The 1,153,433-nt window shown below is 41.3% G+C and overlaps 2 protein-coding genes and 1 long non-coding RNA gene across 10 annotated transcripts; 1 reads left to right on the forward strand and 2 right to left on the reverse strand.

The window, feature by feature from the left end:
* Positions 1 to 19,820: 19,820 nt before the first annotated feature.
* On the reverse strand, positions 19,821 to 53,504 carry ARL6 (ADP ribosylation factor like GTPase 6). 5 transcript variants are annotated; one of them, XM_030581488.1, is made up of 9 exons: positions 53,477 to 53,504; positions 45,280 to 45,429; positions 41,833 to 41,894; positions 34,460 to 34,528; positions 31,208 to 31,302; positions 25,841 to 25,970; positions 24,600 to 24,655; positions 24,473 to 24,485; positions 19,821 to 20,520 (listed from the first exon to the last, which is right to left on the reverse strand). In XM_030581488.1, the coding sequence occupies exons 2-9, from the start codon at positions 45,400 to 45,402 to the stop codon at positions 20,484 to 20,486; spliced, it is 585 nt and encodes a 194-aa protein (XP_030437348.1). In that variant the 5' UTR covers positions 45,403 to 45,429; positions 53,477 to 53,504; the 3' UTR covers positions 19,821 to 20,483. The 5 variants fall into 5 exon arrangements, with proteins under 5 accessions (XP_030437348.1, XP_030437320.1, XP_030437329.1 ...); XM_030581460.1 differs by having other exon boundaries at positions 53,413 to 53,487; XM_030581469.1 differs by lacking the exon at positions 53,477 to 53,504 and adding an exon at positions 53,391 to 53,461.
* An 8,372-nt stretch (positions 53,505 to 61,876) lies between these two features.
* EPHA6 (EPH receptor A6) lies at positions 61,877 to 960,646 on the reverse strand. 4 transcript variants are annotated; one of them, XM_030581511.1, is made up of 19 exons: positions 960,306 to 960,646; positions 921,838 to 921,902; positions 718,513 to 719,176; positions 489,329 to 489,484; positions 464,717 to 465,052; positions 337,184 to 337,308; positions 309,702 to 309,749; positions 309,116 to 309,278; positions 285,247 to 285,355; positions 280,367 to 280,437; positions 278,371 to 278,496; positions 252,970 to 253,155; positions 211,343 to 211,465; positions 189,588 to 189,649; positions 162,818 to 163,027; positions 87,941 to 88,090; positions 74,849 to 75,042; positions 70,392 to 70,541; positions 61,877 to 67,292 (listed from the first exon to the last, which is right to left on the reverse strand). In XM_030581511.1, the coding sequence occupies exons 1-19, from the start codon at positions 960,406 to 960,408 to the stop codon at positions 67,178 to 67,180; spliced, it is 3,156 nt and encodes a 1,051-aa protein (XP_030437371.1). In that variant the 5' UTR covers positions 960,409 to 960,646; the 3' UTR covers positions 61,877 to 67,177. The 4 variants fall into 4 exon arrangements, with proteins under 4 accessions (XP_030437371.1, XP_030437382.1, XP_030437391.1 ...); XM_030581522.1 differs by lacking the exon at positions 309,702 to 309,749; XM_030581531.1 differs by lacking the exon at positions 211,343 to 211,465.
* Positions 747,701 to 759,650, forward strand: LOC115660294. The gene is made up of 3 exons (XR_004002795.1): positions 747,701 to 747,713; positions 755,718 to 755,721; positions 759,573 to 759,650. It is a non-coding gene; the product is annotated as an uncharacterized LOC115660294 (long non-coding RNA).
* Positions 960,647 to 1,153,433: the final 192,787 nt, after the last annotated feature.

The raw sequence follows: 1,153,433 nt of genomic DNA on the forward strand, positions 1-1,153,433 counted from the left end.
TAAAAACTCAGGGCAGTTCCAGCCAAAGGAGGTCATCTAGCAGGTATGTAAGATTTCACAGAGTGCTGATCATTGCACTCAGCAACTCATGTCAAAATTGGGACTGTCTCACAGAGTCTCTTCCTTGGCCCACTGTTTCTCACAAAAGCCAGCTCTGTCTCTCACATAGAGTTACTGTAAAAAGCCTTTGTTAAACAAGCCTTATTCAGGGTGTTAGTATTTATCCTGAACTCCTTTTGAAGATTCAGACACTTAAGGAACAAACCATTTCCTAGCAGCTGGAAGGCCAGTCAGCCACTTTCCCCAGAGGTTACTGCAGTTATTTTGCAGATGTTTCCAACATGGAGGTGCTGATGTTAAAATAAGCCCAAAACCAAGCCCAGAAGTTAAGCCTTCCCCATAGAGCAATGGTTTTCAAACTTTTTTTCTGGTGACCCAGCTGAAGAAAATTGTTGATGCCCGTGATCCAACAGGGCTGGGGATGAGGGAGTTGGAGTGCGGGAGGGGTTCAGGGCTGGGACAGAGGGTTGAGGTGCGGGGCGGAGCCAGGAATGAGGAGTTCAGTTTGTGGGAGGGGGCTCTGGGCTGGGGCAGGGGGTTGAGGTGTGGGAGGGGGTCAGGGCTTTGGGATGGGACCAGGGTTGATATGCAGGATGGGGGCTCTGGGTTTGGGGGGACTCTGGACTAGGGCAGGGGATTGGGGCACGGGGTTGGGGCTGCGCTGCGCCCTGGAAGTGGCCAGCAGCCAGTCCGGCTTCTAGGCAGTGGTGCACAAGCTGCTCTGCGCAACTCTCGCCCTAAGGCATCGCCCACCCTCAGCTACCATTGGCCAGGAACCGTCCAATGGGAGTGCGGAGGAAGTGCTCAGGGTAGGGGCAGCGCGTGGAGCCTCATGGCCCCCACACCTAGGGTCCAGACCTGCTGCTGGCTGCTTCCGGGTCACAGTGCTGTGTCAGAACAGGTAGGGACTAGCCTGCCTTAGCCAGGCAGCACTGCCGACAGGACTTTTAATGGCCCAGTCAGTGGTGCTGACCAGAGCTGCCACGATGCAGTGCCTTACATTTCGTGACCCAGTATTGGGTCGCGACCCGCAGTTTGAAAGCTACTGCCACAAAGGATCCTGCTGTGGTTGAACTGTCAGCCCCATATACAGGAAGATGAAGCAACACTTTGAGAATGCCTTCTTTCTTGCTAGCTACAGGCAGATTACCAGCAATATTACTACAAAATATAACAGATCCCCATATGGACAGGCCTTGTGGTTTCAAGTAAATTCTTGGCTTAGGGCAAGAGGATCCCTCTTGCGTTTGGAATAAAAGTAATTACGATTCTGAAGACAAATTAGAAAAGCAACAGTTTATAAAGAGCAATTACATGAAACTCCATGAGTAGGTCGTAGTGCTGGCTGATGCCCCAGAAAATCCACCCTCACCTTTATTCTCTGGTTACAAATCACCACATTATCAGACAATGTCTTCATGACTGATTCTTCCTAAGTACATTCTAGTTTCTTCTCCACACAAGTACATATTTCGGACACCACAATCTTTCCCCACCCCATCACTGCCATAACCTCAAATCTCTGAGTTATAAGAATTGAAAAACACCCAATAATAATCCATATTTATAGAGTACACAATATCCTTAAAGGCCTGAACAATCACCAGTTAATCCTAACAACAACACTGTGAAGTAGTTAAGTATGAAACGATAAGTGGTTTGCACACAGAGACACAGACAGTTAAAAGATGCAGCTGCATCCAGAATCTGTCAACCTTACCATTGACTTGGCAGGGAAGTCTCTGCAGTGCAACACAGTAGACTACCAGGATTCTAGTGGACAAGGTACAAAAAGCCAAACTAATCTGAAACTCTAGTCCCCTTCTGGTAACTTTTTGCACTCAAATTCATTTTAGATCTAGGTACTGTTTTTTCCTCTCTTCATTGTTCCAAAGGGCAGGAAACAGAAACAACATCAACATATATGCAATGACAGTTCTGGTTGGGGGCACACAGATAAGTGTTCTACTCATACTGTAAACTATATTTATCCAAAGCTGGTCTGTGTTACTTTTGTAGTTGTAATACATTTATTATCTTGTCAGGTACTGAGCAGTCTTTGGCCATCAGGTGCATTCTAAATAAATAAATTAGGCACAAAAATAAAATAAGAGACACTGGCATGCGTGGCTATAACAAGCCAGTTTTAACCATCTATATCTTCCATGTAGGGGAAAGTTTACTCTTATGCCCTAGGATGCGTATTTACCCTGTGACAAGTGGCACAGCATATTAACACAGCTGTTAACATTAAAGATGTTACTAACACATGCAAGCCAAGCAGATGGAGGGACACTGTCATCTGCCTGAAATTACAATAGCCATGTATGGCCAGTATGAGGTAAAATGATATTGCCCAAGGTAGCAAAAACTCATTAAAACAGTTTAAGCGTGAAGAACTTCAGGCCCAGTCTCCTCCCAGATGTTTACATTTAGTTTCTCAGGTCATCTTGCTAAAATTTTCACTAGGGTCACTATCTCAAGTAAGAGAGGAAGTTGTATCCACTCCACAATCTGTTGTTTACTGCTGCCATTCAAAAGATAATGACTTGCACTCCAGGAAAACTTCCCTCCTTTTTGTTTCTTCAATGTGAACAGATGGTGACATTTTAACTGATTGTGCTTTCAGAATTTCTCTCCTTTTACAGGCCCTTTAAAATGTTTTAGTAAATTGTTTTGCTTAGTTTGACAGAAAGAAGGAAAGTAAAATTATTTTATGTACTGATTTATGATTTTTAAAACTGCATTTAGATTGTTTGATTTGTCTAATTATCACTATAGTATAATATAGGCCTTAAATCCATAATTTTAAAATTTACTTGCGAACATTATAGCAACTAGATGGTACCAAAACATCCCTCCACAAGGGTATTTCTTTCTGGGCCAATATATTAGGAATTGATCTTATAGTTTTACATATAATCATCCTAAATGTATGTACAGTTTAGTTTTCTTTTTCATTTAAATATCTGATGTATTTTATTACATTAAAAACAAAGAAAAACAAAAAACCTCTTTGCTTTTTATTTCCTAAATCAAGAAATATACCGATCAATAGATTTAGCATGAATATTGCCAGCCATACTTCTTGATTTTCTTGAGAAAATGCACTCATGGGTAAAAGTATCACAAGTCTGAGATTTATTTATTTTATTATTGGGTGGTCCATGAGGCACCTCTTGTTTGTCCTCCCTTCAGTACAGTGTATAATGACAAGGTTTCTAACGTCTAGCATGAGACCACAAGTGTGAAAACAGAATCTCAAGTAACCACTTCCATCCATTTTTGGCTAGCTAACGTATAATCACTCTTCTGGATGCTGAAATAACTATATATATTATGATTTCAAACCCATGTGCTCAATGCAGAATGAATGTGCAGAATGAATAAAACTGATTAAAGTTCAGATCTCAAATGTAGATACTATAGATTACGTTTACTTGCAAAGATTTTTAGGGTTTAAACTATTTGGCTATGAAGTTATGTTGATTGGATCATTCTCCTCCCTCCTCCACGCCCTATTTTAAATTTATATTGTTGAGTATGCAGCATCCAGCTTCACAACAAATTCTGGGGTTCTTTAACTATGAACCCTCTGTTCCTCAATTTGATTAGCTGAAAATTGTTTTAAGAAGAGAGGCATGGTCAGCTGCTATTGTTAAACGTTTTGGTGCACAAAGGAGGCAGCTAGAAATGGCTCATGTTATTAAGATTAACTGTAGCTCTCCCATGCAGCTACTGAAGGCCATAACTAATTTTAATAGGATTAATACTGTTTCCCCTGTGGCTGGAGAACTTCATATTACAAAATGGCATATAATTATTTTTTACAGAAACCTTTCCATTTATTCTCCTCTCTGCAGTTTGTGTTATTTACATTTATACAATGGCAAAAACACTTAATATAAAATGGAAGAGTAGTTTGAAAGAATATCAATCTTTCTGATCTCCTTATGAGCAGAAAAACTGATATAATGAAGTTCATTTAAAACAGATTTTCAGTGGACCTGGGGAAGAGGCAAAAAGGTATAAAAATCTGGATCACTTAGAAAGATAACAGAATTGGTAAATTTCAGCTAATTAACATAGCTAGTCTAAAAAGGCTTTTAGGACATTTTCCACAGCACCAATATCAAGTTACATCAGTGTGATCTGAATGACAAAAACTTATTACTTGTGCTGAGACTGACGCACACATGCCATTGGTGGTGCACTTATGGGCTGATCCTGCCTGTTGCTGAAAACCTTGTAAAGGAAGGCAAGGATTCTCAGCAGGTCCTTAATGATAGCACACTCTCCAAGCTGACACCTTCTTGCTAAGCCAACCTATGTTGTAAAGTTCTGATTAGATGGATTAGTCTGGTATCTTAAACTTCTTTCAGTTTGTAATGCATATAATATATATGACAAGAAAGTGCAAACGATCAACTATCCAAAAGAATGTGAGGACTACCAAAACATCCCTCTTACAAGAAAATAAAGAGACCAAATATACATTCTACAAATAATACTTTGTAGTTAATAAAAACACTTTTCATCCCAGGATCTCAGAACACTTTACAAATATCAGGCTAGTAATAATTAAACAATACTCACTATATAATATGCACAAACAAGTGCATCTAATCTACAGATAAACTATACTTAAGATCAGAGATGGCCCAGCCTTTGAAAACCAAATTACATTAGTGATAATTCTGAATCTTAAAAGTCTGTGCTAGATACATGAATATTAGTCCTTTTGTCAGGTCAAAAAAACAATTGTGCGAACACATTACCTTTGCTCAGTTTAATTCAAGATGGAGATTACAATGCAAAGTCCTATTCCAAAGCCTGAATCATACTCCTTCCCAAAAATTACTTCCTCTCCTTGAAAACAGCCAGATGTAGTACAGGTAGTATGAACTCCTATACTACCTTGGAAGGAAGCACTCGCTCTACTTTGCTCCAAAGGAAGAATCTTGTTCTTTAATCACAGAAAAAAATATGTTTCAGAGGGGTAGCCGTGTTAGTCTGTATCAGCAAAAACAACAAGGAGTCTTTGTGGCATATTAGAGACTAACATATTTATTTGGGAATAAGCTTTCATGGGCTAAACCCCACTTCATCAGATGCATGGAGTGAAAAATACAGTAGGCAAGTATATATATTACAGAACATGAAAAGATGGGAGTTGTCTTACCAAGTGGGGGATCAGTCCTAATGAGGCCAATTCAATCAAGGTGGATGTGGCCTATTCCCAATAATTGACAAGAAGGGGTTAATATTAAAAAAAATAGGCAACCTAGGATAATCTTGATTCCTGTGCTTGCACCAGTCTCTTTAACTGACCGGATTCAGTAAGAATTCTGCCTAACAGGATCCTGGAGGTTTTCAGCTTCAAATGTTCCAGAGTCCAAAGAGATTGCATGAAACAACTTATTTGCCCCTTCATTTTATTTAGGTTTTCAACAATAATAAAACTTGCTGATATAAAGAAAGTCCACAACTCACCCAGTCAGAAAATTATTCAATCTTAGCACAGATATAGGAAAAAGTAGTTCAAAACTTGTCTGAAGGTACATGGGAGTTTCATTTTACAATACAGTAGAACCTCAGAGTTATGAACACCAGAGTTACCAACTGACCAGTCAACCACACACCTGCATTTGGAACAGAAGCACGCAATCAGGGCAACAGCAGAGACAAGACCAAACAAAACAAAAAAAACGGGGGGGGGAGCACAAATACAATACTCTGTTAAACGTAAACCACTAAAAATAAATAAATAAAGGGAAAGCAGCATTTCTCTCCTGCACAGTAAAGTTTCAAAGCTGTATTAAGTCAATGTAAAGTTGTAAACGTTTGAAAGAACAACCATACATTTTGTTCAGAGTTACAAACAACCTTCATTCCCAAGGTGTCTGTAACTGAGGTTCTACTGTAAAAGCAATAATGCAGATAGCCTCCAAAAAAGCATAAAAATGCGCTATACAGCAAATCTTAAGAAACACGCAAGAAATTCCCAGTCAGATTTTGTTTGCACTATTGGGTAGTTAAGTATTAGCATAATTGAAATCAACTTTAAAAAAAAAACTCTATAAAAATTTAGCAGGGAAAAGCAGAATTGTCTTAATAATCATAATTTTTGTCCATGGGTAAGTAAACAGTGTCCTTTTACTGATGTGAAAAGGTTTTACAAAATCGGAAAATGTGTATGTCTCCCTCATGATATTTAAGATTTTCTATACAACTTTAAGTTATCATCATGATCCAATCATGGATGCAAATACAACAAGGATTACGCCAAGTTGAGAAGAATAAGATGAGACAGCAATTTAAAGAGTATTTGAAAAACAGTGAAGGTTCAAACTTCTGGTAACTGTTTCCTAAAATTGTTTCAGTGGTACCCAGGGACCCACACTGAGATCAGGACCCATCATGCCAGGTGCCTGACATATATATATAGTAGAAGACAATCCCTGCCTCACACAGCTTGCTCCTAAGGGGGAAGATTTTCAAAAGCAAAAGAGAAGTTAGGAAAATCAATGGGAATTAGGCACTTAGCTCCCCTTTGGGCCATTGAAAATCCACCACCCCACCCCCAAATTGATACAAAGTAGTATTCCCATTCAGCAAATAGAGAACTGTTGAACAGAAAGATTAAATGACTTTCCCGAGGTCATACAGAAAGTCTGTGGCAGAGCCCGGAATTGAAGCTAGATTCTATTCAGGTTATTGGCATATTCTTCACACATCCTACCACCTTCCAGAAGTATTGAGGTATGTGACTAGCATCCCTTCATGTGTGGTTCTTTCTTTCCCTCTTCCTCTTTCCAGGGAGAACTTGTGTGTGAATTGTTAAATATTTATTTTATGCATGATGTGCTTGTGAAGGCAAAGTTGAAGAAGTGTTTCGTACTTCAGAGTGCCTAACTTCCCAGTCCTATGCCACAACCACAAGCCATCCCTTCCTCTCAACTCCCTAGAATCAAAAGGAAAACTATCACATGAGCTAAGTCCCTCAACAATTTCTAGAAGGCTTAATATTGGCACATTAGAGGATTCAATATAGTTCACTCTAGCTTTATTTTACAGTGAAGTAAAATTATCTTAGTTAACGATTTCAGTAAAGGACAAACTTCCGCCTGAGCTTACATTTAAATTTTCGCAAAGTCTGCAATATATTCCACCCTCTTTGTAAATACATACACCTAATAAGTTAAAGAATTAGTCAAGGGCATGAACTGCAGGAATAACTGTGTCAGTAAAGGTGCTCAGTACTGTATTCTTTTGAAGGAGGTCTGAGAAGGGGATCAACTTTTCTTCAGCTGAATGAACAAAAAATAGAGGAATAATTCATAGAACTAAGGGAATTTCACTACAATGCAAGACAGCATTTTAAGGAATCATCTACCGTACACCATAAATATTACAAGTACAGCAACACTCAGAAATATTGCCTAGGATGTGCTGAGCCACTGCTGGAAGGGAAAGGTGTACCACGTCCTTTCACTGTACCCGTCCTTTGTATAAAGCTTGTCACAACTCTTCAGCAGTTACTGAATTTCCAGCAGGTCCAAACAGCCTTTTTATTCAGCGGGATGCCAAAATTAAACCACCTTCAGCACTTGACCTCTTTTACACCATTGCATCCTTGCAGAATGTGTATGTTATTACTTATCCTGTGGAAGTCAGGGTTCAGTTATTAAAAAGCAGCTTTTCTATCATAATTAATAACCTAGATCAAGGGGATTTGTGCAAATATTAAGTTACATTCCAGGGGATCCTACTGCAAAAGTTGCTCATCCTTCTAGAATCATAGGATAAGATGTTAGATTAGACAGAAAGAGATAAAGCATCAAGACAGTTACAAAGAAGGTGAAGAGAAGACAGTGGTGATTGAGTAAAATTCCTGTACCAACATCAGATTTGCATGTGCACGTTTCTGTAGAAAAAGGAAGCTATAGTTTTTTATATCTAATGACAAATGAAATGCAGCTTCAGCAGCCTAATTTTGGCAATTAATTTGGCAACTGATCTTTGATTATCAGCAGGTAAGTATGCCCAGTGGTCGGTGATGGGATGTTGGATGGGATGGGATCTGAGTTACTACAGAGAATTCTTTCCTGGGTGCTGGCTGGTGAGTCTTGCCCACATGCTCAAGGTTTAACTAATCGCCATATTTGGGGTCAGGAAGGAATTTTCCTCCAGGGCAGATTGGCAGAGGCCCTGGAGGTTTTTCGCCTTCCTCTGCAGCTTGGGGCACGGGTCACTTGCTGGAGGATTCTCTGCAGCTTGAGGTCTTCAAACCACAATTTGAGGACTTCAATAACTCAGACATAGGTTTGGGGTTTGTTATAGAAGTGGATAGGTGAGATTCTGTGGCCTGCATTGTGCAGGAGGTCAGACTAGATGATCATAACGGTCCCTTCTGACCTTAAAGTCTATGAGTAGAAACAGAAGTTGTTACTATGCAATCATGACCTAAAATTTTATACGTCATTCTTATCTTTTAAAAATTGTAAAAAATTAAAGAAAAATGGTTACTAACCTTCTGTAACGGTTCTTCGAGATGTGTTGCACATGTCCATTCTACGCTTGGTGTGTATGTGCCCCACATGCACACTCAGAAATTTCCCCCCCAGTGATACCGATCAGGGTGGCATGAGTGCCCTCTGCTGCTGCACACCACTACATGCCAGTATAAAGGGCTCAGCCACACCAAAGCCCTCGCAGTTCCTTCATGCTGGACAAATCCGATGAAAAGGGGTAGGAGGACGGGCTGTGGAACAACAGTTACAGAAGGTTAGTAACAGTTTTTTCTTCTTCAAGTGATTGCACATGTGCATTGCACTCTTGGTGACTCACAAGCCATAAAGTAGGAAGAGGGATCAGAGTTCATGTGTACACAGACCAGAGCATAACTCGTCCAAATTTATCATCATCTCTAGAGTACTGACTGATAGCATAATGGGATGCAAAGGTGTGAACTGAAGACTGGGTTGCTGCTCTACAAGTTTCCTGCATAGGGACTTGCACAAGGACCACCAACAAGGTCATGTGCAATCTTGTGGAATGTGCCATCATTTTACTTGGTGAGGAAATGCCTGCCAGATCATAACATACATGAATGCAGGAAGTTATCCAAGATTAGTGGAGTTATCCAATTCTTTGTTAAGAGACAGACCCTTCATTCTGTCTATAACAGCCATGAATAGTTGGGTTGACAAATGGAACTGTTGAGTCCTGTCTCTGTAGAACAACAAACCTCTTTTAACATCGAAAGTGTGCAGGTGTTGCGCCTCTCTATTGGAAAGTGATCTAGGGTAAAATGTTGGTAAGAAAATCACCAGGCTAATATGAAAATTAGATACTATTTTTGAGAGAAATCTTGGACGAGGGCGCAAATATACTTTATCCTTAAAAAAGATTGTACAAGGCAAGGGTTCTCAAACTTCACTGCACTGCAACCATCTTCTGACAACAATTCCTTCATGAGCTCTGGAGGGGGGACCGAAGCCTGAGCCTGCCTGAGCCCCACTGCCCTGGTTCAGGGGGAACAAAGCCCAAGCCTCACTGCTGTAGGCAGGGGGACTAAAGCTGAAGCCTAAGGGCTTCAGCCCCAGGCAGGGGGCTGCAACCTGAGCTCCACCATCCAGAGCTGAAGCCCTCAGGCTTCGGCTTCAGCCCTGGGCCCCAGCAAATCTAAGCCAGCCCTGGTGACCCCATTCAAAGGAGGTCACGACCCGCTTTGGGGTCTCAACCCACAGTTTGAAGAGTGTTGGTATAAGGTGTTTCAGATATCAGAGTACGCAGCTCGTCGAGGAAGCAAGGAGCACATGGCTAGAGGCTCAAATGGAGTCCCCATGAGCCTTAAGTAACAAGGTTCAAGTCTCAGGGGGGACAGGTTCCCTTATTTGAGGGTACAATCTTTCCAGGCCCTTCACAAATCTGATGGTCATATCATTAGAAAATATAGAATGGATCTCCACAAGGCTGGAAAGCTGATACTGCTGCGAAACAGACCTTGATAGAAGCAATTGCCAGCCCTTGCTATTTTAGATGCAACAGATAGTCCTTTGATGAGACCAGATGGGAAAAAAGCTTCCACTCTGACATGTAAATAGGCATTGTAGAGAGCTTTCTGCTCTTTAACAAGACATTGCAAACTTGCTCTGCACAAAAATCCTCTTTAGGATCTAGCCATGGAAGCCCCAGGCTGTTAAAATGAAGTGCTCACAGATTCAGGGGGGAGCAGTCAACCATGATCTTTGGAGATTAAGTCTTGGTCCAGCGGAAGCGAAGCTGGAATCTCCAGTGACCCATTCAGTAGAGTGGAGAACCAGTGCTGCCAGGCTACATTGGGGCTATTAATATAATCCTAGTATGGTCCAGTTTTATCTTTAGCAACACTATGCAGGAGTGGGACTGGAGGAAAGCATAGCAAAGTTTGTTCAACCAGGGTACCAGGAGATCATCTTTCATGGAAACAGGACTGTGACTTTGTAGTGACCAAAACTGATGGCATTTCTGGTTGGCTTTGGTTGCAAATAGGTCTATTTGGGGATTCCCCACTGCTGGAAAATGTGTCTGTCTATATCCAGGCAGACAGAGTGACTCATAAATGATCCTAGACTCCTCTTAGGCAGTCTGCCAGCTTGTTCAGCACTCCTGGAAGGTAAGAGGCTTCCAAACCGAAAGAACTGACAATGCAAAAGTTCCATAGGTGAACTGCCTCTTGACAAAGGAGGAAAAACAAACTCCTCCCTGCTCATTGCTACAATGCTGTCTGTGAGAACAAACAGGCTTTTCCCCTAGACCTGAGATAGGAAGGCTCGACAGGCTAGGCAGACAGCCATTAGCTCTCTGACACTGATATGTAGGGACAGATCCCTTGAGGATCATAAACTCTGAGTTTGGAGGGGATCCAGATGAGCCCCCCACACCATGGCAGATACATCCGTCACCAACGTTAGCAAAGGTTAAAGGTAGACAAAGGGAACGCCTCAGACACTTTGGAACCTCTCTATGGCTCCTCTCTGAGGGAGAGCCTGAACCTCCTGGAGGAGCTGCTCTGCGTGACAGTGGTCCCTGAAAAGGGAAAGGTAGAAACAAGTTAGAGGTGTGTAAGGTGATGAGTCATCCCTGAACTAAGCCTGATTAAGCCACACGCATTGATGAGTCATTCCTGTGTTAGGCTGCAACCAATCCACAAGCCAGGTGCTGAGCTACTGTTTCTCCTTTGAGGCTTACATACCTGCCTTGAGTCACCAGCTCCTGACTTGTGCTAGATTCCAGCCAATACACAAGAATGATCAATCAACGCATGTGGCTTAATCAGGCTCTAGTTCAGGAATGACTCATCTCCTTACATACAGGACTTAATACCCATTGGTCCGAGCTTATGCAGGACCAAGCACTGAGGAAGTGGGAAAGGCGGTTGCGAATATGAGGGAAGATGGAAACTGGACTGGCAGGGCATCTTCAAGCAACCCATCAAAACACCTGTTTAGTACCCCCTGGGTGTCTAAATGGAGCAGGCATTGATTCAGAGGCAGAAGGAGTAGGTGATCTATGTCTATAACTTCTACACTTATTTCTCTACAGGTACTAATGAGGAGCAGGGGCAGAGTAACAGTGGGTGTGCGGAGGGCAGAAATGTTTTCTGGATGGGATGAGAGTATATAACCTCAAAGACTTTAAAGTCATCCTTCAAGCCATGGAACTTAGAGTCTGTTTGCTCCAAAAACAGCAAAGACTCTTCAAAGGGAAGGTCTTGTAATGTCTGTAGGACTTCTTGGCTACAGTCCTCTGAACTTCTGCAAGAGCTCCTGAGCTTGGCCATTGCAGAAACCATGGTCCTACCCGCCAAGTTTGCTGCAGACAACGCAGTCTGCAGCAAAGTTCTTACTACAGATTTCCCCTCATCAACTAAAGAAGAGAACTCCTGCCTAGTATCTTCCAGCAGCATGTCCCTAAACTTTAATATGGAACCCCAAACATTAAAATCACAATGTCCCAAAAGAGAATGTTGGTTGGCAACCCTGTTTTTCTACCAAAACAAATCTAGTTTTTTCACATTGTTTGATTTGGGGATTGCTTCCCATTGGTCTCGTCGTTCCTTTTCAATGGCTACTGACACCACCAGAGAACCTAGGAGGGATGAGAGTACAGATATTCAAACCCCTAGAGGGAGTATAATATTTATGTTTAGCCCTTTTTGAGGTGGAAGAGATGAAGAGGTCTGCTAGAGAGACTTAATTGGACCCATAATTGACACATTAATAGGTGAGGCTGCTCACTAAGGTTCGGCGGTGGCCAAAATATTAAAAAGGATAGGGAAGGACTCCTTAACCTCCTACATCTGGATCCTCAAGCTTGAGACCACCCTCTTCAATAGCTCTTGATGAGTCTTACAATCAATGGAAGGGAGAGGGGGAAGATGCCCCCTGAAGAGACTGCCACATCAGGGGACGAGGTTGAAGAAGCCAGCACAGTCTGAGGCTGCTCCTCTTCCACTAGCTGTCCAGCAGGGTCCTTCTGAACTGCCTCTTGCTTCGTACTGGGCTCAGGAACAGGTGGTGACTGGGGAGTAGATCCCCTTGCCTCTCCCAGGACACAGAAGAGGAACTGCTTGTGCATGATCTAGAAACTGGGAGGAACCCTACAGGTTCCAAAAAAGCCATTGAACCAGTGTTGGGCCCCAGTGACTACCTGGCCACAAGCTTGATGGCACTCCTGCCAGAGGGTCCCTAGCAAAGTAATAGTGCCTTGGTGGAGAATACCAAGACCTGCTCCGAAGCTGGAAAATCTAGGAGCCAATCTCCAACTGACAGGATGACGAACCTCCCTCTGCTGACCAAGGGGGAGCTGCTCCTAATGGTGCCGGAGACCAGTACCAGGTCAGAGTAGAAACTAGCACAGCCAACGTGCCAGGCTTCTCTTTCAATGGTACTGTGAAGCACGGAATCAGAGGCAATGGCAGTTGTCGCAATACTGTGTGCTGCATTGATAAAACTGGCGCCTCTCTGTCTGCTAGAGCCAAGAGCATGGTCTCCTGCACTGTTGGGAATACTTGTACTGAAAGGCTCAGTAGATCTCTAGCTACCAGAAATGCCTCTAACATGGTCAGTTTTGAGATGGCCCTGGGACTACAGATGTAAAAGGTGCTCCATCAAGCTCCATACTCAACAGTACCTGCCTTAGGGCCACTTTTTGCAGTACCAGAGAAGAGGAATGCTTGGGTTTCAGCTGCACTCTACTCTTATCCCTATGCCCAGAGGATTTCGGTGCCAGCGACATTGCTCTCTCAGTAATCTACCTATAGGTCTTATGCCTCTTCTTACACACTGGGGAGGGCAAGTAGTCCCAGTTTTCAGCCAACGTAGGAGGTACACTCCTAACTGATGCCAAGGCACTCAGTGTCAAGTCTGAATGCCTGGGCTTGGACGGAGGTTTCAGGGCTGCCTCCATGAGCAAAACTTTAGCCTGGCTCCTCTATCATTCTTTGTTCTATTCTTTAAGTCTTTGCAGAGCTGGCAAGGATCACAAATATGAGCGTCCCCTAACTACTTCAAGCACCTTGAGTGTGGGTTGCTCATGGGCATCAGCCTACCACAAAAGACACAAGGTTGGAAGCCTTTGTTACCATGGCATTCCTTGGTACCAAGAAATAAAACCCCAAACTGCAGCCTGAAAAACAAACCAATCTTGTCTACACTATTAACTAAGTACTAATCAACTAAAAAACTGTTTACAATAAATTTACAATGAGCACACAGAACACTTGCTAAAGCAAGCCAAGCAATTCCAATGACTGTCCTGAACTGAGGGGACTCTGGGGCAGCTGGGCCCTTTATACAGGCACACAGTGACATGCAGCAGCAGTGGGTGCTTAAGCCATTCCAATAGGTACCACTGGAGGGAAAAATGTCTGACTGTGCATGAGGTACACATACACCAAGAGTGGAATAGACACGTGCACTCGAAGAACTGTCAGAATTAAGCTTAACACTTAGTTGCAACATGGGTCAGTTTTCTTTAGATGGGGGAAATGGTGTTTTTCCTCCCATTGTGTTGGATTACTTTAGGAACCAATCTACTTTGTTTAGAGGTTATTTCCATAGAAGTTGTCAGCTGCACTGACTTGCTTACATCTAATGCTCAGTGGATAACTTTTAAAGTTGTCAGGTACTGATTCTGTGCTAAGTTTGCCCCCAGGTTTACAGTGTCCATTCTTAAACTTGTAAGAATTTAAAGGATACTGAGTGTTTGTAAAGCTGGAGTATTACAATACCATCTTTTTACCTTGGAAGTACCCTCTGGCCAATCAGAACTGTGTAGAAGATAAAGTTGAACCACATGATTACCAACTGATTTGGCTAATCAATTCTTGATTTAATCCTAAATGAGCTCTTGAAACACAGTAGAACCTCAGAGTTGTGACCACTTCAGGAATGGAGGTTGTTCATAACTCTGAAATGTTCTTAACTCCGAACAAAACGTTATAGTTGTTCTTTCAAAAGTTTACAACTGAACACTGAAGTAATACAGCTTTGAAATTTTACTATTCTGAAGAAAAATTCTGTTTTTAACCATCTTAATTTAAAATGAAACAAGCACAGAAAGTTTCCTTAACTTGTCAAATCTTTATTTAAACTTTCCCTTTATTTTTTTTAGTAGTTTACATTTAACACGGTACTATAGTTGCTTTTTCCCCCTGCCTCTCCCCCCTTTCCTCTGCTGCTGCCTGATTGCATACTTCCAGTTCCAAATGAAGCGTGTGGTTGACCGGTCACTTCGTAACTCTCGTGTTTGTAACTCTGAAGTTCTACTGTACTGTTATAAAGTACAAAATAATGGCTCTATTGGTTCATAAGAATGGCTAGGTCAGACCAATGGTCCATCTAGCCCAGTATCCTGTCTTCCAACAGTGGCCAATGTGAGATGTTTCCAAAGGAATTAACAGAACAGGGCAAACATCAAGTGATCCATCCCCTGCTATCCAGTCTGAGCATCTAGCAGTCAGAGGTTTAGGGACATCAAGTGCATGTATCCCTGACCATCTTGGCTAATAACCATTGATAGCTCTATCCTCCATGAACTTATCTAATTTTTTTTAACCCATTTATAGTTTTGGTCTTCACAATATCCCTTGGCAATGAGTTCCACAGGTTGACTGTGCATTGTGTGAAGAAGTACTTCCTTTTGTTTGTTTTAAACCTGCTGCCTATTAATTTAATTGGATGACCCCTGGTTGTTGTGTTATGTGAAGGGATAAACAACACTTATTCACTTTCTCCGCACTATTCAGGATTTTATAGACCTCTAGCATATACCTTAGTAGCCTCTTTTCCAAGCTAAAAAGTCCCAATCTTTTTAATCTCTCCTCATATAGAAGCTATTTCATACCCTTAATCATTTTCATTGCCCTTCTCTGTATCTTTTCCATTTCTAATGTATCTTTTCTGTGATGAGGCAATCAGAACTTCATGCAGTATTCAAGGTGTGGGCATATCATGGATTTATATAGTGGCATTATGATATTTTCCATTTTATTATCTATTCATTTCCTTTTTTGGATACAGTTTTTCTTTTTAAATTTCATCTGTATCCTGCCCAGTCATCTAGCTCAATCATTTGTTCTTGCTGCTATTCTGGGCTCATTAGTACTTTACTCTATTCCACCCCAAACACAAATCTTATTCCTCCTTCTCCTTCCCCATATATCCTAATGATTTTGGTGCCTTCCCCCCATTCCCCAATGTCCTTCTTTCCCTTTACAAAGGCTAGACTGATGACAGCCTTTGGAAGAGACAGTAGTTTAAGATGGCCAAATAATAATTTGCCAACTCACTGTCTTGCTGAGCCTATATGGTAGTTACTACTTTCAAATCTAGATGCCTAAAATTAGGCTGTTAAATACAGATGTAGGTTCCTAAATAAACTTGGCCTGATTTTCAGAGGTACCATAGCATGTCACAGGGGAAATTACTTAGCCTCTCTATGCGTCAGTGTTCCTTTCAGTAAAATTGGGATAATTTATCTCTCATAGGAGTGTTTACATTTAATAGATCATTCATAAAACACTAAGACCTTCAAGTGATGGGTATTATAAATCATTGGTATTATAAAACTTTCTCTTGATAATGTTGTAAAGAAATATTTAGAACAGTGGCATTTATGGGTGTCAAATTAGTATAGCATGGGAAAGACCTTCACTAGAAAAGTGAAATAAAGTAAACCTAGCTCAATCTTATAGTGGAATGCCAGCAACTGCTCGACTAGAATTATCTGTTCCTACAGAACCATTCTACTGAACTAAGGACTTGCTCTCTAAAAAAGTTCATGTGGATATGAACATTCAGCCAACTGAACAGTAATCCAGTTGGCTGAACATTGGTAAATTAAATTATAAAGCACTAGTTTGTATCACTGCAGATGCTCCCATGAAATAATTTACATGGCATGTACTACACAGCCTCAGATCAAATTAAGGGTATAGAATAGCGTTAAAACCATCACCACCACAATTGGCATTAGTTATAAGATACTATTAAGAAGTAGTCCTGTATTAATATTAGGCAGTAGCCATAATATCATCTACGCACAACACCCCCAATCAGGCTTACTATATCACATAGCGGATGAATCTTCTTAGCATATGCGCAACTTGCCTCAGGTAGCATGTGACTAGGATTCACCACCGAATTTGGTCCGCTGGTTGGATCATTACCTTCCCCGGCCCAGCCACTGAATGCTGATCCATGCCCCCAAGCAGATCACTGCACCTCTACAACTAATGGCTTAAAACCCAGTCAAAATGCAGGATTTTCAATAAAAATTGGGATATATCAAAATTTTAAAACAGGTTGGGTTTTTTGGTAATCTGGTACATGAGTTATTACCTCCTGCTAGTCTGACATCTTTCACAAGCATTAAACATATACACGCTAAGAGTTTCATGGTACAACACATTCTAGTTATTTGGCATTATAAAGTAAGGTTGTTAGTGTTTTGTCAGCAGTGAAAGACTGACAGGCCATCAATCTTTGGAGAAGAGTACAACAGCAACATTTTGCATAGACACGGGAAAGAATGGTGTGATTTACAGTCCTTGGGACAAATTTTGCTCTGTTACAACAGTATAAACCTTAAGTAGCCCCTTCAGTTGAATTGCTCTGGATTTACACCTGTGAAAATAAGAGTAGAATATGATAACTCACTACTCACTTCATATCTCACTATGTGCTTATTCTCAATGGAGGGCAGAAAGTAGGACACCTTCACCCCCCCCATAAATCTCTAGTCCACTTAGCAATGAAAACCTTCCAGGAATTAAAGCCTGCTGGAAATGAATATGTAATTTATGGGTCAGTGCCCTAGTGATTTTTTCTTTGAAGACATATTAATGCATTTAACAGTTAACTTTTGCTCCAAGATAGCCAGCCTAGAATCTGTCATCAGCATTTCCATGTTGCGTGTGACATAGTTATAGTAAACAATGTCATTTACATTTATTCTTAACACACATCTGCTCAAAATAATGAATTCCTTAAATTCTAGATGAAAAAAATCAAAGTAGTATGGGGTTGCCACTTTGTTCTGAAATATTAAAATCTTTCCCCATGGCAAAGACAGAGAAAAATCATCATTAAAAATTATACATTGTTTTATCATTTTTGTAACTAAAATATATTTATATAGAGCTGACAAACTAATGTAAAAGCCATTAGAAAACAGGAACAGCTTTCATAAAAGGATCAACTCTCTAAAGTCATATACACATGAACTAGGTCTTCAGTAGGATGGCAGCCTACAAGAGGCCAAAATTTTAGAACATTGGAGAAAGAGTGACAGACCTTCCACATAAAAAACTAACTTAATACAAGGAGGTATTTGAATGCAGTAATTCCTAATCCTATCGTATTGGCATTAATTCTTTCTGGAGCTGTGCAGCTTACATCCAAAGTGTCAGTGCTTGGCACCAAACACAAGAATAGAAGTCTTTAGACGTTGCCAAAAGGGCCTCTCAATGGTTGAAATGCCTGGGGAATAAATCACTAGGAAAAGGGAGTCCCCGCTCTTGCTCTCCTGAAAACCTCTCCCTACAGATTAAGACCAATCTGGAAGGAGGAAAAGATGGCAAGAAAGGTTAAAAGAAAAGAGCCCTCAATGTGCTGCTGCAAAAAACATCTGCATCTGAGCATAAAGGCAGAAGACTGGGGAGCAGTATCAATGCAGTTCACAAGGCAAACTGCACTGGAGAGAGAGAAAGCAGTAACAGTTTGCCTTTAACTGAGAGTTTTGGGGAAAAAAAAATCAGAAGTTCCAAGACTGATGAGCAGCAGATTCCCACAGCAGAGAAAATGCAATCCAATTACAGAAAGTAAATTTTAGTACTTCAAGGAGTAGTCATTATCCAAGAAGTGGAACATCAAGGTCTAAACTCAAGACACGTTTTAAGCAAGAAAGTCACATACCTAGTTAAACGATAAAATACTTTCTTTCAGCATTAGGTATAACTTTGCCCTTAATGTTATGTTTAGTTACAACTACAAAACTTCAACCTATCAAGACTATTTTATTAAAAAAATAGGTAATCCAAAAAAATTACATCCCCACTGAGTGCTTTTTCTTTTTTATCCACATAGTACCTCGATGCAAAACAAGTTGGTTATATACAGCAGACAGTATTCATACCCTTGAGGGTCTCAGACCCCGGGCTCTAGCCTTTGCCAAAACATCTACACTGCCATTTTTAGCTCTTCAGCCCAATTCCCACAAGCCCAACTCAGCTGACCCAATCTCTGAGACTTGGTGACATGAATTTGTTTTGGAGACATACCCTCAGTAACATCTGATGCCATGGAGACAGGGCATGAAGGATAGGTACTGTCTGGACAAGAGGCAGTATCAGGAGTGAATATTTACAGCTTTGTCTTGTAATAAGAACATTTTTATATGAATATTTAGTTGCATGTAATGAACAAGTTGAGCTAGTACTAGTTTCCACATAACTGTTTAATTAACTGAAAATATATGAAGCTATTCCACTATATCATTCAGTTCTCTTTGCTCCAAAAATTTCTCTGTAAATGGTGACTTTTCATCTCCCAGAGAAGCACTTTTACTAGGTTTGCATATTATTTTAAATGAAAATGGGGAGGGAGTGTGTGTGTGAACGGAATCTGTCGTAAGAATTCAGTGCTGACATTCCCTCATCATTTAGCCATTCACTCCATTACTACAACCAATACATTCCAATAGCACGAAATATTGTGCCCTCCTTCCACAATTCTGGATTTTTTATTCCTGCAGAGAAAAACCTAGTAGAATTATAAAATCTATTTCCCAGGCATGAGCAGATCAACTTAAATTGCTATCTGGGGAGTTTTTCCATTCAGCTAGTTTGCTGCAAGGACTTAATGCTAAACAGTTTAGACTACCACATTAGATACATCAAAAGATACTTTATATGACAATAGGAAGAGAATAATGTGCTAGTAGACTGGACAAACTGCATTTTCAAAATGCATGTTTAAATGATCTTTTCTGAAGTGCCAGGCATAAAGGTATAGCTCATATGAAAGTTTAGCAAAGAGAAATAATTCTAACCGTTTTATGCAAAGGAAGTTTGATTCTATTACAGCATTCTGTTCTCTTATTCTCAGTGAATAAGAAACAATTAAAATGAAATTTTAGATTAAATTTTAACAATCCAAAACTGAGCACCATCAAAAGGCCATGACTGAAACACAATTCAGCTTAAAACAACATGTTGTACATCTTATATTTTATTGATAGGACTGTGTGTACAGCTGTTACATTACAATATAACCATACATTACAATATGAGCAATTCCTTAAAAACATCTGCAATCATTTATAACAAAACACATACCACATTTTAACCTACGTTACAAAAATACTTTAAAAAGCTAAAACCAGGGGACAAGATTTTCAGAAGTGACTACTGATTTTGAGTGTCCTTCTTGAGACACCTTATGGGAACCGACTTTTCAAGAACTGCTGCACATCCACATTCTGAAAACGTCTTATTTAAGAGCTATCTCAAGTTTGGACTCCCAAAAAATTATGCAGGCACACAGAAATCATTAGTAACTTTGAAAATCTGGATATTTAAATGACGTATTATATGCTTACATTGTATTTCACAATAAAACTTTAATAACTGCAGATGCTTACTTAAGTATGTAAATTTTAGTATTTTCTCAAGACTTCGCAAAGATTTAATTTAACTGATGTATGTACATACCTGAGGCACTACATTTTCTAAAAAGCTTACTCCTCTTGAGCCCTTGTAAAAGATAATGAAAGAAAACAACTGTATTTAGGAGTTTTTGTTTTAGGTCTTCCTTCCTGTTCCAGGGGGCTTGTACCATCTACTGCCAAAGTTAATGTATGACAGGTCTTTTATCTTACTGGCCTCTCATGTCTTCATTGCTTGGACCTGATCTGGTAACAACAACAACAAAAATAACAAAAAGTCAGCCTCACTTTAAAAATTCTAGCTTTAGTACACTGTACTTAGTGAAACCGTCGCCCCTAAAGAAAACCAATATATTTAGATTACAAAATTACAATATCATTTGTTGTACGTGTGTGTACATGTAGTCATAACCAGGAAAAAACTGCAGTTTGCATCTTCAGCTTGCACCCTAGCAGGTCTACTGCTGAGATTCCTCTCCGATTAAGCAATTTCTGCCAGAACTGTCATTTGAACCGAAAAAAAACCTACCACAAAATTATTTTATTCTTTTACACACGTTATGTGACTGCCTGGATCAGGGCAACAACATAGACAGAAAGTTACACGAGTATGCATTCCAACTCTGGTTATACTCAAGTTCTGGACCACTATGTAACTGAGCTTCACAAAAGCTTAGTTCCTGAACAACTTATAAACTATAGGACTCAACTTCAGTCTTACAGAGCTATTATTGCCATTCACATGAAAATGCAGCTTCCCACTGCTGACCATATTTCCGTTGCCCAATGCCACTTCTTGGCAACGTTTCAATGTGTACTTAATTCACTCATGGAGAAATGGAATGTAGGTGCAAAGTAAATGTTCCAATTATAACTTCAATAAATTAAATATTTTTCTAGATACATGGCAATAACCTACTCCTCAACGATGACTAGGTTCACACCAAGTACACGTGCCAAATTTGAGGTGGTGGGTTGTTCTAGTCTGGTTTAAAAAGAAAAAAAAAAAAAGGTTTTCATAAAGAAAAAAAGTATTTTTTTACCCTCTCAACTCAGAATTGGCATCTGTATTTAGTCATGCTATTTTATTTTGTGGAGTAGAATGAGGATGAGAAATCAGTCTCAACGTTTGGGTAAAGAACACGGATGGAAAATTTCAGTCCCCGAAGTGAGTATTTCATAATTTTCTGACAATCTGAAAAAAGCCAGGGTCTATAATAGAAATTTTTTCAAAATTAACTGCAGCAGAAGTAACTGCTATAATGATTTCTCTTTTCAATTAAATGTGTTATTTTTAAATGCATCTTCCAGTCCCTGCTCCAAGAGCTGACTGTGTCCATTTTTAATCTTTAATTTTGATCCAGAATAGGTTTTGCCAGGAAAGCATCTCTGGCTGGCACTTCAGATTCATGTAAACAACAGCCTGAAAGTGTGTCCTGGAGCATCACTTCCAAATCTGGGCTGTTGCCACCTGCAGGATTCCTCACGAAGACAAGAGGAATCAAAAGAAGTTGAGACAATATGGAGACTTTCAGGTCAGGTCAAGAAGTCAGGAAAAACTGCTGAGTTGCAAGCTGCCTTTTGTGATAGGATGTGGGAGAATAGGAGGATGTAGGAGAATAGGAAACTCATAGTAAGTGCCTCTGGAAAAAAAACAAACTGTGTGATGGGTAAGGTGCACCCCGCCCTTTTGTGGGAGAACAGAACACCCTCCCATAAATGTTATTTTTGGGGAATTGTTCCCCCTTCCTCAAAATGCTACTGAACAGAGATAGGTAAGTAATTCCTTCACTCACATCTGTTCCACAGCTCATCATCAACACGCAGAGGAAGCAAAATAGTTAAAAAAACCCTATGTCACTCAAGTCACCAGATGAGACCTGAATAGACAAAGCTCTCTAGTACTTGTGAATAAATGGAGATAATGCAAAATATAGCACCTGATTAAAAGCAGTATTTACTGCAGTTTGAATTAAGATCAACATTTACTTTAGCTGTAATGGACTTTGGATCATTACTGACATCTAGTGGCTTGCTCAGAACAGAACACCAAAATGGAGGTGGGAAGCAAATTACACAGTTTCTTATAGAAGGCCTTGCACAAATATTGACTTGTTCCCAATTAGATTTAAACCAAGTTATTTTAAATTATGTTATAATAATTAATGAACTCCTAATTTCAGAAGTATGCATTAGACTGAGGGAAATTCAAGTGATCCTACTAACCTAAATGTAGGATTTGTTACTATTTGTTTAGCAGTAGCACTCAAGGACTCAAACAAAATCAGGGCCTCATTGTGCTAAGCACTATAAAAACTCACATTAGTACACAGACTGCACGAAAAACATTAAAATCATTACATAAACATCTCATACAGTTTATGTAATTATGAGACTGCTGCATGTGCTATGATCAGTATAATGTAAATGTATCACTGTCTTCCATTCTTTAATCCTTGTCCCAAACAAGAAGAAAGTAGTGCACTTCTTTTAATAATTAGTCATAGAAGGATTTAATATTTTACAGTTACAGTGCTTAACATCTTCCAAAGATTGCATAAACATTAACACATAAATTAAATAATCAATCCTCACAACACCCAAGATAGGTACTTTAGGAAGTATTGCTCTCAGGATGTGTCTATACTACAATAAAAGATCTCCTTGCAAGCGGAGTAGGTCTCAGAGGCAGCTTCCAGCCTGAGCTTGAATGTCTACACTAGAATTTTATAGTCAGCTGACCCAGGCTCTGAGACTTGGTGCCACAGGGTTTTTAACCACAGTTTAGACATACCCTTAGGGCTTGGCTACACTCAAAACTCCAAAGCGCTGCCGCGGGAGCGCTTAGAAGTGCGAGTGTGGTCGCGGCACCAGCGCTGGGAGACAGCTCTCCCAGCACTGCAGGTACTCCACCTCCCCGTGGGGATTAGCTTGCAGCGCTGGGAGCCACGCTCCCAGCGCTGGGGCACTGTTTATACTGGTGCTTTACAGCACTGTAACTTGCTGCGCTCAGGGGTGTGTTTTTTTCACACCCCTGAAAGAGAAAGTTGCAGCGCTGTAAAGCACCAGTGTAGCCAAGGCCAATTTCTAAGATACTTGCCAATGAGCCAGGAAGTCCTTTAATGGGCTGTTCGAGGGCAAATGTACCATGTGGACTTTCCTTGGCCAGAACCCCCACGGCTTCTGGACTCCTAGGGAGCTGCCCCTGAGTTGCAGACCATGGGGAGAGACCTGGCAGCTGCAGGGTAAAATTGACATTGACATTTTGTTAACTTTTTTTCAGGATTTCTAGTTCATGGAAAAATGTTCAAAAACTTGGATTCATTCCATTTTGGAATGAACCCAAATATCAAACCCATTAACTTTACTATTAACTGGAAACCCATGTGTTGGCCAGCTGTACTTTTAACTCATTTTTTGAAAGTGACTAGATTTTTAAATTGACAGAGTCCCTTTGCAACTCAGAGTGTTCATAATAAACCTGTTCCACAGCTCCAACAACAAATGCAGAAGCAAGGGCCTAAGATGTTTTCAGCTTCCATATCATTATAAATGTATATGACACCATACAATACATTTTAATAGCCTTCTCTCGCCTCCAGACATCCATAAAAAATGGCTATTCCTCAAGGGCCCAATCCTTCTGCTGAAATCAATAAAGACTGCCATTCACTTCAGTGGAAACACAATCACCCTGAAATGTCACGGCTTGAGTGGAGGACAGAGTCACATATGATGCAGTTAGGAAATATTTGGTGTTCAAGATTGCTCTTGTAAGATTAACCTGGACTAGGGCTCCCAGTTCTTCTAGAAACCTTCATATATTGCTCAGCCTGTTTACTCAACACTTGAAAGGGATAATAAAATATGGAGAAAAAAGAAATATGGAACACTGGAGCATGACAGCTAAGGTAACCAGGAAAATAATTAAGTTACCATGTGCAATGTAAGAAAGATTCAAGAGCACATTGTACTCTTCCCGAAAGCAAGACATTCTTAGACTGCAAGCCCCACTTCCAATAGTATACATTAATTTTTAGTAATAGTTTATCTTTTCTACAAAGAATATTTTGGGTTTATGTATGTAATTTTAAAAAAAGAAATACCACCTCTGCTGGAATGGCTCTTGCTGCAGAAAATCATAATAAAAAAATGAAACTCAAAGGCATAAAATATCAGGTTTGGTACTGGTACTCACTGTGTGATTTGATCTGAGAGCAGAAATAGATAGAAACAAGGCAAATGAAATGAAAGAAAACTTACAAAATGAAAACAAAGTCTAATGGAAATAAAATCAAATTATAATAGAAGTAGATTTGACCTACCTTGGAGCCAATCTACACCTTCTTGTAACCCTTCTCCTTTAAGCGCATCACTAGCACTAAAATAAAAAGAGACTACAGTATAAAAGCCATGTAAAGACACTGGTTTGAGTAAAAGTGGTCATCACATCTGAATTTTGTGAACTATGTGGTAAGTACAGTAGAATATCTCCAAATGCAGCATGTGCCAGTGTCAGGCATATTATTCTTTACCCGAGAAGTAGGCCATGCCTACATGAGCACATTTAACTATTTCGCTAGAACTATTCTAGTATAGTTTCTCTGGATGGACACTATTCTGAAATATTTTTTCCACTCTGCATTATACTAGAACAGTATCAGAGGCATAGCCGTGTTAGTCTGGATCTGTAAAAAGCAACGAAGAGTCCTGTAGCACCTTACAGACTAACAGTAATAAAACAAAGTGCAACTCTGAACAATGCAAACAATGCCGTCAAAAAAATCCTCCAATGGTGTGTTCCCCCGGCCAGTTTTCTTCTTCCTTTCTTGTGCATTTACCACTCATTTGCCATTGTTCCATGTGCATAGAGGCTTGCATAGAAGCAGACTGCAAGAAGGAGAAGGTCTGCACGGGGTGGAAGTATGTAGGGGTAGATTTGCCGAGTACAGCTGCTATTAAGTCCCAGTTGCATTGGCCAGCCAATCATGAAAACCAACCAGCTCTCTGGTAAGAATCTACCACCATTCCACTTCCCAGCAACAGTGAGCGGGGTTGTTCTTCCCACTTGGACACAGCCTCAAACTCCACTGGGGGCAACTACTTTGATTCAGTTTCTGACTAGCAGATTTCTGGTAAATTTTTCAAACTCAACTCTACATTATTTTACAAATTAAATACTCCTCTCTACCCTGAGATAACGCCACCCGATAGAACATGAATTTGGATATAACGTGGTAAAGCAGGGCTCGGGGGGTTGGGGGGGGCAGGGCTGCGAACTCCAGCAGATCAAATCAAGTTCGATGTAACACAGTTTCACCTATAAAATCAGGAAGATTTTTTGGCTCTCGAGGACAGCGTTATATAGAGGTAGAGGTGTATTTCTTTCAACCAGATTTCATAGTAATATTATACAAAGCCCTGTACCTACTCAGATGCCAGTGAAAAGTTACAGCGTTTTATCTGGTTTGCTCTCATTTAAGTAATAGGATAGTGAATGATACGGAATAGCTAAAAGTTGAACATTTCAAACAACAACAAAAAAGATGAGGTAATAGTACTTTACCAGATATGCCATGGTTTATCTTTGATGTTCTCTAAAGACAGTAACTGAGAGACTTTCACAGATGATACCGCATCCCTGAGGTCCATCTTGTTAGCAAAGAACAAGATAGGTATTCTACGGTGTTTGATATCTAAGCATAAACAAAAGCAAGGAATACCAGAATATTTGGTAATGCTTGTCATCATTTGCAAGTAATGAAACGTGAACAACAAAAGTGGATATACTGCTTACCTGTCATTGTGGTTCTTTGAAGGTTGTATCCTACCAAGACGCACACTGTTGGGTCACATGGCCTCAGCCGCATGCTTTGGGAGTGCTCACAAATTTTCTGGTAAGTTTTGAAATCCCTCCCCAACTCAAATACCTTTATGGCTGTAGGTTTAGGTTGTTGGTGAAAAACAGGAATATTTAGGCATCAAATCATAGCTTCCAATCACCACATCTTCACTATTTAGTGAAGGACAGGGTGTATAAATAGCCACAAAATTGATAAAATTCAGAGTTCATACCTGCAACCATAACTGAATTAGGATAGATTGAACTATTCTCAATCCTTTACTTTCTCTAAAGCTTACAAAGATAGAAAAAACATGTATTTGGTAATCCCTCACATCCCTCCTGTGCTTGATCAAAGGCCTCTTTTCCAATAGTAGATCTCAGCTAGCAGCAGGAACCACAAGACTGGAGCAGGGAGCTCAGCACATTGGCAATTAACTTAGCTCTTGGCATACTTACATACACCCAAGAAGAATATGGAGAAATGTCTTTATGCCACAGATGCAGACAAAGCAGTGAGAACACACTCAGCATCTATTAAAATGCTCAAGTCTGTCTGGCTAATATAGAATGTTAAAGAGTCATTGGAAGAAAAAGTCCACCAGTGCTCTAGCCTATAACAAAAAATTGGGTAATAGCAAGTCTAGCTATGGGATACCTGTGTTGCTATCAAGGAAAAGGGTGGTGCATTAGGGGAGAAAATAAAGAAGACTACATCTGACTATATCATCCAAATTTTGATAGGAAGATGCTACTTTTTTCCCATAACCATCAGAATTTGTAGTGAGAACTTCAGGTATAGCTTCTCCCTAAACTCTGAGGAATGAGAAGCAAGCACCACTAAGATATTAGAGATTTTCAAAGAAATGTATGCTTTAAAGGATTACTAACTCATCTCTCATTACATTAGTTGTTTACACTTGGAACCCACAGACCAGTCTCCTTTGCTGACAAGTAAACTTCATAATTCTGAAGTGGCTTGTGGTGGTGGTTGTTTTTTTGTTTGTTTGTTTTTTTTTAAAAAAAACAACTCTTCAGCCTTTCTTCATAATGGCTGGAAACTACATTCCTCCCCCCACAACTCCCACATTCAGAGATCAGGATGGCCCATCAAAAAGCAACAGTAACTAAAACTGTGTGCCAGCTTCGGAGCTACCTTTTCCCCCCCTCAGACAGCCTCTAGCAAATTAAAAACCTGAGAACATGCAATTTATGCTTAATTAAAGCAACTTTTAGGTTTCACACTTAAACAGTCAAGAAATGAAAAAGCTAAAGTTTCTACATCAACATAAAGTTAAACATGTTGCCCATCTGTTGCATTCTATGGATACATTAAATATAGGAATAGGGATATCAGATGCATGCAAAGTGGCCAAATTAATGTTATTGTAGGAATCCTAACATTTTTATTTCCATCTTTTATTTCAACTGTGCAAAGCTAGTGTTATATTAACAGTTTACCACTCATAATTTCTTGGGTTATTGTATGTTTGGTTTGGTATTATTATTATTATTTAAGAGAATGGGGTTAAAGCCCATTTAAGATGCCAACATCATACACTGATAAGTGTACACTTAAGAGTATTCACGTCTATCTAGAAGCATACCTGTGTGTTAATATTTTCTACTGCATGTACACAGTAGCCAGTTGTTAGTTTTTTTTTCAGAAAGTTATGAACTTGTGAAACACTGGGGCTGAAACGGTTTTGTAACTTTTGCTTCCATTCTATAGTATCAGCTTTTTTTTTTTTTTTTATATATTGCTACAAAGTTATACAACTACAACATACCTATAAAAACACCTCTGTGAAATTCTCCTCTGCCACCTTCAAATATCTGAACACTGTAGCTACTAGTTAAAGCCTGCTTCTCTGTTATAGTCGGAGGCCATGATATCGTCCCTCTCACCCCGATGCCTTGAATTTTATATAAGAGATTTCTGAAAACTCGAAGATATCTTGGAAGCATGTTCTGGAGGTCAAGTAACCCAAGAGTGGATATCTATGCAAGATAACGACCTTCAGAGACCATCAAGTATCCTAATTGCTGTAGAATAAAGTTTAATAAAAATATAACTGAGAACAATGGTCATTAAAACGCTCACTATTTGTAGTATGTGTTGTCCAATTATAGTAATTTATTTTTCTTTAAAAATGTTATCATTTTCACAACACAGCCAGCTACTGTCATCTCAGGGCACACACCAATATGCATCTCTCAAAAATAAAGACATCACAATGACACTGACTTTACCATCCTCTCCTCTCCAACCGCTCCAGACAAAAGCCTTAAAAAAAAGACATGAACTTATACCTTATCCTAAGATATGTAACCCTCTTCTACCAAACCTTCAAGAGATATTGATTTTGAATTCTAGACACCTTTTAGGGGATCACCAGACACCAGTCTCCATTTAAATCTAGGGACATATTCTCAAGTGCACCAATTGATCTCAACTGCTGCAGTGGCATGTGGGAAGAAGTGGTTTTGTTCCAAGTAACAGCCACAGTACATATTACTAGCCTAATCTAGGTATTAACTGAATAAATCTGAAACTACTTTAATCATGCATAGTCAAACCTAGAGGATAAGGTGATAAGTAACAGTCAACACTGATTTGTCAAGAGCAAACCATGCCAAACCACCTTAATTTCCTTCTTTGACAGGATAATGAGCATAATGGTGAGGAGGGGGCAGTAGATAGGATATATCTGGACCCCAGTAAAGCTTTTGACACAGTCCTACAGGATAGTCTCATAAGCAAACTAGATGAAGTTATTATAATGTGGGTGCAAAACTGATTGAAAGAGCATACTCAGTAGTTATAAATTGTTTCCTGTCAAATTGAAAGGACACATCAATTGGGGTTCCACAGGGATCTGTCTTGGATCTGGACTTATTCAGTATTTTCATTAACTAAGATGGAATGGAGAATACACTTTTAAAATATGTGGACAGCAACCTGGGAGGGACTGCAAGCAGGAGAAGAATTAAATTATCTTAATAAATTGGAGAATTGGTGTAAAATTAACAAGATTAAATTCAAAAGTGCAAAGTACTTCACTTAGTAAAGAAAAATCAAATGCACAAATAGCCAAAATAGGGAACAACTAGCAAGGCAGCAGTACAGCAGAAAATACTGTGGATTATAGGTGGGTCTGAAGTTGAATATGAGTTAGTGCAATGCTGTTGTGAAAAAAGCAAATGCTATTCTGAGGCCTCAGCTGGACTACAGTGTTCAGTTTTGGACACCATACTTTAAGAAAGATGTGAATACACTGGACAGAGTCCAGAGGAGAGCTACAGAAATAGTTAGAGATTTGGAAAACATGACCTATGAGGAAAAGTTGAAAGAATTGGGCATGTTTAGTCTAGAGAAGAGAAGGTTGAGGGGGAACATGATAATAGTCTCTAAATATGCAAAAGCTTGTTATAAAGAGGCTAGTGATCAATTGTTTTCCATGTCCACGGAGGGTACAGCAAGAAGTAATCACTTAGTTTACAGCAAAGGAGTTTTAGCACTGGAACAAGTTACTAGGCAGTTTGTAGAATCTCCATACTCAGAGGTTTTTAACATATTAGAGAAACACCGCTGTCAAGGATGATCTAGGTATACTTAATCATGCATGGGGAAAATGGATTAGATAACCTCTTGAGCTCTGTTCCAGCCCTACATTTCTATGATTTCTATGATGACTGCTAGAACGATTGCTACTACTCTTGCATACACCTTTGCATTATCAACCAATTCAGCAGTCCCATGGATATTCACAAAAGCAAAACAAACAATTTTCTATTACATTTGTTTTATGATGCTATGAGACACAAATTCAAGATATCCCTTTCCTGGGCCAATGGGAAAATGGTGCCTTGAAGAAGGTCACAAGCTTGATCCCTGGAAACAAGGTGACATTCATTTGTACAGTGAACTTGCTCGTTATGCAGCCTTCAGTATTACAGGTCACTCTCTCCTCCTTGACATTTTGCTCTCTTGGCTGTTGCGGTACTGTCCTCCATCTACTCCTGCTAACTGTTCTTTCTTTCTGTCTCTCCTTTTTGTACCAGAGTCTGTCCTTGGGTCCTCTCCTCTTCACCAATCAGCTCTCTCAGACCCAACTACCATTTTTACACTAATCAACTCACTAATCGTGTTGACCAAGCTGTACATATTTTGTTTTTACAACAATAATGCCCCCAGAATCTTTTTTATCTTCATTAGTTTCCACAGTAACTGTGTTTCTGACTAAGAGGTAGTGTGTAAACAACTTCTCCTTATGTTGTCAGAATCCTACCCTACAACTTTTCAGGGCAATAGATCCAGCAATCAACACCTCACTGAAGTGCTAGAATATGCCAGACTGGAAACTAAAATTAGGCTATACAGCGGTTTTACTTTAAATTTCTTGCATAGGGTTTGTTCTCGTGATTAGTCAGAACATCCATATTATGCGAGTAAACTGATTTAATTCCAATATCCCTGGGAACAAATATGGAAACCCCCCACATAACATATTTCAAAATGTAACCTTAAAAATAATCATGAATCTCCCTCCCTATTTAGACAGTTGAAATTGCGGCATCATTTAGCTATCACTACTTCTGGCTGCAAAGCCATAATATAAGTTTCTAGTGTTTTTACCTCTTCAGAGACCAATACTGAGGTCTGGTACAGCATTAACCAAACAGCAAAAAGTTATATTCTAGAAATTCATGGTCTTAATGGAATTTTTTTCAGACATTGCAGATGAAAACAAACATGTTGTCTATGAACTCCAAGCTTTTAAATGGCATGATTTATTGTCCCTCAAAGCAACTATTAACTTCTGTTCCACCTTGATCAAAAAAGGCCCAATCCAGCTTCTACTGAGGACAGTAGGAATCTTATCAGGTTCTAAGTTTTGATGTTCTCCTCAACAGAAGTAAATATTGGCTTGTTATACAAATTCCATTTTACTTTTATTCTAGCTCCTATCAATGGCTAAAACGGAGGGAAATTTACTTAAAATGCAGAATGTCTATAACAACAAGAGTTTCTATGCTTAAAACAATACAACATAATATGGAGATGGTAGGAAAATACAGTTTTCTCACCTGGATGATTCAGGAGGGTGTCAAGTTCTTCTTTGGCCACAACCATTCTTAATTTATCACTGCTATCAATGACAAAAATAATGGCCTGGCCTTCTCTGCATAATATAGAAAAGTAAAGAGGCAAATTTGTAAGCTCCCTCAGAAATTTTTACCAACAAAAGCCTTTCAAAATATTTTCCTTACTCCTTTCCCATGCAGAGCTGTCTAGCTATTTCTACAATCTCAGGGAAGATTTTTGCTAGAAACCTTTGAGTTGAGGTCAGTTTCTGAAATCTGGCCTTTTGGTTAACAATGTAACTTTTCTGCTATAAAAACTATCAATTTCACAGCCATGCCTGCGCGGCTCCACATGGATGGCCCTTCATTCTCTCATGTGCAGTTGTCCAGGCGCTCACCTTAGAGGGAACTATACACTGACCACCTGAATGGAGCTCATGGACCACTGTTGGTCCACAGACCACGATTTGAGAACCTATGGTCTAAACCATCAGTATCTCGAAGAATGCAGACACACTTTCAGTATGCATAGTCGATTCAACTAGCGACTTTGTAGACTTAATATTGAGAGTTATTTTTGCTTTCTAATAAAGAAAAATTGAAAATGTTTATAACAGTATATCAATGCATTTCTGAACTGCATACAAGAAACCCCTATAAATATTTTTGCATTTTACTGAATTTTTTGTAATCTTTTTCTCTGCATCTTAATCTTCCTTGAAGGTCAGCTACCAGTATGTTCATCCCCTCTCATCTCCACAATACAACCCAATCCTGCAGTTCTTGATCACCTACCACTGCTATTGAAGAGAGTGGGAAATTTGGCCAAGTTAAGATTGCATGACTAGGCCCACACTTATAGGTGTGTATTGCATAAAAAGCTAAATAAAGTGTAAGCAAATGCTTAATATTTGTTGTGAATGTTCCAGCATATCTGAAACTACCAAAATGAAGTGTTAACATCAGGTTTGTACAATAGTACTATAGTGAAGTTACAATTTAGCATATATTTACTTACAAAGAAACAAGATTCTCCTATGTCTGTCTGTCTGTCTCTCTCGCACAGACACACACACACACTCTAACAGGGACAATATTCGAGAGTCAAGATACCATATGCATCATTAAATCAGATTTCAAGTAATGCACCCTTGAAGAGAGAGGTTTAAGTCAGACATGAAAAAAGTGCAAGAGTGTCAAATACTTGGAAGTACCTATTTATGTGCACAGGTCTAGATCAGACCTGTAGATTAACTTTGCAAGTACAGAAAAATGGCTATTATATACCTCTACGTTGAAGTAATGTGACCCGATATAACATGAATTCGGATATAACGCGGTAAAGCAGTGCCCCGGGGGGAGGGAGGGCTGCACACTCTGGTGGATCAAAGCAAGTTCAATATAATGCAGTTTCACCTATAACGTGGTAAGTTTTTTTGGCTCCCGAGGACAGCATTATATCGAGGTAGAGGTGTATTGCTTTTCTGTATGCTACTTTTAACTGGAATTAAATCCCATATAGATAAAAGAACTGCAGTGGATAGGGAGGATATTGATATTGAAGTGCACTGTAGTGTCAGTGTTACCGCTAAGAAACTATACTCAAACTGTGGACATGATACAAATGAAAACTAACCAGTTGCGCACACACTGATTTTCTGCCACATAGGACATCACTGTATTAAAAACTGGCATTAAGGTATTCCTCCTATCACACACTTTGACTGAAATTTAAAAAAAAAAAGCAGTTTCTGGGAATTTGGCATCCAAATCCGGCACCTAACACCCTTAGGCTGCTTTGAAATCCCAGCCTTAATGCACATTTACAAAATAGCCATCTGACAATGTCTCAAAACTGCCAACTCAATGTTGTAGGAAAAGCCTTTATGTTAATTCCAATTTTAAAAAAAACAAACAAATAAATAAATAAAGAGAAAGAGAAATAATAAAGAATATTACAGCAAAATTTATCAATAATAAACACATCAACATTCAAGCATTCAAAATGGAGAATTCAGGTTACTTTTGTCTTGCTCAGTACTGGCCTTCATATTCATATGAATGATATCAACAGAGTAGTTTAGAAGCCAGAAATCACTAAAAAGGAGTTTCAAATGTTAATATCAGCAAGAAATAAAATGAAAAAATCTAAAGATAGGGCATGTGCCAAAAGAACAGCACCATTTTATTAAGTGCATTTATTTGATTTTTGCAACAACATATAGGATAAAAGGCATAAAATTTGTTAGCACCCTGATAATTACATAGATGCCTCATTCTTTGAAGCTTTGCATTACAATTGTCTACAAAAACAACAGTAAATCAGTATCGTTTAGGTTCATCCAGGCCTCATAAAGTGGATATGAAGATCAGAAAAACAGTAAGATATCCATCCTCTACCTGTGATGCCCCAACCTTTTTTTTTAAGTGTTAATTTCTCCTTTTCTATGCTGCCCTCAGTGAACTAACCACCAGTCCCCATACATATGCTTGCTACCAACTGTTCATAAATCTCATTTTCTATTTCCACATGCTCTCTTATCCCATATTTTATTGTTCTAAGTGAGATGTGTTTTGAATTATTTATACTAACAATCCAGTATAAACCTACAATGAGTATTATGGTTTAATCAGAAACATATAGCTACATCTAACACAAGCTTGATGTCTCAGTACAAGAATACTTAATGAGACTACCATAGCCATTATAAAGCACTGGATAACTCCAAGCCAATTAGTTTAAAAGTGGAATGTTGCTTAAACCTTTGTTTAAGAACAATATTTTTAGTAACAGTAGTAGCATAAGAACCACACTCCTTCATGACTCATCTAAGTTGCTTATAAAGCCATCATAAATTTTAGGACTAATAATAATCAAAGAGGCTAGTAAAACCACACTTTTTAATTTTCATATATTATAAAACCAGATGGGACCATTATGATCATCTAGTCCAACCTCCCGTTTAATGAAGGCTATAGGCCTTCCATGAACTAATTCCTGTTTGAACTAGAGTATACCTTCTGGAAAAATATCAAATCTTGATTTAAATTTTTCTGGTTATGGGGAATCCACCACAATGACTGTTGTCCCAATGGTTAAATACCCTCACTTAAAAATGTGCACCTTATTTCCAGTCCAAAATTGTCTAGCATCAACTCTCTGCTCTTATAACTTGTTATACCTCTGTCTAAATTTTAAAAAAATATTTAGCTACTATTAACAGCAATGTTTTAAAATTTAAAAATATTACTCACTTGTAGTAATGTTCCCACAGGTTTCTGTATCTGCCTTGACCTGACATATCAAACACGGTGAAAGACAAACTGAAAAGGAAGAAAGAGTGAGGTACAGATCCCATACAACAAAAAATTTTTTTCCTCATTTTCATTTAACACTTTTAAATGGACAGTTAACATAAAACTTAAAAAAAAAAAATCAAAATAAACTTCCATATGACACCAACCCCCAGAGCCTTCCTGCCAGTTTTTGTGGTTGTACAATCATAACTTCCCATTAAAAAAATGTTTTCTCTTTCCCCTTCTGCTGTGTGAAAGACCCACACACAAAATAACAGGGAAAATAACTGACTACACAAAGTAGTATCAAATATAAAAAGGAAACAACCTGAAAAAAATCGGGAGTGAAATGTTTTTTTCTGTATGTCAATCATACAGTAACAGTGTAACAGTAGGTAAATAAAATTCAGATGGAAGCGTGATTTTTAAATTTCATGGCATGCCTTAATATGCACAGATGGCTTTCATTGACTTCAGTGGGCAGAACTATCCCTCAAGAAAGAATCCTTACAATGTAATATTTTAATTTGCTCAACACTTGAGTACTATTGGGTTTCCCCAAGCAGTTAGGCAGACAATGGTCTACTGTATCTTCAGCATTTAACCCAAACACTAACCACAATCATAAGTCCACTTATGAAAGAGTTACAAAAGAACATTTTGATCAACTTCTGGAATCAAATAAGCAGCATCCACATAAATGAAGCTAAGCAAAATGTGGCAAAGCTAGCCTACTGACATTATTTGTATTTGTATTAAGTTCAGTATTAACGATTGTCTACAGAGGGAAACTGACCAGGTTCCTTAAGGTCTGCTATAGTGTGGCCAGGGAGGTTGAAGTGTTCTCCTACAGGTTTTTGTATATTGCCATTCCTAATATCTGATTTGTGTCCATTTATCCTTTTCCGTAGCGACCTCCCTGGCCACACTATAGCAGACCTTAAGGTGGCCATCCTGCAGCAAAAAAACTTCAGGACCAGACTTCAAAGAGAAACTGCTGAGCTTCAGTTCATCTGCAAATTTGACACCATCAGCTCAGGATTAAACAAAGACTGTGAATGGCTTGCCAATTACAGAACCAGTTTCTCCTCCCTTGGTTTTCACACCTCAACTGCTAGAACAGGGCCTCATCCTCCCTGATTGAACTACCTCATTATCTCTAGCTTGCCTGCATATATATACCTGCCCCTGGAGATTTCCACTACATGGATCTGACGAAGTGGGTATTCACCCACGAAAGCTCATGCTCCAAAACGTCTGTTAGTCTATAAGGTGCCACAGGACTCTTTGCTGCTTTTACAGATCCAGACTAACACGGCTACCCATTTGATACTTAACTGAACTGAATAGTCTACACCAGGCACAATCTGGATTCAGGCCAGGCAATGGAACTAAAACAGCTTTAGTGTCATTGATGGATGAGCTCTTCTTGCCAACAGATAGAGGGCAGACATCCATTCTCCTCCTTATGGACTTCTCTGCAGCATTTGATACTGTTGCCCATGAGATACTGCCATCTCATTTGAGAGAAGTGGCAAGGTTACAGAGTAATGCACTAAAATGTTTTGGGTGCATACATCCAGGAAGGACTCAAAGACTACTTATGGGAAACTACACCTGAACCACTAGACCTCTCACTTGTGGAGTCCCACAAAGAATAATTCTCTCTCCAGGCCTTTCTAACATCTTCATGCAGCCACTAGGTGAATTGACCAGATGACAGACTGAAGTGTCAGTAATATACACATCACTTACGACCACACTGTCACTGTGCCTCAGTGGGTCACATCTGAGAATGCCAGATTCAGGACAGACTGCTAGAAATAGGACAGACTCACCACACACCTGTGGTTATTCTATTATTAGATTATACCAAGTCAATAACAAAAGTAAACTTCCGTCTCACCGCATTCGTTAACAAGAAGTCAAAAATGCAGTCTTCTTTGGCATTCCAGCCAGACACTGGACTCTATGATGAGCCACGGCAGGAAAGCCAATTTTATCAAACAAAGGAGTCAGCTGATCTCAAGAGATCAACCACACAGTCAGGTCAATATACAACTCAGATCTTACCCAATAATCACACTACTGACAATCCCTTAGTAATTAAAATTTAAAGGTTTATTAATAAAAGAAACGAAGAAGAGAGAGTTAAAATGGTTAGTAGATAATATACATACAATAATTGCAATGTTCTTATATCAGGTTTGTAGCAGTGAAGTTATAGACTGCTGGCTTGTAAGGTTTCTCTGGTAACTTCCAAAAGATTGCAGAAGATTGGACAAATGACCAGGGAGGAGTATAAAAATATTGCTCAGGCATGCAGGGGTGAAATCAGGAAAGCCAAATCACGCTTGGAGTTGTAGCTAGCAAGAGAAGTTAAGAGTGACAAGAAGGGTTTCTTCAGGTATGTTAGCAACAAGAAGGAAGTCAAGGCAAGTGTGGGCCCCTTACTGAATGAGGGAGGCAACCTAGTGACAGAGGATGTGGAAAAAGCTAATGTACTCAAAGATTTTTTTGCTTCTGTCTTCACGAACAAGGTCAGCTCCCAGACTGCTGCACTGGGCAGCACAGTATCGGGGGAAGGCGACCAGCCCTCTGTGGAGAAAGAAGTGGTTCAGGACTATTTAGAAAAACTGGATGAGCACAAGTCCACGGGGCCAGATGCGCTGCATCTGAGGGTGCTAAAGGAGTTGGCGGATGTGATTGCAGAGCCATTGGCCATTATCTTAGAAAACTCATGGCGAATGGGGGAGCTCCCAGATGACTGAAAAAAGGCTAATGTAGTGCCCATCTTTAAAAAGGGAAGGAGGAGGATCCGGGGAACTACAGGTCAGTCAACCTCACCTCAGTCTCTGGAAAAATCATAGAGCAGGTCCTCAAGGAATCAATTCTGAAGCACTTAGAGAGGAAAGTGATCAGGAACAGTCAGCATGGATTCACCAAAGGCAAGTCACGCCTGACTAACCTAATTGCCTTCTATGAGGAGATAACTGGGTATGTGGATGAGGGAAAAGCAGTGGATGTGTTATTCCTTGACTTTAGCAAAGCTTTTGATACCGTCTCCCACAGTATTCTTGCCAGCAAGCTGAAGTATGGGCTGGATGAATGGACTATAAGGTAGATAGAAAGCTGGCTAGATCGTTGGGCTCAACGGCTCGTGACCAACGTCTCCATGTCTAGTTGGCAGCCGGTTTCAAGCAGAGTGCCCAAGGGTCGGTCCTGGGGCCAGTTTTGTTCAATACCTTCATTAATGATCTGGAGGATGGCGTGGACTGCACTCTCAGCAAGTTTGCAGATGACACTAAACTGGGGGGAGTGGTAGATACGCTAGAGGGTAGGGATAGGATACAGAGAGACCTAGACAAATTAGAGGACTGGGCCAAAAGAAACCTGATGAGGTTCAACAAGGCCAAGTGCAGAGTCCTGCACTTAGGATGCAAGAATCCCATTCACTCTTACAGACTAGGGACTGAATGGTTAGGAAGCAGTTCTGCAGAAAAAGACCTAGGGATTACAGTGGATGAGAAGGTGGATATGAGTCAACAGTGTGCTCTTGTTGCCAAGAAGCCTAACGGCATTTTGGGCTGTATAAGTAGGGGCATTGGCAGCAGATCGAGGGATGTGATCATTCCCCTCTATTCAACATTCGTGAGGCCTCACCTGGAGTACTGTGTCCAGTTTTGGGCCCCACCCTACAAGAAGAATGTGGAAAAATTGGAAAGAGTCCAGCAGAGGGCAACAAAAATGATTAGGGGGCTGGAGCACATGACTTATGAGGAAAGGCTGAGGGAACTGGGATTAGTCTGCAGAAGAGAAGAATGAGAAGGGATTTGATAGCTGCTTTCAACTACCTGAAAGGGGGTTCCAAAAAGGATGGCTCTAGACTGTTCTCAGTGGTACCTGATGACAGAACAAGGAGTAATGGTCTCAAGTTGCCGTGGGGGAGGTTTAGGTTAGATATTAGGAAAAACTTTTTCACCTAGAGAGAGTGGTGAAGCACTGGAATGGGTTACCTAGGGAGGTGGTGGAATCTCCTTCCTTAGAGGTTTTTAAGGTAAGGCTTGACAAAGCTCTGGCTGGGATGATTTAGTTGGGAATTGATCCTGCTTTGAGTTGGGGTTTGGACTAGACGACCTCCTGAGGTCCCTTCCAACCTTGATATTCTATGATTGGAAGGTCCTCAGTCCATAGTCCAATATGCTCCTTTTAGTTGTAAATCCACAATCCAGAAAATCCGAGCAGGAAAGAGGCAAAATGAAGTCATCCCAGGAGTCTTCTACACTCTGCCATGTGGCTGGAAATTTTCTGTTTCAAACAAAGCTCACAGCCCTGTCTATGGAAAGCTACTGGCACAAGAGGGAGTCCAAGGTCACAGGAGCATATCACATGTCCTTACATGGCTTAATGACTCATATGGGGTAGTGACTGGCCTATTGGAGCCTGAAGTATCCGCAGGAGGAGCCACTGGGGTAAAATGAGTTTCTTCTATGACCCATTGTGAGAGCGAAGTGTCTTTGATGGGCCATCAACACAAAGCTGTCTACTTAAATTACCCCGAGGGAATTCTGCACCAAAAAATTATCTGCACAATATTTTAAATTCTCCATTTTTTTTCAATAAATGTTTGCTCCAGCATGGCAGTGGGGAGCACTGGCCACTGGCTGTACTGAGGTGGGAGAACACCCTGAAGCGCCCACATCCCCCGGTACAGTGACTCAGCAGTGGGGCTAAACCTGACCCTGACACAGCGCAAGAGCTAGGCCTGACACAGAAACACCCTGGGGCCCTGCCCCTCTGTGCCAGGTGGATCCAGCAGGATCCAAGTGTGGAGGGACTTAGTGTGGGGGGAGAGGTTTCTGTGTGGGGCATTCTGGATGTGGGCAGCTCAGTGGGAGATCTGGATGCACAGGGGCTTGTTGGGGGGTTCTGGTGCAGGGGCAATGGGACTCTACAGGGGATCCAAGTGAAGGTGGTTGGGGCTCAGCAGGGAGGGTCTGGGTAGTGGTCTCCCCGGCTTTCCTGCCATTTTCTGCAGGGAAGCACAGGAATTCTGTGGGAAGGGGGGTGCGTTTTCTGCAGACATGCAGAATCCCCCAGGAGTACTAGATATAAATCGTATCTGGTAGATGGTGCCCAGGAATAAAGCACACATGTAAGATGCCAGTATATAGTCAATATTTTTAACTTCAGGTACAAAAATGATACATGAATATAAACACGATAATCATACTCAGCAAATCATAACTTTTCTATTGACATCTTAAATGACATGCTTTGTACAAGATTTGTTGCAATTGTCTAACAGTGGCAGTATTAATGATATGAATGGTCATATTTCAATCACACCCCAATATCATCAAGATAGCCCAGTGATTGGACAGCTCATGGATGAACAGTTGGCTGAAGCTTAATACACCTGTGAAAGACAAATAATGCTGGTAGAAGAAAACATTTTGAGGAATTTGCAGCTCTAATGCAGTCTTCTTTGCTTGAAGGTGCTCATGCAGAATTCATTAATTTGGTCTGCAGTTTGAAAGAACTCTTGGATTCCTTGATGATGCTAAGCTCTCACATAGGAGCATTTGTGATGAACGCTTTCTATCATCTTCAGCAGACTAGGAGACTTCAACGCATCCTGGTGAACGATTACCTCGCCTCTGTTATTCATGACTTCATCACTTCTCAGCCAGACTACAACAATGTGATAGTGATACACTAGGACATGAAGCCTTCAGCGCTTAGGAAACTTTGATTAGAAAATATATTTCTCAGCGACACAGGCCACCATGAATACATCAAAGCTGCCCTCTGTTCTCTATACTTGACTGTGGTCAGCAACTAAGCTCCTCTGACACAAAGGAACTTTCTACAATAAGAGCATATAAAGCTTATCTGTGTGGCAGACAGAACTTTCTCAGGGGCCAGTAAAATTGTGGAATGAAATTCTTCACAAACTAGGAATCATCACAAACCTTACCGCCTTTCACTCTAAGTGCAAAGTGCATTTCTTTGTGCTTGCCTTCTCTAACATAAATACATACCACCACCACCACATATATTTAAGCAAAAATTGCAAAACAAAACAATAACCCTAAAGCCCTACCAAAACAAGACACTCCACTGCACACACTTCTCAACCTGGGAGAGGATGAGAGAACAAACACTACATGACTGATGTGCAGTCACGCTGCTTAATGCACTGCTGGAAGGTACTCAGGTACTATGGCAATGAGCACAGTGTAAGAATCTATCTATAGAAGAAGATTCCAGGAACTCAAGTATCAGAAGTGTAACCGTGTTAGTCTGGATCTGTAAAAGCAGCGAAGAGTCCTGTGGCACCTTATAGACTAACAGACATATTGGGCCATGAGCTTTCATGGGTGAATACCCACTTCGTCAGATGCATGTAAACACTCTTGTTATGTATAAAAATGTGAATGCCACTCTGCACCTCCCCTGCTAACCAACTCAAAAAGCAGATAAAGGACAGCAGTACAGAAGGATGTATACTGTCCTCTCCTAGCAGTGGTCAAAACATTGTGCTTTGTAGGTGATACCACGTGATCCAAAGCAATTACAAATATTACTCCCATCAATCCCAGTCCAAGCAAGGAACTCATGAATGCATCCCACGAAGTGGGTATTCACCCATGAAAGCTCATGCTCTAATACATCTGTTAGTCTACAAGGTGCCACAGGACTCTTTGCTGCTTTTATGAATTTCTTGCAGGTCTCCAAACCAACAGGCCACACTACTTTGAAGACTGCCTGTATACATTTTTCAAAATATTGTCAAGTTACATTAGGGGTTTTTCATTATTCTCCCATATTTTTTCAAATTTTTTAGGCACATGAGTGGGATGTGTTGAGGCAATTGTCAGTCTACCATCCTTCTTGAAACTGATGATTTTCCCCTCTTTTCCTGACTTTAAACAATGCAACTTTCATATTGTCAAGGCTATAGCCACCAGTTTTCAGTTAATCAGAGGAGACTGAGATCCCTTCAAAGTATCTCAGTGATACTTCTTAACCTAGTACAAGTTAATATTCAGTGATTTGAGACATGCCTAAAGACTACACACACGGAATCGTTATAGAATCAGTAGGGCTGGGACTCTAAGTGAGGCCAGGAATCAAAACCAAGTCTCTCATGCAGTACTGCAAAATATTATTGGCCTCTTCACACATTAAAGAGCAGCACCAGTACATACAACATATCATGATACAGCAACATGAGTGACTCAAATGACACTTCATTACATCACCACACATCATTACATTACATTGAAAGAGAAAGACTAATTCTGTGTACACAAAAGTGGTGTTACCTGGATGTCTTGAATTTTTCTATACTGAATCCTATTGTTGGAACTATGTCTTGAGTTTGAGCCTTAAAAAGAGGGGAAAAAATCATGTTTTACAACAAACTCATTAAGTTAGAAACACAGCTACTGAAATGTTACTATTTCTAAATTATTTATATTCCCCCAAATTTTGGTGCAATATATAATATTCAGGAAACATTTGAGTAACACAGAAGACCTCTGCATGGACATAGCAGGTAGTTAACATACTTTCCCACGATTTCTTCTCTCTCAAGATCCAAGTTTTGGATTTTCTAGCAAAAAAAATGAAAACCTTGCATTACCTATGGCCAAGGCTCAGGAGTGAGGATGTTTCAGCCTTAATACTGAATTCCCTTGCTTTAAGTTATAGTTTCTGTACAGACTACATACTGACCAGAGCTAAGTAACATACTTTCACAGAAAGTGATAGCTTTCTGGGTTGAAGAGTTACCAATGAGGTCAGAGTACAAAGAAGCCAAGTATTTTTACCCTCTGGAGGTCACAGTTTCAACCCAAGAGAAGTAAATAGAAAGAGAGGACATATTGTCCCAATATTCTTTATCACAAGCTACAGCAGGAACCTACTTACGTTGGGAAGCAGTAGGTTGAATTTTTAGGTTCTTATGTTGACCTAGTTTTTAGTCAACTACCAGAGCACTGCAATGAAAGTGCCATGTTTACCAAAGAAGGGAAGGTTGGGACAAAACAGAGCACCACAGGTCGACAAAAAGCCTGGTTACCAGAACAACTTTTCTAGAAAGTTGGTGCAATATGACAGAATCTTTCAGAAAAAACAATAACAAGGCTGCAAAGAGTCCAGCTTTTGAGAAAATAAGAGGCTCTAAAACCTTATTTATAAAAAGATGTTTACAAGCAACTGGCTTCCCCCCCCCCACATATACACTAAAGCTGGCTTAGTTTATTAATCTTTAAAACCATTATGAAAAAAAAAGTTATTTTCACCACCACAAGAAGTAGTTTGGCCAGCAGTTTCCATCATTAAGAGGTCACGACACTGCACTGAACATAGAAGGTACAACTTTCCTTCAAGGATATCTTATACTAGAAATTACAGATGACTTCTTTGAATTTTATAACTAAACAGTGGAGAACAAAATTCTAGCTGGCAAGCGGTAAAGGGAGTTGGTTTTTGTTTGTTTTTTAATGCCTCTCTCAAGCTCTCTTTCCAGGGTGACTGCTCAGCCTGAAATATATTCATTGGCTTTGTACTCTGATGATTAGCTGACAGTTCAGAGCAATTTGTCAGGTGAACTAATTCATTTATCAGAATTAGTAGTTTTCAGGGACTCTGATCTAATGAAGTTTGTTACATTTTAACAAATTAATACAATAGTGTTATTGCATATTTTCACTTTACAATACATTCACAAATAACTACCATCATGTGACTGATGAAGTAAACAGGAGGAGATAGTTTCTACTTGCTTTACTCATATAATTAGCTTATCTATTTTAGGTTTTCTATTGTGCCCATCACTGCCATATCTTGGTGCTAACTTCAAGACTTGAACCATGCTCTGGACACTGCACTGTTTTGAGGCATATTATAAGAAGATCCCAAGGTCATCACTTTTGAGAACTGTCAAGGTTCCTCCCCCACTCTGAACTTTAGGGTACAGATGTGGGGACCTGCATAAACACCTCTAAGCTTAACTACCAGCTTAGATCTGGTCTCGCTACCACTACTCTCAAGTACTAGCTCCCTTTTCTGGATAGCCTTGAGAGACTTTTTCACTGAGTTCCTGGTGAACACCAATCCAACCCTTTGGATCTTAACACAAGGAGAATTTAACCATCCCTCCTCCTTTCCCCCACCAATTCCTGGTGAGTCCAGATCCAATCCCTTTGGATCTTAAAAACAAGGAAAAATCAATCAGGTTCTTAAAAAGAAGGCTTTTAATTAAAGAAAGAAAGGTAAAAATCATCTCTGTAAAATCAGGATGGAAAATAACTTTACAGGGTAATCAGATTCAAAGAGCCCAGAGGACCCCCCTCTAGCCTTAGGTTCAAAGTTACAGCAAACAGAGGTAAAATCCTCTCAGCAAAAAGGAACATTTACAAGTTGAGAAAACAAAAACAAGACTAACATGCCTTGCCTGGCTGTTACTTACAAGTTTGAAACATGAGAGACTGGTTCAGAAAGATTTGGAGAGCCTGGATTGATGTCTGCTCCCTCTTAGTCCCAAGAGCAAACAACCCCCAAAACAAAGAGCACAAACAAAAGACTTCCCCCCACCAAGATCTGAAAGTATCTTATTCCCTTATTGGTCTTTTGGGTCACGCGTCAGCCAGGTTTCCTAAGCTTCTTAACCCTTTACAGGTAAAAAGGATTTTGATGTCTCCGGCCATGAGGGATTTTATAGTATTGTACACAGAAGGGCTGTTCCCTTCCCTTTATAGTTATGACAAGAACAAAGCCAGAACCATAATAATGTGCTGGTTGTGGTTGCTTGCATCTTGCTAAAAAGTAATTTCATAGATATTTAGTTTACATTTATAGATCCAATTACATTTTATCAGAAGCAAAATTACTGGAGCAAGGAACATTAGACTCTCAGTATCTTTATAAATTGCAACCTGATATGACATGCTTTTGCTAAAAAGTCTCCTCCTTTAAGATATCAATCTCCATTTAAATATATAATAGGATATTAACAAACTATGTTTAGTACAGTTAAGGTTACATCAGGCTACACAGAACCCACCAGAATCCTTGAATGCATGGAAATAAAATGGTAGGGAAGAGTCTCCAATTTTCAATCCTATAGTCACTCCAAATGTCGTTCAGTTCTCTCGCCAAATCATATCAAAGAGGAATACGTACCCTTCATCACACTCAGTTACACCAAAAATTGATGGTGAACTCACTCTCTTTTTAGCAATGGATTAGTACTTCTGATGGTCATAGTCCATTAATTTGGAAAGTACTAATGCTGAATTCACCATAAAAGTTTTACATTCTCACTCTTAATTTCCTAGCTATGTAGCAGCATCTTTAATCATTAATAGTCTAAGACAAAAATAATGATGTTTACAGACAAGAGCTAGTTGTAGTAAAACTACTTGTCCCAAATAACTGACGTTTCAAATTATATTTATTTCTTCAAAATAAAAACAGTTTACAGCCCACTTTTAATCTTGTCCATCATAAACCCTTCTTTATCCTGTGATCTGAGAAGACACTAGGCATATTAGTAGGTGGTGGTGGTTGGTTTTGAAACACAATTTAAAAAATATGTATATACACACATATATAAAGCCAGGTTTGCAAATGGACTGAAGTTTTATTTTTTATATTTTTATACATTATATTTTCTTAGCTTATAAACAGACCTTCACTTTTTTCTTCCATCAACTTTGCAATAACATTTGGTAAGAGAGAGTTAGCAGTAAACTGAGGCTACTTACATTTGAAGGTTTAAGTTTATTAATGATAGTTGTTTTGCCACTATTGTCCAACCCAAGGCACAAAACATGAACCTCCTTCTTCTTCAGACCAAGCCATCCTGCTAGCTTATCAAACAATCCCATGATTCTGATTCAATGCACAGAGACCACCTGTGATGCAGAAGAACAGAAAAGGAAATCACTATTTAAAATGGTTATGGTACCAGAGGTCTAGCACAGTACGTAGGCATGTGGGTCAGAAGTCCTCAGGCTTTTAACAGGACAATATGAATAAGACCCTATACAAGCAGTGTCACGGCAGGTTTGGTTAATACAGAAAGTAAATAGAGTGTAAGCTGATTACTAGGAAGAAGCCTGACACAAAAGTAGATTGTGCTTATATAGACAGTGTTATAAGTAGCCAATCTCCTTGTCAGTATTGCTAGCCAACAAATCATTAGTCAAAGTGTTCTAGCGATACAAACACCAACAAGACTGTAGCACTTCATTATCTCTTACTAAACTTCACCAATGAGATTTGTATAATATTTTAAACTATCCGAAGTCCAGCCAGTCATCACAATTTACATCAGGGGTGGGCAACCTTTCAGAAGCGGCATGCCGAGTCTTCATTTATTCACTCTAATTTAAGGTTTTGCGTGTCAGTAATACATTTTAACGTTTTTAGAAGGTCTCTTTCTATAAGTCTATAATATATAAACTAAACTATTAGTGTATGTAAAGTAAATAAGGTTTTTTAAATGTTTAAGAAGCTTCACTTAAAATTAAATTAAAATGCGGAACCCCCTGGACCGGTGGCCAGGACCTGGGCAGTCTGAGTGCCACTGAAAATCAGCTCACATGCCACCTTTGGTACGCGTGCCATAGGTTGCCTACCCCGATTTATATAATAAAATCTTCATGCTGTAATTTTGCAAAACAACATTTGCTTTTTCACACACCTGCTGTAAGGTTATTGAAATCAAAACTGTAAATAAAGTATGATTAACTGAAACTATAACTGAAATGAGTTATTTATGATGGTATTAAGAACTGTACATTAGGAAATAATTAAGTGTAAACAGAAACTGATTATGACGGATTAGTCAGAGATGTAGCCAGATAACATAACACACTGCTACTTGTCAGAAGGAAGCCAAATTGTTACTTAGGCCCAGAAACTATCTTTGTTCAGCAGTAGGGGACTAAAAGGAGATTATGTTGTGAATTCTCTTACAGCATCTGCTTGGACATACTGCATATAGAAAAATTAAGAACTGGCAGTCCTTGAAAGCTATAATCAGGGAATAATTTCAACATATGATAATTGACATTGAACTTCTGTGGCACTCTAACAAAACATACATAATGCCAAAAGAATTTTCAGGAGGAAAATAAATTTCCACCCTATATAGAGAACAGAACTATATACAGCTCAGTTCCAGACACTGTTGGTGAATTTAGATTACCAAGAAACTTCCTGGAGTCTGGGAGAAGGAGGAAAGGAAAGCTGATAAAGACTATTCAATCCCATTAGCTCAACAACCCCTTACAATATGAAAACCAAGACTGAACATTTAACTATTAAATTCTAAACACATTTAAAAGAAATTACAGTTATTTTACCCACCACATTAGCTTAAAGTACGTGTGGGAAGAAGTGGCTGTAGCAGAAAGTCTACTTAGAACAGATTTATAATTTCTATTATGTACTGTGTCTGAAACACTCTACTTTGGGAATTCTACTAATATATTGTGTAGCTATATGTTCAGCAGCATATGGCTTGATTAAGTTGCTACCGAAGTAGTTTAAGTTATTTGCTATTGGTAGTATTTCCTATACAAATAGGTGTTTGTCAATGAAATGCCATAACTGGTTAATTTTCATTTTTCTTCTAGCACTTCTTGATTCTGTTTGGTACAATAAAAGCTTTTTACATTTCTGGATACAAACGTAAAGCTTGTACTTTGCCAAAACGAACCCGACAAGAATACTGTTCTCCAAAACATGTCATTTTGTTGTCTGCACAAGAGATTTGCCAGTATTCTGAAAGAGTAGCCAAAGAAAAAAGATGCTTTGTTGAAAATTCTATAGTAAAGTACAATGACAAAGTACATTCTTTTTTCTCTTTTAGCAGATTGGTCACTTGTGATAGTCTGATGATAAAACAGAGTCATTCCAATGTTGATAGAATGAACAAAGCACATAAATGCTATAAAGGTACACACTTCCCTTTTGAGCTGATGTTCTAGAAAACTGAAAACGTACCTTTACTAAAACCTACAATAGTGATCTTAATGTGACACGGAAGTTATATGTTATGTTTATTTTTTTAAGAGCATGAAAAGTCAAGTTTTCAACATCAACATTAACTCGTTCACATTACACACATCAGGCATATTTAATGGTCAAGTATATCAATATGAATATTAATCAAAGAACAAATTCAACAAGAAAACACAGGAACAGAATATACTACATATGTGTAATGCTGCTCAATTAACATTGCTGTTGGGAACTTCACGTCTTAACTTTTATTTATTTATTTTTTTAAAGTGATTTCACCAAGGCCGCTCTATTGTGGCAACAGCTATTTTATTATAAATATTATCATTTAACAGCATAACAGTGTCATTGCTTAATATAAAGGTATAAACTTCTAAAATGAGATTAGGATTATTTAAATGCCAACAGTGGGGACTGGGTGGCAGCCTTTACAGCAGCAGCAGACAGGTTTCTGCAAGGCTGGGTTAACAAAGGTTTTAACTTCACCAATGGAGAAAGAAAAAAAGTTGCTGTTTTAAGAAAGTCAAGCATTTGAAAGATACGTAGGACAAAGAAAAAAATGCTGTTAGTGCCCAAAATTTAGGAAGCTAGTACTTTTTGTCCTTATTATTTTTCCTCCCTAAACATTAAGTCAGTTTGTTTGAAAGACAGCATTGTGTGTGTGCACGCGCACACATACACGGGTTTCAATAAAGCACTTAGGCTAATTCATGGAAAGAGTCCTAGCAGTGGCCTAGAAATTACACCCATCTACCTCAATAGGTGGGGGAACTTGATGGTGCTGGCAGTGAAACACGACAGCCCAAGCCATGAGGAAGGGAGACACTAGCAATGTCTTAGAAGCAGATCCCATATCCTTGCTTAAGCCTACTGATCCATGTAGGCAGGAAACACGCAGAGTGATGACACAAAGAAGAGAGGGGCTTCAGAAGACTGCAAAAGTCTGAGATACAAGATGAGCATATTCTCAAACAATTTCTGAATTGCTTAAAACTTTATTTTCTATCCCACTAAAGCAGGGGCGGGCAAACTTTTTGGCCTGAGGGCCGCATCTGGTTTCATAAATTGTATGGAGGGCCGGTTAGAGGAGGTGGTTGTGGCCTGGCCCCTACCTTGTATCTGCCCCCCTCACACCGGACTCCTACCCCATCTAACCCCCCCCATTCCCTGACAGCCCTTCTGGGACCACTGCCCCATCCACACACCCCTGTCCCCTGACTGCCCCCAGACTCCCAGCACCCCATCCAACCCCTCCTCTCATTCCAACCCTGGGATCCCTGCTCTATCCAGCCACCCCTTCTCCTTGTCCCCTGACTGCCCCCTGCCGCCCCAACCAAACCCCCCTCCTTCCTGATTGCCCCCCAGGACCCCTGTCCCCATTCAACCCTGTTTCCTCCCAACTATCATCCACATCCCCACCCCCTGACCACCACCCTGAACTCCCCTGCCCTCTATCCAACACCCCCTGCTTCCTGCCCCCTTATCCCGCTGCCTGGAGCACCAGTGGCTGGAGCCAGGCCACGCTGCCACCACCGCACAGCACAGAGACTGGGTCAGGCTGGGCTCTGCAGCTGCACTGCCCCAGGAGCTAACAGCCCTACCACCCAGAGCACTGCGCTGGAGGTGGAGCATGCAAGATGAGGCTCCAGGGGAGGGACCGGGGGCGGGGGCGTGTAGCCTCCCGGGCCAGGAGCTCGGGGGCTGGGCAAGACGGTCCCTTGGGCCAGATGTGGCCCGCAGGCCGTAGTTTGCTCACCCCTGCACTAAAGCAAACAAGTGGGCATGAAGTACACAATCCTCATTGAGATCTTTATACTTACCCAGTTTCAAACTGAGGCCATTTTTTTCTAGCAGCATTCCATAAATAACAGTTTGTAATTTTATTAAAGAACACACACAGAAAAATGTACTCCCGGGCACCTGCCCTTAACTCTCCAACATGCCCTCCCCCTAGTTAAAACAGAAAAATGACAGAGTAAAATTAATCTTCAGGAAAAAACTAAACATGAAAATTTTCAGAAAGTCATGTGTGTGAAAACAAGGAATTTTACTGGAAGTTCTGCCATCTCAACTACAAGAGATGTGAATAACACTTTCTGTTATAAAGGGAGCTAGAACATTGTTGATACCTCCCTCCCACCTTTGTTTCTTGGCTTCCTACTCCACTAATCAATAATTGTCAATGCCCTGGATAACACTAAGGAGCAGCATACCCCAGTTGTACAGAAATGCAAGATATAGTTTTATTCAAATATCTTATTAGGGTCACCAAAATTAAAAAGGGGATTATAACCGAATTTAAATCCATTCAGAAGATATGAACAATGCTTCTAATTCATAACAAGCAAACAACATTAGAAAAAAAAATCAAGGATGATACTCTCAATTTCAGCCACAGAACTAGAATGAACAGAGGCCAACAGACAAGAATGAATTTAACTTAATAAATGCCATAGAGCAAACTCAGAACAGGGAAACCCCACAGATTAATATTAAAGCGTTTTTTTACTTCATGTGGTAGACAGCGCCATAAATGAAAGATAAATAAATGTGATGGATATTTTAAAGTTCAGTGTCACATAACTGTGATAAATTATGAGTCTTGTCTACCTGAGGAAATGAGATATGTTTAGCATGTGACAACTAACATGTTAACATTGTTTAAAATATTGTGGGGAGACTGGTAGAAGGATAGGCTGCAGGGATCTGGGACAGCAGGAATCAGGCTTCAGAGTGAAGAGAAAACATAGGCAGAAGGTTTTCGGCAACAATTTGAAAATATTCTTCTCAGAAACTGAACTAGAACCCAGGATCCCAAGTCTTAAGTTTCTTCTGCAATTAGCAAAGAGCTATGAAACCCACAGGCTGGCCCACAATGATAACTCTGTTACTCTCAGTCTGAAAGCTCAAGTGGCACGGGTGGAGCTAAAGGTCCAAACACTGCTGATGAACCACATGGGTGTCAATGATTTTACATGATGGAATGTGGTGTTTTTTTTTTAGTTTGCTCTTTTAAAAAGATAGGAAATTATATATAAAGAATGACATTACAAGAAAATTGAGGTTATAAAGTTAGGCACTCAAAAATTAAAAAATGCCAAAACTAAAGTTGACCAACCTTAGTTTGGCCCCTAATGACTTATGATACAGTCTTGAATCACAAGGTCAGATACTATTTTTTTCCAGCCTCATTCAGTGCATGGGGAATGAATGAGGATTGTGTAGTAAAGGAGACTGCTGTCTGTAGAACCCATCTCATTTGTTGCAGAAGCTGGAAGGTGTGTACTGAATAAGGTAGGAGATTATAATTACAGGAAGAGAAACGATGGTTAAGACAGTTGAATGCTGCCCTGGAGAACTGCCATCGCCAGATTTACTATGTGATGCAGGGCAAGTTGCTGAAACCAAACTTCAAGTGGTCACTAATTCTGTGTTCCTCATTTTCAGGGTGTCCAACTTACAACCCAGTGGGCTATTTGCAGAATTCTGAGCAAACACAGCTACAACTGATGTCAGCTGGAGCTCTGCTTGAATAGATAAGATGCTATATAATATTAAGTACTCCAAAAAACCAGGCCATAAGCACATCATATTGGTCACCCCAAATTAGCGGATATCTTGGATATTAACATCTCTGTCTCAGGTTCCCATCTGTTAAAAAGGGGATACCATCATCTGCTCGTTCAGGTCTCACCAGTGCCGTGTTCAATGGTATAGTATCTCGAATATTGTGTGCAATTCTGGTCTCCCATGCTTAAGAAAAATGATTCAAACTGGAAGGGCTACTAGGATGATCAGAGGAATGGAAAACATACCATATGAGGAGAAACTGAAAGAGCTTGGCTTGTTTAGTCTAATTAAAAGAAGGCTGAGGGGAAGTAGAATTGCTCTCTATAACAACATCAGAGAAACAAATACCAGTGCAGGAGAGGAATTTTTTAGTTAAGAACCAATGTTGACACAAGAACAAATGGCTATAAACTGGCCACCACCAAGTTTAAATATGGAATTAGAGGAAGGCTTCTAAACACCTGAGGAGTGAGGTTCTGAAATAGACTTCCAAAGGCGGTACTGGGGGCAAAAATCTTAACTGGCTTCAAAACTGAGCCTGATAAGTTTAGGGAGGGTATGGTATCATAGGCACCACCTTCCCTTCTGCCCGGAGGCTGCTCAACCCCATCCCCCGATCTCTTCCTGCTCCTGTACCATCCTACCCCCATTCCACCCCTTCCCCAAAGTCCCCGCCGCATCTTACCTTTTCTCACCCCAGCCCTGTCCCCTTCCCCCAAGTTCCCACTCCTGCCCTGCCCCTTCTCTGATTTCTCTCCTGAGTGCATGGCATCCCCGCTCTTCCTCCTCCCTCCCTCCCTCCCTCCCAGAAAGTCCTAAGTGCCACTGTATGGCGGCAGGTGGGAAGCACTGGGAAGAAGTGGGAGGAGCGGGGATACAGCATGCTCGGGGGGGAGGGGGACACGGCAAGGAGAGGGGAAGTTGGCTGCCAGTGGGTGCAGAGCACTCGCTAATTTTTTCCTGTCGGTGCTCCATCCCCAGAGCACTCACAGAGTTGGCATCTATGTATGGTATGATGAGACTGCCTACAATGCCACATAGCTGATCAGCAACTGCCAGCAGCAAATATCTTCAACAGCTGGAGACAGGACACTAGATGAGGAGAGTTCTGAGTTACTATAAAGCATTTTTTCCCAGGTGTTTGGTTGGTGCGTTATGCCCACACACTCAGGGTCCAACTGACTGCTGTATTTGGGAGTCAGGAACAAATTTTCCCTTGAGTCAGACTGGCAAAGAGCTGTGGCCCGGGGGGTGGATCTCCTTTCTCTGCAGCAGGGGTCACTTGCAGGTTTAAACTAGTGTAAATGGTGGAGTCACTAACCTGAAGATTGCAAATCATGATTTGATGCCTTCAGTAACTCAGCCAGAGGTTGTGGGTTTATTACAGGAGTGGGTGGCTAGATTTTGTGGCCTACAATGTACAAGAGGTCAGACTAGATCAGGGGTAGGCAACCTGTGGCACGTATGCTGAAGGCAGCACACAAGCTGATTTTCAATGGCACACTCACTACCTGGGTCCTGGCCACTGGTCCAGGGGCTCTGCATTTTAGTTTAATTTTAAAGGAAGCTTCTTAAACATGTTAAAAACCTTATTTACTTTACATACAACAATAGTTCAGTTATATATTATAGACTTGTAGAAAGAGACCTTCTAAAAACGTTAAAATGTATGACCAGCAAGCAAAACCTTAAATTAGAGTGAATAAATGAAGACTTGGCACACCACTTCTGAAAGGTTCCTGACCCCTGGACTAGATGATGTCCGGCCAGGCTTTAAAGTTTGAGTCTATAAACTAACATCTCTAGCGTTTGTGAAGCCCAGGTACCACCGTGCCAAGGAAAACCAAACCAGGGGATTAATCATTCTGGCGGGGGAGGGAGGAAGCGGAGCTGCACCCTGCCGTGAATAAGCGGGGGACAGGCGCTAAGGGTCAGACATTGGCTAATGAGCAGAAAACACACTACTGAGGAGCTGCTGGCTCAGGGGCCCGGGGTGCTCTGAGCCAGGCCAGACCCTGCGGCAGGGGCACCCGGACAGGGGAAGGCCCCCGCCCCGCGCAGGGACCGGCGCAGCTCAGTGCACGGGGCAGGACCCCCCTGTTCCCGCAAGGGGACCCAGCATCACGCGGGGGCACCGACCCCGCAACAAGCGGCGCGGGACCCGCTGCAACTCGCGCGCCGGGCGGAGGGACAGGGATACCGCCGCCCCCACCCCAGGCCGCGCCCAGCAGCCTCCTGCCCCCGCCCCCGGGCCGGGAGCTCGATCGCGTCTCACCCCGTCAGCGCCTCGCACTCACCGCGCGCCGAGACCCGCCGCCGCTCGCTGGCCCCGGCCCCAACAATCACCGCCTGCGTTGTTACCTAGGTGACCACGCCGCCGCGAGCGCGCAGTCCTGACGGGACCCCGCCCTTCCCCCAGTCCGCCGTACGTAAACCCCGTCCCCTCCGGCGCTAGCCCCGCCCCCTCCGCTGAGTGGCGGGACCTGTAGGTTCGGAGTCGCGCAGCGGCTCCGGCCAGGGGCTACATGTGCTGCTGCCGGTGTCAGGCTCATCGTCCACTTTTTGCAGGCGAGACAGGCATGCGGAAAGGAGGACAGTTCCTCTCCCCCCAGCCTAGGTTTGCCCCCCGCGCCAGACTTTTTTAGAGGTCTGAATGCTCCATTATGTCCTCCACACCTTGCCCAACTTCGGACACAGGCACCAGGAAAGCCAGCTTCTCCAGCCCCGTCTCCAGACTTCTTCTGAAGTGATGTAACTGGAGACAGCCCTTCCCAATCCCTTCCTCACCTCCACTCACCAAAATGCCCCCCAAAACTCAGATCTGAACCAACTCTTGACTGGGAGGAGTTTCACAATCTGCCTGTGAATATTCCACTTTAGGGCTATCATTATTGTGGAAACTGAGGTCCAGAGAGATTACGTGATTTACCCGCTCTCACACAGAGAGGCTAAATTGAAGATCAACAAAGCTATAAATCTAGCTGCTCAGATAGAGCTGTAATATTGGCACATTTCAGATATTTAAAAACAGGGCAGGTGTTCTCTCTCTCCCCTTTCCTGGCTTGCAGGAAAAATGGATGTGGTGTGAGTATTCAGCCATTACTAAGGGAAAGGGAAATCAATGATACAAGTTTTTCATTGTTTCTGAACATGGCAAAGGTTATGGTCATTTTTAATCTTTTATGTGAGTGAATTCCAAAGTCCAAAGCAGGCACCTGTGAAAGTTCTCTCCTACACTCACCTTCACCTCCCTAGTCAAAATTTCCATGGTTCCAGTGGAACACACAGCTGTTACGGAAGCTTACGGTTGGAGAAGGAGCAAGCAGTAGGTTTTGAATATAAGAGGAGGAACTTTTAGTTCAACTGTTTCATCAGTAGAGAAAGTAGTACAGAGAGCGGAGCACTGGGGGAAGTGGTGATGGTAACCCAAATTCCCAAGAAGACAAACTAGCACATAATGGTGGATGAAACGTCTTAAACCATTTTGGGCCTATCTCACGGGCAAACTTTTTGGCCTGAGGGCCACATTGTGCTTCCGAAATTGTATGGAGGGCCGGTTAGTGGAGGCTGTCTCTCCCCAAACAGCCAGGCGTGGTCTGGCCTCTGCCTTCATCCGACTCCCCCAATGTTCCCTCCCCCAGGACTCCTGCCCCATCCATCCCTCCCTCCAGGGCCGGCTCCAGTTTTTTTGCAGCCCCAAGCAGTGAAGCAGGGAAAAAAAAAGAGATAAAGCTGCAATCGGCGGCAGTTCTACCGCGCCGCTTCATTCTTTGGCAGCAATTCAGCATCAGGTTCTTCCCTCCGAGAGGGACTGACAGACCCGCCGCCAAATTGCCATCAAAGACCTGGATGTGCCGCCCCTTTCCATTGGCTGCCCCAAGCACCTGCTTCCTTTTCTGGTGCCTGGAGCCGGCCCTGCCTCCCTCCCGATCCCCTGACCACCCCCCGCCAAGTACCCCCTGCTGCCCCATCCAACCCCTCTTCTCCTTTCTGACAGCTCCCCTGGGACTCCTGCCCCCATTCAACCCCCCTGTTCCCTGCCCTCTGACCGCCCCGTCCCCTATTCACATCACCCCCTGACCACCACCCTGAACTCCCCTGTCCTCTATTCAACCCCACCATCTCCCTGCCCCCTTACCGCACTGCCTGGAGCACTGGTGGCTGGCTGGAGTCAGCCACGCCACCCCACCCCGCAGCACAGAGTACCAGGTCAGGCTGCGGCTCTGCAGCTGCGCTGCCTGTCAAGAGTTCACAGCCAGTGGGACAGTGAGCTGAGGCTGTGGGGGAGGGGGAACAGCAGGGGAGGGTCCAGGTCAGGAGCTCAGGGACTGGACAGGAGGGTTCCATAGGCCAGATGTGGCCCACGAGCCATAGTTTATTCACCATAGTAGATAGACCAGAGGTGGGCAGAGTTCTAGAAGGAGGTAGATTGATTATGCTAGGCACAGCAATGGAAGGATAGTGGTGTTATTTTGTATGTGTATTGCAGTAGTGCCTAAAAATTTCTTTCTTTCTATGAAAGCTGAGATTCTCCCAAAATCACTTGACTCAAGAAGCTGAGGCTTTAAGAAAAACATCAGTGATTATGAATCTCGTGACAAAACTGCAAGAGTTGGCAACAGCATGTAAGTTACCCAGCATGTGAAATAAGTCTGATTATAAGAGAAAAGTTTTGTACTGCATTTAAGGCATTATGAAGAAAAAGCCTGCTCACACTTTTAGATTTTAAACTTTTGAGGACTGGGATTAAGTATTTGTTTAGCACTTTTTTCCTGTTGTAAAGTACAATGCATAGTACAATTATACGTGAATAATAAAACAATAACTAATATGCGTTAGAAACCTGCTGCCATGTGCAATTGGAAAGTCAAGTCTCTACTGCCATTTCAGAAGAGGAGTTGCAAGTAAGCATTTTTCAGTGAAGACCAATGCTCACAGACCCAGTTTATGGAGACTGAATGAAACTACAGAGCTTTAACAACAAATTTAAAAAGTGTTCCGATTCAGATAAAGTGTTTCTTTTGCAGGAGACAGTGCTGTTATGTATATGGGATGAGATCCTGGTGACTTCTGCAGTCTGGGGATTATCCCAGTATGTATAGTCCTTTAACAAAATAATCAATTGCATGTGCATTTTGTGAAGACATTTATCAGAGCACAGAATCTACAGTGACATGTATATAAGAGTCCACTCTGATTAGGAACCCTCCTGCTGTAAAAGACCACCTAGAGCATCCCAAAAATTAGAATGCAATGTGATCCACACTGTACAACACTCTGTGATAAGCAACTGATTTTTTGCTTGGTCACATATGAGAAGTTTTACGATATATCATATGCACAAGTTAAGGTAAAACAAAAGGCATTAACTCAGAAATAAGCACTAGTACTATAACTTTTATTTGCTAATAAATATCTTAATAAACAGGCTTATCCCATCTGTAAGACCTGATAATGCTTCTTAGGAAATTATAGAAAAATAAAATACAATAATAATCAGTAACTTGTACTTTGTACAAAAATCTTATTATGTTGCTCAGCAGGTAGCTTTGCCAAACCCCATATTTGTTCTGCAAATAGATGGCATGTGTAATGCAATTCACCTTAACAATGCCCTAGTTTTGAGAGCTGAGCAGTCTATTACACTATTAATTTGTAGGCCTGCCAGCACATGAAAATTTACGTGGAACATCATCTCTTCATAATAGTAGATTTAAAAAAAAGGAAAATAATACCACCTTCAAGTAAATAGGAACTACTTCACCTCTCATGTAAAGTAGGTAGGTTTCCATATTCTTCTTGGGATTGAAGCTCAGTATTTTAAACTTTTTATTTCAGTTATTCCCACAACACTGCTATAACTTGAGAGAAACCAAAATGCATTTGGAACATGTGGGGGAGGCATATTACATGAAGAAAAGTAATTTGAAATGGTGAGGCAGTCCCAAGAGAAAAATAACTATGCCAGCTATGAAATGTTCTCTCTCTCAGAAATGTTGGCTCTCACTTGCTGTTTGCAGTATTACACAGGCACATTTTTCAATGTTCAGAATCGCTGAATGGCACAACTTAAAGGTACAACACCCAATGGTCACTTTTGTATAGGAAGAAAGGTGATTTAGATACAGGTAATTCTCAATAGTCAAATATATCTCTAAGGAGAAAAGAAGCAATGCCAAAACACAAGTTGGTGGCTTTCAGAATATTGATAACGATCTGTGCAGAGGGCATTGTTTACTTGTAAAGTATTTTTCAAGTCTGATTATACTGCAACTTTAGATGTTTTGACATGGCTATTTATATATTGCCTAAAGTGTCTGTCAACAAATAGATATTTATATTTACACATATGTCAATACATTTTATGGCTATGCTAGAACAGCAAACTATGATGAGCAGTCATATTTAATCGTGAACAACCTAATTTCACAGCAAAAACAAGATTAAAAACCCTTTTGAATTCATACATGTGTAAAGCCTAATACACAGAATTGGAGGCTATGCTGAAAAAAAGTACCAAACACAACTAGAAAGACTGCTATCTTCCATGTCAAAATCAAAACTAACCTTTTGAGGGGAACAACTATGTTTTCTGCATATTTTCTCTAAATGGAAATAGCATATTTTAAAAATAATCTTGAAGACAAAATTAGAAGAAGCAGAATTTTTGCCATCTTTGACCAAATTAAAGTTGTTTTACTAGAAGATACTCCATTGCCAATTAGTAATTGTAGTCTCACATCCAGATTTTCAGCATCACAAGACCTTTTTAAGACCTTTTTTTCCTGCTGCATTGGAGTATTTGCAAAGCAGTTTTGTGCTTCTGCAAACTACACATGATTTTCAGAGGTGCACAGTGCCTGCCAGTCCTACTGAAGTCAATAGGAGTTGCAGATGCAAAGCACCTGTCAGAATCAGGCCATATTTTTGCTGGTTTTATAGGTTTTCAATCACAGTAGTAATGTCCATCATGTATTCTGTACTACTAAAGTAGTTGAGGGTTTTGACATTGACTTCACAGGAGCAGGAATGAAGCTTTAGCTAAGAACTCAGGACCACATTCATCCCTGCAGTAGTATGGTGACTTAATTGGAGTTATTCCAGGGATAAATGTTGCCACCACAGTCAGAGTGGTCTTTTGCTTCCATGATAAGCATTGCTGTAAAAGGTAGAAGAAGGAACAGCCCTAAAATAATCTGTAGTTTTAAATGAAAAGGTTCTGGTTCAAACTTAACTTACTCTTTTGAGGGAGGGGGAGTAGAAAAGGTATCCTGTCGTAAGTTCTACCCATGAATGACAGGTGTATGCCTTAGGAGTTTTCAAAACCATGCAATTCCAATGAAATATGGACCTGAATCAGGAATCCAATAAAGAGAACCCCTAGGAGGAACATTTTTTATTTTCACATTATTTGTAACAGTACCCTTCATTAGCTGATGTTAAAGTTATGCTAAATGATTTTAAACCTATCACATTATTTTGGGCACAGTGCACTAAGGGTGTTTTTTTGGAATCTTTGAGCATACCTTTAAAATACATAGAAGAAACAAACTCCTACAAAGAGGAAAATTACTGTACCAGTAAGGAGTAATATTTAGAGGGGTAGGTCATAGGTCATCATGGCGTGTGTCACCTTAGGGAGAGAATAGAACAAGATAAAGAAATACTATACAAACATTTGATTTGGGTTGGTAGGTTCTGTTTATTTGAGGGTGATTTTCTTCTAAAATGCATAAATTAACTTGTGGATATTATTTCTAAGGAGATATAGTTACAGAATTTCTAGATGTACTACTATATGCAGTACAGTACTTATTATGGGCTAAATTATGGCAGCCCACTTCAGGTACATGAACGGGAGGTGGGGGGAGAGAGAGTATAGAAAGCATTTCCTCCTCACCAGATCTCAGCTCTGTCATGCAGAAAGCAACCATAAAGTAGCCTCCATCACTTCCTGAGCTACAACTGGTTATGCTCAGTGTCCTGTCTCCACCACTGTTCAGGTAGGGTATTTCTTCCTTTTCCCACAGCAACCCCCTAGCTCTACAGCCTGATCAAGAACTCATTTCAGTCAATTGACATATTATCACTGTTTGAAATGGGCTTTGGATCAGGGCCTAAGTGACAGAGTTCCGTGTCTAGTAAATATCGATAAAGAATTATTAACACAAGAGAGCATGGTTACTAATACAAGTTTGGCCTTTAGCAACTATTGAACAGTGCTAATAGAGGAGGGAAATACTCATTTATAGTGTTTGGACTGATCATTATTTGTATAATTTATTTAGAGCCTCATTTTACTCTCACTGAAGTTCATGACAAAACTTCCATTAACTTCAGTAGGAGCAAGATTGGACCCTATTGACATTTGCCCACTCTCCCACAAACTTCAAATTGTCACACTGTTTACATCAGTAACAGTAATCACTCTCATTACAGGATTCTACTATTAAAATACATTATTCTTTCCAGTGGGGTTTTAAATGCACTCAATTAAGCAGACTGAAAGAGTCACAAGGCAGGAAATGTCTTGTTAACTGTATAGCAGTTTTACAGCACTGAACCTGCAGTTATTGCTTAATGAATAATAATGTACAAGTTTAAAACAATAACTACAGTTTGTTGTCTGCTTCAGCTGATCACTTTTCCAGTCATGTAAAGTGATTATAAATTATATAGCACAAAGCATCCAGTATATTAACATTTGTGGGTTTTTTTTTTCTTTTTCACCTTTTGACTAACCAGTAAGAGCTCAATTTGAATTAGAGAGAACTGAAATGTGGGCTTTTAGGGCTGTCATCATTGGTCAGCTATACTCTTTACTGTTATTTTGGCTGTTCACAAAACCTAGTTATAAGAAGTGCAGAACAGTTAGAATTCCCAATTATTATAACATTATGTTCACAAAAGAGAATCTTGTCTACTGAAAATTCTAAGCTATAATGATGGTGCCTAGTATTGTCACAGGCTGGATTCTGGAGAATCAGCAAATTGATTTTATTTCTGAAGAGCCAACGTACTAGATCATCAGATCATCTTAGTGTGATAATATTGCGAAAATATTACTTTCATCTAGGCTGATTTGAAGCACACTATCTTCATAATTCACAACCAGAAATGAACCATCATCTCAAAATTTGGATTCCAGTTTGGAATTTCCCAAACTTTGAGGATGTTCAGATCCAGGGTTCAGATATGGCTAATTATACTATATAGTACCCAGTCACCATACAGTTTACATTTAAATGAAGTTCTGAACTCCAAAGTTTAGGAGTCTGAGTGGATCCAGGATTCTGGTTTGATCTTTTCTCTACTTCATATATACTAAGCTCACTAAATCACCACTAATAAAGAGGTCTTGTTGTATCCATTAATTTTTTTTATTAGTAAAAAATTTGGAGAATTAGCTAACTTCCTGCTGTGCATTTAAGAGGAGAATATTTATAGAAACAAATGGAATTCCCTAAATAAAGATAGCAGGAACTGAACAAAATCTTCCAACATATTAAAGACAGATATAATCAGAAGATTTTATAAAAATGCCACATAGATTAAACCTCTACTCAGGTAAACAAAATATGTTATTGAAGTTAAAAGAAAAACTATAAAATTAACATTATCTAATGTTGCTTTATACATACTTATTAAAGCCTCAATCTTGCAAACTCTTTAAATCTATGCCTAACTTTACCCATGTGAGTAGTCCTGTTGAAGTCATGTGTGCTTAAATGTTGCAGATTTGGGGCCTACTATAGCAACTTAGTATAGTACATATATCATTTCTGAGATACAGATATAGCACCTAACCTAACATTGCCTAAATGTGGGACATAGATCACAAATTAGGAACACAGCAAAAATAGCAGAGAAGAAAAGCTTGAAATGATTTTGGGATTGATTTTTTTAATATAAAGTTTTCCATATCCTTAGCTTCTCGTTTGATTATACAGGGATAATAGAAGAGGTCTCTGTGGAACAGAGGAACAGTTGAAAAATCTCTTGCAATAAGGGAAAAGTGAGAGATATTGTTAGAGAACATCTTAAAGAAACACACTGAGATACTCTGACATGAACCGGTGTCATATTTAGCACAGGGGTCGGCAACCTTTCAGAAGTGGAGTGCCGAGTATTCATTTATTCAGTCTCATTTAAGGTTTCATGTGCCAGTAATACATTTTAATGTTTTTAGAAGGTCTCTTTCTATAAGTCTATAGTATATAACTAAACTATTGTTGTATGTAAAGTAAATAAGGTTTTTAAAATGTTTAAGAAGCTTCATTTAAAATTAAATGAAAATGCAGAGCCCCCTGGACCGGTGGCAGGGCCGGATCTACAGTTTTCGTTGCCCCAAGAAGCGGCCGAATTGCCGCTGGACAGCGGGGCAGTCCATGTGCCCTTAGGGCGGCAGGCGTGTTTCCCCGGCAGCGGCAATTCGGCGGCAGCTTCTGTGTTTAGCTGAAGCCACCGCGGATAGCTGAACACAGAAGCTGCTGGCGAATTGCCGCCACCACGGAAACGCGCCTGCCGCCCTAAAGGCACACGGACTGCCCCCGCTGTCCGCAGCGGCAATTTGGTGTGCTGCTTTGGAGCGAAAACACAGGGACTGCCGCCCCTTTCAGAATGCCGCCCCAAGCACCAGCTTGGAATGCTGGTGCCTGGAGCTGGCCCTGACCGGTGGTCAGGACCCGGGCAGTGTGAGTGTCACTGAAAATCAGCTTGTGTGCCACCTTCAGCATGCATGCCATAGGTTGCCTACCTCCCGACTTAGCATAATAAAATAAGAAAATATGATTTATAATCTCATAGTGCTTACTATTTATTTTAAACCAAATGTTATCTCCATAATAAGCTTCTGCCTATTGTCTTTTCTAAACTTGAATACTTCTTGTTTAAAAAATCTGGAAAGTCCCATTGCCTTGAGACTTTCCCTTAAATTATCTGGGGATGGGAGGATGAAATCCTATAAGAGAATAATTTATACTGTATAAGCATCTTGGGCTACTACACCAGGAGATCTCAACCTTTATTTTACAATATGGACCACATCTTAATCAAGAGATTGGCTCAAGAGCACCTCCCCTACCATTCATGATCTCTTGAAATCCCTACAGGAACAACAGCAATTATTCACATGGAAAAGTATCATCGGGACAGTGTTCAATGTTTTTAATGTGATTTAGTGACTGGAATTAGGAGGAGGGCCAGTATCATGTGACCAGCCAGCTCTCCATAGTTTGAGAGCCACTCTCCTGCACTTCTTAATATATTTGTTTTGGGATGTACATTTTCAGATAAGAAGCCAGGAACTATACACACGATACACATTGGCTGAAATTTTCAAAGCTGACTGGAGGATTTAGCCACAGAAGTCCCATTAGTTTTTAACAAGAGTTGTATAATTAAATTCAGTAGTCCACTTTGAAAATCTCAACTATTATAACACACACACACACTTTTTATAGCTATACGGTGCTCTGTGTAGCCTAGTCTGTAATCTGAGGACCTATATTCCACCACAGTATTCTTGCTTGAACAGCATGTACTATTATTTTCTAAGGATTGTATGTGAGGGAGGAAGAGATTTGTGGATTCCAAATGCATGGAAAATGTCTTTTGGGCAAGTGTTTTGTTTCTGTTATAAGGGACTTAAATGGGACTTAAAACTGCCCTGAAAGGGTATCTGGAGATTTCTCTGGCAGCAGACAGTCTCCTGATAGCATAAAGCAGGTGTAGTCAGCTCAGTTGCTACCTGCTTTCTCCCACTCCATGCAGAGGATATTCCAAGGTGAGTTAGAGGCATGAGAGTATTTGGCCAGAGTGTGCTATGCTAGAGCAACCCTCAAATGCCAGAATGGCCCCTATGGGACCATTCCAATCAATGGAAGTTACTTGTACTTGCTCTAACTTGTTCTGGGGGCCAGTTACAACCTCAGCTAGCCCCAGGATGGAGAAACCTAAAAGTTATTATAGAGCCACATTTGGGCCATTTTCCTGCTGCACTGACAACAAGCTTGGTGCAGCTAACGGACATGTCCATTATATTTAAAGAAACAGAAAACAGAAAATTCTAAGTTAAAGATCATCAAAATACTTCAGTATATGAGCTATATATTGAAATATACCTGTGTAAGTGATGATTAGTCCAGCAGATGTCTACCAAAGTTTAGGACAAACTTGGAAGAGTGGGTAGGCAACAAATATGATCATAATACATGCATCTGGATTTATGTTTGAATCTATTTTCAATTAAAGGATCATTTTATGTTGAAAATGTACATATGTTGTCATACAGTCCCAGCTGATGGCCTAGAATAAACATAATATTCATGACTGAAGCCTAATTTGAGCTGCTACTGATCATGGATAACATACATTGAAGGAAAACATAATAGAGGCAACTTGTTCATTTGGGCAAATTTAAACCCATTTCTCCTAAATTCCTTTCCTTTTATCTCATAAGAAACTCACGTCTTCATAATGACTCGCACGCTACCAGTTGTGTGCAAATATCTCAGGGACAGAATATATTACAGACCTGGGTTTCTGTAGTTATCTCATTTCAAGTAAACTATCATCAGTACTATGGACTAGGGATGAAATTAATCTTTTTGCAGAGGGCCAGCACGAGAGCTGTTCACTACATAAGTATCACTTGAGCCCTATTTTGAAAGCTTAAATGGTGCAAAGAACCCATGGAGGCCAATAACAGATGGATGTATTTCATTCTAGATGAACAACAACAAAATCATTGAGAATGTATGTGGAGACTTCACCTGTAAATTACTATATCAGTACATTTTCCTATGCCCATATTTTAATATAATTTTTTGTATTTGCCTCTCTCATGCTCCCTTTATTCTGTGCATTTTCAACAAACACTTTTGGTTACTGAATGGTGGGCACTGAGAGCTAGATTTTTAAGAGTAGCCTAGTAAATCAGTTTGAATGCTAACTGCATCCGCTAAGAGCAGCTAATTTTCATCTGGAGAAACAATCTTCCGTTTTAGTGGAAGCTGTTGGTAACATTGTGCATACATTTGTAGCCTGCACAGAAATGTACACATTTGAAAAGACAACACCAGCATATTAAAAAATCTCAAACCTCATTGCATTTCTTTCGTATGTTGAAACAGTGGAGTGGGCATCATGTTCAAGCAAGAGTAAAAATGCAGTTTCTAAAGCTGGAGAAATGTAAGTTTGATCAAGATCATTATTAAGAAAGAGTTATGCAGCACAACAACAACAACCATCCATAGAAACCCACAAACTCTAGGAGATGATGATTAGGTTGTTTTTTGTCTTAAACAAATGTCATCAGCAAAAGAATCCTCTGTCACTCCTTCCCTGGTTACTTAAACTCTTGTTTTTATAAAAATAGATTTAATTAATAAATGTTTTAATATTGTTATTATATTTGTTCTATTGAAAATATATTTTCAAAAGTGTGATAAATCTGGAAATTAATTTCAATGAGACATATCCAGATTAATGTATATGTAACATGCAGCTTTGCATCCACATTTGCAAAAATAAACAAACATACATATGAGCGCAAGAACACACCCACATGGTTTAGATTAATTTTGAGTAATTTTTGAGTACCTCTTAACAAGTACTTGACTCCCATTCCTCAATACATATTTAAAAAGCTGCTTGCAAAGATCTCTTCCCCAAATGGCACCTTGAGGGAAATGGAAGCAATGACAGGCAAAAGGGAAAGCAAAACAGTAAACGAAAATCAACTTTTAGATTTGAATCTGAAGTTCTTATTTTTTAAAAAAGTCTTACAACATGGAAAAAATGGTATGATTTTTGTTCCATAAGAGAACCCTTCTTAACAAAAAATTAAATGTGGAATTTGGGCAGAAATTTACAGGAGAGCGCCTTACAGAGAAGAACTACAGCTAGTTTGTTCTATTAAAGGCCCTTGATCCTGGAAACAGTCTCACACATGTGAGTCCTGTCCAGTTCATTGGGACTTCTCGTGTGCACAAATTTACTCTTGTATGTGCTTGTGGGACTGGGGTCTAAGTTCTTGAAATATATTCAGCAAATTAGCATTCAAGGATACTAGTGAATCTATAGCTTTAGGAAATCTATTTCTCTGTTAGAACTTTAGAAAAACAAAACAAAAAAAAATGCACTTGATTCACCACCATTACTCTGTTGAAATCAGTGGAGTCACACCAGCATAAAAGTGGAGTAACAGCAGTGAATCAGAGCCAGTGTGTCTTACTCTGTGAAAATGGTTAGAAGGATAAACCTTTCTGAATCTTCTCCTGCTCTTCCTTCTCTGCCTTCCATATATAACAGCAGCTTTCCCTCAGTGTCAGGAAGTATGCTTTTTAAGCTGCAAATTAAGCAATAAATAGCATGATGATTACTTAGTCTTGTTAATTCATTTTGTAATACATATACATTTTACTGATCACCCCAAATGCTCTTTTTAACTGAAAATTAATAATGCTCAAGTATATTGTAGCTCCACATAAATTTAAAAATGGTATACAAATTAACACAAACATCTGCACACAGTTTACATGTGACATGCATGTAAAAATGTGCGTGGCTTTCAGAGCATGCAGACATGCGCCCATTTCATGGTTCACAGTAGCGCATATCTCATGGAAGTTTTGAAAATGTAGCCCAGTATATCTATGTAAGTCATCTGAATAGAGCATGAAAGCTTTAAGTCTTATAGAGGTACAAATATTATGTTCGGCCTTTGCATCCATTTCCTTGCATGTAAATATGGCTATTAAAAAGAGTTCTAGTTTTAAAGAGAATTATCTTAGATGTCAGTTAGGCATTTATACTAAATGAAGACCAGCTAGTTAATAACTAGAACTCCATTTCATCATAGTCTGCTTTTTACTTCTAACAGCAAACATATAAAAGTAAACTCAAGGCAACATATTATTACACTGCTGTCCTAGGCCTTTCTCTCTGCCTACATATAATGTAGTAACTAATGCAGCACTCTTACATAGCGTAACTTACAGTAGTGATTAGTTTGTTTGTGTTCCACTGATCTCTTGTGGATGGTATGGCAGACCTGCTCAAGTATGAGGATCTCATCATCCTTCTAATAGCTAGCCCACAGAAGTTATATAAGCCCTAAAACTACTAACCTAATGGAGATTCTCCATTAGTTGTAGAGGTAGAGGCCTGTGATTTTGGAGCAGAAAGCTCTGTAAAGTCTATGTGACTGCAGTGTGCAGTATAGCTGACAACTGAATATTCTGTGTGGCTTTAGAATTGTTACAACAGCCTTTCCAAGGGTTATTCACCATGTGGTAGAGGCAGATATTTAGTATAAAAAAAGATGAAAAATTCTACTGAAGAACCAATTTTGCAACCAACTCTATAAAGGATAATGTAATGTCAAATGCTTATACAAATAAATTTAAACCCAGGGCTCAGGAAGATTTAAAGTTCAGTTCTTTCTAATCCGCACCCCAGTTAGTCACACATAACTAGAATTCACTATACGAAATCACTTGTCATTTCTGCAAAGAATTCTAACATTTTCAGGCACCAGCTTACCAGCATTTAAACTATTACAAAGTTAAGGTAACAATATGACCCATATATTTGGATTTAGTTAAGAGATAAAATAAATATTTATGTCAAACTTTTTTTTCTGATTGCACATTTGATATTGGAAGCTACATGATCACAAAACATGAAAAAAGTCAATTACTTTTTGATCTACCATCAAACTCTAAATACATCAATAAGGAAGCCACATCAGGCCAAATAGGCTATTACTTTCAAAGAAGTCCATGAAAGTTTCCCAGATACTGTTATACAAAGTTACATATCCATGCTGAATTATTCACCAGTGTGTAGCAACAGTTTTGCAGTGCGCCAGGATTGTATTGGCAGGTAACTGACGGAGGAACTATGCAGTGTGATTAAAAATTCCACATTGGAAGCATTAACATAAAAGTATGTGTTTATAGTCTGAACAGGAGACTGCAGTTCTTGAAGTTGGGAGGAATGAGAATATCTTCCATTTTAGAAATGCTGAGGCACAAAACAAAGTTGCTTCTAGTACTTTCATACATTAAATCCTTTCTCCTGTATGTGCATCATGTGCAATCGCAAAGTCTGTAAACTGCTCACTATTCGTCTCTGGTGTCCAATGAGTACAACTCCAATTCTCCTAATGTCACTGTAAGATAAAGAAAGGTTAAAGTTCATCTGATTCTGATTGCTTTCACATATTATTCAGCACCTAATGTAGTTCTTTATCAGAACTATTCAATGTCTTGATTTGAATATGCAAAAATGCCTGAATTTTGCAGGCTTTCAAAGGCGCACCTACCTATTCTTTAAAAGCAGCAAAGAATCCTGTGGCACTGTATAGACTAACAGATATTTTGGAGCATGAGCTTTCGTGGGTGAATACCCACTTTGTCAGATGCATGTAGTGGAAATTTCCAGGGGCAGGTATATATATGCAAGCAAGCTAGAGATAACGAGGTTAGTTCAATCAGGGAGGATGAGGCCCTGTTCTAGCAGTTGAGGTGTGAAAACCAAGGGAGGAGAAACTGGTTTTGTAGTTGGCAAAGCCATTCACAGTCTTTGTTTAATCTTGAGCTGATGATATCAAATTTGCAGATGAACTGAAGCTCAGCAGTTTCTCTTTGAAGTCTGGTCCTGAAGTTTTTTTGCTGCAGGATGGCCACCTTAAGATCTGCTATAGTGTGGCCAGGGAGGTTGAAGTGTTCTCCTACAGGTTTTTGTATATTGCCATTCCTAATATCTGATTTGTGTCCATTTATCCTTTTCCGTAGAGACTGTCCAGTTTGGCCAATGTACATAGCAGAGGGGCATTGCTGACATATGATGGCGTATATTACTTTGGTGGACGTGCAGGTGAATGAACCGGTGATGGTGTGGCTGATCTGGTTAGGTCCTGAGATGGTGTCGCTGGTGTAGATGTGTGGGCAGAGTTGATATCGAGGTTTGTTGCATGGATTGGTTCCTGAGCTAGAGTTACTATGGTGCGGTGTGCAGTTACTGGTGAGAATATGTTTCAGGTTGGCAGGTTGTCTGTGGGCGAGGACTGGCCTGCCACCCAAGGTCTGTGAAAGTGCGGGATCATTGTCCAGGATGGGTTGTAGATCCCTGATGATGCGTTGGAGGGGTTTTAGCTGGGGACTGTATGTGATCACCAGTGGAGTCCTGTTGGTTTCTTTCTTGGGTTTGTCTTGCAGTAGGAGGCTTCTGGGTACACATCTGGCTCTGTTGATCTGTTTCCTTATTTCCTCGTGCGAGTATTGTAGTTTTGAGAATGCTTGGTGGAGATTTTGTAGGTGTTGGTCTCTGTCTGAGGGGTTAGAGCAGATGCGGTTGTACCTCAGTGCTTGGCTGTAGACAATGGATTGTGTGATTTGCCTGGGATGAAAGCTGGAGGCATGAAGGTAGGCATAGCGGTTGGTAGGTTTTCGGTATAGGGTGGTGTTAATGTGACCATCACTTATTTGCACCGTGGTGTCTAGGAAGTGGACCTCCTGTGTACATTGGCCCAGGTTGAGGTTGATGGTGGGGTGGAAGCTGTTGAATTCGTGGTGGAATTTTTCCAGAGTCTCCTTCCCATGGGTCCAGATGATGAAGATATCATCAATGTAGCGTAGGTAGAGAAGCGGGGTGAGTGGATGAGAGCTGAGGAAGCATTGTTCCAGGTCAGCCATAAAAATATTGGCATATTGTGGGGCCATGCGGGTGCCCATAGCGGTGCCACTGATCTGGAGATATATATTGTCATCAAATTTGAAATAGTTGTGTGTTATCTCTAGCTTGCTTGCATATATATACCTGCCCCTGGAAATTTCTACTACATGCATCTGATGAAGTGGGTATTCACCCACGAAAGCTCATGCTCCAAAACGTCTCTTAGTCTATAAGGTGCCACAGGATTCTTTGCTGCTTTTACAGATCCAGACTAACACAGCTACCCCTCTGATACTTGACACCTATTCTTTATTTGTATAGGCAGCCATTTAGAAAAAAATGACATCTGATAGCTAGGACATAGTTTTTTTGCTGTATCCTTAAAGATCAAAATCCTTCTCCCAGCCCCTAGACACAAGCCTGAGAAGCAAGCAGAGAAAAGGGACCGCCACAGGGTAAGAGGAGGGAAGCCATCCTTCCCACTCATACTGCAGAGGCAAGCAGAACCATTTCATGTTCACTGTTGCACCTGCTGCAGCACTTCTGCTGCTTGCGGGAGGGGCAGGGAGAAGACCAACAATTTGTAGATCTGCACAGTAGCAATTCATCAGCTCTGCCCATGCTTATCTCCCAGTCCACCTTTGCCTCACCTACTTCTACAACAGGCTGATGCAAAGGAAACACCACGAAGCATCCAGCTCCTTCACTGTAGAACCTCCCAACAATTTAACTGCATTGAGTACCATCTGTGGATGAGGAGGGCAGTATTTGACCCTTTAATGACAAATGGAAAGAGCTAGTGGATGCTAAGGATTAAAAATTGCAGTAAAGTTAATTATGATCTGGTGACAAATCTTCACATGATAAAAACCCCACACAATAGACAAGCTCTGAATTGGCTGAACTAAATATTAAACTTTAGGACAAAAGAGTAATTTATGTGGCTCATGCCAATCCTCTGAGACAAGAAGAATTTTTTTTTAAAAACGTACAATACAACTTTCAGAAAACCAATATTATAGAATTTAGCATTATATAGCTCCCTTCACATTCAAAATGTGCCACAATGTATGGTAAAATGTCAAATTAGATACCAGTAGCAACAGTTATTATTATTCACTGCTCCTCCTCCCATTGAAATCAATAACAAAACTTCAATGGAGCAGGATCAAGAACTGAGTTCCAATAGTGTGCTTGGGACTGCACACAACACAGAAAATATATGATTAGTGTACACAGCCTGGACCTGATCTTGTTTACAGCAAAGTACATTTTACCATTGGTTCAATGGGAGCAGTTCAAGCCCCCTATCCAACAACACACTTTTGCATACAAATAGTCCCACTGATTTCATGTGGGCACACAAAAATTATGTGGCAGAGTGAGGAATTGAAACCAGGTCTACTGAGTCTCTTAATCACCACATCATCTTCCTTGCCATATTTTGGTTGAAAGTCTGTTTTTCCTTTTATTAACTGTACTAGCAAAGTGAAAATATACTTTTGTTCCATACATCTTAGGACTTAGGCTCTATCACTGTTAATCTGAGCAACTGCAGTTTACCCAGTGTACCGATAATAGTTTACATACTTACTCAATACTCATTCTTGAAACCACTTCCAAAGTTGTGAAACCCGCTGCCATGAAGTTATTTTTATACTGACCCATTTTTATTGAATCTAGCCAATCAATGACTGAAACAAACAAAGGATATTCGGGAACTTCACCAGGTGAATCTGGCATTCTACAAAAACAAAATGTAAAAGCTTGTAAAGAAATAATAAATCTAAAAAATAAAGCCTTGTTTACTTTTGTAGAGATATTTTTGTACTAAAAAGTTGACTAGATTAACAGGGCCGGCTCCAGGCACCAGTTAAGGAAGCAGGTACTTGGGGGGCCCAATATCAAGGGGCGGCACTCCAGCTGCTACTGGGGTGGCATGTCTGGGTCTTTGGCGGCAATTCGGCGGCAGGTCCCTCAGTCCCTGTTGGAACGAAGGACCTGCCATGGAGTGGAGTGGCGTGATTGCGCTGCCGTGGCTTTTTTTTTTTGACCACTTTAGGCGGCAGAAAACCTGGAGCTGGCCCTGTAGATTAGGGCTATGTCTACACTACAGCCTATGTCAGCAAAACTTATGTTGCTCACTGGTGTGTATATTCCACCGCGAGCGATGTAAGTTACAACATAAGTGTTCGTGTGCAAAGCGTTATATCAGCAGGAGAAGCTTATGCCGCTTATGAGGTGGTTTTTTTTATGCCAACGAAAGAGCTCTCTTCTGTTAGTATAGAGCGTCTTCACCAGGCATGCTGCAGCAGCACAACTGTACCAATACAGCTGCGCTGATGCAGCACTGTAAATATAGACATAACCTAAGTCTATCAACACTAGAAAGAAATAAGAGATGAGCTCATGCTTCAAAGTTCAGATCCTGAACTGAAGTTCTCCAAAGTTTCAGATGTAGCACTTTGATTCTGGCCCATTCTCTAAAATTTGTCAGTTATATTTTAGCATCCAAAATTCCTTTTTAATGCTACTATTAAGGAAATCACTGGAACTCCATGAGAGTTCTATATGCACAAGAAGCTCAGAAATGGACCTATCCGCATTATTATAATTTTCAATAGAATATATCTCTGCAGAAAGGGAGGTTACTTACCTTTACAGTAACTGATGTTCTTTGAGATGTGTAGTCTGACATATTCCACAGTGGGTGAATGCAAATCCAGTGTGCATGCATATGACAATTTTCTAGTCAGCAATACTCACTGTGGTAGAGCATGTGCCCTTTTTTTCCTTGTTTGTTCCACAAAACCACCCTGCCACATCCCAGGAGGCTGGGAATCAGGGGAAGAGTGATTGGTAGGGCTATGGAGAAGTTGCAGAAATCCAATATCTGTCTCAGCCAGGCTGGGGCTATGAGGATTGCCTTCTCCCACCTTCCAAAGTACCCTGAGGAGCAGGGGAAAGGGAAGGAACACATAGAACAGTCTCTCTGTCCGTGGAAGGAGAAAGGCCTCTGAAAGAGACCCTGGATTTCTGTTCCTCCTCCCCTGTGCTGAGGTAGTGACATTTTTTCTCCTTCGTTGCAAAAAGATCTTAGTGAGAGACCCTGCATTGTTGGAAGATGTCCTGGAGGACCCACCCTGTAGTGTTCTGACCACTCATGATTGTCACAGAAGTGCCTGCTGAGGCTGTTTGCCTTCACATTGTCCACTCCTAGGAGATGGACCGCTGACAGGGAGAAGCTCTGACTCACTGGATCTGTTCAACTGGTGCTGGCTTCAATGCTCAAACATTTTCAAAGTTTTGGAGCACCCTTAAAACTGACAGCATGGTAATTTTATGTGGCTTTGAAGTTGGAGCATGGGAGGGAGATCTCTGTCTCTCCTCCTTCAAAAGCTCGCCCTCCGAGTTCAACCTACCACTGTACCTTTTAGAGAAGTTAATGCTAGGGTCAATTTCAATGATCGATGTCCCCCGCAGGCCTAGATGCCTGGAATCCAGGGCGAGAGTTTGCCCTTATCGCCTGCTTCATGAGGAAAACTCTCTGTCGTGCCTCCCTGGAGTGCTAGGTCTGCTTCAAGAAGGACCTGCAGATTTCATAGCACTCTAGTGCATGCCCCTTGCCAAGGCAAAACTGACAACTTATTTGTCTGTCATTCAGCAGCATAACCGCCTCTCAGGACAAGCCCAAGTACTTGCCGTGGTTGGCCATGGTGCTTGTACTACCTGCAACCATGGAGAAGGGTCCCTCTTCCTGCTGTGTTCACCGGCACCTATCTGACTAAAATAACAAGGCTAACTAACTAGAAGCCAAATTGGAGGAAAATCTGAAGAGAGTTGCTCCAAAATGTACCCGTGGGTGGTAGAGAAGGAACTAGCTGTGGCTTGGCAGCATCACCCATGGACCCTCACAGAATGCATGAGGAGATGAAAGGTGCATTTGCCACCCCAGTGGGTACTGTTGACCAGAAAATTCTCCAATGCCTGCACACCAGGCCAACACACCCCAGCTGTGGAATATGCATATGGACTAGCATTTGAAGAAGAATTTAAACTCTTGGGATGAAGATAATGACTAATTTTGAAACCCACCAAAGCAAAGCAGAGGGTATAAAAGCAGATTTAACCTTGGCTATTATGGGAAAATAGCACAGTTAGAATGAAAAAGTATTAATACCATGCTGGGTAATAACTTTTACCTTTATCTACATAGAAAATAGATGAAAAAGGGAATGGCTGTTTATTGCCACATTATTAGGCAATGGTTGCAGCAGCTGGAGTACTAACCTAAAGAGCAAATAAGAATTACATTTTATACTGTGATTTTCATGGGATTTTATGTATGATAATAAACAAAAATAAAAGGGTACAGCTAATTCAATCACACTTCTGTCTCAATATTTTTTAACCTCCTATTGTTTCAAGTAAAAATTAAGAGATTAGAGAAAACAACATTCTCTGTTGGGTTGTTTCCCTGTTATTTCCTTTGGACTTTAACCCACGCGGTGGGGACTGTTCTCAGCTCCTAGTGACTTTATGCATTTGGCAGCACATTGAGTATAATTGCTTTGTAAATTATTTTGTCTGTTATTTTCACCAGTCTGTGTGATTCTTTCACAGAGCACATGGCGTGGGGGGTAGGAGGTGGGAAACATTTTATAAAATATGAAAAAAATATATTAAAGCCACAAAAATGGGCAAGGAGACTGAGGGACAGGTGCAATATCTGAAACTATTTTAAAACAAACTTTTTAAAATTGACTAAATCACAAGTTGAACAGCAGAAATGTGTTTGTAACGCTCTGAAGAATCAGTATTTTGTAATTAAAAACGTCACTTTGAAAGTATATTTTCTAAAAGAAGCACATGATAGTTTATAAGTGTTTTGGAGTACTTTTTAAAAGAAAGATATATTCTAATTTCAGTGGGGCAACTTACAGGGGCAAATACCACTCCAAACCTAGCCTTAGCAAGACACGACTAACTGTTCCAAACTCTGACTCTAGTGTGGGGAAACAAACCAACCCCAACTAACTCACAAATTTGGGGTGGCCAGACATCCACAGCTCTAAACCTAATCTGGGTTTACCTAACAGCCTTTCCCCTCAAGCTTACCTGTGGCAAACCACCAGCCCCAACCTTAGCTCTAGCTACCAGCCTCTCTCCACACTTCTGGTGCAGGCCACCATGGACCCCCCCACTGCATCACCCCACCCAAAACCTGCAGTAAGGCTATGAAGTATTAAGAGGCTCAGAGGGCCCTTCACACTGGAGTGAATTTTGCCATTAATGAATGAGTGGGGCCAAATTAATCCCTGATACAATTTCACTGATTTCAGTTTACGTCTAGGATGACTTTAGCTCACTGTGATTACAAAGTGGCCAGTCATTTCTTCAACAGCTCTACACCTAAAATCTGTTTTATTCATGTGCATAACATTACTTTGGGAATAGGGAGGAAGCTTTGGGTAGCACCTCCAGGAATTTGTTGTGGAATGGGAGTACCATAGATTTGTTATATTAATATCCCTCTTCCACTAAGGGGAGCATGACTTAGCAAGTATGGAGTATAGATAGATTCAGAAGGATAATACTCTAAGGCAGTTTACCACTGTTCACACACTGTGCTATTTCAAATGAAGAGACAGAGCATTGAAGAGAGAAGAAAATTAAAGAAGGAACTTGGAAAACAAGAGTATAGGACAAACACCAAACAAAAGGTGGAAAAACAGAGAGGAGTCTCATGAAGACCAAAGACTGGCAGAGAACGAACAAAAGAGAGAGATGAAAATGCTGGACCAAAAAAGATAAATGGCTATCAGTGTGCTTGAGAAAAAAAAGTCCTTTTGTTTGCAATTTCACCAGTTTCATTTGATAATAAAATACACTTTATAAGAGGCTCAGAATGATTTTAAACACTCAACACTTAACAGCTAAGCACTAGCTGAGCTCAGAGTTGTGTCAGGATATCCCATCCTTACATAATCCACTGTGTTATCTGATGACAGTCATGACTGTATGAGGAAAGAGCACTGAAGTGAGCCTTACACAAGTACATCCTCCACTAGAGTATGAAGGGAGCTGGGATTGCGGATCAATTTGTCTAGGAAGCTGACAATGTCAGTAAACTTCGGCCGGTGGTTTCTCTCTTTTTGCCAGCAGTGAAGCATAAGTTGGTGGAGAGAAGCTGGGCAGCCCATAGGAGCCGGAAGCCTGTAACCTTCTTCTATAGACAGTATAACCTAAACAAAGATAATAGGGGTGATTACAGAGCATCATATTAACACACAAGGACAATATCAACTAGGAATGCAGACCAATGATAAATCAAGACGAAGACACCTTCATGGTCTAGCATTGTATGCAGCTCTGAGATTCTCACATGCAGATAGGGTGGAGGCCAGGATTTTGACTAGTGTTCTTTACACTACACTTTCAGTCTCAGACAGAGCCAGCAAAGCATTAGTCACAAAGCATTAATCACAAAAGTGTGTCCCATTATATTATTTTTAACTATTTCTGCTATTTATTCTATTATTATTAACCTTTCTATTAAGCGACTGTGAAGGAGGAGAAGAGGAGAGACATAAGAAATATCCTTTACCTCTTCAGCAACCTGAAGTCAGGAAGCCAACAAAATAATCTCATACTAATGTGCTCTGATATTTGCATTGTGACATTGCATTAATACATGCCAATGTCATGCTGTAATGAGATTGTCACAGTGCAAATACCACAGTGCAATGTCTGGCCCCCAGTAACTTCATTTGATGACAAAGTGGTTCTCCTGCTCTTCAGGACTGAGTATGACTGATCCAGACAATGAAAGCCATTTTGCAATACAGCATAATGCAACTTTATCTTGTACAGCATCTTTCATAAAAACTGCATCTTATAATACTTTAGGGGTGTGTGTGTGTTATATAATAATAATATAAGCTGAAATTACAGTGTTAGATAAAAATACCAGGAAAATGAAACTGCAAGGATTGGCAGGGGTGGAAACAGAGCCATAGCGAGCGTCCTCCGACCGGAGGGGGCCCCGCAAGGAAGGGGGCCCCTAAAAGTGGCAAAAAAATGTAAGGTATAACTAGGTAAGTGACATTTATTGACGCTATTGCACAATCCATGTCGGTTTTACTGACAAAACCGTGAAGTCATTATGATACATCATAATGCTATTGGCTACATCAGTTGTCTGTCGGTCAGTTTTGAATTTTAGTTGGACCCATTCAAAGAATGTGTATTTGCGTTCATAATGGCAGTCGGCGGATAAATGTTATTAATTTAATTGTTTAGTTTTTTATCGTTTCCAATGCAGAAGCATGCTTTGTGATGTCCAAGAGAATGTATAAGAGCGGAGCTAGTAAACGAAAGGCAGCAAAAGATGCCGAGAAGGAACTTGAGAAAATTCCAAAGTTGTCAACATATTTTGCGCTGCAATCCAACGTACAGGTACAGGCACATGAAACGGACAGCGCTAGCAGTGACGAATTGTATCCAGAAGTATCCAGAAGTGCTTCAAGTGAGGTCGAAGGTGCAGCCAGTTGTTCTACCAAACAAACTGTGACAGATATTCCAGCTGCTGCCGGGAAAGAAGTATCTGAATCTGAACCACTGACTGATGATCCAGGAGATTGGCCGTCTATAATATCGGACAGGCAAGTGTGTGACATTGTTTTGCACGTGGCCCACCGCAGCAGAATGAAAGTTACGAATGTCCATTTAACGAGGAAAGACGGAGGTTCACAAGTACTCATTTCTATCAAACCATGGCAAATGGCGAGAAAATAAGACGTTCATGGTTAATATACTCAGTTCAGAAAGATGCCATTTTTTGTTTTGGTTGTAAATTATTTGGCACTGGCGACATACTGCTATGTCGTGGAACATCTGCTTGGAAAGCACTGTCAAAAAGACTTCAGCAGCATGAAACAGGCAAAGGTCATCAAGACTGTATGGTGAAATGGTTTGACCTTCGGTCAGGCATAGTAAACCGTACATCTATTGACCAACTCGAATTGCAGGCTTTTCTGAAAGAAAGAGATTTCTGGAGAAATGTTGTCAAACGCATGGTTGATGTAGTTATTTTCTTGTCCGAAAGAAACCTGGCATTTCGAGGAAGTAATGAAAAGCTCAGCGATCCTTCAAATGGCAACTTTTTGGGACTGTTTGAATTGCTTGCAAAGTATGATACTGTCCTCAGCGAACTTTTACAGAGGATTAAGAAGGCAGAGACACATGTTCAGTACCTCAGTCCACAGATCCAAAATGAACTGATTCACCTTGTTGCCAGTAACATTCAAGAGGCCAACATAGCGCAGCTTAAAAAAGCAAAATATTATTCAGTTATTTTGGACTGTACTCCCGATGTGTCACATGAAGAACAGATGTCTGTGGTGTTACGCTTTGTTGAATGCAATGGTGAAGATGGTGTCAATATTCGTGAAGTGTTTGTTGGTTTTCTTAATGTTCATGATACAACTGGCGAGGGCTTATTGGAAGCGTTTCCTGAAAAGGCAAACAACTTAGGAATAGACATTGCTGACATGAGAGGCCAAGCTTATGATAACGGCGCAAATATGAGAGGAAAAAATAAAGGAGTTCAAGCCCGCATGCTAGAAATAAATGACCGTGCCTTGTATGTACCATGTGGAGCTCACACTTGGAATCTTGCGATCTCAGACGTGGCAAAGTCATCAAAATATGCCGTTGACTTTTTCGGTCTGATTAACCGAATATACCTTATCTTTTCTTCTTCACCTTCACGTTGGGATATACTTCAAGAACATATGCCAATATCTATTAAAGGGTTATCGGACACTCGTTGGGAGTTGAGAATTGATGCTGTGAAGCCATTGCGTTATCACCTTGAAGAATTGTGCAATGCTTTGTCATCTTTGTGAGAATATGCGCTCGAAAAGAAAGATGGCAATACAGCAACAGAAGCCGGTGCGCTTTTAGACCATGTTACTGTGTGGCCTTTTGTTCTGACTGTGTACACGTGGTACGATATACTATTTCACGTCAATAAAACCAGCAAATTAATTCAGTCACCAGATGTGTCAATTGACGTACTGCAGGCAGAAGTCGGTACTACAATGAAGGTTTTGGAAGACTATCGAAATACAGGATATGACTCTGTGGTCACAAATGCACGTGAAATAGCAGAGCATAAGGGTATTGAGCAGGTGTTTCCAGAAACCAGGGTGCGACGTAAGAAGGGAATGTTTGATTACGAATGTGCTGATGATTCGAGTCGTCTTTCTGCCAAAGAAAAATTCAAATCGCAGTTCTTTCTTGTTCTCACTGATCAGGCCATATCTTCTGTTTCGTTGCGATTTGACCAACTCGTGGAGTGGTATAAGTTGTTTGGATTTCTGTACAATGCTAACAGCCTGAAGCAGTGTCACAGAGAAAATGAACTGGAGAATCACAGCAAAAATTTTGAAAGAAAAATGGGAGACATTGATGCCAACGAACTCATAATGGAATTGAATCGTTTTATTTATGTCATCGAGAAAGAGAGAGGACTTGTCACGGCAAACAATTTTTTAACGTACATATACAAGAACAGCCTTCAGGGGATATATCCGAATCTTTGCATTTGCATCAGAATTCTTCTGACCACACCAGTTATTGTCGCTGGTGCTGAAAGGAGCTTCAGCAGAATGAAACTGATCAAGAATATCCTGCGCTCAACCGTGACAGATGACAGGCTTTCTGCGCTTGCAGTTATCTCAATCGAAAACAAGATTGCCAGATCTCTGGATATGACGCATTGATTAACCAATTTGCAGAGAACAAGGCTCGAAAGAAGAGCTTTGCATAAATACGGAATACATGTACACTGTAGGCCTATGTATACATAATATGAACCCTGTATATTGTATAAAATAAATACCGCATTCCAGTTTCTGCATTGTAAGGGGCCCTGGACATATGTTCGGAGGGGGCCACATTCTTTGTTGCTACGGCCCTGGGTGGAAAGATATGTTTTCAGCTGAGGTTTGAAAAGAAATGGACAGATCAGATATAGGAAAACTGTTCCATATAAGGGGAGCTGAAGAGGAGGTGGCTTTGTTTAGTAACTCTGTGAGATGGCTAAAAGTGACAAACAGGCCAGCGCTACAAAAGTGGAGAGAGCAGGAAGGAAAGCAGAAACAGACAAGTTCTGTGAGAGGTCAGCTGGAGTGAGTTCATGAAAGGTTTAAAAACAAAGACTGGAATGTCTACTAGATCCTGAAATGAAAAGGGAGCCCGTGGAGCCGTTGAAAGAAGAGAATGATGTAGTTATGCTTCTGCACATGGAGGGAAAGCAGCAGCTGTTCCAAGGACAACAACCCGTATACAATGTCCATTGAGAAGTAAATCACAATACTTACAATAATACATTGGCCTTTGTGAGAAATATACCTGTTGAAAGCAGGCACTCTGCATTCAAGTGACATTTTATATATCTTAGTATAATTATACATACACATACATGTGTGCATTGCACATATAATCAATACAGCAGGCAGAGTGCACATTACATTATTTACAATGAAGCAATGCTTTATAGCCGTAGCTTCTGTATTTTCAATCCTATTAGCATGGGACTCTAGCTTGCTCTCTTTCTGAATTCTGTTTATGCTGCAGGCATTATGCTAATAACAGTAATGAAGATATATTAAGACTTGTGTTCCCCTTCACTTGTGGGGCAGAGGGAAGAGAGAGCATGGTAACTGCACTCAGCTGGGCCTGAATTTTTAGAAAGGAGAGCTGAGCAACAATGTACACTGGCAGAAACCTACTGTGCATAAACAACATGTGTTTAGAGCTGTATGGGCAATTGGGATTGTGGTGGGGTAAGTTTTGAACCACTCAGCATAGTTGGTATGCTTTACTCACAAGTTAGCATAATTTACCACAGAGATATTCCAATTTGTAGCTTCTTCCACTTCCTACACGTTTAGGTGTAACGTTCACTGATAGATCAGAGACTAATGGGGGAGCTGGCTATGCTGCCTGGGGTATGAACCAGGAGAGAATGTGCAGAGGAACAAATGAGTTGCAAGTGTCCTGGAAATTGTAGATTTTGGCCTCAGATTTTTAGCGGGTCCTCTGGTTCCATGTGATTAGGAGTCCCTGCCTCCTCATTCATGCTGTTACCTTTCCTCTCAATGGGATAAACACTAGATCATTTCCAGCAGTTAGCCCACATGGAAATCTTCTTGAAATTTCCCCCTCCATACTTATTTTCAGGAGAAAAAACTCTGTCCATAGAGGAGAAAATGTCAGCAACTGAAATTACCACAACAGGGGATTATTTATGTCTTCTGCAGCAACAGAGTCATCAGAACCCTTTCATTCTGCACAATAAACATGTCTCATTAGGTAATATGGCCAACCCAAACTCAGGCTGATAAAGCCTTTTTACCACACTCCTCACCCTCTGTATCTATATACATATGTAGATGTTCAAATCTCTCTGTCTATAGAGACAGGCAGCTATAATACACACACCATGTGTGGAATTGGTAACTATTGATAACTGTAGGAAGGAAAGGAAACTACTAGGTGGACAGAAGAACAAAGAAATGAGCTCTGTGAGTAAGTTCTTCATAAAGGAGGTCTTGCTGGCATGGGAAGCCCCACTGCCAGGTCCTTTATAAAGAGGGAGAATCCTGCCAGAGGAAGGATACAGCCGCACAAACTGTTTGCTAGGAGGCCAGTTGACTATATGCCAATCTTGGATGTCATCCAACCCAAAAGTTCAACAAGAAGTGTTAAGTATCACCTAATGCAATGAATTAAAAATGATTTCAACTGTGTGGTTTCTATTCTAAAAAGCAGGAAGGAATTGAGGTCTATCAGAAGTAGCTACAGAAAACTTTGTTACTTACTACAATAGTAGATAGATTTTCATGGATACATGTCACTGAAGTTGCAATCTTTAGCTGCCCAGAAAAACAGATATCAGCCTAATATATTACAGTACTTGTTGCAAATGATTAATTTCTGAATGGGGTTTTTACTTTCTAGGTCAAAAGTAAATGCTCCACACTTTTTATTAAGCATAAAACATTCAACAGTCATGCCAAAACAAAGCTGATGAGGTTTTTCTGAAAGACATTATTTTAAAAAGGATTTCATTGGCATTTATATTTTCTTTGACCCATTACATTTTATAATTTCTTTGGTAGGGGAGTCATGGTCCATTAATTTTATTCTCTTGTTCAAAAGGAAAATGTCAATATACGTAGAGATGTAGACTACTGTTGAAATAATAATTAATAATTCTCTATTATTAATAGCATATATGGCACTTTTTATCTTCAAAGCACTATATGAACATTAACTGATTAATATTCATAATACCCCTGTGAGGCAAGTATTATTATCCCCATTTTACAGATAAAGAACCTGGGGCAAAGAGATGATGCAAGTTTGCCAAACTGTACAGTAGGAGGCAAGTGTCAAAGGCAGGTCTAGAACTCTATAGAGTCCCTGCCATCCACTCTCCCTGCTTCTGAACAAGGGGGGTTAGGCATACATATAGCTGAGAACAGAAGGCCAGTCTTGGTAAGGTACAACATCTAAGGCCGGGGTGGGCAAACTTTTTGGTCTGAGGGCCACATCTGAGGGTGGAAATTGTATGGCAGGCCATAATTGCTCACAAAATTGGGAGCTGGGGTGTGGACTCTGGGGTGGGGCCAGAAATGAGGAGTTCAGCATGCATGAGGGGGTTCCGGGCTGGGGCAGGGTTGCGAGTGGGGGGAAGTGAGGGCTCCAGCTGGTGGTGTGGGCTCTGGGGTACAGGACGGTGGGACCAAGGGGTTCGGAGGGTGGGAGGGGGATCAGGGCTGGAGCAGGGGGTTGGGGTGCTGGAAAGGGTCAGAGGTGCAGGCTCCAGGCAGTGCTTACCTCAAGCAGCTCCCACAAGCAGTGGCATGTCCTCTCTCCGGCTCCTATGTGGAGGCATGGCCAGGCAGCTCTGCACACTGCCCTGTCCATAGACGTGGCCCCTGCAGCTTCCACTGGTCACAGTTGCCAGCCAATGGGAGCTGTGAGGCCTGTGCTTGGGGCGGGGGCAGCGTGTGGAGCTCCCTTGCTGCACTACATATAGGATACAGAGTGGGGGACATGCTGCTGCTTCTGAGAGCCACATGGAGCCATGGCACGCGTGGAGCGGGGCAGGCCCCAGACCTCATTCCCCAGCAGGAGCTTGAGGGCAGGATTAAAATGTCTGAAGGGCCGGATGTGGCCCCCAGGCCGTAGTTGGGCCACCCGTGATCTAAGGAGACCACATTTGACTTTTAGGGAGATAAAATGCGGAAGAAGCTGAAAGACATTTTTTGAAACCCCTTTTAATATTCTTTTCTGTAGCTAGTTTAGGGCTGGTGAAAGTGTCAAATTGATTCTCCTGGAGTCCTACCTCCTCTGTCTACAGAACAGACATAGAAAAGGCTGCACCAGTCAGTGGAAGCTTCCCCACATTGGCAAATCAGTGTTCAATTGCTCTCAACCTGAAATGATAATAGGTTTAGCTCAGTCTTCATAACAATTTTGTCTTTGGACTAAGGGCGCTGGAATCTTTGTAGGAGAATCTCTGTGGCTGGCTGCTCTGGCGGTGAGCTCACTGCCATCTCTTTTGGTGCCACATCAGCCCCTGATGGGTGAAAGCTGTAACTGTAGTGTCTCCCTGGCAGACGTTATCATTCTGCAGGAGACATGAACTCTGCACTTATATTTCTTCTGTTAAAAGGTGTTAAAAGTGGGAGGGCATGGTCCACCGGTGCCTTGGACTCCCCATTAAGACTGCCAGCAAAAAAGATTGATTAGCGCTAACTGTGCTTCTGGTTTTCAGATGTAAACACTTGACCAGCAGGAACTGGACTGAAACCATCAATTTATTTCACTCAGTTCATCAAGAAGAAATCAGATAGTCAAAGCCAGACTCTCTTTCTCTAAGGGTATGTCTACACTACGGGATTATTCCGATTTTAAATAAACTGGTTTTGTAAAACAGATTGTATAAAGTCGAGTGCACGCGGCCACACTAAGCACATTAATTCGGTGGTGTGCATCCATGTACCGAGGCTAGTGTCGATTTCTGGAGCATTGCACTGTGGGTAGCTATCCCGTAGCTATCCCATAGTTCCCGCAGTCTCCCCTGCCCATTGGAATTCTGGGTTGAGATCCCAATGCATGATGGTGCAAAAAGTGTCGCGGGTGATTCTGGGTAAATGTCGTCACTCAATCCTTCCTCTGTGAAAGCAATGGCAGACAATAATTTCGCTCCCTTTTTCCCCTGGATTGCCCTGGCAGATGCCATAGCATGGCAACCATGGAGCCTGTTTTGCCTTTTGTCACTGTCACTGTATGTGTAGCCGTAGGTGTACTGGATGCTACTGACAGAGGCGGTACTGCAGTGCTACACAGCAGCATTCATTTGCCTTTGCAAGGTAGCAGAGATGGTTACCATCCCTATTGCACCGTCTGCCATTGTAAATTGGTGATGAGATGACGATTATCAATCATTTTGTACTGTTTGCAATTGGAAATTGGTGATGATGGTTATCAATCATTTTGTATCGTTCGCAATTGGAAATTGGCAATGACGGTTATCAATCATTTTGTACCATCTGCTGCTGTCATGGGTGCTCCTGGCTGGCCTCGCTGAGGTTGGCCGGGGGCGCATGGACAAAAATGGGAATGACTCTCCGAGTCATTCCCTTCTTTATGTTTTATCTAAAAATAGAGTCAGTCTTGCCTAGAATATGGGGCAAGTCTACTAGAGAGCCAGAGAGCACAGTCGCATCGGGTCAGACCCCCAGAGATCCCGCAGAAATAATGAGCTGCATGCTATTCTAGAGTGTGCCCCTGCAACAACCCCACCCGTTGCTTCCCTCCTCCCCCAACCCTCCTGTGCTACCGTTGCAATGTCCCCCCATTTGTATGATGAAGTAATAAAGAATGCAGGAATAAGAAACACTGACTTTTTAGCGAGATAAAATGAGGGGGAGGCAGCCTCCAGCTGCTATGATAGTCCAGGCAGGACATTAAAAGGGCGGGGGGAAGGAGCGCAGCCTCTTGCTCCTATGATAGTCCAGGGAGTAAAGAATCTTTTCTTTAGACATGAAAGGGGGAGGGGGATTGATGGAACTCAGGCTCCAGCTGCTATGATGAGGACGGTTACCAAGCATTTTGTACCATCTGCCAGGAATGACAGGGAGTCATTCCCATTTTTACCCAGGCACCCCCGGCCGACCTCACCACGGCCAGTCAGGAGCACTCACAGGATGATGACAGTTTTCCACCATTTTATACCATCTGCCATCAGGAAAGAAAGGGGAAGGGATGCTGCTGTTCATCACCGCAGCACCGCATCTACCAGCAGCATGCAGTAGACATATGGTGACATTGAAAAATGGCAAGAAACGATTTTTTTCCCTTTTCTTTCAAGGGAGGGGGTGTAAATTGAACCACCCTGAACCACCCCAGACAATGTTTTTGACCCTACAGGCATTGGGAGCTCAGCCAAGAATACAAATGCTTTTCGGAGATCGTGGGGACTGTGGGATAGCTGGAGTCCTCAGTACCCCCTCCCTGCCTCTATGAGCGTCCATTTGATTCTTTGGCTTTCCATTACGCTTGTCACGCAGCACTGTCCTGAGTCCCTGCTGTGGCCTCTGTCTATCATAGCCTGAAGATTTTTTCAAATGCTTTGCCATTTCGTCTTCTGTAACAGAGCTCTGATAGAACAGATTTGTCTCCCCAGACAGCGATCAGATCCAGTATCTCCCATACGGTCCATGCTGGAGCTCTTTTTGGATTTGGGACTGCATTGCCACCCGTGCTGATCAGAGCTCCACGCGGGCAAACAGGAAATGAAATTCAAAAGTTCGCAGGGCTTTTCCGGTCTACCTGGCCTGTGCATCCGAGTTCAGATTGCTTTCCAGAGCGGTCACAATGGTGCACTGTGGGATACCGCCCGGAGGCCAATACCGTCGATTTGCTGCCACACTAACCCTAATCCGACATGGCAATACCGATTTCAGCGCTACTCCTCTTGTCGGGGAGGAGTACAGAAACCGGTTTAAAGAGCCCTTTATATCGATCTAAAGGGCCTCGTTGTGTGGACGGGTGCAGGGTTAAATCAGTTTAACGCTGCTAAATTTGATTTAAACGCGTAGTGTAGACCAGGCCTTTGTGAAATGTATATGGTGAATTTTTACATGTCAATATTGTTGTTACATGAGTGAGAAGGTTTATTCAGTTTGCTATGGCAGTTTTACGCATATTCAATCAATCCATTAAATATTATTTTTTTCTGAATATCCAAATTCTGCAATATGTAATAGTTTTTACATCGGCCTCTAATAGGTGTCCCAGAAGAGCTCATTCAAAGCTGTTCTGTAAACTGAATGCATCAGATATAAATCTTCCTTTCCTCACATGGTATTAGTGAGCTAGACTCTTAGCTCAATCTGTTCATCAGTACAATTGTTTCCTCAGAAAGCTCAATAGCTAATCTAATGTTTATTAATTAAGCAATAAGACATGACAGATTGTGCAGCAACTCTAATTAATGGACACCTCTAGTGCCTGACGCACATCCAAGAAGTGCATTAATCAGCATTGCCACAGATCTGAAATGATATAACACAATAATAAAATGGTTATTTACTCAAACAAGTCACATTTCTCAAATCGAGTAAGTTTTTAAGAATATATATTATGCTGTCGGTAATGTTACAAAATGTATGGTCAACATTTTCAAACCTAGGTGCCTAAAGGTCAGCTCCTAAATTCATATTTAGGCAATTAAATAGAAGTTGCCTGATTTTCAAAGGTGCTGCGTCTCTACAGTTCCCAATGAGTTAACTAGTATTTACGGGTGCTTTAATTTCTGAAAATCAGATCACTTTTATTCAGATACCTAAATATCACTTTATCAGACTAACTGTAAACTCTTAGGTTTGACAATGTTGATCTATGTAAATACTTTCCTATATGTTTGTCTAGGGTGATCTGTGACAGTGAATTAAAAAAATTCTAACGATTTTGACCACTGGTGCTGAAGCCCACAGTAGCCAGGCTAGGAAGGGAATTTAGTATATTAACCGAGTATAACTTCTTATTTTTTTCTTGTTGCTCAGTGAAGACCCAACAGGCATGAGGTGAAAGCTATTTGGAACATGGATTTGGCCAACTGGAGGCCAAGTACTATAAGTGTCAGTTAAAAAAAACGTATTGCAAGATTTTCCAAAACAGTCATAATAGCTGATATCTTTGTAGATCTGTAAAAAATATAAACTATTTCTGAAGTGATGTAAATGGTGGTGTCAGCTAGATGCAGGTAAGTGGGCATAAGGAGATACATTTACACACTAATGTAGCAGAAATATGGAGAATAGCAGGAAAAATAACTAACAAAGTGAGTGTGGAATGGTGTCAGAAAAGGTCCCGACCTTAATTTGTTAATATTTTTTTTCTGCTGTATCTCCTTCGGTATCTAGGGTACGCTTGTACTGTCCTTCTGATGAGCGAGTAACACCACCATATATATCTTTTCTGCATTTGGTTTAGAATGTCAACTCATGTAGCTATTGTCCTTTTTGTCACAACAAGACCTGTGATTCTCCATATTTATGCAAGACTTGTCAGCAAAAGTTTGCACGGTGTCTTTTATACATCTGCTCTGTGCACACTCCCCCTACCCCGCTTCCCTTGCCAGAACTACAGTATCACTGACTTGGCAGAAATTCAGATTATTTCTGCAAAACAAATTCATGCTTACTTAGCGTTACTTACTGTGGTAAAACATAGGCCACAATATGCTGCAAAGGTAGGTTTACATACTTCATGTCTAACTATTTGGAATTTTCCTATGCAATTTAAAGCCACGGAGTGTTTGGAATGTCACATTTACTTGTTGTTAACATCTTAATCAAATTAATGAAACTTCATCACATTATATTGGGAAAGACATATTGTTCTGTGTCCCAATGTTATATGTTTTGGTACAGCATAATGATGATTATATGGCAGTGTTGCCATCACTGATTTTTTTTCTGCTGGGACATTCTGAAAAAAATCTGAAAAAAGTGGCTTCCTTAATAAAAGTACCTCCTCTTTTTGACGAACCAACTTGAAACTATCAGAAGTTATCAATCAGCTTGGAATATTGTAAAAAAATAATCATCTAGAAAAGTTTTGTGATACAGAGATATATCTACACTATGCAGGGCATGAGGAGTGATAAGAATGTGTGGTAAGAATGGAGTGGCTGTCATTCTGCACCATGAGAGGGAGATTGGTTCTTGAGTGAGGCTTAGACATGCTGTTCTAAGCTATGGGGTGTCATGCTCAATTGCAGCACTTGTGGAAAACTTCATTGTGATAAAAATTGCCCTAGCTCCTTCAATGCTGCTTGTTTACAGGACAAACTTTCAACTTCCTTAGAAGATAATGTTTGTTCTAGTTAAGAATAACATTGATGGTGCATAGTTGAAACTTTTTTGAGCAAATGGCAGAGAAAAATATATCACTTTATGCCTTTACACTGTCCTGTACAAAATGTAAAACTAAAGGTAGTTTGTAAAGAAAACATTGTATATTAATGATTAAAAAGCAGAACTATAAATATTCACGGCAGCTTCAGATTGTATCCCATTAGCCCCAGGCGTGTTTTGGGATTGACCACCTAAAGTATGTTCACTGAAGGGCACCATCAGGGTGCCATAGATATACTGGACCAAACTGATCACTGGTATAACACCACTATTAATGGAGGAATTGATATATTACTTGGTTGAGCAAACTGTATTCTCAGGTGCAGGCACAAAGCTCCCACTGACTTGGATGGAAGCTGCACACATCCAATCCCAGAATCTGGCAAACTGATTAGAACTTTTTGTAGTGTGGCTTTAGCCCTTCCCGAAAACCAGTCAAAATTTTACTTAGAGAGAGGCAGATCCTCAGCTGGTGTAAAACAGCAACATTTCATTGAAGTCAGTGGAGTTAAGTTGATTTATACTAGCTGAGGATCTGATGGAGAAAGTAAATAAAATAGCAAAAAATGATAGGGGTAACAATCATTTGCAAAGAACATTTAATCAGAGTGGGAGATCGGTCCCATGCAGTACTTACATCCTGATTAGACATCTCCCAATATGGCCTTTCTCCATAGGACATCACTTCCCACATGACAATCCCATAGCTCCATGCATCACTTGCTGAAGAGAACTTTCTGTAGGCTATAGCTTCAGGGGCAGTCCATCTTATGGGGATTTTTCCACCCTGGAAGACATATTAAAAACTTCTCAGTATCACTAGAATACAGAATTGCAAGTACCTTAACAATAAATAAATAAACCCCCTCACTGTTGAGGTTCTATATTCTGCTGTCTGTGAAATAGACTGACAATACAGTTTTGCCTTGGCACTTTACTATAAATGACAGTGTTGGTATTGGTGGCCTGTGGTATGCTGAATCTTAGACTAGATGATCTGGTGCTCTTTTCTGGCCTTAAACTCAATGACACTAATATTGCAAAAAGGAATTTGCAAAAATTCGATCACCACAGTTCAAACACTTACCACCTAACAAATTCACACTGTGGAGGTCTTTTGCATGATATTATATTTCTACAAGATAATCAGTTATATTTTATCTATTACATTTTGTATCTGGAAAAATCTTTTGCATTTTTAAGATTAAAATGATTTTTCTCCTGATGCATTCCTTCAACAAAAATCTGTGTTAATTGTCACTTATTATAGGAACATCTCCAAAAAAAGTTTTTATTTCTTGAAAGCAGTGTATTCATAGTACCACTAGATGGCAGAATGGGACAGTCAGAAGAATTGAGAACTAATCCTAGCTGTTTTTCAATGGATTGAGAATAAAGATTGTTCAGTGTTAACACTATTTCTAAAAGAAAGAAAATAAATTAATTACAACATAGTTTTGGATGCTGAAGAAAAGTCAGGCATTTTTTAAAAAAAGGAAGCAAATTTACATTGTTACTCTATTTTATTTATGTGGAAAATTATTGGTCAATAACTTGTCAAGATGATGACTCACAATGCCATTGCTGCATCAGAAAGTATTGCAAGGCAAAAATATATGCGTATGGGCACATTGTTTGAATATTATTATTCCCTTTATTAATTATAATCACTGTGACAAAACAATGTAGCTAGTAAATGTCGTTATGGTTCATACATGATTGTAGCTAAGATGCCCTTTGTGGGGTTTATATCTTTTTATTTAAGCATTATGGTTTTGTAAAAGACTTTGGATATTCAAATTTGGCCTAACTCGGTCTACTCTAAAGTCAATGGCAAAACTCACTTTGACTTTAATGGGAGCAGAGTTAGGCCACTAATGCTGAAGTGCTTTTTAAAATCTCATGCTCTATCCCACTTATTTAGAGCTATACCGAGCTATTAAAGCACTGTGATTTTAACCCGGGGTGTTAGTATTGAGTTTTCCTTGGACCTTGTGAGGATGAACAAAGGACAGACATCTTCCATTCTGTCCCTGCATGCAGCACTTGGGGCCACAGAAAAGACAGAAGGCCCAATACAGAAGTTAACATATTTGGGAATTGAATTGGATACAAGGCAGCATGTATCACAGATACCCAAAGAAAAGCTAGATAATATAAGGCTGTTGATAAGGGTACTCAAAGGTTCTAGGAAAGTTATACTAAAATGGGTTCAGGTGATCATGGGGCACTTAAACTTTGCATAGAGAGTGGTGGTGCTGGGTAGGGCCTCATAATTTCATCAGGGTGACCATAGAAATGAGGGAAGATTTGGAGGTATGGGAAACATTTTTGGAACACTTTAGTGGGCTAACAATCTGGTGATCCAATTGGATCCTGGAATCAGAGCTTCAGGTAGGATTGGATACCTCGGGGAGAATCTGTTGTAGACCGTATTACCAAGGAAGCACAGAGGTAGCCTAAGTAGTGGGCAATGCAGGTTGCAACAAGAGATGTCCCATTTGAGTTTTCCACTAATATTAGTGGCTTCCAATACATAGGGTCAGCAATTTAGAAATAAATGGGTTTGGTTTTGGTATAACATTCAGGCAATAGTCACATTATTACCTGGCAGTCAGCACTGGAAGGTTTTGACTCCCAGTGAATTCAGACAATTGGGCACTGGAAATTGGACTGTTACAGGACCTGTGCTCCCTTTGATGGGTGACTGGGGAAGGCAAAGATGAGCTAATGTTGTATGTCTGTGATTGCAGAAGACATCAGAGATAAGATTGATGTTTGGATTTTCAGGCACCCTATTGTGCATTGGGCCCACACACAGGCAGCCAGGTTGGCAGATGGACTGCAGCTGAGCTTCAGGACTGAGGGTGTCTGTCGTCAATGGTTTGGCAGAAGGGGCTCATTGTTGAATCAGCTCATGTCTCTTCTGCACTTATTGATGGGTGAACTATATCCACCTAATGTCCTAGTTATTTACCTTGGGGAAAATGATCGAGGGGCCTGCATGATTCAGAGGGATGTAGGATGGATTAGACAGTCACAGCCAAACATAAAATTGGTTTGGTTAGAAATACTCATGAAGCATGTAAGGCAGGGAGCCATCAATCTTTTTGGATGCAGGTGGCTCAGTGATTTCACACAGGGACATCCAGTACAAAGTGCTGGAGGTTTTTAAGGGATGAAGGAGTGCACTTGTCTGGGGCTGACATTTTGGCTGTGGATTGGATTAGGTAAGAAACAGATCCCACCTGGTGCTTAAACCCATCTCTGTGTTGTTCTTTCATTCACCCGTGCATCTTGATCAGTGAATGTTTCTTACTGTTCAGCTATGAGCCTGCCCTACACAACGGAAACAGGCAAAACTCTCACTCCTCCTGACCATGAAGAGCATAGGATTGGTTCTTAAGAAGAGACTAAATTTAACATTATTTTGTAGTCCTCCCCTTTTTATGTTCACCATTTCTCCTCTCTGTTTAGTTTAGTAACTCAGGCCAAATTGACGTGATCTGACAATGCATGTTAAAGGTAAAGGAAAGATTTCTATTAAGCTTCTGTGGGTGCTGGATCAAGTAATCCAGTGCTATGTGCTTTTAATACAGCCAAGGGCAAATTTTGTTCACATTGACCCTTACAAGTGGGTGCAACATCTGCCTAGATTATACATGCCAGTTGTGGGGGAGGTGAACAGAAGATGTTAGCACTTGTGCCAAAAAGTACAGACTTTACCCTTTGAACCCTGCTGAAGACTTCTTGCCATATGTCCATACACAAATGATCTGCAAAGTGTGAACTCTGCAGGTTTTGAGGGAAGGTGCAAAAGAGGAGTTCTCTGTTTCTCTTCCTGACCATGGTTTTTTGGGTGAGAATTTATGTGCAGCTTGAGGACTGGCTGTAGAGATTTAAAAGATGTTCCACAGCCCTATATAATACAGATATATTCCCAATTACTGACTTTGGTTAAAACAAATTTCTTCTCAGAGGCTAGTAGCCACTGACATCCAAAGCCTTTTTTATATATTAGTGGCCAGAAAATGGATACAATCCAAATACAAGCCTTGAGACATCAGAACAGCCGTGAGGAATATACTACTATAACCGAGAACAAATGACATGCTACTAATCTGAATGTTCAGTGTGTTAATTTAAAGCTCTATATAATGTATGAAACATATTCATGAATTGTTCTAAAAAGCATACACTTTTAATTTTGTAGAAGTTTAATCAATGGAAGACATTTTTATCTATCATTTATCAGCATTTGAATTTTAATGAATAGTTCTGTTGTTAATTACTGACTTTCTATGTTTAGAGAAAACACGCACAAATAATGAGTAGTTGACATTTGGATATTCATAAAATATTCTTTTTATATGAAATTATCAACAGAACTATGCATTCAAGTCTGAACGTAGGTAATGAATTTATTCATTAAAGTTTGATTGAGGGTGGAGATCTAATCATCATTCCTTCATGAATCTGATCACATACCCAGAAAATATACTAGAAGAAGTCGCAACTGTCACTTTGAATAGCATTCATAACAAAATTTGATTCTTCGTATAACTGACTTTTTAAAGAATCTGATTAGACTACCAAAACTAGCTTCATCATGCAGCTTTACTAACTGGTTCCTCTGGGACTGGCTCCTAGAATGCGAAAATAAGACTAGAGAATAAAATCTTAACAAAATTCATGGAAGTTCATTTCCCTTGGCACAGGATGTGCTCAATGTTGTGGCATAAAAGGAATTTCCTGGGCTACCTAATGGCAAAGGGAAGCAAATCCTCTTAAATTCACACAGTAGACTCAGCTTATACATAAGCCATTATATGCAAAAATGTATATTTCAATACTTAGTTATGTTTGCAGAATATCTTTTATGCAAAAAAGCTGTTTTATTTCTTGGGCAGAAATCTGAAAGGCTGAGACCTCAATATGATTAACAGTAAAGGCTGATATAACTAAAAAGTACTATGAGCCATTCATGCATAATAAGACACATTAGCTTCAGGATAGCTAAAAAGACACGTCAGGTTCATGATGAGAGTAATAAATAACACTATTGTTATTGGGCATTTCTTTTTAGTTGTCACTTAATTGAAAAAAAAATTGAACCCAATATTGTACACGAAGTGAGCCACCTTTAAATTAAAATAATGTACAAATTATCTAAATGTAATTACTCTAGTGGATCAATCAAAGCTGTCACAGTTTCCTAGTCCAGAAAGCTTTTACACACGCAAGCGCTTTTTTTTGTTAAAAACTATATTGCATTTTTGCCTCATCTCTAAAATTTATAATGAGCTCTGTGCCCAGGGCTGGATTTACACCTTGGGCACACCTAGGCCAATGAGAGCTGCGAGGCTGGCACTTGGGGTGAAAGCAGCATGTGGAGCTTCCCTGATTGCCCCTGTGTCTAGGGGCTGCAGGGACATGCTGGCCACTTCTGGAAGCCGTGCAGATCCAGGGCAGGCAGGGAGTCTTCCTTAGCCCTGCTGCACCACTCACTGGACTTTTAAGCTGACCGGAGCTGCCACGGTCCCTTTTTGACCAGATGTGGTCGGAAACCAGATCCCTGGCAACCCTAGCTGGCCTCACACCCTCCCGTGACCCATGAGCGGCAAAATTTGAATTTTTAGGTGCCTCTAGAATGCTGGCGCCTCTAGGCATGTGCCCAAGGTGTAAATCCAACCCTGTCAATGATATGTTAATTTCGTTTTCCTGTGGTAAAAGAGCTCTAACAGTGATATTCCAATACTTATGATTTAGCCTGGTTTTTACTTGCAGCCTTCTGAATAGTGACAATTCCCTGAATTATTCTTGCTTTTAATTCAGTACCAAAATTCTGCAGTGTGCTGTCAGGACCGTCCTTCTAACAACAATACAAGTGCTATATTATTCACTTAGTGCACCGTGCAGCTTCAGAAGACACACACGCACATGGACCCTCCCCTACACACACCCTACCTTACAGAGTTGACAAAAGCACAGTGTGCTCTATTAACTAAAGATAGAATAACTCATACATTATACAAAAACTGTCTCCTTCTCAGAGTTTAGATGACTAAAAACTAAGTAAAAAATGGACCCCTTTTTCCAAACATCCTCTGTCTCATTACACAAACAAACAAACATTATTATTAATTTAATATTTAAAGTTTTTGGAGATCCAGAAGAGCAATGTAACAATACACTATCCAGAACTAGCTCACTGTTGCAGCTACAGCACATTATGCTGCATTCAGCAACGTTGAAGACCAGACTATATTTGTTAAGCTCAAAATTACAGAGTGCCTGATGGGGAGACATCAGTGTAGCAGAAAAGGAAAGAAGCAAGTGTGCGAGCTGCCCTGCCTTTTGTATTCCCTGCTAACCAGTCCAAGAAGTGATACTGATGAAAACCTTAGACAACAAGAAAGCAGAGATTTATGAGCTATTACATATGTTAAAAGACATCATCATATGTAACTATCCACATTATCCAAACTAGCAGCCTTAAAATCAAAATATACTCAGCGTTAATACTAATATGAGGTCATGCGTATTTCTGCTACAATGGCTCCCTAATCTCTCTGAGTTGGTAGACTCCCTGGAGTCCCTGCGTGCAGAGTAGGCCAGAGTATTCGTAGCTGTGAAACTCCCTTGTCTACAGAATCCCCCATGCATGTCTGAAGCAACAACAACAACAAAAATTCTACATATACTCCTGGGTCAATTACATTGCTCTGCAGCAGATTTTGTTGGATGAGGCCTTATCCACCTATGACCAGGGCAACTCATGCTCCTGATTTTCCAGAATCCCCCCCCTCCACTTTTTTTTGTAAAGACAAGACCAATTTGTATTTCAGTTATTTTTAGTGAGGTAACCGAGTGTTCACAGCTATGGAGGTCTGCAATATAAACTCACCAATCCTACCACCATGGAACCTAGACCACTGCTCTAATCTGGCATGGAATTCCTATGTGCCTATCAATTATCAATCACATTTGCTTGTGATGTTTTGTAATAATTGTTCATGGCACTCATCCAGTCTCAGCCTTTTACCCCAACCCATGACAGAAATAGAATGAAAGGCCCTGAGAATGAAAGAAGAGCAAAGACTCAGTGAGGGAAGTGAAATTTAAAATATTGAATGCAATTCATCATTCTATATAAAAATCTCATCCCATTTTACTGGAGTGGTGTTTTTGTTTGAAGACATGGATCTAGCCACATTTTTCACATGAGAAATCAGTTTGGTCATCTTCAATTAATACCTAGAATCCCTAGTGGACATTTGTCAGCATCCCCAAACCATAATTTAGAACTATTCAGTATTATTGACATTCTTCTCCAGAGAGTCCAACTATTAGAATATCAGGGAAGCTATATGTTAGGATGACAAAACTATTCTGGAAAGTTTCCCCAGAGTCTGCCCACATTATGCCTAGCTTCAGCTAGTATTATCAATCATTCATTTTCATGAGAATTGAAATGAACAAAAAAAAACCCCTCAATCTAATTTTTAAAAAGATTGGATTTTTTTTAATCTCAAAGGAAGTACCTTTTATTTCAATGCTAGTTTAAAAATACTACAGTTGGGTACATGCAACCTGATGGTTTTTTTTTTAAAGTTGGCCATCCCCATTTTTGTCTTAAAAATAGCAGGCAACTTCTTAACATAAAATAATTATTCTAGCAAACATTTTATTAACACTTACATTATACATGTGGGCATGTATGAGAAAAGGAAAACTATTTGTGGGTGGAAAGAGTCAGCTATTAGATACTACTGTGATGAGTGCCATAGAAACATCAAAGAGAGAGACTGGAGATTCTCACTCTGATCACTGAAAAACTGCCAGATGAAGCTGGAAGTTTCACAGGGGTAAAAAAGCATAGGCTTGTGGTTAAGGCATGGAATTATTACTCATAACATCTGGGTTCTAGTACCAGCTCTACTTCAGTTTTCCTGTTTGACCTTGGGCAAATAACAATCTCTCTGTGCTTCAGTTCTGCACTTGTAAAATGGAGATAAAAATACTTCCCTACCTCACAGTGGAGGGACTGGGTCCAAAGGTCTTCGTCTAGAGATCTGTAGATCACTAATTCTTTATCTCACAGAAAATCCAAAGGCATCTGGTACAGTGGGAAAGAAAGGTGCTACTCTGCCTCCTTTTCTTATTTTTGCTTCATTCTGGATTATCCTCTTTTTGTGCTCAATTGGCTAATATTAGTAGATGGTTTGGACTATGACAGGGCTGGAGAGTGCAAGCATTCCAGGCCTCAGTGATGAAAGCAATATTGAGCATCTCATACGAAATGAAGCTCATAGATGATGCTGGTTTTGTTGACAGCAAATTTGTCATTTAGCAATAAAAACTTGTGGCTGTTTTCGTCTGCCACCCTGCTTGCTGCGGTTCCAGCTCAGGAATATGATAGATGGTTTGTTTTATGTCCCTGGTTGCAGAGCTTTGCCCTAGGACTCTTGAATGCATATCACTTAGATGGGCTGATATAGGCTCTGATTCAGGTAGGCACTTAAGTACATGCTTGAAGTGAATGGGACTACTCATAGGCTTAACATTAGGCATGCACTTAAGTGCATGATCAAACAGAACCAAACCATGTCTCTTGAGTGCCAAGGGGCATACTGGTGGAAGGGCACTTTCTCAGCAGCAGTGCCTGGAGGCATTATAACTGTTAAAGCCTTAATTTAACCAGAAGCACTACGTGCCATGCCTTTACAAAGATCCAGCTAGCACTTCCCCCAGCTCTAACAGTACTGACACATACATAGTGCTAGTGAGCAAACTAGGATAAACAACTCTGGAAACTGAAGTCTTCTATCAATAGAACTGGTACAGCATGGTAATCAGCAAGTTTCTCCAGAATACCCCACCAATTTGCCATTTTGCTTTCCTGGAGGCCATCAATACTTTTGAACTGGTTCTTTCTAAAAACCAATTTTATTCTTTCTATGAATGACCCTTTGATTGTTCTCCATCCTTAGCTCAAAGGAATAAAAAAAAAATCAAACTTGTCTCCTCTCAATATTAAAAATTCTGTCACTTTGTAATCACAATTTTTTTTCTATAAAGTAATGAGTCCCCATTACTATTTCCTCTGCACCAAATCATTTTAACATTCAAGAAAAATCCCTTCCCTTTTCTAAAGCACTGATCTTCAGTTAGGTTGAAAGATAATAAAAAGTCTGATAAAAATGCATAACTTTGACCCTCAAAATTCACATAAATGCAAGGATAATGAATATTCTAAACACTTATATCTGTCCTGCAATAATTTTTCTTTACAGTACACTTTAACAAGCATTATAAAATGGCAAAGATACAGCAGACTACACTATGACTGGCTGATAACATTTCCAACTTGTTTGTATATCTAATGGAAGAGCAAGGGTCAAACCTCACTATCTAGGGTACCCTCTTTGACAAAGTGCCCATTATTTTCCATTCATTTAAAAAAATATTTCTTTCAGTTTAAAATGAACAAAATAGTAGAGATGGGAGAATGAGGAAGCCTGATAAAACTTCCAGTGTTTTAGAATTAAAAGGTTAGCATTCTTTTTTGAGGGAAGGAGACAGACAGATTTAAAAAAAAAATCTTTTTCAAAGTTAAATTGGTCTACACACACAAACACACCCCACACATTTTGCAAAATCTCTATAGCCCAATCCCGCTCCAATAGAAATTAATGGCAAAATTCACTGATTTTGACAATGTAGGATTAAGTTCTAATGTTTTGAAATTGAAGCCTTACATTTTTCTACGATTAAAATTGCTGTAGTGAATTTCACAAATTCAGATGCTTTATTCTAGGCAATGGAAAAATCATTTTCTTTTCAGAAATCAAGTGTTTCAGAAGCACTCTTCTCTACCAGAGTTAGTTTGGAAACTATAAGATTACCTGATAATAGTGGAAAAAAATGTTATTTTCTTGAAATACTAGTATTTCTGCAAAGAAATAGCTCTCTTCTAGTAGCATTACAGTAGACTCTCAGAGTTACAGACACCTCAGGAATGGAGGTTGTTCGTAACTCTGAAATGTTTGTAACTGAACAAAACATTATGGCTGTTCATTCAAAAGTTTACAGCCGAACACTGACTTAATACAGCTTTGAAACTTTACTATGCAGAAGAAAAATTCTGCTTTCCCTTTATTTTTTTAGTAGTTTATGTTTAACACAGTACTGTACTATATTTGCCTTTTTGGGTCTCTTTTGCTGCCTGATTGTCTACTTCTGGTTCCAAATGAGGTGTGTGGTTGACTGGTCAGTTCGTAACTCTGGTGTTTGTCACTCTCAGGTTCCACTGTAATTTCAAGCTGTCTGCCAACTCAGATTACAACAACCAATTTCATGAAAGCCACACATACTAAGTCCTTAAACCTGCATGCCCCAAACCTACTGTACTCAGACAAGTAATCCTACTGAAGTAAGGAAGTAAGGTGAAGAGGGTTTGTTCTGAGGATCTATCTGAATGCTTATGTGCAGGGCCCCTTGTGTTCCATGATTCTGCAACCATGGAATTTGCTACAGAGTCCACTTCTTACTGTAGAATTGCACTCCAGAATCTGAGTTCCCATTGGAAAAAACAATGATACTAGCCCTTATGGTTGAAAGCATGCACAAAGGCCCTGATTCTGAAATTACCCTGTACAGATTCTCAGCGACTTCATTGGGGTTCTTGTGATTAAACTGCATTCAAAAAGGAAGAAAAGCAACCAGGCAGTCTGGAACATATTTTCAGTACCTGTAAACAAATGTTAGGCGTATGGGGAACAAATAGGATGAACTGGAAGTCATGGTACACGAAGAAAATTATGACTTAATTGGCATTACAGAGACTTTGTGGGACAACTCCCATGATTGGAATATGAACATTGAGGGATATAGCTTGTTCTGAAAGGATAGATACGTGAAAAAAGGAGGCTTTGCACTATATGTCAAGAAGGTATACACTTGCTCTCAGGTCCAAGAGGAAGAGAGTGCCAGATCTACTGAAAGTCTCTGGGTGAGGGTAACAAGGGAAAAGAACAGTAGTGATGTTATGGCAGGAGTCTATTACAGACCACCAAATCAGGAAGAGTAAATGGATGAGTCATTCTACAAGCAGGTAACAATATTAGTTAACACACATGAGCTAGTATTAATGGGGGTGATATCTGTTGGAAGACTACTGCAGCAAAACATATGTCCCACAAATTCTTAGCATGTGTAGCTTTCTGATTCAGAAAGTTGAGAAAAGAACTAGGAGGTCATCCATGTTGAATATGGCCTTGACCCAAAGGGATGAATTAATTGCGAATGTGAAGGTGGTTGGGAAGTGGGAGGAAGTAGCCACGATCTGATAGAATTCAAGATCCTAGGGAAAAGAGGAATGAGAACAGCAAAACAAGGACACTGGTCTTCAGAAAAGCAGATTTCAACCAACTCAGAGAAATAGCAGGCAAGGTCCCATGGAACGACCAATTAGAAAGAAAAGGAGTTGAAAGGGACTGGCAGTTCCTAAAAAGATGTAATACTAGCAGCCCACCATCAAGCTATTCTGACAAAGAGGAAAGATAAGCAGAACTACAGGAGGCCAGTGTGGAGCTTTTTAGTTATCTAAAACCCAAAAGGGATACATACAGGAAATGGAAGGAGGGGCATGTCATCAAGGAAGTATCTTTGAGAAGGTGACAGATTATTTAGACAAAGGAAATGCAGTAGATCTAATTTACCTCGATTTCAGTAAGGCATTTGACACGGTTCCACATGGGTAACTATTATTTAAATTGGAAAAGATGGGGATCAATATGAAAATTGAAAGGTGGAAAAGGAACTGGTTAAAGGGGAGACTCCAACAGGTCGTACTGAAGGGTGAACCGTCAGGCTGGAAGGAGGTTACTAGTGGAGTTCCTCAAGGATCAGTTTTGGGACCAATCTTATTTAACCTTTTTATTACTGACCTTGGCACAAAAAGCGGGAATGTGCTAATAAAGTTTGCGGATGACATAAAGCTGGGGGGTATTGCTAACACAGAGAAGGACCGGGATATCATACAGGAAGATCTGGATGACCTTGTAAACTGGAGTAATAGTAATAGGATGAAATTTAATAGTGAAAAGTGCAAGGTCATGCACTTAGGGATTAATAATAAGAATTTTAGATATACATTGGGGACACATCAGTTGGAAACAACAGAGGAGAAGGACCTTGGAGTATTGGTTGATCACAGGATGAATATGAGCCGCCAATGTGATATGACCGTTAAAAAAGCTAATACGGTTTTAGGATGCATCAGGTGAGGTATTTCCAGCAAAGATAAGGAGGTGTTAGTACCGTTATATAAGGCACTGGTGAGACCTCATCTGGAATACTGTATGCAGTTCTGGTCTCTCGTGTTTAAGAAGGATGAATTCAAACTGGAACAGGTTCAGAGACGGGCTACTAGGATGATCCGAGGAATGGAAAACCAGCCTTTTGAAAGGAGACTCAAAGAGCTTGGCTTCTTTAGCCTGGCTAAAAGAAGGCTGAGGGGGGATATGCTTGCTCTTTATAAATATATCAGAGGGATTAATATCAGGGAGGGAGAGGAATTATTTAAGCTTAGTACCAATGTAGACACAAGAACAAATGGGTATAAACTGGACACTAGGAAGTTTAGACTTGAAATTAGATGAAGGTTTCTAACCATTAGAGGAGTGAAGTTCTGGAACAGCCTTCCAAGGGGAGTAGTGGGGGCAAAAGACATATCTGGCTTAAAGACAAAGCTTGATAAGTTTATGGAAGGGATGGTATGATGGGATAGCTTAATTTTGGCAACTGATCTTTGATTATCAGCAGACAAGTATGTCCAGTGGTCTGTGATGGGATGTTGGATGGGATGGGATCTGAGTTACTGCAGAGAATTCTTTCCTGACTGCTGGCTGGTGAGTCTTGCCCACATGCTCAGGGTTTAGCTGATCGCCATATTTGGGGTCGGGAAGGAATTTTCCTCTGGGGCAGATTGGCAGAAGCCCTGGAGATTTTTCGCCTTCCTCTGCAGCATGGGGCATGGGTCACTTGCTGGTGGATTCTCTGAAGACTTCAGTAACTCGGACATAGGTTAGGGGTTTGTTATAGAAGTGGATGGGTAGGGTTCTGTGGCCTGCTTTGTGCAGGAGGTCAGACTAGATGATCATATTGGTCCCTTCTGATCCTAAAGTCTATGAGTCTATATGGGAACAACATGAGCGTGCAGGCACAAAATCAGGAAAGCCAAGGCAAAGAATGAGTTACAGTAAGCAAGCAATATTAGAGACAACAGGAAGGGGTTCTTCAAATATGTCAAACAAAGGAGAAAGATCAAGGACGGTGTGGGTCTGCTGCTCAATTGAGAAGGTGAGGTGGTCATGGAAGATTATAGGAAGGCAGAGCTGCTCAATGTCTATGTTGCTTCAACCTTCTCACAAAAATTAACATGTGACCAGATGACTAGTGAAATTACCATAGACCAGTGGCTCTCAACCTTTCCAGATTGCTGTATCCCTTTCAGGAGCCTTATTTGTCTTGTATACCCCCAAGTTTCACCTCACTTAAAAACTACTTTCTTACAAAATCAGACATAAAAATACAAAAGTATCATAGCACACTATTACTAAAAAACTTCTCACTTTCTCATTTTTACCATATAATTATAAAATAAATAAATATTTCAGCATATAATATATAGAGTAGAATAAACAACTCATTGTGAGTATGAAATTTTAGTTTGTACTGACTTTGCTAGTGCTTATTATGTAAAACTAGGCAAATATCTAGACAAGTTGATGACAAATATCTGCATACCCCTATGAGAACCACTGCCATAGACAATAAAGGGGAAGGAATACAGACTGGGATTAGTAAAGAACACAGAGATCTTCTGACCAATTTGAATGAATTCAAATCAGCAGTGTCTGATGCTATTCACCCAATGTCCTGAAGGAATTAGCTGAAGAAATCTAGGAGCCACTGGCCATAATATTTACAACTCATGGATGACAGAAGAGGTGCCAGAAGATTGGAGAAGGGCCAATGCAGTCCTCATCTTTAAAAAAGGGTAAAAAGGTGAAGCCAGGGAACTATAGATCAGTCAGCCTGACTTCGATACCTGGGAAACTACTAGTAGAACAATGTATAAAACATTCAATTTGTGAATACCTGGCAGATTAGGAAGTAATCACCAGCAGCCAGCATGGATTTACCAAGAACAAATCATGCCAAATTAGCTTGATTTCCTTCTCTGACAGGGTACATGGTTTGGTGGGTAGGGGAATACGGTGGACATAATATACCTGGATTTCAGTAAGGTTTTTGACACAGTCCCACATGACATTATGATAAGTAAGCTGGAGAAATGCAGGCTTGGAGGAACTACCATTACATGGATGCATAATTGGTTATACAACCACAAAGAGTAACTATTAATGGAATGATGTCAGATTGGAGGGAGGTTTCAAATGGGTTTCCACAGGGATCTGTTCTGTGTCTGGTGTTGTTTAAAATCTTTATTAATGACCTGGATGTAGGAACAGACAGCATACTGATCAAATCTGCCAATGACACAAAGCTATGGGGGATTCCCAAGATTTTGGAGGATAGAAATAGCACTAAAATTCAGAGGAATCTTAATTAATTGGAGAATTGGGCTATAGACAAGAAAATGAAATTCAACAAAGACAAATGTAAGGTGCTACTCTTAGGGAAGAAAAAACAAATGGATGATATCTGTCTTGGAAGTGGCATTACTGAGAAGGATCTGGGAGTTGTGGTGGATCACAATCTCAACATGGGTCAGCAATGCGAAGCTGTTGCAAAAATAAAGCAAATGCAATTTTAGGTTGCATTAACAGAGGCATAGCATGCAAGTCAAGGGAGGCATAGTATTTCTTCACAGAACACAGTTTAACCTTTGGAAGTCTTTGCCAGAGGATGTTGTGAAGGCCAAGAGTATAACAGGGTTCAAAAAAAGAACTGGAAAAGTTCATGGAGGCTAGGTCCATCAATGACTATTAGCCAGGATGGCCAAGGATGCAAAACCATGCTCTGAAGTATCCCTACCCTCTGTTTGCCAGAAGCTGGGAATAGGCGACGGGGTGGATCATTTGATGATTACCTGTTCTGTTCATTCCCTCTGAAGCCCCTGACATTGGCCAGTGTCGGGAAACAGGATACTGGGCTAGATGGACCATTGGTCTGACCCAATTTGGCCTCTCCTATGATAGTACCGTTCTACTCGGCGCTGGGTAGGCTGCAGCTGAAGTACTGGGTCCAACTTTGGTCATCAATGTATAGAAAGGATGTAGAGAAACTAGAAAGGATGTAGAGAAACTGGAAAGGATCCAGAGGTGAGTGACAAAGATGATCAAAGGGGTGGAAGGCAAGCCACATGAGCAAAGGCTGAAAGAATAGGGTATGTTTAGTTTGGAAAAGAAGATATTAAGGGAGGACAATAGCGGTTTTCAAATACTTGGAAGGCTGCCATAAAAAAGGTGGAGAAAAACTGTTCTCTCTTGCCACAGAGGGCAGGACAAGATGCAATGGATTCAAACTATAGAATAGCAGATTTAGATTAAATCTCAGGAAAAAATTCCTAACAGAACAGACTGCCTAGGGAGGTTGTGGAAGCTCCTTTGCTGTAGGTTTTCAAAAGGAGGCTGGACAGCCATTTCTCTTGAATGGTTTAGACCAGAGGTGGGCAAACTGCAGCCCATGGGCCACATCCAATCTCATAGTTTCTAAGTATTTTATCACTTTGGATTTGGACTCAGCTGGAATCAGGAAGTGCAAAGGAGAATTAATACAGAGTAATGAATAAAAGATAACCAAATTTTTTCTGAACATCAGAAAATGTTCAGTTCAAATGGGCCACATCCAGCCCGCGAGACTGTCCTGCCCTGCTCTTGAGATCCCACCCAGGGAGGCTAGTCCCCGGCTCCTCCCCTGCTGTTCCCCCTCCCTCACAGCCTCACCTCGCCCCACGGGAAGCACTCTGGGCGGCAGGGTTGTGCGCTCCTGCCAAGCAGCATGCTGTTCTGAGCGGCATGGTAAGGGGGCTGGGGCCAGGGAGTTGGATAAGGGGTATGGGTCCCAGGGGACAGTCAGGGGACAGGGAGCAGGGGGCAGTTGGATGGGGCGGAGGTTCTGATGGGTGGTCAGGGGACAGGGAGGGGTTGGATAAGCATGGGAGTCCCGGGGGGCCTGTCAGGGGGCAAGGATGTGGATAGGGGTCAGGGGATAGGGAACAGGGGGGGTGGATAGGAGTGGGATCCCAGGGACCTGTCATGGGGTGACGGTATGGATAGGGGTCAGAGCAGTCAAGGGACTTGGAGCGGGGGGGTTGGATAGGGGTGAGGTCCGGGTGGGTTAGGAGCGGGGGGGGTCCTGGGAGGGGGTGGTTAGGAGACAAGGAGTGGGGGGGTTGGATGGGTCAGGGGTTCTGAGGGGGGCAGTCAGGGAGCAGGAAGTGGGAGGGGTCAGATAGGGAGCGGGGGCCAGGCTGTTGGAGAAGGCACAGCCTTCCCTAACCGGCCCTCCATACCATTTTACCACCCTAATGTGGCCCTCAGGCCAAAAAGTTTGCCCACCCCTGGCTTAGACACAACAAATCCTTCATATTGGCAGGAGGCTAGACTAGATGACCCTTATGGTCCCTTCTACCCCTATGATTCTCTGATTACAGAATCAAGACCCCAGTGTCAACTGATGTACAGTGTTGTCTGCCTGAGTCTCTACATAGCCTGAAACAACAGCTCTGACTTGTATTAACTGTTTCATTCATCTCAATAATTTTTTAACTGAAATCTAAAGATGACAATTTAAATATCAATATTATTTCACTTATCTTGCTGCCATAACACCCAAATCTCACCCCCGTTACCCCCAAAATTCTACAGTGCAGTTATAAGTTGTCATTAGAAAATTTGCACCACACTGAAAGCTGGGACAGAGTAAAATAAATCAAATTTAAATGCAAAATTAACACTAGGGTTACTGTTATTGCATTATTCATTTTCAGTTTAATTAAATGAAGCTAAGACAGAATTTTCAATCTGCTGCACAAGACTGTTGCAGAATCCAGGCACCTCAGATGCAGAATTTAGATTTAGCTTTCTCCACAGTACGTTGTATCTTGCTTATCTAATGTTTCTTCAAACCTTGATTCTAGAAAGGGGCCAGAAACATAACGAGGAGGAGGCTTGTCAGAGTTCCAGTGCTGTAACACTGTTGATAACGATCAGAATGTGATCTTTAGTCTCATAATGTGTGATTAGTCTCATAGTTTCTAAGTATTTTATCACTTTGAATTTGGACTCAGCTGGAATCAGGAAATGCAAAGGAGAATTAATACAGAGTAATGAATAAAAGATAAACAAACTTTTCTGAACATCAGAAAATGTTCAGTTCAAATTTTGGTTAAGGATCAGATCACTTCTCATTTTAACCTGAAACAGTTTGTCAATTCTTCAGGTTACATTCAGTTCACGTGAACATAATTTAAGAATTCATCAGAATCCAATACATCTTAAAGAAAGAATAAAGAGGATTATTTTGTATTATATATTATTTTAAAAATGCACTTTTTGTTGAAGTTTAAAAGTTCTGTTTAATTCGGAATACCTCACTACAGGCTGTGTTGATGCAAGACTATGATAACACTGATGGGTCTTTAGTGAGTCATGAGAAATCAGTTTGTTGATCTCATTCCAGTTGTCTATATCACAAAAAACACCAACAGTAGGCACTAATTCTGTCCCATTGTTGGAAATCTCAGCACAAGAACAAGAATTGAATGGCTACAGAGACTGACTGACTCTCAGCTGTTCAGATAGCATTCCTGGTCAGTGTTGCTGAATACCAGTGGGACAGTCGGTGGAGGCTTGTACCACTATAGCTGTTCTGTGGAGAGATCACGCTAGTTTCTAGAACCTTCATACTGACATATTCCACCAGAAATAAATTCACTTCTTAAAAAAAGATGCAAACTCTACCAACTTGCTGGGAATTTTTATCATTCAATCTCATGTCTCATAATGAACCCAAAGTGTATGTAACTCAGTGGGAAATATTCATATATAGTATATTTTTTATTCTATTGTTGAAGTAGAATTCTGCTATGGAGGGAGATATGTTAGACCATATTAAACTCAGCTAGTGTCAGTGCTATTCTACCATTACACAGCATAAATGAAAGTCAACAAATTACCAAAATACTAGAAGGAAATTATGGGAAATACTAGCTTGCTGACTAAATAAATTAGATGCTTCTGAGTAATGTTTCAGTTTGGTTCAATGACATACTGAAAATAGTCCATAGATAGCTGCAGTATGCCACGAGCATATTCTTGAATAATAGGATAATCATCTGTTTGATGATGAATAATTTGGCATAGAAATAGGATTAAATTTTGCTGTAGACAACCAGGTGGAACTAAATCTCTGTCAGATATTTGAATAAAGGGCACAGAGTGACTTTTAGTCTGTAGTTCACTATCATTCTGCCTAAATCTACTGTACAGGGCCAGATCTTCAGCTGACATACAAAATGGTAGCTCTATTTAAATCAATGAGATACACTGATTTACTCAAGCTGAGGATCTGACTCATAATTCTGACAATAACAATGTTTCTTATTATTGTACCTCATGGGCCCAACCTTCTTGAACTTTTTTTAAGAGTGTTGAGACATTTTAATACCAAACCATGAGTTCTGAGACTGGGATACCTTGGGCACTATACAACAGTTGAATCTACTGGTCCTCTATGGATGCATAATCTTTTGAGTAATACACTATCACATTATCTTTCCCTGATGATACATCATATTAAATCATCATCTTTGTGATAATGTAACAACAACAACAACATATTAGCATAATTTATCATCATTGTACATTGCTCAGGGGATATTTCATTGTACTATATAATGTATTTGTTGTCACTTTGGTGATATATTACAGTAAGGCACAGAAGGCACATTTCATAACAAGCGAGATCGTACTTTTCTGGTACCAGAAATGCCATTGGTATTTGACCAGCTTTGGTTTAAGTAGCATTTATTTACAGAAACTGTTACCCACCCGTCTTGTCAATGGTCAATGGTGGTTTCATGTACCACCAATCAATTAATATTAAAAAACCCTCAGCCAGCTGTGCAAACTTGTTTTGCCCTTTTCTGAAGATCTCCTGCAGATAGATAAGAACAGGTGTGTTGATTTCATTACAGTAACCACCTAATTCAAAACAGCCTAAAATGTGCTAAGGATGCTTATTTTTCCTTTTTTTTTTAAAAAAAAAAAGTTAATTGAAAGAGTGCTAGTTTAGCAAAGGCAGATCCTTTCAACCGTATGTTCATGGGGAGAATGCTATTTTAAGAATTCTTAGCTGGGAATTGTGCTCTTAGCATTCGGACTTCATGCAAATAAAGCATGTCCATCTGGCTAAACTATGTCAAAGTTGGATGGACTCTTGCCTTAGCACACAGGTGTCTGGCAATGACAGATTTATAATGACAGCCTGAATATATTATAAATGAAGCTTCTGTAGGCATTCTCTTTTCTGTGCTTTAGAAGAAACATATAGTCTCCATTTCTCCTTGACTCAATAATCTGTTAATATTTATGTAATGAAAAAGGAAATGGATTTAAAGGTTCTTTGGGATGGCAGCAAGACCATTTGGATTCCAATGGATACATGGGACACCTACTAGCACAACTGTGCCTGGGGTGTCTACAGTATGTGCAGAAAAACTCATTCAGTTATCAAGCACCAGGAGAGAAAGTAAACCAAAGGGATTCAGCAGAGCTCAACAGGATAGGAAAACCAATTCTCATCCTGAGTCAGGAGGCAGCTATGACTTCAAATTTGGTTTGCAGATTAGAAAATTTGGTGGCCCCAATTTTTGGGTTGTGATTTTATTCTCAAATAAATTAATATTAAATGCTGCTGCTTCAACTGTCTAACAGCATTTCTCTGCATTCTGCTTGCTCCATTCTGGACTATTATGTCAGGGATTCTCATTTTCTCTTCCTCTCAGTGTCTGACACTTACTTGATCTTGTATGTTTAGTTTTGACATTTGCTTCACTAGAAATTAAAATGTTATTGCCACCATCCATCTAAGATTGAAAGAATTTATTACATAATTTCAGTTCTTATTCAAATTCTGGCAAAAATTCTAATGCCTAAATATAGTGAATAATGTCTATCTAGTTGGAAATCTAGATCTGATCATACAGAAACACTACTGCACTTCTCTACTTGTACTGCCTGCTGTTCAGGGGTCCCTTAGACTTTGTTCCTAGTCCTCTTAGTAATGCCAACCCGAAGCATTCAAAAAAGCATGAGAATGTCACCAAAATAATGAGTTTGTAAATGTAACAACATTTTAAGTTCTTTCATTTGCCTTCTGCTTGTTGAGCCTTTAAGGCACAGTCAGGTAATTTTTCAAGCTTTTCACTGCAACCCTAAAGACTAGAAATTTACTTTTGTTAAATGAAAGCTGAGATTCTCATGTAATCACATGACTCCAGGAACTGGGGCTTTAAAGAGAGATCACCAAATATTGCAAGATTCATAATAAAATGTTGAGAGTTGGCAATACTGCTGCCCCTTAAGACAGTTAATAATAGCTTGATGAAGGTAGAAAGCACTACACTGAGGCTATTCACATAGAATCTATCAAGTCCTGGCATGTGTTTTACTATATGTATGTCTGTGTGGACTTGTTTTGGTTAAGTTTGTCAGGAAAATCTCACATTCAAACATGGTAGAGCTACAGAATAATGAGACTATCTATGAAGAGCAATATACCCTGAAAGGGAGGTGCCTACATGGTTCAAATCTTTGTTAAACATGTATGTCCACTGATATTTGTCATGGGGTAATATATAAATATGAATATAGAGGCAACAGCTGGCAGAGGGCATTCTCCTTTCCCTTCTCATTCAATATCGATATAAAGCGGTTTAGCAGATTGTTAATTGGCATATTGCCCTAATGCTCCAATTCTTTTTCTCTACCACTAAGTCATTGTGTGGAGTCAAAGCATTGAAAACATGGGTATGATGGTTGCTATAGCCCAGTGACACCCTGCATGTTTCCCAGGTTTTTCTCCTTTATTTTAACTTCAGACAACAAGAGATCATCTTCTTGAAGAATAAAAGAGACAAATCATAACGGTGATTAACTCTATCATGAAACAACGTGCCCACAATTTTGCTTGTCTTAATCAGTTTAAGAATACCTGCGACTTGGAATACACATCAGGCCTTGACTCAGTTTCTGAAACTTAGTCCAAATAGATGACACCCAAATAATAATTTTGGATTACTGGCTTCAGTGCTCTGGCCTGATAAGCAACCAGGATACCTTTGAAATAGCTCAGTGTTGCCTGACAGACCTCAGCAAGAGCTTGATGTTGCCATCTTCTTAAGTGACTTTGATAATATTTTGTATTCTCTGTTCAGCTCCTTCTCTTTCCCCATCCCTGAGACAACTCACCTCTTTCCTCCACACTCCTGCTTAGCCCTCCTGCCACCCTTCTTTCTGAATGGCAGCTCAATGTGGTTGTGCCAAATGTCGATCAGCCCACTCCAGTAACCTTTGTTCAAGGTGAAAGAGATCTGATGCTTTCCTTTTCCAAATATCACTTCTATTTGCTCTGGAATTCTGGGCAATAGGATTTTTCTCAGTTAGTTTAAGGGTATAATTTGACAGATTAACAATCAGCATGCTATGTCTGTCAGCATGTGGCACAGCGAACAACAGACTGTCCATGAACTTCACTGGAAGAACACCAGGATAGATCTGCGGACAGCTAACTGTCCTCCCTTCCCCACCCAATTCACTCTAATCTGTGCCTTCTATGCAGCCCCGTATGTTGGGAGCAACCTTCCCAACCTAGCTCCTATTGCTTCTAATCTACTGCTTTTAGTCCTCGTCCATGGCCTTTCTCAAAATATACTCTTTCTGTAAACCCTATATACCTTAATTATGTAAAAAAAATCTACATTAAAAGAACTTTCAAGTTTCAAAGTCAAGCACTCAAGAGTTAAGAAATGCCTGAATTAAGTTTGCCTGTCCAACCTTAATTCTTCGCCCTTGTGCATATGCTTTATGATACAGTCTTTAATTACATGATCATTTATTATTTTTTCCTGTGTCATGTACTGCATGCTAGTTAATAACATGAAAGGACTCCAAGCTTGTATAACCAAATTGACTCTTTGTTAACGGAACCATTTACAGAGACGCTGCAACTGCCGGTAGCCTCCTAGCCATATGCACTCAGACTGACTTCCTGGTGACTCCTCTAAACTCTTCAATCTTGAAACCTGTGCTCTATCCTCCAAGCGACATGTGGGTTGATATAGTGCTTTTATCTCATTTGTCTAAGTAGGTTATAAGCTTTCGGAGTGCATGCCCTTGGTCTCCTCAGGGCTCTGTACAGTAATATGTATGGTTGGTACTCAACAAAAAAAGAATAAGAAAGAGAAGCTGGGTTCTTGACAACTCTGATTGTCAGCCATGCAAATGAATGGAAAACAATCGTGTAGCTAACATCTCCACTTGTTTCCACGACTTTTCAGGGGAGGTAACTGTACACAAACAATGTTTTGTGGACAAGAACTGTGTTACAATTTCGTAGAGCTGCTCTTTTCAAGACCTTTTAAATCACGTCAATTATTCAAGACTTTTGGCAATGCAATGTGGTATTTTTGGGTACTTGTTGAAATAGGAGAAAGTCCCGGCTAGAGGTAAGCATGACAATATCTAGACTACGAACATTCTGGCATATGCGGGTTAAAGAGCTCAGTTTGGAGCTGCCTTCTTTAGATTCATGGCAAACATACCATTATAAATCCTGAGTCAGAAAAACAAGCTTGCTTTTGAACAATTATCCAAATGTCTCTGCCATTATATAAAAGCTTATAAAACAGATGTTCTCAAACTGTGGTCCGCTGACCACCAGTGGTCCATGAGCTCCATTCAGGTGGTCCGCAGATAGTTCCCTCTAAGGTGAGTGCCTGGGTGGCTGCAGACAAGAGAATGAAGGGCCACCCACCTAATTAGTGGAGTCGCGCAGGCGTGGCTCCACTAATTAGGTTCCTGGACCCTAGAGAAGATGCACATGTGAGCTGGTGGCCTTGTGGGGAATAAGGGACAGGTGGGAGGGTGCAGTGGGGTGAGAAGATGGGGTAGGGGGAATTTGGGAAGTGCAGGGCTGTGGCAGCCAGAGAGGCGACTTTCCCTAGCTCCCGGGCTGGGGCTGCCGGGGAGAGAAGGCCCTCCTTCCCAGTGTCAGCTCTGTGGCTGCTGTGGTGGGGGAAGACCCCTCTCCTTCCCAGCCCCAGCTCGGGGGCTGCCGTGTCCAGGGAGAGAGGGCATATACATCACATTAGAAAAGTTAGAATACTGATATTAAAATGTGAGTTGTGTGCTTTTATTTACAGAACAAAAAAATCTTCATTATGAATAAGGGTTTTTTTATATAGTGCTTTTATCCAAAGTGCTTTACAGTAGTTAGCTAACAGTACAAACAACATTTGGAAAGATCATTAAGTGGTCCACCGAGACCCTTATCAATTTTCAAGTGGTCCGCAGGAAAAAAAGTTTGAGAACCACTGTTATAAAGCATTTATTTGAGGTTCACTGACATTTCTGATTGTTCCAGAAAGGTAAGCAAATCATTATGGTTGGTTTTCACACTTAATATTTCACAAGTATTTCTATTTACCAGGAAAATGTTTGCTGAAAATCATTAAGCTACATAAAGTTCTTTTTTTTGCAATACTACTAGTTGGTACTTTTCCTCTGAAGAGTGCTTTACAACCCACAAATAATTACCCTTTATAAGACCCCATTAACAAAAATAAAAATAGATATAAAGGTTGAAGATCTGACTTTCAGACGCTGACACTGAACACCTGCAACTCCCAGTGATTACAGGTATATTTTTTGAATGCTCAGTATGTATAAAAATTAGGCCTAAAATTATTTGCCTAAGATAAAAAAGCAAGAGTTTCAGAGGCAGAATTAGAACTCATACAATTTCTGTTTCCTAGCCTTGTGCTCAGTTCACACTTTTCTCTTACAATTAAGAAAATCGTCCGATGTATGCTGCATTGATAAGAATTTTTTTTAAAAAGGCAGTACAAAATAATGGCCCATTCCTACAATTACTTATCCATACAAGATGCCCCTTCGAGGTCTACTCACTTAAACACATGAACAAAAGTCAAAGAATTCACCTGAAATTAGTAATGTTTGTACAGAGACACCGTCTAAATAATTATGCTGGAAATAACTGCATTTAACAGAGAGAGAGGAAAAACATTGGACTTAAGGAAAGGAATTACAGTACTGCCAAAAATTCCACCTTGAAAACATCTTGATATCAAATTCTCACATTATGTTCTACATATAATTGAGAAAATGTTCCTTGCAAATATGTTTAACTGTAGTAATGCAAATATGCTCCTCCCCCCTTCAAATTGTGATCCAAAGTCATTATAATGATTATATCAAACCAATAATTTTCTGCAAAGGAAGGCTGAAGTATTCCAACTAAAAGTAAATCTCCTAGCATTGGTCTTTGTGTACGCTCCAAAACCAGCAGAAAAGCATTCATTCTCTGAGAACTTTTGATCTGTTCTAGTTTCTCTTTTCAGTTCAGCTAGAAAGATCAGAGGGTGAGCTAAAATAGACTTTCTGTCCAGCCTGAATAGTAGCATCCACAATGAAAAATCAGTTTTATACTTTTGGCTGGCATTTGACTTATTCTTTTTTTAATTCAGCAAATCATATAATTAATTTGATTAAACACATCACTACTATTAGGCTGGAAGAACAAAATGTTGGTTTTACTGGGTTGCTTTGGGACTTGTAATTGAGCCAGATTCACAGATGTTCAAATAAGCAAACAGCATTTGGTCCATTTCTAGTATAAACATCAACATAGACTTTATACATAAGATTTCACAAGGTCCTATCATCTGCCCTGTCCATGTCTCCCTTATACTTTTTATAAACAGACAAGAGAGAAGATTATTTACCAAAATCCTTTTACTCTATTATTGTGGCTAGATTTTACATAATATGGTGGCAAGGATAACATGGTTACTCACCTTTGTAACTGTTGTTCTTCGAGATGTGTTGCTCACATCCATTCCAGTTAGGTGTGCGCGCCGCGCGTGCACGTTCGTCGGAAACTTTTTTACCCTAGCAACTCCAGTGGGCCGGCAGGTCGCCCCCTAGAGTGGCGCCGCCATGGCGCTCTATATATACCCCTGCCGGCCCGCCCGCTCCTCAGTTCCTTCTTGCCGGCTACTCCGACAGTGGGGAAGGAGGGCGGGTGCGGAATGGATGTGAGCAACACATCTCGAAGAACAACAGTTACAAAGGTGAGTAACCGTGTTTTCTTCTTCGAGTGATTGCTCACATCCATTCCAGTTAGGTGACTCCCAAGCCATACCTAGGCGGTGGGGTCGGAGTGAGAAGTCGCGGCATGGAGCACTGCAGATCCGAAGGCCGCATCCTCTCTCGACTGCTGGACCAGGGCATAGTGGGAAGCAAAGGTGTGGACCGATGACCAGGTCGCTGCCCGACAGATTTCCTGGATGGGCACACGGGCTAGGAAAGCCAGCGACGACGCCTGCGCCCTGGTAGAATGCGCAGTCACACGGCCCGTAGGGACATGGGCCAAGTCATAACAAGTCCTGATACAGGACGTAACCCAAGAGGATATCCTCTGGGAGGAGATAGGAAGACCTTTCATACGGTCTGCTACCGCCACGAAAAGTTGGGGGGATTTTCGGAAGGTCTTAGTCCTCTCTATGTAGAACGCGAGAGCCCTACGGACATCCAGCGAGTGGAGCTGCTGCTCCCTGCCTGAGGAGTGAGGTTTTGGGAAAAAAACCGGAAGGAAAATCTCTTGGTTGATATGAAAGGCTGAGACCACCTTGGGCAGAAAAGCAGGGTGTGGCCTCAGCTGCACCTTATCCTTGTGGAAGACCGTATATGGGGGGTCTACCACCAGAGCTCGGAGCTCCGACACCCGTCTAGCTGAGGTGATAGCCACTAGAAAGGCAGTTTTCCAAGAGAGGTAGAGCAGGGAGCAAGTAGCTAACGGCTCAAAGGGGGGTCCCATGAGCCGGGACAACACCAGGTTAAGATCCCAGGTTGGAGTAGGGGGACGGACGTTAGGGAATAAACGTTCCAGCCCTTTAAGGAATCTCGACACCGTCGGGTGAGAAAAAACGGAGCGACCGTCCGCACCCGGGTGAAAGGTGGAGATAGCTGCTAGGTGGACTCGCAACGACGATAAGGCCAGACCTTGCCCTTTGAGGGACAAAACGTAGTCTAAGATTTCGGAAACCGAAACCTCCATAGGGCGGAGATTTCTCTCTACGCACCAACAGGAGAAGCGCTTCCATTTCGCTGAATATGTGGCTCTTGTGGACGGTTTCCTGCTGCTCAAGAGCACCTCTCTCACAGGCGTAGAGCAGCGCAGCTCTGAACCAGTCAGCCACGCAGGAGCCACGCCGCTAGGTGCAGCGACTGCAGGTCTGGGTGACAGAGGGTCCCGTGGTCCTGGGTAATCAGGTCCGGATGAAGGGGCAGGGGAACTGGGTCGGCTATGGCCAAGTCCAGCAGCATGGTGTACCAGTGCTGCCTGGGCCACGCCGGGGCCACCATGATCACGAGAGCCCTGTCCCTGCGCACCTTCAGGAGGACCTTGTGGACCAGAGGGAACGGGGGAAATGCATAGTACAGGTGGGTCGACCACTGGATGAGGAAGGCATCCGCTATCGACCCCGGCTCCCTGCCCTGAAAGGAGCAGAACGCTTGGCACTTCCTGTTCCCCTTGGACGCGAAGAGGTCCACCCGGGGATAACCCCACCTCCGGAAAATGGAGAGAGCGACGTCCGGGCGAAGGGACCACTCGTGTGACAGGAAGGATCTGCTCAATCGATCTGCCAGAGTGTTCCGTACTCCAGGGAGGAAGGAAGCCCTGAGGTGAATGGAGTGGGCTATGCAAAAGTCCCAGAGACGTATCGCCTCGTGGCACAAGGAGGAGGACCTGGTGCCGCCCTGCTTGTTGATATAGTACATGGTCGTCGTGTTGTCTGTAAACACGGCGACACAACGACCTTGAAGCTGATGACAAAACGCTTGACAAGCAAGGCGGACCGCTCTCAACTCCCGTATGTTGATGTGGAGCCCCACCTCCTCCTGGGACCACAGGCCCTGTGTCCGCAGGGTCCCTAGGTGGGCCCCCCAGCCTAGATCTGAGGCATCCGTTGTCAGGGATACCGATGGCTGAGAGGGGTGAAAGGGAAGACCCGCACATAATACGGACTGGTCTAACCACCAGCCGAGAGAATCTAAGACCTTCTGGGGGATTGTGAGTAACATGTCTAAAGGTTGCCTTTGCGGCCTGTAACGACTGATAAGCCACAGCTGGAGAGGCCTCATGTGGAGCCGAGCGTAGCCGGTCACAAAAGTGCACGCCGCCATGTGGCCTAACAGGGTTAGACATGTCCTCACCGACGTCAATGGGGCTGACCGCAAACGTAGAACGATCGCCGCCATGGTCTGGAACCGTTGCAGAGGCAAAGAGGCCCTGCCCACAGAGGCGTCCAAGACGGCCCCGATAAATTCCACCTTCTGCGTGGGCCTCAGAGTGGACTTGTCTGTGTTTATCAAGAGGCCCAGACTTGCAAACATGGCGGTGATCATGCGGACATGGCTGTTGACCTGCTGTTCCGACGTGCCCCGAATCAACCAGTCGTCCAGATAAGGGAACACGTGGACACGGTTGCGCCGAAGATGCGCCACGACAACTGCCATGCATTTTGTAAACACCCTCGGGGCCGTGGACAGGCCGAATGGGAGGACTGCAAACTGATAATGAAGAGCCCCCACAACGAAGCGGAGAAAGCGTCTGTGGCGCGGCCAAATGGCAATGTGGAAATACGCGTCCTGCATGTCGAGGGCGGCGTACCAGTCTCCCGGATCCAGGGATGGAATAATGGTCCCCAGGGATACCATGCGGAACTTCAACTTCACGAGGTATTTGTTGAGTTCTCGCAGGTCGAGGATAGGCCTGAGGCCCCCCTTGGCCTTGGGGATCAGAAAGTAGCGGGAATAAAACCCTTTGCCTTTCTCGTTTTCCGGAACCGCCTCTATGGCTCCTTTGCTGAGGAGCGTCTGCACCTCCTGCCGAAGGAATTGCTCGTGAGAGGGGTCCCTGAAGAGGGACGAGGAAGGAGGGCGGGAAGGAGGAAACGAAACAAACTGCAGGCGGTATCCCATCTGCACCATACTTAAGACCCAGCGGTCCGATGTTATTTGGGACCACGCCGGGAGGAAAAATGAAAGGCGGTTTGAAAACGGGGGGAAAGGATCCATAGGGGAAACTGTTACCGCGCCCTCGGGCGCACCTTCAAAATGAAGGCTTAGGACCAGGCGGGGGTTTTGAGGAGCCTTGGTTCTGCCCCCCTTGGTTCCCAGACTGCCTGCGCCTGCCGTTCCTGCCGCGGCGCCTGTAAAGGTCCTGCCGCTGGCGGAACTGGGAAAACGGCCTACGTTGTTGCTGTTGTTGCGACCTAAAGGGTCTACGCTGCGTCACGGGGGTATGCATCCCGAGGGACCGCATGATGACCCTGTTGTCTTTTAGACTCTTGAGTCTGGGGTCTGTCTTATCGGAAAACAGGCCCTGGCCTTCGAAAGGAAGGTCCTGTATAGTGTGCTGGAGCTCCGGCGGAAGGCCGGAAACCTGCAGCCAGGAGATGCGACGCATCGTAACTCCTGACGCGAGGGTACGGGCAGCCGAGTCCGCAGCGTCCAAGGAGGCTTGTAAGGCCGTGCGTGCGACCTTCTTGCCTTCGTCCAAGATGGCCGTAAACTCTTGGCGAGCATCCTGTGGCAGCAGCTCCTTAAATTTGTCCACTGCCACCCAGGAGTTAAAGGCGTATCTGCTAAGCAGGGCCTGCTGGTTAGAGACCCTGAGCTGCAGCGCCCCAGCCGAATACACCTTACGGCCAAGGAGGTCCATCCGCCTGGCCTCTCTGGACTTGGGGGCCGGAGCCTCCTGGCCGTGACGCTCCCTATCGTTCACCGATTGCACTACCAGTGAACCGGGAGTCGGGTGAACATGTAGATATTCATAGCCCCTAGAAGGGGCCATGTACTTTCTCTCGACTCCTTTCGCTGTCGGAGGGATGGAGGCCGGGGACTGCCAGATAGTATTGGCATTGGCCTGGATGGTCCGTATGAAGGGCAGGGCGACCCTGGTGGGAGCATCAGAAGAGAGGATGGTGACAATTGGGTCCTCTATCTCCGAGACCTCCTCTGCCTGCAGACTCAGGTTTTGAGCCAATCGCCTGAGGAGGTCCTGGTGCGCCCTGAGATCCAGCGGGGGGGGGACTGTTGGAGGAGGTACCCGCCACCGCCTCATCCGGGGAGGAGGATGATGAGACCCCAGGCACGATAGTGTCCAACTGAGGGTCTTCCTCAGCCCTCGCCTCTGCCTCCGGAGCCACAGTGGAGTCCTGCTGTTTGGGCCCTTCGTCCCCTTCCGGGGAGGGAGGGGGGCGAGACAAGGAGGCTTCAGGGGCCCTACGCTCCGCAGTCGCCGGTCTAGCAGGGAGCTGCTGGGGGCCCTGGGCCTGATGGTATGCCCAGGGTGTCCAGAATCCCCACTGTTGTGGGCCTTGGTCTTGCAGCGGCGGATCCCCGAACAGCGCCGCCTGCCGGTCGGTGCCCAGCGCATACCCGCTGTCCGTCTGGGAAGATACGGACGGCTGTCTCGAGGGCCATGGTGGGGCCGACCCTGGATGGTAAGGGCCTGCGCGGGCCGGCACGGAGGATCGTCTCGGTGCCGGGGACCGGTGCCGGGAGTCATATCGGTGCCGGGACCGGGATCGGGACCGGGATCGGGATCTATCATGGTGCCGGGATCCTGATCGGTACCGGGTGCCGCTTCGGTACCGGGACCTGCCACCAGCTCGGTGCCAGGAGGTCGACCGGGACCTGCCACCGGCTCGGTGCCGGGAGGTCGATCGGGACCTACCACCAGCTCGGCGCCGGGAGGTCGACCGAGACTGGGACCTGCCACCAGCTCGGTGCCGGGAGGTCGACCGGTGCGGCGAGTAGCGTCGGGACCTGCTCCTGGAGTCGCGGTGCCGGTGTCGCCGACTGGAGCCTGACCGCGACCGTCTCGATGCCGACCGTTGCCGCGAGTGCGACCGGTACCGCTGAGGGGAGCGGTGCCGGGACTGCGAGCGGCGTCGGGATCTGGAGCGCCCAAGACGTCGGGACCTGGATGGCGAACGACTGTCTCTGGGCGGCGCCGACAGCATGGGCTTGCCTCTGGACACAACCCGCACCGGAGGTACCGGGGGTGGCAGCCGAGTGGGCTCAGTCAGGGCAATAAGGTCCCGAGCCGAGGCGAAGGTCTCCGGTGTGGACGGGACCACTATTTCAACCCCAGATCTCATGGGGGAGCTCGGCGGCACCGGACTCAACGGACCCGCCGGGCCCGGAGTCAACGGTGCTGACGGTGCCGGCGGCGCCGCGGCCGATGTCGAGGCCGGGCGCTCAAGCCGGGTCTGCCTGGCCGGAGTATCAGACTTCGACGGCCTTGGCTCTGATTCCGGTGCCGGAGAAGGTCGGTGCCGGGGAGTCTTCTCGGTGCCGGAGCGATCCGGTGCCGGTGCCGATACCACGGCCTGCGAAGCCGACGGGTCAAGTGCCGCCTCCATTAGGAGAGTTCGTAGCCTCTGATCCCTCTCCTTTTTTGTCCTCGGCTTAAAGGCCTTACAGATGCGGCACTTGTCAGATCTGTGCGATTCCCCGAGGCACTTCAGGCACGCTTCGTGGGGATCGCTGGTAGGCATGGGCTTCTTGCAGGCCGCACACTGTTTGAAGCCCGGCGAAACAGGCATGAGCCTGGCGCCGGGTGCCGGGAAGGGCTAAGCCCCCGGCAAAGAACTACTTAACAACTATTTAACTAAACTATCTACTTAACAAACTAATTAACAACTATATGGAACTAGAGATAACGATAGACAAGCGATAGAGATACTAGGAGAGCTAGGGACGTGGAGGACAGCTAAGCCGCGCTCCACAGTTCCAACGACCGACACGGCGGTAAGAAGGAACTGAGGAGCGGGCGGGCCGGCAGGGGTATATATAGAGCGCCATGGCGGCGCCACTCTAGGGGGCGACCTGCCGGCCCACTGGAGTTGCTAGGGTAAAAAAGTTTCCGACGAACGTGCACGCACGGCGCGCACACCTAACTGGAATGGATGTGAGCAATCACTCGAAGAAGAACTTATCTTTTTCATTTTGCCAGTCAGGTAGAAAACATAGTAGGACCCCTAGTGTACTCAGAAGGTGGTACAAATAACATTTAAAGGACTAGATTCCCTTCATTCATTGGGGTAAAAGAATAGAATTCAAGATTATTAGAGAAATTTTAACATTCAATAGGACAGAAGAAATAACTCAACAATTCTATTTGATTAATTCTTATTGAATATTGTACCAATAAATAAATCACCAAGGCAGAATCAGGTTTGAAACGCCTCTTTTAAAAGAATCACAATAAGATATTGTGCCATTATAGGCCTGGCTGGAGCACTAAGCATGGCTAACAGTATAAATCAAAGTAGGCCTTGTTAGAATTAACCAACTAACCACATTCCTGACCTGAAAGGATGATACAGGAACACACAGACCTCTTAAGTAACAACATAAAATAATTCTTGAGAGGATGTACAGGAACACACAGACACAAGTGAAATCACACAATATGGCAAACCCTTCCCCTTTTTAAAACGATTATAATGTACAGAGCTGAGTTTGCTATATCACTACGGAAAAAAACAAAAAAGGGGAAGAAAGGAAACAAAAAGGCAAAATTAGGGAGAAACTGCTCAGTCTACTTGTCTTTCTTATTCTTTTTTATTTACTCTTGTTTTAAAAATTCTTGGTATTTTGGTTTTTGGAATTATTTTGTTTTGCATGTTGTTTATAAGAAAAACTGTATCTTGTAACACAAGTTGTTAGGTTACATGCCGGAATCACTGGGTGAAGTTAGATTGCCTGTGTTTTGTAGGAAGTCCATTACTAGATGATCATAAATGGATTCTGGCCTTAGAATCTATGAACCCACTGTAACGTTTGGCCTCAGGGAATCTATTGTACTTCCCATATGTTACTGAAGAATATCCCCATAAGAATTTACAATTTACAAAAGATTTACAATAAAAAAGAATATTTATAGGATGAGGAAGTAAGTTATGTTTTTTTGTTTTTAAGAGCTCCATTTTCCTATGTGGAAACTGTGGTTTTCATCAAGGATAATGCTTGTAAATATACCATGAGATGCAGCATAAGACAGTAGCTAAAAATAATGCAGTGCACGGGCTACAAAAGATCTATTGTTTTGGAACAGTTCAAAAATCCTTTCATATGAATGCTGAGTCAGACTTCAGCATTTTCATAAATAAATGAATCGAACAAATGTGCACACAAAAACTGCGGTAGATAGCATTACCCATCCATTATAAAAGATTACACGTAAGTATGAGGGAGAATAGCAACGATCAATAAACAGTTAGGTACATGAACTTTACGAGAAGCAGAGCAGCTGCAAAAAACCAAGTGTGGATTGGCTATGAAACATAGCACAGCTTAACCACTGTGAAACTGCACGTGAGCTGTGAAAAAGGGTGTTGCATGGCAGCTGTAGAGTAGTCTGTGCAAACTGTGAACTGTGGCCTTTTACATGATATCTGTAAACTAATTTACAAAAATAGGGGTATCTCCTTGACAGCCATTATAAGCTGTCCTGTAGAGATGGACGACTGGGAAAATACCTCTTGGAGAATGCTGCCCGCCCCCTTTTTCCATCTCCTTAGTCTAGAGGGGCATTGATTTTCTGGTGCAGTATTGCCAGACCCAAGCATTCAAAAATCATGACTCAGGCCTACCAAAATCATGAGATAAACCAAACCATTTTGGGTCTTTTTATTTGCCTTTTGTTTTTTTAGTACTTAAGAGTCACGTTTTTAAGTTTTTCTCTGCAACTATAACACAAATACCTTAAAAAATTTCAGCTCATTCCTGGCTTTCATTAAAAAAACCCTCACTCATTTAGGAGCCTAAGTCTCATTTTCAAAAGGGATTTAGGCATGTAGGAACCTACATCCCACTGACTGTCTTTAAAACCCCCACCAAATATTACATAACTCACAATAAAATTACTTAAGTTCAAAATACTGTGGGTGCTGGATAAATTGCTGAATCCAGGGTGTCATTACTCCATTATTATTTGCTGAATTTTGACCCCTAGGGATATAGAAATCTGAAAGAATCAATGTGAATACTTTAAATCTAGGAGTGATATCACATAGCAGCTGTAATGAAATTTGTACACATGATGTAGAGGACACCGTATTGCATATCAAGTTACCCTCCTTCTTGACCTCAGAGATTTTACAACTGGACCCTTTTAAATTAGATTTTAAATTTTTTAATTATTTATTTTAAAAAGCTTTAGCATGTCATTTGATCTTCTCTTATGCTTTTACTTGTCTTTTATATTTTTTATCATGTATGGTACCAAAGAGCTTCAGTACAGGTGACTAATAAAATTATCTTTTATTATAATTATAAACAAATCTATGCACAAAGGCTGAGAAAATCCAGTGTGCAGCAGCCATAAGAATAATTGTGCAAAACCTAATATAATGTTCAGGAGCAGCACCATACTTATATGTGTTATGTAGCCACTGCAGTCACAACCATGAGTAATTATATATGTGTACATCCTCAGCTATGGATTCGAAAGTCCATATGGTTTAATGTTTACAGCTGAGACCACTGCACAACTACATTAAAACATTTCATAAGAGAAGCCCTTTCTTCCTTGGAATCAAAACATCTCCAGGCACACAGAGAACCTGATCTCCCAAGTGGTATATATGGAACTGGAGAACCAGGCTCCTCAGATGCAGAAAGAAAATATTCCGGCTTTGTACATTGCATTCTGTAAATCCAAAAGGACTCTTTGCAGAAGACCAGCAGAATGGCTATGCATTATTTAGATCTCATGTAAAACCTACTTTCATGGTGTAAGAGGGGCGTAGGCCTTGTACTGGCTCTCTGCCACAGGAAATTGACCATTATTTTTCTCTTAAATCAATCAGATGATCAGAGCTGAATATACAGATAGTGGATCCCAGTTATACATTTTCTTCCCCTGCACAGAACAATTACAACCGAGCCACCTACTATCTTTTAGAAAATTATTTGATCCCCCCCTCCTGCCATTTCTAATGTACTCATTATCATCTAAGTATCTAGGAGTCAAATATAAAAATTGAGAACTTGTGTTATGTTTATATGGCTCTGCTCATGACCACTCTTAGGTTTGAATGCTTTTACTTAGATTTTTCTTCCCAATCCAAAATGTCGTGTCTCTCCAGTGCCCATGAAGATGGGGTGGAAAACTCAGCTCCAAAATGGAGAAGGGAAGGGGTGAAAAATCCAACCCCAAATACAGGGAAGGGTTGGGCGTGGAAACTGGGGTCAGTGGGCAGGGCCAGTGCAAGGACGTTTCATGCCCTAGGCAAAACTTCCACCTTGCACCCTTCCCCCCCATACCTCCACCCTGAGGTGCCCCCCCCGTGGCAGCTCCCTCCATCTGCCCTGAGGCGCCCCCCTGGCAGCACCTCCCCACCGTCCGCCCTGAGGCACCCCCCCCGCCCCAGCTCACCCCTGCTCCGCGCATGAGCACGAGCACCCCGAGCATGCCATTGCTGTTTCACTTCTCCTGCCTCCCAGACTTGCATCACCTAAGCGGATTGGCGCCGCAAGCCTGGGAGGCGAGAGAAGTGAAGCGGCCATGGCATGCTCAGGGAGGAGGGCAGGGGTGAGCTGGGATGGGGAGTTCCCCTGTGTACCGCCCCTCCCTTGCTTGCTGCAGGCGGCCCTCCCCGCGTTCCCCTGCCCCAGCTCCTTCCGCCTAAATGCCAGCAGCGACCGGGGCAGCCAAAGATCTGTCCGCCGTGGTCGCTGCTGAAGAAAATGGCGCCCCCCCCAAATGCCAGCACCCTAGGCGACTGCCTAGGTCGCCTAAATGGTTGCACTGGCCCTGTCAGTGGGGGAAGGGTGTGCTCTAAATAGAGGAGCACAGAATATGGATCAAGGAAGAGCCTCAAGTGTGTGTGTGTGTGTCAGAGAAAAGCCCCAGCAGAAGTACAATGCCAGAAAGAAAGGGAAGTAATAACCCTAAATGGATAACCACCCAAAATAGCTGAGGAAAAGACCCAGCAGCAATCTAGGAAGACGCTGGAAACATAAGCAAGGATGGAGGGGGGAGACACAGCACTGGGAAACAGAAAAGGAGAGAGCACTGGAGGAGAGAGACTAGAGAGCATGAGAACTGAAAAGAGAGAAGAAGTGGAGCAGATGGAGGGAAAGGGAAGACAACTGGCTACAGAGAAAGAGATTTGAGAAAGAAGGGGATGAAAAAGCGTGGAAAAAGTGTGTGAGTGTGTGTGTGTGCACGCACGTGTGCAGAGAATTGCGAGAAAAGAAACGAGAGAGAAAACAAAAATGGAAAATGGAAAGCAAGGCCAGAATAGGGGTGGTGGTGGAAAGGATAAATTAAAAAAAGAAGAGAGTGAGAAAATGGGCCCAAAATGATAAGATGTTGCAGTTTTATCAGTGCATGGCATGAGGGAGATATGGGATAGCACAGATGCTATTACATTACCAAGAGAGACAGTTCAGAGCAAAAGAGTTTGAGAACCACTGGTTTAGAGTTTGGTTAAGGGTCTGAAAGGCTAGTGCCAGGACTCTGATTTGCAATCACTAGCAAATGGGAAGCCCAGGGACGCATGAGAATCACTTCTTGGTAATGTGCTCTCGGTGAATAGTCTTTACTTAACAGGCAAGCTATGATATGTTGCACACACTGGAGCCTCTACCTAGCCTTCACCCCTACAGAAAATGAGTCATACGAGTCCAACATAGAGATAACAGAATCACAGTGGCTAAATCCTCATCCAAGAGGAACTGGTTAAAAGTGGCACAATAAATAGCTTCCCAATAGAGGCTACTATAGTATGGTTACGTATAAGAATGTAGAGAACTCTACTTTCAGGAAGTGTTTAAAGAGACAGCATATTTGGAGGAAGGAATAAAGCCTTAATTTTGCACTGTCTTGATCTCTTTCTTTATGCTCACATACAGAACATGGTGCCAGAAGTTAGCCAGCTCCTGCAGGTATGTGAAATCAGAAACGAAGAATATTGCAGCAAGCAAACAAAATATAAAAGAGAATCATAGTGGCATAACAGATTCCTGTCTCTGAGTATGTGGACATGGAAGGGGATGTGTTTAGCAACTAGATATTCTTTAGATCATAATAGGAAAATTATGAAATTGCAACAGGGCTGGATATAGAGGAAAATATAATAAAAGTAGCCATACTATTAGCTCTAATGGGCAAAGTGGCCACGTGCTCCAACAGCATCCAGATGTGTCTGCAGAAGACCCATGTAAAATCCAAGAAGCACTTCAAAGTATTTGCAACTTACAAACAATGTCATATATGAAAGGCCTGTTTAACAAGTGTACTCAAGAACCTAGGGAAGTAATAGATGTGTATACTGCCAAACTACATAAAATGGCTGCCTCATGCAATTATCATAAGAACATAAGAATGGCCACACTGGGTCAGACTAAAGGTCCTTCTAGCCCAGTATCCTGTCTTTAAACAAAAACAATGAGGAGTCCTTGTGGCACCTTAGAGACTAACAAATTTATTTGAGCACAAGCTTTCGTGGGCTAGAACCCACTTCATCAGATGCATGAAATGAAAAATACAGGAGCAGGTATAAATACATGAAAGGATGGAGGTTGCTCTATCAAGTGTGAGGTCAGTCTAACGAGATAAATCAAGGGAGGAAAAATAACTTTTGAATTGGTAAGAGAGTGGCCCATTACAGACAGTTGACAAGAAGGTGTGAGTAACAGTAGGGAGAAATTAGTATTGGGGAAATTAAGTTTAGGTTTTGTAATGACCCAACCACTCCCAGTCTTTATTCAGGCCTAATCTGATGGTATCCAGTTTGCAAATTAATTCCAGTTCTGCAGCTTCATGTTGGAGTCCATTTCTGAATTTTTGTTGTTATAGCCCACGAAAGCTTATACCCAAATAAATTTGTTAGTCTCTAAGGTGCCACAGGGACTCCTTGTTGTTTCTGCTGATATAGATTAACATGGCTATCACTCTGAAACCTTTCAATAGTGACCAATGCCAGATGCTTCAAAGGGAATGAACAGAACAGGGCAATAAGCAAGTGATCCATCCCTAGTCATCCACTCCCAGCATCTGGCAGTCAGAAGCTTAGGGACACTCAGAGCATGGGATTACATCCCTGACCATCTTGCTAATAGCATTGATGGACCTATCTTCCATGAATTTATCTAATTCTTTTTGGAACCCAGTTATAGTTTTGGCCTTTACAACATCTCCTGGCAATGAGTTCCATAGGTTGACTGTGCATTGTGTGAAGAAGTACTTCTTTTTGTTTGTTTTAAACCTGCTGCCTATTCATTTCCTTGGGTGACCCTTGGTTCTTATGTTATCAAATTTGTGATAGATTAGTAATAGGGATGAAAAATGCAGAACATGATGGGTCTGAGTTACTGCAGAGAATTCTTTCCCAGGTAACTGCCTGGTGGGTCCTGCACACATGCTCAGTGTCTAACATTGATTGCCATATTTGGTGTCAGGAAGGAATTTTCCCCCAGGTCAGACTGGCAGAGACTCTGTTTTGGTTTTTTTTTGCCTTCCTCTACAGCATGGGACATGGGTCACTTACAGGTTTAAACTAGTGTAAATAGTGAATTCTCTGTAATTTGAAATCTTTAAACCATGATTGGAGGACTTCAGTAACTCAGCCAGAGGTTAGAGATCTATTTCAGGAGTGGGTGGGTGACGTTCTGTGGCCTGCAATATATAGGAGTTCAGACTAGATGATCACAATGGTCCCTTCTGATGTTAAAGTCTATGAGGCGCTTGAATGAGAACGCTCAGAGAGCTCACATTAAATATACCAAGAGCTGTACACATGTGCAAATATACTGAACCAGTTCACATCCCAATGTAGGGTGTAAGCAGAATAGAAAGAGATTATTCATGAAGTAGCACAGGGAATGTATGCAAATATTAGGGAAAATAAACCAAAACGTGTGCCAACCCAAATGCACAAATGCAAAGTAGAATAGATAAACAAAATGCAAAGAAGCCCTGTAGATACTGTGAAGAAAAAACATGATAATGGAAAAAGCTTTATATGTGGGGGTTATATGCAATAAGTGTAACAAGAAGACGCATTGTGCATTGTGCCAAAGCTTGCAGACAAGAAAAACTAAGGAAAAAAATGGTCATCGGGAAAGGAAGCAGTGACTCAGCAGATGAGATTTATATATATATATTACATGAATGCAGTGCGAAACAGCAAAAATAAAGGGTTGCAAAGCTTAGTCTAGCACTGTGTGCAAAGACAAGGCAGCAGCACACAAACAGAAAATTGAATACTAAATAGACAGGAGAAGCATTAGTGAATGTGCTAGCCTACAAAGACGACTTCTGTATTATACAAGGGAAGAAGGTGAAATTGCAACCATGCAAAGTCAAATTAAAATTTGATGACAGCACAATCATAATACCACAAGGACAAAGTAAATTACAAGCAGAATACCAAAGAAAAGTATACAGGGTGAAATTTCAGTGCAGACAACAAAAAGTCTCTGCTTCCACCTAAAACAAGTGAATTCATGAACCAATGACACTAAACCTAGGACAAATGAGTCAGACAATAGACATATAAATAAAACAGACAGTTCACTGTGGCATGCCTGAACCAAAGCTACTGAAAGATTACTATGATGCTTTTGTAGTACTGTACAGGGATGTTTTCCAGGCTTGTTACACCCGGAAAGAAAACAATTCAGCCAGTACAGCCCCTTCCTTGCAGGGCACCCATTGCATTAGAGGGGAAAATAATGGGAGCAGTAAAGCAAATGGAAACAGAAGGCATCATTGCTAAAGACATAGCAATGGATAAACAGCATGATAGCTAGGGCCTTATCAAATTGATGGCCATGAAAAATGAGTCACGGATCCATGAAAACTGGTCTTTTGTGTGCTTTTACCTTACATTATACAGATTTTATAGGGGAAAACAGCATTTCTCAAATTGGGGGTCCTGACCCAAAAGGGAGTTGCAGGGAGGTCACAATATTTCCACCCTTACTTCTACACTGCCTTCAGAGCTGGGTGGTTGGGAAACAGAAGCTGTTGGCCAGGTGCCCAGCTCTGAGGCCTGGTGTACACTATGCGTTTAAACCGATTTTAGCAGCGTTAAACCGATTTAACGCTGTACCCATCCACACTACGAGGCCCTTTATAGCGATATAAAGGGCTCTTTAAATTGATTTCTGTACTCCTCCCCGATGAGAGGAGTAGCGCTAAAATCGGTATTACCATATTGGATTAGGGTTAGTGTGGCCGCAAATCGATGGTATTGGCCTCCGGGCGGTATCCCACAGTGCACCACTGTGACTGCTCTGGACAGCAATCTGAACTCGGATGCACTGGCCAGGTAAACAGGAAAAGCCCCGCGAAATTTTGATTTTCATTTCCTGTTTGCCCAGCGTGGAGCTCTGATCAGCACGGGTGGCAATGCAGTCCCAAATCCAAAAAGAGCTCCAGCATGGACCGTATGGGAGATACTGGATCTGATCGCTGTATAGGGAAACAAATCTGTTCTATAAGAGCTCCGTTACAGAAGACAAAATGCCAAAGCGTTTGAAAAAAATATCTACAGGCTACACAGTGCTGCGTGACAAGCGTAACGGGAAGCCAGAGACTCAAATGGCCGCTCATGGAGGGAGGGAGAGGGTACTGACGACTCCAGCTATCCCATAGTCCCCAGCAGTCTCCGAAAACTATTTGCATTCTTGGCTGAGCTCCCAATGCCTGTAGGTTCAAACACATTGTCCAGCGTGGTTCAAGGTATAGCTCGTCAATTTACTCTCTCTCCCCACCACATGAAAGAAAAGGGAAAGAAATAGTTTTTTGACTTTTTTCAATGTCACCCTATGTCTACTGAATGCTGGTGGTAGACGCAATCCTGCAGCAGTGAAGAGCAGATGGTACAATATGACTGCTATCCGTCATCACCATCAGCCCGTGCTTGATAACTGCTGAATACCCCTGGCTGGCCTCAGGTGCGCCTGGGTAAAAATAGGAATGATTCCTGGTCATTCACAGTAGATAGGACAGAACGGCTGGTAACCGTCCTCATCATAGAAACTGGGGGCTGAGCTCCATCAGCCCCCTCCCTTTCCTGTGTAAAGAAAAGATTCTGTACTGTCTGGACTATCATAGCAGCGGGATGCTGGGCTCCTCTCCCCCACACCGCTTAATGTCCTGCCTGGACTGTCATAGCACGGAGAGGCTGCCTCCCCCTCATTTTATCTCACTAACAAGTCACTGTTTCTTATTCCTGCATTCTTTATAACTTCATGACACAAATGGGGGGGACACTGCCACGGTGGCCCAGGAAGGTTGGGGGAGGAGGGAAGCAATGGGTGGGGTTGTTGCAGGGGCACCCCCCGTGAATGGCATGTAGCTCATCATTTCTGCGGGATCTGACATGGAGCAACTGTGCTCTCTGATACACTGGTTCTCTAGTACACTTGCCTCATATTCTAGGCAGGACTGACTCTATTTTTAGAAACCATAAAGGAGGGATTGACTCGGGGAGTCATCCCAGTTTTGCTTTTGCGCCCCCGGCGGATCTCAGCCAGGGACACCCATGATAGCAGCAGACAGCACAGAAGGACAGATAACCGTCACCTCATTGCCAAATTACACTGGCAGCAGACGGTATAGAATGACTAGTAACCATCTCTGCTATCATGCAAAAGCAAATGAATGCTGCTGTGTAGCGCTGGAGTATCGCCTCTGTCCGCGGCATCCAGTACATATATGGTGACTGTAAAAAAAAAAGCTGAATGGGCTTCATGGTTGCCGTGCTATGGCGTCTGCCAGGGCAATCCAGGGAAAAAGGGCGCGAAATGATTGTCTGCCTTTGCTTTCCCAGAGGAAGGAATGACTGACGACATTTACCCAGAACCACCCGCGACAATGATTTTTGCTCCATCAGCCACTGGGCTCTCAACCCAGAATTCTAAGGGGCGGGGGAGACTGCGGGAACTATGGGATAGCTACGGAATAGCTACCCACAGTGCAACGCTCCGGAAATTGACACTAGCCTCGGACCACGGACGCACACCACCACCGAATTAATGTGCTTAGTGTGGCCGCGTGCACTCCACTTTACACAATCTGTTTTATAAAACCGGTTTATGTAAAATCAGAATTATCCCATAGTGTAGACATACCCTGAAGGTGGCTCCCCATAAGCAGCAGAACCGAAGGATGGCAATACCATACCATGCCACCCTTACTTCTGTGCTGTTTGGTGGTGGCTCTACCTTCAGAGTTGGGCTTCCAGCCAGCAGCCACTGCTCTCCAGCTGCCTTGCTCTGAAGGCAGCGCCACCAGCAGCAGCAGTGCGGAAGTAAGGGTAGGATTACTGCAACCTCCTCTGTAATAACCTTGCAACCCTCCCCCAATTCCTTTTTGGGTCAGGACCCCTACAATTACAAACTGTGAAATTTCAGACTTAAATAGCTGAAATCATGTAATTTACTATTTTAAAAATCGTATGACCATGAAATTGACCAAAATGGACCATTAATTTGGTAGGGTCCTAATGATAGACATTGAAAAACCAGGCAAACTGCATTTTCATGGATCCAAGCACTAAAATGAGCTTGTGACAGGCTGTTTATCCCACATAAGGCAAAACAGGTTAAATTAGGTCAATTAACCCAGTAGGCTGCACTTGGGACGAGATTTAGGCTTGAAGGACAATTGGGTAGTGGCAGACTGCACTTGTATAAAGCCAGAAAGCTAAGAAAAGAAGAGAGCTGCAGGGAAAGTAGTTTGCAGTCACTCCCTGGGAAAAAAAGATTTGTATTTGGGACTACAGAGTCTGGCAAGAAGCCAAAAAAAAGGAGCAGTCTATAGTTACTCTCTGGGAGAAGGGAGTTTGGGCCAGTAAACTCAGAAGGATGGGAAGAAGACAGAGCAGGGAAGTTAGGAGAAGTCTAGGGAAATAGTAACAGCATCTGGGAGCAAGCAGACTGGAGTCGTTAGTCATAGAGTCCCTGGACTGAAATCTGGAGTAGCTGATAGGCTGGGGTTCCCCTACCAGCTGCTGGGAAAGTGGCCTACGACCTAGCCTGGACTGGAAGACCATCTGGAATGGCATACAGCAACTAACGCAGCGGGACTTTGATACCCTGGAAAAGAAGGATTATACAATGACATGGCCTGAGAGCTGAGTCTCGAAAAGGGAACACCCCAAGTCCCAGAGAGAGAGAGGGTGCCACAATGTGAGGAAGGGGGCATCAGATCTGACTGGAGCTAATCCCCAGACCCAGCCACAAGAAATGAACCCTATGACAGAGCTGTCATAGTATCTTTCCCCAATCTGAACCTTTGAGTCCAAAAGTTGGGGTACTAGCATGAATTCCTCTAAGCTTAATTACCTGCTTAGATCTGATAAGCTGCCACCAATCAGGAATTCCAGTGCATGATACACTCTGGTCCGCCCAAAACCTTCCCTGGGGACCCCAAGACCCAAATTCCTTGTGTCTTACAACACAGGGGAATAAACCATTTCCCTCCCCTTCTCCTCCCCTCCAGGTGTTCCCTCCCTGGGCTCCTGGAGAGATATACAGATTCAAGCTCCGTGAATCTAAAACAAAGGGATTCCACCCTTCTCCCTCCCTGTTAAGTACAGACTCAATTCCCTTGAGCCTCAACAAGGGGAAAAAATCAGACAGGACTTAAAAGCAAAACTTTTAATAAAAGAAAAAAAGAATAAAGAAAATCACTGTAAATTCAAGATGGAATATTATAGGGTCTGTCAGCTTCTAGAAACTGGAGAAAAAGCCTCCTCCAGGAGAAATACAATTTAAAATACTTCCAGCCAAATACACATTAGACCTCTACCAGCCAGATACACATTTGCAAATAAAGAAAACCAATTAAAAAGACTAAACCGCCTTTTTACTTGCACTTACTACTTGAATAGAAAATTAGAGTCTGTAGTACGTCCAGTCACTCTCAGATCCCAGAGAGAACAAAGCCAAACTCAAAAAACACAAACAAAGGCTTCCCTCCACCGAGATTTGAAAGTATCTTGTCTCCTGATTGGTCCCCTGGTCAGGTGTTTGGTTCCCTGTTTGTTAACCCTTTACAGGTAAAAAAGACATTAACCCTTAACTATCTGTTTATGACAAGAGCTCAATACCAAATACCTCCAAGTGAAGAAATATTACCTGAGTAGGCAACCGCAAAATATTCTCAGCACTTGATGCCAAAGATGGATAGTGGCAAGTGTTACTGGATAAGGAAAGCAGGTACCTCACCACATTCGGGACACCAACAAGTACATACAGATGACTCAAAATGCTTTTGGGGATCAAACCTGCAGTGCAAGAATATCAGTGCTACCAACAAGACGTACTGATAGGATTTAAAGGGATCAGCATAATAGCTGATGACATTCTGGTGTATGGACATGGATACAACATGGCAGGAGCTGTGTTATATCTCAACCACAATCTCATCTGCTCGAAAGAGCCAGCAAAGTAAACCTAAAATTAAATAAAAACAAGATTAAATTGCAAGTGACTGCAGTACCTTACACAGGACACTTGCTGAACTCCCAAGGGCTACGACCTGACCCTCAAAATGTAAAAGCAATGCAGCAGATGCCCTAAAAATATTAAACCAGATCAGAGACTATTAGGATTTGTAATCTATTAAAATTTCCTCTAAGACTCTCAGATGTGTGCAACCTCCTGAGGTGACTACTAGACAAAGATGCAGTATAGATATGGCTGATATTTTAAAAAAGCTGCTGCTAGTGACCCCAAAATGCTTTCAACACATGCTACTGAAACTGCAACCCTACAGCTTAGAGATACACTACAAAAAAGGGACTGAGATGTACATAGCTGACCTCCTACCCAGAACAGCCTTGCAGCATAAAAATATGGCAACTGAACAAGCATGAGAAATCCTTTGCCTGATAGAAATACAGAAGACACAGAAAAGCATGGGAAAAAATCAACCAGATACATTATATGCCAGTTTCAAAGGCAGAGGTCTGAAAGAATCTGAGAACAAACTATACAAGACAAATATTTAGAAGTGTTTATGTCTGTCATTCTGTGAGGGTGGCCAGACACCTGGGGAGAAGCTCTTCCTGCCTCCTAAGAATACTGGAACTACTGAGATGAATATATAACACAGCATCATATATAAAGGCAGCTGAATAATGATATCCAGATGATTGAGCGTGGAAACTCTCTCAAGAGTTCTAAAAGCCATGTCTCTGGAAAACCAGAGACACCATATATTGGCCAGACATGACCAAGGATATCAGAGACATGGTGAGCAGTTGTGATATATGTAGGGAAAGGCAGGCCAAGCAGCAAAAAGAGAAAATGAAAATACACAGCATTCCCAATAGACCTTCAAACAAAGTAGAAATGGACCTTTTCACTACAAACCACAGTAATGAAGTAGTTTCTGTAGACTACTATTCAGACTTCTGGGGACTAGATGAATGTCCAGACACTACCACAGTGACCATCATAAACAAAGCAAAGAAGCATTTCAGCAGACATGTATCCTAAACTGAGTAGTTTCAGGCAATGGACCCCACTTTACTTGCAGTGCATTTGTGCTATTTTGACCAGGAATGGAAATTCAGTCGGGGGGTGGAGGGGGGATAGCTCAGTAGTTTGAGCATTGGCCTGCTAAACCCAGGGTTGTAAATTCAATCCTTGAGGGGGCCATTTAGGGATTGGGGCAAAAAGCTGTCTGGGGACTGGTCTTGCTTTGAGGTGAGGGTTGGACTAGATGACCTCCTGAGATCCCTTCCAACCCTGATATTCTATGATTCTATGACATCAGCAGCATAATACAACTGGCAGCAGTGGAAAAAGACAGACAAAAAGGAAGACACACTGAAAGGGCAACTCCACCTTACACAAAAACTGAAGGGGTAAATTAGGCCAATAAACCTATAGGCCACACTTGGAGGAGAGCCAGGGAATGCTAAGGTCTAATTGGCTGATGAAGTCCAGGGGAGGAGCTGGCCCAGGTTTATAAAGCAAGGGAGTGGCAGGGAACTAATCTGCAGTCACTTCCTGAGAGAAGGGTGCTGTGTTGGGGCTCTAGAGAGTAGCTGTCATGGCATAACCCCCACTCTGAACCTTACCGTCCAAAAGATGGGGTACCAGCATGAATCCCCCTAAGTTTAATTACCAGCTTAGATCTTGTAGTGCTGCCACCAACCAGGACTTGCAGTGCCTGGTACTCTTTGGTCCCCCCAAAACCTTCCCAGAGGACCCCCAGGTCCCCTGGATCTTAACACAAGGAAAGTAAACCCTTTCCCCCACCATTGCCTCTCCCAGGCTTTCCCTCCCTGGGTGCTTATGATCAGCTAGCAGAGAAAAAAGAAAAATAATCATCTTACTGGCTTTTGGATTCCATCTTTCCCACACGCTGCCAACATGTCATGGTATAACCCCCACTCTGAACCTTAGCATCCAAAAGATGGGGTACTAGCATGAATCTCCCTAAGCTTAATTACCAGCTTAGATCTTGTAGTGCTGCCACCAACCAGGACTTGCAGTGCCTGGTACACTCTGGTCCCCCCAAAACTTCCCAGAGGACCCCAAGACGAAGACCCCCTGGATCTTACACAAGGAAAGTAAACCCTTTCCCCCTCACCGTTGCCTCTCCCAGGCTTTCCCTCCCTGGGTTACCCTGGAAGATCACTGTGATTCAAACTCCTTGAATCTTAAAACAGAGAGGAATGCACCTTCCCCCCTCCTCTTTTCCCCTCCCCAAGAGGTAATACAGATTCAAGCTCCGTGAATCTAAAACAGAGGAATTCCACCTTCCCCCCTCCCTTCTCTTTCCCTGTCTCCCACCAATTCCCTGGTGAGTACAGACTCAATTCCCTTGAGCCTCAACAAGGGGAAAAAATCAATCAGGTCTTAAAAAAGAAAAGTTTTTAATAAAAGAAAGAAAAAAGTAAAAGTAGTCTCTGTAATTAAGACGGTAAAGGTTACAGGGTCTTTCAGCTTATAGACACTAGAGAGAAACCTTCCCCCCAGCACAAATACAAATTAAAATCCTTCCAGCAAAATACACATTTGCAAATAAAGAAAACAATCAAAAACACTAAACCGCCTTTCTACTTGTACTTACTATTTGAACAGAAAATTAGAGACCCTGTAGGTACATTTGGTCACTCTCAGAACCCAGAGATAACAACAGACAAACAAACAACATGAACAAATACTTCCCTCCACCGAGATTTGAAAGTATCTTGTCTTCTGATTGGTCCTCTGATCAGGTGGTCCAGGTTCACTGCTTGTAACCCTTTACAGGTAAAAGAGACATTAACCCTTAACTATCTGTTTATGACTGTAGCCTACAGACTCTCCCTCGAGGAGGAGAGAGTTTGAGTTGATACAGCCAGAAAAGTGGGGAACCAGAAGCTGTAGGAAGGAACCCACAGAAGGAGCAACAGGGGCTGAAGGAAAGCAAATCACAGTGGCAGGTAGAGGGTCCCTACACAGGAACCTGGAGAAACAGGTGGGCCTGGGTTCCTCTACCGGCAACTGGGGAAGTAGCACCATCAAGACAGTGCTGCAGAAGACTATCTGAGATGGTTTGTGTGGAAGGATGTTGGGTAACCCCTGGAAGGGGAAACCACATAATGACTCAGCCAGAAGGAGTTCTTGGAATGAGAGAGGCCTCAGGGCAAGACAGGATGGGTGAAGACACAGCCAGAAGAGGGTGCAACGCCTGCTAGAGCTAATCCCCAGGACAGCCACAAGGAGGCACCACTGGCAGTGAGTAGACACTGTCACAGATACATGCAAAGGCCAAAATCTACTAGACCAACAAACTAAAGACCTCCCAGTACTGCAACTGTCAGGATCAAACTATTTCCTTAACCCAAATCATGGACTTGGAAGCAAGTTACATGTCTTGAACAAATCAGTCCTCATAATGAATGGGCATATATTTTACTGAAACCACACAAACATTTGCCCACTATAAACACATGACAAAAATACTGACCTGGAAGATCTTAAAATACACACTCTGAGACTTGTTCAGTAGCACCCAGAAGGAATGCAGGCCAACAAATTGTTGATAGGAATCAGAACAGATTCAAAATACCACAGCACCAAAAGAACCAAGTATGAGGCCCTCACAAGAGAGACTCAGATCCTAACATCAAACTACCGACAAGTTATATACAAGACTTTGTACAATATTAAGGCATGAAAAAACAACCATTCCAATGCCAGAAGAAAAGACTTAATTGCCAAGCAAGTTAAGAGTTAATCAAAAAGAGTTCTTGGGTTATATATATGATAATATAGAATAAAAGAATGTTAAGAATGTAAGCAGATTATGGTATTCATGTTTAATTTTGCTATCTCAAATAAATGTGATATAAGGGATGTTACAATAAATAGTGTCCGAATAAAGGGCACTATAGTCTGATTATGTACAGGAACTTGTAAGTAAGTGCTCTTTTGAGAGAACAGTATATGTGGAGGAAGGAATAAAGTCTGAATGCTGCATGTCTTGGCGCACTTTTCTTTATGCACACATACAGAACAAAACGTAATAACTAGGTCACCTAACACTCTAATATGTTGTAAGGGAAGGAACCTGAAGGAAAAAAGGTCATTTTCTTTAAGAAGCTAAACTTGGCATCCACAATCATTGTTAAGGTTCCAATTCTAAAGCCCTACACAAAAGTGTGAAGGACTCCTCTTTTCCCCAACCTAACTTTACTTAAGGAGAACAACAGAAAGTAGACCCTGGAAAGTTTATCCTTTCCTTACCTTGAGAAGCAGACTCTACACATGATGTAGAGCACACATATCCTCCTGGAAGATTGGGAAATGAGAAGCTTGGTTACTAGTTTCCCTTTTAGCAAAGCATGCTGGGACTGGAAGGAGTCTGGGATTCTATATAATATAGACTCCTCTACTTCTTGGTTAGTGTTGTCGGTAACAGCAAAGGGTGCTGATCTAGGGACCTGGGACATACAAGTAGGTGCTTGTTCAGAAAGTCAAAAAGCATTCTGAACACCAAACACTTGGGTGGATTGTATATAGCTTGTCACTCCTTGTATAATAGACATTACCATGTTTTATAGAGCTGTTCTATCTGACTTTTTATTTATCATACCAATTATGTGGTAAGCAAGTATTCTGAATTACTGCTGCAGCTGAAAACAGGGGGTTGATCATATTCTAAAGCAGGGGTCGGCAACCTTTCAGAAGTGGTGTGCAGAGTCTTCATTTATTCCCTCTAATTTACGGTTTCGTGTGCCAGTAATACATTTTAACGTTTTTAGGTCTCTTTCTATAAGTTTATAATATATAACTAAGCTATTGTTGTTTGTAAATAGGATTAAAAATGTTTAAGAAGCTTCATTTAAAATTAAATTAAAATGAAGAGCCTCCTGGACTGGAGGCCACGACCCGGGCAGTGTGAGTGCCACTGAAAATCAGCTTATGTGCCACCTTTGGCATGCATGCCATGGGTTGCCTACCCCTGTTCTAAAGGGAAATGAACTATTAATGGACTTGCTGACCCAGGAGGTCTCTTCCAGTCTTAGGTCCTATACACCTACTGAGAAGAAGGGGTGGTATTCTTAGGAGATAATGCAATAAAGCTCATGATTCCTTCAAATAGCACATCTTCCATAACTGCTCATAAAATTATGGTAAACTTAATTATACCTTTATCTCTGCATTAGTGCAATCTTACCAAATAGAGATTGTTGAAATAACATTGATAGTCCTGCAAATTAAATGGTGACATAGCTGATAAAGTCACTTTGTTTAGTCTCTTCTAATTTGCAAAATTTCATTATTTGCTAATCCTTTCATGACTCTCCACAGTAACTTTGACCAAATAAGAGAAGATTATGAATGCCTTTAAAGGGCATAAAATCAAGTATTTTATAGCTATTGCATTTATGTGTTATGTTTTTTGTGATATTTCATTTTGTTAATTTTCTCACATATAGACCCTCCCATTCAAAGTAACTGAGATAATAATGAGGTAATGTTTATGGCTATTTGACTTTAGAAAGCAATTAGTGACTAGTGATTTCGGGTGTCTCACTTGAAACACCTTGAAGGCGCCTGAATTGCAAACATTGAACTCTCCTCCTTTGAAAATCAAGCTCCTTTATAATTTCTCAGGTTGGGCACCCAAAAGCACCAGTTATTCGAGAAATCTTAAGTTTGAGACTAGGGGTCCAGTCCTGCTTCCACTGAAATTGATGTCTTCTGCCAGGGGAGCAGGATTGGACCCTATATATTATATGACGTGTATGTTTCTGTTATGTATGTATAAAAATGGGATATTACTCTTCTATGGAATGGAGGTTATTCCTGGTGTCAAAGTACATACAAAACAACCACTGTCCTCACTCTGTCAAGACCAAGACGTTAACTCTGCAGTCTTAGCCTTGACAAAGACCAGAATGTACTGTAGGCAATCAGCAGGAAATAACGATATTTTTAAAAATAACTTCTTAATGGCTCTCAAATATTTCTTTCAAGAAGAGTACAGCAGGTTTCCTGCATATTTCATGAGAAGGATTGTTTTCTGAACCACTACTTTTGGTAGCTCCCATTTAGAAGAGACAAAGGGAAGTCTGCATACCCAGCATCTCTTACTTTCATTTAATAATTTACAATGAGTTGTGCGGTAAAGTTTTTTCTTTATTCCATGAACTTAGCAATTTTCAGTAGCAATACTACAGTGTGAAGTATATTCCGCTTGTTAGCCACAGCTGTGATGTGCATCTTTCTATTTGCTCTCATGTCCCCTCACACCATGGGGGTGTAACATCATTTGTCCTTTGAACAGAAGAAATGTGTGTTGAGTAGAAATGGCACATCAAGAAAATTGTGATCCTAGCTAGTTTCCTCAATGCTGTTCCCTGTAGAAAACCCATGCCAAGGAAAAAGGTATTGCGTAAAGTAAACCAGATAATACATTTATAGTGCACAAGGTGTACCTTCACATTTTAGTTGGAAGCAATCTACTTTCGGAAGACTGAAATTCATCCCTGTGCAGAGGTCCAATCCATGTGCACCACTTGAGTCTCAGTTAAGCCCTATTTTGAAATCTTAAATGGGATTTAAGAGGTGCATGAGTCTTGTGCTGACTTTCTGCACGGGGTGAAGTTTATGCTAAATGAGCTGACAAAATAATCACAGTCTATAAGGAAGACCTTGAGCATTGTATATAAAAGGCAGAAATAATACTACAAAAAAGAGGAAGTAACTATCTCCTACAGCATATATTGAGAAGCACACCGAGTAACAAAGAAAATGACTCAGGCTGGTGAACAAATATCCAACTGTTGTAGAGTCTTCCCATTAAGGGCTAAATTCTGTCCGCAGGTGATCTCCACAGATGACAAGGGGAGGGATGTGAACATCCGAGGGCAGTGTTTGAAACTGGGTTGAATTTCAGACTTCAGAATGGTTTTTGTTTTCTTGGTCTCTTGAAATTCCCAGCCATGGGGAATTTTATTAATCATTCATGTCACCATCTCTATTTTGAATCTCCTTAAAAATTCATCTTAAAGATGACATGGGGTTGATCTACTACTTCCTTATGGAGAGAGCTCTTTAAAAACTCCACTTGCCATTGCAGAACCACATTATCCCCTACTCTAACTGTAAGAAGGCACCCGGCCTGGTTTTAACATTAATATAAGAACTTATGTTGGAGATCATCAGCAGTTAGCTTCAGTACAGTCTGGGGAACTTCAATAGTGTAAGTGATATCAGAATCAGGTCCACTGCATTTACTGCATATACTTGCGGTGAATGGTGAGGTTTTTTTAACTGTGCAAGTTTTAGGAACAACTGAATACCTAATAGATGTGAAAGGTGTATTTTGCCCTCAGCTTAACTTTGTTTATCTCCAATTTTTACACTAAAAAGTGTGCGCAGGGATGTGTGTTGAAGAAGTAGAGCAATATGTAGCAGTCATTCATTCAGAACAGCATAGATAGGGAAGAGACAGACTGTCCAAGTAGAGGTTCACCATGTGCACACAAAGCAAAGCAAAAGGACCAGCACAAAACCTAGGCAACTCTTACGCCCCACAGTAAGACTTGTACTAGTTCTGTGTGAAGAGTGAATTTCAGCTAGAGGGAACTGTAGCAAAAGAGGAGGAAATGGCACCAATGAACAAGTTATATATTTCTTTTTTTTTATTTTTTGGGGGGAAAATGGTGTTAATCTGGTTCAGAGAGATTTTGATTGAATGACTATTGCCTACCCCTCAGATGGCAACTGGCTTGCTGATGCCGGAAACATTACTAGGTTCACTTATTAAGGAATGGTGGACCAATCTGTTAAATCAAAATTCCCCTTCAATGTTAAACCTGCATGAGTTTTCTCTTTGTACCAGTTGTTCATCTAACTATATGGCCATTGTAAAGAAAATTTGTACTGTCCATTTGTATGTGAATTCCACTATTCCCCTCTGGTAAACTGGAACTACAGAATCAAGTTGCAAATTTGTATTTATTTAATTTTTTGGAAAAAAGTGGCCTGCAAGTCACTAGTGCCTTAGTAAAATGGATGGGATTTACTTACTTGGGTGAGGAGCAAGAGGTAAGATTAGTTAATTATCACCATGAAGAGGCAGCATGTCTTGGGCAAACAAGAACAGGTCTTGGAGTCAGAAAGTCCTGAGCTCTAAGCCCAGTTCTGCTACTGATTCATTGCATGGCAAATCGCTTATTTGCCTGTGCCTTCATTTCCTCATCTGGGGAGGGATACCTGCCTATCTTATAGGAATGTGGTAAGGGCAATTTAGTTTACATGTCCATACAGCCCTCAACCTGTAAAGTGCTGTATAAGAGACTGTACTCTTTCCTCATTCGAAGATACAATGGCACTAGTAGTGTAAGATGTGTCAACAGCTTTTTGGGTACTAAAAATGGGACCTGCATTGTCATTGACACACTTTTCTCACTTTTTTTGCATGAATCTACTATATATAACCTCTGTTTATAACTCATGGTTTTCAAGTGTGCATGTAAATCTAGGAATATAAGTTTCAGAGGTGTGGACTAAATCAGGGTAAATCGGCTCAGCACTTAAGAAATTCAGGTTATCTTTAATTTAGGTTACTGTACATATGGATTTAGATGCCTATCTTAAGCACCTGAAATCACACATTTTGACCCAACTGTTAATGCTACACATGTAAAGTTTATATCTTGTCCAACAACTTTCACAGTTACTACATACATTAAAAAATAACAGGAAATCCCCATGACTAAGAATCAATAAAACTGCATCCACAAGCTGATGGGCATATGTGAATGTACTTTAGATAGAATACTGTCTGCTGAGTAAACTATTCATACTTTGAACTTTTTCAGGAGGAAAACATTCTGTGTTCAGTTAAACAAGAGCCCATACCCAGGGGCATCATTTCAAAAAAGTTCTGGGCTTGGAGGCAGGCAAAGTTGTGCTGGTATCTCCTGCTTCTGCCATCCCACCGAGACCAAGGCTGTTCATGGGCATTTAGTGGGCCAGTCCCATCTTGAAGCAGGTGGGAGCTGGTTGGCTGGTCCTATCCTGGGGACTGTGGGGAGGTCAGTGAGCTAAGGAGGGTGTTTCAACAATGGCCAGCTCAGGGAAAGGATGAGGGGCCTGCTCTCTCCGTGCTCAGCTCCAGCCCAGAGGGCATCACTGCTGCTTCCTGTTCAGCCAGCAGGGACAGGGAGGTGGTGCTGACAACGTGACAATTAGGAGCCCTGATCTGCTCCACAGGGTATGTCTACACTGCACTGTCTGGGTATACAGACTTGTGCTAGCATGGCTCCAATTAGCATGCTAAAAATAGCAATATGGAAGTAGCAACACTGGTGGCAGCTCAGGCTAGTCACCTGAGCTTGGACCCACAGGGCTGGGCAGGCTTGGACTTGGGCAGCTAGTCTGGGCCGCTGCTGGTGCTGCAATGTCCATGCTGCTATTTTTCGTGCACTGTCTTGGACTGAGCTAGTGTGAGTCTGTGTACGTGGACTTGGTGGCTTGCTCCCAGTGACAGTGCAGACATACTCACAATAGCATCAAAAGGCACCATAGTCTTGTCTGGCAAAGAGTTATGAAAAGTCAAGGGGGCAAACCAAGGTGTGTGTGGAGGCCATTGCCCCCCGGTGCCTTATAGCAAATGATGCTCCTGTCCTTAACCGTGTTTACAAAATATTGTATAATATATACAATAAGCAACTTCTATTTTAGACAAATTTGGCCCAGTTCCTATTGGCCTGTCTAGAAGGAGGCTTCATTTTGACTCCCTTCTAGAGTTCCTTCATATGATCCCCACAAGAGGTCTTGGTTTCAGTCTTGGCTATGAAAATGTGCAAGACTCATGCACAGCAAGACCGGCCACAGGACTCAGCTAATTGGTTGAATTCTCTTTAGCATGAACAACTTTGGCTAAAATTTCCATCAAAAGTTCAGCCTGAGGCAGACATCGAGCACATAAACTTTCAGCCCAAATAGTTAAACTTGGCAAAATAAGCCAGGGACTTATAATGGGGTGTGTTGGGCAATCTTAACAGACTCCCTCTTTTTGAAATACACTTTTTTCTTTCATTCCCAAACCTTATTGTGACAAGCCTTCACACATTTCTTAAATTTCATAACTCCCTAGTGGAAGCTAACTCTGACCAATACACAAGAATCTCCTTGTTACACAGAAGTAATAGAGTAACACCTCGAGGAAATTGTTAATCATGATAGAAGGACAATGATCTTCTGAATGTTTGGGATGTGCTTACATTATAACTATCTTCTGTATGTGGTTGAATAAGCAAGTATTCTGGCCAAATGGTAGTTTCAGCACAGAAAAGTGCTTACTTGCATAATATGTAACTCAATGATTTGCCTTCCTGCATTCAATTGCTGGTCTACCAAATGGGAAGTTAGTAAGAGAACTATCCTCAAGCAATTTATCTTGACACAACCTAAGGGCAGACTGGCACTTCAAGCAGCAAAGAACAAATTAACCTTCTACAGCAGTTACAGTTATTCAAAGTTGTATTTAATTTATGGGTTTAGCAGTTTGGATTAATATATTCTAATTTTGCTAGGGAAAAGATGAAGAGGAACCCTCAAGGTCAGGTGATTGCTATGAAGCTAAAAATGTTCTAAAGAATTTTCTGATAAGCTAAATGGCCAATTCATAGAAAAACGGGTGTTATATAAATATCTACCAAAATATAGCATTCAAACTTAACAAAAATGGTAGTTTGACAGACATGGTGGGTGAGGTAACAGCTGTGATTGGACCAACTTCTGCTGGTGAAACAGACAAGCTTTTGAGCTACACAGAACTCTTCTTCAGGTCTCAGAAATGTACTCAGAGAGTCACTGAATATAAGGGGAACAGATTGTGTAGCATAAGTAATTAACATACATTGTAAGAGATAATTCAAGATGAAGTGGCTAGTTAATACCTCTGCAATCATAGTCAATCTCTCTCTAGAATGCTCCTACAGCAGCATCAACTTCTGGGACACCACAATCAGCTTCAGCAATGGAACCTAGGGACTGGCGTTTACTGATTGTTAACTTCCAGGCAAGGTTCAGACTGGCAGAGTCCTGAAGTTTACTGGCAAGGCAGATAAATTGATGTGTCAGGGAACTGATATGCAGCTTAGCAGCAGCAAAGCTCACTTCTGCTGAGGTAGACAGGTAACAGTGGCTCAGAGTTCTGGGTGTCCTAAGCAAGACATCACACTGTAGTATCTTCTAGTCAGGTTATCACAAAGTAAGAATAATAATCTAGTCAAGAACATTCATTTGTTTACAGTGGATGGAAAAAACTATATCTACTTTGCATGAGGGGATTAATTTTTCCTGTGCCACCAATATGGGCCCTTTCACTTGACTTGACCTGTACTTTTGGCATATGCAAAAAGCTTGACAGCTTCCTGAAGTGTCAGTGTTCATTTGACGCCAGTATGAAATGTCTGTGGCCTTCATTTCACCCCATGTATTCTTCTAAACATATTTTTCTGTAACACCTTAGGAATCATCACCCTGGTGCCTTTAAACAAAATCCCCTCTAGTATTGAGAACTTCCTCCTTAACTTGATAATAGGGGCTGAGAATATGCTGTTCTGGGCATCCTATGTGAATAGGCTTAATTACATTCTGCAAGTCTTCATGCTGAGCAATATGTCTGGCAATCAGAGTCCACATTCTGTTTGAGAACAGACAGGGTTTTTTGACCAGACTCACATTCAAAAACGTGCGCTCTGTCAAATGTTCTAGAGAGTATATCTGTAACCACCAAATCTCTCCCAGGTTTGTATTCAATTTGCAAATCATAGATTTTTAGCTGAAAAAAATCTCTATTTTTGGTGGTGGAGTAGGGGAGGAAAGGTATTTGTCAGACCCCTTTTGGTAAGGGCAAAAAGTGGTTTCTGGTTAGTTTCAGACAGCACAGTCCTGCCATAAACAAAGAAATAAAACTTTTTACATCATTGGACTAGAATCATAGAACCACAGGGTTAAAAGGGACCACAAGGGTCATTGAGTCTAACCCCTGACTAGGCCAAAGCCTCCTTCTCTATTTGAGTGTACTGATACTCAGTTTTTGTTAGCACTCGTGACATATAGTCCTATTTTGACTACACTGTTGTAAGAAGACTGAGCCATACGCTTCATGGAGAAGTCTGTGAAGAACTTAGTTTGGGTCTTATTTTCATAGTACCTAAGGACTGGGACATCTTCACTTAACTCCTTCAGTTTCCCATGTCCACTGGATGCCTTTGCATAGTAATGCTCATAGATTATAAGTTCAGGCAGTTAGATGAGGCACAAATTTCCCAACACAGCTCACCTTTCCAAGGAATATTTGTACTCCTTCCTTGTCTGGTGGAACAGGCATGTTGGTGATGGCCTCAGCCTTAGTAAGATCTACCTGTACATCTTGTTGTGTTAACTTCTCTCCAGCTATGTTATTTCTGTTACATGGAATTTACATTTGTTTGTTCAGTTTTAGCCCAGTAGCTGGGGATCTTTCTGAAGTAGCTCAAAGCCTCTGGTGATGCTTCTCTACTGTTTTTCCCCACATCAAAACATCATTTATGTAAAAACCTTAGTACCTTCTCTGCCATCAAAAATCTGTTGTACTGAACACAACCCAAACAGGGTCTTCCAAAGGGGGTGTTGAATGGGCACAAACAGATGCTCTGTTTTTCTAAGGGCACTTACCTGAACCCTGCTGAAGCATCAAGTGTAGAACCATCAATCATCTTCTGCCCAAATTTCTTGCCATGTAGATTGTGGAAAATGTTCCCTTTTCACATATTGAATTCTTTTGGGTCTATACACAAGCGAAGGGTTCTGTCTGCTTTTCTACAATTATCTACTCTGTTGGTTCTTCTGCTCGCTGGATGATTCCCAGAGAATTGAGCTCATCCAGCTCCTCTTTTAGTCTCTGGCTTATGACTAGGAGAACTTTCTTAGGGGCATGAATTGTGGGATAGTTGTGCTCTTCCAGCTCTATTCTGTGTGCTATTGTGAGTTTCCCTATCCACTCAAACTCTTCCTTAACTGTTTTGGTCCTTTGCCCCTCCAAAGAATGCACCCTCTTTATGAGACCAAGGATGTGACATGCTTTTAATCCAATAATGGGTGTGCTTTTTGCTGGTATTATTACAAATTTTAATTTTTCCAATTTGTTATTTACTCATGCATTTAATTTACATACACCTTTAATGGGGATAAGCTTGCCACGCTAAGCCCTGAGTTTTACCCACTTATCCTTCAATACCTGCAACTTTTCTTTTAGTGCTAATAACATTGTATCTAGCAACACATCGGCTTGTGCACTAATGTCTAATGTAAAAATAAATATCTCATTTACTTTGAGGTTGATAGTCCAATCATCTTGTGATGCAATGTTTCCTATTGCTCCTGTGAAGAATTCATCTGAGCTAGCTGTGCTTTTGTCGTACTCTTTGTCCTTCCTGTAGATATTCTGCTGGTGCTTGCAAACTCTTGCAAACTAATGTAATCCATTACATTTTTTCATCTCTTCCCACATAGCTGGCATTGTTTTGGTTTGTATTGGTTGCCACAGCATGTGCAGCTTCATGTGCTGTTTTTGCAGGATTTCAGCTTTGAGTTTTGCAATCCTTTCTGCCTCAGGTCTCTTCTCTAGTAGTGTTTTCAATTCTCTATAGTGTCTAGAGCACTGTTCAATCTTCATAAGCTTTATTCAGGACTGGGTGACTTCCTTTACTTGGCAAATTCTAATTACCCTCTTGAGGGTTAATCCTGGGGGTCTCAGTAGTCTCTCTCTCTGTTTTTTGTGCAGATTCCAATCATGATCTGGTCTCTTACCAGGGACTAAGTTAGACCCCCCAAATTGCAAGATTGGTTCTTCAGTTTTAGATCAGTCACAAACCCTGCTATGGTTTCAGCTTCTTGTTGTACTGTGTTTAAAAACAACTCTCTCGGATGTTTAATTTTTATGTGAAGTGCAGTACTCCTCAAATTTCTCTAATATAGTTTCATAGTTAGCCTCCTCTGCCTGAGTTTACCAAAAAATACTAAAAACCAAAGAAACAGCTATTTTCAGAAATAAGGCTACCTTCCTGTCTTCTTTTTTTGCTGGCACCTGCTGCTTGAAGATCAAAGGTGAAGCACTGTTTAAACCTTCTTAAGTTGTTTTCCACGTTTCTAGAGCTTCAGCTCCGCTGGGCTTTTAACTGTTCCATTCTTCCACACAGATTCTTTTTTTAGTTCCTTTTTATTCCCCTTTAAGCTCCTTTTAATACCATGGTGGGTATTCAGTGATCACTCAGTGCTGAAGGAACTTGCAAGATAACTGTTTTATCCCATATGCAGTGTTTTTGTAGTCATGTTGGTCCCAGGACATTAGAGAGAAGGTGGATGAGGTAATATCTTTTATTGGACCAACTTCTGCTAGTGAGAGAGACCAGCTATTGAGCTTACACAGAGCTCTTCTTCAGCTCTGGGAAATGGACTCAGAGTGCCACAGATACACTAAGCAATCTATTTAACCTTGTGTTTAAGTAGTTAACACATATTTCAAGGGATCACTGGATTCAGCTGCCAGTGTGTAACAATAAGAGCTTCAAAGTGCCCCAGAGGGACACATTGTCTGGGAGGCTCAGCGCTTAAAGGAGAAGTCCAGAATACCACAGCTATCACTTAATATTTGGACTACATTGTTCAATTTCCACCTTCTGTTGGATAGAATGAATGTGACCTGACAACATCTGCTTAAGAGCCTAATAAAAGATAATAGTGGCCCCTCTGTGACCTTGAGAAGGTCCATATACTAAAGAGTTTATAAACAATTTTTTAAAAATTAGGCCTAACCAAGACACTGCTAAAAAGCAAAATGAAGTGCTCGGGTGTTGTGGAGGAACTCCAGTGTTTTGATATCATATTAAGGTTTCATACTACCAGTTCTGCCCATGTGTTTGTGATTCCAGATGACTTTACAGGGAATTGTAGTGTAGAATGAGGCTCATCATTTTTAAACATTGCAGCATTACTCCCGAAAGTCTTCGGTGTGACCAACTGAAGTATTACTCACACCAGATATGGATACTTGCATCTTTTTTTCTTAGGCTATTTTTTTATATTATTTGCTCTGCTCCAACAGTGCATTTGGCATTCCATGTGATATTGAGGAAGACAGTCCCTACTCTTAGAGTTTTACCATCTATGGTCCAGGTTCTGTCATTCCTACTCATGTTGAAATTTACCCTGTGAGTAGACTGTGGAGTAAGGAACTAATTGGCATCAATAAGGATAACAGAATTAGACTCTAAAGACATGGACAACAAAAGTACTAAGAGACGAAGAGGAAGATACCACCCTAGATGTTTTTTTAATGTAAAGAGTAGGGTGACAGCATTTTGATTGACTTGAGTTTGCTTTAAGGCTTCAGAATTGAGTTTTCAGCAAGGACTTAAATGAGAAGGTGGATGCCTGGTACATTGGAATAGAAGAATAGGTCCAGGGATAGAGGCCAGCATGGAAGAAGGCACAAAGAAAAGAGAAGATGAAAGGAGAGATAAAGTGAGATTCACTGGCAGAGTAAAAGTCCATATGGTTAGAAATGAGAACAGAGATGGAGGCATGGTTAGGGTTGTGTGGTCTTAAGGGTAAGAATAAGAAGTTTGACCTTGAACTACATTTCAGCATAGTAACGAAAAATGTAAACAAAGCAGTAAGTCTGCTCATATTGTTTAGGAAAAAAAGTGGTGATCACATCTAGTTTCACAAATTTTAAATGCTTTTAAAAGTGTCAAAGTTTGAAATTTTGTTTACCTGAGATTAATTCAATGTGCTCATCTAATGATTTCCTTGTCAAGAAAGGATATTTTGGGCAAGCAGCAGAATCTCTGAATTTATTGATGACTTAATGACTTTGTCTCAGCTTTTACTTTAGATGGTTTTCTTTACTGAAGGGGAGGGATCACAATTTATGACCAGAGTTCTTAACGAGCCACAGGGAACCCAAACTCAGTAGCTAACAATATTCACCCAAACAGTTCACAGGAGAATGATTTGGTAAGGAGCAAGTTATGTTTTACATTATTAAAGATATAATAGCTGAAAACAAGAGATTAAAACGCTAGCAACTAAAGGACAGGGAGCAATGAAGCTACTGTATTAGTAAAGGATATTGTTTTTCCAGGAGGCTATATGAAATTGTTGCACATAATTGTAAAAAAAGTTTCAGAGTTACAGTTGATACAATAAGCAAGAAGCAGCTTTTTAATCTTCAGCATAAAGAGGTACTCTCACTTTCAAGAGTGACTGAAGACTAATCCATATATTTTGCCACATTTTAAATCCAATCCATTGCAGCCACAGTGGGGCAGTCAAAGACAACACAAAATATCTGTTTTCAAAATGCTTCCATAGTGCATAGTGAAGTAGATTAAATATGTTAGATACCAAGGGCAAAATCACACAGTGCTTATTCAGCCAAAACTCCTTTTGAAGCCTGAGTAAGTATTGAGTAAAGACTGTGATAGCTGACCCACATTTATCAGAATCATACAAATCTTGGTCTGCTGTATTTTTGAAATTGGGCAGTCAACCCCTATGCTGTAATATTCCTACAGCATTCTGTTAAAGGGAAAACTCAGTAAACATATCCTAATCATTACATCTAATTATAATCTGTAAGTCACCCCAAAAGGTAATGTCTCAATTGTAATAAACAGGAATCATTCAAAGCTGGTCAAGGAGCTGCTACTGTGACAATATGCCATAAAGTAGGCCTGAAAGAATCAGTTTTACCAGTTGAAATTATTGGAAATCGGATCAGACAGAAAAGCTTATATAAGATTCCTGAGGGCTTTTGATTGAAAAAGAAAGGAAGAAAGAAATCAGAGAAACAATTTGGCTTTCATTCTTGCAAACAAAACTATTCACAAAAGTAAACAGAACATCAAGTAGATATAACCATTTCTTTTTATTACACCTACACTTCTGTTTTACGTCCAAATACAATTCCCATTAAGTCAATGGAAAGACTCCTTATTGATTTCAATCAAAATTAGGCTGGGCCCATAAGCTGGACAGTTCCGCTCCCTAATAAGTCACACAGTTTTGACATTAACATAAATAACAGCAAATTAAGTCTAGATATGCATATCTCCTATACGCCAACAAATATTTCTTCTGCAATTCTTGAACTTTAAAAAATTGAAACTCTGATATCAAATTATATATTAAAAAACTGCCTTGAAGGAGGCATAATGCAGGATGAGTATAAAAATTCTAGAATTAGCACCTGTCAGAACAGAAAAATTCAGAGGCATACAGAAGTAGTACACATGTTGGGCTTCATCTTGCTCCCATTGAAATCAGTGACAAACCTAACATGTATGTCAATGAAAGCATGATTAGGTCTTCTAGCTCAGGAAAAATAACGTGTATGCTGTGCATTATAATGCAATCCTGTCCCCCATTTTATTTAACTAGCCTCTCGTTGATTTGTGAGATTCTTTTATGTAAAAATAGGAGGCAAACATGGAAAATCACTAGGAATATTTTTTTTATTTGAGAGTTCTTCCATGAATAGGGTATCCTAAGCCCTTCTGAACTGTGCGTTATTATCAGAGGAAGCATGTGATTTCACTTTCTAGTATTCAGCCAGACAGTGACTTGACATTATCTATAGCAGTGAAATTAAACTTGTGTTTTTCAAAGGGTAAATGCAAAGCCTAAAAGTACCACCAAAGGGCAAATGCACAACCTAGTCCTTGTGATTGTATAAAGTAATGTAAAATGGACAGCCTGAATTTAGCCAACTTCAGATATTTCCACCAGATATAGAAGACAGTACTACTGGCCTCCCTCTCCATTTTTTTAAAGCATAAACGCCATAAATCCAATGTCTTTATTCAGTCCCCCTTGAAGGGTCCCTTGAAATGTGTGTTAACTACTTAATGCTAAACAATCTGTTACATCTTGTATTTCGCTGTGACACTCTGAGTAAGTTTCTCAGACCTGAAGAAGAACTCTGTGTTAGCTTGAAAGCTTGTCTCTTTTACCAACAGAAGTTGGTTCAATATTACTTTACCAATGGATATTACTTATCCATCTAATATCCTGGGACTGACACAGCTACAACAACACTGCCTATTTTTGGTCATCTTTCACCTTGACTCTGATCCTTCTTCAAAAAATAAGAACAACCTGCCCCCCAAATAAAAAAGAGACGCCATCCCTGAAAAGCTTCCTGGTTCCCAGTACATATTATGGCACATCTCCCACTCTAACAAGACAAGTAAGATCATGGTGTGTCTTTCAGTGCCATCAGGCTTTTTTCTCTCTTCCTGCACTGTATTTCTGATCTGATCTTCAGATGATCCTGTATAGAGTGATAAATTAACTGCAAGCTGAACATACACAGGAGCAGCACAGATGGACCCAGTGCTATCAGAAGAGCATTTCCAGGGGCACAATATGGAATTCTTTTCAAGGCTCTTTTTCAGAAACTCACAGCAGGAAAATTTGGAATATGTCCCCATTCTGTAAAGGCTTGATGCCTTTGAAGAATTCATTCTTCTCATATGCTAATCACAATTATAATGGACTCTCCTGGAATTCCTTTCCATGTACTTCAGTATGTAATGCAATGGGAATTCCATTTTAGTGTGGAATAGGTTAATCTTTAATTATGAAGTGTTTAAAAACATTCAGCAAAGTCAATAACTTAAAATTTTCTAATCTAAAATTTTATATGGAAACATGAAGAAAAGTTACTTTTCACAAAAATATTTGCTTTTAAGTTCAGAAGCAGGGCTGTTGCAACAGCAGAATACAAAATATTCAAGGTCTTGTTTCCTTCAACGAGTTCAGCAATATAATAGTTTGGAGTTGAATTCTTTGGATCACTGGAGTTGAATGGTTCTTGTGTTCTCTCTGAATCACTCACCCAGCCTGCCTTCCACAGTATGCAGTAAACAGCTATAACTTCTTAAACCTGTTTTCAAAACTAGTGATTTTGAATGAGAAAAAATCATATTGGGTAAAAACTACATTCTCTGATGATTTCTGGAGGTTGCCCTATTTGCTCTGTATATTGAAATGTTACTACCTCAAAGTAACTACACCTTTACCCTGATATAACGAGGTCCTTGGGAGGCAAAAAATTTTACCGCGTTATAGGCTAAACCACGTTATATTGAACTTCCTTTGATCCACCAGAGTGCACAACCTTCCCCACCCTGGAGCACTGCTTTACCACATTATATCAGAATTTGTATTATATCGGGTCGCGTTATATCGGGGTAGAGGTGTAGTTAGTGTCAGTTCACTTGGTATTTAATACAACAATGCTGATCTTATGGAACTGACTTTAAACTCTTCTAGAGTATGTCATCACCTGTGCAGTCTACTTTCAGCTGTGTTTCAGTTTAATATGTTTACATGGTAAAATATTTTTTGGTACATTATATCTTAGCTGATTTTTTGAATATTAATATTCTAAATTATAAGAAGGTTTGGAGGGATTAGATTTTTAATCAGTCGATGCTGGTAAACATCACTTTCATTGTACAGCCACAAACTGACAAAAAATTTCCATCAATAATCAAAATTTAAAGAAAGGCAAAGTAAGAGAAATGCTGCTTGAGAACTTATTAGAGTTTGATTTAAGGATATTTAGTTTGTATACTTTGGCATATGTAGACTCACCCCATAATTTCACACAACTGTGCACATTCAAATAGAAAAAAACTGAAAAAAATGCTTACAAATAAACAGAGATATTATTCATCAAAATTACAAAAAATAAATAAATAAAACAAAATTGAACTCTGCAAAGCCTAATAATAAGTAAACTATCACACACAATGAAACTATACTTAATGTAGACATTGCAATAGCCTTTCAAAACTGCCATGTATGATAAAGCCCATTCACATGATTAGCAATAAAAACAAAAGCTTTGATATTACTGTACTATCCCTATATTTTTAATCTCAAGCATGGATATTAGTATTAGATATTGCTAGAAATCTATAAATAGCTTTATATTCTGCATGTTTGCCACATCTCCCTAATTATAGTCTTGCAATATGGTGATTCTGATTAATAAATTAAAAGTAAACAATTATGAATGCCTGCAATCAAGCTTCAGATGCATGACAAAAACAGACGTGCATGAAATTAGACTGAAAATTCAGATAATTATTGAAGTGTTTTGAGAGGCCTTTGATAATATTAGGTATTAATGGCAAAATGCCGTAACAATTCATGGAGAGTGGGTAACTGCCATGTTCTTCTTTTACTGAAGGCCGTGTTTCCAAAAACTATCTTGAAATGTTGACAGGTAGCTACTGGAAAGTAACATTTTCAAAAGCATCTAAGTCTAATTGAAAAAAAAAAAGGGACTTAGGACTCTTAAACACATGGGGTGTTTTAAAATATTTTACCCAATGTCATTCCAATATACACAGTCTTAATTTCATTGATGTTACTTCAGAAATAATATTCAAGCACATCAGTTAGACACATCTATGATTGTAAAGATATTTAAGGATTACTTAGATGCTAACAATGGCTATTTGTTTTGGCCCAGATCCACTGTGTGCCATACCTTTCACAAAAGCCGATCTTAATAATAATCGGAAGATCTTAAGGTTTGGGGGAAAAATCCTATGGAAAAATGAATAGTTTGATGTCGTGATCTCACTGGACACATTTCCAGTTATGGATCACAAGGGAAGTTCACTTCTAAAAAGACTTGCTAGAAGTTGTACTAGTTAATTATACAACACTATCCCAGACAATACTTGAAAATCTAATGAATAACCATTCTGGCTCTAAGCACTTTATACCACATATGATGCAGCTAAAATATATTTTAAAAGTTCCCTGTATGTAGTGGAAGGTATTACCAAAGTCCTGCAAGGAAACTGACCCTGTCCATGTATCTCAGAGTACTTAATTAGGGAATCAAGTCACCAGGAGAAACAGGAAATTGTATTTCTGAATATATAATAAAAAACAGTTATTTATTCAAATGACACCTTCTGAATTGTATGTTGTCTGGGAAGGATAGTTTGTATTTTGTTAGATTTTTCATAAAAGCAACGTAGAGAGGAAATAGAACTGTACAGCAGGCTATTAGATACATGGAGTATAATATACTGTCATAGGGGACCAAATTTAAACGTGGCAGATTGAGAAATACATAGCTTGCCCATGATTTCTCTCTTTCTTCCTCTTCCTAAATAATGGTCTTTCTCCATTCCTATGTTCTCCCTTGTAGCTGTACTCCTTTTATCTTCCCCATCATCAATCTTCTCACTCCCTGATGTGTCCTTACATAGAAATAAAATGACTGAGTTACATTCAGCACCATTACATAGGAGAAGGAATTATGCCTTTGGGACTTGGTCCACAGAGTTTCCCGCTCAGTATAGGTAGTACAGTGTGCCACTTCTCTGTGGCTTTGATGGGTGCATACACCCTCTCATACATAAGAGAAACTGGGACATTTCCAATTGGTTAAACAAATCAGCACCCCCGTCCTAAAGCTGAGGAGCAGAGGAGTTGATGCCAGAATGACTGATGAATTCATATTAGTTGATTTAACTGTAATCTAGAAGGCATATTTTAAAACGTAGATACAAAACAAAATACATGGTTAGGATTAACCATGACCACATGACACACTGTTAAACATAATCTTTGTCTACACTGTATGCTAAATTATGTCTAGCACTCTGTCCCTTCCCAGTGTAAACAAGGCCAAAAAGGAGAATTGAAGTGTTGGGCCTTACAAAACTTTGGTTTTGTGGATCGGTAACTTATTTAGTATGGTTCTGTATCTGAATTAAAAAATAATGCCTTCTAGACTGGACCAATTATTCTGCAAAGGACTACCGTGCTATACCCACTAAGCAGTGTAATGGTGGAAAAATCCATTTTTTGGCTCTGAAGATAAGTGAAGGATAGAGTTCCTTTGAGATGGATCACCATACCAGTATACTGTAATGTCAACTCACAGCATTTGAACTAAATCAATTCAACTATATCATCATCCTAACTTCCAAAATATAGCTGAAGACCCTATCTAATTTTATCTGTATCTTTAAAAAAAACTGCAGACTCCCTCCTAGCCTGCTGTCTGCCATTTGTTTTTATTACCTCTTGTTTCCTATTATAACCAAGTGCAGTGAAAATTCAAGCTGCATGTTTTATACGCTATTCCTCTCCTCAATTTCATTTCATGACCTCCTGTTATTGGGTTAGTTACTATTTAAACAGTTTGTTGTTATCAGTGCTTGCTTCTTTCTCTTCTGAATCTTTATTCTCAGAAAATTTTCTGCACAGGCTATTTTATCTATAAAAGTTAGCTTGGTTCTACAGGATTTACATTTTGATAAATGACACATGGTCCGTTGCAAATCACAAAACAAAACAAAAAATAACTATTATTCCAGTGAATAGATTTTTTCCCCCTACTTTGAAAGATGTAACTTCATCAATTTCTGTACATTCTTCTCATATTGGTGATACTAGAATGTTTTATTTTCATTATGTCTGCAAAATTAGCTAGCTGAGAAACTCTACTCTACCTTATGCAGTTAATAAGGTAAACAAACACTGGTTAATACAAACCCTTGTGGCACCTACTCACTCTGTCTTTGCCTGAACAGTTACCAGTAATTGTTTCACTCTATTTGCTCTTGTTAAGCTGATTCTTAAAGAAATTTTCCCAGCCATTCTGCTCATAAGTATCACTTGTCAGCATGAATTAACTAGGTAACTTTTTAAATACTTTTTAACAACCTATCATATATTTTTTCCTCACTAGGCTGAACATAATCCATGTACCATTACAAGAAAATAGACATTGTGTGATTCATGAAAACAACATAATTCACCTAATTTCAGTGTATAAATTTGGGGCCCTGTTCTGATCTCACTTAAGTTTTGCTCTGGGTTACTATTTAACTAGATTGTAGGATCAATCTGTTTTGTTCCTCAGTTGAATCTAATAACCCTGCACTGTCTCTGCTCAGGCTACTTTTTTCAACTTTAGTGTCTCAGGCTGACTTAAGCAGGATCAGGCCCATAAAGTCCACCAAATTATACAGTGAGGACAAGGTAATAATCCTATTCCTACATAAAACTGAGAAAAAACCAAAATATATTAAGGACTGAATTCAGCAATATAACAGATAGGCAGGAGTAATTTTGAAGGCATGTCTTTATATATGATATAATTCAGTTTGAAGCAGCTTTTTATCGCACTAAATCAAATTTAAGGCAGAACTATTAAGGTTTCACTGTTAACAGAATCACCAGTTTAGTCTGCAGTGGCACTACAACTTCTATTTTCACTACACATACACATTTCCCACATGTATATGTTTCTCTGGGGCTTAGAATTCCTACATAATTGCAGATAAATTTTTAATGTATTTTAAAGAAAATCGGTCCATGGGCTACAATGTTGGGCTAGCCAAAAACAGAGGTACCGAGCCTAAACTCCTTCTGTATTGACTAAAGATCCTATTTATATGCTAGAAGTGTCTTTTTTTTATGATCTGGTGTTGTCTTGGCAACCTCTAATAAAAAGCTAAAATTTTGTCTCCCTGGAAAAAGGCATAGCATTTAGTTCTTTGAGAAGTTGCCATATCAGTTCCTGATCAATTTGAGCCACAAATATTGCAGATGGGGTGTTACTACATCTTAATTCCCACTTTTCTGTTCCAAAATTGATTCCTGCTGTAGGTCTTGCCTTCCATTACATCAAGTAGAGACAAGTCTCTTATTCTCCCCACCTGCTAACCGTAATATCAAAAACACATTTACCCTCAGTTCTGTCAGTAGTTTGGAGAAAAAAAGGCTTCACAAAAGTCAGAAAGCCATTTTCTGAGATTTCTGTTTTTTCCTGTACTGTTTAAACTATTCATGAGCTCTTACAGTAGTCTCACAGTCTAAAGCCTTTGGGAAATTTACTAATCCTAAACTACAGTACTTATGGGCATTCTCCAGCTGCCCCATCCCTCTTGGTTGTATATTGTCTCTTAACTAGTGTTTCAGTTTGAGCTTGTAATGCAGTAACTTTTCTTAGTAATTTCTTCTCCAGACTTTTCCTCTCGCTACTTCATCTGTTATTTTTTCCAGTCCCTAAACTCCAGCTTCCACTCCACTACCAGACATACAAAACACAAAATAAAAGCCGAACCAGTATTTTTTACCGCTCTACTAACAGTCACACATGGAGACGCTAATAAAGCTTCTTCAGATTAAATTTTAGAACCAGGAAACTCTGCAGTTCTCCATAACAGCTGTCTTTACATCAGCCATTAGATGCATCAGCTTTCCTTCAATTACTGCTTTCACATGTCAGATTTGTCAGAGGGCCCACTGTCCTTCAGCTCAACAGCCCAAAAGAGGTGAACACTTTTCTTGGCAATAGTTTGTTTGTGGATCAGTAATGATCCAAACAAGGCTGATCCAGTCATTAAATACATCAGAGAAGGCAAAAATGTTGGTTTGCCTATCAATTTAATCTTTCTCCAAATGCTGGCCTGCTTTCACCTGAGACCTGTCTCTTTGTCCACAGAGATGGGAGGCAATATACTGGCAGATTCTATGGTGTCCTGTGGCATAAGTACTTCTCCATGGAGAATCTCTGGAATGAGTTTTCCCAAAGCTACTGAAAATATTAATAGGAATAACTCCTGACACTCTAAAAAAAATTGGTGCTGTGTGCCAACAGAAAAAGAATAGAAAAATCTGGCAACTTTTTTTTAAAAATGTGATGAGTGCAGTCCAAGAGGTAACCTCCTTTAGAAAAAGCTGAATTAGGAAGACTGAGACAAGGGTGGGATGCATTGTCAGACATACATTTTAGGAGAAACTAAACACAGAAGTAAGCCAAAATCTTTACAAGGGAAAGTAAAGAGATATCTGCTAAACCACACCAGAAGTATGTGATAGCAGTGAGAATCCAGTACATAGACTAGTGAGTGAAAACAATATATATTGGACAACAGAAGAGCAATCTAGGATTCCCTAATGGATTGCAATACTCTCTAGTTAAAGGCTGTGTCTGCTGAGGAGCTCAAGTCCACTTTGTAATACATGGTCAAAGGGTGTATGTTTAATCAAGCTGCTGCTTTTCATATTTCTTTAGTGTATGCAGCCTGTTCTAGAGATAGTACATGACAACTTAATATTCTTTTATTTGAATTCTGCTCTTGTACTATATCTTCTCCACCTGCCAAGAGTTTGGCACCATTGTCTCCTGCACGATGGATGAGAAGCTACGAAAAAAGGGTCTTATGGCTTCAGATTGGCTTAGTTCTTTTTAGGTAGACTCAAATTGCTAGGCAAATATCTAACTTGTGCCACTTTTTTCTTTTTGGCACAGGGATTAGGGTAAAAAAGGAGGAAGCACTATTTTCTGTGAACACAGAGTGTGTTGTACTTGGAGATAAATAAAGGAGAGGTGCACAGAATAATATCATTGTGGAATATGCCACAAGGCTCTTCTGTGGAGTACTGCACACCCTATAGGTAACTGGCTGTTAGAAAGGCCATCTGTATAGACAGGAAATAAAGCAACTCATATAGTAGTAGCACAAAGTCTGTATAATAGCACCTGAAATGCAAGGTTTACCCTGCATATGGAAAAAGATTACATGGAATTGAATAGATTTTATCCTGCTTTGATAGATCTAGTAACATGTGGATTGGAGTAGAGAAGTTGTCCACAAGTTCTCCCATGGATTTGTTGAGGTGAAGGATATAGCTTCAAGGTAAAAACACTGCAAGTATGAAGAAATCAGCCTAAGGAAGCTCCATATTTTTTGCAAATGGAAGAAACTGATCTCTTTGCTTTCTGTTAGCATCATGCCTAAAAGCTACCCCAGGCATCAGCAGATTCTGTTAATGGATATTTTCCTGGCTTACAAGAGAATATTTATGACTTTTGGTGAGTAACATAATGCGCTTATAATTTTTTACGTAAGAACCGCACTGCTAAGATCAGGTTTGTCAAGTTTTTGCGAGGTATTATCTCCTGAGTGAATGAGGTCCTGGCCATTTGGGAAAAAATTAGTTTCCTCTTGACATCTTAACTAGGTCAGAAAACCAATATGTCTTGGCCAGTAAGGTGCTATAAGGTGACGTTGTGTCCTGTTTTTATCTTCTTCAAAAAAAAGAAAGGGGGATCAGAGAAAATGCATTTTGTAAGATGTTTGGACACAGATGTGAGAGGGTCCACCTTGGGATCTTCCTTTGCATTAACTTTAAGACCTGCTTAAGGACCGACAATTTCAAAAGGGTCCTAATTAACTCATCAGATTTTGTGCACGTCACCTCTATTATGTGCAGTGTCTTGATGGATTGGATGTAAATACCTGCCAAGTGGAATAGCTGTATAAGATCTTGGTGTAGAATAGTCATATTGTGGCCCCTGCTGATTTACATATGATACCATGGTTAAGTTGTTTGGTCAGAGAAAAATGTTTTATTTCCAGAAGATTCATTGAAAGGCTGTCAGGGCCAGCCTCACTAATCAAAGCTCCAGGATGCTGATACTATTCTCTGCTCCATCTGGAGTCAAAGCCTTTAGGAAACTGATACCAGCTTGTGTGGCCGAGGAGGACACACTGTGAAGGTAAATTTTGCTATAGTTGTCAGGTGAATGCTGCAATTCAACTGTATTGACAATACGAAGGGAGCTCAAGGCTTCTTGGGCTACAGTCACATGCTCTAGTGGCATCCTGCCACTTTTTTTATCATCAATCTATGGCTGAAACCATTATTCCCAGTAACGAATGTAGGTTCTTCTACCTTGTGTCTCCTGGGAAGAAGGAGCAGAGGTGAAAGTAAGCTGGTACGGCGTATCGGCAAGAGTCAGTATGCCGTGCCGGACTGGACTGGCTTCTGCAGCAGTGATTTAAAGGGCTCAGGGTTCCAGCTGCTGTGGGGAGCCAGGGCCCTTTAAAGTGCTGCTGGAGCCCTGCCGCCGCTGGAGCTCTGGCAGCTGGGCTCGGGTGGAGATTTAAAGGGCCCGGTGCGCCGGCTGCTGCGGGGAGCCCCAGGCCCTTTAAATCCCCGCCAGAGCTCTGGCAGCCAGGCTTGGGTGGGATTTAAAGGGCCCGGTGCTCCTGCCACTGTGGGGAGCCCTGGGCCCTTTGAATCTCTGCCGAAGCTTCGGCAGCCAGGCTCCCACAGTGATTTAAAGGGCCCAGCACTCTGTGGCGGTCGGAGCCCCGGGCCCTTTAATTCATCCCTGAGCCCCAGGGCTCCCAGCCACCTCTGCAGCTGGGAGGATCCGGGGTGATTTAAAAGCTCTGGGGCTCCCAGCCACAGCCAGAGCCCCAGGGCCTTTAAATCTTGAAAGGTTCTGCCTCTTCTGGTTGAGGCTACGCCCCCGCTCAGGACTCTGGCATACCAGTAAGTCCTTTAAGTTACTTTCACTCCTGACAGGGAGAATTGGGATCACGGATATTAGCTTCTGATTTGACTCTTAGGATATACATACCCTTCCTTTGTGTATGCTGATCACGTGTCCCAATCTGAAAGAACCTTTCTGTTCTTTAAGGATACAGCCATGACTCTAGGTATTAAAACCAAACAGCCAGTGATCCGATTAGCAAATAACAAAGAAGGGCAGGAAAATCTCCAAGGGGTTGGGGAGAAGGAGGAAATCCCAGGAGTTTAAATTATAGGTAAAATAGTTCATGAATCCAAACTAGTTTTGTGAACCCAACTTTTATGTTTAGAGGTTCACAAAGCCATTTTGCGGGTATCCTCAATTAATGAAGTCTGACATGCAGTGCTCTCTGCTTCTCTGCAGTTCTAGTCTCAAAAAAGAGCTCAAATGCAGGAAAGAGTGATGCAGAAGGCATGTCAAGTCCATTTATAATGCTGTTTGTGGACAGTTTTCAAGCAAAAGGCTTTGTGCATTATGCTGTGCTTTAGCAATATTAAGTATAGGGTAGCTTATCATTGTTCAACTCTCCACGCAGTATGAATGATTGACCAAACAGACATAAAAATATCTGACATATGTGCTGTAGTCTACAGCATGTCATGATTTTGCAATAATTTTCCTCATTATTGCAAAACTACAATACTACAACCAAAAAGGCAGGCACATAATAAAATCAAAACTCTATGAAACATATGGAGCAATTGCCCAATAGTTATATCTGTTAAAATCTATTGAATAGATAAAGCAGTTGAAAACTTTCCAAGGTTCTATGATTTTTTTACACTGAATAGGGGAAAATTCCTATTTTTAGTTAAATGGTCTACCATTTCCCAGTGGTTTTAACCAATCATAACTTGCCAGCTTGCCTTAAGAATAAAAGCAGGATGTAATCCTGCATCTGTTCCTCCAGCTATCACTATCTTCCAGTGGTTCTCAAACTTTTCTAGGGGTGACCCCTTTCACACAGCAAGCCTCTGAGTGTGACTCCCCCTTATAAATTTAAAACAGTTTTTTATATTTAACACCATTATAAATGCTGGAGGTGAAGTGGGGCTTGGGGTGGAGACTGACATCTCGCGACCCCCTAGATAATAACCTCATGATCCCCTGAGGGGTCACCAGGGCCGGCTCCAGGGCTTTTGCCGCCCCAAGCAGAAGAAGGAAAAAAAAAAAGCCGCGATCGCCATCTGCGGCAATTTGCAGGAGATCCTTCGCTCCGAATGGGAGTGAGGGACCCTCCGCTGAATTGCCGCCGAATACTTGAAAGTGCCACCCCGCTCTGGAGTTGCTGCCCCAAGCACCTGTTTGATAAGCTGGTGCCTGGAGCTGGTCCTGGGGGTCACAACCCCCAGTTTGAGAACCCCTGCTATATTCAGTGGGAGGGATTAAGAAATAAACAAGGGAAGCACATTTACAATGGAATAAACTACAAAGTTTCATGAGTCTTTTATGTACAGAATATTAATGCTGGAAGTGGTGTATTACAAGAGCTTTGAGACTGGATATACCTGACTTTCTTTTAATTTTTTTTAGTGTGCTGAAATGCTTTCAGTAAATGCCAGCAACATTTTGAAAGAATGTCAGCGTGTAGAATTTCAAATAAACATTCTTTGGTTTAAAACCAGACAGATATACAACCTGTTGTTTTACAAATCCCTAGGCCTATTATGGTAGCTGCGGTGAATTCAGCAGGACAAACAGAATAGTCATTACAATAGAATTACACTAGATCAGTTCCACACTGTGGCTGCAAACCACTTCTTAAACTGAAAGTATGTTAAGGAATCGGTCGAGTAGCCATTTTGTTCCTGCAAAAACAATGAGGAGGAGTCCTTGTGGCACCTTAGAAACTAACAAATTTATTTGGGCGTAAGTTTTTGTGGGCTAGATGCATCTGATGAAGTGGGTTCTAGCTCACGAAAGCTTATGCCCAAATAAATTTGTTAGTCTCTAAGGTGTCACAAGGACTCCTCGTTGTTTTTGCTGATACAGACTAACACAGCTACCACTCCGAAACCTGTCATTTTGTCTCTGATCCTTATGATGGGAACCCACAAATCTATGGGCATTCTGGAAGGATACTCTCTCTATTAATTAGAATAAGCTGTGTATTTGTGTAATCATTTTAATTTCTATGGCACAGATGAACATATATTTGAAATGAGCATATATTTAGTTAAGATTCTTAATGTTAGTAATCATTATAAAAAGAGAATTAAAATTTTATTGTACCAAAAGACTGTCATTCAGCATGGAACTTCTGTCGACACACCAACATACTCAATTCTTATTCCCCTCATATTGCACATCCTGTATATCTTATATGTTGTAAGTCAAGTTTGAACAGTGTTCTCCAGGTTCAAGAATTTTTAAAAAAGTATTCTTCATTATAACCAACAAGTTTACTTTTATAGCATAATGCACTTCAGTATTAATGTGAGGAGGCTTAAACCTTGAAAACAAGGTCAGTTCTTTTTCAGATGGTAAACTTGAGCAACATAATTAGATATTTGAAGTATAAATGCGGGGGTGGGGTTGATCCTTCAGGTCTTCCACTCATGGAATTCCCACTGAAGGGGAGTTCCAGACTCTTGAGTACCTATGAGCTCAGATCTCTGGTAGGATACTTTTCAGAAGATTTTAGATAATGTCAATAGCTCATTGGATGCCAATATCAGTCAAAAATGGACAAGAGCAACTTAATCTTCCTCAACACTGCATGCCTTCATCACAGAAATGTGTAAAAATGCCATTAAGAAGATGTTGGCAAACTTTCCAATGAACAAAACAAAGTTAACAGCTGAAAAAATATGTTAAAAAAGCTAAACTGTGATTCACGTTTGAATAGATGGATCCAGAACGTTAACAGCATAGTACGTTATCCCATGTCTCTAATTTTAAGAAGGCCACAAGAAGTTAACATTTTTTATGCTAAAAAGATATTTTTATTAATTTGATACTGAGGGAATAACCTGTGAAGAAAAATTATAAACTAGCAAGCTTGTTAAGGGTTTTAAGAGGACTGAATAAGTCAACATATTGCTATACTACTGAATAGTTCAAAAACAAGCTAGTTCATATGAAATTGCTAAATGTCTGAGTGTTTAATAAAGGTGATCACAAACACAGTATAAAGACTTGCATATGATCTAATTATGTCAGAATGGATTTTACATGGAAAATAATGTCCAAAATGTTTCATGTGGTTCAAAGGAATCAGCAAGAATTTTTGTTCACCTTTTAAAAAAGTATGTCTTTGCAAATTGACACCGGGGTTGTGGGTGGGTGTGATGGGGTTTACAAACCCGTCACTAAGGCCAAAGCAAGAAAAGAGCTGGAACAGTACTGGGCCAGGAAGGTTCCGCCCCTCAGGCACTGTCAAGCATGTTCCTGGGGAAAGGAGAAATATAAAAAGAGCTCCAGCAGCCCAGGTAGTGGGGGTGGAGAGAAACCCTTTCCAGGAGGTGAAGGAGTGCTTACTGAGGTTCCCCCACACCCTCCAGATACAGGGAGAACTGTATGCTGGGCACCAGAGGGTTCCCTGCATCAGGCCCAAGACTCTGGGGGCTTGGAACAAGGACTATTATCAAACAGCAGCCGTGCCCCAAACTGAGACATTGGGTGGGGTAGGAACTGGCTGGGGAAGGTGAACAGGAGGTGGGCCAAGTGTAGGCCAGGCAGTGCTGTCACACTTTCAGGGTCCTAGCCTGGGACCTGATGGAATGGGAGGACCTGGGCTATCCTACCACCTCCAGATTCCCCTGTGCCTAGTCCTAGGACAGGCAAGACTAGGGTGCGACTGACAAGAAAGCTGACCCAGCTGAACCCTGTTCTGGGGGTCCCTCATACACTGAACTGAGAGAGAGACTAGATCAGCAGGCCCTGATGACTAAGCCTGCTGACTGGACAGACCACTCTGCTACAGTGGGGAACAAGGGAGTGGAGAGAGAGAAGAGAAAAACACTGGTTGATAAGAAAACTGGCTGGCTTAGGCATTACTTAAAAACCTTCAATGAAGATTACATTTTTAAAAAGCAGCCCAGTTATCCAAACCCCAGACACTATTAATGAAACAAAACAGTCAATCCAGACTACTATATCTGAGGCACAAATGAGGTTGAAACAGGAATAAAACAAATGCAGCTGACACAACTTAATAAACTGTTCAAATTAGATAAGAGACACTCACACTTGTGGTGTAAGCAGCTTCAGGGTCATCCTCTAACACTCGTGACAGACCAAAATCAGAGACTTTACACATGAGGTTACTGTTGACTAAAATATTACGGGCTGCCAGATCACGATGTACATAGCCCATATCTGAGAGATACTTCATGCCAGATGCGATTCCACGAAGCATGCCAACCAGCTGAATGACTGTGAAGTGTCCATCATGCTTCTGCAAGTAAGATAGTGCACAGTGTAAGTTCAAGGAACATTTCTAGTTTTGATGGATTTAATACTATTTACATAAACTGCAGTTTGCATTTAAAAATTGATTATAGATTTAGGGTCCAATCCTGCACTCCCAATCCAGGTAAAACTCCCAGTGAAAATCCTGTTATCACTTGCTTTTATTCCCATTGTTAGCTGGTTGTCCTCTTTCTTGCCCCCTCCTATACTGCAGCCCTTCAGCTCTCCAACTTCTCTCTCTCTCTGTCCATTATGTGGGTCACCTTCCTTTTCCTTTTCTACTTCCCTCCTCTCCATCAAATCCCCCTTTTAATACAACAATTCCCTGGTCTCCCCAACCTTCAGTCCCCAGTGCCCTTCCCTCCAAATTCCCAAAAACCGAAAATCAATTTTTGCAATATAAATGAACCAATCTAGAACAAAGTCCCTCCTCCTCTCTCCCCACCCCAAATCCCTCAGACCCAATGGAAATGACATGCTGTATATCTGCTCTTACTCCACCCAGTTTAGCTTTGTATGCAATTTCCCTTTGTATTGTAAAAATAGCTAAATGCCATCTGAAGGCTTGGAGCACATATAGTATTAATCAGTAATTTCAGCAGAGTGGGTACTCTTGTTTTTCCTTTGCTGGGAATAAGTCATAAAAATGCAACTCTTTCTACTGGCATCTTAACTATTGTTTAACAAACCCCAGTAGCTATTGGTGCAAATCATTTAGTATTTTTAAAAATAGTACTATATTTGCCCCCTTAAGTGTTAAATGATTAGGAGCCCTGTATAAGTCAATACAGCTGATTTTATACAAGTTGAGTGTATTCACAATTTGTAACCCTCCTTTAGCACTGTAGTGAAGACACATGCGTGTGTTATTTCTGATCTTTATTTTGGAGCTATTGAAAATGGTTTGGAGTCTAACTTTCAACATCCCTCTGTAATCAACCCTCATAAGACCAAAACTCCGAGATGTGTCCTTCTAGGTCAAAAAAAGACCCACAGAGTGGACACAAGATCAGATTTGTAAAGCTTTCAGTTGTAAGTCTCCAAACAAGGCAGAGGTTTATAGACCCTCCATTTAAGCCAGTCATTTGTACTAGTTTTGCTCTTTAATGTCTACAACTTTATAATGCACTTTGGGAACAAAATGACTGGAATGTGATAAACATTAACTCTGAGAACTAGTAAGTTTCATAATTACATTTTCCTCCTGGATATCCTGTAACTGTCCCAGTTGCTTCAATACTGTGCAGCCTACATGCCCTCAGCCCTGCTGTCACAGAAGTCAATGCTGATCCCCCAAAGAGTCATGTTGTACCTATATAGTCAACTGATTTCTCCTCTGCAGGCTTAACTGAAAACATCTTGAGAAGTGCTCCTATCTCCAGCACCCAGACACTCAGTTCCCAGTTGGGATCCAAACACCAAATAAATTCATTTTACTCTATATAAAGCTTATAGAGGGTTAGTTCATAAATTGTCCATCCTTTATAACATTGATAGAGAATTATGCACAGCTGTTTGCTATCCCAGGACTTAATTACTTACTCTGGGTTAATTAATAAGCAAAAAGTGATTGTATTAGATATAAAAAGTAGGATTTAAGTGGTTCCAAGTAATAACAGACAGAACAAAGCAAATTACCAAGCAAAATAAAACAAAAACACGCAAGTCTAAGACTAATACAGTAAGAAACTGATTACAGATGAAACCTCACACTCAGAGATGTTCCAATAAGCTTCTTTCACAGACTAGACTCCTTTCTAGTCTGGGCCCAATCTTTTTCCCTGGGCTCTGTTCCACCCCCTTATATATCTTTTGCACAAGGTGGGAATCCTTTGTCCCTCTCTGTATTCTCACCCCTCATTCTAAATGGAAAAGCACCAGGTTAAATATGGATTCCAGTTCATGTCACTGTAAGACTTCATCACCCACTTGCCAGCACACACATATATGGGAAAACTTGCAAGTAAACAGAGCCATTTACAACCAACTGTCCTCATTAATGGGAGCCATCAAGATTCCAAGCCATCATTAATGGCCCACACTTTGCATAATTACAATAGGACCCCAGAGTTATATTTCATATTTCTAGTTTCAAATGCAAGAATGATACGTTTATACAAATAGGATGACCACACTCAGTAGATTATAAACTTTGTAATTATACCTTACAAGAAATCTTTTGCATAAAGCATAGTCCAGTTACATTCTATTCACACTCATTAGCATATTTTCATAAAATCATATAGAGTGCAATGTCACAGAGGTACACTGACATTCCATAAGTGGGGACAAGGTTCCTTCTTAAAGGGGCCACATTGCATCAGGGAGACTCACCCAGATGAAAACTCAATGATTGGGGCTATTGTGCCGAAAATCTCCACTTGGCAATTATTAACGGAGAGATAAAAAGTAATCTTCTGACTCCAAATCCTCTCCTTCCAAATAATTCAGGAACCTATTCTGTCCTTCCCCTATTGCAGCCACACAGGTATAGGTGGTCTGACCTAGCAGCCACAGCTGGGCTAGTGTCAGTGACAAGTCAGTAGTCAGGGAGCAGGGAGCAGAGTAATGGCTTAAAGCCAGGATCAATAGGCAAGAGTCAAGGTCAGAGTTAGGCCAGGGTCAGAGATGGCTACCAGGCTGGAATCATGAGGCAAGAGTCGGGGTTAGCATCAGGCTGGGGTCAGAAATTGGAAATCAGCAAGTGATAAAGCCTGGAGTCACAGAACCCTGCATAGCTGCCCAGACAACTTCCTGGAACACTCTCCATAGTTAAATAGTGACTATGGGCCAATTAGAAGGCCACAGGGTGTTGTCACTCAGGATCTTTTGGGTGGTACTCCCTGAAGTGCCTAATCTCCACAGTGCTCTTTGGATGTGGCTCTGCATGGCCTCTCAGTGATGATGTGAGAATGTCAGCTGCCCTACACCTGGATTCTAGTCTTGTGGATCCTTAAAAGGATCCTTACAAGAATTTTAGGGTTTTTATAACTACTAAACATCTAATACTGCAGTCACTTAGGCCTGGCCAAGAATCAGTGTCAAGAACTCATATTCATCAGTTCTCCACCCACAGAACAGATGCAGGTTAGCTTGACCCTACCCCTCCATCTCAACATACTCAAACATCCTCTGTTGGCCAGGGGCAGAGAATTCATGTGGCCACCTGGGGTAACTTGCTCCTTATAGCTACATACTTTTGCTTCAACTTTTTGCTTCATACTTTTGGTTCAACGTGTCTATAACTGAAGTTTTCTCCCCAAATCTTTAGACTCGCACTCTTCCTTATCATCGCTGACTGTTCTACCTCCACCACCTCCCTGGGAATCCAGGTTCAAAATCTCAGACTCATCTGCAACACCTCCAGGTCTCCTTCTAAAAATCACAAAATATCATCCTTTCCTCTACTCCCTACTCCTAAATATCTGGACAGTGTCTAGATAATGACTTTTCTTAAAATATAACCTCTTTATATTTGCCACATTCTAATACAGACTGAAATGCCTAGGATAAAATTCGTCTTGCTTTTCTGACATTCCAACTATGTCTCCCCATCCTTGAATCCCTTTAACAACTTTCTGTTGTACTGCCTCAGGTTCAAGATTCTAATTCCCAACTTAGTCTCTTCACAGTTTCACATGTCTACATTTTGTCTCTAATTTCACCCTTCTTTCCCTCTCATTCCATATGTTCCTCCCAAATCCTCTCCCATAACTGCTCTCCTTTTCCCTTCCCACACTTGGCTGTGCATCTCGTTTCATGCTGCCTGCACACTTGGAACAGTCTCTGTTTTCCTGTAAGCTAAACATCCTTCCTCTTCAAAATCTTTCCTTAATCACTTCTTTTGCATTGATTTCCATGCCAATTTTATTCCCTTGCTATCTTTGAACTGCTGTTTCCCCCACATATCATACTTGTCTGTCTGACTTAAGCTGACCAGGATAGAGACCTTGGGCCAAGTCATCCCTTGAGCAATTCAAATGAGTCAATGAAGTTACACAAAGTAAGAATTTGACATCTCCCCACCCAAGTCTTATGCATTTGTAAATCTCTATGTGCACCTGGGAGTCAACACAATCCTCTGGCAACTTTCCCACATGCCTTGCTTCATTTACTTGTCCTAAGGAGACATAAAACACTATCATACATCTGAATGATACAGTGATTGTTATCCAGGGCTTAGTTCCAATTCCCAGGGCTTAGATATTCAATGTGCTTTTGATATGATACCCACCTGGCTTCTGAGAGTGTTTACACTGGTAACAAATCAGACTACAGTGAATTTGTGCAGTTCCATCAAATTTTTAAACAGGCTTTAATAGCTTTACCAAATAAACTTTTGTCATCAGTTGAGGATATATCTAATGTCTGCCTGGTCCTGCATTTATGCTTCTGATCTAATGCTTTGGGAAATGTTTATGTTCAACTACAGATTTGTCTTGCAAAATCCTACTTAAATGAAGTATTGCAGTCAACCTACAGAACATTCTATAACAGTGAATCTCAGTGTGCTTAGAATGTTATAGGCTGGTGGAAAGGATCAGTTAACTCAACAAAAATATCCTTCTCAGAAGGTCTACACTAGACGCGCTACATCAGCACAGCTGCATTGGGAGCGTGTCTCCTGCTGACATAGTGCTGGTGTGGACAGCGATTAGGTCACTGTAACTTGCGTCACTCAGTGTGTGTGTGTCTGTGTGTCTTTTTCACACCCCTGAGCGACGTAAGTTAGAATGATTTAAGCAATAGTGTAGACCTGCCCTCAAGTGAGCTTCTTTCTTATCAAGGTTTTGTTCCTAAAAAGTTTTCAGAATGTGCTAGATACAGCCAGAGAAAACAAGTATTTTACTTTGCCAAAAAAACCTATAAAAGCCTAAAATTCGGCTATAGCTCAGCCTTTTACCATCTAAGCAAAAAAAATCTGCTTCCGCACAAACTTTCTCCATTTTGAGCACCAAGTAACTGTTTTTGTATAATTTTCTGTATTGCTTCTGAGATCCTTCAGCTCCATCCTCAGTTCTCATTGGTTACTCTACCATACACATCTGAGTGAGCGCTAAATACTGAATTAATGTTCTACTTTCCAGAAAGCAAATAAGATTTGACACAAGTATATAATGATATCTGATTGCAAGTGACAAAGATTTTATTTTCAGTGTTAACTGATTATATGTTTGAAGTCAATAATTAGTTTACCAGGAACTTACTAGGCCTAATTTATGTCGTATTGGCTGTTGACAGGTTCTTTGGATCATTTGACATGAAAGCCAACTTCTCTTTGCTATAGTGTATTTGTTGTTGTTATTTTACTAAGCATTGTACTAAGCACTTTACACAAATTCCTCAAGAATCACATTGCAAATAGGTATTACACAGACATATAATTCATGTTTTCATCATTATGTGGATTGCACTCCGATTTGTATTATTGTCACTGAATTATGTCAGCTGTCAACTTCTTCTCTAGTGAACAGGACTCCATATAATGGATACTAAGTAATTTCATAAAACACAATAGAAATTATTTTAGTTCATTTTAAACACTGCTGAATGATACTGTTTGACAATAGCTCCAAGTGCATCTTCAAGTATGATATGCTCGTGTATTATACCATCAGAACAGACTAGGGATGTGTATTTTTTCTTTTGCAGTAACACACTGTGTTATCTCTAGTAGTGCTCAGATTGGAAACAAAATCCCAACAGTTGCCCAGTAGCCTCAACTGTTCCCCTCCCCCTTTCTCATTTAAAGCAGTAATAAGCAGGGGACATGACATAACCATTTACCCTTCTTTCTGCTCCCATCCCTAAAGCACTTGTCTCTAGAACACAGCTACTGTAGAATGCTCAGCATACATTTTTATACAATTGTTTCAACACAACTACTGATTTAAAATCTTTACATTGGCTGCCCTTAAGACTCCATACCACTTTGATTTTTTTTTGTTGTACATATTAATTACTAAATTATTTTTGTACTCCAGATCATTAGACATATGACCCTTGTCACTAAATGGGCAGAATATTCACAATGGTTGTCATTTTAAACAATCTGTTCTTTGAGCAGAAGATAACTATAGTGTCTCGTGGTAAATGTTGGCTCTACAATGGCAACCATGGTAGTTTGTCCTTAGCTTAATCTTGAACCCCCTGGATGATGGGACATTATGTAAGTCTGATACTTGATTGTGGCATTTATTTCCAGCTCATTTTTTAAATGCCCAATCTGTTTTTTGGTTCAGAGAAAAAAAATTGCTCCTTTAACAGTCCCTAAAATCCCTACAAAAGGTACTGAAGTGCTGTATCTCCTACTGGGAAAGGAGTGTGCCTCCAATAAATAAGAGTGCAAGTGCATGTTGTGTGGGAAGGGAAAAGAGAGAGGATTAGTTATGAGCTTTAATGTTGTTGCCTCTCTTGCTGCAGATAAATAAGAAAGGGAACCATTAAATTTAGCAATGGCATGTGGCCTCTTTTCCCCAAAGATGACTTTCTGACTAGTGAGGCCAGATTAGATGGATTTACAACATGTGCTTTACAACTTCATTTTATAGAACTCTCTCCAAGTCTTCATTTTTCTCTTTCCCTCCCTTTTCCCCAACGTTATTTAACGTAGGCTTCTACTGCAGCATCTAACCTCCAGCTGACAGGAAGGGTGAGGTTGATGGCAAATCTGCTCTGGGAATTACATAATAATGGCTGCTGCCTCCAACAGCAATATACTCAGAGACTTCTTCCCTCCAGAACCTTATCTTTCACTTCTTTTAGCCTCTACTAGACTTGCCTTGGGGAATTAAAGTTTGGCAATAAATCCTGGCCTTATAGTTTACAATATAGTCTGCTACTGTTCATGCATCAAGATAGCTAAACAAATTATTTTTATATAGTCTTTTTTGAGGAAGAGGATTAATCGTTTTACAGTGTTTTGGTACATGACGCTTCTCCGTATTGAAATCTAGCTTTTTCTATGACCATTTATTGTTTTACAATGAAAAAGAAAATTATGGCATAGGCTTTTAAGCAGGAGCAGGGGCCTTTCACAAAGGGGGACTACACAAAAATGAGGAAGTTAGTTAAACAGAAATTACAGTGCCAAAAGTAAAATTCCTGCAAGCTGCATGGAAACTTTTTAAAGAAACCATAATAGAGTCTCAACTTAAATATATACCCCAAATTAAAAAAAACATAGTAAGGGAACCAAAAAAGTGCCATCGTGGCTAAACAAAGTAAAAGAAGCAGTGAGAGGCAAACAGGCATCCTTTAAAAAGTGGAAGCTAAGTCCTAGAGAGGAAAATAGAAAGGTGCATAAACTCTGGCAAGTGACATATAAAAATATAATTGGGAAGGCTAAAAAAGAATTTAAAGAACAGCTAGCCAAAGACTCAAAAAGTAATAGCAATTTTTTTTTAAGTACATCAGAAGCAGGAAGCCTGCTAAACAACCAGTGGGGCCACTGGACGATTGAGATGCTAAAGGAGCACTCAAGGATGATAAGACCATTGCAGAGAAGCTAAATGAATTCTTTGCATTGGTCTTAATGGCTGAGGATGTGAGAGAAATTCCCAAACCCGAGCCATTATTTTTAGGTCACAAATCTGAGGAACTGTCTCAGATTGAGGTGTCACTAGACGAGGCTTTGGAACAAACTGATAAACTAAACAGTAATAAGTCATCCGGACCAAATTGTATTCACCCAAGAGTTCTGAAGCAACTCAAAAGTGAAATTGCAGAACTACGCACTGTAGTTTGTAACCTATCATTTAAATCAACTTCTGTACTAAATGACTGGAGGATAGCCAATGTGATGCCAATTTTTAAAAAGGGCTCCGGAGGTGAACCTAGCAATTACAGGCTGGTAAACTTGACTTCAGGACTAGGCAAACTGGTTGAAACTATAGTAAAGAACAAAATTGTCAGACACATAGATGAACGTAATTTGTTGGGGAAGAGTCAACATGTTTTTTGTAAAGGCCTCACCAATCTACTAGATTTCTTTGAGGGGGTCAACAAGCATGTGGACAAGGGAGATCCAGTGGATATAGTATACTTAGATTTTCAGAAAGCCTTTGACAAGGCCCTCACCAATGTCTCTTATGCAAAGTAAGCATCATGGCATATGAGGGAAGGTCCTCTCATGGATTGGTAGTGGGTTAAAATATAGAAAATAAAAGGTAAGAATAAATGGTCAGTTTTCAGAATGGAGAGAGGTAAATAGTGGTGTCTCCCAGGGGTCTGTACTGGGACTAGTCCTATTCAGGATATCCATAAATGATCTGGAAAAAGGAGTAAACAGTGAGGTGGCAAAATTTGCAGATGATACAAAACTATTTTAGTTAAGTCCCAAGCAGACTGCAGAGAGCTACAAAAGGATCTCACAAAACTGAGTAACAGGGCAACAAAATGGCAGATGAAATTCAATGCTGATAAATGCAAAGTCTCAACTATACATATAAAACGATTGGGTCTACATTAGCTGTTACCACTCAAGAAAGAGAACTTGGAATCATTGTGGACAGTTATCTGAAGACATCCACTCAATGTGCGGCAGCAGTAAAAAAAAAAATGTGAGCAGAATGTTGGGAATCACTAAGAAAGGGACAGATAATAAGACAGAAAATATCACACTGCCTCTATATAAATGCCTGGTATGCCCACATTTTGAGTACTGTGTGCAGATGTGATTGCCCCATCTCAAAAAAGATATATTGGAATTGGAAAAGGTTCAGAAAAGGGCAACAAAAATTATTAGGGATATGGAACGGCTTCCATTTGAGGAACAATTAATAAGACTGGGACTTTTCAGCTTGGAAAAGAGAAGACAAGGGTGAATATAAGAGAGATCTATAAAATCATGACTGATATGGAGAAAGTAAATAGGGAAGTGTTATTTACTCCTTCTCATAACACAAGAACTAGGGGTCATCAAATGAAATTAATAGGTAGCAGGTTTAAAACAAACAAAAGGAAGTATTTGTTCACATAACACACAGTCAGCCTGTGGAACTCCTTGCAAGAAGATGTTGCGAGGGTCAAGATTATAACAGAGTTAAAAAAAGAACTAGATAAGTTCATGGAGAATAGGTCCATCAATGGCTATTAGCCAAGATGGGCACGGATGGTGTCCCTAGCCTCTGTTTGCCAGAAGCTGGGAATGGGTAACAGGTGGCGGATCACTTGATGATTACCTGTTCTGTTCATTCCTTCTGGGACACCTGGCTTTGGCTACTGTCAGAAGACAGGATACTGGGTTATATGGATTTTAGGTCTGACCCACTATGGCCGTTCTTACATTCATGCTTTACAAGTATGTATGAAGGTCATAGTTTTATAAGAAAACAAATAAAATAATGGCCAGATTATTCTTCTCCAAATGGAAAGAACGCTGATCTGGCAGAAAAGGAAGGTGGGAGTGCCAGCTTTGCTGCATTATTGAAGCCCGCCCAAGGAGGCAATGTGCAGCTTGAGTATCAAAGGCTTTCAGGGTATGTCTACACTGCAATTAAAAACCTGCAAGTAGTCTGAGACAGATGACTTGGGGTCACAGAAGTCAGGGTAAGGGGCTGTAATTGCAGCGTACATGTTTGGGGAATCGTCCTCCCTCACAGTGGGAACATCTACATCACAATTAAACAGCCCCTTGTTCTGAGTCCTGCAAGCCTGAGTCAGCTGACGCCGGCCAGCTGTGGGTGTCTAACTGCAGTGTAGACATACCCTCAGTGGCCAGGAGTAGGGGGAGCTGATCTCCATGGCATTCTGCTTTCATAGGCATCAGGAGACTGGATTATCCATTGCCCCCTTCACCATGTGTAGCCACTTAAACTAGCGACCAGTGGGTGTTAGACGCTACCAAAGCAAAATGACAGTGTTTACAGCCACTTTGCATCACCAAGGTGAACGCCAATAACTGAGGACACTTGAAGCACCCTGTACCTATCTGAGAGAGAAAAATGGAGTTTTGCACTGGTGCGGGGGTGCCTGGACAAGAATCAGTGGTGCCAGAGAAGCAGGATGGAGAGTCTGACCAGCATTCCCTTCTTTGTACATCTCTGGGAGTCATACAACTGGGAAGCTGCAACCCTTGACCCCTCCCCAGAATCCCATACCCCTCCCTTTTTAGGAAGCAGTTACATAAAAATGCCACAAGGCAAACCTTAAAGAGTTGCTTGGCCTCACCCCATAACCTCCCTCCCAAGTGAATCCCTACAGGATTGGAATGGAAGAGTGAGACAACACACCACAATTAAATGCAAATGGATTACTATTATAATCAGGCCTCTTAAAGAATAATTTATGGTACAAAGCAATTTAACTAGAACTTTGATCTGATTTAATGTTGCTGTGTCCCAATTTGCTATTTATTGGGACACAGCACTAATTATTGATTAGTGCATTTCAAAAACCTAATGGAAATAAAATACAGTAGTTAAGATTAGCTACTCTGCAGTTGGAGAAAAACTACACAGGTAGCCAGAGAAGCAAAATGAAAGCTCTTTGAGGGAGGGTTTCTAATTTAGTTCACAGGTTTCTAGGGTTCTTAGCCAACCATAAACACAAACAAATTCCAAAATGTCAGTCTCCAGCTACATTCCTTTTGTGAAGCTTAAATCCTTAAAATGAACAAACAATCTGTAATCACAGAACGGTGCAAAGCCAGAAGCTTTTCTATCTCTACATTCCCCACTCTGACTTCTAAGCAGCAAAAACTCTCATGAACATGTAAATTCATTCAATCTGTTTCTTACTGTTCTGATCCTAACTAGGCTCTGCTGCACTCAGTTGCTTCAGCCAGGGAGACCCTGCTAGCTGAGACTTTGAAATAAATGGATGGGTTATAATTCAACAACCCCATGCTACCATTTGACCCCACAGAACACCGCTTAGACACCTCACTGGGAAGTGGGTGAATCAAGGCTGTGAGGCCCCTTCCAGGAGGCACCAAAAGACATACACCCACTGTCACAACCACCTGATAGACTGTGCTGAGGAAAATGTTGCTCTGCCACTACATTGTAGGGAGGTAACATGGTTCACTGACTAGGGCACTGGAGTGGGAGCCAGCCCTATATTCTATTTCTGGCTCTGTCACTGACCTGGTATGTGAGCTTGGCCAAGGCACTTCATTTTTGTTTCCCCACATGTAAAATGGAGATAATACCTCATTTGTAAAGCTCCTGAGAGCTGAAACTGCTGATTAATGAATTGAGTGCCTGTGTGATATCTCACCAATCCTTCAGAAAGGATGATGTCAAAGTAAACGAGCCATAGAGTTACCAAAACAGGTAGGTTTGTGCAATGATGTGCCAGTCTCTAAAAGTTTTCTTGTTCACATCCTATTTATCTTAAGGTATCCTTAAACCTCTTCAAAGCTTCTTTGTTCCCTACCAACAAGCATGAGCAAGACTCCCTTTTGGCCAACAGGCCCTGCCTTCCATTCATCCATATTGAGTACTTATATGGCCTCTATCAAAAAAGCATCTTAACATAGCAACATCTTTTAATTTGTTTCTTTTCACAATATCCTGGTGAGGTAGGGAAGTGCTATTATTTTCATTGTACTGACGGGGAGCTGACACACAGAGACAAAGTGACTTGCCCACAGTCTCACATATAGTCTGTGGTGGAGCAGGAAATTATATCTGGTTCCCAATCCTGTAATCACTGGACCATAATTCCTCTCTAGTCATGGATCACTTTCTCCATCAGGAGCAAAATTAATGGGGAAAGCTCTGTAGTCTTTTCTCTGCTGGCAGGATACTCGAAGGTGGAAGCTCCAAATTCCACTCCAGAAGAGGTGACAGAAATGGGACCACATACGCTCTTTTCACTGGCTAATGCTGGCAATGGTCCAGATCTGAAAGTCTGTACCCATTTTTTTCTCAGCTTATTTAAAGACGTTTGACCTGAGTAAGAAATTAATATAGGATTTCCAGATGTCCAGTTTCTGACCGAAATGCCTGGTCGAAAAGTGACCCAGGTGGCTCCGGTCAGCACCACTGACTGGGCTACTAAAAGCTCCCTGCCTGGCTCCATGTGGCTCCTGGAAGTGGCAGGCATGTCCGGCCCCTAGGTGCAGGGGCGGCTACGGAGGCTCTGTGTGCTGCCCCGCACTCTGAGCACCGGCTCAGCAGCTTGCATTGGCTGGGAACCATGGCCAATGGGAGCTGCAGGGGTGGTGCCTGCGGGTGCAAGCAGTGTGCAGAGCCCCCTGGCCCCTCCACCTCGGAGCTGGACTTGCTGGCCACTTCCGGGAGCTGCCTGAGGTAAGTACTGCCCAGATCCTGCACCCCAACCCCCCTGTCCCAGCCCTGATTCCCCTCCGACACCCAAACTTCCTCCTAGAGCCCAAACTCCCTTCTGCACCCCAACCCCCTGCTTCAGCCAGGAGCCCCCTCCCACACCCAAAATCCCTCCTGGAGCCCATAACCTGGACCCCTTCCCGCACCTTAAACCTCTGTCCCAACTCTGAGCCCCCTCCCACACCCAAACTCCGTCCCAGAGCCTTCACACCTTCCCGCACCCCAGCCTCTGCCCCAGCCCTGAGCCCCTTCATGCACCCCAAAGCCCTCATCCCCAGCCCCACCTCAGAGCTCACACCCCCTGCCAGAGCCCTCACCCCCTCTGGTACCCCAACCCTAGCCTGGTGAAAGTGAGTGAGGGTGGAGGAAAGTAAGCGACCAAGGGAGGGGAGATGGAGTGAGTGGGGGCGGGGCCTTGGGAAGGGGCAGGGGTAAGGGCAAGGGTGTTTGGTTTTGTGTGATTAGAAAATAGCAACCCTAAATGAATATGGACTTCAGGTTTGAGGCCACTGTGCTCTGGGGATTCCCCACTACTGGAACTTGAAAGTTGACTGCTTGCCTTAAAAGCCAAAGCTCTCTGATATTTAAACAGAGGCAACACGCCTCAGTGGTAAGGAAGCCAGACTGATCATCAAGGGAGTGGAATTTTCATTTCTTCTTAAAAGTTTGAGTTTGGTTTATAGGTTAGTTTTGAGCATAGTTCCAAATTTAGGACAGTCCTTTTGTAAGATAAGGGAAAGAAACTGATTTTAATTAATAGTTGTAATGCTTGTATTTGGAAGATTAATTTGCAAACACACATTACAAGAGAGGAGATCCTATGCTTATCAATACTATCTAATCTATTGCAGTGGGATGGGGGAGAAAAGGAAAACTATAGCAAGTGAGGATCTGAGAGGAGGGTATTATCTTCGAATCTATGTATCTTGGGCAATTTAGGGTGCCTGGTGTCTTACACACATTGCTGAGATTAGTTAAAATGAAAATGTCCTTTAATTAAATAAATAACCTTACTTAGTCTGCTGTCATTAGTTGACTCTCCTTCATTAAATGCATAGATGAATCAGCTTTCAAAATTATGAATGTTTGTGTACTGTGCAATGTGACCAGGTACCTCTTCCACCTCGCCAGGGTCAGTGAGTCCCCTCTCCCCACTCCCCTCTCAGGCAGTGGGAGGCTTGGAATAAATCAAATCCACTCCAGACAGTATTTGTTTTCCCACTTGGGGTTTAATTCTGAATATTTTGAGGTAGGCCTCAGGACAGGCCCAAAGAGTACTCCTCCATCAAACAAAAGAAACAAATCACATCACAGACAAAGGGAAATACCTCTTCCTATGCCCTCTCTGGGTGTGGACTGGGGTGAGGTGTGTGGCTTTGTTATTCACCTGGAATGCCAGTCTTTCCCCTAAAGAGGCAGTGTCATAAACAGTTAAGGATTAATGTCTCTTTTACCTGTGAACCTGGAACACCTGACCAAAGGACCAATCAGAAGACAAGATACTTTCAAATCTCGGTGGAGGGAAGTCCTTGTTTTGTGTTGTTTGTTTTTCCGTTGTTCTCTCTGGGTTCTGAGAGTGACTAGACGTACCTACAGGCTCTCTAATTTTCTGTTCAAGTAGTAAGTATAAGTAGAAAGGCAGTTTAGTCTTTTTGATTGTTTTCTTTATTTGCAAATGTGTATTTTGCTGGAAGGATTTTAATTTGTATTTGTGCTGGGGGGAAGGCTTCTCTCTAGTGTCTAAAAGCTGAAAGACCCTGTAACATTTACCATCTTGATTACAGACAAAACTTTTACTTTTTTCTTTCTTTTTATTAAAAGCTTTTCTTTTTTAAGACCTGATTGATTTTTTCCCCTTGTTGAGGCTCAAGGGAATTGAGTCTGTACTCACCAGGGAATTGGCGGGAGAAAGGGAGAGAGAAGGGAGGGAGGAAGGTGGAATTCCTCTGTTTTAGATTCACAGAGCTTGAATCTCTATTACCTCTTGGGGAGGGGAAAAGAGGAGGGGGGAAGGTGCATTCCTCTGTGTTTTAAGATTCAAGGAGTTTGAATCACAGTGATCTTCCAGGGTAACCCAGGGAGGGAAAGCCTGGGAGAGGCAACGGTGGGGGAAAGGGTTTACTTTCCTTGTGTAAGATCCGGGGGGGTCTGGGTCTTGGGGTCCTCTGGGAAGGTTTTGGGGGGGCCAGAGTGTACCAGGCACTGCAAGTCCTGGTTGGTGGCAGCACTACAAGATCTAAGCTGGAAATTAAGCTTAGGGGGATTCATGCTGGTACCCCATCTTTTGAACGCTAAGGTTCAGAGTAGGGGTTATACCATGACAGGCAGTCAGGTAGCTTCTCCCATAGGGAGACAGGCAGCCCTCCACCCTGGAGAAGCTTTCTCCCTACTACCACTAGCTCTGCAGCAGCATGTCTCTCCTCTTCTCTCACCTGAGGAGGGGTTTTTGAAGGTCTCAGGCAGCCCTTAATTGGACTCAGAAGTCCATAGTTGACATGAGATAACCTCTTTTCATTAGCTTATAGGGAAACGGACCTTTATCATTCTGGGGCTGATATACTTGCAGTCTACCACTCTCTTACAGCTGTCCAGCCTGACTTTGTCATGGTATATTTCAGGAACATAAGATGCGTGTGTGTGTGTCTCTCTCTCTTTCATATGTATGCATTTTTTGAGTCTGCTGTCTATTTCATATAAGCCTCTGTGGTGTTTAAGGTATTGGCTTTGACCTAGCAAACCCTAAAGAGTTTGGAACTCTCTCTCTCCCTGTGTCATATGAAAGCAACATGAGGAAGACTGATCTTGCATTTAAGACCATGGACTGGGATTCAAGTGAGCTGGGTTCAGTTCCCAGTTCTGCTATCCACTTCCTTTCTGTGTGAGCGTGGGCAAGTCACTTATTTTATAGATGGGAAACTGCAGCATGGGGATGAGGATAATGTTTACTTTCTCTCACCCTTGTTGATCTTGTCTCTTTAGATTGCAAGCTCTTTGGGGCAAGAACTGTCTTACTATGTATTTTGGGGCCCCAATGGAGATAGGGGCATTTAGCTTCTACTGAAATACAAGTAATAGCACTAAAGCTAACAATTCTCTGGTTTAAGAGCAGGGGCTGATGGTAAGATGTCTTCCATGAAGGTCTTCTCTGGAGTTCACTTTCCACATTGATTCATCAGAACTCCCATATGTTGACTTTCAGAGACTAAGTTATCCATTTTTTCAGATTTTGGAGAAGGGCTGGGTTGAGGGATGTGGTGGTAACATACAGGGTAACATTTTTGGAGGAGCACTTGCTATGGTGGGGGATATTCTTATATTTTGGATTTTTATCTTTTGCCTGCATGTAAGAACCCCCAGAGCAGTAGAAAGAAACTCTTCTAAATATGAAGAAATATAATGTTGTGAAGTTCTTCCAGATCTTACCACATGAAAGGCTCTTTATAAATGTAAAAATGTATTATGATTTAGATATAAACTCTCTCTGTACTTCTTTGCATCTTCCCAAAAGCATTTCAAAGTTTAGACTTAAGAAATCTACAGGAAGTAACTATTTTTAATGAAGCAAACTGATTTCTTTTTTAAATTTGATACTGGCAGTCATTTGCTTTGATAATTATTAACAAGAATTCCAATGAAATATCTACAATGCTTTCAGATGCTGATTATTATTTAAAATCCTGTCAAAAGGCATTTTTAAATAATAAATCAAATCTGCAGTGAGAAAGAAAGCTGGAAAATAATATACTCAGAAAACAGCTGCAGAAAATAATGACTAGCACATTCCCAAACATTTTGCTTAAAAATATATTTGGTACAGTTTGAACATCATTGCTCCATAATAACCTCATAATTTTGGTGATCTCAGCTTCTAACATAGTACTGTAAGTGCATATCAAGAATAGCTCATTAGATTCTACAGCTGTGCAGAGAAAGGTAATTGTTGGAGGATTTCAGTATTTGAAATTGGGTTTCACCCTGATTTAGAACAAGACCCCAAAAATTTCAAAGTTCTCCACAAAACAGAATGGAGCCCCACCTCAGAGATACAGACAATCTGCCTTGGAAGTCCATGGGTCACCAACTCAGAGGCAGTCTGGCAGGCGGCTGACAATGAGCCAGTGAGGTGAGCTGTTAGGAAACCAGGTGGAAGCATGGCTGGCAGAGACATTTTGAAACCTGCCTGCGTTTCCCAAGGAACTTTGTCTGTGAAACAGATCGTCAAAATCTGATGAAAAATTGTTACATCAGAATTTTTCTGACTAGTTCTAGTAGATGCATCATAGTGTTATCCAATCGTGATGGAAGAGAGGATGAGTGAATGTTTGGGACTAGGGGAGAGAAAATGGGAACTCCTGAGTTTCCTAGTGTAGTGAACAGAAAGCAAATAGAGGGTAGAGGAAAAATACAGGGGAATTGTCAAAATGAAAGGCAAAAAATACATAAAAGCATCTTCAGTAATGGCTCAATTATGCATTTAAGGTAAAACTCTCTTCCCTCCAGGCACCTCATCTTTTCCTGTATTGACTATTACCACTCTTCCCCACCCCTGCCTTCCTCTCAGAAACCTCAACCCTGCCCTGGTCCATTCAAAATACAGTTGCTAACATCATCACCTTTGCCGTTATTCTGATTACATCACCCCATCTTTGAATCCCTCTGTTGGCTCCCTCTTCTTCACTGCATCATCACATTCAAGCTTCTCACACTTGCTTTTCAAGCCATTGACCACTCTGCCCCTCCCTGCTCATCTGCTTCTATATCATACTCCCCAGTGTTGCCAGGTTTGACCCTCTGCTTATACACTTTCCCACAAATATCTTCACACTTTCTTCCACCTCGCCCCTTATACATGGAATGCCCATTCCACATTAGTTCACAAGGCCACTTAGCTTCTCCTCCTCCAAATCTCACTTCAAGACCTACTTTTACCATGGTGGCAACTAATAATGGTGAGATGGACAGTCAGTGTGGCTTGTTGATATTTATACATGTAAGACAAATTTTAAATAATTCACATAGCTATCCTGAAATAGTAGGTTCCCTGCTGGTTTTGAGGGGTCTCTTACTGGAGGTTAGGCTTAAAGTGAGTGCATTTTCACAAGCTGTGGAGAGTGCCAGAGCCCTCTGCTGATGTTGGCAGAAGATCCCATATGACCTTGGGGGCAGCCCTTTCTTCCTTCTACCTCACTGATTAAAATCAAATTCAAATGCAAACAATTTCCCATGCTTTCTACATCCCTTTCTTAATATTCACAGGGTGACCTTTAGGGGAAAAAGGTTAGTGCTGAGACAGTTCACCAGTGAACTGTTTTCTAATTCAATTTGTTAAATGCAAGTAACCATTGTGACAGACCCAGACCAGTGGGGCACAGGAGTCTGGTCCTACTGGCATCCAGGAGGTGGGCGGCCAAACCCCGCTCACTTCTAAAGGACCTCCCCCCAGCCTAAGGGGAGGATCCACAGGTCTGTGACACCAAATGATTTCGTGGGACAACTAATGAAAAAACAGGATCGGGAGTGAGGTCATAGGGCTAAACAAAGGGAACCTGATGGGGACACTGAGCAGAGAACCCTGGACAACGCCCACTGCTCCTCGAAGGCCTCAAGGGAGCCAGTGGACGACGCCCAGAGGAACTCTGCCCGGATGCGTGAACAGATGGAGGAACGGAAATAGGTCCTACAGTCGCAGGAAATCCTGTCGGCCAACCTCCTCTCCCTGGTGTTGTAGATGGCTAGTTTGGCCAAGGCTAAGAAGAGGTTGATAAGGAGATCCCGCGACTTCGTGGGGCCACAGATGGGGAATGGATAGCTGAACAGGTGAGCAGAAAAGTGCAACCAAAAACGCAGTAAGATATTCAAGAGGAGCCAGAACCTGGCGCACTCTAAATAAATGTGTGCCAGGGTCTCCGTTATGCCGCAAAAGGGGCAAGTGTTGGGGACGGGGTGAACTGCGCCAAGTACATGCCCGTGCTCACGGCCCCATGAAGGAGCCGCCAAGTGACCTCCCTGGCAGGCCTTGGGACCAGGGCAGAGTATAAGCTGACCCACCGGGACTTCTCACCCTTGAGAGGTGGCAGGAGGTCCCACCACTTGGTATCGGGGCAGGAGGCGAGGGTGAGGTAGTGGAGATTGTGGAGCACGAACGTGTACAGATGTTTCCGTGGCGCGGTCTGGAACAGAACAGGCTGCAGATAGTGCAGCCGGCTCGCAGTGAAAGGGTGAGGGGGCCGATTGGGTCCATGGGGTAGGGGCCCCATAAAAAGGTCCACGGGGCCTGGGGTGGAGGGTGGGCGGGGCATGCCCTCTTGCAGGACCTGGTCGAGGTAAGCCCGAGCAGCAGGCAGTAAAGCGGCGTTCACCTCCTGAAGTATGCGCCGGGGAGTACGAGGTCTGGAGAGCCCCATGCGCTGAGCGAGCGTCAGGGGATCCAGCCAGTCTCCCCGGTTGTAGTCCAGGAGGTCTCCGACCCTGGTGACTCCCGCCAAGACCAGCCTCTGGCGCACCGCAGGGGACTCCGCCACCTGCACACGAAGCTGGGGATTGTGTAGCAGGGGCTCCGCAAGGAGGTCGGCCCCCACGGTGGCCGCCATGGACCTGGTCGTTGAAAAGAGCTTCCAGGTCTGGAGGAGGTCTTGGTAGAAGACCGGCAGCCCAGAGAGGTCTCGCGGAAGACCTCTTGGATGGAGGTAAAAGAGCTGCGGTTGTATCGGAGCCCTCAGAAGCGGCGGAGGAAGGCATGTGCTAATACGCTCCACGTCAGACCATCTGCACCATACAGGAGCCTCTGCAGAGCCTGGAGGTGAAAGACATGGACCTGAGTGCGTAGGCACTTCAGGCCCTGCCCCCCCTCCTACAGGGGCAGGTGGAGGACCCCTGCAGAGACCCAGTGCGTCCCTGGCCAAAAGAACTCCAGAATCACTGTCCGGAGGTTGGCCAGGAAATCCGGGGCTGGGACCAGGGTGTTGAGCCGGTACCAGAGCATGGACAGGACCAGTTGATTAAGCACCAGTGCCCTCCCCCGAAGGGAGAGGCACTGGAGTAGTCCTGTCCATTTCTGGAGCCGCTCCGTCACCCTGCCCTCCAAACCGTGCCAGTTCTCCGGCGGAAACGGATGCGTGGCAGAAAGATGTACTCCGAGATAGAGCAGTGGACCCGTGCTCCACCGGATCCCTGAAGCGTGGATAGGAGGGAGCTTGCCTGCCACGGGCCCCAACCACCAGGCCAGAGCTCTTGACCCAGTTGACCCGGGCGGAGGAGACCGCCGAGTACACAGCCTGGCAAGCCTCCACCCGCGCCAAGTCACCCGGGTCCTGGACCATGAAGAGCACATCATCAGCTTACACCGACAGGACCAGCCGCAGCTCCAGCTCCTGAAGCACCAACCCCGTCAACCTCTTGCGGAGGAGACAGAGGACGGGCTCGATCGCCAGAGCGTACAGCTGACCCAAGAGGGGGCACCCCTGCCGTACTCCCCGCCTGAAGCTGACCGGCTTGGCAGGGTCCAGTTGAGCCTGACCAGACACTCCGCAGAAGTGTACAGCACCTGGAGAAAACCCACAAACCGGGGTCTGAAGCCAAATGCTCGCAGAGGGCTCAGGAGATACCCGTGATCTACCCTGTCGAACGCCTTCTCCTGATCCAGGGACAAGAGGGCGAACGATAGACCATCCCTACACCCTAATTCCAGAAGGTCCTGGACCAGATACAAGTTATCGAAGATCGTGTGGCCTGGGATGGTGTAGGTCTGGTCTGGATGGACCACGTCCGCCAGCACGGACCGTAGCCGCATCGAGATGGCCTTCGCAATGATTTTGTAGTCCATGCTGAGGAGCAAGACGGAACGCCAATTCCGTAAGTCGCGGAGGTCTCCTCTCTTTGGCAATAAGGCGAGCACAGCTCACCTGCACGAGAGAGGGAGGACCCCGCTCTGCAAAGACTCGGTCCAGATGGTGACCGGGTCTGGGCTGATGACATCCCAGAACACGTGATAGAACTCCACGGTCAGCCCATCCATGCCTGGAGATTTATTGGTGGGCATGCGACGGAGGGCTTCCGAGAACTCGGCTAGAGTGAGAGGCAACTCTAGCCGGTCCCGGTCACCAGTGCTGACCGTCGGGAGTCCATCCCATAGCATTCTGCAAGCGTTAGGATCGGTCGGATCCGGGGAGAAAAGAGTCGCGTAGAAGGCCCTGGCCCTCTCTCACATCTTCGCCGGATCCGTGAGGGGGGGTGCCGTCTTCCGCCAGGAGGCAGGTGATGTGCTTCTTGGCCCCCCTCCTTTTCTCCAGGGCGTAGAAGAAGCGGGAGCCATGATCCATCTCCCGAAGGAGGCGGATGCGGAATCGAACAAAGGCATCCCGAGCCCGATGGTCTTCGAGGGCCCAGAGCTCCTCCTGCTTCTCCCGGCATGCTCCGCAGAGGGATGGATCCTCGGGGCTGGTGGCCAGACGCCTCTCCAGCGCCAAGACTTCCTGCTCCAACTGCTCTATCACTGCATCCCTCCGTTGGCTCACGCCCCGGGTGTAGTCACGGCAGAAGAGCCGGGAGCGCACCTTCCACAGATCCCACCACCGCCGCGCTGAGGAAAAGGCGGGACTCTGCCCTCGCCAGGCCAGCCAGAACTCCCGGAAGGACGCCACGAAGCCCGCATCCTCCGGTAAACTATTATTAAAGTGCCAATAGGCCGGCCCCGGCCTCTCTGTGCAGAGAGAGGACATCACGGTGGTGATCCGAAAAGGGGTCCGGCCTAACGCTGGAGGAGTGGGCCCGTGAAAGGTGGAAACGCGACAGGTAAATGCGGTCCAGCCGGGAGTGGCACGACCGATGGGCCTCCACCTGGACGAAGGTGAACGTCGAGATGTCGTTCGGGTGGTGGTCACGCCAGATGTCCACCAAGGAGTGGCGTTCGACGATCTCCCAGAGGACGTCCGCAGCGGCCGGGCACTGCTCGGTCCCCGAGCGGTCTCATTCCTCGAGGGTGGTGTTAAAGTCCCCTCCCAGGACCAGGCACTCATGGGGATCCAGGGAGCCGAGGAAGTGGCTAAAGTAGGCCCCATCCCCCCACTCCAGCCGCCATCTAGATTCAGCGGCCGGATCCATATAGGTCTCCTTCAGGAAAACCACAGGGTTCCCCCCCCCGGAGGAAGGAGAGCACCTGGCTCCTGCGGAGACTCATCCTACAGCCCTGGGTGTTTAAAGTGGCCAAGATGATGGGCGCCATGAGGAGGACTGGGGAGGATCCTCGCCGGCAGACAAGCCCACGGCCTCCGGCAGGCTGCACAGCAATCCGTGACCTACCCCGTAGGTGAGTAAAGAGTCACGGAAGAGGCGGACCCGCTGGTAGCCGCAGCGGCCTGCTTCCCGGTCCTCTTACCCTCCCCCATGAGGGCCCTCACGGCCCAGAGGACCTGATGGAAATCCCCCCACCGCCAGAGCGCAAGCTGGACTTTGTTATGGGAGCCATGGATGTCCTCAAGGAACTCCCGCAGCTCCTCCCTCAGCGCATGGGAGGGCGGGGTCACTGATCGATGACTGTCTCCCAGTGGGGCCCCCGTCACAGCCCCGTGGCCCACTGAGGTGGGCAGGCAGGGGGCAGACCCCCGACGTGGCATCCGATGGGCCGACGCCATGCGACCTGCCCCGCTTCCCAGTTCAACAAGGGGTGGCGGAAGGAGAACAGCAGTCCCTAATGGGTCGGGACAAGGAAAAACCACTGAAGCCGCTCCCTGGGGGGGGTATTCCCAGGGACGGCACTAGCATCACAGGAGGTGGGGGAGACAAGGACAGAGCTGAAAGGAGTAGGGCAGGGATCAGGGAGAGAATCGGGGAAGGGGGCAGAGGCAGGGTCCTGAGCCTCTATAGTCGAGCCACTGGACGGTGGCCCCTCCTGGTTAGGCTCACGGATCTGGGAAGTAGGAAGGGGACCCCTAACGATGCCGGGCTCAGCCACTGTGGTACGTGCGGCAGCCCCGGCATCCAGAGATAGATGTTCGTCAATGGGGTCCCTGCTTAGGAAGGAGGGTGGGTCCTCCACACCCAAGAGGGACACCCCCTGGGAACCGGGTCTTGGCAGCGGGGCACTGGCTGTCGCCCCAATGGGCTCAGCGGCCGTCAGCAGGGTGCCACCCGCAGCCGGGCTGATAGAAGATTCCAGGGGACTATTAGAGGTGGGAGCAGAAGCAGCGGTTAGGGGAAGGGAACTCGGGGATAGGGGGGCCGTGGTGAGGTCGCCCAGATCGAGGCCCACTGACAGAGGGCAGTCCTCCCCCTGTGTGACCGGGGTCAGACCCAGGGCCTTGATCTCCTTGTAGATGGAAGAGAGATCACCGTCCACCACCCCAGGGCCCCCCTCGCCAGCATCCGAGGCGACACCCACCTCAGTGCTCACAGAGGCTTCGAGGGGAAAGGGGGCGAGAGAGGCTCCCTCGGGGGCTTCCACGGGAAGGGACCCCGGAGGAGGGGCGGTGTTACTTTCCGGTGCTGCCACGATGTCCCCAGCCGGCACCACAGAACGGGAGTCATCAGGTGGCAAGGCGGAAGGCTCGTCATCGGTGCCCCCTTTCCTGCTCTTCTGGGGGGCCTACGAATCCGAAGGATGTAACAAGGCTCGAGCCTTCCGCTTGCCCCGCTTCTCCTGCCCTAAAGACCAGCCCTCCATGGCATCATCCGGGGCTGGCTAACAGGGGTCGGCTCGGGGGGCAAAGGCAATGGCTCAGGGACTTGGGGAGGCAGTGGTGGGACAGCACAAATGGGGGAGGATTCCCCCTGGGACGAGCCCCCTCCCACGTCCGGCGTTATCTCCGCCACACCCTCCTCCACAGTGGTGGACCGAGAAGGAGGAGGAGGGGCAGCTTCGGGTGCCGGGCAGCCAGGGGTACCGGTGATGACAGGGCCGGCGCCTTGCCGGGACTCGGGGGTCCTGCACGCTCCTTCGTGCTGGGCCAAGGGACAGTCCCTCCGGACGTGCTCCATTGCCCGGCAGAGGTAGCACCGGGCCTTCCCCATTGAGTAATGCACCCGGTAGTGGGCTCCCTGGTAGGGGACCAGAAAGGACCCCTCGAGTGCCTCTCCGCCACGCGCCGCTGGCGGCAGTTGAAGCTGCACTTGCCGGCGGAACGAGAGAACATGACGGAGGGCGTGGTCCTTGCTGCCCAAGGGGAGAGGGCTGATGACAGAGATGGGGCACCCCAGGGCAGAATGGGCAGGCAGAAGGGCGGCATTGGGCAGGAAGGGAGGGACGGAGGTCAGGATTAAGCGGACCCTCAGGTCTTCCAACGGCTCCAGGGGGCCGAACATGCCCCCCACCGCCAGGCCCGTCTCTGCCGCCTCCTGGGCGGCGGTCTCTGATGCCAGGAAGAAGACCACCTTCCTGTACATTTTGGAGGCCGCCCTGATGGCCATGGGCCCCACCACCCTCGCCAACACCCGCACGTAGGTCTCCACATGGGGCGAGGCGGGCACCAGGAGGCAACGGACGCCGTGCTTCCTAGTCAAGGTGGGAAAGGGGCCCCAGCCGCTGTAGATGGTAGTGAAAGCAGCGTTCGGAGGAGCAGCGGCAGGTGGGGGGGCTGCCGCCACCTGGGCGTACGCCCTGGGGGCCAGGGGAGGGACACCTGCAGAGCTAGTGGAGGGAAAAGCGGGGAGGGATGCCGCAGCCGGTAGTGGGGCTGCGGCAGCGGGGACAGTCTCCGCCATGGAGGGCCTGGCCTTTCTAGCGGGGCCCTTACCCTTCTTCCCACCCCGAACCTTCCCATTGGCTGGGGGGGCTCCTCCTGAATCAGAAGGGGCGAGGGACGTGGCAGCAGTGGAGATCTCCCCAGTACTCACCGCCACCAGTGCCCCAGCAAGGGCGGTGGTAGGTGGATCGGCAGCGGTGGCCGAGGTAGAGGCTCGGGCAGTGGACACGGGGGCAGGTGGAGGAGGGGCAGTGGGAGCATCGCGAGGGGTCTCCTCCGCCGCGTCCCCCACCATAACAAGAGCGGGGAGGGGGACAAACAGCGAGGGGAGGGGAAGGAGAGGAGGCAATCACCCCTCCCCACTAGGTTGCAGGCAAGGGAGGAGGGCGCCAGAAAGGGAAGGCTAAAGGGGCATGGGGAGCAACCAAGGACCTAGGAGCAGGGGAGGTTCAGGGCACCGACACAGAGGGGAGTTCCGGCTCCTCTAGTTGCACTAGGGGATCGGGGGGACAACGGCAGAGGGGGGTGCAGTGAACAAGGAGAAACCAAATGGGGAAGGGCACAAGCACATGGGAGGGGGCGTGGGCGCATGAGGGGAGGGACCAATCAGGTCTGGGGGAGCACAGGGTGGGGGGGAAAAGGGTGAGCTGGGAATGGGGTAGAGGACCACGGGGACAGCTGCAGGGCTGGGGCAGAACTATCAGGGCCGTAGAGGGAAATGGGGGGGAACAAATGTGGCAAAGGAAAGGGGTCAGTCCAGGGAGAGGGGGGTGGTGGTGCTCCTACAGGCATGTGCAAAAGTCAGTGCTTGGCTGCTGCTGCTGCAGGGCCAAACGATGGAAGCAGGCATGGTGAGCTGGACGAGCAGCTCAGTCCCAGAGGCAGGAGTCCAAAGCAGAAGGAAAACAGCCAGTGGGGATGGTGGAGGGGGTAACAATGGTGGTGGGGGAAAAAGGGAACACAGATGGACCGGGAGCAGGCTCCACGCCACACCCCGGTGCCCCAGCAGACACAGTCCAAACCCCCACCACAATAGCACAGTTCGAAAAAGACTCAGTCCAGGAATGCCCCTTCCACAGTGGTCTTCACGCGACCTCCAGCAGCGGGTGGTCCCCTTCTCCTTCCTCTCCTCCTCCGGGCACCAACAGCTCCCCAGCAACAGCCACAGCAGCCCCAGCAGCTACAGGTGGTGGTGGTCTGGTGTTGAGGCAGGAGGGACCCCGCTCAGAGGGTGGTGTCCTCAGCAACAAGAGCTGGGGTCCCTCACTCTCCTCCCCTCTGGGAAGCAGGCCAGCAGCAGCGCCCCCCAGGGTCTGTAGGTGGAGTAACAGCAGTAACTGAGGTGAGGGGGAACCACCAGCCAGCCAGCAAACAGACAGCAGAGAGAGGGGTGGGTGATGGTGTCTAGCCCAGCCAGGGGAGCAGCAGGAGCAGGAGCAGCAGCAGAAACAACAGCAGCAGCAGCGAAGGCCCAGCGCCCAGCAGGAACAGCAGCAGTAGCAGCCCTCTCCCTCCTTCCTCTACAGCAGAGCGGTCAAAGAAAGAGCCACTACTGGCCCCAGGAGAAGCAGGCTTCTGTTCCCTGAGTGACCATAGCAGGGGCTGCACTAGAGTAATCAGGAACCTGCTAGAACCAATTAAGGCAGACAGGCTAATTAGAACACCTGCAGCCAATCAAGGCAGGCTAATCAGGACACCTGGGTTTAAAAAGGAGCTCACTCCACTCGGGGATGGGGGAGCCAGAGGAGAGGAAGTGTGTGAGTAGCTGGGAGCAAGCGTTGCAAGGAGCTGAGAGGGAGAGGGAGAGGGAGAGGGAGAGGGAGAGGGTGTGCTGCTGGAAGACTAAAGAGTACAAGTGTTATCAGACACCAGGAGGAAGGTCCTGTGGTGAGGAGAAAGAAGGCATTTGGAGGAGGCCAAGGGGAAGTAGCCCAGGGAGTTGTAGCTGTCATGCAGCTGTTACAGGAGGCACTATAAACAGCGGCAATCCACAGGGCCCTGGGCTGGAACCTGGAGTAGAGGGTGGGCCAGGGTTCCCCCCAAAGCTCCCAACTCCTGATCAGACACAGGAAGAGTTGACCCAGACTGTGGGGAAGATCACTGAGGTGTGCAAATCTGCCAATAAGCGCAGGACCCACCAAAGGAGAGGAGGAACTTTGTCACACCATAAATAATTATAAATCAATTACCAACCCTGCTGTATACTTCCCCAAGCAAAAAATTATAACAAAGTATTTCTGAAAGTGATTGAGCAAAATGAACAGCTTCCATAAGGCAAGGCATTTGCGTTTCAATTCATCTTTTCCTTCATAATAGCACCATTTGAAATACATTTTGCTAAATATGGGAACTGCTCTTGTAGAAGAAATCAATTATATTCTTAAGTTTAAATCTTCCTTTTTCCAGTTATGCTCTAATGTATCACTGTACCTAAGAAATGTACCCTGGAGAAAATGCTTCTATTCTTCACTAAAAATCCATGAATAACATTATATAAAAATTAATTTATGATAAATGATTTAAAATCTTAACCTAGTATGGTTTCTTATTCAAATGTCATCCGAAAATGACACCTCACCCGCAGAAAGGAGTCAAGGGATCCATTCTCCATATATTCAACCACAATCATTACTGGTCTGCCTGCAAAGACAGAAAAGAAACACATTAGGATTATAGCTATATTAAGGGCTTGTTATATTTCCAGGTGTTACAAGCAGATTATTTTCATTACTTAAATATGTAGCTCATTTTCAAAATCTTCCTCTACAGCAAAAATGCATATCGTTGTTCTGTTATTCCTAAGCAATGTTTTCAATCAATATTTTCTTTATTTGAGGCACTGAAGTAACTGATTACAAACAGTTCATTTTGGCAGTGTTTTCTTTAAAACAGTCAAACTAGAGTCCTCAATTCCAAACAGTTACCATTATTGTACCTGTCAATGGGAGCAGTAGCATCTTTAACATGAATGTGCAGTAATTACAGCTATATTTTATAAAGAATACTTCTGAAAACACTCAAGGCAAAAAAAAAAAAGGAAATTGATAAACCATCTCCAAAAGAAACCAAAATCTGCCACGGATCTGCCTTTGGTGGAGCCTCTAAAACTTCATTTCTGTGAAACATGGCCAATGTATTTTTATCCTCAGATATGCTGATGCAGTATGGTCCTAGGCCACCAAAGCACTGAATTCAGTACTTAATTTTTTCAAATCAATGGAACTATTCATGTGTTTAAAGTGAAGCATGTGCTTAAATGCTTTACTGGATTGGTGGCTATCTGAGTCTCTTACGTACTTCATTCCGCTTGACTAATGCATATTTTCTAGTTGGTTCTGTATTATGCTTAGAAGAACCAGCTCAGAAATTGATTAACATTATATGGTTTTTTACAAACCTGTCCAACTTGCGCAGTTTTATATTTTATCACTGTATGTACCTAAATGGCATCTTACTGATGGTATCCAGGCATGAGCTGTCACTCCAGAACTGCCTAGCAGGAACAGGTCCAATTTATCCGCTAATTGGGGCCTGCAGTGAGATGTTTCAGAATGGTTAGTACTACACAGGGTCAGGGCCGGCTCCAGCTTTTTTGCCGCCTCAAGCAGCGAAGGGAAAAAAAAAAAAAGAAAAACCCAATTGAGCTGCCACTGAAATGCCGCCGAAGAGGAAGAGAGGGAGTGAAGGACCCGCCGCTGAAGACCTGGATGTGCCGACCCTTTCTATTGGGCGCCCCTGCTTCCTTCGCTGGTGCCTGGAGCCGGCCCTGCACAGGGTCAACTAATAGATGCAAGACTAATGTAATGAACGAGCACATATGCAAGACTGTTGTTTTATCCACTTTTTCCTCCTGCCCAATCTCTTTTGTGTCAATGCCTGTAGCTGGAAGGGTCTATGTAAAACAGAACTTTTAACAACAGGTGCCATCATGACTCATCTCATTTCTCTCTAAACAGTCCCAATAATTTCAATTCCTTTGCAAGTCCTTATGTAAAAGTCTTTCCCTGCCTATCTTTTAGTTTTCAGTTGGCTGTCCCTTGACTCATTCCTATTTCTGCTATACATTTTTTTCAGATGGGATAATGAGACGGTAACACAGTAATCAGGGTGACTTCCCTAATGGCATTATAATATTTCCACTCCTATTTTCTATCCCACTCTTTATACATACTAACTTTCTGCATATTTTTTGACTGACTGTGGACATTGTGGACAGCTCAATAAAATACATAGGCCCACTGATACTCAGGTCTTTCTCCTGAGTTGATATCGTTCTCATTTCTTAATTAACTGTATAGAAGTAGTTCAAGCTATTCCTTCAAATGTGCATTTACCTGCCCTCGTCAACACTGAATTTCATTTGCCCTTGTGCTGCCCATTGACCTAGCTTTGTCAAGTTTTTCTGAAGTTCCTCACAGTATTCTCTAGCCATGAAAAACAAAAACTTGTCTGCAAATCTTTCTACCTGTTTGTTCTCCTTCTTAGATCATCAATAAATATAACAGTTCTGTTACTAATGCAAATCCCACTTTTATTCTTTTGCTGTGTTGAAAATTGATTTTTTATTTTCTGATAAAAATCCCCTGTCATCACAGATCTCTCTCTCTCCATTGTATCCCCATCTCTTAGAAAGGTCTCTTTAATGTGTGAGGAATTATCAGACCCAGAGCCGCAGCGAGCGCCCTCCGTACCCTCCGACCGGAGGGGGCCCCACAAGGAAGGGAGCCCCTAAAAGTGGCAAAAAAAATGTAAGGTATAACTAGGTAAGTGACATTTATTGACGCTATTGCACAATCCATGTCAGTTTTACTGACAAAACCGTGAAGTCATTATGATACATCATAATGCTATTGGCTACATCAGTTGTCTGTCGGTCATTTTTGAATTTTAGTTGGACCCATTCAAAGAATGTGTATTTGCGTTCATAATGGCAGTCGGCGGATAAATGTTATTAATTTAGTTGTTTAGTTTTTTATTGTTTCCAACGCAGAAGCGTGCTTTGTGATGTCTAAGAGAATGTATAAGAGCAGAGCTAGTAAACGAAAGGCAGCAAAAGATGCCGAGAAGGAACCTGAGAAAATTCCAAAGTTGTCAACGTATTTTGCGCTGCAATCCAACGTACAGGTACAGGCACATGAAACGGACAGCGCTAGCAGCGACGAATCGTATCCAGAAGTATCCAGAAGTGCTTCAAGTGAGGTCGAAGGTGAAGCCAGTTGTTCTACCAAACAAACAGTGACAGATATTCCAGCTGCTGCTGGGAAAGAAGTATCTGAATCTGAACCACTGACTGATGATCCAGGAGACTGGCCGTCTATAATATCGGACAGGCAAGTGTGTGACATTGTTTTGCACGTGGCACACCGCAGCAGAATGAAAGTTACGAATTTCCATTTAACGAGGAAAGACGGAGGTTCACAAGTACTCATTTCTATCAAACCATGGCAAATGGCGAGAAAATAAGACGTTCATGGTTAATGTACTCAGTTCAGAAAGATGCCATTTTTTGTTTTGGTTGTAAATTATTTGGCACTGGCGACATACCACTACGTTGTGGAACATCTGCTTGGAAAGCACTGTCAAAAAGACTTCAGCAGCATGAAACAGGCAAAGGTCATCAAGACTGTATGGTGAAATGGTTTGACCTTCGGTCAGGCATAGTAAACCATACATCTATTGACCAACTCGAATTGCAGGCTTTTCTGAAAGAAAGAGATTTCTGGAGAAATGTTGTCAAACGCATGGTTGATGTAGTTATTTTCTTGTCCGAAAGAAACTTGGCATTTCGAGGAAGTAATGAAAAGCTCAGCGATCCTTCGAATGGCAACTTTTTGGGACTGTTTGAATTGCTTGCAAAGTATGATACTGTCCTCAGCGAACTTTTACAGAGGATTAAGAAGGCAGAGACACATGTTCAGTACCTCAGTCCACAGATCCAAAATGAGCTGATTCAACTTGTTGCCAGTAACATTCAAGAGGCCAACATAGCGCAGCTTAAAAAAGCAAAATATTATTCAGTTATTTTGGATTGTACTCCCGACGTGTCACATGAAGAACAGATGTCTGTGGTGTTATGCTTTGTTGAATGCAACAGTGAAGATGGTGTCAATATTCGTGAAGCATTTGTTGGTTTTCTTAATGTTCATGATACAACTGGCGAGGGCTTATTGGAAGCGTTTCTTGAAAAGGCAAACATCTTTGGAATAGACATTGCTGACATGAGAGGCCAAGCTTCTGATAACGGCACAAATATGAGAGGAAAGAATAAAGGAGTTCAAGCCCGCATGCTAGAAATAAATGACCGTGCCTCGTATGTACCACGTGGAGCTCACACTTGGAATCTTGTGATCTCAGACGCATCAAAATATGCCGATGACTTTTTCGGTCTGATTAAGAGAATATACGTTATCTTTTCTTCTTCACCTTCACGTTGGGATATACTTCAGGAACATATGCCAATATCTATTAAAGGGTTATCGGACACTCGTTGGGAGTTGAGAATTGATGCTGTGAAGCCATTGCGTTATCACCGTGAAGAATTGTGCAATGCTTTGTCATTTTTGCGAGAATATGCGCTCGAAAAGAAAGATGGTAATACAGCAACAGAAGCCGGTGCGCTTTTAGACCATGTTACTGTGTGGCCTTTTGTTCTGACTGTGTACACGTGGTACGATATACTATTTCACGTCAATAAAACCAGCAAATTAATTCAGTCACCAGATGTGTCAATTGACGTACTGCAGGCAGAAGTCGGTGCTACAATGAAGGTTTTGGAAGACTATCGAAATACAGGATATGACTCTGTGGTCACAAATGCACGTGAAATAGCAGAGCATATGGGTATTGAGCAGGTGTTTCCAGAAACCAGGGTGTGATGTAAGAAGAGAATGTTTGATTATGAATGTGCTGATGATTCGAGTCGTCTTTCTGCCGAAGAAAAATTCAAATCACAGTTCTTTCTTGTTCTCACTGAGCAGGCCATATCTTCTGTTTCATCGCGATTTGACCAACTCGTGGAATGGTATAAGTTGTTTGGATTTCTGAACAATGCTAACAGCCTGAAGCAGTGTCACAGAGAAAATGAACAGGAGAATCACAGCAAAAATTTAGAAAGAAAAATGGGAGACATTGATGCCAACGAACTCATAATGGAATTGAATCGTTTTATTTCTGTCATCGAGAAAGAGAGAGGACTTGTCACGGCAAACAATTTTTTAACGTACATATACAAGAACAGCCTTCAGGAGATATATCCGAATCTTTGCATTTGCATCAGAATTCTTCTGACCACACCAGTTACTGTCGCTGGTGCTGAAAGGAGCTTCAGCAGAATGAAACTGATCAAGAATATCCTGCGCTCAACCATGACAGATGATAGGCTTTCTGCGCTTGCAGTTATCTCAATCGAAAACAAGATTGCCAGATCTCTGGACTATAACGCATTGATTAACCAATTTGCAGAGAACAAGGCTCGAAAGAAGAGCTTTGCATAAATACGGAATACATGTACACTGTAGGCCTATGTATACATAATATGAAACCTGTATATTGTATAAAATAAATACCGCATTCCAGTTTCTGCATTGTAAGGGGCCCTGGACATATGTTCAGAGGGGGCCACGTTCTTTGTTGCTACGGCCCTGATCAGACCCTCTTTTGTCCATTGAATGGTGGGTCCCATCTCTGAGTTTATCGAACTCAATTTGTTTCTGATCTTATACCTCCACTAATTATTACTGTGGGTTTTACTCTGACTGGGTGCTATGATGACATAAGTTTTATCTTGAAATTAGAAACTAGTGAGGGTTATTAATTTATTATTATTATTATTTAATATTTTCTTCACCTCTTGCCGTGTGGTAAATCCAGGACAAACAGCTAGAAGGGGTGGGGGTAGTAATTAGTCCTAGGGTAAAAGGCCTCTCCCTATCCACCGAGGAGTGATAACCATGGGAAAATAAGTTTCAGCTGGAAGAGGGGTTACCAGGGAACTAATTAGGTTCAGTTGGCTCCAACTGCTTGAGAGCTTTTTAAACCCTCCCCTGCATGGAAGGGGGAGGGAGAGAGAGAGAAGGAAAAGCAAAGCAAAGCAAAGCAGGGAAGCTGCCAGTAGGCTAGATGCCACAAGACACTGAACCCTTGCAGGAAAGAAGGCTGCACTCCCTCTCCAGAAGGGAAGGAAAACAAGCACAAGGGACTGACTGAGGAAAGGAATAGCCGGACCCTGTGCTACCTACAAGGATTTGCCTTGCCCAAGTCTGTGTCTCCAAGGCTAAAAAAGACTGAGCCTGCTGAGGAGAAAAACGTACTTTGCCACAGCCGCTAATGACAACTAACTGAGCAGCCTACTATACTTAGTGTCAAACTCCCAAGCAGCCCAAACTCAGTCGGTCTGAATTTGGCTCATATAAAAACTGGCTCTACCTCTCCCTCCCAGCCAGGGAGAGACCAGAAATAACTTCCACAATGTAGACAAAAGCACCTGGCAATATTGTAAGTGTACAGCTGGCCTATGGATGCTTATTGCTGCATCTGGTTTGACATGAGTTATCCAGCAACTTCTCTTTTTTAGTATAAGTACCAAAAAAAGAAGGGCACGGAAAATTTCCCGTTTGAAGGGAATGATGATGTGGCATATCCAGCTATGAAATGGAGACCTCTAGTTTAGTATGAGCTCTTCCTCTGTACTGTTCAGCCATTTTGTAGAGTTCTAGTCTTTCCAGGTTTTATTCCACTCTCATCTCCATAATATCTGAAAGCCTTTGAGAAGTATATGAAGCAATGTGACTAACATCTGCCCCATGTGATTTTTCCCATTTCCTGTCCTAGTGTAAAATTGTGAGTATTATTTTTTAACTATTCGATGTCTTCTGTGTGTGTGATAGTGAGTGGGAGGGGGGCATCTCCCCACCTGGTGTTTGCAGTCTGTGACAGCAGCCCTGCCTGGTGGCTATAGGGTAGGGAAACCCAGGCCCTCCCACTCCATCAGGTTCTGATCCAGAAGCCTTCTTGAGCAGCGTAATGCAGGAGTCCGCTACCTGTGCTCTGGCTAACTCTCTTCCCTGGGCCTCTTCCTACCTCTCTGACCCTCCCCTTCTGGCCCATTGTGGCTGGCAATTGTCCCTGGTCCATGGGTCTCAACAAGATAGAGTGTCTCGGTTTCATGCAGCAGACTTCTCCCTGGGAATACTTTCCTGGCGTAGTCTCTCTGGAGCAGCAAGTGTAGGCCTGCCTCTCTCCGTCCACCCCCTGCTATGCTGAGGAGGCTCCCTTTTAAGTCCCTCTTTCAACTGGAGCATGCCCAGCGGCCTGCCAGGGCAGATATTCCTGGACCCAGAATTGCTCCTGCATTCTTAACTCTACAGTGTGGGGTTTAGTCACTGCATCACAGTACTATGAAAGACAAGGTCCAAGAAATGCACCAAGTTCTAGAAACAAAAGCGATCATGTTTTAGATGGTTTTTAGATCCTGTGACAGTTTGTTTCACAGCCATGGACTGGTCCCATTGAAAGCTCTGTTACCTGCACAAATGGGCTTTACCCTTGCCACGGACAGCTCCCTAGATTCCGAGGAGCAGAGTTGTATATCATAGTCCTCATCCCAGAGTTTCAGATTTCTTTGGTATCCTGTGGACAGGCTATTGAGCTCTTTGAAGATAAGGACAGAAACCTTGAATTGGACTTGATATTCCATGGGAAGCCAGTATAGGGAGCAGAGGAGATGCTGATGTGCTTATGGTAGTCCGTGTTGCTTAGGAGACATGCTCCTGTGTTCTGTAATAGTTGGAGTTTCCTAAGGACTGGTGATTTCATGCCCAGGTGTATTACATTGTTGTAGTCCAGCCAGAAAATGAAGGAATATGTTGCTGAGGCCACCTCATTGTCTGCCAGGATTAGATATCATCTTTTTGCCACCTGGAGATGTAGATAGTGTTTCTTGTGGACACAGCTAGGTGAGAGCTTAATGGCAGTCAGGAAACCCAGGATCTATCTTAAACTGTGTCCAGTTGTAGGAGTGTACTTTCAACCAAACCAGATCACACAGTGGCTGCAAACTCCTCATTTTGACAACCAGCATCACTTGCACTGTGCTTGGGTTTAGCTGACTACCCAAGCCGTGATCAGTACTTTTGATTTCTTATATTAACTTGGAAATAGATTTCAATGACAGGGCATTTTAAAATTTGACAAATAAAAAACCTGTAGCTAGGAGACCCTTTTATTTTCTAAACTCACTGTTATTTAGTCACACCTTCTTCACCACAATTCTTATGTGTAAATGTACAAAGAGCAAAACATGTATTTTCAGTCTAACCATTAATTTACGTAAAAAATATAAGATAATCTCTATGTGAAAGCACCAGTGTCCCTCTCCTCTGCTACAGGCTGCAGTGGGTATGGCAGTCATCTTGTTCTCAAACCCTTCATTGGAGCTGGTCAGAAAATTTTTGATGCAACATATTTTGTTGGAATCTGTGGATCTATCCAAATTGAAACATCGAGGAGACAGTTTGGTTTCAAGGAAGTTCTGATGGAAACCAGGCTAGAACACTCTCTGGCAGGAATGTTTCCAAACTTGTGTATACCACCCCTGGCTTCTAGGGTATGCAGCACCAGGGCAGTTTGGATGGTGGACAGTCCCAGAGCTGGGGTTCCATTCTCTTATGCAGAGACTCTAGAAATATTTCGGTTTTGTTTTGAATCAGAACAAAACCAAAGTCTGAAATATTGAAATTCTCTGCAAAATGGAATTACCTTTCTCCATCCAGCTCTACTCTTCTCACAAGTAGGTATCTTAGACATTTAAAGGGATTGTACACAGGAAGAGGAAGAGCAATTTCATAGTTATAGTATCAGAGGGGTAGCCGTGTTAGTCTGGATCTGTAAAAGCAACAAAGAATCCTGTGGCACCTAGCCAAGCACTGAGGTACAGCCGCATCTGCTCTAACCCCTCAGACAGAGACCAACACCTACAAAATCTCCACCAAGCATTCTCAAAACTACAATACCCGCACGAGGAAATAAGGAAACAGATCTACAGGGCCAGACATGTACCCAGAAGCCTCCTACTGCAAGACAAACCCAAGAAAGAAACCAACAGGACTCCACTGGCCATCACATACAGCCCCCAGCTAAAACCCCTCCAACGCATCATCAAGGATCTACAACCCATCCTGGACAATGATCCCACACTTTCACAGGCCTTGGGTGGCAGGCCAGTCCTTGCCCACAGACAACCTGCCAACCTGAAACATATTCTCACCAGTAACTGCACACCGCACCATAATAACTCTAGCTCAGGAATCAATCCATGCAACAAACCTCGATGCCAACTCTGCCCACATATCTACACCAGCGACACCATCACAGGACCTAACCAGATCAGCCACACCATCACTGGTTCATTCACCTGCACATCCACCAATGTAATATACGCCATCATATGCCAGCAATGCCCCTCTGCTATGTACATTGGCCAAACTGGACAGTCTCTACGGAAAAGGATAAATGGACACAAATCAGACATTAGGAATGGCAATATACAAAAACCTGTAGGGGAGCACTTCAACCTCCCTGGCCACACTATTGCAAACCTTAAGGTGGCCATCCTGCAGCAAAAAAACTTCAGGACCAGACTTCAAAGAGAAACTGCTGAGCTTCAGTTCATCTGCAAATTTGACACCATCAGCTCAGGATTGAACAAAGACTGTGAATGGCTTGCCAACTACAGAACCAGTTTCTCCTCTCTTGGTTTTCACACCCCAACTGCTAGAACAGGGCCTCATCCTCCCTGATTGAACTGACCTCGTTATCTCTAGCTTGCTTGCTAGCATATATATACTGCCCCTGGAAATTTCCACCACAGGCATTTGAAAAAGTGGGTATTCACCCACGAAAGCTCATGCTCCAAAACGTCTGTTAGTCTATAAGGTGCCACAGGATTCTTTGCTGCTTTCATAGTTATATACACTACAGAAGTTCTCAGGCCTATCAACAGAGACAGAGAAGAGAGAAAGTACATGTCTGCCTACAAAAGGCCAACTGTGTTGATAGAAAAGCATACTTACTCCAGAGCAAAGCCACATAAGAGCTGCTATGTACCAATTTGGAGTAGAAAGAGGGCTGAACAACATGGGGAACCAGACACTGTAACAATGAAAAGTAAACTGTTTGACTGAATCTTCAATCCAAACAGCAATGCCAACACATATACCTCAGGAAATATAAAATATGTTTACTCCATTTCTCAGATCCTATTTGTGTCTTTTACAACCCTTAGATTTATAAAATCAAGCCAGCACAAAATACTTGATGTTTTTATAGTGCCACATTTTGTAGAAGCAGATTTCATTCTCGTATGTACTTTGACAAGCTAAAAGGAAACTGCACCCATTTTGCTCAGTTCAACAGTCCAAACAATGATAAGCACTTTCCAATCTGAATTAACTATGAAATATATTTGAATATATAGGTAGGTTTCTGAAATAGATTTGAATTTCTTTGGGCTAAGAGGTACTTATTTTATAAACTTTCAAACTGCTAGATGTTTTCCTCTACATAACTTGAAATTATATGCAACAAAATTATATCCACCATTGAGGAAAACACAGTATTTCTCATTGTTATCCAATCATTCAGGGATACACATTCCACACAGGGTGTTGTCAACCTGAGTGGTAAGTTAGCATATCATCTAAATCAAAAGGCCCAAATGCTATGTGAAAAATAAAAAATAACTTTTAAAAACTCATATGTACTTAGTTCCCTTTGTGGCATACACCTGAGTAGGCTGAAGAACATGTTATTTTTCATGTAATTAGCATTCATATGTGCCAAAAAAAAAACCTGTTTCAAGTGGTAGCACAGGAAGGACATGATTTGCTAAAAGCACCCATATATGCAGCTGTGGCATCACACAGACAGAAGAGACGCGCATCAGAAGATCTGCACCTTGTGAACTATGGGAGAATTCTAGTGGAGCACAAGTTAAGTCATTGAGGCTACTGGTAGCTCTTCACAAACTCAAATTTGTACTCCATGCTTGCAGTAATAGTTTGCTTGCACCTGATGCTTTAGTTATGCTTGACTGCCATGATCCAATAGAAATGGAAAGGAGAGGCCTCCAAATTGGCCACCTACAACCTCCAGCAGAATAAGACCTCTATGAAAAGTGTTTAGACTCTTTACTAGAGGTGTTTGTACAGTTTACTAGAGGAGCCATAACTGAAAACTACCTAATCCAAAACCATTGAAATTTTGTCTAGGGTTGATATCAGAGCCTAATCAGTCCAAATACCTTTGATTTCAGAGTCATATCCAAAATCAGAGGGGGGTTAGTTTATTGATCTTATGCAGCCAAAGTCTCGTGAAAACAGCAATTTTCTTAGGAATTCAGTCCAAAATTTTGGTAATCTTGTGAGAACAGATGATCATGAGAATGTTGCCGCCTCTGGAAAAGCTTGCAAGATTTTGGAGCCAACGACTAAGACCCCAAACTCTAGCCATGATTTGGCCTCAAGATCAAACCTTAATCTGGATTTAACACTGCCACCTCAAATAGTCTTTTCTTAGAGATCCTTATAAAGGCAAGATATTTCCTATTGTACTTTAGTGACTGACAAAACCATTACAAATGTAAGATACTGGCCCCAAGCTTAACAAACAGCTGGTGATGGTCAATAAAATATTCAAAACTGTTCCCCGGACTTGATTTTGACAAGTGATATTATGAAAAGTTTGAACTAGCATAATGTTTGTCTTTTGAGTATAATGTAGATCAGAAATGTCTGGATTACTGTTAGATACTTAAAGCTATGGGAAGGAGGACAATGTAAAGATGTAATCAAATATCAGATTCTAATGGCCCTGTTATGAACAGAAATAGTCCTTATGGAAGTCAGTAACAGCCTTTCCACAGAATGTCCAGTTTACACTTAAGTTATTTTAAAAAACCCTAACTCCTATTAGTATTGATAGATGTACTTATACAGCACTTTTCATACAATAAACTCAAAAGCACTTTACAAATGATCAATTAAGTCTCAGATCACTCGGTGAGGCAGGGATCATTGCAGTTCTACAGATATGGAAAGTATAGAGGGGTTAAATTACTTCTTCCACTCACACAGTGTCAGTAACAGAACCAGTGACTGAATCCTCAACACGTGACTCCAGTTCTGTGCACTAATTACTAAAACTGGGGTTCTCAGCATGAAACTCATCACTTCCAGGGGGGTTGTGGTCAGCTATCAGGTGATTAGAACCACCCTGCCCTTTCTAGAATGCTAAATAGAACAGGGTTCCTGGCTAGACAGAGGGAAGTCTTCTGTACAGGAAAAAGTAGAGAACTCATGTAGTAGACATTTCTCTCTTTAGGTGTGAGACAGCATACATTGCTATTTATATTACAGTAGCACTTTGAGGTCCCATTGTGCTGAATGATGTACACACATGGGAAAACACTGCTCCTGCCCCAAAGACTTTACAGTCCAAACAAAGCAACTATTACTTATTTAGCTTCATAAAGGTACACAGTATCTGTTCTTTGTCTCTTCAGATGAGTAGTTCTTCAGGCAGGGACTGTACCCTCTTCTAGTTGTACAGCACCTGGCTAAATAGGGCTTTGACGGTGATTGGTCGTTGGGTGCTGCCCATATATATAAAATGACAATTGAAATGGCAGATGCTATACTTTTTTTTTCTGTTGCCTACAAGGCCCGATACGCCAGGAAGATCACAAGCAAACTCCAGACCTGTCATTTTTGGTCACTCTCTGTCCCTGATATTGTACCTCACTTTTTCCTCTTTTCAATGTGTGTGTAGCACTTGCAGTCTAATTGCAAGCATGAATTGAAAGTATTACAGCTGCTTTAATGATTGGATCACTATGAGGCCTCACATGAACCAGTCTGCTCTTCTCATTCAATATGTCACTTAAGTGACAGACCTGGTCACAATATTTAAGGAAGCTGGATTCCTTAGGCTGCTCCTCAAAACTGAATCCTCATCTGGCAATTCTACCTGCTGCCTCCATTTGGCTGTTACTTTGCAGGACTTTCAATACAGATGAGAGCAACACAAGTTGCTAAAACATCCTTGATTGACGCCTTGCCACCTCAGGGCATACATTACATTTTTTTTTATTTTGCATTAATTAATTCATTCAGGATTTTATTCTTTGTGAAAGCAGAAATATCTGCCATACACGGTAGTGTAACTTTAAATACCAGATGCATTTACAATTCATATTTATTGTTAATTTTCCTTCTAATTTTCTCCATAACATAGGATTTTGATAGTACTGTAATGTAATTAAATGATAGAGTGATGAATAAGTATGAGACTATGAAGTGTCATATCAGTGACAAAATATTCAGCTTGTTGTCTCCTGTTGTCATTTTAAAGAATGCAGCAAAGCTCACTTTAATGATTTTTTTATGTAAGATTAATCCTCCAAAAAAGAATACATTTAGTACATGTTAATCTCTACAGTCTTCATTTATAAGGAAATCTTTAATATCTGCCATGGGAATAAAACTGTTAAAGTAAACAGGATATTTATTAGTCCACCTATATAAATATTGAGGGTTGTAAGACCTGGTCTCTGTAATTTACATTAAAATATCTTTGGGTCATTTCTGCAAGTCAGAGTTCATACTTTTATCTGATATCCTCCCACTTATGGGCCATATTCTGGGTTTGGATTACATCCATATGTCTCCCATTGAAGCTAGAAAGTGGCTCTAATTTAGTAAATGCACAGACCTGCTTCTAATTAGGATTAGCTTTTTTAGAATTTAAAAATGCTCACAAGAAACTCCCCACTTTCCTCATGTAATTATTCAGGTATCAAAACCCCATGTCTAGTTACACTTGTGTTGTTTCTTATATACAATATGTATTGGCAGAGTCTATTGCTCTATCTTTCCAGATGCTTAACCTCTATTACTGGTAACAGAAGTTACTGTAGTGATCAATCTCCAGTGATGTACTATAGTACATAATGGGGGAACAGATTCCAGGGAATAAATGTTTTTTCCCAAGAGACGTTTAAAAAAAAAAATCACAAAAAAACCCCAAACAATTCCAACCCCAAAAACCAGTGATGCAGAAAAGCAGCTGCACAACCAGTCAAATTTTACATTATTAAATCAAAAACAAACCAAAACAACTTTACGTACAAATCAAATGATGAATTTACCACAAATAATTTTATTTATACTAATTGTTTTAAATTAGAGATGATCCCAAACTGAAATTTGTATTCCAAATACCCTGAAAGGATGGACATGCAGAATGTGCAGTAGCTCACCCAAATGCCCATCTTAGTCCCTGGCTACTAGGAGCTGTGCTAGGCCAGCATAAACACTACCATTTGAATAATATAGTTTAGAAATGACTCAGCTGGGCATATACATCCTTGGCAAATAATAACAGAAATGTACAATTCATGGAAGAACATTTGCTGAATACTATATAACATACACACACACTAATGGCCCGTAGCTGCCATTCCTAAATGATCATAGTTTGTGTCTACACAGTATTTGAAAAATTGCATATTATTCTTTGAAGTGTTTTTCTTCAAATTTTCATTCACTACATCTTGGCCTTCTAGTTTAGTTTTGTTCTTTTCACATCTTTCCCAAGCTTTCTCCTTCCCAGCTTATTTTTAAAAGCCTTGTGGTCTCTTACAGTTTACTATAGGGCCCTGTATATCCCTCCTCCATAGCTGTAGTTTGTTCAATGAAATGCCCCGTCCTGTTCCTTCTGAAGACTTCAGTGGGAAGAGGAGAAGACCCAAATACACATAAGACTTACAAACAGAATAGAAATGGCATTGCTATCACAAATTACTCTGTGACATAGGCAGGTGTTTTTAATTTAAACAACTGGGAACCTTAAGTATGCACTCAGAGGGTCTTCCTTGAATTTTTCTGTTGGGGACCAAGGGAGATATAGCAGTTTTAAAATTCCCAGTTCTCCATTGGCTGAGCCCCCTGTCATAGGGGGATCCATGTCTACACTGCAGTTAAACACCCACGTCTAGCCCATGTCAGCTGTTTCAGGCTTGTAGGACTCGGGCTGTAAAACTGCAGGTTAGACATCCAGGCTTGGGCTGGAGCCTGAGCTCTGAGACCCTCCATCTTCCTGGGGTCCCAGAGCTCAGGCTGAAGCCTGAGCCTGAAGTCTACACTGCAGTTTTACAGCCTGAGTCCTGCAAGCCTGAGACAGCTGACATGGGCTAGACGTGGGTGTTTAATTGCAGTGTAGACATACCATGGAAGCCAGGATCATCTGTATGTTGACCCTGTACCTCCAAACTGCTTCCTAGCCTCCCCATGTTCTCTCCTCCCTCTATGTCAGGAAACATCCAAAGGTGTCATAAACCCAGGTTTTCCCACTGCCCGAGCCATAGGGGTTTCACATCATGGATGAGGAACATTTTTCAAAATAATCTTGATTTAGGAGGTGAATCCGTGCAAGGCTGAGAACACGGAAAATTTTAAAGCATTGTCCTGTCTCCTCTAGCCTGCCACCTCTCCAGTCCCAGAAGCAAATCATCTGGTTTTCCAACAAAAGGGATTCTGCAGGATTGGGATAATATTTTGGGGAAAGCTGTTTCCATGTTATAGTTTCTCCCTTTTCCTGATCCATTCCGTCCCCATATCCATTCCATTTGTGGAAGCAAAGAGAATGCAGTAGTAGAGGGAAAGCATGTGGAAACTTTTTTTTTTGTATAGTTAGGCTGTACGAGTTTGATAATTGTTCTGGTCCAATTTTGATTTTTACGGTTAATTTTCATTTTAGCTTTCCAGCCAGTTTTCTTAACTAATTTTAATTCCTTCAAGGTCTGCCTTGTTGGGGTCAATATTGTGCTACTGCCTTTTCAACAGGCTCATCAACATTACATATCTACATTGGCTTTAGGACTACTTTCCACCACTGGAGTGGCGCAAAGCAACAGACAAGATGGGTCCAGTGGCAGAGACTAGAACAGAACTTGGAAGTTGCAGTTTCCACAGTCTGGCCCTCGTGCCAAGGAACAAATGAAAACCGTTAACTAAATTAATAACAGGTTTACTTTGGCTTAATTCAAAGAATGGATAAAGCATTTACCTCAGTTAGATTATGGCCAGTTCACACAGCCTTAGTATAACTACATTTCAATACAATTTACTTATTTAAACTAATGCTGACATTTCACCCCTAAAAGCTGCGGTCGTAACGCTTTTGATGTTCATACCACTACACACTCTCCTGTGTGAAGGGCAAGGGATATTCCAAAGTGAGAAAACATGATTTCTGTCCCCAAATGAAGTCTCATTGCATAAGTGGTCACTTGCTCTATTGACCTCACAATATGTCATGGAGTTTAAACAAAATGATATCTGCATATCAAAGGCACCTATGCGCCATCAATATTCAATACTCCATAATACATAAGAGCTACTTAGCAGGATGTAAGAGGAAATAAAAACATTATACAAATTCACATAGTATCTATGGCCAGGGAAATTAAGTGCATTAAATTTAAAAAAAAAAAAGAAACTTTTTTCAAAATTATGGGTTTCAGAAGTTTAAGGAAAACCAATAGAAAAAAAATGCATGCCTAGTGCTGCAGGAAAGCATGTTTCTATGCCTTTATAAATACCCCAAGACGTGCTCAACCTTGTCAAACGGTTACTTCCGTCATTCTGTGAAAGGTCAGTGAAAGCTTAGGTTATCTGTCACATAATTCCTGGTCATGTCCTGTTTATCTCATATATCCGGTATTTCAAAATATTGTTTATATAGTCTTCATTTATCATTTTGACAGCACTTGTGTTGCTTGTTTCCACCCTCATGCACACTGACCAAAAACCGGATGCAATTATCACTGCCGACAGAGATCAAGGATTACTGTGCTGATGATTACTGCTTTACTAATTATAGGTAAATGTTCAAAAGGTTAAGTGAAGTTTGGTTTCATATCTGAAACGATCCAAAGTTGTTGAGCCAGCATCTTCCTCTCATTGCCCATGAATCTCTTTTTGTTTCTGTGCATGAAGAGCACGTGCATTTGCAATTCAGAAGCAGTTGGGGCTATGCAGAAAGACTATGGACGCTTCTGAAACCCGTAATTGTCTCTTCAGTAGTGAAGTGAGTGATATTGTCTATACTAAAATCATGAGTCAGGGCCCCCAAAATTGTGGGATTGACTTAAAATCATGAGATTTTAAAAATAAATCTGGGTTTCTTTTATTTCTCCTCTAGGTTGGAGCCTTAAGTGGATTAGATTTTCAAGTTCTCTACAACCACGAGGGCTAGAAATTTAATTTAACTTTATAATTAAAGTTGAGAGTCTCCCATAATCCAATAATTCCAGGAGCTGGAGTTTAAGAAAAAACACCAAATATTGTGAGATTCATGATAAAATTTTGCCAGCTGGTAACACTGGGTGGAGAGATTGTCATTGGAAGCAGAAAGACAGAACATATGGAAGATCTTATGAAAGGAAGGAAGCTAGTGAACAGGAAAGAGCTGTGTGTTAGAAAGGAAAAAAAGAGCCTTATTGTAAATGGGGAGGGAACTTCAGCTATGCTGAGTCAGTAAAAGTGGTAGAGAGGCCTTCACTAAAAGGGTCTGAGATCTAAATAAAAGTTATGCATTGGTTTAGTAAAATGGTTGAATACTTGCCTAACACAGGGCTTGGGAGGATTAATTAGCTATTGTTTGTACAGCACATAGAAAAAAAAAGATATAAAACATAATTTCTGCCTCACCCCCCCCACACCAGAGGCTGTACAGGTCATGCCATAGGACTTACTCCAGGGGGTTTCAGCCAGATTTTCTGGGGCTGAAAGACCCTACCCTCACCTCCTTCCATTTAATTTGGACACCAAGTAGTGGTTTTGGCTGCTAAACAAAGATCCTGTCATAATCTCTCCTCTTGACTTACATCTCCACTCATTACTATCAGAGAAGAATCTGGAGACTAGCTATGAGGGCGACACTGACAGTGTTACCTCTCTTTCTCCACTCTATAGCAGCAGGATCAGTCATCTGTCTTTTAAGTCTCCAATGATGAAAGTAGGGAAACTGACAATATGGGTGTAACTAGCCAAGTGACAGGGGTGTAAACATATATAACCCTGATCCATGTAACTTGACTAGGACCAAGAAACAAACTGTAATATCTTACAGCACTTTTGTATGGAAGAGTGAGAACTTGAGGAGGTGGATACAGCACTTCCAATTTTTCCTGCAGGCAAGTGGCACTAAGAGAAAATCAAAAATGAATTGTGAATGCACAAATCTTTCCAGTGGGAGGATGAGAGGACTACAAATTGTCAGACAAAGGCTTTCCAGGCTTTCAAGAATACTTTGATCTACACATGAATGTCACTTGAAACCTTTAAATGAAACCAGCTGCCAGGTGAGACCTGCGTAAGGCTGAGTCACATGAATTTGAACTGTTAGCAGATGAAGTAAAAGGAGTTGAAATAGTTTGTGACATAACTGATGGTCAAGTCAAGGAAGTTATTGTGAGAAAAAGACTTGATTTTGTAAATAACAGTAAGTATTTTCAGGACTAGTATAAACAATGATTCCCAAATAAAAGTGCTAGCAAGCAGTGAAAGAATTTTAATGAGGCCTTCAAATGCAAGCACTATTCCATCAGAATAGTTATGTCTTGTCTTTAAAATGCAATGAGATTTGCATTTTGGAAGCAAGTCAAGAGTTTTGACAAGTCTCACTCAATACAGAGGGCCAGATAATCAGCTGCAAAGGGGCTTCTTTGCAGCACCCCTGCACCACAAGTTAGGCTTGAAGTTGGTCAGGTGGGGATTCCTGTGACATAATGAAATTCCCAAGGGATGCAAAGCCAAATACCAAATTCTACAAAACTGAATATGAAGCATCGGTGCAATGGTAAAAGGCAACATTTTATGTTCAGTGAAAAAGAAAAGTCAATTATTAGTTTCATTTTACCCTAAAATACTTTTGACACAATTTCCTTAACAACCTATTTTCTAGGTGCTCATTATGGAAGCTCTGGTCATTATTCCAGCTGAGTTTCATTTTCCACCTAAAGCATGGATCCAACCACCTCATTTTGTATGAAAAGTACAATGTATCCTCCCCAAACTTAAGAGCACTTACTCTGTCTACAGAATTAGTTTTCTGATAATGTACAAGTAAATTTAACAAGTTTGCATTAAAGATCTTGGCTTGTAATTAACTTTAGCATCTGTCAGTCATCTTTGTCCCAAATGACCTCAACAGAATAACATAGATGCTTCGAACTTTCCATATAGTTAAAATTTCATGGAAATCTTATGCATGGGCTATAGTTTAATTACAGCCTATTTAATTCAAATAAGTTATTAGCAATTAGATATGTTTGTAATAAATGCTCAGCTCAACAGCTTAGAGAAGTGAAGAGGGGTCATTGTGACATCAAAGGCAACAACCAATCACTAAACTTGCTCTATAGCTAATTTGCATGCATAATTCTAGTGGTTGTAATGATTCTGGGGTATGGGGAAGAATGGACAAGCGTCAAGAATACATTATTCTGGTTGGTACATTATTTGCTCAACTGTCACTTCTCTTTAAAGATTCAGTAGGCATCAGCTACTTCCGCCTTGGCTCCCCTGTGCACTGAGGCTCCCCTTAATGCACAGAGAAATGGGATTCGGGGACCCTCCCTTCATAAAGCATTAGTCTCACTAACATAACCCTCCAAAATCAGGAAGAGAGCTGCAAGTTAAGGGCTAAATTCACCAATATACTGTGACTGCTTCACACTTTTCTAGCAATATACAAAGCAGCTGTAAAGGCAGCTTAATTGGACAGTGCACTCTGGCTGCTTTGGTGTATCTATGAATCTTCTCTTAAAATGAAATCACATTTCATTTTGACTTAAAGGTAAAAACATTACAGGGCTGTTGTAATTACCCCAAACCAAGCATTAACCCAGACAATTCAGAGTTAAGGTTATGCTTAGAAGAAATCCAAAATGTATTAAGATAAGAAATGCACAGTTACAGCACCTAAACAACCTTAACTTTGCACTGTACTCATGGCATGAAGGAAAAAATATGAATCAATCAAATGGCTTCAAAATCAGTTTAATCTAATCAAACTACAAACAGTAAAATACCTTCATCATAATCATAATTATTGCCTGACATTGTACAGTGCAGACTTGATATGCACACTAGCAGTCTTTTTATCTTAACATTGGAACTCCTCTCCTCTTCCCCAGCCAAAAGTGCATTTAGTTCCTCCCTTCAACAAAATGCATGTAGTCTGCCAGTGGATTAATCACTGCAGCTGTCTGCCCTTCTACAGACTGACAACTCCCCAACCTCTATAAAATGAGACAGTTTGACAATATGCTGATGGGATGCCTTTCCTTCACCTGCTGCTATTGCCAAAATGGAAAGTGACCTATTAGCTATATTATAATAAATTGCACATAGTAGTTGCACTCACAGTTTCTTCTCTTTTGAAATATTCTACCAGTCTGTCATCTTCCTTTTGCTCATTATTATTAAGCCCATTATATTATATTAGCACCTACAGGCCAGCTAGGTCAGCGTCCCATTGTAGTGCTTGGAGTAGTACAAAAATATAGAAAATGAAAGTCCCTGCCCCCAAATGCTTACAATCAAAAGCAAGCAAGTAAACAAACAAAAAACAAAAGAAGACAAAATAGGTAGGTGAGACAAATAAGTGGGCCAGGATAACAAATATATCGGATGTCAGCAATTCTTAGCCAATGAGGATCAGTAATACTATATGATACTAAATGTGATACTCAAAGTAGGGAATATTGCTGGAACCAGTAATAGCTCTTTAAAAATATTTAAGAACCACTCTGAATAGCACTGTTCATTAGAAGATCTCAAAGTGTTTACAACCACTGTCTGCCAGCACCACTGTGAGGTTAGTACAGTGGCCAGCATTTACCAACAGTTATCAGAGAAAGTATCAAAACTATCTGTTACTTCCTATTTAGAGAATGAAGGAAAACAATGATTAATAGTGACCCCTGGCCTGTAACTATCTCTATGTTATACAGAAGTAAATTGAGGTACAGAAAAGTTAGGTGACTTCTCTCCTCAATTGGCAGAGGGAATCCAGGGCAGAATTCATTACACTCATCCCCCCTGCTCTAACCACTAGACAACCTTTCCTGCCTTAAAGAGAAAATCCAGAGTGTTTTAGGCATTAACTAGATTTTTGTGAAAACAGAAAAAAACTGTAGTTCATAAAAAGGTAAAAACATTTTTAAGGAGGCTGCCATTTTCCTACTAAAAGGGAAGAAGTAAGAAATTAAGACAGGAAGAAATTCATTCTATATTGAAATGTGCAGTGTGGAAAGCAATACATTTTGAATTCTGCTTTTAGACATATTTTAATATCGATGTCTATTAAATAAATTAAGTGAAACTTATTAACTTACTTTTTACTTGCTAGTTTTAGTGCCAGGTATCTTCCATGATTCCAGATGAAGACAGATGACCTGCATTCCCCTTTCAGAGAAAAGGAGCACCTGTGATTTGTCACTTTTCCCCGTCTCAGCCAAGTATCTATACTAGCCTACTCCTGCAGATTATTTTTCTTCCAACTCTTCAGCCTGACATTAGCCCACTTACTGTGTTGTGGATCTTATTACTACACTATACTTCCTTTTGCACCTCCATTGTACCTGGAGGTACATCCCTAGCTGGCATGATTTAGTTGGGTATTGGTCCTGCTTTGAGCAGATGGTTGGACTAGATGACCTCCTGAGGTACCTTTCAACCCTGATCTTCTATGATTCTATGAAACCCAAACTATTTTTACCTGTATTTAAAAATAATGCACATTGAAGCATATATAAAACCAGAGTTCAAAGTTAGTTGCTTTCCCCATTTTTTATTTCAGTGCATAATTAATTTCTACTTGTTCTAATTTTTTTTTTACTTCCTGTCTGTTAGCGGGAAAATGGAAACTTTCATGGAAAACATTCAGGCATTCAGAGACAGAGCAAATCTGACATTTCAAGAGCCATTTCTAAGTTATTTTTTCTATTTACATAAGTGCATTTCATGCAGTGCTTGTTAAGAGAACACTGGCAGTTTTCATTTTATATTTCAGATAACCACTTAGCTATGGCTGTCTTCCTCCTCTTACAGCCTCTCCTATATATACATGGTCAGGTCCTGTACTAGCAGGCTGGTTAATGGATAGATGTTATTGACTGAGACAGATATTAACTTCTCTGTCCTACCACTAATAGATTTTGGTGCTGTTCCCCTAGTAGGGGTTGGTGGAAACTTCACCTGAAATACCTACCAGAGGAAATGCCAGGGGGCAAAGATCCACCCCGTGAGACTGGATGTGGGGCCTGGATGCTATTTAAAAAGCCTGCGCTCAGGAATCTCGAAAGAGACTTCACCCCAATGGTCGGGAAGGATCCTTTCAAAAGATAAAAATGATCATTAATCAAACAAGCTGTTCTTTGGCTGCTCAAAAGAAGCTGATTGTTTGAGAGAGTAAATGAAACTCTGCAAAGTCATCAATGTCTTCATGGAAGCAAAGTTCATAAAATGCTGTTAAATGATAAAAACTGGTAACACTATGAACAAAACACACACAACCAACCAAAACAACAAAAAAAGAAAAAAATAATAAAAAACCCACACCACAAGCCATTTAGTGATACAGTGCTAGCAAGAGAGGGCTTATTTCCTCTGCACTATAGCTGGTACAGTGTTTAAATGGGGAATTTCAGAACTTCAAGGAAGAATACAAAGAGATTCACTTTTAAAGGTGAAATCGACTTCTTAGATCCACATAGAGCAAAATAAGTTTGAGATGCACTATCTCCATGTGTAAAACTCCCACTGATGTCAATGGAATTTCACACACATAATGGGAGCAGAACACCAGTCTAGATCTCTGCAATCACCTGACAGTAGAATTTTGTCTTGGCAGGAAATGATGTGAAAAATATCATTTCAAAAGCAGTTATGACAATACACTAAACTTGTCCTCATTTTATGCCATTTATTGATAGCTATTTTGATATATCGAAGATGAAAAGATTAAGGCCCTTAATCCTACAAAAGGATCCACTGGGGAAGACCCAACTTCAATGGGGCTCTGCACAGGCCTGTGTTTGGCAGATCTCTACATTGAATAGGGACTTGAAATCTCAAAGCTTCTTTTATATATACATATATATATATATATATACACAATGGGGGAAAATCTAAATTCTCCAAGTTTGAAAAAAATTAAAATTAAACCTAAATTATAGTTGGGTAATGAATATTCAACATAACTATTATGCTAGTAAAAACAACAAACAAGATCCCATTCAAAAAGTTAGGCAATGGTCAGTTTTGATATCTTTGTTCACCATTTTAAGAAGGCACATCATGGCTGCTCTTCAGAGATGGAAAAGCCTTAATTTCATTATAATTAGAAATAAATCGGTTTCTTAATCTATATGCAGTTTCAATTTGTGGGGCCTCCTGTAGATGCAGAGAAACCCGGTTGAGCAAATTCATTCTGAAGAAATGTCAATTTTTTGTTGAGACTGCATAGTCTTAGAGAGAACTGAAAAAAAATGTCACCCCTTTGGTTTTCATACACAATAGATCTGTTTCCCCTCAATATTTGCTTCATTTCCCCTTTTAAAACCTAAAGATGGTACAAAAATTATTACATTATGAAGAAAGAAAATTGATATAATGTATGTCTTAAACACAGAACCTTTATTAGGTATCCTTAAAGATCTTTAATAACCGAAGGGTGGGATCAAAACTCTAAGGAATTTAAAAAATAAATCAAAACAATTTCCTCCCCCCGCTATGCCAGGCAAGCCTAGTGTTGAGAGCCTTAATAAAATTTTCCAAATTCTCAGTTCTGTTCCAGAACTGTCCTTGATGAGCACTCTGTTGGGCACTTTTGTGCTAAGTTGTTTGATCCTGCAAAGGGATCTGCATGGGAAAATCCTTCCAACCACGCAAAGCTGAATGAAGTCAGGGAACCCACCACAGATGTATCTCTCTGCAATACTGGGGCCCAAATCAGTAATCTTCTTTCGCGTGACCTAGTTTTCTAGGAGTGATCTATGGTCTGCCAATAATTCATTTTTTATGGTAAGACAAATTAATACAAAAATGTAAAAAGAGTCACCTCTAAAGCTATCTTTATGACTCTTTTTAAATTTCTTGTATTAATTTGGCCTACCATCAAACATGAATTACTGGCAGACTTTAGATCATCCATCGCATCTACAGATGTGAAGAAGAGCTCTGTGTAATCTGAAAGCTTGCGCCTTCTGCCAACAGAAGTAAGTCCAATAAAACATACCTCACCTACCTTGTCTCTTAAGGTATTTAATAAAAAGTATATTGCAGAAGATTAAAAAAAATTAGTGAGAAAAATACAATATCAAAGGGGGTAAACAAAAATTGTAAACATAACAGGAGGGCAGAGTGAAAAGTCTGAAAATGCAAATCAACATAAGGAAGTGGATGTGTAATAGTAAAAATGAAGTAACTGAGTTTCAGAAATAGTATAGAGAATTGCATGGATATCTCTACAGAAAATAGAAATTCCCCCTAAATTTGTTTTCTTTAGAAAAGGAAGAAGCAGTCTTTATTCTGTTCCAAACAAAAAAGTCTCTGCAGGCTCCTGTGCTTTGTTTCCAGCTGTGAAAGCATAACAAGTATTTCTTTGCTGGGAGATCACTACTCTTAGGTCTATTCTAAATATAAATATTTTAAACAATTTTAAACTTTAAACAATGTTTAAAAGAAACATTTTCTTAAAACTGATAAGAGTGGACAGCATCTTGTTTTCATTTGAGTCAGGATAATATTTCTTTAATCAACTAGCTGTCTTCAGGGATGCGGTTCTCTAAGTGTCCTTCATTGAAAGGAGAGGGTTGTACATCTATTTTGTAAAGCATTATTTTGCTCTGCACACATTTTTTGGAGGGAGGGGGCAGTGTTACAGCAGGCAGAGAACCTTCAGAGTAGTCACAGTTATTACAGGTACTTAAAGGGAAAAAGTAGATAAGAAAAATAAGCCATAATTCCTGAGCTAGTTGAACACATTCCACTATATAGCCTCCACATTAATGATTTCATCACACAAAAGAAGATCATATATATAATTATACAGACAATGCCACAGTAACATGGAAAACTATAATTATTAAATAAAAGTATTAGCAGAAAAAATAAGGGCAACAAAACAAAGTATATGGGAAGTATTTGGAATATCTATCAGATATTATTAATCTGCCATATATAATAGATAGATTTGGGTTCCCTAATAATGATATATGGTTAGAACTCAGGGCAAACTTTCTTTCTTCCAGAGTCTTTACAACAAAGTTTAAAGCCAGAAAGAACAATTATATCATCTAGTCTGACCTCCTGTATATATTGTTATATCAACCTATTATTTTAAACCCTGTTTGCAACCTTTCAGAATTTCAAAGGACAATACCATTGGATTGCAACTACTCGAAAACCCCAGAATGGCTTTTGTACTGGTAGTTGGATCTCTGCGTGAGCACCTGCAGACACTTTCTGCTAACCATAACATTGCAACACAGAAAAATGTTTTATTTTTAAGCTATTCATCTGCATTTTGCACCTGCCAAAAATATTTCTGAATAAGAAAGAGAATGACTATATGATTACGCATTTGCTTTTTATGTAGATTATGAAAGGATATGCTTTCTATTCTTTAATTTGTAATTTTGTTGTTCCATTAATCCTTGTGAGATTTGAAACTGAATGTGAAAGTGGAAGTAAAAAAAAGCGTTCAGACTGGTCTTTCAGAGAACTGAAGTGATCAAAGAGTAAGAACAAGGCACTTCAACTGAAGTGGTGAGAAAAAGCCTGGACAATAATTTTCTCATGAGAGGATGTTAGCAGATCACATTGCAGGACCAGGGCCAATGTAAGTACAATGAAAGAAATTGCTTATTTTATACCACTGTACACCACTGCAATCATAAAAACATTATTTTGGAAAATGGTTAATCTTCAAGCTGTAAGTCAATTCTTCGTTGGTGACATATTGTGAGACTTCTAGAGTCCATTCTTGCTTTATTGGCACCTTTTCTGATTTACACTGTCTTGTGAGGCACACAATTTCACAAGAAAAAAAAACTATGTAGAAATTTGTTCATGAGAAGTAGACCCAAAGAAAGTGAATAAACAAAGAATTAATTTGGAAAGCAGATAAATAACATGGGATGATTTTAAATAGGAAATGGCAGCAATACAGTCCCAGGTACGGAGACCTTGGGAGTGGGGGTGGAGAGGGAGGTTTCAGAGCACAGGCTCTAGCCCAAGGGTTCTCAAACTGGGGGTTGGGACACCTCAGGGGGTTGCGAGTTCATTACATGGGGGGTTGTGAGCTATCAACCTTCACCCCAAACCCCGCTTGTCTTAAGCATTTATCATGATATTAAATATATTAAAAAGGATGTTTAATTTTTTAGGGGGGTCGCACTCAGAGGCTTGCGATGTGAAAGGGGTAAAAAAGTTTGAGACCCACTGCTCTAGCCCAAATTTCTACACTACTGTTAGCCCTGTAACCATGACTCCTGCAAACCCGAGTCAATTGATCCAGGTTCTGAGACTCACTGCCACAGGTTTTTTTTTTTTGCAGTGTAGATATACATCTTTTTAACATATCAGGACAGATTCTGGTTCCCACTCTGGTAGTGAAAAGCAGCAGGAAAGCCATCTAAATTGGTTATTTGAGGATTTATTCCCTTGCATAAGGTAATCTCCAGGTAGTACAGGGTTAGAACAATGGATTCTTTACTACATCCCTCTCTTTTATCTGAAGTAAAGGGTTTAGCTGGGGAGCCACCACACTCAGCTGGTTCCTGTTACTGGAACAAATACTTGGGACAATAGGCAGTCAGATGTAAGAAAGAAGAGCTTTCAGGCCACCTTTGTACCTGATCGTGTAGAGTATCTGGTTGATTATTTCCTACTCAAAAATACAGAGGCTGGTTTCATTTTTTTAAGTATTTTGGTGAAATTCAATTCAATTTATACAATTTACTCTCTGTTAAAGAGATATTCTTACCTAAGTATGTTAAATATGCAACAATTTTAATTTTTTCTTCTTCAGTTATATTGCTATCCCAATTAAAGTTTTCTGGAAATAAAGAGCAGTTTATAGCGATTTCTCTCCCAGGGCATATAATACCTCTCTGAATTCCCTTCTTTCCTTACTGGTCTCAGAATTAATGTCTGGGAAGATAAAGGAAGTATGCTTCTTCACAGATGAATTTTCCATCCTTTCCTAGTTTGTGCAAGAATGTTTTTCTAGACCTGAAATCTCAGTTTTGTATTATGATATGTGCTCTTACCCTTGAATTTTGGCTGAAGACATCAACATAATCTTGCCTCTTCCAATTTGTGAAAGTCATTTCCCCCATCACTTTGTTAATCAGGTTGGTTACAAATTCAATCATGTTTTTGCCTTCAGCTTCATGTGTAATCTTTATTGGAGCATCACGTTCTGTTTCTCAGGTCTTTTAATTTTATTATCAAAATACTGTAATCACTTGAAAATCTCTTCAGGCAGATACTTTAAAAGTCATCTACAGAGAGAATGACTCTTCAGTCTCTGCAATTCTTGCAGTAAATATTTCAGCTGAGATGCTGAAGTTTTAATAGATAGCAGTAATTTTTGCCTGCACTGTAGGCTTCCTGTATGAATTTCTTCTAGGAGTTGATGAATTACTGAAAAGTTCTCAATACTAGTTTCCTCTGCTCCAGCCCTACTAACTTTTGTGGTTTGGTGAGGAGCAAGTGCCTTTGCTGAAGTCTAGAACTTTCTCTTGGAGACAGTTTCCCTCCTCTTTTCTTTTTTTTTGGTAAATTTTCTAGTTTTCCTGTAGTATACAGGAATAGGATAGTATCCTTTTTAATAGATTGTGAGCCCTTTAGTGGTGCTCATTGTTTTAGAAATTAGCAGTATGTACATAGCTATGCCTTGGATATTTGTACTAATTTGGTAAGACTACGTCTACGCTATGAGCTAGGGCCATAATTCCGTTTTCATACACATACTCACTCTAGCTTGATGAGAGGTTGCACGCGTATAAATAGTGTAGTGGTGATAACACAGGCAGTGGTGGCACAGCATAGACATGCTGTGTACAAACCTGCTTAAACCGTATGGCACGGCTTAGCTGCTACTGCCTGCGTCACTGTTGCTACACTACTAGGTATGCTTGCTCTAGCTCTCATCAAGCTAACATAAGTATGTATACATGAGCTGTAAATCACACCCCTAGCTCATAGTGTAGAGGTAACCTAAATATGGCTACTTCTGGCCCAACTATGCCTGTGTGATTCCTTCATGTTGTTATTGTTGTGCAAAGAACAAAAGACAATACGTCCTGACTTGGAAGGAAAAATATGGGCTGCTATTTAAGATTTAAGTAGAATTGACTCTATTGAAACTGCTAGTGTGTCTCTTTGCTCTGACACTCTTCATGGTCCTACAAATGCTTTGTTAATATATGCTGGCAACTTGACATTCTGAATGTCTTCCAATAAAAGGTCTCCATCTCTGTGCTGGACGTTCACTTGCTAAGGAGGACGCTATCCATATGGAGTCTGTATTAAAACTATAAAAATTTAAGATGGACAAGAAATTAAGGGTCAGATCTTACAAATGTGAGCAAGTCAGCATTGTTCTATTGACATCAATGATGCTATGCTGATTTCCACTAGCTGAAGATCTTGGCCTAAAGTTTATAAAATTATGCATGAATACGGTCACTTCTGTAAACAGGCACATATTAATAGCCAGTGGTACAAGTAGAAATCATTTCTTGCCAGTACACTGCACTCATGGGAGGGACACAAAGAGGGGGGCATGTGACCTCTCTGTGACCCCCCCACATGACTCCTCCCCACCCTGCCCCCAGCCCAGGGGCCCCCGTGCTCTCCCTATCCCTCCCCATGATCCACATCCATCCCACATTACCTGGGGAGGTGGGGGCTCTACCCTCCTCCTGCTGCGCCAGAGACTTCTGCTGTACAGACGCCAGGCAGGAGGACTCAGGAGACACAGCTGCATGGAAGGGCTGGGGGCTGGGCTGGGGGAGGTTCAGCAGCCATGCTGGAGGAGCTGCTGATGTGGGGCTGCCTGGTGGCCCCATGTTCTGCTCCTTTCCCCACTGTGGTTCCTAGGAGAACCCTGCAGGAATCCTGCAGGAACCACAGCATGGAAAGGAGCCAACCCCCCAGCCCACCCGCTGCCCTTCCACAGAACTGCATCTTCTCTGTCTGTACAGCAGCCCCACTGGAGGACGGGGCTGGGGGCGATACAGCCACCGGAGGAGTTGCCAGCATTCTGATCCTTTCCGGCAGGGCTGCTGTACAGATGGAGAAGATGCAGCTCCATGGAAGAGCTGGGGGCAGAGCTGCAGGCGGGCTCCTCCTGTCTTTCTGGTATGCCATACCAGCTATAAATATCTTACTGGTATGGTGTACCGGACCATACTACCGTACCTGCACCACTGCTAACAGCCTGAGCGCAGAACTCCAAATAATGAACTTCTGAGATCTAATCTTGATGCTGACACTGACTTCCTTTTGTGGCCTTGAGCAAGTCACTTCACCATCTTGCCTCAATTGACCTATTTGAAAATAGTTATCTACCTGCCGGATGTCTTGTGAAATTTAACATCAGCAAAGTACTTCAGAAATAAAATGTGATGAGTGCTAAATATTATTAACAACATGCTGCTTAATATGCACATCAGGATGAATATTGCAAATATCCTTACTCCAAACTGTAAGTTATACTGTGGGCAGAATCTTAGTATTATGGTGTTGAACCACATAGGGATGGAGAAGGATGGGGTGGAAGTGGAGTAGAGCCATGCACTGCACAGTAAATCACAGTGATCCTACTATATAGCTCAGAATGGATCAGGGCAGATGGATGGGTGAAGGAAATGCATAGTAGGAAAACCTTACTGCTATTTTCATGCACCATCTATTAGAACCGATAGCACTCCTCAGCAAACATACTGAAGGAATGGCCATTCCCTTTGGCAAAACATGGCCCCTGATGTACCACTGGGCCTGGTAATGCGGCTCCTGTTCTAGAGTTAGAGTGGTGAGTTAACCTGTACCACTATTCAATTAAATAATATAAATTTTAAATGTTTCCAATACAGTTGAAAAATGGAGGCAATAATCTGCATTAAAAATAAAATGCACATCATACCAATATTGATGACCAAAACAGACCCAAAAGAAACAAACTTTTAAAAATACGTCTGTAAAATAAATGTAATTTAAAGTCAGGTAAATAAACTTGTATTTTAATATTCCTAGGGCTCAAGTAAGTTTATTCCCCTTTTCCCCTCACAAAAAACTTATGTAGGTAGGGTGACCGGATGTCCTGATTCTATAGTGACAGTCCCAATTTTTGGGTCTTTTTCTTATATAGGCTCCTATTGCCTCCCATCTCTTGTCCTAATTTTTCACATTTGCTGTCTTGTCACCCTAAGCTCATGAGATACATACGTTTCTACTGCTTCTTACTGCTATCAGCATGGCACAGTGAACACAGCTTCTGTAGGAATCAGTGAGCTGGATTCTATTTCTCATCAACTGAATTATTTCCAAGTTCCAATCACTAACACGTGTGTAAACCCCCTGGTAGCATTTGGACTACACAGGTGCCACTGGGAGCATAATTTAAAGACACTAAATTGCACAGTTGTAGCTGAGACTCTAAATTGGCGTGCAGAATCTTTGTTGTTGCTTATGTGAGAGAAGGAAAGAATTCAGCCTGACTCTGAGCCCACGCTGAGTTTGAAAAACTGTTTTATTTAACTTGTAAACAGAATACAATAATCATGGAAGCCCAATAGGATATGTTTAGAGTCACTGTTAAAAGAAAAGTATTAGTTCATAGATTCTAAGGCCAGAAGGCACCACTCTGATCATCTAGTCTGACCTCCTGTATAGCATCGACCATAGAACTTATGCTCTGGGAATTATTTTGCAAATCTTTTAGAAAAATATCCACTCTTGATTTAAAAATTGTCAGTGATGGAGAAACCACCATGATCCTTGGTAAATTGTTCCAGTGGTTAATTACTTTAGCTGTTAAAAATTTATGGCTTATTTCCAGTCTATATTTGTCGAGCTTCAGATTCCAGCCATTGCATCATGTTCTAGCTTCCTCTGATAGAACTGAAGAGCTGGTTATAAATATTTGTTCCCAATGTAGGTACCGTAGAGAGGTTAGCCGGGGCTCGGCTCTCTCTGGGGTGACGGGGACTCACACCGCCTCACTAAGTTTGGGAAGATGTCTTAAGGGGAATTAGTCTTCCTCCGCAGCCTTTGAAACTACACAGTTAGTCATCAGCCCAAACCCAAGGTCAGGGCGGGGCACTGGTGAGTCAGGTTCTCAGGCAGGGGCTGAGCAGTAACAGTATAAACACAGTGGGCCCAGGCCCTGGGTCTGAAGGCCTGGAAGAGGGGGAGATGGCCACCTGTGAGTTGGGTGGCAGAGAGGATGCAGGCCTTCCCACTCCACTGCGTCCCAGCCTGGGGCCCTAGCTGCGGCAGAAGACTTGATGCTGTGTCAGTGGGGATCCTGGCCGCAACACATTGACATTGGCTCTGGCAGTGCTGCAGCCAGACTAGGGTCGGCTGCCCCCGGGCTACTTCCAGACTCCCCCTCTAGAGGTACCTGGGTCAGGGTGGTGTCCTCGGGGGGCGGGGGGGGGGGGTCCAACACCATGGGTTCCTGGGGATAGCTGGCCAGGGCAGGCTCGGCAACTCCTCTGGATTGCTGGCCTAAGGCAGGCCTGGCCAGCCCTTGGGTCTGCTGCAGGTTGCTGGGGCTTCCCAACCAGGAGGTAGATCAGAGGCATCTGGTCTCCCCGGTGGCTGCTCTCCCAGTGAGCTCTGAGGTCAGGCTTTTATACTTCCTGTGCCATGCCTGACCCTCTGGGGGGTGAGCTCAGAGCTCCCTGGCTCCGCCCACTCCGGTATCCAGAGGGGCTCGTCTCTGTCTGAGGCGGCAGGGACCTACACCATCTCATTACAGTACTTATACACCAGAGGTAGGCAACCTATGGCACACATGCCAAAGGCGGCACACGAGCTGATTTTCAGTGACACTCACACTGCCTGGGTCCTGGCCACCAGTCTGGGGGGCTCTGCAATTTAATTTAATTTTAAATGAAGCTTTTTAAACATTTAAAAAACTTTATTTACTTTACATACAACAATAGTTTAGTTCTATATTATAGACTTAAAGAAGGAGACCTTCTAAAACCATTAAAATGTATTACTGGCACGCAAAACCTTAATTTAGAGTGAATAAATGAAGACTCGGCACACCACTTCTGAAAGGCTGCTGACCCCTGTTATAGACTATAATCAAGTCACCCCTTAACCTTCTCTTTGTTAAATTAAATAGATATAGCCCCCTGAGCCTATCACTATAAGGCATGTTTTCTAATCCTTTAATCATTATCATGGCTCTTCTCTGACTCTCTTCAATTTATCAACTTCCTTTTTGAATTGTGGGCACCAGAACTGGACACAGCATTCCAGCACTGGTCACACCAGTGTCAAATACAGAGGTAAAATAACCTCTACTCTTCAAGATTCCCTAGTTTATGCAGCCTAGGATCACATTTGCTCTTTTGGCAACAGCGTCACACTGGAAGCTCATGTTCAGCTGATTATCCATCATGATCCTCAAATCTTTTTCAGTCACTGCTTCCCAGAACAAAGTCCCTCATTCTGTAAATGTGGTCTACATTCTCTGTTCACAGATGTGTACATTTAGTTGTATTAAAATACATATTGTTTGCTTGTGCCCAGTTTACCAAGCTATCTAGATCGCTCTACATCAGGGACCTGTCCTCTTCATTGTTTACCACTCCCTCAATTTTTATGTCACCTTCAAACTTTATCAGTGATGATTTTATGTTCTCTTCCAGGTCACTGATAAAGATGTTAAGTAGCATAGGGCCAAGCTCCAATCCATCTGGGACTCCACTGGAAATGGACAATTCCCCATTTATAGTTACATTTTGAGACCTATCAATTAGCCAGTTTTTAATCCATTTAAAGTGTATCATGTTAATTTTATATTGTTCTATTTTTTTAATCAAAATGTCATGCGGTACCAAGTCAAACACTTTACAGAAGCTTAAGGATATTATGTCAACACTATTACCTTTATCAGCTAAACTTGTCATCTCATCAGAAAAAGGTATCAAATTAGTTTGACAGGATCTATTTTCCATAAACACATGTTGATTAATTATAGTACCCTTCTTCGGTTAATTATTAATCAAGTCCAGGAGCTACTGCTCTATTATCTTGTCTGGGATTGATGTCAGGCTGACATGACAATAATTACCTAGGTCATCCCATTTACCCTTTTTAGTGGGCTCAGTTAGACCAACCCTGAGCACTTACGAAAATCCCACCTTTTACAAGCATGCTTTCTTGGAGCTTACTACAGACCTTTAACCCCTTTAGTGTCCTATGGACTTCCAATGAAGGACTATCAAAGTGACAAAGAATTTTCACAAACCATAGCAGATACTGTGTGAATATTTATACTTCCTGAATGCACACAATGTATGACCCTCAAGGGTTTAAATATATTTCTTTCTATCATTTATTACACAATTTTGAGTAATCAAATTAAAACCACACATTTTTTTACATCCCTTCAAGGAAGCAGTGACAATAAAAATAATACTTGCAGTGTTTGTTTCAATACTCTCTCATGGAGAATTAAGAAAGACTTCCCACTCATCCTGGCATTCAGCTAAACGTATTTCTAAATACCCATTTATTTTTGATGTTATCTGTTCATTTGATTTGTATCAAGCCTTACTTCCTGTTAAATGGGACTGAAAAGAACAAATCAGACTCTGCCACTAGGAAAGCGGCAGCTGAGGACTGCCTAATGCAGTATATTGTGACCCCTAGAGAGGGATACTTCTCTCTGGGGAAATTCATACCTCCACAGAGGCTAGCACAAAGCCTGTGCATTACATTCCATTTAAGTCCTCAAGATATCATTTCAATTGGACTAAAATGGAGCAGAGGCCTTGTCTGCCCCTCCTCACCAGACTGAATTTCACTTCTCAGAACATGGGGCAGTCTCTGCTGTTGAAGAGTCAGCTTTGTGAAGTTCTTGTGAATGAGTACTTACCATGGCTCCTTGCAGTAGGGGCAGATCTTTTCTAACTGGAAGGAGGTACAAATTCAGTTTGCCCAATTTCAACAGCATAGACTCAAAAGTTGAACTCACTCTAACTTCATTTGATTCTGGCATAGCAGTGGTCGTAATGGAGTGATCACAAGCACAACCTTTGTGCGGGTTACGCTGCTTCTTTTATTCTATGAAAGAAGCGCTGTTTGTGGTTCCATACTTAAAGATGAGTTATATTTTGCACTTATAACAAAGATGAAACCACTCTGTATGAAGAATACAGTTATCTTCTCCAAAATTAAAGCACTTACTCTTGAGTATTGAATTAATTTTCTGAAGACTTACAAGTAAATTGGTTGATTAGTTTGAATTAAAATTAATTTAAAAATGGGTCCTTAAAAAAATTACCACACTGAGTCAAATGTTTCGGCTGAAGGATCTTAATAATAGATCAACCCAAATGCTTCAAACTTCCCTTGGCATTAAAACTCACTGTAAGCTTATGCATAGGCTACACTTGATGAATTCCAAGTAGAACTTCCCTATATCAAAAGGGGCTGGTATCTACCATTTTTCTCAGTGGAACTAAAGTCATAACTTGCCCACAATGAGGTGGTCATTTTGAGAAAATCAGCTATCTCCCAAGGTTCTCAGTAAGACTGAGTCCAGAAACTGCTCAACAAAGATGGCTGCTGGCTTCACTCACTGGAAACAATGGGAGGCAATGGCCATTTTGAAATAGGACATCTTAAGTGAAGGCAGATATGGCAGAGAAAAATGGGAGATGGCAGCTATTTTGAAAGAGGCAGACTCCAAGAAATTTATGCAGAAGATTTTATGCACTAGCCTCTGCTGACAGGAAAAAAACCTTTCTATTATGAAAATTAAGGGCAAAAATGACTAATGACTAATCCTAAATATTTCTTTTCAAAAGTTACCCATTGTACCTGCCCTACTAAAAAGAGAGGGTAGAAGGAAGGCAGAAACCAGGGGTGTGAGTAGATCCATGTGGAAAGGGAAATGTGGAGTGCAAGAGGAAGGATGCAACTGGGAAGTGTAGGCAGTAGAATGTAGGCAGATAGAGGAGGCAGAGGGAATTTAGGGAGTGCAGGAGAATCTGGGGAACAGGAGGGTAAGGGAATTGGTGTATACACTGCAGCTGCTTTGTGCTGGTCTGGCCATGCCAATGCAGCTGTACACTCAGCTTAACTGCCCGGTATGTTTTGTGCTGCTCCAGAGTGACATAAAGCAGCCAGAATATATAAAAAAAATGTTGCCATCTCTCCCGATTTCATCTGCAGTCTCATGACAGCTGATGTTCTACTTAAGCCTCAGCTCCTAGAGTCATGTTAATATATGAGACTCACAGCTTTCATTTAAAAAAAATGTTTCTAGCCCTCAGGGTTGCAGAGAAAATCTTGAAAGGAGTGTACCCTAGAAGGTTTAGACCCACAAAAATACATGGAAATTAGGGGCATAAATACCTTCATAGATATGGGCGTTGGAACCCAGATGGCAAACAAGAATCCCAAATTTATTTTTAAAATATCTGATTATTTTTAAGTCAAACACATGATTTTTAGGTGCATGACTCAATTTTTTAATGTTTGGGATCAGCAATACTGAAAAAAATTATTTAAGGTGGATACATCCTATCTTTAAATAATTAGAGATATCACTGTACTATTTTAGCTTTCTGTTTACTGTTCATATATGAAATTTCTAATTAAAAAAAGGAAATTTTCATACCAAAACTAAAATAAGATGGGTTTAATGTTGAGAGTACATACCAGCAATGAAAAATAAAATACATTACAGAGATGAGCAAATGACAGAATCAAGCATGACAAACCCATGAGAGAACGTTAAATTTCAAAGAAATCCAAACAAATTAAGGTCTGATAATGTTTCAATATTTTCTAAATTTAAGTTTAACCTTAAATATGAATTTCCTGCGTTTATAACACTTGGTTTTGAGATTATTACAACAGTCCTGTAATGTAGTTTGCCCTAAATTACTGATTGTTCTAGATTTTATATCAGTGGAACCTGGAATAAACCCAGGCTTAACCTGGTTCTATGTATTCAGTATAAATATCTATGACACTAGAGAACTGTACTACATAGTTTCCAGGATTAGCAGGTTTGGAAGAAAGAGCAAGTATAGAATAGGGGGTCACAATTCCTGTTAAGGAAATGTTTAGGAGCTGGAGAATGTTTGAATGGAATAATAGAGTTCAGTTTCCCTGGTTGGTTCAAGACAAACAGAAATTTGAAAAAAATCATCGGTGACTTGCTTGAAAATGGTTCTACACACACTGTGATAATTTACTTTGTAGCTTGTTAAATCTTAGTGCATGCTGAAGTTCTGGTTGCTGGGAAGACTAGTGTGAAAACATAAATATGATTAAGGCTTTTAACAGCAATAACAACTGTTCTTTTGAATCATCTTCACATTCTTAATGGAACAGTAATTTAAAGTATTGTGTTCCTGTTATGCTGGCTGCCATAAAACAGTCTGTGTATGTTTAGTTCTCTATTAAATAAATATTTTTCAATCAGCACTTAAATTTTGAAAATAGCTTTAGCAAGATGCTAAACAAGAGCTTTGAAATGTTATTATATTTATAGTTATGCATAATATCCGGAGTGCCATTCCAAGCATTGCAAACTGTACATTTGGATTTCACAGTCATACATGCAAAATTAAATTAGGTAGGAATAAAATGTTTTAAATGTTACTATCTGATGGTTCAAGTGATGGATCAAGTGTATCAGGAACATCCCTTTAATTCAAGATATCAGCTAGTCTTCAGATTATTTATTAGGGTTATGGAAAGAACAGATAGCCTGTCTATCATTAAGGCTGAAAGCAGAATTCTATTATAAGCCCTCTTTTGATCCACAAGTCACTACAACTTGTAGTAGGAAAAAGGGGGATTTGGTATGAGATTTTGTGATCAGTTTAGGCAGAGAAGCATTTATTTTTGGGAGTTTGAAAGTCTGGGATGTATAATTTTAGAAATGATTAGTCCTCCTGTAAAACTGGGGGCTGTAAGGTGAGGACTGCATGGGGCCAGCAGAAGAGTAAATTTAGATGTATAAAATACATTTTTAAAAATTAAAATAAGTTTTAAAATAAAAATGTATATTATATAAAAAGCAATATCACATCATTTTGAGCCTAATGTTCAAAAACTGTGGTTGTTTTCACTTTAGTAGATGGAATTGCTTTCCACAGCTGTCTGTTATATTAGGCAAACTTAATGATGTGGCCTGTTATGCTGTCATACTGTTCTGCAGTTACAGCTTTGATTCTTTACTACTTGTGCAGCTTGCCAGCTCATAATAATGAGAACAAAGAGTGGGGAGACAGGCAGATTCAATTTGGAGAAATCAAATAATGCTGTTGAAAGAGATTCATGGCTTTTAGTTAAGAAAGTGTTTGGAGATAGTGAACACTGTTGATAACAGCCCCAGTAATGTATTCCTCAGAGACAATTACAAGTATGATTTTTCTGGGTTTAAACTCTTTAGATTGCAGATTCACCTCTGTAAAGTGGTAGTTTGTTCTTTGTCTGCATAAAAACCTGGAGTTCAGGGCTATGCTGTCATTCTACAATTTCCTTAACAATAGTAATAATACTTAGCTCTTATGAACTAATGAAGCTCAAGTGAGAGCTAAGCACCAGATTCTAATCTCAGTTCCATCAGCATAAATCTGGAATAACTCCTTTGAAATCAGTGATATCAAGATTACACTGAGGTAACTAAGATCAAAATATGATCTAATAGTGAATTTTGGTGCTTAAATATTATTTTACTTTCAAAATATACATGATAGAATATATTTTTTAAATTTCTCTTCCTCCTCCTCAGACTAAAGACTGATGTTCCAGCCCAGATTTTGTAAACCACCAGCACAGCCATATGTACCTGTTGCTACTGCCCACTGACTGGCTGCAACACAGTGATGGGGAATACTACCTCTTATTGCGGAAACTGATGCTCATCAATGCATATTATCTGTATTTGATTTGGGAGATCTCTTAACAGCTCCATACTCAATGAATCCTCTTCCTTGAGCGTCAGGGCCTGGAGGGGTGAAGGGAGAATGCACTAAGGTACATTCTATCTGCCATGGTCCAGAGTTTGGTAACAATGCTTTTGACATAAACAGTGTAAAGAGAAGATTTAAGTAGCCAATAATGTCACCTCTAATCATACTTCTTAAGCTACCTCCTGCAGTAATGAAGATAGTTGTAAATAAAATATCTAAGCAATCTAAAGCACCATAAAAAACTATATGCTAAAAAAAGGATATAAACTCACCAAAGGCTGACATTTTTTTTTAAAGCTAAAATACTCAAAATTCAAAAGTAGATAATTTCTCATTAGACCAATATTGATTGAATAAATTTCCGTAGTTTCAGAAATCATGTAATACTTTTGTATTCATAATACAGTATTTGTTTCAATTTTCTATTCATATGCATATTCTGTTACATATCTCTAAAGTAAATATAGAATTTACTCATTATCTGCTTATTTATGTTCAAATTTCATTCAGCAAAAATGACCTTGTGAAAATTTGGTAGAAAAATGACACTATTTACCAATTAACTTGGTCATGAATCCATTCTGGAATCTCAAACTGAATATATCTGCATCTTAAAATGTGTGTACACAACTCTCAGTAGCATTGTATGCTTACATTGAGAGGGCAACATACATGAACTGAATATTCTGTAAATTCATATGATCTAATTATGAAGTCCCTTTTAACTGTTTTTTTTTATATTGCTTCTCCAGAGACCGCTATACTGATGATTTATTGGCAGTGATATAGTATGTTCAGAAAGGGAAAACGTAAGCAATTGTACTCTTTGCAAACTGTAATCCCAACCTAAACTTCAAGAGTCTAGAACAGATCCCAGACAGTTTGCATCTAAATTATTCAGTTAGCTGTAACTTGAACTGTACATGTAACAAGAACTGGAAAGACAAATATGGACTGTGAATTGGAAATGACAAGACTCCAAGAAAAGAGGAGCTAAAGAAAGGAGACTGTGGGATCAATAACATCAGAGGATCAAGTAACAGTGAGAAGTCGAGAGAGGAGATACTGCATAAACAAATTGCATATGAAAAACTTTGCTAAATTAATGCTATTCTTTTGGTATATTGATGGGGTGAGGGATTACAGGGGTAGTGGTAGCAGCATCAATTTGTCTATGTCTTGCCTGGAGCTTCAGTTCTGCGTAACATGTTGAAGCAAGATGCCAGGGAGCATGCTCAGTGCAGATGAAATGTTCAGCAATGTTAGCAGCAAGTCTCTGTAGAACAGAACACAGGAAGCACATAGCAATTTTCAATGATTTATAATTCAACCAAGTCTGAACAGATTTTTATCTGCTCACCTCTCTGATGCCAGGACTATTCCCCTTACAAATTTCAAAGGCCCGCTCAAGTCATGAAATTGACTGGAAGTTATTATTTTCAGCAGCATTTAGTTGTGCTCACCAGAAACTGAGTATGTTTTCTTAGGAAATATGTTGCCTGGAGTGTCTCAGTTGGCCACATTCCCTAAAATCTTGTGTGTGTCCAAGGGCTCAGCAGTGGCATAAAGATGGATGCCTCTGGTTTGGAATAAAAATAAACTCTACATGTCACTGTTCCCCTCCTTCAGCATTCCTCATCCAAATCTGACTGCTGTTTGCATGTGGCTGTTGTGTCTTACACAAATGGGAGAATATAGTTCTTCATTGGTCTTCTATTTCATCTTTCTCTGGCCCACTAAAAATATTGGTCAGGAATCCAGGCCTGAAGCAGAGCCACTCTCCAGGCACTCAGTGAGCATATCTGGCTGAGTAGGCTGCCTGACTGGTTGAAAGAGTCGGCACACCAGCTCTTTAGCCTAGCAGCTGCTCAAAGCATTCCCTATGGCTGTGACAGCTCCTGCGCCTGCTCATTCCCAGACTCGCCTCACTTCAGGTAACCTGGTTCTGACCCTCAGCTCCAATTCCAGCTCTTGCCTCTGACATTAATTTGGACCCTGGGCTCTAGCATTGGGCCTCTGACTCTGGCTCCTGACTCCATCTGTGACCCTTGGCTCTGGCTTCTAGCACTGGACTTCTGCTCTAATCATTATGCTGGACTCCCGCTCCAGCCACTAAGCATGACTGTCCATGTCCTGATCTCTAATACTGCTACAGTTATGCTCAGTTACAATCATTTTTGCATTAGCAGGAGGATAGAGCAGACGACTTAATTTGCCTTTCACATATCTAGCTCATATGGTTCTATGAATTATAAAATCAGATTGCTTATGTAAGAGAATAGGATCCCTTTACAATTTAATTTAAATTTCCATCATTTCTTAACCTGAATTAATGTTCTCTGATGGCTATCTTCATTAACATACTTTGTTTTCTGTGATTCATTATAATTCTCCTCCCTAGATTCAGAGGTTTAATGATATACCATAAATTGATAAGACCTAAAGAATTACCCAAAATCTGACTAGAAGAGCAAGTCAGATATTTTTTGACAAGCATTTAGAGTCAAATTCTACCCTTTAATGGTAGCCATATGCATGAGCAGAGAGCAGAATTAGTCCTTATCTGGAGAAAAAAATGTATAAATTAGTTTAATTTTTGCAGTGAGGGATTGAGTGGTTCAAGTGTCTGATTAACTGGCTGCTCAGAAGAGGTAAAAATCTTGTATAGGTTTGAAAAGCAAAATGAAACCGAGCAGTAACATGTTTTAATAATGACCCAAATTAGTGCTTTCCAAACCTCTAGGAGGGTAATGTTTTCAGGAGTGCTTAAGTCCTATTTTGAAAAGCAATTTAGGTATCTATGATGAGATTTTCAAAGATATTTAGGTACCTAAGGATTCAGATAGGAACCTACTGAGATTTTTAAAAGTGCCTAGACATCCAACTCCCAAGCACCTTTAAGAGTGTTTTGTTAATGACTGTATACATCACATTTTCAAAGAAAAACAAAAAACTATCATCAAACTATTTACATGTAATAATGGATTTTACTGTGCTTTACATCTGAGGATCTCAGAGCATTTTACATACTACTTAATAAAGTGTCACAATATCCCTTTGATCTGTGGAAAGAGGTAGAAGATATATGAGCCACCAGTGAAAATACAAACACCTCTGTGGTAGAACACTGCAGCTCTTGAACCCCAGACAAATAATACCCAATATTTTAAGATAAAAAATTCAAACGAATATTGCACCAGCTTGACAAATTACAGAGGAAATTTTAGTATGTACAATATATTAACATGAGTTAGAATTTGGCCAACACAGTGGACTTAACACCTATTTCTCTTACAAAAAGTAGCATTGGATATTTAATGGTAACTGTGACTGAATTCTCAGTTTTACATTTGATATGAAAGACAACCTCATGTAGCACATTATTGCCTACCAGGCAGGGGCACAGATCTAGCAGGATCATAGAACAACATGCTATGTCTGCTAGTGTGAGATAGACATATGCAGTAATTTATTAAGATCTAATTATAATCCACAGTAATTGGTCTCTCGAGTTTTCATGCCATGGATGAGTCTCTAGGTGGAAAATCTTTCCATGCACCATCCCACCACCCCAGTCACACCCTGCCTGATCCTCAACATTTCTCTCTCTGGGGACTAGCGGTGGTCCAAAGAATATAACTGGATATTATAAGACTAACAGCAACCCAAGGAAAAGAATAGTTGATAAGTGAGCCAAGTGTGTGGCAATAAAGGTATCAATCATGATAGCAGTTATATCCTAGTCCAAGAAATCTTCTTTATTCGATAAATTACACGAAAAAAAGGATAGCTTGCACATTTATCTAAGCTGCTGACAGGATAAAGAAAAGAGAGTAAAAATAAACCTTAAGTTTCCAACAAATGGAAGATTTGAAGTACACTGCTACATTTCCAGGCAGATATTGCACAAACCACTAAATTTAGGCTTTCATTAGCTGAAGATCAATTTCTTAGCAAACTATCCTTGTTTAACCCCAGTAGATACTTGGTTACTGTTAATGTAGATTCAAATTTAGAACTATGTACAGAATCTTTGGCGGCATAAAAGTATTTGAATTATCAAACCAGAATTTCTTCTTGGAATAGGACTACAATCAAAATTACCTGTAATTCCCTTTGCTCAAATGCCAGATTAATATTACTTCCTGTTTAAGTTTTAGTCCCAGTTGCAAACCTTGGAAACGGACAAACCAGCCAAAAAGAATGCAGAACACTTTTAGGAGATTGGGTCATGTGACCCAAGGAATTACAAAGAATGATTCAGTTCTCAAATACCACTTTTTTTTCTGACTGAAATAAATATTACAATTGTCTATGCTTATTTCAGCACATAACTTTACTCTTATCAACAGAATTGGGCTCTGTAAGAGATGGGAGAGTGAGTGTGGATATATTACCACACAAGAAAAATAGGTAGATAGTCATCTCTTTGCCTTCCAAAAAATAACCAAGTTATAGTAGTCAAATTCTGGTAGACTAAAATGCTTGATGGATATCTCTGAACCGACACAGTAAAATGTAATATAATCTTTTGCAAATTGAAATGCAATACTGCAAGCCCCCAAAAAGTAAAAAGAGAATCCTGAGCACAATAAACTGCTGGGAGAAGGGGCTGGAGAGAGAGATGTCCAACACCAAAATGGCAGAAAATCCTACAAGTGAGTAGCACATAATTATCTCAGTTCCCTTAGTTATAAGCGACAGGCAAGACACACATCTTGGTAACTAAAATCTGAAATTTTTTGTAATATCTAATCCAATCAGATTCCATATTTAGAAGCGCAGGAAACAATGTGTGACAGATATTATGGATTGTATTCTGTCTCCATAGGGGAATCACAGAAGTTTCCTGCAGGAACTAAACATCAATGGGAGAGGAGGAATTAATGGAAATCACTAGTCAGGTAGCAAGTCTGGAGGAGCCAAACCCCCGGGGGAAATTGCATAGATTGGTCTGATATGTTTTAGAAGACCTGATAAAGAAGAAAACTGTATAAAGTGACCAGCCTGCCATAAGGAAAGAGGTTGTTTTCACTGGATCCAAGGACAGACCTTGTAGGAAGAGTTTGAAGTATTTTGTTCTGAACAGGGTCTCCATTAGTAGATGGATGGCTGCTTGGTAAGCTAAGACCTGCATGTAAGTTGTTCTATTGTTTTTTAAAATATATATTTTCTCTTTAATGCTTTTGTTCTGAATAATAATAATTTTTCTTACTAATGCTGGCTGGTCACTGATTAACCCTGCCATTGGACCTGGGGGCACATCTACACAGCAATTAAACTCCCATGTCTGGCCCAGGTCAGCTGACTAGGTCATGGGGCTCAGGCTACAGAGCTCTAAAATGGCTGTGTAGACATTCGTGCTTGGGCTGGGGTCCCAGAGCTCAGGATCTAGACTGTGCCCGAATATCTACAGAGCAATTTCACAGCCCGGATCAGCTGACCTGGGCCAGCTGCATGTGTTTAATTGCTCTGTAGACATAGCCTGAGACAACTGGATTGCAGATGCTGAACTAAAGTCAGACTTGCTTGGTGATCAGAGTGAACTGCAGCCTAAATCCCCAGCGTGACAGTGTAGACTCTGTCCCAAGAAAGAAGACAGCTAGAAGCCTGTGACCCAGGGACAGACCACAACATTTTGGCACCTGAGGCAGGGAGCTCAAATGACGCCCCCATGTCCCCTCGCTTGGGCCAAAACTTTGAAAGGTCTCAATTCTGCCCTCTTTCTTTTCTACTCCTCTCATGGTACTGCTCTGCTACCTACCCCAATAACAACTTGAAATGCCTTGTTCAAAAATTTTAAGTAACACTTAACTTTCAAATGCCTGAACAGCAAATGTAACTTTTCTTGTCTGCATAGTAAACACTGGTATTTTTATCTGTTTGAATAATCAAAGTGGTGCTTTCCGTGCCTCCTTGGTTGCAAAGGTTTGAACTGCTTCCTGAATGTCCACAGTCTGGGCCAGATCATGCTCTGTTGAGATGGCTGCAAGGCCGACCAGCCTTTCCTATGTCACTGTGGAGCATAGATGTGTTTTTATTGACTTCAACTTGGAGAAGCTGCGTTCTCCACTAGCAACTGTTACAGGAAGTGTTAGAAGTATGCACAGAGCAACAAAAACATTTGGAAAGAGGGTGGTCATCTTATTTGTGCATATATATTCCAGAATAGGTTTTGGAGTTGATCCTGCTGAAATGCATCTTGAAAGGGCTTTCAGTTCATCACCTAAATTACTCGCATCAATATTGCGCATGTCATCATGTGTCAACACTGTCTCTAGTGATCTGCATTGCTGGTGTAGGTCTTCTTCAGGAATAGTGAGGAGTTTTGGATATCATACAACGTCCCAAATATACTGCTGTGTTCCTTGAGCTGCATGAAACGTTCTTCAGCTGACTGTACTGCACAATCTAGCACCTGGTTAAAGTATTCAACTTTGAATTGTTGTTTGGGGTCTCTCATGGGATTATTCTGTGCCTCATAATCAAAATGTCTTCTTCAGTGAGTCCTATATTCTTGAATTGGTGGGAAAATAGCTTCAGTGTGAAGTTCCTCTGCCAACTTCTGTGCATTCTTCAGATTATTTTGAAATCCCTCATCTGACTGGTAAGATTATAAGTATGACTTTGCTTTGTCCAGTTGTTCCATTGCTGCAGATATATCAAGGTCAACATCTTGGAATCTCTTGCTTACAACATTTATTTCAAACAGTATGTCATACCACAACACTAAGCCACACAGAAATTTGAAGTTATGCATGTTTCTGGTGATTCCATTTCCCTCTGCCACTGTTCTCCCACGAACAGTTTCTGTCATAGCATTATCCTCCATAATAGCAACTATGTCATCATCTCTCTTCCCAACTTGGTGTTTGATAGGCTTTATCGTCTCCACTCGACTTTCCCATCATGTGGCACTCAGTGGTTTCAATGTCAGAGAGGATGTTCCCAGATGTTGCTTCAAAATTTGCCATTGATGAGTTGATGCAGAGAAAAATACATAGATGCTTTGAATTACATTAAAAAATTCAGCAGTCTCACTAGAAGCTGATGCTGCATCACTGACCACCAAGTTCAATGACTGAGAACTGCACAGGACAAAAAAAGCTCGAGGGTTTAACTCTCAGATCTGTGTCTGCACTCCTCTGTTCTGTCCTCTCATGTTGGCACCATTATTGTAGCCCTGAACTCTCATGTCAGCTATCGCAATTCCCATATCTTCCAGCTTTTTAAGGAGGACACTTATACCAGCTCCTGTAGTATCATCAATGTCAATAAATTCTAGAAAATGCTCTCTGATAGTCGCCATTGCAGGGACATTTTCACTAGGTTCTGTTGTTGTTACAAAACACACCATTAAAGTAATTTGTTCCGTATGGCTGATGTCAGTGGTGCAGTGCAGAATAACATTATTATAAGTAATATTTGGCTGACTTCAGATCTGCCACAATCTTCTGTTTGACTGTTGTTGCCAGTAACTGTATGATCTCATTTTGAATTGTTTTTCCAAAGGAGTGGCGTGTGTACATTTCTTAGGTGGTGACTCTTCTTAGATACTCCTGGAGTACAGCATCAAACTCAGCCATCAGCTCTACAATTTTAAGGAAGCTTCCATTGTTTGGCACATACAGCTGATCTGAAGTGCCACACAGTGCTATGTTTTGGGTAGCAAGTATTCTCACAATGGCAATGAGCCTTTTCAGAACATTTTGCCAGTAAAGAGATTCTGTTGAAATCTTCTCTTGATGCTGATCATGTATGGCGGCCCTTAAGCTTAGTCTCATCTCAAGCTCTTTCCACCTATGGAATACTCTCTGGTGATTTGCTGCCTTCTCATGGCATGTCAGATTTCTAGCCAGATTTTCCATTCCTGTAGAACCCAATGTGAATGGAATATTAGACTGGAAGAGTTTGCAACAAAAACAGTATGCATCATTCTGGCTTTTTGAGTATATAAGCCATGGCCCCTCCACTTTGTCACCATTGGGGATTTCATGCCATTAACATGTTGATGGAAACTTCTGTTTTCATTGTTTTTGGGGAAAATGAAGTTTTTCACTTGCTGAGGCCCATGCAGTACAAGGAAGTCCCTCAGGCCACTGCTCTGGTGGGTCCACAGTCCTGGATCATCTAGACTTAAGGAACTAAATGCAGCAGCAGCTGTTTCTTGCACCTCCACCACACTCTTCTCTGATCTACACTTTTCTTCAGAAATGTGCATGTTTACATCCATTTGAGATGGAGATATGGATGCTGCAGTATCTGCCAGGTCACCTGCACTCTGACTAACTGGAAGATCAGGCATCCCGTCACCACTCACATCCTCACTGGGGCCAGAAGGCTCACCATGAACATTTGTGTCTATGTATCTCAGAAGAGCTCCTTCGTGCTTAGATAGAAAGCTTCCTTTGCTTTCCTTCCTTTTCTGAATGCTGCCCCAGAGGGGTACTTTCTTCTTTCACTCATGACTCCTGTTCTGTGCCAGCTACAGTGACGCTCAACACTCAGTTGAAGGGGACAAATAAGCAGGCTGGTAGCAAGGCCTGAGTGAGGGAGATATCAGCATCTTATGGGCCTGACTCCTACTACTTCAGTTGATTACCTGTTCTCCTCAGGTGAGTTCAGGGAAGCAGCAGGAATTAGGAAACTCCCTGAGAAGCTGGAGTTAATCAGTCCAGGCTCTTGGGGGTGCTAGAGAGGTACATAAGAGGCTCCTCCTCCTCTCTCTCTGTCCCTGCAGCTCCTGCTGCTTTCTGTTATTCCCTCTCACCTTTTCTTCTGCCTGCCTGTTATGTCTCTTGTACCCTCCTTCCTCCAGCACAGCACTCCACCATCTCTGTGCATCTAGAGCAGAGAGAATACATATGCACCAGCAGAAGACACAATTTTCTACACTCTGGGTCCTAGTGGTGCCCCCTTCAATTTGCTTCATGGTAAGGTCAGCCCTGCTGGGACCTAAATGAGATACCCTCAAGGAAGTCACGAAGGGGTGAGCACAGGGCCGGCTTTAGGAAGTGCGGGGCCCAATTCGAACAGTTTCGACGGGGCCCCATCAGGGATGACTAAAAAAACCAAAACACACACACGTAAAAAAACACATGGAGTGTGTACTCACTGGGCGGTGCTCTGAGTCTTCGTCAGCACTTCAGCAGTGGGTCCTTCACTCGCTCCAGGTCTTCGGGGGCACTGAAGGACCCACTGCTGAAGTGCCACCGAAGACTGAGAGCAAGCCAAGGATCCGCCACCAAAGTGCCGCTGAAGACCCGAAGCGTAGCCAGGTGAGTAAAAATTAAAAAGGTGCCTCTAGCCAGGGAAGGGATTCTCACTGGGTGCGGGGCCCTCTTAGGCGCGGGGCCCGATTCGGGGGAATTGGTGGAATAGGCCTAAAGCCGGCCCTGGGTGAGCAGTTCAGTTATTTTGGAAACTGACGCCATGTAACTACTGTAACAGCCAAAATTGCTTGGCATGCACTGAACATGAGTAGTTTGTGGGAAGAGAGATGCTGAGACGGCATTCTCTCTCCTCCCCCTGAAAGTTGCAGAAGGACCCCTCTGTGGATTTGTTGCCTTCTGGTCTGGGAAGCGGGGATGGACAGAATGGACCCAGAAATTCCACCACAAAACCCACAGACAGTTACTGCATAAGTTAGTATTGATGCTGCCAGAATTATCTTGCGTGAAAACTCCTTCTGTGCATTAGAATGTCAGTTTGGGGGTAGGATAGGGGCAAAGGGGGCTGCAGACTGGTTTCAAAGGCAACATATACTAAGGTAGCCATGTTACAAGCGAAAACAGTCAAAAAGAGAGATGCAGGAAGTACCCACCCTCTTCTGCCTCCCTCCCCTAGCTATGGAGATTTGCAGTGGGAGTCATGGAGTGAAAGGTAAAGTACCGCTGTGGATTAAAAACTGACTGAAAGACAGAAAACATGATTCATTGTCAAATTTCTTTATTAGGACACTGTGTTGTTCACTATATTTTGTATATAGTATATGTTGTTTTCTTTGAAATTTCCCATTTTTGATTACATTTCCCATTTGAAAAGTTTTTTTAAATTAACAGAGATATCTTATCTCCTAGAACAAACCTTGAAAGGTCATTGAGTCCAGGCCCTTGCCTATACTAGCAGGACCATGTGCTGATTTTTGCCCCATATTTAGCTCACCTCCTCAAGGACTGAACTCACAACTGTGGGTTTAACAGGCCAATGCTCAAACCACTGAGCTATCCCTCTCCCCTCAGCTATGGAGATTTGCAGTGGGAGTCATGGAGTGAAAGGTAAGTTGCATGATTTAAAAATAATTCTAGGTTTCCCCCAAAAATGTCATTAAAAAATTGTCTTCCTACTGTAACTTGTGATTGATGCATGCTGCCACTTGTAATTGGGGACTGGGTTTTGTCACATTGCCATGAGTTGTTCCATGACTGGATGCGTGTACTCACAAGTACTGGGGTGGTGGTGGTGGGGGCATATAATTGGCTCAAACAGCATCTCTGGGGTGAAGGACTTGATTTTGGGCTTTATCTCAGTGGTTTGGCTTACAGACTATTGCAATTTCAGCTCCTGGGCTGGAATTTTCAATATGAGGGGTCTGGATATGTCATACACAGTGCACCTTGGCCCATCTGCTAGTGGAGTTCCCTATAGGGTTGCTGAACCATATACCCCTCCCCAAATCTTTCACGGCACAGAACAAGGATTTGAGGCTGATAATTCTTTCACTGAACATTGCAGCACCCCTACTCTTCCATGGCTGCCCTCTTTGCCTGCTGAGCTACCCTCTCCCCCTCCAAGGAGTTGAAAAGCTCTGTAGTGTACACCATAAAGGAGCCCAGTTGCAGCAATGTCCGAGAGTGGGCTAAGGGTTTCTGAGGGGGGTGGGGGGAAGCACCTGAGAATGAGAAAGAAGAGGGGATCGAGGATCAAAGGTGATGCTGCAGTCAGCAAAACAGTGTTAGTGGCATCTTGTCACACAGCTTGAGGCTTCCTCCAGAGATGGCTCCCCAGAACCCTGCTCCCTCACTCCTGCTTGTTGTTAAAATGGGAGTCCCTTCCTCACTTCAGGGCAATTGCTGGAAGCCAATCTGACTCCAAGATGGTGTAGTACAACTCTTTCCCTCTGCCTTTGGGCTGCCAAGGAGATACACTCATGTGCTTCCTCCATCACCACCTGCTGCACACCCCCTCCTCTCCCTCCCTTCCGCTATGCACTGGGAGGGTTTATTTTTGTCTGTTTTAGTCTGGTTTGGAGTTGTGTTTTTTTTAAGTGTGTCTGTTGGGGAACAAACACTTATCTTCCCTTCCATGCCCACTGACAAGTAGATGCAAGATGGCCACTCTTGGACTTATGCTGCTGCTGTCAGATTGATTCGATATTTTGTTCAGTTCAATCAGAAACTGTTGGAATATGTCAAATATTTTGAAATCGTGTTTTTTTTGGAAGAACATGATTTAAAATTTTGAAAATCTTTGCAAAATTGGTATTCAGTTGTTTAAGTGGCTCTAGAGAACAAGTAGCAGCACAATGGTAGATTCCACATTTACAGATGGAAGATCATGCGTACTGGAAGGAAAGATCTGCGCTAATACCAGTTACAAAGTTCTAAATGAACTGTAACTCAGGACAAAGGGATGGACTTCCTTGTTGATAGGTCAGTGAAAATATCTGCTGAATGTGCAGTAGTTATAAAAAAAATCCAACATTTTAGGGTGCATGAGGAATGTGATAATACTAAAAAGATCATAATTCCATTCAAAACAAACACAATGGGATGGCCTCATCTGGGATATTTTGTTCAGTTCTGGTCACCCAATCGCCAAAAGAGATAGCAGAAACTGATAGGGTTCAAAGACAAGTAAAGAAAATGATTAACAGACATGAAGGGACTTTCACATGTGGAGAGACTGAAAAGATTGGGATTGTTTAGTTAAAAGAGACACATCAAAGGGATATATAACAAAATAGTGAAAGGTACAGTGATGGTCAATGGACGTTCCTATTATCCCCTCATAATTGACTACTGGGACATTCAATGAAATTGAAAGACAGTGGATTTAAAACTGGGAAAAAGGATTTTAAATAAAAGTCTACAAAGCCTAGTTTCCTCTGGGTATCTCACTGAGTCTAAGAGCTTGGTACAATTCAAGAAGGATTTACATGGATAAAAACATCCATATTTATACTGGAAAACATGCACACAAACATTTTTAGAAGGAATATTAGCCCTCATGTTTCAGGCATAGATCAACCACTAACTCATGGAGGTTTGGAAGAAACTTCCCCAATGAGCAGGCTATTCTATAATTTTCTTGCATAGAATTTCCTGCACTTTCTTTTTAAGTATATAGAACTGACCAACTTGACCAGATAGACCACTGTTCTGGCATGGCAATGTCTGTGTTGCTATGCAACTACAGGAATGCCTTTAGCACACCAAAATAATTTACTATAGAAAACGACAACACAGTAGCATCTCTTCTAATCCTAAATTCAGCCTCAACACTTTTATACTCCTAACAGAAGACAGTTCTTATGTTATAGTTCAAATACTGTCATTCTTTTGAGGTAATAAATGTAAGTTTAAATGAGGCAGTATTTATGAAATGACAATAGTAGGCTGGCAGACTATTTCACCATCCCAAGAAAGAACTAGTGCCAGATCCAAGTCCATTTCAGACAGTACTGGATTTACCATGGCACCAGTGGCTCTCTCCTGGGGGGCAGAAGCTTGGTGCTGCCAGCTCCTGCTGCTGCAGGGAAGGCTCTGCTGGCAGCCAATTCCCTCCCCTCCCCCCCCCTCTCCTTGCTGCTGATCAGGTGTTTGCTGGCAGGAGGGAGGGGGAAGAGCAGAGCCTCAGCGTGCTCACTGCTCGGGGGAGGAGGAGGAGAAGAGGCAGGGGTGGGGCCTTGGGAAAGGGGCTGGAATCAGGGCATATCCCCTCCAGTCCCCTGCCATAAGCACCCCCATGACCCTAGCCCACACCCCCAGCCCTCTGCCCAACCTGACACCTACACCCCCTCACACCTCCCCAGCCCCCTGCCTTATTCCTGAACTCCCCAGCACCCCTCACACCTCCCCTACCCCCTGCCCTGACTCCTGCACCCTCCACCCCCCCAGTCCCCTGCACCCCCTCACAATTCCCAGCCCCCTGCCCTGACTCCTGCACCTCCATACACACCCCCAGCCCCTTGCCCTGACTCCTGCATGCTCCTCACACACACCCAGCCCCCTTCATACTCCCCTGGAGACTCTCATGATCTCATAATCCTATCTGCAAACTGTCAATCCCAAACACTGGTTCCTAAAGGGGTTCCACTTCAGAACAGGGCTGGTCAGTTCCAGGCCCTGCAGCCACAGGCCATGAGAGGGGCAGACCACACTGGCACAACACTTTGGCCAAAGGGTCTTTTGCAAGACATATTTTTGAGGTAACATACTGTTTGAATATGTCTGTTCCTTCAAAATGCTCATTTCCAGGTACTAATTATTTATTCCAAAAATCACTCCCAGTGACCCCATTGCTTACTCTTTTGAATGTACCTATTAAAATAGTGAAAGTGCAGCTTTACTCTGAAAAGCGCCTGTTTAAAAATAGCACACTTTTATTTAGCAGACCAGTCCCTGTTCTAATTCAGAGTGACATTTGCTGACTTGAGTGATGCAGATACATTTACTGCACTTTACGTCGGGTAGTTCTGCAAACCCAAATATAGCTAAAATGGAGTGAACTACGGTTTCTAATTTTTTGCATCACCACATTTTTGTACCAAATTCAAATCAGTAATACCTGTGAGACACCGTGGAAGATGACAGTGTTGCACAGGTGTCATTAAGGGTCCAAGTGGAGGACAACGGGGTTGTGGCAGGTATAGGTGAAAGCTCAGTTCAGCTTGCAGAACCTTTATTACTGGTGCTGAAGAAAGAAGAAAATAACTCACTTTATCTTTCAGAGACCTTGACTGCGTTTGCAGCGTTGATAGGCAAAAATAACACCTTTTACTTGTAATCTGCGGATCACGGAGACAAGAAATCCAGAGCTGCTTAATTTTTGTTTTTTTCTAGACTAAGACCTCACTTGTCATTATCTGTGGCTTGTTTTTCAGATTCTGGCTAGTTTCTTATCTGTCTTCTCCATCTTTGCAGGCATTCATTCAGTAACTAGTTTGTTTAATTTGTATGATTTAACACTAAATTTTTCCCAGGCCTGGGTCCTAGGCCCTTCACTATTTTCTTTGTACCACTTTTCCTCTTGGTGAACTGATGAGTTTTTCAATGCATGACCATTATCCCTATGCTGATTAGTTACAGTATTAGCTTCCATTTCCTAGCTTCAGATGATATGCTTGCTCTTATTATTAAAAGTCTGGCAGATGTGTGCTGGACGTACTAGAACTTCTTCACATGAACATGGCTAAAACTCAGGGATCATCCGGGATCTACAATCCACCCTGGACAATGATCTCGCACTTTCACAGGCCTTGGGTGGCAGGCCAGTCCTTGCCCACAGACAACCTGCCAACCTGAAACATATTCTCACCAGTAACTGCACACCGCACTGTTGTAACTCTAACTCAGGAACCAATCCATGCAACAAACCTCGATGCCAACTCTGCCCACATATCTACACCAGTGACACCATCACAGGACCTAACCAGATCAGCCACACCATCACCGGTTCATTCACCTGCACGTCCACCAATGCAATATATGCCAGCAATGTCCCTCTGCTATGTACATTGGCCAAACTGGACAGTCTCTACGGAAAAGGATAAATGGACACAAATCAGGTATTTGGAATGGCAATATACAAAAACCTGTAGGAGAACACTTCAACCTCCCTGGCCACACTATAGTAGACCTTAAGGTGGCCATCCTGCAGCAAAAAAACTTCAGGACCAGACTTCAAAGAGAAACTGCTGAGCTTCAGTTCATCTGCAAATTTGACACCATCAGCTCAGGATTAAACAAAGACTATGAATGGCTTGCCAACTACGAAGGTTTGAATTTGATTTGTCATATTGCTGACTTATAGCTTTCGCAATCACTACGGCATTCAAGATTTGAAAGTCACTTAAGCACAACACTCAGAAAATGATAAACAAGTGTCCAGTGTATAGTAAACTTACACCTATCATTACTGGAACATGGGCTGACATAGAACCAAGAATATGGCTGTCACCTTCTTCCATCCTCCTTTGCTGGATGGATAATTGTGAACTTTCTGGTGAGTAACACTACATATCATGTTACATAAAGGGCATGAGTTCTTCAAAAAGATTCAAATAATTAGAGTGACATTTTCAAATTCTTAAATATGCAAAAGCTGTTGTTTTCAAATAGGAGGCCACGGCTATAAAATGAATTAGAATAGTTAGAGCACCGAGGAGGGGGGAGACTAACCTTCATAGTTTAGGTCACAGAACTTGCCTTGGAGGGGGATTTTCCTTGGTTTATGTAATATAGAATACAACATGATTTAGATGTCAAATGGGTCCTGTTCCCATGGAGCTTAAACCCTGGCATGACAGACTGACAATATCCTGTAATATCCTGGACAAATGGGTCCACTGTAGTTGTATGTACAGCTAATAGGATGGGGTACTACGATACTTCCTCTGTTATCAGCCCTTTGAAACCACTTCCCTGAAGAGATATACATATAGTAGTTCAAACTGGATTCTCCAAGGACCAACAGGCAACAAAAGGATTTTTGGATAAATAGCCTGGTTTTAAACTGTCTCAGTGCCTTCTTACTGATCCAGCAAGCAGACAGAAAGCCTGTACAAGGAGACCCCCAATCTTTAGAGTAGGGTGGAAGGACTGGGCCTGCTGAGGCACCATAAGATTGAGTGCCTGTTTTGAGCTGAAGCTGTGCTAAACTTGTGACTACAAAGAAAACCGTGTGCATGTGGTCTTGTAGGACTGCTTCTGCCATAGTCCATGGAAGGATTGAGGGGTTCTTTGATAAGCTTATTAGCATGCATGTGGGCTCTTGTCTTAATATGTTTTCTTTGGAGTGCTTTTACCCTAACAATGAAATAGGATTGCATAAAAAGAGCTGTGTGGTATCTATAACCATGGTCAGTCACACTGTTAACTGTCTCTGAACAGAAAGCAACTGAGTGTCCTTGGGTAACATATCTATTGGGAATAACACAACAAAGGTAGGAAACTACAGAGCCTGGGAATCCCTGGTCAGAAGGGAGAGAGACACGAATCTTCACCCAAAAAAGGCAACACTGGAAAGCTTGAGTGTGGGTGCCCTTAGTGGAACACTGGGGGAAATACAGGTAGAGTTTCCCTCAACTGTGACAACTGGCGTTGGCAACTATGACAGAGGATTAAGCAACTAGCAAGGTAAATGACCCAAATTCTACCTTTGAAGACATATCAGGAAAGTATGTAAATGGTAATTAGGGATATTCCTTACAAGTAGCTATCAAAGAAATGTTAGATAGACTTGAACTTTGAAATGTAAACTTGTAGTGTTAAAGAACTGGAGAAGATAGTGATTGTAGTAGTCTATGTTTACCTATATCTTGTTCGAATTTAACAATGTAACCAAATGGTTCCTGTCTAGGGCTGTATTCTGTTAATTCCGGGATCAAAAAGAAATATTAACATTTAGATGAAATTTGGGCGAAGTAATGTCATTGTCTATATGTCTCCTTAAAGTCTGTAATAAATTGCTTAATGGATAATTAACTTATGTTAATCCATGTAGCTAATTACTGATGTTTAGGAAACAGAAGATTACTTCAAAAGCCTATTGTTCACTTGAGGACTCCCTGCTGTCAGGAGAAGGCCTGACACTATAAAAAGGACCCTTGGGTCCTGATCCTTTTTATCTCAGATCTGCTTGAGTTTTATTCAGGTGAAGTTTGAGTTCTAAGACTGAGATCTCCATTCCCATCTGGGTCACCTGGGTATGAAACATTGGAATGAATCTATGCACTAATTTTCAGAACTCTTTGAAATTTCAATGCTCATCATCTCTATTATGAAACTGATCTCAGAGCTGTACTCATGTCTGTATGTATAATGATCTTTTAACCAATACTCTCTCTTTTCTTTTTAAATAAATTTTAGTTGAGTTAATAAGAATTGGCTGTAGTGTGTATTTGGGTAAAGATCTGAAATATTCATTAACCTGGGAGGTAATGTGTCTGATCCTTTGGAATTGGTAGAACTTTCATATTTGACTCAGAGCAAAGATATGATAAGGCCAAAGGGAAAAGCTCAGACTTGCAGATGGAAGCAGGACCAAAAGAACTCTGAGGGGAGACTGTTGGGTGAGGAAAGTGGATGGTGGAAGCATGTGACGAAGAGAACTAGGCAGAGAAAAAGATGGGCCAGTGAAGGAGTGTAGCAGGGTGCTGGTGCAAAGGCACCTAATTAGCCCCTGCTCAGCCAGCCCCAATCAGGGGAAATAGATTGGGGCTGGGGAGAAGTCTGGTGCCTGGCCTTTAAAACTGGCAGCACCTGTGGGCCTGAGGCTTCGAAAGCTATAAAGCCTGGCTGGCAGCCAGAAGAAGGGAGGACAGCCAGGGGAAGGTCAGTCTCCAGGCTGAGGGTAGACTCCATGTAGGAGAGGAGACTGTCAGACCTGCAAGCTCTGTAAATAGTATCACTGGTGGTGGGAACTTGTGTAAATAAAGCCACGGGTGCTGCAGCAAGAGAAGCCTCTCTGTGCTTTACTGGGGCAGAAGAGGGCCTCAGGAAGAGGGGTGAGCAGAGGACCCTGGTTACAAGGAGAAATAGAACAGGTTTGCAAAGTTGGAAAATGAAGAAGGGGCACAGCAGGTGGTTGCTGAAGGTGAGAGGGCAAGGAAGAAGAGAAGAGCAGCTAGTCCTATAGGAAGAGGCAAAGAGTCAATGGAGACAACACCAAACATGAGCCCCATGAGGATACAGGATGGGTTGCAGAGGATTGCAAGGGTGAATAGGAATCAAGAGGACTTGCAGCCAGAGGGAACAGGGGATAGACCAGAGAATCGCACCGTCATCAGGAAAAGGCAGGTCCACATGACTGGGGACTCCTTACTGAGAAGAACAGACAGGCCTGTAACTAGAGCTGATCTGGAAAACAGAAGGATGTGCTGTCTGCCAAGTGTTAACATACTGGATGTGGACCTGAGGCTGAAGAGGATCTTAATGGGAGCAGGAAAGAATCCGTTGATTGTCCTTTATGTGAGAAAGAATGATACGCCTAGATTCTCGCTGGAAAGTATCAAGGGAGACTCTGCGAGGCTGGGGAAGACATTTAAGGAAATCAAGTCTCAGGTGATTTTCAGTGGGATTCTGCCTGTTCCTAGAGAAGGGCAACAAAGGTGTGACAAGATTATGGCGATCAACGGATGGCTCAGGCAGTGATGCTATAAGGAGGGCTTTGGGATGTATGGCCACTGGGAGGCACTCACGGACAGAGGACTGTTCTCTCGGGATGGACTTCACCTGAGTAGGGAGGGAAATAGACTTGTAGGATGGAGGCTGGCACAACTGATTAAGAGAGTTTTAAACTAGGAATTGGGGGAAGATGGTTGGGAGATGTCCAGGTAATCTCCACGCTGGATTTTAACATTGAGAGGGAAGAAAAAGAAGCAAGGAAGGATACAGCCATGGGTAAGAGAATGGACGTATGGAGGAAGGGTACTATAGATATAGTTCTAATAGGTGATATTGGCAGTAGAATGTCTGAGCCTAATCAGGTAAAGAATATCAGTGAAGCCAAACAGCAAGACTTAAGATGTTTGTACACTAACGCAAGGAGCCTACGTAACAAAATGGAGGAACTAGAGTTACTGGTGCAGGAAGTGAAACTGGATATTATAGGGATAACAGAAACATGGTGGAATAATAGTCATGACTGGAGTACAGGTATAGAAGGGTATATGCTGTTTAGGAAAGACAGAAATAAAGGCAAAGGTGGTTGAGTAGCATTGTATATCAATGATGAGGTAGATTGTAAAGAAACAAGAAAGGATGGAATGGATAAGACAGAGTCTGGGCAAAAATCACATTGGGGAAGAAAGCTACTAGAGCCTCCCCTGAAATAGTGCTTGGGGTGTGCTATAAACCGCTGGGATCTGATTTGGATATGGATAGAGACCTTTTTAATGTTTTTAATGATGTAAATGCTAATGGGAATTGTGTGATCATGGGAGACTTTAACTTCCCAAATATAGACTGGAGGACAAGTGCTAGTAATAATAATAGGGCTCAGATTTTCCTAGATGTGATAGCTGATGGATTTTTTTACCAAGTAGTTGCTGAACCAATAAGAGGGGATGCCATTTTAGATTTGGTTTTGGTGAGTAGTGAGGACCTCATAGAAAAAATGGTTGTAGGGGACAACCTTGGTTCAAGTGATCATGAGCTAATTCAATTTAAACTAAATGGAAGGATAAACAAAAATAGACCTGTGACTAGGGTTTTTGATTTCAAAAGGGCTAACCTTAAAGAATTAATGAAATTAGTTAGGGAAGTGGATTGGACTAAAGAACTTGAGGATCTAAAGGTGGAGGAAGCCTGCAATTACTTCCAGTCAAAGTTGCAGAAACTATCAGAAGCCTGCATCCCAAGAAAGGGAGAAAAATTCATAGGCAGGAGTTGTAGACCAAGCAGGATGAGCAAGCATCTCAGAGAGGTGATTAAGAAAAAGCAGAACGCCTACAAGGAATGGAAGATGGGAGTGATCAGCAAGGAAAGTTACTTTACTGAGGTCAGAACATGTAAGGATAAAGTTAGAAAGGCCAAAAGCCTTGTAGAATTGGACCTTGCAAAGGGAATTAAAACCAATAGTAAAAGGTTCTATAGCCATATAAATAAGAAGAAAACAAAGAAAGAAGACGTGAGACCGCTAAACACTGAGGATGGAGTGGAGGTTAAGGATAATCTAGGCATGGCCCATATCTAAACAAATACTTTGCCTCAGTTTTTAATGAGACTAATGAGGAGTTTAGGAATAATGGTAGGATGATAAATAGGAATGAGGATATGGAGGTAGATATGATCACATCCGAGGTAGAAGCCAAACTCAAACAGCTTAATGGGATGAAATCAGGGGCCCCAGATAATCTTCATCCAAGAAAATTAAAGGAACTGGCAATGAAATTGCAAGCCTATTAGCAAGAATTTTTAATGAATCTGTAAACTCAGAGGTTGAACCATATGACCGGAGAATTGTTAACATGGTTTCTATCTTTAGGAAAGGGGAAAAAAGTGATGCGGGCAACTACAGGACAGTCAGTTTGAGATCTGTAGTATGCAAGGTCTTGGAAAAAATATTGAAGAAAAAAGTAGTTAAGGACGTTGAGGTCAATGGTAATTGGGACAAAATACAACATGGTTTTACAAAAGGTAAATCGTGTCAAACCAACCTGATTTCCTTCGAGAAGGTAACAGATTTTTTAGACAAAGAAAATGCAGTGGATCTAATTTACATCGATTTCAGTAAGGCATTTTATATGGTTCCACATGGGGAATTATTAGCTAAATTGGAAAAGATGGGGATCAATATGAAAATTGAAAGGTGGATAAGGACCTGGTTAAAGGGAAGACTACAAAGGGTTGTACTGAAAGGTGAACCCTTTCAGTAGGTTATTAGTGGAGTTCCTCAGCGATCAGTTTTGGGACCAATCTTATTTAATCTTTTTATTATAGACGTTGGCACAAAAAGTGGGAATGTGCTACTAAAGTTCGCAGATGACACAAAGCTGAGAGGTATTGTCAATATAGAGAAGGACTGGGATATCATACAGGAAGATCTGGATGACCTTGTAAACTGGAGTAACAGTAATAGGATGAAATTTAATAGTGAAAAGTGCAAGGTCATGCATTTAGGGATTAATAACAAGAACTATTGTTACAAGCTGGGGAGGCATCAGCTGGAAGTAACAGAGGAGGAGAAGGACCTGGGAGTATTGGTTGATCACAGGATGACTATGAATCGCCAATATATGGCCATGTAAAAGGCTAATGTGGTCTTGGGATGCATCAGGCGAGGTATTTCCAATAGAGTTAAGGAGGTGTTAGTACTGTTATAGAAGGCACTGGTGAGACCTCATCTGGAATACTGTGTAAGTTCCTGTGTCCCGTGTTTAAGAAGGATGAATTCAAACTGGAACAGGTTCAGTGAAGAGCTACTAGGGTGATCCGAGGAATGGAAAATCTGTCATATGAAAGGGGACTCAAAGAGCTTGGCGTGTTTAGCCTAAACAAAAGAAGGCTGAAGGGAGATATGATTGCTCTCTATAAATATATCAGAGGGATAAATGCCAGGGAGGGAGAGGAATTATTTAAGCTCAGTACCAATGTGGACACAAGAACAAATGGATATAAATTGGCCATCAGGAAGTTTAGGCTTGAAATTAGATGAAGGTTTCTAGCCATCAGAGGAGTGAAGTTCTGGAACAGCCTTCCAAGGGGAGTAGTGGGGGCAAAAGACATATCTGGCTTCAAGACTAAGCTTGATAAGTTTATGGAGGGGATGATATAATGGGATAGCCTAATTTTGGCAATTAATTGATCTTTGACTACTAGCGGTAAATATGCCCAATGGCTTGTGATGGGATGTTAGATGGGGTGGGATCTGAGTTACTACAGAGAATTCCTTCCTGGGTGTCTGGCTGGTGAGTCTTGCCCACATGCTCAGGGTTTAGCTGATCGCCATACTTAGGGTCGGGAAGGAATTTTCCTCTGGGGCAGATTGGCAGAAGCCCTGGGGGGTTTTCACCTTCCTCTGCAGCATGGGGAATGGGTCACTTGCTGCAAGTTGATACAGGAGTGGGTGGGTGAGATTCTGTTGCCAGAATTGTGCAAGAGGTCAGACTAGATGATCACAATGGTCCCTTCTGACGTTAAAGTCTATGATTCTATGATTCTATGACTTGGCTGTCTGGAAGGAGCCCAAAGGCTGGGTTGTTTTTAAGGGAAATGTGTTTGGCTTCTGTATAACCAGTAAGATATTATAGAAACTGTTTTTGGCTAGCTTGGTGGAACTAAGTATTGGAATAACCACCAGCTTTGGGGATTGTCTGCCCCATTCTTTGCAGTTTGCCCTAATTAAGCAACCCCAGATTCCCTCGGATCCCGGTCAAAGTGACATGAGTACTATGAATCAAGCAGCTTCCTGACCTCTCCAACACCCATTTGTGAACGGCTGTCAGTGTGGCTAAAGAAACACAAACTCAGCTGAGTATACTCAGAGTGAAAAACAAAAACTGGCTCATGACCAGGGCTCCCAAAGGTAGACCTAACATCATCACTACAGCAGATTGACCTGAAAGGAAAACATGGATTTTCTCCACTGCTCTAGACAAGCATATCTGAGTGGATCTGTAGACAACAAATGGCCTTTTTATTGCAATCCACATAAATCACGTGTTTCTAAAATAAATCCAGTGTAAGCAATGGCTCCTTTTTGTGTCTGGCCCTTTGGGTAGTGATGTAAACGAACTGCTGGGCCCAAATTCTGTGCTGTGGCATGCCTGCTTTGGTCTTCACTTCTGACAGAAAGTGTTCCTACAGCCAAGAAAATGGACCATGGGAGGACTATCACACTGTAACTGGATCCTCTGGTGACACAGAGCTGGTGCAGGAGTTATATCCATCTCTCCCTGCCGTCATGATGGGGGCATGACTGGCACATGTAAGAAAGACAACAGTCAGAAAAGGAAATTACACATCTGCTGAATAAATCCTTTAAATGCAGAATTATTCATTTGCGAAAGGGCTATTATAGCATTCTTTTCTTTGACAGACCACACACACAGCAACTTTGGGGAATACTATTACTTAAATGCTAACTTCTGCTTACTTGATAATGCAACGTAAGATCTATCATTTGTGTAATTCATGGAAGCATTTGCTGTTCCCTAGTCAATAATTACTTGTTTGGTAGTGCTCTTCTGTTTATTGCAATCAATTACTTTCTTTTTTGTAGTTCAATAGCCAATGATTTAGTTAAGGAGAGTACTGCTTTGCAAACTGATGCAATATATACCAGCAATGGCTACAGCTACACAGCTGAGGGCTACTACAAGGGAAAGTATGTGCCTCGCATAGTGGTACAACTCTATTAATCAAACTTATTCTATCAGATGTATCTCTACAGCTTAGTGCAATGGAGATGCATATCAGATAAACAGTTTCTGCTGTTATCAGTCTACCTCTTAAGACAAAGCACCTTATAATCATTTTATCAACAAACAAGGCATCTAGGGACAAATTCTGTCTCACCTTTCTAGGAGTTCACAGTGGGAGTAAGAAAGCTTCCTTCCCTCTTGGCTTGTGTTGGCAGAATTGCAGACTCTGCACTCTCAAGAAAGCACAGGGACTACATACACACTACCCACCAGAGGCATATGGTGTCCCAAAGGAGGCAGTGAGGGGAGAAGATGGAGCTATGGCTACACCACCACAACATGCTGGGAAGCAGAAGGACTGCAGCAGAGTGCATGCTCCCTCTGTTTACCAGGGAACTTGGAACCCCTCCTGGCAGAGTAGGTCAGCTCTGCACAGCTCCTTACTTCATGCTATGTGCAAATTGCACAGTCTAGCATTTAAAGTGAAATTTGTTGTCAATATAGTCCCAATTGCACCAATAAAACAGTGCTAGAATTAATCCTGTTGCATCCTACATAGTTGTTTTTTTAAAGATCAAAATGCTAGATTTTTATTATAATCTGACAGCAATACATTTTTTGTGTAACTATAACTATAAGTCACAGGAGCACATACTCCTGTATCACCTTTAGGCAAATATTCTAAAAGCAATAGTAAGGTATCTGCAGTCCTTAGTGGAAAGAATAAGTGCTAATTATCATAATTATTTAAGGTGATGTCCACTATTTGCCTGTCCACTGCTAGGAACAAAGACTTGCACTGGTTTCATTGTTTCTAACTCCTGCCCCACTTCTCATTAGAATGGATGCAATACATTATAAATAAGATAATTTAGAAGTGTGGCAAAGATTAAACACAAAGTATATTCTATTCTATTAGATATGCAACATGAAACTGAATGTAAACAACTACCATGAATCACAATCCCCAGCTTCTTTCAGAATTAAGTTACGCTGTTGAATCAGTTAATGAGATGGGATACGGAGTCAAGTCATTTCTATGACATTCATTCATAAACAGCCCAGGTTGGTAAAGATTGAAAGTGATTATTGCTATTGGATAGCTATCTACCAGTGTACACAAAACAAGCAGCTGCTTTCAATTAATATCTCACACAACCATGCTTTTCTCCCTCAATGGTATCTTACCTGGCATGAATGGGCAACCTTGCTAGTTTCAGCAGAGTGATTAATGATTGAACAATAATAAGGATCAAACTATACTGATCTGGAAGCTTACACCATATGGTCCTCATCCCTGTAGTATCTGAGCACCTCATAAACATTAATGAATTTATCAGGGCAATGCCATTGTGAGGAAGGGAAGTATTATTATCCACCTTGTACAGATTTGGAGCCACGGCACAGAGAGATTGACTTGCCCAAGGTCACATAGTGAGTCTGTGGCAGTTCCAGTTCAGTGCCTTAACCAAAGAAAACCAGCCTACCATCTTACTTCTAGTACATAGTGTCTCCCAAGTCTAGGTTAAACAATTTGAAGGGGTGATAACAGAAAAGTTTGCACTGCCGATGTTGGACATAAAGACATAAAGGACTTCACTCCTTTATACTATCAGTCATTACCTTTCATAAAGTCTAAATCCACTTTTAAAGAGAAATAAACATAAGGAAGCATTGCAAATCAGCAAATATCAAGAGTTGGTTATAGCAAGGATTTCATGAGAATATCATGCCTCCTGAGGCTTGGAATTCGTTGTTACAAAAAGTTTGCTATGAATAAATTTCATGCATATTAACAGGACTTTTATCTCAGACTTAAATAGTCACTGTGCATTTTAGTTCTTTAGAAAGTTTCTTAACCTAACAAAAATATGGATTAAGATGATCAGGGTATTGCTGGAATAATAAGGGTTTTATTTTATTATTTTTGTTTGTTTGTTTTTTTGCTTCTTGTGAATAGGAATAAAGATGAAGAAGTTTAATAGATTATTCTAAATTAAAAATAGGGAATGAACTGTTTTTGTTTTTCTTCATAACATTTTCCTGAAGGCTTTGCAAATGTACAACAATTTTTTAACAAAGTGTTTAAACTTTTACTTTCTTGTAGATAGGAAATGAGTTCATTCCGATACTAATATCAGTGTAACACTATAGAATGACAGAAAGTGGGTGGCTGTGGGGAACAAAAAATATAGCTATGACTTTCCTATCTCTGCAAGGTAATTTGCCTTCACGTTCACAATACTTGGGATTCTAGATTCCTCTCTTGTATTCAATTCTCCAGTAGATAACACTGCAATCCTATTTCATATTAATCTCTAAAGGTATTATTTGAATGAGGTGGATTTTTACAGAGATGTAGCATCCCTTATTAAATACACATATCCTACACTATTCTAAAATACTGGCCCCAAAGTTTATAGTAACTTCCATACACTGTTGGTTTGGGTCATTATTGTGGAATGCAATCCCATTTATTTTTAACATGAAAGATGCCCTTAATTTTGATACCAAACCAGGGGCACAACAGGGAAGAAATAAAATACATTAATAACTTACTTTTTGTAACAACTCCTTCGAGGCGAATAATATTTGGATGGTCAAATTGTCCCATGATACTAGCCTCTCTCAGGAAATCTCTTCTCTGCCTGTCCACATAGCCACTTTTCAAAGTTTTAATGGCAACAGGAATCTCCCGTTTTCCTGGGGTCTTCAGACGTCCACTGCATACTTCTCCAAATTCACCTTAAACCAACAAGAGCAAATACTTTTGTTAACAGACAATTCACATTTTCTAGAGGTCACATTCAATGATCATAATAGTTCTATTTGGCCTTAGAATTTAGGACTCTATGAATGTAAGAACAAAGTCGGAAAAGCTAAGGCACAAAATGAGTTACACCTAGCAAGGGACATAAAAGACAATAAGAATAGATTCTATAAATACATTAAGAACAAGAGAAAGACAAAGGAAACATAGGTCTTCTACTTAGTGGGGAACGAGAGCTAATATCTGATGACATCTAGAAGGCTGAGGTGTTTAATGCCTATTTTCATTCAGTCTTCACTAAAAAGGTTAATGGTGACCTGACCAGGATACTCAATACAATTAATATTAACAACACAAGGCAAGGAACGCGAGCCAATATAGGAAAAGAACAGGTTTAAGAATATTTAGATAAGTTAGATGTATTCAAGTTGGCAAGGCCTGATGAAATTCATCCTAAGTTACTTGAGGAATTAGCTGAAGCAATCTCTAACCCCTTAGCAACTATCTTTGAGAACTCATGGAGGATGGGTGAGGTCCCAGAGGACTGGGGAAGGGCAAACATAGTACCTTTCTTTAAAAAGGGGAACAAAAGAGGAACCAGGGAATTATAGACTGGTCAGCCTAACTTTGATACCTGGAAAGGTACAGGAACAAATTATTAAACAATCAATTTGTAAGCAGCTAGAGGATAATAGGGTTATAATAAATGGATTTGTCAAAAACAAATCATGGCAAGCCAACCGAATTTCTTCTTTGACAGGGTTACAGCCAAGTGGGTAGGGGAGAACCAGTAGAAGTCATATATCTTCATTTTAGTAAGGATTTTGATACCGTCTCACAGGACATTCTCAATTCATAAGCACACTCGGGAAATGTGGTCTACATGAAATTACTGTAAGGTAGGTTCACAACTGGTTGAAAAACTATACTCAAAGGGTAGTTATTAATAGTTTGCTGCCAAATTGGGAGTGTGTATTTAATGGGGTCAGTCTCAAGTCCAGTACAACTCAATATTTTCCTTAATAACTTGGATAATAGAGTGGGGTATATGCTTATAAAATTTGGATATGACACCAAGTTGGAAAGGGTTGCAAGAACTTTCAAAGATAGGATTAAAATTAAAAATGATCTTGACAAATTAGTGAATTGGTCTGAAATCAACAACATGAAATTCAATAAAGAAAAGTGCAAAGTACTACACTTAGGAGAGAAATATCAAATGCAAACTACAAAATAGGGAATAACTGACTAGGTGGTTGTATTGCTGAAAAGGATCTGGGGGTTATAGTGGATCACAAATTAAATATGAGTGAACAATTTGATGCAGTTGCAAAAAAGGTTGATATAGTTCTGCGGTGTATTAACAGAAGTGTCATAGGTCAGACATGAGAGGCAATTGTCTCACTCTACTTGGCACTGCTGAGGCCTCAACTGGAGTACTGTGTCCAATTCTGGGTACCACACTTTAGGAAAGATGTGAAGAAACTGGAGAAAGTCCAGAGGAGAGCAACAAAAATGATAAAAGGTTTAGAAAACCTGACCTATGCGAAAAGGTCATAAAAACTGGGCATGTTTAGTTTTGTGAAAAGAAGATGGAGGGGGGTGACCTGATAACAGTCTTCAGATATGTCAAGAGCCATTATAAAGAGGATGGGGATCATTTGTTCACCAGAGTCCAGGGAACATGGTACATCCAGGACTTCTTCAAAGCAAATATAGTCAAATTAAATTTCTATCAATACTGCTCTATACGTAATAGAAGAATTGCACTTTTGCTCTTATAGACAAAGCATGTGACTTCCATAATGTGAATGATCTCCACTGGGTTATCTGGGCCTCTATACAAGGATGACTTTTATGCTTCGGGGCATGAGGTAAGGAACTAACACTATTAAAGGATAGATTTGAATTAAAATGATAAAATATACATTTTGAGGGACATCCTGTGTCAAAGTATTTGAGTGCTGGACACAATACAATAAATAAAATAAACAGATATTACATGTCATTATATGCTATGCTATGACAATGTCAGGGTTGCATGATTAAGCATTCTCTAACCAGTAAGGATATGATTCTGTCATAGAGGTCATGTATTCTGTGAGAGTCTGGGACTTCCCTGACTAATTCTGGTAAATTCCAGAATACCAAAGCTACAGTTATATCCTGTTTGGATTCTCAGACATAACAGAAAACCGTATATAGTAAAATTTATAGCAGAAATTATATTTCTATGTATTACAGAAGGGACCCAGTGTCAAATAAAGAAATGGTGGCTTTTCTGTTCCTTGTGATCCCACTAGATAACTCAGTTCAGTAAGTGGTCTCAGGATTGATGTTATCAATGCATACAGTACACTGGGATCTCCATATCTGTTTTTCTGTTTGTGTTTTAGGTGTGTTCCTCGCTTTTTTTAAAAGTATTTTTCAGTTGGATCTCTCATTTGATGATACATTAGTTTACTAAAGATACAGCAAACTAAATTTCTCCATTGTCATAACAAGTGCTTGCTTCCCTAGACAATGTCATGCAAATATGAAAACAAAACTAATATTTTCCATTAACAAGAAGAGAAGATAAAGTTTTCACTTGAAAAGGAAAGAGAGAATTGTGTTTCACTGTGCATTCCACATAGCTTGTGTACTTTAAAGAATTTAACTGATTGCTTAGACTAGATTAAAAATAGTTGCCACTGTGCATCACTGCAATTATTAACCTAAGAGAGCCCCAGGAAGGTTTTTCCTGCAAAAAATATTGTAGCTGGGTTTTTTGTTGTTTTTGTGTTTTAGACATACTGTATATATGTCTTGTTGTGTAAGCATATTGAGTTAAATTCATCTCTCATGTAACTCCTTTGACGTCAAAGGAGTTGAATTACACCAGAGAATTGAGCTTATTGACTGGTTTAAATGGAAAGTGTTAATTCACCAGAGTATAGTGCCTTAAAAGAAAAACAAACAAACAAAACGCCTTTCCGTGTTCAGCCCCAATCCTACATATTGATGTAAGTTAATGGTTACTTTGACTTTTTTTTACTAAATTTTTAATCTTATAAAGTTACTTGGAAAATTAATTTGAGTCTTTCACTTTCTATAATATTTAGCTAATGGAACTTTGTAAATTATTTGCAATGAAACTCAAACTCACTTAAATTTATGTAGCATATGGGGCATGGTGGAGATTGTGCCAGGGAGAGAGAGGGCATGGTCAGAGGTTGCAGTGCTCCAGCAGTACCTGGCCAGCTTAATGGCCCCAGCAATTGTTATAAACCAGGGTAACTTAGAGGGGTTTTGAGTCTGTTCTAAAGTATCAAAGGGCTGAACTGACCTCCCAGAAGTCCCACGGATCTGGAAGTCAAAAGTGGCCACCTTCTCTTCTCTCGCTCCGGTCCTGCACTGAACATTAGAGCAGGGCAGGAAACTGTTTTCCCATCATGGGAAAATATTCACAATTTGGAAAATTCTTCTCATTCAGAATAAGGGTAAAAAGTTGAAATCTTGAAAATTTTCACAAGTCAACAAACGAAAAAAAATTTCAGCTTGGGTCAGTCAAAATATTTCAATAATTTCTAAACACTTCACTTCAGTTCCAACCTTTCTAGTTATTTATTTTATTTTTTTTCCACTATAATTAGTAAACTACTTCCTAAACAAAAAGGCTTGTCCAACTGAGAAACCAACATTTTTCATTTAGAAAATGTCATAACGGGATGTTTAAACAATTTTGACACCTTTTTTCCGCAACATTCTCTCAAGTCAAGAAATTGATGAAAACTACTTTTTTTCTATGAACAATTTTTGGTTTTCACAAACCAACTTTTTTCAGGAGGAAGACATTTCATCAAAAATTCCAGACCAGCTTCACTGCACTGAGAGTAATTCAGATGGTCTCAAGGATTAAGTCAGTTGTTCCTCTCAGCTTCTCAGTTTGCCCACTTCTACACCCATGTCATTTCTCAGAGAACTTGACAATTATAATCTTGAGTCACTTTCAAGTATTAGGTATGAAATCTGTATTACCATATTAGCCACATGGTCATCTGTTGCATTCATTTAAGGATATGAATATTTGCTCAGGAGCAGTAATATGAATGTTTGCCTCATTTCTGGCAATACCCATTGTAAACCAACAGTTAAAGAGCCACTACCATCAAACACACTCATGCACACACATGAGAGATCTGCACAACGGGGATTTTTTAAAATGATTTCCTTGGAAAATTTTAGAAATTTCCCTTCAGAAGTACAAAACTCAAATAACCCGAGGCAGATATATGCAGACACATTTTCTATCTGCTCTGTGAGATTTGCATCAATGTATCCAGAGAAACAAAATGTTGGGGGCTCTGGTACCAACCATTATGTGTTTTGCCAGTCCTTGCTATAAACATGATTTGGTTCAGTGATTCAGTGTCAAGTACATGCAACCCAATGGTCACGCCCCATCTGACATCTAACAAACAACTGAATTTTGAGTATTGGTGCTTCCATTCTCCCCATTCCATATGGTGATTTTACTGAAAGCCTACCATAGGTATTAGCATGAGATATAGAGCGACGCTGTGTGGGAATTTTTCATCAGAAAGTTTTTCCAACGAAAAATGCCCTTTTCACAAAATTGAAATTTTCCATGCGAAAGTTTCAGTTTTGTTGAAAAATTTCCTGCGACAATTGAAAGGATGGTTCCATGGCAGCCTGTCTGGAAGGCACCAGTCAATTTCAGGCAGAAAGTGAAACAGACTAAAGCTTTCCAGGAGGGCTGCTGAGGCTGAGCACGCTGATTTCTTGACTCCCGCGCTTTTGCCCTCCCTGTCTGTCTCCCACTTCTGGGGCTGAAGAGGCAGAGAGCCCAGATGTGCAGCCTCCCCTCAACTCCAGCAGCTAGAGAGGTAAAGCACTGGGGCACTCACGCAAGCTCAGCGGCTGGAGAGATTGAGCACCCCAGATCTCTGTGTCTCCTGCTCCTACAGCTGCAAGGGATTTGTGAGACTAAGCACCCCAGCTCTCCAGAAGCCAGGCTGAAAGACTCTTGTCAATTTTACTTCCTGCTCAAGGAAGCCAAAACATTCAATTTCAGGAGAACTGAAGTGGAATTTTTCCTGAAATCCCTTCCCACAAAAGATATTGCAGTTTTGACTCTGGTTTGGACAACATTTTTTTTAAAAAATGAAATTTTTCATGGGAAGAGATTTCCATTTTCTAGACATCTCTTATACAGGGGAAATGAAGCTAAGTAATCAATTAGAACAGATAGAGAATGATGGAAGAACCAGCGGTGGCAAATATGGGCTAGTGAAATAAGCATCATTATAAAAGTCTCAGATGGCCCTAATGATCACTCTGCTAGATTCAAAGGGATCACTCCTGAAGAAAAAAGACTCTATGGATAAACTAGGTTGGTATCCCATGCTCTGTATTCATTTAGTCTTAGATTTCTTTAAAAAGTTCCATGATAAACATTTCTGCAGTAAGTTCATAACTTTTAGCAAATTATAATACCAAAGGCAAAGCAACTACTATTGAAGAAAGAGATTTTAGCTTGAGATTTTGTTTACTATAGGAATGAATGTAGTAGTTAAAGCAGTACCTGTTATAATCCTAGCTGAACTCCCCCTGCTGGATGCTCACCAGTCTGCAGTGTTTGGAACCAACCCTGGATCCCGCATGCTCTTGGGCTTGCTGCGTCTGGGCAGTCTCAGCACTGTCTGTGGGAATCCAGGCATGCTCTCCAGGTGAAGATTCTCTGTCTAGACTCGCTATCTGAGAGATGAAGTTCCACAGTCCAACTGTCTAATCCTTGAAACAAAAGGCCTCCCCCACAATAGCTCTTACTTATGCCCAGAGTTCTACTGAAGCTGTGGCCCCTCTAGATTACTATTTCTCCCTTTGTGGTTTAATGACTGTTAAAGCAACAATACAGAGACTTTGCCAGAGGACTTTCTAAACCAATCACACTCTACTCATGGACACACATAAGAGATATACAGACCTACGGGGGGAAAAAACCTGCATGCAAATCCCTGCCTCAGTTTCTTCACCCCTCCTAAGAGTCCTTTGAGTGTGAGTTAATGACCTTCCAAGGATTCCAGGATTCTTCCTCTCCGCATTCTCCTCCTGCATAGTCTCCTGTTCTGGTTCTGCTCTTCCACCCAACCTTTCAGTCCCCTCTCTCAGATGACTCCCCCAGCTCATTGTCGTAGTATGCTTCCATTTTAGTGGAAGACCCTTCAAGTTAAAACCTCTTGAGTGTTCTCCAATGTTAATCTTCTTCTAAGACCTTCTGGAATCCCATATGGGGGTAAAAAGGAAAAAGTGAAGGTACAGTGCAGTTTACAGTCAAAAGTGTTCACAAAACAATATAGGGTATTTAGTTTGACACAGAAATATGTTCATAACTGTCTGCAGATTATAATAGTGAAGGTAAAGCAGCTGCTGTTTAAGACAATATGTTTAGCTCAAGAGATTTTGTTTATGACAGGAATGAATGTAATAATCAGAGCAGTACTGTCTAAACATACTACTGAAAATTTAAAAGTCTCACTCCCTTGGATGGTGAAGATTGGTGAATGGAGAAATTAGGTGTTTAAAGCAAGGAAAATTCCCAGTAAAAAAAATGATAAAATGAGTCACCCTGGGAAATTTCACATTTATTCTCTACAGCATCACCACCAACTAAATGACTGTAAACCGGTGGTTATATTCCAGCAATCGGTATAATTTCGAGAGCGAAATTAATTATTCTACTTTGCTACTAGCACAGGTTTGCACTGCATTCCTTTTATTTTTCCCACTGCCTCTGATCAAGTTTTATTACTGTTTAATTTGATGTTACACACTCTTGGCTTCAAACCTTTTAAAAGCTCTCATTGTATTAAACAGTCAATGGTGTCTCCTACTTGTTGCTTTCAGTCAAGCACCACACTGATCACTGATGTGTTTGTATATTTCTTTACTACTTCTCACCAATTTGATCCATCTTCTCACTGCTATGTAGTCCTTTTGGGTGACTTGATTGTGACTCTCTTTCATGTTGAATTCTCTGCACTATCCTAGGTGTTATAAAGTCCCTGTATATCTTCCCTCCTCATGACACTGCTTGCAATATCATCCATTTTCTCTCCGCACACGAAGTCCTGAATTCTCAAGCATCTTAAGGCTCCTTCACAACACACTGCCAGTGTAAAGTACCTTAAAGTGTGTGTATGCTGGCAAGGGAATGTAAAGAGGTCTTAGAATAATTGAGATTCAGACCCAGAGGCATATGTAGTGGTGGGTCAAGAGGCTGCAAGGCTAGATAAGACAAGGTGAAAAAGCTTGGGAGTGTGCACAGTGCATTCCTTGTTTTCTTACACGCTCAGGCATATTCCAGTCAGAAAACAGCCCCTACGCCCCTCTGTGTGAAAGGACTACTAGTCACACCATGGAAGATTGAAAGGGGGTGTAGCCATGATGCTGCTCCTTCTGCACTCAGCCAGCAGAGACTGGATAGAGAGCATGGGGCGTGCTCTGCACCAGCCTAAGTAATGATGCAATTGGACACCCTTCCCCCGCATTCAGGAGCATTCCAGAAGACATTCTGATTCTCTTCGGTTCAGTGCCTCCCAGTGAGCTGATCTTTATACTATTGTTTTTGTTGTTAGGAAAAGTGCTGAATTTTGAACTTCTCATAAAGAGTGCTATGTTAGGGAAAGGCACCTACTCATACCCAGCTCATGTATTCCTACTATATTCTGATCTGCCATCTGGTCTCCCACATCCCTATTTAAATGCCTTATGATTAGCACCAGTTCAATGGGTTTTTGCTGCATTTGGTGGTAACATTTCATAGTTTCAGCAGTAGCAGCTGTATTTGTTGCTATGCACTGACCCAATATGGTAACCGCGTACTGGCTGCTAGAGTGGATTTGGATAAGCCTATTTTACTTTAAACAAAACATGACATCTTTTTTGACAAGTTGAAAGAGAGGACTGCATGGTTTGTACAGAACAAGTTTCTGGACTGCTCAATTAACTTCTTTCTGCCAACTGTACAATAGGGAAAGTCAGTTTTACGTCACTAAAACAAGAATCATTTGCACACAATTAAAGCTGAACAGTTAGCGAACTCTGCAGTTTTCTCTAGTTATCAGCAGCTTTCCCCTGAGCAAGAAAAGATGTCGACTTCACTGACGTCTGGCTCTTAGCTTCTATTTATTACACATATACAAAAGTCACTGCTTCAGGGTCAACATTTCTCTTGTTTAGCTAAAGTCTTCAAACTTGAGCAATCAGACTTTGATCTAGGAAAAGCATGATTCTAATCCTGTTGGAGAATATTTTTTCCTTTGGCTTTTACAGTCATTTAATATTCTGTCTTACCTCAATAAAAGTCTAAAAAATTGGTCTCTTGTCAAAGAGGCCAAGAACTGAATGGCCATGAAAACTGAAATCTCCTCTCACCTATAGAGGTGATGCATGGAGAATGATGTAAAAACATTGGTCAGAGGAGAGTAGCGAGTAGTGTTGTTTCCCATGTTTTATAAGTTTTGTGGATAGTGTGTCATCTGACATCTTTCATAAGTACATAATTAATTTAAAAATACTTAAACATCAGGAGTTGTTATCCATAAGGCAAGAATGAATTTTATTATTTTGAATGTTTTAGTTTTCACCCTATACAAGTAACTACAGACAAATGCTAGATAAAGTAAATGGAAATTTTGGTGTATTGGCTGTATAGCTTTCTGCAGTTTATTTGATCTGGCTGAAATTGTGTTATCTATGTATCTGCCCTAGTTGCGCAGGTTTGAAGAGAAGGATTCATATTTATCGTCTGAGCAGCAGCTGTTGCTGCCTGCTAAGGGATGAGTGGAATGACTTAGCAAGCTCTTTAGCAAAGTCAACCTTATTTATTGTAACTAAACTGGGTGTGAAAATATCTTGATAATATCAATTTTCATGCAAATAAAATCCTTCCTGGTCTTAATATGGTGCATGGAGTCAGCCTAGCAAGACCCAATAAGAATTGTTTCTCTGGTACCTAGGGCTAGATTGTGGTTGCCTAGGTGAGCGAGGAAGAGTGCCATATGCAAGGAAACAACCCTGCCCATTTCATGATTCCAGTGCTGGTCCCAAACCCGGATCAAAAAGGAGGAGGTTTGGTTGATGGGGCGGCTTCCCTTCATCGTAAAAAAAAAAAATTCTAGCTACAAAAACTACTCACATAAACCAAAAATCACAGCCTGAGGAGGATGGAAAGCGTTCAGATGCACATATGACTGTGGATGATCAAATCCACTGAGAAGCCACCCACTCAATGGTCCAAATCCAGACAGCCAAAAAGATTACATTCATAAGTACCTGGAATGTACGAATTCTAAACAGTGCAAGAAAATTAGCGCAGGTCATCAAAGAAATGAACAGATATAAAATTTACATCCTAGGACTTTGTGAGGTTAGATGGAAAGATCAAGGTACGGTAACATCTGGAGAAAAAACAATGTTATATTCAGGGGGAAACAAACATGAGAGAGGTGTAGGAATCATAGATTATTAGGGTTGGAAGGGACCCTCAGGAGATCATCTAGTCCAACCCCCTGCTCAAAGCAGGACCAATCCCCAAATGGCACCCTCAAGGATTGAACTCACAACCCTGGGTTTAGCAGGCCAATGCTCAAACCACTGAGCTATCCCTTTCAAGGATATTCAAACTTCTACTTTCCACTACTTCCAATTCATAGAAGAGCTATCGACACATTGCACTCATCATGAATAGCTCTGCAAAGAAATCACTTATGAATTGGCAGCCAATATCAGATAAGTTACTGGCAGCTAGATTCTACTCTCGGCACATTATGTGCACCATAGTCAAGGCATATGCTCCAACAAACAATGCAGATGAAGAGGATAAAGAGAGATTCTATACAGAATTGAACGATGTAATGGAAGAGATACTGAACCATGATCTTGTCCTGGTTATGGGAGATTTTAATGCCCAGATCAGAAATGAAAGAAGAGGTAGCGAAACAGTCATCGGCCCACATACAACTGGAACAACGACTGACCATGGCACAAGACTTCTTAAATTTTGTGCCAAAAACAATCTTGGCATCTGCAATTCTTTCTTCCAACATAAAAATATACACAAAAAGACACAGATTTCACCAGAGGGCTGTACACAAAATGAGATTGACTATATCTGTGTTAGTCAGAGATGGAAAACATCAGTGTTACACACAAGAATATTCAGAGGAGCAGATATAAGGAGCAATTACTATTTGCTGAAAGCAAACATCAAATTGAAGTTTAAAGCCTTAAAAAGAAAGAACACAGACTCAGAATATTCCATACACAGAAACTACAAGATTGTAGATTACAAAAAGAGTACCAGATAGAGGTCAAGAAAAGTTTGAGGCCCTTAAAGATCTTGAAGAAAACAAAGTGGAAAAATACTGCTAGAAGAAGCTGAAAAGATAATTGGCAGAAAGAGAGGAAGCAATAAAGAACAGCAGATCTCAGAAGAAACGTGGAAAATTATAGACAAAAGAAGAAAACAAAAGGTTCTATTACTACAACGTGTGACTGAAGAAACAAAACAGGAACCTTGAAAAAGCAGTAAAGAAACAATGCAAAAAAGATAAGCAAAATTGGACAGAAAGTAAGAAGCTAGTGAAGCTCGCTAAAAAAGCAGAGGAAAGAAATGATACAAGAACAGTCTACACAATCCTGAAACAGTTAACAGGATATGGATCACAATTCAGAAGTGTGAAAGGGAAACAAGGAGAAATTTTGAAAACACAGGAGGAACAAAAAAATAGATGGGTGGAACACTTTAAAGAAGTGCTAAACCAACCAGAACAAATTACAAGTTTGGAATTTAACAATGATAAACAACTAGACCTAGATATAGATGTATCTGAGATAAAAATCGACGAAGTAAAAAAAGCATTGCAGAAGCTGAAAAACAACAAGACACCTGGTTTGGATGGCATTCATCCTGAGATGCTTAAATATGGAGGTGAAGATGGAGAATCAGTCATCTGTTCGCTGTGCAACAAAATATGGACGGAGGAGAAAGTGCCAGAAGAATGGACCCTTGGTATCGTAATCAAGCTACCAAAGAAAGGTGATCTAAACAATTGTTCAAATTGGAGGGGAATAACACATTTATTTGTCACGTGAAAAGTATTAGCAGCAGTCCTCCTGAACAGAATGAAAAGAAAGATGGACACCATCCTATGTGAACAACAATCTGGATTTAGACAAGGGAAATCGTGCACAGACACTATATTCACCCTGAGACGGATTACTGACAACACAATTGAATTCCAAGGCAGTCTTGCCATCAATTTTGTGGACTTTCAAAGGGCATTCGATAGTGTAAACAGAGAAACAGCGTGGAAAATTGTGGAATAATATGGAATTCCAACAAAATTAATATTATGAAGGCATTCTACGCCAACTCAAAATGCAGCATTAAAATGGAAAATGGATGGAGTAAGCCATTCAGCATCAAGACAAGTATTTGGCAGGGGTGTGTCCTGTCTTCTTTTTTGTTTATGCTAGTCATTGACTCTGAATTAAAACAATGTGACAGTGATACATATAGCCTAAAATGGAACAATTCAAGGCTATTTGAGCTAGACTTTGCTAATGACATTGCTCTTATCAGTGAGGATGCCAACAGACTACAAAAATGCACAAACCAAGTAAAAGAAGTAATGGAGAAGATAGGTTTGAGATACAATGCAAAGAAATGTAAAGTCATGTTAATGGGGACTATGGGGACAGAACCCAAATTAAAGAAGAGAAACTGGAAAAGGTGGACAAGATGGTACTAGTTCCAAGGAAATAAGAAGAAGAATTGGGAAGGCAAATGCTGCATTTGGAAGACTCAGAAACATCTGGCAACTCAAAAACATCTCCCTGAAGACAAAACTGATTGTGTACAAAGCAATTGTTATTGACATCACAACATATAGCAGTGAGACATGGCAACTTACCAAGAAAGATGCACAAAAACTGGATGCATTTCATCTCATAAGTCTGAGAATAATATTGGGAATAATATATAGAAATAGGAATATGAATGAAGAAGTCAGAAAAATTACTGGACAAGGAACCCTCTCACAAATAATCTACAAAAGAAGACATCAGTGGCTGAGACGTGCTGAGAATGGAAAAAGTATGCTTACCAAATACGCCCTTGAACGGAAGCCAGAAAATGCCAGAAGAAAAGAGAGGAAGACCACAAATAACATGGCAATGAACAGTTCTGTATGACATTAAGACCCTCAACATGAAATGGGAAGATCTGGCGAGAAGGGCAGTTGACAGGAAAAGATGGCAACTGTGGGTAGCCCAATGTGCAGCAAAGCACGGGATGGACTAAGGTCTAAGGTAAACTGGGTGTGAAAATATCTTGATAATATCAACTTTCCTGCAATTTATATCCTGCCTGGTCTTAATATGTTGCATGGAGTCAGCCTAGCAAGAGCCAATACGTATTATTTCTGTTACCTATGGCTAGATTGTGGTTGCCCAGGTGAGTGAGCATGGGTGCTATATGCAAGGAAATGACCCCACCCATTTCATGATTCAGTGAGAGAAAATCACAGTAATAGTCTCTCTCTATTGAACCTTCGCTTCCTTTGGGGAACATGTTACTCACTGGCCCAGGAACAGAGACAATGCACCAGGAAGGGAGGGGAGATTCTGTTATATCCTAATGAACAGTGCAGACTCTGTAACTCTATCTACACCAAAAAGCCCTGGGGGATCTTGTTCCTCCTGAGACACAGTCTGAGGAAAACAACAGATAATATACATGTGAGCAGTTGCTTCAGAGTCTTCATCCAGTCCTGTATTGGACAGACATGGGCTGGTGTGTCCTCAAAACCTGGGTGTTATCCCTCCAGGAACAAACTTGGAACATCTGCTTCAGAAATTTTGACTGCTTCTTCATAAATTGCAACATAGCCTAGTGAGGTTCTTCTTAGGATGCAGCTGTAGGATGTTGCTGCTGTTACTGGTGTTCCATTATTCATTAAAGGATCAGTTCATTTTCTCCTCCCTTATCTCTTTTTCAGAGGGGATCAATAAATTACTCATAACTCATGATGATATATATGAGCAGGTGCCATTATCAATGTGCTCTACAACAAAGTCTACATATTATATAGTCTAAGCCATTCCCTTCCTGGAGTTTGGCTTTATTAGCAATAAGATATAATGAAATTTAGCTGAAGCCTTCTCCCCAAGCTTGGCAGTTCCTCAGGTTGGTACATCAGGACTGTTCAAACCACACCTTAGAGCCACTTCTTTCTTCTTTCTGAGTTGCTTTTTTCACTAAGTCAGCAGAACCCACTTACATCTTTCCTATTGAAATTAACACGTGCTAACAGGCAAACACTTCCAGGCTTTTTAAGTACTGTACTATAGGGAGCAATCCAGTTTTGTCAAGACAATGGATAATATAACCTCTGTGGTCTAATCCTATGACCCAAATTGTGCCCAAAGATTATGTGCAGCTCTGCAAACTTCACATATGAGGACAGAACTTTCATCCTAAAGTTCTATCATCATTACTAGCACCAGCTGCTTTCAGGAGGAGGACTTGGAGGATTTGCTTTAATTTCAGGCTGTTTCACTTTGAAGAGCCATCAGAAAGTGCTCTGAAGATAAGTCCTAGTTCAATTTAGCACTTCTGGATGCTTCACAGCTCCTCCATCAAAACAAAGAGGCTGGGAAAAAAGATTCTGGAAGTTTAAATCTGTTACTACCTTTCTTAGGGCAATAGTCTGGTGTGTTGAGCTTTAGGAAGAGGCTCATTCAGAAATGAAAACTATCAAAACACATAGCAAACTCACTACGCCTTTTATACAGTATTAGGGAACAGAATTCTTATCCAGTGATGGCTGTCTTGTACACACAGGGTGCTCTCTCATCTTTGGTTTTCAAAAATTATGCAAAAATAAAACAAATTGGCTGTTTTTGTTGTGGAAAATATCTACTGACCTTGATTTTCATTAGCTAGTTGTTAAAATATCTAATCATAAATATTAAAAAAAAATATTCAAGGATTATGTTCACATTCTGTTAAATGTACTGCTTTGCGTTTGCTGCTGTTGCTGTATGTTGAGGGGAAGACAAATTGTAAAATTATTTTTAATCCCTCCCACTCTTCCTGGATTTCACTGGTTTATATTGCTTTTCTTGGGAGTGGACATGACAGTGCCTATTTCCATCCTAACCTCTTAATATCTGTATTATAATTTTCTAAAACTTTCTTCTTTCAGGCTGAATTTTTCCATGTTTTGTGTCTACCAGAATAATTTTTTCAATATTTTATTTTATTGAAAATATGAGCACAAATAATTCAGGCAATATTGATTGGAGACTGAAACAAATACTTCTCCCAGTTAAATATATATCCATCTGTGTGTGAGGGTTTTTTTTAAACAGTACCAAAATGGCTGGGGTAGAAAATTTAAATTTGACATAGAGGTGTAGCCCTGGCTGAGGAAAAGATGGTTTTTTGAATATTGATCTTGATTTACTGAATTATGACCCCTTGAAACCTGCCCTCCCAAGTATCCACAGGATTTGGGTTTAAAAGCACTTTTTAGTAACCCTCAGAGCAAAGGATGGCTGCGACTTACCTACATACTTAGTTACTTTTGAGTATGTCTACATTCAGTGGTTCTTATCTCGCAGGCCACTTGTGGCTCAATCAGCACATAACTGTAGCCCATTTCACATCCTCAGGCCCATACAGGTAGTATATATATACAGGGTGGATGCAGCCCATATAACATAGAGAGCTACATATGTAGCCCATGATGGTAAATAGCTTGAGAACCACTCATCTGCACTGCAAAAAAATGTGTTCTTAGCTTGGGCTAGACCAGGGTTTCTTAAATGGTGTCGCCGCTTGTGTAGGGAAAGCCCCTGGCTCTGGGTCAGTGGGAGCTGCTGGAAGTAGTGCAGGCCAGGGGACTTTCTCGCTGCTGCTACCAGCAGCTCCCATTGGCCCAGAGCAGCGATCCACGGCCAGTGGGAGCTGCTATCGGCTGGACCTGCGGACGGGAAAAGTAAACAAACCAGCCCGGCGCACCTGGGGCTTTCCCTACACAAGCGGCGACCCCTGTTTGAGAAACCCTGGGCTAGACATCTTGGGTTAGTATATCAGTGAAGACACAACAACTCAGCAGCTCAAGTTAAAGCCTGTGGGGAGCTTGGGTTTGAATTTGAGCTGCTAATGAGGTAAAAGCCGAGTTGCTGCGTCTTCATTGGGATCTGAGTTATTACAGAGAATTCTTTCCTGGGTGCTGGTTGGTGAGTCTTACCCACATGCTCAGAGTTTCACTGAACTCCATATTTGGGGTCAGGAAGGAATTTTCGTCCAGGGAAGATTGGCAGAGGCCCTGGAGGTTTTTCACCTTCCTCATAAGCATGGGGCACAGGTCACTTGCTGGAGGATTCTCTGCAGCTTGAGGTCTTTAAAGCATGATTTGAGGACTTCAATAACTCAGACATAGGTTAGGGGTTTGTTACAGGAGTGGGTGGGTGAGATTCTGCAGGAAGTCAGACTAGATGACCATAATGGTCCCTTCTGACCTTAAGTCAATGGGTCTATTTTAATCCAAATTAACTAACTCAAGTTAAGATCCCACCTTTCTGCAGTATAGAAATACCCTTAATTAGTAAATGTGCACTGAGAATAAGGTATTTTCCTCAGGACCCTTCCCTGATTTAGTTAACAGCAGGTAAGGTGGGAAACGAGGTACTTCCTATTGAGCATCTTAGCCCTTATACATCAAAACATTAAGTGTGTGCTTAATGTTATGTAGTTAAATCCCACTTTAATCAATAGGATTTATGCATGTGCTTAGGTGGTTTGCTGAATAGGGTCTGGATAGACAACCATATTCTTAAGTGCTTTGCTGAACTGGTGTCCATATGAGGTGAATGGGATACACTGAGTGCAAAAGAAGGCTACACTTTACCTACCCAATTAGCTAACTTAGTTAATTAGTACATGTGCACAGAAGATAAGATCTCTTACCTGATTCAGGTGGTGTCTAACCAAATATTTCTGTGTTATGAATTTTTTCTATAAAACTAAACAAAAAAGCTGTACATATTGTAGCTAGGGATGTACACACCACTTTAACTCTGCCCCATTGGACATGTGCTTTACAATACATGATATAATTACATGATCACATATTGCTTCTCAAAGACAACATGTTATCAAACAATTTCTTTCTAGAACCATAGACACACAGCATTTTCTAGTATTGTGTAATTCTCTGTCATGTAATTCTGTGCTAGAGTTCATGAATGATATTTAAACAACACATCCACAGTAAACAGTATGTAAAACAACATATTGTAGATCAGATGTAACAAGGAGAAATTGTGATAATTTGCATGTAAGGAAATCTGTGCTGGTGACTGAAAGAAATTACAGTGTGTATAGTTGACAAAATAATTAAAGAAAATGCCATAGAATTAAAAGAAGTTATCAAAGTAAAATGCTTAAATCAATACATCAATACTGTATTCAGAACTCCTATGAGAATGAAATTAGTGTAAGACAAAAATGGAAAAATATTACAAGCTGCTACATGTTATTTTAGAAATTGTATGTGATCCTGTGATTAAGGACTTTATTGTAATGTATATGTGCAGTGGAGCTGAGTTAAAGATATTTTCTAGTAAGGATAAGATTCTGTCATGGGTATTTTTAGTAAAAGTCAGGGACAGGTCTTGTGCGATAAACAAAACTTCACAGAAGCCTGTGACCTGTCCCTGACTTTTACTAAAAATACCCAGGGGGTGGGGGACAATGCCAGGTGCACCAGAGGGAGTGAACCTAACAGGTAATGATCAAGTGATCTCTCTCCTGCCATCCATCTCCACCCTCTGACAAACAGAGGCTAGGGACACCATTCCTTACCCATCCTGGCTAATAGCCATTAATGGACTTAACCTCCATGAATTTATCTAGTTCTCTTTTAAACCCTGTTACAGTCCTAGCCTTCACAACCTCCTCAGGCAAGGAGTTCCACAGGTTGACTATGTGCTGTGTGAAGAAGAACTTCCTTTTATTTGTTTTAAACCTGCTACCCATTAATTTCATTTTTTGGCCCCTAGTTCTTATATTATGGGAACAAGTAAATAACTTTTCCTTATTCACCTTCTCCACACCACTCGTGATTTTATATACCTCCATCATATCCCCCCTTCGGGTATGTCTATACTACCCGCTGGATCGGCAGGCAGCGATCGATCCAGCAGGGTCGATTTATCGCGTCTAGTCTAGATGCGATAAATCGACCCGAGTGCTCTCCTGTCGACTCCTGTACTCCACCACCATGAGGGGCGCAGGCAGAGTCGACAGGGGAGCAGCAGCAGTTGACTCACCGCAGTGAAGACATTGCGGTGAGTAGATCTAAGTACGTCGACTTCAGCTACGTTATTCACATAGCTGAAGTTGTAAAACTTAGATCGTCTCCCCCAACCCAGTGTAGACCAGGCCTATGTCTCCTCTTTTCCAAGCTGAAAAGTCCTAGCCTCTTTAATCTCTTCTCATATGAGACCCGTTCCAAACCCCTAATCATTTTAATTGCCCTTCTCTGAACCTTTCCTAATCCCAGTATATTTTTCTTGAGATGAGGAGACCACAGCTATATGCAGTATTCAAGATGTGGGTGTACTATGGATTTATATAAGGGCAATAAGATATTCTCCATCATATTCTCTATCCCTTTTTAAATGATTCCTAACATTCTGTTTGCTTTTTTGACTGCTGCTGCACACTGTGCGGACGTCTTCAGAGAACTATACACGATAACTCCAAGATCTCTTTCCTGATTAGCTGTAGCTAAATTAGCCCCCATCATATTGTATATATAGGTGGGGTTATTTTTTCCAATGTGCATTACTTTACATTTATCCACATTAAATTTCATTTGCCATTTTGTTGCCTAATCACTTAGTTTTGTGAGATCTTTTTGAAGTTACAAATAATACAAAGAATCAGTGTCAGAACTGGAATTAGAATTCTGGATTTTGTGGCTCCTATTCCTTCTGTCCACCAAAACCACCAGCGCTGATACACTAAACTGTCTTAGTAGAAAAGCCAACAATTTGATAAGCACAGAATGTAAACACTCTCAGTGCACAGTTGTCATAAACAGACAGTTAAGGGTTAATTCCTCTTTTACCTGTAAAGGGTTAAGAACTTCACTTAGACTAGCTGACACCTGACCAGAGGAACCAATGGGGGAACAAGATGTTTTCAAAGAGTGAGGAGGGAAATCAGTCTTTTGTCTGTTCAGAAAAGTTTGTGCCAGAGTGAAAGATCCAGGAATCAGCCATCTAACATTTCTTAAAAGTAGCAAGTGTTTAGAGAAAGAATGTATTAGATTATGTTTATTTTTTTTGTGACTTCCTTTTGTATAGAGGGAGAATCAAATTGGGTTTCTCTGTGTAAGGTTTTTGCCCAGAGGGACATCCTCTGTGTTTTGAATCTGTTGTCTGTGAGAGTAGCTTGCGTGCTAATCTCACAGAGGTATTCCTTTCACCCTTTTTCTTTAATTAAAAGTCTTCTTTTAAGAACCTGATTGATTTTTCCTTGTTTTAAGATCCAAGGGTTTTCTGGATCTAGGCTCACCAGGAATTGGTGGGAAGTGAATCAGTCTCAATCCTGCCAGGAAAAGGGGGACAGAGTTTCCAAATGACTCTCCCATAAATATTTGTTTAAACTATTTGATGGTGATAGCTACTAGATCTAAGCTGGTAAATAAGCTTAGGGGTTATCTCATGAAGGTCCCTACATCTGTACCGTAAAGTTCAGAATAGGGGTGACACCTTGACAACAGTGAATAGTGAAAAAAATCACTCACACTTAAACCCTGTGTTATATAGCCATCAAAACTTGAGTTACAAAGAAAACAGTCTTACAAAATTCTATCCATTAAATTTATTTAGTTTTGATGCATGGTCTCTGTACTCAGAGGAAGAGGAAAAATACCTTTCCATAATAAAGAACCCACTAAATCTCAACTAATGGAATTGTTCTGGAGAGAAAACTGCCTAAACAATCCAGACTTTTTCCATGGTATCAAAGACTTGAGTACCTCTCACTGTCAGGAGCGCTCTTACTTTATCCAAGTTGTGCCCCATTTAAGACCTGGTGAAAGACCTTTATCTTCACACAGGCTTTTCAATAATAAAAGAAGTGCAGAAAGGTAGCATTTTCCTGGCTATTGAAATACAACACTTAAAACACGGCGAGGGTAAAGAGGTAAAGCATAGATACTCTTTGCTTGAACACACAGAAATGAGACACATCTAAGTGAATTGGAGAGAAGAATGGCCACATCTATGTAAAATACTTCCTGTACATTTTCATCTTTGGAGTGCAATGTCAATACTCAACTAGGATATGAATAAATCACTGAATCTTGTTCTACTGTATAAACAGAACAGACTCTTAAGGAAAGACAAATCTATTAACATTTCTGAATCGTCATGTCATCTACCATTGTAGTATATCAATACAACTATAAATGCAACTATACTATAAATATTATAAACCACAGTTCTTCAAGCCCTAGACTCATAGTTCCCTTTGGGAAATGCTCATGTTTTTGTGTCTGACAGTGCAGATCTCAGGTTAACTGCTAGGAACTGAACCTAATTTCATCCTCATTTTTTTTTCAGTTGAGCTTGCCTCCACAGAGATTTTCAGAGTTTAATGGTACACAGGATCATTATGGGCACAGCACCAAAGTCTCAATATTTTACTATGTAGAAAAGTATTTCTAAGAGCTCTCAATCACTCTGTCTGGTTGAGTGATTGAGCTCAGATTGGGAAACTTAACAGCATGCATTTCCCCCAAATAAAAGAATTTTGCAATTCCTTTCAAGTGCCTGACCTCTCTACTTAGAATCTGAGAGTTGGAATGTAATTATGCCCTGCTCTGACTCATCTTTCTCTGGTGGAAACTTTCCAGATTAACAGCCTGTTTTTTTTCAGTGTACCATGAATCATCCACAATATTTTAAGATGTTCAGAGAAGATGAAGCTCTGCAAACATACTGTCATTGTCAGCTAGCTCAACACGATGACCTTCTCCCTTTTATTCATTAAAAATATATTCTGTAAGAAAAATTAATTGAATGTCTCTTGCAAGAAGTGCCATAAGATTTAGCAGATACTAAGATAATATTCACAAGACATTGTACATGCAATTTAGTTGGAACCAAAACATATATACATAAAGACAGATGTTCTAATTGTATGTTTGTCTATTTTGTATATATTTCACTCATGGCTTAATCTTGTTCCTGTTGAAGTCAATGGGAAATTTGTAACTTCAGTTGGAATAGGGCTAGGCACATGAATTTAAAATTCTTTGTTACGCTACCCAATAAAGTATATGGCTTCACCCAAAGCCAATGCATTTAAGGACATGTATCCAACAAAAAGGCATCTTCTAGATAACATAAAACTTAAAACTTACATGTTGACACAGGATAAAGCTGACTTATCCAAGGAAATACCTAACTTAACCTCACAATGCTTTTGTAATGAAGACAGACAAAAATTATCAGTCATCATCATTTTACAGATGAGATAAACTAAAGCAGAGAGAGGAAAAGTGACTCAGAGTTGAGATTAGAAATCAGGAGTTCATTCCTGTCTCTGAGGGTATGTTTACACTGCAAAAAAGACCCACAGGAGCGAGTCTGAGAGCCTAGGGTAACTGACTCAGGCTAGTCGGGGGTTGTGCTATCGGGCTAAAAATAGCAGTGTAGATATTCCCGCTCAGGCTGGCATGCCAGTAAAAGCTACAAGTGGTGGCTATCTACAGTCTGGAAGGGCTCTGTAACTGGGAAAACTACATCACATATATTGAGCAGTTCTTTAAATATTTTTTCATTGTGTTCATTTTACATACATTGACTCTCAGGTATCATTTCTGCAATCCCAACCCAGACACTTTCCCAAATACATAAAAGAATAATACTGTTTTAAAAGACCTTAGTCCACTGCAGTATCATCAATCCATGTTCCTGTGCAGGTGACTTATATTGAAGTGACCTTACACTTCTTACCCTTTTAACTAGTGGAGACTTTACGGACAGATTCTAATCTCAAATAAAAGGTATACAGAATTGGGTATCTCAGTGTCAGCTAGCGTGCCTGAATGCTAATCTGCACTAGCCTAATTGTTTATGAGTACCTTTGCAGAAGGCAGACTGACCTACTGCTCAGGACACAATACTAAGTGTTGGGAGATCTATGTTCCATTCCTAGCTCTCCTGAGTAGTTATAGGGCTGTTGGCATGACACTGATCTCAGGCCACATAATAGAGTGGCCAAAGGCGCCGATTCCATGGGTGCTCTGGAGCTGGAGGACCCACGGGGAAAAAATAATGGGTGCTCTGCACCCACCGGCAGCTAAGTTCCCCTCCCCTTTGGCCCCACCTCCTCCTCCTCCCCCTCCCCTGAGCATGCCATGTCCCCGCTCCTCCACCTACCTCCCAGCGTTTCCTGCCCGGCCACTGCCAAACAGCTGTTCCACAGCTTTAGCGCACTCCGGGAGGGGGGAGGAGTGGGAATGTGGTGCTCTCAGGGGAGGAGACGAGGAGAAGGTGGGGCCAGGGCAGGGATTTGGGGAAGGAGTTGGAATACTGGCAGAGAGGGGGCAGATTTGGGGTGGGAACTTTGGGGAAAGGGATTGAATGGGGGTGGGGATGAGGTGGGGCAGGGGCAGGGCCTCATGGAGAGAGTGGAGTGGGGGCAGAGTCAGGGGTAAAAGGGGAATCGAGCACCCACGGGAAAGAGGGGAAGCCAGTGCCTATGGGAGTGGCTGATATAGGACTCAATTAATAAAGAACTCAAGGAGCCTAACATAATTAATGCAAATAAACTTGGGTTTATGGAAAATAGATCCTGTCAAACTAACTTAACAACTTTTTTTGATGAGATTACAAGTTTGATTGATGAAGGTAATGTCAATGTAATATACTCTGACTTGTGTAAGACATTTGACTGGACACAACATTTTGATTAAAAAACTAGAATAATTTAAAATTAACAGACATTAAATGGATTAAAAACTGGTCAACCGATAGGTCTCAAAATGTAACTGTGAACAGGTAATCATCACTGAGTGGGTCTGCTTCCAGTGGGGTCCTGCAGTGATTGGTTCTTGGCTCTGTGCTTAACATCTTTATCAATGACCCTGGAAGAAAAAAAAATCACCACTGCTAAAATTTGCAGATGACTTAAAAATTTTGGGAGTGGTAAATAATGAAGAGGCCAAGTCACTGATGCAGAGCAATCTCAATTGCTTGGTAAACTGGGTGCAAGCAAACAATATGTGTTTTAATATGGTTAAATGTATACATCTGAAGAAGAATGTAGGCCATACTTACAGGTGGGAGACTCTATTCTGGGAAGCAGTGACTATGCAAAAAAAATGTGGGGGTCATGGTGGATAATCAGCTAAATATAGCTCCCAGTGTGATGTTGTGACTGAAAGGGCTAATGCAATGCTGGGATGCATCAACAAGAATCTCAAGTAAGCGTAAAGAGGTTATTTTACCTCAATATTTGGCACAGGAGCAATGCTGGTGCTCACAATTCAAGAAGGATCTAGATAAATTGAAGATGGTTCAGAGAAGAGACACAAAAATGATTAAAGGATTAGAAAACAAGTCTTATAGTGATAGACTCAAGGAGTTCGATCTATTTATCTTAACAAAGAGAAGGCTAAAGGGTGACTTGATAACAGTCTGTAAGTACGATAGAGGAACAAATATTTAATAAAGGGCTCTTCAATCATGCAGAGAAAGTTATAACACAATCCAATGGCTGGAATTTGAAGATAGACAATTCAGATCAGAAATAAGATGTAAATTTTTACTGGTGAGAGTAATTAACTATTGGAACAATATACCAAGGATCATGGTGGATTCTGCATAACTGACAATGTTTAGATCAAGATTGGATATGTTTCTAAAAGTCTTCTCTAGGAATTATTTTAGGGAAGTTCTATGGTCTATCTACACAGGAAGTCAAACTAGATGACCACAATGGTCCAGAATCAATTAAGCTTGCTCAGGTAAAACTGCATGAGTGGTAGTCCAGCTGTGGGGAAAGGACTGAAAACTCCTAATGTAGATATACCCTTATTGCCTAGTTTTTCCACCTGTAAAATGAGGATAGTAATACTTATCCACTTTAGTAAAATGAATTTATTTCTATGAGAGAAAAAACATTCTGCTAAGTGCTAAGAATGATTATGTACAAACCATATGTGGTTGAGGTTAGCCTTTGGTCTTAGATGTACCTGTGGAGGACTGTTTCTCATGCAGTTTCATTAATATCTGTTGCACATCACATCCCGCATCAGAAATTTGATATAGTTTCATGGCAGTACATACCATGTGGCTGAAAAGAAGCTGTGCAACTCTTTCACAACAAAACTCCCTAAATTGGAAGAACTTCATCTAGCCTGGATTTTGGTTAGATTTTGCAAACTTTTCAGTGAGCCTGGTCTGAGTTATGAACAAAGCATGGTGAGATGATGATTTAATTTGAAAATAAAGAGTGAGATTTTCAAAAAGCACCTCAGAAAGTTGGGAGCATGAATCCCATTGAGTTTCAATTGACTTGTGCTCTTCATACCTTTAGGCACTTCAGAAAATCCCATCCCATACGAACCTCAGTGCATGGTGTCAGCCTGAAACTGTAGTCTTGGCTGAATTTCAGTTTGCATTTTGGAGCAAAACTGAAGGCATGAAAATCAACATGAAATGAAATTAGAAAAGAAAATTCAACAAAACTTCACGTGCAATAAAGCTACTGCACTCTGTATAGCTTAACAAGTTTTGGCACTATCTTTCCAAGGCCAACTAAGAATTAGACCATTTAAAAAAAATGTAGAATTTAAAATCAATGAGCATGTTTGCATGAACAATAAGTGGAAACATTCTAAAACCATAAGCTTTGTTTTTATAGTCTTCATAGAGATTTTTCTGAAATCTGCACATTTTCAAAGAAAGAAAATAAAGGTTTTATCATTCTGGAAGGGAAGATAGATTTAACTCTTTCAGTCAAAAGTCCTGTGTTCATGAATCTTCTGAAAGACAGACTCAACAGAGGGAACTCTGAAATAGGTGTGAGAAAAATTAACATTTGCAAAAATAATGGAAACAGTGCAAATTGTATTTGCATACTGGTAGTACTTAGCAAACTGAAGATCATTTGGGACCTATCTAATCTATGTCAGATGATAGAGCAAAATGTGGCCTCAGTGACACAGTCTGCCAAACAACATTGATTTTGTTTTTTCCTTTATGTGGTAAATGTAATACTCATTTTTTCCATACTTACGTGTCCTACAGTGTCCCTTTTAATAGGAATAGGTTATGTTCATGCCTCTGTTTGCATGTTCTTGGAGTCTGTCCGTCTGGATGTGGAAATAGAGACAGGCACTACTAGATTTATCTGTCAATCTTCCCCACCAGACTAGCTAGGAACCCTTTTTTTCTTTGTCTTTTAATTAAACTTTAGAATACAGCAAAATCTTTGCAAAGACTATACATCTGTCACAATATTTTCTCATAAATATTCAGCCTCCTATCCCTAAAGTCAGAGTGTACTGCTCTCTGAAGACTCAACATCCCTAGATAACCCTAGCCACCTAATGGAGGGAGGACTGAACTTCTACTTGCAGTGGTTGCCATCCTCCCTCCATTGTATAGGAAAGAAGAATCCCAGGACTGGGCTCCAACATTCAGTGGAGAAGCTAAGATGCAGATTACCATTGCCACCAATCTGGACTCTTCTTCTGGAGTCAGCCCGGTTACCTTTATCACCCACACTTTCATGGTCTGGAGGGAGCAACTAGTTCCCACTTCATTCTTCTGGACTCTTCAAAAGAGGAGGCAGCCCATCCATTTTTCTGTAGCAGCAGGACAGGAAAGACTTCTATTGCCACTCCTGCTGCACCTTCAGCACTGAGGGTGAGAGCTGTCCCAGAGTGTCCTTGCCTGTTGAGAAACTCTGCCCACATTTGATACAGTATTTGATTACCACCATATGACTTCAAGTTGAGCAAGGCAGTTTCCCTATGTCTAGGAGAGACAATTATTAATATTTTTGTAAGCCTGCATGCTTTTACCTGCCCCTATAACTCTCTCAATACGAATTCTTGAAGGATCTATCTCCTTTGCAAACTCATGGACAGCAAGAGCTGGGTCTTCATATGTGTCTGGATCAATATATGTTTTTATTCCTGGGAAGCGCACTGGAAAGAAAGGAAGATTTTACTTATGTTTTAGTCAAAAATCCTTCAACAAACATTACCATGCTATAACCAATATTAACTGTAAATAAATGCAGTGACTGGATGGTTCAGTGCATTAGTGATGGGATATTAAGCCTTTTATATTTAAATTGACAGACACAATCTGGACTAAGTCGATAGTGACCCAAAATTATTAGCAACTGATTGCTAATTAAATTGTAGCCTATGTAAAATGAATGGGTGGCCAAACATCTACAATAGTTGGCAGGCTTGTTGACAGCTTTAGAGCTGCCAGGGATTGAATGAATATGGAAGTAACAATACCCTCCCCGCACAGAAGTGGTCTTTCTAGGTGGGCTTGAGCGACACTGGAGAAGTAGGGCAGCATGCGTGGAAGGTTATATTTGGATTAATAGAAGACTTCATTCTCCAGTTCTGCTAGTCCAGCACCTTGCACCATCATGAATATTCATTCATTCAATAATAAAGGCCTCCACCCCCAAACTCCCATCTTGCTTTCCAAAGGATAGTTTACAATTTGGGGCCTGATTCAGCTACCCTTACATAAAGTACTACATGACCAGACAAGCAGTATAGTAAATATTCAGTGGGATTATGAGTAAGGTACTCGTGGAAGAATCGGGCACTTTAGTAAATAAGATGATCAAGGTTATAATTAAATGTGCATATATGAATCCTTCAATTGAATACTCAGCCCCTATTCTTCAGACTTGGAGATGATTTAATTAATTAATGTAAGATAATTTGTTTGCATAGGGAAAAAGTAGCTCTTCAGCAGAACAATACTGAATCTCCATTTTAGCATTTCATGTAATACTACTATTATGAGTCTGTTAAGACACTTGGAAGGTAGTGTATTACCATTAAGGAAGACACTACCAATATGGAAGCACCGGAAATGGTAAATACACAGATAGAATACTGTTAAAGTTTAGTTTCGGAACACCCAATCTGTCATATATTCCAGCAGAAAACTGCCGCAAAGAGAATGGTTACTTGCCCTATAGGAACTATGGTTTTTCAAGAGCTACTGCCCATAGAGATTCCATCTTTGTTGCACATGTGCCCCAGGCATGCAAGATCAGATTCTTCTGGGCTAGCAGTGTCTATTGGGGCAGCGCCTGCACTTCAGTGCCCTCGTGCCCTCGTGCCCCTGCACCTCAGGACATAAATGGTAGAGTAGGCCCAACTGCCCCTTAGTTCCTTCATCAATATAGAATCCCATAAGAGTAGGACTGAGCAGCAATGGGGAAGGAGGGCAGGTCGTGGAATCTGTGTTGATAACACACCTCAAACAACCACAGCTACTGTAGGGTAGAATAATTGTTCTTTTTTGAGTGATTGTCCACACAGATTTCACTCTTAGTGACTAACAAGTGGTAGTCTATTTGCATGGAGGTGGGTATGAGGAGTCCTACTTGAACAGTGACTGCAGTGCTAATCAAAAGTGTCTGATCTCACATACGTAAGCTGCATGCACCATAGTAGCAGAATCTACTGATAATCACTTCATACAGAATAATATAATACAGAACTGTTGTGAATTCACAGGCAAGTCTGGAAAACTGATAAAAAATATTAATGTTGAAATGCAAAAGGTGATGGTCTTTTTCCCTTACAGATTTTTTCAGTAGAATAAATGCAAGTTTTTCAAAAAACTTTTGCAAAGAGGATGCACCGATAAAAAGAGAGGCCTTGGTCCTACAATCAGTGTGGGTCTGCATAAACTAAGGAGTTTTTCCACATGGATTATTACAGGGTCAGGGTCAAAATGTATAGAGAAACCAATATATAACTTTCATTGAAAGTGCAACATAGGCATTAAATAACACAACACTGTATTACTTACAATGTCCATTTTGCAAATGAGCCCTTCTTTTCTCTTCCGATTTCATTTTGGCCTTTATGTACCACTGGCATCTTTTTAAAGAACAAAGAGTTTTAGTAAAATGGTTGTCATACACAGAATAAATGCACATTACATTTTCTATAGAGGTTCATGATATCATAAGTTACTTTGATTACAAGATCTACCTATTATGAATTTACAGAGATTTATAGATAACATTTTTTTGAAAGATTATGTATTCTGAGCAGCTACAAAAAAGCCACATATAAGATATAAAAATAGAATGTGATTGGGGTGATTAACAGAGAAAAAGGAACTATACTGAAATTCAAGTTAGACACAATAAATCCAAACTTTTCAAATTTAGCTCAAACCAGTTATTGAATTTCCAGGTCTGCACTTATCTTTAATTTGTCTACAAACAACAACAGAAAATCCTTCCAATTTGGTGATAAATTATGGAATTTAGCCTCTCTCATGCTATGCCTTTGTGTTTTTATATGTTGATTTGTGCTATTATCTGTAATGTCCTGGGGGTTAAAGCAGCTCACTTTTTCTATACAAAGGTAATAGATTCTATGACACTAATGGGATTCATGAAGGATAAAACCGTTTTTCCATGTCAGAACCACACATTTTCTCTAATTAGCCTCTGCTCCAATCTCTGCATTCATTATTTTGTCACCTCTGTGAAGATGTTAGTGATCATACGGAATAAATAACATAAAACCAGCTTTGTGAGTGTAACTATTAACTATATGTCTAAATGTATTTATATCAAACTAAAAACTCCATTTTGTTTTGTGAGCACCATCTGGTTGTGAGTTGTTCTTTGCCTGTTGTCTTTTTGCCTTCATCTTGGACTGTAATTCCAAGGGTGTTGACAGAAGACAAGCAATGATGAGCAATCAAGGATTGTCAAACATGAATGACTTTGTCCTGGCAACATAATGGGTATGCTGCAGAAGATGGCCTACCTCCAAAAAAAGAGTTTTCATCTCGTCTGGACTTCAGGCGGATTGTAACCAAGCAAAGGATCACCTAATAGGGACCTTGATAACCTAAGGGAGGCTTGGAGGCTGGCCTGGAGGATTACCTGATAGAGGGGACTGGAAAGTGAAAAAGGATAAGTTCTTCTCTTGGTAGCCTTCGCTCACCAACCAGAACAAAAAGGGAAGACTGGACAGGAGGAGCAGGAGGGTGTTGGGACTCTAAAAAGACCAACCAAATCCCAAAGGCCACCTTGGAGTAGTGAGGACACTGAAGAGAGGGTATTTGTGCAAAGATATTTATTATTTTTGCATGGATCTGTATGTCTTGTATGCTTTCTGTGACAAAAGGTGTGGGTGTTTAGAAATCCCTCTGCAACGTCTCTTCCTTACACTGTCACATAGTTCCAAAGGGGGCAACAGTAAATCAGTGGGTCCACAGTTTAAGTGGAAATTTGAGAGCATGCAACAGCTACTGTGGAAGTTTGAGAGAGCTGGCACTAGCTTCAGGGCCTAGGTAATTGGACCACAGTGTTCTCAATGCCAAAAGTGGGGGGCAGATATGGCAACTGCACCAGGAGTTTATGCCTAGACACCTGGAACCTGAGAGACAGTGCCTCAATTCTGCCCAGCCCCAGCAAGTCAAGAGTACATGGCACCAAAGGTTTGCATCCAGTATCAAGGGCACTCCCAGAAATTTTTGACATGGTACACTCAGCTGAACCACTTTCACTTTAGGGGTCGCAGCATCATTCAACTTTGGTTTGGTTTGGTGGTCCCTCCACTGTGACAGAGGATCTGTCAGGCAAACTGTAGTAAGTGGCACTGTGATCCCATTAACTCGGTAGCAATCCCACTCCATTTAGGGGCTCTCTTTTTCCCTCACTGGGTAGCCTTTTTTACCTCCAGGGGTGGTGCTGCTGCTGCCAGTGGTATGCACCATGTGTAATGTGCAAACGGTGATGAGCGCCACTGTGCATTGCAGCAGCTTAGTCCATGTCCAGCAGGGAGCACTCATCTGGGTTGAAACAGTGAGTCTCTCAGTTTTGACACGTTTTCATTATTTGTAGCTTAGGACAAAACACTGAGGAATAATTTCTCTAATGACCAAAATAAATCGTAACAGGCTTTAAAGCTGCATTCTCTGGAATTTAGCCATCCATCCCCCATAATTTTTGTGGCTCTAAGTCATCGCATCTTTCATTTTAATATCTGAAACTGATGGAAATGCTTCCTATTTGCTCTTAATGGATAATCATTCACTGAAGTCACAAGCAGGTGCTTATCTCACCATGCCTCTTTAATATGAATAGACTCATCAGCAGCCTTGTGATTCGACAGTCCATCAAATTGCTAATTCTAAATAGTGAAGCAGAACACATCTGTAGGGTACCAATCCAATCTTTCACACTGAAATTTGCCTCAAATCCTATAGTAAATTGAGTATTTATTCAAAATTTTCTCACTCTGTCTTCAGAGAATAATTTCCAATGAATACTGTCTTATCACTGTGTTTAAGAGATACTTCAAAATGAATCCATATCTTATATAATTGAAAAGTTCCATTCAGTAAGGTGTTAGAAAGCTAAAAGAATCTCTGATGTTCTTAACATTAGCAAAGAGAAAGAATGAAAGTAGAAAGAATTCAAGAATATCCACATCAATACTAATCTTATTCCATTACCGAGTTACTTTTAAGAGATGCATTCACATTATTTTTCAGGAATTCCACTTGATGATTCTACATAATCATTTCTTTCAAAATTTTCCTGTCTTTGTTGGCTGAATCCATCCTTATTTCCACTGAAACAATATAATATTTTCCAGTATCTTCAGCACTAGCTACTAGTAAAGATCTCTGCTTACACTAGTAATATTTAATTGGTCACAATTAGTCTTTGAAGTTAACTTCTCCCATTATTCTTGATGGAATATTAATTCCTGCTGGTTCTATTGTGTTTTTGTCTGTCATGTTACAGGCTTCACAAGAAAGCAGTGCATTCATTCACATAATGACGGACATATTCACATTCAGGAGGGCTAGAACTTCCTCTGCCAATCAAATTAAAGCTTAGATTCTAAGCAGGAGAGCAAATACAGTGTTCAGTTCCACGCAATCCATAGATTCCCCCTCCCTCGCAAAAACCAGATGCCACACAGAGGGAGGAACTCACTAACAATTCCTCTTTGGAGATACTTCCACTTCATTATGTTGTGTGGAGGAAAGGAATCCACAGTTTGTGCATAACAATCCCTCCCCATGAGACAGACTGTGGGATCCCCTACCCCTCAGGAAAACAAAAGAACCTCTCTGTGGAGTCTCCTCATGTCTCTAGAGAAGCTTTGTCTCCCTGAAGCTTTTCCTGTTTCCTAGAGGCACAACCCCAGAGAAGCTGCATAACCAGTGACTCTCACTGGCCATAGGGATCCCAGGCACAAAAGAGAGTGGGAACACACTTTTTTTTGGAAACTGAATCGGGTACAGGACAGGGGTGATATCTGTCCATCTGGCCCTCTCCTTTCTTGGCTATCATACTCATTTCTTGTGAAACCTTGGAGTGAGAAAGAGGCCATCCTGGGGCCCAGGGGTGGTGGAGCTGTGGAAGTGGTTGAGTCCATTTTTCCACATGGTAGGGGGAGACTGCTGCATGGATATTCTTTGTGGAGGATCTGAGACACATGATTCCTCACACTGACAGGGAGCCAGGTTCTGATCTCAGTTACATCTGGGCAAAGTGGTAGTAACTCCACTGAGGTTATATGGATTTACTCCAGATTTACATTTGTGTAAGGAAGAGCAGAATCTGGCCAATAGAATAAAAGCAACTCCTCATCCAATTAACACAGTGTCAGTATTAGATCATGATCATCATATCAAGTGAAGCAAACTGAACAGTCAGTATTGTATTACAAGGAAGGAAATGGAAATGGAATAAGAGAATCATTGGGTAAGTCCTAATAGGTCTTCTAGTGCATCCCCTGCTAATGCATCAATGTTTGCTAAAGTAGATTTAATACAGCTTTGTTCAGCTTAATTTTAAAAATCCCAAGCAAATAGGACTCTCACCACTTCCTTTGGGGAGACTATTCTACAATCTAATTAGTATTATTCTTAGTATGTTTAATTCTAAGGGTTTTCAATTAACTTTTCCTTTACTTAAGTTGATCACAATTCTCTTAGTTGTCCTCCCTCTGTTTCTGGTACCACTTTCCCGATCTGTACTTAGATTTGTAAAACCATGATTCTACCACTAGACTGGACTGTTTTCATAAACAAGATATATATAAAAAATCAAAAACTGATCAGGCAATAGATTTCAGAAAGCATATTTTCTCTTTGTGTATTTCAATTGCTACATCTATTATTGGATATGTATTCTTTTTTAAAGTTTAATACAGAAAGTGGTCACAAAAATAGGCTACTAAAATAGGCTAATAGAGGACGCACTATTGCTAACTGCAAGCACACAAAATAATGAGTCAAGCCCCCCCCATCATGAAATTGGCTTAAAATCATGAGATTTAAAATAAAAAATATATATTTGTGATTCTTTTTATTTGCCTTCTGGCTTCTGAACCTTTAGGGTGTACTTGGATCAAGTTTTCAAGCTTTTCTTGGCAAGGAGGGCAAGAAAAAATGAATGCAGCGATTCTCACCAAATCACATGACTCTAGGAGTGGTGTTTGAAAGAAAACACCAAATATTAGAAGATTCTCACTAAAATTGGGAGAGCTGTCAACATTCAATAAGGGTCACATACACCATGATATTTGGACTGCACAAGGCCCTATTCACCACATAAGCTATGGAGTAATGATTTAACTAATGTTAGCCCACTCATTGGGATGAATCTCACTCTACGTGAACTAGTACAGTGTAATATGAATTACCTCCCAGTGATTAGGAAGAACAGAGTGAGGATAACCAGGAGAGTGAATCCACCAACAGCAGCAGTGGCAATTACAAGAATCTGCCCCTGCTCCGCAGCTATATCAGAAGCTGAAACAGAAACACAGAAAAGAGGGGTTAAAGTTTCCATGAATGGGATACATGCAGAAAGGATCAGAATATTCCACTAGCCAAATGCCTGATTACGCTATAAGAACTGAAAGTTGCAATGACTTCTCTGGTGGTTAATGAGGACAGTCGGTGGAATTTGCCTGTGGAGGGAAGGAGAGGAGGTCAACAGGCAGGTAGTTAGTTCCCTACACTGCTCCTGAAGGTGGGGAGGTGGTTTTGACAGAGAGAGATTAAAGAGGTACCTGGGAACTGCACAAACATTTTCTCCTCTGTTATTTGGTCCTGAAACTTCTGCTCCTGCCTGCCAAAGCTTAAAAATTACAGTCAAAATAGCTGGAATGTCCAGGAGCTATCAGCTCATAAAAATAGCCAATAATTATGAAATTTAAAATTGAACTTGATTTTCAAACTTACACTGTATTGTCCTGTAATTATTCATATAGCTTGCATGTACACTACCACATACAGATGGCTAGAGAGACTCTCCAGCTAGCAATGTGTACATGAAGTAGTGTGCATGCAAAGTGCACAGTTGCACACACAACTATAGTGTCAAAATCAGGCCCCATATTTAAAAGAGCCCAAAGCTGTACTACACTAGATAATTGTAATAATAATAGTAATAAGGTAATAGTAAAAAAATAATGCTTTGTGTTCTTTCCAACCACAAGAAAACTCATGACGTGCAGTTGGTCTTTAAGGGTTTTGGCAAAGCAATTATATTCCAATATTTTAAAAATATATTTAAAATCCTAAATGGTTTGTGGCCTGGATATATGAATAAACTGGCATTCTTTTATATTCTGTCACAGTTGCTAAGATACTGTGGTTTCTTGAGTATAAGCTTTACAAGATGATCAGAGGAAGGCCTATGGAATTCCCAAACTCTTGCAATTTGCCAGGGTCCAAGTTTAGCAAACTTCTAGACACATTGACAGCACATTTATTTAGTCAGCTTAACACTAAGCCCAAGTCTGCATTCATTCTGTGGGAAAATCTTCCAATATTGTATGGATAATATGGACTATATAAATAAGCCCCACAGAAGCCAATGACAAGACTCTTATTTAGCATGTGGGAGTTCCTTTGCAGCACAGGCTCTTCAGGCTGCTAACATATTTGTACAGTTTTAACTATAAGGTGCTTTGGTGAAAGGCAGCTGTAGCGGAACATGACCCCTAGACTGCCTCTTTGCACCCCAAAAACCAGCTCCGACTCCACTGGCTGTGTATTCACTGTACCATTTGAGTTCTCTCCACCAACATCTTTATGCAACAGTCCTATGCAACAGTATTGTTTAGAATATCCCCTGTGCTTTCCGTCCTCCCTTAAGGACCACAGAGGAGCAGTCTCCCTTCCCTGAGGCCTCTGTGAGACTGGACTCAGCTAGCCCTATTCCTCTTCACCTGGCACTTCCTTCCTCTGCCTCTTTATCAATCTTGAGCTGATGGGCTAATTGGCTCATTAGCTCATCCGGTCCATTAGTTTGATTCACTAATTACCTATGATAATCCCAGTCAGTTTTCTTCAGGGGAACTAATGGGTGTCAGAGTGATCTGAGTTCAGGCTCATCTGTTAGCTCCCTGCACTCTATCCAAACAACAAAAAATGTTGTTCTCAAGATTTGTCTGTTCTTATCATTTTTCCAACAGACATTGGGTCTCAGCAAATCACCTGAAAATATGACTCTGCGAGTCTGATCAATTAATTATTAATTATTATTATTAATATTAAACATTTATATGCAGTAGTGCCTAGACACCAGTTCAAGGCCTCAGTCTTTAGATGCTCTATGAATGAGAGAGGGTTTGGCTCTATTGTCTCTATCTCTCTTGCTCTGTAATCCCGAGGATCTTTATCTGCACCTAATTTTATGTGAAAGTTATCACCCTCCAGTACATTTCCATCTGTTCTCTATTTGTTAGTTTTTATGAGATTTAGCAACTAATAAATAGCATGAGCTATCTTTGCAACAGTCGTCAAAGCAAATAAAAGCAATAGTAATTTATGTCCAATTTGCAATAAAAACAATGTATTAATCTCTGCATTCGGTTTCTGTCTCTATAATTTAATGGAAATATGTAGAGACAATAAATTACAATACTGCATTCAGTATCTGTGGTCAATAAACTCTTCACAGACAAGTTAGATACATACATCTTCGAATGGAAGATATAGTGAAATCTTTCATCAACTACTCACTAAATAGTTAAGCTCCCAAACAGTAACTAGTGATATTGCGGGAATGACTTTAGACTTTGCATCATGTTATACTCAATAGAGTCATATTTACTTGGAAAAAATCAACTTAACAAAAATGATGTGACACAAGTAATAGTGCAAATAATAATCATCAGCCCAGGCCTTCAGATCAAATGTTGAATACCATCTCTCAACTGTTGGGGCCCCTGCTAAACTGCTGCAGAGTTTGTTAAGGCCAGAGACATTTTAAAGCCATAAAAAGAGAAGAAAATGTTAAATGAGTGCATATTGCTACCATTTGAAGTGGGGACTAGAGGACAAACTGCAGCCCTTTCAATATGAGTTTAATAGGAAAAAAATGGTATGCAGGAGCAATGAATTCAGCAGGGGCAGAAGGAATATGATGAGGGTTCAGATACACTAACTCCCTGTGCCTGGACATACTTAATACACACTTGCTGCTAAATGGACAATCTGAAGCTTTCTTTCCTGATAACTAAAGTTCTGGATATTGGAGAAGGATAGAGTTGATGATGATAAAAATTGGTTCCATAGCCCAAATAACCATCATGAAGAGCATAAGTCAGGCTTTCTGGATCATTTCTGTTTAGTAGAACTGTTGTTTCTTGGCTTTTTAGCAGAAATGAAGTATAATATATCAATTTGATAACATTAGTCCTCTAACCAGGACTATATCCTGCACATGGAGGGGGATGGACTCGATGACTAAATTGATCTTTTCTGTCTTTAACCAGTATGATTCTTAACTGGGACTATATACTCTTAGAAAGTGATTATTTTGCTCCTCTTGTTCTCTTCTACCATGATGGCAGATATGTCAGAGTCCAATATATTAGGATTTTCTTCAACTAGCCACATCACTACAAAGGGTCCCTTCAAGCCTGACTCTTCCTGACGACCTTAATTTACTTGTCAGATAAAAATGTCAAATGACAGACAAGTATAATTGGAAAATGTAGGTTTGGTAAAAACTGACAGAGAAGTAGTTAAGGCCTGTAAAGTGATGGAAATGCTTATTTTTGCTTGAAGAAATCCTTGTAGAAATCAATAAAAGCACAGTGCAATGAGTAACACACACACAAAAAAGCCCACCAGGAATCTCTGGCTATGGAATGGGAATACAGTAATAAAGCAAACGCAATTTTCAGTTTTCTTACAAAATTCTTGAAAGCAGAGGTTAGATCAGGCCTTTTGCTGTCCTAGGCAAATTTTAGCATATGCACCTCCTTCTGTCTGATCTATTTCATCACATTCTTTCATTTTTTCAACTATATTTTAAAGTTGACCTTTAGGTTTTAAGTAATAAAATCTTTAAGTTTTATCATGTCTCTGTTACGTATTTTTCCGCCCTTGCCACCTCCCTGCTTTTTTCTTCCATCACTCTTCCCCTCCCATCAGCTTTGTATCTTGCTATCTCCTCTCTTCTTCTATTTCCCCTCAGTTATACTTTTGATAATGTATTACTAAATTACTATATTCTTGGTAGTGTATTATTATATTAAACATGAATTGTTTTACAGTGCCTTTTTAAAGGGGAAATTTGGTTTCATAGCGTACAATTCACTAAAATTAGTCCAATCTCTTGCCCCTTGAGAGATGTCATTTCCTTGTAAGGCAGCATTTGTCAAAAGCAGAGGTTCTTCTTCGAGTGCTTGCTCATATCCATTCCAGTTAGGTGTGCGCGCACCACGTGCACGTTCGTTGGAAGACTTTTACCCTAGCAACACTAGGTGGGCCATCAGGGCGCCCCCTGGAGTGGCGCCGCTATGGCGCTTGATATGTACCCCTGCTGGCCCATCCGTCCCTCAGTTCCTTCTTACCGCCCATGTCGGTCGTTGGAACAGTGGAGCGCGGCTTAGCTGATCTCCACCTCCCTAGCTATTCGCTCGTTTATATAGTTATTGTGTATACAGTTAGATTTTCTATAGTATCAGAACTGATTGCCTTGACGGAGCCAGAGCTGCCTCAACCCCCGTCACCGCTGGTGCGGGTTGTTCAATCATTGGGCAAGCCTGCCATAATGAGGCCATCTTCACCTGGTGACATAAACAGATAGTAAAGGGTTAACAAGTCCAGTAAACCTGGCTAACACTTGACCAGAGGACCAATCAGGAGACAAGCTACTTTCAAATCTCAGTGGAGGGAAGCTTTTGTTTGTGCTTTCTGGGTTTTTTTGGTGTTCTCTCTGGGTTCTGAGAGGGACCAGACATGAAAGCAGATATCTCCAAATTTCTGAAACAGCCTCTTCTGTTCTATTTAGTAAGTACCAGTTAGAAAGGCGGTTTAGTCTTTTTGATTGTTTTCTTTATTTGCAAATGTGTATTTGCTGGAAGAATTGTATCTAGGTTGCAACTTGTATTTGTGCTGGGGGGAGGACTCTCCCTGGGTCTATAAGCTGAAAGACCCTGTAACAGTTTCCATCTTGATTTTACAGAGACAACTTTTACTTTTTTTTATTTCTTTTATTAAAAGCTTTTTCTTTTTTAGAACCTGATTGATTTTTGGGTTATCTTGTGTAAGACCCCAGGGGAGGGAGTCTGCACTCACTAGGGAATTGGTGGGAGGAAAAAGAGAAGTGGGGAGGAAAAGCCTGATTTCTCTCTGTGTTAAGATTACTGTCTCTCTCTCTCAGGGAGAGTCTGGGAGGGGGAGTGAAGAAGGGGGGGAAGGTGAATTCCTCTCTGTTTTAAGTTTCATGGAGTTTGAATCAAAGTTATCTTCCAGGGTAACCCAGGGAGGGGAAGCCTGGGAGAGGCAACGGTAGGGGAAAGGGTTTACTTTCCTTGTGTTAAGATCCAGGGGGTCTGGGTCTTGTGGTCCCCTGGGAAGATTTTGGGGGGACCAGAGTGTACCAGGCACTGCAAGTCCTGGTTGGTGGCAGCACTACAAGATCTAAGATGGTAATTAAGCTTAGGGGGGTTCATGCTGGTACCCCATCTTTTGGACGCTAAGGTTCAGAGTGGGGGGGCATACTATGACACCTAGTACCGTCGAACGTCGCCGGTCATGATCCAGGTCCTGCAGGCACTCTCAGTCCCACCATCGATCCCGATGCCGCTCGCAGTCCCAGTACTGCTCTCCATCTCGATACCGGTCGTACTCGTGGCACCACTTGAGATCCCGGTCGCCGATTCGGTACTCTCAGCACCGGTCCAGATCCCGGCACCGCCGTACCTCTCGCAGCCGATCTCGGCACGGAGATTCAAGGCACCGGTTGACCTCCCAGCACTGGGCTGGTCGCAGGTCCCGGTCCCACTCTCGGCATCGATACGACTTCCGGTACCGTTCTCCGGTACCGCGTAGAGAAGGATCGACTGGACGCAGAGACCTGATCCAATCGGCCTCAGCTCCCCCGTGGCCTTCTCGTCACCATCCGCCTCATCCCATGCGGACAGTGCTTCTATCATAACTTAGTCCCAGATTTGGACCTTAGCGTCCAAAATATGGGAGTTAGCATGAAAACCTCCAAGCTTAGTTACCAGCTTGGACCTGGTACTGCTGCCACCACCCAAAAAATTAAGAGTGTTTTGGGGCACTCTGGTCCCCCCAAAAACCATCCCTGGGGACCCCAAGACCCAAATCCCTTGAGTCTCACAACAAAGGGAAATAAACCTTTTCCCTTCTCCCCCCCCCCAGGTGTTCCTGGAGAGATACACAGAAGCAAACTCCGTGAGTCTAAACAGAGGGACTCCACCCTCCCCGTTCCCAGTCTTGGAAAACAGAATTACTTCCCTCTTCACCCAGAGGTATGCAAAGTTAGGCTAGTACATCTAACACACACAGATGTCCCCCTGACTTCTTCCTCCCACCAATTCCCTGGTGAGTACAGACTCAATTTCCCTGGAATTTCCCACTAAAGAAAACTCCAACAGGTCTTAAAAGAAAGCTTTATATAAAAAAAGAAAGAAAAATACATACAAATAGAGAGACTGTATTAAGGTAACAAATACAGGGTCAATTGCTTAAAAGAAATATGAATAAACAGCCTTATTCAAAAAGAATACAAATCAAGGCACTCCAGCAACTATAGACAGGTAAATACAAAAGAAAAACAATACCCTTATTATTTTATGATCTCTGTACTCACAACTTGGAAACAGAAGATTAGAAAGCAGAAACAGAAATCACTTCTCAAAGCTGAGAGAGAGGCAGGCAGGCAGACAAAGACTCAGACACAAACTTTCCTCCACCCAGAGTTGAAAAAGTCTGGTTTCCTGATTGGTCCTCTGGTCAGGTGCTTCAGGTTACTTTTTTTTTTAGGTGAAAGAGATATTAACCCTTAGCTATCTGTTTATGACAGCTTCCTATGGGGATTCGGACACGCATACCCATGGCCCGGACCACGGAACCTCATCAGTGGTCCTTTTGGACACCTTGGCTTACCATCAAGCCCAAGGCGAACCGGCTCGCCCATCACAATCCGGTCACTCAGAGCACCACATGCCAGAGGCCATTGTAAGCAGACCTCCCCCGGCTGGTACAGAGGAAACCAGTACCCACGCACTGTAACCGCACGATCTTACGGCTCCGGAGGTCCCCCAGGATCAGGAGTCAGTGCAGGACCCACTCGTCCCTGGGTTGTCATCCTCCTCTTCTCCGGATGAGGCAGTAGCGGGGACATCATTGTTGGGTCCACCTCCAACTGACCTCAGGTCACACCAGGACCTTCTGCAGTGTGTTGCCCAGAATATTAACTTACCGGTAGAGGAAGTTCCAGAAGTGGAGGACCCGGTGATAAGCATTTTGTCTGTGGAGACACCAACCAGAGTGGCTCTCCCCTTCATCCGTTCAATCCAGGTTAGAGCAGACACTATCTGGCAATCCCCAGCATCCATCCCACTCACAGCCAGAGGGGTCGAACGGAAGTACATGCTTCCCTCCAAGGAGTATGAGTATCTCTATGTGCACCCCCCTCCCTGTTTATTGGTTGTACAGTCCGTCAATGAACGGGAGCTCCACGGCCAACAAGCTTCTACGCCTAAATCTAGGGAAGCTAGGCAAATGGATTTGTAGGGACGGAAAATCTATTCCGCGGGAGGCCTCCAACTCAGGGTTGCGAACCAACAAGCCCACCTGAGTAGGTACAACTACAATACCTGGGAGGCGGTAGGAAAGTTTACAGAGTTGGTCCTGCAGGACTCCTGCCAGGAATTTACAGCACTCCTGGAGGAGGGGAAGACCTCCCTACAGGCCTCGCTAGATGCCGCCGACTCGGCAGCTAGAACGGTCCGCCTCTGGAATAGCCATGCGACGTATATCATGGTTGCCAAGTGTCCGAACCTGCCACCTGAACTTCAACATACCATACAAGACTTGCCATTTGATGGACAGGGCTTGTTCTCACAAAAGACGGACCCCAGACTGCAGAGTCTCAAGGACAACCGCGTAATTATGCATTCGCTGGGAATGCATACACCTCAGACTCAAAGACGGTCATTCCGCTCCCAACCTCAGCGCCCTTACCCTCCACCTATGCCAAGGCAAGACTTTGCCAGAAGACGAGGTCGTACCAACCGCAGACGTCAGTCTGGACCTCAAGGGGGTAACAATTCCGGTCCCACCAAACCAACAGCGGGACCCAAGAGCAGAGTACCAATTGCCTCCCAGGATCCCTTTCAGTTCTACAACCGCCTATAGTCTCCCTTGTACAAAGACTTCAGAGCTTCCCAACAACCTCTGCTCACACTTGCCTTGGCCTCCTCGGTCACATGGCTGCATGCACATTCATCACAAAGCACACCAGACTGTGAATGCTTCCTCTACAAATCTGGCTCACCTCAGCCTATCATCCGGGCAGAGATGCCATAGACATTATACTCAGAGTTCCGCCGAGTGTTCTGGGCTCCCTCGACTGGTGGCGAACGTCATCCCTTGTGTGTGCAGGTCTGCCGTTCCATCCACCCCAGCCCTCCACGTCCCTAACAACAGACGCATCATCCCTGGGCTGGGGTGCTCACCTAGGGGAGCTTCGCACTCAAGGCCTCTGGTCGTCCCGGGAGTTGACATTACACATCAATGTCCGAGAGCTGAGAGAGGTCCGGCTGGCGTTCCAACGCCTGCAGGGCAGTTGTGTTGCAGTTTTCATGGACAACACAACGGCCATGTATTACATAAACAAGCAGGGAGGGACACGGTCCTCCCTCCTGTGTCGAGAGGCGATCCAACTATGGGACTTCTGCATAGCCCAGTCCATAGATCTAGTAGCCTCTTTCTCCCAGGAGTCCGGAACACTCTCGCAGATCAACTGAGCAGATCCTTCCTGTCACACGAGTGGTCCGTCCGTCCGGACATTCTCCATTCGGTTTTCCAGAGGTGAGGCTTTCCCCACGTAGACCTTTTTGCCTCCAAAGTGAACAGGAAATGCCAGTTGTTCTGCTCCTTACAAGGTCGCTCCCTGGGCTCCCTCTCGGATGCGTTCCTAATTCCGTGGAAAGGTCAGCTCTTTTATGCCTTCCCACCATTCCCTCTCGTCCACCGAGTTTTACTCAAGCTCCGCAGGGACAAAGCCCGTCTAATTCTGATCGCTCCGGCTTGGCCGAGACAGCACTGGTACACACTGCTGCTCGACCTTTCTCTGACAGATCCGATTCCCCAGCCACTCTGTCCGGATCTCATCATGCAGGACTTTGGCAGGCTTCACCACCTGGACCTGCAGTCCCTTCATCTAACAGCATGGCTGCTGTCTGGTTGAGCCAATCGGAGTTGCGTTGTTCCACCTCCATGCAGCAGATGCTGCTGGGAAGCAGAAAGCCTTCCACGCGAACAACGTACCTCGCTAAATGGAAGCGCTTCTCTCACTGGTGCACCCAGCATGACCTTACTCCACAAACTGTATCGGTCCCCACTGTCTTGGACTATTTATGGTCCTTCAAAGCGCAGGGCCTGGCGATCTCTTCTATACGAGTGCATCTTGCAGCTATTTCCACCTTCCATCCTGGGGAAACTGGCAGTTCCATTTTTTCTCACCCCATGGTTTCCAGATTCCTCAAAGGCTTGGAGCGACTCTACCCTCAGGTCAAACGCCCAACCCCTACCTGGGATCTAAACCTCGTATTAACCAGGCTCATGGGTCCCCCTTTTGAGCCTTTAGCTACATGCTCGCTGCTGTACCTGTCCTGGAAGACAGCATTCCTCGTCGCTATCACCTCGGCTAGGCAAGTCTCGGAACTTCGAGCATTGACTGTGGATCCCCCTTATACGGTGTTCCACAAGGACAAGGTACAGCTGTGACCACACCTGGCATTCCTCCCTAAGGTGGTCTCTGCCTTCCACATTAATCAGGACATCTTTCTGCCAGTCTTTTTTCCGAAGCCGCATTCATCGCGCCGTGAACAACAGCTGCATACACTGGATGTCCGCAGGGCTCTCGACTTTTACATCGAGAGGACCAAACCCTTCTGACATTAACCTCAGCTATTTGTAGCAGTGGCAGAGCGCATGAAGGGCATGTCAATCTCTTCCCAACGAATTTCATCTTGGGTGACATCCTGTATTCGGGCATGCTATGACTTGGCTCACGTTCCGACCGGCCATCTGACCGCCCACTCTACCCAGGCTCAAGCCTCATCTGCCGCGTTCTTGGCACATGTTCCCATCCAGGAAATATGCCGCGCGGCTACCTGGTCTTCCATCCACACCTTTGCATCGCACTACGCATTGGTCCAGCAATCCAGAGACGATGCCGCCTTCGGCTCAGCGGTCTTACATTCCGCAACGTCTCGCTCTGACTCCTATTTTAAGACTGTCACTGAATCATCAAATGTTATATACAGAAAGATTTCCCACCAGACCAGGAACAATTTTAAAGAATCAAAGGTGGCCCATTGCCAGGCTAAAATAAACCTGCCACATCAAGGAGGAAAAAAAAAACCACACCTCTCTTCCCGCTGATAATAAGGCTGACATTATAAAACATTTTTCATTTTAAAAACAGCTTCTGCACAAGGAGACTACAACACAGAAATACTGCACAGTGGAACAGCTGTAAATTTTTCAATAGTTTACATGTTTCCTCTGGGCACAAAGGGCCTCTGAGGTGAATAGTAAAGGACATTCCTCCAGAAACAGGAATACTGTAACTCATTAAATATTTTTTTAAAAAGTCTCCTGTAGAGCTCTAGTTCAGAAATAATAAAAAGACATAAAAATATGTGTACATTGGACCAAATAGCTTGAATTGTGGGGTTTGACTCAGAAGAATTGTCATAAACAGATAAGTCAGAGTTAATAGAACAGAAGTACTTCATCTCTCTTTTGCCTGTAAAGGGTTAACAAGATCAGTGAGCCAGGCTGTTACCTGACCAGACGACCAATCAGGGGACAGGATACTTTCAAATCTTGAGGGAGGGAAGTTTTTGTGTGTGCTGTTAGTGTTTGGTTGTTGTTCACTCTGGGGGCTCAGAGGGACCAGACGTGCAACCAGGTTTCTCTCCAATCTCTCCGATACAGGCTCTTATAAATTCAGAACAGTGAGTACTAGGTAGATAAAGCGAGTTAGGCTTATGTTTGTTTTCTTTATTTGCAAATGTGTATTTGGCTGGAAGGAGTTCAAATTTGCATTTTGCTGAAAGGATTTTAATTTGTACTTGTATACTTAGGCTGGGAGGGTATTCCCAGTGTCTATAGCTGAAAGACCCTGTAACATATTCCATCTTAAATTTACAAAGATAATTTTTACTGTTTTTCTTTATTTTATTAAAAGCTTTTTCTTGTTTAAGAACCTGATTTTTTTTTATTCTGGTGAGACCCCAGGGGACTGGGTCTGGATTCACCAGGGAATTGGTGGGGAGAAAGGAGGGAAGGGGAAGAGAAAGGTTAATTTCTCTCTGTGTTAGGATTACTTTCTCTCTCAGGAAGTCTGGGAGGGGGGAGAGAGGAGGAGGGTGGGAGGTGCCTTTTCCTCTCTGTTTAAGATTCAAGGAGTTTGAATCACAGTGATCTTCCAGGGTAACCCAGGGAGGGGAAGTCTGGAAGAGGCAACGGTGAGGGAAAGGGTTTACTTTCCTTGTGTTAAGATCCAGAGGGTCTGGGTCTTGGGGGTCCCCAGGCCAGGTTTTGGGGGGACCAGAGTGCACCTGGCACTGGAATTCCTGGTTGGTGGCAGTGCTACAAATACTAAGCTGGTAACTGAGCTTAGAGGAATTCATGCTGGTACTCCATCTTTTGGACGCTAAGGTTCAGAGTGGGGGATTATACCATGACAAGAGTACATTTTGATATACCATGGATAGGCTTAGTGGTCTGTGTGGGGGAAAGTAACACAGGTATATGCTGTTCCAGAGCCATACATGCAAGAAATAAATAAGGGCTAGATTATGACTTCTGAAGCCACTACAGCAGGGTGTGTGTGTGTGTGTGTGTGTGTGTGTGTGTGTGTGTGTGTGTGTGTGTGTGTGTGTGTGTGTGTGTGTGTGTGTGTGTGTGTGTGTGGTACCCAACCAAGTAGTCGCTGAAGACACACTGCCTGTAGGTGTTGATGCTGGCAGAATGCCTTGGGGACATTGGGGGAAACATACTCAAAAGCAGCATCTACTATCCTCTCCATAAAGCCAATCAGTGCCAGCCTCTTCACCACAATGGATGGGACAGGGCCCTGATCATATTCCCACTCCATTCATGCATGCCCTTTTAAGGCCTGGGGTTCTCCAGACTTTATTAGCTAACCCCACCCACTTTCACACAGGGAGTACAAGCATAAGCCTCTGGCTGCTTTGTTTGTAGGTCTGTGCAGTGGAGGAAGGGTATCCTGAGATCATCTGGTCCATTCAATAACAGACATAATCTACCAGTAAGTCTTTATAACCAGCTAACAGAATGTAAATGTCCTCCCAGAAACAAATGCACCAGATGTTAATAGTTGTTAGCACTGGTGCTCAATGCAAGGCTGATTTTTTTTACTGATGTTACTGCAGCACGTATATGTAGCATCTGATAACGATTCAATGATGATTGTAAGCATCAAGTTAAGATTTTCAAATTCTCCATCATTTATTTACTAATGGTTTCAGTAAATTCTCTTGCAGCAAACAGCCAAGGCCTGTTCGGACAAAGCACCAATTACCATTGGTGTAGTTAAGATTGAAACAGTTTTATACTTCATTTATGTCCTTTCCCCTTGTTATTGAGCTCCTTGCTCCAGATAATATTAGATTCCTTTCTTTACTCTCTGCATAGAATATGTCAAGTCTAACCTCATTCTCATTTTTCTGCCTCTCTCCCCAATTCCTACAACCTGACTTTCTCTCTGTTGTTCCCATACATTGTATTGTTATCTACTATTTAGGATCCTTATGTCCATTAAACCCGGAGTCAGATTAAGCAAGATTTCCTCTAAAGCTGATACCAGTACATCTCTATAATGCATGTAGCTTTCCATATCTGCAGGTTAACCCACTGTCTTGTTCTTAGCCATCATGACAGGTTCATTGCAAGGATTTCTCAAACACGTTGCTTTATACCAGCCCTCTGCTTTGATTTTCAAAGAACAAATTTAGGTATCCTCAAAATAGAGGACTAGCTAATGAGAGGGAGAAGAGAAATGGCATAGAGAAGTGTGGTAAGATTTTTAAAAAATAGGGTTGAGCAGGGAAGGGAGGAGAGAAAAAATGGTGTGAAGAAAGTAAGGAAGGGGATGACATTGAGAGTCTCAGTGTAGGCAAATAAGAAAGAAATGAAAGGATACATTATAAACTGTCCTGTGTTCAATCAGCAAATCTGACAGTTGGGATTTGGTACAGATTTTTCCAGCAATATTTTTGTTGTGCCCCCTGTCTGGCCAACGCTCCTAGCCAACTATTGATTAGTGCTAATTCCAAATGGAAGTTCTATGCTCTACCACATTTCCGAGTAGTCACATAATATGAATTCTACAGGCTCTCTGATTAATTAATTTTTTTATTACTCCAGCAGGGTCAGACAGTCCTCTTTCTGCTTCATGCACCACCATTAATAATCATTCCAAAATTTCTAGCTGTTCCTTGTAATGATGTATCTAATTTTATCCTAAATAATTGAAGCAGCACAAATTGCATTTCAACCAATAAACTGGAGCAAGCATGACAGTAGTTTCCCACTGAAGGGAGGCTTAGTGCAATATTAAAGAAATGAAGGTTATTTGTAACTGGAGTTCTTTGAGATGACTCTGCATATTCACACTCAGGCATAATGCGCCAACCAGTGCAGCCTAATGGTGGAGACTTCTCCAAAGTGCCCATTAAAGTGACACATGCCTCTAGCTAGCCCTCTCTTTGGTGTGTCTGAACATTCCGAGGGTGAAGCTATATAAGGAAGTGCTGCGCTCTGCACTGCCTCAATTCCTTCCACTGCTCACCCAGAGAAACCAAGTTAGGACTCTGAGAAATAGGGAAAGGTGGATGGGAAGTGTGAATATGCAGAGTCATCTCAAAGAACTCTGGTCGCAAATAAGTAACCTTCAATTCTTTTTTGAATGGCTCTGCGTATTCCCACTTATGGGTAGTTTGGCAGGCCATCTGAAAACTCTGGAGGAGGGAAGAGTCCCAAGTAATGACTGAAGCACGGCTCTACTAAATCAATCACTGTTCTTGAAGCTATATCCAAAGCATAATGTTCAGTAAATGTATGGACTGACTTCCAAGTAGCAGCCTTACAGATTCCCCGATTAGGAACATGTCGAAGACAAACAAAAGATGCTGCCACTGATCTAAAGGAATTAGGTCTGACAACAGTAGGCATAGGAACTGCTGCTAATGTGTAACATTCAAGGATACATTGTTCTACCCATCTGGAAACAATTTGAGAAGACAGATGATAACCCATCTGATTCTTACCATATGAAACAAATAATATAGAAAGCTTCCTAAAACCTTTAGTTCTATAAAAATAATATGCTAAAACCCTTCTAGGATCAAAAGTATGTAAAGCAGATTCTCCTTTATTAGCACGTGGCTTTGGAAAATACACTGGTAAATTTATTATTTGATTGATATTAAACTCGGATATTATTTTTGGTAAAAAAAACTGGGATCAGGTCTAAGAACCACCTTCTCTTTATGAAAAACTAGTAAATGATGGGTCTGTAATCAAAACATGCAATTTGCTCACCCTTCTGACTGATGTTATAGCAATAACAAACACAGTCTTAATAGATAAGTAAAATAAAGAACACTATGCCTAGGTTTTAAAAGGTGGCTTCATACGCAAATATAACATCAAATTAAGATCCTACGGTGGAACTGGATCTCTCAAGGGGAGGTGGCGGGGAATACATTTTAAAGAATCCCTTTTGAAACTTTTAAATCATATCATACTTGAACAACAATCTGTCACTGAGCAAAAGATAAGCTGAGAAAGCTGCCGAAAGAAACGTTAAAGAGAAATTAAAGACAGGCCTTCAGACTTTAAATACACCAAATACCCAGGGAATGGAAGCTGTAACTGGTAAGTCAGATTTTCCCTGCATCCAAGAGACAAATCTAGTCCATTTCCTCATTTTGAACAAAGGAGGAACAAGATTGTTCAAAGTTAGTCAGAGTTTGATAGCCTAGGCTATCAGATAGAGAGACTGGAGTTTGCATGAAGAATCCTGCCATGCTGCTGGGATAACAGGTCTTGAGGCAAGTGTAGCAGTTTGTAGACCCCTTACAATGGCTGAAGCAGGTCCATATGCCTTTGCTGTCTCAGCCAAGCTGGAGGCACCAGGATCAATGTTTCCTTGTCCTGTCTTATCTTCCCCACTACCTTCTGAATTAATGGGAAAGGAGAAAGCATAGAGATGGCCTGTTAAAAAAAAACAAACTTAATGGAGATATCCTATCTCCCAGAGCTGGAAGGGACCTTGAAAGGTCATTAAGTCCAGCCCCCTGCCTTCACTAGCAGGACCAAGTACTGATTTTGCCCCAGATCCCTAAGTGGCCCTCTCAAGGACTGAACTCACAACCCTAGATTTAGCAAGCCAATGCTCAAACCACTGAACTATGCCTCCTCCCTTCCACTGCCAACACATTGCTCGCTCTCACTAAATGCAGGGGTATTAGATAGACATTCTGTAGATTGTACCCACCTATCCCAGAAAGTGATTGTCTCAGCACACAACACAGTAGACTGAGCACCTCCTAGCTTGTTGACGTAATACACAGCAGTCGTTTTGTCTGTCTCTCCCAGCATAACTTTCCCCCATATAAGAGGCAGAAAAGACCTGAGAACCAGTTGAATCACCTTCAATTCTAAAACATTTATGTGCAGATTCTTTTCCTGAGACACCCAGTGACTCTGAATGGTCAGAGAACCCAGATGAACTCCCTCATCCATTGTTCAGTGCATCAGAGGTTATGGTGATGAATGGCAAAGGAGGATTAAAAATGACCCTTTTGAGGACATTGGTTCTGTTTGTTTACCACATTAAATAATCTAAATGTCTTGTGACTGACATGTGAAGATTGTCCAGATTTGGCTTGTAAACCTGAGCCATCCAAAATTGCACTGGCCTCATTCTGAGTCATGCAAATAGAATGTCATAAGTAGTCGCTGCCTTAAGACCCATCAAATGTAAAAAGAAAATTACTTTCTGGGTCTAATGGCTATGAATCTTTTAAATAGATTGCACTATCTTCAAAAATCTCTCTTCTTGGAAGGAAAGCCATTTCTGCTATTGAGTGCAGTACATATCCTATAAAGTGGATTCTCTGAGTTGCACAGAAATTTGACTTTTTGACCTTTAGAAGCAGTCCTAAATCTGAAAGAAGGGAAGTTGTAAACTGGATGGGAGTCAGTAGATCTTCTTGTGAAGATGATTTTATCAATCATACTCTGTTTTCTGAGATGCACTGCTTGTAAAGACTCTAGGCACTGCAGAGAGGACAAACAGCAGGACCTCGTACTGAAAACATATGTTCCACCACAAAACAGAGGTATTTCCAATGATTTGGCCAAGTAGAAATATAGAAACATGTATCCTTTAAATTGAGAGTTGTGAACCAATCCATGGTGAGAGTGCGGGATGATGGAGGTGTGAATTAGCAGTTGAAAGTGAAACATTTGGATAAATGTTTTCAACCTTCTTAAATCTAAAATTGAACTGAAATACTCTTTTTTTTTTCATCAGGACCCATCTTGAATAAAACCCTTGTCCCACGCCTTTGTGAACTTCTTTTGTGCTCCCATCAAAAGCAATTTCTGAACTTCCTATAGAAGAATAACTTTTGTGAGATATTCCCTGAAAATGGAAGGATAAGGGGAATTAAAAAGAAGTAGTATTTTGAACCATAAGGCATATACTTTTCCTATTATTCTAAGACCTGTTTGCATGACGTAATAAGCCTCTCATAGCTCATAAAATGGTCTAGGAGTAGGAAGGAGCTTTGCCAGTTGGTTCAAAACTTTTGACCATGGTGCCAGATCTGTGGCTATGTATTAAATGAAGAAGAAGATGAAGCAGATTTGCTTTAACTTTGGTCTGGACCTGAATGAATTCTTCTTCTGTTGAGACTGTCAGAAAGAAGTTGTTTGCTGAAAATGTTGCTGAAGTTTCTGAGATGAAAAATATGAAGAAGGCTGAGCATAAAATATTTTCTGATAATGAAAACAAGGAGTAGGAGGTCTCCTAGCAGCGGAGAACTAACCCAGAGAATGAGCAGTAGATCTTGTCTCTTCTGATTTTTCCAAAAGCTCATCCATCTTGTTACTGAAAAAACTACCACTCTCAGAAGGGAGATCCTCCACCTTAAACGTAGTGTCCACAGTCAATGATGAAGACCTTAAATATGCATGTCTTCTCAAAGTAACCACAGATGCTAAGGCTCTGGATTAAGAATCAGAAGAATCAAAAGAAGCCCTGAGAGCATGTTTTGATATATTTTGTCCCTCTGCCAAGATGGCATTGGCTAATTTCATCTGTCTGGTAACTCTTGCACAAACAACCATTTTCTCCCACAGACGGAATTGATAGTGGGACATTACCACCTGGTAATTAGCTATGCTAATATCTAAAGATTAAGGAGGAAAAGCCTGCCTTCCAAGGGCATTCAATTTCTTCCCTTTTCTATTTGCTGGAGTTGACTGGTCTTGACCAAACCTAAATCCATTACTCGCTGCTGCAATCACTAAAGAATCTGGTGCAGGGTGAGTATAAAAATACAACACCCTCCTGTGGGATCTAATACAGTTTGTCTGCTTTTTAAGATGGGCTGACAGAAAGCAAGAGTAACCCAAATGCTCTTAGCAGGTTGCAAGAGACCATTCAAAATAGATAAAGACATTCTGTTTCTTGAGGGAGCACCAGGAATGTCAGATAGTGGATGGAATGCCTCTTCCTCAGCAACTGAAGACAAGTTCAAAGTAGATGCCAATTGATCCATCAAACTCAACTCTTTTTCTTCCTCAGACAATGTATCAGGCACTACTATCTGGGATGCAACCATACCTGTGGAATCTGATCCAAAAATTCTCAGCATCTGGATCCTTATCAGCTGGAACATCATTACTCCATCCACAAAGTGGATGATCCAAGAGCTCATGTAGTGGAGCCCAATAAAGCCATGGAGTCCAAGATTACCAGTTTCTCCAATAGTTAGTGTCCAGGAACATCTGCATAAGATGTGGTGGCACAAACTGACCAAAAGACTAAGGAAACCCAGCCTTGGGTGGCATAAATCTGGAGAGCTGAGGTCTTTTGACTCTTTCATGATCCTCTTCTACCTGTGAATCCAACCTTGGATCTGCAATGGGTCTCACTGCAGATAACTGCACCAGAGGATTAACTGACATGACAGGTGAGAAAGATCTGCCTGATGACTCTACAGAAATATTAAGAGGAGAAAGAAGCAGAGGTGGTTCTATGCCATGTCTCTCTTCAGGAGTAGGGGATTTAGACCTTGGAACTGATGAGGTCTTCCTCTTCCTGTTCCCCAAGAAACTCTCACTTGGATCTGAAGAATGATCAGGGGCCAAACAGTGAATATCATCTACTACTGTAATAATCCTCTTCGGATCTGATGTTGGTACAGGGGTTTATAAAGACAACAGTGACAATCTTACAGATTTAGGTATCACCAGATTCAGAGGGACTCAACTCAGTAATTCTGGCTCATAAAATAGAATGTGGAACTGACTTGGGTCTCAGACTTGGTACTAGAGAAGATGGATCTAAATTGGATGGAACTGATATATGTGTACCATGGGATTGTGGCTGTCTTTTCCTTTGTCTTCCTCTTTGTAATGAACACATTTGAAACCTAGGCATAGAGTCCTTATCTCCAGATTGAATAGATCGTGCCTCTGATATTCTGGCAGCTTTAACAGAAGGATATGATGAAATGGGAATGTATGGCAGAACCAGCGAAGACACGGATCCCTGGGACTTCTCAGAAATCTTAGCCTTACTTGTTGATGCAATCAGAGACAATATGGGCCTCCTAGTCTTCAGATCCAAAGATCTCCTGGAACCTGAATGGTTAACAGGGAGCTCTTCCTTAAATAGGACCACCTGCAGCCTATTACGCCCCTCCACATGTGGTGTGAAAGCGTGATAAATGGAACACACAGAAGGGGAGTGACCCTTGCTGAATCACTTAAGATGCCTCAAATGGGCAACCAATACCAGGAAGACAGGTGGGCAGGAAGTACATCCCTTAAAGTCCGGCATATTCTTCATCCTCTTCTGATCTGTCACCCTTATATAGCCTCAGTGCCCCTTTATATAGCCTTGCCCTCAGAATGTTCATGAACACTGAGGGGAGGTATAGAAACGGGGAGCACATGTGCTCTAACAGGCACTGCTGGGAGAAGGGGCTCCTGTTAGACTGCATCAGTTGGTGCCTTACCCATTGGTGGGAATATGCAGAGCCACTCAAAGAACAATAACTTTATAAGATAATTTTAAACCTTATTGTATACTCTTACTCTATAGAGTAAGTCATCCGGTTTTATTTTAATCATGAGATATTTTCCTTTGATATTTTAGCAGTCCTTTTCCCCAGATAGTGGCTAATTATATTATATTATTACCTTAGCATTAGCAAACCCCCCAGAAACCAAAACCAGCATGTTTGACAAAGCTCTTATCCCTTTAACAGCTAAAGTAGAAAAAGAGGTTTGCAATAGCTATATGTATCCACCTTGTTTCTGTTAATCCAGAGTTTAAAAACTTTGTTATTATCTTTCATTTCTAAAATCCCTGTGAAATTGCTTTGTATAAATCATAGCACATTTGAAACATTTAAATAAAAGCTATAGCTTTCAATCCCAACCTGAGAGCAAACCTCCACATCCAAGTAAATACTTTGATTATGTTTATAACTATTACAAAACCAAAAACATTACAATCTATTCTATATTAAGGAAATATTTTGGTGCTTGCTTTATTACTTAAATATATTTCTCCTAAAATACTTGTATTAAATTTCATCCAATGAGTTTTCAAGCAATTTTCTCTCTTGCAACAAGTTCCTTCATTAGTATTCTAGATAGTCACTTCACTGCCACTGAGGGATATGTATGTATTATTTTATTATTATTAGCAGTAAATATTCATATTCTGATAGTACTGAAATGCCTCAGGTCCCAGGTGCTTGGCCCTATACAAACACACATAAGAAACAATCCTTGCCCTGAAGGAATTACCATCTAAAGCAGATGTGGATTCAACACACAAGCAAATGAGCAAGGTGAAGAATTGGCAGAATTTGTTTGTTACACATATTTTAAGTTCTCTTCTTTCCTTTTTTTGGTTTGTTTTAAACTGGGATTAAAGGAAGGGAATTGGAAAAGAAAGAAGGGGCAGAGGAATAGTCACAGGTTGTCAACTGTCTATGATTAGCAGGCTGAGTTTTATGTGCATCATGATAGAGACAAGTCAGGCAACAATTGCTACTAGAGAGAGCTAAATGTACTTGTCTTACAGGTTAGGAAATACCATCTGCACTTAATTCTCTCTGACACCTCAGACTACAGGAACAATTGAAGATGTGGAGAACACAACTCTAGCTTCAACAGACAGCAGTGCGTCAGCCCCTTATTAGTGTTGAGATATTGATCTGTCATTTTACTTTTTCTTCCCTGGGTTTTGAACACACCCTAATGAAAGGGCTAAAGTCTGCTGCTGTCAATGTCTTCCTCATTTGTCGCAATCACATGTGATTACACTTTACACATACTGGGTGACTGAGTCCAGCCTTTATCCATCCTTCTCTTTTTACACCCCCAATTATTTGTGGACATAGCAGATTAAGTACCTCATGATGATCTAAGCCCTCGTCCAGACTAACCTGCGGCATCGGCGGGTTAAAATCGATTGCTCGGGGATCGATATATCGCGTCTAGTCTGGACGCGATGTATCGATCCCCGAGCGCGCTTACATCGATTCCGGAACTCCATCAATCCGAACGGAGTTCCGGAATCGACACGGAGAGCCGCGGACATCGATGCCGCGCCGTCCAGACTGGTGAGTACCTCGGTTTTAGAAATTCGACTTCAGCTACGTTATTCCCGTAGCTGAAGTTGCGTATCTAAAATTGATTTTAATACCTAGTCTGGACGTGGCCTCAGTTAACTATATTAAAATGTGGTTGCAAATAACTTTGGCCATAAAATTGCATCTCTCTGTGTTCCTTCTGAACTGTAAAGAATCCCCAAACTATGTTTTCATGTATGGGGCACTAATCATTTCAAGCTAACTTGTTACAGTCTGGCAATATGTTGAATGCCTATTTAAGGTTTGTCCATGCATAGACACATCCAGTATTCAAAATGCAGTTCTCATGTTTGGCACACAGCTCGCCAGGGTAAGCACCCTGGCGGGCTGGGCTGGTTTGTTTACCTGCCGTGTCTGCATGCCCGGCCAATTGCAGCACCCACTGGTCGTGGTTCGCTGTCCCAGGCCAATGGGGGCAGCAGGAAGGGCAGCTAGTACATCGCTCAGGCCGTGCTGCTTCCCGCCGCCCCCATTGGCCTGGAGCGGAAAACCACAGCCAGTGGGAGCTGCGATCAGCCGGACCTGTGGACACAGCAGGTAAACAAACCGGCCTGGCCCACCAGGGTGCTTACCCTGGCGAGCCGCATACCAAAGGTTGCCAACCCCTGGAATAAACCACCGGAACACTGATTTGCTGATCTATTCTTGGGGTCTTTCAGGAAGACTTAGGAGAAACGTAGTGATTTTAGTTTGCTCTGGATTCAGGAAAACCTTTTCATTTTAGTTCACGTAGATTCGCACACCATTACATTTTGCTTTGAGTTAAGCATTTCAAGAAACTAAATAATTCCTAATCTAACTCAGCTGAAACAGTCACATGCTAATTACAGGTCAAAACAATTGAGTTCCCAATGATTTCCACTTGAAACCATCTGTGAGCCCAGACTGACCCAAAACTCAGCCCAGATTTACCAAAATGTTAGCAAGGTGGGCCTGAATTTTTGGTCTGCAGTAAAACGTGAGAGAGCCATACAATATGGATATTAAATAATATTATTAGTTACAATACTTGAAATGTATGCATGCCAATGATTCCTTTGCTGCAGCAAACAAAACACCCAAAATAATAAAGATGTTTTCTATACTTCACATAATATACATTTTCAGAATGAGAAAACTACTAATCACAACCTCTTGGTGCATATGTGAAAAAGGAACTTCCTTCCTTTTTGTGACCTGCTTTACACTTGGTCCTTTATCTCGAGAAGCAGGGGCTCCTGGGTTTAGATACAGAGGTGCAGATTCAAGCCCGACAGACAGCCTGCCCAGGAGCATCATCACAGATAGTGGCCCTTATGGCAGTTTGAACTGCTGTAGACCTCAGACATTTGGGATGAGGTTGTCTGGCCAGAGTGAATGTAATACCACAACCTCATTTGTAATGACACCACTGTCATCTGGATCTGAATGCATGAGCCTATAATGTTTCAGCTAAAGGGCCAAGGATAAACTTTTCAAAAGCATATCAGTGACTTAGGAGCCTGAGTCACATTTTTTCAAAAATAACTTAGGCACTTTGGTTATTCATATAGCTTTATTCCTATTTTTCAGTGATTGAACTAAAAAAGTAAAATATATTTTTTGGGTCACATAAAAAGTGTTTCATTTTCAAAATGTTTATTTTTTACCTTTTTGAAAAAATAAAAATGAAGTAAAATTCAAAAGTTGAAGTGTTTTATTTAAAAAATGGCAAATCAAAACATTTAGAAGTATGCAGATTTTTTGAAAATCACACTCAGTGCCTATTTGCATCTTAAGGTATTTAGATACCTTTAAAAATCTGGCCCTTGGTTATTTTTGAAAATGATATTTAAGAGTTTAAGCTTAGAGGCACTTCAGTATTTTTACCCCAAGTCCATTAGTGTAGAGTCAGGAGCAGTCTCAATGTTTATCTGAGATATCATGTACGAAAGGGATTAGCTATGAACTATTGTCTGGAGAAACAAATTTAAATTGAATTGACATTTTAGTAACTAATTCTTTACATTCTTAGCTTCTGAATTGCTTTTGGTTGAATGGTCACCGACAGTCCCATAACCACTGACTGGTAAACTGTTTGTCTGGATGCCGTATTAGGGATCCATAGTTCCATATTGGTACAAAAGTTACTGTCCCATAATAGTACAGAATTAGAATACATTTTCCAATTTGTCATAGGATTTCAACATGTGATCCAGCTGATCATTCCTGGATAAATTTGAAACCTCTATATTAAATACATTCATTTACATTTTATCAGCAATATTATATGACCCTCTTCATGAGACTTCTGTAATTTCTTATTTATCTATGAAGTCTATTTTGAAAATGTATACATTTATAAGACTTCAGTCTATACTTCAGCTTAAGCAGTATGAAGTTCAACACATTAATGAGACATGGTATGGGTAAGTGGTTAATTAATGTAATTTCACTAATGAACATTTTTAATGTGGTATGTATACTAATTTTCTGTCAAATATTTACAAACATCCTAACTGGGATTTTAATGGGGGCTTGGGTTTCATTACAGAAGTTGTTCACAGATCTTTCTGAGGCTTTTTATATGCTTGCTTCTTACTTGGGTATTTAGCAGACTTACTTTTTGATTGGAAATACACATATTTGTTTCCATTCCATTATTCTTAGATAATGGGAGTTCTGAAAGCTAACAGATGAAAGGCTCTCTGTGAGATGATGTTAGGTTCAAGGGTCTCGCATGAACGCACAGGACTGTTCTGCTGCTATCCACACTTTGTGGGTCTTATAAGCTCCATTTCAGGAGGATAAAAGGTGGAAAGTCTCTAGAGAAAGAAAGGGGTTGAGGTGAGGAAATCTTGCAAGGAAAAAAGATTCCTTCAATGTTCATCTCGGGCTGATTTTTAGTTTTGTTGTTCCTAAGTTCAATATACAGGGAACCCCACCTAGGGGATGTGTGAAAAAGTTTTTTGTTTTTTTACATTAATCCAGTGGGCATTCTGTGTTGCGTGTGTGGTGAATACTCAGCTCATTCATACTCTCAATGTCTGACTGACTTAGAATTAGACACTACTTCTATGATAATCACATTTGTCCCTTCCTTAAGACTTACTTTCATCTCCAGTTTCAAATTCAAACTTCTGGCTATAGCCGCTGTATCCTGCTGCAGTCCTGACTCTGATATGAAATATATACTTGGTGGCTGGCTTGAGACCTGTGATGATAACACTTGGAGCCTTGGACCTTGTGGAGGAATAGCTGAGCTGCTCATGCTCCTGATGGACAAAAGAGGGGAGAAATGATATCAAGTTGAGTTTTGCAAAGTTTGTAATAACAATAGTCCAAACAGAAAGCTCTGCTTTTTTCTTATGAATGTAAAAGTTGTTCATAAAAGGAAGTGCAGGTATGAATTCTGGTACTCTCATATTGTGCTATCATCACAATGTATGACATGACTTTGGATTAGAAATACTTTAAGAAATTTTGCTTATTCTTTCATACAATGCATATTGTACCTTTGTGATTTGGGTTAGTAATTATACTGTAGTCAAAATAATATAGTATTAATACAAGACTACATTCACAGAAAATGGCAGCTGAAATGGCAGCTACATATTTTGCACAATGGACAAATTAGAAGTTCAGTAGGTACTAGCAATGTGTAAAGATGTGGGAGTATTCAAATACCCGCTACTCACTTCTACCCGCAGGTAGTGCCAAAATGCCGGCGCTATCCGTGGGTAGGCCTGTAGGTAAAAGAAAATACAGATTAACTTTTTTTTAGTTCGAAAACTTCTAGCATGGTTCAACTGCTTTGTTGTTGCTGAACTTAATTTTTCTCTCCAGTTAGCTGTAATGTGATTGTATATAAATACCCTGGCACACTATAATGAAAAACATTCTTTGCAGAATTCCCATGTTAAGTATTTTCCAGCTGATTCCGGGAGTTGTTGAGAACCTCCAACTCCTACTGAAGTCACAGGGAGTTACAGGTGCTCAGCACCTCTCAAGATCAGGTCTTTAGTAGACAGGTTCACTCTATCAGATTGCTGCTCAAACACAGTGATACGTAGTTTTGCACACAGAGCATGCTGGTGATAGTTTTTTAGGACACGATGAGGGTGTGATATAACAGAGCAGAGTTATTTCATTAGTTACTGCCATTCCATAATTCAGTAATCTGTAATCTTTTACACAATGCCTGCAGGTCACCTTTATTGTGCTAGGGAATGTCTCACCTACAATTCAGGCTAAAGCAGAACTGTTCGTACTCTCGATAATATAATAGCGGTACTCACAGGGCACCACAAATGTATACATGCACTGACATTATGCTTCGTGCTATATTAAGTTATTCAAAAGTTGTTCCTAGCTTGTTAATGTGGAGAAGATGCAGCAGGGAAAAGAACAGTTTCAGTTACATTGCAGAAATTTACTACTTTTGAACAATATACATATGTTTTTACATGAAGCAGGGCATGGCAAACATATTAAGCCAGATTCATCTCTGATGGAACCTCACTGAGTTTAATGGAGTTACCCCAAAGATGAATTTAGCATCAATGCTTCCACTGGCCAGGATACAGCAAAATCAACTAACTAAACCACATCAGGATTTCACACAGATAAGTGTTGGTATTTGGGGCTGGGGAAACATCAACCAAAATTTAAGATTATTACAACCAATGCCCACTGTTCAAATTCTGGGGATAATTTGAGAAACTGTATTAAGAGAAAATCCTTAAGTTGCTACTTATTTAAAGCAGACTGTTATTAAATTTTGAAATAACAACCAATGTTACATAACATAAAAACAAAATATGTAACATGTAAAATATATATGTACATATGGAGGGAGAATACAGATAATACAAATAAACAGAATTTTAAAAACTGATAAAATGGCACTGTAAGCTATCAAAAGGCAAAAGGATTCTGTTAAATCTCACACACATTTTAACCATTTTATTTAGATCAATTTTGTGACCCTCAAACTTCCATTTGCTAGGATGTTTGACAAAATTGGTTATTTTTCCCTTCAAGAGACGCAAAAGTGCTAATTTTGATTTTCAAAGCTGCTGAATAGAGTCACTTTTTGTCTGAGAATGGGCTCTCTTTAATTGAAAAACAGAAGTTCCTCTGTACCAGCTTAGGTCTCTGGTTCTTAAGGCCTGTGATGATAACACACAAAGCATTGGCTACCAGGGACACTCTCAGCTTTATCCCCAAGGATATGGTGGAGCTCAGTGGACAATATCACATAGTAACAGTTTGTATTATCTTTTCTAAGAATTTCTGCAGAGCTTGAAGTACATGCGGGTGTGGGGCAATAGAGCAAATATTGTGTCCGTATCTGCCCTGTCCACAAAGCATATGCTTGCATGGAGGACCACAAGGTCACAGAGGGGCTCTTGGAAGAGTCCATAATAGTGGGAAAATAGTGCTGCAGGAATGTGAAACTCTTTTGCAGGGAGAGATAAAAGGCATGCAAATAGTCTCCCCTCTGTATACGGATCAGGGTCAATATGCAACAAGTATAGTGTTCCTTCATGTTAACAGTAATACTTCACTGTAGTTTTCAGTCAATTTAGGGTACTTATCAGAAACGTAATTTGAGTGAACGTGTGAAGTCTGAGTTAAAGAGGTAAATACACTGTAAACCAGAAAAGTACCTAATGCTAGCTCACAGCCAAAAATATGAAGTTCTGGGCCTCTAAATGCTCCTGTCCATAACAAATTTAACTTGGCCAAAATATACAAGGCAAAAATAAACTAACCCAAACCCCCATTAATGGCATTATAATTGTGCTACTGCACCAAGATAAATAATTTAAGACTGTCCAGAATCTTAGGTAGAAAATATGCTATCAACCATACATGATACCTTTTACTCTCTCTCTATTTCTAAGGAAATCTTCTCTCTCCAGGTAAGAACATATTAACATAAGAGCTACCATACTGGTCAGATCATGGTCCATGTTTCCTAACCCCTCAGGCTGCCCTGGACCCCGCGTCCCCCTGAAGCACAGGCCACACCCCAAAGTGTGGGGCGCCAGGGCGGTTGCCCTGGTCCATCATATGGACAGGACAGCTCTGAAAATATAAACCCAAACATTGATGGAGCCAGGCCCATGTTCCTGAATATTGGAGGACCAGGGGTCCATATAACTCACCGCCTATGATTGTGATTCAAAACTTTCAAATTTGTGCGTGCAAAAAGAATTCATGGAGACTATAACTGGCCATTTACATATGAAGACAGCTGTTCTGTTTGCTAATGTGGGTTGGAGCCACAGGGTCCACAAATGGAAATCTGCCTTTAAATGATATTCTCCCTACTCTGTACTGTCAAGGTACTATACACTATTGTATATATATAAATACTAATAGAAGCACTGTAGACCATGGGGGCTATCATTTTCTCCTGAGTACAGGTCACAATGTCAGAGCTGAATAAATACTATGTATGGCAAATTGCCAGCACTATTATGATGGGTCCTGCACTTTCTCCTCTTGTGCGGGTTCAGGGCATCGTTTCTCACCCCTGAACTGTGGCATCAGCTGTCCCACTAGTATCCCAGAAAAGGGGAGTGGAGAGGGAGGGGCCTGCCCTCTACTCTGGGTCCCACCCCAGGGGCCCTAGGGATATCGGTAAACCACTTGAACTAGCGATTCCTTCCCCTAGGCTACTTCCCTCTCTGGTCCTTCAGCTTGTGGGGCTTCCTGCCCTCTCTCCGCTTGGACCAAGTTTCTCCCACCCCCTTGTGTCTGTAGAGTCCCTCTGCTCTGCACAAGCTGGGTTTCCCTTTATCTAGGGTCTTGGTCTTCTGGCCTACCACAGCACGTCTCCAAACTGCTCTCCTCCAAACTGCTCTCCGATCCAGCACCAAACCACTCTGCTTCAACTCCTTCAAACTGCTTTCTTCCAAACTGTTCTCTGCTCCAACACCAAACCACTCTGCTTCAACTCCTTCAACTGTCTGATTGAAGAGGTTTTTCTTTTTTTATCAGGTGACTGGCCTCAGGTGCTCTTATTAATCTGTAGCAGCCTCTCTTCCCTCTACAGGGAATAAAGCTCTCATCATCCTGGGGCTTACATATCTCCCATCTATCACTCTCCTGCTCCCCTCTGGCCATGCTATATCACATATGTTATAGTAAAGAATAACATTACAGGGTTCTGCCACTTATAGTATATCAAGGTTTATTTAAAATCAATGAATGATGAACACAGAAAAGTGTAAAAGAGCAATCTAATATTATCTCCTTTTCTGGGTGCATCAACCTAATCGATACATATAGACATGATTGTTGAGAGAAGCAGCAGTATCTAAAGGAATGACTTAAATCTTGGGAGCAAGGAATGCCTATTAATCACATCTCTGTGGGCATGGGAAAGGGCAACCTCACATCTCTTTTTCAATTTCCTCATCTGTAAATTGGAGATAATGCTACTTAGCTACCTCAAAAGAGTGATGTGAATTTAATTAGTTAACATGTTCATAGCCTTAAAATACAGCACATACTTGTGACAGATGTGACACCTTGGGAGCATGGAATTTTCAAAAGGCTGTTATACTGGGATGTGCCAGATGCCATAGGCACTGGGATTAGTAACAAACTTGTGCATCTATGAATATTATATGTAACTTTGGGCACTAGGGACTGTATACTAGCTTCACAGAAAGTTACCAAGCTTCCACAAGGAACTAAAACAAGTGAGGAGTAATTACCACAGATCTCGAGAGAGGGAAACAACTCCAGAGAAGAACCTCCCCTTGGGATGAATTGCATATGCTGGTTCAGCCCAGTTCAAGAGGGCCAGGAGACAAACAAAGATCTTGTGATATCAAGGGCCAGCCTGAACTGTTGGAGGGGACCCTCATTTTGATCCAAAAATTGACCTGAGAATGTAACCAAAAGGGCTCAACCCTGCTGGAAGGATGTGAAGAACTGGACCCTTCCTGGGTCTCCATTTGGAAGATGGCTGACATGTGTTAAGCTTAGCATGCAGGGAGACTGTTTATTGGTTTATGACAGGTTTTCTCTGTGATGATTTGTCCTAAAATAAATGTACTAGGTTTTGTGAAAGCTGCTGGTCACTGGGCACTATGGTCACTGTCCCTGGAGAGAGTGCAAACTGCAGGTGTTAGACTAATGTCAGACCTGCTGGGATACTCACAGTCAATTGCAGGGGAACTGCAACCCCAAATTTTTTGTCTGGAGGGATAGAGTTTGGGTCCTTGTTCACACACAGGTAATGGCTAGAAGCCAGAGACCTAAAAGGGTGCCCTGGAGGAGACCCTTGAGGGGGCAGAGGTGTAGTTAACACTACCAGAATTGTAACCATGCTCACAGGAAGCAAAGGTACTTGAAAGACAGAAGAGTCTTGAGCTAGTTAGAAAGTCTACCAGGAGAAAGCAGGAAGTCAGGAGAAGCTGAAATTGTCTTTGGTGTCGCTTCAGGAGAAGAGACCAGCAAAGTTTGATGGTAAAAGCCACCACATGTGTATTTTTTTATTTTTGCTTGGTTTTGTTCTAATATCTGTCACTAATCTGAGCTATAACCATTTAGGTGCCTAAAATATTGAAGTGTGCTTTACCACTTTGGCCATTCAGTACTTTTATATTTTGATTGTCTGTCAGTCAGTTCATCACTCTTTCCATAGGTAAGCAAAGCTATCAACAGGAAAGGGGTAGAATGGATAACCAATCTAAAGAAAATACAAGAGGTCAGAACCCAGCCAAACATCACTTTAATTGGATAATGTACCAGGAAAGGCTGAGGTGAAGTGAGGTAAGCCATGAACAGGAGAACATAAAATGGAGAGAGGAGGGGACAGGGTGACTCCAAAGGTGCTTGAAATCTCACCAGCACAATGAATGATGTGGATAAAGTGAGAGAGCGTGTGTTATTAAAGGTTAAATAATATGGAAGGCCAAAAAGAAAACAGGGTATAAGGACATTAGATAAGATATTATAAATCACATTGACAAGGTGATCACACTGGGAGGAATACATCGGTTATGGAATCAGAATATAGTAAAGGGATTGGGGAATGTGTCTTGAAAATGCTAGGCTAGTCTGCATATTAAATCCCTCGTCTCCAACAACCATAAAATATTCTAGCCATGTGTCTTTTCTAATTTAAAATATTTACTAAAGAAAACTTTTGAATTAACATTTTAAAGACTGCTGTTAAGTTTGGCAGGCCAAAAAGTCAGAGACGTTAGCAGTATTGCCAATCTCAACATCTGAATCAAGCACCCTAAATCATGAGAACGGTTTATAAAAACCTGAGACTAAAAAACAAAATCAAACAAAAATCATTTGAGGTTCGTCTGTTTGCCTTCCAGTTTTTAAAGCCTGGAGGTTGTGTTTTCATGCTTTTTTCTGCACCCATGAGGGCTAAAAATATTTTTCTTTAACTGAAAGCTCAGATTATCACACTTACAAAACTCCAGGAGCTGTGGTTTTAAGCATAACACCAATTATCATGAGAGTCACGATAAAAATCATTTATAGGAGGGGTAGCAATGTTAGTCTGGATCTGTAAAAGCAGCAGAGAGTCCTGTGGCACCTTATAGACTAACAGACATAATGGATATCATAACCTTATTCCCAGATTTGGACCTTAGCGTCCAAAATATGGGGGTTAGCATGAAAACCTCCAAGCTTAGTTACCAGCTTGGACCTGGTACTTGCTGCCACCACCCAAAAAATTAGAGTGTTTTGGGGCACTCTGGTCCCCCTGAAAAACCTTCCCTGGGGACCCCAAGACCCAAATCCCTTGAGTCTCACAACCAAGGGAAATAATCCTTTTTCCCTTCCCCCCTCCAGATGCTCCTGGAGAGATACACAGACACAAGCTCTGTGAATCCAAACCGAGGGACTTGCCCTCTCCGTTTCCAATCCTGGAACAAAAGCACTTTCCTCTTCACCCAGAGGAAATGCAAAATCAGGCTAGCAATCCAACACACAGATCTCCCCTCTGATTTCTTCCTCCCACCAATTCCCTGGTGAGTACAGACTTAATTTCCCTGAAGTAAAGAAAACTCCAACAGGTCTTAAAAGAAAGCTTTATATAAAAAAGAAAGAAAAATACATACAAATGTTCTCTCTGTATTAAGATGATATAACACAGGGTCGATTGCTTAAAAGAATATTGAATAAACAGCCTTATTCAAAAAGAATACAAATTAAAGCACTCCAGCACTTATATTCATACAAATACCAAAGAAAAGAAACCATATAACTTACTATCTGATCTCTTTGTCCTTACACTTAGAAACAGAAGATTAGAAAACAGAACTACTTCTCCAAAGCTCAGAGACAGCAGGCAGACAGAAACAAAGACCCTCAGACACACAATTCCCTCCACCCAAAGTTGAAAAAATCCAGTTTCCTGATTGTTTCTCTGGTCAGGTGCTTTAGGTGAAAGAGACATTAACCCTTAGCTATCTGTTTATGACAATGGAGCATGAGCTTTTGTGGGTGAATACCCACTTTGTTGGATGGGTATTCACCCATGAAAGCTCATGCTCCAATACGTCTGTTAGTCTATAAGGTGCCACAGGACTCTGCTGATAAAATTCATGAGAGTTGGCAACATTGATTCAGCCGAACCAACCATACGTGACACCACGAAGCCGAAACAACAGCCTGCTACAATGGCAGAACCCCAGTATGACTTTAGGTGCCATTCCTGGCTTCAAATTAGCATTGCCTCAGTTACAAAGACCACAAATCAATCTTTACCTACAAATCATCTCGGACATGGGTTCTAAAATGTATCAGTAAGGAACCAGGGACTACAGAATTTGTGAGTCCTCAGAGACATGTCACCAGGCTTGTAGTGTAGAAAAGATAAACTACAGCTCAGAACTGTACTATCCTTGGTGGAAGAGTCACTTACGTTACATTTTGCGTTATTAATTTGAACACTGTCCTATGAAGAGTTCACATATACAGCCAAACAGCAGAAAGAAGAATTCTGTTGAAAACAACCTATCACCTCGGTTGTTTTACTAGCAGAATATCAAATAAGATTATTTAACAGCAGAGGGCTGACCAGAGTTCCTGTTCATTTCAATGAATTCTGAACTTAAGGATAGTTAACTTTACATACATAATGTCCTGTGGACAATGTCTATATGTCCTACAGCACACTTTGTCAACATTCTCACCTAAAAGGTTTTATCACTTCAGAAATTAAGATGCAAAAATAAATATTTTATTCAATTTACTCCTTACTGTGAGATCTTGGGGTAAATTTTCTATTTTCATTTGTTTGCAAAGTTGCCTGACTTACTTTTCTGATGTTTTATTCCTTTATTGTATTATAGTAGTTTGCATTTCATTGTTCTATTTGTGAAAATTGAATAAGAAAAAATTAATTACCAGATACAGGAGGTGGATGTAGTGATCATTTTAAGAGGGGGATTAATGTACTACACTACACTGACCATTCCCTAATGTAATAAAAAATGAAATAGATAGGCAATTGTGAGTTCTCTTTCTTTCCTCTCCATTTATTTTATTTAGCAACAGTGGTACAGTAAAGTTGAAGCACAGAAGTTATGAATTATAGACTCATAGATATAGGGAAGAGAGAAAGAACGGAAGAAGTTGGGGAGTCCATTATAAATATCAAAATTGGGAACCTTTAATTTAAGATCACAGAAAATGTATTGAGTTTCAATAACATCAATCACATGAAATTAGCCCCTCTTCAAAAAAATCTAAATCTATGGACAAAAAGGTATGCAGCTGAAATCCTTCAACTGAACATGCATTAGAGCAAACTCCTAACACATACTGAACTCCTAAGCCACTAATTTGCCAAACATAATTCTTAAAATGGAGTGAGCTCCTTCTGCTGGAGACCAGCTTCATAGTCCCTTGATGTCCTCCAATTTGCCTTTTTAAAATGCACGCACACGCACACACATACACATTTTTCTTCTGGCTAGAAGTAAGGGACCACCACCATAAAACCCTTATAGCAATCAAATGAATTAGTTAACAATTTCCCACTTTTCATAGGGGAACTGCAGTGCTGCTTTCCTTGCAACACTGAATTCCTAATATGAGATAGTACTGCATAAATATATAAATTCAACTACATTACAAGCAAAAGAAAGACCAGTGACAAGGCAGGCCAGTTACTCAATGAAGGGGAAAAACAATAACAGAAAATATGAAAATGGCAGAGGTGCTTAATGACTTCTTTGTTTCAGTTTTCACCAAGAAGGTTGCTGGTGATTGGATGTCTAACATAGTGAATGCCAATGAAAATGAGGCAGGCTCAGAGGCTAGAATAGGGAAAGAACAAGTTAAAAATTAGTTAGATGTCTTTAATTCACCAGGGCCTGATGAAATGCATCCCAGAATACTCAAAGAGCTGACTGAGGAGATATCTGAGCCATTAGTGATGATCTCTGAAAAGTCACGGAAGACAGGAGAGATTCCAGAAGACTGGAAAAAGGAAAATATAGTGCCCATCTATAAAAAGGGGAAAAGAGACAATCCAGGGAATTACAGAGTCAGTTTAACTTCTGTGCCCGGAAAGATAATGGAGGAAATAATTAAGCAATCAATTTGCAAACTTCTAGAAAATAATAAGGTGATAAATAACAGTCGCATGTATTTGTCAAGAAAAAATAATGTCAAACCAAACTTATCTCTTTCTTTGACAGGGTAACCAGCCTTGTGGATGGGGGGAAACTGTAGACATGGTATATCTTGACTTAGTAAGGCTTTTGATACTGTCTCACATGACCTTATAATAAACAAACTAGGGAACTGCAACCTAGATGGAGCTACTATAAGGTGGGTGCATAAGTGGTTGGAAAACCGTTCCCAGAGAGTAGGAATCAGTGGTTCATAGTTATGCTGGAAGGGCATAATGAGTGGGGTCCCGCAGGGATTAGTTCTGGCTCCATTTCTGTTCAATATCTTCATCAATGGTTTAGATAAATGGTATAGAGAATACAGTCATAAAGTTTGCAGATGATACCAAGTTGGAGGGTTTGCAAGTGCTTTGGAGGATAGGATTAAAATTCAAAATGATCTGGACAAATTGGAGAAACAGTCTGAAGTAAATAGGATGAAATTCAAGAAGGACAAATGCAAAGTACTCCATTTAGAAAGGAACAATCAGTTGCACACATACAAAATGGAAAATGACTGCTTACGAATAAGTACTGTGGAAAGGGATCTGGAGGTCATAGTGGACCACAAGCTACATATGAGTCAACGGTGTAACACTGTTGCAAAAAAAGCGAACATCATTCTGGCATGTATTAGCAGGAGTGTTATAAGCAAGACATGAGAAGTAATTCTTCTCCTCTATTCCATGCTGATCAGGCCTCAACTGGAATGTTGTGTCCAGTTCTGGGTACCACATTTCAGGAAGGATGTGGACAAATTGGAGAAAGTCTGGAGAAGAGCAAAAAAAAATGATTAAAGGTCTAGAAAACATGACCTATGAGGGAAGATTGAAAAAATTGGGTCTGTACAGTCTGGAAAAGAGAAGACAGAAAAGGAACATGATGGTTTTCAACAGTTTTCAAGTACATAAAAGATTGTTACAAGAAGGAGAGAGAAAAATTGTTCTTCTTAACCTCTGAGGATAGAACAAGAAGCAATGGGCTTAAATTGCAGCAAAGGAGGTTTCTAACTGTCAGGGTGGTTAAGCACCAGAATAAATTGCCTAGGGAGGCTATGGAATCTCCATCATTGGAGATTTTTAAGAGCAGGTTTGACAAACACCTGTCAGGGATGGCCTAGATAATACTTAGTCCTGCCATGAGCGCAGGGGACTGCACTAGATGACCTCCCGAGGTCCCTTCCAGTCCTGTGACTCTATGAAATAGCAGCACTGACAAGTTCACATGACCTAACATGGAGTCCGACAGGCAGTAGGAAACACTGTTGTGTCTTTTGGCCTGTTAAACCCAGGGTTGTGAGTTCAATGCTTGAGGGGACCACTAAGGGATCTGGGGTAAAAAAAAACAAAACTGTCTGGGGATTTGTCCTGCTTTGAGTAGGGGGCTGGACTGGACGATCTCCTGAGGTCCCTTCCAACCCTATGATTCTATGTACTCTGTAGCTGGGTTCTCCTGTCTCATCTTTATCTTGGAATACAACATAAAAGTCAATAAAGAGATTTTAATGCAAATCATGTGCTTTGTTAAATTAATTATTGCACAGATCTGTTCTTCCCTCACCCCCCAGCAGGGCCGGCTTTAGGCTGATTCAATCGATTCCTCTGAATCGGGCCCCGCAGCTGTCTATCCCACCCCTGGCCCCAGCTCACTTCCCTCTCCTCCCCTGAATGCTCTGCCCCCTTCTCCTCCCCCTCTCCTGCTTCCCGCGAATCAGATGTTCGCGGGAAGCCTGGAAACAAGCAGGGGCAGGTAAGCTGGGGCGTGGGTGGGGTGGGTGCGAGGAGGACTCCAGAGAGGTGCAGTGCGGCCCAGTCCGCCCCGGCTGAGTGGCTCCCTCCTGCCTGGACCCCCGGCCCTGGCCTGGCCCTGACCGAATGACCCAAGTCCCAGTCCAGTCCTGGCCCTGACCGAGCAGAGCTGGCTCGGGCCCCGCAGTGCCGGTCCCAGCCGAGTGGCTCCAGCCCAGCCTGGCTCAGGCCCCATGGTGCTGGCTCCAGCCCGGCGCCCACGGCACTGGTCCTGGTCCCGGCTGAACAGCTCCAGCCCAGACCCGGAGCCAGCCGAGCAGCTCTAGGCAGCACGGTAAGGGGGCAGGGAGCAGGGAGGGGGTGTTGGAAGAGGGCAGGTGAGTTTGGGGTGTTGTGAGGGGGTGGATAGGGTTCGGGGCGGTCAGAGGGCAGGGAACAGGGGGATTGAATGGGGGTAGGGGTCCCGGGGTGGCAGTCAGGAAGGAGCAAGGGTTGGATGGGGCAATGGGGGGCAGTCAGAGGAAGGGTCCCAGGGGTAGTCAGGGACAGAGAGAAGGGGTGGCTGGATGGGGCAGGGGTCCCAGGAATGAAAGGAGGGGTTGGATGGGGCAGCAGGGAGAAGTCAGGGGACGGGGAAGGGGAGTGCATGGAGTAGGGGTCCTGGCGGGGGGGACGTCAAGAACTTTAGGTGGGGTTAACATGCATCCGCATACATTATGCAATGTACATAATATATAATTTTGTTATTATTTATATAGTTATGGTAAGTAAATAATACATGGAAGAAATGAAAGGGTTTTTTGTACGTTTTATTTTTTTTAAGTCATCTGTGCCGGGGCCCTGCTAAAAATGTTCAAATTGGGCCCCGCACTTACTAAAGCTGGCCCTGCTCCCCAGCCCCTCACTGCTATTTGGGTGCAATCCTACCAACACTTACTCTGGTGGACAACTCAACTGACTCCTGTGGGAGAACAAGAATGAATAAGAGTTTTCAGGTGTCAGCACTACATTTTTATACACATGCACTGCTTGACTGCAAAAATGAGACAGAAGGATAGTTTAATACTGAAGAGAAGGAAAGCTGACAGAGGAGTTGCTTATAAAGCACTTGTGAACTCTTAAATTTCCAGAGAACCACCAAAAAGAAGATACGTGCATGGAGATTTTGAACCTAGTACTGAGAGTGTGAAACTCATTATTTTGGAGTAAATTCTGAGTTGAGAACAATAAGTACTTAAACCAAAGTTTCATCAAAGCACTGGAGGGATCAAATTAGTTTTTAGCATGACAGACAGTAATACTTAAGATACTTTATTACTTTATTATAACACAGTGGTGGCTGTTCCATAGCTGCAGTTGAAGCTAACTTCCCATAATGAACCAAGTTTATTTTACCCCAACTTCCTCAAAGAGAAACCAGCCCCCTTGTAATATCTTTATGCCACATTTCATCACAATGTAGAGTTTTTTGGGAGGTCTGATACAAGTCAGAAAAAAAAATCTTAATGTTATGACTCAAATATTTCCCTGTCTACTTTTAACACTTTCCTAACCGTTTTTGGTTTATCTTTTCAGCAGCACAAAACCCACATAATATTGTGCTTTATAGACATAGCACTTCTAGGTAAAGATGGAAAGTAGGTCACTGGTTAATAAAGTTTTCAAATTGCAAATGAAAAATCCTAGAAGGAAGATAACAAAAAAGGATAGCTCAAGTAACTTTTAAAAATGCTCCAAGCCAAATAGCCGACAGTTCTCTAAATTGCTGTGACAAACGGATGGGAACCTTCTAACTTACGTTAGCCTACTAGCAATATCAATTCATGTAATTATAATAATGCTGTGTATATAAACTGATGCATTCCCACATGGCAGGGTGTAACAAGTTTTCAGTTTCTTTATTTCAACCTCAATCAGGAGACATTTTAAACTTAAGTAAGCATTTAAAACTAAAACCAAACTTTCAATATAACAATGAAGATTCACTCTTCAGAGGAAGGAATCCAAAATGGTGGTTGTGATATAGCAGGTACTGTAGTTTGACGTACAAAAGCATCATAGTTTTAATGTGAGGGCACAATTCCATGTATACTGTTAATATTCAAATAGGTATCAATGCGAACAAATTACAAAATACCACAAAAGTAAGTGAGAGATGCACAAAAGTCAGAATATTCGATTGGTGCCTATAGCAAGTGTAACTTGTTTCATTTGTGCATCTGTAGATGCTTGTCTGATTTCTGAATCCCCACAATGTTCATGAGTGGTTGGATTGAGGATTTTGAACCCATCTCTATTACTGTACCCGTTTTCCATTACTCTACAGCTGTGACAAAGAATTTTAGCTGCTCTATATATTGTGTGCATTTCTATGCCTGCCTTTTTGAAAAATGTTATATTGCTTCAAAGACATTCCGTGATATAGACCTCATTTCACTCCCTTTTAATAATTCTCGGCTTTCAAGGTGGGAGGACATGTGAGAATGACTGGGCTGCTTTGGAGATCATTAGTTGTCTATCTTTACACATCCACACCAATATAACCTTTTTACTTTTTCAGCACTGCAGATTTATGAATACGTTCTTGTTTTCCTTTGCCAGAGAGACTATTCCTACCTGCTAAGCTATGGAGAAGCTCCCTAGTGCTACAATATTATCTATCAACAAGATATAATTAAAGCTAAGCTGGCTACTTTCTGATGGTTCATAAACACACAGAAGAGAACTGTGAATTGAGTAGAGCATACCAAGTTAACTCTCTTTTAAACTGGCTACTTAAACAGCCAGAACCAAGTACTTTTATTGATATCATAGGCCCAATTATTTTGAGTTAAGCTGATGTAAATCCAGAGTAACTCCATTGATGCAAATGGAAATGTACCAGATTTACATGCTGTAATAGAGAAAAATCTGTCCCCATGGTTTTTATGTGATTTCATTTTTAACATTGTTTTTTTGAATGTGAAATGATTTAGCTCAGACATCTTCCTTTACATAGAAAAGTAGTAACTGCTACTTTAGGATAATGTTGAAAAAATTTAATATACATTTCAACAACTTGTGGGTATAATCGTGAGTCACTATCTCTGAAATATAAAACAAAAAGTTAATCTACCAGGTTGCATAGACTGTGCTAACCACCGATATAAACTGTGGTCCTATATTATATTATCTCCTGTCTTGCTAAGACTGGTGAAGATAACAAGGAGAAGAATTATAGGACAGTGAAAAGTAATGAGAAGTAAAATTTAGGCTAAATATCAGCAAAAACTTCCTGTTTCGCTCTGGAATACTCTCCAAAAAGAAAATATGGAAGCCCAGTCTTTTGTGACATCTAAAACTAGACTGGACAAAACAAGTTGTAAGGTAACTCCCTTCTTTTCATGTGCCAATATATATGTATGCCTGTTTCTGTAATTTTCACTCCATGGATCAGAAGAAGTGAGGTTTTTGACCCATGAAAGCTTAGGCCCAAATAAATCTGTTAGTCTTTAAAGTGCCACTGGACTTCTTGTTGTTTTTATACATTATGAAGAATTCCTGCATTGACAGGTAGGTTATCTAGTCTAGTAGTTCTTTTCTGTGTTTAATTGCTATTTTGTCCATTATCACAGAGATCTTAGCTGCATGGCCCTACACGTAATGTATACAAAATCTGAAATGTATGGGCAAAGGTGGCTTCTTCTGATGTCATCTTAAAATGATATGAGGGCACTAAGAGAATTTCTTCCAGAGTTCTTGCTAGTGGTTTCGAAGTTTATATGCTTTGCAGGGTATATAGCACAAATTCCTAGAATGACTGAAGTTTGAATTTAATGTGCAATCATTCCAATAAATATAGTAAGGGAGTTCAGAAGGATAGATTCTGACCAATATGCAGGGAGGGCCCTGAGAGATTCAATTTAGGGCATTTCACTAGGCAGACACCTCCAGCTACACAAATCTCAATACATTGTTTACAAACCAGTAAATCATCACACACAGTAGATATCTAATGCATGATTTTCTAACTCGGTTAGCTTCACAGGGCCAAATTCATCCCTGGTGTAACTCCACTGTGCCTCTGGAGTTACATCACTGATAAATTTGACTTATTATTGATAAACTAAGTTTCTTCAGACATCTCAAAGGATTTTTTTCTCCTTAAAGGAGTAAGTTCATTCAGCAAATGTGAAGCTTGAAAAATAAGCCACTTTAAAGTTAGTTAAGTTTGTGTTTAAAAGAACAACCCCCCAACTTCCTCCCTACAAAACCAGACCAAACCCTGATTTTTTTTCTTTTAAAGCAGGGAATCTAAGGTTTTGTGTGTTTATAAAACTAAAAAGTGCCCCATCTGAATCTTATGAAACTCAGAGAAAACAACTTTGAGCTGAGCACAAGTATGGAAAACTTCAGATGAAAGAATTGTTTTTAGGAAACAATACATGATGATACATTATACATACATGAAATCAGATTTTTAAAGTGGAAGTGCCTCCTTAACTATTAGTTCAGCAGCATGGCTACTACAATGCTATAACAGACTAGTATTTGTGGCGGTGTTTAAAGGGAGACACCATCATTTTATTTAGAAATCCTTTTTTTTCTCAAGGTTTAAAATCAATGTAGTTTGTACATGGTCACTGCAAATACAGGAGGCATCAATTTCTGCAGCAACATAAATGTCTTTATGAGAAGCAGGTGTATTCCTGCAAAAGACCATAAAGCTAGTAACAACTCAGGGAGGAGTACATAATAATAGGTTGTTAACTCAGCCTCTGTGGCAAGAACATTGAGAAAGGGCACTTTGAAACTATTAATATCAATGCATTTTAAAATAAGTAAAATAAAATAAAATAAAATCTTTACACGAGAGAGTTTTCTATACACTAGCTCTTTAAATCAACAGCATTAGCTTTCCTGATTTAAATAAGACAATCATAACAGAATTATATGAGAGTTCTTTAATTATACTGAGTCAGCAGCTTTCCTCAGTGCTTGAGTTGTTTAACCAAACCAAGCCTTTAAAGGTGAAACCCTATTTAATGCATAATTTTGTACTAACAAAAATAACTGAAAAGGTCTATTCTTTTATTTAAAAATATGTGGTGCTATAAAATGTTTCATTTTGTTACACTGAAAAGGGAATGACTCACTCTGGAAGATCTCATCTTTCCTTTCTGAGTCCTATATCCTCAGCCCACTGTGTGATTGTTTTGGATATGAATGAAAAGGCTTCGGGCTTAGTACATTTGTTTTTGGCATCACTGCTTAATCTAAGATGTGGCCTGGGTTCATGTAGTTATCTAATCTGTTACTGAGTGTGAAAAATATTACAGGATGAAACGATAACAATTTGTCCTATATGAGGAGGAGTTCGTGGCTGCAAAACTAGATTCAGGAGAACAGGGGTCTCTCGCCACTGTTCTCTCGGTACGTCCAATCTAGTGAAGTAGTAAAATAACTGAAGTGAAGAACTGGGGGAAACTTGGAGAAAATGGCTGGGATGACAATGGTTCTAGTTTCTTGATAGAAAGTATTAGAATAACAGGCACACCTCAGACAATGAAGAGACTTGATTGGGTAAAAGAAGCAGTGAGAAATAAAAAGACTTCCTTTAAAAAGTGGAAGTCAAATCTTAGTGAGGCAAATAGAAAGGAGCATAAACACTTCCAAATTAAGTGCAAGAGTGAAAAATAAGACAAGCCAAAGAGGAGTTTGAAGAACGGCTAGCCAAAAACTCCAAAGGTAATAACAAAATGCTTTTTAAGTACATCAGAAGCAGGAAGCCTGCTAAACAACCAGTGGGGCCTCTTGATGATCGAAATACAAAAGGAGCGCTTAAAGATGATAAAGCCATTGCGGAGAAACTAAATGGATTCTTTGCTTCAGTCTTCACAGCTGAGGATGTTAGGGAGATTCCCAAACCTGAGCTGGCTTTTGTAGGTGGCAAATCTGAGGAACTGTAACAGACTGAAGGAGGTTTTGGAATTAATTGATAAACTTAACATTAACAAGTCACCGGGACCAGATGGCATTCACCCAAGAGTTCTGAAAGAACTCAAATGTGAAGCTGCGGAACTATTAACTAAGGTTTGTAACCTGTCCTTTAAATCGGCTTCTGTACCCAATGACTGGAAGTTAGCTAATGTAACGCCAATATTTAAAAAGGCTCTAGAGGCGATCCTGGCAATTATAGACCAGTAAGTCTAAAGTCGGTACTGGGCAAATTAGTCAAAACAATAGTTAAGAATAAAATTGTCAGATACATAGAAAAACATAAACTGTTGATCAATAGTCAACATGGTTTCTGTAAAGGGAAATCATGTCTTACTAATCTATTAGAGTTCTTTGAAGGGGTCAACAAACATGTGGACAAGGGGGATCCAGTGGACATAGTGTACTTAGATTTCCAGAAAGCCTTTGACAAGGTCCCTCACCAAAGGCTCCTACATAAATTAAGCTGTCATAGGATAAAAGGGAAGGTCCTTTCATGGATTGAGAACTGGTTAAAAGACAGAGAACAAAGCGTAGGAATTAATGGTAAATTCTCAGAACGGAGAGGGGTAACTAGTGGTGTTCCCCAAAGGTCAGTCCTAGGACCAATCCTATTCAATTTATTCATAAATGATCTGGAGAAAGGAGTAAACAGTGAGGTGGCAAAGTTTGCAGATGATACTAAACTACTCAAGATAGTTAAGACCAAAGCAGATTGTGAAGAACTTCAAAAAGATCTCACAAAACTAAGTGATTGGGCAACAAAATGACAAATGAAATTTAATGTGGATAAATGTAAAGTAATGCACATTGGAAAAAATAACCCCATCTATGCATACAATATGATGGGGGCTAATTTAGCTACAACGAGTCAGGAAAAAGATCTTGGAGTCATCGTAGATAGTTCTCTGAAGATGTCCATGCAGTATGCAGAGGCAATCAAAAAAGCAAACAGGATGTTAGGAACCATTAAAAAGGGGATGGAGAATAAGACTGAGAATATATTATTGCCCTTATATAAATCCATGGTACGCCCACATCTTGAATACTGTGTACAGATGTGGTCTCCTCACCTCAGAAAAGATATTCTAGCACTAGAAAAGGTTCAGAAAAGGGCAACTAAAATGATTAGAGATTTGGAGAGGGTCCCATATGAGGAAAGATTAAAGAGGCTAGGATTTTTCAGCTTGGAAAAGAGGAGACTAAGGGGGGATATGATAGATGTATATAAAATCATGAGTGATGTGGAGAAAGTGCATAAGGAAAAGTTATTTACTTATTCCCATAATACAAAAACTAGGGGTCACCAAATGAAATTAATAGGCAGCAGGTTTAAAACAAATAAAAGGAAGTTCTTCTTCACGCAGCGCACAGTCAACTTGTGGAACTCCTCAGCTGAGAAGGTTGTGAAGGCTAGGACTATAACAGTGTTTAAAAGAGAACTGGATAAATTCATGGTGGTTAAGTCCATAAATGGCTATTAGCCAGGATGGGTAAAGAATGGTGTCCCTAGCCTCTGTTCGTCAGAGGATGGAGATACATGGCAGGAGAGAGATCACTTGATCATTGCCTGTTACGTTCACTCCCTCCGGGGCACCTGGCATTGGCCACTGTCGGTAGACAGATACTGGGCTAGATGGACTTTTGGTCTGACCTGGTACGGCCGTTCTTATGGGTATGGATAAGTCAGGATGTTTTATCAGTTTATCTTCTGAGATCTTGTCTCACCTTGCGCAGCTTCCCAATCTTGTGCCTCCCTCACTCCAAATAAACCAGGTGCTTTTCACGTCCCAAAATCTGACCCCCACTCTTCGTTCTAATAAATTAGCCCTCTGGCTGGCTCTAACCAACTGGACCCAGTGAGTCCTATACTCTAATCTTTGTTCCTACAGTGCTTTCTTTTACATCATAATGTCAGCATATTCCAAAACTCCAACTTCCTCAGGTCACTGGTATGCCAGAACACACTGTGCACACATGATGGTGGGTGAGATCTGGAAATTATGAGATCTTTAAGGTAGCAGCTGATTCTACGATACCAAGATGCTAAAATGGCCCTACTTGGATATCAGAAAAAAAAGGAGTATCCTAGGGGAAATACAGAATTTAGGTCTATGTAACTGGAGAGGTTTGAAGATGAACCAGAAGAAGAAGCACAGTGAAACGGAAAATGGTGTCACTGGGCTTAAGGTAAAATGGAGAACTTAAAAACTAAAACAAATTGAGCTGCCTGCATGAAGACAGCTGGATTAGGACAGTGGAACTGAAAAGAAAGATGGAGTTGGGGTGGGGACAGAAAGTTAAGAGGAAACTTGAATGAAGTCTACAGGAAACTACACAAGGAGAAAGTAACATACTAGAATGTGCTTTAGTTTAGACAAAGACATAATATTAAAACTGGAAATAAGTACAAGCTACGGGGATAATAGGAATTACTGGGTGAAATGCTACTGTCTGTTATACAGAAGATCAGACCCGATGATCATAATTGCCTCTTCTGGCCTCTGTCTATGAATCCAAGACGATAGTTTCAGGGGCAGGAGGATTTTGGAGGCAACAAACTGATTGTGCTTTACGAAAAGAGTGAACCAGCTTTCGTCTTCAAAATGGTTTATGTTCAAGGATAAAGATTTTGGTCAAGGTTCAGGATAGTTCTTATTTTATGTAAGTTTATTCAGTTCCTAGGTTAATTACTTAGCAGTCTTCAACATAGTGGGTGTCTCCAAACACTGCATTTAATTTGTAAGGAAAGAAATTATACTTGTGTATATAATCACTATTTGGTAGTTGTGCCATTACGTAATTAACTCTATACTTTCTGGAACTGACATTTTACTATTTTTTGGTGAATACAGGCCAACATTTTTGAAACTTGGCTATCCAGAATGAGTCTCTTAAATCCATATTCAGGAGCCTAAATAAGTGGCCTGATTTTTCAAGATGGTGAGTTTCTGTCACTACTAGCCCATGCACCTGTATATCAAAAGGAAAATAAATAAAAACTAATTCTCAATACAGCAGTGTCTAAATTGGTATGTTCAATTAGTCTGTTGCTTAAAAGATTATATTAGTCTCCTCTATGCATTTGATGTGTCAAATCTTTAACAGAGATCCAAAATGTCCTTTCCATCCTATGTTCCTTAGTGTGACCTGAAAGACACTAGGCTGATGTATATTTTAACTTTTTAACCTATTTATCTGAACTCTTCACACTAACAGCTGACGAGTATAGTTAACTATATTATTCTTGCTGTGTTACTAAATTATTTGTAAACTATTTTTTCTTAAGTGTGGGCTTTTAACATTGTTTGGGTAGAATGGAAGTTGAGCACAACTTTTCTTAGAAATCCACTTCTATCATCTGCTATTTTTGAGGTACTGAACTAGCTGTGTAATGCTGTATTTATGGATTTGTATCCTGTCTTTGCATATACTTTTCAATCCGAAATCTTTAGAGCAGGGGCCTGAAACACACTTGTGGCTAACAACTGGTTTTTAGATGTGAAACATTTGAATATCTAGTCTATTAGGTTTATGGGTTCAATTTAAAGTTCCAGAAATGAAATGTAAAATAGCTCATTACCTTTATTCCCTTACGAAAAGTTATGATCAAAGAGTCATAGTCATTTTTAAATCTGCCAATGGAAGGTAAACACACTGGAATAACAATCAAATGTAAAGAGCTGATTACTCCTCATTATTTTTGGATTACCCACTCAAAAGTATTACATGCAGTTTTTTTTTACATTTATGTCTCTTACTGTTGTGCAATGCTTTTGTCATATTTAAAAAAAAAAAGAAAAAAGTATTGATTACAGAAGGGAACACTAGAAAAGCAAGCACTGAGTGATGTTTTCCTTAAATAATATCCACTAGGATTGCTTAAACAGCATAATATTTCTCACTGAGATCTTTGCTTCAGCAGGAATGATAATAGTAATAGCTCTCTGGACCACTTTATTATTAAATACTAAGTTTTAGAAGCTAGCTCTAAATAATTGAAGAAACCCATTAGGAGGACAAACAAACCGAGGCAGCTAATGGAGAAGACCTAGTGCACAATCTCTCTGATAGAACCCTGGGCTGTCTGTAATTGATATTTAGAGGCTAGATTTCTTTTCTCCTAATAGTAATTATATCTGTGTCATTAATAATGGCTGCTGTTAGGTCTCTGGGTTTTTCCCAAAGGCGAAAATGATATCTGGTCAGAGAGGCCTCATAATTATTCACTCTCATTTGCAACAGTGCTGAGACTTAGATTTTTCTCATTTGAGAATCTAAGCTCTTATAGTTTTTCCCTTGAGGAGCTACATTAATAACAGCAGAATAGGGAAACTGAAAAGCCCACTAAACACACTCACTATACTAGAATCAGCTAGGCAATTTTGTTTTAATGGTTTATCTCCCAAAGCACATTTGCAGTAATTATTTTTAAAATTCTCAAGGTGTGGTTTATTTGCCAGTGGTTTTGAAGTGCTTCCTTATGCTGAAAAAGCAAGGAACATTCATGAAGCTTGTGGTGAGAATGCTGATCAGTTCCTTGAACTGTGGTCAACTGCAGGAAGTCTAGAGGTTGGTTTTACATCAGTGTTCAAAAGTTCACGTACTTAATCCAAATTATTCAGAATTCTTGGCTCTGCAGAAACACTCCAACTCTCATGAGAAAGGGGTTATCTCATGAGCTTTATGTTTCCCACTTCTGGCCGCAGCAGAAATATAGTTCTCTTACACAGCATGCAGCAATGTGTACCAGTGAGATGTGAATTCTAAAGCACACCAACATGCGGTACATTCACTTGTCCATGTAGACATATTACAGTTAACATGCATTGGAGACCTTTTGGGGTCTACATAGAGTACAACACATTAGTGGGCAATAGAATTTACAGCCCACTAGTGAGCACTGCTGCACTGTGTAGACATGCTCTACGTCGGCACTTCTGGTTCCACTGAGACCCAAGAAGTGCAGAGTTTAGACGATTTAAAAATAATAAGGTGACAATTGTTTACACTCTAAAACTTTGTGTGGGCCTGACCCTTTTTGCTGAACTGGCTACCCATCCTTAACAAGAATAATATTCACTACCCTATATCTTTCATATTTATTATGCACAAAAACCGTTTATTGAACCACTATAACAGCCACATACCTAAATCAAACTACTGCACATTTGTATTACTGTCACCATTTCCCTGTTGCCTCCCCCATTCAGTAAGGGTCCCACACTTTCCCTGGCCTTTTTCTTGTTGATAACATACCTGTAGAAACCCTTCTTGTTACCCTTCACATCCCTTGCGAGCTGCAACTCCAAGTGTTCTTTGGCCTTTCAGATTACACCCTTGCATGCTCAAGCAATATTTTTATTCTCCTCCATAGTCATCTGTCCAAGTTTCCACTTCTTGTAAGCTTCCTTTTTGTGATTAAGCTCACCGAAGATTTCATTGTTAAGCCAAGCTGGTCACCTGCCATGTTTGCTATTCTTTCTGCACAATGGGATGGTTTGTTCTTGTTCCCTCAATAAGGCTAAGTTCTCAAAAAGGTCCAACAGTAGAGTCCCAGATCTCATTTACCTCTGGGAACTGGCTCTTTTAGCCTCTACTTGCACTGAACAATGGCTGCAAGTGGCGACAAGTCAGTGATCTTAATAGCATTATGTGAACTTCTGTATTTTACTGCTTTCAATCCAATTGTGCCTCTCAGAGGCTGTGAGGAGGTGAAAACCCCTGGACCACATGTGAGCTGGCCTCAACAGGAAAAATTCCATTGTGATCCCAGTACTAAAGCTTCCCATATCTTCTGAGCAATCTTAGAAGCACGGGAGGGACAAGAAGTTTTGTTCATGGGATGAGGCTATAGTTAAATGAATGCAGAACTCCCTATTGAGGCCTAGAATTTCTCTCTGGCCTGTTCCCAAAAATCAGCAAAGAAAGATCCAGGGAACATAAACTGTTATTTTTAAAAGGAATAAAAAATTATCTAATAATTCTGCTGAAATCCTTGGGGTTTCACAGAGTTAAACGATCGTCTCACACAGTGTTATTCAGATGAACTCAGATTCTAGATGCTGCTTTCAAATACAGGAGTGTTCAGTGAAGGCACTCAGTTCTCCAATGTCTGTAGGGGAAAAACCCAGTCTTCCCTCTAATATGAATGGGAGGTAAATAGGATACCATATAGGAAAAGAAAACCTAAGAATAGTCTGCAATATCTGTTCCATTCTTATTTGCGGTAGTCTTTATAGCAATATCTGGGGCATATGAAGATTGATTGGGAACTATGCATCACTATATGCATTTTTATTGCCTCCTTAAAACTTTTTTTCCTTGCATAGTAAGAACTTCACATTTATTGCACAAAACTTCTCTGCTGTCTTGAGTTTAGGTTTGATGGACAGGCTTATTTTGAGGTCTTAGAACTGTGTCTTTCCACTTAAGAGAGACCCACAGTAAATTGGGCAGTAAGGCCATGTCTACATCTAAAATTTTGCAGCGCTGGTTGTTACAGCTGTATTAGTACAGCTGTATAGGGCCAGCGCTGCAGAGTGGCCACACTTACAGCAACCAGCGCTGCAAGTAGTGTTAGATGTGGCCACACTGCAGCGCTGTTGGGCGGCTTCAAGGGGGGTTCCGGGACCGAGAGAGCAAACCGGGAAAGGAAACCAGCTTCGCCGCGGTTTGCTCTCTCGGTCCCGGAGCCAGCCAGCAAACCGCAGGGAAGGAGACCTGCTTGCTCGGGGTTCCGGGACCGAGAGAGCAAACCGGGAACGCCGCGGTTTGCTCTCTCGGTCCCGGAGCCAGCCAGCAAACCGCGGGGAAGGAGACCTGCTTGCTCGGGGTTCCGGGACCGAGAGAGCAAACCGGGAACGCCGCGGTTTGCTCTCTCGGTCCCGGAGCCAGCCAGCAAACCGCGGGGAAGGAGACCTGCTTGCTCGGGGTTCCGGGACCGAGAGAGCAAACCGGGAACGCCGCGGTTTGCTCTCTCGGTCCCGGAGCCAGCCAGCAAACCGCGGGGAAGGAGACCTGCTTGCTCGGGGTTCCGGGACCGAGAGAGCAAACCGGGAACGCCGCGGTTTGCTCTCTCGGTCCCGGAGCCAGCCAGCAAACCGCGGGGAAGGAGACCTGCTTGCTCGGGGTTCCGGGACCGAGAGAGCAAACCGGGAACGCCGCGGTTTGCTCTCTCGGTCCCGGAGCCAGCCAGCAAACCGCGGGGAAGGAGACCTGCTTGCTCGGGGTTCCGGGACCGAGAGAGCAAACCGCGGCGAAGCTGGTTTCCTTTCCCGGTTTGCTCTCTCGGTCCCGGAACCCCGAGCAAGCAGGTCTCCTTCCCCGCGGTTTGCTGGCTGGCTCCGGGACCGAGAGAGCAAACCGGGAAAGGAAACCAGCTTGATTACCAGAGGCTTCCTCCTTCCACGGAGGTCAAGAAAAGCGCTGGTGAGTGTCTACATTGCATTACCAGCGCTGGATCACCAGCGCTGGATCCTCTACACCCGAGACAAAACGGGAGTACGGCCAGCGCTGCAAACAGGGAGTTGCAGCGCTGGTGATGCCCTGCAGATGTGGACACTCTCAAAGTTGCAGCGCTGTAACTCCCTCACCAGCGCTGCAACTTTCTGATGTAGACAAGCCCTAAGATACCATAACCAAACTCTTTTTCCGACTCCAACTAGGCATAAATCAGAATGCTGGCCACAATTTTCAAAGTTGACAATACAATGATGTCCATGCGGTAACATCATTCACATTGCTATGTTAGATCTCCACAGTCTCTACACCTTTATGACAATGATCCCATTTCAGGCTTGTAGTGGTTGCTGAGAACTTGACTGCTGATATTTTCACAACCAAATGTTGCTGGGAAGCTTCTGTGATTTTCGACTTCCCTTCTACAGTAAAAACTTTGTTATCTGGCATGTTGGGGGAGTGTGTGTGGCGATGCTGGTTAATCAAATATTCCGGTTAACTGAGAGTTATATTTTTACCAATGGAATACCATATTTCAAAGAATTAGAATACAATAAAATTAATAAAGTATAAAATACAGTAGTACAGTATACAGGTATTCACCAATCCAGTAGCAGTACTGCACTGCAGAGTGGTTGGTTTCTTGACGCACTTAGGTGTATACAGGTAAAGTTTTCTATACATTAGGTTATCTTATGACACTACATATCACTATGGGCAGCGTATGGTATACACCCAGATCACTACCAATATACTTAACACTAAAACTATACTGAACATAATTTAATATTTTTCTGGTGATTCAGAAGGCACTTCAGAATCTTGCAGTGCCTCAGGGTCATCATTATCAACATAAATTATCATTGTAGATGTAGAAGGTGCAGGAGATTGGGCTGAAGCTGTAATGACTCTATGACGCACACTGGAAGCTGCTTTTTTGAATAAATCCCTGATATCAGCTTGCTTGCTTGACTTCCGTCTCTTTTGCATAAAAGTAGAGTGCAGAATGTGCAATTGCATAACCTCCTGGGCAGTATATTAGTCCCGGTTACTAGACTGAAGATTTGTATTGGGAAATATCAGAAATGCCAGTTAATAGAGCTTTCTGGTTGATAAAGTGCCAGAGAACACAGCTTTTAGTGTAATATTGCTCTTCTGGGGTTTTAGTAACTCTGTGGAGTTTCAGGGCAAGACAAATTGATTTTTGTAAAGGCCAAATTTGTATTTGCTGGTTTTGGGGTAGGGGCTTTCCTCTTCATTTCAGCATACAATTTTGCTTTGCATTTGGCCATTATATCCATTCGTTATCATGTCTGCAAAGCCTAATGTACTGCAGAGGTGTTATATAAATAACACTGCAATGGTTCTATATAAAAACATTAACATGGCTACATCAAAGACATTAATATGGCATAAAATCAAATTTCCTATTTCAGTATCAGAGTACAGCACATGATTCTGTTCTCTTTCCAGAATCTGGCCTGCAAGAGTGGTACATGCCTGATGTTTCAGAGAAAGTTGTAACGTATCTTTTTTTCCCCCCTTAATAATCTTTCTACAGTTGTTGCTTCCCTTGCTTGTCTCCCAGTTTGCCTTCTAATTAGTACTGCCAAAAGAGTGTCTCCTGTAGGCTATTGACACAAGGTGCTTTGTTAAAAAATTATTGATTCAGTACGAGTGACTATCACAAAGCACTAAGGGCAAAATAACCACTGGGAGAATTGCTCCATACGCCAGCAACTAATCCTCCTCCCACCCACCATGTATAGGAGAAAGAATTGCTTATAGTAGAAAAATACCCCTGATGCATTCTGAAGGACTAGAAAAGAAAATGGTGCTTCCTATATGGGGTTGGACAGGATTTGTTTGAGGTATATATACCTATTAGGACTATGAAGCATGTGACTCTACTGTGCAAAGGTCAACTTCCTTAGGCAGTGCTAGATTTTAGTGTCCTACTGACATTACTAAAGAGGAATCCTGTGCCAAGTTGCTCAGTAACACTGTATTGTCTTCAGGGTATAATCTACCAATGTGTTTGTGTAAATATAGTGCTTAAAACTTAATATCCTTGCTAAAATTTTGATGGCCAATCTGTGGAATGAGCCAAAACGTCTCTTAATAGATTTATCTTTCTAATTCAGTCAAATTTTTTTATTGTTGATAAATAAAACAAGTGCCAGCTCAAGTCATAAGACGGAAGCAACATGGGAAAAGCTATGTAATAGATCCTTGAGGATCCCTCGATTCTGTGGATTTTCCAGGCCTCATTGGTTTGTTTACCAAATAAGATAAACAGCATAATTTGTTTTTCAATCTGAGTAATTTCAATTGTTGGGCTTTTCTCAATTCTAGCTTTAATAAAACAGCATAATTATGCACAGAACTGCAGGCTCAGAACTTTTCAGAGTGAAAAACAAGAAGCCCAGATATTTACAAAGTAAAAATATAACTCCCTTTTCCTGTCTCTGCTTTGTCTTCCTCGTCAGGGCTGTTTTCGCCTTTCAATTCATTGCTTTGTGCTTCTTAGAAAAGGAAAAGAAAATACTATTATCTCCTTAGTTTGGCAGGTTGAGATGCTGATACCTGAAAACTCCTGGATGTTTCTCAAAGCATGAAGGTACCAATTACCACAAACTTTTATTCTGTAGCGAGGCCTTCAAACTGGGGTGTGCAAATGTTCACAGAATGGACGTGAGCAAAAGCAGACCCTAGTTTGTACTTACATATGTGCACATCTACATCTGGAGTGAGGGAAGTGTGTGTGCACCTTTGCTCAAATGAGCTTGAAGATTTTGGGTTCAGACTTCTGACATGAATACCGCTTATGTGGTTCTCATCTCTCTCTCTAATCTTAAAAACAACGCAATTGTATTTAGTCTAATATTCTCTGTTCTTTGCTAATCCCATAGCTAGAAATATATACTGTGTAATTTGGCCTCAGGTTGTTGCTAAGTCAGACCACAAAAAATGTAATCACAATGACATTTATTATAATTGTATTATACCAACAATATCATGGCAATCTATACATGAAACCACATCAACGAGGCCATACATTTAACAGTGTTTATAAACCTCACTAATGTGGCATCATGAGATGTGCATATCTGTTTTTTTCTAGTTCTCATATCTCACATAAAACGACAAATCAAAACATAAATAGATCAGTACAAAACAAAACTAATACTTAAACCTAATGATTGTATATGGGATAAATAAAGTGAGAACAAGTTTCCAAGTTTAAAAAATATAAAGATATTGCAATATATAACATGCTGCTCTGTAGGGTTTTATTTGGTTGATGTTCTAAGTAAGACCTACTTTCTCATAGTACTTGATCTCGTAGTCCAGAATGGCTCCATTGGGAAAGTCAGGCTCTTGCCATGAGAGGGCAATGCTGTTTTGGGAAGCCCAGTCCTTCCTTACCATACCTATCAAGGACAGCGCTGAAAGGGAAAAGGATAACTAAGGATTAAAGAGAAAGCACATTGTTTATCTCTTTTTGACTTTACTTTCTTAGGATTCTGACAAGTGGTAACCTGTAGGCAGAAGAGCATGACAGATGGAAATTCTCAGTCCAACTATAACCTGGAGTTAATGTTGAAAGTACATATCAGTAATTTCATTGTTGAAGTGTGGGTATACTTTTGAGAAGTGACTGAGAAATGGCAACATCTTATTCAAAATATCTGCTCCAAGTGATACCTGCTGACTTTATAGACAAAAAAATAGATTTTATTGTTTTATTCTTGTTAGTACTACAGAACCAACAAAATTAACAGAAGTGCTAGATTCTGTCCCTTCAGCTAAGTCAACAGAATTGTTACATTCAAGTCAATTGCACCTGTATAAATTTATTGATGATGTCACAAGCACATAATCTGAAGGCAGTTGGGTTGCACTGGTATCACTAAAGGCATAGTTTCAAATGCAGAACAAGATATAAGATATAAACTATAAATTAAGAGTAATCTGAATTGAATTCACCAGATTTCTTCATAAAAAATAAGTACATTTTAGATTTAATTTATAAATTGGGTCAAATTTATTTTTGGGTCAAAAGAAATTAATAATTTAAAATTTCAATTAATTCCTGTTTTGTTAGCAAAATTTTAAAAAACCCCAAAACCAACCTAGTACCTTTTAGTAGGTAACTGAGATTATGTCATCCACAGAATGACCAAGCATATTGTAATACACTGATTTTATGCATTTTTTCTCCCTATGACTATAACACAAATGAATCTACGTTTTTACAGGGGATTCTATTTTTTGTTCTAGAATAAATGTGTGTAGCATATATAAAGATTTTACTCATTTACTGACTTGCAGAAAAAAGATATATTGTAAGAAATATTCTGCACAAAACTCAAATGCAGTAAAATTCACAAAATAAAATGTATTTGTAAATCATTAAATATTCATTTAGCAAAATGTTATTAGAACATCAGAGTTGTCTAAAGCACTTTTGAAAGTGAAAAAACGCACAATTAATGTTCCATATGCAATGTGTATCCTTTAGTCACATCAATCCCCTCATATTGTGGATACTAATTTTAGCTTTAAGGTCTTTAACTCATAGCTGCCCTTCCCCTGGTAGAGGGGGAGTTCAGACCAGTATTGAGAGGAAGTGTATGGTCGATGAGGTTTTGCAGCCCATTATATATGGCGAATGCAGCAAAATTTGACTTGCCCTGTATATACAGGGTGGGTTCTCTGACCAAGGGTGAATGGAGTACAGTACAGTGTCATTAATGTTTGATGCGTAAAATATACAAGATGTTTTTTCTCAACTGTATTGGGAAAGCAGGAATCAGGACTGTGATATTTTCCCCATCTCCACCCCAGCAGCTTTTCCTAGGGAGAGAGAGGAAGGGAAAACAACTGTAAAAATGGAAGCCGGGGGAAACACAACAAAGAAGTTATTATATGAAACATAACACATCCTATGTGATTCATTTTGTAAGCATATTTATTCCTCAGCCATAATCGTATAAATATCATCCACATGAAAAGCTTGCAGTTCTGTAAGTAAAACACAAACACAACTGAGAACTCACTTTGCTAAGCAGTTGGTCCTACTACTCCCCTATATACCAACAACACTTTTGTCAACTTCTTTCTTTTGGTGCCTAGGTCTCTTTTTCAAATATGACCCAAATTGGGCATTCAACATCACCAAAGCCTTAAAATGCATTTTTCAGAAAGAACTGAATATCCACTCTCTGAAAATCAGGGCCCTTTAAGTTGTCCCAGACTGGACAACCAAAAACTTAGGAACACAAAATAACTAGTCACTGTTAAAAATGTAGGCCCTAGATTATTGCGAGTTTTGACCGAACCAATTCTTATGTGCTAAAATCATACTCTACTGATGGTGAACTGGTTGGACAGAAGGACAGAGTCTTTAAAAATGTTCTATTCTTCAACTTCAATTAATCATCAAGAAACTGATTTTTCTGCAGTTTTTGAAATATGACTGAATTATTTATCTTGCTATTTAACAATTCCAATTCAATTTACCTAAGAAAAATGATCTGTTTTAATTATTTCAGTCTAATCAATTTAGGTACGTTAACCAATAATAAACTGTTTGCTGTATTGATCAGTAGCTTTCACATATACTACTGTGAAAATGAGAAACAGCCACATAATGAATTAAACACTCTAAAAATTAAACAAAGATGAGCAGGCCAGCTCTACATAAAACCACATTATCAGATTTTCTGCTCATTTTCCATTGACCGCTAGACTCTACTGAATAAGCCTCCTTATAATTCATAACTTTACTCACCCATCTCTCCAATATCCAATGGCAATTAATTCCACACATACTCCCCTCAGTCATTTATGGTTCTACCCATCATATCTCTCTTCTAGGCTTCGTGACAGATCTGTAACTTTGTTTTTCCTCCTCTAATTGGCCTAGTAGAAATAATTTTTTAATCACTTTCCCTTCTTAGCTTTGGAAAGAGAGTTTCTCATTAACAGACTGAAATAAGAATCTGTTTCTAGTACCAAACTTTCAAATATGTTTACTTTTCATGTAAATACTTTAGTGACGTTAAAAAAGTAAAAACAATCAACAAACCCCAGAATAAAAACAAAGCAAAACCCAGTGGGGTTGGGGGTTTTTTCCCTTGGAGAAAGGAAGCTTTCTCTATATATATCTTTATCTGTCTATATCTAAATAGCTATATCTAAATAAACAGTGTGAAAAGACCTGTTAGGTCACATACAGAGTCCATTTGTCTGCCTGTGAAGAATTATTCTCCACAGTTCAAAAATTTGTCTCCTCTGATATATGAAAAGCATGCAAAATGTCATGCTGCAACTAGGCTTTTTAAAATTGTGTGAAGCAGGGTGATCAAAAGTTGGTTTAGAAAGGAAACTACCTTAAACCTTTATCTATGAAGTCTCAGCCATGACTCCATGATACTTTTACCTTGCACAGGGCAATGCAAGCAAGAAGCAAGCAAACAAAACCTATCAAGCTATTATGCTGATAATAGAAGGCTCATATGAATATTCATTAAACAAATGCTTTAAAAATACACAGTATAAAACATTAACACAATATAAGTCTATTTTTTCCCCTAGAGATAGACATATAAATCCCTTGATGAAAATGGCAATTGAGTATGTGTATTTAAGTGCAGAATTTGACCCCAATACAATTATTTATAAGGTAAGATCAACACATCTAGCTATTATTGCAACAAGGAAGCAGCAGCCTGAAATGAACAGGGACTATATAGAGGAAAACAAGCCAGCAAACACTATTGTGATGATGCCATCCTCGCCTTTTGCTATTACACTTTTCTCTATGTGCCCCTCAAATTGTGAGCAAAAACTCTTAACATTATTTGGTGTCTACTTTCCAAACTCATACAGCATTTTGTGTTGCTTTTCAACCTGAGTTCACTGCAGTAACTATTATGCTTCATCCAATGAGTGTCAAATCACAGCCTTGGCTGAAGAGATTTTCATCTCAAATGTTCTGTGTGAAGTAGTGTATCCCTTCTCTCTTTGAAATAACTCGGTAGCAAAATAAGAAAACAAAGTGCCTTCAGCTACCTCCCAAGCCAATGCTTGTCCTGACTTGCAATGTTGAAAATTCTATACTTTGGACAATGTAGGTTGTACGTTATTGATCTGGAGCACTGCTAGCATTGTGCCTTGTAAATCGAAATGTATTAAGTTGCATATATTGCTGTGGTACTTTATTCCTGAGTTAGGGTGTTGAGCATCAAAAATTTTAATCCCTCAAATCACTACATTTAGCGAAATAAACAAGTAGGCCAGCATTAACTGTTTCTGATAAGTTCAGAGAGAGATGACCCTGCTATATGTCATATAAAGGTTCTGTCCGTATTTCAGGGGACACAATGATTTAGACAGGAAAGAGAACTCACAGTTATAAATTCATGCTACAAGCCCCCCCACCCAAAAAACCAAAAAGAACAAACCAAAGCAAGTGATAAAACAATGTGTTCAGTTCAATTATGATTTCTTTAGTTGTCAACAAAAAATAACACTTTCTACAAGAGAGTAATCTACTTCTTGTAGGGGCTGCTCCTTTCTAGAAAAGCTAAAACAGAGGTTGATTAAACCCCAAAATAATAGGTGGATCTTGTCTATTTATCAAAAGTAATTCTTCACAATTTGGAAATTTAAGGGCAGGTGAATCCTGTATGTCATTTATAACCTATTTTATTTATTTCTAATGAGTCAAAGGAAAATTATTTTTGCTCGGCTTTTAAAATTCAGTACTGTGGGAGAGTTTTTAATTCAGTTACCTGATGAAGCAGTGCAAATTAATTTGCTTAACATCTTAATGTGTCTTTTAATGCACCATTTAATGGCTGCATCTTCTTGCCTATGGTGCTGGGCTGAAGGATGCTTTCCAGATCTTGGACTCATTGCTGTTCTTTGCTTTGTATGGAGGCTTCTTTGTGCCATCTGGTCTCTGTATTTCCCTGTTTCTGTAACAGATTTCTTGAATTGCAGTGAGTCATCTTCTATGTTGCTAGATTTTTCATTCTTTCTGTATTAATTTCTTCATAATTTCCCTTTGGCACAGTGTTAATGAGTATTTGTTCTTTATTTCAGAACAAATTTATTTTGTTGTAAAATGCATTATTTTTAAGGTTTTTTTCCCACTTTCTTATGGAGTACATTGAAGATGGAGAATATTCCTTGTTTGTAAGATATTGGGGCTTGCCACCCCTCCACTGACTCATATCCTTATGGGTTGTTTCAGTTACCTATGACCGGGGTGAAAGTAGAAATAGGGACTTACCAGTACGGGGCTGGGTTGGGGCTGGCTCTGGCCCCTGGAAGGGGAGGGCCTCAGGCAGAAGGGGCGGGGATGGGGGGGATTACAGCCAGCCCCAGCCTGGCCTGTACCAGTAAGTGGCCTCCCCCTTCCCTGCTGGGGTAGCAGTGGTAGCTGGGGGTTCCGGCAGCAGTTTAAAGGGCCCAGGGGTTGGCCGCCACTACTGCCCCAGGCCCTTTAAACTACTGCCGGAGCCCCCGGCTGCCGCTGCTACCCCAGGGCTCTGGAAGCAGGGTTCCAGTGGCTATTTAAAGGGCCCAGGGCAGTAGAGGCAGCGGGGCTTTGGCAGCAATTTAAAGGGCGTGGGGAGCCCACTGGTTCTTGCCGGTACGCCATATCATGGTGTACTGGCTTACTTTCACCTCTGCCTATGACCCTCTCTCTTGGGTATAGATAACACAGATCTCTAAAGCTTTATTTTTCCCTTCAGTCCATTTTTTTTATTTTCCAGTTTTCTGTTCCGTAATGTTTGAGAGTCTGTAAAGAGTTCTTTTCAATTGGTATAAATGTGCATAATATCTAGAAAAGTCTCTTTGGCTTTCTTAAATATAGTACTTTTAAGGTTTGTTATAATAATCTTTGCAAAGTAGTTTCTTCTAGTAACCCTTCAGAACTCTTACATATTACAAAATTCAATGGGGAACCTGCATAAGTGCAAACAATTTCTAAGTTCATCTGCATACAGTGTATCATCTCTCTATTTATATTTGTATATATATGAAATGTATGATCAAGTAGAAGGGGAGCTGGCAGTCACCTTTATATTTAAGTTGCCTAACAATTTCCATTATAAAAGATTCTTACCACATTTTCAGAAACTAACATTTCTATTCTATTATATTGCAGCAGACCTTTCAAATTCACAGGTGGAAAACCCTGGGGCCAGAGATATGCCTTCTGATCATCCCATGATACTTTATTCAGGTCTGGTTAAGTTATAAGGTGCTGAAAATCACCATTTCCCATCTTTGGCCTGCATTGCTGAGCATAATTGTAGCATCTTTCCAAAATTCCCAAACATTCTCAAGCTGGGCTCCTAATGTCCTGTAACAGCAGGAGCAGCATACATTGCATAGGGAATCACAGAGAACAGAAAGCCTAGCTGCTGATGAAGCAGCTGTAGGAGCAAGGGGGAGAGTAAAGAAATCTGTGCCATGCCCCTCACTGACCAGGCTGAAGAAGATGCACATCGCTCCAACAGAGTCCTAACCCCCTGTAGGTGAAACACATGAGGTAGGAAACCCTCTTCACTTCTCAGGGGCAAGACAAGATCCAGGAGCAAACACAAATACAAATAAGAAATAAATGGGAATCAAGAAAACCTGAGTTCTTGACTCACTTCTGACAGATGTTGATAATTATATATGCATTATATATATTAAACAACATCCTGCACCTCACTGGGCGATCACGTGAGCTGGGAATAAAGCCCAGTTCTCTAATTGGGCAGCCCAAATCCCATATATTTAGTCACACTACCTCTCAGGAAGAACCTGTTGTATCTCTGTCCTTGTCTAAACTCTCAGTATAGTTGGCTACTCAGCGAATTTGACATGAATAGGTAACACACCCTGTTACACTGCATCCTCCAGTTCAGGGGTCTCAAACTCAATTTATCTTAGGGCCAGTGCCAGTCCTCAAATCCTCCCAGTGGGCCAAAAATGTCACTGAAGATAGTGTTCAGAAAATAAAACATTTATATTGTATTTTTTATTTCCAATTTCTTAGAAATAAGAAAACTGTCATACAACTTTATACAATTCTTCGCCTGCCAGAGAGTTTTTAGTGTTTGCCAGACACGTGGCAACACTTCAGTTCGTTGATGTTTGGCCTCAGTGACTAAGCAGTTGAAACCTTCAGGATTGCAGCAAGGTGTGCATCAGATAGTTGAGTTCGTTTCACTTTCCCACACTCCATCCTCTGCTGACAGCAGGACCTTGCTAGGCTGGGCCATCTTGGGCACAAAAGTGGCTGAGAAGGAGGCACAGTCGTGGTCTGCCCACTCGTCAGATTCAGGGGATGATGAACATAGCTACTACCCTAAAGAGATGGGGCAGTGGGTGGTTCTAACCTTCTCTGTGTGTCTGGGATTATGCTCCCATCAGGTTCAGTGCCTCCTGGTGCTCCTGCTGAGATGGCCCTCTCCTACACAACTTACCAACATTACATGGGACAATGAGTAAAAAAGTAAACAAAGCGCCTCATTTCATTACACAGATCTGCAGTGCCAACAGCTAGAAACAATGTTTTTTCTTTCTTCTTATCTTCACTTCATCTTATCTGCAGGCACCAGGGACATTGCTTCTGTGCAGGCCACGTCCCCCGGAGCTCCCACTGGCCATGGAGTCAGCACTTAGGGAGGGGGGACGGAGGCAGCATGCACCCTCGCGCTGTCATTGGAGCCTCACGAGTCACATTACCTCCCAGTCTGTTTCCCACCCTTTTCCCTCGCCCATTTGGCCTCATGCCACCCCAGCTGACTCTGCCCGGGGATTGGTGATGCTGCCTCCATGGCTGACTCTGCCTGGCAACTAATGATGCTGCCTCCATGCTGACCCTGCCCAGCAACTAGTGATGCTCCCCCAGCCAATGGGAGCTGCGAGGGGCGGCGCCTGCAGCAGACAGAGCTGGCAGCATGGCTGCATCACTCCTGCCCTCTCCCGTCCCAGCCTCCCCCCATGGCTGGCAATAACTTTTTACAAAGTTTCCGTGGGCCACAGTGGGGAGGTTCTCGGGTTGCAGATGGCCTGAGGGCCTGGACTTTGAGAACCCTGCTCTAGTGGCTGGTTCACAGAGAATAACAGCTTTTTCCTACTGCCTGCGAATATAGTCCTTTATCTCAAGTGGTAAATGGCTGTACTGCAAATTTCTCCCGTCTGTTCCTTCTCCCAAGTAAATTAGATTAAAAAGCCATTACAAAATGGTTGCAAAGTGAAGCACCTGAAAGTTAGGAAATGCCAGTATTGAGCTTGCCTGTGCAATCTTAATTCTGCCCCTTAGTGTAATATGTGTTATGTTATGGTCTTCATTATATAACATGCTATTTTTTCCTCAGGATTCCTGCCTCATTCAGTGCACAAGATGGACTGTGCTCAGTGAATAACACAGCTATTCTATTTTCCTTTTTATTATTTTAATGATATACAAGCTAAAATGCTTTCCCTGCCTAGTGGGGAAAGGATCTTGGTCAGCCCTACTGGTGGAGGCAATCAGTCTGTTTCTCAATTCCTCCCCACCTTCAGTTCAAGGACGATCTTGAGGATGGCATACTAAGCAGACTTTTCTCCACTTTGGAGCCTGGCAGATGTGAATCCTCCTGGTTCCTCATTAGCTCCTGCCCGCCTTTCCTACATAGCATCTCTGGTGGCAGGAGCCACTGTGAGTACAAAGCATTACATCGGCATAGTCTGTGCCAAGACCAGGTATGAGGCCAGTTTTATATCATGGGAAAGGAGGACATGCTTTAAAATCCCCTTTTGTTGGGAACCAATTCCTTGGAGGGGAGGCTAATCTGAGTGGCCTTTGGCTTTAAGTCTCTTGCGGCCAGAGAGGAGAAAAAAAGATTTTATTGCTAAGTATAGAATGTTTTTAGTCGTTGATATCATATGATATGTTTCTGGAATAAGTTAAAAAGTGGCAGACATTTATTTTATCCAACAAATTGAGCATAGAGGTCTTATTTTCAACCAAGTGTTGTAGAGAATAATTTAAACACATCTAGGTGTAAAAACCATCTAGTAGATGTGATAGGAACCTGGACAAAGAAAACATAAAGTAAGTACTGCTCTTTTGGGTGATATTTTTTCCCCTTAACCGCAATACAAGAAAGGCCTATTTGTATTTTCAGAGCATCCTCTGTAAAGCACTGATAATATTAGACTGAAAAACAACTGGTCTAGATGAGAACTTGTGTTGGTAGAGTAAAAAAAATAGGAATATCTGGTTCCTTGAAAAACAGCTTTAACATCCAGATACCTAAAATTATAGATGAATAAATGGTACCATAAATGAATGTGACTTATAACTGCTAACTATAAATCATGACATCCTGCAATCTTGAATATTTTTCTAGACAGAAACAAAAATCATGTACCTTTTCTGTTACTGGAAAACACAGTTATCCTTGTATGATACATCTTTAACCGAGATTTCCGTAACTGGATTAGAATTTATGAAATTTGACACTAAGTAAAGTGTTATCTCATACCTGGCAATAAATGGAGTTGGAGGTTATATTCATAGCCTAGCACTTGGGGAAAAAACATTATGGTGCACCGCAGGAAAACTATTGATTTTACTTCTGATTCTGAACAGTCTGTAAGGAAAAAGTAATGAGCAATAAAAAGATGTTTTCTAAAGGGAGACATTTCATCTTAGCAACAGAACTGGAAGTACTGAAACCACATTTCCTCATCAAGAGTGCAGTGTTCAGTATAATTAACACTGGAACTATATGTACATTAAATACCACTAGTAGTTTCATGAGCCAGTTGCATTTTTTTTTTAAATCTTTGCTTTGGCTTGTGAGTCCATTGTTTTGACCCTTCATTGTAGAAACAGAGGAAGGAAGGAAGATCATCTTAGAGCTGGGCTTTATTTCTACCTCTTCTGTGGAGTTCCTGTATGACCTCGGATAAGTTATTTAATATCTGTGCCTTGGTTCCCCAAATCTAAGATGGGGATAATACTTTAATGTTAGTTGGGTATGGCGAGGATACATTCATTAATGTTTGTGAAGGGCCTGCATATTATGAGCGATGGGGGTTATGTAAGTAGATAGTCTAGTAAAGATTTAGTTTTTATTAAACTGCTCTTCACAAACAACAGCTCTTTATATATTTTAAAGAATACAGCATCACCAGAACTGAAACATCTTTTGATTTACACTGAGTTAAATGAGGATTATTTTTCTTATTATAGAAAGCACTTTGCACAATGCAGTTAAGTGCATTGACTAGATAAGATATTTGATTCATCACATTAGAGAGTCTCCTATCTCGATAAGCTCTTCAGTGGTAATTCACAATTATAGTGGTTGGGGGATATGCTAATACTGACTTTGGAGTTCAAAGTTGAATTTGAAGGTTTACTGACACAGTAACTCCCTCCTTTCATGTATTTATACCTGCTCCGGTATTTTCCACTCCATGCATCTGATGAAGTGGGTTCTAGCCCACAAAAGTGTATGCCCAAATAAATTTGTTAATCTCCAGGGTCTCCTAGTTGTTTTTGCTGACATAGCACTACAGCTATCAAATTAACACATTTGGGATGAAAAATAATGTTTTGCTTTATTTTCTAATACTACTTGCAAAAAAGTTATCATAGTAAAGACATTGCAGTGTGTTCACAAGCAGTGCTTCATTAATTGAAAAATATGCCTCCAGCATGTATGTGGTAATTATGATTCCTCCCTTCCTCCATTTCAAGTTATTTTTCTCTTGCCATTTTCCATTGTCCAGAAATGGTGAAGGGAAGCCAGGTCAACATAATTCTATGGTTCAAAAGTGGATTCTGCTGCATTACTTTGGACAAAAAGTTTTGATAGATTCAAAATTTCTCTCTCCTCCAAGCTAAATTGTGGACTTGACCAGTTTTTTCAAACCTCATCTATAAGTAGATCTTTTCTCCCTTTATCTCTTAGGGTCAATAACAGATAAAAGAAAAATTGACTGATGCTTTAAGTTATATATTATATAATATTGCCACACCTTTGTTTTCTATAATTTATACTGCTGTACGTTGTATTGCAAGCAGGAGACTGGCAGTTGCTCACTGCTCTCTGCATCTTACCTGAGGACATAAGCAGGCCCTAATGCTACAAAGCATATTGGGATAGAAATTATATAAAAACTGTACAAAATAGGGCCAGCCCTGCAGACACTCCGTGTAGATGTTCTCTCCAATCAGAGCTGTGTGTGTGCAGAACAGCTCCTCTAAAGTTGTACTGGACTGTGAAACTAATTTGCAGACCTTAAAACAAAGCAAGAAAAAGCCACTTTATTTTATTTCTGAAAATGCCTAAGCAACTGTAGCTGGAAAAAATCACATCAATATTTTCCAAAAACATTTGTTTGAAGATTCAGAGGGGTAGCCGTGTTAGTCTGGATCTGTAAAAAGTGACAAAGATGCTGTGGCACCTTATAGACTAACAAAAGTATTGGAGCATAAGCTTTCGTGGGTGAAGTGAAGTGTTACTGTATATACTCTGCATGTTTGAGATACTCAAAACAAGTACAATTCAAACAAACTTAGAGGAGTTGTAATCCTCTGTCATGCGGTTGTGGTTGCCCTGTATCGCCCCCTGCTGGCCAAGTGTGGTACTACCAGCACTCCCTGCCTCAGTTTCTTTCCCCAGGATGGATCTCCTTGGCTTGCCAGACACCAGTCTGTTCTGGAGATGTGGTTTAGCCCTCCAGCCAAGTCACAATCAAGCCTAACCCTTCCTGGGTAGCAAACAAAGTCCCAACAAACAAAAAGGTTCCTCTGACTTTTGGGGGCTTCTCTTCAACTCCCCTGCTTCTAGGTCCTATTCCCAGCCCCTATCTGTGCTATCTTTGAGAGTCTTTATGGATCTGGGATAGAGTGCTTAGCCCCCCCGTCTGGTTTGCTGGAGTGCCATTTCCCAGCCCCTTCAGGGTTCCCTTCCTTGCATCCTTCCCTGCTCTGGTATAGAGCACTGGGACTGAAGCTGGTTCTCCTGAACTACCCTTTCCCCTTCAGACCCTAGCCCAGGGCCTTCCACAGAAGCCTACCTGCTTCCTGTCATTCCAGCTCCAGACTGACCTCACTCTCAATCCTTTCATAAGGCCCAGGCGTCCATTAATCTATCACCTGACATTCCTTAATCCCACCCCCGCAGGCTGGGAAACAACTAATTAATTATGGCACAGGTGTGTCTGGCCCCATTTCCCCTGAAAGCGATCCGTCACTCCATGATATCCTTCAGGAGCAATACATAAAAGACCCATGCCAAAATAAAAAAGGGCCACACAAAAATACGTCCTAGTAGTAAATTGAAAAAAGCATTGCTTTCAAAACTGATATCTGAAAAGAAACCAATTTACAGATTTAGTGCAAAAGGGTCCCCCAACCCAACCCACTGCTTCCATCAGTGGCACAGCTGGCTGATGCTAGATTAGAGTGCATGGCAGTGGAAACTGCATCATATCAGGCTCCTTTTTTTGCTCTTAACCCTAAACCCTGTTGTTACAATTGGTCTATAACTTTGGCCTACTTAGGAGTTTACTTGGGAAAGTAGGTCAAGACATTTTCAATAAAGAATGTTATAAACAGGTGGAAGAAAACCAGAGAAACTGAATTAATACAAACAAAAAGGACCTATTGATATGGCTGAAAGATGATGTTGAGAATGAGCTTAATAAATAAGAGAATGTGGGAAGTTATCTATGCCAAATTTGGACTTGTGGAAATGGATTTAATTGGTGAATGAAATAATGAGGGAATGAACTATACCACCCATTTCACCCCCTTTTGGAGGACTAAAAAGGAGATTTTGAGAAAAAATCATGGCTTCCCAGCTCATCTAATCTTCGACCCCCCCAGGCAGAAGGAACAGACCAGGCCAAAGGATTTTCTTCCCAAGAAGGCGGCTAGTAGGCCCTGCTGTTGTTTAAGGAACTTTGTTTTCACTTGAGAGTCTTAAAAGTCACCATATCATGACATCCAGTTCTCAGTCCATAAACAGGGATACAGTAACTCCTCACTTAAAGTTGTCCTGATTAACATTGTTTTGTTGTTATGTTGCTGATCAATTAGGAAACATGCTCGTTTAAAGTTGTGCAGTGCTCCCTTATAATGTCATTTGGCAGCTGCCTTCTTTGTCCACAGAAAGAGCAGCCTGTTTCAGCTAGCTGGTGGGGGCTTGGAACCAGGGTGGACCAGCAGCCCCCCTATCAGCTCTTCACTCCCCTAAGTTCCCTGTGCAGCAGCCACCCAGCAGGCTATCAATGGCCAGGCAGTTCAGCTGTCCCTCCTCACACTGCAGTGTGCTGCTCCTGCCCTCTGCCTTGGAGCTGCTCCCCAAGCCTCCTGCTTGCTGGGCGGGGGGGGGGGGCAGGAGGAAGAAGGGGACTAATGTCAAGGTGTCCCCCTCCCCCCTGCTCCTGCACCCCACTCACCCCATCTCCATAGAGCGCGGGGACACATGACAGGGCTCAGGATGGAGGGAGCTTCCTGCCAGCAGCTGCGACTCAGCTTGCTGATTAACTTAACAAGACAGTGTACTTAAGAGTAGGGTCAGAACACTTAAAGGGGAAATGCACGTGTCTCTCTCCCTCTCTCTCACACACACATGTCTGTCTGCTATCAGGGCCGGCGCTTGCATTTAGGTGGCTTAGGCAATCGCCTAGGGCACCAGCATTATTAGGGGGCGGCATTTTGCCAGAGGGGGCAGCAGGCGGCTCCGGTGGAGCTGCCGCAGTCGTGGCTGCGGACAGTCGGCTGCTCATGCGGCTGCAGTGGACCTCCCGCAGGCACGACTGTGGCAGCTCCACTGGAGCCATGGGAGCAGCTGACCGTCCGCAGGCAGGACTGCGGAGCTGGGAGACCAGCGCGCGGAGCGACGAAATGGCAGTGCGCCTAGGGCACTCAAATCCCTAGCGCCGGTCCTGTCTGCCATGCTGTCTCCCCTCCCTCCTTTCATGCTGCCTTGTAGAGTGTGAGGCTACATTAACAATGTGTTAACCCTTGAGGGCTCAGCCAAATGCTAGTTCATCATTTTAGCAGTAAGGCATTCCCTGGGAGATCTCTCACCTCTGACTCCACTACCTCAACCAAGCTTCATAATCATCATTGCTGTGTACAGTATTAAATTGTTTAAAATTTATACTCTGTGTGTGTGTGTGTATATATATTAGTCTTTTGTCTGGAAAAAAAAATTCCTGGAACTTAACCCCCGTTATTTACAATAATTCTTATGCGGAAACTTGATTTGCTTAACATCGTTTCACTTAAAGTCGCATTTTTCAGGACTATAACTACAACGTTAAGTGAGGAGTTACTGTACCTAATTGTCAGCACTCCAGAGGCATGTAAGATTCTGTTCTGTCTCCCTTCCTTTTGGTGCTACTTTCTCTCCCACTATATTTTTCCTCCTATCCTCTCTTTCACTCTCTAAGCTTTTGAACAGAACCTGAATTCAACTGCATTGCACAGATTACAACTAGATGAAATGGCCTATTCAGCCCCGTCTGGTCTGAGAAGAAAGGACCCAACAAAATGACATCCGTTACCAGAATGTGAGCCTGTGTCCATCCAATAGGTGCCATGGCCAACCTGCCAGCCTAAAGCATCCATTCGTCGCTGACCAGATACTCGATGTTCCAAGGACACCAACAAAAGCTATATTTCCCCCACCTGTTCCATCCTGTCTCTCCACCATTTTGTGTCTGTGTTAAAAATAGGAGAAGTGAATGCATATGAGGACTGAGAATAAAATTAACTCTTTTCTTTTCATCAAAGAAAGGTGGTTGGGGAAAACAAGAGACTCTGATATATTGTCTCCAGAAGGCGAGAGACTTCTATAGGTTTTAATTGTTTGTTTTTGTATAATTATTCAATTTCAGTGTCAATGACTGTTTTGATTTCTTGCTTGATCAATAATTTTCGACTTCGGAATGAATGCTTTTGGGTGTTTGCCAAGAAACTGAGTAAACCAGGATCTGTATAAAAACCACCCCAAACCACTGTATCATTGTTTTAATGTTGCTCAGTGAAAGAGTTTATAACATCCTTAACTCTTTTGACCCTTGGGATTAAGAAAACAACTTTTCCACAGAGGGGTTACTTCTGTATGTTGGGAAAATGTTTAAAATATTTTTATACTGTACAGTTAAATTTACTGGGAAACCATATCAAATCAATGTACAGTAATTCCTCACTTAAAGTCGTCCTGGTTAATGTTGTTTCATTGTTATGTTGCTGATCAATTAGGGAACAAGCTCATTGTGCAGTGCTCCCTTCCAATGTCATTTGGCAGCTGCCTGCTTTGTCCACTGCTTGCAGGAAGAGCAGCCTGTTTCAGCTAGCTGGTGGGGGCTTGGAACCAGGGTGGACCGGCAGCCACCCTATCAGCTCCCTCCTCCCCTAAGTTCCCTGTGCAGCAGCCATTCAGCAGGCTATCAATTGCCAGCAGTTCAGCTGTCCCTCCTCCACTGCCATGTGCTGCTCCTGCTCTCTGCCTTGGGGCTGCTCCCCAGGGCCGCCCAGAAGATTCAGGGGGCCTGGGGCAAAGCAATTTTGGGGGCCCCTTCCATAAAAAAAATTGCAATATTATATTCTCGTGGGGGCCCCTGTGGGGTCCAGCACAAATTGCCCCACTTGCTCCCCACCACCCACAGGTGGCCATGGGAAAAATAAACCTTCCACATCTCGGCACAAACCCAGTTTTGAGAAAACTTCTTTACAAGGTATCACTGGTTCTCAGCATCAGCTAGTGCTAAAAGGCACTAAAGCTCATTTAAAGTGTTGGACAAATATTTTTCGTCAACTTTTTTGGATCAAAAACTAGAGGTTTTTAAAAAGCAGAAAAAAACACAGACAATGTCTGCTTTCCTTCAAAATTTGTTTTTTTTTTTTTAATTGAAAAGCTGAAATTAGTCTGCCAAAACCTGAATATGTTTTGGGGTTTCAGAAGTGTGTGGCCAAATATTTGCTGATTGCTGTGTTTGATTGTTTAAACAAACAATACAAAAATTCTGCTTAAAAAAATGCAAAACTTTTGAACCACCTCAGTTTGTGACCAAATGCCTGAGCCCATCCGGTCAGAGATTTTTCCAGGTTTCTGATACTCTGCTGGCTTCCTTGACTCATATCTGTCTCCATAACTTTGGGTTCATTTAGGTTAGAACATAAGAACAGCCATACTGGGTCAAACCAAAGGTCCATCCAGCCCAGTATCCTGTCTACCGACAGTGGCCACTGCCAAGTGCCTCAGAGAGAGTAAACCTAACAGGTAACAAGCGAGTGATCTCTCTCCTGCCATCCATCTCCACCCTCTGACAAACAGAGGCTAGGGACACCATTCCTTATCCATCCTGGCTAATAGCCATTAATGAACTTAACCTCCGTGCATTTATCTGTTTCCTAGAGACTGGCTCCATGGGGTCCCTCACAAACTGGAGACGGTTACTGTGGATTTGTCTTTAGTACAGCTTATGTACATACTCCACGAACTGAGCATTTAAGCTTGTTCCAGAATCTGGGATGAGCCTGTGCTGTGAAAACAGAAATGCTCAAAATTGCACATGCATGTGAATGGACACAGGGTGCTAAAATTAAATTAACCAAGAGGTTCTCAAACGGGGGGTCAGGACCCCTCAGGGGGTCACAAAGTTATTACTGGGGGTCATGAGCTGTCAGCCTCCACCTCAAACCCCGGTTTGGTTCCAGCATTTATAATAGTGTTAAATATATAAAAAAGTATTTTCAATTTATAAGGGGGGGAGGGGTCACACTAAGAGGTTTGCTATGTGAAAGGGATCACCAGGACAAAAGTTTGAGAACCACTGAATTAACCCCTCTGAAGCCTCAGGGAATGCAGGGGATGGGGAGTCTCCCTTGGGAGGGTTGGGAAGGATATTGCTCTTCTCATGTGATCCCTCCCCCAGTGGCTAATTTTAAATGAAGCTACCCTCCTCCCAACATGAATCTCCCTATGGCACTGAAATTAAATATAGGCTATAATTTGGCATTTGAGAAGTGAAAGGGATGGTAGCCCTAATGGAAAAGCTAACAGCTTGGCTCTTCTTGCAAGCCTCAAACTGCTGAACGAGCTTTAGGTTAGGAAAGGCTGTGCCTCTCAAACAGCCTGGCCCTGCCCCCTATCCGACCCCCACCCACATCCTGCCCCCCAACTGCCCGCCCCCCCTCAGAATCCCCAACCCATCCTTCTCGTTGTCCCCTCACCATCCCCCAGAGACCCCACCCCCCACCATCCCCCAGGACCCCACCCCTGCTCCCTGTCCCCTGACTGCCCCGACCTCTATCCACGCCCCCCCTGCTGAGTCCTGACAGACCCTCGGAATGCCCACAATCCAACCCCCTGTTCCCTGTCCCCTGACCACCCCCCAAACCTCTGCCTCCTCCCTGTGTCCTGACTGTCCCTCAGACTTCCTGCCTCTTAGCCAACCCCCCCTGGCTCTGGCCGCTTACCCCCGGCTCTCCCCTCACCTGGAGCCTCAGTGCATCCAGGAGCTTCCCTCGACAGCTGCAGCGTGGATCCGGCCGGGCCCCTGAGCTCCGCCCCGCTCAGAGCCATGTGGTAAGGGGGCAGGGCTGTGAGCTCCAGGCTGAGTGAAGGGAGCTGAGCTCGGCCTGGAGCTCGCAGCCCTGCCCCCTTACCTCGCGGCTTTGAGCGGGGCGGAGCTCAGGGGCCCTGCCGGATCCACGCTGCAGCTCTGTTCTGGGATGCTCCTGGTTGCGCTGAGACTCCAAGTGAGGGGCAGAGGCAGGGTCAGGCCAGGGCTGGGAGGGAGCCTCACCCATTCTCTTGGGGGCCCCTGTGGAGCCCGGGGCCTGGGGCAAATTGCCCCACTTGCCCCCCCTTCTGGGAGGCCCTGCTGCTCCCAGAGACTCCTGCTTGCTGGGCCGGGAGGGAAGGGGGGGCTAATGTCAGGGTGTCCCCCTCCCCCCTGCTTACCCCTTCTCCATATAGAGCAGGAAAGGGACACGGAGGGAGAGAGACAGAGAGCTTGGGGCAGCAGCTGCTGTCTCAACTTCCTGATCCACTTAAAAAGACAATGCACTTAAGAGTGGGTCAGCTTACTTAAAGGGGCAGTGTGCATCTCTCTCTCTCTCCCCCGCATACAAGTGTGCATCTCTTTCTCTCCCCCTTTGTCTGCTATGCTGTTTCCCCTCCCTTGTATTCCTGCTGCCTCGTGTGAGAGGCTACTTTAACAACGTGTTAACCCTTGAGGGCTCAGCCGAGTGCTAGTTCATCGTTTAGCAGCAAGGCATTCCCTGGGAATATCCCTCCCTCTTCCACCCTCTAACTTCACTACCTCAACCAAATTCACAATCATCATAGCTGTGAACAGTATTAAACTGTTTGTTTAAAATGTATACTGTGTGTATACCTATATCATATATAGTTTTTTGTCTGGTGAAAAAAATTTCCCTGGAACCTAACTCCCTAATTTACAGTAATTCTTATGGGGAAATTGGATTCGCTTAAAGTCGCATTTTTCAGAAACATAACTGCAACGTTAAGTGAGGAGTTACTGTACTCTGATGTTCCAAAGAGATTTGCACCAAAATAGCCAAATCCTTAGGCCTGTGTTCTTTTTGCAGTGCTGGAGTAGTGCAAAGGGGAGAAAGCAGGCTCGAACAGCTAGTTAGGGATTCCCCATGCACTGACAGCTCATACCTTGGATAGACTCAGGAGCACTCACCCTCTGTTACTCAGCAGTAGAACACTGCATTACAGTTTGGGATTGTAGTTCACTACATTTCTTGGGATTCTAGGTACACATATACTTCAATGATTGCCTTTTTATTGGAGAACACTCCTCTCAAAGACATAGCATTTACTGGTTCTTGCAAGCATTCCACTGTGCAACAGGTGAGAGGCTGAGTTTTTGAAAGTACAGGCAAAAATGCTCTCAATCTGTGGGTGAACTGTTGCCAACTCCCTTGCCACAGCACTTCCTTTCCTATCACCTTTTCTGATGCTCATCAAGTGTGCTCTGTCTGAAACAGAGGGAAAAGAAAGCCATGTCCTTAACCAGGCTGGATATAAACAGATTTAATGACCTTACAAAGCCATTTGGACTTGGGTCCCCCAGCGATAAGGACCAAGATCCTATGCACAACATTCTTCACCCTCTCACCTGTCTCAAACTCTATGGCACATCAGCTGAGTGTTGGAAAGGTGAGGGAGCTGTACATATAAAAGTCTGAAACTGGATGTTCATGGAGGAAGTTATTAGACTGGTGGATGGAAGATTCCTATTAAAAATAAAGGAAGGGATGACCGATGATGTTTTTCTGTGTGGATTGTGATGGGGGTGGGGGGAGCGGGGAGAGACAATATCCAGATTCATCAGCAGGCTCTGGTTATCACAGCAGAGCTGTTAATCAGCATGAAATGGGACATATTTCATCCAACATGGCACTGAAACATAAGCAATAAATGTCACACTAGCATTGGTGGGAGCCCTATGAACTGGGGACAGCCTGTGGTTGCAGGTTTGCCTGAAGAAGCTTCGTCCTCAATCAACCTCCTAATGTTACCTTGTAATTTGTATAAGTTAATTGAAACTAGAATTTGAGATTACAAAGGCATAATTTATTATAGCAAGGTGTCATTATGGAAGCAGTTTAATAAGTAAACCTTATTTAGCATAGTCACTTCATGGTCAAACGAGAACCAAATTGCTGTGCAGAATTTCCTACTGTTAAATTGGTCTTTGAAGTTTGAAATGAAATAAACAAGAAAATAAGCATTAGCAAATCTTTAAACATTTTCCCCTCATTATTTGCTTCTTATACTGGTATATACAAAAACCAAAATATAATCATTTAAGCAACTCCCCCCTATTCTTGTATACATCAAAACATGCAAGTCTATTGAATTGTAATTCATCTTCTGTCAAACAATATTATATAGGGCCAAAAGAAGCTTTTACTTTAGCAAGGAAATCAAGAATATTTTATCTGAACATCTTCTCTGAACCTGCTGTAAAAGCTATGTTTGTTGGCATTTGCTGAGAATGTCAGAGTGAGTTATTGTAATTTAAAATCTTCAATTAATATGCATAAGTGCACATAGGCACATTGATCATTTAGTTAGAATATGCCTATCCTAACAATTTCCCCCAAATATTTCTTTTTTACATAGTATTTTATAAATCAACAATATATTATATAAATTTGACTTTATGAAGTAATTTACTTACTTACATCAGAAATAAATAAAGCATATTAATGCCAGGGCAATTCTAAGACTGTTCTCTGGTATGGCTTTCATGAGGCATTATAAAACTGATTATCTTGTGTTCTTCTCTGTTTGGCAATATTTCCAAATGTAGCCTAATAATGACTGCTTATGGTGTTTTTAAAGCTTAATGTGCATACTTATGCACAAAAACCATAAGCATTTCTGAAACTATTGCCTATAGGACTGGATAGCTCACAAGACTCACGTGGAGATTGGTCAAATCAATAGGTTACTATACATATGGAAGTGTTTCTCATTGTCAATCAGTAAAAATGTTAGGAGTACTTGTGGCACCTTAGAGACTAACAAATTTATTTGAGCATAAGCTTTCGTGGGCTACAGCCCACTTCTTTGGATACATGGAATGGAACATAAAAATGTTGTTACCATCTAGTGCTAGTTAGGTGGCCTTTGTGACATGAACGAGCTGCCCAAATTCAGTTTCTAGTCAACCAGTATCTATATCAGATTTGGCAATACTCAGTACCCCGGAGGACAGTATTAGCACAGTAGCCTAAGACAGAATGGAGCAAGGCAGAGGTAAGTTTTAGATGTATAAGCATTCTAGGCAAAAAGTCTTCCTTTGATACCCCAGGTCCCAGTTTCCTCCTGAGTAAACAAAGTTTAACACCAGGTCCTCAATTTAACAAATGGGTGATGAGGACTGGCATCATTGGCAGAGTGCAGGTAGGCATCAATGTATCGATTGTTTATGAGATGACAAAAAAGGCAGGGATAGATTACGATGGGCCTTAAAAGCCCAATATATTACTATGTGTAGCACAGCTGAGTGTTTTCTCTGCCAATATGCTGTTATACAAAAACTTGTAACTCTCAAAGCCACTTCTAGCCAGTTCAAGGGAATGATGATATGTGGGAAAAGATGTCAGGACTAAGCATTTCACATATACCTCATCATTATGGCTTACAATATCTCTTAGCTATGGACACTGCACTGAAGTGGAGAAAATGAAATCATCAATGCACAAAGACTCCACAAGTGGAATCCTGGCTACATGAAAATGCCCATTGACTTCAATGGGGTTAGAATTTCACTCCACAAGTGCAGTGTAACTCTGACACTACATTGGAATCTTCCATAGATTATGTTTTTTAAACATGGAAAATTGGTTTGAACATTGAAAACATTTTCTACATATCTTCTCTTACTAAAAAAATGTTTGCTTACTTCCTACAGATTTTAAATGACTAACAAATACTTTGAAATTATTATGTTCATGCACAAATTGGCAATTGGACACAGTTTATGAAGCATGAATGAGCTGACACTTGCAAACAGCAGGGGTTTTAGGCAGCATCAGTTTAAAAGGAATAAATCTTTTCACACATACTAGATTACTTTTTAATAGAATTACAAAATTAGTGGATGAGGAGAATGTTGCAGCTGTAATATACTTGAATTTTAGTAAACCATTTGATACCATGTCATGAAATCCTAACTGAAAAGTTAATTCTAATTGTCTTGAATAAAACTACTATTATGTGGACTGAAAACAAGCTAAACAACCATAAAGAAGGGTTAATAAATGGCAATTTAACAGGCTGGAGTGAAGTGTCCTATGGGGTACCAAAGAGATTAGTGTTAAAAAGTCTTATTTAACATTTAATTAGTGATCTTCAAGAAGGGAAAACTTCAAATAGCAAAATTCATATAAGACACTAACATGGAAAGAGTTGAGAAGGTGGTGAGGAAGAGAGAGAATACAGGGTGATCGAGAAAGATCAGATTCATATGTTAATAACAAATGGACATCAACTTGGAAAAAATGCAAGCTAAAATATCTGAAGTAAATAATACAAAATAAATGGAAGGGAGAAAAACCTGGTAAATAGTAATCTGATATACATCCAGAGATGATAATGGACATTACTAGAAGGATATTGACAAATTGGAAAAAGGAAAAAAAAAGCAAGCAGTATGGGGCTTAAAGGATTTACTCATGAGGAAAGGTTAAGACCTAAATATGTATCACTTCACAGAAAGGACAAAGACAGGCATGGTAACAGTGTAAAAATGAAAAGAAATCTACAAATACCTGAAAGATGTAAACTCTACAGCAGGGCCAGCACTTCCATTGGGTGACCCTAGGCAGTTGCCTAGGGCGCCAAGATTTGGGGGGCGGCATTTTGTGCGCTCCCCATGGGGCGCGCGGGAGCTTCCAGTTCTGCTCCCGTTGCGCCGCCGAAGAAGGACCTTCTGCTGACGTGCCGCAGAAAACAGCGGCAGGCAAATGAGCAGCTCAATGACTGTCGCTGTCGCCTGCGGAATTTCGGCGGAGGGTCCTTCTTCAGCGGCATGATGGGAGTGGAACTGGAAGCTCCCGCACGCCCCATGGGGGCACACAAAATGCTGCCCCCTCGAATTCTGCCTAGGGCACCAGAAACTCTGGCACCGCTCCTGCTCTGCGGAGGGAGTGGAATTACTCAGGGCTTGCTTACATGGGGTTTTTAGTCCACACCAGTGCATTGTTCACGAAATGGCCTGTGTGGATGATGTTGGCACTTGCTAGAAATTCCCTAGTGCGCATTAACGTAGTACTGTTTAAAATGGGACTATGTTAGCAACATGCACCAGGGAAGCTGGGAATAGGCGACAGGGGATGGATCACTTGATTATTACCTGTTCTGTTCATTCCCTCTGGGGCACTGACATTGGCCACTGTCAGAAGCCAGGATACTGGGCTAGATGGACCTTTGGTCTGACCCAGTATGGCCATTCTTATGTTCTTAATATTTAGTGTATACCAGTAGGATCCACAAAGGCCAGTTAGTGCATAACATGCTGGTGTGGACTAAAGCACCACGTAGACAAGCCCTAATGTACCTCTCTGGAGAATAAACAAAATGAATGGGATCAGATGAACAGGAAAATTTAGGCAAAATATCAGAAAAAAAAATCTTGACTGTGAGACTATATTTAATGCCTCCCCGCAGCCCAATCCCCTCCACAGATCATCATGATTAACATAGAAATATACAAAAAGTACCCTACTTAATTTAAGAACTTTTTTCTCTGTTTTATACCCAACCAGTGGGAAAGTTTGCAGCCTAAAGCTCTCAACTGGAGTAGGCCTTTACCTACTTTCATGCTACCACTAACAGTGCCTAAGCTTTTCTGCGAGAGAACCACTGGCTGTGCAAATCAGCCCTTTAGCATTTAAAAGCTTTTCTCCCTTCACTCCAAAAAACTTTAAGATTTGTTGAGTTGCTGCTCTGATGACAAGGAAATTGCGACTCCTGATGTAGCCATTTGGCTTGATCAACTTCAGGTGAAATGATAGTTGTTGCTCTACACCAGCCATATGAAAGAAGAAGAGGACTCCAAAAAAAAAACCACAAAAAACAAGTAAACTTTATGCTGCAGCTACCCAGATAACCCATCACCATATTTCAATATATAATTCTTAAATCCATACACTCTAATTCAGCATTATATTCTCTGTTATAAAAAGTTCTAGCTCTGGCTGCATCTCCATTACCAGGAGTGCAAGAGGCGACTTGGGAAGTTATAACAGTCCATGTCTTACAGGCATACTGTTGAATAACATACAATCACCATTTAACAACCAACAAAATAAGGTTCCTTTGAACAATACATTGCTCACCATCCCTTTATTTCCCCCTTGAAATAAGTCTTTTCAATATTCAAAATTCCCCTTAAAGCAGTGTTTCTCAAACTGGAGTTGCCGCTTGTGTAGGGAAAGCCCCTGGCAGGCCGGGCCAGTTTGTTTACCAGCCCTGTCTGCTGGTCCGGCCGATCGCGGCTCCCACTGGCCGCCGTTCGCCGCTGCACGCCAATGGGGGCTGCTGGAAGAGGAAGCCAGTAAGTCCTCGGCCCGCGCCGCTTCCAGCACTCCGATTGGCCTGAAGCAGTGAACTGAGGCCAGTGGGAGCTGCAATCGGCTGGACCTGCAGACGGGGTAGGTAAACAAACTGGCCCAGCCCGCCAGGGGCTTTCTCTGCACAAGCAGCTACCTCAGTTTGAGAAACACTGCCTTAAAGGTATAATGCCATGCATTTCAGATGTCCCTCTTTGCCCAGGATACTGCCCTATCTTGTGATAAGACTTGCAGGTTTCAGAATTCAATCAGATCACACCAAAAAAAAAGAAAAGTCCGTTGACCAACAAAATTAAAACAAAACCTTATCTATTCATACTCATACATCCTACCTATGTACTAAAAATGACCTGGGCTTCAGTCCCATGCATCTCTACCATTCTGGCCTAGGTGTCATTTTATGCAATAGGCTACATTCCCAGGTATGATCTGTCTCCTTTGTGCTCTAATAGCCTAGCTTGTGTAGACCAGCCCACTGAATCAGTGAGCTGTAACTGTGGAGAGGATCTTGGATACAGAAAAGAATTTGCCCTGCATGTGTAGCAATTTCTTAAGTTCCAAATATAGGCTATTATCCTACCATAGTTAGATAATGGCCCTCATGACTCATATATATGAGAGACAGTTACAGTAGCTAAGCCATGCTTTTACATATACTGTACAGAAAATGAGCACTAGAAAAATGAGTTCCAATAGGAAAATTAAAAATGCAAACAAAATAGTCATTTAAATTAGCCATTGTTATTGATTGTATGAAAATATTTGTGGTGTTTGCATTAAAATAATTCTGCACATACAACTTTTCCACAAGGTTAATGATAACAAATCGGCCATTTATCCATCACAGTTTTTCACACAAAAAATGTACTTGTTATCACTTTGAGGAATCCAGATTCTTGGCATTAATTTGCTGAGCTATCATGCTAGCTCTACAATAAATCAGAATTTTCCATGCTTTATTAATGACCATGATCACAAATTATTTGTGGGGTTGATTTAGTTACTCAAACAGCAGATGATCAGAAATGATGTGATTGAGGATGTGACACTGCTCAGATAGCTCTGGTTGATCTTTCCTTGAATATGTTTTCCCAGAAATTCCCAATTTGACTAAAGGCATAAAACAGATTTTTGGCACAAAGGCTAAAGCCATTTATTGATAATAATTAACATATTAAGATCTGGATCACGGGAGAGAAGACATGGGGAAACAGCTGCTCTGAGCATGAACTTCCTTGAGAGCAACCACATTGAGTTTCCCAATGTGTACCATACATCTTCACCTCTACAGGACTCACCTCCCATTGATTAGACAGTCTCCAGTGTATAATCAGGAAGTTCAGAGATGGGTGTGTATGTCCAAAGAGCAGCATGCTTCTTCATTTCTTAGCGTTGCTTGCCCATGCTCAGATACCTTCTACTGCCGTATCAGAAAAAATGCTGAAAGCACCAACTTTTCAGACACTAAAACAAGCCCCTAGAAGAATGCAAGAAAACTCTAGAGGAAACTCTGAAAGATACCAGGAAATAATCTGAGTTACTCACAAGGGCCCTGACCTCTGTTTGGTCCATGCCTTACCTCTTCCTCTTGGGATGGTAAACTGGAGCCAGAGGGCAAGCAAAGAAAAATCTCTGGGTTCTTTTTATAATAGGTGAGTGTAGGATGGGTAAGATGCACCAGTCAAGTGGCCATTTTCACAACTGAGCCCCAGCTACTTGCCTATGCTCTCTCCAGGACCCTCTGCAGCTCCAGTAGTGTAGCTCTTTGGAGATGTCTATACTGCAAAAAACCAGGTGTGCTCTTAACTTGGGTTAGCAAACCTGCATTATTTAGCTAACTGAGGTTACAAAACACAGCAATTCAGCTTTTAACTTGGGTTAGCAGCTTGAGTTGAAGGCTAAAGCGCAACCTTGAGCTGGTTGTTAGACCCCCAAGTGGGGCCCCAGGGCCAGACTACGGGTGCTCCGGCCTCCACCCCCCAACGGATTTTTCCCCCAGCCCTCAGAACTGCCACCTGTCACGCTCAGAAAGCAGAACTTGCAACAGGAAAAGCAGCCTTGTGGTTAGCCAGCCTGAAGAGACACAGTTCCCCTCGCGACGGTTGCTTCCTGAGTAAAGATGTTAAGGCCCGTCTGCCTCCCTTGTATGGGCATATGTCACTCGCGACCCCTCAATTGGCTTATCACAAACTATGACGACAAATTTACTATATATTGCCGGTCCCCTCCCGGGGACGGGCAGAGAGACCCCGAATTCCTGTCGAAACCGTATCCAGGCCTGATCACCCTGCTGAAGGCTCTCTCGGCTCACGCGTTTCCTGAAGCCTAACCGTTTGCCGGCCGTAATGAAACTTTTGTGGTTTGTATGTGTAAGTATAATTAGCTGTTAAGTATTCTGTACGGATAGATAAGAGGCAAAGACTGATTCCAGCCGCCCCGAGACTCCTGCTAGGGGAAACCCGTTGACCAGGAAATCTCGAAAGCAAGGGGGATCAGTTAAGCCTCACAATTTATTTAGGGAAATTAGTTGCTGCACTTATGATTACTAATAGCACCAATATCACTTCTACTAACCCCTGGAATGATTTAGATAACTATTGGGACTTAGAAAAATACCAGGGCCAGCTTTTATTTGTAATTGCAGTATTTGTATTATTTGCTTTGGTAGTGTGTTGTAAGCCCCAGATGTAACTGATCGTGTTTTCCCTTATCATTATCTGTGATTCATTTAATAAACCCTTATTCTCTTAAACACTAAGAGTGATTGCTTGCGTGCTCTCCGTCGCTACCCGTGGGCACTTGACACCCCCCCCAGGGCATCCAGTGATCGAACCTCCGCCCTACCCCAACGCTCATTACCCGGTAAATAACGGGCACCTGGTGGCCATATTGGTGGAGCAAGGGGCGAGAGTAATCAGTAATCAACACTGGTAACCTGAGTTAAAGGCCAAGTTGCTGTGTCTTCACTTCTCTTGTAACCCGAGTTAGCTAATGCAGATTAGCTAACCCAATTTAAGATCTCAAATTTTTTTTTCCTTCCCAGAATGGACATAACCCTAGTCTGCAAGTACCTTCTATGCTGCATTGACCCATTTCTGCTCTCAGTTACACCTATTCGACCTCAATAGGTTCAATGGGGTTGCACAAATGAAAGAGGGCAGAACATGCTGTTGGGAAGTGGTGTGGGCCAAGGGACTTACTGGCTGACGCTTCCAGCAGCCCCCATTGGCCTGCAGCAGCGATCCACAGCCACAGGGAGCCACAATCGGCCGGACCTGCAGATACAGCAGGTAAACAAATCAGCCTGGCCTGCCAGGGGCTTTCCCTGCACAAGCAGTGACTCCAGTTTGAGAAACACTGTTGTACGGCAACAAAACATGGGCGCTGACAAAGACAGAGGAGCAGCAACTATCTGTCACAGAGAGGGCAATGGAAAGAAGAATTCTGGGAATTTCAATCTGCAACCGAGTCCCCAATGAAGTGACAGCAAAGTGGAGTGCAGAACATCATTACTGAGAGCAGGTATAGTAAAATGTGATGGTCCAGGCATATAGTAAGGCTCACTGACAATCACTGAACTGCAGCTGTAGCTGAGTGGTACCCCGGAAACTGAAATGACCACTGAGCCGACCGCCAAAGAGATGGGAAGATTTTATCGTGAAAAGACATGGCTGCACATAGAGAGAAGGCCAGGATAGGAGAAGAATGGAAGACATGTTGTGATTGGCGCAATCTATACGAGGGCTGAAGGACCGATCGATCAATGTAATAAGACACTCTTACATGAGAGTTATTTTCTGTCATGTATGTAGGTATAGCAATGTTACAACGTTTGCATCTAGATTTCAGAGATGCTACTGTCTGATGTTTTAATAGTAAAGTAACTGGTGGTATATAGAAGGGAACACATACTGCAAACTACAAATTCCAGAATAATAGTGTCGACTACTTCATGTCATTTTTTTACAAGCATACATTCCTGAATGCAAAAACTGATCTAGAATGGCTACATGGCAATATTTCTTGGTGTGCTGCAGTAATTGGGGCTAGAGGTTGTCCAAGACTCAGACGATATATGATATATTTTGATATTTAAACACCTTGATAAAATAATGTAAGCCACACCATAGCTTTTGAAGATAATTTTAAATTCAGCATAATCATTTGCTGCATAACTATTCTTAGAATAATATATCAGATACTTTCTTTAATTGTTCTTTGCTTTGTTTAAAATGTCACGTATGAAACTAGAGCCTATATTCTATTAGTATCTGCAACAAATGACCACCTATTTGTGTTCCAGATAATCAATTCTCAAGTGTAGAGTTCTTTTATTGTTATCAAGTTACTTAAACCTGTTCTGTACTTTAAAAGTTCATATGTGAACATGATTATGTTTTCATAAAAAGTATACAAAATAAGCAATGTAACATACAAACTTTTCAAGTATGGTCAGAGTTGAAGTTATTTTGTACAGTCTGTGAAATAACCTTAATTCAAGGTTTATTGTATTTTTATTGTTTTTTTATAGACGGAGTTTAGCAACCTTAACTCCATGTTACTGCAGCTTTTGATTTGAATTTTGTCCATTTTTCATGAGGGTTTTATAAAAGTTAAACGAAACACACATGACAATGAATGCACATTTTGAGATCATATTCAAACTTGTCAGTTTACTGATTGCTTTTCTTTTATTCATAATATTTCAGTGTGTACAGTAATGCATGAGGACATATTACACAAAACTTTAATGTGAGAGGATGACAGTAAGCCAACAGAGCATGGACAGGGACATAAGATACTTTATCTGAACCCAGTAATCCAGTGTGTGTGTATGGTCCCTGTAGCAAGTTCGCTTGTCCTAGGAACAAATCAGCCAGAGACGTCTTCTGAGTGCACTCACCCGTGCCTTTTATTTATAGACCACTGCAAATTAGCAACCTGGGAGACAGCTACTGTAGCTTCTCCAGCCAGCAGAGATGCACAACCCTTGGCTCCTCCTTTTCTTTTCTCCTTCCCCCTCCTTACTTCCTTCCTGCCAGCCTTATACAGCCCCCTGGCTAGTGAGGCCTGCAGGTGCTTCCCTTCTAGCAATTAGGAGTGGCATACTCAGCCAGACCCAATTAATGCTTCTTAATTGGAGCTGGGTTACCAGAGGGCTGGCTCAGGACCTTTTGGCCAGCACCCTGTTACTTGCCTCCCTCCTTAAGAACCGCCCGGTCCGGCCGACTTCAGCCCCTCCACCCTCTGCCCAGGGGGCTCCTCTGGGGAAGTTCCCCACTCTTGGCCATGTGATCCCTGGCATCCTCGCCTGGTTTTTTTCCATCCTCCACCCACAAAACGTACATTGCTTGGGGCACAGCTGCCCCCATAGTTCCACCTCTGCCTGCAGGTCGTTACACCAGTCACACCCCTGCAGGTGTCCCATCCCCTGCTCCCCCTTTACTTTTGGTAGGGAGTCAGGATCCATCCCACAGTCCTGCAGGACCCTCTGTGCCTCAGTATTCCCCACACCACCCAGCAGGTTCTGGGTCCCCTCCATGGGGAGGGGTGTTGTGGGGTAATCCAATTGTCCAAGGGGCTCAGGCTGGCTGGCTTCCCCATATACCCTTCCTGCAGGCCTACTTGATCTGGGCTCTGTTGTCTAGGGTTCTCTTCTTTGCCATCCTCAGTTCCCCCCCAACCCACCCTGGGCTTCTCAGTCTAGGGATATCCGCCCCTTCCTTCGTGGCACCTCTGCACTTCTTTCTACGTAGTGGGCTCCAGTCCTTACCTAGCACCACCAGGTATGGTAGCCCCTCTAGCACCCTAACCCACTTCCATTTGAAGCAGCCCCTCACATCGAGGAGCACCTGGGCCACCAGGCAGGACCTCTTGTCCCCATGGATATACTCGAGTGCCATCCTTGCCTCCACGATCAGCCAGTGTGGCTTCACCAGTCCCCTCTGTACAAGCAAACAGGCTGATGTGGTATCTATCAGGCCTGTTTGGGATTTCTCCCAATCCTTACCTGGATGGTGGACAGTTTCTGCCCTACTTTTTGGCCCCCACACTGAGTCCAGCCACAAAACTCAGTCCATCTACACTCCATATCAGGTCAGTCACATTTTGTGTGTCCAGGTCTCCCACACTGCCAGCAAACAAGCTTGGCAGGCCTCTTGGGTGCTCCTCGGAGCTCCTCCTTTCTCTCTAGGTCTTTCCTGGAAAAAGCGATCACGGCTTTTGTTTTTTTCTTCTACCACTTGGGGCGGCAAAAACCCTGGAGCCGGTCCTGTTCACCGGGCTCATTTTACAGAGTCTCCAGCCTGGCGGCTGGGTGCTATCCTCTCCTGTAGGGCTCACCACTCTTTGCAGAAGCTGTTGTTGCTCGTCGGTCTGCTCCTGTATGAACTCTCACAGACTCTGCTTTTGCTCTGCTTGCCAGGTCAGTAAGGCTTGTCTCTCAGCCTGATGGGCCTGCTGTTTGACCATATCCGGGCCGCCAAGGATGTTCGCTGGCTCGTGGATCCCAGAGAAGCCCCCATGTGTAGCAAGGAGTTTGCTTGTCCTCACAACAAATTAGCCAGAGACCTCTTCTGAGTGCATTCACCAGTCCCTTCTATTGACAGTGTCAGCTCCTGCTACCTTCTATTTATAGACCGCTGCAAACTAGCAACCTGGGGGACAACTAGCTTCTCCAGCCAGCCAGCAAGGAAGCACAGCACTGCCCTGCCCTGCCCTGCCCTGCCCAGCCCTTCTCTTCTCTTCTCTTCTCTTCTTCCTGCCTGACAGCCAGCCCTAATATAGCCCCCTGGCTAATGAGGCCCACAGGTGTTTCCCTTCTAGCAATTAGATGTGGCATACTCAGCCAGTCCTAATTAGTGCTTCTTAATTGGAGCTGGGCTAACAGAGGGCTGGCTCAGCACCCTGTTACAGTCCCATAATGATAGTAAAACAGAGCTGTTCTAAAATCTGGTGTGCAAGTACAGTTGAGGAATGATGGTAATAGAAGAACTCATATGGAACCATCTGCACATGTATAGTTCCAAGATTATGTTGATAAGAGTGGTTGAGAAAACAGCTGCACATGCATAACCCAGATATTACAGTAAAGTTAGGACTGATGTGAAAACAGCTACTATTGTATATTCGCAAGCATTATCTTAATGGTACAGTATATGTACATCAGTGTGCATGTATTCATAAAATGCTGGGGACTATATAAGCATAGCTGTTTCCACATCAGCTCTAGCCCGACCGTAGCTAGGCTAAACAGTGAACATTTCTAGTCCTAGTATTATGATAATGGGACAGCTAATGAGAATCCAGCTGCACATCTTTTATTTCTTGGACAAAACACCTTTAGATATTGATAATGGAATGGTGAAACATATTACAAAAAGTTGTAATTATTCAAAACCAACAACAACCCAAAGCCATGGAGTGACACCAAGTAATAACCTTACAATTATGATTAATTAATGTTAGTACTTGTGATCCAGATAAATAAAACTGATTTTTAAAGATGCATTACATTTTTTTTTATTCATGTTGTCACTACAGGGTAGAGTTAAGGCTATTTGAATGCCTTAACTGTGCACGTTCTCACCTTTTACAGGTTTGGATTTCTTGAAGTTTAACATTTAGATCTGATTTTCCTCTTAACATAGTTTTTTGTTTGGGAATGTTTGTGTTTTTAAATTATTAATAAATAAGAAACGCAAAGAGAATGCTGCCAGGTGATGTATCTAATTATTTGAAGATATCTTTTAAATTTTTTTTTTTTAGATCCATATTTACTGGTACATTCTGGCTTCTTTGTGCTGCTCTACAGCATTGCAAAGCAGCTTGTGCACACTGCTCAATTCAGTTGGGTTTTTGCTGCTTTGTGTAACCCATGCTAACATGATGTGGTTCTAGTGACTAGACTATGTATAGAGGTTTGAGTCTGCTACCGCCTCCACATTAAAACCTGGTCTTTCAAGCAATAGAAGCTCCTAATTTAGGATGAGCTACTGTGGCCAGCAAGAATGTGTAACCTCAGCTATAGTTCTTTGTCCTTTTGGGGGGAAAGCTTAATGGGTAGGCCATAGATGCTATATTAAGGCTACTACTGCTATTAGGTTACTATAGATGGTTCTTTAGCTCATGCAGCAAGGTTCATGTTTTAAGCTCTAGAAGTCCCTGGTTCAATCCCCACGGATGATCCAACCAGGACAGTCATTACATTTGCATCATCAAAGCACCTGAAAGGTAGGTAAAATTGGCTCGTACTTCCCAGTTGGCTTACTTATATAAGAATAGTTAATTTTTGTCTACTTCTTAATTAAAACTGTTTAAATTATAAATGCACGCATACCAAGTAAACTTCTAAGATATGAAACGGTGCCTCTCTGGCATTTGACTGTCACTGTAGGGAGGAAATGCACATTCACTTTTCAAAACTGTGGCTCTCTCTGAAAGTGTGGAGATGGATTGGGCTGCAGGGTGCATGAATGAGAGGGGCTGTACAAGGAGCATGTAGGGGACTGACTGGTGGTAATGGGGAAGGAAGAGAGGGTTCTGTGAGGAGATCAGGGTGGGTGAATGGGAGGGTGGAGATGGGGCTTCAGAGGCACTGTTAAGAGTATGACGGGGAGGCCAAGGAAGCAGGTGGGACTGAGCTTGGTATGGGAGGAAATGGGTTATGTACAGGGAGGGTCCTGTGTTGTGAAGATGAGGGATGGGTAGAAGAATTGAGAGGGGAGCCCAGTCCTTCTGTGTCAAGGCAGCAGTGTTTGAACAGCTAACCATGGTATTCCTGCTTTATTTTCACTGCAGGCTGAGGTAAGGGCGCAGAGAGTGACTTTATAGTTCAGAGATATTGACATCCAGCAATTGGGTTTCACTAAAAGTCTCTTTTTGCATACCACCAGTCTCCCTAACACAGCCCCCTTCCTCATGAACAGCCCTTATGTCTTTTAGGCCCACTCATGTTTCTGCTCTGTTCTGTTGACCAATTTTTACCCCATCCCCTTGCAGTCCCCCTTTCCTTCCATTCCCCCAGACACTGGAAAGCAGCATGATGGGTAACCTAGGGAAGCAGAAAGTGATTACATGTGAGGCACAGGAGTGAGCTGGGATATTGGCAGAGATAATCTTAACATACAGCACAAATCATACAATTTTGCATAATAGTAGATATTTATATACACACACTATATTGCTTTGGGACTTTTTACAGTCACATGACAATCCGAAGCATGTGCTAAGATGAATACACTTCTAGGCCTTTTTCATAAAGTTCACAGAGTAGCTGAGGCATGCCTTTTTTAAAGAATATGATCTATACTCCTTATCATGACTTATTTTGTTAATGAACTCAGGGCCATCTGAAGTATCACCACCACCAAAACAGCAAGCATTTCAATGAATAAAAAATGGACTAGAGTGAATATACTCATATGAACAGACTTATTACTTAATAAATTTTGCATAGTGCATTTAGGCTGGAAGTAAATCATAAAACCTTGAACATTAATCAGTTATATCAAGCAGTACATAAAACAAGGCATATCCAGTTACTGTCCAGAAGATAGAAAATAATATTTCCACTATCAATCAAAACTAAAATATGTAGAATTTTAAACTCTTTTGGAATGGAGGCACTAATGTGATTTTTTTTTAATTGTCATAGAACTTCAAAATGTACAAAAATAAGTTCCTAGATGATTTTATACTATATCACATTTGCAGCCTTGGATCTGAGAATATTTTAAAATGCTTTTAGATTGCAAAATATTTTTATAATTTTCAAAAACCAAGAGAGATCATTTTCCTTCTATGACTAATTATGTTGCAGTGAAAGGAGAAGAGAAAATATGCAGATTATTTTGTGAAGTCTAAATTAGTTGTTCTTATCCTCTGGTAAGAATTTGCAGCGTGAAAGCTGAGAGGTACCAGATGGATTCAGTCAGGTTTTACCAATTCGTTGAAATGTTGTTAGACACAGACCATGTAAAATCTGAGGCTGGAAGACTAATCTGTACTTGTGAAAGTGTGTATGAATTATTTAACAAGTGCAAAGCCATAGTTACATAAGACATAAGCTGGGGGGAAACAGTCAGACCTTTGAAAACAAATATTTAATACTATACAGATTTTTTAGGGCAATAATGTTTTGTAGTCATTCTTAAGTTTTAAAATGTATTTGGACTTTTCTTTGCAATATCTAGCATGTTTATTTGTATCTTTTGCTCTCACTTTGATAACAGATTTTTCTGCAGCTATTTGGTTCAGCATTATAAGCATGTCTATCCATATTTCTAACGTTAGAAAATCAAATTAGTTATCCCTTCAAACATTTTTGGTTACTGAATACATATTTCCATTGCTCCTTCCTCTTCATTTCTAAAAATGGGTACAAAACAAAGTCTAGTACCCAGCATCTAACAACTATAACAAATTTTGCTTTCTTACCAAGAGAATACAAATAGCATTCATTACTTATTCTAGCTAGTGTACATGTGGTATACACACTAGAACACACAAATAAGTTTTTCTCTTACTATTTGGTTTTCTTTGTCAGTCTCTGGGGGGATATGCTGCATTGAGGTGTAGTGCTCTTAGGCCTGGCCTACACTACAGGGTTAGGTCGAATTTAGCTGTGTTATGTTAATTTAAAAATGACTGTGCCCACACAACAAACCCCATTCCGTTGACCTAAAGGGCCCTTAAAATCAACTTTTGCACTCCTCCCCAGAATGGGAATAGCGCTAAAATCGACTTTGCTGGGCTGAATTTGGGATAGTGCGGATGCAAATCAACGGTATTTGCCTCCAGGAGCAATCCCAGAATGCTCCATTGTGACCGCTCTGGACGGCACTTTGAACTCCGATGCACTAGCCAGGTACACAGGAAAAGCCCCGGGAACTTCTGAATTTCATTTCCTCTTCGGTCAGTGTGGCGAACTCAGCAGCACAGGTGATCATGCAGTCCCGCCAGAATTGTAGAGAGTAGAATGTTTCTATGCTCATCCATCATCTCCGTCCCTGAGGTTATCGCAGATTAGAAGGCAAAAAAAATGCACTCGCGATGACATGTTTTCCGAGCTCATGCAGTCCTCTCGCACTGATAGGACATAGCTTAATCCATGGAGGCAATCAGTGGCCAAGAAAGAACTAAGTTAGCGCAAAGAGCGGAGGCAGAACGCGATTCTGAGGCTAATGGGGGAGCAAATGGACATGATGAAGCATCTGTTGAGGGAGCAAATGGACATGATGAAGCGTCTGTTGGAGCTGCAGCCAACAAGAGCACAGACCCCCCTGCATCCACTGTATAACCGCCTACGGTCCTCCCCATGTCATGTCCCATAGCCTCCTCACCCAGACACCCAAGAACGCGGGGGGTGCGGGAGGAAGGAGGAGGATCTGGGCACCTGGCCACTCCAGAGGATTGCCCAAGCAACAGAAGACTGTCATTCAAACAGTTTGATTTTTAGTGTGTCTACAATAAGCAATGTGGCCTTTTCCTTCTCTCCTCCCCCATCCCACTCAGGCTACCTTGTCTGTTATCTCATTTTTTTTAATTAATAAAGAAAGAATGCATGGTTTCAAAACAATAGTTACTTTATTTCAAAGAGGGGAGAGTGGTTGGCTTATAGGGAATTAAAATCAACAAAGGGGGCGGATTTGCATCAAGGAGAAACACACACAACTGTCACACTGAAGCCTGGCCAGTCATGAAACTGGGTTTCAAAGCCTCTCTGATGAGCAGCATGCCTTGCTGTGCTCTTCTAATCGCCCTGGTGTCTGGCATGAAATGATTGTCTGCCATTGCTTTCACAGAGGAAGGGGTGACTGACGACATGTACCCAAAACCACCTGTGACAATGTTTTTGCCCCATCACGCATTGGGAGCTTAACCCAGAATTTCAGTGGGTGGTGGAGACTGCGGGAACTGTGGGATAGCTACCCACAGTTCACTGCTCCATAAGTCGATGCTAGCCACGGTAGTGAGGATGCACTCCACCACCTTAATGCGCTTAGTGTGGACATACGAATTGACTGTACAAAATCAATTTCTAAAAATCGACTTCTATAAAATCATCCTAATTTCATAGTGTAGACATACCCTTACAGTGATCAGGTCTTGGAACAGTGCTCTAAGACATCAATGCAATGTGCCTCTATTTTCAATCTCCAGAGACTACCTCTCCTTCACCTATCTTCCCTTTTCTCTGCCAAATATCCAGAATCTATCCTAGTCACCTATACTGTCTCATTTCCTCCTGCAGAGGCCCCACCTCATGACTGGAGCTTGTCTGCAAACACAGCAATGACTAAAAGCTTAGATAACGGCATAACCACAGGCACATATACCAATGTATGGAATAAACTTACGAGATAGAGGCAGACAAACAGAGTTTCTAAAAAGTTAGAAAAACCCACAATCAATATGACCTTTCAACAGAAACTAAAACAGCTCTAAAACTTGTACACTTGTACAGGCTAGCCTGATTGCAGCCAGTCTGCTAAATTCAGAATAACCCAAAAACCCTGTGCATTACAAGAGTTACAAATAAGAAATGAAGATGGCTGAAGGAAGCTTTTGAAATCAGGCATCAAACATTAATCATCTTATTCCTGAGACAGAACAAATCTAGTTTTGCACAGTTTTCAAGGTGGCAAAGGGAATGACAAAAGGATCAATTGAGATCAACGCCAGAGTTCCTAGTTGATGAAGTGGTAAAGACAAGGCTGAGATCAATAGGGGACAAGGTACAGTCTCCACGCTTGAGCACATAAGCAAAGTAATGTTTCCAGACTTAGATTTACCAGCATTTGGAAACAGGGCTACTTAAGCAAAGTGTAGACAAGACAAATACTGGCACTGGGAGCCAATATAAGTACTTCAAGATACTTTATTATCATGAATTATTTATTTAGTACAAAAAAAGTGCAGGTATGAAGACAAGGTCCTTGTTCAAAGAGACTTGAATCTAATAGATGAAGATGTCAAGAGAGAATAGACAGAAGGGGTTGCACCAGATAGCAAGTATGCTTGGTAAGCTCTTTGGCCTGATCCAGAAAAGCATCCCTATCCAGGAAGGGCACTTAAGCATGTGTTAAGTCCTATTGAATGTGGTCTGAAGCCGGTACTACGTTAGCTATATTTCCTTCTCATTCCTCATAAGCTCTCTTGCCTACCTTTAAATTTTTTTACCAATTTTACTAAGTTAGCTTGAAGGCAGGTGGCCTAACACCATTTATATCTTAAATAATGGACTAGCAATAGTGGCTATGGCTGGAATTATTTCTGAACTAAAAAAAAAGGCAAAACCATTGCTTTTACCCAAATCAATTGGATGCTGTAATCAATACACTTAGAAATGAATCTTTCTCTTGATTATAATGGTGTAAATCTAGAATAACTTAATTGCAGTCAAGAAATTAAGAATGAACTTTCACCAATACAATTTAGAGTAGAATCTGGCTCTTACACTTGTATTAAATTTACAGTGCTACCAGTTTCATGTAATACTTTTAAGTTATCTAGTTATGACCTGGTTTTCAGAGGAACGCATAGCTCCCATTAAAGTGGATGTATGGATACTTAGAACCTTTGAAAATCAAGCTAAAGAATCTAACTAGAATTAATTGTTGTTATGGTTGTTACTTTTTACTGATGAAGACTTTTGGGGTGTGTGGTAGGAGCATGTCTTTTCAAAACATTACACCACCTTTGGTTGCAATAGTAATTGTTGCTGTGGGAATAATGGATTTTTATGTTCTCTGGCAATTAAAAAAAACGTTTTGTGTCAGACCAACTTATTTATTTAATTAATGTATTTATTTCTGTTAAATCACAAAAGATTTTTTTTTTAATTTCAGGTTGAATGAAACATTTTGTTCAACCCAAAATGATATGTTTTGTTTGAGTTTGAGCATTTTAAAATGTTTTCAATTGTTTTTCTGAATGATATTTTTTTAGCGAGCTTTTCAGCAAAATACTAAGGCAAAAGAGACACAAAACTGCAAAATGTTTTGGTGTTGCCAAATCTTCATTGACTGATCCATTAAAGAAACTTACCTTTGAAAACATGACTACTATGTTTCAAAGTTATTTGAAGTTTAACCAGGAGTATAGCACTGTTTAGTACACAAGTCCAGATTCAGCAAAATACTTCAGCACGTGACCAAAATTAAGCATGTAGATAGTCCTACTGAAGTCAAAGGGACTTCTTATGTCACAGACCAGATTAAAGCATAAGAACTATAGGCCCATGCCTAGGCTCCAGCTCTTGGAGTCATGTGACTACATCAGATTCTCAGCTTTTACTTAAAACAAAACAAAAAAAGTCCGGTTACCTACCTTTCGTAACTGTTGTTCTTTGAGATGTGTCCATTCCATTTTAGGTGTGTGAACTGCTGGAGATTTTTGCGTTAACAGTATCTGTAGGGTCTGCTGTGACATCCCCTTGAGTGTCAGTATATAAGATGCTGCCAACCCTATGACCTCTCAGTTCCTTCTTGCCGACAGAGGGGCAGCAGAGTGGGCAATGGAATGGACATGAGCAACGCATCTGAAAGAGCAACAGTTATAAAAGGTAGGTAACTGTTTTTTCTTCTTTGAGTGCTTGCTCATGTCAATTCCATTCTCGGTGACTCACAAGCAGTGCCCTTGGAGGCGGGCTTGGAGTTCAATACTGAAGCTTGCAATATTGCTCTACCGAAACTTAGGGGGACCGACCACAGTGGTACCCCTCAGTAGCTCCAGAGTGGGCATGTGGCCTAGCTCAGGTCCTTTGCCCAAAGCCCCTTATTCCCCTTTAGCAGTGGTGCCAATGGGTCCTTCAACTTCAGCCGCTTCTTAGGTACCAGCGAGGGGGAACAGTGCCGGGTGGATTCCGGTGCTGGCAGTGCGTTGTGCCCTGGTGCCCAAGTGCCGGGCATGGAGTCCAATCGAGAGGGCTCCAAGGCAGGACAAAGCCCAGCCTCCATGAGGAGGGCCCTCAAGTGGATATCTGACTCCTTCTGAGTTCGAGGGCCAAAGTTTTTGCAGATTATGCACTTGTCCTTTCTATGGGACTCCCCCAAATACTTAAAATAGCTCTCATGGAGGTCGCTAATGGACATTGGCAGGCTGCTTGACGAGCATGGCTTAAAGCTTCGGGAATGGGGCATGTCCTGCTCTGAGGCAAAGTCTCAGCCAGGACTCTAACTCCTAAACTACTACTCTAAGGCTACGTCTACACTATCCGCCGGATTGGCAGGTAGCGGTCGATCTATCGGGGATCGATTTATCGTGTGTAGTGTAGATGCGATAAATTGATCCCCGATTGCTTTCCCGTTGACTGCTGAACTCCAGCAGTGTGAGAGGTGGAAGCAAAGTGAACGGGGGAGACGCAGCTGTTGATCCAGCGCCGCGAGGATGCCAAGTAAGTAATAGCTGAAGTTATGTATCTTAGATCGATACCCCTCCCCCCCAGTGTAGACCAGGCCTAACACTTAAATATATGGTCTAACTAAGTACCTATCAACTAAATACAAATGAGACAGAACAATGGACTGTAAGAACCACTAACACTCTTGCAATGCAAGACAAGGCGTTCTGACCAACCGTCATAGGCGGTAAGAAGGAACTGAGAGGGTGTAGGGTTGGCAGCGCCTAACATACCGACGCATAAGTGCGGCACTCAAGGGGGAGCCACAGCCGTCCCTATGGATGCCACTAAGGCAAAAGTCTCTAATGACTGTAAGTGAGTGTGCACACACCTAGAATGGAATTGACATAAGCAAGCACTCAAAGAACAACGTATGTTTTTAGCCCACAGATTTGCAAAGAAAAATGAATTTAGTAACTAACATAGTGACATTTGTCTGAATTTGCAGACAGCCTGAAACATTAACACTTGTCAGGTATGAACTGCCTCATTCATATCAGGATACATATATCCTGCCAAAACAAAACCCCAAACCCATGCAGCTGACTCAGAACCCAGGTCAACTGAGTCAGGCTTACGGGAATCACACTATAGGACTCAAAATAGCAATGTAGATGCTCCTGCCCAGGATGGAGTCCAGGCTCTGAAACCCTTCCCCTCGCTGGGTTTCAGAATCCAGGCTCTAGTCTGAGCAGGAATGTCTACACTGCTATTTTTAGCCCCATCGTGCGAGCCCCATGGGCCCAACTCAGTTGACTCAGGCTCTGGGACTTGCTGCTATGTTTGTTTGGTTTTTTTTTTGGAGTGCAGATGTATCCTCAGTGTGGTATTAAGTCCAAGACCCTCAACTCCGTTGGACCCCACCAGCACCACCCAGCAGAGGACTCTGTGTGCAGTAGAAGGAGAAGAGTACAGATGGCCTGACCCATCCATCCAAGCAGATACATCCTGACAGCTGGAGTAAGTACTGGGAGACCCCTGATATCACCCTCTGGCTTCCCTGGGAGGGAGAATGGACACTGCTGCCTTTGAATGGGGCCTTGATGCCACTTCTGGGGGAAAGACGGCCTTATGCTACTGACCCACCATCTCTGAGAGGAGAGGGGACCCTCCTCTTCTAACGTCACAGGGACATGAGGATTGAAGCTCTGGAGGACCCCATGCTGTGATGGGCCTAGAGCCCTAGTTTGCCTTAATCTGGCCCTGCTCATATATGAAGATCTTGCTAAATTGGGGCTATACACCCAATTTACTCTCAAGTAAAAAATTACTGTAATTATTTTATAGTGAATTATTGATTTTTTACACTCTATTAATTGAGTTTTGTGAAGTAAATTTTTTAACCACCCAAAGAGCAACAATTTCTGACTCAATCAATTACATCACAATGCTATGATTTATGATAGTTTTCAGGTATTGTCATACTGAACAAAATTTTAATTTATACCACACAATGTGATCATAATAATTGCATTTATCCAACCATCTATGCTTGAAAATATTTACATTTATTCATAAATTAAAGATAAAACCTCAACTTCTATTTTCTGCTTGCTGTTTTTACAGTAAAGCCAAAACATCTTTGTTTATACCAGTATTTAATAAGCAATGCCCTGTGATCATCTTATTGTCTTAGCTAAATGAAGAGGAAACAGATATTAATGAGCTAAATATGTTAATAAATAAGTTAAAAATCAGGCAACAAAATAAACTGTCAGAAGCCTAATTTAGGTAACTGTCAATCTGGGGACAATTCACAATTATTTTAATGAAAATCTACAGGATTTAAGTCTGCACCTAATTCTGCTGCTATTTACACCAGAGTAATATTGTTGAGTTAGTAGAGCTATTCCTGATTGATATTAGTGTAAGTGAGAGCAGAACTGGGACTTGTCTTTGAGTTGCAATGTGTCTTGAAAGCTGTATCACTCACACTTGTGAATACCACAGCTCTTTTTGCCAAATCACCTGAGCATATTCTAGCCTTTTTTTTTCTTTTAAATTTCTCCCATTTGCAATCCTTCAATTCTTTGCAGCTGGTCTGTGTGGAACCTTGTCTCTACAGAAGTAGCATATCAGCCATGGGGAAGAAAAGTTCTTAAAGAACAACCCTACAAGACTCAAAATGGGTAGAAAATCTTCAGAGGAAATAAATTATGGAGGGGAAAAAAGGAAACTCTATTCCAAAGTCCTATTAGTTCTATATCTTGATTCTTCCAGAACTATATTAAACAGCCAATTATCTATTTAATAAAATATAAGGTAGTTGCTCTTTTAATGCTCCAGTTCTTACATAGTTACTTTGGTAGTGACAGTGTACAAATATATCATCTAATAGTTCATAGCTAAATGCAGAAGGGAGGGCACATGGGATTTAAATTAAAAATTAAACTAGAAGGGGAAGCTCACTAAATTCTGTTCAGATTCTTGAAGTTTGATGTTATTAAAATGGAAAACTTTTTCTTCCTGCTGCCCTTCTGAAATTCAATTTGAAATATGGAGCATTCTTCAGTATCTACAACATTTCTAATTTGTGTTCCTCTAGTGCTCAGCAAAAGTCCATAATTATCTTGAGGAAGTCCAATTTTATGTTTAAATAAAAAAATAGAAAAGAAAAGAAAACCAGTGGTGGGGGTTGGGAGAAACTAACACAAACAACAATTTTTCCTTAAAGGAAACAGAAATAGGATTCACTGTGAATTACAATGTATATCACTTCTTGATAATATTCTTTAGGGCTTATTCTTTGTTCATGTATGCAGCACCATAGTAAAGCAGCTTTTTGGGGAGGTGAGGGCTGTTTGACATGGAGCACAGGAATGCAAACAATAAATGAGACAGTTATGAATGTTACATTTCCCCCATTTTTGTTTATTCCTTTTCTAATAAGTGATTTCTGTTCACAATTTTGCAGAAAACATTAAAATACAGTATACAAATGGAAACTAAAACCTGGAATCCCTAGCTATGCCAGCCCCAGCTTTGCTGCTCAGCAACATTGCTGCAATTCTGAATGCATCTTGTAATCAGGGATCATATTCTGTCCTCAATTACTCCTGTGTAACACCACCAGACAAAAATCTGCTCTCTCTCTGCAAAATCAAGAGTGAGGCCATGTCTATATGTATTGATACAGCTGCACCACTGCAGTGCATGTGGTGAAGATGCTCTATCCCGACAGAAGAGAGCTATCCCGTTGGTATAAAAAACCTACCCCCATGAGTGGCAGAAGCTATGTTGGCTGGAGCAGTTCTCTTGCTGACATAGTGCTGTGTACCCGAGTGTTTATGCTGGCGTAATTTATGTTGCTCAAGGGGACTGTTTATTCACACCTGAGCAACATAAATTATGCCAGCATAGGCTGTAGTGTTGACATAGCTTGGAGGAGAAGGGAATAGCAATGCACTTTTACTAGTTCCACAAAGCTTTTCTTGCCAACTGACTCCTACTAAATTTGTGTGCAGTGTAATTGTAGCTGTGTTGGTCCCAGGATAATACAGAGACAAGGTGGGTGAGGTAATATCTTTTACTGGACCAACTTCTGTTGGTGAGAGAGAGAAGCCTTTGAGCCACACAGACCTGAAGAAGAGCTGTGTGGCACGAAAGCATGTCTCTCTCACCACATAACTAAGTCTAGTAAAAGATAATACCTCACCCACCTTGTCTCACTCACTAAATTTGGCATTTAAAAAACTAGGAAAAGTTAGGGAGGACAGGTCTGTATGCCTAGCATCAATGTTTAAAGCACTGGTTATACTACATGTCCCAAGAGAGTCCCAAAAGAATGGACTACTGTCTCACTACAAAGTCCTGTAGATCTGTGAATATGATGGGAATGATTTTGCTTCCCCTGCAGTCAATGGTATGAAATGCCTATTCTCTCCAGCGGGTGCTGGATCAATTCCCAAAAACGGTTTTCTGCTTAGTTCCCCCAATTCATTTTCATGCTTTTTAAATGAATGCCTCTTTTTAATATTATAGTTTATATGATTTGTTGGACATTTGTACTACTTAAAATTGCATCTCTTTAGTTTGCAGTTATAGCCTGCCTCTTTCCCTGATTCAGCAATGGAATCCACACAGGCAAATCTTTCTGTCCCAGCAGATTACCATTTAAAGTCCTATTGACTTGAGTGGGGCTCTATGTGGGCATTAGGGTACATCCATGCAGATCCCTTTGAAGGATAGGAATCATTGTTAGTATATTTACATTTTTGTTTAGAGAAGACAAAAGTGCTGAATAACCGGTGTTGAATGATAAAGCACCTAAATATCCATAAATTGGGAAAAAAAAAACAAACAGGACTCACTCAGAGCTCTTGTGATAACAAAATCAGCCCAAAAAAGAAAAATCTTTGTTTTGATATCAGTATTCTGATAAAATAGCCATCCCCCTTTGTTTTCAACAGAGCAGCAGGTTTTCATTCATGATATATTGTTAAGGGATTGTAGATTGCTTAAGATGAAGGGTTTTTTTGTATTTCATATCACAGTCCAGGTGGCCTCTTAGCAGCAAGTTGGCTCAAAGCATACTTTTCAATCTCAAATCGTTCTCTCTGTGCTACTGTGGCATGCAAACAAGCCCTGCAATCCTATTCCAACTCTATCAACTAGCATCTTTCAATCAACAAATTGCACTTTGGCATGAACAGAAGGTACGATGGGCTTCTGCCACCCTCCCCGTCACCGGCTAAATAGCTATGAACATATGCAGAGAGTGTGTTGTTCATTTTTAGGGCCTTATGATGGCACATTTAATTGTCCTAAAAGTGCAACTGATGGAAAGTGAGTTACTGATTGAATAGGCAATGCAACAGATGTACAAGGTCATTCAACAAGGACTTCTCATTACTTCAAATTACTACCCGTGAGGAGAAACTATGGTGTATGCCAGCCTGGAACTCTTTCACTGACACCTCATCTTTCAGTTTCACCCCAAAGGCCACCTTTGTCTTTTTACTGATAGCATTGCCCAATTAGAACGTATTACCTAAAATTACAAGAACTCCATTGTCATTTTAAATAGAATTTAGATAGGCAAAGTATAGTAACACTCCTTGAGATCATATTAAGCAGAAGGCTGGCTGCCAGAAGAACTATAAAATATCTTTGTATGGACATAGACCAGCATTTCCCACCATTTGATATAAAGCAGTGAAGACTAAATACCCAGTCTACTTTCAGCCCAAATCAGTGCAGTATGTTCATTTATCAGGACATGTATATTCTTAACTCTTCACTGAATGATAGTCTGACAAAGAGCTGGTCAAACAATCAAAAACTATGTTTGCTAATAACGTGAGCAAAGATTTACAGGGGGCCAAAGCCATCAAACTATTTGTCAACTGTTCTTCAGCCATTGTGACCAAATGGCAGGGGTTAGGCCATGGCAGTAAGAGGTATTCTGCTATTTCATGCTCAAAGCCATAACGAGCAGCAGTTCCAATCAAGTGTACAGAGGCTTGTGTATGGCTCTGATGAAGAAAACTACAATAGGGCCAAAAATAGAAGGGACTTGCAAAAAGAAATGCAAGGCATAAGTAAAGCTCAGGAGAAAATTGAGGCTGAGGTTGTTTATGTTTCATTGTTTAATTTAACAAGAGGCAAACCCCAAGAAGCAGGTAAGCTTCAGACACTAACCCCTTATTGTTTGTGCTGCAATATGGCATAGAAGTCCTGATCAGGGATTAGGGCACCATTGTGCTATGTATAACAAAAAGATGGTGTCTGAGCCAAATTACTCACAGTGGGTACTTACTAAGTTGCACACAGCAGGTATACTGTGCAAGAACAATTTAGGATTTCTGCCCACTCTCAGCTTGCTATAGAGCAGGTTACATAATGAAAAAATATCATTCACCTGAGATGTCACCACATGCAAAAAAACCTCAAGGGTGAGGTAAAGTGGAGCCAGAGAAGGAAAGCTGGAGATTGGGAGCCATACAGTTATTTGCAAATGACTTACATGAAGAAAAAATATCATTTGTAAGATATAATTCAAAATGAGCAATTTAACTACCTCTATTTTGAAATAGTCTAGTAGCTTTCAAAACATCCTCATTAATTGTAGCGAAAAACATGAAAAAAACTAACTGGCTTTGTCTTTAAAATACAAAAGAGGAAATGTACAAAAAAGGTCTATTAGATATATTAAATAATATGACAGATACCATTTATCCCACATGTAACATCGCACCCAGTAATTATAAAGAGTGAAATAAATTTCTCTTACCATTTTCTTGTCATCTTGTTTCATAAGATCATGCATTAATTATATTTATATAAAAGCGGTCACATATAAATGTCAAGATAAAAATGTTATCTACACACTCAAAATGTTGTTAAACACTACACGATTGCTTAACAAACTATTTTTTACTCATACACTGTATACATCACTGCACTGGCCTGCTTATGCTACATAAAGTATCCCGAAGCCTTCAGTTACATCAATCAGCAGATACACTGCAATCTTTATTACTTTTTTTAAAAGGCATAAAAAGTATAAGTATCCCATGAATCACATGGCTGTCGTAAGCGATCTTGAGCTAATGTGTTGTAGATGTCTTCTCTTATTTTCATTTTCTTCTTTCTCTTTCATTTTTACCACTGCTTTTCTCAGTCTTGCAATATTCAGCTTGTTTAGTGAACAAAATATTCATTCATTTTTTCCACACATCGTTACTTTTAAAAGGCCAAATTAAATCCATCATATTTAGACTGGAATATAAGGCACAACCAATTCCTGTTAAAAACAGTGGAAAATGTCCTATTGACTTAAATATGAGTTAGATTAGGTTAGTAATAATGCATAGTATTAGGGCTTGCTCCTGTAATTAGCGCCCCTTCAGTAGACATACTGTTTGACTGGTGGTCCAATTATGTGCAGCTCATTGCAGGATTAGAGCTTTGTTATTTAAAGGCATATCCAGACCAAGAAGAGATTTCTTACATTAGTGGCTGTCTGAAGGTACTGTAGGAGGAAATCTGTTGAACTAAGTCAGTTTGGAGGCCTATCAACCTCAAGGGTTTCTTTACAAATGAACTTTTAAACATTGAAAATATAGTATTTTAAAGGAATTCATGAACTTTACATTTGTGCTCTTTACCACATTACAGAAAAATACTAAGTACTAAACTATTTCCTAAATGAAAACAAACCAGTCAAATCATACCTAAAACAATGAAATAGGCTAGTGATTTCATTCCAATTCCTGGTAGGTAGGTTTCTTCATCAGGTACCACAATTATAATTAGCACTCTTGTTGGCAGTCTCAACAGACGGGCTAAGGTCTGACTGGGCACAAAGTGAATTATCCTCTCCCTCCCTTAAAGTAGTCCCTCCACGTCAGAGTCAAGGCACATTGATCAGGCAAGGTCAGAAAAGCTCAGATTGCTGTTGTCTGTGCTGTTCTTGTTCTCTGGATTAATAGTGGCTGCAGCTTTAAATACTGTCAACCTGCAACCTTTCAAAAGCACCATATTCACTAAAACAAATTTTACAAAGATAAACATTCTTATATAAACAGTTTATCAAATGAGGTGGGTAATGGATGCATTATTTCCACCATTACTGATCACCCTTCATATTATCTTTGAATTTCCACTTTGCTCTGCCAATTCTAAGTTATAAAGACATCAATAACTCAAGTAAAATAAATAATGTATTAACAGTCAGTCCACTGGATATCTTTAAGCATACTGTTATGGTCGAGGGCTTTCACAGAGTTCACTTTACTATTGCAATGGCATTATTAATATCAAATTATTCTTTGATTAATGTAGCCATTTCTTCTATTTGGAATTTTATGTGCAAGTTCTTACACTAGTTGAAATTTTTGGCGCTATTCATTCACAATGGGGAATACTACTAATGGTGCCACAAATGCTTTGGTAATTCATAACTTTTAAATGGACAGTCACTGAATGAGCATTAATACAGCATCTGTCACTATAACATGCAGGGAAAACTTGATGTGGCTTAGAATGGAATCAATATTGCCGAAGTTTAGGAAGTAAAAATATCCATGATTCTTTATATCAATGTGACTTCACAGGACAGAGATGGATAAACTTTGCCAAAAGGTTGAATATTAGGGGTGCTGGAATAAGCAGTTCACAAAAAACTGTACTTCAGACTTAGGTCAGCTTCTTTTGATAAAATGTTAAATGCCTTTTTGCTTAGGGCCATCTCAATAATGTCACGGAAATGTTAGTGGAAGTTAATGAAGAAGACTTTGTAATACCAAGAGTGAATGAAGTGATGACAATGCAAATTTATGGAATATTATGATTAGGACAAAAAGGATTTGGATGAAGCATTGGGGTGCTGAAACCATGCCAGTATAATTCTAGAGACATGTATGTGAGAGTCTGTGCCCTTATGTAAAAGCAGCAAAGAGTCTGTGGCATCTTATAGACTAACAGACATATTGGAGCATGAGCTTTCATGGGTTATGCTGATCAGGTGGTTCCTCAGTTTCTTTGATGGAGTGTGGCAATCTCTCACTGTGGTCTGTGTAGTATGTAGATAGCAGTGGATTTTTTTACCTTTAGTCCATTTGGTATGATGTCCATCCGTTTGCATTAGGAAAGGAAGATGATATCTCTCTGTATTTTTGCAAGTTTCTTCATGAGGTTGATGGATTTCCACTCCATACGGCTAAATGCAGTGCCTTGCACGAAAGCTCATGCTCCAATACGTCTATTAGGCCTTGTCTACACTACAGAGTTGCAGCGCTGGTGAGGGGGTTACAGCGCTGCAACCTAGGTGGTGTACACACTTGCACAGCACGGCCAGCGCTGCAACTCCCTGGTTGCAGCGCTGGCCGTACACCCAGTCGAGCCTCAGGTGTAGAGGATCCAGCGCTGGATCACCAGCGCTGGTCATCAAGTGTAGACAATCACCAGCGTTTTTACTGACCTCCGTGGCATAAGCAGGTATCCCAGCATACCTAAGAAGCCTCTCTGGTAATCATGCAAACTCCACTGCCCTGGGCTCACCTGACCTCTCCTTTAAATGCCCCGGGAATTTTAAAAATCCCCTTCCTGTTTGCTCAGCCAGGCGTGGAGTGCAATCAATCAGTCAATCAATCAATCAATCAATCAATCAATCAATCAATCAATCACTCAGCGACCATGCCTCCACGCACCAAACGAGCCCCAGCATGGACCAATGCAGAGCTGCAGGACCTCATTAGTGTTTGGGGAGAGGAGGCTGTGCAGGCACAGCTGCGCTCCAGAAGGAGAAATTATGATACCTATGGGCAGATATCGCAGTCCTTGATGAGAAGGGGCCATGAACGGGACGCGTTGCAGTGCAGGGTAAAAATTAAAGAGCTGAGGAGTGCTTACTGCAAAGCCCGTGAGGGAAATCGCAGCTCAGGAGCTGCCCCCACAACCTGCCGTTTTTACAAGGAGCTGGATGCCATACTTGGGTGTGACCCCACTGCCAATCCTAGGAGCACGATGGAGAGTTCAGAGCAGGGAGAAGTGGGGGAGGGTTTAGAGGAAGGCGACAGTGAGGCTACTGGCGTGGAGGGAGACACCCCGGAGTCCCAGGACACATGCAGCCAGGAGCTCTTCTCAAGCCTGGAGGAGGCTAGCCAGTCGCAGCAGCTGGAAGTTGATGTTGAGGAAGAAGCTGAGGATCGTGCTCGGGGTAAGTAGATGTTTATGTTTTGGGAGAGGAGGATTTTGGTTATGGCTGCCTGCATGCATGCCTAAACGTGGAATAGCCCATTGATTTGCTCTATCACGTCTCTGTAATCTGCCTCGGTAATCTGTTGAAATGTTGCTGCAAGAGCGTTTGCAATTTGCTTTCTCAAATTGATTGGGAGAGCCACCGTGGTCCCTGTCCCAGTCAGGCTAACTCGTCCGATCCACTGTGCAGCGAGGGGTGGGGGACCATGGCTGCACACAGGCAAGCTGCATAGGGGCCAGGCCGGTATCCACATTCCTGTAGAAGACCCTCCCTCTCTTCCCAGGTAACACGCAGCAGTGATATGTCTGGCAGTAGGAAACCCTGTTGAGAGTTTAGGGATAATTGAGTGCAGGGCACCAGGTTCGCGTTTCCCCAGCCCATGGCGCTCTGTTTTTAACCCCCCCCCCGCTCCCAGCACGTAGGCAGCCACGCGGTGCGCTCCTGTGTTCCCCACCCCCCCTCCAAGCAGGCATCCAGCACCGCGGTGTGCTCCGGTGTCCCCCCCCCCTTCCAAGCAGGCATCCAGCACTGCGGTGTGCTCCGGTGTTCCCCACCCCCCCCCCTCCAGGCAGGCATCCAGCACCGCGGTGTGCTCCGGTGTTCCCCACCCCCCCCTCCAAGCAGGCATCCAGCACCGCGGTGTGCTCCGGTGTTCCCCACCCCCCTCTACAAGCAGGCATCCAGCACCGCGGTGTGCTCCGGTGTTCCCCCCCCCCTCCAAGCAGGCATCCAGCACCGCGTTGCTTCCCCCCCCCATAGCAGCAGGACAGCATGAACGCGGACCATAGACCCCCCCCCCCAAGTAGCTAGCTCACCACCTTCCTGTTCACTACTGTCCCCTCTTCAGGACACCAGCTACCTCCTGTACCCATTGCTGATAAACCCCAGTGACCCACTGGTCAATTCCCACTCCCAAGGGGAAATCGGGGCAAAACCACTCACCCCATTGCTCGCCATGACTTAGCTTGCCTGCCCTCTCTGTGTTATGTGAGGTATGTGAGAAGGATGCTACCAAAAGTCTAAAAAGTCCTTCACCAAGTGATAATAAACAATGTAGCCTCTGTGTATTACATGTCTCTATCTCTCTTTTGTCTAGTGACCTTGACTACTGCAGCCGGATCACCGGCCTCACATAGGTTGCAGAATTTGAGACGGAATCCTAGAAAATCAAAAGAGGAATTGATGAAATCTGTTATGAGCCACTACAACAGAGAAAGTAGGAAGACAGAGGAATGGAGAGAGAAGACCTATGAATGGAGAAGTAGTGTACATGAATGGAGAAAGACTGTACATGAATGGAGAAAGAGTGTACATGAATGGAGGCAAACAGAAAGCAGGAGAAAGGAATTGTCTTCCAAAAAAACCACAAAGCAGATGATAAGCCTCCTGGCTCGCCAAACTGAGTCTTTCGAGTCTATTGTAGCCATGCAGACAAATATGTACCGTGGTAACCCACAGCCCTCCCAAAGCCCTCTTCCTTGTTCCCCAGTATTTCCACAAAACAACTTTCTCCAGCAGCCAGTTCCTTATTATCCCCAGCTGCCCCCAACACCTGTAAGATCACCTACCAGCTCTGAGAACTATAATTCTTACCCTGTTCACTCCACCCCCATTATTCTGCAGCATAGTAATCCTGAATTGCAGCAGACATTGAATAGTGATCAAAATAGGACATATTAAAACCTGAGAATCTACAATCCACCACCCCAACCCCCTTGCCTGTTATGTACTGTATGTTGAATAAAGTTCTTTTTTTCTATTTCACTACGTTATATTGTTGCTGGAAGTGGTAAATATTATACAGCAAGGTAAAGCAAAGCACATCAAATGCATCAAACATTACTGTTGGCTCTCAGCATCAAATTGCTCCCTTAAAGCATCCCTAATCCTGGAAGCCCTTTCCTGGGCCGCCCTATTAGCCCTGCTCTCTGGCTGAGCAAACTCATCCTCTAGGCGTCGAACCTCGGAGGTCCATTCCTCACTGAATCTTTCACCCTTCCCTTCACAAATATTATGGAGGGTACAGCACGCGGATATAACAGCGGTGATGCTGCTTTCCACCAAATCTAGCTTCCCATAAAGACAGCGCCAGCGTGCTTTCAAACGGCCAAAGGCACACTCCACAGTCATTCTGCACCGGCTCAGCCTGTAGTTGAACCGGTCCTTGCTCCTGTCAAGCTTCCCTGTATATGGTTTCATGAGCCAGGGCATTAAGGGGTAAGCGGGGTCTCCAAGGATCACAGTGGGCATTTCGACGTTCCCTACTGTTATCTTGCGGTCTGGGAAAAAAGTCCCGGCCCTCAGCCTCCTGAACAGGGAACTGTTCCTAAAGATGCGTGCATCGTGCACCTTTCCAGGCCATCCTGAGTAAATGTCAGTGAAACGCCCACGGTGATCCACAAGCGCTTGCAGAACCACGGAGAAATATCCCTTGCGATTAACGTACTCTGATGCCAGGTGGGGTGGTGACAGAATAGGAATATGCGTCCCATCTACTGCACCTCCACAGTTAGGGAACCCCATTTCCGCAAAGCCATCCACAATGTCCTGCACGTTCCCAAGAGTCACGGTTCTTCTTAGCAGGGTGTGATTAATGGCTGTGCAAACTTGCATCAGCACCATTCCAACGGTAGACTTTCCCACTCCAAACTGGTTCGCCACCGATCTGAAGCAGTCTGGAGTTGCCAGCTTCCAGATTGCAATAGCCACCCGCTTCTCCACTGGCAGGGCAGCTCTCAATCTCGTGTCCCTGCGCCGCAGGGCAGGGGCGAGCTCAGCACACAGTGCCATGAAAGTGGCTTTTCTCATCCGAAAGTTCTGCAGCCACTGCTCGTCATCCCAGGATTGCAGGACGATTTGATCCCACCACTGAGTGCTGGTTTCCTGAGCCCAAACGGGCCAGTCCACGGAGCTGAGCACGTCTGTTACTGCTACAAGCAATTTACTGTCTTCACAGTGAGGCGATTCAATATCATCGTCTGACTCCTCACTGTCACTGTCACTCTCACTCTCATTTTGTAGCTGAAGGAATAGCTCCACTGCCAAGCGCGATGTGCTGGCAACATTCATCAATAAGGTCGTCAGCTGCTCAGGATCCATTTATAACAAAAATCGCAGAAAAAGCGCTGTACAATCACAATGCTGCCAAACTGCTCGGAATGTGTAGCAAAGCATCACGGGGCACTGGAACAGGAAGTGGAAAGACAATCACACTTCCTTCCCCTTCCCACAAGCCACAGCGCCGAAATGGGACGAGGTGCTCTGTGGGATAGCTGCCCACAAAGCACCACTCCCAACAGTGCTGCAAGTGCTGTTAAATGTGGCCACACTGCAGCGCTGGTTGCTGTAAGTGTGGCCACTCTGCAGCGCTGGCCCTATACAGCTGTACTAACACAGCTGTAACTACCAGCGCTGCAAAACCGTAAGCGTAGACATACCCCTAGTCTATAAGGTGCCACAGGACTCTTTGCTGCTTTTACTAACACGGCTACCCCTCTGATACTGTACTCTTATGTTCACCCTTTTTACAAGACTATGATAAATTTTGTACAAAGTATACCTTGTGAGCTATCATTTGAAAACTTGTAGTTTGTTGATCATTACTGTCCTGGTAAAATATGTGTGGCAGCTATGTTTGTAAAGTTATAAGATTCTACCATATGACATTAGTGACACATGTTCCAGGTTTAGAAAAGCAGACACAAACCAGTTCCCCAGAGAAAAAAAGGCTAGCCAGCACTTCAGCCAGGTGTTAACATAATCATGGACTATCACCTGGTTAAGAGGCTATTTTTTTGGCAGAAAGAAGGGTCTTAGTTAGAAATGTATATCTTGGCAATGGAACAGCTGGAAATTCCCCAAAAGTGAGAAGAGAGGACACAGATCATCTCTCCCTTCATCTCTACTCACTGCATCAAGGGCACTTGAAAGACAAAGGCAGCATCATTAGACTAGAGAGTGATCTGTGCTGAAAGATTCAGCCAGTAAGACTGCTAGAACATGTGGTGAGAGAGATCCTTTGCTCTGACTTCATTTTAGATTGTTAAATTAGGTATTATTTGCATTTTACTTTTTCGTACTTTTATCAATCATTATTTGTAATCCTTTAAAATCTTTCAGTAGTTAATACACTTGTTTTATTGTTTTCTCTAAGCTAGTGTGTTTGGACTGAAGTGGTTGGGTAGCTCCATTTGAGATAACACAGTCTGTGCATATGGTTTTCTATTAATGAAATGACAGCATTAATATAAGGAGGGTGTTGGGCAGAACAAGACACACATTTCTGGGGGAAAGTCTGGAACTGGGAATTTGCTGGTGTTGCTCTGGATTCAAGGATGGCAGGCTGACTAGCTGAAGCACTCTTTCAGGGGGTACTTTACATGCTGAAGGCTGTGTGTGAACAGGGCAGGATTGGTTGAGCTCACTGCAAACCAGTGCAAAAGGCACCCCAGGTTGGAGAACTGAGGGGACATTGCTGTCCAATTGTCCAGATTGTACCCTGGATAACGTCACAACATAAAAGGCTGGAACCAGAGCAGCCATGTCAGCACCAGGTAACTGTCCCTTGTTCCACCCACCAAATACACCCCTTAAAAAAAACTTTACAGGGTTTGTATATATATGCAGCCTCTTATGACTTAACAACAAGAGTCCAAAATTACCAGCTCTATTTTGGCCTCATCTACAATAGGCTAAAACCCTGTTTATCAAGCTCTTTTAAAAGATGTTTTAAACTGTCCTTATCATTGTATTACCTGGGCATTCTTTACAGATATTTTTCATGCACAGGAATGGCCCCCCATGATAACACAGCTCCTCATCCGCCTCTTCTTTGGAACCCACTTCAGGGAACCTGCATATTATGAAACTGCATACCAGAAGGGAGTGATGGGTTTGCAACAAGTTCTGAAGGTGACAGTGCTTGGGCTCAGCCTGATTAAAACAATCTGTGGCAGGACAAGACAAATGTGAGGTATATATTACAGAAAATAGTAACGCTAAAAGCATGTAGGGTGAATTAATTCAAACTTTCAGATACAAAAAGTCAGCAACAGAGGAAGAGAAATTAAGAATACATAAGGCATAAAACATCTTTTAAGACTAGATTGTTAAGAGATAAAGAATCTGAGGCAGAGAGCTACATGAAGGCAGCTCCAGCTAGTAGCAGATGCAAAGAAGAATCTCTGACTCTTTTTTATGAAAGGATGTAGAAGGGAAGTCCTATAAGAATGGTGGCAGTATGAAGGAAACCAGAGCGTGATCATTCAGATAGACTGATTGAAGTCCATAAAGTTTAAAAAAAATAAGGATAGGAATTCTGATGTGTATGCTGATATGATTGGGGAGAAGATGGGAGTGGTTCTGGGATGGGAGTGATATCCCTTGTGCCTGTTGGGAGATAGGCAGTAGCATTCCATGCATGCTGGATCTGGGAGAATTGAAGCAAAAGATTTCTTCCTCTTTATCCTGTAGATACTTGAAGAGCCTCTTTCCATCTCACGAAGTTTCAGCATTGTGAATATAGTGAATAAATATATTAAATGGCTAACATTGTCATGGCCATTTTAGCTTTGCAGGTGGTCCATTGGACATTGTGCTTTGGAGCTTTCCCCATATTTACAGTCCAGGGTGCACCACACTCTGGTAATCCTCCAACTTTCACAAGGTTGGTAAATCCGGGGCATAAATACCAATGAAGCTCCACAATGCAGCAGCATCACATCTAGTTCAAAGTCTCTCCTACTTACACTTTCCTCTTCAAACCAACTGATCAGTTCTTTACAGCCCCTGCTCTGAGATACCAAGCTCCTCTCAGATTCCTTCTCCCAATTTGCTGAATACAAAGTCTAGCTATTGGGAAAAGTTCAAGAAGTGTAATTAACTATGCTTCTAATATGTGTTACGTGCCTTCTTTCTATATCTGCTCTGATGTGAAGTATAAAGAATTTTTTCAGCTGGTTTGTTGATAGAATATGCTTAGATACTGAAAATCTAATTGGGATGTTACTGATATCTCTAAGACTAATACAATTAACTTCTCAGTAAAAAGGGTGCATTGCAAAACCCTAAGGGAGTAAAAAATCAAATCAATTCTGAGTTGATTCAGCACTGATGCACTTAGCCCACTGCCTCAAAAAGATAAGTAGTAAACCATTTAAAAAACACTCTACCAAAGCAATAAAATAAACAAATAAATAAATAAACCCCAACCACCTTAAAACTGACATTTCCGAAGTGATGAATCTTGGATTAAATCATGTGAAATGTCAAAATAAAGAGAGAAAAAAATCAATAGCTGTACTGATGCAGCAATGTGAGGTCAATCATTTTGTCTCTGCAGTGAGAGACTACCATGTCTTTTTAATGCAATATTTAAAAAATGTGAAATACTTGAAAGGCACTGGAGATTCATCTTGCAGACTAAATCGCCTTTTCACAAGAGAATTAATTAATTAATTTTGGAGTGCAACAATGGCATGGTAAACCAACATGTTTCAGGCATCCTAATAATTGATTCACCAATCTCATCCTGGTAATTTCACCTTCTACAAACTCTAAATGATACATTGTGGTGGCTTCTTCTTAAGATTGCACATTATAGCAGGGTTGGGTTATGGCGGGAGCAGGGGATGAAAATGAACTGAAAGCTTGGGCCCTAATCCTGCAAACTTGTTTTGTGCTATCAGACCGTTATCCTTATGTCAAATTCAATAGCCTCACAATTAGTGGAAATGTCAGAAAAAAGGCTCAGAAGTTGAGTGAACAGACCTTCCCGACGACCAGGGAGAAGAGTTAGTGAATGAATAACTGTCCTTACAAGTAGCTTGCTATTCTATTGGAGACTATTCATGTAAGGAAAAAGTGGTGTTATGGAGAGGTACATAGTATAATGTTTTCCATGTCAACTAACTTATTTCTATTTTTTTATTTATTTTAGCAAGACCTCAAGTTAAAACATATTCATCGGCAGGAAGCAGTAGCATTCAGTGATTAATCATTTTTTTATCAAGTAATATTTTCATTTGAGAGAAAAGCAGAAGTTCACTGGAACTGCAGAACTTCTGCAAAGTGGTTAGTGATCACAACGGATGACAGGATAAAGAAAAACATTCTCCTCTTTGTATTTGATACGTGGAGAAGGTTCTTTCTTTGAAAAAGCGAATGTTTGACCCAGTATCAGGGCTCATTCACTCTAAATAAAAATGGCATTAACTCATTATCCTATTCCTAAACCTATCTCATCCCGCCACATAATAAAATATATTCCATACTGTCAGTATATCGATTGCTGCTTCACAGTCTTAAGGGGTGTCCAAAATGAAGATGTAACGGTACTGAAAAATGCAATAGTACTAGTACAAGAAAGCTGCTCTGTGAGGTTTTTCCTTTAAGGTTAGACACTGTATTTATTATTTATAGCTTCTATTGCTGTTTGTAGAGAAAACAGAAAAAACACACTATGAAGAATATCAATGCATCATATCAGACGTTGTTTTCATTTTAGGACTTTATTTACAGCTAGAAAAAAATCATCCAGCTTTAGAAATGAGATTTTTTTCACTTCACCACCCACTCCAAAACCAGCACTAGCGCAATCATGGTGTTGAACACCAGCCTGCGTCAATTCATTCTATAATGAATGGTGGAGCAGACTAGAGAACTTCGAAGTATGACTGATAGATTGTTGCTTTCCCAAATCTGGTGGGAATCTTATTCAACTGAATGTGGTCAATAAATGTAAAATGAGATAACATTTATTATCTTTGAAGAGCTGCTAGATCAATACTTTCTTTCAGAATATCTTGGCTATGGCAATTGATTCACAAACATGAATTTAAAAAACACCATTAGCAAATAACTAGCGATGCTGATGTGAATTGATTTCCTCAAAACAATTTAAATTCAGGAATTGGGCTCTGGGGTATAAAGCCAGCTTAAAAGAAAACTGCGTAGGGTATGTAATGTCACAGGTAAGGCGTGATTCAGCATCTGAATTTACACAAACAGAGGAAATCAGAGAATCATGAAATCATTGAAAAAATGCTGCCCTCTGACAGCTCACAGAAATATATTTTGGGTTCTTTTTATTTACTTTCAGGTTTTTGAAATTTTAGGGGACACATAGTTCATGTTTTCAAGCTTTTCTCTGGAAGGTGTATAAACGTTTATTTCCAAATGGAAATTGAGACTCTCATGACTTCAGGACCTGAGACTTTAAGAAAAACCCAAATTTCATAAGACTCACATTAAAATCATGATAGCTAGCAACACTATATCTGTCCTATTATCTCAATTATCTAGTACTTTATAAATGTTAAAAGAGTGATAAGGTTGCAAAGTTAAGCATTCTAAATTTAGGAAATGCCAGAATTATGATTGCCCCATGAAATCTTAATTCAGACCTCTTGTGTGCATGGATTATGATACAGTCTTTAATTACATGATCCCATACTATTTTTCCCATAGGACCCCTGCCTTGTTCAGTACACAGGATGGATTATGCTCCCTGCATGGGTAACTGTTCAATATTTCTTCTTATCTTTATAATTCAGTGTGTGGCCCAGGGCTTTATTTATTGCACATTATCCAAACCTTGTGCTTAAATTATTAATTCACTCATGGGCTTTTCTATGGTGCTGTCATTGTAGCATCAAATGCTTCACAAGCATCAGTGAATTAATCTTCAGAACAACCCCTGGGAGATGGTATTGCTACCTCTGCTTTACAGAGCAGGAACTTTACGTGCCTGGATGCTCTGCAAGGACGAGGCCCACACACAGAGGTGAGTTAATTGGCTTTAATGAAGGCTAAGTAACACACATGCAACGGGGACGCCACGCGTTGCTGCCACTGGCTTGGGGAGTCCAACGCCCGAAAAGCTCAGTCAGGTGCAAAGTCAAACGTGCAAGCCCCAGCCCACAGCAATTATAGGATCATGCTAATATCATGCAAAACAGCCTCTACATATGCAATGGGGGACTTTCCAACAGCAATGGCCGCCTCCCCTGGCCTCGGGCCAGGGACTTTCTGCAGTTCCCCAAAACACCGGGGCTTCCCACACAGGGCAGTTCTAACCGGTTATAAGCAGCAGCTGCTAGCAACTTATGTCCGCTAATAACCTCTCCTTGAGAAAGCGCAGGCCCTAGCTAGACTGTCACAATATCTTCTGGGGTCCCCTACAAGGAATAGAGACACAGATTAAGGCCAAAATTTTCTAAGCTGTCCATTGCTTTTGTATGTCCAATCTGAGATACCTACAGTCTGATTTTTCAGAGCATTTATCACTTTCATAGCACTTCACATGCTCTAAGTACAGATTCCATTGACTTCAGTTGCATCTGTGAATGTTTGATCAATTCTACAGATCTGGACCAAGTTGTCTCAAGTTAGACTCATAGACTGTAAGGTCAGAAAGGACCATCATGATCATCTAGTTTGACCTCCTCCTGCACATCGCAGGCCACAGAACCTCACCCAGCCACTCCTGTAAGAGAGCCTTAACCTCTGGCTGAGTTACCAAAGTCTTCAAATCCTGATTTAAAGACTTCAGGTTACAGAGAATCCACAATTTACATTAGTTTAAACTTGCAAGTGACTCATACCCCATGCTGCAGAAGAAGGTAACCCCTGCTTGCCAGGGTGCCTGCCAATCTGACCTGGGGGAAAATTCCTTCCTGATCCTAAATACGGTTATCAGTTAGGCCCTGAGCATGTGGCAAGACCCACCAGCCAGAGACTTGGGAAAGAATTTTTTGTAGTAACTCAGAGACCTCCGCTGCTAGTGTCCCATCACCAGCCATTGGAGATATTTGCTGCTAGCAATCACAGATCAGTTATATGCCATTGTAGGCAGTCCTGTCATACCATCCCCTCCATAAATTTATCAAGCCCATTCTTGAAGCCAGTTGCCCCCACTGCTCTTCTTGGTAGTTTGTTCTGGGACTTTACTCTTCTGATGGTTTGAATCTTCCTCTAATTTGAAGCCTAAACTTGTTGATGGCCAGTTTATATCCATTTGCTCTTATGTCCACAATGACTCTTAACTTAAACAACTCCTCCCCCTCCCTGATACTGATCCCTCTGATGTATTTATAGAAAACAATCATGTCTCCCCTCAACCTTCTTTTAGTGTAGGTTAAACAAGTCAAGCTCTTTGAGTCTCCTCTCATAAGGTAGGTTTTCCATTCCTCAGATCATCCTAGTAGCCTTTCACTGCACCTGTTCCAGTTTTAATTCATCTTTCTTAAACATGGGAGACCAGAACTGCACACAGTATTCCAGATGATGCCTCACTAGTGGCTTGTATGATGGTACTAACACTTCCCTATCTCTAATGGCAGCCCCTTGCCTGATGCATCCTGGGACTGCATTAGCCTTTTTCACAGTTGCATCACACTGGCAGCTCATAGTCATCCTGTGATCAGCCAATATACCCAAGGCATCTGGAAAGTGAGGAACAATCAGTGACCACATGTGAAAATTTCAGTTTAAGTGACTTGCCCAGGATCACACAGGAACTCTGTGGCAGAAGCAGGGATAGAATTCATTTCTCTAGGGCAGCATTCAAATGCCCTAATAATAAGACCATCCTTTCTCTTCCTCACTCATTATACATTTTCCAACTCTTGCAATAAATGAGGCCTGTTCTACAGACAACAGCCACGTTCACTACACCAGAGCCTGTGATCATGTAATTAAAGACTGTATTATACTGCACACACACAAATATTAACTTACATATGCTAAACTAACTTCTGAGTGCTTGATCTGGCAACTTAATGTTGTTGTAACATAGGGATTTTTATGTAGTTTCCTAAATTAAAAACTAAAACAAAGTGAAAAAACAAATTCAATTATGTGGAATCATACTGATCCCCACACAAGTCATGATCAGGATTGGGACATTTGAATTTACAGAACAGACCTCTATCACTTCAATTAACAGAATAATTGGCAGCAATAGTAGGCAGTTATCCTACATATACGCTACATTAGAGTGGGGATGAGACTCATTTTGCCAGTGGATTTCACAGCTATTTGATGACAGCAGAGGAATGGTGAGACTCAGGACTCCTTTACTGAGCATGTGCAAACTGAGATTTTCAAAGGTTTATAACTTGGCCAGATTTGTGGGGATTATCATGCAAACAGCAAAAGACACATACATCCTTGACACTAGGGTGACCCCCCCACCAAGTTTGAATTCCCTGCTCCAAAAGCATGGGATGCTAGAATTTCTCAATTTGATGTTTTTAAGGACTAGTTATATATAATATATACCTAAACCAATTCCCAGAAATGACTGAAGCATTGAAACTTTGAAAAAAAAAGAAAAAAGTCAGCCTCAGGCAAACACCCATCATGGGAACAACAATTTAGGTTTGGTAAAAACTATAGATAACCAAAGCCAGGGTCTTATTATGGAAAGTGTTGGACAAACTTAACTACAGGTGCGCTACTATTTCAGCCTGTAATACAATAACTTGTATGTCTCAAACCCCAATTTTCTTTGTTAAACCAGCACTGTAATTCCAATCTGCCAACAATGATTTCTATTGCAGATTAACCTTAATAGGTAGATTTATTTACTTTCTAAGCAAGTGCACATTTAGGAAGCCAGATTTAAAAAAAAAAAACTCAGCAGCCAACAATTCACCAGACAGCTAAATGTAGTGACAAGATTTTCAAAAATACTCAGCACCCCGCAGCTCCCACTGTCCTCTATGATTGTCGCTCAGCGTTGAGCACATCTGAAAACTGACCACTTCATTGAGGAATGTAAATGGGAGCTTTAAAAATCAGCTGTGTCAGAACCAAGGCGCTGTGCCCATCTCATCTAATGTCCCAGTAAGATCTTTCCTCTCTACCAGTTTCCACTGAAAAAATTGTACATGACTCAATGATTTCTATCATGAGAAATTCTCCTTCTTTTTTATGAGAGGTGACATTTACTTCAATGAGCAACGCTTCCAGGTGGAGAAGAACTGCAAGCAAAATTTGCCTTTGACATTGTGAACTTTCCAGTGTAATAAGAAAATACTGTTTGCTTCCATTATATAATGTAGCAAAACCAAGTATGGTATTTTCTTGCATACTGAGCACTAAGCAGATATTACAGATAACACTTCTTCTTGACTTTGCAAAAAATAGTGAACGATTGTTATAAAACAGGGACTTAATTCATCCACCATGTAACTCCACTGAAATCAATTGAGTGCAGTGGATGAATTTGGTACCAGAAGTTACAATGGAATATGCCATTCTAAGGTACAATATTCACCACCAGAGACTGCAGTAAAAAAACATATAAGGCAACAGGAATCCAACATCAGAATGTATATATCTCAGTTTTCTTTATTAGCCCATTCATTTAAAAAAAATCAAGGATGAGGTGGAGGTCTGTAGGGTATGAGGATACAGGAGGTGGAGCATTGGTGACTGAAGTGGAAGAGGCAAGAGCGAAGAGAGATACCAATAAGGAAGGCAAGCAAGCAGACAAGCAGGAGGTCAGTAACAGAGGAGGGATGCAAAAAGGGAAGGCGAACCACAGCAGAAATAGAGCCAACTGGGGAGAAGGCCCAGCAGCTGTCTGCAGCAGCTGGTTGGAGGGAAGAGCCTGCAGAGCCACATGAAAAGGATCAAGCTCTGTACTGAGAGAGTACTATAGTGTAAGTGTTAAAATCTTTTGGAGATTTAAGCTATTTTCCAATATATCATGTTGATGACACTTCAGAATTAAGGACGCAGTTCAGCAAAGCATTTAAGCATGTGTTTTTGCTGAATGGGGGCATAAAGTATTAAGCAATCAATAGGGGCTCCCTAATTCAAATTTGAGAACAGATTCTCAACTAGTATAAATTGGCACAGCTCCAGTAACTTCAGATGACTTGCACCATCTGAGGATATAACCCTTAATACCTATAACCTTTGAGTGGAGTTTAATGTGTATATTTCGACTACACCCACTCTCTAAATGAACATATTACTCCCATAAAACAGCAGCAGCACCTTAGAAATATCCTAACTGGAAAGGTTTTCATTATAGAATTAATATATCAGGTGGGAATTTACATTTATTCTTGTCATTTATAATATTTTTCAGTGGTTAGTAACATTCAGACAATGCCTGCACAATGAAAAGTTAAATCAAAAGTTGCAGAATGCTTATATACTTACTTTAGAGAATAAAGTTTGAGGGGCTTATTGACGTGCCAGCTTCCAATATAAAGTGTCACGACTGCAGTATTGACTAACGTTGTATCAAAATTAACATCTGAAAACTGAGATTATGCTTTGAGCTTCCAAGACAATCTTCCTGAACCAACATCACTGCAATTTTTTTGGGTACAAATATATACCCATCAGCTAAAACATATAAAAATCGTGTTAAAATTTGTATTTGATGGGATGCTAACATTTCTCAGACTTGTTTCATAGGCAAGTAAGCTCCTAGTATTTTCCTTATTCTTTTTGTACTGTATTATCACGGAGTATCATTCCACTGGGAAGTTGGCAAAGGGCACAATGACTTTTATTTAATCACAAGCACTTGAAAAAATTGTTTTGGGGATAAGGTTCATGGCAGAAGAGTATACAAAGCAATAAGAAGCTTTTGTGGCTGATGAAATAGCAAAACAAAGTTGAAGTGTTTATCACAGCAAAACTAATTCATTGTGAGTTAAATCCAACCCCCGTTTCATTATTCATATTGTATAAGACACAGAATAATTAAATCAACCATAACATAAAGAATGTTTCTCTTGCCATATCATTGTATAAAAAAGTTCAATGCAGTTCCCTTGTCAGATTTCCCACTGACATCACTATAGGGGTTTGCATAAATGAATAATTGTCCATCAGTCTCAAAAAGGGAATATTTTAGGACATAGTTTGTTTGGTCACAGGTAACATCAATACAAGTTTTCAGTATTATTTGTTGGAGGATAACTTTTTTAATGGACTAATTTACTGAAATCCTTTCATGCAATATGATTCTTCATCCATTTTATCATATCAGAGGAAATATGTACGATTATACAACACTCAGGCCACACAGTTAACATTTAAAAAAAAATTAAAAGTAAAAGTTAAGGATCAACAAGATGAACTTGGTCATGTTGTACATACTGTATGCAGCATTTTTTATTCCTGTTTTCTGGTTAAATATGTGACTCCATTTATTTCTTAAGTTCTAAAATGTATTATAAACTAATTGCAAGGTGTGTATCATAGATGTGTTAATAAGGGAATCTTAATTTTTGCCTTCTGACTCTTTACAATTTTAAATGGTGCATTGTTAATGCGATCTAACTATAGTTTTTAGCATTTAATTTCACTGGACATATATATAAAGAAAAGGACTTTGCCATGCTTAATGTTACATTTTAAATGTTTCCAATCATACTTTAAATCCAGATCTCCATTAATGGGGAGGGAGAAAGCAGAATTCATGTACAGGTGGGACAACTAATCATAGATTTGAAACAATTTTCCAGAGAGGTACTGTAATCTACTGCAGGGGTTCTGAAATTTCTTTGCATTACGATCCCCTTCTGACAACAAAAATTACTTCATGACCCAGGAGGAGGGACTGAAGCCGAGCCCTGCCACTGTGGATGGGGATGGTGGGATAATCAAAGCCAGAGCTCCACCACCCCGGGCCAAAGCCCAAGCCCAAGGGTTTCAGCCCCATGCATGGGGCCTGTAACCTGAGCCCGGCCACCCAGGGCTTGAGCCCATGGACTTCAGCCTCAGCCCCAGTGTTGGGGCTTGGGATTTGGCCTCGGGCCCCAGCAAGTCTAAGCCAGCCCTAGCAACCTCATTAAAACAAGGTCGTGATCCACAGAACCACAAATCTAGTGAAAGTAACATCTTATACACAGAGACAGGGTTATACTTTTAGATTTGCCACAGACTTATTGTTGGGTTGGGAAAGTTGCTTAAATATCTTTGTGGCTCAGTTTCTCTGTCTGTAAAATAGTATGAATGCTATACTTTCATAAGGAGCAAGATGTCAAGAGGACTGGTAAGACCAGTCAATGCAAGAGGTCAAAACAGAACTCAGCCATCTGGCTTATAGCCTTGTGTACATTCCCCTCAGGTTTCTGTGAGATGAGGAAGGAGGAGAATGACCCCTTTTTCCAGGCCTCACTTTTCTCAAACAACGTTGGAAATCTGTCCTGGCCTGCTCTGGAGTAATTCAAGGAGCTAAGGAATTGAGGCCAAGATTTGCAAAAATGGATGCCTAAACTTAAGAGTCCTAAAAGCAGATTTAAGGCATCTAAATAAGTGACTTGATTTACCAAAGTGCTGAGCACCAATAGTTCCCCTTCCAATTACATTACTGACTTACTAGGAAGTGGGAGGGGAATTGCTGGGTGCTCCATGGTTTTGAAACCCAGGCCACCTATTTAAATGCCTAAATAAGGTTTTTAATTTAGGTATGCATTTTTGGAAATCCTGGTCTAAGTGTTATAACAGAAACTGTCAAGCAACCTTAAACTACAGGAGTCATTGTTAACCCTGATCGCCCCTTTTGCCAATAAAAACAAAAGTATATTTCCAGGTCAGCAAATCTAGAGGTCCACAGTAAGACCTTTTCTATCACCGTGTAATAAGAAGACAGCTGTTTGGCTGGCATTGGTAAAAATCACTCTGCTGTGTCTGAGCTACTCACAGCTCAACTAATGTTTGTGGGTGGACTAATTCAGCAAGGCTGCAGCCAGTCAACTTCCATCTTTTAATGGCAGTCGATCAATTTCCTTCATTAAATGGATTGCTTCATAATCCACAGCACTATATTAAAACAAAATAAACAAATTCACTTAAAATAACTTTAAAAGAACATGCCTAATGTCATCTGTCAATGTCTCTTTCTAATACAATTCTTTGTGTGTGCAAAATACCAGGTTAGTGATCTTTGTTTATTGTATGTTTTTGTGGTTTTATTGTGGTTAGTTTTAAGTATATGACCACAAGGACTAAAAATGAAATAACACCTAAATAATATCTACTGCTTAGGTATGTTACTCAGTTTATTTTGGTGGTGGAGTGCAGATGATGTGATCGTTTCAATCTGAAAATGTCAACACTTTTAATTATTATTGGTTTCTTCTCTTTTGGAAGTTGTGCACATTAAAACAGGTGGAAGTATGGTGTAAATCATTTTGTTTTTTTGTTGACATCAGTAGTTAAAACCCATTTTAATCTGAATAGAAGCACTGATACAATCAGTCAGTTACTAGTGGGCAGAAACAGGGATTTCATCTATACTTTTGATATCGGATAAAACATTTATTTTCTTTCATTTCCTAAAAGATGATTTTCCATCAATTGTGTAACTGACTATGGATGAGCAAGAGCAAGTTGGTTTTATTTTTTTAACTGAATGCTAACCTCTATTCAAGCCAAATTCCTCCATGTTCAGGTTGGCAGGACACAATGCCCATTACGTATGAAGAAAGAAACTTAAGCATTTAAGGTTGACTTAGAAAGGAAGAGTCTTAAGACTTTCTAAATCCCGTACAGTTGCACGGTTCTCTCCTCCCTCTAAGCAACAGAAGGCTAGGATGTATAGCTGGATGGAACATAACCGATATAGGAGCATGTTATATGAAAATATCTTCCTTTCTGTTAATTTTGTTCTCTATAGGCAAAAATAAAAATGTTGCTTTTAATAACGAAACAAACCCCCTGAAATTTTACATTTAGACAACATATTTCATCCTGAATGAGCCACCAAACCTATTATGGTCCTAACCATTGTGCTTTCTGACTCATGTGGATGAAACTCTGCCAAGACCCCAATGACTTCAGTAAGACTTCAGCCAGGTATAAGGGCCGTCTTCTCATACAGAAGCCGTTCCATACCCCTAATCATTTTTGTTGCCCTTTTCTGAACCTTTTCCAATTCTAATATATCTTTTTTGAGATGGGGCAACCATATCTGCACACAGTATTCAAGATGTGGGTGTACCATGGATTTATATAGAGGCAACATGATATTTTCTGTCCTATTATCTATCCCTTTCCTAATTATTCCCAGCATTCTGACTGCTTTTTTGACTGCCGCTGCACATTGAGTGGATGTTTTCAGAGAACTATCCATAATGACTCCAAGATCTCTTTCTTGTGTGGTAACAGCTAATTTAGACCCCATCATTTTATATATATAACTTCTGTTCCCTGTGTGGCTGGGTTTCCCTCAGCATCATTACTAGGAGCCAAAGAGGAGACATAGAGGACGGTTATATGTAGGTGGATTTCAGCACAGAAAGAAGGAAGAGCAGTGAGAAGCATCGCTTCTGCTCCTCACCTCCCACCCCTACAATTATTTTTGGTTGAGTTAGCTGCACAAAGCAACAGTACAGGGAATTCACCTGGGGAGAGCCAGAGGTCACTCCTGCTTTCCAAGTGGATCTGCCTTGGATGATCTGGGTTTGATGCTGGCAGGCCTCCAGGTGTCTGTTTATGCCAAGATCCCCAGGTCTCAGCTGGACACTAACAGATGCATAGCTGGAATCAGTCTGGTTCACTTTCACTTATGGGTTAATATTGATAGAACAGATATTAGAATAATAAAGGATTGGGTGTTTGGACTCTACTGAATGCTTGTGAGGTGCTGTATGCATTAAGCTTACTTGTAATATCTGTGTTCTATATTGTAATGTAATATTTGAGTATTGTACTGTGAGCCTCTGGCTGTATAAATCATCAGACAGGAGAGGGTCATTAATTAGTATGCAGATCTGCTCTTCTACAGAAATGGTTATGTCCCTCCCAAAAAAGGAGACCCATCCATACCAGATGGGCTCTGGTTAGATCTTACATCTGGAAACTCCCTAATTCTGAATTGAGAAACTGTCAAGAAAAGGACAAAAGATACGTATGGTCCTGCTCTCCTCCCAATGAAGATGAGTTATGCAATGCACTTCTCCCATCAGCAGAGTTGCAGCTCAGAGCATATGTCAGGAGGGGGATTAAAACAAAAGGAACTAGATATCTCTATGCTGCTTGGACTTGGGGAGGGAGGGAAGAGGGGCAAGGTGTTTCTAGGCATAAGCAAGAGATCCTCAGCTGCTTAGCTGGGGTTAGCCCTGAACATCAAACAGAGCTTGCTGATTATAGAAATCTATATTACCTCTTGAAACCTAAGCCTGTAACTCATTAATGTGTCTATATTCACTTGCCTTAACCTTGAAAATAACTCTTGAATTTCTTCTTTCTATTTAATAAATCATAGAATCATAGAATATTAGGGTTGGAAGGGACCTCAGGAGGTCATCTAGTCCAACCCCCTGCTCAAAGCAGGACTAATCCCCAACTAAATCATCCCAGCCAGTGCTTTGTCAAGCCTGACCTTAAAACCCTCTAAGGAAGGAGATTCCACCACCTCCCTAGGTAACCCATTCCAGTGCTTCACCAAGCTCCTAGTGAAACAGTTTTTCCTAATATCCAACCTAGACCTCCCCCACTGCAACTTGAGACCATTACTCCTTGTTCTGTCATCTGGTACCACTGAGAACAGTCTAGATCCATCCTCTTTGGAACCCCCTTTCAGATAGTTGAAAGCGGCTACAAAATCCCTCCTCATTCTTCTCTTCTGCAGACTAAACAATTCCAGTTCCCTCAGCCTCTCCTCATAAGTTATGTGCTCCAGCTCCCTAATCATTTTTGTTGCTTTCCGCTGGACTCTTTCCAATTTTCCCACATCCTTCTTGTAGCATGGGGCCCAAAACTGGACACAGTACTCCAGCTGAGGCCTCAGCAGTGTCGAATAAAGGGGCAATGCTCCTACTAATGCAGCTCAATATGTGTTTAGCCTTCTTGGCAACAAGGGCACATTGTTGACTCATATCCAGCTTCTCGTCCACTGTAATCCCCAGGTACTATTCTGCAGAACTGGTGCTTAGCCAGTTGGTCCCCAGCCTGTAGCAGTGCAGGGGATTCTTCCATCCTAAGTGCAGGATTCTGCACTTGTCCGTGTTGAACCTTATCAGATTTCTTTTGGCCCAATCCTCCAATTTGTCTAGGTCCCTCTGTATCGATCCCTACCCTCCAGCGTATCTACCACTCCTCCCTGTTTAGTGTCATCTGCAAAATTGCTGAGGGTGCAGTCCACGCCATCCTCCAGATCATTAATGAGGATATTGAACAAAACTGGCCCCAGGACCGACCCTTTAGGCACTCCACTTGATACCAGCTGCCAGCTAGACATAGAGCCATTGATCACTACTCATTGAGCCCGACGATCTAGCCAGCTTTTCTAGTCCGTTCATCCAGCCCATACTTCTTTAACACGCCAGCAAGAATACTGTGGAAGATCTTATCAAAAGCTTTGCTAAAGTCAAGGAATAACATGTCCACTGCTTTCCCCTCATCCACAGAGCCAGTTATCTCACCATAGAAGACAATTAGATTAGTCAGGCATGACGGACTAGAGAACACAAGAGGATTTTCTGTGACTGCATATTAAGGTTGTTAAAGTGCCTGAGGAGTTTGCACATGGTGCAGTTGTTGATGAAATCTAAGTATAGAACTCACAACCAATGTGTGTCTGTGTCCTGGTTATTAACCGTATACCCTGAAGTCGGTACTGATGCTCTTGTGTCACCATTGGAACTGTTACTCTGGGACAGAATTACAGCAGCAAAGTTGTGATTAGGTCCCTGTCACCAGCTCACCTGAGCCATTGAGTATCTCACAAAGTCAGCTCACCTAGTTTTCAAGTCTGTCTCACTGATGTCTAAATCAGGTTAGTCTTCCTGAGCCTTACACTCACACAAAGTAAATCAAAGTCTCTCAGTGACTTAAATGCAAATTTAGCAATGGGCCCTGATCCAGACTAGCTTCTTAGGTTAAGCAGGGGGGAAGATAGACAGATCGCTCCATATGTCCATCCATTGGCTTCACCCAGGAACTGCCATTTGATGGAAGCAATGAGACCCTTTTAATTTGGCCCACTGGATCATGACTGGCTGACACATGCTCCCAGCCCTTCTTGTTGACTGTTGGAGGCCTTTCTAGGCAACTCCAGAGGTCCAAAATTTGCTGCCCTTCTTTTTTTAAAGCAGTATTTCCTGGGACAGGGAGCATCAAGGCAGCAGGCAGTGAATGCCTAGTTCACCCCATCAGTCTCAAAGCAGGACCAATCCCCAACTAAATCAAAGAGGGGCCAAAAACCAGGTACTTTAATCTTGAATAAAAAAATTGTCACAATATGCATTTGTGAAACTAGAAGAAATACAAATAAGACTGTAAAGGGATGATTTATTTGAAATTCCATCAATTGCAAATGGCATAGAATAGCTGGAGTTAATGGGTCAAATTCTGCTCTCAGTCAGACTTGGGAAATCTGGAATAACTCCAGTTTTACAATGGTGTAAATGAGAGTAGAATTTGGTCCAATATTTTTAACTTGTCATCAATACCAGAAAAAATAGGGATAGTGTAAGTAAGCATTAGAGAAAAAGCAATTTAGGACTGACATCAATCAGAACTTCTTGCATAGAGATGAATACCTGGAACAGCCTCGAAGCCATAGTTTTTGAGGCCAAGAACAATGGGTATAGTAACTTCAGCAATCATTATACTGCATCCTAAGGACAACAGAGTACTAAACTTGAGCAGGTGAGCTTTGATGACTCAATTGGCCTCTATTCATTTCCCAAATGTGTATTTTTGTGGCCTTACATTTAACTCATCTAAGAGAAACAGATATAAATCCAACGAACAGGACTATGAAACTTTAAAAAATTTTGCTTGCAAGAAATCTGTCCAATTAATGTGGGAATACAGAAGGAAGCAGAGAAATGGATTTACTGTTAAATTACTAGCAAATGAGATCTGTAGAATAGCTGGAAAGTGAACAGAGTGAGCCAAATTCTATTCTCTGCTACATCTGTGCAACCCAATTACTTCAATGGGGTTGCACCTGTCTAACTGTGAGCAAAATTGGCCCAATATGCATTTCCCTGCAAGATACCTCTGCTCAGTCCCTCCACATGAGATAGAGCTGAGTGAATTATTCATAACTAATTTATTTAATTTCAACGGAGTTCATTGAGTAACTATGGACAGTTCATGATTGTCTCAAATTTATTTTTTATTCAAAGTTACCTGCCAGCATTGTTCGAAAATCATGTTCTGTTCATCGCTTGCTATGGCATTAAAAATTCAAGCTGTGACTCATCACAAAATTCACCTAGTATTGATTCCAGCAATCGTAACAACATGGTGAAAATTTGCTTTCACTTTCAGTACTAAATCGGAGCTTGTCAATATGGAGGAATTGATGAGAATAGTTTCCAGTATGGACATAATATTCCAGAATAAAGAGCATTTTATGTCAGAATAATTACTCCGCTCAGAAGCTTAACAATTATTCCAGAATAGTGTGTCTATCTGGGGAATTATTCTGGAATAGCTCATGCAGAATATTTTATTCTGGAATAGTTATTCCAATCAATTATCCTGTGTAGAAAAGTGCTTATCTGCTTTTCCTGTTATGATGTGGAAATCATCTAATTCTTCTCTCATTCCACCCTGCCTCTCAGAACAGGAGTTCTTAGTTAAAATCAGCTAACTGGGGAACCATGCTAACAAGTGATGGAGTAACTGTGCTGGAGGGACAAAGCATTCGTAGATCTTCTGGGAATTGTTTTTTGTTGTTTTTTTTTGAGTCTGAACAGTCTACTACTTCCCTAGTTGGTCAGGGGAAACCTGAGTGAAGAATGCCTTCAGAATGTAAATGTGAACTTGGTATGTTTCTACCCAATATGCAGAAGTAGCCTGCTAAATTGGCTATTGATTTCCAACACGAGGTATTGGAACAGTTTAAAAAAATAGTCAGGGTGCAACTCAAGAAATGGAGAAGATTAGTTCGGAGAAGATAGTTTGATACTGATCTGAACCTTCCAGACATTTGTCTTCCCTCTCCTGCTCCTTAATCAGAAGTTCTGGTTGTCCCCAGGCTTTTCTTTTCCTTCCTCAGTCACTACCATCTCCTGTCAATTCCCTCTACTTAATTTTCTAAATAAGGATAGAATATCTATGATGGCTATGACAAGTATCTCTCTCTCTCCTGAAATTTTAACTGGCTCTTCTTTACATATCTTCGGAAGGCCAAATTTTTGCCAGGAAGCATGAATTTCCCCTCCCATCCAACACTGAGGGTGTCCTGGCACTTTGCAAGATTTGGGAACAGCAACTGGCCTAGCAGAGATTATCAGACTTGCTGAGACTGTGAGAGGATTTCAGCAAAGGTGGGAGACCTGCTGTGGACTCAGGAAAAAGAAACAAATTTATCCAACCATTATAATGATTCTTTATGCAAAGACTATCTGGAAGGTGAAATAATTCACACAATGGAGATGGCGGATTTGTTATTTTTAATATTCATAAATTTAAAATTACTTATCACTATTTTCCTAGAAAACCAAAAGAGCCTCTTCGCTTGTTCAGAAAGGGAATTGTGGAGATGCATGAAATACAAATAGATGGCCATAGCACACAGTGGCGCAAGTAAAGAATCAAGTTTGAACCTAAATCCTGAATGAAACTCCTTGCGTTTCTGAGTATACAGCACAACATAAAAACTACAGGAATATCAGCCTAAATGAGTTTGTGTGTGTGATGTAACTGAAGTATTTATTGTTCATGTTAGGATAACACATAGCGGCCACAGTCTGCACCCCATTGTGCGAGACATTGTATTCCTAATGAATAATGAAAAGATGGTCCCTCCCCCAAAGAGCTTAGAGTTCAAGTAAATACAAATAAATGGGACTAACGATCATTGTGGATGCTGATAAAGTTTAATGTTTCACAATTTCAAACTATGTCATTTTTATAAGATTAAAATAAATAAGGGTTGAAAAACGTACCCAACACCTACTATCCTAGAGCTAAGCCTATAACTCAGGATGACCCTCCACCCCTATCTCTGCATCTCCAAACCACAAAGGACATACCTTCTCCAGATTAAAGGAATAAAACATTCAGTGCTGTTCCTTCTGTTCTGTGTTCAATTATAACTTTTTACTTAATGTATTTTTAAAATGCAACTCACTGCACTTCCCTGGCTTATATAATGCCATCATTTCCTTCCAGGCTTCACTTCCATTTCCCCCCCCTACTTCAACAGAGCATGTTCTGTCTTTTCCTGTGCTGTATTAGTATCCTTTTGACTCTGCCTCCCTCCCCTGCAATCCCCCAAAGATTATTCTTTCTCAGCCTACTCTGTTTTCTTCACTTTCTGCCCCTTTCTTCCTTTCTCTTCTTCATTGCTCAGTCTCTCTCATATTTTATACCATATACTTTTTTTCTAAATTACCTCATTGTTCTTTCATGCTCCACTCAGCTTTCCACAAATACAACCCCCCATCCCACCCCCAAGCAAATGTTAGGCTTGAAAATGTTATCACCAGTAATTGCTAAGGAAGAAAGCTTACTACCTAAAGACTGAACAGTATATGTGGTGGGAGGGGTTACAATGTTCCAGGCAATGCCAACTCATCCTTATGCTGCTAGGATTCCTACCAGAGTATTTCTGACTATGGACACTGCACAAGCAGACCTGCCAACGGTGGCTCAATCCCACACAATTTGTAAAATCTCACACAGACAGACGTTCCCCAATTCAACATCCTGTATTCTTAGGTGCACTGGGCTACAAACCAAAAGCTCTTGAGTTCTAATTCCAGCACTTCTACTGTCTGTTCTTAATATTCATAAGCACTTCACAATCCTTATTAATCAAGGGTTTGTACCCTTACTTTAGGGGTGGCAACTATCATTCACCCATTGGGCAGAGCAGATAACGCAGATCAGACAAAATCAGAGCTGGGAATAGGACTCAGCTCTCTATCATGACAGACTCAAGCCTCATTCCACTTTGCTACGCTGCCTTTCAGAAGAAATGCCCCAAATTATATGCTTGTTGATCTATGTCCTTCTCTAATGACTTGCCCACATATAGAGCTTTGAGTCTGATACTGCCTCCACGTTCATGTATGTAGCGCTTTAGGTACAATGGCAGGTACAGTCTCCATGTTTTTAGAGACAGAGATCCCTGTCTCAAGTACTGCGTATCATCCATACAGGGGCATCATTACATTTGGATATGCTTGCTATCTAATCAGTAGACCTTATTCTGCTCCCAAGTTTCTGGTGCTAGACCACCACATGATGCAGTGGGTGTGGGTGTCTGACCTCCCCCTTTTGTCTGCTCATCATAGAGAATAACAACCTATCTTCCTCTTCTCCTATAGCTGAGATGGTAGAGGTCTGTGCTGTGCTTTGAACTCTGCAGGTTCAAAACTGGCTGCTAACTTTGTTTTTTGTGGGAGGATGGTGTACATGAGGACTCTGGAATCATTAATAGAATAGCTTTATTTTAGAAAACATATTTAGAGGTGAATTTGAATGTTACGTTAATATTTGTTTTATTGTAGTGTATTTTTAGTATTTATATTCTGGTTAACGAGAGCTGTCCCCTTAAGAATAGGGTGGGACGCAGACATATTAGAAGGTTTATACCAGTTGTTCTCAAACTTTTGTACAGGTGACCCCTTTCACATAGCAAGCCTCTGAATGTGACCCCCCCTTATAAATTCAAAACACTTTTTTATATATTTAACACCATAATAAATGCTGGAGGCGAAGCGGGGTGGAGGCTGACATCTCACGACCCCCCATGTAATAACCTTGTGACCCCTAGTTTGAGAACCCCTGGTTTATACAAAGAAGACAAAGCAGCGTGTGCAAGATGTTGCTTTGTGTGCTTTTGTGTGCAGAGAATGGAAGATGCTTCCTTTGCAAGTTCCAAAAATATCACAACTTGTTTTAAGAAGCTTATTTTCCAGAAAAAAAAAACACCTTCACTCTTGAAGGTGGAACATTAGCACTTCCCGCCCAGCTCAGCAGGAATTAAAAGTTGTTTCCATCTAATGGATGTTTGTTGGGCCCACTATGAGTGAGTTTGGTGGGTCTAATTTCTAGCTCCTGCATCCCAAATTTACCATCACACTTTGCAATCCAGCAGAGTGGCCCAGAGCTCCATGGGCATAGAGACTCAGCTACCCCGACAGCCGCTGGAGGTCACTTCCCCCAGCTCAAGCCTGGTGGGGCAGTGTGTGTAGGAAGCTTGCACGGCTGCCCTGTAGATGAAACAGAGGCTTCCTGCACTATAGCTACATGAGCACTAAACCCACCTTTTAAAAAAAAAACAACAGAGTTTAGTTACATGGAAAATAGTTGCAAATATCCACAATTAGCTTATTAAATACTCTGCATAAAATGCTACACATGGAATTACAAACAGCTTTGCAATTATGCACAGGGCTTCTGTTTTTCTCATCAATGACTGGCTAATCTAATACATTTGAAGCTGTCAACAAACCCTTAGGGCTGTAGGAAAGGAGAAGGAATACAGACTTTATAGTCTTCCTAGATGATGCAAATGGGAGTTTTTGTCATCCTGACACTAATCAGCCTCCTGACAGGTGCATCAGGCGTTTTTCTGCTGTTTCACCTCTTTCCAGCCTCCTGGCTGCTAGAAACAGGGTGTGCCTCTACCATTATATTTTTGTTAGTTTCACTATAGCTCACAGGTTTCTAAATGGCAGTGAAAACTCTCAAAGGAAAGCCATGTGCACTAGAGGCGGTAGAGTTGTCTTTTGGGAAGACAACACTGCATTAGTCTGTAGTCTGTTCACATTTAGAAGGTTATCTTCACTAGCATATAAGCTAAGAAACTCTTTTTGTTTTAAGGAGAGCTTAAATTCTGCAGCTGCTGATGGCACTTGCCTGAGAAACCTTCCTACTTGTACTGTGTGAGTAGGCAACTTTTCAAGACTTGAAAATAAACCTTCTCTATTGCCAGTTTCAAACCCTATAGCTCCTGCATAAATGTCATTTATAGCTCACTGAGAATAGCATTATCTGTGAGCCCAAAGGTTGTTCTCAAATACAAAGGCTCACCTCACTGCTTCAAGAGGTCCTGTGCTAATCCAAGTTTTAGATAGTATATATAACCACATGATGCAGAGAATCCCTTACATTCAAGAGCTGATCTACAAGACCAATAAAATACTAAATAGATATTATGGTGAATGTCACTATAAATAAAATACTAGAGATAGATACATTCCTACATGGATGAACAGAACTGTAGATTTTATGTTGAATAGGGATGGTAAAGCTCTGTTCTATTAAGAAACTAAAATAAAAAAAAGTTCTGATCTGACAGGTATAGTGTTTCAGACATTAGAATCTGTTTAATTGGTTTTCCATTACTGATCTTGGTTACCCTGCAGTGGAGGGAACATTATAGCAAACCACTATTAAAAATTCCTTTAGTTTCATTTTTGAAATCCAAGAGCTGTGGTGAGATGTTTTCACGAAGAAATTTCAGTGGAGATCTTTTAAGGCTTTATTCCTTCATAATCCTTAGTAATAAATCAGTCTATTTTAAAATCAATAGTCAATTTGCAAGATGGACAGCATCTTATTAGTGGATTAAAATTAATAAAATGACCAAAGTCACAGAGTATGTGGGGAAATTATGGAACAAGTTTTCAATGATTTTAAAAATAATTTAGTCTTTGTGAATACCCCAAACAAAAGCAACAATGGGCTGCACCTAAAGGCAGCTTAATGTCAGTTTGACTTTTTGGCTCTGGTAAGAAGCCCACGTAGTTCCTTGTAGGACTTAGAGCAATTGCCACAGTTACTCTAAGTTAGAACAATCTTATGTAGCTCCTGTGTGTTCTTCTGCAGCCCACAGTAGCTGGAGTATAGTGTGGCCCATCACATCCACTGTGGGCTGTGTAGGAAGTTGATATATGACAGCTCTGTCAGTCACCACACTAGGTGGGGAATCTCTTAATAAAAGAATTCCCAAAGGAGCTGTTCTGTCCCCTTTATGCTAGGGCTCATGGGACGGTAGTGTGGGATAGACTCAGGCCCAAAGTTTTTTATATTTGACAGATAAATATTACCAGTGTTTGGCTCATTTAAGATTTAAATGTACCAAGTAAGGTGTCAAAGATATTTCACCCCAGGCATTCATATGAGAGAAAGAGTAGTATATACAGGGCCAGCGCTTGCATTTAAGAGACTTAGGCAGTCGCCTAGGGCGCCAGGATTATGGAGGGGGCGGCATTTTGCCGGGGAGGCGGCAGGCGGCTTCGGTTGACCTGCCGCAGTCGTGCCTGCAGAGGGTCCCCTGGTCCCAAGGCTTCAGTAGAGCTGCCGCAGGCATTTCTGCAGACAGTTTGCTGCTCCCGTGGCTCTGGTGGACCTCCTGCAGGCACCACTGCGGCAGCTCCACCGGAGCCGCGGACCACAGGACCCTCTGCAGGCACGACTGCGGCAGGTCCACCGGAGCTGCGAGACCCATGCGCGGGGCAGCGAAATGGCCCAGCACCTAGGGCGCCAGAAACCCTGGCGCCGGTCCTGAGTATATATAATCTCCTTGGGTTATCCAAGATGAAAACTCTTACCTAAAATTAATGTTAAAGTCTATTGGATATCACCCCCATCGCCCGAACTAAAAACAATTTATTTAGTTTGTACTTGTCACCATAAGACACTGACTTTGAAGGAAAGTAGAATGAGTGAAGTTTAAAATAACTCACTTCTGTGCTAGATACTTCTCTAACATATTTCAAAACAGTGGATAAAAGAGGTGAAGCTACTGTTTGTAGGAATTTTCGACCTGATTCTTCACTGCTATGACTTTACGTAGTCATGTGCACTTCTCCAAAGTGAATATTAAACACTGTCAAATCAGAATGGTAGCATTTACCACTCACTTTACAGAAGTGTTCATGATAATATGAGACAAAAAGAAATAGAAAATCAGGCTCTGCATTTCTGTGTGCCCTATCACTACTTTCCTTTCTGGCTAAGATCAAGAATAGCTTCAGTTTCAGTACCAGATTCATTCTCCATCAAGCGAATATATCCTGCAAGAATCCTGGAGACAGACTTGATTATCTAAAATGCCTTTTCTATCATTATGATCCTATGAAACATTCAGGAATAAATGGTGGGTTTCAGGTGGTTTTGAGCTATATTTTCCTCACTTAAATTGTGCTTTTATTTTATTTTAAAAAAATACCCTACAATTAAAAATGGTCTTATCCCATTTGGTCTTTACCACTCAGAAGGCTGTAAAATCAAGAAAACTATTTTGCCAACTCATCAAAAATTAATAAAATCAATTCTGATGATTTCAAGTACACTGTATTAATCACCGGTATTTTATTTTTCTTGGTGATCCTAACAATCTTTTCAATGAGATGCTGAACAAGAATTCTCACCTTCTGCCTCCTTCCTTCTTAATTTTTTCACCTTCATGCCTACAGCCATAGCACCCCAAGCTATGTATAATCTTGTCAGATCTTATATCCTAAACAGTAATACGCTGGGTAAGGATTTGGATGGGAGGCTTTGAGGATGAACTCAGATGCTTGTGGGAGTGCTATTGATTAACTAGTAATTGCTACTCCTTCCTCAGAAATGAGCCAATGTCCACCATTGCATGGGGCACAAAGTGCTGCATACCTCTTTCAACTGAGATACGAAACTTAAGCTTCTGAACACTCACAGTCATTAAAGATCAGTTCAGTATTTTTGTTAGCCCTGGTGTCCTGGTCAAATTTCTTCTTAGGCACCAACATGCTACTTAATTAAATTATTCAGTTAAGTAATTGGACAAGGTATTTTCTTCCTCATTTTATTCTACTATATAGTGTATTGTTGACAAGATTGTGCTCTTATTCATCTTATTTTCCTCTGCTCCCCAGGCCAATCCTTCTGTTTCACTATCTTTAGCTTCATTTGTAAACTCTTTACACAATTGCACCACTGTTAGTGTCACAGCATTCTCCCCTGCAGGTTCTACACCTGGAATAGTTCTTCCTGTAGCTCACTGTCTCATTTGCGCAAAATCAGGACACCAGGGTGAAGCCACAATTAACATGGTATCATGGACTCTTGTGTGTCCAAATCTCATCAAAAAATGTCTTTTCTCTCCTGACTCTATACAGGGAACGTGTCTCAGTTTTTCTGCCCATTTAGTTTATCTTTGTAATGCTACTATTTAACTGTATAAATAATGATGGGATACATTGTACGTGAACTAGACAATACAAAATTAAGTACTGAACTGAGTGCATACACACACAGCATAACACCTTCCCTCTTTGTGAAAGGCATTATATAACTCAAATAATTACACTAAGCTTTATAAGGTTTTTCTGTATTATTGGTTATTCTTTACTAGCTTCCCTTTAATCAAATGAAAGAAAAAAATCCATTAAAATCTATTACTTCAGAAAGAGGAGGATAGCAAGATTAATTAGGGCAGGAGTGGGCAAACTTTTTGGCCTGAGGGCCACATCTGGGCAGGGAAATTGCATGCAGGGCCATGAATGTAGGGCTGGGGCAGGGGATTGGGGTGCAGGAGGGAGTGCAGGAGTGTGTGGGGGTGCAGTGTGCAGGAAGGGGCTCAGGAGAGGTGCAGGGTATACGAGGGGACTCAGGGCAGGGGTTGAGGTGCAGGAGGGCTGTGGGATGTGGCAGGGGGTTGGAGTGCAGGAGGGGTGCAGGGTGTGGCAGGGGGTTGTGGTGAAGGAGGGGGCTCAGGGCACAGGGTTGGGGTGCGGGGTGCAGGAGGGGCTCGGGGTGCGGGCTCCGGTGTGGCAGTGGGTCTAAGGCAGGCTCCCTGCCTGCCCTGGCCCTGTAATGCTCTGGAAGCAGCTGGCATCATGTCCTTGCGGCCCCAGGGGGAGGGGGAACAGAGGGCTCTGTGTGCTGCTCTCGCCTGTGGGTACCTCCCCCGAAGCTCCCATTGGCTGTGGTTTGCCCACCCCTGAATTAGGGAGCCTGCTTGATAGTCAGCAAAATTTGCAATCCTTGCAATAACCCCCAACTCCTTTAAAGATGCAACTATGTGTGTGCGTGCACGGTGCTCTCTAACTTCAGCTCTCTGATAGTTTTAATTTACATGAAAGACACTATAAACATCCCCCAAAGAGCTAAAACTGCTTCCCTAACCTGATAGCATCTTAATGTTTTGTTGTAATGGAATTCTGGAACAGGTAGCTAATAAATTAAGGTGTGCTATCCATTATTGACTCGTTTAATTCCAACCACATAATGACAGCTCTCCAATGACAGCTTGTTTCATGTAAATTTTATTGTACTGAAAGTACCAAAGGACTTCCTTGTAAATGGAGAGAAAAATGCAAATTATACTTCCTATTTTAAACAGAACAATGTTAAACAAAAGGCAACCAAACAGTGTTTTACTCAGGGCACTGCAATCTATAGTATGGTAATTAGCAAGATTTTTTTGTTATTAAAAAGATTAAAAATTAACATAAAAAGCTAAAAGTTACCCAATACTGTACACCACCACCCCAATATAACATGACCCGATATAACACAAATTCGGATATAACATGGTAAAGCAGTGCTCCAGGGGGGTGGGGCTGCGCGCTCTGGTGGATCAAGGCAAGTTCGATATAACCTGGTTTCACCTATAACGCGGTAAGATTTTTTGGCTCCCGAGGACAGCGTTGCATCGGGGTAGAGGTGTACAAAACTACTAAATAAAACTACTCTACCAGAAGTGGACACAATTCCCATAACATTTGCATAGCTGTCTAAAGCATGAAGGTCTCTTACAATTTTATATGTGAAAAGCTAACAAATGTTTCACAGAATATTGTGGGCCCTATTGTCCCTTTCTGATGGAAACCCAACAAGTTGTCCTCCATCAGGTTTTCTCTCCATCATTCTGCCAGAGGTCAGGGTTGGCAGGATTTGCTCTTGTTGATGATAATCCTCAGCAGATGGGGCAGAGAAGTCAGATCTCAATTCCATGAAATTCTCACAAGTTTCTGTCTCTGATTTGCCTCTTGGGTAGGGGGTTCAGTATGTTGAGGGGAATGCCACGTGAGATAATGCTGCCATCCTGCAGTGTATTCATGGAGTTCTGCAGGATCTTAGGAGAAAGGGCTCCTGCTTTCCCCTTTCATACTCAAGAACTGAAGACTGGGATGTGAAACCATTCTACAGAATTCATAAGACAGGAGCACTGGGCCTTCTGTAATTGGCACTAAGACAACTTGCTTAATTTAGTGAGCAACAAGAAGATCATTTTTACTTACTAAAAACAGGCTTTTCTGGAGGGAAGATGTAATAATGACATATTTGAGACATAGTCAGATATCATTAAAGTCTTGTTGATACGATATCTCAATTTGTTCCATTTCTGGTTTTGGGGAAACTACTAGTCTATATTTTTTTAAATAGTATTTTTAATATGTCAAAAATGCCTTAGGGATCCTACATCCTGTAGTGGTTGTTTGTTTTTGTTAATTATTCCTAAAGTATGACTCTTATGCACAGTATACGCAATCAATGCAAAACTAACTAAATGAACAGAAGGCTTTTATCATTAGGGCTTTATTGAGTTTTATTCACATTTTTTATTATTTGTAGAACTAGTATTCAATTATTTTGTTGCCTAATTCTGCTCTTTCATCAATAGAAATTATGGCTGTTTCCATGTACGAGTTGCAGTAACTGAATTCTTTAGGCTTTTTTTATTTTTATTTTTTGTGCTACATTTTTACACCAAATGTGATATTTTGAAATAAAAATATGTAGGCATTTATGAAATGTCAGGTGCATATAGAGAAAAACCCTATAGCGAAAAATATTTTGTCCAGTAATGATTCTGAGAAATAATATGATTAAAGGAAAAAAATTAAACTTATATTCCAATATAGAAAAATTGTAACTTGCTTATGTTTCAAAATGCATATTTGAAAGTTAATCTAATTATTCCATTTGTCTTGCTTTGAATATATTTGTTCAATGAACTACTGATAACATTTTCAATCATGATTATATCATTTAATTGCCAAGAATTTAATGGCTAACATAATACACTGGTGTTCTAAAATTGTGTATTGTATTTTAAAGAGACAAGCTGTTTACAGGATTTCATATTGGCTGAGTAAGTTCTTGGCATAAGGGGGAAAACATCAGGACTAACTAAGAATAAAAGCATTAATTTCTGTGTATTCAGCAGAAATATAACATGGGTCTCATTTTCAGCGCTTCTGAAAAATCAAGCCCTCTACTTTTTAAGAATAAATCCTCAGAATGGAGGTTCTTTTGCTGTCTGTGTACTTGATATAAAATAGATCTCAGGAACTCTAGTTACTGAAGAGTTTGTTCAGCTTAAGTGCTTTAGCAGAACATTATTTTGCTTTTAAAACATGTCTGGGATGGATGGGCTAGTATTTTAAAGTATTCAATAAAGTAATATGCTAAAGTCATCCTACTATCACATAGTATGTAGTAGGATAACTATTACATAGTAGTTCAAATTACCCAATCACCATTCTTCCTCAAGTGACAGTTGATATAGTTGTCCTTGCTGTCACTGTTTGCCCTTAGATTTGTTGTACATACAGACACACTTGTAAAATTAATTTCTAATAATTTGTTTTCTTTCTGAAAAGACTATAAGAGAGAGTTGCTCACCTTGTGCGGTAACGTAGGTTCTTTGAGTTGTGTGTCTCCAGGGGTGCTCCACTTTAGGGTTCGTGTGCCCCTGTGGTCATAATCGGAAATTTATGGTAGCAATGCCCGGCTGGGTTGCACATGTGAGGTCCCCATCTTGGCCACTTCAGGCAGTTATCTGGGACTGTGCGACCAACACCCCTCCTCCCTGTTCCTTCTCTACTGCAGAGCCTTAGCATGAAACTCTAAAGTAGAGGAGAGGATGGAGGGTAGTGGAGCACCCACAGGGACACACATGTCAAGAACCTACATTACTGCACAAGGTGAGTTACTCTCTCCTTCTTCAAGGGATTTCTCTGTGGGTGTTCCACTTTAGGTGGCTTCAGAGCAGTGCCCTCTGGTGGAAGGAGGAGGCTTCGGAGTTGAAGTCGTAGCAGATGAGGCTACAGTGAATCTGAACAGGGCATCGGAGGTTGCATGTTGTTCTAATTCATAATGTTGAGTAAATGTACTGGGTGAGGCCCAGGTTGCAGGGCTACAGATTTCTGTAATGGGAGCGTTGTTAAGGAATGCGATGGAGATTGATAAGGCCCTGGTAGAATGCGTGTGAATTCCCATAAGGGGGTTGTAGATCATGTTAGAGATAACACAGTTTTATGCAGTCCGAGATTCATTTGGGTAACCTCTGTTTGGACATGGTGTTCCCTTTGGATCATTCAGTGATTGAGATGAACACTTTCGGAGATTTATGGAAAGATTTTGTTCTGTCTATGTAAAAAGCTATTGCCCTGCATACATCTAAGGTATGTAGTTTGGACTGCCATATATTCTCATGTGGTTTGGGGTAGCATGTCAATAAGTGGATAGGTTGATTGAGGTGAAATGATGAAGCAAATTTAGGTAGAAACTTGGGGCATGGCCTGAGGCAAACTTTATCTTTGAAGAAAACCATGTATGGTGGTTCAGCCATGAGAGTTCCCAGCTCTCCTACCTGTCTGGTGGTTGTAATGGCCACTACGAGTGCAATCTTTAAGGAAAGCTGTAGTAGGGAGCATGTCGTCATGGGCTCAAATGGAAGGCTGATGATGACACAAAGTACTAGGTTGAGGCCCCATGGTGGGTTAGGATTTGGAACTTCTGGGTAGATGTGGGTGAGGTCTTTGAGGAAGCGTTTACTAACTGGGTGGGGAAAAATCGACAATTCATCTCCTTTGTGGTGGAATGCTGTGATGGTGGATAGGTGCACTATTATTGAGCTCATGCAGAGGGGGATGGAATACCCGGTTTGCATAATTTCTAAAAACCCATCTGTCCATTGTAATAGTTTGCCAGATTGGTTAGAATGGATTAGGTAATCTCCAAATGGTCAGGAAAGAGTTGATGCTTCCAGCACAGAAAGATGTGGGGGTCTCAGGCCCTCAACCAAAGTTTCAAATTTGCTGTCTGGACGTCGATGGTTGGGATGCAGTAGCTGAAGTAGTCTTGGAGTCTCCTCACAAGTCTCTGGTTTTGACCCTCTTTTTCATACTTCCTATGTTGTTGCGAGTATGGAGTATGCTAATATCATTGTGGGGCATAACAACTCCTCTGTTGCTTCTTGGTTCTAGGTGTATAGATGTGTAGGCTATCTCTGTGTCATCCTCAAGTCCTTGAGTGTAAGCAGGGAATTGTAAGTTTTAGCAGTGAAGAGTTTGGGCCTCTCGAATGGTAGGTCTTCAACCATCGACTGCACTTCCCTGGGGAAACCGGAGAGGTGGAGCCAGGATGCCCTTCTCATTACTACGGTGGTTGCTAACTACAGTTCTTGCTGCTGTGTCTGCAGAATCTAGTGTAGCCTGTAAGACTGTTTTAGATATAAGTTGCCCTTCTGATACAAGTGCTGTGAATTGTTCTTTTTTGTCATCTGGAATAAAGTCCATGAATTCTGAAAGTTTCGTGTTGTTATTATGATCATACTTAGCCAGCAAGGCTTCATAGTTGGCTGTCTGCACGTGGAGTATAGCCAAGGAGTCTGCCTTGCGGCTGAAGCAGTCAAGTCTCTTCCAATCCTTATAGCGAAGCATGTTTTTGTAGGGTTGTTGTCTGCTCCGTTCATGAACTGCATCAACCACCAGCGAATTGGGTGTGCGGGGTGAAAGAGAAACGCTGTCCCCTTTGCTGGTACATATTTTTTATCTGATCTTTTGCATGTTGGTGGTATAGTTGCTGGGGTCTGCCAAACGGTCTTAACCAGTTCCATTATCACATCATTCATGGTGTGACGGAGTTGGGACTCACCGCCATGGTGCCTCCCACTGGTGACTCCAGGAATTAGCTCAGTCCAGTGGAGAGCCCCCTCCTGTCTGTCGTGTTGCCCTCGGTCGGCGTGAGGACTCGCGTTGCTCCCAACTTGCGGCATCCTCTTCGCGCCACTGCCCTCCGGCAGTGCCCCTTAGTCCTTCCTCACCCCCTTCTGGGGGAGGAGTTGGTCAATCAGCTGTCTCTCTGCACCCCGGCCAATGTGGGCAATTGCACTCTCAAAGTCACATCCCTCTTGGCAGGGGGTTGGTGCAGCCCTAGACGGCCACTCCCGTCGGCTGAGTGTAAGGCAAGGGGGAAGGGGAGGACCCAGGCCATCCCACTACTCTGGATCCCAACCCAGGGACCCTCTAGTGGCAGCCGTCCTGCCCTCCTTCTCTCCCTCAGTCTGTCCACGTCCCTGGGCTGCTTCCCCTTTGTCCCCTCGCACCAGCTAGGCCCTTCCCCTCAAGGCCTGCAGTCTGGCAGACACCAGTCTGGAGTTCCCTTCTGCTTCCCCGGACCTGCCCAGCACTGTGCTGTCCCAGGTGCTAGTTTCCCAGCTCTGGAGACAGACCTTCCCCTATCAAAGGCCTGGGACAGACTGCCTGCTCCCTCCCTGAGCAGCCTTTTTATAGGGCTGAGCCTGACCCTGATTGGTTGCCTCCAATCTGGGCCCTGATTGGCTCCCAATAAGCCCTTTTCTTATTGGCTGTCCATTTGCGCAGGCCCACTGGCCTGCTGCAGCCTAAATTCTCAAGGAGAGGGGCAGCTGCCACACTACACATGGGAAGAGTGATTTTGGAAGAGGATGACATATATAGAATGTTCAAGAGTTTGTGCTGTGCTTCCTGGAGATGTCTAGTGCATAGGCTTTCCCTTTGCCCAGTGGGTGCTTGACCCCCTGGCCCCACGCCTTCCTCGTCTCTTCCCGCCCCTGCACCGCCCTCTTCTCTATTCCATCTCCTTCCCCCAAGTCCCTGCCCTAGCTCTTCTCCGCCTCCTCTCCTGAGCATGCCACGTCCCCGCTCCTCCTCCTCCCTCCGAAAAAGTCCAAAACGCTGCCAAACAGCTGTTAGGTGGCACGAAGCACTGGGAGGGAGGAGGAGGAGCAGGGATGTGGCACACTTGGGGGAGGAGGAGGCAAGGAGGGGCTGGGGGGAGCTTGGCTGCTGGTGAGTGCTAAGCACTCGCTAATTTTTTTCCATGCGTGCTCCAGCCCCGGAGCACCCACGGAGTTGGCACCTATGATCTAGTGAACTCACCACCCTGTTGTACAAGTCTTGGAATTGTTTAAAGTCATGTCCCATATTAGGAGATGGGGGCACTTCGGTATCGTCTGGAGAGGATGATGAAACGTGGATTGCTGGTGCCGCTTCCTGGTCTGATGGTTCCTCTTCCTCTTTGTCCCTTTTTCCAGTAAGTTCCGAGGGCCCCAGTACTGAGGGTGCAGGTGATTGATGCCTGCTCACCCTGTATGTAGGAGGATTCCAGTATGCCCACTGTAGTGAGAAAGGCATGGGTGGTACCCAGGGTTGTCTGTACTACTGTGAGTGTCTGGGATCGGAGTAGTATGCTCCATGAAAGGGTCCTGTTTTGAGTAGTTCTTGGTGGGAAGGAGATTGTGGAGAATACTATATTTGGCCTGCTTTATCATCTTCTTCCTCACTGGAGAGAGGTGGGCAGAACGTGGTGGAGTCATGAGGAGATTTGGTGCCGAATGCACCGGGGTGGTGTCTATGTGGAGAATCAGAGACTCTGGTGTCGATCTCCCCATAAGGTCTTTGTCTCGCAAAAACTGCTGCGGTGCCTGTACCATGGGCAGCATGGTGCCAGTGCTGAGTGCTGTGCCATATTTGTTGTTGCCGATGTCTGTGCTGGCATGCACCGCCGAGCATGCGATACTGGCCGAGTGAGTTGCAGCCTGCGGGGGTGCCGAGCCGCTCTATGTTGGTTGCAGAATTGGCTCTATTGGTGCTGAGGTGTGGGATTTCAGTTTCCCTTTGTTGCTTATCTCAGAGCTGTCTCTTTCAGACACCTTTGCTCTCACAGCACTGGCAGTGCTGGAGGATCTCACTCTTCCAGCCATCGGGAAGGCCAGTGTGGTCAGTACTGATGGTGTTTGCCTGTTTGCAGAAGGCATTTCTTGGATGATTCCTGCATCGGGGACATGGTAACCCGCTTCCTGTGCACCTTTTTAGTGGGATGGTCAGAAGCCTGAGCTGTAGAGAAGGAATCCTTGTCAGAAGCTGTGGTCGACGAGCTTTGTCTAGGCGGGGTTCATGCTTCAGGCGCTGGTCTGAGAGACCTCTCCATGAGGAGTTTTAGTTGTAGGTCTCTTGCCTTTCTGGTATGTGCTGTTAGCTTATGGCAGGGTGAGCACTTCTGAGGTACCTGTGTATTGCCTACACAGTGAATACACTGTGAGTGCCAGTCAGAGATTGGTATAGAAAACCTGCAGGTGAGGCAGCATTTAAAGCCCGGGGAACCAGGCATTCCCATGCAGGTAGGTTTTTCTCTCTGAAGGAGTGACTAAAACTATTCTAGAGGTTCAACTGAAACTTAGCTTCTAATGAGTAAAAAAATTTTTTTCCTTTTTAAGAATAACAGAGATAACAGGGACAAAGGAAAGAAAAACTATCTAACTTAGGTAGTAGGTAAAAACTAAGCCAGAAAAGGTAAATACAGAGGCATTGCTAAATGCTCTGACCTGAGCCAAAGGTAGTAGAGAAGGAACTGAGGTGCGGTTGGTTGCACAATGCCGGATAACTGCCTGAAGTGGCACGAGATGGGGACCACGCGTGTGCGACCCAGCCAGCACTGCTACCATATATCTCCAATTACAAGCGCAGGGGGGCAGGAACACCTAAACTGGAGCACTTCCAGGGACATCACTTGAAGAAGAATAGGAGATTCAGTCAAGAATTGAGAAGAGGGTATGACTGGAGAGTATTTTGATAAAATGCTCAAAATATCACCCAAGGCAAATTTTTTTTAGAGTGCTCCTGTTGGAACTGATACTATAGAGATACCTAAATCTGTCAAGTGTTGAAGGAGCATGAACAAAATACAGTAATGATAAAATAGGAAAAGTAATAAAAAAAGTCAGAGAAGCTATTTGCCCAAATAATTCCATTAAAGGAAAATGCAAGGATTTTGAAGTACATACTATAACTCAGACTATTGTTTATAAGACAACATATGTATTCTACAAATACTTTATAGTTCATGAGACTTTGATTTCTGTGGGAGTAGAAAACAATATTTTCCATGGATCAGTCTTTTCTGTTTTGAGTTCTTTTATCAATCTCCTACTCCCAAAGCTCTCCAACTTTTGATCAATTTGCATAAAATGCATAGTAGCCAGTTTTATAAATAAAAAGCAATAGCTTTAAAATGTGATGTGTTGACATTAAAAATAAAACAGGAAATATCGAATTGGTTTATACATATGGAAGCTTTAAATAAAATAGGTCAAACACCAGTGAACTTCTGATGGCTCAAAAAAACCTCTATATACAAAATATGAACTCACTTGCAAGTTACTAATCTAGGAAGAAGACTACCTAAATTCTAGTCCCTATCCAAAAGTTTCATGTCATACATCATTATTTCTCTAAACATAAATAGCAAGGGATATACATATGCAGAGAAGCTGTCACTTATTTAGAACAATCACAGAACAGAACCTTCAAAGAAGAACAAAGCTGTCAGCAACTTTTCTACTCATGCTCTACAGTAAATTAAACTTGCTTCCTACTGTTCAATCCTTTTCCTTCTGAATTTAATTAGTTACTAGTGAATTTGTATTTGCTTATTGCTCTTTATTTAATGGATGTCAAACATTCTAACCCTTTTCTCTCACCTTTTATTTTATCGCTTAACAATTGGTCTTGTTTTCTCTTTAATCTGTGACACATATATTATCATTATCTTATTAATATTTGTGTTATGTTAGTGCCTGATCTGGCTCAGGGCCCTGTTGTACAAGGAGCTTTACAGATGTAGATGTGGTCCCATCATAATCCTCATTAACAATTTACCGAAGATTGAAGTGAGTCTGCTTTTACTTCACCTTCTTTATTTCACATACCCTGTTGTATAGTTTGTATTGCTATTTCCAATCACGGTTTATTTTTATAAGTTTAGGTTCATTGCCTTCCCTGTTGTCTTTTTTTTTTTTTTTTTTTGGTATTTATTTATTGGGAGGAAACACCTACTCAGGTAGCAGCAATCAGGGGCATAACAAAAGGATGTCCATATTGCAAACTTAATTGACATTATTTTGAAATGTTTTTGATCTATAAGCCTCAGGCTTCTCTCAGTGACCTTCAGGGATTGTGTGTTATGGTCCCTAGTACAAAGGGCTTAGTACTTATTTAGGGTTTCTAGGTACTCTTACAGAAGAAATATGTGATAATGTAAAATAGCCCAGGTAAGAATGACAGATATTGTCATGTCATTTATCATCATACAAACATTCACATTCTGTTTTTTACAATAAAGTGTCAGTAGAAAGTGCTTAACAGCAAACATTTTCAGCATAAATGCACTACAATGAGTACAATGGTGTGGAATGTGTTTAAGAATATGCTCTTAGTTAAAGTAATAATTACGATGATGTAATAAAGTTTCCATACTCGTCTCATAACTTCACCAAGAGCACTGATAAATCACTTGTAAAATAAAATAGCAGATTGAGATTTTCCACTATTTTTCTTGTCACTGTGCAGTTCAGCAGAGCTGGCAGAAATGGTCCAATGGCAACCACAGCATATAATGTGTTAAAAAAAAAACAGGAAGAGAGAGATAGAAAGTAGAACAGGATAGAAAAGGAGATGCTGAAGAGGATGCAAAAGAGAGAGTTAAAATGTGTTCATTCATAAAAGGGAGAAATGAACAACTCATGTGTTGTTGCCCAGGCCCAGATGTAAAACAAAGCAGTATGGGTCCCTCAAACTTTATGGACCAGGATTATCTCTTTCCCAATGACCTATCCCACCAGTTGTAATTGGGTGGGAAGCTTATGTTGTCAGTCTGTAGGTTGAACTCTTAGGGTGCAATAAAAAACCTGAGGAACCAAATCCCAGAGTGTAGGTCAGTTGACTTGGGCTCAAGGGGCTTGGGCTGCGGGGCTAAAATTGCAGTGTAGATGTTCCGGCCTGGGCTGGAGGCCCTACTTTGAGGCCCACCCCCTTGCAGTGTTTTAGTGCCCAAGCCCCAGCTCAAGCTCCAGTGTCTACACTGCAACTTTTAGCCCCACAGCCCAAACCCATGAAACCTAATTAGATGACCTGGGCCAGCCAAAGCCATGCTGTGGGTCATTTATTGCACTGGGATGTACCTTTAGGGGGCTATCTGCAGGACATACTTAGTGAAGTGTTCATAGGTCTGGAACTCACTCTCATTTTCAGTCCCTAGGGCCTACGTTTGCACTTCAAAGACACATGGATAAATTTTTATATAATAAACAGCACTGTTATCATCTGGAAGACAGACAAATTATTAAATGGAAAAATTACATAAGAGTTGATATTGCTCCCTCACCATACTCTAGCTTCCAAGCTCTCAGTCCCTCTTTGGCTGAAGTTATCTCCTCAAGAATTTAAGAACCCCCAGAACTCATCATCGGGAGGTGGGAACAACATCAGACATCGTTACTTCTAGCAGTATTACCTCTAATAATTACTTCTACCAGTATAGCTATTATTAACGTTAGATCAGTACAATATTGTCACAAGATATCACTGAGACCAAGAGATCAGCAGATTTCAAACTAGGATTAGACACTTATCCAGATAACAAGACTATCCACAATTATAATAGCAAATACATAAGAGAGAAAGGTATATAATCCCTCAGGTATACACCAACCTCAGAGGAAACTTTCCTTTGGGAAGGTCATCTCATAACTACCTAGTATAGAGCAGCTGGCACTGGCTACTGTCAGAGACAGGATATCAAACTAGAAGGACCACAAATCTAATCCAGTCTGACAATTCCTATGTTGACTATGTACTATGAAAATATAGTACCAAATACAATAATCAGTAACAAAAATTGTTAATATAATATTAAAGACCTGTCAGGAGGCTCCTAAAATCAGGAAAATCTGAATTCTCAAAAGAGTAACATATTTAAAACTAAAGGATCTCTATCCTGAATATTTACGGTTAAGACTCATTTGCTTTTGTAACCTGAATAGAGACTCAATTTATTAACAATATTTTCCAGAAGGAAAGGGGTCATCTTCTGATGTTTTAGATTAGATGCAATAAGATTCTACGCTAGGCAAAGGTTCAAAGTGAAAATGGTGGCACGGCCTTAACTATAGCACTGCTATGATTCTTTATTAAAATTATCTTTTGGGTAAAATTCAGGCTCCGTTGAAGTCAATGATAAAGGTCCAATTGACTTCAATGGTAATCAGGATTTCACCCTTTGTCTCAATGTACATTGTCTTCTCTATCAGTCTTTAAAAAAATCACTGATAACCTTCTAGAGTCAGTCTAAGCTGTTTTCAAAAAAGCAGACGTGATACTTCAGCATTTCCTTACTCAATTTCATGCTTCTGTAAAAGATCAATCAAGTGCCATCCTTTGCTCAGTTAATGACTGACATTAAAAGGCTTCATAATTGCTGAAAATGCCAACTCTTAATTAGGACATGATGTAAGATCTTTGTCAACATACAATATATCTATAATCAGGGTGTAGATATTGCTAGTGTCACATAATTTATTTAATGGCAAGACTGTTGAGCAATTCCATTGACATACAGTGATTTTCAGTATTCTGAGTTTTCTTCATTAGGACTTGTTGACTGAAATCACTTGCTGTGAGATACTGAGTTTCTCATAGCCATCATTACAAGACTGCAATTTTGAATGGATCATCAGCCAAGTTATCGGCTAATTATCTCCTCTAAATGGTATTGCCTTTCAGGTGCAACATTTACGTTTCAAAAATGATTGTTAGTAGTGGTGGGTAAACTTTCCTTGGTTGCATTTAGAGAAAAATGAATGAAGTTTGGATGCTTACATACAAGTATCCAAACTTTGTTGTATAAAACAAAACATATTTGTTAGCTCCTAATGTTCAGGATAGTGGGAACAGATATTATCAGAGTCAACATTGGAAAAGCTAAGCCAAAGAAATAAGTTTCAAAGAAGAAATTTGGATGAGAGGGATGTTTACTTGCATTGGTGACAGTAATGACATTGTTCCAGGCACAAGGGGTAATCTTTAAAAATTGTGCCCATCTGTAAAAAGGGAAGAAGGAGAATCTGGGGAACTACACACCCATCAGCCTCACCTCAGTCCCTGGAAAAATCATGGAGTAGGTCCTCAAAGAATCCATTTTGAAGCACTTGGAGGAGAGGAAGGTGATCAGGAACAGTGAACATGGATTCACCAAGGGCAAGTCATGCCTTACCAATCTGATTGCCTTCTATGATAAGATAACTGACTCTGTGGATATGGGGAATGTGGTGGATGTGATATATCTTGACTTTAGCAAGGCTTCTGATATGGTCTCCCACAGTATTCTTGCCAGCAAGTTAAAAAAGTATGGATTGGATTAATGGACTATAAGATGGATAGAAAGCTGCCTAGATTGTCGGGCTCAGAGGTAGTGATCAACGGCTCAATGTCTAGTTGGCAGCTGGTATCAAGTGGAGTGCCCCAGGGGTCGGTCCTGGGGCCAGTTTTGTTAAACATCTTCATTAATGATCTGGAGATTGGGATGGATCGCACCCGCAGCAAGTTCATGGATGACACTAAGATAGGGGGAGAGGTAGATATGATGGAGCGATAGGGATGATTGGGCCAAAAGAAATCTGGTGAGGCTCAACAAGGACAAGTGTAGAGTCCTGCACTTAGGATGGAAGACTCCCATGCACTGCTACAGGCTGGGGACCAACCGGCTAAGCAACAGTTCTGCAGAAAAGGACCTGGGGATTACAGTGGATGAGAAGCTGGATATGAGTCAACAGTGTGCCCTTGTTGCCAAGAAGGCTAATGGCATATTGGGCAGCATTAGTAGGAGCACTGCCAACAGATTGAGGGAAGTGATTATTTTCCTCTATTTGGCACTAGTGAGGCCACATCTGGAGTATTGCATCCAGTTTTGCCCCCTCCCACTACAGAAAGGATGTGGACAAATTGGAGAGACTCCAGTGGTGGACAATGAAAATGATTAGGGGGCTGGGGCACATGACTTACGAGGAGAGGGTGAGGGAACTGGGCTTATTTAATCTGCAGAAGAGAAGAGTGAGGGGGGATTTGATAGCAACCTTCAAGTACCTGAAGGGGAGTTCCAAAGAGGATGGAGCTAGGCTGTTATCAATGATGGCAGATGACAGAACAAGAAGCAATGGTCTCAAGTTGCAGTGAGGGAGGTCTAGATTGGCTTTATAAAAACCATTTCACTAGGAGGGTGGTGAAGCACTGGAATTGGTTACCTAGAAAGGTGGTGGAATCTCCGTTCTTAGAGGTTTTTAAGGCTCGGCTTGTCAAAGCCCTGGTTGAGATGATTTAGTCTGGGTTGGTCCTGCTTTGAGCAGGGGGTTGGACTAGATGACCTCCTAAGGTCTCTTCCAGGCCTAATCTTCTATGATTCTATAATTGGAAAAACAGCACAATAGCAGAAAAGTCACAAATGTGAGGAGGACTCAGATGAAGCACTCAGGAGATAGAAATGGAGAATGCACAAGATACGACAATAACCTATGAAAGCACTGGGATTTATACAGACAGAACTGTGATTATCCTGAGATTATGAAATATAACATAAATGTGGGTACTCTCTCGTTATTATAAGAATATTTTACTTGCCTTAAAACTGGAAAAGAGTAGATTTCCATAATCAGATCATATATTATTTATGTTCTATATTACTGGCTGTTTTCAGGGTTTAATAATTAATTAGCTTCCCTCTTCCCACAGTATACTTTGTCACGTCTGTTTTGTTATCGTCCCATTTTTAACTTAAACTATAAAAAAACAAAATATATACCTTTAAGAGTAATCAGATATATCCCTCAATAATTTGCTTTGTGAAAAATTGAGAACAAATCATTGTAGGGAGAGTGCTTATAAACAAACGTTCTTTATTAGCATGGTCAAATGCATTGATTATGTTTGACTTGACTAGTTATGTTGAAAATCATTGAATCAGATTAATAGAATATCAGGGTTGCAAGGGACCTCAGGAGGTCATCTAGTCCAACCCCCTGCTCAAAGGAGGACCAATCCCAACTAAATCATCCCAGCCAGGGCTTTGTCAAGCCTGACCTTAAAAACCTCTAAGGAAGGAGATTCCACCACCTCCCTCGAAGTAACCCATTCCAGTGCTTCACCAAGCTCCTAGTGAAAACGTTTTTCCTAATATCCAACCTAAACCTCCCCCACTGAAACTTGAGACTGTGGCGGGGCAGGGGTAAAACCCCTTTAAAGCCCTGCCAAAATGCTGGCTACAGCCTGCCCTCTGGCCAGTAGGCCAGGGGTAGAGATGCAGGTACTCAGCAGAGAGCCCTGCTGCAAGCCCTAATGAGGGCTGGCTCAGACGAACCTGCTGGGCCGACGCAGGAGAAGGCTGTAAAAGCCTTGGGCAAACCTCAGTGGGGAGGCTAGCCTGGGAGGAGACAGGAGGGCAGTATCTCTGTTTCCTTGCCAATAAGGAAGCCTCAAGGGCCAGGAGACCCTGGGGAGGGTCTGTGGGGCACTAAATGTTGGGGGATCTGGGCACTGCACGAGTACTGTAAATAAAAACACTGGGGTGATTCAACAAAAGAGGGAGCGAACACTCTTTATTAAACCAGCCTAAACACAGGGTGCAAGCACAAATGTAGGAGAGCCTGCGCTCACCCTGTGACAGAGACCATTACTCAAAATGCCAGTACATGTCCCCAGTCACCTCATTCCACCTCCCAAATTCTTTATATTTCTCATCTAGGCACACAATAGTTTAACTGTAATTTAAATACCACAAGCTGAAAATGGTAATGGAACGTTCATTTGCACTCATACATGGATTAGCCACACAACTGCCCCATTTACATGTACAATACAGGTTTGTTTGTTTTTATTGCAGAAGTGCTGTACACTTTACATCTCCCATTGAAATCAGTGGGAAGTAAGAATGCTTAGCACATTTTAAAAAATCAAGTAATTAGACTCCAGTTTCTTCCACAGTGGTGTAATGCGACAGAAGTGCATTTTGCCTAGGAAGGACACCTCAAGCTCTAGGACTATTTCCGTTTCACAACTAAACTAAATCCTTGACAGGTCTCCGTGCACATTATGAATACAAAATGAAAAGGACAATAACTACTGAATCTCAGTGAGACCATCCTAAACAGAAGAATTCAGTACATATTCTATAGAATACTATGCAGAGGCCCTGAATGAAATTAAGCTGTAGTAAGACTACGAAAACATTTGAGAGACAAGATGAGGTAATAACTTTTATTGGACCAACTTCTGTTGGTGAGAAAGACAAGCTTTTGAGTCACACAGAGCTCTTCTTCAGGTCTGGGAAAGGAACTCACAGCAAAATCTAAGCTGGAACAGATTGTTTAGCATAAGTAGAATGCACATACTGTAAGGGACTATTCAAATTAGAGTTGCCTGTTAACACCTCTGCAGTCATAAAACAAAATGAGGGTGTTAGTGGGTTACAGATTGTTGTAACAAACCATAAATACAGTGTGTCTGTTCAGTCCCCGATTCGTGTATAGTAGAATTATGAATGTAAGTTCACAGGTTTGTCTTTGAAAGTTCACAGGCTTTGTCCAGGGTTCCGCTGAGGATGAGGACTGATAGGTCAGATATAGAGTGACTGCTTTGTGAAATTGGTCCAGTAAAAGATTACCTCACCCACCTTGTCTCTCTGGGATCAATATGGCTACAACTACACTGCATGCAATAACATTTGTCATGATAGACACTGCTGTTCATTTAATGTGTGTGATTTCTGTAAAATGTCTGTAGATAAGGGACAGCCTCATAAGCTTGTAAAGTCACCAAGAGCTAGCTGGAGCAGTATGTTTTTTAAGATCTATAAAATACAGAGTATTTGCTTAAAAATATTAAAACTGTTTATAAACTGATGTGCTCAGTGCAGGGCATTTAAAGGGTAGGGAGAGGGTACAGAGAACTGCTTTCCTTCCCCCACCCCCAGCAAGACACCTGTGCAGATATACCCATAAGCTTACTTCTTGCGCTCCCAGAGGAACAGAGTGGGCAGCCCTAATAGTGGTGATCAATGCTCTCTATTGCAGGTATTTCTGATGGGGTGGGGCTTTGCCTGCTGTACATCTGCTAGCACTCAAAAGCCAACAACAAGAACATAAGAGCATCCATATTAGGTCAGACCAAAGATCCATCTAGCCCAGTATCGTGTCTTCCAATAGTGACCAATGCCAAGTACTTTAGAGGGAATGAACAGAACAGATAATCATCAAGTGATCCATCCTGTTGCTCATTCCCAGATTCTGCAAACAGCGGCTAGAAACACCATCCCTGTCCATCCTGGCTTATAACCACTGATGGACCTACTCTTCACGAATTTATCTAGTTCTTTTTTGAACCCTGTTATAGTCTGGGCCTTCACAACATTGTCTGGCAAAGAGTTCCACAGGTTGATTGTGCATTGTGTGAAGAAATACTTCCTTGTTTGTTTTAAACCTGCTATTAATTTAATCTGGTGACCCCCTAGTTCTTGTGTTATGAAGAGTAAATAACACTTCCTTATTTACTTTCTCCACACCAGTCATGATTTTACAGACCTCTATCATAGCCCCCATTAGTCATCTCTTTTTCAAGCTGAAAAGTCCCAGTCTTATTAATCTCTCATCATATGGCAGACGTTCCATACCCCTAATAATTTTTGTTGCTCTTTTCTGAACCTTTTCCAATTCCAATATGTGGTTTTTGAGGTGGGTCAACCACATCTGCACACAGTATTCAAGATGTGGGCATACCATGGATTTATATAGGGGCAATATGATATTTTCTGTTCACTTTTTTGGAGTAAATGCTCCACTCCCCCACCCCCCAAATGATGTAGTAAGTGTCACTGCTGAGGAAGCTCTCCCAATAGCCTCCAAGAGGGTGAGGGGACGAAGGGGGAGCATGGAGGGAACAATACCCACTCCTCACCAACACCCATGTGCTACAGCATCTGATCCCTTCCCCCAATGCTCCATTTGCTCTCAGAGTCATAATTTAAGATGTAATATATATCCTGCCCTCAAAAAAAAATCTTCAGTCTAGTCATATCCAGGTAATAGAGTTACTATAGTATATATAAATTATGGCCATGACTTTAGAACAGAACCACTGAGATGAAACTGGATTGAAATGGCCTTTATATGAAACAAACAGTATATCTGCAATATGCATGGCACTGCATAGTAAAAATAGATCCCAGTTAAAGCAACTGGCCTGGCTAATAAAACCACTGAAAAGCCTGATTCCATAAGACTAGACTTTGAGTCCTCTGGAGCAAGGACCACACCTCTTTTTATGTCAGGAAAGCACTGAGCATATTGTGGAAACTTAATAAATGGTTAACAAAGAGTAAAAAATGCAGTGGCTTTGGCTAAATTTTTCTGTGTCCACTTGTTTTTCCTACAACCCCCCTCTTCAACTCATCAGTAAACCTACCTGAGATGTAGGCCCTCAGTTTGGTAGGTGCACTCACTTAGGGCATGATGCTGCCATACTTACTCAACTTGAGGAGTACTTTACTCAATGGGTTGTCCATTGAAATCTAATGGACTACTGATGTAGTGGATATTTCTCTGTGTAAATGTGGAAGGAGCTCATCCTGACGTAAATCCTGACTAATTTTGGCCTCTTTACCCATTTTCCCAAAATCACTCTGGTTTATTGGGATATCCTGTATCCTTGTATTTTTTCAAATGAGAGTTTGCTTTAGACAAGATGTTAGTCCAATCCTCCACAGAGAAGTGTGTTTTTTGGAATTTTCTTTAATTTACTATCTCACAGTTCTCTGTGATTTAGGTCCGTTGAATTTAATGAGCTCAATATTAATTAGTGATAGCTATCAAGGAACATGAAGTCTGGCTTTCAATTCTCTGTACTCTTTGGATCCAAACAAAATGCTAACCCTCCCTTTATTGTTATCCTTTTTTTCTGGTTGTCATCTAACACTCTACTTTCTCTCTCCCAACTCAGCAAAAAAATTAGATATTGGGTATATATAATTTAAATATTCAGTTTTTATCGGAACTAAACCAATTCCATCTGATATTTTGCCTTTTACTAAGCATATCTGGATAACGGCCAGCTCTGATGATACCAAGCAGACTCCACTGAGCATGCTATGGATTTACATCTACTGACATCTATGTGGAAGGAAGAAGTTCAGTGTTCATAAACCCATTGAAGATAAGTTCATATAAGTAATAAAAACATAAGTCCTTAGATTAAAAATAAATGATCATTAATATTATAGAAAATGTTGTGGACTGTAATAGATTAGGAATCCAACTTCCACAGCATAGAAAATTTAAGATTTTCAGCATCACTGAATTAGAGCTCTATGACTTTGTGGAGAGCTCCAAAGCACAGCTACATTATCTTTGGCCATCTCTAGCATAGCAGAAAAAAAAGCTTCCCATGTACACAGTCTCCGAGGCCCATGCTGTTCTTGATGTCTGTTAAGTCTGCTAATTAGTGAATCTGATGATGAGTTTGCGATGTGGAAGCAGGAACTGAGACTATCTACAAGGGAAAGTTGCACTGATGTAACTGAAGTGTTTCTAAACAAATTTCATTCAAATGATTCAAAAGCCTGCAGATGCTCTGATTGCAGTTTAAGAGTGGCTTATTTCATTACAGTGTATTCTATAGGGGGAGGGTCTCACTTTCCATTTTCCCTGAGATGTGAGAAGGCGTGACTGATCTGCCAAATGCATGAGTGTCATGTGTAACACTGGCAGGTCCACCAGCCATGCTGATTTAACAGTGATTGAAAAATATACTTGATTTGTAAATGCTTGTATGATTCCTACATATTCACTATAAATTACATGAAACCTTTGCATAAGGGGCTGTCCAAGCTGCCCCGCTCCAGGAAGAACCCTGGGAAGAAACAGGAGACTCTTATGTCCTTCCTGGCTTCTGGGGAGGGAGAGTAGAGTAACTGAACTGCAAGTCTTTATTGGGTACAGGTTATCTCCTGCCTCATGTTGGCTCAGCTCCACTGACCAATGCTTGGATGGGGCTGACCCAGCACATGCCCATCCCACCTACCCCCTTGTAGGAGGAACTTCTAGGAACTGCAGCCCCTGCTCTCATCTCCATTATCCAGCTGCAAGGAGAGGAGGGTTGGGTTTTTTGGGGGTTGGGGGGTTTGCTCCCCCTTATAGTTACAGAATCACAGAAGTGTAGGACTAGAAGGATCTCAACAGGTCTTCTAGTGCACTCAAGGCAGGACTTAAGTATTATCCGTACCATCCCTGACAGGTGTTTGTCTTTTCTAACCAGATCCTGAATTGATCTCTGCGAGACTCAACTAAATATGTCCTTCCAGCTTGAATCTGAACCACTGATAATTACTCTCTGGGAACGGTTTTCCAGTTAGTTATGCAGCAACCTTAGAGTAGCTCCATCTAGGTTGTATTTCTCTAGGTTGTTTATGAGAAGATCATGTGAGACAGCATCAGAAGCCTTACTGAAGTCAAGTTAAAGACCACGAGAGCTCATTCCACAATTTCAAAAAAACCCACTATTCTACTTTTTTAAATCTCCTATTCCTGCAAGTCCTTTGGAGATGTTCTGGAGGGACACAAACAGCACCTGATACTTGTGCTGAGTACTCATGCGAGGCACCAAATACGTGTGGAACTGCCTTGTGATATTAGTGCACTGTTGTCAAGGTATGATTCCCCACTCTGAACCTTAGCGTCCAAAAGATGGGGTACCTGCATGAACCCCTCTAAGCTTAATTACTAGCTTAGAAATGATAGAGCTGCCACCACCCAAAAAATATAGTGTTTTGGGACACTTTCTGGCCCCCAAACCCTTCCCTGGGGACCCCAAGACCCAAAACCCCTTAGGTCTCACAACAAAGGGAAATAAACCATTCCCCCCTCCTTTCTTCCTCCCAGATTCTCCCCTCCCTGGGTAACAATGGGAGATCCCTGTGATTCAACTCGTTGAATCTTAAAACGGAGAGGAAATTCACCTTCCCCTCCCTTCTCTCCCCCTCCTAGACTCTCCCTGAGAGAGAGACAGTGATCCTAATACAGAGAGAAGTCAGGCTTTTCCTCCCCCCTTCTCTCCTTTCTCCCACCAATTCCCTGGTGAATGCAGACCCTCTCCCCTTGGGTCTTACACAAGAAATAAAAATCAATCAGGTTCTTAAAAAGAAAAGCTTTTAATAAAAGAAAGAAAAAAAAGTAAAAATTGTCTCAGTAAAATCAAGATGGAAAATGTTACAGGGTCTTTCAGCTTATAGACACTAGAGAGAATCCTCCCCCCAGCAGAAATACAAGTTGCAGCAAACAGAGATACAATCCTTCCAGCAAAATACACATTTGCAAATAAAGAAAACAATCAAAAGACTAAACCGCCTTTCTAACTGGTACTTACTAAATTGAACAGAAGCGGCTGTTTCAGAAAATTGGAGAGTCTGTATACATGTCTGGTCCCTCTCAGAACCCAGAGAGAACAAAGGAAAAACCCAAAAAGTGCAGACAAAGCCTTCCCTCCACCGAGATTTGAAAGTATCTTGTCTCCTGATTGGTCCTCTGGTCAGGAGTTCCAGGTTTACTGAGCTAGTTAACCCTTTACAGGTAAAAGAGACATTAACCCTTAACCATCTGTTTATGACAACTGTGCTAATATTTTGGCAAGAGAAAACCCATAAACATGCAGAATAAAGCTGACTGATATCAGCACAGTACTGTAATCACAAGGAAAGCGTGATTATTAATCACATCTATTAAATACAAGAGAAAAGTTTAAATCGGGTAACCTTGACTTTGGATAAATGTTCAGTGTGGGTTTTTCATTATTTTCCTTTTGCATAAATTTGTCGTCAGTAACATCACTGGATATAAGGATGAATACACTGTCTTATTATTTCCATAAAAATCGTAGAACTTATTAAATTAGCTGAGTTTAAATTAAATGCATGTACTTATATGGGGAGGATACAAAGATAATTAAAATTTCAAGAAGATAAATTAAGCTGAGACAATTTTGTTAAGCAGCATCATGCTTTTCATTATTTAGATCAGAGTTCAGTCACCAATGAATATGATCGAAGCAAAAATACTAATAATGAATCAGCAGTTTTTCATTTAATTTTCAGAGGGTAGCCGTGTTAGTCTGGATCTGTAAAAGCAGCAAAGAATCCTGTGGCACCTTATAGACTAACAGACGTTTTGGAGCATGAGCATGCATCTGAGGAAGTGGGTATTCACCCACGAAAGCTCATGCTCCAAAACGTCTGTTAGTCTATAAGGTGCCACAGGATTCTTTGCTCCTCATTTAATTTTGTTCATGGAATGACATCACCCAGAGCCTGCCTTGCTTATAGACAAGAATAGTAGTTAAATCTCTTTGTTGAAAAAGTGTGTATTTAAACAGTCACAATTGGGACTTCACTTAAAATTCACATGCAAGTCCCACAATAACTTCACAGCACTGTAGAAGTAACATAGGATACATTAAATATTTTCTTTCTAAAGACAGCTGCTTGTGTCAAGCTAAATGTGCTAAGGTGAAGAATAGTAATAGTATGGATGAATGGATGAACAGAATACAGAAATAATTTATTGAAAGCACAAGCATACACAGCTAAAGGCTTTCACCCCCCATCTCTAAAACTGTAAGGCATATTCATTATGCACTGTCTGTTCCACATCTTTCAACTCCAGTTTCCAGTGCAAAAAGGAGGTATTTTGTTTCCAAGCTGCTTGCATGTATCAAAATGGTCTTACATCAGTGGCTACTCTTCTGTGCCCATGTCCTCTCAACCACCACATACTCAGAGCATAGTAGAAAAGACATCTACCTACTTGATCCGAAGGCATATAGATTTTCCTTATGCTGAATCTTATAGTCTTTATTTTGGACTTGTCTAGTAAGCTGTAGAAGGGCCCAGATTTTTTTTCCTCCACACATTTTGGAATGCACAGGACATGCTGTTTTGCTGAAAAAGTTATCATTTCTGTGTTGCAACAATTCTGCCAAACACAAAATTTATTTTTAAAAGTTCTCATAGCATTTGATCCAACTTCTATTCAAGTCAATGAAAAAAGTCCAATAGACTTGATTGGTACAGGATCTAGCCCATGGTTATTAATTGCTACCACCATGGAAACAAGTGGGCTCTGCTTGTAATTGTTTATCAAGCACAGCTTGACTCTAATTAGGACCAAAATGGCGGAATAATCACAAGGAAGGTTCTTTTAACAGAATTTATAATGTCTATACATGAAAAAAGGAGTCATACAACATAGACAATTCTTCAAAAGGCAACAAATTAAATGTCCAAATGGCAGTTTGAAATGCTGAGAATGGTGGACTAGTTAAGAGAAATGTTCCCAGCATAAGTGTCTTTCTACTGGACACACTGTCAAATGTATCAAGTCCCTGACGAATTGAATGACAAATCAACTGGTGTATCTCCAACTTGTCCAATGAAAAGCCAAAATAGATGCCCAGTGAACCAGACTGCCAACATTTCCCCCTTAAGTTTGTATGCTCTTTCCATAAACTCCTGCTCAACTATGTGGACTTGAGCGACCTGCTCAAAACCTTTTGACTTCCAGTCTTTCAAGATCAAGATTTCCTGTTCTATTACTATTAGTAAAAATATACATATTCAGGTAGTACCCACCGTCTGCTAGATGGATTCCACATATGCATGAATGAATTCCACAGTAAGGAATGAGCAGAAAGTTATCTATATGAAACTGTCAGTAGTTCACAGCTTTGATATATATTCACAGACTTAGAAGCTCCAACATTTTATTTATTAAAAGGCCAAATTTTAGTCGTGCAAAAAGAAAAGCTTTCAAACTGATAATATGCTTTTCTTAGTCATAAAATTATTTTGAAATTTGTAAAAAAATATTAGCTTCTATTCTGAGACTGTATATAATAATCTGTAGTTTGAACAAATGTTGAATAGTTATGGAAAGATGTATGTATGAGAATACTGAAAGACTCTTAACTACATAAGCACAAGTGACTACATCTACAACATAGTGATACATCATGATTATAGCTGTGCTGATCTCTCCAGAACAAATAGGGCGTGTAAAGTGACAGATATACAGCAACCACCTGTCTTCACGCTTGGCAATTCGGTAAGCAATTGAAGGATATAGACAATGCTAAAATGATGCAAAGGATTTGCATCCATGTGTCTAAGGAGCTAAAAGCAGTCTTCACATTAACCCTCAGGGATAAATAATGCATGGCTGCATTTCCACGGTGGGTGAAACAATCCCTATATGTACATTACTACCGAAGAAAGTTTTGTTAGTTAACAGCTAAAGTTGCTAACAGCAATTCCAAAGACGATATGCCATTGCACACATCACTAAAAACCCCATACACTGGAGAAAACAGATGTCACATGCTACGTAAATCCACAATTTGGGCACCAACTTTTACATCCACTTTATGCACAGATACCAATAACAGAACAACTCACATGAACCAGTGGGAAGTCTCAGCCATGGGTCAGGGAGTGGAGGAGAGGAAGGGATAGGGAAGTAGGTGTTTGTGAGCACGGTACTAGAAGAAATCATGAATAGGAGTTACAGGGGCACAGAATTAGTGAACAAGGGAGCAGAAGTGCTTGTTACAGTATGAGTGAAAAAAAGGGAACAAACCAGAGCTGTGACTGGACAGACACATGAGTCAGTCAGAGGAGGTGTGTTAGGATATAAGAGGTCTGGATTGAGCATTGAGAGGGATGGGGTGGCAGTAGAGTAGATGGGAGTTAAGGGAGCAGAGTGGAATTGTGGGCAAGGTGGACAGGCTTGGGAGTATGGAAAAAATAGGGCAAGAGGAAAACATGAGGTTGGAGCAGTGAGAAGATGGAATAGACGTTCCTTGGAATGCAATGGTAAGAAGGGTGGCAAGAAAGACATGGGGGAAGAAGAAAGTAATGGTCAGAATGGGCCACGGGGAAGGTGGGAGAAGATATAAGGTGGGCAGGGGAGCAAGCAGGATTGCTAAGCAGACATGTGGAGAGTAAGGTAAGGAAGCCTCAATGGGTAGATGGGGTGTGGGAGGAAGATATCCCCACATACTGGCAGCGTGAGCCTGGGGCAATTCCATGCAAGTTAGAAGGCAAAAGAGAATTTAAAATCATGATTCTTGATTCTTTCAGGAATACTAGTAGCTGATCCCATTGGGCTGAGTGTCTGACTGCTACATCAGTTCTATCATTAACATGCTTTCACATTATATACTTTAATGAAACAGTAATATACTAACCGCAAGCAAAACTTTTGGTCTATGCAACATGTAACACAGTCACTAAGGATGACAGCAAATGGAGCTACGAAAACATGTTAAATATGAAGAAAACTACAAACTCTGAAAGGGGCTATTAATAAAAGATGTGAATATATTTGCATTCAAAGGATCTGCAAAGCTTTACAGATGACATTTTTCCTTTTCAAAAATATTTTTGGAACTCCCCTTCCCTTGATCCCCAAACATGATGTTTCCATAACACCACACCATACATTATATTGTGGTGCCTTGTACTAAGGCAACATTAAGAACGTGATACTGCACCTTTTATGTCCATAGCAAATCTTCCATTGAATTCAGTGGAAGTAGAAGCAGGCCCCAGGGTTATGACTCAGATCCAGAGACACAAGAAGAATAAAGAATAAATCCAGCATTCCGTACTGTCTCATTTACTCCAGCACAGAGATCTCCAAAGAGTGACTGATCTTAAAATTATTTTGCATGTGCTGCAACATTAAGGCTCACACTGTGGAGGTTTAAATTAAATATCACAACCTGTAATCCTAATGGTTCTGATTTTGCAGTTTAAAGTCATAATCTCTAATTTACTTCAACTTCAGCTTTGAGGGTTCTTTTAAAACATGTTTTGCTTTCCTGTTGCAAACTTAAATTTCACCATTTTTATAAATCACAAAAGGAGTGTTCATACTACAAAACCGTAACTAAAGTGTTACTAAAAGGAGCAAAGGGCAGGTTAGTTCTGACACAGTTCTACAAGCCCTACAATCAGGGGGCAAGACATCAGAAAGAGGAAACTGTTGTCCAATATACTTCTGAACATAATAGGGCTTGTTTGTATCTCTGCACATAGTGGACATAAAGTAAAATAAATGAGAGACTAGTTAAGGAAAATGTGATTTACAACTTTTCTTGGTCTTTAATGTCACATTCGCTTAAAGAGCAATTGTTCATCCTGGCACTTCCTGCCACAAGAACAGTTGACAGCAACTCTAATATCTAGTCAGTAATTATATCTATATCTATATATATACAGACACACACCCCTATCTCCCCCTCTAATCCGCAACCTAGTTACAAGAACTCTAATGCATCTTTCAATTTGCTTTCTCATTTTCGACTGGCAGATATATTTTCAAAGGAAAGTCACCTTCACATCCACACAGGCACAGCCACACAGACAGAAAATGCCCATTACTTCAATCAGACTAATTTTTATTAGTGCTTTTCGGTTTTCTGATATGTCAGATGGGGTTGCTGCAAACGTAAAAAGTAGATTTTTGATGCCTTTTCCAATCAGCATCACAGTATTTATTCCAAGCTAGCAATTAACTTCCTGCCTAATTTGTCACACTTAATTTGAAATCAAGCATGCAGTGATGTTTCGAGCTATAGTCACGGCATTTGTGTTTGGCTGAGGCACTGGTCACTAGCACTCTTAATTTATCACTTTTAATTTAAGCTTGCATGCCAATGATTTTTCATTCTTAAAAGCTGTGACTGGCACTTATGGATTTCAAAATCAAAGTGAAAATAAACTACAGTTAAGAATTCAACAGTTCAGATCAATGAAAACCTGTTTTATAACTCAGTGTCCTACAGTTAAATCTCAGTAGCCTGACAGAAAGTGTTTAGTGTTCCAAACAGTTCTTTTCCCCTTCTTGAACACTCTCAGAATATATTTTCATTATCCAGCAACCCACCCTGAAGTGTGCATAGGTAGGCTGGCATTCGTATATAGTGTGCATAGGTAGGCTGGGCATACTAAGAGGCAAGAGACCAAAGGCAGAGTGTGTTCAATCAAAGGAGCAGTGCACTAATACCCTATTAATGTGAAATTATTTTTTACATTCAATTTTAAAAAATCTTTTAAGAAAGGTATTTAGAAGCTGATGCTATGTATTCTTCCACTATGCAAAGAATAACAGTAATTAGTAGAAAAAAGATTATAAATTCCTTTTAGCTACCATTCTGAATGTATTTGTGCATTTTTCCTAACCTTCTCTCTCTGTTTTGTTTTTTGGGTGTGCGTGTGTGTGTGTGTGTGGGGGGGGAACGGAGGCAAAGGAAGGGTTCTTTAACAATTTGGGCCCCTTATGCCCAGAATCAGTAGCCAATTTCAACTCTCTTTTATAAAAAATTCAGTTTGGAATAGCAAACAGCTTTCAATTTAGCCTGGACACTAGAAAGCAACTTTAAAATGGCTGAAGTGACACCTCTCCACACACACAGAGCAGCTGGACACTTTAGCAGGAAGTGGCACCTTTATAGTGTTATTAGCTCTTTCAGCTCTTTACTCACCTCTCTCTTCCCCTACTGTATCTCTAGCTCCCTGCAATCTTTTACAAATAAATTAGAGTTGGGAGAATGATGATTTTTTTTTTACTTTTAGTGCCATCTAGGCCCTGAAGCCTTTTTGGATATGTCTACAATGCAGCAGCAAGGAAGCCTCCTAGCCCAGGTAGAGAGAATCAGGCTAACAAGGCTCATGCTAATACAAGAGAAATAGTTCAGTGAACATTTCTGCACCAGCAGAGGCTCAGGCCGGCCACCTACGCTCAGACCCAGGAGGAAGGTTGGCCTTGAGTAAAAATGGCTAGCCTGCCCCTCCACTGGTGCAACGTCCACACAGCTCTTTTTAGTGCACTAGTGCAAGCCTCACTAGCACAAGTCTGTCTACCTGGGGTGGGAGGCTGCAGTGCAGACGTATTCTTTCGTATATTTGGCCATGACAATGTCTAAGGTGATCTGAGGGCAGTTTTTTCTCTTTACATACAATGTATTCATTTGATAAATTAAATATTTCCCTCCTGGTCCCTTTCAAATTTTGCCAAGTTGAAGTGCCCAAAGTAGCACTTAGTTCCCACTGAAGTCAATGGGTACCCAAAATTAGTGGAAACTTGTGCTAATTTTGGTCTTAAATACCTGTACCTGAGTTTCCCTGTCTCTAAAATGGGAATAATTCAATTTCCCTACCTCCATAGGTGTTGAGAAGATGAATTTATTAATATGCACGAGGCACTCAGACAGTAAACTATGAATGAATTACAGAATCCAGGAGGTAATAAAATGTGACACACACAGTCCAGGGTTTGTATAATTTGCAGTAAAGAAGGCCTGGGGGGAAACACTGAAAGTTAAGGATAAGAAGAAACACTGAACTGCAGCCTAATTTCATACAGACCTGTGGAAAAAAGTGTATGATTATGCAATTAAAATTGTATCATAATGCATATGCACAAGAGGGTCAAATAAAGGTTGCACAGGTAACCTGTAATTCTGGCATGTCTTAACATTTTAGTGCTTGACTTTACAACCTGAATGTTCTTTTAATGAAGATTTTTTTGTTTGGAATTTGATTTTACATATTTAATATTTTATTATATATCCATGTACATAGTTTTTTCAAAATAACTTTAATGCACAGAAACACACAGATGACCACTGAAGTCATTACAAACATGGTAATTAGAGCCAATAAATCTGTGTTACTATTATTTGGAGATGAGAATATTGTATTGGTTATAAGAAAAGATTTAAAATTTTTATTAGAGCTAATGTTAAAAAATTATTTAGTACACAGGTAAGAAAAGAGTGTCTGTACATCTGGGTATAGTGCTTAGATTATCCAAAAATACAAGGTTTGTTTTTAAAGTCATAAGATACACATAGTGCATAATCAGCAATAACCCAAATTTAGATGAATAAATTTAAGAATACAGTTTAGATATTAGCATCCAAATATTTGGGTACATCACTCATGAAAAGTTATACAGAGAGTTGGTTGTGGAAAGCAAATATAGCAGTAAGTGAGGATTGTCCCTCAGTAATTGAGAATATAGGGTAGGTTATCCATTTAGAAAATACAATCAATGAGGAAAGTATTTCAGTTACTTTCCCCACTATGCTTCTCTTCAGCACTCCAGCTCATCCTTCCTGGTATTGCTGATGTCTAGTGATGTGTTCTATGTAGATGCCTCTCGACCACCTGATGGCATCTATTTCACACAGTTTCAATCCAGAATAATGGGATCTTTGACCCGTACACTGTATGAAGTTGCAGACCAATAAGAATTTTATATAGAGGCTTGCATGTCTGTATATGTGGTACTCATAGCGCACACAATACATACAATATTCATCCATGGCCCCAGCACTGCAATTGGATCTGCTGGCACAAATCTCTGAGAAGCCTCACTGAAGTGAACGGAAAAAACAATGAGGAGTCCTTGTGGCACCTTAGAGACTAACAAATTTATTTGGGCATAAGCTTTTGTGGGCTAGAACCCACTTCATAAGATGCATGGAGTGGAAAATGGGTTATAGCCCATGAAAGCTTATGCCCAGATAAATTTGTTAGTCTCTAAGGTGCCACAATGACTCCTCATTGTTTTTGCTGATACAGACTAACATGGCTACACCTCTGAAATCTGTCACCATGCAAGGAAATGAATGGGGCTCTGCCTGAGCTCAAGGATCCACACTAGACAATTTGATAATAGGATTGGAGCTATGCGTAAATTGAGTGCAATCCAAAGGAACACAAACACAAGACATTATTCTAAGTAGGGTAACTTACCAAATGTATCTTACAAATTCTGCTTGATAATCAAGGCTGTTGGCAATAAAATTGTCAGAGTTATGTTAATAGAGAATTGTAGTTCTATACAGGAACTTTACACAGAGCTCATTAATTTCCAGGATTGTATTATCCACTATATAGATCAGGGTTAGGCAACCTTTCAGAAGTGGTGTGCCCAGTTCACTGTAATTTAAGGTTTCGCATGCCGGTAATATATTTTAACGTTTTTAGAAGGTCTCTCTCTATAAATCTATATTATATAAATAAACTATTGTTGTACTTAAAGTAAATAAGGTTTTTAAAATATTTAAGAAGCTTCATTTAAAATAAAATGAAAATGCAGATCTTATCAGTTTAGTGTGATCCTTGCCCTTGCTTTTTTCCTTGCTGAGTTTTCCAGTATGGGCTACAGCAGGGAGTGACTGAAGAGCGCTGAGTCGAGGCCAGGAGCAGAGAGCCCTGGGCTGGCTGCCGGTACCCCACGCTGGCAGTGGGCTGAGCGGGGCCAGTGGCCGGAACCCCAGACCAGCAGCGGGATGAGCCGCTTAGCCCACCATGCTCAGTCCGTTGCTGGTCTGAAGTTCCAGTAGGGGTTAAAGTAATTTAAATTTCTTACAGGTACTGTCATATTGCAACCCCCCTTACGGGGAGAAGCTCAGGGGCTGGGGATGTGTGGGTGTGGGGGGGATCTCTCAGGACAGGGGTTGGGGTGTGGGGGCTCAGGGCAGGGGTGGGGATGTGGATGATGCAGGAGTCAGGGCTGGGAGCATGGGGGGTGCAGGAGTCAGGGCTGGGTGGCATGAGGGGCTCAGGGCAGGGGGTTGGAGTGTGTATGTAGGGGGGAAGTCCTGGGGAGGAAGGGGGCTTGGGGCTGGCCTGGGACTGTCCCAGTTGCAGCTGGGTTACCTGGATGGTGGATGGATCCCTGCCCCACATTGTTCTTGTTCCTGCCAAGGGAGCTGTGGGCCAGCTGTGTGGGGGCACTGCATCTGCAAGCAAACGGGGGGCAGTGGCAGAAGACTCACTGGCCTGTTGCTCCCTTCCCCCCAAGGGGCCACAACTGTGCATGCCGCAGGGATGGCACATGCCTGTAGTGCCTTGGTATCCAGCCACAGTGGCAAGAGAGGGGCAGCAGGACAGGCTGGGACGCGGACATCTCCACCGCGCTCCCACCAGCCCTTTCACTTGCCTGACTGCCTGCTACTCAGTCCAGTTGTCATAAACAGATAGCTAAGGGTTAATGTCTCTTTCACCTGGAAAGAAGTAACCTGAAACACCTGACCAGAGGACCAATCAGGAAACAAGACTTTTTCAAATCTGGGTGGAGGGAAGTTTGTGTGTGGGTCCTTTGTTCTGGTCTTGTGCCTGTCTCTCTCTCGGCTATGAGAGGATTTCTGTTTCCTGCTTTCTAATCTTCTGTTTCCAAGTTGTGAGTACAGAGATCATAAAACAATAGGGGTTATTGTTTTTTTTCTTTTGTATTTACATGGTATAGTTGCTGGAATGTTTTGAATTGTATTCTTTTTGAATAAGGCTGTTTATTCATATTTCTTTTAAGCAAATGACCCTGTATTTGTCACCTTAATACAGAGAGACCATTTTTATGTACTTTTTCTTTCTTTTTATATACAGCTTTCTTTTTAAGACCTGTTGGAGTTTTTCTTTAGTGGGGAACTCCAGGGAATTGAGTCTGTGCTCACCAGGGAATTGGTGGGAAGAAGAAGTCAGGGGGAAATCTGTGTGTGTTAGAATTTACTAGCCTGACTTTGCATTCCCTCTGGGTGAAGAGGGAAGTACTTCTGTGTCCAGGACTGGAAAGAGAGAGGGTGGAATCCCTCTGTTTAGATTCACGGAGCTTGCTTCTGTGTATCTCTCCAGGAACCCAGGGAGGAAACACCTGGAGGGGGGAAGGTAAATGGTTTATTTCCCTTTGTTGTGAGACTCAAGGGATTTGGGTCTTGGGGTCCCCAGGGAAGGTTTTTGGGGGGACCAGAGTGCCCCAAAACACTCTAATTTTTTGGGTGGTGGCAGCTTTACCAGGTCCAAGCTGGTAACTAAGCTTGGAGGTTTTCATGCTAACCCCCATATTTTGGATGCTAAGGTCCAAATCTGGGACTAGGTTATGACACCAGTGCACGGGACAGCCAGTGCCAGCCTGCCAGAGAGTTCTGGCAGCCAGTAGAACCCCCAGCTGGGAGCATGCCATGTGCCGTGCCTCCAGCTGCAGCGGAGTGCCCCAGCATCAGCCGGCTCCAAGCATGCATGCTTTGCCTTACTTTCAATTCTAGGTTCCGGCTGCTGGCCCCTGGACAGCCGGGGCTCCAGCCGCTGGCCCTGCTCAGCCCACTGCCGGTCCAGGGTTCCATCCATCCAGGCCAGCAATGGGCTGAGCAGGACCAGCGGCAGAATGCGGGTAAAACAGAGCAGGGAACATAAAATTTCCCCCCTCTCCAGGAGTTCAGTCACAAATGTAATTAACGCACTATTTTTTTAATGAACATCATCAGCAGTTATAAAAATGTTCCATTTTTATTTATCCATCTTGGGGGGTCGGCTTATAAATGAACCAGCTTATGATCGAGGATATATGGTACTATTTCTGTTGTTTATCATTTTTACCTTGCAAATATCTGTAATAAAAAATAATACAAAGTGAGCAATGTACACTCTATATTCTGTGTTGTAATTGAAATCCATTTGAAAATGTAGAAAATCATTCAAAAATATTTAATACATTTCAATTGGTATTCTATTGTTTAACAGTGTGATTAATCGTGATTAATTTTTTTAATCAGTTAATTTTTTTGAGTTAATTGCATGAATTAACTATGTTTAATTGACAACCCTAAATTTAATTATGGTATATTGTTATTTTAAGGCTCTGACCATGCACTGATGTCAATAGGGCTCCACATGGATGGAGACAGTCAATCATGCCAATATAATTGAAAGTTCCCATTGACTTAATGGGAGTTGGATTGGAACATTAGTCACAACATCAGATTTGGCCATGAAGATCTATCAGATATTCCATCATCTATGTCAGACAAGTCTGTGGCCTCGGTCTAATAGCATATTGTCATATCATAGAAGCCAATACTGGATTAAATAGGTATGGAAACAAAAAAACTTCTTACCCCTAGAGTTGGTCTCTCAAGGTCGACATTAAAATATATTGGTGGACTACTAGCATATTAAAGCTCCTATGTCACACCTGTTCTAGAAATAGGTGCAAAATTTAATCTTTATGCTGTTGTTCTTCTTCTTTCACCATCATTAAAAACAAAACCAATATATACGTAAATTTTTTTAAAGCCAAATTTCATTAATCAACTTGTAAAAAGAGTATAGTGATTCTTCTTTAACTACCTCTTCTCGTCAGAAGGTTTTACTTACTTGCCAGGATTAATTTGTAAATTCAGATTTATATTTTAGGTAACTTGATATAGGAAATCTGAAATATCATTAATATATTATCTTATATTACTCTTCATTTTACTAGACTATCTAGTCATACCTACAAATGTGGCAATGACAGATCATAATATATCAGTCATACTGATATCAGTTAAGACTTGCATCACCACAAGAAAACCACAAACTCAGTAAAAACAGAAAAAAGCAGAAGAAAAGTTCACGTCAATTCTACATAGTCAATGACATAGCTATTCTCATACAAAATATAAAGAACAAAAATAAAAAAAAATTTATATTCTCTGTTAATGTAAGATAATGTGGCACATCACCTCTGAATATTAGATCAAATTTCCTGAACTCCATTAACTTAAATCAAGAACAATATTTTCCAGTCCTCATTGATCTTCAATTACAGAATAAAAATTGGTTAGATAATTTAACTAGAACAACCTAATTTTGAAAAATGAAGGCTCAGTATTTATTTTTAAGTATATATGAACCAGTCATCTGAATCAGTCAATTTGTTTTCTAGACAGATTTAAGTTAATAAAACAAAATGGTCATTTATTTCCAAAATGTAACATACTGAATTGGAAACTGGCTGAACTATCTGTCAGCAACTTTCTGGATCAGACATCAGCTACTTGCATTGCATAACAAGTTCTAATTTATGAATCACTTAGATAATGTGCATTAATCTCTAACTCTTTTATATCATTATAAATCAAGCTAATGATTTAGAAGCTGTTACAGGTACTATTTAAGACTAATACACAAAAGCCAGTGTAGCCTTTATTTTAAATTGAATTAATTGATAGTTCTGTTGGAAATTACAGTCTGTCCAGTTTCTGTTGCTGCAGTTTAAAGATAAATAGAGCAGAGATTGGGAGTGTCTAGGGACAGACAAAGAATGTAACCACAAACACAGTTACATGTAAAAAAAATCTTGTTAGTATTATAAGTTATAAGATATGCTCACAAAGCCATTTATGCAACCTGGAAGAATCCATGCACTGGCTAATGCTATATTCATACTCATGTACCCAAAGATTTCATAGAGTTGGGTGGTTCTCTTAACAGGTAGTCATCGAAAGGGGTGGCTCCTGCAGGAGTCATCCCAGTGAGATCATCCCTGGGTCTCTCCCCCTTGCAGTCTTCCCACTTTGGGAACCTCTTTTACACTGCTCTGACTGCACCCAACACCGAATGCATATGCATAAGGGTTTCAATCCTCTTTTTCTTATCTGTACTTCCACACCTCATGATGAATATTGGAATGCCCTGAGTTTTTTTATACGTTGTTATCTTAATTCCCCTTATTCTCATTTGCATCTCTGTACAACGTGTCCATTGCAACCTGTGGTCAAACAGAGCGTCCAATGATGTCCAATCAGGTGACTTGTTGTCTAGATAGGTAAATTACAACATATTTCCCATAACATCACCTATTGACCCAGGCTTTCCAATAATCTTGTGACTTTACTGCCATAAGGTTATTTTAGGGCACCCACTCATGTCAAGTGTTCTCAAGCCTATGGCCTAGTATGGCTAAGCTAAAATCTTACCGGTCTCAGCCTGTAGGCCTTGTATTATAGCCATACTTTACTTATACACATAATACACGTTCATCTCTCCTAAATACTTATCAATTTTATATGTCTCTAATCCTACAAATTAAATGTGCTTAGCATACATAGATTATATATGAAATAGCATATGAGTTGTCCATAATTCTAATTAACACAATAATAAATGGATGATAAAATGAACTCATTGGCTACACCAGACTTTCAATATCTTCATTTTTATATAAATACACCCTACCCAAAGAAAATTCCAATAAAAATAGGAGAATTTAAAGGCAACAAGGATTTGAGTAAAACTGGAGTAAAATGAGAGGCCACAGGTTGTTACAACAGTTAGATAACCATAATGGTCCCTTCTGACCTTAAGTCTATGAGCTGCGGCACGTCTGCTATTCAAGAATACCTCTTTTACTGGCTCTCAACAGGTCACCTCCAAATCTCGAAATCATGGAGGAGCCATGTCTTCAGATGGAGTAGCTATGGATTGGGATGGAGGATTCAACCTGTACGCTGTGAGAGGAGTTGTGGAATTGATGGCAGATTGATCAGAGGATATATGGCCATGCGAATGAGGTAAGTATACCAAATCTGTAGTGGCCATGTTGGAGCTATAAAGATGACTTGTGCTTGGTCCCCTTGAATCTTGAACAAGAGAGGAATGGTTGGAAAGGCATACACTAGCGGGGCATCGCATGTGACAAGGAACACATCTCCCAGGGTCCACAGCCTAAGTCCACTCTCGAGCAGAATTGAGGACATTTGGCATTCCCTGGTGTGGTGAAGAGATCTATTGTTGGGAATCCACAGTGGCTGAATATGTGATGTAGAGTTTGTGTATCCAGCTCCCACCTGTGGTCTTGGGAGAATCTCCTGTGGTATTATGGTGTCCAGGGAGATACGTGCTCGAAATGGTGATGTTGTGCTGCATACACTGGTTCCATGATTTCAGTTCTTCTGAGCACAGCGAGTGTGACCTCATTCCACCTTGCCTGTTGATGTAGAATATGCAGGTGATATTGTCCGCATAACTTTTATAGTGCAATACTCGATCAATGATAGAAAATGCTGACAGGCATTGTGGACCCCTCATAACACTAGAAAGTTGATGTGTAGGGTGGATTCAGCTAGGAACCACCTGCCCTGCACTGTATGGGTCTGAAGGTGTGCTCCCCAACTGATTAAGGAAGCATCGGTTGTCAGTATCAGGGATGGTGCTGGTTGAAGGAAAGGGACCCCAACACAGACATTTTTGGGTACTGTCCACCAGAGTAGTGAGTCCTTGACCTTGATAGGCATGGACAGAAATTTGTGAAGGCTGTGTCTGTGAGGTACACAGTCTGTATGTAGCCACGCCTGGGGACAGCACATGTGCAACCTCGCATACTTTACCATGAATAAGGCTGCTGCCATGTGGCCAGCCAGCTGGAGACACATCCTGGCTGATATACAGGGGCAGGTTATCACTGGGGTTACTAGATAGAGTATTGCTGAAAATCTGTGAGCAGGGAGGAAGACTCTGGCTTGTATGGCATCCAAGTGTGCCCCAATAAACTCCAGGTGTTGTACTGGTGACAGCGTTGATTTTTGTAGGTTTATATGAAGCCTGAGGCTTGAAAAGAGTTCCAACATCAGCAGTACGGCATGGAGGGTGTTGGGTTTGGATAGGGCCTCAGTATGGAAATAGGAGAATGCCTTGTTTGCCTAAGTAGTCGGCCACTACCACGAGGACTTTGGAGAATACTCAAGGGTCCGTAGAATCTCCAAAGTGTAATACCCTGTATTGGTAGTGATTGGTCCCCATGATGAATCTGACGAACTGTCCGTTCAGGGTATATGGTGTGAAAATATGCATCTTGGAGATTGAGGGCCAAGAACCAGTCCCTTTGTTCCAGTACTGGGTTAATGGTTGATAGGGTAACCAACTTGAAGCATTGCAGTTTGATGAACAGAGAGGAAAGGGAGCAGTGCTGTGATTTTGGAGAAGAGGACAGAAGTGGAGGGAGTTGTGTCTGAGTAGTGGTGACTCAGGCATGTCAGATATCATCAGATCCTTGGGGTATCTGAGCTCCTGGGGAGACGGGAGGAGCATCATCGGCTTTGGCATTGCATTTGTGCTGAGGGAGAGGTGCATTCTCTGGAACAGCCAGCAGATGGAGTGAAGGGCTTACATGGTCTTGTCAGTGCCGGAGGGTATATCAGTGCTGAAAGAGATGCCAATGCTGATAGAGGTGCTGCTGTCAGTGGTTCGTCGGTGCTGTGGTGCCCAAAGATGATTTGATCAGGGCACTGAGCACCAATTTTGAAGGTCTCATGCAGGGCTAGCTCCAGCATTTTTGCCACCTCAAGTGGTCAAATAAATAAATAAATAAAGCTGCAATTGGTGTCACTTTGGCAGAAGCTCTACCGCTGCCGCTTCATTCTTTGGCGGCACTATGGCGGCAGGTCCTTCCCTCCGAGATGGACTGAGGGAACTGCTGCAGAATTGCCGCCGAAGAGCCGGACGTACTGCCCCTTTCTGTTGGCCGCCCCATGCACCTGCTTGCTGCGCTGGTGCCTGGAGCTGGCCCTGGTCTCATGCCACATTTGAGAGAGTGTGGTCACCTATAGGTCTGCCTGTTTAGGGTCTTTAGACCTCTCTTTAGCTCTGTTACTTGAGGTACTCGGACAGTCACGGGAGCTATGTCTCACCCATGAAGGTGTTGAGGCTATTGACCTCATAGGGGATGGTGTTCTCTTGTGCGGTTCCACACAGAGTGATGTGGTAGCCCATTTCTTCCCATCAGCTTGGGAAAGAGAAGAATTCCTCTTGGAAGGAGGCAGCGAATGAGGGTCAGTGGACAATCTAACAGCGGGAGAGCCACATGGGGGAAGTGTCTGCACCATGGTGCAAGGCTACTTGCAGGGATCTCTCCATGCCAAGAAGTCTCAGCCGAGTGTCTCGGTCTTCGGGCCCTGGCAGTCAGATTGCGACAATGAGTGCACTTCTGTGCAACGTGTCCTTTTCCGAGGCACAATGCACATACACATTTCATATGCATTAAAGCACTTCCCTTTGAAGCCACGGATTATGTGTATAATAGAGGAGACGTGTGACTACAATGCAATTTAATGGTATTAAGATAGCCTTTTACTGAAGTGGTGGTGTTGCCCATCCCCCTCACCCCAGTAAAACTTTCAAACTCTTGACACTGGCTGTCATCCTCCAGTCCTCAGTCAGAAATAAGAGTTCATATAGGAAAAAAAAAATCAAACCTCACTTATGCCAGGAGTTCAGGGAAGAGCACATATTTCAAAATGAAATATTTATTGTGCATTTCCTAGATAATGTTAATCTTTTCACAGAAGCAATCTTTTGTTATTGTTTCTATGGGAGGCCTGTCTGAATTCAGGTCTGTAATCGGGAGACAGAACTAGCAGAGAGATGTCCCTCATTATAGAACCTGATCAGGAGTAAGTGAGTGTTTATTATTAGAAATATTATTTGGAAAGTAACTCAGCTGCAAAAAAAAGTTTCTGAAGTTTCATAAAACTATTTAGGTAATTTTGAATTTGCTTTTGACCTTATTCCAATGTGCATAACTTAATGCTCTCATAGTATATAAAAGGAACACTGTCTCCAAAACTGTGAGCCTAAGGCAGATCCACATGGAAGAGAGACAGAAGTGAAAGGAGAAGGGTTGTTGAATGTAATGAAGAAACTACTTTTTAAGAAGCAAATGAATCGGAGCAACCTGCTACTAATATAATTGCTTTAAAGACCCCATGGCAAACATCAGCAGAATTAGTTTGTAATTTACCATGTCCTTCACTTTGAACATGCTCCCTAAAGGTTTATCTGAAAGTCATGACATTTATAAACACAATTTGTTTCAGATTGACTAGCCATGATTAATGTCTTCCTTTACTGCCTTTGACCAAAATAATTTCCCTTGCCAAGAAAGCAACAGAAATCTTCATTTTGCTTGTGACGTGGTGGGAACACTAGAGGTTTTTTTTAAATGAAATACCTTTCAGAAATGTTTAGGTAAACTGTGAAAACAGAAGGCTGATAATACAACTGAAGAATTTCAGCAGTCAGTCAATTAAGGTATATGGCAAAGGTTTCTAATTACTGAAGTCACAGGCTTATATCTGGAATCCCTTGCACTCAACCCTGAATAGAATATTCAATAATGATTCTTCTAACTACATATCACTCACTGTGAAAGGTTCCAACTAATGAAAAGTGCTTGATTACTTTAATATGGTTCTTAGCTGACTAGGGTGCACATAGTACAAATGTGCATTCTTTGTTTTAAATCATGTAAGATGATGAATAAACATCTTAACCTCTTAGGTTTTGATCCTGTGAAAGCTCTTAACTCCCACTGATTGCAATGGGGACAATTAAAAAAACCTTCTTCCTCCAATGCTATAAAATCTATCAATTTTTATACAATGTTCATTTTACTTGGTTCTTCACAAACATCCCTGCTGCAAATTAAACTAGAGCAACTGTGATGTTATTGTCATCAGGTAAATAGTTTGCACCTAGAATTTTAGTTCCTGGACCTTAATATGGCAATTTGATGAGAAATATAATAACTGATATTTAGGATCTGATGTACAAGCACACTACTCATTCTAAGACATTGTTTGAAAAGCCAGAGAGACTATATCAATGGCTGCATTAGAGACAGATACCCAAATATATCACATTTTGTTCCCTTCTGCTCCCCATAATGCATCAATTAAAGATATATTTTTCAAAGCTGAGTAGATTCTTGTTAACCTAATTGATAATTAAAATTAAAATAAATAGAATCAATTGGCTTGTGCTGCACTACAGAGAGAGAGAGAGAGAGAAAGAGAAAAACATCTATATCTGCAAGGTAAAAAAATACACACTTGTTCAGCATAAATAAATAAGATATTCAAAATTATAAGGATATAAATGTCAACCTAAAAAAATCTCTGTTTGTCAGCAATTATCATGCAGAGTGACCACAGTACACTGTCTCCATTAGAGGATTTGCTGCATTCCTATTAAGCAAATAACCACACCACACCTTAAAGTGTGTGCATGGGGGGAGAGGGAGATGTTCTCTGGCTGGCCGAGGGAAAGGGAACAGCGCAGTATGGGCTGGGTGGGGAGAGAGGTCAGAAGATGTTGCAAAGGGGGGCTGGGGAATGGGTCAGCATGGTAGCACTGACTCATCCCACTGACTCAACCCAAAAGCACACATAATCCAAGCATACAGAGGTGCTGAGCAGATTATGATCTGTGGGCAATGCCCACCTAGCCCAACAGCTCCACACTGAAATGTTGCTCTACCATCTAGCATGCAGAGGCTCTGCAGAGAGAGCACTGCCTGTGAGTTGGATAGCTCTACTGGAACTTTAGGTGAGCTCTGTTGGAAGCACTCCACAAGAAAGGAACGACAGAAGAGGTTGTAACTTAAGTAACCCATTGTTTTCTTGTCTTCATTTTATTATTCATTTTTTTAAATTCTCTTTTTGTTTTCCTTCCTGTTATCACATACATTATTCATTAATAAAAACCTCCAGTAATTTTGAGAGTCTTTTTAGTTATGGTACACCCTATGGCACGGTAAGAACCTTATATGACTAAAATAGCAAGGGGTGTCTCATTCCTGAATTAGTAGTAAGAGAAGCAATTGTTTCTCTACGTTATATTTTTAGCAATTTTGGGAATAAAATTACTCAGTCCACAATGCATTTACTCATGTGTAAAATAACCCTCTCTCACCCACAAAGAGTTAAAACATTCAAACTCACTTTGAAAAAAATCTCATTTTAAGAATAATTTTCCTCTAATGTGGGCCAAGAAACTGTAAAATGCAAAACGCATCTCAGTCATAACTATAGAGTCATCACCAAAGCCTATAAAACAAATATACTTAGGGCTAGGAAGTAATACTCTATGCATATTTTTACAGTTCTAAATACTTTATGCCTTTATTTCCCCAGAGACAGAAATGTACCTTTTGGATTTCCATAGCTGGGGAGGAATTTTGTGCAACACACCCTAATAGTGGGCTTATTTTGAAAAAGTAGCAGTTGATCCCTAAAACATTTCACGAATACTGGAAACTATCTAAGCTCCCCCGCCCCATGTATATTAACTTTGTCCATGAATGATTATAGCCTTACACATTATCTCATTAACACTTAGTGAATACAGAAAAAATAATATAAATAAGTAGTACAATAATAAACAACGATTTGCATTCATATAATAACTTACATCCAAGAATTCCAAAGTGCTTTACAAACATTAAGTCTCCGCAACATTCAGAAACATTTGTTCTAATTTATTCAAATTAATTAGACAACTGCTCCTCTCACTGTTCTCTTTTTCTCAGCTCAAATTTCTAGAACAAATTCCTTCCTGTTTTTTCATTGTTACCACTTTTCATTCAGGCCTAACCGGATGATTGCAAAAAAGGTTATTTTCTCTACATAGTTTCCATCAAGCAGAACTCCATTAATTTTCTTCCCTGGCATATTTCCTACTGACATTATTTTCTCTGTATTTTTTGATATAGAACCTACTGTTTTCACTATTTTATATAACTACAGAATTTCTAAGACTACAAAAGTGCTTTTATCTTTAAAAAAATGTTTTATAGAGGCTTTTCATTTCATGGCCTCTTCCTGTAAAACTGTCCATTTTATATGCAAATAAACTGACTGAGATTCTGAAAATCTATCCTTAAATTCTCTGAAACTTTAACAGTAACATCTTTAGAAATGTAAGAATTATTGTGAGGAAAGGAAGCAGAGTACCCACTAGAATTTACTATCAGGCTGTCATGAATTACCAAACTATAGGTCTTTTCCCTGTTCGGCTAAACTGATGTGAAAATCTATACTATTATGCTTGGAACAGACAAGAGCAAAAGATCCAAAGATTTTTAAAAAATAATGTTTTAGCTGCAGTTCACAAGCTGTGTTCAGACAGCTGTCTGCCAGCTTAAAAACAAAATATCTCTGGTGACTTCTGCCTGTGCACACTTGGTGGCATGCATTTAGCATTATATAACAGTACCTCTGAAAATAACTGCATACAGTAGCTGCTTCTGACATAGCTTTTTGCTTTAATGAGAAAAAACAGTTACCCACCTTTTAGTAACTGTTGTTCTTCGAGATGTGCTGTTCATGTCCATTCCAAGCAGATGTGTTCGCGCCGTGTGCATGCCAGCTGGAAGATTTTCCCCTAGCAGTGTCCGTAGGGTCTGCCTCGGCACTCCCTGGAGTGGCACCACTACAGTGCCCTATATAGTGGCCCGCCGACCCTCCACCCCCTCAGTTCCTTCTTGCTGGCACTCCGACAGAGGGGCAGGAGGGTGGGTATTGAAATGGACATGAACAACACATCTTGAAGAACTACAATTACTAAAAGGTGGGTAACTGTTTTTTCTTCTTCGAGTGGTTGTCCATGTCCATTCCAAGCAGGTGATTCACAAGCCTGAACCTAGGCGGTGGGGTCGGAGCTCACTGCTGACTGAAGCACTGCACGACCGAAGGCTGCATCATCTCTGGCCTGGTGCATGACGGCATAGTGCAACGTGAACGTGTGGATGGAGGACCACGTGGCAGCTCTACAAATTTCCTGAGTCGGGATCTGGGCTAGGAACACCGCTGAAGAGGCCTGCGCCCTTGTGGAGTGGGCCGTGATCAAAGGAGTGGGGACCTTAGCCCGAAAATAATATTCTCGGATGCACGCCACAATCCACGAGGAGATGGAAACCAGGAGCCCTTTCATCCTATCCGCCACAGCGATGAAGAGCTGGGTTGATCTCCTAAATGGTTTGGTCCATTCAATATAAAAGGCTAGGGCCCTACAGACATCCAGGAAATGCAGTCTACGCTCCGTACCTGAAGAGTGTGGTTTTGGATAGAACACCGGGAGGAAGATATCCTGCCCCATGTGGAACTGGGAGACAACCTTGGGGAGGAAAGCCGGGTGTAGCCTAAGTTGGACCTTGTCTTTATGGAAGACAGTGTATGGAGGCTCGGATGTCAGCGCTCTGAGTTCCGAGACCCACCTGGCCGAGGTGATAGCGCCAAGGAAAGTAACCTTGTATGAGAGATACAGCAGACAGCACAAAGCCAGGGGCTCGAAGGGAGGCCCTGTGAGGGTGGAGAGGACCAGGTTGAGGTCCCAGATTGGGGCTGGTTGACTAATGTGTGGAAACAGCCCGTCCAGGCCCTCGAGGAAGTGATCAACCAGTGAGTTCGCAAAGACCGAGGTACCCTGCTCTCCCGGATGGAACGCCAAGATGGCCACTAAATGAACTCAAACTGAAGAGAGGAAAAGCCCCAGCTGTCTCAGATGGAGCAAATAGTCCAGGATAATGGGAATCGGGGCCTGCAATGGCTCCTGCCCCCGCTGATCAGACCAGATGGAGAAGCGTTTCCATTTGGCCAGGTAGGTGGCCTTGGTCGACGGTTTCCTGCTACCGAGCAGCACTTGCCTGACCTGTTGAGAGCACTGCATCTCCACCGGGTTCAGTCATGGAGCATCCAGGCTGTGAGGTGGAGCGATTCCAGGTTCAGATGACGGAGGCAGCCCCAGTCCTGTGTGATCAGGTCTGGGAGCAGGGGCAGCGTGAGGGGCGCTCGAGTGGACATGTGCAGGAGCGATGTGTACCAGTGTTGGCGCGGCCATGCCAGCGCTACCAGGATTACACGGGCGCGGTCCCGAGGATTTTGAGAATCACTCTATGAACCATGGGGATTGAGGGAAAGGCGTACAGCAGGCCGTCCCTCCAGGATAGGAGGAAGGCGTCCGACAGAGACCCCAGACTGCGGCCCAGGAGGGAGCAGAAACGTTGACACTTCTTGTTCTCCCTTGAAGCTTGTATCTGGGGATAACCCCAGAGGTGGAAAATTGAGTGCACTACAACCCGGCGAAGGGACCACTCGTGACCCTGGAATGAGCAGCTGAGGGCATCCGCCAGGCCGTTCTGCTATCGCGGGAGGTAGGATGCTGTCAGGTGAATAGCATTCTGCACGCAAAAGTCCCACAATGCAAGGCTTCCCTGCACAGGGGAGAGGAGCGTGCACCCCCGTTTGTTGATATAGAGCATCACTGATGTGTTGTCCGTGAGGACTGAGACACATCTACCTGCCAGGTGGGGTTGGAAGGTGAGGCAAATCAGGCGTACTGCTCTCAGCTCCCTGACGTTGATGTGCAACGCGAGGTCTTCTGGCAACCACAAGCCTTGAGTCCTCAGATCCTCCAGGTGCACCCCTCGCCCCTGATCTGAAGCGTCCGTTACCAGGGAGAGGGAGGGCTGAGGGCTGGCGAAGGGAACTCCCATGCACACTTCTTGTGGGTCGAGCCACCACTGAAGGGAGCTCAGCACCAAATGGGGAAGTGTCACCACCGAATCCAGGGTGTCCCTGGTCGGGCGGTATACGGTCGCCAACCAAGACTGGAGGGGACGCAGCCTGAGCCTGGAGTGGCTTACCACATAGGTACATGCTGCCATGTGGCCCAACAGCTTGAGGCAGTGTCTTGCTGTGGTGGCCGGGGCGCGTTGAAGACCGAGAATGATTTCGGACATGGACCGGAACCTGGACTCCGGAAGGTACGCTCTGGCGTGGGTCGAGTCCAGGACTGCCCCAATAAATTCTATCCTCTGAGTGGGAGACAGAGTGGACTTGGCCTCATTCAAGAGGAGGCCAAGCTCGAGGAAGGTCCATCTGATGAATAGCACCTGAGCCTCCACCTGCGCCCTGACACAGCCCTTTATGAGCCAATCTTCCAGGTAGGGGAATACCTGAATGCCTTGCTTGCACAGAAAGGCTGCCACAAATGCCATGCACTTCGTGAAAACCCTTAGGGCTGCTGACAGGCTGAAAGGTAGCACTGTGAACTGAAGATGGGCGTCAGCCACGACGAACCTGAGGTAACGCCAGTGCCGTAGGATTATGGCAATATGGAAATACGTGTCCTTTAAGTCGAGGGTGGCATACCACTCCCCTGGATCCATGGAGGGAATGATCAAGGACAGGGAGACCATGCGAAACTTGAGCTTCTTTAGAAACTTGTTCAGATGCCACAAGCCCAGGATTGGTCTGAGGCACCGTTTTGCTTTCAGTATTAGGAGACACCGAGAGTAGAAGTCCCTGCCACTGAGCTCCTGAGGAACTTCCTCCACTGCCCCGCTGCGAGGAGAGACTGCACTTCCTGAATTAGAAGTTGCTTGTGAGAGGGGTCCCTGAAGAGGGACGGGGTGGGGGGCTGGTGGGGCGGGAGGGAGGAGAACTGGATAGAATATTCCCTCTCTACTGTGCGAAGCACCCAATTGTCTGACATGATTCAGGACCAGGCATGATAGAAGGGGGACGGATGTGACCCAAAGATAGGGATAGGAGGATTCAGAGTCCTGACTGGTAGGTCAACCTCAACCGTACCATCAAATAGGAGGCCTGGGCCCTGATGGTGGTCTTGCCTGGCTGGATGACTGGCCGGAGGGCTGACGTTGGTGCCACCTCCTGCCATTCCTGCCATGCCTGCACCCGACATCTGGGCAGTTCTGAGGCTGGTAGGCGCACGGGGCCATCTGCGGCCTAAACTGCCTGCGCTGGGTTACTGGGGTATGCAGGCCCAGAGAGCGAAGAGTAGCCCTCAAGTCTTTTAGGCTATGCAAACGCTTATCTGTTTTGTCCGAAAACAGCATCGGTCCCTCAAAGGGGAGGTCCTGGATGGTCTGTTGGACCTCATGGGGAAGGCCCGAGACCTGAAGCCAGGCTCCCCATCTCATGACCAGCCCGTTGCCAGCGTGACTGAGGCCGAGTCTGCCGCATCCAGGGCTGCCTGGAGGGAAGCTCGGGATATCAATTTTCCCTCTTCCACCAGGGCCGAAAATTCCGTTCCTGAATCCTGGGGAAGGAGCTCAGCAGACTTAGACAGGGTCGAGCAGGTATTATGCCCATACCGGCTTACAATAGCCTGTTGATTGGCTATAAGTAATTGTAGCCCCCCTGTGGAATACACTTTCCTGCCAAACAGGTCCAACTTTTTGGCCTCCTTGTTTTTCAGCGTTGATCCTTGGAACCCGACGTTCCCTCTGGTTGGCCGCATCCACCACCAGGGAGTCTGGGGGAGGGTGGGCGTACAGGTGTTCATAGCCCTTGGAGGGTATAAAGTATCGCCTCTCCGTCTTTTTGGCAGTGGGGGCCAATGAAGCTGGCATATGCCATAAAGTGCGGGACGTGTCCACTATTGTCTTGATCAATGGTGGGCCAAGGGGGCCAGAATATCCATTACCGGATCCACATCCACCTCAATTTCCTCCGCCTGGATCGCCAAGCTCTGAGCTGCCTGCCAAAGCAGCTGCTGGAGTACCCGATTGTCCTCTAGAGCTGGTGCCGTAGCCGTGCCCGACCTGCCTCATCTGGGGAGGAGGAGGAGGAGATCATTTGTAGCGGACCCTCCTCCGGTCCGTCCATGCCTTCAGGGGCCTGTGGCACATGGTACTGTGGTTGCGGGGCCAGTGCCTGTTCCAGATGCAGCGCAGTGGCCGGTACCAGTGTCGATAAAGAGCGGCTTGGCGTGTTGGGCGGTACCTGTGGAGCCAGAACCATGGTCACCGCTGATGCCGATGCCCGGCTAGGGGGTGCCGAACTTCGAGGAGGACCTGGAGCGAGGACCAAACACCTGACCCACCGACTGGTGGTAGGCCCAGGGGGTCCAGAACGGCCACTGAGAGGGCGGTTGCCATTGATGCTGCCACTGCGGCAGGTACGGTTGCTGGCTCGCCCTCGAAGCTGATCTCCTGCTCTGTGATCTCTTGAAGCAGTAGGACTCTGCCTCTGAGTCCGAGGTCTCTGAGTAGGAAGACCTGGGGGGGAGCGGTACCCACTGTTGCTAGGGAGCGCTGCGGCAGGGGTGGGGAACTCTCCCTCTGCCCCGGTGCCGCCCGGGTGGCGCGGGGCGGGAAGTGAGGCAACATCATGGCCGGCTTGCCCCACGATTGTACTGGGGGTCGGGCCACGGTTGGCAGCTCCCTGTGGCGGTGCAGGGTGGCCAGCACTGGGAGGCTCAACAGGTCGGAGGCCGCCTCGAACCCCTATGGCGTCTGGGGATCTTGGCTGGTCCGGACTCAATCGCCCTCTCTCTGGGGCAGGAGTCAACGGAGCAGCAGGAGGATGAGGCTGTGGCCCAGCCTGTCCACTTGTACTCGTGGACAACGTCGGCCTCTTAAGGTCCTGGCACGGTGATTGTTCCCTCACAGGCCTCTTCTTATTTGTAGGCACTGGAGAGGGTGAGCGGTGCCGCACGCACGGAGGCCAACTTCCTATGACCTGACTCCCTCCGGTGCCGGGGTTTGGAGGCTTTGGGCTGGGCCCCAAGTCCTGATGCCGGTGCTGGGGCGCTATGCACTGAAGATGATGTGCTGGGTGCCAGATGAGCCAGTTTGGGGTTGGAGGGTGGCCGCAAGGCTGCCTCCATCAGAAGCACTCTAAGTCTCTGCTCTCTGTCCTTAAGAGTCCTGGGATGGAAGCCCCTGCAGATATTGCACCAGTCTCTTTGATGGCTCTCTCCGAGGCACCTCAAGCAGGCAGAGTGCGGGTCACTCTTTGGCATAAACTTCCCACAGTCCTTGCAGTTTAAACCCCGGGGACCTGGGCATGCCCCAGCGGGGCGACGAGTACATTGGAGGGAGCTCCCCCAACAGCTAACAACTACGTGCAACTGATCCAAACTAAAACTAAACTATATACACTAACAACGGGACACTACTAAACTTGCTATCAGTGAGCAAGGTTCCAGTTAGTCGTCAGGCAGTAAGAAGGAACTGAGGGGGTTGAGGGTTGGCAGGCCCCTATATAGGGTGCCATAGTGGCGCCACTCCAGGGAGCACTGAGGCCAACCCTATGAATGCTGCTAGGGGAAAATTTTCTGGCTGGCATGCATGCGGCATGCACACACCTGCTTGGAATGGATATGAACAACCACTCGAAGAAGAATAGGTAAGAGTTTTCAAAAGGGATGCAGATTAAGAAAGTGATACAAAGCTTGTGAGGGCTCCAGACAGTTCTCAAAACAAAAAATATACTATTAGCATGTTATATCTTTAGGTTTTTTTAAATTACCATAATCATGTTAAGGGGGGGCAAGTAGATTTTGTGGTTTTTGTGGTCAATTTTCATGACCATTTTCTAACACAGTGGTTTGTCAGTTTTTGTCTGCCCAAGTGTAAACAAAAACAAGTAATTACTCACCCATCAACAAAGCTACTTATCCCAGAATTTGAAAGGCTGACCTATGCAGGAATTAAGTGGCTGAATACAACTACAAGACATGATGAGGTCCTCTCAAACATTAGGGCTTTTACTAAGAAAAGGTTTACAAACTGATTATTAAATACTCCACTACCTGAGGCTTTACATTAAGAACTTCAGCAACAGTTGCAATGTCACAGCACAGCAGGTGAAAATACATTTCTGAAACAAATGTCAGCATGGAATAATTTTGAAACAACCTTTTGATCTACAACACCTCAAGCCAGGAGAGAACACCAAAACAGATTATATTGTTGGTAACACATGGATCTGTTTGCTATAATAGTAAGCATTTCTATAGGCTCCAATATAGAGAGAAAACACAAATAGAGATAAAAGATACAGGAATTCTTCTAGTTTATCACGTTTCCCATAAAAATCCATCCACAACAGAAATTTAGCTACCAAAACAGAACCCACATCCAAAACAACAAAATCCCCAAACCCAGCAGTTTAGCACTTGCTCTCTCTTTCACACACATGTAGAAATCTTCTAAATGGTAGCATACTGAATCATGTTTTGGGAAACTTGGTCAGATCATTAAATTTCAGTTTATTTTCTTTTCACCCTTCTGAAATGTGAAATATTTGAAATCAGTGTATAAGTAGTGTTAAGTTCTAATATTTTAAAATGCATATTTCATTTGACTACAGGTCTGTCTCATCTTACGCTGGGGTTACGTTACGCAGACAGCATGTAAAGTGAGAATCTCGTATAGTCAAAATTACATTGAGTGTGATGGCGGGCAAAATCGCCCACACTACAGAAACAGTATTTAAATTGTTATTTTTCTCTTTTTTTTTTGTTTTTTTCTTGTTTTTGCCAACTGCTTAAAGCTGAAATCGCGCATGTTAAATGCGCCTAAGATGCGACAGATCTATATATCTATACCCTTGGGACTACAGCATGTCAATAAAATAACTGATTAATCTGTATATTTCAATAGTTAAAGACTCCAACAATCCCCTATTCCTAGGCTCTTCATAAAATGGATTCATATAGGTTATCCACATCCTCCTGCTACTTCTGGTAATCAAAGAAAAGTTAGCCTTTCAACATAATTCTTTATCCCTTTTCCTAAATAAAGCCATTTCTCAGTTAGCAAATCTCACTGTTTTCAAATATACTTAATTTTAAGCAACTTAAATCCACAGCACTGAAACATGTGCTTATGCGCTTTTATATATTGGTGCCATAAGAACTAGTCATGAGAGGTGCTGAGTGCTAGCAATGAATGGGAACTGTGAACCCCCCCACAAAAGGCATTTAGCAACTTCTAATAATTTGCAAAACTTACTCATCTAATTGGATATCATTAAAACAGGTGCTACAACTATTATACGCAAACTGTACGGGCAGTAATAGATGCATAATAACAAAACTTACCATCTTGATCTGTGGTAACTGTGATAGCTGTGAATGGCTTGGGGGAGAAACTCAGCTCAGAGACTCCATTCATGGCTTCTATTTCAAAGGTGTAGTTCACATGAGACACAAAATCAAGCACAGTCACAGATGAGTTAATCAGGCCTGTATGTCTTGGGATGAAACGGATACCTCCACCGCATATCTCACATTGGCTGGTGTCTGATCCACATTTCTTACAGCTGACGCTGTAGGTGAGATCTTTTCTCCCCCCCGTGTCACTAGGTGGGCTCCATTCCAACATAAGAGCTGTTTCATTAATATTAGAAATCACATTCCGTGGAGCAGAAGGTGGCCCTAGAGAAAAAGAAAACAGTTAAACTATCCTTACTGTGTAGTCTGGGAAAACAGAGAGCTTGAGCTACTGATTTATAATGACATACTAAAAGAGTTAAATATGCATAATTTGGGTTAGTGACAAGTAGAAGGGCACAGTCTAAAATATCTAAACATTTAAAATATTTGAAAGTTAAATATTAAGGAGGGAAAATAATTATCTGAGATCATATAAAATGATATAAAAATGTATGGGGTGAAATTAAGAGATAATTTAAGATAAACATTAAAAATATCCCACTATTTGGGACATTCAGAAACTAGGCCTGACAAAACAAAAATTGCATGCTAAATACCCACTGGGCGAGTGAGAAGTAGGCATAGATTTTTTTCCCCCAAAATATATTTTGTTTATTTTATTTCTATTATGGTAGGCTTTTTAGGATGCCTTTTTAATCTGTTTTGCTATTCTAGAAGATTTTAAATGAATAAATTTTAAAAATAGTAAATGTACAATAGGGAATCATTCTGCTCGAACAGAGAAAAGAGAAAGAAACTAAACAGAGTTTTTTCCAGTATCTGAACTGCTATCATTCTGCAATTCACTCAAAAGATGGCAGCTTCATTAAAACTCAAAGGGCTCACTAGTATCTTTCTGGGATAGTATTCAGTAACGATTCACAGGAAATTATGTCATCTGCTGACCCATCAACAACACTATTATTATGATGATGATGATCTTCCATCCAAATTATGAACCTGTCCAGAACCCATTTCATTCGTGAGGCCTGACAGGATTCTGTTATAAATTGGTGTTACTGCAAGTGAAGGTCCATTATTATTGTTATAAATGTTCATTATTATTCAGTTTCCTCATCACCATTCTGCTGTCCAGTAAGACATAAAGGAACCGTCAGAGCTGTCTAGTGATTAATATAGAAATGGAAGCCAAGAGAATCTTGGACTGTAATTTTAAAGGTAGATCAACATTTGCAAATGAGGGCATCTAAATTTAGGTGCCTAACATCATAAAAGGCACATAAATAAAAACGGTCTGATTTTCAGAGGTGCTGAGCACTTGGAGCTCCCTTTCACCTCAGTGGGAGTTCCAGGTGTTCAGTAGCAACTCTTAAGGCCAGGTCACTTATTTGGGTTCCTAATTTTGGCATGACAATATTGCGCTGTAGTGACTAGAGGTCAAAAATCATGGTAGGGTTGTGTTACTTTGCAAACCACTAAGTTCAGCCCAGATCCAAGAAAGCTCTAGGACTTTGGCCTCAAGGTATTTTCATGGCTCCTTTGCCTCCCACAGAACCCCACCTCCTCCCCCCCAAACAGCTGGCTCTCTCCCCTTATTGGCCCAGGAAACCACCTAACCTTGTCTTAGATATCTTAGGATGGGATAGACAGGAGCAGGAAGAAACTATAATGCCCAAGTCTAGGTGGAATTTTCCTGGCCTCTTCCCATTATCTTCAGGGGGTTCTAAAAAGCCTCTCCCCCAACCATGGTCTTTAGGAATGCCACCAGTACCTAGAAAAGGCTGATGCCTTGCTGGTTTCATTTCTGATCTTCTCTGATCCTTGATACAGCCATGAAAGACATCCACTACATCTGTAAACCATTTATCTACTGAACTGGCTGCAGAGAGTCACTCGAATCCTTAGTGTGGTAACTCAGGAAGACCTAAGGTTTCCAAGCAAACATGATAGCTATGATGCCTCAAACTCTAGGGCATGGTTGCTCGGAAACCCCAAGGGAGGTTTTTAACTACCCTGCTAAATATTACAGGATTTCTCTACAGCTGATTCAGTAATAGAGTTAGTTGGGAATGGGAGTGCTAGCGGTAGGGGACTGTGATGGGGCACACTTGACCCGCACTGGTACTGTGGAGGTTAACTCCACTCTCTGGGATGAGGAGGCCATGCCCCCACAGCCTTGGTGGGGCATGCTCCGGCTGGAGACTAGATATAAAAAGGAGCAGCTCAGCTCATTCAGGACTGACCGCGAAGGAGGGAGGACACATGATGCAAGCTTCAGCCTGGGAACTGTGAAAGTCCCAGATGGCAGAAGCCAGGGACACTGAGACTCCGGAGGACGCCCAAGAAGAGGAGCCCAGAGACCTTGGAGCCACTGCATCAGGAACAGAGTCGAAAGTAGCTCAGGGGGACTAGTTATTGTGCTGTATGGGGTCAGCGTGTTTCAGGTGGATTCCCTGATGACCCAGTGGCAGGCATACCTGCCAATGACAGGGCCCTGAGCTGGGACCTAGTGAAGCAGCAAAGGCCTGGGTCCCCTTACCCAGCCACCCCTCCCCCCAGGCAGTGGCCCACTCCCCTGACCAGTTGCCAGGCCAAACAGCGCTACTGAAGAGGGCTATTACACTGACTCTGCTCATTGGGCCATGCAGCCCTGCTGAACAGGGCAGTGCTACTGACCCTTGCCACTAGGATGTACAGCCCTTCTTATTGGCTCTGATCACTAGAACACACATCCCTGCCAAACAGGGCAGCCATATGGACTCTGGCTGCTAGGCCACACAGCCCTGCCAAACAGGGCAGCCCTATGGACTCTGACCACTAGACCACACATCCCTGAGAGAGGGCCACAATATTGACTTTTAAGCTAGGTCAAGCTATCCCAAGACAAGTGATGGTTGTGTAGTCTCAGCTGTGGGGCCATCTTTACACCCATCCTGTCCCAAGAAGGGATGAGGTGCACTTGCCTGGCGATAGGGACACAATTTTTTTTTCTTCCCACTTAACACCTCATAAGACCTTGAATTGAATGGGGAAGAACAAAAAGATGGAGTACAGAAGCAGAAAAAAATGCTTCTTAACCACTTTCGGGAAGATTATAGAGCAAGTAGCACAACATAGACCAGGAGTCACGTCATCAACATCTACTTCCCCATGATGACAAACAAGGTCAGATTTGGTGGACAAATGGTGAAGAAAGAAAAGATGCATCCTAGTTGGAGAAAAAGTGAAAGTTATTTTAATGGAGATTCTGAGTTGTGTAGAACCCAAAACCCCATGTGACCTTATAGTGAACTTGCAAAATGATCCACTGCAAATAGACCATGCATTTTTCTCCACATGACCAGCATGAACTGAACCCTGCTACTGTGATCTTAGGTAAATCACTCAAACTCCTTAGGTACCAAACCTGATACAATGTCTACACTAGCAGTTCTCAAACTGTGCGTCAGGATCCCAAAGTGGGTCACAACTCCCTTTGAATGGGGTCACCAGGGCTGGCTTAGACTTGCTGGGGCCTGGTGCTGAAGCCTGAGCCCTACTACCCAGGCTTGAAGCCAAAGCCTGAGGGCTTCATCCCTTGATCGCAGGACTCAAGTTGCTGGCTCCCTGCCTGGGGCTGAAGAACTTGAGTGTCAGCTTTGGCCCCCTTGCCCTGAGCTGTGGGCCTTGGGCTTGGGCTTTGGCCACCTGACCTGAGGCAGTGACCCTCAAGTGGGCTCAGGCTTTGGTCCTCCCCCCGGGGTTGTGAAGTAATTTTTGTTGTCAGAAGAGGATCGTGGTGCAATGAAGTTTGAGAACCCCTGGTCTGCACTATGAAGTAGAGTTGTGATTTCCCTGATTGTCTGCATACACTCGTGCTAGCTGTCATTGACCTAGCATGAGTATAAATAGCAGTACAACCACAGTAGCATAGGAAGTGGCAACAGAGGCACAGTAGAGCAAAGCTGGCAGGTATGTACTTGGCATGACTCAGCCATGCCTCTGCTGCCGCTACCCATGTGACTGTGGCTACACTGCTATTTATACTCTCACTAGCTTGATGAGAACTAGTGTGAATATGTGTACACGAACAGGGGACTGACATAGTATAGACATACCCATAGAGACAGATATAAAATCATGACAGAAGCCCATCGCCTAAATATTTATAGCCAAGGACAGCAAAGGGGATGGAAGAAAGGCAGAAATTATACCCTCTTATGAGAATCTTGATAATTAAACTTCCTATCTCTTTAATCTGTTTGTATTTCAGTGAATCACTTAGTGGCATGAGCTTTCGAAAGCTAATTTCTCATACAACACAAAACATGCTCACAAAAGAATTCAGAATAAGAAATTGAAACCTGTCAAGCAAAGCCTCACAGTCTAGCTCCTAAAATATGTCAGAGGTGTGTATAACTCCTCTCAACAATCTTTTTTTCCCCCAGGAGTTGACTAAGCATTATATTCACAGTTCTCAAAATAAAATCAGTGTGCACTTGGTTGAATAGTGAATGGTTGGCAAGGCTTTGAGAAGTTTACAGATAACTTATGATTTATCATTCCACATTCCCCAAAGTTACACTTCTATAGCTTTTCATGATTTATACAACCTGCCAGTGAAATGTGACTACAAAGTTTTGATGAGATATCATTTAAACTTTGAGTAGAGACAAAGCATTTTATTGCTTTAGAAATCATGAAGCAGATATAAAGATTCTACTGTACATTTATAAACCATTCTGTATAAATCTAAAATAAAATATATTGCATGCGACACATTGAATGGCACACAGATTCCATGGCAAGAGGCCCATGAATTCAAATATTATATTTTCCTTTAGAATAATTTTTAGTCAATTAAAAAAATCAAAGAACCAGGCATTTAAAAAAAACTCAAGATTTTTTTTAAAGCCTTGTCTCCTGCAATTTACAACACAGGGGCCGCCAGTTCCTGTGCCCAAAGAAAGCATGTAAACAGAATTTTTGACCTTAGAAAACAAGAATATGCTATATAAGACTCTGTTATTTCAGAGCTTCAAATCCTCATTTATAAATCAGGCTCCTATACCTTACGGATGAAATAAAATGTTGTAAATAAATACTATTTACTGATGATTCAAAACCATAGATGTAAATGTTTTTGTAAGATATGTAAATCTGTTGTAGGCCTGATGCTCCAATTTAATTTTTAGAACTGAAACTGTTTGACAGAATGCAAAAGTAATGGCTTATAAAATCAACTCCTCCAGTATTTTTGATAAGATGTTCATCTGAAGATTGAGATAAATCTGGTTGATTAAAATTCTGCTGTTTTTTAAAGATGCCTCTGAATATTTACATAAAACACACCATCAGAAAAGAAGCTGATATTTTACTTATAAAAATGCACAAAATGATATATGAACCCACATATACAGACTCAGACAGAGCAATGATAATTAATGTTCATTTTAATAGAGAAATATGACTACAGTGTCACAGCTAAAAAAAAATCAGAATTTATCAACAGCTACCACAATACTGAATGTGAGATAAAGCAGTATTTCTCTATATTAACAGTGGGAAATAATCACAGTATCTCTCAGCTATTGAGAGGTATGGTAACTTTTTGGAGATGTTCACTTTCTCAGGGAGACTGCTATACCTTATATTTTATGGAACAGCTGATGTTATTAGATAGTGTTTTAAAGGATAAAAGCTCACCTTGCTAGCTGTGGTGTGTCTTCTGCCTTCTCTTTGGCTGTAGAGGGGGAGGGCGAGATCCCAAGTGGGGGCAGCTGGGAGACTGCTAAAACACACTTCCCCCCCTGGTTTCCCCTCCCTCTTCCTGCAGCTTGTACATATGAGAAAGAGAAGGATGTTGATACTTTTTCACTCCCTCTGCCCCTTCTCTCCCACTCCTACACATGACAGGAAAGGCTATCTCACATGCATCCAGGTAATGATGACTGTTTGCTAACTTCAGCTGCCATTGGATAGTGGACCCATGACTGGCCAGCTGATTGGCTCTCACTTGCCAGGGTCAGCAGAGGGGGGTGGCTACTGCTTGATCTTGCTACTGGCGAGCAGACATTCTGGACTCTGTTGCAGCCCAACCCTAACCAAACTTTATCTACTGAGCTGGATCTCTTATGATAACAGAGGTCAGGCTGATTGCCAAACTTTGGGATCTGGAAGGGATTTTTCCTGCATGGCAATATTGTCAAACTGCTATGTGGATTTTTTTACCTTCCATCATCTTGGAGGTCCAGTTCTGGGAGTTTAAAAGAGGCCAATGTGAAGTCTCTGTTATCCAATGGACCGCTTGGCATAGGCCCAGAGACCTGAACTAAACAGTAATGGGGTATGTCCCCACTTCCTGTGCAGTCCTGGGCTCTCCTCCTCTCATTTCTCCAATATTCTGTGTGGAAGACAAGAATGGTTTCAGCTTTGGCTTCTAGCCAGGGATCTTGGGGAGGCCTGAGGATGTACAGGGGGCATTGCCCTCATACCCACCTTCACGTCTATAGAACCTGGGCTCTCAGTTCCCACTTGAAATCTGCATTGGAACAGTCTTGCTGGTTAGTGATTCACCATTTATTAATTTTTTTTAAAGTTGTGGCATCTGCATTTACCCATACTATGGCATACATGTCTCAGTGTCTCCACATTCACATCAATACGTTTTCTCACACATTACAGTTGTTTTCTTCCCACTAGGTCGAAACACACAAATCTGTTTTCCTCTGACTTTTAGTCCTTTATTTGAGTATACCTAGTGGAATTTGGAGATTACCCACACTGCCTGAACAACATAACTCATAGACTCATAGACTCATAGGTCAGAAGGGACCAATCTGATCATCTAGTCTGACCTCCTGCACAAGGCAGGCCACAGAACCCCACCCATCCAATTTTATAACAACCCCTATCCCAGGATCGAGTTATTGAAATCTTCAAAATTGGTTTGAAGACCTCAAGCTGCAGAGAAACCACCAGCAAGCGACCCGTGCCCCACGCTGCAGGGGAAGGCGAAAAACCTCCAGGGCCCCCGCCAATCTGCCCTGGAGGAAAATTCCTTCCCGACCCCAAATATGGCGATCAGCTAAACCCTGAGCATGTGGGCAAGACTCACCAGCCAGCACCCAAGAAGGAATTCTCTGCAGTAATTCAGTTCCCATGCCATCCAACATCTCCCCGCAGACCATTGAGCAGATCTGTCTGGTGGTAATCCAAGATCAATTGCCCAAATTAACAATCCTATCATAACATCCCCTCCATATACTTATCAAGCTTTGTCTTAAAGCCAGGAAAGTCTTTTGCCCCCACTACTTCCCTCGGAAGGCTGTTCCAGAACTTCACTCCCCTAATGGTTAGAAACCTTCGTCTAATTTCAAGTCTAAACTTCCTAATATCCAGTTTATACCCATTCGTCCTCGTGCCTACATTAGTACTAAACTTAAATAATTCCTCTCCCTCCCTAACGTTAACCCCCCTAATATATTTATATAGAGCAAGCATATCCCCCCGCAGCCTTCTTTTGGCCAGGCTAAACAAGCCAAGCTCTTTGAGTCTCCTTTCATAAGGCAGGTTTTCCATTCCTCGGATCATCCTTGTAGCCCGTCTCTGAACCTGTTCCAGTTTGAATTCATCCTTCTTGAACATGGGACACCAGAACTGCACACAGTATTCCAGATGGGGTCTCACCAACGCCTTGTATAATGGTACTAACACCTCCTTATCCTTGCAGGAAATACCCCGCCTGATGCATCCCAAAATCGCATTTGCTTTTTTAACAATAACTGCTATTCCACTCCAAAGCCAAAAAGTGCACAAAATGATGATATATCAAGTACAAAAGCATGTACACTTTGGCAAGCAGTAACGTCATAGATATGGTACTTATCAACATCATAATACTGTTATAGGCTGGTTTGTCAAAATGATAGGAATTTAGTTTGCTAGTAATAAAACAGTTTTCCATTGATTCAAACTGAAGAAGGCACTATTTCAGTATATCAAAGCAACTAGCTACACATACACAAAGTAACAGCAAATAAGGTCCTTAACATGCATATACACATATACATAAATACACATATACACACATACATACATACACATACATAAAATTAAGAAAATAGGAGAAAAGATTAATAGTTTGATTTTAAAAGATCAAATATTAACTAAGGTATTTTCTTACCTTTGACCCCCCATAACCTCATACTTCATGTTTTTATTTTTTTGAGGCATTACAATACTAATCTTAGCTTTAACAATGTTATTTGTAACTAATGTTCTACCAATAATTAATCTCTTTCTACTTTTCTTTTGATAACCTGAGTCCCAAAAGAGTTGGAATTACACTGTATATGGGACCAGTGTTTCCTTTTCTCATTCCTCCTCCCCAGACCCACTTTGCCCTGTCTGCCTTTCTTATGTTATTCTGCTAATTCTGATTCTGTAAAATTACTTTGTGTATGCAAATAGTTCCACTGATTCCAATGGGACTACTCACATGTGCAATGATATTCACATGTGTAATTGCAGGATAAGTGGCTTTATGGTCTGATCCTGGAATGAGCTCTGAGTAGTTGGGCCCCACATCCACACAGGACCCAAATAACTCCAATAGAGATACACAGACTTGGGGCCCATCCACACAAAGCTCATTGCACTCTTGTGGCCATAGATTGAAAGTGCTTTGAAACAGATTCTGTGTCTTCTTAACTTGTCTGTAAGATACTAAATTATGCACCCCAGTAGTTCCATATTAATAAATTCAATTCTGACAATGATTTGTTTGTGATCTAAATGTTTGCTTTAAATATGGTATCTAGTGTGCATAATGAATGCTTGGATTGGGGATATGGTGAGTATGCCTATCACTGACAGATGTTATAGGGTATATTTAGTTAAAGTTTTGTTCCCCTGACCAGTATTTTTTCTTCTGTTTTTTGGCACATCAAGGAGTAATCTTGAAATATACATGTCTCAATCTGAGGTTAAAGGACTATTTAAAGGATCCTGACTTGAATATTAAGAGAGCGTTTGTGTTCAGCAGAGATTGCTGGTTTCTCTAGGGAAGAATAAATAAAAGAGGCTGATTATATAGTTACTGGAATAATATTTAATCAGAGAGGGTTGATATACAATGCTTTGATTTATGCATTCTTTACAAGTATTTTATCTTGTTGTGGGATAGTTTGTAAGTCGCTTTATGTGTTTGTCAACAACCTGGGCAGTAAAAGTTGGAAAAAATAGTTTTTCCTGCACGTACTTGCAGTTTAGAGCTCTCTCTAAGAGAGGCACAGCTAAAAATGTTTTTATACTTGATGATGTGGGAGATTATGTGAATTCTGACCATAAATCATTCTCAGAAATGCAGTTAAGTAACTGAGTGGCTATTTTATTACAGATATTTATTTGTAACTGGTTAAAAATAAAAAATGTGGTTTTACTAAGATGAGTTTTGTATTCATGGTGGTGATAAATTGGTTGCTAAATTTGGAACACATGCAAATTAAATAGGGTTGTTTTTTAGTGGACAAGAATATTTTTGACTGGGTGACTGTGGGTTGTCTCTGCCTATATAGAATGTTGAGTTCAGCAGCCAGACACCTTTCATCAGCAGGAATCAGTTACTAGCATAAGTACCAGAGCACAATTTAGAAGCCTGTTTCTACCATTAGGCTAAGGGTCAGAAATATTATGGCTCATTCATGGTGAAAATGAACAGATAAAATACTTCTGCGCAGTTTCAGCAGTTATTTTTGTATTTTGCCTTCTTTATTCTTTCTAACTTAACTTTAAATAATAGTTTCCTGGTTCATAAATGTGATGCTGAAATATATCTAATACTGCAAAACTGAAACTATTTAATTAAAAATATTTATAAATACAATTTCCAACTACATGAAATCATATTAACCAACAGTTTGCCAGTGTTTTCATCCTTCAGACTACTCAGTGATAGACTGACTCCATCTGTAACCTTGGGAATGTTAACTTCAACCCAATTTTCTAAAAGTGGCCACTAATTTTGTGTGCCTCAATTTTAGGATCCTTGGCTTGAGACATATGAGCTGATCCCACAATTTCACAGGCAGTGACTGGGGACCTGTGTGTGTTCAAGAATATTTCAAAATCAGGGTCCAGGTGTCTAAATTTGGGGCACTTAAAATGGAGGCACCCAAAATTAACGAACACTTCTAAAGATTTTTGAAGTCCTTAAATTTGCTGCATGTATTTGGCCATCTGAAAAACTGGAATAATTTATGCCTACTTATCCAGGAGACATGCTGTGAGGATTAAATAATTAATAGACCTAACAAAGTCGCATTGTTTAGGTCAATGGAGAGTTTTAGGTGTGCAAGGAACACAGGATCAGTCTTAGTAGCCCTGATCATGCTTACACATATGTTTAAATTTACACCCTTAAAATCAATAGAAATACTCATGCATTTATAGCTAATCATATGTGTAATTGTTTGAAGGACTGGAGCCAATGTTTGTGAAGTGGGTTGAATTTAGCGCTATGTAAGAGATAACTACTATGATGATTATCATCATAGTTCAGCTCCAATGCAGTACTTGACTGGATTTGGCAGGTCAAGACAAAGTAATTAAAATAGATCCAAGTATCAAGAGCAGGGCTCTCATATTTCTTTGGCTTTTTCTCTGTTAAATTTCTGCCAGATTTCTGTCATCTCTATAGATGACATCAGTACAGGAATGAATATTGTAGATAAAACTATTTGACATTTGTTGTTGTTTTGTTGTAATTTTGTACTGGGAAGTGATATATTCAGGGTTTCGGGCTTTTCCTTAGTTATAATAGAAAACATGAATTATTGAGTATTCATATTTCCATGAATAGGAAGAATGTTATCATTTATGTTGGGGGTGTCTGAAAGTATATAACTGTCCGCCTGCAGATACCGAAGAAAAAACAGACACCCTTCATACTCAAGGGCCCTCATGCCAATTTCCATGACGATTAAATAGCTTTTTAATTGCCATTAAATTATGCCAGCTAAACTGTGATTTCATGCAAATATTAAGCTGTAATGACATGCAGTGAATCATTTACTAAGATTTAGAAATTGGAACAAAAAGAGACAATTAATTCTAATCCTCACATTCAGTTAAATTATGTGTCACTGGGCTTTTATGAATGTGTTCTGATTGCTTTGTTATCATTTATAAATTATACAAAGATTATTTGACACCTTGAAAAAACTTGGCAGCAATAACCCTTATGCAGACGTCTGTGTGCAAAGCTCTTAGGGATTTCCTTATACTGTGTGGGTTTTTTTATGGGAAATATATGAATTGGTGAAAATGAAGGATTTATTTCACTCTCTCCTTTCAGCAAACATCATGACTGTTCTGATTATGAACAATAAAGTTAATTATTGTTAATACTAAATATCAGATTTTTTTCATAAGAAAATACTATCCTACTTCTGTTTGTGTGAAACACATCACGAAAATGAACAAAAACTGCTCAATCATGTAAACATCACAAAAGGCAGCATGGGTCTCTGCACCAGCCATGCCAGACTGGCACAGAAGGCTACAGGTGGGAGCCATAGATCTGAATTTACAACGATTGATTGTGGTCACAGTACCCCATGCTACTCATGTGGACGGTTGCTTGCAGAAGCTATTCCAGTATGCAGTCTGGATCATCAGCCATGTGAGGAATGCAGTGGGCCTGGATAGCACCCCATACCATGATACTGGGTTGTAAAGTGGAGTGGATTTCACCTCATAATAGCTCTGCAGAGATCTCTAATACTCAGGCTCTAAGAGGAGGAAGTGAATTGCACTCCTTTGTGCAATAATTGCTAGGGAGGAGCAAATCAAAGGCAGCAGAAATGTAAGGGGGAAAATATGGTATCTCAAATATCATGGTAACTGGCTGGAAAATAGACTTTTTAACAGTAAGCACCGATTATAAATAGTCAGACAGCATGAATATGTGCAATATTTGGCCATTCAAGTTCAGCTGCAGAATTAATAGCAATGGAATACTCCATGCACAACCATGGGGCATCTTTTGGCATTTCTGTCCCCAGGAAGCAGTAGCAGTGGGATAAGGAGAGTTTTCCTGATCTGATGCTGCAGTACTAGGGTGAATGGAAGAGAGAGTGACCGAGGTACTCACCTCCCCAGAAGATTCTGACTTGGGCCCTGATCACATTACAGTTTCTTGGGGGAAATGCAGGGCCTACTGGGAAGCAATGTTCCCTCTAATTTTTTCCATCCATATGCGGAATGAGTTTTGTTATGTGCACCAATATCGAGGTAATGTGCAGATGTGCGCCACTGGAGAAACAAAAAAACTAGATAATATATATTTTAAAAAAGTTACCATAGGGATAATTACTTCAGCCAGGACAGGTTAGGCATTTTAGAACTCACTACTCAGAGAATTAAATTTAAGCGTAAGAATACAATTACAGAGACTATATGTGCATTGCAGGAAGTACCAAGAAGTAATAATACCACCACCACCACCAGTATGTGTTGGGAGGTGAGTATGAAAGATTCAGAGACACAGTGTATGTGTGTGTGTGTGAGAGAGAGACGGAGACAGAGTGTGTGTTTGTTCTGGCTGCTGGGGAAGTCTATGAGAGACCATGCGCTGTCTCTTTAAAGGCGGTCCTGAGCCACTTCCCCGTGCCCCACTGTGCAGAGCTGGAGTACATGGGCAGGGGGAGGCAGACACTTCTTTCCCCGCTCTGTACACCAAGCAGGAGGGTCCCAGGAGCAGCCGGCGAGGGGCTCCAAGGCAGAGGTGGGGTTGCCAACTTTCTGATCACACAAAACTGAACATACCTGCCCGGTCCCTTGCCCTGCCATGCCCCACCATTCTCCAAGACCATGCCCCCTGCTTGCTCCTCCCCCCTCACTCACTTTCACCAGGCTAGGGCAGGGGGTTGGGATGGGGTATGGGCTCTGGACTAGGGATGAAGGCTCTGGTGTGGGGCCAGAGATGAGGGGTTTGGAGTGTAAGAGGGGGCTCCAGGCTAGGGCAGGGGATTGGGATGTGAGGGAGTGAGGGCTCTGGCTGGGGGTGGGGGCTCTGGGGTGGGGGTGGGGATGATGGGTTTGGGGTGCGGGAGGGGATTCCAGGTTGGGCCGTGGGGTTGGTGTGGGGGTGGAGGGGGAGGGCTGGGTGTGGGGACGGGGATCAGGAGTTTGGGGGGCAGGGAGTTAGGGTGTTGGAGGAGGTGAGGACTACAGTTTCGGGTTCTGGACTCAGGGGTGGGGCTAGGGATGAGGGATTTGGGTGGTGGGAGGGGACTCCAGGCAAGGGGGTTAGGGTGCGGGAGGAGGTGTGGGGTCCCGGTGGTGCTTACCGCAGCTCTAAGGAAGCATCTGCCAGGTCCCGGCAGCCTCTAGGCACATGGGTGGGCAGGGGGTTCTGCACGGTGCGTGCTGCCTTCGCACCCACTGGTGCTGCTCCCCCCCCCAGCTCCCATTAGTTGCGGTTCCTGGCCAATGGGAACTGCGGAAACGGCACTTGGGGCTGGGGCAGTGCACAGAGCCTCCCAGTCCCTGGTTGCCCCAGCACCTTGGGCAGTGGTGGGCAACCTGAGGCCACGGGCTCCAGGGATGTGCTGGCCGCAGCTTCCCGCAGCTCCCATTGGCCGGGAACGGCAAACCACAGCCACTAGGAGTTGCGGGTAGCTATGCCTGCAGAGAGTCAATCTAAACATTGTCTCATGGTCTGCCAGTGGATTACCCTGATGGGCCACATGCGGCCCACAGGCTGCCTACCACTAGCCTAGAGGCTGCAGGGACTTGGCAGAACCGCGCAGAACTAGGGCAGGCAGGGAGCCTGCCTTAGCCACAGGCCCCCACTGTGCTGCCGACTGGACTTTTAATGGCCTGGTCAGTGATGCCGACTGGAGCAGCCAAGATCCCCTTTCAACTGGGCATTCTGGTTGAAAACTGGATGCCTGGCAACCCTAAACAGAGGGCAGGAACAATGCAGCTGCAGAACAGCGTGCATTTCACTTCAGTGCATTTCACTTCATTCACTCCTGGGTGGCTGTGTGAGTGCACAGCTTAAAGAAGGAACACAGCTGAGAAGAAGGGGAAGAGGAAAGGGTCCAGCTGGGTTTTAAACAGTTTGCTGAAAGAGACAGGGCAAATAGACCCACAGACCAAATAAGAGAGAATAACTGGAATTAAGACCAAATAGTATTTAAAAGAAAGTGCTCCCCCTCCCTAGTATCAGCCAATTCAGAAGATCAGCCTGTTTGTCCACAACTAAAGATGGGTCTTGGCCCTTGTCAAGGTTTTTTTCCCCACTTTGAACTTTAGAGTACAAAAAGTGGGGACCTGCATGAACACTTCTAAGCTTAATTACTAGCTTAGATCTGGTACGCTGCCAACAGCCAGAATTTAGTGTCTGGCACACTTTTTGTTCCCCCAAAACCTTCCCTGGGGAACACAGATCCAAACACCTTGGATCTTAAAACAAGGAGAAATTAACCATTCCCCCCTTCTTTCCCCCCACCAATCCCTGGTGAGTTCAGACCCAATCCCCTTGGATCTTAAAACAAGGAAAATCAATCAGATTCTTAAAAAGAAAGCTTTTAATTAAAGAAAGAAAAAAAGTAAAAATTATCTCTGTAAAATCAGGATGGAAAATGCTTTACAGGGTACTCAGATTCATATAGACCAGAAGGACCCCACCCCCTAGTCTTAAATTCAAAGTTACAGCAAACAGAGGTAAAAATCCTTCCAGCAAAAAGAAACATTTACAAGTTGAGAAAAACAAACATAAGACTAATCCGCCTTGCCTGGCTATTACTTACAATTTTGAAACCTGCGAGACTGATTCAGAAAGATTGGGAGAGCCTGGGTGTACGTCTGGTCCCTCTTAGGCCCAAGAGCGAGTGAACGAACAAAACAAAAAGCACAAACAAAGACTTCCCTCCACCAAGATTTGAAAATATCTTGTCCCCCTATTGGTCCTCTGGTCAGGTGTCAGTCAGGTTTACTGAGCTTTTTAACCCTTTACAGGTAAAAGAGACATTAACCCTTAACCATCTGTTTATGACAGCCCTAAACTGAACACCATACCTGATCTGAATACATTCAGGGTGAAGTCCTGGCCCCACTGAAGTCACCAGCCAAACTCCCATTGGCAGACAGGATTTCACCCTGAGATTTTTGAAATGCTCAGAATTGGGATCTGAATTTTGTGCCTTGAGCCCATCACTATAATAACTAATACATACATTTAAATATGCACTGGAATGGGTTACCTTGGGAGGTGGTGGAATCTCCTTCCTTAAAGGTTTTTAAGGTCAGGCTTGACAAAGCCATGGCTGGGATGATTTAGTTGGGGATTGGTCCTGCTTTAAGCAGGGGATTGGACTAGATGACCTCCTGAGGTCCCTTCCAACCCTGATAGTCTATGAAATAGTGCAACTTGAGACTGAGTGCCAAATTCAATTTACAAACCAGAAAGGAAGTGTTGCCTAATGATTAGAGCAAGGGACTGTGTGCTAAGAATTCTAGGTTCTATTCCTCTCCCTGCCACTTATTCTTCCTCTAACCTCTATGACTCTGTTTACCTATCTGTAAAATGGGAATGATACCCATATCATAAGGATATTGTGCATCTTCATTAATTCAAGTTTTTGAAGTACTCTGGCGGTCCATGAATGAAAAGCACTATTGTCTGTACAAAGTATTATTATATACAGTAGAATGGGTCAGAGAGGGAAGGTAAATAGTAACTAAATACATATATAATTAAGAGTATAGGTGCTATAAATAAAAAAAAAGGATTTGTTTTGTTTTTATTTTGCATCTTCAAGATAATGGTGGTTTCCTACATTATTATTAACAAGTATTAATATAAAGAATATTGTTTGGGTTGTTTTTTGTGAGCGGTGATGCAGTTTGCTGTATTTCAAATTATGTAAGCACAGCATAATAAGAGATGCGTTCAGACTCGGATACTTAATTTAAGCATAAATGCCCTTGATCTTGAAAAAGATAGATTTTTTTTCTAATCACACTCTAGTGATATGTTAGACTTTACATACAGTGACTATTTAATATGGTCAAACATGACATTTTCCTTGATCATCTGGCATAGCATGCTGCAATATCAAGCATATTGCTTTATTACATTCTCCATTGTCTAACTAATCATACTCTTCTGACCATTAGACACCTTCTGTTCTCAGTTCTGTCCTTGTCCTCTAACTTTGACCCTCTCTTATATGCAGATAATATCTCTTCATTAATTTCTGGCTCTGACATAACTGATTTCAACTCAATATATCCAAAAATGTTTTTAATTGATAAGAATGCAACAACATTCAAAACTCTGCCATTTCTCTCTCTCTCTTCTCTCTTCAATACATTGAAGTTTATTTATACTTAAATGATTCTATTTCACAATAATTGAATGATAACTTGTTTGAAGTTTGCAAAACAGCTCTAGCTTTGTGAGTTTTTTTTTAAATAATAATGTAAGCTTCTTGTACATCTAATGTTCAATGTGCTGAAAATTCACAGAATTATCTTAATGACAAGTTGATTGTAGCACAAACACAATTTGAAAGAATCAGATCATTACCGGGTTGACATAACCTTATTCCCAGATTTTGGGCCTTAGCGCCCAAAATATGGGGGTTAGCATGAAAGCCTCCAAGCTTAGTTACCAGCTTGGACCTGGTACTGCTGCCACCACCCAAAAAATTAGAGTGTTTTGGGGCACTCTGGTCCCCCTGAAAAACCTTCCCTGGGGACCCCAAGACCCAAATCCCTTGAGTCTCACAACAAAGGGAAATAATCCTGTTTCCCTTCCCCCCTCCAGGTGCTCCTGGAGAGATACACAGACACAAGCTCTGTGAAACTACGCAGAGTGATTCCCCCTCTCCGTTCCCAATCCTGGAACAAAAGCACTTTCCTCTTCACCCAGAGGAAATGCAAAATCAGGCTAGCAATCCAACACACAGCTCTCCCCTTGATTTCTTCCTCCCACCAATTCCCTGGTGAGTACAGACTCAATTTCCCTGAAGTAAAGAAAAACTCCAACAGGTCTTAAAAGAAAGCTTTATATAAAAAAGAAAGAAAAAATACAAATGCTCTCTCTGTATTAAGATGATACAACACAGGGTCAATTGCTTAAAAGAATATTGAATAAACAGCCTTATTCAAAAAGAATACAAATCAAAGCCCTCCAGCACTTACATTCATGCAAATACCAAAGAAAAGAAACCATAGAACTTACTATCTGATCTCTTTGTCCTTACACTTAGAAACAGAAGACTAGAAAATAGAACTACTTCTCCAAAGCTCAGAGGAAACAGGCAGACAGACAAAAAGACTCAGAGACACACTTCCCTCCACCCAAAGTTGAAAAAAATCCGGTTTCCTGATTGGTTCTCTGGTCAGGTGTTTCAGGTGAAAGAGACATTAACCCTTAGCTATCTGTTTATGACACGCCCCCCAAATTGCAGACAGTGGGGAAGCTCACTGGCGGCAATTTCCTTCTAGAACTTGAAAATAAACAGATTAATACAACACATGCACCTTTACATATACTACTAAGTATATAACTAACAGACTTTTACATTTTAAGAACACTTTTTAACTACTGGATTCTGGGAAACTCTCACGGGAGAGTGCATCAGCAACTTTGTTAGAAGCTCCTGTGATGTGTTGAATTTCAAAATCAAAATCTTGGAGAGCTAAACTCCAACGAAGAAGTTTCTTGTTGTTCCCCTTGGCAGTATGAAGCCACTTTAGTGCAGCATGGTCAGTTTGTAGTTGGAACCGCCGTCCCCAAACATATGGGCGTAGCTTTTCTAGGGCGTACACAATGGCATAGCATTCCTTTTCACTGACTGACCAGTGACTTTCCCTCTCAGACAGTTTCTTGCTGAGAAACACGACAGGATGGAAGTTGTGATCTGTTGCTTCCTGCATGAGCACTGCTCCTATACCACGCTCAGATGCATCTGTGGTTACTAGGAATGGCTTGTTAAAGTCCGGGGCCCTGAGCACAGGGTCAGACATGAGCATCGCCTTAAGCTGGGTAAAGGCCTCTTGACACTCATTAGTCCACTTAACGGCATTTGGCTGGGTCTTTTTGGTTAGGTCGGTTAATGGGGCAGCGATTTGGCTGTAGTGTGGTACAAATCGCCTGTAGTATCCGGCCAAGCCTAAGAAGGATTGGACCTGTTTCTTTGACCTTGGGACAGGCCACTTTTGGATAGCATCCACCTTGGCCTGTAGGGGGTTTATGGTTCCTCGACCCACCTGATGCCCCAGGTAAGTCACTCTGTTTTGGCCTATTTGACACTTTTTGGCCTTAACAGTTAGTCCAGCCTGCCTGATGCGCTCAAAGACCTTTTCCAGGTGGAGTAGGTGTTCGGGCCAGGAGTCTGAAAAAATGGCCACATCATCGAGGTAGGCAACTGCAAATTCTCCCAGTCCAGCTAGTAGACCGTCTACCAGCCTCTGGAAGGTGGCGGGTGCATTTCGAAGGCCGAAAGGAAGGACATTGAATTCATACACCCCCGCATGGGTGACGAATGCTGACCTCTCCTTGGCAGGTTCATCTAGCGGTACTTGCCAGTACCCCTTGGTTAAGTCTATTGTAGAGATGAACTGGGCACGTCCCAACTTCTCCAATAGCTCATCGGTACGTGGCATTGGATAGTTGTCCGGACGAGTTACAGCATTTAGCTTACGGTAATCCACGCAAAAGCGTATTTCCCCATCTGGTTTGGGTACCAGAACCACTGGAGATGCCCATGCACTGGTAGATGGGCGGATTATACCCATCTGTAGCATGTTCTGGATCTCCCGTTCTATAGCAGCTTGGGCATGAGGAGACACCCGGTAGGGTGGGGTTCTGATTGGGTGAGCATTACCTGTATCAATGGAGTGGTATGCCCGTTCAGTCCGTCCTGGGGTGGCTGAGAACAATGGGGCGAAGCTAGTGCACAGCTTCTTGATTTGTTGCCGCTGCAGACGTTCCAGGGTGGTTGAGAGGTTCACCTCTTCCACGCCACCGTCTTTTTTTTCCGTCGTAGTAGACACCGTCAGGCCACTCAGCATCATCTCCCTGGACTGTAAACTGACAAACCTGTAAGTCTCTGGAATAGAAAGGCTTGAGAGAATTAACATGGTACACTTTAGGCTTTAGTGAGGAATTGGGAAATGCTATGAGGTAGTTTACAGCTCCCAGGCGCTTTTGGACCGTGAATGGCCCTTCCCATGATGCTTCCATCTTATGGGCCTGTTGCGCCTTCAAGACCATAACCTGGTCTCCTACCTTGAAGGAACGTTCTTTGGCATGTCTGTCATACCAGGCCTTTTGCTCTTTTTGAGCATCCTTTAGGTTCTCTCTAGCAAGGGCTAAAGAGTGTCGGAGGGTGCTTTGTAGGTTGCTTACAAAGTCCAGAATGTTAGTTCCTGGAGAAGGCGTAAACCCCTCCCATTGCTGCTTCACCAACTGTAATGGCCCCTTAACCTCGTGACCATACACAAGTTCAAATGGTGAAAACCCTAAACTGGGATGTGGTACCGCCCTGTAGGCAAACAGCAACTGCTGCAACACTAGGTCCCAATTATTGGAGAATTCGTTGATGAATTTTCTTATCATGGCCCCCAAAGTTCCATTGAACCTTTCCACCAGGCCATTGGTTTGATGGTGGTACGGGGTGGCAACCAAGTGATTCACCCCATGAGTTTCCCACAGTTTTTCCATGGTCCCTGCCAGGAAATTAGACCCTGAATCTGTAAGGATGTCAGAGGGCCAACCTACCCTGGCAAAGATGTCTGTTAGGGCCAGGCACACAGTGTTAGCCCTGGTGTTGCCTAGAGCTACTGCTTCTGGCCATCGGGTAGCAAAGTCCACTAAAGTCAGTACGTACTGCTTTCCTCTGGGCGTCTTTTTTGGGAAAGGGCCCAGAATATCCACAGCTACTCGCTGAAATGGGACCTCAATTATGGGGAGTGGCTGGAGAGGGGCCTTGACCTGGTCTTGAGGCTTTCCCACTCTTTGGCATACCTCACAAGACCGGACATACTTGGCAACGTCCTTGCCCATCCCCTCCCAGTGGAAGGACTTCCCCAACCGGTCCTTGGTTCGGTTCACCCCAGCATGGCCACTGGGATGATCATGGGCTAAGCTTAAGAGCTTCCCCCGGTACTTAGTTGGAACCACCAACTGTTTTTGCGGCTGCCATTCTTCCCGGTGTCCACCAGAAAGAATTTCCTTGTATAAAAGTCCTTGGTCTATAACAAACCGGGATCGATTAGAAGAGCTGAGAGGCGGTGGGGTGCTCCGTGCCGCCGCCCACGCCTTCTGAAGGCTGTCATCTGCTTCCTGCTCAGCCTGGAACTGTTCCCTTGAGGCTGGGGTCACCAGTTCTTCCTCAGACTGTGGACTTGGGCTTGGTCCCTCTGGAAGCGATGTAGGTGATGGGGTTGTTTCCGTTGCTGGTGAACCGCTCTCCGCTGGTGCACCTGAGGGTATTTCAGGCTCTGGCTGGGCCTTTTGGGTATGGCTTTCTGTTGCTTCTGCCAGTTCTGGCTCGCTGATGCCCTCTGGCGTTGAGTTTGAAGATGTGGTTGCACTTGCTGGTGCTGGTTGCTGTTCCAGTTCCGGGCCTGGGACTGGAGATGCTGTGGCTGTTTCAGTGGTAGGCATGGAATCCGGGTCCACTACCTCTGTCTGGGTCTCTGGTAACACAGACGGGGCCTCTGTGGACGGCTCAGGAACAGGAATGGGTCTGGAAGCTTGCCTGGTTTGGCTACGGGTAACCATTCCCACTCTCTTGGCCCGCCTCACCTGGTTGGCCAAGTCTTCCCCCAGTAGCATGGGGATAGGATAATTGTTATAGACTGCAAAAGTCCACATTCCTGACCAGCCTTTGTACTGGACAGGCAGTTGAGCTGTAGGCAAGTCTACAGCTTGTGACATGAAGGGGTAAATTGTAACTTTGGCCTTTGGGTTGATGAATTTGGGGTCAACGAAGGATTGGTGGATAGCTGACACTTGTGCCCCCGTGTCTCTCCACGCAGTAACCTTCTTTCCGCCCACTCTCAAATTTTCCCTTCGCTCCAAGGGTATTTGAGAGGCATCCGGGCCTGGGGATCTTTGGTGTGATGGTGGTGTAATGAATTGCACTTGCATGGTGTTCTTGGGACAGTTGGCCTTGATATGTCCCGGTTCATTACACTTAAAGCATCTTCCATCTGATGGGTCACTGGGCCGAGGTGAGTTACTGGAGACTGGTGAGGTTGAAGAGTAGGGTATCTGTGGCTTTACTTGGGTGGTATGGAGGGTCTTTGGCTGTCCTCGGTTGTAGGGTTTATGGTCTGTGTGCCCCCTGGGGTAATCGTTCCCCTTGACAGTAGCTTTTTTGCTTTCTGCCAGTTCCATCCATTTGGCTCCAATCTCCCCCGCCTCAGCGATAGTTTTGGGATTTCTATCTTGTATGTACCGTGTGATGTTTTCAGGAACACCATCCAAGAACTGCTCCATTTGTATGAGGAGGTTCACTTCTTCCAAGGTTTGAATGTTGTTTCCTGTTAACCAGGCCTCATAGTTTTTTGCAATGTAGTAGGCGTGTTTGGGAAATGACACCTCTGGTTTCCATTTTTGGGTTCTGAAGCGCCGACGGGCATGATCTGGGGTTATTCCCATCCTGTATCTGGCCTTGGTTTGAAAAAGTTTATAGTCATTCATTTGCGGCTTGGGCATTTCAGCTGCCACCTCTGCTAAAGGTCCACTGAGGTGTGGCCTTAATTCTACCATGTACTGGTCTTCGGGGATGCTGTACCCAAGACAGGCTCTTTCAAAATTTTCCAAGAAGGCCTCGGTGTCATCACCTGCCTTGTAGGTGGGAAATTTCCTGTGCTGTGGAGCAATAATTGGCGCCGGGTTGTTAGGGTTGGCTGGCACATGGAGCCCAGCTTTTGCCATCTCCAGTTCATGTTTTCTCTGTTTTTCCTTCTCTTCATTCTCTTTTTGTTGTTTTTCCAGTTCTTTTTGTTGTTTTTCCATTTCTCGGCGGTGGGCCACCTCTTCTTCTTCTAGTTTTCTTTTGTGTGCTGCCTCTTGGGCTGCCTGTTCTCTTTGGAAGGCTGCCAGTTTGATGCTTTCTTCCTTTTCTTTTATCTCCATCTCTTTTTGTTTCATTTCCAGTTGTCGCCTGTGTTCAGCTTCTTTTAATTGGTCTTCGGCCTCCATTTTTGTCCTGGTAGACATGGTTCCTGTTTTCTTGTGTTGGGGTGCCCTCCGGTGTTTCTCTTTTGAACTGCAGGCTCTGTTGCCTCCTGAAGTCTGCCTAGCAACAGTGCTTTTTTCCCTTTCTCTCTCTAGCTAATGTTCAATGAAGGGAAACCAGAAAAACCACTTTATTTGCATGCATATAGAGTGCTGGTATGACTCTCAATGGGAGTGCTATTGCATGACAAAAGACCCTTAACAGTCTTCTCGCTTAACATGCAAACCACAAACTGCTAGAGAGAGCAGAAAAAAAAATTCTCTCTGGTTCCCTTTTAAAACCAACCTGTTTCTCTCTGCTAAAAAACCCTTAGCAGAGAAAAGAAAAATATAATATTCCTACTGGCTTCTGGATTCTGTCTATCTCCCGCCACTGCCACCATGACATAACCTTATTCCCAGATTTTGGGCCTTAGCGCCCAAAATATGGGGGTTAGCATGAAAGCCTCCAAGCTTAGTTACCAGCTTGGACCTGGTACTGCTGCCACCACCCAAAAAATTAGAGTGTTTTGGGGCACTCTGGTCCCCCTGAAAAACCTTCCCTGGGGACCCCAAGACCCAAATCCCTTGAGTCTCACAACAAAGGGAAATAATCCTGTTTCCCTTCCCCCCTCCAGGTGCTCCTGGAGAGATACACAGACACAAGCTCTGTGAAACTACGCAGAGTGATTCCCCCTCTCCGTTCCCAATCCTGGAACAAAAGCACTTTCCTCTTCACCCAGAGGAAATGCAAAATCAGGCTAGCAATCCAACACACAGCTCTCCCCTTGATTTCTTCCTCCCACCAATTCCCTGGTGAGTACAGACTCAATTTCCCTGAAGTAAAGAAAAACTCCAACAGGTCTTAAAAGAAAGCTTTATATAAAAAAGAAAGAAAAAATACAAATGCTCTCTCTGTATTAAGATGATACAACACAGGGTCAATTGCTTAAAAGAATATTGAATAAACAGCCTTATTCAAAAAGAATACAAATCAAAGCCCTCCAGCACTTACATTCATGCAAATACCAAAGAAAAGAAACCATAGAACTTACTATCTGATCTCTTTGTCCTTACACTTAGAAACAGAAGACTAGAAAATAGAACTACTTCTCCAAAGCTCAGAGGAAACAGGCAGACAGACAAAAAGACTCAGAGACACACTTCCCTCCACCCAAAGTTGAAAAAAATCCGGTTTCCTGATTGGTTCTCTGGTCAGGTGTTTCAGGTGAAAGAGACATTAACCCTTAGCTATCTGTTTATGACACGGGTATTAAACAGAGATAAGGCATTTCTTCACAGATGACTTGAGGTCTTAGAAAATTTTGCCAAGTCAAGCCAGACTTGTCTTCATTAAGGAAAGTAATAATATTTTATACTTAAATAGTGTGCTCCTGATGCTGGTTCTATGCTCTCAGACAGAATAGATATTGCTACTTTGGGACCAACAAATTAATGGCAGTGAATAATGAACCAACAATGAAAATCCAGGGGAACTATTTTATTAACTGACAAGGAAAATTTATATTTTTATATTGTCTCCAGACGTGAGCAAATTGATCCAATGAGAAAAAAAATGTCTTTCTGTAGTCAGAGTTTCTGCCTGTAGATTTTCATGAATCAGTTTTGTTTCCGGTCAGACATTACAGGATTTTGTTTACATTTTGAAAAAACTAAATCATTTTCATTATCACAGCTATATAAAAAGATCTAATTGTCTTTTGAAAGAAGTGGAAATGCTACAAGGTTTAATTCTACCTGTGTGTGACTGAATGCATCTTCCCTCCCCCTCTTCATTTTAGGATTTTTTGGATAGTTAAGATTTTATGCCAATCTGTCAGGATGATGTTTGTTTGATAGTTATTTTTTATTTAAGCTAGAGGAAAGAAAGGAGTAAGTACTACCAATTTTGTCTTCAACTTTATATGTGTCCTTGGTGTTTTGAGGATTTTTGTGCAAAGCTATTTTTTGACTGATGAAATATATATTGCTACTCAAACATCAACCTTGTTATCTGTGGGAAGAAATTACATATTCTGTAATTTTTCTTTAAAAAAAAAACACAACAAACCAACTAACAAACAAAAAAATGTTCTATAAGCTGGGAAACTTTTTTAAATAATTTTTAGGAGCATTAAGACTAAAGAGAAACCTGCTGTTTGATTTGTAATTAAGGAAAACATTTTCCTTTGTTTTCTTTTAGAGGGATAGAGCACAATATTGGCATGCAGAGATGCCATCTTTATTATGTGAAAATAAAGAAGATGAAAATGAGGGGAATTTCAAACACTGGTACAGATCAAACTTACTGGTACATGCCATAGTTGGTGGATCTTTCTCAGCTCTGAAGTAACCTTTTTCACACTGACAGACAGAAGTTGCTTCTACATAGGTTAAACTGTGCGGAGGGCACTTGGAACACTTTATATTCCCAGCAAATGCTTTATAGAATCCTGGCCTGCAAGCTGTAAAAACAGGAAAACAATTATTCATTATTATCAGTAGGCTTCTTTCATAAATACAATATGTTCAATGCATTTCCAATGCACCTTCCTTTTCTCTGTAATCTAGATACAGAATACATTATAACCAGAGTATTAATCCTGTACTTGGCTTAACATACAGGTATATGGACTGAATGAAAAAAAAATCACTAGTCTCAGAACTCCAGGCAGCAAAACAATGAAAAGAGACAAACAGCTCTCAGCAATTTACAGCTCGATTTTAGTCAGCCCTGCAGTTAGGTAACTATTAGTTGGGGATTGGTCCTGCTTTGAACAGGGAGTTGGACTAGATGACCTCCTGAGGTCCCTTCCAACCCTGATATTCTAGGATTCTATTATACAGAAGTCTCTGGTAATATCACACAGTGTAGAAACAAGTTGTATGATGTACTCTAGTCCCATCTGTTAGTAAAGAGAAAAAGTTGTGTAGACCATTATCCATGTAAGGTATTTCTATGGTCCCCAATATTGAAGTAACTGAACACCTTGCAGTCGGCAACGTATTTATTCTCACAACACCCTTGCGAGGTAGGGATGTGTTATCATCTCCATTACAGATGGGCAACTGAAGCACGGAGATGCTAAATAACTGGCCAAGTTCACATGGGACGTTTGTGGTGGAGCAGGGAATTGAATCCAGTCTGCTAAATCTCAGGCTAGGACCCTAACAGAATTCCTCTCATTATGGTAACTGTGATGCTGCCAAACTAGGTGCCAGCTTTTGCCAAGTCTGTAAGCATCAGCTGGACACTGACAAATTCATAGCTGAAAACCAGACCAGCTCATCAGCTGTTAGTATTGTTCAAGATAGGTGTTAGGCTTGTAAGGATGTGTTTAGTGTTTAGACTCTCTGAAATCCTTGTAAATTGCTGAATGCATTAAACTCACTGGAAATGTCTGTATTCCATGCTACAAGATAAAATGTGTTTATTTTATAATTGTAAAAATGCCTGCTCTGAACTTGTGAACTCAGATGGCAAGAGTGGCTGCCCCTCCCTATCCAGGAGGGCTATCAAAATTAAGTGGGCCATTGTAGGACAAAAGCTTTGTTGATTAGCCCATCCACCCATTGAGAAGTACATGCAGAAAGCCTGGTCCCATCGGTCTGAATGCTAGAAGAGGGAAATAAAAATAGCTGACAAAGATTTTTCATCTCTTTGCTGTTTGGACTCTTACAAAGATTGGACCTAAGAACAACATCTCTGTCGCCTTTTGGAACCAGAGAACGAACTCATTTGTGTATATGTGTTGCCTGCTTTAAGCTGTGAATAACTCTCATTTCTTTTTCCTAGTTAACAAATCATTAGTTTACTTTGGGATTAGCTACTTGCATTGCCTTTTAGTGTGAAATCTAGGATACAAATTGATCTCTGGTAAGTAACTGGTCTCTTGGGACTGGGAGCAACCTGAATATTTTGTGATTTTTGGTGTAAATGACCATTGATCACTAATTCCAGCTTGCCAGGGTGGTAAGATAGATAGGCGAGCCCACGAGGCTTGTCTGTGACTCCATGGTAAGATTGTTACAGTGATCCAAGAGTTCACATTTGTTACTGGGTTGGTTAAATCTAATTATAGAATATACCACCGGTTTGGTGTGTCTGCCCTGCTTTTGACTCTCTGTCCTGAATAGGCACTAACAGTTGTGAACCACTCCAGACAGTGCAACAATAACATACGTCTGACTTCAACACGGTTTTGTTTTTTAGTTTTGGCTATTTACATTGGAACATTATCTTAGGCCCAAAGCGAACAATGCTACTGAGAAATCTTAAATAAGCCACCAAAGGTACAAGAGAAACCCAATTAATGAGAACTAAGGGTGTGTGTGTGTGTGTGTGTGTGTGTGTGTGTGTGTGTGTGTGTGTGTGTGTGTGTGTGTGTGTGTGTGTGTGTGTGTGTGTGTGTGTGTGTGTGTGTGTGTGTGTTCCCTTACGTTATTAAATGAGGCTGCTTTAATAATTCAATTCTCATCAGTGTAGAGAAAAGACTATTGTAGGTATCCTTCAGGCAGGCACGCAAACGTGTAAAAGTTGACCATGATCTTGCACTGTAGGGCTTCACTCTCTAGTGCTTGTGGCTATCAACAGGTCAAAACTGCCTTATTATGACTGATGGGGCTCTTATAATAGGGAATGCTCAGGTTGTGTAGAGTGGCTAGAGTTAGTGTTAGGCCTGCCTCCCGAGAATAAAAGGAATAAGGGGCCAACTTCTGATGAATGTTATCGCCCTTAGGATGCTATTATAATTATAGCATTATATTATATAATTATAGCATTATAAGCCAAAACAAATTAGAGCAACCTTGAGGCTGCTTTGTCAGAAGACAAACTGGCCTCAAGGACTGCGGGGAGTACAAAGATGATTTAAAGTCACCTTCCCCTCCTACCTAGGTCTGCCAAGCCACGCTCTGGAGCACTGAGGATCTGAGTCAAAGTACTGTGGTAACCGATTTAATGCGATCCCATGGCACGCAAGCAATTCATTTAAAAGAATCCAACACGGCCTCATATTAAATCCATCAGGCTGTTATTCTGCAATATTATTTTGAAACCAATTTCAGACTCATATCACCTATTCTGTGATGGCAGATTTTCTTCCTTCTCCTGCCAACAGCCAAATTTGCACATATGAATCTGCACACCTATCTGACTGGTTTATTGCTGTCACTGCATTACAAACTCCCATTCAGATAACAGAACACAGACTAACTACAGCATGTACGTGCTGTGCAAAGTCTCACACTCCTTCCAACTTCTCCACCATGGAAGTCTTTGTTACACATATCATTTTAAGGATTAATTTGCCTTCTTCTGATTTTGACACATTCAGGCATATCTGCTTTACCCTGCCACAAAAGCTAAAAAGCATTTCTGTTCTCCAGTCATAAGAAACAATGATTTTACCAAAGTAACAATTTAAGAATGAGGTCCTCTACAAATACGTAAAGACTGCTAGTGACTATGCTTTTTAGAGCTGCATGGTCAGTTCATATTGAGTTTTTCAAATGATCATCAAGTAATATGTGACATATCCTACAGGCCAATCTTGTCCCCTGTGCTGAGTCAAATAGGCTTGACACAAAGAGAAGCTCTTCAGTGGCTGGGGCTGAAAGGGAAGGAGGGAACAGAAAGAGAGGGGCCTGGAAAAGGCAACAATTAATTACGTATGCGAAACCAAATTTTTCAAGTGCAATTTTAAGAGTTTCGTTTGAGCCCAACAGCTTTAACCATTTTCGCAGGTGCCTCTCCTACTTCCTGTTGAATTAGCTTTAAGGAAGAATGACCTCATTGCAAATTTAGCTGCAGGGACCTTTGTCAGGCATGGCAGAGAAGGTATGTTGCCCACTTTGAGGGTGGTTGGAGAGCCAGTGAGTTACCTGCAACATGGAGGCAGCTCCATCCCAAGTCAGCGTGGGGATGCTGACCGAGCCCCCGCAGGTGACCAGAAGATAAGGGGACTATTTATGCCCAACATCTGGGGAGTGAAAGCCCTGTGTCCAGTGCAGGTACTTCACAGAGAATGAATACAGTGATCATATCAAACGGATTGGGAAAGGATTTAAAAGAGGCATTCTTTAAAAGAGCGTAAATGGGGGGCAGGAGGGTTCGAGGTGCCTATGACCAATATGGCAGGGAGGCAACCCTACTTTATAGCCCCACTTAACCAAATAAGGGTGGCAAGGTCCAACAGTGGGTGGGTTGGGGACCAGGATGGGGAAGGGGGTAGGATGCCAATAGCGTACCAAGAATATGTAAATGATTATGGAATAACCTGCACTATACAATTTTATCTGTTAAATGTCTCTCAGACATTTAGGAAAAGATAGTGGCCTATTAAACCACATCCAGTGTCTTCTCTCCTCCTTTCTGCATAGCTGGAGAATCTCTCCTGCAGTCACAAAAAAAAAAAAAAGTACTTCTGGTGATGGAGACAAGAGAGGAGAGAACTTGGCAGTCTTGGCATTAGAAAGAAAGGTCTAGGGTCTGATACTGCTATGATCATTACTGGGATGCAATGACCTCTACAACTCTAAGATTTGCAGGGTGGGAAGTGCATGCTCTTATCTTTTCACATCCCAAATCTTCCAATGGTTTAGATACAGAAAAATGAAATTCAACTCTTGCATTTGTATAGCTACCTGTAATATGCACACAGGATTAGCCACAAGAATAATGTGACTAGAAAGTATTTTAATGATTAGAAGACCTGAATGAGAAGTTCTGCACTTAAAGAGATCACAGGAGGCAAAAGCATGATGTTTGTCTGAGGAAACATATTCCCATAGTTAGGGTGCCTTTGTAGGTCTCAGAACACCAGGGCTCAAATAGTTCCTCTGCCACAGATTTCTTGTGTGACCTTGGGCTTTTCTTAGTTTCTTAGTTGACCATCTGTACAATGGGGGATGACAGCACTTCCTTACCTCACGGGGTGCTAAGAGAATACATTAAAGATTGTAAGATGCTCAGTTACTAATGGAAATGGGGTCATACAGTTTACCTTACATCAACAGAGAGATGCTTATCTTTGGTTAATTTAACATAAAAAAGATACAGTATTCTCTCCATTACTCTGGATTAATAAAAGTGATATCAGACCATTTATAGCTTGTTTTCCTTTTAGTCAGTGCACATGACAGAAGTGGACTACAGATGGTGTCTTTATTAAATTCATACTATTACTTATATTACCGTAGTGCCTAGGAGCCTTGTCCACTGTTCTGGGTGCTGTACAAATACAGAAGAAAAAGACAGTCCCTGCCGTGTGGAGTTTACAATCTAAGTATAAGACAAGAAACAACAGATGGCCATGGACAGAGTGATGGGGGAGTACAAAGAGTCAGCATGATAAAGGCAGAGGTTTCAGCACACCAGCAATCTAACAGTTGTCAAGTTTTTGTAGGCATCATGGCAAAGGAGAGTTTTAAGGAGGAATCTGAAAGTGGATAATGAGATAGATTTGTAGCTTTTCATGAGGAGCTCCTCCTAAACTTCAGGGGCAGCATGAAGGTGCTTTTTGGAAAATATAACAAGGAGGTGATGGAAGCAAGGGTCAACAGCTCATTAGCGAATGAGAGATGATCGGTAAGGGGATTGACTGTGAAGGGCCTTAAAAATAAAGACGATTAGCTTAGATGTGATAGAGAAGGGGGAGCCAGCAGAAAGATCTGAAGAAAAGGGTGACATGGTCAAAGCAAGGGGCTAGGAAAGAGACCTTTGCAGCAGCAATTTGAATGGATCCAAGTGGGGCAAGATTGCATTGTCAAGGCTAGAGAGAAGGATTTGCAGTAACTGACACGAGTGCTGATGTTGCTATTTAAATAAGTTTGTGGTGGTGGTGATTATTATTTGTATAGCACCGAAGAGCTCACGTTCTAAAGCTCTGATCGAGCAACTGACAGCATGTGTCTGCACAGAGCATCTTGACTTCCAAAAGGATCTGTGTGGATGCAGGTGGTTACACAGAATCAGTGGCAGGCTTGGGACCTAGAGTGAGATGAAAGATGACAAAAACAAAGGGAAAAAGTATGGGAAAAGAGTACAAAGACTGCAGTTACAAGCACAATGGGTTGCTTGGGTCTTTATTTGCGCCCTTGGTTTGCTTTGTGTACTTTTTATTTATTAAACACAATTTTGGTTTTGTTTTGATATGATATATACAGACAAAAGAATGAACATATTTACCACTCACACAAAGGTAGGAAAGATAATGGCAGATTGATATAGTCAAGTGAATAAGAGAATCATTTCAGTTCATACTGATAAACCAAGCAAATTTATCTGAAAATTCAGGTACATACCACATACCCTAAGGCAGAAAAAGATAGCAGAGAAGGATTTTTTGGTTAATTTTACAAAACTATTGACAAACCCCAAGGCCAAATATAAAATAAGACAGTCAGAGTTACTGGATACTTTAAAATAAAGATCAGTGCTTTATAGCTATAATATGATAACATATGCTGAAAATCTCCAAATGATCACAAACTCAGAGTAATTGAACTCTAGAGAATGCTGATTGCCAAATTCAAGATGAAAAGAAATAAGATGGTTCTTATATAAATCAATGCATATGCAATCAGAATCTGAAATAAAGCATTTCAGCTGCTACACTTATTCAGGCTTAGATTCCGTTTGCAAATATCAGACTTTAGTGGCAGAATTTCACCTTCAGATTAAATATTTGCTACAAATTTAACTATTTCCACAAAGGATTTAGAAAGATTAGAATTACAACCAAGAACTTTAAAAAGTCATTTAACAAATTCATCAGCAGGAGAAAAACCATGAAATGATTTCAGTGATATATACGTTTTTCTTTACTATGTTGCAATCTTTGATTTTACATTGGTGTTCATTAGCATAATCCAGCAAAGAAAGCAGAAAATTTTGGTCAAGTTTATTTCAGACAGAGATAGTGACTAATAAAAGGATCAATGCACTTGTAAAGGTTTATAAGGAAATTGATCAATAGAGAAGAATGCAAAGTTAGCATGGACGGAAGAAGAACCTCCCATTGACTGGTGAAAGGACAGCAGACCCAGGCCCTGAGTATGGGGGCGGGGGAGGACAGGACATGCACTTGTTAGGTGACAAAAAACAGAAAGCAGAACACTCTAACATTTCAGAGTCAGACCTTGGATTTTACTGGTGATGACAAACTGATAACATTTTTTTCAGAGCTATGATTTGATCTAGTTTAAAATTAGTCAGGATTTGGTGCAATACATTCTCTGGTGTCTGAGGACTAAATTATGCTTCATTGTCTGAGAGACAATGTCTGTGTAAGTCTCCAAAGGCGCTAGGGGTGGGAAAAACAGAAAAAAGGGCATGAGCATCGTTGCCGCAAATCCTTCTGCACCTTTGAAAAGAAAAAGTATCTAGATTTTCCCTTAGCGCTCCCTTTCTAGCGCTCTGTAGTGTGCAAGTGACTACTGCTAAACTGGCACAGAAGCCATCCATGTTCTCCCCATTGTCTGTAGCCAAACTATATTTACCCTTGGTGATGTAGCACTTGACAATTCATGGTAGACTAAAAATATCTTCATAGATTCTAAGGCTGCAGAGGACCAGTGTCAACTGCAGTTGTAAAAATTACAAACAAAATATACAAACCTAGGAAAATTGTATTAAGGACCCATTTTTTATAAGGCGTTCAACTGCACCTTCAAAATTGTGGGGACAATTTTTGTGAGTTTTGGGGCATGTAAAAACTCTAACCTGAGTGTGCAAACTGTGCTCATGCATAAACAAATTAGATAATACCAGCTGGAGTTCAGGTTGTCATCACAAACGAGAGTTTTTGCAGGCCAAAAAAATCAGGATGCAGAAAAATGTTCACAGTTTTAGAAGCCTGTGCAATGTATAATCTATATCTGAGCATTTAGGACCCAATTCAGCCAGGGACTGAATTAAATTGGCTACTCACATGGATTAATGTTAGCTATGTGCTTAAATTCTTTGCTGCATCAAGGCCTTAAATTGTGCTCAAGATCACCATAGTATACTCTCTAGTGATAGTTCTAGTTATACAGATGTACTACTTAGTACACAAAATGACTGCTGGACTAAACTTCCCAGAATCTTTTAACAGGAAACTGGTTGTGTGTGTTTAGAAAGTGAAGTTAAGCACATAGATTTTTCCTATACAGGATCCCAATATGCAAAATACATTACATCAATTTTAAAGTTTGCCTCAAATGTGGAAAATGTGTTTTAAGGTCTGAGTCAAAGCAGGATTGACAAGCAAGTTTTGACTAAAGGATGTATATTCACCAGTCTGCCTTGGTTCACATGTAAAATAAACATTTTAAACCATTGGAACTGTTTGGAAAATCATTTGTATACAATATCAACATGAGGATGCGAAGGCAAACATGGAGCAGCACACCAGGGAATCAACCATTGGGGTCATCCGGACTCTGGGGGCAAAACAATGAACTTTGGGCATATAAGAAGAAGGCATAAGGACACCTTTTTATCCTTCACTGAAGAAGCAAAAAAGACAGCACTTTTTGCAGTCATGAGAAGGGAATCCCAGCCATGTTGGCTGAACATGCTGGCAGATTGCTTTATGAGGACAGATTAATAAGAAGACTGGTACTTTACAACTAAGGGAAGATATGATAGAGGTCTATAAAATCATGACGGATATGGAGAAAGTAAAGAAGGAAGTGTTATTTACTCCTTCTCATAACAAAAACTAGGTGTCACCAAATGAAATTAATAGGCAGCAGGTTTAAAACAAACAAAATGAAGTATGTCTTCACATAATGCACAGTCAACCTGTCAAACTCCTTCCCAGAGGATGTTGTGAATGCCCAGACTATAACAGGGTTAAAAAAAGAACTAGATAAATTCATGGAGGATCGGTCCATCAGTGGCTACTAGCCAAGATGGGCAGTGATGGTCCCTAGCCTCTGTTTGCCAGAAGCTGGGAATGGGCAACAGGGGATGGATCTATTGATTATTACCTGTTCTGTTCATTCCCTCTGAAGCACCAGGCATTAGCCACTGTTGGAAGACAGGATACTGGGCTAGATGGATCTTTGGTCTGACCCAGTATGGCTATTCTTATATATAGATGAGATAAACTACTTTAAACGAGGATTTAGCCTGTTAAAGTTTAGACTTTAGGACGTGTTTTATATGTAACCATTTCTGTTTCCACAACTATCCTTATTCAATGTCTCTTAAATTTTCACTATAAATATATCTCAATGCTGTGATATATTGGCGCTGATCCTCAGTTGGCCCAAAAAAGCTGGTGTGTGCGCTGTTGCTCTGGGGACAGTTTATCTGCTAATTTCTGTGAGTGTCCCGAGGTTAAGGGCTGGATGCTGCAGGGAATGCTCCAAGGGGGCTTAGGGATTGGGTGAACCTATTGTTAACCTGCAAGGCAAAGTAAGTACTGGCAGAGCCCTGAGGAGATTGTCCAGGTGGCTAACAGACTGGTGGTGTCAGGGACTAACACATAGTTAAGTAAAAGGAGATCTCCTTCTCACTGAAGGCAGAGGGGTAACAAGGTGACTCACAGTCCTGGACATCCTGAGAATGTGTCAAAATTACTATTATAAGAACAGAAGTACTTGTGGCACCTTAGAGACTAACACATTTATTACTATTATAGAATCACAGAAATGTAGGGCTGGAAGAGATCTTGGGAAGTCATCCAATCAGCCCCTTGTGATATGTTTGCATTCCTTTAATATGTTCCTCAATTAATACCTATGGAGTCTGTCATTTTCAGAAGTTACTTTTTATGTATGTTCATGCAATTTAGTCATCTTAAACTATGAAAAACTGCAGTCTGAAAAAGCATTCCAATTTGATGATTATTCCAAAAATAATCTTTGTTAACACACAGGATATTTTCTAACCACCAAATTGCCAGAAGATGTTTTATTTTGCCTAACTTTATCTAAGTGAAATGACTGTGTGTGCTAGCAATTATACTAGCATAAGCTTTCGTGGGTGAATACCCACTTCATCAGATGAATGTAGTGGAAATTTCCAGGGGCAGGTATAAATATGCCAATGCCCGAGATGATGGGGCGTCCAGGATTTCCAGATTTGTGGATCTTGGGTAGTAGAATAATCCCGGTCGGGGCAAGCGCTGAGTTACAAAAGCATTTGCTCCAACCCTTCAGATGGAGAGCATTCACCTGCACGTTCCCCAATGTAATATACACCATCATGTGCCAGCAATGCCCCTCTGCTACGTACATCAGCCAAACTGGACAGTCCCTACGTAAAAGGATAAATGGACACAAGTCAGATATTAGGAATGGCAATATACAAAAACCTGTAGGAGAACACTTCAATTTCCCTGGACACACAATAGCAGATTTAAAGGTAGCCATCCTGCAGAAAAAAAAATTCACGACCAGACTTCAAAGAGAAACTGCTGAGCTTCAGTTCATTTGCAAATTTGACACCATCAACTCAGAATTAAACAAAGACTTAGTGTATGGCTACACTTAGAGCTGCACAGCGCTGCTGCGGGAGTGCTCCCGCGGCAGCGCTTTGAAGTGCGAGTGTGGTTGCAGCGCCAGCGCTGGGAGAGAGCTCTCCCAGCGCTGCAGATACTACATCTCCCCATGGGGATTAGCTTACAGCGCTGGGAGCCGCGCTCCCAGCACTGGGGCACTGTTTACACTGGTGCTTTGCAGCGCTGTAACTTGCTGCGCTCAGGGGGGTGTTTTTTCAATTTCATTTTCTTATCTTGCACACATTTCCTAGCTTTTATTTTAATTTCCAAATTTCACTATCATTTGTTGGTCTGTGTCCAGCATTTAGGTAACCTGGATAGGGTTAGCCATTTCTTGTATTTATTTGGGTAGCCCAAACACGTAAGAATGTCATATACAGATGCTCCCTGACTTACGTAAGTGTTCCGTTCAAGAACGCCTTGCGGAAGTCAGGGACGTATATCCAACAATTACACACACACAAACCAACCCGCTTACAAACCAACCCACTTACGGAACTTATCCAGGTTTGAATAACCTGGGGAGCGTCTGTACACAAGAAAATGAAATTAGTTGCTCTTCCACTTTTCCATTACTCTTCTTCAGTGACTGGTTTCCAGACATTCACTAGACATTTCAATTTCTGACTGGTGCCATTTATTAAAAAAGTATAATGAGAAATAACAAAATAGATCATGGGTAGATACCAATACTCTTTTCAGTTCAACTCAATGCTGTTTTTTTTCCAATATAATAACTTGAGCAGTGAATGCAGGTCACTTTTTTTTAAAAAACTTTGGTGGTTTATCTAAACTCACACAGATTATTGAACACAGATGAAGAGAGCAGTCAATGATATTAATATTATTAGTACCTGTCAAGTTAGACACAATTCAATAGTTCATCAAACACTGAGGATCTGCACTATTTAGCATGGATGAATGTTATCCTGCACTTCGTAAGGGCTTTGTCAGGTACTTCTCAAAATTGTTTAAGACTGAAACTAAGAAATCTTGCTAGCAACAAAGAATGACAATTTGCTTGTTGCTGAAGTGACTCAAAACAACCTCTTTCTGTATGTTAGTACATACTCCGACTACATTTCTAGGCTTTGGTTTTGACATACAGACCAACAATCACGCAGTGACCAGAGCTGATTGCAGCATTTCTCTTAGAGTCCAACCAACACCTGATCTTTGTCATTTCCCAGCTATAGATAGCCTTTCAAAGGTCTGCAAGGAAGACTGGCACTCAGCATTCTAGCCACTGCTAAGCCTTCCTTCAGTTGGGGATCTGGATTCACATCTGGTTAAACAATTCACCCATTGGTGGTTTTTAATCTTTATAAATTTTACAAAAGCAAAGGAAGTGTCTGCTGTATTATCCTTTGGATAATCTGGTTTCATATGAGATGTTTTAGACCCTTTTGTTAGTTGCTTTATCCACCGCCTTTATCATTTTAACTGTGCTTGTTTTCCCACTGAGATAATTCAGGACATTCAATTTGCTTTTGGGTAATCCATCTCACATTACCTTTCATAGAGTTAAGTAGATTTGGAAAAATGTTCCTCCAAGTTTTCTTAAATATATCTTTGATATTCTAGTGTATAATATTTTTGTGTTGATGCCTTTGTTAATTTAATTAGTCATTATCTCAATGTCAGGTCAAATCCTGTAGCACTTGGCAAAATCTGTTTTTTCAGCTTTGTTCTATTATATGTAGGTTCTTATATACTCATCGTTGTAGGATCTAAGCGAATTCCAGTACAACTTGTCTTAATATCTGTCATATGTTTGTTGTCTCATCCTTTCTGCAGGGGGTGAAGTGTGTGCAGTGGAGTGTTTTGTTGTGTATTTTATTTTTAAAAAATCCAAACACATACACTGCTATATGTCAGAGAGACAAGGTCAAAGAAATGTGCCTTGCTCTTCAAGTGGGATGAGGTTTGTGATTCTCCTTAGTTCCTAGGAGAGTTTATTCCAGGGTCTTGGAGCAGCCCATGAGAAAGCTCTCTCCCCTTTTCACTATTCTTGGCCTTGATGATCATCAATTAAATATCCAGACAATCTTGTTATAAATAATCTCTGAAATATAATTGGTTTACTTTTGAAATAGAGCATATTTGTTTCCACGGGACACCAATGAGGTACCATGTCTACTTGATTAAACTTACATTTATTAATACAATTAATATTAATAACTTCACAGTATAATATAAATATTTTGTCCCTCTTTTTAAAAATAACCATACATGATTGACTTTGCAGTTAGCAGAATATGAAATGAAGCTAATGTGACTGTAACAGCTATTTGTGTGGGAAAAGGTGATTTTGAGATTCTGTAAATTGAGGAATATGCACTTAAGTTTTCATGCATTTTATTGTGTGATTTTTTAAAATCTACTAAATTATTTTCACAAACTAAAATAATTTGACCATAGCAAGACAACATGGGAGAGTGTACAGTGCAGCTATAAAAATTCAACAAATATACAAAGACATATGGGGGAAGAGAGAGAAGAACCAGGCAAATGAAAAAAGTCTACTTAAGTGTCAGGTATCAGAGGGGTAGCCATGTTAGTCTGGATCTGTAAAAGCAGCCAAGAGTCCTGTGGCACCTTACAGACTTACAGATGTATTGGAGTGGATGAATACCCACTTCATCAGATGCATTAAGTGTCAGATATTTCGTAAGTAATTAAATTTACCCAGACTTTTGAGTGATTATTTTATTTAAGTACAAAGAAGAAAAGCCAAACTGTACAGAAATCACTAGGGTCAAGATTTTCAAAAGAGAAACCAATAATTTTGGGTGCCCCACTTAAAGGGGCTTGATTTTCAGAATGTGTGTGCTCATCACTTTCAGCAAGTCAAGCCCATTTAAAGTGTCTCTAGTGATTTTTTGGGTGATCAACTTGTTTCTTTCAAAAATCCTGATCTTAGCGATTGCTATGTAATTTGGCTTCTCTTCTCCATAGTTAAATAAAATCACTTCCAAAGAAAGCAATTGTATCTTTGCAATCTTTCTGTTTCCAGTACACAGCTGTCAACCATGTCACTTCCCCCAAGAAATGAGAAATAAGCATAGAACTTAGAAGGTTCAAGGAAAGTTAGGTTTCTTAAAGCAGTGATTGCCCCTGAATCCAGGGCAAATGCCGAGGATATTGTCACTGTTGGACATTCCACTTCATGTTGAAAAATGTAGTTCTCTCAGGCAACATTTTAAAAATATTTTGATTCAAGAAAGGATGAGTACCATTGGAACATCACCTTTTAATTAGTCTCTTCAGTAGAAATGCATATAGAGGAAGAACCAGTCCTATTCCCAATTAAAGACCACTGCTCAGAAATGTTTTTAAAGTAAGTTTTTCCCATATCTTATACACCTATATCTCTTAATGATGACATGGGAGGGGGAAAAATAATGTAATTTTTTTCAGATTAATCTAATCTGAGGCCACAAAAACTAAAATATCAAACAATCATGTGGTTCTTGCACGGTGTCACTAAAGGGAAGAGTTAAGGTTGTCTGGATGTTTTAACTGTACATTTTCATACCTTAACATGTTTGGATTTTTTAGTTTAATCTTATCTCTGAATTTCCTGGGTTTATAATGCTTGCTTTTGTTACGCTATCCCTATAATATTCTGTATGAAAATGTACAGTTCTCACCATACCCACAAAAGTCCATCTCCTAGGATTGGTTTCCTAGGATTTGGAGACATAAGGGGAGAGTACTAGCTGGGACAATGGTTGCTGTTCAGGACACCATCCCACTCACAGGACACTAGGATGTCCTCGTGGAAGAGTCAAGATTTATTTTGCACATCGTTCCACTCTGCACCCTGGGTATATTATTATTGTTAACCTTCTCTCTCCATTTCACGTTTCTCCCTTTTCGCCCAACCTTGTCACATCATGTCTGAACTTTGATTGTAAGCTCTTTAATACAGGGACTGCATCTTTATATATTACTGTGAGGCACCTACTACATTTTTAAGTGCTGTAAATATAAATTCCATGCAACAGCTATGATAAAAGAACATTAAAATTGTGAAATCAAGCACCCAAAAGTTAGGAAATGCCACAACTAAAATTGCATAAGGCTCTGCAGACAATACTCCCAGCCTCTGGCATAGGCATGTGACACAGCAGAAGGAGCCACTGTCACAAAAAGGAGGGTGAATGTCCGGAGCACTTTGTGCTTTGGCAATTCTAAACTGCAGAGAAACTCACAGGCAAAAGGGTAAGGCTGCTTTAAGTCAGGGCAGTCATCAGAGCTGCTCTGACCCAGCGCCGTCCTTAGGATTTATGGTGCCCTAGGCGAGATTATTAAACTGGTGCCCCTGTGCCTGATCTGCTCTTAGCAACACAAATATAAGCTTACAGTATTGGAAAACTTGCCACATTCACATTATTAAAACCAGTTTAACTTAATAAAGCACACTGTAATGCTGATGGACTAGCACTAAAGAAGCAGCACTATAGAAAAAATTCTGATATGTCAGAATGATGCAAATAATATAATTTTTTTAATTTATCAAAATTTTATTGGAAATTAATATGAAGAGGTATTGAAATAAAGATTTGTTTTTAATTAAAAGCTATCTTTCTGGCTTTTTTGGCTGCAAAATCAGTAATAATGTCATCGTATGACAAAGACAAGTCGTGTCTTGTTCAATTGCAAGAATAGCAAGACCAATTAGACGTTCCTGACTCATTGTAGAGCGGAGATAGTTTTTAATGAGCTTTAGTTTTGAGAAGCTCCGTTCTCCTGATGCTACTGTTACAGGAATTGTCAGTAGAATACGAGTGGCAATGTACACATTAGGATATATGTCAACAAGTTTGTGGGTATGAATAAACTGTACAATGTCCATCACCGATTTTGCATGTGGCAACATTGATGACAGTGTACTCAATTCTTCGTACAGTTCAAGTCCATTTAAATCAAAACTATCACTGTGCTTCAGGAGGCTCTCTAGGTTCTTGCACTTTGTCATTAGTTGCTCTTGTTTTCCTATTAGGTTGAATTTAGTTACGTCATACAAAAATCCAATCCTGCTCAGGCCACTGCCAGCTGAGTAAATGAAACCCTAAACCAGCAGTGGGCTAAGCAGGGCTGGTGGCTGGAACCCTAGACAAGGATCCCAGGCCCTGCTCAGCCCACTGCTGGTCTGGGGATCTGACCACCAACTCCTGCCAGCCAGGATCCCGGCCGCCAACCCCCCTCAGCCCGCTACCAGCCTGGGATTCTGCTCACCCAGGCTGGCAGGAGGCAGAGTGGGGCCAGCGGCTGGGCTCCTGACTGGCAAGGGGCCAGCAGCCAGAACCCCGGAGTAGCAGTAGGCTGAGTGCTGCTGGCACCCCAGACTGGCAGCAGACTGAGCCACTCAACCCCCCACCGGCCCTGCTCAGCCCGCCACCAGCCCACTCAGCCCGCTGCCGGCTGAGTGAATGGAACCTCAGGCTGACAGCAGGCTGAGTGGTTCAGCTGGCCTGCTCAGCCCGCTGACAGCTTGGGGTTCCTTGGGGGTCCCCAGGCCAGCAGCAGGTGCTGAGTGGGGCTGATGGCTGGTATCCCAGCTGGCAATAGGGCAGCAGTCGTAACCCCAGAGCAGTGATGGGCTGAGCCGCTTAGCCTGCCGCTGCATACCATTAAAAATCAGCTCACCTGCCACCTTTGACACATGTGCTGTAGGTTGCCGACCCCTGCTTTATACACTGGTAAGGAGATGAGCATATTACAGTTGTTGGAGGGCTCTTATCAGGAGTAACAGGCTATAGGAAAGTCAGTCAACATTTTTTGTTTCTCTGATGAAAACTGGCCCACTCTCTGCCTCAAACCAAACCTGTCACTAATAATTGTCAACAACTTAATTTTCTGTTTTTGGCTAAGATATTGATTTAAAAAAATATTGAAATAGGATTCAGGGTTGTTAGCAAGAATTTTTGGCAAACAAAGTTGGTAAATGACAATCTAAATGGCAACACAGTACTGCTTTCACGCTTGGCTCGCCCCCCCAGCCTGCTGGTCCAACAGCTGCAGTAGAGTGGGAGATAAGTGGAAAACTGCAGGACCCCAAAATCCACCTCTTGGGGTGCAGAGTGGCAACAGCAGCAGCAAACCCTCAGGTCCAATCACACGCCAATGGGCACCACCACCAGCCTTACGGACCATGGTGAAGTTAGCACAGCATCTGATCTCAGGGACAGGTCACCCATGGAGCCACAGCAGCTCATCCTGCCCTGTGCAGCTCCCCCCAGATGAGATGGATCGCTGGCAGCTGCCAGCCTGGGGGAGAGGTGCTCCCCAGCTAGGGTGATAGATCCAGATGTCCTGATTTTATAGAGCCAGTCCCGATATTTGGGGATTTGTTTTATATAGGCACCAATTACCCCCACCTGGAATGACCAGACAGCAAGTGTGAAAAATCAGGACAGGGGTGGGGGCGGTAAAAGGAGCCTATATAAGAAAAAGACCCCAAAATTGGGACTGTCCCTATAAAATAGGGGTATCTGCTCACCCTACCCCAATCCCCTATCCTGATTTTTCACACATCTGGCTAACCCCAACCCAGCCCTTTGTGACATTCCAATCCTGGCTCGCTGCCGAGGAAGTGAGTTATTTTCACTTTCATTGCTCAGCAGGCAGGCAGCCAGCCTCCTCCCCCCACCTATCCCCCAGCACCTCACCCAACCCAGCCCTGACAGAGGGGAGGAAGGAGAGAGAGAGGGATGCTCTTGGGGAGGAGGGAGAAAGGAAGGGGTGCTCCGTGGGGAAGGGGGGGACAACAAAGGATACTGGTTCCAAAGCCACAGCCTCACCTCACCTCAGCCGGGGGGAAAGCATCTGTCATAAACAGATTGTTAAGGGTTAATGTCTCTTGTACCTGTAAAGCAGGTACAAGCAGGGAACGGGACACCTTACCAGAAGACCAATCAGAAGACAAGATACTTTTAAATTTGGGCGGAGGGAAGCTTTTGTGTGTGTTCTTTGTTTGTTGTGTGTTCTTCTCTCGGAGGGTCTGAGAGAGACCATACATTACTACAGGCTCTCTAAGTTTCTTTTCTAATAGTAAGTAAAAACAGGCGGTTTAGGTTTTTTGATTGTTTTACTCTATTTGCAATTGTGGATCTGGCTGGTTAACTTTTATATGTGTAGTTGCTGGGAATATTTTGATTTGTATTGGTACTGGGGGGAAAGTCTCTTTCTGGTGTCTGTAAGCTATAGGACCCTGTAATATTTACATCTTGAAGTTACAGAGATAATTCTTTACTTTTTCCTTTCTTTTATTAAAAGATTTCTTTTTTTAGAGAACCTGATTGATTTTTTTTCTTGTTTCCCTTGTGTTATTCCAGGGGATTGGGATAACTCACCAGGACGGGTGGGGGGGTAGACGGGAGGGGGAGAGAGAAAATCTCTCTTTGTTTTCCTTGAATCTGTTTGCCTCTTTGTGGAAGGGAAGGTAGATGCTTCTCTGTATGGTGATTTAAGAGGTTGGATCAGTATCTCTCAGGATAGCCCAGGGAGAGAAATTCTGAGAGGGGGAAAGGTGGGGGGAATGGTTTATTTCTCCTTGTTTTAAGAACCCAAGGGATCTGGGTTCTTGGGGTCCCCAGGGAAGGTTGGGGAGGTCAGAGTGCCCCAAAACACTATATTTTTGGGTGGTGGCAATGCTATCAGATCTAAGCTGGTAATTAAGCTTAGAGGATTCAGGTGCTAGTATCTCATTTTCTCAACTCTAAGGTTCAGATCTGAGAAGGAATGCTATGACAGCATCACACTCACAGGTGAGCTCCTTCCTCAACCCCTCCCCCTTCCCCTTCCCAGAGACCCCAGCAGCCAATCCCCTCCCTCAGACTGTGCAGCATTCTGCTCTCTCTAGGACCCAGCAGCCCTGCTCTTACATGCTCCACTGCTTCCGATTGTCTGGGCTCCGGGCAGAGTGGTGTGCTACGCGGCTGCCTATTCTGCCTATGGCTAAGGACGGCCCTGCTCTGACCTATACTAGGGGCTAGGAGTCACAAAGGAAGATTAAGTCAACTTTGTCTCCCTCTCCTCCCCCATCTTGTACCTTCTGTGTCTGTACTGTGCCTTTTGAAGTATACCCCCTAGGTGGGGGTATAACCCACACATCTTCTGGGTGTGGTGTTCTGTCCCATCTAGCAGCACCGAGACCATTTTGAGAGAGAGATAAATGAGGCTGCTCTACAGCCTTAGCTCACAGCCAGCTGACTTTTGGCTCATGCACTGAGCTCCAGAGGTCCCATGGTAGATCCTACCCACCGACGATCAGGGTCTGCTGGCGTTAGAGGGGGAATTTCAAGCACTCTTTGTAAACAACTTACACAAAGTAAATAAAAATAATGTAAGAAAAGTAACCAAGGCCTGAAATTTATTTTGCATGCATGTGTATATCTTTAATATGTATCCACAAAAGAGTACCATGAGTTGTCTGAACAATTTCATTTTGCTTTGGATCCCGTCATTCATTCCTGCATAAGCTGCAGCTGGCAAAAATAAATTCAGTTACTCAAGTTAAAAAAAGAAAAAAAAATTCGTTGTCCTTCTCAGCTATGCTTAGAAGAAAACTAGCAATTATCCTCAACCCAGTGAAGCTGTGTCAGTGATTTGAGAGAAGCATATCTGTACTGGGCATCTAAGTCAACAAAGTAGCTATATGAATAAATGAGGAGATTGGCACAGGAAGATTCCAGTTTTGATTTGTACATGGACTGTTGTGATCTGTTAAGCATTACTATATAGAACTGTTGCCTTATTCTCCAGTGATGTGTCAAAAAAATGTATGATCTTTGTAAACTTTTGCTTAAAGTTTTCAGACACAAGTACTTGCGGTCTGATTTTTCAGCAGAACTGTACTCAGATTCCTCTAATTGGAGAAAATGAGAGCTCTGAGTATTTAACACCTCTGGAACCAGCTCATTGACTCATCTCCTAAATATGGATTTAGGTTCTGACTTTAGGTACCCAAGCTGATCCTAATTATCTCTGAATTCCACCAATCTTTGCAGAGTCATAAATTCTATGCAGAATATCAGTTGCAATGTTTTTTATTACTTATGTTTGAAGATATAACAGCTCTCAATGCTGTTTACTTTGGGCAGGTCACTTTGATCAATAAGTATATGCTCATGTAACCCATGTGCCTAATAGGGAGATTCCCTTTAAGAGACCCGTTGTGGGGAGGTAGGAGTAAGTGGTGTCTGGGCATTGTTGCTAGGCAGATTAAGCACTCCACATCCAGAAGCTTCTGGAATTGGGTGTGGTAGTTATGGGTATGCAGCCATGTGCCCTGTGTGAGCTGGGAGAAGCTGAGCTCAGGAGCAGGAAGCAGACTATTGTCCCTAACTCTGAAGAATTTTACAGCAGGTTAGTGATATAGTTAAGCCCTCTAACAGGGAAGCATGGGCAATGCTAATTATAGCAAACGGAAATTGGGAGGGAAAATAACTTATTTTATTTTAATTGTATGCATGGATTTTAGCCAAACTGTTCTAGTTAAATTGTCCCAAGTTCAACTAATCTGATTCACTAACATTTTCTTTAAATGTAGTAATGGGGAAATAGTGATTTCTATTTTGCTATTCTCAGTTTTGTATTTTCTTGTAACAGGGTTTTCTTTAAATCTATACACTTATGACTTAACTGAGTGGTTGGTTAATTAGTCAGCTGACTAGCTAGCAGTGTTTTCAGCAGAGGAAGTCTGCAGGGATTCCAGCTGAAGATTTCTACAAGCAAGTGGAGGGAAGATGTTATTTTGGACTCAGCAGACTGTTTAGATTTGGTGATCAAAGACTCTAACTGAGACATAGGTGAATAAAACCAAAGCTTTTGGGAACTCTCGGTTTCTTCTCACTGTGTTTCTGTGGGGGCTGGATTGTTCAGATTTTAATTTGTTTTCTTTATTTATGTTTATGTCTAACTGTGAAGATAATGTCTGTGAATTATAAAATAGCTATGTCATGCTGTAAAAATTAGATTATTTCTTTATCATAAGATTTTATAAAGATATTTAATTAAATTCATTTCTTTAGTTCCTTTTGTGACTTGAATGTGGGGAGGCTGACCCTGTGCAATCCTTGCTGAAAATCCTTAGAGACTGAACTCTGGGTCTCCTGCTACTTTCTATGGGAGTTGGGGTTTTTTTAGGCATCGGAGAACAGCAATGAAGTGAACTCTAGCCCACCGAAAAGTTACACTCACAGTCTATAATAAATAATAAAATAATAATAATAATAATAATATTTTGGAAGTTTCAGTGAATCTGGCTATTCAATGGATAAAGCATACAGAGAACTATGTCCTAATTTACAATGCACATAGCGTGCCTTCCATAGGCCAATCTCAAAGAAGTTGCTAAAAGTCTATAGATCACACTAGCACATTCCCTATGTATTCTGAAATGCACTATCTCAAATTCTGTTTAATTTTCCTTTCATTTTAGGTCCATTTTCAGGAGAAAAAAAATATTAAGATACAGAATTTAAACAATGGAAACTCACGTACACATGATATTCCGAATGAAGCCAGCAGATGCTGCTTTTGTCCAACTAAGGGCAGAAGCTAGTCCTCAGTATCTTATATGGCTATTGCCTGTTCAATATTAGAGTCTGGTCAGGATCAGGAATGCTGATGGTGGAAAGCCTCATTCCCAATGACTGGTTTGATGATGTCACAGGCATACATCAAATCTCAGTGGTGGGACCTTATCATTCAAAAAATAAAAGCATTATCTATTATGTTCAGAGACTTGGGAACAGAGCTGTGCAAATCATTCTTTAGTTCATTGGCAAATCTGGAAAAAAATGTTAAAAATACTGTTTTAGGTCGACCTGAAAATGATTTTTTTGGAATTTTCAACAAATTGAAAAAAAAAAACCAAAAACCTTTGGGTTGAAAAAAATGTTTCAATTTTGAGCCTTAACATTTATTTTTTAAATAAGATTAAAGGACATTTCAAAACAAAAAGTTGTTTTGAATCAAAATATTTGATTTAGAATGTGTCAAAATGAAATATTTAGAATTTCTAAATGTTTTTGTTTTTCAACATGAACAATTTGGCAAAACCAACACAAATTTGTGAAACATTCCAGTGTCACCAAATCTGCATTTTAGAACAAAACAAAACAAAAAAGTTTTGGAAAGGAGATTCAGAAGGTTACAATTATACTCCAGTCTTGAGAAAGCATATCCCTTTTTTAATTTCTGCTTTTCTCCAATAACACATCTCTAAATCCAGATTTTGAGAACAGCATCCCCTCAAGAAGGGGAATCCATGTACCTCCTCAAGATCACTATAGTAAGCGTGCAAATTCTTGTGCAAAAATGCTTGCACAAATGGTCTCTACTTTTTTTTTTTTAATCTGTCTTTTGGTTTCTAAAACATGGTCATTCTTTTCCTTTTTATGCCTGAATAGAATATCTATGGACCTGATCTTCAGAGATGCTGAACGCCAACGATTCCCATTGATTTCAACTGCAGTTTGGATATTGAGTGCCTCTGAAAAACAGGCCCCTAGGTCTGTATTTATATGTACCAAAATCACTTCTCTTGTATCTTGCTATGGTTCAGAGTTTACAGGCAAGCAATCTCCTTTGATTATTAAGAAATTATTGTAAACAAATTCCTGTAGTTGCTGTGTTAATGTACTATGCAGTAAACTATTTTATTATCCTAACACTTTGTGAGACATTATGTAACCCTATGTGATACCTCTGAATAAGGTCACATTATATGTCAGCAATTTACAAAATTTAATCAAATGCTGATTACCAATCTTGCTATTAATATATCATCTAAAATGTTTTACTGATGTTTACCAACTTACTGTCCATGCATTATATTAAAAATGCCTACATACACACAAATCTCCAGTTTATGTTCACCCTGTAGAAGGACATGCTACTTTGGACTAAAAAGTGTAGGCATATTTAGGGCCTGATCCTTCTCTCCTTATCTTCATTGGCAAAACTCCCACTGACTTCAATGCAGATAGGAATGGGATCGTAATTGTTGGGTTATTAAATGCATTTATCAATCTTTTGGAAAGCTTTTCGCTCATTACAGTTAATGCTCATGTTAAAGTTAACCACATTCGCCCTTTGCTCACCTAAAAAACAATTGCTCAGTTTAGTAACATAAATCTGGAAAATTTTGCCATGCTGAAAAAAAGTAAAAGCTAAATTCTTGGGGGGAATAAAAAGGGCTCTGCATCTAGATACTCCCCAGTGTCTATGCAGAGCCCTAGTGGATCAATACCTGGATGTAGAGGTGCATCTGGGTTGATCAATTTGCAGGATTTAGCCCTAAGTTATTACACTGGAAGTTATAAAATGACAACTGAGTATACATATCAAGTATACCCTGTGTTGATTTTCTCTACAACATGGAAAAATTACTAGAAAGTAATGTACATATTTTAAAAAAGGTCACTGTTAAAAGTGATCCTTTCGATTTATAAGAGACAATTCTGTATCCTAATACAGTATATCCAATATATATAAACAAACCAGTAAGCAAAGGTTATCAAAACATGATTTTGGAGGGGAGTTAAAATCATCTTTACACTGTGGTGATTTGATAAAGATCATAACACTTGTTACAGTCAAATGTTTGGTATTTAACATGGGAACACTATATTTTTCCTTAATATTAGCATCAATGGATACAATTATCAAAAATGTCCAAGTGACTTAGGTACCTAAGTCCTATGTTTCATAGAATCACAGAAATGTAGGACTGGAAGGGACCTCAGGAGCTCATCTAGTTCAGTCTCCTGCACTCAAGGTAGGACTAAGTATTGTCTAGACCAGTGGTCACCAACTGGTCGATCATAATCGACTGGTCGATCTTAGAGGATTTCCCAGTCGATCACAATCTCCGGTGTAGTGTGGCTGCAGCTAAGGCAGCTAAGACTCCCTGCCTACACCGGCCCCACACCGCTCCCGGAAGTGGCCAGTGCAGCCCCGCGGCCGCAGGGGTCTCCCTCTGCATGCTGCTTCTGTCTGTAAGCACCGCCCCTGCAGCTCCCATTGGCCAGGAGAGCTGTAGGGGCAGTGCTTGCAAAGAAGGGCAGTGGGCAGAGCCATGTGCCCCTCGCACCTCCCCCCAGGGGCTGCAGGGGCATGTTGGCCTCTTCCAGGGGTGGTATGGGGCCGGAGTAGGCAAGAAGTCTGTCTTAGCCTCGCTGCACCTGCCGCTGACCGGGAGCCACAGGAGGTAAGTGCTGTCTGGCGGGAGGCCACACCCCAACCCTCATCCCTGAGCCCCCTCCCAGAGCCAGCACCCCAAGCCCTCTCCTGCACCCCAACCCCCAGCACCTCCTGGAGCCAGCACCCCATACTCCCTTCTGCACCCCAAACCCAAGCCCCAGTCCTGACCTCCCTCCCAGAGCCAGCACCTGTACCCCCTCCTGTACCCCAACACTCTGCCCCAGCCCAGAGCCCCCTCCTGCACCCAAACTCCCTCCTAGAGCTTGCACCCATCTCCCCATCCTGCATCCGAACCCCCTGCCTCTGCTCAACACAGAGCCCTCTCCCACACTGTGAACCCTTCAGTCCCAGTCCACAGCCCGCACCCCCTCCCAAACACCAACCCCCTACCCCAGCCCGGTGAAAGTGAATGAGGGTGGGGGAGAGCAAGCGATGGAAAGAGGGGGCTGGATGGGGCTTTGGGGAAGGTGTGGAATAGATCCTGGGTTGCCCTTAGATTCAAAAAGTGATCTTGGGCATAAAAAGTTTGGAGACCACTGATCTAGACCAGCCCTGACAGGTGTTTTGTCTAACCTGCTCTTAAAAATCTCCAATGACGGAGATTCCACAACCTCCCCAGGCAATTTATTTCAGTGCTTAACCAGCCTGACAGGAAGTTTCTCCTAATGTCCAACCTAAACCGCTCTTGCTGAAATTTAAGCCCATTCCTTCTTATCCTATCCTCAGAGGTTAAGAACAATAATTTTTCTCCCTCCTCCTTGTAACAATTTTCAGGTGCTTGAAAACTGTTATCGTGTCCATTCTCAGTTTTCGCTTCTCCAAACTGAAAAAAAAATGGGTTTGTTTAATCTTCCCTCAGAGGTCATGTTTTCTAGACCTTTAATCATTTTTCTTGCTCTTCTCTAGACTTTCTCCGATAGGTCCACATCTGGTACCCAGAACTGGACACAATACTCCAGCTGAGGCCTAATTAGAGTAGAGTAGAAGAATTCTCCTGTCTTGCTTACAAAACTCCTGCTAATATATCCCAGAATAATGTTCACTTTTTTTGCTGCCGTGTTACACTGTTGACTCATATTTAGCTTGTGGTCCACTGTGACCCCAAGATCCCTTTCCACAGTACTCCTTCCTAGGTAGCTATTTCCTATCTTGTATGTGTGTACCTGATCTTCTTTCCTTCTTTGCATTTGTCCTCATTGAATTTCATCCTATTTACGTCAGACCATTTCTCCAGTTTGGCCAGATCATTTTGAATTTTAATCCTATCCTGCAAAGTACTAGCAACACCTTCCAGCTAGGTATTGTCCACAAACTTTGTAAGTGTACTCTCTGTACCATTATCTAAATCACTGATATTGAACAGAACTGGAGCTAGAACTGATCCCTGCGGGACCCCACTTGCTATGCCCTTCCAGCTTGAGTGTGAACCACTGATAACTACTCTCTGGGAATGGCTTTCCAATCAGTTATGCACCCACCTTATAGTATCTCCATCTAGGTTGTATTTCCCTAGTTTGTTTATGATAAGGTCATGTGAGACAGTATCAAAAGCCTTACTGAAGTCAAGATATACTACGTCTACCGCCTCATCCCTATTCACAAGATTTGCTATCCTGTCAACGAAAGCTATTAGGTTGGTTTGATACGATTTGTTGTTGACAAATCCATGCTGTCACTCATCACTTTATTATCTTCTAGATGTTTGCAAATTGATGCTTAATTATTTGCTCAATTATATTTTCGGGTACTGAATTTAAGCTGACTAGTCTAATTTCTTGAGTTGTACTTATTCCCCCTTTTTATAGATGGGCACAATATTTTCCCTTTTCCAGTCTTCTTGAACCTCTCCTGTCATCAATGACTTTCCAAAGATTATTGTTAATGACTCAGATATCTGCCCAGTCAGCTCCTTGAGTATTCTAGGATGTATTTCATCATACCCTGGTGATCTGAAGACATCTAACTTGTCTAAGTAATTTTAACTTTTTCTTTCCCCATGTTAGCCTATGATCCTACCTCATTTTCCCTGGCATTCACTAAGTTAGATGTCCAATCACTACTAACTGTTTCTAAAGTGCTTGGGTGATTTTGAGTTTCAATTTTACTTCAGCTCCTAAATCATTTAGGCACCTTTGACAATTTTACTTAACATCTCTAAACTAATGACATTAACCAAATTATTAGAAAATATTTCTGTAATAGCTTATGTACATAGACCAATTAAATAAAATAATTAATAGTAATATAATAATGAAAGTATTAATCTGCACTACTATAGTCCTTTCATCAAAAGATTTGAAAAAACTTTGCAAACGGTGTATGACTACACCTTTACCCCGATACAACGCTGTCCTCGGGAGCCAAAAAATCTTACCACATTATAGGTGAAACTGCATTATATTGAACTTGCTTTGATCCGCCGGAGTGTACAGTCCCACCCCCTCCGGGGTGTGCTACTTTACCGCCTTATATCCAAATTCATGTTATATTGGGTCGCATTGTATCGGAGTAGAGGTGTATAGGTTTTCTTCTTTTTGGTTTGCAGTTGTGGAAAGTGAGGCACACAGAGGTCAGGTGACTTGTCTAAGGTATTACTTGCTTAATTGCCAGCCAAAGTCTTGACATCAAACATTCTGTAATTTTTTTTAAATAAAAAATTACAAACCCCACATAACTACTATAATTTGAATCCATCTGCACTAGCTATGCCTCAGGTTAACAATAAATAAAGTATTTTTAAGTGCTGAACTAAAGTTTCTCCTTCGGTTTATAAGCTGAACACATTCATGCTGCAAGCCCAACCCCACTACAAAAAGCCCACACCGTTAGCCATATATCACTTACTCTATACACCTCTACCCCAATATAATGCAACCTGATATAACATGAATTCCGATATAACGTGGTAAAGCAGCGCTCCGAGGGAGCGGGGCTGCACGCTCCAGTGGACCAAAGCAAGTTCGATATAACATGGTTTCACCTATAACGCGGTAAGATTTTTTGGTTCCCGAGGACAGTGTTATATCAAGGTAGAGGTGTATCACATTAATAGGTATTATGTGCACAGTATTAATATACTTCATGTGTGTGGGTGTTGGGAAGTTATGTTCATGTATTATGCTCTTCCCACAATTCTGTTCACTCATGCTAAGTCCCATAACACACTGTAGAGCTAAAGTCAGCTTTGCCACTAGCTAACAGAACTTGTCAAAGGCAAAATATTTCTGTTCTATGTCCTAGTGCAGGTACCTTCATAGGCAGCTGGTTTAGAATACAGTATCCAAAAGAGAGAGAAAAAATACAGAACAAAACCACAAGATAAAGAACTGTTATGAACTGAGGGAGCAGAGGGGGTGGAGGAGTTGGATTTTAGTGATGCATAGTAACTTGTAATAGTAATTGTATAGTAATTTGTAACTTGTAAAACCAGACTATTAATACAGTTAGTATAAATGCATAATTCTGAAACACACATTCTATGTGAGCTGAACATGCTGTGAGATAAGAATAGCTTCAGTTATTTGGTCTCCTAACATTTTTAAGAATGAACCATAAGTGTAGTCAAACAATTGGCTACACTTTTTACATCAATAAAACACACACACACACACACACACACAGAGAACTGCACTTAGGTTTCTAATTCATCCCTCTCCAAAGTTCCTACCTTGAATCAACCAATCTACAATCTTTGTCTTTAGAGTTCTGTATATAAATTATGGCCAGTATTAATGTTAAGTATGTCTACAGGGCATGCTTAGGTATTCCACAGGAGTCTTTTAAAGGAGAACTACAATGTCAATATTCATTTTAAAATAAGCAGATTTATGGGATGAATAGTGTTGGGATTCCCTCTGGAAGAAGAACCCAATAACCCAGCCCAACTCCAAACTTGTCACTCAGGTTTCTTTACTGGATACAGTTGATCAGGCTCACATGTAAGGAGTGGATACAGGGTGTACAACACGTCTAAAGTATACAATAATGTTAAGGCTGTTGATTAATCACAGTTAACTCACACAATTAACTCAAAAAAATTAACCGTGATTAATCACAGTTTTAATCACAGTGTTAAACAATAATAGAATACCAATTGAAATTTATTAAGTATTTTTGGATTTTTTTCTACTATTTCAAAAAATATTGATTTTAATTATCACACAGAATACAAAGTGTACAAGTGTTCACTTTATATAATTTTATTATAAATATTTGCACTGTAAAATGATAAAAGAAACTGTCAATTAACCTAAAACAAGAACTGTAGTACAATCTCTTTATCGTGAAAGTTGAACATACAAATGTAGATTTTTTTGGTGACATAACTGCACTCAAAAACAAAACAATGTAAAACGTTAGACCCTACCAGTCCACTCAGTCCTCCTTTTTGTTCAGCCAATAATCGCAGGAGAGAATGCTGGCCGCTTCTTATTTACAATTTGCCTGGCACTTTTGTAGCTGGAATTGCCAAGTATTTATATGCCAAATTTGCTAAACATTCGTATACTCTTTCATGCTTTGGCCACCATTCCAGAGGACATGCTTCCATGCTGATGAAAAAATATGTTAATTAAATTTGTGACTAAACTCCTTGGGGAAGAATTGTATGTCTCCTGCTCTGTTTTTCCTCGCATTCTGCCATATATTTCATGTTATAGCAGTCTCAGATGATGACCCAGCATGTTGTTCATTTTAAGAACACTTTCACTACAGATATGACAAAAAGCAAAGAAGGTACCATTGTGAGATTTCTAAAGACAGGTACAGCACTCGACCCAAGCTTTAAGAGTCTGAGGTGTTTCCAAAATTTGAGGGTGGAGCAAGCTTTCAGAAGTCTTAAAAGAGTAACACTCTGATGTGGAAACTACAGAACCCGCACCACCAAAAAAATAAAATCAGTCTTCTGCTGGTGGCATCTGATTAAGATGATGAAAACAAACATCGGTTGGTCCACATCGCTTTGGATCGTTATTGAGTGGGACCCATGATTAGCATGGACGTATGTCCTCTGGAATGGTGGTTGAAGTATGAAGGGACATATGAATCTTTAGCACACCTTGCGCGTAAATATCTTGTGAAGCCAGCTACAACAGTGCCATGCGAATGCTGTTCTCGCTGTCAAGTGACATTGTAAACAAGAAGCAGGCAGCATTATCTCCTGCAAATGTAAACAAACGTTTGTCTGAGTGATTGGCTGAACAAGAAGTAGGACTGAGTGGACTTGTAGGCTCTAAAGTTTTACATTGTTTTGTTTTTGAATGCAGCTGTTTTTTGTACCTAATTCTAATTCATCTTTCATGATAAAGAGATTGCACTACAGTACTTGTTTTAGGTGGATTGAAAAATACTATTTCTTTTTCCCAGTTGAAATATTTGTAATAAAAAATAAATATAAAATGAGCACTGTACACTTTGTATTCTGTGTTGTAACTGAAATCAATATTTGAAAATGTAGAATATATCCCTAAACATTTAAATAAATGGTATTCTATTATTAACAGCATGATTAATTTTAAATTGTGATTTTTTTAATTGCTTGATAGTCCTAAATAATTTATCAATATATACATTCCCAAAAAGAAACTACCAGACGTGCATTCCATTCTAGATCATACCACATACTCTATGATTGGTTCATTAATTTATAAAAACCAGTCTCACATCACACAGCTGCCATTCATTAGACATCATTTACTTCTCTCGTATCCCTTATGCATTATTCACTTCCCTACTTTTCTCTTATCTACTCATCATATATTTACAAGGTTGCTGTGAATGCATACTTTGTTAATTGTTTCATGTCTTTGCTCACAATAGGCCTTCAACTACTCTACTAACTAGAACTGGGAAACAGGGAAAGAGCTATGAGCATATGAACAAATTTAACTATCATACAAAAAAAATTTGGTTCTGCCAAGACTATACGGTGAACTGCACCTTAGACCCCCTTTTAGTCACTCTTGAGTGAACCTCTTAGATCTGGTATCCTTCACCTCACTATGAGTGGAACCACATGGTCCAACCTGTTGGCTATATCTCTGGGCTGAAGCCCCCTGGCTCCCAACTGTGGTTTTGGCACCTGTGCTTCCCTTTGGGACTGTCAGGCTCTGGGTTCTAGGCAATCAGGCCTAGTGGTTGAGTGGTGGTGGAAGTGAGATGTAGGGTTGGGATCAGGCTGAGGGCAATACTTATAACTGGGGTCAATGTCATGGGCAAGCCAAATTAAAACCATAGAGAGCAGGCTGGAGGTCAAAGCCAAGATGGTGTCCATCCAAGTATCTGAGGGTCTGGAGGCAGGTGCAGGGCTGGAGCAGGGTCAGGGCAGGGCACAGACAAGGCTGAAGAAGGTTGGGAAAAGGCTGGGGTAGGAACAGTAACCAGATCCAGATCAAGGGCAGGCTGGATGGCTAGGAAGTCCATAACATTGTGAGGCAGCAGGAGGGCTCCTAACCAAGTAGTGCTGTTGCACAGACTAACTTGCAGCTCTGTTGGGTGGGTCAGTGAAATACTTGTGCTTGGGGGGCCACCTAGGGTGACCAGACAGCAAGTGTGAAAAATTGGGACAGGGTGTGGGAGGTAATAGGAGCCTATTTAAGAAATAGACCCAAAAATAGACCTATAAAATCGGGACATCTGGTCACCCTAGGGCCACCTGACAGAGGCATTGCTCAGGGAGAAGCTGTTACCACATGCTTGAGCGATGAGTCACTGCAGGCTCTGTTGGAGGGTTGAGTCATGGCAGCTGAGTCAGCAGCCCAGGCCTGGCTGTGGGTTTGCCTCACAGGGAGCCTGTGGCAGCACACCTTTGCAGTGACATAGAAAGAGTCTTCAGAACAAAGCATTATTTATTCATTTCTCAAAGGTTCAAATCATTTAGGAAAACGGGTTAACATAATGAAAAGACTAGACACACAGCTCCTTACATAAGTTTAACCACTCAATCCATAGCTCAAGGGAGGTCCAGCTTATTGCCATCACTGAGGTGGGAGAGCCAAACTGTCCCACTTGCAGCATGCTCCCTCCATCTTGGTCAACCTGGTTGTCAGACTTCATCTGCTGCTTCCCAAGGAGGCCAGCATTTTTTTTAGATATAGGATTCTCTTTGATCTTAAAATTGGTCTTGGGAAAAGTAAGCCATTCTAGCCTGCATGGAGGCAGATAGGGGGTATTCCCCAATAAACAGCTTTTCTATTGTTCCTCCAAATCTCTTATCAGTGTCATTGTTTCATTTCCTTTGTGCTTCTCCCTTAATAGCCTTCTTAGGTTTAACTCCTGGCAGTCAGTCAGGTTAATATCAAACAGATATCATATGCTTTTCAAGTTGTTTAGAAAAAAATATTATACAACTCCCTTATTCCCCACAGCAGCCTTCATAAAATCTGTTCGCCTTTCCCGGGCTTGCTAGAGATGCCCCAGAATATATCATTCTGAGATATTAGCTCTAGAAGAAATCTTGTGTGCTTACTGGCTGTTCTTTTAGCTCCAACCATTCACAATGAAGTACAAACAAGAAAGAAGTATAAACTTGATTTTAAGAAAAACTGATTTCCTTTAGAGTTCATCTTTAAATTACTTACAGCAATACCTGCACTGTATACCTTCGAACAATAATGTCTCATTTGTAGGAGTTGGTTTTATTAATGAAAGAAAACTTTTGGGCATTATATTTAAAAATAACTGCTGCACATTGAAGTTATCTATATTTTAGAAAAACGTATCAGCTTGTACATTTATTTTTTTAAAAAGAAACATTGTCATACACAGATGGTCAGACCGATTAGAATGATCATTAAAACAAAAAATAAATTAAACCTTATAGCTACATAAATACACAATCGTAGCATCTATATAGGATGTATCCCCATTCCCAGGCAAATCACACATTTTTTGTCTATTAATGGAGTGTTATGGTAAAGTTTATTTTCAATAATTTTTGGAAACTTTTTATTAAGACAAAGTTACATGAAAATGTTCACACACTACATCATATATTACTTAAACAGGATCAGGTTAATATTCAAATAACCTGGCTAAGGATTCTGGCTTGCTGGCTGGGGAGCCCTCCTCCTCCGAGCATACTAATAAGGGTGACAAAATTCTAAACACTTATTGTCTTTTTGGTACTTCTCTTGTGTATGTACCTGGTGTGAAAGATTTTCCATTACTGGGACCATCCAGATTTTGCTGTACCACAATTCTAAAGGAAAATGCACATTTTCCCAATAATGTGCAATACTAAGGCTAACTAACAATAAAAAAAATTTGTTATTCTGTTTAAAATGTAGATCCTCTACTGTAACATTAAGCAAGCAGGTCAGGGGATATCTAGGAAGTTGGTCTTTCAACATAAAATTAATCTCGTAATAATTTACCCCAGTAACCATCTAATTTCTGGACATAATCCTCATGTGCAAGTATATTCCCCTTACCCCTCCAAGAGAGTGTCTCCCTAGTAGCAAAAAAAAAAAATGGATCTTAAGTAGAGTCAAATGCCATATATACTGTAACTTATACACTTTTTTAATGAGCTACACAAATTGAAGATGTATATTCTCTTTCCCATATAGGGACTCACTCATCCAGATGAATTTCTTTGTCCAAATCCCTCCCACATCTTTTCAGTTGGGTTGTATCTTATCAACATCATTTTCAATCTTTAACATTCATAAAAGTATCTTCTGTTCAGTAGACAAAAGACCTATTCCAGCTAACTAACACTTGGTTCCACTTTTTCACACTTCCCTTTTCTATTTTTTTTAGCTAAAGTACCGGTACTGATTTTTAAAAATTCATTAGTAATTGAGAACGTGTCAATAGTTTACACTTTTTTTTTCCAGTTTCTGAGAAAAAAGAGTATATAGCAATTGTAAGCATTTGTTTTTATTTACACAATAAGATGAACAAAGACTCCATTACATTGAGGCTTTTCAACCTGGGAGTTCACAAAATCATATTTGGCTGCCAAAGCTCTTATACTAGATTTTAGCCTTTGTTGATAATTTGTAAAAACCACAGTAGTTTTGGAAAAGTTCAGGATAATTTACTTTGTCGTTTTTAAGCCCCTTGACACAAAGGGTACTCTAGCAATGAAATTTGACAGATAAATATATTGTTCAAGTTCAGAATTTCCAAGATCAGAGAAGGCTCATATTCAGTATAAAATTTAACGGCAGCTCAGTCGTTGAATATTAAACATAATAAATCTAACAGTAAACAGCCAGCAGTTCAGTGGTATAGGGAGATATCACCCTGTATGCATAGGAAATTCTCTCTCTTCTTTCCCACCACGTACTCACTCTCTTCTTCTTCATATCAACTTCTTTCAGTAATCTTTCTTTTACCATAATTTCACCAAAACTCGTTTTGTGAAACGTATTTTTGGCTATGCATCTGTTTTTGGCTATAAGCTCTTTGGACAGGGAAAATACGTAAAGGCTTGATCCTAAACATGCTTTCAGATGTAGTTAACTTTACTAAAGAGAGAAGCCAGTATGTCTGCTCATGAATGAACTTAGATTCTTAGAGAGACACAGTAGGTGAGGTAATATCGTTTATTGAACCAACTTCTGTTGGTGAAAGAGACAAACTTCTGAGCTACACAGAGCTAATATTGACCAAAGAAGAGGTCTCTGTAGATCGAAGGTCTGTCTCTTTCACTAAGAGAAGTTGGTCCAATAAAAGATATATATCATCCACTGTGCTTCTCTAATATCCTGGGACCAACAGGTCTACAACATTACAAACATGAGATTCTTAAGTGCATCCAGGATCAGGGCCTAAATTTGTGAAGTATCAGAGGGTAGCCGTGTTAGTCTGGATCTGTAAAAGCAGCAAAGAATCCTGTGGCACCTTATAGACTAACAGATGTTTTGGAGCATGAGCTTTCGTGGGTGAATACCCATTGCATCTGAGGAAGTGGGTATTCACCCACGAAAGCTCATGCTCCAAAACATCTGTTAGTCTATAAGGTGCCACAGGATTCTTTGCTGCTAAATTTGTGAAATGTCACATAAATTTAAGCTAATTATATCTACTCTACCTATATCTAAATTACCTCAAATTATATTATACATATATGAAGTCTGAAATTATATTGCTAACAGATGATGCTAAAATCAGAGAAATCCAAACATCAGTTTAAGATAAGTTATTTATAAACACAACCACAACAACACAACTTAAAATGAAAAGAAATGAACACAAACTCCCTTCACTATAATAAACAAACAAGTGAAGTGTTCATATACTGCAGGCAGCATGTATTTGGAAAATGGAAATTCATTTTCGCAATTAAAATGCAGGTGTTACAAAAATGATACATTTACTCATTTTGAGGACTAGAGACCAAATATGGCCTTTTTGAGTGTGTTCTGAAGCGTGTAAATGTAATATTCAAGCAAACAATGGCACATTACTCAGACTCAGGATTTGCATCTGTTTAGAATTGGGTGGCTTCTGATCATTATGCCATAAATCCATATTCTGTATTATGTGATTTATTGTTTTTTTTACTCTTCTGGTCCAGTGGCTCTCTTAATTATGGGATGGAAATTTAACATCAAGCCATAGTAGGCCCTCTCCTATTCTGATTTTTGCTTGTCTTCATTTTGTCTGTTCTTTGTAATTTTCAAGCATTTTACAAATTCCTGTTTTCTAGTGGCTAATTGAAAGTCTCCCACTAAACTTTCATGTTTACAATTTTCATTTCACAACCTACATTCAGTGTACAATTTCACATTTTCTAACACTGACATTGTCACTGCATAAGTCTGTTTATGTATATATTTAAAAAATGGCTGAAAACCAATGTCCCAGTCAAAGATGCCATGAAAGCCACACGCTTATGCTCTCTCAGTAACAAAGATGATTAAACCACTTCAATGTATTGTCTTTAGTATCTTTACCCAGATAGAGAGGACGGATGAAGGATAATTTAGCAGAGGAAATATTCTTATCTAGGAGAGACTACATTGACTTTTTTGTATTGATTACATTTTACATCAAGCTGTACTGCTACTGTAGATTATAACCACTATAGTCTCAAAAATGTATGTTATTTAACTCAGAAGGTTTCTCAGAATACTTCCTGAACTTTGACTCACGGAGCTGAACTTGCTACACGAACTCCTCATTTACATCTCTGTTATGCTGTAAACCAAATGAGTGGATCAGGAAAGTCAGCCTCAGGGATTCTGGAATATCAGGGAGGTAAATGAGCTGCTACTGTTATGGGTTACAATTGGCTCTTCAATATTTTGAGCTGTAAAGCAGTGATCTAAGTTCATCAAATTGATAAGGAACAGGTACACATTTAAACCGGTGGAATTGATTATTTATGAGATGAAAGGTATCATGGTATAATTCCCCACTCTGAACCTTAGTGTCCAAAAGATGTGGTACCAGCATGAATTCCTCTAAGCTCAGTTACCAGCTTAGTACTTGGAGCGCTGCCACCAACCAGGAATTCCAGTGCCTGGTACACTCCAGTCCCCCCTAAAAACCTGGCCCGGGGACCCCCAAGACCCAGTCCCTCTGGGTCTTAACACAAGGAAAGTAAACTCTTTCCCTCACCGTTGCCTCTCCCAGACTTCCCCTCCCTGGGTTACCCTGGAAGATCACTGAGATTCAAACTCCTGGAATTTTAAAACAGAGAGGAAAATTCACCTTCTTCCCCTTTCCCCCTCCCAGACTCTCCCGGAGAGAGAAAGTAATCGTAACAGAGAGAGAAATTAACCTCTCTCTCCCCCTTCCCTCCTTTTTCCCCACCAATTCCCTGGTGGATCCAGACCCCGTCCCCTGGGGTCTCACACCAGAACAACAAACAATCAGGTTCTTAAACAAGAAAAGCTTTTAATTAAAAAAAAAACAGTAAAAATTATCTTTGTAAATTTAAAAAATGGAATAGGTACAGGGTCTTTCAGCTATAGACACTGGGAATACCCTCCCAGCCTAAGTATACGAGTACAAATTAAAATCTTTTCAGCAAAATACCAATTTGAACTCCTTTCAGCCAAATACACATTTGCAAATAAAGAAAACAACCATAAGTCTAACTCGCTTTATCTACCTAGTACTCACTATTCTGAACTTATAAGAGCCTGTATCGGAGAGATTGGAGAGAAACCTGGTTGCACATCTGGTCCCTCTGAGCCCCCAGAGTGAACAACAACCAAACACTAACAGCACACACACAAACTTCCCTCCCTCAAGATTTGAAAGTATCCTGTCCTTTGACTGGTCCTCTGGTCAGGTGACAGCCAGGCTCACTCTTCTTGTTAACCCTTTCAAGACAAAAGAGATATGAAGCACTTCTGTTCTATTAACTCTTACTTATCTGTTTATGACAAAAGGGTTCTACCCTGGTGCTGTAAACTGGCATAGATGGCCTCAAAGACTCTGAGAAAAGAGATGCTTGTACAAAATAGTGGAGTAATTTCTGGCTTAGTAATTGAGGAGAAAAAAAGATAAAAAGAGCAGGCTCTACAGACAAGCTCAGCTCTGCTTCTCCATTAAGAGGCTGCCAGCATCACTGTTACATTTCTATAGCACAGTCACATTTCATATGCAAAGCAATGAATGTGTATGTCTGGTTACATATTGTATTTTCTTAGGCAGAAACAGATGGATATATAAGCAACCTGTATTTTAGCATAACATTGTCTGTATTTTAGCATAACATTTAAAATCTTTAAAAATTAAATATGAAATTACAGATTCTTATACTGGAGCATCCAAAGGGACCATTATTAGGATCTCTAGTCTGACTTCCTACCTAACAATTGATAAAGGTTTACTCCATAATTCATGCCTACAACTTGGAGTTGAACTACACCATATATTTTACAAAGACATCAACCTTATGATGACTCCCTTGTTTTGCTGTTTCCATTTGTTCTTTGCTTTACTGTTATCTACTCCCTCCCATTGCAACTTGCACCGCACCCCAACTCCAGAACTGTTTCTCCTTCCTGCTGCAGTCTGCCTTCTGCCTTTCCTTACAGCCCCCAGCACTGCTCTCCCACTCACTTCCAGACCCTCAGTCGTATTCAGTTTCCAGTGAATACTAAGGTTAGATAATCAGTATACATTGAAACCACAAAAAAGCATATTTATTGCATCTGTACAGAGGTGGTGCTAGCCCATTGGGGGCCTTAAGCAAGAATACCCCCCCCTCCAAATAATACTAATAATTAATAGGGTTCCCCCTTGAGCTGCTCGGGGCTCTAATCAATTGTTTAGTCTGCTTATGCCTAGTGCCGGCTCAGCATCTGTATTTAAGTACTTTTTAAATGTTCATTTTTAAAATCTCTCCATTAAATTGAAGACCATTTGCTTTTTCCATTCTACTTCCCTCTTCAATTTCATCCAATCCTGTCCCTTCATAAATGTTCTTCCTCTATCCTTCTGTTCTGTTCTTTCCTTCCTCAACCTCTCCCACTTTTATTTAAACACTCTCCATTTCTAGAGTGACAGATCTGACAAACATAGATTACTGTATCAACTTTACAAACATTATCTGTGCCTCTGTGAGCCAGGGCCTGTATGCTGGCTGGTAGGGAAGGGTTAAGGAGTTCCCTTCAGGAACTAAAGTCAAGGGGGGAAGGGGGTAATTACTGCAGACCAGGGGCGGCTCTAGGTATTTTGCTGTCCCAAGCACAGCAGGCAGGCTGCCTTCGGCGGCTTGCCTGTGGGAGGTCCCTGGTCCCGTGGATTCAGCGGCAGCCTGCGGAGGGTCCGCTGAAGCCGCAGAACCAGCGGACCCTCCGCAGGCACACCACCGAAGGCAACCTGCCTGCCACCCTTGCGGTGACCAGCAGAGCACCCCCCGTGACTTGCTGCCCCAGGCATGCGCTTGGCATGCTGGTGCCTGGAGCCGCCCCTGTTGCAGACACTGGGACAGGTAAAAGAGTATACCAGTAAAGTACTAGATCTTCAGGTGAACAGCATATACTGGTTCAGACCAGGTTCAGAGACTCAGGAGACAAAAGAAAGAGCCTATGGTATAAAGGGTCAGCCTGAACTGAATGAGTGGGCCATCATTTTGGTCTAATAAAGTGACAGGAAACTTTAACCAAGAGGGCAAACCCTGCTGAAGACTCTGAAGTACTGGAACCTGACAGGGTCGCCATGTGGCAGATGGGAGATACCTGGTAAGCTTAAGCAAGTGTATGGATTGTTTACTGCTTTATGATAAAGCTTCTGTGTAAGACTTTTGTCCTTAGATAGACTTTGCTTTGTGAAAGCTGCATGATCTCTGGCAAACCACTGTCTTAACACTGGGAGAGAAGGAAGACTCCAGGATCTGAGCTAAAGTCAGACACGCTTGGATAAATCACAATGAATTGTAGGGGGACTGCAACCCTAATCCCTGGTCTGAAGGGAGAGTGTTGCAGACTCTGCCTACAGAGGGATCATGGCCGGAGGTCTGAGACTTAAATGAGCATCCCTTGGACAGAAAAAAGGTTCCCTAATCTCCTTAAATTTCTTCATTCACCCTCTTTTACCACCATCTAGCAAAGGACCAGTACTATATCCCTTACTCAACTCCCTCCTTCAGCCCCAGGGTTTCCAGAAGGGGATGGAGCAACTGCAGCGGTTCCCCACCCCCTCACACACATATGTTCATGGATAGCAGGTGGGAGCAGGAGCAAGAAGTAGTGATGTTCTATTTTACGCTATTGCATTATACAGGGTTGGAAAACATTTTGAATGATTCTTTACTGAAAAAGTCCCCAGATAAGCTTGGCAGGTTTGAGGTGAGTCGTTTCAGTCCCAGACACTAGAGCACCGCATGTGCACTAGTGAATTTTGGAGTTCTTTTCAAAAATAGAAACATTGTAATGATCAGGGCATCAACGCTCATATAAGCTATTTTAAAAGGTGAACTACTAAGAAACCCATGTTTCTTCCAATATGTTAGTCTAAAATAAAATATATTCTTGCTTTTTACATTAGAAATGTTACGTGTTGAATTCCCTGTTTTTGCATAATAATCCTTTGTAGGACTACAAAGCCAAACAGATGTAGGGCCAATTTTTGCTTCCCTTAATCATGTAAAATTCTCTTTGAAGTCAATATGTGAGTAAGGAGAGCTGGATTTGGCTCACACTAATGATATTTTTCCTAGTATTTATATTGAACTAACTCATATGCAGGCTAAAACTGATAAAAAAAATTAAACAAATTCAAAAAACAAAGAAAAAACACCACTTTCATTTCACTAGTAAAGAGAACATCAGAGATTCTTAATTATAAATGAGAATTTGGAGGCATGTCAAATTTTCAGGTATTCAGCCTCATGATATGGATTGCTACATTTTTAAGGTCAGTGTGTGAGGCATAGGAACGTTTGGAGCACATACTGAGGTATCTTCCTTAATACAGTAACATTTATCTGATCACAAAATATTCTCCCACCACACCCACACACGAACACTTTATCTCATTTAAGGACCATCCTGCAATCCTTACTCAGACAAAAATCTTGCTTATTTTAATTAGTTTGACTTAACACACACTGTTATTCAGTAATTCCAAAGGGAGGGCTAGGTATTTCAAAAATATATAAAGAGACAAAGTAAAAAATTTCAGAAGTGCCTAAGTGATTTACAGGTTCTGAAATTTGTATCCACAGTCCTCTCCTGAAGGAGCTTACTAAATAAGTTATAGACATGATATTACAAGTGAAGGTAAAACAGAAGAGACATGAAGAGGTGATAAGGACTATACAATAATTGGTTTATATATTGTGGGAATAAAAAAAAAAGACAAGTGTTCTGTTATGAGAGAACAAAAAGAGGTCCACGGGAACTCTGTTGGTGAAGGCTGCTGAGGGGATATACTGAATCACCATACTCCTTGGCTTGTGGTAGTAGTGTTTTTTAAGATACTCGATGGGCCTCTGGCAGAGAAGAAATAGAAACTGCTGCATCAACATCTGATTTTCTACCTCGATAACGCTGGTGCTGGGTTTTCACCAGTGGAAAGAAAAAATCGAGGCTCAGTTTATCCCATTAACTACAGTGGGATTATAACCAGTATTAGAGAGATCAGACTTTGATCCCACCATTTGTAGCACAAAGGAAAACTATGAAATATTACTTGTAATCACAGTAGGGTTTGGATCAGGGTCCAATTGTGCTAGGCACTGTACAATCACAGTGAGTATCTGCCCTGAGGAATTTACAGTGTGGTTAATGAAAATGTATATGGCCCCAAAGGCTATTTGGAAACCCATATCACTATTGAAATGTCAAAATAAATTTGATTACACATAGCACATTTGGAATTATATACTTTGATACAGACATTTGTTGTTCATGGATTTAAACTGTTACTTCTCTCCATCTGGATTTATAATTCTCAAAAGGAGAAATGTTTTATGGGTCAAAGAAAACAACAGCTTTGGGCAAAAGTGGAAATGAATAGGGCAGTCTCATCCTAGTTCTGGGCACATATGCCAACATCCCAAATCTATCACACAGTTGGCAGATTGGCACAAACTGGCAGTCTGGTTAAGAAAGGTACAAAACTAGAACAACAGAGGTATTCTAATTTAATAGTGGCAGTTGTACTGTGTATGCTTTCCCAGACATCTTTTATTCTGGCTGATACCAACTAGTGCTATAAATCTGTAATTTTCAGAAGTATCTCCAGTAATTCCCCATAAGACTCCTGCCACACACATACTTGATAAACAGCACACATCATACAGCTCGTGTAATGGATCCTAATCAGTCCCTCTCACATGGCACAATTAAGCAGTACAAACATTACACACAGAAGCACAGGCAATTAAATTCCCAGTCAGTTTTGTTAGTGACATTTGGGAGAGAACAATAGACTCAACCTTCTGTGAAAGGAGACAGAAAAGAGGCTTCTTAGCACAATGATCAAGGAGCATCAAAACGGAACAAAAACAACAGATATGTCCATCATTCACACAGTGTGTAAGACCCCTTAAAAATAAAACTTTAAATAACCTCAGTCCAGCAATACCTAATCAGTGAGGATTCATAATCAATCTACAATCAGTTGTTTCTTATAGCGCCTACAAAATCATCACAAATTCAATCCCAATAACACAGTTGCTTCCACATATACCTGTTTGTAATACAAAACGACAGTATGCAGCCATCTTAAAAATATATATACAGAATAACGTGCTTTGCGTCAATACCTTAACCTTAATCAGGAGTGTGAAAAATCTACTCTAATCTATTCAACACCAGAAAATAGTTCCTCCCAGCTCTCAGAGCCTCCATATATGCTAGGGGACTGGACAGCAGATAAATGAACTGGCAGGAAACACAAGCATAAGCATCAATGATGCAGCATGTTCACACCTGCTGTGCTGTTTCAGGTGCAGTTTTACCCCACCCCCACCCTTGTACTGTGTGGCACCACTGCAGTTGCATTGTCCTCAAGCCCTCTACTCTATAGTTCTTGGACAATGCTCTGAAGCAGGGATCCTGGAGCATTTTGAAATGCCTTCTGGGTGTACAGGCAGATTGTGAGAGAAATCAAACTAACAATTCCCCTTGAAACTCTTATAAATGGACAGAAACCAGAATCATTTCCAATTCCTTTTCAGCTGGATCTGGAAAGTATTTGAGGATGATGCTCACCAGCCGGAGGGGTGTTTTTGGGTTCAGGCCACATAGACAGGTAGAACCAATTTTTCTTGATAATAGATGAGCAGCCATTTCAGTTTAACTTCAGAATGAGAAAGGAGACTTTTCTATACCTCTGTTAAGAGCTCACTCTGACATTACACTGCTACAACACGAGGATGAGATCTTCATTCAGCATGGAAAAGAGTGGTGATTGCCCTGTGACAGCTGGATACCCTGGACAATAGTGGCAAATCAGGCCTTCATGGATTCTTATGGCAGGTTCTGGATATTTATATCATGAGGTCAGGTAAAATATAGGATGCAGAATTTACAAAATGTCATGTCTTCACAAGAGCAGGTGGAGTAGGAACTCTTCCTGCTAAAAAGCATTGATATGAATAGTATCCCGATCCTGACTATGGTTCTTGGTGACCCTACATATTCATTTTTCCCATGGCTCATGAAATCATCTCCAGATTACACAGATCTGGAGCTATTCCAATTTTCCTGTGCACTCTGCAGGCAGTGGGATGGTGCTGGAGTGTGCTTTTGACAGATAAAAAGGTGGCAATAATGGTTCAGTAGTAACTGAAATGTCATTGTCGGTGAACAGATAATAATATCTGCCTCTTGCATTTTACATAAATGTAAGAGCAAAGGCAAGGTGTTCCATACACAGTGGAGTGAGGAGGCAGCAGGACTTGCTGCAATTTATGCACAGACAGATAGACAAGCTATCACAACTGCTGCTATTACTCACATCATTACAACCTGCAGTTGGCATGCTGCTAAATTAGAAATGCTCTATACGCAGACCTCCAGACTGATGGTGGGGAACGGGGATCAGTCATGCATATCAGTGAACTGTTATTTTTTAGTATTATTGGCAGTCAATTTTTATAAGTTAGGGTTGGGTTTCTCCTTATATATTAAATACAACCTTAATTAATCCCACTCACTTCATTTTGAGGGGGAGCGATTTTATAGACTATAGAAACTCTCAATGTATTAAATGTGCTTGTCACAGGGTACACTCACCACTAGGACACCTTCTTGTGGCTAGGTCTGGTGGATCAGCTCTCATCCGATCTAGTGCCCCCTTCCATTGTGCACTGGCCCCAAAGTTCCTCTCCCTCTCCAGGACTCAGGCTGCTCTCTCCATTACTCAGCCCTCCAGACAGATCACTATATAATTTTCCTCTTCCAGGGTAACCAAGTCCCACTGGACGATCTACTTATGTGCTGTCTCAGGCAGCCTTCATTAATTCCTGGTCTGTGCCACTTTCCCAGTGGCTGGCAGGGAAACCCAGGCCTGCCGACTACTTTACATTCCAGCCCATAGACTCTATAAAGCAGCCAAGGGCTACACAGTCTCAGCCCCTGCTGCTCTTTCCCGAGGCTTCTTCCCACTTCACCTCTACAGGCTCTTCCCTGTGACTACGCTGGATAAACCTCTTCCATCAGGAACAGGATCCCAGGGCTTTTGCTCCTTTCCTGGGTTTCCTCCTACCTTCCTCTCTATGCCCAGAGAACAACTGCAAATTACCTTCCTGCAGCACGCTTCTGCCCAGCTGGGCTTCGTCCTCAGTTAGTGCTTTTTCTCCCCCATGTGCAGCCTGTAAGGTTAAATGTCTTCTCAAAAAGCTGGTTGCTGGGAAAATAGCATGCAAATTAGTTCCATGGTGAATACAGCACTACATTTACAGTTAATATGGCTTCTGGCAACTTGTACATTTGTCCCTTGTGCAGTGGCAGGGGTGTGCACAAAAGGGGGCAAGCAGGGACACGCCCCCCAATAATCATCAATGTCAAAGAACTTCTCTGGCCTCAGGGCCACTGAGGCAGGGAAGAGAAAGCTCCTGCTGGGGTTGGGGGAATACCAAGCTCCTCCTGGGGCCTGGGCGGGTGGGGGGCAGTAAAGCAAACTCCTGCCAGGGTGTGGGAAAGAGTGAGCTCATGCTGAGGCATGGACAGTGGAGGGCAGCAAGCTCCTCCCAAGGCTGAGGGAGTGAACATCGAGGCAGGAGAGGCACAGAATATGCCCCTCCAAAAGGGGCCAAATTTAAATACCTGCACATGCTCCTGCGCAGTGCAATCTAGAGAACAAATCAGACACATAAACTAAACAGTGAGAAGTGCACTGTGACAAAGTAGTGAGAAGACTATTGGCACCACTGGTGCTATCGTGTCATTGGCACTTGGCTAGAGGGGACTGTCAAGCTGGAGGACCATATGGTGGTTTCCTTTTTGTCAAAGGAAGTCTAATTCAAACAGTGATGTGATTTCCTGTATACCACTGGGAGAATTTGTGCATATGGGCATATGGTTTGTCAAAGGCACAAAATGGTTATTGCCCTAAACTTCGGTCAAAAAGACCAGAAAGTGGATGCAAATATTAGAGAATGACCTTGTGTTCCCTTACCATCCAGATATAGCTCACAGTGACTCATTCACAACCAATCTCCTACCAATACATAGGGGACCAGAACCTGCAAGGACCTGAGCTGATTTTGTGATGGATGGCTCTTTTCCCCTTTGGTAATGTGCTTTATGTTTTAGATTTTGTCTGTGGCAAACTTTGTATTTTTGTTCTGCTTCAACACAGCATTACAGCTGACGGCTGTTTCACGTTGCTGCTGCCAAGTCTGGAGACATCAGGCCCTGGAGAGAGAACACAAGAAACTGCAGCCAGCTGACTGACAGGCCTAAAAACACCTGGGAGTGAACTAGCACACAAGGAAAAGCAGCTCAGTACAAAAAGAAATTAGGAGCCCATTTATTTTCCAGGAGACATTTTATCACCTGCCACTCTCCATCCCATTGAAATAGTGTGGTAAACTGAGGTGAGTGAAGGGAACTCAGGTATGTCAGTAATAGCTGTTTGAGCAAGGGACTGAAGGAAACAGTACAGTCCATACACTCTATACAAAGCACTATTAGATGTTGTGGAGGCGGATGAAAGAACATGGATTTATACTGGACAGCAGTTAATATGAATATATTTTAATTTCATGTGTCTAGGGTAACTGGCAGAAATGGCAACGTTCTGGCTGAAAGTAGCCATTTGTACATGCAAAATCTTTATTTATTAAGTATTTCATCAAAGAAAAAGCATCAGTATTTGTATTTTATCGGCTGAGTTGTGGTTCTTAGCCCCTGAACTGTAATAAGGATGATTCACAGTCCCATCACCCCATGAAGAGCTGCTCTCTGAGGGATTTTAACTTCCTGAGGCAGTGCCCATCCCGGACGTCCCCTGGAAACAAGAGGGGCATGGCTACTACACTGCCCTTCAAGAGTGCCCATCTGTGCCCTTGGCCAGCTCTGGGGCGCTAGGAAGGACTGTAATAATATTCCCCGTGCAAGGGATGCAAGGCTGAAAACACTTTGTGCCCACTACACCTGGATGCACTTGTGCAGGGGCCAGGTCCAATTTTCATCTAAGTATTTTATAACCACAATCTTTTAGTGTAAAAATAAGGATGACAAACTTTTATGGGATTTCCATCAGCTTTCAAGCAATCTTCTAAGCCGCCTTCATTAAAAATACACCTCCCTGGAGAATTCTTTACTAGTCCCTTGGCAAGTCACTTTACCCAGTTGATTATATTTTTCATTTAAATAAATACTAATCTGCTAAATCCAAATCTATTCTTGAAAAGTGAATGGCCTTGTGTATGAATCTGCATGAGTGAAGTACAGTACTCATGATGCTCCCTAGTCTAACCCTTTTATGTAGTTATTTTACTTTCATTACTTTCATTAGCTAACATGTCTCTTCTGAAGAAATCTATAATCTTTTGCAATAAGGCACCTAATGGACTGCCCATTGTCGCTTTTTGAGTACATATTTTTTATTTATATGTGAAATATATATTTTTAAAACATATAAAATTACATTCCCCCTTCCTAATCATCCTGTTGTTCAAAATGTGTTCACACACTGTTTGGGTGATACCATAAACAACTCATCTCCGTTATTCCTGGTATAAGTCAAACAGTTCATAAGAGCACTTTACAATACTTAATACCAGGTGACTTTTCAAATATAAAGAAACTTCAACTAGAGGAAAGTACTTAGAAAAGGAAAAGCAAATCAGAAAAATGCAACCTATTGCATCCACGAAGAATAATTTGAAATAAATATTCAGAAGAAGGGGAACAGAACAGGCAGAACAAGGCAGTAATGCTGAATCAGAGGGTGACAGAGCACAGCAAAATAGGTATGAGTTTGCAATTCAAGACTGTGACAAAAAGGCCAATGTAAATTTGTGTTCAGATGCATAGAATTGCAACATGGGGCAAGTAAGCTCTGATATATGATTCTGGTGCAATCATGTCTAGAATAATGTATTAATTTCTGGGAACCTCATTGCAGAAAGATGTGAACCATCTGGAGGGAGTTCAGACAAAAGCAACAAAGATGATTTATTGGGCTAGAGAGATTGATTTACAAGGAAAGATTAAAACAGCTGAATATGTGTAGTTTGGCTAAGCAACAATTACTGAAGGGACAAGCAAATATTCGTGAAATATTTAAAAGGTATAAACACCAAGAAGAGAAAATCATTAAGGGTAGGTTGTGGGACAGGGGGGTCTGCAACTAGGGTAACGGTCTGAAGTTAAAGGGAAAATTTAGGCTGAATAACGGAAAAATAAATCCCTGACAGACAGATCTATTCCGTTGTGAAATTTTCCCAGAGGACAGGGAAGCTCCATAGCTTCTGACATTTAAAACTAGATTGGATAATCCACTAATATGATATAAACTATGCAGAGAACAATCCTACATTGACAGAGGGATGGACTAGATGACCTAATACAAATAAACTTTTCCACCTCTAATCTCTAAAATTCAGCAAACAGCAGATTAAACTGTCCCTCTCTTCAGAGGTTGGTCGCATCAGATAGTGGAATCTCTAATGGTACATGTCTCCAGAAATCATAATTTCACTTGTGATATTTATACATGGACTGTAAATTATCAATGCCTGTATTTCATTAAGTAATCCCTAGAAAGGAGATTTCATTTATCTGAATGCCGAGAAACTGGAACTGTATTATCTGAATCACAGATGTGTCCTGAGGACAGAGAACAAATTACCATGATCACTATTTATAGCACATTAGTGCCTAATTGTATGCGATAAGAAACACAAAATGCCTGCTGTGTTCCTAGTTATCTTTTGCTTGCAATTCAAAAGCAAAAAGTAAGTGATCTGTATCATACATATCATATACTGAAAAGCTGAGAAAACAAAAAGACTTGAATGCCCAGAATTTTACAGGAGGTATGCAGCAGCACATAACAGAAAAGCTAAGTACATTTTCTTTTCCTATAAACAATAATGCCAGCTTGGAAAAAGATATTCAGTGTTGTTATACCCTAGTCAGTCCCATGATATTAGAGAAACAAGGTGGGTGAGGTAATACCTTTTACTGTATCAACTTCTGTTGGTGAGAAAGAGAGGCTTTGGAACTTACATAGAGCTCTGTAATTTTTTCTTTGCAAAAATAAGGATTGGGCAAGGCAAGTGAAATGGCATATGTGGCAAGAGATTTCCAGTTCTTGGGGTTTATATAAAAAGGATCCAAAGGGACAGCAATTTTAGGTACAGTTTTTAAACAAAAATGTTTCTCTTTCACCATGTGTGACTCTTCTTGAACACGTTTGTGTAAGTGGAGGAATGGTCCCGCTATTGTGGGGAACTTTTCTGGCTTATAAATTACTCCGGTGAAATGGGCTAATGAAAAGATCTGAGCATAGCGCTGATGCAGTGTGTGCTCTGGGGCTGCCTCCAGTTCAGCTCCCTTGGCCCTCTGGCTCTGGTTGCTGCAGTTCTCCTCCCAGCACAGGTCTGTTCTCTGGGCTGCTTCTGTGGCTCTGCTCCCAGCACTGACCTGCTCCCTGGGATGCTTCTCTGGTTCTCTCTGGCTGGGGTGGCTCTGCTCCTCAGCTCAGCTCAGGCCCTGGCTCTCTCCTTAGCTCAGCCCACTCTGTTCCAGGCAATTCCAGGTAACATGGAAGACTGGACCCCCCTAGCCTCCTGACTCCCTCATTAGCCTGCCTGCCCTGTCAATCAGGCTGACCTGGAGCATTGACCTCTCCCCATTGCTCATGGGGACAGTCAGTCTTAGGGTCCTGATTTCCCATCGACCCTTCCCCTTTCTTTTGGTACTGGGAGCTAGCCAACCAAACACCTCCACTGAGTTCTAGTAAGGGGCCAACAATCCCCTTACATCTGGCTGAATCAATTTAAACATTGGCATGAAATCTTGCCATTATTCATTGCTGTAGCGACTCAGTCAGTCGCTACTGAATACATCAACCCTGTTAGCCATCAACTGGCTAATTCAATGCAGAGACATATCTGCTGACTATTAATAAAAAAAATAATTTTAAGTACTCTATACTCCTGTTAGCAATGAAGAGCCATTTCAACCATGGGATAGTGAGCTGGATTCTATCCTGCCTCAGAGATAATTAGCTGAAGTTTTCACTAAAGGCTGAGTATTCTCCTACAAATCTCCATGCCATGGCACCCCTCAACATGCAGCTCTCTCCACTTTGCTCTGTTCACACAGCTTGAACATAATGATACTGCATGGCATGACCTTCAGCAGATGACAAGTGACTACAGGTCTCTGGCAGGAAGGGTGAAGGAGTTGGGAGTGCAGGTGGTGTTCTCTTTGACCCTTCTAGTCAAGGGTAGGGGCCCGGGCAGAGACAGATGCATCCTGTGTCAGATGCATCTCAGTGTGAAGGCTGTTCAAGGAAGGAGGACTGCTAAGCAGAGATGGGGTCCATCTATCAAGAAAGGGGAAGTGCATATTTGGATACAGATTGGCTAACCTAGTGAGGAGGGCTTTAAACTAGGTTTGAAAGGGGCAGATAAGTCAAGAACACGGATACATGGGAGAAAGTTCAGAATTTCAAGGCTGTTATAGCAGGGATAAAGGAGAGACAAGACAGAACTGTTGCGGGGGGTGCGGGGAATCAGATCAGTATATCTGATGTCTGTATATTAATGTGAGAAGTACGGGGAATAAACAGGAAGAACTCAAAATGCTAGTAAATAAACATAACTATGATATAGTTGGCATCACAGAGACCTGGTGGGATAATGTGCATGACTGGAATATTGGTATAGAAGAGTACAGCTTGCTCAGGAACGACAGGCAGGGAACAAAGAGGAGAAGGTGTTGCATTATATATTAAAAATGTATATATTTGGACTGAGTTTGAGATAGAAATAGGAGACAGATTTGTTGAACATCTCTGGGTAAGGATAAAAGGTGTAAAAAAACAAGGATGATGTCATGGTAGGGGTCTATTAGAGACCGCTTAACCAGGAAGAAGAGATGGGTGAGGCTTTTTTTAAACAACTAACAAAATCATCCAAAACACAGGACTTGGAGTTGATGGTGGACTTTAACCACTCTGACATCTGTTGGGAAAATAACACAGCACGGCACAGATTATCCAACAATTTCTTGGAATGTATTGGAGACAATTTTTTATTTCAGAAGGTGGACAAAGCTACTAGGGGAGAGGCTGTTCTAGATTTGATTTTGACAAATAGGGGGCAACTGGCTGAGAATTTGGAAGTGGAAAGCGGCTTGGGTGAAAGTGATCCTGAAATGATAGAGTTCATGATTCTAAGGAATGGTAAGAGGGAGAACAGCAAAATAAAGACAATGGATTTCAAGAAGGCAGATGTCAGTAAGCTCAGGGAGTTGGTAGGTAAGATCCCATGGGAAGCAAGGTCTAAGGGGAAAAACAATTGAGGACAGTTGGCAGTTTTTCAAAGAGACATTATTAAGGGCACAAGAACAAACTATCCCACTGCTTAGGCAGGGCTGGCCTAACTATGAGGTGAACTGATGTGGCCACCTCAGGTGCCAGACTGGAGGGGGGGGGGCAACTAGGACCCAGAGTGTAGAAAATTGTGTCTGCTGCTGGTGCATATGTATTCTCTCTGCTCTAGATGCACAGAGATGGTGGAGTGCTGTGTGGGAGGAAGGAGGGCACAAGAGACATAACAGGCAGGCAGAAGAAAAAGTGAGAGGGAACAACAGAAAGCAGCAGGAGCTGCAGGGAAAGAGAGGAGGAGGAGGAGCCTCTTATGTACCTCTCTAGCACCCCCAGGAGCCTAGGCTGATTAACACCAGCTTCTCAGGGAGCCTCCTGTTTCCTGCTGCTTCCATGAACCCACTTGAGGAGAACAGGCAATCAATTGAAGTAGGCCCTTAAGATGCTGATATCTTCCTTCATTCAGGCCCTGCTATTAGCCTCCTTATTTGTCCCCTTCAACTGAGTGTTGAGAGCCACTATAGCTGGCACAGAACAGTAGTCATGAGTGAAAGAAGAAAACGCCCCCCTGGGGCAGCATTCAGAAAAAGAAAAGCATTCCTGCTTTTCTATTTAAGCAGGAAGGAGCTCTCCTGAGATACATAGACACAAATGTTCACGGTGAGCCTTTCGGCCCCAGTGAGGATGTGAGTGGTGAGGAGATGCCTGATCTTCCAGTTAGTCAGTGTGCAGGTGACCTGGCAGCTACTGCAGCATCCATATCTCCATCTCAAATGGATGTAACCATGCACATTCCTGAAGAAGACCTGTTGTCACATCTTATAATTAGACTCATAGTATTTTAGGGCAGGGACCACATTTTTGTTGTGTGAGAACAGTGACTAGCATGATGGATCTGGGGCCTGTAGGTGCTTCTACAATATCAGTAATATCATCTGTGGCAGAATTAGGATTAAAACTCAAATCTGCTGACTCCTTCTGTGTTTACCCCAGAGGTGGTAAGAGTAAGAAAGATAAGAGTGAGGCATATTTGTGGGAAGTATGAGGAAATTAGCACTGTTGTTTCTCATGTTGTCCAATCTGTGGTTAAAAAAAGGACACTGCTCTCCAGGAATACCCTTCTGGCACCTGTCACAAACACATTCCATGTTTAGCAAACTTTTGTAAGCATGGGAGATGATCTGATCCTCAAACCCAATGGTTTTCCAGTCTAATGTGAATAATTTGCAGAGTGCTCTATTAAAAGCATACAGAATAAATGAGATATATGCATATGCAGGAAGAGTTTAGGGAGGTATCCTTTCAAAGATATATATGCCCTTCCTCCATATATCAGTCTGGAAGGTGTGAGAGCTGAATTGTGGAAGAACTATTGAAACCTAGACTGTCTCTGGCTGAATAAAGTTGCTTTTTTTACTCATGTCCTGCTGTACTCCTACTTTGGGATTTAGCTAAGGCCTAGAAACTTCACTCTTATTATTACTTACAATTCCATGCCCAGTTGGTGGTGCCAGAAATCAGACAGAAGTCTCTTGGGTAAGCAAGTGAACAAGTAAAAAAGATACATTCATGCATTAGGCCAGCACCTGAGAACAGTATTTAATGAAAAAACACTTGATACAGCATCAAAAGATTAATACGTCACTTCTGAGATGAAAGTCTTGATAGGTTTTAAGACAAGTGTAGAATTTGGAATTTTCACGTTTCCTGTTCTATATAAGTTATTCCATTACTGAAAAAATTAGCCTAAAAAAAGAGCACAGTAGGCAAGTCAAATTCCAGGCCCACTTAATACTGTTTGTGGAGGTACATGACATGTGACCTAATGGAAAATGACAAAACCTTGGAAGTTTGGTTGAAGTGTAAATGCAGGTCCTCTAGTAATCCATATGTTTATGAGAGATGTTTTCACTAGCCATGAAGCTCCAGACAGAGCACAAGTAACCCAAGGTCAAAGCTATGAATAGTATGCCACTTGCTCAATAAAAATGTAAATATCTCCTTTCTCTGAAACTGTAAAAGTGTTTAGTTGCACTGTGTAATTGGTCATCTGAACAGCATGGAAAAAAGATTGATGGGACTATTATTCATAGAAAGCCAGTTAAGGATATTGATAAATGGAACAACAGTAAGTACATCTCTTGATATTATAGCACTTACTTGATTGTAGGAGATGAGGCCACTGGCATGTTAGGATAATGTAAGTGTGTATAAATACACTAATCTACATAGATCAAATACGATTTACAAAAACTAAAAGCAGGTATTTTATTCCAAGGCATTAGCAGTGATTATATAAAGGTGACAAAATACCTGAAATGACTTTGAAACCTTTAAAAAATGCTTGAAGACAATTTAATATTTTGTTAAGCTCGTTTATATAAGTTACCTGTAAATTACCTTGGATTGGGTATATGACATTATAAAAAGTTTAAAATAAACATGTTTTAAAATCTCTCTCATTAGTCGTGACTCAATCTAACAAAATGTCCTTTTGAGCTTTGTGGAAATCCACCTTCAGGTGTTGATTCTCAAAAACAATGATATAAACATGACAATCATGTCAAATATAGAACAGTTAAATAATTTAGCACTTGTTTATATTTCAAGTTCTTCAGGGCAGGGACTACCTTCTGGTTATGCACTTAGAAGAATGGGAATCTGATCCATGATTGGGACCAGTGGTGAGCTGCAGCTGGTTCCCACTGGTTCGCGGGAACTGGTTGTTAAATTTAGAAGCCCTTTTAGAACTGGTTGTCCCGCGAGGGACAACCGGTTCAAAAAGGGCTTTTAAATTTAACAAAAGCTCTAGCAGCCGCCTGCCCTTCCCTCGGTCTCAACTCACCTCACTCTGCCTCTGCCTTCTCTTCTGAATGCTCCTCCGGCTTCTCCTTCCCCTCCCCAGCGTTCTGCGAATCAGCTGATCCGCGGGAAGCCTGGGAGGGCTGGGAAGGAAGTAGCGGCTTCCACCAGGTGAGCTGGGGCCGGAGGGCGGGGGCGCGAGAAGGGCTCCAGGCGCCGCGCTACCCGGCGAGGTTGCGACCGGACCCGACCTCGCCGAGCTGCGCGGCTCCTGCCCGGCCCCTGGGTCCGGCCCCGACCTCGGCTGGGCGGCTCTGGTCCCAGCCCGGCCCTTACCACCAGGCAGCCCAGTAAGGGAGCAGGGAGGGGGTGTTGGATAGAGGGCAGGGGAGCTGGGGGCGTGGATTGGTGTCGGAGCAGTCAGAGGATTGAACGGGGGCAAGGGTCCCGGGGGGCAGTCAGGAAGGAGGAGGGGTTGGATGGGGCGGTGGGGGACAGTCAGGGGACAGAGAGAAGGGGTTGTTGGATGGGCTAGGGGTCCCGGGGTGCCACCAGGAATGAGAGAAGGGCTTGGATGGGGTGGCAGGGAGCAGTCAGGGGACAGGGAAGGGGGGTGGATAGGGCAGGGGTCCCGGGGGGGAGGCTGTCAAGGAACATGGGGCATTGGATGGGGCAAGAGTCCCTGGGGGGGGCATGACCCCCTCGTGGGGTGAGGAGGAGGGAACCGGTTGTCAATATTTTGGCAGCTCATCACTGATTGAGACCCTGAAATGATACTACAATACAAACTACTACTACTAACAATTTACTGTCCATGTAATGAACAACAGTGAACTATAAAATAAATCTCTCTAATGCATTGTATGAAACAGAACTGGTTTTTTTTAATGTAGTGGTTTTCATATTGAAAGCATCCCAAATCCTTCACAATATGATAAATCAAACAGTTGTACTGTGATTGAGCAATTAAACAGCCATTATGCAGTTAACACTACCTCTCCTACATTTTTGGACTGGATGTTGGCATGACAGGACACTGGTTTTGTACTACAGTCTTTCTAAAAAGTCATAGAATCTTTAAGTGGTTGACCACTATCAATGTGAAAAAGGGACTTAACATAATCTTACCATCTAAAGAACAGTGGTGTATCTGAGAGTATTGCACTGTAGTGTGGACACTGAGTCTGAATCCATGTCTTGGCTAGAAACATATACTTTTTATTCAGAACTATACAACATGTATTCAAAGCATATGGAAAGAGAAAGTCTATAGAGTAATCTTGAAACATAATGAAAAATGAGAATTAAAACTTCAGATCCTTAAAATTAATAATACACATTTTGGAATAAAAAGTAGAAAAAAACTTTCCTCCTCTCCAGAAATTAATGTCAACCTATTTTTCATTCTGCTAGCTCTAGTATATTAGTTGATAATATTAAAATAATATATTCTGAATGGATGTTAATGTATTAAATTATTCCTTATTTATCATTAACATACCTCATGAACGTTTTTCATTTTTTATCCATAGTTTTACATTAATTTCTATCCACTTTAGGAAGATTTATGTTTTGAAACAGACGCACTGGATACTTCATACTTACTGTGACATTGCACCCCATAATGCTTAATAGAAATATGCTTATGAATGTAAATATGACATAACTGGAATATGTTTTATGCTAGATATGCCATGTAACATATCTTTGCAAAGCTCATGTTCTGCTGCATGTATTCATCTTATTTGTATGCATGTATCATTTTTATATCTCAAGTTATGTGTGTTGTCTCTCTGCTTGTATTTAAAGTGTTTGCCGTAGAAAGCACCTAAGGCAGATTTGATCAATATAGTTTGAATGGGTTATTCAAGTAAATGGAAGTGCTTGGTGAACAATGGACCTTGAAAGATGCCAATCCACATCTGAGCTTTCCTGGGAACATTCCTGTAGAGAACTAAATCATGCATGGACATGTGACGCCCATGTGACTTCAAGACTCCATCTTGTAGCTGGGATTCTACACAGGGGGAAGTGAGGGGTTTCCACCCACAAGAGAGAAACTATATAAAGCCCTGAGAGACCCCTCCATTTTGTCTTCAGCTGGCACAAAAGATAGCCTTCCACCCCAAAAAAACTGAAACAAAGAACAGTAACTACAGGGGTGCGAGTGATTGCTGGACCCAGACTAGGACAAAGTCCAGTCTGTAAAAGAAGGTTATTGGAACATCTCTGATGGTGAGATTTCATCTGTAATCACTTTCTTACTGTATTAGGTTTAGACTTGCGTGTTTTATTTGATTTTGTTTGGTAATTTACTTTGTTCTGTCTGTTATTACTTGGAAACATTTAAATCCTACTTTTTCTGCTTAACAAAATCACTTTTTACTTATTAACACAGAGTAAGTATTAATATCTGGAGGGGCAAACAGCTGTGCATCTCTTCCTATTAGTGTTATGAAGGACGAACAATTTATGAGTTTACCCTGTATAAGCTTTATACAGAGTAAAACAGATTTATTTGGGGTTTGGACCCCTCTGGTGTGACAGATTTCAGTTACCAGTCTGCCTGAGGCATCAGGTGATCAGGCTGAGGCCATAGGATTGTTTGGGGAGGAGATGGCAAAACACACCAAGGGTTTAAATTGTAAAGCTTCATGAATAAAATAATAAAATAACAGCAGAGAGTGATGGGTGCTCCATGTCATTCAGAGGAAGGAAGAAAGTGTTAGTGCCCCAAGCCCTAACCCACTTTCATACTCACACATGCTCTACCCGCGGCTGGCCAAGCCTGGGTATAACGTAAGAAGAAGAGAGGGAAGGGTGGATCGGAGTTCTGTCCCGGGCCCAGGTTGTCAGGGGTCCGCTGTAATCTCCAAATTGCTCCGGCTCTCAGGCGGGTTTTATCTCTAGGGTTCCTTTGGGGGTGTTTCCTTCCACAAGCTCTGTTCCTGATGCTCTTTGTACTAGTCCAAACCGGCTTTCTGTGGTCTCAACTTTTCCAAAACACATCGGCTCCAGATGCACTGGCAGGACTTTCTTTTCCCCTGTGTTGGCCTTCACTGTCTCGTTCGGTTTGGGCTGCCTCCGCAGGTCTGTCTGGTTAGCTGAATTCTCCTTTCTCATGGCTGGTCGGGGGGGGGAGGGGGGAATCTTGGCCCCCTCTTTCTTGGCAGGCAGCCAAGCGTCGGCTGTGACCTGTGGCCTTGGGCTGGAGTCGGTGCTCTATCTTTTGACTAAGTGAGCTGGAGTGTTGAGTTAACCCGTTCTCTGCTCTTTTCCTCCTTCCCCCTTTTGGCCTGTCGCTTCCTGCAAGGGAATCTTCCATTCCACATTCACTCTCACCTTTGACCCTTCCCAAAATGCCCTGCGATGCTTGCAACAGCATTAGCAATATACAATGCTGATCTGCCATTCCCAGAGGACCCCTTGAGAGCAGGGGCCATTCGGGTGTGACACTGGGAATGGTTGATGTGCTGAGACTACCTCTGAGCCTATATTCCCTGGCAGCTTGGGACTTCAGTTCCCTGCCTGGTTGAGCCAGACATGCTAGCTTGCTACAAACACAGACCCAGGTCTGACCTATGTCCCCCAAAAGCTGCAGGCTTAACTGAAAACAACTTAAGAAGTGTTCCCATCTCCAGCACTCAGATATCCAAATCTCAATGGAGTCCAAACCCCAAATAACCCCCCAAAGAAGTAATTGCAAAGATATGAGAAGAGCAACAAGAATGATTAAAGGTCTTGAGAACATGACCTATGAAGGAAGGCTGAAGGAATTGGGTTTGTTTAGTTTGGAAAAGAGAAGACTGAGAGGGGACATGATAGCAGTTTTCAGGTATCTAAAAGGGTGTCATCAGGAGGAGGGAGAAAACTTGTTCACCCTAGCCTCCAATGATAGAACAAGAAGCAATGGGCTTAAACTGCAGCAAGGGAGATTTAGGTTGGACATTAGGAAAAAGTTCCTAACTGTCAGGGTAGTTAAACACTGGAATAGATTGCCTAGGGAAGTTGTGGAATCTCCATCGCTGGAGATATTTAAGAGTAGGTTAGATAAATGTCTATCAGGGATGGTCTAGACAGTATTTGGTCCTGCCATGAGGGCAGGGGACTGGACTCGATGACCTCTCAAGGTCCCTTCCAGTCCTAGAGTCTATGAGTCTATGTTACATGGCATATCTAGCATAAAACATATTCCTGTTATGTCATATATACATTCATAAGCATATTTCTATAAAGCACTATAGGATGCAACGTCACACTTACCACACCTATCATGAGTAGTAATTTTTGATCTAGAACACTTAGAAACAGTGGACCAGGTTCCTACCTGATGTAAATGGAAATAGATCCAATGAAATCCATGGAGCCTCACCAATTTACAGCAGCTAAAGATCTAGACCACTCGGTACAACTCAATACTATCCAGTATGTTTTAGATTTTGGTTTTAGAAAGGTGTTTGTTTATATAAGGAAATGTTATTTTGAAGTGTGTTATCAAAATTAAAAGTAATAGAAACATTATTCACATATATAGCTACAGTAAAATGTTACTCAAAATATAGACGTGTTTTATGTACTGCAGTTTTGAAGATTTGTTCTTTCGGTTAAATCTACAGTAGTCATATCTGTTCAGGAAAAATATTGAGCTGAGTTACGAATGTTGCGTTAAGAAACGAAATACAAAATCTTTTTGGTAAATTGTTTTTAGATAACAGTCTGTAGTGCTTTATAAACTTCTTTTAAATCCCTTTCTAATATTGAACAAACCTTGGAAGGCATAGAGGCTGCGCTGATTATTAAAAAAGAAAGAGAAAGCAGTTAAAACAGTACTCATGAAGGAACAGTCCTATAGAATATAACTGGACAAAACCAATAAGGTTGTTTGAAAATTAAATAGGGCTCCACACATATTGCTTTAAAGAATTCAGATCATTTGATCTCCTTTCTGTAGGTTTTTTGACATTGCGCACAATTCTACAGCAGAAATATAATTGTCTACTAAATTCCAAAAATGGTTTTAAAAAACTAGTAGGAAAATTAGCATTTTCTATTAAATCCAATGGGACTTTTCCATAAGAGATGAGAGTTTCTACCTTTTTGTATTTGTTGGAAAGCTCTCTCCAAACTGAAGAATTTACATATTCTGTTTAAATCTCCTTTATGAGTACAGATTTTTTTCTACATATGCATTTTTCTAATTTTTTTTCATAAATTGTATTTCATTGTTAAAATGTAACTATGTATCAGATGGTAGAAGAACTCAGTAGCAAGAAATGAAGTGTTTACACAGTGTAATGACTGATGGTACAGCCAAATGATTGTCTTTCTTAAAGCTCAAACCTTCTGTGGAATATTAATTACTTTGCCCCTATAAAAAGGAGCATTGCAAATAAGTACCACAGAGGCAGAAGGAATCAGCGCAAGCCAACTAACCCAGTGCGACAATGAGAGAGGGGCTACTGCTAGTCAGCCACATAAAGCGGAGACCTTAGGAAATAAGGAGAGTGGGGACATTTAGAAAGGCAAGAGGTAAACTGTGCAGTTTCACAACTGAAAAGAATCATTATATGCAAACAAAATGGGCTATTCTAAGACCTGAAACCAAGAGAGAGGTGAAATAATGTTTTGTTATGCAAAAATCTTCTCTTCCCAAAGCAAACATATTAATTATTATTATTTGTATAAGAGTTGCATCTAGGAGTCCAAGTCATGGACCAGGCCCTCAACTCTGCCAGATACTATACAAAACCAGAACAAAACTCCCTTCCTCTTCTATTTTCCCCTTAAGGAATTAGCATAGTTTTCAAATCTGTTAACTGGTTTCAACATAATTCACCTTTAAAACACAAGTCACAACAAAAAGAGAAAAACCTTCAGCATAATAAAAATGTGAGGCTGGGAATGTACGACAGTGATGTAAATGATGGCTAGCGAGCAGTGGAGTTTTAGAAACAAAAATATTAACACATACTAAGGGCCTTTTTTATTGACTTCAAGGGGCTTTAGATTGGCCCCTTAATATCATGCCCCCTTTTACCAGTTACAATAAACTCCACCTCAGCTACAGGAAGGGAAAAAGGGAAGGAGCAGAAGAAATGGATATCAGTAAAAATACAGACACTGACATTTCCTACCACTCCTATATCTGGAGTGATGAAAAAAAAAAAGTTTACCTTGATCAGGAGATAAAGAAGAAAAGAAGTAATCTTATATTGGTACTGATGTTATATATATTATATAAAAATTCAGTTTAGTTTTCAGTAAGTTTTTTTAATAATGATCTCTCTCATAAGGGAAAAAGAGAGGCTGGCACTCATGATCAAATTATCTGAGAGGAAGAAATGGATGCTGGATTTATAAGAAGATGGAAATTCAGAAAACACAGATATTTATATATTTTCCAGTTATTGAACACAGCTGATTTGTTCACATGTTTTGAGACAGGGAACCATGTGATGTTCCACCCACATGGCTATTCCCTAAAACAGCTTTGCTATGCACACCTACATCCAGTTATTTTATTAGGAGATTCTTCTAAAAGATTGATCCAATTTACCCATGCATGCTATGAAAAATTTTCTTCAAAGAAATGGAAATTGATAGATCATCAATTTGTTCATTAGTGAGTTTGGCAACTGCAGCTCATGCAGTGGAAAATGGCCTATGTGAGAAACTGCCATATTATTTTGAAATTATTTGGCATGACTCGCAGTGTCTGTTGAGAAAGGATCGCTGGAATACTAACAGGACTCAGGTGCACTGCCTCAGCTGTCTGAAGAAGCTCCTGAGACACATACCCATATTATGTCTCACTGTCTGCAATGATATGTGCCTCTGACTTTGGCCAGCACTAAAAATTCACCCAACATGAAACAGATAATTATCTTTCAGATTAACAGACATCTGTTGACTCTGGGCTGTCCCTGTCCTCTTTCCTTGCTTTAATGATTCACCATTTCCATAAGCAGTGGGTGACAGGAGGTACTACTTCTCATGATGCTTTTCCGATGTGCCTAAGGAAGGTCTGATCACCAGGGATGGCAGAAGTAGCAGCAGGAAAAAAACCCTACAATGCAGAACCAAGGCCTCAGAACTATGTGGCTTCTAAACAGGAAACAGTAGTTTACATAGCAGTGAGTAAAGTTGAAAAGTATGCGCACACAACTGTATGTACATTTTTGTATTGCTGTTGTGTGGAGCCATCCAGTTGTTTCTCTTTAAACTTTCATTAACCCTGTTCTGTTAAGGATTCTTTCAAAGCATGGAAGAGATTAGATAGAGATTCAGCCTACTGTTAACAGGCTATTCATCCTCCAAAGGCACACAGAACCTGAGATTGTGTCCTGATTCAGACCACTTTCTCGAGTTTGGATTTATTAGTAACTCAAAGTATGACCAAAAAAACTCTGTCTAAGCTTCTTCCCTGCAATTGGCTGTCCCTAGAGTTTCCCATGAGGTCCTTCTCTTTGCTAGTTCCCTTTCCCCTCCGAACCACTCTCACCTCTCAGATCCCATCTGGAAATTAAATTAACAAATGGCGTCTACCACAATGAATCAGTAGTACTTCAGCAGTTTTTAGACAGATTTAACACAGCTGCTACCACACTTGCCCCCCACCCATTAAAGGTCCCTTTCAACCTAACTGGATCCCTTATGCTGTGAAATATTGTGGGTAAGTATTTAACATTTCAAAAAATCTTTGCTCAATCACACCTTTCTGTCTGAAAAAACTGCATGGAAGGGCAAAAATAAAATTGAAAACTCCATGTCATAAACAGATAGTTAAGGGTTAATGTCTCTTTTATCTGTAAAGGGTTAACAAACAGGGAACCAAACACCTGACCAGGGGACCAAACAGGAAACAAAATACTTTCAAATCTCAATGGAAGGAAGTCTTTGTTCATATTTTTTGGGTTTGGCTTTGTTCTCTCTGGGTCCTGGAAGGGACTAGACGTGCAACCAGGTTTCTTGCCAATCTCCCTGCTACAGCCTCTTATATATATATTCAGAATAGTGAGTATTTCGTAAGAAAGGCGGTTATAGTCTTTTTGATTGTTTTCTGTATCTGCAAATGTGTAGTTTGCTGGAAGTATTTTGAATTGTATTTCTGCTGAAGGAGGCTTTTTCTCCAGTTTCTATAAGCTGACAGACCCTGTAACTTTTACCATCTAAATTGCAGAGATAATTTTTACCATTTTCTTTCTTTTTTTTATTAAAAGTTTTGCTTTTAAGACCTGTCTGATTTTTTCCCCTTGTTGAGGCTCCAGGGAACTGAGTCTGTACTTAACAGGGAAGGGAGGGGAGAAAGGTGGAATCCCTTTGTTTTAGATTCACGGAGCTTGAATCTGTCTTGCCTCTGAGTGAGGGAGAAAGGGGGCAGGGGAAGGGACATTCCTCCCTGTTTTAAGATTCAAGGAGTTTGAATCACGGTAATCTTCCAGGGTAACCCAGGGAGGAGAGGTCTGGGAGAGGCAACGGTGAGGAATGGGGTTTACTTTCCTCGTGTTAAGATCCAGGGGGTCTGGGTCTTGGGGGTCCCCAGGGAAGGTTTTGGGGGGGCCAGAGTGTATCAGGCACTGGAATTCCTGATTGGTGGCAGCTTATCAGATCTAAGCCGGTAATTAAGCTTAGAGGAATTCATGCTGGTACCCCAACTTTTGGACTCTAAGGTTCAGATTGGGGAAAGAATACTATGACACTCCACAAATGTCAACCCACAGAATTGCTTAACACATGCTCCAATAAGGAGTAGTGGGAGTAACAGACGAGCAAAAAGGCATTCCCTTGCATTTGAGCAGAATCCTCTAAATATACCAGTATCAACCCTATGGAATTTAGGATGAGTAGAAGACATGTGCTGGAAGTTAATGACACTCTCAGCATTCTGAGGGATTTTCTGGAGGATTAACCTGTTTCAAAGGAGAAAATGTTACTTTAGAATGCCTCTCCCCCACTTCTCCATTGCTGCTTCAGTAGCACAATATTCACAGAGATGGACTATTTTGGGGAAGCGGAAGGGAAGAAGGGTTGCTGTATAGGTTCTACTTCCCTGATTTCTCTACTCTTAGCATGAACTTGTTCTTTTCTCTAATACAGAATAAACGAAAGCATTTGTCGCTGTATATTTATTATACTGTAGTCTAAGCAAATTAATCAGAATGTATTTTTGGGGGACAATGTTAGGTTTTTTGGTAACAATTTTACTCCTAAAATTTGAATGAAATAACATTTTCTAAAATCTAGGCCATTAATGTTATAAAACTTTAAAAGTTGCAATTCTCTAAAGCAGCATAAAAATTGTACATTACATTATTATAAATGGTCAAAAGGGTAAAACAATAATTTATTTGTAGCCTGGGTGCCTGTTGAATATTGTGTTATTACAGCACCTATTTGTTCATATTACTTTTATCAAGATGAATGACAATTTTATAGAGTGATGTCAGAAATAAGACAGTGTTCCAGAACCTGATTCTCTTCTGATTTGTGTAAATCAGGATTAAATTAGTTAAATTAATGTAAATACACTGGGATAAATTAGTTGTGAGAAGAGAGTCCGACTCCATTCCAAAAAATGCACAGGGAATAAATTCAAGAGGATAACAAAGTAGATTTTTAGATCCACTACTTAATTTTCTGTTGTATTTCTGGCATATTCTATTCAATTTTCTGTTTACATGTTTTGAGTGTGCATATTCAAATAAGAGACGCTAAACAAATAGGAAACGTGTACTATTTTTTTTATGTTCAACCCACAATAAACTAATTAAAAGAATCTCAATCAGCATGAAAAACCTACTAAGATGTACCCATTTTAATCAAGAAACAAGTTAAACCTTGCTATAGCTTCAGATGCTGCATATAAATTTGCTTTTTATCCACGTTCAAAATATAGTACTTGGCAATGTATAGGAGATTTGCAGAGTGCAAAACATACAAGAACTCTAAAGAAGGGGTTCTCACGACAAATTTTTTGATGGCCTCAGAGTGCGGCCACCAACTCTTGCTGGTGGGCGCTCTGACAATTTTTCCTAAAATACTTCATTAACTTAAGGAAAAGCAAACAAATATGCACATATACATTTCCAAATCACTGTAATTTAGTTATTGCTAGCGAGTAAGTCTGTGAAAGGTGATATTTGTATGTATGTTAATATTTTTCACAGCCTCCCAGGTCAGCTAGCTACAAAGTCTGCAGTGAAAAGCGATATTAACAAACATAAAAGTATCCCTTTTCACAGCAGACTTATTCAGCCCTGGCAAGCCTAGAGACAAATTAAACAGGGACCGGGGCGATGAGGGGTGGGGGATGCCACAGAGAGCCAGAATCTGAAGCCCAGGGGATGGGATCCCAGAAAGAAGCTTGAAGCCCTGCAGTCAGGGGAAGAGGCCAGAGCCAGAAGCCCCATGGCCAGAGCCTGCTACCCTGCCATCCCAGGGCTGAAGCCCAAGCCCCAACCCAACCCTGGAAAATAGGGTCGTCCCAGGTGTTTCCAGAGGAGGATAGGGCCCAACCCCTGCTGGCAGTCCCAGTCACCAACATCAAAGTGGTACATCCAGGAGCAACAGGGAGAGGGAGAGGCAGCTGCTTTGCCCCCCAATCACTGTCCAGGAGGCTGTAGCTGCAAGAAAAGCTCTGGTGGCTGCATGCAGCCCCAGTGGCCACATTAGAGAAACTCTGCCTAAACTGTCATTGTAAGTGAACTATCAAATTCTGAATCCGTTAAGCATTTTGATAAGCTAGCGAGAACATGAATGCAAATACTACATACACAATGTCTACAAGATACAAAATCTAGAAAAAGTGTAAAGGCCTTTATGGTTACATCCACAAGTATATTATTTCCAGGTATTTGTTTTTAAATACTAAGCAAATATGATCATTATTGTTATTACTAACAAATGTTAACCTATTGAGGACTATGTTACATGTAGGGCCCTACCAAATTCACAGCCCTGGAAAATGTATCAGAGACTGAAATCTGGTCTTCCCCATGAAATCTGGCCTTTTGTGTAAGAACATAAGAATGGCCATACCAGGTCAGACCAAAAGTCCATCTAGCCCAGTATCTGTCTACCGACAGTGGCCAATGCCAGGTGCCCCAGAGGGAGTGAACCTAACAGGTAATGATCAAGTGATCTCTCTCCTGCCATCCATCTCCATCCTCTGACAAACAGAGGCTAGGGACACCATTCCTTACTATCCTGGCTAATAGCCATTTATGGACTTAACCACCATGAATTTATCCAGTTCTCTTTTAAACGCTGTTATAGTCCTAGCCTTCACAACCTCCTCAGGTAAGGAGTTCCACAAGTTGACTGTGCGCTGCGTGAAGAAGAACTTCCTTTTATTTGTTTTAAACCTGCTGCCCATTAATTTCATTTGGTGACCCCTAGTTCTTGTATTATGGGAATAAGTAAATAACTTTTCCTTATCACATCACTCATGATTTTATATACCTCTGTCATATCCCCTCTTTGGCTCTTTTCCAAGCTGAAGAGTCCTAGCCTCTTTAATCTTTCCTCATATGGGACCCTCTCCAAACCTCTAATCATTTTAGCTGCTCTTTTCTGAGCCTTTTCTAGTGCCAGTATATCTCTTTTGAGATGAGACCACATCTGTACACAGTATTTGAGATGTGGGCGTACCACGGATTTATATAAGGGCAATAATATATTCTCAGTCTTATTCTCTGTCCCCTTTTTAATGATTCCTAACATCCTGTATGCTTTTTTGACCGACTCTGCACTGTGTGGACATCTTCAGAGAACTATTCACGATGACTCCAAGATCTTTTTCCTGACTCGTTGTAGCTAAATTAGCCCCCATCATATTGTACGTATAGTTGGGATTATTTTTTACAATGTGCATTACTTTACATTTATCCACATTAAATTTCAATTGCCATTTTGTTGCCCAATCACTTAGTTTTGTCAGATCTTTTTGAAGTTCTTCACAGTCTGCTTTGGTCTTAACTATCTTGAGTAGTTTAGTATCACCTGCAAACTTTGCCACCTCACTGTTTAGCCCTTTCGTCAGATCATTTATGAATAAATTGAATAGGATTGGTTCCAGGACTGACCGTTGGGGAACACCACTAGTTACCCCTCTCCATTCTGAGAATTTACCGTTAATTCCTACTCTTTGTTCCCTGTCTTTTAACCAGTTCTCAGTCCATGAAAGAACCTTCCCTTTTATCTCATGACAGCTTAATTTACATAAGAGCCTTTGGTGAGGGACCTTGTCAAAGGCTTTCTGGAAATCTAAGTACACTATGTCTACTGGATCCCCCTTGTCCACATGTTTGTTGACCCCTTCAAAGAACTCTAATAGATTAGTAAGACACGATTTCACTTTACAGAAACCATGTTGATTATTGCTCAACAGTTTATGTTTTTCTATGTGTCTGACACTTTTATTCTTAACTATTGTTTTGACTAATTTGCCTGGTACTGATGTTAGACTTACTGGTCTGTAAGTGCCGGGATCACCTCTAGAGCCCTTTTTAAATATTGGTGTTACATTAGCTAACTTCCAGTCATTGGGTACCAAAGCCGATTTAAAGGACAGGTTACAAACCTTCGTTAATAGTTCTGCAACGTCACATTTGAGTTCTTTCAGAACTCTTGGGTGAATGCCATCTGGTCCCGGTGACTTGTTAATGTTGAGTTTATCAATTAATTCCAAAACCACCTCTAGTGACACTTCAATCTGTGATAGTTCCTCAGATTTGTCACCTACAAAAGCCACGTTTTTGCAAATTCAGGCCTGTCAGTGATTCTCTTCTGGAGTCTCATGGTGTTGATGGCAGCTACCACTTACATATCCCCTTTTGCTCATCTTATTATGTGGACAGTATTCCAGTATTCATGTGCCTGATATAATTTGGCTCCATTGGTTGATATATTGGATGAGCCTGTCTCTGAATAGCATAGGAGATTGGACCAATCAACGATGTGCACTCTCCATCATCACATCAAATCTATTGTCTGATATTTGATGAAGATGAAGAGGGAGCTGGTTGCTTCATCCTAAGCCTACACCTGAAAGACTTCTTCTGCTGAGACGGAAATGAAGTCTGCTGATGCTGTTGCAGATGCTTCTGGCTACAGGAAAAATAAGGTGACTTACGACTACTGCCATTAATACTGTCTCTGGAATCTAAAGTATCTGGTATCTATCTGGTATCATCAGTCTTCCTCCCCTTTCTATCTGCTGGGGTAGAGTGAGCCTGGACAGATATAAACTTGTTATAAGCAGCAGTTTCCACCAGCAAATTTGGGACAGGATGGGTGTAAAAAATATGAAAAACCTTTTTGGGAAATCAGATAAAGTTTGTCTGCCTTCTTCGATACAGGCTGACAGGAAGCAGTAGTTCACAAAATAGCCTTAGCAGGTACTAAAAAGTCTATTGAAAGTAGGAAGTATTTTACAACCCAGTTTCTCAGGAGGGAAAAACTTTGCTCTCATTTTTGCTTCCACCTGCAAAGGGTGACACGTTTTCCCTTGATGCTGTAAGAGCAAGAAGTTGCATAAAAATCTGTTTCTCTCTTAGAGATGATGAGGCTGCAAAAGTTTGTAAAATTCAAAATCACAACAGTTGTCTATAGTGTTCCTGCAAAGCTTCTCCTTTATTCTATGCTCCCTACTGCTGCCCTGTCATACAGTAGCGACCAGGGGAGGCTCTATGTATTTTGCCGCCCCAAGCACGGCAGTCAGGCAGCTTTCGGCGGCATGCCTGCGGGAGGTCCACTGGTAATGCGGATTCGACGACATGTCTGTGGGAGGTCTGCTGGTCCCACGCATTTGATGTACCGGTGGTCCTCCCGCAGCTTGCTGCCCCAGGCACACACTTGGTGCGCTGGTGCCTGGAGCGGCCCCTGGCAGCAACAGCACAAAACAAAAATGAAAGGAAGAGCCACAAACACACACTTGGACTGCGTTTCCCCCATGGAGCAGCAGGGGTCAAAATGATAGAATACCATGTTGCCACTTGCTCTTAGGCAAAATGGTAATAAATGGAGGAAACAGCCTTATGTTTCCCTCTCCCACTGGAAAAAGAGTCTCTGATCTTGGGAAACAGATTCAACATCCCTGAGAAAAATTCTTCAGTAGCTTATAAACCTATATTATCGTGTGGGGTTGTCAAAATAGCAATGTGATAACTAAAGGCTCCATTTTGCCCGTGGTTTCAAAAGGTGGCACCAATTGTGTTTTTCAAGTGACCCAAACCTGGCAATTCTGGAAAGAACCCAATTGTGGGATTTCACATTTTGCTCTTTTTACCAGTTTGCATTTGAATGTGTTTTCCTGGAAAAGCCATGTTGCTGACCCTGCCTCATGTCCTAGTAAACAACATTCTTCATTTCACAATAGGAAACTTTTGCCAAACACAGCACCTGTTCTGCAGAGTCTCTAAGACAAAGCTGGAACGGAGACTGAATCATCTCTTCCTAAAAAGGAGTTTCTCTGCCATGAGAGAATTGGAATGAATAGCAGTGTGGAAACAGAAAGGCATGATCACTGGTATCCATCCTGAATCTGTTGATATGAAGAATTTTCAGCATCTATTCCCACACCACTCCCTGAAACTTCATAAGTGCTCCTAATAACAGATATAAAAGATGAATCTTTGGCAATTTTACCTTAGGTTCAATGCAGTTAATATGAATTTTTAATTTTCTCTGCATGGCTCTGGGGCTAAGAAACTTGACTTCTCACACCTACTTTACAGCACTATTCCAACCTCAATACACCATACATAATTCCATCAGTATCAACTGGAGTTATGAATGCTTATTGATGAGAGAATAGACCCTTTAATATTTAGCCTCAGCAAGAAAAATACATGACATCAGGTCCAGCATGACATGTTAAAAGTTCATAAAATATTTGATTTACGATAAACTGGTATACTTTTTACTCTTCTGCTTTTCATTTTGTAACCCTTTGATAAACAGAAACTTGTAGCTGTAGTAACCACAAAAATCACTTTCTGGTTTGCAAGAGACAACTGGTATAGAGCAGATGCTTTTGAGATATCTAACAGCAGCTTTGGAGATTGGATCAGTACTTTAAAAGCAATGTGATACTAAGCTATACACTACATATAAAGGGCAGATCAGCCTGCAGAGCTGGGGGGAGTAGCATTATAACTAAATGAATCAGCAGTCAATTTACATGACATTTCTGAATGGAGAGGAACATAAAGAAGAATATGTAAGGATACCAATCCCAAGTCATACTTGCAGAGTTTTACTATTAGATTCTGGTAGTGAAAATGGATATTGGCTGAGATTTTAAAACCCTATTAGGAGACTTAGTCAAACAACTCCCACTGAAATTAATGAGTTGTGTGGCTAAATCCCCTACTCATGTTTAAAGATCAGTCACTAAGTGCACGGTATTGAGGGTGATCTAAGAGGCAAGAGAACTCTGACCCATTATTATTGTTTTATTAAGCTACCCACTTATAAACTGGTTAACTCTCAAAAGTTTAGAGAAGCGATTTCAGCATCTCAACTTATATCTTCTTGGAACACCCACTTCTATAGTACAAAAGAGGAGAAGCTGTTTTCTAATTAGTCCTAAATAACATTCAGGAACTGGTGTAAGAAGTAACTATAGTGTGGGCACTAATAGCAGCCCCAATAAAATATGTTCAATGTCCTTGAGGGAGGAACAGTACCAAAAACTAGTATTGATCTTTTTTTCCAGAGGCATTTAAAAACATAAGGAAGCTTGTCAAAACAATCATAAAATAAAAAAAAAGAAATTACTAAGCTAAAATCCTTAGCCTCAGCATGCAGACTACTTAAGCATAAAACAGTCATGGACACATGCATACTAGAGCTGGTTAAAATGTTATGAACAAAAACATTTTAAACACTCAGTGGAAAAAATCTACTGTGGTATGTTTGTTTTCTTCATATTCAGACTTCGATCTCTGACATTGTACCTCTCCCCTTTCTTTAGGAATCATTATACCTCTTTTCTCCTTTCTGTGTATGCATTTTGTTGTACCTCTCTGCCCCGTCCTCCCACCCCTCCCCCTTTTTATTCATCACACCTCTTTTTATATTTGGTCATTTAACCTGCCTGTGTTCTTGTCTGGTCATCTTGTCACTGTAGCTCTTTTCTTCTTCTCTGTTCAGTTAGTGGTTCTGATAACATTGTGTGTGTGTGTTTTGTCATCATCTTCAGGTTTTAGGTGGTTTTGTTTGGGATTTTGTGGGTTGGGGTATGAAAGTGGCACTGGGTTCTCTACACTTCTAATCTTGGATACTCATCTTAGTTCATGGTAGGATTTATATCAAAATCAAAACTTTCCTGAAACACAAAATGCTTGTTTTAGAAAGTTACTTTTGAAACTGAAAACAAACTGATCTTCCATAAATTCAGGAGAAAGTTTTAAAATAATAATCAGTTCATTTTAGAAAATGTACATTACAATAATCAATGTTTTTCCTATTTTTCAACAACCTGTAATGAATATATTGCTTTCTTTGCTTTTCTGGGTCTTTGCTTAAGGCAACTGGTATGGATAATGGCAGACTCAAGAGGTCATTCGCCAAAATGGGTATCTTTCAGAAAATGGAAATCCAAAACTGCTGAAGTCTATAGAAAAGAGCATACATTATGGCAAGTAACCTGGAAAATAGAAAGACTAAGAGAAATTTTGGAGACCAAATAGTGGAAAAACAAAAAAGAAATAATCTGAGTAAACTAGAACAGATATACAAAATAGACAACCTGTGGAACTCACTGCCTTCAATTACATCTGAGGCCCAAAGTTCAATTTAAAAAAAGAAACTAGACGTGTATGGATAATGGAAATATGTACCAGGCACTTTCATGATGAGATTTGCTCTTAGAGCCTTAACAGCTAACAAAGCCCTACAGATACACAAGCATCATCAAAGTTTCTCTCATAGGTTAACTATTAACAGGTTTTGAAAATTTGAACAATGCTCTGCAAGGCTGAATCAAGACTTCAACTGTCTGTTCCTCTGGGGAGAAAACTATGAGAGGCCTTTTCCCCTCTACTCATTATTTCAGCAAATAGTATGTGGAATTAATCTGAGATTGCTGTTTCACAGGGAGGCCTATTACCACCTGTAGACTGTAGGGTTTAAAAACAACTGCCACAGAATCCTAGAAAATTGCTGGCTGGGCGGTCAGCTTCCAGCTGTCTAAAAAAGCATGTTTCTCTCAGGTCCTGTCTTGATGGGTATAAAAAGTGTGTTTTATCATTGTGTTAGCTTAATGCAATTGTAAGGACCTGCCAAGACACATGCTAACACATCTCAAACCCTGTTAGCTGGTCACATTTTAGCCTAGGGTTTTGAGACCAGAGAGGAAGGCTGGTTTAGTAGTAAGACACTAGTGTGTCATTTAGGAAACCTAGGTTTAATTCTCTGCTCTGCTACAAACCTCCTTTGTGACCCTAGACATGTCACTTAGTCGTTCTGTGCCTCAGTTTCTCTACCTATAAAAATAGGGATAATAGCACTTCCCTACTTCACAGGGGTGTTGTGAAGATAAATACATTAAAGATTGTGAGGTGCTCAAATATTACAGTACCTATGATAGCCAGAGGTGACTGAAACACACACTTTTTTTTATTGTCAAGATAGGACTCAGGAAGTATCTCTAACAGATTTGGAGCAGGGATTTGAATTTGGGTCTTCCACATTGCAGTTGAGTGCCTTCACCACTGGGCTATGCACTGGCGTGGGCATCTCTCCTATTTAAGCTGTTCCACTTTGTATAACTACTTAAATATGTATTTGGTGAGACACAGAGAAAAGTAATCTATAGCAGAAGTCTTCAATATGTGGGGCATGCCTTCATAGACATGGAGTAACATTCAGGGGGAGGTGTAGCTGGGGGAGGAGGGAGTTGCAGTTTTGGGGGTTGACCCAAAACTGCATTTTTCAGCAGCTAAACAATTTGTCTGAAAAATGTCCCCCAGCTGTAGTTAGAGCTTTTCTACTTCTCACCTTGTTAGCAGATGTCAGAATCTTGCAGAAAGTTTCTGAGTAAATATTCTGCTCTCTCACTGTAGCAGATGTGGATTGTTAACCCTACCAGGATATAACAAAGGTGGACAGGATAGGTCTTGGCAGGGAAAATCCAGGAAAGGCAACGCTTGAGGGGGAAGCTGAGCTTTATGTTCTGTTAGTGTTGTTTCAGCTACCAATAAAGCCAAACCTTAAGGAGGAGGCGATAAATTCGGATTATATATGGCTTGTAAATGCTGTTCAGATGAGCAAGGAAATTTCATCTCCTCACATCATTAATAAAAAATTACATAATTTGTGAAAAACATCCCAATAGGAACACTTAAGCTTTCATCGTTATTATGGTACTATCTTCAAAAACTTGATACAGATATTATCTTTGGTTACGGTGACCAGATGTCCAGTTTTTAAAGGGACAGTCCCATTTTTTGGGACTTTTTCTATTATCCCCCACCCCCTGTCCCATTTTTTCACAGTTGCTGTCTGGTCACCCTATCTTTGGTAATATGCCATTTGTCCCCACTAACCCTCTGCATGTTGTTTTTATGAGCATCTGATGCCTCATTTCAACCTTAAAAAAATAAGTGTTGATGTAATGCTAGGTACTTGCATTTCCACAAGAAATTTTGGCTTTACAGCAATTATAGTCAGTTTTAACAAGGTTACTTTATATCACTGTAAAACTCTCCTATGATGCTTCACTTTTTCTCACTCCTACCCCAAGAGACACAAAGTGAAAGCTTTGTAGGGAACTGGCAGACACTGGCTGATTATGAGAGGTTGACTGAACAATCAGTGGATCCAGCTGATAAGTGACTATTCAAAATTCATATGTGTACAATGGTCAGGATCTAAATTTTGAACAGTTCACATGAGGCTGATCTGTGTACAGACTACATTTGATTAGGCTGCCATTTGCATTCTTGTTTTAAAATAAATGTTTACTTAATGGTAGGTGTATGAGACCCAGGCCACATCAGCACAGAGATGTGCTGGTCTTTGAGCTAGAGATAAAGCTCACATAACTGCAAACTGCAAATCCATATTCAGAAAAAGATGCTCTTAACTCTGTAGGATAAAGGGGAAGGGCCTAAGCTGAGAGGAGGTATGTCCAATCACTAGACCCTCCACTTCATATTATACACTATGATGGTGGTTTAAGGAGTGGAGGCTCTGAACCAGAAAAGTTATTTCAAGCACCAACTTGTAGTAAAAGGGACTGGGAAGATTATTGTTGTGTCCCATAGTCCCCAGTGTTAGCCTGGGGGAAAAAAACCAGTTTGATGTGTATAATACCTGCATTCAGCTGCCAATAGAGCTTACTTTACACTATTAACTTTTGTTGTACTCCAGTGAATTGTGTGCAAGTGGTGCTTCATCAGCTGATATTTGTCAGCCTGTGAAACACATGCAGTAGGAATTAATAACTTGCACTAGCAGGAGTCCTCTCCCACAGACAGCTCAAATCCCTGCTCTTTCTCCTTGTTGCTCAGCTGCTTAGCGTATCTGTCCTTTGATACTGAATACAGAGTATGAATTCCCCCAGCGTATGAATTCCCCCAGCTATATTGCGCAGCTGTAAAACTGGGGTAAAGACTTAGTTCTAACTCTCAGCAGATGTACCAAACTTAGCCACAAATTTTGATTATGAAATTTTATGCAATATTAGTGCCCTCCTGGCCAAGATGGAGTCTGCTCTGCAGGCAGCTCTGCCCAAGAGATGGCGCACGCAGGAATGCAGCAGGAGAAATCCTTTCCACCTCAGGGGCACCTGTTCCAAACCCCCCAGAGTGAACACCCACACCCACAGGAAAAGTACAATGGATATAAGAAAGGGAGGTATTTATTTACAGAAGGACGAGAGGAGAAAAACAACAAGGGGAAGTACAGGGAGAGCAGTAAAACAGGGCTGCATCCAAGCCAAGGCCCCATGGGCCCAGTGGGAGCACAGTCTGGAGGGGCAGACACCGAGCAGTGTGTCTGCACACAGAGTTCAGGAGTCCTGAGCAAAGTTCCAGTCCAGTGGTGAGTCTTGGGTGCTCCTGGTCGTCTTTGGCACCAGTGAACTTTCCCCCAACAAACCCCTCTAGTGCCCTCTTCTGCCGCTCTCTGCAAAGCCACAGAGTGACCACTTCCCCACTTAACTAGCTAGCAGCCTCCCTCCTTGTTCCCAATGCAGAGTCACAAGCCCCAGTACTCACAGCCCCACGCAGCTCTGGGCAGCCGTGATACTGGGTCCAGCTCCAGCCTGTCCTTCTTGGGTGATTCCTCCCTGGTGCAGTGCTCCTCCTGGCTCCTGTCCTGGGTGTCCCCGATTGGCCACCCTGTCCTTCCCAGGCTTCAGGCAGATTCTCTTTGCTCCCTTTGCAAAGGCCTGCAGGCTGCCCTCTCTCCCCCTCCCAGCTACAGAGTCACCCCCTGGCATTTCCCTCCTTTTTTCCTCACTCTCCTCCTCCCCCCTAGGAAAAAGATTTAAAGGGGCCATGCTCTCTAAACCCCCAAGGGGTTACATTTAAAGGGCCGGCTCCAGGCACCAGCCGGCCAAGCATGTGCTTGGGGTGGCACCTTGGGGCAGGGCGGTGCTTGGGGTTTGTTTGGTTTTTTTTTGGTTCGGCCGGGTGGCACTGGAGGGTTTTTTTTGTTTGTTTTTGTTTCGGCCAGGCGGCGCTTGCGGGGGGGCGGGAACTTGGGCAGCACGGTGCTCGGGGGTGCGGGGACTTGGGCGGCGCTCTTTTTTTTTGCTTGGGGTGGCAAAAAAGTTAGAGCTGGCCCTGTACATTTATAATCAATTATTTTGCACAGAAAAAGGGAGATAGAAGTGCTGGTTTGAGGTATTTTATTTATCTTTGTACTTCAGCCAAGAAGAGGAGCCGATAAAAGACTAGTTAGAACACCAGCAATCATATTTTGAAATTTTTATCTCCATAGTTCATAATGGAGGTCAGTAAAATGATAAGAATGAGCTGCTGTAAGTATGAATTTCATTTCTATTTATCCATCTCTTTTCAGTGTCATAGCATCAACTTCAGGCTATGATTATCCAAATCAAAATCTTCCCCTTAAGATACTTAAGCACTTTGTTGCTCACAGTAATTATGTAAAAAAGATCATTTGTTTTTAGAGTGCAGACCAATATAATAAAGGTAAAAAATGGAGTAAAAGAAGTTAGAATCATAAATACAAGACTGTCTGATGCTAAATTACTTGATTATTGAAGAAAAATCCAAGGTGTAAAGGACAAGAGTTTGAAGGGCAGTGGTTACTCAGTAAGCTGAAGAAGACAAGTGCCTTTCCAAAATGAGTAAGCAGAAATGGGTTGAGCTGGGGTGGGGCTCGGCACCGGAACTGAGAGCTGGGACCCTGTCTTTCCTGTGCTCTCGATCACCCAGACAGTGTAGAGGAGGAAATCATCTGATTCAGATGCAGAAGGAACAAAAGCTGGATGGGGGAGGAAACACAATAGATTGGCACAAAGAGAACTGGCAGGCTCCCATCTCCACAGCAAGGACCCCGGAAGCATTGGTGTTTCCCACCTCAGGACAGTCCACATAGCAGGAGCCACGGATCCAAGAAGCCCGAGCTCCCCAGCAGTCCGCCAGCTGAGTGGCAGGAAACCAGACAGGATTCCAACAGAACTCTGCGTGTGTTTCAGCAAAAGTTTGTTGTAACTGAACCATTTCCACAAAACATTTCAGTTTTAACAAAAAAGAATCTTTTTCAACAGTTTTGTCTGAAAATTCCTGACCAGCTCTAATATGATGCAGAGCAGGAGGCGGCTAAACTAAGGTTGCACAAGCACCTTAATTCTGGCCTTTTCCAGCTTTTGAGTGCTTGACTTTGCTCCTTTCATACCATTCTTTTCATATAGTGTTTGTGTATGTGTAATAAGAACAATTATAATTATTAAGCCAAAAGCTCTGGGGTTGACTGGACGAAAAGTGTCTAAAGAATAACAGCGACTGACTTACCACACTCACAACCCCTAAACACATAAGCATCATTTCTAGCATTACACATTAGTGAATTAAAGAGAATACCATAATACTGAATGATGGAAAAGCGCTTGTGGCATTCTAATCTAGAAGCACATACCCAGCTCAGTGGGGAATATGCCTGAAATGGTAATAATGCTGGGACCTGTGCACCCAAGTGGAATAAGCAGGGAATTATCTGAAAGAGAGGAGCATTTCTTTCATTTATATAGCTAATAGTGCAATGACTATATTAACAGTGGGATAGAAACAGTAGTGGAACTGGAATACTTAAAAACGTAACTGTAGGTTAGATAATCTATGCCATGTGTTTTTCACTATAATCTTCAGTTCAGATAAACTATAATCTTCAGTTTAATAGATGCCATTATTTGTTAAATGTTAAAAATTTATTTCCACATCTTGGCATCTATTCCAATGGAGAATTAAAATAACTAGTATCTACTGAAAAGGAGAAGGCACTCTTTTGGATAAAAGAAAGAAGTGCAAATAATTCAAGATCAGAAAATTATTAGGCAAAAAAAAAAATCTCTGTGTTTTGACGGGGCAAATCTCACTGGGAAATGTGTTGATTGTTTCCACTTGCCAATGAAGGAGAATTCAAACACAACAGCCAGTTTCGAACAAATTAAATTCTAACAAGACTCATTCATCAGTAAGGGGAAAAATATAAATGAAGGAATTCTGTTTTATTTTACAAACTCACCCACTTTGTCTCTCTAAACTATCTGAAACCTCATTCAATAAACCATGACTGCCAGAGTAATAAACCTAAATGTCCAGAACATTTCGTGCACATAACATTTTCAGTTGCAGGAACCCAGTAACACACTGAAGAATTTATTATTCTCCACAATGTATATTAAGGGGCAAATATACTGTACATTTTACACTAAAAATGTCTAAAATATTTACAATAGATGAAGCTGTAACGATAAAGTAATACACAAAATACACAATAAATACATATACATCCATCCAGAAAGTTTGGGTCAGATCTGCGGCCTTGTTCCAGTTGTTTTGCACCACTGCAATAGCACAGACAGCCAGAAAATCAACAGATCCAGCTCCTACCAAGAATTCTTCCATTGTTGTCACAGAGGCTTCCTGCAGCTCCCATTGGTTGGGAATGGCAAACCACAGCCACTGGGCACTGTGGACAGTCTGGGGGTGGGGGACGTGCCTGCGGACAGTCAATGTAAACAAAATGTCTCACAGCCTGCCAGCAGATTACCCTCATGGGGCGCATGCTGGAGGTTGCCAACCCCTGGTATAGACACTCACTTTTGTTTGCTAAACTTCATTGTGACGCTGTAGTTATTAAAAGCCATATTGTATCATTATCTCTAAATTAACAGAGAATAATGCTGTATAGGACTGAGTAGAAATTTTAATTGACTGTATTTTCAATTCCCAATTTTTAGAAATATTTAAGCCAAAACTTTCAAATTTAGATGCCTAAAATTAATAGACTCATAGACTTTAAGGTCAGAAAGGACCATCATGATTATTTAGTCAGACCTGCACATTTCAGGCCACAGAACCTCACCCACCCACTGCTATAGTAGGCCCCTAACTCCTGGTTGAGTTACTGAAATCTACAAATTATGGTTTAAAGATTTTGAGTTAAAGAGAATCCACCATTTACACTAGTTTAAAACTGCAAGTGACCCTGTGCCTCATGCTGCAGAAGAAGGTGAAGAAAAACCCAGGGTCTCTGACAGTCTGACCCAGGGGAAAATTCCTTCCAGACCCCAAATATGGCAATCAGTTAGACTCTGACCATGTGGACAAGACCCACCAGGCAGATCCTGGGAAAGAATTCCCTGTAGTAACTCAGAGCCCTCCCCATCTAGTGTCCCATCTCCAGCAGTTGGAGATTTTTTGCTACTGGCAGTCACCAATGGGCCACATGCCATGGCAGGCAGTCCCATCATACCAACCCCCCATAAACTTATCAAGCTCCGTATTGAAGCCAGTTAGGTTTTTTGCCTCCGCTGCCCCCCTGGGAAGGCTATTCCAGAACTTCAGTCCCCTGATGGTAAGTAACCTTCATCTAATTTCAAGCCTAAACTTGTTGACAGCTAGTTTATGTCCATTTATTCTTTTATCCACACTGGTGCTTAGCTTAAATAGCTCCTGACATTTATCACAGCCTTCTTTTGGTTAGGTTAAACTAGCTAAACTCTTTGAACCGCCTCTCATAAGGTAGGTTTTCTATTCCTCGTATCATCCTAGTAGCCTTTTCAGCACCAGTTCCAGTTTGAATTCATCTGTCTTAAACATGGGAGGCCAGAATTGCACACACAGTATTCCAGATGAGGTCTCATCAGTGCTTTGTATAATGGTACTAACACTTCCCTGTCTCTGTTGGAAATACCTTGCCTGATGCATCCTAGACTGCATTAGCCGTTTTCATGATGGCGTAACATTTGCGGCTCAGTGTCATCCTGTGATCAATCAGTACACCCAGGTCTTTCTCTTCCTCTGTCATGTCCAACTGATAAGTCCTCAGCTTATAGAAAAAATTCTTGTTGTTAGCTCCTAAACATATGACTTGCACTTTGCATTACTACATTTTATCCCATTTCTATTACTCCAGTATATAAAGTCATCCAGTTCTTCCTGTATGATATTCCGGTCTTCCTCAGTATTGGCAATACCTCCCAACTTTGTGTCATCTGCAAATTTTATTAGTATGCTCCCACTTTTTGTGCCAAGGTCAGTAATAAAAATGTTATATGATTGAGCCCAAGACTGATCCCTGAGGAACTCCACTAGTCCCTGCAGCCTGACAATTCTCCTTTCAAGTTGGGGATTGGTCCTGCTTTGAGCAAGGGGTTGGACTAGATGACCTCCTGAGGTCCCTTCCAACCCCGATATTCTTTGATTCTATGCAGTCATTGATTCTATGCAGTCCCATTGCAGTCTCCCCTTTAACCAGTTCCTTATCCACCTTTCATATTAATGCACGTCTTTTCCAATTTTACTAATCATTTCCCATGTGGAAACTTATCAAATCCCTTACTGAAATCTGGTAGATGAGATCTACCGCATTTCCTTTGTTAAAAAAATCAGTTATCTTCTCAAATAAGATCAGTTTGGTCTGGCATGATCCACCTTTTGTAAAACCATGTTGTATTTTATCCCAATTACCATTCACCTCTATGTCTTTAACTATTTTCTCTTTCAAAATTTGTTCCAAGCCCTTGCATATAATTGTAGGTCAAACTAACAGGCCTGTTGTTTCTTGAATCATGTTTTACTTTTTCTTAAAAAAAGGAACTATATTAGCAATTCTCCAGTTTTAGGATGTGACCACCAAGTTTACAGATTCAGTAAAGATCCTTGCTATTGGCTTGCAATTTCATGTGCCAGTTCCTTTAATAGTCTTGGATGGAGATTATCCAGCCCCACCCTCCCCTCTATTTAATCCCATTAAGCTTTTTGAGTTGGACTTCCACTTTGGATGTGCTCATTTTTACCTCCATATCTTTGTTGCTATTAGCTATCCTGACACTACCCCTAAGCTCTTCAATAGCCTCATTAAAAACTGAGGCAAATATTTGTTTAGTGTTGGGCCAAGCCAAGATTATCTTTAACCTCCATTCCTTCCTCAGTGCTTTGCGATTCCACTTCTTTCCTTGTTTTCTTCTTATTTATATGGCTATAGAACCTTTTACTATTGGTTTTAATTCCCTTTTCAAGATTCAACTCTGCTTGACTTTTGGCAGTTCTCACTTTATCCCGCCTCTTTCTGACCTCCAAGTGATAGCTTTCCTTGATGATTCTTCCCATCTTTCATTCCTTACAGGCTTTCTGCTTTGTCTTAATCACCTGTTTGAGATGCTTGCTTATCCAGCTTGGTTCAGCAACTATTTGGTGAAAAAATCAGTCTATCCATCACATCCAGGGAAATCCGGGCCCTACTATTACTAGTAGAACTTGTCCTCCAGTCTATACCTGGGAAGTTAAAGTCTCCCGTAATCACACAATTCCCAGTAGTATGTATTTCATTAAAAACATGAAAGAGGTCTCTGTCCATATCCAAATCAGATCCTGGTGGTCTGTAGCAAACTCTATCCACTATATCAGGGGAACGTTTAGTAACTTTCTTCTTCAATGAGGTTTTGACCTAAACAGACTCCATCTTATCCACTCGATTTCTTTCTAATTTCTTTACAGTCTACCTCATAGTTAATATACAATGCTACTTCACAATCTTTGCTTTTATTTCTGTCTTTTCTCAACAGCATATATCTTTCAATATCTGTACTCCAGTTAAGACTACTATTCCACCATGCTTCTTTTATCCATGTAATATCTGGTTTCACTTTCTGCACAAGTAGTTTTAGTTCCTCCATTTTGTTACTTAGGCTCCTTGCATTGGTGTACAAACATCTTAATAGTTCCTGCTTGGCTTCATCCACATCCCTTGGTCAGTAAAGTCATTCTACTGCCAGTATTGCTTATCTGACTGGTATCAGCACTATCCTTCCTCTTAGTACCCATTAGTACCCACTGCTTTTCCTTTCTCCATTGCTTTATCCATTCTTACTTGATTTTCCTCCCTCTCAATGTTAAATTCAGACATGGAAATCACATGAGCATCTCCCAACTGTGTCCCCCAAGTTTCCCTCCCTAGTCAGGTGGTGTCCATCCCACAATTGTCCTCTGTCCATGAATGCCTCCCAGTGGTCAAACATCCCACATCCCTCCCAATATTGGACTTACCATGGCACCACTGGCGCTATGGCATCAGGCCCATGGTTGAAAGGGGCCCCAGGCTGCTCTTCTCCACCCCCAGCTCTCTCCTGTGGGATCAGAAAAGCTTGATGCTGTGGGTTGTTGCGGCTCTGTGGCAGCCTCTGCCGGCAGCAGCTTGGTTCCTGCCCCGCCTCTTTCTCCAGCATGCTACGTTCCCTCCCCACTCCCTGCCGCCAATCAGCTGAATCAGCTGCTTACTGGCAGGAAGAGGAGGAGGAGAAGAGGCAGGGGTGAGGCCCTAGGGAAGGGCTAGAATTGGGGCATACCCCCTCTAGCCCCCTGCGTGAGCACCTCCATGACCTCAGCCCACACCCCTAGCCCCCTGCCCACTCTGACCGCTGCACCCCCTTATACACCCCTGCACCCCCTCACATACCGAGCCCCCTGCCGTGACTCCTGCACCCCAGCACACACAGCCCCCTGCACCCCCTCACACACATCCAGACCTCTGTCCTGACCTCTGCACCCCCCACACCTTCCCAGCCATGACTCCTGCATCCCCCCTATGTCCCCCTAGCCTCTGCCCTGAAACCTGCATCCCCCTCACACACATCCTGACTCCTGCACAACCCCCACATCGCCACCCCCATCCTAAGAACCAAACAGGAGCTACCCCAGGTAAGTGTTCCACATCCCAACCTCCTGCCCCAATCCTAACCCTAACCTCACCATTTCTCTTATCTCCTTAACATAGATACAATACAAGATCCTGTCCCTAACTTACGAAAACCTTAAAACAACGAAATTCATATTTAGCTAAAGTACCTAATTTGTAATACATATAGGAAACAACAGTAGACATTATAACTTATTTTAAAACAAAAAGGTGACCATAATCAGTCATAAGGATTGTTCTGGTCTGTCATTCCTTTCTGCTATTCAAAAAGGGTAGCTGACAGGATGAAATAAAATCATATATTAATTTTTATGGGACGTTATAAAATCCTGCTCCTACACTAGAACCAGGTAGGTACCCGCTCTATGTGGGCCGGGGGGGGATCCTGTTTACCTCCTCCCCAGCCCTGCTGCGCTTGCAGTTTACCCCGACCCCTCCCTTGCTCCAGACCCCAACCCTAGCTCCAGCCCCACTGTGCTTTTACCCCCAGCCCCTTTTACAATCATTCCCCAGGAGGGCCCACAAATATGTTTGGTGCCGGGCCCACAAAAAGTTAATCCGGCCCTGATCCCTCCTTATAGCACCACTGCCTCAGAGATCTGTTGATCATCATAAATTTTTTATTGAGGGCTTAAGCTACACAAAAGAGGTATATGCTGCCCCCCTCCCGCTCTAACTACTGGGATTTATAGCTAGTGGATAAAAGTGGACCACTACCATTTTGTGAATCTAGCCTGAAAAACTGCCATGTTTTGGAAATATTGACATTACCATTCTGACATTTCCCCCCTGCCCTCAAAAAAATTCATCCCCCATATCCAACTGAAACAATTTGCCAAAGTAAGACTGAATTTATGAAATATTTTGGCCAACCTAAATCTGGATTTTGGGGCAAAGAAAAGTTGAAGCCCAAAAAATTTGCCCTGTTCTATTGATCACCCTTGTCTCAAAAAAGGTTATTGTAGAAGTAGAGTGAGTTCAGAGAAAAGTGACAAGAATCATAAGAAACAGTCTGATATGGAAAGAGATTGAAAAGATGGGACTGTTTATTTTAGAAAGGAGGTGAAAAAGAGGAGACATTATAACATGGTCTTGTCATAAACAGATAGCTAAGAGTTAATGTCTCTTTCACCTGAAGCACCTGACCAGAGGACCAATCAGGAAACAGGATTTTTTCAACTCTGGGTGGAAGGAAGTTTGTGTCTGAGTTCTTTGTCTTCTGTCTGCCTCTCTCTCAGCTATGAGAAGGATTTTTCTATTTCCTGCTTTCTAATCTTCTGTTTCCCAGTTGTAAGTACAAAGAGATCAGATAGTAAGTTATATGGTTTTTTTCGTTTGTATTTACATGTCTATAGTTGCTGGAGTGCTTTAAATTGTATTCTTTTGAATAAGGCTGTTTATTCAATATTCTCTTAAGCAATTGACCCTGTATTTGTTACCTTAATACAGAGAGACCATTTGTATGTATTTTTCTTTCTTTTTATATAAAGCTTTCTTTTTAAGACCTGTTGGAGTTTTTCTTTAGTGGGGAACTCCAGGGAATTGAGTCTGCAGCGCCAGGGAATTGGTGGGAGGAAGAAGTCAGGGGGAAATCTGTGTGTGTTAGATTTGCTAGCCTGACTTTGCATTCCCTCTGGGTGAAGAGGGAAGTACTTCTGTTTTCCAGGACTGGAAATAGAGAGGGTGGACTCCCTCTGTTTAGATTCACGGAGCTTGTGTCTGTGTATCTCTCCAGGAACACCTGGAGGGGGGAAGGGAAAAGGTTTATTTCCCTTTGTTGTGAGACTCAAGGGATTTAAGTCTTGGGGTCCCCAGGGAAGGTTTGGGGGGACCAGAGTGCCCCAAAACACTCTAATTTTTTGGGTAGTGGCAGCAGTACCAGGTCCAAGCTGGTAACTAAGCTTGGAGGTTTTCATGCTAACCCCCGTATTTTGGACGCTAAGGTCCAAATCTGGAACTAGGTTTTGACAGGTTTAGAGAAGGGAGATCCAAATCTTCAGTTCTTCCTGTCTGATAACATAAGAACATACAATGACTGTGGGACATTGAATTACATTAAAAAAGTGGGAAATTCAAAACTAGTAACAGGAAATACTTTTTTCACAACAACATGTGATAAAACTGTGGAGTTTTGTTGCCACAGGGAGTTACAGAGGCCAAGAATTTAGCAAAATTCAAAAAGGGGTTGGACATTTATATGGATATCAAGAATAGTCAGTTATAATTAATTACAACATTTTTCGAAGGGATATGAAACCTCATGTGTCACAGTCTAAACCAATCTCCAACTATTAGAGATAAGGATGAGACTAGTGCTGGGGGGACAGATCAACCCACACCTGCCTCCTGCAGGGTTCTTATACCTTCCTCTACACTACAGCATCTCCTACTGGCCACTGTTAGAAACAGGATATTGGACTAGGTGGACCTTCTGTCTGACCCCTTATGGAAATTCCCATGCTCCTATTTGAATGAGACAGTTTGAACCCAACCATTAAGAATCATGCTGCTCTTAAAACTTGTGTTGCAACATGCCAAAAAAGTTGGGGTTTTCATACTTTGAGTTTTGTAACCCCAAATAAAAATAAGCAATCTACTAATAAGTTAATAGAAGAAAAAATATAATGGGTTTCCGTCTGCTAATCTCCTAAATAGGGGTTCTCAAACTGTGGGTCGGGACCTCTCAGGGGATTGCAGGGTTATTATGTGGGGGGTCTGTCAGCTTCCACCCCAAACCCTGCTTTGCCTCCAGCATTTATAATGGTGTTAAATATATTAAAAAGCGTTTTTAATTCTAAGGGGGGGGGTCACACTCAGAGGCTTGCTATGCGAAAGGGGTCACCAGTAAAAAAGATTGAGAACCACTGTCCTAAATATTAGTTAAATATAATTTTGCCAAGAAAATGAGCAGAGAAATGAAAATAAACAGCATCTATACATTAAATGAAGATCAGTTTCTTAAAAGATGCTCAGAAATATCATCACTATTTTTGCAGGGCAGCCTAAATCAGCAATCAGATTTTTAAAAAATGTAAATTACAGTGATATAAATCTGAGGATGCTGAATTCTAAAAGAATTTTCTGCCAAGAACAGATTAACCCTGTTCTTTTGAGAAGATACTTTGGCCTTCCTTCTTTCCCAACAGTCAGTGACATCTATTGCAGTGTCGCACCAATCATGTATGGATTGATGAAGACATTAATTAAAACACTCTTCATGGTATTTATTTTCACAGTAACCGAATTAAGTTGAATTATGTTTTATGGATTTCTAAAAGACCTCTTCTTAGTTTCCTGGAGAGGTGGTGAAAAATCCTCTCATTTTATATTGATATCTCTTCTGCTCAATAAAAAATTCTATCATGTTTTACTAAGCACAATGCGTGTGCACATGCACATACTTATTTATTCTCCTCCTCTCTAAATTAACAAATTAAATGTATTATTCTATAAATGATTAATAAGAATAACTATTTTCCTAAGGTATTATTAGATGATGATAAAATGGCCAGAGGTTTTTGGGCCTGGGGCAAGTGGACACGTATGTTATGTAAGGGCAGCTGTGGATATATAGTTGAGTTACAGTGAGATGAGAAGGTATACTGCAATGGTGCTCAAAGAGTGACTTAGTAATTTGCTAAAGTCTTAGGGGGACACTGAAGTATAGTATGCTACTCCAATTTCACAGTTGCAGATGAGGTCATTTGTTAAGATTATTCTCCATGCTCATTTGACTATTTTCTCTTCACAAATACATAGCTTTTTAAAAAAAAGTTTTCAGAGTCTGTAGGCAAATACTGACTTTATGCAAAATACAATAAATTAACAATCTTCATTTTTTCATAATAAATATGAAGATTAATTTAACGTTGCTCCCAAATGTGTACACATTTCAGCATGCCAGTCTTGATCTTCTACCTTTAAATCAGCCCCATGAGCTTTATATGGAGTGTATACATTTTCTCCATGATGACTAAGAGTATCTATCAGATATCCTGCTTACCCCTGTAAAATGCAACTGTCCCTTTTCATCATTTCCAATCACAAAACGGAAATGACCAGCAGTTCAATATAAATATTTTAAGACATACAACATACAAATTTGTGCTATGATGGGAAAGTTAGATGAAAAATATCAATTTACCAGTTCCTTTTGGCCTTATTTAAAACAACTCTGCAAAACTACTTTGAGTATTGAGTATTTCCATTCTAAGATGACAGACTGCCACAAGTCAATGCCGCGGCTGAAATTAGATTTCAGTTTTTCCATCCAGAACTACAAGTACATTTAGAAGATGTGTTTGCAACAGCATCTTAAAACAAAGCATGTGTGTGCACGCACACACAGAAACTATACAACTCCCCCCACCTCCACCCCTTGCTATCATAATTTAGGATTTGCTTCTTTGGAATTTTTTTTAAATTTATTTTTGTAGTTGTAAGAACAGTAATGTCTTGAGTTTATTAAACATTCTATAGTTGAAACTGTAAATACATAGGCAAAAAAACCCCAAACAACCAGTAACAAATATATGTGTGTGTGTTTTGAAGCTGTTTCCTGAGACTAATGGAAGATAATTTACCATGTTGTTGGTGGTGTACATTTATCCATTATCCAGATGTAATGGCCCAGGAGATACATATTTACCAATGAGCGCTGCTACAAATTATTTCCTGTTGTGTCTCATTATGATAGCATTTGCAGGATTTTTTCCCCCAACAGTGAATAGTCATTTTTCTTAGCAGATTGCAGGAATACATGAGACCTTTCTTCCTTTTATATTTTATTTTTGCTGGTGGTTGGATCACTGTAATAGGGCATAGAAACTAGCAAAGCTCAGTGGTTTGTTCAGGAGCTGTTGATTCTTCCTCATTCCCGACAATGCCTAGTGCTGCCACTACTCTCTCAATAAAGTCAAACCACGAAGATGCCAAAAGTCTTTTGGAACACACTAAGGCTTCAGATGAGCTAAAGTTTAGTTCAACACGCAGTTGCCTTGGGGTCTCCCATGCAATCCAAGCTGGTACAAGCTGCTGTTCTGTTTTTCCCTTCTGTTCTGTGGGGGCAACTAGCTAACAGACAGCGAACTATGAGAGATTGTGAACCTTCAGACAAGTAGGCTTTAAATTATGCTCATTTTCCAGGGAGAAGGCAACTAAGACGGGGATGTGAATGATGATGCAATCAAAGCCCTTCCCCTTTTTAAGACCTTTTCCATCAACTGGATTGACATGACAGATTGAAAAATAACTCCAATTTTTTAAAAAGATGTATCCATGCAAGGGTGAATTTCCTATGTTTTTACATAGCCTAGCAACAGCATTACTACTTAGTCTTACACAGCATGGTAACAGGTTTGCAAAGCCAGTGGAAGCTCGTTGTGTTTCTGTGTAAGATAAATTATGGTGATTGTGATTTCTATGGAAAAGGAAGGGGATAAAATAGAAGTGGCAGACCAGAAAAACAAGGTGGTCGGGTACTAGTTTGAGATTTGTGGGTAACTAGAAAATAATTGCTCTGAAGAAGAAAAACTCTTGCTCCAGGGATGGGCACCTTTGTTTATGGTTGGCATAGATTCCATTTCTTTGATTCATTAATTCCATTTAGGATTCAAAGCTAATTAAATTATTGGAAAAAATACCCCTAACTTTTATTTCTACTAAATCTTCAATTGTTACCTTGTAGTATATTATTTCATGTCATAGGGGCATATATAAGTAGCAATCTAAAATGTCTAATGCCCAATTTCCAGCTGGTGCAAACTGGCAGTGTTTCAGTAGAACTAGGTAGATTTACACGAGCTGACGATCTGGGCCTAAATGTCAATTTGAATCAACTATATGATCTAATACAAGTGTGTCTTTTCCACCTCTACCATCATCCTAAAGGAAGATGCTTCATATAATATGTACTGCATATTAAAACAAATTGTACAGTTTATGTTTAGGTTTTGCTTATGCAAAGTTCCTGACAATGATTACACAGAAAGGAAGACTTAAAAAATGCAAATTATTGTACCTTTAAAGGTATTAATCCTGCATTCATTGTGCTGCCAAAACTCTCACTTAACTTCAGTGAAAGGTTGGCTGTCTGAAGGCAGGATAAGGTTCCAAAGTTAGTATCCCACAAGCTAACCATTGCTGGGCTAGTTCACCGCTGGAGTGACACCTATGGGAAAAACACAGATGTGATACTGGTGTGTCAATAAGTGACACTCTGACCTGGGCCAGTACTGAACTAATGCTGCATCCTGGGGTCAGGGGCTCTTCTAGAGGTTCAATCTTTTAATTACTAACTTTTTTATAACAACAGACAGAGTAGATGACAGAAGAAGTTATTTTCTTAATTAAATATTAGAGATAAAGTGTGACAAATCTACATGATAAAGGGAATGCAGCAGAATTGAGGCAGTAAAGGTTATGAGATGCAGTAACTATACATATTACAAACGTTGTATCAATAATTTCTTTACCCTGTCAGTTCATCCTTCTCAATTCACCTTTATGCAAATAATTCAGTTGTTAATCCAGTACAGGCAGAATATCCTGGGTGAAACAAGGAATGCTGGTGCATTTCATTGAGGGATATTTTTAAAAGGTCAGTTAAATCTGATTGTTATGTCCTGGTTAACAGAAGCAGTGAAAAGATGGTATCTTGAATTAATTCATTTTCCATTTCAGTTTTGCTCTTCACCTTTAAGAGATGACAATTCTGCACAATTAGTCTCCAATCCTGCAAGCACTACTGCATAGGCTAAATTTCACAGCTGGATTCCTGCACTCACAACTCACTGAAGTCAGAGTAGTTCCACATGGGCACATGGTTCATCCTGTAAGAATCCCACTAAAGGTTCAGATCCTTACAAGCACAATTATTCAAATATCACAGCTTTCTAATACCTGGAACATGGACAGTACAAGAAAAATCAAGAGACTAGTCAAAAGTTGCTTCTTGAGTGATTTTACAGTCTTATTATATTCAGCAACAATTTTAAAAATTGTCATTTGCACATTTTTACAATTACATTAAATGTTATAAAATAAAATAAACTGCAATATTCTTTCAGTAAAAATATTAAGTATTTTGGCACATATCTCTGGAAGTGCTTTTAATATATGAATTAGGGCTGTCGATTCATCACAGTTAACTCACGCGATTAACTCAAACAAATTAATTGCGATTAATCGCTGTTTTAATTGCACTGTTAAACAGAATACCAATTGAAATTTATTAAACATTTTGGATATTTTTCTAAATGTAAATATATATTGTACTCTGTGTTGTAATTGAAATTAAAGTGTATGTTATTTTTTATTACAAATATTTGCACTGTAAAAATGATGAACAAAAATAGTATTTTTCAGTTCACCTCATACAAGTATTGTAGTGCAAGCTCTTTATTGTGAAAGTGCAATTTACAAATTTACATTTTTTGTGACATAAGTGCACTCAAAAAGAAAACAATGTAAAACTTTAGAGCCTACAAGTCCACTCAGTCCTTGTTCAGCCAATCGCTAAGACAAACAAGTTTGTTTACATTCACAGGAGATAATGCTGCTGGCTTCTTATTTACAATGTCACCAGAAAGTGAGAACAGGAGTTTTCATGGTACTTTTGTAGCCAGCATTGCAAGGTATTTACATGCCAGATATGCTAAACATTTGTATGCCCCTTCATGCTTTGGCCATCATTCCAGAGGACATGCTTCCATGCTGATGACATTTATTAAAAAAAATACTGTGTTAATTAAATTTATGAGTGAACTCCTTGGGAGAGAATTGTATGTCTCCTGCTCTGTTTTACCCACATTCTGCATATCTTTCATGTTATAGCAGTCTCAGATGATGACCCAGGACATGTTCATTTTCAGAACACTTTCACTGCCGATTTCACAAAAAGCAAAGAAGGTACCAATGTGAGATTTCTAAAGATAGCTTCAGCACTTGACCCAAGGTTTAAGAATCTGAAGTGCCTTCCAAAATCTCAAGAGGGACGAGGCGTAGAACATGCTTTCAGAAGTCTTAAAAGAGCAACACTCCAATGTGGAAACTACAGAACCCAAATCACCAAAAAAGAAAACCAATCATGTGCTGTGGCATCTGATTCAGATAATGAAAATGAACATATATTGGTCTTCACTGCTTTGGATTCTTATCGAGCAGAACCTGTCATCAGCATGGACGCACATCAACTGGAATGGTGGTTGAAGCATGAAGGGACATATGAATCTTTAGCGTATCTGGCACGTATATATCTTGTGATTCTGGCTACAATAGTGCCATAAGAACGCCTGTTCTCGCTTTCAGGTGACATTGTAAACAGGAACCAGGTAGTAGTATCTCCTGCAAATGTAAACAAACTTGTTTGCTAAGAGATTGGCTTAACAAGAAGTAGGACTAAGTGGACTTGGAGGCTCTAAAATTTTACATTGTTTTATTTTTGAATGCAGGTTTTTTTACATAATTATACATTTGTTAGTTCAACTTTCATGATAAAGAGATTGCACTACAGTACTTGCATTAGGTGAATTGAAAAATACTGTTTTTTTTGGTTTCTTTTAACAGTGCAAATGATTGTAATTAAATATATAGTGAGCACTGTACACTTTGTATTCTGTGTGGTAACTGAAATCAATATATTTGAAAATGTAGAAAACATCCAAAAATATTTAAATGGTATTCGATTATTGTTTAACAGTGCGATTAATCACGATTAATTTTTTTTAATTGTTCGACAGCCCTAATATGAATTCATATGGCAAAGTATACTTGTGCAGCAGTGTAGAAAACGGACTGTCCTTGTTACTATGATTTAAGTCATTTACTTTAAAATATTTTTTGTATATTCTGCTTCTTTTGGAAGTAATGACTCAAATTGTGAGACAGTGTTTATGGGCTGTGAAAAGGAACACATTGCCATTTTGACAATTTAATGAAGCAAGGATGAAAAACTACACTGAATCCTTGGAATGTTTGGTTTGTATTTCGAACACTGAAAACATATAAGACTTTTTATTGCATTAAGGTTTCACTTGTGGAAGTTTTTTCTTTTAAAAAGACATACAAAAAAGGCTTGGAATGGATCATGACTTAGAATACCCATTTGAATAATAACTATGAAAGCAAATAGAGAAAGTATAAAAAAACTCTACACTTTTATGTTAAGAAATGGAAAGATACCAGGTATCTGCATGCAACAGACTGCTTCTTATTTTGGCAGATTGCACAGCACTATAAAAAAGTAATTCCATCACTATTTAAAAAGAAGAGGGTCTTTTTTTTTTGCACTAGAATTGTGTTTGTTTGTTTACTCATCATATAATGGCAATCATGAAATATGAACCTAAAACATGAGCACATACAGAAGGAACTAAATGTTGGAAAGAAAGAAAGGCATGGGAAAATGTGTGTTCAATGTTACATAGCGAGGGAAAAATAGATAACTGAGTATGACAATAAACCGAGATGAAGAACATTTTGAAAACTGATGTAATGAAGCAGCAAAGGGCTGACTGTGCCACAAAAAGAAAAGATAAAAGCTGGACTTCCTACAAAAAGGAGGCAAGTATAGCAAGGATGCCAGTAACTAAGACAGAGAAGATGAACTGGCAAGATCTATGCAGCCAAGTCTGGCAATACATGAGGGAATGAGAACTGTCTATCAGTCGACTTTATGAAAGAGTAAGGAATACAGAGAAGCAGAAAAGTGCACAGAGAAGAGCAGATGACTCCTGTTTGTGAAGGAGATTAATTCAGAACTGTAATGTGTAAAAGAAACCAATAGAACAAGGATTTGATAGGCACCTATAAAAGGGATCAGAACTATAGTGAGGGATGGTTGTGAGAACAGAATTCAACAAGCGCTAATCAGAGAACTCACATCCTAACCATAAAAAGCATATAGAAGTCTGTCTATAAAATAATATAACATTTAATATAAAGCCTTCATTTATATTCATGTTAATTCCATGACAACGCCTCCCCTTTTTGCTCCCCTCTCTACAGTGGCCAGTGGTGAGAGCAGCTGTATAGCTCCCATTATGGATAAACCATGTCATCCTGATCCCCGCCTCATAGTCTTGCAAACCTCTGGCCAAGGCTTCCACCCAACGCCTCTTCTTTGTGTGCTGGAGACCATGCCTCCCAACCCCACAACTGCCTTCTCTGTTGGCAGGAGACACCCTTCCTAACCTCTATCTTCCTCTCAAATCAAGGCCTTATAAAAAGTGTTTCTCAAAAATGATTAATAAGTAAGGCAGTTGGCTGGCACAGCAAATACTTTGTGACTATTTATCATTGTAGGGTGTCAAAATGGGGTGACTCTGTTGTAGATTACTACATTCTGTTTTACAATTCTATGTATAACCATCAAATATATAAACTTACATGTTATATGTATCTATGTATTGACATACACAGTCAGGCTGTATTTTCTTCATGCACACATAATTACAGTCATTCTTAACAGGATGCCTATGAAAGCTGTATCAGAAGGTAATGTCAGTCTCAAACATTATACTCTGCATTGCAGAAGCAAATAATAATTAAATAAATACATAAATAAATAGGTTCTATAAATTCATTAGGAGCAAGAGAAAGATAAAGGAAAGTGTAAGTCCTAATAGAGGAATACACCAAGAAGACTGAGGTGTTTAATACCTACTTTCCTTCAGTTTTCACTGAAACGGTTAACTGTGCCCAGTTGCTTAACACAGGTAATGTTAAAAACAAGGGGGAAGAAACACAAGCCAGAATAGCAAAAGAACAGGTTAAAGACCATTTAGGTAGCTTAGATTCTTTCAAGTAGTCAAGGCCTGATGAAAATTGCCCTACAATACTTAAGGAACTAGCTGAAACATTCTCATTACCATTAGTAATTATTTTTGGGAACTCATGGAAGACAGGGGAGGTACTAGAGAAAAGGAAAAGTGCAAACGTAGTACCCATCTCTAAAAAGGGCCCAGGGAGTAATAGACCAGTCAGCCTAATTTTGCTATCTGGAAAGATACTGAAAAAATTATTAAACAATCAATCTGTAAGCACTTAATGGAAAGAGAGTGATGAGTAATAGCCAGCATGTATTTGTCGAGAACAAATCATGCCAACCAATGTAATTTCCTTCTTTGACAGGTTTACTGGCTTAGTGGATATTGAGGAAGCAATAGACATGAAGTATCTTGATTTTAGTAAGGCTTTTGACGTAGTCCCACATAACATTCTCATAAGTAAACTAGGGGAATGTGGACTAGTTTAAATTACTATGGATGCATAACTAGTTGAAAAAATGTGCTCAAAGAGTAGTTTTGAAATGGTTTGCTGTCAGACTTGAAGGACGTATCTAATGGGGTCCAGAGGAGTCTGTCTTGGTTCCAGTCTCTTCACCATTTTCATTAACAACGTGGATAATGGAGTGGAGAATATGGTTATAAAATTTGCAGATGACACCAAGCTGAAAGGGGTTGCAAGCACTTTTGAGGGCAGGATTGGAATTTAAAATGACATTGATAAATTGGACAATTGTTCTGAAATCAAGATGTTGAAATTCAATAAAGACAAGTGCAAAATGGTACTCTTAGGAAAGAAAAATCAAATATACAACTACAGAATGGGAAATAATTGGCTAGTCAGTAGTACTGCAAATAAGAATCTGGGGGTTATAGTGAAGCACAACTTGAATATGAGTCAACTATGTGATGCAGTTGCCAGACAGGCAAATTTTATTCTAGTGTATATTAACAGAAGAATCATATGCGGGATATGGCAGGGAGGGTAATTATTTTGCTTTACTTGGCACTGGTGAGGCCTCAGGTGGATTAATGTATACAGTTTTGGCAGCCACAATTTAAGAAAGATGTGGACAAGTTCAAGTGAATCCAGGGGAGAGCAAAAATAAATAAATAAATAAAATAAAAGATTAACTTAGCAAACTTGACCTCTGAGGACAGATTAAAAATATTGGGCATGTTTAGTTTCAAGAAAAGAAGATTGAGGGGGAACCTGATAACAATATTCAAATATATTAAAGGCTATTACAAAGAGGATGGTGATCAATTGTTCTCCATGCCCTCTGAAGGTAGGAAAAGAAAAGTAATTGGCTTACTCTGCCGCAAGAGAGATTAAGGTTAGACCCCAGTGTAGCAGTGCCTTCTCCCAGCCCCTCCACAAACACAATCAGAGACCAACTGAAGTGCAGCACCCACGTCCTTTTATTGTTTGTGTCCGTTCCCACCACCTATTGTTTACAGCTATTTACACAGAGACCAACACTCTAGGAGACTGCTAACTTCCCAGCCAGCAAGGATCTAGAGCCCTTGCTCCTCCCTTTCCTGTCTCCCCCTGCTACCTGTCTCTTAGCCAACTTTATAGGGCAGGCTGACTACCCAGGCCTGCAGGTGGATCCAGTTTGGTAATTAGGGCGGGGCCCTTTAGCCAGCCCAACTAATACACTTCTTCCTCTGGAACAGAGCTAACATGGGCCTGGCGTGTTTCTCCTAGCCAGCACCATTACACCCAGGAAAAACTTTCTAACTGTAAAGATAGTTAAGCACTGGAACGGATTACCAAGGGAGGTAATTTGCTGAATACACATCATTGGAAGTTTTTAAGAACAGATTAGACAAATATATATCAGAGAATTTCTAGGTGTGGTTGATCCTGCCTCAGCCTGGGGGAGTTGGACTAGATGACCTCATGAGGTCTGTCCTAGCCCAACATTTCTTATGATTTACTTAGCACCAATGACAACTAACCTACTTTTGTTATAAGTCTTACTAAACCATGTAAATATATTTTTGTTAGTTCAGAGCATTAAAATAGCACTGATATTAATTAAGGAAATTGATTGTTTTCTCAAAATGGTTTGCATTCTTTCCCTTGATAATTATTTCAATGTCCTTCAGCTTTCACCTTTCAAATGTTGAATGTAGTTAGAGAACATGATCTCATCTTTCTTAGACAGCCAAGAGCAAAGTGCAAATACTGCTAGCTGCTACTATAGAGAAAAATTTACACTTTTCAGTTGGATGATGTTGTTTTGAATCCACTTGCAACAGCAAAAGCAAAAGAGCTTAATATTTGTCCACACATGCACACCCAGGCCAGGTTACAGTGCTGTGATCTAGAAAATAACTTTTTTTAAAAAAAACATTTGTTTTCTGATGACGACATGATAATCTGCTATGATGCACACTCCTGGAGTAGATTTACTGCTAATTGATAATTTTTTCTTTGAGTAAAAATTAATTCAAATAGTGGAATGGGTGTAATGGTAAAATACTGTGGTTAATAAACAAAGCTTTCAAAAATAAATAAAAAATGGTTCTATTTATTCATATTCATGCATATTCAGACCTCGTATTTTACTCTAAGCAGATTTTAATATACAAGAATTCAAATTATTGTGCTTGACATTTTCCTGATTTTTTTTTTAAGACTAGCTTGTCAGGATAACCTACAAACTTCCATATATCAGCATATTTGCTAACCGTCCTGACTGAATCAGAACATTCAGTTAAGACAGGAAGTGTTCCAGTTTTGAAAGGACTCCACTACAATTGCTTCTTCACCTGCAGATAACTAAACTTTTTGTACTATCAAAAAGCATCTAAAAAAAATTTGTTCTGACATCTGAAACATGGTGTCATGGTATAATTCCCCACTCTGAACCTTAGCGTCCAAAAGATGGGGTACCAGCATGAATTCCTCTAAGCTCAATTACCAGCTTAGTACTTGTAGCGCTGCCACCAACCAGGAATTCCAGGGCCTGGTACACTCTGGTCCCCACAACACCTTGTCCGGGGACCCCCAAGACCCAGTCCCTCTGGATCTTAACACAAGGAAAGTAAACTCTTTCCCTCACCGTTTGCCTCTCCCGGGCTTCTCCTCCCTGGGTTTCCCTGGAAGATCACTGTGAATCAAACTCCTTGAATCTTGAAACAGACAGGAAAATTTACCTTCTTTCCCTCCCAGACTCTCTCTGAGAGAGAAAGTAATCCTAACACAGAGAGAAAATAACCTCCCTCTCCACCTTCCCTCCTTTCTCCCCACCAATTCCCTGGTGGCTTCAGACCCAGTCCCCTGGGATCTCACCAGAATAAAAAAAACAATCAGGAAAACAAGAAAAGCTTTTAATTAAAGAGGGAAAAACAGTAAAAATTATCTTTGTAAATTTAAGATGGAATATGTTACAGGGTCTTTCAGCTATAGACACTGGGAATACCCTCCCAGCCTAAGTATACAAGTACAAATTAAAATCCTTCCAGCCAAATACACATTTGAACTCCTTCCAGCCAAATACACATTTGCAAATAAAGAAAACAAACATAAGCCTAACTCGCCTTATCTACCTAGTACTCACTATTCTGGACATATAAGAGACTGTACCAAAGAGATTGGAGAGCAACCTGGTTGCACGTCTGGTCCCTCTGAGCCCCCAAAGTGAACAACAACCAAAAACTAACAGCACATACAAAAACTTCCCTCCCTCAAGATTTGAAAGTATCCTGTCCCCTGATTGGTCCTCTGGTCAGGTGACAGCCAGGCTCACTGAACTTGTTAACCCTTTACAGTCAAAGAGACATGAAGTACTCCTGTTCTATTAACCCTTAACTATCTGTTTATGACACATGGTTTAGCATTCTGAGCATATAACAATTAATATAGTGTGTGTGTGTGTGCATACACACACACACACACATATATATTTCATATGTTCATATTTCAAGGCACCTGTTACAAATATATTTATCGTCAAGTCAGTCATTCTAATATACAGGATAAGAACATGCACATCCTTCCTTTTCCTTTTGCATAAAATATTCTAAATAAAAATGGAAATTGCCCAGGGTAGCAATAAGCAGCTATTTAATGTAACTTGGGTTTTCTCATCCTCAGGAAAACATATTTATAACAACATTCTGTGAAAGGATTTGTTTACAGCAATCTGCCTGTAAGTATAAAACATACTATTGCACCTTGTGCAGTATACACGTAGTGTAGATATGATGTAAGTATAAATATCATGGAAGTTATTAATAGCCTATTTAGCTTGATGCTTGCTGCATAGCATGAAAGAAGAAAATGGATTTTGGGAAAGCACCCAAAAATTCAGCTTGAAAATTGAACAGACACAGGGACCAAGACTGTTTGTAATGGATGCCTGACATTAGGCTTCTGGGTAAGTGGCCTGATTTTCAATAGTGCAGCAAGCAGCTCCTGCTAAATGTAATGGGAGCAGGTGGGTGCTCAGCACTTTTGCAAATCAGATCCAATATTTAGGAGCCCAAATATGGATTTAAGAGCCTAACTCTAGGCACCCAATCTTGACCTGCCTTTCTTTACTCTACAGCATTCGTTCAAGTTTTGAAAAACTCACACTGGACAAAATCCTGTTTATTTTCATCTTCCTATTAATTCTATTCGGTGGTATGCTCACCTCTGCTCTAGCCCCTTTATGCCACACAATGCCACATAAAAGGCCCAGAGTGGTGCAAAGAGGCTTGTAAAAGCCCCAGACCAGAGGCGGATTCTCTCTCTGCAGACACTGCATAAAACAGCCATATGGCTGCCTTCTAACCATACAACTCCCTTGCAAACCCCAGCATAGGCGGCATAGGGGATATGAGAGGCAGTGTCGGACTGGAGCTACAGCCAGCAGCACTGCAGAGATTCTGAGAAGTACTGTAGCCCACAGACAGTCCACAGAAGATAGCATAAATTATACAGGGCCCTACGGTTGTCTACATGGGGACGCTGAGGAAAGTTTATTAGAATTGACTAAAACTGTAAATGTAAAGAGGTGTAGTTAAACAGCATTAAACCTCTGTGTGGACATGCTTATTCAGAATTAAAGCGGCTAAACCAAATTAAGGACACTGATTCTGAATGAGTGTCCCCACACAGGGGTTTAATGCAGTTGAAGTAAATAATTTTAAATTCACACCTTTATTTAATTCAGATTAACTTTCCTGAGTGTTTCTGTGTAGACAAGCCCTAAATTATGCTAGGAGCGTCTCCAAGCCCTGGAATAACCCAGGATTGGAAGGGCACAAAGGTGGATTAAAGATACCTGACCTACACCTCCCTCATGAGCTGCAAGCCTTGTCTACACTACAGAGTTTTGCTGACTCAAGTTATGCCGACACACAGACGCCACTGTAATTAAACTGCTGTTGCATGTCCACACTATGCTCTTCGTGTTGGTGGAGCACACCCCCAATAGCACTTCTTGCATCGACACAGAGAGCAGTGCACTGTGGCATAGGGTTGCCAACATTCTAATCCCTGAAAACTGAAGAACCCTTCCCCACCCCTTCCCCAGAGGCACTGCCCTGTCCCACACCTTCCCTGGAGGCCCCACCCCTGCCCCCACCTCTGTTGCTTGCTCCCCCATCCACTGGGACTCACTTGCTGCCTACAGAGCTGGGCTCGGAGGAGCTGACGTGGAGCCTGTCCGTCTACCCAATCACGGCATAGCAAGGCACAGCATGGGTCAGTCCCCAGAGCAAGGGACTTAGGTGGGGAAATCGGGGCAAGGCAAGGTGTCTGTGGGCAGAAGGAGCAGACAGGTTACACCTCCCCGGCCCCCGGACAGACCCAGTACCTACTTTGGGGCCCAGTCCAGGAGCAGACAGTTCTCTATGTCAGGCTGTGGGGCAGGAAGAGCAGCAGCTGCTTAGCAGAGCTATTCCTCCAAGCTCCAACAGCAGCTGCTGCTTTTCCTGTCCTCCCAGTCGCAGAGGCTGGTTACTGAAGGTGACCAGATGCTGCCAGTTTCCCTTTTCAATGGGAAGTTCCAGTCGAAAACCAGACATCTGGTAACCCTGGTGCGACTGGCCGCAGAGTGCTTTGGGAAGGGTTTGCAATGCCTCACGGGAGCAGGCATAGTGTCACACGATGCAGGTTTCTCAACGCAGCCATCTCTGTCAGAAAGCATAGATCCTGCACTGCTCTTTGTTATTGTGCTGTGCGTTATGAATACAAGGCTTATAAGAGGAACCCAATGTGGTGCTATTCAGCGGGGGGATGCCTTGAAGGAGCACATTAACACTGAGCTACAGTAATGTGCGTTGCTGTAGTGTGCTGAGCCTGACAATGTTTGTTTGCATCGTGCTATGAACCTTGTAATAATTGCTATGTGTGCCTGATAAGTAACAGATTCTAAATTTTAAAGTAGCACTCAGTAATATGACCAACTGACATTGCTGAACATTACCACAAGAAGCCCACAAAAGTGTGTGGGGGGGGACAGGGAGTGTGTGATAGAGTGTGTGCCTGCAAGTGTGAGATAGAGATGGAGGCAAAGTGTGTGTTGGGGGGAGTTTGTGAGAGAGCGTGGGGGGGAGGAAGAGTGTATGTGTGAGAGACAGACTGTGTGTTGGGGAAGTGTGTGTGTTGGGGGAAGAGTGAATGTGTCTGCACACTGTCTCTAAGTTCTGACAGCAGCTGCAAGCAACCAATCTTGAGGCAGAAGCTGGTGCACAGAAAGCTGCTGTTCCAGTTCTCCCACCTCAGCTCAGGGGAGACCAGTACATTGGCAGGAGGAGGGACACCCCGACATCAGCCCCTTCCTCCTTCCCTGGCTCTGCAAAGCACATTCAGACTTTCTTCCTCTCTCCCCATCCCCAGCAGCAGCCCACCCTGCCTGCCTGCTGCTGCAGTCCAAATGCCAGGGAGAGCAGAATTCTGCGTTAATGTTTAGATTCCATGATTCCCTCTGAGTTCCCACAGCCTCCTCTCCCCACAGACCAAAGAGATCCACCCTCTCTCCTGTAATCCAGGCAGGAGTGCATTTGCTGCCCTCATGCTCAGCTGGGCAATAGCTATGTGAGTTCTCCATGATGAGCAGTTTCAAAACTTCCTGTGGCTTTGAAAGGGGCGTGGCAAATGCCTGTGTAGTTGGATTAGGGTTGCCAGATGTCCCATTTTCGACTGGAACACCCAGTCAAACAGGGACCCTGGTAGCTCTGGTAAGCACCGCTGACCGGGCCGTTAAAAATCCAGCTGGCGGCACTGCTGGTGCAGTGAGGTGGCAGGCTCCCTGCCCAGCTCCGTGCAAAGCTGCCGCCATGCATCTCTGGCTGCTAGATGGAGGGACAACTACGGGAGCTCCGTGCGTTTCCACCACCCCGAGCGCCAGCTCTGCTGCACCCATTGTCTGGGAATGGTGGCCGAAGGGAGCTGAGGAGATGGCACCTACAGGTGGGTGTAGCGCACAGAACCCCATGGCTGTCCCTCTGCCTAGAAGAAGCAGGGACATGCTGGCCACTTCGGGGAGTGCACGAGGTAAGCAACAGCCAGAGCTTGCACCCCAACCCCCTCCCATGTCCCAATACCCTGCCCTGGCCCTGAGCCCCCTCCTACACCCAAACTCCCTTCCTGAGCCCATACCCCTCACCCTCCTGCACTCCAACCCCCTGCCCCAGCCAGGAGTCCCCTCCTGCACCCCAAAACCATCATCCCCAGGCCCACCCCAGAGCCTGCACCTTCAACTGGAGCCCTCACCCATAGTCGGAACTCCTCATTTCTGGCCCCATCCAAAGCCTGCACCCCTACCCCCTCCCACACCCCACACCCCTTACCAGTACCGAGCCACTTCCCACACTCCAAACCCCGCACTCCCAGCTGGAGCCCTCCCCCCCCGTACCCTCCCCCCCACAGACCAATGAAAAAGAGTGAGTGGGTGAGGGAGAGCAAGTGACAGAGGTAGAGGGTGGAGTAAGTGGGGTCGGGGCCTTGGAGAAGGGGCGGGGAAGGGGTAGAGCCTTGGGGAATGAGCAGGGATGTTCAGTTTTCTGCGATTAGAAAGGTGGTAACCCTAAAAGCTGGATGCAGGGCAGCGGAGTTCAAAATGGTGAGCAGAATGGTCATGGTAGGCATTGGTAGGATACCTTCTGGAGGCCAGTTATAGTGACGTAATGGACAGTATCTACACTGACGCTTTGTTGATCTAACTTTGCCACAAAAAACTCTATGCTCTCAACGAGGTGGTGTTATTTTGTTGGCAAAGCAGGACAGTGTTGTCGGCAAGAGGAGCATAGTGTGTACACCTCCACTATTTTGTCGACAAAAGCTGGCTTTTGCTGACAAAATTTTGTAGTGTAGACAAGGCCTTAGAGGCACAACACAGTCTTACCCATCATATCCAATGAGACTACTCAGAAGTGTATGGCAAGCTGGACTTGGCCCCTAGAAACAAGTCTGCACTTATGTATATATTCCTCTCTCTTTCTCCCTCTCTGCCTTAATTTTTTTTTAATTATTAAGCATATTTGCATGAAAAACACAATTTTTTTTAAAGTAAGAGTTCACATGATCATGCTTCTTGTTCCTCAACTGAACTCTTCTGGTTTTGAACATTATTATTATATTCAAAGCAAAAATTTTTGATCCAAAAACTAGAAGATTATGAGTTAAGAAGCAAAATAAGTGTCAGGAGCAGCTATTCTAAGAAACGAAAATCTTATTTCTTTGCAGAGATTCTTACTAATAAAAGAGAGAGAATAGTAATACAGAAAACACATGATATAGCAGAACTGTTTCTAAATATAATATTTTCCACAAGGCCTCAGCAGGTCTTTAAAAACTCTCTCCACAGCAAGGATGCAGGAACCATGGAAATTGGCTTTAAGTTAAGCCTCCTGCTTCAGCAAGACATCCAGCAGGCTCCAAGAAAATCTATTTTCAGTTTATTTTTTGTTTCATTGCCAAGCTATGGAAAGAGGCAGGACAGGGCAGGAGGTGAAATCTCAATCATAAGCCCTTCTGTCCTGATAGTTCCCAATGTTTGATGCACCATAAACTTTTTAAAATTTTACATCCACTGTTTGCTGAATTCTGCAGTGAAAAGGAATTTCACTTGCACTCACATGGTGCAATTTACCTCTTTACTGGAGGGGATGAGGCACTTTACCTTCCTTTTAGGAGATATTTTGACACAAAGCCATCTATGTTAGAACTTCCAACTAGTACCTGTCACTGTCATATCTGAGTGAAATGTACATCTGGATGAAGAGAAGGTTACTCACCCAGCAGTAACTGAGGTTCTTCAAGATGCGTGTCCCTGTGGGTGCTCCACTCCTGGCGCCGTTGATCGGAAATCTTTGATAGCAGTGCCTGGTCAGGACACGCACCCAGCTGTTGTCTCACAGCGTCGTTAGGGTCTGTCTGTGTGCGAGCATTCCACATCCCAGTTCTTTCTCTACCATAGAGTTGTCTGATTCGTATGTCGTTAGGGTCTGTCTGTGTGCGAGCATACCACATCCCAGTTCTTTCTCTACCATAGAGTTGTCTGATTCGTACTCCAAAGTCGAGAGGAGGAGGGTGGGTAGTGGAGCACCCACAGGGGGACACATCTCGAAGAACCTCAGTTACTGCAAGGTGAGTAACTTTCTCTTCTTCTTTGAGTGCTGTCCCTGTGGGTGCTCCACTCCAAGTGAATGTGAAGCAGTACTCACTGTGGTTGGTGGAATGTTGGAGTTGCGACAGTGATGACGTTAGACAGTACCATATGGCTGACTATGGTGTCTGCCATGGTATCCTGTGTGATAGCGTAATGTTTGGTGAACGTGTGGTCTGATGTCCATGTGACCGCCCTGCATACGTCGGTAAAAAGTACATTTTGCAGGAATGCAATGGATGTTGACATCGCACTAGTAGAGTGTGTTCTGATGCCCTCGCGGGGGGAGGGAGGGGAGTTGAACATTCTGGGTCAGGTAGCAGGACCTGATGCTTTCAGAGATCCACTTGGAGAGTCATTGCTTAGAGAAAGCAATACTTCTCAATCGTTCAGCAGTGGACATGAATAGTCTAGGGGATTTATGGAATACCTTAGTTCTGTCTAGCTAAAACACAACTGCACGTCTGATGTCAAAGGTATGTAATGCCGCTTCCTGTGGATTCTTATGAGGTTTGGGGTAAAATGCAGGCAGGTGTATTGGCTGATTGAGGTGGAAAGTGAATGCCATCTTGGGAAGGAATTTGTGGTGGGGTCGCACTGTAATCTTGTCTTTAAAGAAAATTGTGTAGGGAGGGTAGGCAAGCAGTACACTTATTTCACCGACCCTCCTTGCTGACGTTATGGCAACCAAGAAAGATATTTCCATAGACATGTAGCATGGAGGAGGTAGCCAGTTGCTCGAAGGGAAGTTTCATAAGACCCCAGAGAACTAGGTTCAGATTCCAGGTAGCTGCTGGTGGGTGAATCTGAGGGTAAGGGTTTTGAAGGCCAGTGAGGAAGTATTTTATGGTGGGGTGGGCAAAAAGTGAAAACCTGTCCAGTGTGTCATGGAAAGTGGTAACCACTGTGAGGTGTACTCTGATAGAGCTGCGATAGTCCGTCTTTTTTCAGTTGTAAAAGGTAGTCCAAGATATCAGGGAGGGGCACGATCTGGGGTGGCAAGTGTCCGTGGGAGTACCATATGGCCACTTTTGCAGGTAAATCTTTCAAGTGGAGTCTCATCTACTGTGTAGGAGGACGTGTTGGACCTGCTCTGAACAAGCTAGTTCATGGGTTTGGAACCAAACAAGGAACCACACCATCAGATGGAGTTTCTGTAGTTGTGGTTGGAGAATCCGACCGTTGCCCTGGAAGAGCACATCTGGTCTGCTGGGAAGAGTTCCTGGAGGGTGGATGGACATGAGCACCAGGTAAGGATACCATGTCTGTCTGGGCCAAGCTGGGGCAATAAGTATGCCCCTGGCTCTGTCCTCTCTGATCTTATGGGACCGTCGGAAAAGCGTACATGAGTGTGTTGCTCCATGGAATGAGGAATCAGCAAAGAGTCCTGTGGCACCTTATAGACTAACAGACGTATTGGAGCATGAGCTTTCGTGGGTGAATACCCACTTCATCGGATGTATCTCCTAGGGATGCGGTCCAGAGTCCTGCTCTGGAGCAGAATAGACGGCATTTGTGATTTTGTGTTGTGGCAAACAGGTCTATCGACGGGGTGCCGCAGTTGGAGAAGAGCTATCATAGTATCATAGGATGCAATTCCCATTTGAGTTCTTGAGAGACGTGTCTGCTGAGCATGTGGGAGCTAGTGTTGTGACACCGAGGCAGGTAGGAAGCAGTGATCTCTATGTGATGTTGTATGCACAAATTCCATAGTTGGATGGCTTTTGTGCATAGGGAGTACAATCACACTCCCCCTGCCCCTGCCTGTTGATGGAGAACATGCATGCTATACTGTCTGTCAAGACCCAAATAGATTTGTTCCTTATGATGAGGAGAAAGTGAAGGCAGGCGTATCTGACTGCTTTAAGCTCTAGAAGATTTACGTGCAGACGCATCTCCAATAGGGACCAGTGGCCCTGTGTTGTGTGATCTCCTAGTTGCACTCCCCAACCTATCAGGGAAGTGTCCGTTATGAGCATGAGCACAGGGGAATTTTGATGGAAGGGGACACCCATGCATAAGTTTTCTATTTTTGTCCACCACTGTAGGGAGGCTGATACCTTTGCTGGAGAAGTTAGCATCACGTGGAAGCTGTGTCTGCTGGGTTTGTAGTTGGAGCTGAGCCAACCCTGAAGGCATCTCATGTGTAACCTGGTGTGTTTGACCACAAAGGTGGTGGCTGCTATGTGGCCAAGAAGCTGCAGGCATGTTCGTGCCTCTATTCTGGGGCAAATGGAGAGCATGCATATGAGGTGCGTAATGGCGAGGAATCTGGTGCGTGGGAGTGAGGCTCCGGTCAGAATTGAGTCCAGGTGAGCTCTGATGAACTCGATTTGCTGTGTGGGTATCAAGGTGGATTTTTGGAAGTTTATTTGCAGGCCTAGGCTGTGGAAGAGGGAGATGGTAAAATGAGTGGCCTCTTATGTCTCCTTGTATGAACCACCTTTGATAAGGCAGTCATCTAGGTAGGAGAAAAGTATAATTCTGTGTTTGTGTAGGTGGGCCACCACTACTGCTAGAGTCTTGGAGAACATTCTCAGTACTGTGGAGAGTCCGAATGGTAGCACTCTGTATTGAAAGTAGTCGTGTCCGAGTGTGAATCGCAGGAACCATCTGTGTGCTGGGTGAATGGATATGGGAAAATAGGTATCCTGTAGGTCGAGGGCTGTGAACCAGTCCCCTTGTTCCAGCGTGGGTATTATTGTGCCCAATGTGACCATCTTGAATTTCTGTACACATATAAATTTGTTCACGCTACGTAGGTCTAGCATAGGTCGCCATCCTCTGCCTTTCTTCTTGGTCAGGAAATAGTGAGAGTAAAACCCTTTCCCCTGATGTTGTGCTGATACAGGTTCCACTGCACCTAGCTGTAGAAGATGAGTCACTTCTGCTCGAAGTAGGTGTTCGTGAGAGGGGTCGCTGAAGAGGGACGGGTAAGAGTGGGCGGGGATGATATGAAAGAGATGGAGTAGCCTGATTGTACTATTTCCAGGACCCAGCAGTCCTGTGTGACTTGTTGCCAGACATGGTGGAAAAACTGGAGGCAGTGGCCGAATGGGCAAATAGGTAGTGGTGCCAAGGGATGGTCACACAGCTCCCCGACCAATGCTGCAAAATTGTTCTTTCCCGATGTGTGGGATGTAGTTGGTTGCACATGATTTTTTCTGCACCTGAGAGGTCTGTTGCCGTTCCTCTCAATATCATATGGTCTGGATTGGGGCCGGTGATATTGTTGTGCATGGGGCCTCTGATAAGGCTGATAACAGTTGTTTTCTGGGGAGGGACAGGTATATCCCTAGCGTGCGCAGAGTGGCCTTAGAGTCTTTCATGCTGTGAAGGACTTCACTGTTTTTTTTGGAAAAAATTTTAATCTTTATCAAAGGGAAGGTCTTCCACTTTGGTCTGCAGATCTTTAGGGACACCAGATGCAGACAGACAGGAAGACCTGTGCATCACCTGCAGTGGCGGTAGTGTGGGCTGCTGTGTCCGCCATGTCCAGGGATGCTTGCAGCGCCGACCTAGACACCAGTTGACCTTCAACAAGGACTGATTTAAAGTCTGCTCTTCTGTCCTCTTGGATATGGGAAGTAAAATCAAATAGCTTGTTGTAGTTGTCATAGTTGTAGCTTGCGAGGAGAGTGGAGTAATTTGCAATTCTGAATTGCAGAGTGGAGGAGGAATAAACCTTGAGGCCAAGGAGATCAAGCCATTTGAGATCCTTGTCTTGGACCGGAGTGGGCCGGTATTGTGTCTGTTTTGTTCTGTGCATTGCTGCATCCGCCACAAGAGAGCTGAGTTGTGGGTGGGAAAATAATGTATCTACATCTTTAGCAGGTACATAATATTTACGTTCAGACTTTTGACATATTGGTGGGATGGAGGCAGGGGTCTACCATAGAGTGTCAGCAGGTTCCAGGAGGGCTTTGTTTATGGGTAATGTGATCTTTGATGGCACAGAGGGTTGGAGGATTTTGAGGAGTCTGTGTTGTGTCCCCTGCACTTCCTCTAATGGAATATCCTGGTTGAGTGCTACCCTCTTGAAAAATTCCTGAAACTGTTTAAAATCCTCCACATTCTGCAGCTGATGGGGAGTTAGGAGCAGGTGATTCAAGTTCATAGGCCACATCTTCAAGGAGGTTGGTGGTTCAGGAGCTCTAGATGTAGATGGAGCTGGAGATAGAGGTGTAGAGCGGATCTGCAGTCTGGTGGAGGGTCCACGAGGAGGAGAGGCAGCAGGGGCTGACCAAGGTTACCACTGGGGCCAGTGCATAGGGTAGGAAAAGTGGGGCCCCACCCATGGGGGACAAAGTAGGGAAACTGAGGCTGGTTCTTGTGAGGTGCCATGCCTCGAAATGGGTATGGCTCTGGTGGGGGAGGAGAGTCAGGCGGGGAAAACTCTGCCTGCTGGTGCATGTCATTCTCATTGTCAGTGAGGGCGGCCAGGGTGAGTGGTGAGAGTGGCTGTTCAAAGAGTGAGTGCTCAGTGCCTTGGAGAGGAGTATCAGGCTCTGGGGGCACAGAGATGTCAGCTTCATTTAAAAACTGTTGCTGATCCATGAGCTGCAGTGCTGTGGGTCGTGAAGCATGAGCCAATGTCCGCAGTGATTTTTGCTTAGCCTCAGAGGGCACCGACGAGCGAGTCTGCTGCAGGGGCGGTCATTGTCAGGTTCGTTACCAATGTTTTTGTCAGCACCGGCGTGGAATGTGTCACCGGTACTGGGTCCATCTTTGGTGCTGGCGGGACCAGTGCCAACGAGAGCTGCCCACTGTGGAAGGTCAGCTCCCTGCTTCTGCACACCATGTCTGAGGTGCTGGGGTGGTCAGTGGCGGTGGTTTTTGGCGCTGTCAGCACTGGGGGGAGAGATTTCGCTGGAGACCTTTCACACTTCTGCAGGTCTCTGTGAGGAGAGATTGGGGCTTCCTGCCTCTTTGCTTGAGAGGGTGAGGCCACCCTATTTATCAGTTTTCTATCAACTTTTTTCATTGTTCAACATTTTTCAATACATTTTATGAAAGTGTCTTTCATCCAATTAATGCTCCTGGTCGGTTCCGACCTAGCAGGGGGGACGTGAGGGAGAGGGTTTACTTGTGCCTATCTCTGCTGGTGGCTGCAGAGATTTCTCCATAAGGAGCATTTTCAGCGGCAGGTCTCTGTCATGGCAAGCACTGGTTTTCAGGCTGTTGCACTGTACACACTTAGCAGGGACGTGTGTCTCGCCGAGACACTTCACGCATAGTGAGTGTCCGTCAGACTGCAACACAGGCTCATGGCAGAAGCCGCATTTGTTGAATCCAGGGGACCCCAGCATCATGGAGCTACGATTGCTTTGGGGGGGAGTCTCAACAGGAGATGAACGTGAGAGAAATTTTGTTGTTTTAAACTAATGAACTATACTAAAGGGAGGGAAAGAACTGGGATATCTCTAACTACTTCTGTTTATTTCTACTTATTTCCTTCAGTGACCAGGGAAGAGGTTCAGCACTGCCCTGAGTCCTATCTTCGGCCGAGGACAGTTGAGAAGGAACTGAGGGTGGTGCTGGACGCACCCTAATGACAGACAGACTCCAACAACGCCGCAAGACAACAGCTAAGTGCGTGCGTCCTGACCAGGCACTGCTACCGAAGATCTCCAATCACAGGGACAGCACTTGAAGAAGAACTAATCTTAGGCCTGGTCTACATGGGGGGAGGGGATCGACCAAAGATACACAACTTCAGCTACGAGAATATTGTAGCTGATGTTGACGTATCTTAGTTCAACTTACCTTGCATCCTCAAGGTGCGGGGTCAATTGCCATGGCTCCCCGTCGACTTTGCTTCCGCCTCTCGCCAAGCTGGAGATAAGCAGTCGATGGGAGAGCGATCAGGGATCTATCTATTGCATCTACACTATATGCAATAAATCGATCCCTGATAGATCGATCGCTACCCACTGATCCGGCAGGTAGTGTAGATGTACCCTTAGTGAACAATTTTTTTGGTTGAATTTAGTCCATTATTTTCTATTTATCAGTTTTCTATCAACTTTTTTCATTGTTCAACATTTTTCAATACATTTTATGAAAGTGTCTTTCATCCAATTAATTTAAGTTTTTATATGCTTGGTTTGAAATGTGAGCTGTTTTAATTGTGCACAAAGGTCACATAGCATATTTCTATTTCCTGAAGGAATGAATAAGAAAACTGACAATTATAAATACATTTTTTTCCTTCCATAACTTGAGTCTGCAATAATCAAAAATTCGCTATTCCACCAAATATTTCTGCTAATTAATTCTTCACTAGAATATTCACAGAAAGCAAACAAAAGGGGCAAATTGAAGAAATTACACAAATATTTACAAATAATCTCTGCACTTTTCATACAGTTCAGTAATGGATAAACATACAGCACTTCCTTGCTGACTGACATGACTTCTTGCTTAGGTTTGCAAAGTAAGAAAACTGTTTTGGAATTACATTTGAGACTGATTTGAAGTAGGTACAATTTGAAGGGCTATGGGTTGGGTTGCTAATACTATACACAAATGGTGCTTACCTTACTTATTCATTTAGTCCCACTGTAGTTGATTTGATTAATCAGCTGAACAGGATTTAACCCAATTTCCCCCCCACACCTTCTCCTATACGTATGCATCTGAACTTGGATTGCCATAGGATTTACTTGCTATGTAGTTGAGAATTGGAGTGGTTTGAGGGACATTACACTTACCTTCTACTGAGTTCCCATAACTATACTAGAATATGTATTTTGAACTTAGTTTGAACTCCAGCTGTATTAGATCTTTTAAAAGTATTGCTTATAAAAGTAAACTGCACAGATTATATACAAAATAAAGATTTTCTCTAAAAATTTATATCTAAAACTAGGTTTCTGGATGTTTATTTAGGTGGCTAAGTAGGTAATCTGGCTTTCACGGGTGCTCTGAACCCAATAGCTCCAGCTGACTTCAATGAGAGTTGATGGGTGTTCAGTAACTTATGAAAACTTATGAACCATTGAATTAGTATACTTAAATGTGATATGAGTGTCTAACTTTAGACACTCCTACCCAAGCATAAGTTTTGGCTAGTTTCATGGATTATAAAGCATTTAAATGTGTTTAATAGTAAGCCTGTGAGGGCAGGAAAGGGTTTTTACACTTATATGAAAATATAGAAAGGTTAACAGGAAGAATGATCTAGCTATGTTTTTTTTCCAATCCAGCTCTGTCTTTTAATTGGACTTTTATGAAGAAGCTTCATGGTCTCTATGTGAAGCGGAACACTGATGTTTTAAGTATGGTGAAGCCAATATATTTTTAATAATTATTATAATAAATAGTGATTTTGAAACACCAATCTGTAGATGATGGAAACATAGTACTTGCAAGTCATAGGTACAATTAATATAGCCAAGACAAAATTTAACCCCAAAAATTAGCTGGCAAACACCCTGATAGATTTCAAATGAACCAGTTAACTCCACAGTATAAATACTGTATACCAAAATTAACTAATCTCCTCACACGATTCCTACATCACTGCTACCTAGCCTGACTTTCTACCCATTACCCATCTTCTCGCAAGCAAAGAAGAAAAGAATAAATAAGGAGCATGACATCAAGTTTACAAAGCTGGGCTGTCACAGACCAGGGGGAAACAAACTCCAATAGTTCCCTTTCCTAACATCTGCTTGCACACTAAATGCACTAAAATCCCCCAAACCACAGGGCTGAAAAAAATAAACAATAGGAACAGAGAGGATAGACTGGAAAAATGTACTTTAAATATAGCTAAATGAAAAAGAACATTTACTAATTTGCTCTCCCTATATAGAAACATCTCTCTGTTCACTTATCCTACACACATTCAACAATATGGTCAGAAATATTTTTTAAAAACAAAGCATTTCTAGGACATATTTGTTGGAAACTTTTGCATATTTTAATTACTTTCTTACTCATGCACCTATTCATTGCCAATAGGTTTTGTTTACCTAGACAGTTTTACACAATGACTGATTTACTTAGGGTTAAGATGAAACCATTAAGGTCTCATTTTGTAATAAGTTTTATATTAGAAGCCTAATATGAAAAGCAATTATGATGACTCTAACAAATAATTTAAATGATAGTGACCTGTACATCTATGAGCTGTTTTTTCTTCTTTCCTCCTTGCAATTTATCAGTAGATTAAAATATGCCTTGTGCATTGCCTCCCAGCTGTCACTCTCTGCCTGGCATGAAAATTGAACTTATGATAGCACACATTACTTATTATGCTAAATGCTAAAAAAAGATCTGAAACAGAAACACAGCAACATCTCTCTCTCTGGATTAAAAAACAACGAATAATGAATATTGGAATGGTACTGTTTAAAAATAAATATACAGAAAATTTTTTGGTATTCTGCATCAAATTTAAATGAAAATATATTATAATTTGCATATGCATATATCTATTCCTCTCTCTCTCTCACACATACATTCACATATGCAACATAAAATCCCACTTCAGTCATTTGCCTACAACTGGCTCTCATGTACATGACACAACATTTTCACATTTAAGAAATACAACTTGAGAGAACTGGGTTTCTTGTTTCTGTTTTAGACAAGCTGACCTTCTGAGAAATGACAGATTTACAATGATGAGGATATGATGTCTACCATAGACATAACAATGCAATTCATAGCCACTTCATTCTCAGGAGCATTGAAATGGTACTTCTTACCCTGGGGGTACATCTATCCCCCGAGCTGCAGTGGGAATGAGAGAACCACACAGATTCTTCAGCATCAGTTGCTTGGGCTGATTGAGCCATTTTTGCACTGTTTTAAAATTGACAGCAATTGCCCACTCTTGTTTTAATTATTGATACTAGCTAGTGCATTGTTTTCATGTATTCCCAATCTCACTGTTCACTCTACTAGAGATTGTTGCTGACTCTTGCACCTCTTTCAGCTTTGTGGTGTTTAACTGCGGGAAATACAACTTAGTGTACAATCCAGTTATTGGGTATGTAAGAAAGACACTGTATTAAAAGGTAAGGAAAGCTACAAGCTAATGTAATATAGTCAAAAGTTACCTTGATACTAGAATGGCATGCTATCAATGCCAAATTGAGTGAGGGTATTTTCAGAGACTGAAAAGATATCCAGATGGGCTAAAGATAAGTGATCTTACTCTAAAATTCTTAGTACACTAGAAAAATAAACAGAGTAGACAATTGTTAGCAACCACTGGTCCCCCAGAACATCCCTCCAACAGATGCTGAAAATGGTTTGGCTGCTAGCCAAAACAAGGTCAAACTTTCTTCAACAGCGATTAGGTTACAGAAAGCATGGTAGATTGCTCATTCCAACAGGGGCTTGGCTACACTGGAGAGTTCCAGCGCTGGTGGTGGGTTTACAGCGCTGCAACTTACTTACCGTCCACACTTGCAAGGCACATTCAGCGCTGCATCTCCCTGGCTGCCGCGCTGGTTGTACTCCTGCTCTGCCTCGGGTGATGCAGCGCTGCTCCGCAAGTGTGGCCACCAAAAGCGCTGTAATTGGCCTCCGAGGTATTCGGAGGTATCCTAGAATGCCTGTTCAGCCACTCTGCTCATCAGTTCGCACTCTACTGCCCTGGCCTCAGGTGACCCGCCCTTTAAATGCCACGGGAATTTTAAAAATCCCCTTCCTGTTTGCTCAACCAGGTGTGGAGTACAATCAATCAGTGAATCTTTCCAGGTGACCATGCCTCCACGCGCCAAACGAGCCCCAGCATGGAGCAATGGCGAGTTGATGGACCTCATCAGTGGTTGGGGGGAGGAAGCTGTGCAGTCACAGCTGCGCTCCAGCCATAGGAATTACGATACCTATGGGCAGATCTCAAGGGCCATGCTGGAAAGGGGCCATGACCGGGATGCATTGAAGTGCAGGGTCAAAGTAAAGGAGCTGCGGAGTGCCTATTGCAAAGCCTGCGAGGGAAACTGCTGCTCAGGCCTGGTCTACACTACGCGTTTAAACCGATTTTAGCAGCGTTAAACCGAGTTAACACTGTACTGTCCACACTACGAGGCCCTTTATATCGATATAAAGGGCTCTTTATATCGGTTTCTGTACTCCTCCCTGACGAGAGGAGTAGCGCTAAAATCAGTATTACCATATCGGATTAGGGTTAGTGTGGCCGCAAATCGACAGTATTGGCCTCCGGGCGGTATCCCACAGTGAACCACTGTGACCGCTCTGGACAGCAATCTCAGCTTGGATGCAGTGGCCAGGTAAACAGGAAAAACCCCGCGAAATTTTGATTTTCATTTCCTGTTTGCCCAGCGTGGAGCTCTGATCAGCACGGGTGGCAACGCAGTCCCAAATCCAAGAAGAGCTCCAGCATGGACCGTACGGGAGAGACTGAATCTGATTGCTGTATGGGGAAACATATCTGTTCTATCAGAGCTCCATTACAGAAGACGAAATGCCAAAGTGTTTGAAAAAAAAATCTACAGGCTACACAGTGCTGCGTGACAAGCGTAACAGGAAGCCAGAGACTCAAACGGACACTCATGGAGGGAGGGAGGGGGTACTGAGGACTCCAGCTATACCACAGTCCACAGCAGTCTCCGAAAAGTATTTGCATTCTTGGCTGAGCTCCCAATGCCTGTAGGGTCAAACACATTGTCCGGCGTGGTTCAGGGAATAGCTCGTCAATTTACTCTCTCCCCCCCGACGTGAAAGAAAAGGGAAAGAAATCATTTCTTGACTTTTTTCAATGTCACCCTATGTCTACTGAATGCTGCTGGTAGACGCGATGCTGCAGCAGTGAAGGGCAGTATCCGCTCCTCTCCCCTCCCTGGTGGCAGACGGTACATGCCTGATAACTGCTGAATACCCCTGGCTGGCCTCAGGGGCGCCTGGGTAAAAATAGGAATGATTCCTGGTCATTCCCAGTAGATGAGACAGAACAGCTGGTAACCGTCTTCATCATAGCCACTGGGAGCTGAGCTCCATCAGCCCCCTCCCTTTCTGGTGTAAAGAAAACATTCTGTACTGCCTGGACTATCATAGCAGCGGGATGCTGGGCTCCTCTCCCCCGCACCACTTAATGTCCTGCCTGGACTGCCATAGCACGGGAAGGCTGCCTCCCCCTCATTTTATCTCACTAACAAGTCACTGTTTCTTATTCCTGCATTCTTTATAACGTCATGACACAAATGGGGGGGACACTGCCACAGTAGCCCAGGAAGGTTAGGGGAGGAGGGAAGCAACGGGTGAGGATGTTGCAGGGGCACCCCCCGTGAATGGCATGTAGCTCATCATTTCTGCGGGATCTGACACTGAGCAGCTGTACTCTCTGATACACTGCTTCTCTAGTACATTTGCCCCATATTCTAGGCAGGACCGACTCTATTTTTAGAAATCATAAAGGAGGGATTGACTCGGGGAGTCATTCCCAGTTTTGCTTTTGTCCCCCCGGCCGATCTCAGTCAGGGGCACCCATGACAGCAGCAGACAGCACAGAAGGACAGATAACCATCATCTCATTGCCAAATTACACTGGCAGCAGACGGTACAGAACGACTGGTAACTATCTCTGCTATCATGCAAAAGCAAATGAATGCTGCTGTGTAGCGCTGGAGTATTGCCTCTGTCCATGGCATCCAGTACACATACGGTGACTGTAAAAAAAAAAAAAGCTGAACGGGCTCCAAGGTTGCCGTGCTATGGCGTCTGCCACAGCAATCCAGGGGAAAACAGCGTGAAATGATAGTCTGTCATTGCTTTCCCGGATGAAGGAATGACTGACGACATTTACCCAGAACCACCCGTGACAATGATTTTTGCCCCATCAGCCACTGGGCTCTCAACCAAGAATTCTAAGGGGTGGAGGAGACTGCGGGAACTATGGGATAGCTACGGAATAGCTACCCACAGTGCAACACTCCAGAAATCGACGCTAGCCTCGGACCATGGACACACACGGCTGAATTAATGTGCTGAGTGTGGCCGCGTGCACTCGACTTTATACAATCTGTTTTATAAAACCAGTTTATGTAAAATTGGAATTATCCCATAGTGTAGACGTACCCTTAGATGTGTGGAACCCAGCCTCCGATCTGAGCATCGGAGAAAAAATTTTACCCAAAGCACTGCATTGAATATATAGTATTTTAAGGTATCTTGAATTGTTCATTGACAAACATTGACAGTTAGAGCAGTTTGGAAAACAGAATTTTTGGCCCACATGAAATTCTGACATTTCAAAAATAATTTCCTTTCTGAAATGAAAGAAGAAATGGCTATATTGAAAAATTTGGCACAGCAAAAAAATCTAGAATGTTTTTAATCAGAAAAATCTAAACAACAAAATTCAATTTTTTATTGAAATATAATAATAGTTGTTTTCTTCCCAAACTGACATTTCAATAAAAATGTCATTTTAATTTTGTTTAGTTTTGAACTGAAAAACTGAAAATAACATTTTATCATTTATCAACATTTTCATTTAAACATTTCTTGCCAGAACATTGTAATTTTTAATCAGAATTTGGTTTCAACAATATTATCTTTTTTGGCAGGACAATTTTCTGCACATAAAAAATTTCCAGTCACTCTATTAACAATGTTTCCATTTAGAAACTTAACAGAAACTTTCAAAATTCTGAGTGGAATTGCTAAAGTAAATCTTGACAAAGTCTTTACTGTAATGCACTGCAGTATAATCATATTTAGAAATGTGTTTAGTATTGTTCACATTGCAAAAAAGTTTAATTGGACAACACCCATTACTATTAAGAGAGAAGCAGGGCTAAATTTATCAGGGCTGAAAAGATTGTTTCTGTGAGACATTTCTACAGAACTTTAATAGATTGTCAAAGGATGCTATATTGTTATCACACTTTATACTACTATAGTTAAGCAGTTATACTACACTGCCAGCATTATAAACTCTTTCTCAGAGACTTACATTTGTTGTCTTGTTATCTTTATGTTAGCAGGGATGACCTTCTTGAATAGTCACCATCAGACTATATGGACCAAAGCAAGGAGCCATACCCAAATGTTGGGAGTTTAGATAAAACGGGACCCAGACTGAAAACACCAATTCTGCCCAACTCCAATTTCTGGTTTACATTATTTTGGGTCTCTTTATAATGTAAGCCATGTGGTAGTACTGCAAAAAATAGACTAGGTACTTGTTTAACTGTAACTCACCAGTGTAGTATTCAATTAGCTGAAACCTTGCAAGCGAACCCCAAATCTGTTGTCGGAGAAAGATTTTTCTGTGGGATATTTGCTTTGAAAAACCAAAATAAATCTCTTTGGCCATTTTAAAGTTATTAGTGCAAAATGATATCTTGGAGGCATATCTGAATTCTTTTTTAAGACTACTGTTTGGAGCCATCCGAGATATGAAATCTTGTTTATAATGAACTTGTCTATAGTGTGGAGTAAGGAGTATTTAGGTTTTTTCCTCAACAAATTATAATTCCAAAAAACTATGCACATATATAGTAGTTAAGTTTGGATATTGGGCATGCAAAAGCAACAGTCATCAATGAGAACCATATCCATGCCAAGTTGAAAACTTCAGCTGAGGTTGCCATAGCCCTCTTCAAAAGAGCGTGTTTTTATTTTTTAAGACTGGAAAAACAGTGCATTCTTCTCCACTTCACTGTACCATAAAAATTACTCAAGAAGTTTTGCTCTAACCCACCAAAACACTGCATCTTCAGGCAGAGACAAAGCAGGGCTAATATCTGCTCATGAGACCCTCTGCCCATAATCATCAAAATAGGGGGTAATAACACTGATTTACAACTTTAACACACTCTCTCTCTCTCACACACACATACACACACACACACGAGAGAGGGGCACACAGAGAGGTATATACACAGTATACCATTTAATATTCTCACATTTGGCATTAAATAGGAAGGTAGGTAACATATCTTCTGCTGAGAGGGTGCCAGTCCACAAAAGCCTCACAAGCACATCAGGAGATGCTTCCTGAACAAACACTAGTTATAGAAAAAACACCATTTAAAAAAAAAAGTTTTGCACTATAAAAATGTGTATAAAGGGACACAAAAATCCAAATGTGAAACCACAGACTGGTTATACTGTTACTCCTTCTGCAAAAGTTCTGCCTGATAGTTTATTTCCTGCTACTGAATAGATATCACCACAGTGACCCTACTTAATCTAATTTAACATGATATTACTAAATGAAGTAAGCATACAAAGTACACATTAGCAGAGAAAAAAGGGCTCCTGAAAGTCAATAAGAAATATTTCAGATGTTTAACAGTGTGAAAGCTTAATGTTCACAAACTACAGTAGTTATAGTGACGTTTTTTCATTCAAGTGCACTCAGAAGCTACTAAACAAAATAAAACCAAGCTACCAGAATTATAGTAAATTAATCAGATAAAGATATTCATCTACTAATAACTTTGGGAGAGTTTTCATTGGGAAGAAATGTTAATGTTATTTATAGAAAAATGTGCAAACGGAGTGTGATGCAAGATGTTACATCAAATATATCTTTAGTTATTCACTAGTGGGAGCCAAGAGAATTACAGAAGCCCTGGCCTCTGCCCTCATCAGCATTCCCATGTTGTGCCGCTGGGAGCAGGTGGCATGAGAACAGGCTTAATATGACTTGCAGGATTCATTAGGCAAGAGGCTCAGTAATTGAGAGTCACAGTAGTGACTTTGTCTATGTTAGAAAAAGAGCACCACAATTACTATTTCTAAATCACTAAAGTGATGGAAAAATCCAGGTTACCACAATAACGATACCGAACAGTAGAACTTTATGCTTTTCATAAATCGTAAAGCCTTACAGTATTTATCCTGAGAAGATATAAAAATAATTCTTTTGAAGTTACTCTGCACTGAGGAAGTAAAGACCATTTCCTCAAATGGGGAAAATCATTCAAATTTAACAAGCGTAACAATTAACGAAGCTCTGCATTAGAGTATGTATGATTTCTGTGATGTGTATGCACGCTGAACTTGATGCAAATTTAATATTCTGTGAGGATTTAAATTGTCCACAGACTACGTAGAAACAGTTGTGATGAAACAACTTTATACCTTTTTGCTTTTTATACATGAGATTTGATTATATCAACATCTACCTAACACTTCAAGAACTAACAAAAGTTACTTATGAATTATCTAAAGTTATTTTGGATCCCGTTAAGTCCTGAAATTTCAGAGGGATCATTTTTAACTTATTTGAACTCCTGCAGTGCTGAACAGGGCTATTTGTAAACATTACAGACAATTTAATATGTACCACAAGAGTACGCAGTATGATTTTTGTGATAATACAGATACATATCTTTTAAATTCATAACAAACACATTTAAATCACACTAACTGGAAAACTAAGCACAACCTTAATTACAGAGCTTTCATTAACAATGAGACTGGCTAAAGACAGATAGTAATTAAAAAAGCAAACATTGATGTTGCAGAATGTAATATATATTGCTCCAAAATGGCAGCCTTTTATATAAAATATGTATGATTAAAATATTTTTTACATTTACAGTACTTCTAAAATATTATGAATGATCCTGATTTTTATCTTAACTTAAAAAATTATATAGTACACTGATATTATAACTGTAAGACATAATATTGTGTGCAATATGGCATTTGAGTGAAAACACACCACACATCATAATATTTATCTGCAAAATGGAAAGCATCAAAAATTATTACAAACATTTCCTGCTTGGGACTCCTAAGGTTAATATTGGATGTGCTCAAATTTTATGGTTGGCAAAACACAATGGGAAGGTAGTGGAGCTATTTTCTGGAAATAGATATCCCAACTGTGATTAACAATGAGAAAGTGTATATTGAATTAATGAATATACATGTTGACTTTCGGCTTCAGTTCACTGAAATAATTACTTCATATTAACATTTCAACAAGCCAGCAATCAACAATCTAACCTCTCCAGTCACTGACTACTTTCACAAAGGTGTATTTTTGGGTTTATTTCCTCTACAGTTAGACAGACTTAATGCAAGGTTTGTTAATCTTCCTGTCACATGCCTAACTGCACAATATTTCAATATGAAAGGAATTAAATATATTTATATGCATTAAATATTAAATTAAATGTATACATGGTACTAATAGAGATATGCTAGGTAGAGGATCTCAAAAGCAATGCTGACATGAAACCTGGCAAACACCAATAATAAATCAGAGTAATCAGTGTGAGCAGAAAACATTACATAATGTTGTGCAGTTTCAGATAGATTTGATTTGTCACATTCCATCCATTTAAGGGTGTCTTTTTATTGTGGTCTTTCTTTCTCTCCTTGTCTATTTTGAATTAGCTATTTGGTAAAGATCTGGTGCAGAAAGTGGGTATGGGTTCAGGATATGGCAGTAAATGGCTTTCAGCTATAGGCCAACTCTTCAAATGTGACTCATATGGTATTAAGCATGAGTTTTCAGCATCTGATTGATTTTTCACAGCCCATATAGCTGATCTCAGTCCATGTCTCAGTGGACAGGTGTTCACTGCACATAAATCATTAGGGTACATGTCAAGCCTCGCTGTCAGGCTCAAAAGGCCAAGGAGTGAATGGATACAGAATGAACTATCTTCTTCCCCCTAGAAGTGTTCAAACAGATATTGAAAACTTGCTTTACTGTAAGAGACAGTACTGATTGCCCAAAACCTGTCCTATTCTTCAAAACTGCCATGGAAACTCAGGACTAGCCAATACTGTATGGCACTCATTCAGGACTTCGACACGTGCAATGGCCTTTCATCCCTGAGGCTGGAGTGCTACTGAGTCTTACTGTGAAATGACTTGATCTACTGTGAAACAATTTTAATATGTTTGAGTGTGAATTGGCAATATATTTAAAAAAATGGAAACTTTTCCATTCCACTTTGAGCATAATATTCATATGTTGTTGTTGTTACTATGTAGATATACTGACTCAGTCTGCCATGTTTTCCATTGCTGCTTCTTTCAGTGCCATTTATTCCATGAATAGCCTGGCATATGCTAAATATCACCAGTTCATGATGTGCCTTTTGTTGTACCCCAGCACTTATCCTTTGCATATCTGTTATCTATTCAGACTGTCAGCCCCTAAGAGTTGCCAATTTTGAGACTAGAGTTGCCAGTTTTGGTTGGATGTATTCCTGGAGGTTTTATCACATGATAGAATCTTTAATTAAAGATTAATCTTTAATTTCTGGAGACTCGAGGATAATCCTGAAGGGTTGGTAACCCTAGCAGAGATATAGGGCCTACTCCTTCTGATACCAATGACAAAACTTTCATTGCCACCAGTGGAAGAAGGGTCTTTATACTTATTTGTGAAGTGCTGAGCACAATTTGCTGCTATAATAATAAATTATAGTAATTAAGTGTTCTGACTGGTGTATGCTGTAATGTGTACCAAAAGCAATATTAATTAAACAACACTTTTTGAGTTACCATTGAAAAAAACCCTAACAAATATGAATGATTTACCATTATTATGCTGTATTCCCTGGTTAATTTAATTAGTTCCACTAGCTAATGACAGCTCTTTTTTTTTCTCGTTAGGCAAAGACTTTCTTTGCCAGCCAAGTGTCCAATATATTTATATTCTCTCTCTCATTCTCTCTCTCAGACACACTGCAGTGACTCATTTTATTTTATCTATAAATTTGTGGCTTCCTGAATTATTTTGCAGAACATGCCACTGATCTTTTACAAAGTTATAGTTCATGTTCATGCTTAAAATGATTGGGGCACAGAGTAAGGTAAACTCATGTTAACATACGTATACCATTTTATATTTTCTTGCATAATGGTATTACAGCTTCTGTTAACTCTAACAATGTTTATTACAAAAGGTTGTCTTTAATTTTCATGTTAATGTTTCATGCCATCTTTGCCTCCTGGAGAGGAGAGAAGTGTTTTCCTCAGTGACCAAGACCACGTTGGAATAATAGCTCTGACATTTAAACAGTTATTTCACTTTCACATTGCCGATGCCCTTTAAACAAAACAGCTGATTATGAATTTCAATGTTTTCCATCAGTCAAGCTCTGTGATATATAGCCCTAAGTTGCAAATCTGTAGTCAATTCGCTGAAAGAGATCCCACTATGCTTAATGTACCCTAGCAGATTTTTTTCTCTAGCAAAGCAAATTCTTATTGCTTTAAGATTATCTTTAACTAAATCCTCTACTAATGGCTTTCAGGGAGCACAATGTCAGCAAACCCCTCATGAATTTTAGTTGGCGGACACCGCAAAGGGCTTACAACTCAACTTGACAGCATTTCTCAGTCTTATATCTATAACATGATCACTTTTGAATGCAGCATCTGATTAATTCCAAAATTTCAGAGAATGTTCTAGGCATCAGTGGCCCTACTGATTCTGAGGAAAATCAGAAAACAGAAAGATGAAAAATGGGGGGCACATGGAGCCCCTGCCAGCTCTTTAGCATAGATAGACAAAGTTTCAAGCACCTCTGCAGTTGTCCATAATTAGTTGAAAACCATCTAGTATAACAATACCTTAAACTCATTTTCCAAGCTCACTGGCCACATGTTGCCCTGTGACAGATCCAGCTCCTAGAGAGAATAATAATGGTGGGGAAGAGGAAATTGGGGGGCATAGTGGGAAGAGAGGAATGGGCATGAACACACAGCCTCTGGTATAGGGGGAAGAATTGGTATGGAGCAGGAGGCATACATGGCCTGGGGGAAGATAGGACTGGAGGAACAGATGGAGGCCCTGGCATGGAGGGAAAGGAGGTGCACACAGAGCTGGGGGATAATGGGGAACCTTGGTATGGACAGGGAATAGGGAACAAACAGAACACTTGGTGAGGAGATATTGGGGGAGCATGGCTGGGGGGGAAGGGAGCACTCAGAACTCATGGCTTTGGTGAAGAGGTGAAGAGGGGGCACATAGAGGTGAAGAGGGGGCACATAGAGCCCCTGCCATGAGGGGGAGGTGGAAGGAGAGAATGGCAGTCTGGGGGGAAGTGGGAATAGTGGTGCACACAGAGCCACTGGCTTGGAGGGAAGAATGGACGACTCATCTGGGAGCAGGGAGGAATGGGAGGCACACAGAACCCCTAGCAGGGCAGAGATTGGGGGAAGTGGCATGGGGTCCCTGAAATAGAGGGGGAAGGGAGCGTGGCACAGAGAGAACTTGTGAGCGAAATGGAGGAATGCAAGAAGCCCCTGTGATGTGCAATAATCTCGGCTTAATCAAGCTCTGAAGTGAGTGACCCCCTAATTTAATAAAGGTAACTTTAATTTAAATGCATCTCTGATTTATGTTTCATGACATGTTTTCAGAAGCACAAGTCACGGAAAATGATAAGATTGTCAAAATTAAGAAACTTGCTTTTTAAAACACTTTTATCTTTGAGAATTTGGATAATTTACAGAGACCTGGTGTCTCTTTCCTTTTCCTACCAAAAGGACACTTTAACATATCTATTCCGAATGACTCTACACTTTCCTCCACATAAATAATCCACATATTTGCATTCACAAAGTTTCCATCCAGCTCTTCTACTGATGGGGGGAAAGTAGTCCTCCTCCACCTCAAGAATTCAGATTATAGGAGCTACGTCAGACATAAGTATCATCTGCACTGAGTCCCTTTGCCTCCACACTGCTAACCAACCTCCCTCCACATGGGTCTTCCTGCACAGTAAGTCTCTGAGCAGCACTGCAGAGCATAGCTGACCTTAATTGGTGTGGGGGAAGGGTGGCAGGGGGATGTCAGTGCAAAGAGGGAGAAGAGGCATGTTATTGCAGACTTTGTTTGCTTTAACTTATATAGTTTTGCCCTGAGAGTTAGGAGGAGAAAATTTGGTGAATACTCTCCATCTACTCCATCCATAGCTGCAGAGATTATAGAGACCCAGCAAACTAGTGCTGACTGATTGGGATGAAAACAAGACTGTCTGTTTTCTGCTCACACAGACTCTGGGCTCTGTGCCCCCTAATGGTCACTCTAAATGTTCACAACTAACTTCACAACCTCTGTTCTGAAAAGGGAAGGGCGATAAAACCTCATGGAGGGATTTCAGTAAGTTTGGTGAAAAGTGATGATATAGCTGAGTCAGACTTTCCTCGTTCTGGTGCTCCCCAGCCAGTGCCTATCATGTCACAGAGTCTCACTGAAAATGAGAAGAGCTCAGGACATATTATTTTCAGCATGTACTATTTCTGCTTTGTACCTTTGATATCATAACAATTTCACAATTCTCTTCCCAGATATTTTAAGAAAGTATGTTAAATGTGTATTAAAATATACAGAAAACATCAATGACCTTTTATATGTTCATCATATTAATGCCCAGAGTATAGACATATATATATATTTTTAATAACGATTCTAAGCAGCTCTGAAGCAATAACACATGACAGGACATGCCCTCATCATGTGATATACGCAAGCATCAAGAAATATGCGAAGTATAATGCTGAATTGTAGTATCAATGAAACGTGAACATCACACCATTACTGAATGTCTTAGAGTATGTTACAGAGGCATATATATGGTTTTCTTAAATGAAAAATGTTAACTTTTTATTATGAAAATGATTGCAGAAGTACCACAATCCAGCTGTACTGAATGTTCACAAAGAGCTCCAAGATTATATATGTTCTAATTTATTTTAGCTATAAACTTAAAGACTCTAAGAATTTAGAACTTGCAGTATCTATCATGAAAGCAGGTGCTTTAACCTGATCCGCACCAGCTTGGCAGTTGACTCATTTGAAGTCAGCACAGCTGTCACCTCACTGGAGCCAAGTTTTTAATTCTTAAGGGAAGAATAAATAAATAAATAAATAAATAAATCATTATTTTTTAATGTTGGTAATTCAGAAGAGAGCCAAGTTCTTATCAAGCCATTCTGATTTAAGAGTTTGCAAACACTGTAGAGGCTAACAAGGGTGATGCACATGATGCTGTAATAGAGTTTTCCATGTGTAATACATATTATTTCAATGCAATGTCTGTTGAGGAGAGGCTACGACTTCCTAAGAGGTACTACTTGTTCCTACAGCTAATATGATTCAGGTAAATAAAAGTGAATATAAAATAAACAGGAAAAAATATTCACTCACACTGTTTTCTGCTCTAACAGAAGCAGATTTACATCAGGAAAGAATGTGCAGTCACTTAAATAATTTCTATACAGTAAGACCAGGCCCAGAGCGGACTAATGGTAGTTTTGAACCATTTGGAGACATGTCTGGCCTCTTTCTAGATGAGTACAAAGCTACTAATAATTCCGACAAGGGTCTTGTTATTATTATGCTTTGAAACATGAGGATGTGCTTTCAATTAAAAAAACAAGCAAACAAAGCATTTAATGTTTTTTGCTGTTGAAAGAACAGCAGACCACACCTACAGAATAGGGGGGTGAGGGGGGGAGGCTGTGTCCTGGAAAAGACTCTAAAAAGAATTTAAAGGTCATAGTGGACAAGCACCTGAACATGAGCTCCCAGTACAATGCAGTAGCAAAAAAGGTTAATGAGTTACCTATATGTATGTGTAAGCAACAGAGTAGTAAGTACCCAGTAGGTTTGGGAGGCATGTTTCTCTCATATTGCATTGGTGAGATAAATACTGCACACAGTTCTAGAGCTGCCAACCCTCCCAGAGCCTGCACCCCGAACCCCATCCAGCACCACAATCCTCTGCTCCAGACCAAAGCCCACACTCAAACTCCCTCCCAGAGCCCAACCCTCACCCAAACTCCCTACCAGAGCCTATACCCTGCACCCCCTCCTGCATCCCAATCCCCTGCCCCAGTTTGGTGAAAGTGAGTGACGGTGGGCGACAGCAAGTGACAGAGGGAGGGGGGATGGAGTGAGCAGGGAGCGGGGCCTCATAAAAGGGGGGAGGGACGTGGCCTCGGGGAAGGGGGGGGCAGGGGATAGTTTGCACGATTAGACAGTTGGCAACCCTACACAGTTCTGCTGTCCACATTTTAAGGATGTTAATAATTGGAGAGGGTGCAGAAAAGAGCCACAAAAATGATTCAGGGACTGGAAAAAAAAAAAGCCTTGCAGTGAGGTACTTAGAGAGATCAATACATTTAGCTCATCAAAAAGAAGATTGAGAAGTGACTTGATTACTTTCTATAACCTTCACAAGGAGGAAACACTGGGTACTAAAGGAGTCTTTAATCTAGGGAAGGCATAACAAGAAGTTGAAGCCACACACATTTAAATTAGAAATTAGTCACAATTTTTTAATAGAGAGGACATCAAGACAGGATGCCCTTCTGGAAGATATATTTTAATCACACACAAGTTATTGGGCTAACTGCTTGAAATCTGATGGCTTTTCAGACTGGATGATCTAATGGTCTCTTCTGGCCTTAAATTGTATGAAATCTATGAAACTTTGGCAGTGGGCTATTGTTACCAGTTTAAAGATGCTTCCTCAGCCAATCCAAATCAGGAACCATATTAAATAGGAAAATGTAACGATTTACTAAGTGCTTGGAACAATCATTAACAAATAAATTTTCACAACATATATTTCAATAATTTACAAAAAATCTGTTACTGAAATCTAGAAAAGAAATTATAAAACCCAAAATAATAAATATGTAGACATCCCTTAGAAAATGTCTATTAAACTAATAAAACTAATTAAACAAACAACAGAACAATTGAGAAATATGTCAGGCCTCATTTACATTGAATAAATTTTCAATGGTGTAACTACAGAGTAGGTAAATAAACAAACTGCAGGGAGATAAACTCCACTTGCATTGGTGGAGCACATCTAGATTAGGGATTTATATCTGTAGAGATTTCCTTAATGTAGAGAGGGCCTAATGTTGACACACAATGTTTGGGAGTTGTAAGGGTTAATAAATACACTTCATAACAAAGTGAATTCACCAGACAAACTTTCCTCTTAATTAACAGATTTATAAATATTCATATATTCAATTTGGTCTCTAATTAATCCTGGAGACTTAGAAAAGCCTTAACCTTTTACTAAGAACTTAAACTTTTTTTTATTTTTTAATCCAGTAGCTCTTTGACCAAACATTAAATCTGGCACTTGGAGAACCCTGTGGTGTTAAAGCATGAAATGCTTATTAGGATTTGAATAGTTTCTTTCAAGGAAAAGTTGATTTAATTAGTTTTAAGCAAAATGAATACAAAGCACAATAAATAGCACAACATAAGTTAAACAGGAATGTTGTACGAATAATGAATTTTTTGGTTTTCTGGAAAGTTCAAAATTAAGGAAAAAAAAACCCTTTTGGGTTTAACCAAATTTTTTTCCAAAATTTTTGGCAAATCAAAAAGTAAAACAAACGTTATAGTTTAAGCAAACCATTTCATTTTAATTTTAAATATTTAAAACCCTTGTTAATTTTTAAAGAATAAAATTAAAAGAAATTTCAAAACAAAAAGTCTTCTCAAAGTGAAAATTCTAAACATTTCAATTTTGGAAATATCAAAATGAAACTGATTTTTTTTTCAGATTTTTCTTTTTTTTCTCTTCAACCTAAGCAATTCAGCAAAATTGGCATGAATTTATGACAGCTTTCAGTGTTGCCAAATCTGCATTTTTTACTTTAAAAAAGTTTCAGTTGAAAATTATTACTGAGCTTGAAGTAACAGCGGGATAAGCAGCATCAAAGGATTATAATTCCAGGGGATATGTAAACAAATTTTTATATTCAGCTTCTGTGTGGCAGAAGATCTGCATTCCATGTGCTACAAGGCTATCAGGAGACCCTGGTAGATGTACTGCAGCCTCCAGGGGCTGGGACAGCTTCAGCTCCACTCAGAGTCCCCTGATGGCAATGGGTACTGAAACCTGGATTACATCAACCGTACTACACAGTGCAGGTGACAGTTATGGAATTGTTAGTGATGGGGCTTAGGCCCTAACGACCAGCCACCCTTGCACACCAGTGAGCGACAAAAGAAGAAAAAAATGGGCAAGCAATAGGTGGAGACAATGGCAGAAGTGTGCAGGACATTCAAAAGAATGAGTTTGAAATTAATGTGGAAAAAGACAAGGACTAATTAGTCAAAAGATTTAAGAAGGGAGGACAACATAGAAATGGTGGGATAGAGGAAGATTACATTAGATTTAGCATGTTGAATAAACCATAAAGAGAGGGAAGAAGTGACAATCCGGGAGGCCTGAAAAAAGGGCATTACAGTCAACCAAGTGAAAGAAAATCAGGGCATAAACCAGAGCCTTAGCAACGGAAACCCGAGGAAGGGCAAATTTCAGAAGTGTTATATATATATTTTGTACTGCCTTTTAATTAAATACTTCTCTAAACTCTAAGATTATAGCACAGAGGTTCTCAGGCAGAATCAGAATTTGTCAGGAGCTTGATTGGGAGAAGAGGAGGACACACAGGATGGTATGACAATCAGAAACAGGTACATCTCTATATCTTCCATCTTTTCATTAGCAGAACAGCAAAAGAGAACTGGGGATATTAGGAGTCAGCTATCCATATTATACGCAGTCATAGAGATTACACCTCATTTGCATATCTTTAATTCTTATAATATTCTTGTCATTCACTCACCTCCTCTTGTTTGTCTCCCTCCTTTTTTTTTAAACAGCATTTCTTACCGTCATTCTTTTTCTCTCTTATTTGCACACATTTTTCTGCCCTTCCTCACAAACATTATATGATGTTATGGTGTCTCTTGTCATTTGCTCACTTTCTTCTGTTCTCTCGATACCCTGTCCTTCTAGCCTCTTCCCCTCTGTTTTTTAATATGTTCTGGGTGTTCTACAACAGACTATATTTCAGGATTAATTAGTTACCCTTGGCCTGAAGGGTTAGTTTTAGGAAACAATACTTTTTACTAATCATACATCAATTAATAAGGAGATATCTCCTCTAAGCATACTTGGTTATAAGATAAAACATAACTGTAAATTGATTAAGTTAAATATTCTCTAACTTCAAACTTCATAATGTTCCAGAAATGAACTCTCAACCATACTACTTGGAACTAAAATGAAAAATTCTTAATGATATGAAAGAACTATGGAATAAATGACATGCATTTTCTTCTGCATTTTAGAAAACAATAAAACCATTGTTTTTAAAAGCATTGTTTAAAGACTAAGTCAACGGTATTTCCCCCCACAGAAATAAGTTGTCAAGCTATTCACACTAACATTTTCTGGTATTCTGATATCATCTCAGTTCCAGGTGTTTAGAAATATAAAGACTGCATGTATCTGAATGTATGATAATTTAAATTTAGTAACATTACTGTATTCTTTTTAAGCTGGAGATAAAGATATTTGGGTAAAATTTTCAAAAGCAGCTCAGTGACTTAGGAGCTAGCTCCCATCAAAAGCTGACAAAATTAAAACTTTTGTAAGTTAAAAACTTTTAGAAAGAAGAAGTTTTTCTACAGGATACTGATACAGTTTTAAAATATGTAGTATGCTAGATAGCAATGAAAATTGACATATTTTAACAAAAGTTTTCATCATCAAAACCTATTGATTTTAAATTATGCTTTGTTCTATTTGTGACTGAAAATGTGCTGCACATTTCATGATCACAAAAGTATATTAGACAAATTATTGTAATTATCATCTTTGTATGAATGTCAGCATTTTATGGCAATAAAAATACCCTGGTAAAATAAAATAAGCTACCAAAGCAGTCCACTTATTGGAGGAAGATCCTTTTTTCAGGCCTCAAAACCCCCCTATATTTGTAACAGCTAAATCCTACATTGATCTAACTACAGTTGTGAGGGTGAAAGGCAATGGTTAGCAACTATAGCTACAGACATCCAATATGGAGAAATTATCCCTGCAAAAGGAAGACCTGCATAAAATCAGGACCAGTGTTCCCCCTAATTTTTTACATCTATTTTTTACATGTGACACATCAACTTCACATAACAAAATTCATGTGGTGGGGGTGGGGCTGAGGAGCTTGGAGTGTGGGGGGGGCTCAGGGCTGGGGCACAAGGTTGGGATGCAGGAAGGGGTGAGGGCTCTGGCTGGGGGTGAAGGGTTCTGGAGTGGGGCTGGGGATGAGGGGTTTGGGGTGCGGGAGGGGGCTCAGGCCTGGGGCAAAGAGGTGCAGGGGGCTGAGGGCTCTGGCTAGGGGTGAAGGCTCTGGTTTTGGGCCAGGGATAAAGAGTTTGAGGGGTAGAAGGCAGCTCGGGGCTAGGGCAGAGGGTTGGGGTGTGGGCTCTAGTGTGGGTCCAGGAATGAAGGGTTTAGGGGTGCAGACTGCCCCGGGGCTGTGGTGGGGAGAGAGGACTCCCTGCAGCTCTCTCTCACTGTAGTAGCTCAGGGTAGAGGGAGAGGTGCCTCTCCCTGGCTGCGGCAGCTCTGGTGGGTGGACCTGGGTTGGGCCGAGGGAGGGGCTCCTCTCCCACGGCAGCAGCAAGTCTGGGGCAGGTCTGGCTGGGGTTAGTGGAAAGGGACATCTCTCCTTGCCGCAGCCCTGAGCCCCTGTGTGGGGCTTAATAGGCAGCTGCGCAGCTGCACAGCTTAGAGGGAACTTAGATCATGACTGCCTTATAATACATAATACACAATCTAGATTACTGTTTGTAAATATACATACAATTATACATTACTAAATATAAATAATTACATCTGTAAACAGGTAAAAATCCACATTTCAGAAAATGAGTTTCAGTCAGACAAACAAAATTCCAATTTTATAGGAAGTGTCTGAATTTTGAATAATCAAAATTTAAAAAAAAACAGAATTCACCTGTATGCTTTTTTTGTGCATCCTGTATTTGAAGATGATAAACTGCAGAAATGTATGTTAAACAAATGTATCATCAATCTTTGACCACTTCACTTGCAACTAACTAATTCATCTCTGCCAATACTTATTCTAACATTCCAGCCCCTTGATTTCTCCCACCCAGATTCACAAGCAAAAAAAGCTTGGACCCAGGTTCAGTTTGAGCAGTTCCAGAGTTCACTAAGAACATTTGTATAACACTATATATTGTTTTAATTGAACAAACAGAGTTTAAGCATATGACACAATTTGCAGTGCAACAGGCCTGATTAGCAGCTATAGCTGAGATGTTTCTATTGCTTCAATAGAAGAAATGCACAAAGAAGAAATAGTGAATATATTCTGCGACAAAAGGCTAGATACTGCAATATCATACATCAAGAAAGCTCTATACAATAGCAATGGCTGATAATGGTACTATACAATTGTGGCATACAAGCAAAGAGCGAAGAAAAGATAGATGATATGATCATGAGCAATATAGGCCAAGAAAATATGGTAACATGGAAAGTATATCAATAAGGTGTACTACAGCAACAGAATAAATTATTAGACACAGAAAGAAACAGTGACAAGATCAACGTTATAATCTGAATCATTACTGCATTCTTGACAAAAGCTGCTGAAACTACTTCGTCAAATATTAAAAAATAAATTTTACAAGAAACCAAAATTTATATATTAGTTATTGTAGATAAATTTAATTCAGTAATATATTTTGGACATTTTCAGAAATGTGTAAAAATATTTTTTCTGAAGCCTCAAATAAAGCACTGCAAGATAAAAGGCATATATGAGTTATAAAAACTAGTTATATTTAAAGTAAAATTAATCAGGATGGTCTCAATTAGCTCAAATTAAAGCATGATTTGACAGATGACAATGTTTCTTTTACATTTTCAAAGAATTAAAAAAAAAACAAAGAAAAAACAAAAACAATCTTGTGTGGAGGACTGTACCTTTAAGATTTCATCCTCTCTCATTGAGCATGTTGAGAGGTGGTATATCTTGACTTCAGTAAGGCTTTTGATACTGTCTCACACGACCTTCTCATAAACAAACTAAGGAAATAAAACCTAGATGGAGCTACTAGAAGGTGGGTGCATAACTGCTTGGAAATCCATTCCCATGGAATAGTTATCGGTGGTTCGCAGTCAAACTGGAAGGGCATATCGAGTAGAGTCCCACAGGAATCACTTCTGGTCCAGTTCTGCTCAATATCTTCACCAACGATTTAGATAATGACATAGAGAGTACACTTATAAAGTTTACGGACAATACCTAGCTGAGAGGGTTTGTTAGTACTATGGAGGATAGGATTAAAATTCAAAACGATCTGGACAAACCGGAGAAATGGTCTGAAGTACATAGGATGAAATTCAATAAGGACAAATGCAAAGTACTCCACATAGGGAGAAACAATTGGTTGCACACATCCAAAATGGGAAATAACTGCCTAGGAAGGAGTACTGTACTGCAGAAGGGTTCCGGGGGGGGGGGGTCATAGTGGATCACAAGCTAAATATGTCTCAATAGTGTAACACTGTTGCAAAAAAAAGCAAACATCACTCTGGGAGGTATTAGCAGGAGTGTTGTAAGCAAGACAAAAGAAGTAATTATTCTGCTGTACTCCGTGCTTATTAGGCCTCAGCTGGAGTATTGTGTCGAGTTCTGGGTGCCACATTTCAGGAAAGATTTGCATCAATTGGAGAAAGTCCAGAGGAGAGCAACAGAAATGATTAAAAATTTAGAAAACATGATCTATGAGGGAAGACAGAAAAAAATGGGTTTGATTAGTCGGGAGAAGAGAAGACTGAGATGGAGAAGGGAGAAAAAAATTGTTCTCCTTAACTTCTGAGGATTGGGGAAGAAGTGATGGGCTTAAATTGCCCCAAGGGCACTTTAGGTTGGACATTAGGAAAAAATTCCTGTCAGGGTGGTTAAGCACTGGAATAAATTGCTTAGGGAAGTTGTGGAATCTCCATCATTGGAGATTTTTAGAAGCAGGTTAGACAAACACCTGTCAGGGATGGTCTAGATTAGGGCTGTCAAGCGATTAAAAAATAATCATGATTGTGTGATTAATCACACTGTTAAATAATAATAGAATACCATTTATTTAAATATTTTGGATGTTTTCTACATTTTCAAATATATTCATTTAAATTACAACACAGAATACAAAGTGTACAGTGCCCACTTTATATTTATTTTTGATTACAAATATTTGCACTATAAAATGATAAAATAAATTGTATTTTTCAATTACCCCATTACAAATACTGTAGTGCAACCTCTTTATCATGAAAGTTGAACTTACAAATGTAGAATTATGTACAAAAATAACTGCATTCAAAACCAAAACAATGTAAAACTGTAGAGCCTACAACTCCTCTCAGTGCTACTTCTAGTTCAGCCAATTTCTCAGGCAAACAAGTGTGTTCCCATTTGCGGAAGATAATGCTTCCCGCTTCTTGTCACCTGAAAGTCAGAACAGGTATTTGCATGGCACTGTTTTAGCCGATGTTGCAAAATATTTACGTGCTAGATGTGCTAAAGATTCATATGCCCCTTCATGCTTCAACTACCATTCCAGAGGATGTGTCCCCATGCTGATGATGGATTCTGCTCAATAATGATCCAAACCAGTATGGACTGTCATATGTTCATTTTCATCATCTTGAGTCAGATGCCACTAGCAGATGGATGATTTTCTTTTTTGGTGATTCAGGTTCTGTAGTTTCCACATCTGAGTGTTGCTCTTTTAAGACTTCAGAAAGGATGTTCCACACCTCTTCCTTCTCCCTGTACAATTCCCTCTCACTGTACAATTTGTATTCTATGTTGTAATAGAAGTCAATATATTTGAAAATATAGAAAAACATCCAAAATATTTAATACATTTCAATTGATATTCTTTTAACAGTGAGATTAAAGCTGTGATTAATAACGATTAATTTTTTTAATCACTATTAATTTTTTTTAGTTAATCACGAGTTAACTGGACTAGATGACTTCGAGGTCCCTTCTAGTCCTATGATTCTGTGATTTTCAGAATATTCTTTTTCTGAATATATGCAGACAAAGTTGCTACTGTATCTGCCTAGAATGAGAAACCTTGGAAGGAAAACCTCAAGCTTTCTGCTGAGCAGCTCTACCCACAGGTTTGTCCCTGTTTGACTGAGAAAGCAACCTTGTGGCAGCCCTGAGAGATTCTCTTGTTTCTTATTTACGTGTTTCTCATTTGTTTGTTTTAAACCCACACACTGTGTATTTAAATGAACTCCTTTTTCTAGAACTGTGCTACCATGCAGTCTCTTCTCCATTAAACTGAATTTATAGACAAGTGAATGTTACAAAAGGTGCCCAAACATCTTCAATGATCTAGAGACTAAAAACCTGCAGATGAATAAATAAGTGGAATCCTAAGGAAAGCGTCATTTTTCATCCTACAACTGAACAATTTTGTCTACACTAAAATAAAATTAGGTGTTAACATGTATTGCTTTATTTATTATTTTCTAGTTCAGTATGTGTGGTGTTGATGTTTTCCCTTTTAATTATGAACATGACTCAATTTCACTTGATTATTTTGAGGTACCCCCTTCCCAAAATTAAAAACAGAGACAGAAAGAAAATGAGTGAGGGGTTCTGGACATAGTCTGAAGAACCCAGGGCCATGGTCAAGAGGAAAAGAGCAGGGTGGGCCTGGGGTGTGGGGCCAGAGATGGGAACTAAGGGCGATGAAGGAAGAAGCAGGGCCCAGGAGTGAGGGGAAGCCCGGGGAGGCAGCAGGGGCCAGGGACGATGGGGGGATGGGTGGGAAGCCAAGGGAGGCAGCAGAGGACAGGGGGATGTATGGGGTGGCAGAAAGGGCTAGGGTGCCAATTTACAAGTTTGCACGGGTGCCATTTTCCTTAAGGCCAGCCCTGGCGGATGCCCAGGGGTCCGTGGATCTCAGGTTGAAAACCACTGTATTAGAACATCTCACTCCCATCCCTCGAGAACATATGTCGACTTCAGAAAGCTATTGCACAATCTAGTGTGGTTGGATTAATTCTTAAGAGAAGCCTAGGACTGAAAGAGGAAGGTTGTTTCAGGACATGACTGAGGTGAATCAAGAGAGCTATACAGGAAATCATCCTCTATGGCTAAACAGCAGTCACACAATTTTAAATACAGCTTACTGTGTGATTATGTAGAAGACTAGACTCTTCTGCTATAGTTGCTTTCAAAAGCAATGAGGAAGGGTCAGATCACAAATGCCTTGTTTTTATCTTTTAAAGTGATGGACATGCGCATCTGCATGGCAGCAAAATCTGTAAGTACTGATCAACAGAAAGACAAATATGTGCAGATTTATGCTTCTATTATATGCATGTGGAGATTTTCAGACAGTGTTTTATAATGTCAAATATTTTGAGAAAGTGTCCTGACAAATATATAAATGAATACACTGGGCCAAATTCAGTGGAGTTCCTCCAGCAGTGAATTTGACCTACTGAGTTTTCGCTCTTGCTCTTTCACTTAATGCCAAATATATTTTTCAATTTTAGCAGGCTGAACATAGTGATAAATAATTGCTTCATCACAACTACTTTTGCCTGCCCCCAAAATATTCTGGATCCTCAACCATAATTCAGATTGTCTGAATGTCACAAAACATCTGTCCATATCTTGTCAAGCAAATATTCTAAATCTGATTGCTAAGGAGCAGTCAAGGAAGGAGATTGCAAAGAAGCATAGACTAATATATCCATTTCTGTAACTGAGAAGTTGTTCATATTCTTGGATACAAAATATTCACTCTAAACTATAATGAATGAAAACAGATCAGCAAATATATAGAAAACATTTTGTAGACTTTATCAGTCATGGTACAGCTGAATGAACAGAAAACAGCTAGTCATGCAGTGATTTCTTACATTTCAAAGGAGTCAGAAACCTAGTCAAGCACAAAGAGCAATTCTCTCAAAAGCAAACATAGCACAGCTCCTTTGTTTTCTGTTGCTGTAGTGTAGTATATTTTTCCCCTTATTCAATTTTGTGGATATCATTCTTTGAAAACCTTTTGAAGATTTACAGACACATTTTCAGAAGTGGCAACTGATTTAAATTCCCATTTAGTGCAGTAGTTCTCAACTTTTTCCATATCAGAAATCTGATCCCATCTGAATCCCCACGTCTCATTTAGCAATAGGTGTTAGAACAGGGTGCTTGCAAACCTTATATTGAGAACTGATGATTTAGGAGCTGATTTTCAGAGGTTCTGAGCAGCCGAAGAATCCACTGGTATTAACTGGAATTCTGAGTGCTCAAGATTTTTAAAAATTAGTTAGATGTCCAATGGTTTCTTCTGTATATTTCTCCTTAGTAGTAATTAAAAACATCTTATCTTCCTCTGCGTATTGCTTGCAACTTGATATAAAGGAAATCAAGAATACCACCCTCATAAATATATTCTACATCACAATAGGTAAAATATAGGAAAATGTTACACAGCTGCCTTAACTAAAAAGCTTTTATACACAAACTTGACTGCACTCATTGTGCTTTTGATTTTTAAGCAGATTTTTAAGCAGAATATTTTCCATTGGGAGTATTTCTTACAAATGAATGACCACATTGTATCGCCCTTCAGTTCTGATCACTGTAAATATAACACTATATTAAGGTGGAGGAAAGAGAATGTTCTGGGCAAAACATAAAACTAGAAATGGGAAGCTCTCGAGTCTACTATCAACTTCATAAAAGATTTCTTTGCATAATCTTGGGCACATTTTAGGCCTCAATCTCTCCATCTATAAGTGCCTGCACCAGCGCACTGGACTTTGCATGTATGTTCATGAGTTTAAAATTGTGTACACACTTTGGAAGAGTTGACTCTAAGCTATGCCTACACCACGGGTCGGCAACCTTTCAGAAGTGATGTGCCGAGTCTTCATGTATTCACTCTAATTTAAGGTTTCGCGTGCCAGTAATACATGTTAACGTTTTTAGAAGGTCTCTTTCTCTAAGTCTATAATATATAACTAAACTATTGTTGTATGTAAAGGAAATAAGGTTTTTAAATATTTTAAAAGCTTAATTTAAAATTAAATTAAAATGCAGAGCCCCCTGGACCGATGGCCAGAACCCAGGCAGTGTGAGTGCCACTGAAAATCAGCTCTTGTGCCACCTTTGACATGTGTGCCATAGGTTGCCTTTTCCCTGGTCTACACTATGGGCTAGGGTTGGAATCCCATCTCCACTAGACATAATTGCATTAGTTCATTAAGAATAGTAGTGTAGGTGCAGTAGCATAGGCAGTGGAGAGCGGTGGCATGGGTTAGCTATGCCCAGGATGAATCCACAGGGTTCAGGTGGGAGTGTACTTGTTACAGCTAGTCTGTGCTGCTACTTCCCATTGCCTGTGCTACTGCACCGACACTACCATTTTTAGTGGACTAGCTCAATAAGCACTAACATGAGTATACCTACTTGAGCTGGAAATTACACCTCTAACTCATAGAGTAGATGTAGCCAATGCATCTTGCTGTGATGGATGCTCATTGCAAATTACTGTCTGAAACAATGCAGCTACTAAAACAGTACATTTCAAATAAAATGTAGTAAATCCCCTATTCACTTTTTTTTTGTATGATGGGAATAGAACAGTTTTATAAATATGGCCCTTGATGTCTCTCTATTAGGATAAGAGATATGAGTAGCAATTATGATAATTAAATGTAATTATATTAAAATAATTAGCACTCTACCTATCAGTTGCTGTGCATTATACAGCAATTAAAACACAGGCCAAATTTCAATAACATTTTTATTACTCTGTTCTTCATTCAAAACATTAAATGGAACAGAATATTTTCTTTTCATGCATGGCATGTTCTCAACTGAATGATCACCATAGTTCTCTCAGTAGAACAAGCATTACCATAGATAACATAACTGTCAAAACATTACAATTTGGACACATTTTCCTAAAAGACAAGGCCTAAATAACTAACTTTAATATCTATACTTGTGAAAACATGAACAAAAGATGGTTGTCATCTAACTTTATGGTTTAATTTATCCTTTTTATTAAAGATATTTAAATACAATGATTATTGATAATTGGGTCAAATATAATTGGCCAACATACATTGACCCTGATGCTGCAAACTCAAGTGTTTAACTTTACTTATACAAGCAATCCTATGAAATCAGTGGAACTGCTTGCATGTATAGAGTGACACAGGTGTAAATGTGCCTGCAGAATTGGACCATTTTCTAGTTTAAAAAATAAAACTTGTAAGCTCTGAATAGATTACTTAAATGATTCATTTAAACATGGTATGGTATAGAGCATATTTGAGCATTTCATACTAGATATTCCTCAAGAACATGAACTTTGCTTAAAGATCCTCCAAGATGGTATTAACTAAGGGGCTCAATTCTTCCAATCATACTCTGAATATTATTTTACTCTAAACAGTCCCAATTACCATGATTGTTTCCCGAGATCTGTGTATGGAGGAAGCTCCCTCCAGGTGTGGGTCTCCTGCAGATCATGCAGAAAGTACTGGGGACCCCTCTGGACACCACCAAGGACACAGCAGAGGTATGGTTCCATGTAGGGGAAGTGGGCAGACAGGGGTTCAGAACTATGAATGAACACATATTGTCTAACCCAGGGGTTGGCAACTTTGGCACACAGCTTGCCAGGTAGGCGCCCTGGTGGGCCAAGCCGGTTTGTTTACCAGCTGCGTCCACAAGTTTGGCCGATTGTGGATCCCACTGGCCGCAGTTCACCGTCCCAGACCAATGGGGGTGGCGGGAAGTGGTGGCCAGCACATCTCTCGGCCTGCGCTGCTTCCTGCCGCCCCCATTGGCCTGGAGCAATGAACCGTTACCAGTGGGAAATGTGATTGGCTGAACCTGCGGACATGGCAGGTAAACAAACCGGCCCACCAAGGTGCTTACCCTGGTGGGCTGCGTGCCAACTCCTGGTCTAACCACTACTTTACAGTTGCCCTGTGGAAAATACCTTGAAAAAGATATAATGCAGCCTATAATGTCAATCTCAAGTGTTGGGGGGCAGGCTCAGCAGTATATTCTGCAGGAGGAGAGAATGCCACTCTCCCAACAGACTGTATGTCAATAAGGGACGAATTATGAGAATTGCTCTCACTGAAACTCTCCACAGTATGTTTCTTTAGTAAGGGGAAGATCTGGGCCACTGAAATCAATGGGAATACTTATGGTGTAAAGTATCACTCAGTAGTAAAAAATAGGCCCACTACTGCAAACACATAATCCCATGCATATGCTTAACTCCTGTGCATAGCAAACATGGATTGGAGCAACAGTCTGCAAAATTGCAAATATTATAGCACAAAAATCTTAATTCTTCGAAATATTAAAATGTGACTCTACTCTGAAATGTGACTGTAAAAATAACATTTTAGTTTTCCATATTGATTGCCTCTCATTGATTTCCAGGTCAAAAGTGCTCAGTTTACAAAATGATGTTTTCCCCAAAAATACAACTCTGCAAAGTCAAGCTGGATTCTCATATTCAAGCTTCCCAATTCTTTCTTCTCTCTGATCTACAGAAGTAATAAAGATTCTGCAGGGTAAACTATGCCCTCACAATCACACCTGTGTGACTGATTGAAGTTTAGTAAATAGTTCATTTAATGATGCAAAAGAAGCAATATAATCCAGCCCATATACTCTTTATCTGTTTAGACTCTATGGTCCTAACTGGAGTGAAAAGCAGTAAATTTAAACAAATAAAAAAAACAGCTAGAAAATTTTGTTTTAAGTCTGACTCTTAAAATAACTATGGGTAAGAGAGATACCAAGGTAAAGTGGGAAGGCATTCCACCACCATGTGGCAAGATATTGAAGTACTATCCCTAGATATTGCACAAAGTACAAATAGCTTAATAAATAAGTAAAGAATTAGACCAGGAGCATAAGGCACAAAGGAACCAGGTAGTAAAGGATTTTAAACACAACTGACCAACATTTAAAAGTAATCGATAGATTAACAGGACAGGTAGACAATGGCATTCCCTAAATTAAAGCTATTTGTAGCATCTTTACTTGGTGTTTAACATCAGCATAAAATTTTCTATAGGTTTTCATAGTATATCCATTTATTTTTAGTAGATTAAATAGTTGCTGGACAAATATACTAACTAATATACTATAGTGCCTATAGTTTTAGCAGTTGCTTGTGTAACCCACATGCTTTATATTGCAACATTCCACTTTGTTCCTCCAGGGAAGGCAGAGAAAAGCAGTGGGGAGGAGACATGCATCTTAGTTGGATACTCTGTCTTTGAACACAAATAGAAAGAAGGGCAAGACAACTCAGCTGGAAGAGCTAGAAACATCCAGAACACAGTTTGGGAGTTACCTGACATGCTCAGCAGGTATTCTAAAGTTGTATAGGAAGTTTTCATTGTGGGCAGCTCACCTGCCAGGTCATACTCTACTCACCCTCTGAGAGCTGAGCCAATCAGAGAGCAAGTGGGTGGGGAGAGAAAAGTTATAAATACCAGCAATTAAAAACAGTCTTGTGGACTCAATGGCCAATTGACACAAGACCAAGAATTGGGTCTGCTGCGAGGTCTGGGTCCCAATCTCTGCACCACTTTGGACACAGGCTACAGATTTCCATTTCACCAACAACTGAGAGGCCTGTCAGCTATTGGCACAAGGGCCGGAATGCCACATCTACAGTGTTTGAAAGGACTGAGATGCTGCTATTCTCCTCAAGCTCTGAACAGTCCAGGTGCTACACAATACATACAAGGATCACACTATAAAGACTGAGAAATTATCTCTGAGAGAAGACCAGAGGGAGTGTGTTCAAGTACAGAAACTGTTATGTTAAAACTTAATATTTAAATATATGTAACAGAAACAAAAAGGGGAAAGTCTGCATAAGGAACAAGAGTAGATTTACTGTCTCATAATTTTTGTTTAAAAGTTATTCATCATATTCCAAATACCATTTACAATGTGTTTTGTATGCAATAAATATTTGTTTTACTAAGAATGTGTAATGTTCTCTCTTTAAAATTGACTAGGAACTGTTAACATCCATGCATTAGGGTTTGACATATAATAGCTCTGAGGTTTAACTCTGTATAATGTTTTCTAAAAAGTCCTGAAAAGGCAGAACTTTGGCCTGTACTTCAGCACGGAGTTAAGCTGAGGTGCTGGAAGAAGAGAAGTATAACAGATGTATACAGAATATTGCATGAACATACCTGGTATTAAAGAAAACCTATTATTAAAAGACTGTCTAAATACCTAAATTATTTTTGTGTCATACAAATAACTCTTCTTAAAGTTGCAGCTCACATGAATATCCACTTGAGGAAGGCCTTTTGAGGCCACAACATTAGTTGCTCACATCTTGTGTCTTCTTTAAAATAAAGATTAAAACAACATTAAGCATGTAATGGATTCAACTTGATTTACAGCATATATTCCATTTCCACTGGAGTGCTTACTGAGTACTTTAAGGAAATCTGAAGGAATAGTCAACCTATATCTACAGTACTCCTATGTATCCATATTTAACTTGTGCCCACTGCTGCCATAGCCCCATGGCACTTGTGGCACCAGGGCATAACCAGGGCCCAGGACTACCCTGGTCTTTCTTATTCCTGACTCCAATCTGCCTCATCCCTCCTCTGGACTGTACCTGATCTGTTCAACACTCTGTGTGTCAGAAGATTCTGCCTGGTGGAGTGGTCCCTGCACTGGTGCTATTCATGACACCTGCATGATAGACACTTCATATTCAGAACAGTGGAGGCTCTGAAAATAGATGAGGAAACTTTACATGCCTACTCTGCAGGAAAGTTCCCCAAAGAAAAATAGGCATTTTTAAAAGAAAATGTTGAACATGGTTCATTTTAAATCTCATTACAATATCTTTACCATTTAATGGACGCTTCTCGGTCCCAATATGGAAGAACTAGGAGTTAGTTATCCATGCCCTTAAGATGGCTCCAAATCAATATTGTGGAGCAACTAACCTACTTTGAGGGTAAAGAAGACCAATTACTTTCCACTGGAAGATGCCAGAAGACCATTGGACTTCCTCTCAGAAGAATATTAGAAGTCATGGGTTTCATGAGCATAGGTCTCTTGGGGAATTAGGATCCAGCGGGAAATGTAGGACTGGTTTAAATTCACTGCTCTCCTTACAAAAGTAAAAAACAAACCAAAAAACCCCAAACAATGATGTTGCATTAGAATTACTTGAGCTTTGCTTCCAGTTTTAGATTGAGTGGGATCCTAAAACTGAAGTGAACCTGCACAGCATCATGTGCCACTTTGGAAGAAAGCTCACCGAGAAGGTCCACAAATCCCATGCAGACCGAATTAGGTTTGTTCAAGATTACACACACAAATCACAAATATTCAGGAATAAAATACACCATGCATTGGATTCCATTTTTCTCCCTGAACAATAGTTTTAAGAAAAAAAAATTCTCCATGACCTGAATCCTTTACAAAGCTGCCCCATTATAGGCTAAACAATTCTTAGAATTCCTTCAAAAAAACCCAACATTTGTTGAAAATTTTAAAACCCAAATGTTTAGAAATATTTTAAATTTCAGTTTCTCATAATGAAAAATCATACCCACTGGAATTATGTCACAAGAAAATCCTTCCTCTATTGGGTAAAGGTGCAATACACATTTGTCATTTGGTTTTTTTCCATCATCCTCTGAAACGTCTGACATAGGCCAAGGCTGGAGAGGATATGGACTACAAAGAATGCAATGTGAATGATATCAGACATATTAAAATATGCTATTTAACCTACTTAATGCCCCAATTATAGCTCTGCCCAAATGGCAGAGGAAGGGTAAACTGTGCATTTAAATAATAGCAAAAAACTATAATATACTTGTAGACAAAATACAGTTAAAAGTGGCAATAAAAGTATTTAACTAAATCATCTGTGTTTAGATTCAAGTAACAGACTTTAGATGATGGAATGCTGTGGTGAAGTATATTTGATACTATCATTGTGGAATAATTTCCCATATGTTGTGTGGGCTGTCCTCCAAATGCTGGGAAATATAAATGAATATTATTTAGAGCTCTCTAGCCATCACAGCCTTAGTGGTGTCCATGACAGTTACAAAATGCAGTAAATCTGGAAATCACCAGACACCGCTGCTGCTCAGTGAGCATGTATTTTCACACATAGCTGCATACATTTACCAAGTCTTGTCTATGGACAACCAGTAATAGCTTCTGGAACAGAAATGAGTAGTTCTGTATTTTTATACATTTGTTATGGAACGTGACCATGATGCTTATTTTGACATGGGAAACCCCAGTAGCTGCTCCTCCTAAATACAAACTATGCCTATCCATTCCTGGAACAGAAAGCACTGAACTTGTCTGACCAATAAGAGCTAACCAACACAGTAATATTTCATATACTCACCGCAATTGTCTGAGAAATTCAGAAAGGTTTTTTGCCCCCTTTCCATTTTAAAGAAGTACTGAATAAATAATTATAATAAATAAAGTCATGGAAATCACAACCTACTTGTGACATTTCATGAACATGAAGAGAGGATAAATTCATCAAGCAAATTATTCATGATGAATTTTTCACTCAGCTCTAGACATGGTCACTAGTCTAAAATGTCACATGACTTAAAAATGAGCTGATGAATTAAAAATACCAGTCATCTTTAACATCATTTCTACATGTGTTTCTGTGGTCATCTAATCAGAGGACTGAAACACAAATTGCAAAACTTACATGACAATTAGCTTCTCAAGCACCACATTTATTTCTTGGATGAATAAAGCAGGATGTATTTGAAGGGAGGAGTTTGACTGAGGACCCCATTTTCATATATGATATGCTTAGTAGGCAGTCCAAATCCTACACTTGAAGACTCAAATGGACATTTGATAAAGCACACAAAGTGCATTTTTGTGCTGTAGTAGTTATCTGAGTAGCCAAATTTCAAAACTGGACAGCCTATTAAAGGCATATATATAGAAAAGTTTGGCTCAGAGGACTAGAATCACAAAAGGATTAAGGCACCTAAATCCCAGAATCAGGCCGCACTGGGATTCACAGATCCCCGTAGGCACTAAACTCACTCAACACCTACTTTTTTGCCATAAAAGTTCCTTAAGCATCTATATTTCTGCCTCTGTGCATGCACACAGCAGCCCCATGCCAGGTATCTAGACACTTAACAGGAGTGTGTGTGTGTGTGAGGGAGAGAACAGAGGTTGAGAATTGGGTCCTTAAAAATAATATCCTAGGGTTTTAAAAAAATGTAAAGAAAAAAGTGAGAATCCTTTCTCTTATCCAGAACAAGGCAATAATGAAAATAACTACAATTGTAATATAAAATTGTTATCTATTCAATTTAAGTAAAATGGATAGCAAATGACTATAAGTACTTTTTATAAAGCACTTCTGAGTTTCATATGAAGTGCCATGGTGAAAAGTTCATCCTGAGAGAGATTAAAATTGAGGCAACCACAATCCCCTTTAGAAACGTTAATAGACCATCATTCTGCTGGAACTGTAAAACTAATTGCAAGGTTGAGATATACCAAATCTGTCTAACATGACAGCTGTATCATCTTTTGATGTGTTTGGAAAATAGGACCCAAGAGGAAAGGGGTAAGATAACTAGGTTTGTTCAGCCTAGAGTAGTGGTTTTCAACTTTTTTCTTATTTGTGGACCCCTAACAAAATTTGAGGTGCAGACTCCTTTGGAAATCTTAGACATAGTCTACAGTCCCCTAGGTTGAAGCCACTGTTCTATGGTAATGACAATGTTTCATGGACCCCTTAGGCATAGTCTGCAGACCTGCAGGGGTCCATGGACTACAGAGTGAAAACCATTGGCCTAGAGAAAAGAAAGAGATATAACAAGATAAATATCTATAAATATATATAAGGACAACTATAAAGAAGAAGGAGACCAATTATTCTCATTTATCACTGAGGACAAAAGTAGCACCAATGGGCTGCAGCTGCATTGTAGGAAATATAGGTCAGTTATTGGGAAAAACTGTATTACTAGAAAAACCATTAAGCAGTGGAGGCGGGAGTTGCCAAAGGAAGTTGAAGATTCATCTAGAGATCTTTAAAGAAAATAAGAATGTCCATACTGAGTCAGATGAATAGCCCATCTAGCCCAGTATCCTGTCTTCAGATGCTTCAGAGGGAATGAATAGAACAAGGCAATTTCAAGTGACCCATCTCCTGTCGCCCAGTCCCAGCTTCTGGCAGTTGGAGGTTTAGCGACACCTGAGCATAGGGTTGCCTCCCTAACCATCTTGACTAACACCATTGATGGACCTATCCTCCATGAACGTATCTAATTCTTTTTTGAACCAGTTATACTTTGGCTTTCACAACATCCCATTGCAATGAGTTCCACAGGTTGACTGTTGTGTGAAGTACTTCCTTTTGTTTGTTTTAAATCTACTGCTTATTAATTTAATCAGATGGCCCCTGGTTCTCGTGTGATGTAAAGGGGTATAACACTTCCTTATTTATTTTTTCAGCTTCATTAATGATTTGATAAATCTCTGTTATAACCCCTATATTTAGTCATCTATTTTCTAAACTGAATAATCCCATTCTTTTAAATCTTTCCTCAAAGAAGTTGTTCCATACCTGTAATCATTTTTGTTGCCCTTATCTGTACCTTTTCCAATTCTAATATATCTTTCTGGAGACGGGGCAACCAGAACTGCACACAGTATTCAAGATGTAGGCATACCATGGATTTATATAGTGGCATTATAATATTTTCTGTTTTATTATTTATCCTTTTCCTAATGGTTCCTAACATTGTTAGCTTTTTTTAACTGTTGTTCCATATGGAGTGCGTGTTTTCTGAGAACTATCCACAATTACTCCAACTATTCACAATGACGCTTTCTTGAGGGTAACTGTTAATTTAAAACCCATAATTTTATATGTATAGTTGGGGTTATTTTTTCCAGTGTGCAATACTTTGCACTTACCAACACTGATTGACTAGATTTGAGTGAACTGGTTTGGATAAAAGAAGAAAAAACTCAAATCTAAGCTTGTCTCTCAAAGTAAACATGAATTGATCTTTAATTTTGAGGTTTGAAAAATGAAATTAAAAGGATTTCACATGCTTTTAGACTATTTACTTTGCATAAAAACTGTAAAAAAGGGGCATAGTTTTTCCAGTCCATAGAAATCCAAATTAAGCCCCAAGCAATGGATACTTGTCCAAGTTGGTTAAACCTTCTTGAGTCTAGTTGAATGTAATAGGAGAAAAAATGAAAGTTAAATATTATTTGGGGCTAACATTTCTAATTATTTGTCTAATCTAGAAGCTGAGTTGTATCGGGAAAATTTAAAGGCAAAGTTCTTGACTATTCAGTGTTTTTGATCCTTCCTTAGAAAAATACACAAATGATTTTTCAGGCACATATTTTGCACTTGGATAACTTGAAAACTGGATTACTTTTAAAAATTTAATTTTAGTGTGGATTGACTCTTTGAGGAGGACTAATGATTTTTACATGTAGGAAAACATTGGCTGTCAAATACATTTAAGGACATGAATAACTTCTAAAAATTATTATATTTCAGTAAATATGTGATTATACATTAATTAATTGAGAAGCTGGGGCAATGCATGTCCAATATTATGTTCCAATTTAAAATCTATTACTGAGGCACAATGCCAATTATGTAGTACAGCATTAAGGTAATTTGGCCACTGCATTGCAGTAAAACCTATGCTGGAATTCTTATGGGACCTAGCCAATAAATATATGGGTGCCTAGAGAGTATTTAGCTGTGTAAAGGATTGGTCTGTGGCAAAATAAAAGGAAAACAGCTGGGAAAAATAGCACAGCACTTCATTTCTTAAAGTTATTGTATCCATATTTGGCTTTAAAATGATGTAGTCCTTCAAAGTATGAATTTTGGGGTAATTAGTTCACCTGAAACTCCTCTAAGTTAACAGTATACATGTTTTTAATTAAGAGTCAAATTCTGGATTCTCTTTGCATGTGCAACTCCCAATGACTTCAGTGGGACTTCTGATGTGAGTAAAGGAAGCAGGATTTGGCAGGGATTTTGGAGACTAGTTAATAATTTTATCAAGCAACTAAGATCATCAGATAAAACGGCAAATCAAAATTTAGCAAAGCAGCAAAATGAACTTTTAAACTGGCACAGATAGAGCACACATATGTTGAGTCTTACATCATTCTTCCCTTAGGTGTCCTACTTGGATTAGTTTGTCAATGAACTGGCATTTTTTCACATATCAAGACAGTTTCCTTTCCTTTCCTTTCCTTTCCTCTCCTCTCTATCTCAATTTAAAAAAAAAATTGATGTTGTCTTAGGTATTTGGAAGTGAAAATAAACTTTTGACTTTTTGTAAATTAAGCTACTGACAAGTTAATGTCATGTTCATCTAATGCAAGTCATTCAACATAAGAACCACTGAATATTCTTCTGCACTCACCAAACAGCTTGCCTAAAGCAAGGTCATATTAAGCCATTATATCATAGAATCACTGTGCATGAACATGTTAGCTATGTGGTGTGTCACTTTATGTTGATAGCAGCATTACTCCAAGTTTGATGTAACTTTTATGACCCAGAAGGTTATATCATTTAGACAGTTTGTCAAATCTCGTCAACCACATCAATCAAACTATAATTTTTGATAGAAGAAAGCAATATATACATATAGTTGGAAGACTTTCTGACCCCCATCCCTCAAAAGGATGAGCATCCAAGCTGGTTACGCTATAGAATCAGTAAAACAATGGATATGAAATCCTATATATGATTTTTATTATGTCATTTTTCATGGTTAAGCCATATTTGAAGGGTACCTTAAAGTAGCCATACTCCAAAATAATGTTACATGACAATTCTGAACCACCACTGCCCTGTCTATACACAACCCTATTGGCAGTGACAGATGAATAATTTCTGTCACTCTATAACAAGATTAAAATGCTGCTTTCCCTGAATGCTTCTTCTAGGGCAGGAAATTACAACAACAACAAAACTTGCACAAAACCTTTGCAGTCTGTACTTAGGGCTAGGGCACTAGTGCCAAATCTGACAAATGGCCAAATGTCAGATATATGCAATACTGAATTGGAGACATTGTTCAATTGAAGAGAAAACCATCCCCTGGGCCATAGTAAAAAAACTGAGTCAAATCTGGAAGAAAATGGAAAAATATTATGAAAGAGATCATCTGTATAATATCCTTTCCCCCTTTCTCTTGATCACTAGATCTTACCCAGGCCTATGCCCATTTTGTGCACAGGCTTGTGTATCTTTGATAGCTGGGAGGGTGATTTAGGCCCAGGCTCTGCAAACCTTTACATACACACTTAACTTTAAGTGTGAGAGTAGTTCTAACAACACTAAGCACATGCATTAGTATTTAGAAGATGTGGCCTTAGCACATAAGATATCAATGAAATATAAAGGGTTATTATTTTAGTGTAAATTTTCTGTTAAACTATGAAACTATCTAAACATTTGTAAAATAAAGAAAGGCTTGAAGGATGACAAGTATACACACGAACAGTATTTACCCAGTCAGTCTTTCACAGGGAACTTTTGATATATTTTTCAGGAGTGCACAGTGAACTGCCTTAAAGAGCTGAGTAGTTGATGCTAAATAAGATTAATAGTATGTGGTAGAATTTTAGACGACATAAAAGAAACAAATGCTGTACTAATGGTAGTAAAGAATGGAGATAGAAGATGATTTTTTGAGGGAAAGGATTTTATTTAAAAGTTCTGCATGCATGACCACCTGTCCTTAGAGTTGACTAGCTGATCCTAAATAAAATTAATAATAAGTAGTGAAGGAAATTTTGAAGCAAAGCAAAAAAAGCAATAAATACAGTACTGACGTTACAATAAATTTTGGAAAAGTAAGATAGATTTTCTTTGTGAAGGAAGTTTCACAGTCACTCTGTTTATGACCAGCCACTCTAGACAGTTTCTGAGAACAAATAAAAGAAAACTGACAAAAAGCAGAACAAATCAACTGTCTGACTAGCTGGCAAAGATCCTTGCACGCATGCACCCACACAATCACACACCCCTGAAAGATCACTGACACATAACCAGGGCCAGCTCTAGCAATTTCGCCGCCCCAAACATGGTGGCATGCCGCAGGGGCATTCTGCTGCTTGCTGGTCCCGCGGCTTCGGTGGACCTCCCGCAGGCGTGCCTGAGGATGCTCCACCGGAGCAGAGGGACCAGCGGACCCTTCGCAGGCACGCCTGTGGGAGGTCCTCCGGAGCCACCTGCTGCCTTTCCGGCAACCGGCAGAGCACCCCCCGCGGCATGCCACCCCAAGCACGCGCTTGGGGCGCTGTGGCCTGGAGCCAGCCCTGCACTAATGTAAAATATATTTTAATCTATGTTAATCTATTTGGGGCAGAGATTGTCTTTTTCTTCTGTGTTTGTACAGCACCTAGCACAACATGATTTTGGTCAAAGACTGGGGCTGCTACGTAATATAAAACAGAAGAAGAATGGGCATCCAAAAGTAGTAAGGGTGATGTAGTGGAAGGAGCCGAGAACTGGGAACAAAGAATTCCTCAGTTATAATGCTGACTCTGACATTAACTCCACCTATAGCTTTAAGAAATGTACTTAACCTTTCTGCAACAAACAAAATTATGGAGGTACTGAAAATATGTATTTAAAAAAATTTTGAAAAAATATTTTTTGATTATTATTATTTTGGGGGCCTTACAACATGTTAGTTTCTGTTACTGGAGATAAATTTATATCATATCCTCGTGTCTGGTGTAATTTGTTTATTTACAAGATGTGCATATTCTTGTCTTCACTATGTGCCAGTTACTCGTACACCAAGAGACCCCAGCTGCGCAGTCAAATCGGCAGCCTACAGTTCCTCTGCTGTCACCAGGGCTAGCTACCCTGATAAGTCTTCCACTGAACCTTCCCTTCCTAGTGAGCTATCACCTTCCAGTCAGGACCTGGAAAAGCAGTAGCAGATTCACACGGTCATATGCTTAATATTGCTCAGCAGATTCATCATAATATATATTAATATTTAGTATATTTGGATTTTACTATTTATGGTTGTACAATTAACCACTGCCATTTGCCTTTCTGCATGCAAAGTTTAATGGTTTAACAAATATCAACAGATGCAATTAATTCCAAAGTTTTAATATTAGCAATTTTTCCAGTGATCTGTTTTGTATTTCAGTATGTATTATGCAAGATACTGTGAAATTTAATGCAGCAAGATATTACATCCAGGGGATTAGTACTATGACTTTGCCTCTCTCTTCATTGTCAAAGCTTATTATACACTAATGTTATTTGTGACTAGAAATGATGGGGAGGAGGTAGAGCAGAGAAGGGATTCTATAGGTACTGATAGACAAGGAAAAAATGTTTGTGCTGGGATGCTTAATTTTGCACAGGGAATTTTAAATATACACCCTATGAAGTTGTGGCTTCTCAGATGTCCTAGCATAACCTACATATAATATAGTTTGAACAGATATCACTAAGCCTTGATCCACTGTCAGCATTTTGCTTTTTACTGCCAAATTCATGTGCTTTTTTCTTCTCATTTCCACTAGCCTATTTCTTCTCTTTTGAGGACAATAGAGGGTTTGATTACTGATATGCCAAATGTTATTAGAATGAGGTGCACCATTAAATTAGCTTTGTGTGTTCTTCACCTTTTTTTCTTTTTTAATTTTGTTTAAGATAGCATGCCTGGGCATATTGAGACTTTTTTTATTTTTATAACTACATTATTATAAGTTATTTATCCTACAAAGATAAGAGTCTGACTGGAGTACATGACTGTACTTTTAGTTCTCTGCTCGCTTGCTGATATTTAGATAGTGTTTCTAATTATCCTCAGTGTGGGTGTTGGAGGAACGGTAGGCTACAATGCAAAAAATGTGTGTGCACATACATCCGTGCAAGTATTGATAAATCCCACACACAAACATACACTACTACATATATAACTTGTTGGCTGGATATAGAATTTGATCTTTGGTATTTATATACATAGCACCACTTTGAAATTTGTTCATCAAATTATCATATGTTTCTGCACCAGTTTGCTATTGGTGTAAAAGTTGTCAGTAGCTACATATTGCTTTGTATTCAACAATTACAATAATCCATATTGTTATAAAAAATACAAGTCTGTGCTCTGGATCTGATCTACTACCACTGGGACAAATGCATTCTTGGTGTAAATCCATTAACTTTGACAACAAAGGAATTTGGCACATGGTCAACAAAAATATTTACCCTCATTGACAAATGCTGCCTTCACACAATTCAAGTTTTATACAAAACCTGGCATGCCTTCATTTGGCAAAAAATGACTATAAGTGATAATACTGTGGAACATTATAAACCCAATGGATAGAAAACTCTCCGTACAACAAAACACTCCTCATGGGATTAATTCATGGATTCTAGCAGAAGATGGATCCTTTGTCTGCAATGAAACCATCCCTTCCTGTTTTACAGCTTAGAGGAGCCCTTAAATTACAAGTAAATATTGTAACTGTGGCAATAAATCTGTCAATTCCAGAGTTTTTGGTGTTGTTTCCTACTTAAAGGAACCCCTCCCTGATGGAAGCATGTGGAATTCTCCTGATGGCACAAGTTTTTGATCACAGAATCAGCTATGTATCCATCAAAGCTGCTTTAAATGAGACCATGAGCTCTGATCTGGGCTTAAGAGTAACACTAGCATTACTTTGTTCTCTCTGTGCAAACTCATAATCTAATAGTAAAAAAGAACTGTAAATGTTTAAATGGACAGAAATGTTTCATTTGAAAAGTCTGTGGCACCTGGTTCAAAATGGTGTGTGATGGGGCAAGGCCAGATGGCTACAGGAAAGTACCGAGAAACAGGTCTGTTAGCCCCAGGCTAAACAAATCCCTAATACCCTAGTAACCAAATGGCAGTTGCTCCAGGTTAATCAAGGCACCTGGGGCCAATTAAGATCTTTCTAGAAGGCAGTGGAGATAGCTACTTTAATTAGAACACCTGCAGCCAATCAAGGCAGGCTAATCAGGGCACCTGGGTTTAAAAAGGAGATCACTCCAGTCAGGCAGGGAGGAGCCAGAGGAGAAGGAGTGTGTGTGAGGAGCTGAGAGTGAACTGCTGGAGGACTAAGGAGTACGAGCATTATCAGACACCAGGAGGAAGGTCCTGTGGTGAGGATAAAGAAGGTGTTTGGAGGAGACCATGGGGAAGTAGCCCAGGGAGTTGTAGCTGTCATGCAGCTGTTACAGGAGGCACTATAGACAGCTGTGATCCACAGGGCCCTGGGCTGGAACCTGGAGTAGAGGGTGGGCCTTGGTTCCCCCTCTCCAAATCTCTCAACTCCTGATCAAACACACGAGGAGCTGACCCAGACTGTGGGTTCCACCAGAGGGGAAGATCACTGAGGTGAGCAGATCTGCCAATAAATGCAGGACCCACCAAGGTAGAGGAGGAAATTTGTCACAATTGTTAGAGAGGCCCAAACTGGAACCCCAGATCCAAAAGTTCTCAATTTTTGGGAAAGTTCAGATCCAGGTCCAAGTTCATGGCCTGAGCTTATCTCTATAATGAGCCTGATATGGAACCCACAACTGGAGTGCTCCCAAATTATGGGAAAGTTTGGATCCAAATCTGAACTTTGCAGATCAGGCTCTATTTCATTACATGACTTAGTTTATTTTACATTATTTGTAATAAAATGTTTATTCACTTATTAGTTTCACTTTTTCATTCATGGTTTCCAAAAGCTGCTTCCTTCCTTTACAAAGGTGGGAGATAATGCAGTTTAACAAGCAAAACCCCTTCACGAATTACAGGAATTACCATAGATAGGTTTCATTTGCAGTTTTTAACATTTTCATGCTATTACTGTTTTGCTCTCACTTATCTTGGGCCTTATCTTGTTCCCACTGAAGGCAGTAGAAATTTTGCCATTGATGTCAGTAGAAACAAGAAACTGACTTTTTATTTGTTTGTATATTTTCCTTCAGTTCCCTTCAAAATATCTTCCCCCTCTACTCTTTTTTCAAGAGCATTTTAGGTATTTTCCTGCAATCATTTTAATCCTCTTTTCTCTAAAATCTCTGAAAGCTTAAATGTTTTCATTCATTTGTGCTTCATAATTGTCCCTCCTCCCTTTTCCTGCTATCCTTTCTTCAACTACTCTTTGCAGCAATTTCCCACATCTCTCATTTCTCAGGACAGTATGTTAAAGGTTACAAAGAGAAAGGGTTGGAAAAATATTTAAGTTTTCCTATGTCCACTTCATTTTTCTGTTCTCAAGCAAAGCTACGTGAAGAGTTTGGAATCTATTTAAACAAGTTCATACAAAACTAGACTTAATCAACTTGTTTTACAACTTCCTTTTGTTACCCCTCCTCTTTTTTTGCCTTTCTCACTTAACATTGTACCCCTCTCTCACAACCTTCCCTCACGAGCAAACATTACAAAGAATGTCGATAAAGCCAATATATTTTCTTCGGAAATAAACCATCTGAGTACAGGCAATTATACTGATAACTTTAATTCTGTGCAGGCCGGGATTAGGAACTTTGGCAAAGCATGTTACTTCAGAGGAGCTGACCTCTTCTGGAGTTGTCTCCATGAAGTGCCACATCTTCAGGCTAACCCTCACTTATTTCCTTGTTAATGAGGTGGTTTAGTTGGGTTTAATTCAACTGTGGTTATTCATAAGTATCTCTACTAGCCACAATGCTGAATTGCTGGCAATTGTTTTTCATTTACTAGTCAAAACAAACAGGAGATCAGATTCTGTAGCCTATAGAAGTTCTGCATGCAAAACTGCTCTAGGAATTAGGCCAAGAAAAGCATGCTTAAAGTGCATGTTTTTGTTGAATAGTAAATTTCTTCACAATTTTCTACTTGAGCTCCTGTCATAGATCACAGGTTCAAATTCAAATGATTCTTGAGAGATGTATACTGCTTTGTAAAACTATTGGGAGTTTTCTTCTATGGGCTTTCGTGATTTACAACAATGGTAGAACTAACAATAGGATGTAAAGTTTTGAGAACATCTACAACTAAAATTACATGCAAATTAAAGCCTGGTGAATAGCAAATATTTTATATAATTTTCTTATATGTGTGTGTGTGTGTGCCTGTGTATACAGACGTGTTTGTGTATATACACACACACACACACACACACACACACACACCATCTTCAAAGTATTCTTCATATGCCTACAAACAATCAACTTTGATTCATAAAATAAATACTACAAAATTTAAACTGTTTGAGTTTATCAGTGTTTATTTTACAGATATTATGGTGACCTGTGCTATACACCTCAGAATTTATAACAATCTATTGCCAGCAACTGTCAACCAAACTAACCCATCCCTCTCTTACAAGCCAGATCCGCTGACATAATTCCCAGAACACACTGGACAAAGAAAGATATAGATAAACCACATCCTGTAAAAGATACTAAATTTGGGCTTTAGCTGATAGCAAAATTACAGAACCAAGGGCATGCTCCAGGGAATGAATAATGTACTCTGGAAGTAGGAAAATCTCATTGGGTCATCTAACTTTATTTTCTTATTAGTGCAAGATTGTTCCCTACTGGACATTTAATTAGTGTTTTGTTCAGTCCAGTATTAAACATGCTAATTGATTAGGCCTCCACCACTTCTCTTGGGGGATTATTACACTGGTTAATAGATCTGTCAGGCAAATTTCTGTGATATTCAGCTTAAAATTTCATCTTTCTTAATTTCATCCTATTACTCCTACTTATACCTTCCATCCAATAAATAGTTTATCTCCATTCTGATTGTTTACAGCCTTCAAGTATTTGTAAATGGTTATATTCCAACCATTTACTCTGTCCTTTTCTCCTCCCTATCCTCAGTTTTCTGCTATATCACCCTCAACTTGACTGCACCTGTTCACTCTTCACCCTCCAAAATACCTTTGGAAACCCTCTTGTAGAGGAGGCCTGGCCTTTATCACCCTTTCCTTTAAATCATTTTCAAGGGAGAGCGTAAGGGGGCACCAGGCCCATACCTCTTTCTACCATGGTCTGGAGCCTACTGCTATCCAGCCCTCCAAATCGCTACAGCATATTAGGATCTATTAGGAAAGTACAGCTTGTCAGAAAACATCTCATGGAAAATTCTGCTATGATGTTTGTTTTTAATCCCTGAAGCAGCCAAATTCAAAAGACTGCAAACAAAAATATTCTGAAAAATTTGATTTCCAAACAAAATTCTTCAACCAGTTTGTTTCAAAATGTAAAGTTGAAATGAAACATTTTAAGCAGAAACATGAATTCAAAATGATTTGTTTTTGTTTAGGTTTTCCATTAGAAACTCACTTTTTTTGGCCAAAATGGGCAATTTTTCCCATGGAAAAATTTGATGAAAACTACATTTTGTCAACCAATCCTAGGAAAAAGCCACTACTCTGCTTTCACCTCCCAGGATAAGGACCAACATGCATACTAAAGCTGGCCTTTATAGTCAGAGCTACTGGGACTCAGACTGCAATGGTGGAGGGTTTCCTATGTTCAGGGAAATATAACTAGTGCTTTCCCTCAACAAAGGGAAATGCCTCCTAATGGAAGCTGTACTTCCAAAGGCCCTGCCTATAAAAGGCAGAGCCTATCATTAAGCTCACCATTTCCTCCCGCTCCCTCCAACAACTGTTATGATGCATTTGGGCACTTTGAATAAAAAAAATCTGTGGCATACTGAAATTTGAAGGTGTGGAAGTGGGCTGTAGCCCACGAAAGCTTATGCTCAAATACATTTGTTAGTCTCTAAGGTGCCACAAGTACTCCTATTATTTTTACAAATAAACGGAATTTGATACTGAAATAAATAGCACAGGGGCTACTGAACTGATTTTATTATTCATTTTCATACTTAAATCAATAAAAATCTACAGTATAATTCATCTGAATCTGTAGCAGAATTCTACCAGGATGTGTCAGAATCCAGGGAGACTGCCACTGACTTTAGGACCAAATCACCTCAGAGTGCTGCGGCCTTGGTGACAGGGCTGCTTGGTAAATAAGTGTTCCCTGGCTGGTTCCACCCTAGCAAATTGCGAAAATATTGGCAACTATATTTAAAATAATAGCAATTAAAAATGTATTGACAAACTAGGATTATTTTTAAAAGGCATATCTAGAATCTAAATTACAGTAGTTTAAATAGAAGTCACATTTTATGTTTAAATTACTTTAATCACATTAGACTAGTATTATTGTTTCACTTTTCAAAGACCAGGAAGGAAAGGAAATTGTTTTAGGTTTAACTTAACATTAACTAATGTGAAGGATATTATCATCCTTTTCACAATTATTAATAGTTATCTAAAAAGTTGAATTGTCAAGCCTAAAATGCAATGTAAAACAGCAAATTCCCAGAGGAGAATTTTCCTTTGATGAAACTCTCAATCACAAAAAAGAAAACTCAATAATAATAATAATAAGTCTCTCTCTAGTCTTATGCAACACAGCTAGAATAATGGGCAGAGGCTAGTTCCTGCCTAACCCATCCGTTTGGTCATTTCCCCCTCATGTCTTAACCTCTTCCTCACATCTTCTAAAAACTGTGAGATAAATAACTTTTTTTATTCCTCAAGAGCCAAAAATATAATCTGATTGGGCACTTCCATGCCTGTCTAGTTCATGTTTTCTTTACTCTGAAGTTTTCCCCTTCTCCTTTGTCATTCCTTCTTTATTTATTTTGACCACTCACTGTCATTTCCATTAATTGTTTTCCTTTCCTCTTCATTGCATTTTTATTTACCAATTAAATTAATTATTGGGAGAACATCTGTTTATGGCAGAACTTTACTACTTCATGATGATGACTTTGAGACTTGTGGATTATTGAAAGTTGTGCATTAAAAAGAAAATGAGCAAACACGATTAAAAGTACATACATTAACCACATACTTTGTTGAAAAGTGCCAGTTTGTTTTTTTTTCAATTTAGTCTTCATAAAAGTGGCTACAATATCGAACAGGCCACTAAAATTTGTATGAATTTCTAACCTTGCATATTTTATAAAAATCATGAACTTTTACTCAGATAATATTTCATTATAGCATGTGGCTGTTCTATCTTAGCCATACTGGCTGGAGCTGAGACCTTTTGTCAGTGGTACAGCATTAAATTTGTGGTTTAGTGAAACAAAAGTGAGAATTAATGAAGAACTACTTTGTATACATCACCAAAGGGTTAAACTATTTCATCAGTTAATTTTGTATCAAAACTTTGGGTGGGCTTTTGTCTTAGCTCAAAGGTTTAAACCAGGAGTGATTCCCACTGAAGTAAGTAGGACTACATGAGTGCAAACTCATGACAGATCAGAATCAGGACTGTCATTTTTAATGCAAGTTCTTATCACAGTTTGGAGCAGTCATTTTCTTATTGTAACTTTTCAGCTATACATTGTAAAAGCCTCAAGGACAATTCCTTCATTGCTATGGCACTTCAACCAACAACCCCAGCCTTATATCTTTACTTCATAGTGCCATGCTTAAGTATTCCACTGTTTATTTAAGTGCCAGCGAGCAGCCCCCTGTGCTTTACCAGTGGAATCAAATTCCTGGAAGATTACAAATGTTTCTAAAAGCTAATGACCCAGACAAAGGTTTTTCTATAAACAAGACACTTCAGCTTGTGAATTTTAATTAGTGGAAACTGTCAAGCTAAGATTTCCTAGATTTATTAGTTGATATAAAAAGATTCACAGGAGTCCCAAGAGCTTTTTCTAAGTGCATTATCTATTCTTCTATATGCAGGAGTAATATCTGCCAAAATCTCTATAAAGGTTTGCCTCATCAGCTGTAGCAGAAAAATCACAGTAACTACCTGCTTCTAGCAAAAAGGAATGGAAAAGCATTTCACAGCAATTTGGAGTTTGTATAAATAGATGAAAATAATATGTTTTTCTTATCTGAAAGCCTAATAAAATAAATAAAACAACAACAATATGGCCTGGGATCAAATTCAAAAAATGTGGTCCTGATTCACCTCTCACTAGCCTTGGTGTAAATCAGAAATAACTCCATTGAAATCAGTAGAGATATACTAATTTACCCCAGTGTCAGAGATGAATAAAGCCCTTTGGCTAGCTCTAAATCACTTCAGTGATCTCATAATGGTGTTTGTGATATTATACAGACCTGGAGCCTAAAAGTTTCACTTGTCCTCTAAGGAATGAGTATTGTTTCACTTGTTTTATTCCAAAGACTCAGTGGAAACCATTATACAGTGAAAGACTATATTTGTGCCCCACGCTCCACATATAAACCCTAATTTTCAGATATTTCTATGTAGAATTGGAATGGACTAGCAGCTTTAGTTTCCTGTTGTTTCAGCAAACAAAATGGGAAATTTAATTTTGCCCTTGTGGTTTATTTGGAACTTCATATGAACCCCTAAGTCCAAGAGAACCCAAACAAAATGTAGATTTCCTATCAAATCCATCTAATTTCTTTATTTTGCATGCCCTCCATAGGACACGTCACCCTCCCTTCCTTTTCCTTCATCTGATGTCTGTTGAGAAATTACCCGTAACTCCCCTTCCTCCACCACCACCTTTTATTTCTTCCAAAAAGCTTTGGGAACGGATGTTTTGGCTCACTCTCATTTCTGGGCTCTTTGGATGGTGCCAGTTGACTTGCTTCCCTATCCAACAGTTGGCAGTGGGTAGGCTATGATGTATAGCCTTGAAGGACACTGTACACAGACTCAGGGTGACCAGATAGCAAGTGTGAAATATTGGGACTGGGGGTGGGGAATAATTGGCATCTATATAAGAAAAAGCCCCAAATATTGGGACTGTCCCTATAAAATCAGGACATCTGGTCACCCTACACATACTTATGTTGAAAACATGGCTGCAAATGACAACAAGACTTCATCACCGTACATTTTGGTAAGCGAGACAGAGCAAAAGAGAGAGCAGGAAGTAGAGAATACACAGGCCTCTATCACAGAAGATCATCTTTGCTGTCCATTCTACCTCCTAAGTTTATTTCTTTTTATTTAGCTTCCTCAAATCACTATGCGATTGGGAACTTAAGTCATCATCAGTGAGTCAACACAGGTGACTTTTTATGTTTATCTTCAAAATTAGTTACCCTAGAAATCCACATTTCAATCCTGTATTTTGGAGGAACAAGGTAAAACCAGCAAATCAGACTGGAAATTGGTATTGCCACAAAATGTACTGACAGTTCTCAAGTTTAAAAATAACACTGCTCTACAGCCAAAATGCTTCTGAAATAAATGTAGTCCAACTTTACTAATTCTGGGTCACTGAGAACAAAAATGATGCTTAAAATTGTTGATTGGCTCTAGTTTTCATGATATGCTATTGAGTCAGTATATATGACCCTTGACTTGGGAATGGCGGAGGATAAGTGAGTTATAAAGGGAAGAGATCTCAATTTAAACCAGAAATGACTAAAATACATCTTTGACTGGATCTATGAAAAAATCTATGACTGGGTTTGGACAGTACTTGCTTTTTAGGCAAAACAATGAATGATGCAATCTGATGCTGGTATTGCATCATACATGATATGAATTGCATCATGTTATTCCTAGAAGTCATGGATGATGCAATCATAACGAAGCTTACATCACTCTGCTGAACAAATTGCCCTATATCAGCTCTAGAAATCATACAGTGTCGTGCTCTCTTCTTTGTTAGTGTTTGATTTTGCAAAGGGACACATTTCTGTTTAGCCAAAGTGAGCAGAGATGCCTCGTACTTGTGTGAACAGTGCAGATAACTTCTGCTATGTTTGTGGTGAAGTGACTTTTGCATCACAAAAGCGCAGTATAACCACTATGGTTAAGAAAGCCTATCACCTTTATTTTGGCTACAAAATTGGAGATCAGCACAACAGGTGGGCCCCACACATACGCTGCAACACTTGTGCAACAAATCTTAGCTAGTGGTTGAACAGGAAAAGGAAATCTATGCCTTTTGCAGTGCCAATGATTTGGAGAGAGCCAACAAATCATACCAGCAATTGTTACTTCTGCATGGTGCCTCCAGTTGGGAAAAGTGTGTCAAAGAAGAAAAAGTGGACTGTGCATTATCCAAACATTCCATCAGCTATACGCCCAGTACCCCACGGTTCCTGATGAACCAGAATCACTCTCACTTGAGTCAGACGAGGAAGACGATGAAACTTCTGGTCCTGAACCATCAATGTCACAGGACCCACATTTTCTCCCATCCTCCTCCTCTGAACCACACCTCATAACACAAGGTGAACTGAATGACCTTGTCAGGAATTTGGAACTACCCAAGGAATTTGGAACTACCCAAGAGTAAGGCAGAGCTGTTGGGCTCCAGACTACAGCAGTGGAATCTCCTGGCAGGCTATCAGGGCAAATGGAGCCCATCAATGCTTGCAGACTATTGCTGGACAGTGACAAGAGATGCTCCATTTAATGAATACAAGAGACGAGCCAAGAAGCGCCGAGTAGACACTGAATAGGACTAAACTATGTACATAATATTTTTTTGCCTTTTGTTTCATAATAAATTTTATTTATATAACTTTTTTGCTGATTTTTAAAGTGTTAACATAAACGGGACAGGTGAAATATCATGTAAAGCAACCATAAACACATGAAAAGTCCTAGGTTTACAATTTATCATTAAAACTCTACTATCTACACAATATACATAGACATAAAATGTAAAAACTTAATTATCTTAGAAACAGTAGCCAATCAGTTATTTTAATTATCATATTTGAATTCAGCACATCAAAATACATAATAAATAGCACATTTTATCTCTGAAGCATACGACTTCTCAAAAATTGTAGACCAGTGTAATTATCAGCATTCTTTTCAGACAGTTTGGAATAACTCTTACAGTTTTATTATTTTAAAATCTAAGCTTTCCCTCCACACTCAACTGCAGACTTCTTCCCCGACCATCTAATTATATCTCCTCAGCCTACCTCAAATTTAATTTTTATTTTAGAGACTTGCTTATTTCTGTTTCTTGCTCCCTTCATTGGCTTCCTGTTTTGAAGGGGCTTTTCTGATGATGCATAGCCAGTACCTGCCTCCAGCGCTCACCCATGCCCCATGATTTTCCGAGTCCAGGAACTTTGGCTCATTTAAGTGCTATGATTATCCTGGAGTGCTTCTGACTCCTGACTACTCCTGCTAGCACATTCCACTTGGAAACTGACAACACACTTCTAAGGATGAACTAGAATTTTCTTTAAAATAACTTTTGTCTTTCTATAATGACCTGTAGCTGCAAGTATTGTTTTGGCTTAGAACTCTATAGCAGCTTAGAGCCATTTGACTTAGCCATGTGAAGAATTCTGGGTTGTACTTAAGCCAGACAGATAGCAGGCACCTCATTAGGGAAAATTAAACTGGCCCGGATAAGGTACGTAAACAGAAGAACTTAAGGAAGGCATCATTGAGATTGTGCTTTAAAATGTGGAAGGAGATGCCTGTGATTAAGATAGCTAAGTAAAGAAAAAGCAGAAGAGAGAAGCAAGTAGTAAAGAACAGCTACTGTGGAGAGAGCTCCCTTTCCTCCACTCCATTTTTGTTTAAATTAGTAAAACCTATAACCTAAAAATCTATATATTAAATTTGCAAAAGAACATTATTAAGGTTGCAAGGTCAAACACTCAAATTATTAATTTCTTCATGGTCTTTTATATGGTGCTCATCACTACAGTATCTGAGGAATTTATTTTCACATCACACCTGGAAGCAGATGGGTCCCCACTCACCAGTCAGCAAGGACATAAAACACTCACCAGTAGCATTATTTCAGTCCCCTTTCTTCAGTGTGGGTTTTTTGTTCCCCAAATTAAAATAGTTTAACTTACAACCAACAGGTAAACCAAGTCCTTTTCCTTGGATCATGTGTAGGAGCTGGTCTACTCCTTAAATGTTTTGCTGATCTCTAAAGCTCACAGTCCCCCATCACTTGGGCTTAAGTCCCTGCTATGTCCAGGTTTCCCTCCTTTATAGTCTATAGCAGACAGTCCCCACTACTCAGTCACCAGGCTCCCATTCCCAGCTAGGCCTGGTTATCCTCTCCTCAGACTTTCAGTCCCAAAGCACCTGCTCTTTAATGGTCCATTGCCTCGGAATAGGGCTGGTTGGACCCCAGCCCCTACTGTCCCCAAAGTGGCAGACCTCTCTGCTACAGCCTCTGTGAGGTGAGGGGGTGATACTATCCTCATTTTATAGATAGGGAACAGGAGAACAGCAAAATTAGGGTTAAAAGTATTCATGAATGTTGAGTGCCCAATTTAAGGCACCCACAGACTGATTTTTCAAGTACTAAGCATTGTGCAGCATTTTAAACATTTAAAGCACAACTCCCATTGACTTCAGTTGCAGACATGATTGCTTAGCACTTCTGTGATTCATACCCCCAGGTCTCAAGTTGGACAACCAGAAAATGAGGTACACACAATTAATGACCATCTATGAAAAGTTTGCTTTAAGTAACTTGCCCAATATCACATACGAACTCTTTGGCAGAGGCAGGAATATAAAGAAATATTCCAGTGTAGCATTCAACTGCCTTAACCATCAGACCTGACTTTGTCTTCCTGCAGACCCCTGCCTCATTCATTCACTACACACCTTCCAACTTCTGCTTGTCTCAGCATAGGGGACCATCATCTGCCCTGAGAGCATCTTTGCTTCATTCCTACTGGGAACAGAGGGAGGTGGTAGCCATTTTGAAAGATGACACCAGAAGCAAGAGCAGCCCATGGCTTCAGTCCCATTGAGAACAATGAAAATGAAGGCCTTTCTGAAACAGGGCAATTCTTTATGAGTTTCTGTGAAGGATTCATAGATTCTAGGACTGGAAGGGACCTCAAGAAGTCATCAAGTCCAGTCCCCTGCTTTCATGGCAGGACCAAATACTGTCTAGAGGACATTCTACTGATGAGATTTTATGCATCAGCATCTATTTGGTAACAGATAAACTTTCAGTTATTAAAAAATAATGGCAAAATATTACCGTTAATCTTAAAACAATTTTTTTTTCAAAAGCTACAAGACCTGCCACATCTGCTCAGGAAGGTGGGGAAAACTGTGTCTGTATGTGTAGAAGAGAGTGAAGGATACCAGGGAGGAATGATTGAGGGGATGGATTGCAGAGGAATGGAGAGTAGTTTGTGCTTTGTGATTCTCCAGAGTAGCATAAAGCAACCAAGGTGTACGGCCATAAAAATTAAAGAGGTTACTTCATATAATCAAATAATTAGAAATATCTCACGGTATTATTATATTTTAGCATCTCCTTTAGCGTTTGTGTATGACATTTTTAGTTACCAAAACACAAGGAAATTCCCAGAAAAAAATACATTAATATTAAAGTCAAGGTTAAGAGCATGTATCAGTAAGTAAGGTAAAATATATATTACTAGGAAGTTGTAATTATCCTAAAACCAAGTGTTATAAGTTCAGGAAATGAAGACTTAAGATTAATCTTAAAATAAATCAAAATATGTTGAAATATGGAAATATACATTTAGAGCATCCAAATTAAATCTGCCACATAATTAAGCCATAAAATGGGGGGGGGAAACTAAGGTATCTTTAAAAATCAGTTTGATTTAATCTTTGACCAAACACTAAACTGTGTAAATCACAATTATGTGGTTCTAGGGTCACTATAGGGCAGAAGAAAAGGCTGCTGCTGTTCAGCAGTGGGTGGCTAAGGATGATTCCTCTCTGGTCACTAATGGTTCATGCCATACCGAACCACATCAGCAAAGAAGTCCTGTGGGGGCCTGCCAACCCCTCCCCTGGCGAAATGGTCCCTGTTTTTGAACTGTCTGCTGCTCCCACTAACAGAGCTTTGTGTATTGGGTCCCTATTATTGCAGGGGTGGGTTTTGCTGGGGTGGCCAAAATTAGGCATTCTCCATAGGGAGCCTTCTGCTGGGATGGTAGAGGGACGGAAGGATGGCCACATATTCACAGACTTCCTGCAGGGTTAGCAAGAGCGGATCCTCTCCACACACAAACACACACAGTCCTTTTGCAATAGGATTGGGCTAAAGCCTCCCTCCCTCCCTCATGCTTCTCAAAGACAATGAGCAGTGAGTCTGGTAGGAGTTAAATCCTAGCTGTTCTTGGGATGGGCCCTGCTGTCCTCTACTATAAAAAAACAAAAAAAAATTAAGTATTTGTTTGGGCCTCTTTCTCAAACTTTAAGCTTTAGCCCTGACACTTCTCTGGGATGCAACATTCTCCTTCTTAGCAACCAAAGTTCAAGCAATACCCAGATTTTGATAGCCAAATAATATCAGAATAATTTAATCAGAGAATATTAGCAGAAAACAGAAGATGTAAAAACAAGTTGTTTTCTTTTTAAAAGAAAGAAAACTTTTCTTGACTGCTTAGCAAACAGCAGCTGTATTTTGTTCAGTTGGCTGCAATATAAATATAATACAACACACTAGAAATCGGTCTGAAACATGGGTTTTGGAAGTCTAGGAAAATGGGATACAATTGGAATTTGTGTCTTTATATTACAGGTATTTTATCATAACTGTGGTGGATCAGTACCTGTTTAAGCCCTGTGGGACAAGGCCTTTTCAGCTAATTATACAAAAACAGCTGGCAAAAACTCATATTGTGATGTACTATATTTGTTTTACAATAAATATAAAACCTATCAACGGGCAAAGCACACAGCAACTAAATAAGACGAAGGCTAGCATTATCAAAAGAAGAGGTCATGTAATTTAAAAAGCCCTTTAGTAGTTTCAGTTATATTAAAAGACCTCAGTGTTCCAGTCCAAAGGAATCCAGGAGTTCAGAATTAATCGAGAGGCTTTATATTGTATACGTTTACAAATAAATCAATGAAAAGTGTTTATATCAATTAAATATGCAAAAGACTTTCAGAATATGCTATTCTCCTGCCAATGCAGTATTACTGCTTACAGTACAAAAAAAGATATCTCAGTCCTTATAAATGAAATATGCCTGACTTTGTACAAGTATTTTGATCTCTATCCAAAGGCTGGTCTACACTTGAAAATTATATTGACCCAGCTATGTCACTCAGGGTGTGAAAAATCCACAGCCCTGTGGGACATAGTTAAGCCAATCTACGTCTTTGTATAGACAGCGCTAGGTTGACAGAAGAATTCTTCTATCAAATTTGCCACTATCGCTTGGGGCGGTGGATAACTTACACCACCGATGGGAGAACCCCTCCCATTGGGGTAGATACTGCTAACACTGAAGCATTATATCAGCACGGCAGCCACACTGCAGCTGTGTCATTGTAGCGTTTCACATGTAGGCAAGCCTTGTATATAGGCAATACAGAGTACACATAAAAATAGGTATTGGTGCTCTGTGGTATACAGGTTATGTTTATACACATTTGGGATGTCCACATTATATATGGACGTAAGCAGAATCAGAATGAGCTCTCCCCTGACATCTAGTGGTGGGCTGTGGTCACTTTGGCTGTTGTGGGATCCCCAGTCTCTTTGTTATTGGGGCAGGAGTAATAAAGGGTTGTTATCCTGGTTATGTGGATCAAGGACAGTAGATCTGTACTTGGCATTTTATGACTAAGGGACTCACCCTCAACTAAGCAGCACTCGCTAGGCAAGGGACATGGGTTCCAAAGCCCAGTGAATTGAGAGAGGCTGGGGACAATCTGAGGAGGTTGTGAAGGCTAGGACTATAACAGTGTTTAAAAGAGAACTGGATAAATTCATGGTGGTTAAGTCCAAAAATGGCTATTAGCCAGGATGGGTAAGAAATGGTGTCCCTAGCCTCTGTTTGTCAGGGGATGGAGATGGATGGCAGGAGAGAGATCACTTGATCATTGCCTGTTAGGTTCACTCCCTCTGGGGCACCTGGCATTGGCCACTGTCAGTAGACAGATACTGGGCTAGATGGACCTTTGGTCTGACCCAGTACGGATGTTCTTATGTTCTCATGACAGGTATTTGTACCTGGTAGTGTGGGTCCCAAACACCCCCTTGACCCTTCCTCTCTCCACTGTGTAATAACAGAGCTAATTTAGACTCAATTAGGAGTCTTGTTACATGCCATAAAGCTGAAATCATGGATACGTAGGTCTAAGCATTAGGTCTACTTGGGCTAGTGATTCTGCTGCAATGACTATCCAGGTGCACCAGCAGTGAGGCTCCCCTATTAACAGCTGAAATCACTGAGAGCTGAAATCAGCTGGTGGAGAGGCATGGCTAGTGAAATGGCTGGTGGAGAGGACTGGAACAGTACCCCCAGAGAGGCATGGCAATCAGCCATCGAGGGCCCAAGCAGCGGACAGTGTAAGGTTCCTCTATGCCTCCCCCTGGCCCTTCCACCCAAGCTGGGAGGTGAACTCTGCTGATGAACTTCTGAACTCTGGGGCTGAACTGACCAAGGACAGCAACTGTGAGTTGGGTGACTTGTGGGTTGCTGGATTTAAGACCCTGATGGGAAAAGAACCCTGCCCAACTTAGTCGGGGGGTGGGTCTTTTGCTCATGTTTTGTGTTATGAAGCCTGTTTGTGGGGTTTCCCCAACATAGTGCCACATTGTTTCCCTCCTTTATTAGAAGGCTTTTGCTACATTCAGACTCTGTGCTTGCTAGAGGGGAAGTATTGCCTCTTAGAGGCGCCCAGGGGAGGTATGTAATTGTCCCAGGTCACTAGGTGGGGGCTCGAGCTGGTTTTGCATTGTGCTATTGAAAAGGAACTCCTAGATACTGAATCCGGCCCTTGTTTCTGCCAACTCTGGCAGAAGGGTTACATGAGTAATGAAGCTATCCCAAATATGTACAAAGGGAATCTTTAAACACACCATTATATATTGGAGTATGTATGTAAGGAGGTTTTTTTGGGTCACCACACCTCTAAAGGTAGCTAATCATCAACAGGAGCCCTTACCTTGTTATTCTCTATTTTGGCTGCAGTGGGTTTCAATGGCTTGAGTTCTTAGCCACTAATGGGTGGTGCTTCCACCCAACTATTTATGGTAGCCAGGAACCCTACCTTTCCTACCTATAAAGTTTTGATGATCCCTGAAGGGTACTCATCCCTATGACTAGCCTGGTACCTCATATCTATACTTTCTGACATTTCCATAATGGATGAACCATCAATCAAGGTCCCTTTAATTATAAAGGGAAATATAGAGGACACATTAAAAGGAAGAAGATGGAAGATTTGGAGGCGGAACAGCAGTAACACCATACAACCCACAAATAACACAACCCTCCGGGTTGATTTCTCTGGATTCACAAGTCCAGTTTATTCCATACTAGTTGATTCCCGTTTTGTGGAGGAACCCACAGAAGGTGTTTGAGTGCAACAAGTTGCTGAGAGTATCGATTAGGGTTGCCAATTTTGGTTGGATGTATTCCAGGAAGTTTCATCACATGACAATCTTTAATTAAAAATTAAATCTTTAATTCCTGGATACTCCAGGACAATCCTGCAGTATTGGCAATCCTGGTGTCGATTCTCCCAGGGAGCTAACCTCTCTACATCAGCAAAAGGTGTTACAGTGGAAAAAGTCCCCACAACATAAAAATAGTGAGGAGGCCCCCTAAGTCCTACTGTGCTCCCCCAAAGTAGTTTGGCAAACCCCATTCAGGGCAAAACAGAAAATGCCTCAGGCAGAGACAGACATTCAGGAGATCTCCCATGCTCTCTCAGACACAGCTGTTCTCCTCATCTCCCATCAAATTTTCTTAGTCAGCCTTATATACCCTAGAGCAGTGGTCCCCAACCTTTTTGTGACCAGTAGCACATCCACATTTTCAGAAGAGCGTGGCAGGTGCCAACAGTTTTTCAAGGCTTATTTTGTATTTGTATATTAAATAATACAAAAACATATTTAATATTACATAATATATTAATCCAGAGAGAAGCCAGAGAAAAGCAACAAGGACAGAGAACACTGGTGCCTGCAGCCCTGGAGTACTCTGTCCCCAGCAGGTGCGGGGCCCCAGATTCTCTTCTCTGCTGGGCACTAGGTGGGCCCCGCATCTTCTGGGGACCAAGAACACCAGCACCTGCAGCCCTAGAGTTCTCTATCCCCAGCAGGCACGGGACCATGGCCTCTCTCCAGCTTAAGCCAGGGCCCCGCACCTGCCAGGGACTGAGAAAACCGGTACCTGCAGCCCCCGAGTTCTCTGTCCCTGGCAGGCGTGGGACTGTAGCTTCTCTCCCCTGCCGGGAACAAGGCAGGCCCCGCATCTGCCGGGAACAGAGAACACCGCGCCCGCAGCCTGAGTTCTCTGTCCCCAGCAGGTCCCCTGCTGGGCACTAGGCAGGTGCACATAAATGCCATGGCACCCGCAGGCACCACGTTGGGGACCACTGCCCTAGAGTTTACAATCAGAAGGCTCCACTTCGGTGAGGTGCGCATACTGTAGTCTTCCCCATCTCTCATCTTCCCAGCAACGAGCTTGGCTCCCTTTTTCGTCAGACCCATTAACCTGAGTTACATGTACATACTTAGCAAAATACCTATCCTAGCCATGTCTGAGCAAGTTTTTTAAATTTATGATTAATTTTGTAGCCTTCATCCTGTAAAACTTGAGTTGCCATGAATCCAACTGCACAGGCCCCAGATAAGAGGCAAATTATAATTACTCCAGTTGAAAATCTTCTAAAAATGACTATGTAGCTTTTGTATTAATCAGAAAAAGCATATTAAGGTCCAATATCTCAGGCCTTTGCAGGATTAGAAGCTAGTGCTTACATACTGTAGTGGAAACTGATATAACCAGTCCAATGATATTACGCTCCTATTTCTAGCCCCAAATACCCTGAGTTATCTGATCTTAAATCTGGTTCACATGTTGTCCATCCAGAGTCATTAGCCCTGTAATGTTTTTTGCAGGGAGATACAGGAGTTACGTTTGAGGATTTCTATATAGTTTGGGCAAAAAAAGAAATTTTATCTGGCAGGATTTAAAAAAAAACTGTAGCCATTTTGAATGTTAGTAGTAGGCATCTCAGAGGAGATAGATTAGCTGACAGAGTCCAGGACAAACTGTCAAAAATGGACAATAAGTTTATCCCATAGTTTGGCAATTTATCACAAGCTTATCACCACTATATATGTAAGAACATATAGATATGAGATTGTACATGCCCATTTATACACAAATATATGTAAAGATGCAAACATTACATATTACCTGGCAAAACTTATGTTAAGGTGGAGTGAGGTTCACAGTATATATTAGCAATTTAAAGATGAAAAACATAACCGGTATGTTGTAATTATTTCCCAAACCATACTTGCTTTGGAAATTCATGCAATAATCACACACATTATATTAATGTTTGAAATGTTGTTGTAGCTGTGTTCACCCTTGGATATTGGAGAAACAAGGTGGGTGAGGTAATATCTTTTATTGGGCCAACTTCTGTTAGTGAAAGAAACATGCTTTCAAACTACACCGATCTGAAGAAGAGCTCTGTGTATCTCAAATCGTGTCTCTTTCACCAACAGAAGTTGATCCAATAAAATATATTAATACACTCTGCTTGTCACATTATATTAAAGCATTTTAATGATTTTGGTCCCAGATTGGAAGAAACTGATTTTTAAATCTTAGATTTCCCATCCCCTTTTTTACCCTTCCTCATGGGATCACTACAGGGTAGAGTTAAGGTTGTTTGGGTGTCTTAACTCTGTAATTCTTATTTTAAAAAGTTTGAATTTCTTTTAACTGTAACCTCATCTCTAAATTGCCCAGGTGTGTAATGCTTGGATTTTGAATAATTACAACATTACTGTAAAACCTTTCACCATTAAGGTACTGGTGTGTACTCTCAACCCTAATTCCACTTTTTTGTCTGGGAATTTTCTTAGTTTTTTTTTAAATTAAAGATTTCATAGATGAACAAGAAATGTACAAGAATGTAACCACAGAATATTTCTAATTAATTGAAAATACAAAGTGTTAGCCTTAAATAAAATATTTTTAAATTACCTTTTAAGGGCAGACTCACTGATGTGCTAAAGCAGTATAAGCCAGCCAGAGTACAGTAGTTAGTTAAACTGGGTTTACAGCTATTTTGCATTGTCAGCGTAGTGCAAAGCAGCTGAAGCATACTGGTTAATCTGACCTTAATTTACAATTGATTTATTGGTTCAGAAACTGTGTTTCTGAGACTGGTGCTTTGTAAAGAAGGGGCAGGCAAAGATAGCCTAGTCCCCAATTCCCAGTGTCTCTGTGTTTTATGGGTTCCCCTGTTGCTCCTACCTTCGTTTCACCAGAAGTGATGCCTCAATGTGAAATGGAGCATGGGGAGCCCAACAGAAACTGATGTCCAAGCTAAGATGCAGACAAAATCTTTAAAGGGCAATGAAAGTTGAGATACACGATCCACTTTGAAATCTCTCAATACATGTCTAATCTTCCTCATATCATTAACTCATTACGTCCAAAATAAATGTATGGAAATTAACTGTAGAAGAAGGGTGGTGATTGGCTGAGTTATCTCTGTCACATAGGGTCCACTTAAGAGTTAGTTGAGCCTGTCTGTAGTCAAAACAATCATAAAAATTAGATACATTTTTAATCATTTAGTTTATTTCCAATTTTTTTTAATATCACCTATGTGATGTCAGTTAATTTTAACTATAAAGAATGTGTTAAGTGTCTCCATTATTCCATTGTTAAGATAATTCAGGACAAAAAGTGACAAAGATCCTAAATTTTTTAAATGACCCAGTTTGTAATTAATTTTAACTCAAACTATTTAGAAGATTTACTTGTTGTGATGGTTCTCAGGTACCCAGGACAGAGTCACTTTTTGTTACCCCGCCTCCAATGAGGGGGAGTCTTTCTTGTGGTAGCAAGGCATCAGCTTCCTGGCCCACCAGCCTTTTAGCCCTCTCCTCTGGGCTATGCCAGCCCTAACTTCAGGTTGCACCCCAATCCCTTTGAATCATTTCCCTGTGATATTAAGCCTCTGACATTGCCTACTCACAGAAACTCTAGAGCCTCTGCTCCATGAGGGTGAGGTTTAGGTTGGACATTTGGAAAAACTTTTTCACTCGGAGAGCGGTGAAGCATGGGAATGGATTACCTAGGGAGGTGGTGGAATCTCCTTCCTTAGAGGTTTTTAAGGTCAGGCTTGACAAAGCCCTGGCTGGGATGATTCAGTTGGGAATTGGTCCTGCTTTGAGCAGGGAGTTGGACTAGATGACTTCCTGACGTCCCTTCCAACCCTGATATTCTATGATTCTATGAGGTGCAAGGTAACCCTCTGAACTTGTGAGACCTTATAATAAATAAAAACATTGGTTTATTTAAGAAAGAATACAGATTTAACTAGAAACAAGAGAAAGTGATGGAAACAACTGGTTACAACACAAAACTAAACCATAAAAACTCAAACCTGGGTCTATACTTATTAATGGTTACCTTTCCTATCTAGTAAAGTAGATTTCCCCACCACCCCCAAGTTCAGTCTTTTGAAGAGCTGGCTGGTTTCACACAAAGCAAGTGTTCATGAATGCCTTCCTTAAGGGGTTTCTCAGTGAAGGGATGCAGAGTTTACTTCTCCCTACTCTGTTATACTCAAAACAGTTTTTTTTTTACCCTGAAGTTGTTTTGACTGTGTGTCCTTGCCTCTGATGGTTTCCCACTTAAGGCTGGAGTACTCCAAAAGGCTAAACAATTGTACCTTGCTGGCCAGACAGGCTGGGGTGACAACTTCCCCTTGCCCAAGTGGGCCATTATTGAGACATCCCAATGACTATTTTTTACTTTAAGTCCCTTAAGCATATGTAACCCACACACCTCCTGGGTGTGGTGTTCTGTCCCATCTAGTGGCACCGAGACCCTTAGAGAAAAAGATAAAATGAGGCTGCTCTACAGCCTTAGCTAACAGCCAGTTGGCTTTTAGCTCAGGCAGTAGAGGCTCATGCACTGAGCTCCTGAAGTCCCAGGTTCAATCCCAAAACCATGGTCTGTCAGTGTTACACATACATGCAATATAAATACTTTATTCCTTAAATATCACTCATGCATACATCTCACAATGATTATGAATCTTGACAAGTTACAAGCTTTCTCTGGTTACCTTACATGTTACTCTTTTTGAATAAACATCCTGCAAGACACATATTTGGTGTAATGAGTTTGTCAGGCCTGAGGTGAGAGTTGTTTGTAAACTAGAGGGGACCCTTTGCGAAAGGGATCTCTTTGTCACACTTGGAAATATTCAAAAATTCTTACAGTGCTAAAAGTATAAAAGTGAGAGTTCTGCCAGTTCAAGACTGCTGGCTTAATGCTGGGTCAGTGATGTGCAATTTTATAAAATAATTATAACTGATGTGAAGAAGGCCAGGCATACTGTTCTCCAAGAGCCCTATTGTCCCATCCAAGGATATTTTACAATGGGAGAGTGAAAGCCCAGGGAAAAGGACATCATTGCTGCAGAAGTGAACTCTGATAGCTGTAGTATCCCTTTAAACAGTTTGTGAGGCCTCTAGTGGTGCTCTGTGTGTTCTGTATTTAGAACCTGCAACATTGTGTACGAGTTACTAGGACAGTACAGTTAGTAAACATGAGTATTTGATCCCCACTATGCCCTTGTCGTATCTACATATTATTTATGTTGTGTAAAGAGCAAAACCCACAACAATAGGTGAGGAAGAGGAACAGGCAACATCAGCTCCTTGCAGGCAAAAACTGTCAGTAAGATGAAAATGTATAGTTTAGGGATTTTTTTAATTATTTTTATTTTTATTTTTTTTGAGGAGAGGGGGGAGATCAGGCCTTCCCAGCAAAAGAATATATGTATTTTTTCAGCTCCGTATAAAGTAAATCAAACCAATAAACAGAATTGTAAAAGACTGAGAAATTGTAAATCTGAGTGTATCTGTCTGATTAGCAGGAGTTTTATTTGTTGTTTTCCTGTTTTAACCCTAATCACCTCTCATTTAATCTAATGGAATGCAGAAAGCAATGACAGAGTATAACACTAGTGAAAGAAAACACATTTGCAAGATGTTCAACAGCAGTTAATTCAATTACTCTATCGTTCTTCATGGTAAACAATTACATCACTCATCTAGCATTAAGTGAAAACAAACTATGATATTGTCACTGCAGGATTTGACATACCCAGTTTGAATTAAATTATTTTCATTCAGGTGACAGTTCAAGAGAGAAAACTGTACACTTGGATCGCCACAGACAGGTTAAAATCAATTAGAATTGATCAGAGAGAGATTATTTTCAAAAGGACCAAAAGAAAAACTATAGATTTTACAGGATTCTGGCACTTTAAATATTTTCTCCAGCTACACTGGCCTTACAAAGAAGCAAAATTAGGGACAAGCTCTGAAATATTAATTCATTCTTTCATGTTAATGTATCAATTTACATATTTCAAATCATGTAGTACTCAAGATGCTACATATCATGCCTGATAGTGTTAAAAATATTGCTCAAATTAAGTTTCGAATTTTGTATGGATTTTACCAGCATTCTATTGGTGCTCTGCAGACGGTTGTATACATCAAAGTCTGAGTGTTTTGAAGAAAGAACCCCGAAAAGACCCTCCCATTTGGGCCACGTTAGAGTCTGTGCAGAGCCACACATTACCACAAGGGAGCTTTGGGAAACACATTTTCCAGAGTTCAGAGAGAATATATATGCAACTCTGTCCCTTGAAATGATGAAGCCTACCACTCCTTATCTCCCTAACATGCCTAGTCATGTTACAGCCTCTTTGGGTGTATGCCTGTATCATTTCTGTATCTGAAGTTAGGAATATTGACTATATATCTGTACTACAAAAGTGTTTGCACCTGGGGAACGCCCACCAGACAGAATGCAAACAGTCTGGCTGGTTAGCTGTGAACAAGTCAATGGACCATTAGGAAGAACAACAGGTCTTTGAAGATATTAATCTCCCACTTTCCTGGGATGCTACAAATGGCCTTTGACTCATGGCTGCTTTGACACTGCAGGGTCATGTGATCATGTCACTTGATACTGGACTCCATGACACAGTACCAGTATTTTTCCACTGGGTTGGGGGCGGGTGGGCAGGGGCAAGAACCATACTGGAAAACAAAGGGTTCCTGCCATATGTAAAACCTATTTAAGGCAGGGAAGTGACTTAATCAAGAGTTTGTTCTTCACTGAATCCCCAATCCCCAGGATGACTGCTGAAAACATCTAAGAAACAATGACAAAGGGTGAGAAAAGACTGAACTCATGTGAGAGGGTGTCTGGCCTGTGAATTTAAGCTGCAAGAAAGAGCAGCTTGCCTTCAAGAACCTCTGCAATCTGCCTTAAACAACATTTAGGGTGAGAAATTGCTATTATAACCAGTTTCTTTAGTATATTAAGCTTAGTTTGCGTGTTTGTTTCATTTACTAGATAATCTGCTTTGATCTGTTTGACATTTTGTATAATTATTTAAAATCTGTCTTTTGTAGCTAATAAACTTGTTTTTTGTTTTCTCTAAAACCAGTTTGTGGAGTTCACAACTGGGGGGCAAAAAGTTGTGCATGTCTTCCTCCACACTGAGGGAGGGAGCAAATTTTATGAGCTTATGCTGCACAGTTCTCTGTGCAGCATTAGATGATACAATTTTGGGTTTACACTCTAGAGGGGGTGTGCACTTAAGTGCTGGGCAATTCCCTAGCTGAGTCTTCCTATGCAGAACTGATTTCTATGTCTTTCTGTGTCTGGGTGTGTCTGTGTCTTTCTGTAGCTGGGTGTGTCCTTACCTGGAGGAGGCTTGAGGGCCTGGCTCAGCAGGACAATATAAGGGACCCAGGCTGGTGGAACAGGCAAGCTCAATGGTACCCCAGTACATCAGGTGGCATCCTGGAAAGGGGAGGGGGTAACCCATCACAATAACAATTAACCTTTTGTTTTGAATAATAAATTTCCCCAGATATAGGCTTCAGACTCTCTTAGATATGTTTTTGATTTGTGATGCATTTCTAGCCACATTTTCCAGGAATGTCTTCTTGTTTTTGTCATTGTTTAAATCTGTGTGTTTTTAAGAGAGAATCTCCTGGATTGCTAGCTTCTGTGATAAAATTTCCTTTCCTGACCCAATTAATTTTTCATGTTTCCTCTGTACTGCAGTGATCTGCACTGAAATGGGAACCACTTGATTTATTCTCAGATTGGGTAACAATATGCCATTTCCTAGGAGCCCAACCTCATTCCTACTGAAGTCAAAGGGAGTCCTTCCACTGGCATCAGTGGGAGATGGATTGACCTCCTAACATAGCGTACAGTTGAGTTTTTAATCGAGGATTTGTATAAGCTCTCATTAGTTTATCTTATGGCTTTCTCTAAGAACGATATCCTTTTATGGACTGGCCACTTGGAAGAGCATTGGCTGAGCTATGTAAGGAATCTGGCATAGTTCCTGCTCATGTCGTGCCTATATAGAATATACAATTTTTACAAGCATCAACGTTTACCAAAAATTACAAATGTAATAGGTGACAAATATGTAAAAGAAAAATCCCAGTTAGGAATGAAGACCGTAGGTGTCCATATTCTATGGTGACTGGTGTTGTATATAAGCAATGGATTGATAAATAAGAACTGTCTGTCTGACTGCCATAGGGTTTAATACTGCTGCCCATCAACATAGTATCTGAACACCTTCCACTTCAAATGAGTAGCAACAGAGAAACACCTAGTGCCTTCATGGACAATTAAATAAAAGCCTGCTGGATCCATGCATAAAAAGCACACCTAAAATTAATGCTGGATGGAAATTATTCAATTGTCTAAAAACTGAGCATCAGATTGCGCCAGCACAGGTATTCATGGGAGAAAAGGGCACAAACAGCCTTTTCTTCCTAGCCTTGCATCAGGGTCTGGCATAATTCAGTCTTTGTGCCCCCTCAGCATGAAAACTGCTCCAAGCTAGTGTGCTTAGTGGTACTAACAGAAAAGGGACATGGTTGGTGGAGAATAAGCATGGGGCCCTGTGTCCCTCCGTTTTGTACTGGCTATCAAACTAAGCCAATATATGAAGCGGGATGTGCATGTTGCAGCCTCCCTAAGGATGGCAGAACTGCCACTCCACTTTAAATTCTTTAGAACACCCAGCAGAGCTCTGGCTGAGTCAGCCAAAATTTCGGCTCTGGCTTCTACTGCAGCACAGCTCCTCTTTGCTTCCCCATCCTCACAAGGTGAGCCACGAGTAAAAGTCACAATCTGGCTCAAAATATACAGTTCATGTGGCAGTATCTGGCAATGTTTTATACCTTTTGTGGCAGTTCGCTTTTCCTGTATCTTATTCCTTTCCCTCTTCTGTCATCATTGATCTGTTCCTTTCATTGGCCTCCAAGGTTGCCAATTTTGGTTTGACATATTCCTGTGGTGTCATCACATGACAAAATCTTTAATTAAATAATTAACCTTTAATTTCTGGAGACTCCTGGATAATCCTGGAGGGTTGGCAACCCTTATGGCCTCCTTCATTTCACCAGCATGTCCATGAGGCCAATCAGGCACCCAAGTTCAGTGGATTCAATTTAAAACAGATTTGGTTCAACTATAGGGGAGAAAATGCAAGATCACTATTCAGGCTGTCAGGTAACTGTTGCAAGCCTTTGGTTAAGTAAAGGAAATATTTCTGTTAATGGACATGATTCCTTAAAATCTTTTCCTCTTACAAGTCTACAATCTCCCAATTGTGGAAGCTATCCTGAGGAAATACTTTGGAAAACCTTTGAACTCCTCCTATTCTCAACCAGCCTTAAAATAGGCAAGGAATATATGAAATTTGACTTGTGCCTTTTTTAGATTTTCCCAATTTTATAAATTGTCAAATTAGGCTTTCGTTTTGGCACCCAGCATCAAACCCAGGAATGCAGCACCAAACCTGTGTATGTTTACAGGTGAGTAGGGTAAGGAACCAGAGGATCTGTGCAGCAGCAGATATTCTAGTTCTGCTATCCAGGGGAAATCCTCTGGAGCTAAATGCTGCAGTGGACCTACAGCATGCCCTTGACCCTAAAATCCAAGCTTTAGATACAGACAGGAGAGTACCTGGCTCATAACTGCACATATTGGGTACCCCAGAAAAGTGAGAATTGGATTTACCCCTCAATCTTTATGCATACCCATAATGGACTGATGGACAAACACAATTTATTTTTATACTAACTGTGAATAGGTGCAAGCATTATTTCACCTGCAAGAGGCATATTCTTGAGTAACTTTACTGTGCTAAACTTCAACTAAGTTTAGGGAATATTTATTGTAATTAATAGTTTTTTTCACCCATTAAGATATGTTACTTCTACAGTAAGGGATTACAAAAATTTTTTTTAATGCAAATACAAAACTAAATCATAGACTAATTATTAGTTTCTTTCCCGACTCCTAGCTTTGTCATTTCATAATCAGAGTATGGGCTAGTTCTTCAATGCCAGTCTAGAATATCTATATAATAAGATTCCAGGATTGTCATTCGTCTGTGTGTAACTCTGAAGCCAAAGATACCTGTTGAGTCAGTGAGAAGCAATGGAAAAAGCTACAAGCTTGATCTTTTTCTTTAGAATATTGCTGGGATTAATCATCACTGGGATTCACAGTCAATTACCATCCAGTTTTTAAGTTCTCAGCCATTTTTGTCAGACTTTACAATTTACACCCATATGACAGCATGACCTGACACCTAGTTTTGTTTTAACCAGGCAAAGTCTAGCTTCACCACTGATGGATGATGAGTGACTTAACTTACATTGAAGTCTTCACCCACTACTGTATATGCCACTAGTTTTTCAGTCATCTAGTTTAACATTGAAAGGTGTACCAAAGGACTTGTAAGTCTGACACAGCATTGAGAGAGAAATGAGTTGTTAAATTATAAATAAAAAGTGAATAAAAGGTGCATACTTTTAAATAATGGAGCTTTTTAACTGAGGTCATGACTATATATCTTATATAAATCAGATTCATATTTTTTCCAGCATGTGCATGCTTTTAAATATGTACCCAACCAGCACACAGACAATGCCCAATGTCTGCACACAGTTTCAGTTGTAGGTACACACAAAAATCATGGATTTATAGTTATACAAATTCAAATACTTACCATCCCACATAACACTGATAATTTTTTTTCTAGTGATGGACCTATTTATATGTAATAACTGTACTGGCATTTTACAATGCAATTAGAATCTGATCACCTTAAAACGTGTTACTGTGATGAAATAATTGAATTGTCTTCCCTTAATTTTATGATTAATTTGGCACACAAACATTTTCATACTACACGTGTTGAAAAGTTTTTGAACTTCTTGTAGTTCCATTTCTTTTGCTTTACTGCAGCGTGATCATGCATTTATCTTGCCTTGTTTTAACTATTTTGCACATAGTCCTGTTGGAAACAATCTCCTATGAATTTAGTTAAGCCAAGGAAAACGGAACCAGTAAAATCTTCAGTGTAACACCGTGAAATAAAATATTCAAAGATGGTTCAGCCCAAGAAGAATAGGAGCACTAAGGAAACTGTATGCTCAGTTCTTGATAGGAGAGAGCTCTCGAGTTTTCTCTCTATTATCCACTCCTTTGGCTACTGGGACGATTAGCTGATGGATTTTTGTAGAAAGCTCAATCCAGCCCTTCTTGCACTTATAATATTCATAGATACAGGGACTTTGAGGTTAGATAAATCAAAGCTAAAGGGGCAGTTTATATTTAACCTTAGCATTGGTATGTGAGGGGGGGCTTTCCAATGATATCTCAAATGCCTTATCTTGCATAAAATATATCATAGTTATGTTATAATCATATTATAACAATATTTCTGTGAAGAATATGGGGCATCATGTCACAGTTACATTATAAGAATTCAATGGGAAATGGTTTGTAGTGTTATAGCCACGATGGTCTCAGGATATTAGAGACACAAAGTGGGTGATGTAATATTTTTATTGGACCAATTTCGGTAGGTGAAAGAGACAAATTTTTGAGCTTATAAAGAGCTTTTCTTCAGGTTGTGGGTATACTGGTCCTGAAGAAGAGTTCTGTGTAAGCTCAAAAGCTTCTCTTTTTCACCAGCAAAGATTGGTCCACCAGAAAATAGTATTCTTAAGCCTTTAGATCTTTATTACAAGGAGATGTTCATGGGCATCAAACCAAACCAAATCTGATCTGCACAAGAAAAGACATTGGCAATATTTACCATTAAGGAACTACCTAAAAAAGATATTTGGAAAGGAAAATGTTAAGGCAAACATTGGTGGAATTTTAATCAAAATAGTCATGTAAACATCACACCATAAGCAAGCATCTGAAATACCCTCATTCTCTGTTAGACCATGTGACAAGAGCTTCCATTATTTAAAATTATATCAAGGAGATTTGAACTTTTATGTACAGAAAGTGACCAGTTATGCTGAAGTAAGAGTTACAAGAGATGCTGGTGCTAGTTTGATGGAGCTTAAAATATTCCATAAACTTTGTTGGACCCCTGACAAAACAAATAGACTGGGCTTGAGAGACATCAACAAATGTTGGAGGTATTTGGAACACATTGGGGATTACAGGCATATGTTCTGAGAGTGCTAAACAATACAACCATTTGGGCAAAAGTTTCACAAATGCATACAAATATAATTATACAAAAATTAAACCATAATTACAACATGATGAGTCTTACTAGATCTGTCAAAAATACATGGAATCTCATGAGAAATGAAACTTGATCTTTTAGTCTGATTACTATGATAATTATTATCAGGTACGGGAAGAACAAGAATGGCCCATCTGTGAAATAATTTATTGCTGTATCATATGAAAGTCACTTTGGAAAAGAGGATATACTGGATACTATGGGGAAAAAGGCATGGAGCATTTTTTAAATTTGCAGACAAAAAAATACTTCCAAACAAGAGGGAAAAATAAATGATAACACTAAGAGAAGGATGTTGCATGTTGTTGTAAGTGTAAAATCAGGAATAAAATAGGAACACAATAGTAAAAGAGGAAGATGGAATAGTAATAGACAACAGAGAGGAAGCATGGAAGCTCATCCTATTGAGTAGCCATTTTCAGACATATTAAAATGTATTCATTGACTTACTATATTTTGGGGGTTATACATTTTCTTATTAACAGGGTTGCTAACTGTAACATAACATAAATGAAAATTTCTTTTTACTATTTTACTTTATAAAGGAACTGTGCAGAAAAAACACACATATTTTAGAAAAAGCTGGTTGAGAACACATTGGTAACTAGGCCTGGCAATCCTTTGATCACTTTTCTTCTCAATGTCCAAAATGACCTTGGCCAGCTTGCTTGACAGTTTTTTAGAAGGATTTTTTTTGCACTTCCTTTACTGCGGATCAAATACCCAAGGCCATTACCTGATCTCTGCTTTTTCCCTACACTGATCTGAGAACTTAGTTGTCTTTTACAGAGTCCCTTCCAATCTATCCACATAGTTAAAACTCTCATCCGGTTTCTCATCATCTCATGTCTTGATAACTGCAATAGCCTTTTCACTGGCCTTGACAAATGCAGTCTTGCTCTGTTCATTTCCATTCAGAATGCCGCTGCAATCATTTTCCTAGCCCAATATTTTGACCCACTTCTCTATTGCTTCAAATACGAGCTTGTCTTCACTTTCTTGTCCTATCTCTGTCTTACCTATCATCTCCCATTCCTCCTTTAAAACTCCCCTTTTCCATGACGTCTACAAAGAACTTGACAATGATTAGGTTGCTGATGTGCTAAAACCTTTACTTATCTTGATGACTAATAGTGTCTCATCTGTCTGTATCCATCTGTTGTCTCTTGTTTTATACTGGACTATAAGCTCTTTTAGGGGAAGGAACCACCTATTAGTTCTGCGCTTCTGTACTGCACCTACCAATATGGGGTCCTAGTCCTAGCTTCTAGGTGCTGCGGTAATGCAAATAATAAATAAATCAGTTACCAGAATGCCAGTCACAGCATATGGACATGGGTCTTATTTCCCTTCTAATCAATCAGCTAATGAACTGTATTTCTTTATCCAGTTTTTCTTACAGTTTCTTGATCTTGACAGATCCTTAAAATATCCACATCAGTCTATATTTTGAGACACTGAAACACAGAGTATATCAGGTGTATCCCTTTTGTTCTGATGACTTTCCAATGCCACTGAAGCTATGATTTCTCTAGTAACAATCAGTTTGTATTATTTGTCTTTCTTCTCAGACAAACCTCTTGTTAAATTACAAATTCTCAGTCCTTTTTTTTCTTCAGCTGCTGGCTAAATCAATACTGTAGATGCATTCTCAGTAGAATGCCTTCCCTCTTTTGACACTACAGTCAGCGAAACAAATTCAAACAGCTAAAGTCTCCCTCTTGTTAAGCTAGATTGCATAACACTGTTAACCATCTGAAACCACAAATTCCTGGAGCTATTGTATGCTCTTCCTAAATTAATCTCAGGCAAACAACTTATGTTGAGATAAAAACTCAGCCATGACTGGTAGAGCATACTGAAACTATTTTATTGTTTGACTACTATAAGAAAAAGTCCTTTTTGTACTTATCCTCTTTCTCTTCCACTATCTTTCGAGGGCTAAGCATATTTTGCCTGGTTTTCTTTTTCTTTTTTATTTATTTATTTTAAGTTTAAAGCAGTTGTGATACTAGGTTCTTAATTAAGACTCCAATCTTGCAAAGGATTCAATGGGATTTCATGCAGGTAGAAGGGTTGGCCCATGCAAAGCTCTTTGCAGGATCAGGCTTTAAAGCACAATACTAGAAACACTACATTTAAAGATAATTTGTAAAAGACTGAAAAAAAAAGTGTTATTGTTTCTTTATGATGTATAAAGTAACTTGATTTTTCAAAAGTGTTTCTTTTTATGTTTACTGCTCGCTTTCTGCTTTATAAGTATCAGATATATGAAGTCTGATCTTCTCTGGTTTTATTGGAAAACCTCTTGGAGATCTTAGGAATGCTTTTCATTTAAGAATGTCTAATTTTATAAGACTAGAATTAATTAACAAATGTAGCAAAGAAGCACCTGTTCTAAAACTGTTCAAAGCAGTTCTAAAATGGACTGTCAATCACATAATCACAATATTAATTTGTCATAATGTTACTGTATCTACTCAGATGGCATTTTCAATGAGTTTTCAAACATTCTTTTAATATACTAGAACTTGTTTTGCAAAATGTTCAAATGAGTATTAATAGTAAAGATTGACAACTAAAGAACCTACAGTAGTTGATATTATTTAAGACTGTACTTCTCCAGCAGCAGAGACATATGAATGATGTTGGCATCTGGAAAATCTCTCTTTTTGCATTATGTTTCTTGGCTTTGCTGCCACCTACAGTTAACACAGGATAAGAGTAACTTTGTTCTGTTCTACTTTGCTATTCTAGTTCTGGCCACCATATTCAACCATTCATCCTTTACTACCAAAGGATTTCTGAAGATACTTATTTTAAAGACGTGTGAGTGAAGAACAGAGGTGGAAGGTTTCTAAACTACTTTGGACTTTTCCAGCCATTCAAATGTTTTGCAAAATAAGTTCTAGCATACCGAAGACCGTTTATTTCATAGTTTTTGACTGACTAGATTAGGTTACTTTAAATCATGTTGAATTAAAAAGTATACTGGTCTCTGTGTTAGCAAGATCTATCAAAGGTCTGGTCTACACTATGCTAACAGAACTCCGTTCCAAAAGACGAAATGAAAAAATATTTGAAAAAATTTCCAAGGCTATGATGGAAAAAGGCCACACCAGGGACTCAGTGCAGTGCAGAGTGAAAGTTAAGGAGCTCAGATAAGCCTACCAGAAAACCAAAGCAGCAAACGGAAGGTCTGGTTCAGGGCCAAAAACATGCCGCTTCTACGCTGAGCTGCATGCAATTTTAGAGGGCTGCGCCACCACTACCCCACCTCTGTCTGTGGATTCCGAGGTAGGGGTTGTAATCTCAACCATGGCTGAGGATTCTGTGGAGGGGGAAGAGGAGGACGACCTTGCAGCGAGCATGCAGCTCTCCATTAGCCCCAACAGCCAGGAGCTTTTTGTGACCCAGACGGAATTACCCTCCCAGCCCTCCCAAGCCACTAGCCCAGACAGTGAAGCCATGGAAGCAACCTCTGGTGAGTGTACCTCTGTAAATATAAAACATGGTTTAAAAGCAAGCATTTTTTTAATGATTGATTTGCCATGAGGGCTTGAGATGCATTCGCGGCCAGTAAAGTTACTGGAAAAGTTTGTTAACATGTCTGGGGATGGAGCGGAAATCCTCCAGGGACATCTCCATGAAGCACTCCTGGAGGTACTCCAAAAGCCTTTGCAGAAGGTTTCTGGGCAAGGCAGCCTTGTTCCGTCCACCATGGTAGGACACTTTAACACGCCATGCATGTAGAAAGTAATCGGGTATCATTGCATGACAAAGCATAGCTGCGTATGGTCCTGGTGATTGCTGGCATTCAAGAAACATCCATTCTTTATCTCGTTCTGTAATCCTCAGCAGAGTGATAGCGTTCATGGTAACCTGGTTGAAATTCAGGAATTTAATTAAGGGGACAGAGATGGCCATTTTCCTACTGGGCTGTTGCTTAAAAGAAATCCTTCCTTGCACGTAGCCAAGCGGGGGGAGGGGAGGAAGGATAGCGCTGAGTTTTTTGTGTTTGGTTAGCAGGAATCTTCTCAGCTACCAGCCACGCGGTGGGGGGTGGAAATGGGGGTGATTAGCAGTGATCTTCCATGATACCAGCCATGTGGTGGGGGGAAGGGTAAAGCAATCATCCTAGATAATTGGATGCGGGGGGTTGGCTTCTGCTGCTGCATGTTAACAGGAAAGAAGCATCAGAGGGCACTGTGTATCTGAAGGCTGGAGAAGCCGAAAGACAATGGCTTACCATGGCCGCATGCAAGCTGAATTCTGATGCCCGGACCTGCGTCTGTGAGATCTGTAACACCAGAGCCACAGGCACTCAATATTAAGATGCAAAATGCGACCTTGTAGTGAAATCACATGTGCTATGTAAGGTGAATAGTGTTGTTCACTGTGAAAGAGTATAACCATTGTTCTGTAAAATGTATCTTTTTAAATACTTCTCTCCCTTTTTTCCCTCCCTCATGCAGCTGCACATTTTTCAAGCCTCCCTACTCCATCCCGAAGGCTCTCTCAGATAAGGTGGAGGAAAAAGAAGACGCGAGACGAAATGTTCTCTGAAATCATGTAGGTAACCCGCAATGAAAGAGCTCATCTGAATGAGTGGAAGGACGTGGTAGCAAAGTACAGGAAAGATGCCAGTGAACGTGAGGACAGGAGGGACGAACGTGAGGATAGGAGAGACGCTTGAGATGAGAGGTGGCAGCAGGAAGATCAGCGGTGGCGGGATGCAACGCTGGAGCTGCTGCGTGATCAAACTGATAACTTCTGAGTCTGGTGGATCTTCAGGAAATGCAGCGGGGTCACAGAGTGCCGCTGCAGCCCCTGTGTAACCACCCTCACCATGTTCCATGTCTTCCTCACCCAGACGTGTAAGAACGCATGGGGGAAGGCTTCGTGCACCCGCCCACTCCACCCCCGTGGACAGTCCAACCAAAAGGCTGTCATTACACTGAAATGTGTTTAATGGCCTTTTCCTTCCCTCTTATCCTCCTCCCAAAGCACACCCGGGATACCTTGTCAGTTCTCTGCCTCTTTTTATAATTACTTTTTAATAATGAATACATGATTTTTAAATGATAGTGACTTTATTTCCTTAAGCAAGCTGTAATCGAAGGGGGAGGGTGGATTGCTTACAGGGAAGGAGTCAATGGGGGGGGTCATGAAGGGGAAACAAACACAGCGGTCACAACGTACCCTGGCCCATGATGAAACTCGTTTTCAAAGCTTCTCTGATGCGCACCACTTCCTGGTGTGCTCTTCTAATCGCCCTGGTGTCTGGCTGTACGTAATCAGCGGCCAGGTGATTTGCCTCAGTCTCCCAAAGGTCTCCCCCTTACTCTCACAGAGATTGTGGAGCACACAGCAAGCAGCAATAACAAAGGGGACATTGGTTTGGCTGAGGTCCGAGCAAGTCAGTAATGTGCGCCAGCGTGCCTTTAAACGGCCAAATGAACATTCTACCACCATCCTGCACTTGGCTCAGCCTGTAGTTGAACAGCTCCTGACCACTGTCTAGGCTGCTGTGTATGGCTTCATGAGCCATGCTGTCAAGGGGTAGGCTGGGTCACCCAGGAAAACTATAGGCATTTCAACATCCCCAACTGTTATTTTCTGGTCTGGGAAGTAATTCCCTTGCTGCAGCAGTTTAAACAGAGCAGTGCTTCTGAAGACACGAGCGTCATGAACCCTTCCTGGCCATCCCACACGGATGTTGGTGAAACATCCCTTGTGATCCACCAGTGCTTGCAGCACCATTGAAAAGTACCCCCTGCGGTTTAGGTACTGGGTGCCCTGGTGCTCTGGTGCCAAGATAGGGATATGGGTTCCATCTATCGCCCCCCCCCAGTTAGGGAATCCCATTGCAGCAAAGCCATCCACAATGTCCTGCACGTTTCCCAGAGTCACAATCTTTTGTAGCAGCAGCAGCTTAATGATTGCTTTGGCTACTTGCATCACAGCAGCCCCCACAGTAGATTTTTCCACTCCAAATTGATTCCCGACTGACCGGTAGCTGTCTGGCGTTGCAAGCTTCCAGAGGGCTATTGCCACTCGCTTCTCCACTGTGAGGGCTGCTCTCATCTCAGTGTTATGGCGTTTCAGGACAGGGGAAAGCAAGTCAAAGTTCTATGAAAGTGCCCTTACACATGCAAAAGTTTCGCAGCCACTGGGAATCGTCCCACACCTGCAAAACTATGTGGTCCCACCAGTCTGTGCTTGTTTTCCAGGCCCAAAATCGGCGTTCAATTCAATGGCTAGAACCTGCCCCATTACCAGCAGGATCTCCAAAGTGCTAGGGCCCACGGTTTGAGATAATTCTGTGTCCATGTCCTCATCACTCTCGTCGCTGCGCTGCCGTCTCCTCCTCGCCTGGCTTTGCAGGTCCCAGTTCAGCGTAGACTGCACAAGAATGCGCGAGGTGTTTACAACATCTACTATTGCGGTATTGATCCGAGCAGGGTCCATGCTTGCTGTGCTATGGCGTTTGCACAGTTCACCCAGGAAAAAAGGCACGAAATGATTGTCTGCTGCTTTCATGAAGGGAGGGGTGAGGCTGTACCCAGAACCACCCGCGACAATGATTTTTGCCCCATCAGGCACTGGGCTCTCAATCCAGAATTCCAAGGGGCGGGGGAGACTGCAGGAACTATGGGATAGCTACGGGATAGCTACCCACAGTGCAACGCTCCAGAAATCGACGCTAGCCTCGGACCATGGACGCACACCATCGTATTAATGTGCTTAGTGTGGCCGCGTGCACTCGACTTTATACAATCTCTTTTATAAAACCAGTTTATGTAAAATCAGAATAATCCCGTAGTGTAGACGTACCCAAAGCCTTGCCTCTTCTTCAAAGCCTTGTGGTAAAAGGAAGCCTGTTCCTTTCATGGAAACAAATGTTTTGACTCGTGTGCCTTTACTATCAGGAACTGTCATTGTTTTGTGATAACATATGTTAAGCTGTCATTACTATCTTTAAATAAATATTTGATTAAGCAAAATGCAAACTAAATTGCAATAAAGATTTAAATATTAATCAAGAGATATTTTTGTTGAAATATCAGCAAATTAAATTTTAAAAAGGTTTGGAAGCAAATAAAGTAGCAGTACACCAATGCCACAAGGAGAGTGCAAATACTGTTTTAAATGCCTATATGTATAAACTGTTGTAAACTCATAGAACTTTAGTATATATTTTTTACAAATAGTTTGTTACAACTTGGGATGCACACACACTTTGTTTTCTACTTTAAATCCACTTGAAATCTATGGGTTAGAAAGCTGCATTGAACTTAAATTTACTTTAAACTTGGGAGAGACATTAAAAAAAGAGCATTGAGAAGAGAAAAAACAACCTGTCTTTTTTCATACTTAGAGCAGTCACTGCTTGTTAGTCCAGTTTTGGGGACAATTTTTCTATCATTGACACATAGCACTGTCTCCCCTTTTAGCTAATTTTAATTAAATCATCCCAGAAAATAAATATTTAGATTTGAGGAAAAAATGTTATTTTGAACAAATTTTGCAAACCTCAGAAACAATTTGTGAAGTTTCCCCAATCTCTAAATCACATTAAAATTGCACACCTCTAATTGTATTGTCTGCTTTCATACTTTACTGACTTCTTGAGGAGGAAAAATAATGGACTGAGCTGTAACTTTCTATGTTCAGTTTCTATGTTCAGTTCCAAAGCTAAACCAAAGGTGATTCTTCCTCAGAGGTAGACCTGTGGAATATTTGAGGAAATTTTGTTCAGTGATAGTTGAGTTTGGCTAGGATGAAAAAAAATTACTTCTCATTGAAAAAAAAATCAAGTTATGCTTTTTAGAAATTGCTACAACTATAGTTGAAACTTAGAATATATACAGTCCTTAATCAGGAGTAGTGGCTTCCTTAGCAGTGGAAGAAATTTTAAAAAAATCACTTCTGAGACTGATCACTGGACATCCCCCGCCCCTTTTTAAACAACAAAAAAAGAAAAAAAAAGAAGTGCCTAATTAAGCTCGAGCTTCTTTGTGGAATGCCCTTTGCCCAGCCAGACAGGTACAAGGTCTATGCTGGGATAATCTGCTGACAAACACATAGTGAAAATATTGAATCAAAAAAGAAACTTTATCTTTAGACACAAGAAGAACTCATATGTGCTTGCAATCACAACAAAGAGAGCCGGGAAGACAGGAAACTATGGTTTAGGTTCTTTCCACAAGCTTTTCATTAAAAAATGAACATAAGAATGGACATACTGGGTCAGACCTAAGATCCATCTAGCCCAGTATTGTCTCTTCTAACAGTGGCCAATGCCAGGTGCTTCAGAGAGAGTGAACAGAATAGGTAATTGTCAAGTCTGTCCTCTGTTGCTCATCCTGAATAATAGTCATTGATGGACCTTTCCTCCATGAACTTATCTAGTTCTTTTTGAACCTGTCATAGTCTTGGTCTTCACAACACCTTCTGGCAAAGAGTTCCACAGGTCGACTGTGCATTGTGTGAAGAAATACTTCCTTTTGTTTGTTTTAATCCTACTGACTACTAATTTAATTTGATGACCCCCTAAGTTCTTGTGTTATGAGAAGGAGTAAATAACACTTCCTTATTTATTTTCTCCACACTAGAAACAAATGAAATTGTTTCTACATTATAGAGTACAGCTACATTGCAAATTAAGGTGTGATTGTATTGCAGCCTGGCATACGCACGCTAGCTTTAATTTAACCTCTAGGCACCAGCAAAACAAGCAGGTGTTTGGGGCGGCAAAATATCAGGGGTGGCATAATGCTGGGGCCCCAGCTCAAACCCGAGGCAGCATCCTGTGCTGGATCCTGACCGCTCCAGGGGTGGTAACCAGCCTGATGTTCTGGCGGCGGGGCAGGGAGCCAGCTAAGTGAGGAGCGTGTCCCCGCTGCTCTCCCACAGGCAGTGTCCACCCCCTCCCCAGGCGGGAGCCGGTAGCGCAGAGGACGGGCAGAACATGGTGCCCGGGCGGGCTGCTCCTCCTCTGCTTGTTCCTGCCTCCTCCTCCTCCTCCTCCTCCTCCCTTTTGCGCTGCCTCCTGCCAAGGGAGGGGAGAGGGGAGCAGAGTGGCAGCCCAGGCTGAGCCAAACTTGTGCCGAGGCCAAGACAAAGACCGAGTATGAGTGTGGTCAGATCCAGCAGCAGCTCCAACCCCTGGCCACGGGAGTGGCAGCGATGGGAGACAAGTCCACCCTGGGCCAGATCTGCAGCAAGGTAAGAGTTGGGCCAGGCAGGAGGGTCGCTGGAACCCCTGGGGAGCTTCTGCCTGCTGGAGCGCCAGAGGCTGCCGCATACCTCCCCAACCCCGCACAGCGCGATGGTGCCTGGAGTCTCCTTCTACCTTCCCCCCCTGCAGGGGGTGAGCCACCTGGCAGAGAGGGGCAGCATCTGTCCAGTAAGCCCAGCACCTTTTCCTTGGCTCCTCCAGCCCCAGAGCTCTCTCCATTGCATGCCCCTTGAGGCTTTCAGCTGGGCAGCCTCAGCATGCTGGTACCTGGAGTCTCTTTCTGCCTCCCCACTACAGGGGGTGAGCGACCTAGCAGAGAGGGTCAGCATCTGTTCAGCAAACCCAGCACCTCTTCTTGGCTTCTCCAGCCCCAGGACACTCTCCATTGCATGCCCCTCGGGCTTCCAGCTGGACAGCCTCAGAACTGGGAAAACATCAGCAGGGCTGGGTCCAGTGTGTGTCCAAGCCGTGGGGAGCTCTCTGGCCAATGACTAGCGCCTTACCTATAGCAAACACAGTAGTGCAATAGGAGCATGACGTGAAAAATATTGTGTCAGGTTGTGACACGGTCACTCAAATCATGATTACATGTGTGTACTGTGCTGCCCTATCAGCGTCATTCGTGCTAATTTTCATTGTGTCAGCATCAGTGGTTATAGGGCTAAACTGCCGGGATAAAAATGAAAACTATTTTCCAGTGCTGCCTATCGGCAACAAAGAGAGAAACAGCAAATAGAAATAGAAAAAACGATCCCATACTTCAAAAAAGTCAACAATCAAGGAGAGAGCTCTAAGCAATGCATTGAAGGTGATTATTCATCAACTGATGAACATTAATCGAACCAAAGATTATCTTTATCAACTGACAAAGATGAACAACAATCTGACCAAAGATTATCTTCGCTAACTGATAAAGATGAACAATCACAATCCATCCAAAGATTTACTTCTTGAGCTGAAGAGTCCAGAAATGAAGAACTGTTATCCAAATCTAAAACTGAAGAACAATTATTGGAAGGTGGAGAGACTGACATAGGATCGGATCCAAGTACATGGCTGACAATAATTACTGATGCAATGTGAATGATTATTGTGAAAAAAGGTCCTTCAAAAATAGATCCTGCATTTGAATATGCATTTAATGAGTTGAATCGTTGACTTATGCCATCCACTATGAAGAAAAGAATGAAAAATGAGGAACCAGTTAATAGACCATGGTTAGTGTATTCACAGACCAAAGATGTAGTTTTTTGGTTTTGCGGCAAACTGTTCTGTAACTCTGACATTCTTCTGGCAACTTCAGGTTTTAATGACTGGCGAAATTTGCATCAGCATTTGAAAGAACATGAAACATCAAAAATCATTTACGCTCATTGACAAATTGGATTGAGCCGTCAAACAGAATATATTCCGGTATAACAATCGATGCGGTACAGCAACATCAACTAAATTCAGAAATTCTGTGTTGGCAAGCTGTGTTGGAACATTTACTAGCGATCATTAATTTCCTAGCGGAACAGTGCGTCACATTCCGTGAATCCTCAGATATTTTATATGAGAATAATAATGGAATTTTCTTAAAATTGGTTGAGTTATTCGCAAAATTTGATAATGTTATGGCTGAGCATGTACGAAGAGTGAAAGATGGAGAGATTAACACCCATTATTTGGGTAAAAATACACAAAATAAGATAATAAAATTAATTTCTAATGGAGTGCGTAATGAAAATTTATCGAATTTGAAACATGCCAAATATTACTCAATTATAGTTGATTGTACTCAAGATCTGAGCAAAACTAAGCAAATGTCAACATGTCATAAACAGATGGTTAAGGGTTAATGTCTCTTTTACCTGTAAAGGGTTAAGCAGCTCGGTAAACCTGGCTGACACCTGACCAGAGGATCAATAGGGGGACAAGATACTTTCAAATCTTGGTGGAGGGAAGTCTTTGTTTGTGCTTTTTGTTTTGTTCATTGTTCGCTCTTGGGACTGAGAGGGACAGGACATCATTCCAGGCTCTCTCAATCTTTCTGAATCAGTCTTTCATGTTTCAAAATTGTAAGTAATATCCAGGCAAGGTGGATTAGTCTTATGTTTGTTTTCTCAACTTGTAAAGGTTTCTTTTTTGCTGTAAGGATTTTTACCTCTGTTTGCTGTAACTTTGAATCTAAGGCTGGGGGGAGGTCCTCTCTGGTCTATATGAATCTGAGTACCCTGTAAAGCACTTTCCATCTTGATTTTACAGAGATAATTTTTACCTTTTCCTTCTTTAATTAAAAGCTTACTTTTTAAGAACCTGATTGATTTTTTCCTTGTTTTAAGATCCAAGGGATTGGGTCTGAACTCACCAGGGATTGGTGGGGGAAAAAGGAGGGGGAAGGTTAATTCCTCTTTGTTTTAAGATCGAAGGCGTTTGGATCTGTGTGAAGCCTCTCAAGGCAACCCAGGGAGGGAAAAGTCTGGGGGGGAAAGGAGGAGAATGATTAATTTCTCCTTGTTTTAAGACCCAAGGGATTGGGTCTGAACTCACCAGGGATTGGTGGGGGAAAAAGGAGGGGGAAGGTTAATTCCTCTTTGTTTTAAGATCGAAGGCGTTTGGATCTGTGTGAAGCCTCTCAAGGCAACCCAGGGAGGGAAAAGTCTGGGGGGGAAAGGAGGAGAATGATTAATTTCTCCTTGTTTTAAGACCCAAGGGGTTTGGGTCTGGGTTCCCCAGGGAAGGTTTTGGGGGAACAAAGTGTGCCAGACACTAAATTCTGGCTGGTAGCAGCATACCAGACCTAAGCTAGTAATTAAGCTTAGAAGTGTTCATGCAGGTCCCCACTTCTTGTACTCTAAAGTTCAAAGTGGGGAAAAAACCTTGACACAACAGTTTTACGATTTGTGAAAACTGATGAAAATTCAGAAGTGAAAATTTGTGAACACTTTGTAGAATTTATACCAGTGAATGAAACTACTGGAAAAGCCCTCACAGGTGTAATTCTACAGAAATTGGAACACTATGGAATACCTTTAGAAAATATGCGCAGCCAATGGTATGATAACGGCTCAAACATGCGAGGACGACATGCAAGTGTACAGCAAAGAATACTGAATTTAAACAATCAAGCTTTTTTTGTTCCTTCCCATGTGCATTCACTCAATCTGGTGGTCAGTGACGCAGCCAAATCATCTAAAGATGTCAATTTATATTTTACTACAGTGCAAGCAATTTACAACTTTTTTAGTGCTTCCACACACTGTTGGGCAGTCTTGAAGAAGCATCTTGAACAAAAATTCACACTTAAACCTCTAAGTCAAACTAGATGGGAAAGCAGGATAGACACTATTAGACCATTCCGATATTCATCAGGAGAGATTTAAGATGCACTATTTGAAATAAACCAGGATTTGTCATATTATCCTTCATTTTGACATGAAGCTGAAAACATTTGCTCAGAAAATGATGCAATTTCCATTTTCATGTTGCACAGTTATTTGGCATAATATTCTAAATCAAATTAATTTGACCAGCAAAGTTATGCAGAACATAACCATAGACATATCGGAGGCAAAGACAATTTTGAATAAAATGCTGGCATATTTAAAAATATACCGTTCAGATGAAGGACTTGAAGAAACTGTAGAAGAAGCAACAACAGTAGCAGAGGATCTTGATTTTCAACTGACATTTGCACCTCAACAATTCATTTATCCTTGGAAAAAAACAAGAGACAGTTTTGTTATGAGGCTCCTGATGATCCTATTCTCGATCCAAACGAAAAGTTTAAAGTTGAATGTTTCTGCTGTGTTTTATATGTAGCTATAAGTTCCATTGCAGAAAGATTTTGTCAGTTGCATGTCATTGTGAAAATTTTGAATTTTTATATGATATTGGAAATATTCAAAATCAGTTTTCCAAAGAATTCCTCATGAAGTACTGCCAAGACCTACATTTAGCGCTCAGTACCGATAACGCTGATGACACTGATGCAGTAGAACTGTATGAAGAATTAATAGCTTTATCTGAGCTAATAAGTCCTAAAACTTCTCCTCTAAAAGTGTTAGAATTTATAGCAAGAAATTATTTTTTCACTCCGAACATTGCTATAGCATTACGCATTCTTTTAACATTACCAGTACCAGTGGCTTCCAGTGAGCACAGTTTCTCAAAACTGAAATTACTAAAAAATTATCTGAGGTCCACCATGTCTCAAAATTGCTTGTCAGGACTTGCATTAATTTCATTTGAAAGTACCACTGCAAAAAATTTAGATTTCACTGACTTATTAAAAGACTACACAAGTATAAAAACCAGAAAAATTCAGTTTATATAAATTCTTTTAATTTATGAGAACCTGGAAGACACTAATGTTTTTCATTACAGTGTATAGTTGAACCCAAATTGTTTGTAATTTTCACTTTGTTAAAATTGTTAAAATTACACTAGTAGGAAATAGTTTTATTTCATTAACTATAAAGTTTGTTTTCATTTTAAAAAATTTTAAACAGTCAAAACAAAACAAAGTGCAAACGTGTAAAAGACAAAAAAAAAGTGGGGGGGGGTTTCTGCTTGGGGTGGCAAAAAACCTAGAGCCGGCCCTGGTAATAATAGTAGTGAAGAAGTGGTGGCACAGAATTCATTGCATGCTTGCTAGCCCAGTAGAAGCCCACTGGTGACCCCAGGCATGCACATGTGTTGCTAGCCTTTCCTGAATGTCTACATTGGTATTATTTTTCATAGCTAGAATTAAGTTAATGCAGATATGCCTACCCATGCTAAAATCACACCTTAATTTGCAGTGCAGAGGTATGGTTACTGTTCTTGAGAAACAGTCAGTCATGATATACAGTGATATACTGTTTACCTGGCTAACCCTGTCTTACAGAAAATGGGCATTAGAGTACAATGCAATAAAACAACATTATTAAAGCAGAGGCACTTTAGCTATCCCTCCCCCCACACTTGTATTTTTAAAAAGCTAGAAATTAAATGCATAAACAATGCTAAATATTAAATAAAGGTTACACAGGTTTGGGTTTTTTTGGTTTTGGTTTTATTTTAAGTCAGGGGATGCAAAACTTAAGGATTTTATAACAATGTTAATTTAGGCATTGCAAATCTTCCTCTGCAAAGGAAGAGAAAATAAGGCATATGTGCAAAGTGGACCCAATTCAAAGTTCTTTCAGGAACTACACCTGACATTTTATTATCATTTTATAACCTAATTGTTGTACAGCTTTGATTTCTGAATCTAAACTATGGGTTACTCCAAAGTTTTTATGTAAAAAATGGCACTTTATCATACAACTGATTTGATCTGAACAAAGATGAGACACTCCCCTCCTTACCAACATGGTAGTGAGCAACCAAAGCTGGCCTGCCCCCAGAGACTCCTGAACTCCCTAGGTTTTCAGTGGACCCTAGGATAGCAAGCCATGTAAACACAAGGGAATGGTGTCAATGAGTTAGTACAACAATACAATCACCTGTTGCCTACTATCATCAGTGCTTTGACCCCAAACAGTCCACCCCTTCACACTGACCAAGAAGATCACTAGGGTTCACAGATCATTTGCAGCAGACCAAGAGCACAGGCAGAAAATAAGAATTCTAGTGGTGTAAAAAGTATTCTAAAAACCTCCAGCAGTAGCTCAAAGAACACGTACAGCATTATGTCATGAGCCTTCTACTCCTCTTCTGCCTTCTATTCTGCAATCAGTATGGCAGAATCCCAACCAGCAGAGCTATGTCACATAGTGAACCAGCTATCAACCTAGACTGCGTAGCCCAGACATCAAATCTAAACACTGACTGCTGTGAAGAACTGTCAGAATGCTTCACTGATAAGATCAACTTAGTATAATGAAGCTAATTGGGAAAGAAAATTCAGCCCAATCAGATGCATCGTCTGCCCCACTATCCCTGTCAAATTTGACTGAAGCTCAAGAAGCTCTGAAAAATACTACAACCATCACCTATGAAATGAATCCATACCCCTTCCGGCTAGTTAAAGCCAATGAAGAGCAACTATGCCCACTAGTAATGGAAATAGTATATGCCTCCTCCAGAGAAGCACACCTACTAAACTCCTTGAAAAATGCACCAGTTTGCCCATTCCTTAAGAAACCAACATTTGACTCTGACAATCTGACCCACTACTGTCCCATTTCCACCTCCTGTTCCTGGGCACAACAATTGAGTAAGTAGTAATCACCAAGCTCCAACAGCATATAACATCAGCCAACAGCCTGGATGCCTCACAAGCAGGGTTCAGTCTGGAGTACAGCTCTAGTGACATTAAAAAAAATGATCTAATGGCTATTGGTAAGACCTCCATTCTCACACTGCTCTACCTCTCTTCAGGCGTATCCAGAGTCTGACCATCTTTAGGAAACATTGCCAGACCTTCCTGTTTGAGAAAGCCTTTCTGTCATGATGCTCACAGTTAGAACATCCTTTTTATTCCTGAGCTCCATTTGATGCCAAGTCCCCTTACAACAAACCAACCAAACCAAACAAGCAAGCTACCCCATGCAGAGTTTCGACCTTCAAAAGGAAGAAGTAATAGGGACCACATGAAATCCACCAGCAACTTGGCTGTTGCTATTGATTTTATGTGGAAAGCACTCAGATAGTAGGGTGATCGGAACAGTATAAAAACATTATATAATCTGTTCCCTGCCTGTGTGCATTCTGCTGTCTTTAATGAAACAAATGTTATATTCCTGTTCGCACTGCAGAGCCAAAATATTTAGGTGGGAGGTTGCTGGATTCTGTTCTTCTTTTGTGATAAAGAAAATTAAGTTCCAGTGAGTTACACTTGTGTAAATTGACAGCAGGCCGTGGAGTGGCACAATGGTTTGTGAACACAATGTATCACAACCTTTAATAAAGGGAGAAGGAATTAACCCAGTTTAATTCTCAGATCTTGCACTGGTAGGTAGAAAAAAATGTATATTGTTACAGGTAAACTGAGCACAAGAGGTCATGGTGATATTTTGTTGAAAAATCTTCCTTCAGACTAATCTCTGTGGAAGGGATAGCTTGTACTAGGCTTTTTTGGACTTCTGAGTAGATACCTGAGAAGTTATTATTTAATATTTATATTGCAATAGTGCCCAAAGGCCCCCAAACAGTGTTGAGACCTACTGTGCTAGGAAGTGTAACACATAAATGAAAATGTATGATCCATGCTCCAAAGAGTTTGCCGTCTAAAACACATGGCAGATGAAGGATTATATATGTGTATGTATACTTTACATTATAAATAAATGTAGCCATCTTTAATTGACTGATTTCCTGTAGGCACTGCAACAGAAACTGTATCTTTCCTGAAATAAATCAGAGAATTTGTTTAAAAGGAAAATCAGATTATTTAATTTATGCACACAGGAGGAGGCCTGTACGACACCTCACAATATAGTAAAACTTCTTTGTTTGGGGCTTTGTGACAAACCAAACACTGACTAAGGTTCATGCAATCCACTGAATATTCTGAAAGAAAACTGGCATAAGTGCAAAAAACAAAACAAACCCTAATCTCTTTGCAAGACTGTTGAAATTCACCAGAGAAGATGATGAGTTGTGGATTAGAGCCCTAGGTGCATGAAACGTTAGTTAAAATGTATCTTCTTAACATTAAGAACTGAGTGATCACTTGCCATTTCAGTGGCAGTTAGTCTCCATGCCCTTTTATGCATTTCATCAGTAATGTTTTTTTATTACTAATGATTAAGCTCCCTCCCTTCCTCTTCTGTATCTCATCCTTTTTGTCACAGATAATATAATCTCTTACTTTGCCTTTGGCTCCTTTTTAGCGAAGAATCCCGATTCAGTACTGAAAGAAGAAGAAAGCTTGCTGATCTTATGGCTGGTATCACACAACAAAGTCTGAAGCCAACAGCTGACCTAATTATTACAGAACTGTAGAAACAATGGGGGCCCAGGGAGAAAGAGGAAAAGAGGGGAGAACTAGGCATGGATTGTTTCTCTGAGATCTGCAAGTGGCTCTCTCTCCCTGATGCAGCTGAATAGAGAAGTGATGCCTCCATGGCACCATCCTTCAGGTGGGAAGTGACAGAGCAGAAGACTGGGTGCATTCCACAGTACTGTCCCATACTAACACTGAAGTTATGCCAGAGAACATCTGAGTAGAAGTTAATACTTGAAGCAACATTAAATGCCTTGGGATCCAATCTGTAGCTGCCACTCAGCAGCTAAGGGAATGTAGCCAACAACAGCAGGTCTGTTGTTGGAACTGTGCTGCTAGAGGATATGGTAAAGCCTTGGATCCCAGGATCCATGGAAAAAGTTTCCTGAAGTTTGGAAAGCCATTAGAAAGAATGCTTGTCCCAAAACGCTATGAGAACCCTCTGACCCTCCACTGTTGGTTTCTCTACAGGAGGATGTGGTCTGGCTTTAATTTTAAATTTAATTATATATTTAAATTTTATTGTGTGTGTGAGAGAGAATAAATATAAATAAATAAATTCAGAGTGAATACATTATTCTGTTAATTTAACCTCTTTCTGTTCATGAATCATCTGCATGCACTTCATAATTTTCTCTATTTTACTTAAAGTTATTCACAGACTATCTCCTATGAAAAATCCTAAGCCCATAGATCATGGACATTTCATCCGTGTAAACTAAATATCTGGAACTTGAGTGGACACATAGGCCACATGGTATTGTTTCTGATCCATGAATGGATGAATTTAACTACGAAGATCAGGATTCCTATACAAATATTCACACATACAAAATAAAAGTTCATTTTCTGTTAATAGTCTAATAGTTTATTAAAATTCACAGTTTCATGAATCAGGGTGCTTTGATTTAAACAACTGATTTTAAACATTATTGAAATCAGCCAACAGGAAACCCTGATTTAAATAATCAATTTTAATCATGTTTTGCATTTATTATTTTTCTGAATAAAGATTAATTCTCACTGGTTGGTACCTATTAGAACATGTTGCTTGGCATCTAAATATAGCCTTTATGCTAAATTTGGGTTCTCTCTTTGCTAACTAGGAGGGTATGTCTCTGAATATTTATTTAAGAAGTTACATTGAGAATCTGAATAAAGGTAAATTATGCAATTTTTACACTTTTTACATTAGAAAATGTTGAATGAGGCATTTCTTATTTACCAGATGATTGATACAAATCACAATTAAATAATTTCTATTTGGATAGAAATTCAAATAAATTAAAATATACAGAAAGAGCATTCTTTAAAAAAATTACCTTAAATATGCTGGACACAAGAAAAAATATTAATCAAAAATATTTTGCCTGGAAGACTTGATTTATCAAACAAAAAAGTATTATCGGTTAAAGAACTGAATGGATTTTTTTCTGGTCACCAGGTTCTTCCAGGGATTAGAACTGTTAGGTCTCATCCTCTCACTTGTGTTTTATTCAAATAGTGGAAGAGGAAAACAAGTTTTTCTCCTTTTCAACTCCCAATTGGTTTCTTAACTTTGAATGAACTAATCACTGAACTGCTTAAATAAACTAAAATGAAGAAAATATTCCCTCTGCAGCTGCAGAAGAGGCTACTGCTGTAAAAAGTGCAGGAGTAGCATTTCAACAAACTCTGGTTCCAGGTGATTAGCCAGTGATTTCCACCAGTTCAGTGGTCTGACTTTCTTGAAAACATGGCAGCAAACATATACTTCTTAAATATTTTTGTACTTAATGTAAATGATTTTATTAGATTATAATAAGCTTAGCCCTTAACATTGGTAGTTAATTTCAAATTTTTATTTTAAGTGGGTCTATTTTAAAAAAACACTCCATGTTTAATTTAATTAAAAATATAATTTAAATAAAAAAAACCCCTATTTTTATCCACCCTGTAGATGGTTTCTGACAGTAAGCACTATCACTAGGATGGAGTCAAAAGGAGTGAGAAATGGAAAACCAAAGCTAATCCAATTTTCATTTGAGCAAACATGTATAGAAAATGTTATTTTAAGTATTTGTCCCACTCTAAAAAATAGGGTTTGATAATACTGAACTTGTGAGAAAGTAAACAGGTTAGAGATAAACTCTGTTAATTAAGTAAAACTAGAGTTGGGAAATTCTGAAGTGACTTTTTTTTTTTTAAATATTGTATAATGTGGAGCTAGGGTATGAAGAGGAAAAGTATTTTTTTTTCCAGATGCCATTTTTCTACTCAGTGTCAGAATTTATTTTATGCTAATTTTTGGCAAAATAGCATACTATAAAGAGACATAGCTACAGAAAATGTATCTAACTTCTCTTTACAATTCAAAGGAAAATGGTATATATAGACTTAAAGGACAGAAATTTCTTCCCTGCTACAATGTTCTTTCTTTAGTTCTCACCGGGGAGGAATTGACAGATGGAACTATAAAGTATGTTTACTCATATGAGGCTTTTGAAATGCAAATGATTGTTTTGAAAGAATTAGAAACACACTGACCAGTAGACATTCTCTTAGAAGAGAATCATTACAACCTAAGGGAGAAGAGAAATAAACATTCCTCAACAAACATATGGTGAATACTGACTATGACAAGTCCTGTCACAATACTTCCCTATGGAAGGTGAGGTATTTTGAAACACAACATCTTGCCTATATTTAAATGCAAAGAATATAGGCTATGGAAGGGTGAAATTTCCAAGACACTACTAAGCACCAAAATAACTTCTCTCATGCTATTATTTTAAAATTATTTCAACATACCGGCAGTTATGTTTTATAGCTCAGTTACACAAATACATGGCAGGAGTTCTTAATCTAGATTTTTAAAAACCATATAATTAGGACAACAAAGAACAGAAAATGGCCAGTTTCTCACCTGGTTTAATTTGGTGCATCTCCATTGATTTCAATGAAGCTATACCAATTTACAGCAGTTGAAAATCTCACCTAAACTGTTTTAAAATCAGACCATTAAAAAATTACTTATAAAATTTACAAAAATGTTTATTAATACAAGAAATCAAAACTATTATGGAAACACTAGCTGAAACTCCATATTTAAGGCTGAACTGAATTTTCAGATTAAAGTAGGGATTCAGTCTCTCTCTCTCTGAAAAATACAGCATATCCTCCTCATAATTACACCACTTACTCTTTGAGTACAAAATGAACATTCTGAGAATTTATAAGTAAATTAGGTTAGAAGGCAAACTTTATGTAAAATGGATCTTAAATTTACCACTATGTGTCACACTTCTTTTGTGTAAGAAAGGATGTTACGGCAGGGCCCACTCACCTCCTGCGAGTGCCCTCTATCGAATGTATGTGCACGCCTGCTCTTTTTTAACTTTATGTTGCTCACAGAGCCTCTCTGGCTGAGTCAGAGACAGCTTGTACAAATTGCTTCTAGGGTACAAGTCCAACAGGGCCTATCACAGTACCCTTGATTAGTCTCTTCCTGCAGCCCTCCCTGGGCTCAGTCCTTAATCAGTCCAGTAGGGCCTTTCATAGTACACATCACAGAAACCTGGTGAAGTGGGGACAATCAATGGGACACAATCATTCCAGGGTACAAAATATATCAGAAGGACAGAACAGGTCATTTGTGGTGGGGGTGGCACTATATGTGAAAGAACATAGAATCAAATGAAGTACAAATCTTAAATGAATCCACATGCTCCATAGGATCTCTATGGATAGTAATTCCATGCTCTAATAAGACTATAACAGTAGGGGTCTATTATCAACTACCTGACCAGGACAGTGATAGTGACAATAAAATGCTAAGGGAGATTAGAGAGGCTATCAAAATAATAACTCAATAATAGTGGGGGATTTCAATTACCCCCATGTTGACTGGGTACATGTCACCTCAGGATGAAATGCAGAGACAAAATTTCTTGATACTTTAAATGACTGCTTCTTGGAGCAGCTGGTATAGGAACCCACAAAGGGAGAGGCAATTCTTGATTCAGGCCTGGGTGGAGTGCAGGATCTGGTTCAAGAAGGAACTATAACAGGACTGCTTGGAAATAGTGACCATAATATAACAACATGTAACATTCCTGTTGTAGGAGGAACACCTCAACAGCCCAACACTGTGGCATTTAATTTCAGAAAGGAGAACTATGCAAAAATGAGGAGGTAAGTTAAACGGAATTTAAAAGATACAGTGACTAGAGTGAAATCCCTGCAAGCTGCATGGACACTTTTCAAAGACACCATAATAGAGGCCCAACTTAAATGTATATCCCAAATTAAGAAACAGTAAAAGAACTAAAAAAGAGCCATTGTAGCTTAACAACCATGTAAAAGAAGGAGTGAGATATAAAAAGGCATCTTTTAAAAAGTAGAAGTCAAATCCTATTGAGGTAAATAGAAAGGAGCATAAACACTGTCAAATTAAGTTTAAAAATGTAATAAAATGCCAAACAGGAATTTGAAGAACAGCTAGTCAAAAAAGCAAAGGGTAATAACAAAATGTTTTTAAGTACATCAGAAGCAGGAAGCCTGCTAAACAACCAGTGGGGCCCCTGGACAATCGAGATACAAAAGGAGCGCTTTAAGATAATAAAATAATCGCGGAGAAACTAAATGAATTCTTTGCTTTAGTCTTCATGGCTGAGGATGTTAGGAAGATTCTCAAACCTAAGCCGTCCTTTGTAGGTGACAAAAATGAGGAATTGTCACAGATTGAAGTGTCACTAAAGGAGGTTTTGAAATTAATTGATAAACTTAACAGTAACAAGTCAAAGGGAAAAGATGGCATTCACCTGACAGTTATAGACCAATAAGTCTAATGTCAGTACCGGGCAAATTAGTTGAAACAATAGTAAAGAATAAAGTTGTTAGACACATAACTTGTTGGGCAAAGAAGAACATAACTTGTTGGGCAAAAGTCAACATGGTTTCTGTAAAGGGAAATCGTGTCTTACTAATCTATTAGAGTTCTTTGAAGGGGTCAACAAACATATGGACAAAGGGGATCCAGTGGACATAGTATATTTAGATTTCTAGAAAGCCTTTGATAAGGTCCCTCACCAAACGCTCTTATGTAAATTAAGTTATCATGGGATAAGAGGGAAGATCCTTTCATGGACTGAGAACTGGTTGAAAGACAGGGAACAAAGGGTAGGAATAAATGGTAAATTTTCAAAATTGAGAGGGGCAACTAGTGGTGTTCCCCAAGGGTCAGTCCTAGGACCAATCCTATTCAACTTATTCATAAATGATCTGGAGAAAGGGGTAAACAGTAAGGTGGCAAAGTTTGCAGATGATACTAAACTGCTCAAGATAGTTAAGACCAAAGCAGACTGTGAAGAACTTCAAAAAGATCACACAAAACTAAGTGACTGAGCAACAAAATAGCAAATGAAATGTAAAGTAATGCACATTGGAAAAAATAACCCCAACTATACATAAAATATGATAGAGGCTAATTTAGCTACAATTAATCCGGAAAGAGATCTTGGAGTCATCTTGGATAGTTCTCTGAAGATGTCCATACAGTGTGCAGCAGCAGTCAAAAAAGTAAATAGGATGTTAGGAATCATTTAAAAAGGGATAGAGAATAAGATGGGGAATATCTTATTGCCCTTATATAAATCCATGGTACGCCCACATCTTGAATACTGCGTACAGATGTGATCTCCTCATCTCAAAAAAGATATACTGGCATTAGAAAAAGTTCAGAAAAGGGCAACTAAAATGATTAGGGGTTTGGAACAGGTCCTATACGAGGAGAGATTGAAGAGGCTAGGACTTTTCAGCTTAGAAAAGAGGAGACTAAGTGGGGATATGATACGATATATAAACTTATGAGTAGTGTGGAGAAAGTGAATAAGGAAAAGTTATTTACTTGTTCCCATGATATAAGAACTAGGGGCCACCAAATGAAATTAATGGGCAGCAGGTTTAAAACAAATAAAAGGAAGTTCTTCTTCATAAAGCTCACAGTCATCCTGTGGAACTCCTTGCCTGAGGAGGTTGTGAAGGCTAGGACTATAACAGCATTTAAAAGAGAACTAGATAAATTCATGGAGGTTAAGACCATTAATGGCTATTAGCCAGAATGGGTAAGGAATGGTGTCCCTAGCCTCTGTTTGTCAGAGGGTAAAGATGGATAGCAGGAGAAAAATCACTTGATCATTACCTGTTAGGTTCACTCCCTCTGGGGCACCTGGCATTGGACACTGTCGGCAGACAGGATACATGGCTGGATGAACTTTTGGTCTGACTCAGTATGGTTGTTCTTATGTTCTTACTCTGGTTCTAGCCCCTCCTGGGCTTGCTTCCCAAACTGCTTCTCAACCCCTCCCCTCAAACTGTCCCTGTTCTGGTATGGACCAGTACCCCCAGGGCTTCTTCCCTGGTGACTCTTCACCAGTTTATAATAATAATATATGGAGATATACCTATCTCATAGAACTGGAAGGTCATGTAGTCCAGCCCCTGCCTTCTCTAGCAGGACCAAGTACTGATTTTACCCCAGATCCCCAAGTGGCCCCCCCAAGGACTGAACTCACAGCCCTGGGTTCAGCAGGCCAGTGCTCAAAGCACTGAGCTATCCCTCCCCCAGCTCTGTCTCTCTTCTTGGCCTTCATCCCCTTCCCTGGCCTGCTCTTTTGCTCAGGGCTTAAGACACTTCTCCAATGGCTGGGGCGGGAGGGACACAGGCCCACCCACTACCCTGGGTCCCAACCCATGGATTCTATAAATAGAACCACCTGCTGCTTCCCTTTAACTATTTGCTCTGTTGTTGCTGCTATTGTTCCCTGGTCCACTTCCTTGTGGTCTCAGTACTTTCACTCTTTTCCCATGGCTGAAGTCTTTCTTGAGTCCCTGCAGCCAGCCATGAGCACCTTCCCTGCTCCCCTAGTCTCTACCTGCAACTGCTCTGTCCAGCCCTGCAGCCAGCCAGAAGCACCATCCTTGCCCCTCTAGCTAACAACTGAATCTATTCTGTCCAGTAGCTCCTTTTTGTATGAGCCCACTGGACTCTGACTGGATGCTCACTGCAACTTCTTCTCTGATTGGCTGTTTCCCTACAGCCACTCTAAGCAACCTGGAGGACTCACCTCTCCTGCACTTTCCTGGGATGAGGTGTAGTAGAATCACGAAGCCTCCATCTGGGGTCCTCTGAGCCTAGTACATCCCATCACAGATGTTAACTGAATAATGCAGATTCTTCAAACTTGTATTTAATTCACTGAAATCCTGTCCATACGCTACATTTGAATTCTCCTTTAAAAGGATTCATGGCCTTTTAAAAAAAAAATAAATCAATCATACCTGAAAGTTTCTCCTTAAGCAGAAGCTGAGGAATAATATTAAAAGAATTCCACAAGTAACCACTTTCAAAATGGTAGCCATCTACAATTGTTCTCAGTGGAACTGAGGCCACTGGCTACTCTGAGTTGCATTGCCATTTTGAGAAAAGAATCTCTCCCCCGTTGTTTTCAATGGGACTGAGGCAACAAACGATCCTTAGCAAAGATCACTGCTGCATCCATTTAACTATTCCTTAATGTGTTCACCTTCTACATCTTTGCTCTAAAGTCTCCTCTGGACATGGAGAAGGAGAAGTTATAGAAGGCTGGGTTCAGATAAGGAAAGAAATGGGGTGGAAACCTTAATAATCTGGTTGAGGCACACTGCTCAGTTTACATTTCTAAGTATTTTACTTTTTTAAAGATTCATTCCTATCTGTCTACTTTGCAATGATTTTGCATGTCATTATTTGTTGATGCTTGCCCAAAGCAACAAGAAGTGACAGGAGATGTATGGTAAGCTTGTTGATCAGCATTTTCAAGGTGAAAGCAGAAAGGGGCTTCTCAGCTAGATGAATTGGGTACCTGCTGTGCACTGTAGGAAGCCTAAATAATGTTCTAGATGCAACAGGGATTTATTGGGCACCAACTTCTGAAGTAAAGTTCATTAAAAAAAAAAGAAAAAAGATACATTTGTGCTTCCATAGACCTATAAACTATACTAGCATGTTATTTTGTCTGTTAATTCAGGGGTACAGTGTATGTGCAGCACAGCTTAACTGTCACCTGACAAAATTAATCTAATTTCTTTCCATTTTTACTTGGAAGAGATTATGCAAGCAGTATGGCAGTTTCCTGGTAAGAAGAAAGTACCGTAATAAGCAGCACAACTGTACTAGTAAGCTCTTATCTGCACCACATGGATTTCTGGGGGAAAAAAACGATCTTAAAGAGTAGTATATATAGTGCTATGCTAGCAACTGAAATGTGGGGGGCTGGAGTTCTTGGAAGAGAGGTTTGAATACAGCACTGAGTATATCAGATACTTGGTAACATCTTTAGTAAGCAGCTGGTGGCAAAATAGCTTGTGGCCAGGTACTCCTAAGGGAGGTGTCCCCCCACCCTTCAGCAGTTGAGGAGCGCCAGGAGTGCAGATTGAGGTCTGTGGGGTTGACTCACCATGAGTGGGAGGCCCAGGAGGAGTTCTCTGTACATCATTATACAGAGATATTTTGCATGGATAAACAAAAATTAAGATAGAGGTGATGGACTGGCTGTCTCCGTGTTGTGGGTGTGGCTTTTCTCAAGCTTATTTGTAGGCACACTCTGAGCAAGCCTAGTATAATTCAGAGCAATATTGTATCCTAGCTACAATATCAAAAAATAATGTCTCCTCCTCTTTTACTATTATGCTATTCTCCCCAGCACTGCAGTGTGGCCTACTTATTATCAGCTTCTTATCTGTGCAACACAGAATCTAGCTTCAACTCAATCATTAAGAAAGGGAAATCTCAATGCTGCCTGTAACAAAGTAAACTATTTAGTTACATTAAGTTCATTAGACTGAAGGATAATTTTTGCCAGGGTGTATTATTTTACCTGTGGATTATTTGTGAGGAGCACCCATTTTTGCATGTACCGTAGAAGAGATTATTTCTTTTAACTGATTTTTGAGGATCAATATGCACTACATTTTGAAGGTAACAAAATATGCTTATGTAAAAATGTGTATTCTTGAAGTCATTCGCCAACCTAATTACTTTTATATTCCGATTGTATGTAGTGCTCTAGTGAAAAAAATGAAAATGGAATTTTGTTTTAAAGTTTCTTCTGATTTTATCCATGCTGTACATTTCTTAAATGGAAGGAATGATCACATGTAAAGATTCTCACTTTTTTGTAGTTTGAGCTGTAGACTTTTTTGAATTTTGACACTTTACAAGGTAAGTAGTTATTTATGTTAATGTGATTCATTTACATGGAAATGTCAGATTGCTCATACAAAATTGTTACCTTAAACTGATCTATGAATCAAAACTGTAGCAAAATTTTATTTAATCAGCCATTTAAACTTAAATAAATTTGTATGTCTGAAGAGCTACTATTTATGAATAAAATCAAATGCTCCTCAGACTAATGGAAAATTATCAGGGTCATATTGCCTACTGCTTGTTGTAAATCTCATGGTCCTCCTAATGCAAACCCATAGATCTACAGTTGATGACTAGAGGCTTTTTTGACTAAATTTGCACATGTATATTAGCAATTACTTAGGTCTTGTCCACATGAATAATTAAATCACAGCAAGCTGGGGCAAGAATCTAGCCTGCTGTGGTCTAACTGTCCATATACATCTATTGACATGTGTTAACAATTCGTTAGAATGCTTTGATCTACTCCGCTTCGAAATGGGACTAGTTCAAAGTGCACTAATTAATTAATAAGCATCAGTAGGGTGCACACAGGTATTTGGACTACAGCAGACTAGTGTGGTGTAGATTCAAACCCCAGCTTGCCCCCGTCTAATTGTTCCTGTAGACTAGTCCTCAGTCAACCATCTATTTCCCTTAGATTTCCATGAGCACAATGGAAATTACCCACCATTTTTCTTTGAAAGCTGCAAATAATTTTCTAACAATTTCACTCACTCACACTGCTTATACTTATTTTTATACTGCATCATACGAGTACATGAAACTGTACTGATCATTAAAGAAATGACAGGTTCTTGCCCTGAGGACTTGACAATCCAATAACCCAATACTATAAACACTTTGGTAAATGAGAGAGAAACTTTACTCAAGTTAGTAGTAATCATTGACTTTAATAGGACTACTCAAGCTAGTGCCCAAAAGTAGTATTGTATCTTTGGTATCTCCAGCCACCCCAAATACAATCCTGCCTGACCCCCCTTGGTACATACTCTTAGTGGGAAGCTCAAGCTGCTGCCTGTGCCACTCTGGACCCACTGCTATTTTGAGGTGCTACCTCAGGTAGAGCTAGAACAGGTGTGGTTACGAGAGCTGGAAATCACACTTCCAAGCTCAAATATAGATGGATACCTGCACATTTTGGGTACCTGCACATTTGTGTGTTCTTTTTGCAATTTTGAAATACTCCATTGCCCTACATTTTGAAAACGTAGCACTTGATATGAATGTAGCATACATATGGCATTTGATTTTCTTAGTTTTATCAACTCAATTAAATATACACAAAGCACCATCAACATAATAATGACTGTTAAAATGTAGTTCTAGTGAAAAATATTTTTAAAAAAATCTTAATAATGTTTAGAGTCAATTTGTCAATAAAACTACAACAAAATCCATACTCAGACTAAAGAAATGCTACAACTTCACTTTTAAGTTTCAGTCATGTTTTAGTTAAAGAATAATCTATTTGTTTCATTTCAACCTGAAACTCTTCACCCACACTGATAACGTAAACAAAGATCAACTTTTACATTGCCTTTTTAACACTAGAGATGTCATTTCTTGTAGAAGCCATTAAAAGGACAATATTTGCCAGTTACTACCACCTACAGTAGGGCAATATTTTCACAGTATGGACTGTGTGTTTTAACAGATTGTTTCTTGAACTACTTTCCCTTCCATTCAGGATCATATAACCAGCCAGCTCTCTGCAGAACACCACCAAGGTTTTAGTGGCCAGATACTCAACACAATTAATATTAACAACAAGGGGGAAACACTACAAGCCAAAAATAAGGAACGAACAGGTTAAAGACTATTCAGATAAGTTAGATCTATTCAAGTTGGTAGGGGCCTGATGAAATTCATCCTAAAATACTTACGGAACTAGCTGAAACAGTCTCAGAAACATTAGCTATTATCTTTGAGAACTCATGGAGGAAAGGTGAGGTCCTAGAGGACTGAAGAAGAGCAACCATAGTGCCTATCTGTAAATGGGAACAAAGAGGACCTGGGAAATTATAGACCAGTAAGCCTACCCAGAAAAATACAGGAGCAAATTATTAAACAATCAATTTATAAGCACTTAGAAGATAACAGGGTTATAAGGAATAGCCAGCATGGATTTTTCATGAATAAATCATGCCAAATTAATCTAATTTCCATCTTTGACAAGGTTACTGACCTAGTGGATAGCAGGGAAGTAGTAGACATGACCTATCTAGACTGTAGTAAGACTTTAGACACAGTCCCACATGATATTCTCAGAAGCAAACTAGAGAAATGTGGCCTAGATGAAATTACTATAGGACGGGTGCACAACTCAAGAGTAGTTACCAATGGTTTGCTGTAAAACTGGGATGGTGTATGGAGTGGAATCCTGCAGGGATCAGTCCTGGATCTGGTATTATTCAATATTTTCCTTAACGACTTGGATAATGGAGTGGGATGTGCTTATAAAATTTGTGGGTGACACCAAGCCAGGAGGAGTTCCGAGCACTTTGACTGGCTTAGATTTGAAAATGCCCTTGACAAACTGGAGAATTGGTCTGAATTCAACAAGATTAAATTCAATAAAGATAAATGATGTTCCTTGCACTTCAGTGTGAAAAATCAAATGCACAATCACAAAATGAAGAATAACTGGCTAGATTGGGGTGGGCAAACTTTTTGCCCTGAGGGCCACATCTGGATGGTGAAATTCCTTGCAGGGCCATGAATGTAGGGCTGGGGAAGGAGGTTGGGGTGTAGGAGGGAGTGCAGGGTGTGGGAGGGGGTACAGTATGCATGAAGGGGCTCAGGGCAAGGGGCTGGAGCAGAGGAGGGGCACAGGGTGTACGAGGGGGCTCAAGGAAGGGGGTTGGGTGCAGTAGAGAGTGCACAGTGCGGGAGGGGGCTCGGGGCAGTGTGCAGGGAGAGGTGTGGCGTGTGGGAGAGGGCTCAGATGGGGCTGGGGTGCAGGAGGGGTGCGGCAGGGGGTTAAGGTTGCAGGCAGGGGGCTCAGAACAGGGAGTTGGGGGGAGGGCTGCAGGAGGGGTTCGGACTCCAGCCTGGCGCCGCTTACCTAGAGCAGCTCTGGGGTGGCAGTGGCGTGCACTGGGCCCAGGGCATGCTCCCTGCCTGCCTGCCCTGGCCCCAGCCCTGTGCTGCTCCGGGAAGTGGCTAGCACCATGTCTCTGCAGCCCCTGGGAAGGTACCCATAGGTAGGGCAGCGCACAGAGCCCTCTGCCCCCCCCCACTCCCAGGGGCCGCACGGATGTGGTGCCAGGCACTTCTGGGAACAGCATGGGGTCCGCAGCGCCATGGGGGTGGCAATCCTGCAGTTCGGATCCAAAGCCCTGAGGGGCCGGATTCGGCCCGGGCTATAGTTTGCCCACCCCTGGGCTAGATATTAGTACTGCTGAAAAGCATTTGGGGAACACAGAGCATCATAGATTGAATCTGCATCACATTGTTGATGCAGATTCAAAGGCTAATGCCATTCTGGGGTATATTAACAGGAGTGTGGTATGTAAGACATGACAGGTAATTGTCCTGCTTCATTTGACTTGGGTAGGCTTCAGCTGGAGTATTGTATCTAATTCTGAGAACCACACTTTAGGAACGATGTTGACAAGTTGGACAGAGTCCACAGGAGAACAACAAAAATGATAAAAGGTATAGAAAACCTCACCGATGAGCAAAAGTTAAAAAAACTGGGCATGTTTAGTCTTGGGAAAAGAAGACAGAAGGTGGGACCTGATAACAGTCTTCAAATATAGTAATATAGTTATTAAGAGGATGTTGCTCAATTGTTCTCCATGACCACTAAAGGTAGGACAAGAAGTAATGGGCTTATCAGTAGCAAGGTAGACTTAAATTAGATATTATGAAAAAGTAAGATAGTAGTTAAATTCTGGAATAGGCTTCCAAGGGAAGCTGTGGAATCCCCATCGTTGTAAGTTTTCAAGACGACTGAACAAACAGCTGTCAGGGATGGTCTAGCTTTGTTTGGCCCTGCCTCAGTGCAGGACATTGGATTACATGACTTCTCAAAGTCCCTTCAGGTCATACATTTCTATGTTTCTCAGTAATCCGTGGACCACTAGCCAATTAGAAAATCTGCACAGTAGGACTTGGTTAACACTGCAGGCGTTCTCCCAAGAATATCCATTCCAAATTTTCAACAAATGTGCTTTGCTTATGTTATACCTCTTTTGTGTTCATTTTCCCAGTATAGTACATTAGTTTACTTCAGGAGTCTTCAATACAACACTTAATTTAAGTACATATTGCAGAATAGTCTTAGAAATTGAACCATGAACTCATGAGTATTCATACTAGAAACTTGAATCAAAAGAGTTTCACTCATCCAATCAGTGTACAAAGACATTGTATGTTTCTTGTCCCCAGTCAACACAGTTCAAATTTAGAGCATTAAATACTCAGGAAAAAAAACTGCTTGTGATAAACCACAGACTAAAATTGGTTGGTTAAACTTTGAAAGAACCATTTTCTGTCCAAAAATGCAGTTCAGTTGAAATCAAAATGGTACCAATTTTGCCACAATTTCATTTAGGAGAAAAACTGAAAATAAAATGTCCAACAATTGAAAAACATCTTGTTTGACATTTCCAGAACAAAATGTTTTGACTGTATATTATAATATAAAATATCAAACTCAAAATGAATCATTTTCATTGATTCCAAAAGATTTTTTTTTTTTTAGAATTTTCTTTTAGAGAATTTCAAAATTTTGGGGGTCTGTTCTGATTTGAAATAAAGCCAATTTTTAAAATCTAGATATCCTTTGTTAAATGCAATTTTTGTCCTCTGTCCAGCTCTACCACAGATCAATAATTAGACACATTTGAAATAATCAATGCATTTGAAATAATCACAATTCATTGGATAATTCACAAAAAGAAAAACAAGCAAATGTAATTGAATGAATTATTCCTCACTATGGGTAGGGGAGTTCCTGCCCTGGCTCTGAAGAGTGTGTGCACAAACTGTGTATTGAACAACTTTGTCTCTTTTTGGAGTTTGTCTTGACTATCATCCAAAAACAACAAACCAAACATCAACTTAACTTCTTTCCCCAATAAAGCTGGCTGATCTGAGAGTGTCCCAAACTTTCTAAACCAGTATACTGTCCATCTCTTTCTATGCTTTTATATTTGAATTCAGGACACATATGATCTAATCTATGAGTGAAAAAGGAAATCATACCTGAGCATCTTTATGTAGGGTCAATATCTTCGTGATATCCTGACACAGGTTTCTAGAATATACCTCTACCTCAATATAATGTGATCCGATATAACACTAATTCAGATATAACGCGGTAAAGCAGTGCTCCGGGCGGGGCTGCACAATCCGGTGGATCAAAGCAAGTATCACCTACAACGCGGTAAGGTATTTTGGCTCCTGAGGACAGTATTATATCAAGGTAGAGGTGTATATATATTACTTTCTAAGGTTTACTACTCATTTATTATAGATATCTATTACTCCTAGTATAAGAGGAAAGTACGGTATCTCAAATAGCACTGTGTAGAAATTGCTGAGAGAAGCTGACTCAGTCCTTCTGTATTCTAGCTATCAGTCTCTGTGTTGTTGCATAAAATGATATAAATACTTTAAAACTGAAACAGAACAGAAGAACGGGTATATTACTTTTAGTTTTGCCTTCCGAGGTACAACCTTTTAAAAAATACTGCATATACTCAAATCATTTTAAGACCAAAAAAACAAAAAAAACCAAAAAAAAACAAAAAAAAAACAGAGAAAGAAAGAAACAAATCTTACTTAATCTTAACTATAAAAATGTCCATGGAAAGTAATGGTTTATACTAAAATGAAGTCTAATTTTCGATCCACATGGGAGGATATAACGCTATTTAATTTACTTTTCCATGGGGACTTTATTAGGGCTGCTACTGAACCATGCGTCATTTTAATTAGAATTAATAACTTTCATCTTGTTTATGAATATATATATAGAAGATGAACTTTGAAATTTTTAACATCTGGGATACAGTCAAGCTGTCACAGCAAAATTAAGACATTTCACACACATAACTACTAATATATAATAACCAGATACCAAGTAACTAAACATTCATTGTTAGCATTCAGAGTAAAAATCCCTCCATGCATATATTTCCATGTCCTTTGGGAATTTATGCATGCTTTGATCATTATCCCTTTGAAGTAACACTCCTTTAAAGAGAGACATTTCAAGTACAGTCCTTGACTCTGTTAGATGTTTTACTGGTAGGTAGGAGACTTATTTTACATAATTTATTCTGCCATTAGCAGACATATTCCTACAACAGTGAAAGCATACTGCAATGGATAAGTTCTCAAAGATCACATTCCTTTGCTAAGAATATTTACTTTTCAGGTTACATAAATTCATGGAAATTAGAGTATGAAAGACCATCATCATTAGGTCATCATCCTCCTGTCAATGCAGGATTGCGTCCTACAGTATAATCTCCAGTGATTTGACAGGTCCAGTTTAAAAGACTGAAAATTGGACTTCCACCACATTTTCTAAAACACTACTGTACTAGGAAATCTCACTATTAGGAGATTATATGCAGGGTAGTTTTTCATGGAAAATATTGTGCCACTGCAAAGGTGAACAACACAGCAACTTTGTCACACTCAGGTATAGTGTAGGCCTAGCTAGAAGAATGGATCTGTTCCCTCTCATATGGGCAGTTATTTGCTTGTCAGACAATAAAGTTTGCCATTGTAACTAGCCCCTGAATTAGCCTGCAAGTAGGTTCTTCATTTTCTTTCATTTGTTTGCACCTCCACAAAGGATGCCATTAGTGGCATCATACTTGCCACCAAATTAAGGTCTTTATCCAGCAAAGTGCTTAAGCTTTTTAAGGTTCCCTTAAGTGCTTTGCTGGATTGGTGCCTCAACCATCACAGAAATTTGTGATTATTTATGCATGATTTCTGAGGCTGTTGTTTTCTAATACCAGATGCCTTGGAATACTAAATTAGTCCATCTGACATAGTATCAATCTTAATTCTGCATCAGTACTACACAATACAAAATAGGCCCTTTTGATACTATTCAATTTCAATCTGACTCTTACCAAGAATAGGATATATTAGCCAGCTATAGTAAATTTCATCTCTCCAAGGGGACTTAATGTGAGTTATAAAAGTCAAAGAAATTTCAACTTTTTACCATTCACACATTTCCTTTAGTATTTATGAACTTTTATGTCAGAAAAGTCTTTGCATACTTACTTAAACCCATCTTGTGATTCCCAAGCCACATCATGCAAGAGGAAATCCTTTATTGATTGCTTTTGACATTATATTTCTCAGCATAAGTACGTTAATAATTGACTGAATAATATGATAGCTAACTTTAAGGGAAATAGCTCCATTATAGGTATTATTTTATAGTTTTGGTGTGACTATGTTAATCACTAGTAAGCTGCTTCACATGAAGTACAGGTGACTAGATTTTTGGCACTTGATTGTATAGTTTTTTTACAAGGATACTATCTTTTCTGACACACTAGTGATACTGTAAAATGTCTTCTTTTTTAACTGTATATCTGGGAACTTTCACTTCACTAGTAGATGTTTTTTTTGTAAAAACAGAAGGAATTGTATTTATCAGCAAAAATCCTTAGATTTAGGGTATTGTCTAGGCAGCACTCTCGCTTCCCTGCCCCCTCCATGTTTCAGTTTCATTATGTTATTTAAGTCAACCTGTCCCTCTAGGTAGTCTCTGTTGTTGGTACAAAAGATCCATGGCACAGAAGTTTGCAGATTCCTGCTGAGCACTTCACTGAGTACACTATCATAGCCTTTCCTCCTTCTCCCCACACCCCCTGAATGTAATTAACTTAGTCCCAAGGAATTATGGTAAATAAGGAAATCAACTGACATACATAGGAAGACAATTTAAAAAATAATGGGACTACCTGTTTCATTCATTCATTTACACACACACACGCACAGAGCATTTTACCAAAGTTAGGAAAGATAAATACTTGGTGACATGTAGTGTTAAATGTGGAGCATCTGAACTCCCCCAATAATATATTTCTGTGGGAGTATGACACAGGGTAGACTGTCCCTTTAAGGGCCGGGGCCTACAGCTGGCCAGCCCTATCTATTAACCATGTCTGTCACGCTTGGGATGGGGCCTGGAATTAATTAATAGAATCAGATGGTTATGAATATATTGCAGGGAAGGGAGATTTCTCAGGAAGTTGTATAGATTGCAATGGGTGAGAGAAGGTCCTGTAGCAAAGACCTTGAAAGCAGGGGAGTTGTCCAGCTAGGAAGGGCTGGGAGTAGCCTGCTATGGCAGGGAGAATCTTTAGACACCAGGGGAGTTTGGGGCTGTGCCCAGCTTAAGGCTGATGGGAAGATGTTTTTAATTTGGAACTTTAAGTTAATAAACCAGACCCTAAGGAGAGCTGTTGTCATTGAACCATGAAATACTATATGAATAAATAAAGTTTATTTAAAAAACCCTTCAAGGTGGGGCTGGAACTAAAGCAGGCAATGGACAGAGGGAACACGCAGGAGGTGACTGGCCTGGTGACAGAGTGCCAAGGACATAATTGTAATTTAACCCAGACTGCTAGTAACTGTTGCTGATATCAAATTGTGCAGCTTGCTTACTAAGCCTGAAGCAAGAAAAAAAACAATCGGAAGAGAATCCCTTTAGTAATTTTTGTCTAGTGTTTATCAAAGATAGCTGGACTGGTCAATACACAACACTATAAAAGTTGTACAAAACCTGAACCTAGAAATATCTGAATACTAGCATGTCTATGCTTCTCAAAACTCCATATAGTAACTGTGCGAGTGCAGGTTACAGTGATAATTTTCGCTTGAAAATTAATTAGTAAAACAGCTTTGCTGTACCTAGTTTTACTTGCTTATTTCATCGCAGAGATACATTTCATACTGCATCATGTACTTATTTATATACATTTTAGCACAACGATAAAATAATGGAGACAATTCTTTTTTCTCTCGGGTGTCTGAGTGATTTCATTTACAAGTAACATATTCTTCCACATAGTTTTATTCAGAAGCCTTTATAAAATCAGGGCATCAAAACTTCATATATGAAATGTAGCAGAAACAAGTTAATTATGTCTACTGCAAGGCTTTTTGGTCACTGTAAGATATGCATGCAAATTCAGTATGCAATCATGCAGGGCCGGCCCACAACATTTTGGCACCTGAGGCGGGGAGCTCAATTGACGCCCACATACCCCCACGCTTGGGCCAAATCTTTGAAAGGTGTCAATTCTGCCTTCTTTCTGTTCTGTTCTTCTCATGGTACTGCTCTGCTACCTACCCCAATAAAGGAGAACTAATAACTTAAAATGCCTTGTTCAAAAATTTTAAGTAACATTTAACTTTCAAACGCCTGAACAGCAAATGCAACTTTTCTTGTCTGCACAGTAAACACTGGTATTTTTATCTGTTTGAATAATCAAAGTGGTGCTTTCCGTGCCTTCTTGGTTGCAAAGATTTGAACAGCTTCTTGCTGAAGGTCCTGCTCATGATCTATTGAGATGGTTGCAAGGCCGACCAGCCTCTCCTGTGTCATTGTGGAGTGTAGATGTATTTTTATTAGCTTCAGCTTGGAGAAGCTGCGTTCTCCACTGGCAACTGTTAGAAGTATGCACAGAGCAACAAAAGCATTTGGAAAGATGGTGGTCATCTTATTTATGCACATATATTCCAGAAGAGCCTTTGGAGTTGATCCTGCTGAAATGCATCTTGAAACGGCTTTCAGTTCATCACCTAAATCACTCGCAACAATATCGCACATGTCATCCGGTGTCAACACTGTCTCTAATGCCCTGCATTGCTGGTGTAGGTCTTCTTCAGGTATAGTGAGGAGTTTTGGAATATCATACAACATCCCAAATATACTGCTGTGTTCCTTGAGCTGCATGAAACATTATTCAACTGACTGTATTGCACAATCTAGCACCTGGTTAAAGAATTCAACTTTGAGTTGTTGTTTGGGGTCTCTCATGGGATTATCCCATGCCTCGTAATCAAAATGTCTTCTTCTTCGGTGACTCTGGTATTCTTGAATTGATGGGAAAATAACTTCAGTGTGAAGTTCTTCTGCCAACTTTTGTGCACTCTTCAGAATATTTTGAAATCCCTCAACTGACTGGTAAGACTGTAGGTAGGACTTTGCTTTGCCTAGTTGTTCCATTGCTCCAGATATGTCAAGGTCAACACCTTGGAATCTCTTGCTTACATTTATTTCAAACAGTATGTCATGCCACAAGACTAAGCCACACAGATATTTGAAGTTATGTATGTTTCTGGTGATTCCATTTCCCTCTGCCACTGTTCTCCCGGGAACAGTTCCTGTCATAGCATTATCCTCCATAATAGCAACTATGTCATCATCTCTCTTCCCAACTTGGTGTTTGATAGGTTTTATCATCTCCACTCGACTTTCCCATCGTGTGGCACTCAGTGGTTTCAGTGTCAGAGAGGATGTTCCCAGATGTTGCTTCAAAATTTGCCGTCAATGAGTTGATGCAGAAAAAAATCCATAGATGCGTTGAATTACATTAAAAAATTCAGCAGCCTCACTAGAAGCTGATGCTGCATCACTGACCACTAAATTCAATGAATGAGAATTGCATGGGACAAAAAAAGCTTGAGGGTTTAACTCTCGTATCCGTGTCTGCATTCCTCTGTTCTTTCCTCTCGCGTTGGCACATTATCGTAGCCCTGACCTCTCATGTCAGCTATCACAATTCCCATATCTTCCAGCTTTTTAAGAAGCACATTTGTCATACCAGCTCCTGTAGTATAATCAATGTCAATAACTTCTAGAAAATGTTCTCTCACAGTCACCATTGCAGGGACATTTTCACTAGGTTCTGTTGTTACAAAACGAACCACTGAAGTCTCTGTGCATCTAGAGCAGAGAGAATACATGTGCACCAGCAGCAGACACAATTTTCTACACTCTCAGTCCTAGTGGCACCCCCCCAAAGTCTGGCACCTGAGGCAGCTGCCTCAGTTCGCCTCATGGTAAGGCCAGATATGCCATTATGAGACCATTATAAGACAACTTTTACTTATTCAGCACCAATGCACTTTCACTTATGTGCCAAGTTTTAAAAAATTCAATTAACATTCTTCATTTTTTGAAAAAATTCACTAAATCCTGAAGTGACTTCCCTTCCACCTGCTTTATCAAGTCGATTGCAGTGCAATTTACAGAGCTGACCAGGTCTGCAGCTGGGTGGGCTGCCAGATATGGTGTTTTAATATGGAGGAAGCTAAGAAAATGCGAAAGGGCTCAGATTTCGCGGGCAGTTATCATAGATAGTTGTGGAAAACAGGTGTCCATAAGTAATTATTTCAGAGCTGTCATTTTACTTCAGTAAGGAGCAAATCATTTCAGAAACAGACTTTTAAATAGATTTCTTCAACTTTAAGATACTGAATATGAAAAGATGTCAATTTGGTATAAAACTAGAAAAGAGAAATATTTTGCAGCTTCCCAGTATGCATTTATATACACAAAAACCACTAAAGTGATCTAAAGTATTTTTTTTAAAGGCACTGCTCTACCTGAACACAACATCATGCATCTGCAGATCAGCCCAAAGCTACACACTGTTATACAAAACATGTGGTTCAATTGATCTTTTCAATATTTTAAATAACATTTCTTTAATATTTAACAAATGCCCAAAGATGAAGAAATTGAACTGAAACTGCTGTGTCCTCTGTTTGTAATTTTCTTTTCTTTGCTCTAACTGACCCATGCAAATTTCTTTTGTCAAAGCAAGCAAAATACTTTCTGTAACAAAGGAAGAGTCAATATTAGTTTGTAACATGGTAAGGAGATGAGCTATACATTGTATGCCACTGGGGAATATAAACTATGTGTGCATATAAAATAGATACAGCATGGGTAATTATGGATATATTGCCATTTGGAAAATGAAAAATAAAAACAATGTAAACATAAAAGTCTCACCACTGATGCACGCTATACCACAAGAGCTAATAATATGATTTATACTTTACTGTGTATGTGCTTTTATTTAGAAAAAATAATCTATACAGTACTTGAATTTAAAAAGGTCAAATACAATTTTGTGCAGCTTGCCAAGAGTTATCTGTAGTTAACCATATTCAAAAGCCTTGTCAAAGTCAATAATAATTGCTTTTCTACAGAGACTTTTATCCACAGAACACATAGTTCCTATGCTGTTTCTCCATTATGTTGCTAGAATGTATTAAAATGTAGTCTTCTGGAAGAGGTGCCAATCAAAAGATGGAATTAATTGGAAGCACTGAATTGCAGTGACATTTCCTCAATATTTAGGTTCAGAGTTAAATTTCTCTGTGCTTCATAGATACCATGCTACTCTACATGACAGACAGTTTATTAATGTGTATTTTACATTGAAAACAGTGCTTTTCTTGAAAATGTGTGTGCTGAAAAAGTGAAACTTGAAGCTTTGGATGTCAGCCAAATAAATAAATGACATTAAAAAAGATGTTTAATTTCTTTGGAGCAGCAAAAGAATGTGTCTACTTTGCAAGTGATTCACACTAATATTTAGTAATTCACAGTAATTTCTAGTAACTATTAAATAATTGTATGGAATCTTTTTTAAAATAATTTAATTTCTGGAAATTAAACACAGTCACAATTATTAAATGAAAACAATACTAAACCCAGGTTGTCCCAAGGTAAGATCCCTGTGCAGAGGCAGCCCTCCATGCCTGGGTATCTTCTCTGACTCGCAAAGAATGGAGGAATAGTCATTCACTTCTGTGGCACTTTTTCCTTCTCCTTCCTAGGACATCATGGCAAGGTCAAGAGCTATATAGTGGGAGGGACTGGGTGGGCTGCAGTATTTTCCACTCATCTAGGCCCCATAGAGATTACCCTGAAAAAATACACCAGTCTAGAGCTATATTATGCCATACTCACAGGGCCGGCGGTCGCCTAGGGCACCAGGATTAAGGGGGCGGCATTTTGTGCGCTCCCCACGGGAGCTTCCGGTTCTGCTCCCGTCGCACCACCGAAGAAGGACCTTCAGCCGACGTGCCGTGGAAAACAGTGTCAGGCATTGGAGCAGCTCAATGACTGCTGCTGTCGCCTGTGGCATTTCGGCGGAGGGTCTTTCTTTGGCAGCGTGATGGGAGCGGAACCGGAAACTCCCACGCACCCCATGGGGAGTGCACAAAATGCCGCTCCCCGAATTCTGCCTAGGGCGCCAGAAACCCTGGCGCTGTTCCTGCATACGCATACTTACTAAGATGCCTTGACTGAGTGGAGAGAGACTGGTATTGCAGAAACTACTCTGTTTCTGGTAAGTGAATGTTAACAACTCAGGGTTACATAGGCGCTTACGAGAAGGATCCTAAAAGTAGCTGTTCCAGGAAGAAGAAGAAGAGGGTAAAGAAGCTCCGGGTTCTGAGAATGGAATGGAGGAGGGAAGAGAAGCTTGGGCTCTGAATTCATGGCTGAAGGGCATAAATCCCAAATTAGTAATGAAAAACAAAAAACCACAATGCTCTTATGTTTTATAGACTTGTGCTTTACTCAGAGTTGAAAGTAAGCTGGTACGGTCTGGCACGGCTTCCCAAGGCCTGTGATTTAAAGGGCCTGGGGCTCCCTGCAGCAGCCAGAGCACTGGGCCTTTTAAATCGCCACCTGAGCCCCCCTGACGGAGCCCAGGGGTGGCGGCAGCAGGGCTCTGGCTCTCATTTAAAGGGCCCAGGGCTCCCAGCCACTGCTACCGAAGCGGAGTCCCGGGCCCTTTAAATCAGAGCCAGAGCCCTGGGGTAGCAGCGGCAGCCAGGAGCTCCTGGGGCTCCATCAATGATTTAAAGGGCCCGGGGCTCTGCTGCAGTAGTGGCGGCTGGGAGCCCCGGGCCACCACCATTATGCCAGGGGTTTCGGCAGCAAGGCTCAGGCAGCAATTTAAAGGGCCTGGGGCTCTGGCCGCTGCGGGGAGCCCTGAGCCCTTTAAATCGCCACCCGAACCCTGCTGCCAGAGCCCTGGGGTAGTAACGGCAGGGCTCCGGCGGTGATTTAAAGGGCCCGGGCTCCCCACAGCAGCCAGAGCCCCGGGCCCTTTAAATTGCTGCCCAAGCCATGCTGCTGGAGCCCTGCGGTAGCGGCGGCAGGGCTCCGGTTGTGATTTAAAGGGCCTGGGGCTCCAACTGCTGCAGGGCGCCTCGGGCCCTTTAAATCACTGGCCGAGCCCCGCTACCGGAGTCTCCGGGGTAGTAGCGGCAGCCGGGAGTGCCCGGGGCTCTGTCGATGATTTAAAGGGCCTGGGGCTCCACTGTGGTAGCCTCTGCAGCTCGTAGCTCTGAGGGCGATTTAAAGGGCCCAGGATTTCCAGTCGCTACCACAGCTGGAGCCCCAGGGCCTTTAAATCACTGACGGTTCTCTCATGGATCAGTAACTAGTTAAAAGATAGGAAGCAAAGAGTAGGAGTAAATGGTCAGTTTTCAGAATTGAGACAGGAACATAGCAGGGTCCCCCAAGGATCTGTACTGGAACCTGCACTGTTGAACATATTCGTTAATGACCTGGGAAAAGGCGTAAACAGTGAGGTGGCAAAGTTTAGGGATGATACAAAATTAATCAAGATAGTTAAGTCCAAAACTGACTGTGAAAAGTTACGGTGACTGGGCAACAAAATGGCAGATGAAATTCAATGCCCAACCTCAAAAAAGATATATAAAAAATGGAAAAAATACAGAGAAGGACAACAAAGGTTATTAGCAGTCTGGAACAACTTCCATATGAGGAGAGATTAAAAAAACGGGACTGTTCAGTTCAGAACAGAGACGAGAAAGGGGGGATATGATAGAGGTCTATAAAATCATGAATGATGTAGACTAGAGAAAGTAAACTTAGCACAAGAACCAGGGATCATCCAATTAAATTAATAGGCAGTAGGCTTAAAGCCAACAAAAGGAAAAACTTCTTCAGACAACACATAGTCAACCTGTGGAATTCATTGCCAAGAGATGTTGTGAAGAGCAATAGTATAACTGTTCAAAAAAGAATTAAATAAGTTCATGGAGAACAGGTCCATCAGTGGCTATTAGCAAAGATGGTCAGGGATACAACACTATTCTCTGGGTGTCCCTTAGCCTCTGATTGCCAGACACTGGGGCTGGATGACAGGGGATGGATCATGCAATAATTTTCCCATTCTTTTCATTCCCTCTGAAGCATCTGCTAATGGCCACTGTCAGAAGACAGGACACTGGGCTAGATGGACCACTGGTCTGACCCAGTGTGACCATTCTTATGGCCTCTGAACAGAAGGCCCCTGCCTCCTGTGGATTGTCACAGATCCATGAGGTGTTGGGGAGGAATTGCATTTTATTCCAGTATAGAAGGTTGGTAGTAGGAGAGGAGGGTGCAGGAATTATTTTAATGAAAGGTTCATGAGAATTTCACAAAATTTCAAAGTTTTCCTCTCCCAAAGGCTCCCTTCTGTGGCTTTTTTTCCGGGAGGAAAAGGGTGATATGGCTGTAAGTAGTTCAGGTACTGGACTGCCCACTCCTACAGAAAAAACTTATGGAAAGGAGGCAAATTACAGGATGTTCCACGTGTTGTAATTTCATCACATAATTGGGGAGGTGGGGGGGAAATTAGTCTTATTTCTCCTTCCTCAACCTCAATCAAATACATTACATATAGTTTTTCCAATTTTGCCATTGATCCTCTCTCTAATAACTCTTTTTCCCTACCTAATCTAAAATTGATCTTTTTATTTCTATTTCTTTGCAATACTTTTCTTGGTCAACCTCTCATTGATGATAAAATTAGAGGAAGCCCATTATAGTGGTCACAGCAAGGGAGTCTGGGAGCTATCATTGTAGGTTCTTTTCCCAGATCTGTCATCTATATACTGTTCTGTGCCTCAGTTTACCCTTCTATAGTAATTGCTGATTGACCAGAAAAGTTGTGGGGCTTGGTTAAAGTTTGTAAAGAACAATGAGATTTTCACAGTGACAACATACAATTTGGCAAGATAACAGTGAATGAATTTGCTGATAAATAAGAGGCTAGCAGAGGCTCCTTACTGGAGGGAAACAGCACATTGAAGAGGGGAAGGGTCTGTGGTAGTGAGGAGGACAGTGCCAAGAGCAGCTGTTCCCACAAGCAGCCAGGTGACTGGGCTGGTTGTTCCAGAGTTGCCTCTGCATGACTTAAGCTGTTTCAATTTAAGACTAACTGGTTCAGGGTGTAGAAAAGCACATGTACACAAACATGTCATCAATGTTACATTGATTTTTCTTCAGCAGCAGAAACTGACAGGCTACATCATCTCAAAATTGGACCCATCCCTCAGCCAGGGGCAACTGTATAATAAAAATAAGTACAAACTCTTAGTACAGCTCATAATAAAATTGTACATCATATTCCAGATTAGGCATCACCAAACTAATATGTTATTGACCATGTACACAAACTGTTACTTCTCTGTTTTGTGATACGGAAAGGAATAAGGAGCCTAGAGAGGCACATGGGGAGACAACAGAGAAAAGGGTTGAGTTAGTGCTCTGGGTCTCACTGCATCCGAGCATGTGTTCTGACCCTTAGGCATCACTTAGGGCATTACTAAAATCCTTTCCTCTCTATACACATGACTCCCTGTGCTCTTTGTCCTGGCTTCCCTACCACATGACACTGATCTTCCATGGAAGACCTCTACATGACATAGACTTGCACTTAGGTTTCATCTAGAATTTGTCTTCCATTAGCACCTGTACAGCTGTATGGGCACTTACGCTATCTCTCTATACCGTGTTGTTATTTAGTGCTTCTATTCCTTAAAGGAGAAATCTGGACTCCAGAACACAGCTGAAGAGCCAGTTGAGTGACAAGCAGTTTGCTGGGAATTCTGTAGAGTATGGGGGAGTGAAATTTCCCCAGGTTGTAGAATGGCAGCAGAGATGCTCCCAGCAACTAATTAGCCTCATAACTGCAATAACTCCAACAGTAGTTGTGTTCTCCCACACTATGATGGAAGAGGAATAACTAGAGGATCCATGGTTTCAGAATGGTAGCTGTGTTAGTCTGTATCAGCAAAAAGAATGAGGAGTACTTGTAGTCACCTACCCATAGGGTCCTTCTGCCAAAATGCAAAGTTATATGCCACCTTCTGTGGCTGCACAGAACAGCACTTGCTGAACTGCATAATTATCCCCCGGCTTCTCTGGGGAACGCACCCCCTACTTAGGCTCCCAGCATCTTGACTTCCCATCCTATGTAATGGTGCTGTTCTGGTTCTACTGGAAGATGGATCCTCCTTGGCCACTGTGGGGGAAGGGAGAAAGAGATTTCCCCTTAAATATATAACTTTGAATTTTGCTAAATTAAGTTTCTATTTGATTATTTGCCAAGTGTTTCTATATTCTCCCTCTAGATATTTTCCTATACTGTACATGAGACAGTGAGATTAATTTGCTTACATAAGAGAGGTAAATAAATACTGGTAAAAACTCTAAGGAAACATTATGCTCCTGCATCCAAAAACAAACTTTCTGTTCTGTTGTCAGCATATTTTTTCTTTTCTTATGTTAGCAGACATGTAACTAAAGCATGATTACCTCATGGATTTTTTTGTTTTTGTTTTAATACCTTAGCACTGAGCAAGTTGGAAGTTGCCATATCATAACTCACACATTTTGTGAGATTACTTCCAGAAGCAAAAAGATGAGCTTTTTTGTTGTTGTTGTTTTTAATTAATTTCTTAAGAGTTAAAATAATTTATAAATAAATTACAAGTAGTAATGCTGATGGCAGGATATTAAGGTGAAAATCCTATAACTGTGATGTTAAGTTCAAACTAGAGCTAATTGAACAACTGAAAAAGATACCCGTTTTACTTATTACTGGCAAATTTCAATGGTGCTCATGCACTACTCTCTGTGTCAAATACTGTTCAATCAACTCTAATTCAAAATATTTCAGCTTCAATCTACTAGTTAATATTATTGGAATGCCTTAACTGAGTTAACATGATAATCTATCAGTGCTCATCCTACATGTGAACAAATTCCTCCAGAAAGCCATACAACATAATTTACTTTATTTTTCTGAGAATATTCAAGGACACGCATTGTACAGATAAAATAAATTGCTGCATGCATTTTGATTGGCTGAGACCATGAAATGGCACATATGCTGAGGTAGATATAGCTACTAATATTTGTACCACCTAATTTAAATGCACTCCATAAATAATGAATAAATTCAGCTGATTTTCACTGAACCATTAAGGAACCAGCCTTTAGCTAATAATAAGCCAATTAGTGGTATGTTAGTCTTATGGAAGACTTATCTAGGATAGTCAATCAAAATTATTCCGTGTGACTTCAATAGGGAATAATGATATAGATTATGGATCATCTCATCCAGTATTCTGTTTCTGACCATGGTGTATATAAAATGCTTCAGACAAGGAGGAACAAGTACCCATTATACACTGCAGTACCAAAAGTACTGGGAATTCCTTCCTAACACACACCAGCAACTAACAGCCTTTTTGTTGCTATCCTAACCAACTAAAATGCATGTTCTCTTCCTATTTAAATGTCTACTCTTCACTCTTATTAAATAAAACTATCTGGCCCAATAATCTTCTGCAGAAGTGAGTTCCATAAATTACTTGTACACTGTGTAAAAAAAATGGTTACTTACCTTTCTGTAACTGCTGTTCTTTGAGATGTGTTGCTCATATCTATTCCAGTTAGGTGTGTGCAGGCGCCGCATGCACGGAAGTCTGAAACTTTTTCCCTAGCACCTACCCATCAGGCCAGCTGGGGAGCCCCCTGGAGTGGCGCCGATATGGCGTTCAATATAAGACCCTGCCAACCCAACCCCCCTTTAGTTCCTTCTTGCCGGCTACTCCGACAGAGGGGAAGGTGGCGGGGGCATGGAATGGATATGAGCAACACATCTTGAAGAACAGTTACAGAAAGGTAAGTAACCATTTTTTTTTTCCTTTGAGTGATTGCTCATATCAGTTCCAGTTAGGTGACTCCCAAGCCTTACCTCAAAGGTGAGGTCAGAGTCAAGGAACCACAGATTGAAGAATCGCTCTGCCAAAGGCCGCATCATCCCGAGAGTGCTGAGCGATGGCATAATGGGACGTGAAGGTATGAAACGAGGCCCACGTGGCAGCCCTACAGATTTCCTGGAGGCGAACGTGTGCCAGAAAGGCAGCTAACGATGCCTGAGCTCTCATGGAGTGAGACATGACAGCAGGTGGAGGTGAGTTTGCTAAGCTGTAGCAGGCACGAATACACCCCGTGATCCATGAAGATATTCGCTGAGAGGAAACTGGAGTGCCTTTCATCCGCTCCGCAATGGTGACAAATAACTGGGTTGTTTTACAGAAGGGCTTTGTTCAGTCTATACAGAAGGTGAGTGCCCTTCTAACGTCCAGAGAATGGAGACGCTGTTCCCTAAGATCAGCATGCAGTTTTGGGTAGAAAACTGTCAGGAAGATATCCTGGATCACATGGAAGCAGAACACCACTTTTGGCAGAAAGGCTGGGTGGGGTCTTAGTTGAACTTTATCTTTATGAAAAACAGTATGAGGCGGTTCACACATGAGAGCCCGTAGTTCAGACAACCGACATGCGGAAGTGATGGCCACTAGGAAGGCGACCTTCCAGGAGAGAGAGAGAGAAGTGAGCAGGAGGCCAGCGGCTCGAAAGGAGGGCCCATAAGGCAGGAGAGGACCAAGTTAAGGTCCCATGCCGGCACAGGTGGCTTCGTTGAAAGATGGACTTTTTCCAGACCTTTGCGGAAACGCCGCACGACTGGGTGTGTGAACACCAAGCGCCCGGCCGTGCCTGGGTGAAACGCAGAGATGGCTGCAAGATGAACCTTAAGGGATCCAAAGGCTATGTGCTGATCCTTTAAGAACATCAGGTAGTCCAAGATGCACGGGATCGAAGCCTAGAGCGGTGACACCTGCCGCTGAGTGCACCAGCAGGAAAATCTCTTCCACTTAGCCTTGTAGGTGAGCCTAGTGGATGGCTTGCGACTTTTCAGGAGCACCCGCCATACGGAGTCTGAAGAGGTGCATTCAGCCTGGTTCAGCCACGGATTCTCCAGGCTGTGAGGTGGAGTGACGGAAGGTCCGGGTGCAGGAGGCGACCGTGGTTCTGAGAGATGAGGTCAGCGCCGAGAGGGAGACGTAGTGGAGCCTGGATTGATAGGCCCAGCAGGATTGGGTACCAACACTGGAACGGCCAGGCGGGACTACCAGTATGACATCCACTTTGTCCCGGCAGACCTTGAGGAGCACCTTGTGGACCAGCAGAAATGGTGGGAAGGCATAAAGCAACTGGCCCGACCACATGATTTGGAAGGCATCTGCTATCGAGCCTGGGCTGTGACCCCAGAAGGAACAGAAGGTTGGCCACTTCCTGTTGGTCCGCAAAGCGAACAAGTCAACTCTGGGAAACCCCCAGATGCAGAAGATGGAGTGAATGATATCTGGCTGTATAGACCACTTCTGTATGAGAAAACACCTGCTCAAGCTGTCCACCAGTACGTTCTGGATACCTGATAGGTATGAGGCTTGAAGGGTGATGGAGTGGGCTAAGCAGAAGTCCCACAGAAGGAGGGCTTCTTGGCAGAGTGCTGATGAACAGGTTCCGCCTTGCTTGTTCAGGTAGAACATGGCCATGGTGTTGTCCGTTAGGACTGCTACGCAATGGGCCTGCAAGTGGGGAAGGAAGGCTTGGCACACAAGGTGAATTGCCCTGAGCTCTTTGATGTTGATGTGCAACAACAGCTCGCTTTCGTGCCATAAGCCCTGTGTTGTCAGGCTCCCGACGTGGGCCCCCATCCCAGGGCAGACGCGTCTGTAACCAGAGTTAAGATGGATTGAGGGGGATGGAACGGGACCCCATCACCCACCATCCGAAGATCCAGCCACCAGCACAGGGAGTCGAGTATGCACTTTGGGACTGTGAGGACCATTTCTAGGCTGTCACATCCCGGTTGATAGGCTGATGCCAACCACATCTGCAAGGGCCTGAGCCTTAGCCTGGCATGTTGCACCATGTAGGTACAGGATGCCATGTGACCCAGCAACCTGAGGCACTGCTTTGCTGTGGTGGTGGGAAACTTGCAGAGGCTGGTAATTATGCTTGCTATAGTCAGGCGCCGTGCCTCCGGAAGGAAAGCCCTCGCTTGGTTTGCATCCAGGACTGCACCTATAAACTCTATTGTTTGAGGAGGAGAGAGGACAGATTTGCTGACGTTCAGCATGATGCCCAAGTGAGTGAATGTGTCCGTGGCCAGTTGTACTTGAGACTGGACATGGTGGTGGGACCAGCCCCATATAAACCTGTCATTGAGGTACAGGAAAACATGCATGTGCTGTAGGTGAAGGAAAGCTGCCACGACTGCTATGCATTTGGTGAAGATGCAAGAGGCTGTGCACAAGCTGAACGAGAGGGCTATGAACTGATAGTGCCTCTTGCTCACCATGAAATGGAAGACGCCTGTGAGATAGAGTAATTGAAATGTGAAAGTAGAGTCTTTTGTATCGAGGGTGGCATACCAGTCTCCTGGCTCCAGTGAGGGAATGATAGGGACTAAGGAGACCATACAGAACTTCAGGTTGACGATGTACTTGTTGAGCTCCCGGAGATCCAGAATGGGTTTTAGGCCTCTCTCTGGCTTGGGGACAAGGAAATAGTGGGAGTAGAAACCCTTGCCCTTGAGCTCCTGAAGGACTTCCTCCACTGCCTCTAGAGCAAGGAGGGATTGTACCTCCTGGAGGAGGAGCTGCTCATGAGAAGGGTCCCTGAAGAGAGACGGGGAAGGAGAGTGGGCTGGAACAGAAATTGATAGAATATCCCGTCTGCACCGTGTGGAGGACCCAGCGGTCCAATGTAATATGGGACCAGGCATGGTAGAAACGGGACAGATGGTTCAGAAAGAGATAACGGGGTGAAAACTGGTAGTCCATCCTCGGGCGCACCTTCAAAATGGGTGCTTAGGGCCCGGCAGCAGTTTGGACCTCCCTTGACCCTGTCTGGAGGGGGGACGAGAATATCTGCTTCTCCAACAAGAAAAGTCCTGCCTGGGTCTAGTTGGGAAGGGGCGTTACTCAGTGGTCTGGGGTTTGAACAGCTTTCTTTGATTAGCCGAGGTATACATACCCAAAGATTTAATAGTGTTTCTTGTGTCCTTTAAGGTATGTAGGTGGGAATGGGTTTGCTCCGCAAACAGGCCCTGACCATCAAAGGGGAGATCTTGGATGGTGTGCTAAACCTCAGGCAGAAGTCCCGAAGACTGGAGCCAGGTGTTCCGTCACACGGCGATGCTTGATGCCAGAATGCACGCAGCCACATCCGCAGTATCAAGGGAACCCTTAAAGGAGGTCCGAGCAACCAATTTACCCTCCTGAGCAATGGCCCCCAGTTCTGTATGAGTCTTTGCTGGGAGAAGATCCTAGAATTTGAGGACTGCAGACCAAGAGTTAAAATTGCATCTACTGAGGATCGTCAGCTGGTAAGCGATCCGTAGTGAGAACCCCCCAGTAGAATAAACCTTTCTCCTGAAAAGGTCCAGCCTTTTAGTGTCCTTTGATTTGGGAGCAGGCCCTTGTAGTGGTTTACGTACTACAATCCACAATATGGCACATGTTAATTTCAGCATGATTTGCATTCTCTGTTCAGCAGAAAAAGGATGGCATGGAAATTGGAACTCATAAGAAACGTGCACTGAAAAAGCTGTGTAGAGAATCCTGCATAACACCGGCCCACAGTATGGTGTGACTGGCTCTGATTTCTGCTATTAGCTTCTTCAATTCATCGGTACTATAGTTATTCAAAATGTTTAATGAAACATAACACACTAGAACATACGTACAGAAGAGACGATAACTACTTTTACTGAGTTCTTGAAAATACAGTTTGAAATTAAACTCAGTTTCATATATCAAAGAGGGACAGATGATGTATACAGTTAATTTAGAGAAGACTGCATTTTTAAAGTGCCTGTCACTAAAATCTTTTTTAAAAATGGAGAGCATGGGAGCAATTCTGTACCAATTTTAGTCAATGGACTTTTTGCCATTGACTTCAATAAGAGTAGAATAAGTCCCTAAATCAGTAAAAATGGCAACCCATTCTAGCACTATTTCTCCTAAATAGTCTAGCATTAGCACCCACATTTTCAGTAGTGAATTTAATTAATATGGATATAACCAGGCTGTCAAATCCCTTGCTCAGACACATTCACTCTAAAATGGTGCTACTGAAAAAAAATGTTAGATGGCGAATACCGACACTGAATCAGAAGAAATAATTTGTTTACTTGGTAAGTACACTTAGTGCCATAGCAGAGAGATCTGAAGAATTGAAAGAAGAACCTAATGTGTACAGGCAGCAGTGAAAAAGGAGGCAGGCAAACTGTGGCATTGGCAATTAAGTAACCAACTGAAAGGACAAGCGTATGCTGCATGTGTTTGTTCCCTGCTGCTTTATGGTTTGGAAATGGTGGGTCTAACGGAGATGGAATAAAAGATGATACACGTAGCACAAAATAATATACTGAGGAGAATGGTAGGAAAGGTAGACAGTGTACATGGGAAGAAATTAGGGGGAAGATGAACTTGGGACTCTTGGTGATAGATAGGTTGGAAAGCAGAGGTGACCTGGAGATGCAATAAGAATAGAAAAAGAATGACCAGTAAAGAAAGGATAGGGGAAAGAGGACAGCAGCAAAGGATATGGAAGACCAAAGATACAAAGGAAAGATTATGTCAAGAGAAGTTTGCAGAGAAAAGGTCTGGAACTCCAAAACCTATGAACCTGTGCCATGGACTGGAAGGAGTGGTGAAAAATCGTGGACTCCAACCCTGTGTAAACGGGAAAAAGAGTCAAGAAGAAGTGAAGTATGAATATTGACATGTGAACAAAGAGATGACTAAATCAGTGTAAGTCTCCAGATATAATTACATAACATTAATTTTAATATACTAGGTATTTATGGTTAAGCTGCTGCTAATAACTTTCCCAACAGCACCATGAAATTGACATGATTTTTGACAGTTTCCCTGCAGCCCACTGAATTTTTAAGAGCAGCAGTAAAATTCAAAGATTTATTCATTCACCTTGTAGGTGCTTAGTGAAACTATGAGCAGCAGAAAGCAGTGTTTCCAAAGATTCAGAAAGACAGTGCTGCATCAATGGATATTTTGTAGTCCTCTTCACATCTTTAAGAGTAAGAATTTTTTTTAGTTCAGTGGAAACTGATCCATCCTCACCATGAAAGCTTATTATTCATCACTGGCAGGTGAGTGGATGGATTACTCACCCCTTGGTGACCTGCAATTCAGCAAACAGGAAAAATATATATGGGGAACGCAAAATGTATTAATATACTTTTCATAGTTAGCCTTTTCCCTCTAGTAACCCTTCAGCACATGCACAATATGTCGGAACAAATGCCAGCACGGGATAAAAGTTAAGGAGTATGACAATGAATTTGGGGTAGAGAATGACACTAAATAGCTCTGATCTGAGGGAGGTAACCAATTAACTAGCTTCTTCTCTTGCTTCACACACAGATTCGGAGTGTCATGAGAGAGTATATCCACTGAGGGGTACTGATGTAAGGGCATCAAATAGTGTGAATGTTCAGATATCTCAGATACAGTTGCATGAAACTTCAATGAGAGAATTCTAGAGAAGTTTCTTGGGGACACAAATGGAATGCTGTTGGCAATGTCTGGAATAAGCAATATCATGATGATCTTAAACATACACAAAAAACAACTGGTTTGGTGTGTGTGTTTTTTAATTTTATTTTAGACTCTTCTTTCCTTTTTTTAATAAATAAATTAGAAATTTCAAATGCTGCATTAATTTTTGTATCAACCAGATAATTTTTATACCATTTTAAGATTTAATTTGTGCATAGACTTGATGGTTTAGAAGGCTGCTGATGGGCAGCAAGACTAACTTTTCAGTTACTGGTTCAGACCTCACCCTGGCTAGGAGTGCTCCCAGATAGTCAGATAGTTATGATTTGGTGGTTGTTTGGGGAGACTATATTAAATGAGTTCGTTACCCCAGTTCAGTTTATTTTGACCAAGTGTCCACATTTCAAAACAAAACACAATAAAAACACCCTGCAATCAGACTTGGCAGTGATGTATGTCTGTATTGGCAGTCTAATGAAGTGAGGAATCCTAAATACCCTAGCAGTGATTCCTTTAGATAACCATTTACTAGTTGGTGAAAACAAAAACACAAATGTACAGTAAGGAATTGAAAATTAGGAAAACCAGTGCCAACCTTAAAATACATGGCGTAAGACTGAAGATGTACAGATGGATGGAAATGTCAGCCACCTTTGAAAATAATTTATATCTCCACAGCAAGCTAAAAAGAGAAAAAACCCTAAAGCAGTTATCTTAGAACACAATCGGTTTAAACATTAACCCGTCACTCTTTGGGCAATTAAATAAAAAAATACTCTATTAAATAAGCTTTTAGGCACTCCTATAGTTCATTATGCTTCCATCTAGGATACAGTTGTTTAACAGTACTCTTGATCCTCTTACTGAATTAAAAAATGGAGTCGATGTACAGCAAGAGGCTTCACAGTCACTCTCTCTTGGTTTAGGATGCAGGTAGCATTGCTCACACATAGTCCTATATTATGAATCACATGATGCAATGGAATTCACAGAGTGTTAATAGCTTTTGTTGTGGAAAATTCTTACCTTATGAGTCAAAGATAAAATGAAATCCTATGTGAAAAAAATCAAATATCTTAACTGTATATAAATTTCTATTGACGATGTTGTCAAAATTGGTATCTTTTCTGATGGATAAATTTCAGGAGACGATAATTTTTTGTCATCACAGCAACACTGGAGAAAGTGAGCTCCACTTCCTTATGGCAGTATATGAAGTTTTTTAATGCTCCAATGCTAATGTTCTGATATTCTCCATACTATTTATCTATATTAAGTTTTTACACTGTAGTTCATCTCCAATAGCAAAGTCCCTTGTGTAATTTATGGAGCCCTCTGGCTTTTCTCCCTCCTCTTTACAAGCCAGACATTAGACTAAAGCAGGCAGAGACCTCTGTGCAAAGGCAAGTGGCTTTACATAGTGGCATGCCCTCTATAACCCACTGTTCAGGAACAGAGCCACAACATTCACAAACCTATATGCAGTTGTTACAGAAAGGAGAATAAAAGAACATCAAAAGCAGATATGTTCTTTAGTACAGCCTGATTGTTTCTGAAGCTGGCCAGCATATTAACTTCCAGGACATGCTGCAAGATGAACAGAAGCAATTGCCTATATCACTGGTGGAAATAAATGGCACCCTTCCCATGCTGGTGGAAAGTCAGTATTGGCAGGCATATTGTCTGCTGACATCAGGGTCAAATTCATCCCTGGTATCATTGTAGTTGCATTAGGGATACATTTTAACTAGAATAGTTGTCAACGATAGATCTCAAAGACTTTTCAGGATGCCATGGGATAGACGGACATGCAACAATCATTGCCATGAGGAAACATGCTGATAAACCTTCATATTTTGAGTGCTATAAGATGCATTGCTGTACCAAAGAACAGACATCTTTGACAGGTACTGAGAGCAGTCTGTCAACACATGCACATGGCTGAAAAGAACTAGAACTATACGACCAAATGTTCAAATTTTAGGAGGGATGTGCCCCAACCTCACAAAAATTCCTAATCTCACCCAAGAACGGGACTTTATCAGAGTTTCATCTGAATGTCTATTTGCCATGTACCAAATAATCAGGAGGTTGAGGTCACAGGTGGACTTTTCAACTGAGCACAAAGTTCAGTCATCACCAAGTTCCAATGATACTGTACATCCTCCTTCTGAAGAGTGACACAAATAGGGCTATATTCCATAAACACTTGACAGCTGCCGAAAACTTTATTTTGTTCATACTTCTTCTTCTATGCTTTAATCCATGCATGTCTGATGTAGCCAAGAAATGAAAATATTTTCCCTTGAAGCCATCTTCAAGAAATTGCTACTTGTTCTGAGAAATCATTCATGCCCTTCCATGCCCCAACAAAATGCAATACTATATCTGTCCTACATATTATATCTATCCTAAATAATACTAGCACACAAAATGATCTCCATGTAAAAGTTTTAAATCACAAAACTACTGAATAGCATTGAGATAGACATAGTTTCCAAGGGGACAAGAAGAAGCAGCCAGCAAACATTAGAGAAAATTTCTTACTGCAGTACTTGTTTTGATGCAGGAGATAACCATCCTGTATTATTCAAAGCAAGAAATGGTAACTGATATTTGTTTCTTAAAAATTCAGACTTACTGAAACACCAATACTTGCTATGCAGTATAATTCAATACTATAATGAAACAGAATTTGAGTAGCCTTATTTCTAAACTTTCACATTCACACTGAACTTCTGTGCACACTGCAGTAAATCTTTTTTCTCTCTGACTGAAATCAACATCCACATATTTCGTAACTAATTACTTTACTGATATCCATGCAGCACTTAAAACTGTTCATTCTGAATGAATGATTATAAAGCTGTCACTTAGAAACTAAAAGTTTTCTTACAAACCAAGAATACGACTTAACAAGTACATTTTGCTTATAGAGGCATTCCTTATAAATATGTGGTGCAATATTTTCAACATACAAATGCTTCATTTGTTATGCAGATAATTGCATAAAGTAACTTTTATAAAGTGCTATTTTCTTACCATGGCAGGAACCATCCACTTCCTCATATCCTACACTGCAGATGCATCGCCCAAGAGGCACAAGCCAATCCCCATCTGCTCCACAATACAGTTTTGGAGTATCCCGCTCCTCAGCGCTCTTCACACAGGAACCTCGTACTTCCACCAAAGAGGAAGAGTCAACCCTTGGAATAGTATCAGGAAACATAGCCAAGTTACGAACCGTGAAAGGGCACTTTTTGTAGTAAACGCGGACAGAGACCAGAGCAATGCAGGCTCCAATGTCCTGGAAAGCAAGATAGAATCCTTTCCTGTTTATTGGCCCAACCTCACGAACTTCTGTGTTGAGTTTAAGGATGCGATCACCCAAGTCCATCTGGGTAAAACTCTCATCAGCTGCAACAGTATCAATTTTAGTGTATTGGTTTGGCTTGAATTTAACTCCATGGGATTCATCTGACTCCATGTAGTAAAGGTTAAAAGTTTCCTTGCAAGTTCCCAATACCCATGGAATGCTGTTGCAGTCCCGCAGGGTAAACTTCATTTCCACATAAATTTTCTGGGCTGCATCACGGGAGATCCAATTTGTACGAAGCCAGTTGTTTTGGTTTGGTTCCATTACATTACATACCTGGTAGGTGTGAATGGGACGATTGTGTTCATCCATTTCAGTTATGGCATCCCACTGAAAAGAAAATAAGTTGTTTGAAAAACCAAGAATCATAACCTATTTATATATATATAAACCTTAATAGAGTTAGAACATTTCCTTTACTTAAAAATTAGAGCTTAGATATTAATTAGAAGAAGGTTTACTATGGAAAAGATATTTTGCATCTTAGATGTTCCATGTTGAAAAGAACAGAAATCAAGAAAAACTGTATCAGTAAAACAAAATTTCTAATGATCTTGGCTTCAGTGGGGGATGAAGTTACTTGGCCTGTCTCAATATCAGACCCTATATGTTCTGTATTACTTTTATTGTCTCTTCGTCTACCAGTCCCTGATAGCCCTCTGGTAATTTTTGTTCCCCCTTCTTCAACAACATGAAACTTCCAAATTTGTGTACAGCATTCCAGGTGTGGTATAACTGTACATATTGCTAAAAGATTATCACTTTGTATACATCTGCTTCTTAAGTGGAACAGATACTGTATAATAACTTAGCAAGGGTAAAAATGGCTTTTGAATAATGTGGCTATTAGCAAATGCATAAATGGGCTTCTTGCCAAACTGTAGCATGTACAGAGTTTAATAGGAAATCATGCCTTTGCCATGTAGTCAAACTAGTATCTCAAAGAGCACACAGAATTAGAGATAAGCCCATCTTGTGAAGGTTAGATCTGAATCTGAATTTCAATGTTCTCTGAATTTGGAAGGTCAGGGAGGGATCTGTTTTTCCAATTCTGGACTCTCTGTACGATGAATAATGTTTTTGTATGATCTTTCCAACTGAAAAATCCAATGTGAATGTCTCCAGTAAGATTCCTGTTACAAAAGTGTTTATTCTAATGCCACACATGAAAGACTTGTAAGATGCTTACTTTATTATGAAATCTACTAATTTAAAGGGATCAGCACTGGTTGTCAAATATATACTCAGTAAAGTTGAACCAATAATCATTTTACAACTAAAGACTCATTAGCAATAACAGAAACTCAGGATGTGTATTTCTGTTCCTTAAGAAGAACTATACTCATAGTATAGATCTAGGCAGTATATAGATCTAAGGCACTAAGTTCTGAGTGGCCTTTCAGACATGCCATTCTCATACGCCATTCCACATGTAAACAGAGATAGCAGTGAGCTGAACAGCTGTTCCTAAATACCTCTGAAAATGCCAGACTTCTTTCTTTTAGTGCGATAAACCATCAAAATTTACATTACACTTTTATAGCTTATGTTTGCAATGGTATTATTTTGAACATATATTGAATAAAAGTTGTCTGTATGTGAATTAGTTAATAAGACACTCTTTGAAAACATCAAAATGAAATGGGTAAAACAATTAGAAGTAGAGAAGTCCATGCAGTATTTTGTCTCTTGACATTGAATTTCATTTTACCATGTTAGTTACATAATAAATGTTATGTAACAATGTGCATTAGAATTATAGTCAATATGCAGTTTCAGGTGCAATAAGGGAATAATTACCTTCAAGTCATTAAAACAATTATTCAAACATGAATTCACATATTGTTAGCACATGATACTAAAAATATATTGTCCACTCCACAACAGACAAGACCACCATGTTCTAAATTAGGTATCTAAGTTAAACACCTAAACAAATGTTTTCGCTTTTAGAGATGCAGAACATCTATCATTCCTATTTGTTTCAATTCCCTGAGGAATGTGTACTTTGCTTAGGCAACTCTAGACTAAGAAAATCTAGATTGTCTGTGCTGAATATAATCTCAGTCCTATAGCACATTCACCATTTATGAGAAAAGGAACTGTTCTAACCTGATTTTGAGGCATCTGTCCTCAGTAATGAGGACAAGAGATCACCTCTGTACCTCCTTTCATTGTGGATATGAGAGGAAGAAATTAGTTAAAGTATTAAGTTTGGTTTTATAGAAGTCTAACCATTTGATGTTATCTTAAAGGACAATGTGAATACTCAAATGTAGAGAAAAATAATATTGCTTTATTCCATAACTTTTAAGAGTGCCTTGCTAGTCCCATGGTGGGAAAGTCCACGTGGATCCACAGGGGACTTCATGTCACCTCCATCCTCCCTGGACATCTCTAAAAAAAAAAGCATCAATCCCTCTTGGAGGTAACATCAGTCACAGTGGCAACAGCAGCATCATTTCACAGCCTCATCAGCCTGGTAACTTTTACCAGCCAACACAGTTAACTTTAAACAGCCTGCTGTCATCAACAGAAAGAGTTTAATGTCTAGGAAGAATTTTTTTCCACAGAGATAAGGGATTCGGGAAGGGGAGGAGATTATTGTCAGCAGAGAAGTCTAGGGAGGGAGAGGGGAACACATCAAAGTAGTCACACAATATGAAAAGAATGTTGAGGGCTCAGAGCATAAGGGAGAGCTAAGCAGGAGCTGTTCAGGCTAGAATTAAAATAAGATACTATTGAGAAGGGTTTTAAAAAGCTAGAATTAAAGAATAAAACAATAAAACATGGGAAGAATTAAACAATAAAACAATTAAAAACAAAAAAAACATGGGGAAGAATTTAAAAAAAAATATATACTAGAAACCCTCTGGACCCCCTATCTATATTGTAAACTCTGAAGCAAGGACATGTAATCTTGTTTGTCAGTAAAGTACTGAGCACAGTTTGGGAACTGTATAGATAACTAAATACATAATCTCCTGTAACTTAAACCAAAATAAGAAAAAGAGCTCTAGTGGCATGTGTACACCAGGGCACATGTGAGAGGAAGATGCTACCAGAAATAGCTCCAGAGGTCTCTTACAAACATTGGGTCAAACAACACAGAAGGATTAGCCAGAACGTAGTTTTTGAACTGTCAGTCCGTCCTGTTGCAGTGAATTAGCTTAAAATCAAAGAGCTCCAGCTGCTACTCTCTCCTTCAAAATATCTTGTAAAAATATCACTTCTCATATGCTATTTTCCTCACAACTATTCAAATATTTACTTTGAATCAACACCCTCCTTTGAACTAAAAAAATAGAGTCTAATAGTGCTAGTTAAGAACATAAATCTGTTTTTTCTGCAGTTAAGGAAAAGGTTCTCCATATAAATAACTAGTTTCAAAATACAAAACAAGAAGATCCATATATAGAGACAGTTTTTCTAGTCCACTCAGGGCAGATACAAGTTTTATTAGAAATCCAAACGTATTAAACAAGTAATAGCTAGATGATAATATAATATACCTTTGAAATGAACATCTAATTTGCTCCTGCCATTGTATTTGGAAATAGAGTGAATTAGAAAATATATATATTTGTGTGTTTATCTCTACTCTTCAATGCCAACTCAAAAATGGAAATAGATCCCCAAGACATCTACCCAAATTACTCCAAAATTTGACAGGCAACTGAATTTGTGATAATCTGTGTCCAGAACATGTTGATCCTAAGATAAATGCTTGTTTATTGTCTGTTTTTATTCTCAACAAAATTAATATAATATATTGAATTTAACAAGTAATAATGGTCCTGCAATATTGAACAATTGCTAAAATAGTTCCTCAAAGCAAACAACAATCACAGCCAGACCTCTGGAAAGTGCCTGGTTCATACATATGGTGGATGCTCAACACTTCTGAAAACTAGTCCCTCTGAAGTTGAGTCAAGCTGATTTTATGCTTCCACTTATTTTAAAAATATTTGATAGCAGCAATAGCATAAAACTCATTCCATCAACACAACTGAAATAGTGGAGAGAAGAATTTGGAGTTTGGAAGAGAATACATTTACAAATTGTCTACTCAAAAGAGAAAATATTAGATTGGGCTACAAAACAGCAATGAAATTTTATTGAGTTAAAATCTCAGATGTTTTCATATCTTTTCAAGCTACTTTACAACCTTCCCTTTTCATTTTAGGACTTAACGAATGTTTAATCACCATATGGAGAACACTGTAAAGGGCTAATGACTTAATTTATTACCTCCTGGTAGCACTGTTATAATACTGGTAATTATTTTCACAGTCTGTTCGCGCGCGAGTGTGTGTGTGTGTGTGTGTATGTGTTTTAAAAAGTGAATATTACTCTCAGGTTAAAAAATAACCATAAAAGAACCATTAATTGCAATTCAATAGGTGGTACTGATTAAGGTTTTATTTACACCACCATTAAGATTATATTTCATACACCCAATTATTTTTCAAATACTTGTTACTTTCTATTTGAGGAGATTATTATAAAGAAAGATAGATACTGGGCCATTTTCAGCCCACTGTAAGCAGGTGTATCTCTCCTCTGAAGTCATTGGAGCAGCACCTGTTTAAACCTTATACAAATCTGGACCACTGTGCACGGTGCAAGTAAAAGGGGGCTTTTCCTGCATCAGCATGGACCTATATAGTCCCCACCCGCTTCTGGTCATGTTGGGCAGGGGGTGGGGAGACATGATGATCAATGACCCCACACTGACCTGATCTGCAGCTGCAGCAGAAAGTCACTTCCTGGCTTTCTGTCCCTTAAAGGGGCACAGACCTTTTCTAACAAGTCAGAAAATGGCCCCCACCATTTAATGTGCAGTGAGGTCATTAGTTTGACAAGTAATGAATGATCAAGAAGGAAAAGAGTAAATAATGAGGAATTCACAATAATAAAAGATGTTAATGGGGAAAGCAAATCTTCTTTACTCTGGTCACTGTGTTTGTTTCATTACTTCCTACAAAAACACATCTGTAAAGAGAGAGAAAGAGCAAATTTCTTTTAAAAATGTGAAAAAGCTTATAGTCCTGTCTAAGTAACATGCAATGATTTTTCATCCAAATTAACGGACAAAAAACATTCTTTCAATCAAAACTGATGCCAAATCTATTCTAATCTTGCTTTTTTTAAAAAGAGCATTTCACTGTGATTGAGGACACAATTCTCAGTGAAACACCACATAAAAATGTAGGCCAGCATTTTTAAACCAAGCACCTAATGTTAGGAATCTAACACAAAGCACTTTGATTTTCAGAGGTGCAATCTTTGCTTCCACTGATGTCAATGGATCCAGGATCAGATTCTTAAAAGAAAACGGATTAGTTATGTTGGTATTATAAAAAAAACCCATGATGCAAGGAGGCTTTTCATTATCTGATGAAAGTTGTGACACTGTGGGGACATCAAGAGTGTGCAGGAATGGGTAATTACATTTCACTTAATCATTACATCCAATGGGAGATAGTAGATATTTTTCTTAGTATTTTAATTTTTTAAAAAATTCATTACTGTCAATAATCTAATTTATTACTTTATTGGGTACCAGCACTTGCAGAGCTCAGCTAAGAGTCATCAGCTGAAGTCTACAAGTGAATTCTCACTTTCAACAGAAAGCTACTGTCAACTTTTTTGATCCTATTTCCATGGAAATAGCAGTTAAATTGGTGAAAATAGAGTAAGGGGTTTTAAAAAGTTTAGAAAATTCTCTTTTTCTGTTTCCATTGAGATGATCTCCATGGAAATAGGATCGGAAAGGTCAAAGCTAGACAACAACAAAGAAGAACTCTCACTTAGCATATTTAGGTTGCAGGCATCTGCAAAATGTGCTGATTTCAAAATTCACTTACTGTAGCAGCATTCAGAGCAAAAAGTTAAAATTACATAACTGTGAAGTTTGGAAAAACTTTCTAATTAATACTTTTAGAAAGGGTCATTTTGAAAGCATGGTTGGCCTTTAAAACATAAATCTTTGAACATGGCAAGCTCATGGAGTATTAATCATAAGTATAGGCTTTTTAAAAAAAGAGTTTACATTTTAATGTATATATTTTTGTGCTTGTGTAGTGTTCAACTCTCTTTCCTTTGGCTCTGTATTTGCAGCTGTGATGCTGCAGAAATCAGAAGTTCCTGCCTCTAAGAACAGCAGTAGAAAAGAGCTGCAATAATATGTTTTGTTGCTGCAAGGAACATGGAGAAGGGAACCTGACATTTTAGATCCCATTTCTGTAACAGGGCACCATTTTAAAGCTATTATATTATAATCTGAAAGCCTGACACTTATGCAGTTTGGGTGAGGAAGTAAATGACATGTCTCTGTCTAATAGAACAGGTGGCAGAGATGAAGATCCCCTTATAAAAGGCCATAGTGATCTGAGAGATCACATCTCTGTGCAAGAGAATGTGGTATGTGAAATATTTGCCTCCAGGCAAGTAGAGAAAGGAACCAGATGCGACTTCAAAAGGTGCCCACTGAATCAGGTGATACCAGCTTCATTTCCAAATTATAAATTTGCTCACTTGGGAGTATGAAATCACAATGTAAATACAGTACAACACTGTTCTAGCTTTGCAGAACCATTATAGACATTTTTATGAGCTAAACAAGGGCTTGAGTCATAGCCCTGAGCATGGAAAACAACACACAACTGTGTATATGCTCAAGGCACCCAATAGACCAAATGTCATGAAATATGTTTGGATTTCAAGTCCCTTGTAGTAGATGCAATGTGTCACACTCTGGCCTCCAGCCAGACTCTACTCCTCCCTCTAAAAAGAGATTCTATTTGCCCAGCACATGAAAAAGAAATATCACAAATGTATCTAGAAAAAAAAGGAAAAAAAACTTCATGGGGCAATGCCTATACCTGATGACAGATTTCAAATACAAGTCAGGAAAAGGAAAAGCCATTTGTTATGGATAAAGCAGATGTACAGCCAAGATGCCCCATTCGTCAGTCAATTATTGTAGGAAAAGATGACCTACAATCTGCATAATTTGAATTGTCCTTATAACCCATCAGAACTGCAGAATCCTAGAGCCGTCAAGCTTAACCAGCAACATTATCTCTTTATCTTTTATTACTACTGTTTATATTAGCTGAGGGCCAATATTGGCTATTTTAAGTGAGTTCTCCCTCTGTCTTCTTAAGTGGTGTCACTAATACTGGCAATCTCAAGTATTCAGAAATCATGATTCAAGTCCCCAAACATCCTGAGATTGGCTTAAAAACATGAGGTTTAAAATAATAAATAATTAGAGAATTCTTTTTATTTGCCTCTTATGTTTTGAGCCTTTAGAGTTCACCTTTTAAAGCTTCTCTCTGCAACTATTTACACTTTTTTAAAGATGAAAGCAAAGATTTTTACATAATTACATGAATTCCTGAAACTCACCATAAAATTGCAAGGGTTGACAATACTGGGGTTATTTAGCATTTAAGGCAAGATTAAGACCATGAGTTTGCCATTTTAAAAACTGCTAGTCAGATAGGTGGAAAGATGGTCCTGAGATTAAGGCACAGGATTAGAAACTACCAACCTTGGTCTTAGTCCCAGCTCTGCCACAGACTACCTGTGTGTCCTTACAAATACAAAAAGATTAATGGGAGGGCGGGGGGAGAGAAAACACACACTACTCCATCATATTTGCTTCCTCAAATGTCCTATTTAATTACTTATTTATTGAGAGCCTGAAGGTATTGTTATCTTGTGAGGAGACAAACATTCTCACAAGGCATGTTCATCCGCTCTTGTCAAAAAACTCTTAGGAGGGGAAAATGCCTTCCTTCCATCTCATCCCCAATAGCACAAATGGAGGGAAGCACCATGCCCTTAATTATTTTAAGGTATAAAGCTACCAATATCTGCAAATACTCTATTTCATAAAAGGTGGCAAAATACAGTATCTACTTAATGATCTGCTGTACCCTGCATTCTGTGCATCACTCTTTCATAGATACCTTAATAAGGCAAAGATATCATGGATATTGAAGGTGTCATGTTGCTTTTTAGTGCCTCATTATTTTCAGGTTTCTCCTAACCAATTTTTGTTAAAGTCGATGTTATGTTGTAGAGATGAAATATTTTAATACACACAAGTATGCTTAGGTTGGCAGAGTAATGCTTGGAATATTATCTAAATAAAAGCATGTGTAAAGTGTTTCCAACCTATTCTTTACATTGCAAACATACATTTTATCACTCAGGCTCGTATTTAGCGTTGATAGTTTGCTCATTTATGCAGAAGAGGGCATAGTTCCTGTCTCAAGGGGTTTACAATCAACAGCTTAGATTCTGCCATTGGGATCCACAACTGTGGACCCTTACTCCCTACAGGGAGTCCCACTGAAGTCAATGGGACTTAGCAAGAAAGAAAGGGAGTCAGTTTGTGGATCCCCTTGCAAGATCTGTGCCTAAATTAGACAGTATATAGAACACACTCATGGGCTGAAATAATGTCCTAGACTGGAAATCGTTTGATCTTCTGTTTGTTTGCTTAGGATTGTTCATTTTGTCATGAATTTGTTCCTATTGTGGCTAACTGATGTAAAACCTCAACACAGAAGTGAATTTTAAGAAGGAATTTGACTGTATACTTTTAAATGTGTCCACCTGAATACTGCTTCTCCAAATAGGCCAAATACTTTACTTGAGAATATGTTAACACAACCTTTGCCTCTCAAAGGGATCTTGTGTATGACATAGACTTTCCATAATTTAGGATTTTTAAAAAGTACATACCAGTTCTGTGGTTTGAATTGAATTTTTCCAAGCAATGTTTTGAATGTACAGTCTGGAGATACATACCACATTGTGCGCAACAGTCCTTGCCATATTTACAGATTAGGATTCTTTTGAGCAAAAACCCTTTTCTCAGTTCTCTACATGATTCATTTACTGAGGCTCTGTATCACTGTAATAACATCAATTCTTGACAGGCTCCCAGGGCTATCTAAGTGGGCTGCAGCACTGCCCACTATCTCCACAGAACATTTGCCCTTCCCTGTAGGTTGTTTGTAATATCAGCAAAAACCTATATGTTCTTCATCAATTATTGGACCCAAGCTACCTTGGCACTTATAAAAAATATTCTTATTTTGACCCCAAAGTAAACCACATTATTTGGGACACATTTGACTGTCCACTGTGTAAAGGAAGCTGGATGACACATGCTAAATAACATCAAAACTATTTTCAATTTACATCCCACTCGAAAACTGTTCTAAACTCTGTTTCTCTGTTCAGGGTAGCCGGAACAGATTTGTGCAGCTCTTTAATGAGCAACAGAATGTCATCTATATAGATGAGATTCATTTTGTGTTCAGTCTGAATATACTTCATGTCATTCATGAATATGATTAATGTAACATATGTTTACAATATTAAGGCAAATAGAACTGGGAACAAAAGTCAATCCTATCTAGTCCCTCTTTAAATCAAATGCAGCAGATCTCAGGATTTCAAGTCTCTAGTTTGTTTACTGAAATTTACATCAGATCTCAATTTATTTACTGTGACAAAGTTCCTCCTCTACCTTGGTGGGTCCTGCGCTTATTGGCAGATTTGCTCACCTCAGTGATCTCCCCCACAGTCTGGATCAACTCCTCCTGTGTCTGATAAGGAGTTGGGAGGTTTGGGGGGAACCCAGGCCCGCCCTCTACTCCGGGTTCCAGCCCAGGGTCCTATGGATTAGCAGCTGTCTATAGTGCCTCTTGTAACAGCTATGTGACAGCTACACCTCCCTGGGCTACTTCCCCAAGGCCTCCTCCAAATACCTTCTTTATCCTCACCACAGGACCTTCCTCTTGGTGTCTGATAATGCTTGTACTCTTTAGTCCTCCAGCAGCACACCCTCTCAGACTCAGCTCCTTATGTCTCTTGCTCACAGCTCCTCACACGCACTTCCTCTCCTCTGGCTCCTCTCCATCTGACTGGACAGAGCTCCCTGATTAGCCTGCCTTGATTGGCTGCAGGTGTTCTAATCAGCCTGTCTGCCTTAATTGGTTCTAGCAAGTTCCTGACTACTCTAGTGCAGCCCCTGCTCTGGTCACTCAGGGAACAGAAAACTACTCACCCAGTGACCAGTATATTTGCCCTCTACCAGACTCCTGCACCCCACTGGCCTGGGTCTGTCACATTACTTTTTTTAAATATAAATTATGGGTATCCCCACTCTACTCTATCAAATGCTTACCCTTCATCTAACAAAATAATATGCCAATTAATTTATTCAGCTGCAGTTGCCTGTTCTTCCAAGGCATAGATTCTTAAACTTCCAGAATTACCATCTTGTTCACACTTCCTCTTTTATTTGCAATCAAGTTGGCTCCCACTAACGACTGAATAGCCCTCTGTGACAATTACAGCAATGGTTTTCATAGTAAAGAAAAGTAGAACAATATTTAATGCATATTTATCTTGTGTTAATGTGACGTAAAAGCTAGAAAAAAGGAGGAAACTTGGCAGCATGTAATCATAGAGCTCTCTCTAAACTACGACCAAGTGCTCTACAGACCAGTAGCAGACAAAAGTCAATAGTTTGGGAAATTCTGTGGTGTGACATGTCTGTCTGGCACAGATCTTGGCTCATGTGAGTAATAAACTGGGGCCTATGTTGTTACAGCATTTTTATTTTCTTTATTAACAACTTGTAATCCATTGTTTAAGAAGAAAAATTGATCTACAGCTATCACCAAATTTAGGGTCTGTAGTAGGCTTTAATATGAACGAGACTAGGGTTAAACAGCAGCCTTCATTTAGCACTCAAAGAAGCTTAGGGGCTAGTAGTTCACTTTTAAATGTTTAGAATGTGCTCAGAAATCATCACTCCATGATACATTCCACTCACATGCTGCACCATTTTTATATTTTCCTTGTATGTTTAACGATACATTTGCTTAGTCAACGAGATTAATCTGATAAAGTGTTCAAAGAGTTGATCTTTATTATTGGAAGTTCATAAGGTTAGAGGTTCCTGTAAAGTGCAGAACATTGATCATTTATTAACTGATATGCCTCCCACCATTACTATGCAACCTCTACACTTTCACCATTCTTAGTTGCTAGACTAGCAATTGACCTTATCTCAGGCATGGGCAAACTTTTTCGCCCGAGGGCCACATCTAGGTGGGGAAATTGTAATCAGGGCCATGAATGTAGGGTGGGGGCAGAGGGTTGGGGTGCGGGAGGGAGTGCAGGGTGTCAGAGGGGGTGCAGGAAGGGGTTCAGGACAAGGGGTTGGGGCACAGCAGGGCAACAGGTGTATGAGGGGGCTCAGGGCAGGGGGCTGGGGTGCAGGAGGAATGCAGGGTACAGCAGGGGGCTCAGGGCACGGGGTTAGGGTGCAGGAGGGGTTCGGGCTCCAGCCCGGTGCCACTTACTTTGGCTCCCCGCCCCCCCACAAGGCTGCAGGGACACGGTGCCAGCCGCTTCCAGGAGCGGTGCGAGTACAGGGCAGACAGGGAGCCTGCCTTAGCTCTGCAGCGCCATGGGGGTGGCAATCCCATGGGCTGGATCTGGCCCATGGGACATAGTTTGCCTACCCTTCCCTTATCTCCTGAAGTATAATGGGTTTTCATCCTAAATAAGTCATACTCTACCTTGTTAGCATACATAAGGTTGAAGTCATATTTTTGTTTACTTCTAAGAGTTTCCTCAGAAGGTTTTTTTCCCCTTTCATATTTCCTCATGCTTGACAGTATTATTGTTTAACAAGATAATCCTTCAGTCTGTAATTGTTGAAGCCAAAATTTTCCAAGCGATGCTGCCTAAAGTTTGACGTTTAAATCTACATTTAGAGTCCTAAACAGATAGCTTGATTCTGAGAGGTTCAGAACAGCCACAAGCTAATTGCAATTGTGATTTTAGTGACCAGTTCTGAACATTTTGGCCAGGCTGTTTTATTTTTATTTATTGTAAGAAATAGAGCTGTGCAAGTAATAGATATATCAGTTCACTGACAATTGTGAATTTTTGTTTAAAAAGTGTTTAAGGTTGAACAATACATTTTGTTCAACCTGAAACAAGACACTTAATTTTGGTAGGTTTTTAAACATTTTGGTGTAACCAAATCTGTATTTTTCACTGAAAAGTTTTGGCCAAAAAATTTAATCAATCTCTAAAAAGAAAGGCTATATTTTGTTATAAAATATCTTTTAACTGTCCTATCCTTAAGCTTTAATGTACTTCTCCATTCAGAAGAAATTAATTTTATTATTTAGAAGTTGAATGCAAGAGACAGGCAGTGGGGGACATGGTCCCTAATTATGTGAGCTATCTCAAAATACGTCTCTTGTATGAAGCCTTGTACAAGCAAAATGAAATAAATTTACATTCATAGACTTTAAGGCAACAAGGGACCGTCATAATCTTTTGAGTATGCATTTTCCTGAGTCACGGATAGGAGGAATAAATTCTCCTTTTGTTTACCCAGAATACTTTATATATACTTTTCACATATTTTGATCAGAGAGTGTACCAGGAATGTCTTGGATTTTTGGTATAAACTATGTGCCCAGATCCACAATCACATATAAATTAAAACCTCATATTATTATACGTTGCCTAGTTAAGGTGTCAGGAGAAGTTTTAATTTAAAACTGGATTAATTTTATTTAAATCATATACATTAAAAGGCAGATAACCCTTTAACTTTGTATACCACAGGCTATTTTACAGATCCTTCTATCTTCATTCATGTTCTTTCCTTCCGTGGACTGAGATACATTTTTATTAAAAAATACCAAGGTTTCTTTTTGTTGATAATCAATATTGTGCTTTGTGAGACCAGTTCCTGAAGGTTCTTAGTAGCCTATTTAGGTAGGTGTTTCCTAAAGAAATGCAGGCCATCTATCTTTTGTTTCTCCCAAATATAAATGTAATATTTCCATTGTAGGTAACTCTGAAGGCCATTTTACTATTTCATGTTGTTATTTTCAAAATATTCGCCATAATGTTTAGCATAGGAACCCTTTATTATCAATAAGTAGCTTAAACATTTTGACAACTGTACTTATTGTTTCTGAGACAATATTGTCTGTCCTTTCCCAACTGCAGTTTCAAAACTGTGCAAGACTCTCCATATCCTAAGATGATGACATTTTCACAAGGGCAAATCTCATTCTATGAGATCAAATGATATTATGAGGGAGTATTACCCATACTGATCAGCATTTTCAAATTAATTTCAAGGAGATTTGCGGTGGTACTTAATTTGCTAATAAAGCATATCTGAATAGAGACACAATATAAGTTCCCCTATATGTCTTGCCAAATAATAATGTAGAAATATGTATTTACCATAATGATCTGACTGAAGTGAGTGGCGTTGAGACTTAGCATGCAGGGTTGCAGTGCCACTCAGGTTTGGCCCTGCTAAAAGGTGGTTGGGCTATGGCCTCCTGGCTCCGCAGCCTACGTGGATGCACATATGTTGCTGACAAATGAGATTCTGGGTAATGTCACGGAATTTTTGAAGTTGGCATAAATGGGATATTTTCTCATTATCTTTATGTGGGAGATAATATTATTAAATCAGGGGTTGGGAATTCTTTGATTGTAAACAGGAATCTCCCTGACATACGAGGAAACTTAGTCAATACAGTACTGCCCCTTCTCAGGTGTTGTGAGATACAGTCTGCAATTGCCTCCTGGTTCTTTGAGGATAAAGATAATCTTAAAAGAAGTCATGCAGTCCAAACAGCACAGATGAGCTGTCAGAAAGGCAATAGATCTCCTCCAGTTTGGCAATCAGAATTGGGGTAAGTGCCTGTGATGAACTGGATCAGACTGTTTCTATTAATTTACAATTATAAATAAAAATAAAAGGTATCAGATTTAAATTAACATTTTATTGAGTAGTATTGTTTGTAATTAACTTTGAAATTAGCCTTTCATATTGCATAGTATTTTCTGTTATTTTTTTCCCTCATCTTCTCAGGATTTCTGATTTCCCAGACCCAAAAGGTCTGCATATAGTCTGGGTAGACATGTAACTTGTGTGTACTTACCCAAAAACTGAGTATACCAATCACAAATTTCAAACCACTATGTCATCACATTACTCTGTGCCTAGGGTGGAGAGCCCTACCCATAGGAATATTAATCCTTACTCTCTGCTGAGGTTATACCACTGTGATAAAGGAAATGTGCCCTTGCTTACAGTAATCACGATTAGGTAATGGTGTGGAAATATTGACTTTTTAATGGTAATTGTGTTTCCTTAGGACAATGCTCGTTAATATTTTCTACCTCCTAATATTATACTTGGCATGCTGGTATGGTACTGTTATCTCATTTGCTGAAAGAATGTGCGCGTCGTGTGCATATGCGTGTGTGAGTGAAAGAGAGGAGAGATCAAAAGGGAAGAAATTTTAATACAGGGATTTGGGGAAGATGCATATCTATAACTCTTTGTTCACTAGAGTTTGCAGAGTGCTTCTTTACAGAGAAATAGTTAAATGAGTAAGCATACTTGTATTTGAATCTATGATTTGTAATGGGATCTGACACAATAATTAGTGTGCAGTAGGCCAAGGATAGTTTAATATATTTCCCCTTTTTTTCAATCCAACTTTATAAAAATTTCATTAATCTTTAACATCTCCAACAAAAGGCAATGAAATATATATAAATAAGGAAGTAACAGCACTTAATAACAGTCTACTTTATCACTTATGGAAACAGACCATATTTAAAATTTAGTATTAGATATTGGTTTCTAAAAATAATTGCACTAGTTTTCATAGCAGCCAATTATCCAGCTGTTCAGCACACTGAGATAAAAGGCCAACCTGAGAACTCCTACTTCCTGAATTACTAGTGGTGAGGAGTGTAGCAGATAAAATTTTCTTGTTCTGGTGTATGAATATGACATGGGAAGAGAAAAGAAATTAGATGCTCTTGAAGTACCCATTACCTCATATTCTGATTACCCATTGTAATGCTGATAGCCCTAAATCCACAGCTAGAAAGCTTGTTCTGAGAGCAAGAACTACAAAAAGAGAAAGAAAATCAAGAGGCAACATAGGAGAAAAGTGTAGATCAAATTAATGAATTGGAAACAAACACGTTAACCTCTGTGGAAGCCTACACATTAAAAAGAAATGTTCTAGATATGGTTAGTTTCTTTTCACCCAGGGGAATAGCTAAGCATGAAACTGTCTGTATGTGAAAAATTCCATGAAATTCCCCTTTCAGAGCTTCCTTTTAATTCTTCCAAGAGGGAGAAAGGGGTTTTTTCTTCACTAAATTCATCCCCCATAACTCTCAGATCCTGTGGGAATCCAACAGATGCCATCCAAGTGGAGGCCTGTGGTTCCACACTACTTCTTGCCCAGATGTCACAGTTTCCTAGCTCCCAGTCAGCCTTTTTCTAATGGAGGTGAGTTGACAGGGCTTACCCTGCTAGGGTGACCAGATGTCCCAATTTTATAGGGACTGTCCTGATGTTTGGAGCTTTTTCATATATAGGTGCCTATTACCCTCCCACCCCCATCCCTATTTTTCACACTTGCCATCTAGTCACCCTATACCCTACTATCTACTAAGCTTGGACTCCCTCTTTAAAGGGAGTTTCAGGACACTGAGCGGGTTTCTCTCAGATGTTATTACAGCCTTAGCACATTGATACTGGGCACCTGCAGTTTAAAAGCAATGCTGTCATTTCTGAGGAATTTAGACAAGTAAATGCACGTTGGCTTGATCGCAGGAAGAATCATTAACTCTTGCCATGTGGAAGAATAAACTGACAAGTAAAATATGGATCACTAATAGCAAAATATTAAAATTATGATCCACTGTACATATAACAACCATACTTGGGTCAGGTCTGGATTTTTTGGAGGAGTTGAAATTTTTGTGGCGCTAGAAAAATGAGCAAAGAAAGACTCAATAGGGAGTAAAAGCAGCAAAGAATCCTGTGGCACCTTATAGACTAACAGACGTTTTGGAGCATGAGCTTTCGTGGGTGAATACCCACTTCCTCAGATGCATGTCAATAGGGAGTGGCATACGTTCAGCAGATTGGAAGGTCAGTCTCAAGTTATTGCTTGCTCTTAGTTGCTCTATGTTGTTTGTGTTTTAATGCCTCCTATGCACTGGCTCTGGCAAGGCCTTTTAGTCTTTATATATTTCTAATGTAAAGTTATGCTACAAGTTACTTCCGTGTGCAGAAACTTCTCACTTGTGTGTTTTTAATTCCTGAAAAGGTCTGTAACAGAAATGCTTAGAGCCAAATAGGGCACCAGGGCACAGCCACAAGTGAATTTTTATACCAACGTTAAAAAGAAAAAGAATTACAGGAAATAAACTAAGATTAAGTCAGAATACAGAATTTGTGACCACTCCCCCCTATTACTTGCTAAACTAATATTTTTCCTTAAAGTAACTGGTTGGTAAACTGCTGTGATGCTGAAATGCTGTACCAATACAGCAGTAATTATGCTTTAACGTGTCATGGATCAAAAGTACTGGCATGTAATTCTTACTATAATCTAAGAGCCATAAGTCTCTCCTTTTGGTTTTTCAAAATGAATTCTGAGCTTACTTTCAACTCTATAATTCTAATTACTCCATGCAGATTTGGTTATGATTTTTTTAAAAAAAGACAAAGTACTGGAATTCTCGCACACTAATTTTAGACACAAAGAAAGCCTATAAAAATCACCTGTTGAACACTGAAAAAAGAAGAATATTAAGCATAGCAATCCACATATATATCCTGTCAATTATTTAACTTTTTCATCATTAGTCTATATTTATGATTTTTAATCTGTATTTCTCTATTGCAAAATAAAAAGAGTATTACACAACTGCATTCTGCTTGTTTTTTATATAATGTGATCTGGGTATTTTCATATTAATAGCACTTTATACAAGATCTGTTAATGAAGGAAAGATTAATGGCCACGTGAATGCACAGACAAAAAAGGGGGAAAGCCAAAAAAGGAAAAGAAATTAGCATTCTGTGTTTTTAGAAGTAACGCTAGACAACAAATTGCCCTTTTTTAATAGCAATTTCAGACCTAGGAAAAAGTCAATGGACAAAGGAAACAGTTAATTAACTCTAGTGTGCATTGTAACAATTTATACTGTTACTCTGAAGCTTGAGAAATTCCAGAAAGAGTTGGTTAGTTGGGCAAACACACACTTTCTCAAAAGCATGTTTCACAGAGATCTTGAAATAAACAGAGGACTTGACACTAAACTAGTGCTTAAATTGTGCCAGGGCTTGCCAGTCTAGGGTTAACAGTTCCTAGCTCCAGAAACTCTGGGCTCCCGGGCATCAGATGCTGCTCTACAACTGCCAAGCTCTGAAGGCAGCACTGCTGGGAGCAGCAGCTCAAAAGTAAAGATGACAATACCATGCAGAGGCAGTCCTAGCCCATTGGGGGCCCAAAGCAGGAATATTTTTGCACCTCTCACACACAACACAAACTGAAAAAACAAATAGGGGGCCCTTTGAGCTGCTTGGGACCCTAAGCAACTGCTTAGTCAGCTTACGCCTAGCACCAGCTCTGATACCATGCTACCTTTACTTCTGTGCTGCTGCTGGTGGGGTACTACCTTCAGACCAAGGTCCGTGGCCAGCAGCCGCCATGCTACCTCTTTCATTACAAAATTAAGCAATGCACTAAACTAGACTACTTCAGCATGGTAGCAGCTATTTATAATGCTCCCTTCCAATGTTTCATTGTAAATGCTCAAGTGTGGAAGTTTTGCCCTAATTCTCTAATCTTTATCTTGCCAATTCATCTTTTGTTTCATCTAAACTGAATTGGTATTTGACTCTTCGAGCTCATTATGGTTACATGATGGTGATCCCAATGGAAATGAGACTTTGAGCTCAAAGGAAGTCAAAGAAAGGTTAAAGCATAAACCTCTGTATTGGTCAATGCTATGGAGATGACTGATTTTTCTACAGAAAGTGAGTTCCCACGGCAGGCCAACTGACCTAAGGATATAGTGTTCGATCACTAATATACAGTGTTCAAATACCCAAGAATAAGTCACAAGAATCTAGGGAAAATCTGTTCCCAGAATGTGTAATGCGTAACCTGGGGCATGATCTAAAACTCAACTAGGAGCGATTCATACTGGTCTGGTAAAAGTAATTTCTCCCCAATTCACTATATGGAGGAATAGCCTACCCATATGGAAGCTGATGGTACTAGTGAATATAATAAATCTAAAATGAAAATCATTTAAGAGCAGTAATCCCTCTGGATGTAGCTACTAAAAAATAAAGAACAAATGATGGATTAAAAATAGACCTAAAATTCTTTCCCCAAAATTTCTATATTTCTAATAAATGTGAGAAATGACAAGTCCTCGTGTCTTAAATGCAATAGAAAAAAAAATATGTATAGGCCACATCATTACACTGGCTGCACACAGAAAGGTTCTTGCCGCCACCCAGAGTCCCCTTAGCGTCAGTGGGTTCTGTGCAGTACATGGTCAAAGGATGTGACACATTACTGATAATAAATTTCATTGTTGGTATGTATGTATTAACATTAAAGTAATTGTAATATTTTGAAATATATGCAGTCATTGGACATCATCAACAAAAAAACCCACTATATTGTAACAGTTCAGTTCTGGACTCTCAACCATTTTAATAAACACAATGCATCAAAGTCCTTTGGAAGAACTATTTATATTGCATTATTCACAAATATTTATGGTGTGATTTCATAACTCAGGAAGGGTCATTGTAACAAATTTTAAAATATTGCCAGTTGCTAAATCTATAAAAGCATTAAATGTTTATGAACACTTTCTTGAGAATATAATCAATTTAGAAAACTAAACCTCTCCCTCCTAAAAGAACAAGAATTCTACCATGAAATGGTAATGAAATGGAATAGAAGATGTTTGTATGTATGAGGATATTTACCTACTTCTCCAAAACTTGCTATGTCACCATATAATGTCACTAAATTACAGCATTTCTCTCTGACAACATCAGACTTTAAATGCCTAAGCTTTAACTTGCCTAGATTTCAAAGGAAAAGACTGATTCTAGCCAATCTCACTCCAGCCATGGTGCAAGGTACGATAACTTTTTCCCACATGAATTGGGACAAACTAATTTAAAGTCTGACAATGTAACACAACTACACTTGGTATTCTGAATGACATGACTAAAGAGAGGAAGCAGTACTTAGCTGAACTCAAACAAAAAGTAAAAACACATATTTTGCAGTATAAAACATTTTTAGGTTTGTTAAAATTTTCATTTTCCTCAAATTATAACCTACTTTATCAAATTATGAAATGGACCACAATATTTTATCTGACATCAGCAAAAAGATCTAATGATTAAGAAACACCTTTTGCCAGTTGCATTTTTAGGGATGTTATTTACTCTCAATGCATATAGGGAACTCCTAATAATGTAGTGAAGAATATATCTCACAAAACATAGTTTACAGAAGCTCTGTTTTGTGTTAATAATCTGTAGTATTTTAACTAGATAGATGTATTGTACACTAAGCCAAATGCTTTTATTTAATTTTAGCATTAAAAGCTATGTTTAATGTTCATTTTGGTAATCTTTTTGAAAGTCCTCTCTGCAGACTTGTCCTTGCCTGTATAATATAAAAGTAAATATTTGTATTGCACTTTTCATATATAAACCACTTACAAACTTCAACTAATTAATCCTCACAACACCCCAGCAAGGTAGAAACTGAAAGTAGGGCCTCCATTTTACAACTGTAGCATTACAAAAAGCATTTGAAGTTCAATGAACAGTTTACATTATTCACTAAAAAGTTTTGAAAATAAAGGAAGTTTTCCAAATGTTCAGAATCAGAACTCTAATTTATGGACCACACTATAGGGCATCAAGCTATTTGATAAAAATTCTGATTCTGATGTGACTAAGCTAAGTAAGTTGTACAAATCCAATATAAAACAATTCACCTTAGGCACAAAATCTATGTCCTAGGTAAATCCCATTTAGGACCTATTTTGAGAACATAAACAGGATTTAAATAATGCCCAATCTTCTGGCACAGGGATGAATTTCTCCCTTTTCTGATTAACCAGGGTTTTGCACTACTTCCCTCAAGTTTTCTTAATGCTTACAAACTATTTTACATTAACACACACAAATTATTCCATTCACCACAGGAATGTAGACATACAGTAAAGAACGCTAACTCTTCCATCAAGCACCACATGATCTTTCATGACCAAGTTGCTTAGGAAAACAGATGCTCATCACCAAAATGGCAACTCCAATAGAGCATGCCCATCTAAAATCATGAACGGGGCATTAGTTCTGTACTTATTTGCAAGGGAAAATGCCTCTTTTTGAGTTGCTAAAATGACAGCTTTCATTGACCTGTTTTTTTCCTTAGGATTTTCCCATCTTAATACTTACCTAAGTTTGCTATGAGAAGGAGCAAACAATGACTTACAGTTTGATAGCAGCTAATTAAGTCTCCCACAAGATGTATACAACAGGGCAGATTCTCTGTAGAAACCTCTGCAAACTCCAAGAAAGGGATTCTTTGGCATAGAGGAGCCATTACAGGCATACAGTCAGCTCCTAATGTTGCTTGCTAGCATAGGGAGTGTGTTGGGAGGAGCAAAGGGACAGTGAGAGTCTGGAACACGTGTTCTGGTAATCCCCAGCTAGTTTAATGTTCCTTAAGAGATCAAGGCCAGCTGGCATAAGTTATAGCAGCCTCTAGACTGCTCTAATTTTTGCAATGGCTGAGACAGAGAATCAGGAGTTGCAATGGCTCCCTGACAGCCTTCCAGGTGTGATCCACCCCTAGAGTTTTTCAAACAGAAACCAAAGACTCAAGAAATTTCTACATGATTGAATAAGCTGGAAATGGGAATGGTGCATCCAGAATACAACTGACTGCAAATCTGTCTGAATACCACAGAAAAAACACATTCAGAAGCAATATTACTGTTAAGCACCCACACTAACTGTGGTTTCTGGAGACCATGATTAATTACACACTTAGTCTTGAAGCTGTGATCTGGGACCTGGGCAGTTGCTTAGAGGTAGAGAGCTAATTTCTATGAACGATTATCTCTCTTCCCACTGGTTAACTCTAAATCTACCATCTAGAGTTGTTTTAACTCTTTGTTTTGACCTTTTCCACAGAAAGATCTTTCCTCTGCACAGCTGGTGTTCTTGGCATTCCATTTTTAGTGTGGGCTTGGAAATCTAGGGATATTTTCTATTGGTTAGGGCCCCTATAGTGTTTTCCTTTTTTGTAGTTTTATATCTACACTTACATGTCTGACACACACACACACACACACACACACACACACACAAAAGAGAGGAAGCATTTGAACTCCAGCAGTGAAAAAATATGTATTGGTTTAATCAATCAATTTTTTCCCATTAAGGACCTCATCCAAATGCTGTTGAAGTCAATGAGAGTCTAAGAGGAACCTTATGCTTTTGTGAATAAAGTACTGGGTTGAGATTTAGAAGGTTACACTGCTGCCTATATACAAACTTCCTGTATAACCTTAGTCAACTCGCTTAACCTTTCTGTGCTTGACTTCCCTGTCAGTAAAAACAAGATGCTTCTCCACCACCAGTCCACACAGATAAATGAATTAGTGTTTGGAAGGTGCTTAAATATTACAGTGATGACAGCCTAGACCAGGGGTCAGCAACCTTTCAGCAGTGGTGTGCCAAGTCTTCATTTATTAACTCTAATTTAAGGGTTCATGTGCCAGTAATACATTTTAATGTTTTTAGAAGGTCTCTTTCTGTAAGTCTATAATATAAAACTAAACTGTTGTATGTAAAGTAAATAAGGTTTTTAAAATGTTTAAGAAGCTTCATTTAAAATTAAATTAAAATGCAGACTCCCCTAGACTGGTGCCAGGACCAGGGCAGCGTGAGTGCCACTGAAAATCAGCTCGCATGCCACCTTTGGCACATGTGCCATAGGTTGCCTACCCCTGGCCTAAAAAAATCTATAAATAAATTAGGCTGGGATTTTAAATGAGTTTAAGGGAGATAGAGATACAAGGTGGGTAAGGTAATATCTTTTATTAGACCAACTTCTGTTAGTGAGATGGACAAGCTTTCAAGCTTACACAGAGCTCTTCTTTGGGTTCGGGAAATATACACAGTGTTACAGGTAAGTATAAGATGAAACAGATTGTTTAGCGTAAGTAATTAACACATATCAAGGGACCTTTCAAGGTGAAGTGGCCCATTAAATCCCCACCAGTCATAGGAAGGAATGGAAGTGGGGAGGGAGGAGGAAAAGGGGGTGGAAAGCAGTTGTGGGGGTTGTTAGTGGGTTATAGATTATTGTAACAATGTCTACAATCTATTCAGGGCATGATTTTTAGTGTGAAAAGTAGAATGTTTTGTAGGTGTAAGATAAATTGGTTTTGTTTTTGTTTTTAATGCCACTAAAAATTCATTTGACTCTTTAATTCAAAGTTGCAAAACTGACAGACTTTTTTGCAAGACACAGGTAATTAGTGTTGTTTGGCTTTGGGATTTAGCATTTAACCCTTAAGGGGTAACTTGATTCTTTACAAAATTTAAAATGTTTTTAAATAAAGACCAAGTCATGGCTGCAATAGGGCAGTCAAAATCAGGAGAATAGGGAGAGATTCTGGAGTCTTTTTGTTTGGTTGGTTGTTTTTTTTGTAACAGCAGATAAGAGCTGTAGTGAAAGAAAAGATGGTTACTCACTTTTGTAACTGTTGTTCTTCGAGAAGTGTTGCTCATATCCATTCCAGTAGGTGTGCGCGTGCCGCGTGCACGTTCGTCGGAGACTTTTACCCTAGCAACACTCAGTGGGCTGGCAGAGCGCCCCCTGGAGTGGCGCCGCCATGGCGCCGGTTATACACCCCTGCTGGTCCGCCGCTCCTCAGTTCCTACTTGCCAGCTACTCCGACAGTGGGGAAGGAGGGCGGGTGTGGAATGGATATGAGCAACACATCTCGAAGAACAACAGTTACAAAGGTGAGTAATGTCTTTTCTTCTTCGAGTGCTTGCTTATATCCATTCCAGTAGGTGATTCCCAAGCCTTACCTAGGCAGTGGGGTCGGAGAGAGACATTGCGGAATGTAAGATCGCTGAGCCAAAGGCGGCATTGTCTCTTGACTGCGCAACGAGCAGTGAATGTATGCACTGACGACCAGGTAGCTGCGCTGCATGTTTCCTGGATGGGAATGTGCGCCAGGAAGGTGGTCGAGGAGGCTTGAGCCCAGGTAGAGTGAGCAGTGAGCAGTCGTAGCACGTCCGCATACAGGACGTTACCCATGATGAGAGCCTCTGAGAAGATATAGGTATACCTTTCATACCCTCCGCCACTGCTATAAATAACTGGGGCGAGTGTCTGAAGGGTTTTGTCCTATGGATGTAAAAGGCGAGGGCTCGGCGGACATCCAGGGTGTGAAGCTGTTGGTCCCTGCGTGATGCGTGCGGCTTCTACCGGGCTTCTACCGTGATGCGTGCGGCTTCTACCGGGAAGAAGACCGGTAGAAAAATATCCTGATTAATATGGAAGGTAGAGACCACCTTGGGAAGAAAAGCCGGGTGCGGGCGTAGCTGTACCTTATCTTTGTGGAAGATCGTATATGGAGGGTCTGCCATTAAAGCACGGAGCTCCGAATCCCGTCTGGCCTATGTGATAGCTACCAGGAAGGCTGTCTTCCAGGACAGGTACAGCAGCGAGCAAGTGGCTAAGGGCTCAAAGGGTGGGGCTGTGAGCCGAGTCAGGACAAGGTTGAGATCCCAGGTAGGGGAAGGAGGCTTAACCGGTGGGTAGAGGCGCTCCAAGCCCTTAAGGAACCTCGAAACTATCGGGTGAGAAAAGGTGGAACTGTTCGACTCCTCTTGATGGAAGGTGGAGATTGCGGCTAAATGCACCCTTATTGAAGAGAGTGCCAAGCCTTGTTCCTTGAGGTACCACAAGTAGTCCAGGATAATAGGGATCGAAACAGCCTCCGGAACTAGGGAATGCTGTGCACACCAAAGAAAAAACCGCTTCCACTTGGCGAGCTATGTCACCCTCGTGGAGGGCTTTCTGCTTCCCAAAAGGACCTGTTGAACCTGGGCAGAGCAGCGGAGCTCGGATTGGTTCAACCAGACAGGAGCCACGCTGTCAGGTGCAGGGACTGCAGGTTCGGATGGTGAAAGCTGCCAAAGTCCTGCGTTATAAGATCCGGGCAGAGTGGCAGTGGTATCGGAGTCGTTAGGTATAGGTCGAGCAGCATGGAATACCAGTGCTGCATCGGCCATGCTGGAGCGATCAGGATCAGTCTGGCCCTGTCCCTGTGGAGCTTGAGCAGGACTCTGTGGACTAGGGGAAAGGGTGGAAAGGCATAGAGAAGACGTCCCTTCCAGGGGATCAGGAACGCATCCAACAGAGAGCCCGGGGAGCGGCCCTGAAGGGAGCAGAACACCTGGCATTTCCTGTTCTCCCTGGAGGCAAATAGGTCTATTTGGGGAAAGCCCCACTTCCGGAATACAGAAAGAAAGATGTCCGGATGGATGGACCATTCGTGGGACAGGAAGGACCTGCTCAGGTGATCTGCGAGAGAGTTCTGGACTCCCGGAAGGAAGGAGGCTACGAGGTCTATCGAGTGGGCTATACAGAAGTCCCACAGTCGCATCACCTCTTGGCAAAGGGGGGAAGACCATGTGCCTCCTTGTTTGTTTATGTAATACATGGCCATTGTGTTGTCCGTGAAAATCGCAACACAACGGCCCTGTAGATGATGTTTGAAGGTCTGGCACGCCAATCGGACCGCTCTCAGTTCGCGGACATTGATATGCAGACTCAGCTCTTGCAAGGACCAAGGGCCCTGGGTGTGAAGGTGCCCTAAGTGTGCACCCCAACCCAGGGATGAAGCGTCCGTCGTTAGCGACACCGAAGGCTGTGGTGGGTGGAACAGGCAACTGGCACACACCAGGGTGTCAGCCACCAGTTGAGGGAGTCCAGCACTTTTGTTGGGATTGCGACTATCATGTCCAGGCATCCCTGCGCGGACGATAAACTGAGGCAAGCCAAGTCTGGAGAGGGCGCATGCATAGTCTTGCATGCTTCGTCACGAAAGTGCACGCAGCCATGTGGCCGAGTAGAGCAAGGGTGGTACGGACAGAGGTTGTTGGGAAGGCTTGTAGCCTCTAGATGAGGGAGACTATAGCCTGGAACCTCTGTGGAGGTAGACTGGCCGTTGCAAGATTCGAGTCCAGCATGGCCCCGATAAATTCTATTCTCTGCGTAGGAAGCAGAATAGATTTGTCTAGGTTGAGGATCAGACCTAGATGGGAGAAAAGGTCCTTGATGACGTTTACATGTGCGGTAACCTGAGCCTCGGAGGTCCCTCGAATAAGCCAGTCATCGAGATATGGGAAAACATGGACTCGACGGCGACAGAGGTAGGCGGCGACTATTGCCATACACTTTGTGAATACTCGAGGGGCCGAGGAGAGGCCGAAGGGAAGGACCACAAACTGGTAGTGATGATGATTTATCATGAAGCGAAGGAACCTTCTGTGTGGGGGGTAAATCGCAATATGAAAATATGCGTCCCTCATTTCGAGAGCAGCATACCAATCTCCGGGATCCAGGGAGGGTATAATGTTTCACAGGGATACCATGCGGAACTTGAACTTTGTGATGAACTTGTTCAGAGCTCGCAGGTCCGGGATGGGCCGGAGGCCCCCTTTCGCCTTGGGAATTAGGAAGTATCTGGAATAGAACCCTCTTCCCCTTAGGTCCTCTGGAACCTCCTCTATAGTTCCCAACGCAAGGAGCCTCGAAACTTCCTGCAGAAGGAGTTGCTTGTGAGAAGGGTCCCTGAAGAGGGACGGGGAGGGAGGGTGAGAAGGAGGGGACGAAATAAACTGAAGACAGTAGCCACACTCCACCATGCTGAGAACCCAGCGGTCCGATGTTAGCTGGGACCATGCAGGGAAGAATGCGGCAAGGCGGTTGGCAAACTGAAAAGGATCCTGGGAGGTAATTGGTACAGTGCTCTCGGGTGCACCCTCAAAAGTTTGGCTTCGGTCCCGCCGGTGGTTTGGTGGGGCCGGAGTTATTACCCCCTTGTGGGCCAGACTGGCGTCTCCGGGAGTTACGGCCTCTCCTTCTGGAGAAGTCCTGTCTTGGCCGAGGCGGGGGATAGGGGCGCTGGGGTTGTGGGCGGAAAGATCGCCTCCGAGTCTGCGGCGTATGCATTCCCAGCGAACGCATGATCACGTGGTTGTCCTTCAAACTCTGGAGGCGAGGATCCGTCTTTTGGGAAAAAAGGCCCTGACAGTCAAATGGTAGATCCTGTATCGTATACTGTAGCTTGAGTGGCAGACCTGACGCTTGCAACCACGATATGCGCCTCATAGCAATCCCGGAGGTGACAGGTCGAGCTGCCGAATCAGCGGCATCTAACGAGGCCTGGAGGGAGGTCCATGCAACTTTTTTCCCTTCCTCCAGGAGAGCCGAGAACTCCAGGCGGGAAACCTGCGAGACTAGCTCTACAAATTTCCCTACTGACTCCTAGGTGTTATAACTGTATCTACTCAAGAGGGCTTGCTGATTCACCACCCTGAGCTGGAGGCCTCCCGCGGAGTAGATCTTCCTTCCCAACAAGTCCATGCGTCTGGCCTCCCTCGATTTAGGCGCAGGGGCTTGTTGGCCGTGGCGCTCTCGTTCGTTAATAGATTGGACTACTAACGAACAAGGGGGAGGGTGTATGTACAGGTACTCGTACCCCTTGGATGGAACCATATATTTGCGTTCGACCCCCTTGGCTGTAGGTGGAACGGATGCCGGGGTTTGCCAGATTGTATGTGCCCGAGCCTGTATGGTACGAATAAAGGGGAGGGCCACCCTTGTCGGAGCCTCCGCTGATAGAATGGTGACCACTGGGTCTTCCACCTCAGGAACATCCTCCACGGGTAGGTTTATGTTAAGAGCGACCCAGTGGAGGAGGTCCTGGTGTGACCGAAGGTCAATTGGAGGCGGGCCAGATGTGACCGTCCCCGCTACTGCCTCCCGAAGAGGAAGAGACCCCGGGAACCAATGGGTCTTGAAGTGACTCCTGGTCCTATGGAACGTCCTGGGGTGGTTCTTGCATGTCTGAGACCTGCGCTGGGAGATGTTCTGTACCTGCTGGAGGAGGTCTGCTCACCGTGGCCTCTGGCGCCCTATGTTCGGAGAGGCCCGAGCGCGACGGCGGATGTGGGACACCTTGGCTCTGATGGTAGACCCAAGGTGTCCAAAAGGACCACTGATGAGGGTCCTGCTGATTGTCCGAGTCCCCACAGGATGCCGACCTGGCATGAGAGGAGATTGATGGTTGACGAGATGGCCATGGCAGGGCGGAGACCGTGAAGTGATGGTCCCTGCGTCCACTGGAACAGTCCCTACGCGGTGTCGGGGAGTGGTGCCAAGAGCCTCAACGGTGCCGAGATTGCGACCGGGACCTGCGACCAGCGCGGTGCCGGGAGGTCGACCGGTGCCGGGAGCTGTCGTGCCAAGATCGGCTGCAGGAAGCCCGGTGCCGCGAGTGATGACAGGATCTGGAACGGTGCCAGTAGTACCTGGACGGCGACCGGGACCTCGAGCGGTACCACGAGTACGACCGGTGCCGCAACGGGGAACGGTACCGGGACTGTGAGCGGCTGCAGGACCGAGATCGATGGCAGGACCGTGAGCGTCTGCGGGACCTGGACCGGGACCAAGAGCGATGAAGTCCCATGGTACAGGGCGAAGAAGGTCTTACAAGTGCCGGCTTGCCTGTGGATTGAGGGACCCGCACCGGCAGTGCCGGGGGTCGAGGCAGCTCAGGCTCCGTTAAGGCGATCAGGTCCCGTGCCGCGGAGAACGTCTCCGGAGTGGAGGGCACGACAAGCTCAACCACGGCCCGCGCCGGGGAGCTGGTAGGCACCGGACTCGACGGCGCAGTGGAAGTCGATGCCGCGGCAGACGGCAGTGCCGGGCGGTCCGGCCTGGCTAAGCGCTCTGACTGTGGTGCGGATATAGCAGCTGCAGGAGGCTTGCGCTTCTTGCTCAAAGGTGAAAGTGAGTGGTGCCGGGTAGAAGCTGGTGCTGGAGAAGGTCGGTGACCCGGAGTCTTCGCTGAAGAGGTATGCTCCGGTGCCGATGAAGCAGTTGATCTCAGTGCCGATGCCGGTGCCGAGGAGTAGGGAGTCAGGGCCGTCTCCATCAGTAACTGCTTGAGGCGAACGTCCCGCTCTTTTTTAGTTCGGGGCTTAAAAGCCTTACAGATCCGGCACTTATCTGTCAAATGAGTCTCGCCCAAGCACTTAAGGCAGGCGTCGTGCGGGTCACCAGTGGGCATCGGCCGATGACAGACCGCGCACGGTTTGAAGCCCGGTGAGCCGGGCATGGGCCCAGTACTGGGGTCGGGGAAGGGGCTAACCCCCAATCCTCTTAACTATCTACAATACAACAAACAAAACTACTAAATAACAATAACTAACTACAATTGATCGAACTATATACAATATAAGAGAAGACGAGTGAATCGCTAGGGAGGTGGAGAACAGCAAGCTGCGCTCCACAGTTCCAACGACCGACACGGGCGGTAAGAAGGAACTGAGGAGCGGCGGGCCGGCAGGGGTATATAAACAGCGCCATGGCGGCGCCACACCAGGGGGCGCCCTGCCAGCCCACCGAGTGTTGCTAGGGTAAAAGTCTCCGACGAACGTGCATGCGGCGCACATACACCTACTGGAATGGATATGAGCAAGCACTCGAAGAAGAATAAGAAATTAACAATGACCCTCTGAAGCAACAGCTGAGGTGAGGTACACAAAACAAAAAGAAGCAATGTTAAAAACACTGAGCCTTAAAATGGCTCTGTGTAATCAGACTGTCACTTTGATAAGGGTACTTAAAAACTGTAAGAACAAAAGAAACTGTTACACCTTATGTAAAAATTGATATGGCTAATGTTTTAAAAGTTATAGTATAGAAGGGATGTGCATTTTCCCTAGGACATGTGCAGCATATACTGTAGAAAGGGGTAAAAGAAATACAAATGAAACATGCTACTGAATTAAAATCCTATTAGGGCTCCAAAAAGAGCTGCAGTAGACTGTGTTTTCTTTTTCAGATCTCTGTGTCTTTTGTAAGCAGGAGTTGAAAGTGGAAAGAAATCAAAACTCTGGTGGAAGTTGATTGTGTCCCTTTTAAGACAGAGGGTATGTCTACACTACGGGATTATTCTGATTTTACAGAAACTGTTTTTTAAAAACAGATTGTATAAAGTCGAGTGCACACGGCCACACTAAGCATATTAATTGGGCAGTGTGGGTCCATATACTGAGACTAGCGTCCATTTCCGGAGCGTTGCATTGTGGGTAGCTATCCCATAGTTCCCACAGTCTCCCCTGCCCATTGGAATTCTGGGCTGAGATCCCAATGCATGATGGGGCAAAAACAGTGTCGCGGGTGATTCTGGGTAAATGTCGTCACTCAATCCTTCCTCCGTGAAAGCAACGGCAGACAATCATTTCGCGCCCTTTTTCCCTGGATTGCCCTGGCAGACGCCATACATGGCAACCATGGAGCCTGTTTTGCCTTTTGTCACTGTATGTGTACTGGATGCTGCAGACAGACACAGTACTGCAGTGCTACACAGCAGCATTCATTTGCCTTTGCAAGGTAGCAGAGATGGTTACCATCCCTATTGCATTGTCTGCCATTGTAAATTGGCGGTGAGATGATGGTTATCAGTCATTTTGCACTGTTTGCAATTAGAAATTGGCGATGACAGTTATTAATCCTTTTGTACCATCTGCTGCTGTCATGGGTGCTCCCGGCTGGCCTCGCTGAGGTGCGTGGACAAAAATGGGGATGACTCCCCAGGTCATTCCCTTCTTTATGTTTTGTCTAAAAATAGAGTCAGTCCCGCCTAGAATATGGGGCCAGGGTACTAGAGAACCAGAGAGCACAGCCAGTCCGGGTCAGAGCCCCAGAGATCCTGCAGAAATGATGAGCTGCATGCCATTCTATGGGGTACCCCTGCAACAACCCCACCCATTGCTTCCCTTCTCCCCCAACCATCCTGGGCTACCATGGCAGTGTCCCCCCATTTGTGTGATGAAGTAATAAAGAATGCAGGAATAAGAAACACTGGGTTTTTAGTGAGATAAAATAAAGGGGAGGCAGCCTCCAGGCAGGACATTAAAGGGTGAGGGGGAGAGAGGCCCAGCCTCCCGCTGCTATGATAGTCCAGGGAGTACAGAATCTTCTTAAGACATGAAAGGGGGCGGGGCTGATGGAGCTCAGCCTCCAGCTCCTATGATGAGGACGGTTACCAAGGCTTTTGTACCATCTGCCGGGAATGACCGGGAGTCATTCCCATTTTTACCCAGGCGCCCCCGGCCAACCTCACCGAGGCCAGCCAGGAGCACTCATGGGTTGATGATGATGGTGGCTACCAGTCATTTTGCACCATCTGCCACCAGGAAGGGGATGCTGGTGTTCAGTGCTGCAGCACCCCGTCTACCAGCAGCATGCAGTAGACATAGGGTGACATTGAAAAAAGTCAAGAAATGATTTTTTTCCCTTTTCTTTCGGGGGGGGGGAGAGGAGGGTGTAAATTCATGGCATACACCCTGAAACACCTGGGAAAATGTTTTTGACCCTTCAGGCATTGGGAGCTCAGCCAAGAATGCAAATGCTTTTTGGAGACTGCGGGGACTGTGGGATAGCTGGAGTCCTCAGTACCCCCCTCCCTCCCTCCATGAGTGTCCATTTGATTTTTTGGCTTTCCATTACGCTTGTCACGCAGCACTGTGCTGAGTCCCTGCTGTGGCCTCTGTCTATGATAGCCTGAAGATTTTTTCAAATGCTTTGTCATTTTGTCTTCTGTAATGGAGCTCTGACAGAACAGATTTGTCTCCCCATACAGTGATCAGATCCAGTATCTTCCATACGGTCCATGCTGGAGCTCTTTTTGGATTTGGGACTGCATCGCCACCCATGCTGATCAGAGCTCAACGCTGGGCAAACAGGAAATGAAATTCAAAAGTTTGTGGGGCTTTTCCTGTCTACCTGGCCAGTGCATCCCAGTTCAGATTGCTTACCAGAGCGGTTACAATGGTGCACTGTGGGATACCGCCTGGAGGCCAATACCGTAGAATTGCGGCCACATTAACCCTAATCCGACATGGCAATACCGATTTCAGTGCTACTCCCCTCGCCAGGGAGGAGTACAGAAATCGGTTTAAAGAGCCCTTTATATCGATATAAAGGACTTTGTTGTGTGGAGGGGTACAGGGTTAATTCGGTTTAACGCTGCAAAATTTGGTTTAAACGCGTAGTATAAACCAGGCCAGAGTCTCTAAGCTCTGCTGATGGCTTTGAATCCAAAAGCCAAGCCTGTGTTGATGCAAATTAACTAACTGATAAAGGAAGGTGAGAACTGCCAGCACAAAAGAAATTGCCTAAATAAAAGACATGGTATAACAAGATACCTTTAACAGATTTGACGCTAATGTTATTGTTAATATTAAACATTGAAATAAATGTAATATTAGTAAGTACCCCTGTAACAACATATAGTGTGTATGATTTTTGGAAAAATCCTTTAAGGTAATAGGGTAATGATGCTTCTCAGCTATTATCTGTGAATAAACTTAAAGCTTAATACAGCAGAAAAACATTACAAACTTGGTCTGCTATATAAGAAGAAAAACTGAGGTACACCACCTCATGGATTTAATGACTAAACAGTGGGATAATTTCCCCGTAATCCTTAAAAAGTAGAAGCCATTAAAACCTGGCCTATAAAACAAAAAACCCAGGAAATTCCTCTGTTTTGTCTGCAATCAGCAAGGCTATTTGTACAAGAACGGAATCTTTAAGCAATAATCAATGCACCCCAAAAGGGGTAGAAAAATTTTATTTTTGTCTTTCAGAAAATCATAAAAAGCTAATACCAGCTACAGAACAAATGAAAGAAAAAAACATCCTGCGATAGCTATGGAATGTACTGAAATGCAGATATTTAGAACATAAGATATTTTGGGTAATATCAGAAAATATTGACATTTTAATGCATCTGTTAAAGCAAAGGAAAAGATCATTGTTTAATACCTATCAATATAAATGGATGCAGTATGTCTCCAGTACAGTTGAGACAAAATTTGTTAAGTGAAGAAATTGTTGTTAAAATCGCACACCAACAGGCTCTGGAAGCAAAGATATGGAAAGTTAGCCCACTTCCCATATTGTACATGGGATCCTTCTGGCTCCCCCGGACCTCGAGCTAGTGGGCTGAGAGGAAGGGAAACTATTGGACACTAGAGGTTGTACCAAGTGGACTCCTCAAAAGTGGGTATGCTTATCCATGCCTGTTGCTCCAAAGCCCTGTAGTAAAGACAATTCACTACAATCCTACATAAGGGAGAAAATGAATAATGAGACCAAAGTACTCTATAATGGACTATGTGTAATTCTCGGGGAAAAATGTTTTAAAAGGATAAAAATGTTAGCAACCCACCAGTAGACAAATGTAAATGTAATGAAGTACTGTGTTTACCAATAATCACATTTACTATTTGCCACCACAACAACAACAAAAGGAAGTCTCCGTTTACTGTAAGCACTGATTTAGCTGAGTTTTCTATCAATTTTGGCATTAAAAGGTAAAAAGGTAACATAAAAATGTGGGAAATGGGACCATTCATATTATACACGCAAATGGGGACATGTTAAGAATTACCACTGCAGAAAGACATAACAGCTTATCATTGGTATAACATATTTTCTGGATGGTCTCCCACAACTACTGGCATACTAACGTTACTATCCCTAATTGGTTTTGGTTTTAAATTGTATGTGTTTAATTGAAATGTTTGAAATGTGCTGGTGGATAAAACAAATGTATGCAAAGCTAAAGCCACAAGCCCAAATCACCTCCCAGTATTTTCTATTGCATGGACTAAATAAGAAGTGACACTGGCGATTAATAATCTTAGTGTCAAAAGGGGGATAAGTAGGAGCAGGATTTTATAATGTCCCATAAGAATTAATGTATAATTTGATTGCATCCTGCTAGCCACCCTTTTTGAATAGCAGAAAGAAATGACCCTCTGGGACTATAAGATTCTGTTTTTCCATATGCATTACAAATTGGGCCCTCTCTTAACTCTTTGTTTTAAGATTTAGTTAGTAAGAGACAGGATGCTCTATTGTATCTATGTTAAGTAAATTAGAGAAACATTGAAGGCCTGGGTCTCAATGTAAATTGTCTTGGTTATTGATTGTAAAACTTAGCAAGGTTTAATTTGCAATGCCGTTTTGCTCAATATAAAATACTGCTGTTTGTATTCTCAATCTGTTTGTGTGAATGAGAAATGTATGCATCAGGAAAAGATAAGGTGTGAAGGTGATTGTTATAGCCAGAGTCAAGGAAAAAAGCAAAGAGACTTAAAGAGCATCAAAGAATCATCAGGTACTGCTTACTACCCAGACGGCCATTAAACTGTCTGGCATCGCAGAGTGGATACATGCTTCATAGTGTAAGAATGCACCACCCCAGTGAACCAATCACCACCTCAGAACCACGCAGAGTCAATTTTGACTCCAGAAGACGATGTAGAGGAACAGCCTGCAATACCTTACAATCTATGCTCTCGTAAGGGTTGCCAGAAGCAAGCCCCAAGAAGAAGCAGTAGCGAGCCTAGCGCCTTCTGCCTGGTGGACGTAAAACCGTGACTGTGGTTCCCTCAGTTGAGGATGTCAGAACCAGAAGGGCCCTGCCTCCAACATGTACCTCTGGTGGCGCCTGTTCCTCGGCTGCTGGTGTCTTAAGGTCTAGGGAGTCCACAATGACAATTCTTTTATCCAGCAGCAAGTGTGGATAGCTCAGACCCTTAATATTTCTAAATGCTGGGTCTGCAGTCATAGCCCAGCCCACTCTCAAACTGGTGTTCCTGTCCTGGCTATCCCATTCAATTCCCCAGACCTCACTGGAGGACCTTATTCATTTAACACAATATGGAACAGTAATGACACCTGGGAAGAGGCTATTGGCAGTTCCTTTATCCCACTTGGGGGAGTAATACACCATGCAAAAAGGCTCCTGAGGTTACAAGCAGTAGTTAAAATAATGGCAAATGAAACAGGAGAAAGTTTAAGAGCCCTGGCCAAAGAAACAGGGGCGATCCAACAGGTGGCCCTCCAAAACCATCAGGCATTGGACATAGTGCTGGCGGCCAAAGGAGGGACCTGTGCTCTCATTGGAAAACAATGTTGTGTGTTTATACCTGACGATACCAATGAGATAATAGATTGAACTAGCCACTTAGAACAAATCACATATTTTCCCCATGAAGAGCCAAGTTCTTTATGGAAGTGGCTAAGTAACCTGTTCAATTTCTCTGGCACAGGAAACTGCTTGTTTCAGGGAGCCCTGACTATCCTGTTTGGAATCCTAATAATTTTTGTATGTTTTCAGTTAGTCTCCTGTTACATCCAAAATTGTGTAAGGCATGCCACCCAGGTGACTGCCCCAAAACAGAGTGCTAATATGATGATTTTGAATATTACTGATGAACAAAGAGATAAAGAACGGTTAATATGTGGAACCCACATAAAATGATGGTCATCGCATCGCTTGATCTAAAGGAGAAATTGTGAAAGTAGAATGAATTATATTGTAAAAATAAGAATAGATTAAAGAAATATTGTATGTACCTTTAAGCAGAAATAAGAAATGTTGAAATACAGGTGCCAGGAAAAGAAACAGTAGGCATAAACAAGGGTGCTAATGGCGAAACATTAACAGAAAATCAGTAGTTAGTAAGGAAATAAGATATGCATGCCTAGCCCAGGTAAACGTATCAGATTCTGCTTCCCTTGTTATCTTGTAAATTCTCACCCTTTTATCTGTATAAATAAGATAGTTTGTGTCTTGCATGGTGCTCACATTATCTGGGTGTTATTATCAGAGCACTGTGCTAATAGAGTGGTCTGACAAACTGTGAGTCCTGAGTCTCACTTTGACATTAGTGTCTAGCAAAGTTATAATTTTAAGCTCCTAGGCTCATCTGTTGAAAGTGTTGTGCTGGTTTCCTTTCAGGATGAAGGCTGATTGATCGCTCTATATCTGACCTCTTTGTTAGGCAACGTTGAAAATGACACCCTTTATCTAGATACTTGGAGTTATTTTCCTTTAAATGTAGGTATTCTAAAAATAAGTAAACAATAATTGTTAATCTATACTGTGGGAATGAGAGTAAGGCATAAATTGTTTTGCAGCCAGTACTTAAGAATTTGTGTGTGCTTCATAAATATTCCTTCTTCTGCAGTTATCTGGCCTTCAGCCTCTCCTCTTACCCAGATTCCCTGTTGCATACACATTAAATGACTACCAACCCCCCCACCCTAACAAGCAACACCAAATCCAACATCAATGAAGGTTATAAAGAGTTGTTTATAAAAGTCAATCAGGTCACCCCATGGTGGGTGTTGAGACGTCACAGGGAAAATTACTCAGTCATTGGCAGGGCCAGCTCCAGGCCACAGTGTGCCAAGCGCATGCTTGGGGCAGAACGCTGTGGGGGGGCCCCTGCCGGTTGCTGGGAGGGTGGCAGGCAGCTCCAGTGGACCTCCCGCTGTGCTTGGGGCAGCGAAATTGCTAGAGCTGGCCCTGGTCATTGGTGTTCCCCTCTTCCCCCAAAGAACCCATTTGTATGTTTAAAAGTTTAGTAAAGAATTACTGGAATGTATTTCTGATTCTGATTTGTGTGACATCCCTACTGCAAAGATATGACTGATCTTTCATGCACCAGTGCCATAGTTTTTCTCTTCACTGAAGACCATTCTTCACTTTTCAGTCTAAGGCAGGAAACAATTGCTTTATGGAGCAAGTTACCATTTTTAACAATTCAATGAATTGGGAAAATCTTTTATGGATTGAGATTTGATTTTTAACAGAGTTTGGTGTTTCATCAGTATTCATAAACTGACATTAATGATTTTTTAAAATTCATCAAGATATGCAACACACAGATACTAAAATATTAATATTAAGATACTGTACGTTTAATGTTCTTATTATAATTTGATCATATTATCAAAGTTTTCTTAGTTAGTTCTTAGTGTAATGTTACTTTGCAATTAGACTCTGCTCAGCTGCAGACAAAGTGAGGTTGGATAGATAGGCAGATTTATAACTGAATACATTTTGTCAGCTGTAATACCAGTTATGGTAGTTTTTTAGCCAAGTTAGAGGAGTACCACTCTTATGTATCCCAGACCAAACTTGACAGGAAATTTAGGGATTAGACAATAGCTAACATTGAAATATACATTTTTCTAAACATGCATTTAAAGCAAATTCTACTTTGGAGAACAGAATATAGAGTATAATAATGTTCCCCGCCTACAGAATAGCACACATAAGAAGGAAGAGGAAAGGCTCAGGAAGAGACATAACATTTAACTCAGTTTCAGAGGAATGCTCTCTATGGGAAGGGATTTGAATCCACATAAAAGAAACAGAGGGTCACAGCCTTGGAAACTGTATGAATTCTCTTGTTCCTTCAAGAACACAGGATCCAACCTTCCATATCATACGAAATACTGAAAAGCTGGATTTGCTCTAAAATTGACAGAGAAAAAATATTTATATTGGCTTATGAATTTTAATGTGTGCATTTTATGATATTTTAATTATTGTGCAAATACTTAACTCCACCAGAGAGGTCCTTTGGGGCCATCTGCCTGTCCCAAGTCAGGATCAAGGAGGAGTGTTGGGCGTGGGGCTAGCAACTCCACCCCGTAAAAAAATCAAACTGCTACAGAAATGCCAAATATAGAGACAACAGAGACTTTTACCCTGGAAAAAGAAGGGTCTTCAATTCGAAGATGCATGACGCTGGGTGGTAAAAGTCGTGAGGAAGCCACTAAGCCGATTACCCTTCTTGCAACCAGGACTACCACCACAGGCACATGGAACGTGAGGACCATGTACAAGTCAGGAAAGACAATGCAGGTTGCAACAGAGATGAGGAGCAACAACCTGACCCTATTAGGCATTAGCAAGACAAGATGGACGCAAGCGGGGCAGAGATGACTGTTGACAGGAGAGTTGTTGCTGTATTCAGGTGATATCCAGGTGTGGAGAGTGACCCACCCCACACACAGGGAGTAGGCTTCATGTTGTCCAAGCAGGCACAGAGAGCACTGATTGGTTGGGAGGCACATGGTCCCAGGATCATCACAGCATCCTTCAGAACTAAAATGAAGAGGATTAAGATGAATGTTGTTCAGTGCTATGCTCCAATTAATGACAGCGAAGAGGAGGACGAAGATTATTTTTACAACAGACTCCAGAAAATATTAGAGATTCTCCCAGACAAAGACATCATCATCCTTATGGGAGACTTTAATGCCAAAATTGGACCTGACAACACAGGATACGAACAAGTCATGGGGACCCACGCTCTGGGAGAGATGAGTGAGAATGGAGAGAGATTTGTGGATTTGTGTGCACTTAACAACCTGGTCATAGGAGGTAGCATCTTTCTTCACAAGCGGATCCACAAGAGTACCTGGGTATCACCAGCAGGCACGACAGAAAACCAGATCAATCATGTCTGCATTAGCAAGAAGTTTAGAAGATCTTTGCAGGACGTTAGAGTTAGAAGAGGAACAGACGCGGCGTCCGACCATCACTTGGTGGTGGCAAGATTGAAGCTGAAGCTGAAAAAGAACTGGATAGACACATCAGACAGAAGAGTGAAGTACAACGTCAGCCTTCTGAAGGACCATAAGATCAAGGAAGATTTTGGACTGAGACTGAAGAATAAGTTCTCAGTATTACAGGATCGGTCTGAGGAAGAGGAAGACAGTGTACTAAACAGATGGCAGAAAGTGAGAGACACACTTAGGTCAATATGCCAGGAAGTGCTTGGAATTAAGAAACACCAGCAGAAAGAGTGGATCACAGCAGAGACCTTGATCAAGATAGAAGACAGAAAGAAGAAGAAGGCAGCCGTCAACAACAGCAGGACTAGAGCAGCAAAGGCCAAAGCTCAAAAAGAGTATGCTGAAGCTCACAGAGTAGTGAAGAGGAATATCAGGAAGGACAAGAGAGAGTATGTGGATGAATTGGCAGCAGAAGCGGAGCAGGCAGCATACTGTGGTAATATGAAACAGCTGTATGATACTACCAAGCGACTGTCTGGAAAGTTCAGTAAGCCAGAACGTCCCGTTAAAGACAAGCAGGGAAAGTCTATAACAGGAATAGAACAACAAATGAACAGATGAGTGGAGCACTTTGAGGAACTCCTGAACAGACCAGCACCACCAAATCCATCAGATATCAACTCAGCTAACAAGGACCTCCCAATTAATTGCGATAAACCAACCAGAGACGAGATCAGAAAAGCTATCACCATGATGAGGAATAGGAAGGCAGCTGGACCTGATGACATCCCAGCAGAGTCCCTGAAAGCAGACCTGGATGCTTCAGTGGAAATGCTGTACCCCCTCTTTTAGAAGATATGGGAAGAAGACGTGATTCCGGTAGATTGGAATCTAAAATCCCCAAGAAAGGAGATCTTAGCAACTGTGCCAATTATAGAGGAATCACACTCCTGTCGGTGCCAGGGAAGGTCTTCAACCGAGTCCTCTTGGAGAGGATGAAGGATGCCGTCGATCCACAGCTACGAGATGAACAGGCAGGTTTCCGGCAGAACAGATCATGCACGGACCAGACAGAAACACTTCGCATCATAGTCGAGCAGTCTATAGAGTGGAACTCCTCGTTGTACATCAATTTTGTTGACTATGAGAAAGCGTTCGATAGTGTGGATCAAGAGACCCTTTGGAAGCTCCTTCGGCACTACGGCATCCCAGCAAAGGTGGTTAACCTGATCAAGAACTCATATGACGGTATACACTGTAGAGTGATCCATGGAGGGCAGCTTACTAACAGCTTCCAGATGCAAACTGGAGTCAGGCAAGGATGCTTGTTGTCACCACTTCTCTTTCTTCTCGTCATTGATTGGATTATGAAGACATCCACCTGCAAGCGTAGGAACGGAATCCAGTGGACGTTATGGACCTAGCTTGATGACCTGGACTTTTTTGACGACCTTGCACTCCTTTCGCACAGTAAACAGCAGATGCAAGAGAAGATCAACATAGTGGCAGCCACGTCATCACAGGTTGGCCTCAACATTCACAAGGACAAGACCAAGATCCTTAGGATTAACTCCACTAGCAATGACCCAGTCACACTGAATGGAAGCCCCCTGGAAGAAGCGCAGTCCTTCACCTACCTAGGTAGCATCATCAACCAGCAGGGTGGCACAGATGCAGACATCAAAGTAAGGATTGGTAAGGCAAGAGCAGCCTTCTTACAGCTCAAGAACATCTGGAGCTCTAGAGAGCTGTCTTTGGCAATAAAAATTCGACTGTTCAACTCCAATGTGAAATCAGTCCTACTATATGGAGCTGAAACCTGGAGGACAACCAAAACAACCATCAGGAAGATCCAGACCTTCATAAATAGCTGCCTCAGAAGGATTCTCCAGATCCGCTGGCCAGACACCATCAGTAACATCCACCTCTTGGAGAGGACCTGTCAACTCCCAGCAGAGGAAGAAATCAGAAGGAGAAGGTGGGGTTGGATAGGACATACTCTACGCAAGCAGCCAACTAACATCACCAGACAGGCACTGTGGTGGAACCCCCAAGGCAAGCGGAAAAGAGGCCATCCAAGAAACACCTGGCGACGTGACCCTCAGGCTGATAGCAAAAAAACGGGCTATACCTGGAACCAGTTAGAATGAATGGCCCAGGATAGAGGACTTTGGAGATCTGTTGTTGGCGGCCATACCCTGATTGGGGTAACAGGCATGAGTGAGTGAGTGAGTGCGTGCAAATACTTAGAGCAACTGGACAGTTACTTCTGGCAATAACTCAGAATCAATAAAAAAACAGTACAGTAGCCACTATTTATGAAAGACCTACGTTTTGTGTTCTGTTGCTGCATTTTACAGAGGATAAAATAGAGAGAAGCTGACATTTGTGAAATTAACAATAAAATTCTAAGCAGGAGTGATCCCTGGAATAGACAAGGCTCTCCTAACTACACCTGATTTTACTAACATTTTAGTTAAACCAGAAGAGAAGTCTAATCCAAACAGGTGTTAAAAACAGGACTAGCTGTGGAAACCTAGTCTGTACTATAGTTCCCATTGGCTCTAACATCAGTTAAGCAGTGCTTTATAAAAAGTGACACCCTATCAGTATTTTGTACATTTCCCCATAGTAGACCAGGCCTAAATGACTTGTCTTTGAGGCACCAGGATCTAAGGGGTAAATTATAGACCTAGCAGTCAAAAAGATGTGGGTTCATTTAATCTTGTTTCTGACACTGATTTGCAGTGATTTGAACAAATCATGTGGGCCAAGTTCTTCTGAAGTGGCCTCTGATTTTGGGTGCGTCAATTTTTATATGCTTAGCATGATGCTCTTTGGGCTTGATTTTCAGAAATGTTGAGTACCTACACTCTTAAGTCCTGGATATGTGTTACTTCTAAAAACTAGGGTCTAGATACCAAGTTGGGCATCCAAAAACTGGGACAAACCCATCATCAGAGGACACATTTGAAAATGTTGGCCTTAACCTACGAGAATCAGTGTTTCTCCCTCTGTAAAATGGGGATAATGGCACTCACTGTACCTTACAGCAGAAGTTCTCAAACTTCATTGCATCGTGACCCCCTACTAACACCACAAATTGCTACATGACCCCATGAGGGGGGACCAAACACCGAACCCTGCCACCTGAGCCCTGTCGCCCTGAGTGGGGGACATGTAACCTTAGCCCTGGATGGTGGGGCTTGGGCTTCAGACTTGCTGGGGCCCAGGGCTAACATCAGCCTTGGCGACCCCATTAAAATAGAGTTGTGACCACTTTGAAGTCCTAAACCCACAGTTTGAGAACCCCTGCCTTATAGGGTGATTGGTATGCAGCATTTGTCAAATGCTACATAAACAGCAAAGTTTATTAAACCATTTAGTAGCAGAGGTGACATGAGAACTCAGGAGTTTCTGGCTCCCAGTTTGTGCTCAATCCACTAGACCATGCTGACTATAGGATACAGTCTCTCAGTACTTTATCAACTCAACAAGCACATTTTGCCAATTACACTTTTTCAACAAATATTTATTCTAGTTCTAATTTTACAATACCCACAAAGAAAGCCATGCCAGCTTGGGCTTGTTCCCTTCTCACTGGCATCAGAGCTTCCTCCTTTATAGCTGCTTCCTAAACCCTTTTATGAAGAGGGTACAAAAGACAGAGAAAAGTTAACGTTACATAGACCAGAATAATCTCCTGCCCAGAAATCTGCTGGGTGGCCAAAGGAACATATGTATAGTCACTGCTCCTCTGTTGTCTTCTCTACCTTAATATGCCGCCCCATAATTCATCCCATGTTTAGATCCCCAGCCACGTGGAATCTAGAAGTCTAGGTGGAAGCAACAGAGAAACTCTTGTGCAGAGAAGTCAATGAAATATGCATTATCCCTTTTGGTTCCTTACCTATCACAATTTTACAGACTCCTCTCTTTTGCCTCTTTTCCACAACCAAGATCAGAGTTACACACAGGCTCCTTCATTTCTAAACAACTCCACCTCCGCTGTGGCACCCAAGAAAGATTTACTAGTCAGAAACTGAAACATATCAAAGAAGGTTTCCATTGACTGCCACTGTTCCTGGTTTTCTACAATGTCAGCTACTGACCGTGATCAATATACCTGTAACTGAATAATCCTCACATTTAATTTTTCCTCAGGTAAGGAATAATTGCTCTTGTCTTATGTGTAACATGAACTGGTATTTGAATGCTGTACGATGTATTGGGAATTTTGTATTAACTGTTACCTGTGTTAAAGAAATGCTTAACAATCTACTCATGAAAGCCTGTACCCTGACCCCTTCCCACACCTCAACACCCTGTCCCAGCCTTGATCCACCTCCTGCCCTCTGAACCCCAGTCCCAGCCCGGAGCAGCATCCCCAGCCCCACACCTGAGCCTGCACCCCCAGCCAAAGCGCTCATACCACATCCCAACCCCTGCCCCAGCCTTGATCCCCCTCCCACATCCTAATCCCATGAGCAGCCCAGTGAAAATGAGCACGAGTGAGTTTGGGGAGAGCGGGTAACAGAGGAAAGGTAGATATACCCTATATCCATTTCCACGCACTCTAATTCATTCTTCTTTGGGGTGCCATCCACATTCTGGTAGGTAGGCAGCCAGGTAGGGTCTGACCCCTGTGGGACCCCATGAAATATGTTCTCCTAGCTTGACAGCAAACCACTGATAACCATTCTTTGAATATGGTATTTCAACCAGCCAGTTATGCACCTACCTTATAGTAATTTCATCTGGACAACATTTTCCTAGTTTGCTTATGAGAATGTCAGGCGGAACTTTTTCAAAAGGGTTACTAAAAATCAAGATACATCATGTCTGCTTCTCCTCTTCTGTACATCACACGAGTAACCCGTCAAATCCTGCATAGCCAACATGGTCCAATTATCCTCTAGATTGGCCTGGAAGTGCCACTTCTGCAGTCAGTGTCAAAGCTGTGCTGGAATTTCCACAAACCTGACTGGCATGGGTACACTCCAGAAGCAGAACATCAGATCCTACAACTCGAACTGATACCTAGAAACTTCGGCCATTTGACAAACATCTTAAAATCAACTGTTAAGAAGTATATCCCACACAGTCACTGCAAGGCTTTCACCCCCTTCTGGACGAAAGAATCCAAGATCTTCCTGAGGGAATATGAAAGGAGCAGCGACCCAGATAAAGCCACTGCACTGCTTGAGTCCTTGAATTCGGCGTGCCTGGAAAGAGGCTGTTAAAAGCCTTGATTTCACCCATATAAGCCATAAGGCATGGGCTCTTTTGCGGCAACTTGGAGGATCCCAACCAGCATCACGATGCCTGGCAAAGGTGACTGCAAGGGCTGTCACCTCTCATCTTCTTTCTAATAGCAAGAGGCCAGACAGGATGCCAGGAGGGCCAGCAGGAACTCTGCAGAAACCTCCAGCTATGTCTGGAGGAATCACTGCTCTCCTCTCCATATTCTGTTGAGGAGATCAATGTTGATTTGTCTGAAACCAAAAGCAGGAAAACTGCAGGGATTGATAGCATTCCTCCAGAGTGCCTGGGGAGAAAGGGACAGGAATGGCTGGTGGTGCTTTTTACTGCCATGCATAGAACCGGAGAAGTGCCAACAAGCTGGAGACAAGCAACAGTGGCTGCCCTACTGAAGCCTGGGAAACCCCCAGAGTATGCAGTCAGCTAGCGCCCCATCTCTCTCCTCTCAACCATCAGCAAGCTCATGGAACGTGTGTTGCTTCACCGTCTGTCTGATATTATGGAAGAAATCCTCCCAGTGGAGCATGCAGGATTTCACCGGAAAAGGAACAGCTGTGACCAAGTAGCTTCACTTTCCAGCCGCATTGAGGCAAGATTCCAATGTAAGTTGAAGACAGGGATCACCCTTGTTGATCTGTCCTCAGCACATTAAAAAGTATAGGGTCCAGGACCGAACTCTGAGTGATGCCTGAGTTATGAGGTCTTGGTTTATTGATATGGCCATTACGGTGTATCTTAAAGCAGCGGTCCCCAGTCATTGCCGCCAAGAGGCGGATCATTCACCAGCAGTGAATGGCATTGGAGATCTTGAGGAGGAGGCCCTGTCCTCAGCACATGACACTGTCTGGAGACAGGGCCTCCTCCTCAAGATCTCCAGTGCCATTCACTGCTGGTGAATGATCCGCCTCTTGGCGGCAATGACTGGGGACCGCTGCTTTAAGATACACCTTAATGGCCATATCAGTAAACCAAGACCTCATAACTCAGGCATCACTCAGAGTTCGGTCCTGGCCCCAATACTTTTTAATCTATACACTGCGACCCAAAGTAAAGGAAATTCATCTGTGTGAATGACATTGCCCTAGCTGTTCAACATACTAGCTGCATCCCAACCTGAGATCTTAGCACAATGGCTGATTATTTCCAATGCCGGAAACTTAGGCCTACCCCAAACAAAACATGGTAACCACTTTCCGTCTGAACAATAAAACAGCTAATACCAAACTTGATGTACAGTTCTGCATTGAGAGTGTCAGCCATGAGGCTAATCGAGAAGTATCTTGGCATTACACTGGACTGGAGTTTGACCTTTCGACAACACCTTGAGAACACCTGCAATAAGGTCAGGTCTTGTGTCACACTAATCAGAAAATTGGCCAGAACATCCTGGGGTTCCAGTCCATGCACCTTATGAACGGCAACAATGGCCTCAGTATATTGTATGCCAGTGTGGTCTCACAGCAGTCACACTAAACTCCTTGACACTCAATTCAAAAATGCTATGCGCATAGTGTCAGGGACACTCAAATCAACTCCAGTCAACTGGCTCCCAGTCCTAACACATATCCAGCCTCCATAGATTAGAAGAGCTGCTCAAACATTTCACTTTTTAACCATGTCAATGCAAATGTGAGGATCCCACTGGAGAAGCTGCCAAAGACAAGATTAAAATACTGCAACCCTTTATGGCACCGCATCAAGACCCTTACACCCAACTTCAATGCTGAAGCTCAATGGAGAGTCACATGGAGCACTTCAACCGCTCAAAGCAAACAGCTCATCACTGATCCTGTCGAGGAACAACTAGGTTTTGATTTATGTCGGAAAGACTGGTGCAGATTGAGTCACATCAGGACAGCTCATGGGAGATATGGACAAACCCTCTTTAAATGGAAAACGAGGCCAATACCTGTATGCGACTATGGTCACCAGGCATAAACAATGGAGTACATCATATCTGAGTGTCCCCTTTTTTCTTTTACTAGGGCCTTAAGGATATTCACCAGCTCGCTGCTGCACAATATGCTGGCTATCCAACTTATCTAAATGTGTAGTCATTGTGACCTAACCAAGCCATACAAAAGAAGACGACGACGACTCTGTCAAAGAAGAAAATTAGGCTGATTTGGCATAATTTGTTCTTGACAAAGCCACGTAGGATACTACTTATCACCCTGCTCTCCTCTAGGCGCTTACAAATTGATTTTTTTAATTATATTGAAGTTAGACCGACTGCTGCATAATTCCCTTGGTATCTCTATTCTCCTTTTTAAAGACAGATGCGGTGTTTGCCCTTCTCCAGTCTTCTGGGACCTTACTTGTCTTCCATGAGTTCTCAGACATAATCACTAATGGTTCAGCGATTGCTTCAACTAGTTCCTTAAGTACCCTAGGGTGAATTTCATCAGGCCCTGACAACTTGAATACATCTAACTTATCCAGATATTATCTAACATGTTCTTTTCCTGGTCTGTCTTGTATTCCATCCCCTTTGCTGTTAATATTAGTCATTGAGCATATAGTCACAATTACCTTTTTTTAGAGAAGACTGAAGCAAAACACAACTCTATGTTTGCTTTAATATAATAATGTGATGGAGTAGGGGCTGTCTGTGTGGGGAATGGGAGAGCAGGGGAGGACTTTAGGGGATGGACAATACCGGAGCCTGTAACCTGAGCTAGGTAAAGGAGGGGAAAGGTCAACACCTTTGCCCGGGAAGGAGGACAAAGGAAGGGAGTGGCAGGAGGGAAGCAGTTTTGAGTTTGGGTTTGGGGCTGTGTGGGCGGAATTCAGGGTATCCTAGCTAGAATCCAAGCACTCTAAAAGCCCAGAAGGACTCGATGGAGGGGTCCTGACTGTGCCTGCAAGCTCTGCTGTAATCTGGGTTCCTGTTGTCCAATAAACCTTCTGTTTTACGGGCTGGCTAAAAGTCACTGTGGGTCCCAGGGGATGGACGATACCGGAGCCTGTACCCTGAGGGAAGCCACCTGGCAAATGCAGCGCAGGCACCAGTGTCTGTCCCCGCTGGGAGTGGTCAGCCGGCGGACGAGGGCTTCCCAAGACCCCCCCCTTCCTAGGCCTAGGGGAAGGGCGGGGAGGAGCCCAGTGAATACCGAGGGCACCGTGACGCCCCCCGGCCAGCAGGGGATCCTGCCAGCGAAGCTCACTCCCCAGCAGGGGATCCTCCCGGCGACGCTCGGCATCCGTGGAGCGGATGCGGCTGGAATATGAAAGGGAGCTGAGACGGAAGAAGCTCGAGTTAAAGAGGCAAGAGCTGGAGGAGAAGGCGAAACAGTGTAAACATAAGGAGAACGAGCGTAAACATGAGGAGAACCAGCGCCAGCGTGAGCGGAAGAAGAAGGAGAAACAGCATAAACATGAGCTGGAGCTGGCCCAGCTGAGAAGCAGTAAGGCCCCGGCTGTGGTGAGTGAGGGGGGGACCCAAGCCTACAAAGAGCTTTGATAAGCACTTGCTGCCCAGGTGTAAGGAGGGGGAGGACATAAATACCTTCCTAACGGCCTTTAAGAATGCCTGCAAACTGCACAGGGTTGACCCTGCAGACAGGATCGCAGTTCTCACCCCCTTACTGGACTCCACAGCCGTGGAGGTGCACAGCCGGATGAAAGGGGCGGAGGCAGGGGACTACAAACTGTTCAAACAGGCCCTGCTCTGTGAGTTTGGGCTTACTCCTGAGATGTACCGGAAAAAGTTCCAGAGCCAGCATAAAACCCGTGAGGTCACATACCTACAACTGGTCAACCAGGCGCAGGGACAGCTGGGGCCCAAACTAAAGAGGACCTGCTTGACCTATTCATACTGGAGCACCTGTATGAGCAGTGCCCACCTGACCTGAGGCTGTGGTTGAGGGACCAGAAGCCGGAGAACCCGCAGCATGCAGGCCAGCTGGCCGACCAATTTGTAGACAGTCGGGCAGGGGATGGCAGGGAGGAGTCTCGAAGGAGCAGGCCTGCCTCAATGCAGAGAGAGAGTCAACATGGGACCTCCCAGCGGGGGCCCATGGAGAACCCCCCCAAAAGGGGAACATCCAGCGTCAGGTCTCTCCGACCCACTCAAGGGGACCCACGAGACATGGGCTGCTATCACTGTGGCCAACGAGGCCACATACAGGCCCAGTGCCCCAAGCTCAGGGACAGACCAAGCAGACCCAACCCGCAGAGGGTGGACTGGGTAAAAACCCATTCGGAGGAGGGGCTACATTCCCAGGAAAGGGGGGCTGGCAACATACCACCTGTGAAGGAGGGAGGTCGTCCCTAGGTCAGCTCCTCTGGGGGGGCTGGATGCTCCAGGCTCCGGGTTTTTGGTTTACTGGGTGGGCGCGGGGCTGCCGCTCCAGAAAGAGTGCATTGTTTCCCTGGAGGTAGATGGGAGGAAGGTCACTGGGTACTGGGACACGGGCACAGAGATGACGCATGCCCGGCCCAAGGTGGTGGCCTCAGATCGGATGGTGCCCGACACCTACCTGACCCTGACGGGTGTGGGCGGGACCCCATTCAAGGTGCTCGTGGTGAGAGTACATCTGAAGTGAGAGGCCAAGGATGGCCCCAAGGACGTGGGGGTACACCCACATTTGCCCACGGATGTGTTAATGGGAGGGGACCTCAACAACTGGCCTAGTAACACCCAGAGTGCCCTGGTCATGACTCGTAGTCAGAGTCGGCAAAGGGCACTGCACCCCGACAACGGGGAAGGTACTCGGCCCGAGGTGCAGGACCCTAACCTGGGGGGCGGGAAATGCCCAGGGGCACGGCTCAGAGAGGCTGCGGCCTCAGACTCAGCCAGCAAGAGAGAGCCGGTCCCCATCCCTGTCCCAGCTGCTGAGTTCCAGGCCGAGTTGCAGAAAGATCCCTCCTTGCAGAAGCCCAGGGACCGGGCTGACCTTAGTGAGGTACAGACCATGAGGAGAGGTTGCAAGGAGAGGTTCCTGTGGGAGAAGCAGTTCCTGTACCGAAAATGGGCTCCCTCAGGGGAAGTAAAGTCATCGGGGATCAAGAGGCAGCTGGTGGTTCCCCAGAAGTTTCGCCACAAGCTACTGTACCTGGCCCATGACTTCCCTCTCGCAGGGCACCAGGAAATCCGGTGCACCAGGCAGAGGCTGCTACAGAACTTTTACTGGCCTGGGGTCTTTACCCAGATCCGACAGTACTGCCAATCCTGTGACCCCTGCCAGAGGGTGGAAAAGGCCCAGGAAAGGGGAAAGTGGCTTTAAGGCCTTTACTCATCATAAAAGAACCTTTCCAGAAGGTGGCCATGGACATAGTGGGACCCCTCAGCAAAACGACCTGGTCAGGGAAGAAATACATCCTGGTGATGGTGGATTTTGCCACTCGCTACCCTGAGGCGGTGGCCTTGTCCTCTGTCGAAGCAGACACAGTGGCAGATGTGCTGCTGACAATTTTCAGCCGGGTGGGGTTCCCCAAGGAGGTCTTAACAGATCAGGAGTCCCACTTCATGTCGGACCTGCTCCGGTCCTTATGGCAGAAATGTGGGGTCCAGCACAACTGGGCGTCAGTGTATCACCCCCAGTCCAACAGGCTGGTGGAAAGGTTCAACAGGACGCTGAAGATGATGCTAAAAACATTTATGAACCAGCACCCGCAGGATTGGGACAAGTACTTACCTCACTTGCTGTTCGCGTACAGGAAGGTACCCCAGGAATCTACCAGGTTTTCACCTTTCAAACTGTTGTATGAAAGGCGGGTAAGAGGGCCCCTAGACCTGATGAGGGACGAATGGGAGGGGAAGGCCACTCCCGAGGGAGAATCAGTGGTGGAGTATGTCCTGACCTTCCGGGAAAGACTGGCCGAGCTCATGGGCCTGGCCAGGGAGAATCTGGCCCGAGCCCAGAGGAAGCAAAAGGTCTGGTATGACCGCACGGCACGGGCCCGTGCCTTCGCCACCGGGGATCAGGTGATGGTTCTCATCCCCGTGACGAGAAAGAAACTCCAGGCCGCCTGGAAAGGGCCCTTCAAGATTATCAAGCAACTGAATGAGGTAAACTATGTGGTGAAGCTGTCAAACCGGGCACATCACCGTCGGGTGTACCATGTGAACATGATGAAACCATACTATAACAGGGCGAATGTGGTGTTGGCCGTGTGTGTGGACATTGGGACGGGCAGGAAGATGACCCTGTGAAAGCTGGCTGACCCCCCTTAATAGATTACAAGCGGCCAGTAGGTGGGGGGGAAAGTAAGTACTGCTCATAAACACAGTAGCTTGCTCTTTTCCTCTGCCTCAAGGCAGGAAGATCCTGCTCCAAACCAGTTAGTTCTACTTAGATAAGGGGAACATAAAATTTTACACTTACCAATCAAGTATTAACACGCAAGGGTCTTTGTCTGAATGTGTATAAAAGGTTTGTGAAATTTGTGTAAGACAGAGTCTTTTGTACCAAGATACAGGCTCTCCTTTTTCTGCAAAATAAAGCATTTTTCCTTATCCCTGTCAGGCTGTTAATTGGCTCTCAGCTAGGCAGACCCGATATTTCGGTAACAATCCCTTAGTGAATCTATTCCCTGGAACTAAGGCTGGTTCCCCCCGGAGGCAATTCCCCTCTCTGATCAGCTGACCCTGGCCCAGCACACTGAGATCAGAGGGGTGCTGCATCTACACCGACAGCTGTTTTCCAACCAGCCTGGACCCACTAATTTGATTGTCCACAGGGTGGAGACCTGGTCACTTCCCCCTATAAGATGCTCCCCTTTTCGGGTCACTGGTAAAACTGCCCAGAATCTTGAAACAAAGATCAGGAACATGCAGGCTTTGGGGGTGATCCGGCTGTCTTCCAGCCCTTGGGCCTCGCCAGTGGTGCTGGTCCCCAAGAAGAATGGGTCAATCCGGTTCTGTGTGGACTATCGAAAGCTCAGTGCCATCACCGTATCTAATGCCTACCCCATGCCCAGGCCTGACAAGCTCCTAGACAAGCTGGGAGGTGCTCGGTACCTCACCACCATGGATCTTACCAAGGGCTACTGGCAAGCGCCGCTGGATGCAGATGTCAGGCTGAAATCAGCCTTTATCACCCCTCTGGGGCTCTACAAGTTTCTGACCCTGCCCTTCGGCCTCAAGGAAGCGCCGGCCACCTTCCAGCGCCTGGTGGATCATCCTCTGAGGGGGATGGAGAGTTTTGCCATGGCGCATATTGACAACATCTGCGTCTTCAGCCAGACCTGGAAGGACCACATGTCCCAGGTTAAACAAGTTCTGGACCAACTCCAAAAGGCTGGGTTAACCGTAAAGGCTGAGAAGTGCAAGGTGGAAATGGCTAAAGTATCTTACCTGGGCCATCGGGTGGGGAGTGGCTGCCTGAAGCCCGGAACCAGCCAAGGTGGAGGTGATCAGAGACTGGCCTGCTCCCCAAACCAAAAAGCAGGTCCAGGCCTTTATTGGGATGGCGGGATACTATCGAAAGTTCGTGCCCCACTTTAGTGCCATAGCTGGCCCCATCACTAAACTGTGCAAAAAGGGGAAGCCAAACAAGGTGATCTGGACCGAGCAGTGCCAGGAGGCTTTCCAGGCACTGAAGGAGGCTCTGGTTAGTGGCCCAGTTCTGGCAAACCCAGATTTTGACAAACCCTTTATGGTGTTCACCGACGCCTCAGACACGGGACTGGGGGCGGTGTTAATGCAGAAGAATGAAAAGGGGAAGAGACACCCCATCGTGTACCTGAGCAAGAAGCTGCTACCCCGGAAGCAAAACTACGTGGCCATCGAGAAGGAATGCCTGGCCATGATGTGGGCCCGTAAGAAGCTAGAGCCATATCTCTTTGGGCGACACTTCACCGTGTACACCGACCACTCTCCCCTGACCTGGCTGCACCAGATGAAAGAAGCCAACGCCAAGCTCCTGAGGTGGAGCCTGCTCCTGCAGGACTATGACATGGACGGTCATGAGCAGAGTGAGCCCGCTCAGTTCAGTCTCGAAGGGGGAAGAGAAGTTGTCACGGAGTGTGGGGGAGTCCGGTCCTGCACCCCTTTTTCTGGGACCCACAGTAACTTTTAGCCAGCCAGTAAAACAAAAGGTTTATTGGACAACAGGAACACAGGTTACAGCAGAGCTTGCAGGCACAGTCAAGACCCCTCCATCGAGTCCTTCTGGACTTTTAGAGTGCTTGGATTCTAGCTAGGATACCCTGAATTCCGCCCACACAGCCCCAAACCCAAACTCAAAACTGCTTCCTTCCTGCCACTCCCTTCCTTTGTCCTCCTTCCCAGGCAAAGGGGTTGACCTTTCCCCTCCCTTACCTAGCTCAGTTTACAGGCTCCGGTATCATCCATCCCCTAAAGTCCTCCCCTGCTCTCCCATTCCCCACACAGACAGCCCCTACTCCATCACAAATAAACAAACCAAAACCTTTCAAGTCAGTTATTAATATTTAACATGACTGGTGCTATGCAAGATCAAAAAGGACAGCCCCTGCTCTGAGGACCTTTCAGTCTAGAAGATAGACACAAAAGAGGACAAATACTCTCTGTGTGTGTGTGTGTGTGTGTGTGTGTGTGTGTGTGTGTGTGTGTGTGTGTGTGTGTGTGTGTGGCACACCAGTGATGGGGAGGTTGGGGCAGAAGAGAGCAAGCACTTTAGAGAACTTGAAGTTGTTATTCAATCACCTTTGCTGTTCTCTTGCACTACAGGCGTTAGCAGTGAAACGTGTGTAAGTATGTGAATCAAGCCTGTATAGCAAAGCATGATTTCATTTAAAAACTTGTAATACTTATTAAAATAATGATTCTTGTTCTTTTGATCTGTTGTGTGTGTGTCAAAAAAGAAGCTGTCTTGCCTGTTCCATACTTCTAACCAACACGAGTGATCACTCATTCTAGAATACTCTTATTGGCCTTGCTACCTGATAAAGTAAGAATGCAGACAGTTCATCCCTGTTCCTACTAATGTCTTATTCAGTAAAAATACAAAAAGGTTACAAGCCCTAATGAAATTTACCAGTTTTTTTTTAAAAAATAGTTTTCAAACCACACTGTTGTTTCTCATAGAAATGACTTATACTTAAAAAAAATAAAATTGTTGACTTTTACCACTAGGAATATTTCACATTGGAGCTCCTTCCTTTCCCCCGCCTCTCAACAAAGCCAAAACCAAAACCAAAACCTGTTTTAAGTACAATATCACCTGGCCTTTGTAAGCAGATTTCTTCCTTTGGTCTAGTGTGTTGTGCTTGTTGCTAATTTTAACAGTGATATATTTTAGAGTGTCAACTCATGTATTTATTTCTAGTTAATTCAAGTTGCATTTTCCATTGGCAAAATTAAAATGTCACTTTCACCGTTTGTTTATCACAATATTTATATTACAATGCAAAGTATGAAGCACAAGATTGAAAAACTGACAAAAAACTGGCACCACTTACTCCTTTTCCATATTCCACACGAGGACCCAGAAGCAAAATGAGACAAAACTAGTATTTGATAATGGCTGTTCAGATTTCCCATATGCTGTTTAACATATCTGCACTGCCCAGAGATGATCTCCAAGTGGCATTTGTGGAGCGGTCATAGAGTTTCTGGTCCTCCACAGTTACCAAAGAAGACCAGGTTGTGTTGTAGCAGGGAGCTTAATAAATATAGGAACGTCCTGGTTAGGGCGTTCCCAGTTGTTGTTTGAGGCTCTTTGTGTTTATATCCTCACACTATGTTGTGTCAGAAATGACAGAATCCCTGTCTCTAAGGAAGGATTAAAGGGGGAAAAAAACAAACCAAACCAAACCAAAAAAACCACACAAACAAAAACAAAATACCATTGCCAGAACCATTACTCTCTACAAAGTTACCCGACCGACCTTGGCAGCGAATAGCCATAGATTTGCTTTTCTGGAAAGGACACATATATGTTATTGTAACTGATTACTTCTCCAGATATTGGCTTAGCTATATTCACACAGACTTCACTGGCACAAGTAATTGAAAAAATTAAATCAATATCTGCAACACATGGAGTTCTTGTACTCCTCAAATTTGCACAGAATTTTGATTTTGAACATTGTACCAGTAGTCTACATTAGCCCCAAAGCAATGGGGAGATGGAGAGAGCAGAGCAGACTTTAAAAAGACTTCTGAAAAAAAAATAAAATCAGTGGACTCATATAAGGCATTTCTGGCACAATGATCAAAACCACTTGCATCTGGGCTATCTCCAGCAGAAATTCTGATGGGAAGATGACTAAACACACCTTTACAAATGGCACCAATACAGTTTAAGCCTAAGATGACCAACCTGAAGAAATTTCAAAAATGGAATGCTGAAATAAAAGTTTGGCAATAACAAACCTTCAGTGTTTGGCACAGAACAAAAGTACTACCTGGCTGAAAAGCTCCCAGAGGTTTGGAACTGTTCAGAACTTGGTAGAAACTCCCAGATCCTATCTAGAGGAGGTGCCACAAGGACTTCTCCAGGGGAACTGGGTTCATCTTCAATATTTCCCAACACAGTGAGGAGAGTAAGTGAGACCTGAAGGTAAATGCTCTGTCAGGAAGCGAGTCCCCTCCATAGGGTCAACTTTTTCAGGCAGTCTTTTCACAAAAAAGGGAAAAGAAAAATCCACAAACTCAGCAGAAGTGAGAACATAGCCTGGAAGACAGATCAGACCCACACAAAGGCTATCTGTAGAATGCTTCAGGACCCTTCAAATGCAATTGACAAGGGGACATGGTGGTGTAAATAGTTTTAAGGAATCTGAAGTTTAATTTGAAATGTTGTGTGTACATACATTGCTTTATAACTTAAGTTTTAATCTTTATTTATAAAGAAAGAGATGTGGAGTGGTTATAGAGTTCCTGGTCTTCCACAGTTACAAGAGAGGACCAGCATGTGTTGCTGTAGGGAGCTTACCAAATGTATGAACTTCCTGGATAGGGATTTCCCTAGCCATTGCTTAAAGCATGGCTCTTTGTGTTTATGTTTTCAAATTACACCATTGGTGATTACTAGTTATTGTTTCTGAGGCAGTATACTTTGATTAAATGAGTGGGAATCAGACAGTTGGTAAACCACAAACTGGAGTTTAGGATGAGCAAATAAAAATTCTACAACTGCAAATGTAAACAAACTATTTGAATTTCTCATTTCCTTGAGTGGACAAGGTTAAATCCCAGAATAATTCTACAAAAAACATCACAAATAGAATTTGTCCTTCAATTTATGTAATAAATCCAGAATTACTACCCATTTATCCTTCCTAGAGAATCACTTGTTCTACCATGCCTACAAGAAACTAGCTAAATCATCTGCTTATCTGCATGAGAGGGAAGGAATAAAGTGGGGAGAAAAGGCCATAAGAATACTGGAACTGAAGCTGGAATATAAATAAGATATAGCCCTATAAATAAGAGGAAAACAAAGAAAGAAGAAGTGGGACCGCTAAACACTGAGGATGGAGTGGAGATTAAGGATAATTTAGACATGGCCCAATATCTAAACAAATACTTTGCCTCAGTCTTTAATGAGGAGCTTAGAGATGATGATAGGATGGCAAATAGGAATGAGGATATGGAGGTAGATATTACCACATCCGAGGTAGAAGACAAACTCAAACAGCTTAATGGGACTAAATCAGGGGGCCCAGATAATCTTCATCCAAGAATATTAAAGGAACTGGCACATGAAATTGCAAGCCCATTAGCAAGAATTTTTAATAAATCTGTAAACTCAGGGGTTGTACCGTTTGATTGGAGAATTGCTAACATAGTTCCTATTTTTAAGAAAGGAAAAAAAAAAGTGATCCAGGTAAGTACAGGCCTGTTAGTTTGATATCTGTAGTATGCAAGGTCTTTGAAAAAAATTTGAAGGAGAAAGTAGTTAAGGACATTGAGGTCAATGGTAATTGGGACAAAATACAACATGGTTTTACAAAAGGTAGCTCGTGCCAAACCAACCTGACCTCCTTGTTTCAGAAGGTAACAAATTTTTTACACAAAGGAAACGCAGTGGATCTAATTTACCTCAAGTTCAGTAAGGCATTTGATACTGTTCCATGTGGGGAATTATTAGCTAAACCGGAAAAGATGGGGATCAATATTAAAATGAAAGGTGGATAAGGAACTGGTTAAAGGGGAGACGACAATGGGTCCTACTGAAAGGTGAACCCTTTCAGTAGGTTACTAGTGGAGTTCCTCAGCAATCAGTTTTGGGACCAATCTTATTTAATCTTTTTATTACTGACCTTGTAACAGAAAGTGGGAATGTGCTAATAAAGTTTATGGAGGTATTGCCTCCATATAGAGAGGGATGGGGATATCATACAGGAAGATCTGGATGACCTTGTAAATTGGAGTAATAGTAACAGGATGAAATTTAATAGTGAAAAGTGCAAGGTAATGCATTTAGGGATTAATAACATGATTTTTTGTTAAAAACTGGGGATGCATCACTTGGAAGTAACAGAGGAGGAGAAGGACCTCGGAGTATTGGTTGATCACAGGATGACTATGAGCTGCCAATGTGATATAGCTGTGAAAAAAGCTAATGTGGTCTTGGGATGCATTAGGTGAGGTATCTCCAGTAGAGATAAGGAGGTGTTAGTACTGTTATACAAGGCACTGGCGAAACCATCTGGAATATTGTGTGCAGTTCTGGTCTCCTATGTTTAAGAAGGATGAGTTCAAACTAGAACAGGTTCAGAGAAGGGCTAACTAGGATGATCTAAGGAATAGAAAACCTGTCACATGAAAGGATACTCAAAGAGCTGGGCTTGTTTAGCCTAGCCAAAAGAAGGCTGAGGGGAGATATGATTGCTCTCTATAAATATATGAGAGGGATAAATACCAGGGAGGGAGAGGAATTATTTAAGCTCAGTACCAATGAGGACACAAGAACAAATAGATATAAACTGGCCATCAGGAAGTTTAGACTTGAAATTAGATGATGGTTTCTAACCATCAGAGGAGTGAAGTTCTGGAATAGCCCTCCAAGGGGAGCAGCGGAGGCAAAAGACATATCTGGCTTCAAGACTAAGCTTGATAAGTTTATGGAGGGGATGGTATGATAGTATAGCCTAATTTTGGCAATTAATTGATCTTTGACTATTAGCGGTAAATATGCCCAATGGCCAGTGATGGGACACTAGATATGGTGGGATCTGAGTTACTAGAGAGAATTCTTTCCTGGGTGTCTGGCTGGTGAGTCTTGCCCACATGCTCAGGGTTTAGCTGATTGACATATCTGGGGTCAGGAAGGAATTTTCCTCCAGGGCAGATTGGCAAAGGCCCACATAATCACCATATGGGCTCTATTTATGAGTTACTAATGGGGTTGCCAACTTTCTAATCACATAAAACTGAAAACACTTTCCCCGCCCCCTACCCCACCGGTCACCCCTTTACCAAGGCCCCAACTCCTGCTCAATCCACCCCTCACCAATCCCTCGCTCTCCCCCACCCTCACTCACTTTCACTGGGCTGGACCAGAGGGTTGGTATGCGGGAGGGTACGAGGCTCCAGCCTGGGGGTGCAGCCTCTGGGTTTGGGCTGGGGCTGAGGGGTTCAGAATATGAGAGGGGATGCAGACTCTGGGAGGGAGTTTGGGTACAGAAGGATGCTCAGGGCTGGGGCTAAGGGTGTGGGAGGGGGTGCAGGTTCCATGAAGAAGTTAAAATGTGGGAGGGGACTCCAGGTGGAAGTCAGGGAGTTTGGGTTCTGGAGGGGGTTCGGGCTCCAGCTGGGCAGCACTTCCCTTAGGCACTTCCTGGAAGCAGCAGTGCATACCCTCCCTCAGGATTCTAGGTGGAGCAGCAAAGGGACTCTGCGGTTCTTGTCCAATGAGAGCTGTGGAGCCGTCTATCGGTGCAGGGCAACCCGCAGAGCCCCCATAGCCGTCCCTGCGCCTAGTAGCTGGACATGCCAGGTGCTCTCGGGAGCCATGCGGAGCCAGGGGATGCAATAAGCCTGCCTTAGTCCTGCTGTGCTGCCAACTGGACTTTTAACGGCCCAGTCACCAGTGTTGACTGGAGCAACCAGGGTCCCTTTTTGACTGGGTATTCCGGTCGAAAACTGGTCACCTGGCAACCTAGTTACTAATCCATTTACAAAACTCCAGCTGTGTATTAAAACTCATTTTGTTTTTCCGTTCCTCGTGAAGAGACTGCCTGAAACAGTTGACACTCTTTACTGCACCATAAAAAGTATTGACAAGAGGATATCATGTATTTCACAGACTTTTCAGTAAAGCAAATTCAAATTTTATGGACAGAAACCAGTTTTTTCATCTTCTGCAGAAAGGCTGAAAAAGGCACTTCATTCTTTTGATGGTTATTGTGATTACATCAACTTAACTTCAGGATTTAACGTGTGACTGCACTTGGATTTTAGTGGTGACTGTTTAAAAATACAATGATTGCTAAATTTTTGCGGTGAATACACAACTCTTCTTCTTTTAGTGTCTGCACTTGTGTATACGCTGGCACTTGCATTCTGTGTATATCAACCAATATCTATTCTAGGCTAAATTAAAGCAAAGCAAAGTAGAAAATGGGTAATATTTTTGTCTCTCTCTTCTCACCGGGGACAGACAATTGTTGATTCTCAGTGCACAGAGTAGATATAACATCCTGTTTCGTACATTCCTTACTTTTATTGCACACACTCTGTAACTGTCTGGCTACAATCTATGATGGGGAATGTCATTGCTTATCTTCTCTAATGGGCATTCAATAGATTTAAATATAAACAAGACAATAAACCTATATGAAAATGCAATTACTTTTTAAACCATTTACCATGTTATATATGTTGTACATCTGCTTTACTCTTGAAAAAGTGGATTATGACAAACTTTGTAAATGCAATGCTATTAAAAAGATGAAGTTTAATTAAAAGTGCAGTATAGAGAACTGCTGTATGGTATTTTCACCACCTGATATGTCATCTAACGCCAATTAATAATAAAGAGATTTAAAAGCAACATGGGAAGAATAAAATGCCATAGGCTGAGACTGTATTTTGCAGAATGATTTTTGTGGTGAATGTGTTTTTTTCAGTTAAATATAAAATGACGGAAGCTGTGGTAATTTTCCCTCCAAAAGAATTAAAATTGAAAATCATTCTTACGGTCTCTAAATTTAACAGCAAAAAAATAATCTCAATACTTTCTATGGGAATTGTGATTTTTCTGTTTTCACAGGAAAAACATTGCTGAACTCTGATTAAAAAATATTCTTTAATCAAATATACCATTGCCTATTCCTTGTTAAAATCCTTCAGATCTGTGTTATCCATTCTAAAACAAAAGGTCTTTGCATTGCATTTCATATTATATATAAAGTAGGGGGTTCTAAGTAATAAAATGGTTTTTGACTTCAAATCTACATGTCTAAACGTAATTAACACTAAATGTCTTAAAACACTATTTCCATTTTAAGTGTTTTATAGTAAAAACATTTAAAAACAAAGTTAATTTAAATCACATAAGATACTTAGGAGAGCTAGTTCTTGTAATTTAAAAATGTTCTCTGAAGAAAAACACGTTCTAACAGAACATTTAAATTCTATTTTTATTATAAGACAATCTAATATTTTCTGAGCACCACATAATTTAAACAATCTCGAAGTGAACATTCATTGAGATAATGATTAATATACTTTGCTTCAAGTGAAAGATGCCAAGAAATAGAGAAGCATGTGTTAGCTCATTTTAGAGGAATAAAATTATAACAAAGCCTAACAATCCAGGGAGATGGCATTATGCTTTCCAATTCTTCCTTTAATAAACCGAATTGACTGACACTCATAGACTCAGACTCATAGACTCTAGGACTGGAAGGGACCTCGAGAGGTCATCGAGTCCAGTCCCTTGCCCTCATGGCAGGACCAAATACTGTCTAGACCATCCCTAATAGACATTTATCTAACCTACTCTTAAATATCTCCAGAGATGGAGATTCCATAACTTCCCTAGGCAATCTATTCCAGTGTTTAACTACCCTGACAGTTAGGAACTTTTTCCTAATGTCCAACCTAAATCTCCCTTGCTGCAGTTTAAGCCCATTGCTTCTTGTTCTATCATTGGAGGCTAAGGCAAACAAGTTTTCTCCCTCCTCCTGATGACACCCTTTTAGATACCTGAAAACTGCTATCATGTCCCCTCTCAGTCTTCTCTTTTCCAAACTAAACAAACCCAATTCCTTCAGCCTTCCTTCATAGGTCATGTTCTCAAGACCTTTAATCATTCTTGTTGCTCTTCTCTGGACCCTCTCCAATTTCTCCACAGTATCCAAACAATGAACAATTTCATATAGTATCCAAACAATGAACAATTTCATACAGTATCCAAACAATGAAAAAAAAGAGGGAATTCTTGTAACAGAAAAAGAAAACATCTGGAAGACAACAATAAGGTAGATATTTAGGATAACAGAGCTTGCTGATTTGCATCAGCATAGGATCTGATCTTTAGAAACAAAACTTTACGAGCCTAATTTAAACAAGTTTGTATTATTGTAATATTTCAATCATATCATATGATTAAATATCAATTTTTATTTATCCATCTAGCAATTATTGAATGTCTCAACCTCTTCTCAACGTGGTTCCACTAACCAAAATTGTGACTGCTACGTATCAAAAAGCCACTTGTAAGCACATCACTAGTAGAGGAGGGCCAGAAACATGACTGTAGGCAAATCTTTTCCAATTCGCTATCAAGCACCAGGATGGTCCCCAGTGAAGGTTAGAGCAACACAAAAACTGCTGTGATATGGGTTGGTTACTAAATCCCACAAGGGCTTCTGGGAGCCACTGATTCACAGAATTTACAGATACTCCACCTAAGCCTCATTTTCCCTGTCTACCTCATCATCCCCACATACACACACACATAGCCCAAAAAGATATGGACCTTCAAGTACCATTTTAAGTAACTGTGGATATTTCACTTCTAATTTTAAATGATTAAAAAGTCACGCTGTATCATAATATTTTATCAGATCAACAAGCGAAGATTATGCTAACATGTGGTCACCCCTAAAATCTCATACAAATCTGTCCTCTTAATAGTAAAGGATCATGTATATTCTGGATATTGATTATTTGCAAAGAAGTGGACAAGCAAAATTAAGTATATTGGGTGGTGTAAGCCGGTCGTGTCGGGGCTCGTCCCTCTCAGGCGCGGCGGGGAGCCAGGGCGCCTCCTAGCACGCTGCAGTCCGGGTAGGCTTAGCCCCTCCGCAGGTGTTGAGGGGGGTACAGGGTCTGCAAACAAGGTAGAGCCCCGGCCCTCTAGCCGGGGTCGGGCTCTCAAAGTAAATAAGCCCCAGCCCTTGGACAGGGCGGGGCAGTAAGAGTTCAAGCTCAGGCCTCTAGCGGGGCTGAGCAAACACAGTATCAGCCCAGGCCCTTGGCAGGGCGGGGCAACAAACACAAGTCTAGTTAGCTCTGGCCCTCTGGATCACGGCAGAGCAGTGGCAAAGTCAAAAGGGGCCCAGCCCTTGGTTCGGGCGGGGCACCAAACACAAGTCTAGTTAGCTCTGGCCCTCTGGATCAGGGCAGAGCAGTGGCAAAGTCAAAGGGGCCCAGCCCTTGGTTCGGGCGGGGCACCAAACACAAGTCTAGTTAGCTCTGGCCCTCTGGATCAGGGCAGAGCAGTGGCAAAGTCAAAGGGGCCCAGCCCTTGGTTCGGGCAGGGCACCAAACACAAGTCTAGTTAGCTCTGGCCCTCTGGATCAAGGCAGAGCAGTGGCAATAGGCGGGAAGAGGGGGAGTCTGCCACCCGGTTACGGGTGGCAGGGGGAACGCAGGCCCTCCCACTCCACTGCGTTCCAGCCCGGGGCCCTAGCAGCGGTCAAGACCCGCTGCGGTCAGTGGGGATCCTGGCCGCAACACACTGACATGGGTTCGGGCTCTTCAGGAGCCAAACCAGGGTCGGCTACCCCCGGGCCACTTCCAACCTCCCCCTCTCTGGGTACCTGGTCCTTGCCAGCGTCGTCTGGGGGGTCCCAGACCGTGGGCTCCTCCGGGTACCGGTCGTGGGGAAGCTCAGGCCACTCCTCGGGGTATCGGGTACACAGCAGGTCAGGCCGACGTTCCTCCAGGTACCGGATCTGAGGCAAGTCCAGCCAGCGCTCCTCTGGGTAGTGGGTGTGGGGCAGGTCCGGCCGGCGCTCCTCTGGGTAGTGGGCGCGGGGCAGGCTGGGCCCGGCGGGAGCCCGGGCACCAGCGTCTGTCCTCTCCGGCAGCCTGCGCCCAACTGAGCGCTGGGGACGGGCTTTTATACTTCCTGTCCCACCCCTTGACTTCCAGGGGGCGGGGACAGGCGGTGCTGGCTTCGCCCACTGAGGCACCTGCTCTGGCTCGTCCCTCTCAGGCGCGGCCGGGAGCCAGGGCGCCTCCTTACACACACACCCCCTCAAGGCTGGCTCCCGGGCGACGGGGCCAGGCTCGTCCATGCCCTCCAGGCGGGAAAGGAAGTCTGCGTTGGCGTGGTCCTTTCCCGCCCTGTGGCGGACGGTGAAGGCGTAGGGCTGCATGGCTAAGTACCACCGTAGAAGCCGCATGTTGTGGTCTTTCATGCGGTATAGCCATTGGAGGGCGGAGTGGTCAGTGACCAAAGTGAACGGGGCCCCAAGGAGGTAGTAACGCAGGGCATCGCAGGCCCACTTCGCCGCGAGGGCCTCCTTTTCGATGACTGCGTAGTTTTGTTCTCTGGGGAACAGCTTCCGGCTGACGTAGAGAACCGGATGCTCCTCCCCATCCACCTCCTGTGAGAGGACAGCCCCAAGCCCGACTTCCGACGCATCTGTCTGTAGGACGAATGGTTGCTGGAAGTCCGGGCTAAACAAGAATGGCTTGCTGCAGAGGCTTGCCTTAAGTGACTGGAAAGCCTCGTCACACTCGGGAGTCCAGCGTATGTGTCGCGGGCTGTCCTTGGTGAGGAGCTCGGTCAAGGGGGCGGCCATCGCTGCAAACTGGGGAATGAACCGCCGATAATAACCCGCCAGCCCCAAGAACTGGCGGACTTGGCGCTTCGTGGTTGGCGGTGGACACGCGGCAATAGCCTGAACCTTGTCCACAAGAGGTTTCACTTGTCCATTGCCAACGGTATACCCCAAGTAGGTGGTCTCACGCCAGCCGATGCGGCACTTCTTAGGGTTGGCCGTTAACCCAGACTCCCGCAAGGACCTTAAGACGGCGGCGACATTGGCCAGGTGGGTTTCCCACTGACGACTGTAGATGACCACGTCATCTAGATAGGCTGCGGCGTAGTCGTGATGCAGTTGGAGGAGGCAGTCCATCAAGCGCTGGAACGTTGCGGGTGCCCCATGAAGGCTGAAGGGCATCCGTGTGAAGTGGTACAGGCCGGTCGGAGTGGCAAACGCAGTTTTCTCCCGGGAGGCCAGATCCAGGGGAATCTGCCAATACCCCTTGCTTAAGTCCAGGGTCGTGATATAGCGGGCCTCTCCCAGCCGTGCCAGCAGCTCTTCTATTCGGGGCATGGGATAGGCGTCAAATTTGGAGACGGCGTTAACGCGCCTAAAGTCGATACAAAAGCGCTGGGAGCCATCGGGTTTAGGCACCAGGACGATGGGACTACGCCACTCACTTTGTGACGGCTCAATTACTCCTAGGTCAAGCATCGCCCGTACCTCGTCTTCAACGATTCGCCTTCGGTGATACGGCAGGGGTCTGGCCGTGGCCCAGATCACCACCCCTGGCTCCGTCTGAATCTGATGATAGGCCATGGAGGTTTGCCCCGGCTGGGCCGTAAAAGTACGAGGGAATGCTTGAAGGAGGCAGCGGGTTTGCTCAAGCTGCTCTTCTGTCAGCATTTCCCCAAGCTGGGGTCCCTCGGGGTCTTCCTTAGTGTGTACCTGGGGCCCTAGTTCGGGTTCTGGTGGACAGGGATTGATCAGCAACCCTTCTCGTTCCCGCCAGGGTTTAAGGAGGTTAACGTGATACCGTTGGAACTTTTTCCGTCGGTCGGGCTGACGAATTTCATAGGTGACGGGGCCCACCTTTCGCACCACCTCGTACGGGCCCTGCCATCGAGCCAGGATCTTGGACTCGTTGGAGGGGAGGAGGAGTAAGACCCAGTCTCCAGGTTGGAAGGCCCGGGGCGCGCATCCCGGTTGTACGTCTGGGCCTGCATCTCTTGGGTGGCTTTTAAGTTTGCTTGTGCCAGGGTCCCAGCCTGTTTGAGACGCTCCTGGAGCTGGATCACATATTGCAGGAGACCCTGGGCGGGTGAGGGGGTTTGCTCCCAGGTCTCCCTCATCAGGTCCAACAGGCCCCGCGGTTGGCGGCCATACAATAGTTCGAACGGCGAGAACTTGGTTGAGGCCTGGGGGACGTCTCGCACCACCAAGAGCAAGGGCGGGAGTAGCTGGTGCCACCGGTGGAGGTCTTCTGGGGGAAATTTCCGCAATATATCCTTGAGGGTCCGATTAAACCTCTCTACCAAGCCATCGGTTTGGGGATGATACACCGAGGTTTGAAGTTGCTTGATCCCCAGGAGCCTGCACACCTGCTCCAACAGCCGCGAGGTGAAGTTGGTCCCCTGATCCATGAGGCTCTCACAGGGCAAGCCGACGCGGGCGAAGACCTTAACCAGTTCGCCTGTGATGGTGCGGGCGGTGATGTTACGGAGCGGGATCGCCTTGGGGAACCGGGTGGCGCAGTCCAGCATCACGAGTATGTACTGGAACCCCGCAACACTCTTAGGGAGGGGTCCCACCAGGTCCATGGCCACCCGCTCGAAAGGTGTCTCGATTAACGGCATCGGGACCAGTGGTGCCTTGGGCGTCCTCACTAGCGCGGTCAACTGGCAATCCAGGCACGAGGTACAATAGTCCTTCACCTCGCGGTATATCCCCGGCCAATAGAAGCGTCCCAATATTCGTGCAAGGGTCTTTTCACAGTGCCCAGATGTCCGGCAACCGAGACGTCATGGGCCAGTTTCATGACCGCCCGCTGATGCCAGCGGGGTACGAGGAGTTGTGATCAGGGCTCCCTGGTGTGTGGGTCCCTCTCGACCCGATACAAGCGGTTCTGTCGCAACTCGAAGTGTGGCCATCGGGCAGCTCGCCCGGGATCGAGGATAGTCCCATCCACGGCGGCGAGCTGTTCATATGCCTCGCTGAGGGTGGGGTCAGCTCTTTGGTCCCGGCAGAAGTCCGTGGGGGCCGAGGGATCCCTGCCCTCACCCGGGGAAGCATCGTCCCCATCCTCGGCGGCGGGGTACCCCGGGGGGTCCAGCTCATCCTCTTCCATTTCTGGAAGCCACCGCTCATCGTCCTTCCCTTCTGGGGCCTCTCCTTCCAAGGCTGGTACGGCATGTCGGCGTAGGATGGCCGGAAACCCGGGCCAGTCCCGGCCCAGGATCACTGGATACGCCAGACTCAGTGCGAGACCTACCACCATCCGTCGGGTCTCCCCGTCTATTGTCAGTTGGGCCCAGGCGCTGGGGTACGGCCGTACGTCGCCGTGGATACATTGTAAGCGAATTTCCCCCAGGTGTGCATCCGCCGGGGGACCTAAGTGGTTGCAGATTAATGTCTGTCCGCACCCGGAGTCGAGGAGGGCCACGGTCGGGTACCCCTCAACCACCACAGGCGCCGTAATCTTGGCGGGCTGTCGGTGCCGGGCCCGAGCCTCCCCGGAGCAGACTTGGCCAAAGGTACACTCCATTTGGGGGCAGTCCCTCTGGAGATGTCCCGACTTGCCGCAGGAGAAACACGGCCCTAGGTCGGGTCGTCCTACTCGGGGCCGGGTCCTGGGGGATTCCCTTGCGGGATTCCAGGGCACCTTCCGGGGAGCGGGAGTTGGGGCTTGGGCCAGCCGTGCTGGTGGGGCTGCAGCCCGGGGGGTGTCGCCTTCTTCTCGGGGTTGGGGAGTTCTGGCCCCGGTGGGGTTGGTCGGCCTATCGGGCCCACCGGGGCTTCTGCCGCCAGGAAGTCCTCCATCAGAGTGACAGCGGTGGCCAGTGTTGCCAGTCGATGATGGAGGACCCAGGCTCTTCCTCGCGATGGAAGGATGTGGGTGAACTGTTTGAGGATCACCTGCTCTGCTAGCTCTTCTGACGTTCGGCAGTCGGGCTGCAACCACCGCCGGCAGGTCTCCCGCAATTCCTGGGCCACCATACGAGGCTGGGCCCCCGTGGGGTACGTCAGGCCCCTGAACCGCTGTCGAAACGTCTCCGGGCTCACATCGAGGGCGTCCAGGATGGCGGATTTCACCTGCCTATAGTCCTGGGCGGCTTCGGCAGACAGACCTCGATAGACGGCCTGAGCCACTCCTGTCAGGTACGGGGCCAGGATGGAGGCCCACTGGTCAGGATTCCACACCGCGACGGTGGCCACCCACTCAAAAGTGACCAGGAAGGCCTCAGGGTCATCACCAGGGCCCATCTTGGTCAGTCGGATCGGTGGACGGGGCCCCGGGCCGCCATCGGTGCCCCCCAACTGGACCCCCTCTCGGGGCTCCCGCTCCGCTGCAAGGTGCTGTAGGCATTTCAGCTGGAACTCCTGCTGCTGCTGAACCAGGCCCTGGATCAGCTGGCGCTGTTGAGTCCCCAGCTGCTCGATGAGCTGCTGCTGCTGCTGGAGCTGGGCGGCCTGCTGCTCCTCTTGCCATCGTGACTGCGCCGCCTGCTGCCGATCCTGGTTCTCGGTCAGAAGGGCGGCGAGGTGGGACAGGTCCATCTGTCCCCTGGCTCCCTCTCCCACAGCCCCCCGTTCACCGGCGTTAAGGGTCCGCGCCCACATCCTGGGCGAATGGTCCCTGGTCAGGTGCCACGTGTAAGCCGGTTGTGTTGGGGCTTGTCCCTCTCAGGCGCGGCGGGGAGCCAGGGTGCCTCCTAGCACGCTGCAGTCAGGGTAGGCTTAGCCCCTCCGCAGGTGTTGAGGGGGGTACAGGGTCTGCAAACAAGTTAGAGCCCCGGCCCTCTAGCCGGGGTCGGGGCTCTCAAAGTAAATAAGCCCCAGCCCTTGGACAGGGTGGGGCAGTAAGAGTTCAAGTTCAGGCCTCTAGCAGGGGCTGAGCAAACACAGTATCAGCCCAGGCCCTTGGCAGGGCGGGGCAGTAGCAGTTCAAGCTCAGGCCTCTAGCGGGGCTGAGCAAACACAGTATCAGCCCAGCCCTTGGTTTGGGCGGGGCAGCAAACACAAGTCTAGTTAGCTCTGGCCCTCTGGATCAGGACAGAGCAGTGGCAATAGGCGGGAAGAGGGGGAGTCTGGCAGGGGGAACGCAGGCCCTCCCACTCCACTGCGTTCCAGTCCGGGGCCCTAGCAGCGGTCAAGACCCGCTGCGGTCAGTGGGGATCCTGGCCGCAACACACTGACATGAGTTCGGGCTCTTCAGGAGCAAAACCAGGGTCGGCTACCCCCGGGCCACTTCCAACCTCCCCCTCTCTGGGTACCTGGTCCTTGCCAGCGTCGTCTGGGGGGTCCCAGACCGTGGGCTCCTCCGGGTACCGGTCGTGGGGAAGCTCAGGCCACTCCTCGGGGCATCGGGTACACGGCAGGTCAGGCCGACGTTCCTCCAGGTACCGGATCTGAGGCAAGTCCAGCCAGCGTTCCTCTGGGTAGTGGGCGCGGGGCAGGTCCGGCCAGCGCTCCTCCAGGTAATGGGCGCGGGGCAGGTCAGGCCAGCGCTCCTCTGGGTAGTGGGCGCGGGGCAGGCTGGGCCCGGCGGGAGCCCGGGCACCAGCGTCTGTCCTCTCTGGCAGCTTGCGCCCAACTGAGCGCTGGGGACGGGCTTTTATACTTCCTGTCCCGCTCCTTGACTTCCAGGGGGCGGGGACAGGCAGTGCTGGCTCCCCCCACTGAGGCATCTGCTCTGGCTCGTCCCTCTCAGGCGCGGTGGGGAGCCAGGGCGCCTCCTTACAGGTGGTAAGAGACTGTACAGTATCTCTAAAATTTTTGCATCAGTGAATTTCCCAGTTATGCTCAAAATCCTAACTGATTTGGGGTAGTTCAGTATATCTTCTGTGTCTGTCTTTATGTCATACTGTAAAGTGTAAGGCAAATTCCAATTTATTTTGCTATGGGTCCTTTATCACCTAAGTTAAATAAACTCTAAATGGCAATCCATAAATGGTAGTTAAAATTCTCAATATTCAAATGATAGTTTTAATATAATAATAAATGTGTTAGTAAGGTGTCATTAGAGGAGGTTTTGGAACAGATTCATAAACTAAACAGTAAAAAGTCACCAGAACCAGATGGTATTCACCCAAGAGTTCTGAAGGAACTCAAATGTGAAATTGCAGAACCACTAACTGTAGTTTGTAACCTATCATTTAAATCAGCTTCTGTACCAAATGACTGAAGGATAGCCAATGTGACGCCAATTTTCAAAAGGGACTCCCAGGGTGATCCTGGCATTTACAGGCTAGTAAGCCTGACTTCAGTACCAGGCAAACCAGTGGAAACTACAATAAAGAAAAAAATTGTCAGACACATAGATGAACATAATTTGTTGGGAAAGAGTCAACATGGTTTTTGTAAAGGGAAGCCATGCCTCACCAATCTACTAGAATTCTTTGAGGGGGACAACAAGCATGTGGACATGGGGGATCCAGTGGATATAGTGTACTATAGAATAAGTTTTATACATGGTAAAGCGGATTTATTTGAGGTTTGGACCCCATTGGGAGTTGGGCATCTAAGTGTTAAAGACAGGCACACTTTCCAAGTTGCTTTCAGTTAAGTCTGCAGCTTTGAAGCACATGGTTCAGACCCTGGGTCTGTGTTGGAGCAGACTGATATGTCTGGCTCAACAAGACAGGTTGCTAAAGTCCCAAGATGGCAGGGAAAGCAGGGGCAGAAGTAGTCTTGGCACATCAGTTGCCACCCCCCAAGGTGGCTTCTGTGATCCAACCTGTCACACAGGGTATATCCACATCTTGAGTATTGCGTGCAGATGTGGTCGCCCCATCTCAAAAAAGACATAGTGGAATTGGAACAGGTTCAGAAAAGGGCAACAAAAATGATTAGGGGTATGAAACGGCTGCCATATGAGGAGATATTAATAGGACTTTTCAGCTTGAAAAAGAGATGACTAAGAGGGGATGTGACAGAGGTCTATAAAATCATGACTGGTGTGGAGAAAGTAAATAAGTGTTATTTACCCCTTCTCATACACAAGAATTAGGGGTCATCAAATGAAATTAACAGGCAGAAGGTTTAAAACAAACAAAGGGACTTTTTTTGTCACACAACGCAGTGTCAACCTGTGGAACTCCTGGTTAAATAGCACACAGCATTTATCAAAATTTCAAGTGGTGCTCTAACTTGCTGCAAAGGAGTTCCAGTTTGAATTTACTGTGTATTATAAAATTTAAATAGTGATATAAACTGAGAGCCATATATTATGGTATAGGCTCAAAGGGCAGAATTAAGTTTCAGCTGAACTCTGCATTTCCTGACTTTTATATGCTTTATTTATTAAACTTAAATAATGCATTAATATTTGCTCTCCTCTCCTTCTTCTGCCTAATGTCACATATTAAAATCAGAAAGAAATAAGAGATCCAAGGTCATGCACAAGTGGAGGCAAGCAGGGGTGCACCCCCCATCCAATATTCATCTACAAAAATATGCATTGCTGCTCCAGCCCTGGTGGTTGAACTCAGTTTGCTGCCCCAGCCCTCAGCTGCTGCTCTAATGTGTCCCTCCAAAAACTCTCAGATTTAAATTACCGTATACACCCTGATAAGATGGGCAAACTCAAATATATTTCAATATTGTTTGATTTGACCTGGAATGACCTTAATCAACAGGGTGACTATTTTTTGTAATATATTAGAAGAGTTGCCAGTATAAAACTTGTTTAAGGAATTAATGAAAATTAACATGGTAATAAACACCACAATAAGAAAGGCTGCCAACACAGTAAGGCATTTAATACTGTATTAGTACAGAAACACCATTCCAGTCTATCCTGGCTCATTTTCAATATTGCCTATATATGCCACTATATACACATTTAAATTTATGATGTAGTTAAGATGTGATCATGCATGACGAGCAACAGGATTTTTCACCTATTTCTTTATAGTTTAGGACATATAAGGTACATGGGACAAATCCTGCAATTCTGCCCTCAGTTTATTCAAATGTACAAAAAACACATAATCTAACAGTTTTAGGGGCCTGTAGTATTTTTATATAAAAGAAAATATACAGACTAAGGCTCCAGTCCTGTGAACGGTTATACATGTGAACAACTGCACAGACGTGTGATCTAATTGACTAGTGCTACCAAAGTTAGTGAAGTTACTGATGTACATTTTTGCAGGGCCAGACCCTTAGGGGAAAGTGCCCCATACATTGGGTGTTGATTCATAAGTCAATCCTGAGCAAAATGAAATACCACCAAATAAGATACAAACTGCTGCCTCTGCTCATCCCTATTCCTAAACCTTACAGCTCCACAAAAGTCCAAGAAAATAGATGCACCTTCCACAGCATTCCCAAAGTGTTCAGATTTTTTACCCTTGCTTTTCTAACCTGTGAAATTTTTCACTATTTTAATTCGGGAAGAAAAGAAAATTTTGAATTACTGGAACTTCTCACAAGACAGAAACTCCATTTTCCTAACAGTTGTACGCCAATAATAAAACCTTGTTGACAAGTTCAAAGTCGAGCTAAATTCTTAGGAACTGAGTGGTTACAGTCTCAGAGGCTACAGAGTGAATAAGGTTTCAGAAGCCACCCCAGCACCTAGTCTTTCTGGACACAGAACCAATCCTTCTGACTCCCCAGTACTTGAACACACCCTTCTCCCAGAACTCCACACAACAGATGTAAAGCTTCTGGTTTACAATTTAACTGTCTCAGGGCCATTTGGTAGTTGTGAGGCAGTCCACATACAAACATCTCCCAGTAACATCTTTATGCTCTGATATTTAATTATGAAAAGGCAGGAAAATACAGATTAAACAAAACAATAAAACATCCTAAATGCAAACTCCCTCACTGGCTCATTGCTTCCTTGGGAGACCTGTGTTTCACTGGTCAGGCAGGGTCCTCTACCTCATTGCCTAACCTGCTCCTGCAGCAGTATGCCTCATCTTAATCTGGTGCAAAACGGCTTTCTCCCACTTCGCCCATGTGAGTTACTTTACAGACTCCTACAGCAGTCAACTTGCTTCCTTGCTTTGACTTTCTGTGTTTTTCCACTGCTCTCAAAGCCATCTCCCTTCAGACAAGAAGAGGAAGTGTCTTCTCCCAGCTATAACAAAGCCTTTGTTGCAAGGTGTTTTTCTTTTAGCAAATGATTGTTGAGTGCTGATTACTCTCCATTGTCTTTTGCTTGGCAGAGAGGTGACAGAAAATTATTCACAATTCAGAAGTGATACAGAAAGAACCCCCAGATTGTCACAGCTCCACATGTACATCATAATTTTAAAACTAATAAAAAAGTTACCTCCTTCACCATTCCCAAAAGGTGGACATTTTAATGATGATCTATTATAGAATATACACCTTTAGAGAACAAACAGCTACAGTAAGTAATTCTCACTTCTTTGAAAAATCTCATCATACAAGACTCTCACTGTCCACAACTACAAAATTAGAGTGCTGTTGCTGAGGGGATGGGTGAGGAAGGTAACATGTAATCACACTAGAGATGCTGCAAAAGGCAGGAAGAATTAAAGTGAGGTAATATGCCTTGAATATTAATAACAAAACTTTCAGAATTTGTATGACCAAGAAAATTACAACAAATTGGTGAATGTGTCAACCTTGAAAGAAGGTTCTGTAACAATGATGGACCAAATCTTTACTCCTGTTCTGAGGAAGATCCTAAGGAATATTGCTTAGTGAAAGTGTGTAGAGAATTCTATAGGAATTGCCTTGCTAACAGCACACCTGCATCATATAGAATGGGATTTGACATGATCTTAAAAGTCTAGACCTGGCAAGATGCAGCAATGAGAAATTTAAACAGACAGCCATTTGAACATGGTTCTCTTGTAGACAGTGGAACCTACTGAATTTGTGTCAAAAGGAAAAGCAGTGTTGACTTTTCCAAGGGCTTTACTCCACTCCAGAAAAAGCCTTCTGACATATAAGTCTGAAAAATGGCGTTACTTAGAAAGTCATAAAAACTGGGACAAAATGTGCAAAGGACAATTAATTAAAGGTGAAACTCTGAGATCACTTTAGGAGAGAATTTAGGAAGCACCTGTAGCTCCATCTTGCCTTTGGAAAGGTGGATCAGACACTATAGCCTGAAGCTCAATAATCCTGCCAATTTAGGCCATAGTTATAAGGACAGTGACCTTCCTTATAAGAAATGGCAGCTAACAGGTATCAAACTGCTCAGAAGGGGTTTTCATCAGCACAGGCAGGATACTGGTAATATGCCTCAGTTAGACTATAAGCACTTAGGGACACGGACTGTGTCTTACTCTGTGTTTGCACAGTGCCAAGCAGAACAGGAACCCAATCTCAGTTGTGGCTCAAGGCACTACTGTAATAGAAATAATAATAGAGCAACAGCAATGCGGGCTTTTAAAAAGATGTCAGTTATTTCCTTGTTTCACAAAACTGAAGTTGTTTGTTGGACGCCTACAACTGCAGAGCTGAAAATGCAATGTCCATCATTACAGAAGGCTGTCACAGGGAGCTGGTCCCTGTAAATAGGCTGGATCAGAGCAGATGAGCCCAATCCAGCTAAATAAGGCCGACTGGGCTATACCTGGGCTTATAAAGGGCTGCTAGTGGGCACCTGGGGCAGGAAAGACTGAGACAAGCTGAGCCTTGGAAAGGGAAAGCCACACTGGAGTGGAGCTAGCTCCTATGATGGATCCCTGGAACAAGGGGTCAGCAGCTTAGGGCAGCAGGTTGCTCCAGGAAGGGAGCAGAGCTGACTGAGACTAGGAAGTTGCCAAGAGAGGGAGTACCAGAGACCAGGGAAAGGTGGCCCTGAAGCCTGGAGCTAAGGATGGAGTTAAAAGATTGTTTTCTGTTTATTTGCTAACCTCTGTTAAAGAAATAAACTTCCCCACCAAGGACACATGCTTTGGAGATGGGGGAGAAGCCTGGCCCAATGACATGGGCAAAAACACTAAGAAGAAATATGTAGCATTCATCTTTGATGGAAGCATTTGTGCACAAAGTGTTGGAAGCCCTGAAAGGCAAGCAGCTCATAAGATCTGCAGTAACAACTTATTTATAGAACTAAAAAACAGCACTAAATTAAGAAAAATATTAAAAAAACAATGCCACAGCACATCTGTAGTAACATAACAGAGTTAAAGAAGAAAAAACACTGCGGGGAAAAAGTAGCATATCATTTACCATTAACTCCATGCCAGACATTAATATCCAATGGCAGAAAGTAACAAGCAAATTAAAAAAAAAATCTGTTGACTACATTGAATACTGAAATGGCAAACTGTATTTCTGCTACAATATCTGCATGAGGTGGCAAATGACATTTCCAATTCACTTTCCAACAGAACAGGAGACAGTGATAAAGATCCCTTTGAAAATGCCTTTAGCAAGCTGTCTGATCATGTCCCTCTGAAAAAGAATGTGGTATATAAAACATTTGTCTTCAGGCAAATAAGACAAGAACGAGATGAAACACTGACTGATTTTTATGGCAACTAACACTCATGTGAGTTTTCTGACTTGGATTGTGAGATCACTTAGTAAACAGTTCAATGTTGTTCATCAACCAAACTTTGCAGAACAACTCTCAGCAAGCCAAAGCTCATGCTGGACAATCTTATGGACCTTTTGTGAGCTATGGAAGAGGCCAAATCATGGCGCTTGAGCATGGAAAACAAAGTATAATCTGTTCATATTCTAGAGTCACAAAAATGTATAGTTCCAGCAGCCTATGTCTGAAGCAGTAAGCATGCATTTCGAAAAACTTGCAGAAGATGCAAAGGATCACACCCCCACCCAAGAGGACACTGTGCTTGCTCAACATTATGAAAAAGGAATATCACAATTGCGAGAAAAAAAAAATCATGTGGCAATGCCTATCCCGACTGAGAGAATTCAAATACAAGTCATTGTCATGGTATAATTCCCCACTCTGTCCAAAAGATGGGGTACCAGCATGAATTCCTCTAAGCTCAATTACCAGCTTAGTACTTGTAGCGCTGCCACCACCCAGGAATTCCAGTGCCTGGTACACTCTGGTCCCCCCAAAACCTTGCCCGGGGACCCCCAAGACCCAGACCCTCTGGATCTTAACACAAGGAAAGTAAACCCTTTCCCTCACCGTTGCCTCTCCCAGGCTTCCCCTCCCTGGGTTACCCTGGAAGATCACTGTGATTCAAACTCCTTGAATCTTAAAACAGAGAGGAAAATCCACCTTCCCCCCTCCTCCTCTCTCCCCCTCCCAGACTCTCCCTGAGAGAGAAAGTAATCCTAACACACACAGAAAATTAACCTCTCTCTCACCCTTCCCTCCTTTCTCCCCACCAATTCCCTGGTGGATCCAGACCCAGTCCCCTGGGGTCTCACCAGAATAAAGAAACTATCAGGTTCTTAAACAAGAAAAGCTTTTAATTAAAGAAAGAAAAAACAGTAAAAATTATCTCTGTAAATTTAAGATGGAATATGTTACAGGGTCTTTCAGCTATAGACACTGGGAATACCCTCCCAGCCTAAGTATACAAGTACAAATTAAAATCGTTTCAGCAAAATACACATTTGGACTCCTTCCAGCCAAATACACATTTGCAAATAAAGAAAATAAACATAAGCCTAACTTCCCTTACCTACCTAGTACTCACTATTCTGAACTTATAAGAGCCTGTATCGGAGAGATTGGAGAGAAACCTGGTTGCACATCTGGTCCCTCTGAGCCCACAGAGTGAACAACCACCAAAAACTAACAGCACACACACAAACTTCCCACAAGATTTGAAAGTATCCTGTCCCCTGATTGGTCCTCTGGTCAGGTGACAGCCAGGTTCACTGATCTTGTTAACCCTTTACAGGCAAAAGAGATATGAAGTACTTCTGTTCTATTAACTCTTACTTATCTGTTTATGACAGTCATAGAAAGGGAAAGCCCTCTGGAGACATATGGCCAAGAGGTGAGATCATCAGGCTGATCAAACAATATCTTTGACAGGCGTTCTGAAAAAGCTGAATGACGAGATATTGCAAATAAATCTCCGTAGATCCTCCTCCTGAACAGTAATTTTTAGGGGACGTCATACATGTCCATGGGACCAGTACTGATGTAAGTGCTGCTAACCGTCAGGATGCCTAATTGGAACTCTTGACCCTGGATCCCTCAATACAAAGTCTTCAAGGACTTTTGGGCCCACCTTGGCATGACAGACTGAAGAAGACCAGAAGAGCTTTTAAGTGCTCTATGAAAGAATACATAGTTCACAGAGATTTCTGAAAGAAAACTTACCTGTGAGCCAGTCAGAATCTACTCTGTGGCACAGGCTAGAGCATTCATGCCTGCACATCACGTGAAAGACATTCTTAAAGCTGACAGGTTGCTTCTCCTCTGTCTCTTAGAAATAAAAGGGGCTACAGGAAGAAGAAAAAAAGGCACAAACATGCAATTCAGCAGCAAAAGTGTCAAAGTAAGAAAGTCCAAGCCCTTTAATGAAATAGAAGCTGCTACAAAGCTTGAAGCCTCAATTTTTTGACAGTTGAGACAGTGCTAATGGAGCTCTTTCAGGAAACTTTAAAAAAAAAAATAGAAACCTAACTGGCAGTTGAAACATTCAACAGCACTGTGGAAAACATTGGTTGGAAGCAAAATGAGGTCTCAAAGATAAAATGGGTTGCAGTGCAGTGGAGAAACCATTTGCAGCTACCAAGATGAGCTTCCTCCCTGATAAAATAGAACTGGTAGCTAAACACTATAGATTCCAATGCAGGGTTTGGCTTGAGATGGTCCACATTGGAACCAACAGCTTAGTTCTTTGAGCGTGCGGTTTGCAGAAGCAGTGACTGACCCAAGAGCAGATATTTACTGGTATCTGCAGCTTTATTATTTTACTTATGTCCAAAAGGGCGTGAGCCACCTCCAAGTACAGATAAAAAGAGAAGATCTCAAATACAAAGAGATTAAAACTAATTTTGAACAATAGGCTATGAGGGCAATAACAAGACAGTAGAGTAGGGTAGTAGCAAGGTTAGTATCCAGCCTGATGCATCAATTTTTATTTTATGTTTATAACAATACAAATGGGTGAGGAATGAATAAGAAGAAAATTAAACTGACAAGTTTCTTGAAGGCATTACAGAATATTTGAGTCTTACATTTCTATCCCTTTTCACGCTATTTATCTATTTAAAAAAAAACATGAGAAAGGAAGAAAAAGCAAAACCAACAAAAACTAGTGTGCCAACTGGAGAATCTGTCAATGTACAACATATGAGCTATGTATCAGAGAGGTAGCCGTGTTAGTCTGGATCTGTAAAAGCAGCAAAGAATCCTGTGGCACCCACAGGATTCTTTGCTGCTTTTATATGAGCTATGGTTGATGTTATGAAGTTGCTGCATCACTGAATACCTCAGTGTATGTGGAATCAGCCATCTGCTGCAGGGTCTGGTGCTTAGTCTCTCCCAGGCCAAGGACAATGGAGATTCATTACCCTAAATAGTTTCCCATTCAGGTGGGAGCACCTAAGAACAATTGGATGGCTGCAACCTAAGGGAAACCATTTCTCCCCAGCTGTTCCAAAGAAGGGGGATGGAAAAGTAGAAAATTACCAGCAGAACACAGGAACAAAGAAACCAAGTGTTGGGACTGGCTTTTAAAAGCTTAGATGCTGGCAAGTTTAGGGAACCCAAAGGGACATGCTTATTCAGCTATAGGGAATCTTCAGACTGCCTGACATACTCATGCTGAAGAGAGTCTGAGGCCATGGCTACACTAGAGAGTTGCAGCGCTGGTGAGGGGGTTACAGCGCTGCAACTTAGGATGTGGCCACACTTGCAAAGCACGGCCAGCGCTGCAACTCTCTGGTTGCAGCGCTGGCTGTACACCCAGTCGTGCCTCGGGTGTAGCGATTCCAGCGCTGGTGATCCAGCACTGGTCAGCAAGTGTGGACCCCACCAGCATTTTTATAGACCTCTGGGGTATAAGGAGGTATCCCAGCATACTTTTTAAGCCTCTCTGGTAATCCTGCACACTCCACTGCCCTGGGTTCAGCTGACCCCACCTTTAAATGCCCCGGGAATTTTAAAAATCCCCTTCCTGTTTGCTCAGCCAGGTGTGGAGTGCAATCAATCAATCAATCAATCAATCAATCAATCAGCAACCATGCCTCCACGCTGGTGAAGAAGAAGCAGAGGAGCGTGCTCGGGGTAAGCAGATTTTATGTTTTGGGAGAGGACGGTTTGGGTTATGGCTGCCTGCATGCATGCCTAAATGTGGAATAGTCCATTGATTTGCTCTATCACGTCTCTGTAATCGGCCTCGGTAATCTCTTGAAAAGTTGCAGCCAGAGCGTTGGCAATGTGCTTTCACAAGTTTATAGGGAGAGCCACCGTGGTCCTTGTCCTGGTCAGGCTAACTCGTCCGATCCACTGTGCAGCGAGGGGTGGGGGGACCATGGCTGCACACAGGCAAGCTGCATAGGGGCCAGGGCGGAATCCACATTGCTGTAGAAGACCCTCCCTCTCTTCCCAGGTAACACGCAGCAGTGATATATCTGGCAGTAGGAAACCCTGTTGAGAATTTAGTGATACTTGAGTGCAGGGCACCAGGTTCGCGGTCCCACCCCCCTTCCAGCAGGTAGCCAGCACCGCGGTGCGTTCCGGTCTCCCCCCGCCCATTCCAGCAGGTAGCCAGCACCGCGGTGCGTTCCGGTCTCCCCACACACCTGCCAGCAGGGAGCCAGCACCGCGGTGCGTTCCGCCCCCCTCCCAGCAGGCCGGCAGTTCCGCGGACCGCCCCCCCCGCCAGCAGCTCGGCAGCTTCATGTTCACTACTGTCCCCTGTGCAGGCCACCAGCTACCTCCTCTACCTAGTGCAGATAAACCCCAGTGAGCCATCAGTCAGTTCCCCCTCCCAGGTGAAGTCGGGGCAGAAACACTCACCCCATTGCTCGCCATGCCTTCGCTTCCCTGGCCTCTCTGTGTTATGTTAGGTATGTGAGAAGGATGCTACAAAAAGTCTACAAACTCCGTCACTGTGTAATAATAAACAATGTAGCCTCTGTGTATTACATGTTTCTATCTATGTTTTTTTTAGTGACCTTGACTACTGTAGCCAGATCACCGGCCTCACGTCAGTTGTAGAACTTGAAAAAAAATCCGCGAAAATCAAAAGAAGAATTGATCAAAGCAGTTATGAATCACTACAACAGAGAAAGTAGGAAGACGCAGGAATGGAGAGAGAAAATGTATGAGTGGAGGCAAACACAAAGCAGGAGAAAGGAATTGGCTACCAAAAAAACCTTAAAGCACATGATAAGCCTCCTGGCTCACCAAACTGACTCTTTTGAGTCTCTCGTAGCCATGCAGGCAGATCTGTACCATGGTAACCCACAACCCTCCCAAAGCTCTCTTTCTTGTTCCCCAGTATTTGCACAAAATACCTTTCTCCAGCAGCCAGTTTCTTATTACCCCCAGCTGCCCCCAACACCTGTACGATCACCTACCAGCCCTGATAACTACAATCCTTACCCTGTGCACTCCACCCCCATTACTCTGCAGCATAGTAATCCTGAAGTGCAGCAGACATTGAACAGCAATCCAAACAGGACATATTCAAACCTCTGAATGTACAGTCCACCACGCTAACCCCCCTGGCCTTTTATGTACTGTACTTTGAATAAAGGATTTTATGGCTTTTACAATACTTTTTATTATTGCAGAAAGTGGTAAATACTGTACCCCAAGGTAGAAAGGAGCACAGCAAAGGCACCAAACATTACTGTTGGCTCTCAGCATCAAATTGCTCCCTTAAGGCATCCCTAATCCTTGAAGCCCTTTCCTGGGCCTCTCTAGTAGCCCTGCTCTCTGGCTGTGCAAATTCAGCCTCTAGGCATCGAACCTCGGAGGTCCATTCCTCACTGAATCTTTCACCCTTCCCTTCACAAATATTATGGAGGGTACAGCACGCGGATATAACAGTGGAGATGCTGCTTTCCCTCAAATCTAGCTTCCCATAAAGACACCTCCAGTGGGCTTTCAAACGGCCAAAAGCACACTCCACAGTCATTCTGCACCGGCTCAGCCTGTAGTTGAACTGGTCCTTGCTCCTATCAAGCTTCCCTGTATACAGTTTCATGAGCCAAGGCATTAAGGGGTAAGCGGGGTCTCCAAGGATCACAGTGGGCATTTCGACATCCCCTGCTGTGATCTTGCGGTCTGGGAAAAAAGTCCCGGCCCTCAGCTTCCTAAACAGGGCACTGTTCCGAAAGATGCGTGCATCATGCACCTTTCCAGGCCATCCTGAGTAAATGTCAGTGAAACACCTACGGTGATCCAGAAGCGCTTGCAGAACCACGGAGAAATACCCCTTGCGATTAACGTACTCTGATGCCAGGTGGGGTGGTGACAGAATAGGAATATGCGTCCCATCTATTGCCCCTCCACAGTTAGGGAAACCCATTTGTGCAAAGCCATCCACAATGTCCTGCACGTTCCCCAGAGTCACAGTTCTTCTTAGCAGGGTGCGATTAATGGCTGTGCAAACTTGCATCAGCACCATTCCAACGGTGGATTTTCCTACTCCAAACTGGTTCGCCACCGATCGGTAGTTGTCTGGAGTTGCCAGCTTCCAGATTGCAATAGCCACCCGCTTCTCCACTGGCAGGGCAGCTCTCAATCTTGTGTCCCTGCGCCACAGGGTAGGGGCGAGCTCAGCACACAGTCCCATGAAAGTGGCTTTTCTCATCCGAAAGTTCTGCAGCCACTGCTCATCATCCCAGACTTGCAGGACGATGTGATCCCACCACTCAGTGCTGGTTTCCCGAGCCCAAAGGCGCCGTTCCACGGTGCTGAGCACGTCCCTTACTGCCACAAGCAATTGAGTGTCTTGAGCGTCAGGCGTTTCAATATCATCGTCTGACTCCTCACTGTCACTTTGCAGCTGAAGGAATAGCTCCACTGCCATGCATGATGTGCTGGCAACATTCATCAGCAAGGTCCTCAGCAGCTCAGGCTCCATTTGAAACAGAAATCTCAGAAATCACGCTGCAGACTCACAATGCCGCCAAACTGCTCGGAATGTGTAGCAAAGCACCACGGGGCATTGGAACAGGAAGCGGAAAGACCCGCACACTTCCTTCCCCTTCCCACAAGCCACAGCACCAAAATGGGACGAGGTGCTCTGTGGGATAGCTGCCCACAATGCACCACTCCCAACAGCACTGCAAGTGCTGCAAATGTGGCCACACTGCAGCGCTGGTAGCTGTCAGTGTGGCCACACTGCAGCGCCGGCCCTACACAGCTGTACGAACACAGCTGTAACTACCAGCGCTGCAGAACTGTAAGTGTAGCCATGGCCTGAGAAGAGAGTCTATGACAAAGAAGAAAAGACTGAGCTGGACAAGAGAAGTCTGTGGAAGACCAGGGATTCTCAGAAAGAGACTGACCAAATCTCATGTGATGCTCAACTCAAGAGTGGTAAAGATAGAGAGAGAGAGAGAGAGAGAGAGAGAGAGAGAGAGGTGTTTTATTGATTTCCTTAAATCTGTGTCTCTCGTGACATGTGTATAAGTAAGGCACGCTTGGTTTTAGAAATCTCTCTGCAAAGTCTGTGCATTACTTGTTTCAGCTATCACATGTCCCCTGAAGAGCTAAATTATAAATTGTGTACACACTAGAGTGGAGTGCCAGGAAAAGTTGTGGTTGACTGATCGGGGAGACGTTCATGTTAGGCACTGGTTTTGGGGCTTTGAGCAGTTGGATCACAGTGTCTCACTTCCAGGAAGGGGTACCACACAGGGAGTCTATACCAAAGGAGTAAGCCTAGAAGCCAGAGCTGGAGACAGTGGCTGAAGCCTGCCCATTCCCTGGGGAGATGAGAATCACATGGAACCAATGTGTGGGTTTAAACACAACTGTACAGTGAGCATCCACAAAGGGGAGCTCAGCCAGGATGACAACTAACAATACAAGAACTGTCTTAAGCAGTAAGCTGTCATCTGGGTTTGTTCCTCACTCAGGAGCTGTGGAGGTACAAACAGAATGAGCATCTTGGAAATTTATATGAAATAGAACAGTCTACTCATTATCCTATACATTCAGCATTCAGTGATCCAAATTTAATATCGGAACCCCTGACGTTGTATAAACCATCTCACATTATGTCCTATGCAAAAGAGTTAGAAACAGGTTTAGTACATGGAACATAGGAGTTTGTGGGGGCAACAGTTCAAAAAATAGATATAGGTTCTGAATAGTTCACTAAAAATGTCCAAATGAATATAATTTTCATATTTCAGTGAAATCAGTATTTCCAGCAAGAAAATAAAAAGCTAAAGACTAAAGGAGAGAGTGTAGTGGGGTGGTTACCCCGCTCCTGCCCTGAAGGGCTTAAAACAGCCCTGGGAGAGGGCTGTGGCAGGGAAAACAGCTACTAGGCTGACTGGGGAAGCAGCTGCAGCTGGGCCATGCCCCAGTCAGGCCTCAGCTGGCCCTATATAAGAGGCTGGGAGCCAGGAGCTCGACAGTCTCCTCTAGCTGTGGAGAGAGACGGACCTGGCTGCTGGGGAGCTACAGAAGGTACCTGGAGTGAAGCAGGGCTAAGGAAAGGCCAAGGGAGTTGGGGAGCTCCCGCCTGGAAACCCCCGAGGCTGCGGCCTAGTATAAGGCTGAATTGGTACTGGGGTTGCAGGGGACAGCCCAAGGCTAGGCAGAGGCAGCAGGTCCAAACCCCCCTTGCCTGTGATGAGTAGCAATTAGACTGCAGTCCGCCCCAGTGAGCGGGGGCTACATAGTGGCTGGCAGTAGCCATGTACTGAGGCGAGGTGGGGATAGAGGGAGGGGAGACCCAGATCTGTGTGGGGTACTGTAGGGGGGCAGCACCCCAGGTAAAGGGGCACCGTGGTCCAGGAGGGGGACAGAGGCCAGCAGCAAGCGGGACACTAGCCAGCAGAGGGTGCTCTGATGACTGGTGAGCTAATTCCTGAGACGACCAGCAGGAGGCGCCAGAGTGGTGAGGCACTGCACCGTTTACAGAGAGGTATTTCAGATCATCCTAGGAATGCTGAAAATTCATCAGGCTCTCTGTTACACCATCTCATAATATGACAACATGAGGTCATTTGATTAAATTAAGGGCAGGCATATGAAGGAAATATTAATTCCACAATTTCACCAATAAAATAAATCATTGCTTCACAGAGGGCTCATACAAGTTCTGTAGAATTCATTGCTATAGCTGGTAAAATATTAGAAACAAAAGCTGTACATGGAGTTTTAAAACCTGGATAATTTGAGAACTAACAACATTTGTACTTATCAACAGTAAACCAGGATAAGGCTTTTCATATATCAGGGCACAAGCTGATTTCCTTGTCTGAAAGGAATTTATTTAGTACCATGAACAATAGTAATTGCTATCTTTACAGCCAGTGCCACTGTGTTTAGTCCTCCACTCATGCAATCAAATTGTAAAATTAATACAAGTCTATACTGTGAAAGACAAGACCATTCTGCTGCTTTTTGGTTCTATGTGGCCAATAGCCACAGCAACAATTGCAGCCATATATACTTGTTCTTTAAATTTCAGAACTAGCGTAGGAAGCATACAGAATGAGTCACTACATTATGGGAGAACATTTTTTTTTCAAACATCAGTTCAGGAACTGTTGTGATACATCCAGTTCTCTAAGGATATGTCTACACTGCAATTAAAAACTTGTGGCTGGGCCATGACTGCTGACTCAGACAGGGCTTGGAGTAAGGGTCTGTTTAATTGTGGTATAGATGTTCGGACGGGGGCTAGAGCCCAGACTCTAACTCTCTGTGAGATTGGAGGGTCCCAGAGCTCAGGCTTCAGCCAAAATGTCTACATCACAATTAAATCGTTCCTTTGTCTGAGCCCTGTGAGCCCGAGTCAGTTGGCATGGGCCATGTCTTCACTGCTAAGAACAGGTGTGTTTTCATCTCAGGGTAACTAACATGTGAGCTATCCCAAGATAAGGAAACAGTGGAGATAAGGCACTTTAGTTTTCTTGTGAGGTAAACTAGGTGAGGCAAGTACTATACTCCCCCTCCTATGACTGACCTTGACTAGTTTACTTCACAATAAAACTAAAAAGCCTGGTCTCCACTGTGTTTTTACCTAGGGATAGCTCATGTTAGTTACCCAAATGTAAAAATGCACCTTTCCTTAGCAATGAAGACAAGGTAGTTGTCATAAGGATGCCACAGCAATGGTATAGGAATAAATTAAATACATCAGTAGCCCTGCTCTGGATGTCGATAGTCAGGTAGTGAATTGCCCTGCTTGCCTAAATGGAAAATAGATTCACTGTGTCTCCAAAAACACCTTTTTACAAATTTCTGGTTTTTCATAATTTGGTTTCAAATGAGAGAACACACTGAACTAACTGTAGCTGAGGCCTGGCCTGACATGAGTAACTAATACATGCAAGGAGGCCTCATTTCTTGGAGGATAGAATTAGGGAGGTAAAGAGATAGGTCAGTAGGCTAAATAGACAGAATATCTGAGCCAGCTATAATAAGAGGGAACATTTTACTAACAATGGACAAATTAGGAATGCAAAGAGGAGGTCAAGCATGGATGATACATGGAAAGAACATGCTGCACATGTGTTGGTTCCAGCAAAGTGACCACACCAATCAAAAAATGTGTGATGTAATGTACAGTAAATGCATTGAGACATGTAGATGTATACAAAGGGAGAGAGTTTCTCTGTAACTCTGGATGCATGGTTCACTTTATACTCACCCCCTATGTTCAATTCTGATCAGCTCTGAAGGGCCATAATTCATTTAATGTGGTTGTAAGATCTTAACTGCAGTTTCTGCTAAGAACTTTTCATATAGGTACGGAATCCACAGCTTGGCCTGTGCCATGGGGGCTGGCTAACAAAGAACGATACGTAACTAAGAGAAAGCTGGGGTAAACAGATAACCTTGTGTGTTTCAGGTCAGTGAGCGGAGTCAGAATAACTCTTAATGTAATTGGGCATCCTTATCGTGAGTTATAGACACATGAAATGCTGAGAAAGGCCTCACGGTTACTCCTTAATGCAGGGAGAAGATAGTGCTACAATACCCCTCAGATCCCAGACAGAGTTTGGGGAGAGGTCTAATATGATTGACATGAGTTATGACACCCTCCCCTCACAGATGTATGCCAATCCTAGCCCACAGAAATGCAAGGGTGAACTTATAAACTCTTGTATATTAATTTACTGCTTTTTGGCTTTAAATATCCAGGAATGTACCTGTTGGTCAACTGGAAGAGCTGCTACCTCATTCCCCTTGACCCCCAAATTAGGATTTAACCTATGCACTTTAATAGACATAGTTTGGGGGTAATTATCTGTGTATCAGCAATATGTTAATTTGAGCCTTGGTGGAACCATTATGTAATCTCTTAGACCATTGGCTTATTGTGCTTATCTTGTCTTGCTGCTAGAACCTATCCAGGGGCTTGGGAAAACCCATCCCCGTTGCTTCTCTCCGCTCAATGAGCACCCTATATAATCTATTGTAATTAATTGTTCTGCAGTGTCTCTGAACCTAATAAGCAAGGTGACACTCCGCCAGTGCTGTGCATAATAAACTCCTGTGCTTGACTCTACATGGTGTGGATTTATATTCCTTCAAGCTCAGCATAACTTTGTTGCATACCAAGTAAAGGATACCTAAGTGACGAAATCAGGAATCAAACCAAGTTTTTTGGATCCCAGAGAACTTGATGAAGTGATCTCCCAAAACTGGACAAGGTGTTCTGAATAAGCCAAGTGGAAATAGTCTCAGCAGGAATCCCAACACTAACAGAATTTTTCTGTAAGTGGGTGTTGCCTGAGCAGGTGGGCAGAAGCAGCATCATTGCTTCTGTATGAAGCACTGGTTTCTTGTTTGTTCACCTCTCAAATTTCAAGTTCTGTCTTTACTGAGCTTCTGTGCTAGTGATTCAATTAACAACTGAAACAGAATATATGTGAGCAGAGAAAACAGAAGACAGCCTTGCTACATCCCCTATTCCACACTGAATCCACTACATGTTGATGCTTATCTTTTGCTTTACCACTGAACCTGACAACAAATCTGATGTCATTTTTACAATGAAACAATTCCTTTTCCACCTATATACCTCTTTCTCAGAGTCTAAACATAACAAAGATGCAGTTAATTGAGAAGACTGGCAACATCAAGAACTTTCCTGACATTGATGACAACATGCTGTTCTTTAGAAACCCCATTTGATCTCTGTTTTTTAAGACGGACAGATCATCCTTTACCTGTCTGGATAAAATCTTTGGCAGAATTTTGGCAATTATTTTAAACCCCCTTAAATCCAAGGACAATCCAAAGAAAATGGAATAGAACAAATCACTTAACGAACATTGAAGAATCCATCATACTGATAGACCCCTCTCCTCCAAGAGAAAGGAATATCACCAGCATAACATAATGAAGACAAGTTTACTTTCAAATCTCTACATCAGTTAGAACCAGTGGAATAAGAGACAGAACTCACATTTAATTAAATGAGTATTCAGTTCATTCGTTTCTTTGCTGTATTTGAAAAACTGGATGTTGTGTGTTGCAGCTTGCTTTGAAAAGGGGCCTTGTACATATTTTGGCAAGTCACTTGTTTTAAGCACTTCTTAAATGTGAATCCACGTGCGCTAACCTTTGTTTCCCATGAAGCAGTTAAAAGCTTCCTGCTTTTCTCAGTTAGTTATACATTGTCCTTTGGAAGGTGTGCTCAATCGGTTTGATCAATTTTTAAGTGCCATTTATTTCTCTTAAAAGCAACTCATGACCAATTATATTACCCATGACAGATCATAAGGATGGCAAGATTAAAAAAAATGATAGTTAAATTAATTGGAACTATGTTCTAAAGCAACTGCAGCTCCTGGGTGACAAATACAGAGGGCCTACAGGAGACCCTGACTCTGAGCCAATGGAGCACCCATCTTAGCTGCTTCTTTCATGAAATAATCTCTTTGCATAAATGCCTGGCCTTTTTGTTTTACATTTTTAATCTTGCTACTCCCAGACACACCTCAGAAGAACCACCCCCAATCCTGTCGGTAGCTGATAAATTATGGTTGTGGAGAACAGTTAAATCAAACTGCAGTTTAAATAACTATCAACTTCACCATTCTTTATAGCAGTTTCAATAGACACAGATTCTATCTGGAATGCACACATGTAAATTGTCAACCCATTGTGCATGGGTACATAGAGAAAATTATTATAGTGCTTGGACAAATTTAGTAAAGTTGGTACAGGGAATTATAAATTGCACTTCCTTGCAAGAGCAAAACCCCTTTCATCTCAGGAGAAATTCAAGTCTTTTGAGCTCCATGGATTTTTTTTCCCATTAGTGGTGGAAGGGCATAAGTCTTGTTGTGGCCTTGAAGGACCTCCATGAGTGAGGAATCTTCCGGAGAGCTCCTTAATCAGTACCGTGTTTTGCTGCTTGGCCATGTCCTTTTGACAGCATACAGATCCCTGAGGGTCCCCACCACAAATAATTATTTGTGTGATGACATGGAACTAAAAGAGATCCACACTCCTTGGATACATTCTTATGCTTCCTTAGCTAATTCTTTAGCTACCCAGAAGCACAAAATTATTCAATTTACATTTTTAAATGATCCAAAAAAATTATCAAGTGGGGAAAACTCTATAGAAAGACCAAAAAAAAAAAAAAAAAAAGGCAAAGTCAATGAAAACCTGAAGTAAAATCAGGTGATGTGTATGTAGTTGTATAGTTATAGAATAACTGCAGTAACCCACTGTTATTGAACATAGTTGAAGATTGTTTTCAGTCTCTGGTGATGAAGCTCCTAACAGTTACTGGTTCCTTGGCTACTGACTGTTTCCAACTCTCATGATTTTTAACATGAGAGGCAGGAATTTGGCAGAGCTGAAGCCACTCTCACGATGACATTGGAAACTTCAAACTTCTAGTAATTTGAGCCTTGCAATAGGGGGGAACCTCCTTCTGACTGGGGCTGGAAGAGCAAAACCGATAGGGGGCCAGAACCAATGTGGGGACTGGGGGACAAGATTTATGAGCAGATTAGGATGGGGCCAAAATCACCTTAGCCAATACATTTGGGAGAGTGGGCATCACCAATTGTTTCTCTCTCACACACAGACAGACGGAGTTCAAACATCGAAAGAGAACAAAGAACACACAATATAATCTTTAAAAAAAATCCCATGATATTTTAATGTCATGAGGCTGACAATACTGCCAATGTACATGTCACTCTGAACACAGGCCACAAGACGGGATTTCACTTTTATAGAATAATGTACTTATCTATCTCAAAGAAACACAGTGAGAATTACCATAGTTAATGTTAAAGTTCTTTGAAGATTAAAAATGCTATAAAAGGTACTAAGTGATAATATTCTTGTCCAGTATTTATAAACTTCAAATCTTCATGATTTACATTGCTGGAGTACTATAATAACCCTATCTCCCAACTCAGGGCCAACCACAAGACCAGGTCAAACACAACTGGAGATCAGAACAGTTGTTGTGACAGAAGGATTTAATGCATTGAGCATGTGTAATGTAATGTAATTAATTAAAATATTTTATTAACTGCCTGCTCCCAAAAATTATAGTTTTGTGTGATGAGCAAATTCTAAATGAATCTAAAATAATAAGTAGGGGTGAATAGAGTACATGAAATTCAGAGATATAGCTCTTCATTGCAGACAACCATAGAGCCAGCCAAAAATGGTGCTCAGGAGCCAGTTACGTTTTCTTTTAAATAACTGTTAGCTGCAGAGCTATGATGCTCAAACAATCTGCAGGAAGTCCTGGGTATTTTCTGCTGAGCTCTTTCTTTCATATTAAATAAATGCCTCTCTTATTTAATAGTGACAATACAATATAGACAATTGACACTGATAACAACTCAGGATAAATTCCAAGGTTACTGAAGCAAAGTTATTGATTTAGGTGGAATTTAAAAATTCTTACTTAAAAAAAATTATATTCCAGATATCTACGGGGGGGGGGGCAAAACACGAGTTGTTTGAATCACATGAAACATGTTAGGGTGTCTGATGAATCAAAAGGGAAGATTACTGTTGATGAATTGAAGCAAATAAATATTAAACCACTTTTTAAAAAAGAAAGATCAAGAAAACCATAGGTGTTCCCGTTTAAAATCCATCACATACAGACAGACAGTCATCTAGTACTGGGAGTTTCTATCCTTCAGACTCCTCAAAGTGATCAGAGTTAAAACAAGTAATGGGCTTGTACAGAACACAGTTTATCTTGACTTTTAGAAAGCTCTTGATAAAGTTCTGCCTGACGGGTTATTACTTAAGCTAAAAGTATCAAAAAACTAAGTCAGAACACAAAAATTGAAAAAAACTAGTTAGAGAAGACAAAATAGAATAGCCAAAGGAAGATCTATATCCAACAAAGGGAAAATATTGAGAGTAACATACTGTACATGTTAGTATTTGAGCAAGAACAGCATTTTCAAAGATAAGAAAAAGTGAGCCAGAGACATCCAAAGATTAAAAGGAAAAGAAATGTGGACAGGTTAAAAAATTTTTTTCACCTACATAGCTTAAAAGGAAGTAGCAAGAGAATGGAATGGAAGCATACAAAACTGCAAAATATGTAGACTGCATCAGTCTGGCTTACATTTTTATCTTAAAACATAAAATCAGACAAAATGGCTCAAAGGGAGATTAAAGACAAATTCAGGACTTCAAAAGAACATTTTCTCAGTGAAAAATGCTTGAAATGGCCTACATATGTGATAAAGATTCAATTTTTAAAAGTCACTATGTGATAAGCCACAATAAGAAAAAATATTAAAAGGAAAACTGCACTATTTGACCTATTCCAGCAATATGAAAGTTCACATGGTAAGAAGTACATGACCCCATGAATCAACTATGTAATAATGTAATGCATTTCTCCCCTCTCCTAGGAAGTGGGTGCTGGGGTAAGTGTTTGTGTGTGGAGTGGGGATGGGTCCGAGAAAGGATAATGGACAAATATTTTCCTGTTATGAACCTTACTGTTTGCTCTAGTGGAATACAAGAACTTCTGTAATCAAGGCTTTAACTGTGTAAATGAATTTAAAGAAATGTCAGCAAACCAAGATATGCCAGATGCGTCAGCATTCTTTTAAACAGAGTTTTAAATTATAACTGGCACTTTTTGGCTTCTGGGTGGGATTAAACATCTTGCTTAAAAATCAGGTCATATAAAGCACTGGCAGAATAAATACCCTACTAACTACTGTAAATGTAAAAGAGTTTACAGGGTGCTTTAAAAATGTTTATCATCATAAGAAGTGCTTGCTTAATATTAAACACTGTTCTTTTATGACTGAATAATTTTTCTAATATCAGAGTTATTTATGAATTATCACAGTTTCCTATTTCTTCTCATAAATATGCATACAAAAATAAGGAACAAACCAAACTAATAAAGGAAATGCAGCAGGAAATGCCCGTTTCAAAATACTTCCCATAAGGTTCACTGAAAGAAAATCAGTACAATCAAAAGTTCATTTGGACAAGGAAAAGAGCTGTGAATTTCTCTGACTTTGGAAAGAATATAATACAATTCTTTCAGCTGAACTGAAAATGTTTTTAAAAAACAGCACGACAACGTTCTCAGACAGCAACATTTGATGCAAACCCCATATAACAGTATGATTAACAAATATGTACATTTTAAAATGAGGACAAACAAAACTAAAGAGATTATCAAGTTGTACACTGGATAAAAAATCTGCTGGGACTGAATTCCTAAAGCACCTCATCTAATTCTGAAAAATCAAATCTGGTTCCTGTCTTTCCTGCCATCTTTTTAACCCAACTTTATAAGTAAAAGATGGGATTAAAGTCTGAGATGTTTATCTTCTCAAATAAAACTAACAATGGACAGTCTAAAGAGGAGGAGAAAGTGCTATTTAGGAATTAAACAATGTGTACCTTTCTGGACCATCTTCAAGAAATATTGAGCATTTCCAACGGTGACATTATCTGATTAAAATATGACTATATAGATCGTTGTTGCCTACCACTCATCTAGATCATTGTTGCAACTACTGTTATATATTTGCAGCAAATCTTGTACAAAGATGTCAAGTGAGGTGTCTATGAAAGGTTATGATTTGCTGGTTATGATTATGCTATCTGTATGCATATATCATTTTTGTATTTGAAGTTATAAGTATTGGGTCTATACACCTCTACCGCGACATAACGCGGTCCTCAGGAGACAAAAAAATCTCACCGCAACATAGGTGAGACCGCATTATATCAAACTTGCTTTGCTCCCCCCCCATTTCTTGTTCCCTGACCACCCCCACCAGAGACCCCCATCCCTAATCACCCACAGGACCCCACCCCCTACCCAACTCCCCATCCCCTGACTGCTCTGACCCCTAGCCACCAGCACCACCCCACCCCCTGAAGGCACTCACTGGCAGCAGTGGGAAGTGGAGTAGCCTGGCCTCAACTCGCTCCACTTTGCCACCTCCCAGCCGCAGTGCTCCACTTCCTGCTGCTGGTGAGTGTGGGGAGGTTGGGGAAAGAATACCCTCTGCACTCACCTGCCCAGTGAGAAGTGGAGCGCTGCGGCTGGGAGCTGGCGAAATGGAGCGGGCTGGGGCCACGTCGCTCCACTTACCATTGGGCAGGTGAGTGCGGAGGCCATCTTTTCCCCAACCACCTCACACTCACCGGTGGCGGGAAGCGGAGCAGCATAGCCCCAGCCAGCTCCCACTCTGCCAGCTCCCAGCGGTGGCGCTCCACTTCCCGCTGGACAGGTGAGTGCAGGACTTTTCCCCAGTAGCCCCCAGGCAACAAGGCTGGGGCTGGGGCTGCATCGCTCCACTTCCCACCGTAGGTGAGTGCGGAGAGGTTGGGGAAAGGATGTGGAAAATGAAGCACTGCGGATGGGAGCTGGTGGAGTGGAGCAGGCTGGGGCCAGGCTGTTCCACTTCCACCACTGCTGGTGAGTGCGGGGGGGATCCCATCCCCCAAGCGACACGGCTGGGGCTGGGGCGAGGGAAGCAGACCGGGCTGCTCCTGGCCCCCCCGTTATCCCCTGGGCCACTCTGGGACTGTGGGGCCCCCAAAAGTGCCCTCCCACAGCTCCTGTCCCCCAGACTCTGAGGGGGGAGCCCCTGATCACCCCCAAGACCCTCTGCCCCTTATTGAACCCCTTGGCCCTGGCCTGGCCTGGCACCCTTAACATGCTGCTCATAGCAGCATGTCAGAGCTTTACCGCCTTGTCTGTGAACCCGCCTTATATCGGGTCACGTTATATAGGGGTAGAGGTGTACCTGGATTTCAAATGTTTGCTTCTGGAATACCACCCACAAGGTAGCTACCCAGCACATTTTGGAGGGATTATTCAAATTAAAGCGACAAAGAGTCCTGTGGCACCTTATAGACTAACAGAAGTATTGGAGCATAAGCTTTCATGGGTGAATACCCACTTCAGACGCATATGGTGGATTCTGTTGCTTTTTACAGATCCAGGCTAATATGGCTACCCCTCTGATACTATTCAAATTAAGTGGCTCATGAAAAAACACTGGGTTGACAATAGGCCACGGGAGATGCCCATCTACACTGAGTGGATTTTCACGTAAACATGCTGTCTGGAGGGTTGGTAATGGCTTCCTGCAATGACTGAGCAAAATTGGGCATGAACACGTGACTTGTCCATGTGACTCCGAACACCATTTTGCTGCGGTAATTTTCCACAATAAGAAAAATGGGATGCCCTCACATGGCAAAAGCTATAAATGGCCATGGAAACACCTCCATTTTGTCTTCAATCCTGCTTCTTACGTCTGCAGGAACTTTGCTACAAACTGAAACTCTGAACAAAGGACCCATGCAAGCTGTGGATGTATTCCAGAGACCTGACTTAAGCCAGCAGTTTATTCCGTCACTGCTACAAGCCTGAACCAAGACCTTTGCAATTATTGTATATAATTGATTCCTTTAACCATTTTTAACTCTCATCTTTCTTTCTTTTCATGAATAAACCTTTAGATTTTAAATATTAAAGGATTGGCATCAGCATGATTTTTGTGTAAGATCTAAGTTATATTGACCTAGGTGTCTGGCTGGTTCTTTGGGATCAGAAGAACACAATCAGTTTAATCAAATAATAGGAAGAGCCACTCATTTCTGAATCAAGTGTTTTGGGTGGTGATATAAAAACTGGAATGCCTGAGGAAACTGCCTTTATGTTTTTTTTTTTAGCCAGTGTGGTGAAACAAGTATCAGAGGGGTAGCCGTGTTAGTCTGGATCTGTAAAAGCAGTGAAGAATCCTGTGGCACCTTATATACTAACAGACATTTTGGGTCATGAGCTTTCGTGGGTGTATACCCACTTCGTCGGATGCATGTTGTGGAAATTTCCAGGGGCAGGTATATATATGAAAGCAAGCTGTTGATCTGTTTCCTTATTTCCTTGTGCAGGTATTGTAGTTTTGAGAATGCTTGGTGGAGATTTTGTAGGTGTTGGTCTCTGTCTGAGGGGTTAGAGCAGATGTGATTGTACCTCAGTGCTTGGCTGTAGAAAATGGATCATGTGCCCGGGATGGAAGCTGGAGGCATGAAGGTAGGCATAGCATTCTCAAATCTACAATACCCGCACAAGGAAATAAGGAAACAGATCAACAGAGCCAGACGTGTACCCAGAAGCCTCCTACTGCAAGACAAACCCAAGAAAGAAACCAACAGGACTCCACTGGCCATCACATGCAGTGCCCAGCTAAAACCCCTCCAACGCATCATCAGGGATCTACAACCCATCTTGGACAATGATCCCACACTTTCCCTGGCCTTGGGTGGCAGGCTAGTCCTCGCCCACAGACAACCTGCCAACCTGAAATATATTCTCACCAGTAACTGCACACCGCACCATAGTAACTCTAGCTCAGGAACCAATCCATGCAACAAACCTCGATGCCAACTCTGCCCACATATCTACACCAGCAACACCATCACAGGATCTAACCAGATCAGCCACACCATCACCGGTTCATTCACCTGCATGTCCACCAATGTAATATACGCCATCATATGACAGCAATGCCCCTCTGCTATGTACATCGGCCAAACTGGACAGTCTCTATGGAAAAGGATACATGGACACAAATCAGATATTAGGAATGGCAACATACAAAAACCTGTAGGAGAACACTTCAATCTCCCTAGCCACACTATAGCAGACCTTAAGGTGGCCATCCTGCAGCAAAAAAACTTCAGGACCAGACTTCAAAGAGAAACTGCTGAGCTTCAGTTCATCTGCAAATTTGACACCATCAGCTCAGGATTAAACAAAGGCTGTGAATGGCTTGCCAACTACAAAACCAGTTTCTCCTCCCTTGGTTTTCACACCTCAACTGCTGGAACAGGGCCTCATCCTCCCTGATTGAACTAAACTCGTTATCTCTAGCTTGCTTTCATATATATACCTGCCCCTGGAAATTTCCACAACATGCATCCGACGAAGTGGGTATTCACCCACGAAAGCTCATGCCCCAAAACGTCTGTTAGTCTATGTAAGGTGCCACAGGATTCTTTGCTGCTTTTGTGGTGAAACAGGAGTTTACTTTTGTTGCTGGTTTGGTATATCTTATGTGGGATTAGCCACCAGTATCAAGGTGTATTTGCCCTATTTTTCAGAAGTTTGTCCTGAATTTGGCATCCTCAGTTGTGACCCACTGAGGCACAGTTACACCAATGCCTATTGCAATCAATGGGAATTTCAGGTGCAGGAGCATAAGGTTTTCACTGTTTTCTAAAATATTCAATTTCTAAAGCAATTTGGCATGTTCCGTTAAACCAACAGCATGGAATTTTCTATTGTTTTCAGATATCTGTCCTGAGTGTAAGAATACATCATATTCTAAAGCCTCTCCTATCAGTGGCATTGAGACTTTCAGCTTATAAAACTAAACATTTCTCTTCGTATGGTTTAAAATTTGTATCCAATTCATCATCTTTAGTTCCTAATTTGAGACTTAATGTTTAAGAGTGAATCTTCGCTTCAGTGCCTCAAGTTTTTGCACAAGCAGATGACATCACTGGCTTTTGGTTCTCTTGCTATCCAAATCAGAAATATTCTAATTCACCACAAAGTTGCGGTTAACTGGCTGTATTTGGTGTGGCAGCTGAGATGGAGGAGCAAGTACCTACATCTACTACACCTTCATGCAGGCAGCAATTATGGTTTCATTACAAAGTGAACCATCAGACCCACATTTGCTTTAACCCTTTGCTATCTTTCAGGTTACAGAATTGGTGCAACGAGGTGTTACAAGGCAGAGCTTCTCCTCAGCTTGCTAGGACTCACTGCTATGCTTAGTCTTTTTTAGACTGTTTTATTGTTCAAACATAAAAACAAATAGAGTGAAACAGTTCCTCAGGTCACCCTTCACATCTCAGGCTCTCACTGCCGCTCCTCCAAGGGGACTCAGGCAGTCCTGTATCCTGCAGCTTCCTAGCTCTCTCTCTCTCTCTGCCAGTTATTTCTCCTGGGGTCTCCCTCTCACCCTTTCAGCACCTGGGGCACATCCACCAACATCATAATTGTCCCAAGTGGCACAAGGGAGCTGGAGCTGCTTCAGTTACAGTGGCCAGCAATCCTCTGACATATTTTCTCCCATTCCCCTTTTAAAACAAAACTGCTTCTTTTCCAGTTATTTTTTCTGGCCTGCAAGGCTCCTTCTAAGACTATTCTTACCCACAAATGAAAACTCAGAAAAAACTCTATATAAACTCACACATCAGTATTCCCTAAATTCCCCACAGTACTTTCAACCAGCCTTACAATCTATATGCCCACCAAGATGCCATTCACATAACTTCATCTTCTTCGTCAGGGCTTTCGGGGTCTCTGCATTCAGAGTCTCTAATACTTCCTCAAGTTCATTTTGATCGAGAGAATCACGCGATCTTTCTCATCCTGTGTGGCCCAAAGTTCCACAACCAGCTGTTCTTTTTTCTTTCTGAATTTTCTATCACTTGTATTCTGTGGCCACCAATTGCTATGATAGTTCCTCAGCTTCATAACGGAACCTGTAAAACAGGTGTTCTCTGATGTTTCTCCTGTGAAACACCATTACTTTCACCCCTAGCCTCTTATCTGAGCCCTGGCTGATGAGGTACTATCTAGGTCTTCACTATATTGTTGAGCTTGAAGCTCTGTCTGGATCCTCACAGTACCTGATTCACCTCTGCTATCACATTCTGTTTCAGGGCCCCCCTTCTCTATACAGAGTGTGGTCAACTACTATTCCAGCATTAAACACTGCTGTCTCCCACTCTCTGCCTCCATCCTAACCTGTGCTAATTTTTGTTCCACCCTCCTCAACTGATGGATAATCTTCTTCTGGAAGATGTTTACATCCTCCAGTTCTTGTCTGTACCTTTTTAGCTGATCTCATATATCTGATTATGATTGAGTGCTTCCTCTTGGCCTCACTCCACCATCTCTACTTGAGCTTTCAGCTCCCTCCACTCCTTTCCATTGTCCATGAAAAGATAATGGAAAAATAACGGGAAGATAAGGAAGCAAATAATTAAGCAATTTGCAAACACCTAGAACATAATCGGATGATAAGTAACAGTCAGCATGGATTTGTCAAGAACAAATCATGTCAAACCAACCTGCCTCTTTGACAGGGTAACAAGCTTTGTGGATAGGGGGAAAACAGTAGATGTGGTATATCTTCACTTTAGTAAGGCTTTTGATACTGTATCACATGACTCATAGTCTGACCTCCTGCACAACACAGGCCACAGAATCTCACCCACCCACTCCTGGAACAAACACCTAACCTATGTCTGAGTTACTGAAGTCCTCAAATTGTGGTTTGAAAACCTCAAGGTGCAGAGAATCGTCCAGCAAGTGACCTATGCCCCACACTGCAGAGGAAGGCAAAAAACTTCCAGGGCCTCTGCCAATCTGCCCTGAAGGAAAATTCCTTCCCGATGCCAAATATGGCGATCAGTTAAACCCTGAACATGTGGGTAAGACTCACCAGCCAGGAAAGAATTCTCTGTAGTAACTCAGATCCCACCCCATCTAACATCCCATTGGGCATATTTACCCGCTAATAATCAAAGATGAATTAATTGCCAAACTTTGACTATCCCATCATACCATCCCCTCCATAAACTTATCAAGCTTAGTCTTGAAGCCAGATATGTCTTTTGCCCCCACTTCTCCCCTTGGAAGGCTGTTCCAGAATGTCACTCCTCTAATGGTTAGAAACTGTCTCAAACAATGGAGCTACTATAAGGTGGGTACATAACTGGTTGGAAAACCATTCCCGGAGAGTAGTTATCAGTGAGCCACACTCACTCAAGGCATAGTGATTGGGGTCCCGCAGGGGTCAGTTCCGGGTCTGGTTCTGTTCAATATCTTAGATAATGGCATAGATAGTACACTTATAAAGTTTGAGAACAATACTAAGCTGGGAGGGGTTGCAAGTGCTTTGGAGGATAGGGTTAAAATTCAAAATGATCTGGACAAACTGAAGAAATGATCTGAAGTAAATAGGATGAAATTTGAGAAGGACAAATGCAAAGTACTCCATTTAGGAAGGAGCAAATCAGTTGCACACTTACATAATGGGAAATGACTGTGTAGAAAGGAATACTGTGAAAAGGGATCTGGAAATCATTGGGCTCACAAACTAAATATGAGTCAAGTGTAACACTGTTGCCAAAAAAGCAAAATCATTCTGGGATGTATTAGCAGGACTGTTCTAAGCAAGACAACAGAAATAATTCTTTCAATCTACTTTGCACTGATTAGGCCTCAGATGGAGCATTGTGTCCAGTTCTGGGTGTCATATTTCAGGAAAAATGTTGACAAATTGGAGAAAGTCCAGAGAAGAGCAGCACAAATTATTAAAGGTCTAGAAAGCATGACCTATAAGGGAAGACAGAAAAATTTGGGTTTGTGCACTATCTGAGGGGGGACATGATAACAGTTTTCAAGTACATAAAGGGTTGTTATAAGGAGAAGGGAGAAAAATTGTTCTTATTAACTTCTGAGGATAGGACAAGAAGCAATAGGCTTAAATTGCAGCAAGGGTGGGTTAGGTTGGACATTAGGAAAAACTGCCTGTCAGGGTAGTTAAACACTGGAATAAATTGCATAGGGAGGTTGTGGAATCTCCTTCATTGGAGATTTTTAAGAGCAGGTTAGACAAAACACCTGCCAGGGATGGTCTAGATAATAATTAGTCCTGTCTGGAGGTCCCTTCAAGTCCTACAATTCTAAGAGTCTTCTCTTCTTTAGGCTGTTGGTCTACTCTCCCCTGCATCAAGACTTGGAAACCCAGTCAATTTTTCTCCAAGATCTCTGGCCATGGCAAATTCTTGACTACCCCTTTGCGAAGCTGAGCTGTCTGGCCTTGGACCGCCTACAGTCCAACCACTGCCATGGTGTAATGTATCTCGCCATGTATACACAAGACATGTACAAGGAGATGCTGGTCCATCTTCTTTAGAGTTGCTCTCATCTTCCCAGACATGGGTGTACTCAAAAACAGGGTCCACAAGCCTTTCCACTACTGCTCCTCCTAGTCTGACTGGTACCACATATGGCTCAGACCTTGTGTCATTCGGAGTGAACCCCAGGCCACAGATTCACTGTAACAGCAGCCCAGATAATCACATTCCATTATTGGGCACTTTTACCTAATCTGCCCAGGTTTCCCACATCTAAAGAGCAACACAAGTCTTCCCCAGCTACCACCATTAGTATTCCCCAGAAGTGCTTCCACTAGACTGTCAGATTGCCCAGAGCCCAGATTGCCCAGAGCGTCTATGGAACTCCCTGTACTGGGCTATTCAGGATCTTTTTTCCATTTAGAGCTTCCCTGCAACTCTCCCTGTTGGGCCACTCTCACTCTGCCATGCCATTCAAGCCACTTGTCTCCTTCGGCTCCAGAGACAGCGTCTGCCTGTTCTACTGCCTCCCCAGTGAGGCATGCTGAAATCACCGGGTCCCTGTGGGTAGGACCTTTAAGAACTGTTCCAGGATGATCTGGTTCATGATTTTCCCTACTGAACAGGTCTCAGGGTGTGACCACCAAGCCCTGAGATCCCATGATCTTTGAGCTACACCCCTCCCCCATGGGAACGGTTCAACCTGGAAACCAGTGCCTGTATACCTTTGGAGTCAGTCCCAACCTTCACATCATAGGAGCTTACTTACTTGTCAGTTACCACTACCCATCACTAGGCTGCCTGTGCCTCACCCATCAGGGATGGTGCAATGCAGGCCACCCAAATAGATTCCTCCCAACCTGCTGCACTTGCCACTCTTTTTAAATTAGGGAGGAAGGCCCCCAGATTGTCCTCTGGCTCCAGCTTTATCAGGTCAGGGATCAATTAGCCTGAGTTTCCCCCCTCCATCCACAATCACATTCCCTTGAGTCCCCTGGCCCAACTACTTTGGAATCCACACCTGTTGCGTGAAGCCATCCTCTGGCTACCGCTGCTGAGTTGTCCTGTAAGGGCCTCCTTCATGGTTGTGGTTGCCTCTGCCATCCCACAGATAAAGGTTGCAGGTATGCGAGTGGGAGGGATCTGGATTCTCTTTCTATAACTCACACATTCTGTTTGGGACCTTCAGCAAGTCTTTTAATCACTCTGCTTCATTTTTCCCAACTGTAAAATGGGGACAATCACAAAGTCAAAGGAGTGCTGTGATTCTTAATTCATTCTTACTGGTACAGGTCCCAGTCAGAAGGCTCTGTAGAGGTGCAATGTATTTATAATAATGCAGAGGATTATGTCACACTGATAGCCTTAGAGAAGATTGTTTCTCTTACTGTAATGGATGATGAGATATGAAAACTTTCCCTACGGCTAAGCTAAGAAGTGCCCACATGAGTCATTTACTGAGCAAGAGATATAATGTCTTTGTAGACATTAATAATGTACCCATGAATAAATCCATTACCTAGCCATAAGATCTAACTAATTTCTTCTTGTACTTATTTATCAACAGGTAATCTAAGTACAGATATATGAAAATCCTTTTTTATACATAGCAGAGAGAAAGATTTGTTCAGTTTTCCTACAATGCTAGGACTGAGCATTGACCTGCTTTGAGTATGTTCCCAAGGCCAGAGTTATGGTAATTAGATGACAGGGCTAGAACCAATACATATTGTAACAGGAGTCAGATGCCTAAACAAAGAGCCTCCAAGCAATAAACCAAAAAAAATTTACACTAATTTATATAATGATTGTTTTATTGTATTATTTTATATTATAGGTCATTATCTCAAGTACAATATTTGCAAAAAGATTACCATTTGTCTTACCTTCTTTGAAGAAGGTGTTTGGGGAGAATTATTTTTTTATTACACAAACTAGTCACTCTAACTTGTAAAAAAACTACAAGAAGGCTGAGTCTTTTAAAGTTAATGCCACTAACTAGTGGAGACTCTGCCATAAAATGAACTAATACAGTCTTCTCTTGTTGTGTGAAGCTCACTACTGTCAACGACTTGGGGACAGACATTTCGGAATTCCTAGAGACCTATTATAATCTGCATGGGGGATATGCTTCCATACCGATGTGTCTTTGTATCGCATAACAGAAAAAGAAAGATTAAGCATGAACCTCCTGGGATTGCTAAACAGATTATCTGGACTGCATATGCCTGTGACTCCGAGAACAAGCAGAGTGGGTTTAGCTACGGAGGAAAAGATTCAAGATGTTTACCTATTTTTATTATATTGTTTTGCTGAGAGGTAATGGTGACTGCTTGGATGACAAACCTTTCTGAGCTGGGTGTGAATGCACCCTTTGATTATCATAACTATCAGGATAAGTTAATCAAAAGCCTCCCTGTAGTGGTGTATGCACACCCTGTCCCTGTTACAGTGGGGTGATGGAGGTGCTGACACCACGGTCACCATCTACCTAACTTTTTCAGTCCTCTCCATGATAAAAGACAGTGGTAAGATTCAACACAGCTACTCTTGGGGTCAGGGCTGTGTGGCCTACCGGCCAGAGTCAATAGCACTGCTTTTGGGGTCAGGGCTGTGTGGCCTAAGAGACAGAGTCAAAGAAGTGGACCACCACCCACAAGTGGGTGGCAACAGGGGTGGTAGGAGGACTCAGCCCCTTCCTCTCCCCTGGCTCCCGGCCCAGGGCCCTGTCAGCAGTGAATGTGGTCACCACTCAGCCAGTGGGGAATCCTACCGGTGGGAGATACACTCACTATACTCCCCTGGGCCACTTCCTACTGTGAGTCCCGAAGCCAAGAGCTGTTCATCATTGGGATCTCCAAGTTCCTTGGTACAGGTAGCTGGTTGGGACTCTGACTCTTGTCAACTGGCTGGGGGCAACCGGCCTCTGGTCTGGGCCTCAGGCTCTCTGGTTCCTGCAATTGGGGGCTGAAGTGGCTCCCTGGCTGGAGCCTCCACTGAGAGTCTTCCCCAGTGGTCAGCCCAGAATAAGCTGGCCTTTTCTCCTTTATACTAGTTAGCATCTGGAGCAGGCCCAGTCTGGTCTAAGGGGCGGGACTTCTGCCTCCCTTAGTGTAAGATTAACTCTTTCCTGCCTAGTGTGGGGCCCTGTCACACCACCACTTAAGATAAAATGGGTCTGTGAACACCCCCAAGGGGTTTTGGACTGAGTGGGCAGAGAGAATGTGTGTATACATACATGGATATGGCTATGGAGAGAGAAATAGAGCATACAGAGGCAGACAAACAGCTGGCAAGGGCAGATGGAAGCACGGTGTATGACCCTGGAAGAAACCTGGAAAGAGGTGTTTTTTTTGGTCAGAGGTAAAGGCTGTTCTTCGTGTTGTGAGCAAAAGAGGCTGTTTCCTGTGCTGTTTGAGACACGTAGGACTTTGTACATTTACTATAAACAAACAAACTTGCATCAAAGAAATACCTGATTACCACAAATTTCTATTCCCAACAGGAACATCTCTAGGGGCTCTGAACAGTGACTAGCCACTTGGGGGCAACAATATATATCAGTAGCTGTATAGATTTACTCTTGTTATTTTACTCATCTTAATGCCTGCTTTTACAATTTGAAGACAATATGTGAAAAAAACTCCATATAATTTCACTCAGTCATCTGGAGAACAAGATTATGAATACTTGATAGGCTCCAGTCCTCAAACAGGCACTTGCGCATTTTATTTGTTTCAAAAACATTTTTAAAGCTCTTAATTTCTCTCTCTCCCTAACAATGTAGGTCTTCATCAAAATGCAACAGTTCTATACATTTATACAAAAAGCTACATTCTTTGTCACTAGCCCTAATGCCACCTCTTTCAACAGCATTTCACAGGCTTTTGAAACATTACTTTGATTTAGATTTTCTAACCATATTTTAACTGTGGTGTCTCAGCCCCCTGTGATTCACTATTGAAAGCAACAATGGAACACTGGAGACTTCAAAGTAACCTGCAAAAAGATTTACAGCTAACCAAACTTTTTTATTTAAAAAAAAAAAGAAAAAAAAGAGAAAAATATTCTAAAGGTATTTTAAAGATGTGTCTACTGTCTTTTCTATTATTTTCTTCTTCTTCTCCTTCTTAATCTATTATTCAGTACATTGAGTAACAAGATTTTAAAAATCTATTGTAAGACTTAGATATTGTATTGTACTATAACACACAAAAAACACGTGGCAATTAAGGTACGACATACCTCCAGCAGCTGAAGACACTTAGTGAAAGAGCTGAGGCTTGACTTCATAGTTCTGTAAAATATTTTTGCTGCATTTTCTTGTTAAAATTAAAAATTAAAAAAAAAAGTTTCAATTCTTCATTTGCTGGAAAGCAAGACATACTCCTTTGGCACACTTGTGGATTCTAATAAATATGTATTCTGTGCAAGAGTATACTATAGGCTGTTTGCTATATGAGCCATAATATTTCCACATACAAATCTTTCCACAACAACAGGTTACAAATGAAAAATTCCTGTATAAAAATTTTAAGTGTCTTTCTACATACTGTAAACTTAAATATATTAGAGAGAGAAGGTGGGTGAGGTAATAACTTTTATTGGACCAACTTCTGCTGTTGGAAGAGACAACATTTCGAGTTACACAGAGCTCTTCTTCAAGTCTAGTTCCCCCTCCCCCTAGACCTGAAGAAGAGCTCTGTGTTGCTCAAAAGCTTGTCTCTTCCAACAGCAGAAGGTGATCCAATAAAAGTTATTACTTCATCCCTTGCCTCTCATATATCCTGGGACTAATGCTGAAAAATTATGTTAAGCATCACCCAGTTTATTGTATTTATAGAACTCTATTCTGCAACAAAATAGCTGAATTAAATAGTTTTGTAAATTTTAGAAAGCAGTAGCTCTCAACCTTTCCAGACTACTGTACTCCTTTCAGGAGTCTGATTTGTCTTGCATACCCCCAAGTTACACCTCACTTAAAAACTACTTGCTTACAAAATCAGACATAAAAATATAAAAAAGCGTCACAGCAACTATTACTGAAAAATGGCTTGCTTTCTCATTTTTACCGTACAGTTATAAAATAAATCAATTGGAATATAAATATTGTATTGTGCTTACTTTCCAATGTATATAGTATCTAAAGCAGTGTAAAACAAATCACTGTCTGTGTGTAATTTTAATTTGAACTGACTTTGCTAGTGCTTTTTCTGTAGCTTGTTGTAAAACAAGGCAAATATCTAGATGAGCTGATGTACCCCCTGGGAGACCGATGTGTACCCAGAGGGATACACATACCCTTGGTTGAGAATCACTATAATACAGGATCTAGATGAACTTGTGAATTACGCAAGTGGATACACTAACTACTGCATTAGACACTGGCACCAAAGCCCCCGCTTCCACTCTATGGCTCACACTTATCTTGGTTCTCAAATGACATGCAATAGGTAAAAAAGGAAGGAAAGGGGGAAAAAAATCTCAAGCAGCCCTGGAGATAAAGACTGATTTGGACACAAAGGATTCAAATATATGCCAACACTCTGATGGCTTATTTCTCATTGTCTATGGGGCAGCAAAGTCTTTCTCCATAGAGCTCTTCTGGTTGATAAATCACTACGTAATTCAAGAATGCTTCAGCTCAACCCTAGAATCTGGTATTATTATCCATTTTTTTCCTCAGAGACGCCTCCATTTGAGATGATTCCATGCCAGATCTATAAACATCACCAGTGGTCCATCTTAGCACAGTATTTTGTCTTCTGATAGTGACCAATGCCAGGTGCTTCAAAGGGAATGAACAGAACAGGGCAATCGTCAAGGGATCATTTCATTGTTGTCCATCCCCAGCATCTGGTAGTCAGTCTTAGGGACACCCAGAGCACAGGGTTGCATCCTTGACCATCTTGGCTAATAACCATTGATGGACCTATCCTCCATGAACTTATCTAGCTCTTTTTTTACTCTAATTATAGTTTTGGCCTTTGCAATATCCCCTGGCAACACATTCCACAGGTTGATTGTGTGTTGAGGGGGAACCCTGGTTCTTTTATTAGGTGAAGTGGTAGATAACACTTCCTTATTCACTTTCTGCACACCATTCATGATTTTATAGACCTTTCTTAAACCAATACCGGCATCACTCATGGACAACTGCCTGTGACTATGATCCACATCTTTCCTAGGCAGTCAGAGATTAGAAAACACTTAGGACGTCTTCTAACAGAGTGCAGCAACAGCACCTTTGAAGAGGGAATTCTATTCCCCTTCAACCCCAACATGGAATAATCTGTCCAATACCAAAGAAATATTTGCTTGTTACCAGCAACTTTTCAAATTATTTCTCAGTTTCCAGACTCCCATTTCTAAGCAAGCTAAAAAATATTTTCAGCATCACCTATCTGTTGCCACCATCCCCACCAGTCAGGCTTCAAGTTATGGGACCTGAGACAGCCCCAGTTGCTCTAATGATCTATTTATTTATATGGCCCCCCACCAACATAATATCTTAATGTCTCACAACCATTCATCTGTTTATTCACAGAACATCTCAAAGGAGCTCCATTTTACAGACAGTAAACCGAGAGACAGAGATTAAGTATCTTGCCTAAAATCATAACGGGTGTCTGCAGCCAAGTCTTTGGAGTCCCAGACCAGTGCCTTAACCATAAGAACAATCCTTCCTTTCCTCCTTCCCATAGACAGGGAAAACAATGTTCATATTCATGGACCTCTTTGCAGCATTTGATACTATGGACCACCAAACAATCCTGTTCAACTTCCAAAGGTTAGACAAAAATATCCTGAAATGGCTCAGGTCTTTCCTTCTGAAATGAAAGGGTTATTATTGGTAACTGTTCCCTCAGTCTCCGAGACACTCATATGTGGGGTCTCCCCCATATATTTCAATATCTATCTGAAGCCACTGGGAAAGCTGGGAAGATGCCAGCACTATGCAGGCAACATGTAAGCTGTTATCCCCTTTACGACAAACAAGAACACCACCATTTGCTGATTCTCTGAATGCCTACCTGATCAGCACCTGGATGAGGGACAGCTGTCTGAAACCAAACCAAGGCAGAACCAACAGAAAACAGAACACATGTGTCTAGGAAAGATAATAATTCTTCTGCCCGCAGTTCTGTAATGCAAGAAGTGGCTATTCCAGTGTTAAAGAATTTAAGCACGTAACACTTAAGAACAAATAATCAGACCGATACTTCTGCATACTCTACAAAAGTATCTAAGCATCATTTTCACCATATTTACAGTTTGAAAAACATACAGAACTCAAATGACTTCGGTAAGATCACAGATCAAGTAAGTGCTAGAACCAGGATTTGGACTCTGGTCTGACTGCAATATTATTTCCCTAGAGCTACCAAAAAGAAACATTTCACAATATGCCAAAGTAATGTGACTGCGGGGATGGGGGGGAGGAACGGGGAGGAGGGGGAAGAAAAAATGGTGGTGTTCAGCCACTAGCTGGGTTTGAGCTCAAACAAAACCTTATGTGGCTTTAGCACCAGACTAATCAGTGGGCCATCACATTTTTGCAATATACAAAAATTCAGCTTTTCTTTCCTTGCAACATTTACTTCTGTTACACCCATTATTATGCACTGAAAGTTTCTAAGCCAGTTAGATCATAGGCTTAATGTATAGTAAGCAAAGCAAATTATCAGTATGCCTCTTCCTAATATTTGCTGCTCCACGCCTTACAAATATTTGTAAGTAGATCAGTTTATTTACAGAATTTACATAGTTCTTTGCACACTCTGGACCCAATCTCACTCCTGTTTTTCCCATTGACTTTAGGGAGGGGAAGACTGGACCTCCAGAATGGAAGCTATTTTGGCTGTTTACTTCTGATTTTGCAGATCAGTAGTAAACCCCTGGGGCACAGGGAAGTTACCATCTATATTAAATAATGCAGGCTATTGGACTGAGTCCTGCAATATTATATATGTTGTCATGTGCTTTTTTTTTAAACAAACACTTCAGAAAGAATAATTTAATAAGAGGCTCCATTTCAGTAACCAAAGGAGTGGTCTGCTTGTGGTCTGAAGGATTCTGTAGAGAAGTACAAGGATATTCTTTGTTATTTGGAAAAGGAGGATGGGTGACTGTATCCCATGCAAAATGCTGCTTTGCCTGTATTGTGCTGGGAATATGAATAATTCCGGAGACTGCAATGAGAAGACATGTCTACAGTAACACTGATGAACAGCACTTGGTATGTTGCACTGACAACAAAGATGACCAGTGAATAAAGTGGACCTAATTCTGATCTCATGAACACAAGTGTTAAATGGATTTACTCCTGATTTAACATTTATAGTTATGCTAATATGAAACTGGTGTAACTGAGATCAAAAGGAAGCTCAGTACTTAGGGTTCCACAGGTGAAGCCTGTGATTACAGCATTAGTAAGCTGTGGTCAGGAATTTGGAATTCACCTTGGGCAGCAACTGATGATATGGTTTTAAACCAAATTGTTTCTAAACAGTACAGGAAAACATTTTGCAGCAAGTTGTTTATTTACTCTGTGAGAGAGCTTGCAGCTGGAGCTTTTCCATGGGTTGCATGTCATGAGTCTTTGGGAATATGCATGACTAGATAGTAGTTTTACTCTTTGCAGATGTGTCAGTTCATTACATATTTTAAGCATGTATTTCCTTCAGCAGTAACAAGGGGCTGGCCACTGAGGTCACTCCAGGGAGAGTACCCAGAAGGCCAAGGGCTTTTTTAATTTTATTTTCTCTTTTGAATTTCCTTGAAAATCATAATCAGATTGACAATCCATGCAAGGATTACAGGCAAAGACATTTAAGTTTAGAAAACTGAGCCAAAGGGATTATATTTATAACAATCCTAAACTAGTGCATAAACAGATCAAGGAAAACGTGAATACTGGAGCCTCTGAATAAAATTTCCTGCCACTTGAAACACTACTATACCAAATCTATATAATTACTAAACTAACGAAGATTGTTTAATTTTTCTATAGTTAGTAGGAATGGAAGCATTTAAGCATATACTCAACATACTTAAAAGATGCTTAATTAACATGCACCTCTGACCACTAAAACATGGTTGGGGAAATGACCAATGAGATAGTCCCTGTATTAAAACACAGACCACACTATAATAAAATTTTTAAAAAATTGAGAAACGCTGCTATATTGAATATACTGTATGTGCAGCAGCTGAAATAATACTCATTGCTGTAGTATGCACTGTAAATTTGTCAAAAATATTTCATCTGAACCTTCAGCTCAGGCGAAACACCCACTTGACGTATATTAAAGCTATGATTGTACAGGGACTGAAATCCAAAGTGTGTAATGTATGTTCATACTAAATTACATCAAAGGATAAATCAGAATTATTTTTAAAATGTCATATCATACCAAATTATCTTAATGATTAGTACTGAATTGTTATAAAATATAAATTAATACCTTTTTAAAATGCTGTTTCTATATGGCTTTCATGAGTTAGTTATTTTTCACAAATTCAGCACCTCCTGGTTTGCACAAATATAACTGATATCAAACCAAGGAGTAGTCTTTTAAAACAGTTTCAACTAAAAGAAAACAATATTTGAAGAAATATGGTCAGTGTAGTGGGAGGGTTAAGAAAGGGACCAATGTGAGGTCTTTGTAACCTAGTGGGCTGCTTGGGCATGGACCCCTAACATGATGTTTCACAGTCTCCTGCAGCATGGGGCTCTCCTCAACTCATCTTTTGTACCTTTGATGCGGATGTGGGGAATGGATTGGGCCTGAAGCTTCCTGCCAGGGTCCCTAAGCAGGTCCAGAGATGTTATGGCGCATTACCCCCATACCCAGGGCCGGCTTTAAGGCGATTCAGCCAATTCCCTGGAATGAGGACCCACACCCCTAAGAGGGCCCCGCAACGTCCCAAAGGAGCTGCCGCCGAAGTCCCGCCACTGTCTTTGGCAGCAGCTCAATCGCTGCCGCAGAGGAAGGTCCCTCTGCTGAAATGCCACCAAAGGCACCAGCAGCCGATTGAGCTGCCACCGAAGTCCCAGCACTGTCAGCGGTGACACTTCGGCGAAGGGACCTTCCTCTGTGGCAGTGATTGAGCAGTATTATTGCTCAGAGAACCAGTATGAAACTGGGGAAAAGGCTGTTGAGAGTCCTTGGGTTAAGTGTAGAGGTGAGAGCAACAAGGGTGATGTAGTGTTGGGTGTCTGCTATAGACCACCAGACCAGGAGGATGAGGTAGATGAGGCTTTCTTCAGACAACTAACAGAAGTTTCCAGATCACAGGCACTGGTTCTCATGGGAGAATTCAATCACCCTGACATCTGCTGGGAGAGCAATACAGCAGTGCACAAACAATCCAGGACAGTTTTGGGGTGTGTTGATGATAACTTCCTGGTGCAAGTGCTGGAGGAACCAACGAGAGACTGTGTTCCTCTTGACCTGCTGCTCACAAACAGGGAAGAATTGGTAGGGGAAGTAGATGTCAATCTAAGCAGCAGTGTCCATGAGACGGTTGAGTTCAGGATCCTGACAAAAAGAAGAAAGGAGAGGAGCAGAATCTGGACTATGGACTTCAGGGAACTGATGGGCAGGATGCCCTGGGAGAATAACATGAGGGGGAAAGGAGTCCAGGAGAGCTGGCTGTATTTTAAAGAAGCCTTATTGAGGGCACAGGAACAAACCATCCCGATGTGCAGAAAGAATAGCAAATATGGCAGGCTTGGCTTAACAGAGAAATCTTCAGTGAGCTAAAACACAAAAAGGAAGCTTACAAGAAGTGGAAACTTGGACAGATGATTAGGGAGGAGTATAAATATATTGCTTGAGCATACAGGGGGGTAATCAGGAAGGCAAAGCACAACTGGAGTTTCAGCTAGCAAGGAATGTGAAGGGTAACAAGAAGGGTTTCTACAGGTATGTTAGCAACAAGAAGGTGGTCAGGGAAAGTGTGGGAACCTTACTGAATGGGGGAGGCAACCTAGTGACAGATGATGTGGAAAAAAGCTGAAGTACTCAATATGGGGAGGAGGTGAGCAGCCCTCAGTGTTGAAAGAACAGGTTAAGGACTATTTAGAAAAGTGGGACATGCACAAATCCATGGGTCCAGATCGAATGCATCCTAAGGTGCTGAGGGAGTTGGCCGATGCGATTGCCGAGGCATTGGCCATTATCTTTGAAAACTTGTGGTGATTGGGGGAGGTCCTGGATGACTGGAAAAAGGCAAGTAAGTAGCAGAATCCGAGGAATTACAGACCAATCAGCCTCACCCCTCAGTCCCTGGAAAAATCACACAGACAATTCAGGAAATTTTTGGAAAGTGCAGGGGACAATTTCTTGATGCAAGTGCTGGAGGAACCAACTAGAGGCAGAGCTCTTCTAGACCTGTTGCCCACAAACCAGGAAGAATTAGTAGGGGAAACAAAAGTGGATGGGAACCTGGGAGGCAGTGACCATGAGATGGTCGAGTTCAGGATCCAGACACAAGGAAGAAAGGAAAGCAGCAGAATACGGACCCTGGACTTCAGAAAAGCAGACTGACTCCCTCAGGGAACTGATGGGCAGGATCCCCTGAGAGAATAACATGAGGGGGAAAGGAGTCCAGGAGAGCCGGCTGTATTTTAAAGAATCCTTATTGAGGTTGCAGGAAAAAACAATCCCGATGTGTAGAAAGAATAGTAAATATGGCAAGCGACCAGCTTGGCCTAACAGTGAAAACTTTGCTGATCTTAAACGTAAAAAAGAAGCTTACAAGAAGTGGAAGATTGGACAAATGACCAGGGAGGAGTATAAAAATATTGCTCAGGCATGCAGGAGTGAAATCAGGAAGGTCAAATCACACTTGGAGTTGCAGCTAGCCAGAGATGTTAAGAGTAACAAGGAGGATTTCTTCAGGTATGATAGCAACAAGGAAGTCAAGGAAAGCATGGGCCCCTTACTGAATGAGGGAGGCAACCTAGTGACAGAGGATGTGAAAAAAAGCTAATGTAATCAATGATTTTTTTGCCTCTGTCTTCACAAACAAGGTCAGATCCCAGACTGCTGCACTGGGTAGCACAATATGGGGAGAAGGTGACCAACCCTCTGTGGAGAAAGAAGTGGTTCGAGACTATTCAGAAAAACTGGATGAGCACAAGTCCATGGGGCCGGGTGCGCTGCATCCGAGGGTGCTAAAGGAGTTGGCAGATGTGATTGCAGAGCCATTGGCCATTATCTTTGAAAACTCACGGTGATCGGGGGAGGTCCCGGATGACTGGAAAAAGGCTAATGTGGTGCCCGTCTTTAAGAAAAGGAAGGAGGAGGATCTGGGGAGCTACAGGCCAGTCAGCCTCACCTCATTCCCTGGAAAAATCATGGAGCAGGTCCTCAAGGAATCAATTCTGAAGCACTTAGAGGAAAGTGATCAGGGTCAGCATGGATTCACCAAGGGCAAGTCATGCCTGACTAACCTAATTGCCTTCTATGAGGAGATAACTGGGTTTGTCGATGAGGGGAAAGCAGTGGATGTGTTATTCCTTGACTTTAGCAAAACTTTTGATATGGTTTCCCACAGTATTCTTGCCAGCAAGTTAAAGAAGTATGGGCTGGATATATGGACTATAAGGTGGACAGAAAACTGGCTAGATTGTCAGGCTTAATGGCTCGTGATCAACAGCTCCATGTCTAGTTGGCAGCTGGTATCAAGCAGAGTGCCCCGAGGGTCGGTCCTGGGGCCGATTTTGTTCAATATCTTCATTAATGATCTGGAGGATGGTGTGGACTGCACTCTCAGCAAATTTGCAGATGACACTAAACTGAGAAAAGTGATAGATATGCTGGAGGGTAGGGATAGGATACAGAGGGACCTAGACAAATTAGAGGACTGGGCCAAAAGAAACCTGATGAGTTCAAGAAGGACAAGTGCAGAGTCCTGCACTTAGGATAGAAGAAACCCATTCACTGTTACAGACTAGGTACAAATGGCTAGGCAGCAGTTCTGCAGAAAAGGACCTAGGGGTTTCAGTGGACGAGAAGTGGATATGAGTCAACAGTGTGCCCTTGTTGCCAAGAAGGCTAATAACGTTTTGGGCTGTAAAAGTAGGGACATTGGCAGCAGATCGAGGGACATGATCATTCCCCTCTATTCGACATTGGTGAGGCCTCATCTGGAGTACTGTATCAGTTTTGGGCCCCACACTACAAGAAGGATGTGGAAAAATTGGAAAGAGTCCAGCGGAGGGCAACAAAAATGATTAGGGGGCTGGAGCACATGACTTATGAGGAGAGGCTGAGGGAACTGGGATTGTTTAGTCTGCAGAAGAAAAGATTGAGGGGGGGATTTGATAGCTGCTTTCAACTACCTCAAAAGAGGGGTTCCAAACAGGATAGTTCACCGTTCTCAGTGGTACCTGATGTCAGAACAAGGAGTAATGGTCTCAAGTTGCAGTGGGGGAGGTTTAGGTTAGATATTAGGAAAAACTTTTTCACTAGGAGGGTGGTGAAGCACTGGAATGGGTTACTTAGGGAGGTGGTGGAATCTCCTTCCTTAGAGGTTTTTAAGGTCAGGCTTGACAAAGCCCTGGCTGGGATGATTTAGTTGGGAATTGGTCCTGCTTTGAGCAGGGGGTTGGACTAGATGACCGCCTGAGGTCCCTTCAAACCCTGACATTCTACGATTCTATGATCATGGAGCAGATCCTCAAGGAATCCATTTGGAGGAGAGGAAGATGATCAGGAAGAGTCAGCATGGATTCACCAAGGGCAAGTCATGCCTAAGCAACCTTATTACTGTCTACGATGAGATTACTGGCTCTGTGAATGTGGGGAAAGGGGTGGACATGATATATCTGACTTTAGCAAAGCTTTTGATACTGCCTCCCACAATATTCTTACCAGCAAGTTAAAGAAGTATGGATTGGATGAATGGACTATAAGGTGGATAGAAAGCTGGCTCGATCATTGGGCTCAACGACTAGTAATCAACAGCTCAATGGCTAGTTGGCAGCTGGTATCAAGCGGACTGCCCCAGAGGTTTGTCCTTGGGCCAGTTTTGTTCAACATCTTCATTAATGTTCTGGATGATGGGATGGATTGCACCCTCAGCAAGTTTGTGGATGATACCAAGCTGAGGGGAGAGGTAGATAAACTGGAGGGTAAGGATGAGGTCCAGAGTGACCTAGACAAATTGGAGGATTGGGCCAAAAGAAATCTGATGAGGTTCAACAAGGACAAATGCAGAGTCCTGCACTTAGGAAGGAAGAATCCCATGCACTGCTATAGGCTGGGGACTGACTGGCTGAACGGCAGTTCTGCAGAAAAGGACCTGGGGGTTACAGTGGATGAGAAGCTGGATATGAGTCAACAGTGTGCCCTTGTTTCTGGGAAGGCTAACTGCATATTGGGATGCATTAGTAGGAGCATTGCCAGCAGATCGAGGGAAATTATTATTCCCTTCTATTCAGCACTGGTGAGGCCACATCTGGAGTTGTGTCCAGTTTTGGACCCCCCCGTTACAGAAAGGATATGGACAAATTGGTGAGAGTCCAGCAGAGGGCTGGGGCACATGACTTACAAGGAGAGGCTGAGGAAACTGGTCTTATTTAGTCTGCAGAAGAGAAGAGTGAGGGGGGATTTGATAGCAGCCTTCAACTACCTGAAGGGGGGGTTCCAGTGAAGATGAGACTAGGCTGTTCTCAGTGGTGGCAGATGACAAAACAAGGAGCAATGGTCTTAAGTTGCAGTGGGCGAGGTCTAAGTAAATAAGACCAGTTTCCTCAGCCTCTCCTTGTAAGTATCCTTGTAAGTAAGAAATTAGGAAAAACTATTTCACTATGAGGGTGGTGAAGCACTGGAATGGGTTACCTCAGGAGGTGGTGGAATCTCTATCTGTAGAGTTTTTTAAGGCCTGGGTTGACAAAGCCCTGGCTGGGATGATTTAGTTGGGGTTGATCCTGCTTTGAGCAGGTGGTTGGACTAGATGACCTCCTGAAGTCTCTTCCAACCCTAATCTTTTATGATTCTATGAGTAGTCTGACTGAAGTCAATGGATCTACTCACACAAGTAAATCTCTCCATATGCCAAAAAGTTTGTAGAGTTGAGACCTTACTCTGCTACAGAACAGTGACTAATTCCTAGGTAATACTAGATATGTTTTAGTGTTAATTATATACTGTGTGTGTATCTATCTATCTATCGATCTATCTATCTATCTAGACTCCATACTAAGTGACTCCTTACTAGTCAAAATCAGTAAAATTCCTCTCACAGATAATGCTGATTGATATTCTATATATAGATAGATACACACACGTAAACACCTTTATGTACTGGTACTACACTTTGCAAATTAAAAAAATAGTATTTTTTTCCAAGTATATTGGAATCAATATTCATAATTCTATCTCAGTGTTTCCCAATTCATTAATTCCACTAGCCAAACAGTATTTTACATCATATAATTTAAAGAGAGAAAGCTCTTGGGTTGCTTTAAATCCTTTTCCTGTACCTCTCCAAATAAAAATATCGGAAAAACTTTTAAAATACATTTTATATAAATTTGATTTTAGATAGAGTTTATTTCCATCCTTAAATAATAATGTATAGCTAACTCTTACATAACACTTTTCATTAGTAGATCTCAAAGGCGGAAGGTATCCCCATTTTATAGATGGAGAAACAGAGGCACAGCGGGGTGAAGTGACTTGCTTAAAGGTCACCCTGCAGAGTCAGGAATAGGTCTCCTGAGTCCTAGTCCTGTGCTCTATTCATTAAGCCATGCTACCTCATCTTGCTACATATCATAGGCGCCAACTTTTCAAAATGCCAGAGGTGGGGGCTTGACCGGATTGGCGTCATCCATCAGTAGGAGGCACTTGGGGAAGGGGGAGGTTCTGTGAGGGGGCTGCCGGTGGGTCCTCAGCACCGACCATTTTTTCCCCATGGTGCACCAAGCCCAGAGTACTGAGAGTCGGCACCTATGCCACATATAGTGAATACTGATAGTTGGCATACTACTTGATTCCATACTAGTCACAATCAGTAAAATTCCTTTCACAGATAATGCTGATTGACATTCAGGTACATTAGCTTTTCTTTTTTAAAAAAATATATGATGTCCTGGGTAGTAAAGAGTCTTCATGCAGTGTTGTAGCCATGTTAGTCCCTGCATATTAGAGAGGGAAGATTGGTGAGGTAGTATCTTTTACTGGACCAACTCCTGTTGGGGAGAGAAAAACAAACATTCAAGCTTACACAGAGCTTTTCTTCAGGTCTGTGTTAGCTCAAAATCTTGTCTGTCTCCCCAACAGAAGTTGGTTTAATAAAAGCTATTGCCTCACCTCACCTTGTCTCCCTAGTAAGAAGTCTGAAATATATATTATACATTCCAAATGGCTTCCTCCATGCAGCTCTTTACGTCAGCTCAATACTACACTGCTATTTCTGCTTTTAATATCAGTCTGATTTCTATATTCAGTGTTATTTAAATATAGTATTTTAAGTGGCTCTTGGGATAAATGATGATTTCAACCTTTTAATTTATCTATTAAGGTGAACATGTAGTAAAAATCAATTGAAAATGTGATTGTTAAATGGCATAAATTCTACTTCATTCCCTGTGCTTTAACACAGTCATTATGACATCCTCCAGCCCTCATTTGAAACCCAGATGTATTTCCATTCCACACAAACTTCTTGTTCTCACTTTCATTAAATTATTTACATCAAGACTGAAGTTACAGACTATTTTCTACTTATAGCTTATCCCATATCACTTTAAGTTTAACTTCAATTCTATTGCTCTTGTTTTGAATCTTGGCAAGTGGCGAAGTATTTGGCATCAGTCAACTCAGATTCTCTCACACAAACTTAATTTTGAAGCTGAAGCAAATACTGAAGTGGTGGGAACAGAGCTGAGTTTACACACTGAGCTAAGACAGGCTGAGTTTACAGCAGCAGGGGATTCTGAACAGGCAGTTAAAATATTTGTTTCTGGGTTTGCATTTTGTATAACTGCCCTCAAACCACGCATGATAAGGAGGTTGAGTCAAAAACTATCATGTTCAAACATCTACTTTCTCTAGAAAAGCTTTCTGCTTAACAGTGTCACGGTTGAGTAGATTAAGGTGCAAATCCTAAGAAAAGCAGTAGTGATATTGCAGCTGTTGCAGAAGGTGAAAATGGTGTTAAGATATTGATGACATAACATAGTAATCTGAATGTATATTCATATACCACCATCCATAGTGGCTGGTCTCACTAATTTGTATTTGTTTTGCTAATGTTCAATACAGTCCATTGTATGTGTATCTAGTTGTTGGGTAATAATAAAATAAAGGTTATTCCTAAATTTACACTGTTAACAGATGAGTTACAAATGATAAAGCCAGAAACACATGCCCACAGACACGATATATTCCAGATGAGAAGATAGCCTATGCAACTTCCAAAACAGAATAGCCTCAAATCTAACCTGCACATTTTATGCAATCTATACAAAATATAGCTCAAGCACACTTACGTTTTCCCTGAGAGCCAACAATGGGTTACATGGTGCCAAATTGGTGTGGCCATACTGAATGAATAATGAGAACATAGCTTGACATGACTGAACTATGAAAGATGATGCTGGGAGCAAAATCCTTCTCTTAGCATCAGGCAGATGTGAAACTGACTGGCTCCATGCTGCGTGTATGATCAATACAGATCTTTGAGTCAGCAAATATGTCCACTTGAAAGCAAACAATATGTGTAGAACATCCTGAGTGGAACATGGGCTGACCAGGACATCTCGACCCTCTTGAAGGACATCACTCAAACATCTGAAGTGAATGACTGATAAGGAAGCGAATGTGGGGTAATGTTCAGTTGGCACCACTCTACAGTCTCCTCCTAAAGTATTAATTAGGTAAAAATTTTGTAACCACATGCCCACTGGGTATGCTTTTAAGACACCTGACTCCTTTGAGAAAAAAAAGTGTATAAAAATCAAGCAAATTAAATTACTGTTGGGAGAATTTGATGCTTGAAGATGCTGCTAGACAAAGTGGCCAAAACTCTGCTCCATGGGCTTGAGTAGGACTGTAAGAATGACCAAGATTTAGCCCACAGCACACAATATTGAAAAGAAAATATTGTGCATAGTAAGTAGCTTGTTTTCAACATACTATTCTTTTCAGGGATCATACAGATTATTTTCCACAAAGCCTTTTTAGGTAATCTCTTTTTGTTATCTGAAAATTAAATAAAGGGAATAAAAACAATAGATTAAGAAACTACAAGATAAGATGTACTAATAAAAAAGTCTGCCTCACCCCCAAACTATAAATTGGCCAAAAAATAATTATTGAACTACACTATTTCTCCATTTATCACCATTTACTAGAAACCTCAGAAGTTGAAAACTATATTTCTGTATATGGGCCAAACAATTTTCACATTTTCTTTCTGTCAGAAACATTTAAGTGAAACACTTGTTTTACAAAAGGCCCACTGAAAAACAATTGCATCTTATTCATGTTCGTATATTGAATGTGTGAATTCACAAGTGCATCTTAAATCAGATAAAGAAGGAAAATCTTTAAGTTAATTCAAATCTAATACAATGCCTTTCACTTGCAATATCTATATCTTTGTAAGTATATCCACATGGCTGCTGTTCACTGCAGCTGAGGAGAAACTGATAGCAGGTATGGTAATTTAAAGCTCTGGTGATTTGCACGTTTCACTCCTGATATCCATCATACTCCTGAAAGTCTTCATCAGAATGCTACAACTTTGAGAGGCAACCAGCATGCTCTTTATAACCTATGTTAAATTGCCCTGTGGTCACTCTTGGCACATATTTGCAGCTCTTTATTCTGTTTCCCTTGGCATCTCAAAGCTTTGATGAAACAAAATGGTTGTTGATGGGTGCCTGAAAGCGTACATCAAGCTTTCCACTTGAAAGTATGTTTCAATTTAAAGTGGGGGAAAATAAATCATGTTCTAAATAAAGAACTTCACATCCCAGTGATTAAGAGGATCAAATCAATTGCACTGAAGGAGGGCTCTACTGTAGTATACCAATACTGCACCTTACCTAAATATTCTAAGATCTTGTGATAAATCAATATGTTTCTTATAAAATTAGTTATTCCCCTATTCTTCTTCCTAGAGGAAAAGAATGCTGCTCATGCAAATCCTGCCTCCATATAGTACAATTTTAAATGCCAAATTTAAAGATAAAATATGACTATGTGATGCACAAGGCCAATCAGGGAGAGGCACAGTCTAATGGTGTGAGAACAGGACAGAGAGCCAAGAGCTCCCAGAGTCAAATTCTGGCTCTGTCACCAACTTCCTCTGTACCCTGAGGCAAATCACTTAACTTCTGACTCAGTTTCTTGTCCATGAGATAATGTACCTCACAGCGGTTGAAGATAAATTCATTGTCTTCAAAGACCATTTAAGATGAAGAACTATAAGTGTCAATTATTATTTACATTACAGACATGCCTATGTCCCAAATAAACTGACATTATTTTATATAGACACTGTGCAAATACAGAGAAGTAATTCCCAGCACCAGTAAGTTTACTAGCTAAGTAGTAGTATTACAATATATAAAACCTTTGTTATCAAATGTTTTATGCCACATGGGTAAAGTTCACAACACTATGCACCATTTAGAACCTCAACATTAGGATTAGAGATAGTTGGATTTAAACAACATAAAGAGCTTGCACTGGCCCTCAGCACTGGAATAAATTTCACTTTCTGCGAACTATATTCTCCATGAGAGATTCAGTTTCTAAAGTTATTTAGGGTGAAAATTTCAAAAGCACTTAAGTGACTTAGGACGACAAGTTTCACTGGAAGTCAATGGGACTTTTACTGCTTGTATTAAATACAGTGTGCTTGCTATGCTTTACGAATAATCTTCAGCATCAACATTCCTTTTCTTTTAGTGCTCAAATATTGTACCTCTCCCAGATTTGCTTTTAAGAGAACTCACTAATGAAAATGAGGGTTTTTTTTGTGCATGGACTTAACTTAAGATCATAAGTAACTGAAAATATTGTTATCTCACCCTTCTGCCAGGTGGTGTTTGCAGCAACAAGGACACAAAACAACTAGCTCAAGCTCCCACCCAGAAATCTGGGAAAAATAAGCTCCACTGGGCAATACTTCCCCACTCACAAGTACTGAGTTTGTGCATAATGAAAGAAAACTTTTAATAAAAGGAGAGGGAACACAGCATTTATGACTTTAAGAGTCCCTATATATACCAACTGCCAAAGGACACCCCAGCTATACTGTTGTCAGAATATTTAGCCATACAGCACATTGTAAGGTATCATATAAACACTGGTGACATACTGGTCATGAATGTGGATTTACATGTCTGCATGGATCCAGCTAATAGGCAGATAAGAAAATCAGCATGGCTTAATTACAAGCAAAGGACAATAGAAGTACATTTGCATCTAATGTAAACAAACAGATCAAAGGCAATTAAGAAAGCAAACTGATCTGAGGATGAGAAAGGGACTTGGTGGCTACACCTCAAAAACAAGCTGCAGAAGAGAGGAACTTCGTCAGGATTTGCTTTTCAAACACATTTCAAAGGTTTTCTGGACTATAAAAGGGAAGAAAGGTGACTCCTTTGTTATCTATCACTTTAGGGGTCAAAGGGAACAGCACTCTCTGATGCCATGAACAGTGGATCCTCCAGCCTGAAGGTGTGGGAGAGAATGCTGATAGTTTAATGTAAATGAGAAAGCTGCTTAGGCAAAGATTGTGGCTTGCTATAGTTAAGTTTTAGTTGCTAGAAATCATGTTATTTTTGTTTTGTTTGTAACTATGCTTGTCTTCTTCTCTTGTTTAGAATCACCTAAATCTAGGTTGCTTGTTAATAAACTTATGCTTAACTTTAATATCAATCATCTCAAAGCAGTTATATTGAAGTCAGATGCTCATCCTCTGGCGAGCCAACAGACTGGTGTGTATTCCATCTCTTTGGAGAAGGGACTTGGTTAACTTTTGTGAGTGGCCAGTGAGAGGGACTGGTCACTGCAGAGAGAGACCTCTGGGAAACTCAGGAACTGGCGTTCACAATGTCATCCGCAGGGCAAGGTTTCAACTGGCAGAGTCTTGAGGAGTTTGCTGGTGTGGCAGACAGATTGGTGTGACCGGAAGCTATCAGAATTCTAGAGAAGAGCTCTCTTGCTAAGTAAGAGATAACACAGTGGCTTATGGCTCTGGGATACCTGATGGAATCATCACAGCATTAATTTGTGAAAACACTGACAATTATTCATAAATAAGTAAACACCCACATTTCCCCACCACAGTGAAAGGCTCCGGCAGTGGAGAAAGGCTCTAGCATCCATCACCTGCTGGAATTTTTCCCCACTGCCTCTCCCTGCCAGAAGCTTTCCTGGCCTTTCCTGTAGCTACACCCGAAAATGACAAGTGTGGCTGCAGCCTTCTTTCACTGAAGTGTGTAGCTGCGTGGGAAGTGCCTATACTCAATATGCTGCCATAACTGTAGGCAAGAAATAGGAGTTCTTGGGCCATTGGGTCAGAATATGTTGCACTGATTACAAAAATATTCCATTCAGGCTCCAGAGAAAAAGTTAGGTTTCCTAGACAGCATGGCATTTCATTTGTAAAATCAAGTTGATGTTGGTAATAACTAACCAGTCAGACACATAGCTGGCTTAAAGCCGGCCGTTAATTCTGGAGCGAAAAATAAAGGAGAAATGTCAACAAATCCCCTCAGATGTAAAAAATGGAGTTTTTCCCTCTTAGGAAGAATGTTCCCTCTCATGTACTGATTGTTTGTGGTGCTGCTCTTTGATACTATTTACACAGTTTCTGTAACCGAACAGAGTTAGATGATAGAATGCGATTTTTAGGAAAGGTAAAAATCTGATGGAGAGCATAGTAATGGCACATTTTCATGGCTACTGCAATATGGCATGTACTATTTTATATCATATAACATCAGTTCATGATAGCCAGTCATGTTGTGGTTGGATATCATCCTGGCTTCTGGCTATCTCCTATAACATATCACTGCTATACACTACATCTGAGTGTTAGGTGATAATAATATTAATTGGTCAGTAGGTGGGAGTATTTATTTCTTTGCCAACGATAACCACTTTTCTTGTGCTTTCACAAAGAAGTAGGTCAGCAGTAAGTGTTTGCTTTACAACAGTCTGTGGGCACTCCAAGCGGACCAAGAACAATAGTTTTTTTATCATTTATCTAGTGCTGTAAGTGTGCAAGTACTTTACATTAACTGCAAATGGAGTTAAGGGTGCTCGACATCTTGAAGGGCTGATACATAAATTAGACAGGAATAAAACACATGAATAAAGCATGGCTGAGGGGATAATAAAAGAGTGGCATGGAAGGAGAAATGTTCTTTCTAGAGCTTCCCCCCCTTTTTTTTCCAGCATTCCTAACATGCTGTTATCTTGTTTCATACATTCTGTAAAGAAACAATTATTTTATCATGATCAGATATAAGAATGGCTGATAATGGGGAGAATCTGACTGGAGATTAATGGCAGAAATCTAGATGGAAAAAAAGAATTGAAACCAAATATAAAGATTCTTAAAAATCTTTATTTTGGATCTTCTTGCTCCATCATATGTTAGCTATAATGACAACTGATTTGTTTGCCCCTTGCATCATCTCCTCTTTTGGCCTTATTTAAGTAAAATCTGTTATTTTCAAATTGTCACTGGCTGAATTCCTTTCACATTTATGGTATCTTTTCATCTTGTATACTGCAGGGAGAGGTGGATCATGCTACTTTATTGGCTTTGACTGGACTGCCAGTGGGCACTACTGATAACTGTGATGAAGCTATACGGAAAAAAAACTTTTCCTTTTGGAAGAGCCTGGTAGCACATAATAGGAATGAAACCAGTAGGGCTCTATAGAAATTGCTCTAAAAGCATACACAATTTAATAGAGAATGACCAAATCTATACAAGTTTGCAGTACTGAATTCAAGAGAATTTTCTCTCTGCCATACATTATAGGTAAATATAAATATTCCATAGAAAGTCTCATTTCTCTACTGAGTTCTTTAAATGGGTGTCAGCACACTCCCCAACAAGCGAGTACCCTTCTCCTAAATACAGGGACTGATTGTGAGCTGTGAAAATTGTCAAAGTTCCATTGAAATAATGGACAGATAAAACCATCAAAATAAAAAGTGCATCAGCCCAGAGATGTACAGGAGAACTAACTAGCATTCAAAGTTACAAAACATCACAAAACTGCTTTGTGATAGCTACTGATCTACTGTTCTCAGGATTGTTCAAGCATTGGCACAATGCTTCAGGAACTTTAAATCAAGTGGGCCACTTTGCTTTCCAGTGTTATTTGTCATTTTGGTGGTTTCACGGCTGGCTCGGCTATCCTTTTCCACATTTTCTTCCAAAACATGAACTGGGCTACCATTGTGATAGAGTTCCTGGACAACATTATAATGCTCCCATTAATGAATGCAAAAGTATCAATTTTGAATTTGAAAGCTTATCAAAAATATTTTTCTTTCTTGTGAAGAACAACAATTGCACTTGTGGATTCTGTAATTAATATTACGCTATCTTGGTACATCAAGAGAAAGCAGTTCATCATTTCTTTGTTGCCATTTCAGGAGAGATGGGCATTATCAAACAGTCAGTCTCTACTTATTCCACTTTTCATTTCTGTTTTGCAGCTCACCAGGGATGGAAATTCATTAATCCTATTAGTCCTGGCATTAGTTTCTATCTATCTGACAGTTTGGATCTAATATATTTTGTCCAGTAACTCTCAGTGGATGCTTTATTCAGTCCTATTGAAACCTCAATGTGGCATTGAACAAACATTATAGGAAATTAATTTTCTGCACATAGTTACATTTCCTCTAGGTAGCATCATTCAGCACATAGCTTCCTCCTAAATAATCTAATCTGCTGGTTTACCATAAGAAATCAGTCTATTTGCTGCACTACGTTGGCTGCACAGCCCCATTTGTGTATCAATAAACTCTTCCAGTTAGGTACTAACAAGTCTAATAAAGACTTACAATGTTAAGAGAAGAAAGATATTACCACAACATGTCTGCCTTTTATTTTTGGTTTATGTAAATCACAACTTACTGTTTCTTTCCTCATCCATTTAAATCCCCTCATCCAAAAAGAAATCAGAAGTCTCAATTCTATCCTCAGTGTATACACTAATATCTTCAATCGTGGAATTACCTATTCTGAGCATTTTGCAGTAGCATGAGCAAGAAACATCAGAATATGAGATTGTCCAAAAAGCCCGTAAGATCATATGATCATAGATACTACATTTATTTGTATAATCCCCAAAATACAGCATGGTTTAATCAGAAATGGGCGGTTTTAACTCTCCATAGTTAATATATGAACATTAAATGTCTGAAATTAGCATTTTGTTTGCAGTGCTTTAGTAGTCATGTTGCTCCCAAGATATGAGAGACACAAGGTGGGTGAGGTAACAACGTTTATTGGACCAACTTCGGTTGGTGAAAGAGACATGCTTTCAAGCTTACACAGAGGTCTTCTTTAGGTCTGTGGGAACCTTTCTGGGGGAACAAAGAGCTCTGTGTAAGCTTGAAAGCATCTCTCCTTCGCCAGCAGTAGTTGATCCAATAAAAGATATTACCTCATCTACCTTGTCTCTGAAATTAGCATATTAGGGATACATTTTTCAAGTTTATATATAAATAATATATCAAGTTACCTCACATGTGTAGTCAATAGGGAGTTTTTACGCTACATACAATTTTACTCATTTTTAGATGAGATCCAAATGCACTATCCAGCTCTCATGGACATTACAGTATGTGGATATCTGATATTCATTCCCTCAAGTTCTCTATGTCCATAAAACTTCCATAAATATTCATACACATACAATTTTTTAAAATTATCTGTCATATGGTGCATAGTCTTAATAATTATGGAGAAATTTGGTACAATAATAAAAAGCAAACTGCATTAGTTATTTCATTTGTTTCAGACCTCCACGAGACAAAATGCCACACAATAAAAGGCAAGTTTCATATTAAAAATGTGCGAGTGTTAGAAATATCAGGAAAGTGAGAAACATGTCACAGTGGCTTTTCAGTTGTGTTACACTTGTCAAAAACCTAACGTGGTATGCTTTTCATAGTATTTAGAGGCATGCTAGAGACCACAAAATACTTTAAAGATTTTTAATGAAACATTATGTAGCATATGCAGGTCAAGCTGATGATATTGCTGATTTATGCATATTTTCTGCTTGCAGCAGTCAAGAAGAACGTATGAAAATAATCCAGATTATTTAAAATCCCAAGCATGCATATGTTGGCTAAGCAACTTGGATATTGCAATTTTATCCAAATACTGTTTATTCATTCAGCTGGACAGCCAAAAGGAGGCACACATTAGATGCAAAGCTTTGTAGATAAATATACATCAGCATACTATGGGTCAAATGAATAACAAAGGTTATACTGAATATCAAGGTTCTGGAAAGATAGGGGACAGATGTGTAACCTGAAATGGTTCCTACACACATTAATGGGAGAATACGCATCCTTTGACCAAGCAGTTTGTTGTTCCTTGAGTTCCAAGTGCCATGCGAGGTCAAGAGCACCTCTTTTTACTCATGCATGACTGGAGCAGGTTTTTTCCAGAAATGTTTTTTCAGGTTACAGTAATATTTTACAATAGAAGCTAGGACTCTGTAATACAACGTGCAGTAGCAGGGGATGAACTGCATGGCAAAATCTGCAGCTGCAGAATCCACATTGACTAGATACAAAAGTGTGTAATGCCTATTCAAAAGTAAGAAATTCCTCAAATGCACTGCAGACCACTCACCTGGAGTCCCTGATTTTAGTCCCATCACTTGTCTGATAATACTACAAACAGATGTATTTACAGAGGTAAACAATAAATATCAAGTAATACACTATTTTTTAGAGCAAAGAACTGGAATACCTAGGTAGTAATCAAATTTGTCCCATTTCTAAGGGCTTTTCTACACAGGGAATTCAGAGATAATTTAGTGTGAAATAGGTAAGTTGTGAATTTAAAGCACAGTAGCTGTTCAGCATTAACTCCTCATTCAGACACACTTATTCTGCCACTCTTAGTTGAAGTAAGAGCGTCCATCAGGAGCTAGGAAGGAACAACTATTCTGTACTAGCTATTCTGGGCTTGTCCACAGTTCCCTCCTTTCCTCCCCCCCTCTCCTTGCTGACACAGACAAACTGAGAAATTTGATTTCAGGTAATTTCTATGGAGATAACTGGGGAGCTAAATTTCAGAGTAGCAGCCATGTTAGTCTGTATCTGTACAAAAAAGAACAGGAGCACTTGTGGTACCTTAGAGATTAACAAAATTCATTTGAGCATAAGCTTTCATGGGCTACAGCCCACTTCATTGGATGTATAGAATGGAACATATAACATATAAGAGTGTATTTTTAGAGAGAGAGAGAGAGAGAGAGAGAGAGAGAGAGACCTGAAGGTGGCAATTTTGCAACAGAAAGACTTAAAAAACAGACTCCAAGGAGAAACTGCTGAGCTTGAATGATTTGCAAATTAGATACCATTAACTCTGGCTTGAATAGAGACTGGGAATAGCTGTCATTACACTACTTGAATCTGTTTTCCATATGATAACTATCCTTACACCTCTTGTCAACTGTCTGTAATTGATCATCTTGATTATCACTACAAAAGTTTTTTTCCTGCTGATAACAGGTCATCTTAATTAATTAGACCTCTTAGAGCCAGTATGAAATCTTCTCTGTATGTGTATATATATCTATATCTATATAAATACACTCCTCTTATATGTACCATTCTATGCATCCGATGAAGTGGACTGTAGCCCACAAAAGCTTATGCTCAAATAAATGTTAGTCTCAAAGGTGCCACAAGTACTCCTGTTCTTTTTTGGGAGCTAAGCTAACTTCTGCTCATTGTATCTAAAGTTGTTTGCTTTAAAGTGCAAAATTAAAGAAGAAAGTTGTCTTCTTTTGAAGGTGAAACAGAGATCAAGAGAGGAAAGTGGGAAGGATTTAATTATAAATGGACACAAGTCTATTAACAAATATTTATTAAGTCAATATATTTTCCAGTAGTTTTTTTTTAAATCCTGTAATAAATATTCCACATAAATAATACCATCATAAACAAATCTTTCTGATAAATGCACACTTTACTGTAAACATTTAAGACAGGTAAATCATTTTTTTCCTTTAAAGAAAGTTTTCAACATAGTCAGAGAAATGACAAATTAGAAATTGTCACAGAGACTAACCTACAGACTCCACTATTTAAAAAACGGCTGGTCATGATTCTGTATTAGCCTACTATCATAAACAGAGAGTAATCTATTGCAAACTTTATATGCTGGAAAGCTAATATGCTGCATATTATTTCATCTTACTAAAACATTTTATTACCAAATTTAATTCAACATAATAGATTTGAGTCAGTTTTATTTGATACTTAGATGATATTAAGTTGGCATAATTGGGACTGAACTGTGAATTCTCTTTATTTATAAAGCAGGTGTAGCTGAGGAAGCAGCAGCAGAAGATTTACCACACTGCATTGTTGAGATGCCTCAAAAATTACCTGGAAAGACCACTTCTAAGGTGAGATGAGAGAATATGAATCCCTATGCATTTCTTAGACTCTGTTGAGACCCGCCTGTGAAAGTATTATTATCAAATGCTGTTGTAGGAATTTTGGTGCTGAAAACTTTCCACTATACCATTATCTGCAGTGGCTAAATTATTTAAAATATTACTGAGTCATCCGTTAGTAATGAGTTTTGATCCATACATACTGTCCTCACCCAGAGTACAACTGCTGGCCTATGGGAGAAAGACCTCTTATCCAATTACCCATCTTTTAAGCCATCCAGTCCCACAAATAAAGACACTTTAAAGAACAATTTCATTTATTTTGTTTCAGCCAATGGGGGCATGTCAGAGACAAATATAATGGGATTTAAGCTGAATGCACAGGCTATGAACAACGTAATTGCCTGCAGTTATAAGTTACCACATAGATCCTTCTAAGCAAGCACATTTATTATTAAGGTAAAAGCATTACAGAGAAAACAATAAAAAACTATATGCATGCTAAAAAGCTTACTACAGGTCAGCCCAAATCTAGCCTGGAGCTCTGATAGGTGTCAGTCCTTCAAAACATACAATTAGTTTTTTTCCCAATGCTTATAAGTTCATAATCTCAAATTCAGAACTAGAACAACCTTGAATAGTTCAGTCTTTCCTTTATATAGTTTGCATCTTTAATCTTGGCCCTATGTAACATGGGATCAGTAGACAATGATCCATTCCTAAGGGTGTAGCTTCAAAAGGCTGGATTTTTGCATAATTAGAGGAGAGGAATTTGCATTCACTTCCCTCTAGATATTCTCCCAGGAAAACCACTTAACACTTTTTGTTTAAAAGGTCCATTTTTGTTTGTTTCAGTGCTGTCCTTTGAGCACCCAGATCTCACTTCTCTTCTCGTGAGAGGTTACATATAATCCTGGCCTGCAATAATACATAAACCATTCATTTAGTACAACGGACCCCTAAGATATTTAAAATGTAATTCAATAAGATCGCCCACAGATATGATAGGAAATTGCCTTGTCTGTCACAGACCCTTTGTTCCCAACCACGCCGGCCTTGTCCTCATGTTTGTTCTCTTCTATAAACAATTTCACTCTCTCTTTCACTTTGTCCCTTAAGCATGGAACACTGTCTCTCAACTAGCTTGTACATCACTATTATAATCTTTTTTCAAACCACTTCTGAAGATTCACTTTTACCATGCTGCCTATAAGAAATTAGGTGACTAATAATGGCTAGGTAGAGGGGAGCTGGGGTTAGCTGATATTTGTTAAATAAAAAGCTATTTTGTTGTTTCTTGGCTGCTTCTCTCTCTTATGGACAGTAATTGCATTTGACTGCTAGCATGGAAAGCACTTAATATAACATGGGTGCTACTATAATACAAATACTAGTCATAAGAACATAAGAGTGGCCATACCCAGTATCCTGTCTTCTGACAGCGGCCAGTGCCAGATGCTTCAGAGGAAATGAATAGAAGAGGGCAATTATGTGAAGTCCCAAGTTCTGGCAATCAGAGGTTTAGGAACATCAAGGGCATGGGGTTGCATCTCTGCCCATCTTGGGTAATAACCATTGATGGACATGTCCTCCGTGAACTTATCTAATTCTTTTTGGAACTCAGTTATACTTTTGCCTTAACAACATCCCCTGGCAGTGAATTCCACAGGTTGACTGTGTATTATGTGAAGTGCGTTCTGTTTGTTTTAAATCTGCTGCCTAATTTAGTCATGTGACTTTTGGTTCCCGTGTTATGTGAAGGGGTAAATAACACTTCCCTATTCATTTTCTCCACATAATTTTGATTTTTTAGACCTCCATCAAGTCCCCCCTTAGTTATCTCTTTGTAAGCTGAACAGTCCAAATCTTTTTAAATCTCTCTTCATACGGAAGCTGTTCCCTAACCCTAATAATTTCTTACCTTTTTCTGTACCTAGTCCAAGTCCAATATATCTTTTTTGAGATGGGATGAACAGAACTGTACACAATATTCAAGATATTGGCATACCATGGATTTATGTATGGCATTATGATATTTTCTATCTTATTATCTATCCCTTCCTTATGGTTCCTAGGATTATGTGAACTTGTTGGACTGTCACTGAAAATTAGGCAGATGTTTTCAGAGAATTATCCATGGACTCTAGCATCTCTTTCCTGAGTGGTAACAGCTAATTTAGACTCCATCATTTAGTATGTATAGTTAGGATTATGTTTTTTTCCTACTTCTAACAACAGTAACAGGGTAATTTATTCATTATTACAGGACATTTGAGAGACCGACCACAGTTGGCCTTGTGGGAGCTCTAATTCTGTCTGACAGAGTAGTCTATCAGCTGATCAAGCTCCTGTTCAGATGTCCAGCTCTGGTAGACCTATGACCATATCATCCTGGGACCATGCAGGTGATCTTGGTTTTACTTAATTTCTTGTAAAGCCTATTTGCAAGTGATCCCTGACTTATTTAACAAAGGTGTGGCCTTTATACAGGTTCTTTATAGAATTATTTTTACCCTCCTTTAGGCATTCTAATTCCTTGTATTTTCTCATATCATATTAAAAACCATGTTTTGTTTTAATAGTGAACATATCCAGCACATTCAATTATAGATTTTCCTGACATACGTGAGCTACTTACAGTAAAACCTTATTAAAAACTTCGAGGTATTTCACCTGCTGCAAGCATTATGCGGCAGTGGTGAAACATCTAGAGTAAATTCTACCAAAAGTGAAAGGAGAGCTAATGTGAACATGAACCATCAGTTTGTAGCTTTTAAGTGAAAACAGAGTACACATGAAGAAAACTCTAAGGTATTTAAAATATAAGGCATTGTTATTCATACTAAAGAAGTTAAATTGTATCTGTTTCTCTTTTGTCTTACTACGCATCACAGAAACAAAACAGTTCCTTGAAAGTGGGATGTATTAGACTCATGTTTTAATACAGTACAGTACAAAAACCTCAGTATCTCACCATTTTTTTCAGGAAGGCAGGAACAGAAATCCTGGCTCCACTGAATTCAGCGGGAGTTGGTTATTTTTGGAATTCTGTGGAATTATCCCTGGAGTGCATGCAGTTCTGGAACAGGTAGAGGTTTTAGATTCTGCAACTGCTTGTTCAGTGATGGTTTAATTCATACTAATAATGATAGTTGCTTGATTTCTAAATCCTATATCTTCAGGAGTATATAATTTTTGTGAACTGGAACATATAGTATGGCTATCTGCAGATGTTGATTGTTTATAGAACATGTTTTTTTCCCAAAGAACTATCAGTCAGTGGAAGTCATTACATGAAAATCTAATTCATTCTCAAATCAATGACACAGTATTGATTATTTCATTACTTCAGCTTGCCTATAATTAAAAATGAATGTACTTATTGTTTGAACTTTTTATGGTTTATTTTATTGCACCTACTTAAATGTTGAAATGGGAGTTGTTTATCATGGGGATGAACAGGGTTTTGCGATGCACTACATTAGGCAATAGAAAGACACCGTACATAAATAAACCAATGCCATGTCAACCAGCCTTTTGTTATGCAGAATATCAGTGCGCTTACTACTTCTTCCCATTCCATTGCATAAAAAAATTACAGTATCCAAAGATATTTTACTACATTGCTTCAAATGGAGATGTTAGTCCTGCTGCAAAGTTTGGATCTGAACCTTGATTTGATCTTTCCTATAATTTGGTGTGTTTGGACCTAGGGTGTGGATTCGGATTAATATTTAGTAAACATAAATAGAAAGGTAATACCTTCCCTTTTAAATTCATCTCAGCCTTCATTGAGAGGAAGGGGCAGAGTTAGTGAATGTCACGGTTAAAAAATGCTGAGATAGGCCCTTATTCACTATACAGAAAAAGGGTTGGAGTGCAGCAATCCTTAGCTGCACAAAAACAAGCTTGCTAGATAACAGTTCAATCCCCGATTGAATCATCTTCTGCCTGCTTCATTCTCCACCCCTTTCTTCGCTGCCACAGTTCCTCCTGCCTCCACATTTTTGCTGTTCTATTGTGTGGTAGTTCAGTAATGTGGACAAAATGTTCACTGAGCACCAGGATAAAACCACCAAATATATTTCACTTATGATCTAAGAAAGATTTAACCAAACTATTCAGCGATGAAAGAGTTCAAAGCTAATCTTCAATGAGGGTAAATAAAGAGGAAATGGATCTCTCATGAGAAAGACTTTTGACAACCCTGAAGGCTCTGATGAGGACAAAAGTAATTCACTGGAGGAAGACAGTTTGCATTTACTTACAGCACATTGTTTTATCACAGCGAATTTCCAATTATGTTTTGTAAAACACCCACGGCACACATTTTAAACACACAGAAATGTGCTATACTCATAAAAAAATCATTTCGCAATAATAGAAAATGTATCAATACTCAGTCAGGATTTTTCTTCTGAATTTAAACGTTCATTTATTATTTTCTCATTACTTCAAAAAACATTGTAGAGGAACGGCTTACTGAATCATCTCTAGGTAATATATATATATATATATATATATATCTCATATCATATATACTGGAGCAAGTGTTCATTCAGTGCATTGAACATTTGAGTAACAATGGAAAAATGCTATCTTGCCTGGGGCAAAACATTTCAATACAGATTGAAAGCAGCACAAACGATACTTCCCTGTGAGATCTTTTGATTCCTTACATTTGATTTTTAACGTAAATATCTTTCTTCTTTACATTCTGAAATACTGTAGAAAAAAATAGATTCAATATGTTCTAAAGATTTGGTTTAGAGGATTCATCCAAATAATTCCTTTCTCCAAATAAACCACAGATTGTTCAAAACACAAAAGTAGAATTTATTTCTTAGCAATTACTTAACCCTGGCCCTGTTGACTAAAACTGGTATGTTTCTTTCAAACTCCATTTTTGAATTGTTCAACAGTGGGAAAAAATCTTTTTTCAATTTTCAGACATATGTTTGGTGGTATAAAAACTATAAATAGTTCAAAATTCACTATGTATGTGAGGTTGTCCATCATATCTGACGATGACATCACAGCATATTATGTGCTCTTTGTGGCTGGATAGCCCAATCTGCGAGGAGCAAGGTCACAAAGAGGTTTCACCCCTGTGCAGGCTCCCACTGAAGGCTTGGCATGATGCTTGGCCCTTTTTATCAATCAGTTTTTTCTTTACTGTCTTTCTCAGTGTGTTTATTGCTTGCTGTTCTCCATTCAGGTCTGTCCTTGCCTGTGTCTTGGATGTTATCAATATTTATCCCACATGAGCTGAGATTCTGCTTAAGGGTGTCTTTGAAGTGTTTACATTGTGCACCCTTCCTGCACTTTCCAAGTTTCAGCTCACTATAGTGGGCTTTTTGGGACTTCGGTTGTCACCCATTCTGCTAATATCTAAACCAAACTTTGATAATCATTGCCTTGTTGCTTCCCCTACCCTTGTTCAAGGATGCTAATGTTTGACACTGTCCGGCCATTGGACCTTCAAAATAGAGCACACAACACATGTTAATTTTCAGGTTGCTTGATGCATCTGCAGAAAACTGTCCATGTTTTACAGCCATATAAAAGGGATGCTATCACTACTGCATTGTATATAACCAGTTTTGTTGGCAGTTTGATATGTTGGTTGAGTATCCTCTGATGAAGTCTTCTGAAAGCTGCCTTTTGTATTCCGTTTGACATTTCCTGATTCAGAGAACTATCACTTGAGTTGGAACAGCCAAGTTATGTAAAATTATTGATTTTCTTTAGTTTTGTCCATCAGCAGTGATGTTTGGCTCAGTGGTAGTGGTTGATGGTGCTAGAAGGAAGAAGAGGTCTCCACTATTTTCCAGTAAGTTAAAACTGTTGATGTGCCTCTGAGCACCTGACAAAGATAAGATGTAGGTCACTTTCATGACTAAGTAGACAACCATCCACCAAAAGGGTTTCAAATGAGTTTCTCAAGGACTTTCGTCTTTGCAGTAAGCCTTCAGAGACTGAAGAGTTTTTCATCAGTTTTGTACCTTATAGAGATGCTGTCAAGGTCTTTTCCTCACTCTGAACTTTAGCATCCAAAAAAGTGGGGACCTGCATGATCACTTTTAAGCTTAATTACTAGCTTAAATTTAGTATGCTGCCACCAACCAAAATATAGTGTTTGGCACACTTCCTGTTCCTCCAAAAAAACTTTCCCTGGGGAACCCAAGATCCAAACCCCTTGTGTCTTAAAACCAGGAGAAATAAACCATTCCCCCTCCTTTCCCCCCCTGCAGACTTTCCCCTCCCTGGATTGCCTTGGGAAGCTATACTTGGAGCTATACAAACTCCTTGGATCTTAAAACAAAGAGGAATTAACTATTCCCTTCCTTTTCCCCCCCACCAATCCCTGGTGAGTTTAGACTCACTCCCTTGGATTCCAAAACAAGGAAAAATCAATCAGGTTCTTAAAAAGAAAGCTTTTAATTAAAGAAAGAAAAAAGTAAAAATTATCTCTGTAAAATCAGGATGGTAAATGCTTATAGGGTATTCAGATTCATATAGACTAGAGGGACTTCCCCTCCACCCAGCCTGAGGTTCAAAGTTATAGCAAACAGAGGTAAAAATCCTTCCAGCAAAATACACATTTACAAGTTAAGAAAACAAACATAAGACTAATCTGCCTTTCCTGGCTAGTACTTACTATTTTGAAACATGAGAGACTGATTCAGAAAGATTGGAAGAAACCTGGGTGTACGTCTGGTCCCTCTTAGCCCCAAGAGCGAACAACAAACCAAAAAAACCAGCACAAAGACTTCCCTCCACCAAGATTTGAAAATATCTTGTCCCCCCATTGGTCCTCTGGTCAGGTGTCAGCCAGGTTTACTGAACTTCTTAACCCTTTACAGGTAAAAGAGATATTAACCTTTAACCATCTGTTTATGACAGATGCCCTTTTCAAAAGTTGTCAGTTCTATAATTCAGAATGGCTGTGAAAAAGAGACCAAAGAGGACCACTGTCAGTACACAGCCTTGGTTCACCCTTTAGATATGGGGAATGGTTTAGAAAAGCCAACATGTCAGAGTGCCTGACCAGTCATGACTTTATGAAACTGAGGTATGATATTAATAAGCTGGGTGGAGCAGCCAAACTTCTGTAGAATTCTGCCAAGGTTATTTCTGCTCATAGTATAAAAATGATTTTTAAGATCAATGAAGACAGCACACAGTTCCATGTTTTGTTCAATGCATTTTTCCTGAATCTTGCTCACCATGTCTGTGGTGTGCCAGCCTTATCTAAAGCCACAATGGGGTTTCTGGTCAAAACTTTTCTGATACTGTTTTGACAAGGCAACTGAGCAAAATATGAGCAAGGATTTTACCAGCTATAAATAGCAAGAAAATACCCTGGGTAGTTGTCACAGTCTGATTTGTCCCCTTTATTTTTGTGTAGTGTAACTATGATTGCATCTTTGAAATCCTGAGGATTTCTCAGATACCGTTAATTTGTTATAGATAGTTCACAGTTTGGGGACCTGCAAGTTTAAAGATTTCAGCTGGTATGCTGTTTTGGTGACTTCTCTAATTTAATTTGATAGCTTTTTGCATTTCCTCAACGATAGGGAGCTGGACGATTTCTTGGTGTGTGGGGTGCTGGGTTAGTTCCTCTGGGTTGACAGTGAAAAGATGGTTGAATAGCTCAGTAAAATGCTGCACATGCCTCTCTTGTCTTTAATTATGGTAGCTCCAGAACTCTTCACTGCAACTGGTCTGATTTTGATGGGCCATAAATGGACCTTCCCGGAGTCATAAAACAACTGTGTGTGTTAGTATTGCCATAAACTTTATTTATTCTTTCTTTTCCCAGGAGTTATCTCACAGAATAGTGGTTTTCAAACTTCTTAGGCTGCATACTCCTTTCCAAATAATGTAATCTACCACATAACCCATCTGAGATAGGTATATTATGACGCTATTATTAGATTGTCAAGCTTCACTAAATAAAATGGGTTGTCTGCCATTCAGGATTTTTCTTGCGTACCCCCTCATGAGAGCTTCTGTACCCACCAGGGTATGCATACCCCAATTTGAAAACCACTGCTACAGAACATGAAGCCATCTTTGAGCTTTGGCTTCCAGGTCACTTGAGTGTGTCCTTATTTGATATTGGTTCTCTATCATTTTGCCAAAACACAAATACATCATTCTTTTCCTTGTCTATCTTTTTTATTTCATCATCATCATCAGACCAGTCCTGGTTCCATCTTTGTTTTTTTTTTCCCCTAGAGTTTCTTCTGAGGATTAATGGATAGCTTATTTGAATATATTCCACTTTTCAAGTGAATATGATATAATGTAATTCTATTTATTTTCTCATCTAATTTTTTCCTTTGTTTTTCTTGAGGAAATGGGCATCTCAACTTCGTTATATTCAATTTTGGTTTAATCCATTCAGCATTGTTTTGTTGAGGGGCAACAACATGGAAATTGAAAATGGCATCATCATGTGGTCAAACCATCAGTTTGCTCCTTGCATTGCTCTGGTGATCTTGAGGTCTCTGATATCTCCTTGCCATGGAACAATATAATCAATCAGGTGACAGTACTCTGAAGATTTAATAACGAGCTTGTTTTTGTGATCAGCACTCTTGTGAGTAGGAGACCAACTGCACTGCTCTTTATTACACCCTCCAAGCCTCACTGCCTTTTCCAACTCTGACATTAATGTCTCCCAGAAATATGGGTTTTTTTCATTGGATATGGATTTCATTATGTAACACATCATAACAGAACTGTTCTTTAATTTCTTCAGTACTGTTCATGGTTGCAGCATAAGCATTGATGTTGCTATGTGTAAATTTCTAGTGGGAAGTTGCAGGTTCATCAGGCATTCATTTAAGTCTTTCAGTGACTTCAGAAGGCTGTTTTTAACAGTAAAAATCAATTTCATAAATGCTGACTCTCTCTGCTGGCTTCTCTTTCCAAAAGAATGTGTAGCCACGTGGCAGCGGTGGGATAGACAGAATCCAGCAGCCAGTAGGAATATTATATTTTTCTTTTCTCTGCTAGGGGCTTTTTAGCAGAGAGAAACAGTTTTGTTTTAAAAGGGAAGAGAATTTTTTTTTCTGCTCTCTCTGGCAGTTGTGGCTTGCATATTAAGCAAGAACCCATTAAGGGGCTGTTAAGAGTCTTTTGTGACAATAGCACTCCCATTAGGAGGCAGATACCAGCACTATACTCATGCAAATAAAGTGGGTTTTCTGGTTTACTTAACATTGAAAAGATTAGCTAAAGAAAAAAAAGGGAAAAGGCACTGTTGCTAGGCAGACCCCAGGAGGCAACAGAGCCTGCAGTTCAGACAACAAACACCGGAGGGCACCCCAACACAAGAAAACAGGAACCATGACTTCTAAGGCAAAAATTGAGGCCGAAGAACAAATCACAGACGCCGAACACAGGCGAGATATGGAAAAAAAAATACAGGAACTAGAAATAAAACAAAAAGAGATGGAGCTGAGGGAAAGAGAAAGAGAGGCCACCTACAAAAGAGAGCAAGCAGCCAAAGATGCAGACCACCAAAAACAGCTGGAACTCCAGAGGGAAGCCCACCGACAGGCCATGGAATTGGAAAAGGCTAAGCAAAACACAGCCAACCCTAACAACCCTGCGCCAATGATTGTTCCACAGCACAGGAAATTTCCCACCTACAAGGCAGGTGATGACACCGAGGCCTTCTTGGAAAATTTTGAAAGAGCCTGTCTTGGGTACGGCATCCCTGAAGACCAGTACATGGTTGAATTGAGGCCACAGCTCAGTGGATCTTTAGCAGAGGTGGCAGCTGAAATGCCTAAGGAGAACATGAATGACTATCAACTTTTTCAAACCAAGGCCAGATACAGAATGGGGATAACCCCGGATCATGCCCGTCGGCGTTTCAGAACCCAAAAGTGGAAACCAGATGTGTCATTTCCCAAACACGCCTACTACGCTGGGAAAAATTATGAGGCCTGGATATCAGGACACAATGTTAAAACCTTGGAAGAACTGCACCTCCTCATACAAATGGAGCAGTTCTTGGATGGTGTTCCTGAGGACATCACACGGTACATACAAGATGGAAAACCCAAAGATCTCGCTGAGGCGGGGGAGATTGGAGCCAGATGGATGGAAGTGGCAGAAAGCAAGAAAGCTACGGTCAAGGGGAACGAATACCCCAGAGGGCACACCGACCATAAACCCTACAACCGAGGACAGCCAAAAAACCCACCTACAACCCAAGTAAAGCCACAGACACACTATTCTTCCACCTCACCAGTCTCCAGTAACTCACCTCGGCCCACTGACCCATCAGATGGAAGATGCTTTAAGTGTAATGAACTGGGACATATCAAGGCCAACTGTCCAAAGAACACCATGCGAGTGCAATTCATTACACCACCATCACACCAAAGATCCCCAGGCCCGGATGCCTCTCAAATACCCTTGGAGCGAAGGGAAAATTTGAGAGTGGGCGGAAAGAAGGTTACTGCGTGGAGAGACACGGGGGCACAAGTGTCAGCTATCCGCCAATCCTTCGTTGACCCCAAATTCATTAACCCAAAGGCCAAAGTGACAATTTACCCCTTCATGTCACAAGCTGTAGACTTGCCTACAGCTGAACTGCCTGTCCAGTACAAAGGCTGGTCAGGAATGTGGACTTTTGCTGTCTATGACAATTATCCTATCCCCATGCTACTGGGGGAAGACTTGGCCAACCAGGTGAAGCGGGCCAAGCGAGTGGGAATGGTTACACGTAGCCAAACCAGGAAAGCTTCCAGACCCATTCCTGTTCCTGAGCCGTCCACAAACGACCCGTCTGGGTTACCAGAGACCCAGACAGAGGTAATGGACCCGGATTCCATGCCAACCACTGAAACAGCCACAGTACCTCCAGTCCCAGGCCCGGAACTGGAACAGCAACCAGCACCAGCAAGTGCAACCACATCTTCAAACTCAATGACAGAGGGCACCAGCGAGCCAGAACTGGCAGAAGCAACAGACAGCCATACCCAAAAGGCTCAGCCAGAGCCTGAAATACCCTCAGGTGCACCAGCGGAGAGAGGTTCACTAGCAACGGAAACAACCCCATCACCTACATCGCTTCCAGAGGGACTAAGCCCAAGTCCACAGTCTGAGGAAGAACTGGTGACCCCAGCCTCAAGGGAACAGTTCCAGACTGAGCAGGAAGCAGATGACAGCCTTCAGAAAGCTTGGGCGGCGGCACGGAGCACCCCACCGCCTCTCTGCTCTTCTAATCGATCCCGGTTTGTTATAGACCAAGGACTTTTATACAAGGAGATTCTTTCTGGTGGACACCAGGAAGAATGGCAGCCGCAAAAACAGTTGGTGGTTCCAACTAAGTACCGGGGGAAGCTCTTAAGCTTAGCCCATGATCATCCCAGTGGCCATGCTGGGGTGAACAGAACCAAGGACCGGTTGGGGAAGTCCTTCCACTGGGAGGGGATGGGCAAGGACATTGCCAAGTATGTCCGGTCTTGTGAGGTATGCCAAAGAGTGGGAAAAGCCCAAGACCAGGTCAAGGCCCCTCTCCAGCCACTCCCCATAATTGAGGTCCCATTTCAGCAAGTAGCTGTGGATATTCTGGGTCCTTTCCCCAAAAAGATACCCAGAGGAAAGCAGTACGTACTGACTTTAGGGGACTTTGCTACCCGATGGCCGGAAGCAGTAGCTCTAGGGAACACCAGGGCTAACACTGTGTGCCTGGCCTTAACAGACATCTTTGCCAGGGTAGGTTGGCCCTCCGACATCCTTACAGATTCAGGATCTAATTTCCTGGCAGGGACCATGGAAAAACTGTGGGAAACTCATGGGGTGAATCACTTGGTTGCCACCCCGTACCACCATCAAACCAATGGCCGGGTGGAAAGGTTTAATGAAACTTTGGGGGCCATGATACGTAAATTCGTCAATGAATACTCCAATAATTGGGACCTAGTGTTGCAGCAGTTGCTGTTTGCCTACAGGGCTGTACCACATCCCAGTTTAGGGTTTTCACCGTTTGAACTTGTGTATGGTCACGAGGTTAAGGGACCATTACAGCTGGTGAAGCAGCAATGGGAGGGGTTTACGCCTTCTCCAGGAACTAACATTCTGGACTTTGTAAGCAACCTACAAAACACCCTCCGACACTCTTTAGCCCTTGCTAGAGAGAACCTAAAGGATGCTCAGGAAGAGCAAAAGGCCTGGTGTGACAGACATGCCAGAGCACGTTCCTTCAAGGTAGGAGACCAGGTTATGGTCTTGAAGGCGCAACAGGCCCATAAGATGGAAGCATCATGGGAAGGGCCATTCACGGTCCAAGAGCGCCTGGGAACAGTGAATTACCTCATAGCATTTCCCAATTCCTCACTAAAACCTAGAGTTTACCATGTTAATTCTCTCAAGCCTTTCTATTCCAGAGACTTACAGGTTTGTCAGTTTACAGTCCAGGGAGATGATGCTGAGTGGCCTGACGGTGTCTACTACGACGGGAAAAAAGACGGTGGCGTGGAAGAGGTGAACCTCTCAACCACCCTGGAACGTCTGCAGCGGCGACAAATCAAGGAGCTGTGCACTAGCTTCGCCCCATTGTTCTCAGCCACCCCAGGACGGACTGAACGGGCATACCACTCCATTGACATAGGTAATGCTCACCCCATTAGAACCCCACCCTACCGGGTGTCTGCTCATGCCCAAGCTGCTATAGAACGGGAGATCCAGAACATGCTACAGATGGGTATAATCCGCTCATCTACCAGTGCATGGGCATCTCCAGTGGTTCTGGTACCCAAACCAGATGGGGAAATACGCTTTTGCGTGGACTACCGTAAGCTAAATGCGGTAACTCGTCCAGACAACTATCCAATGCCACGCACCGATGAGCTATTGGAAAAGTTGGGACGTGCCCAGTTCATCTCTACAATAGACTTAACTAAGGGGTACTGGCAAGTACCGCTAGATGAACCTGCCAAGGAGAGGTCAGCATTCGTCACCCATGCGGGGGTGTAGGAATTCAATGTCCTTCCTTTCGGCCTTCGAAATGCACCCGCCACCTTCCAGAGGCTGGTAGATGGTCTACTAGCAGGACTGGGAGAATTTGCAGTTGCCTACCTCCATGATGTGGCCATTTTTTCAGACTCCTGGCCCGAACACCTACTACACCTGGAAAAGGTCTTTGAGCACATCAGGCAGGCCGGACTAACTGTTAAGGCCAAAAAGCGTCAAATAGGCCAAAACAGAGTGACTTACCTGGGGCACCAGGGGGGTCGAGGAACCATAAACCCCCTACAGGCCAAGGTGGATGCTATCCAAAAGTGGCCTGTCCCAAGGTCAAAGAAACAGGTCCAATCCTTCTTAGGCTTGGCCAGGTACTACAGGCGGTTTGTACCACACTACAGCCAAATCGCTGCCCCACTGACCGACCTGACCAAAAAGACCCAGCCAAATGCAGTTAAGTGGACTGATGAGTGTCAAAAGGCCTTTACCCAACTTAAGGCAACGCTCATGTCTGACCCTGTGCTCAGGGCCCCGGATTTTGACAAGCCATTCCTAGTAACCACGGATGCATCTGAGTGTGGTATAGGAGCAGTGCTAATGCAGGAAGCAACAGATCACAATTTCCATCCTGTCGTGTTTCTCAGCAAGAAACTGTCTGAGAGGGAAAGTCACTGGTCAGTCAGTGAAAAGGAATGCTATGCCATTGTGTACGCCCTGGAAAAGCTACGCCCATATGTTTGGGGACGGCGGTTCCAACTACAAACTGACCATGCTGCGCTAAAGTGGCTTCATACTGCCAAGGGGAACAACAAGAAACTTCTTCGTTGGAGTTTAGCTCTCCAAGATTTTGATTTTGAAATTCAGCACATCACAGGAGCTTCTAACAAAGTAGCTGATGCACTCTCCCATGAGAGTTTCCCAGAATCCAGTAGTTAAAAAGTGTTCTTAAAATGTACAAGTCTGTTAGTTATATACTTAGTGGTATATGTAAAGGTGCATGTGTTGTATTAATCTGTTTATTTTAAAGTTCTAGAAGGAAATCGCCGCCAGTGAGCTTCCCCACTGTCTGCAATTTGGGGGGCGTGTCATAAACAGATAGCTAAGGGTTAATGTCTCTTTCACCTGAAGCACCTGACCAGAGGACCAATCAGGAAACCGGATTTTTTCAACTCTGGGTGGAGGAAAGTTTGTGTCTGAGTTCTTTGTTTTCTGTCTGCCTGTATGCTCTCTCAGATGAGGAGTGATTTCTATTTTCTGCTTTCTAATCTTCTGTTTCCAAGTTGTAAGGACAAAGAGATCAAATAGTGAGTTATATGGTTTCTTTTCTTTGGTATTTACATGTCTATAGTTGCTGGAGTGCTTTAAATTGTATTCTTTTGAATAAGGCTGTTTATTCAATATTCTTTTAAGCAATTGACCCTGTATTTGTCACCTTAATACAGAGAGACCATTTGTATGTATTTTTCTTTCTTTCTTTCTTATATAAAGCTCTCTTTTAAGACCTGTTGGAGTTTTTCTTTAGTGGGGAACTTCAGGGAAATTGAGTCTGTACTCACCAGGAAATTGGTGGGAGGAAGAAGTCAGAGGGAGATCTGTGTGTGTTAGATTTATTCACCTGACTTTGCATACCCTCTGGGTGAGGGGGGAAAGAGAGATTAACTCTCGGTACTTCTGTTTTCCAAGGCTGGGAACGGGGAGGGTGGAATCCCTCTGTTTAGATTCACAGAGCTTGTGTCTGTGTATCTCTCCAGGAGCACCTGGGGGGAAGGGAAAAGGTTTATTTCCCTTTATTGTAAGACTCAAGGGATTTGGGTCTTGGGGTCCCCAGGGAAGGTTTTTGTGGGGACCAGAGTGCCCCAAAACACTAATTTTTTGGGTGGTGGCAGCCGTACCAGGTCCAAGCTGGTAACTAAGCTTGGAGGTTTTCATGCTAACCCCCATATTTTGGATGCTAAGGTCCAAATCTGGGACTAGGTTATGACATAGCCACCTCTTGGTTCCTTTATGGAACCTTCACCTGCATGTCTGGTTTCACTGAGGGCAACTATGTTGATGCTTTGTCTAGCAAATTATTTTGCAGTTAATGCTGTAAGTCTTTCTTGTTTTGATGTGTTATCTCTGTCCATTAGAGTCTGTAGTTCCTGACTGCCACAATGTGAGCTTTTGTTTTTCTTACAGAATGACCACTGTGTAGATGAACTACCAGTCATGGTGAACTGGCTAAACTGAAAGTGGCACATATGCTTCGAGAAATTGGAATATAATTTCTTGAGTAATAATATTATAAATGAATGAAAATAATACAGCAAATGTATAGTATGAGGTCACTAATCAATTTATGTGTGAGCATTATTTTATATATGATAGCCATTTACTAAAATATATGCACCTATATTTTACTAACTACCCATCATAATAAATGAGAGTATGTTTGAAAATGTGTTTCCATATGGAGGTTTATTTCCCTGTCTTTCAACATTGTTTATAGAAAAATGGAAGCAAATTAAATAAGTTTGTGTATTATTGTTATGGTTGAGATTTTACATGCACACAAGCCAGGAAATTCAAAATTGTAGTTCCTACAGCAATCATAAACCACCATACTGAATTTATATTATAAACAGGGGCGGCTCCAGGCCCCAGCACACCAAGTGCGTGTTTGGGGCGCATGCCACGGGTGGTGCACTGCTGGCCGCCAGGAGGGCGGCAGGCAGGCCTCCTTTAGCAACATGCCTGCGGAGGGTCCGCTGGTCCTGCGGCTTTGGGAGGTCCACCGGAGCTGTGGGACCAGCGATGGGCAGAGCGCCCCTCGCAGCATGCCGCCGTGCTTGGGGCGGCGAAATGTCTAGAGCCGCCCCTGATTATAAAGGAGGAAAAGTTATCACTAAATACAAAAGAATATCCTATATGTACAAAAGAGGACTACACCATAGTGGATACAGCTTTGCATTCATTTAACTTTTTTACATTTCATATTGTCTGTAAAATTCTTTTATGTATTTAACTTTTAATATTGTACCTCTCTGTGCAATGTTGTGCCGCACCAGCTATCCTGCTTCTCTTTTCAAACTATGCATTGCATTGACCTGAAAGGTTTCTTCTGGAAATGATGATTCTGATTCCCGTGTCAAGTGGCATTATATAAGCTAGTATGTTCTACAGAAAATAGTGCTACATGGAGCCCTCACCATCCCACTTTATTGATTCTTTTGACATAAATGTTCTTATGAAACTTTTACTGTACCAACAAGCCTGTCAAATCCATATTGTAATAGCTATTGAGTTTTACTAAAAATCACATTGTACTAAAACTTCATACTGTACTTTCCTGACTATTAAGTTCTATTGTAGTTTATTGTTATTTTCAAATATCGATACATCTCTTGACTAGATCTGTATCAAATCAACTGCACTTATTATCTATTATCATACATTACTTCTGTGAACTGATTTGACCTTTCATGTTCCTTGCATCGATTATCTTACTTTTCCCCTTTTTTTCCTCCTGATATATTTAAAGCATATTACACTAGGTAAACATTTTGCATAGTATGATCATTTAATTTTCAGTTTGGGTAGCAATTGGAGATGTAAGGCAAACTAGGGCTCCAAGTGATAAATTTTCACAGGATTGATTAGCAAATAAGTACTATAAAATGAGTTGTCTTTTGAAATGTTCAGTATTAGAACAATGTTCAGAGTCACCTTTTTCATGGTTACAAATATTTAAAATATACAACTTTATATTATTTTTTCAGTTTTTAAGCAATGTTTTACTACCTTTATTTACAGAAAATACTCTCTAACCTTATAATTGTTAACACTGGTAAGCACCATTACTGTGCTATAACGGTTATGTATTTCACAAAATGGATGTTATTTACCAGTCACCAGTGCATATCATTTGTCATACTAGTTTAAATCACTGGTCCAAAATGCCAAGACACAAAAAACTAACCAATACTTGGTGGCACAGTGAAATGTGATCCCCTTGCTGAAAGTATTTGTTGTGCAATGATATATCTGGTGCAGGACAAATTCTTATTGGATCCTACCGAAATTAACAAACATCCTAGAGCATGAGATTCGATTACTTTGACATCCCACAAAACCTACGTTAAACTATGCTTCTAATCAGCTCGTGGAAATGGAGATTTCCAGAGGCTTATAACTTTTCACAGGACAGCAAAAAGCACATCCCTGACACTATGGCAAGCTTGTAAGTCCCTGCTCCAAAGCATAGAGGCACTAGAATTTTTCAATTAAGCAGTTGTAAGAATTTTATAACATGAGGGAGTGGAGGGCAGGGGTGGGGAGTGAGAGGAACCAAACAATGTTTTTCTTAACTTTGTTCTCAGAAGCAGATGAACTGTTTTTCTTGGAACAAATAAAATTCAGCCTGTCCCAGACACTTGACATGGGACATTTTTAGCCTGAATAGTTTTAGTTTGTCAAACTTATAAACAACTAAATACAGCGGTTTATAATGGAAAGACTAGTGCTGCCTATAATTATCTAAACAAATATTTGAAAAATAAAAAATAAACATTGCTTTCTTCTATTTAAGTTCCATTAACCTCAACCAACACTCCGAAAAGTGCCCTTTAATGTGCATGCACTGTATACAAGGTCTACTGAGGAGTTGGGGTTTGGGTAGGGCCAAGTAGTGATGCTGTGGCAACGTATAGAGTCATGGATCAGTTAAGTTTAGTTATATTTATGTTCTCCCTGTGTATTTGAATTGATTTGGAAGAACTGATGGGTGAGGCTATTTTAATGTATGGTTAACATTGTTTCATTATTAGGTTGCTGATCTATTAGAGAACATACTCGTTAAAAGTCATGCAACATTCTCTTATAAGGTTGTTTGGCTCGCCCCGCTCCACTCACCCATCCAGCAATCCTGCCAAGAAGTGGGGTCAGGGTAAGGGGACTTGCCACACTCTGCCCACCTAGCGTTCCACTTGGGGAGCAGGGTCAGGGTGTGGGGTTTATCCCACTCCGCCTGCCCGGCATTCCAGCCAGGAAACAGGCAAGCCCCCGTGCCCCAGCCTCATTATGCTCTGCCTCGACCAAGCTTCACAATCATCATTGGTGAGTACAGTATTAAATAGTTTGTTTACAATTATTTAAAACTTATACTGTATATGTCTTGTCTGGCAAAAACAATTCCCTGGAACCTAACCCTGCCCCCCATTTACATTAATTCTTATGTGAAATTGGATTAGTTTAACATCATTTTGCTTAAAGTAGTATTTTTCAGGGACGTAACAAAAACGTTAATTGAGGAGTTACTGTATTTTAAAAAAATTTCAAGGGAGGCCTGATTTTTAGATGGACACTCGTTATAGTTTATATAAATTGAAATAAATAAATAAAATTGTGGGCTGTATGGTACAATAGGTAGGTTTTCTTTGTTTTTTTAAAAAACATTCCACTTCCAAACAGCCAGTTCAATATCAATGAACACAAATATGTCTATTTTTCCATTAGGGAACTCTGATTATACCAGTTCCTGAATTTAAGTTGCAACTCACTTTCCCTTATAAGTCTGATTTTGATAATTGACCAAAAAATGTCATTCCTCTGCTTGAACCCTCACTTGTATAGCTGTACCCAGAGATTACCTTTACTTATTAATTCTGAAGTGAACTGGTCAGAGTATTTGAGACACAGGTGTGTTTCATTTTTTTTAATTTTTTTTTGAACAGCCAACTACAAGAAATGGATTAGTCTAGAAAGTTCTATTTTGTTTTATTTCAGAATCATTAATAAGGTATAGTGCAGTGGTTTTCCCACTCCACTGATGTGTCTACAGAAAGCTATCATACTATGCTAGCTGCTACTCCTTGTCTGCAGCAGCCTGGATATTTGTTGAACCAAGAAGAAACAGAAAAGGGGACAGTCTAGCAGCCTCTACTAGAGAAGACTACATATTAGAGGAAGAAAAGGAATGAGGAAAAAGCAGCCACTTGCAGGGACTGAGGCTACAAGCAATGAGTGGAAGCTGTCAAGAGCTGCCTATGGGACTGGAGCCATCTGGGACAGAAGAATGTCTCTTTTGTTAGGCTGCTTGTTAAGGAAGACTGTGTGTGTGGAGGGGAACAGAAGGACAAGGCTATCAGGTGGTATATTATAGGCAGGACAGCATGGAGGATTCAGACCTGAAAGGAAAAGGAGAAAGGAGAGGCCAAGAGGAGACAAAATGAAGGTCAGGAGATAGAGAAGGTGTTTTTGTTGTTGTATATTTTTAAACAAAAAAACCCAAATGTCAAAACAAACAAAATACTACTACAGATTTGCAAATGGTAAGGAATTCCAACATCACAGAAAACCTGTGAGCCCCCACTCTACTGCACAGGAATATTTCTGGTAAGGTTGACTGCTTATTTTAGGAGTTATATACTATGGAGTCTTGACCATTTGAATAATCTGCCATGTCCCAGTGGCTTTACAAAGTTTGCGAAAGGTATTGCACATTTCAGAAGCTCTGCTGGCAAACCAATAGCATCTAGGATTCCAAAATAATCCTAAAAAACCTGCACTAAGTTCAAGGAGGTCACAAACTCTGATAGAACAACAAGTGGAGTTTCCAAAGACTAACAAAGGAAACACTCAGATTAAAAAAAAGATTGCCAATTCCACGGTAAAAGTTGGCAGAATTGGTAAACACCCTCTTCCGAACCACTATAATTCATGAAGCTTCCAAACTCCAGAGTATTTGATTTTAATATCTTGTTATTCTGTGTTTCAGTTAACAGAACAGTTGTCACCTGTATACCACATTTATAATCATTGTAAAATGTAATCTACCAGAAAGTACTACCAACTTAATTCCCCCCATATATCAAAGTCCTTACATTCTTCTAAAAAAAATCTTACATACAAAATATTCAGTAGAATTAGAATATTGTAGTTAATGAAGTAAAGTTTGAAATGAGGATATTCATAAGTTCCGTAAAAAGACATAACTTATAGTGAAACATCGCCTCTATCTAGCCACACTAATTTCCTGAATGCTAACCACCAATCCACTGTATTTCATCTAGATTTTCTATATGAACCCCAACTATCATACCGCGAATGCAGGAAATATAGAAATAACCAGAGTTAATGAGATTACCTCAGTATTGGAGGTGCAATTTTAGTTCATATATGCATGATGAAAAGTTTCATCTACTGTATTGGAATTACAGGATTACAACAGGGCTAACCCAAATACAGATTCTCCAGCACATCAACCAGCCGCTAGCGGGAAGATAAATATCACTCCTTATCTCTAAATTTGCAGTCCATAAACTACCTTGCTTCATATCAACCATGAGTTGAAGAACAAAACCTACTTCAGGTATGCTCCAAAATATACATTAATTGGCATATACAACATTTTTATAATGAATAGATAGGTATACTGCAGGCAGGCACACAGATCAATTAAGTTTTTTGTTTTAAATGAGAACTTAACTATTTAATTTCTTGACTTTTAAAAAAGTATCTACAATTTTTACATTAATCTGATAGGTATTTACCACCTTAACTTTATTTAAGGTTTTATGCTTGAAAAAATACAGTGTAGAGGGCCAAGAGAAACTCAGTTCTTCACTGCTCATATTACATTGGCTTAAGACCCATTTGCTGATGACAGGGAGATGCCTAGATAACATCTACAAACACAATGCTATGGCCAAATGATTCAGCTATACAATATACAAGGTAATTAAGAAAATCAGCGTTAACCTACATTGCACGAGATGGGCATGGGAGATGGCTTCATTATAGGGGTCCATTGCTGATTTTAGTAATAGATGAATCAAGTTAGCTTAAAAAAAATTCAGCCTTCTAAACATTAATATGGACACAGCAGAATGAAATAAGACAGCAGGAATTTAATATCCTTTAAATGTAGGCCACTACTTTAATAAATTGTTTACATCAATCACTGTAAAGGTCATGGAATAACAGCCCTCTGGGAAAGTGTGTCAGCCCACAGTCATCCAGGACCCTGTCATTCCCAAAGCACCAAACTGGTGGGTGGGGCAGGGATTCTTCAAGGGGTTAAAGCACCAATAAAAAGCTCTCTCAGTTATGGATAATTTAACCCCATTGAGATAAGTGTGGGAAATACAGCCTGAAGGACACGGAAAAGGGTATTACAAGAGCATCAAGAACAAACCCTCAGTCAATGTGTTCTGACTGGAAACTTGATATTGAAGGCCTACTAAAGGATTGGGAACTTTTTCATCAGGTGGTGAAAGCCTAAGGAAGAGGCAAAGCATTAGAACTGCCAAATAATAAAATTACTCTAACAAAGAGATGATGGACTCTCATCATGTTTAATGTCAATGCTTCTGCCATCAGGGCTATGATACATATTGAAGACGTCTACATCAGATCACAGTTTTATTTGGTCTTCATCTGTTAAAAAATATTTTCATGAGTTCTTATGACAATTCACAAAATTTGTCCAATGGCTACATTTTGTTATTTCCAGCCATGAACACAAGTTTAACAGGGAAAATGGCAAAATGAATGAGGAACAGATTTATTGCCAGAGGGAGCTAAATGATGCAGCCAGGAGAGATAAAAATGTGACAGCCCTACTGACAGATATGGAAGGAAGAGAAAAAAGTAGCCAAATGAGCCAAGAAATGCAGCCAAAAGAGTTGGGAGACAACAGAAAACCAGAAAGTTACAGACAGGAGTACCTGAGGTATGTCAGTAAATGACAGAGATATTGCAAACCAGAACATATAAGTGACCATGAAAATTATCTACATATGTTTATACTTTGTAATATTACTAATAACAATAATGCAGTATGTCATCAGTTAAGTTCAACGCATATATTCTAAACTGGAGCATGATATTTTAAGTATTAAGACAGATAAGAAGTAGGACAATTGACAAAGAAATAGCCAGGATTATCTAAAAATAATTCCTTAAAACAAATTTCCCACTGGAAAATTCACTTGATCCTGTCATCCTATAGGGCATCGGGGATAAAGCTCAAAATGAAGAATGAGTAGGTAAACACGTGTCAGTCCCTAGCTTACTTATGTGTATTTCTGAATTATCTGTGCACAATTTTTCTTTCTTGGAAAGCTGAAGTCTGCTAAACTATTTGGATCCTTTTTAAAAAGGCAAACTCCTAGATACAGCAACTGCATTGCCACATAGCTCAAAGTATATTTCTACTGCATTTTGGTATGCAGATTTTTTGATACACAAGTTGATGCCCTTCATACATCAGAGATAAGAATCAGGTCAAAAAAGTAGAAAATCCACTTATTTGTGTGATTTGGCCATGGAGCCCTTTCAAGTAAAGCTTATTTCCTTTCAGAGAGGCATGTCACTCTGTCAGCTCTCTTGAGAAGAAACTACGCCTTAGTATTTAATTTGATTAGTGTTCCTTTAATAGCATCAAAACCTACTAATGGCTGAAATACTGTTTCTAAAATTCTTCTACTGTTCCTAACTTATGTTAACCTTCTCAGCGGTGTGACAACTGACACTTGACTCACTTGTCATGCATTATTGGCAATTTCTATTTCTGACAGCGTATCTTAAGGATGTATAGTTCGCATCCCAAGGCAATTGAAAGTGCCTTTTCCACAGATGAATTGTATGCACTTCAGGGTACTCAAAGAGGTTATTTTTGTTTTGATTTTGTTTGTAACCATCGTATGGACTCAACTCCTGTTTTGCACAACTGTATGTATTGTTAGCAGACTGAAGAACACGTTTTATGCATGCATACTATTTTCTATACACCACATGCTGTATTTTTGTATTTCTGGAAGGTATCCAAATGTATTTACCAAAGAAAGAAAACTGATAAATGTGCCTCATTCATGCAATTGTTACGCAGTGAGTAAGGAGGAAGACATGATTGGAAAGGATAGCTGCATCTCTCTTTTTTCTGAAGCTACTAAGGAATGTTCATTTGCTAGAGAGGGTGGTAAATAATTGCCTTGATATAATTATCCATTTTCAGCAACGCTTTAAGTAGGGTTAAATAACCTACCTGGATACTGCTGGGCTTTTTTTAATTGCAAGACATTGCAAGACAGATTCTTTCTGTCATTCTGCCTTGGATGAGACAGAGGGAGAAATGTTCAAATGGGCCTGGGTCTGGGCCTGAAAAGTCAGCAGTGTTCCATACATCTGGGGGAAATGATGCATGCTACTCCCATCAGTAGTCTTTGTACAACAGCAGGTACATTGGAAGGGCAAATGACGTGACTACTCCCCCAAGATGCAAAGACTTTTGGGGCTGAGTTCAAAGATTGCTAAATTGCTATTTCACCTAGATTACGAGGGTGTGTAAAGGAGGCTTCCTTCCCTTTGTGGATTCATACAAGATGAGGTAGAATTTAGTTACAAGTCAATACTAACTGTTCTTTAATAAGTAAGAAAGAGGAAGGAGAATCAAAGAAAGATAGGAAGTTTACATTTGCTTTCATTTCAAAGGCTTTGTAAAAATACTTTTAACTTTAAGGGGATTTTTAAAAATCCTTGGATTAACAAAATTCCTGCTTCAAATATCATGTCAGTTAGCATTAGCAATGGCATTACTTTAGGCAAACTAAGATTTAGAGTAGAAAATATTATTCTTTGAATGTCAGACTCCCTGGGGTAAAGAGTGTAATTACAAACAGTGACACACAAAGATGTGAACATTACTGTGTTTGGTTTCATGTGCTGTCATCCATTTTATTATTTGACAAAGCCACAAAATATTTATGAGTCCCTGAATTTTATTTCCAAGAGTCTTATGTAAGATGATGTCATTGACTTTGACCTTACTTTTAAGGGCACAATTAAACATTTTTTTAGCTGTCCTGCCTGCAGCAACTGCAAGGCTTATATTGTCATGCTCAGCAGCAGAAATGGAATGCCCAAAGAAACCTGACACATTCAGGAGCAACTGCTCCAAAATAATAAATCAATATACAACTTTTGTGAAAAAATGAAGTTTGAAGCACTGGGAGCATAGGAAAACAAAAATCAAAATCTTAGGAACAGTAACTAGGATTTTAGCAAAATAACTGAAAGAAGGGATAAAAGCATCAATGACTGAAAAGAAAAAAATCTTAATTATCTTTAGGAAGATGTTAGAGTCAAAGAATGATTATCATCTTTCAAACTACAACTACCCTCTCTTGTTTGTAGTGCAATCCTAAAAATAATAGTTAGACTAGAATATTACTTTGGCAATAGGTAGTTTATAACACAGTGCACTTACTCTGTCATCATTCCATCTCTCTCTTACATACTTTAAAGCAACAATGCTAAAGTAGGTAATTTGAGAAATGCCTTTACATCGGGGTGGACAAACTTTTTGGCCCAAGGGCCACATCGGGATTGCAAAACTGTATGGAGGGCCGTGTAGGGAAAGCTGTTCCTCCCCAAACAGCCTGGCCCCCAACCCCTATCTGACCTCCTCCCACTTCCAGCCCCGACTGCCCCCCTCAGAATCCCCAACTCATCCAAACCCCTTCTGCTCCTTGTCCCCGACCGCCCCATCCCAAGACCCCACCCAACCCTAACCGCTCCCCCAGGACCCCATCCCACATCCAACCCCCCTGCTCCCTATCCCCTGACTCCCATGCCTCTTATCCCCCCACCCTGACATCCCCTCGTGGGACTCCCATACTTATCCAACCCCTCACTCCATTCCCCATCCCCTGACTCCTATCCATACCCCCATCCCCTGACAGGCCCCTCGAGACTCCCATGCTTATCCAACACCCCCCACCCTGTTCCTCATCCTCTGACTGCCCCCTCCAGAACCTCTGCCACAGCCAACCACTCCCTGTCCCCTGACTGCCCCCTGGAATCCTCAGCCCCTTATCCAACCCCCCAGCCTCGGCCCCCTTACCATGCCTTTCAGAGCAGCATGCCTGGCAGCCGCGTCGCCCAGCCAGAACTACACACTCTGCCGCTCTGCACGGTGGCATACCTACGGGGGAGGGAGAACAGCAGGGGAGGGGCTGGAGGTAGCCTTCCCAGCCAGGAGCTTGGGGCCGGGCAGGACAGTCCAGCAGTCTGGATGTGGCCCACGGGCCGTAGGTTTGCCCACCTCTGCTTTACATGCATAATCACTAGGGCTGTCAATCAATCAGTTGACTCATGTGATTAACTCAAAAAAATTAATTCAATTAAAAAAATTAATCACCATTAATTGCAGTTTTAATCACACTGTTAAACAACAATAAAATACCAACTGAAATTTATTAAATATTTTTGAATGTCTTTCTACATTTTCAAATATGTTGCTTTCAATTACAACAGAATACAAAGTGTACACTGCTCACTTTATATTATTTTATTACAAATATTTACACTGTAAAATGATAAAACAAAAGAAATAGTATATTTCAGTTCATCTCATATAAGAATTGTAGTGCAAGCTCTTTGTCAGGAAAGTGCAACTTATGAATATAGGTTTTTTTTGTTACATAAGTGCACTGAAAAACAATACAATGAAAAATTTTAGCACCTGCAAGTCCACTCAGTCCTACTTCTTGTTCAGCCAATTGCTAAGACAAACAAATTCGTTTACATTTACAGGAGATAATACTGCCTGCTTCTTATTTACAATGTCACCTGAAAGTGAGAACAGGCATTTACATGGCACTGTTGTAGCCAGCATAGCAAGATATTTAGGTGCCAGATGTGCTAAAGATTCATATGTTCCTTCATGCTTCAACCACCATTCCAGAGGACATGTGTCCATGCTGATGACGCTCATTTAGAAAAAAAAAGTGTTAATTAAATTTGTGACTGAACTCCTTGGGGGAGAATTGTAATTCTTCTGCTCTGTTTTATACCTACATTCTGCCATATAGTTCATGTTATAGCAATCTCACATGACGACCCAACACGTTGTTCGATTTAAGAACACTTTCACTGCTGATTTGACAAAATACGAAGAAGGTACCAATGTCAAATTTCTAAAGATAGCTACAGCATTTGACCCAAATTTAAACAGTTTAAGAATCTGAGGTGCCTTCCAAAATCGAAGAGGGAGAAGGTGTGGAGCATGCTTTCCAAAGTCTGAAAAAGCAACACTCTGATGCAGAAACAACAGAACCTGAACCATCAAAAAAGAAAAATCAACCTTCTGCTGGTGGCATCTGACTCAGAAGATGAAAATGAACATGCGTCGGTCCACACTGTTTTGGAGCATTATCGAGCAGAACCTGTAATCAGCATGGACACATGTCCTCTGGAATGGTGGTAGAAGCATGAAGGAACATATGAATCTTTAGCACATCTGGCACGTAAATACCTTGCTATGCAAGCTACAACATTGCCATGTGAATGCCTATTCTCATTTTCAGGTGACGTTGTAAACAAGAAGCAGGCAGCATTATCTCCCACAAATGTAAACGAACTTGTTTGAGGGATTGGCTGAACAAGAAGTAGGACTGAGTGGACTTGTAGACCCTAAAGTTTTACATTGTTTTATTTTTGAGTGCAGTTATTTCTTATACATAAGTCTACTAACTTTGATGATAAAGAGATTGCACTATAGTACTTGTATTAGGTGAATTGAAATACTATTTGTTTATTACAGTGCAAATACTTGTAATCAGAAATGTAAAGTGAGCACTGCGCACTTTGTATTCAGTGTTGTAATTGAAATATATTTGAAAATGTAGAACACAAAAATATTTAAATAAATGGTATTCTATTATTGTTTTAGAGCACGATTTATCATGATTAATATTTTTAACCATGCAATTAATTGCAATTACTTTTTTAATAGTTTGTCAGCCCTAATAATCACCTCTTTTGGAAAGGTTCCATATTTTAATGAAACATGTTACTACATCCCTTTTAATCCTTGTAAATGAGAATGCTTGTAACAACCATCCTAATGGTTGCATAATACAACTGTTAAAACAATTTAGTCAAAACACATACCTTCACACACAAAAATCACTGTCTTCTTTAGGCAGCATATATAGTAAAACCATTTACTTGTGTTAATTATACTTTGCCACTGGCCCAAAGAGGCACAAGTTAAAAGTTGTGAAGTTACTCAGGGCTTGTCTACATCACAAAGTTGCAGCGCTGGTGAGGGGGTTACTGCGCTGCAACTTAGGAGGTGTACACATCTGCAGGGCATCACCAGCGCTGCAACTCCCTGTTTGCAGCGCTGGCCGCACTCCCGTTTTGTCTCGGGTGTAGAGGATCCAGCGCTGGTGATCCAGCGCTGGTAATCAAGTGTAGACAGTTACCAGCGCTTTTCTTGACCTCCGTGGAATAAGCAGGTATCCCAGCATACCTGAGGAAGCCTCTCTGGTAATCAAGCAGGTCTCCTTCCCTGCGGTTTGCAGGGGGGTTCGGGGAACGCGAGAGCAAACCGCGGGGAAGCTGGTCTCCTTCCCCGGTTTGCTCTCGCGTTCCCCGAACCCCCCTTGAAGCCGCCCAACAGCGCTGCAGTGTGGCCACATCTAACACCACTTGCAGCGCTGGTTGCTGTAAGTGTGGCCACTCTGCAGCGCTGGCCCTATACAGCTGTACTAATACAGCTGTAACAACCAGCGCTGCAAAATTGTAGATGTAGACATACCCTCAGGCTTCATACCAGTGCTGAAATAGCAGTTTAGTACTAAGAAGTACTGTAATCTGAAATGTGCTCTTAGCTGGACTGACATTAAACTTCATTTCTATCCAGGGCTGGCTCCAGCTTTTTTGCCATGCCAAGAGGCGAGAAAAAAGTAAAAAAAAAAAGAAAGGAAAACCCGATTGAGTAGCCGCTGAAGTGCTGTTGAAAAGGAAGAGATGGAGTGAAGGACCCACCGCTGAATTGCCACCAAAGACTACACTGGAGAGCTGGAGCAGCCACTGAAGTGCCAGCGAAGACCCAGATGTGCCACTCCAATAATGGATGGAGTGCCGCCCTTTTTTATTGGCCGCCCCAGGCACCTGCTTCCTTCGCTGGTGCCTGGAGCCGGCCCTGCTTCTATCCCTTCTCAGAGGCAGCTAAGGAGGAGTTTAGCTATCTGTTGACATCTTTCAGCAAAAACGTGATAATTCCAACTTGTGCAAAAACTTTTCCCCTCAAAACTGAATCAAATGGCCAAAGTAACAAAAGTGAAATGTGTTGAGTGCACAATGATTGTCACATTTTCTTACACAGTCACTGTATTCACAGTATGTAATGTATTACCCTTTAAAGAGCTTTGGGACATCTTGGAAATAAAAAGGGCTATTAAAAGGAACACTATTTTCTACGTTACAAGAAAAAAGGCTACTTATTTTAGTGTAAAATTCTCATCCAAAAAACTTTGTTTCTATTTCTTCAAATGTAATCTGACAGAGCTGAAGACATAATATTGATATATTATAATTATTGCTGCCATCCTATTTTTGTCACTTAGGTTAAAAAAACCACCATCACCAGTTAGTGAAAAATGTTCTTACTTCTACATTTGTTTTAACTGAAGTTCCATATATTTTTCTAAACATTCCTACTTGCAGGGCATAAAAAAGTATTCACAGAAATTTAAACAAGATGCATACCTTACCCAATATTACTTCAAAAGGCTTGCATATGATAGGACTATAAAAGGCCCTCAATATCCAATAGAGAATCAAACTTTATCCTTAGTACTGAACACAAATTATCTCAGCTCTTACTCTAGAATTGTTACCACTGATTTTATAATTACACACACACACGAAATTACATTATTGTATAATTAAAGCTGCACAGTCAAAAAATCCAAGAGATTCAAGAAATTCAAAATTTCAGAGGCCAGCTCCTAGACTCAGCTCCAAATTCTTTCCATTGCAAAACATCCAGGATCCAACTTCCTGATATTTCTCACCAGAGAGTGAAAACTTGGGATGGCTGAGAGCGTGGCTCCTACATTATACCCCTGGTTCCTGGTGTAGGAACCATAGAAAGGGCAGCTCTATTCCCTGGCATTCCTCAATTGCTGAAATGTCCGCTTGGAACTATGGGAAGCCTAGTCTAAGCCAGAGTAGCTCTAAAGACCAGAATGACTCCCAGGCACCCCCAAAAGTACAAAAAGGTTGCTTAAAGCCAAAGTTGCCCAAACCACACACTGATATTATGTGATGTACAAATCCATTAGATTTGAGGATTAGGGCCAAAGTTCCTATAGCAATGTGAGCTCAACTATATTGCTTCTATACAATATTTTGTTTTCCTGCTTTTATTGACATGCATACCTTAATGTATGACCATATTTCATGTAAAAACTATGCCATAAAATATTCAGGATATGCAATATCTGCCATTTAGTGTTACATACTGTAAAATACCCTCTCTACTGTATTTCCTATTGTTTTAAACTTTTGAAGTCACATGTTACACTATCAGTTTTTTAAATATAATCCTTGTTTCAATTTATTTTTAAAGATAAGGACAAAAATATCCATGCAGAAAAAAGTTAGTATATATAACGTGCCAATTAGTCTTGAAATCTTGAGGTTTGATAGCACGTGAAATACATTTCAGCAAAAGTTTTCTGAAAATTTGCTAAAGTAAAGTATGGAAAAAGGGATTTCCAGGTTGTGGCACTGATTTTTTGACTGGAGGCAAGGGAGAAACAATCCATGGATAAGCTCCCTAAAAATTTAAAGGATCCCCTCCCCCCCATAACATATTCAGAGTAGACAATTGCACAACCGAGACCTTACCTTCAACATTGTGCACATCTGTGTGCACACGTATTTACACATCTCATGTGTTTATATAATTGACCACCATTGCATACAAAATTGCAGTAACTGCATGCATGGTGTAAATGGCCAATTAATGATTAAAATGGTTGCTCACACGAGGGCTAATGAAAGACCCTGTGCCAGTGTTTTATGAGGCAGTTAAATTAGGTGGCAAATGTGCACACATTTCTTGTGCCTGTAGTCCCGAAAATGTGGACTGTAACTGTCTGCATGAAAGTATCCATCTTGCACATGCAATCAAGCCACCCACTTGCTTGCAAATGCATGTTTATGCTAGTAAAACATTGTCGTTAAGAGCCCATTAAAAAATCTGGACCTGAAAGTCCAAATATGTGCAACAATCAGGCAAAATAGGCACAGTTATGGGATGGCCCACTCCACATCCCTCCTCCCTATGCTATAACTTAGACTCTTGCATCTTTCTCTGAAGCATCTGGTACAGTAACTCCTCAGTTAAGAGGGGCAGCCTTGTTAGTCTGGATCTGTAAAAGCAGCAAAGAATCCTGGGGCACCTTATAGACTAACAGATGTTTTGGAGCATGAGCTTTCGTGGCTGAATACCCACTTCATCACAGGCATCTGACGAAGTGGGTATTCACCCACGAAAGCTCATGCTCCAAAACGTCTGTTAGTCTATAAGGTGCCACAGGATTCTTTGCTGCTCCTCAATTAAGGATGTAGTTATGTTCCTGAAAAAATGCGACTAAGTGAAACGATGTTGAGCGAATCGAATTTCCCCATAACAATTAATGTAAATGGGGGTGGGAGGGTTAGGTTCCAGGGAATTTTTTTTCACCAGACAAAAAAAAATACAATATGTTTTAAACAAACAATTTAATACTGTTCACAGCTATGATGATTGTGAAGCTTGGTTGAGGTGGTGAAGTTAGAGGTGGAAGAGGTTGGGATATTTCCCAAGGAATGCCTTGCTGCTAAATCAGTAGTTCTAAAACTTTTGTACTGGTGACCCCTTTCACATAGCAAGCCTCTGAGTGTGACCCCCCCATAAATTAAAAATACTTTTTTACATATTTAACACCATTATAAATGCTGGAGGCAAAGCAGGATTTGGGGTGAAGGCTGACAGCTCGCAACCCCCCATGTAATAACCTTGTGACCCCCTGAGGGCTCCCAACCCCTAGTTTGAGAACCCTTGCACTAAATGATGAACACACACTTGGCTGAGCCCTCAAGGGTTAACATTCTACAAGATAGCAGGAATGGAGGGGAGCGGAGATAGCACAGCAGAGACAGACACCCACCTTGTGTTTGGGGGGGGGGGAGAGAGAGATGCACATTGCTCCTTTAAGTAAGCTGACCCACTCTTAAGTGCATTATCTTTTTTAAGTGGATCAGGAAGTTGAGACAGCAGCTGCTGCCCCAAGCTCTCTCTGTCTCTCTCTGTAAGTGACCCCACTGCTCTATATGGAGAAGGAGTAAGCGGGTGTAGGAGCAGGGGGGAGGGGGACACCCTGACATTAGCCCCCCTTTTCCATCCCCCCTGCACAGTAAGCAGAGTCTCAGGGAGCAGCTCCAAGGCAGAGGGCAGGAGCAGCACATGCCATTAGGGGGGAGGGACAGCTGCGTTGATAGCCTGCTGCACAGGGAACTTAAGGGAGTGGGGACCTGACAGGGGGAGCTGAGACGGGGGCTGCCGGTCCACCCTGGCTCCAAGCCCCCCACAGCTAGCTGCAACAAGCTGCTCTTCCTGCAAGCAGTGGACACAGCAGACTGCTGTGAAACAATGTTAGAAGGGAGCATTGCAAAACTTTAAACGAGCATATTCCCTAATTGATCAGCTATGAAACAACGTTAACCGGGCTGACTTTAAGTGAGTAGTTACTGTACTGTCGACTGACAAAGCCTGGATATGGCACAAAATAGATCACCATAATAGACCACAAAACAGATCTGATATGGCAATCTCTGAATGTATATTAGTCCATAGGACTGGTAACATTTTGGTTTCAACTACAAAAGATAAGCACTGGGATTTGGCTGCTTCTCACTTCATCACTTCCTAACAGACAAAGTTCAATATGGGCCATGTTTGTTTGTTCTCATCATATGGTAGAAAGTTTGAAAACAATCAAATGAAGTTCTCAATGAAAACAGAATAAAAGAATCAAAAGCTAAAAAAGGCAAGACCCCTCAGTACATCCATATGGGCAGCTAAAGCAAATGCCCTTAGTTATTGTGTCATAAAATGAAAGCTAATCCATTTAAATATCCCACATGAAAATTGGATCTGAAGCTAATCCTTTTATAGTAACTATACCACATGAAATGGGGGTATTTAAGCAAATCCCCTTAATCATTATGGCAAGAATCAGGGAGCTAAAGTCAATCCATTTAGATATCCCACATGAAACAGGGAGCCTGGCAATCTCCTTAGTTATGGTGGTGTTAAAAAGCAACTCTGTCAACCTCTTAAGCTCTTCTGACATTAAATGACTAGCACTACATTTCTGAACATATCAAAGCCCAAACTAGGTACACAGTAGTGCCACAGGTGAAAAACAAAATTACTTGATATTTTTTCCAGAATAAATTACATGTTATATACCCTCCATTTCATGATTCAGTATTTTTGGCAGCATAGACTACAATACGAATATGAATCTTGTTTCACACATAAGATCACTTTTAATAAATTATGGATAACTCATAATTAGAAAAAACTGATAGGTATGGTTACCAGGTGTAGTGAGAAGTAATTAAACAAGGCTATATTATTACATAGTTCTATTATACGTGATTTTAGACATTTTGTCCACTAGCTTCAATTTAGTTACAGTTTTGACTTTTCAGTGAACACTGTACCCAGTTTTGGTACAACTGTTAATATAATACCACTTATTTTGGGGTGTTTGTTCAAATAGATCTGATTGTTAAGATTACCCTTATATTACCGAAGGAATCCATAGAATTATTTCTAAGAGGTAGTGGAGAAACTATAATATAAGGAATAGCAACCAAATTCTCTGTGGAAGTATATATTTGACATTACATGCTTAAAAGTATGTTAAAAGAACAAACTACATTATTATGATGGCAAAGTCAAGCTCTAGGAAATGCCAGAATTAACGTACCTATATTCTGCGGGCGGAGTTAGTAGTGATACCCATATTAAAGTTGTCTAACACTTCCCATTATTTGCACCCGATTTTGGTTATTTATAACTTTGCCTAACTTTCACCATTTGGGCTGAAATTTTCCTTGCTTGCTATCTGCGTCTGGCTGAATATGTATCTATTTTTTTTGGCAATTTCAGCCATTTTGGAGAAAGAGGCTAGGGGAGAACAAGTAGTTTTGACAATTTAAAAATATCCATTATTTTCTTGAAAAGCCTGAGGAACTTCAGAATTTGGAGCAGGAACTTAAAATTTGACAGGAGGAAGTCCTAATATAACAGAGGTACCTTTTGCTGTTCCTCATGAAAATCTACCCAGATCTGGCTTAGTTCTAATGCCTCTGAAAATCACCATTTGCAAATATTCAATAGAGCTTGTTAGAGGATTGCTGCTAAAAGTCTCTGAATAATCCATCTACACTGAGCATGCTCCAGTCCCATCAACTACCCTACATGCCATCCTCACTGAGCATTCTCCCAGGCACAAAGTCATAGAACCAGAGCTCTAGAGGAGAGAAGATGATTCTTCTGCAGCTGATGCCCACCTGTCTTTTGTCTGAGGGAAGTTGTGCCAAGTAACAGTAAACAGCCATAAGGTTTAGCCCCAGCTTTAACAGTGACTGGTATTAATAATTCTATGCACTTTACTGTCCTTATTATGGAGCAAGGCCTCGGAATCTTACATCAGGAATCAGAAAAATATTCTGCCCCCTTTAACAGATAGGGTAACAAAGTTTCCTTTGTTCTTGGCCCTTTGGTCTCCTCACTTTACACCCTATACTTCAGCTCACATGGTTTCTGCTTTCATGTGTAAGGTAATAAACTTGCAAATTTTTCCTCTCTGCCATTAAAATGACTACAGTGAATGCAATGAATCCCTCTCCCCCAACTCAGGTTTAGATAACACTTCCAGTTAGACTTCCAACATATCCACTCAACTGAAACTGTTCTCACTGGCCTCTTCCTGTCTAGATCTCAGGCCTGTTCTTTAGCCTCATCCTCCTCTTGATACTAGTGATATCATCATGTTTTTTTTCTCACATACAGGCGACATTGAAGCTATGTGAGTTTGTAAGATCACTTAGAGAGGATGTAAAGTGAGAATGTCAATGAGTCATGTGGATCTTCTAAAGCAGAGGCAGGCAACCTATGGCACGTGTGCCAAAGGTGGCACACGAGCTGATTTTCAGTGGCACTCACACTGCCCGGGTTCTGGCCACCGGTCCAGAGGGCTCTGCATTTTAATTTAATTTTAAATGAGGCTTCTTAAATATTTAAAAAACCTTATTTACTTTACATACAACAATAATTTAGTTATATATTATAGACTTATAGAAAGACACCTTCTAAAATTGTTAATGTATTACTGGCACGCGAAACCTTAAATTAGAGTGAATAAATGAAGACTCGGCACACCACTTCTGAAAGGTTGCCGACCCCTGTTCTAAAGAGTGAGAGATGGGAGGAAGAAAATCTTCACCATCCTCCCCCATTACTCAGACCTGCAGCCTCAGTATTATTTTTCATTCTCCCTCTCCCTGGCACCATACATCCAGTTTGTTTCCAAACCCTTCCATGCTCTGTCCTCCTTTCTCCATTGCTGCAGACAAATCTTTTATTCCGGTCCTCATATCCCACCTTCAGTACTGGAACAATGCTCCTGTTTCAGCCACACAGACTGTCCCTCACCAGTCCATAGAAAATGTTGCTACTGAACTCATATCCCCTGCATATTAGTTTAGTTTATTCTTGTAATTCCCATCTTTAAGTCTCTCCACTGGCTCCCACTCCGCTCTTGTATCAAATTTAAACTTCTTGTCACCACATTCTAAGTTTTACTTAACCCTGCCCCCTACTTATCCTCACTTAATTTTGATCCCCTACCTCCTCTACTCCACCAATATTCCCCTACCTTACCCTGCCTGTCTGTCAGATTTGGATACAATTGTCTCTGTACCTTCCTCCATGTTGCTCCATATGCAAGGCACAAAGCTCCCACTACTCTAGTCACATTTAAGTCAGTCTTGAAGACTCACTTCTACTGTGCAATGTATAACAAATCCAGTTCAGCTATATACAAACTGACTAATTTTAATGCCCTTCCTCTGACCTCCAGACACTTGTTTATCCTTATGTCATGAGCGCCTAGGAGCAGGGATTGTCCTTCAGTGTTTGCAAAGTGGCTTGCAAATAATGGAACCTACAACAGATTAATAAAATAATGAGAGACCGATTCTATCCTTTTGAGAAAAAGCACAGTACAAGGGGAGTCAAAGTTAAACCATCTTTCTGCCTTCTACTAAGTTTTGGTTTAATCTGGTTGATAGTGGGTTCTTCCAACTTAAGACAGAGCAGTTCTGAGGCAGGGTGCTCTGGCCAGGGCAAGGTCACAACATTTTGGCACCTGAGGCGGGGAGCTCAATTGACACCCCCATACCCCCTCGCTTGGGCCAAAACTTTGAAAGGTCTCAATTCTGCCTTCTTCCTGTTCTGTTCCTCTCATGGTACTGCTCTCTTACCTAACCCAGTAGAGAAGAACTAACAACTTAAAATGCCTTGTCCAAAATTTTTAAGTAACAACTCTCAAATGCCTGAACAGCAAATGTAATTTTTCTTGTCTGCATAGTAAACACTGGCATTTTTATCTGTTTGAATAATCAAAGTGGTGCTTTCCATGCCGCCTTGGTTGCAAAGATTTGAACTGCTTCCTGAAGGTCCACAGTCTGGGCCACCTCATACTCTATTGAGGTTGGTCAGCCTTGCGACCATCTCTCCTGTGTCATTGTGGAGCATAGATGTGTTTTTATTAACTTCAGCTTGGAGAAGCTGCGTTCTCCACTGGCAACTGTTACAGGAAGCGTTAGAAGTATGCGCAGAGGAATAAAAGCATTTGGAAAGAGGGTGGTCATCTTATTTGTGCACATATATTCCAGAACAGCCTTTGGAGTTGATCCTGCTGAAATGCATCTTGAAAGGGCTTTCAGTTCATCACCTAAATCACTCACATCAATATCGCGCATGTCATCATGCGTCACTGTCTCTAGTGCCCTGCATTGCTGGTGTAGGTCTTCTTCAGGTATAGTGAGGAGTTTAGGAATATCATACAGCATCTCAAATATATTGCTGTGTTCCTGGAGCTGCATTCAATGTTCTTCAACTGATTGTACTGCACAGTCTAGCACCTGGTTAAAGAATTCAACTTTGAATTGTTGATTGGGGTCTCTTATGAGGCACGGGATGATCCCATAATCAAAATGTCGTCTTCTTCGGTGACTCTTGCATTTTTGAATGGGTGGGAAAATAGCTTCAGTGTGAAGTTCTTCTGCCAACTTCTGTGCACTCCTCAGAACATTCTGAAATCCCTCATCTGACCGGTAAGACTGTAGGTATGACACTGCTTTGTCCAGTTGTTCCATTGCTCCAGATATATCAAAGGTCAACATCTTGGAATCTGTTGATTACAACATTTATTTCAAACAGTATGTCATTCCACAACACTAAGCCACGCAGAAATTTGAAGTTATGTATGTTTCTGGTGATTCCATTTCCCTCTGCCACTGTTCTCCCACGAACAGTTCCTGTCATAGCATTAGCCTTCATAATGGCAACTATGGCATCATCTATCTTCCCAATTTGGTGTTTGACAGGTTTTATCGCCTCCACTCAAGTTTCCCATTATGTGGCACTCAGTCGTTTCAGTGTCAGAGAGGATGTTCCCAAATGTTACTTAAAAATTTTCCATTGGCGAGTTGATGCAGAGAAAAATACATAAATGCTTTGAACTACATTAAAAAATTCAGCAGCCTCACTAGAAGCTGATGCTGCATCACTGATCACAAGTTCAATGACTGAGAACTGCATGGGACAAAAAAAAGCTTGAAGGTTTAACTCTCGGATCTGTGTCTGCGCTCCTCTGTTCTTTCCTGTCATGTTGGCATCATTATCGTAGCCCTGACCTTTCATGTCAGCTATCAAAATTCCCATATCTTCCAGGTTTTTCAGAAGCACATTTGTCATACCAGCTCCTGTAGCATCATCAGTGTCAATACATTCTAGAAATTGCTCTCTGCCAGTCACCACTGCAGGGACATTTTCACTAGGTTCTGTTGTTACAAAACACACCATTAAAGTAAAGTAATTTCTTCCGTATGGCTGATGTCAGCTGTGCAGTCCAGAACAACAGAGTAATATCTTGCTGACTTCAGACCTGCCACAATCTTCTGTTTGACTTTTGTTGCCAGTAACTTTATGATCTCATTTTGAATGGTTTTTCCAAGGTAGTGATGTGTGTACATTTCTTGGGTGGTGACTCTTCTTAGATGCGCCTGGAATACAGCATCAAACTCAGACATCAGCTCCACAATTTTAAGGAAGTTTCCCTTGTTTGGCATATACAGCTGATCTGAAGTGCCATGCAGTGCTAAGTTTTGGGTAGCAAGCATTCTCACAATGGCAATGAGCCTTTTCAGAACATTTTGCCAGTAAAGAGACTCTGTTGCAATCTTCTATTGATGCTGATCATCTATGGTGGCCTTTAAACTTAGTCTCATCTCAAGTTCTTTCCACCTATGGAATGCTCTCTGGTGATTTACTGCCTTCTCATGGCATGCCAGATTTCTAGCCAGATTTTCCATTCCTGTAGAACCCAATGTGAATGGAATTATTAGACCGGAAGAGTTTGCAACAAAAACAGTATGCATCATTCTGGGTTTTTGAGTACATAAGCCGTGGCTTCTCCACTTTGTCACTATTGGGGATTTCATGCCAGTAACGTGTTGGATGGAAACTTTTATTTTCATTGTTTTTGGGGAACATGAAGTTTTTCACTTGCTGTGGCCCATGCAGTACAAGGAAGTCCCTCAGCCTACTGTTCAAGTGGGTCCACAGTCCTGAATCATCTAGACTTAAGGAACTAAACTCATCAGCAGCTGTTTCTTGCGCCTCTACCACACTCTTCTCTGATCTACACTTTTCTTCAGGAATGTGCATGGTTACATCCATTTGAGATGGAGATACGGATGCTGCAGTAGCTGCCAGGTCATCTGCACTCTGACTGGAAAATCAGACATCTCCTCACCACTCACATCCTCACTGGGGCCGAAAGGCTCACTGTGAACATTTATGTCTATGTATCTCAGGAGAGCTCCTTCCTGCTTAGATAGAAAAGCTTCCTTTGCTTTCGCTCTTTTTCTGAATGCTGCCCCAGAGGGGTGTTTTCTTCTTACACTCATGACTGCTGTTCTGTGCCAGCTATAGTGGCTCTCATCACTCAATTGAAGGGGACATATAAACTGGCTGGCAGCAGGGCCTGAGTGAGGGAAGGTATCAGCGTCTTAAGGGCCTAACTGGCTCCTACTACTTCAGTTGACTGCCTGTTCTCCTCAAGCGGGTTCACAGAAGCAGCAGGAAACAGGAAGCTCCCTGAGAAGCTGGTGTTAATCAGTCCAGGCTCCTGGGGGTGCTAGAGAGGCACATAAAAGGCTCCTCCTCCTCCTCTCTGCTATTCCCTTTCACCTTTTCTCCTGCCTGCCTGTTATGTCTCATGTGCCCTCCTTCCTCCAGCACAGCACTCCACCATCTCTGTGCACCAAGAGCAGAGAGAATACATATGCACCAGCAGCAGACACCATTTTCTACACTCGGTCCCAGTGGCACCCCCCCCAACAGTCTGGAACCTGAGGCAGCCACCTCATTTCACCTCATGGTAAGGCCAGTGCTGGCTCTGGCAATACTCTTCAGACCTTCTGGCTCATGGGCTATTGTTCATGTGTGTGAGGAAACAGCACATCAGTCATTTGCTGCCCCTGGACTGGGAACATTCTCTTGGGGCAACTCTGTCCTCTTTATAAGCATGGTATGTTACTCTAACTCTGCTTTTGTTTATATGAATTATGACAACATTTAATTATATGATCACTTAGTAGTCATTCTACAGGACTACAGCCTCATTCACAGCATAGGATGGACAGTGGAAAAAGGCAGATTGTTGCAAGAAGAGAAATGATGTTCTTATGTTTAAGCCTGAAGAGGTGGGTTCTTTTCCTGCCACGCACTTTTGTGATATTACTCAAGACCATCGTAATGCATATGCCCAGGGAGTATGGAATTAAGGTTACACAGGTTAACTTAATTTGGATATTTTCTAAACTTTTAGTGCTTGATCTGGCAGTCTCATAATTCTTTTAATATAGACACACAATACATTATATAAAATTTATCTTAATTTTTTCAAAGTTACATGTTGTCACATAAGTACTGCATCAATTCGAATACAAAAGGTGCAGAGTTAAAACTGCAAGGTGCAGCTTTAATTATGGGCATTTACACAGGTCAACGTTTACCTGTGTATCTAATATTCTTTTTTTTTTTAAATGGAATTTACACGCATACATGCAGAACTATACATATGCGTACACAAAATTTTGTTGCCTTTAATGTTGAAAATTAAAAAAGGTTTCACTAGTTAATTGTTAAGGGCCTGATTCTGCAAAGGGAACCATGCAACTATAAATATACACCTGAAGGGGCCATGATTCAGAGTAAGGGCTTTGGTAATGAAATATGATTTTTGTCTTTACGGGTAAGCGTACTCTAAAATAAACTTATGAAAGTCAAGATTGAAGTGATGCTTGAGTTTTTGAACTTCCCTGCAGTGCATCTCTACATGCTTAATATTTTAATCTCTTTTGACCATTGCCATTTGCTGTATTACATTATCAACACCCATCTGTGGCCATTCATTTTCATAACCAAGTGAAGGGGGAATTTGTGTGTTGAAGCGCTTTTGTTGTTACAATCCCTTAGTATGCCACGGTTAATGATACAATGGATATTGACATTTCACTTTATCCATTTGCTGTAGTTCACTAGATTTCATGAAGTATTCATTAATGAGTCTCAATCATCTCATCATAACAGAACACTTTAAAACACATTTAAAAACAGTAAAAGTACTCATTTATTTCTGCTTTTAGAAATAATCTGGTTAATCATCATAACATGGTCATGCAGGCCTAAACTTATGCACTAAATGAAATCAAAAGACTTCTACTCTTGTTCTAAAGTACAGTGGATAGCCTTATCTCTAGAAATACAAGTTGTCTCTATACTTGTGTGGTCAAACTACATTATCCTCCATGATTTCCTGTAGTTCAGCAGGAATAAACACATGCATGGAAAATTTCACAGAGGGTGGAGCAGATGGGCATTGAGTGGACTTAGCCCAGTGATTGGAAGCCATCAACCACTTTAGGCTCCTGCACAGGACAGCTGTCACTCCAGAAGAGCTCATGTTAACCTTAAGATTATGTCATGGTTATTTTTAGTAAAAGTCAGACAAGTTGTGGGCAGTAAACAAAAATTAATGGGAGCCGTGACCTGTACATGACTTTCACTAAAAATAATGCGAGAGAGAGAGGGAAGGAATGACAGCTGGAGGTCCATGGAGGGTGTGGGGGGAAAACTGACATCTCCAGCCTCACTGCCACAGGGCAACACAGCTCTGGCCCCAGCTGAAGCTGCGGGGATACACAGCCCTGGCTCCGGACCTGCTACTGAAAGCTGAAGCCACACAAGTCTGATAAATTCATAGAATCCATGACTTCCGTGACTAAATTGTGTCCTTACTTGTTGCACGTGCCCCTTCTACAACAACCTGGACTAGGTACTGTCAAGGGCTCCCAGTAAGGAGACTATAGGGGACCCCGGAAGATATTGTTATGGTTTAGCTAGGCCCTGCGCTTTCTCAAGGAGAGGTTATTAGCGGACAGAAGTTGCTAGCAGCTGCTGCTTCTAACCGGTTAGAACTGCCCTGTGTGGGAAGCCCTGGTGTTTTGGGGAACTGCAGAAAGTCCCTGGCCCGAGGCCAGGGGAGGCGGCCATTGCTGTTGGAAAGTCCCCCATTGCATATGTAGAGGCTGCTTTGCATGCTATTAGCATGATGCTATAATTGCTATGGGCTGGAGCTTGCACGTTTGACTTCGCACCTGACCGAGCTGTTCGGACGTTCGACTCCCCAAGCCAGTGACAGCAACGCGTGGAGTCCCCGTTGCGGGTGTGTTACTTATCCTTCATTAAAGCCAATTAATTCACCTGTGTGCGTGGGCCTCGTCCTTGCAGAGCATCCAGGCATGCAACATTTGGCGCAGCGAGCAGGGTGCTCTGAGGGATGATGCCGTTTTGGCCGAAGATAGGGGATGTAGGGAGGCCCTACAGCACATACCTGGGTGGCCCCAGACAGAGCGCTGGGGGCCGGTTACGCGAATCATGGCAGGGTGGACTGCCCCTGCTGAATGGCCAGAGTTTCGGCAGGCGGCCGGTGTCACGCCCGCATAGCTGGCAGAGACGCTGCAGCGACTGCGGGTGGACCGGCGCCCCAGGGCAGAGTGGCGAGGTATAGGGGAGCTAGGATGGCTCCTCCTAACTGCCCTCCAAGCCCAGGATGAGGAGGTACTCCGCTTGCAGCGGGCCCTGGAGAAGAAAACGCTGGAGTGCACGGCTCAGGCAGAGGCTCGCGCCGTAGCACAGGCTGTCGTCACCTCCCAGGCGGAGCGTGCCCAGGAGCTGACGAGGCGGTGTGAAGTGTTGGTGGCCCGGGTGGCCAACCGCCGGCGGCTTAAGCAGGGGCGGCGGCCGGTGACCACGGCCCAGGTTCGCGCCGTGACAGCCGCTCCCTTCTGGGACCCCGAAGCCTGGGACGGAAGAGGAGGAGAGTGAGCGGGAACCTCCCGTGGCTCACGCCCGTCCTGTCCGGGAGCTGAAAGCCATAGGTAATGAGATGCAGCCAGAGGTCATGCGTACCTACAAGACAAGTGAGTTGCAGGAGATCGTGAAGTCATTTCGCCAGGAGCCCGGAGAAGGTGTCTTGAGCTGGCTGGTGCGAGTCTGGGACAACGCAGGAAACATGGTGCTGCTCTTGTATTATGAACTGCGGCAGCTGGGGGTCCTGGAAAGTGTATGGTGGACCTTGCCGCAGCAGGAGCCGCAAGCAGCTGTAGTCCTGGCAACGGGAGAGGGCTGGGCCATCGTACTACTGGAAGGGGACGACGGCCCTCACATGGCGTCGCTCTCGCGACTTTCGCGGCGCTCTTTGTGAGAAGCATGGCGGTCCCAGCGGCAAGCCCCCCCGCCAATGCATGGGTGATATTGGCGCAGACAGCCATTAATGCAACATCTTTTTGTCTTCCCAAGGCGCACGCTGTGGGGGCCGTGATGGAAACTTGCTTTATTGGTGTTAGTGCTGCCCCGAATGCACTACGAACCAAGCAGTATACAAGTTTCCGAAGGCCCATGACATATAAAGAGTTGTATATGTTATGCACGGCAAAGGCCGTACGTGATGCTAGCATGTATCCTTTTCGCCTGGCTAATGTTACCTCAGCGGACACCTGTGTGTATTTTCGGAATGCCACATGCGCTAAAGTAGATCTTACAAATGTGGAGTTGAGGTGCCAGAATAAGATTGAGATTTCCTTTGCTACGGGGCATTGCAAATTGCCTGCCGGGTGGTTTTTGTTGTGTGGGCGCGTTGCATATACGTACATTCCTGCCAATAGTGATGGGGGACCATGCACCATTGGCCGTGTAACCCCCCTGATGGTTCAACACCCCCAGGCAGATTATGCTCGCCGCCGACGGAGCACCATTCCCTTGGACTCTACTTGTAAAGCTCAGGTAACCCTCTAATTGGAGGGAAGAGCGGCAGCTTTATTGTTTTCTCTAGTGGGCACCCCAGGCATGGTAGCGCATAATTATCATGCAGTTGCCCACCTTGCTTGCACTGTGGCTAAGTCTCTTAATTTGACTTCCACAGTTGTAGCTTTGCTTGCCCAAGAATTAGGCAAAGTACGTCAGGGTATGTTGCAAAATCGCTTAGCTATTGATTATTTGTTATTGCGACATGGGCATTTATGCAAGAATTTTGCTGGTATGTGTTGCTTTAATATTACAGATGCTGGAGCTGATATAGTGGTGGAGTTGCGGGAATTGCGCCATCTTGCAGAAGGCATTGGCCAGCAAGACAGGGATTCTTGGCTGTGGTCCTGGCTCACATCCCTCCATGGTTGGGCAGCACATCTTGTTCAGGGCTTGTGCATTGGCCTTATCGGGATTTTAAGCTTGTATGCAGGATGTGGTTTGTGCAGCTTGTGTTGTATGTGCAGCCGCCTGAGTGGCAGCCGGCATTGTAGTTTAATTCATGCCGACTCCACTTGGTCCCTTGCGCCTCTGAGAGTTGGGATTATCAGCCCGCAGCTCCCCCTGTCCCTGCGGACACACCCACCCCCCGGAACGCCTGCGGGCACTTGAGAAAGCAAGGGGAGGAATGTAGGGGACCCCGGAAGATATTGTTATGGTTTAGCTAGGCCCTGCGCTTTCTCAAGGAGAGGTTATTAGCGGACAGAAGTTGCTAGCAGCTGCTGCTTCTAACTGGTTAGAACTGCCCTGTGTGGGAAGCCCCAGTGTTTTGGGGAACTGCAGAAAGTCCCTGGCCCGAGGCCAGGGGAGGCGGCCATTGCTGTTGGAAAGTCCCCCATTGCATATGTAGAGGCTGCTTTGCATGCTATTAGCATGATGCTATAATTGCTATGGGCTGGAGCTTGCACGTTGGACTTCGCACCTGACCGAGCTGTTCGGACGTTGGACTCCCCAAGCCAGTGGCAGCAACGCGTGGAGTCCCCGTTGCGGGTGTGTCACTTATCCTTCATTAAAGCCAATTAATTCACCTGTGTGTGTGGGCCTCGTCCTTGCAGAGCATCCAGGCACGCAACATTGACTAACTCATTGCCTCCTGAGCCTCTATGACATCCCATCAGTCAGTAGGCACAGTGGAAGATAGCCTGGAAGACCCGGAGGAAGAGAACAACATGACTCTGCACTATTAACATGATCTGCTGGTTGAAGCCCTTCCCCTCATCCTGATGAAGATGGGAGGATACTGAGCTGCAGCAGGAACCAAATCTCAAGACCGATAATTTAGAGTGGTTCCCCACCCTCTTGCTCACATGCTACATCCCTGATTTTAAACCCTGCCCCTATTCTATTTCAGCTCTTAAATGGTCCCTGAGCAAGGCACAGCTATAAGTTAAGGATTTTATTTACTACTGATGAGCAACTATTATGCATTTGGCAGAAGCTATGTCTGAAAAACAGATTAACAAAAATCACTTTGCCCATATCTCTTCAGGCAGAGACAGTCCCCAGGGCCACATAAACCAGAGGAAACGAGGAGCAAGTTTATGAATGTCTTGGCAGAGGAAAAGGGGCTGGAACAATTTGTACAGTATGGGTGCTGAGAGCCACTGAACCAAACTGTAACCCTAGTGTAGGGAGAAAACCACTTCAAGCCAGGGTATGTGGCAGCACTCCCAGTTTTAGTGGGTAGGGAATGGGACAGTTGTAGAAAATATACAGTTGTTTGTGTAAAGGTAGAAACAGCTGTATTTTGTCCTTTAGAAGATTACATAGTATCAATGCTTCTACCACCCTGATCTTACAAATGGGAGCCATGTGAAATGTGGGAGGGAGGTTCAGATGGAGAAGTGCTTAAATTTGGGAAGAGGAAAAGAACATTTTGGTTGTCTGAGGAAAATTAGTCACAGCAGTCCTTTCGAATAATACTCCAGTTGAGCCCTAGTGTCCAGTTCTGGGCACCAAATTTCAGAAACAAAGTGGACAAAATGGAGAAAGTCCAGAGATGAGCAACTAATACAATTAAAGGTCTAGATAACATGACCTATGAGGGAAGATTGAAAAAAATTGTTTACTCTGGAGAAGAGAAGACAGAGGGAACATAATGAGTTTTTAAGTACATAAAAAGGTTGTTACAAAGAGGAGGGAGAAAAATTGTTCTAAACCTCTGAATATAGGACAAGAAGCAATGGACTTAAATTGCAGCAAAAGCTGTTTAGACTGGACATTAGGAAAAACTTCCTAACTGTCAGGTTGGTTAAGGACTGGAATAAATTGCTTAGAGAGGTCGTGGAATCTCCATCACTAGAGATTTTAAAAAGCAGGTTAGACAAACACCTGTCAGGTATGGTCTAGATAATACTTGGACCTGCCATCTCTTGTCCATTCTGGTATCTTGAAAAATGCTATGTTCTCCAAATGTTGGTCAGCCTTTAAAGTAGAAATTACAAACTGGTAACATAGCCCTTGGAAGGAACTACCATCCCCCAACAGCCTTGACACACTATGCCCGGTTTCTATTTTTAAAACCATTAGTAGTCTCTGCTCTTTCCTCATAGATTGCCAAAAAGTTGGCTGAGAACCAAGGATGGTCTAAGAGTCGCATCCCTGGACTAGTGAAGAGATTAAAAATTGTGGCTTTCCACTGCAAAATTATATGGAGTAGAGGAGAATTAATAGCTTCTTCCAAAAAGAGAAAAAAAAATATCATGTTACCCTTGGCTTTGAACTGACAGGACCTCTGGCTTCTGAGAGGGAATCCATTCTCCTACGAGGAGAGAAGCAGCATCCCAGTGACAGCAGAGAAGGTTCCAATAGCATGTACAAGAGAAGCCATGAGCCATTTAAGTTCCTCAGAAGGATCACACTTTTAAGCAGGAAGAGACACTGATGAACTAGTTCATGAAACAGAAGTATGCCATATTGGTATTCCCTAATGGAGAGGGTGATAGAACTGGTGGCTGAACAAATTTGAGGTCACCACTGAGCCTGTCTGTGAAGTGACACCACCTCCTCCAACTTCTGCAGAGGCAGAGAATCCCCCCAAATGACCAGGAGAAGCCTGGAGGACTCATGGGACTATACCCTTCAAAACCCTTCATGGGGGGGACCCTCTGAGCGTCAAGGAGGAATGATGAGCCTGTGACAGTCCCTGAAGCCCACCAAGTGCCCCACGACCCATAACCCATGCAGGAAACATCCTCCTTAGTCCCCCAGAAGAGTTTTCCCCTGTCATTCCCCTCTAGCCCAGGGAAAGCAAGGAGATAGGTGCAGAAACATTAACATTTTGCTGTTGCTCACAGATTCAGACTTGCTAGGCTTTGTTGATTTAGGTTTCTTTTAAAATATTGTACTTCCATGTACCATGTAGTACTTTTAATAAAGGTTATGGTTTCCCTGACTTGTGTATGTAGATCCTCCTTCCTAAGTACGGCAAACATAAGATGTCTTTAGGTTTCAGAGTGGGCCCAGTGATTCACAGCACATGAATATAAGCATGCAATTGTCTGGTGCTATTATACTGCAAACATTTCTTTGTCTGTCCCACAGCCACAACCCTAGTTCAGAAATATTCAAAGTCCCAAGGATACAGGGGAGGAATGGGTTAATGTTCTGTACTTTCAGAAAGCACTTCTAGTACTAAATGAAGCAGAACTCCCAACACAGAAAATGGGTAGATAAGTGTCTTTATGGCTTGGTGCATATGCAGAAAGCCAAAAAACACAATTCAAGTTACAATACAGGCATCTGCCACTACCCAGTGATTAAACGGCCATTCCTCCTTCCCCCCTCTAAAATATTGACCACTGTCAACCTTGGGGTTTGTGTTCCACAACAGCCACAAAGGGCAGTAAACACTGCTGCCAAAGAATGTGTATGCCCCTCCTCATCCCCGCAAATGTTGATAAGGTTGTTAAGAGGGATTGAGTGCTCCTACTAACAGTGGTTTGTAAGCAAGTGTGAACAGTGAAGCATAGCACAATGACTGCATGCAAAGCACAAACCCAACCTTAAGGTAATAACCCAGTGGAGAGGTTCTGCTATAATTGTCTGTAATGAGTGAATAGGAATAGGAATGTATGGCTAATGACCTATAGCTACAGGGGAATAAAACTCACAAAACTATGTAGCCCCACTAGCATGTGCCAATATTCCATCTTGTGCTTTTCCGGCCACTGTACATGTGTAAAGATATCCCTTGGCACAGGCAGATGTTACCCCCTGCCTCCTTGTTGTTCCAAGATGTGTGCATGTATAACATCCTGGATTTCGCTTGACCATTGAGAACCAGGATCAGCGTGCAGATGGATGTGATCCAGCTGTGTGTAAAGAGTTTGCAAACCAGAATATCTTAGTTAATTTGGGATGGAAGCACTCCTCTTTACGTTCACAAACATTATGAAGTGCACAGAAGGTGATAATTATAAGAACAGCATTTGCTACACTGGCATCCAAACATGTATGCAGGCAGCACCAACAATCTTTCAGCCTACCAAAAACATGCACTTGATGACTATTCTGTAGTTACTGAGATTGTAACTGAATTCCCTTTTCCCAGGGTCATGAGTCAACTTAGGAGTGGGGGGTCCTCCAAAACAACAATTGGCACAGACACACCAGAGAATCACATCGTTTATGAGGAACAACATCCTTTCTTCCCCCTTCAAGTACAATCCTGATCTCCTCAGCATCCTGGTGTCATGGAGTTTTCTAGTATTTCCCATGGTGGTATTCATTAATCTGCTTCTACGATCCACTGCAGCCTATGGAATGAGTGAATAGTAACATTTTTGGTTCACACACTCACTTGCCCTTTTTGGTGGGCAAAGTATTATGATGGGGTTCCACTGATGAACCCAGCACAGTTTGGAAACCCCATCCTCTGAAATCAAGCTATGATTTCTGGAACATTTCCTGTGGAAACCACCCTTGTGTAGGTCAGTATTAATTGCCTGGCAAAACTTCACAATCATGACAGTGGACTTTCCAACCCCAAAGTGGTTTGCAATGGATTTATAGGTGTCTGGCGTTGAGAGCTTCCACAGGGCAATAGCCACTTGTTCAGCACCAGTATGGCTTCCCTGAATCAAGTGATCTGGCACTGGAGGTTTAGTGTAAGTGTCTCACACAGGTTCATGAAGAAGAGTTGTGTAAACTCAGAAGTTGTCTCTCTCACCAACAGATGTTGGTCTAATAAAAGATATTGTCTCGCCCACCTTGTCTCTGTTTCCTCATTTGGAAGTTCAGAAGCCACTGCTAGTTTTCCCAAATGGTGTGAATGCTCCATGCTGTGCTGGTTCTTCCTGCACCAGAAGAAATGGTCTGTTCATAGGCATACCATGGCAATTCTGGTATTCACAGGTGAGCTGAATGAGTTGGATCTTTGATCCTCAAGGTTAGACATCTTTGAAGTGTCAAAGTTCTGCTCAAATTCCATCCACCATTTCACTGATCACTGACTCCACTGCATAAACATTTATCCTGTGATAAGAAGCAGGAGCGGAACCACACCATCATCCCATTACTCCTTGTCTTCCACCCAGTTTGGCAGGAGAGAGACATGAGAAGGAACTGCAATTAGCAAGTGTGTGACCACACAGCAAAATGATTCCTAGAGTGTCTTCCTCTGACACAGAAAACCCTGGGATACTCCCCCTGAAATTTCAGCACTAATGTCGCATAATAGCAGCAGTGTGGACACATGTACATGGTGTTATACCTATGTCCAGCACAACATATGTGGACATCTGATGTAAGTATAGGGAACACAGTCAAGCATGTACGTAGTCCTGTAACTGAATATGCACACTAGTATACACATTGCATGCCTTAGGTGTAATAAAATGCAAAAATGAACATTTTATGTAGTGTCAAAATATCAGTAAAGTTTCCTTCCACTCATATGCACAAATGCATGTATGCGCGCAAACACACACACACAAAATCAAAAGACACCTTAGTTTAATCCACTTCTTTAGAAAAAGCCTGCAAAATAGTTTGTTTGCTCTTTGGGGCATGTTGCCAGGCATATCTAATTCTTGCATCAGACTGATGCAATTTGGTGCAAGACTCAATGAGGTGGCAAAGTTGGTCTTATACCACAATCACATTTCTGTATTTGCTAGAGCTGCTAGTGACAAGTTTAGTGCCTGTCATAATACAGAACATCTTAAAGGTTTAACTACTTTATAGTCACTTGCAATGAGGATTACTCAAATATGTTTGTAAGACTGGGACCTTGGAAAGTGTCTCAAGTTTGTAGATCATTGTGATGTAACTATTTTTTTTTTAAATCTTGCACATGTATGTAAATCCTTTGAGGCATATGCAAATCCTACTTCCTGAACAAGAGTTAATAAGTTGTTACCAAGGTAGAGCCAAAAGAACTGAGAAAGCATCAAAAATCTTTCAGAAAAGTGTTTTTTTTGTTTGTTTTTTTTTAATGAAGGAGATCAAGGTAAGATCAGAATGTTGCAAAACTTTAAGCGAGTTGATTGTATCCTATGTTGACTGAAGACAAATAATCCACTTCTTAGGAAAGATATTTTTGCCACTCTAGAACTATGACGAGGAATCGCTGTTTCCCCTTTTGATTTTAGCTACAGTTTCTGTCAATTATTGGAAGTAGAAAGGAAGTAAAAAGCAGCAACTGGATAGGCCAGGAGATTGAATCTCTCTTGCTGCTGATAGTTTATTTTTCTGTAGCAAATAATAGATCTGTGGTCCTTGAACAATTCAAAGAGATTGCTTTTCAGAATACCCAGACACTTAACTCCTTAAATATTCCTGTAACCATTTCCAAGGTTGGCCTATGCAACTACCTCACTTGATAGCTCCCATGAGTTGAGTAAATTACAGTCAACAGTACTTTTTAGCCTCTAAAAATACATTGGTTCACATTTAGAAATGCTCAGTATCTGCTTGCATATCCAGGACACTGGTTTTCCTTATGCTCTCTATGTAAGATACAATCATGGAAAAAAGAAATTATGTAGCCAAACAGGCTTACCATCCTTTCAGTTTGGTGTCATCTTTTTGTGCAGTGTGTATATGTAAAATAATTTATTATTTAATATTAATTTTAACTAGGAACAGATTAACCTTGTTTTGTTTTTGTCAACCTCATATTATTTTGCAGAAATGGCAAAACTATTTTTCCTGAAAGTAAAACTGTGTTTGTTTGTTTTTTCCAAATGAGATTTAACTTTAAACCACTACCCCCAATTTAGAACCCTGCCTGCTGACCAGAACATTTAGGCAGGCAGAGATGGGTATGCCCTATATAAGATCATTTCACTATTTACACTTAATTTTTCTCTTTCTGCCTCCTGGTGATGAACAGTAACTGTAATATGTGTTACATTTAGATAAACTTTTGAACCCAAGATATTAAAGTGTCTCCAAATAAGGAAAAAAAATCACCTCCCACAGGCACAGAGTGCATATATTTACAGGGGTTATATAGGACTTATTAGTTAATTTTTTCCCTTTTTTTTTTAAGTTCCCAAAGAATTTAATTACTATCTGGAGAATATTTAGAAACTAAATTTTACAGAAAAGACAAATATAAGGCCTAATATACTATTGTCCAGCTATGCCAGATGAAGGGCAGTAGACACTAGAAGTGGATTAATTAGGCTGCAACTTTATTGCTAAATGTCTGGGAGTACCTGATGGATAAAGTAGAACAGGGCAAGTAATTCCGTCGTTATTTACATATACTCAGGGGGCTGCTGGAAGCCCCATGGTTTATCCATCCTAGTTCCCAGTCAACCCACTAATAGGACCTCATTTACCTTCACCTTGAATGAGGTTTAAAGAAGGGAGATTATGACTGGCATGGCAGGCAGTAAGAGGTCCAGACCCTCACCCCCATTTCCACTCCCTTAAATCCTTTCCCAGTCCATTTTATCTAATCTCTGCATTAATTCCCTATGGAGTACCTGTACTGGACATCTGCCACAAGGAGGAACTAGCAATTAAATTTAGCTGCCTCTCTCCTGCCACCAAATACCTGGCTCGATTCCCAGACATCTACTACTGCCTTCTTTAGTATTGGCCAAAAACATATCAGCTCTCAATTCTGGCAGATGGACTCTATCCTCCCAGAATAACTCTGATATCCCGTGTGCTATGCCTGGATGAGAAATTATCAACTCCACCTACGCCACCTATGAATTTGCCCACTGCCTTGTTCACATACCTCCCAGCGTTGTCAACCTGAGGGAGCTTCACAGCTCCCCACCACACAGTGTGTTGCAACATGTCTGACCAAATAATTTTTAATCCTGGGAAAAGTTCTCGGATTTGTCCAAAATCCCTTTTTAGCTCTGAACATTAAGTTTACCCCATTATATGTTCCCAAGTCATTTCCCCCACCTCTGAGGTCAATCACACTCATATCTGGTGCTGCTCTTGGGCCACAACTGTGTACAGAAGGGGAATCAGCTGGTCCCATAACATGCCCCTCCTCCAATGCCAGCTCTGGACTACTTCATCACCAATGCCCAGTTGTGAACCTCCAAACAATCTGGGAGCCCACATATGCACCCAGTGAACAATACTGTTCTCACAGCTCTAAACCTTCAAGAATCCAAAATGCAAGCACAAGCGAAAATTAACACTGATTCCCACTTGGGATCTCACACACATTCTGTATGTTTCCTAATGCCATTGCCCAGTTGCCTCAACCCTCATACCCAGCTGCTGCCCCAGTCCTGAATTAGTGAACCAAATCCATGCTCTGAAAGCCCCAATCTCATCAGTTCTCATCTTAAAACTGTAACAAACTGGAATGTTGTGAGGGGACTCCTGTCACTGTGAATAAAGAGGGGCCCATCCCTCCCTGGTCTTCTTGCACTATCTGTTCTCATACGCTCTACAGGGCAGATCCTGGGCTCACCACCCTCCTGTAAAAAAGTGGATTAAGCCGAGCCTGCTTGATCCATCTTTGACCTCCTCAAGATTAATATAATCAATCACCTCTCCCAATGTACACCCCTCAATTCCATAGCCCTTCCAGAAGAATCCCTATAGGACCCAGGTACTAGCTTGCTGACCCTAAAAGCTCCAAAAAACACTACAGGAATGCTGAACAAGGCCACCTCTTGTCCACAACTACACATGGGCTTTAGGATCTGAACCAGACCCCTAAAAATTGATACTCATTAAGTTCCACTAGCTTAAAAGGGGAATCTAACTAAAGCACTTGGATGGGCTATGTTAGAAAAATTATGTTATTCATTAGTAGAGGGAAATGATATTGCAAATGAGGAATGATTAGAGCTGAGGAATAAGGGGAAGAGAGGGAAGACAGAAAAAAAGGTGATAGAAGGAAACAGTCCAGTGCAGTTAGAAAATATGCTACTAAGAAAGCAAAATCTAAGTTTTATCAACAATTATTTGATAAGGATAGAAGAAGATTAGCTCGAATTATAGTGGGGGAGCGAGATAAAGCTAACTGTGATATCCCCATCAATGAAATAGAGATGTATTATGTAGATATACTGGGGAGAACTGGACATGGAAATATAGTAGAGTGGCCTTCATCCATAACGAATGGGGATAATAATGTATTAATGAGTCCAATCTCAGTGGATGAAATTAGAGAAAAGTGTTAAGGGAAATTCGAAAAGAGAGTGCCCCGGCCCAGAATAAAAGTGAGCAACCTAAGGGATAATTTTAATTTAGACTCCTTGAGGTATCACAAAACTTTTTAATATATGGTTTTTAAATGGAGAAGTCCCTGATAATTTTAAGGAAAATAGAACAATTTTAATTCTAAAAACGCAAGATGAGGAGGAATTGAAGAAGTTAACCTCCTGGAGACCATTAACGATTGGGTCGGTATGGATAAGAGTATATACTAAGATTCTAGCAAAAAGATTAATGGCTGAAGTTAAAATATGCAGTAGGCAAAAACAGTTTATACCTGCCCCTGGTTGTGAGGAGAATATCGCTATTTTAGATAATTTGATAAAAGGAGCCAAACGTAATGGGGATGAATTAGCAATAGTATTTGTAGATTTGGCTAAAGCATTTGATTCTGTGGGGCATGGATATACAATAGTTGGCCTTAGATTTGGAAGAGATGAGCATTTTATTGGAATTATAAGGGACTGGTATGATAATTGTACCATAAGGGTGTGGGTGGGTGATAAATGTATTGAGTCTATTTTAATGAGGAGTGGGGTCAAACAGGGTGATCCCTTGTCTCCTATTTAGTTAACATCACTATAGATCCCCTTTTAACTAGATTAGAATTAAAAGGAAGTGGATTTTATGTTCAGAGTAATAGTGTCACGTCACTGGCATTTGCTGATATGTGGCAATTTTCCGAAGCTCATATCAAGGGATGATTAAAAATTTGGGTATTTTAGGGGTTTTTTGTAATACTAATCTTCATATTAATGTGAAGAAAAAAAAAGATTTTCACATTTTATCCAAGTATAAAACCTATGTAGCGAATCCAAAAGATAACTGGAATATAGGGACTGAGGAAATTGAGTACATCCAACCAGGGGATTTTGAAAAATATTTAGGTGCAAGAATAGATCCCTGGATAGGTACAGGAGGATTATTGGTAAAGGAGAAATTGAAGGATTGGAGTGAGGGTTTGATTAAGGCCCCTTTGAAACTGGCTCAGAAATTATTGATTTTACAAACATTCATTTTACCAAGGCTATTTTATAATCCGCTTTTAATAGAACCCCCTTTTTATCTTTTAAATGATTTAGATATTTTAGTTAGAAAAATAGTTAAACAAATTTTACATTTACTTCAATGTACCACTGATGGATCATTTTATTCAAGAGGGAGAAACAGACGTCTTGCACACAAAGTTGAGCATACAAATTCCAAATATGTTAATTCGAGATGGTGTGAGATGAGATGTCAGGGAGTAGGCATAAAGTATTTTAAAACTGGCAATTAGTCATTCGATATTTGAAAATTCTAGTAAGATTAAGTCTTCTTCATATATTCCAGCACTTCAACTCAAAGCAAATATTTACTCTACTAGGGAGACATTAGCAAGAGGAAAAAAGGGAGAGTAAATGCTTTTTGTAGTTGGTGTGGTACGGTACGAGAGATGATACCCCACATTTCTGGCCAATGTTATAAAACCAAGAATGCAAGACTTAAAAAGACATTCTAGAGTAGTATCTGCAGTTATATATGAGGTAGTTAAATTAGGGTGAAAGGCATTAGTAGAACCCCATTTAAGAAATAGTAGGGGAGAGTTGAGAAAACCGGATATTATATTTACAAAGGGTGATATGGTTATGGTGGTGGATGTAACGTTGGGAGGACAGTTCTGGGAGTTTGGAGCTAGCCCACAGAGAGAAGGTGACATTACCTCGAGTTAGAGGAAGAGATCAAAAACTTAATGGGAGGTAAAAATATGCACTTTTTCGGCCTCATACTTGGAGCACATGGCAAGTGGAGCGAAGGAAATAATGATTTGCTGAAAATCTTGGGAATTGATAGAGGTAAAAAATTTTAAGGAGAGTATTTGTAGACTTGATTTATATTCCACAGTCGACATGATGGCTATGTTCAGTGACTGCTAAAGATCCAGCAGTTCCCATTCCATGTCTTACTAAAACTAAATTTTAGCTAATTTCTTTCCCTATTTTAAATTTTGGATTATTGTTTTTAATACCTTTATATCCATTGCTATTTATTATCTGTCCCTTTATAGAATGGATTTTAATCAATTTATTAAGAATTTATAATATGTATTTTAGTCTATTTTAAAATTAGTTTATTTTTAATTACTGGATTTGGATGCAGACTGGCCACTTATAGTAACCAGGAAAGGGCAGGTAGTCACACCTGTACGTAAACTATATCTTCTTTAAGGATTAAGAGCTTGGTTATATGTATTTCCTCTCAATCCAAACAATATTTTTTTAAATGCACAGCTTTTAATGGTCTTGAAAACCTCTACAGAGGTAAGGAGGCAAAGACAATTCAGCTGTAGAAAAACTAATATTCTTAGACAAGAAAGAGAAATAGCTTCATTAAGAGCCATATGCAGTTCTATTAAATTGATATAGTTGAATCAAATGTGTTGATACAACATGGTTTTACCTCCCTTGTAGTGGTTTATATTAAACATTTGAACAGCCATGGAGGATGAATGGAGATGATGTTTCCCAGCTTGATGTCCCAGTTAGAGGTCATCCTGCCGGAAAATCAGCAAGAAAAATTGTTCTGCTTAGCAGATGTGATATAGCATTAGCAGGTCTAGTTGTGTATATGAATCTCTTTTCTTTTTTAGAAAGATATTCGTATAGAATACTACCCAAATGCAACATGGATGAAAGAGATTCTATAAAGAGGGTATGTCATAAGTTTGTACAACACTATTTTGCCATACTGCATAACAGCTTTATAAATAGTGACAAAAGAGAGTGCATCAAAACTATCTATAAACGACTTTATTACTACTGCTTATGATTGGCTTCTAATTGTGCATACAGTTAGTCTATGCTGAACTATCCTATTGTTTGTAATTTTATACTTCCTCCTCGCTACACACCTCTCTAAAAGCTGCTTATTGATTTCTAGTCTGTTATGTCTTATTTCTTAGACTGCAAGCTCTTTGGGGCAAGAGCAACCATTGTTTGTACAGTACAGAGCACAATTAGTCCTCGATCTGTCTGGGGCCTCTACGTGCTAATATAAAATGTATCCATAATATGATGCATTATTATTCATTTTAAAAGGTCTAGCAATGTGGTATGCAGGTGCTATTTATATAAAAGGTTATGTACAAAGGATGCCCCTGATAGAAACAGTTCTTAAAGGACAGGATTAAAGCAGTATTTAATTACCCTCCCTCCATCATCTTATAACAGAGTTCTTCCAAGGAATTTAATGTCTCTTGGCTATGCCCCATTGTCAAATCCTGGCAGAGTATCATTCACTACCAGAAAATGCCTTGCAATTCACCTTTTTTGCCCCTTTTTTCTTTGAGGGAGGCAGGGGGTTAGCGGTGTTTTGCCCTCAAATATGACTCTAAAAAAATGTGTGTATGAAGCTCCATGCTTATTATATCGGATTCCCAAATCAAAATAGCTATTTTTATTAGTATTTTTTTTCCTTCTCCTGCGTGACACTTCTGCAAATTCCTCATGCGATCTGAAAGCCGGACTTTCCCTTTTTTGCATTACCACCACCAACAAAAATTCTTCAGGACAAATCCTACCCTCACAGTTACATCTGCTAAACCCCATGGTCTTCAAATTATTCCCTGTGACACTCTGGAACCTCAAATTTGAGGCTTGAGCATGGGTATAACTTACTTCATTGTGGTTGCGCTGATATAAGAGAAAGCGGAATTTGGTTTAGCAGGTGGCCTGGATGTCTTTCTAGGAGCAGGAGTTTGTTCCAATGTTCTTAGCTAGGATTTTCCCTATATTTACAGCTGTTTGCATGGTTAGCATTCACCATCCCAGAGATGACCCATTTTTTGGAGTAATAACCAAACGTCCATATAATAGACTGCTTTCAGGTAATGACAGCTTGATATTTTGGCTTGTTGCTTTGCCAATGCATTTAGTTTACATATACTTTTAAAGAACTACGGACTGCCTTTCAACTATAATGCGATGTACTTATAACAGCAGTCCTCAACACCAGAGTCTCTTTCATGACTGATTACACTTCAAAACTCTAATGTATTGTAACTTTTATTTGACCAGAATTATGATTATTTTCCCCTCAATCCACCTTCTGGGAAGAAAGTTATCTTCAGTCCAGCCAGCCTTCAAATCTCCAACATCCAGCTAGGTCAGAGTGGTCTCTAGCAAAACTATCATACATCCCCTGATGGATAATTCCCAGATGTGTTACTTAATAAAGTTGCAACCTAATTAAACCACATTTCTGGGGTATTGTCTTATGAAAGTGTATTTGTCCTGTACACGACAGGAAAACAGCCATCTGACTTGTTATTTCACCACATACTTATTAAAAAAATAGCAATATACAATATCATTAAGTACACATTAAATGAATTAAGAACTCACTACTTGAAAGATCTCAAAAAAGTAGTTGTCAATAATGAATCATCATTGAATGAGGGTATTTCTAGTGGATTTCTGCAAGGATCAGTACTAGAACCCAATCCTAGTTAAAATTTTTATCATTCTGAATATAAAATTATTGCTGATAAAATTTGTGGATGATGAAAAGTTGGTAGAGTAGTAAATAATGAGGAAGAAAACAAGAGTCATACAAAGCGATGTGGATAATTTGGTAAACTAGGCCCATTTAAAACAAAATGCATTTTAAAATAGTCAAATGCAAAGTTATACATCTACAAACAAACAAGGAATACAGGCCACATCTACAGAATGGCTCTCCTGGAATGCAGAAATTCTGAAGAGGATCTTGGGCCAGAGAGAACAAGCAAATGAACATGAGCTCTCAGGGCAAACCTGTGATAGAAAAGGCTAATGTGATCTGTGAATGTATAAAGAGGGGAGTAGCAAGTAGGAGCAGGGAGGTGATTTTATATCTTCATACAGCATTACTGAGAAGGATACTGGGATATTGCATACAGTTCTGATGTCTCCATTTTGAAAAAGATGTTAAAAACTGGAGATAGTGTAGAAAAGAGCCTCAAAAATTATTTCAGAGCTAGAGAAAAAGCCCACTCTTTAGCTTATCAGAAAGCTTGAGAGTTGGGTGGATTACAGTGCAAAAGTACATTCAGGGGGAGAAAATACCCAGTATGAAGGGCTCTTTAGACTAGTGAAGAAAGACATAAGAACTGCCAATGGTGGGAAACTGAAGTCAGATAAATTCACATTAGAAATGAAGTATAATTTTTAATAGCAAGGGTGACTAATATAGGGACAAACGACCAATGGAAGTGATATATTTTCCATCTTCAAATAAGACTGGGTGCCTTTGTGGTAGGTATACTTTAGTCAAGCACAAGTTAACTGAGCTCAATACAGGGGTAAAATGGATGAAAGGTAATGGCCTCCAACATACAGGAGATCAGATCAATAGTCTTTTCTGGCCTTACAAATCTGAAGTTCCTTCCCCTTTCTGGATAATTTTCATCTGTAAATTCAATTTCATATTGTTCTACTTTAGTGCATTTACATCATAGGCACACTACAAATCACTGTGGCTACAGTACTCTCTATCATACCGTGTTACTACTTGAATAACTTCATGTAGTGACCCAGCTCTATGCCTCTGTTTAGTACTGCTTTCACTATCTCAACACTGTATCTATTGGATACCTCATAGAAGGAAATCCACCTCTTTCCCATTACCTACTATATTATCTGGTACCTTCTTGTATCATTTATATCTTCCTATCAGCCTATGTTATAGAATTATAAATATATAGGGCTGGAAGGGATCTCAAAAGATCATCTAGCCCATTCCCTGGCATTGAGGCAACACTGCAGGTGTTGTCTAGCTTCTTAAAAGCCTTAATAATCTTTATAGGTAGGAAGTTTTTCCAAGAGCTAACCTCAATTTCACTAGCTACAAACCAAATCAGTTACTTCTTGTCCTATTGTCAGTGGACACTGAGAACAAATCCATCAACATCTTCTTTACATCAATCCATATCTGAAGACTCCTGATAAGTCTGCTTTTCTCAAGATTAAACATGTCCAGTTCTGAACGTTTTATCATTTTTGTTGCTCCCCTCTGAACACTCTCCAGTTCATCCACATCTTTGCAGAAGTGGGGCTCCCAAAATTGGACATAACACTGGAGTGGACCTAGCTGGAGTACAGAGTAGAGTGATATGTACGACATTGAAGGTAATTGTAAGACACTTCCATTAATACACCGCAGAATAATATTAGCCTTTTTCCAACTGCATGATATGACTCATTCAAATTGCGATTTCACAGTAACCCCCAGATCCTTTTCTACAGTACTGCTACATAGCTAGATATTCCTCATTTTGTATCTGTATATTTGATTTTGCCTGTCTAAGTGAAGTATTTCACCCTGGTCTTTCTGAATTCAACAAGATAAAATTCAATACCAAATTCTACAATTTATCAAGGTCATTTTAAATTCTAATCCTGTCCTCCAAAGTGCTTGTACACACACTCACTACCCTGCCCCCAAGCACAGTATCATCTACAAATGTCAAAGTAAAGTACACTCTCTACCACAAGTCATTAATGAAAATATTGACTAGTACTAGAACCAGCAGAGACCCCTCAGAGACTCCCTTATAATTATTTGATGACTTTATCACATATCAAAATTATAGACCGATCAGCATAATTCCCTGGCTTCTCTTTGCTCTGCTTTTTAAACTACATACTCGGTTTGCTCTTTTCCAGTTATCTGGGAACATGCCTGTCCTCCATGACTTTCTGAAGACAAATCACTAGATAAGCAACTAGTTGAAGCAAAGTACAGTAGGGTGAAATTAATGAGGCCCTGTCTACATCTAGCTTACCTAAAATGTTCTTTAATCTGTTTTTTCCATTTTCTAGCTTGCGGTCCTTCCCCCTTATTATCGTTATTAGTTGTGGTAAGCATTCACTCACAGTTATCTATTTTCGGTCTTTACTGAAAATGTTATTAAGCACTGTAGCATTCCTGATGTCATCTAGGACTAGCCCTATTTCCTTTTTAAAATAGTGAATCTATGCTTTTCTTGCTCTCCCATTTGCTCCTAAGGTATTCATAGAGCCTCTTCCTCTTGGGATTTTATGTCCCTTGCTAAGTGTAATTAATTTTGTCCCTTGAGCTATTCTTTTGGACTTCTTCATAATTTGTTCATGTTTCCACTTTTCCTAAGACTGGCTCTCTCCAGCTGTATGTATCTTTGCTTTTGTACTGTTGTGGGTGCTCGATGCATAATCTTGTATCCAATACTTTTGCAATATAACTTCATAGTAAAGTTTATATTGTCCTCCTTTTTTCTTTGGAAAACGCCCGGCTTTGCTTACTTGCACTCTTTGTATATCCAATGTCTTAATTCAGTTGAGTGATTTTATTCTGATGGAAGGGTTTTTATTCATTATTTGCATCAGGGAACGGACTGTGGACCATTGTCTCCATATTACTTTAAAGCAAATGAAGACAACTAACATGGAGTGATCTGATTCAGAACTGGAGAATTTTTTATTTATTTAAATAAAGCCAAAAGAGTCTAGTGTTGGAATACTCCTTACCTGGCCAAAAGTTTTAAAACATAAGATTGATAGCTCTGAACATGATTAAAAATAGAACAAAGATTCAAATATATATAAATAGATACAGAAGAGCACAGTCTGCAGGTGAGCAGTGAAATGCTAGAAAATTTAACATTATTCTCTAATTGGTTTAGAAGGAGCCAATATGCCAGTGTTCACTGAAACATATTGGAAATCAACTGTTACAAAGAAAAGGGTAAAATAAATTACATCTGGAGTGCATGTGTAATGGGTGAGAGGAGAACAAAAAAACAAAAATCCACAAAACATACAATAGTACCACAAGTTCCCTGTCAATGATATGACAAACTTGGAACCAAGGAAGCTGCCTGAAACTTTCTGAAGAGTTTTAATCAGACAACCAGAAAAAAAAAAGTCAAAAGCTTAGAAGCTCCCCAAAGGAAAATGAGACATTTAAAAAACAACAAACCAACCAAGAGTCATTACATCTGTGGTTAATTTTGTAGGAAGATTACTAATTGACAAGGAAGCATTTACAATAGCTGAAATCACTGGGATTAAATGTTCTGTCAGATAAACTAGGGTGCTCACTTTAAAATGTTCATTGCAGATGTGGTAGAGTGTAATTAGATACTTTGGACACAGGTGTCCAATAAGAAAGTAAGCACAGCTAAGCTGATGAGCTGGGCAGGCATGTGCAAATTCTTAGCCAAGGGCCCTTTCTGGTAAAAAGGAATCTCTGCGTTCATTACAAATATCATCTCTGTCTTTTCCTTGGGAGGATTCCCTGGAAAAGTGCAAGTCAATACAAACTGATGCTAATGGAACCCTATGGCTGAAAGAAGCAAACAGATGGGCTTCATTGCCTGAGCAGGAAGTGGTGCTTTGGGGTTGCTAGAGATCTAGTTTCACTGCACAGGTACTTTAAAGTTTAAAAAAAAATGACTTTTATATAAAACAAAACAATGAAACAAAACAAAATTGTCATTATTTGCAAAACAAAATACACACACAAACCTATCCACAAACCTACAGCAGTCATGCAGCATTTCAAAGTGTCTAAATGGATAAATAAGTAAAAACATAACCTATGAGTATAAGGGACCAATATATACACACACTAAACTGCAAAACTATCCAATAATTTCATGCGTGATCAGACATCCTCATTTTTTCCCAAATGTTTCTATTAGACAGTCATTTTTTCCACTAATGCAGCAGTAGAGTCCTCACTAAGCCAGTCTATGTACAAGAGAGGAACTGCAGATTTCCATTTTTTCCAACATAAACTCTTTTGGCCACTAAAAGAGAGTTACTGCAATCTATTGCACAATGTTAACTGGTAATATTACTCATTCTGCACCCTTAAAACATACAAGTTTGGAAAAAGAAAGATAGTGGCACTCAGTTTGAGAGAGCACTGAACATGGCATTCCAGAACACATGCATTTTTGACAGGTATAGAGGATGGGTAAAAGGTTGACATGTGACTGACTGGTAACACACAGGGAGTGTTGGAGACGTAATCTACCCTTAAATGTTCTGGAGTCCAGTAGTCCCTGCTTATCTTATTCTGGAAGAATCACAAGGATAAGGAACTTGAAGTATGTTTCACATTAAGCCAGATATCCTCCCAGGTTTCTGTTGAAATAGTAAAGGCTAAATTCTCTCTCCTTTTCTTTTTTCCTTTGCGACTGAGACTGAAAGATTATTAGAAAGCAGTAATTCCTACAAAGTGATTTGTTCTCATATTTCTTAACATGTTCTTCTAGAAGTGAGAGAGAGTTGAAAGAAACCAGTTCTTCCCTATCCTTTCATGAATCCTTGAGCATTGGCACAGAAGAAGGAACTGTGAAACAAGGGTACCTGATATTTGTTATGCATGTAATTGAATGAAGACCAGTCTATCATCTCATTGTATGTATAAATATATATATTTGTACATCCTTTGGCTATCCAAATTGTCTTAAGTATGGAGTTTGCCTTGATCCCAATACACAGGTTATCCCATAATGGCATGAGAAGAGAATTAATAAAATCAGATTGCTTTAATTGTCTCAGCAGATTGCAGGATGTCGCATGTAGATTGGAAGACTGGATTTTTCCTCCAGGGTGGGGGTAGCCTCTTAAGGTATTATCATAACCTTAGTCCCAGATTTGGACCTTAGCGTCCAAAATATGGGGGTTAGCATGAAAACCTCCAAGCTTAGTCACCAGCTTGGACCTGGTACTTGCTGCCACCACCCAAAAAATTAGAGTGTTTTGGGGCACTCTGGTCCCCCCGAAAAACCTTCCCTGGGGACCCCAAGACCCAAATCCCTTGAGTCTCACAACAAAGGGAAATAATCCTTTTTCCCTGCCCCCCTCCAGGTGCTCCTGGAGAGATACACAGACACAAGCTCTGTGAATCCCAACAGAGTGACTCCCCCTCTCTGTTCCCAGTCCTGGAACAAAAAGTACTTTCCTCTTCACCCAGAGGAAATGCAAAATCAGGCTAGCCACTTCAACACACACAGATCTCCCCTGATTTCTTCCTCCCACCACTTCCCTGGTGAGTACAGACTCAATTTCCCTGAAGTAAAGAAAAACTCCAACAGGTCTTAAAAGAAAGCTTTATATAAAAAGAAAGAAAAAATACAAATGGTCTCTCTGTATTAAGATGACACAATACAGGGCAATTTCTTAAAAGAATATTGAATAAACAGCCTTATTCAAAAAGAATACAAATCAAAGCACTCCAGCACTTATATTCATGCAAATACCAAAGAAAAGAAACCATATAACTTACTATCTGATCTCTTTGTCCTTACACTTAGAAACAGAAGATTAGAAAACAGAACTACTTCTCCAAAGCTCAGAGAAAAGCAGGCAGCCAGAAAACAAAGACCTTAGACACACACTTCCCTCCACCCAAAGTTGAAAAAATCCGGTTTCCTGATTGGTCCTCTGGTCAGGTGCTTTAGGTGAAAGAGACATTAACCCTTAGCTATCTGTTTATGACAGGTATATACAAGAAGAGAGGAAATCAAACAAGCTAAGCTTTTTTTCCCCTATCTCAAACCAGGCTGATGTGTAAACACAGCCACTGGAGGGGAACCACTTTACATTTGAAATGTTAGCTAGGTACAAATCTAGCAACTCCCTATCTCCAGTTTCTCAGGATTTTTTTTTTACGGATCTCGTGTGACAAGCAAGGGTATTTTTTATCCCATATAAATTGCATGATAAGCCAATTAGTTGAGCAAAGAGTGAAGGAGGCTAATGATATAAGTCAATCTCTGGCAGATATTCATTTTGGTTACATCTGTTCTCCCCAGCAAGAAAACAGGGAGGAGATGCCACCTCTCTACATCCTTGGAAACCTCTTAATATGTTTCTGTAAATACGGACTACAAGATTTGTCCTAATGTTCCAAAAATTAACACTTAAATAAGTTATTTCCTTGCATATTGAAAATGGAAAATGCTGAAACTGAAAGGATCTGGTCTTTTGGATATATTCATTGCTTGCGGATTTATTCAAGTTAATATCAAAACTAGGGATCCCTCAAAAAGTCAACTACATTCAATAATGATGGGATTGATAAGGCTGAAGTCTTCAGAACTGTCATCAGCATGTACATTGATTTTGTATGCTCTGGTTTCTAGTCACATCTTCAGTGGCTGAGTGCTGACATATGTCCATTGCCAGTGCTTCAGGAGAGATTAGGGAGAGGTGAGAAGGGGCAGACCTACTGGTGTCCCTCTTTCTAGCTGAAATGTGGGAGAAATAATTCCATTAGCTGATAGTGAAGTGAAGGGAGAGTTACAATATACCTGAATTGGGTCAGTGTATTGGTCCAAATCGAAATATTTTTAAGACAGCTATTAGAGAAGGTCATTCAACCCTATCAAAGGCCTTCTCTGCATCTAGAGATAAAAGGTATGGAGGGAATATCCGAGCTTGCTGGATTTAGTGATTTTTCTTGTATCAGCAGCAGCCAATCTTCCTTTAGAAAAACCAAATCTAATCTACATATATAATTGAAATCAATTAATTTTAAAGTATACCCCAAGAAATCATTCTACTAGCCCTCCCTGAAATCCTGACTGTGGCCCCATGCATAGCAGTATGATAAGGGTAGATGGGGTGGGGCAAGAATTGGTGTCTCAGGTTCAATCTGAAATTCTAGATTTGGCTCTACTCATTCACATTTCTCTGCAGATGACATTGAACTAACTGCTGTTCACTTGAGCAACTACCAGGAATGTCAGGAACAGTTGTGACAAGAGAAACTTCCCCCTTGTGCTGCTCCCTACCAGTATGGCTAAAAGTGCATAGGTAAGGAGTTCCTTATTACCTCTCCATATGCATTTCACTATTCCAGCATTGCACAGGACATAATCTAGGATAATCTAGAAAGTAAGGATATTCTTGTGCTAAAGACATTGGATTGTGACTTAGAGCTGGAGTTGAACCCTGATCTCCCAGGAGACTTGCTCTGTGATATTGCACGTCGCTTAATATCCTGTACCTAAGTTTTCCTGGTCTCTAAAATAAGGATAGTACTTGGTCTCTCCCACCCTTTGTCTTGTCTATTAAAGTAAGCTCTTTAAGGCAGGGACTGCTCTTACTAATATTTATGTACATCACTTAGCACACTTGGGCCTGGATTTCTAGTGGGGACATCTTGGCACTGAATTTAATATCATTAACTAAAAAAACTTCTACTGCACAGTACAAGCCCAGCAATACATCTCCTTTTCCCAACAGAGCCTACATGCCCTGCTCAGAGATTAAAGACTTGGTACTCTGAGGGAGTCTTAACCCCCCACCCATTTGCTCCCCCACCCCAACCTTACTACCACAGGAGAAACCTGTTCCTCCTTAATTAGGAGAGACTCACCTCCCACATTGCCAGCAGTTTGGAAAGATCTACTCACTTCTCAATAATACAACCACCCACCACCAGAAGAATCTGCTCTTGTTATTGTGAGGAATAGTTACCACGTGACACCTAAAATAACCTCCATATGGTGCTGGGGAGTTGGAAGTATGGTGGGTTGTAAGGTGTTGGAGTAAAGGATAGATAGATCCTTGGTAAGGAAGAACACGGAATTGAATCTTTATGGAGAGGAAGTATTGCAGCAAAGGATTTGTTTGCAGGAAAGGCGGGGGGAGAAAAGTGTTGGAATGACTGATTTATTTCAAAATGAAGAGTATTTTATGCTGGAAGTGTCACATGTATCCCTGACTGAAGTATAAAACTTAGGCAGCCTATCATGAATACCACTCTCTAATTTAATGGAAACATCCTTTTTCAATCAGATGTGACCAAAATATCACTAAATAAAACTCAAAAAAGTCCTCTACAATTAGGTTTACACTGATTAAGATTTAAGCATTCTCCAATCACTGAATCTTATTTCTGCCTGAACATAGGTTTAAACCTTTTATTATTTCAAGCAACATCTATGATCAGTGTAATTATTCAACAAGCATTTCTGTCAAATGCACAAACTAAGAGGAAAAATAGTCAGTTTCACTCCCTGCTCCCCAGTCAGTGAATCATTTCCCCTTTTAGTATCACTTAAAAATATTTTCTCTGAAGAAAATGTTTAGTAAATCCACACAGCTTGATGGGGGGATAGGGGAATCTCGGGACAGGTGTATGTGACTGAATGTACCCCTGTATTCACATCCAAACACACTATTGTAATAATCTTGTACAAAATATGCCTTGCAAGGCATCATTTGAAAACAACTCACTGGTCAACAATATCATAGTGAAATGTATTTAGAAACATTTGTAAAGTTATGACTAAATTGTGCTTGCCAGAAAAGTTGGGGGGAAGGAGAGGGAAGGAAGGGGTAATCTATTTCTCAAAGAGAAAAAAAAGACAAACTGACACCTCTAGCCAGGTGTCAAAGATGACTGCAATCATTGGTCAAGCAGCAAAGAGGGACAGGAACATATTGATTTTCATTTTAACCACCATCCATGAGACTCCATGCCTCCATCCTCAACTGGAGGTACCCCCATAAAAATGCATTTCTGAGACTGAGAGGACTATACAAAGGGAGGTGCAAAAACCATCCAGGTATTCACTCTCTCTTTTTCACCTTTTGGACTTAATGAAATTTTCAAATCAAAATCTCTCATTCAGCAATGTTGCTGGGAACCTGTGGTAAGGATTTTACCTTGAACCAAGCCAAGTCTTAGCTACTAGGAAGCATTTTATCTTTATTTCTCTTGTAACCATTTCTGACTTTAATACCTTGTACTTAATCTCTCTGTAGTTAAATAAACTTGTTTTATTTGTTAAGCAAAACTAAACCAGTGTTATGTTTAATCTGAATTGTTGAGTAACTCCAGTTTAAAATAGCAAATTGCTGTATAATGACTCCTTATAGGGAAAAACAGACCTCTAATGTCTGAACTGCCCAGGAGAGGGCTGGGTGGGTACACAACACAATGTTTTTGGAGAATATCATGGACTGGGAGTATGTTGGGGTCATACTGCAGGTAATAGCCAAGGCTGGAGGAAGCCAGAGTGCTGCTGGCAGGCTGCAGCTATTCATAGGCACTCGGTGTGATCTGCATACTCTTCGTCTGTTTGTGAGGAGCCCAGGTTAGGAGCTATATCAGTAAAGCATTGTGAGCCACCCAAGGCTGCAGAGCAGGTGGAGGCACATCCTCTCACTGGTCTGGATTGTACCACAGAATGTGACAGCATAGGGGAAAAAACACTGATTTTCATTTCAGTTTATTAGATGTCATTTTAGTGAGTTACCTAAGTTTCTATAACCCTAAGAGGAGAATTAATGTACTAACAAGAGATGGATCTCATTTCTAGAAAGCTCCAGGTGACTTACAAAAAAACCCTGCATACTGGATTTGAGCCTTTTGTTGCCGGTGTGATCATTTCACTTTTACATGATTATAGCTTAGTATATAAAAAGAGTTAAATCATAGTATCAAAAACAAAACTGGAAGTACTGAGAAAACATAAAACATGCCCTTACCATAGCAAAAAAACTGACCTAACTAGGCTAGCTTCTCTCCCACCAATTAACTTTGAGTAGTCTCTTAAAGAGCTAAACAGCAAGATGTAAAATGGATGTAAAATTCAGACTGATGGAAAGTCCCATACAGCTAAACTGATATATTTGATTCAAAATCAATGCAATAAAAAAAGGGTTTGCCACATGTAGACAGAAAAGACTCTATTCAAAGTGTCAATTCATGAGGCGAGACAAGTCCTCATATTTCTTCTAGGGCTGTTTCCACACTGGGATAAGGAAACAGAAGTTTTTATTTGCAATTTTGTTGCCTCTCTTGTGTGTGAATGAAAGAGTGTGAGAGTGTGTGTGAGAAAGTGGTGATTTCTCTTCTCCATCAAATTAGCACAGAGTTCTGCCTTTAAAAGAGGAGGTTACTCACCCTATGCAGTAACTGACTTTCTTTGAGATGAGTGTCCCTGTGGGTCTCCACTCCAGATGTTGGTGCGTCCCTGCGCCTTCACTCTGAGATTTTTACAGCAATACTCATACCGGTTGCGCACGTGCAAAGCCTGCCTCCCCGTTCTGAGTGTACCTTAATAGTATGCATGCGCAACTGGTCTCCTCAGTTCCTTCTCTACAATGGAGGCTACCCCAACTCTGAAGTAGAGGGGAGGAGGGTGGATAGTGGAGCATCCACAGGGACATGCATCTCGAAGAACATCAGTTACTGAACAGGGTGAGTAATCTCTTCTTCTTCAAGAGGTGTCCTTGTGAGTGCACCACTCCAGCTGACTTAAAAGCACTGTACCTCAAGGAGATAGGGACTTTGGATTTGGTATGACTGCAGTAGATAGTACCGCTCTGCCAAACTGTGTATTAGAGAGAGGGCCTTGAGTAAAGGCATAATGCTTAATAAATGTGTGTTCAGAAGACCAAGTGGCCACTTTACAGATGTCAGCCAGAAGAACTTTGCATAGAAAAGCCATGGAGGTAGCCACAGATCTAGTGGAGTGAGTTTTGATGCCAGCAGGAAGCATAACTTTATCTGTTAGCACAGTCGGATAAACTCAGAAATCCAATTTGAAAGTCTCTGTGTAGAAATTGGTGTCCCTCTGGAGCACTCCACAATAGAGACAAAGAGTCTGGAAGAGTTCCTAAAGGGCTTGGTTTTATCCAGATAGAAGGAAAAAGCCCTGCATACATCTAACGTATACATTGTGAAGTCAAAAGAGTTTGCATGTGGTTTAGAAAGGAAGGTTGGTAGGTGTGTCAAGGCATGATTCCCCACTCTGAACCTTAGCGTCTAAAAGATGAGGTAACTGCATGAACCCCTCTAAGATTAATTACTAGCTTAGAAATGATAGAGCTGCCACTACCCAAAAATATAGTGTTTTGGGACACTTTCTGGCCCCCAAACCCTTCCCTGGGGACCCCAAGACCCAAACCCCTTGGATCTTAACACAAGGAAAGTAAACCCTTTCCCCCCACCATTTCCTCTCCCAGGCTTCCCCTTCCTGGGTACCCTGGAGAGACTATACAGATTCAAGCTCCGTGAATCTAAGACAAAGAGGAATTTCACCTTCCCCCCTCCTCTTTTCCTCCCACTCACTCCCTGGTGAGTTTAGACCCAATCCCCTTGAGTCTTAAACAAGGGAAAAAAATCAATCAGGTTCTTAAAAAGAAAAGCTTTTAATAAAAGAAAGAAAAAGTAAAAAAATTCTCTGTAAAATCAAGATGGAAAAATGTTACAGGGTCTTTCAGCTTAGAGACTAGAGAAAATCCTCCCCCCAGCACAAATACAAGTTGCAGCAAACAGAAATACAATCCTTCCAGCAAAATACACATTTGCAAATAAAGAAAACAATCAAAAAAGACTAAACCACCTTTCTAACTGGTACTTACTAAATTGAACAGAAGAGGCTGTATATACATCTGGTCTCTCTTAGATCCAAGAGAGAACAAACAAACAAACAAACATCCCAAAATAAAGACTTCCCTCCACCAAGATTTGAAAGTATCTTGTCTCCTGATTGGTCCTCTGGTCAGGTGTTCCAGGTTTACTGAGCTAGTTAACCCTTTACAGGTAAAAGGGACATTAACCCTTAACCATCTGTTTATGACAAGGTGTATTGGTTCGTTGATGTGGAATGATGAACGCACCTTGGAAGAAACTTGGGATGTAGTCGGAGAGTAACCTTGTCCTTGAAAAATAGCGTATACGCTGGGTCTGCCATGAGAGCTGCTATTTCTCCTGCCCGTCTGGTGGAGGTGATTGCTACTAAGAATGTAGTTTTCATAGAGAGGTGTAAAAGGGAGCAAGTGGCTAGGGGCTCAAATGGTTGTTGAGTTAAGCAGGATAATACTAAGTGAAGGTCCTACGGAGGGATAGGAGGTTTAATGTCCAGGTACAGTAATTTTAGTCCTTTAAGAAAATGCTTGGTGATTAGATGAGCAAAAGCAGAGGTATCTTCGATCTTGTCATGAAAAGCTGTAATAGCAGCTAAGTGGACTTTGACGGAGCTGAAAGAAAGGTCCAATTGGTTGATGTTTAATAGGTAGTCAAGTATGAATGGAAGATGTGCAGAAATAGGAGGATGTTGTTTAGATTCACACAATGGTGCTCAACAACACTTCCACTTTTGGAGATAAATGATTCAATAGACTGTGTTCTGCTGTGTAGGAGCACTCTTTGAACCCGCTCAGAGCATGCTAGTTCATTTTGGGACAGCCATGTAGGAACCAAGATTTGAGATAAAGCATGGACAGGTTGGGGTGAAGAAATCAGCTGTGTTGCTGTGATAAAAGGTTCAGAGTGAGGGGCAATGAAATTGGTGGGCGAAGTAACATTCTGGTGAGGAATGGAAACCACGGTTGTCTGGGCCACAACAGGGCAATCAGAATTACCATGGCACAATCTGTTCATATTTTTGTCAGAACTCTGGGGAGGACAGGTATAGGGGAAAATGCAGATAGTAAGTCCCGGTCCCAGGAGATCATGAACGTGTCTCCTAGGGAATGTTTGCTCAGTCCCTCTCTGGAGCAAAATTCAGGATATTGTGTTTTTCACAGTTGCGAAAAGGTTTATGGTTGGGTATCCCAAATGTGGAATGTGTTGCAGATGATTGTGTTATTTATCTCCCATTCGTGATCCCAGGGAAAGCATCTGCTTAATTCGTCCGCTGTGGTATTCATAGCTCTGGGAAATAGGTGTCTGATATCTGGATGTTGTTTGCAAGGCAACAATTCCAGAGCTTCATAGCTTCTGTGCAAGTGAGAGCGAGCTCCTCCCTGCCTGTTGACATAGAACATGCAAGAGATGTTGTCTGTCATTATCCATACACGTTGGTTGCGGATCAATGGGAGGAATTGACGGCAGGCATTGCGTATGGCTTGAAGTTCTAGGATGTTTATGTGTAGGGAGGTTTTGGTTGAAGACCACAGCCCCTGGGCTAGGTGGTGGGACATGTGTGCACCCCACTCTGTGAGGAATGCATTGGTAGTCATTATGAGGGATGGAGCATCCTGTAGAATGGGGACTCCAGAGCAAAGGTTCACCATAGGAGAGTCTGACTCTGAAGGGTATGGATAGAGACTTGTTTAGAGCGTGTACATTTGATCTGTAAACCATGGCCAACCAAGCTTGGAAGCACTTCATGTATAGTTATGCATTTTTGGCCAGGTACGTTCACGAGGTTGTGTGACCTAATAGTTGCAGATAGTCTCAAGCAGTGACCTGAGGACTGTTGTGAAGTTTTGTGGCTAGTAGTTTTATGGTGTTGAAGTGGTCAGGAGGGAGAGATGCTAATACCGTACAGGAATCAAGGTGTGCTCCTATGAACTCCAGGTGCTGGGTAGGAGATAACATGGATTTGTTTTTGCTTATTTGTAGGCCAAGGGAGAGAAAGCAAGCGATGGTGAGCTGCGTGAATCAAAGTGCTTCATTGAGCATTAAAAGCAAAGAGTCCTGTGGTACTTTATAGACTAACAGACATATTGGAGCATGAGCTTTCGTGGGTGAATACCCACTTCGTTGGAAGCATGCAAGGTGCCACAGGACTCTTTGCTGCTTTTACAGATCCAGACTAACATGGCTACCCCTCTGATACTTGACACCATTGAGCATTAAGGCCCTGAGGAGACAATCGTCGAGGTAAGGAAATATTATGACCCCTTGTCTCCTGAGATAGGCAGTGACTATGGCTAGGAGCTTGGAAAAAACACTCGGAGCGGTGGGAATCAGTGGATAGGCTGAAGAGTAGCACCCTGTATTGAAAATGTGTTGAGCCAAGGGTAAAACGAAGGAAACATCTGTGGGCTGGATTTACAGTCACATGAAAATAGGCATCACGTAAGTCGATGGCTGAAAACCAATCGCCCTGCTCCAATGCTGGGACTGTAGTGGTGAGGGTAACCATTTTGAACTTTTGCTTTTTGATAAATTTGTTGAGCTTCCTGAGGTTGAGGATTGGTTGCCATCCCCCAGTTTTCTTTTCTGTTAAGAAATAATGGGACTAAAACCATTTTCCTCTGTGTTGTTCAGACACAAGTTCCACTTTTCCTAATAGAAGGAGGTATTGTAGTTCTTGGAGGAGCAGTTGCTCATAAGGGGGGTCCCTGAAGAAGGATGCGGAGGGTGGGTGGGTGGGAGGCAAGGATATGAAAGGAATGGAATAGCCAATTGTGATGGCCTCTATAACCCACTTGTCGGTGGTAATGTTTTGCCACTGATGGGAGAATGGCCGTAGGTGGTGTCCAAAAACAGGGGACATGGGGTGTAAGTGCTGAAGTGGGTATAGAAAACAATATTCCCTTGACCAAGGCTTCAAATCTGCTTATTTGTCAAAGGGGATTGAGACGCTGCCAAAGAATTGTGGCGACGCCAATACCTGGGTCTCTGGCATTGTTGTTGTTGCTCATGTGACCTATGGAATTGCTGGGTGTGTGCGGGCTAGAGTGGGCACTGGTAAGGTTGATATCTATATTGTTGCCTTCTGGTCATAGGGGTTTGAATGCCCAGGGACCAGAGAGTTGCCCCGAGTCCTTCATGGAGTGAAGTATGTTGTTCATCATGGAGGCAAAGAGTTTGTCGCCATCGAAGGGAAGATCTTCAGTAGTACTCTGGACCTCTCGATGAAAGAAAGAGGAGGAGAGTCATGACTCTTGGTGCATGACAACTGCTGTAACAGTAGATCTTGCTGCAGTTTGAGCCGCGAGAGGATTTGTCCCTCGGAAACTAGAGCCGTAAATTGTTGTTTCTCCTCTTCCAAAATGTCATCAATAAAGTCCAAGAATTTGTTGTAATTTTTGGTCATATTTTGCCAGAACAGCAGTATACCACCAATGCAAAATTGTAATGTCAAAGATGCGTATACTTTATGTCTGAGCAGATCTAATCGCTTACTGTCCTTTTCGGATGGGGTGGAGCAGTTAAACTAGGGCGTGGTCTTTTGGTCGACTGCGAATACTATCAGCGAGTTTGGTGCTGGGTAAGTGAAAAGGAATTCAGAGCCCTTGGAAGCGATTAAATACTTGCGGTCCGCTTGCTTACAAGTTGGTAGGCTTGCAGCAGGAGTCTGCCAGATGGCCTTAGCAGGTTCCAAAAGGGCTGCATTGATCGGTAATGCAATCCTAGAGGAAGGAGAGGGTTGCAGGATATCTGTTAACTCATGCTGCTGTTCAGGAACCTCCTGCAAGCTAATTCTTAACTCACTTGCATCTCTTGAAAAGATCTTGAAATTTTGAGAAGTCATCAGAAGATGACAGGAAGGAGGCACTGGGGCTTCATCAGGTGTAAGAAGTGAGTTTACTGGGTTGGAGGCAAGTCGTGACTGATCCTGCAGTTGTGATGGTGCTGCAGGTCCCTTACATCGGTGGCAGGTGTCGCGCCTGGCTGTGATGGTATCCTTGAGACCACACTTGTTATAAGATGCCCACTGTGGTAGAAAGGACATGGGTGGTGCCATCCAGGGGTTCACACACCACGGGGCAGGATCCTGAGAGTAGGACGAGGTAATTTTTCTATTACCTCTATTGATTGGGGTCTGAGGATGGGAGATTTCATATGGTGAAAACTCCCCCTGCAGACCAGCTTCCTTATCACTGGAGGAAGACTGTACAGACTCTGACTAAGCATTTCGAGAGAAGTAGGCATTAAGTAGGGGTGACTGCAGGATAGGTGACACCAGCAGATCCCTTGACTGTAAATTGCGGTGCTGGAGCTCCTATGTGAGGTGAATGCTGTGCAAGAGGAATCTGCTGTGAAGAAAGGTTCCTCTGCACTGGTGTCCTGAGCATTGTTTCATTGCCAGTCAGCTCAGCAGTAGACAGTGCCGGGAGAGCAAGAATAGCCTGCAGGGGGTCAGGCATGTCAGCATGTGAAGCGGTGCTGAATGGTGCCATGAGAGAGGCAGGCAACTGGAAGCCTGAAGCCTCGCCACCGGAGCTTTGTGCTACCGTCACAGCCACAGGTGGACTCACAGCAGCGCTAGAGGAGCCCAGCATGTCAAAAGAGCTCAGCCGAGGAAGTGCTGTTAGGGAGGCTGTAGACCTGCCTGGAGAAGTCTTGTCCCATGAAGAACTCTTTGCGGGTGAGAGAGGATGCCTTTTTTTGCAGTCTTTTTGTCTTTCTTTGAGACAGGGGGGCTGTGGCCTGCAGCTCAGTCGCACCTGGGTCTGAGGCTGATCCTAGAGATTTCTGAAGGAGGAGCAGTTTTAATCTCAGCTCCTTGTCCTTACATGCCCTGGATTTAAGTTTGCTGCATTGGGCACATTTTGAGGGGCTGTTGGATTCCCCCAAACATTTTATACATTTTGAATGGCCATCCAAAAGAGGGATGGCATCATTGCAATTAGAGCAGTGCTTAAACCCTGGGGAGCCAGGCATGTCGGAAGCGGTTGCCTCTGACAGGAACAAAAATTTTTTTTTGTAGTTTTAGAGTAAAGACACGAAAATATCTAATTACGACTGGTAACAAACTAATTAACAGGGAAGGAATATGAACGAAGGAAGAGAAAAGTCTCTAACGAGTCTGCTGAGGTCCGTCTCAGGCCAGGGATGGTAGAGAAGGAATGGAGGAGACCAGTCGTGCACTATTAAGGTACACTCAGAGCGTGCGTGCATGACCGGTATGAGTACTGCTGTAAAAATCTCTGAGCGAAGGTCCAGAGATGCTCCAACACCACCTGGAGTGGAGCACCCACAGGGGACACCTCTCAAAGAAGAACCCAAAGATTTATGGTGATCTGCTACTGAATCTGTCTGCATATTATTTTCTGCTTATCTATTGCTCTTTAACAAAGCCAAGAGAAATATATTTTTACCAGTTGAAGGAACACCATGAGTGAACTCTTGAGTATTAATAAAAAAAAATTGGCAGAAGGGATGGATCTTTCTCCTCGTTTAACCTATCAAAATTAAGGGCTTTTAGCAGCACAGAACATAAAGTTTGAATATCATTGCTATAAGATATAGTGTCTGTCATGGTATAATCCCCCACTCTAAACCTTAGCGTCCAAAAGATGGGGTACCAGCATGAATTCATGAATTCTAAACTCAATTACCAGCTCAGCACTTGTAGTGCTGCCACCAACCAGGAATTCCAGTGCCTGGTACACTCTGGTCCCCCCAAAACCTGGCCCTGGGACCCCCAAGACCCAGTCCCTCTGGATCTTAACACAAGGAAAGTAAACCCTTTCCCTCACCATTGCCTCTCCCAGGCTTCCCCTCCCTGGGTTACCCTGGAAGATCACTGTGATTCAAACTCCTTGAATCTTAAAACAGAGAGGAAAAATTCACCTTCCCCCCTCCTTCTCTCTCCCCCTCCCAGACTCTCCCTGAGAGAGAAAGTAATCCTAACAGAGAGAAATTAACCTCTCTCCCCACCAATTCCCTGGTGACTCCAGACCCAGTCCCCTGGGGTCTCACAAGAATAAAAAACAAACAATCAGGTTCTTAAACAAGAAAAGCTTTTAATTAAAGAAAGAAAAAAAAACAGTAAAAATTATCTTTGTAAATTGAAGATGGAATATGTTACAGGGTCTTTCAGCTATAGATACTGGGAATACCCTCCCAGCCTAAGTATACAAGTACAAATTAAAATCCTTTCAGCAAAATACAAATTTGAACTCCTTCCAGCCAAATACACATTTGCAAATAAAGAAAACAAACATAAGCCTAACTCGCCTTATCTACCTAGTACTTACTATTCTGGACATATAAGAGACTGTATCAGAGAGATTGGAGAGAAACCTGGTTGCATGTGTGGTCCCTCTGAGCCCCCAGAGTGAGTCACCACCAACACTAACAGCACACACAAAGACTTCCCTCCCTCAAGATTTGAAAGTATCCTGTCCCCTGATTGGTCCTCTGGTCAGGTGACAGCCAGGCTCACTGAACTTGTTAACCCTTTACAGGCAAAAGAGACATGAAGTACTCCTGTTCTATTAACCCTTAACTATCTGTTTATGACAGTGTCCAAGAGGTTTTCAAGATTTAAAATACAAACTAGACATTCATATGTATAACATTGATGGTCACAAACCATCCTGCTTCAGGATAAACCAACCAGCAAAATGTTTTTGGAAGAAATTTCCTCTATGAGCCATTTATTCTGTAATTGTCCTTTATGGGGATTCCTGTACCTTCCAGCTACCAATGTCAAAGACAGAATATCAGACCAGATGGACCAACATGGCAATGTTGGTGTTCCAATCTAATCTCTTAATCTGGAAGTGGATAAGCCTGGGGGAAGTGGGCAGAGATCAGGAAATCCAGAGACACTCATAATGAAGAATCATCACTTCAGGTTGGATAGGTTTAGGATACGTGGAGGTAAAGAGGGTACATAGTCTCACAACTCTGGTGAGCCTTGGAATGAGGGAGGCAGAAGTGCCTGGATGGATGGGTGACCCCTACATGCTGATCTTCCAAGAGGCATGCTGCCAGTGACTAAATCCACCCATGCAGCCACTGAAAGAGCTTCAATGTGAGTTAATGCTGTTCCACCTTCACCTTCCCTGGTCCCAAAGCCCTATCACATTCTAACTTGGAGCTTTGAAGAAAGATCCTCTATGGGGTCTCACAAGGGAAGGGGTAATGTTGGGGAGCTCACCAAGGACAGGAAAATTTACATTCTCAGGGAAAATAAAAATAATATCTAGATTGCACAGATAGGCCTCAGAGTACAGGGTAACTATATTAGGCTAGATCCATAACTCTGGATAGGAATATCCTGGACATGCAACATCTGATAATTTTGTAAAGGATTTAGGAGAACCACTATTTTATTGAACTTAAATTTTAAAATCAATAAATACGAGGGAGCAATTTCTGGCTTAAGACAAAGAGACACACATGATGCTGAAGGCAGAATTTGACCTTGAGTTCAAAAAAGTGTCACTATAAATAATCTATATAATGATGGAAATTCAGAATTGCAAACAAATACAATTGACAGATTACATGAAGGAGAGTGTGTAGGGCATGTTCTGCAAAATTTCTGAGTGCTTATAAATGAGAAGGAGCTAGGAGTGATGGAAATTGTAATCCTTTTACCTGTATACCAGGTGTAGTATTCAAAAGTTATTTAAAACATAAGAAGTAAAGCAATACACTTTAGTTTTTAGCTTTAAAGATTAATATCACAATCACTTTAAAAATAATTTCGTACCTCTGAGCACACAGTTTTTTCTATATTAACTTCTGACCTTAAACACTCTATTAAAGTATATATGAATTTAAGTAATTCTAAGCATGGCAGCAGTCATAAAAGAATTAGCAGACACCCATTTTAAGCAGCAATTTTGCATATATTTAAATTACTCTGCTGTGAATATTATAATTCATAAAAACATATCTGTTATTCTACAAGGACATAGGATATTATATTCACTTCGCGATTATTCATGAAGGAGGTTTTCTATTTGCTCAGTTCCAGTGTTCACTTAGGACAACTTACTGCGATACTGTGGACAAGGCCTAAGTTATGCTGCTCCAGCTACTTGAATACATCATGCTGCACCAATGGGAGACTACGAGAGTCGACTGGAGAGTGCTTTGCAGTCGATTTAGCGGGTCTTCATCAGACCCACTAAATTGACCCCCGCTACATCGATCACAGAAATGTTTATCTCCAGTAAATGTAGAAATGGCCTTAGTATCAGTGAATATCTATCACAACTACTAGAAACTTAACAACTGCTCAAATTAGCAATACACAGCAATTCAGTTTTCACCTAGCCAATGTTTTCCATTTCTTCAAGCTACAACCACATAAATCCTTTGGGAAAAGAGAAGCTATCAGAATTTTCTCAGTGACCTTTGTCAGATTCCCAAGAAAGATCATAGCACATCTTAAAAATAATGTGAACCCCAAATATTTACAATTAATTCATATGTAAACTCTTTGTATCAGAGAAACACTGCCAATTCCTAAGACTGACATAGAAGCAATTCCTCTGTGAATTAAAAAATGAGCTACAAAATTGAGAGTTGGAAGGGGACTTACATGAGCAGCCAAAACAGACATTTTCTGATGGTTATTGTGTAAGTCATCTTTGTTGTTTCTTCCTGCTTGTATTTTAGATATATTGTTGTTGGAACAATTGAAGCTTTCAAGAATGCATATGAAAAACCCATTGCTATTTAAAGGAAATGGTATCAGATCTTGCTTGTCTTATGCACAGAAGTAATCCTGTTGACTTTAATGGGACTCATCATTTGACTGAATTAAAAAAGGTATTTGGCTCATATTGTAGCTTTCTTATCAGGATCTGAGCCTATTTATTTTGTCCATAATTTCCAAAGAAAACCTTCAGAATTTAGGATTCAGGCTATATGAGACTGCAAACAAAGTGTAAAATACTGAAATATGTATTAACAGACTAAGAATCTTGTCTAAGAATACAAAGGACTGGAAAAGCCTGAAAAATGTAATCCATTATTTTGAAAACAGGCTGAGAATAAGAAATGTCACATTGCTTGGAGTCCCTGAGGGCAGACACCAGCAGCACTTTTAAAGAGCAGATTATTAAGGTGCTGAGGATGGACAACTTTATCTCCTTCTAGAACGTGTTGCAAAAAAGAAAACCCCACAAAGAATTAAACAAAAGACTTGAGCCTGCATACAAAACATCGGTGCTCTATATCTCCGTTTCAGAAGTCAACATAGCACATGCATCATATACAGCAATTAAAAGATAATACCACCTAATATGAAAAAAAAATGGCACACAAGGCAAGAGATAGCTAAACTTAGGGCATCCTTAGGATAAGGACCCAACATAGAAAAAGGACTTAATTGCTTCAGTATACTGTTTCTTAATTAAAAGAAAAACTGAAAAAATGACAGATGTGCTGTTAATATTGGACAGGTGGAAAGAGCAATACACCATTTGAAGTTCAGCCTCCAATATTTCTCAGGTGGTTACACTAAAAAAAGCACACCCTTCTTTCCCCTCCCAGTCTGGCCACATCGTCTCCAAGCATGCCAGCCATCTGCAAAGTTCTGAGGCCTTGTGCCCTACAAAGCACCCTGCGTCTCTTGTCATGTCTATCTATATTAACAATACCATGCAATTGTGTAAAACATTTTTAATCAAAAGTTCAGTATCCTAGATAATGTCATATAGGAAAAAGCCACTTCACATAAATATATAAATTTTCTAAACTTTGATAGCTTTGTTTTCACTCTTTTACAATATTTTAATAGGCTTTCAGAATTAGCATTTGGAATCATGCTATCAGACAGTGGAATCAAAAAGGCCACTTTCATCAAATAAATTGTTTCAAACTACTGTAACAAATGGATAAATTATTTTTCTATGAAATTTAAAGAAAGCTTGGTCCTGATTTAAAAACAGAAAATATATTCATAACTGAATTACAAACCTCCAAATACAGACTTATGAGAAATCCTGACAGACCATTATCTATAGCAGCTGATGGTACTGTAATATGTGCACATTTACTTGTGACTCAGTGTTAACTACAATTCAGATTCTTTCGTTCACTATCCTAAAATCTTTTCCATTAGTATATACTTCAGGAAAGTATCCAGTAAGCAGAACTAGTCCATTCTATTGTTGAAATATCAGAGTGCTGAATAAATAAGGACAACAAAAGCAAAACAAGAACTTGACTTACCCCATTTAAAGGATAGGTTTTCCATCCTAGTTCTCCAATTGCAGCTGTAGTATCAAGCAACACCACTAGAAATAAAAATATATGTGTATATTTTAGATATTTATTTGTTCTAGACATAGAAATAGAGTACTATAATTTAAATACCAGGCCTGCATTAAATTGGCTAATTCTACCTGTACAACACTAGTTTAATCCCACTGATGTCAATGTGGTTGCTTGGCTGTAACTACTAGTAGAATTTTAGCTTTGTGTTTACCTTTCATAGTTAAATTTCTGAAGATATAACTAATTATATGAAAATTCAGTCTTTTCCTACAGTGTAATTTAAAAGAGTATTACTCCATTGTGGTTTCCAGTGGTTATAACCAGATATGCCTGAATGAGGAAACCCAGTTCCAGACTCTATCACCACCTGGAAATTTGGGAAAGTTTTCATTCAAATATGTTTCTGGATTCAAGTTTTGTGAACTTTAAAAATGAAGAAAAGCAGAGTTTAAGTCATTTCCACATTTTAAAGTGGAATGTAATTGGGGTAAAATGCTAAGAAATAATACCACCATTTAGCTCTAACATAGCACTTTTCATTGGTACATCTCAAAAGCACTTTATAAAGTTTATTATCTCCATTCTACATGTCATCATTTGTAACTGAATCTGTAGAACAACCAACCAACCACCAACTAGAAATTCTTACTATAATTAGTTTTGCTAGTCTATTTGGATTAAGCGCCAAACGATACAATCAATTCTAAAATGTTGTATATTGTGAATCGTTTGCAATTTTCATGTATAATTTTTATTATAAGACAAGGGGTTTGGATATCATTAACTGACAAAAGGTAATAATAACCATTCTTTTCTAAAAGATTTTTGGGTTTGTGTGTATTCAAATAAAAAAGCATAGCAAACTGGGTTTCTTTCCTGTCTTAATTATGCAAAAACCATACCACACACAATTCAGAACTTGTAAAACTGTCGGTAAATTCAGTATCTTGTGATGTGCCGGACTGCACCTGTACTAATCTAACAGTTATGTTTGACCTTATGGTCCCATATCAGAATCATAAGCTAAGCCCAAGATATAAAGTTTACTGTTGACTAGCATGGTTAATTCTATTTCCCCAGTTATGTTTTTTTTTAAAAAACACAAGTATCAACCAGGTTTCTCAAAAGAATATTTTTTTAAGTTGCATCCTACAGTTCACTATATCTGTGTGTGTGTGTGTGTGTGTGTGTGTGTGTGTGTGTGTGTGTGTGTGTGTGTGTGTGTGTGTGTGTGTGTGAGAGAGAGAGAGAGAGAACAGCCAACCTAGCTCTTTCACAAGTACCATTTTACTTTTCAACAGCAAGATCAAAGTTGAAGTACTTATAGGATATAGTCCTGGTAATATCGGGTTTGTATTACTTCCATCACACAAGAAGGTAAGAGTTACTCTTGTTGCTACACCCATGGATCAGAGCAGATGAAGTTCACACCTCTGAACAGCTAGCCAGGAAATGAACTATGCACCACTCATGTCTTATTTGCTTGTGGTAACAAATCCATGGTTCTCATGATTTTCCAGCTGTTCTAAAGGGACAGTCCCTACCTCAAGCAACTCACACACTAAGCAGATACAAAGAGTCAGCAAGAGGGAGTAACCTTTACTTCAGTTGGACAAATACCCTTGAGTTTGAACTGCTTTCTTGAGTAATGGTTTCTGGGATAAAACAAAGCTATACATGTAATGAGTATTAACTTTTCAAAACTAGAGTATATTCATCATTGAAATGATAATAAAATTTAGATTTACATCTTTGTAAGAAAGATACGTTTTTACAGTAATCATCATTACACAATTGAGTTCTGATTAACAAAAAAAACCAACCCCCACCCCACCAAAACCATACAACTTTCTGTCATGGGCACAAACTAAATAAGGTCTGACCTCCCGCAGCAGAACCTGAAGTACTAATTAAATAGTAATCCCTCAGAGGCTCTAGAAATGTCCCAAACCATCACTCAGTGAATTCAAAAAGAATTGGATGAGGCTCAAAACTACTAGTGAGAGTTACATACACACAAAATCGGCGTTAACTTTAAATATCATCAGTGAAAAAGGATCAACAAAGTCAGGAAAAAAAATTGTCAAACAGAAAAGGAAAAAATATAAACATGTAATAGACAACAGTACTAGACTATCACTAGAATAGTAAAATAAAGAAAAAACAAAACTGGGATATAAATAAACACTGAAGAAAAGGTTTTTTGAAAAAATTACCAAATTCCAAATACAAAAAGCTGTAGAAGTATTGGTAAGTCAAACTTAATGTTTTAGTTATTTTCCCTATATGATGTCAGAGTATTTAACCCTTAGCAGTCCATTAGCTTATCCCCAATATCACTAAACATGTGGATGGTCCATTTTGCCATCTGCTTCCCAAGTGGAAACTTTTGTGGCACTGTCTGCCAGGAAGGCCCTCTGAAGGGCTAGGATCTATGCAAAGAAGGAGTGGGAAGAGAAGGCACATTTACCTATTTGTCTAATTTTTTTTCTAACTCAATTTCGCTCAGTTTTCCTTAACTTTGACAAATTAAACCTTTTCCTTTGTTTGCCTGTATCAAATGCAGTCAGATTATGATCACTGGTCCATAGGTAACCACCAACTTCCAGTCCACCAATGAATTCATTTTCAGCCAGTCATGAGGTCCAAAATAGATTTTCATTGTACTGGGGGCAATACTTTACTTACTATCAGCTGCATTAGATCTCCAGTATGGGTCTTGGCAATGGAAGTCCCCCATAATATATTTTTTCTTTCCATACATTCCAGGCAGGTACTTAAGGAGTAACTCATCCTGTTCTCTGGTTTGGTTGTTTGTTACAAACACCTATCAGTACCCTCTTCCTGGACTGTGTTAGTTAGCACATTGATCCATATGCATTCAAAATCCTCTGGTTCTGAATTACTGATAATGGTGTATTTAATGTAGAGTGTCTCATAATCTTTTACCAACTCTAAACAGGTTACATAACCAATTATTTTAATTTCAATCATGCAGGTCATCTCACCAGGTTTCAGTAATGCCAATTACATCTTTAATGAGAATTTTCAATCCTTCTTGCTTGTTACTCAGACTCCTAGCACTGGTATAGAGGCAACTGAAAAATTTCTTATATTTTCTTTCCACACAAGTAGACTCTGTTCATGACACCAATTTTGAGTTTGTACTTCATTCACCTCATAGCACATATCTATTTTGAGGTTTAATGCCCTCATGGCTACTCTGGTTAACCTTCAGATTAGAATATTCGCCCTTAGCCTGAGATACATGTGCCATCAACTATCCTACTGGAATATGTCTTGGTTTTCCTCAAACCAAAATCTTCAGTTTCACACCAGTCACACAGCCAATGGTTCACCTCCAGTATTTACTGCCTTTTATTTTCTCTTACTTGTGGGACCTGAAGAATCACTAAGAAATCATTTGGACTTTCCTCTTCTTCAGCTCCCTTTCAAGATTACTGAAGTCTTCTATAACCTGTGTAGTTCCAGGTCACTTGTTCCAAATAGGTCTCAGCAGTCAAATTTATCAGAAAACTTCATAATTCCATCCAATCTTCCAGTTACATGTTGCATTTTTGCTCCATGAGAACATAACGCAATGCTGTTGTCCTTGTGTCCCTTACCGAATTGTTGTCCACTTATCTTAAAATAGATTTACCAAATGACAAGTATTTACTTTCTCAGGGTGGCTGAAGAATCTCTCCCCGGCTGCATGGTTCGTATTACAAAGACACCCATCGAATATGTTCCCTGTAGCCAGGGGCGGCTCTAGAGATTTTACCACCTCAAGCAGGGCAGGCAGGCTGCCTCTGGCAGTTTGCCTGCAGGAGGTCCGCTGAAGCCGCAGGACCAACGGACCCTCTGCATGCATGCCGCTGGAGGCAGCCTGCCTGCTGCCCTCGTGGCGACCAGCAGAGCGCCCCCCATGGCTTGCCGCCCCAAGCATGTGCATGGTGTGCTGGGGCCTGGAGCTGCCCTTGCCAGTAGGTTTCTGTCCTCTTCACCCAGAAAAGTTCCTTAGTAGTAGACTCATTAAGTATCAGATAACAATTCCACACTTCTGGCTGGGTTGAGCGCCTCCTGGTTCTCTTTCCCCTTTTGGAAATAAGTCACTATTCTGCTTCTTCAATTTCTGTGCTTTGCAGTTCCCTTATCACTGTCTCCCGCTGCCCCTTCCTCCCCCACCCCCCAAATGTGGTATCTGTGGCAATGATTTCAGGGACTGGTTGTTCAAAAAGTCTGGTTTTTTGGATGTTGTGTGGTTTTGAAACTTGCATTTCTAGATCATGTATTTTTCTAGTGCCACCTGCTCATGGTTGCTATGATCATATAGGGGGGTTGCATCTTCTCTTCACTCATCCCTCTGACCAAATCACTTTAAATTTTCTTTGCTGCCAGGGTACCCATGCAATGGCTGGATCAGGGCCCATTTGAAGTACTACAAGAATTTAAGACTTTCACCTTTTTAAATATCCTGCAAAATTGAAGCTCCAAGTGTTGAAGGTCAAGAATTTGGATGGGTTTATGATTTTCAGGAAGGGGCAGCCCTGGCATAAATAAAAGTCTATTATGTTCTAATCGCTACTGTGTAGCTTATTTTTATAATGTATTTAAAAATTGTATTTGTTAAATAAAAATAGCATATACAAAGGATTTTTATTTAAATCAGAAAGAGTCAGTTTTAAAGATGAAGCATAGACACCTCAATGGCTTTTTGTTTTGTTTAGTAAAGAGAAGTCTACTGTTGTCTCAACTCTGAGAAGCATACTGGACAGAATTCATCCTTGAGATAGCCTTAGTGATCTAAGTAGAATTGCACCTGAGCCTGACTTAGACCAATATATTTAACCTTTAAATATAAAGGTGAGCGTTCAAAAGTTTCCCTCTCCCCCAAGAGAGCTGGAGTTCCAAAACAGCCCATCCATCTCCTAGGAAGCTACTCTGCACAGTGGGCTAGTATAGACATTTACCTGGGTGTTAGTTACATAAACCCAATGAGCCTGTGATATTAATATTCCTGCTCTATCTATAATTTTAAAAATCTTCTTTCCCAGCTTCAGGAGCCTGTCCATATGGCCATGCTACTGGTGGCTGCATTTATGAAGAGGCTCAAGTGGGAGCAGCTGTACCTATGTGACACCTACTGTACCAGCATAACTTATACCCAGCGCACATCTTTTTCCAAAATCAGAGTTTAAGCTGTTTAACGCTCAAATTCATGCAAGTATTCCAAAGATAGGGAAACTACTGATATTGTATGTGGATAATCAAATTACCAGTCAGTTTAAAGAAATCAGGAGCTTGCCAACCATGCAGTTTTTGTATTTGATTTCATGTGATGCCAACACACACCTTGGATGTCATCTCTGTACATTCATATGGGCCAAAGAAACGTAAGTATGCTTTGAAAGTGTACTTGGTATGCAGAAATCTTTGATAATAAACTTGCACTGAATTCTTTTTGGGTTAATATTTACAATAAGCCTACCAAGAGTTAGTTTTTTAATCTATAATTTTTATTACTGTGAAAGCTTTTGCCAGAGGAAACCAGTACACATCATGTTTTCAAGAATCACAAATTACTGCCTGCTTTTCCAAAAGACTAATTCATAAGCATAACAAAAGAGTAAAAGAGGATTGCAAAAAATCATATTAACACAGAGACAATCAGCCTGTTAACTTGTGGATTGCATCTGCATTTTCAAGCTTTCCCTGGGGGTATAAAGGAGGAAAAATAAAGTGGGAGGATAAAGTCTTGCTGGGCCTGGCATATGACACAAAGCTCCTGGGGCATTAGGCCTCACATGGGATGTAGTTAGATTGCTGCATACCAGAAGATGGGGGAGTTGGTCTGGGAATATCTAGTACATGAACACAAAGAGACCAATTCCTAATCATGTAACAAGCACGCAAATTGGATACCAACAGGATCTGAAGATAGAAACCTCAGCCAGACAGCACAGGACTATCATTTGAGCTAAAAGTGTAATTCCCTTATCCGGTAGAAGTAAATGTTTATCCTTTAGTAGGCTATTCAGGACATTAAGTTTAGATGAGAAAATATGTTCCTTGAAACAGTGTTTTGTCTTAGTAACAAAAACTGAGGCAATAGCTATGATATTCCTTTGTGACCTTCATAGTGCTGTGTGGATTTCTGTTAATCTAATAGATCACAAGCCCAGAAATTAATACCACAAAACAGTCTGTGTCTTATGAGTTGTATTTTTCAAAACTTCTGGTTTCCTGCAAGTGATTTAATGAGGTCAATAGCTAAATCTGATATGAACATGGAGTTCAAAATCATTGTAATGAAGCCATGTTCCCTGCAGAAAAAAATTGGTTCTCACCAACGCTAGTTGACTTGCTAATCACTGGTATGTTCATTTCAACAATGGGCTACTGGACAGATTTTTGTAAAGTGAATACGAGTACCTGAATTGTCAGGATAGTTCATAAATTTGAGTGCACTTCTATTAGGAAAATTACAAACAAGTGAATTATGGACAAAGTTTTTCCAATAAATTTGTAAGGATAAAAATATTCACCGTCTTTGAACTCAATCCAATCCAGTTTGGGTTTGGGAAGGAATGTTCCTTTGGTCAGATCGGCAGAGACCCTGGGAGTTATGCCTTCTTTTGCAGCATGGGTCACTTGCCAGTTTAAACTAGATTAAATTGTGGATTCTTTATAACTTGAAGTCTTTAAATCAAGATTTGAGGATTCAATATCTCAGTTAGAGATTATGGGTCCATTACAGGAGTTAGTGGGTGAAGTTTGTGACCTGTAATATGCAGGAGGCCAGAGTAGATCATCATGATGGTGTCTTCTGGCCAAAAAGTGGAGGAGATTGGGACATGTTGCTGTGTCACCAGTAGTCAGATTTAACATTCTTCTAGCTGATTTTAACTTTGTGTACTCTCCATTCATATTTGCATTATAATATTTCAAACATTAAAGCCATTTGAATAAAAATTAACATGACATGACTAATTTTTAAAACCATGTTATTTCTGACAGAAATATAATTGAGAAACCAAACAATATTAAACTTTAATATAAACAGCTAAAATGTGTTTAATGTTTTTCAGAGTGTGTATTCCTGTGTTCTTCCTTTAATTAAAAGCCAAGCAAAAGAATCTGAATTAGTTACATTTATTGACTGACACTTCCAAAGTGGTTGCCTCATCTCCACTTGGTTTCTAGGGGATCTTCCCTACTCAAGAGAGTGCTTCAGATAACTTCCCACCAAATTCCTTATAGGGATTACAGAAGGAGGTAGTGAGTAGCCCAGTGGCTTGCTCTCTCCTCACTGCACATGACCCCAAAGAGGGCTCTCCAGGGGGTTCCAGGAGGGTGTGAATTGGTGCCACACAGGTGGCTGTCATGACCATATGCATGACTGCAGGGGTCTGTCAGAGTGTCCCCATTCAAGAATGAGCAAATGGTCATGAGCACTTCATGCACATTGAGCTGAGTTGCAATCAAGAGGTCTCCATGCTATTAGTAGGTAACCTGTACTCTCAATGTTACCCACATGTGCCTGACGAAGTGGGTATTCACCCACGAAAGCTTATGCTCCAATACATCTGTTAGTCTATAAGGTGCCACAGAACTCTTTGTTGCTGTTTACAGATCCAGACTAACACGGCTACTCCTCTGATACTCTCAATGTTATAGTAACTGATCAGTAGCTGTAGGCAGCTCTTCAGGTCTCTTTACACTTATCCCTCTGAACTATTTGCACCATCATAGCTCATTTCAATATTTATCCTCTGACACTGGTCTCTTTGGTACCCACACAGATTGCTTTTATTGTAGCAAATAGATTTTAAGTCCATTTCAACTGACCTCTTATAGCCTCCATTTATTGCCAGTGTATATGAAGGCGAATTAATACTATTTAGTTGGAGTGTAAAAAACATCTGTCCCCATTTGCATAACCCACATAACTGCCACATGGGAATGCAGGAACATCTCTTACTATTCACAGCCCCAACGTGTCACAATAACCTCAACAGGGAAGGAAGTTGGCAAAGATATGACTCTGAACTCTGTTGAGTGCTGGCCTTGAGATCTGGGTTACTATCCGTTGCTCCAACCCATGAAGATTCAACAGCAACAGGCCGGCTCTTTGCACTACAAGTAGCTCTAAGTGGCCAGAATGCCTACCAGTAGTCCTTTTGGGACACACAAGACAGAACTGTGCATCATGTCACAGTGGCGCTCATGCAGAGTGCAATGGGGGACTCACCTTTTCAATTGTATGTAGTCAAAGATTTAATGAATAAAAATACTCATTTCAGTCTATAAACCAGTTTAAGTAGCAAAATTAATCTAGTACCATGATAAGTAAATAAAAAAATTATGCCTGAAAATCGTAGGCCTTTGACGTTAAATATACAGTATAATTTGTCCCTGCTTTACAAGCAGCGAATCTGAGGTACAGATGTGAAGTGACTTGCCCAAGGCTGCACAGCCCATTGTGGCAGAGCTGTGATTAGAACCCAGGTTTCCTGATGCTCATTTTAGAGCTTTATCACATTGCCTCCAGCAGTTAAAAATAGAGCCTTCAAAAAGGTTTGGATGAACTGGTGCACAAGAGGCAAAGACAGTATACCCACAGTGACACTGTGTAGAATTGGAGCTACCACTCAGAAGTCACCCAGGAGATGTATGAATGAACCAGGAAATACTAGTACACCTCTTGGAAAGTGAAAGGGTATTAATTACAACCATACCCAGAGTCAGGGCCTTGTTGTGCTATGTTGTGTGTCATCTTATACAAGGACATGTTGTCTTAGCACTTCAGGGAGAAACCAAGCAACATATGAAGGATGGGAGAAGAGGAATACAATCAAAATATATATTTTTCCTGCTTGCTTGAGGGGTTAAAGCTGGCTGGCAAGCATTCATACTGCTGTCAGCAGAATGTACAAGTCAGCAGGCAACAAACATCTACGGGGAGAAGCAAGTGTGGTTTTCAAAGCTACCAGTGTAGTGAGGAAAATAAAGTCATTTTACCTCACATGGCTTCTCTCTGATTTAAAGAAGATATCTGCTTTAAAGAGAGAAGTCTTTGATAAGACTAAGAATGTTTTGTCTCATTTCCATATTTTAAAAACAAATTATGTAAAGGCAAGAGAATAAGTTACAGGGAATGAAGATGAAGGAAAAAATAAGGCAAATGTGATATGTAACAGACCGCAGACCATTTGAGGCAAACGTTAATAAAATCAGCTATGTAAAATGCTTAGTTTAATATCATTTTTAATGCAGAGCATTAGGAGCCCACCAAAAACAAATGCAATTGAAACAGCTATGAGAGTTGCTCACTCATGACAGCTAGATCCAGAAAAAGACTAGTCTTATTCTCATAACAATTAAATATTTCCTAACTCATTTTAGGAAATATCCACCTAGCTAGTCAATTTAATGTTTCTCAGCTTTGTAATCCTCATTCACTGAGTCAGTCTGTCACTTTCTGCTAACTCTTCATTTATAATTTACAGTGTCAAGCATCAAGCCTTCACAGCATGTACATTTTATAGGTGCAGGGTCAGGCTGTCAAACTGAAGTACATGCTAATAATTGGTAGCTTTGAAATTCTCATTCTCTATATGTAACAAGAAATGTCAGCGTGAGGGCTAAAATTGTTTATATAAACAATCAGAATTGCAATGCTTCCAACATTAATAAATGACAGTTATGTTATTTGTGGAAGATACTATTTTGATGCTCTTACCAAAAACCCAAATTGCCTTGCAGAACTGGACAGCATGAAGTACACAATGCTAACATATGCAGAGTGTGAGCTTTAGCTTTGAATGATATAATGTAAAGACACATACAGGGAGCTAACTTTGAAAGACTAAGAGTCCTTTGTTAACTGAAGAATATTAGAGACCTGAGAATTTCATAGTTCATATAGTCTGCCCACTATTATATCTAGTCTTTTCAGTAAATACCAGATTACTTATGTATAATTATTTTTTCCTATTATTGTAACTAAATATTCCAATAGAAGAAAAAGCTCTTTCTACTTATGTGAAATCTGATACAAAGCATTTAATAGACCCAATTTCCCCATACTACTTTACTACACTTATTTATTTGAGGGGAAATGTGAGGGTGCTGATATGAAGAGGGATTTTCAACCTCTCATATCTTACTCCATTGCTCCTTAATGTCCAGTAGAAAAAAAACAAACAGAAGAGTTAGTTATACATGCGAGTACTTGTTTTAGTAAAGATCATTTTTTTACACTACTTACTTATAAGATTTGTAGAAGAGTATTTCTAAGATAACTGAAAATAAACTTTTGTAGCAAGGAGTCTCTTGTAACACATGGGCTGGAAAGGCATTTCTCAGACTTCCATTTACCTGTAATTAATGTGTCTGGGACATGGTGATTATGTAGGGAAAATGCAGCAAAAATATTGCATGATTACTTTTGGAAATGCAATAGTAGAGGTTTGACTTACTTACTTAGTTCAAAACAGGACTTCAGAAAGGATCACTTCAGACTTAAGTACCTCTTACATAACTCAGTGATGCAAGGGGAATGTCACTGAGGATTGCTTGTGCGGTGCTGAGGAACTTAAAAAGATAATGCCAAAAATATACTATATAATACTGCATCAACACTATTAGCTGAGGACTTTGAAACATTTAGATTTTTATCACTGTGTTAGCAATTAGAATTAAGAATTTTGTATTACTCTGTTTGCAGGGACAATTTTTTTTGCTGTTCTGCCTAGCAAGTTATCTGAGAAATGAGGGAGGGGATAAATAGCCCTTCAGTTGTACCAATTAAGTACTTTCTTAGATGAGAGAACAAATATTATAGCAATTATATTATAGACTCCAATCAAAGAATGAGGTGCAATGGAAATGCTTAAGATATCAGAAGGAATTTAGAGATGGGTAAATATTGCATTTCAACAAGAAAAAGTTGTCAAAGGAGTAGCCAATTTCTCTATGACATAATAGAGTATGAATAATTACCGCTACCTCAGCTTTGACTTCCAAAGTATACCCTTTATATTTCAACATTTTGGAAGTCAAAAGGAAAAAAGTACTTTTAATATGACAAATAAGAAACATCTTACACTTCTCCCTCAAGAAAATTATTGCTTCTATAAACTATAAATACATCTTCTTAAGTTTTCCTTATTTTGAATGACTTCACTCATTTTATTCATCGCCATAGAAATAGGTTTCCAGTACTATTGAAAGTTATAGCAGAAATAAAGCATGAGTTACTTACACTAAAGATATAAATCTCACCACCTTTTAAGTTTCCCAAACCAACAGATTTTATTGTCTCACATAGGGTCAGTGTCACACATTGTTTCCCACATTTGGGCCTGGGCAGGTTGAGAGGTATGAAACCACATGTAGGAACATCCCTTGTAAAAAGGGAACTATATAATCAATTTGAATAAAATGCATATGTGAAGCTTAAGGACATAAAAATGGCCATATTGGTCAGACCAAAAGGTCCATCAAGCCTAGTATCCTGTCTTCCGACAGTGGCCAATGTCCGGTGCCCCAAAGGGAATGAACAGGTAATCATCAAGTGATCCATTCTCTGTTGCTCATCCCAGCTTCTGCAAACAGAGGCGAGGAACACCATCCCTGCCCATCCTGGCTAATAGCCATTGATGGACCTATCCTGTATGAATTTATCTAGTTCTTTTTTGAACCCTGTTACAGTCTTCACCTTCACAACATCCTCTGACAAACAATTCCACAGGTTGACTGTGTTGTATGAAGAAATACTTCCCTTTGTTTGTTTTAAACCTTCAGCCTATTAATTTCATTTGGTGACCCCTAGTTCTGTTCAGCACAGGTGACCATGGAATCCCAGAATTGCAAAAGAGCTCCAACATGGACTGAACACGAGGTACTGCATCTGACTGCTGTATGGGGAGACGAATCCATGCTATCCAAACTCCATACCAAAAGACAAAATGCCGGAATATTTGGAAAAAAATCTCCAAGAGCATGAACGACAGAGGTTATAACAAGGACCCGCAGCAGTGCCGCCTGAAGCCTACCAAAGAACCAGAGAGGCAAACAGACACTCCGGGTCAGAGACCCAGATGTGCTGTTTCTATGATGAGCTGCATGCCATTCTAGGGGGTGCCCCTACAACTACCTGTGTGCTTCCCTCCTCTCCCACCACTTCCGGGCTACCTTGGCAGTTATCTCCCCATTTGTGTGATGAATTAATAAAGAACGCATGAATTTGAAACAACAACTTTATTGCCTCTGCAAGTGGAGATCAAACCGGGGAGGGGAGGGCAGGACAGTTGGCTTACAGGGAAGTAGAGTGAAGCAAGGGAGCAGGTTTTCATCAAGAAGAAACAGAACTGTGACACTGTAACCTGAGCAGTAATGAAACTGGTTTTCAAAGCTTCTCTGATGCACAGCACACCCTCTGTGCTCTTCTAACTGCCCTGGTGTCTGGCTGTGCATAATCAGCGGCCAGGCAATTTGCCTCAACCTCCCATCCCGCCATAAACATCTCCCCCTTACTCTCACAGATATTGTGGAGCGCACAGCAAGCAGTAATAACGATGATAATATTGGTTTTGCTGAGGTCTAACTGAGTCAGTAAACTGCGCCAGCGAGCTTTTAAACATCCAAAGGCACATTTTACCACCATTATGCACTTGCTTAGCCTACAGTTGAACTGCTCCTTACTACTGTCCAGGCTTTGTGAGCCATGGGAGCAAGGGGTAGGCACGACCGCACAGAGCTGCTGACTGAGAGAGCAGCCTGAGGCAGAAGCCTCCAGCTCGCATGAAATTCCAGGCAGGACTGAATCTCCATTAGCCAAAACTTAAAGAAGAGAATGACCTGGAGTCATTCCCATTTTTGTCCAGGCATCCCTGACCGACCTCACTAAGGCCAGTCAAGAGCACCCATGTCTGTTCAGGCGCCCCCGACTAACCTGAGGTCGGCCAGAAGCACCCGTGGGACAATGACAATGGCTAGCAGTCGCATTGTACTGTCTGCAAGGCAAGGGGATACTGCTGTGTAACATTGCAGTACCGCGTCTGCTAGCAGCACCCAGGAGACATATGGTTACAATGAGCTGAGCAGGCTCCATGCTTGCCATGGTATGTTGTCTGCATGGGTAACCCAGGAAAAAAGGCAAGAAACGATTTTTTGCTGTTGCTTTCACGTTGCTTTCCTGACAACATGTACCCAGAACCACTCGCAACAATGTTTTTGCCCCATCAGGCATTCAGAGCTCAACACAGAATTCCAATCGGCAGTGGAGACTGTAGAAACTGTGGGATAGCTATGACAGTGCAACACTCTGAAAGTTGACGCTAGCCTTGGTATTGTGGACGCACACTGCTGACTTAATGCGCTTAGTGGGGACACACACAACTGACTGTATCAAATAGATTTCTAGAAAATCAACTTCTATTAAATCAACCTAATTTCATAGTGTAGACATACCTGAAGATCAGTTGTCAGGGGGAGGCAGAGGGTCACCTGGCTGGAGTGCAGTGCTCGGGGGAGGCAGAGATTTCTAGAGGGATGAGGTGAATTGGCTATGGCAGTGAGGAAGAGGTAATGCCCAAGAATAAAAGTAGCCTTTGGGAAGAATCAGTTAATAACGGTGGCTGTAGAAACAGCCAGTTGATTGAGTTGTCTAAAAGATCAGTTGACTGGTGGTGCCTATAGAGCAGAAGATGGATTAAGTGGGTGGGCTGTAGCAAGCACAGAGAATGTATTTTGTGAGGGCATAATGTGAATTGATAGGCCTAAGATGATAAGTAGATGACACCCCCAAAAAAAATTGATCGAGGAGGCCGAGTGGAAGAGGGTTGGATTGAGGAGAGATTTGTCTAGAAATCATTGGGTGGAAGGGGAGGAATGAACAAAATTACCATGAAGGACAGAAAATTGATTCATGGTACTGGGGTTGGGAAAAAGGTAAACAGGGGACTCCTGGGGGTCTCAGAAGATGGACAGATGGCAGTGATCATGGATTGAATAGGTGAGTGGACAGAGGATGAACTGGGGATGCTCAGCAGAAGTCAGAGGATGGACTGGAGTCTAATGAAAGCATGTGGGTAAGGAGTAGAAGGAGCAGCAGAGATTTTAACTGGGAAGCTGGGGAAAGATGTGGGATTCAGAGACAGGAGACTGATTGGTCAGCTATGATGTGGGGGAAGGATGGATGATGGACAGAACAGATCAAGGAGCTTGGGCATAAGTGAGAGCATGGATCAGTGGCACGTTGGTTGATGCTGGAATTCAGAATTAAAAAAGTGATGCAGGAGAGATTATCAGAAACCATAAAACTAAGCTTTCCTTTATCCTACCCCCCTTGCAAGTAAAAGCATTAAATTTAAACCAACTCAAAGTTGCTAAAGAACTGTTTTACTGAAATAATTCCCTTTATAAGCACTGTAAAGCCTTCAATGTTAAGAAAAAAACACTGATGATTGGAAAATGTTTTGCATTCAAAAAGAGTATGGTTCAAACCTTCACTGTTATTTAAGCACTTGAGATGACAAGCTTCTTTGAGGAGTATAGTTGCAAATGTTTTACATTTAAATGCACATAGAAAATCTAAAGTAACCATTGATTATTTTATTTCCCTTAATTTAATTATAAAAGAACCAGAGTCAGTCTACACTTAGTGGCATGTAGAGTGCAGGCACTGCATACCCAGCTAGCAGGGATATAAACAGCAGCACGAGGAGGAGGCATGGCTTAGGAAAGTAGAGCAGAGTGCGCTATGTGTCTGAACCCTTAGAGTATATAACCTGCATGGCTTTCTACATGCCCAAACAGTGCCACCTAAGTCTACAGAGCTATTGTTATCAGTGCAGCATCCCACTGCAGAGAAAGGCTGTGACAGCAAGGAGCTGCCAAAGACATTTCCTACTGCCTCCTCACTACCAAAGCCTTTTGCTGCCATTTGTAGCTCCATGGTAGTGTGTGGATGCAGCCTGTTTTTCACGGTGGCCTGTAGTTACAAGAAAAGGCCATAGTTAATAATTGTGATTATTTTGCTTGGTTTTAATCATGGTGCCCCCTTACACTTGACAGAGAAACCTACTGCAAAGATAGTGGGAGTCACATCCCTGAACTGGCATTGAGAAACAACCAAGATCTGACATTTCTCTTTTCCTCTAGAGTCTAGACTATAAATTTGCAGTGATTTGGGGGATGAAATTATTTGTCACACAACACCTGAAATACTCTTCTCTAGCCCACTTTCAGATAACAGCCACTGCGGACTGTATGCTTTCCAGACAACTGGGCACATTGCATTTTCAGTTATAATTGAGTCAATCTGGAATAACACCATTATTCTCAACAGAGTTAACATGTAGGCAACCCAAGATTTACATTGGTAAGCATAACAGTTTATGGTCAAACGTTTTTCTGTTTTCATATATTACCTATTTAAAGGAAGAAAGTGTGTCAGTGAATGAGCTGGAAGAAATAAGGGTAAAACCAGCATATTTGTAGAACGGAAAATGTTAAGTCATTCCTAGTTCAATGCAGAGGTAAACGGAAAGAATATGCTAAAAACCCATAGAATAAAAAACCCTATCTCAAGTTAAAAAATATTTTCAAAAAGCATCTCTCTTTCCTTTTATAGCTAATCAAATATCTTCCTGATTGATAAAATGGTAAACATACTAGATTCTTGTTGGACCTTAAAGCAAGTATGATTATTATGATAATAAAAGTTAGGAGAAATTCAAGTTAACAGAATAATTACTGTGGCAGAGCACCAACCTCTTCCTCATGGATCCCCCGCTTCTAGGTGGTATATGCTAGCCTCAGTTGCTCACTGCAACCCTCCACGTAACCCTTCTCTCTCTAGGGCCAGGGTTACAGTCTACAGAGCCCTTTTCATCATAAGCCATCAAGGAGGTTGGTGAGAGAACTCTCACAGTCTCTATTGTCCCTATGGGTTTGTTTCAGAACCGTTTAGCCTCCTGTCCTTAACACAGGCCTGACTTCCCCTCCTGTAGTGGTGGGTAGGGGGGAACCCAGGCCCACCCTCTACTCCTGGTTCCAGCCCAGGGAACCTAATGGTAGCAGCTGTTGGCAGCCAACCTTTCACTGCCAGAGTTTCTACATTTCCCTGGGCCACTTCCCCACAGTTCTCCTGCTTCTCCCTTACCTTATGGCTCTCTTACCAAAGACTTGAGGGTGTCTTCATTAACCAGCCCTTCAGCCACACTTCCTCCCCTCTGGCTTCCCAGCTTTGCTCTGCCTGACTGGAGTGAGCCCTTTTATAGCATCAGAGGAGCCATAATTAGAGTCAGGTGGTCTCATTACCTTAATGGCCTCACCTGACTCTTTGCAGGTTAATTGGAGTCAGGTGTTCTCATTAGCCTGGAACAGCCCCTGTCAATCAGGGATCAGAAAACTGTTAATCCAGTGGCCAGTATATCTGCCTTCTGCTACTCTGCTGTACCCACTGGCCTGGGTCTATCACACTAGTCAGATACGAGACCCCTAAATTCTTATAACAGCAACTGCCTCAGTATGAGCACTTCCTAAAAGAGAAACTGAATCAAAGCAGGTCATGGGTTTAATTTTCCTGACTGTTCAAAACCCTTCTCAGAATATTTAATGAATATTAATATCAGATTCTGGAGATGGTTCTCTGACCCATCATCTGTAAAAACAAATTGTTAAACACTGTCAGTTAACTGTTTTTTCCTACTAACAGTGATAGATACTTTCATCAGTATTCCATTTTGCTTTCTTGATGCCTGTAATTCATGCATTTCTAGTACTCTCACAAATCAAAATAAATGATTTAGATCTTATAATTTATAACAGATGAAGGGGGAATAAAATGTTATTCATGTAAATTACAAATTTATAGCAGTGTAGATTACCTCTTTTATATTGTTCAATTGCTTAATTTATTTGATTTAAGAACAAAAAATAGACAGTATTAAGCAATTTTTCTAATGACCAAGAAATATCAAATCATGGGGAAAATGGACAATGAATTATACTACATTAAGATACAACATCAGCTGCAGTCTCACTTTCTTGGGTATCATTTCTCATCTGTTTTTCTGTACAGAATTACATGGAGTGAAAAAATATTTAGGAGGATTATTAATTTGCATTAAATGTTTCTGTATAGTTACAGGATATTATACTAGTACTTGTGTGGCAAGGGTATGTTAGAGAGAGTGACAGTTCTACTGTGTCAAGTCTTTTATAAAAAAAATTAAGAGTCAGATTGTGCCCCAAAAACCTACATGAGAGAGGTCTTACCCCTCACCATGCACACCTTCCATAGCACGGAGGAACCATCTTATGTCTCTGTGGTATTATTCCTCCCCCTCTCTGCAGAGGACTCTGTCCACAGATCCAAACAGGGAAGACGTATCCTCTTTCTAGTTCCCAGAGAAGCTGCATCCAAGAGTTATTACAGCTCCAGTTTAAAAAAAAAACAAACCCCACTATCACATAAGCCCTCCCTCCCCCTCCCCCACACGAGGCAGCTACAATCTGGGTGGAGTGCTTGAGAGAGACTAAAATCATGAGACTACTTAAAACTTATAAACATTTTAAATAAATCCTGATGCCATGTTGCCAATTTACACAATTTAACCGTGAATTGTGTGATTTTATATCCTTGCTAAAGCAACTTTCAGCCCTGCCCAGGAGAAAAAACTGATTGGTTGCCTTCTAAACCTCACTGCCTCCTGGGGAAGGGCAGCCAAATCAACAATGCTCTAGGAAAAAGAGTACTTTTCCTTCCTCTCAGAATTTTTGAGTAGCAGGAGAGGGAGTAGCAGATCCTATTTTCACAGAGAAGAGTGTGCAGAAAGAGCCCAGCAATTCTTTCCTCTCTGTGGTTTTGTACCTTCTTCTCCTCTTGCGCAAATGGGTCAGTCAGTTGTCTTCACCCCTTCTCCTTTCTGATGCGGTAATGCCAGGCCTAGTAAGGGGTGGTGGTGGTAGGTGAACAACTTCTGGAGTTGCAGGAGAGATATGCTGAGGGCCAAGGGACAAATGTGGATTTGGGAGAGGTGCATAGTTTGTTGCTAGACTGGGGGATGGGAAGATGTGGAGCTAAGAAAGACAAAGTAGTTAGAATTTTGGAGTCTGAGGAGAAGCTGGAAGCTCTGGGTCAATAGGCACATTATACAGAAATTTGTGTAATTTGATCTCAATGGGGTCTTCCAGTGACAACTCCTGCAGCAGGGGCCAAAATCACCTTGCTCTGTGATTCAGGAGACTGGACAATACTATAATTGTCACAAACTGGGGTGAGAAGCGGGAATTTAAAAATAATAAACCACCTAATTTTCTGGGGTCCGACTCATGATTTTTTGAGGTTGGCTTCTGGGTTTTTAGCCTTTAGGGTACATATTTTCAAGCTTTTCTCCTTAACCATGAGAGATAGAAACTTTTTTTTGCAATGAAAGCTGAGATTTTCATGTAATTGCCTGACTCCAGAAGTTGGGGTTTTAAGGAAAAAACAAAAAAACAAAGGGATGCACAATAAAAGCTTGAGTTGGCATATATTTGGAAGGGACTCTTCCACATACAAGGCATACCCTCCCCAGCTAGTATAATGTCCCCTCCATAGTTAAAGGTAGGATGGGAAAATCTGGGTCAAATATGTTAAATTTAGCATCAAAATGGATTGCCATCTAAGAAGGAACATGCACTGTATCCTTCTCTCATCCACTCCCATAACCTGACTTAAAGAACTAAGAATGAAGATGTACAACTCTTAAAGGTTAAGTTTTGCATATTTTGCAACCTCAACAGATTTTCTAAGTTTTTATAATATCAAGAGTCACAATTTCTTTTGCTAGTTATGTATAAGTGTCATTTGGCATATTTAGTACAACATAACATTAGCCATGGGCTGTTATCTCCAGATGAAACCAACATATGGGGTGAGGGGAGGAAATTATTTCAACTTTGTGATTCAGTAAATGACGTTACACAACTGAGCAACTTCAGTTAACCTGGAAACTTTTCTTCAAACATGCTGCTGCTTAGAAGCATTTAGCATACAGTATGTAAGGAGGTTGGAAGAAAGCAGTGATTCTTTAAGGGACCTTCTCTCTGTGGCTCAAAGTAGTAATCTTCAGATGCAGTTACAACAGTAGTTGCCACAAGTGGAACAGAGCCTATCTGCAGTCTGTTACTAGAACTGGTGAAGACTATTGGGTAAAACAAACATTTAGGCAAATTAGAAGCCAAATGTTTATTTGCATTCTGCATCCTGGGGAACTTGACTTTTAGCATGTTTGTTTGCTAAGTGGTGGAGTCAACTACTTCCTTGGTTATGGTTAGGATAAGTGTGGTTGTTTAAACAACTAGATATCCCAGACCATTCCTATCCTCTGTGCAAGCATGTGCACCACATGGGTACAGAATGCGATTAAAAGCACAGGGGAGGAAATTTTTCTAATAACACTTTGTTAATATCAGAGTAAATGGGAAATGACAAACATGAAAGATGAAAGAAGCTACAAGATATTTGAAGATAAAAATGTTCTAAGGATATAGTTCCAACTTTTTCTGTTAAACAACTGTAAATATTTAAAAAACAAAATGTTACAATAAAATACAAATAATGTCTTCCCATCTCTACTGAGGTTCAGCCAGTTCCTTGATATTGATAAACCATCCCATTCAGTGTTAACTTATGCTCCTGAATCTGAAGGATGTCAAGAGACTAACTTATTGTCCCTTCAGAGTATACCACCCCAAAGAAGCATAGCATGAACCCTCTCTCCCTGCCTCACAAACACACAGATTAAATGTTTCTGAATTACTGCCCAGATCTGTAATATAACCCTCCCAAGGGCACAGCACACATTTTGCACTAATGTCCTGCAAAACTGAATTTTGTGATCCAGAGCAGTTTTGCATAATAAAAGTGGAATAACTAGTTGAAACTGTTTTCCCCTATATATGAGGCTCTGCCTCCAGAGCACACTTTGTGGCCTGGCGTGGCTCTACAACACCCTGCCTCAGTTTCCCTCACTCTCAGGGCTTCTCAAAGACTCCACCTAGTCAATATTATCTTAAAATATTCTGGAGGAGGTCCAATTTATTTAGGCCACACATTGGCACTCCACAGTTCAAGTAGTTCTCTCTCTAATCAGAAGGCAGCCCTCCTTGCCAGACCTAGTTTCAGTTCAATGTCTCTCTCTCTCCAAATGAGGACCTCTACCACCTCAGTCCTCTTTCCTGGAGCTGGATTGTAACCCAAACAGTGTCACCCTCTGGGAACCTGGAGTCCTCAGCCCTTGCTTCTGGAGTTGGGTTATACACTCCCTTTACTCCCTTCAGAAGCCAGGCTTGCCCCTTGCAGCTCTTACCTGCAGCTGCTTCCTTAGGCCAGCTGCAGCTTCCCAGGCTCTGTCCTACCAAGCAACAGTGTTGAAGACTTCACCCAAGCTCTTTACATTCCCTATCTGGGATCCCTGAGCCTGACCTGAATTAGTCAGGTGACCTCATTTATTACTCATCTTCTCTGTCACAGTCTGCCTAAGGGCCAGCACTTGTGCATTGCTTTCTCTCTGAGGGCTATAAACAGTGTACTGCCAGCCATTTAGAGTGACCAGATGTCTCTATTTTATAGGGACAGTCCCAATATTTGGGGCTTTGTCTTATATAGGTGCCTATTGCCCCCATCCTGTCCCAATTTTTCACACTTGCTGTCTGGTCACCCTACAGCCATTACAAATTACCACACAGCTCTTTCTAAGCCAGTATATTTATTTTTAAAATAAAAGCATCATAGACAAGCCATATAAAAACAAGAAAAGTTCCTATATGCTCAAAACTTACGAGGGATCACCCCTCAGTCTTACAAGGCCCAACTAGACCAAAATCTTCCCAGCCATTTTGCAAGGGCTCAGGCTTCCCGTAGACAGAAGGTCCTGTCTCTTTGCTGGATCAGAAAGAAAGCCCTGAATGAGTTTAAACCCAGCCTTTCTATGACAAAGGCCCTTTCTTTATTTTTTGATCTTTGGAAAATCCACTTTGAATCAGTATATGCAGACCTCCCCAGGTACCTCTCTGGTAGTGTTTACAACTTGGATGATTCACATTAAGCACTCCCCACTGTTCTTAGTTCCTCGAAGAGCTGTGACAATCCTTCCCCACCCTGGAGTTGCACACAATCCCTGCCCTGCAGCATTATATAACAGTTTCATAAACTTAATACAATATGCTGCCCCAAAGACACTGCATGCGATTGCCATATTTGTCCTATCCCTCACTCAGGGAAATGAGCTAAGTTTTTCACAGATACAGCTGAACTTCATCTCTACTTCATGAGCCCAGCCACCATATGACACCCCCACGTGCTCTAATTAAAAACAATTAATTTTTTTTAAACAATTCATTTATATGAATTTTTGTTAGGCTCAGAACCTTGCAAAGCTGTACAAATCCACACAGCTATATCATGATGAAACATACAGGTGTTCACACATATGGTGGGTTTTCTTGCTTTTTTTTTTTAATAAAAATAAAAGATTGCAAATCAGAATGCTCATTTAAGAGAAACTCTAAGAGGAAGTCAATAGGCTTAACCCTTTCCTCTTCTTTCTATCAATCTGCTTATCTATTGCCATTATGTCTTACTGCCTATAAAAGAAAAGTCTCTTTCTTTATATTTTGTCAGCTTTATTCATGAAACTTTGTATAATTTTACAGCAATAAAAATAAAATAAAAGTCTTTGTGTTTCTTAAAGTACACAGAAATTTGGTTTTACATTTGCTTTCAAAATAGCACCTTGATGAAGTCCAGCACCAAAGTGGAACGCTTATAAGTGCGTTCTTGCATCTTGAGTTGTTGAACATGTAATTGGATTGTGCTTATTCCTCTGCTTTGTTCTTCATTTTAATAGTCTCTGTTTAGTGTAGAGTGCTAGTTTGATAACTCATCATAAATCCTTGCATATTAAAATCTGATTCTTGTTTTCCCAGAGTGTTTTCTTCTTTTACTTGCATTTAAAATTAGAACACAAACATCTTTATAACATATGGTGCATTTAGACCAAAATTTTCAAACTTGAGTGCCTAAAATTAGTTAAACATATGTAAATTCCTAAGTGAATAGCCTTATTTAATGAGGTGCTGAGTAAATGTCAAATCAGAGTTGTCAGTGCTCAGCAGCTCTGAGAATCAGGCCACTTATTTACATATCTAAATAAGGACTGTCATGACTAATTTGGCATCCAGGTTTGCAAATGATCATACAGTACTAGTGCTATACTTCTGCTGTCTATGACTAAATTTAAACACAGGGCCACATTCTTAACTTTCTTCCATGAATTTGCCTGAATTTCTATACCTGGGAGTTTTGTATTTTGCAGGTGTCTTGCCTTACATTAATGAAAAATCTATATCTGCCAACTCTGACATGTGTGGTTCCTGGTGAACATGTCTAATTGCACAAGGGCTAGTAGGGAGAAAGTCCACAGAATCAAGCCCAATATAAACATATGTCCTACTAAGAAAATACCAGCTAAGGTCAAAGAAATCTTACACAATTCTCCCTAGCTCACCAGACTCTGGTAATAAAAAAGACCCCGATCAGAAAAGCATTTTCACTCTTTCCATAGAATATATACAGAGGGGCATCTCTGACCATTTGAGTCTCAGTGGGCTAATCAACCTGATAGCAAATAGGTATTAGGTGAAGAGCATGCCATGGTGGAGCTATATGCTCACAATAACTTGCCATTCACAAGAGATGAGCAGATGGATTCTGTACTAGCTGAATCTTTCCAAGCCCTTTTCAAAGGTAGCCCAAGTAGAGTACATTGCAGTAATCTAACCTAGAGATTACAGTTGCATGAATCAATGTGGTGAGGTACACATGGAAAAGCACCAGTCAGCTTCCATGCTAATTATGGTGGGAAAAGGCACTACAGTAGAAACCACAGATGTTACTTGAGAGTCCATGTGCACAAATGGATCCAAAATGACCCCATGACAGAAAGCCTTATTAGCAAATGTCATAGAAGGAATTCCACTAAAAGGTACAAGGTTTCAAACATCATGTTAGTCTTCCCATCGCCCCCTGAAAGACTGGCTTAAAACTAATAAAGTTTTTTTTAATATTTTATTTGGAGTTATTTTTATTTACCTTCTGGCATTGGAATGTTTAGGGTTTATGTTTTCAAGTTTTTCCCTGCAACCATGAAGGCTAGAAAAGTACTTTTTTTTAATGAAAACTGAGATTCTCAGGTAATAACCTAATTCCAGAAGCTAGAGCTCTAAGAAAAGCACAAAATATTGTGTGACTCGATAAAATTGTGAGAGTTGGGAACAGGAACACCCACAGTTCCTGGCCATTTCCATTGTATTCTTCCCGTTATTATCAGCTCTGCTTCCTCATTATCTGGATTAAGCGTAAATTGCGTTATTTTACTTATTTACTCATTTCCTTCAGAGACCATCAGGTGTAATGAAAAGTCAAATTGTACGTCATATTGGAGACACCATCTAAAACATGGGTCTCAAACACGCGGCCCACCACATTATTTTCTGCGGTCTGTGAGCTCCTTGCATCCCCCCCCGCCCTCCCCAAGCGTTTACACATGGAGCGACTCTGTCCCGGCATGCACCGGGGCAGGGCAGGCTCCCTGCCTGTCTGCCTGCCCTGCCCCTGCGCCGCTCTGGGAAGCGGACAGAACTTGGGGAGAAGAGGTGCAGGGGTGTGTGTTGATGTTGCTTCAGGCACTGCCCCCAGCAGCTCCCATTGGCTGTGGTTCCCCATTGCCAGCCAATGGGAGACGCTGGGGGTCATGCCTGAAGCAACAGCAACACCCCCTGTCCTCTGCTCCACCACATTCCAGCCACTTCCCGGAGCAGTGTGGGGGGCAGGCAGGCAGGCAGAGAGGCTGCCCTGCCCCTGGTGCACGCCACTCCACAGTCTGCCCCCCTGAACCCCTCCTGCAGTTGAACTCCCTGCCCTGAGCCCCTTGCCGCACCCTACACCTGACCCCCTGCCCTGAACCCCCTCCTACACTCCTCCTGCACCCCAATCCACTGCCCTGAGTCCCGCCACACCCCTCCTGCACTCCGATCCCCTGCCTTGACCCCATCGCACCCCTCACCTCTCCTGCACCCCAACCCACTCCCCTGAGCCCCCTGCTGCACCACTCTTGCACCCCAATCCCCTGACCTGATCCCCCTGCTACACCCCTCACTCCTCTTGCACCCCACACCCCAACCCACAGCCCAGAGCCCCCTGCTGCACCCCTCCTGAACCCTCGATCCCCTGCCCTGACTCCTTGCCATACCCCTCACCCCTCCTGCACCCCACACCCCAACCCACTGCCCTGAGCCCCCTGCTGCACCCCTACTGCACCCCGATTCCCTGCCCTGACCCCCGGCCACACCCCTCACCCCTCCTGCACCCCACACCCCAACTCCCTGCCCTGAGCCCCTTGCTGCACCTCTCCTGCACCCTGACCCCCTGCCCTGAGCCTACACCACACCCCACACCCCTCCTGCCCCCCCTGGGAGGGGGCGGAGTTGGGGTGGGGATTTCGGGGAAGGGGTTGGAATAGGAGCAGGCAAGGGTGGGAAGAGGTGGGGCAGGGGTGGGGCCTCATGGAAGGGGTGGAGTGGGAGTGAGGCGGAAGGCGGGGGGGAGGGTGTCAGTAATGCGGCACTCGGGCCAATGTACTAGTCCTCATGTGGCCGTCATGGTCATTTGAGTTTGAGACCCCTGATCTAAAACATCTTTATCCGCTGTACATGCACATTAAACAGGAAGGGTGACAAGGAGGATGCCGATGCAACTTATATGTAAAGGCCCTCAGTGAGAACAACTACAGTCTGGTTGAGGAAGCTGCAGTTTGATTGGCTGGTTGGGACATTTTGATGATGTCATGATTGTGCACCAATTGAAAATGGTACACAGTTGGGTCTACTTCACTCAAGCAAAAAACTATACCCCTCAACCCATTACACATAAATAGGGAAGAGCAAAATAAACCCACTGCTGTTTAACTAATTCGAAAACATATCCATAGAGATTTTAGGGTCAAAGGCAGCTACACTTGTAACTTTCTCTCTCTGTTTTTAACAACCAGTCCCTCTCTGCCTTTCCCCACAGATATTCTCTCCCCTAGCCCACTGCTTTAGAAACTGAAGAGCCACGAAAACCCTGACAATTTAGTACAAATGCTGTTGGGGCTTGGTAGAGGTGGAATTAAAACATTTACAGTTAAACTAAGGATGTTCAATGGCATTTTTTGTTCCTGGGGACAAACAGGAGGGGGTCTTTGCAAACACCAAAAGTGAATTTAATAAAACAAGAAGATATTTTCATAGTGAAAGTATGGAAGAAGCTTGAGAACAGGAACAATCAAAAATATTCTTAATATTCTAAACTACCATTTGTCACTTGGAAATGAGAAAATGTCACCTGTGAGGATGGAGATTAAAGGAGGAAGTGCCAAGCAGCAATTCGTGGCTTCTTCAGCCATATTTAACTAGCTACTGGAAATGCTAACCTAGGAGATTTTGACAAAGTCTTTCACAAGAGGCTAGAAAGCAAACTAAGCAGTAATGGAGTGAGAGGATCAAAAACTGTCATGGATCAAAAACTGGTTAAGATCAAAAACTAGTTAAGAGACAAGAAGGTTAGGAATAAAGTATCACTGTTCATTATGGCACCACTTAACAGTAAGGTGCCATAATGTTCCACACTAGGACCAGTGTTTGATATGTTTATTAAAACCACAAGCAGTGGCTTAATGCTGTTTCACTATAGAGCTGATTCTCCTCTAGTTTAAATCAGTGTAATTCAGGAGTAACTTCACTCAGTTCAATAGAACAACAATACAAATAAAATTGGTGTGAGAGGAAAAACTGAGGCCATAAGGGTCTTTGGATTCACCTAAATATTCTAGCAATATAAAATTTAATATAACAAAAATATTAGATTTCACATATGACAATGTAGATTATAAAACATTCAACCCTTTAGGCTAATCTCTGAACAATCAGATGAGCTTTTTGCTAATTTTATTATCATTTCTTCATTAACCTTTACAATAGATGCACAATGATATATATGAACTAAGAATAGAGGTGCTGTTGCAAATTAGGAGGAAGATTGTCTTGTCAGTAAATTTTAACATTCTAGATCTGCAGTGCTAAATGTCAACATCTAATCAAGCCTAATCTATTATTGATTTTCTTTTTTGTTTTCAAAATATCCATCTGTGGCACCAATTTCAATCATCATATATTTCTTGAGGCACATCTCCCAAGTATAAAATACATGATCTATCAGACTGTAGTTATTAAAAATAATTCCCCAATTTACTCTAATATGATGGAAAACCAGTAACATTAAAGCTGCAGGACATTATTTAAAAAGAAAACTACTTATTACAAAATTAGAAAGGAAAATGATGAATAGTGAAGTGTATAGATTAAATATTACAGGAACCTGTGATGTACAATGGCAAAAGAGAGGATGCTATATTATTTAAGGACTAGAACTGAGGAAGGAAAAGGGAAGTGAATTACATGCATCATTATCGCAGTTAATACAAGGAAATCTTGGTGTTCTGTTCTCAACTCTACCACTGAATCACTATGTGATCTTAGTCAAATCACAATCACTCTATGCCTTGGTTTATTCATCTGTAAAATTGATATCTTTTCCTATATTAATGTTTGTATTGAGAGTGTGTTCAGATGAAAGACACTCCATACATGCTAAATTAGTATACATACATACAGTCTAGTTACTAAAGTTTCTTATATAATTTATAGTTTATAATTTTATTATTGGCAGGGCTGACAGCACAGCCTATAGTTAAAATTGCCCAACACTTTCCATTACAACACTCTGTTTATGTCGCTTATAACTTTGACCCAGAGGAAGGCTAATCATGTCCCTAGAGTCTGTGGTAGCTTCCAGCTTGCATACTTCTCTGAAGTCAGGACTCCTGCTGCAACTTACTGAGAAGCTTCCAAAATAAGCCTCTCCTTGTCTTAAACCTTCAAAGGCCCTGCCTCTTCTGGTTGAGGCCGCGCCCCGCTCAGGACTCTGAAATGCTGGTAAATTCTTTAAGTTACTTCCACCCCTGAACAGAGGCTTGTTGGGTTGAAGCCTAGGTATGGTAAATCTGGGTATAAAGCAAAGAAGTTGCCTGGTCAACAACTTAAGACAAATAGATGACAATTAAAGTTTCACCAAAACTCAGGGTTTTTTTTTGGCCTTAACAAAATTAATAATTTTTTTTTAAATAAAACCTACACAAATCAGAGTACACAGACAAGGAAGTGCACAATTTTGTCTTGTTAGAAATGATTTTGAAAACTATGCAGTGTAATTTAAGTTATCTTTTAGCTAATAATTGGGGGAAAGATGTTAATTGAGAAGGAGGGATTTAATAATTATATAGCTTTTTGTGAAGAATTCTAAATATTCCTTGGCAAACACCCCAAAAAATTAATGAAATGCTCTGGATAATTTTATCTACTATTTTCTGTCACTTTATCAAAAGTTGGTTTCCAGAGAAAGTGTATAAAGATGTTATATGTCAGCTGAATTTTCCTGCACAAGGGTCTGATCCTACACCTATGTGTAGGTGAGGAACTTTACCCACACAAATTGTACTGGACTACTCACTATTAAGTGATCATGGTAAAGCTAATGTAAACAGGCACTTTTCCTAAACTGCTTTACAAAAATCAGTCCACACATAATCTAGAGTCGAAGCTCACTATTTCTGGGATTTGGGTTTAACAACAAAGGAATCAATATGGTAACATTCAGGTCCAAACTTCTCTTTGGTTACGCTGCCCCAGAACTGCCTTCTTTGGGATTGCTGTTTCCACACCCTAGGTCTTCTTCCTCAGAGACCCATTCCCACCTTATTTATATCCAGTGGCCTAAATGATTTCACAGAACTTATTCAACCCTTTCGCAACAAAATCAACAGCTGCTAAGATCCAAAATCTTCCAACTTGTCACTTTCTTCCCACCAGAAAAAGGAATTTTATTAGAATAAAGGACAGAGTATTAGCTCTCAAGCTACCAATGCCTGTTTCATTCCAGCATTTTAACTAGATCCTTTCCCATCCCATAATACTGCCTGACTTCCTGCTACAACTTTTAAGAAACAAGTACACACACTTGCTTGTACGCCTGTGAGTGAAGTTGCTCACAGACATAAGTCATAAGCATTGAGAGGCCAGAGATATCCCGTCTTCACCACAATAGTTTTCCTTAGTTTTGGAGCCATTGGGATTACAAAAGCAAACAAAGAGCAGGAATAAAACTGGGAAAAGAATCATACAAAAATGTCACTTGCAGATGATAGCCTAATACTAAATTTAACAACCAATGTATCGTTATACAAAAATATGCATTGAATTTGACCAACTATCTAGAAATATAGTGGGATGAGACTAATTGGATGTTAAAAAATAAAATTGCAAAACTGAAGCTAACAGAGAGGTAAAAAATTAAGCTGACTATTAAGCTACACAGAGAATTAAAATAAATGATGAAGGAGAATTGGAGGAAATTATAGCAAAAAAAATTGCAGAGATTGGAACTTTTTCAATGTACTATATGTTCTACAAGTATCATAACAATAATGACAACATTACAGTTTGATTATATATTGCAAACACTGCTGCTGTTCAAGGCATTCAAACACTGCCAGCCTCCATCTTGGCCTTCACCTCCAAGCTTTACTTCCCCAGTCCTACCCTGCAATTCACCAGACCTGGTTTTTGTCCCCTCAGCATTTGAATCAGACAGCTTCCTCCTCCACGCTGCCTGGGTGCTGGCAGGAATTCACTGAGAAAACAGGAGAGACCGCTCCCTGTTCTCAGTTCTGGTACCCAGCCTGGAACAGCCATTTTTATGGGGAAAGTCTGACTTTTTCCTGTAGTCCTCAGCAGAAGGGAACATGCTCAACTGGTCTGTGGAGATGATGTATATATAGTCCTGTCATGTGTACAAGCTGTGAGGGGGTTTAGCGTGTTCAGTTGCTCTGTGGGGCTGGCACATGCATAGTCTGGTCAGCACCAGGAGGTCTGAGATGAAGGAACATGCTCAGTGTCTGTGGGGATGGCACATGCACAATTAAATCTACACTAGGAGCCACCAGAGGCTTGAGCATGCTCAATTAAGGTGGAATCTTTTGGGGTTTAGCTGCTAAGCACTGGCAAGTCTACAGTGAACATGCGTGAACTGCAATTTTTCAAAGGTCTCTAATTTGACAACATATGGAAAGATTTTAAGAGGGACAGCAATACGCAAAGCCCACACCTGCCAAATTTTTTCCAAAGCACAGGGATGCGATAACTTTCCAAAGGAAAGGTTGTTTTTAATGTTACAAAAATATTGGCAATGTATTTTTTCATAACCTAATTTTTGAGGACAGATAAATCAATTTGACTGAAATTTTCCAAATAAATTCACCCTGAGACATTCATCCACATGGTAAATATTAGCTCAAACAATTAAAGTTTGGCAAAGTTTTATAAGAAATTGAAAACTGAGTCTTAAACTGGGAAGTGTTGGGCAACCTTAATAAGCAGTACTATGAGCTGTGCCTCTGTTATAGTTAATATTCTATATTATGTTTCCATATTATTGAAACTAAATGTTTCTATGGCTTCAAAAATATTCAGAATGTGTGTTGTGGAAAATTTTAGCTCTTTTGTTCTGATTCATACCTAAATAAATTTTGAAGTGTCAGAATTTCTCACAGAAAGGAAATTCCATTTTATGACCAGTTCTAATTCATATACCAAAGAAATTTGTGAATTTTGCAATTATTGTGCAAATCAGCTGAACTTTAAGATACATATAGATAATATTTAGTACCAGGTGCTGCTCAGAGGTTGAAGGGGCTTAAAATGCAGTAGAGCCAGTTGAACAGTGGAAAAATATTTACAGAAAACTACCAAGTGGTAGAAAAATTGTGAATTACTTAGCTAGTGCTATTTGACTGCTTATAGAGCTGACTGAATAGTGAACAAAATTAGTCATTAATAACTGTTCCATTAAAACCATGTCAAAAGTTATAATGAATATTTTCAAATTATTCAACCAGCTCTATATTCTGCAGTCTTTGTTGGAATTTAGTCCAAATGCATAGACTTGAGACAACAAATGCTAGAGATGCTTAGACATCATACATCAGACATGTACTGAACAATGACACATCAGCAAAACATTCCAGAGTTGCTAGAACTACAAACAAAAAAGACTTCAGGTCGGATTGTACTCTCAGGGTACGTCTACACTACGGGATAATTCCGATTTTACATAAACCGGTTTTATAAAACAGATCATATAAAGTCGAGTGCATGCGGCCACACTAAGCACATTAATTCGGTGGTGTGCGTCCATGGTCCGAGGCTAGCATCGATTTCTGGAGCATTGCACTGTGGGTAGCTATTCCGTAGCTATCCTATAGTTCCTGCAGTCTCCCCCACCCCTTAGAATTCCGGGTTGACAGCCCAGTGGCTGATGGGGCAAAAATCATTGTCACGGGTGGTTCTGGGTAAATGTCATCAGTCATTCCTTCCTCCGGGAAAGCAACGGCAGACAATCATTTTGCACCCTTTTTCCCTGGATTGCCCTGGCAGACGCCATAGCACGGCAACCATGGAGACCGTTCAGCTCTTTTTTTTACAGTCACCGTATGTGTACTGGATGCCATGGACAGAGGCGATACTCCAGCGCTACACAGCAGCATTCATTTGCTTTTGCATGATAGCAGAGATGGTTACCAGTCGTTCTGTACCGTCTGCTGCCAGTGTAATTTAGCAATGAGATGACGGTTATCTGTCCTTCTGTGCTGTCTGCTGCTATCATGGGTGCCCCTGGCTGAGATCGGCCGGGGGCGCAAAAGCAAAACTGGAAATGACTCCCCGAGTCAATCCCTCCTTTATGGTTTCTAAAAATAGAGTCAGTCCTGCCTAGAATTTGGGGCAAGTGTACTAGAGAAGCAGTGTATCAGAGCACAGCTGCTCCGTGTCAGATCCCGCAGAAATGATGAGCTACATGCCATTCAAGGGGGGTGCCTCTGCAACAACCCCACCCATTGCTTCCCTCCTCCCCCAACCTTCCTGGGCTACCGTGGCAGTGTCCCCCCCATTTGTGTCATGAAGTTATAAAGAATGCAGGAATAAGAAACAGTGACTTGTTAGTGAGATAAAATGAGGGGGAGGCAGCCTCCCCGTGCTATGACAGTCCAGGCAGGACATTAAGCGGTGCGGAGGAGAGAAGCCCAGCACGCCACTGCTATGATGGTCCAGGCAGGACAGAATCTTTTCTTTACACCAGAAAGGGAGGGGGCTGATGGAGCTCAGCCCCCAGTGGCTATGATGAAGACGGTTACCAGCCGTTCTGCACCATCTACTGGGAATGACCAGGAATCATTCCTATTTTTACCCCGGCGCCCCTGAGGCCAACCAGGGGTATTCAGCAGTTATCAAGCATGTACCGTCTGCCACCAGGGAGGGGAAAGGAGCGGATACTGCTCTTCACTGCTGCAGCATCACTAGACTACTAGCAGCATTCAGTAGACATAGGGTGACATTGAAAGAAGTCAAGAAACGATTTCTTTCCTTTTTCTTTCACGTGGGGGGGGAGTAAATTGACGAGCTATTCCCTGAACCACGCCGGACAATGTGTTTGAACCTACAGGCATTGGGAGCTCAGCCAAGAATGCAAATACTTTTCGGAGACTGCTGGGGACTGTGAGATAGCTGGAGTCCTCAGTACCCCCTCCCTCCCTCCCTCCATGAGCGTCCATTTGAGTCTCTGGCTTCCCGTTACGCTTGTCACACAGCACTGTGTATGTAGCCTGTAGATTTTTTTTCAAATGCTTTGGCATTTCGTCTTCCGCAACGGAGCTCTGATAGAACAGATGTGTTTCCCCATACAGCGATCAGATCCAGTATCTCCCGTACGGTCCATGCTGGAGCTCTTTTTGGATTTGGGACTGCATTGCCACCTATGCTGATCAGAGTTCCGTGCTGGGCAAACAGGAAATGAAAATCAAAATTTCACAGGGCTTTTCCTGTTTACCTGGCCACTGCATCCGAGTTGAGATTACTGTCCAGAGCGGTCACAGTGGTGCACTGTGGGATACCGCCTGGAGGGCAATACCGTCGATTTGCGGCCACACTAACCCTAATCCCATATGGTAATACCGATTTTAGCGCTACTCCTCTCGTCGGGGAGGAGTACAGAAACCGATTTAAAGAGCCCTTTATATCGATAAAAAGGGCCTTGTAGTGTGGACGGGTACAGCGTTAAATCGGTTTAACGCTGCTAAAATCGGTTTAAATGTGTAGTGTAGACCAGGCCTCAGATATATAAACAGGCCTCAGGCAGAAGACATCTGTGAAATAAGCACTTGAGTTGAAGCAGAATTTATCAGTGAACTGTACTCAGCAATATATACACCTTAGAAGTAATGTTCTAAATTAAATGGAATCTCACAGGAATAATTGAACAGAATCTCTAATGCCTACTAATAATGAAAAGTGTTATTCTTAGACATGGGAAAGACAAGAATGGTGCATCCACAAATGAATTCATTGCAAAATTGGTAACAAAATCATAATTGGAATGAAGGACATCAATGGAAAAAAGAAGGTTGGATTACCTTGCTACCAAGCACTAAAAGTTCCATAGTATGCTTAGGTTTGTTTCACAAGACCTATTTTCCATAAAACCATGTTGACTGACATTACATCCCTATCCTTTAATTTTTATTAATTATGTCCAGTATTAATGTTTCCGTTATTTTCTCTAGGACTGATGTCAGGCTGACAGGTCTATAGTAACTCTGCTTGCCCTTTTTGAATATTGACAGAACATTAACACTCTTTCTGTCTTCTGGAATTTCCCTGGTATTGCAAGATTTATTAAAAATTGACATAAGCAGGCAAGAGATTTTCTCAGAGAACTCTTTTAGGATTCTTGGATGCAAGTTACCAAGGCTTCTTGATTTAAAAAATGTCTGTTCCTAGGAAACAATGTTTAACATCCTCCTTGGTTATTAGTAAACTAGAAAGTACTTTATCATCCTTGGGTGATACAATTACATCATCCTGCTCTTTCATTCCACTCCATTGATTAAATTCATCTTTATCCATTATAATGAAGTCTGAAAAGAGAGTTACTACATGATGATCTGAAGGTGTTTGGAAACTAAAGTTCACTGGGTTCACTTTCACTACTGCCAAATAGAGATGAACTGAAAGTGCTAACAGCATTTAGAACCAATATTTTATGAAGTGTTCTCTTCAAATCTGTTTATCTCAGATATTCTAGACTACTAGATATATAAAGTTGCATGCGTATCTGCTACTGAGAAGTTTCCAGTGCTGTCATTAGCACTCAGGATTATTATACGGCTCTAGGAAACTCTGGAATAGTTTAAGTTCAATAAAAATTATTGATAGCTTGAGGCAGAAATAATCTTGTTCTCATTATTCATTTTATGGTCTTTTAAAGGGAAGCTGTACACTTCTCCAAGCCTAGTACAGTTGCTTTTTTTCATTTTCCCTCATATTTTCCATAGTGACTTTAATGTTAACAAAAGGTATAGAGGGACAATCCAGAATGACGCCACCCGCCTACAAGATAAGTACAATGTTGACAATAGGCAGTACAACTTTCCTCATACTGTCTCAAGTCCTGACATGGAGGTAAACCTTGTAGTATACCAAGCAAGTAGTTCAATTTCTATACTCATTGACTCTGTATGCTCATTATTCTTGTTTGTGGTTTCAGCATGTGCAATTATGACAGTGTTGTATATGAGGTACGTATTTATCCATTAAGAAATGGATTTTTAAAAAAAATCCCCCAACTTCCTTCAGCTGATAATGACTACTAATCTGTCTCAGATTTCAAGTACTGACCTACAGTTGAAAGGCTCCACTATCTGTAATTTGACCCATACTTTTCAATTTTACTGGGGGTGATGGGGAAGGGAAATCAATCTCATCATTAAAATTTGACATCATTTTGATACTGATCACTTGTGCTATGTGGACAAAGGATACAGTTTCCTTTTAAAAATAGCATGAAACAGACCAAGCTTGTACATTTCAGAAGCTGGCAAAATGCATTGATACATAAAATCCAGAAAGGTATATGACTTGCTCTTAAAGTTCACTGACATGCGTGGAACATGCTATAAAATTCTGCAATCCCTGTCATTTTCTTCTTCTTTCTAAACTTTTGGTGACAGAAAATGGTAAATAACTTAATAGAGGGTGCAGCCCAGGAATTGTTGGTACTGTGATCTTCCAACATAAGATATTTTAAAAATATCTGGGATTGCTGAATAATTTGTTGAATGATCTGTTGTGACCCACATCTTCTAGATAAGTATAATTTCTGATAAAGTGACTTGTAGTTTGGATGCTACTTTCTGTATCTTCGAGAATACAGCAGAAGTCTGCTCTGCGTTTGACAGCCAAACAACTAAGCAGCAATACAGGATAAAATCTAGTCTCATTTATGCAGCTAACTAGTGGTTGGATATTGGTAACTGAACAATGTGAGTCTGGACAAACATCCCACCCGAGATCCACCCACTGAGATCTATGTTGCAAGAATGCCTGTTTAAGGTTGATTTCTGATTCACTGCTTCTGCACAGAAATGTGTGGACAATTATCTCATCTGTCCACAGATCTTTTTAACAGCAGAAACTAGCTTTTAGGATGGTTGCAATTTATTTTTGAACTCACCACTCCATTAAGATAAATGAGTAAGTTCACTCCTCTGTCAATACTATTGTTTCAGTCTGCTTTGCTACAGATAGAACAAGACACTATGCATTGATTTACTGAGTGAAGGGTAAGAACCAAAGAATCTAGGAACTATATTAAAAAATTAAAGGTTTCAGTCTGTTTTTTTTAAAAGGAAAAGAACCTTTACCTATTCTGAATCTATGGATTTACTTATTCCTTTATAAACTGGAGTATACTATTGACATGATACTGAAATACATCATTTCAGACGATTAACTGCAAACACTGCATTAAAGGGTCTTTTCGTTGCCATGGTGGGATAGAGTAATTTATTTCATTTTTCTATTTTTCTCCTGGAAGAATATTCCTTTGAGATTCTTCTAGACTTTTGATATTAATGTTGACTTATGTCTTCACCATTTGCAAATATGAATTGAAAGATAAGAGGTCAAAGACATCAAATCTTAAAGCCAAACTCAAAACTCAATGGAAGTTAATCAGCCTTTTTTATTACGATTTACCCAACTCCATTTTCAAAATTAATATTCTGAAATATTGCCATATGAAACTTGAGTACAGCAATGTCTTATTTTTTTCTTTAGTGCACTACATCAGATCTTGAAAATTTCTTATAGGTGCTTAACATTTGGGTTTCCAAATTTAAGTAACTAGTATTTTAATACTAATCCTTTGAGTGTGTTCATACAATGAATGACTTCCCCAGTATATCCAGATTTTCCATTCAATTCCACCTTGAGTTAATGCAATATTTCTTAGACTCATAGACTCATAGGTCAGAAGGGACCAATCTGATCATCTAGTCTGACCTCCTTCTTAGCTTTCACTCTGTTCTGAGAAAGTCTCCATTAAAACTAAACTTCATCGGATAACATTTTATTAAGCAGATGCTCTTAACGTGTGCATTTTGGATTTTGGGCCTATTTTAGTCATTTCCAATTCATTATTAATATCAGATTGAGTAGGATTTTTTAACTGTGTGATTTTTATAATATAATCATGATGCTCAAAAATGACCTCTAGATTACTGAAAGTTTTCACAAGCGAAGTGTAAAAGGAGAAATTATGAAACTGTTAGGAAATTCCACAGTACTGTACTCAGCAAATAACTGGAGAGCCCAAAATTCTTTCTTTGAATAAATCTATTGAAAGGCATTTAAAAAAAATTTCAAAAATATTTTTTTAAAAGTAACTAATCGTGGAGGAACTCTCTTTTGGGATAATTTGTTTTACTTAACTTTTTCTTCATAATTTTTGACCCTTTAAGGTAAACTATGCTTAAACTTTATTGCCAACTTAATTACCCCTATACACATCAATTAGTAGATATTAATCTAATTTAAATTATTTCCTACAAAAATCTTTATCCTTAGTCCAAATAATCAGGCTTTAAATTTGTCAAAATGACTACAAACTTTGCTTTATTAACTATATATATATTTGTATGCCTGGATAGGCCTTGTAATATAGCAGACTTTAGTACGCACCAGCAAGAAGGTGAGCTAAAAGACTAACAATATTGTGGTGCTATGGAAGATTTGTGTTTTCTATGGAAAAAAGGATATGTACTCAATGGTTTTGGTAAGGTTATAAATGTAAAAAGCACAATACCTGAACTCTTAAAAAGTTTATTATAGAAGAGTCATTACCAACTTAACCTCTAATAATTTTTAAAACGTGTATTAAGTATAGTTTCAGATACTAGACCTGCCCCTGATTCCTCATACAAATTTCTGCGTTATGATCACATTTTCCTGTGTTTAAAAATGTTATTTTTTCTTCTATTCTTGTGATAAAAATCCATTAAAATTTATTTGTACTGAGGAAATATGAAATCGATTATGTTAGTGTTATCAAATGCATGATTTTAAAAAAATCCTTTCCTCTAATCTTTTCCTACTGTGGCAATCTCAGGTATTCCTTATAATCATAATGGTTAAAAATATTTCAGATAAACATTTTAGGATGTGTCCCTTTAAAACTGTCCTTCAGCTACCTCACATGAAGTTGAATCATGCCATAATATCCAAAACAGTTAAAGATTAAATATATCACACATGTCCTCCAGTATTTGGCAGGAAAATAAAGTACATTAAGGACGCAGTTAAGGAAATGCTCTATTCTACTCAGATGTTGGACAGCATGCAATATAGTATGTTTCACCTTCAGCTATGTTTGTTTCCTTTTAATTTCTTTGACAAAATCTTAATGTGCCTTGAATACATAGTATATGTTCTATGGATCTTTTTAAATAGAGTGATTACTGTGTAGAGTCACTTTTGGTACAGAGACTACATTTTAGCATGGACTACACTGTAGCCAAGGGGGTAAAATATATTGTGTCAAGTAATACATAAGTGGCATGTACCTGTGATAATATATTAAATGAGCATTTTGGGCAACGATGAATTGCCACATGTGCAAAATAAGGTTTTAAATGTCATCTTGAGATCTTTCTATGATTTCTTAATAGAGGGAGCAGTCATCTCATTTTAGATGCCGTGAGCTTCCAAAATTCTTTTTTGAATGTGCTTCTTGAGTTAAATAAAAGGAAAGCACATCTTAAAATTCAAATTTTAAATAAAAATATGCTACCGTGCTGTGCCAACTTTCAGCCTAGATCAAGTTCTACTGTACAGTTATGTACTTATGAAAACAGACATTGATACAGAAAGCCGGATACGATCTTAACTACATCAGGACTAAGATTCCTTTCTACACTACATACTCTGATATTGCTATCATAGGGCAAAAAGGCCCCCTTAATACCACACCAATTTAATTCAGGATGGTATACTATTCTAGTCATTGTATTTTAGGGTTCAGTCTTATCCCTTTTGAAAGTCAAGGGAGTTTTTTTTGGACTTCAGAGGGTATGACTGGTCCCTTACTGCAAAATAAAACAGTTCTAATATTCAACCTCCCCCCATCTCCCCACATCTCAAACACATACACTACATGCTTCCTTTCCAGAAACACTAAGTTTTAAAGAGAGGCATCTACTTGCCTTTGAGGGAGTTACCTGCCAGATAATTCATAGAGAACAAACGAAGAAGACAGGTATTTCTGTTTCCTATTATCTGTACCAAAAACAATCAACCCACCCAAGAGAAATCCCTAGAAAGACGACACAGGTTGTATTTTACCGAAATGGGCAGAATATTTAATCTATTTGCTGCCTGCATCCATAGATCTCACTTGAGCCAAAAGAATAGTATGTAGGTAACATGTGAACTTAAAGAGCTGAGGTCTTCACAAGTTTCACTGAGGTTTTCAATCAGTGCCACATTTCCTGCTCACTAAGAACATTTCCTCGGAGAGCATTGGACCAGCCCCTGTCGGTGGGGCTGCGGAATCCCCCGAACTTCTTCCTCTTCTTAGTGCTCTAGAATTCGAACATCGCCCATCAGTGCCCGAAGTGGGGCAGCCAATTCGCCCTCTTAGAAGAGAGAAAGCGAAGTACCCTCAGCCGTGCAAGATAAGCATATTGCTCCCGTCATTGCCATGGCTACTGCCAGCGCCCCAGCACCCGACTGCCAGAGCCAGGCGCCTAGAGGTAAGAAAAGTTGATCTGAGCAAAGCCACACAGAGCGATGCCTGCCCACCCCGCAACGCCTCCCTTTACCTTGATTGCTGGAGACTTGGCTGCAGCCCGCCGGACACCCCGTCAGCAAAGGGAAGAACAAGCCAAATTTCCAGAGCAAACCTCTCGCTTCACAACCCCCCATGGCTGGTGCCGGCGCCTCCTGGTCCTGGCCCCGGGAAGGCGGGGCGCGCTTCAGGTCCTCTTCCTCCTCCACGCCAGTGGGAAACGGGCTGCCCCCAACGCCGGAGGGCAAGGTCCAGTCGGCCAGGTGCCTCGGATAGGGCTGCCGCCAGGTGCTGCAGAGGCTGGAGTAATTGCATCCGCTGGCGGGGTCCCGGGGCGGCCGAGGGAGGAGTAGCCACAGCGGCCAGAGGGCTGGAGCTGCCGTCCCGGCTGGGGGGCCCTGGAGCGCAGCCGCTGGCTGGAGCCGGGCGAGCGCCGGGAACTTTGCCTAGGGGCGCGGGAGCTCGCTGCCCTCCCGCCCGGGCTGCCGCCGCGACCTGTCAGCCCCGGAGCAGCTTCGGGACCAGCCCGCACAGCGACGGCAGCCTCCTGCTCCGGAGCGTCCCCATCCCGCCCGGCCCCCCCACGAAAGCCGACGCCAAGGCGGTTCAGCCGCCCCCTTCCCGCAGCCAGGAGGGAGCTGCAGCCCTCGGGCCCCCCCTCGGCAGAGGCGGGAGGACGCTGAAGAAAGCTGGACAGCTCCCCGGGCAGCCTCACACCTCGGCAAAACTTGCAGCGCGCAGGAGCCCCGGCGCCTGCTCCCTCCCGGGCGGTCTCTGTGCCGGGGCGCGAGCAGCAATCCGGCGGCGGCGCTCGGTGCGGGTGCGGCGGCTCTCTCCCGGGCTGCCTTGCCTTCAGGTCGGCTGCAGCCTTGGGTGCTGCCGCCGCTCCTTTCTGCCGCCTCCGGAGCGATCACCCCTCATTAGCGCCCGCGGGATGGCTCCGAGCTGGCGTCGGACGTGCAGAGCCGGGGGGTCTCCCTAGGCAGGCGGACATTGCAAGCGGCGGGCATTGCTCGCTGCAGAACACCCTTCCTCCCCCAACCAAAAGAAATGGATCGCAACAATGCGGCTCGTCCGAAATGTGGGCACAATGTGGCAGGTGGAGGGGGGGAGGTGAAGAGCAAGGAAGAGCTCGGACTCTCGCCGGCCCCTCCTCAGCTGGTCTCCTGAGAAGAGGTGATATTGAGTGCGTGCATGTGTGTGCGTGTGTGTGCAGCAAGCGGCGAAGAGCTTTCCTAGCCTGGAAGCTGCTAGCAGCCCGCAGGTCATATGCAGCCTGTTCAGCACTAGAGGGGGTTAGTTGACAAGACAAAAATCCCTCCACTAAGCTTGGATGCGGGGCGGGGGTGCGGGGGAGGGTTGTGGCTAAACATTAAAATATCTTAAGAGGAGAGATGCACTTACACTAAACTTAACTCATTTTTAAAGGCGTACTAGTCAACCTTGCAGCATATTGTGCAATTTGGTCGTTCTGTTTAACTGCCTCGCTCTTTTCTTAAAGAATTTGTCTCCCTTAGAACAATTTGTTCCCATTTTCGTCAGAATAATAAGGGCCAAAGAACTAATGGGAAGAAAGAGTATGTGCATATATACTGTGGGGAGGATTCACACACGAGGAGCTAAGTGAATTAGAAAGGATCTACCATTCATTTTTCTTCAGATCTACATGCCAAAAACATTTCTAGCTCGGATGTTTTGTGTGAACTGATCGACTTTTTTTTTAAAAGGCATTATAACTAGTAAATAGTAAGCATAGTTTTCCTACAATGCTTGATAACATCATAGTTGGTACACTGTTGTCCAGCTGACAATAGATTCCTTTTCTTTTGTTCCATATTCATTAATAAAAGTACCCTTATGTAAAGTTATTCCTTCTCTCCCAGATATATATAACTTTACATAAGGAATAACTTTACATAAGGAATAACTTTACATAAGGGTACTTTTATTAATGAATATGGAACAAAAGAAAAGGAATCTATTGTCAGCTGGACAACAGTGTACCAACTATGATGTTATCAAGCATTGTAGGAAAACTATGCTTACTATTTACTAGTTATAATGCCTTTTAAAAAAAAAGTCGATCAGTTCACACAAAACATCCGAGCTAGAAATGTTTTTGGCATGTAGATCTGAAGAAAAATGAATGGTAGATCCTTTCTAATTCACTTAGCTCCTCGTGTGTGAATCCTCCCCACAGCAACAAAAAAGGATGCTACTTTCTGTCCTTTGTAGAAATATGAAGCATAAGTAATTTTCGGGAATGGATATATATTGATCAGATCAATGGTCCACCCCAGAGGTTAATACAATATATCCCTATGCATGACAAGAGGCATTACCTTAACTGTTGTTTGAGGTGGATTAAATATTTTAGCTATTGCATTTAAAATAACCATTTTATATACTGTGTCACTCATCCCTGTTATTTGTTTTGCCATTAATCCATGGTTGGCCCTGTTTAAGGGGAATATTGGAGTTCCTGAATTTGTAGAGCTACAGAAAAAAAACCACAGGGGTCCATATTTTCAAATCTGGGAGCCTAACATAAGGTGCCCAAACCCATATTTATACACGAAATAAAATTACTCTATTTTCAAAGGTGCTGAGCAACTACCAATCCCATTTAAGTCAACGGGAAGGTCAGGTAGAGGTGCACAGCACTGCAGAAAATCCAGCAATTTTTACTTAGATACCTAAATTTGACTAAGAATATAAAGCATTTCATGAAAACAAGACTATTTTGTAATATAGATAAGAATTAAATTTAGAATCGGTTCTCTTACTAAGGTTTTCTTTAAAATAGCTATTTGAAGTAATTTTTCTTTTACTAAAATAAATTTCCAAGTATTTTAGGCAACACTTTTGCGATACATATTGACCTTAAATGAAGTTAACCCTTCACATGTCATTAGCTTTAGTAACAACCTATTATGAAGTTACTTTCCTGTGCAAGGGAAAGTTAACTGTAGATTACAAAAACATTTTCTCAACAATTGGATAAATGTTAGTGTCTTGCTCTAGTTTCATTTTGGAAGCATGAGGAGAAAGTTAGATTCCGTTTTTAGAAATTCATCTGCCATATGGAAGCCACAGTTAAAGTACCTTTACAATTACATCATTACTTTTTTTTAATGAAACTGTAATGAAACAAAGAAATAGTAGTATTGAATAAAATTTTAGTTCTATTCTTTCAGGAGAATTCAAATCTCTCAGATATTTCAAATGCATATTTGCTTTTGTTCTTGTTTCAACAGGATGCCTTACAACCAAATTATCACAGGAAGCACTTAAGTCCCCCCAAAATAAAAAGGTGCCTCCAGATTAAGGTGTGTTGTCTGTTAGTGGCCAATTAAAACACATTAAAAAAAATATTGTAATACAGTGGTCAATTAAAATATATTTTAAAATTATAAAGCAGCAATACAAATATAATGATTAAGGTGGGCTTCCATCCCTCACATTTATGGTTATTATATGCAGATTTTGGCTGTGTAAATTAGATTTTTCTTAAACAGCATTACCTGCATATGTGTATATATATGAAAATAAAATACACACTGTTGTATGCCTTCCTCAGAGGTGACTGTATGACTTAAAAGGAAGTTGCTTACTGTACATCAGCTATCCTTACTTGTGAAGAATAAATCCAAATTAAATTAAAAACACTAAAAATTCTGGTTTACAACCTTTTTATTTTTAAATGTCATGTCAGGCTGTAGTTAATGATAATATCACTGCAAAATCTTTGTATGTTTTCTTAAACATGTAAAGTGCAGTCTGACCTCCAGTTAACCTTGAATTCCACAAGCTACAGGGAACAGTTATGTAAGAGAACAGCTACAAGGGATAACACTTCATCTTAAGTGTCCATTAACTAATGCCTAGCTAGATGCTGAGTTTCTGCAAAACTACTGTGAAGGCAAACCTAACGTTCATATAAATGCTAGATGAAATTTCCTATTGCCATGAATTTCAAGTGCAGTCTTAATCAGATGCTTTGTTTTATTTAAACACAAACACACTAAGCATAAAAGAATAAGGAAATACAAACAAACACTCTAGGCATAAATATACAGGAACCGTATAATTTGCCTAGTCAGAAATCTCTGACCAGTAACTCAGCAACTATCTTAAATAGTGTGCATCATTTTCACTATCTTTAGTCCAATTTGTTTGGAACAGGTGGAACATTAAACTTTAAAAAACAGCAATAAAGCAAGAGAGAGGAGGATAGAACTTTGGAGCCACCTTAAAATTGAAACAAAGATTCCTAATGAGCATATTCTTATAGAATCAAGGAAGTTGTACCCCTTTAAGCCAGTGCTGAATTTTATCCATCACATCAAAAGAAAAAATGCTGTTTGATTTTTTTCTATATTTTTTGAATGTGATATACTCTGCAAAACTGATTTTTCCCCTGATAGATGCACTACAAAAACAAACATTTAACAGATAGAATCAAATTAAATTTCATAGACAATATAATAAAAGGTAAACTTAGCCTTTTCTTTAGTAAAAAAAAACTATAGAATGTATCTTATATTTTGTTCATGACAATAAACTGTAGTGTGAATTAACAACAGATATAGTTACAATATTTTACTGTTTTCTCCATGTATTTTTACATAGAGAACTTGTTAAAAATAAAATAAAATCTTGACTAAAAAGCTGGTGGCTTGAGGATAGACCTACTGTAGTTATTAAATGCAATTGTCTTTGGGGAGTTGATGGGATTTAGCATTTTTTAAAATATTGTCATATTTTAGCCAAAAGTTTGAATAATTATCCATGATTAAAAACAGATTAATCTAGTAAAATAATTAATCTGAAGTATCTAAACTCAACAAAATAATTGAAATATGGCTTAAAATCTAATATATTGTTTCTGTAAAATTGTCTCTGCTATTAGCATTCTTAATTAGTTAAGTATACCGTTGATGTGTTAGTTCCATCAACAACAATTTTACAGAATAGGTCACATGTTCAAGATTCTAAAATTACACTTTTCCATACAAATGAATTTTACGTGAGTTCTGTTGTATAGAATTGTTGCTGCAGTGAGCAGTGCTGTTAGTTTAACACAGCCCTTATCTTTTAGCAAATTTAATAGTAAACTCTTACTAATACAGAACAAATAGTTTTTCCCCATTACTGCCATACTCTGACTCTTTGACAGTGTAAAATATTGCTGCTGTATGTGTAAAAATGTAATCAGCAAGGCAAAGTGTTTCTTTTGTTTGTACTTGCAGTTTTAATAGTTTTCTAAGTTCACAAAGGTTAAGTGTATTTTGAGAAAGGATTGGAAGGAAGTCAGTGGAAGCTTGCTGCCTTGGGATAAGAAGGGTATTTCAGGCACAGTGGGAAATATGGAATGAGTCAAAGATGTGGCTAGAAGAAGGGAATAAGGTAGTGTTTAGACAAAAGGGTGAAAATCCTAGCACTCTGAAGTCAGTGGGGCCATATGTTGGTGGAATGAGGGCAGGGAATTGTAAAAGGAGATCAGAGATGTATTTTGGAGCATAGTTGGGAAGAGCCTTTAGAAGTGAAATGTAAGAGTGAGCCACTGTATGTGCTGATGAAATTTCACAGAGGTAGGTTAGGCCTATGTTTAAAAGGGCCTGGTCTAACTCTCATTCAAGTCAATGAGAAGACTCCAACTGATGTTGTTTCAAATGGAACGGGGCTCCAAAATAGCAGAGTAAGCTGCTTTATGTGCAAAGAACTCAAAGGTGTGTGTTGTGGGGGGGGAGGGTCAAGACAGGGAAAGACAATGAAATAAACTGTCCAGATATCAGAGAGAGAGTCAAATTGCGCTCAACTTACCCAAATAGCCCCACTGATTTTAGTGAGGCAATCTAAGTAAGCTGAGGTGTGTCTCAGGGAAGAATTTGGACTCTTATTAATTTTCAGTGAACTGGTATACTAGCATATAGGCTTGTATTTAAATTTTTCTGAGTATATTGCTTTGTACCTTCCTTTATAAGAATGTTTCAATCTAATATTTACAATATAAATAATTATTAAATGTACTGAAATATTTACTTCCAGTATTTTTAAATGTATCAAATTTATTTATGGAAATATACCCACAATTGGATTTATAATATAATAACAATACCACATTTTCAAACTTAGATCCCTTACTTTAGGGACCCAAGTCTGATAATGTTGGTTAAAATGCTCATTGCATAATAATTCCAAATAAATTCAGCATTGTTTGATGTTTGCATCTCCTCTATAGAAAAAGGTAAGAACTTTGGGGAAAACCCAACCCCCCCCACCAAAACAACTGTACTTACATGAAAAGTATAAAATATTGAAAACAAAAATCCAGGTGAGACAAATTATCAGTGTAACCTTGTAAACAGCGACAATTCCTGAGTTTTGCTCTCAGAATGTTGTTAGCTTGGGACAAATGGAAGCCATGTTTCTAAATATTCTACTTGAGTTTTACAATACTTCAGGAAAAAATGGGGAAACTTCCTGTGCTTTGTTAATATATATTGCTTCTGAAATCAAACCCTGTGGCTACTTACTGTTTGTCTTGAACTAATACTATATCTGTTTAAAGATTTGAATCTTCCTGATTGGTTTTTCTTTCAGTAGTACTGCCTTGTAGAAGAAAATGAGAAAACACTGAGGTTGTAAACTGTGGCACAGTACAAATAACAAGAAGTGCAAACAACCAGACTTATTATAAAGACATATCTTTTTGCCCTTATCCAACTAAAGTTTAATGCTGAAATTGCTTCAGGCTCAGGATCAGACACGTTCATCATTACCACAGATGAACATTCTGTTTGAACAATAACACTACCTCTATTCATGCCTATATTATCATACTAGCTGATGTGATGTGATGTTTATAATTCTAAAACACCATGTTGAACTGGTCCACGGTAAGAAAAGTAATTGTTCACAATTGTGGCAGGGTGGCTGATACAATCTCTTTTGCTACTACTTTAAATAAAAGGCCACATTCTGCCATTTTGTAGTTATATGCAAGAATCCTTGTGATAGAGTGTACCAGGTCTTTGTGGACCAATACTGGACACCCTGCTGCTTTGCTACACCCCACCCCAGGAAGTGGCAACGTGGGAGGAAAAGAGTAGCAAAGGTGGGTCTGCCAATCAGGGAGGCTCCAGGCACCAGCGCATCAAGCGCATGCCTGGGGCGGCAAGCTGCGGGGGGTGGCCTGACTGTCGCCGTGAGGGTGGCAGTCAGGCAGCCTTTGGTAGCAAGCCTACGAGAGGTCTGCCGGTCCCATGGTTTTGGCGGCAGTTTGGCGGCAGGTACACCAAAGGTGCAGGACCGGCAGACCTCCCGCAGGCATGCCGCCAAATCTGCATTACCAGCGGACCTCCTGCAGGCATGCTGCCGAAAGCTGCCTGACTGCCGTTCTTAGGGCAACAAAATACATAGAGCTGTCCCTACTGCCAATCCTATCTATAGAGGCTACACTGGAGCAGCCATCTTGAAAGCTTGATAGACCTTATCCTCCATGGGGTAGAAGGGCTAGTGACAGCTAATCAGAGCCAAGCAAGCTCAGATAAAAGGAACTGCAGGGCCTTAGCAGGTCAGGTCCAGGCTGGGACCAGAAGAGTGAAGAAAGGTGTGCCTCTCTGGCTTGGAGATATTGACTCTGAGAGAGGGCTGGAGATAAATGGAGTCAGATTGGAGGAGTCCTAGGGAAATAGTGGTGATGTATTGGAATAAGCAGTACGTAACTGCTGTGTACAGGGTTCCTGAGTTAGAATTTGGAGTCATGGGTAGGCCCAGATTCCCCCACTGGCCTTAGGTAAACTCCAAAAAGTGACAGGCCTTATTTTGGAGCCTGAACAAAGGACTGAATTTAAAAGGCCTGGAGTTGCAACTGAAAACCCTAGAAAGGGCAAATAGATGGCTTAGTTAGTGGACTCTAATATCCCGGAATGGGTTCATTTGGACCTCGTGACTTGGCCAGAAGGCCAAGCCACTGAAGACCTGCCAAAGGTTGGTCAACCACCTACTGCGGGCACCAGGGGTGAAAAAAAGACTGTGGTACTGCACCCAGCTACTTGGAGTGCTCAGGAAATCCCCCTTTACAATCCTTCCCTGCTGCACAAACAAAAATCAGTCTCAATCACTCACTCAGTCCTATATCCCACACAAAATACTTAGCTAAATTAAGGTTGAAAAGGTGTTAACATGTAATCAAATCTTTGTAGGTCTCCATGTTAGAACATAAAACCCTGTTAAGTATGTGAAAATGTACAGCTATGGTATCCAATCAATTCCCCAATACAATTTAATAAGTGACCGTTCAGTAATCACCCAATTCATACTACTCATTCAACCTTAACTTTGCCCCTTAAATCTATTAAAACATTAACACAGGAGTACTGACAAAACATATAGTGGATTGAACTTATTATGCAAAATAGCAGCAATACACTAGAATTATTCACTATATCACAGTTATCTTCTAGAGTACTTGCAAAAGGAATATTTTACAAATATAGCACAATGAACAAATGTATTAATTCAAAACCCCCAAACATTCTAATTCTGTATCTGTACTAACAAACTTGCCCTGCACCAGAATGTCCCTATGTAATAGAACTCAAATATTACATATAATTTACTGGAAATGTGAATGTGTTGATGCATCCGATGAAGTGGGTATTCAACCATGAAAGCTCATGCTCCAATACATCTGTTAGTCTATAAGGTGCCACAGAACTCTTTGCTGCTTTTACAGATCCAGACTAACACGGCTACCCCTATGATACTGGAAATGTGAAGGATTGTTATTTGTCCCATTGCAGTCAATGGAAGCTTTGTCACAAACTTAAAAAAGACAAAGGATCAGGCCCTGAGGTTGACAGCTTTTTAAATATTCTAAATATACTCCTGAAAAATGCATGTGCATAACTATGAAACTAACACCACAGTTCCACTGAAACACCAAACAAAAGCTAAGGTTGAGTGGTTGATAGAAATTGCTAGGGATAATAGTTAATAGTTATCTATTTTATGGAAGTAGTGAATAGGTTAGATATCCTAACGGTACATTTTGAAGACTAACATTTAGGAGTTATTTCGTTTATTTTGTTTATATGATAGGTCAGATTAAAAATATTTGGCTGGGTGTAAGCCAAGACTTTAAGGGTGTGAATATTTACAGTTATTATTTAACTAATTTTTACTATATACTTTCTACTTTTTGAATTATTACTTTGTTATGTACTAATAGAATTAATTATCAGATTGTATCATTGTGATCGGCGCAGATATTTTTTCTTACCCACATGGAAAGCAGGGACAGCTTGTCATAAACAGATAAGTAAGAGTTAATAGAACAAAAGTGCTTTATATCTCTTTTGCCTGGAAAGGGTTAACAAGAATAGTGAGCCTGGCTGTCACCTGACCAGAGGACCAATCAGAGGACAGGATACTTTCAAATCTTGAGAGAGGGAAGTTTTTGTGCCCTGCTGTTAGTGTTTGGTTGTTGTTCGCTCTGGGGGCTCAGAGGGACCAGATGTGCAACCAGGTTTCTCTCCAATCTCTCCAATCAGGGCCGTCCTTAGGATTTATGGGGCCCTACGCAGTATTATTAAACTGGTGCCCCTATGCCGGATGGCAGCCCAAGCTCACAGCCTGGTGGGGGAGGGGGAGGAGGGACTTGACAGCAAAGGATAATGAGATGCCCAGCCTGCCTCATGGTGGCGGAGAGTCACAGTTCCCCGCAGAGACTTCCATGCCCTCTCCCTCATGCAGAATGGACATGAAGAAAGTACCTAATTAAAAGCACTAAAATTTGAGAATAAAAAATGTCAGTCACAGGTTTTTTGATATGCCCTGAAGTTTGTCAGAGATTTATTTGCAAAAAAAGGGTGAGTCAGCTGTCCTGCTGAATACAACATTACATATAATGGAATACATGATGCAGCTCTTCTCTGTTTTACATTTTCTTCATCAGTATTTCTAAGCTGAATTTATATTTTAAATGTACTCAGATCTTAAGCCAGCATTCCAGATTACTACATATTTAACTCACTGAAACAAAGACATTCTTTTAAATTAATCAGAGAGGTTTAGTGTGTTCATAACAATGTTCATTGCTTTTAGAAAAAGGGAACAGTAATTTACTTTGTGTGATCTCCATAACAAGAGACATGGTTATGAAATTTCACCAACTTTAAAAAAATATGTTTCCAAAGATTTTAGGTATAACAAGGATTTTGTCTTACTAAGGTACTGATTTTGCTGGAGGGTTCTTTTAAAACTAGTTTGTCGGCTAGTCGGAAGTAAAGAAAGGGAACTCTTTGTCCAGCTATCTGGAAGGGAAGGACTCTTTAAGGGCTCTCTTCAGTGGGGAGTGGGGGGAGAGGTGGTGAAGGGATGGACAGAAAGGACAGGAAGACTTGGAAGCACTTTTTTTTTTCAACTATAGTAATTAAAATGTGTATTTTAGATAAGGGAGGTCTTTTGAAGGATTTATTTAAAAAACTATGTCTGAAGATCCACGCATTTAAGGCTAAAAATGATTGTGCATCTAAAACTCTATGCAAGCATTTTTTAGAAATGTGATTTTATAATCTTCACCAGCCCACTAATGAAATCTTTTTAAAGCAAATTTTAAACTAAGATCCTGTAGACTGACATGTTCAGTGTAAATATTAAATTAATGCACAACTGTTTTTGTCAGTAAAGTCAGAAACTGACAGCATAAAAATTTATTTGGGCATAAGCTTTCGTGGACATCTGATGAAATGGGTTCTAGTCCACAAAAGCTTATGCCCAAATAATTTGTTAGTCTTTGAGGTGACACAAGGACTCATCCTTGTTTTTGCGGATACAGACTAACAGGACTACCACTCTGAAACCTGTCAGTATATACCTTGGGGTTGGCAAATGCCTGTTAAATGGCTTTATTACCCCTTGAATGTCTCTTTAACAGTTTCAATGTTGTGCTAATAGGTCTGGCAGGCTGGAGGTTTTTTCATTTTTAACTACTTTTAACTACTAGATTCCCTCCCAAGGAAGACTCACCAGGCTGGAGCAGCCATCTGTGGGAGCCTGCAGGAAGGGTCAGAACAGGGATAGGAAAACAAGAGGGTGGACACTAAGACCCAGTGGTGCCCCAAATTTTCAGGTGCCCTACGCAGCTGCCTATGTTGCCTATGCCTAAGGACGGCCCTGTCTCCAATACAGGCTCTTGAATAAGTTTAAAATAGTGAGTACTGGATAGATAAGGTGAGCTGAGCTTATGTTTGTTTTCTTTGTTTGCAAATGTGTATTTGGTTGGAAGGAGTTTAAATGTGTATTTGGCTGAAAGGAGTTCAAATTGGTATTTTGCTGAAAGGATTTTAATTTGTACTGGTATACTTAGTCTGGGAGGGTATTCCCAGTGTCTATAGCTGAAAGACCCTGTACTTATTCTATTTTAAATTTACAAAGATAATTTTTACTGTTTTTCTCTCTTTAATTAAAAGCTTTTCTTGTTTAAGAACCTGATTGTTTTTTTATTCTGATGAGACCTCAGGGAACTGGGTCTGGATCCACCAGGGAATTGGTGGGGAGAAAGGAGGGAAGGAGGAGAGAGAGGTTAATTTTTTTCTGTGTTAGGATTACTTTTTCTCTCAGGGAGAATCTGGGAGGGGGAGAGAGAAGGAGTGGGGAAGGTAAATTTTCCTCTCTGTTTTTAAGATTCAGGGAGTTTGAATCACAGTGATCTTCCAGGGTAACCCAGGGAGGGGAAGTCTGGGAGAGGCAATGGTGAGGGAAAGGGTTTACTTTCCTTGTGTTAAGTTCCAGAGGGACTGGGTCTTGGGGGTCCCTGGGCCAGGTTTTGGGGGGACCAGAGTGTACCAGGCACTGGAATTCCTGGCTGGTGGCAGCGCTACAGGTTCTAAGCTGGTAATTAAGCTTAGAGGAATTCATGCTGGTACCCCATGTTTTGGACGCTAAGGTTCAGAGTGGGGATTATACCATGACACAGCTGCATTCCTAAAGGCATCTTTCTTTCACACATGGATCTCATGGAGGATTCTCCATGGGTATGCATATCTGACTGGGAGTCAGATGGCCCAAACAGAGGAGTCCTTACTAGGGCCACATTAGTCTGGGTTGAAAGCCCTGATATCTTGATAGATCTACAGTGTTTGGGCATTAGACCATTTATTTTTTTCATGGACCACAGTGGCCCATTCCTCTACGATAAACACATTTTCCTGCTGCTAGCTAGCATAGTTAGTACTAAGGGTCAGGGTTCAAAGCTTACGAATGATACATGGTAGGAGTGTATGTTATAATTGTATATAATAGGCTTTTTTAAAGTTATTTTAAAAACCTAGGAAATAAAAAAAAATAAAAAAAAATAAAAAATGTTAGGTTGCAAAGTCAAGGACTGAAAAGTTCAAGTTTCAGGATTTAGGTTGCCCATATAACATATTCTATTGTCTTGCGTATATGTAGTATTACATTTTCACTTACTATTTTTTCACTTGACCCTTGCTTCATTGAGTGCATCGGATAAAGTATTTGTACACCCCTCTGTAACAGTATTTGATTATTCCTTCCATCTCAGTAATAAGGTCAGTATGATTACTTTATATGAACAACTCCATGCAACTGCCAATCACAGGCCTGGTCTACACTACGCATTTAAACCAAATTTAGCAGCGTTAAACTGATTTAACGCTGCACCCGTCCACACAACAAGACCCTTTATATCAATATAAAGGGCTCTTTAAACTGGTTTCTGTACTTCTCCCCGATGACAGGAGTAGCGCTGAAATCCGTATTGCCATGTCAGATTAGGGTTAGTGTGGCCGCAAATCGATGGTATTGGCCTCCGGGCGGTATCCGTCGATTTGCGGCTACACTAACCCTAATCCGCTCTGGAAAGCAATCTGAACTCTGATGCACTAGCCAGGTAGACAGGAAAAGCCCCGCAAACTTTTGAATTTCATTTCCTGTTTGCCCAGCGCAGAGCTCTGATCAGCACGGGTGGCAATGCAGTCCCAAATCCAAAAAGAGCTCCAGCATGGACTGTACGGGAGATACTGGATCTGATCGCTGTATGGGGAGACAAATATGTTCTATCAGAGCTTCGTTACGGAAGACGAAATGACAAAGCATTTGAAAAAATCTCCAGGCTATGATACAGAGTCCACAGCACAGTGCTGTGTGACAAGCGTAACGGAAAGCCAAAGAATCAAATGGACGCTCATGAAGGGAGGGAAGGGGTACTGAGGACTCCAGCTATCCCACAGTCCCCGCAGTCTCTGAAAAGTATTTGCATTCTTGGCTGAGCTTCCAATGCCTGTAGGGTCAAAAACATTGTCCAGGGTGGTTCAGGGTATATCTCGTCAATTTATCCCCGCTTCATCCCCGTAAAAGAAAAGGGGAAAAATCGTTTCTTGCCATTTTTCAATGTCACCGTATGTCTACTGCATGCTGCTGGTAGATGCGGTGCTGCGGCGATGAACAGCAGCATCCCCTCCCCTTCCTTTCCTGATGGCAGATGGTACAAAATGGTGGAAAACCGTCATCCGCCCGTGAGTGCTCCTGGCTGGTCTCGGTGAGGTCGGCTGGAGGCGCCTGGGTAAAAATGGGAATGACTCCCTGTCATTCCTGGCAGGTGCAAAATTCTGGGTAACTGTCCTCATCATAGCAGCTGAAGCCTGAGCTCCATCAGCCCCCCCCCCCCCCCGCTTTTATGTCTAAATAAAAGATTCTGTACTCCCTGGACTATCATAGCAGCGGGTGGCTGCGATCCTCTCCCCTCCACCCTTTAATGTCCTGCTTGGACTATCATAGCAGCTGGAGGCTACCTCTCCCTCATTTTCTCTCTCTAAAAAGTCAGTGTTTCTTATTCCTGCATTCTTTATTACTTCATCACACAAATGGGGGGACACTGCCACGGTGGCCCAGGAGGGCTGGGGGAGGAGGGAAGCAACGGGTGGGTTTGTTGCTAGAATGGCATGCAGCTCATCATTTCTGCGGGATCTCAGGGGCTCTGACCCAGGGCGGCTCTGCTCTCTGGCTTTCTAGTAGACTTGCCCCATATTCTAGGCAGGATTGACTCTATTTTTAGACAAAACATAAAGAAGGGAATGACCCGGGGAGTCATTCCTATTTTTGTCCACGCGCCCCCGGCCGACCTCAGCGAGGCCAGCCAGGAGCACCCATGACAGCAGCAGACGGTACAAAAGGATTGATAACTGTCATCAACACTTTCCACGTGCAGACGGTACAAAATGATTGATAACTGTCATCTCATCACCAATTTACAATGGCAGACGGTGCAACAGAGATGGTAACCATCTCTGCTACCTTGCAAAGGCAAATGAATGCTGCTCTGTAGCACTGCAGTACCGTCTCTGTCAGCGGCATCCAGTACCCATACAGTGACAGTGACAAAAGGCAAAACAGGCTCCATGGTTGTCATGCTATGGCGTCTTCCAGGGCAATCTAGAGAAAAAGGGCGCGAAATGATTGTCCACTGTTGCTTTCATGGAGGAAGGATTGAGTGACAACATTTACCCAGAATCACCCGTGACACTGTTTTTGCACCATCATGCATTGGGATCTTAACCCAGAATTCCAATGGGTGGGGGAGACTGCGGGAACTATGGGATAGTTACGGGATAGCTACCCACAGTGCAACACTCCAGAAATCAACCCTAGCCTCGGTACATGGCACACACCACCTAATTAATGTGCTTAGTGTGGCCGCGTGCACTCAACTTTATACAATCTGTTTTACAAAACTGGTTTATGTAAAATCGGAATAATCCCGTAGTGTAGATGTACCCACAGACTTGATCAGGTCTTACGGCCTTATTACAATTTTGCCATAGAAAAGACAATGAAGAAATGATTGTAGTGTTATAGCTGCATTGGTCTCAGGATATATTGGAGAGACAAAGTGGGTGAGGTCATATCTTTTATTGGACCAGCTCTTGTTGGTGAGAGAGACAGGCTTTCGAGCTTACACACAGCTTATCTTTAGGTCCTGAAAAGCTCTGTGTAAGCTCGAAAGCTTGTCTTTCTCACCAAGAGAAGTTGGTCCAATATTAGCTCACCCACCTTGTAGCATGACGAAATGAATTCTGTAGTCAGTGCAGGCTCTGGATGGCATGTGGTAAACAAGGCAAAGGCAGCCAACTGAATGAAGATAAAATATTGAATATACCTCATTCCCTAAGCGCTATCCATGCCATGCACTGAATGAGGCAGTGGTCCTGTGAAAAAATAATGTGTGATTATGTAATTAAGGACTATTATGAAGCATGTGTATCAGGGATCATATTAATGTTTCACAGGGTCAAATGTGGTACTTAAAAAAAAGTTTTGAGAGTGCTTGATTTATATAATTTATAATCTTGTTTTTTAGATATTTTATTTGTACACACACATAATATGTGACAAGATTTAGAAATGTGTTGTAATTTCCACGTAAATATATGCACATACATATAGAATAGGAATTTATTCATTTACATATATATGATATTTAATATATTTGCATATATATGAAAATTCCTATTTCCAAATGTTTACATACATGTATGGATGTTGATATATTTTTTAACTTAGTGCATGAATGCACACTCACTATTGAATTAGTCATGTTTTTAAGAGCAATTACAATGTACATTTGCATACACACACCCCTTTCTAAAAGATGAAAAAGGATATATAAAAGTAACTCCTATAAAATTTGTCTGTATGAGGCATGCAGAGTTTTATATGTACTTGATAATGGTTATCAACATTTCTTTAAGTTTCCAAGAGATCTACACAAAACAGTGAAAGTCACTACTCATGGAAACAAAAGATAAGACCATCCTAAAGTTTGCAGATAAATACCTTTAAAAAGAGCCTGAGAAAAAGATTAAGATTTTTTTTGTTCTGTAGCTTTAAGTTCTACCTCTTAAAATTATATATCCAAATACCTTATCAAGAAATATACTCAAAATTTGCAAATAATCTATTTTATGGTAGGCTGTGGCATGCCAGATTTCAGGTTTGTTTGATTTATCAAGTTACAAGAATGGGACTAAAAATTGTCTTTATAATAGGAATCTTGCTTCAACCTTAACTATGGAGAAGAAGTCATGCATCTTTTCATAGTATGCTCCTGCTAACGTCTTATTAGGAAATCATGACATGTTGGGCCAGACCTGTGAGCCATATAACCTAAGAAACCTATAAAATTACTTTTTTTTTTTAATTCTGGTCCTAGGGGGCAAGATTTACCCTACAACCTGTCACTACACAGAAAAAAACTCCCATCGCTGGTTTCCCTAAGGAAAAGAAGAAAAGATGACTTTCTGAAGTCATAGTTTTAAAATGGAAGGCAATCCAACCTGGACGATCTACATCAGTTCCAAAGAAGAAATAGGAACAGATTCAGACTTCCTACAGCCAAAAGTCCATACAAAAAGAATAAGGTTTTCCATAGCAAGGAGGAAATTAGTGAGGATACTTATCTAGGGACATTCCCAGTATCTTGAACTCCTTTGTTGCAGTTTCTGCCCCATGTTAGGGAATTTGATCCATTTTCCTTCACTGTGCTTACCAGTATTTCGCTTGGAACTTCTGCCTGATAATTACCAATAGGTCTGGCTATTAAATTTTTTGCAGCCAGAGTTTCAGCTGGTGGCCTCTCTCTCTCTCTAATCCCTGCTCTGTTTGCAGGGTTTATCTAACAACGTGGAGGAGGACTTTAACAACCTGCTTGCTAGATGCATGGTTGGTTCCATTCACCATGGTTTAATTCCCTATAAAACAGTTATAGAGCTATTAGGAACCCCCTCATCCTGCTTTGACTGGAGACACACAGCTCTCACACAAGTTTAGGGGAGCTGAAGATGTATAAGGAATGTTTTTCTCTTTTTCTATGCTTCAATGAACAAGTCTTAGTGAATATTTTTCTCTGTGCTTATTGTCTCCCAGTGCAACATGTGCTGGGAATCAGATTGCGCCAGTGGAATGTTTGGTTCCTTAAATTACCTCATTTGGAACAACTTCTTTCCCAATGTTCTTCCTGCTAAATGCTTTCAAAGTCATTTTATTTCTAATTATTCATCATATAGTATAATAAGTATAATTTATAATACCCTCCAAATAAATTCTAAATAGTTTAACTCATCTGAATACACCCATCCTCAACCTAATGGAATAGAGTAACTCTGGTAAATGTACCAGATGGAACTAAACATGGTAATCGTGTTTTTAATGGATTGCTGATGTAATGGAAAAAAATGGAATAACAAAAAACAAATAGTGGACATATAGGAGAATTTAACAGTTGATTGACAGAATTCCAGTGTATTAAAAAAAATATAGCATCAAATACAATGTAAAGTGCAATATTATTTCTTAGTTCTTGTTCTTCATTGACTCAAAAAACCTGAAATAGAATATCACATAAATAAATGTTGGAGATGACATGTAGTAAACATTATTTAATACATATAGAAATAGAAATTCCAGGTGAAAATTTTCAACTGATCTCAGATGCCAAGTGTTTTGGGACCAGAACAAATCTAACTGAAGTACTGCTTTTGAGACCATTGGTCCATACATTAGAAATTAAGGGCATGTCTACACTAGCATGTTTCTGCGCAACAAGTTATACCACTTTTATTAAAGTGCTGGAATTAAACTGCTGTTCCACGTCCACACTGTGCTCCTTGTGTCGAAGTGCATCCACATTAGCAGTTCTTGCAAAGGCATAGACAGCAGTACATTGTGGTTGCTATCCCACTGTGCAATTGGCCTCAGGGTGCTTTGGGAAGGGTTTGCAATGCCTCCTGGGGCAGGCACAGCATCACATAATGCAGGTTTCCCAATCCCATTTTTCCAAGGGCATTCTACTACAATGCCAGCTGCTTTTCAACCGAAGAGGAGGGGAGGTGAGTGTGTGACAGGGATTGTGTGTGTGTATGGAGGGAGAGAGGAGAGGCAGTGTGTTTCTGGGGGACAGAGAGTGTGTCAGCATGCTGTCTTGTCAGAAAGCAACAGGAAGCAACCAATCCTGAGGCAAGGGGAGGGGGAAACCGACATCAGCCCCGGCACCCCTCCTTAGATTCTCTGCACAGCAATCTCTCTCTCTCTCTCTCTCACACACACACACCTGCCTCTGTGTTCAACAGCACGAGTATTCCACATTAATGTTTTGCTTTGTGTCCCAGAGTAGATCAGCACAGGACACGAGGGCTGTCAGAAACGGAGCTTTGAAAGGGGAGGGGCACATGTCTCCAGGACTGCCGAGTTCAAAACTATGAGCAGAATGGCCACTTGAGGGATTATGGGACACTTCCGGAGGCCAATCGATTGCTTTCTGCACTATAATGTGTTTACACTGCCAATAAAGCGCTGGACCCTCTGTGCTGTAAGGCTTATGTCTCTCCTCAAAATGGGTTTTTTGCAACGCTGCAACTGAGGAGTTTTTGTGCACTAAGTGGCTTGACAGTGTGTACAACTCAGGAATTACACCACAGAAAGCTGCTTTACTGCACAGAAACTTGCCAGTGTAGACAAGGCCTAAGAAAGCACTTTAAGGATTCTGGTAGGGATTACTGAAATTTCCACTTCTGCCCTTTGATGGAAGGGTTTATACTTTTGAAAAAAATATTCAGAATGTATTATTAATGGTATAGTAGTGTTTAAATTATATACATTTGAGGATAATGGAGAAGATCTTGTATCGATGACCCCAGATATCCTCCCTGACTAAAAGTTTAGACAATACCTGCCTTTTTTTTTTTTTTTTAACAATCTGATCCAATCCCTGTCAGAGACAAGGAAGACCATGTCATAAACAGATAGCTAAGGGTTAATGTCTCTTTCACCTGAAGCACCTGACCAGAGGACCAATCAGGAAACAGGATTTTTTTTTTCAACTCTGGGTGGAGGGAAGTTTGTGTCTGAGTCTTTGTCTGCCTGCCTGCTTTTCTCTCAGCTTTGAGAAGTGATTTCTGTTTTCTAATCTTCTGTTTCCAAGTTGTAAGGACAAAGAGATCAAATAGGGAGTTATATGATTTCTTTTCTTTGGTATTTACATGTCTATAGTTGCTGGAGTGCTTTGATTTGTATTCTTTTTGAATAAGGCTGTTTATTCAATATTCTTTTAAGCAATTGACCCTGTATTTGTCACCTTAATACAGAGAGACCATTTGTATGTATTTTTCTTTCTTTTATATATAACGCTTTCTTTTAAGACCTGTTGGAGTTTTCTTTAGTGGGAAACTTCAGGGAAATTGAATCTGTACTCACCAGGGAATTGGTGGGAGGAAGAAGTCAGAGGGAGATCTGTGTGTGTTAGATTTATTCGCCTGACTTTGCATACCCTCTGGGTGAGGGGGGAAAGAGAGATTAACTCTCGGTAATTCTGTTCTCCAGGACTGGGAAACGGGAAGGGGGAGTCCCTCTGTTTAGATTCACAGAGCTTGTGTCTGTGTATCTCTCCAGGAGCACCTGGAGGGGGGAAGGGAAAAAGGATTATTTCCCTTTGTTGTGAGACTCAAGGGATTTGGGTCTTGGGGTCCCCAGGGAAGGTTTTTGTGGGGACCAGAGTGCCCCAAAACACTCTAATTTTTTGGGTGGTGGCAGCCGTACCAGGTCCAAGCTGGTAACTAAGCTTGGAGGTTTTCATGCTAACCCCCATATTTTGGACGCTAAGGTCCAAATCTGGGACTAGGTTATGACATGGTGGCAGCGTTTATGGGAAAGATAGAATCCAGAAGCCAGTAGGAATATTATATTTTTCTTTTCTCTGCTAGGGGCTTTTTAGCAGAGAGGGTTTGGTTTTCAAAGAAACCAGAGAGAATTTTTTTTTCTGCTCTCTCTGGCAGTTTGTGGCTTGCATATTAAGCAAGAAGCCATTAAGAGACTGTTAAGAGTCTTTTGTCACACAATAGCACTCCCATTAGGAGTCAAATACCAGCACTATATACATGCAAATAAAGTGGTTTTTCTGGTTTACTTTACCTTGAAAACAAAGGGAAAAAGGCACTGTTGCTAGGCAGACCCCAGGAGGCAACAGAGCCTGCAGTTCAGAAGATAAACAACGGAGGGCACCCCAACACAAGAAAACAGGAACCATGACTTCTAAGGCAAAAATTGAGGCCGAAGCACAAATCACAGAAGCCGAACACAGGCGAGATATGGAAAAAAAATACAGGAACTAGAAATAAAACAAAAAGAGATGGAGCTGAGAGAAAGAGAAAGAGAGGCCGCCTACAAAAGAGAACAAGCAGCCAAAGATGCAGACCACCAAAAACAGCTGGAACTCCAGAGGGAAGCCCACCGACAGGCCATGGAATTAGAAAAGGCTAAGCAAAACACAGCCAACCCTAACAACCCTGCACCAATGATTGTTCCACAGCACAGGAAATTTCCCACCTACAAGGCAGGTGATGACACCGAGGCCTTCTTGGAAAATTTTGAAAGAGCCTATCTTGAGTACGGCATCCCTGAAGACCAGTACATGGTTGAATTGAGGCCACAGCTCAGTGGGCCTTTAGCAGAGGTGGCAGCTGAAATGCCTAAGCAGCAAATGAATGACTATAAACTTTTTCAAACCAAGGCCAGATACAGAATGGGGATAACCCCGGATCATGCCCGTCGGCGTTTCAGAACCCAAAAGTGGAAACCAGATGTGTCATTTCCCAAACACGCCTACTACGTTGGGAAAAATTATGAGGCCTGGATATCAGGACACAATGTTAAAACCTTGGAAGAACTGCACCTCCTCATACAAACGGAGCAGTTCTTGGATGGTGTTCCTGAAGACATCACACGGTACATACAAGATGGAAAACCCAAAGATCTCGCTGAGGCGGGGGAGATTGGAGCCAGATGGATGGAAGTGGCAGAAAGCAAGAAAGCTACAGTCAAGGGGAACGAATACCCCAGGGGGCACACCAACCATAAACCCTACAACCGAGGACAGCCAAAGACCCCACATACAACCCAAGTAAAGCCACAGACGCCCTATTCTTCCACCTCACCAGTCTCTAGTAACTCACCTCGGCCCACTGACCCATCAGATGGAAGATGCTTTAAGTGTAATGAACTGGGACATATCAAGGCCAACTGTCCAAAGAACAGCATGCGAGTGCAATTCATTACACCACCATCACACCAAAGATCCCCAGGCCCGGATGACTCTTAAATACCCTTGGAGCGAAGGGAAAATTTGAGAGTGGGCGGAAAGAAGGTTACTGCGTGGAGAGACACGGGGGCACAAGTGTCAGCTATCCACCAACCCTTCGTTGACCCCAAATTCATCAACCCAAAGGCCAAAATTACAATTTACCCCTTCATGTCACAAGCTGTAGACTTGCCTACAGCTCAACTGCCTGTCCAGTACAAAGGCTGGTCAGGAATGTGGACTTTTGCAGTCTATGACAATTATCCTATCCCCATGCTACTGGGGGAAGACTTGGCCAACCAGGTGAGGCGGGCCAAGAGAGTGGGAATGGTTACACGTAGCCAAACCAGGCAAGCTTCCAGACCCATTCCTGTTCCTGAGCCGTCCATAAACGACCCGTCTGGGTTACCAGAGACCCAGACAGAGGTAGTGGACCCGGATTCCATGCCAGCCACTGAAACAGCCACGGCACCTCCAGTCCCAGGCCCAGAACTGGAACAGCAACCAGCACCAGCAAGTGCAACCACGCCTTCAAACTCAACACCAGAGGGCGCCAGCGAGCCAAAACTGGCAAAAACAACAGACAGCCATACCCAAAAGGCTCAGCCAGAGCCTGAAATACCCACCGGCGGAGAGCGGTTCACCAGCAACGGAAACAACGCCATCACCTACATCGCTTCCAGAGGGACCAAGCCCAAGTCCCCATTCTGAGGATGAACTGGTGACCCCAGCCTCAAGGGAACAGTTCCAGACTGCGCAGGAAGTAGATGACAGCCTTCAGAAAGCTTGGGCGGCGGCACGGAGCACCCCACCGCCTCTCAGCTCTTCTAATCGATCCCGGTTTGTTATAGACCAAGGACTTTTATACAAGGAGATTCTTTCTGGTGGACACCGGGAAGAATGGCAGCCGCAAAAACAGTTGGTGGTTCCAACTAAGTACCGGGGGAAGCTCTTGAGCTTAGCCCATGATCATCCCAGTGGCCATGCTGGGGTGAACAGAACCAAGGACCGGTTGGGGAAGTCCTTCCACTGGGAGGGGATGGTCAAGGACATTGCCAAGTATGTTCGGTCTTGTGAGGTATGCCAAAAAGTGGGAAAACCCCAAGACCAGGTCAAGGCCCCTCTCCAGCCACTCCCCATAATTGAGGTCCCATTTCAGCGAGTAGCTGTGGATATTCTGGGTCCTTTCCCAAAAAAGACACCCAGAGGAAAGCAGTACGTACTGACGTTAGTGGACTTTGCTACCCGATGGCCGGAGGCAGTAGCTCTAGGCAACACCAGGGCTAACACTGTGTGCCTGGCCCTAACAGACATCTTTGCCAGGGTAGGTTGGCCCTCCGACATCCTTAGAGATTCAGGATCTAATTTCCTGGCAGGGACCATGGAAAAACTGTGGGAAACTCATGGGGTGAATCACTTGGTTGCCACCCCGTACCACCATCAAACCAATGGCCTGGTGGAAAGGTTTAATGGAACTTTGGGGGCCATGATACGTAAATTCGTCAACGAATACTCCAATAATTGGGACCTAGTGTTGCAGCAGTTGCTGTTTGCCTACAGGGCTGTACCACATCCCAGTTTAGGGTTTTCACTGTTTGAACTTGTGTATGGTCATGAGGTTAAGGGACCATTACAGTTGGTGAAGCAGCAATGGGAGGGGTTTACGCCTTCTCCAGGAACTAACATTCTGGACTTTGTAAGCAACCTACAAAGCACCCTCCGACCCTCATTAGCCCTTGCTAGAGAGAATCTAAAGGATGCTCAGGAAGAGCAAAAGGCCTGGTATGACAGACATGCCAAAGAACGTTCCTTCAAGGTCGGAGACCAGGTTATGGTCTTGAAGGCGCAACAGGCCCATAAGATGGAAGCATCATGGGAAGGGCCATTCACGGTCCAAGAGCGCCTGGGAACTGTGAACTACCTCATAGCATTTCCCAGTTCCTCACTAAAACCTAAAGTTTACCATGTTAATTCTCTCAAGCCTTTCTATTCCAGAGACTTACAGGTTTGTCAGTTTACAGTCCAGGGAGATGATGCTGAGTGGCCTGAAGGTGTCTACTACGACGGGAAAAAAGACGGTGGCGTGGAAGAGGTGAACCTCTCAACCACCCTGGAACGTCTGCAGCGGCGACAAATCAAGGAGCTGTGCACTAGCTTTGCCCCATTGTTCTCAGCCACCCCAGGACGGACTGAACGGGCATACCACTCCATTGACACAGGTAATGCTCACCCCATTAGAACCCCACCCTACCGGGTGTCTCCTCATGCACAAGCTGCTATAGAATGAGAGATCCAGAACATGCTACAGATGGGTATAATCTGCTCATCTACCAGTGCATGGGCATCTCCAGTGGTTCTGGTACCCAAACCAGGTGGGGAAATACGCTTTTGCGTGGACTACCATAAGCTAAATGCGGTAACTCGTCCAGACAACTATCCAATGCCACGCACCGATGAGCTATTGGAGAAGTTGGGACGTGCCCAGTTCATCTCTACAATAGACTTAACCAAGGGGTACTGGCAAGTACCGCTAGATGAACCTGCCAAGGAGAGGTCAGCATTCGTCACCCATGCGGGGGTGTATGAATTCAATGTCCTTCCTTTCGGCCTTCGAAATGCACCCGCCACCTTCCAGAGGCTGGTAGATGGTCTACTAGCAGGACTGGGAGAATTTGCAGTTGCCTACCTCCATGATGTGGCCATTTTTTCAGACTCCTGGCCCGAACACCTACTACACCTGGAAAAGGTCTTTGAGCGCATCAGGCAGGCCGGACTAACTGTTAAGGCCACAAAGTGTCAAATAGGCCAAAACAGAGTGACTTACCTGGGGCACCAGGTGGGTCGAGGAACCATAAACCCCCTACAGGCCAAGGTGGATGCTATCCAAAAGTGGCCTGTCCCACGGTCCAAAAAGCAGGTCCAATTCTTCTTAGGCTTGGCCTGATACTACAGGCGATTTGTACCACACTACAGCCAAATCGCTGCCCCACTGACTGACCTGACCAAAAAGACCCAGCCAAATGCAGTTAAGTGGACTGATGAGTGTCAAAAGGCCTTTACCCAGCTTAAGGCGACGCTCATGTCTGACCCTGTACTCAGGGCCCCGGATTTTGACAAGCCATTCCTAGTAACCACGGATGCATCTGAGCGTGGTATAGGAGCGGTTCTCATGCAGGAAGCAACGGATCACAACTTCCATCCTGTCGTGTTTCTCAGCAAGAAACTGTCTGAGAGGGAAAGTCACTGGTCAGTCAGTGAAAAGGAATGCTATGCCATTGTGTACGCCCTGGAAAAGCTACGCCCATATGTTTGGGGACGGCGGTTCCAACTACAAACTGACCATGCTGCACTAAAGTGGCTTCATACTGCCAAGGGGAACAACAAGAAACTTCTTCGTTGGAGTTTAGCTCTCCAAGATTTTGATTTTGAAATTCAGCACATCACAGGAGCTTCTAATAAAGTAGCTGATGCACTCTCCTGTGAGAGTTTCCCAGACTCTAGGAGTTAAAAAGTGTTCTTAAAATGTAGAAGTCTGTTAGTTATATACTTAGTGGTATATATAAAGGTGCATGTGTTGTAGTAATCTGTTTATTTTAAAGTTCTAGAAGGAAATCGCCGCTAGTGAGCTTCCTCACTGTCTGCAATTTGGGGGGCGTGTCATAAACAGATAGCTAAGGGTTAATGTCTCTTTCACCTGAAGGACCTGACCAGAGGACCAATCAGGAAACAGGATTTTTTTTTTCAACTCTGGGTGGAGGGAAGTTTGTGTCTGAGTCTTTGTCTGCCTGCCTGCTTTTCTCTCAGCTTTGAGAAGTGATTTCTGTTTTCTAATCTTCTGTTTCCAAGTTGTAAGGACAAAGAGATCAAATAGGGAGTTATATGATTTCTTTTCTTTGGTATTTACATGTCTATAGTTGCTGGAGTGCTTTGATTTGTATTCTTTTTGAATAAGGCTGTTTATTCAATATTCTTTTAAGCAATTGACTCTGTATTTGTCACCTTAATACAGAGAGACCATTTGTATGTATTTTTCTTTCTTTTTTATATAAAGCTTTCTTTTAAGACCTGTTGGAGTTTTCTTTAGTGGGAAACTTCAGGGAAATTGAATCTGTACTCACCAGGGAATTGGTGGGAGGAAGAAGTCAGAGGGAGATCTGTGTGTGTTAGATTTATTCGCCTGACTTTGCATACCCTCTGGGTGAGGGGGGAAAGAGAGATTAACTCTCGGTAATTCTGTTCTCCAGGACTGGGAAACGGGAAGGGGGAGTCCCTCTGTTTAGATTCACAGAGCTTGTGTCTGTGTATCTCTCCAGGAGCACCTGGAGGGGGGAAGGGAAAAAGGATTATTTCCCTTTGTTGTGAGACTCAAGGGATTTGGGTCTTGGGGTCCCCAGGGAAGGTTTTTGTGGGGACCAGAGTGCCCCAAAACACTCTAATTTTTTGGGTGGTGGCAGCCGTACCAGGTCCAAGCTGGTAACTAAGCTTGAAGGTTTTCATGCTAACCCCCATATTTTGGACGCTAAGGTCCAAATCTGGGACTAGGTTATGACAGACCATCCAAATCATTATTGCTGAAAAGTGTTTGTGTGTGCATGTATATATAAAATATTGTATCAATCTTCCTTTATATCTGCCAACAGAACATTTATTAATATACTGCTTGTTTCTTTTATCAGAAAGAGTGCTATCAGGGAGTGGATATTTGGTTAAAAACATATATGTAATGGTTACTTTTCATCTGTTTTCTACTCCAATGATAAATGCTCTGGAGCTTGAAACTGAAATTGCCTCCACTGTCCATTACAAGCACACACTGATTGGTGTATTTTTGGAGCTGCTCATGAGTTCAGGGTGGCTGGCATTCATATTTATTTTCAGAAAAATAGCCGATGGGGCAATCATGATCATACTATCAATTCTAGCTACTGCATTAATAGACTTCTTCATGACTTCTAACACATCTGTGTCAATCACACTGAAAAGATTCACTGGGTTATAGATAGTTTCACTGTGGACAAAACATAGGGAGGCAATGCTTTGGATTCATGTCTAGTTATTGGAGAAATCTCAGAGCAATGCTTGATGTTACACTGAGCTACAGTGCAGTGGCTTTGCACAATCAGTAAGGTTGGAGGAGGTAAAGACAGTGTGTCGACCCATTTTATTATATCTTTACCTTTGCAAGTTTAAACATGACCCTCAGAGTTTAATCTTTAACATGATATTTAGAGATTTAGGTCATGAAACTCCTAACAATCAGGATCAAGCTTCTAAATGAGTTATAGTTAAACTTTAAAAGTTTTGGAAGTTCAGTTTAGAGTATCTTTGGAAAATGTGAATGTTTATTCAAATTCCCAGTTTATTCAGATAACTGTCAGTTTCTTTTGTCCCAGCCTGTTTAATTTTAATTTACACAAGGTATATAGTAGTCAAGTGAAGACAGAGCAGGGAAGAAGGATGAGAAATAAATGGGAGGGTCATGATAAAGAGAAAAATATAAGGGAAAGAATTTAATAAAATTTAAATTGTATGAGATATGTCAGTTTAGAACAAATTCCTTTTTGGCATGTGGTTCTGGTTAGATCCTGGAAGCACTCAGTCAGATATGGGTCCTCAGACAGATATAGAGTAACTATTAAGGGAATGATGTCAGATTGGAGGGAGGTCTCAAGTGAGGTTCCACAAGGATCTGTTCTGCATCCGGTGTTGTTTAACATTTTTATTAATGGATGTAGGAATAGAGAGCATACTGAACACATTTTCAGATGACACAAAAGCTGGGAGGGACAGGTGCCAACACTTCAGAGGATAGAGCTAAAATTCAGAAGGATCTTGATAAATTAGAGAACTGAGCTACAGACCACAAAATGAAACTCCACAAAGACAAATGTAACATGCTGCACTTAGGGAAGATAAAACAAATGCTCAGATACAGAATGGGGGATAACTGGCTTGGCAGAAGCACTGCTGAAAAGGGTCTGGGAGTTGTGGTAGATCACAGTCTCAACACATGTCAGCAATGCGATGCTGTTGCAAAAAAAGCAAATGCAATTTTAGGCTGCATTAACAGATGCATAACATGCGAGTCACAAGAGGTGATAATATTGCTGTATTCAGCGCTGGTTAATCCTCAGCTGGAGAACCGTGTCCAATTTACCAATCTATAGAAAGGATGTACAGAAACTGGAAAAAAAATTCAGGAATGAGCAACAAAGGTGATCAAAGGGATCGGATGCAAGGCTGAAGGAACTGGGTATGTTTAGTTTGGAAAATTGGAGATTAAGGGGGGACATGATAGTGGTTTTCAAATACTTAAAAGGCTGCCATATAAAGATGGAGAAAAGTTGTTTTCTAGTGCCACAAAGGGCAGGACAAGGGGCAATGGGTTCAAACTTACAGAATAGCAGTTTTAGATTATATCTCAGGAAAAAAAATCCTAATTGTAGGAATAGTAGGACAATGGAACAGACTGCGTAGGGAGGTTGAGGAAGCTCTTTCGCTGGAGGTTTCAAGCAGAGGCTGGATTATACAACAAATTCTGCATCTTGGCAGTGGTTAGACTAGATGACCTTTGCGGTCCCTTCTAATGCTATGATTTTCAGGACAGGAGACATTTGACATGGGTTTTCAGGCCACAACTTTATTATTAGATGTCTGGGACTACCCGGCAGATAAAATTGTACAGTGGAGGTAAACCCATGTTTATTCCATAATTACCCGGGGGGCTTTTACCAGTTCCCCTTTTCCCTTCCAGGTCCCTCCAGCAAATCCATTGCCAGGACCTTACCATTCAGCGCCCCCCTCCTTGTAGGAGGCTTAAGTAGACTATAAGAATGAGGGGTTGGCTCCCTGCCATACCAAACATAGGAGACCCCAAGCACACCCCCCGCCATTCATTCCTTTAATGAACATCTCTTTTTAAGTCCTTTTCCAAGCCATTTATCCAGTCACTGTATACCTTTCCTATGGAGTACTGGCACTGGACATCCACCACAAGGAGGTGCCAGAAATTAGCTTGGCTGCTTCCAGCCCTCTCACCCGCCAGCCATAAAGCACTGGTACCTTAATTTGGCCAGCCAGCCAAACACTCCCACACCCCCGCTTAAAGGTGCAGGGCTGTCATTCTATATAATGTATTAATTTCAGTCTTTTGAAATGAGCATAGACAATGCCTTTGTGTGACACCCTAAAATCTAGGAGCAAAGCTACTAAACTCAGATATTTTAGCATTAGGACATAAGGGGGAGCATTTTCTTTTAAAACCAGGTGACCAAACTGTAGACCTGTAGTCTTTTTCATTTCCAAAACTGTACAAATACCATGACTTAAATTCAGTCAGAGCTGTTTGGAGCAGAGCTCTGGTAAATATTTTAACCCCCTGAGGCAAAAGCCCCAAGTCAGAGCGCTTCCCACAGGACTGACGCCCTATGCCCCCTAAAGCTGAAGCCTTGAGCTCCAGTGCACTCTGAAGGGCTGAAACCCCAAGCCTTGGTGCCTCCTGTGGGGGACTTTGAGAAATACTCTTTGAGAGTTTAAGCCCTGACAAATACAGTAGAATCAACGTGTAAAACTAACTTGTATTTCAGCTACTCCAGCGCTTAGGACACTGGTGAGTGACTTGCATTCTACTTGCAGCTAGTGCTCTCATGGCAAGGGGAAAAACACAACACAGGTGAGCAGAGACAGAGAGAAAGTATGGAGGGAAGAAGACAGAAAATCAATAGAAGGTATGCAGGGAAAACAATAAGAAGCACTTGTTTTAAGCTTTCCCTGAATTGATTATGTTTTGTATGATGGCCCACTGTCGCCCACACTAGACCCAGGGTGGGAGGGGAGAAAAGAGAGGGAGAGAGAGAGTGAGTGAGTGTTTGTGTGTTTAGGAAAATCATTCATTGTACTCATTCATCGTACCTTGTTCATCTTGAACACTACCACTCGCTCCAGCAATAATTAGTCATTTAATAAAACGAGAGGGTGGTTCTGTGATTCACCCACATATAGATTCTTTTTCTTCTTGATTCTTATGAATGCTAGTGTACCATATCACATACAGCAAAATCACAAAACACTCAAGCAAAATGACCAAATGTAAATTGTCAATAGTTTGTAGTGAATATAGGCAAATAAAAGATACTATTATACATTGAACAAGATGCTGTGATGGCTCTGTAAATGCTGGGGAACATTATTATGCCTATTGGTATTATTGAAAATCACAACAAATTAATATTTTTGGTTGCTTTAGCTCACTCTGATTTGATTCTTAGATCATTATTATTAATATTACTCTAGTGTTGAATGCCCCAAAACAAGATTGAGACCCCCATTATGCTAGGTGCTGTACAAACAGTGAGACCGTGCCTTTCCCAAAAAATTTACAATCTAATATAATAGAAGTTTGGTGAAGATAAAGCATTCCAGAAGAATTTGAATTGAACATGAGTGGACTGCTAGGAGAAAAATATGAAGGAAAGAGGCTTTCTTAAATTTAATCGTGACAAAGCCAGCACTGAGAAAATATAACTAAAATGAAAGCATCTACAGTGTAGTTAATCATGTTTCACTGAAATATTGAACTTGGACTTTTAATCTCAGCAATTAAAGTTTGGCCTTCTACGATAGTTATTTAAATTGAAAGAGTGCTTATAATTTGTGTCTGATTGCTATGTCTTATCCCAGATTTAAGTTTTGTGTAATAATTTTGTCCATAGTTTGGACATTTGTCCACAGATATAATCACTATGTTGTGGCAAAAACACGCCATTTTCTCAAAATATATTTGCAGGTAAACTTCTGTTTGAGGGGTAGCCGTGTTAGTCTGGATCTGTAAAAGCAGCAAAGAGTCCTGTGGCACCTTATAGACTAACAGACGTTTTGGAGCATGAGCTTTCGTGGGTGAATACATGCATCCGACGAAGTGGATATTCACCCACGAAAGCTCATGCTCCAATACGTCTGTTAGTCTATAAGGTGCCACAGGACTCTTTGCTGCTTTTACTTCTATTTATAAAGCAATTGGATAAAATTTTCAGAAGTGCCTGCATGCCTTAGGAGCTGATGTCTCTTGGAAATTCATTAAGTGAAGCTTCTGAAGGTTCGTCTACACTTCGAGCTAAATGTGTAATTATCACTGTGAGGAGGTATATCCATGTTAGCTCTCATTGAACTAGCATGCTAAAAATAGAGCATAGCCACAGTGACAGGAGGGGCTAGCCATCCTGAGTATGCCTCTAGCATCTCAGATAGGTACATACTTTGGGGCAACTACCCCTCCCAGCATGGCAACTACACTCTATTTTTAGCATGCTAACTTGATCAAAGCAAATGTGAGAATATCTTCCTGTGCAGGGAATCACAGCTACAGCTCTGATATAGATATACCCTGATTGCCTAGGTCTCTTTTGAAGATGGGTTACAGGTGCTTTTGAAAGTTTTATCCATTATCATATTGAAGGTAAATATTATGCAGAACTTAAAATTTTGTAAGTGGCAAGTTTTTTTTCAATTGACTAATGATTTGGAATGCCTGGTTTTGGGCACCGAAAAATTCAAGGGCTCTGTTTTTCTGAAACACTGAACACTCACTTTTTCACAGTCAGGCCTCTTTCAGATACCTTGAGCTGGACACCCAAAACCTAATGCACACCAAATCACTAGCTGTTTGAAAATCTTTGCCCAAAGCATTTAGAATTCCATCAGGTTTAATGTTAAGTGACAAAGAAAAAGGTGATGCCTTAGTGCAGGAGTGGGCAAGCTATGGCCTGCAGGCCGGATCTGGCCCCTCAGGGCTTTGGATCCGGCCTGCGGGATTACCACCCCTGCCTTAGTGTCATGATTATCTTCTCACTACTTTGAACTGTCTTCTAGCTTCTTTTCCATTTGCTTTCCAAATGCAAATACTTTTCAGTGTTTTATAGTAAGAGGCATGTGGGCTCTTTAAGTTATGATTTTTTTTAAAAAAGACACTTCAGTGTTGTCTCCTCAGGCTGAATTCCCAGTGATTCCAGTAATGACAATTTCTTTATTAAAATAGATTTCTACTCTAAATAAGTTTGGAACATACATGAACACAAAAACTCATTGAGGCGTTGCAGGGAATAACAAATGAATTAAAAAGTGTTTGTTATTCTATAAAAAATAGGTATTTGATATTCCTTTGACAAATTAATTCTAAGTATACAGAACTAATGAATGAGAAAATGAAATCAAGCTTTTATGGTTATCTATTGCATATAGGATGCCACTAGAGGGACTTGTACAGCCAGAAGTATCTTGCATGAGATTCTGAAAGAACTGTGGAGAAATTAATAAATAATGAAAACATTTATGAGTCCTATCTACATTTTTATTTTTAAATCTGATGTAAAGAAAAAAAAGGACTGTTTGCTATCTGTTTATCCATGCTCAGTGTCTTCCCAATAGCATCTAACTTTCTTGTGCATACTTTTGATCCTAAAAATATTGCACCAAGCACCTGCTGACAATTCTGTGTATATTATTGCACAGTTAACTCTGGAATTTGATCTGTTTTTCTAATTTTTCTTTAAATATCTTTTTAAAACAAATGTATTCCACTGGGCTCTATTCCACTTTACAGACAGCTGCATAATTAAAAATATCCACTTGGATCTGTGGAAGGAGGAGGAGGAGGACAATGAGCAGCAAAAAATGTGTAGTTTGCACATAGTATAGATGAAAAATATTCCATGGGGGAATGGGTTGAAGAATTTTCAAATGAACTATGAGAAAAGGTCATTTTGAGAGTGATGTTTATCTGACAGACATTTAGCTACATGGCACTGAGTTAACAGTTAATATGTAATTCCCTTTAATTACAATATGATCACAATGTGAATGGTAGCAAACAATGTTTTTTGCCATTGCAAGTTTTACTATTCATCTTTATTTAATTAGTTGAAATATATAATGTCAATACAAATAGAAAACCATTTTACATCATGAGTAGAACTGCATGAATTTTTTCAGATGAATAGTTTATTTACAGAAAAAGGCAGCTTTGGATTAGTTATAAATATTAGCAAATTCAGCTCAGAATTTAATAAACAGTTTCAATAAAAAAAGGACTTTTTGTAAAAGTCAGTGCTTTTGATTTGATATTTTGAAATTTAACTTTTTGACTTTATTTCAAAACAACGTTTTTTTAAAAGCTAGATGTATTTAAAAACAATTCTCCCTTCCCCTGAAAAACTAAATAAGATGAAAAATCTGAAAAAAGTTTTCATTAGACTCTAAACAATTTTTTTTCCTGTGGGTTTGTTTTTTTTTGGCTTAGCTAGCAAACAAACAAGCAAACAATTATTCACTTAGCTCTAATCGTGAGTCAATAAGAAAAAAGCAAGCTATTAAGTCCACTGCTGAAATATTTAAAATGACAGTTACAATGGCTTAATGGTTTGGGAACACACGTGATTTATAGTAACATAAAGGAAATGAATGAATATACTGCAGTATATCTATACTTCTATTTAACACATTTCAAATTTTTAAAGGGACATGATCAAGTCAAATTTGACCTGTAATTCAGATTTTATAAAAATAAGCTTTTACAAAAGCCAAGATCACTAGTAATATTTGTGATTTTTAAATATAACCAGTATTTACAATCCAAATATTGCAGCCCTGTGCTACCTGAAAATAAAATTGACTAGATGCTGAAACTGACAAGACAATTCATTGTCCAGGGCAGGAGAAATGCAAGAGATAACAGCATAATTCTCTAAATTATTTTAATATAAGGTGTATTTTCATTATTAAGAAGGATTTTTTTTAAATGGAGAAATTCTGTGCTGACATAGAAACCCTGACTTCAAAGTTGCATGTGGTGCAACACAGCAGAATCTGGTTTCTAAGTTTTAACCTGACAGTGTCCCTACAAATATTACAGAATATTTTTCTTTGAGATAAGTGACAATTATAAAAACTTTTGAACTCAGACTTGAGCAGTCTGTTATTGGCTAAAACTTGATGTTTAAATACTATCACCAGGAAAAGAATTCAAGTTAGAGTTAATGTTATATAGCAAGAACAATTCAGTTTTATGGTATTTTTATCATGTCTTTTTAAAATGTTTAATTGATATTTTAACTTTGCAACCTAAATAGTAGTGTGCTGATAAATTAACAAGATTTGGTGTGGGGAAATAAAAAAGTACATTGGGACAATGAAGAGAAAAGGCTCTTTGAATAACCAAAAAAGGGGAAAGGCTAAGCTTTTCAACAAGACCTTTTAAATTATGCTAAAATATAATTGGTTAACATACAAATATTCTTAAATTAATATTCCTGGGCAACAGAATTTACCAATAAACCCTCAAATCTCTAAATTTCCTTTTGACAAGTTCAGTACTTTCTTTTAGTTCTTCATACAACGTTTTAGCAGAATTGTTTTAAAGTGATGGGGTTGAGCAGAAAATGAGAAATGCAGCAATACCTATGGGTAAATAGATAAAATAATTCTTGCTATGACCCTGTGTTGCTGTCTGTTTTAAGTAATATATGAGCTCCTCTCACCTCCCAATGTTCCCAGTTCTATTACTTCTCCACATTTTTATATAACTGTTACTCAATAATGATATAAAAGAAATCATTGAAGAAGCAAGGCATGAAGACACAAATGGAATTTGGAGAGTGATGGATCTTTTAAGGAATAAATCCAACATGAGGACAAACTAGTATATCATTCATTTCCCACTTAGTTTTCAAATAGTCCAAAAAAGTCTAATGTTGTAGTATTTATTATTATTCATTATTTTAAAAATTACAGTGAAAATGGTAGTTTCTTTGATTATAAGTACATAATGTTTTAAAGGTTTCAGTGTAAGTTTGTACATTCTTTACTATATGCTTTAAGAACCTGATCCTGCAAACATATAGGGTAACATTTTCCTAAGTGACCAAAGAATTTAGTCCTTTTTTCAAAAGCGACAAGGGTTTTGGCACATAAGAACTTGTCTTATTAAAAAGTGAATTGGACGCAAGTGCGTATTTTTTTTTAAAAGGGGCTTAGACGCTTTAGAAAATTGTACCCATAATAATAAGGCAAGATTTAGTGGGAAAATATGGAATAGTCACATTAAATTAAATGGCACTACTCATGTGAGTAAATTAATCATATGCACATGTGTTTGGTGGATCTGGAACATCAATTACTGCTCATTACTAAAGCAGAATTTTCAGTTACAACTGAATCGCATTTGTGTACAAATAAATCAAATAGGCAGTCAAGAATTTTTCTGGTGGGAAAAAGCTATATTCAATAAAATTTTATATGTAATTTTCAGAGGGGTATGTTGAGGGGAAAGTTATTTTTTTTCTGCTGCACTGATATTGCCTAAAATGACTGAAACTAAGTTCATTTCTGTATGCTTTTGCCTTCTATTTTACAGGTCTCTTTGTATACACTGAGAAAGTGAAAATAGAAGGCTACATAACAGGAGCAAGACAGGAGCAGAGCAGGGGTGGCTCCGGGCACCAGAGCAGCAAGTCTGCGCCTGGGGCAGCAAGCAGCGGGGGGCGGCCTGCTGGTTGCTGTGAGGGTGGCAGTCAGGCAGCCTTTGGCAGCACTTTGGCGGTGGGTGCGCCGAAGGCGTGGGACCAACAGATCACCCGCAGATGTGCTGCCAAATCTGCATGACCAGCAGACCGCCTGATTGCTGTGCTTGGGGCAGCAAAAACATAGAGCTGGCCTTGGAAAGGAGACTCCTTTAAGCTCAACTAGGTATTAAGCACTGTACCTAACTAGTATGTTTTAGAAAATAAAATTGACAGTTAAAGTAATATCAGCATTATCTTGCACATACATTAATACCCAAGATGGCTATACCAGATCAAAATTCCAAGAATATGCAGTAGCAGCAGCAGCAGCTTCCTGTCAGAGAGGGCACTGAAAACTCTCTCTGCCTTTGGAGGGAAGTGGGAGAAAACTGAGGTCCCCAGTAGTAGTCATTTGGTCTTTTAAAACCAAAATAACTCTTTATTATAATTACAGATGACCCAATTTATAAGTTAATGTGATGAAATCTTAGTGAAGCTAGGGCTGCATAATATTATTTATCATTGTATTAGTGAGATTGCAGAATAATATTTTAAATGGCTACTGCTCCTATCAGCACTGACCTTAAATTTTACCCTTGCCATCACTTGAAAGGGAATGCTGACAGTTTCATAAGTGACATTGCTATTCAGAAAGGTGGGAACCTCTTGCTCTGGTCTTAAAAATTCCAATTTTTAGGCCTGTAGTGTTGAACAAGAGTCTGTCATTATCTACTCACAAGTTTTTGTGTTTTTTTCCCACAGTGAATAGTTTCTTTGCTGAAAACTGCAATTTGGGTTGACTTCAAACTATTTGTGAATTTGTGTCAAACTTGCTGAATAGTTTTGATTGAACCAAAAACAAAGAAAAACTCATGGTTTTGAAATGTCAAAACAAATTTTCTTTTTAATTTTTTTTTCAATTTCAGGCATTTTGACAAAAACAAAGGACATTTAGACTAGTGGTTAAGACATTGCTTGGGATGAGGGTGACCTGGGTTCAATTTTTCCCTGTTGAGGATTTCCCAGCTCCTAGATGAATGCCCTATCCACTGGACTATAGGATATTCTGTTGTAGATCTCTGTATCTATATGTCTCAATCTCTCCTGCTGAATCTGTTCTATTTTTATAAATAATTAAATACCCATTAAAGCAGTGACTTGAATTTAGCTCTCTCACATCTGTGGGGAGTACCCTAACCAGAAGACCATAAAATCATTCTCATACTTTTCCTACCCTAGTGATTATTCATTGCAATTATGAATGAGCTGAATTCTAAAGAAAGCTCTAGGTGGCTTTACCCCAAGTTACTGGTTATATGGTGGGAACCCTGTAACAGTGCACTGGAACCAGTTAAATGCCTAATATGAGATAGCAGAGGGTAGGCCCATAGCTTCTCTTCCCCAGTGTTAAATTAATAAAGTTGCAGCCTGTCACTTGATTCATCCCATGCATCTATCATTCATTTACCTGTGTGTCTTGACCAAGCCACAAGGGGTAGCTTACATCACACTCTGTTAATCTCTTTGTAAATGCTTTGGCAATTGCAGAATGATTTGCAACTTAATAGGATCTCCAGTTGGACTTATTATCTTCCTTCATACATCATCCACATTTGTTCTACTCTGTGTGGGTTTACCTAGACCCTTCATTACCAATACCAAGTCTCTTATTCTGGGAAAGATATTATTGTTGCATCTCTAGCCTGAGTTCTACCCCATCACTGTAGTTTCCTTCTGATCTTGACCCAGACATTTCTATGGAATTCCCCACATTCAAAACACAAGGCAAAAATGGAACAAATCCTATATGGACTATGGGACATTTAGAAAGTAATTTTTTTCAGGTTAGATTGTAAACACTTTGGGGAGGGTCGGTCTTTTTGTTCTGTGTTTGTACAGTACCTTGTACAATGGAGTCCTGATCCATGAGTAGGGCTCCTGGGAGCTATGGTAATAGAAATAAATAATGATAGTGTGAAACTGAAATACTTGTGATTTTGTTTGTTTGTTTTTCATCTTTACGTTTCAAAGAATTGTGCCTGAGGGCAGAAACAGCAGCTATTTCTCTTTTCAGAGGTGCTGCAGCCTGTTACAGAAGAGACATACATTAGGCTCTTATGTGATTTATGTTTTTTCTTTGGGTTTCCTTAATCAAAAGTAAATAATTTAACACTAAATACATATTTTTGCCCTTTGTGCATGAAAACATATGTATTGTGTATGATACCTTTCAAATGTAAATGTACAATTATATTTATTTGGAAGCAACTTTATTATTTTAAATTTAAAACTTTAAAACCACATGACATAATATATATATTCTTGTGAGCTTTTTGCTTTGTTGAGTTGATTACAGATTGTATAGAAAAACTAGGGCTCCCCTTAGCCTTGACAACCATAGCTCTCAACATTTACACACTGAAAGGTTTCCTTCAAATAATATTTAGCATTTACCTAACGTGTATAGAGAAACTTCTGAGGGCAAATTAAACAAATTAATAACCATAGTATGGAATTATGCAGAAAACAACACAATGCTTAAAACTAAGGCATGGATACAGAGGCATGTCCTCAGTGTCAGATCGCTTTTAAAATTCACTTAAAGAAGGGGCTGTCTATTTTAGAAGGTTGTAGTTTCAATCTGTGTTAATGAAAATGGGTCCTACCTGTCTGAAATAGCACTCTCGTAAGATATGGAACTATCATTAAGTACATCATGCTACGCTATCGCTTATAAAACAAAAACAAAAAGTACTTGATTACATGTACAAACAGAGCTTAACAGTGGATTTTGCTTTGTTAAGTACACAGTGATTAAGTATTCAAGATATGCTGCAATATTTTATGTTTTCCATTAAGAGCTTGCCTATTGCACCATTTCCAGACTGTAAATTATTTAAATCAGTTGAACATTGTGCCTTGAATAATTTATTTACTATTACATTGTAAATTACAATATCCTGTCAAATTTCATGCAATCTAGTATAAGTAAGCAAATATATTGAAGTTTGATATTATTGGTTATATGAGCTCCACCAAAAAACTGGTAAGAAAATACAAAATAAACTTTAATTAGGTGTTCCAGAAACAGAAAGGGAAAGACATTAGACTAGCAAAAACTAAACAAAAACAAAACAAAACAAAACAAAAACTTCCCACCCCAGCCACAGAAAATTCTGTAATTTTTTTTTTAATTTATTAATTGTTAAATCTCTTCTGAAAATAAATATAATTTGCATTGGCTAATTAAAAAAAGCCATTTTCTAAAATGAGGTAATTTGACTAATCTTTTCTATAAAAACCGAAACAAAACATATACATGTTGAAAAATAGTATATTTTAATATGCTCATACTTTTGCAACCTTTATCCTATGACTTAATGGCAGACAAAAAATCTGAGTGACATTTCAAGTTAAACAGGAGTTAATGTTCCTTCATTCAGCGTATTGTAGTGAAGTGTATGGGACTAATATGTGGGAGTAAGGCAATCTAGATTTGGGGTATGTCTACATCTAAAATTTTGCAGCGCTGGTTGTTACAGCTGTATTAGTACAGCTGTATAGGGCCAGCGCTGCAGAGTGGCCACACTTACAGCAACCAGCGCTGCAAGTGGTGTTAGATGTGGCCATACTGCAGCGCTGTTGGGCGGCTTCAAGGGGGGTTCGGGGAACGCGAGAGCAAACCGGGGAAGGAGACCAGCTTCGCCGCGGTTTGCTCTCGCGTTCCCCGAACCCCCCTGCAAACCGCAGGGAAGGAGACCTGCTTGCACAGGGGTTCGGGGAACGCGAGAGCAAACCGGGGAAGGAGACCAGCTTCGCCGCGGTTTGCTCTCGCGTTCCCCAAACCACTCTGCAAACCGCAGGGAAGGAGACCTGCTTGTTCGGGGAACGCGAGAGCAAACCGGGGAAGGAGACCAGCTTCGCCGCGGTTTGCTCTCGCGTTCCCCGAACCACCCTGCAAACCGCAGGGAAGGAGACCTGCTTGCTCGGGGTTCGGGGAACGCGAGAGCAAACCGGGGAAGGAGACCAGCTTGATTACCAGAGGCTTCCTCAGGTATGTTGGGATACCTGCTTATTCCACGGAGGTCAAGAAAAGCGCTGGTAAGTGTCTACACTTGATTACCAGCACTGGATCACCAGCGCTGGATCCTCTACACCCGAGACAAAACGGGAGTACGGCCAGTGCTGCAAACAGGGAGTTGCAGCGCTGGTGATGCCCTGCAGATGTGTACACCTCCTAAGTTGCAGCGCTGTAACCCCCTCACCAGCGCTGCAACTTTGTGATGTAGACAAGCCCTTGGTTCAAGGAACAGCATAACTACTCAACACTGGGGAAATAAAACAAAGGACTGTTACAGCAATGGAAGGTCAAACCAAACTTGGATTATTACTGTGAGAAGCATACTGTTAAATAACTATAACACGTTTAGAATTAGAGCTAGTCTAACTGTGGAAAAATTGTGAATAAGTTAGTCTCTAACAAATCCATAACCTATTTAACACATAATTTAAACATGTTTGAAGCCGATCAAATAGTGGGCCTATTTATTTGTGACTAAGTACACTATTTACAGACAAAATTATGCAGAAACTATTGAAGAGTATTATTTTACTAGTTTGTTTGGATTATAAATTTCTATGCATTCTGCTTTTTCAACATTCACAAATGTATGTTGATTTCAATCATTAATTCTTTCATTTGACATATGACTCCATGTGACGTGTTCTCCTCTTACTTAAAATGGTGTGCCTCAGAGGTAACTGTGGAACATCAATGATGTCACAGTGGGGTAAAATAGGCATGACACAAGCATCAGGCATCACATATTTTTCTGGTGTACATGGAGTGAATACCGACAAGATGTATCAGTTCTCTCCATGGGACTCATTCTTGAAAGAGCCTTCCTTTTATGCTGTTTTTTATTTATTAAGCCATCATTTTTAAAATGTAAAATGAATGTTTTGCAGTAGACAGAGTAGGATTTTCCTTCATATAAACTACTTTGCAACAATATCCATGTCATTATTTGTAAATTTGTGTTGAGTTCATCAAATTGTTTCAACTGGTAATGTCAAAAAGAAAGAGTTTCAGGCATTTTGAGAAAATGAGGTTGCATCCCTGACCTCCTTGGCTAATAGCCATTGATGGACCTATCCTTGTCTAATTCTTTTTTTGAATACGGTTGTAGTTTTCACTTTCACAGCGTCACCTAGCAATGAATTCCACAGTTGACTGAGCATTGTGTGAAGAAGTACTTCCTTTTGTTTCTTTTAAACTTGCTGATTATTAATTCATTGGGTGACCCCTGGTTCTTGTGTTATGTGAAGGAGTAAATAACAATTCTTTATTCACTTTCTCCATATCATTTGTGATTTTACAGACCTCTATCATATCTTCCTTTAGATGTCTCTGTTCCAAATGGAACAGTCCCAGTCTTATTAATCTCTCCTCATATGGAAGCGGTTCCATACACTTGATTATTTTTGTTGCTCTTCTCTGTAACTTTTTCATTTCTAATATATCATTTTTGCGATGGGGTGACCAGAACTGCAAGCTATATTCAAGGTGTGAGCATAACATGGATTTATATAGTGGCACTGTAATATTTATTATCTTCTTATCTATCTCTTCTCTAACATTTTGTTAGCATTTTTTGGATGCTGCTGCATATTAAGTGGGTGTTTTCAGAGCACTATCCACAATGACTCCAAGATCTCTTTCTTGAGTGGTATCAGCTAATTTAGATCTGATTATTTTGTATGTATAGCTGAGATTCTGTTTTCCAATATGCATTACTTTGCATTTAGCAACATTGAATTTCATCTGCTATTTTAACATAAGAACATAAGAATGGCCATACTGGATCAGACCAAGGGTCCATCCAGCCCTATATCCTGTCTACCAACAGTGACCAATGCCAGGTGTCCCAGGGGGAGTGAACTTAACAGGTAATGATCAAGTGATCTCTCCTGCCATCCATCTCCTCTGACAAACAGAGGCTAGGGACACCATTCCTTACCCATCCTGGCTAATAGCCATTAATTGACTTAACCTCCATGAATTTATTTAGTTCTCTTTAAACCTTGTTATAGTCCTAGCCTTCACAACCTCCTCAGGCAAGGAGTTCCACAGGTTGACCGTGCGCTGTGTGAAGAACTTCCTTTTATTTGTTTTAAACCTGCTGCCCATTAATTTCATTTGGTGGCCCCTATTTCTTATATCATGGGAACAAGTAAATAACTTTTCCTTATTCACTTTCTCCGCATCACGCCTGATTTTATATACCTCTATTATATCCCCCCATTAGTCTCCTCTTTTCCAAGCTGAAAAGTTCTAGCCTCTTTAATCTCTCCTCATTTTAGTTGCCCTTTTCTGAACTTTTTCTAGTGTCAGTATATCTTTTTTGAGATGATGAGACCACATCTGTACGTAGTATTCAAGATGTGGGCATACCATGGATTTATATAAAGCAATAAGATATTCTCCATCTTATTCTCTATCCCTTTTTTAATTATTCCTAACATCCTGTTTGCTTTTTTGACTGCCGCTGCACAGTGCGTGGATGTTTTCAGAGAACTATCCATGATGACTCCAAGATCTCTTTCCTGATTAGTTGTAGCTAAATTAGCCCCTATCATATTTTATGTATAGTTGGGGTTATTTTTTTCCCATGTGCATTACCTTACATTTATCCACATTACATTTCATTTGCCATCACTTACTTTTGTGAGATCTTTTTGATCTTTCACAGTCTGCTTTGGTCTTAACTATCTTGAGCAGTTTAGTATCATCTGCAAACTTTGCCACCTCACTCTTTACCCCTTTCTCCAGATCATTCATGAATAAGTTGAATAGGATTGGTCCTAGGACTGACCCTTGGGGAACACCACTAGTTACCCCTCTCCATTCTGAAAATTCACCATTTATTTGTACCCTTTGTTCCCTGTCTTTTAACCAGTTTTCAATCCATGAAAGGAAGGATCTTCCCTCTTAACCCATGACAACTTAATTTACATAAGAGCCTTTGGTGAGGGATATTGTCAAACTCTTTCTGGAAATCTAAGTACACTATGTCCACTGAATCCCCCTTGTTCACGTTTGCTGACCTCTTCAAAGAACTCTAGTAGATTAGTAAGACATGATTTCCCTTTACAAGAAACCATGTTGACTTTTTCCCAGCAATTTATGTTCTTCTATGTGTCTGACAATTTTATTCTTTACTATTATTTCAACTAATTTGCCTGGTACTGATGTTAGACTTACTGATCTGTAATTGCCAGGATCACCTCTAGAGCCCTTTTAAAATATTGATGTTACATTAACTAACTTCCAGTCACTGGGTACAGAGGCCGATTTAAAGGACAGGTTACAAACCATAGTTAATAGTTCCACAATTTCACATTTGAGTTCTTTCAGAACTCTTGGGTGAATGCCATCTGGTCCCGGTGACTTGTTAATGTTAAGTTTATCAATTAATTCCAAAACTTCCTCTAGTGACACTTCAATCTGTGACAATTCCTCAGATTTGTCACCTACAAAGGATGGCTCAGGTTTGGGAATCTCCCTAATATCCTCAGCCATGAAGACTGAAGCAAAGAGTTTAGTTTCTCTGCAATGACTTTATTATCTCTAAGTGCTCCTTTTGTATCTCGATTGTCCAGGGGCCACACTGGTTGTTTAGCAGGCTTCCTGCTTCTGATGTATTTTGTTGCCCAGTCACCCAGTTTTGTGAGATCTCTTTGTAACTCTTCGCAGTCTGCTTTGGACTTAACTCTTTTGAGTAATTTTATATCATCTGCAAACTTTGCCACCTCACTGTTTACCCCTTTTTCCATATCATGTATGAATATGTTGAACAGTACTGGTCCTAGTAAAGACCTGGAGGGTCGTACTGTTTACCTCTCTCTATTGTGAAAACTGACCCTGTAATCCTGCCTTTTAATGAGTTACTGATCTATGAGAGAACCTTCCTTCTTACCTCATGACTGCTTAGTTTGTTTAAGAATCTTTGGTGAGGGACCTTGTCAAAGGCTTTCTGAAAGTCCAAGTATACTATATACCCTGGATGACCCTTGTCCAAATGTTTGTTTGCTCTTCAAATTATTTTTTTGGCCTGCCTAATTATACTTTTACACTTGACCTCTTTTATATTACTACCCAGTCTAAAAAGTAGTATTCCACAACATTCCATATAGTTCATTATCAACTATTGAACCTGAATGGCAGATATACTTGCTCAAACCTGTCTCTCTGAACTAGCATACAAAAGGGTCACTAGCAGGACAGGAGTGCAAGAGAGTTGCATGCATTGCTCAGCACTTGCCACCTTCCAACATGATAATTCCAGTTGCAGATGTCTAAGAGATGCTGCCCATGAATTTCTTTAATTGATTAAACTTGCCTACAAACAGAGCCAGCCTGTCAGAGAAGCAGATGTTTCTGTTGCTGCAACTAACAACATTTTCATTTGCAGGAGGTAAAAACAGGCTGGCATCTGGTTGCACAGTAACCATAGGTCAAGATATTCTAATTTCATATCCTTTTTCTTACTGGACCTCATACAAAGTATTTTTGTTGCACTACATGTTGAGATTGGCAGCAGAATGACCACCAGAGTGGTGATGATTGTGGTACTGGTCTCCCTGTAGGCAATTGACTTCATTAGTTTCCTAGACTGCATTGGAAGGCAAAGCATAGCCAAATCCCACCTCTGTCAGCAGCACCTGCACTCTGCTGGTCAATTAAGAAAGCATTACAACAAGCAGTCATTGTGGCTGAGTCTGTCTGCAGATGAACCATATTCTGAACTTGTAAAATAAATCAAGGGATCAGGCTTCAGAATTATGAGCCAATTTGATGTCCATCAATCATACAGGCTAGGTGGATGGGGTCCAAATCTGGCAAACCATGTCAGCGCAAGTACTTGCATTACTGAAAGCAGACCTGAAGAAATAGCAGCACAAACCAATAACATACTGCTGCTGCTCTTTGGTAGCTTTGTCCTTCTTATCACCATGGGTGTCAGAAATGATGCTATAGGGATGGAAAGCTGTCCAATGGTATGAGTTTACACTGGGTAGAGTTTGAATTTGGATGAATTAGGTGTGAATTTAACTCTACAAAAAAAGGCCATCTACTGCCAATTAAGTCATTAAGGATTAATTAAGCAGACACTTAAGTGGTCCATAGGACTCATGCTGGCTTTCTGCATATAGGTGAATTTCACCCTTACAGTTTGCTATGCTTACTCACAACACAAACAGGAATGTTCACAGAAGGCTGTGTGAAATGCAGTAAGGAAGATCTACTCAGCTCTAGTCTATTCCGTTCTAGTTGTTCACTTGACTGACCTCTCCAGTGAGCAATTGATTCCAGAATTTACTCCAAGTCTATTCCTTCATTAATAAAGCAAATGAGCTGTTCTAGAGAACAATTTCCTTCCGTGCCTTTATCTAGTTTCCTAATCAGAGCAGGAGAAAATGTCCTTTTTCATCTATGAGAAAATCTATACTTTTGCAATCATCCCCTTTAAAGCTAGAATTTAAGACGTTGCTCTGCTTATGGGAACATCTGTACACCAGGTAGTGTACAGAAAAGGTATTGTTCATTTATAAATATTTGTATTCTGCAGTGACTATAGAATTTGGTTTCAAACTTCACAACCCTTCATCTTGTTGTTTAGTATACATGAGTAACCAAAAGAATAGTTATAAGTATAATTACATTGATTTGCTCATAGCATTATGTTCTACTGTTTTAGAGTCCCTGGGGAACAAGATTGTAACTTACTTGTATTTTGAACCAAGTAAGCAAGACTTAAGCAGAATTTAACTAGAATCTTTTTTAAACATTCATATTACACACAGAAAAGTGTATTAAAAGAACACTATTAAGGTTGCAAAGTGAAGCAATCAAGTAAAGAAATGTAAGAGTTAAGGTTGTGCATAAATGCTATGGTACAGTCTAAATACATGAGCACATCTTATTTGTTTCCCAAGGCACACCTGCCTCATTTAGTGCACAGAATGGATGCTGCTCACTTAATGAGCAGCTATTCAATATTTTATTTTCCTTTCTTTGTTAAATGTGCAGTCTTAGGCCTTATTTATTGTTCACTATTCAATCTTTGCTCTGAAGATGGAATTATTAATTTCCTCAAAACATTTTTTTATGGCTGTGATGGGACCTAACCACCCATCACCTATAAGGCTAGTGAATGCACACAGTTACTCATGCTTTGCACCTGGGGAGTAGCTAATTAGCTCATGTCAGAGAGGGTGGAACTAAGCCATACTAAATAGATTGAAGTCCCTCGGTTGAGGGAAAGGTGGCGTAGGAGCCAGATCTCTCTGGCTGAGAGAAACCTATAGTGAGCATACACAGAGTCCAGGGGGGCTTCTGTAATGGAAACCTGAGGTCTGGTTTGTAAGTAGAGAAACTTTCAGTACGTCATAAAGCAGAACTCTTCAGTTTTGTTAGGGCTTGATACCACAGAAGGGGTCTGAACTTAGATGACACGGCTGGAGGGTGGAGAAACAGAACACCTGGTGCCAGAGGCAAGTGGACAGCAGGAGGTGCTGAAGCTGAAGGTTTTAGCAACATCCTGCACAGATGCAATGAGGCACTGTAAGGGTGAGAGTGTGCTTCCACAATGGCACTCATCGCTGTAGCACCCGAGTGCTTCACAAACATAAATTCCTGTTAACAACACCACTGTGGGATGACTGGTTATTATCCCCATTTTATGGATGGGGGAACTGAGGCACAGAGACTAAGGTTAAAAGTATATACTATTTTGTTGCCCAGTGTGAGTCACCTAGGGCCATATTTTTCACAGTACTTAGCATCATGTAGCACTTTGTATGTTTAAAGCAGTTCTCCCATTGACTTCAGTTGCTGTTTTGGGTGCTCAACACTTCTGCAAATCAGACCGAAGGGTGTCCAATGAGGCACCCATAAAATGAGGAAAATTCAATTAGTGATCACCTGTGAAAAACTGAGTTTAAATGACTTGCCCAGTGCCATGCAGGAACTCTGTAGCAGATACAAGAATAGACTCCAATTCTCCAGGGCACCATTCAGCTGCTTTAGTCATTAGAATGTCCTCTCTGGTTGTGCAGTAGCCTGCCTCATTCACTTCACACCTTCCAACTTCTGCAACAAAGAGTCTTACGCACAACAGTCTCCTTTACTACACAGCCCTAAATCATCCCCAATGCAGGTCCACCCTGTACATTGAATGATGCATGGCAGTTGTGGAAAAATAGTATGGGATCGCATAATTAGAGTGTATGATAATGCATATGCAGAATGGGGTAGAATTAAGGTTGTACAAGCTCTATGTTCTCAGTGCCACTGCATAGCCTGGAACAGCTCTTGTATGGAAAGTGTGGCTTTGACGCTGTAGCCCTGGGTTGGAAGGGGCATGCTCAGTTGCTCTTTGGGGATGGTGCACATACAGTAGAATCAATATTAGGACCATGCTCAGTGAAGGTAGAATTTTGAGGGAATTTTAGCTGCCAAGTTCTAACAACTCTCTATTGGGTATGTACAAACTGCTATTTTAAAAGGCTTATCAGATTACCAAAGTTGGACAGATTTTCACAGGGATAGAAAAACACATAACCCCGACACAGAGACCATCCTCCTGTCAAATTTCAAATCCCTGCTCCAAAGCAAGGGGACACTAAAGCTTCCCACAGAAAAGGTTGATTTGATTTTTTTTTCTAACATTGGAAAAACAATGTATTTTCCCCCTACACTTGTTCTCAGAAGTGGCTAAACTGTTTTGGCTAAATTTTCCAGACCAATTCATCCTGAAGCAGACAGCCAGCACTGAAAACGTTAGCCCAAATGGGTAAAGTTTGGAGAAGTTATAAGTAAATGAAAATACTGTCTTAATGGGAAGTGTCAGTCAACCTTCCCACCAATAATATTTTAACTCCTAAATTTTTATTATAAGTCTATTGATAGATACTTTGTGTTTTTCTTGAAGCCCCAGATTCCACAGAGAAGTGTTTAAGTGTGCATTTTTGAATAGTACTGGTTACAAAGAAAAAAACTTGAAAACTGAACTCTAAAGGCTCAAACACAAAAACAAGTAAAAAAGAAAACAAAGTTTGAGATTTTTTTCTACAAAATCTCATGACTTAAGCCAATCTCATGAATTGCAGGAGCTAGACTCAAGATTTTTGAATGCATGGGCTCGGCAGTACCGTGTATTGGCTCTCCTCCATCATGGTTTCCCAAAGCTTCTTGGCTCCTATTTTAAGATCCCTGTAGTGTTTTCAAGCATGTGTTGTGTTCACTCATTCCATGAACAGGATATTTCCTATATATATTTCCTATAGAAGGCTAGATTTTGACCAGTTGAAATGCAGTTGTACATGGGAATAAGCTTGCATGGTTATGTTATGGTCATTATAGCTGGGATTCAGGGAGAGGAAGATTCCATGCCTGCTATCAGCAAGTGAAGAGAGACCAGAGCCCTGGTTCCATCCTTCCTAAGTGCCAGCTAGCAAACCTGGCCAGATGTGGTGAAGAGTAAGCTTAACTCAGTTCACCACTTTTTGGAGTTACCATCTTAGGCCTTGTCTACACTACAGGGATAAGTTGACCTAAGAGACACAACTCTAGCTACGTGAATAATGTAGCTGGAGTCAGCGTTGCTTAGGTCGATTTACCACAGTGTCTACATCACACTGGGTCGATGGGAGACACTCTCCCATTGACTTACCTTATGCTTCTCGTTCTTGTGGAGTCCTGGAGTTGATGGAAGAGCGATCTGCGGTCGATTTAGTGGGTCTTTACTAGACCCACAAAATTGACCCCCAGTGCATCGATCGCCACCCCGGTAAGTGTAGACATGCCCTTAGTGTCTTCCCACTTCACCAGGACAAGAGGGGAGTGTTCTCTTAGGACAGCACAGCTGCATGCCATCCCATACTCGGGCTGAGCTTAAGAATTTCACTTACGTTTCAAATAGGCTGAGTTATAAATGAGAAGCAAATACTATTGCACTCTATTATGATAAAAAGAATTTTAAAAAACAACTCTTGTTAAAGCAAGCACAGGCTCACAATTAAATGAACAATTCAGAATTTTAGTACATAATTCCTAGGTTGTTCAACAGATTGATTCAATACATTTATAAATAACCATATTTAAAGAAAATGCTGTTATTAACCAAAAAATGTTACTACTGATGTGATATACTATATCATGGACATGCCATGCAAGTTTACATAGGATTTAAAAAATAAATAAATCTCATTTTCATTTCTGGATTTTCAACCTAGATCAGTAAATTGTGAGATGCTTTTCCAAGATGCACTGTAGCTATATCATTGGTACACCTGCATGATTACTCTGAAAAGTCTCAGTGGTGGCTGCTCTCCTAATGAGCCAAGATAAAAATCATTAAAAAGTAATTGTGTGCAGGTTTTACAGATAAGCCTCCACTCTAGGACAAAGTAATCCTGACAGATTGCAATATTTCTAAGGCAATATACTCCTTCCTTCCTGTTTAATGAGCCATAGATTTTTAATCTGGGAAATTTTGGTGGTAGGCGAAAAGAATGCACAGGCAGTATTGTCAGCACATGCCTCCTTGCTCTATGTATTGCAAAGTTGTAATCAATACAGGAACAGATAAGGTCTAAACCCAATCTCTAGACTCCTCCAAAATACTGAATTTCCATCTACATATCTTGTTTTCATAACACTTGTCACTGTACCAGTCAGAATGAGTGTTTCTGAACAGACCTTATTGCTGCTAAGGCTCCTCATATTAGTGAAATTTCTGTTTATTCAAACAATGGTATTATTTGTGTTTTTTTTTTTAAGTTTGGGTTTAGTAAAGGCGGTGACTTTTGATTAACTTTGTTTTGCATAATCACTCAATTCCACTTCATTGCCTTTTGCTTTATTGTGATTCCTTTCCTTTTGTGTGTTTCAAGTGATAACCTTTCTAACTTTTGGCATGAATTTCCTAGTGTGTTTGCTATGGTACTGAGCAGATCGAGTCCTCTGTATGTCAAACTCTGAACCTTGTTCAAAACTGTGTAATGGTGGACAGCTACAGGGTCATGTTAACACTGTTGACTCTTTGGGCCCATGTATTCCATCTAACTAAATACAACTGCAGGCATATCTCATTGGGAGATTTGAAGCCAGGTGACAATTTTCACCTGGAGACAGAACTCATGTTGTGGACAGGTTGCAGAATGGAAGCCTTGTTAGTCTGTGTTATCAAAAACAACAAGGAGTCCTTGTGGCACCTTAGAGACTAACACATTTATTTGGGCATAAGCTTTTGTGGGCTAGAACCCACTTCATCAGATGCATGGAGTGGAAAATACAGGAGCAGGTATAAATACATGAAAGGATGGGAGTTGCCTTACCAAGTGTGAGGTCAGTCTAACGAGACAATTCAACTAACAGGGAGGAAAAATTACTTTTAAAGTGATAATGAGAGTGGCCCATTTCAGACAGTTGACAAGAAGGTGCGAGTAACCGTAGGGGGAAATTAGTATGGGGGAAATTAGGTTTAGGTTTTGTAATGACCCAACCTCTCCCAGTCTTTATTCAGGCCTAATCTGATGGTGTCCAGTTTGCAAATTAATTCCAGTTCTGCAGTTTCAAATTGGAGTCTGTTTTTGAAGTTTTTTTGTTGAAGAATTGCCACTTTTAGGTCTGTTTTTGAGTTACCAGAGAGGTTGAAGTGTTCTCCTACTGGTTTTTGAATGTTATCATTCCTGATGTCAGATTTGTGTCCATTTATTCTTTTGCGTAGAGACTGCACGGTTTGGCCAATGTACATGGCATAGGGCATTGCTGGCACATATGATATTGGTAGATGTGCAGGTGAACGAGCTCCTGATGGTGTGGTTGATGTGGTGTCCCTTGAATAGATATGTGAACAGAGGTGGTACGGAGGTTTGTTGCAGGGTTTGGTTCTTGGGTTGGTGTTTTTGTTGTGTGGTATGTAGTTGCTGGTGAGTATTTGCTTCAGGTTGGAGGGCTGTCTGTAAGTAAGGACTGGCCTGTCTCCCAAGGTCTGTGAGAGTGAGGGATTGTCTTTATTATAGATCTGTAGGTGCTTGTAGTCCACATCCGTAGTGGCTAGAATGGTGTTTTCTACAATCCTTCGGTGGTCTTCCAGAAAACACCATCCTAGCCATTATGGATGTAGAAGCTCTCTACACAAATATTACACACAAAGATGGACCACAAGCCATCAGGAATAGCATCCCCAGTACCATGGCAAACCTGGTGGATGACTTTGTGACTTTGTACTTACCCACAACTATTTCAGATATGGAGACAATTATACCTTCAAGTCAGTGGGACTGCTGTGGGTACCCCCAAGGCCCCACATTATGCCAACATTTTTATGGCTGACAGAGCAATGCTTCCTCAGCTCTTGTCCCCTTACACGCCTACTCTACTTGAGCTACACTGATGACATCTTCATCATCTGGACCCATGGGAAGGAGGCCCTTGAGGAATTCCACCAAGATTTCAATGATTTCCACCTCACCATCAACCTCAGCCTGGACCAGTCCACACAAGAGGTCCATTTCCTAGACTCTTCAGTGCTAAGTGATGTTCACATAAATACCACCCTATACCAGAAACCTACTCACTGCTATACTTACCTACATGCCTCTAGCTTTCATTCAGACCACATCACACGATCCATTGTCTACAGCCAAACTTTTGCGGGCTAGATACAAATTCTAGCCCACAAAAGAAGATACAACCGCATTTGCTCCATTCCCTCAAACAGAGGCAAACACCTACAGGATCTCTATCAAGTATTCTTGAAACTACAATACCCACTTGGTGAAGGGAAGAAACTGATTGACAGAGCCAGAAGAGTACACAGAAGTCATCTACTACAAGACAGGCCCCACAAAGAAAGTAACAGAATGCCACTAGCCATCACCTACAGCCCCCAACTAAAACCTCTCCAGCACATCATCATCCTATCCTGAAGGACGATCTCTCACTCTCACAAACCTTGGGGGACAGGCCAGTCCTCCACAAGGACTATTTATTGTTCATATTGTTGAGATGCATATGGAGAATATGAAGCAATTGGCATGCAGGTTACATGAGGATGTGTGGAACTTCCTAAGGAGCAGGAGAGGATAAGCTAGAGTTGGCAGGAAGCTATTTTTCTTTTCCAGGTTATCCATAAAGCCAATGGGTGATTACAGTTTACCAAGTTCAATTTAAGGGAATTTCTGATAAAGACAATGGGCAGAATTTTTTCCTCACACCGCCTTTGCACCGGTGTAAAATAATTTACCTTAATGGACTGCTGATTTAAATATGTGTGGGAGAAGACTCGAGTTCAGATGACCAATTTTTACTCTTACATACATCTGTGTAATTCTCTAGGATTTAAAGTAATAGAAGCATTTGCAAATGTTTTCTATGCTGACCAACCCATTATTTTTCCATTTTGTGTTGCCACCTCTCCCTGTGATTTTGTCCTCTAGCCTAGAATGCAAAGAATTGCTGTGGTACAGGAAAATAATTCTATAATTTAACACGGGGATCGGCAACATTTGGCACATGGCCCATCAGGGAAAGCTGCTGGCAGGCCGGGAGTTTGTTTACCTGCAATGTCCACAATTTCGGTTGATTGCAGCTCCCACTGGCTGTGGTTCGCCATTCCAGGCCAATGGGGGCTGCAGGAAATGGTGGCCAGCACTTCCCTCAGCCCGCGCTGCTTCCCACAGCCCCCATTGGCCTGGAACGGAGAACCGTGGCCAGTGGTAGCTGCAATCAGCTGAATCTGCGGACGCTGTAGGTAAACAAACCATCTCAGCCCACCAGTGAATTTCCCTGACAGGCAAAGGTTGCTGATCCTTGATTTAATCCCTTCCGGTAAAGAGCTTCACTTGCTGGCTGCTTCTGTAAGCCTCTAACTCAGCTTGAATACTGGAGTTTTAAATTTAAATAGCCTTCTGGGTTTTTTTTTTTGGGTGCTTTAAAGAGAATTGAAAGATAATTTGTTAAAAGTCAAGAAGGTAAAAAGAAAAATAGACCACGATTTATAAATAAAATCACTGTCTTATTAGTGGTGCTAAGGCTCATTATAAAGATGGTTGAGATTTGAAGGATGACCTTTCTTCCCCCTCAACTTCTGAGGCCAAAGTCAGAGCATTCTGTTACAATTAAGGAGACGTACTTTGTCTAATATCTAAGGACAAGAAATTCAAAGAGCACTTGCTATTCAGTCAAACATAACAGTGTCAGTGAATTTGGTTCTTATGGATGAATACATCATGTTGTCTGATCTAAAAAATTCTCTCGTGTCACAGTACAGACATAATATAAATATATTATATAAAAGCAGCATTTTTCTAAATTACCTTTGTAATGTAGAAAGCAATATCTTGGCTCTTGTTAGCTAGACACCCTCTTTATAATCATAAGAGAAGAAAGATTGTTTAAAGTAGTAGGCTGAGAGCAGGTTTAACTTTTAACCTCTGCTGGTGTGGAACTCCTTTATGACCTTTGGCAAGTCTTTAAATTGCCTCAGTTTCCCTTTGTATGAAATAAGGAGAACTTCTCCTTACATCTTTACACTGTAAGAATTAAGGCGCCAATCCTGCAATAAACTCCACAGTTTGTCTCCTGTCCAGCAGTGGTCCCTGCCTCTTCAGTGCTTGTAAAACACTGAGCTCTTCAGGTGGATTGTGCTATGTTAGTGCAAAATGACAGATATACTCGGTGAAAGTATTTGGGCCCTATTTGCACATTTAGTATGCTACTGAGGATCAGAATATTAAAAACGGATATACAGATTACATAATTAAACATTTACCAACCTTAAAACTAATCTCATCTGAACATCCACTTTTCTATTACTATTGATCTTAAAAGTTTCAGCTGAGGGGATATATTCTAATTATTCATCTATATTCTGTGTTCGTTCCTCCAGCTACATAATTTCTAAGATCACCCATGTGTCACTGACCTATAGGAAAATACTGTCAATTTGTAATAATTTATACTCCTGTGCACTTATTTTTTTCTGATCTGCTCCCTTGAGGATTCAGCCTTTACGTAGTTAATTGGTGACATTTACAACAGTCCCCAATCTTCAGTAATGTTGGCCATTATAAATTGCACATTGAAAGTTATTGATTACTGAGGTCCTCCATGCACCTGGGCATGCTTGGTGAGGCTTAGAGATCAGAAGTTTTCTGGAGCCCCAACTGTTTACTCTCCTGCTCCAGCCCTGCCTCCAAACAACCAAGCTAGTCCTGCAGACTGTGCTTTCAGGGGTAGAAGACTATACAGACACCATGGGTCCAATGACACTACATAATTCTTCTGTTATAAATTAGTTCCCCTTTATTTGACTTTTACGCAGCTGAGGAACATGTGAAAATTAGCCTGCATTAACTTTACTGCTGATTTCACCTATGGATCCGCTAAGGGTTTGACTGGGAACACTCTGATCAATGTGACTCCTCCCACCAGTACCTGGTTGTACAGAAGTGGAAAGGTGGCCTCATGGAACAGAGAGGTAAGAGCATCCCACTTAACTGCATTGGTATATGACTAAATCATTGAATCTCTTGCTTGCTGCAACACTGATCATGCTAGAATTAAACTACTCAGCCCCAAACTTGTGCAGTCATATTACACTGTCAACAACTGAAACTATTCTTCATTATTTAATTTTAGGCTTTTGATTTACAAGAATGCCCAGAGATGGAAGTGAATTTTAGAAAGTTAAAGAAGGAAAGCAAAACTTCTCTAATGCTAACACAATTTCATTCAAATACAACTAAAATAAAATTAAAAAATGAAACTCAAAGGTAGTTAAAATTGTGCATTAAGTTTTGGATCCTTCTACCTAACATGAACAGACCTTTTCTAAAAGACTGAGTTAATTTCATTTGTACGATATTCCTTTCAAGGCATTCCATGGCAGTCTTCTCATGCTGCACTTGCTACCTCTGGCATGAGGGAAAGTTTAAATATGAGAAACCTCATGGGTGTCTCCTCCTGTCTGGTTGGCTGCATGTGAACACAAAATGTTCAGCAGTCAGTGGGGACTTTTCTCCATTTAATTATATGGTGCAATAAAAACAATTCACAAGAGATATCAACCATACACTGCATATTTACACTTTTAAACTCATTAAATTACATAAAACTTTGTTTTTTTTCTAAGTGGTGAATTTTTCATTTTGTAGTAACTGACTAAAATGTACTGTGTAATCAGACAACATTTTCATCTAATTAAATTACCTACAATGTCAAACTCAGTGAATATTAAATATTCAGTCTTAATAAGATGGTGCTGGAGATACAAATGTCCAAATAAAATAAATGTCAGGGAAAATGCTCCTAGATTTTGACAAGTAGCTCAGCAAATTGTTAGATTTCACTCCAAAGAATACATTTAGCAAAACATGATTAAACTTTTACTACTCAATTGATTAAAGGAGATTTATTTATGCAGAACTATTTTAAGAACATTTATAACCGTTAACATTTTGGGCAATTAGCTTATTGACAATTTATCTTTTGTTTTAACAACCTTTGGTTATTCATTCTGTAAAGTACCATTAGTACCCCTCGGAAAAAACTCACTAAAGAACCCCTAAAAATTTTATTTCTAAGTGAACACAAAATCAGATAAGTTAAAGAGAGAGTTTTTCCCCAAACATTTACACAATTATGAAAGAGAAGTTCCTAAACATTACAATTGTGTGTTTTGCTTGCAACCTGTATGTTTTTCTCTTAGTTTTTAAACTCAGAGTATCATTAGAAAAATGACTCATCCATGTTTCACTCTTCCTCACTATCTGTAGTCCCTTAACAATTCCCTCTTCCCTTTCCTAAACTCACACATAATGCACTGACATTAACATAAGATTCTTAATAGGTTTTGTAGCCAAGTTGACTAGCCTACATACTCTACAAACAAAATAATTTCAGATATAAATGTTTAACTTTTAAACTATTGCAGCATTTATAAAATATAGATATTCATCTTCTCTTTCTACTTCAGAGAATTTGTTGTATTGTCATGTTACAGTTTAATTCTCCTTAAAATTTTCAGCAAGTTATTTGCAGTCATTATGAGAATTCGTTATTAATTCATTTTATGAGATTGCATTATTAACTCAGCAATAACCAACAATAAATAAGAAAACAGTGGCAAGCATGTGGGGGAGCTATGACATCTTACCAGTTAAAAGAAAGACCAAACAAGCAGCAACAGTAGCTACCAGTTCCAAATGTTTTCTTTAGGGCTTTAATTCTTCATATGCTTTATGGCAAAGCAGACTCATTTACTCGGTCTATAACTTCCACCTACTAAATTCTTGTTCATTCATGTCACTCCACTCTCTTACCCTGCTCTATATTCTTAAAAAATGTAGTAGAGCATTTTTTTTTAATATTAACGCACTTTCTCAATACTCTCACTAAACTCCTTACAGTATATTCTGTCGCCTTACGTTGTCTAAACTCTCCATAAAGAGCCTTTCTTTCCTGGAATACTCTTTGCACTCTCATCTCTGGTGATCAACTGTTTCTTTAACCTTACACGTGTTATGTATGTCATCTTTGTGTCAATTCAATAAATACACATTTTTATTCAAGCTGACATGGTCAGTTAGCAGTCAAAATGAGTATATCAATGATCCTTTCACAACTTCGGATTAGTGCATTATCCTCTATTTTGTGGAATAATTCACAGAATCATCGTCTTTTTTCTTTCTTGATCCACAATTATTGCTATTCCTTTGAAAAATCCTTTTAAAACTAAACTTTTAAATTCCCACTTACTCAAAGGAATCTTTATGTCAATTTCTCTATTTTTATGTATTTTTGCTTCCTTATTTGCCATTTCATTGCCAGGTATCCCGAAGTATTCTGGGATCTATACTAGTACTTTGTTCACACCTGAGCATAACTGTTGTCAGAAACAATATTTCACTTATTAGATCGGTCTTGCTTTCTGAGTGACCCCTGTTAGTTACTTATAGATCTGATAATGTATTCAAAAAGCTAGCTTCTGGAGTAGGCTGTACATCCCTTATCCAATTTAATGCTAACATTATTCACACCAATTCAGCTGTCATAATAGCTACAAAATTAGATATTATTTTAGATTTCTTAACTCCAATCTCAAGGATGCAAAAAGCTACTCTTCCTATTTTTTTCATTTGTTGATCTGTCAATATATATTCATCAGTGGTGACTCCATTTGCCATATATATGATCACACCCTTTACTTGTCAGATAGGATGACTCTTTCTTTCCCTTTATTTTATTATATAATTCTAAATCCACATCCAGAGAGATGATTTTCCAGGTATAATTTACTGCCCCATAACTATAGAATTTAATCTCTTCTAATCCTTCTTTTTCACTTAACTATTTTACCCACATTTTAATCCTAAAAGCATGAGGGAGTTTATTGTGTCAGGCTAACATTCCTCATATATTTGTCCAGTATTCTTATCTGAGCTATTTTCCTTGACTTTAGCCCAAAAAGTCAGATCTAACACTTCATTCTTAAATTGATAGGCATTTCTCTAGTAACTTACCTGCATTATACATGGTGAAAAGGTTTTAGTTGTTTGACTCTGGCAAATTTAAAGTGCTGGGGCACTCTCCCCAAAATGAATTATGGGGAAAAAAAAATCCTATCATAGGGCAACCTTGCTCGCAAGAGTGGTAATACTTAGAAGGATGTCAATAGGTGTGGGGTAAATAGCTGTAGTGTAGTCACCTTCTTTCACTGGGAGACCAGTTTTCATTTGCTATTGTCATGATTATCCAGTGTCATTTTTTTTTTAAAGTTGACTTCTTTTGGTAAACTGGTAGAATTATGGGCAGCAGCAAAACAGCTGACTATTAGTTGAGACTGTTGATAAAATTATTTAAAAGAAAATTATAAGTGCTTTAGGGAAGATTCAACTCTCGTTTCAGAAGTTTAAAAAATATTTAATATCTTTTACACCTGTACACAATCTTCTCATTTTTTGTGAAGAAAACAAACAATGTGAGTTTCTACATGATAAAAGTGATTCTCCACTTCTGTAATTGTTTCAATGCAGAACTTGCCGTCTATTGTCAGAATGTATGAGAATTGATCAACTTTTCTTGTATGTACTAAAGGCGAATGGCATTAATACTCTACTACCTACAGAACTGTTAACTTGCAATTCAATGATCAGAGTCCTTTAGAATGAACTCTGTTAATAGATTAATACACTTTCAGGTGGTAAGAAAGTCAAATGATTGTCACTGTCCTGTAATTAGACTGAACTTTAAAAACTAACAGCCTTATTACTCACTAAGCTTAGCTTCATGACTGAGGGGAAGCTAAGATTGTATATGATTACATTAATTCATGTAATCAGATTTAGAAAATCTACTTGAATTTAATCTGTCATTAAACCCGAATTATCTATTCTGTTACTGTGAACTACAGGTTTGGGTCACTGTATTTCTGGGCCCACAGTAACTACTGATATTTATCACAAAGGAGATAAAACTTTGACTAGCTAAATAGAAACCTGAAGTTTTTATTATGACTGTGTCAAACATTGTGAAAATAATTGTGCTCAAGATTGATTTACAAGACAGAGAATATAAAGGTATTGTTTTGTCAAGTTAAGAAGAAATTCAACACCAGTCACCCCCGTAATTCTGATTCTCATTATGTAGCTCAGGGGTAGGCAACCTATGTCATGGGTGCCGAAGGTGGCACGCGAGCTGATTTTCAATGGCACTCACACGGCCTGGGTACTGGCTCTGCAGTTTAATTTAATTTTAAATGAAACTTCTTAAACATTTTAAAAACCTTATTTACTTTACATACAACAATAGTTTAGTTATATATTACAGTTTATAGAAAGAGACCTAAAAACATTACAATGTATTACTGGCACGCGAAGCCTTAAATCAGAGTGAATAAAGGAAGACTTGGCACACCACTTCTGAAAGGTTGCCGACCCCTGATGTAGCTCATGCAGCTGTTGAACATACTTTATATATCTCCCGCAGGAGTTTGACTGTGATGTTTATTCCTCCCTATTTGCCAAAACGCTGCTGAGCAGAGTTGGATGAAGAATGGGGGGGAGTAGTTGTGAACATTTAAGCATATTCTGATTCACATTTTGACTTGGCCATGTTCAAGTTGTTTCTGGCAAATGTTCACATGACTAAAGTCTTCATCAAGTGGTATGAACATTTGTTGAAGGTAAAGTCTTGGCATGTAGCAAATATCTGTTAAATCAAGAAAGTAGCTTGTTATGTGATAAAATCAAATTTGTTGTGTGTGGAATCAGAAGTACCTTATAAAGGTCAGGCTAGGCAACTGAGGAACATACAAGGACTTACATGACTAATGACACAGTTTGAATAGTGAATTCTGAATGCCAAGAGATCAAACAAATACTTACTATGAACAACATGTGAGCCATTCAAAGGCTGAGACTAGTTTGCATATAAATGACATGGCAAAAGATAAAACCCCCACATTGATATATTATGTTCTGTTTGTGGACGACTTCCAAATGGAAAAGGCTGAACTCCTCAAATTAGTCACATGACCAATTTGCTCTGCTCTTCTGACTACCTTCATGACCTTCACTGACTGTTGAACTCCTTTACCTTGTCTGACGCATGATACTACTTCCTTTTTTGTTCCCTGAAATTAACTCCGATCCCACTTGTTTTCATTTAGGGGCATCCTGTGAGCTCCTGGAATGGCTACGAAATTAGTAGCTTGGTATGTCACATACTGAGCTCCCTGAAATCTCTGACCAGTGTGGTGCTCGAGGAGGTACCTTGGAGCAGACTTGGAACACAGCCACAATTTTGCGGATATTATTACCACTGTCTTAATTTGTTTAACCTGGTCTAGAAATAAAACAATTCTTAATTTGAGACTGTTCTTGTAAAGTGCTGAGCATCTTCTACTCAATTGGCTTGATTGAAATGGAGGGTGTTCTGCACTTTGCAGGACTGGGCATCTTAATAAAAAGCACAAGGGATCAGTTGAAAAGATGAGTCTAGGAAAGCCATGAAAAGATTTGACAAAGTCCATAATAATTTGGAGTTTGAGCCACAGACCTAAGAAGGCGTCTTTCCAAACCATCCATCAAAATTTGAGAATGTGATCTTGTGAATGGCAGATGCAAGAATTGTGTAACCTGCGAATCAGAAAGTCAGCCTCACTCTACAGAAGCTCTACTCAAATGACAATAATACAAATTATTCATAGTAGAGCTAACCTGAAATCACTAAAAAACAAAATCTAACGTCTGTTTGTGCAACCCCAGGTAATTAACTGGTGTTTCAGATGGGAGAGCTTATCTTTGTGCATATTTATATCAAAGCTTTGCTTTAATATCTTTAATTTAATAAAAGTTAATTTTCTGCTTAAATAAGAAGGTGGTTTGAATGTAAAATCTTCGATACCTACTTAGTCTGATTTTTGTTTGTTTGTTTGGCTGTTTTTTACAGTGGGTATCTCTTAGTATTTAAATTTAAGTCTTATAGTATAGCCCCAGACTTTCTGTAATAAACTTCATGGACCCAGATGTGGAATGTGTCCACCTGACCGCAGTCCACCACTTGTTTCCTTATTTATTTGTGTTACAGAAGTACTCCAGAGACATCAAACAAAACTAGAAGTTCCATTATGCTGGATTTACTTATGCATAGTATGGCCTTGTCTAAGCATCAGCTGTATCTGTATATGGATACAGTTAAAGCAAAACAACCTCCTCTTAGTATAGATGCAATTATACCAGTATAGCTTATTAACCATTCATGTTTGGGGAGCATATCCTCCACTTGAATGGTAAACAAGCTACTCTGGTATGAACCCATTTATACTTGTAGAACTGCATCCACATTAGGGTTGCTGCTAGTATATCAGTGAAAAATTGCAGCTATAACTGATATAGTAACATGGTATAAACTACATGTAGAGCAGACCTACAGCTATCCCTACCCATAAGAGTTTACAGCCTAAATAGACCAGGGGTGGGAGGGTAAACAAAGGTGAAGTGATGTACCAAAGGTCTAACAGCAGATCAATGCTAGAACTGTGACTAGAACCAAAACCTCCTGACTCCCAGGCAATGTTGCCAACTCTTGTGACTTTATAACAAGTCATAAGATATTTAGGCCAGGTCTACACTATAAACGTACACTGGTATAACTACATTGCTCAGAAGTGTTAAAAATCCACTGCTCGAGTTACAGTTATACAGACCTAACCGCTGGTGGAGACAGTGCTATGACAATGGGAGGGGATCTCCCATCAACCTCTGGGGGAGGTGGATTAACTAAGCTGGCAGGAGAAGCTCTCCCATCAGCATAGTGTCATCTTCACTGAAGTGCTACAGCAGCACAGCTGAACCAGTGCAGCTGTGTTGGTGCACCGAAGCTGCTGCAGTGTTTTATGGGTAGACCTCCCATTAGTGCTTCTTGTAAAGCTCCAGCTTTAAAGCTATGTGACTGTGTGAGACTCTTAGCCTTCATTTTAAAATACTTTTGAAGCCCTCATGGAGGTGTAGAAAAGCTTGGAAATGTGAACCCTAAAGACAAACCAGAAAGCAAACAAAAACCACTTAATATTAAAATCTCATGATTGATAAGTTTTGTGTTTTTTTTTTAATTTTTGGGAGAGCTGACTTGACTATGGTAATAGTGTCAGTATTCTATCAACTAGAACAGCATTTCCTGGAGTGAGATATCACCTCTGGAGTGAGGTGGAGATCAGGAAGATCAAACTAAAATTTTGGGGTGTGAAAGATCGGAATTAGGCCTTTACTGCATGGTAAGGTTGCAAGGGGGCGCAGCTAGTTTTGTTTTCTTGAAGTAAGTGCTCAGTTTTTAAGTTTGAAAAATGCTGTGTTACATCAACCTTCTGCTTGTTCCAGCCATCCTATCTTCATTTTTTTGTTTCTAGTTGAGACCACAGATGTATGGAGTACCCTCTAGTGTGTGGTGGAGGGAAAATGGAAATTGTGTTGTGGAGGTAAATGACCATCCCAGTTTCTATATGGAAAGGGAAGCTGCAGCTTGACACAAAGAGGTCCCTTTTTGTCTATAGATCCAGGTCTGCATGTGTAGATTAGGTCATTCAATGTAATGATTCAAACATTTTTTAAACTGGAGACTTATGTCCATATTTTTCTTGCATTCTAGTATTAAAACTCAAAGACACAAACTGATTTGTATCCACTTCATACACAGACTGACTTCAACTGAGGTACTTGCAAAGCATGGTGTACTCTACAGGAGTAAGGGAGAGGAAGGAATGTGGCTCCAAAACATTAACATGTTCTTTATAATTTACTATATTTCCTTAGGTTGAAATGTAATTAAACACATGCCTTAGTGGGGGACTCACTAAAATATTACAATTTTCTCATTTGGATGTATTAGAAAGCATTCAAAAGATGCTGAAATCTTCATGTAGCCAATGTTCCAGTCAATATTCCTATACCAGAAATAGGATCATGATAGAATGACATCAGATTAAGCTGAAATCACTGCTCCGGTCTAGATGTGTGCATAAATAAATAAGAAACACAATCCAATAAAACACAAACTGTACTAAGGGTCAAATTAAGATGATAATGACAATTTCTTCAGCCAGCTACATTTATGTAGCATCAGGGAAAAACTGTTAGTGAATTGGGAAGAGGAAAGAGGAACACTTTTTGTTCAGTTGCTGTGGAAGCTCTTAGTGGGATCACTCCTATTGAATGTTTAAATATATTACAACTCCATTCACAAAATGGTAACAATCCATGAAAGTGTATGTGACCCATAAACCCCTTAATGCCAACTGGCACAGGAGGTTAAAGAATATTCTGGTGGTTGTTCACCAAAGAATATCATGAGAGGTCTTAAATTAAAGCCACGATCATGCTGGTCATTGATATTATTGTGAAATGACAGATATGATGAGGAGCTGTGTATGTATACTGAAAATGTTTTTATCAAGGCAAAATTGACAAATGGGTTTCCTGTCAGACAAAATATGTTTAGTCACCTGTCTGGCATTGTAAATTAACACAACGGAAAGTCATTTTTGTACAAAGTGGGAAATCAATAGTTAAGCAGCACACTGGAGAATAAACCACAAGGGATTAGGCAGACACAGGAAAAATGATGAACTATAGGGATATAAGTAGAAGTCAAAAAGACACCCCCTTTAATCTGTGCCTAGGAAGTAGTTGGGCAGTGCAATTACATTAATGAAAATGGAATCACAACTAGCCTTGGTTATAAAACTGCAGAGGACATTTGGGTGAGATAAACTTCTTTAGACATAAGGATATCTTGTTAATCTCTAGAAAGCATATTATTATTGCTTTGTGTGTAACCTTCTTGTTTCTGTTATCGTTACTTACGATCTCTTGAATGTCTGATGAATTTATTATTGTTTTCAGTATAAATATAATTTAGCGATGTGATATTAAGGTAGGTGCTGATCCTGAGTCAAATCATTCATGCTGGTGTGTATTATGTTTCCTTGGGGAGAGCAGACCTGCTATTTCTGTGAGTGTTCAGTAGGGAAGGGACTTGGATGCTAGAAGAATGCTTGAAGGTGACTCGGGGCCTGAGGTACACATATTGTTAATTTGCAAGGCAAAGGAGGGAAGATTGTTTGAGTGGCTAACAAGCTGGTGGTGTCAGGGAGATGACACCCAGTTAAGCACAAACAAGTCTTCATCTCAGTGGAGGCAAGGGGCTAACAAGATGGCTTACATTCATAGAGTAAGAGAAATGTAAGATAGACCATCTAGTCCAGTCCCCTGCACTGAGGCAGGACTAAGTATTATCTAGATCATACCTGACAGGTGTTTGTTGAACCTGTTTTTAAAAACCTGCAATACGGAGATTTCACAACCTCCCTAGGTAATTTGTTCCAGTGCTTAAGTACCCTTAGAGTAAGGAAGTTTTTCCTAAAGTCTAACCTAAATCCCCTTTGCTGCAATTTTAAGATCATTACTTCCTGTCCTGTCTTCAGTGGATAAAGAGAACAATTTATCACCCTTCTCTTTATAACAACCTTTTACAAACCTGAAGACAGTTATCATGTCCTTTGTCAGTCTTCTCTTCTCCAGACTAAACAAGCCCAATTTATTTTATCAAATTTTCCTCAGGTCATGTTTGCTAGACCTTTAATAATTTTGGTTGCTTTCCTGTAGGCTTTCTCCAATTTGTTCACATTCTCTGAAGTGTGGTGCCCAGAACTGGACTTCAGCCGAGTCCTTATGAGTGCTGAGTAAAGTGGAAGAATTACTTCTTGTGTTTTGCTTACAAAACTCCTTCTAATACATCCCAGAATGATGTTCACTTTTTTGCAATAATATTACATGCTGACTCTCATTTAATTTGTAATCCACTATAACGCACAGATCCTTTTCTGCAGTACTCTGTCCTGGGCAGTCATTTCCCATTTTGTATGTGTACAATTGATTATTCCTTCCTAAGTGGAGTACTTTGCACTTGTTCTTTTTGAGTTTAATCCTGTTTGAGACCATTTCTTTAATTTGTTAAGATCACTTTGAATTCTAATCCTGTCCTCCAAAGTGCTTGAAGCCCCTACCAGCTCAGTATCATCTGAAAACTTTTAAAGTGTACTCTCTATGCCATTATCCAAATTATTTTTGAAGATCTTGACTATAACTGGACCCAGGACCGATGCCTCTGAGGACCTCACTTGAGACTACTTTCCATTTTGACTGTAAACCATTGATCATTATTCTGTGAGTGCGGTTTATCTGGACTGCATTTCTGTAGTTTGCTTATGAGAGGGTCATGTGAGACAATATCAAAAGCCTTACTAAAGTTGAGATATATCATGAGAGGGTTCCCTGAGAAATGCCACAGTTTCCAAACAAGATAATGCAGAATTCTTAAAGACTGAGGCCTTGAATTACAGTCTCTCTGGGTATATATGGGAGGTTTAACTCATTGCATTTCAAATTCCACTGATGATAGAACTACTGCTGTTGGACCAATATACAACACTCCATAACAGCAACACGCTTTCAGGAAGCAGATTGTTTTATTAAAGAAAACCAGAGTTCAAAGGACTAAAAGCTCACATGATCATGAGGGAGAAAGGGGGAAAGCAATATGGAAAATGGTAAGCTTCAAATCCAACAAGAGCAACAGAGCTGTATTTCAGGCTATTAAGCATGCCATGGAATTCATTAACCTGTCCCAGAGCACTGTAATTTTGTGGTTGCAGTCAATGGTCCTGAAGTGGACTGCACTGAAGTTGAAGGGCTCTGTAGCCTCTTCTTGAGCCTAAAGTGTATAGCTTCCTCTCTTTTCAGTTGAACTGGTATCAGAGCTATACACTTGTCTGTGCAATGATATTGAAAGTATGAGACCGGCGATATCCTCTAGTAATTATTTTGGGGAAGTTCTGTAGGACTGTGGTGTACAGGAGGTGAGACTAGATGGACACAATGGTCCCTTCTGGACCTGGAATCTATGAATATTGCTCACTGTTCCCTTTTAAGTGTTCTTTAGGTGAATCTAATGATCATGAAAGCTATCAGATGGCCTATCCAGTAAACAAGAGTCTTCTATTGTACCATGTTGGTGAAGAGTACTATAAACTTCCAGATGTTAGACCATATCAGGTAGTTCTGATTTTAAATGGGGTGAGAGGGCCCATTTCCCTGAAAACATGCTTCATAGATGAGAAATTAAATCTGTGACCATTCAGTTCTTAGCCTCTATTGAGATCCAAAAATGGTGCCAAGTATCATGGTGATTTTTTAATGGTGACAGTAGTTCAGCAGGAAATATACCAATTTCACATAGGCCACTGAATGGCCACTGGCTTGTAACTAGGTCACTATCTACAAGGCAGGATGGGACACTTGACCCTGATGTGCAATTCTTAATCCCATTTCCTGTTCTCTCAGCCTGTCAAAACCATAAACCGTCGCATTCTAATGCGTTATACTTAGCACTCAAACTACAAAGTACAGATGGTAGAATTATTCGTTGTGTAAAATTTTGAAAAAATCTGCCCTTTTTGCTCATGAATTATCAGTAAAAATATTTTAATTTGTGGATTTATAACATTTAATATTCCAATAGGCAACTATAAGTGAATACATGGTTTGCAACCTGTTCACTGAGCATTAATTTTGGTATCTACTTGTGCTGTAGTGTATTGCTAGTGTTTCCTGACTAGATGACTTAGCTTTTATTAATGGGAAACTTGTATAGAATAATCATTGGATCTAGAAATACTCGGGTTCCTTCTGCTTTTGGGCAAGAAAAGATTTTAAGACATCCATTGGCTGTTTAGCAAGCTTATCTCATCTACCTAAAATAAATGTGTTTGCTTAGTGAAGTTAAAAAAGTAGTGATGTCCTCTGAGTGAAGGCTGCAGTTACCTACCTTTTATTTTCTCAGTACCAGGGCTTTGACCAAGAGGGTCTGGGGAGATCCTATTCTCCCTCTTCTATAACTCTGAGACACCCTGGCTATGGTCTCTATGCTGGGAGTCAGAAGTGGGTGTGTGTGGAGAAGAAGCCTCTACAGCAGACTTTACCCTTCAGAATTTTCCTATGCAAGGGGATCCCGAGGAGGCTAGATCTGCTGAGTTTTGAACTGTTTTACATCAGTAGTCTGCTGCAAAGCTGAGACATGGAAAGATCTAGTTCTTATCTTTTACAGTATGTAGCATTTCTGTCTTACTAGGCTGTTTCACAAAAGGAAACTTATTGTATTTAACATTGTACTTGGAAGCAAAGAAGGTCTTTACATTTAAAAATTCCCTTTAAAAATTAGTGTTTTGGAAACATATTTTGTATTGTTAAAGTTGCTACATTTCTATATGACTCCCAAGATTAAAAGATCACTTACACATCAACTCCCAGACACAGATGTTGGAATGCATTTACAGAGACTTAAACACAGTGTTGAAGAAAGCAGGGCTAAATTGTGGTTTAAGCCCCCACGCTATGGATATGACATGATTTAAGGTGCAATTTTTCAATCTTGACATTTAATCCATGGGTTTAAATTACTCCAGGGACCAATCAGTGCTCCATTTCTTAATCTAGGAGCTAAATATGATGCTAGATTGCCTTCATGTGCATTTGACGAAGTGAGTATTCACCCACGAAAGCTCATGCTCCAAAACGTTTGTTAGTCTATAAGGTGCCACAGGACTCTTTGCTGCTTTTACAGATCCAGACTAACACGGCTACCCCTCTGATACTTCATGTAGTAGTGCATCATACCGGAATTTTTGAAAGCAGACAAAGAAAATTAGCCTGGCAATTTTTCAACTTTCCAACAATGTAAAGAGAAATGGCTGCCTAATATTTCAGTCTTTAATTTAAAAAATTTCTTAGAACTAAGAGGCAAATAATGTTTGTGGGATAAATCAAATATGGGGGGCACTTTTGTCTGAAATTATCAAAAGATAAACTAAGTAGTGGTGTCCCCAAGGGGTCTGTACTGGGCCCAGTCCTATTCAACATATTCATACATGATCTGGGAAAAAGGGTAAAGAATGAGGTGGCAAAATTTGCAGAGGACACAAAGCTACTCAAGATAATTAAGTCCCAGGCAGACTGTGAAGAGCTGCAAAAGGATCTCTCAAAACTGGGTGCCTGAATTTCATCTGCCATTTTGTTGCCCAATGTTGATAAATGCAAATTAATGCACATTGGAAAACATAATCCCAGCTATACATATAAAATGATGGTGTCTGAATTAGCTGTTACCACTCAAGAAAGAGATCGTGGAGTCATTGTGGATAGTTCTCTGAAAACATCCATTCAATGTACAGTGGCAGCTAAAAAAGTGATCGTGATGTTGCAAATCATTAAGAAAGGGATAGATAGTAAGACAGAAAATATCATCTTGCCTCCATATAAATTCACGGTATGCCCACATGTTGAATACTGCGGACAGATGTGGTCACCCCATCTCCAGAAGGTTATACTGGATTTGGAAAAGGGTCTGAAAAGGGCAACAAAAATGATTAGGGGTATGGAATGGCTGCCGTACGAGGAGAGATTAAAAAGACTGGGACTTTTCAGCTTGAAAAGAGATGACTAAGGGGGAATATGATAGAGGTCTATAAAATCCTGACTGCTGTGGAGAAAGTAAATAAGGAAGTATTATTTACTCCTTCTCATAACACATGAACTAAGGGCCACCAAAAGAAATTAATAAGCAGCAGGTTTAAAACAAACATAATGAAGTATTTTTTTTTACACAAGGCACAGTCAACCTGTGGAACTCCTTGCCAGAGGATGTTGTGAAGGCCAAGACTATAACAGGGTTAAAAAAAAAACAACTCGAAACATTCATGGTCCATCAATGGCTGTTAGCCAGAATTGACAGGGATGATGTCCCTAGCCTCTTTTTGCCAGAAGCTGCAAATGGGCGATAGGGGATGGATCACTTGATGATTTCCTGGTCTGTTCATTCCCTCTGGGGCACCTGGCATTGGCCACTGTCAAGCTACTGGGCTAGATAGACCTTTGGTGTGACCCAGTATGGTCGTTCTTATGTTCTTATGTAAAGTGTAACTTTATGTATAACCGTATAGCTCCATTAGCTATATTGTTGAGAAAAAATACAGTTCAGAGGACTCAAACATTCAGTAATTAGGGTTAGGAATGTTTGGGTACATATTTCAAAACCTCACCAGGGAGCTTGCTCTGTACAATATACTACCATTATACAGGCTCTCATTAAAATCTAGATGTTTGATTTTAAGATGGACACATTCTGCCTCAAAAACTATGATAAAACTGAATAATTGGCACCCCAAGGCCATCCTTTCTATTGCTATAGTCCTCTGCCTTTCTGACTACATGTTTTCAACTTCTTCAACAGGTGAGGCAGGGATCCTTTGCACACGTCACCTCTTAAATGTTATTCAGTCACTCAGCGCTGTCCATCCTGGCTGCTGAATGTGGAAAGTGTGTGGCTGTAAAATAAAAGATCATATCAAATAAATACAAATACAGGGGCATAAATAAGGTTTCATTGTAATATATTATCCCTTGTATGTACATCCTGTTTTTTATGTGTACCATATTTCTGATGTCTGTCTGTAATACATTTAAAACATAACTCAGCATGGAATAGCTTGCTTTTTTATATGCTTATATCCAAACAATATCCAGGAACTAGTTTGAATTAATTAAAACAGTTTTCTGTTGGTCCTTAGTTTACTATGTCACAAAAAGGGCCCTGAGTCATCCTTGGCTGTGACAGCTTCAGATATAGATGTATTTGTTTATTCTGAACTACAGAAAGTGGTTGAAAACTTGCACTAATATACTTGCCATGTGATGAAATTAGAAAACACCTGCTAGTGTATTTTTGTAGATATTACATACAAGTAATAAAAAGATAAAATTTGTCTTCTTTTAGAATGAAGAATAAAAAAAAATATGAAGTAGGTTTTTTTCCTAGTGGATAACCTGTTGGTGTCTGAGAGCAGTGCTTTGTAAAATGTATATTGCAAAAGAATGAAGACTAGGAAGTTGAGGAATATCACTACTAATGGTACTAAATAGATACATATTTTGAGTAGTTTCCAACTTCATTTTTTACTTGTGAATGAAACTATTAGGGATTTTTGCCACTGGCATAGTTCAAATAGATGACTGCACATTTTATGCCAAAAAAAGGCTAATATAATTCTGAGGTGCATTAACAGAAGTGTCACATCTAAGACACAAGAGGCAATTATTCTGCTCAGCTCAGAATGGGTGAGGCCTCACCTGGAGTACTGTGTCCAGTTCATGGCAACACACATTAGGAAAGATGTGGACAAATTGGAGAGAATCCAGAGGAGACTAACAAAAATTACAAAAGGTTTAGAAAACCTGACCTATCAGGAAAGGTTAAAAATATTGGGTGTGTTCAACTGTGAGAAAAGAAGAGTGAGAGGGAACCTGATAATATGTTAAGGAATGTTATAAAGAGGATGGTGGTCAATTGTTGTCTATGTCCTCTAAAGGGAGAACAAGTCATAATGGGCTGAATCTGCAGCAAAGGACATTTAGGTTAAACATTTGGAAAACTTCCTAACTGTAAGAACAGTTAAGCACTTGAACAAACCTCCTAGGGAGGCTGTTGAATCTTCATCATTGGAGGTTTTTAAGAACAGATTAGACAAACATCAGGGAGGGATAGACTAGATATACTTGATCCTGCCTCAGTGTGAGGGAATGGACTAGCTGACCCCTTAAAGTTTCATCTAGCCCTTTCTTTCTATGACTTTATAAAGGCTTCTCCTTTTGATGCATTATCTCAAATTTCTAATATCTAATCCTGCCAGGAAACTGGGTACTGGGATGACCTAACAGTTAGACTTATCCCCCCAGGTGGTGTTATAAATGTCATCTACCCCCACATTTGCTCCTTTGCCAAGCCTAGACTTGTGATAACTGTGCCAGCGTTCATAATTATTAAACTGTGACCAACAGTAATAGCCCTGTGAACTACCTTATAAACTGTGTGATTCCAGCTAATTTGACCAGAAGAAGACAACATGCCTCACCTTTTACAGAATATGAGACAAAGTCCAAAAATGCCATCACAGGTAATTTACTGTCTAACTTTACAGGTAATATGAACAAAAGAAGGGGGGAAGAAAAAGGTTACAACAATAGTGTGATAGGGTGTCTATCCTGTTAACTCTTTCATCACCTATGGTGAAAGGGTTAATGTAGACCCAAGAGGCCAATTCATAGATCTGATTGCACTTGGAGTGTAGGCCAAACCTAATAAAAGATGAAGCCCAGCTGGGTGTTGCTATAAAGAGAGGAAGTCTGGCATAGAAAGGGATGGGGCTGGGTAGCTGTGGGTTGAGAGAGGGCTGTATCTACTGAGATGAGGTTTAGTCAGCTGCTGTCTAGCTGAAGCTTCAGCTGATGGACTAGGCCAAGTGAGATGGAAGAGATAATACATGAAACTGAAACAGTGCTAGAAAACAAGGATAGGGAAAGCATTGAGGAAGACTGGAGGCAAACAAGATAAAAGAAATGGGTAGCTTTTCTGAAACCAGAAGAATGCTAGTAGATAAAAAGGCAGGACAGGGAAATGGGGAAAATTACATAACTGTAATATCCCTAGGTAAGAACATACAGTATTGCAGAGCAGATCAAAAAAATGCTGGAAATGTAATAAGAGTTAAGAAACTACCTGGAGGAGACTTGTTAATGGAGTATGAAAACAGGGAACAAGTAGGGAAGCTCCTTAAGACAAAAGAGCTAAGTGAAAATAAACTGTCAGCTACCCACAAATCAACAAGGGGTGTAGAACATAGTGTCCCTGTTGAAATGTCAGAAAAGGAAATAAAGCAAAACTAATTAAGAAATATAAATAAAGCAAATAATAAAGGTGATAACCTTTAAGAGGCTAATTGCAGCGTAGTTGTATCCATCTCAGCCATAAGATATTAGATACATAAGGTGGGTGAGATAATATTTTTTATTGGATCAACTTCTGTTGGTGAGAGAGACAAGCTTTCAAGATACACAGAGCTCTTGAAGAAGGTGAAGAGCAGCTCTGTGTAAGCTTGAAAGCGTCTCTTTCTCACCAACAGACGTTGGGCCAGTAAAAGATATTGCCTCACCCACCTTGTCTCTCTAAGATGCTAATTAGCAGAAGAGGAGGTAATAGCAAGTTCTGTACTGAACACATTTAAGGAAAGGGTGCTATCAGATAGAGTAACTTAAGGTAACAGATATTCTGGACTAGCACTATATTCTTCCTCTGATGAGATGCTACATGTGCCAAAGATTTGGCCACATAGCAAATAATTGCAAAGAGAAAATATGATGTAGTAAATGTGGTGGTGAAAATTCATAAGATAATGGTGAGGATGGGACAGAATAAAAGTGTTGCAACTGTGGCAGAAAATACAGCTCAACAAATGGCGGATGTACAGAGGCAAAGCAAGCTAGAGAAATACAAAAACCCAAAATTACTAATGTGCAGAAGGTTCTGGGAGAGACCTAAGAGGAAAAAAAATGTTGTTTGGGAAAGGGAATAGCTTGCAGCAAATTAAAGGGAAGGAAGTAACAAGTGACACTGGGGTAAAAAGAGCTGAAATACTACTTATAGAAACAGATTCATTGAGTTTATGATTGAAGGAATAAATTGTATGTCTCAAACAGGAAAGAAAACAGAAAATGAGAATTATTAAAGCTGCTCAAAAGTAGCTATGAGCTAGTAACCTGTCAGGGGAATGACTTCATACTTACCTATGTGAAATAAATATTGAAGGTTAAAAGAATGGTGGTTGCTGTTTTCAGCTGGAGTGCTCATAACCTAATAGCACACATGCAGGAATTAAAGAAAAATATTATTGATATGAAAACAAAGCCTGACATAATATGCATGTAAGAGACTTGGCTAATAGAAAAACTATACTATAAAATCCCAGGCTATAGAATATATAGACATGATAGAGAAATAGGAAAGCGTGGGAGTTGTCTGCACCTTTGTTTAAGGAGAACCTGAAGTATGTTGAAGTAGAGGTTAAAAAGCAAAATGTCAAGTATAATGCTATTAAGATACCCGTACAAAACAATTCTGCAGCTATAAGCCTTTATAATATTCATAACACATGCAGGAAACTAGAGGCTTTAGTTAATTAATTGCAGATGTCAGTTAGTTACCTTGGTGATCTGAATGGTCAAAACAGATTGTGGGGAAGTGAGGAAAATGTGTAAAGCAATTCTTTGAAGAGAATAATTTAGTAATAGTAAATGTTGGCGCACCTACCAGGTTCAATACAGCTGACAGAAGCTTCTCATGCCTGGATCTGGGAATAGCTTCTAGCACCACAGCAAGTAAATGCAGCTGGGAAATTTACAGAGAGGAGGGAATGGGTAATGACCACTTCCTGACATTAATTACATATCAAGGAAAAGGAAATATCAAAGATGATGATAATATCCCCACTTGGAATCGTAAAAAAGCAAATTGGAAACTCTGTAGAAACTAAAGTGAGGACTATGTGAATGACCAATGTATAAATGAGGAATTCTGTAGCAATATTACTAAGGGAATCACAAAGTCAGCCAGCCTAGTTATTCATAGTCTGCCAGCACTACTTAAAGATAAGAAAAATGTACCATGGTGGAATAAGGAATGTGAATTAGTAATTAAGGAAATGAATAAGACATAAAAAACAGCAGAAAATTCCTTAAATAGCAAGGACTTAATGAAATGTAAAATAAAGTCAGGCAGTTGCATACAGGGCTAGAAAGGGCAACAAGAGATAGCTGGAGAACTTTCTGCAGGAAAGTAAATAAAGATACCAATACAGGAGAAATATATAAACAAATTAGGAAAATGAAAAGAATAAAGAATAAGAGCCACATCATAACAAACCTTGCAGTTTCAGGGCATGGAATAATAAGCTGCAAAAAGAGGCAGAAATTCTGGCCATCCTGTTTTAAAAAGTTGGCAGTGATGATGATCCCAGGGAGAGTAAAAAAATATTCACTAAAGGTAATGATGTGACAGTGAAGAGGTGGGAGAAGGATGTGGATATTATTTTAAATGAAACTTTGATATGAGAAAGTATAAGGAACAGAAGTATAAGGAATGAAAGCACTGCACTCGACAAGAATGAAATAAGCTTTGAAATGCTTAAACATTTAAGTGAAGGAAGCTAGAGAATGATACTAAAATTATATAACAACATATGGAGAGAAGGTGAAATACCTAAAGACTGCAAACATGTGATTATTGTTCCAGGGAAGGAACCGGCTAAATTGTGCTCAAGACCTGTGGCATACAGACCAATTGCCCTCCCAGCATGTTTAGGTAAAGCCATGGAAAGAATGGTAACAAAGAGATTAGTAGCACACCTAGAAAGAAATAGGTTCATAGATGGGGTGCAAAGTGGGTTCAGAATAGGTGGGAGTGCAATGGACCACACTGTAAGAATAGAGACAGAAGCACAAAAAAGCATGACAACCAAAGAATTCATGATAATAACTTTCTTGGACGTAGAAAAAACCTACAATGTGTTATGGGTAAACAGAATGCTTCATAAAGTGACCTCCAGGGTATTATGGGAAGAATGTACAGATTAATAAGGGATTTCTTAAGTAAAAGAACTATAAAAGTCCAAATAGGGTAAGCTTTTTCCACCAATCATTTGATCACATATGGAATTCTATAGGGGAGAGTAATTAGCCCAACCCTCTAACATTATGATAAATGATTTTCCTAAGGAGATGAGAAATAGAGATCACACTATTTGCTGACAACTGTGCCCTATGGACCAAAAGCAGAGCCCTTGAAAGCACCACCAAAAGAATCAGTGATGCACTTTAGAGAGGTGCAGAATTGGGGAAACAGGTGGGGCTTCAAATTCTCCATTAACAAAACTAAGTGAATTTTCTTCACAACAAGGAAAATCCAAAATGATTTAAAGTTGTATCTATGTGACCAACACATAAATATAGAGACAATTACAAATGCTTAGGTGTGATATTTGATCACAAGCTCACTTGTAGAGACAGTACTGAAAACATTGAAGAAGTGCAAAGGTAGAATTAACTTACTTAAAAGTATCTCTGGAACATCCTGTGGAATAGATAAGGAAACTGTGATAATGCTATGCAGACTGCAAATTAAACCAATAATTGAGTGTGGATGCCAGGCCTCTGGGTGAGCAAAGCACACAAATCTGAGAAAACGACACTATATCCAGGCACTGGCTTTGTGTATCACATGTGGTTCTTTCATTACTGCATGTCTGAGTGTACTATAGATAGCAGCCAGTGAAATGACTATCATTCTTAGAATGAAGCTCTTAGACTTAAGCTTTTGAGTCAAAGTACTAGGTAATAGCAAAGTTGACAACATGAGCTAATATATAATGATCGTTGGGAATTAAGTGGCGGCTAGGTAGGAAAAAAAATCAAAATTCTTCACATAAATAGGGTACAGAAGGGGCTAAAGAGTCTTAATGAAAAGAAAGGATTGAAAAAGACCCAAATATAAAGCTATGGGAAAACATTGTCACTGGAAATCTCCCACCCCCATAATAGACATGGAATTATGTAATGAAATAAATAAAAGAATGATAAATCTACAAGGTATAGCAAATCAATATAACTGTGATAAGTGAGGACATTATGGCCACATATATATACAGATGGCTCTAAAAAGAAGGAACAGAAAGAGTGAGAACAGCTTTCTGTGTGCCCTCACTCGAACGCAAGAAAGCCATAAGGCTAACTAACTTTGTATCCATCTTTACATCTAAACTAACAGAGATTATACTAGCACTAAATTGGGCTTTAGATGTGTGGCCAGCCGCCCTGGCCATTCTGTCTGATTCCTTATCAGGGCTGCAAGCAATTTACTATGGTAAATCTGACAGCAGAAATGATATTTTTAATGAAATATTACCGCTAAAACAACCGACCTGGTGCAACTGGATATAACTATATTAATAGCATGGACCCCAACATATGTAGGGAGAGTAGGCAACAAATTGGCAGACAAACAGGCAAAAAGTGCTATTAATCATGAACAAATTGACTGAGAAATCCCATTAAGCAACCTGGAATTTAAACACCTAATAAAAAATGAGCTAAGAAGGAATGGCAAGAACTGTGGACAAATGAAACAAAGGGAAAAAATTTCCAAGAAATATGCCCAACAGTTGAAAGTGTTGATATAATCTGAGGCCCTCAGAGGAAGTGGCTTTATTTAGAATTCTAACAGGCTGTTGTGGATTAAATAATAATTTATTTCTAATTAACAACCGTAAAAATGGATTATGTGTAATGTGTAAGATTCAGGAAATGATAGATCCAGTCCTTCGCAGTTGTAAAGTCTGTATCAGTGAAAGGAAGTGCTTATATAGAAAACTCAGAAGTCTTAAAGTAACAACATTTTCCTTGCAACATCTATCAAGAATATAAGAAAAATGGGGCCCAATAAGAAAAAAGCTATTCTGAATTTCTCTAAGAATACTGGGAAAGGTGCAAGATTCTAAGTCATGGACAAGACATGAAGTAAAGGGCCTGGTGGTCATAGACTCAGGAAGCAAGTCTGCTATGCGACATAACCCAAGAGAAGAAAGAGGTAGCAGGGAGATAGGGAAGAACTCTGCAGTTACTCTCTTAGTGGTAAATGGTGCAGAGGTGGAGAACAGGAAGGCTCCTGCTGGGCAAGGAAGTTACCTGTAAGACATGAGATTGGTGCAAGATCCTGTGGCTGACACTCAAGGCAAGGAACCAGATGTGTGGGGAGACACTAAGTAGTGTTCCTCATTATGAAGAGCCCAGGGAGAGGGGGGGGAAAAGCCTAAAGAAAGACTAATGGTAGGAAAGAGTCCAGGGAAGTGGTAGCAAGGTGTCTGATGGAGCAGACCTTGACTGCTTATCCTAGGGTCCCAGGACTGGAACCCAATGTAGCCACTGGGAAAATGACATAAAGTCTCTTGATGTAAGGGGATAAGGACAATTTGAACCTCTGAGAGAACGGTATAAGGACCATGGGGCCAAGAGTTGGAGCTAAAGACCTGATGCAAGGTCTTGGAATTATCTGTTGGACACTTATCCAAGGGTGGAGGGAACAGGGGGAGGAGGGGATTTTAAAGTGGCCTTGCTGGAGGGCTGAGTCACAAGAAGCAGCAGACATCTGCAGGACTAGGGTGACTCTCAGCAGGGAGTGTTAGAGAGGAAAAACTGCTACATCATGCTCAGCCATGTGGGTGCGCACCAGCAATGAGTCTACTTTTCTACAAATACCAAGTGACTGCTTGGTTTAGATCAGGGTTTCTCAAACTGGGGTCTTCGTTTGTGCAGGGAAAGCCCCTGGCAGGCCAGCCCAGTGTGTTTACCTGCCTCTTCTGCAGGTCCGGCCAAAGCAGTATGGGCCCAGGGACTTACTGGCCGCTGCTTCCAGCAGCTCCCATTGGCTGCAGTGGCGAACCGCGGTCAGTGGGAGCTGCGATCGGCCAAACCTGCGGGCACGGCAGGTAAACAAACTGGCCCGGCCTGCCAGGGGCTTTCCCTGCACATGCAGCGACCCCAGTTTGAGAAACGCTGGTTTAGACCTGTGCACATCTTGAGGGTTCTGATAAGTGTATGTGTAACTTTTTAAACTGTAATTAGATCACTATTTATACATGATGCACCAGAAATACATTTGAAATTTCTTCTCAGAGTCTTATTCTGCATTACAACCAGGGCCCCGTTGTATGAGGCACCATATGCAATGAAAAGATGGTCACTGTCCCAAAGCGCTTACATTATGAAGTCTTGCCAACAATCGATTCTTTAATCAGGCTCTCTAAAGCTCTCTGTGGCATTCAAAATGGAAAAGATCTGTGCAAACGCTCTGGAAGGCAGGTGAGCTGAGGTGAACAAGATTATATGGGAAACTTTATGGCTGATAATTGGCTGCACTATGGTGTCAGAGATTCTTTGTTTATTAATACTGAGAAATAATGTGATAGCTGTTGGTGAAGAAAGTTTTAATGGCCAACACTCGTTTTAATACTGTGGCTTTCAGTAAACAGACACATGTACCTAGACACTGAAATTAGTACTTTACAAACTGAAACTAACTTGGACTCTCTGTAAAAATCTATATGTTGGTTACATAGTTAAAACAAGACAAATGATTTTGTTAATCTGACTTTTTAAAGTTTTGATTCCAGAATGATTTGTTTGCAGATGACCATGAATCTTGAGATAACAGGAAGATAAGTCCCATTAGTAGCTAAGTAATGCGAATATAGACGCTTTAGATTTTAAGGCCAGAAGGAATCATTATGACCATCTAGCCTGACTTCCTGCAAACAATGGATATAGAATTTCACCCAGTCATTCCTGCATCAAACCCACAGCTTCTAGTTGAGCTAGAACATATATTCCGATCAGGTATCCAGCCTTGATTAAAGGACTTAAAGTAATTGAGAAGCCACCACTTCCCTAGGTAAGTAGTTCCAGTGTCTTATTGTCCTCACTTAAACTTGCATTTTATTTCTAATTTGAATTTGTCTAGCATGCATCTGCTTCTAGACATTTGCTCTTATTATGCCATTGTCTGCTAGAATGAAGAGGACTCTAGCGTTCATTATGGGCCTGTGGTAAGATAGCCAACCTTTTGAATCATTCTCATTCGTAGAAAACAAAAGGCATTAACAATGACATGCCTTTGAGCTAGAATATAAATTTTAAAACCCCAACAATTATATTGAATTTTTTAAAACGCTGTTTTATTCAGCAGTTAATTTTCCCCTGTCATTAAGGAAGCAACTGTTTGGCTACTTAGCACCTCAGAATAAGTGTTGCATGTTATGTCAAGGGAAGGATTAGCATGTTGCAAAGGATAAATAACTGCAGTCTAAAGCAAATCCAAGGCAAAATGCCAAACCTATTTAAAATTAAAGAAGCTGTGAATCAACAGTATGAACAATACACTGACGTAAATAATTAGCAGAATTTATTTTGTTGAGAGCAAGCAGAGTACAGTGATGTATGAAGTCTTTAGCCTTAATGCTCTTTAAAAAGCTGCTGCTTCAAAGGTACCGAGGAACAAAAGATGTTTAGCATCACCTTTTTGGCTTTCAGCTTCTTCCTGTGAGGTCAAAAATGTTACATTGAACATAATCCATTAGCTTGTCAGTATGATTTCTGGGTACGATTTCAAGCTGAACTGTGAAGTTTTAAAGATCAGCTGGGCTGGCTCACTTTGTGTGACCATAATGTGCTGTATTGAATGCATTGAATGTATTAGTACTAAAGACGATAGTTCAGTGTTTTACAAATCATTTAACATAAAATACCACTATCACAAGATTCAAACTACATATACATTTGAAGTACATAACTGACTGCATGTTCTCATTTTAAAGTCTTTGGTGCATTAAACTCTGCATTGACTCTCACACACTTCAGTGTTAATAAACAGTTTAAAAAGTCCAAGTTTTAGTCTGTAGGTGAATCTTCAGATGAGAGGAAAGAAGCTATTAAATGAGTTATTTAACTTGAATTTTAAGGTCAAGTTCTATGTTTAGTCATTTTTGAACGTATGTAAAAAATTCGTTCAACTATGAATATTAACACAGAAATATTTAAATACAGTATCTTGTATTTAAACACTATGGTTTATTTCTAGATACTCTCTAAATCAAAAGATTTGCAGGAATGAGAAGCTTTCCTTTTCCCTTGTTTTTGGTTTTCTCATTGCAATAGGAACAAATGCCATTTGGTGAAAAGCAAAAATAGTACCTGCACTGGGATCCCCAAGCACAATTTGTGCAGACTTGTATTGAAGTTAATGGGGAATATGCCTAGGGGTTTGCACTAATGCACCCCAATGTAGGATTTGAGTCAGAAGTCACAACAAAATTGAATTGCATTTTAAGGTCATAATGAATGCAGAAAAGCTTTATACTTGTGTGACTGAGATTCTTACTGAGCTAAGGAAGTTGGTGAGTAGCTGGCTAGCTGGCTGGCTGGAAAGGAGGGGAAAACTGCAGTTGGTGGCAATTCAGAAGGAATGTCATTTTGGCTCTTAAATTATTTTATATACTTATATGGTCCCCACTACTGTAGTATCTGAGCACTTCACAATCTTTTATGTAGTTATTCTCACAACACTCTGTGAGGTAGGGAACTTTTGATCTTTGTGTCTCCATTCCCCATCGGATAAATGGGATAAGTGTCACATTGGAAGCCTGGCCAAGCAAATACTTGAACTCAGGTTTCAAGTCCTAGGCCAGCACCTTAACGATTTGACCATCCTTGCTCAGAAGTTTAATATTCGGAGCTAAATTCATCAGTGACATAAATAGCAGTATAAAGAACATTTTGGATGTAAATTGTCAAGAAAATGGGTATAAACAGTCGAGTGGCATCACTTGCACTGATCTGGAATTCAATGGTTTTGCAAAACAAGTATCTTATACTACCATTATATTTCTGTGGTACTTGGCCCGGGACCTACTCTGGGAGTAGTAACTAGGTTCCTCTTCTATTTTGTTTGGGCATTTGTGCCTGTTTCGGCCTTTACAATTTCCATACCTGGTGAAGATAGAATGCAACTAACAGTTAAACTTCTAAATTCATCCCACTGAACTGGCAATCCTAATGTTCTAAGAAATCAAAATGATATTTTTATGGCATGAATAATTCTATGGACTCTGGTTTATTCTTGCAGATAAATCAGTAATGGGGGCTGTAAGTGCACAGACAGACAACTTGAAAACAGTAATTAAAGAGGAATTATTTTTGATATAACTATTTTAGAGAATACAAAGTAATGGTGTCAAAATTCTGACTAAGTACACTCAGAAGAATAGGTTAATCTAATACTAAATGGGCTATCTAACTTCTCTGCTACTGTCTACCCTTCATCACAAAGGGCCAGATTCTGCCTCCCATATTCATGTTTAGGTAGCATCTTATTCTGAGAAGCCCCACTGATTAAATTATATGACTCAGAATAAGGTCCGTATCAGCATTAGTAAGGGTTGCCGAATCTGACTGTAGTCTAGAACCAGGTGGTATTGTGTGGCAATAATCCAGTGGCATTTGGGTCATAATGTAGATTAATGTAGCTTCTAAATATGGACATAGGAAGCAATACTATGAAATTATCATCAATAACTTCACTGATGCATATTTGCAAGAATTTACAGTAGAAAATTCTGCAGTCTTGTAAACATCTTTTTTTGTTGTTTTTAAATGAAACCCAAACAGTAGGCGCTGACACATTTTTTTTGTGCTTAGTATTGAAACCTCAAATCCCTCATCTTACTTAGAGAACTTGGTGAAGGTTTGCAGCAAAACAACATAGTTGGCTTGATTGTTCCCTTGCTTATACCTGTTTTAAACCAGTGTAAATCCAATGACTAAATGGAGATGCCATTGATTTATGCTAGCATGTAGTAGAAGAGAATTGGGACCAGTCACCTTGAAGAGATAAGAAAACTTTTCCTTTTCTCTGATGATGCAAAAAAACTTTGTGAAAGATCTTATAAAAGAGGACTCTTTCCCCATTGCCTGTAGGCTTCTGAAGTTGTCTTTATTCCAGATGTTCAATATCTGTAGAGAATTTGATGGCTGTAATTTTGTGGCTTAAAAAATGAGTCAATTTGCCAACTCAAAGTTGAATATGGACCTCGGGGTCCAAGATGAAAAGTTAGACTGAACTTGCTAGGGTGAGAGCTTATTTTTCTTTAAAAATTAGTAGTTTTGTATGTTTTATGAAACTCTCTTCCAAAGAGGCATTTGTTTTACTTACTCTTACTTGCAAAACTAACATCAATGCCTGCAAGATTCTAAAAAGTGTGAAGATTCAGACTGTCTATTCCTTTCTACTTGTCTTTACTATTTCTCACCATCACAGTCTATCTTGTGAACATACAATACAATGATTCCATCAACAATATTCCAGAAGCCTTCAGTCTGAATCTAGCATAGAGTAAAATCAACAAAAACATCCCCTAAATTTCACGTAGAACTTTATTTTGGATTTCCTTGGGGAAGCAGGGTCAAAAGTAAACATTCTATTCTGGATTTTCTAGTCTGGCTGAGCTGCATCGGTACAGGTCTGGGAAACATGGTGTAAATTTGATTTGGTGCCTTTGCCATTCCCATTCCCGAGGCAGGCCTTGATGCCTAGCCTAAAATAGAACTTCATTCTGAGTCCTTAAATTAAAGCCTGAGCTGTCTATTTCCCCAGAAGCAGTGCTAGCTCTCAGGTTACCAGAGAACAGCACTGTTATAACCTTATTCCCAGATTCTGGACCTTAGCGTCCAAAATATGGGGGTTAGCATGAAAACCTCCAAGCTTAGTTACCAGCTTGGACCTGGTACTGCTGCCAGCACCCAAAAAATTAGAGTGTTTTGGGGCACTCTGGTCCCACTGAAAAACCTTCCCTGGGGACCCAAGACCCAAATCCCTTGAGTCTCACAACAAAGGGAAATAATCCTTTTTCCCTTCCCCCCTCCAGATGCTCCTGGAGACATACCCAGACACAAGCTCTGTGAAACTACGCAGAGTGATTCCCCCTCTCCGTTCCCAATCCTGGAACAAAAGCACTTTCCTCTTCACCCAGAGGAAATGCCAAATCAGGCTAGCAATCCAACACACAGCTCTCCCCTTGATTTCTTCCTCCCACCAATTCCCTGGTGAGTACAGACTTAATTTTCCTGAAGTAAAGAAAAACTCCAACAGGTCTTAAAAGAAAACTTTATATAAAAAAAAGAAAGAAAAAATACAAATGTTCTCTCTGTATTAAGATGATACAACACAGGGTCAATTGCTTAAAAGAATATTGAATAAACAGCCTTATTCAAAAAGAATACAAATCAAAGCATTCCAGCACTTATATTCATGCAAATACCAAAGAAAAGAAACCATAGAACTTACTATCTGATCTCTTTGTCCTTACACTTAGAAACAGAAGACTAGAAAATAGAACTACTTCTCCAAAGCTCAGAGGAAACAGGCAGACAGACAAAAGACTCAGAGACACACTTCCCTCCACCCAAGGTTGAAAAAATCCGGTTTCCTGATTGGTTCTCTGGTCAGGTGTTTCAGGTGAAAGAGACATTAACCCTTAGCTATCTGTTTATGACACGCCCCCCAAATTGCAGACAGTGGGAAAGCTCACTGGCGGCAATTTCCTTCTAGAACTTGAAAATAAACAGATTAATACAACACATGCACCTTTACATATACTACTAAGTATATAACTAACAGACTTTTACATGTTAAGAACACTTTTTAACTACTGGATTCTGGGAAACTCTCACGGGAGAGTGCATCAGCAACTTTGTTAGAAGCTCCTGTGATGTGTTGAATGTCAAAATCAAAATCTTGGAGAGCTAAACTCCAACGAAGAAGTTTCTTGTTGTTCCCCTTGGCAGTATGAAGCCACTTGAGTGCAGCATGGTCAGTTTGTAGTTGGAACCGCCGTCCCCAAACATATGGGCGTAGCTTTTCCAGGGCGTACACAATGGCATAGCATTCCTTTTCACTGACTGACCAGTGACTTTCCCTCTCAGACAGTTTCTTGCTGAGAAACACGACAGGATGGAAGTTGTGATCTGTTGCTTCCTGCATGAGCACTGCTCCTATCCCACGCTCAGATGCATCTGTGGTTACTAGGAATGGTTTGTCAAAATCCGGGGCCCTGAGTACAGGGTCAGACATGAGCGTTGCCTTAAGCTGGGTAAAGGCTTTTTGACACTCATTAGTCCACTTAACGGCATTTGGCTGGGTCTTTTTGGTTAGGCCGGTCAATGGGGCAGCGATTTGGCTGTAGTGTGGTACAAATCGCCTGTAGTATCCGGCCAAGCCTAAGAAGGATTGGACCTGTTTCTTTGACCTTGGGACAGGCCACTTTTGGATAGCATCCACCTTGGCCTGTAGGGGGTTTATGGTTCCTCGACCCACCTGGTGCCCCAGGTAAGTTACTCTGTTTTGGCCTATTTGACACTTTTTGGCCTTAACAGTTAGTCCTGCCTGCCTGATGCGCTCAAAGACCTTTTCCAGGTGTAGTAGGTGTTCGGGCCAGGAGTCTGAAAAAATGGCCACATCATCGAGGTAGGCAACTGCGAATTCTCCCAGTCCAGCTAGTAGACCATCTACCAGCCTCTGGAAGGTGGCGGGTGCATTTCGAAGGCCGAAAGGAAGGACATTGAATTCATACACCCCCGCATGGGTGACGAATGCTGACCTCTCCTTGGCAGGTTCATCTAGCGGTACTTGCCAGTACCCCTTGGTTAAGTCTATTGTAGAGATGAACTGGGCACGTCCCAACTTTTCCAATAGCTCATCGGTACGTGGCATTGGATAGTTGTCCGGACGAGTTACAGCATTTAGCTTACGGTAGTCCACGCAAAAGCGTATTTCCCCATCTGGTTTGGGTACCAGAACCACTGGAGATGCCCATGCACTGGTAGATGGGCGGATTATACCCATTTGTAGCATGTTTTGGATCTCCCGTTCTATAGCAGCTTGGGCATGAGGAGACACCCGGTAGGGTGGGGTTCTGATTGGGTGAGCATTACCTGTATCAATGGAGTGGTATGCCCGTTCAGTCCGTCCTGGGGTGGCTGAGAACAATGGGGCGAAGCTAGTGCACAGCTCCTTGATTTGTTGCCGCTGCAGACGTTCCAGGGTGGTTGAGAGGTTCACCTCTTCCACGCCACCGTCTTTTTTCCCGTCGTAGTAGACACCGTCAGGCCACTCAGCATCATCTCCCTGGACTGTAAACTGACAAACCTGTAAGTCTCTGGAATAGAAAGGCTTGAGAGAATTAACATGGTACACTTTAGGCTTTAGTGAGGAATTGGGAAATGCTATGAGGTAGTTTACAGCTCCCAGGCGCTCTTGGACCGTGAATGGCCCTTCCCATGATGCTTCCATCTTATGGGCCTGTTGCGCCTTCAAGACCATAACCTGGTCTCCTACCTTGAAGGAACGTTCTCTGGCATGTCTGTCATACCAGGCCTTTTGCTCTTCTTGAGCATCCTTTAGGTTCTCTCTAGCAAGGGCTAAAGAGTGTCGGAGGGTGCTTTGTAGGTTGCTTACAAAGTCCAGAATGTTAGTTCCTGGAGAAGGCGTAAACCCCTCCCATTGCTGCTTCACCAACTGTAATGGCCCCTTAACCTCGTGACCATACACCAGTTCAAATGGTGAAAACCCTAAACTGGGATGTGGTACAGCCCTGTAGGCAAACAGCAACTGCTGCAACACTAGGTCCCAATTATTGGAGAATTCGTTGATGAATTTTCTTATCATGGCCCCCAAAGTTCCATTGAACCTTTCCACCAGGCCATTGGTTTGATGGTGGTACGGGGTGGCAACCAAGTGATTCACCCCATGAGTTTCCCACAGTTTTTCCATGGTCCCTGCCAGGAAATTAGACCCTGAATCTGTAAGGATGTCAGAGGGCCAACCTACCCTGGCAAAGATGTCTGTTAGGGCCAGGCACACAGTGTTAGCCCTGGTGTTGCCTAGAGCTACTGCTTCTGGCCATCGGGTAGCAAAGTCCACTAAAGTCAGTACGTACTGCTTTTCCTCTGGGCGTCTTTTTTGGGAAAGGGCCCAGAATATCCACAGCTACTCGCTGAAATGGGACCTCAATTATGGGGAGTGGCTGGAGAGGGGCCTTGACCTGGTCTTGAGGCTTACCTACTGTTTGGCATACCTCACAAGACCGGACATACTTGGCAACATCCTTGCCCATCCCCTCCCAGTGGAAGGACTTCCCCAACCGGTCCTTGGTTCTGTTCACCCCAGCATGGCCACTGGGATGATCATGGGCTAAGCTTAAGAGCTTCTCCCGGTACTTAGTTGGAACCACCAACTGTTTTTGCGGCTGCCATTCTTCCCGGTGTCCACCAGAAAGAATTTCCTTGTATAAAAGTCCTTGGTCTATAACAAACCGGGATCGATTTGAAGAGCTGAGAGGCGGTGGGGTGCTCCGTGCCGCCGCCCACGCTTTCTGAAGGCTGTCATCTGCTTCCTGCTCAGCCTGGAACTGTTCCCTTGAGGCTGGGGTCACCAGTTTTTCCTCAGACTGTGGACTTGGGCTTGGTCCCTCTGGAAGCGATGTAGGTGATGGGGTTGTTTCCGTTGCTGGTGAACCACTCTCCGCTGGTGCACCTGAGGGTATTTCAGGCTCTGGCTGAGCCTTTTGGGTATGGCTGTCTGTTGTTTCTGCCAGTTCTGGCTCGCTGGCGCCCACTGGCGTTGAGTTTGAAGATGTGGTTGCACTTGCTGGTGCTGGTTGCTGTTCCAGTTTCGGGCCTGGTACTGGAGATGCTGTGGCTGTTTCAGTGGTAGGCATGGAATCCGGGTCCACTACCTCTGTCTGGGTCTCTGGTAACACAGACGGGGCGTCTGTGGACGGCTCAGGAACAGGAATGGGTCTGGAAGCTTGCCTGGTTTGGCTACGGGTAACCATTCCCACTCTCTTGGCCCGCTTCACTTGGTTGGCCAAGTCTTCCCCCAGTAGCATGGGGATAGGATAATTGTCATAGACTGCAAAAGTCCACATTCCTGACCAGCCTTTGTACTGGACAGGCAGTTGAGCTGTAGGCAAGTCTACAGCTTGTGACATGAAGGGGTAAATTGTAACTTTGGCCTTTGGGTTGATGAATTTGGGGTCAACGAAGGATTGGTGGATAGCTGACACTTGTGCCCCCGTGTCTCTCCACGCAGTAACCTTCTTTCCGCCCACTCTCAAATTTTCCCTTCGCTCCAAGGGTATTTGAGAGGCATCTGGGCCTGGGGATCTTTGGTGTGATGGAGGTGTAATGAATTGCACTCGCATGGTGTTCTTGGGACAGTTGGCCTTGATATGTCCCAGTTCATTACACTTAAAGCATCTTCCATCTGATGGGTCACTGGGCCGAGGTGAGTTACTGGAGACTGGTGAGGTTGAAGGGTAGGATATCTGTGGCTTTACTTGGGTGGTATGTGGGGTCTTTGGCTGTCCTCGGTTGTAGGGTTTATGGTCTGTGTGCCCCCTGTGGTAATCGTTCCCCTTGACAGTAGCTTTTTGCTTTCTGCCAGTTCCATCCATTTGGCTCCAATCTCCCCCGCCTCAGCGATAGTTTTGGGATTTCTATCTTGTATGTACCGTGTGATGTCTTCAGGAACACCATCCAAGAACTGCTCCATTTGTATGAGGAGGTTCACTTCTTCCAAGGTTTGAATGTTGTTTCCTGTTAACCAGGCCTCATAGTTTTTTGCAATGTAGTAGGCGTGTTTGGGAAATGACACCTCTGGTTTCCATTTTTGGGTTCTGAAGCGCCGACGGGCATGATCTGGGGTTATCCCCATCCTGTATCTGGCCTTGGTTTGAAAAAGTTTATAGTCATTCATTTGCGGCTTGGGCATTTCAGCTGCCACCTCTGCTAAAGGTCCACTGAGGTGTGGCCTTAATTCTACCATGTACTGGTCTTCGGGGATGCTGTACCCAAGACAGGCTCTTTCAAAATTTTCCAAGAAGGCCTCGGTGTCATCACCTGCCTTGTAGGTGGGAAATTTCCTGTGCTGTGGAGCAAGACTTGGCGCCGGGTTGTTAGGGTTGGCTGGCACATGCAGCCCAGCTTTTGCCAAGTCCAGTTCATGTTTTCTCTGTTTTTCCTTCTCTTCATTTTCTTTTTGTTGTTTTTCCATTTCTCGGCGGTGGGCCACCTCTTCTTCTTCTTGCTTCCTTCTGTGGGCCAACTCTTCTTCTGCTTGCTTCCTTCGGTGGGCCACCTCTTCTTCTTCTAGTTTTCTTTTGTGTGCTGCCTCTTGGGCTGCCTGTTCTCTTTGGAAGGCTGCCAGTTTGAGGCTTTCTTCCTTTTCTTTCATCTCCATCTGTCGCCTGTGTTCAGCGTCTTTGATTTGTTCTTCGGCGTCAATCTTTGCCTTAGAAGTCATGGTTCCTGTTTTCTTGTGTTGGGGTGCCCTCCGGTGTTTATTTTCTGAACTGCAGGCTCTCTGTTGCCTCCTGAAGTCTGCCTAGCAACAGTGCTTTTTTCCTTTTCTCTCTCTAGCTAATGTTCAATTAAGGGAAACCAGAAAAAACCACTTTATCTGCATGCATATAAGTGCTGGTACTTGCCTCCTAATGGGAGGGCTATTGCATGACAAAAGACCCTTAACAGTCTTCTCGCTTAATATGCAAACCACAACTGCTAGAGAGCAGAAAAAAAAAATTCTCTCTGGTTCCCTTTTAAAATCAAACTGTTTCTCTCTGCTAAAAAGCCCTTAGCAGAGAAAAGAAAAATATAATATTCCTACTGGCTTCTGGATTCTGTCTATATCCCGCCGCTGCTACACCATGTTATAACCTTATTCCCAGATTCTGGACCTTAGCGTCCAAAATATGGGGGTTAGCATGAAAACCTCCAAGCTTAGTTACCAGCTTGGACCTGGTACTGCTGCCACCACCCAAAAAATTAGAGTGTTTTGGGGCACTCTGGTCCCACTGAAAAACCTTCCCTGGGGACCCAAGACCCAAATCCCTTGAGTCTCACAACAAAGGGAAATAATCCTTTTTCCCTTCCCCCCTCCAGATGCTCCTGGAGAGATACCCAGACACAAGCTCTGTGAAACTACGCAGAGTGATTCCCCCTCTCCGTTCCCAATCCTGGAACAAAAGCACTTTCCTCTTCACCCAGAGGAAATGCCAAATCAGGCTAGCAATCCAACACACAGCTCTCCCCTTGATTTCTTCCTCCCACCAATTCCCTGGTGAGTACAGACTTAATTTTCCTGAAGTAAAGAAAAACTCCAACAGGTCTTAAAAGAAAACTTTATATAAAAAAAAGAAAGAAAAAATACAAATGTTCTCTCTGTATTAAGATGATACAACACAGGGTCAATTGCTTAAAAGAATATTGAATAAACAGCCTTATTCAAAAAGAATACAAATCAAAGCATTCCAGCACTTATATTCATGCAAATACCAAAGAAAAGAAACCATAGAACTTACTATCTGATCTCTTTGTCCTTACACTTAGAAACAGAAGACTAGAAAATAGAACTACTTCTCCAAAGCTCAGAGGAAACAGGCAGACAGACAAAAGACTCAGAGACACACTTCCCTCCACCCAAGGTTGAAAAAATCCGGTTTCCTGATTGGTTCTCTGGTCAGGTGTTTCAGGTGAAAGAGACATTAACCCTTAGCTATCTGTTTATGACACTCAGGTTACCAGAGAACAGCACTAATCCAGCCATATCCTTTGTTAACTGCTGCTTGGTAATAGTGACCATAATATAATTAAACTTAATATCCCTGTGGCAGGAAAAACACCACAGTGGCCCAACACTGTAGCATTTAATTTCAGAAGGGGGAACTACACAGAAATGAGGAGGTTAGTTAAACAGAAATTAAAGGGTACAGTGCCAAAAGTGAAATCCCTGCAAGCTTCATGGAAACTTTTTAAAGACACCATAATAGAGGCCCAACTTAAATGTATACCCCACATTAAAAAACATAGTAAGAGAACCAAAAAAGAGCCACCATGGCTAAACAACAAAGTAAAAGAAGCAGTGAGAAGCAAAAAGGCATCCTTTAAAAAGTGAAGGTTAAATCCTAGTGAGGAGGAAAATAGAAAGGAGCATAAACACTGGCAAATGAAGTGTAAAAATACAATTAGGAAGGCCAAAAAAGAATTTGGGGAACAGTTAGCCAAAGACTCAAAGTACAGTAACTCCTCACTTAAAGACATCCTGGTTAACATTGTTTCATTATTAGGTTGCTGACCTATTAGAGAACATACTCGTTTAAAGTCGCGCAACGTTCAATTATAAGTTTGTTTGGTTCACCCTGCTCCACCCACCCCCCTGGCACTCCTGGTGGGGAGCAGGGTTGGGGTGTGGGGACTTGCCCCATTCCACCCGCCTGGCACTCCTGCCAGGAAGCGGGGTCAAGATCCGGAGGCTTGCCCTGCTCTGCCCGCCCGGCATTCCAGCTGAAGAGCAGGGTCAGGGCAGGGCTTATCCCACTCCGCCTGCCTGGCATTCCAGCCAGGGAGTGGGCAAGCCCCCAACCCTGCTTCCTGGCCTGAGCACCAGATGGGCGGAGTGGGGTAAGCCCCAGCGCCCTGATCTCACTATGCCATGCCTCAACCAAGCTTTATTACAAGTATTAAATAGTTTGCTTAAAATTATTTAAAACTTATACTACATATGTATATAATGTATTTTGTCTGTCAAAAAAAATTTCCCTGGAAACTAATGCTCCCAATTTAGATTTATTCTTATGGGGAAATTGGATTAGTTTAACATTGTTTCACTTAAAGTAGCATTTTTCAGGAATGCAGCTACAATGTTAAGCGAGGTGTTATTTTAATAGCTATTTTTTTAAGTACGTCAGAAGTAGGAAGCCAGTTAAACAACCTAGATGATTGAGGTGCTTAAGAAACATTCAAGGACGATAAGGCCATTGCGGAGAAACTAAATGAATTCTTTGTATCACTTTTCATGGCTGAAGATTTGAGGGAGATTCCCAAACCTGAGCCATTCTTTTTAGGTGACAGATCTGACGAACTGTCCCAGATTGAGGTATCATTAGAGGAGGGTTTGGAACAAAGTGATAAATCTCCATATTGGGATACCTGCATTTAGAGATTAGAAAGTGATACACGTCTTTACACAAATTTTAGCCCTGACAAGGATTAGATGAAAGACTAGGATTCCATTTCCCCCCAATGATTTCGTTGCTTTGTGCTGTTCTGGAAATGCAAAGCAGCTGGAAAACTGGCTTAACTAGCCTCTGTTTGGTTTCCACTTGCATAACTAGCATGGAGCCAGGATAGTAGGTCTATACCAGGCCCTTCTCCTGGACTCTGTTTTAGAAGGTGAACATAAGAACATAAGAATGGCCCTACTAGGTCAGACCAAAGGTCCATCTAGCCCAGTATCTTGTCTTCCGACAGTGGCCAATGCCAGGTGCCCCAGAGGGAATGAACAGAAAGGTAATCATCAAGTGATCCATCCCCTGTCACTCATTTCCAGCTTCTGGCAAACAGAGGCTAGGGACACACTTCCTGCCCATCCTGGCTAATACTCATTGATAGACCTATTCTCCATGAATTTATCTAGTTCTTTTTTGAACCCTGTTATAGTTTTGGCCTTCACAACATCTTCTGGCAAGGAGCTCCACAGGTTGACTGTGTGTTGTGTGAAGAAATACTTCCTTTTATTTGTTTTAAACTTGCTGCCTATTAATTTCATTTGGTGACCCCTAGTTCTTGTGTTATGAGATGTAGTAAACAACAGTTCCTCATCTACTTTCTCTACACCAGTCATGATTTTATAGACCTCAATCATATCTCTCCTTAGCCGTCTCTTTTTCAAGCTGAAAAGTCCCAGTCTTATTAATCTCTAGGAGTATGGAAAGGCTTCCATACAAGGAATCATTTTTGTTGCCCTTTTTTGAATCTTTTCCAATTCCAATATATCTGTTTTTGAGATGAGGCGACCACATCTGCACACACTATTCAAGATGTGGACATACCATGGACTTATATAGAGGCAACATGATATTTTCTGTCCTATTATCTATCCCTTTCTTAATTATTCCCAGCATTCTGTTCACTTTTTTGACTGTCACTGCACAGTGAGTGGATGTTATCAGAGAACTATCCACAATGACTCCAAGATCTCTTTCTTGAGTGGTAACAGCTAATTTAGACCACTTCTACAGGGATGAATGGTGGGGTGGGGGAAATGGGTGCTATGCTCCATTATTTTCCTCTCTAGCAGCTCCATACAACAGAGTAGAATGTAATCTGCAACATCCATTAAACAAGGAACAGTTTTCATTGACAAACTTCTTTTCTTTATAGAGGGAATTGTTGGACAGTCAATTCCTGTCCATGGACCTGGACACCTGTGATCCACTCCTACTCTACTTGCGCTACATTGATGACATATTAATCATCTGGACCCCTGGGAAGGAGGCCCTTGAGGAATTCCACCAGGATTTCAACAATTTCCACCCCACCATCAACCTGAGCCTGGACCCGTCCACACAAGAGGTCCACTTCCTAGACTCTTCAGTGCTAAGTGATGGTCACATAGATACCATCCTATACCAGAAACCTACTGACTGCTATACTTACCTACATGCCTCCAGCTTTCATTCATACCACATCACACGCTTCATTGTCTACAGCCAAGCTCTAAGATAAAATTTCATTTGCTCCCATCCCTCAGACAGACACAAACACTTACAGGATCTCTATCAACTGTTCTTAAAACTACAGTACTCACCTGGTGAAGTGAAGAAACAGATTGACAGAGCTAGAAGGGTACCCAGAAGTCACTTAATAAAAGATAGGCCCAACAAAGAAAATAACAGAATGCTGTTAGCCGTCACCTACAGCCCCCAATTAAAACCTCTCCAGTGCATCATCAAAGATCTACAACCTATCCTGAAGGATGATCCCTCACTCTCACAGACCTTAGGAGACAGGCCAGTCCTCGCTTACAGACAGCCCCCCAACCTGAAGCAAATACTCACCAGCAACTACACAACAAAAACACCAACCCAGGAACCAAACCCTGCAACAAACACTGGTGCCAACTTTGTGCACAAATCTGTTCAAGGAACACCATCATAGGATCTAACCACATCAGCCACACCATCAGGGGCTCATTCATCTGCACATCTACCAATGTGATATATGCCATCATGTGCCAGCAATGCCCCTCCGCTATGTACATTGGCCAAACCGGACAGTCTCTACGCAAAAGAATAAATGGACACAAATCTGACATCAGGAATGATAACATTCAAAAACCAGTAGGAGAACACTTCAGTCTCCCTGGTAACTCAATAACAGACCTAAAAGTGGCAATTCTTCAACAAAAAAACTTCAAAAACAGACTCCAATGTGAAACCGCAAAACTGGAATTAATTTGCAAACTGGACACCATCAAATTTGGCCTAAGTAAAGACTGGGAGTGGTTGGGTCATTAGAAAACCTAAACCTAATTTCCCCCATACTAATTTCCCCTTACTGTTACTCGCACCTTCTTGTCCGCTGTTTGAAATGGGCCACTCTTATTGCCACTTTAAAAGTTATCTTACCTCCCTTGGTATCCTGCTGTTAATTCAATTGTCTCATTAGACTGACCTCACACTTGGTCAGGCAACTCCCATCCTTTCGTGTATTTATACCTGCTCCTGTATTTTCCACTTCAAGTATCTGATGAAGTGGGTTCTAGCCCACAAAAGCTTATGCCCAAATAACTGTGTTAGCCTCTAAGGTGCCACAAGGACTCCTCGTTGTTTTTGCTGATACAGACTAACCTGACGACCACTCTGACTCCTGCTTTATACGCTGCTGATAGAGATGGATCCTGGGAAATACCACAAATATAAGGCTATTTCAGGCTGAAATTCAGCTGGGGTAATGATCCCATGCCAAACCTGCTCCCTGCTCAATCACTGCTTAATTTATTCTAGGGCTGAACCCCCACACCTCTAGGCTTGGTGCATCAGTTATGAAAATAAAAAAAATTGCTTGAGTCTCGGCATCTCTTTCATTACAAATTGAGCACTGTCCCATCTCCTGGGATGGGGTGATGCTGTGGCAGGTTGCACTGTGCTTTCGGTATTTTCTACTTCCCTTGTTCATTAGGAAGCAGAACGTAAAGTAGAGCAGCTGAGGTGGGTGTTAAAGCTGCCTTTGCACACCTACCTATGCTTCTGGAGTCAGCATAGAATGGACTGAGAAGTGGGACTTTATTTTAGCTGTTTACCAAGTTACTATATCGTTGAGTAGGGTAGATAACTGATGGACACCTGGAAGGCTGACGGTCATTGTGTTTTTTTTATGGGACCAAAAAATAATATATGCTCTCCTACAACACTCATTTTAATCACAGTATTTGGAGCCATTAGAATTAGCATGGTGGGATTACTTGTTCTAGTTTACCTGAATGTTCTATTTTATAAGTATAGTGGGCAGAGCAACACCATTAATTTCAGTGGAATTATTCTGGATTTACCCACACAGTAGAGATCAGAACTTGACCTTGGTATTGTAACTGTGTGATGCCCTGAAAATTGGATGCTTAAATGGAAATCTTAATAGATCTCTAAATATTAATGCATGAGCAGATGCCACTATGAAGCAATTAAACTTAGATTTTGAAGCAGATCTTTATTTTTCTTTATAGCTTGCTTTATGGGCTTGGGAAAGCAGTGGTTTCTTTCTGCAGAAACACTTAGTCCTGTGTGCTGATAGTCAAAAAGCACTTCAGTTTACAAAGTTTTAAATATTAAATACAGAAGCATTTCACCGAACCTACCTGTTCATTGTGCAGCCTGAATGAATGGTGAAAAATAATCTCATCTAGACTGCAAATCCACTGGTAACTAAAATGCATAGGAACTATAAGTCATCTGAATTATTATCTGACTATATTAAATGATATTCAGGTTATCATTAGCTGATCTTGGATGTTGTATTAACCCTTAAAGTGGATGAATACATTACAATTAGTTATTGATTTAGTTTAACTTCTATGCAGCATTTTCATCTTTCATCATAATGGGTGTGCTATTCTTTTCTCCAAAACAATATACAAGCTGGTTTAATTCCTAAAATTACTGATGTCTTGACCTACACAACATATTCTATAGGACTGAATGTCTTGTCCTACAGCCCTAGAGTCCTGGATAAAAGAAGTAACTATTTACAGGCTGATAAAATGGAGTCCCTAAAATTAGATAACAAGGCACATTGGAAAAATTAAGTTCTCTCTTAACTTGTAACCATTAGTAATAGTTTATTTATTCAAGGTATTTCTTCTATAGGCAAGCTATCTAATCCTGGGAATACTGATCTTTGGAGAAGTAAGTGAAACACATATTAGATACATAGTGAATCTTTCAAATACTGATCTTTCAAATGTAAGTGAAACACATATTAGATACATAGTGAATAACTGTTATACTGAACCACATTCTTGAGGTCTTACTGAAGTCTTCAGACAATTACCTTTACAGTAATTAAACAAGTTATGGTAGGGAGCCAAAAAAGGTATTGTTTCAAGACTCCAAAATAAAGACCCATATCTTGGCACAGTGGGAATAAGATGAGAACTGGACTTAGTTCAGTATCTTAACACTATTGTAATATACACTTTTTAATGACTAAATCTCTTTTTCAAAGTACCTAATGCTACCTAGAATTTTTCCTGTGGTGATGATTGGATTCCTCTGAATTAATTGCTGTTTCAGCTACAGCATATCTTTAGAAAAATCTTGATTTAAAAATTGCCAGTGATGAAGAATGCTTAGCAATCCTTGGTAAATCATCCCAGAGGTTGACTGCCCTCACTGTAAAATTTTTGCACATTCTTTCTAATTTGAATTTGTCTAGTTTCAACTTCCAAGCATTGTTATACCTTTGTCCGCTAGAATGAAGAACACATTATCAATTTGTTCCCCATGTATGTACCTACAGACTGATCAAGTCACTGCTTAACCATCTCTTGGTTAAGGTAAAAAGATTGAGTTCCTTGAGTCTTCCACTGTAAAAGCATGTTTTGCTATCCTTTAATCGTTCTCTTGGCTCTTGTGTGAACCCTTTCAATAATCCAAGAAGGCTGTTAATAAACTGGATACCAAAACTGGACACGGTATTTCAACAGTGGTTGCAACAGTGCCAATAAAGAGATAATATAATCTCTATATTCCTACTCTCTATTCCCCTGTTAATACATCTAAGAATCACATTAGCTCTTTTGACCACAGCATCTCACTGGGAATTCATGCTCAGCTGATTATTAACCATGACCAGCAACTCCTTTTCAGAGTTGCTGCTTCCCAGTGTAGAGTCCCTCATCCTATAAGTATGACCTTCATTCTTTGTTCCTAGATGCATACATTTACATTTTTCCATATTGAAAGGTACATTGTTTGTTTGTGTCCTGCTTACAAAGTGATCTGGATAGCTCTTTTGACTGAAAATATAGTCTTGTTTTGAGTGGAGTGGCTTCTCCACTTGTCTGTATAAGTTACTTTTACAACTGTTGCACCATATTAACAGCATATTTCTATCTTTTTTTGCCTTCTCCTGTAAGAAGAGTAATAGAACATTTCTAATCAAAGTAGTAACAGTGCATAATACTTGTTGTTACTGACATAAAAGCTGTGATCCTACTTGTATTATATCAATCTATTCTTGTCTCCAGGTACATTTTTACATTTTCCAGTCATTTTACACTTCATTGCTGTAATTATGTCACCTTGTCCTAGTGAGATTAAACATCCCCCCATGAGTATAATCTCATTTTGCTGAAAGAGAAATGTGCATTCCATCTTTTCATTAATTATGTTGGAGCAACTGGCGACAACTTATTTTTTATGTATTACTAGCCTATTGCATGAACTCTGCCTTTGTCATTTCTTCCTGTAATGTGAAAGGTCTAAGTGATTCATATGCTAAATGGTGCTGGTAGCTTATCATAACAAAATCTAATTGCATGGTGCTATTATTTTAAATGATATTTTCACAACAAATTAGCATTAACTTCCTCTATTGCCCTTATTATATATATTTCTAGAAACAGAAAATTCAAATTGCATGTCTCTCTCCTAGGCAGACTGACACTGAAAATAAGCAGGCAAATTTTTTCTGATGCTTGACATGTTATAATAGAAATAATTCTCAGCCATCAGTAGTTCTAATAAATAGATATCTAGATGAAGTGCTAAGGAATGGCCTTGATAGAGTGTTAAGCTAACAAGATTACATGTGTTTTAATACCATCAGTATGCTTTCTATGGGTTTGGTATCACAATACTGAGCATGCAGGACTAACTTTTTGTAATATAACAACTGCCTTGATTTAATATAAATGGATTTTTAAAGATCAGGATAAGACTTGGAGATTATCGTCCAGAACTCATGGAGGTAGGGTGAGGTCCCAGAGGACTAGAAAAGAGCAAACATAGTACTCATGTTTAAAAAGTGTGCAGGGGGGAAAGAGGACTTAGGGACTTATAGTCTAACTAGTCTTACTCTAATACCTGGAAATATACTGTGACATTCCCTACACTTGTCGCAGAGTGCAGGGTACATGCTGCAGTGAAAAGCAGGATGTGTCCACACTCACTATTTACACCTGGCAGTGAATAGCAGTGGGAAGCAGAAGTGATCTCTTGATTTTCAGTATGGCTTTTGACAGAGTCCCTGGTGACATTGTCATAAGCAAACTAGGGAAAGATGGTTTAGTTTAAATTACTATAAGGTGGGTGTACAGCTCATTGAAAAACCATACTCAAAGAGCAGTTATCAATAGTTCACTGGCAAACCTGGAGGACATATCAAGTAGGGTCCTGCAGGGGTCTGTCCTGGGTCTGCTGGTAGTCAATATTTTCTCCAATGACTGGAATAATGGTGTGGAGAGTGTTCTTACAAAATTTGCAGATGGCACTAATCTGGAGGGAGAGGGATTGCAAGCCCTTTGAAGATAGAATTATAAATTAAAAGAACCTTGATAAATTGGAGAATTGGTCTTAAATCAATAAGATGAAATTCATTAAGGATAAGAGCAAAAGTACTACACTTTGTGAGGAAAAAGCAAATGCATAGCTGCAATATGTAGAATAACTGGACTTTCAATATGAGATTGACCAAGGTTCAAATCCACAACGTTCAGGATTGTGGTTGAGTGCCTAAACTACTGAGCCACTGCACCTTGTTTGAGAAGAAAATGAGTGTGCCTCCAATCAAGGCAGTTCAAAAATTAATAAGACAACTACTGTTTGTTTGTTTTTTTCCTTTTTTGCTTTTGAATGTTGAATCTTTCAAGCACTCTTTGATCTGTGTTTTTTGCACACTTCATATTGTTAATAGGACTTGTGAACTTCTTCCAAAAAGCAGAGTGGGCAAACTGACTTGGGAAAAAGAGCTGGCCTCATTTTTGCCAGAACTTTAACGCAAACACCCATTTCTAGGGTGCATATGTTACTTCTTGAACTTCATCCATCTTCTATAAGCTTGTCATCATGAAGCTTCGTATAGTGTAATGACTGGCTACATTCTACAGGGATCTTATTTGAGAAAGGAAATACAATTTGGTGAAAAATAAAACATATAGTCCAGCCAAAGTCTTCTGGATTTCTTTATTAGCTTGTCCCTACTCAAATCATATATGTGACTTTGCATCACTTGGGTCCTACTGCCAATGGACATGGTTTGTGTGTATAAAGACACCATCAACACTGGTGAAAATTGAAAAAGGGTTAAGCCTTATGTTTGATTTTCAATGCACTATTGTAAAACAATTATCCTATCACTTACATTTTCTATGCAATGGTAACATGACTGTGGAATATAGTAATAATTAGTTAGACCTTTTCTGATAAGCTGTAATTGCTGTTTCACACAGCTTCTGCACTAGAATATAGAAAATGAAACAAATTTATTACATATTTTTTCAGAAAACCACTTTACTGTAATGAAACACTCTAGTTCTAACAAATGGTCACTCAAACGTACTATGTTGCTAAGTAGAATTCTGGATAAAAGCATTGACAAGATAATGAGTCTTATATCTTAAATTTTCACTTCTGTTGTTATGGACACCTTTCCAACATTTATTTACAGTGTGATGAATAGATTATTTTAGAATTATAAAAGACTGGTAATGTCTTAACATCTCTTACAAATATTTATGGTATGTTAAAACTATACTTTCTTATAGAAAGATGGAATATTTTCCTTTATGTGATGAATATTCCATACAAATGAGTGGGTAACATTTTTGTAATGATACATTTCTCATCAGAAACCTTGCACAAAACTTATCATGACAGGCTTCTCCAACTTTCAGAATATGGCAACAAGGTTTTTCAAATTGGTATTTTTTTTTAAATCTTTGGAAATCTTCATATGCCCTTTCTAAAAGGAAGGAAGGATGTGGTAGAATTGCTACAATTTGTCCTTTTTGCTTCCTTTCATAGGAAGACATCTTTCACTGGCAACAATTCATTTTATTTGAATGACTCATTCATGACACTCCCCAATATAATACCAATGATGTTAAATATACCCTAAATGTTCTACAGCAATTTCATTAAAAACCCCATTTTTTTCTGCTTAGCATCTTCATTATGCATGTTAATGTGTCCTAAGGAGACAGTTTTTTTCAACATCAGATAAAACAATTTCAGTATTCTAAGTAATACTTTCATCTATTATTTTGGATTTATATACAAAACAAACACACAAAAATCACTACCCTGTAGCATAATAGTACTCATAAAATAAAGTAAATTAATGTAGCTGACCAATAATCAAAGCAGCAAAAAAATATTCTCCCTGAAAAAATTTACCTGAAACTTCAGGACCATGCCTAGAATGTAGTTTCTTTGGGCCAAATGTTGATATCTTTACTCCACTTCTACTGAGGTGATCAACCAATGATTCCCACTGCCCTATATATGGAGCCTTAACCTCTCATTCATATGAGGGGAGGGAGAAAAGGTAGGGACTGGGCAGAGAAGAAAGACTGATGAAGCTACATCCAAATCTGGAAAAGAGTACAATGAACAGTGTGGGAGTGGAAAAACATCCATAAGCCAACCCCTCCCCCCCAAAAACAAAAGCTACAAGGAGCTTGTTCCTGTGCAGCGGTGCACCAACCACAATAAAAAGTCTCCTTCAAGGGGACTCTGCACCCCACCTCACTTTTTTAGCAGGGACTGGAGAAGGTAAAAGTCTGTCAGGTGCCTGCCAGATGTCTCCATGCACTGTACAGATCCACTGGGTCAAAACTGCATATAATTGGGAGCTGGAAGCTCATGGTAGCATGTAGTGAATCATAGAATCATAAAATATCAGGGTTGGAAGGGACCTCAGGAGGTCATCTAGGCCAACCCCTTGCTCAAAGCAGGACCAATCCCCAACTAAATCATCCCAGCCAGGGCTTTGTCAAGCCTGACCTTAAAAACGTCCAAGGAAGGAGATTGCACCACCTCCCTAGGTAATCCATTCAGGTGCTTCACCACCCTCCTAGTGAAAAAGGTTTTCCTAATATCCAACCTAAACCTGCCCCACTGCAACTTGAGACCATTACTCCTTGTTCTGTCATCTGGTACCACTGAGAAAAGTCTAAATCCAGGGCCAGCTCCAGGCACCAGCCGAGCAAGCAGGTGCTTGGGGCAGCCAAGGGGAAGAGGCGGCACATCTGGCTCTTTGGTGGCATGTTCCTCGGTTCCTCTCAGAGGAAAGGACCTGCCGCTGAATTGCCACCAAAGAAGAAAGCGGTGGTCTGGAACTGCCACTGATCGCGGCTTTTTTTTTTCCCCTCCGCTAGGGGTGACAAAAACGCTGGAGCCAGCCCTGCTAGATCCATCCTCTTTGGAACCCCCTTTCAAGTAGTTGAAAGCAGCTATCAAATCCCCCCTCATTCTTCTCTTCTGCAGATTAAACAAGCCCAGTTCCCTCAGCCTCTTCTCATAAGTCATGTGCTCCAGCCCCTAATAATTTTTGTTGCCCTCAGCAGGACTCTCCAGTTTTTCCAGATCATTCTTGTAGTGTGGGGCCCAAAACGGACATAGTACTCCAGATAAGACCTCACCAATGTTTAAAAGAGGGGAATGATCATGTCCCTTGATCTGCTGGCAATGCCCCTACTTATAAAGCCCAAAAATTCCATTAGCCTTCTTGGCAACAAGGGCTCATTTGACACATATCCAGCTTCTCATCCACTGTAATGCCTAGGTCCGTTTCTGCAGAACTGCTGCCTAACCATTCGGTCCCTTGTCTGTAGAAATGCATGGGATTCTTCCATCTTAAGTGCAGGACTCTGCACTTGTCCTTGTAAAACTTCATCTGATTTCTTTTGGCCTAATCCTCTAATTTGTCTAGGTCCCTCTATGTTCTATCTCTACCCTCCAGCATTTCTACCCAGTTTAGTGTCATCTGCAAACTTGCTGATGGTGTAGTCCATGCCATTCTCCGGATTATTAATGAAGATATTGAACAAAATTGGCCCCAGGACGGACCCTTAGAGCACTTCACTTGATACTGGCTGCCAACTAGACATGGAGCCATTGATCACTACCCATTGATCCCGACGATCTAGCTTTCTAGCCACCATATAGTCCATTCATCTAGCCCATACTTCTTTAACTTGTTGGCAAGAAAACTGTGGGAGACCATATCAAAAGCTTTGCTAAATCAAGGAATAATACAGCCACTGCTTTCCCTTCATCCACAGACCCAGATATCTTGTCATAGAAGGCAATTAGTTTAGTCAAGCATGACTTGCCCTTGGTGAATCCATGCTGACTGTTCCTGATCACTTTCCTCTCCTCTAAGTACTTCAGAATTGATTCCTTGAGGACTTGCTCCATGATTTTTCCAGGGACTGAGGTGAGGCTGACTGGCCTGTAGTTCTCTGGATCCTCTGTCTTTCCTTTTTTAAAGATGGACACTACATTAGCCTTTTTCCAGTCATCTGGGACCTCCCCCAATTGCCATGAATTTTCAAAGATAATGGCCAGTGGCTCTGCAATCACATCTGCCAGCTTCTTTAGTACCCTCGGACGAAGCGCACCTCTCCCCATGGACTTGTCCAGCTTTTCTAAATAGTCCTGAACCACTTCTTTATTCACAGAGGGACTAGTCACCTCCTCCCCATGCTGTTCTGTCCAGTGCAATAGTCTGGGAGCTGACCTTGTTCTTGAAGACAGAGGCAAAAAAAGCATTGAGTACATTAACTTTTTCCACCTCCTCTATCACTAGGTTTCTCCCTCATTCAGCAAGGGAGAAACTTTCCCTGACTTTCTTCTTGTTGCTAACATACTTGAAGAAACCCTTCTTGTTACTCTTAACATCTCTTGCTAGCTGCAACTCCAAGTGTGATTTGACCTTCCTGATTTAACTCCTGCATGCCTGAGCAATATTTTTATACTCCTCCCTGGTCATTTGTCCAAGATTCCACTTCTTGTAAGCTTCTTTTTTGTGTTAAGCCAAGCTGGCCATCTGCCATATTTACTATTCTTTCTACACATTGGGATGGTTTGTTCCTGCAAGCTCAATAAGGATTCTTTAAAAGAAGCAGCATCCACTGCCCTTTATTAGCTTTGCAGATCAGCTACTCTGAAGTCTAGTAAGAACTGATATTTCAGTCTTTTCACCTGCATGACACCTTTTAAGGAGCAAAATTCCTCTGTGAATTGTGTTCCTTTCCCTAGCATTAGGCTTTGTGTGAAATGTGAGCAAAAATAACTCTACCTGCACAATTACATCCTTCCCTTAAAATCTCAGCTGCTTCTTGTCCATCTTTTGACTCTCTTTAAACAAAAGAATGGACATACTGGGTCAGACTAAAGATCCATCTAGCTCATTATCCTGTCTTCCAATAGTGATCAATGTCTGGAGCTTCAGAGGGAATGAACAGGTAATTGTCGGGTCATCCATCCCTGGTCACCCATTCCCAGTTCTTTTTAAAATCCTGTTATAGTCTTGGCCTTCACAACCTCCTCTGGCAAAGAGTTCCACAGGTTGACTGTGCATCGTGTGAACAAATACTTCCTTTTGTTTGTTTTAAACCTGCTGCCTTTTAATTTCATTTGGTGACCCCTAGTTCTTGTGTTATGAGAAGAAGTAAATAACACTTACTTATTTATTATCTCCACACCAGTCATGATTTTATAGACCTCTATCATATCCCCCCTTAGTTTTCTCTTTTCTAACTGAAAAGTCCCAGTCTTATTAATATCTCCTCATATAGGAGCTGTTCCATACCCCTAATCATTTTTGTTGCCCTTTCCTGTATCTTTTCAAATACCTCCTCTTCATATCTGCCTTTCTCTCTCTTACCAGCATCTTGCCCATTTCTTCCTTCACTTCAACCATGAGCATTTTCTCCTGTCATCCTAGTTTCTCAATGTTTCTTCTGCCCATCTCTCTACTTGCTCCTTCAACCTTCCTGATGCCTGACCTCCCTTATATCCCTTCTTTCTGCCTTATCCTTAACTCTCTGCACCTTCTTCAACTCTTCCTTCAAATGTGTTAGTATATCCTCGGGAGATGGTAGGAAAACTCGCTGACTGTGTAAAGTAGAATAAAACTTCCAACCATTCAGTTGAAGACCCTTTCTTCAGGGCTGGCTTTATTTTCAAACAAGAGTTCTAAAACAAAAGTAAATATTCTCAAGAGCTGGGTAGCCAAGGCTTTCCCAAGTCCTGGCAGCTGAGAGATGATAGGCAATGGCCACGTTGCCAATTCTTGTCAATTTATCACAAATCTCATGAGATGAGTGTGTGCATGGGAGGTACTTTAGTTTGTTTGATTTTGTTTTAAACCACAGTTCCTGAGTTCAAGTGATTTAAAAAAAAAAGCCAAAATTAAGTGAAGAATAATTTTTTTTCCATCCTTGTTATGGTGAAAACATGAAAATCAAATGTTCCAATAGCAGAAGTCAAAAGACCCAAATGTTGTTGTTTTTTTCAAAATCTCATGGTTTGGCAATACTACAGAGGACACACTCTTCCCCTTTAGTATCTCTTTCTAGGTTTTGTGACGAGACCAATACTAGAGCTTCAGTAACCCTGGGACTCTACTGTCCCTATATCTGGCTTCCTGTTGGTTGCACGCTTGCTCCTAGTCATGTGCTCCTACAGATATTCTAGTTTTAAAGGATTCAAGGTCTATAAAGGGGCACACTGGAGTGTTCACATGAACCCCAATGCCTAGTGCTGTGCTACACTCCTTCATCCTTGACACATCATCTCTTACTTCCACTTGCCTATCCAACTCCTGCTCAATCTAAAACTCAAATCGTAGGTTAACAACCAAATAAAACACACATAAGTGCAAACCATTAAAAAAGTTATTTTTCCTCTAAATCAAAGCAAAACTGCTTGGCAGTTTTTGTCATACTATATTATTTCTGTATTTTCCACTTTATCCCACCATGTATGTGTACAGAGCGGTCAAATGATATGTGTATAACACAGATGCAATACTTGGACACACAATTTATTTGTTCCCTTGTGCTCTCTGGAAATGATATATTGAATGAAGAACAACAGTGTAGAAGATGCTTTAATGTGTCTAAGCTGCTGGCTGACACAATATGAAACTGACGTACGAGATGTTTCATTGATCAAGGAGAAGCAGCACCAGAACTCTTTCATTACACTCCGATGGAAGAAAAGACAAGAAATGGAGAGAGGGGAGTGGAGGAGAGGGGAAGAGAGAGAGAGAGAGAGAGAGGCAAATTAAAAAACCTGCCGTAATAAAGCAAGATGAGAAAACCAGCAACTTATATATTTGTCAAAAATGCACAAAAAGCTGAAACAGAGGTCTCAGCTAATCGATAGCAAGAGGCTATTAAATACTATGGTAGTAAATAATACATAAATATGCCAACTAATTGAACTACCATCAGCAGAGGATTCAAGTAAGTAATTAAAGTATGGTTCTCCTTGCACTAAATATTAAAGCCAAATGACTCTATTCAAAATCTAAGGCATTTTATAACAAGGGGAGGGGGAACCTTCAGGAAAACACATAATAGTTTGGAAAGCTTGAGGTTGGGAATACATACCTGCCTAGTGAGTGAACAGTATCTCCAGATAAGAAGTTAACTTAACGTAATCAATTTTCAATGTACAAGAGAGAGAAATTAGGGTTGTCATAACATTTTTTCCCAGATCTGGACCTTAGCGTCCAAAATATGGGTGTTAGCATGAAAACCTCCAAGCTTAGTTACCAGCTTGGACCTGGTAAAGCTGCCACCACCCAAAAAATTAGAGTGTTTTGGGGCACTCTGGTCCCCCCAGCAACCTTCCCTGGGGACCCCAAGACCCAAATTCCTTGAGTCTTACAACAAAGTGGAATAAAACATTTCCCCCCCCTTCTCCCTTCCAGGTGTTCCCTCCCTGGGTTCCTGGAGAGATACACAGAAGCAAGCTCCATGAATCTAAACAGAGGGACTCCACCCTCCCTATTTCCAGTCCTGGAAACAGAAGTACCGAGAGGTCTAATCCCTCCCCCCACCCTTCACCCAGAGGGTATGCAAAGTCAGGCTTAGTAAATCTAACACAAAGAGATTTTCCCCCTGACTTCTTCCTCCCACCAATTCCCTGGTGAGCTGCAGACTCAATTCCCTGGAGTCCCCACTAAAGAAAAACTCCAACAGGTCTAAAAAAAGAAAGCTTTATAAGAAGAAAGAAAAATACATAAAAATGGTCTCTCTGTATTAAGGTGACAAATACAGGGTCAATTGCTTAAAAGAAATATGAATAAACAGCCTTCTTCAAAAAGAATACAATTCAAAACACTCCAGCAACTACACACATGTAAATACAAAAAGAAAACAATATAAACCTTATCATCTTACTATCTTGTACTTACAACTTGGAAACAGAAGATTAGAAAGGCAGGAGACAGAAAGATCACTCTCAGAGCTGAGAGGGTCAGACACAAGACAAAGGACAAAGAACTCACACCCAAAACTTCCCTCCACCCAGATTTGAAAAAGTCTTGTTTCCTGATTGGTCCTCTGGTCAGGTGTTTCAGGTTACTCCTTTCCAGGTGAAAGAGACATTAACCCTTAGCTATCTGTTTATGACAAGGATAGGAAGAAATTCTAAAATATTTACATCTGCTAAGATATGGCCCATTTTGTCCAGTAGTATTAAAGTTTAGATGTAGTACAATAAATGTTTCACTTCTCTAAAACCTGTGGAAACAGCCACCATTTCTCTGTTTCCAGCAGAATATTAAGAAAACGTTAACATTACTTAGAACCCTTTATGATTTTTTTCCTAGATGTACTCCATTGTAAATGATGCAGACAATTGACTGTAAAGTTTCCTTTAACCTTTTTACTGGGTGGTTAGGTATTAAAGATAGGACCAGGTATTCTGTATTCTTAAAATGAAGAATACTGCTGGATATCTTCCCTAAAGGTAATAGAAAGATGCATGAAAACTTTTTAATGATCACTGTATGGCTAATAAGGAAAAATTCACTCTTAGGTAAAAGTTAATAAATAAGGGAAAGAAAATGGCTTTAAAAAGGCATTATCTGGGTTACTCCAATCTGTGTTTCCATGGAAATAGAAATAAAAAAAATATTTTGGCAGCTGGTAGACAGGCAGCAGCTGACAACTCTCACTACCAGATTTTAGCAATTGACTTTTAGAGGCTAGTTCCAAGAGCCAACTTGCAAAAACAATCACAAAGACTTTAAGACAAGGTTGGCTGCTATCAGATGTACTACTTCAAACTGGAGGACGGGGTTTGTGATGAGGAAAAAAACCTAGTTTTATTTGGAGAAATGTTTACACTTCTCCATTGGCTACTGTCACTTGGGCTTTTGCTTTCAATCTAGAAATGTACCCAATGTGTGCAGATATAATTGCATATCTTGCCATATGTTGTGTATGTATTCATGTATATACTTAATGAGAGGCATTGGTATATATCTACTGTGCCTTACTTTGTATGCAAACACTCAACAGCTTACAACAAAATATAAGACTACAAGTAAATTTGGGAGAGAAATAAACTCACATGATGGTTAAGATGGTTTTATTAAGCAAAACTTAATTTCATATAATCATAGAAGATTAGGGATGTAAGAGACCTCAGGTGGTCATCTAGTCCAACCCCCTGCTCAAAGCAGGACCAACCCCAACTAAATCATCCCAGCCAGGGCTTTGTCAAGCCAGGCCTTAAAAACCTCTAAGGATGGAGATTCCACACCTCTCCCCACCGCAGGTAACCCATTCAGGTGCTTCATCACCCTCCTAGTAAAATAGTTTTTCTTAATATCCAACCTTGACCTCCACCGCTTCAACATGTGATCATAGCTTCTTGTTCTGTCATCAGCCACCACTGAGAACAGCAGAGCTTCATCCTCTTTGGAACCCCTCTTCAGGTAGTTGAAGGCTGCTATCAAATCCCCCCTCATTCTTCTCTTCTGCAGATTAAATAAGACCAGTTCCTTCAGCCTCTACTCGTAAGTCACGTGCCCCAGCCCCCTAATCATTTTTGTTGCCCTCTGCTGGACTCTCTCCAATTTGTCCACATCTTTTCTGTAGTGAGGGGTACAAAACTGGATGCAATATTCCAGATGTGGCCTCACCAGTGCTGAATAAAGGGGAATAATCACTTCCCTCAATCTGCTGGCAATGGTCCTTCTAATGCAACCCAATATGCCGTTAACCTTCTTGGCAACAAGGGCACACTGTTGACACATATCCAGCTTCTCATCCACTGTAATCCCCAGGTCCTTTTCTGCAGAACTGCCGCTTAGCCAGTCAGTCCCCAGCCTGTAGCAGTACATGGGATTCTTCCTTCCTAAGTGCAGGACTCTACACTTGTCCTTGTTGAACCTCATCAGATTTCTTTTGGCCCAATCCTTCAATTTGTCTACATCACCGTGGACCCTATCCCTACCCTCTAGCATAACTGCCTCTTCCCCCAGCTTAGTGTCATCCATGAACTTGCTGAGGGTGCAATCCATCCCATTTTCCAGATCATTAATGAAGATGTTGAATTTGTTTCACACAATGGCTACTTAAGGTCAATATAAGCTAGAACAGTGTAGGGGTACTCAGGTATGAAAGGGACATAAACCATATAAATTGAGGGGTAGAATTCAGGATGCTTTCTGGGGACTCATCAGGTTAGGAAGAGAATCATAAAAGGACTGGAAAAAGTGCTGGGATATTCTGAGGAGCACTGCAGAAAGGGAGGCAAAAGTAAAGCATTGTCAAAGACTAGCTTTCCACAGTGCTTGTGAGTTTCCCAGTATTGGCCATAAACAGCCATAGATAATCATCTTGTGGGTGCTAAAACTGCAAGCCTTTCTTAAAACTGCAGTTGTTACCAGTGATGATGCTGGCCTCTTTCCTAATGCCACTGCCAATGAAGCCAACGTGGGACTTGCAAGCTGCTGTGAATCTGTAGATCAGTTCACATGCTAAAACACTCTCTCTTTCTTGCCAGCACTCAGAGTCTGGATTTTGGGATTATTCTGAAGATTAATATGGAGCACAAAGTCACTCATCCATTATCTGCTGAATTTGGCCTATGTGACACCTTGCTCAGTCACCCAGAACTGTGAGTCACTGTGTTATAACTCTGCCTCAGTAAGAGTGAGCTTCTCTAAACTATGAGTCAGCTCCCTGACATGCCAGCTTGTCTGCCTTGTTAGCAAACTCCTTAGAAGTCTGCCAGTTCAAACCTTGTCTTGCAGGTAACAATCAATGAACCCTGAGTTCCCCAGAGACACTCTTCTGCAGTGTTCAGTCCATCTCACGGGACTGTCACTGAAGTTATCAAATTTGCTGCCTCTAAAGAGGCAGAACTCATACCAGCCTGTTAGTTTGTATGAGGATTTTAACATTCAGATTAGTACACAGCCATGAGATAGTTTTGTAATAAAACAAGAATAAGTTTACTAACAAGGAAAAGAGAGGTAAGTGATAAGTAAGAACAGAAGACACTGATATGGTTACAAGTAAAATAATCCATGCTTTAAAGTAACTAAAATGTACAATCTTTTAATGTAGGTTTCTCACCTATATTCAGTTCTCAGAGACTCCAAACCCCTCAGTTGAAGGATCCAGCTTTCTCAGATTACAAGAGCTCTGTCCCCTTATTGTAGTCCAATGATAGATGACAAAATGGCTTTTTGCCACTGCTTGCATATTCACAGAGTTCACAGAACCTGTTTCAAGAGGTAGAAAGCCTTTCTGGGGGTGCAGTCTTCATCCCGTATTGAGATTGTTAAGTGGTCATCATCCCCCACTTGCTTGCCTGATGACTTTGTTTACCTGATTTGCAAATATGCTTTTTACTGTCTTTGGCCTCACCTTGCTTAATTTATATTGGGGACAATTAAGCCTGGCGGACAATTCCTTAATCTAGGATTGTATGCAGTGTAGTTATAGCTGTGTCAGTCCCAGGATAATAGAGAAACAAGGTGGGTAAGGCAGTATCCTTTATTGGACCAACTTCTGTTGGTGAAAGAGACAACCTTTCTGTGTGTTTGTTTCTTTAACCAACAGAAGTTGGTCCAATAAAATGTATTACCTCACTCACCTTCTTTGTCCAGGATGGCAGGCAGTGCCTAAATCCAGCCTAACACATTTTGGGAATATATTCCAGAACACACCTATAATTCTTTACATATCATTTGTACATACATACATCATGCAATAATATTAATGAGCAGCATATTACCAGTTTGCATATGACTCCTTACACTAACTTTTATGTAGAGCTTATTACAAAAGTGAGTTGGGGGCAATGAGTGTGTCAGGATTGATGAGAGTTAAGGCATGATGTGCTCTCTGCCAGATGGCATTTGAGGGATTCCCTGTGTCACAGCCTACTCTTGTTTGGGCTCACACCCGGAACAGAAAGATTCTAAGTTTGTATACGCAACTGTTGGTTAAATTCACCTTTTGCAATCAGTTGCTCGTGACCAAGCAACAGACAGAGAATGCAGAGAATGATTTTGAATAATAAAACATAGATCTGAGAAAATAGCAAACTGCCCATGGAGAATTCCCCAAGAAAAAGAATGGTGACATTCAATTATCTAAATGATTCAATATGAGTTACTTTCCTGTCTTTACTTTCTCTCTGCTATACTCCTGCTTGAATGGGCAATCATCACTAGGGCTTTGCTAACACATATTCCACACTCTGGTCCTTCAAGGCTATAGCCAGCTGTGTCAGTCTGCTTCCCTCCTTGAGTTAATAGAGATAAAGCCAGTAGATATCATGCAACTTCTGTTGAAGAAAGGCTTAGGAACTGTTGTACTGGATAGAATGGTTTATTTTAACAAACGATGTTCAGGATTAAGAGGTTTCTGTGAGTTTTTTTTATTTATTACTATTTATTGATAAGTATAGTACCTTGTGCAAGCCTCAAAGCACTGTATATGATTAAATAAATAATAAATAGTGCTTAGCTAATGCTTGAACTGGAAAAAAGTGACATTGCACCCCCAAAGTGGTGGCATGCTCACAGATCCAGATTAATGCAATCTCACTCTCATATGGGAACCACCCCCTCACGACCTTGCTTTGGTGATGTTGGCTGTGGTAGGGTCTACCCCACAGCACAGCAGGCTTTTGAGTTCCTGGGGAGCCACTACCACTCGTGTATGGGCAGACTTGGCCTTTCACCTCTCCAAACCTGCCTTCAAGCAGCCTGCAGTCTGTCCTGGAGGAAGGAAGACTCAGCCCCAGATGTTCCATCAGGGCTTTCACTCTGTGTGTTGGAGGAGATCACAGCTAACCCCACCCTAACAGAGCCATGTTGCAGTGGCTGCAGCAAGGACCCCTTCTCCATACAGGCATCTGTGAGGTAATTTTGGCAGGGCCTCATGTTCACAGTGGCAGGCTGCAGAGTTAAAACTGTGTTGAGATGAATGGGCCATTTCATACGTCTGATAGCTATTTTTTCAGGCTGTCTTCAGATTCAGGCAGGCATTACTGCTTAGTTTACTCAGGACACATTGTCAAGCTTTTCTTCACATGCATGAGGGCTAGATACATACATTTATTTTTAAATGAAAGATAAGATTCTGATATAATCGCATGCTCAGAAGTTGGGGCCCTACCACATACCTTTAATAGTGTACTTGGGTTCACATTTTGTCTAGCACCTCCAGTACTGATGGCCAACAAAATAATTGCTTTTGTCCCTGCAATCATTAGCAATACTTTGTTAAATAAGTATGAATAATTAGGTGAGAGTATAATTGCTTTTTCTGGAAACGACCCTAGTATAATTGCTGTTTCTGGAATTCTGAAAAGTATCATCAAAAAATTCAACATACTGACAGGATGAAACACAATTATAAATGCTGTTGAGACCTGTAAGGATGCTGTTGGGAGATAATGTATCTCCAGATGAAATGTCTAGTAATGGGTATCGATTGTAATACCCGTGTTAAAGTGTAACTGATAGCTGTGCTATGATTTTATCCTAGTGCTGTGAGAGGAAGTATATATAATGAAATGAATGGAAATGAAATACATTATTTTAATTGGTATAGATGATAGTCTGATATTCCTAATTACAGTTTGGTATATCAGGGTGAAAAGAAAATGAGAAAGGGGAAACCAGTTAGCCCACTGAAGTTACATAATTAATTTGTTGTTTAATTAGACTAATTCAAGTACATGTTTTGCCTGCGTCTAATGAGTTTTATGGAATTAAGGCTTCTAAGTCATAGTGATGCCCTCCCATTGCATGTGGAATATTTTCTCATGTAATCTGAGCCTTTAACTTTTTTCATTGAACCATAATTACGTTACTTGTTTAAATGCACCTTAGTCTTATTTTGTCTTCATATCTAGTGAGAGTATGAGGTAAGCCCTGGTTATAGGATACCCAAACTCAAAGCTTTTAGGTGAAAGCTTATGAAAACCCTCACCTGTGTGAGTGTGAAAGTAGTGTTCTAGGCATGAGGTCAAGGGTTGAATGCCAAAATTTAAACCAGCCAGGTCATAGCATGGTGGTTAGGGTGATGGTCAGAAAAAGAATGGGGGAACGAAACACAGTCCCTTTGCTCAGAGGCAGGGAGGGTGCCGCTTCCATTTTATTTGATGGGAATGTATTCTCCCAGGAAACCAAGTTTCCATTTTTATATGTTGACATATTTTCTGTAAATAATATTTAAAAAATCACACAAAAACCTTGCTCTCCTATATGAGACAAAATCAATTTTAAAAAGTTTCAGAAATTTCAACTTTTTCCATACTTTTTTTTTTCAAGCCAAAATCTGGCTTTTTAGTGACTCAGAATTATTTTCAGTGTTGATAAATAGCTGAATAAAATTAAAGGTGGCCTAGCTTCTGTGTCCAAACGTACCTAGCTACCTATACCCCAGACTTAGGTGCCTAAGTCTCAGTTTCAGGCTCCCCTGCTATCTACAAACATCCCACTTGGCCACCTCCTAACTCCGTAGGCACCTAAACACAGTACCTAAATTTCCACTGTAAAATTCCCTGGGTGTCCAAGTTTCTGCCTCTGGGCATGTGCACTGCTGCCTCACCCTAGATTCCCAGATGCCTATCTCCTGCCTAGGCCCCAGTGTGATGCATGAATGAGGGGAAGATAGAGGAGTGCCTATCTCACATGCAGGGCCTGATCAAGTAGTTCGTAAAGGACCCCCTACCAGCTCTAGTACCATTCAAGATCTGACCACCAAAGGAAGCAGAACATAACTTATAGGCCAGTGATTAAGAGTATTTGCCTTGACTGTGGGATACTCGAGTTCAATTCGTCCCTCTGCCTAGCAAGAAAGGATTCACTGTGCTACGGGATATTATGAAGTGGGGGGCTTCTTTAGTTTTTCTCTCCAACTGAGGTTATTCCACTGCTTATGAATAAATTAAGTCACCAAAGCAGGGAGCATGGACTCTGGATCTCCCATGTGGGTATCCTAAACAAAAATAATTTTTGCACTCTTTCTGGCTCAGTTAATACATACATGTGTAATGAAACACTAAAACTGCACAGAGCTTTTCCTCCTTCCTTCTCCAACTCAAGCAAACCTTAAGAGTGCTAGCAGAACAAGGTTGCATGGGGTACATACCAGAGGTGACTTTGAACACTAATTCTTTGGTCAGCTTAAATTTATTCAGCTACTTATCAAATGCAACTACTTATCAATTTATCAACTACTTAGATATGCAAAGATTTTTGTCTGACAATAAAGGGCCAAATTTTGGCTCAATAGAGTAATTTCTGGTAAGAGTTGAAGGTTTTACAGATTTTTAAGGAATTAGTTAAAATAGAAAATATTGTTAAATGTACTGCAAAATCTGAGATATAGTGGCAGAATTGCAGGAGTGGGAAAAGGTTTTTGTTTTATTTTTTAAACAGAACTTTAATCTGGGCTCCTAGCGTGTATAACAATGAAAGATTGATAGCATCATAATAAGGGGAAATAACAGGAGAGTCTTATCAGTGTGAGCAATTTACATCCTTTACATGGACTTTTAAAATCTAGCATAAACCTTGCTATTGTATGCTTCTCCTGGACACATCCAGGCTCTGTAATTTAGATTATTTTCATTTATTTTTAATAACATTGCAGAGCTTCTCATTAACTTCCTGTTACAACTCATTCATTCACTGATATCTCTAAATATCATGGTTTTACTTAGTCACCACCACTGGACAAGTTCTCTCCTCCTTCTCCCACTGCCTCACTGGGTTCACTCATTTTCAGTCTCATCTTAAACCTTCTCATTACTTGTTTTAGTGCATTGATAGTCCCTTTTGGAACAAAATATTGCATTCAGGCCACTAGTTTTGGCCTCATTTGACTTGTGTGGACTATTGCTAGCAAATTGCCTAGAACTTTTTGGTATTAAAGTTGCAGCATGAATGACTAAAACTGAAACATAATAAGCAGCAGAATAAACCAGAAATTTTTTTGGCCACACGTGTGCCCTTTCATAAACTAGAAATAGGGAGGAACTCTTGGTCTAGTGATTATAGCAAGGGTGATGGAGTCAAAACTCCTGGCATAAAACTAAAGCAAAGGAGAGAAGAATCAGGCATAAGTCTTCAACCTTCTGGACCACATTTATACATTTTTCCTTATTGCTTTGCAACCTTTTAACACCCAAGTTCAAATTCTCTTCCAGTACTGTCGTTCATGTCCTTCCTCCCACTGTGAGCCCCCTTGATCACACCCAGGCTCTCATCATTAGTACTGAAATGTATATTATCTATGTTGCAAGCTGTATGCCATCAGTGAAATCTCACTTTTAAAGAGGTGATTTCTTCGGTACATTTATTTTTATGTTGTTAGTTTATGAAATGACAACACAACTTCATTTTTATTTCTCTCTTTTCTTTTGTTCTGTGACAGTTTTATATTGCTTAGGTATGCAAGTCCACAGAAGAGCTGATTGTTCTCACTTTTTTTGTAAGTGACAAAAATATAGAGAAGATTAAAAATATTTTTCATCCCACAGTTACCTGAATAGGCAGCAGCACAGTATATGCCCTTACACTACAGTGCTTATTATTGCAATACTATGGCAATAATTGAAGGAAAAAAAGTATTTCTGTGCCATGAAATAAAGAAAATAAAACCCACATACTATCACAGTCCCATAATAGAAGCACATTTATGGAAGAATCTTTTTTTCCATTTGTACTCATGAATAGTGGGATAATTCCCTATGGAGCCTTACACCAACTCACTAACAGCCAAACATACCAGAAAGTTTACTTATTTACAGTCTATTCCTGCTCCCATTAAAGTCGGTGGCAAAACTCCCACTGACTTCTGTCTATCTTTGTATTTATGGTCATATCACTGTAGCTTCTGAGCACCTCAGGAACATCAATGAAGTTATTCTCAGAACACAACTCTTAATAAGGGGGTATGCTGGGAATCAACCCCATACTTTTGAAGCCTTAGCCCAATGGTTTAGTCACAAGATTATATCTTTCACTAGGACCACCAGCGAGCTCTTCTATAGATAACAATACCAACTAGGTTTTCTAGAAAGCCTGTCTCACCATATATGTACAGTACTTCCATTTATCTTTGACTAAAGCATTCTCTATACAGGCTAATACTAATTTAATAAAGCAGCCCGTACCATTTGCATGCATCAGTCTAATTTATATTTTTACTATTAGCATTTGTTCTATGCATAATAAGTGTTTTATGGGCAGAGCAGCATGTGCCTATCCACAGCCAGAATGTGACTCGTGCACCAATTCAAATGGGGTTGCCGTGGGTATAAGTAATCATAGATTTTGTCTCATTGTTTTTTTCCAATTAGACTTTTTTGTTTTAAGGACAATTTTTGAGCATAATGGTGTCATGTTATAAATAAGTAATGTGAAAGCATTTTGGCAAAACACCAAGATTGTAATACTTGCTTTTTTTGAAAAAAAATTATAATTATAATTGTAAATCCAAAATCCTGATGTAACTGCCAGGGGGATGTTGAGGGATGTGGTACAAGAGCTATTCTGTCAGGACAGGTTGGAATTGGTCAAGGTAGACTGACATGAAGCTATGCAGGTACATTTTGCTTCTTTGAAAAGGAACTGCCCATGTTGCTGGTCACAATATTCACAATCAGTTTTACAGGGTTTTGCAGACAGGCCCCTTCATGCAATGATGCTGTTTTGAGTACTGTATAGAGATCATGCACTGTTTGTGTCTGCCTCTGTCTGCCTTCCCTACTAGCAGAGCTACCGCGCACATGGCAGGGCTAGCTACAAGCATGCTCTCCTACCCTTTTCCTTCTCCCATTTCCAAATTAAAAATATAATTCTTTGGAGACTTTACATGCTATAAGCAATGTTAAAAATATTGTGAGTATGAAGTAGAAGGTAAAAGGCTTTCAGCTCGTACCGTATGCAAGGGGAAAGTCAGGATATCCACAATAAGTTCCTCAGCTAGTATCATGTGAGATTCTGAATCAGAAAAATGAATGTAGGACTCCTGCCTTGAACTTGCATGCTGAAAGTTCTGTCTGTATTGTAAGTGGGTAAATAGCACTTTGCTGGAAATCAGTAAAGAGGGTGTGGACGAGGGGGCGCCAGGGCTCAACCCTCCCTGGAGAGGAGGGGAGCCACACCAGCCTCGTCTTGTCGTCTCGCCTCTGCCCTTGGGACCACAGACCGCTCTGGTGGTTCAGGCCCTGTGTGCGGGACTGAACAGCGACACAGTTAAATAATAGGGGCCCAGCCCTTGGATCGGGCGGGGCGCCAACAAATACAGCAGTAGTTTCTCGGCTCTGGCCTTTTGGGGCAGGGCAGAGCAGTGGCAAAGTCAATAGGGGGGCCCAGCCCTTGGGTCAGGCGGGCTACCAACAAACACAGTAGCAGTTTATCGGCTCTGGCCCTTTGGGGCAGGGCAGAGCAGTGGCAAAGTCAATGGGGGCCCAGCCCTTGGGTTGGGCGGGGCACCAACAAACACCGTTACAGTTAGCTCTGGCCCTTTGGAGCAGGGCAGAGCAGTGGCAAAGTCAAAAGGGGCCCAGCCCTTAGTTTGGGCGGGGCATCAAACACAGTTACAGTTAGCTCTGGCCCTTTGGAGCAGGGCAGAGCTCTTGGCACTAGGCTGGGAAGAGGGGGAGTCTGCCACCCGGTTACAGGTGGCAGGGGGAACGCAGGCCCTCCCACTCCTCTGCGTTCCAGCCCGGGGCCCTAGTAGCGGCTGACGCCGCTAGTGGCGGTCAGTGGGGAGGTCCTGACCGAAACACACTGACATAGGCGCAGGGCCTTGTGCAGCCTGACTGTAGTCAGCTGCCCCCGGGCTACTTCCAGCCTCCCCCCTGCTCCTTACCTGGTCCGCTGGGGCGTCCAGCACCATGGGTTCCTCCCAGTCAGGGCAGGGCGGTAGGTCCAGGAATACCTCTGGGATGGTGGGCCAGGTCTGGTCGGGCGGCTCCTCGGGGCTGTAGTAGGGATGGGGTAGCTCCGGCAGCTCCTCGTCGTAGCGAGTGCGGGGCAGCTCCGGCAGCTCCTCGTCGTAGCGACTGCGGGGTAGCTCCTGCAGCTCCTCGTCGTAGCGACGGCGGGGCAGCTCTGGCAGATCCTTGTTGTACCAGCCTCGGGCCTCAGCGGCTTCCCGGTGATACGGGTCAGTGGGCATGTCTGCTCCTGCCATCAGCCGAGCCCTAACTGAGGGCTGGGGTTCAGCTTTTATCCTTCCGGGTCGCTGCCTGACCCTTTGAGGGGCGGGACTTCCTCCCAGAGGTTCCGCCCTGGGGGGTGATTGACGGGGCTCAACCCTCTCTGGGGAGGAGGGGAACCACACTGCCTCGCTACACAAGTGACACTCACACCTCTTAATTGGTGACAGTAGCAAGAAAAGGAAAAGATTGGATGACTGAGATTCTAATACTGCATATAAAATGGAAATCATTGCCTCATTGAAAATCCAGTACTTCAGGCTTGGCTAGGACCCTTAAAACTTCATACTAAATGTTTAAAGTAGCTTGTGTTAAAATGAGCATCTAAGCTTCTTCTAAAAAGTATTTTATTGGATATATGGTCACTTCCTCTAACCCTTACATTCTATTATGCACCCTCCATACTGAATGATCCTGTTCTGTTCCTTACATATTGCTCCCTTCTTGTTTAGGTTTAACCAACCATTGTAGCTAAGCTTCATATAACAGATTTCTTCTTCCTTTTTTTCCTAGAAGAAGTACAATACCACTGATTTTTCTCTTAAATCTGAGTAAGGTCCTCCTACAATCCCAAAATGCCTACATGGGTGGACAAAAATTTCTGCTGGAAAGATCAGCACTGAAATAATTAGGCTTAGAAAATGTTTAGGAGAAGAATGGTGCAAGACGTACTTCCTTAACAGCAACGGGTACTGTTTGTTTCTCTTTGTGCTCAGTGAAACAGTATGTCTGTGTATCTTAGGTCCTTACGTGCCCATATTCCCATAGTTTGTGAGTGTCTCACAATTATTAATGTATATATCTTCATGCCACCTCTGTGAGGTAGGGCAATACACCTTTACCTCGATATAACGATGTCCTCAGGAGCCAAAAAATCTTACCTCATTATAGGTGAAACCGCGTTATGTTGAACTTGTTTTGATCCACCGGAGTGCGGAGCCTCACCTCCTCAGGAGCACTGCTTTACCACATTATATCCGAATTCGTGTTATATCGGGTCGCATTATATTGGGGTAGAGGTGTATTACTATCCCCATTGCATAGTGGAGAAGGGAAGCAGATGGAAAAAAAGAAAATGCTTTTAGCATAAAAGGACAAGCTTGAACTGACTTGTGGTCTTCCTTTTGATTCAGCAAATGAATGGGACCATTGGTCCCAGAGGAACCCCCAATCCTGTATGGAGGGGTTGGAAGAGCATTGTTCTAACAGGGCCTGTCATAAACAGATAGTTAAGGGTTAATGTCTCTTTTACCTGTAAAGGGTTAAGAAGCTCAGTAAACCTGGCTGACACCTGACCAGAGAACCAATAGGAGAACAAGATACTTTCAAATCTTGGTGGGGGGAAGTCTTTGTTTGTGCTTTTTGTTTTGGTTGTTCGCTCTTGGGATTAAGAGGGACCAGACGTACATCCAGGCTCTCCAAATCTTTCTGAATCAGTCTTTCATGTGTCAAAATTGTAAGTAATAGCCAGGCAAGGCGGATTAGTCTTATGTTTGTTTTCTCAACTTGTGAATGTTTCTTTTTGCTGGAAGGATTTTACCTCTGTTTGCTGTAACTTTGAACCTAAGGCTAAGGGGGGTTTCCTCTGGGCTATATGAATCTGAGTACCCTGTAAAGCATTCTCCATCCTGATTTTACAGAGATAATTTTTACCTTTCTTTTTTTAATTAAAAGCTTTCTTTTTAAGAACCTAATTGATTTTTCCTTGTTTTAAAATCCAAGGGGATTGGGTCTGAACTCACCAGGGATTGGTGGGGGGAAAAAAAGGGGGATGGTTAATTCCTTCTTGTTTTAAGATCCAAGGAGTTTAAATCTGTGTTCACCAGGGAATTGGTGAAGCCTCCCAAGGCAGCCCAGGGAGGGGAAAGTTTTGGGGAGTGACAAGTAGCGCCCCAAACACTGAAATTTCTGGATGGTGGTAGTGTTACCAGATCTAAGCTAGTAATTAAGCTTAGAAGTGTTCATGCAGGTCCCCACTTTTGTACTCTAAAGTTCGAAGTGGGGAAAAAACCTTGACAGGGCCCCATTAGTCTGATGGGTGATTTCTGGTGCTTTTATTAGTAAGTCTGTAGGAACTTTCATTGTTTTTATATGTTTTCTCTGTGATGCTTTTACTCTGCTGAGAAAGAGGTGTATGGTAACTTGCAACTACTGGCTATACATTGTTCATTGCCCTTGGAGAGAAAGCAAAGCACAGGCTCTGGCTGTTAGGCAGACTGGCTTGCTAGAGATATTGGGGGGAATTGTGCAGCATTAGAACCCCTGGTCAGTGGGGAGTGAGACACTTATCTCTGTCCAAAGACAGGTGATGGCTGGAGACCTGAGACTGACTGGGCATTCCTGGAGTGGATCATGGAGGGGAGGAAAAAGGTATAGTTACCCTGAAACTGACATGTGTGATACCTGCTCACACAAAGATACTGACTTGGGTCTTGATTTAGTAAAGCATCCTTATTCAGGACAGTGAATAAGTACTTGCAGAAGTTTCTCTGAAGGCTTGAACTAAAATTCTCTCCTGAATACAGATGTGCTTGAGCTCATAATTCTGTTATGTTCTGAATCAGGGTCATTATCTGGACATTAAAAAAATTCTTTGCTTTTTTTAAACAATTTTTTTTGCAACCTATGAAATTAGTATGACTTCCCTTTTATACATATTATGGCCCTATTCACTACTCCATTTTAAAGCCATTGTACCTCCATTGATTTCAGCGAAGTTACTGTGGTCTACAACTGCAGTATAACGCAGTGGTGAATCAGGCATTATGAAAGTAAATTACTTTTAGTTTAAACTAATCTGAAAAGCGATCATGATGTCCTTGGGTTACCCCTCTGGGCTCTACAGGTGCTTCTGTACAAAGCAGATTTTGATTTAGAATTAGCTAAACCTATTTGTGAATGTATATTAGTTTTTGCCAGATTTAGTCTTTGATTTAATATGTATTATTGTAAATGTAAATGTTCAAATCTGACAAATTAAATAATGAAATTCTTTCCCAATACTTCTTTTTACTACTGTTTGGGGCTTCACCAACTGCTTGTATGTCTGTGGGAAACCCACATGCGCATATATTGAGGAAATATTTGAAGGGATCACTTTAAAATAGACCTTTAGTTTGCTGTAAAATGTGAGAATAACAAATTTGGGACCTAATAAGTTCAGGTGCTTGCCTAACAATCCAAATCTCGTACCTGTAGGATTTGGGACCTCATCTATGTGTGGGTGCAGGTAGACAGATGACTGGAACAAGGCAAAAGACTACAGAGTCCAAATTTTCAAATCTGGGTAGCTAAAGTTAGGTATCTATATCCATCTTTAGGTATTTAAAGGCCCTGATCCCGCAAAAAGAACAGCACAAATGAACCCCCATTCCACATAAAACCCATTGACTTCAGTGGGGCTCCAGCTGGTTCTCTTTGCAGGATTCAGGATCTAACATTTTCTGTGGTGGTGAGCACCCACAAATCCCACTGTAGACAATGGGAGCTGCAGGTTCTCAACACCTTTGAAAATCAAGTTACTTTTTATTTCCAAGCCTATATAAGATTTTAGAAGATTTACTGCAGGTCAGGGTACTGGAACAGTTTGTATAGTGGGGGTGCAGAAAGCCATTGAACCAAATTGTAAACCTGGTATATGATGGAAAGCACTTCAAGCCAGGGAGTGCTCCCACACCCCGAGCACTCCTAGTTACAGCACCTCTGCTGCAGGCACCAGATTTGAAAAATATCAGTCTAAAAATGAAGTCATATTCCCTAATATATACAGAATACTTGTTTTATGTATTTATATCTAGTTTATTACCTTTTACTTTTAGAATGTTCTAGGCTTTCTAAGCAAAAAGTTAAATTGTGCATTGTGTTAAAAAATGTTTTCTTTGGTTATTTCTCCATTCTGTGATATGTGGTAGAGTTCAATAGATATCAGTTAAGCCCTCTTTGCAGCAAGTGTAACCCACACACCTTCTGGGTGTGGTGTTGTGTCCCATTTAGAGGCACCAAGATAAAGAGAGTGATAAAATGAGTCTGTGTAACAGCCAGTTGGCTTTTAGCTCATGTGGTAGAGCAGAGGAGGCCAATCTGAGCCTGAGAAGGAACCAGAATTTACCAATGTACTTTTCCAAAGAGCCACAATAATACATCAGCAGCCCCTCATCAGCTCCCATCCCCACCCCAGTGCCTCCCACCCACCGGCAGCACCTCCTTCTCCCTCCTCGCACCTCCTGATCAGCTGTTTCGTCGCATGCAGAAGGTTCTGAAGGGGTGGCGGGAGGAGCAAGGGCATGGCAAGTTCAGGAGATGGGGTTGCGGGGGTGGAGTGGGGGCAGGGCCCATGGCAGAGCCAGGGGTTAAGCAGTGAGCACCCCCTAGCGTATTGGAAAGTTGGTGTCTGTAGCGCCATCCCTGGAGTCGGTGCCTATACAAGTTGCTGTATATTAACTTCTGAAGAGCCACAGGATGGTCACCTCTGTGGTAGAGGCTTATGCACAAAGTTCCAGAGTTCCCCAGTTTGATCTTGCCCGCTGACAGCCAAGTCTGTTGGTGTTATACAAGCACTGTGTTATAATTAATTTTTTTTCAATTCATTGTACTTACATATATTTGCATGCTCCAGTGTGAGTTGTTAAAAAGTTGGCTTAATTAGAATGGCATCCTGGTTATGAAATATCACGTTATGATGATGTCACATGCATGAAAGATGAATGTTGAATGCCTAATACTTTTGTAGTATTTGTTCTACTGACATATATGTGTGTTAGAGAGGGGATTTCAAAACCTTTATAGTGAATTGCTGTTTTTCAATGGGAGAAACAAATCTCACTCTCAGAAAAACATACTCCTTGATTTGTATCCTAGCTATGAGAAAAAACATTGGAAATTCGTGCTGCATTGAACAAAGATCATACACATGCATTTAAATCACTTAATCTAACTTTTTAATGGTGCAGTTTAGAATTACGTTCTTTTTGCATTTGTAATTAGAGGGTGGAACAGATGTGGAAGACTTAGTTTAAAGTGATGTGTTCATTAAAATAATCTTTGTTGCCAAGTGATCGCTCACCTATAGAAGGATTTTTATTCCTTACTTCAGATTTTTGCTCCATTTAAATACATTGAAAGCTGTATAGAATTTAAGAAGAGCTTGCTCTGGGAGTGGGAGGATTACCACAAATGGATTTACTAAGGCTTCCACTTCAGATCCATCTCCTAATACTGAAATTTAATTCTGCCAGCCAATTAGAGCATATATGCTGTATGGTCACTGATTCACTACTATATGGTACAATAATTTTAATTTACTATACAATATGGTAAAAATCCATATCCAGTGCTAATTAAGGTCTCAGACTTTGCTTAGGAGGTTATTTTGACCAGGATATGGTTATTTAGATTGCAAACTCCTTGGGCTAGGGACCTGTTCTTCATTGTTGTATGTAAAATTCCTACTATAGCACACAGTTGATGTCACATACAAAATAAAAAGCTCCCAAACAAGAATGACCTTGAGTTATTCCCTACAGTGGGCATACCAAACTGAATATATGACTAGTCAGGTTGCTGAATAGCCCTACCTTACTGGTACAAGTGTAAGCAGCATTAAAAATAAACAAGCATTAACCATTTAGGCTCTAATTAGGAAAGCCCTTAAGCGCATTCCTGAATAAGGATATTTTCTTGAGTCAGGGCATTACAGACTAACTTATTTACCAAAGAACAGCATGTTTTGTAAGAGCTCTTACATGGACACACTGATTGCAGTGTGGTGCACTAACAAAGTTTTCCCTCTTTTTCACACAATCTTTCTTTCTTTATTTAGGCTCCTCACCCACCTCCATTCTCTTGAATTGTTGTGTGTCTTGTCTTGTGTAGTCTCTATCCATGCTAAAGACTGCTAAGATCACATGAATCTCAGAAAAATGTAGTAAAAAAAGAAGAGAGAAGTGATATTCTTCAAGCAAATTATTTTAAGAATTCTGGAGCAAATAAACAAAAGGCAGATGCTATTAAAGATACAGGGGGGAAAAGATCATTTGTTGATGCTTCTAAGGAAAGTATCCTAGTCTAAGAGAAAATCTTCGTGTTGGGTCCAAGTGGAATTTAAAAGGGATTAGATGTGGTTCAAAAAAGCAAAAATTTGAATGAGGCTGTCACAGTACAATTTATACAAGGAGAATCTCTATGTATTAAGCTTCTGTACTTAGGTTACTAGAATAGAGAAAAAGACTCACCTAGCAGCTTTTCCAAGCTATATGTCTCATTCATTTTGTTTCCTTTTTACATAAATATTGTACTGACCTGTTAAGGCCAGTAATGCTGACAATTTATTTCCCGGTCACTAGGCATCATAGGGACAGTGGAAAGGTGACATCACTTTGTTTTTTTTTAAATGAAAATTTTGAAATGTTTTTCATGGACTGAAGTTCAGACAGTAACAGCTAGAAATGCCAGACGTGAGGCCCTGCTGCAATTGTCTCTTGTGGTACAACTGCTAATCTTTAGCCTACATGCGTGCATAGGCATACATGTGCATATATGTATAAACTAACTTTCTCTTGCTGGGGTCTTTGTCATACCAAATAAATCTTGTGGACCAAGTAACAGAAGGCCACTAATCCTAACTTAAATGATTACGCCCAACACATACAGTATTGGATATGGAACCAGTCAGCTGGAAGCACTTCCTTGCTGCTAATTGCAAAATCTGACTGTTGGCTAAAAGCCATTGTGGCTTTGTAAATGATAAGAGAGAAACATCCTAACACTGACTAAAATTGGCTTTAAAACTGCTACTTGGTATTTAGTGATATTCTGTTAAATGCTGCCTCAGCTGAGTGACATTATGTTTATAATAAAATCACTTGGGCTTAAGGAGCAAGAGAGAAACTTGATTGGCTGAATAGGATTCTTGAATGTGTGCGTGTATATGAAACCATATCTGCTCATCTCTCTACATATTCACCAAATGGCCTTTTGTTCATCTTTAAAATACCCTGTCTTCAAGCAATCCTCCCCACCATCTGCTGAAGTTATATATGTATGTGCTGACTTACCTAGGGCTGGATAATACTACCCTTATTCATACTTTTTAAGCAAAAGGTACTGAACGAACTTCTTCATACAAGATTTTCATCCGCCAGGAAGGAGGTTTGGATTACATATTTGGGAAAGCACCTGAACTTTCATTGCCTAGTATTACTAAAGGTGTGAAGTATCCTTCAGGACTATAGTCTGTCAGTTTCACACACATGGAGTAATACTTACCTGGAGCCATTAAGGTCAAGTAGTATCAGAGGGGTAGCTGTGTTAGTCTGGATCTGTAAAAGCAGCAAAGAATCCTGTGGCACCTTATAGACTAACAGACGTTTTGGAGTATGAGCTTTGGTGGGTGAATACCCACTTTGTCAGATGCATGTAGTGGAAATTTCCAGGGGCAGGTATATATATGCAAGCAAGCTAGAGATAACGGGGTTAGTTCAGTCAGGGAGGATGAGGCCCTGTTCTAGCAGTTGAGGTGTGAAAACCAAGGGAGGAGAAACTGGTTTTGTAGTTGGCAAGCCATTCAGTCTTTGTTTAATCCTGAGCTGATAGTGTCAAATTTGCAGATGAACTGAAGCTCAGCAGTTTTTCTTTGAAATCTGGTCCTGAAGTTTTTTTGCTGCAGGATGGCCACCTTAAAATCTGCTGTAGAGTGACCAGGGAGGTTGAAGTATTCTCCTACAGGTTTTTGTATATTGCCATTCCTAATATCTGATTTGTGTCCATTTATCCTTTTCCGTAGAGACTGTCCAGTTTGGCCGATGTACATAGCAGAGGGGCATTGCTGGCATATGGTGGCATGTATTACATTGGTGGATGTGCAGGTGAATGAACCGGTGATGGTGTGGCTGATCTGGTTGGGTCCTGTGATGGTGTCACTGGTGTAGATATGTGCGCAGAATTGGCAGCGAGGTTTGTTGCATGGATTGGTCAAGAAGATTACTCAAGGCAAGGCATAAATCCACACAAATAAGAGTGGCAGAATCAGACCCTAAATACATATGTAACCCTTCTGCCCCTCTAGTTGGCAGCAACAAGGGCCGGGTTCAGTATTCAGGGGATCCGTTTCAGTAACACAATGCATAACCGGCTCGAGCCCCCACCCAGTGACCTGGGACACTCACATACCACACCCCCCTGGGCGCCTCTAGGAGGCAATACTTCCCCTCTCGCAAGCACGGAGTCTGAGTGTAGCAAAATCTTTTTTAATAAAGGAAGGAATCAATGCGGCATCCCATTGGAGAAACACCACAAACAGGGTTATAACACAAACCATAAACAAAAACCCACCTCCAAGTACGTTTACCATTGTCCTTTTTCCGCTTAGGGTTTTAAGTCCAATCACCCCAAAGTCCAACAACCCAAAAGTCTCTGGTCAATGCCACCCCAGAGTTCAAGAGTCTATCTGTAGAGGTCCCCCCCACCCAGCCTGGGTAGAAAGGGGCACCTTACGTGGTCCGGGGCCAACTGCCCTGCCTCTCCGTGGGTTCTGCTTCCGCCTTCTCCACGAACTGCTCCGCTTTACCAGCTGCTCCACTCTGCTCCTCCAGCCATCCTCAGGAACTGCTCCGCTCCACCAGCTGCTCTGCTCCATGAGCTGCTCTGCAAAACTGCTCGGCTCTGCTCACTCTGTGGGCCGCTCCACCCGTCCCACAGCTACTCCGCTCTGCTGCCACCAGCTGTCCCATGATCCGCTCCAGCCATCCCCGCAACTGCTCCGCTCCACCAGCTGCTCTGTTCCACAGCATATCTTCAGGCTCCCCCACTAGTTAGCACAATGCTCAGTGCTCTCAGCTCAGTCATTTCAGCTTTTTTGTGATTTCAACTCTTAGTGATTCCAGCTCATAGTAGGGGAGCCCCAGTGCTAGTGCACCATTAGCCCAAAGTGATTTCAGCTCAGTAACCTGTATCTGGATTCTTAAGGAAATAAAAAAATCAACTCTGACATTCCACAGTGGAGAGAGGAGGGGGTGCAACTGGTGCTTCTAGCTCCACAAGGTGCCTGCACCACCAGGCACAAATACCTGTCCCCAGCCTCTCTCAATTCTCTGGGTTTTGGAACCCATGTCCCATGTCTAGCCAGTACCACCCAACTGAGGGTGAGCAATTTGTCACCAAGCAATCCCACAGCTTGGGAGTCTGTGATAGCGTGGGCGTGCCTATGCAAATACACTCTCTGACATTCTTTCCACCAGATGTCAGGGTAGAGCTTATCCTGACTCTGCTTACATCCTCCCCCCAGCCAAGAATTTGTCGTCCCGACAAATCACATTCCCTACTGTACCAACTTATTGGTCCCCTCCAAAAGGCATTAGACAGCCCACTTTAGCTTTCACAAACCTGTGTGCTAAATGTATAGGCTCCTCACTAATCACCCCAGGTGCATCGTAAGTTAACCGTTTCACTGGTCTTATTACTCTGTCTCGCCTATTGAGAATCTCTGTTGCTATGGTAGAGGGGACATCCTCTTGAGTGCCAGATGGGAAGGTTTCCTGTGAGTTCCCCTCAGATACTGGCATAGGCTCCTGCATTTGTAGTTCTAACAGTGGAGGGTCGCAGGTGCTCTGGACATCCTCCATCTGTATGTCACCACTGTCCAATAGCCTGTGTAAGTCATTACACGGGGGTCCCACCAGTGGCTCAGGGGTGTCAGGAATGGGCCTAAATACTTCTGCCATAGGGTTTAGGGTGGAAGAGGATGTGCTCTCTTCTGATTCAGCGGATCGAGACTGAAATCTTGTCTTCATCCCAGGATACACCATGGTTGTGTCTTCCTCCTCAGACTCACTGTCAGATGTGCCGAGTAGGGGTAGGTTAGCTGCAGGAGGCCGGCTGTCCACATTGGAAGACAGCTTTGGTACAGCACCTTCGTTCTGCCCAGTTGCCCTGTTGTGGCCCATCTCATAAGGGCTGCCTACCAATTCTCCCACAGGGAGCAAAAGGTTTCTATGCACGGTTTTGGTCTGCCCTGGACCCTCTTCAGGTTTTATCTTGTAGACCGGCAGGTCTCCTAGCTTTTCCATCACTAAGTAAGGTATTGCCTTCCATCTGTCAGCTATCTTGTGTTTGCCAGCAATACCCAAATTTCGCAGCAGGACTCTGTCCCCTGGCTGGAGCTCTTGCAGACGTACCCTAGCATCATATCGATGTTTGTTGCGGCCTGCATTCTTCTGAGCTGCAGATGTAGCTAAGTGATAAGCATCCCGCAGCTTTTCTCGTAGACGGGATAGATATTGCTGGTGAGTTTCATAGCTATCTCCATCCTCGGATACACCAAAGCACAGGTCTATGGGTAATCTTGGTTCTCGCCCAAACATTAAGAGATATGGGGTGACTCCCGTAGCGTCGTTCTTTGTGGCGTTGTAGGCGTGCACTAGAAATGCGACATGTTGGCTCCAGGTTGCCTTCTGCTCTGGCCGCAAAGTCCCTAACATATCTAAAAGGGTTCGGTTGAACCTCTCTGGCTGAGGGTCACCCTGTGGGTGATAAGGCGTTGTCCTTGACTTTTTAATTCCTGCTATCCTCAGCACCTCCTTCAGAAGGTGACTCTCAAAGTCTCGTCCCTGATCCGAGTGTATCCGGGCTGGGAATCCATAAACTGAGAAATATTTTTCCCATAGTACTCGAGCGACGGTAGTGGCCTTCTGATCACGTGTGGGATATGCCTGCGCATATCGCGTGTAATGGTCGGTCACTACTAGGATGTTCCCAATATTCCTCTTGTCCACTTCTAAAGACAAGAAATCAATGCAAACCAGCTCCAAAGGTTTGTTGCTGGTGATGTTCTTCAGATATGCAGCCCTCGTGGGCAGAGTTTTCCTTTGCACACATCGCGCGCAGGTCTCACATTTCCGGCGAACATCTTCAGCCATCCGTGGCCAATAGAATCTACTGCGGATAAGTTCCAGGGTCCTCTCCATCCCTAAATGTCCAAAGTCATCATGCAGGGCCCTCATGGCCAGGGCTCTGTAATCTTTTGGCAGCACTAGTTGATTCCGTTGCTTTTGTAGAGGGTCTGTGGTCGTGCGGTGTAGCACTCCCTGAATCAGTTTTAGTTTGGTCCATTCTCTCAATAGTAGTTTGCCCTCTGGGGTAGGTGGGACAACCTCAGCTGGGCCTCGCCCCTCTCTTTTGGCAAGTAGTGTATCACGAATGTCAGCATCTTGTAGTTGGGCCTCTTGCCAGTCAGCCGTATTGAGCATGGGCAAAGGAGATTGGTCCAAAGCAATATAGTTCACTGAAGCAGAAGGCACGCCTTCAGGGGGTAGGCCCAAAGCTTCAGCAACACATCCATGAAGGCTCTCAGGGGACTCCGGCTCTCGGCGACTCACACTGCAAATAGCTCTCACGCCATCCGTGGGTATCACAGCGACATCAGGTGCCTGCGGACGTCTGGACAAGGCATCTGCATCTACATTGCTCCTCCCTGATCGGTATTGAATGCTGAACTCATAGCTAGCCAAGGCGGCCACCCATCTCTGGCCTGTAGCATCCAATTTAGCACTCGTTAACACATAGGTCAGTGGGTTGTTGTCTGTCCACACCTGGAACTGAGCACCGTACAAGTAGTCTCGGAATTTCTCAGTGATGGCCCATTTCAAGGCCAAGAACTCCAGCTTGTGGATGGGGTAGCGAGTTTCACTGTCAGACAGTCCTTGGCTGGCAAAGGCTACCGGTTTGTGTTTGCCTTCCACTTCCTGATACAGTACTGCTCCCAGACCCTCCAAACTGGCATCAGTATGCAGGATAAACGGTTTGCTTGGGTCAGCAAAGACTAGGACGGGAGCATGAGTTAAGCGAGTAATGATTTCCCGAAAAGCTCTCTCACATCTTTCATCCCACCGCGGCCCAAATGGTTCGAAGGGGCCATAGTGTCTCTGCAAAGGCGGCTTCTGAGGCCTCCGCTTATTCTGGGTCTTAGATTTGTTCTTGTTGGACTGGTATCCCCTGGTAAGATCATTCAGAGGTTTTACAATCGTAGCATAGTTCTTCACAAATCTGCGGTAGTAACCACTAAATCCAAGAAACGTCTTGAGTTCTCTGTAGTTAATGGGACGTGGCCAGGTAGTGAGTGCTTCTATTTTATCGGGGTCAGTACTCACACCCTCTTGGGACACGATGTGACCTACATACTTCACTGAGGTTTGGCAGAACTGGCATTTATCAATTGAAAGCTTCAAACCGTATGCCTCCAACCTGTCAAGCACTTTAAGAAGTCTTTCTTCATGTTCCTCCAGGGTTCTTCCAAACACAATCAGGTCATCCAAGTAAACTAAAACCTGCAGTAAATTCATGTCTCCCACGACTTTTTCCATAAGACGTTGAAATGTGGCCGGTGCTCCTGAAATCCCCTGGGGCATGCGTTCGAACTGATAAAACCCTAATGGGCAGATGAAGGCTGTCTTCTCCTTATCTTCTTCACCTAGAGGGATCTGGTAGTATCCACTCCGAAGATCCAACACAGAGAACCACTGACTACCCAGCAAACAGTCCAAGGCATCTTGTACTCGAGGCATGGTGTACTGATCAACTGTAGTGCGCCTGTTTAGGGTGCGGTAGTCAATACACATCCGGATTTTTCCACTCTTCTTACGAACGACCACAATGGGTGAGGCATAGGGGCTTTGTGACTCTGTGATGATACCATTCGCGATCAGCTCTTGAAGATGATGGCGCACGTCTTCCATCTCAGAGAGGGCAATCCTCCTAGACCTCTCCCTGAAGGGTCGGGGATCTTGTAGCCTGATATGGTGTTCCACTCCCTTTGCACATCCCACGTCCCACTCATGTAGTGAGAACACTTTGGATCTCTCGCAAAGCTTCTTCCTCAGGCGATCCTTCCACTCCTCAGACAGCGGTGAGTCCCCGAAGTCAAACTTCGCAGGATCTATCATTGGAACTTCAGCTTCACACTGGGGTCTCACAACGCTTTCAGGCTCAAAAATGTCTGCAATCTTCTGCCCTGGTTTTACAAACACATCACGGCGTGTTTCATTAGCAACCAGTATCGTCACCTCCTCCTGGGCTTCAGCAGGTAGGGTTATGACTCCGCTGAGAACCAGCACTCCTTCTGGGAGCCCTCCCTTGGTTGGCTGCTCTACCACAGCTAATGTTCCCTTACTGCCTTTTAGGCAGGTACTCCTGACAATCACCTCCTTTTCTGACATGGCAGGCACCACTAAAGGGACCGGGCCCGCATACCTCAGTGCTCCGACTGGCAAATCAGGCATCACTTTTCTCGTGTCCTCAATTTTTCTGTAAGCCTCGGCACAGTGTGTGTGTATCACCAAGGTATTCAGATATTGGTCTCCTGCTCGCTGTCTGCAGTAATCGGCCAGTATCCTAAAGAGGCTGGAGTTGGTCCCTATTAGCACAGACACATCAGAGGCTCCTTTGGGGTCAGGGCATATTAAAGCTGCAGTGTCCACCTCCTGTCTTACCCCAGCAATCTCTTCTGGGAATTCCAGGTGTACTATGACATAGCCCTGATAAGGGTATTCATCCATGCTGAGGCCACACAGACCAATGCCAGTCAGTGGCTGTATGGGCAGGTGCCTAAGCATCTGTTGGTAGAATGACTGAAATATAATAGTCACTTGAGATGCAGTGTCAAGCACGGCTTTACACTCCGCCCCTTCAATCCTCACCATGACCTCTGCTCGAGGCCCTATCAGTCCTGCAGGGATCCCGGCTGGTTGGTCTCTTCTGGGGGAATCTTCAAATCCTCTAGGCCTAGGTGGTCTCCGTCCCCGGACCTTCTGGCAGCTACTGGATCTCTCCCAACTGATCCTCAGCTTTTCATACACTAAAGAGGGGTTCTCTTCCTTATGGCAGTTAGCAGCACTGTGCCCATCCTGACCACACCGGTAGCAAAAGAAGTGTCCTTTCTCCATTCGGCGAGGTGGGACGGTGACTCTAGATACTGACTTCTCTATCATCACAGTCTGAGGCTCCTTATTCCTGGAAGTCTTAGCTTGGTCAATGATGCTTTGCAGCTCAGCTATCCGTGCTGTCAGGACTTGCATTTGTTGGGCAAGTTCCTCTGTGGTGCTCACCATCAGTACACTGGCCATTGGCGGTGGCGTCGTACTGGCTTGTTCCAATGTTTGGGCTTCCCAACACTCGCTGGCTGCCTGCCTTTCTTCTTCTTCCCTGACCTCCTTTATCAGCTGGGAGTAACTTGGGGGATGTTCCTGCCGTTCTCTTAGTCGGAGATGAAGTAGGATTGGGTTCCAATACTGAGTCCCTCTTACAACTTGAGCCAGTCTGGTCTGATCCATCTGCTCAGCAGTCACTGCTCCCCTCATAACAGCTCTCTGAAGTAGTCTCTCCAGCCTCTGTATATAGACTGAAATTTTCTCACCCCTTTGCTGTCGGGAATTAATGAATTTACAGTAACTGTCCTCAGGGCCCTCTACGCTCCCAAAGGTATTATCAAGGGCCTCTAGGCAGTCCTTCACACTGACCTCAGGGTCAGTGAGCTTCAGGGTGCGAATTACATCTAATACTGGGCCACTAAGGCTCTCTATTAGACATCGTCGCTTTTCTACATCGGGTACGGCCCACTCCCGCAGCATTTCAGTAGTATGCTCCGACCAGAGTTCAAACTCCTCTTCCCCATCAAATAACCTTAACTTATGACAAGAGTCTGACGTAGCATAGGCCAACACAATCTTTTCCAATATATGCCCCAGTGCTTTTGCCCAATCATAGGCTGAGTCTGCCGCCCCTGAGCTAGAGGCTGCAGGACTGGGGCCCAACAAACCCGACATATTAGCCATTATACAAACAGTAGTTTCCTCAAAATATAAACATAATTATTTCCCAATACAGTGGAACACTCAACAAGTGCTTGCGAGGGGTACTGACCCAGGGATCCCGGACGAGCCCCCAAAAATGTAACCCTTCTGCCCCTCTAGTTGGCAGCAACAAGGGCCGGGTTCAGTATCCAGGGGATCCGTTTCAGTAACACAATGCATAACCGGCTCGAGCCCCCACCCAGTGACCTGGGACACTCACATACCACACCCCCCTGGGCGCCTCTAGGAGGCAATACTTCCCCTCTCGCAAGCACGGAGTCTGAGTGTAGCAAAATCTTTTTTAATAAAGGAAGGAATCAATGCGGCATCCCATTGGAGAAACACCACAAACAGGGTTATAACACAAACCATAAACAAAAACCCACCTCCAAGTACGTTTACCACTGTCCTTTTTCCGCTTAGGGTTTTAAGTCCAATCACCCCAAAGTCCAACAACCCAAAAGTCTCTGGTCAATGCCACCCCAGAGTTCAAGAGTCTATCTGTAGAGGTCCCCCCCACCCAGCCTGGGTAGAAAGGGGCACCTTACGTGGTTCGGGGCCAACTGCCCTGCCTCTCCGTGGGTTCTGCTTCCGCCTTCTCCACGAACTGCTCCGCTTTACCAGCTGCTCCACTCTGCTCCTCCAGCCATCCTCAGGAACTGCTCCGCTCCACCAGCTGCTCTGCTCCATGAGCTGCTCTGCAAAACTGCTCGGCTCTGCTCACTCTGTGGGCCGCTCCACCCGTCCCACAGCTACTCCGCTCTGCTGCCACCAGCTGTCCCATGATCCGCTCCAGCCATCCCCGCAACTGCTCCGCTCCACCAGCTGCTCTGTTCCACAGCATATCTTCAGGCTCCCCCACTAGTTAGCACAATGCTCAGTGCTCTCAGCTCAGTCATTTCAGCTTTTTTGTGATTTCAACTCTTAGTGATTCCAGCTCATAGTAGGGGAGCCCCAGTGCTAGTGCACCATTAGCCCAAAGTGATTTCAGCTCAGTAACCTGTATCTGGATTCTTAAGGAAATAAAAAATCAACTCTGACATTCCACAGTGGAGAGAGGAGGGGGTGCAACTGGTGCTTCTAGCTCTACAAGGTGCCTGCACCACCAGGCACAAATACCTGTCCACAGCCTCTCTCAATTCTCTGGGTTTTGGAACCCATGTCCCATGTCTAGCCAGTACCACCCAACTGAGGGTGAGCAATTTGTCACCAAGCAATCCCACAGCTTGGGAGTCTGGGATAGGGTGGGCGTGCCTATGCAAATACACTCTCTGACATTCTTTCCACCAGATGTCAGGGTAGAGCTTATCCTGACTCTGCTTACACATAAATGAATAATACACAAGACAAGACACATAACAACAATTCAAGAGAATGGAGCGGGTGAGGAGCTTGGATAAATAAAGAAGAATTGTGTGAAAAAGAGGGAAAAACACCCCAAAATTTAGTAAGTTAAGATGCAGTTGCATTCCTCACAACTCATGATCCTTACCAGTAGAAGAATGGACAATAAAAATTGTGAAAAATTTCTGCAGCATGACTCATGCTTTTCCCCTAGGGAGTAGCTCATTCACAGATTGAACCCTTGTTCAATATTACTTGAATCATGGGATTATTAATTATCAGCCTCCTGAATGCTCTAGACCTCTGGTTCTCAAACTTTTTTTTCCGCGAACCACTTGAAAATTGTTGAGGGTCTTGACGGACCACTTAATGATCTTTCCAAATGTTGTTTGTACTATTAGCTAACTATGGTAAAGCGCTTTGGATAAAAATGCTATATAAAAAAACATAAGGTTTTATTGATCTACAAATAAAAGCACACAACTCATATTTTAATATCAGTAGTATTACCTTTCTAATGCGATGGACATGCCCTCTCTCCCCCTCCGAGAACCTCTGCACTACACTCTTTCAACTAGCCTATTAGCTCTTTAACACAATTAGATGAATTAAAACAGCATCCTTGTTTAAATTAAAATAAGATAGGGTTTGTTCCATCTTTATAATGCTTTTCTTTGCAGTGTGACAATTACAAGGAGTAGCTGTTCCTTCCTGGTATAAAATAATGTATTAGCTTGACATTCCACAGCCTGACTTGTCTTCTAAAGGACAGGTTCTGCCCCCACTGTTGAGTCATCTCTCACTCAATGAATAGTCCCACTGAATTAAATGTATCTGTTCTTCTGGAGTAAGATATTGATGAGTACAAGCACAAAAAGACCCTAAATGAACTGATACTGTACAAATGTTTGTAGTGCAGCAGAAATGGTAATTGTATTAAATCAAAAACTTCATTGAAATATCTGAGATATGGCTTCCTGAAGAAATGGATAACCAGAAGGGCCCTTAGTAAGACACTCATTTTATTATTTTTGTATGATTATAGCACCTAGTAGCCCCAGTCAAGAACCAGGACCCCATTGTGCTAGGTGCTGGTACAAACCCAGAACAAAACAAGACAATCCCCATGCCCAAAATCTTGCACTCTAAGTCAAAGGGACAACAAATGGATACAGACAAACTGACAGGGGAGTACAAAGAAGAAATGAGATAATATTGGTCAGCATAGTAGGCTGTGGTCTCCCAGTATCTGAACTGCTGTGGCCTAACAGAGAGACTTAGGGACTTGTAAAGGGAATACAAACATAGATGACTTGTCATGTGGTCTCAGCTATTGCCTAAAATAAATAAATAAAACCAAACTGACTCTCTTAAAATAATGGCTCCTTTATGGTTTGAGTGCAGGGATTTTTTTTTTTAAGTGATGGAGCCCAAGGAAATGTTCCTTAGAGGGATTGGAATGCTTTTTTAGTTGGAATAAAGACTGATAGGGTGTGTATGAGAAGTAATCTGGCTGGAGACTGGAAGAGATCTCCTTTGCTAAATTGCTGGAAATTGGTGCATCTGTGCATGGCTTGCTGCTATTTTTCTATTTGAAAGAATTGATTGGGCAAGGGGAAAAAAGATTTTTATTTTACTTCATTTTATTTTTAAAACAAAGTGCTTAAAGTCAGGCCTTGAATCCACAGGTAGGCCTCCCTAAAGTCAGTCAGAGCTGTTGGGTGTTCCTCCTTTTTGTAAATCAAGCCACTCAAAAGCACAAATGTGGATTTAGGAGCCTAACTTTAAAAACAGTCATGTCTTATGTGCATGTTGTAAATTAAAAAATAGAATAAATATCCTTTATCTGCCAAGAAAACAATGCACTCCAGAAGTTCAACTTTTTTTTTGTTTTTGTTTTTTTAAACTGCTGATGAGCCTGGATTAGAATGTTCCTAAGAAGGGAATATGTACCATATCGTGGTTAATTTACAAAACACAATCGATAACAAAGAACAAAATCTGGGAACCTGCTCCTGGCCTAAAACAAAAGGCTGTGTACCAGGGTAGCCCCACAGGATTTGTGCTGGTACTCCTTTCCACCATACCATGGACCACCAGCATAACCCCTCCACTGCTGGCGCTGCAGCCTAAGAATAGCAGTAGCATCTGTGATGCACTCAGGTGCTAATCTTGCACTATTCAAGTGTTGCCATTGACTTTAATTGTTGTAGTATCAGTCTGTTTGAACAAAATACACTGGATTAGCCCAAGCAATCTATGTAGTTACACACTGTCTGGCCATGCCACTATTGCCTTATGAAGTTTCAGGGTGGCAGCTACAATGAGTTGTGCTCTGTCATTACTCTTGGGGGTAACTGTACACCAACAAATTAATTCTGCACACAATATTCTAAAATTTTGCATATTTTGTCAAAAACAATATAATCACGCCAGTTTCAATTATTTCAAAATACGTGTCAGCAAGTATGTCTGTAACAATACAGACCACAAAAAATATATCTATATCCATAGATATATTTTTTTTCCAAGAAATGATTTTCACAAATAGATTCCTTACTAGGCATATTAAAAAGGAATTTTGAGTAATAGTTCATTTAAACTACAATACAGAAATGTATTTACCACACCCCTCAGAAGCAGTGCAAAGGCTTGAGGGAAGCAGGGGTAATGGAGGAGCTGAAGGAGAGGGAAGTAATTGCTGGGAAGGAGCCTGGGAGTGAACCTGGAGGGTTGTTGGGTGTGGGTGGGAGAAGTGCGGAACAAGGTTTTTTTTGGGGGGGAGGATTGTTAGTGATTTGGGGAGCCTCCCCCGTACAGAGCCTGACTGACCTGAAACCTCTCCCACTCAGTCCCAATCTCCCTCTGTCCTCATGTGTCTCTGCACTCCCTCCCCATGCCCATGTGTCCCTGAACCCACTACCCCCATTGCCATGTATCCCTGCATCCCTCTACCATCCCCTTGTGGCCCTGCACCCTCACTTCACCATCTCCTCTTTTCCCATGTGTCTTTGTACCTTCTCCCTACCCCCATGTACCCCCTCCCCATGTGTCCCTGACCCTCACTCAACCCTGTCCCCATGTGGCCCTGCAGCCCCACTCCCATTTAGTCCCTGCCACAATCTGTCTCCCCACTGAACCCCAATCTGTGACCCCCAGCAATCCTATGTGCCCCATATTGTCCCTCCATATCCCATGCCTCCTTACCTGGCCTCACGGGCAGAGCACTGTGAGGAATGCAGCTTCTTCTCTTCCCTCTCTGCAGCTGGCAGCTCCCATTTGAATGTATTTTCTGCGGAGAAAAAAAAATCCAGAGGATGAGAATGAATTCTGCACGTGTGCAGTGGCTCAGAAGTCCCTAGGAGTACGTCTTGCAGAAGACACTTTTATTGCTGCATTCATTGCCTTCTGTGGTCTTTATTTTGGCTGCAGAGTTATTCACACAGGATGATTTTAAAAATGATTTTCTATTCAGAAAACTTCAAAAGAAGGGGTGGTGAAGTATTCAAAGTTGAGATTTAAGATATGACATGGAAAATGAAAAACAATGATATGGCTGATACACACAAGACTGAAATATAAACTATTTGAACAGTAACTACATTTTGACTGTAATGTTTCCTTTCCTTATTACAATGAATGTGTTCTACAAATAATCTACAGAACATTACTGAAGTAACCTTTTATAAAAACAACAAAACAAACAACCCCCTCATAAAAACAAATGAGCTTTTATTAAAATTCAAAACAATTACAATACATTTGAAGGAGTTCATACACAGAAAAGAATTGCATGGATTAAGAAGGAATGGCTGTCAATATTTATATAAAAAACATTTTTTGGGGAACAGGGTGAGTGAAGTAATATCTTCTTTTGGACCAAGTATCAGAGGGGTAGCCATGTTAGTCTGGATCTGTAAAAAGCAGCAAAGAGTCTTGTGGCACCTTATTGACTAACAGACGTATTGGAGCATAAGCTTTCTTGGGTGAATACTCACTTCGTCAGACACATGTGGTGGAAATTTCCAGAGGCAAGTATATATATGCAGGCCAGAATCAGTCTAGAGATAACAAGGTCAGTTCAATCAAGGAGGATGAGGCCCTCTTCTAGCAGCTGAGGTGTGAAAAACAAGGGAGGAGAAACTGCTTTTGTAATTGGCTACTGCTAGTTGTAGTTGTTTTTTATTGGACCAGTGTCTGTTGGTGAGAGACAAGCTTTCCAAGTTACATGGAGCTCTTCTTCAGATCTGGGAAACAGTGTCACAGATAAATATAAGGTGGAGCAGATTGCTTAACATAAGTAGTTAGCCCATATTTCTGGGACCATTCAAGGTGAAGTGGCCTGTTCCTCTCTCTCCTGCCTACCCCACCCACCCCATGACTGGATGGGAGTTTAGGGAGAGAAGGAAAAAAAGGTAGCTTGGGGGAAGGAGGTGATTAGTAGGTTATAGGTTGTTGTAATCAGCCATAGATACAGTCTCTATTCAGTCCATGATTTTTACTGTTATGAATTTAAGCTCCAAGGCTCATCTTTTGAAGGTGTTGTGCGGATTTCCTTTGAGAATGAGGACTGAGAGGTCAGATATAGAGTGATCATTTTGTGAAAAGTGTATCTTTGGGGGAAAACATTTGAAGGTGCTTTTTAATAATTTGGTATGTAGGAATAAGACTTATGCTAAAGGGTAGTGAGTTCTACCCCTTAAAGCCCACAAGAGCTATGTCAAAACTGTCTGCTGCCCTAATGTGATAATATGTTCTCAGAAGGCATGAGAACTATAAGGGGAAGGTTCAAGAAAATGTTGTACATATCACATTGGCATGTACAGGTCAAAAGAATTTTCTAGCCAAGTTTATCCCCTTGGCTCTAATGGAGTTACTAGAGAGATCCTACATGACATGCATTGGAATTTGTAGGCATTTTATAGCGGGGGACAATATAATCTCTGTTCCATTTCTTCTGAACCACTGAAGCCTGTGTAAACCTTGAAACATCAATTTTGGGGGAAGTTTGCACAGCTTTTCTTGGACTTTTACCAAACATTGCAGAAACCAGGTGTAATTCTTATTGAATCTGGTCTTCAGTGTTATGTAAGGGTCAAGGTAATCTCTGGTATAACACCATTGTCTCCACTGGAGTTACAGCAGAGATAAATTGAGATGATATTCTTCATGCTGCTCAGTATCTTACTTTCTCTCTGAGGTCATTCTTCAGCTGAAACTCTCCTCCTCATTGCATTTCAAAGCACTAAGGACACAGATAGGATATGTAGTCATTTTTGAATATGCTCTAAAAATATTAAATCTATTTATTCTAGCAACTGGAGATACCAACTGAGGTTCTGCTAGGCATTTTACAAACATACAGTAAGAGATAGACCCTGAACAAGTGAGCTTACAATCTAAACAAACAAGACAAAAAGTGTCAGGTTTCAGAGTGGCAGCCATGTTAGGCTGTATCAGCATGATATATGCCATCATGTGCCAGCAAAACCCCTCTGCCATGTACATTGGCCAAACTAGAGAGTCTCTACGCAAAAGAATAAATGGACACAAATCTAACATCAGGAATCATAACATTCAAAAGCCAGTGGGAGAACACTTCAATCTCCCTGGACACTAAACAGACATAAAAGTGGCAATTAAACAACATCAAAAAATTTCAAAAACAGACTCCAATGAGAAACTGCAGAACTGGAATTAATTTGCAAACTGGACACCACCAAATTAGGCCTGAATAATGACTGGGAGTAGATGGGTCACTACAAAAACTAATTTCCCCCTGCTGATACTCACACCTTCTTGTCAACTGTTTGAAATGAGCCACCTTGTTTACACTGGCCTCATTAGCACTATAAAAGTGATTTCCACCCCTTCTTCTCAACTGTTGAGACTAGCCCACTTCCACCTTAATTGAATTGGATCATTAGCACTGACTCTGCACTTGGTAAGGCAACTCCCATCTTTTCATATGCTGTGTATTTATACCTCCCTACTGTATGTTCCACTCCATGCATCTGATGAAGTGGGTTTTAGCCCACGAAAGCTTATGCCCAAATAAATTTGTTAGTCTCTAAGGTGCCACAAGGAATCCTCATTGTTAAGAGGAAGTGTGGACAGGAAAGAGACACAAAGAGAGGGTACCTGTGCAAAGGCACTTTTAGTATGCAGTAATTGTCCACACAAGGAGTTAAAGCAGAATAGCTAGTGCTCTGTGTAATGTGGCGCAGACTCACCAGGCAGCACCTCCTGCTGGCCATCTCAGGAATTAGCTCACCAGTCATCACCTGTCCCCATCTCTTGTTGCCCCCTCCCAGACCCCAGTGCCCTCATCTTGGGTGCTGCCGACCTGGCAGTACCTAACTCTCTCTGGGTCTCCCCACCCAAGGGAACCCTCACCCCCTATACCCACATCACCTCAGTCATGATTACTGCAGTCACCATCTAGCCCCTGCACCCTTGGGCAGACTGCAGTCTATCAGCCAATCATCACAGGCAACAAGGGGTTTGGACTGGCTGCCTTTACCCATCCTCCAGCTGCCCCTCTGCAACCCTAATACCTATGTGGGCCTAGGACCAGGCCCTGCAGCCTGGGGAGTTGCTGACCTAGGGTTTCCCCACCCCTGCCTCACTCTAGGTCCCCAGGTGAGTTCCCCAGCAGCCAGGCCTGTCTCCCTCTCCAGTCAGAGTGAGGCTGCTTAGCTTCTGGCTGCCCTGGCCTTCTTATAAGGCCTAGTTGCTCAGTTGGAGCGTGGCCCCAGCTGCAGCCATTTCCACCAATAGGCTGGGGTTTTGCTCCCTTCCGTAGCCCCAGCCCTTTGCAGGGTTTTTTCAACCCCTTCCAGGCTGGATCAGGTGTTCACCCCGCTACACTCTGTAAATTCAAATCCTAGCTTTCTCTGCACTATCTTTCCCATGTAGACAATCCCTAAATTCATGCAGGAGGACCGTTGCAAAGCCAGGAATAAAACCCAGGTTTCCGGGGTCCTATGCCTGTGGCTACCTTTAAGTGTATTTTGTATAATACTTAGTATTCTAACCCAAAATGGTTGGAGAAAATGTTTTTTTCCCCACAGAAAATTGAGTTGTCAGTGAAAAATAAAAAAAAACCCCTAACGTTTCATAGTTCAGTTCTGAAATGCTGTCATGGCACCGCATGGGAGTTATAGTTGTATAGTGCCTTATGCTTCTCTTCTTCAATACTGGCCTAACTTCCTGGTTAGACTACATCTCCTCTGGTACACTATTGTTTCCCCTCTTGGGAAAGTGGGGGTACACAGTGCATCATAACATTGATATGAGAGATGTATTTAAGATAGCGTGCCCAGCTCATAGAGAAAAATTGGATTGTGAGGCACCTGAATGACAACTCCCATGATACCGTAGAGCTGTATTTAAAAATTTTAATGTTTCATTTTTTGGCTGAAAACTAAAACATTGTGTTCAGCTTTTAGATGAAAAACTGAAGTTTTTCACAGAAAGCAGATATTTTTATGAAAAGAAAAAAAGCTTAAACCACCCCCCATTTTCCATAGGAAAATAGTTATGGTGGAAAACTTTCAACCAGTTGTAACTGTAATTTAAATACCGTTAGTCAAATAATGAATCACATGTGTAGTATCACAACTCCCAAAATGTTTAGCCACTTCTTTCTCTTTACTACAAAAAGGCAGCTTAGTGTGATTTTATTATAAACATACATAAACTTTACTAAATCTGTAGTAAGTAAGCGAAGTCCTAGGAGGGCAACTCTTACTCATAGAAGTAGTACCTGTAAAGTCCTGTGAATAAAGGTTCAGGATTTTTCCTCTACTATAATTTACGTATAAAGCATTTTGAAGGTGAGTTTGTGTGAATTACATTGAAATCATTTATAACTTGACTTTTCTGGGTGGATACCTATTTGATTCTTACCTGCCTGGTGTAAGCTGTTTGTTGGGGCTGCATCTAATCATTGATAGAAACATGCATCCTGTCACGCTGAGAGTGCTTCTATTTATAATTGTTGTCAACAACCAAAGAAGCATCTTAAGGGAAAGTGTTCCTTCGAATAGTTACAAGGATGGGTGATCAATACATAATAATAAATCTATAATAACAATATCTTTCTGTGTTCAAGGATTAAATAATGAGATCTTGGTTAAAAACAAATATAAATAATTTAAGACACAGGGAAAGGCCAAACAGAAGTATCATGAATACTGAGAATGAATAGATGGGAAGTAAAGGGGAACTATGGTTTAGCACTGTCATAAACAGATAGCTAAGGGTTAATGTCTCTTACACCTGGAAAAAGGTAACCTGAAGCACCTGACCAGAGGACCAATCAAAAAACCAGACTTTTTCAGGTCTGGGTGGAGGAAAGTTTGTGTCTAAGTTCTTTGTCTTGTGCCTGTCTCTCTCTCGGCTATGAAAGAATTTCTGTTTCCTGCTTTCTAATCTTCTGTTTCCAAGTTGTAAGTACAAATATAGTAAGGCAGTAAGGTTTCTATTGTTTTCTTCTGTATTTACCTGGGTATAGTTGCTGAAATGTTTTAAATTGTATTCTTTTTAAATAAGGCTGTTTATTCATATTTCTTTTAAGCAAATGACCCTGTATTTGTCACCTTAATACAGAAAGACCATTTTTCTGTATTTTTCTTTCTTTTTATATAAAGCTTTCTTTTTAAGACCTGTTGGAGTTTTTCTTTAGTAGGGAACTCCAGGGAATTAAGTCTGTGCTCACCAGGGAATTGGTGGGAGAAAGAAGTCAGGGGGAAATCTGTGTGTGTTAAATTTACTAGCCTGGCTTTGCATACCCTCTGGGTGAAGAGGGAAGTAATTCTGTTTTCCAAGGCTGGAAATGGGGAGGGTGAAATCCCTCTGTTTAGATTCACGGAGCTTGCTTCTGTGTGTCTCTCCAGGAACACCTGGAGGGGGGAAGGGAAAAGGTTTATTTCCCTTTGTTGTGAAACTCAAGGGATTTGGGTCTTGGGGTCCCCAGGGAAGGTTGTTGGGGGGACCAGAGTGCCCCAAAACACTTTAATTTTTTGGGTGGTGGCAGCTTTACCAGATCCAAGCTGGTAACTAAGCTTAGAGGTTTTCATGCTAACCCCCATATTTTGGATGCTAAGGTCCAAATCTGGGACTAGGTTTGACAAGCACAATAACAGTTACTTAAGTTCTGTTTGAATTATTTTCATCTCAGCTTTGAAGAGACTAGAATACTGCTGAACTGACAAAAAGAGAACATGTCTTACAATATAGGCATCTCATTTAAATTTCATCCAGACTTTTTAAATGTAAGCTCCCAGGCTTCAAGGAAGGAAGATGTGGGGGAAGACTTGTGACTGAGTTACAGTTACTTCACAGGGTTTCTCCTAAGGTGGTGGCACAATTACCTTCATCCCTTAAACAGAACTGAGTCTGAATGCCCCAGCCATCCCTGTGGCTCTTAGTCATTTATGAAATTCTGCTGGGACTCAGTGTTAGCAACACTCACAATATTTAAAGCCCCAGCTCTCAAATCAGGTGACTATATGAGAGCCTGAGTTTTAAGTTATTTTTAAAAGTAAGTTTCTAGTCTTCATTGTTTCAGAAAAAACCCTGAAAACATGATCCTAGTGCACCCAAAGGATCAAAGGTCAAATAAAAAGAACCAATCACTTATTGTTTTTATAACATATGATGATTTTGGAGGGGGGGGGGATGACTCAGCATGTTTGAAGGTTTGATGTTGACAGTGCTGACTCAGTATAATCCTACATCAAATGTGGATTTGTAAACCTCTTTTTCTCATTTCCACTTCATTCTGCTTTCCTTTTCCTGCTTTGTTTGTTTTCCTGTCTTTCTCTTTCTCTTTCTTGATTTGCTGCTCCTCCAGGCCCAAGACTGTTGGGGCTTATCTACACTACAGGTTATGTTAGTATAATTTAGGTCACTCAGAGGCATGAATAAGCCAATAAGAACATAACATAAGAATGGCCATACTTGGTCAGACCAAAGGTCCATCTAGCCTAATATCCTGTCTTCCGACAGTGATGAATGCCAGGTGCCGGGGAATGAACAGAACAGGGAATCATCAAGTGATCCATCCCCTGTTGCCCATTCCCAGCTACTGACAAACAGAGGCTAGGGACACCATCCCTGTCCATCCTGGCTAATAGTCATTGACGGACCTATCCTCCATGAACTTATCTAGTTCTTACCTAGTTCCTTTTTGAGGCCTGAGTGACATAAATTACTCCAACCCAAGCACCGGTGCGGACAGTGCTGTGTCGGCAGGAGAACTTCTGCCACTGACATAGCTACTGCCTCTCAGGGAGGTGAGTTTATTATTCATGTCAGCAGAAAACATCTTCACCAGATATAACTTAGATAATATTTTTACTTCAAGGTCGCAGAGACACAGACAAGGTTTTCATCTTGAGGCTAAAAGACCAAAAACATCAAGGCACTTGATCATGGCCTTGGATAAGCCAAGAGACTACTCACACTTGATCTTAGCTCACAGAGAGCCGAGAAGCAACAGCTGCAACACTATGGCGCTTCTAGTGTAGACTAGCCCATCTTAGAATTTTCAGGGCAATTCAGAAAGCTAACTTGAAAATGAAGCTTCTTAAAGTGTCTTATCACATATAAAAGGTGATGTGTATATGTTTTCTATTCACTTTTTTAAATAGAATGTGCTTTCATAAGCTGAGAACTTGAGATAAAAAAATAAATAAATAAACAGTAGAATCATCTCCTGTAAGTAATTCTAGATGGATAATAATTTTTTTCAGACATTTTGGTGTTTCTTTATCTCAGATCTTCCCCAACCTCTTCATATTTCCTGTGTTTCTATTTTCATTTCATTATCTTTCAACTTTTCTGTCACTTTTTTCTTTTTTGCCATTATATTTTTGTTCTGTCCATTACCTGTTTTATTTCTCTCTCTGTTCTCTGCCTCTTTATTCATCTAACATTCTTTTCTCTTCTTGATAGCTGTTTATTTCCACTACCCAACCCCCTCTAGTTGCTTCCCTTTCCATTTTTCATTTGTTTTCTCTTTCCTGCTAGCAGGCAGATGGGCGACTGGCTGCTTGGCACTGGAAATGTTATGGGAAGACTTAGTTTCCATCCCACTATGAGAACAGCCTGTTCCTGTGATATTTCTTCACAAATAGAATAAAAACACTTTTCTCTGCTGGATAGAACGGAGCACCAAATGCTGATTTTCTGTTCCATCTTCATGACACTCTACAGGATGCTAGAAGATGTTCCAGGTATGCGTCTAATCAGAAGTGTTCACTCACATCTGTTGGCAGCACAGGAGCGAGTTCTTAGTTCTGTCACCAATCCACAATTCTCACTAAAGATATCTACAGTATTCAGCACTGTTCATGTTTCATGGGGCCATGAAAAAAAATGTGGGAGAATGCTAATTTTGGCAAGTGCCCGTGAAATGTAAATGAACAGTTTTCAAAGCTTTAAAAGGTCTTTTTTGGGACCAAAAAATATTTCATTTTATGCTGTAGAGTGGAATAATATCTACACTATATATGGTAGGTTGATGCAGTTTGTCTCAACTGTGCTGCTTTACTCTGAGCAGTTGAGCAAAAGAGCCTTGCTACGGATACGCACAGATGTACTTAAAATATGCCATTAATTCTCTCTGCCCTAGTTTTGTTAGTAGGAATGATACTTGTGCCTCTTTTTGGTGTCATTCAGCCTATGGCTTTCCCCTCTTTTTCTTTCCTTTTCCTCTCTTCCAAAATATTTTTCCATTCTGAAATATTTTTACAGAAATATGTAAAAATTCTCATCCACAAGGTACCAGTATTTGGCCTTTACCCAGGAGGAGATTAATTGCTTTGCCTGCATCAGTTGGTTTATGAACATCCTTTCAGTGTTCTATTTCTGTATTCGGTGGAAATAAGGTTTCAGTTCTGCCATTAAATTATAGATAAAGCAGTTTTGCTAACATATCCTTTCTAATAACACTCTCCCACTCCCCATTCTGAAGGCAACACCCTACTGATTCCAGTTTCCATAGGCATCTTAAGTCTTCTGCTATAGTTACAGCATCAGGATCCTCTTTGCCTTCAAATGATTTTGTCTGATTTACCCAGTCCATAAACATTTCAGATAGGTAGAAGGTAGCGAATTAACTATAGGAGTCTGGTGAGCAGAAGAACGTTAAGATCAACTTTCAAGGGACTGGACTAGATGACCTTTTGAGGTCCCTTCCAATTCTACACTTGTATGATTCATTTTCCAAGCTTGAATTTCCCTTTATCATTCAATGATAGCTATCTTTTGTTTCAGGCAGGGTTTGAAAAGAGCAGGAACAGAGTTTCTTTTGTTATAACTTGATTAGTTTAAGTGATCTGTGAAAGAAAAGTGAAGAAGGAGATTTTATCTTTTTATATCTTGACTATTCAGGTCCTCATTTCAGTAGCAAATTTGGCAAACAAGCAAATTTGAACAGTTTAGAATGACAGCATTTTGTGCTTGAGTGTGCAGCTAGATGATGCTTAGATGTGTCAAAACATCAACTCCTTGCTTCCATCTACCATAGAAAATTAACTTGGACAGACTTAGATGAATATGTGAGCCATAACACTAGGTGCTTGACATCTAGCACCAAAGATCTTTCATTCTTATCTTTTGCAAACTATGTTTGAAGTCTTCAAAGCTGCCTAAAAGACTTGGACATCCAATTTCCATTAATTTTAATGGAAATCAAGTCTTCAAACCCCTTAGGCATCTTTGGAAATCTTTGTTTAAATTTACATTTTCTACAGAAGAAAGGAGATTTTTTTGTCTGTTTTAAAAATTAAAACTATCGGGCCCAGTTCTGCAGTCCTTGTTCAGTCAAAGCTTCTTTTGAACTTCTGACCCTGCAGGATCTATATGCTTGTGAGTATGTTTTAATATAATATATATTATACACGGAAACATTCTTGCTTTTTTTTTTGTTTCTAGTAAATAATAATTTTTGAAGACTCTCTCTCTCAGGGATGCCACTTTTACTTTGATAGCTACTTACAATGACAAGTTTTTGTCTGATGTTTATCTGGGAACATCAATGTACATTTTTAATGTAATCTGTAATAGATTTCTGTTGCTTTTGTTTTTATAATTTGTCAAATTTTATACTCTGGTTTTTCTTTCTAGTTTATATCCACAAATAAAGAATGTCATGATTAATATCTGAAAAAAAAGTAGTTTTATTTTCTATTTCATATATGGATCAGATATCTTGGATGTAGGATGTGGAGTATTTTTAATCTTGGATTTGATGCTGGAACTTTTATATATCATCCTACTTAATTTTATATTAGAAATGGAAGATCTTAGAGCTTGGAACATCAGATATATTTTGGCAGACTCTGTTCTACATAATATGCTGTCCTACATTTTTCCTATTTTAAATTTCCATTTTAAATCTTTTAACTGGCCAGTGCAGTGGAGAAGCAGAAGAGTGGCAATTTTCCATATGAATGATCCAGATTGAGAAATGATGACCTTGAGATTCTCATTTTCTCATCCAAAGGAGACTGTGTGCATTGGGGAGATGATGTTCTGCTTGTATGCAAGGATGCCAGCCACATTCATTTTCAAAGCTTCATAGGCCTCAGAGAATGCTCTTGGTGAATAAACAAAACAAGTAAGCAATGAAAAATTTAAAATATGTTCAGTTTATATTTGCCAGATTAAAATTAAAAATTTTTTTATCTTCAAGTACCCAGTCCTGCAAACACTTAGGCCCATTCCTAACCTTATGCATATGAGTAGTTCCATTGACTTAAATGATATCGCTTACATAGGTAATATTAAATAATTACATCAGAGTTTATAAAATCAGGGCCTGATTTTTTCTTAAAGTGAAATATGGTTACCTGAGATGGGGCTGGTGGGAGACTGAATCCCACTATTAAATTGTAACATCTATTCTTTAAGGGGTTTAACCATGTCAGTGTTTTATTAACTTCAGTAGTCAGTAATTTAAAATATTGAGGAGGCTGGTAACAGGATAGGTTCCATATCTAGGTTGCTAGTCTGAATCAATTTCAAGATGGTAGTGACCAAAAATCAGTATCACCTAAAGACCATTCCCTGGCCTGTGTATATTTCCTAGTGGAGAGGGAGCTGAATTGCAAAAAAACCTTGTCAGCTGTTGCTCTCAAGCTAAGGGACTTTAATTTCTAATTGGAAGTGCTGGTGCTGTGTGTTTCCGGGGAGATGTATTTTAGCAGTAAGATTTAATCTCCATTCTGTCTACAGGAGATAAGATTTGTTGACCTTCAGGCCTATATTTTTTTCAGACTCTTTGTCCCAGATCCTCAAAGGTATTTCAGTGCCTAACTCCCACAGGTTGAGGATCTGCGTCTTTGTGATTGAGGAAGACCATTTTGTGTTTGTTTGTTTTTTTAGATTGGCTGGGATATTTTGTGTCTAATGAACTCATACATTTTATATGTTTTTCTGTTAGAAGGTAATGTACAGTAAAGCCACCTAAAGCTTGGTACAGGTACTTCTAATGAAGCTGAAATAAATTCATTAATTGAATAAATGTCCTGTGCTAGAACTTTCAGGACTAGCAGAAATAATTTTCAAAGGAGAGCCTTTAACTGTGAAACATGCTACCCATGGCATTCAGCTAGGGGCCAAATTTCAGAGCTTGGTATAATGTTAGTGCTTGCCTCTCAGAGAACACTACAAACCAAAAGAGCAATTTTTGGGCTCTGTGTGCATGTGACTCATTCTTTTGAATGTGACATTCTGAAGTGGATATAGGGCACCAAGATACTGCAGCATTGGTTCTCAACCCTTCCAGACTACTGTACCCCTTTCAGGAGTCTTGCATACCTAAGTTTCACCTCATTTAAAAACTACGTGCTTACAAAATCAGACATAAAAATATAAAAGTGCCACAGCAACTATTACCGAAAAATTGCTTACTTTCTCATTTTTTACTATATAATTATAAAATAAATCAGTTGGAATATAAATACTGTACTTACATTTCGGTGTTGAGTCTATTTTTCACTTGTGAGTTTTGTCTGAAGCCCAAGAACCAGGCAGTGGGGCTAAAGCATATAACAGCTTTGTGTGGCCCCCCTGTGGCATGGAACCCCAGGCAGTTGCTCAGCTTGTCACCCCCTAATGCCAGCTCTGCACTTATGACCCCTGTAAACCCATCCCATGACCCCCTTTGGTGACTGCAACCTCCAGGTTGAGAAACACAGATCTAGAGGAGTTGAGTATCTCCTCGAAGACTTCTGAATACCCCTGTTTGAGAACCGCTATACTATAGTATAATATACATAAGTACTAAGTATCCTTGACTTTGGGGAATTAACGTCTTCCAGGCACAGACAGCAAAATGACCAGTGATGCTTTGCCCACTGGTGGCATTAGCGCGAGATACTCCACACAGTAAATTATTCAGATCTGTACACAAATATGGCTCCAATCATGCTGAGACACATGTGGTTAACTACACAGTGAGAGTAGTCCCATGAAGCCAATGGGACTACTTGGAATACAAAAAGCTTAGCATATGTGTAAGTCTTTGCAGGATCAAGCCTAGGATTGTATCTTTCCTTATTGTATGTTTTATTCAGCAGTGCAATAGTTAGCAGTGTTGATATTGCTTGAGACTGACAATATTTCCCAGCTCTCTAACTGTTGTTTCAAGCAGTCTGCAGGGATCACTACTCTTGTAAACACTTGGTTTGCATTTTGAAGGTTATCTTCACAAGTCTAAGGGCTAGAAATTAACCTTTTTTTAAAAATGAAAGCATCAAATATGAATTGCACCCATCACAGAGAAGCTTTGGCTCACTGAGCCAACAAACTGGCCCAGTTTGACCCTCTTTTAGCATTTCTTGAACGGACATCCCATTTTCCTTTACTGGGTGGTTATCATCTCTATCAGATTTCGCTGGGTTAGCATGATAATGCATAGACATGATCAAAACACAAACAGAGGTTGTTCCCTGACTTTGCCTGGCAGCAGGTATTGTACTTTCTGCAGAGAGCAAGTACACATCATGTGAGATGAGCTTGGATAGTGTGGGTGGGAACCCCAGACTTACGTACCTAAGTTCCAGTTTTGGCTCCAGTGCAGTCCTCACAATTGCTGCTGAACCCTGAGGCACCTAAACTTGCTGTTAAGAGTAAAAGTTCCTGCCTCTGGGCACATGTGCTGCTGTCTCACTAGGGTGATGAGATGTCTTAATTTTAGAGGAACATTCCTGATTTTGGTTTTTTTTTTTCTTATATAGGCTCCTATTACCCCCCCCATCCCCATCACGATTTTTCACACTTCTTGTATCGTCACCCTTTGCCTCACTCTGGGAATCTGGGTGTGTCATAAACAGATAGCTAAGGGTTAATGCCTCTTTTTTACTTCTAAAGGGTTAAGAAGTTTACCTAGCGTAGCTGACACCTGAACAGAGGAACCAATGGGGGAACAAGATGTTTCAAAAGGAAGGAGGGAAGTTTCCTTTGTTTAGTCAGTTTTCAGTTTCAGCCAGAGTGAGAAAGATCAAATAACCAGCCTCTTATCAGAGTAATAAATTTTAGAAAGGGATAAATAGGTTTATGTTTATTTTCTTTTCTACTTGCAAATTAAGGGAATTATCAAATTTGGGGATTCTTGTGTATATTAAGATTTTTGCCCAGGGGAACATCCTGTGTTTTCAAGTTATTGGCTGTGAGATTAGCGGATATGCTGTCTCCTAGAGGTTGTTTTTTTTCTTTCTTTTACCTTTCTTTTCTTTAATTAAAAGCTTCTTTTTAAGAACCTGATTGATTTTTCCTTGTGTTAAGATCCAAGGGATTGGATCTGGACTCACCAGGGAATTGGTGAAGGAATCTCCCAAGACTACCCAGGGAGGGGAAGATTTTGGGGGGAAAGGGAGTGTCATGGTATAATTCCCCACTCTGAACCTTAGCGTCCAAAAGATGGGGTACCAGCATGAATTCCTCTAAGCTCAATTACCAGCTTAGTACTTGTAGCGCTGCCACCAACCAGGAATTCCAGTGCCTGGTACACTCTGGTCCCCCCCAAAACCTGGCCCGGGGACCCCCAAGACCCAGACCCTCTGGATCTTAACACAAGGAAAGTAAACCCTTTCCCTCACCATTGCCTCTCCCAGGCTTCCCCTCCCTGGGTTAACCTGGAAGATCACTGTGATTCAAACTCCTTGAATCTTAAAACAGAGAGGAAAATTCAACTTCCTCCCTTCCTTCTCTTTCCCCCTCCCAGATTCTCCCTGAGAGAGAAAGTAATCTTAACACAGAGAAAAATTAACCTCTCTCTCTCTCCCCCTTCCCTCATTTCTCCCCACCAAATCCCTGGTGGATCCAGACCCAGTCCCCTGGGGTCTCACCAGAATAAAAAAAAATCAGGTTCTTAAACAAGAAAAGCTTTTAATTAAAGAAAGAAAAAACAGTAAAAATTATCTTTGTAAATTTAAGATGGAATAGGTACAGGGTCTTTCAGCTATAGACACTGGGAATACCCTCCCAGCCTAAGTATAGAAGTAGAAATTAAAATCCTTTCAGCACAATGCAAATTTGAACTCCTTCCAGCCAAACAGACATTTGCAAATAAAGAAAACAAACATAAGCCTAACTCACTCTATCTACCTAGTACTTAACCATTCTGGACATATAAGAGACTGTATCAGAGAGATTGGCGAGAAACCTGGTTGCACGTCTGGTCACTCTCAGAACCCAGAGAGAACAACAACCAAACACTAACAGCACACACAAAGACTTCCCTCCCTCAAGATTTGAAAGTATCCTGTCCCCTGATTGGTCCTCTGGTCAGGTGACAGCCAGGCTCACTGATCTTGTTAACCCTTTACAGTCAAAAGAGACATGAAGTTCTCCTGTTCTATTAACCCTTAACTATCTGTTTATGACAGGGAGTGATCCAGACACTGAGAATTCTGGATGGTGGCAGCAATATCAGATCTAAGCTGGTAATTAAGCTTAGAAGTGTCCATGCAGGCCCCCACATCTGTACCCTAAAGTTCAGAGTGGGGGTCAGACCTATGACAGGGTGTCTATCACTTGATTATGCCACAGAGTGTGTCACAAACCAAGGGAATACAGGAGTTTGGCTGCAGGCTTGAGGTGACGAGCAGTGGCTGCAGAACTTTTGGATGCAAAAGGCCATATTGCTGGTTCTGTGTGCTGAGCATGCCCCAGCCCTCCGGCTCAGGGACACCAGAATGAGAGCTGCTGTGACAGTGGAGAAGTGAGTGGCAATTACACTGTGGAAGCTTGCAATGCTGGATTGTCACTGGTCAATGGGAAATCATTTTGGACTTGGAAAATACACAGTGGAAGACAATGTCATGCAAGTGTGCAGGGCCACTAACCATCTGCTACAAAGGACTTTGATTCTTGGTAATGTTCAGTACATAATGGATGTATTTGCAGCAATGTGGTTCCCAGTTGTGGTGGAGTGACAGATGGTATACATATCCTTGTTTTGGCACCAGCCCACCTTGTCACAGTGTACATCAACAGAAAGATTTACTTTTTTTGTGGGTATACAAACGTTGGTGGATCACCGGGAATACTTCATCATCATCTGTATTGACTGGTCAGAGAGTCCATGATGCTCACATCTTAAAATACCTAGGACTGTTCAGAAGGCTGCAAGCTGGAACAATCTTTCCTGACCAGTGAATTACCATTGGTGATGTTGAAATGCCAATAGTGAACCTGGGGTACCCAGCCTACTCCTTGCTGTCCTTGCTTATGAAGCCTGTGGCGGGGCGACAACTCACCACCGCTAGTGCCTCTTGCTGGTTGCTCCAGGAATTAACTCTTGTCAGCCATGGAGTGCCCTTGACATGCGGTGTCTCCCCCATCATTTGCTCTGCTGCTCTGAGAACCACGTTGCTCCCTGCTCGGCGGTGTCTGCTTCAGACTCCGGCAGTGCCCACTACTCTAATCTCACCCCTTCTGGGGGGGAGGATTTAACAGGAGTCCTTCTGCTTGCACCTGCCTCCGTGGCCAACCACAACCCCAAAGTCTAGCCCTCATTTCAGGAGCAGCTTGCAGTCTGTCTCGGCGCCACCCCTCTGTGGCCAGGTGCAGTGCAAAGGAGGGAGTGGGGGACCCAGGCCCACCTGCTACTCTGGGTCCTGACCCAGGGACTCTCTAGCAACAGCGTCTCTCTGCCCTCCTTCGCTCCCCTCTTGTCTGCCTATTTTCCCTGAGCCACTTCCCCTTTGGACCCATGCACCTTCTCGACCCTTGGTAGTAGGGTTGCAGCCTGACAGGTAACTGGGCCAGAGCTCTCCTCTGCTCGCCCAGAGCCTGCCACTGCTCTGTCCAAGGTGCTACCTCCTTTCCTCAGGAGCCAGTCCACCTCTCTTGCTAGTCAGGGAGATATTGCCCTCCTTTCTGCTAGGCAGCCTTTATATAGAACCCTGCCCAGTCCTGATTGGCTGCCTCTCCCTTTGCCATGACTGGCCCTCCACAGGCCTTTGCTGGTTGGCTGCTGGCTTGCTCAGCCTCTCTGGCCTGTTCCAGCCCTTTTTCTCAGGGAGTGGGGCAGCTGCCCCACCACAGAGCCATACACTGGCCACCTCCATGGCACCAAGGAAGGATTCAACTCAGCAGATGCAGAATTACAGCTGACTGTGCTTTTGGTAGATTGACGGGACACTGGTGTTATTTACCCACAAGACTGGAATCTCTATGAGAAAAAGATCCCAATTGTGATAGCTACCTGTTGTGTCCTGCCTAGTATCTGTGAGGCAAAGGGAGAAGGGGGAGTTACCCCCGGGGTGCAGATGAAGCATCTGTCTGCTGAGATAGAGCAGCCAGACACAAGGGCAATTAGAAGAGCTCAATGCAGAACCATGCAGCTGAGGGAGGTCTTGAAAGATCAATTCCACAGTCAGCCACAGTAAAGCAGAGTGGTGGGTTGTCCACTGCCTGGTCCTGACATTTTGGGGACTGTGAGGAATGGTGTGGGTACTTGTTGTACATGTATGAATATAACACTGTCTGTTCCTGCACCTATTGATTTTATGGTTCTTGCTGTACATGTATAATTATTACATGGTGTTTGTCACTGATCGTACAAATTCTGTCACCCTGTACCACAATAAGTAGTGGATGTTTTCATTAGCACTAGGCATTCTGCAGCATATGTTGTGAAGTATTAACGATTAATTATTTTTCAAAAATACATATTTTATTGTGTACTAAAACCCGTGGGGGGAAAATCATGTGCAATTAAAAAACAAATACAATTAAAACAGCTGAAATAAATTAATGGAACAGAACTCAATGAGGGGAAAGAATGTTTATGTCCATTTCAGTCCATTTTGGCTATACATACGCCAAGCAGGTCAGTGTATGTGAAGCTGAGATTGTCCTTACTGTCCCGCGGTATGAAGTGGTAAAGGTAGGGATGCAGCCTCTGATGCCATATTGAATGTTGGTGGTTGTAGGGAGGTGGTAAAATGGAGTTGTCCACTGACTGGAGAGGGAGGTGAGCTTGTGCTTCTTGAAACTGTAGGCCAACCACAGTCTTCAGCAACAGTGTTTGCTGTCAGAGAATCTTTATTATGTCCTGGTGCATTTTCGTCTCCTTTTCCTGCTGGTCCTTTCTGTTTTCCACTCTTTAACTGCCCAGGTTGTCTGCTTTATTCACTCTTCAGGCCCTCTGTCATGGTCTGATGCAGTACTGGCTTGCAGGATCTCAGAGAACATGTCCTACAAGTCCTCTTCTCTTCTTATCGTGGTCAGGCATTGCATCGGTGTGTGTGCGGGTGTCCTCAAAGCCACAATGGCAGCAGCTACAAATAAAACACAGAGATATGATTGTCAGTATAGTCACAACAGAAAGCGAAAGTTGAATTTCAGTACTCTCTTTTCTTGCTTCCCTAAAGTTTTAAACAAGATATCTTTTGTCAGCTTTGGAGACAGTGCACACCACCACTATCCAGTTTGTTTGGTTGCATGAAACAATAACATTTCAGCCCCTGTTTTCATGAGTATGAGTATAGGGCAGTGGCACTAAATACTGGCACTATTTTCCACAGGAGGTGTTGATTTTAGCTGATGTCTGACTCCTGATGGTAACAAAGAGACAGAAAGCACAGCTGCTCCTGGCAACCCAAAGCCACACCGGTCTGTATACCATTAGCCTGATCATTGCAATGGTGCCAGCTGAAGCCATTGTGGACTGGTGTGGGAAAGTGCCCCACTGTGGAGCAGGGGCTGCTCCAGGCCCCAACACGCCAAGCGCGTGCCTGGGGTGGCAAGCCTGGGGGGGGCGCTTTGCCGGTCGCCGCAAGGGTGGCAGGCAGGTTGCCTTCGGTGGCATGCCTGCGGAGGTTCTGCTGGTCCCATGGCTTCAGCGGATCTCCCGCAGGCGGGCCGCCGAATCCGCGGGACTGGGGACCTCCCGTAGGCAAGCTGCCGAAGACAGCCTGCCTGCCATGCTTGGGGCGGCAAAATACCTAGAGCTGCCCCTGCTGTGGAGGGAGAAATAAGGTAGCCATCCCCAGAGACTTTTGGGACAGGACTGCAGTGTACCTCCATGAAAGCTTTATCAAGGTCTCTGAGGAGGCTTCAAGGGACAGTCTTGAAGAAATTGGTCCGCATACCTTCCCCCAACCCATCTGTATAGTGCAACGAAAAACAGATAACTCTACTTCAGTTTGTTGTAGCACTACTTGGTCTACTATGAATGAATAAATGAAAAATCTCTACCAGCATCCTGTTAAGTTGGGGTCAGGCACCATCTATTCATTTAAACATCAAAATGGAAAATGCATTCACACACTTTACCAAGGTTCCTTTCCATGCATCAGGCTGACCCTTGCTTGGCTACCGGGCCTGACTAGATTGCGGTGGAGTGATGAATAGGTCCTGGCTCGTGCCATAGCTGGACCCCTTGATTGCATGTCCTCCATCCTCCTCTTCCCTGCTCCTCCTCCTCCATTCTCATTGTTCACGGCAGTGATCTACGTCTCAGGCTCCTTGGAGGTATCCATGGTGGTATGTGGGGTGCTTGTGAGGTATCCACCAAGTATGGCCTGCAGCTCATTGTAAAAACTGTAGATCTGTGGTTCAGCACTGGACAAAATATTGGACTCCCTGGCCTTCCGATATGCTTACCACAGTTCCTTAGCTTTCAATGGGCACTGCTGCTGATTCCTGTCATACCCCTTCTCTTGCATCCTGCAGGCAATCTGCTAGTAGATGTTCATGTTTCTATGATTGCTCCGTAGTTGTGTCTGTACAGCCTCTTATCCCCACAGGCACAGGAGATCCAATACCTCCTGTCTGCTACAGGAAGGAGCATATCTAGAGTGTGTAGCTGGCATGGTCAGCTGGGCGTGTGCACACAACAATGGAGAGCTTGTGAGGCTGGGAAATTAGGAAAAGGCATTTAAAAATATACAGGGATTCTAAGGGGTGTGGCTTCCATTCTGAGTGACCGCCTGGACAGTGGAGTTCACAGTTTACCAGAGCATTCAGTGCTGGGCATTGTGGGATAGCTGCTGGGGGACTGTTGTGGTTGACATAGGTCATGCCATATATACATTCACACTGTGTTGACCTCAGTATATCTACTGTGGCTCAACACTCTTCTGGGAGGTGGTGTTATTGTATGGCCATAATGGGTCACTTACATTGACAGAAGACAAATTTGAGCAGGTGTCATAAACAGATAGTTAAGGGTTAATGTCTCTTTTACCTGTAAAGAGTTAACAGATAGAGGACCAATCAGGAGACAAGATACTTTCAAATCTCGGTGGAGGGAAGCCTTTGTGTTTTTGGGGTTTTGCTTTGTTCTCTCTGGGTCCTGAAAGGGACTAGACGTGCAACCAGGTTTCTTGCCAATCTCCCTGCTACAGTCTCTTATATATTCAGAATAGTGAGCATTAAGTAGAAAAGGCGGTTGTAGTCTTTTGATTGTTTTCTGTATTTGCAAATGTGTATTTTGCTGGACGTATTTTAGATTGTATTTTTGCTGGGGGGGCGGCTTCTCTCTAGTGTCTATAAGCTGAAAGACCCTGTAACTTTTACCATCTAAATTACAGAGACAACTTTTACTCTTTTTCTTTCTTTTTATTAAAAGTTTTGCTTATTAAGACCTGTTTGATTTTTTCCCCTTGTTGAGGCTCAAGGGAATTGAGTCTGTACTTACCAGGGAATTGGTGGGAGACAGGGAGAAAGAAGGGAGGGGGAAAAGGTGGAATCCCTTTGTTTAGGTTCACGGAGCTTGAATCTGTCTATCTCTCCAGGATAGCCCAGGGAGGGAACACCTGGAAGTGGGAGAGAAGGGGGAGAAAAAACCTGATTTCTCTGTGTTGTGATTCAAGGAGTTTGAATCACGGTGATCTCCTAGTGTACCCAGGCCGGGAAAGATCTGGGAGGAAGAAAGGAGGGGAAATGGTTTATTCCCCTTTGTTTGAATTTGGGTCTTGGGGTCCCCAGGGAAGGTTTTTTGGGGGGACCAGAGTGCCCCAAAACACTATATTTTTGGGTGGTGGCAGCTTATCAGATCTAAGCTGGTAATTAAGCTTAGAGGAATTCATGCTGGTACCCCATCTTTTGGACTTTAAGGTTCAGATTGGGGAATTATACCATGACAGCAGGGGATGTGGGACAATCTGTATTGCGAGGGTGGTGAGAGTCATCAAAACAAATGGCAAACCCTGTATATAATGAAATCCACTTCAAGCCACGGGGTGCTGCAGCATCCCCCACACTCCTAGTTCTAGCACCTATGAATCTGACTGTAGACACGTGCACAAGTAGGCTGATGCAAGGTGGCTTATGATGACCCAACTTTGTAGTATAGAAAAGACCTTAGGCACTTCTCTCTCCATTCATTGTATAGGGAGCCTAGGCACCTAACTTAGCTTTGTGGACTTCACTATTGTTCCTGTGATTTTCTAGGCACCTAAAAGTTAGTCTTTTTATAAAACCCACTCTTATAGGCAAGATAGTTATCTCCAATTGTTAAAACATAGGATCATGCTTCCATATAAGTGCTTCAGATTACAAAATGATGGCTATTTTAAAGTTTATCTATTGTAGACAAAATACAAACTGATTTACACTGATTACCCATCTAAACATCTTTACTTGGGGCTAACAGCTCTATATGGAGGGAAGCAGAAAGCAGTGGATTTGGGCTTAGAAGGGGAAGAAATAAGGATTACCTGCTCTGTGGTGTGCTCCTTTCTTTTCTGCAAAACTGCAGAAGCCCTTGCATGGGTGGAGTGGGAAGCAAAATTGGGACAGGAGTTCTGTCTGTTCTGACATTACCATATGCTCTTCCACTATAATGTGACCCTTTTTTTTTGAGGGAGTGTTTGGGGGTTTGTTGCATTGTTCATTGCCCTAGGGTCTGGGGGAGCTTCATGCCATGTAGATGGTAGTTGTTTCTAGCAGATTTCCTGAGTAACTTCTCATTCCTCCGTGGAGGATGATCAGATGGTGTCATAAACAGATGGTTAAGGGTTAATGCCTCTTTTACCTGTAAAGGGTTAAAAAGTTCACCTAGCCTAGCTAACACCTGACCAGAGGAACCAATGGGGGAACAAGATGTTTCAAAAGGAAGGAGGGAAGTTTTTCCTTTGTTTAGAGTTTCAGTTTCAGCCGGAGTGAAAAAGATCAAGGAACCAACCTCTTATCAGAGTAGTAAGTTTTAGAAAGGAATAAATAGGTTTATGTTTATTTTCTTTGTAACTTGTCTTGGTACCATTAGAGAATTATCAAAATTGGGTATTTGGGTATTTTTTGTGTGTAACTAAATTTGTGCCCAGGGGAACATCCTCTGTGTTTTAAATCTGTTGTCTGTGAGAGTAGTTGGTATGCTAATTTCTCCCAGAGGGTTTTCTTTTACCTTTCTTTTCTTTAATTAAAAGCTTTTTTCTTAATACCTGATTGATTTTTCCTTGTTTTTTAGATCCAAGAGTGTTGGATCTGGATCCACCAGGAGTTGGTGGGAGAAAGGGAGGGAGATGGTTAATTTCTCCTTGTTTTAAGATCCAAGGGGTTTGGATCTGTGTTCACCAGGGAATTGGTGAAATCCCTCAAGACTATCCAGGGAAAAAGATGGTAATTGGGGGTGGTGGCGGCGATACCAGATCTAAGCTGGTAATTAAGCTTAGAAGTGTCCATGCAGGTCCCCACATCTGTACCCTAAAGTTTAGAATGGGGAAGGAACCTTGACAGATGGAAACTCATTTTTCTTTTCACCTGTACATGAATATCCTATACATGAGATTAGTTGGAGACTATTAGTTTGGTGTTGATCCTGCAAGCTGTTCTGTGTGGGTGGAATAATTTATTGGATTGGGGCCTTACTCCCAGGTTAACATTACTACTGTATATCATCCCACTGACTTCACTGGGACTATTCATGATAGTGAAGTGGAACACGTGTATAAATGTCTTAAGTATCAGGGCCCTAGATGATAAGTAACTTGCAAGAATGAGGCATTAAGCTTCCTGGAAGCCAGGACTATTATTCTGTGGTGTCTGTGATGCTTAACTATTAATGGTAAAGATTATAGGGAACTACTGATTGGTATCTGACTAAAACTGTTGGAAGCAAAAACTACTTGATGCTTGCATGTTTTGGAATCCTTCTCATTCATACAAACTATGTCCAGAAACATTGTATAGTGGGTAATTATGATAGTGTTCTGGGTTTTTTTAGTCTAGGAAAATTTAATCAGCATTTGTGTGTGTGTGTACGAAAATGTCATTTAGTATAGCAATATAGTGATGATGGGCAGAATACCAAAAAATCCCCCCCCCAACTTACATTCCGTAAAAGTACTGTCTTCATAGACCCTGATCTTCCAGACGCTTATGCATGTACTTAACTTTGCTACTGTGAGTAGTTTCATTTAAGTCAATGGGACCTTTTACAGTAGTAAAGTTAAGCAAGCATGTATTTACAGGACTGGTGTCTTAGCCTCTACTTAATCTGCCCAGTACAGGGTATGAAGCTTTTCCTTCAGCATGGGGCTGCCCTTTTAAATTTGGCAGCTCCAAGCAGCTGCAGCCCTAATATGGCCATTTTGAAAATGACTGCTGCAATGCTCTCTTCTAGCCAGGGAGTGCTTATGATGTTCTCTCTCCCCACATGACCCACTATTTAACCTGAGGAATTGAGACATTTCATGATTTGGTTTTATTTCTCAAGTACAGTTTTAAGCAAATGGTGTCCAACTTCAGTTTGCTCAGTTGCCGTGCCATTGGTGTGAAAATATATTTAAGATTTGTAGACCAGTTAGGTATACTAGTCAGAAACAACCCATATCAGAGCTATAAGTTCTGTTTCACTGCTTAGTGCTACTGTACTATCTGTCATTAAATCAGGGATTTGAGAAGCAGGGAGCATGAGATAAAAATTTCAAAGTCAGCTAAGTGACTCAATTTTCAAAAGTGACTTAGGCATTCAGGAGCTTAAGGCTGTTTGATTTCCTCTAAGACTTAGATGCCTAAATGCCTATGCCACTTTTGAAAATGGCTTTTAGGCCCCTAAATGCCAAAGTCGCTTCTGAAAATACCTAAATCACTTTGGTGGTTCTGAAAATTTTATCCAGCCATTGTCAGGTTTTAAACTGCTTTATTTTAAAATGCTTTTCTACTCAAAATTCCCTTAAGTTTAGATATAAAACCTTATAATCCACTTTTGAAAGACTGTCTAGAAGGCTGGCTCCCTTTTAGATTCTCTTCTTGTTTAAGACAAGTCACATGACCTACATTACGTCACTTAGAATTTCTAGGTTAATTTAAGTTTAAGCTCAAACTAAATAAAAATTTCCCTATATAACAACAACAGGTCATTTTCCATTTTTATCTGTTTTTTCAAAGCAACTGCTGGAAATATAGGAAGCAGATAGATTATGTTAAATGTCTTGCCAAAATGACAAATTCTAATGTTACTGCAAAGAAAATCCTGCTGTTGGCATAAGACAAAACCACTATAAGAATATACATAAAACTTCTTTTTATCAATAATTTAGATGCTAAATTATTGATAATTCATAATTTACTAATGCAAGATAAATTGTCTTTAGGATGACTTACTACCTGTTTTTTAACGGTGATGATGTTGTGTCTTAGAAAATTATATAGTGTTCTCTATTCATTTGCAGTATTTGATACAATAAATATAGGGAATACTGCAAGTAATATTATGTAACTGAGGCAAAAATGTCAGGTTTTTTGAAGAGTAGCACTAGATGACATAATGCTGAATACAGTGGTCACAATATTTAAAATTCATCTTTTATTACCTTACTGTGATATTAAGATACTACAAGTATTTCCTATTCTGCATACATTGCATTACATCTGTATCACATATGATAATGTAGTAATAGATGGTAATTACAAAGTTGTTAACAGCGATATCTGTATGGCCTGGATTTTTCTTGCATGGAGCAGAAGTCAAGGGGACTGGGGTGGGGGCAGAAGTGTATCATGAGAAAGCTAGATCTGGCTGCCATGGGGCAGTTTGGACCTGATGTAACTTAAAGTTAATTCCAGGAAGCTTTAAGTTGTGCCATAGACTGGGGTCCTTAATTGTCTCTAAACCAGTGGAGGGTTCCTGTGACAGAGCAGAACTCTCCTCAGAACGCCCACAATGCACTATGAAACCAGGAGGCAGAGGCACAGGATCTGTGGCCAGCTGGGAGTTCCCTTCTGGTAGTGGGATTCTCTGCAGGGTACTTGCAGCTTGGTTACAGCCTCTTTTGTGCCATGTAATTATAGGCTACAGAAGTAGAATTGGGAAGTCCTGAATTGTAGTATAAAATAAGGCCACTGCCCCAATAGGATTATAATGGAGATTAGAATCTTTACTCCCTTTTTTCCAGGAACAAAGGTGAATGAAGGTAAATTTGCTTTCCTGTACAAGGATGGGGACGTTGCCTCTGTAAATGGGAAAGGCTAAGTATAAAACCTTCCAAACTCTGCTGGTCTATCTAATGTAAACAAAACATCCCAGACCACTGTCTGTACAAATTTCCTCTTGCAGTATTTATTCTAAAATAGTTTCATATATAGACACCAGTATATTGCTGTCAAAACAATTTCTCTTTTTATGCAAAGTATGCATATAGTTAACAGAGCAACCATTCGTAACCTTCAGGAGGATATACAGCTGGATCAATTTGTAGTAGCAGAGTTGACCCAGCACAGCAGTAACTTGCTTTCTGTCAAGCTGTAATAAAATAAAAATGGACTTAGATTTCCCTTTAATTCCTGTAAAATTGTAAAACGGATCAGCACATTTCTAATGATAATCAAGCCACAGACCTTACAGACTACAGAGTAAAACCTATCCTAAGGCTCTGTGCTGTCAGATAAATTCTTTCAATTTGGTGTTTGCTGTCCAAGTTTATTGTTTGTTACAAATTTAACACAATAAAAAACGTAGAGAAATGGGAGCTAAACTGTATTTTCACATGCAGTCTACAAATATTTACATTTCAAAGCACAGTAAAAATTTTTATGTAACAGAAATGTGTGTGGGTTTTTTCCATGAAAGCTTAGGAGTACCTGTCTAAATTTGAAGGATTTTGCAAAGCTGAGTTTCCATTTTCAGATAATAATGTCATGCCCACAAATTTGATAAACTACTACTTAGATCAATCTACCACCTATTTATCTTTGGGGCCCAGCTCTACAGTTCTTGCACACCCAAAATTCCTACTGAAGTCAATGGGAGTTGTGGATGTGTAAAGGATGCAGAAGTCAGTCTTTTAGCTGTTTCTTTGACCAGCAGTGCTGAAACAACTCTGACATACTTTCCATGCAATGCAGGACTTTAGGAAGTGATATTTTCGTTATAGCAATTATTTTTTTAGGGGATGAAGCGTCATTTTTGAAGCGATGCTGTTGAACAAGGAATTACTTTGGGAAATGGTGAGTGACTTGGAATCACCCCCGGTAAATCTGTCATAAAAATCTGAGCATGTAAACATTTTTCTGTTGTGTGAGAACAACAGATACAAACATAACAGTAATGGAGCAAGTCAAGTTAGAAAAAAAACCCTACTGTTACTAAGTACATATGATTGGACTAGAAGCACCAGACCTGTATTCTCTTGGTTTTCATAGTTCTGACCAAAGTAAGATTACATGTTGAAATGATTGCAAGAAGTGCTCTATTTATGAAGACATGGATAGAGAATAGAAATAGAAATATGTGTAGAAAAATTCCTTTCGGGATCCTTTCACACTTTATTGAAGAAGCCTACAAGCTTGGGTGCCTGTGGTTAGGTTTCTTAAAGGCATGTACAGGTACCGCCTTAATTACTGAGATATCTAACTTCCAGCAGCCATATATGAAAATTTTGCAACATTAAATAGCTTCATTTACATGATATACATAAGCACTACTCCAACACAAGTGAATCTTCATTTTGACCAACTCACATCTCTTTTGCTTTCTGAGTAAGGAATCGTTTAAAGGGAAAAAAACCCCATTTGAAAGTCTATATGCCCTGGTCTACATTAGAAAAGTAGGTTGCTTTAACTATGTTGGTCAGGAGCATGAAAAATCCAACCCCCTGAGTGACATAGTTAAGCCAGTAGTGCTAGGTTGATAGAAGAATTATTCTGTCAAACTAGCTACCATCTTAATTTAGCTGGGGGTTGGTCCTGCTTTGAGCAGGGGGTTGGACTAGATGACCTCCTGAGGTCTCTTCCAACCCTAATCTTCTGTGATCTTTTGAGGAGATTGATAAACTAAGCTGGATGGGAGGATCCTTCCCGTCGGTGTAGGTAGTGTCTACACTGAAGCAGTTGCACAGCTATACCTTTGAAGCATTTTAAATGTATACAAGCCCTAAGTATGTTCAAATATCCTTGTTCACAAAAAAGTCAGCTTTTAAGTAGCAGCTCTGAGGTTCTCTTATTAAAGGTCAACATTGTTTCTGAAGACAAAATGTGAAAAATGAACATCCAGGGGAAGAGGGAAAGAAAAAGCAAAAGTTACAAAATCACAGCTTATGCCTCTGATGCTTTCCCATGACACTTCAGTTAGTGGAAGATCAGAGGCACAGCAAATGGTCTAATTTGTAACTCCTTGACATCAGCTTTACTCCCTTGGTTCTAGAAAATGTTTGCTTAGGTTGCTCTTACTTTCTTCTGGCTGGCCTATGGAAAGTAACATTTTTACCAGGATCAGGCTGCTCAGAAATAATTTTTAGCGTGACAAATTCCTAATAGGAAAGTGCTGCAAGGGTAGATTTGTCATGGTGAGTTTAGCCAGCTTTTCACTGAGCAAAAGGCAAAAAGTAAAAGAAAAAAAAGAGGTAGGAGGATTAACATGGAGGTGGAAATGGACATGCTAAGAGGAGAATAACAGAATCTTGGAACTTATCTCTTGAACTGGTCATGACGCAACCATGGAGATGGCTGTGGTGTCTGGTTCCCTCTGCTCATCTTTCAGTATTATGAAAATGGATTCTTGATGTTGTGATGATTACATTTCTAATTCCATATAAGAAATATCCTATATCAAAGCAGGGTTAGGTGTTCAGTCAAATAATGATTCAAGATGTCCAGGGAAATCATAGGAATCTTAAGTTCCCTTCAAATGAACCTTTCCATAGAGTATATTTGTTGTATTATTAGCAACCACAGTCTCTCTGGAGTGCAGTAAATGAATGTGGAATTCAGTGAATCAGTGGATATTAGGACGGTTTATCGTTTGTTAATGTAAACTGTGTGCTTAGTACTATACCACACAATCCCTTCCCCAAAGCCTGACACATCAGGGAAGGATAGAGGCAGGAATTATGAGATTTTTTTTTTTTAAATTGCCTCACTTGTTGAGGACATTACAGAAGAAATTAGCTTTTAGGAATGATTTGAATGAAGAAAGAGTAGTGGCATATGGCAGCATGGGTTATTTGTAGGCCTTGCAGAGGATAGAATGGTAATATTTGTGCTAAAGACACATGGGGTGAATCATTATTTTTCTATTGTTTTCTGATAAGGTTTTTCAGGTGTTTTTTTTTAATTGTAGCACTCAATCTATATGTGAGACAGATGCTCAGCCTCTAGCCACCATTCCTCCTATGACTCTTGTGCTATCAATTTGACTGAATATGAGCACAGCAATGCTTTTTCTCCTTGAGACAATCTGACAAATGTTCATTGTGTAAAGTATGCATTTGGTTGCTCCAGTAAACAAAGTCTACTTTTAATCCAGATGTCAGGAGAAGCAATGACTTCTTCACAGTGCATCTGCAATACACCATATCTCATCTCTCTAAGGAACCAAAGGGATACAGATGCCATCTGATATTTCTTTTAGCTGATGCAGAGATGTTTGCAACCACCAGGCTAAAAACTTCCTTGCCACAGAAAATCTGTACACGAGAAAACTTGCTCCACAGGATTTGCTCCATATAGTTCACAACAAATTCTCCCATCAGAGGGGAAGGGTTTGCAGCCATGTGGAGCTGAAGTAGGGATGGCATCAGCATTTGCCATGTGAGCGGGTTGAATTGGGCTAGACAGAAAATACCATCCTACCCTTACTTATGCATAACGTTTGACCTTTCCACTGGGAGGACTGGCTATGGGAGGCAAAGGCAAATTTTGGGGATGGCTATAGCTAGAACCCTGCAAATTTGTGGACATCCACTTTATATCTATGGATATGTGCATCCGTGGATGATGATTGCAGATTGTGGATTGGATGCGTATACAAATTTTATATCCCTGCAGGGCTCTAGCTGTAGCCCCACCCCCATGTCCCTCTCCAGCACCACCCCTAAACTGAAAGAGGAGAAGTGGGGAAGGACAAGCTGGGGCTGCATCCTTCAAATCCTGAAGACCCCAAGGATTGTGGAGTCTGGGTCATAACCCCTCAGTTCCTTTGAAGGCCTGCCCTTCTCTGTGCTGTTTATTGGCCTTTCTTGCTATCTTTATTCATGGCTCATTCAAGAGCCCCATTTCTACTCATTTTCTACCCTTACAGTGAATGTTACATGCCACCAACGTGCCACTCTGTTCTGAGGTGACTGAAGATACCAAGTAGGAGTTACTTCTCTGCCACTCAGCACTAATTCCCTAAACTAATTTTATAGGTTTGTGTCTGAAAAGCCGCCACACTGATTGGGGAGCAGTTGCCCCTAGAGCCATGATTCTTAATCCTGTTCCTTGCTTTGCTTACCACTCTTCTACATAGTGGAGGCAATTCTCTGCCCTACAGACAAAATAGTTGTAGAATCTCCATTCCCACTGTAATATTTTAAGGTTCTTTCCTTTCCACTCTGTGGAATCAATTCTGTGGAGTTTTATGCACACAAAAGCAATGACAAAACTAATGCTATTAAGGAAAGTATTTGTTTAAGATAATCTACGGAGGGAGAAAATCTTGCTGCTGAAAGAGATTTTACAGCTAAAATTCGAATACATACTGATGCGGCTACGGATCCCTCTCTTCTCTCCCCACCCCCAAAAATTTATACCACATAGCAAACCTATATATTGCAAATATTCTGCAGTACGTGTTGTAATATTCTAGAGCTAATATTTTTTCTCAGGTTAGATAGAATTATGTTTGGATTATGTAAAGGCACACATATCACCTCTTAAACTACATCCAGTGTGGTACTGGGAAGGACACATGACCTACCACTCACACTACAGGAAAATCTAGAGATATATAAAGCACCATTATTAAATGTAATCTTTTGCATGATGAGGTCACAAAGGGCCAATATGCTGGTGAGATTCTTGATGTACACTGAGAAGAGGTGCTTTCAAATTGGAGTCCCCAGTTCTCACACCAAGAGATCCTATCACCAGCCAGCCCCATGCCAACAACACTGGAACATAGATAGCATGGGCCAAATTCTTAGCCAGGTGCTACAGCTCCTTTGTGCAACTGGTGATGCAAAGGGGCCATTATCAAGCTGAAAATGCCCAGCAGAAAATTCCCCTGATTTAGAGGACTTTTGTGCTACCATTGGACCCTCTTCCATGCCAGGCCTCAATTGGTGTAGGGTCTGTTAAGGACTCTAAGCCAGTGGCAGTATTCAGAGATGCTCTCAAGCAACTTTAAATTATGTTGGGGCCTGGGCTGGCCTTGAGAATAAGGGAGCTGTTCAGAGTTTTGCTCATTGCAAGAGAGATTCTAGTCCCTTTATCTTTAGAAAGATGAGGTGAAGCCCTGTCAAGGTGTTGTTTTTTTTGAAGTAGTAAAAGGGAGATGTTCTTTTCTAAAATGTTGATTTGCAATAAGGAGAAGTTAGTCAATTTGTTGCTGTGAAAGAATGAACAACCAAGAGATACATTGTTGAGAACAAAAGACTAGAAAGCCGACTGAGTGAGATGACAATGAGTATAACAAAATAAGGAGGGTTGAAAGGATTTTGACAGTTTTCATTAACAGTGTCGTCTGAGGAAAAATGCCTACTTTGCCAGTTTTGGCAGCAAGCTAAGACAGCAGTACCGGGAATGTAATTACCCTGGGCCCTGAGCCAAGTAATTTTGTAGTAGCATTATCATGCAAAACACATTAAAGGTTTGACATACATTAGAGAATATCAGTATACCTCCTATTTTAAATGTCATGCTCTTGACTTAAAACAAGCTGGGATGATCATAGATGGAAACTTTTACTCTAAGAAGCCTTACTTTCCAAATCATGTGTGATATACAGATAGAAAATGATGGCTTTCAACTTTTTGGGAAAAATATGTGTTTATAATGTTGTTTCCATAAGCTAATATAATATTTAAAACAAAACCAATAAAACTTTTTGATATGCTTTACAGCTTATTTTCACTTCCGAACAGTAACTCTTTAAAAAAAAAAAAAAAAGGTGTTGCTCACTGATGCTCCATATGGGCCTGGCCCTTGAAACAGAATGTAGTTCTTTCTGTAGTTCCATTGACTTCCATGGGGCTACACCAGATAGTGTTTACAGGAATGGGCCTCTAGATATTTCTTCCCCTTCCCTTTTTTGCTGTTTGTTCCTCATCTTTGCATTTTAATTAGATGGCTCAGCATATTTATTTTGCCTGCAGATACCTACAAGTGGAGGTATGCCTGCAAAGAATTGTATATTTTAATATTTCAGTGATATAACTTTTTTCTGAAATATAATGGGTTTCATTATGAAAACACCAGAGGTGTGGAGAATTTATGAGCTGTCATTGCTAAATTCTGGAGCACCATTTTATGTGGGTTAGAGGTGATTTGGTTACTGAGTTTCCCCAGCCTAGAGTTGATTGCAAAATAGAAAATCTTTTTAATGTAAATCAATATTTCCCCTTCCTGCTGTTGATTACTGATTACTCTCGCCCCTTGCTCCACCAATATGGCCACCAGGTGCCCGTTATCTACCGGGTAATGAGCGTTGGGGTAGGGCGGAGGTTCGATCACTGGATGCCCTGGGGGGGGTGTCAAGTGCCCACGGGTAGCGACGGAGAGCACGCAAGCAATCACTCTTAGTGTTTAAGAGAATAAGGGTTTATTAAATGAATCACAGATAATGATAAGGGAGAACACGATCAGTTACATCTGGGGCTTACAACACACTACCAAAGCAAATAATACAAATACTGCAATTACAAATAAAAGCTGGCCCTGGTATTTTTCTAAATCCCAATAGTTATCTAAATCATTCCAGGGGTTAGTAGAAGTGATATTGGTGCTATTAGTAATCATAAGTGCAGCAACTAATTTCCCTAAATAAATTGTGAGGCTTAACTGATCCCCCTTGCTTTCGAGATTTCCTGGTCAGCGGGTTTCCCCTAGCAGGAGTCTCGGGGCGGCTAGAATCAGTCTTTGCCTCTTATCTACCAGTACAGAATACTTAACAGCTAATTATACTTACACATACAAACCACAAAAGTTTCATTACGGCCGGCAACCGGTTAGGCTTCAGGAAACGCGTGAGCCGAGAGAGCCTGCAGGGTGATCAGGCCTGGATACGGTTTCGACAGGAATTCGGGGGCTCTCCGCCCGTCCCCGGGAGGGGACCGGCAATATATAGTAAATTTGTCGTCATAGTTTGTGATAAGCCAATTGGGGGGTCGCGAGTGGCATATGCCCATACAAGGGAGGCAGACGGGCCCCAACATCTCTACCCAGGAAGCAACCGTCGCGAGGGGAACTGTGTCTCTTCAGGCTGGCTGACCACAAGGCTGCTTTTCCTGTTGCAAGTTCTGCTTTCAGAGCAGCTACGTGACCAGTGGCAGTTCTGAGGGCTGGGGGAAAAATCCGTTGGGGGGTGGAGGCCGGAGCACCCGTAGTCTGGTCCTGGGGCCCCACTTGGGGGTCTAACACCTGCTTTCTATCAATTCTGAAACTTCTGAAATTATTCAACAGCTTTGGCCTGGACACATTAAAACAAAAGGCAAAATAGGTACACTGCCTCACATGTACAGCAACAAGCTGTTTAAATGCATTTTAATACAAACAAGAACTTATTTGAAACTAGCAAGAAAAAACCTCCTCTTCTACCACCACTACATCCTTTAGAACTCTGAAGCAAGATCCTGTCAAATTTTTGGCTTAAAAATCAGCAGCATTTTTTAAACATCCTGGTAACAGTTTTGGACTGTCAAACACTAGATGGTTTTGTCTGTTTAAAAAGGAACATCAGATCCAAATCCCTGTGAAATCATCAGGCTCTGGAATGGTCACTTAGCCCAATACAGCAAGGTGCTTAAGCATGTGCCTAAAGTTAATCCCATTGAAGAACTGGGACATTTCAAGCAGCCTTAATAAGATAGTTACCCTATTATCTATGTTGGGGGCAGTTTTTATATCATTTAAAATTGCATTGTATAGTCTTATATGTAATTTGTTTTCAAACTGTGGGCTAGATTGATCTTTTAGGCTCAGACCTGGGTATGATAGTAACATGTAGCTGTGCTGCCCAGAGAAAAGCAGTTGGAAGGAATTTTTAGTTTAGACACACCCCTTTCCCATTGTTGGCAGGTGGGTGGGTGTTAAGTATGCTGCTTCAGACTTCGCATACTGCCCTTTATTCTCCACCCCTGAAAGCGTGCATAGAGGAACAGATCTATTGCTCTACTTCCTCTCCATCCACTTGCTTACAAGAGGAAGTACTGGGCGAACAGTCCCTGTTCTTTCTGCCTGCCCCAGCCCAAGATCCAGGTAGGCCTTACTTCCCTGTCTAACCATGTCAGATGAGAGCATAAAATCTGTCCCTTTACCGGTACATTAATTCCCCAGAATACAGTGCAGTTAACCCAAAGACATAGGAGAATTTCAGCCCCTTAACACTTTTCTGTGCTTGTTTTCTGCTAACCAAAATTGGCTCTGACAGAACACAGTTGACTCATGTAGGGATTCTACAGTGCAGCGGGGTATTTGGCAATCTAAAGCTAGTCTTATTTTAACCTCATCTCAGGTTGGCAGACAAGATGGACATGTTCTACCAGACATAGCTTTGGATTAGGGGAATCGTCTACACGTCAGGTTGGATGCAAACATCATGCTAAATGCCTTCTACACACATGCACACTCTCTGGTGCCTCTTTGCTTATTGTGTGCAGAGCAACTAGCTGGTGATAATTGTCAAAACCAGTCCTGCAGTGTCATCCAGTCAGGTCTTTGTAAATCCATATAAAGCCAGAATAAATTATTCAGATATTATGTGGTGTTTAAGGTGTTGGTTTTGACTGAGAGAGTGGTAAATAACTAGGAACCTACTTACCTTCTGAGATGGACTTTCTCCCCTCACCATCTGGCCAGGGGGGTGGTCAGCAGAGGTGCTCAAGCTAGAGCCTTGTTGGTATAAAAAGACAGAGCTGCCAACATGGCATATTCTGTGTGGCCTCTGGAACTCTGAAACTTGATCCCTCCATTCTTCCTCCAAAATAGCCCAAATCTATTGACCTTTAGTAGATACCATCTATTGGGTAGTGCTTTTGGTGAGAAATGAAGGTTTTATGTGGTAGGGTGGGGTTTTGTTGTTCATTTATAAATTAACCAGCCAGTAATTTGATTGTTATATATGTGCTCAGTTATACTGAGATCTAGAGCTGTGCTGAGGTGCCTCCCTCCACTACGTCGGCCTCCCTAACTTGTATAAACATATAAAATGAATGTTCCCATCGGGTGAGAACCTATAAACTATGTTGAATAGTGGACGTAAGCCCCATGGGAATACTAACCTAATACTAGTCGCAATATTCTAGAACTGCTAATATTGCTGGAAATCCACCAGTTCAGCTAGGGTTATCACTATAACACAAAAGTTGTTCACACGATAGAAGCATGCTAATGCAACAGGAACTTTGTGTTATGTATTTATTACTTTTTGCTTATGAAGCAATTATTTTCCAGCTAATGACTTCTTTGTTTCCCATTTTTCATGCTTAAGTACTTTTTTATTGTTTTCCTGCTGTGAAATCTTTTATACTGGCAGCTTTAATTTTTTCTCTTTAATTTTTAAAGCTGTAGGTTTTCTTCCTACTGCCCCTTACCTATCTATGGAAAGGAGTGTCCAATATAATTTTAAGAGCCTTTCTTAGAGCTTTCCTTTGTTTTACTGCTGCAGGGAAATGTTTTAATAAATTATTTCTTGAAGGTGGTTATTTTATTTTTTTCTTTTTATATCCTGTTGTAAAACTGTAAGCATGGTAAAGGTGCTTAATTTTTAATTCTAATGCTACTTACCACCCTTGGCAGTCAGGTGATGGGCAGGCTTTGACAGGGCAGATAGTCCTGAACCTGCCCCCCTCCCCAGGCTGTGAGCTTGTGCTGCTTCCTACTCCTGATCCCTCTTTTGTGGTGCTCATGACCCTGCCACAGTTGGTTGGAGAATTAGCTAGATGTCCTGAATGGGACCCAAGATGGGGAGTTTGTTAACACCCCCTCCCAAAAAAAAAAGCTGTAGGGAAATATAAAATACACTTCCCTAGGGCTGATTGCAAGTGGCCCTGTCTTCTGGCCAGTGCTAGTCACATAGTGTTCCTGTGAGGAAGGAGAGAGCTTTGGGGATGCCCTACATTGAACTTGGGGTCAGGTTACAAGTTCTGATTGGATCCTGAGCCATTAATCTGGCAGTTGGCAGATGGGATTGCTTAGTTGTTGGTTCAGGGGTCAAATGATTTCCCTGGAGAGCTTTATAATGAGCCTCACAAGTGCAATAGGCCTATTCCTGCTCTGAGAATACCATCTTTTGTCCCTCTGTTCCCTCCTACTGATATATGGTGAATTTTTCTATGTCTGGATACCTGCTATTGTTGGTCTGTTATTGCACATGGGGGAATCTTTGATACGTAGTCCTATGATATCTCACTATTTCAATGCTTATTTTGCAGTGCATTTTCTTTCAGGACTTGTGGGTTAGCTCACACTATCTGAGGGGAGAAGGAATTTCTTGCTAGGTTTGATCCTGCTTGGGTGATTTGTTTGTTTTCAATAGATTTTCATATTTCTCAGGGGCTATCAAACATTGTATATTCATGACGCAATGTCTCTTTTTTTCTATATTTACTTCTCAGTTTTATGGGGCTGATTGACCTCACTGATTAAAGTTTGATCCATACTAAAAGAAGGTTTGACACACAAGAAATTGAGACCTCATCTCCTGGCTCCAGTGACATGACCTAGTTTAAGGTTTACAAGGCAAATATCCATTATGTGGCCTAGTTTAAAATCAGTGACTCCTGCGGTTAATGATATACAACTTACAAGTAACCCATTGTAAGGGTATCAGTCACAGGCTGGTTACCAGAGCCAGTTCTGTCTTATCAATAGTTGCTGGAGTTCTCAGTATTTGTAGCTCTTCAATGTGTATTGATCTCAGTCAGGTATGTCTCACTTTCTACAACTGATTACAGAAACTCCTTGCTTAACGTTGTAGTTATGTTCCTGAGAAATGTGACTTTAAGCAAAATGATGTTAAGCGAATCCAATTTCCCCCTGTCCTGACAGGGGCCAGTCTTCCCCTCCCAGGAGGTGTTTCTGTAGTGGTGGGTTGGGGGGAACTTTGGCCCGCCCTCTACTCTGGGTTCCAGTCCAGGGACCCTAGTGGCAGCAGCTGTTGGCAGCCAACCTTTCACTGCCAGAGTTGATACATTTCCCTGGGCCACTTCCCCACAGCTCCCCCGCTTCTCTCTCTCAGTGCCTTCTTCACCCTTACTGTAGGGCTCCCTTCCAGTGGCTCGAAGTTGTCTTCATTACCCAGCCCTTCAAGTGCACTTCTTCTCCTCTGGCTCCCTTTTCCTCTCCCTGGCCTGACCAAAGTGAGCCCTTTTATAGTATCAGAGGGGCCTTAATTAGAGTCATGTGTCCACCCTATCCTGGAGCAGTCCCTGCTCTGGTCAGTCAGGAAACAGAAAACTGCTTATCCAGTGGCCAGGATATCTGCCTTCTACTACTCTGCTGTACCCAACTGGCCTGGATCTACTGTACATAGCAATGATGACTGTGAAGCTTGGCTGAGGTGGTGAAGTGAGAGGGTGGGATATTTCCCATGGAATGCCTTACTGCTAAATGATGAACTAGCACGCGGCTGACCCCTCACACATTGTTGTTAATGTAGCCTCACACTCTCCAAGGCAGCACGAATGGAGGGAGGGGAGACAGCATGGCAGAGAGAGACAGAGAAACACACCCTGTCTGAGAGAAAGAGAGATGCACATTTCCCCTTTAAGTATGCTGACCCCACTCTAAATACATTGCCTTTTTAAGCAGATCAGCAAGTTGAGACAGCAGCTGCTGGGAGCAAGCTCCCTTTGTCCTGAGCCCTGTCATATCCCCTGCCTCCCTCCCCTCTATGGAGATGGAGTAAGTGGGGGCAGGAGTGGGGGTAGGGGGACACCCTGACATTAGCCCTTGTCTTCTCTCCCCACTCCCCAGCACAGAAAGCAGGAGGCTCCAAGGCAGAGGGAAGGAGCAGCACACGGCCATGGGGGGAGGGACAGCTGAACAGCCAGGCAACTGATAGCCTGCTGGGTGGCTGCTGCACAGGGAACTTAGGGGGGCTGCGGGTCCACCTTGGTTCCAAGCCCCCACCACTAGCTCCAATGGGCTGCTCTTTCTGCAAGCAGTGAACAAAGCAGTTGGCTGCCAAACAACGTTATAAGGGGGCATTGCACAGCTTTAAATGAGCATGTTCCCTAGTTGATCAGCAACATAACGATGAAACAATGTTAACCTGGATGACTTTAAGTGAAGAATTACTGTAGTAATAAACTGTGGGCACTTTGACCTCATGCCCCATAGCTGTGTTTATTGGCAGCTTTGAACTCTGTATTAATCTGTCCCAATTTGCTGTTGATGCCAGTTATAAAATTGCTTTGCTATACTTCAATTTTTGTTTGTTTTTAGATCAACTTCTTCCCTGACTTAATTAAAAAAAAACCCTAAACTTCAGCCCTCTTTTCAGAAGAAGGCTTTGTTCTTATTTTAATCTTACCTTTGTGACTTTGACTGTGGCACCTCTGATAAGCTTTCATTGCTCTGGTGATATGAAGCTTCTGACTCAGAAACCAGATACTTTCCTCAGGGTTTTTCCTTGGATCACACGTTCTTAGCTTTGGTTATACCACCTGAGTAGCACTGATCCAGCCATCATTTCTCTCCCACATGTCCATTTCTGGAAGGTATCGTACTGATAATGAGAGTTAAATACTGATTTCAGAGCAGAGGTCTCTCCAATGTAGATCCATACCATGGTGCCCCAGCTTTAATAAAATAATAAAAGAGTGTGAAATTCACCCAGGTTCAGAGGGCCACTGCAATATTACCTAAACCCTGAGGCCTACAGTGGTGCATCAGACTTGTCCTAGCCTTCTGCCCTCCTTTTTTCTTGCACTTGAATATTTCTATGCAATGTCAGTTTACAAGTGCAATTTATCTGTATGGATCAGGTAACAAAAAAAGAAAGAAAAATCATAACATTTTTCCATTCTGCTGGCTCACAAATGTTGATTAAAAAGAAATTTATAATCTTAGCTTTAAGGAAACAACAATATTAGACTGAATAAGATATGGTACAAAGAAATACATAAGAGCAGATTACTGTACTATGTGAGTAATTAAAATGTGAGCGTACTACAGAAACAACATTCTATTTGATCCAATAGGTAACATATGCATTATGAAAAACTTTTATTTCTGGTGTATGAAAGAGAAGACTAATTTGTTAGGTTTAATAAAGTTAGTTTTGCACAACATGTCACATTCTGTAATTTCTTAACCAGATAGAAAAGCATATAACATAGATATCTATTTTAGGAACTTATTTAGACCCTATTTCTGTGATATCTGGGTTTCTCCCTATTTTTAATGTATTTATTCTCAAACTAACCCAGTGAGGTAGGCAAGTGCCATTATCCCCAATATAGAGATGGGCAGCTGAGGTGCAGAGATTCTAAGAGATTAGCCCAGAGTCACACAGGAAGTCCTGAGATGGAGCAGGGAATTGAACTATTTCTCTCAAGTCTTTGGCTAGTGCTGTAAGCACCGGAACATCCTTCTGCTGCCTTTTTAAGCATGACATCAGCTCTTCAATTACCAGCTCAGCCCAAACTGTTGCTATCAGGTGCTTGCCTATTACACAGATAGCTGCTGCTGTTAATTGGATAGTGAGCTTATCCCAGAGGTAGGATACATTGCTTTAATGACCAGCCAGGGCAGATCAAAAACTTCCACTGGGGCTATTGAGCTCTACTCCCACCCTCAGAGGACAGTCCTCTCACATAAATTTGCCCACAGAAAGGATCTACAGACTCCATTTACCCAGGCACTGGGAAATAGCCTTGGGGAAGCATCAGGTATGTAAAATATAACTGATGGCCCCAGAAATTGCTTTCCCAAGTCACAGAGAAGGCAGATAACAAGCTGGGCAGCCTCAAGGCTACACTCCCAGCTGACAACTCCAGCATACAATAGTCAGCTGAGAGGGAGGAAACCTCAGGGCAACCACAGAGTTGAAGAACAATCTCCCAGTGACTAATGATTTTGTTTTAAATCATAAGGGTCATTAAGAAAGTGTCTAGTCTGACCTATTTAATAATAAGTTAGGGCACAACAAATTTCACAGAGCGAAGTATCAGTCTCAGCTGTGTCTCTATTACAGACATTTTTTCATCTGTGCAGAACTTGTACAAGGATGTGTTGAAATGAGTCAGTCACCAAAGATTAGAAAAATGGAGATGAATGAAATCTGAGCAGTGGTCAAGTACCTATATAAGAAAGATTTGACCCCACAGGAAATCAGTGAAGGCATGATGGCAACACTGGGGGATGATGCCTCTTCATATGCCACAGTAAATAACTGGGCTGCTGAATTAAAGCAAGGGAGGTTGGCACAACTGATTAAAAGAGCTTCAAATTAGGAATTCAGGGGAGATGGCTGGGAGATGCTCATATAATCTCCATGCCTGATTCTAATATTGAGTGGGAGAAAAATCAAGTAAGAGAGGATACAGCAATGCAGAGAAGACAGAAGAATGGCCATCAAGAGGAAAGATAAGCCAATATCAATGACACTAACAGTCAGGTAGGCGGTAGTGGCTATTGGCTGACTGTACCTAACTGGGCAAGGAATGTGGGCAGAAACTAATAGCAATAAATAAATAAATGCATCAGAAGCAGGATGCTTGCCAAAATAATATTGGGGCCACTGGACAATCAAGGTGCTAAAGGAGCACTCAAATAAGAGAAAGCAATTATTGAGAAGCTAAATTAATTCTTCACATCAATCTTCACTGCAGAGGATGTGAGGGATATTCCCACACTTGAGCTATTTTTTTAGGTGACAAATCTGAGGAACTGTCCTAGATTGAGCTGTCAATGTTTTTGAACAAATTGATAAACTAAACAGTAATAAGTTACCAAAACCAGATGGTATTCATGCAAAAGTTATGAAGGAGCTTCAATATGAAATTGCAGAGCTACTAATTCTGATATGTACTCTATTGCTTAAATCAGCTTCTGTACCAGATGACTGGAGGATAGCTTGGTGTGGTGGCGTTTCTGGGACATCCTGACCTTGTGTTATCCTCACTGATGATTCTCTCCTGACATGCACAACCCTCAAGTAAACATCAGTAGAAAATCCTAAAAGGCAACATAGAGAAGGAAAAAAAAAAAGATGGAGCACCAGCTAAGACCCATAATGCCATGCCTTTACAGAAGTTCTTTAAGTGAATAATAATTTGAGAGAGTGACCTGCATGGGAAAGATATGATGAGATTGCATACGCAATGCCGCCAGTAATGTTTTTAGTGTTTCTTCAATGAAATTCATTTTGGTCATATGCAACACACACAATGTGTGTGTGTTTGTAGGGCACTAAATTTAGTGAAGGAGATAGAAGAAATCCCAGTTCAGCCTCTTTGCAGCCACTATTCTCACTCTCACTGAAGTATGGCTGTGCCTGCTGCCACAGTTTATTTAGTCCCTCAAATGGAGTGTTAAGGTCACTGTGGTTTCTGTGGTTGTGGCCTTTGCCCATTCTGTACCCTATGTCCCTCTAGGCACCATCATGTTCTGAGCCAATTTAGAGCCTTTTACAACAGTACTAGGGATGAAGAGTTCTCCCCTGTGTAGCTGGCCATCCATGTCTGCTCTGTCTCCTTCCTTGCTTAGCCTCAGCATAGGGCTTACATGGTATCCTTCCAAATGTCTTCTGAGCTATAAATGAATTTAGAGTACCTTTATGAGGTACTAATGTCCATTTTTCTAGTTTGTGTGTTAGTGGCAGAGGTTTTTCTCCTCCCAATTAATGGTGCAGTATTTACAATATTAGAATTATATTAGACATGTTTATGGCACTGCACTCTAAATGATAGAGTATTACCATAATTCTGGAACAATCCATTTACTGTGTTTTGTGATATTTGCCATCATTTATTCACCCTCTTACAGCTACATATGGTTAAGAATAGTTTGCCAGCTATGTCTTCCTGTTTTCTTACTAACACACTTTTGGAATGAGTATTTTATTTTCACAAACGTGAAAGGATGGTGGCACTAGTGCTAATCATAAAATCTCAGGACTGGAAGGGACCTTGAGAGATAATCTAGTGCAACCTCCTGCATTCATGGCAGGATTAAGTATTATCTAGACCATCCCTGACAGGTGTTTATCTAATTTAGAAGATCAGCAACAAAAGCACACTATTATAGATTTCTCCAATATTCAATACCACAATTTGGGTGTTTCTTGAAAGGATTAGAAGGTGGTCTTAGAAGATAGCCATTCTGCTCACTCTTGACCTCTCATGAATCTCTTGTGTCAACTGTTCTTGTCCATGATACACTTTGTCAAACAATGTAGATAGTTGTTCATAAAAGAAGGAATTCACCCTGGTTTGAGGAGACATCACAAGGCCTATGAATGGCCTACATCCTATATAAATATTATTTTGAGGACATAGGCCCTCATTCAGCAAGATACTTAAACACAAATGTAACTTGGAGCCCCTGCTTAAATAATTTTGCTGAACTGGGACCTTATATGGGACTTAGAAGTAAGGCCTGCATTCATAATTTCAAGGTAGACAAAGTATTAGACATTAGCCACAATTTCAGAGGTGAAAGTCTAGTTCTTTTCTCACTGTTTTAGATTTAAAACCTAGCCATTACATTAATATAGTATGGTGCATCACAAAATATACATATCCATTTTGTTAGCGTGCTCTCTCTCTCTTTTTTAAAATACATGATGAAAAATAAAGGAAATAACTCATGGAAAGTGTGAAATCTGATTTTCCTGCAAAATGTCAACGTTCTGGGTAATTCTTTATGATTAAATGCAATAAGAACAGAGAGCCTGGAATCTTTTAATCTGTGAGCAGAATTCATTTGTTATGTAAATTGAGTAGAAAAATTGTGTAGAAGTGGGAATAGAAAGTTTCACACTCCAAATCATACCCTTAAGGTCTTTGCACTAGTTTAGCTTTTATTGAATTTTTCATCAATTTTCTGTTAACTTTAATAAGAAATGTCTAGCAGGGATTTGGAATGTAATTGACCAAAATATTTTTTAAAAAATATTTCTCCCTGTTTCTTTTCTTTCCTTCTTGAAACTTAACTTTTTGTAATTCAATCCAGTTGATACTCATTGAATACTAATAAATGTGTCAGCATGCAGTCTTTGAGCCGTTCCACATTCTCAGTTTCTTCTAAATCAGTTTTTCCCAAATCGTTGGGTGTGTCCCTCTGGCAGGGGGAGGGAACACCTACAGATAATTCAGTTGTTCCTCATTATAGCAGCAAAGGAAGAAGTAGAAGGTAAGAATAAGTAAAATTAGGAAAATCTATATGAACATGTACCAAAGTGATAGAGGAATTAGTAGGGCTGAGGGAAGAGGGAACCAAAAATGTATGATCATTTGTATAGGTTTATGATCATACAATACTTAGTGAATCCACTAATGACCAATGGGACTTCATAGAAAGGACTGTGTAAGTTTCTAGGGTAAAAGATCCAATAGGAACTCATCCAGCACTGGAATGCTGAGAAATGTAATGGCTTCCTGATTTGTATGATTATTTTCTACTATTAATTTGCTTGGCACCTGACTGCCACTTTGTGCTGTGAGTAGCTCTATTAAAATCAGTGGGTCTACCTAATAGGAAGGTGCTACTCAGTATAAGGATGACAGGGCATTTAGGATGAAGGCCCCAATTCAGTTGTCAATCACTATTTAGCAAAACATTTGTAGCCCATAAAGCTTGTTTAGCTTTTTATTTTACTCAGCACTAACAGGAGGAACCTGTATCCTGTAAGACACTAGCTTAATCAAGTATAGTAGGTCTGAGGGACCATAAGGTCACAGCCAAATGCTGGTTAAGAACTAGGGTGGATCCCAGCCCTGCCCTGTATAACCAGGACAGCCAGAAATGCCTCGTCAGCCCCCTACCAGCTGAGAGACACCAATAGAGCTGGTCAATGATAACAAAATAAACTCAGCTGCCAAAGCTATCCAGCCAGAGAGGGAGCGCACAGCATTGTTGTAGCTTTTGTTCAACATCTGGGAGTGTCCTTTTGCCCAGGCAGGGTGAGCGCAGAAGCTAGTAATGAGGGCAGGTTCAGTAGAGTCCCAAGGGACGAGCCAGCTTCCCACTCCTTGAAGGGGGATTTTGACCAGTTAACATTTCAGTGGCCAAAGGCACAAAGATCTGTTGACAAATGGTTTTTCTTGCATCACCCTTGCCTATGGAGCGGCACCAGCCCTTGTCACTAACCGTTTTTACTAAGCAGAAGATCATAACTTTTCCCCTCTTCAAGCCCCGCGCTTTCCCATTAGATCTGGCTTTTCACCCCGCCCCCGCCACCAAAGAATCAAAGCTAAGTCCCAGTCACATGTTAAGCATTTATTCTGCTCCCAGGAGCTCTAGTCAAACCCTTCCTCTCATTCACAGCTCATTCCTCTCAGCCCAAGAAGCCCTGGAATGCACTTCCTTCCAAGAACATGCCCAAGTGAGACATAATGACATTGACTTGGTGTGCAACAGAATGCAGTAAGAAGAGTGTGGAATGGATTTTATTAACACTATTGAGCTGTTTGTGAATGATTTTGTGACTATACAAATTGGTGACTTCTTTCTCTGAATATCACTGTAATTGGAAGTGAAAGTTACTAGTCACTTTGACACTTATTTCCTTACTAGGGAAACCAAAAATTCACTAAGTCTAGTGACAAAATCACTAAGTTGGCACCACTGCTATCTTCCCTTGAATGAGTGGGTCAGTTCCCTTTTAAACCCCACCTCCAAGTGGTGCACACTCAGCATGGGGGGTGGGTGGGTGAGGCCTCTTGTGCCCAGAACTGCTCTTTAACCCCTTTCTGCCCAGTGAGGGATTTGTCACAGGAATAAACAGAACAGGGCAATTATCAAGTGAACCATCCCAGGTCGTCCATTCCCAGTGTCTGTCAGTTGGAGGTTTAGGGATGCCGAGAGCATGGGGTTGTGTCCCTGACTATCTTGCAAATAACATTTGATGGACATGAACTTACCTAATTTGTTTCTGAACTCAGTTATAGTTTTGTCTTCACAACATCCCATGGCAATGAGTTCCATAGGTTGACTGTGCACTGTGTGAAGAAGTACTTCCTTTTGTTTGTTTTAAATCTGCTGCCTATTATTCCTGGTTCCATTCACTCAGAAATTGATTTAATTCTGCCTTTGAGATAAATGCCATTAAGAAATACTCCTCTGAGAAGGGTCAATCAGCTTCATTGCATGGTGACAAACATCTAACCTCCAGCAGGGGTAGGGGGGAGCCATTGAGAAGCAAGTTCATTATGTTACACTTTTAGAGGTAAATTTTCAAAAGTAGTGTGTGATGCTTCAAACATGTGACGTCCATAGTCTTTAACTTGATTCAGACAGCTACAGGCCCATGTCACTCATTGACAATGTTCTTTTAGGGGTATATCTACACTGATGAGCTGTAGCTCAAGATGCAGCACCCACCACACTGCTATTTTTAAGAAGCTAACTTGAGCCCCTCTAGCATTACTCTGTCTGCCCGGGCTTAGTGGCTCATTCCGATCTGCAGTGTAGACATACCCCTTCACCCTAATCTGGCACCCACTGAAGTCAGTGAGAATCTTTCCACTGATATCAATAGGCACCAGATCTGACTCTCAGGGCTGATCTACATAGTGTATTAGTCCACAACAGAGGGGTGGAAATTCTAGTGTGCACAAGGGTGTTATACATTAACTGGCCCATGTGGAACTCTCTGGTGCACTCTATATATTCTGTAACACACATTAATGCAGTCCCCTTCCAACCAATACTATGTTAACAAACACTAGGGAACTTTCAGTGCATGCCAGCAGAGCTAGTGAGTGTGTAACATGCTAGTATGCACTCGAATTTACACCCCTTGAGTGCAGACTAATGAACCATGCAGACAAGCCCTGGGTTTCTTTAAGGATGTACAATAGCAGAACAGATGACATTAAGAAACAGTGTAAGACTAATTGACTCCTCTCTAGCAGGGAGCTGGCACTGACACAGTCTGCTCTAGAGGATGGTGAGTGTATCACAGTGGCAAGGAACAGTGCTATAGTTTCAGTAGCAGATACAGGCACGGTAGCAGTCATTCTAATTCAGGATATGTTAATGAGTCTGAAGATGGAATAACATATGAATCATCCACTGTAGCTATAGGACCATAGTGCATCCTAATGCTACATGGTTAGGATGTAAATGCTAGTAGTGCACCCACATTCTATGTTAGTTAAAAGCATATTTCCATTACAGGAATGAAGCACTTTCCCTTTGAACTTGAGTAGATGAAAATAAGTATAATATTTATGCATTTATAGTTGTAATAATTCATGAAAAGCACTAAGTCTGGTGGGAATCTGGTAATAGAAACTTTTCTCCTGTCACATACTACTACAACTCCAGTCTGAGTTTCAGGAAAGGGTCAGCATGTAATTATCTGAGGCCAAATCTCGATACAATGCATCATCCATGTATTTCCCTTTTCACACATTCTCTCTTATAACTATCACAGTCCTAGTTTGTTTATCTAGAATCTTCCAGTCCTTTCTTAGTCCCCCAGCCCATGGAATCTTTATAAATTCTCAAATAAAAATGAAGATAAATTCAGCTATAGATAGAGACAGAACTTCAGGAGAAGGTTGAATTTTCTGTCTCCTGAAGAGATCACTCTAATCCTCTTGCTGATTTTCCAGAGGTGAGAAGCATGGAAGCTGGGGAGGAGGAGGTGGTTACCGTAGTCCAGATAAGAGTTGACAACAGCACAGGAAGGAATTTTTTGTGTGTGTGGTTTTGTTTTGTTTTGTCTTCTTGAAGGTGAGATAGTGAGAAAAAGGAGGACATCAGTAATATTAAAATGATCACTTTAGTGAGTGTCTGGACTGAGACATATCAGTCTTTCAATACTCCATATTGCCACAGAGTAGAAATGAAGTTGAGAGCATTATAAGAAAATCTGAGGCCTAGCTCATTAAAGGCAAACGGAGAGCTGGATTCAGATTCACGCCACCTGTCATGACAACTAACATGCGACAGTCCCTAGCCACTAGGGAATCTTTCCTGCAGTTGAGGGGGCAGGAGGAAGAGGAGCTTTTTTCTCTTTCTTGTGAAGGTGTCAGAAATGAACTTCTGTGCTACTGTAGAGCCTGAGATAGGGACTGAGAGGAGATGCTTTCTGCCTTGTTTATGCTATGGCTAGTGGCTGAGTCAGGTGGAATCGCTGAGCAGGCTTGAGCAGTTTGAGGGGCTGCTTTAACTGATGCTCCTGTCTGCCATTGTTGTTGTGGGTGCTGTATCACTGGGGAACCTCAAGGGATGTCCTGATGGTACCTTTTTCTGCCCTAAAATGTCCCTGTCAGGAGACTGTGGAGCTGACATAGCAGGTTTCGTAACTGCCATATTGTGCTGAGCTTACTGTCTGTGTTGTCCCACCTGTCCCCTGCACTCCTATCTGAGAAACCCCTTCTGGGGAGATTTTCATACTACTTGCATCAATAATTCATAATATGCATTGTCTTGCCATCTAGGTGAAAGTCAGAGAAAAGACAGAGAAAGAAGGAAGAATAGAAATAGAGAGAGAAGCAAAAGATGGAATATTTCAACAAAAAGAAAAAGACTAACAGGTAATATAATCTAAAAATGGCTTGTAACTACTCTCAATCTTGTCTTCATTGCCCTGAAGCCTCTAAATTGCCTTCTCATAAGAGATTGCTTCTGCAAGTGATATTTTCTATTCCCTTTCTGGTCGAGAGGTCTCAGATTTCTGTGTCCCAGAATTATTACCTTGGCAACCAATAAACTTACACTAATCCATGTGAGATTTCCCCTTGAAATTATTTCTATATTGGAAGTGTCATGCAGGAGGCAAAATTAAGCTGGAGCTTGGAAGAGTTATGTTTAACATTTGATTGTCCATTATCTCCTTCAGAGAATTTTGAAACATGAGTACACCATGCAAAGGGATGAAACCTTTGCCCAGCACACGGCCTGAGTATCTGGGTTGTGTGCTGGGGATGTTTTTGAGGGCTGAGGGTGTGTGTGTGTGTTGTGGGGGATAGAGGAATCTCCCTGGCTGCTGAGTAGGAGAACTGCTTCACAATAGATACTGCAGTCTCAGAACTGTGGGAGTCCATTAAACTTCTGTGCTGTCCCCTCTGTGGAGGAGTTAAATGGCTGCTAATTCCATGTAATTCCGTATCCAGGGATCCTATCCTTGCTTCTACCTCAGCTCAACTTCCAAATCCACTGCATGTGGGGATATAAGAGAAGATCCTGCTGGGTGTATCTCCATAGTGCAGACAACCTATACAGACTGCCCACCGACAACCGGGGTCTCTTGGCGTTACATCAATGCCAAGTAAGAAGAGATGAATCTAAACAACATCTATTTTTTATAACAGAGTGTTGATAGAATTTCTCAATAATTACCCTTGGGTGAGGAGATTTCAGGCAAGACCCAGCAGTGCAATGCAATCTTTGCAACCATTGTCCTAGTGGCAAGAGTGTACAGAAATTTGATTTCTTGAAAGTAATCTTCACATTTTTTAAATTACAATGGAAGTCAGGTGCCTACCTCCATTAGGCATCTTTGAAAATCCTGCCTACATAAATTGAGCACTTGCAAACAAATCAGCAACATTTAAGATATTCTGTTTTATCCATGAATCTCATTGCAAGGGATTCTTGCCTATTAATTTGCGAGCTATAAATATATATATTTGCAAATGATAACATTTCATACAGCTAAGCAACATTTTTTCATGTGTGTCCTTGTTTTGAATTTCTATTCTTATTTGTTACTGCTGGAGATTCACTGTCTGTCTTCTTCTCTCTTTTTGCCCAAAATGATGAAGAAGAATATAAAAAAAATACACAAGAGGGGATTTGTGAGCTTATGGCTAAAGCTCAAGACAGGAGACTGGGATTTTCTTTCCCACTCCTGACACAGACTTGGGCAAATCACTGAACTTGTTTATCTGTTACCCTTTCTGTAAAATGGGGATAATTACTCCCTTAATTCATGTGAGCTAATTTTATTAATGTTGGTAGAATCCTTTGAAATCTTGGGTGAAAAGTGCTATCAAAGTGCAAACTACTAGTAACATAAGCTTTCTGTCTCCATCCTCCAAAAAAGCCCCAAACAAAACCAGGGAAATAACAGTTAAAAACACCTGTGCATGTGCGCAACCCCCTTCTCCCCCAATAGATAAAGAATACAAAACAACCCCATGATCCAGAGAGATATTGAGTATCCACAACTTCCACAGAAGTTAATTTTTACTATGATTTATGGTAAATATGATGAGGCTGAAAAAGTGTTCTATATCTTTAGCATGCCTACAATCCAAATATATAAGGCCACTGAAGCTAGTAGAAAAAAGACTTTCTGAATTGACTGGGAGCAGGGTTGGGTCCATAGACAGAAAGGTTTCCTTTGTCCATAGCTTGATGTAAATAGTAATCTTCTTTGAAGCAGGATAAAGGAAGGCTTGCTCCAGCCACATCAATACAGATTAAAATATGACTGGTTTTAGCCAGCTGAGACAGAGCTAATTTCAAGAGTGCAAACAACTTCACTTGTACATGAATGCACACTGTCTACACCGCAGTACATTCTCTGCTGTTTTATATTCCCTGCACCTTCTTAGGCTCATGTATCAGCTGTCAATGAGTCTTATTAACATTACTGCATGGATCACCTGGTAAGCCACCCATCCTTCTTAGTAAATTGTAGGAACATCTGGTTGCCTAAGGAATGGTATTAACCTCATTGCTACCAGGCCCTTTGTGATATAACTTCCTTATATCATAACCCCTATTTTACAAAACAATCAGAGGAAAAGAGGAAATCATTTTACACACAGCTCTACTGTAGAATTCATTTTACATCAGTTTCAGCATTGCCAACCCCCTGCATTCAAAGTCATGAGGTTGGCATAAATATCCTGAGAATAAAAAAGTTGTTGGATCTTTTAATTTTCTTTCTTTCTTTTTTTTGAGCTGTCAGGGTGCATGTTTTCAAACTGGTTTTGGGCGAAGAGAAGCTGAAATTGTATTCTTCATGGGTCAGATTCTGATACCCTTTCTCATGCTGAGCAGCACCTTACTCTACAATAGGTCCCACTAACTTCAAAGGTACTAATCAACAAGAAAGACAGTGTGGTCTAATGGATAGCTCACTGATTTGGGACTCAGAAGACCTGAGTTCTTCGAGTAGATACAGCTGTGTAGTCTATGTTGGTGTGCATGTGCCCAGAGCTCCAAAGCTGGAGCCAAAAATCCATCTAATATGTGTACCCTTTTAAATGCCCTTGTTTCTAAATATGTTCTCTTACATTAGTTTTAGATAATTTCTGCTATTGCTGTGCTTGACAATTTGTTCTATAACTCACTCACCTTTTATGTAAAGAATTGTTGTGACAATTGCTTTCCTGGTCCCCTATTTGTGCCAGCTGCTAGTTCAAACAGCTTGCTGACATTGATATAACCTTAGCCTTCAGGATCTTATATGTCTCAGTATAGTCCCCCCCTTACTCTTCTTCTTTTGAGGAAATGAAACTGAAATCAGGCTTCTTCCAGTATTGTTCAAGTCCCAAAATGTGAATAAGTTTGTGATAGTCAAACACTGTAGTTTATGCTTCATTTGCTCTGTATAATGTGGTATTTAAAAAAAACAAAAACAAAGAGAGAGAAACAAAACTCCCTAAATAGGCATTTAAAAAATCCACTTTTTAAATTTTTCTTTTCCCTTTTTTCTTTGCTGCTTTTAAAGCCCCTATATTCTAATTTAGGAAAAGTCCCTGGAATGTGTACTGTTGCTCTAGCTCTGTAAGATCACATAATTAAATGTATATTATTAAACTAATATTCTGTAACAAGTGTTTTGAAGTGCTATTGGGTAAACATATATTAAACATTTTAAAAAAGCATAGATTTTGGATCCGATTGTGCAAATACACAGTTACCGTCCGATTTTCAACACATGCTGGGTATCTCATCTCCAATGAAGCAGGAGTAGCTGAGGGTGCTCAGCATTTGTGCAAATCTGGCCCTCTGAGCTACACAAATCCACAGCTGGCACTTCCATTCACAATCAATTGGAGTTGCACAAATTGACTGCTAACAGTGCAAGACCAATTCTGCTGTTGCTAAACCTTGATCTGACTACCACATGATGTGGATATGCAACTTTGGAGAATGGTTACACCATACCACCATACCACCAAAAGATTTTCTCTAGTAGTTAAGATACATTTATTCTTTTTGAATTGTGTTTTTCATTGATCTTTAACACTGCTGCTCTGTGTGAATAAATCTTTCTCGTCTGCTGCTGCTGTTTTCCTGTAGCTATAGTAGTAGACAATTATCATAACCCACTTAAATGGGTTAACCTACTGAAGCCTTAAAATATGCCTTCCTTAAAGAAGATAAATCCCATACAGCATTGCTAATAGATATGTACTTGGCTATAGATTATGTTTATCAGATTATTATGTTAGGTGCTGAACAAATGCACAAATGTTTGGAAGTGGTTTAAGCTAAACAGGGACAAGGTGCTCTTATTCTGGAATAAGAATGGCCACACAGGGACCTATTCTGGAATTGCTAATTCTGCTTTCAATTCACACACAACTTTATTCCACAATAATTTTCTTGTGTAGACAAGTCCTAATGTACTTATATTTTCAGTTATTTTCTCTCTCTTTTTTTTAATAAAGGTTTTCTAACTTTTCACAGTGTCTGTTCAGTGTGGAGGTTGGAACTGCCCATAGTATTCTAAATATGGTTTTACTAGTGCAGCAAGTACATATATCCTCTATATATGCATCCTTTGTCAGTGTCATTGCAGTGAGAACTCATATTTAGTTTACTATTCATAATTACTCCCAAATCTCTTTCATCATGACTACTTTCCAAGTATTAGTCAGCTTTGTAATATCTGTAAATGTCATCATCTGGTAAGACACCAATGATGGAGATAAGTGATGTGAAGTTTGTCCTAATCATAGAATAATAGAAATATAGGACTTGAAGTGACCTCGAGAGGTCACCTAGTCCAGCCTTCCATGGTGAAGCAGGACCAAGTAAACCTAGACTATCCCTGACTGGTGTTTATCTAAACTGTTTTTAAAAATCTCCAATGATGGGTATTCCACAACTTTCCTTGGTTCCAATATTTTATTATCCTCATAGTTAGGAAACTTTTCCTAATATCTAAGCTAAATCTCCTTTGCTGCATATTAAACTAATTACTCCCTGTTGTTCCTTCAGTAGACATTGAGAACACTTGATCACCATTCCTTTTATAATAGCCCTTAACATATTGAAAACTGTTAACAGGTTACCTCTGCCCAACAGTCTACGTCTCAAGACTAAACAGGCCTACTTTTTTAATCTTTACTCGGAAAGCAGATTTTCTCAACCTTTTTTAACTTTTGTTTCTTTCCTCCAGACTCTCCAATTTGTTCACATCTCTCTTAAAGTGTGGTGCTCAAAACTGGACACAATACTCCAGTAGAGGCCTCACCAGTGCTAAGCAGGACCATTTACCTCTTACGTTTTAGCTATAATGTTCCTGTTACTGCACACCAGAATTATACTAGCCTTTTTCACAACTACCTCACACGGTTGGCTCACATTCAATTTGTGTTCCACAATAACCCTCGGATCCTTATCTGCAGTAGTACTACCTAACCAGTAAAATTGTAGTTTTGCATTTGATTTTTTCTTCCTAAGACTACTACTTCACACTTGTCTTTATTGAATTTCATCTTTGATTTCAGAACAATTCTCCATTTTGTCCAGGTCGTTTTGAATTCTAATTCTGTCTCCAAAGTGCTTGAAACCCCTCCGAGCTTGTTGAATGTAACAGGTGTTGCAACTGCATGCAATATCTTTGGGGACCATATTGTGTTACGTGTATGAATGTTTTATGTAACACTATGGGCCAGGGATTGTGTGTAACTCCATAGAGGAGGGTTGCCATAGCTCAGTCAGGAACTAAAAAGAGTTAGGGGGATGGCTAAGGAGAATCACTTAGATTATAAACACCTCCAGAGAGGAAGCATTCCCTGTGGAGGCTTGCATTTATTGGTTCAAACTGTTTTTTATTCAGAAACCAACAGATAAGGAAAGGGCTTTTGATATAAAAAGGCTGGGTTTAAATGGACACCTTCTTTCTCATCTACCAAATGGACAGACTCTTCTGTCCAAGGGCCCCAACCCTGGAGGAAGGGTAAGAAAGACTTTGACCTAATAAGGCCACATAAGACCAATAGGTGACCCCTGGTAAGCTTTTAGCATGTGTATAAGAACTTTTATTGTTTTTATGTGCTTTTTTCTGTAATGTTCTTATCCCAAGAATAAATGCAATTTGCTTTGTGAAGGCTGGTTGATAACTACTATACCCTATATAGACTCCGGTGAAAGAGTTAACCATGGGCAATGGACCCTGGTGAGGTCTGATGGGGAACTGTAGTGAGATTTAAGCCTAAACCACTGGTTAAAAGAGAGAGAACTGGGGGGTCTCCCCATCCCAAGAGAGTGACATTTGGGAAGCCTAATATCTTATTTAGATGCCCTCGAAGAAGACCCGGAGCCAGTGCTTAATTTGTGTCAGAGCTTGGCAGTTCATAGCTACAGCACCTCTGGGCTTGCCATGCCAGTTATTAAATTAAAAAAATTGCTTAAGCCCCAGCACCTCTTTCATTACAAATTAAAGACTGATGGGGAGGAGAAGGGGACAGGTGTCAAAGGTGCAGTTAACACTGAAACAGTGTCAATGTCATATACAAATTTTATAAGCATACTCTCTACTCCATTATCCAAGTCATTAACGAAAATATTAAATAGTACTGGACCCAGGGCAGATCCCTGCAGGATCCACTAGATATGTCCCCCCAGTTTGACAGTGAACCATGGTTAACTACTCTTTGAGTGAATTTTTTTCAACCAGTTATGCCGCCCCCATTATAGTAATTTTAGCTAGATCACATTCCCCTGGATTGTTTATGAGAATATTATGTGGAACTATGTCAAAAGTCTTATTAAAACCAAGTTATATCATGTCCATTGCTTCTCCCTTATCAACGAGGCCTATCAAAGAAGGAAATTAAGTTGGTATGGTGTGATTTGTTCTTCAGAAATCATATTGGCAATTATTTATCACCCTATTATCCTCTACTTACCTACAAAATGATTGTTTAATTGTTTTTCCACTATCTTTCCAAGTATCAAGGTTAGGCTATTAAAAATAGGTGCTATTTTTTCTAGCCCTCTGGGAGTGCACCTGTCCCATCCTCCATGAGTTCTCAAAGATCACCCCAATGGCTCCTGTAGGCTGCACTAACAGGATGTGGCCAGCAGAGTAAGTACAGCCTAGTGTTGTCAATCAAGGCATCTGTTGTGTGACCTCTAAGTCTGGACATGGGCAGAAGGGTCTCCTAGCCTGAGGTACACAGGTCTCAGCATCTTGCTTATGGTTCATGTGAAAGGTACTGTTTACGCAACAACAGTTCTACATTGATTGACAAGTTTACCTAACAACAATTTAGGCATATCTATCTGCCTATCTACCTGTCTCATCCCATTATGACTCTGCCTGGTCAGTAGAGCTTATTTATTAAATACTTACCTGAGTTCCAAGTAGTCAGTACGCAAACAAACCAGGAGGGTAGCAGGAGGAGCCAGAGGGGATTACCACCATCCAGAGGAAGTATAAGAGTGATAGCTAGCCAGATAGCGCCAACAGTTCTGACATGGCTTCATCTACTTCCTTAAGTTCCCTAGAGTGAATTTTGCCAGGCCTGGCTGATTTCAATACACCTAATTTAGCTCAATATTCTGTAACTTGTTCTTCCTTATTCTGGCTTGCGTTTCCTTCCACTTTGCTGTTAATGTCAATTGTGTTAGGCATCTGATCACAATTAATCTTTTTAGTGAAGACTGAAGCAAAATAGGCATTAAACACCTCAGCTTTCTTGGCATCATCTGTTATTAGCTCTTCTTCCCACTTAACTAGTGGACTTCCACTTCCCTTTGACTTTATCTTGCTCCTGGTGTACTTATAGAGCCTCTTCTTGCCATTTATGTCCTTTGTTAGGTGTAATTCATTACACTGTCAGTGGTCCTGAACTCCTTTTCCATTAGATTTTCTCCCAGTGGAATCTTACTTTCCAGTTCTCTGAGTTTCTTTGTCTGAGTTTTTGAAATCCATTGTCCTTATTCTGAAATCTCACTCCTTCTTTTCTGTAGAATCAAGAAATCTATCATTTCATGATCACTTTCATCCAAATTGCCTTTAACCTTCAGATCCATAACCAATGCCCCTGTTAGTCAAAACTGAGTATAAAATGGCTGTCCCCCTGGTTACTATTTTCACCTTCTGAAACAAGAATTTGTTCCAAATACATTCCAAGAATTTACTGGACATTTTGTGTTTTGCCATATTACTTTTCCAACAGATGTCTGGGTAGTTAAAGTTCCCCATTTCTGTCTGGTCTTGTGTCTTGTATATAGCTGTGACATGTTTTAGACATGCCTCATCCTCCTGATGTGGTGGTCTATAATAAATCCCTATTATGATATTGCCCTTATTTTTCCCCTTTTAGCTTCACAAAGAGACTGTCAACTCGTGTGCTTTTTACCTCCTTCTGGATCTCAGAACAAGTGGCTATGTTATTGATGTGTAATGAAACATCTTATCCTTTTGCCCCCTCCTTGTCTTTCCTGAACAAGCTATACCTATCTACCAATATTCTAATAATGAGATTTATTCCACCAAGTCTCTGTGATACCAATTAAATAATAGTTTAGCTCAGGGCTTCTCAAACAGGGAAGCTTGTGTAGGGATAGCCTCTGGTGGGCTGGGCCACTTTGTTTACCTGCCCTATCCATAGGTCCGGCCGGTCACGGCTCCCACTGTCCGTGGTTCACTGCTCCGGGCCATTGGGAGCTGCTGGAAGTGGTGGCCAGTAGTTCCTCGGCCTGCGCCGCTTCCAGCAGCTCCCATTGGCCTGGATCAGCGATCCGCGGCCAGTGGGAGCCATGATCGGCTGGACTTGTGGACAGGGCCGGTAAGCACACTGGCCTGGCCTGCCAGGGGCTTTCTCTACACAAGCTGTGACCCCTGTTTGAGAAACCCTGGTTTAGTAGTAAGATTAGTAAGTAGTAGAAACCCTGTAGTAATATTTTCATTCTTCCTCCTTATTCCCCATACCCCTTGCATTTGTAATAGACATCTAAGATGTCAGATCTGCAGAAGAATGTCTCTGTCCCTTCGGAAGATCTTTCCCAACGACCACCATCATATGTATTCTCCTCTTGGGGATGGTGGCCAAGAGCCTTCCAGCCTTGGAGGGCAATAACTGCTTTCCCTCAGCCATTGGAATCTGCTCCTCTCAATCTTGATGGATGGGGAATCTTGGTGGGCAGTTGAGCACGGTCAGCTGCCCAAGATGTCCCCACAGCCCATCTACTTCCTCCTCTGGTGCCACTGTAGTCTTCTGTAGTCAACTAGCATCCTCCATCCCAGACATCTCCATGTGCATCCAGTCAATGAAGTCCTGGAGCTCCCAGATTCTATACAGACAAGACATCTTTTCCTGCAGCTCTCCTGCCTGCTTCCTGACGGATTCCACTGACAGACATTTCTCATATTGGGTGGTTCTCCCTGCTGGCTCTCTTTGGTAGGGACATGCTGACTGCGTTCCCAGCAAGTCAAGACCACAATCTGGGTAGAAACCTCCAGGGTCAGGATGCCTGTGTGGCCAGGGGCTCCACAAGTGCAGGCAGAGGAAGAGCTATCAGTGGTACTGGCAGTATGCCATTTTCCTCTTATTGTGGGTTCTTCCCTGTGGAGTACCTGCTGTTTAACTCTGCTGGCTAGCTTCATTAGTCTCCCAACTGCCTTCATCTCACCAGCCACATGTCTTATAGCATTTTTAAATCTTCAACTGCAAGGTACAGTATCATAGAGGTACAGAGTACTGTTATATACTCCATATTAAAATAGCTGGTTATCAACATTCTTAAGATTGCACTCTCATCAGGAAATGTATGTACAATTTTACTCTTGTCCATCATATGTGTGAATTACATTGCAGCGTTCTGTATGGTCACATATATTTTACAAATACCTAAATATTGGTGCACTTTTCTATAAACTTGGATACAGCATGTAGCATTTTGATTTCTTTTCTATTCTTTTATATTTATGTTACATTATTTTCATTGTCAGAATGGTCCAGTGGATATGAATTGATTTAGACTATTTTTTATAAGTACTCTTTTCTGTATGGTGTGCATTTTGTTAAATTTGTCATTACTCATCTATTATACATTTTCTCTTCCATCCATAACATAGCCTTTTTTAGCTGCAGTTCGGGGCATTAGTCTGTTAACTGTGAAGTTAATTTAGCAGCGTGTGTATGCATGCATAACATAGCTTTCCTGAAGTGCAATTCAGAGGGTACGATAGTTAGCTGCAAAGTTAAGTGTCCTATATATGCCAGCAAAATGTCATTATTACCCTGTGGTGATACACTTAATCTGTAGCGTGTTGTGTAAGTATCTCTTGTTGTATGTACATCATATACATGACTTTCAAGGACTGTTAACAGTATAGAGTACAAGAAACTACACATGTAACTCAGGTGATAGAAATGCTAGAAATATTTGAGATTGTAGGTGATTGTGTAATTAAGGGCTGCATCATATACTCAAGGAAGCAGAGTTAAGGAGGGCAACCTTACCATTGTCATCATGATTTTTTGAGCATTTAACTGTCCAACTTTAATGTTCTATTATTCCATTGACCTAGCACTGTCTACATGAGGGGTTTAGGCCAGCTTAGTTACATCTCTCAGGGGTGTGAAAAATCCACACCTGTGAGAGACATAGCTATGCCAATGTAAGTTTTCAGTGTAGAGCAGCCTTCAGTCATTCATGAAACCTGTGATGAGGCAGAGTTCTTTTTGAATACTGCCTGCTAATGGAGTGTTTGAAACACTACTTAGGATGAGGGACCCTGCTTGCTGAGATTAACTGGGCTACCAAAATCCTTTATATGGCTCAGACAGAAAATAATTCTGTTGCTCCAACAGAACCTGGAAGTTTGGGTATGATGTGCCTGAGAACTGAAGATAAATCTACTCTTTGGTGCAGGTGCTTCTTCAAACTCCATTTGTACTGGGAGGTATCAGAGATAAAACCAGAGGCTTCAACCAAATCATGACTTGATCTCATCTTTAGTACTCCATGGTCACTGTTAGAGGGATGATTGTATATGAGCCTTCAGGACATCCCTATACCATCTCCAGTAGGCTCTCAGTCTTTCCAGACTATTACCAGTGGTGGAACATTTTAACAAGACCTTGAAGAGCATGCTATGCAAATTTGTGGAAGAGAATCTGCGACAGTGGGATACGTTACTCCAAGCCTTGTTGTTCGCTATATGGTAGGTACCCCAAACCTCCACAGGGTTCTCCCTCTTTGAACTCCTATATGGGAGACACCCCTGAGGTATCCTGGACCTTCTGAAGGTGGGAAGAGCAGGAAATCCAGGTAAAGGGGGTGATCCACCATGTGCTACAGCTGCGGGACAGGCTTCAGATGCTAGGGACCTTCACTAAAGAGAATCTGGAACAGATGCAGCAGAGTCAGGCACAACACTGTAACCAAGGAGTCAGGCTACAGAGCTCTGAACCCAGAGATCGGGTCCTAATCCTGTTGCCCTCAACCAAATCCAAACTATTGGCTAAGTGGCAAGGCCCCTTTGAAGTTACATGGCAGATTGGGCTGGTTGATTATGAGGTTAGGCTACGAGGCCGGTGCCATGAGCCACACATGAACCATGTCAATTTGTTAAAAGCCTGGAGGAGCAGGGAGGTGTTACTAATCTGCCAACCCTCCCGAACTAGAATTATAACCCCTGGGTGATGAACCCTTTGAGGATGAGCCTGTAGCATTAGGAACAGGGCTCAATCCAACCCAGAGAGAGTAAGTCAAAGGACTCCTGCAGTCCTACCCAGAGGTCTTGTCAGCCCGGCCAGGATGGACGATCCTCATGAATCATCATATTGCCACTGTACCACACCCCCCACCGGCCCCTGCCCAAGAAGATGTTAGAGGCTGTTTGGAAGGAACTGGAGGTCATGTTAGACATGGGAATGATAGAAGAATCCCATAGGAAGTGGTGAAGCCCAGTAGTCCTAGTTCCAAAACTGAATGGCTCCTGACTTGTATTGAGTTTAGAAAAGTGAATGCTATATCTCCATTTGACGCCTACCCAATGCCACGGATCGATGAACTCCTTGAGAGGTTAGGGAGTGCCAAGTTCCAGTCAACCCTGGATCTCACCAAGAGGTATTGGCAGATCCCTCTGACCCTGACTTCATGCCTGAAGATGGCTTTCTCAACCCCCTTTCACCTACACCAATTTATGACCATGCAATTCGGGTTACACGGAGCAGTGACCACCTTCCAGTGATTTATGGATTGGATATTGCAATCCCATGGGCGGTACGCTGCTGCTTATATTGATGGCATCGTTGTGTACAGCACCAGCTGGGAAGACCACCGCTCATTCCTCTCCCAGTAGTTGGGACCTTCTTTGAATGAATAGGACTTAACTTGGTGGGCCCACTAGAAAAGAGTACATCTGGCTACCAGTACATCCTTGTGATCGTGGATTATGTGACCCGGTACCATTACGGATTGCCTCTGCCTCTAAGATAGTCACCAAGCTCATCAAGGTCTTCACCCGGCTAGGGTTACCCCATGAAATTTTAACGGATCAGGGGACAAATGTGACTTCCTGATTGATGGCTGACCTCTGCCATCTTTTAAGTAAATGAGCCGTCAGGACTGTACCAGCCCTGTAGACTACCAGGCTCTGGTCTGCAGACAGGAAACTATGGTTCAAAACAAAAACAATCATCCCTCTCAAGATACGAGAGACACTCCACTAGATCAGGCAGGAATATTACCTAATTTCTTTAGTTGCATTAAGAAGAAAATAACGTAAGCACCTCAAAAGAAGACACAATTCCCCTGCGC

Source organism: Gopherus evgoodei, chromosome 1 (genome assembly GCF_007399415.2).
Source record: "Gopherus evgoodei ecotype Sinaloan lineage chromosome 1, rGopEvg1_v1.p, whole genome shotgun sequence".
NCBI classification, from domain to species: Eukaryota; Metazoa; Chordata; order Testudines; family Testudinidae; genus Gopherus; species Gopherus evgoodei.

Coding starts and splice junctions, on each gene's coding strand:
- ARL6 (XM_030581488.1), bottom strand. CDS start 45,402: ATGGGATTGTTTGATAAGCTAGCAGGATGGCTTGGTCTGAAGAAGAAG. Junction 31,303..34,459: donor CTGTGGGAACATTACTACAA/GTGAGTAATATT, acceptor TATATTATGCAG/AGAAGGCCAGGCCATTATTT. Junction 24,656..25,840: donor GATAAACCATGGCATATCTG/GTAAAGTACTAT, acceptor TTTTTATTTTAG/TGCTAGTGATGCGCTTAAAG.
- EPHA6 (XM_030581511.1), bottom strand. CDS start 960,408: ATGGGGGGTTGTGAAGCGAGAGGTTTGCTCTGGAAATTTGGCTTGTTC. Junction 337,309..464,716: donor AGTTACCACAGATCAAGATG/GTAAGTTTTGTT, acceptor TTTCCCTTTCAG/CGCTGTCCTTGATAGGTATG. Junction 309,750..337,183: donor AGATCAAGTACTATGAGAAA/GTAGGTCTTACT, acceptor TTTTACCTACAG/GCCTACCCACGGATAGCGCC.